General features: G+C 45.5%; 1 protein-coding gene and 1 pseudogene across 2 annotated transcripts; one reads left to right on the top strand and one right to left on the bottom strand.

Annotated features, from left to right (window-relative positions):
- Positions 1-527,799: 527,799 nt before the first annotated feature.
- PPP2R2C (protein phosphatase 2 regulatory subunit Bgamma) lies at positions 527,800-1,104,959 on the top strand. Of its 2 annotated transcripts, XM_085642444.1 has the most exons (10): positions 527,839-528,288; positions 593,825-593,854; positions 754,323-754,420; positions 776,905-777,070; positions 841,120-841,232; positions 889,121-889,298; positions 992,921-993,085; positions 1,017,289-1,017,458; positions 1,028,945-1,029,036; positions 1,100,759-1,104,959. In XM_085642444.1, exons 1-10 carry the CDS (start codon positions 528,225-528,227, stop codon positions 1,101,048-1,101,050), a joined length of 1,368 nt encoding a protein of 455 aa, XP_085498570.1. In that variant the 5' UTR covers positions 527,839-528,224; the 3' UTR covers positions 1,101,051-1,104,959. The 2 variants fall into 2 exon arrangements, with proteins under 2 accessions (XP_085498571.1, XP_085498570.1); XM_085642445.1 differs by lacking the exon at positions 593,825-593,854 and having other exon boundaries at positions 527,800-528,288.
- On the bottom strand, positions 945,425-946,994 carry LOC146863075 (uncharacterized; annotated as a pseudogene).
- Positions 1,104,960-1,153,433: the final 48,474 nt, after the last annotated feature.

Here is a 1,153,433-nt window from a genome sequence, read left to right as displayed (position 1 = left end):
GCAACGACATTCTCCTGAACTGGGCTGGTATTGGGCCCCCCGTTGGACTTAAGACGGCATCATCCGGCAGCCCCCACATCAGTTGAAAGAACTTATTGGGCGACAGGCACTCTGCTAGTTGGGGATGTAGGTAGTTCTAAACCCATGCAGTAGGGTAGCAAGGAGGGGGGGAACAGTTTATGGGGCTTTTTTCTTTGTTGTTGTGTTATTTTTGTTTAAGATTATGGTTCACACTTGTTCTGCCCTGAGACTTAAATCATTACAAAGAGTATTGGGAAACAGGGAAGGGGTTTGGGGGGGGGGGAGACAGATGGTCACGTCTCATACAACTTCGATTGTTAGGACTGAGTTACAGGCGACGAGCGACAAACATACACAATTTTAACCTAAATGAGTACGCACTGGCACAAGAGCCTTAAGCTCCTGAGTTGGAATGTCAACTGGCTTGGAGACAAGGTAAAACAAAGTATAGTGCTCCAATACATAGAACGGCTCTCCCCAGACATAGTGTTACTCCAAGAGACCCACCTAGTAGGAAACACCTGTAAGGCTTTAAATCTCTGGGGGTATAAACTCGTGGCTCACTCCGTTTCACTTCGGGATCAAGGGGGGGTTGGTATCCTTTTCAAACACTCCTTCTCACTCTGTATAGAACACTCTTAATCCGACGAACTGGGTCGATACTCCGCTATTTTGGGACAATGGGAGGGACGCACACTTACAGTAATGGCGGTTTATGTACCGCCGGGACTACAAGGCCAGACCTTTAAAGACTTAGGCACCCTCATGATCTCACTCCCAGAGGGCCGAATGATTCGGGGGGGAGACTTCAATTCATTGGTCTCGGGCCACCTTGATCGCTAACCACCCGAGACATTGGCACTGACAGCAACTGGCTCACCAACTTCCTCGAGGCACTAGGCCTCACGGATCTCTGGAGGGCAGATCACCCAGAGTGCAAACAATACACATTCTATTCGGGCCCCATAACACCTTCTCCAGGATAGACTACTTGCTAATGCCTGCGTCTCAAATAACGACAGTACATGAAATACGACACATGGTGAGAGGGATCTCTAATCACTCCCCGGTATGGACACACCTGGCCCTGAATGGAAAAAGAGTGGGTATTGTAGCGCCAATTAACCCATGGTACCTTCGCAATCCCGCAGTAAAAACCGCACTCATACAAGCTCTGCACCACTATTTCCAGGAAAACGAGGGGTCGGTCGGATCTTCCCTAACTCTCTGGGAAAGCCTTTAAAACAATGGTCAGGGGGCAAGCATTGTCGGCTATTGCCAGAGCGCGTGAAGAGAAGTTCAAAGACATGGTCTGCCTCGAAAATGATCTCCTCCGCCTTGAGGAAGACATGGGAGAAGGAGACCGACAGGAGAAACTTAATGCCTTACAACTAATAAAGGACGAGTACAAAGCCATCGCTACGGATATGGCTAAAACCTTAGGGAGGGACAAGGACGGTAGATACGACTAGGGAGACAAAGCAGGGAAATTGATTGCATGGTTAGATCAGAAAGAGAGAGCAAGTAGGCTGGTCCCAGAACTTAAAAGTCGCTCTGGAGACATTTTATCGGATCCCCAGGCGATAGTTAATGAGTTCACAGACCACTACAAAGTGGTATATCAAAGCGGATCGAGCTTACCAGAGGAAGACTCAACAGCACTCCTCTCTGATATCGCTCTACCTACTCTGTCTGCCGAGGAACGACATACATTAGACAGTGACTTGGCAGACAATGAAATAGCACAGGCGATACGGAACCTCCAACCGGGTAAAGTCCTGGGTCCTAATGGACTACCAATTGAGCTGTATAAACTAAAACCGGATAAATTAGCCCGTCATCTAAAATCCATGTTTAACAACAGTAGAGAACGGGGTCAACTCCCACATGACCAGAGGGTGGCAACGTTGGTCACTATTCATAAGGAAGGAAAACCGAGAGACCAATGGTCATCCTATAGATCCATCTCCCTTTTAAACGCAGAACCCAAAATCCTAGCTAAGCTCCTAGCAAACCGACTGAATCAGGTTATATGCAAATTGGTACACCCAGATCAATCCGGCTTCATGCCTCATCGGAACACAGCTTTAAACCTATGTAGGTTACATGACTTGCTGGGACGACTGGACACAATCAAGGAAGACGCGATAGTGGTTTCACTGGACGCCACAATGGCATTTGATACTACTGAATGGCCATACCTCTTTGCAGTCCTTAAGAAGTTGGGCTTCGGCTTCATTGGGTGGGTAAAGCTCCTCTGGCACAAGTAGTAGTTAACAACAAGAAGTCAGATATATTCACTCTGGGTCGAGGGACTCGGCAGGACTGTCCACTCTCGCCCTTGCTCTTCACTCTATCCTTGGAACCGTTAGCGGCATGGATACGCAGAGATGCTTTGATTAGGGGACTTAAGTGGATGGAGGGGTGGGAGGACCGGATCTCTTTATATGCTGATGACATTCTCTTATATCTTGCCTCTCTGAAAACATTGCTTCACGTAGTTCTTAACATCTTCACTAATTTTGGGAAAAACTCAGGGTACAAAATCAACTGGAGCAAGTCTCTGCTTAATGTTCTACATGGGGATCCCCCTCCCCGCCTAGAGATTGCCCTATTCAAATTGCACAAGTGGGCTTTAAATGTGTGGGAATCTTTATCACCTCTGACGCTAAACTTCGCTATGAGCGCAACCTCCTCCCCCCTCTGCAAAGGTTGAGGCTCGATGCCGCGAGCTGGAAGGCGTTGCTGCTATCACTACTGGGAAGAGCAGCGCTCTTTAAAATGATGTCCCTACGGCGCTTTCTTTATGTCCTTCAGAACTCCCCAGACCTGGTTCACGCTAGGGACTTCAAGGAAATATAGAGCATCCAGAGGGGACTGCTGTGGGATGGTAGACCTTGAATTATTTTACACAAACTCACACTTGGGTGGTATGATGGAGGCATAGGGCTTCCAGACATTAGAAAGTATTATTGGGCAGCCGTAAACCACTGCACCTATCGTCTTTACGACGACCCTGGGTACAGAATGGATAGATGGATACTCCCTGGTGGGAACTTCAACAGAGCGCTCTACTCCAAACCCCGCAGATACTTTTTAACAGGACCAACAAAGCACTCCAAGTCTGGCATGCAGTGAACCGTAGCTTAGAGTGGGACCGAAAACTCACACTGACCACCCTGCTATGGTACTCGGAGCAACTGGGCACCCTGGGGAGGTCAAAGGGGTTTGACAAATGGGATCTCATTCAGTTATCACGGATCAGCGACCAATGGGAGGCAGGCACAGTAGTGGCGTTTACTTCGCTCCAGCGCACACATCAGCTGGCAGACACTGAATACTTTTGATACTTGCAGGTCCGACACTCCCTCCAATCGAACCTATCAGAGGGAACCTCCCCCCTAGAGCCCACTCCACTAGAGGACAGATTGCTTGATGGTTACCTGCCAGATAGTAATCTCAATTACCTACAAAAAACTCATCAACAACACTGAAGATCCTCTTACACCACTACGGGAGCGATGGGAGAGGGAGCTGGATGATGAGGAGTGGCAGAAGGCAGCTGCCTCCCCATGGGAAGTGGCGATTTCGTCCAGATTACGCCTTGTCCAACTAAAGATTTTACATAGAGTCTATGTCTCTGAGCCCAGATTAGCACAAATGGGTAGGGCAACAAATGGACAATGTAAGACACTTTGTGGCCTATAGGGCTCATTTCTGCACATTATATGGGAGTGTGGGTGTATCCAGAAATATTGTAAGAAGGTACATGACTGTATGAGCGAAGCATTGGAAATTGTGATTAGGCCTGAAGCGAAGAGGTGTCTCTTGAATGTGTGGAAACCCACAGATCTTAACAGTAAAGATCAACTATGGGCAACTCTGGGTCAAATGGTGGCAAAAAGAAATATTGCACGCCTATGTGGGGCAGCAACGTCGCCGAAGCTTGAAGCTTGGAAGGCAGATATGGATTGGTGTATGAAAAGGGAAAAAACTGTTTACGTTGCACGTGGCTGCCCAAAAAAAGGACTGCTATTTGGGACAAATGGAATGCCTATCGTGCGTATATATGTGAGCCGCCAGTTCTTTCATCACCATAATTAGAATAACTTATCATGTCTTTCTGAAAAGGTGTGTTATAAAATGTAACTGTCCTATCTCCATAACTGTACAATTTGATGTATGTGATTGTGTGAAGTTGTGACCAGTAAAGGTTCATTAAAAAGAATTATGTATATATAGATTTTTTTTTATCACCCACAGGGTATAGGGTTATGGTCGCGCATTCAGGAGATCTAGTTGTCATAAGATAATAACAATAAACATTCTGTAGTAACTTTGAACTATAACCATGTTCACGCATGCCTAAGGGCCTGATTTAGATCTTGGCAGACGGGTTACTCTTTCACAAATGTGACGGACATCCTGTCCGCCGAAATATTAAATCCCATAGGATATAATGGGATTTCTATTTCAGTGGACGGGATGTCTGTCATCATTGTGACGGAGTAACCGAACCGCCAAGAACTAAATCAGATCCTAAGTCTCGCTGTGGGGTGTGTGAGCAGTATCATTTGCAGAAAGTGAGGTGGGTCAAGGACCCCAGGGGGAGGGAGCCATGCCAGGAGGGAAGAAAAAATGTAGGCTCATCGGGTCCAGGGCAGCCTGCCTGGATCACCCCTCGTCCCATGGCATATCCTTTCTATGACTCCAGGGTCTGGGCACCCTTGTCCCTATCAGACCCGTCTCACCGTCATGTGTGAGACTTGACCCCACTGTCAGCCCCTCACTCCCATCATCCACTGAGTCAACTGCAACCCCAGGGGATTCCCATACATCAACCACTTCCATTCAGAGGTATGTAATAGGTCTGCAACGGATGCCACTTGCTTCCTCCCTCTGCAGCGCCCTTTTCTCAGCCCGTGCCCAGCATGTGACATCAGTCACCCAAGTATCCCACACTGGGTCCCCAGGGCAATATCTAAGCCATGGCCACTCATTGCTTGGCCAGGTTCACAAATCCGGTCCTCACCTTCTTGGGGGCTGATCTATAAAAGAGGCCCAACAAGCCAAGTACAGGAGTGTGTGTGTTGAGCCTTCAAAACTAGGCCACCGGAATTCTCACTGGGTGGTTTATGAAGAAATAAAGAAGCCTCGGAAGCATGACCATTTGTGAGAGCGCTACACACCCCATAGTTGCTAACATGAGGGTGCGAAAAAAGGAGAGACAGGATTTCAGGGACCAAGTGGCCCTCCCCAGGTTTCCCTCTTGGAGATCCTCCAGGTCATGAAAGACCTGGATGCATAGATATTTAAAAGCAAAACCAAAGGGGATGATGGACGGAGTGTTGAACATTGCAAGCACTCACCCCCAGTCAACTGATCTGGGTTTAATCCATCATCATTCTTTAGCTCACTCCGCCACCCCAGTTCAGACATGGCCATATGCAAATCAATCGGACCCTGTGCCTCATGGGAACAGTCCAGCCCGAACTGCCAAGCCATGTCTTCCCTGGACCGTAACAAGTATCCTGGGACTGGTTTCTGGCTAATCAGCCGTCATTAGCCAGGCTAGCTTGAATCCAGTGGCAAAGTGAGCAAGGGACCCACGCCTGGGCATACTCTGCCAACTTAGGGCAAACAAAGCAATACCAAAGGGGATGATGGACGGAGTGTTGAACATTGCAAGAATTCACCCACAATCAACTGATCTGGGTTTAATCCATCATCATTCTTTAGCTCAGTCCGCCACCCCAGTTCAGACAAGGCCATATGCAAATCAGTCTGACCCTGTGCCTCATGGGAACAGTCCAGCCCGAACTGCCAAGCCATGTCTTCCCTGCACCGGAAACAAGCATCCTGGGACCGGTTTCTGGCTAATCAGCCGTCATCAGCCAGGTTAGCTTGAATCCAGTGGCAAAGTGAGCAAGGGACCCATGTCTGGGCATACCCTGCCAACTTAGGGCGAACAAAGCAAAACCAAAGGGGATGATGGACGGAGTGTTGAACATTGCAAGCACTCACCCCCAGTCAACTGATCTGGGTTTAATCCATCATCATTCTTTAGCTCACTCCGCCACCCCAGTTCAGGCATGGCCATATGCAAATCAGCTTGACCTTGTGCCTCATGGGAACAATATATTTAAAAGTTCATGGAGCCCAAGTATATCAGGTAGGCAAGAAGCAAGGCGGCTTGATTCAGTGACCACCGGAAGCACACATGTTTTGCTCCAGTTTACCAGGAGACCCGAGCACCTCCTCCCGAATTCCTCAAGGAGCCACACGGCCCGGGAAAAATCCCTCATCCTATCCCAGAGGCAAATAAGCAGGTCATCTGCATATAGTGAAAAACATGGACCGAACCGCCTTGCGTAATGCTCCAACTATTCCCTCCATTCTGAACCTTTCTGCCAGTGGCCGACAGCCAGGGCGAATAAAAGGGGCGATGGGGGTAACCCTGTCTGGTGCCCCAGAATATTTCGTAGGCTTTTGAAATCCTTCACACTGTTTTGACCCTAGCCATTGGGTGGGTGTAGAGTAGTTTGACCCATCTAACCCAGTTGTCATCCAAGTCCCATGTGGTGCATTGTGGCCACCAAGAAGTCCCACCGCACTGTGTCAAAGGCCTTCTCCAGGTCCACCGGCAAATTCACTGCGGTGGGGTCATGGGCATACAGGATAGAGTAAAGTCTACGGAAGTTGTAGGAGGTATTACAGGTTGGTATAGACCTGTTTTAGTCTCCATGAATCAAGGCTTACATATGGAGAAACAGCCGGGACGCTAATATTTTGCTGAGGGTTTTGAAACCAGAGTTCAGCATAGAGAGGGGTTGAAAGTCTGAAAGGTGCTACATCCCGTGAGGTGGATTTGGGCAGGGGCAACACCAATGCTTTCTTCGTCACTGCAGGGAGGATTCCCGTTTCATAGGCTTCTGCATACATTTCCTCCAGTTCAGGCGCCAGTTCACATGCAAACACCTTATAGAACTCCAAGGGGAATCTATCTGCAGCAGGTGTCGTACCTGTTGCCACGGCCTTGGTGGCATTTTTGACTTCCACGTCTGACACTGGAGCCCCAAGCAGATCTTGTTCCCCCTGTGGGATTGTCCAAAATGGCAGTCTCTCCAAAAAGGATTCCAATGTTTTCGGGCGGCCTATCTCCGCCAGACGATAAAGGGTCACATAATAACTCCTGCCTCATGAACATGCTTTGGTGAGAGGATGACCGTCCCCTTTGCCGACACTAGGCGAGTGACAGGGTTACCCCTACTTTGCAAGCGAACCAGCCAGGCAAGGAGTCATCCCATTTCCCCTCCTTCTCATGCACCTGATTTACGTAGTTTTTATCATCATGTCATTGAAGCAGTTCCTGAGCCACATTATATGATTTGCATGTCTCCAGCAATCGCGGAAGCGCTCCAGGGCTCCCACCAAAGTCGCATACCAAGTCCCATGGTACTTCTGTAACAGTATCTGGGACAGCATCAGTCAAAGAAGGTGTATGTTTGTCCAATTCGCAATAATCAACTGTCATGCGCCAAGAAATATCACATTTGCACACAGGATACACAAAATCATTTCAAGCTTTTGTGATTAGGGTCACCACCTCTGCATCTGTCAAGCCCTGTAGGATCTCACTGATCCCTTCACGCCCAACTGGCATTCTGTACTGTTTCAAATTAATTTCCTTTGTAACATTGGGCACCTTCACTGGGGAATCTTGTGTTTCAAACTCCAGCTCTGGACCTTCTATTAAATCCTGTGCAAACTGTTTTTCTGTCTGTACATGCCACTTAATAACCATTGCTTTCTTCCATAGACAAATTACAGTTTCTCTAACTGTGTTCTGTCCAGTATCTTTTGGTGTGCAAAAGCACAGAATCATCTGCATTTGTCCAGCATCTGAATTTAAAAGTGACCTCTTCTTTCCCTGCACTTCCCTGTAACTAAAAAGGGCACATTGCTCTTGAATTAACTCACAAAATACATTTTCATATTTCTGAATTAACCACATATCAGAATTATTGTACACAATCTGCTGTTGTTCACATTCAAAATCATATTGTTGCATTTCTCTTTTGAAGCAAAATGTGTGATTCGCTGTCATATCTGATTTATATCCGCAACCGGTGATTGTTAAGTCTAAAACACTGGTCTGTTTTTCTCCCTGTACATTACTTTCTGGCTGAAAAATCTCTTCGGAAGAATTAATTAAAATTGTCTGTGCAGCTTGGAGTCTGACTGGATTCCCTGTTACATTTTTCACATCTAAACCATACACGTTTAATTCTATCTTCAAAGATATATTTTCAAACTAGGCATCAACTAACTGTTTCTTCAGCTCACTACGTTCTTTTTGCAAATGCTCAAATGGTTGATGCATATCAAACAACAACACATTTAGAATAACACCGCTGTCTCATATCATTAATCTCCTGCTGAACACATTTTTTCTATGCATTTCTTAATAAACAATTGAAAGGGATCGAGCTCTTTCTGCCTAACGTAGCAAGCTATTTATAAGCACTTTTTACAAAACACACCTAAACACACACACACCAATTCTAACTCAGCACAATTAGCTCACTTCACGAGCCAGCACATCATATGGGCTACCCCCATGCAAATAAATCAATTGATATCTAAGAGTCTGCTTTCAATTTCTAAAAAACATATTTATTCCCCTAAATTCCACCTCTTCGATCCTGTTCGTGACGCCAAAATGTAATGAAAGGTCTCAGATCTCCCCTGGACCAAGGCACTTTCCCAGCGAGAGAATATCAGTTCCAAACTTATGGAATATATACACAGCACTTCCTAAGGTGGGCAAACTTTCAACACACCCCCAAAGGCAAGGCAAGAAAACAATATCACATGAGTCTCCTCTAGACCAAGGTAACACACACAACACTTCTCTAGAGCGAGATGTACTTTGCACATCACTTGCCAGGAGTAGAACAACTTCCTATAACACAATTACCTGCTAGAAGGGAATTCACCCATCCTTCTACAACAGAATACTTGGCCAAGAAGAGTCCACACCTCCTGCTACAAGGAAAAGACGAATTGGTATATCTGGGATATATTTATTAGTAAATAGCACCACACGGTAAGCCAAATGCACCTATCATAGCAGACTCTAACATATCAATAGTATGATTGAAACACAATCAAGGAAAACATATATGTAGACACGATGCCAACTCATCCCGATACGAGAACAGATATGCTAGAGGAATGGGGAGCGAACAATATGGCTTGCAGTCATAATATGATGCGGATTCTTATTAAATACGCCGAAAAAGATTTGGAAGAAATCCACGTACTCATAACCAACTTAGAATCACAAATTTCAGCACAAAACAAAGAGGAATCAGCCAAATTTCGTAACGAAATGGAAGATCGCCTCGAAAAATACGAGGATGAAATTCAACAGAGAAAACATAGAAAATTTCTACGTGATGAAGCTGACTATAAGACTGGCCAAATACTGACATTTGCCAAAAGATTTGACGCATTGAAGAAAAACTATGCCTCCAAACCTCCGGTCGCACGGGATGAGCCCAGCAGTGAATCTGATATCACTGAAAGTGACAATGAATCATTGGCCAACACCACCACTACAGGTTCAATCACTTTTTTAGAAGAGATGCGGCTGGTCAATCTAGACCAGAACTTATCCAGGAACCGCGGACCGGGCAGAGGGAGAAACAGGGGCAGAGGAAGAGGCAGAGGGTCTGGAAGAGGAGATACAAAATCTTCGTCAGCCACAGAAAAACGAGAAGATCCAGGTCAAAAAAGACAATACTGGCTGAGAAACAAGACAGCAACAAAAAGAACTAGATCAAGAAAATCTTGTAATTAACTTATCTGAATATACCCCAACCACAACGGAATACCAAATATTGAACAAAGGCCTCACCTTCTGCCCTCAAAAACACTTCAACTACACCAACACTAAGATTGACTTATACAAGTATATACGAAAACTAAAACTTGTGAAATCATATGCACACAATGCGACCACTAGTAGAGACGTTACTCACAACTCAGAGGATTCAACTGCATCAAACAGAACTCAGCAACCTTCCCTAACAATTGAGGAAATACCCAACCTCAAAACCTTGTTTGACCTAGCTCACACTGAGGATAGCCATGAACATACTGAATTGGAAATACTACACCAACTGGACATAAACACCAAACAACATACCACTAGTGGTCTCAAGAATAAATCCAAGTTCTGCCCACAACTATATCCGGGTAACAAAATTGACTCCTTCTCAGAGGCTGTAATGCACGAAATAGACACCATGGAGAAATCAAGAAACATTAAAGGAAGGGAAAATACATCGCAATCCGAAAACTTAGCAATTAAATCGCTTGCAAATAATGCCAATATTATCATCAAGCCCGCAGATAAAGGCGGTAATATAGTGATTCAGAATACATGTGACTATATGGACGAGGCATACAGACAACTCAGAGACCCAGATAAATATATTCAACTTCAATCCAATCCAATTCATAAAATGATCGAAGAAGTCCGCAAAAATCTAGACACATGGCACTCACAAGGCCTGATCAATACAGACGAACGAAGATTCCTTCTTGTGGAGAACCCTACGATTCCTACGATTTACTTCCTGCCGAAGATCCATAAAACTCTCATAAATCCTCCGGGGAGACCCATCGTTTCTTCTTGCAATTCCTTGTACGAGAACATCTCAACATATGTGGATCACTATTTGGCCCCCATGGTCCGCGATCTCAACTCCTATATTCAAGATACAGGGGATTTTCTGCGCATTCTATCCAATACCACCTGGGACCCAGCATACCTAATGGTCACAATTGACGTTGTCTCCTTATACACCTCTATCCAACATCCAGTGGGACTGAACGCATGCTCATATTTTCTCAAACAAAGAAACATAAGTGAACTTGAACATTCTGCAATGTTACTTACCATGATACAAATGTGTCTCAACAACAATATCTTTCTCTTTAACCACCAAATATATCATCAACTTTGTGGCTGTGCCATGGGTATCTCTTTTTCACCCAACTACGCCAACCTCACTATGGGGTGGTGGGAGAAAGAGATAGCTTGGGGCCCTCAAAATCAACATGCTTTGGAAAAAATCATCCTGTGGTCACGATATATTGATGATCTTTTTCTAATATGGAATGGAACCAAAGAGGAATTTATGGAACACTTTAGAACTTTGAACAACAATGACATTGGTTTATCCTTTACTTGTAACAGCAACCGACATACAATCGATTTTTTGGACATTACAGTCTATATAGATGAAGGCCAATTGCAAACCACTCTATATAGAAAGAAGACAGCAACTAACAGCATTCTCCATGCTGACAGTTTCCATCCAAAAGCACTTATAAGAAGCATCCCTTATGGGGAGTTTGTAAGAATGAAGAGAAACTGCTCAAAAGATGAAGATGCGTCCAATGAAATCGATAAATGTGCACATAGACTCAGCAAGAGAGGATATAAAGAACGAGATCTAAATAAAAGCAAAGACAAGATCAACAAACTATCACGTACTCAAATCTTGATCAATAAATCGCAAGACACAACTATGGAGACACAATCCAGTCCGCGACTAATTTTGACCTACAGTAGGGAAGCATACAAAATTAGACAAAGCGTTCAAAAATACTGGCCACTACTCCAACAAGATCGAGATTTGGCCCAAATCATTGGACCCACACCTCTTATCACCTTCCGCAAAGCACCGTCAATTAAGGACGCAATAGTCCGGAGTCATTTCCAAACAAAAACCACTACCACCAATTGGCTCACTCAACAACAAATCGGATTCAGGAAATGCAATAACTGTAAAGCATGCAAGATTGGAACCAACAAGAAAGACATCAGAGACCCACATGGTAGAAAGATCGATATCACTAAGAGGATTACCTGTACTACTAAATTTGTAGTGTACTGCATTGAATGCAATTGCGGAATGAGATATATTGGCAGCACGGTTTGCATGTTGAAAAAGAGAATTCTCGAACATAGAAGAGCTGTAAAAAATCGAGACTCAACATACGCAACCGCTAAACATCTGCTCACATGTCAGAACGGAGAGTGGCAAAATATGAACTTTTTTGCCATAGATGCAGTTGAAGAAAATGAACGCTTGGGCGACCGCAAGAAGATGCTCCGCCAGCTTGAATCCAAGTACATCATCAGGCTACGTACCAAGAATCCCAAAGGGATGAACTTGGATGAGGAATATTATGTACATTTATAGATTTGAACCACAAGGTCTGACTGTTATATGCATCCATTTCCTTTCAATGGCACTAGACCTACTAGATCTTCCGTGTCAACATATGATACATAGGAATTGAGCTATACATGCACAACAATACTCAGCCACTGTGGCATTATCTCAATCAGTCAAGATGCACATGTACTATACTATACGATAACATAGCCAACTAACCCAATAGGTATTCATTACATCCGTTTTCCATAACGTAGTACTATACAATGGAAATCATTACCTTTCATAGCGGTGTTGTTGTGCTCTCTTTGCATATAACTAATTTTTAGCAACATTACTGGTATAATTGAAAATTGCTTTAACAAACAACAAATTTCTTTCAGTTTGTTCTGTCTAAAGGTGATTGTTGTAATTTTTGAACTTCAACTCCCAGAATTCAATGGGAGTGATTCTCCAACAGGAAATGACATATAAGGTCAGCTGATAGTAATGTCACCTACCGTGAGAAAGGCCGTCATGGCCGAAACGCGCCGGTATGACAGACTGGGCTTTGCACAAATAAAGCTTTAAAAATAACTGGTTCCAGAGTGCGGCGTCTCTTGTCATAAAAAAAAAAAAATATATATATATATATATATATATATATATATATAAATATGTATATAAATGTATTGAACCTGAAAATAAAGTTATAGTAAGCAAGAACAGTAGGAAAACTAGAAATTAGTGGAACACCTCACCAACTGTCTGTCCATCCCGTTTCCACTTCGCCAAAGGGGAGTCCGGTTCTTCGGCCGAAACAGGAGACAGTAGTGATACTATACGCCCCACTGCCACAGCTGCACGTCTGCCCTGTGATGAACTTCCACCGGCCAAGTCCCAGACACCTCCTTTAGTACAAGTGGAGACATAATATGAAGCTCCTGGTGAGCCTCGCCCCCCTTTCCCATCAGAGTCCATACCACTCTGCACCAAGGCCACAGCTTCAGCTGGCCAGGCATCTGTTATGGCTTCAGAGCAGAGCGAGCACATTCCTCTGACAAGATGCAGTTCTTTCTGGTCAGTAAAGTGCGAAAAACAAGTGAAAAGGAAAACGCCCTTCTCACCTAGTGAAGCTCAGAAAATGGCGACAGCTCAGAAAATGGAGTCACTCAAGCATAAGCCTCTATTCACACAAAAGAGCAAAATTAATATGCAAGATGACATAAGATCAGGCCAAAGCCAATAGCAAGCACTGCCGTTAAGCAAGATAAAGTCAGAAATCAGAATGACATGAAGCCATGTCAAAGGCAATAGTTCAACACATAATTCACATAACCCAAATAACACTATAGACTTTATCCCTCAGTATACAACATTGAGCACATGTGTGCACCACCACCCACAACACTGCACCTCAACATCCCATACCTTCTATGCTTAGAAAGACTATTCTACTGAAAGACACCAAGATTACAGGGCAGAAGAGAAGCAGACACATGCAGGGCCATCCTACGTTAAGGCTAGGGTAATATAACACATTACAGTCAGTACAAAATGGTGGTGGTTGAGGGTCATCATAGGGTGTCAGACAACAACAAAAACGTAGTCACTACAACTCCCCCTCACACGGAATCCCCCATATATAGCATCAACACACCAGAGACAGCATAGAACAACAATAAAAAACAAATGTCTCATCTCTCCATCCCCAGAGCAGCCCAGCAACAGCTGGCCACCCAAAATAAACAGGTCAATAAGATAATATCACAGCATCCCTGCTCCAAAAACCATAAAGCGGCAATGAGAGGGAAAGGCAAAGGCAGTCAGCCAATGCTACTTCCAGCGGCTACCTTGGCCCAAGTGCTAAAGACAATTCCCACTTGACGTGACCAGCGAATCAAGGAGAAAAAGTGGCGCTAGTCAAAAAATTTCATATGCAGTTTGGAGAGCCACAGTCAGGAGCCCACGGTCTTCAATGTGAAGCATGTCGGAGTGAGTGGCGTCCTCCTGGTGGTCTGAGCTACTGTTATTCTCTTTGTGGGAAGCCACAACCTCATTCAGCAATGCTGCAGCCTGCAATGCAACCGCTAGCCCCATTTCTGATTGCAACTGGGTGGGTTTCGTTAATGGTCCTGTTCGCAAGTGTCCCCTCGACCTGCAGCACTTTTGGCGGCGTAGGGTGCCTCTCCTTCAGGAGCGCAGATTTGGTGTGTTTTCAACAAGCTCCAAGCCTCATCTGAATTCTGGCAGAAGGAGGAGTGACCATCTATCATTATTTTCAGTTTAGCAGGGCGTGCTGAATCCCTTCGTCTCAGAGTGTCCTCTTCACTTCTAATATGGAGGTTCGTTTAGCTTGCACTGCCACCGTAAAGTCTGGGAACAATGTGACCTGAACATTCCCCATCCAGAAAGGGCACGCCTCCTGTATCTGGTGCAGCAGCACATCTCTGTCTTTATAATGCAATAACATCGAAATTATAGGTCTGGGCGGGCATCCCGGGGTCCGGGCTGGCACTCAATGTGTTCTTTCAAGGGCGAAGGGTGTGAGCTGGGTCGGGGCTACCACCATCTTCATCCAGGGCACCAAGTAGGGGTTGTATGACTGAACAATGTAGGGAAACACTCTGCACGCCGTTACCATGCATATTGTACCAATCGTTTTTTTAGATCGCATATGCTTTTACAACATATGCCTTTACCACGCATTGTTTATACCCCCCATAACCCGGAACTTACCTTAAATGCATGGTAAAGGCATACGTTGTAAAAGCTTATGTGTTCTCCCAAATAGGCCACCATGTCTGACCCTTCAGTTCCCTCTGGAAGACCTATTGTTTGCACACTGTTCCACCTACTGCAACCCTCTGCATCTTCTGCGCGATGTTCCAGCCACTGTACTCGATCCATGAGATCTGTAATTTGCGTTTTCATGACTTGGTGTGAGGGGTGTAAGTCTGCGAGGGAGGTTTCATTGTCTTTAACCCTGGTGGCCGACTTCTGATGGTCTGCCCGGAGCAGGCCCAATTCAACTGATACCATCTCTATTTCCCGTTGGAGGGTGGACTTTGAATCTTCAATGGCCATTAGCATCTTGTCCAGAGTGCCTTGCAAGTTTTGTGAAGAGGAGTCCAGCAACGTTCTAAGTGGGACATATCCTGCTGAGAATCTGGCAGCAATAAGCACAATCCCTGCGGTTTTGCCTTTGGTTTCCCCATGATGACCACTTGTGTCGGCTGGCCTCCCCCCTCAGTGGGTCTAGCACTCAGTTGGAGGTCTGGAAGAGTGATTCGCCCAACTTGGTCACAACTGCAGAGGATAGATGAAATTTCATGGAGGGGCAGCCACTTGCCACCAACGTTAGCTACTCACTGCCGGCCAACAGTCTCATCTGTTTCTCCAGTGTGTCCAATGGGGTGGGTATGTATTGTTATAAGTTATTTGCCTCTGTTTGGTGCCCACGACTGCGGACGGCCACTTGCCACAACATAATCCACCCCAGAGTGCCCAGAAGCCCAAACCTTGAGGTTTATTCAGTGGGGGAAGGTTGTCACGTAGGTCGCATTCCCAGGCTAGGGCCCCCGGCAACCCCACAGGGTCTGCCGTGCCGTTGGTGATGCGGCCTCAAAAGACCATGTCTCTGCGCTACAGTGCAGCCCCTCAAGGGCATTCGGTTTGTGAGGCAGTGCAGGGAAGGAGTCAAGGCCTGCTATTCAGGGCGCGCCCTCTACTGAGGCCTATCTTCTGTGGGTGCCCCAGCCCACAAGGAACAAGGACACTGACCCGACACCGCCGTTCAGTCTGCACAATTCCCGCTTTCAGCAGTCACAGGAGTGGAGGAGTTTGTAGATGATCCTCTTGTTGACCGGAAGCCAGTGCAGGTCTCTCAGGTGGGGGGTGATGTGGTTGTGGCAAGGGAGTCCGAGGATGAGGCGTGCGGAGGCGTTCTGTATTCGTTGGAGTCGTTTCAGGAGTTTGGCAGTGGTTCCCGCGTAGAGGGTGTTGTCGTAGTCTAGTCTGCTGCTGACGAGGGCTTGGGTGACCATCTTTCTGGTTTCGGTGGGGATCCATCTGTAGATTTTGTGGAGCATGCGGAGGGTGTTGAAGCAGGAGGAAGAAACAGCGTTGACTTGCTGGGTCATAGAGAGCGTTGAGTCCAGGATGAACCCCAGGCTGCAAGCGTGGTTGGTGGGTGTCGGGGCAGCTCCCAGCGTGGTCGGCCACCAGGAGTCGTCCCATGCGCAGGGGTTGGAGCTGAGGATGAGGACCTCCGTTTTGGTAGAGTTCAGTTTCAGACGGCTGGTCTTCATCCACTCTGCGACGGCCTTCATTCCCTCGTGCAGGTTGGATTTGGCAGAGGCTGAGTCCTTGGTGAAGGAGAGGATCAGCTGGGTGTCATCGGCGTATGAGATGATGTTGAGGTGGTGCGCTCGGACGATGTCGGCAAGCGGTGCTATGTAGATGTTGGAAAGGGTCGGGCTGAGGGATGATCCTTGGGGTACGCCGCAGGTGATCGTGGAGGCTTCGGATTGGAAGGAGGGGGAGGCGGACTTTCTGGGTTCTGCCGGTGAGGAAGGAGGTGATCCAGTTCAGGGTTTTGTCCTGGATCCCTGCATTGTGGAGGCATGTGTGCAGGGTGTGGTGGCAGACGGTGTCGAAAGTGGCCGAGAGGTCTAGGAGGATGAGGGCTACTGTTTCGCCGTTGTCCAGCAGGGTCCTGATGTCATCAGTGGTGGCGATGAGAACGGTTTCGGTGCTGTGGTTGCAGCGGAAGCCGGTTTGGGAGGAGTCCGGGATGTTGTTCTCTTCCAGGAAGTGGGTCAGTTGTCGGTTTGCGGTCTTCTCAATGACTTTCGCCGGGAACGGGAGTAGGGAGATGGGTCGAACGTTCTTGAGGTCCTTTGGGTCTGCTTTGGGCTTTTGAGTAGGGCGTTGATTTCGACATGTTTCCAGCTCTCCGGGAAGGTGGCAGTTTCGAAGGAGCTGTTGATGATCTTTCGGAGATGGAGTGAGATGATGGAGCTTGCTTTTTTGAAGATGTGGTGTGGGCAGGGGTCGGAGGGTGATCCGGAGTGGATAGTGTTCATGATTTTGATGGTGTCTTCATCGTTAACGTTGTTCCAGGAGAGAAGGAGGTTGGTATGTTTGGAGGGCGTTGAGTCGGGGGTGTCGGCGACTGTCGATGGAGTCTGGGTGTTGAAGCTGTTGAGGATGTCAGGGATCTTGCAGTGGAAGAAGGTGGCCAGGGAGTTGCAGAATTCTTGTGACGGCGGGATGTCGTTGGAGCTGGCGTTGGGGGAGGCGAGTTCTTTCACGATGCTGAAGAGCTCTTTGCTGTTGTGTGCGTTGTTGTCGATGCGTTCCTTGAAAAAGGTATTTTTGGTGGATCGGATGAGTTGGTGGTGCTTGCGTCTGGCTTCCTTGAGCACCGCGTGGTTGTCTGGTGTCTGGTCTTGGCGCCACTGCTTCTCGAGTCTTCGGCAGGTTTGCTTGGAAGTCTGGAGGACGGCGTTGAACCAGATGCTCTTGTGTCAATGCGCCTGTTAGAGGTCTTACTGAACGGGGCGAGGGTGTTGGCGCAGTTGTTGATCCATTGTCTAAGGTTGTGGGCCGCTGCGTTGGTGTCCGAGGGCTCGGATGGGGGGTCTCGGGCGAGGGTGCTGAGGCTCTGATCTTCGGTGACTTTGTTCTAGTGTGGGATTCGTTGCGGTTGGCTGTGCGTGGTGTGTTTCTCGAAGGAGAAGTGAATGCAGTGGTGGTCGGTCCAGTGGAGTTCGGTCGTGTGGCTGATGGTGACGTGATTGCTGGCGGAGAAGATGGGGTCGAGCATGTGTCCGGCAGAGTAGGTGGGAGCATTTTATTCAGTGAATGAATATCAGTGATGTCCTGAGAAGCACAGCATGTAAATAAATTAGTGCCACCACTCCGTACATGGACCCTACTGCTTCTTTACTCGCCAATTTCCAATTAGGAAATTTCTAGGAAAGACCTTTTCTTTGCAGGCAAAATATTATCGCATGCTGTGTCTACGTAGCCTCGAGGCATGAACGAGTAATGTAAAACCACCTTGTCTCATAGGATATTCACACGTCTTCAGTCACTAGCAGGTGTACTCAAAGTATAAGAAATGTCCAAATTAGTTTTCTTCGCTCGTCATTAGGTGTATTCAATATGAAGTGTACTGATACACAGATTTATATGTGTATGGATTGCGGATACCTTGAGAATTGCGTAGTTAATATAAAAAATATTATATGTGATTGAAATTGCTCCAGCATAGCTCTGGGGTTACTTTTTTATGCCTTTTACACGAGTGAAATATAAAAGCGGAGAACGCAATTCTTTGGAGAAAAAAACCCCACAATATCCTAAAAAATGTTTTCTTGCTCAAACGGTCTCTTAAGGAACATTAAGAATCGGTTTCCTGCTATAAGTATATGGCAAAATCATTGCCCACACGTAATGAATCATGATGGAATTCGAAGCACATCTTTCTATTTGCGTCGCCGAGAATGTAGTTAATATTCGCAATGATTACAGGCCTGTGAAAAAGCCGTCACCTGTGACTGCCCCATCAACACGTCGCATCGTTTTGACAAGATTTCTTCAGCGCCGCGAGACAAGGTATTGTGCACGCGGTGTCATTACCTCGACGGGAGCCATTTTGGCAGCGCGGTAAAACGGTAATGAATTCAGTTTGGAGACAATTAAATTGAAATACTAAAGGGGGACCGGTGATTGAAGTTCTATTCATTTGGAGGGCACGTGTCATTCAGAGGGGAGTGAGTGTAACTGTTTTACATAATTGCACTCACTGTTCGTGATGATGTGGCTTTTTGTTTGGAACAGCTGGGAAAAAAGATTCAAAAATAAGTCATGCCCCGTAAAAATGCCACTCACTACCGAAATAATTAACCATAGCTTGTAGTTGAACATTAAAACATATTTCACACAGCTGGATTACATCTCGTCCATGAATTAGCAAAATTATAGCCCAAAAATTCGCAAAAAAACTAGAGCAAATCGAGTGTGAAGGAGTGAGTTTTAATGGATATATATTTAGACTAATGTTAAAAGGGAGGTACGAATTGTGTTTTAAATGTTACAATCCAGAGGCAGGATTTGTTTTTCTTCCAGCATCTGCTAGTTTGTAAAAACATGCTGTCAGCATACAAATGGGGTTGAGGCAGCATGTTCCCCATTCTGAGGAAACAGACCCCAAATATCTGTTAGCTGCTGAATGAGGGCGCTAGTGGCATTTTCATGGATTAAGTACATGGGACCTCGCTTATACAAAGCTCCACAAATAGCAATCAGAAACTTGAATAGAATTATTTTCTTAACATGGAGATTCTCTACTTTAAAAACATGTTTTCTTATTATATCTTTCTTTATTCATTTATTTAAACTGCTTTTATTGAGGTCACAAAAAGCATACATATGTATGTACTAAGTAAACGAACTAATGCATGCGGTCAAAATTAGAGGTCAGACTTCAGCAATCGGGCAAATACACGATATTTAATTTCTCCCAACTAATATAAAAACAATTCAGCACACGAGGGCAATAAAAGTATGTTATTTAAGTGATAAAGTACCCCCTGCCATACATTATAAGGATATTGGAAGTCACTGAGGATTTACATAACCATATAGGGGAACAAGGCCGAAGGCACAGTTTCTTTATAAGGTTATGGAACTCTGTAGTGTCTTGCAATATCCTTATCATGTCCGGCAGTGGGTACTCTATCCCATATAATACATGGTCACATCCTCACTTTTCCCCACAAACCACTTAAAATCTTGGCGTGTAGCTCTTTCATATGATAGAGAGAGCATTTTGCAAACATGAAGAAAAATGGAACCTCTGGTTCAAAATGAAATACATTTAAATCTGTTCGATATTTGTTGCAAAACAATACCGTAAATAGTTCAATACAAGACCTTTTTTTTTTTTAGCTCAGAATGTGTAGAAAGATTCAGAAATACTCTACATTTCCTATAATTAGAAGGAAACATAAACATGTTCTTTCTGTTAGTCACTGTGAATAAGCAAAGTAGAGCAGAAAAAGAAAAGTAATGTTTCATTTTCATTGCTTTAAACAGCTGTTGTGTGACCTGACCTGCCTTTCACCCTTGGCTGCTAGCTCTGGTAGCAGCCTTTGTGAACATCAGAACTCGACTATAATAACTAATAACAGTTGATTTCTGACGTCTTTTTCTTTATAACCAGCGACTAGATGAGTAAAAAGTCGCCGATTATAAAGAAATTAAGAGACAGGCTTTTAATACACGGATTGCAGAATCCCATGTATTATAAGTACAATATCATTAGTTGTAACTGATCGGCGTGGCAAGTTATAAGGTGGGTACATTATTGTAGATGACAACTCCCACCATTTCCAAGTCGAATCAAATCAAATAGAATTTATAAAGCGCACAGCTACTCTAAAGAGTGCCCCCGGCGCTGAAAGCTCATTGACCATTGACCCAACATCTATAGTAGAAATCCCTATTAAAAACTCTCACACAAAAAGAGGCCTGAGGAGATTTATAGACCAGCAGAGACCAACTCCCCTTTACCGACACAAGAAAACACAAAAATGACCTCTTGGTCTCAGTAGAGTGGAAGAGTGTTGAAGTGTCCCTTTTACAGGACAGTTTCCCTCCCCCACTCATGGGTGGCATGCTTCATCATAGGGTAACCTCCTCGCATTGTGAGCCTGATCGCAATGCGGGCTACAACCCTCTCTTTGAGATGGAGGAGCTCAGGGATGGTTTAAATGTGAGAAAGAGGTATCCTAAAACCTATAGATAAGCAGGGTGTGGTGAAGGATAAAAAAGAAAAGAGGTGTATGTGAGATAAAACGAACTCTAAGGTACGCCAATATCTTTATTGGGGAGTCCGTAGGTCAGGATTAAAAAACAAACCTACGACAGGGCGGTATTCAACCTGTCATAGAACAGTGAGGCTTGACATGTTTCAGCCTCATAACCCCCGTAGAGGTGTGGCAGCTTTCTTCCGGACCCACGTGAGAAAAGGGGAGTGTTGCCCAAATCGCAAACATATGAAACAATGAAGAAAGTGATACTATACAGAACCAGTGGTTAGAGTGGATCGCCACTCAGCCAAGGATACACTGGTGAGTGTTTTACCCGAAATGAGACGATGTGTCAAGATATCAAGGACAATTGAACCAAAGCACTCACTCAAAAATTACAACTTGGTGTTCAATACAGGGTCGTTATGAACTCCATTTGGGATGCACAGTCGTCATCCATCACATCTTTAGTAGGTAAAACCATAACAAGTATATATACAGTTTAAGCTAACCTGCAATGTCAGGTAAACAAGATCACCTTACCCTCGGCGCAAAACTCAAGTTGGCATCTAAGTCTTTTAGACAGAAGGACAAGTGGGATTTCATTTTCAATATAACCTTAGTGCAATGCAGCACAGTGTAAACAGTTGACTCCAGTCATAGTAGCAGTCTTTGTGTAGGTGGTAAACATTGTAGTATTCTAAAGGAGCTGAGTACCACCCAAAGAATAAGTATTACGGAATGCGAGATCATAGTAACCTTGAATAAAGAAAGTAAATGAACAAAGTAAATGCGTTATTTGCTGTATAAACATATTGCATGGCACTGGCATAGAACCAGAAGTATCTAACATGTTCATACACATCGCAACTAGAAAAACGGCCCATGTGTGTGATTTATTGGAGTCCCCCATGGTTACGGCCATCAGGGTGGAGATTAAAGCAAAAGGAGTTGTCATCACTAGTGCCCTCCATGTGACGTATAGTAGAGAAGCAGACAAGACTCCGCTGTTGTAGCTTCTGTGTAGTTAGTGGAATAATCCCTAGGGCTTCAGACCCATGGCAAGTCACACCCCAGCACTCCTCCACTCTACTGAGACCCAGGGGCCCTATTTGTGTTTTCTTGGCACTAATAAACAGCCAGGTTTTTAGATTCCTCTTAAAGGAATATTCATCCTTACTAGCACGCAGATAGAGAGGAAGGGAATTCCATATCCATAGAAAGCTCGGTGGGCCAACATAAATCTCTTAAACTTCACTCTCCCGAATTGGCAGCCAGTGCAATTCCTTGAGATGCGCATGGATTGAATCTCTCCTTGGAATATTTTAAAGAAGCTGAGCTGTGGCATTCTGTACGAATTGGTGTCGCTTAAGTTGGTACAATGGGAGACCCCAGTAAAGAGAATTGGCATAGTCCAGCAGCCAGGGTATGAGGGCACGCGCTTCCAACTTCTGGCACTGAGGGGCGAGGGACAGAAACAGAAACTATCTCAGAGATCTGAGAAGTCCTAAACAGGTACCTACCATGATGTCCACCTGGGAGTTGTTGAAGGCCAATTTATTGTCAAACTTTACCCCAAGATTCTGCACTACAGTGGCGGGAGTCAGAGGAGATGGAGCAGAGATAGGCCAAACTTCACCATCCCATAAAGGGGTGGGGAAACCAACAGCCAGAATTTCTCTTTTGCTAGTGTTGCACTGGGGATTACTCCAGCGCATCCACTGGAATACAGTTGACAGTCATGATTCAAATCTGTTCTGGGCAGTAGATATTACTGTCCCAGGTTAAAAGAGTCTGGATGTCGTCAGCACATTATGCAACCTGAACTCCAAAAGATTCCACCAGGACTGGCAGCAATGACATCTAAATAGTAAATAATGTTGGACTTAATGCAGAGCCCTGGGGAACACTGAATTATAACGGTTTGGAATCAGAGGCAAATGGCGGCATCTAAACTAACTGGCATCTGCTTGATAGAAAAGAATTCAAGCAAGCCAAGGTAGCCACATCTATCTTAATATTCCACAAATATTGTACCAGGATAGGATGGGGAACCATATCAAATGCCACGGATAAATCTAATAACAATATGGCAACTTGCTTCCCATTGTCCACGGTCAGTTTGATAACATCTGAGACCTCTACCAGATTAAAACCAATGCTATGTCCCAGGCAAAAGCCCGTTTGTAATGGATTTAGCAACTGATTTGAGCCCAGGTAGCAGGACAGTTGCGCATTAACTAATTTCTCTAGGATTGCAAGTCGGCAACAACGAAATAGCTCTATAGTTGGCTAAGATCGATTTGTCTGCCAATGTTTTTTTTAGCAGTGGAATCAGCTTGGCCTTCGTCCAACAGCTGGGGACAGTCAACTGATGCAAAGAGTCATTTAAAGGAGAATTCAAAATAGGACTGATAGCCTCAGCATTGGCATCCAGTATATGAGGGGGGCACAGATCCCCAGGGGAGCCAGATCATGCCCAAATCACCCAGTTTCTAATTGGTTGTCATTGGTGTTCTGGTTTCTTCAGCCAAACTCCATTCAGAGATATCTTTATGTTAGGTTATATTATGTTATGTTAATTGAGCTTATAAAGTGTACATTCACCGAAGGCTTCTAGGCAAGGATTTTGTGCTACAATGTAATGTGTTAGTTATTCGGACTAAAACTATTTAAGGCAACCTATACATTTAATTAATAGTAGACACAAGTAGGCTCAACAATATATCACAAGTTACAGTATATTTGTAACGTATTGTTCTTTGCAAGTGAGTAGGCTTAAGATTGCACTACTGAATTTCGAACGTGGAAATATGGTAATATAAGAATATAGTGGACAAAATATCAAGTACTTATATATTGAAAGGTAAGTGCATATAGAGGTAGTATAGACTTACTATTCCTAATTTCACATGTGTGCACCTTAAAGGTATATGTCTCGTCAAGTTACATATATGTGGAGTTAGGTATAGAAAATCTATAGCTAATTACTTTTCGATATTTGGTTTCGATATGTTGCATTCAACGGTATTCTGTCTTTGGAATTTAGGAGGCACACCCAGGTTTTGGCCCAACAGGCAATACCCAATCGGACGATGTGCAATTCACCCTGTACCCATTCAAACACGGGTCACCACTGTCTCTCAGAGCCATTCACTAACTTAACGTATTTATACCTGATGCACGTACCCTACTCTCCTTTATACTCATCTGGACCGCGAGTCTGCATGCGGTCAGTAGATCCTGTGCAGCCTTTTAAGGGTATACTGAACATAATGTAGTACTTTTGAGACTAGCGTTTCAAAATACAGTTTTCAAATAACCACAAGCTCTATGCCTTTCTATTTCAGACAGTTCTTAACCATAATCCCCGTCCAACATAGCCTTCAATGGTAGCACTGGTGACATATCATTTTGTTGTAGAGCCATACGTTCAATCAAAATAGATCAACTGGTCTGTGACAGTGACATCTTTAACCCAAGGACATTAGACTGCCCATGCTGAGTAGGAAACGTTTCCACGTAAGCCTACCAGCCCTGGTAAAGCCTGGCGAATAGTAGGAACTGTTCAGGTTGTACTGCAGAGCACACTCTTGCCAATTCAATAGTAATAAATGCTTCAATCTTGAACACATGTCCTATCTTTAAATATCCATCCTGTATACATCTGTTCACAATTGCATCCTTACGCAATGAATTTGACATATAAGAATTTCCAAAATAGTACCCCAAGATGGAAGTGGGATTCATCAATGCACTGTTGGGAATAATGTACCTGTGACTTGGAAATCACCTGGGCTAAGCATGGTGAGTTGTATCCCGTCCCTAATGGTGAAGAGAAAACATGCTACAAAGCCAACATTCCATCCTGTTCTGTCAAAAGAGATTTCTCAGTACCAGAGCCTTCATCTAGCTAATGTGTTAAATATTGTAGCAGAGATGCTTAAAAGTGAGACCCTTACTGGGGAGAGTTCAGACACCCCCCCTCCCATACAGTAGTTCAAAGGTGGTGAGTTTCAATTGGATCTGGATCCAGCCCATTCCAAAGTGGACATCAGGCGTCTTAGTTCCCTGAAAGTTTTCCTGGGATCAAAACAAATTGCTCTCTGTTGCAGACATAAGCATCTGAAGAGCATTACCAGTTTTGGTCAAAGCCGTTTCCCCCAGTATTGACAATAGTAGCCGTTCTAGTAGAAGTGCTGTTTATAGCTCCAAGTGGCAAATGATAAGAAATGCATGTAGGCTGGCTACTAACAGCAATTTGATGATACATAATGATGTGAACAGTTGGACCTAGACAGTACAGTCGGAGGTAGCTATTACATCTATTTACATAAAATACAAATGACAAGGTTGTGTAACACGATGCCCCCTCATGCAATTCAAATACTTACATCAGATATACTTAACCCGACAGCAACTATGGCGAATAAACAGAACTATGACCCTACCTACCTCCATTGTGGGGTGGCTGTGGGTGATGTCCTGCACACACTGTGGAGCAGTATGATCATTCACCCTTTCTGGGACTCTGTTCAGCCAGCTCTTCTTGCTGTCCTTTATTGCTCGATAAGCCCTATCCCAAGATCACCCTCCTTAATATAATACACGACAATGGGCTGACACGTGCTGAACGGAAATTGGTGAGGTTACTGATAGGCAATAGAGATGTAGCGTGCCAGTGGCTGCCACATTGGGGTCATGGAGACCCAAAATGGATCTATGTTGCCTAAGTGAAAAACCTGTAAATGAAGACCCTGGCTGCCCTAAAAAACATGCAAGGGTATGAGGACGGTGACAACAATATCTAGAGGATATAAGATAATTATATACTTATTATTGGCTGCCTCTCATTTCTATTGGGGTGATTGGCCGGGAAAGATCTATGGTCATGATACTGTCTCATTGGATTTCAAATGGGATGTGCACTGAGTGAACATCTGTTAAGTGTACTTTCTTTTTCGTTTTCTGGCTACTGTTGATCACAGGGAAAATTCAATAAGATCTTTAAAAAGAAATTGAATTATTCCAGATTATTTTGTAGCCCTGCATTTTAAGGCACCTGAAACTTATACCATGTATTTTAATATTTTCTAAAGAAAATTATATGTTACTGAGTTGAGATTTCCATCCAAAAAGAAACTAAACCTTTCAAAGTAATTTTTCCAATTCACATTACCATCTCCTAAATAACACTCTTGGAAATCTTCAAACTCGACTCTTCAAGTAAAACAGCAGACATTTCTAAACTCTAAATGTGAGCATTGCAAACTCTTCCAGTTAAGCAAAATGAAAGCTTGCAGATCTAAAGGAAAAACACTGTTTGAAATCTTCTCACTTGACCTTTGCAAACTCTTCAAGTCAAGCATCTGAAACTAATCCCCCTTAATGTATTCACACAGAATACCAGCAGAGCAGCTTTCACTGAAACAACACCTCGTATAACTAGATAGTTTCTGAGCTGGTATTTAAGAATTCATCTCTTGCTGGAAAGTTTCATTAAGGAAGTTATATTAACTAAAACAACAGATGAGTCTCATTAAACTTTTCCAAAACATAATTTCTCAAACAGCCAATGCAGAATCTTCATTTATGACAATATGTTTACACTGATGACAGCTGTTTTCATTTCCATGGCGTTTCATCAGTTATAGGTTTAAACTTAAAGCAGGATAGCTTGGTAATAATGAATACCTAGAGCGCTAAAATTCTGTAGTTATGCCAAAAACTTGAACCCATCTTGATGGAATCAAAGATATAAAACCAAAAACATTTCCTTTAGAAATGAACAACATGAGGCGGTTCTTTTTGAGAGATATTAAGATTAGTGCTCTAGAAAACTTAAATGAGGACACCTTTTTATGAGTTCTCAAATATTTTCCTCATTCCTCTTATTAAAACATTCTGACATGCAAAATGAAACATGTACTTCCACAGTGGTCTAATAAAAAAGTAGAGCGCTGACATTCTGCATTTATGACAAACGTGTGGCATAACTAAAGCATCTTGATGGAATTAAAGTTGTAAAACCTCAAACATTTCCTTTAGAAATCAAAAACATGAGGGGGTTTCTTTTATGGTTAGGGCTCTAGAAAACTAAAATTAGGACTCATTTTCTATGGGTTCGTAAATTTCATTCTCATCCATTTTAGTAAAACATTCTGACATATAGAGTGACCATGTGTTGGACTCGGCCCTTCTGGCAGGTTCACCCCTGAAACTTTTTGCTTTTTATTGTGACCTGCTGTTAGTGATTTTTGGCTTCTGCGCACTTCACCACTGTGTCCCAGGGTAAAGTGCGTGCGCGTAGTGAGGTTGGCCTGCCCTCCCATAGGAATGCATGGGGGAATGTATGTGTCCCTGGTAGTTCCTGATGTGTGGGGAGTGCAGGTGCGAGTTTGGTATGTGCGGACTCGTGTGATGAAATGCTGCGCGACGATGTGTGCGGCGTCAATGTACATAGTGTGGAAATGCCACTTCTAGAAGTTGGCATTTCTGTGTGCAGTGTGCGATAAGTGCCTTGTCTGGCGATTGGCTGGCTGAGGTCATGTGATGGGCTAGGGAATCCCCAGAGTCAGGAGGAGTCACCCAGTGGTGAATGGGGAGATCAGCAGCCAGATGGGTGGGAGGAGTACACCTGGAACCTGAATAGGGCTGGGCTTTCCCCACACAATGCAGGCTCCGCCCCCTGTGGTGCGACTGATGACCCTGGCCTGTTCTGTGAATAGGGAGAGGGGCTGAGCAAAACAAAGTGCTCAGGAACCAGTTGCATCTGGTTCGCCCCTCCCCTGCACCTGGAAACAAAGGTAACCTCTGTATAAAAAGGGGCTGTGACCCCAAGTAAAATGTTCTCTCTTGTTCCTGATTTGAGGGGGGCCTGCTGCTGCTGCTGGGCGCCAGGAGAGACCGCCACTGGGGACTGCCTCCCTGCCTGGAGGGCCCTGTGAGCTGGCCCCTGGGCCCAGCCCTTGCCCCCCTGCTTCCTGAAAGACTTTGTCCAGAGCCTTGCCTTGTTGGAGGAGCGCTGTGTTTCCCAGGGCAGAAGCGCTGCACTTTTGGACTAAGGAGCGCCTTCATTTGTGAGCAGCAGCGCCGAGCTGCGCGAGTTTCCGTGGGAATCCCGACGTAGGGATTTCCCCGCTTTGCCCGTGGATTATAGCGGGTGCCCACCCCGCGTTGCGGTGCTCGTTGGCGGGTGCCCACCCCGCTATTTCCGCCTATTTTCACTTTTAAGACGAAGGCGGGAGCCCACCCCGCGCTTCGGGGAAAGCAGAGGAGAAATCACCGCCGCAGCCGGGCTCCCACAGGAAGTCAGGCAGTTCTTGTTGGGACGTGGGCGGGACATCAAGCAGGAAGCGACTGGAGCCTACCCCGCGCTCCTGTACTGGAAGGAGGAAGCCCGGAGTCCGGACGAAGGGCGGGAGTCTACCCCGCCTCCGTCGGTGAAGGAGACCTTGTCTCAGCTGCACCGCAGAGGCGGGCAGCTGCAACGTGTTGGGGGCATTATTGTTCAAGAGTCCAGAGGGACTCCAACTACGGGGGCATTTATCTTTGTGGTGATAAGAGCGGCCCCGGAAGGCAGCGGGCCGCTCCAACGTTATTCTGGGGCAAATTGGTGTTTTCGAGCCCACGAGGCTCCAACGTTGGGGGCAACATTGTTTAGAGTCCAGAGGGACTCCAAAGGGGGCATATTTGTTTTAGAGCCCTGACAAGCTCCAACGCTTGGGGGCACTATTTTCTCAGAGCCCAGAGAGGCTCCAACGCAGGGCATATGTTTTGAAAGGCACAGTGGTGCCCTGGCTCCTTTTCCCAGCTGCCCAGCACTTAGTGGGCAGCTGCAACATTTAGGTTGTGCCCTGCTGTTTCTGGCGTGCGCAGTCCAGCCCTGACTCTGTGGACAAAGGGCGTTTGAGCCCCTGAAAGGCCAAGTTGGCCTGGGGACATGTTTCTTGTGTTGTGCCCTCACCTAGGGTACATGATTATTGTTACCGGTGTACTTTTGCGCCTGCGCATTGCCTTTATGGTGCTTTCACTCCTGAACTGTGTTTATGCATTGGAGATTGTTTTTCCTAGTATAGATTATACTAGTGTGTTCATGGTTCCCTGCGTGATGTGTACCTAAGGGGTTTTAGGATTGCGTAGGGTGTACTTACATGTTACCAGTGGTTACTGGTTGTGCGCTACATTTATTATTTGTTCTACATGTCTACATTTACAATTTGGTGATTTGTGATAATTCTGACAGTGGTCCATGTGGCCCTATCTTGTGTAAATAGTCCCCTGTAAATTCCGCCCAGTGCCAGTTGGCACAGTGTAATTTGTGTGAATATTATCTAATGTGTTTGGTATAATACAAAGGCTATTTTTATATGTAACCTTGTGTGGAGTTTCTTTTGTGGTGGGCCTTGGGAGTTGTTGCTGGGTGTGCGCGCAAACGCTTTACACATTGCCTTCGGGATAAGTCTGACTGCTCGTGCCAAGCTACCAAGGGGGTGAGCAGGGGTTATCTTTGGGGTGTAACTCCCCAGCCCTGACTAGAGTGGTGGTTTCTGCCTGGCTTCGGCGCAAGCCCTAGCCAACCAGAAATCCCATTTCTAACACCATGTATTTAACTTGCTAATAATCAACTGTAGTTTCCCACAGTGTTCTAATACACAACTAGAATGCTAACATTCTGTATTCATGTCAAAATTGTGGCACACTTGAACGCAATTTGATGTAGTCAAAGCTGTGAAACTTAAAGCATTTCCATACATTTGGACGGGGTTCTTTTTGTCATAGAAATTATGGTTTGTGCTCTAGAAAGGTGAAATGACAACACATTTTCGATGAATCCTCCAATATTTTCCTCTTTCTTTTTCAATAAAACTTTCTGACCTCCAAACTAAAACCTGTACTTTTAACACCAGCATAGGCCTAACAGTTAACTCCCTTCTGATCAACTGCAGCGTGACCACAAAGTTCTAAAGAGCAATTAGAGTGCTAATATTCTGCATTTATGATGACAGTGTGGCACACCTGAACACCATCTCAATGAAAGAAAAGATGTAAAACTGAAAGCATTTCCTAAATAGGATATTGCAGTAAATGAATAATGAAGACATTTCTTTCTGTCATAAAAATTATGCTTCATGCTCCAGAAAGCTAATATGAGGTCCCAATTTCCAAGGGTTCTCAAATATCTTCTTCACCCATTTCAGTATAACATTCTCAACTGCAGATTCAAACATGTGGCAGTAGTCCGTCAGTTAATTCCTAAGTAATCAAATAAATAAAATAAATACCAGTATTTGTAAAGTGTAAAAAATTACCCGAGAGTGTCAAGGCACTGGGGCCCATCGGGAAGATTAAGCGAGCTATTGCCCAGAGTCACAGGGTGCTGGGCTAGCCTGCCGCTGGCGATTGAACTGTGAGCCCCCGTGTTCCAGAGACAGCCGCCCTGGTCGCTGCGCCACACCTCTTCCAAATGCAGCTCCACAACAACATTCTAATAACCGACTAGAGTGATAACGTTTTGTAGTCAAGACAAAGTGAGGCACTTCTGAATGCCAATTTGTTGGAATAGGAGCTGTTGAATTTAATGCCTTTCCTGAAGAGCAGGCTGAAGTAAAAAAGCCTTAAGATGTTAATGTAGGCATTAAACCAGATGGTTAAATATGTGAGAGGAGGTGTGGGTTTTTAGTAATTTGAGAAATAATGTCGTTTTAAAGGGGCTAAAACAGTTAATGAGACAGATGTTTGCATAAGTACAGCATCCACTTTCCTAGCCTACCCATCTTCTCATTTGCTGAGCTTCCTAATTTTAAAACAGTAACATTTGTGACGTTATAGTCAGGTATTACAATAAGGTAACAACTAATGTTTAAAAATCAAACACCCTCTTAAATTCACCAATTATAGTTTACTGAGCTAAGTATAACTTACAACCCCGCCATTCATTGCTTATCACCTCACATTTTAGATCACTAATGACATGTAAAATGACATCATTGATCACATCACTGAAGACATCTCAAATGACATCATTGATGACATCCGTAATGACATCAGTGAAATTCTCATAGTCTTACACAGCACAGAGTTACTGAGTGTACATGTGTGAGTTGATAGCATGGAAATAGTATAGGCCCTGGAGACAAGTGTAATTATGCATTTTAACATTATATGGTGCACCATTCGTTTACAAATCACTAAAGTTTGGGATGGGAGACAAACTACATGTTAAATAAGGTAAAGGACGAGTGGACCTGATGAGGGTTGTGGAGGTGTGTTTGAAAGTAGGTTGTGGCTTAAAGTCCAATCTGTAAGAAAAAAAAAATGCTTTTGAGAATACATTAACCACCAATGGATATCTAGGCAAGTGCCCATGTTAAATAGTTGTAATACAGTGGTATAGACATGCTTTATGATGTGTGCATGTTTATTTCCAAAACGTCACTAAAGATTTTGATGCACTGTGGGTTATTAAATAATGTAGAATGTAGGGGTGTCCCAGGTAGAGGTGGCTTATCTCATACTCGTGTTGTAAGCATGGCTCTAAGGTTGTGTGCCATTATGCCCATCTCAGGAATGTGTGTTGTGTATTTTGCTAAACTATCGAGCATACAAGCCAGAGGACCTGGCAAAAGGAGTCCTTGCAGGGGATAATGTTTGCCTGTCAACCTTTTGACTTACAATTGTGGGTCATGTGAAGTCTTTAAGAGGGTAATTCCATTAAGGTGAATAGAAAATAGTCCGCAGGTGTAGAGTGATGAATTACATCAAGTCCATAACCCCTATCGTATGGTATCACAATGATTGTATGGTGTTATCAATGATGTAATTTATCATGTTATTAGTCATGTAATATGTGAACTCATAAGCAGTGCATGGGGAGGGTGCAAGTTCCAGTTAGCTCAATGAACTATAACTGGTTAATTCCAGAGACTCTTACCGTCTCTCTCAGGGTCTCCTTCCTGACACTCATGACGTGTAGCCCAAAACTCAGGTCTATCCCCGCTCTCCTCTCCGCATTCCACCTGCTCTTTGCTGCTGGCTCTCTCCAGACGCACTTCGATTACCGCTCCAGACCTGACACCGCTGTCCCTGGTTCCTCCTCCTCTGCCTCGGAAGAAAAACCTCACAGCAGCGCGCCGGCCCTCCGGAGCTTCCTCCGTTAGGTACGTCTCTTGTAAAATAACTATTTGTGTGGGGCAATCGCTTAAATATTGTAGTTTCCTCTCCCGCCTGCCTTCCACCCGAAGCCCATTCACATTCCTTGAAAGCACAGAGTTACTGAGTGTACATCTGTGAGTTGATAGCATGGAAATAGTATAGGCCCTAGAGACAAGTGTAATTATGTATTTTAACATTATATGGTGCACCGTTTACAAATCACTAAAGTTTGTGATGGGAGACAAACTACATGTTAAATAAGGTAATGGACGAGTGGACCTGATGAGGGTTGTGGAGGTGTGTTTGAAAGTAGGTTGTGGCTTAAAGTCCAATCTGTAAGAAAAAAAAAATGCTTTTGAGAATACATTAACCACCAATGGATATCTAGGCAAGTGCCCATGTTAAATAGTTGTAATACAGTGGTATAGACATGCTTTATGATGTGTGCATGTTTATTTCCAAAACGTCACTAAAGATTTTGATGCACTGTGGGTTATTAAATAATGTAGAATGTAGGGGTGTCCCAGGTAGAGGTGGCTTATCTCATACTCGTGTTGTAAGCATGGCTCTAAGGTTGTGTGCCATTATGCCCATCTCAGGAATGTGTGTTGTGTATTTTGCTAAACTATTGAGCATACAAGCCAGAGGACCTGGCAAAAGGAGTCCTTGCAGGGGATAATGTTTGCCTGTCAACCTTTTGACTTACAATTGTGGGTCATGTGAAGTCTTGAAGAGGGTAATTCCATTAAGGTGAATAGAAAATAGTCCGCAGGTGTAGAGTGATGAATTACATCAAGTCCATAACCCCCATCGTATGGTATCACAATGATTGTATGGTGTTATCAATGATGTAATTTATCATGTTATTAGTCATGTAATATGTGAACTCATAAGCAGTGCATGGGGAGGGTGCAAGTTCCAGTTAGCTCAATGAACTATAACTGGTTAATTCCAGAGACTCTTACCGTCTCTCTCAGGGTCTCCTTCCTGACACTCTTGACCTGTAGCCCAAAACTCAGCGCTATCCCCGCTCTCCTCTCCGCATTCCAACTGCTCTTTGCTGCTGGCTCCCTCGCGACGCACTTCGATTACCGGCTCCAGACCTGACACCGCTGTCCCTGGTTCCTCCTCCTCTGCCTCGGAAGAAAAACCTCACAGCAGCGCGCTGGCCCTCCGGATCTACCTCCGTTAGGTACGTCTCTTGTAAAATAACTATTTGTGCGAGGCAATCCCTTAAATATTGTAGTTTCCTCTCCCGCCTGCCTTCCACCCGAAGCCCATACACATTCCTTGAAAGCACAGAGTTACTGAGTGTACATCTGTGAGTTGATAGCATGGAAATAGTATAGGCCCTAGAGACAAGTGTAATTATGCATTTTAACATTATATGGTGCACCGTTTACAAATCACTAAAGTTTGGGATGGGAGACAAACTACATGTTAAATAAGGTAATGGACGAGTGGACCTGATGAGGGTTGTGGAGGTGTGTTTGAAAGTAGGTTGTGGCTTAAAGTCCAATCTGTAAAAAAAAAAACAAAGCTGCTGTTGAGAATACATCAACCACCAATGGATATCTAGGCATGTGCCCATGTTAAATAGTTGTAATACAGTGGTATTGACATGCTTTATGATGTGTGCATGTTTATTTCCAGAACTTCACTAAAGATTTTGATGCTCTGTGGGTTATTAAATAATGTAGAATGTAGGGGTGTCCCAGGTAGAGGTGGCTTATCTCATACTCGTGTTGCAAGCATGGTGAGTACAAACAAAAGTGGGAAAAAAGAGTAAGCCCTGCGGGGGGTGCAGGATTGAGGAGAGTATCAAGATATACTCTTAGGAGCACAAGGAAAGGCAGTGGTGGGGGAGTCTTTGAGCTGTTGAAACCTGTGTTGGAAATTGGGGAAGGTGAAGCAGCAAGGAAAAAGGAGGTTACGGCCAAAGAAGTAAGCAGGACTGGAACTTTCAAAGAGATATCAGGTAGAGAGACTATATCTCACAAAAAGATTTTAAAGAAGTCCATCTGTTGCATGCATTAAGTTTTATAGTGGTATTTCCCTTTAAGCAGTGTTCTTGGTCGCATGCTACTGCATGTGACATGTTATGTTTTCAATGAAGTTCTAAGTTCTGAGTGGTAGAGCTTCACTGAAAGAATACAGTTAAAGTGGATTTTTCAGCTTGATATTGGAGCAGCTTGTTATGTATTGAATATGCTGCCAATAAAGGATTCATCAAACTTATATTTCCTTTGGATTTCATCATTTTAATACCATCCCTGACCATAAGATTAAGGTTACTCCCTCGCTCAGGACGTATTTTAAGGTCTTGCCAAAAACTCTTATTTTAGGCAAAGCTAAGGGGGGTTTGGGAGAAGTGAGCAAGAGTCTAGAAGAAGTAAGTGGAAGGATGGAGCAGTCAAATATGGGTGATTGGTCTAGACACTTGAGTCCAAATTGCTATCTGGTTTTGGCTCTTGGTACAGATGTTATGACAGAAATGACAGATTTGGTAGTCTCAGGCACTAGTGAGAAAGTAGTTGGGGAAGAAGCTGAAGGGGGCCCTAGTAATGTGGAGACCTGTCTGTTAGCGCACTTTTTACTACTCTCACGCTTGAAATAAAGAGTAGATTCGAAACCTCAGAGGCCAATCAGAAAGAGATCAGAGCTGCTTGTGAGATTCTGGGAAAGAAAATTTACGATTTAAGCAATAGAACATTAACATTAGAAGGTGAGGTTAAAGGCCTCAAAGAGACAGTAAAAGCTAATATGGTTGGAATATGGAGTCTCAAAACAAGGGAGAAAGAACAGCAGGAGAGAGTTGAAAGGTTAGAGAATTTCCAAAGGAGGAATAATTTAAAGATCTTAAAAATTCCGGAGAGCAAAGAAGGAGAAGACATTAAAACCTTTACAGTGCAGTTAGTTAAAAGGGAATTGCAGCTGTAGGAAAATGAGGAAGAGATTGCAAGAGACATTCAAAGGACCCGTACAGACTTAATGAGAATCGGACTAAACCAAGGAGAATTTTTGTTCATTTTCTAACTTATACTCATAAGGAGAAGATCTTGGCCAAGGCACTGAGAAAAAAAACGATGGAAGTGGACGGGGCCAGGTTTGAAATCAGATCTGACCTGTCTAGCGTCACCTCCAACAGACAGTGGGAATTAGGGAAAAGAATTGAGCCTTTAAAAAAGTTGGGGGCATCGGTGCAGCTGAAGTTCCCTGCTTTTCTGAAAGTGATGTATAGCAATAAAATGTACACCTTTCGTTTTGTTGTGGAGGTGGACAAGTTCATTGAAACACTTTAGACTGGGGGCTAGCAAGATGATATGAAATACGGGGTTACTGTAGTGTTAAGATTAAGATGAAAGATAAAGGATAATTGAGTTCTATTAAGTAGAAAATATTTTTTTTTCCGGAGGCGCACTTAGGGGGACACCCACAGGACTTTGGCCATGAAGAGTTGGGTAGGGTTTTCCGGGGGGGGGGGGCGGGGGAGGGTGTAGGGTGCACAGGGTAGGGGAGCATAAGGGAAAAAATGTAAAATAAAAAGTTCTCAGAAGTCTCGTTGATATTGTACCAATGTTTGAAGTTTGATTTTAGAGATCATGGTTGAGAAAGGAACAAAGGAGATAAAAATTATTTCATGGAATGTGAATGGGCTTCGGGTGGAAGGCAGGCGGGAGAGGATACTACAATACTTATTATTTAAGGATATTTAAGGATTGCCCCGCACAAATAGTTATTTTACAAGAGAAGTACCTAACGGAGGAAAAATGCAGAGAGTTATTTAAAAGCAGGAGATGGGTTGCACAGGTTCTTCTCACAAAACTGACTGCAGTTACAAAAGGGGTGGCTATTTTGGTTAAACAAGGGATGAACATCTCCGTGGAGGGTAGCATCTCAAATATAGCAGGTAGATGGTTGGTGGTTAATGTAAACATGTTTGGACAGAAATATACACTAGTAGGGTATTATGGTCCGAATCAGGATGATACTGGCCCATTAGAAGAATTATTTACTGAGCTTTTACATTTTCCAGATCCAATCATTATGGCAGGAGATTTTAATGCAGTACTAGACCATAAAATAGACAGGTCTTCGAATAGTAGAGCAGTAGCTAACCCCAAGATGTCCAATTTGATACGATTAATTATGGTCCAAATGGGACTTTGTGATATTTGGCGTCTTAGGGCAGGAACCCAGGAAGGCTTCACATTCCATATCAAGAAATATAGACACCAATCACGTATTGACTATTTTTTAGTAGATGATAAATTAAAGGATCAGGTTCTAGATGTGAAACATGTAGGTGTGCACCTGTCCGACAACTCAGCAATACTATTACATATGAAGGTAGCTGAGGGGGTTGTTCAGTCAAGGTGGGCATTAGATCACACAATATTACTAGAAGAAGGGGTTTTAGATATCCTAAGGAAGAAACAAAGGAGTTTTTCTGTAATAATCAGGGTTCATCTGCGATAGGGGTAGTATGGGACACATATAAGGCATTTCTAAGAGGTAGACTGGGTTCTCTTGCCGCAGCAAAAAGGCGGGCATTCCATAAAGAGGTGATAGAGCTAGAGGAGCAAGTTCGGATGTTAGAAAATAATTTGATTTCTTCAAGAACTCCGGTGGATCAGGAAAAGATCCTATGTGAGATAACAAATATAAAAATTAATTTGACCGGAATTATGCAGGATATGGTTAAGAAGAAATGGGAGTTCAGTCGATTAGCTCATTTTGAATATGGCGAAGGCTGTGGTAAGCTATTATCTTGGAAGGCTAAGAATGACCAAGTTAAGAATACGATTAAAGGAATTATATGTGAGCAATTGGGAAACCTTATTGAAGACAGTCAAGGTATTGGATCGGCTTTCTTTACGTATTTTAAGAAAGTGTATCAGGAAGATCTGAATGTGACTTGTTTAGGTCAAGAGCATTTTGAGTCGCCTACCAGATGAGAAGAGGGAACTGTTGAATGATAGGATAAGTTGTAGAGAGTTGGAAGAGGCAATTGGGGGAGACAAGAAAGGGAGGGCACCAGGACCGGATGGTCTCCCTCATGAAGTTTATAAAGCCTTGGCCAGTGTATTGAGTCCTATGCTATGTGATCTTTTTAACGCAATATTTCTGAGGGGTGCGGTAATGCCGGAATCCTGGAAAGAGGACATTATAACTTTAATCCCCAAAACAGGTAAATCCCCAAAAAGTGTGATGCTTATAGGCCCATATCACTTTTGAATTGTGACTATAAGCTTTTTGCAAAGGTTTTGGCTGAAAGATTAAACGGGGTTATGTCACAATTGGTACATGATGATCAAAAGGGGTTCATTAGAGGCAGGTCGTTAAAAGAGGTTACGTATGCGCTTATAGGGTCCATTGACCTGGCCTCTGCTTATGAGTTCCCATTGGCAGTTATGGCCCTAGATGCTGCCAAAGCATTTGATCGGGTGAACTGGGTTTATTTGCAGGCGGTGTCCAAACCTCTTAATCTGGGTCCTAATTATTGCAAAAAATTTGAGGGGAATATACTCTGCACCCGAAGCCAGGGTACTGGTTAATGGGGGATTGACAAAGGCTGTCCAGATTACAAGGGGTACAAGGCAGGATTGCCCCCTGTCGCCTTTGTTGTTTGATCTGTACATTGAACCGCTGGCCAGGAAAATCAGGGAGAATACAGATATCTCCCCTTTTGAATTTAATTGTTGGAGCAAGAAAGTAGGGCTATACGCGGATGATATTTAAATTTTTACGACCAACTTAAAAAAAACCTGAGTTCAGTTTTAACTTTCACAACAGATTTTGGGAAAAGTCTCAGGATACGATGTAAATAAGGAGAAAACGGAGGTTATGGCCTGGCATACAGAGGTTGGAGAGATAAAGTGTAAGAAGGAAATGAGATATCTTGGGGTTAAGATTACTCAGGATATTACAAAGCTTACTAAAGAGAATTCTGAAAAGGTTAGGAAAGAAGTGACTGGCTGGTTTAAGAGGTGGGTTCATTTGCCGTTAATATTGTTTGGCCGAGTAAATCTCGTAAAAATGATAATTCTTCAGAAGTTTACTTTCTTATTCGACTCAATCCCTTTGCCATTTAAGAAGGAGTGTTTTGTTCAGATGCAAGGGCAGATTAGTACTTTTATTTGGTCATCCAAAGGAGCACGGATCTCTTGGAAGAAACTTAGAAGGAGGCTGGTGAAAGGGGGGCTAGCATTGTCAGATCTTCTCCTGTACTCCTGGGCTTTTTTATTGAAAAATGGCAGAATGTTACTGAATAGACCTACAAATACGGAGATTGGTAAAATGTTTGCTGTGATGTTGAAAAAAGAGAAAGGAGCAGACTGTGGTTTCATGTATAAATATGCAGACCCAAAATACTTAAAAAAAGTTAGGTTGAAGATTTTAGGGGGCATGGCTGAGACGTGGTATAAGATTAGAAAGGTTACAAAACTGCCATACTTCAGCTATCTAGCCCCCATATGGGAAGCTCCGGGCTCTCTGGAATGGACAAAAGATGCATTGGCACTGCCACTGAAAGAGGCTGGTTTATTAAGATTAACCCCTGGGCGTAGTTTGCGTAGTAGCACTACACGTAGCTACGCAAAGTACACTTTGAACTACCCTCAGCTAGCTGTTAGCACTGTGTGCTTGTCTGCTCTGTGCAATAATTGCAAACAGCATCTTGCACAGAGCAAGTTATGATAAAATAAGTATCTCTGTCTTTATATGCTAAAATGCATATAGTCATTTCACAAAAGTGAAAATGATAAATTAGCAAGCAGTGAGAGAGGTGATGATTTTGGGATCCTCCCTAACCTTCTTGAACAATTCGGTGGTGGTCCCATCCTCTTAGGACTAGATGTCCCTCACGAGTCAAATGCAAAAACTTCATGAAAGGATTTCAATGCTTTTGCATTTGACTCGTGAGGGACATCTAGTAACGACTTGTTGAACTGCAGCTCTTTGTAGAATTATTTTGATATTGGACACTATATTATTCACTGCCCACTGCTAATCTCGTCCCATAATGCTTTGCAGGGCCTTTGCTTGGGGTGGTCCTAGGAGGAAGGGACCACCACTGAATCGTTCACCAGCATGATATGATCTTTGTGTCTAAGGCATCTGCTTGGTCCTCCCCCTAGGTTAGGGGGGACCCCAAAATCATCACCTCTCTCATTGCCCAATATTTTTATTCACAGTTCACTTTTGTGAATTGGTTATATGCTTTTTAGCATGTCAAATTGTTTTATCAAAGCATTTGTGGGTGTTGTTGATTTTGCTGCTACGCTATGTGTTTTAGCACAGTTTTTGCACTGTGCTACGTGCATTTTGCATAGTAGTGCAAACTACGCATGCTCTGCGAGCTCCCAGGGTTAATTAAGATGGAAACATTTATTCAAGGGCGGTGACCTGATTACTTCGGAATGGTGTGTACAGTAAATGGCTCAAAGTATTTCAAGATTTAAGCTTCTGCAAATACAAAGCTGGTATCATGCGGCAAATATAAAAATAGGACAACCCAACGAACTTGAGGAGAAACTGCTGTCGGGGGTCGTACCAAAGAAAGAATTTGCGATGTGGTATTTGCTAATGATAGAGATGGAGGAAGGGGCTTTCACTTTGCCGGAGGATCTTTGGGGAGGATGCTTGCCGGAGACTACGCTGGAAGATCACTAGCAAGTATCTATGTCTATGCTATATAAAGTAGTCAAACCTGCATACCTGAGAAGGAACCATCTATTTACCATCCATAGCGCTTATTGGACCTAATTTGGGGCTCTTGGTGATGTGGCGTGTCCAAAGTGTGGCAGTAAGAAGGAAGATGATCTGCATATGTTTGTACATTGTCCGAAGATTCAGCCATTCTGGGAGGCCGTGAGTAATGTGTTAAGTAACGCTTTGAACCTACAAGTGAAGGTAAGCGTCTTATTGGTTATTTTTGGAAGTTTGGATCTGCAAACTACAGTCAATAACAATTATGCTAAGCTGGTCTTTTATGCCGTACTTTTGGCATGTCGAGAAATTTGCAAACAATGGGTCTCACAGGCTCCCCCAAGTTGTGCTGATTGGTCACAATCCATGAGAAATGTGGCCATTTTGGATATTTCAGATAAGGGAAAAAAGAGGTATGAATTTTGGACTCCCTTCTTACGTTGGTGTGAGCAATAAATAAAAAGGAAGATCTAGGGTCCAATGATTAAGCCTCTCGCCACCTCGGCTGGCTCCATCCTCCATTGAGCAGTGAGGCTTGTGGAGTTTGGTGTGTATTTTAAGTAAAGGAGGATTGATGTCGCTAACTGAGGGCGTTTAAGATCAAATAAAAAAGCAAATCCTCTTCTTGTTCCTTTCTTCAGCGAATGAGGTCTGGGACACTCCTTGATGGAAACGTTGGTAGATAGGTGTAAAGGAGGCAAATGAGGACAACAACAAAAAAATACTGTAACAATGAGAGGTGTGCAGGGTAGTTTTTGCACTGGTGTTTTGGAGCTTAATAGCCCCTATATTTGAGAACTCTTGGGTAACGTTCTCCATTAGTCTAGCACCCATTACAAATATGGCTTTTAGTGTTCAAAGAAAGAGTAAAATAAAATGAATAGGAGAGAAGGTGTGCACCTACTTACCTAAAATATGTTTGTATAAATTATTCCATCTATGACAGGCAACTATTGGCTAAATAGGACTCTTTTAGTTACTGGAGACATTACTTGCAGTGAAACAATGAAGTAGGGAGTCTGGATGGATCATAAAAATCTTACTTTCCTTAAGTTCATCAGATGTGAAAATCATAGGCATTCAAGATAAATATTCTTTTCTTGATTCTATTTTAAAATCAGTTACCAGCCAGGTAACAACCATGGGAAATCAGCTGCTTTATCTAGTACAGAAAACACAGAATTAGAGACTTCTACTCTATTGATCTTATCAGTAATGTAGAAGTTGATAGTAATTATTGATGCATTTATGGAAGAGTTAAAAGTTTCCTCCAAGTCCATCAATGAAAGGAAATGGGTGAAAAAAGGTGGAAACACATGAACTTGCTCTCAAGGCCTTCCCTATATGAATGGTAACATTTTAATTCCTGATTTAAAATTAAGAAATCATATTTTACATTGGTATCATGAAAACGCTGTGGCTGACTTTTTTGAAGCATGGTGCAGTGAAGAGTTAATATCAAAACTATTCTGCTGGTTTAAATTGAGAAGGACCCTTAAATATTTACTTCCCATGTGTATTCCTTGTACTAAACTAAGAGAACACATAGCCCATCAATGGGTCTCTCTCAACCATTGCCTTTGTTTCCTCAACCTGGGAACACTATATCTATGGGCTTTATTGTTGATTTCCCTGAATCCAATAAGATGCACCACTATTTAGGTTTTTGTCACGTCTTTCACAAAAATGTGTCACTTCATATAACCGAAGACTTTCTTCTCCAGAGTTAGCTAAGCATTTCTTCAACGAAATATTGAGACTGCATGGCCAACCTAAAATAATTGTCTCTGACAGTGAAACACAATTTACATGTAAGTTCTGGTTGTAGCTGCTAAAGTTACTTATTTGTTATTAAGTCTCATAACTCCATTAGCCATTGCCCTCAAACTGATAGCCAAACACAGCATTAGAATGATAGGATAAAATGGATATCTCTTACTCATTTTATGTGTAACACTTGTCACAAACCTCTTTAAATTATTCTACATTCTTCTATACTTACGGTTATCACCTCTAAATGTTGCCATTAGAAAGTGTCTATAGTAAAGTCTCTTCTGCCACTTCTGCAGTATGAAACATACAACACACAAACAGATCATCCATTTCAAGCTCTTTATGATTCACAGGGATTGAGGCAATAAGGACTGCACTTATCTAAATGTAGGGATAGCCTGAACAAATCTTTGGTGCACAGAACCGGAAGTTCAATACCCCTAAACCTCCTGGGCCCGATTCACAGAATTAACTTAAGACAAAATCCTAAACTTACTACTTTTGGTATTCACAGAATGCACTTACTACTTTTGGTATTCACAGAATGCACTTACTACTTTTGGTATTCACAGAATGTATTTACGACTACTAACTTTACGTCCGCACTCGGGCCGGAAATTCCGACCCGGAGGCGGGGCTTCTGGTCCGGAGGCGGAGCTTCCGGGCCGGAGGCGGAGCTTCCGGCCCAGAGGTGGGGATTCCGGCCAGTGGCAGAGATTTAGCCATGGCCAAAATCTCCACCTCTGGGCCGGAAGCTCCGCCTCCGGGCTGGAAGTCCCGCCTCCGGGCCAGAAGCTCCGCCTCTGGGCCGGAAGCTCTGCCTCCAGGCCGGAATAATAGGGCACTCAGACCGCTGGCCCCCCCACAAGTCTGATGGTCGATGGACCGCCAGACTCGTAATAAGGCCTTTAATTTTTAAGTGCAGCTCTTTTCTTCATTTCTTTTAATATTTACTCATCAAACAACAAAGTAAAACAACAACCTATTACCCAATGCTATAGCAAAGAAGGCAGGCTGAGTGCAATATATGGTTGTTATTTTGACCAATGCAAACAGCTCAATGATGTTGACATTCTCGGTGCCTGGTAATACATTTCCCAAGTCGTCCCTGATACCTGATGGTAAGTGTAACAGTGCCCCTGCATTTTCTGCAGGTACCGTGACTTGTAAAAAGCAGATACATTAGGCTCGATTCGAAACAGTTTATTGTGAGTAGGTGCGACTTACCCTTGTAGTACTCTTGGCTTACTCTCGAAACTCAGGAGTAAACCAAAAGTAATACAAGAGTTAGTCGCACCTATTCACAGCCAGGTCTTCGTTTTTTTAAATTTTATATAGCATGGACATGGACTAGGGGCATCGGAGTGCTTTACAAGGGTACAGGTACCAACAATCATCACGAGAATATATTAATTTAGATACAGCTAGGGAAAAGTGAAAAACAGATATTCAAGAGTGTGTGGGAGGTCATAGTTTTAACCCAAGTATCTTTCAAAGTAAGGAGTCCTAGGTATCTTTTTAAATGTAGCATGGTTTGGGGGTCATATGGGGTGTCAGAGAAAGATAGTTCCAGATTCTTGAGTGCTTCCATACACTGATTGGTTCATGTCTCTTTCTCGTTTGAAAGTGGGAGGCACCAGGAGAAGGGATTATCCATTTCTTGAACTCCATTTTGCGCTGGAGATTTTCAAGTTTCTGATAAGACAGATGGGCAAAGAGGAATTCAGGGCCTTGTGTGTAGTGCAGACAGCTTTAAATTGAGCTCTCACCTCAATAGTAAGACATTTGAGGGATAACAGGATTGGTGTGATATGGTCAAATTTCTTTGTGAATCCGGTTTCTTGTTTTCAGTAAAAGTACCCTATTATGGAGAAGCATATGCAAGTTAAATTCAGTCCCACCCCTCATCACAATCATTGGCAAAGCCAATTGATGCCTCCTCTCATTAGTGTTACTTGATCTTTTTGCTTTGTCAATGCTAATCGGAAATGGCAAGATGTAAAAAATGCATTTTTGCGAATACAAAACAACATTGGCAAAAACAAAAAAAAGCTGCCACAGCATGATAATGCCCGCTTGCGCAAGAATCACCATGCATGCACTCATATTCTACATAAAGTGGCAGCATTTTTTTTCTTTTTGCAGCTTTAGAATTGACTGTTTCAAAATGATGAATGCAAATCTTGGAGGAGTAATTTAAACAATATATGTGCAAAAGCTCATTCAAGAGAAAGAAGCAGCCTAGTAGCAATTTGCAGCTGTCAGAACCTCCAAAAACTACATTAACTTCACTTTTTTTTATAAAAAAGAAACACAATGGAGAAGTGTGGAAGAGCATTGGGGATGGTGGAGGTGAGAAGTCAACCTGGAGCCGAGCAGAGTGGCAAGAGGAATGGAGATGACAGGTGAGCAATGGAGGAGCTAGACGGGTGACTGGAAAATAAAAAATGCCAGCGGGGAAAGTTACGGATGAGCTGGTGTTAGAGGAGGAGCAGGAGTCTGAGAGCAAAGCAGCAGAGATAGCAAGAAAACACATGCACTCCTATGAAGCCGAACAAAGAATTTTCTGGAGGAAGTCAGTGTAACAGTTGAAGAATCAGGCACCACCAGTAACCAGCAAGTGAGATGCCTTGAGAGAGCCCTAAAGGAAGTGATTATGCACTGGAGAAGAAGACCCAGGCAGGAAAGAATGATATATAGAAGGAATAGACAGAGAAGGGAAGAGAAGCTGAACATATAGTGAGAAGCAAAGTTCCGGAAGAAGGAGCATTGAGGTGATGGTGATTGGCTAAATGCTAGATTGGACAATTGTGCGCAGTGTATAGGAAGCCCTGTTGCCTCAGTGGGGCTAGACTGCTTCCTAACCCAACAACTTTCACAAGACTTAGGTAGCAGTGATTACGGTCAGGGGCACAGCTTGGTTAGTAAAATTGGGGAAGTGAGAGCTTCAGATTTCCAGACGATCACACTAGCATATAAAGTTAAAATACGTTATATGACAAGCAGAGCTCATGAGAGGGGCTTAAAGGGCAGTGGAAAGGAAGAGGAATGCAGATTGGTATGAGTATTTAGTGAGAGAAAGACAATATTTTGTAAAATAATTTTTTTAGGTTATTCAAAACAGGAGCTGTGAGTGTGTACGTGTATGTGCAACACCTCACCATACCCGACTGAAAGTGCCTGTACCCAACTATTTATTAGAAAATTCATTTATTAGGGGGGTATAACACCTCAAATACCCCCCCTGAAGCTACGCCCCTGGTAATCGTAATACCAATGTTCTCCGACGCCTCCCACATTGGTATGATTTCATGTTGTACAGTATGGTAACACCAGGGTGTTTTAAGTGGCAATATTCAGTATAGTCGTACACGTTCGTGGAAACAGTCTAGAAATCGATGGGCCCTTTCTTTACCCAAAAAATGAAAACACCAGATTTTAGAATTACTTGGGTATAATTTATAACATAAACTACGTTATCTGCTGATACATTGTAACGTGTATTTAAAAAGTGCACATTGCTTCTATGAATAACTGAATAATGGTACAGAATATATGATGTTTGTGCTATCCAACTCAATTATACTCATTTTATTGCCCTCAGAAGGAAGAAAGGCTGATAGGACAAGTGGGGATTCAAATCGCTGAGATTCCATAAGTTGATATGAATACATTACTCCACTGTGACATTAGTCGATTGAGCCATGTGACCTGGAATCCCCAGACGCAGTGCGGGAATTAGTGCAGTTGGACCTACTCCTACTTTTGAAAAGCTTTTTCTAGCTTTCCACCTGGTTTGTGAAAGTTCTTTGATATTTAAAAGAACGTTTGGATTTTCGATACATTTTTACCAAAAAAGTCAATATCCGTTTTAGACATATTGTGTGCTTCTGTTAAGCATTAACGTTCAATTTTATGCGTGAAACTGTAAGATTTCCAGCTCACCTTTTTCAAAGTCAAATGCAAACTGTGCAGATTCCGGCACCCGGACACTTCCAATGGACACATAAAATGCAGGTGATGTAAAATTTCACTGGAAAATGTATTTATTTATTTAATTGACATTTGGTATAGCACACAACTCACTCCCGGAGGAGTATCTTGGCACTGCGCTGCTCGAAATGAGGATTAAACATTCTAAAACAGCCAAGTCTTCAACCCTTCTTAAAGGAAGGGAAGTCTTTTTTTTTTTTAGTTGAAAAAAAGATTTGACTAATAAACAGAAAAAAAATCACAATATAATGAAATGCAAGATAAAGTCAAGATTATACAAAATGCTAAATCAATAAATAAACAAGGGAGAAGGAAGAAAGAAAATAAATGACAATCCCATATATCTAGAATAACACAACCACTTATACAATAACTATCCTAAAAGCACAAAGCAGGAAATCGAATCAAAATTGAGAAAAGGAAGTGAAGTCTGAGCAGGAGCTGAGACTAAAAGGAAGTTTGTTCCAATGATAAGGGGTTGTATAGGAGAAAGATCTTTCTCCATGTCTTGAGGTGCGTAAAGAAGGATCAACTAACACTTTATTTGCATCAGGTATATCTATTGGAAAATTACTGTTTACATTTATGAATAATACATTAACTAATTGACTGCGCTTAAACAGATAGACAAATTTATCATCATACCTTGGCAGCATATATTTGTATCACTTACAGCACTGTTTGCCAAACTGTGGGTTGTGACCCACTGGTGGCTCATGAGCCGATATTTGGTGGGTCGTGAAAGTCCAAGCAATAAACAAAATGCTTTTAATTTCTGTATTTATCTTGTCACATTTTCTGCGATTCCAAGACAGAAGTCAAAAGTCAGGCTTTGTCTTCTGACACATTGTTGGCTATTTTTTTTAACCTGGAGATTGGAGTTTACAAAATCCTCTCACTTTCTAATCAGAGAAAGAAATGTAAAGTGAATTATGTGACAATCTTGATGGAATACAAGAGGTGTTAAAGGAAAAGCTGTAGGATGTCATTTGTTTGTAACACTCAACAAAAATGTAATATCTGTAAATAAATTGTATACATTCAGCAGTTAGGAAAGCAAATATGAAGTAATTCTGAAGCGTGATGGAAACAAAGATTTTAATAGGCTCAAAATAAATCAAGACACTTTACTTGGTGATGCAAAAATGATAGATATTCACTGATACCTGATTTCCCCACATTATCATTTGTGCGCAATATAGTTTTATCCATAAAACTGTATATCTGTGTACATTTAGTGGCCATTTAAAATGAAAATGTGCTGTCTGTGATGACCACATAATACTTTAGTTGCACTTAAAAATCCCCCACCTCATTTCCATTAAAGCTAGGTGGGTCACAAAAGTTTGTTAGTGTACAAATTGGGTTGTGGTTCAAAAATGATTGAGAAGTACTGGCTTACAGTGTTAGCGATATAGTCGATGAATAAAACTAAATTAAACATTACTGTGAAGGACCCTCATAACACCAAATGTAAAAACCATGGGACATATTTAGAAGCCCCTCACTCCACCGGAGCGTCACTTTTTTTGACGCTCCGGTAGCATAGTGCCATTTTCAATATTTTCAAAGTGGCGTTAAGCTACTTAGCGTGATGTAATTCCACCTTGTAAATATCTCCTTTTCCTCCGCAGTCCGGTGTGGCAAAGGGGTGTGCAATGGGTGTTGCTGTGGGCATTCTACTGCAACACCCATTCCTTTTTGACGCTGCCCCAGATTTACAAGAGCAGACGGTAGGTAGAATGGCGCACGAGGAGAAATGCTTTTATTTGTCCTTGTTTTTACTTTTTCTATGTGTGATCCTGCAGCACATATAGAAAGAGCAAAACGTCATTAATGATTATTTATGTGAAGGAAGATGTTCCTTCCTGCATATAAACAACCATTAAATAATGACGATTTGCTACTTCTATATATGCTGCAGAATGCAGTATATATTGAAGTAACAAAGAGGCATTATGGATTGTTTATGTGCAGGAAGGGATACCTTCCTGCACATAAACAATCATTCCCTGTAACGCAGGCATCCTTGCACTATGGTGCAAGGGTGTGGTGTTGGTGCTAGGCAGCTAATTTTAGCGCAGGCACTAGGGAAAACACAGTGTTGTAGTAAATACCGCGCATCCCAGTATTTTGAAAATGTCGGAGCGCGGCGCTGCCAAATTTGGCATTGCTCTGCGCTAGACATTTTCTAGTAAATATGCCCCCATGCTTTTTTTGACAAGTGTAAAGAAATCAATCTGTCCTCTTCAGGGTGCAGGAAAACATTAGCCTCTACATGAGTTCTTTTTAGTAGAAGGGAACTATTTCTGTGATAGTTCAATCTCTTGGTCTTAGAACAAACTCCTAAAAGATATACTTGTTGACGCATTGCATTGTGATCTGTGCTTCAACCTCTTTTGTAGGGTGGTCATTCAAGTGAGGTCTTCCTCAAGACATGGATCCTTATGTAAATATTTTGTTCAGATTTCTCAAAAAGAAACTGCAAAAATTAGTGTGGGGCCATTAAAATTGGATAATGTATATGACCTTTAATGCACATTTACTACATGTTACCATTGATGAATATACTGCTTAAGGCCACTAAGACATGTAATACCTGAGGCTACTGATGGATATAATGCCTAGGACAGGCGATAGGTCCAGGAGGGATGGAACCATGCCAGACTTTTGGAATAGCCACTTTGATGTTCATCCAGTGAAACTAAATATGACCGAGAAAGTCCTGAACACCCAGCATGGATATGGCCCATCTTGACCTACGCTCAACACCCTGGGCCTAGGACCACTGATATTCCTTGTGGGATTATTGATGCCTTGATGCACGTTGTTGCAAGACCAATTGATGCATGTTGCTGGAGGCACACTCACCAGGTGCTATCTCCGTCAAGATGTCTGAGGCGAACCTCACAAACTCAGAAAGGAGAGGGGCATGTAATATTAAATGTATTGCCCAGTCAGAATTAAAAAGTTTTTACTAACGCCCAGGATTTGCAGGAGGGTCAGGCAAGGTCAAACCTGTGGTAGTTTAACACGCGTTATTTTTTATATAGCACTGCAGACGCTTGTATTACATTTTACAGCCTTTTAAATAATGCCGATGCGGACATTTGTGGGATTTACTGCATGTGATATACTGCACCATTTCTAGTTTCTGACCTCGGAAAAAAGGCAGTAGTTCTGTGTGTTTTCCCATTTCCAATGTACTCAAATTCAGAATGCACGCTTTTGCACTCGTGATTTGGGAAATGCACAACAACAGGAATAAAGGCCCGAGTCATTGCAATGAGCGTAGCTATGTTTATGTCACCAAGAAAATCTTATCATTAATTCATTTGAAAGTAGGACCACTGCAGTGCTCTGTCCGAACCTCCAGGATCACTTAAAAAAATATTAAAAGACATCCTCCATCCTCAGTGCCAGATTAAACCCTGTGGAGGTCCCTAAGCAGTTGAAATCCTCCCCCCCCCCACCATCACCCCCTGCAAATTATCACCTAATACCCAATGCACCAGACTTTTTTACAAACAGACAGCTTCCAGAAGGTGCACTTTTAAGAGACAAACTGTTATGTGAATCTGATGTCTCTGGTTTATGTACTTTAAGTTGTTAATGGGTAGATTACATTACTACAGAATTTTCTTTATAGGGTCTTTAGTTTTAGTTTCTTTGAGTTGATTAATTGTTTTCTATCTTTTGGAAGCAATATTTAAGAAAGTTTCATTGTAATTTTCTTTCAAGTTCAAATCAATATTATTTTGATCCATTGTCACAGAACCGCTAAAAGGTGTGGAGCCCACAGGCCAGTGCCTACTTTGCCTATTTGGTAATCTGGCAGTTAACACAGCACACAGAGATCCTGCACCTATTACTTATAGTGGCCTAATAGTATAGCGATGGTGCTTGAAAAACCAGGAAGTGCACTCCTCTCCACTTCCTATTGGGTAAACCCAAATACAATCAAAAACATCGAATGGAATTAGCACCCATCATTTAAGAAATCTCATAAAATTCATTGAGATATGAAATGTCCATAACAAGTAGTAGAAGAAGCAGGTCCAAAATGTGCTTGTGGTCGAAATAATTGTTCTTTATTCATGTAATATATTCAAATGTTTAAAATCCGAAGAGTCATTTGTATGATCTTTGGATTTTAAACATTTGAATATATTACATGAATAAAGAACAATTATTTCGACCACAAGCAAATTTTGGACCTGCTTCTTCTAATACTTGTTATGGACATTTCATATCTCAATGAATTTTATGAGATTTCTTAAATGATGGGTGCTAATTCCATTCGATGTTTTTATTTGGCAATCTGGCACTGGTTGTTTTATATCCTGGCGGAGCGTTTGATCAATAACTAGCATAAGTGCATCTGGCTTCCAGCACCAACGACGATCAATCCCGATATTCAACAAAATGGGCACTTTTAAAAACGTTTCTTTTCCTTTACGCTTACTAAGCTTTGTCCTAGATTTGACATGTCTTTCTTTTAAATATTAAAAATGCAAAAACTTTTCATGTTTCTCATTATGCATTAAAATAGAAAAGGATAACCCCTTTATTTACAGGCTCGCCATGAGGAAATAAATATCATGCACTTAAAAGGACTGCGAATAAGTGATTATGCTGATGTAGAGATGCACAGGGCTCCCAGAATGGCCCATTACGCATAATTGTACTTTAGTTTGACAGATGGCGAAAGCATTGTTCTAATTCTATTAATATTCAGACTGTGAGCTACCAAGTGGTTGCACATAAAACGTGATACCAAGAGTGACTTGCATGATTATCATGAATGCAAATTGCGCATTTTAATTTAATATTCTCTTTTTTCATGTTGATATAGCACAGAAATCAATTATGTATAATTGTTAGGTCCATAAAACAGTTTCATATAAAAATTAAATACAACATCTTGTACTTGTCTAGATTACAGTTTGTTAATCTTTTTTTTAAATGACCGTGGGCTACATACATTCTGGAAATTCTAGTGCAGCCTTGTGCAAGGATCACTAACCACTAAATGCAAATGATTTCCATTCAGATTTGTAGTGTGTAAATTCATTTCATGTGGAAACCATTCAATTCTGAAATGGCTCCAGTACTCATGGACCAGAGCTGGACAACCCTGATTTAGTGTCATGATTTAGAACTACTTTGAAATTAAATGCTTGCATTGCTTAATATGTTACGTATGTACACATGGGTTAAGTGCGTAGTATTCCCTTGGAGTATTGTGTTTTTTTTGCGATTCAGTGATCTCGTTTGCGGCTTTGACAATGGGTCTGAAGTCAGGATTCATGAGTTAATCATCTTTCTATTTTGTTACACAGTGCACCCGAACTCCGACCAATCCCTGTGAGGAATGGCAAATGCATACGGCCAAAGGCCATGCACAGTGACTATAGGGATAGGAAGGCTGATTGCAAGTAATGGTGGCTGTAGTTCACACTTGTGCCCAGTAGATGCGACTCTCTGGTAGAAGCAATACTCACTGATTCGGAGTGAATGGGAAATATGCACATGGCATAGCTAAGGGCCCCACATAGCTTTGGCGCAGCTGCCAGTGCACATGGTACTAGCAGTAGCGGCTGCTGTAAAAAAATAAAGTGGGGGGCAATGCGGAGGAGAGAAATACCAAAAAAACACACAAAAAACTTACCGCCCGGCCGCCACCTCGGTCCTTTTCAGCTCCTCTCGACTCCCGACAGTCTCCCAGACTCCCTATACCAATACAGACGCTGCTCTCATGCTGGTAATACCCAGCAAGAGAGCAGCACCAGGATTAGTCTGAGTGGTCTGGTTTCGCGATCAGTCAGGCCCTGGGAGCCTGTGCCTGTCTCCACCCCGATGTGCAACACAGTTCGGGTGGAGAGATGTAAATACGCATGTCGGTGTGGCCGCCCTAAGACTGCCGGCCAAACCGACATGCGCATTTGCAGCAGTGTCACCACTGCTGCTGTCAACATAGATGGCATGGCCCACTCCGCCCTGGACTTGCCTCAGCAAGGAAAAAGAAAATGTTAATAAGATGTTTTATTTTCATTTTTGTTTCCTTTTTTTTCACTGCTGAGAGCTATAGGGCAATGCTCTTCTGCCTTCCTTAATGGAGGAGCCGTCGCTAGGTACTAGCCTGTGTGTAGGAGGATCTGCACTTATGTTGCCCCCACTTTTTTTCTTATGTATACACTGGTTTCTGGCTATAGACAGGCTGGGTCCCTGCTAATCAGGGCCCCAGTCTCTCTGTTCTCTCTAAACGACTTGGAGTGCATATTAGATGCACTAGTGATTGGTTACTGTGGTGCCTTATGAGCCCCTAGTATATGGTACCTTAGGTACCAAGGGCATAGGTACTTTACAGGCCTACCAGGGGCTGAAGCATGTATTATGCCACCCCTGGGAAGCAGACTAAATCTGACACCTCAGGCCTGCTACTGCAGCCTGGGTGAGGTAGTGTTAGCACTCCTCACAGAGGTATAGGTTCCTATATCTCACCATACACACACATATAAACCTATCAGTCACCCCTATGGCAGGCCCTATCAAGCACCCTGAGGGCAGGGTGCTTGGTTTATGTGAGGGGGTGCCTCTGCCTGAGCAGGGCCCCTCTGCAGCTGGCAGGGTCTATTCCCTATGGCTGTTTGTGGATGCGGTTAAACCATATACTCTTAAGTGCATTATAACCTCCCGGTTAATGCTAACTTTGGAATGACTGCATCAAAACATGTCGTGTTTGGTGTCAAACATCTTGGAATCATACCCCCACACCAGTAACTGGTGTGGGAGTATGACCCCACCCTTCTAGAGGACATGACATGTACCCACTGTAGTAAAACGACAGAAATCTGAAAGAGCCCTGGCATCACAAAATGGATGCCACCAGCACAGACACTGGGCTGCCCTCCTGCTGCTGACTGAAACTCGCAGTGGAGGAGGCCCAACAAAAGGCATCCTGTCTCAGGGAGGTGTCACCACCTTCCAGACAGGAATTAGTGTATTGGAGCTGGGTGGGTGCACTCTTAAAGTGCTTTGAAGTCCTGCACTGGGGGAGCAGTAGGCTCCTCTGTGCATAAGCCAGCTCAAACCGGTTCAGGGGCTACCAGCCCCTGCTCTGGCACGAAACTGGACAAAGGGAAGTGGGTGTAACCACCCACCACCCTGACCCTCCTAGAGGAGTGGTAATAGAGCTAGTCCCTCCCTTTCTTTCACTATAAGATAGGTACACCTTGCCATTGCAAGTTAGATAACCCTGGACGACGCTTTACAAGAAGAATCCTGGCCCTTCGATGTTCCACTACCTTTGGAAGACAGAAGAATCTCCCTTGGAGTCAAGGAGTGACTCCCCTGCTTGGCAAGCACCTGAAACTCTAATCAACAGTTGCAAACTTTCCCGTTCCCGCCGGAGTCCGAAGTCCCTGTGACCCCAGAAGTAGATTTCCTGACTTCTCGTTGGCCATTTTGAGTCCCCAGCGAAGCTGTGGCGTCTGAACCCCACGAGTGATGAGGAACTGCAAAACCTGGGAACTGTGCACTATTGTCAAGTGCAACCCCTTCACGACATTCAACGAACTTGTGCTTTTTACCATTTGTAGCCCAAGCCTCCAGCAGGTTTTTCAGCAAAAATCAGAGGCCTACCATGTCCCGAGTGACCGTGGGCTCCTGTGAAGCATTTCCTCAAGAGGCATCTTTGCGATCTCTTGCCCATTGGCTAGTGGGTCCCCTGAAGACTTTCTTATCAACTAAAAGGGCTCCCCTAGTTGCTCCAGGCCTGCCCTCACTTACCCTTGCTGGGTAAGTCCCTCAGACCTTGCTGGTCTGCACCATCAACTTTCTTCACTCTACACGAGACTTGCTTTTGCCAAGGCTTGTTGGCTCCAATCCGGTTGCCGACACCGCCATCAACTGCAGACATTGTGGGACACTCCGAATCCAGCTGCTGGTCAGCATCGATCTCTCCTGGACCTCATGAGTGAAGAGTCAAAACACCATTGATGACCTGAAATCACCCAACATCCGTGGGCATCCATCTCCCTGGCCCCGGGTCACTGGCAAGTGACTGTGAACCCTGTCCCTTCAATTTTCAGGTCTTCTACATCTTGGATCCAGCCTTGGATTCCACCAGACACTTCTTCAGTAGCCGCAAGTAGCAAGTCTTCTTTGGTCTCCATAGAAAACAGTGACGCGACCCGACACCAAAAGACACCTATTCACCCGGCTTCCCTGGGTGAGGTAACTCGTGCACTCCTTGTAAGTGGCTTGCTTGTAGACTTCCTCGAAGTACCCTAAAACTTTAAAAATCTAACCGCGACTTGCTCCATTGTAATCAATAGGGAACCCGCGGCTGTGTTCTCACACTGCACGCGTCTCCCGTGGGTCTGTTACTTACCTGCTATCACTGCAGTCATGAAGCCCAAGCGATTCTACAGGCCCTAGGCCTTTTCATTTTGCAAGTCGACCTTCCTAACCCATTTTTTTAGTATATGGTCTGGTATGCCCCTAGGGCCTCAGCCATATTTGTGCTTAACTTATTGAGAAACGTTGATATTTGAATGTGTTCCTGGCTTCTAATCTCATAAAGAGATTAGTAGAGTGTGTCTAGAAATAAATACATATATATTTGATATATATTCCTATGTGGTGTCCTTTCATTTGGTAATTCAAGAGATTATAAGGTAGAACAAGCTGCTTTACATTCCTCAGAGACTTAGCCTGAAGGCTGCTCTCCACAGCTACCAGTAGGATAGCTTTCTTTAAAAGGTTGTCTTAAACCTATCTACCATAAGAGTCGAATTGGACTGGTGCAAGGTGGCCACAATAACTAGTGACCAGCATATGCCAGGCCAACTTCTCACACTGTGCATAGTGAAATAGGGGTCAATGGGCCTGGGCAGAAACTGAGGATAAAGACTGAGGGGCCACTTTGTGCAGACAACAGCTGTACACATTGCGATAGGGAGATTAGGAATAGGTGAATATAGTGGATTTGGACCTTTCCACTGTGCCCACTGGCCACAGTATTATTTAATATCCATTACTGATTAATTATTATATTTATGTAACACACATAGGGCTAGATTTTCAAATTTGTCCACTAACTTTTCACTACTATAAACTTGTTTTGCAAACTGACCTTTGTACTAATTGGTCGGTTTGCAACATAAAGAACCAAAGAGAGTCACAGACTGCCCTGCCTAATGAACATTGCTTAGGCAGGCCTTAATTTGCGATTCACTATGAAGGTCACAGTGACAAGGAGGATGGCCTACAACGGCCAGCGACCACCAGCTGTGATTGCTTTTCAAAAAAGAAAAGGATTTTTTTTCTTTAAAGGAAACAGGGCTCTGTTAAAAAGGAAAAGTTTTCTTTATTGTAAAGTTTCAGTGATAGTTGGCAGTTGTCCACTGGACCACTGCCTACTCCCCATGAAATTATCGTCCCACAATTTGCAAAGGTAAAGGTATCTGTTGAGGGTACAGCCAGGTAAAAATATGTTATACTTGGATTATAGGCTTAGAAATGTATTCTTCCTTCCTTTTGCATCAACAGGCTCTCCCTTCTCTTTTCAAGAGGGTGTTCTTCCAAAGATGGTTCATAGAATGTAGGTCTCTTCTGGAAGTTCCCTTCTATTTGCATTTTTCTTCTCTTCTAGATGAATGCAGCTCCCCAGTCCACTCACGAATCATCTTCTCAAGCGGTGTCCCTCAAAAGGAAACAGCAAAGTTCAGGTAAGTAAGAGTTTGATTACCACTGAGGTACCCTTTCTACTTCCTCTTCATCTTCCCTGGTCCTTTTAATTTCTTTTCGAGAGGCAGAAAATTAAACTTAATTAACACTCTTCTCTAGGCTCTTCTTTCTTTCTAGGTCTGGCACCGTGCATTAATACCCTATCCTTTCCTCCAGCCTCAGAGATTAGGTAGCACCACAAACGAAAAGAAAACAAACCAGCACTTACATTTATAGCACAAAGGACAAATGGCCTGTGATTTCTTCTTAACAGGATTTAAGTATGTAAATTTAAGCCCCCTTTGACTCCCTTATCTTATTGCAAGGTGTCTTCTCCTCCTCCCCTATGAAACACTCTCCTACTCTGCAACACCCCCCTGACTGCTCTGCGATCCTCCTTGGTCACAGCAGGGACAGCTATCCGATTCCATGGTGCCAGATCACTTCCCTAAGAGTTTGACTCTGCCCCAGATGACAGGCGCTCCACCACCCAGGGCTGTGGTTGGGCAGGGAGGATCCTCACCATCTGGCTCCTCAGGCTTGCCTCCACTCTGGGTTTGATCCCAGTAGGCTTTGTCGCGGTTTCCCAGTGTCCAGCACCCCTGCAGACAGCCTGTGCTGCTCGCTCCTCTGGCATTTTGATGATCCTTAATTCCAAGTGGAGCATGGAAAACAGTCTTTTCTCTCTCTTTATACACTTTCTCCTTCCTTCCAACTGTTTATCCTTTGTCTGACTCCCTTTTTCCCTTCCCTGTCCTTTTAGTCACTTCCCTTTTTTCTTGCATCTAATTTGCTTTTTCTTACTACTAGGATTGATGCATGGACTTCATTTCAGGTCACCAGAGGTAGCAATTGTGCAACCCCTAGATTGTCCCTTTCGTCCCCTGGCACTGCATTTGCAACCCCAGGACTTTGAGGTGGTAATATCAGTGGCAGAAACACAGGGGACATCGGTTGGGGATCCAATCTGCTTATATTTTGTCATTTTTTTAAATTACACTAACAGTGAATAGCAGTTTATTATTTACTATTAGTGTAATAAAAATGGAGTACTTATTCATTATACCATCTATGATCTGCTGGCCCTCCGCCCCAAAGTTGCAGATAGCTGTCGCCATACTGTATCTGTAGACTCAAACTCTTTCTCTCCTCACTGCGCTACCTGTCATTTTTCCACTAATGGCTGGAGTAATGACGAGTTGATGCTGATTAATGTGAAACATACACTATTAAACTGCAGATCAATGAAAAAGCACAAACAGGAGATACATGATCTGGTCTTAGATAGAGATCTCGATGTGCTCTTTCTAACAGAAACTTGGTTAGATCATGCCTCTACCCCTGAGACTTTAGAGGCTGTTCCTGTAAACTACTGCCTACTCAGACTTGATAGAGAAAAAAAAAAGGGGGGGATTGGCAGTGATCTATAAAAACAATCTTAACTGCAGCTTGGAGAAGACCACATTATCCAACTGTGAAGGTGGTTTCTTTACTATTAAAGTCAATCCTCAAACTATTATTAATGGCTTTCTCATGTACCGGCCTCCAGGCAAATCTTCTCAATTTAGCAATCAACTTGCAGAGCTAATAACTCAGCATGCGTTGCGGTACAAGAAATTTCTTATTTTGGGTGATCTTAACTTTCTCTTCGAGGACCCTAATTGTAAGGAGGCACAGGGAGTAGTAGATATACTTGAATCCCTAGCACTTAAACTCCAATCTACATCTCCGTCTCATCAATTAGGTCATCTTTTAGACCCTGTTTTTGCTAACTGGGAGGGGGTCACAGTTGCAAAACCGATTCAAATACCATGGTCAGACCATTTCATCATTCCTATTGAGGTAGCAATTGCCCAACAGAAAGACAGACTTACCAAGCCCAAGCCCCATAAACGCAGAGACTGGAGAAAGTTTACGCCGGATGACTTTAAATCTGCCCTATTAAAAGATCCTCCTCCGCCTAGTAATACTCTGCTTAAGGCATGGAATGACTATGAGACATGGATGTCTAGGGCTCTAAACTCTGTAGCACCATGGACATCCAAGCCACCTGCTAGAAAAATTAAAACTGCCCCCTGGTTTTCCAAAGATCTTATAGCAGCAAAGACCAAATGTAAAAACTTAGAACGTGGCTGGAGGAAAAACTATTCTCCTGAAGACATGCTGAACTATAAAAGTGAATTAAAAACATACCACAAACTCATAAGAGCAGCTAAAGGCGCCTATTTTAAGGAACGTATTGAACTTGCAAAGAATCCTACTAAATAACTTTTTTCTATTTACAAAGAACTTACTGTTCCTGTTAGATTGGTGGCCCAAGACACCTACTCCAATGAGTTATGTGACGACATTGCGGACTTTTTTGTGAAGAAGGTAGACGCAATCCATGCCACATTTGCTGATAATTTGCCAACTAAACATATTACTGTGAGAAACGACCTCGCCTCTAATCCCCTCCTGACATGTTTTAAAGTCCCGGAGAGGCAGGATCTGCTCACTATTATAAACAGCATCCGATCTGGCTCCCCACTTGATGTTATCTCTCCTAAGCATTGTAAGGGTGTCCTGGAAGGCATGATTGATCAGATCGAACACCTTATCACCCTATCTTTTCAGGAGGGCTATGTGCCAGATGTATGGAAAATGGCTCAATTAATTCCCTTGAAGAAAAAAGCTTCAATGCATATTTCCCAGCTACAAAATCTTCGCCCTATTTCCCTTCTCCCTTTTTGTGCGAAAGTGGTAGAGAAGGTAGTAAACAAACAAATTATGAAATTTGTTGAGGAGAATTATCTTCTCCATTCAACACAGTCAGGATTCAGAGCGGGCCACTCTACGGAATCAGCGGTTCTCTTCTCTACTGAGTGTTTGAGACAACTTGTTGATGAGGGGCAGACGGCAGCGCTGGTTCTTTTAGATCTAAGTGCAGCCTTCGATACTGTGCTGCACTCAACGCTGCTGTCCCGCCTCTCAGACATGGGAGTGACGGGATCTGCACTAGAATGGATTAAATCCTTTTTAGTAAACAGGAGTTTCCAGGTGCATTGTCCCCCTTACAAATCCTCCCTCAGAAAGCTCAGACATGGAGTTCCTCAGGGCTCCAGTCTGAGCCCTACGTTGTTCAATCTTTATATGGAGCCTTTGGCTCATATTGTGGAAGCCTTTGGAGTGGATATCGTCACATATGCTGACGATACCCAACTAATAATCAAACTCACTCACAACCAGTCAGATGCGGCCACCAATTTTTCTAACTGCATGCTCTCCGTGGCAGGGTGGATGAACAACAACTGTTTGCGCCTTAACGGCGACAAAACAGAACTTCTAGTGGTTGGTAAATCCCCCTCCGCTTGGTCACAGGCCTGGTGGCCCACGGAACTAGGGGCAACTCCTCAGCCGGTGGAGTCTGTCAGAAACCTGGGGATCATGCTGGATACGGAGTTTTCCTTTAAGCATCAGATTAGCAAAATCACAGGCAAATGCTTTGGAATACTTAAAACACTCCGTAAAATTCTCGAATTACCCCCCATCAGTGCTAGAAAAACACTCATTCATGCCTTAGTCACGCCTCATTTGGACTATGGCAATGCTCTCCTTCTGGGCCTTAGCAAAAAAGGTATTTACCAACTTCAGTGCGTACAAAATGCTGCTGCACGTATGGTGTTAAACCTCCCACGTAGATCATCAGGCAATAAGGCACTTTATGAACTCCATTGGCTCCCTATCGAGGAGCGAATCAGGTTCAAGGCTCTCTGTTTTGCTCATCGCATTGCCCACGGTAAAGGCCCTGGCTACTTGCGTACCTTCTTACTCCCCATCGTCCCATCCGCAACCTCAGATCTGCTGGAGCTATGTTGTACCAACTTCCCCGCGTTCGCAAGACCAAGATTGGAGGTTCTTCCTTTAGGTTCCTAGCTAGCAAACACTGGAACAGGCTTCCTCTTGATCTTCGCATGGAGCCCTCTGAAGCAAGGTTCCGATTAAAATTGAAAACTCACCTATTTCCGCGTAAATACTAACCTTTTTTGTTTTGGGATCCTGGCGTGCCCCAGACTTTGGTCTTTTAGGGGAGCAGCGGCACTTGTCAGTGCGGGGACACACTATGCTAGTGTAACCAGGCGCTCTAGAAATGGTTTTATTATTATTATTATTAGCTAGAACTGCGGGAAAGAGTGTGTGAATGTGTGATTGTGTGTTAATGTGTAAGCATCTGTGTGTGAGTGAATGCATATGTCAAATGGGGTGTGATGTCACTTCCACGACCCCTGGCCTTTCAGTGAATTGACGTTCATGGATGGATGTCCCCCACACATTCAAGTAAGTACCCAGCCACTCTGCCAAAGGGTCCAAATGGATCCCTTGCCTTTTACAAATAGGTTACCACCCAGTCTTGGGAGTTAGTAACATATCAATGGTTTGTGAGTGGAATTTCGCTCACAAACTATTGATACATAGGGTAATTACTGAATTGCTTTTTGGAGCACCCCTTCCAAAGAGAAACTTGCAAACCATTTCTAAACCCATTTGTGAAATTGACCAAACTTTACTGACTCTAAAATAGGATAAGTACGAAAGGAAAAACTTTTTAGCAGTCAGACACCCAAACATTTAGTGAATTGCAGGGTTTGTGACCGCTAAAAACGTTTGTACCTCTAACCCTAAGCCCTCAGGCATGCAGGTGTAGATTGCCAGATGAAATGCAAGCAATTTTAGGTGAACATCTGTGTCTCCAGTCTATTTATGAAAGGAAGAAGTACAGTCAGTCACAAAGTTTACTTGGTTTGTCTACAGTTTGCTGGTATACTCAGTGAAGGCCCTTATGAATGGTAGATCACAATATTGTGGTTGAAATATTGATCTGCAGATATATTGTGAGTAAGGTAGTTATTTGATTGTTCTATTATTCACCCCACTGTAAAAATTATTTGGAATCAATATAATTGCCAAACTATAGCTGCAGGTCGATAATTTAATTGTAATATTCTGGTACAACACTAGGGGGAGTCAAGAGTTGTTTCCTTCTAAACCTCAGGTAACTGTTCGAAATATATGTTAGGGGCCATTTTGAGTTTGGGAGAGCAGGTGAACCAGCATAAATTGATGATTCATTGGCCCCACCAAACTCTCATTTGCACTTATTTAGAGGTGGGGGAACTAGAGGTTTTCCACCACTAGGGCCTTAGATGGCTCTGTAAGTGGACATCCTTGACCTCTTGGCCTGTCCATCACAGGGTTGTATGTCAGGCTATTGATAACAAAAATATCATATTACACAAATATTGTAGCATAAATATTGTTTACAACCCCATTGGGTGTAAAAGTTTAATTATTAACCCTAATTGGGCTCAGCGGCGTAGCTAGACCTGTGGCTGCCCATGGCGGTCCCTGCATTTGCCGCCCCCAGCGGCCGCATGTATGAGCAGGGTGTGCTGGAGATTCCTGCATTTGCTGCCCTGCAATGGCCGCAGGTAAGAGCAGGGGGGACCCCCGTGCCTGACAAAACTTGTGCCAACCCCCACAGTACCCCCCTTTTGCAATGCCACTGATTGTGCTATATATTTGTAAACTATATTTAAGACACAATATTTTTGTCAAACGATATTCAGGCCACGAATTTAAGAGTACCATACCCATCCGAGCACCTCCAAATCACAGTGACTATCATTACTGCGTGGAGCTGCCATTAATCAAGCAATGACGTAAAAGAAGACAAACTCCCTTTGCGTCAGGGCCATTGTATGGTTATTTATTCACAGTAGCGGCTCCTGGAGGGAGTGCTGCGGGCGATAGGCGGGGGAGGGGCAGAGTGGGGATAGTAAACTCCGGCTCACGGCCGGCCGGAGTAATGTAAATAAGTAAATAAATCAAACAAATTTCATTGCGTGCGCTGCATCGCCATTTGGCGTTTAAGCGCGCGCAATGTAATTCGTTTTATTTATTTACATTACTCCGGTCGCCAACGAGTCAGAGTTTACTACCCCTATCCTGCCCCTCCCCCGCCCAACCGCCCTTCAGCACTTCCTCCAGGAGCCGCTAATGTTTATTCATGTATCTATTTATTCTATGCCTGCAATGAAGACCTTTTAGTGAGTTTGTGGACGTTTAACTTCACCATGAAGCTCAGTCTGGCTACCTAGAAACTCCAAAACGAACGATAATGCACCAATTGAGACCAAGTACAATATGCCTGCCAGGTCTGGTGCACTTTGATTCCGCCATTATATATTATTGCAAAGAGAAAATGACTTATTTGCTTTGTATGGAAACGCTACTTTTGAGATCCCTCTATTACTTTGCCCCAGACCTTCGCCCCTCCTTGGCCATACACCAAATTTGCAAAGTGTAATGGATTGCACTGAATATATATATTTTTTTGTAAAGTTATGTGCAAATTGGTCAAGTGAGGAGGGAAAGGGTTTAGTGGATCAAGAACAATAGTTTCTATGGAAATTATCTTTCAGCCTTAACCAAATAGACTTGTATATATATAAAGAACCATAAGCGTGCTTTGGGTGCATTGAGAAACGGAGGAACCATCAGTATTTGTTTATTTTTATTTTTTTTTAGTTTCACCATCAATTATTTATTCATCGTTACAAAAAAGAATACCATATTATACAAATTTTCTAACCAATATATCTGAGAGAAAAAATCAACAGCAGGAAAAAAAATAAAAGAAAGGAAAATAAAACTGGAAGTCATATTACGTTACCCACTAATAAGGAAAGGATAGGAATTGACAGCCCATTTCGAGACCATCCGAACTGATAAACAAGCAAGCGATCGACGAGTCGTTAAAAAAAAAGGAGGACGGGACAGCTATCAAAATCAAGATCTAATCCTGAATTCTAAACCCAGGAATTATACCTAGGACCTCTCAAGTCTAGTCTTCCAATCTGTTAGTGGGGCCGAGATGAGCATCCCCAGCTTCCTGGCTTTCCACCCTTTCTTCTCCTATAAGCCCTTTTCCAGACTATGTATGGCTAAAAGCCGTGACATCCATTGTTGAAAGGTAGGAGGGTTAGAATCCTTCCATGCAGATGCCACACAGATCCTAGCGACAACCATAGCGAGAAATATAAACTCACGATGAACTACTGGCACCCCATCCCTAGCCGCACCTAAAACCATTAGTTCATTGGTTAAACTTATTTGGATCCTTAAAATCGGACCCATAAAGTGCTCTATCGCCCTTTTAAAGGGATCCAATATGGGACAAGAGGCAAACATATGAACCATGTCAGCCTCATTGCTGTGACAGCGTGGATAACAAAAGCCCTGAGTCCCACCCCATTGAGCTATTCTTGCTGGGGTGACATAGAGATCAAAAATAGTTTTAAAATGTTGAGCTTGAAGATTGGCCACATTTAAAACCGTGCAACCTAGTTTTAGTGAGGTTAAAAACTCGCTTCCTTCAATATTCAGTGTCCCCCCCCATTTTTCAGAATTTTTTTCCAGATCATCATTCTGATGTTGATTTAGCTCACTATAAAGCTGTGTAATAGAACACCCATTAGGATCTTGCACCCTTTCCATAACTGTGTCTCTGCCGAAAGCTCTTGAGCCCCCTTTTTTCCTTAAAAGGGCCGACCGGATCTGTAAAAATTAAAAAAATTCCCGGCGCTCCAAATTAAACAAGATTTGCGCTCTTTCAAAAGTAATAATGCCATTGGGGTCAGTGATGTCACCGATTGTTTTAACACCCAAACTATCCCACCGCCTCATAACACTATCACTAAAAGCCTCAGGTAAGGATGGATTCATAAATAAAGGAGTGTAATAATTCATTCTACCCAGTCCAAGCTTTTTCCTGATAGTAGTCCAAACCTTTATTGCTGCTCCCAAAGTCTTAAATTTAACTTTTTTATAATAACTGGGCTCGCTATACCGTAAAAGCCAATTACGGGCCTCACCATTTAAAAGTAGCTCATAGACATCTGGAATAACATCGTCATCCCTCCATCGGTCAGTGATCCTGCCACCCAGTAACCCACGGATATATTGTAGCACCGCTGCCCAATAATATGCTTTTAAGTCGGGTACTGCCCAACCCCCTCTCTCCCTAGGGAGGGACATATATTTAATTGCCCTTCTCGTCTTCCCTTGAGCCCAAATAAACCGATTAATGATTCTCTCCATTTCTTTAAACCAAAAATTATCAAACTTCAAGGGTATTGTTCTAAACAAGTATAACATTTTTGGGAGGAATAGCATTTTAATGATATTGCATCTTCCCACAATCGTAAGATGAAGAATATTCAACCTGTCAAAGCCTCTCTTTGATTTTTGAATTACTGGGGCTAGATTATTTTCGACAACTTTGGTTAGTTCCGAAGTTATAATAACTCCCAGATACGTAGCCGAGTCAGTCACTCTTGGGTCTACCAGATTAATCTTATCATTAACCACGATTTGTGTCTTCCCACGATTAAGTCTATAACCGGAGACGGATCCAAAGCGTTCCGCTTCATATTCTATTTCAACTAGGGCTGCAGAAGGGTTTGCGGACGTAATAGCCAAATCGTCTGCATAGCCCAAAACCTTTGTCTCAAAACCACTAAGCCATATTGGGGAAATGCCTCTATTCAACTCCATTCTTCTAATAAAGGGGTCATTGTAGAAAGCAAAAAGGAGGGGAGAGCAAGGCCACTCCTGCCTAGTACCCCGCTTAATATCTATTGGCTCACTCTGTCCTCCCATTACCCTAAGTCGAATCTTAGGATTCCGATACAGCACTTGTATTGCCTTTATGCACCCCTTACCTATGTTTGCCTTCGCCAATACAGACCAAAGAAAGCCCCATGAGACGCTATCAAACGCTTTCTCTGCGTCGAGTAATATAAGCGCCATAGGGTCTCGTGTTACTGAAGTGCCATCAAACAAGGTGCAAACTCTCCTAATATGTTCCACCCTACCCCTACCAGGGATAAACCCATGCTGACGAGGTGAAATCACCTTCCCTATAATGGTACTCAGGCGGTTGGCTAGGATTTTTTAGTAGATCTTTGTGTCACTGTTCATTAGGCTTATCGGTCTGTATGAGCCAGGATCATTAGAGGGTTTACCTTTCTTTAAAAAAATTATCATACTGGCTTCTCCCCATGACTGTGGAGATGTTTGTCTATTCTGGACCTGCCGCATTACATAACACACATCTTCCCCCACAAATGAAAAAAAAGTTTTATAAAATTCCAAAGGAATTGAATCAGGCCCAACCGCCTTACCGGATGGAAGATCTGTAATTGCTCCCTGTATCTCTTCATCTGTGAAGCTAGCCTCCATGGCCATGGAGTCTTCTATAGAGAATGTCTCGACAGTAATCAACTCTAAGTAATCCCTTATCTCTTTGAAATCCCTAGCCTTATCCTCGCTATATAAGTTTTTATAATACCCGTGAAATACATTACAAATATCCTTAGGGGTGGTAACCACTGTCCCATCTAATGATTTAATCTCCAGAATGTCCCCCCTGGTAGCTATCTGTCTAGTCCTTACAGCCAAAATCCGTCCGACTTGTTCACTAAATTCATGTTGAGCTTGTTTCCAGGCAAAGAATGTGCCTGCTGCTTTAGCGGCTATAATGTCCCCAGCCGCAACTTTTGCTAGTGCAAGTTTCTGCACAATCTCATCTATATTAAGGCTGGAGCGAATTGCATTAACAAGTTCTTCTTCCAAATCTCTAACTACTCTTTGTATGGCCTCCATCTCCATTTTTTCAAACTTATTCCGTTTCAAAGAGTAGCTCAAAGTTTCTCCCCTAATGCCAGCCTTCAAGGAATCCCACACTATCCCGAACCGAGCACTCCCCCTATTAACTTCAAGAAATCCTTGAGCCATTTGTTCATGTGTGCAACATAGTTCACATCCTGCAATAGTGCTCATTCAAACGACCAACTCGTTGCCTGCGGCTTCCCAGCTAAACTTTTAATCTCTAACACCAAGGGGTTATGGTCGGAGACAACTCGCGGAAACTTTTGAATTTTACAAAGGGAAAGAAAAGATGGAGAAACCATAAAGCAGTCTAACCGTGCTACAGCTCTATTTGGTGCTGAATAGTATGTACTACCCACCCCTGGAGGGTTTAGCTGTTCCCACACATCTATAAGCCCATTATCATCCATCAATTGAACTAAAGCCCTATGGCTTTTTTTTTCCGACCTAAAAATTTAGTTGGATCCCTCCTCCACAGCCCATTTAAGCCATTGATATTAAAATCTCCACACATAATAATCGGTAAGGCCCAATTAGCTAGTTGTACATTTACATTATTAAACATTTCGGGATCATCCACAGTCGGTCCATACACTGAACACAACGTAAAATTAAATCCTTGCGCTTGACACTCCACGATTGCCCACCGGCCAAATTTATCGGATAGACAGTTTTTAGCTGATATCGTTCTTCCTTGGGCAAAGATTACCAACCCCCAAGTCCTGGTCCCTTACGAGGTACATACCATTAAATTAAATCCCAATTGGTCTAAAAGAATCTTACGAGACCCCTCAATGTGCATCTCTTGCAAACAAACGATGTCCACTCGCAATGTCTTGATGTACTCTTTCACCATCCTTCGTTTAGCAGCATCATTTAACCCACATATATTAATGGTTGCTATTCGCATACTATATGTAGATTATCATATTGCTTATAACCTAACACTTGATACTTAAATCCGGTTCCCAGTTTTACAGTTACAGGAATTCCACCGCTGTGACCATTACAAGATGGTGAGTTTTTTTTTCCCCCTCCCCATTTCCCCCCCGCTCAAACCCTCCCTCCTAACCCCTCCCTGCCCCCAAACCCTCCCCTCTCCCTCCTCCCCCCCACCTAAAATGTGAAGCAAGCGGACCTAGGTCTCTGTGACGGAGCCTGAAGTTGGCCACCCTTTGCTACCTTCTTGCCAACCAACTAGATATCCCACTGTTCATATTATTATTGATTTTGCAAAACCTCTCATCCTCAAGTGTACCCCCCCCTTTTATTGCTATATATATATTTTTTTTAATAAACAGTGACTCTAAATACCCAATAAACCCATAAACCATCACTTTCTTCCCAATCTATTAATAGATCATTAGGACTCTTTTTAAGATTTTAGGGAATCCATATATGCTTTAACTAGAATCTCTGAAGTAAAGACTCGAGCAGTATTTTTATACAAAATCTTTAGTCTCGCAGGATTCATCAAATATGCTTGTGCACCCATAGCTTGACAAGGCTGGATCAGCTCTCTTAGCCGCCAGCGTCTTTCCACGGTAACATGGCAATAGTCTGGCTTTGTGAAAAAAGTTTGGTTCTCAAAAGTCTGTTTAGCATTCGGACGAGCCTTGGAGTATACCTCCTCACGGAGCAAAAAATTGCCAAAGTAAATAAGGATTGCCCTTGGCATTGCGGATCCATCCCTGCCTGGCTGCGAAGACTTCCTGAGCATCACTGGAAAACGTTGAACACGCTGGATCTCCGCCTCCCAGTTCCAGTGATGGAGTTCTGGAAAGGCTCCTTTCATCAACCTCAAGACGTATGCTCTCACATCCTCTCCTTCTATACCTTCTTCGATCCCAAGAATCCGGAGGTTGTTGCGCCTCTGTCTATTTTCAAAATCCTCCATTTTCCATTGCAGATCCGTGAGTTGCTTGTCATATGTTTCAGCATGTACTTGAGTTTTAGCCAAGTTGTCTTCTAGTGTGCTTGTGCGTTCTTCCACATGGGTCAACCTAGTATTGGTATCTGTACATGCCTTAGCCATTTTCCGAACTGCACCTTGAAGCTTCTTTGTCGCCAACCTGTTTTTCTTTCCATCAATTCGAGTCTCCTCCTGCAGTTGTTTTATTGAATCAAATATCATTTTCAGTGATGCTGCAGCCTCTGCATTTTCCTCAACCCCCTGGCCAGTTAGATCCGGATAACAGCTCTGGGTAGCAGAGTAATCCCAATTTAAAGCGGAGTCTGAGTTTCCTCTGATTCCTCTATGGAGCCCGTCTTCGCTCTTCTCCAGGGATTGGGCATCCCTTTGTTTCTTCCTAAGTTTCTTTTTTCTAACAACTGTGTCTTTCTGTGGCGTATCGGGGCTGGAGGTGATGCTAGAGAACTGGATATTACTACTATCCTCTGCTTCCGAGGGGCTAAATTCAGAGCCATCCGTCACCGAAAATAACTTATCCCCCAAGTCTAGCGTATCCTCTGGGCCATTGCTTACTGCAGCCCCCTGCACTAATGAGCTCATATTCAGCTGGCCCGCGGTATCTGCTAGAACTTCCAACGGAGGGGATAATCTGAGCATTGTGCCCTGCTGAGTTAATTTCGTTAACAGACCCTGACCTGAATCTGAATTTTTGAGTGGGCTATAATTGACACTGATTTGACTGACCTCAGTGACAAAATTACCTTGGGGCTCATTTGCTGGAGGAATTACCAATTGTGTGTCACAGGTCCGATCTGCAGGCTGAGACTGTATTCGATCTTGCTTGGACTTAGTTTTTTGTTGCACTTTTTGTCCATTTTTCCCCTTTATAAAGATGTCTAACTTGGAAGCTGGCGGAGTAGTGGGGAAGAAATCCATAATACTATAACGCCTCGTCGGATCCAACAACCCAGTATTTGGTCCTTTACCCCCCTTACCACCATTGTTTACTTCCCCCTTCTTAAGGGCCTCAGCATTCTCAGCATTCTCACTTTGCTTCCCACAGTTCAGAGTCATGGTGCCTTTTACCTGGGCAATACTGCTCAAACTCGAGCTTGCAGGAGCCGTTATTCTGCCTCCTTTAGATAGCACTACTCCAGCGTTGGCCCTAGATTCAGTATTAGCCTGCAAGTCACGATCTTTCCCTTTAGCTCCACGGTTTGACTTTGCAGGCATTTTGACAGATTCTAACACACTTGCAGTCAATTTGGTGCTCAGCACCGTTGTGAGCCCCCTGGCCTCTCCAGATGGCTCAGACTCGGAATCTCCAGCCCCTCCTCCTCGCCCGCCTCTGGACGCGATGCAGCGAAGCTCTCGCAGCTCTCGCAGCCCCGCTCGGGCTGCTTCCAGAACCAGCGGAAGGAGTTCCTCCGCCACCACGAGGGGGTCAAACACGTCTCCGCCCAACCGGTAAGTCATAAGTGGGGGTCTTTATCCCTTAATATTACGGTCTCAACATCTAGAATTGGCCACAGCGATTTCCCGGCCGCAAAGGGTGTTCGGAATGGCCGTCAGTCATGCGCCATCTTGCTGGAACCATCAGTATTTTTAAAGAGTATCTTGCGTTGACAAAGTGAATTCTGCTACTTAATAGCAGTTGTACCGTGTCTAGATCACCCTTGCAATCAGAATTCACTCTGGTTGGTGCTGCTGTTGTTCAAATGTCCAGAAACAATGTTGAATGTTTATTGTGGAAGATGAAAGGACTCAGGAGGGCTGGAATTAAGACGAGTTAGAGGAATCTCAGTGGGAAAGAAGCTGGATGAAACAGATTTATCAGAATATCAATAAGACAGTGGTATGACTCTATTGGTCTTTTTCAATAGAAAATAATTTGCACCAGTTGCACGTGTACCTGTTCTACGTGAGACTTCAATAGACAACGGACTGTTGAATCTGCGGCACAGGCACACGAGTTCACATTCTGTCAGGTCAATACATCGACGTTTCTTGCATACATCACATCAGGATGACTGAGAAAGAACTTGAGTTGCCCAGAAATGGACCCAGGTATAAAGTAATCTTTGGTAAGTAAAGGTATGAAATTTGATATAAATCTCACTTTTTAGTCTAACAGGGCAAAAGCACGAGGACTGAAGGAAAGAATGCGAAGAATGCCTTTGGAGGGAATGTCGTTGGGATTAATGTCATCTGTGCGCGCGCCCATGTCTGCTGCCAAGAAGGATGGCTGCGCGCGAGAAGCGGGCTGCAAGCTGCCAAGCTACATTTCCAGCCCCCAGAAGGGCTTTGCAAAGCTGACAGGCTGTGCGCCTCTTACATAGAGGCAGATGCAGCGAGGTGACAGTGGAAAGCAATACAGAGGCTGCTCTTTTCAGTTCTTTATTTTATTTCTTTTTATGCCACCAAGCAGACACTCCAGAGGCCCATGTGACAGACAGAAGTGTGCAATTCAGGAATTGGAAATCAGTATCCATCATGGGCATAGGCGGCTGGGACGAGTCGACTCCGCCAATCAGTCTGAAAATGGTTAGTGGTATTTATGGATCTCCTACCACAACTCAGATTGAAAACAAGCTTCTATAGTTATGTTATGTTATGTTACAATATTCTTATAAAGCGCACAGCTACCCAAGAAGGGTTTCCCAGCGCTGAGGACTGACAGGGGAAGAAACAGACAGGTTTAAGCGCTAAAAGAAAATAAGGAAAAACTGATTATTGGTCAAACTATAGTCATACCTGAAGGCTGCTAATAGTTTCAGTTACCAAAGTTTATTGCTTGATAGCAAACTGAGCACCAGGCATCATTTCAGACGTGATGGGTAGAAGAGGCAGCACAGCAACGCATTTGAACGGGTGGTAAGCAATGGGAATCATTTGAAGACCAGGGGCTGTATTACCAAAGTGCCCCTTTTCCTCCACCACAGCAGGATGATGGGATTGAAAGCCGCATAAAAGGATTGCAGTTGATAGGTTGTTACTGACAATATGGAAAATGAAGTGTGTCGGAGAGCAGAACTCTGATGTATGATCAAAACAATGTGGTATTGAATTGTGCTTGCTCTACTTAATTTGGGCCATAAACTATATAAAGATATGGACAAGTCTTTGCATGCTCATCGAATATGTTTTCTCATCTCATAACAGGCATAGCAAGATGCTTAACTGGATATTTGGTACCAATAATACATTCTCAGGAATGGACATTTATGGAACGCTTGCCAGCCCAGCAATGTATTTATTTGTATGGTACACAGCGCTTGCCAACCCAGAACTATGTACCATACAAATGCCTTTCCTATAGAGATATGTGTGGCCTATGTTTTGAATATCGTGGAAAAGAGTCAGATAGTAATAGAGGGATAATTTATTTCAAGAGTTAATAGGAATGTTCTCATATGAAATGATGTAATCAAGAGAAAATCTGTACAAGGATTCGGGGCCAACCAGGTGTGGCATTCTAGACCACTGTTGATTCACTGCTTCTCATTTGATTCAGAATGTTGTACCAAACCACTTCAACTACTTAGTGCCACCCAACAACGAGGCGAGATCAGCTTGTAGGGATGCAGGACCGGAGAACCTGGTCTGCGTGGTGACCATTGCCAGAGGACTCTGTTGTGCACACAGAGGATAACTGCCTATGTAAAGGACAACGTGCCTTACTGAATAATGGCTGCCCTGAGCCAATGACCTGCTGACGTGTGGCACCCTGAAGTGGACTCCCAAGTACCAGTTGACTGGTCTACTGTTCTCTCAGAGGTCTCAGGGATATCAGAGATCTCCTACGAGGGGCCCAAACCATCTACCGGTGACATCTGGAGAGCGGTGCCCTCTAATTGCCCACATCGCCTGCTGAAAGCTGGACAGCACAGTGTGAGCTTGGAACTACAGAATCGTGCCTGGAGACCAGAGTGCTTAGTGCAGAGTTCAAAAGTTGCCCACATCTGTGGTGAAGTGGTTCTGTATTGCAGGGACCCCGGCATGCATAAGCGTCTAGTTGGTGGTGAGTGGATTCACAGGTTGCGGGATCCAAAGTGGCCTGCTTTGTCGACTGTGCCGCATTTCTCTCATGCGCCACGCCGACTGCATGCTCATTGCGTGCGATGTCCGATTCACAGGTTGCGACCCTCTGAGTTGGGGGACGCACCCATTGCAGAGTCTCATTCTACCTCGTGAGGGTGAACACCCTAAATATCGATTCAGAAATATCGACTGCCCAGAATATCGAATTTAAAATATAGAGTGGACCGAATATCGAATTATCAAAATATAGATAGGTCAGAATATCGAAATTGGGGTATGAAATATCGATTTCCATAATATAGAATTAAAAAATATAGAATTCTATAATATCGAATTTTAAAATATAGATTACCATAATATCGAATTTAAAAATATAGATATCTATAATCTAAAAAAAAAATTCGTGTTAAGTATGGTAGTATATGTGTAAAAATTATGTATTATTTTTGTAATGTATGTTTAATTTTTTTAAACTAATGAATGTTATGTAATTTAATTTTTGCATAATTTAATTCCGTAGCGGGTTGTGGGTTTATAGGGGAATAGGGTGGGAAGTAATTTAATTATGGTTAATTCAATATTAATTATATTTATATGTTTTGATAATTAATTGATTGATAATTAATTATTAATTGCTAAATAATTGTTATTAATTGAATAATTGATAATAATGTTAATTGTATTTTTTATTATTGGGAGTGGGTTGTGGGTTTATAGGGGAATTGGGTGGGAAGTAAATTAATTGTAATAAAGTAAATATATTTTTTTTTATTTATGTGTATTGATAATTGATAATTATTAATTGGTATTTAATTTGTATGAATTGCTAATTAATTTTGATTAATTGCTAAATAATTTTGATTAATTGATTAATTGATAATGTTAATTGTATTTTTTATTATTGGGAGTGGGTTGTGGGTTTATAGGGGAATTGGGTGAGAAGTAAATTAATTGTAATAAAGTAAATATTAATTTTTATTTATATGTATTGGTAATTAATTTTATTAATTGTTAATTAATTTTTTTCAATGGTAATTAAATGTTATTAATTGGTAATTATTTTTAATTAACTTTTTATTGGTATTGATAATTAATGTAATCTTATTTTAAAATTAAATCATAACTTTCCGTACTTTTGCACTCTCAGGAGTGGGAATAGTATTTTTTACCCTCCCGCTATCCAACTCTTTCCCTACTGTTGCACTCACTGGAGTGGGAATAGTAATTTTTACCATCCTGCTATCCAACGCTTTCCCTACTGTTACACTCTTTGGAGTGGGAATAGTAATTTTTACCCCTACACTATCCAGCGTTTTCCCTACTGTTGCATTCACTGGAGTGGGAATAGTAATTTTTACCCCTACGCTATCCAACGCTTTCCCTACTGTTGCACTCACTCGAGTGGGAATAGTAATTTTTCCCTTCCCGCTATCCAACGCTTTCCCTACTGTTGCACTCTCTGGAGTGGAAATAGTAAATGTTATCCTCCTGCTATCCAACGCTTTCCCTACTGTTGCACTCTTTGGAGTGGGAATAGTAATTTTTACCCCTACGCTATCCAACGCTTTCCCTACTGTTGCACTCATTGGAGTGGGAATAGTAATTTTTCCCTTCCTGCTATCCAATGCTTTCTGTACTGTTGCACTCTCTGGAGTGGGAATAGTAATTTTTACCCCTACGCTATCCAATGCTTTCCCTACTGTTGGAGTCACTGGAGTGGGAATAGTAATTTTTCCCTTCCCGCTATCCAACGATTTCCCTACTGTTTCACTCTCTGGAGTGGGAATAGTAATTTTAACTCTCCCGCTATCCAATGTTTTCCCTACTGTTGCACTCTTTGGAGTGGGAATAGCAATTTTTACCCCTACGCTATCCAACTTTTTCCCTACTGTTGCACTCACTGGAGTGGAAATAGTCATTTTTCCATTCCCGCTATCCAACGCTTTCCCTACTGTTGCACTCACTGGAGTGAGAATAGTAATTTTTCCATTCCCGCTATCCAACGCTTTCCCTACTGTTGCACTCTCTGGAGTGGGAATAGTAATTTTTACCCTCCCGCTATCCAACGCTTTCCCTACTGTTGCACTCTCTGGAGTGGGAATATTAATTTTTACCCCTACGCTACCCAACGCTTTCCCTACTGTTACACTCACTGGAGTGGGAATAGTAATTTTTACCCCTACGCTATCCAACGTTTTCCCTACTGTTGCATTCACTGGAGTGGGAATAGTAATTTTTACGCTCTCACTATCGAACAAAATCTCTACTTTTTTTACATTACTTTTATTATGTTTACATTTTACGCTTTTTTATATTATATTATGTATGTTTTATTCAATTGTTTTTAATATTTAATTACTTTTATATTATTTTTAATACATTTAAAAAATTCGATATTTTAGCTAACTGTATTTTAACATTCTATATTTTGGAATCGATATTTTAGTACTTACCTGTTTGTAGATAGGGAGTCGATATTCTGTCCTTTTATATTTTGGCATCGATATTTTGGGCATTCTATATTATGTCCCTCGATATTTAGTCACTGAACCCCTCGTGAGGCTTTGCAGAACTTGTGCCTGTTTGTGTGACCGGAATCGTCTGGTGCAACCAATTCACTGCTTTCTCCCTCACTGGCCCCCATCACGGTGGAACAACTGCTCTCCCCCATCTGGACCTTCCAACAGTGTCTAAAAGCAAAAAGGTACAGGGTAACACTCTGAGACAACTCAAAATGTAACAAATTTGAAACATATGGTGAAGTCTCCATATAGGTGGCATAGAAGTGTTCAAAATAGAAAATCCCAAGACTAAATATTTAAAGATCTCACAAAATTAACAGATGCACGGATACAGAAATGTATTATATTAGCAATATTGGGGTGTGCAATGTACTTGCCTCCTTTGGCAAAGAGTCAAGTGGCCATCTGATGGGAGGAATGGCCAACTCCAGGCATTGATAAATAGTTCAAGAATTTCATATATTTCAATGGCAATTCAGTAGCATATGGTTCTTTACAATTCCCTAAACCCAAGGATATTCTGGGGCCTCTACAGACTTGCCTACTTTTACTGAAATTCAATTTCACACATTGCAATAATGGTGACGTGTAGACTGACAAACTTTGGTGACAGTGGGGTACAGAAAATACATGCCAGATAATAAATACAGTGACAAAACACATAGAAAGACAAGGAAGAGACATAATCCAAATGTCAAATAAATGAGACATACACCAGCATTTATACAGAATAAGGTGCACAATTTAGAACTGGTGCACAAGACAGACGACTCTAATTGTAGTAGGAAAGCTAGAAAAATAGTTGTCAAAGTTGTAACGATGTTGTAATATATCATAATACGTGCTATTGGAAGTACTGCAAAAAGTATTGTTGTGTGATGCTGCTGAACCGATAAACAAAAAAAGGAAAAAAAGATAAAGAGATATCTTTAGTAACTTACCATGAAATTTCTGCATCTAATTATAACAGTAAATGAACATACCTCTTTTTATTATCTTTATTTCTCCTTTTAATACATACCAACAAAGAATTGTATGCGTCACTGCTCCTCAGTTTATCAAATTTCATTCACGTTGCTAGTACATCAGTGCAATTATTCCACATTACCCCTCTTATCTCTTTTCATGGAAAGAACATTTGCTGAAGCTGTCATGCACGCAAGCCTCAATCTTCTATATTTTGAGCACTAAGTACAAGCCCACTCTAGCCCTCCTCTGCGTTCATGTAGGGTTGTGTTGTTTCTCGTGTTTCTACGGCATGCGTATCCATCATGTAATATATTTGCCCACACCTCTAGGTCATTAGCAGGTTTCTGATCTCTTCTGTTCACCATCATGTGTGACTTTTCCTCAAGTGCCCATTCTGTGATATCTATATTACAGAAAGCTTTTGCCGGGCCTTGCGGACAAAGCCATCTAATGGCTATACTTCCCTTCACGAGCGCCAGGTTCAACTATGCAAACCTGACATGGAGCTTCCCTTTTTTTAAGTCTGGGAGATAACACGTGCTTGTGGAGACCTCCAGTTAGGCTTCAGTCACCCTGTGTAGTTTTGCTGCCACTTCCTCTCCGAAACTCTTTGTTGTATCACATTACCATGTAAGGCAGGGGTACTCACAAACTTTCTCTTGGGGGCCAAATTTACAGTATGGTTTGTGGCCGAGGGATGCACCTTGGGGGCGGGGTCATTGGGGGAGGGGGTGGGGCTAGAGCAACAAAAAAAACTGTGACCATGAGGTGGAACACAGGTCCCTGCAGTGGACGCCTTCGTCCACTGAGCCACCGGACCCGGCATACACATATCTCTCTCTCTCCCTCTCTCTATCTCCCTCCCTCCCTCCTCCGTCTCCCTCCCTCCTCCGTCTCCCTCCCTCTCTCCTTCTATCCGTCTCTCTCCCTCTCCGTCTCTCTCTGTCTCCCCCTCTCTGTCTCCCTCTCTCTCTGTCTCCCTCCCTCCTCCGTCTCCCTCCCTCCTCCATCTCCCTCCCTCCTCCATCTCCCTCCCTCCTCCGTCTCCCTCCCTCTCTCCTTCTATCTGTCTCTCTCCCTCTCCGTCTCCCTCTCTCTGTCTCCCTCCCTCTCTGTCTCCCTCCCTCCCTCCCTCTGTCTCCCTACCTCTGTCTCCCTCCCTCTGTCTCACTCTATCTGTCTCACTCCCTCTGTTTGTCTCCTTCTCCCTCCGTTACCCTCCCTCTGTCTCCCTCCCTCTTGTCTCCCTCCCTCTCTCTCTGTCACCCTCCCTCCCTCTCACTCACTCTGTTTGTCGCCCTCTCTCTGTCTCCCTCCCTCTCCCTCCTTCCCTCTCCCTGTCTCCCTCCCTCTTGTCTCCCAAAACAAAACAGTCAGAAATGACTAAAAGACTCAGGCACTTGTGTGTGACTGAATTAAAGAACATAGGTTAGTCACAGTTCAAAACAGTACTTCTGCCCTTATGTATATTACTATCAACATTAAAGTAGGGTCAAAGTATAGGATTCAATGACAAAGTCATAGGATCATCATCAGGACATTTAAGATTACACGCCCGAGGATTGGCTGCACAATGGTAAACAAATAGCATTCAATTTACTGGCCCTGGCTATACGTCATACCATATTCTAGGGACTTATGAGTAAATTAAATGTGGCAATCAGGTGTAGGTCAATTCTACCATGTTTTAGGTGGAGAGCACAAGCACTTTAGCACTGGTTAGCAGTGGTAAAGTGCACAGTCCTAAAGGACAACAAAACCGGGTTTAGCAAAGTAGGGGAGTGAAGGCAAAACGTTTGGAGTGACCCTGCAGAAAGGGCCAGGCTGCTAACCTTTCGGGATAAAATATGTGTAGTGTTAGAAATTAAAATGTAGAGCTATGAATCTTGCATTGCACTGTATCCTTTTTACCTAGGCACATGGTACTCTCCATTCCTCATCAGTGATCTGCTCCTGGATATCTTTTGTCCCAGTATTGCCTTGCCTTTAGTGATGTTTTCTTCCTGTATGTCTTAAGCGCTTTGTATACATGTGATACAAAATGGTGCCCTGTTCCCAGTTGCAGTATTGAAGATAAACGTGGTGTTGGGTTATCTTGGAAAGTCAATCCAGATTTCTCTGTCTGTCCTGGCTAATTGTACATATTGCAGGAACTGTGCTGGATGGACATTAAAGGATCCCTGTGCCTCTGTAAATGAGATGAACATTTCTCCTGGCTATTGGACTCCCAATTTGTGAAATCCCTCCTATGTCCATAGTGTTACTGGTATATCTTGGATTATTTGTTTAAATAGTTGGAGTGCTCATACATTTAATTCCCTAAAGAATGTGGGTCTTTTGAAGATATGTTTACTGCCATCTCCCAAATTTTACTCCATCTGTTTTACCACAGCACTTTACCTTCTCTCATAAGTAGCTTCTACAGTGGAGTATGCTCATATGTTCCTTCAACAATATCTTTTCCCAGTTGTCTTCAGTGTACCGTTTCGCTGCATATTGTAGATGAGCAGCAATGTATTATGTAAACATATATCACTTAGCAATATCTATGTGTACCCAACTCTATTTACTTTCATGTGGAGCTTGTAATCCCTGATAGACTAACAACCTCTGTCTGCATCACTAAACGGGAGATGAGTTATAATTTCCGCATTTATCCTTATGTCATTACAAGGTAATTAGCAAAGATCAATATTCTATAATTCCTATTTTAGGAAGTCTTACAAGCATTACTACTACTTGTGCATAGACATCCTTCAAAAAACTCCAGCGAGCGACTGTTCTTTGCAAAGGAAATCGTAGATGTTCATAGCAAAGTGCTTGTTGCAACAACATTGTATCATGTTTGCCAGTAAAGGTGCCGAGGGCAATGAGGGAAGCTATACCCATATATCCAAAATGGTCACTGCATCTTCACACCATGTGAGAATTCGTGGCCTCCTGGGAAATGTAGTTCATTGTTGGAGAAGTCGCATAGTGCGTTCTCCACGCACAGAAAGCCTCACTGCAGACAGCGCCGGCACACTGCATGGATCCTCAGCCTTCCCTTCCCTGAGATGGACTTAGTGCAGCTGGTCTGGAGTATCTCTTCCGGAGCTGACCTAACCTTTAGCGGTAAATCATACTTCCAGCCGTGAGTCCTGACAGAAACAAAAAATTATTGCAAGAATAAGTGACTAAGAGAAAAAAAACGGAAAAATAGTACATTAGAGAAACAAAAATATAAAACGCAAGACAACGCCTTAATACAAAGAAAGATACTTTCTTGATTGGAGACTGTATTATAGAGGGACACAGGTTTCTGTATTGATTGCCTTTATCACTCAGAGTGACGTTCAAGCTGGCCACTGTCCTGCTGAGTATCAAATTGCAATGGAAGATGTAAGAGAGTTTGGAGAACATGATGCTCCATATAATGAAATTTGGTAATTCCATATTAGCATAAAAAGTATTATAAGTGATGAAGAACGGCAGTTTATATCACCTCTCTGCTATATATTCCCGAACATCTATAAACTACTCCTTATGTCGAATATTATATTTCATCTGGAGTATCTGTCGGCACATTGAAAGATTTTGAATCATTCTCTTTTCTCCTATACCAAGGATACAACAAATATTTTTTCTAGGCTGGGAGGACTTCTCGAGGAAGGCGTTATTGATTGGTTTCCAGAAAGGGAGCAACCATTAATAACCATATTAATAATAAAAGTCAGATTGAGACAGTTGAATATGGCCTAACTACTAGGTCTGTTAGCTGCACCAGTGTGAATAAATTGCTACTCCAATAAGTGGTTGTACGGTAAGACAGAATTATTTTTATCTGATCTTCAGATAGAGGGTTACATCCTATGTGGAACTGTACCTGGGGTGGAGGGAGCTGGAAAGTCATTGGACACTTAATGCAGTTTATGTGATGCATATGGTGCTCTAGCTTAGATTTTGAATGATGGCCTGCTCATCTTAAATGGAAGCCAGAAAGTGTGAATACACTGAAAGGTGAAAATAGAACCTTCTTGTGAAATTAATAGGGAAAATATTGAATATGTTGATTCAGAATGGAGTATTAAAGACTGTATTGTACCATAAACCTACTTCACTCAACTCAATGTTGCTGCTAAAGGTAGTCATTCTAGGATCAATTCAAGATAATATCCTAACCAACTTGAGCATTGCAGCCAGCACAGTACACTGGGGAGACTTTGAAAGTGCATATAGTTTGCATTTCGTGGCTTGCCAGAAAATGAAGATTTTAATAGTCAAAGAAGAAAAAATATAGTGCAAAACAAAGGAGGTGAATATCATTCCCACAACATCCACCCAGTTATTCTTCAGTGCAGATTTGGTGGCTCAACTTCGTAGATGGATAAATCTCATTGTTGGACCTGGCCCTTTCTGCAGGGGCATCCCCAAACGTTTTGCCTTCCTCCTCCCTTTTTTTCTGACCTTGTTTTTGTTGGCTTTAGGACTCTTGGCACTTTACCAGTGATAGAGCTCAATTTGCTCTGTTATTTGTACGGGTGCCTTATAATCATGAGTAGTTCGCGCCCGCATATAATCCTTAGTTTCGTTAACATTGTGTCATTAGATCGTGTACTGTAATAATGTGAAAAGAAAAGTGAAGTGTTAAAAGGTATTTCAGTGTAAAACGTGAAGTAAATCAATGTTGAAATTATATGTGACTAGACGAAACTTGAATTTGTAGAACTGTACATGTGGCTAACGAGAATTTCATGATTAGTGTGCTTAAGTAATGTATTGATTCAAAAGTGCACCATAACAATGTTCACTTATGCGTATGCCTTATGAAGTAAATGTGCTGTTTCCCTGTATTGGCTGAATTTTATAGGCCCAACGTGCATTTCTCCCTGGTCGCTCTCATGTTAAGATTTGCTAGTAAAATTCATGTGCATGTAGTATTTGTCTTTTTCATGTTTCTGTTGCCGGTTGAGAAATGTATCCTTTTTAATTAGAATAATGTCTTTGTTTTAGGAGTTAGGCTTATGGAGAAGAGGACACATTTGTGCAGCAATGTTGATAATGTGGGACGGGGTTCTTTCTTACCGGAGAGAGCCTGGGAATCAAGGTCATCGAGCCAAGGCCTGGGAGCATCATTGCCACATGGAAAGTTACCTACAAGGAGGTGGCTTGCGTGAATGGGGTGATGTTGCGTAATATTGTGGGATGTCTTTTACAGGTTCAGTTATTGAAGTTAGGGACAGAGTCCGGGGACTTCTGACTTGCAATGAGAAAGAAAGCATCTTAGAATGATTATGCTACTTGACCCATTCAACGTGAATGAAATTCCTAGAAAGCCTTCACGAGCTGACACCTTTATAGAATTTGCCTGGGGAATGCTAAGTAGGGATGTCACGTTAGCAGTTAGCAGTATTGTAGGGACCGATTATTGCATTTCACTTAAGAACCTCCGATGAAGTGGACTCTTGATATCTAAGCAGGCATCTTTTGTGTCCTGATTCTGGAATTGTTTATTTTGTGCATACTGCACTGTCTTAATTTCACCCATAGGTTTGGCTTTGTATTAGTTCCAATGTATTTTTACACCCTCGTGTTGAGGTGTCTGTATGTCCAACTGTTCTTGGCTATGTAATAAGCCTGCTAAACGTTGGATCTGGAGTCTGTGATTCTTCGGAGTCATGGATTATTGGAATGGTAATGTGTAATTGGCTAATGATTTCTCTCCCCTCCATACTTAAAAGCAGATAGAAAGAGACATCGGCTTAGGGTTCTAGAGTACATCCAGAACGTGGAACCCGATTCCTTCACCAGCGCTAAAGTGCATATGATCCCTCCCTAAAATGTGGTACCATTGGCTTATCCACAAGTTGGCATATTTAGTTTATTGTAAGTTCCTAGTCAAGTGCACTATATGCGCCCAGGGCCTGTAAATTATATGCTACTAGTGGGCCTGCAGTACTGAATGTATCACCAACTCACCCTCTGAGTCCACCTCCCAGCTAAGGTAGATCACGGCATGGTCTATGACCTGTCCCTGGGGACTAATTACCCCTAATGCCACATTGGCCACTCCTGTAGAGGAACCACCAGTGGGTGGTTTCTTAGAACAGAAAAAGCCACCCTGCGTGTGTCCTTGCTGGGGACACATAAAGCAGTGGCGTTGGATATGAGGCATCCTGAGCCACCGCCCATCAGAACCTCCTCCCTGTTTCTCGGACGGTGTCTGTCTGTGTCTCCCTTGACCTCCCCCTCATTCTGCTGGGGGGAGACTGAACAAACCCTCTTGAGGTCACTCCCAGTCACATTCCTTTGGACCCCGGTGCTGATTCAGCCATCCGCCTCCTTAGCATGCTCTCTGGGGTCAGTGAGCTTACTATCAACAAGCTGTTGCCGCAGATCTGGAAAGCAAAGACTTAACATATGCACTGTTGCAAACAATTTATACAGCCCCGATAATCTTTCATCTCACTGCCCTTCACCCAAACATATTGTGCCTTGCACCCAGGTCTGTTGGGAAATCATCTGACTACCCCTGAATTTCTATCTATATTTCTCTGGGGTCAAACCAATTTGTTTTATTAGGCCCCCTTCATGGGGGATACCTCATCTTGTCACTCCCTTCTAGGGCCAGTAGAGTGTCCCTGTCCTCACTAGGGATATGCCTCCAAAGACTAGTACCCCCAATCTGCCTGAGGGACCTTGTGCATTTGGAGTGCAATTTCATAGGCCTCAAACTAACTGTCAGAGGGCACAGAAGAATTGCTGCCACCATCACTGCTGGACTCCACCTGTCTGGCCCTAATGTCCAGCACTATCAGGCTCAACTCCTGAGACAGCATTAGTTTCTTTTCTTCTATGGACAACCTAGCTACTTTTTCCTCCTCCTCCATGGTCAATCTATTTTTGCTTTCCTCCATCTCCAAAGCTAATCTTTTTTCCTCTACGATCTGTATCTTTTCTTCCAAGGCTTTCTTCCTCTCCAATATGAGCTTAGCCAGCTCACATTTGAACTTTCTCTCCTTCCTCCTGTCCTCCAGCTCCTCTGGAGACAGGCCTTTAGATGAAACACTGCTCCCTGCTTTGGAAGGGCGCTCTGTGTCCATTCTGATTGGCGCAAAGGAGTAACTGCGCCGATTTTTGCAGAAAATAGGTGCATAACCCACTCCTGAGGCCCAGGGCTGGAGGGGGCACCTCAGGAAATGGTACGACTCATAGATGGCAGAGTCCAGAAGGACCAGCAGAGTTGCAAGAATTCTTTCGTGTCCCTGAGACTTCAGAAAACAGGATGCTAGTCAGCAAGTCCTTGCAGAATCTTAGGTTCAATGATGTGGAGAACTGGTCCAATCCTTCTCACTCCCATGCAAGAAGTCGCAGACCAACACAGCAGAGCAGGTAGCAAAGTGGCAGTCCATCCTATAGCCCAGCAATCAGTGGGCAGCAGGTCAACACAGCATTGCAGTTAACAAAGTTGCAGTCCCTCCTACAGCACAGCAGCTCTTCTTCCAGGCAGAATGCCCTTGGTTTCAGTAGAGTTATGATTTGGTGGTGTCAGGGGTCCAGGTCTTATACCTAAATGTGCCTTTGAAGTGGGAAAGACATCAGACGCCTTTGACTATCACAAGGTCCCTGCCTTTCATGACCTGGCTCCAGACGTACTACAGGTGGGATGCGCAACTCTTTGTGTGGGGACAGGAACAGCACTATTCAGGTGCAAGTGTCAGCTCCTCCCTCCCAATCTACCTAAGGAGGGCTAATGAGCCTGGTGATGGGCCATCAGGATGCAAATGTCACACCCTAGCTCCCTTTGGCTAGAAAAATGCCCAAAGCCCAGCTGTCACTCAACCCTGATGTGTATTCAGAGACAGGCAGAGGCACAGAATGGTTAAAGCAAGAAAATGAAAACTTTCTAAAAGTGCCATTTTGAGACTTACAATTTAAAATCCGACTTCACCATAAGTTGTGATTTCAAATTGTCCAGAAACACCAAACCTCAAATTTCTATCTTTTCCCAATTTGAAATGACGCTTCACAGATGTTTTAAGGCAATCCCAATGTTAACCTGTAGTAGAGACAGCCCTTGCAGTAGTGCATGACAAAAATGTATCAGTTTGTCTCTACCAGGACATGTTACACTTAAAAGAACATTCCTACCTTTTAGGTACACTACACCTTGCCCATAGGGCTTCCTATGGCGTACCTTAGGGGTGACATATGTAATAAAAGGGAAGGTTTGGGCCTGGCCAGTAGGTGAACTTGCCAGGTCAAAATGGCAGTTTAAAACTACACACACAGGCTCTGCAGTGGCAGGCCTGAGCCATTTATAAAGAGCTACTTAAGTGGGTGGCCAAACAGTGCTGCAGGCCCACTAGTAGCATTTAATTTGCAGTCCCTGCTCACATATAGTGCACTTTACTAGGGAATTATGAGTAAATTAAAAAAGCCAATTCTGGATAAGCTAATGTTACCATGTTTTGAGTACAGAGTGTATGCACTTTAGTACTGGTTAGCAGTGGTTAAAGTGCCCAGAGTCGTAAAGCCAACAAAACAAATTCGGCAAAAAAACGAGGAGGAAAGCAAAAGGTTTGGGGGTGACCTTGCAGAAAGGGCCATTTCCAACACCACCTCTCTTGATCAGATACCGGTAGAACTGGGATAAGAATAATATCAAGCTTTGGGACTCAGGTATGGGGCCATTCAATACACACCCATTGGCCCTTCATCTCACTTTGATTTTCATTTCACCGCTGAATTATTGCATACAGCAGTATTACACTTCGGATTTGGTATCCAATTATTTGACAGGGCCCATAATGTTTTCAGGCATAACAGGCAGAATAAACCACATAGTAAATTGTCAAACCTGGGTTTTCAAGCAGCACTAAATTTATCTTGTTAATTTCCTATGTCATGGTTGAACTTTTCTATTGCCATTATTGACACTAGTTTACTTGAGCCATCAGTTCCTCTGAGAGGGGAGTGCCTTCTTCCAGTTAGCTGCTGTGAGCTGTTCAGCTGCCAAAGCCATATGGATTACAAGAATGCTGTCACTTCTAGATATGTACTACCTGTCAATCTGCCTGAAACCTAGAATGACTATACATGATGTATAGTTTGGTATCGAGTGACCCAAAGCTCCTTTCAGTGATTTCAGGCTTGATCACTGTAGGTGCAGATCCTCTCTCTTGTCTCCAAGAATTACCAGCTGTGTTAGGATACATCATTTTAAATCTACTTCAAGTCATGTATGGATTGTAAATATTTTACAATGTGTCACTTCGAGTGGGCCGCAGGATATGTTTTCCCAGTCTATACCACTAATCTTGCAAAACTGTTTTCCTCGGTGTCCCATCCCAAATATATACAAATTACATTCTCCTAGAGATTTGAATTGTTGATATTGTCGAATAGATGCTTCAGACTAAACGGTTGGCTAGAGGAATCTGGAAAACTCTCTATGGCCCAGTATGGATTTAGGAAAGGGATGGGTACCATAGACCAATATTTAAATCTACAACTCTTAATTGGTAAATACACGGTGGCCAAGAAAGGAACCTTGCTGATCGCCTTCATGGACTTGTCTTCGGCCTTTGACCGTGTAAATAGATCAAAACTATGGCCTTTGCTCCTTGCACTTGGTGTAGACAAAGATATCGTCCACTTTTTAGCGGACCTACATAGAGAGTTAATAGCTACAGTTCGCTACGATCAAAAGGGTAATTGCACAAAAGATATACCCATATTTTATGGGGTTAGGCAGGGGTGCATTTTGGCACCTCTCCTTTTTACACTGTATATAAATGATTTAGACAATACCCTTATCGCCTCATGTAAAGATATCCCCCGTGCAGGGAAATATTCAGTCCCTGCTCTTTTATATGCTGACGATGCCGCCCTAATCGCTAGAACGGGAGTGGGCCTCCAGCTATTGTTAAATTCATTTGCCGATTTTATGAAGGCTCTGGACTTATCTGTTAACTTTGTCAAATCACATGTCATGGTCATTGGCCCTAAATCCGCTAAATCTAAAACCTTTTTATGTGGGGGTCATCAATTATCCAGGGTCTCTTCTTTTCCTTATTTGGGTGTTCTTTTTGATGATCGAGATTCCGGGGTAACCCAAATAATGGCTAAAAAGATTGTGTTTTCAAGAGCAACAGTAGGTGTTCTGGGCTTTGCCAGAAAACTGGGTGCTAGACCAATGAAGGCCCTTATCCAGGTGTACAAAGCTAAGTGTCTCTCCATAGCCTTGTACGGAGCTGAGGTCTGGGGCATTAACAACGCCAAAAGCATTCAGACTGTTGAGGATAGATTTTTAAAAAACCTCCTCTCAGTCCAGATCTCAACCGCCAACTATATTGTCCATCAGGAACTTGGTATCGGTTTTCTTGAAGACAGTATTGCTCTGGCCCCGATGCTTAAATGGATCAGCATTTGGCTTAACCCGGATTTACACCTGAATCACACTATTTTGAGAGACTGTCTTTTGCTTGATCATGGTTTGCACATACCCTGGTTGAAATATATTCGGAACCTGGCTAAACAGCTTGGTAGACCAGAGCTGTTTCTTTTTCCCGAGACCCTGGTAAAAGGTGACATTAATTGGTGCAAAGAAACTCATATGTACATATCTACCTCGGCAAGGGAAGAGAAGGAGCTGGTTAAGGGTTCCGTTAGGACCCATCAGCTCTGCAAAACAACACCTTTTATGGAACCTTATCTTGGATATGTAACAAATGCAAATAACCGTTTTCTTTTAACCAGATTTAGATTGAATCAACTACACCTATTGATTGGAGCTAAGAAAGACTGGAAAAGGGCGTTGGACCCTGGCCCTTGTTCCTGTGATAACTTCTCCCCCCAGGATATAATACACCTTTTTTTCTTCTGTGAGCACTTTATTGACATTAGGAAACGTTTTTTAATCCCAATATTAAGAGATAAAGGCTTTGTTCAAGTGAGACCTGCTTTCTTGTACTCACAGCTTTTAAACAATGTTTGGGAAACTTTCAATATTGCAAGTTTTTTAACTGTGGTAATTCGTACCTTGAAGAAATGAACTGTACCCTTTTAATGCTTTTAATTGGACACGTCACCTTGTTAAAACAATTGCTGTAATTGTGTTTCTTTTTAAGCTTGGTAATTCCCTAAAAATGAAATTTTTGTTTTTAACATGTATTTATTGTAGTATGCTTTTATGGTTTGCACTTAAACCGAATAAAGACTTTATGACTGACTGGCTTCAGATAAAACCTTTAGTAGAGTCACAAGGTGTAAACAGCTTCTCAAAATGTATTAGGTCCCTCTGCCCAATTTTATTTGCAGGGGTTAGAGCCCAGTGTCTTCCTGAGCCAGATATTAAAGTTTTTCTGATTAATCTACAGATAATTATATATGCCTCTAATGTTCCAGTCTTGTACTGACATGAGAGACCTCTTAGCATTAAGAAATCTGCTGATTTCCATTTTATGAATTGTTCCTCCGCAAAGACTGGTTTAAAGTATGGATGCCCATGCACAAATGTGTAAAGAGATGTGTAGGTGGCAAACTTAGCTTCTCTGAACAAGTGACCCCACACATCCATTAGTGGACACATAATCTCTGAAACATAGGGAACCATCTGTATATGGTCTTTTGGTAACCAAAGCAGTCCTCAAACTGTTTAACCCATCAGATCACACTTCCTGTGGGGCAACATTTTGAGAAGCCCTTACCGACCAATTGAATGATATTTAGAGACGAGCCGCAAAATATTAATTTTTAGTGTTTGTCAGTCCCAACTCCTTACTCCTTTACTGCCCTCATCACTTTCCTTAATATTCTAGGCTTCTTGCCACCTCAAATGAATGAGACACAAAGAGATACACATGGGCCACCTTCTATCGAGATCTATTTCAATTTTCGCACATGTAAAAAAAGATATTCTTGGGGGTGTGGCTTGAAAGCTTAAGATGGTGGTGGCTTGAGCATGTTGCTCCACTCTAGCCCGACAGAAATCCTGATCTCATAGTACACCACGGCACATGTGAACTGCCTCCCAGAGCTGCGGTGAACCACTCCCCCTCCCCGGAAATGTTTTTGAGGACCGGGGACTCCTGTTGTCCAGCGGCGAAGCACATGCGGGCCGAGTTCATTGGCCGGCCCTGGCAAGAAAAGATGTCCTGTGAAGAGTGGTCAAGGCTGGGTGGTGCACTACCCCTTAGCTGAGGAGATGCAGCTTTTGTGAGGCGATTCCTGCCAGAGAACATCCTATACCCCAGCTGGTGGCCCCTGTAGCAAGAGAGAATCAGCTCATCTCACCTGGCTGTGGGGCTCCTGACTCACTGTTGCACTGGCTGGCTGTGGTGGTACTCAGAGTCTGTGTCGGTGCTGTGGTGGTGGACGGGAGTGGGCCCGGCTCCTGCACAGTATGGCCCCCCCAGACCAGTGAGGACATCGGACACCAAATACCCTGATTGTGAACCCACAGCAGCTCCTGTGTGGAGTGATGTGCACCAGCCGTAAGGCCCATTCTTTGCTGCAGGTCGGCCCTGAGGTGCTATCCATCGGCAGAGGCGGCAGATGTACGGAGGGGGCATGTGTTAAATGCCTGACGCTGTGTGGCAGAGTTAAGACACCCTCCCCACCTAGGATTTCTAATGAGGGGTATAATACGTTGGGGGCCCAATGCCTGCTGGGAGACACACATGGGCTACGAGGAATGAGGAACTATTCGGGTCCCAGATCGGTGCATGGTGCAGGCTGTGTAAATACACTAATTTCATCTGTGCTTCCAAACCCCCCTCTCTGGCTCCCTGAGGGGGCTGGAGCAATCTGCGATACACTGGTGGGCCCTTACTACTGGTGTTAGAGGCCCATGCCTCCCCTCGAACCTGAGTGAGAAGATCCAAGAGATAGACTGACCACACTTGTCCCCCCAGTGAGCTTTTGCTTTGTGTGGCTCTGGTTTTGGTGATCAGAGAAAAACTAGGAGGCTCTGAGGCCCTCCTGATGTTCCCAGCCTCTCCTATACAAAGCCTGCTGTTTGGGTTCCCCTACCCCCCGCCTGAACCCTTGTGAACCTGGTTGCTGGGACGTGGGACGCTGCGACAGAGAAGGAGCTGAACGCTACCGCCACGACCCGGCGCCAAAGGGGCACTGGCCCATCCAGACAAATAGTGAACAGCTCAATACATAGCACATAAGCCTCCCAGCCCTGCACAGCATGGAGAGCTAGCATTGGAGCCATGCTGTCTGGAGTTGGGGCCAAAGGGCCACTGGGTGTTGACCACTGAGTTCCACTTACTATTTACATACTATTGACACATCTTGGGGAGGAACATTGATGGGACCCTGCATCAAGGGTGAGCCTGGTGAGGAACTGACTGGCTGTTGGGTGTCGGTGCAGTGGCAGGGACTCTTGCCCCTGCAGGTGGACCCCTACTCCCTAGACTCCAGGCCCACACCTGCTGCACCCATCAATAAGGGGACCAAGTGCACTGGTGGGGAGGATACTTACTGCAGATATAGGGAATCTGAAGACCAAACAGATGTGAGCCCCGCCGGGCGCTTGGGAACCCTCCCCACCCTGATTAGTAAAACTGAACCCACAGTTGTCTCTCTCCACTTACACCTCGACAAAGTTCTTGCTGCAATAACAGACACCAAGGCCACCCTCCAACAAGGGAACAAGGCAGTATCTGTGGTCTTGGGCCTTCTAAAAGTTGAGCACAGTAAACTGGTGGGCGGGGTCAAGGGATTGGAGGCCATTATAGGGGAACTACAGCCAGAACACAAATCTCTGGCTCCCAGGGTGGAGGACCTGACAGAGAGAGTACGTACTCTGGAGCTGCAAGCCAAAGATGCGGAGGGACGAAACCATCACAACAATAAAGAGTGGTGATGGAGTAATGGGGAGATATGGTGTCTTACTTAGAGCAGTCGCTTCAGGCGGAAGTTGAACCAAACCACCTTAATACTTTCTTAGCTTTGGAACAGGCCCACAGGGTGCCGGCCCGCCCAGTGGCACCCGGTCACACACCCTGCCCAGTTGTGGCTAGAATGAGTTCCTATAAGGACATAGACACCATCCTCCAAAGAGCACAGACTGAAGGCCCCTTCATGGTGGATAAGTGGAAGGTGTACATATTCTCCAATTTCACAGTGGCCATTCAGGCACAGCCGGCCTCTTTCCTGGAAGTCAAAATAGCCCTTAGAGATGAAAGATTGCAATACTCCCTGTTGTTCCCTGCAAAGCCTAGGATCATCTTGTATGGTACTACCCACTTCTGTGAAGACCCAAGCACAGCATGGGAATGGCTGGAAGCCTACAGAGCTGGGTTGACACTGTCGAGAAGCTGGCCCAGGACAAGGTCCACCAGATGGAGACCGAACACGGGGGGCATCCCAGGGGAGGCTCCTGAAGAAACCTTCCCCCTCCCAGATAGAGCAGAAATGGGCAGCTGTGCTGATTGCAGTGACCAAGATAGTGCTGTCTTCAAATACAGTTGCCGAAACACCCTCAGAACGTAGAACCATGGCATCGGAGTAGGACATCTCTTTGCTTAGCAAGAAACAGCTGCCTAAAATGACCCCCACAATCCATAGACGCTCTGGTATGAAAGACCAGATTCTGGGGTTCTGTGCTTGGGCCTGTCGACTGGTGCAGGAGAAGACGATCCTGAGTGCTCAGATGGGTCCTTGACTGTTGAGGCTTGCCATTCTTTGTCTGTGTTGCTCAGCAGGGGGCCCAGCTAATGGTCTCGCTGAATGTTAGACACTGACTGGTCCATGTGCCTGGGCACACATTGAGATAAGGGCTGACGCAGCATGGATAAAGCACACACTACTCAGCCTACCCCGCCCAGATTTACCACTGTCGGATATCTGGAGGTGGCATTCTACTAATGTTACTTTTACTTTTCAAATTTGGGTGGCCAGCTATTGCTAGGCTGCTCTTGGGTTGGGGAGTTTGTAGTTGGGCTTCATTATGTTGATCTCGAGGTTACATTGCCGAATACCCCCAAGGGGTTGTGGCAGGGTAATGTGGGTAGTTGAGAGCTCAGGGGAGCGTCCATATTGCTTGACTGTATGACAGATCAAGGTTTACTTTGACCTTTATGTCCTGGAATATTAGGGGGATGGGATAAGCCACAAAGTGCCACACCATCCACAGATATTTGAAGAGGCGCAGAGTACTGGTGGCTATGTTACAGGAAATGCACCTCACAGAGGAGGCAGCTGACCGTTTGAGGCACAGATGGAGAGGGAAGCTTGTACTCTGCTTACGCCAGGGGAGCCTTTGTCTGGATTTGTGCAGGAACACCTTTTGCACTCATCTATTCCACCATCGATAAGGATGGGTGGTTCGTACTGATTAGGGGTAAACTATTAGGTAAAGATATTACCTTGGGAAGCGTGTATGCCCTGTACCAAGATCAGGTAGCATTCTTCCATGTGTTGTCCACCCCTGTAGCTCCCTTAATAGCAGATTATCTCCTATTGGGAAGGGATTTTAATTGCACAGCAGATGTTACCATATCCCGCTCTAATCCCCCTTACCTGGACCAGTGGTGCATAAATCCTCTGAGGGCATTTGGGACTGGTTTGGCACTGAGGATTGACAGACATCCAGACACGAAAATTCTCGTACTACATGCGCATTTACCACCTACATACCAGGCTGGTAATGTTTGTCTGCTCCAACAGACTTAGCCATTATGTGACCCACACAGAATATTTGGGATGTACGTTTTTTGACCATTGCCCACTCCTGTTGGGGTTCCGAGGAGCCCTTGGAGGTTTCTTTGTGGTTCCTTAACACTCTGTCCCTGGGGTATATGTGCTTCAGAGACTCCCTCTGTACTGCTATGACCAAACATTTCGCACCCAACCAGGGTTCCGCGTCATCTGGCGTCCTGGAGTGGGAGGAATTTAATGTGGTGGTGCAAGTCTACTGTCCGGGGCAGTTGATGGGCATGCGGAGGGAGCTCAATGGAGAACTCCGGTTGCTAGACAGGAAACTCCATGACTTAGACAATGCTCTGGGGTCGGATGCAGGGGCTCATGCCCAGCTCAGGGAAGCCAAGGAACAGTATAAGGCTCACTTGATCGCCTCTGGAAGAACTCTGGGTCCGGATTGACTATCAGCAGAGCTCTATGCCTCCTTTGCAGAGACACTAGCCTGCAGGCTAAAGAGACTATATGTTGACTCCTTGCTACTGGGAGCTTTGCCAGAGTCCACAAGGGATACAGTGATAATTTAATTCCCTAAATCCAAAGCACTGGGGGCTTAAAATCCTTAGCAGAGTTCTGGCACTCCGACTGCTCCCACATATGCCTGAGTTAATATATAACGACCAAAATTGCTGTATTCCTGATCAGAGCAATTCACTGAACCTCTGAAGACTTTAACCTGTTCTTTATCACCTGTGTGTTCTGTTTCATCTGTTTCACCTGCACGCTGCTATCCTGTCTCTAGACCGTGAAAAGGCTTTCGATTTGATAAGATGGGACTTTCTCTTTGAGGTCATACGTAAGATGGCATTGGGCGAAAGATGGGTCTGGTGGGTTAGACTACTTTACTTGGCTCCCACAACGAGGGTCAAAACGAGTTACATTATTCCTGTAAAATATAATGTTTAATAAGGCACCATGCAGGGTTGCGCACTATCCACTCTCCTGTTTACCCTGGCCATTGATCCGCTGGAAGAATGTTTCCATCAGGAGGGGCTGGGTTTTGGAGTGACGATTGAAGGTAGAGAACATATAATATATCTATATGCAGAAGACCTACTACTCTACCTCGACGACAGTCCAGTGGGAGCTGCGAACACAATGACTCTAATGGACAAATCTGCAATCCTTTCTGGCCTCTGCATCAATAAGTCTAAGACATGCCTGTTCCTCATGACTTCGGGATCTCAGAGCCCTGGGAATATCCTACAGAGCCTGACTTGGTCACCGATGGCCTTTTGGTATTTGGGAATCCAAGTGTTCCACTCCTTAGAAGACTTAGGGGAGGGCAATTTGAGAAATGTCCAGAGATCTCTCAAATCTTGTCTTCCCATTTTGGAGTGCTCTGAAATTGCCCATAATGGCCCGGATTTTGGTCTATTATGATCATGTTGCAGAGATTCCTATACTTTGTTACTAATTCCAGTAAAGGTGATGGGTTCCTTGTTTAAACAATTAGACACTCTCCTTAGGATACTGATATGGGATGGCATATGCCACAGGGTTTCTCTGGAGGTCCTCTGGCAACCCCCGGACAATGGAGGTCTTAGCGGCACAGCTCAAGTGAGTTACACGGTGGCTTGATGGAGCACATCGGGAAGAGCTGGGCCCAACGGGACTGTCTAGCCATCAAGGCACTCTGATGGCAAAACTGCTCTGCCAAACAATGAAAATCCTGCAACCTGGGCACTCTTGACAGTGGCCCTGGAATTCTGGAAGCGGTGCTGACAGAGGACTGCGAGGACCCCCTTTATGCTCTAACGCTACCATTAGTCGGACTACCTCATGGAGACTCACTCTTCTTTTTCACAGATGCGCAATCGGCAGCCTGGACAGACGCTGGAATACTAATGGTGGGAGACTGCTATCAGCTGGGCACACTGATCCCACTAGATGACCAAGGAACCAACTGAGGCTAACCCCCAGGCCAATTTCACACTTATGAGGCACTGGCGCTAACTTTAGGGGACCTGTGGCGAGGAGGTCAAGACAAACCAGAGACACACGAGGTACTGCAACTGCTGTTGCCCATGAGCACTGCATGATATCTGGTAAACTTGCTCTATAGAGCACTACCAGGAATGGTTCAAAAACCATTGGTGACTGTCAGAGGCTGGTGGGAAGCTCAACTGTGGTGAGAACTCACAGATTCAGAATGAGGGTAAATCACTAGCATATCCCAAGAGTTTTTCTAGAAACATGAAGCTAAAGTACTCCCAATTTACCTATGTCCACATGACATATCTGACTCCCCACAGACTGCAGGTAATTTATGGTGGAGTTCCTCGGCCCTGCCCCAGATGTGCCTTCATGGATGCAGACTTCGACCACATGACATGGAACTGTCCCCACTTGCAGCCATTCTTGGAAATGGTGATACAGACTCTCCATGCTTCTCTGGGCTGCACCGTTGATTGTATGCTGGAAACCTGCCCTCTGGGGCTGTTTTCTAGACCCCGGCTTTGACCAAAAGATGTGTCGCAATGATGTGGAAATCTACAGCGACATGGGTAAGGGATGCCGTGGTCTGGAGCAGAAGAGAGAACCCTGATTACAGAAGATGCTTGTGGCATATGCAGATGCCCAGTCGTGGGGCTAAGGGCCGAGATGCTAGAATCATGGGAACATCCGCGATATGGAGATCAAGGCGGAGGAATGAGGCACACCAGCTGGAACGGATGGAAACGACTCTACTGGGGACATAGGTGGGGACACTGAAGCCCACTGAATGAAATCAACTAATTGAAACAACTGGGGGAGACATACTACATCCCAGAGAGTCAGTCATGGAGCTCGAGTCGTTCCAAGCACCCCCTTCTGTTAATCACCCTCCCTCTCCCCAGGCATTTCATCAAGGACCCGCGCCAAGATAGGCCCATTTCTCCCCCGCTCCCGCTACAGACCACTAGACAATCCCTTTACTCCCTATGAGACCTTTGATAATACAAAACTGGTTCTGGTGTCATCTTCCTGAGACGGCCAGGTATGGGCTGAGAGGGAATCCTCCGCCGAGAAGCCGCCTCAAAGACTTTGCCTGCCAAGTAAGTGACTGAGTGGGGAGTTCGAGTCCGAGTTTCATCATCCAAGTTGGAGAGGGATGTTGCAGTTAGCGCTCTAGCGTCCGACGCTAGAGCGCACATGTTGATAGCATTATGCGTACGCCACGACGGTGGCGTACGCGTCTCTATAAATAAAAGGGGGCGTGCCCGGCTGGGCACTCGCGCCGAGACCCAGTACCTGTGTGTAGTCTCTGTCATTTGCTCCGCAACGGCTGCTAGGCCCGCGCAGATTCAAAACGCAACACTGGCGACGAGGCGGCCAGACCCGCCGCGTGTGCTGCATACGGCGCTGCCTCCAGTTGTCCCGATCGCGGCAGACCCGCGATTGTGCACCGGCCTCGCTCCGGCCCTCCTCCGGCCTGTCACGCTGTTTGCCCGAGCCTGGAACATCGCGTGCCTGATGCTACAGCTGCCGCTGTCGGCGCTCTCACCCTGCTGCAGCCCCACTCCACACGGTGAACAAGTGTGCACCAAGCATCACAGCAAGCGAAAGGCGGACGAATATTCCCGCTTGTCTCACCTCGGCCCTGCCTCACGTTAGCCTCCTCGTGCCACTTCCTCTGTGCCAGCCCCCACACCAGATCCTGACGTCGCCTCAGTGTGCCTCCACGTGGCCCTCGGTGCCCTTCGCTGCTCAGACCTCACGCAGCCGCCCAGCCTCCCAGTGCCACACCTTCTCAGCAGGGCCATGGGGGATGACGGCCACCCAGCACCGGCCCACCCGTTCCACCCACCGACCGGCGTCCTACCGCCGTTCAGCGAGTCTGCTGACCCCGCCACAGCCGCACCACGCTGGCAGACGTGGATCGGCCGGCTCAACAACTACTTTATTGGATCCAGGGAGACGGATGGCGCGGTGAAGCGGTCGCTCCTTCTTCACTACGCGGGGGAGGAAGTATACCTGTTGTTCAAGCACCTCCCGAACACAGGTTATGCAGACGACTACGACGCGGCCGTGACGGCCCTCAACACGCACTTTGACCCCCAGATGAACCCGGATTTCGAACACTTCAAATTGCGACAGGCGAAGCAGAAGGAGGGGGAATCGGTAGATGCCTTCCACGCACGGCTGAGGGTGCTGGCAGACACTCATCTGGTTGGCGACCGGGCAAAAGAGGAGATCAGAGCGCAGCTCATCTACGGCATCCGGAGCAAAAAACTGCGGAGCCTCATCCTTCGCCAACCAAACATTCCAATGGCTGATATCCTGGTACTTGCACGGTCCCACGATCTGTCCGACACACGTGCAGAAGAGATGGAGCTAGCACTCACACGGAGCACAGGACCAGGAGTGACCATTAAGACAGAGTGCGCAGACGCAGTGCAGACGCACGAGAAGACACGCCGACCAGCAACCAGGAAGGCGCCCCCAACACAGTGCGACTACTGCGGGTACGAAGAACACCCAGGCAAGACTTGCCCGGCAAAAGGGAAAACGTGCACCCACTGTGGCACCCTGAACCATTTTGCCTCCGTCTGCCGGAAGAGCGCCACCCGGAAGGATCACCGAGGGAAGAGGCCCGCAAAGAGCATGGTGAGGTAACTGTCCCAGCTGTCCCTCTCCTCTCACACCGATGCTGTGCCCAGATGCACGCAAGCCCTGCAGGAAGACAACTCGGAGTCTGACGATGGAGAGGAGACGTACGTGGTCTCGTTCACCAGAGCCTTCAAAAGCACAAGACGACCACAACCCCGGTGCGACGTCATGGTCGCAGGATCAAAAGTAAATGCTGTAATCGACACTGGAGCATCAGTCACCGTCATGGGGGTGCAGCAATATAATCGACTTCGACCAAAGCCAGAACTCAAGGCATCGAAGGCCCGAATATATGCCTATGGTAGTGATGTCCCCCTACCCCTCCTAGGGAAAATGACAGTACCGGTGGGAACGGAGGACGCCGAAGTCACCATTGATGTGCACATCATCAATCAGGAGGTGGACACGCTCCTGAGTGGTCACGCCGCCGAGGACCTAGGGCTACTCGTGTTCCTCCGGAGAGTTCAAGACAATCAAACAGCCAACCTGCTGGACCAGTTCCCGGAACTATTCACCGGTTTAGGGAACATCAAACGCCCGCCAGTCAAGCTCCACATCGACCACTCCGTCACACCCACGGCACTGAAGCACAGGCGGATTCCCTTTCATCTGCGCCCGCTGGTGGAAGAAGAACTCAAGAAGCTGGAAGAGCAAGGGGTCATAGAAACAGTCACTGGCCCCACTCCATGGGTGTCCCCGATGGTGATCGCCGAAAAGCCCCGTCAACCGGGCAAGATCCGGGTGTGTATTGATATGAGACTCCCCAACAAAGCCATCAAGAGGGAGAGACACATCACGCCCACCATGGATGACATCATTGCGGACCTCAACGGGGCTCGGTGGTTCTCCAAACTAGACTTGAATGCCGGCTACCACCAGCTGACGCTAGCCAAGGAGGGTAGGTACATCACCACCTTCAGTACACACCTGGGGCTACGAAGATACCGAAGGCTCAACTTTGGGATATCGTCTGCGGCGGAGATATTCCAGAACACGATCAGAGACATCCTACAAGGCCTGCCTGGAGTCATGAATGTGAGTGACGACATCCTGATCCACTCCACAACCGTGGATAAGCACTATCGGCGAGTCAGAGCCACACTGACACGCCTCAAGGAATACGGAGTCACACTCCACAAGGAAAAGTGTCAGCTGTTCCAGCAGCGGATCGAGTTCTTTGGATACACGTTCACCAACCACGGCATTCAGGTGGACCCGCGTAAATCCCAGGCCATCAAAGACGCCCCAGCACCCGCGTCCGCCTCGGAGGTACGCAGTTTCCTAGGGATGGCCACGTACTGTGGGCGGTTCATCCCAAACCTGGCGACGATCGGCGAGCCACTCCGACAACTTACAAAGAAAGACGCACCGTGGCGGTGCGGGCCCCAGGAAGACACCGCGTTTCAAGCCATCAAAACAGCACTCCTCGACCAAGCCACCCTGGTTTATTTCGACCCCGCATGAAAGACGGAGCTGTTAGTCGACGCCAGCCCGGTGGGACTTGGGGCTGTCCTCACACAGGAACAAGAGCCGGGACGGTGGGCCACACTGGCCTACGCGAGCAAGACGCTCACGGCAACCGAACAAAGGTATTCCCAGATCGAGCGGGAGGCACTGGCCATAAGATGGGGCTGTCGACACTTCCACCTGTACGTCTGTGGACATCCGTTCACGGTCGTGACAGACCACCAGCCACTTGTGCCCCTTTTTAAAGGGACAGCACCACACCCCCCGCCGCGAATAGAACGATGGGCCATTGGACTTCAACAGTACCACATGGACATAACCTACCGACCTGGCGCCAAGAATCCAGCCGACTTCCTGTCTAGGCACCCAGACAAACGCGAGCCCACCCCGGCAGGGAAAGATGAAGAAGACGTCGCTGAAGCACACCTAGACCTCATCGCTGCCCTAACCTGCCCCCAGGTACTGACACTCCAAGAGATTTTACAAGCAGCAGAGCGTGACACTGTAATGACCAAGACCAGGGAAGCCCTCCAACAGGGGTCGTGGACCAACTTCCTACAGTCTGCCAACACGTGGACAGAGGAAGAGAGGGCAGACCTGCAACAAATCTGGCGCGTACGGAATGAGCTCAGCGCCACCAGGGACGGAATAGTCCTGAGAGGAGCCCGGATCGTCATGCCAACAACGCTACGCCGCCAAGCCACCCTCCTCGCCCACAAAGGACACCAGGGGACGGAGAGGATGAAGGCCAGAATGAGAGAAAAAGTGTGGTTCCCAGGAATGGACGCCTTGGTAGAGGACATCGTAAGAAACTGCCCGGCGTGTCAGATGACTAGCGGACCTGAACCCCCAGCCCCCATCGTGACTGAAGAGCCCGGGAGACACCCCTGGGACAAAATCAGTGTAGACTTTGGGACCCTCCCTGATGCTGGTAGTTGTGGACAATTTCTCCAAATACCCCCTGGTGGAGGCGCTGCCATCCACAGCCTTCACGTTTGTAGGACCGGCATTAGAGAAGATATTCCACATGTTTGGGCACCCCTCGGAACTGAAGAGCGACAACGGGCCACCGTTCCAAGGCCACGAATTTCGAGAATTCCTAGCACGTCAAGGAATACGACACAGGCGGATCACCCCGCAGTGGCCCCAAGCCAACGGCGAGGTCGAACGCTTTATGCGGACACTAAATAAAATCCTACGAATAGCAGGCGCAGAACATCTAGACCCGGAACGAGAGATCCAACGATTCCTAGGGGAGTATCGGAGCACACCACACTGTTCCACCAAGCAAGCGCCCTGGGCCCTCATGCTGAAAGGGACACGCCGTGATGGTCTACCCACAGTCCCAGGGTGGGCCCCTCCACCGTTTGAGGTAGAGCAAGCGCTGCAACGACGAGAGCGCCGGAACCAGCAAGCGAGCCGGGCCAGAGGGAGTCGGGAGCGCGCCCTCGGGCCAGGGGACAATGTCCTCATAAGGAACCGAAGACCCGGGGGAAGTTTAAGCCATGATACGAGCCCGGGAGCTAGACGGTGGAACGCCGCCATGGGACAATGGTCACAGCCCGAAGGGGGAGCAAATCAGCCACCCGTAACATCTCGTGGTTCAAACGGATCCCCGCGGCCACAGAACACCAACAAGAGACCGCAGGGGAGGAGGAGGGGGACGCAGGGGTCCCCGAAAGAGAACCTGTGTCACCTCCGAACCAGCCAGAGTCGACAGCAGACCCGGACGGGCCCAACTCCGAAGCTGACAGGGTGGAACGCGACTGCCCGCCGAACACCAACACCTGAGCGACGGCCAGGTATGGGCTGAGAGGGAATCCTCCGCCGAGCAGCCGCCTCAAAGACTTTGCCTGCCAAGTAAGTGACTGAGTGGGGAGTTCGAGTCCGAGTTTCATCATCCAAGTTGGAGAAGGATGTTGCAGTTAGCGCTCTAGCGTCCGACGCTAGAGCGCACATGTTGATAGCGTTATGCGTACGCCACAACGGTGGCGTACGCGTCTCTATAAATAAAAGGGGGAGTGCCCGGCTGGGCACTCGCGCCGAGACCCAGTATCTGTGTGTAGTCTCTGTCATTTGCTCCGCAGCGGCTGCTAGGCCCGCGCAGATTCAAAACGCAACAAAGCCCATGGGCCCCATATTTTCGTGTATATTTCCTCTCATAACCCCTCCACATATATATCATACAGTCTACAGTGGCACAGTAATTCATACCATTTCTCCACTCATTGACCAGAGAGGATGTTGCCTGATTCCAGTGCGTTTAGCCACCAAAAGGCCAACCCCAGCGGGGTCCATTGTGCTCTGGTTGAGGCCACCTGTCCAAGATAGCCATTATCGCCACCATGGGTTCAGGGGTCCCGAGGATTTGGATTGCCCTGGCAAGTAGGTTACAAACTTGCTGCCAGCATGCCATATTAAGGTATTCCCATTTCACATGATAAAAAGAGGGTCCAAGGTCCCACATCGTATACATTTCATGTTCCTTGCCCATCTCATCTTCCATAATCTAGTTGGGCTGTAGTAAACCCTGTGTAGGTAGTTAAACTGTATTGCTCTGTGGTTTTATGAGATAACCCGCATTCTTGGCACAAGTCTCACATCTTGTCAATCAACCTCGCCTAGTTCCCCAAAATCTGGTTCCCATGCTGATTCCACTTCTCCAATCTGCTCTGGCGAGTTCCACAGAAGGGAATTATATCGTCGAAAATGATCCCTCTAGTAGTAGCTGAGCTTCAAAGTGATTAAATTCGGGGACTTGTAAAGTTTAATGTTTGTCTATTTTTATTGGACTCTGATTGGTCAGGATCTATCCAGTACGACATATGGGATCCCAAACCTGCTACAAAGAAATTGATAAATATTTTTAGGGTAACATTAAGGAATGAAATTAGCCCCTGGTTTCACCTTCCTATTAATGATATGTCAGCTTCCTTCATTGAACTAGTAATGGACCCCTTCCTCCGGTCTTTTCCTCGGAGGTCATTTTTTTCCCGACCCCACCCTGCTGCATTGGCTCTTCTGCTAAATCAGCAGTAGCGGCAGGAGACGGGGAGCTGCTAGAGAGCTGAGAAAAGGAAGAACAGATGGGGACGCTGAGGTTCTTGGCTTCTTTCTCTTCTGTGATTAATTAACTGCTGATCTATTTGCAAAAATAAATGATATTTAATAGCCGCAGTAGATGCGGGTTAGTTCATAACTGGATACTGCATCTTCATATCCTTTCAGACCATGATAAAAAAGATGCGCTGAGTAAAGTGTGACATCAGCTCCGGGGAGCCTTGTCGTAATGATAATAACCCTAAATCAGCTTCTTCTCTCATTTGTCGCCGTTTAAGAAAATCCACAAAATTGAGCCACAAAAATGTGCGTAATTTGATAAACATGGATCATTACTTAGTAATAACGGAGGGGCTCAATTTAAGGCATCTTTGGATAGGTAGGACACCATGAAGGAGGCTTTTGCTGCATCCCTGATACACTGCAGTAGCTTTTCCATAAAATGTAATCTGCTTTGAGCTGAAAAGTAGGCCTGGGCGAAATAAAAATTATGCTGGTGTAATTCACGTAATTTCATAAATTTTGTGTTACGCTTGTTTAGTGAAATTCCTAAAATTATGGTGTTACACCACATTGTGTAATTACATGCCATTCATGAGGAAATTTTACTGAAAATGCGCCACACGCTGTTAAAATTGACCGCAAACGCACAGAAACAGAATGCAAGTGGCTGTTGCTTGTGGTGCTTTCGTTATCTGCACTATTTTTAAGCACAAAAGCGTCCTCCCATCAAAAATTGATACAAGGACATATTACGCATTAAAATATGTCGCTAAATGACAGATTTGCATTGCTCATAATCACGTGTGATTTGGTTCATTTTGCCCAAAATTGCACATAATTACATGAAAATAAAATACCCGCGTTTCGCGCACCTCTACTAAAAAGGATGAGAAGTTTGGGGTCTTCTCCATATCTTTCAGGAGATGCCATTAGTACTCCAGGAATAGTGGATACAGGGGGTGGATTTTCAGAGGCTCTGGTATCATTAACCTGGGATGCGCACCGGTACTGAATGGGCTGATTGGAGACGACGCTGGAGCAACCTTACTTGGAATTGATTCAATCTGTCCAACAAAATAGTCCTTTTACCCGTAGCAGTTTTTTAAATCTATCCGTGTGCTCTCCATAACGTACGTCAGGGTTCCTTCAGCACGGTTGTATGATAGAGGCGTGCATGGCTAAACCACGTGTGCTTCTACCACACAGCCTAAACCACGAACGTGTCTTACACAACACACATTCCTTTACCACGCATGCCTTTACCACGTAATTTGGTGGTAAATGCATGAATGGTAAAGGGGTATGTGTGGCTAAGTTCGCGAACCCCACCCCATCCTAAGCTACAAACTCCCTACCTGCCAACCCCACCCTGAGGTCTAACTACCTCAACCCCCTCCCACCACCCTGCACTGTCCCTAAAACTACCCCAAACCCTTTCACTGCCCTTAGGCCTAAAACCCCAAACCCTTTTTTTTAAAAGTACCCCAACCCCACCGAGCCCAAAAAACTACTCCACCCTCCCCAAAGCCCTTAAAACTACCCTGACTACCCATTCTCCTCCCCCTGCCCTGAGGCCTAAAACCCTTTACCTTAACATACACTACCCTTCCCCCGTGCTGTACCTAAAACTACCCCCACCCCCTCCACTGCCCTTAGGCCATTTACCCTACCCCCTAATTAAAAAAAAAACACCGACCCTCCCCAGCCCTGTAAACTACCCTTGATCCTCCGCAGCCCTGTAAACTACCCCAACCCTACCCCAGTAAACTACCCAACACCCCCAGCCCTGAAAACTACCATGGGACCCCCCGCAGCCCTGAAAACTATCACGATCCCCCCAGCCCTGAAAACTCCCCGACCCCCCCAGCCCTGAAGACAATTCCCGAAATCCCCAGCCAGAAAACTACCCCGACCCCCCGCCCAGAAAAAAACACTGTCCCCCCCAGCCCAGAAAACAACCCCGGATCCCCCCAGCCCAGAAAACTGCCCGGATCCCCCAGCTCAGAAAACTACCCAATGCCCCACTAACCTCACAGCGGCACTCTTCCTGGCAAGGTTTTCCTGCCTCCGTCTTACAGCAGCCAGCAGCTGGACCGTGCACTGACTTAACCATGTATATGTGTGGTTAAGGCCAGCGTGTTTACGCCTGAGATGTTGAATCATATGTGGCTGAGGCCGCGGCGTTCCGACTGTTTCCCCTTCGCCACTACCTGCTGGATACATCTTGCCTCTGACCTGGAAACTGCCATGACCATGGCTACAATGGAATCCACGCAAATAGGCCCAAGCTTCCCCGAAGTCTAAGATCCTTCGTAATTATTATATGAACCAATAGCATTTAGAATCAGGCCCTGGGAAAACAGAGAGGGGGGAATGCTAAAGGAGAAATACTGGAATGCTTGTCGATAGGAAACCCCTTTCGTCAACTGTCAGCAAAAGTGTATGCATTCAAGGCTTGAGCATACTTGGTAACTACAAGGTGAGCAATCCGAAAACATGCAATCATGGACATACACTCACCACCTTATGGATATGATTTAGCTTTACCAGAAGGCAGAATCCATAGATTCCAGGAAGAAAAGGAGCTTAAACAGGAAGAACAAGAGGTAAGTAGTAACAGCACAGTAATTCCTGCCTAGGGAAGCTACCTGCAGGAATACAAGAAAACAATAAAGGTGTACATGGGAGAGGAGTTGGGTTTGAACTGGAATGAAGAGTGAATAACCCACCAATACTCACAGTTACCAGGCAAGGACTGATTGAGAAAGAAGTCCTTAAATACAGCTCTGCGTATCTTGACCTGGAAAGTAACCCTGGACACCATCTTACCTTTGTCTGACCCTATTCCCTACAATGGAAGCCTCCACTATTATGGAATAGGTAGGACACCAATACTTGTGGTCACAACTCCCCAGTATCTATCTCCCAGGGCATAAACCCAATGTTGCCCTTTGCTTCCTGACCTTTCCATGAATCTGTATCCCCCTGGGACTTATTCTGTAGTAATTCTTAACACTTATTAGCTGGTAAGTCTTCAGACCCTCAAAAAAGGAATTTATATGTTCACTACTTCCCCCTTATACAATTTACAAGTAAAGGAGGCAAACATGGTTTGTTTTCCAATTTATGAAACCGCCAAGGCTCCTCTAGGATCAACAATGTTGGGTTTTCTAGTTTTCTCTCTAGCAGTCTAAGTCTAGAGGCTAATAGTTTGTCCTGTTTGCAAGCTTTCTTATAAAAATGCAGCTCTTTCTGATCATTCTATGAGCCATAGATAACTTGACCTCTCATAGTCATAATTGCCATTACTGACTTTAGAAAGCTCGTGTCCCAGTGGCGCGGTGCAGCCATTCTAAGCTCAGTTTCCAATTTCCTCTTAATCAGATTCCTATGCATCTCCCTCTCACGACTGCCTTAAAGGCAATCCAGGGAGTTGCTACTGTTATTCATTTCAATGTATCATTCTATATTGTCCTTCATTTCTGTTCACTAGAATCTATCATTGAGGATGGTAGGGTGGAAGAGGCATGTGTCCCTGCTCCTGGGCAAATCTCCGAAGATACAATCCCAGATTACTCTTGTTTGATCAAAGACAGTAAACAGTCCTACATCTGTAATGTTCATCACTAAGGTCCACACCTCAGTGTTGCAGATTATGCCTATGTGCAAAAAGTTATATTCTTTCTCAAAGTATGAAAGTTCCCCCACAAGTTAAGTACACCGGGTTCAGAAAAGGCCCTTGAAAGCACGTGGAACATACTTCCCCCATATCTATCTGGGACTGGGTGGGGAGAGCAATCATTAGGCATATATAAAATCCCTAATTCATATAATTTCGTCCCTCATCTTTTCTTTTGCAGTTTCTAACATGGAGACTAATAAAGGTTCTTGGTTCTGGTTCCATGAGTAAGATATTACCAATGTGTCTTCTCTACCTTCCAATTTACCCATCACATATCTACCCCGTACCTACCTAACAAGTTAAATCCCTATGAAAATCAATCAACACACTGTTCACTTTATTTGGCTGAACCATTGGATTGCTTTGAGTATAATGTATGTGCCAGAAGGCGGGTAGCCTTGGATGGGAGGCGGGTTTCCTGCAAGCAAATCATGTCGGGTGATAAGTGTCAGTGCCCCCTAGCTCTTGTGGTATCCGGCTGGGATATTCAAGCCCCTAGCATTCCCTGTAAGAAAGGGAACCATCAGAATCTGGAGTGTTGATTGGAACAGGAATAGTTCTTCCTATATCTTTGTTATTAGCAACCATAAACACCCCCCACAGTACCCTAACTGCACTGAACGAAGTTTTGTTTGGTTCGGTTCTTCCAGATATCTTTCCTTGTCAGCAAAAATCCATTAGTGTAAAGCACACATTTTCATATTATATAACTGTTTCCTACATAGTGGAGAATTCAAACACTCCAGATGTGACTGTGCATCCACACCCATAGCCAGTCAATTCCACCCATAACCTCACAGCCCAAGCAAGGTGTTTCCTTCTTACAACATAAACAGTATAGAATTTGAGAACAGATCAACTAAGAGCACAAATCCAGACCCCTAGCATCAAAGCATTGCACTTAATAGTTCTAATTTTGGTTATAAATTATTAGTCGGTGAATTCTTTCTGCCTCTCCTCCTGTTGTTTAATGCATGCTTCAATCTACATCTACCTCCGGTATGTGATCTTTCCTCCCCTTGCCATTCACTAGTAGATTCTCGCCGTGGAAGGCCCAGGATCCTTTTTCCTTCTTCCAAGTGCCTGCCCATAGGTGTTTTCATTTTCAATTCCAGCTGAAATCTATATCTATATCCATTAATTTACCTCTTCCTGACTTCACCAGTAATTTCTTGCATGGCTTTGTATTTATTAAAATACTTTATTCTAAGTTTTAAACAACTGGATGTCACTTTTCTTGAAGCTGCTGGTATCAGAGTCTCTAACATTCCTTAGAATTCTATTCTTGTGTGCTGAAGACAATAGTTTCACCAAAAGCAGAGTGGTATGCAGTGCCCTGACTTTATGGGCGCTTCTTTCCTAGTTGCATGGTCCTCAGCGTTCTTGAGCAAATGACGAAAGAGGGAAGCACAGACGCCTTCAATGTCCTCACTTCTGATAATATTTTTGAATTTTGAATTCTTATATTATTACACCATGACCAGTCCTCCATGTTGTCACATTTGTCTCTGAGGACTTGCAATTCCTCGGACATTGTTCCAATTGTGGAGTGAGTTTCATCCTGGTTGGTGTTATCGTTTGCACTCGCTTGGATATCTATCACCTGTATATTCATAATCATTGTTGTCATCTACTTTTTTTTCCAACTTCTAATTGGTCCACAGAGGTTTTACTCATCAGATGCACTTTGGTTAGTGGTGTCAGGTTGCTCTTTTTGTCACACATTGTGGTGTCTTGGGCAAGAAGCTCACCCACTGCATTGTTCTTGCCATTCTTTCTTGCTTCCCTTCTCCCAAAAGGCTTCCTACAGTGCCGGGGTCTTGCAGTATCTATTGTCCTCATCTGTGAAACCTCTATGAGATTGGGAAAGTTCCTCACTTTTGACTTGAAAAAATCAATCAGAGTTGGTGATATCTTGGCAGTGGGAGTCCCGTAGTTAACCTGGTTATTGAGTAGTGTCTACAGAGGTTGACATGTTTCATTATCCCCATTTACAAATACCATGTGCATCACCATTTAAATCCTCATGAGCCTGTTGTACCCTCCTGGTATGTCTCTGCCTGAGGAACTCAGGCTTGCACTCCTCCAGATGGTAATCAGGGAGTTACTTCATCTTCTTACCAACTCTTACTGTCTGTACCATGATTCAGCAACATCACAATGAAGCGTTTCCAAGACACAGCAGCATCAGGTCTCTCATTTGGGGGACAGTTTTGGGAGCGATGTTTTCTTGCAATGTTACCATGGTGTGCCAGTCATTTATTCTCACACCACCACCCACTCAATAAAATCATTTTTGTAATCATGATTGTTGTTGCATGAGTTCTAGGCTCACTATGGCTGTTTCCACTTGCTATCTTGGACTACTGGCATTAAATGCACTAGATATGTGGGGGCTCAGGTCACCCGCAATGTCAGCACTTGGGGGCATATTATCAAGACAGGCGATAAAATTATCGCCGCTTTAGCGGCAGAAAACTGCCGCTAAAACAGCGATAATGGGCTTGATAATATGCTCTATGGCATTCCAATTGAAGCCCATGTTAGATGTGAAGGACATCTAACATGGGCTTCAATTGGAATTCCATAGAGAATATTATCAAGCCCATTATCGCCAATTTAGCGACAGTTTTCTGCCGCTAAAGCGGCGATAATTTTATCGCCTGTCTTGATAATATGCCCCATAGTTTTCTCTTGCCACACGTAACACACCCTCCCTGTTCTCAGCTGTAACCTCAGTGGGACCCATGTACCTCCAAAGCCCCATACGACCTCCATCTTCACTGACAGAGAGTGCCCATCCCTCTGGCGCCAGATTTCTACTCCTCGAGTCCATCAGATCCCACCAGGCACATTGTTGATGTCTAATTTCCCCCTGGAAGTTTCTCCTTATTTTTAGGGTGTAATTCACTTCCTCAATAGGAACCATTTCTATACTCCATAGGTCATGATGGAACCCTAACTAGGCGGCCTTCAGTATAGAGTGATTTCATATGAGTTTGAGGTTACATTGCCATCACTCGCACAAATATTTTCTTAAGGAATGGAAATGCTGACGGAAATGTTTCTCTAAACCAAGATTATTTTCTAGAGAGGGGTAGGATTTGGTCTCTTTTTAGTGTGGACGGCGAGAGAGGTACATATGATGTTGAGGAGAAGACAAACTTTAGTTTGAGGGCTTTGTTGATAGGTGAGAGGTAGATGTTTTCATATGTGATGGTTTGAAGGGAGTTTTTGATTTTCGTGAATTTGGCCAGAGAGACTGGTTAAAACGAGCATCATCTAATGAGAGGGATAGTGGGATTGTGATTTTGTGATAGATAGATATGATTTTTTATGACTTCACCTATGTCGTCAAGGAGCTGTTGCACCTCTGTATGCTTCACTTGTGAGGAAGGAAATTGAGGAGTTTCTCATTTGAAAAGACACTAACGACACCGTCTCTCCGTTTGCTTCTCGAGTCACGATTGAAGGCAACACTAGATAAGAGAAGAAACGGAATTATTGAAGATAGAATTTGCTTTTCATAAAAAGTGCAACGAGCAGCAAATGAATAAACTGAAGGAAAAAAACACTAGTCCGTCAGTTTAATACCTTTTTTGTGAATTAGCAATGCAAGAGGTGGTATTATCTTTGATAACATATCTACTAATCCGTAACTATACCATCATGGTAGTAAACTCAATATATTGCATACACCAGTTCCCTCTGTTTCCTCTACCTTTACAGTACACTGTTGGCACGGTCGATTTTCCAATGACACACAATTAAATGCAGATCAGAATTCCTCTGCTTTATAGTGAGGGTCTCAGTCCTTGTCACGTGTAGAGCAGGTCATGGTCCTGGCTACCATTTGGCATCCGTTTCACACATTTGCAATAACAGCAGGCACTGTGGACGCCACGAGACGCCCTTCAGACACCTGCAGTGCACACGTGTGCTTTTGAATTGACATGTCCTGCTGCTTAAATTGATTAAGAGTATTCACTGCTCTAGTCACGTGATTGGGGTAAGGATGGCTTAGTCGGGGACCATTCACAGCAGATGTATGGACCGCTCGCCTTTCCACTCGGTATTGCTTGTTTCATTGCTTATACATATTTGCCAATTGTTGAATTGATTCCTTAACTGCGGCTATTGATTTTCAAATTATGTTTCTGGGCAATTTTCTCAGGGCTGGTCCATGACTGTCTCTGGAGCCCTGACTAGTGAACGCCATTTGTCTTCTTTACCCACTGCAGCTACTCATTTTAGCTTATTAGGAGTGTTAGAGGTAGCTGGGTGCCCCGGGGAGGGCGAATCCATTCTAAGAGTGCGTGAGATAAATTACGCTGGACTTTAGAGTATTGTTCAATTTACCCAAAGTCCTTAGAACATATTGACCGCCTTCTAAGAGACGCTGCAAACAATGCCTCAGCCCATTGTGCTCAAATCCTACTTAAACTATTTTTAAATGCTAAGTTATAAAAGGGGATTTTTTTTCTGATAACATTATAATCATATAATACATGGACGCCTGCTATCCATGTATAAACTCCAGTCTCTAATCTCCTTACTACAGGCCACTAACGCATCGAGGTACCTGGAATAAGGAAATGACGTAGAGGCTCAACTGTAATATGTTGGATAAAGTACCCCCTGCTGTACATCATGAGGATATTGGAAGTCACAGATAAGTTCCATGACCATAAACAACTAGGCCTAAGGCCGAGTTCATTTAGAACGTTATGTAACTCTGAGGTGACTTGCAATATTCTTATCATATATGGCAGAGGATACTTTATTCCATATAATACATGGTCTCACTATCATCTTTCTCACAATCCACTTAAATCCTTGGTGCGTAGCTCTCTCATATGAAAGAAAGAGCATACCCCTCTGGGGTATATTTACAACATAATGACGCAGTTCGACACTGCAAGCCATGTTACTGTGCTGAGCTGCGTAACTTGGAAAGTGCAGTGGTGCATCGTATTTACAACAATATGACGCCTCCCTTTGCTTTCCTCTGTGCTGGCACACAATAGGCTGCCTAGCACCAATTCAGACACTCTTGCACCATGATGCAAGGATGCCTTGTCTGCGTTGCAGGGATGCTTGTTCTTGTGCAGAAAGGGACACCTTCCTGTACAAAAACAATCATTAATGGTGTGTTCCTCCTATGTGTGCTACAGAATGCAGCACATATAGAAAGAGGGAAATACAAGGAGAAATAAAGGTATTTCTCCTCGTTGAGCCACTTTTACGCCTCCAATGGGGAGTCAATAGAATGTGACGCATTCCCAGGTTTACGAAACATTGTAAATCTGGGAATGTGTCAGAATCCATGGCTGTATTCACCTCTCCTGCCCCATTACCCAAAGTGCTCTTCAATAAGGGGCATCATACTTTTTCTTTTTTTTGACACATTGGTTCACTGACTCTCTTGATGAAGGTGCTTTCTGCAAAGCTGACCACTCTTCTCAACCTTGCTTTCAATATAAGGGTTTCAGGTATACAGGCCCTGTCAATTAACATTATAGTTAGATGAAAATGTCAGTTAAAACATAACATTTTAATCTAAAAAAAAAAACACTGAAATTCACCAGTTATAGCTAGCTTAAGTAACTATAACTTGCACACTCGTCATGCCTAGTGATGTCATCAATGATGTCATTTTGATGTCATCAATAATGTAATTTCAGCTATCATCAGCGAAGTTCTCAATGATATCATAAACATGTCACAATTGTTGTAATATGTGAGGTCATAAGAAGTGCATTGCGGGGCCGTAAGTTATAGGTAGCTCAGGTAGCTATAACTGCAGTTATATATCACTCATGACATGTTCACAGATATCACTCATGACATCACCAAGGACATATCAAATGACATCACTGATATCTGAACATAACATATGTATAGCCCTTAATTATGTGACATGATTTTCATAATTAAAATACATCTACCCCCTTCCCTATACCCCTCCTTCCATTGTGCACTTGTCCTTATTGGTCATAAGTGGACTGAAACCTGTTTTCCCCCATAGTAGGCCAAAGGGTAGCATAATACTATGATGAGCACTGCTTTGTGTGAATACACAGCTTAAAATCAGGTAAAAATGTTTACTTCAATAGACTTTGTGTAAAATACTCAAGGATATTGCAAGTCACAGTTGAGTGTGTTAAACATAATATATGAAATGACACAAGAACGCTATTGAGTGCATCTTACGGATGCCACTATTTTTTATTAAATGCTTTTGTCTTTGAAGTCTTGGGCTAAACAAAGCCGACGATTCTTTCCGATAAGAACCATTCGGATCGAAGAAGCATAAGTAACTAACTTACGAGTTCACAAAAAAGATCAACAGTAAGGGACCCGTAACACTTGGTAAAAGATACTGACGAAGGCCCAGATCCTTATGGGCACTAGAGGCTGATACATGTTGACCAATCACATGTGAGGTGGCAGATAGTTAACACGTAAAAAAAAAACATCCTCACTTCACTTTTTAACCTTACGACTGTACACGTCACCCACATTAAAGTTACTTTTTTAGATACAGGCGGTAATTTTATACACCACCATACGAATCCCACCAGTACTTTCCCTCGGAAGGAGTTGGTACTTACCTAAGGAAGCATGTACCGAGGTGCGAAACCCAATGATGACGCCGTCCAATGACACACCATGGTGGTGATCACTTACATCACTATTGGCAGACACTGGTTGAGGGATTCGAGTCAACACTGAGGATACCTAGACCCCAAGAAACCAGTAGCATTCGCTCTCCTTTCATTATGGATGTTACTAGTGTGGAAGAGGAGTGAACTCTACACACATAACTTCCACATTCCCCCTCCTGGTTTTTGGCCCCACCTGTTACCTGGAACTACATAGGCAAGGGTTGGGGTCGCAGGGCCTGTATGACCACGTATCTCTGGCTCAGGGTTGATGCAAACGTCACATTGGGTGAATCCAACAGCAATGATTCGAGTTCATTAGAACTCCTGAAAATAATATGGTGATCCTTAATATAATTTTTACCAACATTCTCAACATTGTGCGTACAGTTGTCATAGCGTACATCAACATTGTCTATACTGCTATTGCCATAGTTATGTGTGCCTAGATCATGGTGTACATTGATATTGTTTCTACTGGTAACAACATTGTTATGTGTGCATGGATTATGGCATACATTGACATTGTTAATGCCGGTATCGACACCGTTGGGCGGGCATAGATTATGGCATACATTGACATTGCATTTATGGGCAGTGACATTGTTATGCGGGCACAGGTTATGGCATACGTTGACATTGCATTTAGTGGTATTGACGTTGTCGGGCCTGCACATGTCATGGTATTCATTGGCATCGCGTTCACCCATTCCAGCGCTCTGCTGCAAGAAACACTGCTCTACTGCTCTGCTGCCCTGCTGCTCTGCTGCCTAAGTAAGAAGGACTGGACCTGTTCTTTGAACCCAGGACCACCAGTGTGAGTCCAAGGGCTAGTTGGTTGGCCTTCTGATCAGAACCTCAGGGATAGAAAAGGCTCCAAATATCTGGAACCCTTTACCTGGACTCTGCCTGCTGCGAGTCCTAACCTCCAAAGTGATGCCTCTCCAGTCCTGGACCCTTGAAAATGGGGATAAAGGTGCTCTGCCAGCCCAGCTGTCGTCCCTGTGGTTCCCATCAGAGCTGATGTAGCATGACACAAGCCGACAGGGCCTCGCAGCTTGTTATCGGAACTTATGCAGTACAACGCAATTCACATCTCTGCCTTCGAGCTCTTCATTGGAACCGATTCAGTGCAATGCAATTCAACATGCACCTTGCATCGCAGCCTTCACAGCTCCTCATCGGAGCTGACGCAGCACTTTGTTCTTTTTTTTTAAGTTCAAAAAGATTTTATTAACAAGAAAGAAAAGGCGTCACACCATAATACAACAAGCTGAGTGCATATCACATCAAAAAATAATTACAATACAGTAAGTAAATTAGGCTTTTTGTTAAAAAAAAACAAAAAAAAAAAAAACATTGCACATACAATAATATACCCCCGTAAGGATCGGAGCAAAATGGAAACAATCAGGGGTATTTAAGGAGGCTTTAAAACTTCTTGTTGGGCTGGACAGAGTTGAAATGAACGAGTAGCACTAGCATCCAAATATAATGTAATAGGCGACCATAAAGCTAATCTTTTAGGTGCTAAATGCAAAGGGTATACAAAGGAGGTATCCAATCTGTGATTATGGCAGACGGTATACCACCATGCCCTATAGGAAATCTTAGAAAAGTCTTTCCAATTTGCTGTAATTTGCTGGAATGCGACTGCTAGCAATAAATCAACAATTTTAACATTAGACGAAATGTCCTCCCAGCAAGATGATAGACTGCCTAAAAAAACATGAGTATAAGAAAATGGAAAAGCAGTACCAAAAATCAAATTAATTTGAGCCCAAATTCGCCTCCAAAAAGTAAGTACAATAGGACAGGAAAACACCATGTGAAACAAATCAGCTTTAGCAGAAGAGCAAGTCCAACAAGTATCAGGAACTGTAGCAAAACTTTTGCTCAAAACATTAGGTGACAGTAAGAGCCTATTATATACAAAAAACAAAGTTTGCGTCGTATTTGCGGCTCTGGAAGATCTACGAAGTTTGACCCACAATTTGTCCCACAAGGATACTGACCAAGAGACTGCAAAGTCTCGCTCCCAGGCTTCTTCAGTTGGAGATTTCTGTCGAGCCTTGCCAGCACCATGTAAAAAATTATATAATGTGGAAGCTTTGGGTGTTGTGAGTAACAAGTTTCTTAGTTGTGAGGAAGAATCTGGATTGGCTAAAGTAGTGGTTGCCGTTGTTAAAACAGAGAGAGCATCCAACACAGCGTCCTTAAGAGTGAGATATTGACGCATGAAGGAAGTAGGTAAGTGAAAGATAATGCGGAGTGAGGAAAAGGGTATAAACTCTGAATTAGAAAAGAGTTGAGAAACCCAAGTAAGACCTCTTCGATGCCAAGTCTTCCAATAAAATGGCTTACCCTTAATGAGCAAACCTCTATTATGCCATATTGTAGAATTAAAAAAGGAGTCCATAGTATCATGAGGGAAAGGGAACAAAGGCAATAAAAGTTTAGCGGTCATTTTGATAATGGGTGTAGATAGGGTTTGGGGTTTGCGAGAGAAAGACAGATATTCATTGAATGAGAAAGGGGAAAGAAAAAGGCGTTCGGTCGCAATCCATAGGGGACAGGCCACCTCAGGATCACGCAACCACAAAGAGGCTTGGCGTAAAAGAAATGCTTTGTGATACGTCGGGAAATCGGGAAAATTAACTCCACCTTCCGCCTTGGGACGGGTTAACGTAAGTATAGACATTCTAGGTTTTTTCTTGCTCCAGAGTGTGGAAATATGGATTTTTCTGATCAGTTATGTCCCCTATCTTGGACCCCAACGGTTTCATGTATGAATCACAAGTACATGTATGCTCCCTCCAGTTCCAGTTATGAAGACGCAAACACATGTGCGTCCACCGTCAACATGTCCTCTTTCAGATCCGCCATGAATAGGCCGGATATTCCATTCCTAAGTATGAAAGGCCACCGGCTTTATAAGGTTCACTTATGCCATTTTACAGTCCAGGCAAGTAGGCCCTGATTCTGTCATCAAGCTTTTCTTGCTTTCTGCCTCTGAAGCTCCAGTCTGAGCCTGCATCTGTGACCATGAACTTTGTCTCATTCCCTGCGCGGCTCACGAAGCCTGACATCAGCCTGTTGCCTGCCAAGAAACTGTATTTCACCTTCGAAATTATCTGCTCCGTCCCTATCCAATGCATTCCTGTCTAGTAGTTTAAGTAAACATCCTGCCAGCTACCGAGCAAAGGCCCGGATTCTCCGTCTTTATGCAAGTAATTCATAGCCTTATTATTATGGAAGATTTCTGCCCTCGCATCTAGTGTAGACACTTAGACGCTTGTACACGCACTAACAGTCAGTATAGTCAGTATAGAATAAGATTCTACTCTAAGAGACCTCTCTTTTGGATAACATGGTTCTTTAAACATAGGATGTTATATATGATTTGGGGATTAGGTTGACTTGACCCTCCAGACTTCTGTCGCCACATGTAGAGCTAAATGTCAAGTCCCCTTCACCCCCTAGTCGCACGTCAATCATACGTCATGCTGCTGCGCGCGCATCTCTGCCAAATATTTCTGCTGACATTGCGAAATTATTTCATAGGTCCACCCATATGTGACATCATAACCAATGACGTTTTCCTTGTTACACCCAATTACGCCTCCTTCAGCTACGCATGTGAAATGTTATCTTTGCTATCAATTGTTCGCCTCTTGCATTGGCTTCACTGTAATGCCTATTGTATAAAAGTGAATAATTATCAATAATGTATGTACTTCACTTCCTGAACCTTCGTGGTGAAGGAACTTGGAGCAACCGATTATAATCGACCATTGGAATAAAGCCCATTCCGAACCTCTAATACCACGGATTCTGCCTCTTATTTACTGAGCTATTTTATTATGTTTCTGTATCAAATTAAGTCCCGGTAATTAAATTATTTACCACATGAATGGCGCCCGAACAGGGACACTTTCTCATCTCACGCGCCGGTGGTGCGTTGCAGGCCCGGTCTCCTGCCACAGCTGGACGGACAACAACGCGTACCAGCAGGATTTCCTGTATCTCCCTCCGGTCAAGCGGGGGCGACTGAGGCTGCGATCAACACCCAGACGAGGCGGTGAGAAGTGCGAAGTATCCCGACCAGAGCCTAGCTGAGAGAGCAAGATCCGAGGTATACAGAGGCCCACCAGTTTCCGAAGTCCCAAGTCGAGTCGAGTGTCCGAAGTTGTCGAGTCGAGTCGAGTCCAGTCCGGTCCAGTTCAGTTCAGTTCCGTTCCGAGGCCTTCCGTTCCGAGCTACCCGGTGAGTACCATTACTGGGGAGGCGTTCTGGCGTGCACATAAGTTGTGCCGGTCCAGACGGGTTTGGGTACACAAATCCGGTCTGCACTGTTTTAGCAGTGTATCTGTACTGTTTAGCAGTATATCTAGTATATCTAGTATATAAATTCAGAATAATTCAGTTAATGCCGAGTATTATGTTTAGTAATTAAGTTCCCTTAGATCGTATCATCATTGTGCTCACTTAAATGTTAAATGTTAAATGTGTTAATACGTTCTGCATATTGTGGTATGAATGACTGTTCATTATCGTGTTTATTGTATTAAGTTTGTTCAAGATCAAGTATCAGATCAGTTCTCAATATGCCGCTCTTTTCGAAATTAAGACAGATCACAACTAGAAAAGGGGTACTCGAAGAAGCTGTTCCTATTCCTCCTAGGGACACTCCAGGGTACTTCATGTATCATAAACACGGCTTAGACGCTATATTATTTCTTGATTTATGGGTAGACTACACTAAGGAATTACCAGAAAGTCAGAGGTGGCCCGCGGCTGGGACCTGGGATGCAGAGTGCATCGTGAAAGTAGAGGAAGAATTATGGAAAAAGAAAGCTAGACAATCACAGAAAGACGCCATTGAATTATGGCGTAAAGAATCGTATAGACGTACAGAAAAAGCACGTAGACAGGAAGAGAAGAGTAAAGAGAATTCAAATGAAGTCCGAGAAAATCTATTAATTGAAGAAGGTGCACGAGTGAAATCAGAACAAGTAGACAGACAAAGACATGCCCTTATGAAGGGTATGTATCCCCTTCTGGCCGAGGGATTACCTAAGGCTACTGCGGGGATACCAAAAGACTTGCCACCCCCATTATTTCCAATAAAAGTACATCCTAAGGGGCATCCTAGAACCGCAGAAGATGTTTTTCTTTCCTCATATTTAGATGACGCAGCTCCCGAGTATGCTAACCCCGCCCCACATAGACCGTCGGCCGGGGAGGTTCAACGCCAAGATCCTGTATCTATATCTCTACAGCACCAAATCCTGACACAAGTCCCGGCAAGCACATCTGTTTCCACATCTGTTCCTACAGCTACTTCTATAGCTGTGTCTACACCTATAGTTGCTGTATCGCGTTCAACGAATCCTTTCACGCCCGATACCCCAGATGGGGCTACGGGAGGTGCTACCAACATTTTTTCTACGCCACCCAGAATAAATAAACTTACCTTTCAAGAATCTGCACATTCACGTACCCCCAAACTCATAAATGCCCGTACGCTTAAGGAACTTCTTATAGATTGTAGATATGACCCTGTGCCCGGAAAAGAGGACGAAATGATCATGGCATCACTACGTATCAGACGAGCCGCGGTGTATTTAGGGAAGTTACCAGGAATGACTATGCATCTAGATAATATATACCATTTTGTCCAAACAGGGCGAGATTCTGAATGTATTAACAGAGCTATGGAATACCAGAAAGTGGAAATACAGGGGGAACTGTTACGTTTCCTCATAAATTGTGTGATCAGAAATCAAGACCGACCGGGGGTAGACCCGGAAGCAATGCAAATTCTTACCAGATGGAGCCAGAATATATCAGAAGGGAGACATGATAAGCAAAACTGTATAATAGCCATGTGCCGAAAGATCCGTAAAGAAATAGAACGCCTACACGAAGAGAGATTAGCGGTAGACCAGTTTGAACAAAATGAGGAGGAGGAAGGATCAGGACTGCCCACAGGACAGTCAGAAACCATAGCCTATGTAGGTAGAGGAAGATCTTGTAATAGTACTAGATGTCTTACTGACCCGATACGTCCGATATGTCTAGAAAATAACAGGAATTTTCAAACACCTATAATAAATATAAGGTCCCCCGAGCATTCGTTCCAAGCCGCTGACAAATTACTGCGAGAACGAAGGGGTTATCATTTTCTCGATTCTATGGATGAACAAGAATTAGCCAGGTCAGCCGTTCATTGGGTTGACAGTCCCGGAAAGTATGATGATGATACAGTAGCACACACATTTTTTAATCTCACCCCAGATGAACAGCGTTTAGCTGGGATTTATATGATTCAACAACTTCTTATACTATATAAAAGCCAACATTCAGATCCTGGTCCCTTACCTGATATATTGACTGAATTACTCACGAATAGATGGAGAGGTTCAGGTACTAAGCTAATTAAAGAAATACTAGAATCAAGAAAGCAGTACATTCTTTTTATATGCCCAGAACATGTCTCACTGCCCATTAAGGAAAGAACCACGTATTACATGGACAGACAGAATCCCTTACGAGAAGTACACCCAATAAAAGGCGAGGACAATGAGTTTAAACGTGTATTTGTATATACGCCCATATCGAAAATAGAATTGTTAGAAATGAAGAAAGTGGTACCCAGTCATGACAAAGACCCAGCGGGTTTCCACCGAGAAATTAAAGACATGTTACTCATGGGAGAGTATACCTATCCCGACATTATGACCATATTAAAGGTATTGATGCCTGCTGGCATTTATGAAAAACTCAAGGAAAAAGAGTGGGAGGTGGGAGACCAAAAGATAGACTGGACAGCATTAGAAAATGAAGATCGGATTTAGTTTAAATGGACGTAGCTTCAAATTCTCACGCGCACCTCAAGGATTTACAGAAAGCCCCAGCATCTATAGCCAAGCACTGAAACGAGAACTCGACAGTATCCACATGCCAGTTAACACTGCCTTGCTTCAATATGTCGATGATCTACTGATCACCGCTAGAAGCGAACCCGAATGTGAGAAAGCATCACTGACAGTTTTACAATTTCTAGCCGAAAAGGGGCACAAGGTGTCCCCTTCTAAGCTGCAATTCTGTGTCCAGCGAGTTGTTTATCTTGGACACTCGCTGTCCAAGGAGGGAAGGCAGCTTACACCCGACCGCATTCAGTTAATAGCTAACATGCCAATACCCAAGACACAAAAGGAGGTACGGGCTTTCATAGGCCTCACTTCATATTGTAGACAGTGGATCCCTCAGTATGCATTTCTAGCAAAACCACTCATTCAGTTGACAACACAGGAGGCAGCCACATTGACTGTTCTCCCTTGGACTCAGGAACATACACAAGCTTTTGAAAGCTTAAAGAAAGCTTTATGTCAAGCACCGGTTTTAGCAACACCATGTTACAATAAACAGTTTACACTTTTTGTTACAGAACGCGAAGGTACTGCCTTGTCAGTACTCACACAGGAACAAGCAGGAGCACACAAACCATGTGCTTATTTTTCTAGTACATTAGATCCAGTAGCTCAGGCTTTGCCTGCATGCCTAAAATCAGTGGCAGCAACCGCTTTAGCAATCAGACAAAGCGATGCTATAGTGTTAGGACATCCATTGACAGTTCAAGTACCACATGCAGTAGAGGTTCTTTTGAATCGAACGCAAACACAACACTTGACTATAGCACGACTTACAGGGTATGAACTAACATTGTTTCAGCCACATATAGAAATCAGACGTTGTAACACATTGAATCCTGCCACACTTTTACCTGTAATCGGAACAGACCCACTAGCCCATGACTGTATTGAAGTTATTACAATCACGACGAAACCCAGACAAGACTTAACCGATGTCCCATTGTCAGACCCAGACCTGACGTTGTATGTAGATGGCTCATGTATGAGAACAAGTACAGGAGAGTTAGTGGCCGCTTACGCAGTCACAACAGACACTGAAATCATTGAAACAAATTGCATAAATACCTTGTCCGCTCAAGCAGCAGAGCTCGTCGCTCTGACACAAGCCTGTATTCAAGCCACAAATAAAAAAGTCAACATATACACTGATTCACGTTATGCATTCGGAGTTGTACATGACTTCGGCGTGCTGTGGCGAGAGAGAGGTTATTTAACTTCTCACGGTGCCCACATTCAGCACGGACCCCTCATTCATGCTTTATTAGATGCAATACATCTACCCACTGCAATATCAATGATGAAATGTAAAGCTCATACGAAAGTTACTGATATCATTTCTCAAGGCAATGATTTAGCTGACAGAACAGCTAAACAGACTGCTCAAACTCAAACATCCGACATGACAAAGACAATAGTCCCGACGCCAACACATTGTATGACGGTTAAAGATCCTACTCTTGACGTAATTGATATACAGACACATGCTACACCAGACGAAATAAAGAAATGGACTGAATTAGGAGGGATCCAAACGGATCAAGGATGGTTGATGAAGGAAAAGTCTGTGTGGTTCCTTCCTGATTCAATGGTCCAGGTTATAATTAACACTGTACATAGTCCAGCGCATCTAGGAGAAAAAGCTATGCTAGACAGCATTCAACACATTTGGTTCAATAAACATTTACGAGCAGCAGCCAAACAAAAAGTTCGTACCTGTATGATCTGTTGTCAGTTCAACCCAGGAAAAAGCGTTCCCGTAGAACAGGGTGGATTTCAGCCTCCTGATCACCCTTTTGAAGTCCTCCAGATGGATTATATCCAGATGGAACGATGTCGAGGATTCAAATATGTTCTTGTAGTTGTCTGTGCTCTTTCCCGTTGGACGGAGGCATACCCGGTTTCAGATTACACGGCCCCGACTACTGCCAAACAGTTGGTTCGAGAATTCTTCCCACGATACGGTTTACCACGTGTTGTTCACTCAGATAACGGCCAGCCGTTCTCATCCGAATTAATGAAACACGTTTCACTTTTGTTAGGCTATCAGTGGAAATTCCACTGTGTCCGACACCCCGAAGCAGCAGGTCTCGTAGAAAGACATAATCAGACCCTGAAAATTAGATTGTCCAAAATATGCAGACAGAAAGGTGTCGACTGGGTAGTAGCGTTACCAGTTGCACTCTTTTACACAAGAATGGTAGCACACTCTCGAACAGGGCTATCCCCGTATGAAGTGATCTTCGGCAGACCACCAAATATGTGGGGGACGCCTATACCACGCAAAATAACTGATATTGACTGTAATATGCTGACAGATTACTTGGCTTCCTTGATGTCTGCACTACAATCTTGTCGTTCACAGGTAGCTGCAGCTTTTCCTGACAACACTGAGGTGAAACCCCATGACGTAATTCCAGGCGACCTGGTCCTAGTGAGGAACTTTGATCGAAAGACTCAGCTGGATCCTAGGTGGAAGTCGCCGCAGCTGGTCTTGCTCACCACAAGGACAGCCGTGAAGATCGAGGGCAGGAAAGGCTGGATTCATTCAAGTCATATCAAGAAATTTCATGGACTACCAGCGGATGTGAATACCACACCTCGTGTGTCTTCACCCATTGACTCAAAACTTCCTTTTGTTGAAAAGAGTAATTCCGAACTTTATAAACTAAAACTCAGGTCCAATCAGTCAAGCAATTTGATTGTTTAAGTCCTCTCCGAGGTGAAGCGGTTGAATTGTCTCTGACATGTATCCCTTGGACCTGAATAGAGAATGCACCCGAAAAATGTTGAAACGACAGGCGTACTGTAAATCACTGCGTAGTCATTGTACAGTGACGTTATTAATTTTGTTTTCCTTAAGTCTTTTAATAATTACTGCAAGTATATTGTTGCATATATATTATCCTATTTTTAGACACATTTATAATGTTACTGCTGAACATTCTTTTAGTGAATTACCTCCGCTTGAGTTGTCTTATAGATTTGCGCTGCGCAATAACACGTTTATTAGTATGTTACATCATTCCCATCAGGTTAGCAATGCTACAAATTGTTGGATATGTGGCCGACTCCCTCCCTATCAGAATTATAAAGGAATTCTACCTCTCTTTCCATACCCGTTCACACACAACGGCTCCTGTGGAGCATGGTTTAGCTTAATCAATTCCCTAGATTCGAATTCTGCAGTTTATCAAGATAACTGGGTATGGGGAAATTTGAATTTAGTTTTACTTAAGGTCTGCTATCCTAACAAGGAGGGATTTCCCCAGAGAACAGGAACTGATCTAGAAAATGAAGTGTATGGATTAGGTAATTTTACGCTTAATCTTATGATCCTAAATGTCGAATCCGAAGCTACTCCAATTTTGCCCGCTATGTCAATATTTCCAGTAAAAGGTGAATTATGTGTAAGAAAGAATGGTTCCATACATATGGGCCATAGTAGATGCACCACTGTAGTAGAATTTAGTGATCAAGGCAAGTCTACATTTAGAGCTTCCCGCCATTCCTATTTCATATGTGGTCAGACGGCCTATGTACGTTTGCCTCTAGATTGGGATGGTACCTGCTACATTGGATTTCTTTTGCCACCTGTTTTCCTAGCTCCTCCTGATTATCACAGAAATACTCATTTAGTATATACTAGAGTAAGGAGAGATCTCCCGATAGTCGATTACACTGAAACAGCATGGGAAAAATACACAGATTTCAATAAAGGTCTCTTTCCCTATATAGGTACAGTTACTAATAGTAAGCTGATACGTAGATTAACCAGAACCCTTGAAGCAGTAGTGAACTAAACTATTTCCGCCTTAGGCAATTTAACAGAAGAACAGTCTGCTATGCGGATTGTTGTGCTTCAAAATCGTCTTGTCCTTGACGTCATCCTGGCCGATAGGGGCGGAGCTTGTAGGGTCATCGGATCAAGTTGTTGCATTTTCATACCAGAAAATTCGCCCTCTGTATATAAAGCCATAACTCGCCTTCATAAGATTGTAAGCCAGATACACCAGAATCCAGGCACCTGGACTTGGTCCGGTTGGTTTTGGAATGTATTATCTACCTTTGGATGGAAGGTCCTATCCTTCCTAGGTATTGGCTTTCTCATACTATTCAGTTGCTGTCTATGCCTACAATGTGGACCAGCGATTTGTGGTCTGTGTGCCACATCGTGTGTCCCATCACCAAGATTTCATTCGTCCCAGAAGAAAAAAGAAGAACAAATGATGCTATATGAACAGATCAATGGATTGATGAAGATTGATATCTCTTGACGGGCAAGTAGGGGACAAGGAGGGAATGTGGAAATATGGATTTTTCTGATCAGTTATGTCCCCTATCTTGGACCCCAACGGTTTCATGTATGAATCACAAGTACATGTATGCTCCCTCCAGTTCCAGTTATGAAGACGCAAACACATGTGCGTCCACCGTCAACATGTCCTCTTTCAGATCCGCCATGAATAGGCCGGATATTCCATTCCTAAGTATGAAAGGCCACCGGCTTTATAAGGTTCACTTATGCCATTTTACAGTCCAGGCAAGTAGGCCCTGATTCTGTCATCAAGCTTTTCTTGCTTTCTGCCTCTGAAGCTCCAGTCTGAGCCTGCATCTGTGACCATGAACTTTGTCTCATTCCCTGCGCGGCTCACGAAGCCTGACATCAGCCTGTTGCCTGCCAAGAAACTGTATTTCACCTTCGAAATTATCTGCTCCGTCCCTATCCAATGCATTCCTGTCTAGTAGTTTAAGTAAACATCCTGCCAGCTACCGAGCAAAGGCCCGGCTTCTCCGTCTTTATGCAAGTAATTCATAGCCTTATTATTATGGAAGATTTCTGCCCTCGCATCTAGTGTAGACACTTAGACGCTTGTACACGCACTAACAGTCAGTATAGTCAGTATAGAATAAGATTCTACTCTAAGAGACCTCTCTTTTGGATAACATGGTTCTTTAAACATAGGATGTTAGATATGATTTGGGGATTAGGTTGACTTGACCCTCCAGACTTCTGTCGCCACATGTAGAGCTAAATGTCAAGTCCCCTTCACCCCCTAGTCGCACGTCAATCATACGTCATGCTGCTGCGCGCGCATCTCTGCCAAATATTTCTGCTGACATTGCGAAATTATTTCATAGGTCCACCCATATGTGACATCATAACCAATGACGTTTTCCTTGTTACACCCAATTACGCCTCCTTCAGCTACGCATGTGAAATGTTATCTTTGCTATCAATTGTTACGCCTCTTGCATTGGCTTCACTGTAATGCCTATTGTATAAAAGTGAATAATTATCAATAATGTATGTACTTCACTTCCTGAACCTTCGTGGTGAAGGAACTTGGAGCAACCGATTATAATCGACCATTGGAATAAAGCCCATTCCGAACCTCTAATACCACGGATTCTGCCTCTTATTTACTGAGCTATTTTATTATGTTTCTGTATCAAATTAAGTCCCGGTAATTAAATTATTTACCACAAGAGGAAAGAGGAAAGAATAGAATTAATCTTCTGGAAGAATTTTGTTGGGATAAGAACTGGAATATTAGAAATGGTGTACATAATGATAGGTGATAACATCATTTTAATAGTATCAAGGCGACCCCACCAAGATAGATAGAGAGGGTGCCATTTAGCTGTAAGGTCTGAAATTTTTTGTATACACTTCTCCATACACAGAGATACTGTGTCTGAAAGAGAAGATCTGACGTGTAAGCCTAAATAACGAATGTGGTTAGGGCTCCAAGTAAAGTGAGAGGCTGCAAAATCAGATTTGAAGGTGTATTTTGTAAGCGGCAAGATCTCACACTTATCATTGTTTAATTTATAGCCCGAAATGTCAGAGTAAGCTTGTACTTCAGCCATAAAGGCAGGAATGGAGTCATCAGGTCGAGACATGAAGAGCAGAATGTCATCCGCATATGCTGCTAGCTTAATATGCGACCTGGGTGTTTGAAAACCATGTACTTCTGGATTTTGTCGTAACTTTGAAAGAAATGGTTCCAAAGCCAAATTGAAAAGGAAAGGTGAAAAGGGACAGCCTTGTCGTACCCCTCTCCCCAAGTCAAAAAATGGGGATATCAACCCATTGACACACACAGCCGCTTTTGGATTGGAATACAAAAGAGAAATGAGGGAAATAAAATTGGGACCAAATCCAAACCAATTGAGGGTATAAAACAGGTATCTCCATTCAACTCTGTCGAACGCCTTCTCGGCATCCAACGCTATTGCGACCAGAGGGTCCTTAACATGCGAGGACTTTGACAACACATTAAACAAGAGACGTGTATTATCAGTTATATAGCGGCCCTTGACAAATCCAGACTGCTCTATTCCTAACAGATCCGGCAGAAATGAGTCCAACCTCAAGGCTAAAGCTTTAGAGAAGATCTTATAGTCAATGTTGACCAAAGATATGGGCCTATAATTCTTGCAGTGTTTCGGGTCTTTACCTTCTTTAGGAATTAAGCAAATATGTGCATCTGAAAAGGAGCCTGATGAGCGTCCTGATGTACTGAAATAACATATTAACGAGTGCAATTTAGGCATTAAAAGTTTGGAAAAATGAGAATAAAACTCGACAGAAAAACCATCCGGGCCGGGTGCTTTGTCACGTTTAAGAGAATGAAGGGCATTCGTCAACTCTTGCTGCGTTAGGTCTGATTCCAATAAAGATAAGTCTGGTGAAGTAATCTGAGGTTTGTGAATGGTAGAGAAAAATTGTGAAAGGGCATGGTCAGTGGGCTGCGATTCAGAAGCGTAGAGGGTTTTATAAAAAAGAGAAAATTCATGCAGAATGTCCCCGTCTTTAAACTTCGAATTTAAATTTGCATCATAAATAGATTCAATATTCAATTTGTTGTGCTTAACTTTCAAGTAATTAGCCAATATTTTCCCAGCCTTGTTTTTCCCCCCATAAAATTTTGCACTGGATTTTAATAAATAAAGGGATGCATCGTCTGTAGACTGCCTGTTAAATTGCATTTTGGCCTTAGAAGAGCATCTAAACAATCCTGTGAGTGTGAGGTGTAGTAAGAGTGCTCCAGTCTCTTGATGTCCTGAAGTAGGTTTGCAACCTGTGTACGTGCATTCTTACGTTTCCTTGCAACAAAGGTTAGTATAAAATCCCTAGCAGAAGCCTTAAAAGCATCCCACAGAGTAGAAATGGGCATAGAATCCGTTTGATTAATCGTATAAAATTCCTGGAAGAAAGAGGTAAATGAGGCGGTGAATTTTGGGTCCAGTAGAAGGGAGTTATTAAAGCGCCACCTCTTCGGACCATCAGATTTGGGTAAAATGTCAATGCCAATGGAAACGGGAGCATGATCTGATAACAGAATAGGACCAATTTCTGCATGGGTAAGAGTCTGCGAGACGGTATGGGAAACAAAAATATAATCAATTCGTGATTGGGAGTGATGCGATCGAGAATAAAAAGTGAATTCCTTGGCGGTTGGATTGCATAGTCGCCACGCATCAAGGAGTTTGTGTTGGGCTATGGCATGAACAAAGGATTTATGAATCTTATTGGGCACAAAAGGAACCATTGAATGCCTATCAATAAACGGGTCAAGAACCTGATTACAGTCCCCAGCCAAAATAAAATTATCACTAAGGCAGTGAGAGATTTGCTTGGCAAAGGTGGGCCAGAAGGAAGGGTCTCCACATGTGGGGGCATAAACATTTAGGAGAGAGACTGGAACACTCTTTAAAGATAACCTAACATGTATCCATCTACCCTGAGTGTCCGATTCTTGAGATAAGAGTGAAAATGAGAGTGTTTTGCGACAAAGTATCATCACTCCATTGCGTTTGCCATCCCCAGGAGAAAAGAAAACCTCTCCCACCCAACCCCTCTTTAACTTTAAAGATTCAACATCCGTGAGATGAGTTTCTTGTAAGAAAACAATATCTGCATTCAATTTGGCCAAATGAGTCAAAACTCTCTGTCGTTTGATGGGAGAATTTAACCCCCGTACATTCCAAGTTATCAAATTTAAAGACATAGTCTAAGAAAAAATTGGTAAACTAATAACATGAGATAAAAACCAAAATCTGATAAAGAAAAGCTCAGAACAGAGAGAGAGAAAAAAGCGATAATTAAACCGAGAGCCAAAAAGAGAAGAGAATATAAGCCAAAGAGAAAAAGCCAAGAAAAAAAAAGCCAGAGATCAAATAGAAATGATAAAATAATGACGGCAGAGAAGAGGAGTAGTACAGCTGAAGAAGGAAAGAGTTGCAACAAAATGATATGAAACGCAGAAAAAGGAATAGATGACGAAAGGAAATACAGCAAAAAGCATTCAGAAAGAATAATAGGAACAATAAAAAGGCATACGCGAACAAATTGTGGAATACAATGAACAAATATATCAGGTGTGACACAAAAAACAACAAATAACACAACCAAAAACATACCTAAAAAGGGAAATTGTGGAGGAGGGGGAGGTGAAACCACGAGGACAAACGGGGCATCCGAGCAAGGACACACGGGAGACCAGGGAGGAACCACGCCATGAAGAATGTAGATCTGTGGAAGTGAAGAACAATCAATTAAAACCAATAGGTAACAAAAGCAAGACATGCGGCTTCACCTGAGTCAAAGCCATATCTGGCCATAGCATTCAAACAACCAAAATTTAAGAAAAATAAACCATAACATTAAAAGAGAAGACTTATGCAAAACCTGAAAAAGTAATGACAATGCAGTAATAGGAACAAAACATTAAGACTTGGAAAAAGATGTTGAGGCGGAGGAGTCCATGCTGACTGGTCTGCAGGAGTCAATGAAGCTCTGCAATTTCACCGGATCTTCATATGTAGTGGTCTTGTTGTTATAGGTGACCTTAAAGAGGCAGGGGTGGAAAAGTCCATACCGAGCTCCCAAAGAGCGAAGATCAGGCCTCATACTGAGGAATGCCTTACGTCTGTTAGCTGTGGTTTTAGCATAATCCTGAGCAAAAAATAGTGTAGAACCAGACCAAGTGATTTTCGGGATGGCTTTAGCCGCTGACAACACCTTGATCAAATCAGTATACTCCAGGAAATATAGGATTACGCCTCTTGGCCGTTGGGATTGCGCAGTAGGAGAAGCGACTCGGCCCAGTCTGTGTGCGCGTTGAACATTTAGCACGGTACCCTCCGGGAGGTGAAGCAGTTGAGGCAGGAAAGATCTGAAAAAGGAAACAGCATCCGACCCCTCAAGACCTTCAACCAAACCATAAATTCGCAGGTTGTTGCGTCGATTTCGGTTGTCAAGTCCCTCCACTTGACGCTGGAGCTCAGAGACTTGAGAGTGAAGTTGAGAAACACTTGCGCTCGAGGTTTTAAGTGAAGAAACACTGTGCTCAACTGCCGAGACTCTGGCGTCCAACTGAGACCAATTGTCTGTGAGGACCTGCAATTTAACATTTGTCTCCTCCATAAATGGGCGGAGAGCTCGGATTTCCTCCAACAGGAGCTCCATGGAGACCGGCGAGGTTGATTTAGGCGGAGAAGGAGGATCTTTTTTTAATCGCTTCGTGACAGACTTCCCTTGCAAGGCAGAAGGCGGATCCATTGCTGTTTCAGAGGATTGTGACGCAGACGTCAAGGTATCCTCGAATTTGGAAAATTCTGTAAAAATTCTAGAGTTTTTAACAAAAGATTGCTTCACGGCAGAGGAACCTCTGGACCTGCCCATCAATTTTAATGAAGGTGATGAGAAAAAAAAAAAAAAAAAAAAAAAAACTGCGAAAAATAGATGACCAGTCCAACTATGACCTTCGCAAAATGTCTGCTAGTAATTCCCACTCATAAAGGAACTCTCATCCACTATAAATCACAAATGATGAGGGCCAGGAGCCAGAACCTGTCAATGATGGCAAGTGGTAAAGAGGCCAAGTAACATAACAATAAGCATGTGAGCTAAAACTCCTCACGAACATCGTAAAATGGCTGCCAAAAAATAAATCAGCCCATCCTGGAAATAAACAGGAATCATGTGATGCATGTGGTTGAGGAGGAAGAGGTACAAACAAAAAAGTACCAAATTCATAGCCAATATCGTCTGCTTGTAGGCACCTGAGGTAATAACCATCACGAAACAAGCTGCAATGCCTGAGGGGTCCATTCGCGGCGAGAAGACAAAATGGCGGCCGCTACAGAGCGTTTTTCATCAAGCGGCCGAAGTAGAGGCAAAAAGCAGCTTCTCATCGTGCACAGACGAAAGGAGACCCTCGCGCTGCAGCCAGCATACCTTCATGCTTCATTTCTCCCCTTCCGACATCGGCGAGGACAGCAGAAAGCACGTTTACTCCGAGGTGAGCCCGGGAGCCTCACTCGGACGCCGCCATTCACCGCGGGCGTTAGCCACGCCCCCGCACTTTGTTCTTTTAAGCACTATTTTTTTCTAAATCTTTAAAATTGCATATCTCCAGTTCTACTGATTGGATTTTTGTCATTTTGGTAATAAAAAACTTTATAAAAATGTACTAATTTTTTCTAACTTGCTGTGGAATTTTTCTTGTTTTGTGTTTCCACTTCATTACTGTTTGGGTAGTGAATACATATTTTACACATTGGCTTCAATTTAAGCCTGACTCTTTTTGTGCCAAGCTACCAAAGAGTTAAGCACAGATCCGTTCTGACCAACTTAAGTGTTAACAGTTTCAAATACAACATCAAAATATTTCTCTTTGTTTCTTTTTTTTCTCTCTTTTTTTTCTATGTTTCCTTACTCATGATAGTAAAACAAAATATTCTTTTACTTTTTGAGCGAATGGAGTGTTATCAGCTTAAACCAGGCCAGTGCCCTCTTCACAAAAACTCATCTTTTCTCCTATTTATTCCATTTACATTCCTGGCTTTCTATGGGGTTCTTCTCATTACAGATCTTATTTGTGTGTAGAGGTACCCTCCTTTCCTATTAGACCATATTCTCACTCTCAATTTCTCCCTCTCCACCATAAACTAAAACTGGTTGCCTCCCCATCGTGTCTGTGCAAGACTCGATACCTCAAGGATTAGAAGAGGCATTTCCATTTGAAAGCCATGTACGTCCTACATTGTTGGCTAGCGCTTATATAAAATTCTTAGAACAGTTGCCTGGTCCAGTGCCTCTACCTTGATAGCATTCCATTTAAAGTCCATTTAAAGTGCTTTCTAGGCTTTGCACACAACTTGCTATGAAATAGAAATGCACCCACCCTGTGCCAAGAAAGTAATGATTTTACTAAGGACAAGGATGCAGATACCACATCCTACCTCCTCCTCCTTTGACAGTTGCCCGGTAACTAAAGGAAACTCGTTCCATCTTGCAGTTATGTGGGTGGTATTTGCTCTTCTATATTTCACATCATGTTGTACCATGCTGTTCTTTTCCTTGTGCTCTGCTGTTACCCCTCTAATGCACCCTTCTCTTTCCCTCTATCTATCTTTACTATTCTTGGTCCTGGTTTGACCTGTCTTTAGAGTGCCCAGGACATGCTCAAATCGTTTCGCCATTGGCCTATTCCTTGGTGGGGCTTCTTTTACCTCTGATTCTCCTTCGTGTTGTTGGGCCTGTCGGTTGATCCCCCTTGCTCCTTGATGATCCCAGTGCTTAATTTGAACCGGTGGTTTCCGGAGTTGGACACTTAATTGTCAGCACCGCCTCTAATAACAGTCCATCTCATGGTGGCACTGTCAAATTTTAAGATGAGCACAACAGCAGTGTTTAATACGTCAATATACATTAAGAAAAGAACAATACCTGCTGCTCGTGCCATTATTATAGCATTTTGTTGCCTAGAATAGTCTGAGTTGTCACACTTGTAGGAGTGTGATGGTTAGAAGTTGTGTTAGTACTGTCATCGGCAATGCTGGCTGGGGCAACAAGCAGTACAGGCTGCAGTAACCCCCTGAGAAGGGCCCTGTCACTTACTTTTATTTTCCAAATTAAGCACTGGATGCTCCTACTGGTCTCATGCCTTGATTTCTCTCTTGATTCATTTCTTCTGTTGGACTTGGCTGTTGTCACTTTCCTGGATTTGGCATTCTTCTTGAGATGCAAGCCAAAATCAAAAGAGGACTTCCCCAATATTTCCAGACCTAATGTTTACTGATTTCACGGCCTACTTTGGCGTTTAATATGCTGCTGCGAGCGACAATTAACCGAGAAATTGCCACTGAATATTCACCTCTTTGTATGTCATAAAAATAAGATTTCTCAACAAATGCTAGGAAAATCCTAATTTTATAGATAAATGGCACTTTTACTGTACAAAAAAGGCAATTTTATAAAATGTATTCCCTAGCATCTGTGTGATGTTCAAACTGGATATAAATTGTGCAAAAATATAAATACTTGTAAAATACATAAACGGAAGAAGTAAAGTGTAAAAGAGAGATTTCATTTTGAACCACACACACACACACAGCAGTATCAATTTTGAATGTACACCCTGGATTGAGGCTTAGTTTAGAGTTCCTTATTGATGCTCCTAGCGTCTGATGTTAATATCCCTTGTGATCCTGATTAAAACATCAGTTTAGCAATCACCACTTGTTACTAATCAGCGAACGGCAGGTATCATTAACGAGTGGCCATTGATTACATGCTTCTAAAATCAAGTCCTTGCTCGCGAGAGCAGGGACGTGATTCCGATAGACAAGCAGTATTAGCTTGTAATTCCTTTCCTGGTTTCCCTGGAAACCACTAAAAAGGGAAAAGCAACTCGGCGCCAATGGATTATATCCGTGAAAAGGAATAGGGGGAGAAGCAGAATACCGCCAGGCGCTCCTAGGCAGCTATTAGTGTCTTTGTGAAGGTTCTTTGACTGCACTGCACCGGAAGTAATTATATCACAGCCCCATGGAGTCAAAACATACAAGAAAGGAAAAGGACCAATCCCTCTATAAAAACTAAACTTCTTGATTAATTACCACATTTGTAATTACATTTTCATTGCACAAGCTAAATAGAATCACGTGCACGGACCTCTAGGTGATCTTTGCCAAGAGATTTCCTATCTTGCATAAACAAGCACTGGCAAAACAAGCTGTAAAGCTATTTTATATGTGAAAGTGGTATTGCACTGATTGTTAAGTTTGTGTGAGTATGGGTGAATGTGTGAATAAGTCAATGGTTAGGTGGATGAGGAAGTTCATGAATGTGTGAATATGAATGGATGTGTGGATGGGTAAATGAATGAAACGGTCAGTGAAATAATGGACTAATGGGTGTATCCGTGTACGGTTTGATGGAAGCAGGTCAGACTAATCTTTCTCAGACTGCAGTAGTGATATTGTTATAGAATTATAGAAAATACAAATAAGAATTACACAAAGACATGGCACCATCAAGTCAAGAATGCGTGCAATATATAGGGACAGTTTTATCATAGTGTTGCATTACCCTTGTGCCACGCACGGGAGAGCAAGGGTGAAGCAACACAACAGTCAGATTTATCAAGCACGGAAGGCCACCTTGCGTGGCCCTGCATGGCTTGATAAATCTGTAGTAACGCAAGGCAGCGCAAGTCACTACCTTGCGTTACTTTGCCGCTGGGAGGCATTCTATGGGTAGAGCGTGGGTGTACCCACGCATCCACCAATGGATTTTGGCACATTTGCAGATTTACCATTAGTGGTAGAGCTAGGAATGTGTCAAAATGCTACGCCTTCCAGGGGAGGTGTGACGAGGAGAAATATCTTTAGTTCGTCTAGTTTTTTCCTCATTCGTCTTTCGAGACACCCATGGATTTTGGCACAATCCTAGATTTACCATTAATGGTAGACCTGGGAATGCATCAAAATGCTACGCCTCCCCAGTGGAGGCTTTCTTTCTCCTCAAATAATTTCCTTTTCCTCAGGGTTTCCCGTTTCCTTCACTCCCCCGGTTAGCGTCTCTTATATGACTCCGCGTTTCTCTGGGAGACCCCTGCACCTTCTCCCTGGGAGCCCACAGGATCTCGTGTTTGAGAGTCCTGTGTCATTCTTGGCTGCTGCTCCTCGTGGGGTGGGATCTCCTGTACCTTCATTGGCTATGGTAGGTCTGAAACATGGTGGGTTTTATTATGATATTCAAGTACTAGACCGAAGGGAAATGACCAGTGTTACCTGATGCGATCTTTGTTTCATGTTTCTGTCACTGGGAGAAACATTTGACGGTGGGCAAGTGTAGCTTGCACTAAATCTTGATATACAGCGCAGGAGGTCCCTTGAAAGGACGCCTTATCTCTCTTTCTTGCTGCTTGGAGTATGGCCTCTTTGACTTTGAATGAGTGGAGTTTAACCAAGATATACTTTGTACTCTTTTTCTCTCCCTTCAAGGGTCTTCTCACCCTGTGTGCTCTTTCCACCTTGAGTTTCAACTTCAACACTCCAATTAACTCTCTAAAGAGACCCATGATGAAGGCCTCCAGGTCAGGACCCTCTACTCCTTCCTCCAGGTCCTTAATTCTGATGTTGTTGCAAATCAAACTGTTTTCTAGAATCTTTGTTTTTCAGGATGGTTGCTTGCAGTTGGGCATTGGGCCTTTGTAGTTGTTTCTCTGCTTGTTGCGTGTGCTTAAGAAGACTTTTCAAATATGTCTCAGGCCTGCCATTGCAGCCTGTGTATACTAAAGGGGAAGATGGACGGAGCGCTTGGGCAAATCAAGCACTCACCACCAGTCAACTGATCTGGGTTTAATCCATCATCATTCTTTAGCTCACTCCACCACCCCAGTTCAGACATGGCCATATGCAAATCAGTCTGACCCTGTGCCTCATGGGAACAGTCCAGCCCGAACTGCCAAGCCATGTCTTCCCTGGACCGGAAACAAGCATCCTGGGACCGGTTTCGGGTCCCTTGCTCACTTTGCCAAGAATGATGATGGATCAAACCCAGATCAGTTGACTGGGGGTGAGTGTTTGATTTGCTCAAAGGCTCCGTCCATCATCCCCTTTGGTATCGCATTGCAGCCTGTGTATGCAGTTTGAAACTTTTTCCAGGTCTAAACATTCCTTTTTAATACATATAACTAACACCGAGGGCAGGCCCTAAACAGCCCTTAGTGCAGAATGTATTGTATTTTAAAGGTTGGATAAGTACTTTTAAGTTTTCCATGTCCTGCTAGTGAAAAACTTCTAAATACATTTTTCACTATTGCAAGGCCTACGTCTCCCTAAAGATAACATTGGCTTACCTTATTACAGATATTAAGGGTCTGAGGAATTGTAATTTGAAACCCTCTTCAATGGTGAAGTAGTAGTTTAGGTTAACATTCTGAAAATGCAACTTTTAGAGAGTTGCAAAAAGAACTATTGATGGCCAGAATGCAGACCAATATGATACATTCACCCCAATCCTGAAATCTGGGCCTAAATCCATCGTTTTCTTGCTCGCCACGTCATTCCAGTTTGGACCCAGCCATGTGAAAATCAGTCTTGACTCTGTGAGCACGGGACCCACGTCTGGGCATATCCATTCCATTCGGGGTGACAAATGCAAAACGAACAATTGATGGAGAGAGTGCAGGACAATGTCATACATTCACCCCCGTACAGAGATCCGGGGCTAAAACCATCGTTTTTTTGTTCGCCATTCCAGTTTGGACCCAGCCATATGCAAATTAGTCTTGACCCTGCGCCCAGTGTGAACAGTCCAGCCTGAACTGCCAGGCCAGGTCCTTCTTACACTAGAAACAAGCATCCTAGGACCGGTTTTGGGGTTTCACCCCTCATCAGCCAGGATGGCTTGACTCCAGTGGCATGGAGAGCACCGGACCCACGCCTGGGCATATCCATCCCACTCGGGGTGATAAATGCAAAAAGAACACTTAATGAACAGAATGCAGAACAATATCATACATTCACCCCAGTACAGAGATCTGGGCCTAAATCCATTGTTTTTTTGCAAGAGATTCCAGATTGGAGCCAGCCATATGCAAATCAGTCTTGACCCTGCGCCCAATGGGAACAGTCCAGCCCGGACTGCCAGGCTAGGTCGTCCCTGGAGTGGAAACAAGCATCCTAAGACCGGTTTCAGGGTTTCACCCCTCATCAGCCAGGATAGCTTGACTCCAGTGGCATGGAGAGCACGGGACCGACGTTTGGGCATACCTGTCCCGCTCGGGGTGATAAATACAAAAAAAACAATTGATGGACAGAATGCAGAACAATGTCATACATTCACCCCAGTAGAGAGATCTGGGCCAAAATCCATCTTTTTTTGCTCACCATGCCATTCCAGTTTGGACCCAGCCATATGCAAATCAGTCTTAACCCGGCTCCCAATGGGAGCAGTCCAGCCCAAACTGCCAGGCCAGTTCCTCCCTTGATGGAAACAAGCATCCTAGGAAAGGTTTCGGGGTTTCACCCCTAATCAGCCAGGATAGCTTGACTCCAGTGGCATGGAGAGCACGGGACCAACGTCTGGGCATACCCTTCCCACTCAGGGTGATAAATGCAAAAAGAACACTTAATGAACAGAATGCAGAACAATGTCATACATTCACCCCAGTACAGAGATCTGGGCCTAAATCCATTGTTTTTTTGCAAGAGATTCCAGATTGGAGCCAGCCATATGCAAATCAGTCTTAACCCGGCTCCCAATGGGAGCAGTCCAGCCCAAACTGCCAGGCCAGTTCCTCCCTTGATGGAAACAAGCATCCTAGGAAAGGTTTCGGGGTTTCACCCCTCACCCGCCTTGATAGCTTGACTCCAGTGGCATGGAGAGCACGAGACCCACGTCTGGGCATACTCTTCCCACTCGGGATGACAAATGCAAAAAGAACAATTGATAGACAGAATGCAGAACAATGTCATACAGTCACCCCAGTTCAGAGATATGGACCTAAATCCATTTTTTTTGCACACCATGCCATTCTAGTTTTGACCCAGCCATATGCAAATCACTCTTGACCCTGCGCCCAATGAGGTCAGTCCAGCCTGAATTGCCAGTCCAGGTCCTCCTTGGACTGAAAACAAGCACCCTAGGACCGGTTTAGGGGTTTCACCCCTCATCAGCCAGGATAGCTTGACTCCAGTGGCATGGAGAGCATGGGGACCCACGTCTTGGCATACCCTTCCCACTCGGGTGACAAATTCAAAAAGAACAATTGATGGACAGAATGCAGAACAATGTCATACATTCCCCCCAGTACAGAGATCTGGGCTGAAATCCATCTTTTTTTGCTCTCCATGCCATTCCAGTTTGGACCCAGCCATATGCAAATCAGTCTTGACCCTGTGCCCAATGAGGTCAGTCCAGCCCAATCTGCCAGGCCAGGTCCTACCTTGACAGGAAACAAACATTCTAGGATCGGTTTCGGGGTTTCACCCCTCATCAGCCAGGATAGCTTGACTCCAGTGGCATGGAGAGCGTGGGACCCACGTCTGGGATACCTGTCACACTCGGGGTGACAGATGCCAAAAGAACAATTGATGGTCAGAATGCAGAACAATGTCATACATTCACCCCAGTACAGAGATCTGGGCCTAAATCCATTGTTTTTTTGTCCACTATGCCATTCCAGTTTGGACCAAGCCATTTGCAAATCAGTCTTGACCCTGCGCCCAATGGGAACAGTCCAGCCCGAACTGCCAGGTCAGGTTGTACCTGGACAGGAAACAAGCATTCTAGGACTGGTTTCGGGGTTTCAACCCTCATCAGCCAGGATAGCTTTACTCGAATGGCATGGAGAGCGCGGGACCCACGTCTGGGCATACCCGTCCCGCTCGGGGTGACAAATGCCAAAAGAACAATTGATGGTCAGAATGCAGAACAATGTCATACATTCACCCCAGTACAGAGATCTGGGCCTAAATCCATTGTTTTTTTGTCCACTATGCCATTCCAGTTTGGACCAAGCCATTTGCAAATCAGTCTTGACCCTGCGCCCAATGGGAACAGTCCAGCCCGAACTGCCAGGTCAGGTTGTACCTGGACAGGAAACAAGCATTCTAGGACTGGTTTCGGGGTTTCAACCCTCATCAGCCAGGATAGCTTTACTCGAATGGCATGGAGAGCGCGGGACCCACGTCTGGGCATACCCGTCCCGCTCGGGGTGACAAATGCCAAAATAACAATTGATGGACAGAATGCAGAACAATGTCATACATTCACTGCATTACAGAGATCTGGGCCTAAGTCCATGGTTTCTTTGCTCACCGTGCCATTTCAGTTTGGACCCAGCCATATGCAAATCAGTTTTGACCCTGGGCACATAGGGAACAGTCCAGCCCTAACTGCCATGCCAGGTCCTACATTGACAGGAAACAAACATTCTAGGATTGGTTTCGGGGTTTCACTCCTCATCAGCCAGGATAGCTTGACTCCAGTGGCATGGAGAGCACAGGACCCACGTCTGGGCATAAACGTCCCACTCGGGGTGACAAATGCAAAAAAGAACAATTGATGGACAGAATGCAGAACAATGTCATAGATTTACCCCAGTACAGAGATCTGGGCCTAAATCCATTGTTTTTTTTGCTCACCATGCCATTCCGGTTTGGACCCAGCAATATGCAAATCAGTCTTGACCCTGCGCTCAACAATGGGAACAGTCCAGCCCGAACTGCCAGGCCAGGTCCTACCTGGACAGGAAACAAGCATTCTAGGACCGGTTTCGGGGTTTCACCCCTCATCAGCCAGGATAGCTTTACTTGAGTGGCATGGAGAGCATAGGACCCACGTCTGGGCATAGCCGTCCCACTCGGGGTGACAAATGCAAAAAAGAACAATTGATGGACAGAATGCAGAACAATGTCATACATTCACTCCAGTACAGAGATCTGGGCCTAAATCCATTGTTTTTTGCTCACCATGCCATTCCAGTTTGGATCCAGCCATATGCAAATAAGTTTTGACCCTGAGCCCAATGGGAACAGTCCAGCCCGAACTGCCAGGCCAGGTCCTCCCTGGACTGGAAACAAGCATCCTAGGACTGATTTTGGGGTTTCACCCCTCATCAGCCAGGAAAGCTTGACTCCAGCACCATGGAGAGCACAGGACCCAGGTCAGGGCATACACGTCGCACTCGGGGTGACAAATGCAAAAATAACAATTGATGGACAGAATGCAGACCAATGTCGTAGATTCACCCCAGTACAGAGATCTGGGCCTACACCCATTGTTTTTTTTGCTCACCATGCCATTCCAGTTTGGACCCAGCCATATGCAAATCAGTCTTGACCCTGCGCTCAATGGGAACAGTCCAGGACGGTTTTCCAGGCCAGGTCCTACCGGGACAGGAAACAAGCATTGTAGGACCGGTTTCGGGGTTTCACCCCTCATTAGCCAGGATAGCTTTACTCGAGTGGCATGGAGAGCGCGGGACCCACGTCTGGGCATACCCGTCACACTCGGGGTGACAAATGCAAAAAAGAACAATTGATGGACAGAATGCAGAACAATGTCATAGATTCACCCCAGTACAGAGATCTGGGCCTAAATCCATCATTTATTTTGCTCACCATGCCATTCCTTTTTGGACCTAGCCATATACAAATCAGTCTTGACCCTGCACTCAATAGGAACAGTCCAGCCCGGACTGCCAGGCCAGGTCCTACCTGGACAGGAAACAAGCATTCTAGGACCGGTTTCAGGGTTTCACCCCTCATCAGCCAGGATAGCTTTATTAGAGTGGCATGGAGAGTGCGGGACCCAAGTCTGGGCATATCCGCTCCACTCGTGGTGACAAATGCCAAAAGAACAATTGATGGTCAGAATGCAGAACAATGTCATACATTCACAACAGTACAGAGATCTGGGACTAAATCCATTGTTTTTTCGCTCACCATGTCATTCTAAATTTTTACCCAGCCATATGCAAATCAGTCTTGACCCTGTGCCCAATGGGAACAGTCCAGCCCGAACTGCCGTTCCAGGTCCCCCTGGACTGGAAACAAGCATCCTAGGACCAGTTTCGGGGTTTCACCCCTCATCAGCCAGGATAGCTTGACTCCAGCACAATGGAGAGCACAGGACCCACATCTGGGCATGCACGTCTCACTCGGGGTGACAGATGAAAAAATAACAATTGATGGACAGAATGCAGAACAATGTCATAGATTCACCCCAGTACAGAGATCTGGGCCTAAATCCATCCTTTTTTTTTTTGCACACCATGCCATTCTAGTTTGGGCCCATCCATATGAAAATCAGTCTTGACCCTGAGCCCAATGGGAACAGTTCAGCTCGAACTGCCAAGCCAGGTCCTCCCTGGACAGGAAACAAGTATCCTAGGACCAGTTTCGGGGTTTCACCCCTCATCAGCCAGGATAGCTTGACACCAGTGGCATTGAGAACACGGGACCCACATCTGGGCATGTCCGTCAAACTCGGGGCGACAAATGCCAAAAGAACAATTGATGAACAGAATGCAAAACAATGTCATACATTCACCCCAGTGCAGAGATCTGGGCCTAAATCTATCGTTTTTTTGCTCACCATGCCATTCCAGGTTGGACCCAGCCGTATGCAATTCAGTCTTGACCCTGTTCCTTGTGGGAAGAGTGCAGCCCGAACTGCCAAGCCAGGTACTTGTTCTTTTTGCATTTGTCACCCCAAGTGGGACGGGTATGCCCAGACGTGGGTCCCGTGCTCATCATGCCACTCGAGTCAAACTATCCTGGCTGATGAGGGTTGAAACCCCGAAACCGGTCCTAGGATGCTTGTTTCCAGTCTAGAGAGGACCTGGCCTGACAGTACGGGCTTGACTGGGCTGTGACTGGGGGGTGAATGTTTGCATTGTCCAGCATTCCGTTCATCAATTTTTTCTTTTGCATATGTTGCCCTAAGTGGGAAGGGTATGCCCAGACATGGGTCCCGTGCTCACTACACCACTGGATTCAAGCTAGCCTTGCTAATGAAGGGTGATGCCCTGAGATTGGTCCCAGGGTGCTTGTTTCCGGTCCAGGGAGGACTTGGCTTGGCAGTTCGGGCTGGACTGTTCCCACAAGGAACAGGGTCAAGAGACATTTCGATATGGCTGGGTCCAAACTGGGGTGGTGTGACAAGCAAAAGAATGATGGATTTAACCCAGATCCTTGTGACTGGGGGTGAATGTTTGCATTGTCTAGCATTCCATCCATCAATTGTTTCTTTTACTTTTAGAAAGTTGGCATTTCCTTGTCCTAACCATTTGGTGCCTGCACCCTATTCATGGGTCACAGGACTAGCTGTAGTTGGCACTTAACCTTTGTGTATTTCTCCCAGACAGCATTATAATTGAGCATCTGGGTGTTGGCAGGATGGCCCATCTGTGGCAGGATGGGGACAAAGCCGTCACCTACCACCCTTGCACTTCAAAGGCACTGGTCCAGCCCACACACAAAGGACTTCACACAAGTCTTTTGTGACCTCAGACAATCCAGGCCCATGGCAGCGAGGCAGGAAATTACAGACACCTCTGTAGGGGGAAACCCCAGAAGCTTCTCCTACTTCAAAGTGGGCACCAAGTATATAAAGCAACCCTTAGACCCACTCTTCAGTATACTGCTGGACCTCTTGATACTACAGTAGAAGGGCACGCTGCTGCCCTCTGCCCTGCTGCTTGAGACATGCCCTGATTGCTGAGAAGGAAGATTGGGCCTGATCCTTTCACACCAGACTCAGTGACTCCAAGGGTCAGTTGACTGACCTGTTCTGAGCTACAGGGACATAATAAACTTAAGAGACCTCCCATAAACTGCCCAGTTGACCTGCTGCACTGGACCTGCCTGGACCTGCATCTGGACCTGCCTGAGCCCTGTTGGGATATGCTGGAGTGAGTTCTTGATATCCAAGTGGTGCCTTCCCAGGTCTTGGGCTTTTAGCTGGTATCAGAGAGAGCTCCTCTCGGCCTAACTGAAGGTTCACTAAATTTGGCTGAAAAGCAACTAAAAGATTCCCAAAGCCTTATTGCACAGCTTCAAGCTTTATGAGCAATGTGAAGCCCTGAAAAGCCATGCTCATGAATGTGCACAATGACCTTGGCCTGTATCACAGATTGTGGTCTGGTTGAACCAGGAAGAGCACATAAATTGCTACCCTCATTGTGGTGGAGGGATACCTCCCTTACCAGGAGCTGAGTACCATAAGGGCAGGGGTGGCAGTCTACATTTTGTTTGTGATTTTAATGAATATGGATGGTCCTTCTGACCTGTCTAGTGGAAAAGGGGCCTTCTTCAGCTGCTGTGTGCTCAACTCACCCTTGGCCTACATCAGGGAAGATGTAGGGACAGCGCATGTTTGAGTGCACTATACTAGCATGTGCATGAGCCTGTGAGTGCTACGGTACATGGTGACAACGCTTGCCTGTAGGAAGTGCACAGTGCTGGTAAGTGCGTGAGCCTGAGTGCTAAACTACATGGGGACAGCGAGTGCATTTGTGAAGTGCCCTGTGTTGGTATCTGTGTGAACCTGAGTGAGTTACAGTACATGAAGGCATTGTATGCAGGTTTGTGTGCCTCATGATGGTATGTGGGGTGCCGTGATTGGTACAGCACATCGAGGGTTATACGCATGTTTGCTTGTAGCACTAAGAATGCATAGGTGCCTGTGAGGGGTACAGTGCATGAGGAACTGGGGTTTTCCTGTTTGGGGCCACCAGCAGACTGCTGGAGGAGCATGTGAAGGAGCACCCCAGACAAATTTGTGGATGGCAATTGGTTTGAATGAGAGGCATTATAAAAACAAATGTAATCAAATATAGAGTAATATGTCAGCAAAAAACATTTCGCATGTCAGTGTTTTCTGTTCTTTTATTTTCTGTTGCACTTCATTTAAAAACAGCCAGTCAACGCGTTTCGCCCAAACATGGGCTTCTTCAGGGCAAATAAATGTAAAGACACAGCGTGTCTTCTGGTGTGTAAGTCAGAAGACGACCGAAAGCGAAATCTAATGCACAATGATGTAGCTCAAGGTAAAAGTCAGAGGATATGTGTGTTGAAGGTTTTATTTGATAACGGTATTAGCAGCATCAGAAGAAATTGGAGCCGTGTCCGTAGTCGATGTCCTACGGCCAGCACGATAAGCGTGGTGGATGGCTGCATTCCTGAGGGCTGGATGGCGCACACACACTGGAGGAAGGAAGAGCCAGGCTCTACAGTACACTTCAGCAGAGCATTTGATTCTCAAAAAGTTAACTGGCTGAAGGGGCTTGGACACATCTCAGGAAGAGATGAGACTGATAAGAGAGCTATAAAGAGTTGGACTGGGGTTCTTTGAAACACACACCACTGAGGCTGACATCTGGGTGTGATCCTCTAGTAACTCCTATGGCCTTTGTTTGGGGCTAACAAGTATGGAGACACTCCTGTTGTTATAGGAGGCTCTCTAGAAGAAGAGAAAAACAGAGGAGTGGGCATGATCTTCAAAGACAGAGACACTAAATAACATTTGGAAATGAGACTCTGAAATGTCAAACTGAAATTGTAAATCAGCATGGAGAATCTCAGCCGAAGTTCTGCTTTTGTGACCAGGACTGGAGACTATGGGCCTGCCAGTCGCCCATGCTAGGTGAGGGAGACATCACCCAGTGGAATCAAGAACACTTGCCTGCAGCTTGCAGCACCAGCTTCTGCCTTATCCATGACCAGAGAATCCAGTGAGAAGAGGATCACCCAGAGCTCCATTGGTGATCCTGCTGAGTGGATCGCGGCAACGGAGTGCGGGATTTGGTTCTGTCAGGACTGATGCACTGAACGGGCTGTCTACCCATGTGCACAAGTGCACTAATTGGACCATCTGCCCGTGTGCATAGTCTTTGAGGCTGTATGCAAGGGGGGACCACAGTGAAAATTAAGGATCATTGCCCTTGGTGCTGCATTGAAAGCAGAGAAGGGCTTCGGCTCTGTGCAGCATTGTGACCTGAAGAAGCAGGCTGACGCCTTGTTTGTGTAGCCTGTGACCAATGTGGTGGTCACAGTGAAAATGTAAGGCCATTTCCCTGATACAGTGCTAGACCAAGGAGAGGACCATCACCCTATATGCCCCTATAACCTGAAGAGGCAGTCACCCTGTGTGTGACCTCGTGTTGGTCCAGAGGGGGCCTTGGTCAAGTGAAGTCACCCTGAAAAGCATGCAGCTGTGAACAAGGGGCGGGTCGTGACTTGTGGAGAAAGAGCAACAATTTAACTAACCGAATACAGAAGCCCCCAAGTCCTACTGCCGGACACAGAGAGAGGCTTACCACTAACCAGAGGAGTGCCATGGATGCCTGCAGCGTCAACTGCAACATCCAGGCTTCTGCTTATTCCCAGGCCACAGACACATGCTCAGGGACTCTGTACTGCCACTCCAGTGAGAGCAGGCAAGCCTGATTACTGGGCATCAGGCTTCTTGGTGAACTTGCTCTGACTGACGCGCTTTGGCAAGGGGGCACTTTGGCTACCACAAAGCCATTGTAAAATTATTAAGACTTTAACTCACCAGTGGGGCTTAGCTTGGATGTCACCTGACATAAATGGACAAACACTCTTTAGGGCAGGAAGTGGGATTTGAGAACTGGCCCGGGTAGACTGGCCTGCTTTAAGAAGACTGTGTATATTATTTGTGGTGTGTGGTATTGTACTTGTGTTTGTATATTAATATTATCTTTTACATAAAAGCAAGCATATGACTGAACAATCATTTATTGTGATTGCTGGGTGTGCTTTGAGTTGCGAGCCTGTGTTCACCCTACACCTACCTCCTCCCTAAGAAGCACTAAATAGCTTGACCCGCACTTTCACTGAATCTCAAATGCTGAAGGGATATTTGGCCCAGTTGCTTAGAGACTATAGTAGGCAGGGCCCTGGGACATCAGGAGTGAAAAGCCTCAACACTCACAGGTCGACCCATTAACGTCTGCTTGCCCTGTGCCCCTTTAAAAGGGTTTTTGATAGTTCTGAAGGATATCAAACTGACTGGTTGTAAGTGTACATGAAGAGAGTAATGGCTGAACGGAGATTTGAGTGCAGATTCACTAAGTTTTAACGTAATGCAGCAATCTGCATTGACTCTTAAAGGGAGAGAGAAAAACAGGGCCATTCCGACCGAGAGATTGTGTTGTTTTTCTCTGCTTCTGCTCTGGCAAACATTTGTCTGCCTTGACCCAACAGACATACCATTGCAGCATAGTGCAATGGTGTGTGCCTACTGTCAAGCATAGGTTTTGCACTGGAAGGATTACCTTCCAGTATTAAAACTATGCTTTAATACTTTTCCCACTTCGATGTGTGCTGTATGTGCAGCACACGTGCAAAGTAGGAAAAATAAGGCGAGCTTAGAAACTTGCTCCACAGTTACACTTGCCTCAAAGAGGCATAGGTTTCTTTGTGCTCATCTGTGTGGACCAATGTTGGTAGCTGAGGATTTGCAGCAAAACCCATGGGTGGTTGCAAAGGAATACCATTGAACACCTATGGAACGTATGGAACGCCCCCTTGAAGCAAAGTAGCGCAAAGTATTGCACAGTGTTACTTTGCGTGCTTTAGGCAAATTTCCAATGGAAAGTTGGTCCCAACACAATATTTTCCTCTATACTTTTGTGACACAAACCCAGCGCAAAGCGTTAGTATATCTGGGCACTGGTGCAGAAAAACCTGCCCTATGGATATGGTGCTTTGTGAGAGACCATGAGTGACTTTCCTAGTATCAAGAAAACTCATTTTTTTCTGACCTCCAGACGACGGGAACGAGGTGCTGAGGTTACTTCAGGAAGGTTACACTATTGTTGGGCTAAATTTTCAAGGTATTCCAGCTCAGAACTCTTATGCTTTGACTTTCCAGTGAAGATATCCGGTGCTGTGGATCCCTGCCTACCCACAGCATTCAGCCATGCCCGTTGGGGGATTTTGAGAGCTACAAAATAACTATATCTGAAGGTAAAATTTGGGACCAAGGCAGTAAAATTACCAGGTAGGCAAAATTACCCCAGCAGCTACAAAATCCAGTGTCCTAGCTCCAAAACTGAAGGTTTCATCTGCTTTTAGCTCCAGAAGTGAAGGCTTCAGCTGGAGCTTTACAACAATGTATCCCACTTTGCCTGATTCAGCATCCTGCCCTGGACTGCTGGCTGGAGAACTTTGAAAGCAAAAAAGAAACAATGTCTTAAAGTAAAATCTTTCAGCGGTGTGACATGCTTGTCTTACCTAGTTCCCACTCTATTGTGCTCAGCCTCAAAACATGCCTAGGTCCCTGTCTATCACAAGTCTTGACTCCGAGAGGTGCTTTATGTTTTCTTCACACTTTTTAAAAACACGTAAATAAATCTATAACTTTTGCTTCCACTATTTGATTTTCACTATTAACTTGTCTTCTTGCATATACATGTGTTATGTATTCTTCAGAAACTGGTTTGGTTGGTGTTCTTAACTTTAATGTTGTTCAATATTGCTTGAACGCAGTCCACAATTCTCTTGGGAACTGTCTACTGCTTGTTCCATAGCAACCATGGATTCAGTAGAAATATTGTAACCTACCCAGTTTTCATTTATTGAGTTGTTGGGGTTACCCAGTCCTATATTAATAACAATGACAAAAGGCTGTTTATGATTTCAAGATGGCCGATACCCTTACTCCGTGAGTCCATCTTGGAACGAAACAGAAATTGTAGTGTCAGGTAGCTCTACTCATGGCTTCAATTCACTGTTCTGAAATGCTTAAAGTCGTGTCTTTTAAGATATGGAGGACACATTGCTTGTACTGTAAAAGGTTTATTTAAGACACCAACAAATGCCCAGAAGGTCCAGCTGACACTTGCCTGACATTCCACCACGGAATGCCCCACATTACAGAGCAATAATAGTTCTGGCTCTCTCCATAACATTTTAAGAAACCATATACAACATCTCCCCCTCCTTAGAACATTTACATATGTAAAAGATAACAGTGGTATTTACAATAACGATGCATCAAGATATATATTCAAATATGAATTCCACTTAGAACATGGCAATAGTAACCAATTATAAAAACAATGAATTACAAAAGTAAGTTACATAATAATGGTACATACCATAAGGGCAAGGAACAGAACATAATAAATATATACGTCTATGTACATACATAATCATCCACATTTCCTGGTGGTCTAACACATGAACTAACCCTTACAACTTTCCCAAAGTCTGTATGCACAGACCCATCCTCCCTATGAAATACAACATCATCAGTTTTTTTACTCCTGGAAACCACCATTTTATTGCTTAACATGGAGGATTCGGGCTCACATTTCTTCGCCTTGTAGCAAACACAAGTTTTGGAACAGTCAATCTTGATTCACTCTTCTTATGACTTACACTAATGCTTGTCCTTACACAATCACCAGTATCCAATGTCAATGTTGTCTTCCTGATCTGGTAATTATGCCTTCCCTCATACTGAACTTGAAACTTCTTAACCCTATTCCTCATAAATTGCTCTTTCACCTTCTCAAGGGATCTCTGACAAAATTTCGAAGGTCAGAAAATCGACCTACAAAAATATCACAACAAAAATATCGATGTCAAGAATATCGACATCCTATCTACAACATGGTAAGCACAAAAATATCGATAATTAAATATCGATGTCAAAAATATCGTTAGTAAAAAATATCGTTTTTTTTAGTTTAAAAATATATGTAAAATAAACCAATTAATACTTATAAATAAAATAAACATAATTAAATATATGTTATAATATTTAAAATTAATAACTAATATATATAATTTAATAAAAAACATTAATTAAACATAAACATATAATATATAATATATATACTTACTTAATAATTAGTTTTAATAATAATTTCTGTAACGTATAAATTATTAAATGTTTTTAAAAATTACCAATATATCTATACACATAAAACAATAACATTAATAAATATTAAATATTTACATATAGCAAATAATAATAAATACATTTAATTTGAATATTTTTTATTATTAATGATATATTACAATAGCTAAAATAATACAAAACATATTAAATATCAGAGAAAATAAAACTACTAGTCCAACTCCAACAAAAACAACAGTAAGGAAAATGTTGGATAGCGTAGGGCTAAAAATTACTATTTCCACTCCAGGGAGTGTAACAGTAGGGAAAGTGTTGGATAGCGTAGGGGAAAAAATTACTATTCCAACTCCAGAGAGTGAAACAGTAGGGAAAGCGCTGGATAGCGTAGGGGAAAAAATTACTATTCCAACTCCAGAGAGTGCAACAGTAGGGAAAGTGCTGGATAGCGTAGGGGTAAAAATTACTATTCCCACTCCAGTGAGTGCAACAGTAGGGAAAGCGTTGGATAGCGTAGGGGTAAAAATTGCTATTCAAACTTCAGAGAGTGCAACAGTAGGGAAAGCGCTGGATAGCGTAGGGGTACAAATTACTATTCCCACTCCAGTCAGTGCAACAGTAGGGAAAGCGCTGGATAGCGTAGGGGTAAAAATTACTATTCCCACTCCAGTAAGTGAAACAGTAGGGAAAGCGCTGGATAGCGTAGGGATAAAATTTACTATTCCCACTCCAGAGAGTGCAACAGTAGGGAAAGCGCTGGATAGCGTAGGGGTAAAAATTACTATTCCCACTCAAGTGAGTGCAACAGTTGGGAAAGCGCTGGATAGCGTAGGGGTTAAATGAACATAATAATGAATTACATAATTTGTTATTAAAAAATAGCATATTAATAATTAATTAACTAAATAATTTTTAATCAATACCAATAAATTAAAATTAATATTTAACTAAATAACATTAAATTACATCCCACACTATTCCCCCTTTAACACACATCACACTACACATACAAAAAACACAATTAATTTACCTATCAATTAATCAATTAATAACAATTATTAATACTTTCTTTATAAATAATATAGTTACAAATTAACTAGTTAATACATATTAACTACCAAATAACAATTATTCACCAATTAATTATTAATTAACAATACATTAATTAGCAATAACAACAAATCATAATTATTAATACATTAATTATATATAATATATTTAACTAAGTAATAACAATTAATTACCAATTAATAATCACTTAACAATTAATTAATAATAAATACCAATAAAAAACAAGATCATTAATTAATTTAATTTAATTACATCCCACCCTATTCCCCTATAAACCCACAACCCACTACACATGAAAAATCACATAATTAATTTAATTATCAATTAATCAATTAATAAAAATAAATCACCAATTAATTAGTAATTAACAATAAATTAATTTACAATGACAATAAATAAAAATTATTAATAAATTAATTATAACAAATATAATTAACTAGTTAATAAACATAATTTACAATTAACAATTAATTAACAATTAATTAATGATAAATACCAATTAAAGAAAACATATTAATTCATTAATTATAATTAAATTACTTCCCACCCTATTCCCCTATAAACCCACAACCCGCTCTGATACTAAAACGCTAAATTTACTTTAACAAAATTACTAATTTCTAAACATTTATTTTTAAATTTATTAAAATACATTACTAAAATGTTTAACATACATATAACATACATATTAAAATACATAACACACAAATAAATATGGATATTATTGACAACGATATTTTTGCTTGCGATATTACTTACTTCGATATTACTTACTTCGATATTTAAAAAAACGATATTACTTACTTCGGGGTCGATATTCTGGTCAACGATATTCTTGACTTCGATATTCTGTCCCTACGATATTAAAAACTCGATATTAATGTAGGTCGATATTTAAAACTCGATATTTTGTCTAACCACCCGTCTCAAGAGATGTTCTTGTCATTCAAGCAGGAGCAGCAATGGTGCAAGCAATCCTCACATGCACCTGCAAAAATGGAGTTTCACCCATTATGGAATGTTGCGTGGTCCTATAACTCCTCAATGTTTTCCAGCTCACATTTACAATTTAACCCCTTACTCACAGCTGGCTGGAAACAGTAACTTAACACGCAATAGAACCTTGCCTCAAAACTCTTCTCCCTAGGATGGTACACAGCAGTCTTGTGCTGTATGATTCCCTCCATCTTAAGGAAATCCTCAAACTCCGCAGACACAAACTGGGGACCATTAACTGATACCAAAATCTCTGGACAACCTTTGCGTGTGAAAATGTCCTCACTAAATCCAATAACTTTATTTGTTTTCACTTCCTGTAAGAAACCTACTCTGGTCACTTTGAAAAGTAATCCATTTACACAATTGCAAACCTGCTCTCCTGACCCAAACACTCAAACAGACCACTAATATCAATGGGCATTTTTCTCCCATGCTCTTTCCAGGAAGGTGACCGGTGTGATGAGCATTTCTGACACATACAAGGCACGCAATTGCGAATACATCTTTCAACATCCTTATCCATGCCTGGCCTCCAACCAAAAATCTACATGAACCATCCTCTTCATGGCAGACATACCTCCATGTCTCTTCGGCAAAATAAATAATAGGCATTGATTCAAACAGGCAGGTGGCATGAATCTCTTGTTCCTTCAAACAATTCAATTTGCTACTGATCACTCTACCCACACAGGAATAAAATCATCCAAACTCCTACCTGACTCACCACTTGAGCAGTGTTTTTGGGCAATTTGTCTCGAATAGACACTTCCCTGACATTCCACCACGGAATGCCCACATGTAACCCAGCAACAATAACTCTGGTTCTCTCCATTACATCAGAGGAAACCATATACAACAGTACTCAATTTCACAGAATACACAGGTGCCGGGATCCGAAATTCTGGCACAAGAGTCCAATTAATAATACTAAATTCGCTGGCAGTCTTAATTTTAAATCTACCCCTTGCACTCCCTCACTGTCAGGACCAAACATTCAGAATATGTCATGTTATGGCTTTCAAAATAGAAAAAAAATATTTTCAATGTTTTTTCCAGAATGATTAACAGCTGAATCAATCAAATGGACTTCATGAATTGTAGACACATTTCACATCTTTTATAAGCTCATTGCCTCCTTATATTTCCAAAATCATACTTATTACATTTGTCAGTGATAAACAAACGATTCATTGTCTAAAGATCATAAAATTAGCTGTATTTACATAATGGATTCCTAAGCCTTCAAGCATACAGTTGCACCTCTTCAGTGGAAAGATGTTTTCCTTTCAAAGCTGTAAGAAAACAAAATGTTGCAATCTCTTTAAAGAACCCTCTGGCGGTCCATAAAAGCACCATTTATTTCTCTGTCATACTTCGAGGCCCAATCAGATAAAACACATTAGTCTGTGCCACAGCACTAACCTGCCTTATTTTGCATGCCATGACAGCACGTGATATCAGTATCGCCATTTAAATCAACACACAACCCTTTTAGTCACAAGTTAGTTAGAACTCAAAAAGATCTCAAATATTATTCGTAAAAATCAATCACCATCAGTGAATAAAAGTTTCAAAACAAGCATTGGCATAGCCAATAGGTCTCGCCTTTGGGACCTTATAAGTGTTTAGCTATGCAACAGTTGCATAACTAAATACTTATAAGGTCCCAAAAGCGAGACCTATTGGCTATGCAAAGCGGACGTGCGGCCGAGAAAGTGAAAATGATCGCGATCACACATCAAAGCGGCCGTGCGGCCGCTAAAGTGAAAGTAATCGCAGTAAAGGTGTGGCGCCCGCGCCCGCGCACCTGCACTGTAGTTCTAGGCCGGCCTGGTAGCACTTTTTGGAGCCCTCTCAATAAGTCTCGCCAGACCAGCGCATGCGCTGGATCAGGCGAGACCTAAACAATTATGCCACCTTAAGCTGTGATAGTGTGACCTTCACTAATTAATATGTAGACCCCTGATGTTGTTCGCAAGCATCAAGATTTGCATTTAATATTCTTGCAGATTCCTTTAACGCTCATTAAACAACTTTTATGCCAACCTCACCTCCGTTCTGGGCTCCCTCCCTCTAGGACCTATATGTGCTTCCATCTGTCTCCGACAGGCTCAGACTCAATGATGCGCCTACCTCACATTTTGGCGTACGCACCATATGTCACTTTAATCAAATACAAAAAATCAGACACATCGGACACTGTTAAACTTCATTATATTGTCTCCCTACCAAGCCTCCCCAGCCAAACTCCAACAACTCCATTGTACTTCCTAAATCAATTGTATCTCTACCAAAGGGTCAGCTCTCTATCCTACTTCTAAAATACAGCTATTTACTGCATAGCAGTCTTGATCGTGCTTATTGTTAAAATCTTGAAACAAACCATGTTCGTAGAAGCAAGCCATTGATGAGAGAACCATATTGGAAAGACGGCTTCTGATGGATTCATCACCTTCTTAAACATCTTCCCAGGCATCAGTCTGGTCCAGAAAACATTTTCCCCAGCAATATCTCGTCAGTGCCGCCAGGGGGCACCATGCGGCCTCAGCTGCGACTCTGCTGCTGGATGTGATGACATTAGAGTATATTCTGTACCAACCGGGCGCTGGAAACAATTTCTCTTTTACTTTGCCTCAGCCACGTGGGTCCAGAGCTCTCTCCGTATTTAATCCAGAGGATTAGTTTACTGAGCTGAATGTTCGTTTCAGGAACGAAGCGGTGCTCTCCAGGTCACAAAGCCCAATCCAGGTAGGGCCAACTCAGCCTTACATCATCTTAAAGATTAGTAAATTGAGTTACATAAGTGGGCAAATGCCACAAGAAGAGCTCTCTGTCATACCTACTTAATATTCTCCATGTGATGTTTCACCTCGGAACACAATGCCTGTGATTCCTGTGCTGCAGTGCACCCAATGCCCATCATGGAGTGGGAGACTAAGCTATTTGTGGCCAAAGTCTGTAGGTATGTGTCAATGTCATCCCCTCACCTTCAGGTAAGTCACCTGACAGGGAACTATCTCCCAAAATATCTCTTCAGAAAGAAGTACCATAAGAACAAGATGTCCTCCTCTTTCTTGAAAAAACAGTCCTAGTCCTGGGACCAGTTGGAGTCTCTATGTAGATTCTTCCACATTGATGTATAAGATTCTATAACTTTCAGGAAATTGACACCGAGCCCCAGGCTCAAGGTCTTCACAGTTCTTGTCTGCCAGAGATAAGAGCAGCCCCTTCCTGTACCCACGTTGCCGCTGACACATATTAGCACCCAGGTGGAAAAGTGCCCTCCAGAAAGTCCCCAGGAATATGAGGAAAAAGTCCTAGGACAAAAAACCTCCTGCAGACAAGGATCCGGCTCAGGATGATGAAAGGCTAACACACAGGAGAAGGAGATTACTGGAAGGAAAGTGGGCTGAGGGCAAAAGGTAGGATAGAACAAAGCAGAGACTAACCAACCACTAGAGAAGCAGGAGTGAGAACACTAGGATTGGAGTACTCGAAGCGTTGCGATGCAATGAGTAACCAGTATTAAGCACTTTATATAGGGGAAGAAACAGTAGGTGCTAATATGCCATTTTAAATTGGGCAGTTCCCTTTAACCCCTATGATGGGTGGCCATCTTGAATTAGGAATTGGGACGTTTTCAATCTTCCTAGAGACATAAGAAAGACCAGTCAGGAAAGAAGAAACACTGAGGAGGGAAACCTATCCCCAAACATGGCCCCAGGGAGCGGAATATTGCACTGGAAGGCAGCACTGGCGGGTCAGCCGCAGTGAGGTGAGTCTAATGGAGGGAGTAGACAGCCCACCGGTGCACTCACTCTCCCTATTGCCCCCAGCATTTAAGTCACGCCACGCACTTTGCCCGCAGTGGGCTTCTCCCACTGAAGATAACAGGTGGGGCGCAGCGTTTTCTGCTGGTGCCGGCAAGCGGGTGAGAATGCGCTGCAGATCCTGATGTTTGAAACAATTATAACAAGTTCCTGGCTCCATTGGCCGACCCTGCTAAGCTCAAGGCCTTCCAGCTACAAATGCAGCATTTGTTCAGGATGGGTCCTGTAAACTCTGGACCACCAGACAGGGTGACTGAACTTGGCATCTCTGGCGAATGCGACACACCTCCACGAGCCTGACAAGATGCCTTTTCCCTTTTGGTCAAAACCTCCTTTAACATCACACAGACACGCCCCTTGGAGCAGATTGTGACATGACCTTTGAAGCCTTGGAAATAGGAGAGATTTTCAGTGAGGAAAAAGAGAACGTTTAGGTGACCTTCCGGATAAACTCTTTGCAGAACAGCTCCTAAGGATCAAAGGTTCTCCTGTATGGAAGAGCTCTTTGGCTCTAAAGCCGAGTGCTTTGCAATGCCTGAGAACAATTATGGTCTCACGGAGAACGATTATGGTCTCACAGAGAACGATGGTTCTGAAACAGATAAAATTCTTCCCCAACTTAACACAGATTGTATCTGCATTTAGAGATGCTAATGGCCAGAGGAAATTTCTTCATCCACAACTGTAGCACAAAAAGTAGCAGAAGCCTTCAAATTAAGCCTGTCCTCTGTAGAGGCAAAGTCTCACATTTGGACTGGAAGATTGCAACCTTCCTACTCAGTGTCATAGCACTTGCTTCAATTTAATGGCACTCTTATGGCTCCTGTCATGAATACATGGGGAAACCACTCTTTGGTTCCAGCCATCCACAGACACATAGCCAGACACCGAAAGGACTGCTCTGGGTTACTCACACTTTTGCCCACTCAGCATTCCCTGGACAGTCTAGCCATCCAAGCTTTGTCCATGAAACTGAACATGAAGGCCTTTCCGATAGCAGAAAAAGTCTAAGAAAATTCACTCTATGGACTGTAAACTTTTTGCTTCTGGTAATATCGACACATTGAACACAACCTGCATCTTACGCCAATATATCCATGCCCTATTTGATCAGACTGCCTACAAGACAGCACAAAAAGCCATTTACTAATTTGATCTGTGGTGGTTTGGATGCATCCACACAGATCGTAAAGTGCACTCTGTGGACACCATGTCTTGATCCCTACACAACCATTATCTTGTGCCACCACACTTAGAAGAATTTCATTGGCTTCTCAAACAATGTCCAATCTACCCATGTAACTACCCTGTCAATGGCGAGCAGCTGTTCAGAGAGAAGGCTGGCTCCTCTTTGGAGCAACACAAAAAATGTCAGAGCTATATCTTGCTCACTGGGCCTAGCCTCAAATTCTGTTTTGAGGTTACTTCAAAATAATACAATCATATCAGAGACAATCTTAGCACCTAATCTAAACTCAATGAAAACTGTATCACTTCTTTTGGTCCGTGGTGGATCTAAGGGATGCCATCACCAGCCACTGCAGCAGATCCAGTCTCAGCTAGCACTGTTGCTTCAAAACCTCTATGACTCACCCCCTCCCATTATACCACCATCTTCCAGAGAGGAGGATCTCTCATATCTTTACAACGGGAATCTGAACTTGAAAGATCTCTAGGTGATCCAAGTAATCCACAAGGTCTATGCTCATCCTTCTTCCCCTTCCCTCAAGACCACTGTCCTTCCACCAAGATGTGCTCTTTGGAGCACTCCATGATTTTGAAGGCAAATGTCTTGCTGAACAAATGAATCATAGAGGTTGTGGGCATGGAGTTCTACTCCTTTTACTTGTTGGCACCCAAAAGATGCTGGTTTGAGACCTATCATGCATCTTCATCTTCTGACCTAGCTTGTTCCACGGGACAAGTTCAAGGTGCTGTCCCTGAACCAGGTTTTGCTGACCCAGAGTGCGTGGGATTGGTTGGCATCCATTGATCTCTAGAACAGCTGCCTCAATCTTTCAATACTTCCCACTCACAGATGTTACCTGAGGTCATCTGTGGGACCCCAACACTATCAGGTGACATTCTTACAGTTTGGACTGATGACCGCACAACATGTCTTTACAAAAGTGCTTTCAATTATGCAGCTTCTCTGTAATGATCAGGCGTGCCTGACTGGCTAGTGAAAGAGGAGTCTCAGCGGCAGCCAAACAACACTTTCAGCACACAACTCTCCTCCACAGTTTGGGCTTTGATATCAACACCCAAGAGTTTCACTTTTCTCCAATGCAGAGTTTCCTCTTTAAAGGAGCGGTGTTGGACATGACCCTTGGGAAGGCTGTTGCCCTTCCTCAGAGGTTTGTGGACTCATAGAAGTATCTCCAATCTTTAGGCCTTACATCTCTTTGCATCCATGGCCTCATTACTGTTGTCTCCGCACTGGGCTAAGGAGACTATCTAGGTGATATGATAGCTCAAGGGCTTTCATGCACGTCGGAGAAGCATCTGCACAAAAATGTGCAGGAGCTGGCTGCAGTACACCTTGGCATGAAGGCATTTCTCCCTTTCATCTCAGGGGTCACCACTTAGATTGTGTCAGACAACACCACTTATATCCATTTTATCAGCAGACATGGTGATGAGAGACTGTGGATCTTTTATTAGGAGACAACTCATCTTACTTGTGGGTACAGAAACAGGGAATATTCCCAGTAGTGGCTCATCTTTAAGTTTCCTTCCTAGAGCTGAAATACAAATGAAAGCTCTGTAGTGGATATAAGGAAATACCTGAACAACACACACTAGTTTCTCTGTTGATAGCTACCGCTTGTGATTCATAAATCCAGTCTCTACTTAGAATTATTCTTAACGTAAAAAGGTTATTAGCTGCAACAAAATTAATACATGTTACTACTGTACCTTGTGCATTGCCAACAGTCACTACATCACCACTGCCAATATCTTAAAGCCATATGTGACTCAAAAGAAGACAATATAAACAAGTCTGTACAGGCTGACGATTCTTTTTGTTTTCTTGTAGAAATATTAAGTACAATATGGTTTTTAATTGTAGTGAAAGAGCCACTCTTGTGGTTGGGCACCCTATGATGACCTTCGACTACCACCATTTTAACTGACTTTAGTGTTTTATTTTACTCTAGCCTTAATGTAGGATGGTCCTACATATGCCTGCTTCTCTTCTGTCTTGTAATCTTGCTGTCTTTTTGTGGGAGCTGTCATGGAGTAGAACAGTACATTTATATTATAAGTGCTTACTATTGGCTTTGACATGGTCTCATGTCATCTTGTTTTCTGACTTTGCCTTGCTTCTGCGTGCATAGCAGTGCTTGAATTATAAGTGCTTACTGTTGCTTTGACATGGCCTCATGTCTGACTTTGCCTTGCTCCTGCGTGCACAGCACTGCTTGCGATTCATATTCAAGGTCTTTCAGCTCCTCACTTGTTTTTCGCACCTCACCGACCAGAATGAACTGGAATATGTTTTTGGAAGTGTCTGTGGAATGTACAACTCTGCCTCGGAGTCAAAATACAAGAGCTTGGCCAGCTTCTGTCTTGGCCTTGAGGCAGACGGTTACAGCCAGCTCGATTTTTTTGTTCTAATGAGAAGGGGGCGAGGTTTTCTAGAAGCTTCGCCTCACATTGAGTAATGGTATTAAAGCTGGGAGCCTTCAGGGGCCAGGTGGAATTCACCACAGAATAGACGTATTGCTGTGGAGGTGACGGAACTTGAGTCCTGATTGAAACTCCTTCCTGGGATCTTGATGGGCTTCCCAAGCTTGAGTTGGCAAGGATGATGCAAATTCAATCTGTGAGGTGTTCCTAACCATTTTGTTTATATATTTTCTACTCTTTGCTACCTGTACATACTGCATTTTATTCTAATTGTTCTTTGTAGTTAAATTGATACTTGAGAATATGCATTTATTGATATATTTGGCCTACCTTTTTAAACATTACATTAATAAACTTATGTGTGTTATTTTAAAAAGCACCTGAATTTGTCTTGTTGCCTCCAGAGTGGGAGTGCTGTGCAAACGTGTATTATTTAAAGGTGCTGTGGTAAATTTGCCTCCCAGGTGGGAGTGCAGGGTTTGGGTGTGTCCTTTTAGTGAAAAGCACATTCATTACATCTTGGCGTCACTTTCACAGGATTCAAACGTTAAATTTTGAAAGGGGAAAGAAATATGTTTTCTAGAAAATCAAAAGTAGATTCCCAGATGCCAATTGAAATTCCTGGATGGGAGGTAGTCCCATAAAGCGCATTAGCTCATGAGTGGGCTAATTGTGCTGGGTTGAGTGAGAATTGGAGTGCGTGTTTAGCTGACGCTGAGCCAGTGCTGCATCCTTTTAAATGATTATCGTATAATGCATGAAAAATATGTTCAGTTGCAGGGTGAATGTGAAAAATTAGAGAAACAGTTTGTTGAAGCCACATATACCTCTACAATGTTAAACTGTCAGAATAAGTTGTTGCAAGATAAGCTGGAAACCTACCAGACTGTGGCAGAAAAGGCTGCAGTTCATATTGCACAATACAAGTATAAGAAAAGGAGAGGAAGGGTTAACAAGAGAAAAGTACATTTAGCTATTGCAAAGGTTGGAATTGACTGGGACCCTGAAACGTGGGATGGAAATATTTGGGAATGGTCGGAGTTTTCAGACTCTGGTGGAGAGTGTGATAATGCTGGCGAGCGTGATCAGGCTGGCAGGCAGGGTGAGTCAATGGAAAGCAAAGTGGTTCAGGCGCAACCCATATATCGTCGGAAGATACAGGGGGTCCTAATTATCCACAGGGAGTTTCAATGGACTGTATGGAGGATTTTACTCTGCAGGAGATTAATGACATTTCAGACAGATTCCGACAGAGACCTGGAGAATCTCTGCTTATGTGGATGGTGCGGTTGTTTGATCTAGGCGCTGCTGGAGTAATGTTAGCTCATGGAGATGCAGTGAAATTCTGTACGCTTGGTTCTGATTCTACAGTGCAGGAGCAGTTTAGAATGGATAAAGACAGAAAGAGCTTCCAGGTCTGAGATTCATAGAGACAATAACAGGTTGTCTAGAAGGGATATGTTTATGGCTTTGTTAAAAGATGGGGTAAAAATAGATGGAATAACTACTACAAGTCTATGGGAAATGTACCGGAAAAAAGGTTTGGATAAGAAGGAAGGAAGCAGGAGAGTGAATAAACAAAATAAAACACAAAGACAGTCAGATGAGGGTGGGCGCGAGGAGCAGGAAAAGGAAGGGGAGAGACCTGCCCGCTCAAGCAGGAAGGAAGGGAGAGACTTAGAAAGCAAATGGCTCACTGAGAACCAGAGGGAGGAGGAATTCCTCCCTCGAGGCTATGAAAGATTGTACCCGGATTTGTCTTGGGCAATGGTTGACAGATACAAGGCAGATTAGGAAATAGGTCAAGCTCCGGTACAGAGATGGACTCGCAAAGACAATAGACCTTATGTTGACATAGAAATTCATTAGAAACATCGTAATGTTGAGAAAGCCCGAGCCCTAGTAGATAACGGAGCGGAGGCCACTTTGATATATGGAAAACCCAGAAAGTTTAAAGGACAGTATTTCACAATTACAGGCTTAGGCGGTAAAGAGACACCAGCAGTGCAGACAAAGGTCCAAATGAAAATAGGGAGAATACCAAAAAGAGAGTACACTGTATTGATTGTGCCCTATCTGAATATATTATTGGAATTGATATCTTGGAGGGAATAACTCTGTATTTGGAGGATGGGTACTATCAATTTGGATCAAAGAAGTAAATTTCAGTTGGTGCTGTAAGGGTGGGTCATTTGAAGATTCCCCCAGTGAAGGTGCCCCAGGCTACTAAGGTAATTCATTTGAAACAGTACAGAATTCCAGGAGGGCATGAAGAGATCAGAGCAACCATACAGTACTTGATAGAGGCAGGGGTGGTGACTCCATTCACTACCGCTTGGAATAACCCCGTGTGGCCTGTGCGCAAAAGTGACAATACTTGGTGCATGACAGTTGATTATCGTGAATTGAATAAGCATACACCACCTTTAACTGCTGCTACCCCATTCACTGTTACTTTAATTGAGAAAATACAGAAGCACCCTGGGACTTGGTATGCGACTGTTGACATTGCCAATGATAATTACAAAGGAAGTGTGGGGCAAGGATTTGTGGAAAGAGATTTGAACCATGTTGACACAAAGTACAGTTACCGTGTATCATGTAGATGCTCATTGCTCCACCGATTCACTTTACCGCTGGTTTAATTCCCTCACAGATGAAAAAGCGAAGATTTCAGAGGTCGAAGTGGCAACGCAGGATTCTGACCTGGTTGGGATTGCGAGGTGGGCACATCAGAAGTACGGACACTTTGGAGAACAGATTACTAGCAGGTGGGCAGAAAATAGAGGGATACTGTGTTCTGTTTGTCAGCATGCCCGACATAGATCAGTCCCACAGATAGTGAGAGGTCAGCTAGGAAGAGGAAAATTACCGGCACAGATTTGGCAAATTGATTACATTGGGCCCATGCCAACTAGTCGAGGATGTTAGTATGTGTGCACGGCTGTGGATACATATTCTGGATATTTGATCACGTTTCCATGTAAACGTGCTACACAGGTAAATACATCGCAAACATTAGACTTGCTGATTTTGTATTATGGAATTCCATTACAGATCCAAAGTGACAATGGGTCTCATTTTAAAGGCAGATTGGTGCAGGAATATTGTGTGCAACACAATATTGAGTGGATCTTTCAAATCCCATATTACCCACATGCTGTGGGTTTGATTGAGCGCATGAATGGATTGTTGAAAGATCAATTGAGAAAGTTGTCTGACGGCTCTTTAAAGAATTGGAAAGATCATTTGAGTGAAGCATTACAAATATTAAATAATAGACCTTTAGCAAATGCAGAAACACCTTTAATGAGAATGTTAACTCCAGCTTTGCAGATTCAGCCACATGTGGCTACCAATACCATTCTTTACTGGGAGACAGCTCCTGGAGCTTTGGCTCCGTTCAGGGTGACATCGGAGGCTGTAGGTCTTGACCTGCATGATTTAAAACTGTATAGACTGAAACCAAGAGATATTACACTCATTGAGACAGGAGTGGGAATTCAGATATCCCAGGAGCACTTTGGTTTAATTGCCCCTCGATATGGATTGGCTTTAAAGGGCATTTAAGTACTGGGAGGAGTTATTGATGCAGACTATCAAGGTGAAATCAAAGTCCTTCTACTTAACAGTGGTGATGCAGATCTGATCATACAATCTGGTGGCAGAGTTGCTCAAATGGTGATCACGCCAGTGTACGGAGGGGTAGTTCAGAAGGGGACTGCCCCAGCCCTCCTCATCGTACATGGGGAAGGAGGGTTTGGCTCAACTGATAAGAACCCAGGAGCCAAAGTGTGGGTAGATTCTCCAAATAGACCCCCTGAACAGGCAGAAATAGTTGCAACAGGAAAGGACAATGTCCCATTGATTATGAAGCAAGGGCAGGAAAAATGGGAACATGTGCCTGCTGATAAATCTTATTTACGAGAATGAATAATACCTGTTTTGTTTCTGTTCTTATAGATCACGGTATGGCGTGTCGGTGCTCTGCTTGCACTCGCTGGTGCTGGTGTGGTCGTGTGCATGTGGGGCTGGGGGGACGAGGAGCCTCTTGCCCCCAAGTGGCCAGCCGACCACGTAGAATGACAGCGCTACTGACTAGAAATTACAACGTGTGGTCTTATCTTGCACAGACATCCTCAACAGATCGTACTTCTGCATGTCCAACATGAAGAGTGCCATGGATACTGTTTGCACATGCCTCGTAGCTGTACCTACCCCTGGTGATGTGCTTCTGTAAACTTTTAATGTCACAAATGTAGACGGGGCAATGGAGGAACATGATTTAAGGTCTCATCTATCACCTTATGAGTTTTGCCGGTTTTGTCCAGAAACTACTGATAATGATTGGAAGAACATGACACAGGTAATCACGTTTAATATTACTGAAGCCGACATATGTTACAATTTAACTTGTGACCCAACTATCATTGGTAAATGTGCTCAAATTCGACTTTACGGAAATACATCCACTATGTCTTGACAGGAAGAAGTTTTATGTCAACATAGACATGACAATCTTTGTGCTAATGTGCAAAACAACATGGTGTGCAAAAATGTGGTACCTGCTGCCAATCATTTCAGGCATGTCAAGTTGCCTGTAGGGTGGTTATTCTCATGTGGGAATGTGATTCATACGTATATTCCAGCAAACATTACAGGTGGACCGTGTGCCTTTACTAGATTAGGTCTCATGATGTTCCCGCTAGATCCATCATTACATGCTCGGAATACGAGAAAAGCTGTTCAGCTTAGTGAACATTGTGACTGTGAAGTTCATTTGTTATCCAAATCTGAATATATTAGTTTAGCTGCTTCATTAGTAGGAATTCCAGGCCTAGCCATATATAACTATTATTATTAGATGTACGGGGTGCTAGAAAAGCCATATTACAGAACGGAGCCGCTATTGATTATTTACCGCTGAAATATGATCATGGATGCTCAGATTTTAAGGGAATGTGTTGCTTTAATCTGTCGGATTATTCTAAATCAATCCAATCCCATATTGATGCTTTACACAAATTAGCCAAAGAAGTCAAGAAGGATGTGGAACTGGGGTGGTGGGATTGGTTGTTTGGGTGGTTACCAGAATTTGGTAATCTTCGCTCTGTTCTAGGTGGGATAGCAGTAGCAATATGTATCTTGGTATCCTTATGTTGTTGTATTCAGTGTGTGCCTAATATTTTATCTATGCTTCGACCCAAGTAGTTGATTTTAGACCAATGTATTATAGGAGTCCTTAGTCAAGGGATGGACCATTATCACTGATTAGTTGAGAGGTTCAGTTTTTGATATGTAAATGGTGATGGGTGAAGGTCATGGGGTGGAGTGTAGTGAAAGAGCCAATCTTGTGGTTGGGCACCTTATGATGACCTTCGACTACCACCATTTTAACTGACTTTAGTGTGTTATTTTACCCTAGCCTTAATGTAGGATGGTCCTACATATGCCTGCTTCTCTTCTGTCTTGTAATCTTGCTGTCTTTTTGTGGGAGCTGTCATGGAGTAGAACAGTACATTTATATTATAAGTGCTTACTATTGGCTTTGACATGGTCTCATGTCATCTTGTTTTCTGACTTTGCCTTGCTTCTGCGTGCACAGCAGTGCTTGAATTATATGTGCTTACTATTGGCTTTGACATGGCCTCATGTCTGACTTTGCCATGCTCCTGCGTGCACAGCAGTGCTTGAGATTCATATTCAAGGTCTTTCTTCTCCTCACTTGTTTTTCGCACCGCACCGACCAGAGTGAACTGGAATATGTTGTGGGAAGTGTCTGTGAAATGTACAACTCTGCCTCGGAGTCAAAATACGGGAGCTTGGCCAGCCTCCGTCTTGGCCTTGACGCAGACGGGTACAGCCGGCTTGTTTTTTTTCTAATGAGAAGGGGGCGAGGTTTTCTAGAAGCTTCGCCTCACGTTGAGTAATGGTATTAAAGGTGGGAGCTTTCGGTGGCCAGGTGGAAGTTCACCACAGAATAGACGTATTGCTGTAGAGGTGACGGAACTTGAGTCCTGATTGAAACTCCTTTCTGGGCTTTTGACGGGCTTCCCAAGCTTGAGTTGGCAAGAATGATGCAAATTCAATCAGTGAGGTGTTCCTAACCATTTTGTATATATTTTCTACTCTTTGCTACCTGTACATATTGCATTTTATTCTAATTGTTCACTGTAGTTAATTGATAGATGGGAATCTGCATTTATTGATATATTTGGCCTACCTTTTTAAACATTACATTAATAAACTTGTGTGTGTTATTTTAAAAAGCACCTGAATTTGTCTTTTGCCTCCAGAGTGGGAGTGCTGTGCAAACGTGTATTATTTAAAGGTGCAGTGGTAAATTTGCCTCCCAGGTGTGAGTGCAGGGTTTGGGTGTGTCCTGTTAGTGAAAAGCACATTCATTACATTAATCCATGAGCACATAACTTCAGTAATAATGTGCAAATATCAAAGTCTAAATCCTTCATCTCAAGTACTACCTGGAAAACTTCTTTGTATCCAGCAAATCTTTGTATATTTCAGGTGTAACACTGTAAAATCCCAATTCGGGGAACAATATGCCATCGGCAGCAGTTAAGTATCTTGATTGTCTAAGAGAGAACTACTTTGGAGGTGCATCCCAGGTCACCTTTCAATTTCCATGTTTTCCCCATTGCTTCCCCTCACCACATTAATTTTCTGTGCCAACTTGTAATGAATAGCATCCATTTTCAACCCTGCTGTGAAGCTGCACACAATATTCTGTGGTTCTAATTTTGCCCATTATAAAATGTTTATATTTATATAAGATTCTGGGATGTTGGATGCTTGTGTTAATGACCCATCTTGGTGAATGCTGATTCTACCATTTATATGTTCCTTTCTGGTAGAGTTTTCTCCCAGTGTAGACATATGAGAGTCATTGCCACTTGCAGGGGATCTGTTTCGGAGGATTTGTACTCAATGCAGTGTTTCTCTCCAGATTCTGTAGGGGTCATGAAGAATAGCAATCTGGTGCTAGGTCTGAAAAGATTCAGTGCTCAGTCCATCACCTTATTGTGTTTGCATTGTTCGCCCTAAGTTGGCAGGGTATGCCCAGACGTTGGTCCCTTGCTCACTTTGCCACTGGATTCAAGCTAGCCTGGCAGATGAGGGGTGCTACCCCGAAACTGGTCCCAGGATGCTTGTTTACAGTCCAGGGAAGACCTGACTTGGCAGTTCTGCCTAGACTGTTCCCATGATGAACAGGATCAATACTGATTTGCATATGGCTAGGCTGGAACTGGGGTGGGGAAGTGAGCTAAAGAACGTTGATGGATTTAACCAAGATCTAATAGTGACTGGGCGTGAGTGTCTGAATAGTTTCAGCACTCCGTCCATCATCTTATTGTTAGGTAAAGAAGGTAAATAAGCTGCTAGGAGGTGCAATGATAGTTCACCACCTAAAAGGTGGCTTACTGTCAGTGCGCCCCCTGAGTGAAGCCCTCTGCAGTGAATAAAGGGGGTCTTATGGACCCCCAGACCTCCTCTTGCAGTGTGGTGCAGTCACTGACTTCACCCACCTGCAAGGGGACCTCAAATCCCCCTTCAAAGTGCAAGGCAGGTTACCGCCTGCACAGTGAAACACGGAGCGGCTGCTTCAAAGCCGCTCCTTATTTCACTTGAATGCACTGCCCCTAGGGCAGCACGAGTACACGGCAGCTGATTCTATGTAATAAGGTGTAGTTTCTCTGTTTGCGCCCGGTGCACATGTTTTATGGGGTGCCAGGTGCAAACACGGAAAGTGCTCCCTAATGCATAATATGTCCCCAGGTGACCATGAGGTGGAGATGCCAGAACAATCCAGGTGATTAGGATGCCCAGCCATGAGTTGCACCAACATCCAACAATGTGCTATTGAGCGATGCACAGAGCTTTCCTTCCTCCTCTGAATGCTTGAGGTCTCTGGTAAGCCTATGTTCTGCTCTTAGCACTGCTCATGACACAGATGTTTGCCCAGATGTATTGGACTCCCACATTGTTGTCTGTCTTTAATTATTTAGTGGATTATATTATAGATTCATTAGGATGTCTATTTTTTGCATTTGGGAACTCAAACTCAGATCCTGCTCCCTCATAAATTTTCCTGTACCCTGTTCTGGGAGTCTGCGTTTTCTCACTGTGAGTGCAGGAATAATTCACAGAGGGCAATTGATCGCCATTTGCAGCACTCCATTTTTGAGTCCAGGGATAATTTTAAGATACTAGTAGATTACCTGGTGCACTAATCTGTTGCACTACGGCACATACCAGTGTCATTTCAAAGGGTATTATCTATGGGTAGCCGTGCTATGTTTAAGCCTTTCAAACTGTGGGTGATTCACTTCCGCCTTTAGTTCTCAATTAATTCACTTCCCTTCTTCAGAGTCAGCTTTATTCCAAAGCTGGCATCCGCCTTTTCCATTGGTAATCTTTGATTAGGTCTCCATGATCACAATGCCTAACGATGAATCTCGTGCATCTAAAACAAAGTTTTTGCAGGCACAATTTCAACTTCCTTAATTTCTGGAGTTCAGTTTCCCCCTGTTGGGAATAGGGTTGCCAACTGGCTGCTTTTTGTACCAGTATGACCTGTATCTTAATTTAGGAAAATCACCTAAAGCTTGTATTTTCTACTTCTTTTTACATACTGTAAACAACCAATATAAGTAGAAAGCGCTTTAAAATGTGTTCTGGAGTTGCCTTAATGTTCCCTGGATGATAATTAAAGTACTCAAACACAGAAAAGCCATGTCAAAAATGAATACAGATTATTTTATATAAAGTTCTATTTAAGTATCAAGTCGGGTCTTTTGCATAATCTTAAAATGTATAAAAATGGCCAGTATTTCCAGGAAAGATAGCAACCCTATTTGGCAATTCCTTTCTATAAAGGTTAAGAGGCCGGTTCCTTCATGTCAAGCCTTCATTTCTCTACCTGTCTCGCCTCTTCTCAAGCGGGTCTGTTTGTTTGGTACCCACATCAACATACCAGCATGAACGGCTTCTTCAAAGTTCTAATAGGTGTCGGGTATTTGCCTCAGGTTCCCAAATGTGAATGCCCGAGTCTAAGTTGTGTCTATAACCGCTGGTCAATTTTCCTTTTCCTTCCAGGCCTATTCTTGAGGTGCTGAGGGCCACTCTAAACCAGAGATCAAGGTTCATGTCAAACCATTTGGCTGCCTTCTCTCTGTCAGGTACTTCTCCAAGTGAGTTCTTCTTGTCAGGAACCACTTCAACATTCCTATGACCACAATTTCCTTCACTTCTCCAGCGGATTCTCAGCTTGCGGTCTTGCTTTCTGTTTCATATTTTACTTCGGAGGTCCAAGTTCACAAAAGCCATCTGGCTACCTCTGCCAGTTCAAAATCATATTACAGTTGCCAATCTTCATGTTGGCCAATCTTTAGGTTGCACATAGCTTCTAGGGCAGGGATTTAAGGTTCCACCTTCCATGTCAGGCCCCTGATTCTCTATTCATAATGGCAGAAGCTCAGGACTCAAATTGTTTTATAAATTCATCTCCTCCAGATTATTTTTTGTTATCAGTACACATCAGCTTCTTACAGTTTTCAGGTGAAGTATATGCTGAATGTTTATCAGTTTTTGCATGATATTTTATATTCTGAGAAGGATGCTGGAGGAGGATGCCTTGCACTTAACTCGCAGAGACGCTCTGATACGGCAGCCCTCGGGGAGCAGGTACGGGTCGCATAGGGTAGGCATTCCAGCCGATGACTGACTCCAAGTAAGTACGCGCCATGATCAACTAGGGATCTATTATATTCTTCTTTGAGGAACGCGCTATTTCATCTTTCGTGTCACTATACCTATTTCCTCCAGATCGGGTTCTGAGCCAGCACCACGACCCCGACTCCCATGAGGCACACTATTACGCGTCTTTTAGTAAGCGCTTTTTTTCCCCTTTCATGTCAACTTGTACCTCATTTTAACGCTTAGATAACGAGCATGCATGCTTTGTAACGTACGCCCTCACGATTATGTTTAAGAGCAGAGACACCCAGTATGAATGACTGAAGAGAGTGGGTCTGTATGATTCTTTGACAGGCACAAATGACACCCTGTGGATTACATTAAATGCATTTGCATGCAATGGCGTATTTACGCCCATTGTACTTGACGATTATGAATGGGTCATAATCATTGCTTTCAGCAACTGAATTGGTTACTGAATTACCCACATACCTCTACCACTGCAATGTAGGGGTAGTCCTTCAGTTGTGTTTGTTTGCGACGCACACATCTGGGAGTAAAAGGAGCAGTTTTACATCAAACACTGTATTACATACGTTCTATTGCGTCTGCTTGTAATGATGTGTTTGTTTTTTACAGATTCTTCCTGTCTTCAAATTGGATGACAGGACACCTGACCGTGAGTAGATGGTTAGGTCACAGTGATCAAGGGTAGGGTACACCTTAGCGTGTGTACACTGCCCGGGTCACGTCATTTGGTCCTGACGAAAACCTAACAATACCATAACACAGGTTGAAATATGTAGACCGTTTTTTTGCACTTATTAGCACTATTTCCCACTTTTAGATACCATTGGTCAATCTAACCAAGCAAAGTATCTACTCAATGTTTTTAAGATTGGTCAGTCGCTCCAGAATAAATCTTCATAGTGAGTGATATCTGGCCTATTTATAATCCACTATTCACCCACTTGCACTAAAAAACTACCTGCTCCACTGTAATCAGGTGTCAAAGCACACCTGGATGGCACTCGGCTATCCGGGTGGGACCCCGATGATGAAGCATGTCACCAACCAGGTTGGTGAGTGAGGGGTCTTCTAAAGAAAAGGAAATCTTTCTTGCCTTGTGCACCTTTCCCAGCAATTTGGAGATTTCGATCCGCCTCCCGGATGTACTCCTTCTTTTGTTTGTTTGTAGGATGCATATCCTCACATTGCTGCCGAGCACTCCCGTCTCAGGTCCTATGTTTTAATAAAATAATTCGCTTTCTTTTTGCATAGCCTTTTGTTTGCATAGAAAGTTAGTTTGTTGAAAACTACCATTTGCAAACACTATATTGCATTTATACTTTCATGTTCACCCAACGCCTATTTGTCATTCCAAGATGGCCGATCTATTGATATGTGAGACATCTTGCATTTAAGTCATACTCTCAATAGAAACAAGCATTGGCATAGCCAATAGGTCTCGCCTTTGGGACCTTATAAGTGTTTAGTTATCCAGCACAATATTCTTGGTGCAACAACATCAAGTGTTGCATGGCTAAACACTTATAATGTCCCAAAGGGGAGACCTATTGGCTATGCCAATGCTTGTTTTGAGTGAGTGGCTCGTGCAGGTATACCACTGTGAGGTACAGATGCTGCGAGTGCCTTTACAGGAGCCCCTGTGACATTGCGCCTCTTCAAAATGTATCTTGGGTCTGGTGTAATACTTCTAGCCCCTATTCCCGTCTTCTTGCACCCAATGCATCCTTAAATGTCCCATGTACAGCCGGGGTTGACATTCCTATTACCTCTGCCCTCCAGTGACACTTTACCTGTTACGGGTGGTGGTGGTGGTGGACATGGTGGTGGACATGGTGGTGGTGGTGGACGTGCTGGTGGTTGATGTGGTGGTAGACGTGGTGGTGGATGTGTTAGTGGTAGTGGATGTGGTGGTGGTGGTTGTGGACGTGGTGGATGTGGTGGTGGTGGATGTGGTGGTGGTGATGCATGTGGTGGTGGTGGTGGTGGACATGGTGGAGGTGGATGTGGTGGTGGTGGACGTGGTGGTGGTGGATGGGGTGGTGGTGGATGTGTTAGTGGTGGTGGATGTGGTGGTGGTGGTTGTGGACGTGGTGGTGGTGGTGGACGTGGTGGTGGTGGACGTGGTGGTGGTGGTGGACGTGGTGGTGGTGGTGGATGTGGTGGTGGATGTGGTGGTGGTTGTGGACGTGGTGGTGGTGGTGGTGGACGTGGTGGTGGTGCTGGACATGGTGGTGGACGTGGTGGTGGTGGTGGACGTGGTCGTGGTAGACATGGTGGTGGACGTGGTGGTGGTGGACGTGGTGGTGATGGACGTGGTGGTGGTGATGGACATGGTGGTGGATGTGGTGGTGTTGGACGTGGTGGTGGTGGACATGGTGATGGTGGAAGTGGTGGTGGACATGGTGGTGATGGACGTGGTGGTGGTGGTGGACGTGGTGGTGGATTTGGTGGTGGTGGTGGTGGACGTGGTGGTGGATGTGGTGGTGGATGTGGTGGTGATGGACGTGTTGGTGGACGACTATTGGGTAGGAGGGGGCTGGCAGAATGCAGAAGGAGAGGAGGATTTCGAAGGGGGCACATGGGAGAGCAGAAATAGGCTGAATATTAGAAACAAAAAACAGCGAATCGATAGAACACGAAACTGATTTAACGGGGTGCTCCCTTCTTATAGCGCATGTGAATGTTCCTTAACACCCCGTTTTTAGTAAACAGGGGGACCATGGGGAGATGAATTGTTTAATCACGCATGATGATCGCTCTGTACAGCCCAGTACTGCATTTAAAAAATTTAAAGCGCAATAAAGCGCAATGCTCCGTTAATAAAAAAAACACGTCGTGCCTACAGTGACTCATGTAATGTAACTGGGTGTCTTCTAAAGGTCTCTACTACTCTTGAGTTCAGTTTGCGCTAATAAAAAAAAGTTAAAGCGCAATGCTCCATTAATTAAAAAAAACACGTCGTGCCTGCAGTGAGAGTGGCTCACAAAGAAAAGGAACAAGCAGTCTCTGCATGGTAACAGGGACCAGACACGCACAGCGTTTACTTTTGCTTGAACGCGTGCATGTTTTGCATTGGGTTGTTTTGCCACTCGTGCAAGTTTGGCGTTTACCTTACTGGAGCGAGCAGCGGCAGGGCAATAATTACTTACAGGTGGCGCCTCTGCTCGCTCCCGCAAAGGAAACGCCAAACGTGCACGAGTTGCAATACAAAGCAATGCAAAACGTGCACGCATTTAGACAAGTGTGGTGATCAATTGCAAGAGGTCCCCTCCTAATCAGCGCTTGTGCGCTGCGTAGGCGAGATCTAATAAGAGACCCGAAGAAGGACTGAAATTCTATCTAGGCTCTTACAGCAGTTGAGAAAAAAGATGCAGTATAATTCCAGGCTCTTAAGAGCAGAAGAGATGGAATATTAGTAAGAAATATATGAGATAAAGATGAAGAAATGTAAATGCAACATAATACACATCAAGTCTAATTTTTTAAATAAAATAATCTACTTTGTAAATTTAAAATGGTGTTTTGTTGCATTCAAAGAAATCTATAGGGCTTTAATCACAAAGATATTTTCAGCCATAAACACATACCTCATTTGCACCTGCCATAAATCCACAAAAAGATTCTTGGCAGGCAAAATGCATTCACTGCTGCAAATTTCTTAGCCATGAGTGGACAGACATCCACAGTAGTAAAGTCCACTTAGTGGGGGATCAGTGGGCATTCCAGGGTCTTGGTTTGCATCATACGTTTCTAACAGCCACAAATACATATATGTTTGTTGGCATTATTAAAACGTGATTCACCGTCTCTGACCCTAGAAATTGTTGTAAAATTACTCAAGCCAGGTTGTGAAGGGGAATGTATCATCCCAAGATTTGATGGAGTCCTAGCGGAAGGAATGCCTCCATGGGAAGAATATTTTTCCACTAAGGAAAAAAATACAGGAAATAAAACGCCTTCATTTGCACAGCAGACTGTGTTCTCCCTGTGCATACTTATCCAGAAACATTTTTATTTATTTATTTATTTAAATATTTGTATTAGGCACTACTACCCGGGGGCGTATAGGCACTTGAAGAATAGGCACACAGCGTACACTAAGGTGCCGATTCCGATCCGTTAAAAAAAATTACCGTACGACTTGTATCCGTATTTTTTTACGTACGAATCGTACAAGTGCCGTCCCACCGGTGAAGTACGATTCGTACGTGAAAATACATACGACTCGCGTCGGGAAAAGTCTACGAGACGTCCCCGGACAGTTTTACATACAAATCGTAAAACTGAAGTCCGAGTGCACAAGTGCGATCCGTACCGCCCGTCTGAAAACACAAGCGCATGGATAAGGCCCCGTACGGAGCGAACGCCATACCACTCGTATCTGGGTAAACTTGTGCCCGGGATACGAGTCGTACAGCCCCCCCTCTCACCCCCATATGTCAGCACCGTACCCCCCCATGTTCGCACTCTACCCCAGCCCCTTACTTGTACGCACCGTACCCCACCACCGTACCCCAGCCCCGTACTTGGATGCACCGTACCCCAGCACCGTACCCCAGGCCCGGACTTGGACGCACCGTACCCCAGCGCCCTACCCCAGCCCCGTACCCCAGTGCCGTACCCCAGCCCCGTACATGTACGCACCGTACCACACCACCGTACCCCAGCCCCTTACTTGTACGCACCGTACCCCACCACCGTACCCCAGCCCCGTACTTGGACGCACCGTACCCCAGCGCCCTACCCCAGCCCCGTACCCCAGCGCCGCACCCCAGCCCCTTACTTGTACGCACCGTACCCCACCACCGTACCCCAGCACCGTACTTGGACACACCGTACCCCAGCGCCGTACTCCAGGCCCGGACTTGGACGCACTGTACCCCAGCGCCCTACCCCAGCGCCCTACCCCAGCGCCCTACCCCAGCCCTGTACCCCAACACTGTACTCCAGCACCGTACTTGTACGCACCATACCCCACCACCGTACCCCAGCCCCGTACTTGGACGCACCGTACCTCAGCGCCATACCACATGCCCCTACTTGGACGCACCGTACCCCAGCGCCATACCCCAGCCCCGTACATGTACGCACCGTACCCCAACACCGTACCCCAGCCCCGTACTGGTACGCACCGTACCCCAGCCCCGTACTTGGACGCACCGTAACCCAGTGCCGTACCCCATGCCCCTACTTGGACGCACCGTACCCCAGCGCCGTACCCCAGCCCCGTACATGTACGCACCGTACCCCAGCCCCGTACTTGGACGCACCGTAACCCAGTGCCGTACCCCATGCCCCTACTTGGACGCACCGTACCCCAGCGCCGTACCCCAGCCCCGTACATGTACGCACCGTACCCCAACACCGTACCCCAGCACCGTACTTGTACGCACTGTACCCCAACACTGTACCCCAGCCCCGTACTTGGACGCACCGTACCCCACCACCGTACCCCAGCATCGCGTATGTACGAACCGTACAACAACATTGCATATGTGAGCACTGTACAACAACATCGCGTATGTACGCACCTTACATACGCTAAAACGACTCGTACAGAACCAGGACACTGTAAAACAGCACAAAGAGGGTCAATTCGACTCGCACAACACCACAAAACACGTCTACAGTACAAAAAACATCTAAAAGACTGACCTGGCACATCCAAACAGGCAAACAGAAGCCCAAACTCACAACCACCTCTTATAACACACCCACCAAAAGTTCAAACCCAGCCACACCCACAAATGGACCAATAAAAAGGGCCCACACTCACAAACCATGAGCCTTTGCAACAGACCCACTGCTGACAGACATCACACACAAACAACTGCACCCATACACCTTAACTTACACACCTTCACACAACCTCCTTCACACATACCCCCTCTACACATTCACACACACACCTACACTTTCACACCCACACACCCACAACCATCCACACCCACACCCCACACCTCCCTTGTGAATCCAAAGTTCACAAGGGAGGAGCTGGACATCCTTGTCAACGAAGTCATCAGAGTCGAGCCACAGCTCTTTGGAACATTGGTCAGACAGACCAGCATAGCCGAAAAATCACGCCTGTGGTAGAGGATCGTCGATCGGGTGAATGCTGTTGCGCCCATCCGATGGACCAGGAATGAATGCCAAGCCAGGTGGTACGATCTGCGGAGGGCAGTCAAGCGCAAAATGAACGAGGACTATGCCCAGAGTAACATCACTGGAGGTGGGCTGCCCCGCACACCGGTACACTACCATCCCTGGGAGGAGAAGGTGATGGCCCTGCTTCCGCCGGTGGGAGTACACGGAGTCGAAGGAGTTGCCGAGCCCGGTGAGTACACAAACAACTAACGTAACATGGGGGTACTGGCGTCCACACCCCAACTACAACAAATGCACTCACCTCCCCTAAGCCCTCAGCGGACACAACCACACTCAAAAACAACGCTCATGCCACTAACATGTGTATGCCCCATTCACAAGGCAAGGCCATGCCATGTCCCAGCCTACACAAACCACAAACCCAAGACTGGAAGTCCGGGATGCTGGGAGGGTGGGGATCACAAAACATATTGTACAACTCAGAAACAGACACCATTGCCCTCAGCCCCTATGGTCCAGGTACATACCCATGCATCATGCGCAATGCACAGGGACTGGCAAAGTACTGACAAGGTAGCTGACACTTGGCCCTGCTGTAGGCAGCACAAGGCCCTCCTGTGACAACTGCAAACTCTAACACAAACACAACAAGCTCAGATATCTAGGACAGGAACTCACACTCACTGACATGGCAGCATGCTCCATGGGGGGACAGATACATCACCTGGGAGACCCACTGCCAAATCACACTACACCCACCAGCAGGCACCGTCAATCAATCAACAATCGATCACGGTACTTGTAAGGCATGCTACTTACCTGTGAGGGTCTCAAGGCGCTGGGAAGGGGGGGGGGGGGGGTTCCACTACTGCTCGAAGAGCCAGGTCTTGAGGAGTCTTCCGAAGGCAAGTAGGTCTTGGGTCAGTCATAGGTGGGTTGGGAGGGTGTTCCAGGTCTTGGCGGCGAGGTAGGAGAAGGATCTGCTGCAGGTGGTCGTACGTTGGATGCGGGGGACAGCTGCGAGGGCCAGGCTGCCAGAGCGGAGCTGGCGGGTGGGGGTGTAGAAGCTGAGTCTGATGTTCAGGTAGACTTGACCGGCGTTGTGGAGTGCCTTGTGTGCGTGGGTGAGGAGCTTGAAGGTGATCCTCTTGTCGATGTGGAGCCAGTGCAGGTCACTCAGGAGGGGGGGTGATGTGGCTGTGGCGGGGGGCGTTGATGATCAGTCATGCGGAGGCGTTTCAGAAGCGTTGTAGCCGCCGTTGGTGTTTGGATGAGAGTCCTGCATAGAGTGCATTGCCGTAGTCCAGTCAGCTGCTGACGAGGGCCTGTGTCACTGTTCTACTTGTTTCGGTCGGGATCCACCAGTAGATCCGGCGGAGCGTGCGTAGGGTGTCGTAGCAGGAGGAGGAGACGGAGTTGACCTGCTTGGACATGGAGAGGGAGGATGCGAGGATCAATCCTAGGTTGCGTGTGTGGTGGGTGGGTGTCGGTGCTGTCCCCAGAGCGATCGGCCACCAGGAGTCGTCCCAGGCTGAGGGTGTGGGTCAGAGGATGAGGACCTCCGTCTTGTCCGAGTTCTGTTTCAGATGGCTGCTCCGCATCCAGTCGGCGATGGCCCTCAGACCCTCGTGGATGTTTGTTTTGGTGGTGTGAGGGTCCTTGGTGAGAGAGAGGATGAGCTGGGTGTCGTCGGCGTAGGAGATGTTTTTGAGGTTGTGGTGGTGGGCCACTTGTGTGAGGGGGGCCATGTGGATGTTGGACAGCGTTGGGCTGAGAGATGATCACTCACCCCTTACACAAGCACACACCCCCGGGGCAGCCAATGGAGTTACCCACTCTCACAATGGACATGTGACACAACAAGATCAAGCCACAGCCAAAGAAGCATCCAAGCCCAAATTCGACATGTCAAACACCCTGGAGAACATTTCAATCAGTCCCCTGCAACATACCCATCCACAAGTGAACATTGATGTGAATGCTAGGCACATACAACTACCTGGAGGAACTGTAGCAACTAGAATATGTATGAAACATGGATGTCGCATTAAACAGCATTAACATTGTCTCTCTCTCACACACAGGGCAATGTCATGGACCTCCCCCAAACAATGGGGGGGAAGTACCACAGTCCCAGGCTCGGGAGGAACCTGATCCCACCGGCAGCGACACCTCACAACACTCCGCGGATGACCCCAACCCACCTGGCCCCTCTGGTGTCCAAGCCCCTGCAGCACCTGCTTCAGGTACATCTGTGCCAACCACCACCCCCATTCCTGCCACATCCCAGGAGACACCCAGGAGCCCTGCCCACACTGAACAACTGAGCCAGTCTGACCTGGAGGGACAAGGTTCGCCGGGCACCCAGGAGGAGGCAGCCAACACCGACACTGCCATCCTTCAGGGGTCCCGTAGACCCAATGTGCCCACAATGGCAGGCCAGGCTCATGTGGGCAGGGGTGGTGGGAGTGGAGGCAGGCGGAGGCGAGAACCTGACCAGACAGCTGAAGGGACCAGTATGTCACACGTACGCAACATCATGGAGGCATACCGGTGTGACACCAGGGCCATCAGTCAGGTAGTGGCGACCCTCACAGACATTAAGAATCAGCAGGCCGAGCAACACACCAGTCAACAACAACACCAAGGACGGATGGAGGCAAGACTGGCTGAGCTCCTGGCGGTGCAAAGGGACATAAGTCATTCACTCCGACGGATCGCCGACAACATGGGCAACCCTCCCTGTGACACCAGGCGCAGACCAGCACCAGCCACAGGGAGGGAGAAGGAGGAGGAGGATTCGTCCGACGGAGCGTCCCAAACATCGTCAAGGCCTGCATCTGAGGGTCCCCGGAGGAAGGTGGGTCGTCCACGGAAACACCGTGAGAGGCAGCGGACCATCCACATCTCCCAGGTCACCCGGCCTGGCACCTGGCCTTCATGCGCAACAGCAGCACATCATTCACTGACATTCTCTGCCACATGGACTTGCTGGTCACAGTCTGACCAATGATGACCAACACTGTGGTCTGGACTCTGATGACTTCAAATGCCAAGGATCCCATCTCCCCCTGTGAACTTTGGATTCTATGCACCCGGTAGAGCACCTTATTTTTTGTACCAAAACACGCACCCCACCGAGAATAAAACTATTTATTTGTCATGAGATGTTGCAGTCATTTTGCATTAGTCCACAAAATACGTGTGGGTAAATGTCAAACTATGCCTGAGTGTTGAACTAACTCCAGCCATCCATACCCTGAGATCTGAGTCCGGTATAGGACACACATGAGTCACAATGTATCATCCGATACAGCCTGGGAGCCCAATACTCACCCGTGATGGCCTCAAGCTGCTGAGGGGGGGTTTGAAATACTGTGCGCACACACCAATCAGGAAGAGGATGATGAAGGCCTAGAGGTCATGGCTCATGTGGAGGTTCCTGGAGAGGGAGTCCCAGGTATGTTTGTCCAGGCGTGAGAACCATCTCCTTCATGCTGGAGTGTTGTGGATGTGAAGAATGGTGGCCAGGCCAAGTTCGGATGCATAGAGTTGGGCCAACGGGGTCTTGGATGACAGACGTACAAGGTTGATTTTTGGGTCTGGGGTTGTTGACTGCTTCCTGAGTGTGTGTGAGGAGTGTGAAGGTCATCCTGCAGCACACAGTGATCCCTTGCAGCTATCTCAGGTGGATGGTGATGTTGATGGGGTGCGGGATGTTGAAGCTGAGTTGTGCAGATGCACCCTGGATGTGGACAAGTTTCCCGTGAGTTTGGATGTACTTGCTCCGTACAGGGCGGGGCAGTAGTTGACACGGCTGGTGTCGTGGACCTGGGGGATGGTCTGTCTTTCCTTGGAGTGGATCTATCTGAGGATCATGTGCATCATGCAGAGGGTGTTGCAGCATGAGGTGCAGATGCTGGTGATTTGCATGGCAAATGTGAGTGACAAATCCACGATGCACACCATCTTGTGTATGTGGCCACTGGGTGCTTGTGTAGGGCCCCTTCGGGTGGGACACAAGGAGTTGAGCCAGCTGTAAGGGGACAATCCTCAGATGCTTACCTCAGTGCTGTACAAGTCCAGCCTCAGGTGGCTGATGTTCAGCTATTCATCCACGGACCTCATGCCTTCTTGAATGTTGGAACTGGCAATGGCTGCGTCTTTGGTGAGGGTGAGGAGCACCTGGGTGTCAATGCCATACGACATGATGATGAGGTTGTATGCGCATGTGATGGTGGAGAGGGGGGTCCTGGACACATTGAAGATTGACACGCTGAGAGATGATCCCTGGGCCATGTGCCAGATGACACCACTATACCACATGTTGGAGGCTTGAGTCCCACTCCCATGGCATTGCTGGTGGACGGAGCCGGTGTGGAGCAGGAGGGACATGATCTGGTTGGTGTGACAGGGCCTGGAAGGCGGGGCAGCGCCGTGTAGGCAGTTGGAGTTGCACACTCAACATGCAAAGGTGTCGTGTGTGTGCTTAGGGTATGCCTGAGAGCAGACGGTTGAGTTTTGGATAGACATTGCTTGGAGGGTGGCTACAACATCAGACTGTAGTATGATGTGGGTCATGCAAGGACATGAGGGTCGTGCAATGTGCACGTTGCATGTGCTGACGGTCCTGCCTTTGGCACCGCGTGGCCGCAACAGTGGCACAGACAAGATGATGACAGCCAAATGAATGGGTGGAGGGAGGCAGGGAGGAGCATCTTTGAGGCGTGTGTGTTGCCGAATCCCGCTACTTTGTGGGCCCTTGCTGCAGGGGCCATAGCAGCAGGCGGCATGTCCTGGAAACTATGCCAAAAGTAGCACACAAAGACAAGGATGTCAGAAAGGACAACTGCAACAGGCGTATGTAAAGGAAGGAGTGTCCGGTTACCCATGGCACACCCAGAGAAAATGGATGCACAATCACCAAAGATGACTGACACAGGATCAGGAAACGGAAGGCCGAGCCGCGCACAGGAGACACACCCTCAGCAAGCGTTGACGGCCCGTCATGGGAATCAACATGCCCAAATACATACACAACCATGGACTTCATGCACAATCGAGATTGTAACCCATGAAGAACTGCATGCATGTAGCCAAACTACACATAGACTCATATGCACAATCTTTGACAACTATGCCAGAGATGCCGCATGCAAAGTGGCAAGAGACCTGCATTGACAGAGATGAGGCACCTTGGAGGGTGAGGAACCCCTTTATTACTCAGGCTCACACTAAGGGAAATGCATCAATATGAACAGACACACAGGTAATTTGGCTGAACATGTGGGACCTACACTGGACACCCCCTTCACAACACAGATGTAGTAAATCTAAATGGCCTGGGACACAAGTTAAGGGGATGAGCCAAACACCCCCTGCTGCACACGGAGAGGCTGCAATTCCCCATTGAGCCTGTTATGGGGATGTCCCACACCATGTCCACCCGTAGCATCCCGTATGTTTCTGAGGGAAGTTTTACACACATTGATGCCTTCATCAGAATCCACAAACCATTAGAGATGACTGTCACAAAGGTTGACTATCAATTCATGGGAGTCATGCTACATGTCATGTGCCCCATGGTGAGTTGACATGTATGCATGGTAACCCAACATGCACAGGAGCAGTCCCCACACATTCCAAACACGTAACACCCCCAAAATGCCTTGCTGCAATCCTCACCCAAAATGACTTTTCCCCATGTCCGTGCATGGAACGCTGATTCAGCACACGTTGCAATACTCATGAGGAATAGCAGGAGGCCAACGATGACACGACCAGACAACATGCGCAAGAACCTGTGGATGACAGACACACAAGAAGTCAGCTAAAAGATTGTTATCCGCATACATGGTCATTTACTCTACAGGAATAATGTTGTCACCATGCGATTAGAAAATTTAGTGTCTCAGCCAAAAAGAATGTAATGACATCATCACTCGAGTGACACATCAGAACACACATCTAAGTCACTTAGCATACAGTCAGCTGGACACACACATTGCAACACATGCCACACAAGGCTCCATGCGTGCACACTCAGACCCAGTGACTCACCATTATGAGAAGAAGTTGCGTATGAACTGACTCCGGATATCCTCCTCCTCCTCCTCACTTGCCTCGTGACCAAGCCCTTCATCCTCCACAGGTGGATGTTCCTGCTCATGCTGCTCCAGATGAGTGGCACTGCCTTCTCCACTGCCATGTTGTGCAGCATGCAGCACACAAGGAAGATTTTGCAGACCTTTGCCGGTGCATATGGGAGGGACCCGCCTGTCTTGTGAAGGCACCGGAATCGGCTCTTCAGGAGGCCAAACGTCCTCTCAATCACTCGCCTGGTCTGCCCGTGTGCATTGTTGTAACAGTGATCTGCAGCTGATCTTGGGTTGCGGAATAGCGTCATCAGCCATGGCATGTTGGGATAGCCAGAGTCCCATACATGGAAACATCATGTAAATAAGTGGGTCAGGAGATGCCGTAAGATACAAAGATACCGCAAAACACAGGACAAACAGAGTATACCCACCAACAAGACATGCTCGTTCGTTGTGCAGCCGCAGCATCATTTGTGGCACCCTGCTACGCCTCATGATATAGGCATCCAGTGCTGACCCTGGAAAACGTGCACAGACATGGGAAATCAGCATGTTAGCAAGACACACCACAAGGGCATTTATAGAGTGCTAATGTTTACGGTTGCGATAGGTGACCTCCTGTGCCTGTGGTGGTACCAAAGACACATGTGTCCCATCAATGGACCCAATGACATGGGGCATCCCTCCCAGGGCATAGAAATCACCCTTGACACCTGTCAACTCCTCAGGAGTCGGAAAATGGATAAATTCATCCAGGTGCTCCAACATGGCTGCCAAAACATCATGCAGGACACGGCTGTCTGTGACATGCCACCAACATCAGCTATAGTGAATTGAAACTTACCTGTGGCAAAAAAATGTAGGACTGCCATCACCTTCATCTGTGACATGCCACCAACATCAGCTATGGTGAATTGAAACGTACCTGTGGCAAAAAAATGTAGGACTGCCATCACCTTCATCTTGGGGGTCAGAGCAGTAGGATACCTGTGTCGTGGTTGGAGGTGTGGTGCCAGCTTGGCGGTCAAGTCCTCAATCAACTGTTGGGTGAATCTGTAACGGCGTATGCAGTCATGTTCCCTCATGGCACCCAAGTCTGGCATTGGTCTGGGGACAGGCGGTGCCCTGCAGAAAATTTGAATGAATAATGAACAGTGAGAACATAACAACATCAATGTCAATGAACTGAGCACATGCTCAACTGCTAATACACATCTGCTAAATACAGAGTCTGGTCTGTGCAATACATCCAGGACACGTATGCCAGCCAGGTGATACTCCTACGAAAAGCCAGCTACACCCGTTGATTGTCAAGTCTACATGACATGCCCTGAAACAAGCTGTGGGCCAGTCTCAGTGAACAGCCAGAGACATCACAAGAGTGACATACATCCACATAACAGCATTTGAAGGATGTCATCTCATACAGACAGCTGACGGCAAGTTAGACGCACAGATCACATGGAATGTCAAATGTACAGATCACACACATTGCGATGAAGGGGTACACGTGAAAACAGAAAACACTGACATTGAGACGACGCAGATATGTCCTCATGTCAAAATTTCAAGTTTGATGCATACAGACACACATTACGTGGAAATCCACATGTGGCATGGTGTGCGTAGATGTGTGTCATGCCCATCTACACACAGACACATGTTGGATGCAGCAACAGCAGATGCAGTTGACGGAACACCAACAGCAAGCTCATGGGAACACATAACACACACATGACATAATCACATCTGTGCACTCTGGTCGTTAAATGTCAGTTGTTAGTGTCCCTGTCCCTGTCCCTGGCATCAGGGGACAGTTGCGGGTGGTGGTGACTGTGCCATACCAGTGATGCTGTGCTTGACACGTTTGTACTACATGCACACATGTGCAAAGTGTGAAGGGGAAGTGTGCCACATAGTGCCCCATCACACATGACATGTGTACACAGGTCATCACACATCAATTGTGCAAATACATGAGGAGACATGTGCGATATCACTGCCTGACACACCTAGGCCCTGCACATGTAGGACAGCAATGACAATGACTGATGTACATCCTTGTGCGAGTCTGAGACCTCCATTCCTTTCTTTTGCGCATCCTATCAACAGTGTAAGCGTGTGAAATGCACCGTACACACGCTCTGAGGGCGTGTGTACGGTCCGTATCACTATAGTAGTGGTGCCGTAGGAGCACGCGTGGTACGGACCGTACACACATACGTGTACTACCAGTGCCTACATGTACGTGTACTACCAGTGCGTACGCGTACGTGTACTACCAGTGCCTACACGTACGTGAACTACCAGTGACTACACGTACGTGTACGCACTGGTAGTACACGTACGTGTACTACCAGTGCGTACATGTACGTGTAGGTACTGGTAGTACACGTACGTGTACTACCAGTGCCTACACGTAGGGGTATGCACTGGTATTACACATACGTGTAGGCACTGGTAGTACCCGTATGTGTAGGCTCTGGTAGTACACGTACGTGTAGGCACTGGTAGTACACGTACCCGTACGTGTACTACCAGTGCCTACACGTACATGTACTACCAGTGCCTACACGTACGTGTACACACTGGTAGTACACGTACGTTTACTACCAGTGCGTACACGTACGGGTACGCACTGGTAGTACACGTACCTGTAGGCACTGGTAGTACACATACCCGTACGTGTACTACCAGTGCGTACACGTATGTGTAGGCACTGGTAGTACACATACCCGTATGTGTACTACCAGTGCCTACACGTATGTGTACTACCAGTGCCTACATGTACGTGTACGCACTGGTAGTACATGTACGTGTACTACCAGTGCATACACATACGTGTAGGCACTGGTAGTACACATATGTGTACTACCAGTGCCTACACGTACGTGTACTACCAGTGCCTACACGTACGGGTACGCACTGGTAGTACACATACATGTAGGCACTGGTAGTACACGCACGTGTAGGCACTGGTAGTACACGTACATGTAGGCACTGGTAGTACACGTACCCGTACGTGTACTACCAGTACGTACACGTACGTGTCAAACGCACTGTGCAACTGGTGCCGTAGGGGTACGTGTGAAACGCACTGTACCTGTGTGTGGATTTGAAAATTACATGGGGGACACTTAAGGGACAAGTATTAGGCACTAAATGCATGCTGGTTGTCATGGATACAGAGTTTTCAGTTCAAATTTTTCCATCAGGTGTCCTGGAAAAGTCAGTTGGCCACAAAAAACAATGTTGCAAAGCGGTTGTTGACTTGACATGATGCTCAAAATTTGAACGATGCAAATGCTGTCACTGGTGTATGTGGAAAGGGATTGGAGTAAACGTAAGATGTGAATGTATCCGACCAATCACTATGTACTCCTCCAAATGAATGCCCCTCAGCAAGACAGATATAAGTCAGCCAGAACCCATGAGAGGGCACGTGCCTGCACAACTTTCCTGTTGACAACACTGCTGCTGTCTGTGCTTCCTCTGGCACCATGTCAAGGTCTGTGGAGAGGGCCCAGCCATTCACCCAGGAGGAGAATGAGGCATTGCTGGATGTCATCCACCCACAGTACACCAGCCTGTATGGGAGACCAGGAGAGCAGGTGAGTGCTGACTCCACTAGCTTTGACTGTGCACCTTTTTTGTGACTGTCACTTCTGGCATTGTGTCCAGGTGTGACAGACATGCAATGTTGTTTAGAGTGGGTCCCAGGGGGGGGAATGGCTCATGTCTCCCATGCAGAGCATGATGTAGTTCATGTGTGCACTCCTGACTTGCATTGTGCTTACTGTTATGTTATGTTATGTTATAACAATTTATATAGCGCAACAGCTGCCCCAACAAAGGGGCGTCCCGGCGCTCCTGACAAGGACTAAGCCCTCAAGACACCTTCCAACACAGATTAGACTTTGGGGAAGAGATGAGTCTTAAAGGCCTTCCTGAAAGGCAGATAATCCCTTAGACCGCAAATAAATGCTGGGAGAGAATTCCACAGCCTGGCTGCCTTATACCTAAAAGATCTACTGCCTGCCCTGGTTTTCTTATACCCGTGGCACCTTCAACAGGTTTTGGCTAGAGGATCGAAGTTGGCGCGTGGGCTCATAAGGCTGGATCAGGTCTGTTAATATCTGTGGAGAAGCCAGCTTCCATGCCTTGAAGACCACACAAAGTGCCTTGAACTCTATACATCTTTCCATAGGCAACCAGTGTAGTCTTCGAATTGCATCCGAGGCAGAGCTAGATCTACGTAGACCTAGCAACATTCTAGCCGCAGCGGTCTGGACTCTCTGTAACCTGCGGACCTCAACCTTATTGGCCCCCAAATAGAGAGTTGAAGCATAGTCCAGCCGTGACAGGATTGTGGCTTGAATAATCAGCTGTCTAGTAGGGGCATCAAAGAACTTAAAGCTCCTAAGCAGCCCAAAACATGTGCCAGCCACCTTCTTAGTCTGGGTTTGGTAGTTAAGATTGCTATCTACCCAAACACCGAGGTTTTTCACCACCGTCTTTGGAGGGGGTGCATGTCCAAGGCTCTGGAGCCACCAATCATTACTCCAAAGACCCTGGTCTTTCCCCGTCAGCAGAATTTCCGTTTTCTCAGCGTTCAGCTGCAAACAGTTGATGGTAAGCCAGTCCGCCACTGCTGCCAAATTGGTGCAGAAGCGGGCGGCGTCTAGGCTATTACCCCTAACGGTATTGCTAGACAGGGCTACCACCAACTGTGTATCGTCAGCATAAGAGACAAGGGTCAAACCTCGGTTCTTTGCGAGAAGAGCCAGTGGCAGCACGTAGATATTAAAAAGCAAAGGGCTCAAAGATGAGCCCTGAGGTACACCTTGTCTCACCTTGAAAGTCCCTGAGGAAAACGGGGGCACAGAAACCTCGAAAGTCCTATCCTCTAGGAAGGATGCCAGCCAGCGTAAGGCCAAGCCATTGATCCCAACCTCCTCTAATCGTCTCAGCAAAATGGCATGGGACACGGTGTCAAATGCGGCACTCAAGTCTAGCAGGATTAAAGCCGCAGTGTGCCCATTATCCAAAGATGCCCAAAGATGTTCTGTCACGGCCAACAGTGCTGACTCAGTGCTGTGACCGGGGCGAAAGCCATTTTGCGAGGGATCCAAGATGTTATTAGAGGACAGGAAGTTGGAGAGCGTGGCATTGACATATGTCTCCAGAATCTTCGATGCCCAAGGTAGGCGGGAGATAGGCCTATAGTTCTCAGGACGATCTGGATCTAAGTTGGGTTTCTTTATTAAAGGCAGGACTTTGGCTATCTTCCAAGCAGTGGGCACGATTCCTGTGGTCAATGAAGCATTTAAGATGTCACACAGAGGGCCCTGAATTGTAGGAAGAAGCTTAAGAAAATGACCTGGCCTAAGCGGATCAAGGGGAGAACCAGATTTTATTTTAAAACAGAGTGCCTCCAGCTGGGCAGGCACGATCAGCGGGAAATTATCCAATAAGCAGGCCGTTGCCTCTACCGAATCAGTAGATTGTATTGACGCGGGAAATTGTTTATAAATCCTTTCCACTTTGGAAATGAAATATGCCGCTAAATCATCGCATTGCTTGTTGGATGAAATAAAAGGCTCCGTAGGAGCTGTCGTTAATGAGGCAACTAAGGAAAATATACATTTAGCCTTATTCCCACTGCCTGCAAGTTGTGACGCATAGAAAGTGGCTCGGACCACCTGGATCCTTTTTTGGTAGTTCTTAATGGCCAAACGATATTTTTCTTTAGCCATCAAGTCGTAGTCCCTTCTCCAAGTGCGTTCAAGTTTTTTACAGTCCTTTCGCAATACGGCAAGTTCTTCGTTATGCCAGGGGCTGTAGCTAGATTTGCGGGATGGTTGCCATTTTTCCGGGACTAGCTCGTCCAAGGGCTGTCTGATCCAGGTAGAAAAGGCAGTATATGCCATGTTAGGGTCCGCATTAGACATGGGGCAGGAGGTCCCCAGTTTTTCAGCGTAATTAGCCCAGTCGAGCTGATGCCATGCTCTCTTGCATGTGAGGTGGCAGCAATCCTTAATTCTAGCCCCTTTGATTGACAGATACATCATGATCAAATAATGATCAGTCCAAAGCAATTTTAATGGGTCCGCTACAGACAAGAAGTTCAAGTTGGTAAACACTGGGTCTAGAAGATGACCCGCCGTGTGAGTAGAACCTTGCACCAACTGAACCAATTGACAGGCCCAAAGGTCTGCTATAAAATTAGCTAAATCAGGATCTTCTATATTATCTAGGTGGAGATTTAAGTCACCCACAATAGTAAAATTGGCCCACCCAAGTGCCAATCTGTTCACGAGCTCTACACAGGATGCTCTAAATACGCTTGAGCTCCCTGGTGGTCTATAAATTAATAAATCAATAAATTACTGTGACACTCACTGCATAGTGCATGACACATTCAGCCTGGCTCATCCTTTGTGGCATTTTGTGTCTATAGTCCTGAGGTGATTCAGTGGTCCCCCCGGTGTGACAGGTGACTGTACCCACAGATGTGTGTGAGTTGAGTGGAGCTGTGGTGAGAGTGTCCAAGTGATATTTACGCCCCCTGGACATTGATTTGTGTGAATGTTCCTTGTCATGTGGGTGAGTGTCTATGTGAAGTGTTGCACCACAGCTGCATGGAGGAGGCAACAGCTCTACTCATCTGATGTGAAAAGTAAGCCATGCTCTGTGTCTGACTTGCTGAGCTAGCCCCACACCTGTGACACCCCACAGGCAAGTGGCACATTTGCAGAGTGAGGATTGTATCTGCTGTTGCCAATGGCATGTGATTGATGTGTGCCTGTGTGTGTCTGTGTACTCTGCTGAGGTTGCGTCAGTGGCCTGGGGCATGTAACTGCTTGGAGGTGCTGTCCATCAGCCTGGTGTTGCTTGTGATGCACAGTGTGTGCCATGATCATGGAGTGTGTCGCACCCCTCATGCCACCTGTGTACTTTATATGCCATGTAGTGCATTGGGGCTTCCACAGAGGCCAATGTCCATATGACAAAGATGCTATTCCTTGGCAGCATCCTATGCCCTGTTCAACATATCAAAGATGTTAAAATGTGTGTCTCCCTGACATGGAGCAGGTGTAGTGATGTTGTCTCACTTTGTCATCCTCACAGGTAACTGCCTACGCGAAGGGGGAGAGCTGGAAGCGGGCCGTCAGGGCCGTGAGATCGCTGGAGGGTCGCAGTCGGCACCTAGCCCAAGTCAGAGAACGGTGGCAGGACATCCGGTGCTGGACCCGGAGGATCGCCCGGGTCCTGCTGGAGGACTCACCTCCACGCCCCAATGGCGGGCGCCGACGCCTGACCCACCAGATGAGGCGTGTCCTGGCGGTGGTCTTGCCTGACATGGATAGGCGGTTACAGGAGAGACAGCAGCAAGGAGGGGGTAGGTACATGTGTGTTTGTTGTGTGTCACCAGCTTTTGGAAGTGCTCAGTCGCCTGGATACACTGCCAGGGTTTATATGTGCAGTGCATATCCTGTTCCCCCAAGTCAACCGGTGCTGTTCTTCCTTCCTTTCCCTCCTTGACATGTGTTCCCTGGTCTGTGTGTAATCACTATTGCACATGGTCATCTAGGCTGCCAGTTAATCCAAGTGCACATTGCTTTCTGCATCATGTGTGGGGGTGGTCTGTGACATGTGTTGGTACCTTGCCTGTGCCCTGTCCTGTTCAGTCATTTGGGTGTCCATATTTGTTGGCACTGATGCTGAGTCTCAATATAGGAGTGTGAGGTTTCAAATGAACAGACTTGCAGCATGCATGACCGATGTTGTGGCCTCAGACATGATGTGCATGAGTGTGAGATATGCATAGTGCCGGGACGGTTGCTCATGTTACAGTCAGATCATTCCAGGACCATGGAGCAGTGTGCCCACTACAGTCCCCTGAGACACCCTTGCCTCGTAATCATGTGTGTCATCCAACACTGTGCCCATTCTCTGTGTGTTCAGCATAGGTTGGCCTCTGTGGCATTGTTCCCTGGCCTCATTTGTATTTATCTAAAGTGTGCTACATGTGTCCACTGGACAGGGTGACCCCATTTGGCTTGTGCATCCTCACACTGGGCAGTGCCTGTGTGTCTATTTACAACTATCTGTTGATGGTTGTTTGTCACAAATATGTGTTGGCAGCCTCACAAGGTGATGTGGAGTACATTTTGGAATTCTTGATGCATCTTTTGCAAACCCTGATTAAGAGGTGTAACTTCTTGATCTGTCTCAATCACATTGTCTCAAGTATGGGGGGTTTGTGCGGGCGAAGCCTACATGTCCAAACCTTATGTCTCCTTGCCAGGTCTGACCTGTGTGTGATAATTGTCTGGACAGACACTCAACATGTTGTGCAGGGCTTAATATTTTTGCTTTGCAGCATGTGTCAAAAGTTTAAATACATGATTCCTGCTCATCCATTTTTGACACCAGTGTGTGGTCCAGATGCTACGTAGTTTTGCCTTTGTGTGCTGACATCTGTGTGGACATTCTTGCTTGCCACGAGGGTGTCTCCTCAGAGCAGGTGTGCCTTATTCCGACACAATTGCAGGCCCATTAGCTTATGCATTGTCCTGTGTTTGGACATGTGTGCCACTCCACATGACAGGCAATGGGTCGGATGTGTTGCCAACTGTGTCATCATGGTACGGATGGCCATGTGACAGGTGGCATGATTCAAGTTGTTAGTCAAGAAGTCTTGTACCTTGGCACTCACTACACTTGTCAACATGTCTTCATGTTTTCAATGCTTGACTTTGATGTTTTGTTGTGAAGGACAATAATGTGCCTGCATTACAGATGTCTCCCAAGGAAGTGCACAAGAAACCACCTTTACACTTTCAGGGGACACGCTGGCACTTTTTAAAGAAAGGCACAGTTTGAATAAGACTGTTTTTCAGATTATACATATCCATGTTCCCACAGTGTGGTGGCATTTGGGTAAGTCCTTGGTTGTTGCTGATACCAACTTACGAGTGTCAAGTCATCCAGACCGGCGTGGTGCCATGTATATGTACTTACTGAAACCCCATTTGTTTCTAACAGTGGCTTCTTTGAATAAGGCTGGCAGCTCATACAATGACTGTGTAAATGTAGTTTTGTGTGCACCTCCTTGTGTGACTTCTTTTATACAGGCACATGTGTGTTCTGTTCACAAAGTGGCACATTCACACATTCTAAACATGTAGATTGTGTAAAGTGGTGTGATTCCAAAGGGATCACAATGTATTTCGTTTGGGTTTCCAAAGTACTTACAGGTCTCTGAGTGTGGGGACACCTTCAGCATTAAGGTCTGTTATTTAGCCTTGGGTGCACCAATACGGTTTCGTTCACAGTAAACAAGAGGTGGCATGCCTTCATAGTATTGCTGTGCTCAACTGTTCCCAGACACTAACTTCTCAGTATATTTCGATATCAAAAGTTATTTGCTGGTGTGTCCTATTTTTCTTTGTTTCCAAGTGGCATGGTGGGTCAACCAACTGGGGAGTACAGGGCTTACATATGTGCGGAGTAATCTAGATATTACTCATGATGCATTGCCTGATATGCACTGTGACCTATTTTGTTTGTACTCATGTGTCAGATGTATACAGGTGACTGATTATTTTCTGTATCTTCACCTTGCCCACAGCATCATCGGAGGACACCGAGGGAGACACCTGCACGGACCTGGAGGAGAGATCCAGCACCGGTGCCACCACTGCTGGCGAGTCTGCGGGAGCAAGTGGCACGGAGGGCGAGGGGAGTCAGGCGGAGGACCTGTCAGGTGGCGACACCGACTACGACGCTGATGGGTCCGAGGCTGAACTCCTCGAGGGGGCAGAGGCTGCTACAACACCTGGCAGCAGCACAACATCTGTCCCCGCCTCCTCCATTCCCATCACCGCCCTCCCAGTTGCTCCGGTCCCTTCTGTCTGTGCAGGGCACCACCATGTCTCCTTCGTGCCAGGCACCGCACCCCCTTCCCCTGTCACCCCTGCTGCCCTCACTGCAGTCTGTGGACATTCAGCGGCAGTTGCAGGTTGGCCAGACATCGATGCTGAATGTCCTCCATGGCCACACCAGACTGCTGACACAGAAGGTGTCGTTCATGGAGGGCATGTCAGCAGCGATGTCTGACCAACGGATGTTGCTGAGGTCCATGGACTCTTCACTGACAGCAGCAGTGAGTCTCCTGCAGCGCTTCGTCCCCCCCCTACCCCAGCCCCATCCACACTTCCCACTCCCATGCCTGCCCCATGCACACCCAGACATTCCCAAGCACGCACCCCACCAGACACAGGCAGCACAACAACACGTAAGGGCAAGCACACACCTCCTGGCACGCACACTCAGGGGGATAAAGGCACACCTACTGGGTCTGGGGCACACAGGCATACACGCAGCCACAGTCTGAGTCCGCATGCCTCACTACCCAGTCCCTCCAAAAGCACTCCCCTTGGCTCCCCTGCCACACAGTCAGACAAGGAGAGCTACATGTTTGTGCTGGGCCTCAGCCCCACTGGGTCACCAGCCCGAAAATGGGCAAGGCACTCCCCGGGTAGGGGAGTTGAGTCCCCACCATGTCCACCCCCTCCCCCAGTAGCGCTGCATCCCATCCCTCCGACCCCCCCTCCTTTGTGCCTGTGGTTTCTTCCAGTGCAGGGGATACTCTGGACGCCCTGGCAGAAGTGTGCAGCGCCGAGCTCACCTCCACCTTTGGCGCTGCCCCACCCCCTGTGGTGGAGGCGTCCATTCCTGCACCCACCACACCTACCCTTACACCTCCTGTCCCTGCGGTGCCTGGTCCTTCCCCACATGATGCCCCCCCCAGTCGACGAACCTGAGGGTTCAAATGTGCAGGCAAGCTAGGGGAGACGCATGCCCATGTGTCCCCCCCAAGGACTTCTATTCTGGACTGGCCATTGGCCTTTGTATATAGTGTTCTTGAAAAAAATATTATTTTATGCTGATTAAAGCATTTTCTTTTTACTTTGAACACTATTGCATTTCAGGTATTGATGTTGGTGCTGATGCTCCAGGAGTTGGGGTGTTTCGGGAAAAGGTTCGAGTCTGATGGTCATGAGGTAGACCATGGGATCTGCGTGCCATCACAAGGTCTCTGCAAAGGAGCTTTGGTCGTGTGTGTTATTTGTTTTTTGAGACATTGTACCAAGGAGTGTCCCTTCCTCCGTGGCACCTGACATCTTCCCTGCAGAGAGTTACACAATTGTTGTGCTGACCTGTGTATACATTCCCTTTGTTGGTGGCGGATCCCTTCAACTATGGCCATGCCTGCTCAGCAATGTCTCCGGCTGCATCGTCTGTGCCATCCTTGCTAGTCACTGTACTTCTATATTGAGTATGTTGCCATGCCTTCATGGAGAAATTCTCCCTTTTCTGCACTATGCATGTGTGTAATCCCAGTCTACCACACAAATGGTACTTGTTATGCAGGGTATTTGGGCACCTGACTCACAATTGTGGGCATTGTATCTGTGGAAACTCTACCCTATTCCTTCCATGAGAGACAGCATCTTGGTGGCTGTCCCAGCACCTGTACATTCCTATCAGTCCTGGGATGTGCGTGACAGTGTGTGTTCCCTTTGGCTCTCTTAGTTTAGTAGGCATTGACATGACTATACAGTCTTGTGGCATGATCTCTGTGTGTGTATTGTGCTGCATCCGCCAGGGGTGGGTATGTATGTGTCATTTGTCCTCACACCCACATGTGGTGTGTCATGCAGTGGGGGAAAGACTTCCACCCCAATGGGAGTGGGACACTGCTGTCAGTGATGTGTTGTTATGGCACTATCAACATAGTCAAAAATTAGGGATGCGTACATACACCCATGGAGTTGTGGTCATCTGATAATGATGTACACACCCCCATGTCTCTGTCCACTGCTGGGAGTGATAGGCACCCACCCCTCACATGTCTCTGTCCACTGCTGGGAGTGATAGGCACCCACCCATCACATGTCTCTGTCCACTGCTGGGAGTGATAGGCACCCACCCCTCACATGTTTCTGTCCACTGCTGGGAGTGATAGGCACCCACCCCTCACATGTCTCTGTCCACTGCTGGGAGTGATAGGCACCCACCCCTCACATGTCTCTGTCCACTGCTGGGAGTGATAGGCACCCACCCCTCACATGTCTCTGTCCACTGCTGGGAGTGATAGGCACCCACCCCTCACATGTCTCTGTCCACTGCTAGGAGTGATAGGCACCCACCCCTCACATGTCTCTGTCCATTGCTGGTAGTGATAGGCACCCACCCCCATGTCTCTGTCCACTGCTGGGAGTGATAGGCACCCACCCCTCACATGTCTCTGTCCACTGCTGGGAGTGATAGGAACCCACCCCTCACATGTCTCTGTCCACTGCTGGGAGTGATAGGCACCCACCCCTCACATGTCTCTGTCCACTGCTAGGAGTGATAGGCACCCACCCCTCACATGTCTCTGTCCACTGCTGGGAGTGATAGGCACCCACCCCCATGTCTCTGTCCACTGCTGGGAGTGATAGGCACCCACCCCTCACATGTCTCTGTCCACTGATGGGAGTGATAGGCACCCACCCCCATGTCTCTGTCCACTGCTGGGAGTGATAGGCACCCACCCCTCACATGTCTCTGTCCACTGCTGGGAGTTATAGGCACCCACCCCTCACATGTCTCTGTCCACTGCTGGGAGTGATAAGCACCCACCCCCATGTCTCTGTCCACTGCTGGGAGTGATAGGCACCCACCCCTCACATGTCTCTGTCCACTGCTGGTATTCCTCTGCACCCACCCCTCACATGTCTCTGTCCACTGATGGGAGTGATAGGCACCCACCCCTCACATGTCTCTGTCCACTGCTGGTATTCCTCTGCACCCATACCTCACATGTCTTTGTCCACTGCTGGGAATCCTAGGCAGCCACCCACCCACCCACCCGCACCCTTGGTGCAGTACACTGCTGTCCTGGGCATACACACACCCCAATATACTGGTTATATGCTGCACCAGGCCCTAAGCCAACATTCGTGGCGTGTGTACGCCTTGTATCACAAATGTACTTGTGCCCTAGGGGTACGGGTGATGCGGTCCGTATTCCCGCATTCATAGGTTGGGTACGGTCCGTACCACGCGTACCCCTACGTCACCACTACAATGGTGGTACGGACCGTATCATGTGTACCCCTACATCACCACTACAATGGTGGTAGGAGGATCGCCCGGGTCCTGCTGGAGGACTCACCTCCACGCCCCAATGGCGGGCGCCGACGCCTGACCCACCAGATGAGGCGTGTCCTGGCGGTGGTCTTGCCTGACATGGATAGGCGGTTACAGGAGAGACAGCAGCAAGGAGGGGGTAGGTACATGTGTGTTTGTTGTGTGTCACCAGCTTTTGGAAGTGCTCAGTCGCCTGGATACACTGCCAGGGTTTATATGTGCAGTGCATATCCTGTTCCCCCAAGTCAACCGGTGCTGTTCTTCCTTCCTTCCCCTCCTTGACATGTGTTCCCTGGTCTGTGTGTAATCACTATTGCACATGGTCATCTAGGCTGCCAGTTAATCCAAGTGCACATTGCTTTCTGCATCATGTGTGGGGGTGGTCTGTGACATGTGTTGGTACCTTGCCTGTGCCCTGTCCTGTTCAGTCATTTGGGTGTCCATATTTGTTGGCACTGATGCTGAGTCTCAATATAGGAGTGTGAGGTTTCAAATGAACAGACTTGCAGCATGCATGACCGATGTTGTGGCCTCAGACATGATGTGCATGAGTGTGAGATATGCATAGTGCCGGGACGGTTGCTCATGTTACAGTCAGATCATTCCAGGACCATGGAGCAGTGTGCCCACTACAGTCCCCTGAGACACCCTTGCCTCGTAATCATGTGTGTCATCCAACACTGTGCCCATTCTCTGTGTGTTCAGCATAGGTTGGCCTCTGTGGCATTGTTCCCTGGCCTCATTTGTATTTATCTAAAGTGTGCTACATGTGTCCACTGGACAGGGTGACCCCATTTGGCTTGTGCATCCTCACACTGGGCAGTGCCTGTGTGTCTATTTACAACTATCTGTTGATGGTTGTTTGTCACAAATATGTGTTGGCAGCCTCACAAGGTGATGTGGAGTACATTTTGGAATTCTTGATGCATCTTTTTGCAAACCCTGATTAAGAGGTGTAACTTCTTGATCTGTCTCAATCACATTGTCTCAAGTATGGGGGGTTTGTGCGGGTGAAGCCTACATGTCCAAACCTTATGTCTCCTTGCCAGGTCTGACCTGTGTGTGATAATTGTCTGGACAGACACTCAACATGTTGTGCAGGGCTTAATATTTTTGCTTTGCAGCATGTGTCAAAAGTTTAAATACATGATTCCTGCTCATCCATTTTTGACACCAGTGTGTGGTCCAGATGCTACGTAGTTTTGCCTTTGTGTGCTGACATCTGTGTGGACATTCTTGCTTGCCACGAGGGTCTCTCCTCAGTGCAGGTGTGCCTTATTCCGACACAATTGCAGGCCCATTAGCTTATGCATTGTCCTGTGTTTGGACATGTGTGCCACTCCACATGACAGGCAATGGGTCGGATGTGTTGCCAACTGTGTCATCATGGTACGGATGGCCATGTGACAGGTGGCATGATTCAAGTTGTTAGTCAAGAAGTCTTGTACCTTGGCACTCACTACACTTGTCAACATGTCTTCATGTTTTCAATGCTTGACTTTGATGTTTTGTTGTGAAGGACAATAATGTGCCTGCATTACAGATGTCTCCCAAGGAAGTGCACAAGAAACCACCTTTACACTTTCAGGGGACACGCTGGCACTTTTTAAAGAAAGGCACAGTTTGAATAAGACTGTTTTTCAGATTATACATATCCATGTTCCCACAGTGTGGTGGCATTTGGGTAAGTCCTTGGTTGTTGCTGATACCAACTTACGAGTGTCAAGTCATCCAGACCGGCGTGGTGCCATGTATATGTACTTACTGAAACCCCATTTGTTTCTAACAGTGGCTTCTTTGAATAAGGCTGGCAGCTCATACAATGACTGTGTAAATGTCGTTTTGTGTGCACCTCCTTGTGTGACTTCTTTTATACAGGCACATGTGTGTTCTGTTCACAAAGTGGCACATTCACACATTCTAAACATGTAGATTGTGTAAAGTGGTGTGATTCCGAAGGGATCACAATGTATTTCGTTTGGGTTTCCAAAGTACTTACAGGTCTCTGAGTGTGGGGACACCTTCAGCATTAAGGTCTGTTATTTAGCCTTGGGTGCACCAATACGGTTTCGTTCACAGTAAACAAGAGGTGGCATGCCTTCATAGTATTGCTGTGCTCAACTGTTCCCAGACACTAACTTCTCAGTATATTTCGATATCAAAAGTTATTTGCTGGTGTGTTCTATTTTTCTTTGTTTCCAAGTGGCATGGTGGGTCAACCAACTGGGGAGTACAGGGCTTACATATGTGCGGAGTAATCTAGATATTACTCATGATGCATTGCCTGATATGCACTGTGACCTATTTTGTTTGTACTCATGTGTCAGATGTATACAGGTGACTGATTATTTTCTGTATCTTCACCTTGCCCACAGCATCATCGGAGGACACCGAGGGAGACACCTGCACGGACCTGGAGGAGAGATCCAGCACCGGTGCCACCACTGCTGGCGAGTCTGCGGGAGCAAGTGGCAGGGAGGGCGAGGGGAGTCAGGCGGAGGACCTGTCAGGTGGCGACACCGACTACGACGCTGATGGGTCCGAGGCTGAACTCCTCGAGGGGGCAGAGGCTGCTACAACACCTGGCAGCAGCACAACATCTGTCCCCGCCTCCTCCATTCCCATCACCGCCCTCCCAGTTGCTCCGGTCCCTTCTGTCTGTGCAGGGCACCACCATGTCTCCTTCGTGCCAGGCACCGCACCCCCTTCCCCTGTCACCCCTGCTGCCCTCACTGCAGTCTGTGGACATTCAGCGGCAGTTGCAGGTTGGCCAGACATCGATGCTGAATGTCCTCCTTGGCCACACCAGACTGCTGACACAGAAGGTGTCGTTCATGGAGGGCATGTCAGCAGCGATGTCTGACCAACGGATGTTGCTGAGGTCCATGGACTCTTCACTGACAGCAGCAGTGAGTCTCCTGCAGCGCTTCGTCCCCCCCCTACCCCAGCCCCATCCACACTTCCCACTCCCATGCCTGCCCCATGCACACCCAGACATTCCCAAGCACGCACCCCACCAGACACAGGCAGCACAACAACACGTAAGGGCAAGCACACACCTCCTGGCACGCACACTCAGGGGGATAAAGGCACACCCACTGGGTCTGGGGCACACAGGCATACACGCAGCCACAGTCTGAGTCCGCATGCCTCACTACCCAGTCCCTCCAAAAGCACTCCCCTTGGCTCCCCTGCCACACAGTCAGACAAGGAGAGCTACATGTTTGTGCTGGGCCTCAGCCCCACTGGGTCACCAGCCCGCAAATGGGCAAGGCACTCCCCGGGTAGGGGAGTTGAGTCCCCACCATGTCCACCCCCTCCCCCAGTAGCGCTGCATCCCATCCCTCCGACCCCCCCTCCTTTGTGCCTGTGGTTTCTTCCAGTGCAGGGGATACTCTGGATGCCCTGGCAGAAGTGTGCAGCGCCGAGCTCACCTCCACCTTTGGCGCTGCCCCACCCCCTGTGGTGGAGGCGTCCATCCCTGCACCCACCACACCTACCCTTACACCTCCTGTCCCTGCGGTGCCTGGTCCTTCCCCACATGATGCCCCCCCCCAGTCGACGAACCTGAGGGTTCAAATGTGCAGGCAAGCTAGGGGAGACGCGTGCCCATGTGTCCCCCCCAAGGACTTCTATTCTGGACTGGCCATTGGCCTTTGTATATAGTGTTCTTGAAAAAAATATTATTTTATGCTGATTAAAGCATTTTCTTTTTACTTTGAACACTATTGCATTTCAGGTATTGATGTTGGTGCTGATGCTCCAGGAGTTGGGGTGTTTCGGGAAAAGGTTCGAGTCTGATGGTCATGAGGTAGGCCATGGGATCTGCGTGCCATCACAAGGTCTCTGCAAAGGAGCTTTGGTCGTGTGTGTTATTTGTTTTTTGAGACATTGTACCAAGGAGTGTCCCTTCCTCCGTGGCACCTGACATCTTCCCTGCAGAGAGTTACACAATTGTTGTGCTGACCTGTGTATACATTCCCTTTGTTGGTGACGGATCCCTTCAACTATGGCCATGCCTGCTCAGCAATGTCTCCGGCTGCATCGTCTGTGCCATCCTTGCTAGTCACTGTACTTCTATATTGAGTATGTTGCCATGCCTTCATGGAGAAATTCTCCCTTTTCTGCACTATGCATGTGTGTAATCCCAGTCTACCACACAAATAGTACTTGTTATGCAGGGTATTTGGGCACCTGACTCACAATTGTGGGCATTGTATCTGTGGAAACTCTACTCTATTCCTTCCATGAGAGACAGCATCTTGGTGGCTGTCCCAGCACCTGTACATTCCTATCAGTCCTGGGATGTGCGTGACAGTGTGTGTTCCCTTTGGCTCTCTTAGTTTAGTAGGCATTGACATGACTATACAGTCTTGTGGCATGATCTCTGTGTGTGTATTGTGCTGCATCCGCCAGGGGTGGGTATGTATGTGTCATTTGTCCTCACACCCACATGTGGTGTGTCATGCAGTGGGGGAAAGACTTCCACCCCAATGGGAGTGGGACACTGCTGTCAGTGATGTGTTGTTATGGCACTATCAACATAGTCAAAAATTAGGGATGCGTACATACACCCATGGAGTTGTGGTCATCTGATAATGATGTACACACCCCCATGTCTCTGTCCACTGCTGGGAGTGATAGGCACCCACCCCTCACATGTCTCTGTCCACTGCTGGGAGTGATAGGCACCCACCCCTCACATGTCTCTGTCCACTGCTGGGAGTGATAGGCACCCACCCCTCACATGTTTCTGTCCACTGCTGGGAGTGATAGGCACCCACCCCTCACATGTCTCTGTCCACTGCTGGGAGTGATAGGCACCCACCCCTCACATGTCTCTGTCCACTGCTGGGAGTGATAGGCACCCACCCCTCACATGTCTCTGTCCACTGCTGGGAGTGATAGGCACCCACCCCTCACATGTCTCTGTCCACTGCTAGGAGTGATAGGCACCCACCCCTCACATGTCTCTGTCCATTGCTGGTAGTGATAGGCACCCACCCCCATGTCTCTGTCCACTGCTGGGAGTGATAGGCACCCACCCCTCACATGTCTCTGTCCACTGCTGGGAGTGATAGGCACCCACCCCTCACATGTCTCTGTCCACTGCTGGGAGTGATAGGCACCCACCCCTCACATGTCTCTGTCCACTGCTGGGAGTGATAGGCACCCACCCCTCACATGTCTCTGTCCACTGCTAGGAGTGATAGGCACCCACCCCTCACATGTCTCTGTCCACTGCTGGGAGTGATAGGCACCCATCCCTCACATGTCTCTGTCCACTGCTGGGAGTGATAGGCACCCACCCCTCACATGTCTCTGTCCACTGCTGGGAGTGATAGGCACCCACCCCTCACATGTCTCTGTCCACTGCTAGGAGTGATAGGCACCCACCCCTCACATGTCTCTGTCCACTGCTGGGAGTGATAGGCACCCACCCCTCACATGTCTCTGTCCACTGCTGGGAGTGATAGGCACCCACCCCCATGTCTCTGTCCACTGCTGGGAGTGATAGCCACCCACCCCTCACATGTCTCTGTCCACTGCTGAGAGTTATAGGCACCCACCCCTCACATGTCTCTGTCCACTGCTGGGAGTGATAAGCATCCACCCCCATGTCTCTGTCCACTGCTGGGAGTGATAGGCACCCACCCCTCACATGTCTCTGTCCACTGCTGGTATTCCTCTGCACCCACCCCTCACATGTCTCTGTCCACTGATGGGAGTGATAGGCACCCACCCCTCACATGTCTCTGTCCACTGCTGGTATTCCTCTGCACCCACACCTCACATGTCTTTGTCCACTGCTGGGAATCCTAGGCAGCCACCCACCCACCCACCCACCCGCACCCTTGGTGCAGTACACTGCTGTCCTGGGCATACACACACCCCAATATACTGGTTATATGCTGCACCAGGCCCTAAGCCAACATTCGTGGCGTGTGTACGCCTTGTATCACAAATGTACTTGTGCCCTAGGGGTACGGGTGATGCGGTCCGTATTCCCGCATTCATAGGTTGGGTACGGTCCGTACCACGCGTACCCCTACGTCACCACTACAATGGTGGTACGGACCGTATCATGTGTACCCCTACATCACCACTACAATGGTGGTACGGACCGTACCCACGCTCTGGGGGCGTGGGTACGGTCCATACCACCATTGTAGTGGTGATGTAGGGGTACGTGTGGTACGGACCGTACCCACGCTCTGAGGGCGTGGGTACGGTCCTTTCCACGCGTACCCCTACATCACCACTACAATGGTGGAACGGACCGTACCCACGCCCTCAGAGCGTGGGTACGGTCCGTCCCACCATTGTAGTGGTGACGGGTACGCGTACACGTCCACTTCCGTTGTTGCGGTACGCAGGGATTGGTGGACACGCCCCCCGAAGTGACCAGACCCTGGAGGTAATGTGTGTATATAGTATTTTTTTAATTGGGTAGGGGTTATGTTTCCTGCCCCTTGCCTCCCCTTTGCCCCTGGGTGTTGTTCTGACCTTCTGCGGCGTGCGCGGCGGTTTCGTTGCACCAGGTCGTAGGCTAGGAGGGCCGGGATGACACGTAGGATGGGGTCCATGGCTGTCCGTCGCGTACCGGTGCTCCTTCTTCGCGTCGTCCTCAATTTCCCAGGAGTTTTTGGCTGCCGTAAAAAATGAGCCGTGCGGAGTGACGTAGGCATGAATCGTACTTGCTGGTCCGTAAAACGCTGCCTGACTCCATCCGGACGTCACGTACGCGATATCCCGGATCAGAATTGTGGGTATTTTTTAGCCGCACGTAGGTTTTTTACGAATCGTACGGAAATAGTATTTCTGTACGAATCGTACTTGCTGCTTTGTAAGGAGGATTTCCCGGGTACGAGTCGTACGGAGAATACGCTCCGTACGACCATTCGTACCCGGGTTTTACAGGATCGGAATTGGCACCTAAATGTCATATTTCCAGTCCATGTGCAGGGTTACAGAGTAAAGAGCCATGTCTAAAGTCCCTTCCTAAAGGACAGCACCTCAGAAGAATTCCTCAAATAAAATGGTAGCTTATTCCACCATCTTGTGGTGATACTGAAGAAACTTTTACCACCCCATCTCTAAAGACGGAAAGGAGGCTCTGTTACTAACTTGAGTGAGATCGACCGAAGTGTACGTCCAGGAATATGCCATTTAAAGCGCTTTATCAGGTAACTAGGGCCTGAATTTTGTAATGCTTTAAAGGCAAAGCATAAGGCTTTAAACCTTAAGCGCTTCTCCATAGGTAGCCAGTGCAGAGTGTTAAGGGCATGTTTAGCTGATGAATATTTGGCTAATCCAAAGAGCAGTCTCGCGGCGGAGTTCTGAAGTACCTGTAGCTTTGCTGCAACCGATTTGTTTGCTCCGACCAAAACCCCATTGCAGTAATCGAGTTTTGATAACACTAAGGCTGACACCACAGTTTTATGTAGGTTTGTTGGCATATAAGGAAGCCCTTTCCTCAGGATTTTCAAGATGTAATAAATAGATGCAATAAGCGTTTTAACATGCTGAGAGAAGGATAGTGTGGAATCCATAATGACTCCAAGGTTTTTAGCCTTGGTGACTGAGAGAGAGTTCCCAATTCTAATGGCCACCAATCTGAGGACCAAAATGTTGTATCCTTGCCGAAAAGTAGAACCTCTGTTTTATTTGAGTTTGACTTAATTTTAAGTACTGTTTAGGTTTTATTAAGGGAAGCCCTCTTTCCAAGATGGATTCTGTGTTTACAAAATAGTAGCAAACAGCTGCTGCTGCTGCTCTTGAAAACATTGGACCTCATCTATTGGAATTGAAATACTTTCTAAGAGGAGGAAGATACACCAAATAGCCGATAGCACGGCGGTGAGACAAAAGTACTCCGTCAGGCTGATCTAAGATGTGATTGACACCACCTCAAAGCAATGGCAAAAGGGGCTAACCCAAAGCAGCCAATTAGTGAAGGGGGCTGAAACATGCCGGCAAAACAATGTAAATTAACTTTTTTTGTAAATGTATAACCATGTCTAACTTTTTAATTTGCAGCGCTTAATTTTCTAAACATACAAACAGTAAATAGATATTAAAAAAAAAATTATTTTAAAAATATTGCAAATTGTAGTTAATGAGAAAATCTTACTGTTTTTCAAACCCTACTTCAGGTCTTTTAATGCAATCATACCTATTTATTGAAATAATAATGAAATATATATATATTTATATTAAACTAACTACAATGAAACTGTATTTTTTTTAATTTATAGACAAATCAATTACAGTGCACAAATATATTGTATTACGAAAAAATATAAAAATAACAATCAGTAGCCAAAAATTTACATTTATCAATAAAACATTAAAAACATTGAAAATTCATATACTTGTTATTTTTCAAATCTACAAACATTTTAAACATGTTTAAGAAATCCCATAAACATTTAGAACTTAATTTAAATGTAACATTATAATGCAGAAACCTTGAGTAACAGAACACAGATGAAAGTGCATGCATCCATGGATGGAGGTGTTAGCTTTGTTTAACTCCAGTCCCAAAAACAATGGGGCAAATTAATAACGTTGTTGGGCATTAGATTTATTATTCAAATTCCAGGCTGGAAAACACTGAAGACAGTTTATAACTTATAAGGGGCAAGTTAACTCCATTTCCACAAATTTAGAGAAAGTGCATAAATGTCATATTTACTGTTCTAGCTCCAGTCATACAAACATTTGGGCAAGCGCAATAATCAGGCGTGCAAGAGTTATTATTCTTACTCCGGTCCCAACAACAATGGAGATAGTGCATAAATGGAAGAGGTGAAAATAAACAATTCTAACTCCAGTTCTAGAAACATTGAGGAAGGTGCATAAATTGTGTGGGTGGGTGCCTATTTACTATTCCAAATCCAGTGGCCCAACTATTGGGGAAACTGCATCAATCCTGGGGGCAGATGTATTATTCTATCTCCAGTCATACAAACATTGATGAAAGTACATAAATTTGGAGGTAGGATTAGATTTACTATTCTAACTCCAATGCCAGATACATTACAGAAGTGAATAAATATTGGTGGGCAAGCATATTATTCCCATATTAGTCCCACATACACAGAATTGTGCATGAATCGAGAGGAGATGTTTCATTATTCTAACTCAAGTCCCACAAACATTGGGGAAAATGCATACATTTGGGGGGTGTCAGATGTAGAAATCCATCTCCAGACCCAAAAACATGGGAAAAAGCGCCTGGATCAGGGAAAGTATCATGATTTGCTATTCCCAAACCCAGAAACATTAGGAGATGTGAATACATTTAGGGGTAGCAAATTAACGATTCAAGCTCCAAACTCACAAACATTGGGGAAAGTGCATAAATCATAGGAGGCAGATTTACTATTCTAGGTCTAATCCCTCAAACATTAAGAAAAAGTGTTTACATTTGAGGGAAAGTGTATAAATTGAGGAGGGTGAAACATTAGCTAACTCCAAACCCAAGACCTTTAGGGATATAGACTTAAATTTTGGGGTCCAAATTTACTACATTTTTATAAAAAAGCAAAACGAAAAAATACACAGTAAAATAATGTAATAGATCAAAACCGAAAACACTATTATTATTATTATTATTATTATGAGTGCGATTTATAAAGCGCACGGCTACCCCAAATAGGGGTGTCCCGGCGCTAGAGACAGCTGAGTTGCGACCAAAGAGCCCAAGGGCCTAAAAGAGCCATGTTTTCAGTATTTTTATAAAGCTGGATTCAGTATTTACCTCAGGGTCTCATTACGAGTTCGGCGGTCCGACTGGCGAACGACCGCTGACGAGACCACGCCAAGATCCGCAAGCTGGCAGTCTACCTAGCATCATATTACAAGTTGACCACGGGGCCAGCCGTATCGCTGCGGCATTCTTGTGGCAATTGTGTATTTATTTCCATATTTATCGATGCATGTGTGTAAATTTCGACTGCATGTGTGTTGAATGCACACATAGGCATGGTACATATGGAATAATACCACCTATCCATTGCCGGAGTCTGAGCTATATTAGGGCAGTCCCAGCAATGGGTAGATGGTATAAAGACCACTGACCTGTTTTACGCTGCAGATGGGATTGAATGCCTCAGGGTGAAGATGCTGCTGTGTAAGGGGGGCCTGGATAAAGGAATCCAATCCAAACTCGGATGGGAAGAACTGGACAGTGGTCAGTATGCACCCCAAATCCTTAGTTTCTGCCATCGTCTATGTGGCCATCCGACCACAGTGGTCTGCTCGTGGAACAGCCAACTCGTAATACGGACGACGGTGTTGCTCTTCTGTACTGACCTCTGGAAGATGCCTTCCCACGACCTGGTAGTCAGAGGTGTGCTGGTAGTTCTGATGGTCCATCCGTGGTCTCTATGCATGGGCAACACTCCCAACTCATCATATGGAGGACGGACCTCCAAGCTCGCGCCGGGTCAGACCGCCACCATCAGTACGGCGGACCATAGACCGGCAAACTCGTAATAAGGCCCTCAATCTTTATAACCTGTGTAACACATACGAAATATAAACTAAACAAATTACAATAAGGAATCAAAATAAAATGTATCCCAGAACATTTTTAAAAATACCACCCTCAATTATGCAAATCCAAAATTATGAACAACAAACATGAGTTATAATTGTGCCTAAAAAATAAAAACTATCAGAAATGATTGAACATTTTAAACAATGGACAGGTAATTTCACTCTGAATCTCAGAACCCATATGTTTATTTTTAATAGAAATAAACCCCAAAATATAAGAAAACCAACAATTCAAAAAGCTCATACTACAATCATATTTTATAAAATATTAAAAATCGAGCAAAAATGTGTAACAAAACAGTACTCAACCTCCTAGTATTCCCCATAATGATAAGGAAAATTAAAACATTACGCCCCAAAATATGTGAATCGTAACATTAAAAAAATTACACATAACACAATTATTTTTTTAGAAAATACTTATTTAAAAAATCTATACATTTCAAAATAATATAAATTATATTAACTTTTATATGATATAAAAAAGTATTACTGAACAAATCTCTCAATGAGTCCTATAACCTGTAAAAAACACAAATTGCAGATATATAAACACAAATATGTTTTAAAAAAATGCTCATTATCTAATTTCATTTAAAAAAATTATGAAAATCATTAAAGAAATAAAAAGAATTAAACAAATGCAGGACAAATAAAATATTACAAAATGTATTTATACAACTCTATTCACCCAAAACACAAAATAACCCACATTCCAGAACAAAATATCCACAACTAATTGATACTAAAACAAAAATAGAATGCAAAACAAAATTCAACATCTCAAAAACACATCTGTAGAATAAAAATATAATAATAAAGATAAACATTTGAATTTTAATTCAAAGTAAAAACCACCATGTTGTAGTATAAGTAAAAACCACAATGTTGTAGTAACTACAGTGGCAATAACAGTATTATACAGAGACAAATTGCCATGCTTACCTTGAATATTGTGTCCCACAATATTTTCTTTCTCACGTTTTTGCCATGCTATTAGGATAAGATAGTATTTAAGGTTGGGGAGAGGATGTAGCCTTACAGCTAGAATGGTCAACCTCGAAGTTGGGGAACTGGGTTGGAGTCTCGGCAACGACGCTCAACATCCAGTGATTCTGGGCAAATCACTTAATCTCCCCATGCCTAACAAAAAAAAATGTATGTGTCTATCTCTAATGAAACTGGTGCTCATGTAAAGCACTCTTATACCTGATATCTTCGGGTCTAGTTTACGCTATGTAAAACTCGTTAAAAAAAACAAAAAAAAGGTTTGATATTTAGGTCCCATACAATATAGTGCTTTGCAACTTGAATACAGTTAGGAGTGGAAAGGCATGATTAGATATAAAAAAAAGATGCACTACATGCTTCCTGTTTGTCATTGAAGGCTGATGTTAATTGCAGGGGGGGGCAGTAGTGCCGCTCATGTATAAGGAAAGTTAAAAAGAAATGTAATTTATATCTTCATGGGACTGAGGGGGAAGAAGCATCTTGATGATGACATGTGGAATGAACTGTAAATGTATTTATAAGTATTGAAGTTACTAGGGCAGAACAAAGAAAACAATAGAGCAACTCCTGATTAAGCATTTGATTCTTTTTATTTATTTCTCTGAATGAATTGGAGTGTGTGCGTGTTTGTTTCAACACTAATGCTTGATTACACATGCAATATTGGATTGTAATGTTAATTTTACGGATGTTATAGCCTGATAGATGCTGTTTAATTATCGCTTATGAAGATAACTCCAAACTATTTGCATTATTGCTTGGATTTGCAATGGATACAGATGGAGTCACACAACAGATTAATATAGGTCTGGTGACACTATTGCTTTCCATGCACACATACTACGTACATTGTGCCGGGGCCAGGTCTGAAGCTAAGTCAACTTGGGCCCTTTCCATTCAACTGGAGAAGAAATATACCAAGGTCCTGATTAACAAAGAGCTTCCGCACTCGTGGAGGAGGCCCACAGTCAGGGTGGAATCTCCGCAATGAGAATTCTCATGGGAATGGTTCCAGGTTTTCTGCATAGAGAACATAGGAGAAGCAGAGGTCTCCGCCTGAAGGTTTGCAAATGTAAAAGTAAAGTAAATGAGTAGTACTACTGTAGTAGTAATTCATGCACTACAAACGGCAGTTTATCCATGGGCCAAATGGTCTTGGTGTGTGGACATTAACCAAAAAAGGCAAACTATGCATAGCCAACTATCTTGACTTGTTAAAAAAAAAGGTTATGGTTTTTATTCAAGCATCGTATGGAGATGTAGTGGTGTAGTTAATTCTTTTCAGGATGATCGCTGGGGGACATGAGACCATGTTTGTTGTGGAGTGTGCTTCATTAGAATGCATATTTGCTGTCAGGGTTTACATTGTCTTTTACTTTCTAAATACTTTTCACCTGGTCTTGGCTCGGTAATTTTTATTTCTTCAGGTACAAGAATTACGTCACGTTGCAAGAGACCTAGGAGTGTCATCAGAATGTGGATGACCCATTAAATCTACAGGAAACCTGCTGATCTCTGCCATGGACATTGACTTCTAAACTGAGATAAGATCATGTGCGGCCTGAGGTGGGATGGAAGGCTACACTACAGCAGCTCGAGTTTACCTCTTGATACATTTTTTATTTTTATTTTAAGAGTTTTATATAGCGCTGACCTGTCCCAAGGGTATCGGAGCGCTTTACAACAGTGAGACTTAAGAATTACATAGTAGAGGAGTCTTAAACAGAGAGTTCAGGAGTCAACAAGTGCTGTGGATTCATGAGGTAGTAGATGGGTCATGAGGTAGCTTCATTGAATGCATTCTTGAGGTAGTGAGAGAGTTTTGCAGCAGCCTCGCCTTCTGGACCTACTTGTCAGGTGGCGGACTTTAGTGGATCAGTACAATGTAGAGTCAGAGAGCAACTGGATCAGGGCTGGCGTGGAGGTGGCAGCTATCCATTTGGGAGGGAGCGGTTGAGGAGGAGGGCTTTTAGGAGTTTTTTTAATTTTGTGAAGGACAGGGTGGTTCTGATATCTGCTGAGATGGAGTTCCAGATTTTGGGCGCGTTTCCGGCGAATGATCTGGCCGCGGTGTTTTGTTTGCGTGCTTTCATGGGGATTAGAAGGAGGGAGTTGGAGCTCCTGAGGTTCCTTGTTTGGCCAGCCCTCTTTAGTTTGGCGGCCAGATAGTCCGGTTTTCCTGTGTGTAGGGCTTTGTGCGTGAGGCAGGCAGTTTTGAAGATGGCCCGCTGTTCCACAGGGAGCCATTTTAGTTCTCTTAGGGCTGGTGAGATGTGATCATATTTCCTGATTCCGGTGACCATTCTGGCTGCCACATTGAAGGTTGTTTTGAGGGGAGCTAGGTGGGATTTAGCGGTGCTAGTTAGGGTTGCGTTACCATAGTCGAGTCTGGATAGCACCAGTGCTTGTGTGGCTTGTTTGAGTTCTTTGGTCGGGATGAATGGTTTAATTTTGTGGAGAAGTTTCAGGTTAAGGAAGGCAGTCTTAGCGGAGTTTTTGATGTGGTGGGTCATTTCCAGTTTTGGGTCAAGGGTGATTCCCAGAGATTTTACTAAGTTAGCCGTGGTGAGAGTGATGCTTAGAGCAGCCATATCCTTGAGCTATTCTGCAATTTGTTGGTTCTCTTCCTTGTTGGAGATTAGGAGGATCTGCGTTTTGTCTTGATTGAGTTTGAGGTGGTTTTGGGATAGCCATTGTTGAATTTCTTTTAGAGTGTTATTTAGTCTGGAAATGTTGTCTGGGGAGGAGGTTTCTAGATAGATCTGGGTGTCGTCAGCGTATAGGTGGAAGGGGATCTTTGTGTTTTTGAGTATAGTGGTGATGGGTTGTATGTATATGTTGAACAGTGTCGGAGAGAGCACTGAACCTTGGGGTACACCCCTGCTGACTGGGCGAAGGTCGGATGTAAAGTCTTTGATTTTTATCCTTTGCGATCGGTTTTGTAGGAAGGCTGTGAACCAACGGAGGACCATCTCATCTGCGCCAACCCTTTCCTGTAGGGCCTTGATGAGGAGATGGTGTTCTACCGTGTCGAAGGCAGCCGACAGGTCTAGGAGAATGAGTGGGCAGCAGTGATCGGTATCAAGTGACTTATGGATGTCATCTGTGATGTTGAGGATGGCCATTTCAGTGCTGTAACCTTTTCTGAAACCTGATTGGTGAGGATCAAGAAGGCTGATATTGTCCATGTGCTGAGTCAGTTGAGAGAGTACGCATTTTTCGAGGATTTTGGATAGGAGGGGGAGATTGAAGACGGGTCTGAAGTTGTATAGGTCCGTGCAGTCAAGGCCTGGTTTCTTAATTAATGGCGTTACTTGGCCGACTTTTAGGCAGTCAGGTATGCTTCCGGTTCTCAAGGAGCTGTTGATAATTCTGCACCAGAACGGGGCTATGGAGAGTTTGAGTTCTTTGGTCAGTTGGGAGGGTATAGGGTTGAGGGTGTGAGAAGCGGGTTTGGTGGTGGAGATTAGCTTGATAATCTCGGCTTCTGAGATGGGATGGAAGGATTTCCACGCATTAGTGTGTAGCCGGCCATTGTTTTCCAGTGCGACTGGGGATGGGCCTACGCATGCGGAGTTGGCGTTGGTGTCGGTGTCTAGTGAGAGCTCAATCTTCTTCAAAGAAGGTGGTGAAGTCTTTGCACAGTTCCTTGGAGGCCTGATAGCAGTGCCAAGCTGATTCTGAAGAGACAGAAACAATTTTGGATTGTAAACCCCCTAAAGCTACCACTTCATTTGCATAAAGTTGTGTTTTTTTGGACAAAGTTCACAGCTGGTTCAAAGGAGTGGAAATAAATCCATTGTTTAGGTTCATGTGATCTGTAAAACAAGAAAAGAAATTGGAAAATGAAACATTTTCTATCTTTTCCAGGAGCCCTGCGTGAAGAAAGCGAGCATATTAGTGGCATGTGATAGCATGCGGATGGCAGTTCTGTGTACGTACCTCAGTGGAATTAAAGTCATACCTGTAGCGTGACATTGCTCATTTGCGTGAGTTGACGACATTACACTAAAACCTTGTTTGGAGATTTGGACTCGGGGCTACATGGCTTTCCAGCTGCAGTCTCTAATTTCATCATTTATCCGGTGTCAGCTTTTATTATCATTAGCACGCGGGCTCAAAGGAGTTCGCCTCCCAAAAGGGTTTAGGATTATATCCTTTAAATGACTGCAATTTGTCATGGTGTCACATGTTTTTAACCTTTTGACCTTTGGATCACCCATGCAAGCCCCTCAGTCTCGGCGGCTAGACTTTGTCCACCTGCAGTTTAGAGATCACTTATTACTCATAAACTCGTTATGTGTATAGGGCCGTTTTAATATTGCATTCTTGGTATCCAAGCATGCGTTTGGGTGCAATTAATATGATTTTTAAGCAGTTCGAAGCTGATCGCTCAATACAAATCCCATTCAGCTGTTCAGTAATAAAGCTAGTGGCTGGGTAGGAAAGAAAACAGGTTTGAGAAAATCGTTGAATTGTCACCAGAGAGTGCTTAATTGCATATTTATATGCTTATGGCACAGTGTACCCTCCAAAGTGTCCCAAATGTTTTCGGATGCCGTTCACACCTGCTGCTCTAAAACAATAACAGAAACTATGACAGTGAAAGCTAGTACACAATTCTATAGGCGGGTTGCTAATACTCTAATGAATACATATCAGGGGGTGTATATAATATTAGTGTACTTACAATTCTTGAGTATTGTAGGATGATAGTCACGTCATAAGGAAAATGCAAACCAAGCAGCTGTGCATAGGTATTGGGTTATATGTATTTATTATATAGACATCACTGAATGAGAGACTCAACCCTAACACAATATTAGATTTAACTGTTGGTGACACTTTCTATCTTATTAAATGTTTTGCATTAAAATGACATTAACGCATAGACACACACTTTCTATTTGTAGAAGAGAAAGCATGTTTATTGACGTTTAGATTAACTATAGTTAATGTAGGCCTGAATTTTAAAATGGCTACAACAGTTTGCTTTCTTGCTAAGTTACATGTGAACATTTTATTTCTAGGTGAAGCTGGAGTCCCACTTGTCAAGTGCAATGTTTTGATGCCTTCCTTCCCATGTGTAGCAATGTTTTATTTTCATTGTGAATAATTTAATAAATAGACACTTGCAGGGTACAGGCTGGCTCCTGTATCTCATCATGTGAAAGGAAATGTAAGCTAGAAGGAAGCTGGGAGAGGTTCGTATTGTGAGAAGTCCTGAGACCCTAACAAGCACATACATGTATCTTCCTGCTGCAACCTGATTGGATGGCCGTATGAAAACTGTGGGAAGATGTGAAAACTCTAAGGGCCATATTATCAAGAACGGCGATAATATTATTGCCGGTTTAGCGGCATGAAACTAAACTAAACTAACGGCGATAAGGTGCTTGGTAATATGCTCTTGTGAATTCCAATAGAAGCCCAGGTTCTGGTGTCTATTGGAATTCACAAGGGCATATTATCAAGCCTCTTAACGCCGCTTTAACGGCAGTTTCCTGCCGCTAAACCAGCGATAATGTTATTGTCGTTCTTGATAATATGGCCCTTAGAGGTGTGTTTTTAATATAGAGCAGAGCTTTATCGAGTAGATTCAGATGCAGAACGGAGCAGAACAGAGCAGGAGATTTTAGAGTGATCTTCCCGACTGGGACAACTATTTTTCCTTAGGTCTTTCCTTTTTCGGCGACCCCATACTGGCTTCTCCTCTTCTTTATAATAATTTGACTTAATTTGAACTTCATATTATTTGATACCTAAATAGTTTGAATATAATCAATACTTATCGGATTTTTGCTTTCTGCAAACCTTATCCCTTAATAAGCCTTTGAGGTTTGAAAACGAAAATAGTCTCTTTCTTTTTTATGGCACGAAAGATGCTTTACAATTATTGAATGTATTGTTTTGTTTACCAAGCTCAGTTATGAAATTCAATCCACCCGATAGCGCCTTCCGGTCCCTGAAATTTGCAAAAGAAAAGCACCAACACCCTCAGAAGCTCCTTGACAGACTGTACTGGTCCACATATCATGTCCTATCTCTAGTTCCTCTACCACACATTAGCCAAACATCTCCTCCTTTTCCGCCAATTAAAGTCTTTACACCTCACCTCCAGGGTTGGACTGGGACAGGAAATAGACCCAGGCACCAAAATAAAAGTGCCCCCCCCCCCATTAGAGCATCAGATAGCTAAAAATAGTGGCCCATATTTGCAAATAAGGCAGTTTTGAACTTTTAGAGACACGTTGTATTGGTGTTTTACAAGGTATGAATGCATTTATGTTTGCTACAAGCAATGTTTGTGGTGATATCTGAGAAATCAACAGTAAAAGACAGCACAGCAGACCATAAAACAGGCTCACACTCCTAAAAAAAGCAGCCCATACACTATCTTATCAGCCCAGCCCATCGGACACTGCCTGCTTGCCTTAAAGGCAAGTCTGACCCTGCTCACCACCATATCTCCTGTCATCACTGTAGGAAAGTAGGATCTGCAGTCATGGTCACCCCCACTTTTTGCTGATGTCATTATGTTTTACTGACTTGTCTGACTGGGATCCTGCTAATCAGGACCCCAGTCTCTGTGCTTCCTCCCTAAATTGGACATGGTGAGTACTTAGGTATCCCCCAGAATGGCTCTTGATGTACCCTTGTAAGGGTACCCAGGGCATAGATACACCAGATGTCCCCCATGGGCTGAAGCATGTATTATGCCACCCATGGGGGACCACTCAATTGTGACTACAGGCCTGCTATTGCAGCTGCTGGTGCTAGCACCACTTACTACAGATATAAGTTTCCTTATATCTGAGGTCCCAGCACTTAACATGTATAAGTCATCCCCAAGGCAGGCCTTCCAATCCTGAAGGTAGGGTTCTCAGTTATAAGTGTGAGGGTGCCCCTGCATGAGCAGGGCACCCCTACAACCCACGGAGTCCATTCTCCTGGGTTGTAAGTGCATTAGCCATTACGATACATAAAGTGGCCATGCGTCATTACGCGATGACTATCTTTAAAGTGGCTGTAATGAGCCCTATTATGTTTGGTATTAAACATGTTGGAATCATACACCAACAACGGTGTTGGAGGTATGATTCCATGCACTGTAAAGCTCCTCCTGGAGGTCCTCAGTGCTCCCGGTACCAGTCTTCTAGACCCGGACAGCAAACTAGGGCTACTGCCAACCAGAGACATGATTCTGCCCTCCTGCTGCCGAGCAAAGCTCGAGCAGGGGAAGGCATGACAATAGGTTTCCTGTCACAGGGAGGTGTGACCACCTCCCAGACAGTACTTACTGTATTGGGACAGGGTAGGGGTGCTTGCCAGCGCCACTAATCTGCTTTGAAGGACACATTTGGTTTCCTTCTTGCATACTCCAGTTGAAACCATTTCAGGGAGGCGTTGGCTCCCGCTCTGGCACAAAACTGGACAAAGGACATCAGAGTATCCTCCCCACTATCCAGCCCCTCTGCTGGGAGGGACCCCTGAATCGTCCCAAAACTTTCCTTAGGGTACTTAAGGGCTTACCTGTGAGTGGGTCCCCAGATTTGTCATGGGACAAGATTCAGATCTGAAACAACTTCCGAAACCTCTTCGTTAGACCTCCTCCTTGATGGACTGGAACCTGCATCTCCCCTCCCCCCGAGCGCCTTGAGACCCTTATGGGTGAGTAGTCGCGCTTATCAAACACATGATTGATTGAGTGATCTTCAACCGTCTAGGCACTTTTAACTTTGCTGGACCTCACTTTGGGAAACAAGGCTGTAACTGGGAAGACTCCAAAGCAGAGAGTCACCCAAATTGAGCCAAAAGGGACTGGGTACTTAAATGAACTAAAAAATAAGAATCCTCTTTGTGCTGTATGTTACTTGATCAACCTGTAATCACCCAGAGTACATTGAACCGGAAATTTACCAAAGGGTAGCTTACCCTAGAAAAGCCCCCTTTCCTAGGGTAAGCTACCCTTTGGTAAATTTCCGGTTTAGTGCACTCTGGTTGATCACAGGCTAATCAGGAAACATACAACACAAAGGGGATTTTTGTTTTTTAGTTCATGCAACTGGGAAGACTTCTGCTACTCTTGGTCTCATTGTCCTGCCAGTCTTCTGCATTGTCTGTGCTCCATATAGGTTCTTCTTCAGGCGTGTGGATATCTAAGACACCCAAAGGAATCTCCCTTGAAGTGAAGGATTCACTTTCCTGCATCTGCAGGCACCACAATGAAGCTGACCAGTCTGCTGTCCCTGAGCTACTACCGAGTCTGAAAGGTTCATGAACACAAGTTGTGGTTCTGCAACTCTCTAGAGGCCTGCACTGTATTCATAGCAAGTTTGAAACCAGTATCCCTCATCAAAACCGCTGGAGCAGTACCCTGGTGCACCTCGTGACTTGCCGTTGCCAAGGCTTGTTGACTCTCTTAACCAGAGATCTTCGGGCTCCAAAAAGGTCCAACCCCAAGCATTGCCTGTAGCCAATATCTTTGCCTGCCCCATGTCTTCTGCACCGTGAGCCTTCATCCTTTGGTGAGCTGCTTGAGGTCTTCTTGCGACTTTTATGCCTTTAACCTGTGTATCCTCTTGAGGGTCTTCTTTGGTTCTAGTGGGTTCCCCTGCTTGCTTGGGGCCTTCTTTACAACTGCAATCGCGACGTACCAATTAACTTGTATTGAGCACGTGGTCGTGTTCCCACTCTGCACACAACCTCCAAGGGTTTCCTGGGTACTTACCTTGGGTGGTTCCTTGGGTCCCCAGCTCTTCTACATCTTATGGGTCCAGTCCTGACTTAACTTGTGGTTTGCATTCCACTTTTTAGTATGTGGTTTGGTCTCCCCATGGAGACCACAGTGTATTTGTGCTACTCGTATTGTGTGTATTGTCGTTACATCTCCGGGTATGAGATATAGCAATGTGTTAGTGAGTGTTTATAATAAATGCATATTTTTATAAGTATACAGTGTGTTTTCTTTTCACTTAACATACACCATAAGATTAAGTACTGGTAAAACAGGTTGCTTTACACTCCTTCTTGACTAAGCTTGAAGGCTGCTCTCCACAGCTACCACTTCAAGAGCTTTCTAAGGTTGTTTAAGACCCCTAAAATCACCATAAGGGTTGTCTGGATTAGTGCAGGGTGCTACACTTACATAAGTGAGCACCATATACTAAGCCATCCTCCTACAGTCACACAATTCCTCTCTGTAGGACAATATGATACAGAGGCATCACCGTGACAACCTGAAGCTGCTTAGGTGCATGCTTATAATGTTAAATGGGATGGCTAGACGGGGCCGCCACTAAATCTCTGTACACAACAAGGTAAGACCAAATGAGGTCAGCATGGTCACACAAACACAATCTATCTATCATTCCTCATTCAGAGGATCCTTCTGCTCTGGTCCGGGTGCTATCGGCGCCCAACACTGAGCACTCCAATGAGGGACCCCTCAAGAATATCTCTTCCTAATAGACCAACATATAGACAGTTAGAAAATACTTTATTCGGTTCTCGAGAAACCATCAAAATATCAAGAAACAGTTAAAATGTGATGAACTTGTATAAAAACAATTACAACCCATAGAAGCAAGTCATATTATAGTTGTATCATTGGTTCACCCATATTAATTGCAGCAGACTTTCAATAAAATAAAAACATCATGATGTATTCATATTAACATAATATACAACAGATAAAAATACTCTGGTCAAAAGAGTGTTGTTTTACTTGCAATAATTAATTGTGTTCTAAGGTGCATAATGCATATTTCATTTCGTCCTCCATGGAGTTTTAAATAGATAAAACGCTTAGATAAAAGCATCTTAGAATATTGGTATAAACTGAATGAACAACAGTTAAAAAACTACTCTAATCAAGGGAGCATAATTTTGCAAGTGCTAATTAAAAGTATTCAAAAAGTGCATTGTGCCTGTTACAATGAGAGCTTCATGGAAGTTTGAGTAAATAAAATGCACTGCAAATATATCCTGGAAGTATTCGTACGTACTTTGGCTCCGATGGTAATTTGGGAAAGAATCTTACTACGCGTGTACCAGACATGAGACCAATACTATGCTGCTCACCTCACCTGCAGCCTAAAGCGATCCTATCATATTTCCAAAGCCATGAAATACTATCAGTGGCTCGCTGTCAGAGACAGTGCAGATGTTAAAGTGCCATGTCCAGCCAACAACCAATCACATGTGGATTCTGAAGATCATTCTTCAATCCTCAAGAGGTGACCAGGCACCAAAGTTTAGCCTTTCTGGTACTGCTGTCACTGTCAAATGAGATACATGTACTCCAGGATGAGAGCCATGCTCTCACAAAGCTCACAAACACATATTGACCTGGAAGTGGTCTACAACACATTCTGTAAAGCAATGGCGGCTCGTCATCCATGCACTCAGACCACCAGACATACAGTCACCCATGCACAGAGACTACCAAACAGGTTAAAACACCACACACACTCATACACACATACAGATGAACACACCCACACATACAGACACTTGCCCCCTGCACACACACATACACACACACTTACAGACACTCATGCAGGCTCAAACATTTCACATTCAGCCAAATAACACACAAGCAGGCTTACAAAACTGGACATGGTTACGAACAAACAAATATACAGAGGAACTGAAGAATGTATGGATGTATGCTTTATGAGTTCTCCTCAGGAAATAAAATATGTAGTAGAAAAAAGAGTAGAGCCCAACACCCATTCAATCGTTGGCCTGTGCTTGGGTGAAAAACTACTTAATTCTCCATTCCTTTTCAGTGGTAGAAGTGAACAACAAAACAGTAGTGAGACTGTAATATTAATTGGAGGCTTAGCATCAGTTGGGGCTACCTCAAGGTCAATCCTCAGTCAGCCCAGTTCTATCTGCATCCATTCAATTCCTTTTCATGTCCGTTCCATCCAATATGGCCCAACCCGTTGCCTAAGGCCTGCCTCCCATCACAGTCTCTCATTTCTCCCTGCAAAGTTGGAGTAAGTTCTCTGCACCAATAAGGCTCATCACTCTGAAACTCATTTCTGATTAATTATTAATTATTTCCATCCTCCTCCTTGACGCCCCAGTGGTGCAGTGTCCTTTGGTCACATGAGCTCATTATTTGCTCATGTATAAAACATGTTTTTATGTCTAACATGCACTTGCAGACATTTCAGAGGGTGCAAATAGTATTTTCACACTTATCGAGATTGGGTGTATATATTTCAGAAATAGAGTCTGCTCAGCTAAGAAGAGGTTGGGTGAGTAAAGCTCTTAGCCAAAGGAGTGGAGTTGTTTTCCTCTTCCATCAATCCCTCAACTTTCATGTAAAGACTTAAGAAAGCAATGATGAAGGTAGATGGTTATTTATAAATACTTCATTTGCGGGGGTTCCTTTAACTATTTTCAATGTATATTGCCCAAGTTTCTTAAACATGTCTTTTTAAAATCTTCTTAAATTAGGGCATTTTGGCCTCATGGGGCGGAATGTCCTAAAAGATTTATAGCCCGTCGTTGAGGGCTATACCATCTATTAAAGGCTTGCTACCTTGTTAGAGGCTCTCACCTTTGGCTCAGGCTTTTAATGCTAGAGCAGTCCTTTAATGGCTATGCCAGGCTATATAGCTATATTGGAACATTGGAATGTTGAGCCCGCCATTGAAAACAATGGAGTGGGTAAGAGCTAATAATTGCTGTTATAGGCTTTCTGCTCCAACACTTAAGTGTTTATCTTTGTGTTTCTCCCTTTTTAATTTAGAACATTCTACCCTCAATGGGTGGAATGTTCTAATAGCTTTATTGTGCGTCTGCCTCTAGTTATGATGGTTGTTAAAGGCTACAGACAAGGGCCTATGACAAGAGAGATGGCTTTTAACAAACGGAAAAGGGCATCAGCACAAACCGCAGTAGAAAAGGGCAGTTTTCATACCTCCATGCAATGTTTGCTAGGCACCATGTGGTACCTGGCACATGGTGCATGGATATTTGGGGGGGCAGCACATGTGCATCGCCATGTAAAGGCAGAGGGAAAAGGGTAATCGCAATTTACAGGCGGGTGACCGGAACATTGCTCCCCCATATTGTTTATACCTTCTTAAGAACTTTTCTAGCCAGGATTAAGCAGCACATTAATATTGGAGGGTTTTCGTAAGGTGATAATGAATTCATATTTCTGCCTATGCAGATGACTTCATTTTACATATCACGGATCAGCAATTATATGTAACTTTCTTTTTTGAAGAAGTCAAGTTGTTTTCTTTTTTTCAAATATAATCCTAATATGGATAAATCTGAAAATTGGCCACTGAATAGACCTTTCTTAAAGGGAATGTGTACACATTTTATGGAATATGAAATAATGCTCTGCCCTATCCGATTTATTCTTAAAAGATGATTGACTTCACAAAACCCCACAGCCCCTCCTGCTATAGTCTGGGACACTTTTAAAGCCTTAAAAGTGTCCCAGACTATAGCAGGAGGGGCTGATACAATATTGTCTATGAAAAGCTCTCCACTAGCTTTCTTCAGAGCCGATCCTATTCCTGTATTTAGGAGAAGGGCACGATTAAACGTCCACCTAAGCTTCTGCTCTTGACCGGGGCACTCAAAAAGCATGGTCACGGTTGAGTGATCGGACATATGTCCTGGCAAGAGGTTGATCTCTTTAACCCCATCTGCTAGGGCTTTATCCACAAAAAATAATCAAACCTTGAGAAGTGATCATATTTCTTGCTAAGAAATATATACCCCCTTTCTTGACCCATTTGCTGACGCCACACACCCACCAGCCCCAAGTACTGTAACATACTTCTTAATACCTGCTTGGTCATGAGTGTATGGATACAATCTCTCCTGGGAAGATTTGGAATGAGCTAAGAATGGGAATGCTATTCCCTCAGAGCTTTATAAGTCATTGAAGGAGGTGGTTATACCAGTCTGGGGGAAATTGTCTAACTATTTCCATTTAAAGAATGCCCAGATTCCGGACTCATGGAAATCTTTTTGAGTATTTATTTTAAAACATGCCAAGGATCCCAAAAAGTTGGATTCATATCAGGCAATTTCATTATTAAATGCTGATTACAAGGCTTTGTCTAGCATTTTGACTAGTAGATTGGCCAAACTAGCCCCTCAATTAATTCACCCTAACCAGAAGGCCTTTGTCCCTAAACGCCAGATCCATGAGCTTACTCAGCAACTAATCAGGGAGAGGTGTGGCACCGCGGCCAGGGCGACTGAAACTGGATGCTGGGGATCACGGTTCGAACCCTGGCTCCGGCGGCAGGGGTCTGCCCAGCACCATGCAATTCTGAGCAATAGCTCGCTTAATCTTCCCAATGGCCCCCAGCGCCGAGATACCCCTTCGTGGGGTGATTTGCACGCTGTACAAGTACTGGATTTACATTTACATCGACCTTGCCACTACTTATTCAGTCCCTTTGGCAGTGGCTACAATAGATGCAGCCAAGCCCTTTGACAGAGTATGCTGGGCATATCTCTGAGAGGTTTTGGCAGCCCTAGGTTCTAGACCTTGTTTTATTTTGACCCTCCAGAGACCATATGGAAACTTGTCTGCCTGAATCCTATTTAATGGTTCCTTAACTAAGAATTGAGGCATTTTAGAGGTACAAGGCAAGGTTGTCCTCTTTTCCCTCGCCTGTTCAACATCTATATTGAACCATTTGTTCAGTTACTGAAAAGGGATCAACCATGAATCCCCTTTTTCTCGCAGTACTATAGGAACAAGATAGCGCTCTATGCCGAAGACCTTATAATCTACACATTGGAGCCTGCTAAGACGATTTCCAGAGAAGAAAAGCTAGTTGAGGTGATTGGGGATCTATCAGGATATTTTATGAATAGCGCCAAATCAGAGATTATGGGCCCGATTAAGATGTCGGATGGACCGCCACCGACATGCAGTCAGTGGCTGTCCACCCGAAATCCAGGGCCGCGGTCCAACCACCGGATTATGATGCCAGCGGTCGGAGTGCTGTGGTCGGGAGAAAAGACCGCCGCCTCTGACAGGATTGGAGATCCCATCGGGGCGGCGGTCGGACTAGTAATCCCTGAATGGTAGCAATGCCTGCGCAGGCACCCTGTGGTCGGGAAGTTCTCAGCAGTCGGTCACCACTCCCTTCTCTGGTGCTAAAGTAGTCCCAAACTAAATTAGTCCCAAACTATATAGATTTGTAGTTCTGGTTTCTTTTTAGAGATTCAAGGTTCTGCTCATTGACATAAGTGTGATCTTGCAAATAGTAATAGGCAGTCAGTATAGGATAAACATAACGCAGGTGTGGGGCACTTCACGGCAGACTCCTTGTCTCTCTGCTCCCAGCTCCATTTCGTGGTAGGCGAGCGTGGACCCAAAAGATTAAGAAAACAACACGGATTTAGGCTTCTATTTAAATATTTAAGCACATGGGGAGGGCAAGTGCACCGTCACCAGTTCCTAGTGTGTCGTGCCTAATGTGAGGGAAAATAAGTAGTGACTTCAGTGATACCCCTTTATACAAACCCACAGCCCCTGGACAAGCCCCGAGCATGCAGCGGGTACTTGCCTGCTTCCACAACCCTCCTGGGCTGTGGTGTTGGGAGACCAAGCCTCCTTGTCGTCGGGGAGTGCAATGGTCCCGGGGGCAACGCTCAAGGAGCTGTTTTCCCTCGCTGTCTCCTCTTTGCTGGTGCGTGGCTCCCGCTCTGTTCCTCTGGTGTGCACCTCCTCGGCGTCCTCCTCTGCTTCCCTCGGGGTCGTGTTCCTCTGCCTGTCCTTCGGTCCGGCTTCGGTCGCATCCTCCTCCTCTTCCCGCTCCGACACAGCTTTTCAGCCATCTCAGGAGCTGGTTCCGTTTCAGACGCTAGAGTGTCAACCCCACTTCCTGTTTCTGTTTCGGCGGCAGCCATGTTGGGTTGGTCGGCGTCGCTCTCGAGTGGGACACCATCACACACCCCCTTCAGGATTACGATGTCAATTTCCCTCTGCCATGAAAAGGCAGACATAAAGGGACTTTGGGGGCCCCATGTAGGGCCCCTGGCCCCCCTTGGCCTCTGCTTTGGGGCCCGGGGGAGCACATGTGGTACCCCCAAACAGCTAGGCACCTGTGCCAGGCACCACATGGGGCCTAGCACACAGTGCAGGGATGTTTGTAATTCTGCTTTTTGCCTTTGGGGCTTGTGCTGTGGCCTTTTTCTGGGCCACAGCACTAGCCTCAATGGCAAAAGGCATGTCAGAGTGTAATTCTGCAGGCGGGACTGCTGACTACCTTTCGGCCAGTCCTGATCCCGCAACAATGTCAGTCGGACGCTCGTCTGACCACCATCGTATTGAGGCCCTAAGTGTTTTTTAACATAGTTAATTGAGATAGGGAGGGCATATCCATAGTTCACTTTTTGGAAGTAATCCCGACACACAGTCTAGGGAAGGTGGCAAAGGACATTGATTTGCTGCTTACCATGTGGAGAAATCTCATGTTGACAATCTACGGCTGGGTAATCTTAATCAAAATGTTGATACTCCCTACGTTGACATTACATTTCAACTATATCCCACTTACATTTCCTAGAACGGTCGTTGCTAAAATACAGGGGAAGATAACAAGTTTATTTGGGCTTCTGGTGGAGCCAGCCTTTCTTGGAAAAAATTGAGGTGAAGGTTGAAAAAATGGGGTCTAGCATTACCAGATTTGAGTTTCTATTGTATGGCTTTCCAATTCAAGAACTGTAGGATGCTCCTTTGGACCCCGGACAGTTTGACTTGGGGAAGGATCTTCGCAGAAATTATCATGAAGCTCAGATATACTAGTTTCCTATATAAGTTTGGGGCCCCAAAATATTTTTTATAAGTTTGTCTGAAAGTTTTGAAGACTGCACTCAGTCTCTGGTATAGAGTCAGAAAGATTTTGGGTATTAATTACTACTCAGATCTCTCGCCGGTTTAGAATTCCCCAGATACCCCAGAGTGTTTACTAGATGCTTTCAGCTATCCCTTAAGAAAGGTAGGTATAATAACAAGGGGGTAATTATTCACAGTACAGGGGCTATTACCCTGGGAAGCACTTAAGGTTAGGACAGGGGTTCCTTATCTAAATTTAAATATTTACAGCCCTCCTCTTGGTATGCAAGTGACAAACTGGAGATCGGGGAAGTCTGGGAATTTGAGACAAACCTGCAAGACGTGCAGCCTATGAAAAAAGAGGTTTCAATATGGTACTGGAAGCTTCTGGCTGCTGATGATGGAAACCTGGAGGCCCTTCATTTGGTCTGGGAGGAGATGATCCCATAGTCTGAGTTATCACATCTGTTGCAAACATCTTTAAAATGACTGTACTGTACGGTTAAGCCTGCTAATCTAAATAGGGAACCCTTATTCAACAGAATATTTTGGACGCCACAAAGGAATGCAAGATTTGCAAAAATTCCTACTCCAAGATGCAGAAGATGTGGCCTCCTTGAAGTAAATGACGGACACATGTTTGTTACCTGCCCTCCTCTGGGCAGCTGTGCGCTCTATAAATCCATCATTCAGTCATTCATTCATTCATTCGATCTGTAGGTATTGGGAGACCATGAGTAAGTCTAATGCACATCCGATGTATTTCTTTTCTCCTTTTTCTTTTCTGTTCTAGGTTTTGATCAGGAGCAGCTTGATGGCCCCCCCCTGATATGTACTATGGGTATTTATTATTTTTTAATATTCTTTCACGTGCACTTCACCCAACTTTTTAATCCTGGTCCTGAAGAAGCGCCAACGACCGTTAGCGGCAACAGAGGCGTGAAACATGTTGACCGTTTTCATGATACCTAGGCAAAATGTGCCTCTTGGGATTATACTCTATTGATGAACTTTTATTCTGACAAGGGTGCTGCTATACACAATATCTTTTTTAGGCTACCCTTGGTCGGTCTTAAATCATGATGCACGCACTTTGCTACCCTCATTTTGGACCCACATCCCACACACCCGCATGCATCATCCGGCATGTCTCAAAAGATCTCCGTCAAAGTGACCCTTCGGGGGACCCGTTGGGGATTGCAGCGCCGGCCCAACGAGGAGCACATGCCCGATGATGAAGCATGACACCTTTCTTGGTGTTTGAGGGCAACAAGAGGCAAGACACGTTATTTCCCTCATTTGGTGGGTCTGTTCAACCTTTCCCTTTCTTTTCTTTAAACACATGGGTGTTTGCCTGCACCCTAGTGTTGGAACAGTGTCCTTTTTTGTTTTGTGTAATGTTGGGGAGCATGAACACTGGACCATTAACTGGCTCTCAGGTCCCCCTTCTTCTTCTTTGATAGTATTAGTGCACGGCGGCTCTGCCGAGGGACCAATTATCTTTACTATCCCTTCTCTTTCTCATCTCCTTTCCTACACGAGTCCTTGAGATCACTAGGATGGGAGGCTTTTAGGGATACACTGCAGGAATATACTAGTGGTGTACACATGATGGCAGCCGTCCACCCTCCCCTCTTTTCCATCTACCTACTTTCTATAATAACGACAGGATTTTATTTATTTTATCTGGTATTTTCACACATGTGTTGAGTATGGGTGTAATACCTTGTTAAAAAAGTCACCACCAGCACTGGGTACTTCTATGTCTGACATTACAGTTGTTGATACGAGGCTGTCATAAGAGGGTTCCCTCATCGTATATGGTGATCTCCAGTTCACATACTAGCATACACCTCTCCGATGCACACCGATTTTTGGACACTGGGTTGTGGCAGTATTTAGTCCTACAGATTGCCTTGTTCATAAGCCTCCACTCTGGATGCCGTTGTGCTGGGGATTAGTCTTCCCCGGCACCGCATGCGCATTGGGGCCAACTTGCACGCATGCGTCATCCCCATTGGGATGAAGGAACACCCCGGAAGGAGGGCTCGCCCGGGCACCTACGTGCTTTATTAAACCTAACTTCCGTCCCGCAGCCATTACTGCATATCTGGCTGGCGGAGGGATGCGGTAGGTGCAAAGGCTTTGGCACCTGTTACAATTGTGAGTAAGACAATGGATTATGGGGACATGCGATGAAGCTAATGACGTCGAGCATTATACTCGTACTTTTAGGATGTAGAATGATCATTTTTATGCATTCTCCTGTAATGTCTGTTTTAGCAGCCCGGCATGGTGCGGTCCTTCACCGCTCACAGTCATTGGAGCGAGTTTAGTCTATTTGGGAGGTAAAGACATCTCGAGAAACATTGATTCAGGTTTCCATTGTGATGGTTTATGACTCTTTTGGGGTTTTGGTGTGTTTAAGGGTACCCCGGTGTGATAATACAATGTATTATGTTGTAGGTTGGTATTCATCCTCCTCACAGTTTGAGCCCTTAGACAACTCGGCCCACCGTATAAACGGCCATGAGCCTTCCTTACATTTCCCGTGTCCAAGTAGGGGATCATTTACCCCCACTGGTCTCGTGCTGCTTACTTCTTTTTTTGACATTGGTACGTAGTGCACACAGCTGTGGCACACTATGTTGCATTAAGTAAGTCTAATGCACATCCGATGTATTTATTTTCTCCTTTTTCTTTTCTGTTCTAGGTTTTGATCAGGAGCAGCTTGATGGCCCCCCCTGATATGTACTATGGGTATTTATTATTTTTTAATATTCTTTCACGTGCACTTCACCCAACTTTTTAATCCTGGTCCTGAAGAAGCGCCAACGACCGTTAGCGGCAACAGAGGCGTGAAACATGTTGACCGTTTTCATGATACCTAGGCAAAATGTGCCTCTTGGGATTATACTCTATTGATGAGTTTATATTCTGACAAGGGTGCTGCTATACACAATATCTTTTTTAGGCTACCCTTGGTCGGTCTTAAATCATGATGCATGCACTTTGCTACCCTCATTTTGGACCCACACCCCACACACCCGCATGCAGCATCCGGCATGTCTCAAAAGATCTCCGTCAAAGTGACCCTTCGGGGGACCCGTTGGGGATTGCAGCGCCGGCCCAACGAGGAGCACATGCCCGATGATGAAGCATGACACCTTTCGGGGTGTGTGAGGGCAACAAGAGGCAAGACACGTTCTTTCCCTCATTTGGTGGGTCTGTTCAACCTAGAACCTTTCCCTTTCTTTTCTTTAAACACATGGGTGTTTGCCTGCACCCTAGTGTTGGAACAGTGTCCTTTTTTGTTTTGTGTAATTTTGGGGGGCATGGACACTGGACCATTAACTGGCTCTCAGGTCCCCCTTCTTCTTCTTTGATAGTATTAGTGCACGGCGGCTCTGCCGAGGGACCAATTATCTTTACTATCCCTTCTCTTTCTCATCTCCTTTCCTACATGAGTCCTTGAGATCACTAGGAGGGGAGGCTTTTAGGGATACACTGCAGGAATATACTAGTGGTGTACACATGATGGCAGCCATCCACCCTCCCCTCTTTTCCATCTACCTACTTCCTATAATAACAACAGGATTTTATTTATTTTATCTGGTATTTTCACACATGTGTTGAGTATGGGTGTAATACCCTGTTAAAAAAGTCACCACCAGCACTGGGTACTTCTATTTTCTGACACTACAGTCGTTGATACGAGGCTGTCATAAGAGGGTTCCCTTATCGTATATGGTGATCTCCAGTTCACATACTAGCATACACCTCTCCGTTGCACACCGATTTTTGGACACTGGGTTGTGGCAGTATTTAGTCCTACAGATTGCCTTGTTCATAAGCCTCCACTCTGGATGCCGTTGTGCTGGGGATTAGTCTTCCCCGGCACCGCATGCGCATTGGGGCCAACTTGCACGCATGCGTCATCCCCATTGGGATGAAGGAACACTCCGGAAGGAGGGCTCGCCCGGGCACCTACGTGCTTTAATAAACCTAACTTCCGTCCCGCAGCCATTACTGCACATCTGGCTGGCGGAGGGACGCGGTAGGTGCAAAGGCTTTGGCATCTGTTACAATTGTGAGTAAGACAATGGATTATGGGGACATGCGATGAAGCTAATGACTTCGAGCATTATGCTCGTACTTTTAGGATGTAGAATAATCATTTTAATGCATTCTCCTGTAAAGTCTGTTTTAGCAGCCCGGCATGGAGCGGTCCTTCACCGCTCACAGTCATTGGAGCGAGTTTCGTCTATTTGGGAGGTAAAGACATCTCGAGAAACATTGATTCAGGTTTCCATTGTGATGGTTTATGACTCTTTTGGGGTTTTGGTGTGTTTAAGGGTACCCCGGTGTGATAAAACAAAATATAATGGTGTAGATTGGTATTCATCCTCCTCACAGTTTGGGCCCTTAGACAACTTGACCCACCGTATAAACTGCCGTGAGCCTTCCTTACATGTCCCGTGTCCAAGTAGGGGATCATTTACCCCCACTGGTCTCGTGCTGCTTACTTCTTTTTTTGACATTGGTACGTAGTGCACACAGCTGTGGCACACTATGTTGCATTAAGTAAGTCTAATGCACATCCGATGTATTTCTTTTCTCCTTTTTCTTTTCCGTTCTAGGTTTTGATCAGGAGCAGCTTGATGACCCCCCCTGATATGTACTATGGGTATTTATTATTTTTTAATATTCTTTCACGTGCACTTCACCCAACTTTTTAATCCTGGTCCTGAAGAAGCGCCAACGACCGTTAGCGGCAACAGAGGGGTGAAACATGTTGACCGTTTTCATGATACTTAGGCAAAATGTGCCTCTTGGGATTGTACTCTATTGATGAGCTTTTATTCTGACAAGGGTGCTGCTATACACAATATCTTTTTTAGGCTACCCTTGGTCGGTCTTAAATCATGATGCACGCACTTTGCTACCCTCATTTTGGACCCACACGCCACACACCCGCATGCACCATCCGGCATGTCTCAAAAGATCTCCGTCAAAGTGACCCTTCGGGGGACCCTTTGGGGATTGCAGCGCCGGCCCAATGAGGAGCACATGCCCGATGATGAAGCATGACACCTTTCGGGGTGTGTGAGGGCAACAAGAGGCAAGACACGTTCTTTCCCTCATTTGGTGGGTCTGTTCAACCTAGAACCTTTCCCTTTCTTTTCTTTAAACACATGGGTGTTTGCCTGCACCCTAGTGTTGGAACAGTGTCCTTTTTTGTTTTGTGAGACCATGAGCAATACCATTGTAGAAATTCTGGGAGTTACAATCAAGCTTAGCTCCACGTTGGTGTTGTTCGGGGTAGACACTGTATAATACAGCCTCCTTGACAGACCTCAGCGATGTTTCTTGTTTTACCTATTGCTTCTTGCTAGAAGGGAGATCTCTAAAAATTTGCTAAATCTGATACCTCCCATTCCTGAAACATGGCTAACGGTTTTGTATCGGACTTGCAGATTAGACCTAGAGAGTACTCCAGGCAGCACTAATACTATTCAGGCTGGCAGTTGAATTCTACCCCTTGCCACATGGACACTGTTGCTAGTCAGAGCTGGTGATCTGGGCAACTCTTCGGCTGGTTTTAAAATGTCCGGCCAATGTTGAAGGATGCCCCCCATGAACACAGGAGCAGGACACCGTGAAAATGGTAAACCATTATTCCATAAATAAAAACAATCCAGGCAGCGCTCAACCTCCAAATCTGACACCTGCAGAAGTTCCCCCTCCTAAGCCCAACAGAGAGCTGTCATTCATATAATACGATAACGCTAAAGGCACCTACACCCAGGTACAGGGATGGGCTAAAGACAGTTATATCAGAGTGCAAGAAAGCGCTAAAAGCGAAAACATTTCTGACACAGAGAAATGCTAATGGGAGTAGAAATGCGTACAATGCAACGAGGTGAGAAGGGTGAAGAATCTGCACAACAAACAAAGTTGCTACTCACCGCCAAAGACAGCACCACAACCAGACAGCGGGCGCGATGACCCAAATGTCAGCACATGGCTAGTGTATGACGAAGACCTGGAACGAGCTCCCAATTGACATCAGACTCGCCACCTCCCTGAACATTTTCACGAAAGCACTCAAGACCTTGCTCTTCGACTCAACGGAGTTGCTGAGCGCCTTGAGACCCTCACGGGTGAGTAGTGCCCTTACAATTACCCTTGATAGAGCGCCATTTTATTCTGAAATTTGTAGGGGTGCATCATAATCACTGTTAGTCAGCACCCATATATTTAGTGGAAATATATTAACGTGTAACCTAGGATTGTAATACTAAAAGCAGCATGTATTAGAATGAATTAGAGATGTAATCACGCCATTTATGAAGCTCAATGTAGTGGTTAATTGAAAATGTATTTTAGGCTACGCATAATGATTGATTCCCGTATAATGTGATGCATTAGGTTTAGACGTGCACCATATTAATTCTGCACGTGTAATTTTGCTTAACCATATATGAAGTATAATGAAATCAATGCTTATTGTGTGATTTTAGAAATGTGTGTTTAAAGTGTGTAAAGGCCTGATCACATATACGTTTAAGAGGAAGGCCTGTTAGTTTCTCATTTTAGGTAAATATTGTAGGCTGAAAATGGTTTCCCTTGGTAAGACTCTGAGTTTCAGGGATGTTAGAAAATCTCAGAGAAGTGGAAAGTTTCTCGTTCCCATGTTTCTGTTGCAGGTGCAAGAACACCTAGCTCGTTAGTGAACTAACCCTTTGTTTCAGGAATTCGGATGGGATGAGAAGCCAATACTGGAGTATACTGGAATGTAGGGATGATATTTTCGGCGGAGAAGGTGCCTGGGACCCAAGGACAAGCTAACTGTCGTTGGATGAGAGCCAAGTTTCAGTGGAAAAATACTGGAAGAAGACCTGTTTGGAGAGGTGTGTCGGAGGGCGTGTTCTACGTTTTTGGGATTTTGAATTAGGGACAGTGCCCTGTTGGTTGAGCAGTTGAGGTTTAGATGGGAAGCTAGAAGGAGCATCTTAGAACGAGCTCTGACAAAGTGAGTGTACTTCTAAGGAAGATTCTCCGGTCGTTTCGCGGACAGACAGTTGCCAGATTTGAGGTCAACAGTTTCGAGAGACTGTCATAGGCAGTCAGAGAAGTGATTGTCCGGTCGTTTTATAGACAGATAATTACTTCAGAGTGTAAATGGGACGAATGCAAGAGTGAGAAGCGAATTTTTAAGGAGGGGAACTGCTGCGAGCGGAGGAAGTGTGACGTCAGAAGGTGTCGCGCTGCGATAGGTCAATTGGTGTGAGTCGCGCTGCTATTGGTGGATTGACATCAGGAAGAGATCAAAAATACTGTGCGCGATCAAAATTTTGGTTCATCATGAAATGTTTTAAGGTTTCCTGAGAATTGTGTAGAGGTGACAGACATGTGGTTACTTGGGTAGGAGAAGAAGCCCCTCCCGAGGATACTATAGCACATTATATCGCAACAAATGTGGGATTGCATACTATAATTTGGCTTGAAAATTGGCATAAGATGACTCACGGAGAGGGAGAACTGACTTTCCCACGATATGGTACTTTCAGGTTGGATGTGTTGTATCAGTTGAAATCTGTGATGTCTTCCTTGCGACCTCTGCCTAGACCTACCCAGTTTGAGGCACTACATGCATGGATCAGAGCAGCGTATGACAGGAAAAGAGACAGAAGTCAAGAAAGAGTGAAGAAGTCAATCAGGGCATTCCAAGATGCGAGGTGGGATGCACTAGAGAAGAGGTGGAGAGTGGAAATGATTGAGGGGGATAGATTGTACCCACTTCTAGAGAAAACAGTGCAAAGGCAAAGACCATAGAAGAGGATGATAGTGATACGGATGACAGTTTCGTAGAGAGGTTGTTGTCTGAAAGACCGCCTCCATTCAATCCAGATTCCTACGAAGGAAAGCCGACCCCAGCAGAAGGGACTAGTGGACTACGGATTCAGCCAGAGATGAGAGTAGAAGGGAAAATCTCAACAGGATCAGAGGACATGAGAATCCAGTCTTTAGCGACTACAGAAGGTGCGAAGGGTGCGAGGCTTCGGGGTGCCTTAAAAGTACCGGTTACCATTGGACCCATAGTTTCAGTCTATAACCCAGATCCAGAGAAAGTTGGTAGTCTAGCACAGTCAACTTCTGGACCAAGAAATTCTGCTGAAGGAAATGGTACAGTGGGTGTGATGGAACAGGCTCCGAGACCTAAAGAATGGAGTAGGCCATTGCCAGCCGCCGCACACTCCTCTAGAGGACAGGTGGAAGTGAGACCAGAGAGACCAAAGGTTGAGGACACATATCAGAGACCTGATTGTAGGGATGCGTGCATGGATCATGCTTGATAAATGGGAGGAAAGGTGGTCTAAGAAGAAGAGTTCCAAAAGGACTGTAGGAGAGACGCTGCCTCCAGTTGGAGAGACGCTAGGCGTAGGAAATTACCCTTTACGAGAGGTACAAAATGGAGGGTACGTGCATGTGCCTTGGAGTAGGGGTGATTTGGCTGAATTTACGAATGATTTTCCTTGGCTGACGGAGAAGCCTGTAGAATGGTACAAGCAGGCTGATCGTTTTGTCAAAATCTCGAAAGTATTGTGGATTGAGTTGAACACGTTGTTAGTCATCGTCGTTTCAGGGAATTTGTGGTCTGCATGCAAGGTTGCTGTGGAATGGCCGACTTCAGAGCCAGAAAGGATCCGGTCACAAATGGTCTGTCACCTATAGTTATGAAAAAGTTTGAGCATGGTTAAAATTGAAAATTTCGCCTCAAGATATTGATTGGGTTAAGATAATTCGTACTGTTCAAGAACCAAAAGAGACGGTACATGAGTCTTACGAACGCCTTTTGCAAGCCTTCAAACAGTATAGTGGATTAGATGCCTTAGATTCAAATGACATGGGACAGTTTGTTTCAAATTTTTGGGGGGATTGAGGCCAGAGGTGAGTCTCATGATACAGCATCATTTGATCTGTTGGCAGAACAAGCCGGTAGATGAAATCTTGCGGTATGCCAGATACTGCAGTGATGAGGTAGATTCGAAACACAGGAAGTTAAAAGGTAAATTTATGCTTGTCCAAATGCAAACGGCCCAAGTTCAGCCTAACAGAAGGACGTTAGGAAGGAGACAGGGAAACGCCCAAGGGAGGAATCAGAATGTGAAAGGTCAGGGGAGAGTAAAATCTGTTGATCCCTAGACAGAAGTGGATGTGGCGACATTGAAGACGACCACTGCGTGTCATCTTTGTCACCAGATTGGACATTGGAAACGTGAGTCTCCTTTGAACCCAATTAATCAGGTGCAGCATGAGGTAGAGATAGTTCAGGTATCTGTACCTGAAGCGGTCCCTACAGTGACTAGACCAAGGTCGATGAAAGGGATGACGTTCAGTCCACAGGTACAAGTTTTCCAGCCACCTAGAGTTCAGCAGGGAACTCAGACTTACCAACACATGCCCTTGTTTGAGGGGTATGACGGTTACAGCCTGACCCGTTAGCATGATGGTGCCTGAGGGGCGAGGAAGATTGCACACTTGGAGCAGTCTTGGAGGTAGACCAGAGGGGACCTTTTGTGGAAGCAGATGTTGATGGTCACCCTACCACCTTTTTGGTTGACACTGGTGCTACCCGTTCTACTGTAAGATCAGCAGTAGTCCCTAACCTACCCCTCTCGGGACAATCGATCCAAGTTGTTGGAGTAGCGAACAAGAAAATAACTAGCCCGTTAACAGAGCCGATTCCTGTGAGAATAGGAACTTTCCGAGATCGGCACCAGTTTGTGGTGTGTGACTCGAGTCCAGTTTGCCTGTTGGGAAGAGATCTACTGTGCAAGTTAAATTGCACCATCTATTGCACACCTAAGGGAGTTGAAGTACAGACGAAGGATGAGGATGCAACCTTTAAGGTTGCCAATCACCACTTGCGTATAGAGATGTATCCAGCACTGACAGTGGAAGAGCTTCCACTTGACCTGAGAGATTCTGTGTCACAAGAGTTGTGGGACTTCACCGGAGAAGAGTTTGGGTTGATCAAAGGTGTAGAACCAGTGAAGATTCAGGTCAAGCAGAATGTAGAATTCCCTAGGATGCCTCAATACAATTTGTCACCTGAGGCTATTGCAGGGATCAAACCTGTAATCAATTCCATGATCAAGCGGGGAATTCTGAAGGAGATTATGGGTAGCCCATCTAATTCAACTATCATGGGACTACAGAAACCAAGCAGGAAATTCAGAATCGTGCAAGACCTGCGAAAGGTTAACACAATAGTTTTTCCATGTTGTCCAGTAGTACCGAATCCATCCGTGATACTGTTTCAGATTCCATGTGAAGCTGAGTGGTTTACAGTGATTGATCTGTGTCAAGCCTTTTTCTCGATACCACTCCGTGAGGAAAGCCAATTTCTTTTTGCTTTACGGCTGGATAATCGTGTGTTAGCGTGGTGTCGTATCCCTCAAGGGTTTACGGAGAGTCCATCGATCTTTAATCAGATCTTGAAGAAGAACCTTGAGAGTCTTGGGTTGCCGCAGAACTCGGTTCTCGTGCAATACATCGACGACTTGCTTATTTCATCAGAAACGGAAGAGGCTTGCAGGATCGATACTATCGCTTTACTGAATCATTTGGCAGAGAATGGACACAAAGTGTCTCCGAACAAATTGCAGTACTGTTTGAGTGAAGTACAATATTTGGGTCACAGAATTGAGAAGGGCAAGAGGAAGGTGTCACCAGATCACATTGAGGCAATTATGATCATGCCTGTGACTACCACGCAGAGGGAGGTCAGACTGTTCTTGGGGATAGTTGGCTACTGTCGCCAATGGATTCCCAATTTCTCTTTCGAGGCAAAGCCTTTACAGCAGTTGACCCACAAGGATGTGAGTGATCCGGTACCATGGGACAACGACTGTTTGATGTCGTTCTTGAAGCTAAGAGAGGCCATGTGTCATGCTCCGGTGCTGGGAATGTCTGATTACAACAAGGCTTTCTCGTCCTGTTGTGAGAGAGAAGGTTGTGCGTTGTCAGTCTTGACTCAGGCCATGTTGGCACCTGAGAGAGATGTTGCCCCAGTTTCTGAAACATCTGAATCTGAACAGAGTGACGAAGAACAAGCTCGGGGAGGCCTGAGGAGGTCCAGGAGAGCAAGAGTGCCGTGTCAGAGATATGCCACACTGGTATGGATGTACATTGTGACTGATGCCAGGAGTTGTGTGTTCGGGGAGGTTGAGGCTCGTGACAGTGGTCAGCAAGATCCCGAATGTGAAAATCAACGTGGGATTGGTGGTCCACATCTCAAAATCGAAGGAGTTCTGACCCTAAGGTTCCGAATCCCCCACTTCTGAGTAAAGTCCGTGAACTGATTTTGCAAAGATTGGTCTTTCCAACGTTTGGGTTTGAGGCACCGACCCATGAAGTGATCATTCTTCGTCTTGAACTTTTGCAACATGTTTTAGAGATCCTGGGAGCTGATCTTATTTTGGACTGAAAGCGAACTTTGTTGTAAATAAAAGTCTATAAAGAAGATAAATTAGGCCCGAGTGGAAGAAGAATAAACTTAGGAACTTTCCGCAGAGAAGACGAAAAGAGGGCTAGGGAGTCTTTTTGTGGACCATGGATGCTGGAGATACCCATCGTAGGTCCAAATTACAAGTAGGCACACTTGTAGGTGGAGTGATAGTCTCTATAATCATAATAGTTCTAGTTTCATATATTGTTCCACATGAGCAGGGAGCGGAGGTACAGGGAACACCTTCACCTACCACTCTTAGCCAAAAGGAGGTCACCATAGAAGCTGAAAGAGCTTTACTAATCGAAGAGAGTCGTAGATTTCACATAGATTTGACATAGATTTGTCCAAAGGTGATTTTAAGCTTAATGCGTATGCAAGGCGGCTATACGAGTATGTAGATGCCATGGATGCAAAGGACTGCTATGTATGTATGCAGTTACCTGCCTCAGTGGACGAGGGTATTAGATATCACCATCTTCCACTGACGTATGGGATTTCATGTAGTTTATTGCTTAGTATCTTTTAATACGATGTAGTGGTTCCTGAAGTTCCAGCTTATAAGCACCTGAATAAGTATGACTATTACATGTCAGAGGACAGGCTTAGGAAGTACTTCATACCGGCTTTGGAACTGGATACGGCTTATGCTCATCGGCATAACCTGACCTGCTCATTATCAGATGTAGAAAAGAAGTTTGTAGATCAGGTAGAAGATAGATATAGAAAACTAACACAGACCCGAGATACAGGAGATAGTCCAGTAGATTGGACTGAAGAAGAAAGATCTCACAGAGCTAGAGGGAGTTATGGTCCTATAGCATTGGACAAGGAGCAGGCAGGAAAGCTGTGTGTGAGACGTTATCAGACCTATTATGAAAAGGTTCCGGTGGGACAGAGTACTTGTGATCATATTTTCACCATGGAAGATTCTGCTAAAAACTTCTTTCAAGGTTCTGTGCAAGTGATTCCAACTGTTTATTATGTGTGTGGAAAGAATGCCTATGTCAGGTTGCCTGCGAACTGGTATGGTACGTGCTATTAGGGAATTAATTTTCCGAAGATTTACCATGCAGAAGATTTGGAACTTTTGGAGGATGGACAGCACTCGAGAGTGAAGAGAGCTGAGAGTGCGGGAGCAGTGATTGGAGATGTCTTTCGAGCAATGATACCGCATTTGGGTGTAGTTTTGAATGATGTGAAGATCAGATGATTGGCGACTGTGGTTGATGAACTGTCAATGAACACAGCAAAGTCACTGCTACTTGTGGATGGAGAGATGTTGTCGATAAGGATCATGGTTTTTCAGAACCAACTTGCTTCAGATGTATTATTAGCAAAAGAGGGCGGGGTCTGTAAATCACTGAAGGTCATGGAATGTTGTACGTATATTCCTGAGAACAGTAAGGATTTGGAGAAATATATAAGTAACATTACTACGATCCACCATGAGATAGAAGATTTGACTGAAGAGGGTGTTTGGGAAAAGGTTGGTAAAGGATTTAGTCGAGTGGGACGTTGGTTTGCCAATTTGGGGAAAGGGTTCCTTGGCTTTGTGTTAAGACCACTCATCATTGTTGTGGTTTGCTTGTGGGGACTCATCAGAGCCTATAAGTGGTATAAAGGAAACAGAGTTGAGAGAGCTCTTAGAGTGAGTGAAATGCGAATGGCCAGACTGCAGGACAGTCAATATCAGACCCTTAAGAACATGGAGAGGCTCCGACGGGGGAGGATGGCAACAAGTACTGTTTAGATCGGTTCTTTCTTCTCCAAGGGAATTGTGAAATGGTGTGATGACACTAGTCATCAAAGGGGGGACTGATAGAGCGCCATGTTATTCTGAAATTTGTAGGGGTGCATCATAATCACTGTTAGTCAGCACCCATATATTTAGTGGAAATGTATTAACGTGTGTCTTAGGATTGTAATACTAAAAGCAGCATGTATTCGAATGAATTAGAGATGTAATCACGCCATTTATGAAGCTCAATGTAGTGGTTAATTGAAAATGTATTTTAGGCAACACATAATGATTGATTCCCGTATAATGTGATGCATTAGGTTTAAACGTGCACCATATTAAAGTCTGCACGTGTAGTTTTGCTTACTCATATTTGAAGTATAATGAAATCAATGCTTATAGTGTGATTTTAGAAATGTGTGTTTAAAGTGTGTAAAGGCCTGATCGTATATACGTTAAAGAGGAAGGCCTGTTCGTTTCTTATGTTAGCGAAATATTGTAGGCCGAAAATGGTTTCCCTTGGTAAGGCTCTGAGTTTCAGGGATGTTAGAAAATCTCAGAGAAGTGGAAAGTTTCTTGTTCCCATGTTTCTGTTGCAGGTGCAAGGACACCTAGCTCGTTAGTGAACTAACCCTTTGTTTCAGGAGTTAGGATGGCATGAGAAGCCAATACTGGAGTATACTGGAATTTAGGGATGATACTTTCGGCAAAGAAGGTGCCTGAGACCCAAGGACAAGCTAACCGTCGTTGGATGAGAGACAAGTTTCAGTGGAAAAATACTGGAAGAAGACCTGTTTGGAGAGGTGTGTCGGAGGGCGTGGTCTATGTTTTTGGGAACGAGAATAAGGGACAGTGCCCCGTGGGTTGAGCAGTTGAGGTTTAGATGGGAAGCTAGAAGGAGCATCTTAGAATGAGCTCTGACAAAGTGAGTGTACTTCTAAGGAAGCCTTCACTTCTGACACCTTTAAATCCTCTTGCCTGGGGAAAACGCTAAGTAGGGATGCCACCTTAGAGATAGTATAGGGATAGACTAACCGATTTCTCTTTAGGTTAATGACTTCTAATATAGAGATTGGAGATGTTATTGCCTGTCTAATGATTTTAGTACTGACCATTCTACTTATCCTGAGTTGGATGAGACTCCTGCGTAGACTCTTTTTTGTGTTAGTGCCCATTTATTTTCATAACCTCGTGCTGAGGTGCTTGTATGTGCAGTTATTTTTGACTTTGTAATAAACCCCTAAAACCTAAAAAAATTGAGATTTGGAGTCAGTGGTCCTTTAGAGATCAGTTTGATTCGATCGATTATGTGTTGAAATGTGATTTCCCCCTCTCCACGCTATTCAGCAGACAAAAAGATCCTGGTGACCTGAAAGGATTCTTGGTGATGGTAAAACAGATAAAAATCCGGCTTTATCACTCTCATTGATTGATTGATTGAGGTGCTGGTCCAAGTAGGCAGCAAGTGTTGCTAGAGCAAGCTATACGCCCGGTAGCAGGAAGTTCCATAGGCAGGTTATGATGCTGCCGCATGCCTAAAACCATTGGTTCCCTTCGATACCGCCAAAAGGTCAAATATTAGTAACAGATGGACTGTCTGGATTGAAACCTTCGATGAATTTATTAATGTGCTGGAAAAAGCAAATGACAAACAGGTCATTAAATATTTAAATATTTTGGCACGTGATGGGAGTAAAAGAAGCTATAAAAACACTACCACAAGGTGATGAAGTGATGTACATTGAAATGAAAGAGGCGTTGAACACAAACTTCAATTCGAAGCGTAATGTCGACTATGAAAGGTAGTTCTTCAGTCAGGAAAAGCAAAGAGCTGTTGAAAGGATGGATGAGCTTGTAGAAAGCCTTGATTTTCTCATAAAGCATTACAAGTTCAATGAGTTCAATAAAGAAGAGGCCATGCGTCTCAGAGTTATAGATGGTTGCCTCTCCGATTCCTTTAGATGACAAATGGTGACAGAGACACTCAGCTTTGAGCGAGCACTCATGGCTGTCAGAGCGGAATAAAGAACTGACGGAAAGGCAGCTAACATGGAGGATAGAACGGCTCATAATAAATCAGGACTGAGTGTGAAAAGTATGTTGAAACATAAGACAGAAGGCCATAAAGTAATTTCGCCAAGGAAAAAGAAATTGTGTTTTCGCTGTGGATATTCCTTTCCACATGATGGTAGATGTCCTGCCGTTGGACAGCCCTGCAAGGGATGCAGGAAAAAAAACATTTGTAACAGCCTGCAAAGTGAGGGAAAGATCAAGTGTATCATGTCGAGAAAATAAAATGAAGGCAAGATCAAGTGCATCACGGCGAGACAACAAAATGGATGCCAGACATTATAGACGCGGCTCTCTATGCACACCCACAAAGCCAAGCGGCAACATCAGTTGAGGCAATTAGAAACTGAATGACATTGATTGTTGTCAAATTCTTCGTGTAAAAGTTCATCACCATCATTTATTTTATTTATTTATTTTATTTGGGGATTTGATATACCGCTGACCTGACCCGGGGGTATCGGAGTGCTTTACAACAGTGTTTCAATTATAGTTACATAGTAGAGCAGTCTTAAGCGTAAAGTTCGGTAGTCCAAGAGTGCTAAGGCTTCTTGAGGTAGTGGTTGAGTCCTGAGGTAGCCTTGTTGAGTGCTTTATTGAGGTGGTCCGAAAATCTTGAGGCAGCTTAATTTTATTGCACATTTGGCTTGAAACGGGCTGAGGTGGATCTGAGCGATGTAGAGTCAGAGAGCACCGGCGCCAGGGATAGCATGGGGGCGGTGTCTATCCATTCGGGAGGCAGCAGTTGAGGAGGAGGGCTTTAAGGTGTTTTTTGAATTTTGTGAAGGACGGGATAGTTCTGATATCAGCTGGGAAAGAGTTCCAGATTTTTGGCGCGTTTCCAGCAAATGACCTCGCGGCGAATTTATGTTTGCGTGTACTCAGGGGGATGAGAAGGAGGGAGTTCGAGCTCCTGAGGTTTCTTGTCTGCCCGGCCCTCTTGAGTTTGGAGGCCAGATAGTTCGGTTTTTCAGTGTGAAGGGCTTTGTGCGTGAGGCAGGCCCTTCTGAAATTAGCTCGCTGTTCAACTGGGAGCCATTTTAGTTCTCTTAGTGCTGGTGAAATGTGGTTGTATTTCCTGATTCCAGTGACCATTCTGGCTGCTGTGTTGAGGGTTGTTTTGAGGGGAGCCAGGTGGGATTTTGTCGTGCCTGTTAAGGTTGCTTTGCCATAGTCGAGTCTGGATAGCACCAGTGATTGGGTGGCTAGTTTGAGGTCTTTAGTAGGGATGAATGGTTTAATTTTGTAGAGGAGCTTTAGGTTGAGGAAGGCATCATTGCCAAGAGACATTGCAGAAGATTGTTTTTTGATTAAATGCTGACTGCTGACGATGCGCACATGTAGGATTAGCTTCATGTGAGGAAGAAGGCAGGTTGAAGCTAGGTCGACAAGTGAAAGTGCAAAATTAATTTGGTTAATGTCCCAAGATTACACTGAAAATGAATAGGTGCGCCATACCTTTTATCATAGATATCAGACTACAGGAGTATACCCGTATACCCAATTGAGACCTGGGTTGTCAATATGTGTAACAGAAACAATGTCTCAATAGATAGTACTTATTAGGCTAATAAGCAAAAATGCACATATAATCGCAAGAAGAAAGGAACAGGGAGACTCCAAGGTAAAGGTATGTGCCACGGGCACTATATATTCAAAAAAACATATAATAAGAAAAACAGAGGAAGCATTGGTATCAGCACTGTATTCATTCAATGTGGGCGTAACTCGAAAGAAACTTAATGCACATGAGTGCTCGTGACACACAAGGTGGACGGCGCTAGTGAGAAGCGACACAGCGATGGACGGCGCAAAGTGAGAAAAGAGAAGATAAATACAAAGTACTTTTGGCTCCCGAATAAATATTTACCCAAGTTACAGAAGGGTGTTTTGCAATTTGCGAACCAGAGTAAAGTACCAAAAGTTGCGCTGGGGAGTCAACGGCATTTCGACCCGTAGTAGATCAAGGTCATCTTCGGGATCCAGGTTACTGGATTGTTTGTGCTGATGTGGGGTGAGATCAGGATGAAGGAGTCCACGGGAGCTAGTTCCTAGCGTAGCGGTGAGAATGTCCTAAATGCTGTAAGGCCCAGGAGTGTATCCAGGGCTGTTGAATATCAAAGGGCACCAACACAGGGAATTGTGTGACGTGCTCTGCTAGGAAAAACCAGTGCGTCATACGAGGCTAGGAACCGGCATCGAGCTGTGAGCGTTAAGTGTCTGAAGGGGCAAAGAGTGCCGGCAAACTGGCGTCGCGAACATGCCGTCAGGAGGCTTGGGTTGGGGAGGACAATCAAGGCTGGAATACCGGCATCACGAGTCATGTGACCGGATCCTTGGCATATGTGTTTAGTAGGGCCAATTAAAGACTGTGATGTCGGGCTGGATCCTCTACGGGTGTGCGACCGTGTTCGGCGAGAGTCTGAGTGGGTATCTTTTATCATAGACAGTGGCGCGTCGATAAACATTATCCCAGAGAAAAAATACAATGAATTGCTTTCAGTGTCCCGCTTAACCACATCAAAAACCAAAGTGTATACTGTGAAGCATAAAAAGATGACGGTACAAGCACCAATTCATGACTTACCAGGCACTTAATCGAGTGCATTTTTATTCAGTTTCAGTACTGCTGCTAACATGGGATAGATTTCTGTAAACTACAAGGTAAATCCCTATAATGAGATAGAAAATCAGTTTCAATCCTTGTTTCATGGACTAGAAAGACTTAAGACCATGAAAGTGCAACTTCACATAAATGAGGTCATCCTTCTTGTTGCTCAACGACATTGCCGAATTGCATTTTATTTACAAGAGGCTGTTGAGAAAGAACTTGAGTCATTATTAAAGCACAACATGATTAAGCGATTCACTGGTCCAGCGCCATGGGGATCACCTATAGTGTAGTGCAGAAAAAGGATAGTGGAGGAGCCGTGTGCATCTGAATTGATATGCGCCATGTGAATAAGGCGATTGAAAGAGAACTACATCCAGGCCCGAACATTGCTGACATGAATACGCAGCTGAATGGAGATAAAGTCTTTTCCCATCTTGATTTGAACAAAGGGTATCACCAGCTCGAACTAGCAGAGAACTGCAGGTACATTACTACCTTTTTGACTCATGTTCATTTGTTTGGATATACAAGGCTACGTTTCGCAGTGTCATTAGCTGCAGAACTTTTTCAGGTTGTCATTCGTCGAATATTACAGGCCGTCATGAATGATTTCAATTACAGTGATGACAGACTATTTTTTGTACTATTACTGATACAGGGGGTCTACTGGAATTTTATAACACGTAAAGAATAGGACCAGTGTTACCTATCCTATATTGCTTCCAAATCAATATAACTCACACTAAATATAGGATAGTGAACTATCTGTGAAAGAGAGAGTGGGATGTATGTGTGTGTCTATAGGTGGGCATTACCTATTGAAGACTTTGTTGTGCCATACGAAAGAAACATGATACAGCTCTTACACAAGTGTGTTAACTTGCTGATGAAGGTCTCATTTTAAATGCAGAAAAGTGTGAGCTTCATAAAACCAAACAAGTTCTGTGGTCACATCTTTTCTGAATGGGGAATGACTCAGGATCCCAGTAACGTACAGGTCTTGTCAGTCACATCTCCCCCACACAAAGTAACTATGCTGCGATCCTTCCTTGTAATGGCCAGTTACTGTTCAAGGTATATATGTGACTTTACCACTGTAATTGCCCCATTGAGAGACTTAACAAAATGAAATGTCCAATTTTAATGGTCGTAAATGTGAACAAAGCTTCATGAAGATCAAGCATGCAATTGAGAACGCAATTGAAATGGCATACTTTGATGCAAAATTGCAGACAGAGGTTGTTCTTAACGTAAGCTCAGTGGGGTTGGGTACCATACTTGCCCAGCACACTGGACATCCTAATGCCCCAAGACAAATTGTGGCTTACGCTATCTGAATTGTGTAAATGACAGAACGTGCCTATTCACAACCTGAAAAAGAAAGCCTAGCTGTAGTGTGGGCTTTTGAGCATTTTTATGTGGTCCTATATGGAATGCATTTCACAGTGGTCACTGACCACCAAGAACTGCTCATCATTTTTGGCAATCCTAAAGCCAAATTCTCCCTTGCATTGAGAGGTGGGGACTGTGAGTGCAAGAGTATGATTATACGCTTTTGTATTGTTCAGGAGAAGATCAAAACCCTACTGACTACTTCTCACGTGTGCCCATACAGTGCTGATGCTTATGTTAACTTCAATGTGAGTTCCAGTACTCATGCTGCCATATCCGTACAACAAATAATTGCTGCCACGAGTACTGACAAGGATTTGCTAATACTCAAAGACATTATTACACACCAATCGTGGCGAAAACATATTCGACCTCTGCATTATGACCTTGAATACCAGAAATTCAAGAACGTGCATGAAGAACTTTCAGTTACCCACAAGGCATCATCTTATGAGGGTCAAGAATTGTCATACCATAGAGTATGAAACAACAAATTATTGAACAGGCCCATGAGGGACACCATGGAGTTGTTGCTTTGAAAAAAGTTCATCAGGACAGAGTATGGTCCCTTGAAATTGATAAAAGGCTAGAAAAAGAGATAAACGCATGTCATTTGTGAAACTGTTTGTCATCTAAGACAAACCCATATCTGTTAAACATGTGTGGTCTCCCAAAGCATGCATGGGAGAAGATTGCAATTGATTTCTTTGGACCCCTTGACAATGGACATCATCTACTAGTAATTGTTGATGAATATTCCAAAGTTCAGTGAGATAGGGCAGCAGGCATCTTGGCATTGCTGTGGTGGGTAGTTCTGAGTGATTGGGAGGGAGGCGTTTTGTGTACGGGACTTTATTCTTCAAGGACATGAATGTGACAACAAGGGCCTGGTAGGACTGGTGCGAAAGGATGCAACAGGGAACCTAAGAGCAAATGGGGGATCACAAGTACGATGCCCTGGACTGAGGTTTGACCCTGAAGATTTTTTCCTGGAACATTAGCGGCTTGGGGGACAAGCTTAAATGTGGGGTGGTGAGAAACTATTTAGTTAGACATGACCCATATATCGTCCTGTTGCAGGAAACACACCTGCTAGGTAATAACTGTGGGTTTCTGAGTAGAGGAGGGTACAAACTACTGGCATATACAGGATTTACAAGGGGTTGTAAGGGGTGGGAATCCTGATTCAATGCTCCCTGCTGTTAAAGGTAATTATTACTTGGGTGGACAAAAATCTCATCCATGGCCACTGTTATGGGGAAGACATGGTTATAGGGTCATTGTACTTTCCCTCTGGTCTACAATCCCTTGGTCTGGAGCACATGGGGACTTGGTTGACAAACTCCCTGGATGCACTGACCATTGTGTGACCTCAACTTGACCCTCCAAGGAGACGTAGACAGAGTGACAAGGTCAGGTGACTGAGAATGACCTGACACATGACTAGCTGCTTTTGTGGAAGCCATGGGCATAGCTGACCTATGGCGGATGACAAATCTTATTACAAGTCACTACGCATATGCTGCCACATCGCAGGGGGCTATGTCCCAACTAGACTATCTTTTTGTGCCCAAGCACTGGTTGGGCAGATACTCTACTACTGCCTTCCTCCTTGGGGCATCTCGGACCATTCAACACTGCTTACTGTGGTCCATATGGACATAACAATCCGGCAAACACCATGGAGACTCGACGCTTAGGAACTACAGAATAAGAATATGAAGGCAATGGTGGCTACTGAAACAGCCAATTATTTTGCAGAGAATGATGGCTCCGTCCAGTCAACAACTGACCTATGGGAGGCATACAAGGCAGTCCTGTGGGGTCAGTTTATTTTGCATGGAGGGTGGACATGAAAAGGGACAGGGAAGAGGCGTGTCAGAGGCTCGTAGGGAAACTATTACAGCTTGAGGACGACTATGTGGCAGACCCCACTAGAGATGGGGCCCAGAGGATAGAGCAGGCCAGGTGACAAAGGAGACAAGAGCGCAATTCGCGCTACTCAGGGATCGGTCTACGAGTTGGGCAACAAGGCCAACAAACTCCTCTTCTGGTTGGCCAAAAAGGAAGAGGGATAGAGCTGTGTCACATGGATCCAGAGGGCAGACCTGGAACTATGGGAATAACACAGCTCCATCAAAGCCAAGCCACCGCAGATCAGGCAGATCTAGAGGCCTTCGTGGGGGACCTTCCAACCCTGTGCCTGGATCCGGACCAGGTTGAGGCACTGGAAGATAAAATCACAGAAGGTGAGGTTACAGCACGCATTTCACAGCTGAAAATGTAAAATAAACAGCTGCAGTGGTTTTTCACTAGAATTCTATAAATACGTCACATCGAAAGTGGTGAAGCACATGCTTTCCATGTTTAACTCAGCCAGAGAAGTGGGCCTTTTGCCACCCAACCTCTGAGAAGCCACATGTGTATTGAGCCACAAAGAGGGGATGGCGGTTCAAGATTGTGCCTCTTACAGGCCGATCTCCCTCATCAACACTGAAATGAAAATCCAGGCCAAAATTCTAGAAAACTGACTCATTCAAGCAATTGATTCCCTGGTCGATCCTGACTAATCCGGCTTCATGCCACAAAGGCTCAAAAGGCATAATTTGAGAAGGCTGATGGGTTGCTTGGCGCACTGCGGACACTTGCAAAAGCCGGGATTCCTTCTGAACCTAGATGCAGAGAAGGCCCTCGACTCCCTGGAGAGGCCCTACATGAAGGCTGTCATTCAGAAGATGGGCTTCAGCCCATATTTTTTGTCCTGGATTAGCCTACCATATAGGGACCGAGTGGCGAGAGTCCGGTTTAATGGGGCCTTTTCAGATCGCTTTGGCCTATCCCCAGGCACCAGACAGGACTGCTCACTCTCATCCTTACAGTTTGAGGTCTCCCATGAGCCTTTGGCATCTTGGACCAGCGTAGAAGCACAAGTCAGGGGCCTTCGATGGGACTGGGATAGGAGGATGTTGCCTCTTTATATCCTTCTTTACCTGGCTGATCCTCCCCAGCTGCATGCAGAGACTTTAAGACATTCTGACCATTTTTGGGGCCTTTGTGGGTTTTTGCATCAACTGGAATAAATCGGTAGCCCTCCCGGTGGGAGCGGATGCCCAACCACCAGCAGAGAATTACCCTTTTCCGTGGGTGACCAAGGGATTATGCTATCTGGGCATTTTTGTCACACGCGGTCGAGGACTATAATTGCAGAAAAACCTCGGGAGGGTTTTAGAAACCTACCATAACGATGTAGAAAGATGGAGAAAGCTGCCGCTTTCCCTCTTGGATTGAGCTGTCCTATATAAAATGAGTTACCTGCCCAAATTACTGCACATTGTACAGAATACCCCCTACCTAGTCCCAGACACCTTCTTTTGCAGAGTGGACAGTGTGACAAGAGTGTTGTTCTGGGATGGCTGCATCCCCAGAATAGCCCTTTCACTACTGACTAGGCTTCAAACGGAGGGGGGCATTGCCCTGCTGAACCTCCATCTCTATCAATGGGCCTCACAACTGTTGACTGTTAACCGCTGGGCCTTCTCTCCACAGCAGGAACCCTCCATGTGAGCAAACCATACCACTATGGCCCCGGAGGGCTACCTTCGTCGTAGATATGGAAAAGGAGGGCTGCCCCCCCTTTCCACTCCCACGCGGACAGTAGCTACTATCTGGATGAGGGTGGCACGTGCATTAGGATAGTGGGGTAGAGCGACGCTGCAGACCCCTCTCTGGGACTTGGACCTTCTATGTGGCTAAGGGATATGGAGGGCCACGGCAAATGGGATCTGTTGGGGATCTCCCAACTAGGAGACGTCGTGAGGAAAGGTGCAATAATTTCGTTTGGTAATCTACAAACTGAGTATGAACTGTCAGGAAGCCAATTCTTGAGATACCAACAGCTGTTGTTCCTACTCAACAGGCACTGCAGGATGAGCTAGAGGAGGAGTCCCCACTGGACTACAGATTACTGGGTTCCCTCCCGGACAAGCCACCCAGTATTCCAAATCTACTCCACACTTTTAAGTAATAATCTTCCCTCACCAGACCACCTGAGGGAAAGGTGGGTGAGAGACCTGGGCAGACTTGAGGGTGATGATTGGAGTCAGGCATATGGATACCCTAGAGATGTTGTGATCCGGGCAGGTTTTCGACTGATCCAACTGAGGATCCTGCTCAGGGCATACTCCACCCAGACCCGTTTGTTCACAATTAGCCGAGCATCAGAAGATCGATACCTATGGGGCTGCCACATGAAATGAACTTTGATTCACATGATATGGGACTGCCCGAAGTTAGGGACCTACTGGAAGCGAGTAGGTGATAGGATCTTGGAGGCCCTGGGCAACAAGGTGAGGCTCATGCCCCAATTGGCCACACAGGGAATCTGGCATGCTCAAACCCTCGACCTCTCTCCCCTACTATTCTACAACTTGGCTTTGATGGTGGGCTGAAGTGATATTCTGTAATACTGGGGGTGCCCACTCCACCCACGATGTGGGAATGGGCTGAGGGGTTGAACTGGTGCATAGGGGCAGAAAAACTAGGGCATCTTGTGGTAAATAATTTTCATTACCTGGACTTAATTTGATACGGAAACATAATAAAACAGCTCAGTAAAATGAGAGGCAGAATCCGTGGTATCAGAGGTTCGGAATGGGCTTTATTCCAATAAACGATTATAATCGGTTGCTCCAAGTTCCGTCACCACGAAGGTTCAGGAAGTGAAGTACATACATTATTGACAAGAAATGACTTTTATAGTACATACATTACAATGAAGCGAATGCAGTAGGCGTAACAATTGATAAGGAAAATGACGATTTCATATGCGTAACCGAAAATGGGTGTAATAAGGAGTAAAAAAGGAACATAATTGGTTATGATGTCATATATAGGTGGATCTATAAGATAATACTTGGCATAGATGCGCGCGCAGCAGTATGACGTGTGATTGACGTGTAACTAGGGGGTGAAGGGGACTTGACATTTAGCTCTACGTGTGGCGACAGAAGTCTGGAGGGTCAAGTCAACCTAATCCCAAATCATATCTAACATCCTATGTTTAAAGAACTATGTTATCCAAAAGAGAGGTCTCTTCGAGTGGAATCTTATTCTATACTGACTATACTGACTGTTAGTGCGTGTACAAGCGTCTAAGTGTCTACACTAGATGCAAGGGCGGAATCTTCCATAGCAACAGGGCTATGAATTACTTGCATAAAGACAGAGAAGTCGGGCCTTTGCTTGGTAGCTGGCAGAATGTTTACTTAAGCTACTAGACAGGAATGCATCGGGCAGGGAACGGAGCAGATAATTTCGAAGGTGAAATACAGTTCTTGGCAGGCAGCAAACTGATGTCAGGCTTCGTGAGCCGCGCAGAGAATGAGACAAAGTTCATGGTCACAGATGCAGGCTCAGACTGGAGTTTTCAGAGGCAGAAGGCAAGAAGAGTTCGATGACAGAATCAGGGCCTACTTGCCTGGACTGTAAAATGGCATAAGTGAACCATATAAAGGCGGTGGCCTTTCGTATTTAGGAAGGGAATATCCGGCCTATTCATGGCGGATCTGACAGAGGACATGTTGACGGTGGACGCACATGTGTTTGCGTCTTCATAACTGGAACTGGAGGGAACATACATGTACTTGTAACATGCACATAGAACCGTTGGGGTCCAAGATAGGGGACATAACTGACCAGAAAAATCCATATTTCCACATTCCCTCCTTGTCCCCTACTTGCCCGTCAAGAGATATCAATCTTCATTAATCCATTGATCTGTTCATATAGCATCATTTGTTCTTCTTTCTTCTTCCGGGGTCTTGAATGAAAATCTTGGTGTGGAATGCACGATGTGGTACACAGACCACAAATCGCTGGTCCACATTGCAGGCATAAGCAGCAACTGAATAGTATGAGAAGGCCAATACCTAGGAAGGATAGGACCCTCCATCCAAAGGTAGATAATACACTCCAAAACCAACCGGACCAAGTCCAGGTGCCTGGATTCTGGTGTATCTGGCTTACAATCTTATGAAGGCGAGTTATGGCTTTATATACAGATGGCGAATTTTCTGGTATGAAAAATGCAATAGCTTGATCCGATGACCCTACAAGCTCCGCCCCTATCGGCCAGGATAACGTCAAGGACAAGACTATTTTGAAGCACAACAATCCGCATAGCAGACTGCTCTTCTGTTAAATTGCCTAAGGCGGAAATAGTTTCGTTCACTACTGCTTCAAGGGTTCTGGTTAATCTACGTATCAGCTTACTATTGGTAACTGTACCTATATAGGGAAAGAAACCTTTATTGAAATCTGTGTATTTTTCCCATGCTGTTTCAGTGTAATCGACAATTGGGAGATCTCTCTGCTGTCTATTGTGTACTAAATGAGTATTTCTATGATAATCAGGAGGAGCTAGGAAAACAGGTGGTAGGAGGAATGCTATGTAACAGGTACCATCCCAATCTAGAGGTAGGCGTATATATGCGGTCTGGCCACATATAAAGTAGGAATGACGAGAAGCTCTAAATGAAGATTTACCTTGATCACTGAATTCTACTGTAGTAGTGCATTTACTATGGCCCATATGTATGGAACCAACTTTTCTTACACACAATTCACCTTTCGCTGGGAATACTGACATGGTTGGTAGAACTAGTTCAACTTCGGATTCGACATTTAGAATCATGAGATTAGGTGTAAAGTTACCTAATCCATATACTTCATTTTCTAGATCAGTTCCTGTTCCTTTGGGGCGACCCTCCTTGTCAGGGTAACAGACTTTGAATAAAACTAGGTTCAGATTTCCCCATACCCAATGGTCTTGATAAACTGCTGTGTCTGAGTCTATGGAATTGATTAAGCTGAACCATGCTCCACAGGAGCCATTATGTGAAAACGGATGTGGAAAGAAAGGCAAGACTCCTTCATAATTCTGATAGGGAGGGAGCCGGCCACATACCCAACAATTAGTTGCATTACTAGTCTGGTGGGAATGATGTAACATACTAATGAAAGTGTTATTGCGCAGCGCAAGTCTATAAGACAATTCATGCGGAGGTAAGTCACTAAAAGAATGTTCAGCAGTAACATTGTAAACATTTCTGGCAATAGGGTAATATATGTGCAACAATATACTTGCAGTAATTATTAAAAGACTTAAGAAAAACAAGATTAATAATGTCACTATGCAATGGCTACGCAGTGATTTACAATACGCCTGTCGTTTCAACATTTTCCGGGTGCTTTCTCTACTCAGGTCCAAGGGATACATGTCAGAGACAATTCAACCGCTTCACCTTGGAGAGGATTTAAACAATCAAATTGCTCGACTGGTTGGGCCTAAGCTTTAGTTTATAGTGTTCAGAGGTGCTCTGTTCAACAAAAGGAAGTTTTGAGTCAATGGGTGAAGACACACGAGGTGGGCTGTTTACATCTGCAGGAAGTCCATGAAATTTCTTGATATGGCTTGAATGAATCCATCCTTTCTTGCCCTCGATCTTCACGGCTGTCCTTGTGGTCAGTAAAACCAACTTGGGTGTCTTCCACCTGGGCTCCAGCTGAGTCTTTCGGTCGAAATTCCTCACAAAGACGAGGTCCCCCGGAATTACGTCATGGGGTTTCACCTCAGTGTTGTCAGGAAAGGCTGCAGCTACCTGTGAACGACAAGATTGTAGTGCAGACATCAAGGAAGCCAAGTAATCTGTCAGCATATTACAGTCAATATCAGTTATTTTGCGTGGTATAGGCGTCCCCCACATATTTGGTGGTCTGCCGAAGATCACCTCATACGGGGATAGCCCTGTTCGAGAGTGTGCGACCATTCTTGTGAAAAAGAGTGCAACTGGTAGTGCTACTACCCAGTCGACACCTTTCTCTCTACATATTTTGGACAATCTAATTTTCAGAGTCTGATTATGTCTTTCTACGAGACCTGCTGCTTCGGGGTGTCGGACACAGTGGAATTTCCACTGATAACCTAACAAAAGTGAAACGTGTTTCATTAATTCGGATGAGAACGGCTGGCCGTTATCTGAGTGAACAACACGTGGTAAACCGTATCGTGGGAAGAATTCTCGAACCAACTGTTTGGCAGTAGTCGGGGCAGTGTAATCTGAAACCGGGTATGCCTCCGTCCAGCGGGACAGAGCGCAGACAACTACGAGAACATATTTGAATCCTCGACATCGTTCCATCTGGATATAATCCATCTGGAGGACTTCAAAAGGGTGATTAGGAGGATGAAATCCACCTTGTTCTACGGGAACACTTTTTCCTGGGTTGAACTGGCAACAGATCATGCAGGTACGGACCTTTTGTTTGGCTGCAGCTCGTAAATGTTTATTGAACCAAATATGTTGAATGCTGTCTAGCATAGCTTTTTCTCCTAGATGGGCTGGACTATGGATAGTGTTAATAATGACTTGGACCATTGAATCAGGAAGGAACCACACAGATTTTTCCTTCATCATCCATCCTTGGTCCGTTTGGATCCCTCCTAATTCAGTCCATTTCTTTATTTCATCTGGTGTAGCATGTGTCTGGATGTCAATTACGTCAAAAGTAGGATCTTTAACTGTCATACAATGTGTCAGCGTCGGAACTATTGTCTTTGTCATGTCGGATTTTTGAGTTTGAGCTGTCTGTTTAGCTGTTCTGTCAGCTAAATCATTGCCTTGAGAAATGATATCAGTAACTTTCGTATGTGCTTTGCATTTCATAATCGATATTGCAATCGGTAGATGTATCGCATCTAATAAGGCATGAATGAGGGGTCCGTGCTGAATGTGGGCACCGTGGGAAGTTAAATAACCTCTCTCTCGCCACAGCACGCCGAAGTCATGTACAACTCCGAATGCATAACGTGAATCAGTGTATATGTTGACTTTTTTATTTGTAGCTTGAATACAGGCTTGTGTCAGAGCGACGAGCTCTGCTGCTTGAGTGGACAAAGTATTTATACGATTAGTTTCAATGACTTCAGTATCTGTTGTGACTGCGTAAGCAGCCACCAACTCTCCTGTACTTGTTCTCATACATGAACCATCTACATACAACGTCAGGTCTGGATCTGACAATGGAACATCTGTCAAGTCTTGTCTGGGTTTCGTCGTGATAGTGATAACTTCAATACAGTCATGGGCTAGTGGGTCTGTTCCGGTTACTGGCAAAAGTGTGGCAGGATTCAATGTGTTACAGCGTCTGATTTCTATGTGTGGCTGAAACAATGTAAGTTCGTACCCTGTAAGTCGCGCTATAGTCAAGTGTTGTGTTTGCGTTCTATTTACAAGAACCTCTACTGCATGTGGTACTTGAACTGTCAATGGATGTCCTAACACTATGGCATCGCTTTGTCTGATTGCTAATGCTGTCGCTGCCACTGATTTTAGGCACGCAGGCAGAGCCTGAGCTACTGGATCTAATGTACTAGAAAAATAAGCACATGGTTTGTGTGCTCCTGCTTGTTCCTGTGTGAGTACTGACAAGGCAGTACCTTCGCGTTCTGTAACAAAGAGTGTAAACTGTTTTCTGTAACATGGCGTTGCTAAAACAGGTGCTTGACATAAAGCTTTCTTTAGGCTTTCAAAAGCTTGTGTATGTTCCTGGGTCCAAGGGAGAACAGTCGATGTGGCTGCCTCCTGGGTTGTCAACTGAATGAGTGGTTTTGCTAAAAATGCATACTGAGGGATCCACTGTCTACAATATGAAGTGAGGCCTATGAAAGCCCGCACCTCCTTTTGTGTCTTGGGTATTGGCATGTTAGCTATTAACTGAATGCGGTCTGGTGTAAGCTGCCTTCCCTCCTTGGACAGCGAGTGTCCAAGATAAATAACTCGCTGGACACAGAATTGCAGCTTAGAAGGGGACACCTTGTGCCCCTTTTCTGCTAGAAATTGTAAAACTGTCAGTGATGCTTTTTCACATTCAGGTTCGCTTCGGGCGGTGATCAGCAGATCATCGACATATTGAAGCAAGGCGGTGTTAACTGGCATGTGGATACTGTCAAGTTCTCGTTTCAGTGCTTGGCTATAGATGCTGGGGCTTTCTGTAAATCCTTGAGGTGCGCGTGAGAATTTAAAGCTACGTCCATTTAAACTAAATCCGAACAAATATTGGCTTTCCGGATCTATTGGGACGCTGAAAAAGGCATTTTTGAGATCAATTACAGTAAAGAATGTTGCTTCGGAATCAATAGCTGTCAGTAATGATGAAATATCGGGGACCACAGGGAATTGTGGCACAATACATTTGTTTAATTCGCGCAGATCAATAACCAATCGATATACTGGCGGGGCCTTTGGATCTGTTCGTTTAAGAATCGGAATTATCGGTGAATTACATACATTGGAGTCCGTTTCTACAACCACTCCTTGGGCAATGAGCTCGTCAATGATTTGTAGTAAAGCCACTACAGCATCTGGTGGCAACTTGTATTGTCGCATTCGTGGTAGTACCACTCCTGCCTTTAATGTGACTCGATATGGTGTAATAGTCATGCAACCAACATCAGTAGGGCCTTGTGCCCATAGATGTGTAGGTAAAGTCTGCAGTCGGGGGTCCATGTCTCTAGATACATAATGACCTTTAAAATCACGTAAAAACAATCTTACTCCTTCCGGAGAACAACATATTATAGCTCCTAGAGCTTTCAATGTTTTTATTCCTAACAGGTTTTCTGGACATGATTTAGTAAGCAATAAATCTGTAGTTCGGGTCAAAGGTCCTATCGTAAGTGGAAGAGGTTGTGACACTTCATTAACAATAGGTTTTCCTGAAAAACCAAGGGAAATATTCTGAGAGCCTGAGAGGGGTGCCCCTGGAACTTCACTACGTTTTATGGTCGTTCGACTTGCCCCTGTATCGAGTAAAAAATTTCTGTCTTGGCCTAACAATTCACTATGTACATAAGGTCCTTCTTGATCTACAGGGATCTCGATAAGGGGTAAGTCAACTTCCCTCTCTAGGCTGGTTCATGCGTATCGTTGGTAATCAGGATAGTCGTACTGTGCGGTCTGGTACAGTTGTCGTGTCGTGGTTTGTGTGGCAGCAGCAGGCAGCGCTGGTGCAGCTGGCACAAACTGCACAGACTGTGGTGGAGCTGGCATGGACTGTGCATGCTGCGGTGCTCCTTGTTCATTCTGATCCTGTCTAAGTGGTCGTGGTCTTTCTTGTGTTTTACCTATGGCGATATTATGTTTCAAAACTGGACAATCGTGTACGTAATGACCTGGCTTTTTACAATAATTGCATGTCCCTTTTACGGGTCCTGCTGAATCACCGGAATGTGTCATACCCTTTTTATGTCCCTCAGCTGGAACTGTCTGAGAAACTAGCATTTTCATTTTTGTGTCTTTCATGCGTCTGTGTTCATGTTCTTGTTCCTCTCTAATTCTATTGTGATGGTATTGTAACATTTGTAACATTTGTGATGGAGTGTTACCTTGCCAGGTACTCTCGAATTTTAATACTCTATTCTTTACTTGGGGCAGGGCATTCTCCACTAATTTTGTTACAAACAGATGTGGGTATGATTCGCTACTTGCTTTTATGCCACTGTTTATACCAAAACATTTTTCAAATCGGGCATAGTAATCACTAGTGTCTTCATCTTGCTTCTGTTTACAGGCTGAAATTGTACCCCAATCTTCCTTTTTTGTAGTTAATAAACGTGGCAGTACCTGTACTAATAAACCTGGTAGTGCTTTAGTTTTATCCCCAAGTCCTGCTCCTGCAGTTCGGGCCTTTTCTTCTGCTTCTAATACTGACCATTCTATCTTTTGGTCTCCTACCTCCCACTCTTTTTCCCTGAGTTTCTCATAAATGCCAGCAGGCATCAATACCTTTAATATTGTCATAATGTCGGGATAGGTATACTCTCCCATGAGTAGCATGTCTTTAATTTCTCGGTGAAAACCCGCTGGATCTTTGTCATGACTGGGTACCACTTTCTTCATTTCTAACAATTCTATTTTTGATATGGGCGTATATACAAATACGCGCTTAAACTCGTTGTCCTCGCCCTTTATTGGGTGCACTTCTCGTAAGGGATTCTGTCTATCCATGTAATACGTGGTTCTTTCCTTGATGGGCAATGAGACATGGTCTGAACATACAAAAAGAATGTACTGCTTTCTTGATTCTAGAATTTCTTTAATCAATTTAGTACCTGAACCTCTCCATCTATTCATGAGTAATTCAGTCAATATATCAGGTAAGGGACCAGGGTCCGAATGCTGACTCTGATATAGTATAATGAGTTGTTGAATCATATAAATCCCAGCTAACCGCTGTTCATCTGGGGTGAGATTCAAAAATGCGCGTGCTACTGTATCATCACTATATTTTCCGGGACTGTCAACCCAATGGACAGCTGACCTGGCTAATTCTTGTTCATCCATAGAATCGAGGAAATGATAACCCCTTCGTTCTCGGAGTAATTTGTCAGCTGTTTGGAACGAATGCTCGTTAGACCTTATATGGACTATGGGTGTTTGAAATTTTCTGTTATTTTCTAGACACATCGGACGTATCGGATCAGTAAGACATCTAGTACTATTACAAGATCTTCTTCTACCTACATAGGCTATAGTTTCTGACTGTCCTGTGGGCAGTCCTGATCCTTCTTCCTCGCTTTGATCGAACTGGTCTACCGCTAATCTTTCTTCGTGTAGGCGTTCTATTTCTTTTCGGATCTTTCGGCACATGGCTATTATACAATTCTGCTTATCATGTCTTCCTTCTGATATATTCTGACTCCATCTGGTAAGAATTTGCATTGCTTCCGGGTCTACCCCTGGTCGGTCTTGATTTCTGATCACACAATTTATGAGGAAACGCAACAGTTCCCCCTGTATTTCCACTTTCTGGTATTCCATAGCTCTGTTAATACATTCAGAATCTCGCCCTGTTTGGACAAAATGATATATATTATCTAGATGCGCAGTCATTCCTGGTAACTTCCCTAAATACACTGCGGCTCGTCTGATACGTAATGATGCTAGGGTCATTTCGTCCTCTTTGCCAGGCACAGGGTCATATCTACAATCTATAAGAAGTTCCTTAAGCGTACGGGCATTTATGAGTTTGGGGGTACGTGAATGTGCTGACTCTTGAAAAGTAAGTTTATTTATTCTGGGTGGCGTAGAGAAAATGTTACTAGCACCTCCCGTAACCCCATCTGGGGTGTCGGGTGTGAAAGGATTCGTTGAACGTGACACAGCAACTATAGGTGTGGACACAGCTATAGAAGTAGCTGTAGGAACAGATGCAGAAACAGATGTGCTTGCCGGAACTTGTGTCAGAACTTGTTGCTGTAATGATGCGGGTACTGGATCTTGGCGTTGAACCTCCCTGGCAGGCGGTCTATGTGGGGCGGGATTAGCATACTCGGGAGCTGCGTCATCTAAATATGAGGAAAGAAAAACATCTTCTGCGGTTCTAGGATGCCCCTTAGGGTGTACCTTTATTGGAAATAATGGGGTTGGCAAGTCTTTTGGTATCTCTGGAGTAGCCTTAGGTAATCCTTCAGCCAGAAGGGGATACATACCATTCATAAGGGCATTTCTTTGTCTGTCTACTTGTTCTGATTTCACTCGTGCACCTTCTTCGATTAATAGATTTTCTCGGACTTCATTTGATTTTTCTTTACTCTTCTCTTCCTGTCTACGTGCTTTTTCTGTTCGTCTATGTGATTCTTTACGCCATAATTCAACGGCGTCTTTCTGTGATTGTCTAACTTTCCTTTTCCATAATTCTTCCTCTACTTTCACGATGCACTCTGTATCCCAGGTCCCCGTTGCGGGCCACCTCTGACTTTCTGGTAATTCCTTAGTGTAGTCTACCCATAAATCAAGAAATAATATAGCGTCTAAGCCATGTTTATGATACATGAAGTACCCTGGAGTGTCCCTAGGAGGAATAGGAACGGCTTCTTCGAGTACCCCTTTTCTAGTTGTGATCTGTCTTAGTTTCGAAAAGAGTGGCATATTGAAAACTGATCTGATACTTGATTTTGAACAAACTTAATACCATAAACACAATAATGAACAGTCATTCATACCACAATATACAGGACGTTTAACACATTAAACATTAAACATTTTTTTTAACCTTTAAAATAACCAACAATGATGATCGTCTGCATAACTAATCACCAAGCATAATTCTTTGACAATAACTAGATACTTCGGAATACTTGATATACTGCTAAACAGTACATATACACTGCTAAAACAGTGTAGACCGGATTTGTGTACCCAAACCCGTCTTGACCGGCACAACCTATGTGCACGTCAGAAATGCCTCCCCAGCAATGGTACTCACCGGGTAGCTTCGGAAACGGAAGGCCTCGGAAACTCGACTGAACTTGAACCGGACTGGACTCGACTCGAACACTTCGGACACTGGACTCGACTTGGGACTTCGGAAACTGGTGGGCCTCTGTATACCTCGGATCTTGCTCTCTCAGCTAGGCTCTGGTCGGGATACTTCGCACTTCTCACCGCCTCGTCTGGGTGTTGATCGCAGCCTCAGTCGCCCCCGCTTGACCGGAGGGAGATACAGGAAATCCTGCTGGTACGCGTTGTTGTCCGTCCAGCTGTGGCAGGAGACCGGGCCTGCAACTCACCGCCGGCGCGTGAGATGAGAAAGTGTCCCTGTTCGGGCGCCATTCATGTGGTAAATAATTTTCATTACCTGGACTTAATTTGATACGGAAACATAATAAAACAGCTCAGTAAAATGAGAGGCAGAATCCGTGGTATCAGAGGTTCGGAATGGGCTTTATTCCAATAAACGATTATAATCGGTTGCTCCAAGTTCCGTCACCACGAAGGTTCAGGAAGTGAAGTACATACATTATTGACAAGAAATGACTTTTATAGTACATACATTACAATGAAGCGAATGCAGTAGGCGTAACAATTGATAAGGAAAATGACGATTTCATATGCGTAACCGAAAATGGGTGTAATAAGGAGTAAAAAAGGAACATAATTGGTTATGATGTCATATATAGGTGGATCTATAAGATAATACTTGGCATAGATGCGCGCGCAGCAGTATGACGTGTGATTGACGTGTAACTAGGGGGTGAAGGGGACTTGACATTTAGCTCTACATGTGGCGACAGAAGTCTGGAGGGTCAAGTCAACCTAATCCCAAATCATATCTAACATCCTATGTTTAAAGAACTATGTTATCCAAAAGAGAGGTCTCTTCGAGTGGAATCTTATTCAATACTGACTATACTGACTGTTAGTGCGTGTACAAGCGTCTAAGTGTCTACACTAGATGCGAGGGCGGAATCTTCCATAGCAACAGGGCTATGAATTACTTGCATAAAGACAGAGAAGTCGGGCCTTTGCTTGGTAGCTGGCAGAATGTTTACTTAAGCTACTAGACAGGAATGCATCGGGCAGGGAACGGAGCAGATAATTTCGAAGGTGAAATACAGTTCTTGGCAGGCAGCAAACTGATGTCAGGCTTCGTGAGCCGCGCAGAGAATGAGACAAAGTTCATGGTCACAGATGCAGGCTCAGACTGGAGTTTTCAGAGGCAGAAGGCAAGAAGAGTTCGATGACAGAATCAGGGCCTACTTGCCTGGACTGTAAAATGGCATAAGTGAACCATATAAAGGCGGTGGCCTTTCGTATTTAGGAAGGGAATATCCGGCCTATTCATGGCGGATCTGACAGAGGACATGTTGACGGTGGACGCACATGTGTTTGCGTCTTCATAACTGGAACTGGAGGGAACATACATGTACTTGTAACATGCACATAGAACCGTTGGGGTCCAAGATAGGGGACATAACTGACCAGAAAAATCCATATTTCCACAATCTAGCAAAAGGTTGACCAAGTAAATTTGACAAAATCTGGGGCCCCTGGTGGGATATGAGGGACGAGGCTGCATAGGAGAGGAAGAAAAGGGCATGCCACAACTGAGGTAGACCGAACATCAAAAGTAGACTGAAAGGAGATGAGCTCTTGTACAGTGGGCTCACTGCGCTAAGAGGAACACCTATCAGATGGTTTATTGCCCGAGTCAGGACACAACCCTGGGCTGCTAAATGTAATGGTAATTGCATTTATATTGCGCATACTACCCTTTACGAGGTGTTGGAGTGATTGTTCAGCGAGTAGCCCGCTACTCCGGAGCCTAAAAATGATTAGTGGTGAATTAGTACAGGAAAATATGAATAATTAATTTGAGCAGTGGACATGTTGGTCTGTTATTCGGATTTGAAGGGATAGAAGAGAGAAGGGTTTACATTTATATAGCACTTGCTACCCCTGATGAGGAGTTGACGTGCTTTTCAGCAGGTACACGCTACTGTTTGGTGATGTTGATGTTGTTTGAACTCTGAACAGCTACCACCATAGTCATTTTGTAATTATTAATTTTTTCTATAATTTCCATATGGAGATCACCACTATGGTAGTGGAGACCTCCACTTATATGTGAAAATTTACTAGTGGTAACTTAAAGCTCCTAAATTCAGTCTTAGCAAACAAGTGAATTTACTGCAAATGTACACAAATGTTTAAATCCAAAGAACATTTGTGATTGTATCAGCCTCCGCATGGATGTTATGTCAGCGGTTGTGAAGGTTACTATAGCACTATAAGCCAGTGATGAAGCCTACTTCGGTTTTACAAGTCCTGAAGCCGAGTTATAGGCCCGAGCTGCAGCTCAGCCCTATAATGAGGAAGAGGGCCTTTAGCAGACGGTATAAGCCAAGGCAGAAGTGCAATATGGCTTATGAACATTCCATCAATTGAGGGTGGAATGTTCTAAATTAAGAGGGGAGAAATAGAAAGACAAACATTGGAATATGGGATTAGAAGTCCTTTACCAGCCATTATTGGCCCAAGCCGCTCTATTGTCTTTAATGGCGCTCTCAGCATTCCATTTTATAATGTAGCATTATAGCCCAATTTCTGGGGCAATACTGGTTGTTAAGAGCACAGAACCTGAGTAATAGTCAGGGCCCAGACATGTGCCTATACCGATGGAGAGGGCCTTTCACAACTGATATAGGCTAAGGAAGAATAAGGCTATTAGAACATTCCTCCACCAAGTGTAGAATCTGGGCCGGACTGGGAAACGAAACCGGCCCTGACAAACAGCTCGGCCGGCCCTCCTGGAGGTGAGAAGGGGGGGTGCGGTCAAGCTGTTTGATACGGCCGGTTTCGGCCGCTTTTGTTACTGGGGCCCAAAACGGCCCCCAGGGCCTAAAACCGGCCCCCTCCCTGGCAGCCTACCGGGGAAACGTCTGTTGCCCGCAACAGCCAGTCCGGCCCTGGGTAGAATGTTCTGAAATAATCAGGGGAAAGGCAAATATTGAAATGTTAGAGACGCAAGCCTTTTCCAGCTACTTCTGACCCTGAGCCACTCTGTTGTCTTCAATGGACATCCCAACATTTCAGTGTGATAATTAGTTTGCAGTTACAATTGAGATGACCAGAATAAATGTCAGCGCACTCCCTAGTACAGCTCAGAATTACTTGTAAAAGGGTCCCTGACTGTTGTTTCAAAATTGGGTGCTCAGCAAGGAGGGAGAGCAGTCACCCCTAGGCTCTCTAAAGGTTGGAAGATGAACCCTACTATATTAGATATATAAGTAAGAAGGGAGGAAAGAAGTATAATAAAAAGAACCATCAAGGTAGCGACAAGTGCATCCGTGTGGAAAATCCGGTGATTCATTCTCCTCTAGTTGCTAAACAACCACAGGATTTAGAAACTCAGTCGGATTCTCTCAATTGTGATTTAATAACAAATGAAATTGTGGGTCGTCTGGTACCACTTGTCAAAGTACTCCTCCTTCCCTTGATAAAAAGAATGAAGGGTATTTTGGAACAACTTGGGCTAATGGAGAAGTTCATTTTAAAAAACATTGTCCAATCAAAAGAGCCTTCGTCCATTGTAGCGGCACCTTCAATAAGTACCTCTCACTCTAATCCTACGTTAGTGCCAGATGATAGCCAAACTAGATCTGAGATAATTAAAAATAAATCCCTTTTACCCTCATTAAATCCAACTAATTTGTCACCCAATCGGAAGATTAATTCTGAGCTAAACCATCGCCAGATAACTACCAATGCTTGCTTTGCTGGTCTTGATCCCCCCGTACGTAATGTACCTTCTGTCCCTTCTTCGATTAATACTCCTGGTGCTAACTGTCATCATATAGACTTGCCCCCGGAAGCGGTTCCCTACGCTGTATGTATGGCAGGAGTCCCAGTTTTAGAATTAGGAAAGAAGAAAGGTTATTATGACCTCAAAAATAAGGTCATGCATTGGTTAGGAAAGAATAGGCCTCTGCCTCTTAACATCAATGGCGAAATTTTGAATGTTCGCAGGCTTGGTTGGGTGGGTTCAAGGCCGAAGGAGATTGAAGGTGATGTCATTATTGTAAATTTTATAGACAACAGGGCAACTAGCCATATAATTAATTGGTTTCAAGGACAATTCCAGAGTGCTATTAGAACCCTTGACTTAACCTATTTTTATCCACAATCACTATCCGGGAACTTAACAAAATCTAGTTTTTACCCAAGGCCCCAAGTAGGGTCCCGTAATTTTAATTTACCTACTTTTAATCGTTTTTCCCCTCTTAAAGGATTAGAGGATATTGATTGACTCTCCTCAGAAATCTGTACACGACGCCCTTCTTGTGGTACATTGAAGGTCCAAGCAAATAGCGATGACTCTCCTCTTTCATCGCCCAACGCTGTCTTGGACAGCGGAGGGGGCATGTATGGAATAATCCATATACTCTCCTGGAACATTGCAGGACTCAAGAAGCATCTGGTTAATCCGGATTGGCATGACTTTGTCAATAACCATGAGATTTGCATGTTCCAGGAGACTTGGAGCTTGGATCCCCTCTACATGTCCGGTTACTCTACCTTTTATATACCGGCTGTGACCCAGGGTGTGGGTCGCCCCTCTGGGGGACTACACATCTGGATCAAGGTAGCATTGAATTTGGATATTAAAGTCCATAACGACAACTCAGCAGATATTTTGCATTTATCTTTTAAAGGGCCATGGGATGGTGCTAGAATTGATCTTTTTAATGTCTATGTAAGAGGAGGCCCTTCTAATCACAACTCTGTCACAATTTCCTCCCTGGAAAATATTTTAGCAGGTATCCCTCCACTTTCTAATATTATTTTGGGAGGTGATTTAAACTGCGCATTTGAGCCGTTAAGTGATGAAGACCTTCTTGAGTCCAGTGAGGATGATAATAAATATTTCATCCCCTCTTTAAACCTGAGTCCCATTAAGAAATAGACAGCGAGGGCTCTGCAGATCACTGGTTTAAATATGGAATTTAATCTTCGGGCATTAAACGGAAGAACCCCCTTCGACTCCCATGGGGCTATGACCTTCAATAGATTAAACGGGCCATCGCGTATTGATTATATCCTCCTAGATACAAAATCATGGGGGTATGTGGTTGACATGAAGGTAGAGCAAATGCCAGATAGTGATCATAACCCTCTCTGTGCAGTTATTAAGTGGCACGTAAAGGAAAGTATTACACCCACGATTTTAGCATCAAAAGCAGTAATACCCTCAAACTGCAACAGAAGGCTTAAATGGCATAAAGTGTCAGGTCATGAGGACATTTTATCTGCTATAGACCTTCAAGTGGCCTCTAGGGCAGAAGAATTTGCCCTCCTCAATTCCACGTTGGCTGGGAAGAACTGTATAGACCTTAGCAGTTCTTATAAAGTATTCATAGAAGGCATAGGCTCCTATTTTAAAACAAGAGGGTCAAAGGGTGGGACAAATCCCGTAAACAAAAGAGGTAATCTCTGGTTTACTGATGAATGCAGAACCCGGAGAAAGGCCATTTTATTAGCCTTAAAGGAAAAAGACCCGGTAGCTGTAAGGCTGGCTAGACAAAACTACCGAAAAACTATTGCAGCTGCTAAACGGACATGGGAGGAGGACCATTGGCAGGAATTGAAAAAGGCCGCCTTTTTAAAAGATTCTAGCACCTTCTGGGCTTTAATAACCCAATTAACCAAAAGAGGCTCTGACCCTATCTCCAATAATATAACAGCTCAGCAGTGGTTTCTGCACTTTTCAAATTTGTATTGTAGTGAGGTAGACTCTGATCACCCCTTGTCTGCTGATCCAGACTCTAGCCTAGTACCTGTACATTCTGAACCAACAGACTTCTTTACACTTCTAGAGGTACAGTCAGCCATTAAAAACATAGCACCTGGGAAGGCAGCGGGCCCGGATGGCCTCCCAGGAGATTTGATCCTTCATGACCCCGCAGTATGGGCAAATCTTATTTGTAACTTGATGAATTTATTGCTGCGGGGCCATGCAGTCCCAGACTCTTGGAAGGGTGCAGAGGTTGTCACAATTTATAAGAAGGGGGCGAGAGAGGACCCTGCCAACTACAGACCGATAAGTCTAATCGACGTTGTCCAAAAGGTGGTTGGCAGGGTACTCATCTGACGTATGGGGACCTGGATAGAGGAGGGAAACTTTCTTACACATCTGCAAGCGGGTTTTAGAAAGAAAGTAGGTACTATGGACCAAGTATTCAGATTTGTAGCTACCTACTGGAAGACTGTTCTAATTGGTGGGGGATCTTTGTACTTGGCCTTTATTGACCTTAAAACCGCTTTCGACCTTGTTCCTCGGGTTAAATTGTGGCAGGTATTACATGACATGGGACTCCCCCGATATCTTCTGGAACTCATTAAAAGATTACATGAGGGAACGTTTGCAAGAATTAGATGGGGGAGTGAAGGCCAATTGACTGACAGAATACCTGTTCAGAGGGGGGTCCGCCAGGGATGTGTGATGGCTCTGACTTTGTTCTCCCTCTTTATTAATGGGGTGGCAGACCATTTGAGGGAGGACCTAGCGGATGCCCCCACCCTGGCGGGGGAAAAAATACCAACCCTCCTCTTTGCAGATGACACTCTCCTCATGTCTAAAACACCCTTTGGGCTCCAGAAATTGCTGGACAGGTTCAGTACCTTTTGCAATAGTCGTGGCCTCACTATAAATACCACTAAAACCAAATTGATGGTATTGTCCAGAGACAAAAAAGCTAGGAAAATTAATATCGCATTAAATGGCGCCTTATTGGAGGAAGTGGATGCATTCGATTATCTAGGGGTCAGGATAAATTCAAAAATGAAATGGGATTTGCATATCTCGAAGATGTTACTTAACTTCAAGAAAGTGACAGGAGCAATTGTAAGAGATCATCGCCTGTCCTCTAGCAAGCCCATTAGCCCCGTATTACTGGTTTATGAGGGCAAGGCACTCTCTGCCGCAACTTACGGCTCTGAACTATGGGGTTCAGAAAGAGTCTCCGACTTGGTTCTAGCTGAACATAAATTTATGAGAGAGTTAGTGGGTCTCCCAGTTTCTACCCTGATTAAACCATTATTATATGATTTGGGACGTCGCTCAATTAAAGATATCGTTGGGCTTCTCCCCTTACTTTTCTGGGTTCGCCTTAGAAAAACCGCAGAACTTAGCAATTATGCTTTAGTTCTTGACGAACTCATTGCATTAAATGGCTATGGGGTGATCCCGTGGCTGAAAAAACTAAGGGATCTGGTATTCAACCTGGGGTTAAAAGATGAATGGTTATCTCAGCAGCCCCCCCCAAAAGATACCATCAAGAAATTATACTGGGCAAGCATAGAAGCAAAGGATGTGGGTAATCCTAAATTGGGCACTCTTACTAACACATTTTTGATTCACAAGCCAGCACCTAAGCTGGAGCCGTTTCTTGATCTCATCTCCATACCTAGAGATAGAGCTCCGTTCCTCAAAATGAGGCTAGGCACGCTACCCCTGAATGAGTTTACAAACAGCTGGAAAAATTCTAAATCTCTTCACCCAGTTTGTCCGGGGTGTCCTAATCCAACTGAATCACTGGGTCATTTCCTGTTTGCCTGTAAGGCATACAGGGGACCCAGGAAAAAATGGTTAACCCCAGTTTGTAGAATCTTGGGAACCAGGCAGTGTTCAGTGGCCCTTCGTATCCTAACAACGGATACTACATCCTCGTTGATAATATGTGGAGTTGCTAAATATTTGGGGAAAGCATGGCAAATACGATCAAAGCTTGTTGAATTAAATACTGGTTAGACCTTTTATATGGTGTAATTGTGCCACTTTAATGAATTTATGTTTGAATAACTGATATGTATTTGCTTGTCTGTATTTTCTGGGTTTGTCGCCTTTTCTCTTTATTAAGGTATTTTAAGAAATTTGAGTGTATTTGTACATTGTTTTTTATTAATTTATTTACTTTTATGATACCTTGCTATCGAATAAAGTATATATATATATATATATTAGATATATAAAAGATTACGAGGACTCCAAAATAAGTCTTGTCAGTCCTTCAAACAACTCATCTTTTATTCAAGAGTTTTCCAAACGTGCCATATTCTAGTCAGCCAACACATATTGTCATCGGGTGTAACCCAAATACTCAATGACTCTGACATTAAGAGTGTAGTAGTGATGGAAATCCCCCTCAGCACAGGCACATTAAAGGTGTACGGTGTCTCTGGTGTGCAAATTGGTACTCTACATAGCATAGTATTAGACAGTACCCTGTTATGCCAGCAGTCTCACATTCAGATAAAATCAACGCAATTTGTCATTTTTCCCTTTAACCAATCTCTGTTTGTTCACTTTAAAGTGCTTTGACACCTTTAGGAGAGGCAGCCCTATAAAAAAATCTAAAAACAGAGGCCCAGATTTCCGAACCTGTCGGACAATGCAGCGCAGCACCCAAAGTTGCTGTGCTGAGGTGCGTGAAATATGTATAGAGATATGACCCTTTACTGCTCTCTCTCAGAGCTGGCACAGAATCATGCTGCCTAGCCCCACACACACACATTTGCACTGTAGTGCAAATGTGTCTGTGTGAGTCTAGCATGGCTTTGGTACTGGAAGGATAGCCTTCCAGGGCAAAGTACTAAGCTTATACTAACTTTAAAACTTTTCCACTTTGGATGTTTGCTGTACAGTACAGCACACATGCAAAGTTGGAAAAGTTATGAGAAATAAAAGCATTTCTCCTTTTTAATGCCTGCTTTTTTGTTAGTCGATAGAGTTTCACGTAAAAAACCGTGGGTGGTTGCATGGGAGCACCGGTGTACCACTCATGAAACGCCCTTTTGACTCCACCTCCTGCTGGTTTGTGTTACTTTTTCTTACAAACCGACGCAAATACCTTTATATAAAAGTAATGCAAACCTGACACAAAACGTTTGTAAATCTTAGTGTATCGACATTACAAGACTAAACGGTTGAGTCGGTCCCATCCTGACACAAACAAGCGTCCTGCAAGTTACCCATTAATTCCATTAACAGCAGATATATTCACCCAATGAACTGTCTTATCAACTTACACATCCTGTAAAGATTGTGCAAGCTTTACTACTATTTTTTCCAAATTTGAGACTAAAATACATCTTAAGACCCTCAGTAGAAAACATCATCCGCAACTAAATGTTCCCAACACAAGCTGAATAAAACAGCTGAGAATAATCACAATGACAAACGGGTTTGATGGAATCGCAGCTTGTTGATGTCAGGAGTAAATAAAACAAAAATCCATGAAGCGGAATTCGAAAGTGGAAAAACCACGCCAAGCCAAGACGTGTTCAGCCCCCGCTATAATCAATATCCGAGCTGACTCCCCCAGGCCTCAGACTCGACATTCAGAGCGCCCCATCTGCTGTCACCCGTCATGCTTGGGCTTGCTTAGGGACCTACTGCTGCTGAAACCTATGAATAATGTATACCGAAAGGTCAGGCACACAAGTGCGGCAGCATCCCTTAGGCGACTGAAAGCCCTGCTAAGAAAGCAGTGGTGTCAGATTGGCACGGAGGACAAGCCACGCTCGCCGGGGCACTGTTGTTCACAGCCCCACTGAAGTCTGGAGTGGACATTAGCAAGCAGCCAGTGCCATCTGAAGAATTCACCTAAAATGCAGGTTTAACAAGGCAGCCTTGTGTGTGCCTCCCAGGGAATGTGTTCTGCACAAGGCACATATTGAGGTGTATGTAATAAAGCATGTAGTACAAACTAGTGGGTGATAATATGAATGATATTTAAGTGCCCCTGAAGTCTAAGGGTAAGGGATATGTGGCATAGAGAAAGACTTGACACTCAAAAGCTTTTTAGAGACATATTTTCTTTAAATTTTGCACTCGAGAGCAAAATTGTTCTGTCATACTGACAATAGTCCACACGGACACAAGAGACTCAAGTGGTGAATGTCCTTTATTAGGCACCCCATTCACAGGTTTAAATAAACTACTATTTTGATTAAAAAATATTCTCAACGGATAATGGCATATTGTACTCTGGGCCACTTGTTTTGCATATTTTAAGATTGCAACACGTGCCACATAATAAGCTATTGCACACAATATTTGTTGTTCAGTTCTAAAATAGCAGAGTGATTTGTAGCCATAATAAACAACTGTGAACCCTTTTCATTATGTTGAGTGACTTCTTCTGTCCAAGAAATTCATCAACCCTCACTTTGAAAATCTATATCAAAATTAAAGCCAAGGGAGGGAGGGGTGGAGACTAGCCACAGATGAGATGGCTAACATCCCTTGGAGCGCCTGCTATGCCAATTACCTGTCTATGCCTATGTTATATATTTTGTTGCACGATCTTCTTTATTCCAAGTATGGACTCCAACAGACTACGGGACGATAACAAAGCATACACATATGAAACGCAAAAAGAACAATTGATGGACAGAATGCAGAACAATGTCATACATTCACCCCGGTACAGAGATCTGGGCCTAAAGCCATCGTTTTTTGCTAACCATGCCATTCCAGTTTGGACCCAGCCATACGCAAATCAGTCTTGACCCTTCACCCAATGGGAAGAGTCCAGCCCGAATTGCTAGGTCAGGTCCTCCCTGGACTGGAAACAAGTATCCTAGGACCGGTTTCGGGCTTTCAGCCCTCATCAGCCAGGATAGCTTGACTCCAGTGGCATGGAGAGCACGGGGCCCACATCTGGGCATACCCGTCCCATTCGGGGTGACAAATGCAAAAAGAACAATTGATGGACAGAATGCAGAACAATGTCATACATTCACCCCAGTACAGAGATCTGGGCCTAAACCCATAGTTTTTTTGCTCACCATGCAATTCCAGTGGGATGGGTATGCCCAGACGTGGGACCCTTGCTCACTGTGTCACTGGATTCAAGCTAGCCTGGCTGATGAAGGGTAATACCGAGAACCCGGTCCCAGGATGCTTGTTTCCGGTCCAGGGAGGACCTGGCTTGGCAGTTCTTCTGGACTGTTCCCATGAGGCACAGAGTCAAGACTGATTTGCATATGGCTGGGTCTAAACTGGGGTGGCATGGTGAGCAAAAGAACGATGGATTTAACCCAGATCTATTGATTGGGGTGAATGTATGATTTATTCAGCATTCCGTCCTTCATTTGTTTGCGTAGCACTTTTCACCCTAACTGGGATGGGTATGCCCAGACGTGGGTCCCTTTCTCACTGTGCCGCTGGATTCAAGCTAGCCTGGCTGATGAAGGGTAATACCCAGAAACTTGTCCCAGGAATGCTTGTTTTTGGTCAAGGGAGCACCTGGCTTGGCAGTTCAGTCTGGACTGTTCCCATGAGGCACAGGGTCAAGACTGATTTGCATATGACTGAGTCTAAACTGGGGTGGCATGGTGAGCAAAAGAACAATAGATTTACCCCAGATCTCTTCTCTGGGGTTGAATGTATTATTTATTAAGCATTCTGTTCATCATTTGTTTGCGCAAACCTCTTCACCTGTTGGCACCAGCGTATGTTCTGTCAACATTCCAGAATGATCATAGCACAAGACTTCTCGGGTTTATCATGAAGTGCAACTAGTGTTTCAAAAAAGGATAGAAGTGAAATTGTGTCTCTCAGTAAAGCCCTTCTGGGGAGCAATCCCTTTCAGGACGAATGCCCTCACCCACCATAGGTGGCATGCTTCATCATATGGGCTTCTCCTCCCAGCAGGAAAACCTAGTCCCACTGAGGGCTACAACTCCCTCACTGTGAGGTAGGAGCTCTGAGATGTTTTTAGAATGACCTAAGATGTTGAGGATGCTAAAATCCCATATGTGAGCGCTAGGAGTTGTGAGGGTGCAGCGATGGACGTAAAGGTAAAGTTAAACATGATTCTAAAACTACAAAGAACGGCAAAGAAAACTTTTTATTGGCTTGTCCTAACTGGCAGGATTAAAAAGCAGTGCAAAGGCCTCCGGTTGCAGCTCATGTACCACAACGGGGTACCGACGGAGAGAGCCGGGCCCCCTTCCCTGAGTTGTTACCAGGTAGAGGTGGGTCTACTTGTCCATCAATTTGGATAAGATCCAGTAATACCGAACTTTACATTGGCTTACTGGTTTGGTTTCACTATTTATATTTATTATTGTTTTTCTAATTCTTTCACACATGCAGCAGCATTGTTTTTTATGGTCTTGATGAAAGCCTGGATACTTTTAAAGACCAGATAGGCAGAAACATGTCGACCGATCTTTACATCTTAACAGTCTAATTCAAACTGCTTTGCATTGCTTTTTAATCCTGCCAGTTTGGACAAGCCAAAAAAAAGTTTTGTTGCCCCAACTAGGTAGTTTTAGAATCACATTTAACTTTACATTTACATCCAACGCTGCACCCTCACAACGCCTTGCGCTCACATATGGGATTTTAGCATCCTCAACATCTTAGGACATTCTAAAAACATCCCAGGGCTCCTACCTCACAGTGAGGGAGTTGTAGCCCTCAGTGGGACTAGGTTTTCCTGCTGGGAGGAGAAGCCCATATGATGAAGCATGCCACCTATGGTGGGTGAGGGCATTCATCCTGAAAGGGAATGCTCCCCAGAGGGGCTTTACTGAGAGACACAATTTCACTTCTATCCTTTTTTGAAACACTAGTTGCACTTCATGATAGTTCCGAGAAGTCTTGTGCTATGATTATTGTATATGGGGAATCACTTCTCACAGGTCTTTAAACTGTCTCCCTTGGACCCTCTCCTCACTCTTTCTGTGCTTTGAACATTCCAGAATGTCCAGCTGATATCAGTGGCATAACAAAGGTACCGCAGCCCTTGCAGTGCAGGGGGGTCCCCGAGCTCCAGGGGATCCCCTCAGGACAGTACTCTGGCCTGAGAGCTTTTCAATCCAGGAGTGGTCCCCTCCATGGACTTTGAAAGAGGGCCCCCTCAAGTTTTATTGCGCCACTGGCTGATATCTCTCACCGATTGGTGGTAACAACATAAAGAGTGCCCTGCAAGGTACACATATGAATACTTACCCTCGTAACGACCCCACTCCCCCTTTATTATCAACTACATTAACTTATACTAACATTCCTTGTGTAGGAAAAACTAAAATAAAGTGGCTTATATAAATCATGCTTACAATCGGAGAGAATAACTATCATTGTTAATCAGTTTGAAAACAAAATCACACAAAATATTGTAGCCATGTCTTTAAAGTGCTATAATATTTACTTACAAATGTAATCCTGTAACTTCCTTGGTTTGACCACAGGATGACCAACCCTACTCACTTTACTGCTTATAGTAGCACTTTCATTGCATGGTTGAGAAGTATCCCTAGCATCCCGCTGCTCCCAATTTACACAACCTTAAAAAACCGCAATGATTTAATGGTACGTGAATCGGATAAGTGGTACGTCAATCGGTAAGGGGGGGAATGTAGTATTGTGGCCACTGGAAATGTACACTGATCAAGTGATGCTTCAACTAAGGGATAGTAATTGTTACCAGAAAGTACCCAAAAGTAATCTTCTAGAAACTAAAAACAAATTGCACAAAGATTTGGCTAGGTGGCGAGGTCTGGGAATGATATACTAAGATGAATACCATTTACTCAGAGATGACAACCCGGTGACACCAATACTATACCTTATACCTAAGGGACATAAAAACTGAGATCCCCCTCCCGGTAGACCAATAATTTCTGCTATAGGCAGCCTGTTAGAACCAACATCCAAATTCATAAACTTCTTTTTACAAGAATTTGTGAGGGAGTTTCCAGCAAATATCCAGGATACAAGGGACTTCCTTCGAAGAATAGAAAATATAGTATGGAAGGACACATTCCTTTTAATTACATTGGATGTGTCATCCCTGTATACGAGCATGCACCACGCAGATGGATTGAGGGCTCTGAGGCACTACCTCAACAAGAGGTCTATCACACTACATCAAAATCCTGCCATGTTGGTAGGAATGGGCAGAATCTGTCTTGAAAGTAATTTTGTCATGTACGGTTCAGAAACATACAGGCAAGTATGAGGAACTGCGATGGGCACCTGCTTCACCCCCAGCTATGCGAATTTGCATATGGGCTGGTGAGAGGAGCAAGTGCTCAGGGTGCAATTCCAACAAGAATGGGAGACTAACATCATTCTATGAACCAGGTTAATAGATGACCTTTTTATAATATGGGATGGCATTATGGACACTGCAAATCACTTCATAAGAAGATTAAATGACAATACTCTGAATTTAACATTCACTAGTTGTATTGACAATACACGAGTAAACGTCTTAGATTTAGAAGTGTTTGTGAAAGAGGGCATATTGCATACATGAGCTTATAGAAAGGCCACAACTGGAAACACTATACTGCATGCCAGGAGCCAACTCCCACAAAAAGTTAAGCACAGTATCCCATATGGAGATCACCTTAGGATTAAGCGAAATTACAGTGAAAATTCCACTCTTGAAAGTGCACAGAAAGATTTAACCACTAGATTCCTGCAGAGAGTATACAGCCCAAAAGTACTTGATCAGGCCCTCACTAAAGTCAATAAGATGAAGAGAACAGATCTAATTTATAAAAAAAAAAGGCAGGGATGTGAAGAAAACCCGGAACAGTAATGAGACATGTATTATCACCACCTACAATGCCTACCACAGCAGGCTGAGAGACTGCGTGAGTAGGCATTGGCATCTGGTCTGAAGGGACCCTATCTTGAGAGATTTATTCTCTCGAAAACCATTGATTACCTTTAGAATGGCAAGGTCCCTAAGGCAGGACTTAGTCAATAGTAGTCCTGAACTCAGAGATATAGAAGGGTGGTTGAGTGCAAGCACTGGTTTCTATAAATGCTTAAAGTGCAAAGCATGTAAATAGGGAAGTACATGAAATAGATTACATTGCCCCTATTAAAAAGCCCTTTGAACATTAGAGCGCGCCTAACCTGAAGGAGTGATTTTGTTGTTTACATGTTATAGTGTACTTGCTCCAAAAGTTATGTAGGCAGAACCATTCACATGGCCCATGTACGAATACTGCAACATTTAAGGGTGGTTACGAATAAAGACAAGTTACCCGATAGCGAGGCATGTGAATGAGGAGCAACATTAAAGACCTTATGTACTATGTAATTAACCAGGTGCAAAAAAGCAGAAGGGGTGGAAACCGGGAACGAAGGCTAAGACAACTCAAGTTCCGATATATCCTCCTGTTCAACACCAAGATCCCCTTTGGGCTTAATACAGAAGAGGATCTTTCTGTACATTTAATTACTTAGACAAAATTGTGATTAGCTCCCCAGTTTTTAGATTGGATTAAGTTTAAGACTTACCCTTGTAAACTGAGACCATGAATTTAATACGGTTGAAAGAGAGTATGTAGCATAAATAAATTGTAATGTCAACATTCATTTGACTTGGATGACCACAATGAAATCAATCATGTCTGTGAAAAATCCGAAATAATCAGATAGTGATAATTTGCACTAGCTTGGAGGTTTTATGTTTATCGCAATACTTGCCACTTGGCGGGTACCGCAGGAGAAACAACTCAATAGTGATATTACTAAATATCTAAATTGGTAGGTTACTCTTGGCACATTGAATGTTGAATGTGGAGTAAAGCTCTGCACTTGCACTTTGTCGTCAAAATATACATGGTCTCGTATGAACGGAATTGGAAAAGAAGCAGTAAGCTTCAAGACATCATCCTGTGTGTCACATGGAAAAATATATAGAATAACATGAATGAAATTTGTATTTTATTATGTGACAAATTTACAACATAATAATCATGATTGTTGACTGAACAGATACATACATATGTAGAAATATGTGTTTATTTAGCAAAGTTGAAAAAAGGAAAAAAAAACTTGCACTCAAAGTCTGTTTTCAGTTGCACTGAAATCTTTGCCCATGTGACCGCAAGGCTCCGAGGGTTTTTAAACTCAATGACTGTAAAGCGCCTGATGTGTGAACAAGGCAGTAATGCCAAAACGCGTTACAGCGATATTAAAAGAAGTGCGGAAAAAGCATTGGAGTGTCGTACCTTGTGTTGGGTTCCAATATACACTTGGAAGTTGGAGCTGGAGGGAACATATACATATAGATGCTTGTCCGTCTGGCTAAAGAAGAGGACTCAATAAAAAAGCGGAAGGCTTTTAAATTTCAAAGGGACAAACTCAACTACCAAAACGGTCAAATATTTACGTTCGCTGAGAAATTTGTCCCATTGAAACAGAAGGGCAGCTTGATTCCTACAACACTACACCCCTTAGGGATGAGGGCTACTGGGCAATCTTCATCCTCAGTATCTGACCTCAGTTCAGTTCCAGGCAGCGAGTCAGAAAATGAGCAAGCCACGTCTAACAAGGAACTGGGGTTTACACGATTCACACTGGCGCAGGAGGTGGATTGCCTACGCCAGGACAGACGACAAACCCTAAGGCCATGCGCACAAAACATAAAGACAACAAGAGAGCAAACACCAAACGAAGGGAACGAAGGCAACACCGCAAAATCAAGCAGCGGTTACAAACCACAGAACAAGAGAGGACAAAAGCGATGGATTCGCAAGTAGCCAGCGTCGTTCCCAAACCCCTTACTGTCATTATCCTCACTGAAATGCAATTGAGCTCTAAGGAGGAGAAAATCCTTGCCCTTGGTCTTTCATTATGCCCTGCTGACAACTTCAACTATGCACAAACATGCATAGATGTATACAAATACATACGGAAATTGAAGCTTCGCAAGTTCTTCGAGATCAATAAAGTTGAAACAAGAACAACCCAGGGGGAAACTCCACTTCGTGTATCCAGTCCTCCAGTAGGAGCCGTGGGGGACTTCAACCTGCTATGTGATCTACAACATCTTTACGAAGAGGGCCGAGTGGAAGGCACAGCGCAAGGGGAAATTGTTCCAATAACCAACAAATCAGGCAAAACAACCTTCAAACCAAAATCCACGTTTAACCCAATAATGGTCCATGACAATATTGAAATCTATAATGAAATGGTGACCAGCCAGTTAAAAACTTTGCACAAGTCCGTCAAGTGCTCCCGGCAGACACAATAACATTGGAATCATGGATATGGCCAACTGATGAAAAAGATTCGAAACAATGACAATGTGATTGTCCGCCAATCGGACAAAGGAGAGAACATTGTTCTTTGGCCCCGGCAGTTATATGTGGATGAAGCTCTTTTACATTTGAATGACAGATTGTGCTATAAAAGGAGTGAGTGGAAACTGGTCAAAGCAGCTTGGGGCGATTTTTATAACAAACTGCTGGCGTGGAAGAGCGCCGGTCTTCTCAGTACAGATGAATTCAAATTTCTTAAGGTGAACCATCCTATTATCCCGGTCTTCGATCTAATCCCCAAAATTCATAAAAACATTACAAAACCTCCAGGAAGGCCAATTATTTCGGCCAAGGGCAGCATTTTGGAAAAGACCTCTCTGTACATTGATTTTTTCCTACAAAAATATGTAAAGCGACTGCCTTCTTACCTACAGGACACTAATGACTTCCTGAGGAAAATTGATAATATCGAGTGGCAGGAGGACTACTGGTTGATTACCCTCGACGTAACCGCATTATATACCAGCATACACCACCAAGATGGGATGAAAGCGGTGGAACATTTCCTCAGGACTGAACCTATGTACATGATGGACCATTGTAAAATGATCTTGGCAATGATCTCCATCTGCCTCAACAACAACTTTTTCTTATTTCAGAATGTTGTGTTTCAACAATTAAGAGGCGTGGCAATAGGGGCTTGCTTTTCCCCAAGCTACGCGTGTTTGCACATGGGTATGTGGGAAGAGCAAGTCCTCCACAAAGATTTTAGCGATATCATGGCAAATAACATCATTGCCTGGTATCGCTATATAGACGACCTATTTTTGGTTTGGAAGGGGTCAGAATCAGCAGCCTCTAGCTTTATTCAGGCCATCAATGTCAATCAGTTGAACCTGCAGTTTACAGCACAGATGAGTCAAACTAATGTCAACTTTCTAGATGTAGAAATTTTCACACTCAATGGGAGACTTCAAACTAAACTCCATCGCAAAAAGATTGCAGGCAACACAGTGCTCCATGCGAGCAGCCATCATCCAGAGCACCTTATACGCAGCATTCCCTATGCGGAGATGCTGCGCATAAGACGGATTTGCAGCACTGATGAGAATTGTTGGGCAGGCCAAGAGGAAAGTAAACTAAGGTTTTTAACAAGGGGATACTCTTCATCAGTTATAGATAAGGCCATGTCCAAAACAAGATCTCTACCTAGAGGTCAAGTTCTGAGTTTGAAATCTGATTCTACACTAGCCATCAGCCCAGCTTCAATCCAAGCAGATGCACCTAGACTGATTTTAACATACAGCCGCCAACAAAATACATTGCGTAGAATCTTTAAGAAAAATTGGGCTCTTATACGCAATGATCCAGTGATTGGTGGGACCGTACCAAATGCCCCTGCCATTACATTTCGGAAGGCTCGCTCAATGAGCAACATGTTAGTAAAAAGCAGTCCCGAAATAGGTGGTAACACAGGCAATTGGCTACAGGCCAGCAAAGGGTTCATCAAATGTTCCACCTGCAAAGCTTGTACGTTGGGCAAAAGCATGACATCCTATTCTTCCCCGTTTTTTGAAACACCTTGTAAAATCACCAAAAAACTAACGTGTAGGACTGACTTCGCAGTTTATGTGCTGGAGTGTACTTGTGGCCTGCAATACATTGGCAGCACCAAATTGCAGGCACACAAACGTATACTCCAGCACATGAGGGCTATCACCAACCATGACGTATCCTACCCAGTAGCAAGACACTTCACAGAGAAACATAAAAGTAGTCTAGAACACCTTAGCTACTTCGTCATTGACTCAGTTCCACCACTCAGACGAGGTGGGGACCGAGAAGCCCTTCTAAGGAGATTGGAAACACGGTACATTTTGGAGCTAGACTCCAAAATGCCGAATGGACTAAACTCCAGTGAAGATTCTTTTACGTGGCTTTGAGGCAAATAGCCACTATCAGTCTGGTACTGTACACCTTATGTTAGTTTAACTTGATACCTATCCTCCTGGAAATGTACATGTAAAAAATTTGAAGTCACTTTCCTTTCCTCTTTCCCCTCCTCCCTCCCCTTCCCTTTTTTTATGAGTCACTAGAAAAAAATTCTTTATTGATTCAATCATTCAGCACGAGCACTTTAGAACATAGTCAGACGTAGGAGGCCTTAGTGACACCAGCAGCTAACCGATTTTAGGCACAGATCTACCAATAACAATGGATTAAACCACTCACGCACAGGGCACAAAAATGATAAATTACAGTGATAAAATGCATCGACATTTTTCACCCCGACCTATACGCAGAAAAGATGTTTGATATCTTCCAGCGTGTCAGGGTCCAGGTCAACTGTCACAGGATATGACACCCACTTGGGATTTTTTAGCCAATATTATTGATTGTCTAAATGTTAATTAATGAATAATTCCCTCTCATGGTTGGTAGCTATGGGGTGTTTGCCCAGCAACTATATTATCTTTTTGTTTTTTCTTTTCATGCGTATGTGCCCCCTGAAGGAAACAATAAGGAATGGCAATGTTGTATATACATCCTGTTATTGCAATGACTATCGGTTTTATTTTATCCATTAGCTGTTATTACAATTTGCCATGTTTTTGCATTTTGCTAAAACGTGTGTTTACTGCACAGTCCTAATATATAATTTTTTTTGCCCCTACTCTTTTTCTTGGAGACAATAACGTATTTTACAGTTATTTTTGTATATTGAATACTTGCACAGACATATCTATGATGAAATCTGTTGTCTATGTTCATTACTAGCATTTGGCACTTGACCTTGCACTAGCACTTTAAAAGTTCAGGCTTCTAACTATGGCGCCATGTGATCAAGGCCTCTGGGAGGCCAAAACGCGTCATGGCTGTGGTGCAGTTTTGGACTGAATAAAGAAAACCAGCACTTACTATTGGGTCCGTGTTCGTCTCTTGTACATCAATGGTGTGCAAATTGTGAGGCGATTCCTTGTGGCATATATATATATATATATATATATATATTACCTACTGGCGGTCGCCAGTAGGTAGTTATAGTTAGGACCCTGTTTCCATAGGAAATCCGCAACATTCTATTTGGAATAACTTTGGCGCCGGTCGACGAATCCTCGCGAAATTTTCAAAATAGGTGGGGCGCTACGCTCCGCTCCTACCCTGAAAGTCTCGGGGGGATTCGTCAAGCAGGGGCCGAGAAAAAAGGGGGGTCCCAAAACGCGTTTTCCCCATGCATTTTTCCATAGGACCTTTAGACACAGCTACAGCCCGAACGGCTGAACAGAATTACTTGAAATTTGGCAGAGAGGTAGCCATAAGGTCAAGGAAGTGCCTTTTGCAGGTCTGGTGTAAATCTGTTCAGTATTTCCTGAGAAAATAGCATTTAAAAGCATATATATATGTGGGCGGAGCCTAACCACACATCTCATCCTGAGATCTGATTGGCTGTCAGCACTTCATCCAAGAAGTGTTGGCAGCCATCTTGGGACCAATATACATGATAGCACCTCATTAAAAAGCATTGCAGTTAATAGAAGGTTTTAAGACTTTAGTTACATTATAAATCATTTGTTGATGGTACCATACTCATTTTAGGAATTGTGGTATGTTCTAAGGTGATTTCACCATGTGAAAAAGCCTTCTGCTGGGATATCATGATTGAGAGAAAAATATTTTCTCATGCTTTTACCACAGAGGTTTGGAAGGTGATCTATAGGCTAAACTGAGAGCTTATATTCTGTAAATTCACATTATCTTTCTCAGTCATGTGAGAATGAAGTCTGACATTCTCAGTAAAACATGTACATCCAACAAGGGCAGAGACTGTCAGTTGATTCCTTTGTGTTCTACTGCAGCTTCCCAGAGTGTTCCAAAGAACTACTAGAGCGCTAACAGTCCTACTTATGATAAACGTATGGCACACCTGAAGCCATCTTGCTTGGATTAAAGTGGTAACTCTTAAAACATTTAATTTAAAAAGGAACAAAATGAGGGGGTTCATTTTTCCATAAAAAGTATGATTAGTGCTGCAGAAAGAAAAATTGGGGCACATTTTGAGTGACTTCTCAAATCCTCTTCTATTTCATTAAAAAACTCTGACATGCAGACTGAAACATGCACTTTCAATACCAGCAGCAGTTTTCCCTGGTGAGCAGTAGCTTTACTACAGTGATCTAATGAGCAAAAAGAGTGCTAACATTCTGAATTTATGGCAAATGTGTGACACATCTGAATGCCTTCTTGATGGAATCAAAGTAAAAAACTGAAAGTATTTCCTACTGAGGAGACTGCAGTAAATGAGGAAATTAGGAAACTTCATAACAAATAAGTCTCCCAAGATGGCCACCAGAGACAAAAGAGCCCAAATGTAGCCCAAATATCACCCAGATGTAGCCCAAGTATAGCCCAATGACAGAATGTCCCAGAATGTTCTTAAAAACAACTAGAGCGCTTACTGTCTTCATTATGACAAAAGTATGGCACACCTGAAGCCATCTTGATTGGAATAAACTGGTAAAACTTAAAACATTTAATTTAAAAAGGAACACAATGAGGAGGTTCATTTTGCCATAGAAATTATGATTAATGCTGAAGAAAGAAAATGAGGGCACATTTTGAGTGACTTCTCAAATCCTCTTCTATTTCATTAAAAAAATCTGACATGCAGACTGAAACATGCACTTTTAATACCAGGAGCAGACTTCCATGGTGCAGTAGTTTTACTACAGTGATCTAATGAGCAACTAGAGTGCTAACATTCAGAATTGATGGCAAATGTGTGACATATCTGAATACCTTCATGATGGAATCAAAGTAAAAAACTGAAAGCATTTCCTACTGAGGAGACTGCAGTACATGAGGAAATTAGGAAACTTCATAACAAATAAATCTCCCAAGATGGCCACCGGAGACAAAAGAGCCCAAATGTAGCCCAAAATCACCCAGATGTAGCCCAAATATAGCCCAATGACAGAAGTGTGCAAAACACTTATTATTTTGTGTTTTTGCAGTGTTATATAGTGCAGACTTGTCAGGTATTGGAGTGCTTTACATGAGCATTGGTTACATCACACAAGAACAAATTCATTTTGGTTGTAGACATGGGGAGACTAAGTGATTTGACCAGAATCACAGAATGTCGAGCTGAAGCAGAAACTTCAACCTGGTTCCCCAGTTGCAAAGTCTGCAGTTCTGGAAGTAACACCACATCCTCTCCCCTAAGTGCAACATTTAATCAAGTGGTCAACTGGATAAAAAAACATAAAGATAACAAATAATTTAAAAGTGCTTTGTCGCTATTTGAAAACTCAGAAAATATGTCCTTATTTTAGTCTTTTAGAGCACTAACCATAATTTTGATGCCAATAAGACCCTCTCATATATGTAATTTCTAAAGGAAATGCTCTAGGTATTACAGTTTTGATTACATTAAGATGATGTCAGGCGTTCCACACTTTTGTAATAAATATAGAATGTTAGCAATCTAGTTGTTCATTAGGATACTGTTGAGAGGCAGAGGCCAGGGGCACGGACTCTGAAAATTGAAGGCAGGTAGGAGGGTGCAAAGGCAACAATTTAACCACACTGAGCAGGCAGGAAGGGCCGTGGAAGCACAACAGACTATGGAGGGCAGTGGAAAGGGGGGCAGGGGCAACAAACCAACAATACAGGACTTGCAAGAGAGGCTGTTGGAGGGAAGATCTATTACGGGTCAAGGAAGCTAGGGGCGGTCCCCAGATCCCCGGGAGCCACCACAGAACTGAGCAGGAGAGTGAGTCAGGGACAAAAGGGGCACCTTAATTTGAGCCGGGGTGCCTAGGAACGCTTGCTCCAAAAATGAAGAAAACAGACATATGAGACATGGAATTGGAGGCAGAATACAATGGCAGTTTAATGAGAAGATGCAACTTCAAAGAAACCGCAGAATAGAGACATAAAGTACAAAATACAGAATCCAGATAATCATACAGCTGTCATAATATTCTCTGTATCTCAATTAATGTACTGACAGAGAGAGAGAGAAAACACATCTATAAATGCATCATGAGAAACAAGTTACACCAAGGAAAATGTTACCTAGGAACACTCACGTTTACTCTTAGAGCAAGCATTCCTGCAATTACAATACAAAATCTTTTAAATGCAAAAGTAAAGAGAACAATGGTTAAACATAACATGACATTTCATATAGGTAAAATAGAATAAGATACTTGAAGCAAAGCAGAGCAAGACATTTTAAGCAAAGGAAGACAAGAGCTCCCAGCTCTTGGGGAAAACCTGCACTGCCTGTTAACCTACATACAGACGGCGAGGTAGTCCGTCGATATCTGTGGGTGCTCCCTTTTTATATCATTTTGTGGGCTCCTTTGCACGCTACATCTACCTACGTATGCTACCCAAAAGCTTCGTCTGCAGATTTTACCAGACATTTCGTCATTTACCCACTTAATGCTGACAATGGACTGGGTGAAAAGGTCAGTCTCTCAGGCCAATCGCTTATCGTAAGTTCCATAGAGCAAGCAGAAAATAATGGGTATTGTACGGGAATTCAATATATTCATGTATAAAATCTCCTCAGTTCTCCTAACTTGACGCTCTGCGGTTGCCACTTCGTTAAAAGCGGGAAACCTGCCCAGGAAGCAAGTACCAGTCCAGGATGCAGCCTACTGTATGTCGACAGCTTCAGGGGGATGTTGAACTTTGATACAGAGCACGGAGCACTCGGGTAGGGTGGGGGCTACTAGTTTGGATCAGAAGGCCTCGCAGACCTGCCTTCAGACTGCTATACACTAAAATTGCAGAGCTATGGTCAATTTAACAACGAGGCCTACATATTGAACAGAAGGGCCTACACAGGGGTTTTATGCTGGCTGAGTGGTAAGGATGTCTCAGGATAATTATATAGCAACACAGGACCCGCTGGTCAATTTAATACGGCCTACAAATGCAGCTGGCAGGGCAAGGACAAGGGTCTCATACTTCAGGTGTGGACAGAACGGGCCAGGGGCCCCCTGTGATACAAAATCTACCCTCCTTCAAGGCTGTGGCAATGTAATAGACCATTGTGGGCAGAAGGAAGAGGCAATGGTAGTACAACCATACATGCCAACAGACCCGATTCAGCCAGGAAACGTCCAATGTTTTTAAGCTCAAATGGGCTTTATTTGATCTGTCTCCTGTCTACAATATCCTCTTTTTCAATGTAACTCAAAGGGGAAAATCAATACCCCAGTTTTTTTTCAAAATCTCCCTCTTACCAAGTTCAAAATGTTCGCAAGTATGGTACATTGGATCATGGAAGGAAATGGGATAGGGACATGGACTTGGATAACAGAGGACAGGAGGGACATGGAGAGGTGCACCAAACTGACCCTGCAGGGCAGGCATCAGGGTTTGCAGCAGCACAATACACCACACAGGGCATGCAGGACGGGAGTGCAGCACAACAATCCATAGAAAGCAAGAGGGAGGGGACAGGTCCATGCACATGGACAACAGAGAACAGAGGGGCAAGAGGCAATGGTAGCTAGCTGACCATAATGGACAGACAGGAGAGAAAGCTGTAGCATAATAGACCATAAAGGGCAGGAGGGACGGATCAGGGGCATTACAATGGAACAGACAAGCCAGGAGGGAGGGAGTAGGGCTGGGGGCAAGGAGGCAGGGCAGGAGCAGCAAGATAGCCATGGAGGTCAGGCAGGATTGGCACTAGAAGCAAGACACACCATGAAGAGCAACAGTGAGACTGTGATGGCATACACACAGACCATGGAGGGAAGGTGGGAGGGGGTCAGGGGCAGCTAACTGACCACACAGGGAAGGTGGGAGGGGCCATGGCAGCACAGAAGACCATGCATGGCAAGTGGGAGGGTTAGTGGCAGCACAATGGCTATGATGGGCAAGAAGGAGGGTGGAGGGGCATGCACAAAGGACCATGGAGAATAGAAGGGAGGGTCAGGACCTGGGCACAGACAAGAAAGTTCAGGGGAAGGGACCTCACAACAGACCACATGGGGCAGGCAGGAGGAGCAGTTGCAGCACAACAGACCAGGGAGGGCAGAAGGGTGTGGCAGTACAATGGACCATGTAGGACAGGAGGAAGAGGATAGGGGCATGGCATGTGGACAGGCAGGGTGGAGGTGGCAGGGACAGGTTACAGTCATCTGACAATGCTAGGCAGGTGGGAGGGAAGTGGCAGCTCAACAGAACACTCAGAGTAGATAGGAGTGGCAGGTCCATGGGACATGGTGGGCAAAAAGGATGGAGCAGGGGCATGCACAAAGACATCGGAGGGCAGGGGGAAGGAGAATAGGGGCAGCAAGCTAAGCACAGAGTTTAAGCAGGAGGTCAATGATGGGGCATAGAATTGGGCAATGGAGGGCAGGAGGAGTGGACTGGTACATCATACTAAACTGAGGGCAGTGGCAGCACATCAGACCATGCATGGCAGGAGGGAGGAGGCTAGTCCATGGATTCACACAACAGAGGATAGGGAGGAAGGGGATGGGGCAGCAAGCTAACTGTTCAGAGAAGGCGGGTATTAGGAACTTTATTGTTTTTAAAACATTGTGTCTGTGCGAACTACTTAAAATATGAACAAGTATGCAGCATAATCTCACTTTTATTCAGGAAGAAGAGGACGTTTGTGACTGTGACTCCGGGCTCACTTGGCAGAAACACCCCCTGACCCTCCACCCCCTATCGCAAAATGTAATGCCCGTGAAAAGGGTAGGTGAACACAGTGTTATATAGAACATAGTCCTGAGAGCACGATTGAAAATGAAAACTAGATATAGTGTATGGTATAAACTATGCACCAAAAAGTGTGATATAAGATGAACCGGGCGTGAAATATAATATGCAATACATTGTGCGCAATGACAGATTCATTGGAGAGCGCGAGATAGCACAGGCACTAGCGCGTGCTATGCGATATGCGCCTTGGAGTGTAATATGCACAGGGCAGTGTTGTGTAACCTAACTAGTCTCTAAAGTTGTAATATAAAATATGTGCTGGGGAGTGTAACGTTGCATATGCACTGTGACAAAGATATGGATCCCAGATTGTAATATGTATGGCATAGCACTGTGCGTTATAACATAGGCATCGAGAAAGGCACGTTAGATGGGGCAATATAACCCGTGCGAAGACAAGTGTGGCATGACATATTCACGGGGTGGTGTTACAGTGCACATGGGCTAGAGAGTGTCATAGCATATGCACTAGCTAGTGGAATACAACACAGAGGTGTGTGGCACTCGGCAGGCAATGGTGGGTGTAACACAGCATTGGGCTCTGTCAGGAGCACGCTGTGACTCTCAAGTGATGTTCGTCCCCTTTCCAGAGAGTAAAATAAAAAGTATTACACATCCGGCAGTGGATGTGTGTTTTATTAACCGTGAGGGGGGTTTCTTGCATAGTTTTGGTCGAATTTTTGTCGAATCCCCTTTGAATGGCTTGGTGTGCATGTGTATTAAATGTGCCCGTCAATAGCTACCCATGTTTGTATAAATAAACGACAAGGGTGTCTACCAGGATTAGGCACGGTAGGGCATCAGACATGTCAGAGCTTCACTAGTGGTGTAAATACATTCCACGTGGATTCATTGCATGCATAGTCGCCTTTTAATGAATATCACGCAAATCGTCATGGTGATAGGTACGTACGGTTTGTCCAGCATGTCCTAGGTGTGTCTATAAATATATATTTTTTAAAAATAATAAAAAACAGTGGCCGGCCCTGGGGATTGGGGTCAAAAAAATAGAATTAGGAGACTGGCCCTGGGGGATGGGGTCATCAGGGCCAATAAATTAGAATAAGAAGGGGAACCAAACAGCCCCCCTTCTTAAAAAACTAAAATAAATAAAAGACTGGCATCGTGCCGGAGGCCATGCCCCCTCCGTGCAGCACTCTGCAAACGCGCCCCCAACAGGCATCTCCAGTATGCGCCAGGGAGCTGCGCTGCAGCCAGGTGTTCTGAGGCCACGCCCCTTTTTACACCTCTCTGCAACGCAGCTCTGTGGCGCTTACTGGAGGTACCTAGTGGTCTAGTTTGACCCTAGGGACCCTTAGGATTCAGGGGGACTTAATCTCTCAACTTAGAACAGCCACAGGGCGCGTTTACACAGTGGTGAAGGGAGGGGACGGGGCCTGAGGTGACGTGTGCAAACACGCACTATGGCACGTTTTAAATTGGGGATATAATTTCCCTTCAATACTGAGGGCCCCTGGGGGCTAACTAGCCCACCAAGTGCTTCCAGTAAGCGCCACTGAGCTGCATTGCAGAGAGGTGGTCCAGGCCGTGCCACTTTTTACACCTCTCTGCAACGCAGCTCTGTGGCACTTACTGGAGGTACCTAGTGGGCTAGTTGGACCCTAGGGACCCTCAGGATTCAAATGAACTTAATCTCCCAACTAAAAATGGACACAGGGCGTGTTTACACAGTGGTGAAGGGAGGGGACGGGGCCTGAGTTAACGTGTGCAAAAACGCCCTGTGGCCTGTTTTAAGAGGTAGTTTTAATCCCCATGCCCTATTATACACTAGGGGCTTACAGAGGAGGTCATGCTAATCACAGGGGGACCCCAACGCATAATGTTCCCTAGTGTATGTAGGTGTTTTCACTGTATTCTAAGTGTCTTTTAACATAGCACTGGCTCTAGGACTGGTTAGTCAGACTCAGTTACCACCAGTATCCGTCTGAAAAAGTTGAGGGTACAGGATGATTTTGCAACAAGGCTTCTTTCTGCTCTTCTTTTTGTTCTTTCTGCACGTTATCCTTCTTCCTGCACTTATCTTCGTATTTGAGGACTTCTGTTGCTTCTTTCTGCACTTCTTTTGTTTCTTTCTGTGCATTTTTTCTTCTTTCTTCACATGTCCTATCTCTGTAGGCATAGTTAGAAATTAGCATTTAAAAAACCTTTGAAATTCACAGAAAAAACCATAGGTTTCAGGCACGTTATAGTTAGGAATTAGCATTTAAAAAACCTCAGAAATTCACTGAAAAAACCATAGGTTTCAGGGGTGTTATAGTTAGCTGGACTTTTCACTTGTAAAAAACCATTGAAATTCCCCCGTTATAGTTAGTTCAGCTAACTATAACTCGCGCGCCCGCAATGCACTGCTGATGACGTCACATATTACATCACTCATGACATGGTCAGTGACATCACTCATGACATCACTGATGACATCTCAAATGACATCACTGATGACAACACTGATCACATCATCCTTGTGATAGAGTGGCAGACCTCCTCTCACCCTAATATAACCTTTGATACACACATTCAAAAATAGAGACTAAAATTTTCAAAACAATGGACATACCAATACCAGTTACAACAACCTCTTCAGTAATTCTAAGATCCACATACATATCCACTCATTCACCAACAGTCCTATACAGTCACTCATACATGTACTCACTCATCATATGTACTCATACACCTATACATCCTGTTACACAATGCCACTCATCCATAGAATTACTCACACACATAGTCACTCATGCTAATAAAGAATCAAACATACATTTACTTGCATATACAGTTATACACACACCACCATACTTACTTCTACGGAAACTTACACATACTTAGTCTTTTAAACAATCACTTATAGAAACACATACTTATTCATACAGGAACTCTTTCAATCTCTCACTCTCACATATACTCACATATATACACCAATAGTCACATATACTAGTTTAAAACATATGTAGTTACTCATAAAGACACTATTGAGACAGTCATTCACTCACTAACACACCCATACACACACTCATCCACCCATACAGTCCTGCACACATGCTGTGTTCAACACATACAAACAGTGAGTCACTCATTCATGCACCTATGCACTACGTAATACCCCCCACCGAACCATGCACACACTCAGACTGATACTCAAAAAACCAACTAATAACCTATATAGACACCCATGTAGCTACTCACCAACCCATGCAGCCACTTATACACAAAGTGAGAGACTGATACAGATATTTACATATTTAAACATTACTCACTAAGCCATGTATTCACTATGATACACTTAATCAGTCAGTTACACAATCAATGTTTCAAAAACAAATCATCCATTTAGACACTTATATACCCATTTATTCTTCCATCGACCTTGAGATATACATATATAAAACATATTTAATTTTCAGAAAAACACACATTCACTGGATGATGTCATCAGTGATGTCATCAGTGATGTCATTTGAGATGTCATCAGTGATGTCATGAGTGATGTCACTGACCATGTCATGAGTGATGTAATATGTGACGTCATCAGCAGTGCATTGCGGGCGCGCGAGTTATAGTTAGCTGAACTAACTATAACGGGGGAATTTCAATGGTTTTTTACAAGTGAAAAGTCCAGCTAACTATAACACCCCTGAAACCTATGGTTTTTTCAGTGAATTTCTGAGGTTTTTTAAATGCTAATTCCTAACTATAACGTGCCTGAAACCTATGGTTTTTTCTGTGAATATATATATATATATATATATATATATATATATATATATATATATATATATATATATATATATATATATACACATATTATCTACTGGCGGTCGCCAGTAGATAGTTATAGTTAGGACCGTGTTTCCATAGGAAATCTGAAAATTCTATTTTGAATAACTTTGGCGTCAGTTGACGGATCCTCGCGAAATTTTCAAAACTATTGGGGCGCTCCGCTCAGCTCCTACCCTGGAAGTCTCGGGGTGATTCGTCAAGCAGGGGCTGAGAAAAAAGGGGGGTCCCAAAACACGTTTTCCCCATGCATTTTCCCATAGGACCTTTAGTCGAAGGTACAGCCCGAACGGCTGAACAGAATTACTTGAAATTTGGCAAAGAGGTAGTCCTCAGGTCAGGGATGTGCCTTTTGCATATATGGTGTCAATCTGTTCAGTAGTTCCTGAGAAAATTGCAGTTAAATGTACATAAATATCTATATGCGCGCACCGTGCGCGCACCGTGCGTGCACCATGTGCGCACGGTGCCGTGCGCGAGCGTAATTCTGATTGGTGGTTACATGTCAGTCAACATTCGAATCGGTCAAAATCAGGAAGTGTTGTCTGCCATTTTGTGTGTGACAGTGAAAAAGAAAGGTGGAGAACGTGAAAAGGGGGCAGGGTACAGAGTTCCTGACACCCTAGCTTTTGTCAGGGGGTCCCTGAACGACCATGAAGGGTGAAAAAAACATTTATTATTTTTTTTTTAAATCGCGGGGAGCGCGCACAGTACGCGCACCGTGCGCGCACCATCGGGAGGTGTGCGCACGGTGGGAAAAAAATCATTAAAAAAATAGAATTAAAAATCAAATTTAAGTGTTTAGATGTTAGGTGGCTCTAAAAAGAGCTGTTGTGTTAATTGAGAAACAGAGGAACAAAAAAATGACAAAAATTATAGGGTGCCGCATGTGTGCTGCTGTATCTTGCTCTCTATTAGGGGAATGCTGGTGTTCCCATAAGAGAGAAGAGCATTGCACACATTGCACCGTATATGCACCCTCTTAAACAGAGGGTGTATATCCAGAGGAACAGAAGCAGGTGAAGCTGCCGCCGCAGATGAAGTGCTCGGCTGAGCTGCCGATGATGTGCTCGGCTGAGCTGCTGCGGATGTGCTCGGCTGAGCTGCTGGAGGGTTTTCTCTAGCAGCTCGAGCATAAGCCACAGGATGTACATCTCTAACGTGCCTGATCATAGTGAAGATACTAAAAGAGTATTTCTTTTTAGGATCTCCTCTTGATAAGACACCACCACAAATAGTGCAGGTGACTTTTGGAGCATTCACCTTCTTCTGCCCCTCTGGAAAAGTGAAAAATTGCCATATAAAAGAGTTTTTCTGTTTCCTCTGTCTCTGTGGCACAAGGGTCTCCTGCTCACTCCCAGAAGATGACTGCTGCTCTGCCATTCTCAAGTACTGGAGTACTGGAAAAGCTGCTCAGCTCCTTCTCCCAGGGAATCAGAAGGAATAATGAGGGAAGTGGGTGTGGTGGTGGAAGTTTCTGGAACTGAAACTACTATAAACCAATGAAAAGTGTTGTTTCTTAATCACATGACCTGAAACTACTATACACCAATGAAAAGTGTTGTTTCTAAATCACACGACTTGCCGTGCGCGCACCGTGCGTGCACGGGGCACGCACGGAGCACGCACGCATGCGCGTACGGAGCACGCGCGCATGCGCGTATGGAGCACGCACGTATGGAGCACGCATGACGTACGCATGCGCACGTGGAGCACGTACACATGCGCACACGTAGCACGTACGCATGCATGCACCGTGCGCGCACCATGCACGCACGGTCAAAAACACTTAAATTTTTTTTTTTAAATTGTTTATAAGTTTATAGAAGATATTAACTATGCTGTTCAACTCTATCCAAATTTAAAAAAAAAAAACTGAGCCATTCCATATTACAGGATAAAGTTAATCTATAACTATATATATAGGTAGCTTATTGTAAAATAAATATTTAAAAAATATAATAATACCTTCATAAATTAGCCTTTAAAAAACCTTGGAAGGGGGCCTGGCCAGGCGCCGACGAAGATGGCCGCCTAGGGACCGAGCTCCGCCGGGACCGCTGTTTTCACCAAGATTATCCGCCCATTTATCCGAGTTGAGCGCGCCACCGAGAGAGCGCCAACTCCCCGACGTGTAGCGACCTCCGGAGGCCCGAGGGAGACCGGCGACCGACATTGTGTGTTCCGTGGTGGCTCTGGGTCAGCGGCTGGAGGCGGAAAAGTGGGGTGGCCGCTACCTGAGGCCCCGGCAGGTGGCCTACATTGAGCGCTGAGCCGGCGGAGGCCTTCTTCTTAAGGGCCAGACCCGAGTAGCTCCCACACTTCACTGCTGCTTTCTACATCACGCCGGAGCCAAGGGAGGAGCCGCGCGGATCCCGGCCCGGCCGTTGCGGGCCTGCGAGGGCGGCTGGCCTACAGCGCGGCGGGCACGGAGGGAGGAGCTCGGCTGACTCCAGGCCCGCGAAGAGAGCCTGGTCACCATTGCGGACGCCTGCGAGGTTGGTGCAGCGGCGGAGGGACAGGAGTCCTAGGGCGATCTCTACTGACTGGCGGAGCGGCCCGGCTGGTGGGCCTGCCGGTGGCATCTCGGGCGGTTGGTGGTCGAGTCCGGGAGCCGGTGGGGCCTGCCCGGGGGCGGCGACGCTAACACGCTTACGGACCCTTGCTCGACAGTGCAGGAGCCTTTGGCGGCGGCTGCCCACGGTGGGCTGCGCCGCCCCAGATGTAAAGAAGTCCAAATGCGGTGGAGGGACGAGGTGGTGTGGACGCTCTCGGCGCTACCACGGAGGAGTGCCCGGCAAGTAGTGCGGTGATGGAGCATTGCCCCGGTGGCGTAGAGGTGGGGTCGTGGCCCCGGGGGGGGCTGGCTGGCGCCCGGGCTGGGACGCGGACCTTGGCGGCACGGCAGTCGACATTCACCATGCGTCCCAAGGTGGGGAAGCCCACGCAATCCAATAAATTGGACAAATATGCAGTGCCCACTGGTAAGGCGCGGTCTGGGGCCACGCCGGAGGCCGAGACGGATCGTGCGGAGCCCTCCCTGACCTCTATCATGACCGCGATACAGACACTGGGCACCAACCTTGAGACAAAGATGGACAAGATCTCTATTGAGGTGAACCTGCTGCGCACAAACCTCGGCAAGACAACGGAGAGGTCGAAAGCTAATGCGGCTGACATCAAGGCCCTGCAGGCCACAGAGAAACGGCTTGAGGGGCGCATAGACGAGCTCGTCCTCCGACACCGCCAAATGGCTCTGCGGCTCGAGGACCAGGAAGGGAGGGCAAGACGGAGTAATATCCGCGTCGTAGGTGTGCCGGAAGGAACGGAGGGGTGCAGCGTGGAGCTCTTTCTGGAAGACCTCATTCTTAATCATCTAAAGCCCAAAAGACTCTCAAAGCTCTTTACCGTCGAGCGTGCTCACCGAGCCCTGCTCCCTAGGCCCAGGCCGGGGGCCCCGCCGAGGACAATAATAGCCAAGATATTGAACTATCGTGACGCCATCCTCCAGGTGGCCAGGCAGCAGGGAGACCTCCAGTACGAAGGGGCCACCATCCGATTCTTCCCGGATTTCACGCTGCGGGTTCAGCAGGAACGCCGCTCATTCATGGGTGTCAAGGCGGCGCTCAGGGACCGCAGGATACAATATATGATGTTCTTTCCCGCAAAGCTGAAAGTCATCGCGGAGGGCAAATCCCATTTCTTCACTTCGCCGGCGGCGGTCCAGGTGTGGCTCGATACGACAACGGCGAGGGGCCAGATGGGGCACGACCGTGACCGCACGACGGAGAGAGGAGCAGCATCCCCCGGCTCTGTGGGGGGAGGAACTGTGATAGCCGAACAGAGCCAGGGGTCATGGCGGTCCAGGTCGAATAGCCCCCGTTGGGACTCGCCTCCGGACGCAGCGGCACGATGAGGTGTCCGAATGTGACTTCAGGTTCAGCCGAACAGTAATGTACATGTTTTGATATGGGGACACAAGGGTGTTGCTGGGTGGTGAGGTGGGCGAGGTCCCTCCCTCCTCTGCTGATTTTGTAATAGTTCCAGGTTTGCCTAGCACACTTAGGGGACTTACAGTTTTGGGTGGCACAGGGTTGGCGGCTGGAGTTGGGGCCGGCTTACGTTCTCCCTAACAGAGTTATAGCCGGGGTAGGGGCGTTCACTCTCTCCGGGGTGGGTTGGGCGACAGGCGCTCTGCTAATTGGGGAAGTGGGTAGTTTAAAACCTATGGAGCAGGGAGCAGGGTGGGGGGGGTCTGTTCAGAGGGATGTTACGGCGGTTACTGAAGGATTGGTAAGACAGAAGGTGACGGATCCACACAAGGTGGTCCCAACGGCGAAATATATTGTTCTGGCATGTTGGGGGGGTGGGCGGGAGGGAGGGGAAGTTGGACGGTTTCTAAGGTCACACGGAGCTACTAAGAACGGGGTTGCAGGCGGCGTCGTTATCCAGAGACAGGCAGACTCCTACAGTAATGGCTATGGCTAGTAGATGGGAGAGTAGCCTTCGGGTACTTAGCTGGAATGTGAACGGGCTGGGGGAGGGGCTCAAACGTACAATTGTATTACAGTTCATTAAACGCCACCTTCCAGATGTAGTGCTATTGCAGGAAACGAATTTGATGGGGAATACGTGTCAGGCCCTCAACAGATGGGGATACACGCTTGCATACACTCCGGCTTCACCTCCGGCTCTCGGGGAGTGGGGATCCTGCTTCGCCGTTCCCTGCCCTTTCACATTGACCATTCGGAGACGGATCCACTGGGCCGCTTCGCGGCACTGTCGGGGAGGTGGGAGGGCCGCCGGTTGAATCTCATTTCTGCGTATATACCTCCCGGCCTCCAGACTCAAGCGTATGCAGACTTGGGTAAACTCCTCCTCTCCCTCCCTGATGGGAAGTTGCTCGTCGGGGGGGACTTTAATGCAGTGGTCTCCGGGACCCTTGACAGACACCCCCCAGGGACACGCCCCAGGGGCAAAGGTGGTTGGCAGACTTCCTCGAAGCCTTCGGGCTCACGGACGTGTGGCGGTTGCTGCACCCCACGGATAGGCACTTTACCTTCCACTCTGTGTCATGCCCCGAGGACGAACGCGTACGAAGGTCCAGTATATAAGGACTCGAAACGCTAACGAACGCGCTTAGCGTTCTAGCTCCGAGCCCTGTTTCCGTCCCTTACACCCGTTGCCTGACTTCCGCTTTGATTGTTTCCTGTTTCCTGTCCCAGAGGCTCCGTAGTCCTGGCATGGTGTTCTAAGTGAGCGTCCTGGGAGTTTCATAGCAGCCGTGTATTGGCGTTTGAGTCGCCGCTGAAGATATTCAGCTTGCGCTGTGTTTTGTACGGTTCCTGGTGTCCCAAGACTCCCGCAGCTCGTTTCGCCTTTAGTAACACGGCGTTACGAGTCACCTTGTTTATAGCGGTTCCGCTCACTTCCCCAGCATCCGAGTGAGTGTTAACTGCTCCTTTCCTTCTTTACCATTTCTACCCTTGCCTATTCCTTGTTGGTATTCATTGTCCTTCCTCATAGTTACCCGCTCCTCGGCGGTGCCCCGATCTTACCCAGCCTTGGTTTTCTGTTGGTATTTTAGTTTACCCCTCCTCCTTACCAGTAGTTGAGAGTCCCATCTATCAGTGGTTCGTCGCTCAGCTGAAGCGGTTTCCGGTGCTTTGAGGCAGCACTTCTGTGTGTTCTGGCTCCACTCATCCAAAATGCTGTACCCTGGTAGTCTGCATATAGCGTGGATTATTCGCCCCAGAGGCAGAAGGGGCATCTAGCGTGAACCACTGTGCCGTGATCATCAATTCAACAGAAACACGGTAACAGCGCTGTGCGCTGCTTTATTTTTTCTTACATGTAAGGTTAAAAGGGGGAAGTAATTTGTGTTGTTTCCTTTCATAGTTTTCCATGTTACCATAGAAGAGCAATACTAGGCAAACCACGCATCAACTCCTCAAAGGAGAACCCTTCCACTGAACCTGTGAGTCTAGTAAAGATGGAAGGGGAGAGTGGTGCATAATTTCAGGAATAGTTGTTTCTAACCCTCTGTTGTTTGTGGTATAGGATGCTCCAGAGTGACGCCACCAATTCAATCCTGTTCCAATTCTGGAGTTAACAGAACTGTGGTATGCGACATTACAGAATACACTTTATTTAGACATAGAGAGACATTGTGATATCTGAAGGTAACCCATTCTTTATATTACAGTGGAGTATTGTCTCATCCTGAATTCCTCTTCAACCAAGCATAGACGGGACCCCACTCTTCCCTTGTTTTGTTTCCCTGTTTTCCCCTGGCGTGTCATCCGAGGCTCTAGGGTTTGATAGAGTCGGAGGACTGCAGGGGAAGATTGAGGCATACTCTACTGGTTCCTGACGCTCCTGCAGAAAGCTCCAAGATTCCTTACAGAACGCTAAGCCCTAAGAGGTGTGTTCTGCCCGAGCGTCATGGAATTAGGAGCGGTCACATTAGCAGATGTTGCTGGTATGATAGGCAACCTACAGGCTGAAACTCAGGCCTTGGCATCTCGAATAGACGCCCTTCAGAGTCGACAGGGGGCGACATCCATGGGAGGGAGAAGCGAAGCTCAGCCACCAGTAATACAGGTCACGACACCCCCGTCCATTCCCCTAGCCCCGCCAGAGCGATTCGCTGGAGACGCGGCTAGGTGTGCAGCGTTCCTTAGTCAATGCCAGTTGCACTTTTCTTGTAAGGCTAACTGTTTTCCTTCTGAGCAGTCTCGGGTGGCCTTCGTAATCTCATATCTAAGTGGTTCTGCAGCAGATTGGGCCATACCCCTGGTGGATAGAGATGACCCTTTGTTATATAGTTATGATGCCTTTAAGAGAGAATTTCGTAAATTGTTCGACAGACACGTATTCACACATGCAGCTGATACGGAGTTGTTATCCTTAAAACAAGGCAACCACGATTTGGTACAGTACATTACCTCCTTTCGGAGGCTAGTGGTAGAGGCCAATTGGCCGGAAGAAAAACGCAGCACACTATTTTACAGGGGATTACGGGACGACTTGAAAGATGCCTTATCTCACATAGTAGACCTACCTGAGTCATGCACAGACCTCATAGATCTGGTGGTCCAAATCGAACACCGACTCCGAGAGCGGAAACATGAAAGAGGGCGGATAGAACCTCGATATATGTACCCAAAGGAAAAGAAGAGTGACCCTCCTAAGGGATTAGATGAAAGTGAACCTATGCAGATAGGAGTAGTGAGAGGTCCCCTAACCCCAGAAGAAAGACATAGAAGTAGGACCGATAAACTATGCATGTATTGTGGTAAAGCCGGCCATTTCTTGAGGTCTTGTCCCGTCAAACCTGTTCAGGGCAATCGACAGGGAAACTAGAAAGCTCGAGGTCTTTCGAGACCGGACTTTCGGGCTGTTCAGGATGCACGGTCTCTTCTGCTGAACAAGAAAAATCTCCTACCTCACATCTATATTTCACTGCTTATATTACACTGGCCCACCACGGTCTTCACGTTAACATCATGATCGATTCCGGAGCGTCTGGGAATTTCATGGACTCCGAGTGGGCTAGAGCTAATCTGATACCGGTCAAAGAAAAAGAGTTAACTAACAAGGTTACCACTATTGACGGACGTCCTCTTATTTCGGGGCCCGTCACCCATCAAACTATGCTACTCCACTTGAAAATAGAACCCCATCATCAGGAAGAACTGTCTTTTGATTTAATACATTCTCCTCAGATTCCAGTCCTGTTAGGGATCCCATGGTTGAAGATTCATAACCCTATAATAGATTGGGAGAGGTCCACACTGGAATTCTGGCCTACGATTAAGCAAGAAACCATGATAGCAAGCACACAGGGGAGACCTATGTCTGATAACGAAGAACTCGAACCGGAACTGCCATCCTGTTATTTGGATCTAAAGGCAGTTTTTGATCCCAAAGAAGCAGAAACCCTACCACCACATAGAGCATACGACTGCCGTATAGATCTTGAGACAGGAGCCAAAATTCCTTGTAGTCGAGTTTATTCACTCACTGAAAAAGAAAACGCATACCTTAGGGAATATCTTGATGACATGCTGGAAAAGGGATTCATCAGACCCTCTCGGTCTCCGGCCTCATCTTCATTATTTTTTATACCTAAGCGTGAAGGGGGGCTACGCTGCTGCATTGATTATAGGAAGCTAAATCAAGTAACCATCAAGAACAGGTACCCGTTACCACTCATCACCTCCCTCCTTGATAGCGTACGCGGGGCGCAATTTTTCACAAAGCTGGACCTGCGGGGCGCATACCATCTGGTGCGGGTCAAGGAGGGAGACGAGTGGAAAACGGCATTTTGTACCAAATATGGGTTATACGAGTATCTCGTTATGCCCTTCGGTCTTTGTAATGCTCCTGCAGCATTTCAATTCTTTATTACCGAGGTACTGAGGGACATGCTCGATGAATATGTTATAGCCTACATTGACGGTCTTTTGATATTCTCAACGTCCATGACGGAACATACCCTCCATGTGCGCAGGGTGTTAGAACGCCTTCAAGAGAATAGACTATACTGCAAGTTGGAAAAATGCACATTCCACACGCAAGAAGTACCCTTTCTGGGCTTTGTTGTGTCTCCATGGGGTCTGGCGATGGATCCCGGTAAGGTGGCAGCGGTTCTTTCCTGGCCAGCACCCAGCACTGTTAAAGAATTACAGAGTTTTTTGGGCTTTGCCAATTTTTATAGGCGGTTCATAAGGAATTTTTCAGACTTGGTAACTCCCCTCACGGCCCTTTTGAAGAAGGGAGTTTTATATACTTGGTCTCGAGAGGCAGAGAATGCGTTCCAGCAACTACGTCTTGCCTTCACTCGAGCTCCTGTCCTGAGCCATCCGGATCCAGCTCTGCCCTTTGTTGTGGAGGTGGATGCCTCTCAGGTGGCGGTGGGAGGTGTTCTCAGCCAATCAGATCCTATCAGCGGGTTGAGTCATCCTGTAGCTTATTTCTCCCACAAATTCACTCCGGCGGAATATAATGACGCCGTGGGGGAAAAAGAACTTCTTGCCATAAAGAAGGCATTTGAGGAATGGCGGCAGTATTTATTGGGTGCCCGACATCAAACAACGGTCTATACTGATCACCGCAATCCTCAGTATTTGAAATCTGCCAAAGCCTTGTCCATGCGACAACTACGATGGTCACAATTCTTCTGTGAGTACAATTTTACTATCCAATACAGACCAGGAAGACAAAATGGTAAGGCAGATACCCTCTCTCGCCTAGGGTTTAATCAACCCGAAGTACCCATGGAATCCCCGAACATTGTATCCAGAGAGGCCATCATAGGTGGGGTGCTTACAGAAGAGGAGTTCCACAACCGGGTCAGACAGAGTCAGTCATCAGTGGAGATGCAGGAGGTGGTGGGTTCCCATGGGACTACTGTCAGAGAGGGGTATGTCTGTGTGCAGGGAGGAGTGGTATTGCCCACCGAGGAATTACAGAACCAAGTGTTAGAGTGGTACCATTCCCACACTGTGGCTGGACATCCCGGGATCAAGAAAACCATACGAACAATAAGAGACAAGTTCTGGTGGCCCAGTATGCTTCAGGACATAACATCATATGTAAAAACTTGTCATGTGTGTGCTCAGACCAAAGTTCCCCGTCACGATCCAGAGGGCCTGCTTCTACCTCTTCCCTCGCCACCTGGTCCTTGGCATACTGTGTCCCTTGATTTTATTGTAGACTTACCTGTCACTGGGGACAAGAATGACACCATGCTGGTGGTGGTGGATTTATTCACGAAAACCGCCCACTTTGTCCCTTTGAGGGGTTTACCTACAGCAGTTGAACTGGCCTCAGTGTTTTTACGTGAGGTAGTTCGTTTCCATGGGTTTCCTTCTGTTTTAATTTGGGATAGGGGGACCCAGTTTGTGTCTCGTTTTTGGAGGTGTTTATGCTCCTTACTCGGGATAGACGTTAGATTATCCTCCAGTCATCACCCTCAGTCTGATGGGCAGACTGAGAGAGTCAATCAATGTTTCGAGCAGTACATACGAACCCAGGTGTTACACTCTACTGAGGATTGGGATAAATGGGTGTGGTTAGCGGAGATTGCATATAATAACAGTCCACACACATCCATAGGTCATTCACCCTTCTTTTGTTCTAGTGGATTTCATCCCAAGTTGTTACCCGCGGGGGTTTCTCAGGAGAGCCCTACTCCTGCGGCTAATGAACTGGTGCTGAAGTTACTGGAGATTCATAGAGGTACCTTAGTAAACTTGGAAGCTGCAAAAGTAAAGTACAAAGAAGGGGCAGATCTGCACCGAAGATTAGAACCCATCTATGAACCAGGGGATAAGGTGTGGCTTTCCACTAAATATCTGGCACTGAGTGGTTCACGCAAGTTTAACCCCAAATACATTGGCCCTTATAGGGTACTAAGTGTGATTAACCCTGTAGCACTGAAACTTGAATTGCCTGCCTCCTTCAAGATTCACCCAGTGTTCCACGTTTCGCTGGTCAAACCTGTAGAACCTGGTACTCGAATCCCAAAGCGACCAGCTCCGATTCTTCTTCAAAATACTGAAGAGTATGAAGTCGAAGCAATAGTGGACTCTCGCATAGTACGGAACGTGCTCCAATACCTACTGCATTGGAAAGGGTATGGTGTAGAGGAGCGTACCTGGGAACCTGCCAGTGAGGTGCATGCTCCTAAATTGATTCGACTCTTTCATTTGAAACATCCGAACAAACCCAAACGGGTGGGGGACCGTTATGGGGGGAGTGTGCTGTCATGCCCCGAGGACAAACGCGTACGAAGGTCCAGTATATAAGGACTCGAAACGCTAACGAACGCGCTTAGCGTTCTAGCTCCGAGCCCTGTTTCCGTCCCTTACACCTGTTGCCTGACTTCCGCTTTGATTGTTTCCTGTTTCCTGTCCCAGAGGCTCCGTAGTCCTGGCATGGTGTTCTAAGTGCGCGTCCTGGTTGTTTCATAGCGGCCGCGTGTTGGCGTTTGAGTCGCCGCTGAAGATATTCAGCTTGCGCCGTGTTTTGTACGGTTCCTGGTGTCCCAAGACTCCCGCAGCTCGTTTCGCCTTTAGTGACACGGCGTTACGAGTCACCTTGTTTATAGCGGTTCCGCTCACTTCCCCAGCATCCGAGTGAGTGTTAACTGCTCCTTTCCTTCTTTACCATTTCTACCCTTGCCTATTCCTTGTTGGTATTCATTGTCCTTCCTCATAGTTACCCGCTCCTCTGCGGTGCCCCGATCTTACCCAGCCTTGGTTTTCTGTTGGTATTTTAGTTCCTTACAAGTAGTTGAGAGTCCCATCTATCAGTGGTTCGTCGCTCAGCTGAAGCGGTTTCCGGTGCTTTGAGGCAGCACTTCTGTGTGTTCTGGCTCCACTCATCCAAAGTGCTGTACCCTGGTAGTCTGCATATAGCGTGGATTATTCGCCCCAGAGGCAGAAGGGGCATCTAGCGTGAAACCCTGTGCCCTGATTATCAATTCAACTGAAACACGGTAACAGCGCTGTGCGCTGCTTTATTTTTTCTTACATGTAAGGTTAAAAGGGGGAAGTAATTTGTGTTGTTTCCTTTCATAGTTTTCCATGTTACCATAGAAGAGCAATACTAGGCAAACCACGCATCAACTCCTCAAAGGAGAACCCTTCCACTGAACCTGTGAGTCTAGTAAAGATGGGAGGGGAGAGTGATGCATAATTTCAGGAATAGTTGTTTCTAACCCTCTGTTGTTTGTGGTGTAGGATGCTCCAGAGTGACGCCACCAATTCAATCCTGTTCCAATTCTGGAGTTAACAGAACTGTGGTATGCGACATTACAGAATACACTTTATTTAGACATAGAGAGACATTGTGATATCTGAAGGTAACCCATTCTTTATATTACAGCGGAGTATTGTCTCATCCTGAATTCCTCTTCAACCAAGCATAGACGGGACCCCACTCTTCCCTTGTTTTGTTTCCCTGTTTTCCCCTGGCGTGTCATCCGAGGCTCTAGGGTTTGATAGAGTCGGAGGACCGCAGGGGAAGATTGAGGCATACTCTACTGGTTCCTGACGCTCCTGCAGAAAGCTCCAAGATTCCTTACACTCTGGGCCCCACCGTTCCCTTTCCCGCTTGGATTACATCTTGACTTCCTTAAAGCCTGACATGAACATACGGGAGGCCTCCCTCCTGGCGCGCGGCATATCTGATCACTCGCCGGTATACATTCACCTCACGCCGTGAAGGGCTGTGTGTTGCCTATAAAAGCCTGGCACCTCAAAAGTGAGGACCTGAGGAAAAAAATGTCCCGCTCCATCGAGCACTACTTCGAGCACAATGTCGGGTCGGTTAGCTCCTCGGTCAATCTGTGGGAAGCCTTTAAAACGGTGCTGCGTGGGGAGGCCCTTTCGGCCATCTCTGGCAGACATAAGGAAAAAGTGGCACAGGTCACATCGGTTGAAACCGACCTCCGGGCACTTGAAGACGCGGCGTGCGCGGCTACTGGGGCGGAGGTGCAGCACCGGCTGCGACTTAAAACTGCAGAATATAGGGAGCTGGTCACGCATAATGCCCAAACTGTCATTCAAAACAAAGCTGGTAGGATATATGACCAAGGCGACAAAGCGGGCAAACTTATCGCCTGGCTGGAAAAAAAACAGAAGGCCACAAAAGTTGTGCCAGAAATAAAGACAGCGTCGGGATACGTGGTTACGGAGCCCCGAGAGATCGCTGCGGAATTTGTGAGGCATTTCCGGCAGGTATATAGTAGGGGGTCGGACCGCCCGGAGGAGGACTCTGTGGCCCTACTCGCAGATATCTGCATGCCCTGTCTGTCGGAGGCCGACCGTGAAGCCCTGGATGCCCCCCTGGCTGTGGCAGAGTTGGAGCGTGCGATCGCAGACCTCAGCCCGGGAAAAGCGCTTGGACCTAATGGTCTGCCGATTGAGCTTTATCAGCTAAGACCCGCCATCCTCAGTCCGCACCTTCACCGCATGTTCGAAGAAAGCAGGGAGATAGGGAGACTGCCGCTGGATCAGCGCTTGGCCACTATAGTGGCAATTCCAAAAGAAGGGAAACCGAGGGAGTCCTGCTCCTCGTATAGACCGATTTCCCTGCTTAATGCGGAACCGAAAATACTTGCGAAAACCCTCGCCAATAGGCTTCAATCCGTCCTCCGCATGCTGGTCCATCCGGACCAATCCGGCTTCATGCCACATCGCAATACGGCGCTCAACATCCGGCGCCTGAATGGTGTAATGGGGAGATGCCATACGATCCGGGAAGATGCGGTGGTGGTTTCTCTGGACACCACCATGGCGTTTGACACCCTGGAGTGGCCCTACATGATGGCGGTGCTCCGCAAAATGGGCTTCGGCCCACACTTTATGGCATGGGTCCGCCTCCTCTACTCGGAGCCCCTGGCCCAGGTGGTAGTCAACAATAAGGTTTCTGAGGTCTTCGCCCTGGAGAGGGGAACCAGACAGGGATGCCCGCTTTCGCCCCTCCTATTTGCTCTCTCCCTTGAGCCGCTTGCGGCGTGGATCAGGGAGGACGTCTACCTCACAGGGATACGGTGGACGGACGGCTGGGAGGACAAAATCTCTCTATACGCCGATGATATCCTCCTTTACCTATCCCAACCGCGGCGGTCTATAGTGACAGCGATGGATATTTTTACTAGCTTTGGGCGGAACTCAGGGTTCCGCATCAATTGGAGCAAGTCCCTCCTCTATGTCCTCCATGGCAGCCCTCCTAGGCTTCCCAGTGATTGTCCGCTTGCCGTGGCGGAAGACGGCTTCCGGTACCTCGGAGTCTTTGTCACTCTGGACCGGACCCTCCGGTATGAAAGGAACTTACTGCCGCCGCTGCGCAGGCTCCAGCGTGACTCAGCTTCCTGGCAGAGACTGCCACTGTCTCTGCTGGGCCGCGTGGCCCTCTTTAAAATGATGGCCCTTCCCAGATTTCTCTATGCCCTTCAAAACTATCCGGACCTGGTGCCTAATTCTTATTTTGTGGCGGTGGAGGCGGCGCAGCGAGCCCTCCTCTGGTCGGGTACGCCTAGAATAGCGTTGCGAAAACTCACGCTGGGATGGTACGACGGGGGGGATAGCCCTCCCAGATATCCGTAAGTACTACTGGGCGGCTCACCTGTCGGCGATCAATCAGGGGACGTACAGTGACGGTAATGACCCAGGCTATGGGATGGACAGATGGTTGCTCCCGGGTGGGAATTGGGACGTCGCGCTTTACTGCAAACCCGGCAAATATCAGCTCACGGGGCCGACGAAGCACTCCGTGCAAATATGGCACGCTGCCCATCGACAGCTGGGCTGGTCCAACGTTTTGACCTTGGTCACCCCCCTGTGGGCCTCTGAGAGACTGGGTAGCCTGGGCCACACAAAGGGGTTCCGCAGCTGGGACCTTATCGGGATCTCCCTAGTGAAAGACTTGTGGGGGCCCGAGGGGATCAGGTCTTTTGCCTAATTGCAGGACACGTACGACCTGGCGCACACAGAATATTTCCGATACCTGCAGATTAGGCACTCCCTCCAAGCTAACATTTCGCTGGGGACTAGGCCCCCGCAGGCCTCCCCACTCGAAGATCGGCTGCTCGATGGACACATGCCGGAGCATGCCATCTCGCTCATGTACAAAAAGCTGATAAATAACCCCCCTGAACCACTTGAGTCCCTAAAGGAGAAGTGGGTGGCGGATGGACTGGAGATCGACGATGAGGAGTGGGTGATTGCTTTGGCGTCCCCGAGGGAGGTGGCAATATCGGCCAGACTTCGCCTTGTGCAGCTTAAAATATTACATAGAGTATACCTCTCCTGTACAAGACTTCAGGCGATGGGGAGAGGGGGGGAGGGGCTCTGCCGGCGGGGTTGTGGTGTGGCTGGCTCCTTTTTCCATATCTTGTGGGAATGCCCAGGGGTACAGAGATACTGGAGGTGAGTGGTGTCCTGCATTCGAGAGGTGTGTGAGGTCGACCTTCGTACAGAGGCCAAGAGGTGCGTCCTGAACATATGGGAACCAACGGACCTACCTACACGGGGGAGACTTTGAGTTACCCTTGGGCAAATGGTGGCGAAACGAAACATAGCCCGTCTATGGGGTGCGCCGACGCCGCCGAAATTGGTGGACTGGCAAAGGGACATGGACTGGTGCATGTTGCAGGAGAAGACGGTATACACGGCACGGGGTGCCCCAGAAAGTGGGGGGAGGTGTGTTCACGCTGGAACGACTACAGAGGTGGCATATGTGAGCCTCCGCAGGCCCGCCTGTCCGGCCTGGAGACTTTGAACTGAACCTAGCCTGCCATCAGAACTAATGTGAATACAGATTGACCTGCACTATCGCGATATGTAGCTGCTGATATATGTAACTCCACTGTTTTTGAGGTATGCCTTGTGACCTTTTTTCCTGCAAACAATAAAAAGAGTTTACAAAAAAAAAAAAAACCTTGCAAATTCACTTAAAAAACCATAGGTTTCACACACGTTATAGTTAGGAATTAGCATTTAAAAAACCTTGCAAATTCACTGAAAAAACCATAGGTTTCACACATGTTATAGTTAGCTGGACATTTCACTCGTAAAAAACCAATGAAATTCCCCCGTTATAGTTAGTTCAGCTAACTATAACTTGCGCGCCCGCAATCCACTGCTGATGACGTCACATATTACATCACTCATGACATGGTCAGTGACATCACTCATGACATCACTGATGACATCTCAAATGACATCACTGATGACATCACTGATAACGTCATCCATGTGATAAATTACCACATCTTCTCACACCCTAATATAACCTTTGATACACCGACTCAAAATTTAAGAGTTCCATTCTCAAAACCATACATACTGCAATACCAATAACTACATACCCACTTATTAACTCTTAGGTCTACATACACCTCCACTCATTCACCTGTACAGTCACTCATACTTACAGTCACTCCAAACAAAACTATCATATGCATTGATACACCTATATAGACACTCACACACTACCAATCATCCATAGAGGTACTCTCACACCTACTCATGCAAATAATCACACTCCCATTTACTCACCTATGCGGTTATACACACTCAAGTTCACCTACTCATAAAAATAGTATCACATTCTTACGCTCTTATAGAATCATTGATACAAGCACACACTCATCCATACAGTCACTCTCACAATCACACACTCTCACATCTACCCACTTCTATACTCTTACACACATATATACTGCCTTTCACATATGTGGTTAGTCACAAATGTACCACTGAGATATACATTCAATCCCTAAAACACCTGTACATACACTCACTCAACCATACAGTCCATCACAGATGCACTCTTAAAACCATGCACCCATAGAATCACCCACTCACACATCTATGCATAGAGTCACACACACCCTACCCACCCAAACACTCAGGAACCCATACAGATACTGAGACAAGCAATCAATAACTCATATAGACACTTATATAGGTATTCACAAAACCATGCCGCCACTTATACACCAACATACAAACACATACAAACATTTACACAGTTTAGTCACTAGTCTGCAGTAAGATACATTTAATGACTCACTATAGAGTCAGTTACGCACCACAGAAAATCATCCATTTACACACTTGTACACCCACTCATTCTTCAACAGGCCTTTCCCTATATATATTAAACATATTAAAATTGTTCAGAAACACATACTCAATGGATGATGTCATCAGTGATGTCATCAGTGATGTCATTTGAGATGTCATCAGCGATGTCATCAGTGATGTTACTGACCATGTCATGAGTGATGTAATATGTGACGTCATCAGCAGTGGATTGCGGGCGCGCGAGTTATAGTTAGCTGAACTAACTATAACGGGGGAATTTCATTGGTTTTTTACGAGTGAATTGTCCAGCTAACTATAACATGTGTGAAACCTATGGTTTTTTCAGTGAACTTGCAAGGTTTTTTAAATGCTAATTCCTAACTATAACGTGTGTGAAACCTATGGTTTTTTAAGTGAATATATATATATATATATATATATATATATATATATATATACATATATATATATATATATATATATTATCTACTGGCGGTCGCCAGTAGATAGTTGTAGTTAGGACCGTGTTTCCATAGGAAATCCGCAACATTCTATTTGGAATAACTTTGGCGCCGGTTGACGAATCCTCGCGAAATTTTCAAAATAGGTTGGGCGCTCCGCTCCGCTCCTACCCTAAAAGTCTCGGGGGGATTTGTCAAGCGGGGGCTGAGAAAAAAGGGGGGTCCCAAAACAATGCAATTTTCCGTAGGGACCTTTATTCCAAGGTACAGCCCGAACGGCTGAACAGAATTACTTGAAATTTGGCAGAGAGGTAGTCCTCAGCTCAGGGAAGTGCCTTTTGCAGGTCTGGTGTCAATCTGTTCAGTAATTCCTGAGAAAATCAAAAGTAAAATCATATATATATGTGGGCGGAGCCTAACGACACATCTCATCCTGAGATCTGATTGGCTGTCAGCACTTCATCCAAGAAGTGTTGGCAGCCATCTTGGGACCAATATACATGATAGCACCTCATTAAAAAGCATTGCAGTTAATAGAAGGTTTTAAGACTTTAGTTACATTATAAATCATTTGTTGATGGTATCATACTCATTTTAGGAATTGTGGTATGTTCTAAGGTGATTTCACCATGTGAAAAAGCCTTCTGCTGGGATATCATGATTGAGAGAAAAATATTTTCTCATGCTTTTCCCACAGAGGTTTGGAAGGTGATCTATAAGCTAAACTGAGAGCTTATTTTCTGTAAATTCACATTATCTTTCTCAGTCATCTGAGAATGAAGTCTGACATTCTCAGTAAAACATGTACATCCAACAAGGGCAGAGCCTGTCAGTTGATTCCTTTGTGTTCTACTGCAGCTTCCCAGAGTGTTCCAAAGAACAACTAGAGCGCTAACAGTCCTACTTATGATAAACGTATGGCACACCTCAAGCCATCTTGCTTGGATTAAAGTGGTAACTCTTAAAACATTTAATTTAAAAAGGAACAAAATGAGGGGGTTCATTTTTCCATAACAAGTATGATTAGTGCTGCAGAAAGAAAAACTAGGGCCCATTTTGACTTCTGAAATCCTCTTTTATTTCATTAAAAAATTCTGACATGCAGACTGAAACATGCACTTTCAATACCAGCAGCAGTTTTCCCTGGTGAGCAGTAGCTTTACTACAGTGATCTAATGAGCAAAAAGAGTGCTAACATTCTGAATTTATGGCAAATGTGTGACACATCTGAATGCCTTCTTGATGGAATCAAAGTAAAAAACTGAAAGTATTTCCTACTGAGGAGACTGCAGTAAATAAGGAAATTAGGAAACTTCATAACAAATAAGTCTCCCAAGATTGCCACCAGAGACAAAAGAGCCCAAATGTAGCCCAAATATCACCCAGATGTAGCCCAAGTAGAGCCCAATGACAGAATGTCCCAGAGTGTTCTTAAAAACAACTAGAGCGCTTACTGTCTTCATTATGACAAAAGTATGGCACACCTGAAGCCATCTTGATTGGAATAAACTGGTAACACTTAAAACATTTAATTTAAAAAGGAACACAATGAGGGGGTTCATTTTGCCATAGAAATTATGATTAATGCTGAAGAAAGAAAATGAGGGCACATTTTGAGTGACTTCTCAAATCCTCTTCTATTTCATTAAAAAATTCTGACATGCAGACTGAAACATGCACTTTTAATACCAGGAGCAGACTTCCATGGTGAACAGTAGTTTTACTACAGTGATCTAATGAGCAACTAGAGTGCTAACTTTCAGAATTTATGGCAAATGTGTGACATATCTGAATACCTTCATGATGGAATCAAAGTAAAAAACTGAAAGCATTTCCTACTGAGGAGACTGCAGTAAATGAGGAAATTAGGAAACTTCATAACAAATAAATCTCCCAAGATGGCCACCGGAGACAAAAGAGCCCAAATGTAGCCCAAAATCACCCAGATGTAGCCCAAATATAGCCCAATGACAGAAGTGTGCAAAACACTTATTATTTTGTGTTTTTGCAGTGTTATATAGTGCAGACTTGTCAGGTATTGGAGTGCTTTACATGAGCATTGGTTACATCACACAAGAACAAATTCATTTTGGTTGTAGACATGGGGAGACTAAGTGATTTGACCAGAATCACAGAATGTCGAGCTGAAGCAGAAACTCCAACCTGGTTCCCCAGTTGCAAAGTCTGCAGTTCTGGAAGTAACACCACATCCTCTCCCCTAAGTGCAACATTTAATCAAGTGGTCAACTGGATAAAAAAACATAAAGATAACAAATAATTTAAAAGTGCTTTGTCGCTATTTGAAAACTCAGAAAATATGTCCTTATTTTAGTCTTTTAGAGCACTAACCATAATTTTGATGCCAATAAGACCCTCTCATATATGTAATTTCTAAAGGAAATGCTCTAGGTATTACAGTTTTGATTACATCAAGATGACGACAGGCGTTCCACACTTTTGTAATAAATATAGAATGTTAGCAATCTAGTTGTTCATTAGGATACTGTGGAGAGGCAGAGGCCAGGGGCACGGACTCTGAAAATTGAAGGCAGGTAGGAGGGTGCAGAGGCAACAATTTAACCACACTGAGCAGGCAGGAAGGGCCGTGGCAACACAACAGACTATGGAGGGCAGTGGAAAGGGGGGCAGGGGCAACAAACCAACAATACAGGACTTGCAAGAGAGGCTGTGGCAATGTAATAGACCAGTGGTTCCCAAACTTTTTCCACCTGTGGCTCCCTTGACCTAATTGGCAGTTGGCCATGGCTCCCCGCCATTTTTTTAATCGGTGGGGGAATGTAAACCCGACCTCGGGAGTACTTCCAGTTGTCTCCCTGAAATGTATTGAGATGCGATGAAGGTATTATAATCATATTTGTAACAAAATAAAAATTTAGCAGTTGTTTAATAAAAGCTTTAATAATTACGGACCTGGATTCAGTGAAATATGCTTTATCAAGTGTACCATAATTAGACAGATTGAAGCATTCCTGCCATCACCTTCTGTGAGTATGACACCTCTGAGCAGTCCAAGCATTTTAGCTAAAAGCTCTCGCTTGCCATGAGTTGCGAGATAATACTCAGCATAATAATGCAAAAAAGGCAAACTACAAGCCCAATAATGCACTACTAAAAGCTAAAAAAAGAGCAGCTATATGTGTGCCTGTTCGGTGCTTTAAGGAAGTTTGCATTGTTGCAGCCTCTGCTGTATCTGTTGTTGGTCAATTAATGACACTTGGTGAAACTTTCATTTATGAAAAAGCCTGCTAAAGCGTCTTCTATTACCTCATCCCTCTTGTTGCTGCCTTTGTTCTTCAACATTCTTTTTCTCCCCTCTCTCTGCCTTTATGTCCTGCTTTCCTTCTCTTCCCCTTTGGTTCTTTCACACTTTGTTTTACCCCCGTGTATTCCTTCTTCCACCTGCTGCTTGCCCTTGTTTTCTCAGACTGAAAGTTTTGGTGTCACTTTTAGTTACCTGTATTTCCCATCCCTCTGCCGCACTCCTCTTCACAGAAATAAAACATACATGCCCCAGTCTGGGTTGATTTAACAGCCTCTCCGATGCCCAGGTTGCTGCAGTCTGAGCTGAACTTGCATATCACTGCGATGTCTCGTCCGAGGTAAGCGCTAGGCTAATAGTGTAAGAGAAATAGGGAGGGGTAGTACCAGTTCCAGAAAAGGCTTTATACTCATTTAATTTGGGAGGTCTCTTATGTTGTCACTAACATAGGGAAATATACACAGGGAACAATGATGAACTGCTTTCACTGAGGCTGAAAGGGAAACAGGTTATTTCAGTTACATGCTTCCTGCCTGGCCTTAGCTGAGGGTCAGACTGGGGTCCGGAAATTAATCCTGGCTGCAATGCGGCCTAATTCCAAAGTGAACTTGCCCACTGGAATTCCTGGTTTATAAAATCCGGCGCAGTGTTTCTTCAAGTTCACACAAACAAAGTGCGGGAACAGCAGCCAGCATCTAAATACACGGGCTGTGTGAAGTTGTAGAAATATTTGAAATCTTTATCTTGACTTGAGTGAAAATGTCACGAGTCTGTGTTTTCCCCCCCTACATAACTCTTGTTCCCCAGGAAGCTTTACTGCACCATAAATGTCATTCATATGCACCTGTTTGCCTAATTTGTTCTGCGAGGAGCCTACGTGTTCATTAAGATGCACTCCTGTTTTCTGACAGGACTGTGGGCCACTACACATTTATTTATCTTGTACCTTTCAAACTCGACTTGTCAAATTAAAATAGTCAATGAGCAAGCAGTGATTCAGGCCTCTTACCTACTTGTTACTTGTGAAGAGGGTCGTCCAAGGCACGGCAGAACACGGCGGGCAGTCATTGCTGCGTATGCGGTGGTTACGTCTGTGAAAGCACGTACGCATGTATGGCGGCATTGCGCTCTTGGGCCAAACCAAATTCCCGGGTTATGCAGGTGGCATTTGTAACTCCCCCGTGAGTTGCGCTGCGGCTGGAATAAGCTTCACTTGCTGCATTCAGGTAGGCGTCAAAAGACTCATATTATTTTACTGCCCACATTCACACAACATCATTATAATCTTGCTCAGCCCACAGCCACACGCTATCTTTCCCAAATCTGAGCGGCGCCCCTGGCTACTCCTAACGGCGCCCCGGGGTGCCGCGGCGCAGAGTTTGGGGACCACTGTAATAGACCATTGTGGGCAGAAGGAAGAGGCAATGGTAGTACAACCATACATGCCAACAGACCCGATTCAGCCAGGAAACGTCCAATGTTTTTAAGCTCAACTGGGCTTTATTTGATCTGTCTCCTGTCTACAATCTCCTCTTTTTCAATGTAACTCAAAGGGGAAAATCAATACCCCAGTTTTTTTTCAAAATCTCCCTCTTACCAAGTTCAAAATGTTCGCAAGTATGGTACATTGGATCATGGAAGGAAATGGGGTAGGGACATGGACTTGGATAACAGAGGACAGGAGGGACATGGAGAGGTGCACCAAACTGACCCTGGAGGGCAGGCATCAGGGTTTGCAGCAGCACAATACACCACACAGGGCATGCGGGACGGGAGTGCAGCACAACAATCCATAGAAAGCAAGAGGGAGGGGACAGGACCATGAACATGGACAACAGAGAACAGAGGGGCAAGAGGCAATGGTAGCTAGCTGACCATAATGGACAGACAGGAGAGAAAGCTGCAGCATAACAGACCATAAAGGACATGAGGGACGGATCAGGGGCTTTACAATGGAACAGACAAGCCAGGAGGGAGGGAGTAGGGGTCTGCACATGTAAACAGAGGGCTGGGGGCAAGGGGGCAGGGCAGGAGCAGCAAGATAGCCATGGAGGTCAGGCAGGATGGGCACTAGAAGCAAGACACACCATGAAGAGCAACAGTGAGACTGTGATGGCATACACACAGACCATGGAGGGAAGGTGGGAGGGGGTCAGGGGCAGCTAACTGACCACACAGGAAAGGTGGGAGGGGCCATGGCAGCACAGAAGACCATGCATGGCAAGTGGGAGGGTTAGTGGCAGCACAATGGCTATGATGGGCAAGAAGGAGGGTGCAGGGGCATGCACAAAGGACGATGGAGGATAGAAGGGAGGGTCAGGACCTGTGCACAGACAAGAAAGTTCAGGGAAGGGGCCTCACAACAGACCGCACGGGGCAGGCAGGAGGAGCAGTTGCAGCACAACAGACCAGGGAGGGCAGAAGGGTGTGGCAGTACAATGGACCATGTAGGACAGGAGAAAGAGGATAGGGGCATGGCATGTGGACAGGCAGGGTGGAGGTGGCAGGGACAGGTTACAGTCATCTGACAATGCTAGGCAGGTGGGAGGGGAGTGGCAGCTCAACAGAACACTCAGAGTAGATAGGAGTGGCAGGTCCATGGAACATGGTGGGCAAAAAGGATGGAGCAGGGGCATGCACAAAGACATCGGAGGGCAGGGGGAAGGAGAATAGGGGCAGCAAGCTAAGCACAGAGTTTAAGCTGGAGGTCAATGATGGGGCATAGAATTGGGCAATGGGGGGCAGGAGGGGGGACTGGTACATCATACTAAATTGAGGGCAGTGGCAGCACATCAGACCATGCATGGCAGGAGGGAGGAGGGTAGTCCATGGATTCACACAACAGAGGATAGGGAGGAGGGGGATGGGGCAGCAAGCTAACTGTTCAGAGAAGGCGGGTATTAGGAACTTTATTGTTTTTAAAACGTGTGTCTGTGCGAACTACTTAAAATATGAACAAGTATGCAGCATAATCTCACTTTTATTCAGGAAGAAGAGGACGTTTGTGACTGTGACTCCGGGCTCACTTGGCAGAAACACCCCCTGACCCTCCACCCCCTATCGCAAAATGTAATGCCCGTGAAAAGGGTAGGTGAACACAGTGTTATATAGAACATAGTCCTGAGAGCACGATTGAAAATGAAAACTAGATATAGTGTATGGTATAAACTATGCACCAAAAAGTGTGATATAAGATGAACCGGGCGTGAAATATAATATGCAATACATTGTGCGCAATGACAGGATCATTGGAGAGCGCGAGATAGCACAGGCACTAGCGCGTGCTATGCGATGTGCGCCTTGGAGTGTAATATGCACAGGGCAGTGTTGTGTAACCTAACTAGTCTTTAAAGTTGTAATATAAAATATGTGCTGGGAAGTGTAACGTTGCATATGCACTGTGACAAAGATATGGATCCCAGATTGTAATATGTATGGCATAGCACTGTGCGTTATAACATAGGCATCGAGGAAGGCACGTTAGATGGGGCAATATAACCCGTGCGAAGACAAGTGTGGCATGACATATTCACGGGGTGGTGTTACAGTGCACATGGGCTAGACGCTAGAGAGTGTCATAGCATATGCAATAGCTGGTGGAATACAACACAGAGGTGTGTGGCACTCAGCAGGCAATGGTGGGTGTAACACAGCATTGGGCTCTGCCAGGAGCGCGCTGTGACTCTCAAGTGATGTTCGTCCCCTTTCCAGAGAGTAAAATAAAAAGTATTACACGTCCGGCAGTGGATGTGTGTTTTATTAACCGTAAGGGGGGTTTCTTACATAGTTTTGGTCGAATTTTTGTCGAATCCCCTTTGAATGGCTTGGTGTGCATGTGTATTAAATGTGCCCGTCAATAGCTACCCATGTTTGTATAAATAAACGACAAGGGTGTCTACCGGGATTAGGCACGGTAGGGCATCAGACATGTCAGAGCTTCACTAGTGGTGTAAATACATTCCACGTGGATTCATTGTATGCATAGTCGCCTTTTAATGAATATCACTCAAATCGTCATGGTGATAGGTACGTACGGTTTGTCCAGCATGTCCTAGGTGTGTCTATAAATATATATTTTTTTAAAATAATAAAAAACAGTGGCCGGCCCTGGGGACTGGGGTCATAAAAATATAATTAGGAGACAGGCCCTGGGGGATGGGGTCATCAGGGCCAATAAATTAGAATAAGAAGGGGAACCACACAGCCCCCCTTCTTAAAAAATTAAAATAAATAAAAGACTGGCATCGTGCCGGAGGCCACGCCCCCTCCTTGCAGCACTCTGCAAACGCGCCCCCTGGCGAGTTGTAAGTTGGGGAATTAATTCCTCTTCAATACTGAGGGTCCCTGAGGGCCAACTAGCCCAACAGGCATCTCCAGTATGCGCCAGGGAGCTGCGCTGCAGACAGGTGTTCTGAGGCCAAGCCCCTTTTTACACCTCTCTGCAACGCAGCTCTGTGGCGCTAACTGGAGGTACCTAGTGGTCTAGTTTGACCCTAGGGACCCTTAGGATTCAAGGGGACTCAATCTCTCAACTTAGAACAGCCACAGGGCGCGTTTACACAGTGGTGAAGGGAGGGGACGGGGCCTGAGGTGACGTGTGCAAACACGCACTATGGCACGTTTTATATTGGGGATATAATTTCCCTTCAATACTGAGGGCCCCTGGGGGCTAACTAGCCCACCAAGTGCTTCCAGTAAGCGCCACTGAGCTGCATTGCAGAGAGGTGGTCCAGGCTGTGCCACTTTTTACACCTCTCTGCAACGCAGCTCTGTGGCACTTACTGGAGGTACCTAGTGGGCTAGTTGGACCCTAGGGACCCTCAGGATTCAAATGAACTTAATCTCCCAACTAAAAATGGACACAGGGCGTGTTTACACAGTGGTGAAGGGAGGGGACGGGGCCTGAGTTAACGTGTGCAAAAACGCCCTGTGGCCTGTTTTAAGAGGTAGTTTTAATCCCCCTGCCCTATTATATACTAGGGGCTTACAGAGGAGGTCATGCTAATCACAGGGGGACCCCAACGCATAATGTTCCCTAGTGTATGTAGGTGTTTTCACTGTATTCTAAGTGTCTTTTAACATAGCACTGGCTCTAGGACTCAGTTACCACCAGTATCCGTCTGAAAAAGTTGAGGGTACAGGATGATTTTGCAACAAGGATTCTTTCTGCTCTTCTCTTTGTTCTTTCTGCACGTTATCCTTCTTCCTGCACTTTTCTTCGTCTTTGAGGACTTCTGTTGCTTCTTTCTGCACTTCTTTTTTTTCTTTCTGTGCATTTTTTCTTCTTTCTTCACATGTCCTATCTCTGTAGGCATAGTTAGAAATTAGCATTTAAAAAACCTTTGAAATTCTCAGAAAAAACCATAGGTTTCAGGCACGTTATAGTTAGGAATTAGCATTTAAAAAACCTCAGAAATTCACTGAAAAAACCATAGGTTTCAGGGGCGTTATAGTTAGCTGGACTTTTCACTTGTACAAAACCATTGAAATTCCCCCGTTATAGTTAGTTCAGCTAACTATAACTCGCGCGCCCGCAATGCACTGCTGATGACGTCACATATTACATCACTCATGACATGGTCAGTGACATCACTCATGACATCACTGATGACATCTCAAATGACATCACCGATGACATCACTGATGACATCATCCATGTGATAGAGTGGCAGACCTCCTCTCACCCTAATATAACCTTTGATACACACATTCAAAAATAGAGACTACAATTTTCAAAACAATGGACATACCAATACCAGTTACAACAACCTCTTCAGTAATTCTAAGATCCACATACACATCCACTCATTCACCAACAGTCCTATACAGTCACTCATACATGTACTCACTCATCATATGTTCTCATACACCTATACATCCTGTTACACAATGCCACTCATCCATAGAGTTACTCACACACATAGTCACTCATGCTAATAAAGAATCAAACATACATTTACTTGCATATACAGTTATACACACACCACCACACTTACTTCTACGGAAACTTACACATACTTAGTCTTTTAACCAATCACTTATAGAAACACATACTTATTCATACAGGAACTCTTTCAATCTCTCACTCTCACATATACTCACTTATATACACCAATAGTCACATATACTAGTTTAAAACATATGTAGTTACTCATAAAGACACTATTGAGACAGTCATTAACTCACTAACACACCCATACACACACTCATCCACCCATACAGTCCTGCTGTCTTCAACACATACAAACAGTGAGTCACTCATTCATGCGCCTATGCACTACGTAATACCCCCCACCGAAACATGCAGACACTCAGACTGATACTCAAAAAACCAACTAATAACCTATATAGACACCCATGTAGCTACTCACCAACCCATGCAGCCACTTATACACAAAGTGAGAGACAGATACAGATACAGATATTTACATATTTAAACATTACTCACTAAGCCATGTATTCACTATGATACACTTAATCAGTCAGTTACACAATCAATTTTTCAAAAACAAATCATCCATTTAGACGCTTATATACCCATTTATTCTTCCATCAACCTTGAGATATACATATATAAAACATATTTAATTTTCAGAAAAACAGACATTCACTGGATGATGTCATCAGTGATGTCATCAGCGATGTCATGAGTGATGTCACTGATATGTGACGTCATCAGCAGTGCATTGCGGGTGCGCGAGTTATAGTTAGCTGAACTAACTGTAACGGGGGAATTTCAATGGTTTTGTACAAGTGAAAAGTCCAGCTAACTATAACACCCCTGAAACCTATGTTTTTTTCAGTGAATATATATATATATATATATATATATATATATATATATATATATATATATATGTATATATATATATATATATACAAAGAACTCCGCCTCATGCATCCAGTTGACAGGAAGGACGAAGACGGACCCAAACTGCTGTGTAAAGTATTATTTATTCCATAGAAATCCCACACACTGCCATATATATATTCACTGAAAAAAACAAAGGTTTCAGGGGCGTTATAGTTAGGAATTGGCATTTAAAAAACCTTAGAAATTCACTGAAAAAACCATAGGTTTCAGGGGCATTATAGTTAGCTGGACATTTCCCTCGTACAAAACCCTAGAAATTCCCCCGTTATAGTTAGTTCAGCTAACTATAACTTGCGCCCCTGCAATGCACTGCTGATGACGACACATATTAGATCACTCATGACATGGTCAGTGACATCACTCATGACATCACTGATGACATATGAAATGACATCACTGATGACATCACTGATGATGTCATCCATGTGATAAATTAGTGCATCTTCTCACACCCTTTGATATACTCAATGAAAATTTCAGACATCCATTCTCAAAACCATAGATACTCCAATTCCAATAACTACATACCCACTCATTGACTCTTAGATCTACACACACATCCACTCACTCACCTGTACAGTCACCCATACTTACAGTCACTCAGTACAGGACTATCATATGCATTTATACACCTACATAGACACTCACACACCACCAATCATCCATAGAGGTACTCTCACACCTAGTCAGTCATGCAAATAATTAATCACACTCCCATTTACTCACCTATGCAGTTATACACACACAAGTTCACTTACTCATAAAAATAGTACCACATTATTACGCTCTTATACAATCACTGATACAAGCACACACTCATCCATACAGCCACTCTCACAATCACACACTCTCACATATACCCACTTATATACTCTTACACACATATATACTGCCTTTCACATATGTAGTTACTCACACATGTACCACTGAGATATACATTCAATCACTAACACACCCATACATACACTCACCGAACCATACAGTCCATCACAGATGCACTCTTAAAACCATGCACCCATAGAATCACCCACTTACACATGTATGCACAGAGTCACACACACCCCACCCACACAAACACTCAGGCACCCATACAGATACTCAGACAACCAATCAATAACCCATAGAGACACTCATATAGCTATTCACAAAATCATGCAGCCGCTTATACACCAACAGACAGACAGATACAGACATTCACACAGTTTAGTCACTAGTCTGCAGTAAGATACATTTAATGACTCACTTATAGAGTCAGTCACGCAGCTACTAAATCATCCATTCACACACTTATACACCCACTTCCATAGGTTTTTCCCTATATATATATATAAAACATATTTAAAATTTACAGAAACACACACTCACTGGATGACGTCATCAGTGATGTCATCAGTGATGTGATTTGAGATGTCATCAGGGATGTCATGAGTGATGTCACTGACCATGTCATGAGTGATGTAATATGTGACATCATCAGCAGTGCATTGCGGGGGCGCGAGGTATAGTTAGCTGAACTAACTATAACGGGGGAATTTCTAGGGTTTTGTACAAGGGAAATGTCCAGCTAACTATAACGCCCCTGAAACCTATGGTTTTTTCAGTGAATTTCTAAGGTGTTTTAAATGCCAATTCCTAACTATAACGCCCCTGAAACCTTTGGTTTTTTCAGTGAATTTCGACGGTTTTTTAAATGCTAATTCCTAACTATATCAGGCCTGAAACCTATGGTTTTTTCAGTGAATTTCAAAGGTTTTTTAAATGCTAATTCCTAACTATATCAGGCCTGAAACCTATGTTTTTTTCAGTGAATTTCAAAGGTTTTGTAAATGACAATTGTTAATGTATTAATTGTTATACTGATTTTTCTGATACTGATTTACTACATTTTTTAAACTATTTATTATTAGATATTTTTTTTAATTACATTATATTTACATTATACATTACAATACAAAATATACTTTCTCAGAATGAATTACTTTAGTTTAATACTTGGCAAATAGGCAACAGACTTTTAAGTACAGTAGTTACAGTTGTTGCAATTTCAAACACAAAGCAACACTGAGCTCAATGTGAATTTCTAGTTAAATGCAATTAGTTACTTTATGGATTACTTTTCTAACCACAGCACTGGATCCTAGATTCAGTCCTTGGACATCTCCTGTAAACAGTTGAGTAAAAGCGTTTTGGTTACAGTAGTTATTTTTAAGGAATATTATTGTATTTTAAAAGTTGACACTTAGACATTTTTTCACATAGAATCACCAATGTTATCCTATGGCAGAAAATTCACTTAGCAGGTAAGTAGTGTTATCGTTACTTTTTCTTACTCCGTGGTGGATCCTGGATCCAGCACTGGCCAACCTCCTGTAAACAGTTGAAAGAATGTGTTTAAGTCATACAGACGATTTTTTAGGAATATTTTTTGTTTGTGAAAATAGACAGAAACTTTTCTGCTGAAAACCACACAATGGATTCCTATGGAAGGAAATACAAGTTACTGATAAGTACGCTTAAAATTACTTTTCAGGGTTAGTGCTGGGCTAAAAGATGCAGCACTGGGTTCTCTCCTGATTACAGGTGAGTAAATCGGAATTCGTAGTTCGGCTGATTTTAGACGTATATTTGTACGTTTCAAAAATGGACACTTAGAAAATTTTCTGCTGAAAACCACACAATGGATTCCTATGGAAGGAAATACAAATTACCGGTAAGTACACCTAGAATTACTTTTCAGAGTCAGTGCTGGGCTAAAAGATGCAGCCCTGGGTTCTCTCTTGATAACAGGTGAGTAAACCGGAATTCGTAGTTCGGCTTATATTAGAGGAATATTTTTAGTTTGTGAAAATAGACACTTAGAAACTTTTCTGCTGAAAACCACACAATGGATTCCTATGGAAGGAAATACAAGTTCTGGTAAATACGCGTAGAATTACCTTTCATGTTCAGTGCTGGGCAAAAAGATGCAGCACTGGGTTCTCTCCTGATTACAGGTGAGTAAATCGGAATTCGTAGTTTGGCTGATTTTAGAGGAATATTTTTAGTTTGTGAAAATAGACAGAACATTTTCTGGTGAAAACCACACAATGGATTCCTATGGCAGGAAAGACAAGTTACTGGTAAGTACGCTTAGAATTTCTTTTCAGAGTCAGTGCTGGGCTAAAAGATGCAGCCCTGGGTTCTCTCCTGATAACAGGTGAGTAAATCGGAATTCGTAGTTAGGCTCATTTTAGAGGAATATTTGTACATTTCAAAAATGGACACTTAGAACATTTTCTGGTGAAAACCACACAATGGATTCCTATGGAAGGAAATACAAGTTACTGGTAAGTACGCTTAGAATTACTTTTCAGGGTCAGTGCTGGGCTAAAAGATGCAGCCCAGGGTTCTCTCCTGATTACAGGTGAGTAAATCAGAATTCGTAGTTCGGCTGATTTTAGAGGAATATTTGTACAATGGTGAAGGAAGGGGGCGGGGCCTGAGGTGATATGTGTGCAAACACGCCCTGTGGCGCGTTTTAAGTTGGGGAATTAATTCCTCTGCAATCCTCATGTCCCCTGGGGGCCAACTAGCCCACCAGGTACCTCCAGTATGCGCCAGGGGGCTGCATTGCAGAGAGGTGTTCAGAGGCCATGCCCCTTTTTACAAAACTCTGCAACGCAGCTCCGTGGCGCTTACTGGAGGTATCTGGTGGGCTTGTTGGTCCCCAGGGACCCTCAGGATTGAAGAGGAATTAATTCCCCAACTTAAAACCCACCACAGGGCGTGTTTGCACACATATCACCTCAGGCCCCGCCCCCTACCTTCACCACTGTACAAATGCGCCCGTGGGGTGTTTTAAGTTGGGGGATTAAGTCCCCTTGAATCCTGAGGTCCCCTGGCGTCCAACTAGCCCACCAGGTACCGCCAGTATGCGCCAGGGAGCTGCGTTGCAGAGAGGTGTTCAGAGGCGACACCCCTTTTTACAACACTCTGCAACGCAGCTCCGTGGCGCTTAGTGGAAGCACCTGGTGGACTAGTTGTCCCCTAAGGGACCTCTGGATTGAAGAGGAATGAATTCCCCAACTTAAAACGTGCCACAGGGCGTGTTTGCACAGTATCAACTCAGGCCCCGCCCCCTACCTTCACCACTGTGCAAACGCGCCCCGTGGCACATTTTAAGTTGGGAGATTAAGTCCCCTTGAATCCTGAGGTCCCCATGCGGCCAACTAGCCCACCAGGTACCTCCAGTAAGTGCCACGGAGCTGCGTTGCAGAGAGGTGTAAAAAGGGGCGTGGCCTCACTACACCTCTCTGCAATGCAGCCCCCTGCGTTTGCAGAGTGATGAAAGGAGGGGGCGTGGTCTCCTCCCGATCCCGTTTTTTTTTTTTTTTAAGAAGGGGGGCTGTGTAGCTCCCCTACTTTTTCTTATTTTTTGGCCCCGGGGACCCCATCCCCCAGGGCCTGCCCTCTATTTTTTTTTAAACTGTGGAGGGGGGCCGTGTGGCCCCCTTCCGAGGCCTTAATTTGCCCTGGGGACCCCATCATTTTTTTTCTTTTTTTGGAGGGGGGCTGCCTTGCCCCCCTCCTGTGGCCTCTTTTGGCCCCGGGGGATCCCCCGGGCCCATTTTTTAAATTTATTTATTTTGGGGAGGGTGGCCGCGTGGCCCGCCTCCTGGGCCACTACTGGCCCCGGGGACCCCATCCCCCGGGGCCTGGCCTCCGTTGAGGACCATGGGGGGACACCAATCCCCCCACGGCCCTGCCGGCTGCCCGCCTCCTGCGGGAGCCGGCATTGCTTTTCCACATGGGGAGCAGCTAACATGCTGCTCCCCACGTGGAAAAGCAATCTGCTTTGCTATTTGGAAGAGAGAGCAGGTTTCCCTGCTCTCACTTCCAAATAGCAAAGCAGTTTGCAATGGCAGGGTGGGAGCCTCGATGCTCCCGCCCTGCCATTGCAAACAGCAGTGTCCCGGGGGTGGGCACCCCGGGACACTGCAGGAGCCGGCCCTGGGGGGGTGGCTGTCCCCAGGGCCACGACAAGGCTCCAGGAGGGGGGTGCGCGGCCCCCCTCCCACTTAAGTTAAAGCCCCGGGGGGTGGTGGTCCCTGGGGCTTGGGGTCCGTTTTGGACCCCCTACTTTAAATATGTAGTGCCCCGGGGAGGTGGCGGTCACTGGAGCGAGTGGGGGGGCTCGAGCCCCCCCACACAGGTTTTTAAAAAAAAACAAGTCCCGGGGGGTGGCGGTCCCCGGGGCTGGGGGGCCCCTCTGGGCCCCCCATGACTATGAAAAATTGCCCCCGGGACTTGGCCCCCCCGGGGGCTAATGGTAAATTAAGCGCGGGAGCCCGCGCTTCTTTTTTTTTTTCTTCAGCGGGATCCCGTGATTTAAAAAAAAAAGAAAGAAAAATGTGGGGCCTTGTGGGACCCCTGAGCAGGCCTAGGGGGTCAGGGTGTTTCTACCCAGCCCCCTTTTCGCGTTTTGCGATGTTTTTTTTGGGGCTTCTTGTGCCTCGGTGGAAGATGGCTGCCAACACTTCCTGATCTGGAGTGTTGACAGCAAATTAGCATTCAGCTCGTGCATGGCAGGGTGCGCGCTGGGTGCGCGGAGGGTGTGCGGATTCTCCTCGGCCATAGATATCACTAACTTTTAACTCTAATTTTCTCAGGAACTACTGAACGGATTAACACCATTTAAGCAAAAGGCACGAGTCTGAACTGAGGACTACCTCTTTGCCAAATTTGGTGTAATTCCGTTCAGCAGTTCGGGCTGTAGCTGCGACAACAGGTCCTATGGGAAATTGCATGGGGAAAACGCGTTTTGGGACCCCCCTTTTTTCTCGGCCCCCGCTTGATGAATCACCGCGAAACTTTCAGGATAGGAGCGGAGCTGGCCAAAAGTTTGGAAAATTTCACGAAGATTCGTCAATCGGCGCCAGACTTATTGGGAATAGAATGTTGCGGATTTCCTATGGAAAATAGGTCCTAACTATAACTATCTACTGGCGACCGCCAGTAGATAATATATATATTGTTGCACAATCTTCTTTATTCAAAGTATGGACTCCAATACACTATGGGACGATAACAAGGCATGCACTCCTGAAACCTCTTCACCTGTTGGCACTATCATATGTTCTGTCAACATTCCAGAATGTCCAGCTGTTATTAGTGGTGTAACAAAGGTACCACAGCCCCTGCAGTGCAGAGGGGTCCCCAAGCTCCAGGGGGCCCTGTCAGCGCAGTACTCTGGCCTGAGAGTTTTTGAATCCAGGAGGGGTCCTCTCCATGGACTTTGCAAGAGGGCCCCTTCAAGCTTCGTTTCGCCACTGGCTGATATCTCTCACCAATTGGTGGTAACAACATAAATGGTGCCCTGCAAGGTACACATATGAATACATACCCTCGTAACACAACCCCCCCTTTATTAACAACTACAATAACTTATACTAACATTCATTGTGTGGGAAAAACAATTCTAAAACATGTAACCAAAGGCCTAACTTACAATCATTCATAAATAAGGATTTTATCACATATAAAATAAACTTACAATAGAGAGTATTTCTATCCTAGTTACTCGGTCTGATAAAATCACATAAAACAAAGTGGCACATATAAAACAAGCTGACAATCGTAGAGAATACCTATCAATGAGTTTAAAAACAAAATCACATAAAATATTGTGGCCATGTCTTTAAAGTGCCATAATATTTAGTCACAAATGTAATCCTGTAACTTCCTTGGGTTGACCACAGGATGACCAACCCTACTCACTTTACTGCTTATAGTAGCACTTTCATTGCATGGTTGAGAAGTATCCCTAGCATCTTGCTGCTCCCAATTTGCATTACCTTGGTTGCCTGATGGGTCATACTCATCCTCTGACAACAAATCAAAGTTCTGTTTCATTTCACCATCCTTCCCCTACACTTGAGGATTGTCATCCGATCTCACATCCTTTTGCTTATACAAGAAAATTGAAGATAAATGCCATTCTTTCTGTCATTTAGTACTACAGAATTGCAAAAGATCTATTCCACCAATAAGCGTTGGGAAAGCTGGCTTTGGTTTTTCCTGATGAACCTGCTTCTTTTTACTCTTAGTCTACCACCAGCTTTTAATTTACACTACCTTACTGTTTTATGTCATGAAATGTATTACACACACTTTGTGCCTCTACCAATTTTCCTTTCACCACTTCTGGGGACCAGTCTACCCTTCTTGCTGCTTTGAGTCATCCTGTGTTATCTTTGGACATCTGGGTTCTTCCCCTCATCAGTTCAACTGACTCGAACCTGTACTCTCACAAGGAGTAATCCTGTATGCCCATACACTTTTGAGCAATTCTCTCCTCCACATTAAGCTATTATTACTAGCCAACTGTGCAATTCCTTTAATTACTCAGGTAAATCGTTCTACTGCACCATACCCTTCTGGATGGTACACAGGAGTGGTTTTGTGCATGATTCTATTTCTCTTCAAGTAAGTTCTAAAACATTTGTTTGTGAATTTGGGACCATTGTCACTCAAGACACACTTAGACAGTCCTCTCAGAAATACCCTGTCGAGGAACTTAATATTACAGCTGGTGTCAGCATTTTGTATTATTTATACTTCTGGCCGCTTGGTAAAGTGATTGATCAAGACAATTACATACACCTGTTCTTCTAGCTCCCATATGGGCCCCACTATCTCTATACCAATTCTTTCCCAATGCATACCTGGACTGGAAATAGGATGTAAAGGTGGTCTGAGCATGCCTTGGGTTTTATCAGAATTCTCGCATTGTATGCAATCCCTAACCTCCTTTCTATTTCCCTGTCCAGTCCAGGCCACCAATACCAGCTCTTCACTGTGTTCTTGGTCTTGCCAACACCTAAATGTCCTTCATGACACGTTTCAAGGATTTTGGCTCACAATTTCTCTGCAGGAACAACCTTATCATTCTTTAAAATCAAACCCACTTCACAGGATAACTCATCTCTCAATTCCCAAAAAGTCAACAATTCTTTTTAGACTAACTTCAGACCAGCCATCTGAAATCATTCTGCTCACATCTGCAAGAACTACATTCTGTTCTTGTGCATTCTTCCATTCTTCACTGGAAATGCCATTAAATTCTTCTGAAATGTTTACCATACAAAATTCCTCCACTGCATCCTGACACACCTCACACACTGGAAGAGGCATTCATCTAAAAAAATCTGTAACCACATTATTTGCCCCTGGGACATACTGTACATCATCAGTGTAATAAAATAGGCTACCAACATGCAGGCTAGCCTTGGTGAAGCCCTGTGCAATCCGGTAGTGGTTAAAACTTTGGTAAGTGGTTTATGGTCACTACACAGCGTAACTTTTTCCCTCCAAATGTACTGGCTGAAGAGCTCCAGTCCACACACACATGCAAACGCCACCCGTTCAATTACAGAATATTTTTCTTCAGTAGTGGGTCAAAGAACCGGAAGCAAACACAATAATATCCTCCTTACCAGAATAATTCTTTTGTGTGAGAACCGCCTCAATTCCTCTGCCAGTAGCATCAGTGGTGACTATGCTATGCAAGTCACAATCAAAACCTTGTGATGGAAGAACACTACAAATATTTTTTAGTTTTTTTCATAACACATGTTGTTGCATTTTAATGGTGCCTGGCCAGCCTTCACATGAATACAGAAGCGTAAGTGACACAAGTCTCAATGACACCAGTAATCCAAGAAGGAATTTCCTATGTTTTTGTAGAAAAATCCTTCACAAATTTGGAATAGAATTTCACTAGTCTCATGAACACACACATTTCATTCTTATTCCTGGGTGTGGGTGCCTCTCTAATTGCACCTAACAGCTCTTTTTTCTGTTTAATACCATCATCTGTAACCTGATGTCCTAAAGAAAATGTTACTAGAGAATTTACACTTACTGTATTTTGCTGTTAGTCCTTTTTTTCTGCAATGTGCTGAGTAATTTCTGATCATGTTCCTCTCTAGATCTTCCCACCACCAGAATGACGTCTTGAAAAAATAATAAATTCTTTGCTTCTTTAAACACTACATGCATTAACCTCTAAGACATGGCCGCAGCAGAGGTCAAACCAAAAGGAGCTTGTGAGGTTTTACTTACCTGGTGATCCTGTGATCCTCTCCTGCCGGTCCTCCTCCTGGTCGTCCTCTCGATGGTGTCCCTTGATGCAGCAGAACCTGGAAACAAAAAGAAAGCAAGGTTAAACGAACACGCAACTCAAATTAAGGGGACTGTCTCTTTCAATATGCCCACAAACTCGGCTAACGAGAAGACACCTACAAGGAGAAAAGGAAGATCAGACTCTAGAAGAGAGAGGAGGGAACAAGGTTGCGAAGCCCTGCGATGACCGAACGTAATTGGAGCAAGAAGGACAGCTTGCCTGGAATTCTTCCCTCAAGAGGAAGATGTTTCTGGCCAAAAGCACAACTGCTGCAGAAGCTGTCATCTTGGAGAAGCTGGAAGCACCCTTCTGGGAGGCAGAGGCCATCAAGCCAGAACCGGACAAATGGTGAATGGCCCCAGAGGTTGCTGAGTACCTGCCGAAAATCAGGAGAGTTGCGGCAGAGCATGTGAATTCCCAGAACAGATTGAGATACCGGGGAGAGGGCAGAGGGAGGAGGGTGCGGCAGGGATATGGGACATGTGTGGTGTTGGTGGAGGGAAAGAGAGGAAGTCTTGACTATCTTCTGTCTAACCATGTACTGGAAATGGACTACATGTCCTATAATGCTGCAGACCCATTTATTTAAGATAAGGGAGAGTGGCATCCCTAATTATGGATCTTACCAGAAGAGTGAAAGACCCATAGCAGAGAAGAGATACTGTAAATGAATCGCCTTGTTTCAACCCCATATATATATATCGATATTTCCTTTTGCTTATGTCATTCTCTTTTGCGCCGGTGGGAGGAAATCAAGATAAACCTAAAAAGAAGGGGCACACATATTTTTTTTCGTTATTAGAGTGAGGACTAAACCTACAACCCTGAGGGTATTAGCAAGAGGATTCATTCTTCTTTTCCCACGCAAACCCCAAAGGTGTTGGTGACGGATACTCTCAAGTATTGTTTCTGAACCCCTTACTTATCGCCCATTTCTCTTTACACTTAGAGCGTCCCTGGGAAGGCCAGCCACACCCGAAGACCTAGAGAAGAAAAACATAATTTGAGGATATTTTGCTTTGTTTGTCCTCCATGCCTATATAAATTGCAAACATATCTGAATAAAAGACAACATTGCGAAACAAGATAAGCCTCCTCGCCTATACATCCGGGCCAGTCTCCTAAAAGTACCACATTGATCTTTTGAACCTGTACCAACCAAACTGTGTTATGAAGGTGGTAAGACATCGGCTATAAGGATGTAAGGAACCTTGATGATAGGTAGCCTAAGGTCAACTGCCACTTTACACCCTTGGTGAGAGCCAACATTTCGCTAATTCCCGGCAAAGGAAACTGGTCAAAGAGGATGTTCTTGTTAAGATCAGTGTGATCTATACATAATCTCAATTTGATGTTAGATTTCTTGGCCAGCACCAAGGGCACCACCCACTCTGAAGACTCCACTTATTCAATAATGCCCTCACTTTGCAATTGATCAAGTTGAATTTTCACATCATCCTTCAGAGGAAAAGGAATCTTCCTTACTTTGTGTATGTGGGATTAGTACCTTGCTTCAACTCTATTTTATGTCTGAAGCCTTTCAGTTACCCTGTGTTCCTTGTGAAAACCCTAGGAAATTTTGTTAACACCAATTTCCCAAATTCTTCCTCAGGGTGAACCATAAGTACAGGTTCTGGGCTGTTCGGATCCAAAGTCATGTCTAGTTTACCTTCGTCCATCCAGCCCAATACCAATGGACCTGTTAGAGAAACATATATTTTCCCATAGTCTCTCTGTTCTGGAACTGGAATCTTAATTTTCTAGATCCCACAATAGCAGTTGGTTTGCATGTCAATGTTTTGACAGAAATGCCAGAATTTTCCGATTCGCTCCACACATCTTTATTCTCTATTGTGTAAGGTGAATGTGAATCAGTAACAATTGAAATGTTTACTCTCCAATTAACATTTCACACATAGGTTACTTTTTCCTTCCATTCTCTGCATTGTCAATTTGTAAAACCTGAGTATCTTCAACACTCAACACACACGTGCTTAACTCATCATCCTCTGATGTGCTCGTATGATGCTCATCACCTTTGTCGACCATCTTTACCATACCACCTGGCTTTCTCTGGAAAACCTTTTGAAAGTGCCCTATAATACCGCACTAAGAACACTTCTGTCTGCGTACCAGTCAATTGTTATCATTAGCTAAACGAGTGGCACTGCCACACCTATAGCATCTTTTTTTTAGCAAACCATTTCACATTGGTTTTCCCTTTCAAGTCCGCCTTCTCCAGATTCTTCTTCCTCAAAGTTCCTGAGGATTTGGTTCCACTTATCTTAGCCACCATCGATCATTCCTTCTTGGTCTTGCTATCAGACAACACCACTTTTGCAGACCTTCCGGCCAGTTCAGCTCTCTTGACTATGTCTATGACATCTTGGAGCGGACTCTCACCCAAATTTCCAAAGCCCATACACTTTCTTGGATGCTCGGATTAGATGCTTGCATTACAATGTGGTCTCTCATAAGATAATCAAGTAGATTACTGAAACTACACGTGAGGGCCAAATATTTTAACGCTGACACATAATTCTTGATCGATTCCTCTTTCAATTGTTTCCTGTGATAGAAATTGTAGCCATATATGGCAACACAAACAGTAGGTTTGTAATAGGTTTTTAAATCTTCCAATGCACTGGAGTAAACCTCCCCCTGGCCTGCCAGTCTCTGTTTTTTAATAATACGGTTATACAATTTTAGTTCACCAGATCCCAAACAATGTAACAATATTTTCATTTTCTGCTCTGCCATCGAAATCCTCTTCGTCATCGAACGCAGAAATGTAATTTGTGAAATACTATCACCATTCCTCCCATTTTAGTGCTGGTTCATCTAAAGCGGGTAGAAAGGCTTGTGGTGGGGATAGATTCCAAAATTCCCAGACACCTTTATTTAAATTAACGCGGAAGCCTCCCCTGGTAATTAGTATGCCCAGATTGAGCCTATGTGCTGTGCCCCCATATAGTATGAACAGGAAAGGAAATAAGAAAAAGGAAAAATATATGATATGAGCTACTGAAAGTACAGGGTGAAAGCAAACCTAGCAAGGCTTACCTAAATTAAGTTGACAAGTTCCAAAGAGCTCCAGAAAACCGTGCCGCTCACTGTCCCTCAAACAGCACCAATGCAACTCTGTGAAAGGGAGTCAGACTTGCATTGACTTACAGCAATGTTCACCGCAGCACAGCAACTCATGGTCCTCGCTATACAGTGCTGCTGAATGAATATCTAATTTCAGTGTTTGGTGACAGCCTACCTCATGTCTTCAAGGCCATACGCGATGCGAAAGTTCAAGTCCTTCAGTCGTGTCGCAGTGCATGAGCCAGATCGACTCCTCTAGCTCACACTGAGCCCGATTCACAAAAGTAATCTTAAACAAAATCCTAACTTTATGACTTTCGGTATTCCCAAAAGGTATTTAGTAGTAGTAAAGTTAGGATTCCTAACTTTACTACTAGTAAACTGAGAAAAATCCTAACTTTACGACTTTCGGTATTCACAAAAGGCATTTAGTAGTAGTAAAGTTAGGAATCCTAACTTTAATAAAATCCAGATTTTCAGCCCAAGGCTGTAGAAAATCTACATTCTACATTTGATGTCAAGACCCGGAGGCCAAGATTATGCAAGTTCAAAGCTTATTCACTTAAAATCTAGCTGTAATTTCAATAGGCTTGAAATAAAAATGTGTAAACAGATAGTCTGAAGACCAATCAGCACAATGTAAGATGTCTTGCAGACTTCCACCGACCCTACAGGCTTTAGAAGCAGCCGCACCTCGAACGGAATGTAATCCAAACATACTTACATCTGTATCACATGTCTTCATCATGTCTTTCCCCCAGCTCGCTAAAGTGGGCGAGGAAGCAGCCATATGGGGGTGTCTAAATGAAATAAGTAAATGTTCCACCACAGAAGGTCTAGCTGAATTCAGTTTGGTTCATCCGAACCTGGCAGAAGATGGGGCAGGTATTGCCTCCTTTAAGGGCAGGGGTATATTCTCAACAATTGATTTCATATTTGTTAACACAACCTTACTTCCACTGGTTTTGGATTATGTTACCCAATGGTCACATTTTAGTGACCATAATCCGATTCACCTCACCTTATGAGGGTGCCTGAAGGCCACGGTCAAAGCGGAGAATATCACCCCAGCTTCAATAATAAAATCCAGGGATCAAGGTAGTATACTGAAATGGGCCAAGGTTGTACCATATCTATTTTTAAATGACTTATTAAATATCGTAGGGAACGAGATAGCCATATGTCAAGAGGGTACCCAAGGGCGATTTGAGATTATTACAGCATTTGATAGGATTTGTAAGCAGGTAGGTAGAGCCCTCTCCAAACCTATTAAGGATTGTATCAACAAAGGAGAGCGGTGGTTTGATCATAATTGTACAGCTGCCGATCAGAAATTACTATCTGCTCTGTAACAAAATCCCCAAGATAGAACCCTAATAGCTGCGGCGAGGCTAGAGTATAAGCAAACTTTGCGTATTCACAAATCAGAGATCAAACAGGAAGCCTGGAATAAACTGCTGTCAGTTGACGTTATCAAGAACAGTGCGATGTTCTGGTACATTGTCAACATACCTTTTTTTTACTGGTCTTGGGGGTACCATCGTTGAGTGTAATATTTCGGAAGCGCGATGGTTTAATCATTTTAAACACATTTACAGTGATCAGCCAGACCAGGTAGATACAGGCCCCACATGCATGGCTGCAGCATATAGTATGGATTTTTGGCTATTGCCCACATGGCATGCAAGAAAGCCCTGGGTCCAAATGGGGTCCCTGCTGATCTTTTCAAGATGGATATCATTCTATGGTCAAAGATATTGGATAATGTTTTAAATACGGTGTGTCAACAGGGTCTGCCAAGATCCTGGTCAAAGTCAATTATCGTTCCAGTTTTCAAGAATGGCCAGAGAGGAGACCCCTGGTGCTATAGGCCAATATCTTTGATTGACTCTGCAGTCAAGGTATTGGGCAGAGTGGTCCTTAGTAAATTATCAGGTTGGATTAACGAATGTAATGTCTTGTCAAACCTCCAATACGGTTTTAGGAAAGGCAGGGGCACCCTGGATCAGTGTCTTAATCTTCATCTCCTAGTAGGAAAATACACCGTAGCGAAGAAAGGGACACTTCATCTTGTTTTTATGGATCTATCCTCAGCTTTTGACCGAGTGAACAGATCCAAGCTCTGGGACCTGCTGCTCTCAATGGGTATGGATAAAAACATTGTGTACTTGTCAGACTTGCACAGGGATCTCTCGGCAACAGTAATGGTTGTTTAAAATGGCAACCTCACGCAAAAGATTGATATCATAAGAGGAGTCAGACAGGGTTGCATTTTGGCTCCCTTGCAGTTTACCCTTTATATTAATAATCTAGATTTGTCCCTGTGCGGAGCTAGTAGGGATATCCCTCGTGTGGGGACTCGATTGATTCCGGCACTCCTTTAAGCAGACAATGCTGCTTTGCTAGCACGAACAACGGTGGGTCTCCAGCATCTTCTGAACTCCTTTGCTGATTTTATGGGTTCATTAGACCTGAACGTAAATTTCTCAAAATCCACACAATGATTATGGGAGTGAAGTCAAGAAAACCCAAAAGGCATTATTGCGAAGGAAATGAAATAAGTAGGGTTACCACATTCCCGTACCTAGGCTTCTTATTTGACGATAGGAGCTAATGGGCCCCGCAAAGGAAGGCAAAGAGAAACTCCATGGTAAGATCTACGGTTGCTGTGCTTGATTTTGCCCAGAGGCTGAGTGCCAAGCCTGTCCAAGCAATGTTAAATATATACAAAGCCAAGAGTATTGCTATCGCGAACTATGGTTCTGAAATCTGGGGATATAAGAACTGTGCAGAGCTTAAAATTGTGAAAAATTAATTTTTGAGAAGTCCCACAATCAATACCTTCTTATATTATTCATCAAGAAGTGGGTATTGGTTTTGTGGTTGATTTGATTAGAATGTCCCCCTTTCTTAAATGGATCTCGATTTGAACCAACTCAGAATTAGTGATGAATCAAAAGATCATACGAGACTGTACCACACTAGATCGGGCAAGTAAGCATCCCTTGGCTTAGCTCCGTGAAAAGTATAGCAATGTTGTTAGGTCGTGCAGAGGTATTTGATAACCCGGAAAAAATTATGCAAAAAAGACGAGGCATGAGCTAAGACCTCATTTCTACATCTAGCTTCTGTAGAAAGAGAGGCTACTGAGTTATTGAATTCCACTGTATGGGATCACCAAATTGTAAAAACTACTTATTTTATGGAACCTTATTTAGATATAGTCACTAAGCCTCAACATCGTTTCCTTTTATCAAGATTGAGGTTTAACTACCTGCACTTTTTATTGGCCGAACCCCTGGGCTGGAGAAAGATAGGGGATCTGGGACCCTGTTCTTGCGATAATTTCTCGAGTCAGGATACTTTGCACTTTGTCCTGTTTTGTGAGCATTATTTGCACATTAGTAAACATTTTATTTGTTCAATTTTAAAGGACAAAGGCTTCTTGCTGGCTAGGCCAGCCCTAACATACTTGCAGATACTGAATAATCCCTGGGAAATGTTTAAAATTGCTAGCTTTTTAGTAGTGGCAGTTAGAGCAAGGAAAAAAAGAGGGCCCATGTGATCTGACCTATTAATGTTTATCCTTTTTTATTGTAAAATGGTTTTCTCCCTTATAAACTGCAATGTAAATTACATTATTTGAACTTTTTAGAGAATTTTGCTAATCATGTGCATTTTTAACCGGGATTGTAAATTAACTATGATTGATTTTCGTTTTATGATTGTGTAATATTTGGCTTTTATGTAATGGATATTTTAAGATGCTTTTATGGGTTTAAATAACCGAATAAAGTGATCTTGACTGACTGACTAACAACATAGTTTAATGCTCATACTCCTTCACACAACACACCACACAATTTCTCCTTTTCATCCAAATATGGATAAAAAAGTGTTGAGGAAATCGTTTTTGTTCTTTGTTTTATATGGAAACACATACCTTCAGGCATAAAACACGAACATCTGAGACCCTACAGAAAGACAGCAAGCACAGCAGCATTTTCAATTTGAAGGATAACTCCTTTAAACTCAAATCCGTATTATCATTCCGCGATTCAAGAAAAAGGAGAACGTGCGAAACATCCTAGAGGGCAGTATATCTATTACCTGGAGGCTTTGCCAACCTAATGCTTCTTAATAATCTCGTCACATAACATATTGACCAATGGTAAGGCCATTCATCAAGATGAGATCTGCTGAAATAGCTGTTCTATGCAAATTCACTGTTCTATACTCTAAACCATTTGAAAAGAAGTCAGTTAAGAAAATGAAACCTGAACTATATCGGCTGATACGGGATCCAAATCCCTTTCCACACACAAACTGTTCCATTTATTCCAGGCTAATTTGTAGGCCTTCCTAGTTCCAGGCACCCAAGACTCCTCAATAAGTCTTGAAGCCTCCGATGAAAGTGCTGGCTTTTTCCAAACTCTCCAGAAAGTTTCCATGCCACAAGTTGCAGTTGACCTGTTTCTACTAGACCATGCACCTCTCCTTCAGGTCCTCTTAAAATCTCCTGAAACACCAGAAGTAGCATTGGAAACTTTCCACTTGTGAATCATCCCTGTCACTCTGCCGATTATAGCAATTGGAGGAAAATCGGAGGGATGAAAGCCTCTCCAGTCTTGAAGAAAAGCATCTATCACAGCAGCCTCCAGATCCGGATGCCAACTGAAGAATTTCTTCACCTGAGCATTGAGTCTTTTTGCAAATAGATCTATCAGAAATGGACCCCATAATTGGCTCAGTTTCACAAACGCACCTTTGTCTGACATCCAATCGCTTGAATCATCAAAATTCCTCGAGAACCAGTCTGCGACTGAATTTAATATTTGCGGAATGTGTTCTGCCTGAACAAATAGGCCTCTTTCCATGCAATACTCCCAAAAAACCCTTCGCTGGATGTGCCTGGCTCTTCGTACCAGGGCCTCCCAGCCTGTTCACATACCTTACCTCAGACACATTGTCCATTTTCAATATTACGGAACATTTGGCTGTCTGTTCCCCAAAGCATTTTATGTCAACAGGGTCTGATAACAACTTCAAACAATATATATATGAAAATTATTCTCCTGATCTGTCCAACGACCGCCAGTTGTCTGCAATCTGCAGCAGGCTCCCCAACCTTTCAAACTTGCATCGCTTCCACAATCAAATCTGCATTTTCTCTAAAAATTGCGCGCCCATTCCAAATTACAATATTTCTTAGCCACCAAGCCAACTCCTGTCTCGCTTCCTGAGTTAGCCATACATTCTCTGAATATTTCAATCCATTCCTCACATGAAAAGCCTTTAGTCTCTGTAATGATGCACACCCCTTTGAAGAAACCGGGATTTAATCCCAGCGGCGCAGGGGCACGCCCTAAGTCTTCGGGTTCTTTCCTGTCCTGGAGTACAGAGACACGGGACTCTTCTTGGTGACATCAAAGATCGTATTTATTGACTGCAGCCAGTAGCAGAGATCCTAGAAGTACAACACGGTGTATGTTCAACTCTATTGAGCAGAGCACAGTCTTATATACCAAAAATCACATTCCTGGCTAGCATCCATTACTTCAAACTTGACCAATCAGAGAATGACATTGCAAAGGTATCCCATAACGACAAACCCACTTTCAGTTTGTCCAGCCCTCTAGAAATGACAAGGCAAAATCCAGCATTCTTGATCGAACAGGTCGGTCGGACCTCAACCCCAATCGATAACTAGGCCATAAAGGAAAGAGCAGAGGTAGATGAGAAGCAAGATAGAAGGGTGTGTGCATGTACCATAAAATCAGCAATGCCCTGTTCTTTGATCTCTATCTGACCAGCTGCCTAACGAGGCACTGGCTCAACAAGTTCAGCCTCGGGCAACAGGGCCAGTTCACTCAGGTCACACGGGAGTCAACACGAACTCAAGCTACGGTGCATGCGTCCCCAGAGACTTGTTTGGCCACAGTCATCCTGGAGTTATCAGCCTATGTGAGGGCAACCACGAAATGTCTGCTATGCACAGAATGAAACCCAGGGGTTCAGACTAGATCGTCAAATGTACCATGAATCCGTTGGAGAAACTTGACGAACACACTCATGCATACCGCACTTGTCATTTGCGGTTCGCTGATACCAAAATCGTCATGATACGACAACCTAGATTGAACGGGTTCAGGATTCACGGAACCACAGACCCTCCTTTTGCCCTTACTTAGGCAATAACCTAAATTCACGTCAATCTGAATCCAGGTCTATGCTCATCAGATCATCAAGATGTTGCTGTAGCATCATCCTAGAACTTGGTAACTCTCTCTGGACAGGTCTCCTTGAACATGAAGTAGCGTAGAGGCCACATATAACAGGGGCACACTGCACACAAAGACAGAACAGGAAAAGGATAGCTAATATCATTCCGATGACCATCAGAATCTTCCAGCCCCAGGTGGATTACAATCCCCAGAACCATCCCATTAACGACCAATCTCCTTCGTCCATATGTATAGACTCGGAGATCTTATGCAGCTTGGAAATGGCTTGTAAAACTGTCGGAGCGTTGTCTGGAATGAAAACGCAGCAGCTCGATTGGATCAATTTGCATACCCCACCTCTATCTGCAAGTATGACATCTAACGCAACTCTGTTCTGAAGAGTCATAAGGCGATCCGACTGGAGCTCAGCAGTCAAGTTACTAAGGGCACCGGCAGTTTCGACTATGGTGGATTCAACCACTCTCGTCAATTGCCGTACGTTCCTGCTGTTGACCATAGGTCCCCAAAACGGCAGAGAACCCGTCAAGAAATCCCCCAATTCTTGTCCTGCGGTATCTTCCTTACTGAAGACGCCTCTAGCAACTCTCATCTTGTGATAATCTGCCTCAGCTGTAAACGTAGGAGGCAACAGGAACGAGACAAAACATGTGCCAGAGAAATCTGGGGGCAACCATGTATATGCTCTGTCATGGCAAACGAAGTAGGTACCCTTAGCTGCTAGAAACGATGGGGAAGTTTGGGATGCAAAAACATACGTCTCAGTGCAAACACTTTTCCCCAACTGAGCTCTCGGATTCTTGCCATTACCTTGCAGACAGTAATGACCCTGATGTGGTACTATCCAGATCGGAGGGGATCTCTTCGCTCGCTGGTTCCCATTCAGACTAATTCCATATCCAGTAACGTTCCATCCAATATACGCTAGCGTCTCATCTCTCGGGATAGTCTCATAGGAAACTATTCCTCTAATCATGTCGACTATACCCTTGACCAGAGCACTATTCTTCTGGTTATCCTTCACAGAACGTAGGGGGTTAATTTCACGGGCATAAATTAACATTGTTCTGTATGCCCACACAGAACCATTATAGCTAAATGGCAGGATCAGGTAAGGAATACCCCTATCGGTAGTATGGGGCATAAGGCCACACACCCAACAATTAGTTGTGTTCACTACTAGCTGGTGTTGGTGCAGCAGCTGAACAAAGGAATTATTGGCGAATTCCATTCTCCTAGTGGACTCATGTTCAGGCTGAGGGTGGAAAGAATGAAAAGAAACAGTAGGAGGAGGCATAGGTTGTGTGGTGGGCATGAACGTCACTTGAAAGGAGAATGTCACATATCCAATTAAAAACACCATTAAGCTAAACAGCATAAACAGACATAATATTAAAACATGTTTTCCACTCATTACTATACACATTTTGCTCTTGAAACTCATTCTTTTAGCAGGTCTCTCCGTCCCGATAAACTCCATCCTCTAATCGTGCTGCTCGCGGCGGCTGAGTGTTCCCTGCTAAGGAATGCGCCTGTCAGTCCAGGGAACGCCCTAGACCAACCAGAACCGTCGACCTAACGTCTTCGGCTTGCACTCCAAAGACTTGACACCGTGACCCTACAGCTGAACCCGGATGGTGGTTCAAAAACAAAAATCAAAAATAGTTTCTCGGAGGAGAGTTAACCTGGAAAAAATGGCAAGGAAAGAACTTAATCGTCCATTTGTCTCGTGGCTCTCGATCGCAAATTATAACGCTTTTTGCCAGGCAATGTCTGTTCTCGAAAAAGTAGTTCAGGTTCAACAGTGTTCAAACGGTTCAATGGAGGCACAGCTTCTTGAAGAAGATCGTCACTTTCTTGCTCAGTGTTTGTTCCAATCAAACCGGCATCGCTGAAGGGCAGAAAACGGGGCACGGTCTCAGTCTCAGAATCAGGAAGTCCGTTTTGGACCCGCCGATCGTATGGCAGAGGCAAAGGGGCCCTCTTACAATGTATGCCGTGAATCCAGTTCTTTTTACCGTGCACTCGTACTGCAGAACGGGTTGACAATAACACTAGGTAAGGTCCTAGCCAGCAGGGATGCTCGTTCTTGGTTCACTGGAAATTTTTCACGAACACCCACGAGCCAGGTTCAATAGCGTGCCCTGGATCTTCAGAAGCCTGTGGCAAAGTATCATGAACCTGTTGATGCAGAATACGTAGTTTAGCCGTCAAGTCGTACAAGTAGTCAAGCAATACAGGGTGTTCTATCTCACTAAATTTTGTCGGCTGCGGCACTCCCCAAATATTTGCCGGGCGACCAAATACAATCTCAAAAGGACTCAGACCCATTCACGAATGCACAGTCATTCTTGTGGATAGAAGGGCTAATGGCAAAGCATTGGGCCATTGTAGACCAGAGCTTGCTTGAAATTTGGCCAATTTCAGTTTTAACGTGCCATTGTAGCACTCAACTAGACCAGCCGACTGGGGATGATTTGCAGCGTGGAACTCCTGCCGGATTCCTAACCCATCACACACTCTCTTCATTACTTGACCCACAAATTCACTCCCATTGTCACTCCAGACCATTCTCGGCAAACCATACCTAGGGAAAAATTCCTTAATAAGAGCTTTAGCTGTGGACAAGGCAGTATTGTCCTTCAAGGGGTAGGCTTCCACCCATCTAGAAAAAGAGCAAACAACCACTAAAACATATTTCAGGTTGTTGCACCTCTCCATGTGGATGAAATCTAGCTGCAAAGCCTCAAACGGATACGTTGGAGGAGAAAAATGACCAGCTGGAGTTGAAGTTCCCTTACCAGGATTGTACATCAAACAAACCATACAGTTCTTGACCAAATTCTCTGCACACTTAGGAATCCCAGCATTTTGCCATACTGGAGCCAACAACTTACAAATCTCTTTTACACATGCCATTCCATGTGCCATCGTAACCACTGGAAGTACATACGCATCAGGCAACAACCATCGCTGATGCTCTGACAACTCAACCCAACAACCATTCGAGTCCAATTTACCCTTGCTTTCTCTCCATTCCTTCAACTCTTTCTCTGTAGCGTCAGCTTGGATGGATTTCACATTCTCAATCGTATCTTCACACATACTTTTATCTGGAACCCATCTCGCCGGATCTGCAACATACATCCGACTCATCACATCTCTCGCAGTCTCCTTCGCGACCTCCTCTGCAAACACATTACCACGACCAACATCATCCGTGACTTTCTTATGCGCACTGCATTTCACGATCGCAACTCGCAACGGCAGAGTAAGAGATTCAAGAAGTTCATTCACCAATTGACCATGTTGGATCTTGGTCCCATGCGAAGTCAGAAACCCGCGTTCTCTCCACAATCGTCCAAAAATATGAGCAACACTAAATGCATACTGACTGTCAGTATACACACTTCCCTTTTGACAACGCACACGCTCTTGTCAATGCAATCAACTCTGCTGCTTGCGCTGAGTTATGTGGGATACGTGCAGCTTCAACAATCGTATGCAAAGTCGTAACAGCATATGCCGCAGTCGTATCACCATTCGGAAGCTTGAAACACGAACCATCAACCCATAAAGTACCATCACATTCTGCAAGAGGAGTGTCCCTAAGGTCTATCCTCCCTTTCGTTTCTTCCTCAGTCCTAAGGAAACAATCATGCTTTTCGGCATCATCTGTCTCAGTTGGAATGGGCAACAACGTGGCTGGATTCAACGTGTTGCATCTCTTTATGTGTACATGACTTGCTAACAAGGTCAATTCGTAACCTGACAACCGAGCAATAGTTAAGTGCTGTGTCTTGGTACGGTTCAACAAGGTATCCACTGCATGTGGAACCATCACAATCAGTGTATTGTCCATCACTAAACCAGCAGACTGTCGGATTGAAACAGCCGCTGCCGCTGTAGCTCTCAAACAACTCGGCAACGCTCTAGATACCGGATCCAGAATCGACGAAAAGTAAGCACATGGACGTTGCCTATCGCCAAACTGTTGAGTCAAGACTGACAATGCACAACCCTCTCTCTCGTGGACATACAACGTGAAAGGCTTACTGTAGTCGGAAGTACCCAACACAGGGGCCGAACACAGCGCATCACGCAATTCTGAAAAACTCTTCCGACATTCGTCAGACCAAGGAATAGGATTCGGAGTATCCTTAACAGTAAGAGCTATCAAAGGCTTCGCAAACAATGAAAAATTAGGAATCCACTGTCTACAGTATGACGTAATACCCAAAAATGCACGCACTTCTCTCTGTGTCGTGGGCACGCTCATGTTCGCAATTGCTTGAATTCTTTCTGGGGTCAATCTTCTTCCCTCCTTCGATAAGAGGTGACCTAAATAAGTAACTTCTTGTCGACAATATTGCAACTTCGAAAGAGAAACCTTATGATGAAAATCAGACAAGTGACGTAACAACGACAGAGTAGCCTCTCTACAAATCTCTTCATTGTCAGCAGCGACTAACAGATCGTCAACATACTGAATAAGAGCAGCACCATCAGGTAAAATCAACAAATCAAGTTGCGTCTTCAAAGCTTGGCTATAGATCGATGGACTCTCACAATAGCCTTGAGGAGCGCGTTTAAACCGGAAACTTCAGCCTCCTAAAGAGAAGCCAAAGATATCTCTACTCTCCACGGCAATCGGGATGCTGAAGAAGGCATTCTTCAAATCAATCACCGAAAACCATGTGGCTGTAGCCGGAATCAAAGTTAGTAAAGCGGTGATGTCAGGCACAACAGGGAATTGCGGAACAACGATTTTATTCACCTCGCGAAGATCGATCACAAACCTATATACAGGAGGCTGTGAAGAATCGGTTATTTTCAGAACAGGCAAAACCAGACTATTGCACACATTACCATTGGTTTCCTCAATGACACCTTTCTCAATCAGATCATAAATGATCGCCAAAAGTGCTCTTTTACCATCACTTGGGATACGATACTGTGGAATACGTGGCAATCTAGCATTCGCCTTTAATGTCACAACATATGGCGAAATCTCCAAGAGACCCACATCATTAGGACCAGTAGCCCAAAGAGAATCAGGGAGAGAGGACAATTCAGTTGGAAGTCGATCTTTGGACAAATACATCGGAGAGATCACTCTTTTCCCCAATGTAAGCTGTACTCCTGAAGGAGAACAATAAAGCGTCGCATGTAATCTCTTCAACAAGTCCAATCCCAACAAGTTCTCACCGCAACCAGTCGTCAAAATGAGGGGTGCTTTTAATTCGCGAGGTCCAACAGAAAGAGACAAAGGACTAGAAATCTCATGCGCCAGGGAGTTTGGAGTGCATGATAGAACTCTTCGTAGCACCAGTATCCAACAGAAAAGGTTCTGACACACCTGATGCAATCACCTCAACATAGGGCCCACTCTGATCTACTGCAACTGCGACGACTCCCTCTCTTTGTCTGTGGCTGTCCTAGTAATCCTGACCTTCCATAATCTCACCCTCAACATAATAATCGTCCGCATAATACTGATCCGTCCTACCAGATGCACCACTCTGTTGATCAAAACAATTCATGGAATTCTGTGGGGGCAAGGAACGCGCAATCTGCGGCATACCACATCCTCTACCACGAGGAGCTTGTCGCGCACCTCGACCTCTCGCACCAGAAACGCCACTCGGGCATTGTATCAAGCTCGGACAACTATTCTTAAAGTGGCCTTCTATCTTGCAGTATGCACACTGATTAGGGCCTACAGGGAAACGCTGTTGAGAAGACATTTGAGAGTTTCTCGAATACTGCTGGGGTTGCCGATGATCATGTTGGGTATTGCGAGGCGGATATGCTTGCTGCAAAAGAACCTTAGTCTTCAGATCTTTAGTCTTTTTATCCGCCTTCTCTATCTCATCCTTATTTCTATTCTCATAGTATTGGGCAGTAGCCAATATCTGTGCTGGCGAAGAAACAGCCCAAGCACTCTCAGAATCCTTCAATCTATTGCACAACTCGGGAAGCAAATTATGCACAAACTTGTCAATGAACAACCGTTGACCACCTTCGGTACTCATGTCTTGACCACTATGGTCTACAAATGTCTCTTCAAATCTAGTGAAAAAGTCGGACGCAGTTTCGTCTTTCTTCTGCTTGCATGCAGACAACTTGTCCCAATTGACACGTATAGCAGGCATCAAAGTCTTCATATAATCGATAATTCTACCAGGAAGGTCAACAATCAAATCCTCGGGTTTAGCACCACCTACCTGTCTTTCATCCGCAATTCTAATATTATTCCATGTATCACCTAATTCCTGCGCATGATCCGTATGACGAATCTTACTCCATATAGGCTGTGGAACAACATTCCCAAACAACATATCTATATCGGCCAAATTCATAATACAGGAATTCGCAGTTTGAGATAGCTCCTTATAAAACCCTGTAGGATTTTTATGCGGATCAGGCAAAGTCTGTGTAAGCGGGTTCGAAGGAGGACGCTAGAGCGTGGGCTGCTGTATAGAATGATTTTTATTGTCGTATACAGGGTAGGTATGTAGGAGGGAAGCAAGTCCGGTTTCCTGGTGAGGCGGTCGTCTGATCTCCGAGGTCCGAGTCTTGCTCGTGGGTGGGGCGTGGTTTACAGCTGACTGGAGGAGCTCCGGTGCCGGTGCCCAAAAGGAAAAGAGAAGACTATCGTTAGTCTCACGCCCCGTTCAGGCACAGTCGTGAAGGATGGGAAGTGAGGGAATACACACACCAGTGCAACGGTGACCCAGTCCGCGTCTCGTGGGGGGGTGTTTTGTGAGGAGGGGGTATACACACTATATACACGGCGGCGAGTGGTGGCGTCTAGAGCCGCCCTCCCTTCTCCCGCCTCCCGACCCAGCCCGAGAAGCGATCCCGTACCTGGGATAGCCACACTCTCCCTTGAGCGTGGCTCGGCGGAGCGTGGTTGCGGAGACCTCCTTGCTCCGGCTTTCCCTCCTCCGAATCGCTTCTGCTCCTCGCTGGTTCCTCCGTTCTCCCGTCGTCTGGCCGTCGCTCTCTTCCACCTCGGCTCTCCCCAGCTCCTCCGGTGTCGTCACACACCCGGCTCCTTGTCTCGAGGATATTTATTGGCTGCCGGCTGCTTAGGTCTGCACAGAGGGCGGTAGTGACTGGGAGGGTTTCCCAGTTAAAGCAACAGGCGTCCTCCGGGGAAGGTCCGGTGTCGGATGAAGTCCACGGATCGTCCTGGGGAGTATAAATCACAGGCCTTGTCATGTCGTGGTGTGCCCACCAGTCCCCCTCGACGAGGGGTTGTTCCCTGCGTTCCCCGTGACAGTCTGCTTTAAGGCTAAGACTTCTGCACGCTTCCATGGAACATGTACCCAAACTCGCTGGAAATGTGGCAGAACAGGTGGAACAGCTTGCGCATCGCCAGGTCTCCAAACTGGAGGAACCTCACGCATCGGATACTGACGCACCTTTCTCCTAACCGAAAATCAGGCTCAAATATTGACCTAGAAGGAGACTCACTCCTAAATGACAACAATATCGCGACTGCTTTTTCAACATCGGAACACACTATAGTTCCTTTCGCAAACTCGGACTGCACACGGGACAGCTCGGTCGGAATCTGTCCCATCTCACTATCTTCCCATTGTTCACGAAGGAAGGAACACATCATCCCAAATACATATCTTTGTTTCGGCGCTTCCCATTGACGGAAAACATCCATAACACCCTCAAGATCATAGCGTGAAGGATAGGTAACCCACTTACGCGCCAAGTGATCTAATACTGTCCGTTCATCAGAACCAGGCAATTGACTACGCAATTGCTTACGCTCTACAACAGGAGACATACCCACTGAACCCAACAGAGGAGAAAAGAGACTAGCAACCGCATTGGTCATTCTCTGTCGAGCAGAAGGTGACAGGAGAACAGGATACAACGCAGAATGAGAAGGAACCGGAGTCGGAACAGTAACAGTAGGGACAGGAAACACAGATATAGGAGTAGCAGAAAAAGAAGGTAACAAAGTCGGCGGCCCTTGAGAGGGCTGCGCCAAAACAGTAGTAGCCAGTGGAAGAAGGGCTGGCTGTTGGGGAACCACTGGAGGCAAAGCAACTGGAGGTTGCGCAACTACAAGTTGCGGAGGTGCGGTAGCATTCTGGGCATAAGGGGGTGGCGAATTTAATAGATGCGACATTAAAGGATCTTTCACAAGATCTTTCTTTTCTTCTTGCTGTGGAGGCGGCAAAGCTGGATAACATTTGTCTACCGCTAATTTACGTTGCCTATGCATCTGTTCGCATTCTTGTTCTTCCTCATTATCCCTAAACTGTATAGCAGCTTGCACCATAGACATACCTTGTTCACGCCTATTTCGTTTTGCTAGCTTAATTTCCTTCTGTTTGGCTTCTTTTCGCCAAAGGCAGAAAGAGTCAAACACTGCCGGCCGGGCTTTCTTTTTGAAGAGTCTACCTCTAAATTATCTAAAAATGTCCGTGTCATAGCTACCATATTGGGGCCATCTTAGGACACCATCCTTTCTAGTATACCTAATCCATACCTCATTATACGTGATGGGGCCCACGCCGTGTTTTAAATAGAGCTCATAGGTCGGAGTTCCAATCGGAGGCACCGGACACGAGTCCTCCAATCGGGAATCCTTATTACATCCACAACAAAATATCTTTCCAAGTCTGCTAAGACCAGGCATCTTCGCTCACTAGTCTAGCTTCAAACTTCAAGGGAATATCAAACGATAGCCTCGTGAATACACGAGTCCCTCGGCTTTGGGGCCTGCAGGTACCAAATCAAAGCGATCCCGAAGGATACCAAGACAAACCAAGTCAAACGATCCCGAAGGATACCAAAACAAACCAAGTCAAACGATCCCGAAGGATACCAAAAAACAAACCAAGTACTGGGAGACGCTCCACGTATACTTAACTGAAATATCGATGACGTCGCCAGAAGACCCGTCTATCGTCTCGCTTTACAAGTCATCAAAAGGGCTCCAAGACAGGGCGACAGTCAGGGCAGCAGTCCTTTGTAGCCGTCGGAAAGCGGGGAACTTCGCAGCAAAGACTTTCGGACCACAACGACATACAGGGGTCGATGAAGTGGTAGGCCTCCCTCCAGAATTTTCACACGAAGCTCCTCACGATCTTCAAGCTTGGACCGGTACCGCTGAAGTCGCCCCACGTTGGGCGCCAACTGAAGAAACCGGGATTTAATCCCAGCGGCGCAGGGGCACGCCCTAAGTCTTCGGGTTCTTTCCTGTCCTGGAGTACAGAGACACGGGACTCTTCTTGGTGACGTCAAAGATCGTATTTATTGACTGCAGCCAGTAGCAGAGATCCTAGAAGTACAACACGGTGTATGTTCAACTCTATTGAGCAGAGCATAGTCTTATATACCAAAAATCACATTCCTGGCTAGCATCCATTACTTCAAACTTGACCAATCAGAGAATGACATTGCAAAGGTATCCCATAACGACAAACCCACTTTCAGTTTGTCCAGCCCACTAGAAATGACGAGGCAAAATCCAGCATTCTTGTTCGAACAGGTCGGTCGGACCTCAACCCCAATCGATAACTAGGCCATAAAGGAAAGAGCAGAGGTAGATGAGAAGCAAGATAGAAGGGTGTGTGCATGAACCATAAAATCAGCAATGCCCTGTTCTTTGATCTCTATCTGACCAGCTGCCTAATGAGGCACTGGCTCAACAAGTTCAGCCTCGGGCAACAGGGCCAGTTCACTCAGGTCACACGGGAGTCAACACGAACTCAAGCTACGGTGCATGCGTCCCCAGAGACTTGTTTGGCCACAGTCATCCTGGAGTTATCAGCCTATGTGAGGGCAACCACGAAATGTCTGCTATGCACAGAATGAAACCCAGGGGTTCAGACTAGATCGTCAAATGTATTTGGGAAAAAGGGGGTGGTGATGGACAGAGTTTCTGAATGATGCAGAATACTCTTACCAAGTCAAGAGATCATGGTTTTAATCCATCACCGTTTTTTAGCTCACTGCACCATCCCAGCTCAGAACCTGGCTACATGCAAATTAGTCTGTACCTGTCCCAGTGCATGATGGGAACAGGGCAAACCAAACTACCAAGCCAATTCTTATACTGGGAAGGAAACAAGCTTCCGGGGACCGGTTTCTGGCATCACAGCCTTCATCGGCCCGGCTTGCCTGAATCCTGATGGTGCAATGAGCAAGGGACTCACGTCTGAGCATACCCTCCCACACTGAGTTTTTAACCACACTCAGTGTGGGAGGGTATGCTCAAACGTGAGTCCCTTGCTCATTGCACCATCAGGATTCAGGCAAGCTGGGCCGACGAAGGCTGTGATGCCAGAAACCGGTCCCCGGAAGCTTGTTTCCTTCCCAGTATAAGAATTGGCTTGGTAGTTTGGTTTGCCCTGTTCCCATCATGCACTGGGACAGGTACAGACTAATTTGCATGTAGCCAGGTTCTGAGCTGGGATGGTGCAGTGAGCTAAAAAACGGTGATGGATTAAAACCATGATCTCTTGACTTGGTAAGAGTATTCTGCATCATTCAGAAACTCTGTCCATCACCACCCCCTTTTTCCTAGATCGTCAAATGTACCATGAATCCGTTGGAGAAACTTGACAAAAACACTCATGCATACCGCACTTGTCATTTGCGGTTCACTGATACCAAAATCGTCATGATACGACAACCTGGATTGAATGGGTTCAGGATTCACGGAACCACACCTTTCTCTCAGGTAAGTTGCAACAGGATGTAGGACCTTCAAAAGCACCAGGGTGCTGATGACAGGCCGAAAGACAAACATACAAACTTCCACATCTTTCTCTTCCACATGAATCTCAAAAACCTCTGGTGATTTATCCATATTGGAACTGTAAGGTAGGCATCCTTCAGATCTAAGAGTCATCCAACCTCCCTTCAGCAACACATCCTTCAACAAATGAATCCCTTCCATTTAGAAGTGATGGTAAACTACCTTAGCGTTCAGTTCTCGCAAATTTATCAATGGACGCGTACCTTTGTCCTTCTTTTCTACAAGAAAGATATTGCTTACAAAACTATCCACTCGAACTCTTTCTCTCACAATTGCATATATGGTTTTGGACAAACTGATCCCTCTACTAGATAAGACCTTCAATGGCTTTTCAGGCTGGTCAATAATCCACCTCTCACATGCCTCCTTTATGATGGCAAACCTTCCCATTGGTTAAAATGGCCAGATTAGACATTAACTCCCTGTAAAGACCTACTGCCTCATTACCATTTGAAATCTTCCTGCGATTCGTGAAAGGAATTTGAGCTACGCCCCTCGCATCATTTGGAGTACCTTCAACATTCTCACTGTCCAATGGAGAGACTCACATGCCTTCATCTATAACTAATGTACTTATTTTTGAATAGCGGAAGTTTTGTGGTCATTTGAAAGGCACTGTCTCAGGTCTTTACACTACCGCCAGCGTGAGCCCTTCTGAAAGGCGGAGGAGTGTCACCTCACAAGAAAAATAAAATGATAATAACAGCATGTTATTGTCATTTCATTTTCCCCTAGTGCCTCTGTAGGTGGGTGCGGGCTGGGCTGGCCAGAGCACTGCAGGGGGAGGAGTAGTGGCACTCTCCAAGTGCGCATGACAGTTTACCCGGCTGTCTTGGGCTGCCCAAACTGTCATATGCACTTTGCAAGCTCTCCACTGGCTGTAATGCACAGCCTGGGTGGAGAACATGCACAGGCCCCTAGTCCCTGACTGAGTGCCGAACCATGGGGTTCAGAACAATCACAACACTGCTCAGCAGTGTCATGATTGGTTAAAAGAGTCTGTGCGCTTCCTGTTTTTTGCCTGTGTTGTGGCAAGAAGGACAGAGGAGAGGCGGCCGCCGGGATGGTACGTTTAATTTTCTTTCCTTTTTTTTAACCCTCTACCCTCCCCCTGCCCGCCCCACCACTGCTGCTCCATAGCAGTGGCTATTGACTACTGCAGGGCTATAAGTGGGATGAAAAAGTGAGAGGACTCAAAAAGGGTGTGGTCCAAGAAGTGTAATTCGGTTCTCTTTCCAAGAGACGTTGCCTACGTAAAAAAAAAAAGGTGAGGCTTAAAACATTTAAAATCTGTTCTTCTCATAGCATGCACCAAACCAGTATTTTGGTGCCTCTCTGTCAGCTGTCTGTTATTGCATCCAGACATATCACACAATAACGGACTTGCACCTAAAATAAGCCATATCTATTGGCTTTGCTGATCCCTATTAGCGGCATTAGATACATAAGTAACAGTTATTTTGCTGTGAACAATTAGAAGTGTAAATATTTTAATTCTGAAAATAGGAGGCTGATTTAAACATTTCTAAGGTCTGCAGAAGTAGTAGTGGTCTTCAGAGTTTCTCAGTCACTCCCATTCTTCCTTTCACAGACTTTCCTCTACAGTACCTCACTGTGATAAACACGTATACCGTTTTTTTGTCCACATCTTTCTAAAATCCTACATCTGCATATCTCACAGCTAATTGCTTTCCTCTTCAGCACCCTCTGCACCCATTCACTCTCTTTTGCATGTACTTCCCTGCATCTCCTTCACTAAACTATCCACACACATCCAACACACCTACTCATCTGCAAGCTCTGCATTTTCTGTTACTTTAACCTTGTCAACATTTTAACTGTGTACCTCCTTGACACACTTTTGCATAAAATCACAATTACAATTGCCACTGCTCTTTACGTTCTGCAAGAGAGGCCAAGGATTGGATGAGCATGTGTACTGATCAGCTTACGACCCACTGAGAGACACTGTGAGAAACTTGCATTGATTTCAGCCTCGAGTCCAGAGGTTTAAATCATGGTGACCCACAACATGAACTCACACAGGCACCTAGAGGCACTCTTAGGGATTGCAAGATTAAGTTGAAGATGTGTAATGCTCACAGGAACTACAAAGCTGATATGGATTATTTTAACAGCTTTTACAGGTGTGTTCAGGAATCAATGCTTTTTCCTGGTAAGCTGGGGACATAATTATAGGGTCCGATAAGAACACGTTCCAAGTACGTCATTAGGTCAAGCCCTGAGGTTGATCTGTAGTAGTAGAGTACGGGGGAGAAGCCACGCCCACTCCCCACCCATCTTTTTCTTTGTCTTGTGTCTTTGTCGTTCCTAAATACTGCCTTACGATTGGTTTATAGACTTGTTAGTCCCTTCTTATGACGACCATGTCGTCATTTGTATCCTTCCAATGCTACTGGCCCCTTTACTTCGAGTATTGCACGGTATACGTTATTTAGATTGTGAGCCCTATTTTCTTCCCGTGCCTCTCCCCCTCCCCCGCAGTCTGTGATTTCTTGCCCCCCACTCCCGTTTGCAATGCAATAGGTCTCACGTAAATGCGAGTCCTATTGCATTGCAAATGCTTGTTTTTTTATGGCTGCTGGGTCTGAGACCCGGAGGGACCCGCCCACTACCCTGATAAATGAAATATACTCCAAACGCACAGATTTTGGTTATGAGAACTGTTCCTGCTTCATGCCTGCTGCAAGAACAGGTCTCCAAACCAAACTCTAAGGATGATTGAGCCACTCTGCTGTTCATGTTTTAAATTGAATTACTTCTTCATCCTCAAGCGGTGGAAATCAATCCATAATATATTACTCTGAATGAATTTAGGATGATGGCCTTGAATGAATGACAGCTTCAAAGGCTAAACAATCAACTTCCAACTTTGGTGTCCCTCTCATGGACACAGCAGTACTGGATGACTGATTGCCACCTGGATTAAAGGCATCTAAATTGAGACAAAACTCAACTTTTTGTAGCCAAATTGGGGGGTTCTGGATACTATTTTTAGTTTGCTAGAGTTACTACTACTTTCCATATACGTTTGTACAGGTTTGCTTGATGGATCCTTTGCTTTACTTTTCTTATCCTTTAGACTATTGACTCTAAAGTTTGCATTTCGGTATACTCTAATTCAGAAATGCATTTGTAAAAGGAGCAAAATCATTATGAATTGGAGGGTGTTTTATAATCCGCTTTCACTTCATTCCAGCTTTTGGTTGTTGCACCTATTTTAGTTATTTAACTTTTTGGTCTTCAGTCTACCGCTTGATTTTGATATTTCTTTTCAGTGTAGAGAGATTTACTGTTGGATATTGCAATTTTTTTAATTGCTTGTGTGTTCTGATATATTTAAATAAAAAGTTGCTTTTTAAACATTGAACGCTAAGGTGGTGAGTCTATCTGTAGTGAAAGAGCCACTCTTGTAGTCTGGCACCCTATGACGACTTCCGACTACCACCATTTTAACTGATTTTAGTGTGTTATTTTACCCTAGCCTTAATGTAGGATGGTCCTGGTCTGCTTCTCTTCTATCCTGTAATCTTGCTGTCTTTCTTTGACATGACCTCATGTCATCCTTCTTTCTGACTTTACCTTGTTTCAAACTTTTATGTGTGCACAGTGGTGCTTGTACGTTGTGTGGATGAGAATTATAGGTGCTGACTATTGCCTTTGACAGGGCCTCATGTCTGACCCTGCCTTGCTGCTGCGTGCACAGCAGTGCTTGCAAGTTGTTTGGGTTATCCACATTCAAGGTCTTGCTGTTTTCCTGAGCGATTGTTTTTGTTTAAATGTACTCTGGAAGGCCTTGTGATAGCTTCGTCAACACAGAGACTGGAAGAAGTGCGAATGGAGGAAGAGACTTGAGAGCTCCTTACTGCCATGGAGATGCTTGCTTGGAACTTGGCCAGTTCTGGTAAAATTCCTCTGGCGGTGGGGGGTGGTCTTTCGCGAATCTTCTAGTGTGTTTAAAGCTGCAGGCTAAGAAACTGGGAGTTTGGATTTTGAGCGAGGGCAGACGTGTCTATCTTGGATTGAACCCTGGCTTGCTGAGCTCTGATCCCCGGCTGTGATTCCCCCGGTCAGAGGTGGGCAGTGTATGCACCAGGTGATGTATTTAGTTGTGTGGATCTTTGATCATTTGAGGTGCACTTCCAGAGTAATCCTCTACTGTGTGTGTGTATATATATATATATATATATATATATATTTATTTATTTATTTATTTATACATATTTATATATATATAGTAGTCCACAACGATTCAGACATGGTTCAATAATTTTAACATTCAATATATTTTTTATGTTGGGATCAACATTCAAAAATAGGACTATATATTTCGAAAACACACATTAGACCGAGGGGCATTCATGCCAATTATCTTACATCAAAATGAGTGACAAAGTACAACGTTAAATTATGTGACGAATTCTATTCATTACTTACAGTATTTGCACATATATTTGGCATATTGTCTATATGAAATGTATTGCAATAACACAATTTGCACGGCGTAATTTGCACATTTTGCGACGGCGTTATTTTTGCACATATTTATTGGCAGAATTTGCACATATTTAAGTATTGTTTTGTCACATATGTCTTGTGTTCATGAATTACCTTGTTGACGCAGTCTATTGTACCCAGCTAGCATCTCAAAATGAGTTTCCGCATTTATGCTGTATATTTCTCTATTCTGATTTTTGCTCAGCTTACAGGTATGGGTTTTAGATCTTCCCATCCGATGTTTTATAATTAACTTTCTGTTTTGAATAGAAGAAAGACTGAACCATGTCAGTGCATTAAGGCACGTAGTAGCTTGTCTATGTTGATTATCCCACGTGGTACACACAGAGCAAATTTAAAAAACGGCATTACCGGCACTGACTATCTGTGAGCAAGGGCAACCGCCCGAAACGCGTCAGATTTTGTGCATTTTCGATTAAATAAATAACATCTTGCCTTATTCCTGGGATTCGTGGTGTCTCTGTTCGCCAAGTTGGAGGTGCAGCGTCATCGAGGTTGTTGAATATATATATATATATATATATATATATATATATATATATTAGCATTAGCTTGTATCACATATTTGAGATGTATGCTCCTAATTTCAAAATTAACTTGAACACGATTGTTCAAAAAATTCCAAACTAGGCCAACTTTCATTATTAAATCATGCTATTTCCAACAGCTATATATACTTAAAACCGACCAACAGGACATAAAACGGTAATTCAAAAAGAATACGCAATAAAAGGCAATATGTAAATATTTGCATCAGATGAAATTAAAATATGTTCAGTACAAATATTCATTTTATATTATGCATTTTGCACACATTTTATTTTAGCACTTGTATTTTGCACAATTTAAATCTTTTTGCACATTGATGATTTTAGGCATATGCTCCCGACATTTCAACGAAAAATGATATTAGGATGGTCAACACAAATAATTATAAATAATGACAGGGATCTGAGAATTTGCATTTATGCATATATTTATCTGAAATATATCCTGTCACACCACAACAGTATTATCGAATCCCAAAAAAATCAACAAAAAAATGAAGATATCATTGTCTGTGCATTTACGCATTTATGCAAGGTATATTTTGTTATTATGCAGACGTTTATGCAATGAAACAAATGTTTTGAAGATTTCATTAGAAAAAAACGTTTTGAAAATCCTATGAGGGATACTATTTTTATGTCTATAATCACGTGCAAAACATTTTGACCAATCACTGAACACAATGTCATTTAAAAAATGCTTCAGCTGTAAACAACGTTACCATGTGATCAAGACTCGCAAGAGTTGAAACGCGTTATGGCGGCATCTAAATAAACACAAGAAATTTGGCACCAAGTCTGTGGTCCGTGTCCGTGTGTTGCTGCTAAAGCCGAGACGCTGCGGATTCGCATATATATATATATATATATATATATATATATATATATATATATATATATATATATATATATATATATATATATATATATATATATATATATATATATATATATATATATATCTATATATATATATATATATATATTACCTACTGGCGGTCGCCAGTAGGTAGTTATAGTTAGGACCGTGTTTCCATAGGAAATCTCAAAATTCTATTTTGAATAACTTTGGCGCCGGTTGACGAATCCTCGCGAAATTTTCAAAACTAATGGGGCGCTCCGCTCAGCTCCTACCCTGAAAGTTTCGGGGGGATTCGTCAAGCGGAGGCCGAGAAAAAGGGGGGGTCTCAAAACGCGTTTTCCCCATGCATTTTTCCATAGGGACTTTAGTCGCAGCTACAGCCCGAACGGCTGAACAGAATTATGGCAGAGAGGTAGCCATAAGGTCCATGAAGTGCCTTTTGCAGGTTTGGTGTAAATCTGTTCAGTATTTCCTGAGAAATTAGCATTTAAATCAATATATATATCTGTACGCGCGTACCGTGCGCGCACTGAGCAAGTCCTGTGCGCGCACCTTGCCGTGCGCGAGCGCACTTCTGATTGGTTGTTAGATGTCAATAAACATTTGAATCGGTGGAAATCAGGAAGCGGCGGCCGCCATTTTGTCTCTCGCATAAAGAGGGGGTGATAAACAAAGGGGGAGAACTTGAAAAGGGGGCAGAGTGGGGAGATATTGACCCACTAGGCATTGTAAGGGGGTCACAGTAGGACCTTGTAGGGCAAAAAAAAAGATTTATATTTTGAAAAAAAAATATCGCCGAGTGCGCGCACCCAGCGCGCACCCAGCGCGCAGCCGAAAAAAACTTTAAAAAAAAAATAATAAAAAATCGCATTTAAGTGTTTAGATATAAGGTGGCTCTAAAAAGAGCCCTTGTGTTTATTGTTTGTTTTTTGGTACCTACAAGTAAGTACCGATGCAGAGTCTAAAGTTCAAGAGGAAGACTCTGTTGCCTTCATCAGTGAAGTGTACACCATCTCCTCTATAAATGTCTTGCATGTTGTAACGCAAGTTGTTGTGGTATATAGAACCCATACCATAGTCTCTGAGGAAAGCAGAAATAGATTTGTTGACGTGCTTCCTTGCTTTGTCAATCTGCGGACAAAATTGGTTGGACCAGTTCCACTTTTGCCTTTGGCATATGTTAGAATATACGAAGGCAGTTTGTGGAAAAAGCGACATCAATTGCACAAAGGTGTCCTTAATAAGCATTTCCAGACCTACCCCAGTTAAAGTGCCTAGGTCATTTCCACCACAGTGCACAATAATAAGGTTAGGCTGTGGGAGATGTAGAAAGGTTTTCACCAAAGGCATTAATTGGTGCCACTTTAACCCTCTCTGACCAATCCATTTAATGTCTACATTTGGCAAAGCAAGGTCTCTCACCATACCTCTTTTTTCTGCAAATTTTTCACTCCAGAAGACATAGCTGTGACCTACAATCCACACTGTGAACATCTTCAAAGGAGATCTGGATGCACTCAGGAGGTGTCTTTCAGTAGAAAGGCAAAAAGAAATGAAAGACAGTTGAAAAATGGGGGCACACATACTTTTTTTTATAAAAAGAACTCATTGGCTGTTTCAAACCATTCTACACTAAAAACTAGGCTGTATGTTTAAATTTTAAAAAGCATGTTTTGTATTGGTTCAGAAAAATGTGTGAACAAAGAACATTAGTTTGGATTTGCTGTTAGGTTTGAAAAGTCAAGCACTCTTGCTCTTTGGAAATGAAACATTGTCTGCTGAACTTCTGACCTCTCTGCTCACACCTGTGTTCCATGACCTGTTGCTATGGTAGCAGACAGAAGTCAAGTTGGGGGAAGGGTACATTTGGAAAGGGGTTGAAGTTTACAACCAATAGAAATGTGTGATTTCATTTGAAAAAAAGTGGGAAGCACTGAGATTTGTAATTAACATGTATATGTGTGAAAAAAGAGAGGGAAACTGTGCCATTAACTGGTTCTGCTGAGAGGAGAGAGGTGTTCAGCTCAGAGATTCTGGTCTGATAAACTGCTGTGTGACTGCCACATTTCTTTCCCAAATAACTCATGTTTTTTTTTTTTTTTCCAAAACCTTTATTCTTTTAAATCAGTGACACAGCTATTCAGCCGACAACCCGGAGGTACGGCAGCTTTAGAAACACAACACATGCGAGCGTCCACATTTCACTGACAGGAGAGTCAAAGGTTCAGTTTTAAATAAACACAAACCCAAACCTAAACACAAGCAAGGCGATAAGTACTGAAAGCATAAAAAGGGTTCCCATCAGGGGGGGCGAGCCCCACTTCGTCCAACAGACACAGGTCGATAGCAAGGGAAAGGAGGGGAAGTCAGAGACTCAAGAAGACAAACACATACCAGCAAGAAGTACAAAGCCGGAAAGAAAGCTAAGGGGAGAGCTGCTCCTCAGGCGGGTCTGGGTCTGGGGGCAGGCATATGCCCCCTCTGTACTGGTTCCATCGCCCCCATACAGAGTGCCATTTCCGAGGGCGCCCTCGAGCACAATACACTGTCTTCTCTCTAAACATGCTCCAATCCATGTTTTCCATCCACGCTGTCAATGTAGGAGGCCTAGTAGAGCCCCACAGACGAGCGATGTCACGCTTGGCTACCATGTTCCCTAGGGTCACCCATTGAGTCTGTGCCGCGTCGTGGTCAGTAGGACCCCAAACATTCAGGAGACAACACCGCGCCTCAGGCTGCATGACGATGCCCGTCACCTCCCCCATCACATCGTGGATTCGCTTCCAAAACTCCATAATCGCACCGCATTCCCAAATAATATGTAGGAAGGTGCCCACCATACCACAGCCTCTCTTACATAAGCCCTCCTCAGAGAAACCCATATGGACCAGCCTGGGCCCCGTCACGTAGACCCTATGGAGTATTTTAAGCTGCACCAGCCGCAGGCGCGCGGGGATCGCGACCTCTTTGGGAGAAGAAACTGCATACTGCCAATCCTCATCATCGAGTTCGAGGCCATCCCTGGTCCATTGATCGCGCAACCCTAGAAGAAGATCCGCCCGAACATTAATTAGTTTCTTATAAATGAGCGAGATCGTACTCTCTGGCATATGGCCATCCAGGATCCAGTCCTCTAACGGAGAGGACTCAGGCACCTTCTCCCCTTCTACAAGGACTGACCGCAGGGCGTGGCACACTTGAGCGGATCGGAAGAACTCCGTGCTCCCTAGCTCGAACTCCCGCTGCAGCTCCTCGAAGGACTTTATCCTACCCTTAACCAAAAGGTCTCCAACCCTGGATATGCCGATCAGGTCCCATTTCTCAAACCCTTTTGTATGCCAAAGCTTTCCCAGAATCGACTTGTCTGCCTCCGATTTGGTCGACATCTCAAACAGCAGGGCGGTCAGTCGCAAAAAGACGTCCCTCACTCAGTCAGAGGAAACAGGGTCAACTAGGACGTCAGCAGCCAGCCAGGGCCAAGCGGAGGTCCTCCAGACAGCAGGGGACCGGCATGAAGCACCCCCAACCCAGAGCAAGCAAAGGGCGAGAAAGCGAAAGTGAAAGTGCAGCGGCACCCGTCTGCCAGTTCACACCTCCCGAGGCCGCTGTTGTTCAATTAGTGGCCGGGCATTCTGCCAACGCAAGCCCCTGGCATCCTTCGGAGGTAGGCCGCAATCTTCTGCCATGCACAGCTTCGGTTCCCGGTGAGTGATCTTAGCCCGGATAACGTCAATCGCCCCAGCTGTGACTCATCTGCAGGATTCCGTGCATGAAAATCAGGATTTAGGACAGGATAATTGCAGGAGGGCGCGAGGGTCGCGGGAGCTCAAGGCTCACGCGGCCATCTTGGTCAAGCGCTAGGCTCCTGCAAATAACTAATTTTAAAGGTGAGTTATGAGTTTGAGAGGGGGTGTTTGTGGTTAATTTAGATATAAAAAAAAGAATTGTGATTATTTGTTTAAAGTTGTGATTTACATTTTCTGTTTTGGGAGATATTTAACTGTCTTGAATATATAAAATATTATGGAGTATGTTTTCACCATAAGTTAATGAGTACTGGTAACAATGAGGAATACTGTTTTGTGCCTACCATCAAACCATGAGTCTGTGTGCAGAGAAGAATTGTTGACAGAGATTTAATTTGTGTTGCTGTTGAAAAGTAAGACTTGCAGTTGAAAGAAAAGGTCAGCTTCTTTTTAATTGTGATGGTTAGCATTTAGCAGAAATCACTTTGAAAGAAAAGAGAGGAAAATGGCAGCACATTTGAAAAAAGCATTAGTTCTGTAAGAATTGATGACCCAGGAAAGGGGCAGCCTGTGTTTTGTGCCTACCAACACAGCATGAGTCTGTGTGTATATAGGAATTGTTGTCTGAGATTTAATTTGTGAAGTTGTTGTTCAGTAAGAAATGCAGTCCCAGGAAAGGGGCAGCCTGTGTTATGTGCTTAAAATGATGGCATGAGTCTGTGTGCACACAGGAATTGTGGGCAGAGATTTAATTTGTGAAGATGTTGTTCAGTAAGAAATGCAGTCCCAGGAAAGGGGCAGCCTGTTGTGTTTACACAAATTATCCCTTAGCACACATGCACTGTTACATACATCCCTGCAGTCTTCATGCAGTTCTGGAAGTCTCTTTGCTCATCTGTCTTGCACCAGACAATACACAGTCTTCAGAAACACACTCTTGGCACACACGCAGCAGCTTCTCCAACACTCTCATGTGTAGTACTCAGCTCTGTGTGCTGTTTCAGATAGCAATGTGTAATGCAAACACATTCAACGTCACCAAGGCCTCATTTAAATTGATCTAGTCTAATCACTCACCCTGTAACACATGGTCATGGTGTTAAGGAGCTGTTAGGACATGTGCTGTTTTCTGCTTCTGTAAATGATATGGGAAATGTGTCAGGCAGTAACAGTAATTTGGTACTATTCAGGGACACTGTTTTGTTCCAAAAAACATAGCATGAGTCTGTGTGCGCACAGGAATTGTGGGCAGAGATTTAATTTGTGAAGATGTTGTTCAGTAAGAAATGCAGTCCCAGGAAAGGGGCAGCCTGTGTTATGTGCCTAAAATGATGGCATGAGTCTGTGTGCACACAGGAATTGTGGGCAGAGATTTAATTTGTGAAGATGTTGTTCAGTAAGAAATGCAGTCCCAGGAAAGGGGCAGCCTGTGTTATGTGCCTAAAATGATGGCATGACTCTGTGTGCACACAGGAATTGTGGGCAGAGATTTAATTTATGAATTTGTTGTTCAGTAAGAAATGCAGTCCCAGGAAAGGGGCAGCCTGTGTTATGTGTGTAAAATGATGGCATGAGTCTGTGTGCGCACAGGAATTGTGGGCAGAGATTTAATTTGTGAAGATGTTGTTCAGTAAGAAATGCAGTCCCAGGAAAGGGGCAGCCTGTGTTATGTGCCTAAAATGATGGCATGACTCTGTGTGCACACAGGAATTGTGGGCAGAGATTTAATTTATGAATTTGTTGTTCAGTAAGAAATGCAGTCCCAGGAAAGGGGCAGCCTGTGTTATGTGTGTAAAATGATGGCATGAGTCTGTGTGCGCACAGGAATTGTGGGCAGAGATTTAATTTGTGAAGATGTTGTTCAGTAAGAAATGCAGTCCCAGGAAAGGGGCAGCCTGTTGTGTTTACACAAATTATCCCTTAGCAAACATGCACTGTTACATATATCCCTGCAGTCTTCATGCAGTTCTGGAAATCTCTTTGCTCATCTGTCTTGCACCAGACAATACACAGTCTTCAGAAACACACTCTTGGCACACACGCAGCAGCTTCTCCAACACTCTCATGTGTAGTACTCAGCTCTGTGTGCTGTTATGTGCGTAAAATGATGGCATGAGTCTGTGTGCGCACAGGAATTGTGGGCAGAGATTTAATTTGTGAAGATGTTGTTCAGTAAGAAATGCAGTCCCAGGAAAGGGGCAGCCTGTTGTGTTTACACAAATTATCCCTTAGCAAACATGCACTGTTACATATATCCCTGCAGTCTTCATGCAGTTCTGGAAGTCTCTTTGCTCATCTGTCTTGCACCAGACAATACACAGTCTTCAGAAACACACTCTTGGCACACACGCAGCAGCTTCTCCAACACTCTCATGTGTAGTACTCAGCTCTGTGTGCTGTTATGTGCGTAAAATGATGGCATGAGTCTGTGTGCGCACAGGAATTGTGGGCCGAGATTTAATTTGTGAAGATGGTGTTCAGTAAGAAATGCAGTCCCAGGAAAGGGGCAGCCTGTTGTGTTTACACAAATTATCCCTTAGCACACATGCACTGTTACATACATCCCTGCAGTCTTCATGCAGTTCTGGAAGTCTCTTTGCTCATCTGTCTTGCACCAGACAATACACAGTCTTCAGAAACACACTCTTGGCACACACGCAGCAGCTTCTCCAACACTCTCATGTGTAGTACTCAGCTCTGTGTGCTGTTTCAGATAGCAATGTGTAATGCAAACACATTCAACGTCACCAAGGCCTCATTTAAATTGATCTAGTCTAATCACTCACCCTGTAACACATGGTCATGGTGTTAAGGAGCTGTTAGGACATGTGCTGTTTTCTGCTTCTGTAAATGATATGGGAAATGTGTCAGACAGTAACAGTAATTTGGTACTATTCAGGGACACTGTTTTGTTCCAAAAAACATAGCATGAGTCTGTGTGCGCACAGGAATTGTGGGCAGAGATTTAATTTGTGAAGATGTTGTTCAGTAAGAAATGCAGTCCCAGGAAAGGGGCAGCCTGTGTTATGTGCCTAAAATGATGGCATGACTCTGTGTGCACACAGGAATTGTGGGCAGAGATTTAATTTGTGAAGATGTTGTTCAGTAAGAAATGCAGTCCCAGGAAAGGGGCAGCCTGTGTTATGTGCCTAAAATGATGGCATGACTCTGTGTGCACACAGGAATTGTGGGCAGAGATTTAATTTATGAATTTGTTGTTCAGTAAGAAATGCAGTCCCAGGAAAGGGGCAGCCTGTGTTATGTGTGTAAAATGATGGCATGAGTCTGTGTGCGCACAGGAATTGTGGGCAGAGATTTAATTTGTGAAGATGTTGTTCAGTAAGAAATGCAGTCCCAGGAAAGGGGCAGCCTGTTGTGTTTACACAAATTATCCCTTAGCAAACATGCACTGTTACATATATCCCTGCAGTCTTCATGCAGTTCTGGAAGTCTCTTTGCTCATCTGTCTTGCACCAGACAATACACAGTCTTCAGAAACACACTCTTGGCACACACGCAGCAGCTTCTCCAACACTCTCATGTGTAGTACTCAGCTCTATGTGCTGTTTCAGATAGCACTGTGTAATGCAAACACATTCAACGTCACCAAGTCCTCATTTAAATTGATCTAGTCTAATCACTCACCCTGTAACACATGGTCATGGTCTTAAGGAGCTGTTAGGACATGTGCTGTTTTTTGCTTCTGTAAATGATAAGGGAAATGTGTCAGGCAGTAACAGTAATTTGGTACTATTCAGGGACACTGTTTTGTTCCAAAAAACATAGCATGAGTCTGTGTGCGCACAGGAATTGTGGGCAGAGATTTAGTTTGTGAAGTTGTTGTTCAGTAAGAATTGCAGTCCCAGGAAAGGGGCAGCCTGTTGTGTTTACACAAATTATCCCTTAGCACACATGCACTGTTACGTACATCCCTGCAGTCTTCATGCAGTTCTGGAAATCTCCTTGCTCATGTCTCTTGCAGCTGACAATACATAGTCTGCAGAAACACACTCTTGGGACACACGCAGCAGCTTCTCCAACACTCCCATGCGTACTACTTAGGACTGTGTGTAATGCAAACACATTCAACGTCAACAAGGCCTCATTTTCTTTGCTCTACTCTAAACACTCACCCAGGTTGCAGATACTTATGGTATGAAGTAGCTGTTAGGAAATGTGCTCTTTTCTGCCTCTGTGATCTACAAGGAAAATGTGGAAGGCTGTAACAGCAATTATCACTTGATCTACTAGAGTAGTAAATGTGCTTTGAATTTGCAAATCAAATTCTGTTTTCTGCTTAGAAGCACACCATGAGGCTGTGTGCGCACAGGAATTGTGGCCACAGATATAATTTGTGTTACAGTTGTTCTGTAAAACATGCACTTGCTGGAAAGGGGCAGCTTGTTTTTTTTCAACTGTGGTGGTTAGCACTGTGCACAAATCACAAATGAGAGACAAATGGAAAAACATTTAAAATTAATGAAAAGTAAAAAAAAAATATTTTAATGAATTATAATTACAAAAAGGATTTTTTTTTAAGTTCCTTGCAGGTATTGCTGAGCAACAGTGAAAAAAAAAATGCCTTTTAGGACAAGAAAGAGGAAAGAAAAGCAACAACAAGTATATCTGGACAAAACTGGGGAAAAAAAATAGGAGGAGAAGCTGGTGATGGCAAAAAGAAAAGGTCTACTGGTAAGCAGAGCAGAGATTTCTTAAAAAAGATTTTCAAAAAACAAAAAAATGGCAAAAATAACTGTAAAACAAACAGAGTTTTATGTACAAAGCAAAAAAAAAAGCTAATGTACAATCAGAAGTATCTCAAACTGATTTAACACGAAAATTAGATTTTAAAAAACATTCGTCGAAAAATGTTTCATAGAAGAGTGATGTTAAATTTGCTAAAGGATGTGAAAAAATATAAGAAAAAAACAAAATTTATTAAGAAATTTTTTTTTATAGAAAATATTGTAAGTAAGGCTTTGGAAATAAAAAAAACACTTTTTATTCTAATTTTGAATAGGATGCGTAGATTAGATAAATTAGTGAATGCAATGAAGTCACAAAGCAAAAGGAAAAGAGAAGTGAAAAAAAGTAACTTTTGTAAAGTGTTCTTGGGAGAATGGAAACACAGTTCAAGTACTGAACCATTTTTTAATGAAGAGAGTTATCTTCAAAGTAATAGTTTGTTGCATGCAGTTGACACCAATGGTAGAGCATATGAAGTTAAGGATGGTTGTGTGATGGAAAAAGAGAAAATGGTCCCAAGAAATGAGGAAGAAGTAATGGCTGCTGAGGCTATGGGGAGACGTCCAAAAGCCCCAGTGTACACTTGGAACTGTAGTAGTATTTGTACTGTGCGTCAGGAATCTATTGATAAATTACGTGACTTTCTAAGAGAATATAGTAAAAAGAGTGTAAAACAGAAGATGAAGGTGCTTCAAACACTAGATCCATGCAGAGTGAGAGAAAATACTGGTTTGCAGGGACATTCTCTGGCTTGTCTATCTAGAAAAGTGTGTAAAAGTGTTTTTTTCATTTTAGGATGCTGGCTGTTCATCATACTGAAATGAGAAAGTTTGTGAGAACATTGTATTTTGCTAAAAGTCCAGCAGTAAAGTTGAATGAGTTGAATAATGCTCTGTTCCGTGGATCTGTATCAGATGTAGTGAAGGTTACTGATGAGATTCAGTTTTGTTACTTTGGTCCAGAACAAGAAAGTGCAGAAAAGGACACAGTAAATGAGGAAAATGAGGAACAGAATGTAGAACTCATTATTACAAAAATTTTTGAGGATGAAATGACAAAATTTACTATCACCTCTAATGAAAGACCAAATATTACTTGTATTTGTTGCCGCAGAAGTCATTATAAAATTCAAACAAGGAATGTTGATCTGTATAAAAAAAGTGAAAATGAAGATAATTATAAGTGGAAGGATTTTGCAACATATATATTTCTTGAAAATTGTTTTGAATTGGGTGAAGATCAGCGTATTTGTAAATACTGTTATAATAAGTTAGAAGAAAATAGAATGCCGACCAGAGCTGTACATAATAATTTTGAATTGGATGCCGAACTTTCTGAATTAAATACATATGAGTCTATACTCATTCAATGTGTTCATCCGTTCCAGACCATAGTACGTATGGAGCCCAAAACTGGTAAATTACCTCCTTCTGATTTACTGAGAGGTTTAAAAGGAAGAGTGGTGTATTTGCCCTTGGATTTGAAAAAAAATATGGAAACTATTGATGCAGATACTTTGGAAACTGAACCATTAGTAATTCTGGTTAATGGTGTACCTACAAAGAATAAGAAGATTTGGCAGGAGCTGGTGGATGTACGGAAAGTACAAAGAGCAAATTTGTATTTGAAAAAAAATAATAAATGGTATGAATCAATTTATATAGATGAAGAAGAAGAAGATTTACAAGAAGACACAGAAACACCAACTGGTCAAATTGAAAAAGTGGACAAGTCAAAGGAAGAAGAAATTTATGAACATTTTAGCATACATCCTCTTCATTCAAAAGAAGTTATGGGAGACACTATTGATCTGTTTCAGATGAAGAAAGCAAAAAGAACTCCCGTGAGTGTATGGGAGGAGAGCTTGGAAGCTCGATGTTTTCCCCAGCTGTTTCCTACAGGAAAAGGAGGACGATACGATAATCGTCCAGAACAGATTCCAGCTTCTGAGTATCGGACTACAAGACTATATGCAGAAGATCCAAGATTTCGTCAAAGTATTCCTTATTTGTTCCATCTTTTATTTGAAAGCGACTTGTCTGCATTATCTTATGCAGTAAATCACATTTTAAAAAGTGGAGTACATTTACAAAATGTGTCTGCTAAGGATTTTATGGAGAAAGTGCAGCACCGAGATGATCATTTGGAAACACAACTGATCAATCTGATGGCTTGTCAGCGTGGGACAAATGAATATTGGTACCGACGCCATGGTGAATTAAAATGCATGTTACGGAATTTAGGAACTCCTACATGGTTTCTAACCCTAAGCTGTGCCGAGTACGCTTGGGATGATTTACTGGATTTTCTACGAGAGGCAAATTCAAACATTAAAAACATTGAATACAAGACAGCTGGAGAACTGTGCTCATTGGATCCAGTTAATGTTTGCAGATATTTCAATCATAGATTTGAGGCTATGATGTCCTTCATCTGCAATAAAAAAAATCCACCTCTTGGAGAAGTAGTGGATTTCTTTTGGAGAAAAGAGTACCAGGCAAGAGGTGCTCCTCATATTCATATGCTGTTGTGGATCAAGGATGCCCCAAAGTTTGGAACAGATACTGATGAAGCAGTGTTATCTTTCATTGAAGAATATGCAACATGTGTTATACCTAAAAGCACAGAAGAGAAAAAGTTAAAAGAACAAGTTTTACGTTTCCAAAGTCATCGGTGTGGAAAATACTGTCGACGGAAGTACAAGACCAAAGATAAATTCTACACAAAGTGTCAATTTGGATTTCCTAGACCTGTTCTTTCAAAAGGAAGAGTCAACAGTTTTATGTCAGCTGTCCGACATACTATAACCAGAAAATCTCCCAAAAATACCTACAAACTAAAAAGAAATGAAGAGTCAAAATTTATAAATGACTTCAACCCAGTCATTTTATCCATGTGGAATGCTAACATGGATATTCAGTATGTGGCAGACAATTCTATTGCTGTTGCTCGGTATGTGACATCTTACATCACTAAATCTGAGAAAACAGAATTGAACGAAATGTGGGAAGAGATTTCTCACGAGAAGACTGTCAGTAAGAAGCTGTACAGTTTCAGTTTAAAGATGTTATCGCATCGAGTAATTGGATCCTACGAATGCTCAGATAGGTTATCATCTGCAAGTCTTTACTCGAAATCCAGAAGAATAATTTGGGTAAGCTTAGGCCTTGCAGGAATGAGAAATCGGGTACTGAAATCTGTTGGAGAAATTGAATATTTGGCCGAGAATGACCCAGAAAGTACAGATATTTTGAAATCAAACATGTTGGACACATATTACCCAAAGAGAAGTCATCATCTTGAGAACATGTGTCTCTATGAAGTGCTGCAGAACTAAATTTTTTCACGGAAAGCCACAGAAGACATCAACAATGGAAAATATAAAGTCATTGGTGAGGAAGGATGTTTGGTGAAGCAAACAAAAGGAAGTTTGATAAATCACAGGAAGCTCAGTTGCGAAACTACTGACAAAAAGGAATTTTACTAGTTGGCTCTTTTACAGCTGTTTAAACCATGGCGTTCAGAGGACGAACTACTGGGAGAATTTCAAAGCTATGAAGATTCTTTTAATGCTAGCAAAGACAGCATAGAATGCAGTACTTTCACAACTTATGTCCAAATGTTAAATGAAGAAAATGAACAGGAAGCAAAAATTGCAGCTGAAGTAGCTAGAGACAGTTCTCAAGACAGCCAAAGTTCAGGAACACTTAGTCAAGATCCCCTAGGACAACCAATCATAGAAAATGAAGCTGCAGTAGCCATGACTGAAGTAGAAACGGCTATGAATCAAGCACAGGAAGATTCAATCTACTTACTAAATCTGGAACAACAACTGAATGAAGAACAAAAAGAAATTTATGAAGAAGTCATCAAAAAAATTGATCATGGATTACTACATGAAAAGAAAGAGTGCTCATGCACATCATTTAAACCAATCAGGATGTATGTGAGTGGACAAGCTGGAACTGGTAAAAGTTTCTTAATAAAAGTCATCAGAAGCTACCTACAGCAAAAAACAGCTTCAAATTTGTCTTGTGTGGTAACTGCTCCAACTGGGTTAGCAGCCTATAACATAAAAGGAATTACCTTACATCGCTTGCTAATGTTACCAGTGGAGCATGAGAACAAAATAGAATACCACAAGCTAACTGGAGAAGCATGCCTCGAAGTTTCAAGAGTGTTGAAGAAGATGCAAGTTCTCATTATTGATGAGGTGAGCATGGTTTCAAATTTAATGCTTGCCTTTGTGCATTTAAGAATGCAACAAATTCTTAAGAGAGACTATGACGTGTTATTTGGAGGTAAACACGTCATAGTTTTTGGAGATCTTTTACAGCTCACTCCAGTTAAAGGACAACCAGTGTTTAATACTGTGACACATGAAGACACGAAAAAGTCATTAGGAAGCATTGGTAATGCGAATATTTGGTCATTCTTTGAGTACAAAGAGCTCACTACTAATATGAGACAAGCAAACGACGAAGATTATGCAAATATTCTGAAAGATATCAGAATTGGACTACTCACAGAAGTTGGCAAAAAAGCATTACAGAGTCGGTTGCTACATAACTTATTTACAAATGAAGAAATAGTTGCAGAGAAAATATACCAGAACATTGCAGAAAAAAATACTGTAATCTGCTTAATGCCAACACTACGTGAGTGCTCAATATTCAATGAGGAACTTTTGAAATTGGAAAAGGAAGAGATTAAGAAAATGGAAGCAGAGGACAATATTCAGCATGAAAGAATTACTTTTACATTAACAGGCAAACTGAAAAATAAATTGGATTCACTAGAGAAGAACATTTCCAAAACAGCTGGATTAGAAAAAAATCTATATGTTTGCATGAATTGTCGAGTGATTTTAAGGAGAAATTTGGATGTAGAAAAAGGTTTAGTGAATGGAGCTATGGGAAGAGTTGTGGGTTTTATTAATTATCAGAAAAAAGAAGGAATTGAATGTTTAAAAATAAAATTTGATCAGATAGAAGAAGTTAAAGACATTTGTCGTTGTTCAGTTCGTTTCATGCTTGTGAAAGACTTATATGTACGTAGGAAGCAGTTTCCGTTTTCTCTAGCATATGCTGTAACTATTCACAAGTCTCAAGGATTGACTGTAGATAGTGCTTTTGTAAACATTGGTTCTACTGTGTTCAAAGAAGGTATGGCATATGTTGCTTTGTCACGAGTGAAAACATTATCTGGTTTATTTATGATAGACTTTGATGACTCAAAAGTTAGTGCTGATACAAACTGTGTAAAGGAGTATAATAGATTAAGAAGAACCTATGCTCCTCATTTAGGTCAGTATCCTGTGATTGAAAAACATGTTGTTTGTCGGAAAAGGAGATTTGAGAATATCTGTAATGTGGATGAACAGAACAAAAAAAAAGGACAGTGATGTGATAGCAAGGAAAAAGAAAAAGGACAGTGTTGAAGAGGTTGTTGGTTGCCATTTTGAAAATAGCTCTGGTGTCAACTGCTATGCAAATGTAGTGCTGAATGTTGTATCTTATCTTGAAAAGTTGCTAGAACAGATAATAGTAAATCATGGAAAAAGATTGTGTTCTCTGCTGAGTCTCCTTTTTGAGAAGCTGAGTACTGATAAAACTGAAATAGAAAGTGCTTCTGATGTTAGAAATCTTTTAGATGTATGTTGTGGTTCTACACAGTTTAAAGAAAATGTCCAGCAAGATGCACAGGAATTCTTAATATATATTTTGAGTGTACTAGAAGATGAAGGAGAAGAAGTAGAAAACTTATTTGGTGTCTCTTACAAATGGGAACATTGCTGTGAAAACTGTATGAACACATGTAGTAGTAATGTTGATTCAGAAAGGTTCATATTTTTACCATTACCACAAAGTAAATCAGTGACTTTTAGTAAATTAGTTAAAGATGCCAATCACAACATGGAATGTTATGAATGTAAATCAGACATGTTTTGCACATTATTTTTACAGAAATATGGTCAGTATGTAATTTTAATGATGCAACGTTGTAGAGCTGATGGTTCAAAATTGGAAACTTACAGGACAGCAATTATCAATTTCTGGAAAAACTTTTGTTACAGTTGCAATAATTTTTCATGAAGGATCTACTGTAACTTCTAGGCATTACACAGTTTATCTTAAATGTGAAAAAGGCTTGACACTGTGTAATGATTCCCAATTGATTTTCAAGCAACGTTTGCCTTATGATTTACCCAATTCTTATTTAATTTTTCTGAAACCTAAATTTTGAAAACTAAAAACTGCATCTGAACAAAGCATTTTTTGTATTTTTAAAGGATTATAATTGAAGATATCACTTAAAAAGGATTTTAAAATTACTATTTGGCCTAAAGGAAAAGTAATAAAATCAATTGTGGACTCCTTTGACAGAAATTATTTTGGCATGTGTGCTTTTGCGACAAGGTTTAAAGACGGTTTGTCTAGAAAAATTTTTATTCATCTAGAGAAGTACTTGTAATATATATGTAATATTTCTAACAAGGTATATTTTAGTGAGGAAAGTTTTAGGGCTTTTTTTAAGCAATCTTTCAGATTGTTTTTTTTTTGCCCGCTGTTAAATGATGAATACAATTGTTTTCACTATTTTAAGTGAAAAATAAAAAATTCTGAAAACAGCAAAAAAAGGGCAAAAAATAGCTTTGTAAAATATGTAAAAACATGTAATGTTTTTTGTAATGTATGATTGAATATTAATACTTTTTTTCTTTTTTTGCAGAACTGGAAAGAAAAAATCAAAAAAAAAATCTGTTCCCTTGCAAAATACTTTAAAAAAAATTTTTTTCTAAAAAATTTATTTTTTTTAAAAAATAAGTGAAAAATATTAGTATTACTCAGTCCTCCCTTTTCATGCTTCCATTTCTTCACCTCTTTTTGTACATTAAATTTTAAAAAAAAACCTTGGGTGCACCCCAAAAAAAAAAAAAAAAAAAATCCCCCCCAAAAAATTTTTGGGGTTTAGTTTATAAGTGGCTCTTAAAAGAGCCCTTGAGTTAATGGAGGGAAACAGGAAGAGAAAAACGAAAAAAAAGAAAAAACATCTATGGCCTACTGCACTCATGGGCATCAAATTTTCTCTGAATGAGATCAAGACTGGTCTCACACACAGAAATAAGTTTACCGCAATCAGTGCAGCGTGTGGACAACCTAGCAAAACAAGGTGGTCCAAAACGAGGTGTGGAAGAAGGCAAAGGCACCACTGCAGAAGAAGTGCTCGGCTGAGCTGCCGAAGATGTGCTCGGCTGAGCTGCTGCAGATGTCGTCGGTTGAGCAGGTGGAGGGTTTGCTCCAGAAGCTCGACGAAAAGTCACTGGATGCATTTTGTCAACATGCCTCAACATAGTGTGAATGCTAAAAGAACATTTCCTGTTAGGATTCCCACGTGACAAGACTTTTTGACAAAGTACACATGTAACTTTAGGTGCATTTACCTTTTTTTGTCCCTCTGGAAAAGTGAAAAACTGCCATATAAAGCTGTCTTTCTGCTTCCTGCTCCTCTGCCTCTCAAGAGTGTCCTGGTCACTGTCTGAAGATGGTTTCTGTTCAGCCATTGTATCTCAACAACAGAATAGCTCCTTCTCCAAAGGAATCAGAACTAATAATGAGGGGAGTAGGTGTGGTTTGGGAAGAATCTGGAACTGAAAGTACTTCAAACCAATCAAAAGTGATGATTCTTGATCACATGACTTGCCATGAGGGGATTGGGTGTGGTGTTGAAACAATCAGAAACTGAAAGTAATGATAACCAATAAGAAGTGCTGTTTTATTATGCATATACCCGAGGTGCGCGCACTGCGCAAGCTCCGAGCGCGCACCTTGTGATTACGTATGCGCGAACGCGTAGGAGCGCATGTGCATACGTCATATGCGCGTACGTAGCGCGCATACGTTGAACACGCGTATACGCGACCGTTATTGCGCGTAATTTTAGCGTATGCGGAAGTAAACCGCGTGGGGCGCGAGTTATAGTTAGCTGAACTAACTATAACGGGGGAATTTCATTGGTTTTTCACAAGTGAAATGTTCAGCTAACTATAACATGTGTGAAACCTATGGTTTTTTCAGTGAATTTGCAAGGTTTTTTAAATGCTAATTCCTAACTATAACGTGTGTGAAACCTTTGGTTTTTTCAGTGAATATATATATATATATATATATATATATATATATATATATATATATATATATATATATATATATATATATATATATATATCCAAAATTACAGGTTCCCATTAGAAAAAAGGCCACAGGAAGATCAACTTTCCATGGCATTTAATGGCAGCATGCAAGCAGATGGTTGAAACAGAGTCCCGCATCAAACAATCCATACGCCAGACGCGTTTCGGGAATCAGAAGTCCCTTCATCTGTGGCGTGTTGTCAGCAGAGAATGGTAGCGCTAATGACTCGCGCACAATTTATTCAAAACCTGCCTCAGTGGGCGTGGCCGAAGACACGGCATTCTGGGTCTCGTAGTGCGCTATCAGTTATCCACAGTGGGCGTGCTCCTTTTTCAAAATTAGACAAGTTATTCCCCAAGTGGGTAGATGTAGGAACCTGCTGCCACCTGCCCCGCTTTGTTGCTGTCATGTGTGCATGCGCTGTCACCATCCTGCATGGCGCCAGCTCTTCTTCCTTCCTGTCATTCAAACACCAGCTTGGTGCTCAAAGGATCCGCTTTGACGCGGTGGGCCGAATTTCACGACCGGAGACAGCCGTTATAAATCCAAAATTACAGGTTCCCATTTGAAAAAAGGCCACAGGAAGATCAACTTTCCACGGCATTTAATGGCTGCATGCAAGCAGATGGTTGAAACAGAGTCCCGCATCAAACAATCCATACGCCAGACGCGTTTCGGGAATCAGAAGTCCCTTCATCTGTGGCGTGTTGTCAGCAGAGAATGGTAGCGCTAATGACTCGCGCACAATTTATTCAAAACCTGCCTCAGTGGGCGTGGCCGAAGACATATATATATGTCTTTCTGATGTCTTGCAGGATGTCCAGTGTATCTTATCTTATATCAGTTATTGTTTGTTTATTAATCAGTATAATTATTGATTCATGCCATTTACATTATAGTTTGCTCAGTTATTGATTCATGCCTTTAGATTATAAGTTTGCTACATATATTTGAATCTTGTGCATTTGGCATCTGAGACAGCCTTTGTGTAGAGAGCATTATGTATTAAACCCCAAGCCTTATTCTAAAAGAGAGAAAGTCTCTACATTTTATTTTACTTGTTCATTTAAAAGTGTTTGATTGACCTACCGTTCATTAATAAATTTGTGTGTGTGTTACTTTACCTATATTTGGTTTTATTTACTTGCCTTGCCGACAGGAAGTGCTGTTCAAAGTGTATTTTTAAAGGTGCAGTGGTATATTTGCCTCCCAGGTGGGAGTGCAGGGGTTGGGTCTGGCTTATTGGTGAGAAGCCACATCCATTACACTATCTAAGAGTTTGGCGAGTGCTGAATGCCTTTTTCAGCTCATAATGAGAGCGAAACACGTGTCTGGGGTTGCTTTTATTCATTCCAGGTTGGTTTGGACGGTATTTTAGCAATCCAAAGCTGCAATACTGTGCTTGGAGTGTTAAAAAGCTTTTTTCATTTTTCAGCTCGGCGTGGATAGCACTAGCTAATCCTCAGCTTAAAGACGTTGCAGTAAAAATGACAACTGACTTTGTCACTTTCTGGCTTGGTGTGGATGGCATTATGCTAAGTGTATGCTTAAAAACCTTTTGCTAGAAGAACAGAAATTTAAGTTGAGCAGATTCAGAGTGCCGCTGGTATTGTAGGGTGCTCTATATTGGAGCTGTTTTCCACCTAAACTTGAGAACTACCTTTTTTTATGCACACAAACATACACATATGTATTCACTGAAAAAACCCAAAGGTTAAAGTGATGTTATAGTTAGAAGAAAATATCAGTGATGATGTAAAGCTTTAAACTACAAAAAAACACAGAAATTCACCAGTTATAGTGAGTTGAAGAATTAATAGTAGTCGCCATTCTAAATCCTCAAGAAGTTTGTTGGTACACAGCTTAGATATAAGTAATAAAGCTACAGAGGCCAGAACACACAACCGGTCCCCAACCGCTTTGCGGACGCTCTGTCCTGTTACCATTCTTTATTAGAACATTACTATGTCACTAAGGGACATTCATTATTTCACCAACCTAGCGAGATAAACACCCACACAAACAATTATATCACATATCTCATCTTTTTATTTATATTTTCAACAAAGCCATGTAATGCTACCACCTACCCCCCTCAAAAAAACAACAACAAAACCAATAAAAAAGAAAACACCCAACAGTATGACACAAACAAAAAATATGTCCATACATTTCTTAGGTAATTGCCTTACAAATGAACTTCTCCTTAACAACTACTGGATTGTGGAACCACCATGCAGCTTCTTTCAGCATCATCCACCCTATTCTTCAAAAACACATTTTGGCAACACATGACACATTCCCCCACTGGCCAAAAGAAACCTGAACAGAACTGCCACAAACTCTTTTCACTAGAACAGGCTCTCTAAACTTTGATAACCCTTTCCTCAACAGCAAAGGATCTGTAATGCAAATTCAATCTCTCTTGCTGTACCGTTACTGCAATCTTATGCCTGTTCATCCCAGCTAACACAGTCTCCAACTCTTGTTCTTGACACTTCTTCACAAGCCACTTTCACTTTTTCAGAAACATCTTGTACACTAACATTAACATCCAGTACATCAGACATCCATCTAGGGAAAAGACTAAGGGCCAGATGTACGGCCCTTACATTTTGTCACTTTGCAACTGGTTTACCACCTACTTGAAATAGGTGGTAAACTGCGAGTGTTTTGCAGCCGCAAATGTGGTCGTAAAATAATAGTACATGGCAGTGAGTCTTGCTATTAGGAAGGGACGCCCCTTCCTAATAGCAAGAGTTGCAAATGCTATTTTGCAAGTCAGTGACTCGCAAAATATCATTTGTACATGCCATTACCCTTTTTTGCGGTCGCAAACCGGCTGATCTCCCATTTGTGAGCACAAAAAAGGGTCGTACGTCTGGCCCTTAATCTCACATTTCTTCCCCTCATCACGTCAAAGGGAATCTGACCCGTAACCGAGTATGGAGTAGTGCGATACGCCCATTTGGTATCCCTAACTGATTCCTCACAATTGATACTGGACTTCAAAGCACTCTGAATACTTTCCACTAGAATCTTATTGAACTTCTTCACCTTGCCATTAAATTTTGGACAATATAATGATGTGCGAGAGTGTTTATTTCCACACAAAATCTCTGCTGGAGTGCCTTCTCTATAAAAAACGTCCTTAAAAAAATTGATCACATTGTCTGTTGTGGGCTCTACAACAGCCTTCACTTCTACCCACCTCACATGGGTAGGTAAAACATGAAAAGACCCCAAGAAGTCAATAGATACTTTCTTCCATACTTTATCAGAACTACAAGACACCCTTGGTTCTGGGACTGAAGTCACAAGATGTTTATCGCTCAAACGACATCAAGGATATTAACGCACAACATTGTCCACCTCCACATCCATAGACGGCCACCAATGTATGGCTCTTATTCTACTTTTAGGAGTCGTCATGCCTAAATGTCCTGCATGTGCTGTTGCCACAATTCTATGACTGTAACATCCAGAAGGAATTAAGTTGTCTCCTCTGACTAAAAAGACACTCTCCAAAGATAATTCATCTGCAATCTTCCAGAAAGGTTGTACATTCAACACCAAACTCTTCTCTTTGGGCCAATCATTCAAAACAAATTCCTTCTGAAGGACTTTATCAGGAAATAAAGCATTGCACCACTCATCAAGATGCGCACGCACTATCTGATCCTCAACTTTAGCGATCAGACATTCTTCCACATCTTCTTCCATAAACTGATCAAAATTATTATCAACCGGTAATCTTAACAAGCAGTCAGCTTTACAATTCTTTCCTTCTGGAATATAAATGACTTCAAAATTGAACTCTAAAATTTTACAGCCAAACATGCCAACCTAGCAGTGGACTTTATTTTAACTCATTGAAAAATATCCACTGTGATCAGTTTGCAAGCAGAAATGTCTACCCCACACATTTGGTTTAAATGTTTCTATACCTCAAGTACATGCTAACATATCTTTTTCAATGACAGAGTATCTGAATTCAACATCAGTTAATCTTCTGGAAGCAAAACAATAGTTATTTCTCTGTCTCTATCACATTGAGAGAGTATTGCTCCCAGACCATAGGCATTAGCATCCACTGTGATCACTGTGTCAGGGTTCACGGGAGGTTTCCTCCGCGTAATCCTGAACCCACTACTATCTCTGCTATTTCCTCTGCTAAACCTAATAAGAGAACTAATGGGGCCCCTAGCTGGCGAATGTGTTGGCGCCGCTGGATGTCTAACATGGCCACCGATGCGTTCGTGGGTCAGCGTTCTAGTGTTCACTGAATTCTAAAGAAGCAGGTGAAGCGCGCTTGCCAACATTCTCAAGCGCACTTCACCAGAGAATTCAACGGGACAACACCTACCTCACACCGTTGTGGGAGTTAGGGTAGGTCGCGTCGAGGATTCTGTCGTGTTTAGCTTCGACGATCACCAGACTTCATCTTCTTTCAGGTTAGTGTTTAATAGAGTAGTGTCTCAGAAAAATATGGGCGCATGCGCGTATGTGTGGCGTTTCTCGAAACTCACTTCTGGCAGAAAAGAAAAGAAGGTCAGAACACTACCTCCTCAGACAAAGTAGCGTACTTGTGCATGCGCATTTAGAGATTAATAAGAGTCCGAAGAATATTGAATTCATAGTGATTTCTTAGTTCCGCCTAGAACGAGCGCGTACTCTTCCTCGCACTGTTCTCAGAATAATAGCGTTCTAGTGCATGCGCATTTAGTGATCAAATAGGGTTCGAAGTAAATAAAGAGTTCATAGTGATTTTCTTAATTCAGTTTAGAACGAGCGTGTACTCTCTTTAGCGCTGTTCTGATTTAATACTTACTCTTCAGGATAATCACCAAACTAAAAGTACCTCTAATACTATTAATTCCTGGAAAATTCTTAGACGAATTATACACAGTGCTCAGGCAAAAGAACGTAGTAAGTTTTCTTAAATTCACAATTTAATTAGTTAAGATAATACAAGAATTCACCATACTTACCTTACGATTCTGTTCCAAGACTCTTGACAATCTCCATTGACACCTGTAAGAAGAGTGGAGGAGAGAGCTAGCGTGAGCCAGAGCAAATCAGTTGTTATTCACCAAAACAACTGAGAAGATAGAAGAGGGGTTTGGCCCTGAATGCATCCTGGTAAGACAAGCTAACTTATTTTAAAAATACAGTAAGTTTGAAGGTCAAGTAACAAAAGAAGTTATTGAATGTTAATTGTTGCAGATTGCACTCTACTAAGAAGACGAAGATATCCAGGGCTGTCTCTTCTCTTTTCCAATCCCCTTTCCCCGTTGACACTTACCTGCTGAGAGACAGCAGTAAAAGATCTCGCAGAGACGTTCTGACGGGGGCATTGGGAATTTAGCAACATTCTGCTCCCGTGTTATTTGAAGCCTAATAGAAAAAGGTCGCTCTGACAGAGTGAAGTGCCCACGTTATTATTAACACCTGAGCAGAATGGTGGAAGGCTTTGATTAAAAAAATTATGAGTGAAATACTAGGAAATATACAAAGAGATCTAGGAGCAGTTAGAGAAGAGAACCACATTTTAAGACAAGAGATACTTAATATTAAGGGAAGGGAGTCCATTTCTGGACTGAGTCCAAAATCTACTGCTTTTGAAACCCAAGGACCAAACGTAAGTTCTAGCTCCTTACCCTTTGGTACCACCCAAGTTGTACACTCCTTGTCCCCGGTAATTCCCCTCTCCCCTCCGGAGCAATTTAACAGAGACACACAAAAGGCCCAGATTTTACTGACTCAATGCTCCCTTTATTTCATATGCCGTCCTGCGATTTTCCCCGATGCTCAATATCGGGTGGCATTCATTCTATCTTATCTCAGTGGGGACGCTGCCTCCTGGTCGATGCCTTTAGTAACGCAAGATGATCCAATCCTGTACAATCTCGAAGACTTTAAGAAGGAGTTTCTTCGTATTTTAGATAGGAGAAAGGCATCCGAGGCTACGGATAATGAATTGCTTGAGCTTCGTCATGGAAATAGAGAATTGGTAGCTTACCTGGCCCAATTCAACAAATTAGTGGTGGAGACAAATTGGCCTGTAAGCAAAAGAGCAGCAGTGTTTTACAGGGGCTTGAGAGATGAACTGAAAGATGCCCTATCTCAGGTTCCAAATCGACCTACAGAGATCTCGGCATTAATAGATTTAGTTCTAGAGATTGACTTTCGTTTAAATGAACGAAAAGGAGAAAAAAAATGAGATTTTAAATCAAATGTCCCTAGGTTTGACCGAGTCAAGTCTGATTCAACATGACTGTCGAGCATTCCACCAGAGAGGAGCCTATGCAAATAGGTGCCGTTAGAGGCTCATTGTCTAAGGAAGAAAAAGAAAAAAGACGTCAGAATAAACTATGCATGTACTGCGGAGGTAGTGGTCACTTTGTTAAGGCCTGCCTGAAGAGACCTAAAGTCCAAATCAAGGAAAAGAAAAACTCTCAGCACCACCAGTAGTAGGGGTTGGACTGGTGGATGCGAGCTAAAATACAACTCCAATGGATCCTCAATTAGCGAACACCTTACAGGTCTCCACACCACACTTGACCTTATCCTTTACCTTGAAGTTTCGGATTGTGACCTTGAAAGAAATTGCAGTTATGATAGACTCCGGAGCAACTGGTAATTTTTGTGATCAAAAGTTTGCTGTTCGCATAGGTTTACAGGCAATCCGAAAGGATAAGAGTGAGAAAGTTAGAGCTGTAGACGGCTCTGATTTAACTTCAGGACCAATAATCAGCCACACGGAACCTGTGCAGATAATTACTAAGGAGGGTCATAAAGAAATATTGCAGTTTGATCTAATTGAAGCCCCTCAATTTCAACTTATTTTGGGACTACCTTGGCTCACAGAACACAATCTGTCAATTGATTGGGGGGCCAGGACCTTAGCCTTAGATTCAGAATATTGTGCCAAACATTGTTTTACTGAACCTGAAACACAGTTAGAAAAAAGTGTGGCGGCACAACTTTGTGACAATGGAAGAACAATATGTGTTATTCAAACTACTGAAATTCCCGAAAACCTTCAAGATTTCATGGATGTATTTGATGAAGCCAAGGCAGAAGAGTTACCACCCCACCGGCCTTATGACTGCAAGATTGACCTCGAGCCGGGAGCAAATTTACCATGCAGTCGAGTTTATGCCCTCACAGAAAAGGAGAACCTCCATTTGAAGGAATACATAAAGATAAATCTTGAAAACGGCTTTATTAGACCATCCTAATCACCTGTTTTCTCTCCTCTCTTCTTCGTGCCCAAGAAGGGAGGAAATCTTCGGACCTGCACAGACGTTCGAGCAATCAACAGAATAACAATAAAAATCGCTACCCCTTACCTCTTATTTCTGTATTGATTGATCAAGTTAAAGAAACCAAGATTTACACCCTCCTTGATCTTCGAGGAGCCTATCATCTGATCAGAGTGCGAGAAGGTGATGAATGGAAAACAGCCTTCAGGACAAAATACGGTCTCTATGAATATCAGGTAATGCCGTACAGTCTGTGCAATGCGCCAGCGGCATTCCAGTATTTCATCAATGATGTACTGAGTGACTTCATCGATCTATGTGTGATCGTCTACATAGACGATATCCTAATTTACTCAAAATCAGAAGAGGAACATCACAGACAAGTCCGAGCAGTGTTACAACGTCTCAGAGAAAACTCCTTGTATGTAAAGTTAGAGAAGTGTTTATTCAACACTAACACTGTGGAGTTCTTGGGATTCGTGTTATCGCCTTCTGAAATCACCATGGATGAACAAAAGGTGAAGGCGGTCTCAGACTGGAAATCTCCAGCCACCATAAAAGAAGTCCAGAGCTTCATAGGCTTTGCTAATTTTTATAGGAGATTTATCCATGAGTTTTCTCAAAAGATTTTACCTTTAACCAGACTATTGTGAAAACGAGTTCCTTTCAATTGGTCAGAGGAGGCAGAGCAAGAGTTCAACTTATTAAAGAAAAGCTTCAAGTCGGCACCGATTCTAGTTCATTCAGACCCCACAGAGCCTTTTTATTTAGAGACGGACGCTTCGGAATTTGCCATAGGAGGCATATTGTCCCAGAGGCATAAGAAAACTGGCCAGCTGCATCCTATAGCGTATCGTTCTCGTAACTTAAATCCAGCGGAATGCAACTACACCATCACGGAAAAAGAGCTTCTAGCCATAAAGGATGCTTTTAAAGAATGGAGGCATTACCTGATGGGCGCTAAGCATACAGTGACGATATTTACAGACCACAGAAATCTGAAGTTTTTACGGTCAGCAAGAACCCTTACACCACGTCACCTTCGATGGTCGCTCTATTTTGCTGAATTCGACTTTGTCATCACGTACAGACCAGGTTCACAGAATGGGAAAGCAGTCGCCTTGTCAAGAATGGATACTGAACACCAGAGCATCAGGGTTGAAATCATCAGATAATTCCAGCAGACAGAATTATTGGAACCATTTCCTTGGAACCTTTTGAAGATCAAATCCGAGAACACATGACTGCAGATCTCATTAACGACTGGGTAGCAGAAGACCCATTACGGACTGTGCAGAACGGATTACCCTATCAAGGACAGGCATTATTCTTACCCACTACTGACCTTAAAACTAAAGCCTTACGTGAATGTCATGATCATCCCTTAGCGGGGCAGAAGGGTGTGCACAAGACTGAAGACTTGGTAAAACGTCGATTTTGGTGGCCACACATGAGTACTGACATTCGACAGTATGTTTTAGGTTGTGAGATTTGCATTCGGGGAAAATCGGACAGACAGGCACCAAAAGGCCTTTTACAGCCTCTACCAATTCCTCCATATCCCTGGCATACAGTGTCTTTAGACTTAATTGTAGATCTACCATCCTCTCATGGCTTTGATACTATCCTAGTTTGTGTAGACACTTTCAACAAAATGGCACATTTTGTACCTATTAAGGGCACACCTACATCACAACAATTGTCACAGCTTTTTAACCCCTTCCATGCTCATGACGGAACGGTTCCGTCATGAGCATCGGTTGAGCTGTGCTCATGACGGAACCGTTCCGTCATGGCCCCGCCCGCGCTCGAACCCTTCAGCACCGCGGGGGAATCCGCGCCGCGCTGAAGGGGTTAACCAACATGTAATCCGCCTTCATGGCATTCCTAAGGTGTTAATCATTGATAGAGGTTCCCAATTCCTATCTCGATTTTGGAAGGCCTACATAAAAGGTTTTGGCATAGACCACCGCTATTCCACTAGTTTACATCCAGAAACGGATGGACAAACTGAACGCATAAATCAAGAGCTGGAACAATATCTTTGGCTCTATTTACTTGATGAGGAAGGTGATTGACCTGACTATTTATGGTCTGCTGAGTATGCTCATAATAATGCTCAAAATGTTTCCACTGGGTCCTTTTTTCATAACCTCAGGCAGACATCCTAACTCACACATTCACTTGACTGACATAGAGGTCCCCGCAGTTCAGGATTTTGCCCAACGTTTATTTAAAATCCATCAATCTGCTATGCGAAATTTGACTGCCACTAAGGCGTCTTAAAAACGTTGTGCTGATCGGAAGAGACGACCAACACCCATTCTGCACATTGGAGACCGTGTTTGGTTGTGCACAAAAAATTTACGCCTCAAGGGGACCCGTAAGTTCCAACCACGATTCATGGGTCCATACCCTATTGAAAAAGTCATGAATCCGGTAACTTATCGTTTGACACTACCCGCTACTACTAAAATTCACCCAGTTTTTCATGTCTCCCTACTTAAAAAAGTGCAACCAGCTTTACGACAAACATCTCCTCCTGCTCCCATACTTGTTGACGGAGAACCTGAATATGAGGTGAAAAGAGTCTTGGATTCAAAATTGAGCCATAATGACCTCCTTTATCTCATTGATTAGAAAGGTTTTGGACCTGAAGAGCGATCCTGGGAGAAAAGTGTGGATGTCCATGCCCCACGTTTGATTCGGGCTTTCCACGCAAAGTATCCTAATAAACCCCGCTTGGAGGAAACTCCGTCTTGAGGGGGTACTGTCAGGGTTCATGGGAGGTTTCCGCTGCGTAATCTTGAACCCACTACTATCTATGCTATTTCCTCTGCTAAACCTAATAAGAGAACTCATGGGGCCCCTAGCTGGCGAATGTGTTGGCGCCGCTGGATGTCTAACATGGCCGCCGATGCGTTCGTGTGTCAGTGTTCTAGTGTTCACTGAATTCTAACGAAGCAGGTGAAGCGCGCTTGCCAACGTTCTCAAGCGCACTTCACCAGAGAATTCAACGGGACAACACCTACCTCATACCGTCGTGGAAGTTAGGGTTAGTCGCGTCGAGGATTCCGCCATGTTTAGCTTCGACGGTCACCAGACTTCATCTTATTTCAGGTTAGTGTTTAATAGAGTAGTGTCTCGGAAAAATACGGCATTTGCGCGTATGTGTGGCGTTTCTCGAAACTCACTTCTGACAGAAAAGAAAAGAAGGACAGAACACTACCTCCTCAGACAGAGTAGCGTACTTGTGCATGCGCATTTAGAGATTAATAAGAGTCCGAAGAATATTGAATTCATAGTGATTTCTTAGTTCCGCCTAGAACGAGCGCGTACTCTTCCTCGCGCTGTTCTCAGACTAGTAGCGTTCTAGTACATGCACATTTAGTGATCAAATAGGGTTCGAAGTAAATAAAGAGTTCATAGTGATTTTCTTAATTCAGTTTAGAACGAGCGTGTACTCTCTTTAGCGCTGTTCTGATTTAATACTTACTCTTCAGGATAATCACCAAACTAAAAGTACCTCTAATACTATTAATTCCTGGAAAATTCTAAGAAGAATTATACACAGTGCTCAGGCAAAAGAACGTAGTAAGTTTTCTTAAATTAACAATTTAATTAGTTAAGATAATACAAGAATTCACCATACTTACCTTACGATTCTGTTCCAAGACTCTTGACAATCTCCATTGACACCTGTAAGAAGAGTGGAGGAGAGAGCTAGCGTGAGCCAGAGCAAATCAGTTATTATTCACCAAAACAACTGAGAAGATAGAAGAGGGGTTTGGCCCTGAATGCATCCTGGTAAGACAAGCTAACTTATTTTAAAAATACATTAAGTTTAAAGGTCAAGTAACAAAAGAAGTTATTGAATGTTAATTGTTGCAGATTGCCCTCTACTAAGAAGACGAAGATATCCAGGGCTGTCTCTTCTCTTTCCCAAACCCCTTTCCCCCGTTGACACTTACCTGCTGAGAGAGAGTAGTAAAAGATCTCGCAGAGACGTTCTGACGGGGGCATTGGGAATTTAGCAACATTCTGCTCCCGTGTTATTTGAAGACTAATAGAAAAAGGTCGCTCTGACACACTGCCTTACGCCTTTCCACATGAGGCTGTGGGGCTGGTGCAGAGACAATACTCTTTTTGATTAGTTCAAATTTTGTTGACATTCTGTGGACCAAACGAACTATGAATTTTTCTTTACCAGATTTGGAAAGACTCTGTCATGTCGGCAAAATTGCACATGATCTTAGAATAAAACTCACACATTCCCAAAAATCTTGATCTGAGTTGGTCACTATCCTTGCTTTCACAGTAAATCAACCAAACCAGGCTTCGGATTGACACCTTCCGATGATAACACGTGACCCAGATACTCAATTTCATTTACAGCAAAAACCACACTTGTCTTTCTCAAAGTTAAACCACCACTATTCAACACATTCACAATATTCCGTAAAACGCTGTCATGCTCATTCAGTGAATTTACAAACACAAGAATGTCATCCTGAAACACTAGCAAGTTTTTTTTTATAGCATGAGGAATTTTTTTCATGATCTTTTGAAATACAGATGCAGTGTTGGCAAGACCAAACAGCATTCTGCAAAACTGGAAGATGCCATCAGGAGTCACAAAAGGTGTCAGATGACAGGATTCCTTAGCCAAGACTACCTGATGATATGCCTTTAAATCCAGTTTTGTAAACCATTTGGTCTGAGCCACCGCTGTGATAAGGTCTTCAATCCGTGGAATATGAACATTTTCCATCCATATGGCATCATTAGCAGATCTAAAATCAACACATAAGCGCAGTTCGCCAGATCGCTAATCTTTGCTCAGTTTTCTCAAGTAACTATAACTCAAACCCTAAATTACCTATAATTCGCACCACCACCATGCACAGTCTTGTGATCAATAATCTAATTTCAAAAATTGCAGTGATGTTATCAATGATGTGATAGGAATCTGTCATGAGTAATGTAATGGGAAGGGTAATTATCTGTGCAAGGTGAGGGCGTGTAGGTTAGAGGTAAGAGGAAAAACACTTTTATTAACTTCATGACTACATGCTCTATTTTAGAAAAAGGATGGCCATTGTTCAAGCATGTATTACCTCTCCGGTGCAATATTTAGTGAAGCTGACAGGAGATACTATGATTGACTTTGCTCCTTATCTTGGCCATGGCCATGAGCAATGAAGTGCACAGTTCACAAAATTCTAAAGTACAAAAGGCAAGACAGGGAGAATGGCTGACTCCAGAGCGTGGGTCTCGTGGTTTGATTGCCGGTGGCAGCTCAGTTCAGCATCATGTGACTCTGGGCAATAGCTCACTTAATGTCCCCGACAGCCCCCAGCGCCTTGAAACCCTTAATGGATGATATGTTTGCACTTTACAAATAGGAATTATAATTATTTTATGTGCATAGTGTCACGGGGGAGGGATAGACTTCCGAGAGCATCAGGTCGAAATGAGTGTGCAGGAAGTCAGAAAGGGGTAGGACCTGCAGAAAAAAACAAAAGATATAAGTCTAGAAAATGCACTAGAGGAGAGAAAGATGAGAGGGGAAACAGGAAGAAGACAATTCCAGAAGAAGCAGCAGCCTAAGATAAAATAAATAAAGAAGGCCTCTTGTCGGGTTAGGAGAGGAAGGGATATGTAAAGAAGTTTCACAAGGAAGACTCCAAGGGCTATTGAGACTGAGAGAGCGGACAACAAGAGGAAGTTGACAGATGGAGTAGCCATGGTAGAGCAGACAAGACAAGGCAAAAAGACCCAGGAGACTGGCAGATGTAGAAGAAACTTTGAACGACTCTTAAGCACCACAGAAGAGCAAAGAGACATAGTGGTGGTTCTTTCAGCTTCTCCTGGAGAAGTCTTCAGTCCCTAACTGAAAATCGGACAGCAGGCCATGTGAACCAGGCCAGCACCAGGAGGATGGAGCACAAATGATTACGAGCTGCATACGTCACAAGCAAGAAAAGGCACCAGTTTAAAATGGTCGCCATAAGAAAGGGAAGGCAATATAGACCTGTATTAAAAACCTTCTCATGAAACTGGGGTGAAGGAGTACGTTGAGCAGATAAAGTTCAAATGAAGTGTGAGAGGAAGACCAATAACTTAGGGGTCTATTAGCATGGCGGTCGGAAAACCACCCAGACTGCCATGGAAGCGGAAATCAACGGCCCGCCGGTACCGGGGAAAAACCGGTGGCCAAATTAGGAACAACCACCAAAAAAAACCCACCGACGCAGAACGATGCAAAGAAAAACCACCTGCAGCGGGCGGAGACGGCTAAAACCCGTCTGCGGTGGTCGGTTTCGTGGCGGAAAACAATCAAACTGCCACCAGGACAGCAGAGACACCGCACAGGAAATTAGGATATCCCCGATGGTCCCGTGGTACGTTCCGCTGTTTCCGACCGCCGCGATTGCAAACAGTGAAGAATGGGAGAGCCGGCGGAAGAGCAGCAGCGTAGCCACCGCTGTGGATGCTCTGTGACAAATATGGCGGTCGACAGAAAAAACTCACAACAAGGCCACAAAGTGCACACAGCAAACTAGCCATGCCACTCAAAAACACAGAACACACCCCAATGACGCAACCACATGGCAAATACAAAAATACAAATTCAGGACAACCCACACATCACACCTGACAGCAATACCCCATTTGTACACACCCACATAGCTGAGTATAAATCCAGCCCCTTCCCTGACCACAATCCTTTGCAAAACTCCACAACTGAAGGGCCCAACACCAAAGCACAAAGGAGAGGCAAATCAACACACCATCACTACTCACACCACACACAGCACCACCACCACCTCCACTTCTGCACCTCTAACCCCCCTGCACATCACACACCATACACATCACCACCACCCCACCACTCACAACCCTGCACCCATAACCCCTTTGCACATCACACACCATGGCAACACAGAAAATGCCCAAATTCACAGAGAGTGAGTTGAAGGTTATGGTAGATGAGATAGTCAGAGTGGAACCACAACTGTTTGGTATTCTGGTCCAAGAGACACCATTAGCCACAAGAGCACAAATGTGGGCAAGGATAGTCGATAAGGTCAACCCCGCGATCAAACAAGGAAATCATGAAGCGGTGGCATGACCTGAAGATGGTTGTGAAAGAGAAAAGGAGCAAGACCTGTGAGCTGGCACAGAGGACTTGCGGTGGCCCTCCCATCCCACCAAAAACATTCAACGCATGGGAGGAGAAGGTGCTTGACATACTGCATCCAGAGAGTCTCACAGGAGTAGCCGGGGGAGTGGAGGCTGGTAAGTACAAGCAAATGACTACCACCACACTGCTATGCACAACTACAAAGCTACACCTCCTAGGCCCAAGTACATTCATCTGCACCACACACTCCCCAACACATGTCTCACAGATCCAACATTCACTCCCTCATATTCACTCCAAACGTAGCTAGCAACATCACCATGGGGGCATGTGCACAGGCAGCCAGCACTACAACTCCAACCAGGCCCCCTTTTACCACAGCTCAGCAGGAAGGAACCACCCCCACCCAGAAGCATGTGGCAGCCATTGCATTGTTCACCTTCATCTAACAGGTAGGTAGCCATCTTGCCATGGAGGGTGTTTGGGGGTGGGAGGCCTGCACTACAACTCCTACCAGGCCCCCTTGTCCCCCAGCTCATCAAGATGGAGCACTTCCACCCACCCAGATGCATGTGGCAGCCATACTACCATTACAAACAAACTAACAGGTAGGTAGCCAGTTACCAGGGTCGTACTGTTTGTGGGTGGGAATCCTGCACCACTACTCCCACCATGCACCCATGTCCCCCAGCCCATCAAGAGGGAGAACTCCCCACCCGCTGAAGCAGTCGGAAGCCATTGTATCTCCCCAAACAAACCAACAGGTAGGCAGCCATCTTCCCAGGGAGGAGTGTCTGTGGGTGGGAAGACTGCACTACAACTCCCACCAGGTAGCCCTGTCCCACCCCTGGCCAGGATGGAGCACCACCCGCACCCAGAAGCATGTGGCAGCCATTGCATTGTTCACCTTCATATAACAGGTAGGTAGCCATCTTGCCATGGAAAGTGTTTGGGGGTGGGGGACCTGCACTACAACTCCCACCAGACCCCTTGTACCACAGCACAGCAAGAAGGAACACTTCCCCAGCCCACCCAGAAGCATGTGGCAGCCATAGCATTGCTCTCTTCAAACTAACAGGTAGGTAGCCATCTTCACAGGGAGGGTATTTGTGGGTGGGAAGACTGCACTACAACTCCCACCAGGCCCCCTTGTCCCACAGCTCAGCAGGATGGAACACCCCCCCCCCGCCAAGAAGCATGTGGCAGCCATAGCATTGCTCTCTTCAAACTGACAGGTAGGCAGCCATCTTCACAGGGAGGGTGTTTGGGGGTGGGAGGCCTGCAATACTACTCCCACCATGCCCCATTGTCCCTCAGCTCCTCAAGATGGAGCACTTTCTCCCACCCAGATGCATGTGGCAGCCATACTATCACTACAAACAGACTAACAGGTAGGTAGCCATCTTGCCATGGAGGGTGTTTGGAGGTGGGAGGCCTGCACTACAACTCCCACAATGCCACCTTGTCCCCCAGATCATCAAAATGGAGCACTTTCTCCCACCCAGATGCATGTGGCAGCCATAAAATCACGACAAACAAACTAACTGGTAGGTAGACATATTATGCTTTCTTGTTCCACACCTGAGCAGGATGTAAGCCTCCAACACACACACACACACACACACACACAACCACACACACAGATGTGTCACAATACAAAGCCAAATGTGAAAACATAACAGGTAATTAGCCAGTATGTGCACACAGCTAGTCGTCTCAAAAAGCATGGTGCCATATGACAACACCAGCACTCTCATTGCCCAAACATACACACAGATCCTATTGCTACTCACAGTGTGCAGACAGCTAAGCAAATGAAACTGTCACAGCAACCACAGTGTGACACATGTAGAAGAAAGTCTGTGCACAATCATGCACATCACTGAATGACATGTGAAAGTGCCAAGGGGCCAGAGCAATAAGGACCATATGAAAACAAAGAAAGCAGGGTTGGTGGTACAAATCAAGATATGCACATGACAAGACAAAGGTATGTATGAGCTGACAATGGCCAGTTCATGCCCACATGTAACGTCTGCCAGGACAGAGTAATCAACAAAGAGTCCTCACTGGAAATCTTTGTTACGCTAGTCCCTAGATGGCAACATGTCCCTGTAATCACAAATTATGCACTTGGTATGTATTGACACCTCCCACCATGGACAAGTAATGCATGTACCACAACATCATGTCAAGAGGCACAGTAGTGCACATAGAAAACAATGTGATGATTAGTCAACTGTGTGGTGTACAAACAGTCAATGATACACAGCCAACACAAAGCTTGTGGGGTGCTCTACAATGACCATTTCCCATCTGACCCACAGGTGACCAAGAACTGACTGCAGAGGACAACAGCAGCAACCTGCAGAGCCAGTCTCCCCCCCGCCTCCCTCCCCCGGAACATGGACTCTCGGATGTTGACTCACGGGATTCATTGGACAAGGAGCTCAAAGCTGGCCCATCTGGTGTGCCAGGGCGCAACAGGTCCCAGGACCCCATCGTCCCCCCATCATATCTGCTGCAATACCAACGTCTCTATAGACTCCTGCTGTTACGGCCTGCGCATCCTCCACCACCACCACCAACATCACCACCACCAGTGCTGCCTGCAACACTCCCCCTGTCCCAGAGGATGACCACCCCACCCCAACAACCGAGGAGGGCAGGGAGAGGATGCGGGTGCCTAAAGTGGCGAGGCAACAGGTCCGTGGCAGCAGGGCAGGTGGGAGGGGCAGGGTCACTCACAGACAACCAGAGGCTGGGACCCAATCCCTGGACCACATAAACAGAGTAATTGGGGCCTATGAACATTCCCATAACTGTCAACTTACTACGTCACCAATCACATCAATGTAAATGTTCACCCACCCTCACATGTCACCATTGTAAATAAATACTCCTTACACACATGTCGTTGTTTCTGCTCCATCTTTATTCCAGGATGTGCAGTCTTCACCATGATTTCAATGTACCAGAAGTATGGAATGTATGTAGGTAAGGAGAGGTTGAAGGCACCTAGGAAAACACAAGAGAACAACATTCACTAGTCTGGGTGTGGCATCACAGACATCACACAACACTTACCATCAAGATAATCCAACATGCACACATCACAATGGGCAACAAGTGCCAACATACACATCCTGCAGATGTTCCTAAATAAACTTTCCCAGAAACATTGTCAGACACCACCGGCTGCAGTCACAAATCTCACATACACCTTCACAACAACAGCAACATCACCAGACAATGGGTCTGTTGTACATTGTCACTCACCTTCACGGGAAGTAGTGGCTGATGAGCTGTTGATGCAGGTCAATACCTTCCTCCTCTCCACTGTCCTCATCACTGGACACAGGTTGGTTTGCAGGCGGGGGCCTTGGCTGCTCATCATCATCCTGGATCAGGGGGATCTCCTTGCGAATGGCAGGTTGTGGAGCATGCAGCATGCCACTACAATCTGACACAACTTCCTTGGCGAGTACATCAGTGCACCTCCGGTCTTGTCCAGGCAGCGGAAACATGACTTCAGCAGACCAAACGTACGCTCCACCACTCGACGTGTCCTCCCATGGGCATCAATGTAGCGGACTTCAGCTGGTGTCCTGGGATTCCGCAGTGGGCTCAGCAACCAAGGACGGTTGGGATATGCAGAGTCACCTAGGTGTGACAAACACAGATAAACATTGCAATGTTGCTGTGGCAGAGGACAGCAGGTCACACACACAGCACGCTATTTGACTAGGCATACTCACCCACAATCCATGCACGCTTGGGAAGCAGATTAGCCATCAGCTGTGGTACAATGCTGTTATGCAGGATGAATGAGTCATGGGCCGAGCCTGGAAATTTGGCACACACGTGCGAGATGATCATATCTGCCTTGCACACCACTTGCACATTTATGGAGTGGTAATGTTTACGATTCCTGTAGATGTGCTCACATGCCTGTGGTGGTACAAGCCCAGCATGGGTGCAATCAATGGCACCAACAACATGGGGGATGTGTCCAAGGGGATAAAAATCTCCCTTCACAGCCGCCAATTCAGGCCCCCTGGGGAAATGGATATATCTGTCCGTGTAGATCATCATAGCGGACAGAACATCATGCAGTACCATGTTGAACATAGGTTGCAACATCCCACCTGCAGTGGACACTGTGTGCTGGAATGAACCAGTGGCAAAAAAATGCAGGGCTGCCATCACCTTAGGCGTTGGGGTGAAAGCTGTTGGATATGTTCTGCGGAGCTGCAGGTGGGGCTCCAACATAGCAGTAAGGGTCTGTAGGGTGGCTCTATCCAGATGAAATTTCCGGATGATCGCCTCATCCTCCATGTCTGTCAGCACTGTGAAGGGACGATGCAGATTCGGTCTCCTCCTAGTTGAGATGAAAGTGGACACATGTCAATGCAATACATCATGAGATGAGCACAGCATCTCACGTTTTGACTGACACAACTCCAACACTGACTGTCATCAAAATTGAGTTACAGACCAGGTTACATGTAGGTTATGTTATGTTATGTTATGTTAAAAGAAATTTGTACCGCGCACTATCACCATTGGTTTCTTGGCGCTCAAATGACCAATAGCGTGATTCAGGAGAGAGGGTTAGACATATGCAGAACGAAAGAGCAGAGTTTTTAAGAGTCTGCAAAATGAATCGTACTGAGGACAGAGGCGGAGTGAAAGTGGCAGAGAGTTCCAGGTAGAGGGAGCCTGGACTGAAAAACTCAAGCCACCGTGTTTCTTCCTGATGAATTTGGGGACCTCAAGAAGATTGAGAGAAGCTGAGCGAAGGGCCCTAGAGGGAGTGTAGCGAGTCAGGCACGAAAAGATGAACGCAGGGGCTGCATTCGAGAGGGCCTTGAAGGTGGAACATGCCAATTTGTAAGTGCAGCGCTTAGAGATGGGAAGCCAGTGCAGACTAAAAAGGAGGGGAGTAACATGCTGATATTTAGGCTGGTGGAAGATCAGACGGGCAGCTTGATTCTGAACCAGCTGAAGTCGATGAAGGAGACCGACTGAAATACCCGCATACAGCATATTGGCATAGTCAAGCCTTGAGGTAATGAGTGCGATAACAACTTGGGTCAGAGCATCTTTAGTAAGAAACCTGCTAATGTAGGGACACCTTCAGCTACACTAATCGTACACTTGTCAACTTACATACAGCAAGTACCTCCAAAACAACCTCGGTCTATGAGAATGCACATAGGGATATGGCCACATTTACCATGGGCACGCCTTTGAGTATATCATCCAGCATATGTGTAAAAATGCAACACCACTGTCTCATACCTAGCTGCTGTACCTGACACACCTTCAGGCGTCAGTTGAACCTGGCACAAATAAACAACACAATGACCACAGGCTGAGCGTAAATGACGAGTGTGTGCATGATCAAACATTAGAGGACAGGCAAATCTGAACGTTCTTCATTGAGACAAACATCGCTGTGATTTTCACTGCACTTCAACACATTGACATGGGTACACATTTGAGAGTCCATAAAAACACTGTCCTGTGTACAGGCCCATCAATATCACAAGTGACATGTGAGGGAGTACATGCCAATCTACAAAATCACATACACAAACATGGCATGTGTAGTCAGCAGTGGGGTAAATGAAACATTGGCATTGTGTGCGCAATGATGTGCCATTAACCATGTGGCCACTGTGCACTGTTGATGACTGCCAGATGGCCATTGACACAGCATGATGTGTCTATTGGTGCTGTCAAAGTGATCCGCCACCCACATCCTGGCCACCCATATCAATGTATGGCCCCCAAATCCCAGCAGCCACCACCTGGCACCTGCGGTGTGTCACCGCCAATGCCCAAGACACAATCGTGGTAGTGATAGATATGTATGTATTGCCAAATGGCGGTTGGCATGCTCTGCCACCCAAATCCCGGTCACTCATGTCAATGTATGGCACCCAAATCCCGGTAGTACCACCTGGCACCTGCGGTGTGTCACCGCCATGGACCATGACACAATCGCGGTAGTGATAGGTACATATGTATCGCTAAATGGCGGTTGGCATGCTCTGCCACCCAAATCCTGGACACCCATATCAATGTATGGCACCCAAATCCCGGTAGCAACCGCCTGGCACCTGCGGTGTGTCACCGCTAATGCCCAAGACACAATTGCGGTAGTGATAGATGTGTATGTATTGCCAAATGGCGGTTGGCATGCTCTGCCACCCAAATCCCGGTCACTCATGTCAATGTATGGCACCCAAATCCAGGTAGCTACCGCCTGGCACCTGTGGTGTGTCACTGCCAATGCCCAAGACACAATAGCGGTAGTGAGAGATATGTATGTATTGCTAAATGGTGGTTGGCGTGCTCCGCCACCCAAATCCTGGACCCTCATGTCAATGTATGTCACCCAAATCCCGTTAGCTACCGCCTGGCACATGCGGTGTGTCACCGCCAATGCCCAAGACACAATCATGGTAGTGATAGATATGTATGTATTGCCAAATGGCGGTTGGCATGCTCCGCCACCCAAATCCCGGTCACTCATGTCAATGTATGGCACCCAAATCCCGGTAGCTACCGCCTGGCATCTGCGGTGTGTCACCGCCAATGCCCAAGACACAATCGCGGTAGTGATAGATATGTATGTATTGCCAAATGGCGGTTGGCATGCTCCGCCACCCAAATCCCAGTCACTCATGTCAATGTATGGCACCCAAATCACGGTAGCTACCGCCTGGCATCTGCGGTGTGTCACCGCCAATGCCCAAGACACAATTGCGGTAGAGATAGATATGTATGTATTGCCAAATGGCAGTTGGCATTCTCCGCCACCCAAATCCCGGTCACTCATGTCAATGTATGGCACCCAATTCCCGGTAGTACCACCTGGCACCTGCGGTGTGTCACCGCCATGGACCATGACACAATCGCGGTAGTGATAGGTACATATATATCGCTAAATGGCGGTTGGCATGCTCTGCCACCCAAATCCCAGTCACTCATGTCAATGTATGGCACCCAAATCCAGGTAGCTACTGCCTGGCACCTGTGGTTTGTCACTGCCAATGCCCAAGACACAATAGCGGTAGTGAGAGATATGTATGTATTGCTAAATGGTGGTTGGCGTGCTCCGCCACCCAAATCCTGGTCCCTCATGTCAATGTATGTCACCCAAATCCCGGTAGCTACCGCCTGGCACCTGCGGTGTGTCACCGCCAATGCCCAAGACACAATCATGGTAGTGATAGATATGTATGTATTGCTAAATGGCGGTTGGCATACTCCGCCACCCAAATCCCGGTCACTAATGTCAATGTATGGCACCCAAATCCCGGTAGCTACCGCCTGGCATTTGCGGTGTGTCACCGCCAATGCCCAAGACACAATCGCGGTAGTGATAGATATGTATGTATTGCCAAATGGCGGTTGGCATGCTCCGCCACCCAAATCCCAGTCACTCATGTCAATGTATGGCACCCAAATCACGGTAGCTACCGCCTGGCATCTGCGGTGTGTCACCGCCAATGCCCAAGACACAATCACGGTAGTGATAGATATGTATGTATTGCCAAATGGCAGTTGGAATTCTCCGCCACCCAAATCCCGGTCACTCATGTCAATGTATGGCACCCAATTCCCGGTAGCTACCACCTGGTACCTGTGGTGTGTCATCGCCAGTGCCCAAGACACAATTGCGGTAGTGATAGATATGTATGTATTGCCAAATGGCGGTTGGCATGCTCTGCCACCCAAATCCCGGTCACTCATGGCAATGTATGGCACCCAAATCCCGGTAGCCACTGCCTGGCACCTGCGGTGTGTCACCGCCATGGACCATGCCCTTACAGCCAATGGGATGCGCAATTGTGGTAGCATGATGCAATTTTGAAAATCACAGTAGGCGTGCTCCACCACTGGGGGCCAGTCAGTGGATGCAATTGAAAGATGCATCACCGCTGTAGTGCCCGCCTGGCCCCTGCGGTGTGTCTCCATCCTGGACCATGCCCTTACAGCCAATGGGAAGCGCAAGCGCGATAGCATGATGCAATTTTGAAAATCGCGGTAGGCGTGCTCCGCCACTGCGGGGCAAGTCATTGAATGCAATTGAAAGATGCATCACCGCGGTAGCGCAAGCCTGGCCCCTGCGGTGTGTCACCGCCATGGACCATGCCCTTACAGCCAATGGGAACCACTATCACGGTAGCCTGATGCAATTTTAAAAATCGCGGGAGGCGTGCTCTGCCACCGCGGAGCCGGTCATTGGATGAATTTGAAAAAGGCAGACCTGGAACACCAATTGCAGCACCTTAGCACTACTGAAATGACCCCGGGGATATATATGTGTGTGGGAGAGAGCCTCACATTTCCACTGCTCCCAGAGCCTGCTGCATGAGACACCTCACCTGCTGCTGCCTCCAGGGACTGCTGCCTGAGACCCCTCACTTGCTGCTACCTCCAGGGACTGCTGCCTGAGACCCCTCATCTGCTGCTGCCTCCAGGGACTGCTGCCTGAGACCCCTCGCCTGCTGCTGCCTTCAGGGACTGCTGCCTGAGACCCCTCACCTGCTGCTGCCTCCAGGGACTGCTGCCTGAGACCCCTCACCTGCTGCTGCTGTCTCATGTCCACAGTGATGGCAAGGACTGAGAATATCCGTGCCAGTCCCTTCACCAGCGAGGAGCTGGAGGTCCTGGTGGACGAGGTGCTCACACAGCACCCAAGGCTATATGGTGCCCCTAATGTTGTGATAAGTCTTCAACAGTGGGGGTGAGAGTGCAGGGGAAGTAGTTGGTCTGATAAAGTATGTGCCTGAGGGTGTGGGGTTGTGTCATGCACTGCCTAAGATGCTTTCTCCAGGGGGAAGGAGGGTGTACCCTATTCTACACGTTTCCCTGCCTGCACATCAAGATTTGAGGGACATGTGTTGTCTTGTCAGCCATACAGTGACGCTGCAAGTTGGTAATGCAGGAGTCAGGACAGTGATTGCTTGTGTGAATGGCTGTGTGGGTCCCTGTTGTCCATCTCATTGTGAGCCACATGGCCTGCACAGTCACCGCCCAAAATGACAAGAACAGATCACAGAACTTACAGAGTTTTGCATGTGTCTCATTTCATTGCACTCCAGCAATGAGCCATCTCAGCCCAGTAGATTGCACACAACAGGCCTCGTGAGAAGGGTGTGGGTTTGAGAGATCATAACCTTCAATGTGACATCCATGACACAGTGAGCTATTCACAGGGCAAGGACATTGAGGGCTGCGCACTGTTGGACACAGTGAGTCTACCCCAAACACATGTTGATATGTGATGTATGTCTTGCTCAACCTAGATATGGACAGTAGATGTGGGCTGACTACACATGGCTTTCTGGGCTGGCATCCTGCATGTGTATGAGATGTGCAGGTACTGTGGACATACTCTGTACCTTGGACTGGCCACTGGCCTTGTCGTTCACTGCTGTGTGCTCCTTGCCTGTGCAGTTTCTGATGGACTCACTCTGCACCTTGTCCTGCCCACTGGCTTTGTCGTTCACTGCTGTGTGCCTCTTGCCTGTGCAGCTTCTCATGGTCTCACTCTGCACTTTGTCCTGCCAACTGTCCTTGTCGTTCACTGCTGTGTGCCCCTTGCCTCTGCAGCTTCTCATGGTCTCACTCTGCACTTTGTCCTGCCACTGGCCTTGTCGTTCACTGCTCTGTGCCCCTTGTCTGTGCAGCTTCGCATGGACATACTCTGCACCTTGGACTGGCCATTGGCCTTGCTGTTTTCTACTTGCCTGTGCAGCTTCTCATGTACATACTCTGCACCTTGGACTGGCCACTGGCCTTGCTGTTTTCCCCTTGTCTGTGCAGCTTCTCAGGTACATACTCTGCACCTTGGACTGGCCACTGGCCTTGCTGTTTTCCCCTTGCCGGTGCAGCTTCTCATGGACATAATCTGCACCTTGCACTGGCCACTGGCCTTGTCGTTCACTGCTGTGTGCCCCTTACTTGTGCAGCTTCTCATGGACATACTCTGCACCTTGGACTGGCCACTGGCCTTGCTGTTTTCCCCTTGCATGTGCAGCTTCTCATGTACATACTCTGCACCTTGGACTGCCCACTGGCCTTGCTGTTTTCCCCTTGCCTGTGCAGCTTCTCATGGACATTCTCTGCACCTTGGACTGGCCACTGGCCTTGCTGTTTTCCCCTTGCCTGTGCTGCTTCTCATGGACATACTGTGCATTTTGTGCTTTGCTCATCTCTAATCCTGGTGCCTATCTGTGCAACATGTGAATAAAGACAGTTGCTCCTGTTGTCAGTTTTGTCAGTGTCCTTACTAAATAAAGTTTTTTCTGTGTGTATATGGTTTACTGTGCCACATGCTCGGTGTGCCACTTCAACTTTGCCAATGGCTTGTCTCACTTATTCTATTTTTTACAGGGGTGACAGGGACTTCAGTTGTTCCTGACTCTGATACTTGTGGGTGCAATGATTTTGTTTTTAGATGACATATCGTTATCATTTTCATTCTTTGTTCATGTTGGCTATATTGTACACATGTCAGGTTTAGGGGCACTGCCAGCACATAGTGGGATTCTATCCACAGGACTGCAGGCAGGCTGGCCAGGGTCATCATGTATGTGTGTTCTTGCTTTCATGTGTGCCCAGCAGTGTAGGTGTATGCTCATCTTGTGATAGTCAGTCATCCTAGTCACATGGGTTACTTTCAATGTGTGCACTTGGGTGGGCAAGAAGTGTGCAGTGTGAAGGGGGTGACTTTAAGGGAGTGTTGATGTGTGTGTGCCCCTGCAATATCAACTACACACATGTGTCACCCATGAGTTGGTTGCCTGTTGTTTGGATTGTTCATCCCTGTGATTGTGATTGTGTGCACATGTGTGAGTTGTATGTTGTGCACTGTGCAGTGTGTTGGTGTGTCCTTGCAGTTCTGGCTGACTCCTACTTGTTGTTTTTGGCAATTGTGAGTATGCAGAGCGTGTGACTGGCAATTCAGTGTTGTGTTTTGTTGATCAGCCATGTGTCTTGATACTGTTTGTACTGACTGTGCAGACCTGCTGATCCACACTGACATTGTGGGTGTGTTTTCTCATGCATTGCTGTCACATGGTGCTTTATTGCCTCCAGTATGGCATGTTGTGTGTGGTGTCATACCACCCCCTATCTGTGCTTCAGATGCCTACCCATTGTGAGTCTGCACTCCCTCTATTTGTGTATGGTACACTCCTGCCATGTCCATTACAGATGTTCACAACACTTCACTTTGATGTTAGCTGTACCCTTTGTTTGCCTGTCCTGTGTGTGTGCCTCCCCATCACTTTATTTGTGACACTGTGCTGATCGATGGAACTGATCCTTCCCACCTGTACTGATGAGTACTTGTAATCTTTGGATACAGTGATCGACCTACAGTATTGTTGGACTGAACATTTAATAGATAAGGGTGTGCTGTTCAGGCTTTTTCTATAGTTCAACATATGTGTGACTGTTCACAGTTTGACTTCAGGGCCTTCCTTTCATCCCTGTGCCTATACATGGGTTGCCTTACTGTCTCCTTGAGTTGTTGCACTGAGGTGACTGTGGTTTGACTTCACTCACGGTGCCAGCCATGTGTGCATTGATGGTCTGAGGGTGTTGTTCTCTGTTCCTTGTCTTGCATGTGATGGACACATGCTTGGTGGTTATCTCCTTGGCCTTCCATTTGTGTGCACCTCACTTTGGCTTTCCTATATGTTGTGCTCCATTGCTGCTGGCATGTGGTCTGTGTATGTGGCTGTGTGTCAGTGTGGGGTATGTCTGTGTGACTTGTCAGACTGTGTGTCCAGAGGAGTGGTTGTTCATTATCTGTGTGTGTTCATTTTGTGCTTGGACTCAGTTTTCTTGCCATGTGTGTGGTGTTGTGGTGGTGTGTGGGTTGCCCTGGGCCTGTGCTTCTGTGCTGTGTGTTCCTCTGCAGCCACTCCTGCTGTGGCTGTCTCCCTAGTGTTTGTTGTGTGGTGCAGGGTGTGGATTCACCTAGCTTGTTGTTGTGCTGTTGTTGTGCATGGGGGTGCACAGGAGGTGCACATGGCATGTCTCTTCATGTTGGGGGGGCCTAGTGTGTGGAGGGTGGAGGTGTAGCCCTGTGGTCAAGTGCACTGCCCATGCCTGGGGCTGGCCCTGCCTTCTGCATTGTGTGCATGTTTTCCCGCATGTTCACCACTGCGGTGACGTGACCGGGACCTTACTACATGATCGCAGTAGATTGGTGACCTTGATGCAGAGGGATGATTTGGTGCCAGGTAGGACATGTGTGGGTACACTTATGGATGTGTTCCTGTCCCCACCAGTGTGTCTGGTGTGGACAGGGACCCTGTATCAGCCCATGAGTTGTGTGTTGTGGGTGTGTGCGGGATTGTGTTATTGCGTACCTGCGACGGCGTCCGCGACGGTCCATGATTTGCTGGTGATGTATCAGGTACAGCACCGGGAAGACGTGTAGAGCTGGAACCATGGCGGTCGGGACCGGGTGGAAGGGACCGAGACTCTGGTATCACGCTCCGCTGTCGAGCTTCCTCCGTCTCTGGTTGGGCGGTTTCTCTGCTGCGGTGCGACTGGCTGTTTGGGGCATCCTGATTTGTACAGCGGACCAGCCGTCATTCCGCATGGCGGTGAGACTCCATTGGCTCCCACCGCTGCGGTGGAGGGCGCACTTTGATGGTGGTTCACGTCGCACCACGGCGGATGGGAAATGGGCTATATTTGGCCATGCTAATATGGCGGCCCTGAGGACCGCTGATGGCGTGTGGAAATAAGCATTTTCCACCTCCACCAGCACCGTGGTGGTGCCACCTCCCGCCATACTAATAGGCCCCTAAGTATCTATAGAAGAAGAAAGATAAGGAGACCCCTTTTAGAACTGAAGAGATAAGGAAACGAAGTAGCGAAAGAACTAAAAGCAAAAGACTAAAGAATCTCAAGACGATACGCCCACAGCGGAGAAAAGGAATTAAAAGGAACCCGCACAAATGGGATTTTTTAAAAATGATTTTTGTTATTCCATTTTGATAGCTATACTCTCTTTGAGGGCAACCATCGTAGTGGGGGATTGAGAAATCGGCATCCTGAAGAAGACGACCAAGATCCGAAAGTAGAACTATCAGCCACTAAATTAAGCATATTGAATTGTAATAGAAAAGGAAAATTACTTCTGAAACAAAGAAAAATTAAAAATGATATAAAAGCGTTAAAATTACGAATGGAGTGAAACTATAATCCCACGTACTTGACATACACTACACATGGGTAGCAGTGTCTTGTGCACATTTGCATCCATGAGCTAAGCTCCAAGATTGATTGCAAATATATTTAAATGTATACTTCCTGGGTTGATTGAATGGGGACAAATAAAAAGAACGCTTACACTACTCCATCACAGTACAATTTGAAGAGGGGTGCTCAATCTCAAAGTAGGCGTGTTTGCTGGGCTCTTTTAATGTTTTATCTATCCCGAGAGATCTACTTTACAAAATTGCACCTGAAAAATCATTGTTAAGTGATATATATTGAATGGATACTTGTCTTTCCTCTTACGTCAGTGCCTCTACAATTGAAACCGATGAACACTCCAAAATACAAGAAATACATTTACATACTGCGGTATGTTGTAGCACACTGAAAGGAATATCTAACTTCCTTCCTTCAGAGGAAATACCGCACAGTTTATTTACATCTGAAAGTAGCACCCATATTGATGGATTGATTGTAAGAAGTAGAGAAATGTCAAGAATATCCCAATGCACACTTCTTCCTCTTTCTTACTCCTTTTATTTTCAGGGTCTGAAAGGAAGGAATATACAACGATTTCCACCAATGAAGACCTCTGGAGAATGCTCCTGTCTGGTGTCATGTAGGTGCCAAGCCCACAGTGTTTTCTGACAAAGCTTTCTCTATCCAGCATCCTCTCTGAGGATCAAAAACCTTCTCCAACCAGATTAGTTTTGTGTTTGAGCTATGAAAACGCATGGTACCGATTGGCTGTTACTGCCTCCAATATGCAAAGGACTGAGCAATGAAGAAGGAGCCCCACTCCAGCAATTTGATGATTTCTATTGCTAAAGACCTGCAATGACCCTGCTGCAGTGCTCTCTGAATGTAGAGCTAGAGCTGTGTGCTGCTTATTTCTTCAAGACAGGGAGTCAGTCTGATGCTCTGCTGAAGCCCAGTGGAAGCTCTGCTTGCTACTAAGCTACTGGCCTTGCCTGTGGTGAAGCCATAAACCAGTCCAAGAAGTTCATTTAATACCGAGAAGGCCCTCCACCCTCTTCCTTGTGCGTTGAAAGTGAATGGAGTGGTGAGTAAGTGAGAGCACTCATTACCTGTAGTAATATTAACTTTGTTTAGTTACCCTGAGGTGGCACTTCTATGCATGTTCTTTGGTGATACTAATTATACTTGCCTTAATTTACTAAGGCCCTAGCGGCACTTTCACGCTGCCGGAGTGTCACTTTTTTGACGCTCCGGTGGAGCAATGTGCCGCAGCATATTTACATGAGCACACAAAGCCACTTTGCGTGGCTTTTCATGGCCTTGTAAATATGTGACACTTTCACATTGAACACTGCGTGAAAGGGGTGTTCCATAGCTGTTGCTGTAGGTGTTCCCACGCAACAACCATTGAATCTGAAGCATCCCCAGATTTAAGATGAATCGTAAACTTGGGAATGCGTCAGATTCTAACAAGGCGCAACAAGGAGAAATGTCCTTATTTCTCCTCACTTTTTCCTCTTTCTATGTGTGCTGCATTCGGCAGCACACATAGAAAGAGGAATAAATCTTTTCTGATTGTTTTGGTGCAGGGAGGTAGCCCTTCCTGCACAAAAACTAGCATCCCTACAACACAGATACCGTTGCACCATGGTGCAGGGGTGCCTGCGTTGGTGTATGGCAGCCCATTGTGAGCCAACACAGGGGAAAAGGACAAGAATGTACCGTATCTTATAGATAAGGTGCATTCCTGCCCTTTTCTTTTGACGCAGGGCAGCAGGATTCTAATTAAACATTTTTACAAATGCAGGGATGTGCTGTACATTAAGTTTGAGTATAGTGGTTAAGTAGGAAAGAGCCAACTCTTTGTTTTTCTTAAGGTAGGATAGTTATCCGTGGATCTTATGTTTGGGGGTAATAAATTCCATAGTTTGGCTGCTTGAACAGAGAAAGATGAAAATGTATGAAGAAAGTCCATGGCTTTGAAAGCTGTTAGTAGTTACAGGAGATCAATCCATACATTGGAGGTCACTAAGAAGCAAGAACCAGAGGAAGATCTGGATGACAGGAAGTGTAGGCAAAGTGTTGTAAGACCTTCTTGCGGAATTGACGTCAACGGGTACATAAGAGGACAATGGTAGACTCTTGTTCTCTATAAACTTTGATTAAGGAACAAAAAGTGTGAAAAATCTGCAGGTGGGGTCTTTGATTTGAAGAAGTCAAATGTCAAACCCATGATATGTGGCTAGAAACAATTGGGGCCCGATTCACAGAACTAACTTAAGACAAAATCCTAAACTTACTACCATTTTGGTATTCACAGAAGGCACTTACTCATTTTGGTATTCACAGAAGGCACTTACTCATTTCGGTATTCACAGAAGTTAGGAGTCCTAACTTTAGGACTCCTAAATGCCTTCTGTGAATACCGAAAGTCTTAAAATTAGGATTTTTCTCAGTTTAGTAGTAGTATAGTTAGGACTCCTAACTTTAGGACTGCTAAATGCCTTCTGTGAATACCGAAATTCTTAAAATTAGGATTTTTCTCAATTTAGTAGTCCTAAGTTTAGGACTCCTAACTTTAGGACTCCTAAATCTCTTCTGTGACTACCGAAAGCCTTAAAATTAGGATTTTTCTCAGTTTCGTAGTAGTATAGTTAGGACTCCTAACTTTAGGACTCCTAAATGCCTTCTGTGAATACCGAAAGTCTTAAAATTAGGATTTTTCTCAATTTAGTAGTCCTAAGTCTAAACTTAGGACTACTAAATTGAGAAAAATCCTAATTTTAAGACTTTCGGTATTCACAGAAGGCATTTAGGAGTCCTAAAGTTAGGAGTCCTAACTATACTACTACTAAACTGCGAAAAATCCTAATTTTAAGACTTTCGGTATTCACAGAAGGCATTTAGGAGTCCTAAAGTTAGGACTCCTAACTTCTGTGAATACCGAAATGAGTAAGTGCCTTCTGTGAATACCAAAATGAGTAAGTGCCTTCTGTGAATACCAAAATGGTAGTAAGTTTAGGATTTTGTCTTAAGTTAGTTCTGTGAATCGGGCCCTTGGTGTGCTGAAGCATTCAACTATGTCCTCCAGTTTCTGGGAAATTATGCAGCTGGGATTGTATATGTTGTCATGGATGGTTGGATGAGGTATGTTAAACTGGGGTACGTGAAAAAAATCTGGAGAATGACCCCAGCATTCCTGATCCAGTTTGTTAGAGGAAGGAAATTATGACAATCAACATAATAGAAGTTCCCACATGGGCGGGGAAGATTGTTTGAAGTGTTCAATAATACACTGGGAACATTGAAGGGATTTATTAATAAAATACAACTCAAATCAAATGCCCAACCAGTTGTTCATAAGGAATGAGAGTGCAATAACTTTGAAGGATACATTGCAAGATACTATACTAAGGTAGCAATGGAATAGGTTAAAAGATAAAGAGTTCTAAATGGTTGTCATGCAAGGTGCTAGCACATAAAGTCAATAGGATTCTTATTGTTCATGCCAATGTTTGGATGGATAGACATCCCCCTTTTCTATATAGATAAAAGAGGTTGGCATTTTTTGAAGGTGCAAAGGTTTTACCATGCTGGAGATGGCACCACCATATCACCAGCTTGTTTTGCACAAGGATTCTACACATTTAGGTGCTGATTCCGATCCATTAAAAAAATGTACCGTCCGACTCGTATTCGTATATTTTTACGTACGAATCGTACAAGTACCGTACAAACTGCGAAGTACGATTCGTACGTGAAAAATACATACGAATTGCGTCGGGAAAATGGTCCGAGAGGGAGCCGTAAATTTTCACGTCCGAATAGCGTCGGGGAAAGTGTCCGATAGGGAGCCGGACATTTTGACGTGCAAATCGTAAAACAGAAATCCGAGCGTGCAAGTACGATCCGTACCGCCCGTCTGAATACACAACCGCATGTAAAATGCCCCGTACGGAGCGACCGCTGTAGCCTACATGTACACGGGTAAACTTGTGCAGGAATACGAGTCGCACAGCCCCCCTCACCCCGCACATATCAGCACCGTACCCCCGTATGTCAGCACCGTACCCCCCTCCGCACCGTACCTCAACACCGTAGCACAGCCCGCACCTGTACGCACTGTACCCCAACACCGTAGCACAGCCCGCACCTGTACGCGCCGCACCCCAACACCGTAGCACAGCCCCGCACCTGTACGCACCGTAGCACAGCCCCGTATCTGTACGCGCCATAACCCAACACCGTAGCACAGCCCGCACCTGTACGCGCCGCACCCCAACACCGTAGCACAGGCCGCACCTGTACGCGCCGCACCCCAACACCGTAGCTCAGCCCCGCACCTGTACACACCGTACCCCAACACCGTAGCACAGCCCGCACCTGTACGCGCCGCACCCCAACACCGTAGCACAGCCCCGCACCTGTACGCACCGTACCCCAACACCGTAGTGGTGCAGATCAGAGCTTCCGAATCCCCTCTACTTCCACGGACGGAGTGATCTCACAGTCACACACGCATACACACATCACACGCTGGTGGGGCCCATTACACCAACATTCATCCTACCACTCTTATCCGTGCCATGTATAAGGGGAAACACACCTTTTTAATACCTATCCGATCTGCCTGTACTTTGAGGTCAATGGCATCTACTTAGTTGCTTTTAAATCTAGCGAAAAACATTTCAAAGAATATACAAATAAATTCAATAAACATGACAAGAAATAACCACCCGACTCAGAGATTCAAACAGAATTATTTGTTTATCTAAATTTGTCAGAAAATCCAATTAAATGCAAATTCATTTCTCTCATATTTACCTATTCTGTCTAAATGTCAGATCCTAAGTCAGAACCGGTCCTCTGTAGAAGAATTAGAGTTTCCTGCCGTCATGTAGAGTTATCGGCCTCTCCGTCAGCATAGGGACCTCGGATCATCAGCTCGGGAAGAAGTGGCACTAGACCTCTCTAGTCTGCTAATATTTATACTAAAATTTACACTCTGTAAAGTTACAATTTATAATTCAGAACGGATGAATGGCGGAAATAATGTCATCTTGGTACATTTTCGATATTGTGCGAGATCTTCTCACACATAGATTGTCCCAAATAATGAATAGAAAAATTGAATGTTCATGACTAATTTCGATACATCTACGGATGTCTCTACTGGGTAAATTTGTATCAAATGGTGGGATCATTATAAGTTCATGAAGTCAATATTTCAAAATTGCAACATCTCCATCTTCCAGGGGCACTTGGCAGATTTCCTGGACTTGTCATCATGTTCATGGCTTTTCAGTTCATCGGAGGTGCAAGGTCACAGGCAGTGCGAAGTCTTTTTGTAAAATTTCCATCTACTCGAATGCAGGCTGCGGGTGGTAGCCATCTTGTGGTAGGCCACATTTGACAACTTAAGTGAAAATAAACATAAAACAAAATAACTGCACGGAAATGATTAAACAGTGTTATTCCCCTGCTAATACCCTTATGTGTGTGTATTTATCTAGCCATTTGCGACATCAAAAGCCATTAATGCATATTAATTTAAGCGCAAAACACAATAACATCACATAAGCAACATCGATTTCTGTCAGTTTGCTCACCAACTTAGTTTACTTATTATTTTCAGCCATGCAATAGCGTTCCCACGTGTAATTCTCTTGTTAATAAGGTTGGTTAGACAACGTTTGACAAACTTTTAATAATTAATAATTAATCAGTAGTACTTTTAGTTATAACATGCGAAAATGAAACAGGTATTCGGTTTTAAAGTAAAAACCCTGCTCCATCAGTAGCACAGCCCGCACCTGTACGCGCCGCACCCCAACACCGTAGCACAGCCCGCACCTGTACGTGCCGCACCCAAACACCGTAGCACAGCCCCGCACCTGTACGCACTGTACCCCAACACCGTAGCACAGCCCGCACCTGCACGCGCCGCACCCCAACACCGTAGCACAGCCCCGCACCTGTACGCACCGTACCCCAACACCGTACCCCAGCACCCTCACCCAGCATCGCGTATGTACGGACCGTACCTACGCGAAAAAGACTCGTACAGAACCAGGACACAGTAAAACAGCACAAGGAGGGTCAATTCGACTCGCACAACACCACAAAACACGTCAACATGACAAAATACATCTCTATGACTGACCTGCCACATCCAAACAGCCAAACAGAGGACCAAATCACAACCACCTCTTATAACACAGCCACACCCCAAAATTGGACCAATAAAAAGGGCCCACACACACAACCCATGAGCCATTGCAACAGACCCACTGTTCACAGACACCACAGACAAACAACTGCACCTTACTCGCACCTTACTCACACCTAAACTACACCTTCACTTACACACCTTTACACAACCTCCTTCACAAACACCCCCTCTTCACCTTCACACACACACCCTCACATTCACACCCACACACCCACAACCATCCACACCCACACCCCACACCATGCCCACTGACAAGAATCCAAAGTTCACTACGGCGGAGCTGGAGCTCCTTGTCAACGAAGTCATCAGAGTCGAGCCACAGCTGTTTGGAACATTGGTCAGACAGACCAGCATAGCCCAAAAAACCAGCCTGTGGCAGTGGATCGTCGATAAGGTGAATGCTGTTGCGCCCATCCGAAGGACCAGGCATGAATGCCAAGCCAGGTGGTACGATCTGCGCAGGGCAGTCAAGAGGAAAATGAATGAGGAATACGCCCAGAGTAACATCACTGGAGGCGGGCTGCCCCGCAGACCCATACATTACCATCCCTGGGAGGAGAAGGTGATGGCCACGCTTCCGCCGGTGGGAGTACACGGAGTCGAAGGAGTCGCAGAGCCTGGTGAGTACACAAACAACTCACGTAACATGGGGGAATGCCATCCACACCCCAACTACCACAAATGCACTCACCTACCCCCAAGCCCTCACCGCACACAACCACACCCTAAAAACCACGCTCATGCCACTAACGTCTCCATGCCCCATTCACAAATAAAGGCAATGCCATGTCCCAGGCCACACCAACCACAAACCCAAGACTGGATGTCCGGGATGCTGGGAGGGTGGGGCTCACACAACACATTGTGCAACTCAGAACCAGACACCAATGCCCACAGCTCATATGGCCTAGGTACATACCCATGCACCATGCCCAATGCACAGGGACTGGCAAAGTAATGACAAGGTAGCTGACACTTGGCCCTGCTGTAGGCAGCACAAGGCCCTCCTGTGACCACTGTACACTCAAACAACAACTCCACTAGCTCACATACCCAGCACAGGAACTCACACACACTGTCATGCCAGCATGCACCATGAGGGGACAGACACATCACCTGGGAGACCCAATGACAAATCACACTACACACAACAGCAGGCCTGGTCACACACCTCCCTCACACAAGTACACACCCCCGGGGCAGGCAACGGATTTACCCACTCTCACAATTAACATGTGACACAACAAGACCAATCCATAGCCAAATAAGCATCCCAGCAAAAAAACTACTGGCAAACACTCAGGAGCACATACCAATCTGTCCCCCGCAACATACCCATTCCCAAGTGTACATTGAGAGGAATGCTAGGCACATCCAACCACCTGGAGGAACTGTGACTACTTAAATATGTATGAAACATGGATGTGGCATGAAACAGCATTAACATTGTCTCTCCCTCACACACAGGGCAACGTCATCGACCTCCCTCCAACAATGGGGGGGACCAATCACAGTCCCAGGCTCAGCGTGAAGATGACCCCACCGGCAGCGACGACTCTCACCACTCCGTGGATGACCCCGACTAACCTGGCCCCTCTGGTGCCCAAGCCCCTGCAGCACCTGCGTCAGGTACAGCTATGCTAACCACCACCCCCATTCCTGCCACATCCCAGGAGACACCCAGGATCCCTGCTCGCACCGAACAACACAGCCAGTCTGACCAGGAGGGACAAGGTTCTCCGGGCACCCAGGAGGAGGCAGACGACCACGCTAATGCCATCCCTCAGGGGTCCCGTAGACCCGATGTGCCCACAACTGCAGGCCCGGCCCGTGTGGGCAGGGGTGGTGGGAGTGGAGGCAGGCGGAGGCGAGAACCTGACCAGCCAGCTGAGGGAACCGGTATAGCACACATGCGCCACATCCTGGACACACACCGGCGTGACACCAGGGGCATCAGCCAGCTAGTGGCGACCCTCAACGAGATTAAGATCCTGCAGGCCGAGCAACATGCCAGTCAACAACAACACCAAGGACGGATGGAGGCAAGACTGGCTGAGCTCCTGGCGGTGCAAACATACATGAGCCGTTCACTCCGTCGGATTGCCGACAACATGGGCAACCCTCCCTGTGACACCAGGCGAAGACCAGCACCAGCCACAGGGAGGGAGGAGGAGGATTCCTCCGACGGAGCATCACAGACATCGTCAAGGCCTGCATCTGAGGGTCCTCGGAGGAAGGTGGGTCGTCCACGGAAAAGACCGTGAGAGTCAGCGGACCATCCACATCTCCCAGGTCACCTGGCCTGGCACCTGGCCCTCTGGCGCAACAGGACCACCTCACCCAATGACATTCTCTGCCACATGGACTTGCTGGTCACAGTCTGACCAATGATGACCAACACTGTGGTCTGGACTCTGATGACTCCAACTGACAAGGATGCCATCTCCCCCTGTGAACTTTGGATTCTATGCACCCGGTAGAGCACCTTACTTCATCCACCAAAAGACTTACCCCACCAAAAATAAATACTTAAGTTTGTCATGTGATGTTCCTGTCATTTGGCATTATTCACCAACATATGTGTGCGTAAATGTCAAACTATGCCAGAGTGTTGAACTAACTCCACTCATCCATACCCTGGGAACGGAGTCTGGTACAGGACACACATGGGTCACAATGTATCATTCAATGCAGACATGGAGCACAATACTCACCTGTGATGGCCTCAAGCTGCTGAGGGGGTGCTAGGGAAACTGTGAGGACACATCTATTTGGAAGAGTAACATTAAGGCGTAGAGGTCATGCCTCATTTGGAGGTTCCCGGGGAGGGAGTCCCAGGTATGTGTTCCCAGGTGGGAGAACTATGTCCTGCATGAAGGAGTACGGTGGATCAGAAGAATGGTGGCCAGGTCAAGGTTGGATGCACGGAAATGGCACTACGGGGTCTCGGATGACAGTGGTACAAGGTTGGTCTTGGGTCAGGGTTGTGGCCTGCCTCCTGAGTGTGGGTGAGGAGTCTGAAGGTCATCCTGCAGCACACAGTGATCCATTGCAGCTATCTCTGCTGGACGGTGATGTGGCTGGGGCGCGGGATGTTGACGCTGAGGTGTGCAGATGCAGCCTGGATGTGGACAAGTGTCCCTGGATTTTGGATGTGGCTGCTCCGTAGAGGGCAGGGCAGTATTTGACACAGATGTTGTCGTGGACCTGGGGGATGGTCCGTCTTACCTTGGAGTGGATCTATCTGGGGATCATGTGCATAATGCTGAGGGTGTTGCAGTGTGAGGTACAGATGCTGGTGATTACCATGGCAAATTAGAGCAAGCAATCCATGATGCACAACATCTTGTGTGCGTGGACACTGGGTGCCTGTGCGGGGCCTCTGTGGGTGGGACACAAGCAGTTGAGCCAGCTGTAAGGGGACAATCCTCAGATGTTGACCTCAGTCCTGTACAAGTCCAGCCTCAGGCGGCTGCTGTTCTGCCATTCATCTATGGATCCCATGCAATCTTGAATATTGGAACTGGAAATGTCTGCGTCCTTGGTGAGGGTGAGGAGCGCCTGGCTGTCAATGGCATACGAGTTGATGATGAGGGCGTGTGTGCATGTGATGGTGGATAGGGGGGTTCTGGACACATTGTAGATTGACACGCTGAAAGATGATACCTGTGCCATGTGCCTCACGACGAAAGCATACTACATGCAGAAGCCTTGAGTTCCACTCCCATGGCATTGCAGGGGTACAGATCCGGTGGGGAGTAGGAGGCACATGACCTGGCGGGTGTGACAGGTCCTGGAAGGCGTGGCAGCACTGTGTAGGCAGTCGGAGTTGCACACTCATCATGCAAAGGTGTTGTGTGTGCGCTCAGTGCATGCCTGAGAGCAGGCGGGAGATGTGTGGATGGACCTTGCTTGGAGGGTGGCTGCAACATCACACTGTAGTGTGATGTGGGTCATGCAAGGACCTGAGGGTCGTGCAATGTGCACGTTGCATGTGCAGACAGTCCAGCCTTTGGTACCGTGTGCCCGCAACTGTGGCACAGACAAGCCGAAGACAGCCAAATTAATGTGTTGAGGGAGGAAGGAGGGAGCACCTTTGATGTGTGTGTGTTGCCAAATCTGGAAACTACGTGTGCCCTTGCTGCAGTGGCTGCAACAGCAGGCGGCATGTCCTGGGAATTATGCCACAATATCCACACAAAGACTAGGATGTCAGAAAGGACTACTGCAAAAGGTGTATGTCAAGGAAGGAGTAACCGGTTTGCAATGGCACACACAGAGACAAAGGATGCACAATCACCAAAGATGACTGACACCGGATCATGAAACTGAAGGCCGAGCTGCGCACAGGAAACACACCCCAGAAGGTGTTGACGGCCCGTGGGGGGGATTAACATGCCAAAACATATACACAGCCATGGACATCATGCACAATAGAGAATCAAATACATGAAGAACAGCATGCAGGTTGCTAATCTACACATAGACTCATATGCACAATCCTTGACAACCATGCCAGAGATGCCGCATGCACAGTGGCAAGAGACCTGCATTGACAGAGATGAGGCACCTTGGAGGCTGAGGAACACCTTTATTACTCATGCTCACACCTATGCAAAAGCATCAACATTAACAGACTCACAGGTCTACACCGGACACCCCCTTTGCACCACAGATGCTGTAAATCCATTGTACTGGCACACAAGTGAAGGGGTTGAGCCAAACAGCCCCTGCTGCACACGGAGAGGCTGCAATTCCCCATTGAGCATCATATGGGGATGTCTTGCAATATGTCCACCCGGAGCCTCCCGTATGTTTCAGAGGGAAGTTGTACACACATTGATGCCTTCCTCACAAACCACAATCCCATAACAGATGACTGTCACGAAATGTGACTATCAATTCATGTGAGTCATGCCACATGTCATGTGCCCCATGGTGAGTCGACATGTATGCATAGTAACATAACCTGCACAGGAGCAGTGCCCACACATTACAAACAACTACCACACCCAAAAAGCCTTGCTGCAATCCTTACCCAAAGGAGAATTTTCACCATGTCCGTGCATGTAACGCTGATTCAGCACACGTTGCATTACTCATGAGGAATAGCAGGAGCACAACGATGCCACGAGCAGACAGCATGCGCAAATACCTGGGGATGAGAGACACACAAGAAGTCAGGAAAAACATAGTCATCCGCATGCATGGTCATGTACTCTACATGAATAAGGTTGACACCATGCCAGTTGTCAATTGAGTGTGTGTTCTGCTTGGGTTTTCGGATCAGGTAGAACCCGCTCAACAGAGCCTTTCTAACCCAAACCAGAACGTTACCCCCTCCCTAGGGCCTTTTTACACCTAAATAACCATATATATATGTACCACCTAGGGACAGGGAATTCCTATTATATATATATATATATATATATATCAAGACCTCACAGCCTCGCGATCTCAAACAGACCCAGGACTTCCTACCCAAACGGCAGCCTCAGCCTCGCGGTCTCAGACAGACCCAGGACTTCCTACCCAGACGGCAGCCTCAGCCTCGCGGTCTCAGACAGACCCAGGACTTCCTACCCAGACGGCAGCCTCAGCCTCGCGGTCTCAGACAGACCCAGGACTTCCTACCCAAACGGCAGCCTCAGCCTCGCGGTCTCAGACAGACCCAGGACTTCCTACCCAGACGGCAGCCTCAGCCTCGCGGTCTCAGACAGACCCAGGACTTCCTACCCAGACGGCAGCCTCAGCCTCGCGGTCTCAGACAGACCCAGGACTTCCTACCCAGACGGCAGCCTCAGCCTCGCGGTCTCAGACAGACCCAGGACTTCCTACCCAGACGGCAGCCTTAGCACGAGCTCATCCTATTATTACCCTAATACACGACAGGGGAATCAGGGTTACCATGTATCAGATCACACAAAGACTATTAGTTGAGCACAACCTGTTCTTTAGTTCGAGGGGCTCTTTTCTCCCTCATTCAGTTACCACTTACCTGATCAGGATTAACATCTGTTCATGTCAAGTTGAATCTGACTAGAAGAATAGGCTATCCTCCTATACAAGGATACACAACACATGCTGACTCACAACAAGCTAAATACTTTATTTAATTGCTATATGCACACTCACAGAATACATCATATATACAACCTGCAAGGAAAGTAAAAGGTTAAGTTATACACTTCAATAAAAAGGGGTCGACATCACCTTAGTCGTATGTAGCCTGTGCTCAATGGTCATCTAGGTTCCCTTCTCGTCTGTGCCTCGGCTTCGCCTGGAAGTCACACCTCCGCAGTCGCGGATCTACTCCCTTCTCCCTCTCCAAGTCACTGGAACCTCTTCCTCATCGGCTACTCTCTCCTCTTTAGATTCAAGTTCATCATCTGTCTTCCCTGAAATAAGTAGTAGCTTTTCTGCTAACGGCCAGGTGCCGCCTATGGACTAGAAGCAAGTGCCAGTATCTGCCTCAGACTTTCACTAATATAGAGGTGCATTTTCTCATGGAAAATTCCAGCCCGTAACCTGCCGCCCACCAAATTCTTGTACCTCCCCGTACCAAGGACACGTTCCCAGCCGGCCGGCCTGATGTAGTGTCTTCGGCATGAAGAAAAATACAATCCTTCGATAAGGGCCGGCCTGAACCGGTTCTCTCCAAGCGAACAACACCTCATAACTAAAACATCACCCTCGACCTAGAAACTTTCCAAGCTGCCGGAGCGGAAAGAAAGATGGAGTCTCTCCCGTTTAAGGCCTACCAGGCCTGGATTCAGCATGGCTCCATGAAATACCCTCACTATAGGGCAGGTTATCCTTAATACTAACAAATCTATCCCCTAGGCTATGTATGTAAGCCCTGATCTATGGGGAGGAGCACAGGATCGTGTCAAAGTGTCTAATAAATAGGCTCTATTCACTACTCTAATCCTTAGACTTGGATGGAAAGAGACTGAAGTCATATTAATCGCTCTACAACACAAGAAGGCCGGGAAAATCGAGCAGTACATTTCACCCTTGACTTCAGTCTATTATACATCCATTAAACAGAACTAACATCGGTGGAAGAATAATATGAAACAAAACTAACTGATCTATGTCTAGTACCGAGTGTACAGAAGTGAAGCAGTGAAGGGATACACTGAATAAAGCAACAGATAGAAATCAAAACAGCGATAGCAATCAAAATGCCACCTAATGTATGGCGTAACATATGCACGTCCGGTAACCAATGAAAGAGCCAGTCAAACCAGCCCTGATCAATGTGTTTTCTAACTTCATCCGTTAAGTCATGCAACTTATCTAGGTGTTCACGAATGGATTGTGTATGATCAGATAAGTTAAAACAGCAGAGGCCTTCAAAGTCCGAGCAACCATGTCCATGTTTAAGCAAAAGATAATCAATGGCTGCTCTATTTTGCAAAATGGCCCTACGTTCACCCTGGGCGTCCAATAGCAAGTCAGACAAGACTGTAGAAGTATGATTAATAGATTTCACCATCCAGCAAGCCATTTTCCCAATAGATTTGGCATTATAAACCGCCAAAGCAGGAACACCAATAATTGAAACAGCTAGGCTAAGATATTCAGACTTGGAATATAAATGCAAAGATGAGTCACAATCCTCCTGTAACATCATAGTATCTCGAAGCACACGAGAGTTGGCATTTGGATGTGATGAGAACATCAGCAAACTCAGTCTGGTAATGGCACACGGGCCTCCGGAAATGTTTGCAGGGACATATGGCCAGGAAGTGTTACCACATGAGAAAAGCCATCCGGCAGGTAGCAACATCGCACGATAGTGACTGGGAGTAACTACCAAACTGTTGCAAGTCATATTGTTCTGGACTGAGACACATGTGGTCGGTGTCCTCTGAAAACACAAAGTCCGTTCGTGAGTTGTGAATGAAGTGGCGCCTCTTAACTTGAGGCGTAGGCATTCAGAAATTGCAGTAGGATTACATGTAAGAAAGAAGCATAGGTCACCTCGTGTGATATTATACGTAATTATTTGGGACTGGATGGGGAGTTGCTCATTCGGCAGTTCAGTGCACAAAGGACAATATACATGGGTAGCAAAATCACCCAGGATAATATTCGGACGAGCCTTCGAAACGTTAAAGATACTAATTAAAGTCTCCAGTGAGGCGGGGACAGCAACTAGACAAGTCGCTAGAATGTCATGCACAGATCTCATCGGTGTCAAGCAGAAGTGAGGGGCATCAGTCACTCTCTTGGCCAGTAATGTCCAAAAGTTCGATGACGAATCCCACGCATTGAAGGAACGCAACACTCGGGTTCTCAGTTCATCCCGGGTTGACGGGATCCCTTCTCTCTCGCCGAACCAATCCAAAAGGAGTCCAGTTCCGACACATCCTGCAGCAACAATCCAAAGAATGATCTGAAAAAGAACCAAATACAGGCATTAATCATTCTCGTAAATAACATTTATCAGCTGGGACAGCTTCCCAGCTATCTTTCCCTGGCCTCATAACCAAAATGGTATTGTCCTGACCGGTGGCAATAACCTCTGCTTGTTCAGGGGGATTCTTAGGCGATTGCACCCAAACCCTGGCCCCAGGGTTATCCGTAGAGCCAAAGCCTTTCTGGCCATGTACAGTTAACAAAGTTGGGGCAGTGCCTTTCAATATCTCGCCACTGAAAACAGGCATAATGAGTAATTGAGCCACTCGGTCAGTGCGGTGTATCAGTAAGTTAATCTCACTGCTATTTAGCAGAAGTACCTTAATCTCTCCCTGATAGTCACTGTCGATGACACCTCCAAGTACCTGGATGCCTTTTACAGCCAGCCCCGATCTAGGGGCGATCAATCCAAAATTCCCAGGTGGTATATGAATACCAACACCAGTAGCAATGATGACCCGACTCTTACTCTCCAGAACGGTGTCATCCATGGCGTGCAAGTCTAAACCTGCCGACCCTGGGGTAGCTCTGCATGGAGTCAGAGCTCCGGGAGTAATTTCCCAATACATCACAGTTTCACTGATTACATTAGGCATAGTCTCAACATTTGGGGGAAACAAACGCATAAGTGGAGATTCAGCATTCAAAAAAGGACGATTATTCAGAATCAATAGTGCTTGTGGTAAAAAGTCTCGCCAGTTTTTATACTTGTCATCTGTTAACTTTCGTAATTGGTCCTTTAACAGGCCATTCAATCTCTCCACCAGGCCGGAGGCCTGCGGGTAGTAGGGTATATGAAATATCCATTCAATATTATTTTCCACACAGAATTCTTGTACCAATCTTCCACGAAAATGGGATGCATTATCAGATTGAATTTGGAATGGCACACCATAATACATCATAATTAATTCTAATGTTTTTATGGTATTCAATTGGGTAGCTTGCTTACATGGAAGAGCTACCAGCAAGCCACTATATGTATCGACAATTGTGCAAACATATTGACAATTCCTACTCATGGGAAGGGGTCCGATGTAATCAATCTGCCAAATTTGAGCGGGCAGTTTCCCGCGATGTAAATGGCCTCTAACAATTTGGGGTACCTTACGCTGTCTGATATGTTGACAGACGGGACAATGTAAAATAACATTTTTGATTAGATCCAGGGGAATATAAATTCCTCTATCAGCAGCCCACCTGCTAGTGGCCTTCTCTCCAAAGTGTCCTGCCTTCTGGTGTGCCCATTTCGCCAATCCCGCAACATCAGGATCTTGTCTGTCCACCACTGCCTCAGCAATTTTAGATTTTTCATCTGCAATGTTATGAAAAAATTTGTCAAGGGAGTCTATTGGAGTGTGAGCATCCACATGGAAGATTGTAACAGTACTCTGTGGGAGCATCTCCCAAATCTCTTGCCATAACTCTTTTCCCCACAATTCTTTGGAATGTAACTTCCAATTATGGGAATGCCAAGTTGGCAACCAAACAGCCAGTCCATTGGCAGTTGACCAAGAATCGGTAAAAATATGACATGTACCAGGTAATTCTTGTTTCAAAACTTGGTAAACAGCGTAAAGCTCGGCAAATTGGCTACTCTTCCCTTCACCAGTTGTGCTCAACAGTTTCTGTGTGACCGGATTATAAGACACCGCCTTCCAGTGCCGTGTCGTCCCAATAAACTTCGCCGACCCATCTGTGAACCAAACATGGTTTCTGTCCTCAGCGGACAAATCATCAAAAGGTCTACCCCACTTAACAGGAGACTCCTGTTCTAAAGGTACGGAACACTCACTCTCAGTCTCAGTCGACGGTGCTTGCGCCACTCGCTCATGTAAAGACGCAACTCCTTTCGGGCCCACACGTGCCCTGTCTTGTATGTACCATTTCCATTTAATCACGCTCGCCTCTTGAGCATGCCCAATTCGATGAGTTTTCGGTGAACTCAGAACCCACTGCATAATAGGAATTTCAGGACGCAAGAATATATCATGTCCCAAAGTCAATTGCTCGGTATCCACCAAAGCCCAATAACAAGCAAGTAGCTGTTTCTCAAAGGGTGTATAACGCTCACCAGCATCAGGTAGCTTTTTGGTCCAAAAACCTAACGGTACCTTACTCCTGCCTTGTTTCTGCCACAAACTCCAATTTGCATAAGGGCCTTGCACAGACACATTCAAATCCACATCACCATCACGTACAGGCCATAGATCCATAGCATGTTGAATTGCCTCTTTCGCCAGACTAAATGCATCTTGCTGTTGCTTATCCCATTCAAATGCATTCTTTTTACGTGTAATTCGGTACAAAGGGGCCAATATTTGACTCAAATGAGGAATATGCTGGCGCCAAAAACCAAATAAGCCAATGAAGCTCTGGGCTTCCTTCCTATTCCTCGGAACTGAAAAATCAAGAATCTTCTGTTTAACTTGAGGGATCACCTCGCGGAGTCCCTCATGCCAATTAATACCTAAAAATTTTACAGCTTGGGACGGACCTTGTAATTTATCCGGATTGATCTCCCAACCTTTCTCACGCAGACACTCAATGACTCTATCTAGTTGTGTCTGAACATCCTCTTGTGTTTCGCCTTGGATCAAAACATCATCAATATAATGACATATCTGAATTTTGGGATGAACTGGTACCTCAGCCAAATGTTCTGCCACCAGCCGGTGACAAATCGTAGGACTATGCACATAGCCCTGAGGAAGACTTCTAAACGTCATCTGACGCCCGTTCCACGTAAAACTGAACTGTTCCTGACACTCAGGGGCAATTGGAATAGAAAAGAAAGCATTAGCAATATCGATGGACGCATACCATGTACCTGGATGTGTTTGCATTCTTTCAATCAGGGTAATAACATCCGGTACTGCAACAGTCAAAGAGGGCGTGTGTTTGTTCAATTCTCGATAATCAACAGTCATGCGCCAAGAATTATCACTCTTACGCACCGGCCAAACAGGATTATTCCAAGCAGAAGTAACTGGAGTTATAACACCTGCATCAACCAACTCCTGAATGGTGGTACTAATCTCTTCATGACCACCCGGAATACGATACTGCTTCTGACAAACCACTTTGGTCGCCTGGGGAACTTGTATGGGGGGCATCCTTAAACGACCAACCCGTATGGGTCTGGACGAGATATAATGCGTCGTTCCAAATTGGTAACACCCATCATCAAGATGCAACGTCATTCCCTTCAAAATATCAATTCCAATTATGAATTCTAAGAGTGGCACCACTAATACAGAATATTCCTTTCTAGGGATTCTACCTATTCTCATTTCAAGCAGAGTTTGAACTGCAGGGGTTTCTTTTCCTCCTAATCCGGTAATAGTAAAAGGCTGCCCTGTAAACTTCTTTGATTTTCCATGAATAAGAGTGGCCTCCGCTCCTGTATCAACTAATGCTCGGGCCCTTTGGATATTACGATGTCTCCAATAAATATCAATATCTACATAGGGTCTATTATCTCTATGAGCCCATCTGTGTACCGGAGCTTGACCTATTTCCTAGTCATTCTTACTGCATTCTGTGTACCAGGACAAATCAGGATAAAGACTCTCACGTTTCTTAGGTATCGGTACCTCCTGTTCATATCCATTCCCCGTACGGAACGGATTCAAGTCTTCAGTATTATACCGTGGGTTACGATCAACCAAGCTGTAACGATTCTCTCTCCTCCTCAACTCAGGAGATTGGTCCCTGTCATCTCTACGCCTGCTGTAAGCATGATCATTTCTCCCCCTTTCCTTTTCCCCCTCTCTCTCCCTGTCCCGCTCTCGACGGGGGGACAGATCACGTACAGGACACCGATCATCACGACGACCAGAACGCCCACGGCGATCGTCATCACCGCTACCATCAGAACAACCACGATCACACTCAGTCGTTCGAACACGCCGGGCACCCTCCTTCCGATCCAAGCCCCGTTTGCGAAACAACTCCCACAAATGAGCAGTAGTCTCACCATCAATGTCCTCCCGACGTACACCATCAGCCAAAAGACCAGTAAAGATATCACGTCTAGTAAATTTATATTCACCAGGAGTACGAGTGTCAGACCGGGGCTGACGTTCAGGTTTAAACCACTCACCCAACTCACCGAGTTGGCGCACCGATTCCAACACCGTAGATAGCACATTACCAGTCTGGTTAATCAACAAAGTCATCATGACCTGCTTGTAGGCGACAGGAGAAGAGCGAATGATACGATTCCGCACAGAAGAAGTCAACATCCCATCAAGCAACCTGTCAGCAGTGCCCAGAAAAACAGCCGTTTTCATCACTTCCTCCTTAAGACGTTGCGCAGCATCACGCAAGGTATACCACGGCTTGTCATTGACAGGCCAGTCAGATTCAGTAGGATACTTCAAATTACAATCCTCAGTCGCCAATTGGAGCAAAGAAATTTGACCACCACCATTATAGTTACGAAAATGATCTTGCACAGTAGAATCCAAACTCAAAGAACAAAATTTCAAACAGTCGCCAGTATCCAGCATAATACCGGCAGCGCCCAGTTCATAAAGGCGCACCATCCATGTGAGCAAGGCCTCACCAGTCCGCTGCCGAAAGCGCTGCAAAATATCACTAATTTCTTGTTGAGTAAAATCTTCTAAACAGTCCAAAGAAACACCCTGCGGAGCATTAGGAGATTGCTGCAACTTCCGACGAAAAACCGGATGCGCAGAGACCACGGGACGAGCATCACAAGGAGCCCGAGCAATACTAGTAGAGGGACAATCAGTGTAAGAAGCATCGATCCCGCCCGAAGAACGAGAAAAATCACGGGGTGCACCATCAGAGGTGCGAGAAGCAGACTGACATTCATGACGGGAACGAGAAAACTCGTGCGTAACAGACTCCTCACCCGAGGAACAAGAAGTACTCGAGTCCCAGATATTACCATCCCATTCATCAGGATTCCAATCTAGTCCAGCTTTCGCCACGACTAGACGCACCTTACGCGTCGAAACTCGACCACGCCTGTTCTTGTACTTATAACGAGCAATCCGCACAGCCGCCCTTTCGGCAACCATTTGGTAAGTGTCAAGTTTGTCAGAAAGCAACTTATTTTGACATCGCAGTAGGGTATTAGAATTCTGAATCTCAACAAAGTGTGCCTCCACATCCTTAAGAGAGATCTGTAATTTCAACAATCTCTCATGCAGAATCCGATACGCAGACAGAATAACCCAACCTCTGCGCCCCAAAGCGGGAACCTCCTCACCCTTCAATACAGGTGCCGTCTGCAAACAAGTAATCACGTCAGCCGGTTCCGCCGACTCCAAAGAAGAGTTCCAATTTTCACTCAGACCAGTAGAGTCAGCCCACTCACGGGCTAAGGCTCCATAAGGCGTTGAATCCCATCCGGGAATATCAACGGACAATTTAAGAGTAGATTTAGATTTCTTAGAAAACATCGCGAAAAAAGAAAGAAAAAGAAACGCAGAGAAAAGAAAGGAAGAGAGAAAGAGAGAGAGGAAAGAAAAAAAACTATACACGCAAATATATAAAAAAGGATGCAAAGAAAACCCCGCACACACTGAAAGCAAACATAAGACAAACAAAACGCACACAGGTTTCGTAAACAGTTCGTGACGCCAAATGTTCTGCTTGGGTTTTCGGATCAGGTAGAACCCGCTCAACAGAGCCTTTCTAACCCAAACCAGAACGTTACCCCCTCCCTAGGGCCTTTTTACACCTAAATAACCATATATATATGTACCACCTAGGGACAGGGAATTCCTATTATATATATATATATATATATATATATATCAAGACCTCACAGCCTCGCGATCTCAAACAGACCCAGGACTTCCTACCCAAACGGCAGCCTCAGCCTCGCGGTCTCAGACAGACCCAGGACTTCCTACCCAGACGGCAGCCTCAGCCTCGCGGTCTCAGACAGACCCAGGACTTCCTACCCAGACGGCAGCCTCAGCCTCGCGGTCTCAGACAGACCCAGGACTTCCTACCCAAACGGCAGCCTCAGCCTCGCGGTCTCAGGCAGACCCAGGACTTCCTACCCAGACGGCAGCCTCAGCCTCGCGGTCTCAGACAGACCCAGGACTTCCTACCCAGACGGCAGCCTCAGCCTCGCGGTCTCAGACAGACCCAGGACTTCCTACCCAGACGGCAGCCTCAGCCTCGCGGTCTCAGACAGACCCAGGACTTCCTACCCAGACGGCAGCCTTAGCACGAGCTCATCCTATTATTACCCTAATACACGACAGGGGAATCAGGGTTACCATGTATCAGATCACACAAAGACTATTAGTTGAGCACAACCTGTTCTTTAGTTCGAGGGGCTCTTTTCTCCCTCATTCAGTTACCACTTACCTGATCAGGATTAACATCTGTTCATGTCAAGTTGAATCTGACTAGAAGAATAGGCTATCCTCCTATACAAGGATACACAACACATGCTGACTCACAACAAGCTAAATACTTTATTTAATTGCTTTATGCACACTCACAGAATACATCATATATACAACCTGCAAGGAAAGTAAAAGGTTAAGTTATACACTTCAATAAAAAGGGGTCGACATCACCTTAGTCGTATGTAGCCTGTGCTCAATGGTCATCTAGGTTCCCTTCTCGTCTGTGCCTCGGCTTCGCCTGGAAGTCACACCTCCGCAGTCGCGGATCTACTCCCTTCTCCCTCTCCAAGTCACTGGAACCTCTTCCTCATCGGCTACTCTCTCCTCTTTAGATTCAAGTTCATCATCTGTCTTCCCTGAAATAAGTAGTAGCTTTTCTGCTAACGGCCAGGTGCCGCCTATGGACTAGAAGCAAGTGCCAGTATCTGCCTCAGACTTTCACTAATATAGAGGTGCATTTTCTCATGGAAAATTCCAGCCCGTAACCTGCCGCCCACCAAATTCTTGTACCTCCCCGTACCAAGGACACGTTCCCAGCCGGCCGGCCTGATGTAGTGTCTTCGGCATGAAGAAAAATACAATCCTTCGATAAGGGCCGGCCTGAACCGGTTCTCTCCAAGCGAACAACACCTCATAACTAAAACATCACCCTCGACCTAGAAACTTTCCAAGCTGCCGGAGCGGAAAGAAAGATGGAGTCTCTCCCGTTTAAGGCCTACCAGGCCTGGATTCAGCACGGCTCCATGAAATACCCTCACTATAGGGCAGGTTATCCTTAATACTAACGAATCTATCCCCTAGGCTATGTATGTAAGCCCTGATCTATGGGGAGGAGCACAGGATCGTGTCAAAGTGTCTAATAAATAGGCTCTATTCACTACTCTAATCCTTAGACTTGGATGGAAAGAGACTGAAGTCATATTAATCGCTCTACAACACAAGAAGGCCGGGAAAATCGAGCAGTACAGTGTGTCAGCTGAAATGTGTGGAATGACATCAGCACTCGAGTGACACATCAGCACACAAAGTCACTTAGCATACAGTCAGCTGGACACACACATTGCAACATATGCCACACAAGGCTCAAAGCGTGCACACTCAGACCCAGGGACTCACCATTATGAGAAGAAGTTGCGTATGAGCTGACTCCGGATGTCCTCCTCCTCCTCCTCCTCCTCACTTGCCTCGTGAACAAGGCCATCATCCTCCACGGGTGGATGTTCCTGCTCATCGGGATCCAGGATGAGTGGCACAGCTTTCTCCACTGCCATGTTGTGCAGCATGCAGCACACGAGGAAGATTTTGCAGACCTTCACCGGTGCATATGGGAGGGACCCGCCGGTCTTGTGGAGGCACCGGAATCGGCTCTTCAGGAGGCCAAACGTCCTCTCAATCACTCGCCTGTTCTGCCCATGGGCGTTGTTGTAACGGTGATCTGTAGCTGTTCTCGGGTTGCGGAGAGGCGTCACCAGCCATGGCATGTTGGGATAGCCAGAGTCCCCTACATGGAAACATCATGTAAAGAAGTGGGTCAGGAGATGCCGTCACATACTAAGATAAAGCTGAATACTGGACAAACAGAGTCTACTCACCAACAAGACATGCTCGTTCGTTGTGCAGCTGTAGCATCATTTCTGGCACCCTGGTACGCCTCATGATGTAGGCATCGCGTGCTGACCCTGGAAAACGTGCACAGACATGGGAAATCACCATGTTAGCAAGACACACCACAAGGGCATTAATGGAGTGGTAATGTTTACGGTTACGGAAGGCTACCTCCTGTGCCTGTGGTGGTACCAAAGCCACATGTGTCCCATCAATGGACCCAATTACATGGGGCATCCCTCCCAGGGCATAGAACTCACCCTTGATACCTGTCAACTGCTCACGAGTTGGAAAATGGATGAATTCATCCAGGTGCTCCAACATGGCTTCTAAAACATCATGCAGGACACGGCTGAACATGGTCTGAGACATGCCACCCACATCAGCTATGGTCAATTGAAACGTACCGTGGCAAAGAAATGTAGGGCTGACATCACCTTCATCTTGGGGGTCAGCGCAGTCGGATAACTGTGTCGCGGTTGGAGGTGTGGTGCCAGCCTGTTTGTCAGGTCCACAATTAACTGTTGGGGGAATTGGTAGCGGCATATGCAGTCACGTTCCCTCATGGCAGCCAAGTCTGGCATTGGTCGGGGGAGAGGCGGTGCCCTGCAGAAAATTGGAAGGAATAACGAAGATTGAGTACATTACTACACCAATGTCAATGAACTGAGCACATGTTCAACAGCTAATACACATATGCCATATACAGAGTCTGGTCTGTGCAATACATCCTGCACACGTATGCCAGCCAGGTGATACTCCTACCAAGAGCCAGCTACAAACATGGATTGTCAAGGTCTATATGACATGCCATGAAAGTAGCTGTGGGCCAGTGTGAGTGAACAGCCAGACACATTACAGGAGTGGCATACATCCACATATGTGCATTTGAAGGATGTCATCTCATACAGACAGCTGCCGGCAAGCTAGACGCACAGGTCACATGTCATGGAAAAAGGACAGACCACACACCTTGCCATGAAGGGGTACATGTCAAATATGATCACACAGACATTGAGACTACGCAGATATGTCCTAAGCTCGCAAGTCCCTGTTAGATGCATTCAGACACACGTCACGTGTTATTCCACATGTGTCCTGGTGTGCGTAATAGTGTGACATGGGCATCTACACACAGACACATGTTGGATGCAGCTACATCAGATGCCGTTGACGGAACACCAACAGCAAGATCATGGGAACACATGACACACACATGACATAGTCACATCGTGGCACGCTGGTAGTGAGATGTCAGGTGTCATCATCCGTGTACCTGGCATCAGGGGACAGTTGCGGGTGTTGGGGACTGTGCCATGCCAGTGATGCAGTGCTTGACAAGTTTGAAATACATGCACACATGTAAAAGGTGTGAAGGGGAAGTGCGCCACATGGTGCCCCATCACACATGACATGTGTACACAGGTCATCAAACAACTATTGGGTTAAAACATGAGGAGACATGTGCCAGCTCACTGCCTGACACACCTAGGCCCTACACATGATGCACTGCACTGACAATGACTTGATGTCCATCCTTGTGCGAGTCATACACCTCCATTCCTTGCCTGTGCACCTCCTATCACCAGTGTAAGCTGTGAAACGCACCGTACACATGCTCTGAGGGCGTGTGTACGGTCGTATCACAATATGGGGTTTGGGTAGGAGTACGCGTGTGTGCAAGGACCGTACACACGTACGTGTACACACTGGTCCTATCCCCATGGTAGTGTTGGCGTAGGCGTATGCCATAGAGATAGAGCTCATACCCGCGTATGTACGGCCCGTATCTCTATGGCGTACGCCTACGGCAACACTACCCTAGTGCTACGGGCCCTACACACGCGGTTACGGCCCGTAGCACTAGGGTAGTGTTGGCGTAGGCATGCGCCATAGAGATACGGCTCGTACCCGCGTATGAACGGGCCCGTATCACTATGGCGCACGCCTACGGCAACACTACCCTAGTGCTACGGGCCCTACATACGCGGGTACGGCCCGTAGCACTAGGGTAGTGTTGGCGTAGGCGTACGCCATAGAGATACGGCTTGAACCCACGTATGTACAGCCCGTAGCACTATGGCGTACGCCTACTGCAACACTACCCTAGTGCTACGGGCCCTACACACGCGGGTACGGCCCGTAGCACTAGGGTAGTGTTGGCATAGGCGTACGCCATAGAGATACGGCTCGTACCCGCGTATGTACGACCCGTATCACTATGGCGTACGCTTACGGCAATACTATCCTAGTGCTACGGGCCCTACACACGCGGGTACGGCCCATAGCACTGGAGTAGTGGTGCCCTAGGAGTACGTGTGGAACGCACCGTACCTGTGTGTGGATAGTGAAATTACATAGGGGACACATGAGGGACAAGTATAAGGGCCTAAATGCATGCTGGTTGTCATGGAGACCGAGTTTCCAGTTCAAAATTTTGCATCAGGTGGCCAGCAAAAGTCGGTTGGAGACAATATACTATGTTGCAAAGTGGTTGTTGACTTGACATCATGCTCAAATTTTGAACCATGCAAAGGCCCTCACTGGGGTAGGTTTAAAGGGATTGGAGGAAACGTAGGATGCAAATGAGATTGACCAATCACTCTGTACTCCTGTAAATGAAACAGCCCAGCAAGGGAGATATAAGGCAGCCAGGACCCATGAGAGAGCACTTGCCTGCACAACCTTTCATTCCACACCACTGCTGCTGCTCGTGATTGTCTGTGGAGAAGGCCCAGCCTTTCACCCAAGAGGAGAATGAGGCGTTGCTGGACGTCATCCTCCCACAGTACCCCTGCCTATATGGGAGACCAGGGGAGCAGGTGAGTGCTGACTCCACTAGCTGTGACTGTGCCCCTTTTTTGTGTCTGTCACTTCTGGCATTGTGTCCAGGTGTGACAGACATGCAATGTTGTTCATGGTGGGTCCCAGGGGGGGGAATGCCTTCTGACTCCCATGCAGAGCCTGATGTGGTTCATATCTGCACTCCTCACTTGCATTGTACTTACTGTGACAATCACTGCATGGTGCATGCCACATTCAGCCTGGCTAATCCCCTTGGGAATGTTGTTTCCATAGTCCTGATGTGATTCTGTGGTCCCCCCAGTGTGACAGGTGACTGTACCCACAGATGTGTGTGAGTTGAGTGTATCTGTGGTGATAGTGTCCAAATGATGTGTACGGCCCCTGGACATTGGTGTGTGTGTAAGTCCCCTGTCATGTGGGTGAGTGTCTATGTGGAGTGTTGCACCCCAGCTGCATGGAGGATGCATATGCCCTACCCATCTGATGTGAGCAGGGAGCCGTGCTGTGTGTCTGACGTGCTGAGCTAGGCCCACACCTGTGACTCCCCCCAGTCAAGTGGCACATGTGCAGAGTGATGTTTGTACCCGCAGTTGCCAATGGCAGGTGATTCTCCTGTGCCTGTGTGTGTCTGTGTACTCCACTGAGGTTGCGTCAGTGGCCTGGGACATGTGACTGCTTTGAGGTTCTGTCCATTATCCTGGTGTTGCTTGTGATGCACAGTGTGAGCCATGATCATTGATTCTCTCGCACCCCTCATGACACCTGTGTACTTTAAATGCCACGTAGTGCATTTGGCCTTCCCCAGAGGATAATGTCCCTATGACAAAGGTGCAATGAGTTTGCTGCATACTATGCCCTGTTCAAACAAGCCCAATTGTTCTAATGTGTGTCTCTGTGACATGGAGCAGGTGTATTGATGTTGTCTCACTTTGTCATCCTCACAGGTAGCCACCTACGCCAAGGGGGAGATTTGGAAGCGGGCCGTCAGGGCCGTGAGGTCGGTGGAGGGTCCAGTCGGCGCCTGGCCCAGGTGAGGAAACGCTGGCAGGATATCCGGTGCTGGACCAGGAGGATCGCCCGAGTCCTGCTGGGGACTCACCAGAGGGCAAGAACCGCGGGCGCCGGCGCCTGACCCACCAAATGAAGCGTGTCCTGGCAGTGGTCTTTCCTGACATGGATAGGCGGCTACAGGAGAAGCAGCAGCAGGAAGGGGGTAGGTACATGTGTGTTTGTTGTGTGTCACCAGCTTTTGGAAGTGCTCAGTCGCCTGGATACACTGCCAGGGTTTATATGTGCAGTGCATATCCTGTTCCCCAAAGTCAACTGGTCCTGTTCTTCGTCCCTTTCCCTCCTTGACATGTGTTCCCTGGTCTGTGTGTAGTCACTCTTGCACAAGGTAATCTAGGCTGGCAGTTAATCCAAGTGCCCAATGCTTGCAGCATCATGTGTGGGGGTGGTCTGTGACATGTGTTGGGACCTTGCCTGTGCCCTGTCCAGGTCAGTCATTTGGGGGTCCATGATTGTTGGCACTGATGCAGAGTCTCAACATAGGAGTGTGAGGCTTAAAATGAACTGCCTTGCAGCATGCATGACCGATGTTGTGGCCTCAGACATGATGTGCATGAGGGGGAGATATGCATAGTGCGGGGACGGTTGCTCCTGTTGCAGTCAGATCTATCCAGGACCATGGAGCAGTGTGGCCACTACAGTCCCCTGAGACACCTTTTCCTAGGAATCATGTGTGTCATCCAACACTGTGGACATTCTCAGTGTCTTCAGCATAGGTTGGCCTCTGTGGCATTGTACCCTGGCCTCAGTTGTATTTACGTAAAGTGTGTTACATGTGTACACTGTACAGGGTGACCCAATGTGGCTTGTGCATCCTCACACTGGCCAGTGCCTGTGTGTCTGTGTACAACTATCTGATGATGGTTGTTTGTCAATAATATGTGTGGTCAGCCCCACGAGGGGTAGTTAGAGTGCAATTAGGCTTTAATGGAGCCCATTAATGTGATCCCTGATAAAGAGGTGTAAGTCCTTCCTCTGTCTCAATCACATTGTCTCAGGTAGGGGGGGTTTGTGCGGGCATGGCCTACATGTCCAAAGCTTATGTCTCCTTGCCAGGTCTGGCCTGTGTGTGATGATAGTCGGAACAGACACTCAACAAGTATTGACACAGTCATGTTGTGCAGGGTTTAATGTTTGTGCTTTGCAGCATGTGTCAAAAGTTAAAAGACATGGTTCCTGCTCATCCATTTTTGGCAACGGTGTGTGGTCCAGATGCTGTGCTCGACTGTCCACAGACACTAGCTTCTCTGTATAATTTGATATCAAGTTCTTTGCTGTTGTGTCATGCTCTCCATTGTTTCAAAGTGGCATGGTGGCTCAACCAACTGTGTAGTGCATGGCCTACATATGTGCGTAGTATTGTAGATGTTACTCATGATGCTTTTCATGCTATGCACTGTGACCGATGTAGTTTGGACTCATGTGTCATATGTATACAGGTGTCTGATTATTTCCTGTCTCTTCACCTTGCCCACAGCATCGTCGGGGGACACCGAGGGAGACACCGGCACGGACGTGGAGGAGGGATCCAGCACCGGTGCCACCAGTGCTGGGGAGTCTGGCGCAGCCAGTGGCACGGAGGGCGAGGGGAGTCAGGCGGAGGAACTGTCCAGTCCCAACACCGACTATGACGCTGACGGGTCTGAGGCTGAGCTCCCAGAGGGGGCGGAGGCTGCTCCCACAGCTGAAAGCAGCAGTAGATCTCTCGCCGCCCCCCCCATTCCCATCACCGCCCTCCCACTTGCTCGGGTCCCTTTTGTCCGTGCTAGGCGACCACATGTCTCCTTCGTGCCAGGCACCGCACCCCCTGCCCCTGTCTCCCCTGCTGCCGTCAATGCCGAGTCTGTGGACATCCTGCGGCAGTTGCAGGTTGGTCAGACATCGCTGCTTAATGTCCTCCATGGCCACACCAGACTGCTGACACAGATGGTGTCGTACATGGAGGGCATGTCATCAGCGATGTCTGACCAACGGATGTTGCTGAGGTCCATTGACTCGTCACTGACAGCAGCAGTGGGTCTCCTGCAGCGCTCCGTCCCCCCCTACCCCTGCCCCATCCACACTTCCCACTCCCATGCCTGTCCCAAGCACACCCAGACATCCCCATGCACGCACCCCACCAGACACAGGCAGCACACCAACAGGGAAGGCCAAGCGCACTCCTCCAGTCACGCACACACAGGGGGAAGTAGGCACACCCACTGGGTCGGGGGGCAAACGGCAGCCACGCAGCCACAGTGGGAGTCCGCAGTCCTCACGACCCACTTCCTCCAAAACCACTCCCCTTAGCTCCCCTGCCCAACAGTCGGACAAAGAGTCCTTCATGGCCAGTCTGTCCCTCAGCCCCAGTGTGACACCACCCCGCAAGCGGTCGAGGAAGTCCCCAGGCAGGGGAGTTGAGTCCCCCCCCCTGTCCACACCCTCCCGCTGCAACCCATCCCTCTGACCCCCCCCTCCCTCCTTGGGGCCTGTGGTTCCTTCGGGTGCAGGGGAGACGCTGGCAGACCTTGCAACCATGTGCAGCGCCATCCTAACCACCACCTTTGGCGCTGCCCCACCCCCTGTGGTGGAGTCGTCCGTCCCTGCACCCACAACACCTACCCATGCCCCTCCTGTCCCTGCAGTGCCTGGTCCTCCCCCCCGACATGATGCCCCCCCCCCCGTGGATGGAAAGGAACTGTGAACTGTGCAGGCAAGCTAGGGGAGACGCGTCCCAATGTGTCCCACCCCCGGAATTCGCATATGGACTGGCCTATGGGCCTTGTATATAGTGTACATTTCAAATCAAATTTTTTTTAATGCTGAATGAAGCATTTTGTTTTTCATTTGCACACGAATGCTTCTCTGGTATTGCTGTTGGTGCTGCTGCTCCCTGAGTTGGGGTGGTGATAATGTGTTAGGTGTCTGGGAAATGTTGTAGTGTGCTGCTCATGGGGAGGCCCTGGTATCTGCGTGCCATCACAAGGTCTCTGCAAATAATCTTTGGTCATGTAAGCTCTTACTGTATGGTGATATTGTCCCAAGGAGTGTTCCTTCCTCTGTGGCACTTGACTTATTCCCTGCAGGGTGTTTCCCAATTGTTGTGCTGACCTGTGTCTACAGTTCCTTGCTGTGTGAGGGATCCCTTCAACTTTGCCCATGCCTGCTCAGCAATGTCTAAGCCTGCATCGTCTGTGCCATCCTTGGTAGTCACTGTACTTGTGTATGGAGTATGTTGCCATGGCTTCATGTGGACATGGTCCCTTTTCCGCACTATGCATGTGTGTACTCCCAGCCTAGCACACATGTGTTACTTGTTCTGCAGGGTATTTGGGCACCAGACTGACAATTGTGGGCATTGTATCTATGGGTACTCCACCCTTTTCCTTCCATGGGAGGCAACAACTTGTTGGCTGCCCTAGCACCTGTACATTCCTATCAGTCCTGGAATGTGGGTGACAGTGTGTGTTCCCTTAAGCTCTCTTAGTTTAGTGGGGTTTCACATGAGGATACAGTCTTGTTGCATGATCTCAGTGTGTGTATTGTGCTGCCACCGCCAGGGGTGGGTATGCATGTGTAATTTGTCATCACACCCACATGTGGTGTGTCATGCAGTGGGGGAAGGACATCCATCCTCATGGGAGTGGGACACTGCTGTCAGTGATGTGTTGTCATGACACTATCAACATAGTCGCACATTGTGGATGCCTTCATGCACCCATGGAGTTTTGCTAATGGGAGGATGATGTACACACCCCCATTTCTCTGTCCACTGCTGGGAGGCCTCTGCACCCACCCCTCATATGTCTGGGCACTGCTGGGAGGGCTAGGCACCTGCCCCTCATATGTCTGGGCACTGCTGGGAGTGATGGGCACCCACCCCTCCTATGTCTGGGCACTGCTGGGGGTCCTCTGCACCCACCCCTCATATGTCTGGGCACTGCTGGGGGTCCTCTGCACCTACCCCTCATATGTCTGGGCACTGCTGGGAGTGATAGGCACCCACCCCTCATATGTCTGGGCACTGCTGGGAGTGATGGGCACCCACCCCTCCTATGTCTGGGCACTGCTGGGGGTCCTCTGCACCCACCCCTCATATGTCTGGGCACTGCTGGGAGTCCTCTGCACCCACCCCTCATATGTCTGGGCACTGCTGGGAGTGATAGGCACCTACCCCTCATATGTCTGGGCACTGCTGGGGGTCCTCTGCACCCACCCTTCATATGTCTGGGCACTGCTGGGAGTCCTCTGCACCCACCCCTCATATGTCTGGGCACTGCTGGGAGTGATGGGCACCCACCCCTCATATGTCTGTGCACTGCTGGGAGTCCTCTGCACCCACCCCTCATATGTCTGGGCACTGCTGGGAGTGATAGGCACCCACCCCTCATATGTCTGGGCACTGCTGGGAGTGATAGGCACACACCCCTCATATGTCTGGGCACTGCTGGGGGTCCTCTGCACCCACCCCTCATATGTCTGGGCACTGCTGGGAGTGATAGGCACCCACCCCTCATATGTCTGGGCACTGCTGGGGGTCCTCTGCACCCACCCCTCATATGTCTGGGCACTGCTGGGAGTCCTCTGCACCCACCCCTCATATGTCTGGGCACTGCTGGGAGTGACAGGCACCCACCCCTCATATGTCTGGGCACTGCTGGGGGTCCTCTGCACCCACCCCTCATATGTCTGGGCACTGCTGGGAGTCCTCTGCACCCACCCCTCATATGTCTGGGCACTGCTGGGAGTGATGGGCACCCACCCCTCATATGTCTGTGCACTGCTGGGAGTCCTCTCCACCCAACCCTCATATGTCTGGGCACTGCTGGGGGTGATAGGCACCCACCCCTCATATGTCTGGGCACTGCTGGGAGTGATAGGCCCACACCCCTCATATGCCTGGGCACTGCTGGGGGTCCTCTGCACCCACCCCTCATATGTCTGGGCACTGCTGGGAGTCCTCTGCACCCACCCCTCATATGTCTGGGCACTGCTGGGAGTGATGGGCACCCACCCCTCATATGTCTGTGCACTGCTGGGAGTCCTCTCCACCCAACCCTCATATGTCTGGGCACTGCTGGGAGTGATAGGCACCCACCCCTCATATGTCTGGGCACTGCTGGGAGTGATAGGCCCACACCCCTCATATGCCTGGGCACTGCTGGGGGTCCTCTGCACCCACCCCTCATATGTCTGGGCACTGCTGGGAGTCCTCTGCACCCACCCCTCATATGTCTGGGCACTGCTGGGAGTGATGGGCACCCACCCCTCATATGTCTGGGAACTGCTGGGAGTGATAGGCACACACCCCTCATATGTCTGGGCACTGCTGGGAGTGATAGGCACCCACCCCTCATATGTCTGGGCACTGCTGGGGGTCCGCTGCACCCACCCCTCATATGTCTGGGCACTGCTGGGAGTGATAGGCACACACCCCTATGTCTCTGTCCACTGATGTGGATCGTAGCACGGCACCCACCCACCCATCCACACGCTCTGAAGCCCTGGGTACGGGCCGTACCACCTTTGTTGGGGTGCCGTAGGGGTACGGCCCATACCCAGGCCTACAGAGCGTGGGTACGGGTCATACCACGCCCACCCCTACGTCACCCCAACAATGGTGGTACGGCCCATACCCAGGCCTGAAGAGCGTGGGTACGGGTCGCACCACGCGTACCCCTACGTCACCCCTACAATGGTGGTACGGCCAGTACCCAGGCCTGAAGAGCGTGGGTACAGGCCGTACCACCATTGTTGGTGTGACGTAGGGGTACGCGTGGTGTGACCCGTACCCACGCTCTTCAGGCCTGGGTACGGGCCGTACCACCATTGTTGGTGTGGCGTAGGGGTACGTGTGGTGCGACCCGTACCCACGCTCTTCAGGCCTGGGTACGGGCCGTACCACCATTGTTGGGGTGACGTAGGGGTACGCGTGGTGCGACCCGTACCCACGCTCTTCAGGCCTGGGTACGGGCCGTCCCACCATTGTTGGGGTGACGTAGGGGTACGCGTGGTGCGACCCATACCCACACTCTTCAGGCCTGGGTACGGGCCGTACCACCATTGTTGGTGTGACGTAGGGGTACGCGTGGTGCGACCCGTACCCACGCTCTTCAGGCCTGGGTACGGGCCGTACCCCCAATGTTGGGGTGACGTAGGGGTAGGCGTGGTACGACCCGTACCCACGCTCTTCAGGCATGGGTACGGTGTGTACCACAATTGTTGCGGTGCCGGGATGCGTCCACGTCCACTTCCGTTGTGGCGGGACGCAGGCCTTGGTGGACACGCCTCCCCCGAGTGACCAGTCCCTGGAGGTACGGTTTGTACAGGGCATGTATTAATTTTGCCTTGGGTGGGGGTTATGTTTCCTGCCCCTGCCCCCCACCTTTGCCCCTGGGTGTTGTTCTGACCTTCTGCGGCGTCTGCGTCGGTTCCTGTGCACCAGGTCGTAGGCTATGAGGGCCGGGATGACACGTAGGATGGGGTCCATGGCTGTCCGTCGCGTACAGGTGCTCCTTCCTCGCGTCGTCCTCAATTTCCCGGCAGTTTTTGGCTCCCGTAAAAAATGCTACGTGCGGAGTGACGTAGGCACGAATCGTACTTGCTGGTTCGTAAAATGCTGCCTGACTCCGGCCGGACGTCACGTACGCGGTGTCCCGGATCGGAATTGTGGGTATATTTTAGCCGGTCGGTGTTTTGTACGAATCGGACGGAAATGGTATTTCTGTAAGAATCGTATTTGTTTGTAAGGTGGTTTTCCCGGGTACGAGTCGGACGGAGAAAACGCTCCGTACGATGGTTCGTACCCGGGTTTTACAGGATCGGAATCGGCACCAAAGTGTCTTTTGCCACTCCTGAAACAGCTTTTGTGATTCAAAAGGATGCCTTTCAGTCTAGCTTTGCCCTGTGTTGTTTTTCAGCCTGCCCATGACACCCTCTTTAGTTCTCTTATTTTATTTAGAAGTTTTATATAACACTGGCAAGACCCGAGGGTATCAGAGTGCTTTGCATCTGTGCATGATTACAGATAGCGAGTATAACTACATCTCAGAGATAAGATCGCATTGAGTCCAAGTTTGCGCATGAAGGAGGTAAGATAAAAGGGAGGGATGTAGGAAGAACGGAAGGATGAGTTCATGTCTTGACAGCCTATTAATCTTCTGTCAGTTGGGATGTTGATAGAGGAGATCTTTTAGCTGTTTCTCGAAGCTCAAGAAGGAGGAGTTTGTCCTGATGTACTGGTATGGAGTTCCAGAATTTAGGGGCAGTGTTCAAGAAGGAGTGGTCCAGGGTCTTTTATATGTGAGATTTAAGCGGAATGAGGAGAAAGGTGTTTGAACTTCTTAGGTTTCTTGACTGACCTGCCTTTTTGAGTTTGGAGACAAGATAAGGTGGTTTCCCAGCGTGAAGGGCTTTATGAGTGAGACAAGCAGTTCTAAGGCTGCAGCGAGCTTTACTTGGGAACCATTTCATTTCTTTCAGGGCAGGGAAGATGTGGTCATATTTTTGATTCCAGTGACCATTTTGACTGCTGAGTTGAGAGAGCTTCTAAGCGGTGCAAGGTGGCATTACGTGGTGCCTGTGAGGGTGGTGTTCCCATAGCCTTATCTAGACAATACCAACGCTTGAGTGGCAGATTTGAGGTCGATCTGCGGTAGGTATGGTTTGATTTTGTTCAGAAGTTTCATGTTGTAGAAGGCACTCTTCGCATTGTTATTTATATGATCGTTCATGCTCAGTTTAGGGTCTAATGTGAAGCTTGGAACTTAGTTGGCAGTATGTTGCCGCACCACATGGCAGAAGCATGCGTAAAAATTCCCTTGATATGTAGTTAGAGTCCTTGACGATTCTAAAGGAGCGATACAGTGATTTGATAACAGCGTTTGCCTAACTTCCCAGATATTTAACTAGGGACCAGGCCTTTTTATTATGGGAGGGGGCAGTAAGCCAGTATTCGTATTGGCCCAATAGAGTATTCGAGGTTGGCTGTACTAAATGAGCTAGTGGGTTGGGAAACTATGTGTGCACATGCTAGACAATGCCCCTCTCTGTGCTATAATTGGAACCCTAGTGGGTAACAGATAATGTGGGACTGGTAACCTCACCTAGGGTAGAAGATAGAGCATGTCTATGCTGGGGCCTGTAGCGAGACAGTAACTGGTTATAGGCTCGGGCCGCCTTGCCCTACATGGATATTCGCAGTTAGTATTGATAGAGGGCTTTTACAATTACATTAGGTACGCGATAGGTGGTTGCACCCCAAACTATTAGCATACGCTGATAGGGGATGGAAAAGACTGCAACAGACGCCAACTGATCGGAGGGGTAGATTGGGGGATCATTAGGATGGTGCCTTTGGAATTATTGATATTTTAGAAGGTACCCCATAACGGTAGCTTCCATGCTATTGAGTTAAACCTAGTGTGACGTATACACTGATTCTACAATTATGCTAAGGTCTAATTGAATCATATATTCATCCTAGGAAATATGTTGTCCCCTTAAAATCCTCCTTATATGAAATAAAGGAGTACCACAGCAATCCTTGGGAGTGAGGAGGACCAAGTTCCCTCGTACTACTTCTATAGTCCAGCACCGAGGATCAAAATGTTAATATACAAACATTAAGTCACAATATTTACGGTGAGTAGTATCTAACACCGAATATGGAATCCACCCATAGAGAATGAAAGGGATTCCAGATGTTTCTATACCCTTTTTAACACAAGATATGTTTGTTTTGGATCACTGACATAATATCGAGTAGAAGAATATCGAACTACCAAAATATAGAAGGAAAAATATAGAATGCCAAAATATCGAATGCCTATCTCCAAACAGGTAAGTACAAAAATATCGAATCCAAAATATCGTTGTAAAAAATATAGTTAGTCACAACATCGAATTATTGTAAATGTCTTAAAATTAATGTAAAATTAATTAAATAAAACATGTAATTAACTGAAACATACTTAAAAATACTTACATTACTTTAAAATTAATAAATAATTAATGTAAGTAAAAAAAAATTAAAAATACATATATTAACGTAATATTAATTTAAAAAATGCAATATTTTTTGCGTAGGATAGCGGGCGGGTAAAATTTACTATTACCACTCCAGTAAGTGCAATAGTAGGGAAAACGTTGGATAGCGGGAGGGTAAAAATTACTATTCCCACTCCAGAGAGTGCAACAGTAGTGAAACCGTTGGATAGCGGGAGGGTAAAATTTACTATTCCCACTCCAGTGAGTTCAACAGTAGAGAAAGCATTGGATAGCGTAGGGGTAAAAATTACTATTCCCACTCCAAAGAGTGCAACAGTAGGGAAAGTGTTGGATAGAGTAGGGGTAAAAATTACTATTCTCACTCCACAGAGTGCAACAGTAGGGAAAACGTCAGATGGCATAGGGGTAAAAATTACTATTCCCACTCCAAAGAGTGCAACAGTAGGGAAAGCGTTGGATAGCGTAGGGGTAAAAATTACTATTCTCACTCCAGAGAGTGCAACAGTAGGGAAAGCGTTGGATAGCGTAGGGGTAAAAATTATTATTCCCACTCCAAAGAGTGCAACAGTAGGGAAAGCGTTGGATAGCGTATGGGTAAAAATTACTATTCCCACTCCAGTGAGTGCAACTGTAGGGTAAGCGTTGGATAGCGTAGGGGTAAAAATTACTATTCCCACTCCAGAGAGTGCAACAGTAGGGAAAGAGTTGGATAGCGGGAGGGTAAAAATTACTATTCCCACTCCAAAGAGTGCAACAGTAGGGAAAGCGTTGGATAGCGTAGGGGTAAAAATTACTATTCCCACTCCAAAGAGTGCAACAGTAGGGAAAGCGTTGGATAGCGTAGGGGTAAAAATTACTATTCCCACTGCAGAGAGTGCAACAGTAGGGAAAGCGTTGGATAGCGGGAGGGTAAAATTTACTATTCCCACTCCAGTGAGTGCAACTCTAGGGTAAGCGTTGGATACCGTAGGGGTAAAAATTATCATTCCCACTCCAGTGAGTGTAATAGTAGGGAAAGCGTTGGATAGCGTAGGGGTAAAAATTACTATTCCCACTCCAGTGAGTGCAATAGTAGAGAAAATAATAATGTAATATTTTATTAAAAATAAATAAATTATCAATACCAAATAAAAATATTAAAATTAATTACCAATCAAACAATATTTAATAATTACTTTATTATAAATACCAATGTTTTTTATTAATAACCTATTAATAATTAATTGACAACCAATTAATTTTCAATACCAAAAATTAATAAATAAAATTAATACCAATTAATAATAAATTAAGAATAAATTAATTTGCAATATACAAAAATTATTTCAATAATTAATTATTTACAATTAAATTAATTCCCACCATATTCCCCTATAAACCCACAACCCGCTACAAATAATAAATTAATACAATTAACATAATTATCAATTAAACAATTAATACTAATTAATTACCAATTAATACAAATTATTTACCAATTAATAATTAATCAAAAACCAATTAATTTTCAATACCAATTAATAATTACCTAATAACAATTAAATTACCTCCCACCCTATTCCCCTATAAACCCACAACCCGCTACAGAAGTAAAACGCAAAATTAAATTAAAAATAATTAATAATTCCTAAAAATTATTTAATGTACTATAATTAAAATACTTGCCACCCTAATCCCCTCTAAACCCACACCCACTACGGAATTAAATTACACAAAAATTAAATAACATAAAATTCATTACTTTAAAAATATTCAAACATACATTCCAAAATTTATACATACTTTTAACACATATACTAACACTTAAAACACTATAAAAAAAATCGATATTTTTAACAACTATATTATGACTGTCGATATTACTTACTTCTATATTATTTAAATCAATATTTTATTTCTTACCTGATTTTCGATATTCTTCACCACTATATTTTGGCAATTCGATATTCTGTCCATTCTGTATTAAAAACTCGATATTCTGTCCTGTCGATATTTTCAATTCGATATTATGTCTGTTTACTGTTTGTTTTTGTTCAGGACTTGGTGGTATCTTGTGAACCTCTATAAACAGGATTCCAGTTGGAACACAAGTGTTAATATACAGGTCCCTTTGAGAAATCCTATTTCTCGCCCCTGGATGTTGAGTGTATGCTGGAGGAATGAATGAGTGGTTGTTTGAAAACTTGGTGTGGAGTTTAAGTATATTGTAGGGTAGTACAGTATGAGATTGTAGCACACCTGGATATTGAAGTGAACACAACAGTCGTAAGGATGCAATCTGAACGCGAGGTTATTCCTCAAGTACCACTTTAGTGTGGGAAGAGCTAGGGAAGGGCCATTTTGACTGTCTCACCTGTACAATCGATTGCAATATCGTACATAGGATGAGGAGAAGTTTAACATGTGAACTGTCTCTCCACAGGTTTTTAAGGAAAACTTTTTGTGTATTCTTTGAGGGAGAACTTATTCGTTGTCTTGAAGAAAGTGGTTAAATCATAGCAGGTTCTCCCAGCAGTCATAGCCCGCTTATGGGCTGCTATGGATGCTCATCATGGCAGCTGTATCCCAAGCCTGGGCCAATGCACACGTTGAAACAGTTGCAGCCCACCTAGGGCCAATACACACAGCAAGGTAGATGCACCTCCACCCTAAGCCAATACCCATGGAAAGGCAGCTGCAGCCTTGACCTGATCTGACACACATGGCAAGGTAGATGTGGCCCACCTTGCACTATTGTACAGATGTTCCTAGACGTTTGTGATTCTCACTGGGAACTGAGATGAGGACGGGAGACCCTCTGCATTACAAGACAGTCCTACTTTGGTTCTTTCAGACAGTCTGCTTTTTCTTGTTATTCCTAAGGCCAGGACATGATGGGTTCTACTTCTGGACAGCATCCCCTCCTGCAGGTATAAGCAGACTCTTTCCCTCTCTCAGCAGGCAGGCAGGTTATCGGGCACTAGGCAAAGACTCAACTGAACGTGTAAATTTTGGGTGATGTCGCCTTGCCTCTAGGTGACTGACTGTTAGGCAGAAACAATCCCTGGTCACATAGCAGTTCTTCGGGTATTCTGTGGAGCACTCCCTTTCATAGTCATGAAGAACATGGAACAAAGTGACTTGGTTTGGACCCCACTTTTACACTTGTGTGATGGGGTTCTCTTTCAAGTGTCATTCTCAGGCTCAGGCTACACTCGATGAACAGACTTTTCTTAAAGTGATGCTCCTTACACCAGGTAGCAGAGGTGCTGTCTCTAAACTGGACTGCCCACTATATGGGCACAATAAAGTATGAGGTTCCTGCACCTGCTTGTCATCAGGCTCTCTCAAATAATAATCAGGCAAAAAGGCAAGTCTGACCTAGACAATTCCTCCCCTTGCCGAACGGAACCTGCAGCCCCCCACCTTCATCCCTGCCATCAACAAATTGTAGTGGTCAGAAAAAAGGCCTTCTCTTGCCAACGATGTATTCATGAAATTTCTAAAGGTACAGCTGTCGCCAGTCTTCTTGCGTCAGTGTCTAGATCTCCATGTTGTAGCCACAAGAATGTAGATAATGCAATTCAACTGCCTAGGGAAGCTGTGCTCTAGTACCATGGTGAACCATGAACATCCAAAAACAGATCCCACTGGTCTAAGTACTCAAACTCATACACACGCAGACTGCTACTACTACACATGTGCAACACGCTTATTACATATGCACACACACTGCACACACACTTGAGAGACAGACAGGATGTCAGCATAAGGTTCTGGGTTTTCACACAACAGTGGAACTTTACACAAGATGGGGCAATAAGTCACACTCTCACTGGCACAGATATAAAAGTGTTGTCAACTATATGAGATCACCAAAATATGGTATGCACCCACCACTGTGTGCTAAACCTGTGATAGGGACAGTAGTCCTCTGTCCACTATGAAGGTATGGTTGGCACACCCCTTCAGGTCACAGGACAGGTCCTGGACTTCACAATGTTAGGGTCAAGCCTAGGCCTCTAAGCACATGGTAGAGTGACACCAGGGCCATAAATAGAAGTCAAAATAACAGATACACTCACAGTCAGGTGCTTAGGGCAGGGATACAGCCCTTTATACCATGGTTAGGACAATCTGGTCCCAACACCAGACCAAAATGCATCCTTTTGTATTGAAATTCACTCTCCTACATTACGTACACACTTGGATGTCTTGACTCTTCCTCCAATTCGATCTGGTGGTACGCCTCGGCAAGACCAATTGTGGAAAACACACTGGCTCCTAAACCTGATGTTGAGTTCCTGAAGGTTTGGCAACGCAACACTGTCCACCCAAATATCCTCATTAAGGTAGAGTAAATCAATGCAAACCTTACATTTTCAAAACCTAGGGGACAACTAATCTGAATGTTCTATACATTATGGTGCCGATTCCGATCCTGGAAAGATTTTCCCCGTACGAATCGTATCCGGATTTTTTTCCGTACGAATCGTACAAGTACCGTACAAACTGGCAAGTACGATTCGTATGGCAAAAAGTCCATACGAATCGCATTGGGAAAATTCCCCCACACGTCCTCGGGTCGGAAAAAGTGTCCGACGATTATCCGTACGAATCAGAAAAATGAAGTCCGAGCGCGCAAGTACGATCTGTCCCGTCCATCCGAATGTACACCCGTATGGAAAAAAAACGTCCGGAGCGAACTTCAATACCAACCATGGAGACATGTGCCCGCATACGTATGAGACGTACCCCCACCCGTGTAGTGTATGTACGAGTCGTACCCCCACCCGTGTATGTATGAGACGTACCCCCACCCACGTACCCCCATCCGTGTATGTACGCTACGTGCTGGGGGTCCGCACCGTACATACACGGGTGGGGGTACGTCTCGTACATACACGGGTGGGGGTACGTCTCGTACATACACGGGTGGGGGTACGTCTCGTACATACACGGGTGGGGGTATGTCTCGTACATAAACGGGTGGGGGTACGTCTCGTACATACACGGGGTCTGGGGGGGGTTCGGCGCATACCGGGCCCCCAATTCCGCTCGCATCGCGCCGTACTTCGCTTTTCCGGCACTTTTTGGGTGCCGTAAAAATATTGCCGTCCGGACTGGTGTTGGTACGATTCGTACTTCCTGGTTCGTAAAATGCAGCCTGCATGCGTCCCGACGTCACGTCGGCGCTGTCCCGGATCACATTGGTATGTGTTTTTACAGTCGGTCGGTGTTTTTTCCGACTCGTACGGAAATGGTGTTTCCGTACGAATCGTACTTGCAAGTTTGTAGGGTTATTTTACCGGGTACGAGTCGGACGGAGAAAACCCTCCGACCGACGGTTCGTACCCCGTTTTTCCAGGATCGGAATCGGCACCTAAATAATATCCCTAAAGCATAAATTCCCTAGAAACCTCTTTAGATGTATAGAAAAATGGGACATTTCGCACCTGCTGCCTAAAGGCACATGCTTTTAAGAATGACTCTATTCCTAAATACATATAGGTGCCGATTACGATCCGGTAAAAAAATTCCCCGTGCGACTCGTATCCGGTCTTTTTACCGTACGAATCGTACAAGTGCCGTACGAACTGGCAATCACGATTCGCATGGTAAAAAGTCCATACGAACCGCATCGGGAATGATTTCCCACACGATCTCGGGTCGGAAAATGTGTCCGACACGTCCTCGGACGATTTACCGTACAAATGTGAAAGGTGAAGTCCGACCGAGGAATCACGATCCATCCCGTGCGTCCGATGTCACAACCGTATGGAAAAAACACCGTCCGCACCGAACTCCCATAGCAACCATGGAGACATGTGCCCGCATACGCGCCCAACACTCCCCCCCGCCCCCGTACGTCCGAGACGTACCCCCGTGTATGTACACCCCCACCCGTGTATGTACACCCCAGTACGTTCGATTCGTACCCCCACCCCTGTACGTGTCCGACCCCATGTATGTACACCCCAGTACGTTCGAGTCGAACCCCCACCCCTGTACGTGTCGTACCACCGTCAATGTACACCCCAGTATGTTCGAGTCGTACCCCCACCCCTGTACGTGTCGTACCACCATCTATGTACACCCCAGTACGTTCGATTTGTACCCCCACCCCTGTACGTGTCCGACCCCCATGTATGTACACCCCAGTACGTTCGAGTCGAACCCCCACCCCTGTACGTGTCATACCACCGTCTATGTACACCCCAGTACGTTTGATTCGTACCCCCACCCCTGTACGTGTCCGACCCCCATGTATGTACACCCCAGTACGTTTGAGTCGAACCCCCACCCCTGTACGTGTCGTACCACCGTCTATGTACACCCCAGTACGTTCGATTCATACCCCCACCCCTGTACGTGTCCGACCCCCATGTATGTACACCCCAGTACGTTCGAGTCAAACCCCCACCCCTGTACGTGTCGTACCACCGTCTATGTACACCCCAGTACGTTCGATTCGTACCCCCACCCCTGTACGTGTCCGACCCCCATGTATGTACACCCAGTATGTTTGAGTCGAACCCCCACCCCTGTACGTGTCGTACCACCGTCAATGTACACCCCAGTACGTTCGAGTCGTACCCCCACCCCTGTACGTGTCGTACCACCGTCTATGTACACCCCAGTACGTTCGAGTCGTACCCCCACCCCTGTACGTGTCCGACCCCATGTATGTACACCCAGTACGTTCGAGTTGAACCCCCTCCCCTGTACGTGTCATACCACCGTCTATGTACACCCCAGTACGTTCGAGTCGTACCCCCACCCCTGTACGTGTCGTACCACCGTCAATGTACACCCCAGTACGTTCGAGTCGTACCCCCACCCCTGTACGTGTCGTACCACCGTCTATGTACACCCCAGTACGTTCGAGTCGAACCCCCACCCCTGTACGTGTTGTACCACCGTCTATGTACACCCCAGTACGTTCGAGTCGTACCCCCACCCCTGTACGTGTCGTACCACCATCAATGTACACCCCAGTACGTTCGAGTCGTACCCCCACCCCTGTACGTGTCGTACCACCGTCTATGTACACCCCAGTACGTTCGATTCGTACCCCCACCCCTGTACGTGTCGTACCACCGTCTATGTACACCCCAGTACGTTCGAGTCGTACCCCCACCCCTGTACGTGTCGTACCACCGTCAATGTACACCCCAGTACGTTCGAGTCGTACCCCCACCCCTGTACGTGTCGTACCACCGTCTATGTACACCCCAGTACGTTCGAGTCAAACCCCCACCCCTGTACGTGTCGTACCACCGTCTATGTACACCCCAGTACGTTCGAGTCGTACCCCCACCCCTGTACGTGTCGTACCACCGTCAATGTACACCCCAGTACGTTCGAGTCGTACCCCCACCCCTGTACGTGTCGTACCACCGTCTATGTACACCCCAGTACGTTCGATTCGTACCCCCACCCCTGTACGTGTCGTACCACCGTCTATGTACACCCCAGTACGTTCGAGTCGTACCCCCACCCCTGTACGTGTAGTACCACCGTCTATGTACACCCCAGTACGTTCGATTCGTACCCCCACCCCTGTACGTGTCCGACCCCCATGTATGTACACCCCAGTACGTTTGAGTCATACCCCCACCCCTGTACGTGTCGTACCACCGTCTATGTACACCCCAGTGCGTTCGATTCGTACCCCCACCCCTGTACGTGCCCGACCCCCATGTATGTACACCCCAGTACGTTCGAGTCGTACCCCCACCCCTGTACATGTCGTACCACCGTCTATGTACACCCCAGTACGTTCCCGTCGCACCCCCAACACAACCTCCTAAGTACGGAGCGCACCCCAGGCCCCAACATCACAACCGCATGTACGAGTCGTACCAAGCCACACACAAGGACAGCACCGTACAACCAAATGGCCCATGTACACACCGTACACACGCTCAAAACGCACGTACACAACCAGGACAAAACAAAACAACACAAGAATACACTATTCGAATGGCACAAAGCCACTAAACATGGCCAACAAGCACTAAAAAAACACATTCACTGACCTGCAACTGCCAAAAACAAACAGAGGCCCAAAACACCACCACTCCTTATAACACACCCACCCAAACTTCAAACACAGCCACACCCACCCATGGACCAATAAAAAGGGCCCACACACACAAACCATGAGCCTTTGCAACAGACTCACTGCTGCCAGACACCACAGAACCATACTACAAGCCTCACCACACGTTACACTTGCACACCTTCACACAACCACCTCCACAAACACCCCCTCATCACATTCACACACACACACCTGCACAACCACACCCACACACCCACAACCATCCACACACCCCCCCCACCATCCACACCCACACCCCTCACCATGCCCACTAACAAGAATCCAAAGTTCAGTAACCGAGAGTTGGACGTCCTTGTTGATGAAATCCTCAGAGTCGAGCCACAACTCTTTGGAACATTGGTCAGACAGACCAGCATTGCAGCAAAAACAGCCATGTGGCAGACCATCGTCGATGCTGTGAATGCTGTTGCGGACACCAGAAGGACCAGGCAGGAATGCCAAGCCAGGTGGTACGATCTGCGGAGGAGGGTCCGAGCCAAGATGCTGGAGGAACACAACCAGGCCAACGCCACTGGAGGAGGGCCCTCCCGCAGACCCGTACACTACCAGCCCTGGGAGGAGAGGGTGATGGCCATACAGCCGGTGGAGGCAGTCGAAGGATTAGGAGGACTCCGAGACCCGGGTGAGTACACGAACAACGCACCTCACATGGGGGGGACCTCATCCACAACCAAAATCACTAACAGGCACGCAACCACCCCAACCTATCGCATGACTCAACCACACTCCATGAACACGCACATGCCACTGCCACCACCATGCCCCATGCACCCAGCTGGACAATGTCCAGTCACAGGCCACAGAAGACACCAACACATGACACGGTAACCCGGATGGCGGGAGGGTGGGCCCCAAAAATCACATAGTGCAACTCAGAAGCAGACAACAATGCCCTCTGCCCATATGGCCCAGGTCACAGCCAGACAAACAGTGTGTCCCCACACAGGAAAGACTCGCCAGCAAATGGCGGACGCCTTGCATCAACACATGGGGGTGAAGGCACTGTTTTGCACATGACAGCAGCTAATGAACAGCCAACACTGTGAAAGAGTGGCAGCACACACAACCACAGCAGCAGCGCACACACAGACACTACACCCAATGGGTGCCTGGAGATCAGAAACAAACTCACAGCAACAAGCCAAGGGCCATTCAAAGGACTGGAAAAAGTGTGTGTCTAGGAAGCTGGGCTGAGGTGACAGAGGGTGACACACAGAGGGAGGGAGAGGGGGACAGAGAGGGAGGGAGAGGGGGACAGAGAGGGAGGGAGAGGGGGACAGAGAGGGAGGGAGACACAGGGACACGGACAGAGGGAGGAGGCTGACACACGGAGGGAGGGAGAGGGGGACAGAGAGGGAGGGAGACACAGGAAGACGGACAGAGGGAGGAGGCTGACACACAGAGGGAGGGAGAGGGGGACAGAGAGGGAGGGAGAGGGGGACAGAGAGGGAGGGAGACACAGGGACACGGACAGAGGGAGGAGGCTGACACACGTAGGGAGGGAGAGGGGGACAGAGAGGGAGGGAGACACAGGAAGACGGACAGAGGGAGGAGGCTGACACACAGAGGGAGGGAGAGGGGGACAGAGAGGGAGGGAGAGGGGGACAGAGAGGGAGGGAGACACAGGGACACGGACAGAGGGAGGAGGCTGACACACGGAGGGAGGGAGAGGGGGACAGAGAGGGAGGGAGACACAGGAAGACGGACAGAGGGAGGAGGCTGACACACAGAGGGAGGGAGAGGGGGACAGAGAGGGAGGGAGAGGGGGACAGAGAGGGAGGGAGACACAGGGACACGGACAGAGGGAGGAGGCTGACACACGTAGGGAGGGAGAGGGGGACAGAGAGGGAGGGAGACACAGGAAGACGGACAGAGGGAGGAGGCTGACACACAGAGGGAGGGAGAGGGGGACAGAGAGGGAGGGAGAGGGGGACAGAGAGGGAGGGAGACACAGGGACACGGACAGAGGGAGGAGGCTGACACACGGAGGGAGGGAGAGGGGGACAGAGAGGGAGGGAGACACAGGAAGACGGACTGAGGGAGGAGGCTGACACACAGAGGGAGGGAGAGGGGGACAGAGAGGGAGGGAGAGGGGGACAGAGAGGGAGGGAGAGGGGGACAGAGAGGGAGGGAGACACAGGGAGAGCAAATCAGCCGTGTGGTGTGTGGGAATGTCTGCTCGTCAGCAGGTAGACTGCGTGCATGTAGCCAAGGGTGGCCAGTGCCAGAACCCCCCCTCTTCACCATGGCAAAACACAGGGCCATGTCACAACCTGTTCACGAGCACAACTACAGCTACCTGCATTATATAAGTGTGTGGATCCACTCCATGTGCACATGTACAGTGCTACACGGAAGGCGCCAATGCATGGCTCGCCACACCTGCCCACTCCACTGCTGACTGCAGTCACACTTGACGCAGCAAGTAAGACTGTGCCACACATAGTTAAAGGGGCCAAAGTGGTGCCCAAGGGACACACCCATGCACAAGTGCACTGTGAGTGGAATGCAAGACAGATCCTAATTCCAAGAGGAAAAGTGCCAACTTTGAAACTGATGAAACATGGATGTTTCATGGACCAAAATTAACATTGTCTCTCTCACACACAGGTCAACGTCGTGGTTCACCCCCCAACACTGGGGGGGAAGACTCACAGGACCCGGATCTGCGGGAGCCCGATCCCACCGGCAGCGACGACTCTCACCACTCTGTGGACGACCCCGACCGACCTGGCCCCTCTGGTGTCCAACCACCTGCAGCACCTGCGTCAGGTACAACTGTGCCAACCACCACCCCCACTCCTGCCACATCCCAGGAGACACCCAGGATCCCTGCCCCACCACCACAATGCAGCCAGGCCGGCCAGGAGGGACACGGTGTCCCGGGCACCCAGGAGGAGGCAGGCGACAACGCCAATGCCACCCCTCAGGGGTCCCGGAGACCCGATGTACCCACAAGGGCAGGCCAGGTGCAAGTGGGCAGGGGTGGTGGGAGTGGAGGACGGCGGAGGCGCGAGCCTGACCAGTTGGCTGGGGAACCGGTATTTGCCCATGTCCGTAACATCATGGACACATACTGGCAGGACACCACGGGCATGGCCCAGGTTGTGTCCATCCTCGAGGGGATCAAGACCCAGCAGTCCCAGCAACATGCCTGTCTACTGCAACACCAACGGAGGATGGAGGACAGATAGGCTGAGCAAGTGACGGTGTTCCAGGGGATTCACGATAGACTCCGTCGGATGGCCGACAACGTGGGCATCCCTCCCTGTGCCAGACGGCGTAGAACATCACCACCCACAGGGAGGGATCAGGAGGAGGAGGAGACATCCGACGGAGCATCCCAAACATCGTCACGGCCTGCTGCTGAGGGTCCCCGCAGGAGGCCGGGTCGTCCACGGAAAGGACCGTGAGGGTCGGCGCTACATCACCATCTCCCAGGACACCTGGCCTGGCACCTGGCCCACTGGAGCAACAGCATCACAGCATCAAGAGACATTCTCTGCCACATGGCCCTGCTGGTCACTGTCTGACCAATGTTGACAAAGACTGTGGCATGGACTATGAGGATTTCCAATGGCAAGGACACCAACTCCCCTACTGAACTTTGGATTCCAAACTCCCGGAAAGCCCCTCACTTTATCCCCCCCCCCACCCCCCCAAAATAAAAATTCACACCATGAAGAGAAGATGCCTGCTGGTTGCATTATTACCTTACATGTGTGTTGTAAAGTCTAAACATGCCTGAGCTCCCTTTTGACTCCAACCATCCACACCCTGGGGCCTGAGTCTGGCACAGGACACACGGGTCACAGTGTATTAGGCAAGACAGACATGGAGTACCATACACACCCGTGATGGGCCCAACCAGCTGAGGGCGTGGCCACACAACTGTGCTGACAGACACATTGAGTACAGCAACAGTCATGCGCAGAGGTCAGGGATCATGTCCAGTGTCCTGGGGGGCACCCAGGTATGTGTAGACAGGTGGCAGAACCATGTCCTGCAAGCTTGAGTCCGGTGGATGCAGAGAATGGGGGCCTGGCCAAAGTTGGATGCATGGGGATGGCACATGCCACAATACCCACACAGTCATGGACATCATGCCCAATACACAGTCTCAGCCCACACACACAGCTTGCATCTTGCTACTCGACACATCGACACATAGCCACTATCAGGGAAAACCATGCCAGACATGCTGGATGCACCGTGGCAACACACCAGCATTGACTGAGAAGAGGCACCTTGGAGGCATAGGGACACCTTTATTAGTCATGTTTTCGGGATTGCAGAGGCAACTTGAAGTACACATGAACACATCTTGTGGAGTAACATGTGGGTCCAACACTGGCACCCCCCTTCTGCAGCACAAATGCGTGTTAGCCATGGAACTGGCACACAATTGTCGGCTAACAGCTAAACACCCACAGCTGCTCACGGAGAGACTGCCATACACCATTGATCCGCTGATGTGGAAGTCCCACACCATGTCAAGCCAATGCTAACCGTATGTGTCCGAGGGCAGTGTCACACACATTGATGCCATCATCACAATCCACTATCCCATCACTGATGACTGTCAACCAGGCAGACCATCTATTCAGGTGTACACAGCTGCATTTCGTGTCCCATGGTGATGCTACATGGCTGCAGAGGAACCAAACATCGACAGGGGCAGTGTGCATACATCGTGAACAACTGCCACACCCAATACACCCCTGATGCATCCCTTACCCTATGGAGACTTCCAAACGTGTCCGTGCCTGTAACGCTGAGTCAGCCCACGATGACGTGTCCATGAGGAATAGCAGTGCCACAACAATGCAACCAGCAGACGGCATGCGCAAGTACCTGGGGAAGAGAGACACACAAGAAGTCAGCCACAAAAAGCACAGCCACTTGCATGTGCATTTACTCGACACATGTATGGATGACAACATGCTAGGTCACAATTATGACTGGGGAAATACAACCATCACTGCCACCATCACTCCAGTGACACACCCACACACACCTCTGACTCACGTGCCATACATGCAGGTGGAGACACACATCACAACACATGCCACACGGGGACCAATGCGTGCACACTCAGACACTGGTACTCACCACTAAGCAAAGAAGTCGCGTATGAGCCGAGTCCGGATGTCCTCTTGCGGCTCCACATCCTCCACATCACTAGCCCCATTGCCAAGCCCTTCGTCCTCCACGGGTGGATGGTCCTCGTTATCTTGATCCAGGATGAGTGGCACAGCTTTCTCAACTGCCATGTTGTGCAGCATGCAGCAGACCATGAAGATTTTGCAGACCTTCGCAGGGGCATATGGGAGCGCGCCGCCGGTCTTGTGGAGGCACCGAAATCGGCTCTTCAGCAGGCCAAACGTCCTCTCTATCACTCGCCTTGTCCGGCCATGGGCGGTGTTGTAGCGGAGCTGGGCCGGCGTGATGGGGTTGCGGAGAGGTGTGAGCAGCCATGGCATGTTGGGATAGCCAGCGTCCCCTACATGGGAAGCACATGGACATCGTTAGAAGTGGTGAAGCGGTCGTGCTGGTAGGCTATGCAAAATACAGGACAGACAGACTGTACCCACCAACAACACATGCTCTTTCGTTGCGCAGCTGCATCATCATTTCAGGCATCCTGCTACGCCTCATGATGTAGGCATCGTGTGCTGATCCTGGAAAACGAGCACAGACATGTGAAATCACCATGTTGGACTGACACACCACAAGGGCATTGATGGAGTGGTAGTGCTTCCGATTGCGGTACGCCACCTCCCGTCCGTGTGGTGGTACCAAAGCTACATGTGTCCCATCTATGGACCCAATGACATGGGGCATCCCTCCCAGGGCATAGAATCCACGCTTGACCGCAGTCAACTGTTCAGGGGTTGGGAACTTGATGAAGTCATCCAGGTGAATCAACATGGCCTCTAAGAAATCATGCAGCACACGGCAGAACATGCTCTGGGACATGCCACCAACATGAGCTATGGTATATTGAAAGGTACCCGTGGCAAGAAAATGTAGGGCAGCCATTACCTTCAGCTGGGGTGTCAGTGCCGTAGGATACCTGTGCTGCGGTTGCAGGTGTGGTGCCAGTCTCGCCGTCAACTCCAGAATCAACGGTTGGGGGAAGCGGTAGCACCGGATGCTGTCATTCTCCCGCATGGCAGCCAAGTCCGGAATTGGTCGGGCAAGAAGCGGCGCTCTACAGTAATTTGGAAGTGACAAGGAAGAGTGAGTGCACTACGACAACAATTCATATGTACTGAGCACATGTTAATCTGTCAATACACATATGCTACATAGGGAGTCAGGTATGTGCTACATGCCCAGGACACGTATGGATGCAAGGTGACACTCCTACCAAGACCCAGCTACACACGGAGATTGAGAACCTCCCCATGCCATGCCATGGGAATAGCTGTGTCCCAGTGCAAGTGAACAGCCAGACGCAAGACAGGAGTGACATACGCCCACACATCAGCAGAAGCAGGATGCCGATTGCAGAGACTGGTAGCGGAACACTAGAGCCACAGGTCACATGACATTACACTAGGACAGCCCACCCACCTTGCCATGAAGGTGCACATGTCATGTGTTGGAAAGGCGTCCGCCGGAAGGGGGTTCGATACACGTCTTGCCCACCCCTTTGACCCACCTCTCCCAAGTAAGCCGAACCAGGCGCGCACACCCTGATCTGCACTGTGAACAGAGGGACACCACACGTATTCTTTGTAGGACGATAAGTTCTTTTATCGATGATTTCAAGGGATCTTTATGACCCAAAAGGCAAATAGTACAGCAGTGGCACAACGTACCACAAATCAGTCGTGGGGAATGGGGGTAGCGGGACAGTCTTTCAAGATAGTGTCTCTGCGAAATACCCTGCGGAAGCTCACAATCCTCGAGCTGGAGGGTGTCGTGTCTCTGGGCGATCTCTTATCGACTCGTCCTCAAGGGGAGCGCCGCGAGTCTCTCAGCAGGCACAGGTGGTCGGAGTTCAGGAGCCGCGATTCCGTCCGCAGGGCTCAGATGGTTCAATAGCTGGGGGGCCGCGAGTCACTCAGCAGGCCTAGGTGGATCAGTGTTCGGGAGCCGCGACCTCGTCCGCAGGGCTCAGATGGTTCAATAGCAAGAGGCCGCGAGTCACTCAGCAGGCCCAGGTGACTTCAGCGTTCAGGAGCCGCGACAGCGTCAGCAGACTCAGATGGTTCCAGGTCTTCTCTGTCCTTGTTCCTCCGGCACCCCTTGTTATACTCCGCTGGTTCTTTGAAGTCCGGAGTGCTCGCAGAGGGGGGACTGGGGTGACGGAGGGGGTTCGGCGGGATTTCCTGCCGTTCACTTCTTTGGTCTTTTCAGGTGGGTCTGGGAGGGACCCCAGACGCTCGGTAGGGGAGGCGCCTGCTCCCCAGGGGCCTGGTGGCCGATTGAGTCCTCCCGGGGAAGGCGACCCGAGGTGTGACTGGGCTGGCGCCTCTGGGTCTGGCTCGAGGGTTCCCGCTCCCTCGGTTGGGCATGCGTGGTAGGGTGTTGAGTCTGTCAGGTCTCTGGCCGGCCCATGGATCGGGGGTGGCTGGGGCGGCCGGAGTCGGGGATGTCGTGTCTTGAGGGTGGTTGCAGGTTGGCGGGATGATGGAGAGGGCAACGCCGTGAGGCCGGTCTCACACGCGTCCCCCCCAGCTGAAAGGCGTGGAGAACTACCCATCCACTGGGGGGTTCTCCTCGCCGAAGCGGAAGAACCGGGACAGGCCGTCGGCGTTGGCATGATCCGTCCCGGGGCGATGTTCGACAGTGAAATCCATCCCTTGGAGAGAGATGGACCATCGTAGTAGCTTGGGGTTCTCCCCCCTCATCCGCATTAGCCACTGCAAGGGCCGGTGGTCCGTCTGTACTCGAAAATGGGTTCCGAACAAGTAGGGCCGCAGTTTCTTGAGGGCCCAGACTACGGCAAAGGCCTCTCGCTCTATAGTGCTCCAACGCTGCTCTCTCGGCAGCAGCCTTCGGCTGATGAAGGCTATGGGCTGATCAGTGCCCTTGTCGTCGAACTGCGAGAGCACGGCCCCGATGCCATGTTCGGATGCGTCGGTCTGGACCACGAACTCTCGGGAGTAGTCGGGGGCCTTGAGTACGGGAGCGGTGCACATGGCGGTTTTCAAGGCGTCGAACGCCTGCTGGCACTGGGGGGTCCACTGCACCTTCTGCGGAAGCTTTTTGGAGGTCAACTCTGTGAGGGGCCCTGCGATACTACCATAATTTTTAATGAACCTCCGGTAGTACCCCGTAAGGCCCAGGAAGGCCCGAACCTCTGTCTGCGTGGTGGGGGGGCTCCCAGGACTTGATGGCATCGATCTTCGGCTGGAGAGGGGCGACCTGGCCGCTGCCCACCTGATGCCCCAGGTAGACCACGGAGCCTTGTCCGAGCTGGCATTTGCTGGCTTTCACTGTCAGGCCCGCTTGGCGCAGGGCCATTAGTACTTGTCGGAGGTGCTGGAGATGCTCGTGCCATTGAGAGCTGAATACGGCGATGTCGTCAAGGTACGCTGCGCTGAACTCCTCGAGTCCGGCCAGGACCTTGTTCACCAACCGCTGGAACGTGGCTGGGGCGTTTTTCATCCCGAACGGCATGACCCTGAAGCGGTAGTGGCCATCTGGCATGAAAAAGGCAGAGCGCTCTTTCGCCCCTTCCGTGAGAGCGATCTGCCAGTACCCGCAGGTCAGGTCGAAAGTGCTGAGGAACTGGGCGGCCCCCAGGCGGTCGATGAGCTCGTCGGCTCGGGGAATAGGGTGAGCGTCTGCGCGGGTGACCGCATTGAGCCCCCGATAGTCTACACAGAATCTTAGTTCGGGGGCGACCCCTGGGGAGGCAGCCTTCGGGACCAGAACCACCGGGCTGGCCCAGGGGCTGTCGGAGGGCTCGATGACCCCTAGGTTGAGCATTTTCTGTACATCGGTCTTGATGCAGGTGCGGACCCGGTCAGGCACCCGGTAGGCTCGGTGTCTCATAGGCGGGCAGTCGCCGGTGTCCACGTCGTGGACACACCAGTCGGTCACCCTTGGAATGAGGGAGAAAAGGTCTGCGAATTGTCCGAGCAGCTGGCGGCAGTCGTCGGCCTGCTGGGGAGTGAGGGTGTCCGACAGTTTCACACCCTCCACGGAACCGTCCAGTTCTTTTGTGCACAGGAGATCGGGCAGGGGTTCAGTGTCCTCTTCTGCCCCCTCATCGGTGGCCAGTAGCAAACTCAGTTCTGTCTTTACGAAGTGGGGCTTGAGACGGTTTACGTGGAGGACCCGGAGGAGGTTCCGTGGGGATTGTACGTCGACCAGATACGTGACCTGGCTCTTCCGTTCGACCACCTTGAATGGACCAGTCCATTTGTCTTGTAGGGCGCAGGGTCTCACCGGAGCCATGACCCAAACCTGCTGGCCCGGCTGGAACTCGACCAAGGTTGCGTTCTGGTCATACCAGCGCTTCATTTCTTCTTGGCTGGCCTCGAGGTTAGCCTCTGCAAGTTCCCTAAACTTCCTCGTCTGGTTGCGGAGCGCCAGGATGTAGCGGAACACATCTGGGGGTGTCCCCCGGGGGCTTGTCTCCCAGCCCTCTTTGACCAGGCTTAGGGGCCCTCGAACGGGATGTCCGTACAGCAGTTCGAAGGGGCTGAACCCCAGAGACTTTTGGGGAACCTCCCGGTACGCGAACAGGAGGCAAGGGAGGAGGACGTCCCATTTCCGGCGCAGGGGCTCTTCGAGGCCCAGGATCATTCCCTTCAGAGTTCGGTTGAAGCGTTCCACCAGGCCGTTGCCCTGGGGGTGGTAGGGGGTCGTGAATTTATACGTGACTCCGCACTGCTGCCACAGGGACTTCATGTAGCGGGATATACAGTTCGTGCCGCGATCACTCACAACCTCGCGGGGAAATCCGACCCGGGAGAAGATCCCCATGAGAGCCCGGCCCACCACGGGAGCCGTCACGGTGCGGAGGGGGATGGCCTCGGGGTAGCGGGTGGCATGGTCCACCAGGACGAGGATGAATCTGTGGCCCTGGGTGGTCTTCGGATCCAGGGGTCCCACGATGTCGATGCCGACCCGCTCGAACGGGGTACTTACAACGGGGAACGGTTGTAAGGGAGCTTTGCGTTTTCCGCCACTCTTCCCACTGCCCTGGCACGTGAGGCAGGACTTGCAGTGTGTTTCTACATTCGCTCGCATCTTGGGCCAATAGAAGTGGGTCACCAATCGCTGGTATGTCTTGTCTTGGCCTAAGTGTCCTGCCAAGGGTACATCGTGGGCCAGGCCCAGGAGGAGGCTCCGGAACCGCAGGGGTACCACCAGTACTCGTGCTGCGCCTAGCTCGGCTGACTTTTGCTCGCTGTAGAGGAGGCCATTGTCCCAATAAACCCAATGGGTTCCGGTTTGATCACCGGCGACCTGGGCTTCGGCTTGTTGTCTAAGTCCCTCGAGGGAGGGGCAAGTGGTCTGTTCCTGGCAGAACTCTTCGCGGGAGGGCCCCCCTTCGCAGTGCCACTGGGCCAACTCGGGCAGTTCTTCGGGTTCCATCGGGGCCTCTGGGGCGGAAGGTTCCGGTCCTTCTGATGAATACAGGCCCCAGCTAGGCCCGCAGGACACAAGGGTTCGCTCTCCTGTAATGGAATCTATAAGGAAGTTGGCACGGAAACTGCAAAGTACAAAGACAGCATTTATTAACCCTTAAGGGTGGTCCTACAATCCACACAACACTCTTCAGTATTGCATAGAGTAGCACAAAGAACTTGCGTACACGGTCCCCTTTTATACACAACAGAGGGGCTCATAAGTGGGCGGATACAACATGAGGCAAGGAATGTTACCTTTTATGGACATTTTCGATACAAGATCAATATGTGGGCGGAGCTGACACACTCCTTGAGCCCGCGAAAACATGGTCAAGCAAGGCTAACTGATAACAGATGTGGTCAAGTCTGGGCATGTGCCAGATGGACAAAGGAGCTATTTATAGACTGTTACTAGGCAGATTACAAGAGCAACTAACACAGAGGTTGGACTCTTCTCGTGGGGAACACGTGGAAGCATAACAATACAAAATGGAGTCCAAACTTCGGCCAACATAACGGAGAAAACATGCTCTATAAGAGGGGAATTAATGTCTTTAGTAAATGCTTAATCACCTCGTTGTCTCAATTTACAACAGACGACCCTTTCAGCATTTACTGAAGACATCCGGCTTGTTAGGATAATCATCATATATATCAATTATCATCATCTCTTCTACTTCCTTAGCTAAACGTTTCTGATAAGTGACATTGGCAATAGCTTTCTTATCGGGGATACAAAATGATACACATAATGAGCAGAGTAAAGGACCACATTGAACGCAGACACAGCATGAAAACAGAACCGCTACAATAATGCAGAGACCAGTTAGAACCTTCCATCCCCAAGCAGTAATTAACGCCCAAAACCATCCAGAAAAGGACCAAGTGCCGTTTTCTGTATGGATCTCAGCTGCAATTTTATGCAGTTTATTGATGGCATTATAAACTGATGGCGTATGATCAGGGATAAACACACAACAGCTACTTCCAATAATTTTACATGCTCCTCCTCTGTCAGCTAGCATAACGTCTAATACCATACGATTCTGCAACGCAACAATTCTAGTAATTTGCAATTCCTCCGTAAGATTCCCAAGTGCAGCAGCGGTCTGATTTGTCACCGCTTCTACCACTCTTGTTAATCTTCGGATCTTTCTACTGTTCAGGGCAGCTCCAACAAAGAAAAACAATCCTAAGTTAAAATCAATATACTGCTGCAGACTGGTATCAGTCTGATCTACATCGTCAAGTGATAAAGTACGTTTATACCTATTTACAGTCACATTATTCAATAATTTCAGATCCTTATGATAAGATGCGGGAGCTAGGAATACAGGAGGTAATAGAAATGATACATAGCATACCCCAGACCACCCAGCCGGCAGACGGTAATAACCTTTATTTCCACACACAAAGTACGTATTATGGGAGGCTAAAAAGGTACTATTGTTCAACCCATCAATATTCAGAACAGTAATACAATCACTAACACCAACAGGGATAAAACCCACACTCTGGACACACAGGTCCGCTTGAGCTTGTGCTACTTGAATCACAAATTTGTCCTTTCCCACAGTGTCTCTTGTGTTCGTGAAGATGTAGGGAATGGATTCATTGTCTGGTCGGTACTCTTCCCACTCCCAAATTGTCCCATTCGCTTGTGGATACCCATTTTTGTCTTGATGGCATTCTTTATTGAGTCTGAAGAGCAATCGTCCCACTGTCGGTTTCCGAGTAGCAAAAAGCAAAGTATACCATGCTCTACAAGAGCCATTATGAGAGAAAGGAAGTGGTATAAATGGCGTTCCTCCTTTCTTCTGATGAGCTGGCATCATCCCACATATCCAACAGTTCGTAGCATTCGTAGCAACGTGGGTATGATGCAGCATCTGGATGAAAGTGTTATTCAAGTAAGACTGTCGATGCTTCAACTCTTGATATGGTAATGTATAAAAGTAGTGCTCCTCAGGCACCGGAGTTGCCAACACAAGAATCTTCCGGGCGGGTGTTACATCCTCCACGAACCATGTGGTTATCCCAACAATGGCTACTGTCAACATGAACCCTAATGCACAAAGGATTTTCTTTTTCTCCATGTCAAGGTAAAAATGAAACCCAATATCTTCCTGAAACTAAAAGTCTGTCAGAACTCTTCCCCTTGGGCAGCGGTTGATTTCTTCACCAGCGGGCCAAGACGGGTGTCGCTACACTAATGCAGGGCTGATCCCCCCCCCCTTGCCTCATCGGCTCTCCGTTTCACTAACCCAAGGGCCGTTCTGACAGTATGTCCCGGTACTGGAAAACTCACTTCCTTGGTCGAAGATGATATCGCCTTCCTCCAGGAGTCGCGTGGTCCGGAAAGAGCTCCTCAGTGGCGTTTGGCTCCGCAGCACGGCCTGTCTCTGCAGCCAAGATTTCTCGTTGATCGGTCAGCACGGCAGGTTCCACCAATCCGGGCGGCACCTTCCTACAGTGCAGGGAATGGATCCAATTCTTTCTGTTGGAGACTCGCACAGCCGTCCTCGTTGCGAGGAGGACCTGCTCAGGACCCACCCATCTCGGTTCCAAGCTGTTCGTTCTGTCGAAAACTTTCACCATCACGTGGTCCCCAGGCCGGAGACCATGTCCTTCACCGGTAGACCGATCAGGGAGCGCCTCTCGGACCTGTTGATGGATAGAAACCAAGTTATCCGTTAACTGTGCCAGATAATCGCTCATCATTACACAAGGTACATCATACATAGCCTTAGGTCTTGGTGGACCCCAAATATTCATTGGGCGTCCAAAAACAATTTCATAAGGTGTAAGGCCAGTTCGAGAGTGTGGTACCGATCTAATTGACAATAACGCCAGTGGCAGAGCGTCTGGCCAAGTCAAAGACGTTGAAGCTTGAATTTTAGCGATCTTAAGCTTCAGTGTACCATTATACTTCTCAACTAGGCCTGCAGACTGAGGGTGAAACACGGCGTGGAACTTCTGAGTGATGCCTAGGCCCTTCAAGACATACTTTATAACATCCGCTACAAAGTGAGGGCCGTTATCACTCCACAGAAGTCTACAGACGCCATATCGAGGGAAGAACTCTTTCAGCAGCAACTTCGCAGTAGTCATTGCAGTATTGTCTTTCGTAGGGTACGCTTCAACCCATTTGCTGAAAGCGCAGACCACTACTAGAACATACTTCAGATTGTTACAGCGCTCAAGCTGGATGTAATCCATCTGCAAGACCTCGAAGGGTGCAGTAGGTGTCACAAATCCTCCTGCTGGAGTTCGAGTACCCTTTCCTGGGTTATACCTCAGGCAGATCATACAGGTCTGCACCACCCTCTTCGCTGTGCTAGCAATCTCTGGATGCTCCCAGACTTGGGTAAGCAATTTCACAATTGCGGAAGCTCCAACATGTGCTAGCCCATGTGCCATCTGAACCATAGGCTGTACAAAGGCCGTGGGTAATTTCCATCTATCCATCTGCTTATTTCTCCAGCAGCCCTCGTCATCCAGTTCTCCTTCAATAGCCCATTGTTCCCGCTCTTTGTCAGAAGCGGCTCTTTGCATTTCTCGCACTTCCTCCTTCGCATCATGCCATCTTTCCACCTGTGACTTTACTACATACACAGCAGTAGCACCGGGCTGCATCGCAGTCTCCCGTGCTACTCGATCTGCCAACGCATTCCCTTCTCCAACTTTATCAACTACTTTCCTATGGGCGCTACACTTAACAATGGCAATTTTCTTTGGGTATGTCAATGCGGTTAAAAGATTGTGAACTAACTCTCCATGCATTATCTGTACTCCATGTGACGTCAAAAACCCTCTCTCCTTCCAGAGTAGGCCGAAGTCATGCGCTACTCCGAAGGCATAGCGGCTATCTGTATAAACATTCACACATAGTCCTGTACTGAGCTCACATGCTCGTGTTAATGCTATCAGTTCCGCTGCTTGAGCTGATTTCTGTGGTATGCGTGCTGTCTCCACTATCGTTTGCAATGTGGTAATCGCATACGCTGCTGAAGTCGTACCATCTGGTAGCTTCAGACATGATCCGTCCACCCACAGTTCTCCATCTACATCTGGAAAGGGCGTATCCTGGAGATCAAAACGACCCTTTGTTTGTTCCTCAGTCACAAGAATACAATCATGCGCTTTCCGCGCCTCAGGCTGGGTTTCGGGGTATGGCAACAATGTTGCCGGGTTTAACGTTACGCACCTTTTTAACGTAATATGAGGAGCCAAAAGCGTCAACTCATATCCCGTTAAACGGGCGCTGGTCAAATGCTGCGTCTTCGTTTGATTGAGCAGGGCATCGACAGCATGGGGGACTAATACCAACAGCTTATGGGATAACACAATTCCCTCGCTTTGGCGTATTGACACAGCTGTCGCCGCAACCGAGCGAAAACACCCCGGTAATGCTCGGGCGACAGGATCAAGTACAGCCGAAAAATATGCACAAGGGCGCTGCTTATCGCCGTGCATCTGCACTAAAACTGACAATGCACATCCATCTTTCTCATGCACATACAACGAAAAGGGTTTTGCATAATCAGGGGTCCCTAACACTGGTGCTGAACAAAGGGCCTGCCGTAGTTGCTGAAAAGCAGTATCACACTCATCTGACCAAGGGATTGGGATAGGCGTGTCCTTTGTCAAGAGGGCTAACAATGGCTTAGCTATGTGTGAAAACCCCAATATCCACTGTCTACAAAAAGAAACAAGACCCAGAAATGCACGCACATCCTTCTGTGTGGACGGTCTCGGTGTATCCAGAATTACTTGGATACGATCCGGTGTGAGTGCACGTCCCTCCTTAGACAAAAGGTGACCCAAATAAGTCACCTTTGGTCTACAGAATTGCAATTTCTTCCTAGATACCTTATGATTGTGGGATGCTAAAAAGGAAAGTAAGGATAACGTACTTTTTTCACACAACTCCAGGGTGTCAGCCGCCAGCAAGATGTCATCGACATATTGAATGAGGGCGACACCCTCGAGCAGAACAAAGGAATCCAATTGTCGTTTCAAAGCCTGACTATAAATGCTAGGGCTTTCTGTGTAGCCCTGGGGAATCCTACAAAAACGATAAGATCTATTATTTAATGTAAACCCAAAAAGATATCGGCTATCAGGGTGAATAGGAATGGAAAAGAAGGCATTCTTCAAATCAATCACTGAGAACATGGTTGCCGTAGGCGGGACCAAAGTAAGCAACGTCGTGATATCGGAAACCACTGGGTACTGAGGTATCACGATCTTGTTCACTTCTCTCAAATCAATTATAAACCGATAAACTCTGGCATCCGTATCCTTTTTCAGTATGGGAAGAATCGGACTGTTACAAATGTTGTAGGGGACTTCCTCCACTACTCCTACCGCCATCAAATCCTGCACTATCTGTATGAGAGCCACCTCGCCCTCCTGGGAAATACGGTACTGTGGGAGGCGTGGTAACACCGCCCCCTCCTTGACGCTAATGTGGACCGGTGGAATCACCATTTGTCCCACATCAGTATCCGAAGTTGCCCACAAAGCACGAGGGAGGGTAGCTAACAGCGCATCCTCAGACTTCGTACACATCCGTTCTGATCGGGGGTAATTGTCATTCAATATTACCCGTACACCAGCAGGGGAGCAACGGATCGTAGCCCTAAAATGCTTTAACATATCAAGACCCATAATGTTGTCCGGTGTGTACGGGGCAAGCAGAAACGGACAGGGTGCAGAAAAAGAGTCAACTTTAAACATGAGGGGCTGCGAAAGACGGCTTCGGGAGAGTGTTCCGTCAAACCCTACCGATGTGACCATTAAGCCGGATGGGGGAGCCCCCGGAACCAATTGCTTAGACAGTGCACTACGTGTCGCTCCTGTATCCACTAGGAACTGATCAGTAGAGCCCAAAACCTCAGCCGATACATAAGGGCCCTTCTGATCGACCGGCACCTCAACTGATTCTAACCCCCATCCAACGCATTCCTATGCATGCTGAGAGTCATGGTACCCCGACCGGTCAATCCCCGACGCTTGGTACTGATGCTGGCGATCAAAAACGTTTGATCTATCGCGGTGCTGCCCAGCAGAGTCAAAACGAGCCTGTTCGTTAGAATTCCCTCGAAAGTTCGAGAAACCCCCTCTACCTCGCGGGCCACCATAGGTATGCCCCTGACGCGATGCATGCAACACCGGGCAGTCCCTAGCCCAATGACCCGATTGCTTACAATACGCACATTGGTTCCTATTTAAATCAGATCGGCCCGAGGGAGGACCATAAGATCCTCCCCTACCTCTATTACTACCCCGCCGGGGCGGGCCATAGACTTGTGCCAACATCACCTTTGTTTTCAAATCTTTCGATTTCTTTTCCTCCTGGCCCTTCGCTTCTTGCTCCTGACGCTCATAATACTGGGCGATAGTCAGGAGGGCCGTCGGTGTAGCGGAGGACCAAGAACTTTCACTCGCTTTTAGACGGGCCGCAACTGCCGGCAGCAGATTAGCCACATACTTATCCGCAAAAAGGTGGCGGCCCGTATCGTCAGTAAGCGACTGGCCACTAAAATCATGAAACGTCTCCTCAAAGCGCGTAAAGAAGTCCGCAACTGACTCGTCAGCTTTCTGTTTACATGCAGCTAACATATTCCAGTCAATCTTTTTAGGGGGAATAATTGTCTTCAGCTTAGCCACAATAGCAGCAGGGAGATCTAAAATACTCTGGGGCGGTTTCTGCGCGGGCTTCCGTTCCCTATCCTCATCCTCAAGGTCAGACCACCGGGCCTTAAAGGCAACTGTATCATCTACTTTTCGGACAGATCGCCACATATCCGGTGGTAGAATAAGGCCAAAGAACAGGTCTATATCTGCTAAAGTCATAACGCAAGAATTCAAGGCCCCCTCGACTTCTTCGTAGAAGGCCGCTGGATTCTTGCGGGGGTCGGGCAGCGCATTCTTCAATGCCATAACATCAGCCCTATGCCACGGAGTATAAACCCAATTATACACAAAATATCCCTTAGCATCGGCGGAGGTAATGTCCGAGCTAGTCCCCGCTCCTTTAGGAGGAACATACAAAGGCGCCGCCTCGCGCATTGGCTTAGCATGCACTAGATCGCTCTTATCTGATTGAGAGGTGGATGAGTGGCCTTCTGTAGTGCACGAATCCGACTGCGTCTCCTCCCCTGCTCGTTGGCGCGCTTTTTCTTTATGGGCCAGCACCGCGTCCCGCAAGGCGAATAGCCGCCGAGCCGTATCTGAAGCCTTAGAGGGAGAAAAAACACCATCATGTAATGCTTTAGCATCCGATGTCACTTCTTCAGGCTCAAAGACACTAGAATATTTCCGAAAAGCAGCAATCACTTCCTCAGCGAAATGACTCAAAAAATACAATCTCTCTCTTTCCTGCCACGACCCCCAAGTATGGAACAATTCATCCACGGACACCTTACCCTTAAGTGCACAGAAAGAGATTTGCCGAAGCTCAGCCATATGCTCAGCCGATAACATGGACCGCGTATCTACCTTACCCGGACCCGGGACAGAATCTTGCGGCCTCGGAGCAGATGCGCCAACATAAGGGGGCGGAGAGCGATCTAGTAAATAAAAATCATCATCAAGATTATTAAGGACAGGATAGAGTGGCTGCCGAACAGCATATTGACCCGAAACTTGCAGCCTACGCTCTTTCTCTTGTCTCTCTGTCTGTTCTCTGTCTTCCCGACGCTTCGCTTCCTGGGCTCGCACATGATCATTCTTCCGTTGTTCTTTATCAAACAGCGCTTTTTCGCGCTTCTCTCGCTCACGCACCTCCTTCACCCACAACCGTACACACTCAAACATATCCTGACGAGCACGCCGCTTACACATACACTGTTCCACATACTCAATCTTACGTATATCAAACGATCCATACAAAGGCCATCGTAACTCAGGATCTTTTTTTGTATATTTCCTCCATACTGCGCTGTACATTATGGAAGAAAGACCATGCTTCACGTACATATCCCTATTAGGAGTCCCCTCTGGGGGAGCTGGAGCAGATTCCTCGAGGTTCAACCGGTTACTAAAACAGCAACACCACTTACGGAGTGCGCTAAAAGCAGGCATGCTCAGGAATAATGCAAAATATGCAATATTATAGAAAAATGGCACTTAATCGTTGCGCCGTTCAAAGTTACACAGCTCCGGAGAAATCTCTCCACATTACCTGCCTATATGTGTTGCAACGCATATATTTTCACAAAGACAAATACAAAATATGACTAGTCATCACAAATCAAACTCAAATAGCCGGACCAGGCTTCAAAAACTCGGAGCAAGTACCGTACACCGGTTCTTACCAATCAAGAGTCCAGATTCCAACTGCCAAGCTCCACAATCGCCCAAACGGCTTTCCTGGCAAGACCGACAGAAGAGGTCTCAGTCGAGGACCGGCGCCACCCAGACGGTCAGCTCGGAAGGGAAGGAAGAAAAACCTCGGGATGCCAGGGCTAAGACGCCGCTGGCAGTGATCACGTCCCCGGCCAAGTTCCTCACCTTCGTCACGACCAGTCCTTCGAGCATCCGAGTCGCCGATGAGCCCCACGTGACGGGCGCCAATTGATGAATACAGGCCCCAGCTAGGCCCGCAGGACACAAGGGTTCGCTCTCCTGTAATGGAATCTATAAGGAAGTTGGCACGGAAACTGCAAAGTACAAAGACAGCATTTATTAACCCTTAAGGGTGGTCCTACAATCCACACAACACTCTTCAGTATTGCATAGAGTAGCACAAAGAACTTGCGTACACGGTCCCCTTTTATACACAACAGAGGGGCTCATAAGTGGGCGGATACAACATGAGGCAAGGAATGTTACCTTTTATGGACATTTTCGATACAAGATCAATATGTGGGCGGAGCTGACACACTCCTTGAGCCCGCGAAAACATGGTCAAGCAAGGCTAACTGATAACAGATGTGGTCAAGTCTGGGCATGTGCCAGATGGACAAAGGAGCTATTTATAGACTGTTACTAGGCAGATTACAAGAGCAACTAACACAGAGGTTGGACTCTTCTCGTGGGGAACACGTGGAAGCATAACAATACAAAATGGAGTCCAAACTTCGGCCAACATAACGGAGAAAACATGCTCTATAAGAGGGGAATTAATGTCTTTAGTAAATGCTTAATCACCTCGTTGTCTCAATTTACAACACTTCCCCTGGGTTAGTGTCTCCTTCTTCCTCGGAAGGAGGGTTGTCTGCTTCTGGTAGGGGGTCCCTGTTCTCGGGGAAAGTGTTCGGTAAGAGGGCTTCACCGCCCTTGGAGGGGGCCACTCGTGCGGTCATGGAGCGCGTGGTGGCGCAGACCCATTCCGGTAGGCCCATCATCTCTAGGTGGGCTCTTCGTTCTACCTGCCCCCACGGGGAATTTTCCAGGTCGTTGCCCAGGAGGCAGTTTACGGGCTGCGAGGTCCGGACCGCTACCTTCAGTTCTCCGGAGACCCCTCCCCACTCGAAGGGCACCAGGGCCATCTGGCAGAGGCTCTCAGAATTGTCGGAGGATACGACCGGACAGAGGGCCCCGGCTAGGATCTGGTCTTCGGAAATTAGGCTGCGGTGGACCGCGGTGACACTCGCCCCGGTGTCGCGAAGGCCCTCGACTCGGTGGCCGTTGATAGTCACCTGCTGTCGGTATTTCTCTGTGTTGGCGGGCAAGGGTGTCCCGGGGACCATTTCTCGATCACCAAGGGAGACCAGGGCCATGGCCGCCGGTTCCCATTCCTCGGAGTCTTCCATTTCTTCCCCCAGAGCCACGGAGGCCATCTGCCGGGTCGTGGGGTTGGTCGTTGTGGTTCGCTGGTACTGGGGACACTGGGGGTCATTGGCGTAGTGTCCGGGCTGCTGGCAGCGGAAGCAGGTGATCCTAGCTCGTGGACCTGGTCGTCCTGGGGCTCCGGTGCTGGCTGGAGACTGGGCCGAACCCGCCGCTAGTGGGCTGCTGGGGGGGCTGGTGGAGGACCCCCCGGCAAAGTCTCTTGGTCGGCCGTGGTTCCCTCCGCCCCTCTGGCGGGGGGGACCCAGACTGTTGCGGCCGTAGTCCCCCACGGGGCCCCGGGTGGCCCGGGTGTTCACCCAACGATCAGCCTCAGCGGCCAGCTTCCGAGGGTCGGTGAGTTTACTGTCTAGGAGATGCTGGCGCAGTTCTATAAAGCAATTGGCCGCTAAATGTTCCCAGGCGATCAGATCGAACAGTTCTTCGAAGGTGGAGACCTTGCTGCCCTTGATCCACCCGTCCAGAGCTCGGCTGTAAAAGTTCACGTATTCGACCCACGTGGTGCCCGGTATCTTTTTGCAATCTCGGAACCGTTGTCAGTACATTTCGGGGGTGAGTCCGTACCGGCCCACGAGGGCTTCCTTCATGTGGCTGTAGGAGTTCATGACCGCGGAGGGCAGATCGAGCAGAGTGTCCCTTCCTTCGCTTAAGAACCGGCCCCATAGGCCAGCCCCCCAATCCTTCTGCGGGACTCGGTGAGAGGTCATGGCGACTTCGTAGGCTTTAAACCACTGCTGGATATCATCGTTCTTATAATACTCCTTGACCACATCCTTGGGGATGTGAACTTTGGTTTCCCCGGCGGGAGCGGGCTGGGGATTCCCGGGCGGCTGTGACTTTTCGTGTCTAGCCCGCCACTCAATTTCCTTCAGGCCGCGTTCATGTTCTAGCTGGAGTTTCTTTTCGTCTTGCTCCCTTTGGAGTCTCTTCTCTTCGAGTTCCCCTTGTAGCCGTAACTGCTCGACGGCTAACTTCTTCTCTGCCAGTTTTATCTCTCCCTCGATTTTTAGTCTTGCCAGTTCCAGTTCGTGGTTGCGGCTTCTCTCTCGGTCCGCTAGTTCCTCGGAGGACAGGTTCCCCTCTGGCCCGTTGTTTCTCGCCGGGGTGCTTGTTTGTTCATGGGTAGAGTCTCTTTCCGTTTGGGTCGGGGGCGCCCCCGTCTCGACCCAGGCTTTCAGTACTTTCTGGTAGTCTTCCTTTGTGCTCAGTCCGGTTGTAGCGATGCCAAGGTCTTTGCAAAACTGTTTTAGTTCTCTATGCGTGTAATAGTCCAATTGATCTTCTCGGAACGGTGAGCTTATTTCGGTACCTGTGGCACCCAGGGAGGTTTCTCCTTCCATTTCTGTTTGGTAGTGCGTCAGTCGTTTACTGCACGCTCTCCTTCGGTGTCGGCTCGGATCCCGTCGTCTGCCACCAAATGTTGGAAAGGCGTCCGCCGGAAGGGGGTTCGATACACGTCTTGCCCACCCCTTTGACCCACCTCTCCCAAGTAAGCCGAACCAGGCGCGCACACCCTGATCTGCACTGTGAACAGAGGGACACCACACGTATTCTTTGTAGGACGATAAGTTCTTTTATCGATGATTTCAAGGGATCTTTATGACCCAAAAGGCAAATAGTACAGCAGTGGCACAACGTACCACAAATCAGTCGTGGGGAATGGGGGTAGCGGGACAGTCTTTCAAGATAGTGTCTCTGCGAAATACCCTGCGGAAGCTCACAATCCTCGAGCTGGAGGGTGTCGTGTCTCTGGGCGATCTCTTATCGAGTCGTCCTCAAGGGGAGCGCCGCGAGTCTCTCAGCAGGCACAGGTGGTCGGAGTTCAGGAGCCGCGATTCCGTCCGCAGGGCTCAGATGGTTCAATAGCTGGGGGGCCGCGAGTCACTCAGCAGGCCTAGGTGGATCAGTGTTCGGGAGCCGCGACCTCGTCCGCAGGGCTCAGATGGTTCAATAGCAAGAGGCCGCGAGTCACTCAGCAGGCCCAGGTGACTTCAGCGTTCAGGAGCCGCGACAGCGTCAGCAGGCTCAGATGGTTCCAGGTCTTCTCTGTCCTTGTTCCTCCGGCACCCCTTGTTATACTCCGCTGGTTCTTTGAAGTCCGGAGTGCTCGCAGAGGGGGGACTGGGGTGACGGAGGGGGTTCGGCGGGATTTCCTGCCGCTCACTTCTTTGGTCTTTTCAGGTGGGTCTGGGAGGGACCCCAGACGCTCGGTAGGGGAGGCGCCTGCTCCCCAGGGGCCTGGTGGCCGATTGAGTCCTCCCGGGGAAGGCGACCCGAGGTGTGACTGGGCTGGCGCCTCTGGGTCTGGCTCGAGGGTTCCCGCTCCCTCGGTTGGGCATGCGTGGTAGGGTGTTGAGTCTGTCAGGTCTCTGGCCGGCCCGTGGATCGGGGGTGGCTGGGGCGGCCGGAGTCGGGGATGTCGTGTCTTGAGGGTGGTTGCAGGTTGGCGGGATGATGGATAGGGCAACGCCGTGAGGCCGGTCTCACATCATGACTCACCACACATTCATTGTGAGGATGCAGACATGTCCTTGTCACGCTACTCCGTGTCCCATGCATACATGTGCACCTCACATCCGATACCACATGTGGCATGGTGTGCGGAACAGTGTGCAATGTCAATCTACACACAGACACATGTTGGTTGCTGCAACAGCTGCAGCTTTTGAGGGTGCTCCAACATCAACCTGATGGGAAGCCCCCACACATACATGACATAGTCACATTGTGCACCGTGGGTAGTGACAAGTCAGGTGTGGTAACCCCTGTACCGGGCATCAGGGGACACTTCCGTGTGTTGGTGTCCGTGCCATGCCAGTGACGCTCACCCCAAGTGTGCAGTACGACATGCACACATGTCAAAGGAGTCAAGGGCATGCCTGGCACACATTGCACCGTCACACAGTACATCTGTACACATCTCATCATACATCTGGTGCCTTCTCGACTCAGGAGTAATGTTCCACATCACAGCCCGTCACACCTGTGCCCCACACATGTAGTAATGCAAAGACGATGCCTTGATGTCCATTCATGGACAAGTATGTCCATTCATGGACAAGTATGTCCATCCATGGACAAGTATGTCCATCCATGGACAAGTATGTCCGCCCTATCCCTACCTGTGTGCCGCCTGTCACCACTGTGATGTGTGAAAACTGCCGTACTGCTGCTAAGAGGGCCTGTGTACGTTCCCATATCACTATGGGAGTGCTGCTGTATGTGTACCCATCGTGATGGCGAGCGTACAGGCATGTGTACGGCCCGTACCACTACGAGTACGCATACGCAAGAACACCCATAGTGGTAGGGAGCGTACAGGCATGTGTACGGCCCGTGCCACTACGAGTACGCATATGCAAGGACACCCATAGTGATAGGGAGCGTACAGGCATGTGTACGGCCCGTACCACTACGAGTACGCATACGCAAGAACACCCATAGTGGTAGGGCCGTACGCACGCCTGTACGCTCCCTATCACTATGGGTGTCCTCGCGTATGCGTACTCGTAGTGGTACGGGCCGTACACACGCCTGTACGCTCCCTATCACTATGGGTGTCCTCGCGTATGCGTACTCGTAGTGGTACGGGCCGTACACACGCCTGTACGCTCCCTATCACTATGGGTGTCCTCGCGTATGCGTACTCGTAGTGGTACGGGCCGTACACACGCCTGTACGCTCCCTATCACTATGGGTGTCCTCGCGTATGCGTACTCGTAGTGGTACGGGCCGTACACACGCCTGTACGCTCACTATCACTACGTGTACGCATACGCGAGGACACCCATAGTGATAGTGAACGTAGGCACGCGTGTACGGGCCGTTGCAATGCATTTGGGGTGCCCTAGGGCCCCGGAACGAACCATACCTGTGTGTGAAGCTCCAAATTACATAGGGGACACATGAGGGACAAGTATTAAGGCCTACATGCATGCTGGTTGTCATGGAGACCAAGTTCAAATTTTGAATTTGTTCTGGAAGGTGCACAGCAGAAGTCAGTTGGAATTAATCTACTTTGTTGCAATGTGTTTGTGGGGCTGACATCATGCAGGAGAATAAAACCGATAGAGAACCCACAGACTGCTAGGTTTGAAGGGATTGGAGGAAACATAGGATGCAAATGTGAGTGACCAATCACTCTGTACTCCTGTGCATGAGATGGGCCAGCAAGGCAGATATAAGGCAGCCAGGTCCCATGAGGGAGCACTTGCCTGCACATCTTTGTATTCCACGACCCAGCTGCTGCTACTGATTCCCTGGAACCATGTCAAGGGCTGTGGAGAGGTCACAGCCATTCACCCTGGAGGAGAACATGGCTTTGGTGGATGTGATCCTCCCACGGTACCCCATGCTGTATGGGCGACCAGGTTATCAGGTGAGTGCAGTGTCCACTGGCACAGACTGTGTCCCTTTTTAGTGACTGTGACTTCTGCCATTGTGTCCAGGTGTGACAGACATGCTATGTACTGTAGGGGGGATCCCGGGGGGGGGAATGCTTGATGTCTCCCAGCAGTGCCCTGAGACAGGAGGGTGCCCTGAGACAGGAGGGGTGGTGGCCTATCACTCCCAGCAGTGCCCTGAGACAGGAGGGGTGGGTGCCTATCACTCCCAGCAGTGCCCTGAGACAGGAGGGGTGGGTGCCTATCACTCCCAGCAGTGCCCTGAGACAGGAGGGGTGGGGGCCTATCACTCCCAGCAGTGCCCAGAGACAGGAGGGGTGTGTGCAGAGTCCTCCCAGCAGTGCCCTGAGACAGGAGGGGTGGGGGCCTATCACTCCCAGCAGTGCCCTGAGACAGAAGGGGTGGGTGCCTATCACTCCCAGCAGTGCCCTGAGACAGGAGGGGTGGGTGTGATGCACAGTGTGAGCCTGGCTCATTGATTGTGTAGTTGCCCTCATTCCACCTGTGTCCTTTCAATGGCACGTACTGCTTTTGGCCTTCCCCCACAGGATCATGTCCCTATGACAAAGTTGCAATGCGTTGGATGCACACTATGCCTTGTTGTAAACAGCAAATGTGTTCTAATCTGTGTCCCCGTGACATGTGCAAGGTGTATTGATGTAGTGTCACTTGTTCATCCTCACAGGTAGACGCCTCTGCCAAGGAGCAGATATGGCTGGACGCCGTCAGCGCCGTGCGGAGTGCGGATGGTCGGAGGCGGCACCTGTCCCAGGTGAGGAAACGCTGGCAGGATATCCGGTGCTGGACGCGGAGGATCGCACGGGTCCTGCTGGGGGACTCACCTGAGAGCCACAAGAACCGCGGGCGCCGCCGTCTCTCCCACATCCAGAAACGTGTGCTGGCGGTGGTCTTTCCTGACTTGGACAGGCGTCTACAGGACATGCAGCAGCCGGAAGGGGGTAGGTACATGTGTGTGTTTGTTGTGTTTCACCAGCATTTGTAAGTGCACTGTTCCATGGATACACTTCCAGGGTTTATGGTGCTGTGCAGATCCTGTTCCCCACAGTATTGCAGTGCTCTCCTGCCTCCCTTCCCCTCCTTGCAATGTGTTCCCTGGTCTGTGTGTAGTCACTCCATCACAAGGTTATGTAGCCTGACACCTTCTCCAAGTGTACAATGCCTGCAGCATCATGTGTGGGGGTGGTGTGTAACAGGTTTTGTGACCTTGCCTGTGCCCTGTCCAGTTCTGGACTTGTGGGTTCCATGTCAGTTGGCACTAATGCTGAGTCCAGACATGGGAGTTAATCTCTCGAGTGCCAGGCCTTCCAGCAGGCATGTCCCATGTGGTGGCCTGTGACATGATGTGCATGAGTGTGCGTTAGGCATAGTGCAGGGATGTTAGCGTGTGTTGCAGTCATTCCCATTCAGGAGCATGGAGTTGTGTGGCCACTACTGTCCCCAGGGGCATCTTTTCCTAGGTATCATGTGTGTAATCCGAGAATGTCGACAATCTCTGTGTCTACAGCATAGGTTGTGCTCTGTGCCATTGTCCCCTGGCACCATGTTTCTTGACGTGAGATGTATTACAAGTGTCCACTGTCCAGCCTGACCTGATTTTCAAAGTACATACTCACGGTGGCCATTGCCTGTGTGTCTTGTTGCAATCATCTGATGATGCCCATTTGTAGATTATTATTAGGACAGGCGCACCTTGGGTATTTGGTGTGCAATCTTGAATTGTTGCATCCCATGTGTATTTCACCCAGACTAAGAGATGTAAGTGCTTCCTGTCTCTCCACAGATTTGTCTCATGTAGGGGGTGGGTGGGGCGGGCATGGCCTGCATGTCAAGAACTGTCATCTCCTTGCTCGGACTGGCCAGTGTGTGATGTTTGTCTGGACATACACTCAAGGTGCAGCGTGCCAGTCAGGGTGGGCATGTTCTCAGTATTACCTATGCTGCATGTGCCTCTAGTTCCTGGCTTTGGTCCCTGCTCATCCCAATTTCCTGCCACGCTGTGTGGTGCAGATGCAGTGCTGTATTGTCCCCAGGGCCTTGCTCCTCAGTCAGAATACCATGTCATCTCATTTGCTATTGTGTCATGCTCTCCATAGTTTTTCCATGGCATGGTGGGTCACACAACTGTGTCTTGCAGGGCCTACGTATGTACCTTGTTTTGTAGTTGTAACTCATCCTTTGTTTCAGGCTATGCACTGTAACCTACGTAGATTTGACTCATGTGACATATGTATACAGGTGTATGATTAATTTCTGTCTCTTCACCCTGCCCACAGCATCGTCGGGGGACACGGAGGGAGACATGGACACAGACGGCGCAGAGGGACCGAGCACCAGTGCCAGCGGTGACATCGGGGCTGGCACTTCGAGTGGGACTGAGGCGGAGGAGAGTGAACCCGGGGACCTGTCGACTGGCACAACAGAGTATGAAGCTGACGGGTCCGAGGATGATCTCTCCGAGTGGGCGGTGGCTGCACCACCATCTGACAGCAGCCCTACATCTGGCACCGCCCCCTCCATTGGCATCAGCCGCCTCCCACATGCTCGTGTCCCTTCCCAACGTGCCCGGTCACCACATGTCTCCTTCCTGCCAGGCACCGCACCCCCTGCCCCTGTCTCCACTGCTGCCGCCAATGCTGAGTCTGTGGACATCCAGCGGCAGTTGCAGATTGGTCAGACTGCGATCCTTAATGTCCTCCATGCCCACAGCCAGGTCCTCAACAACATGGAGGCATACTTGGAGGGCATTCATTCATCGCAGGCTGACCAACGCAACTTGCTGAGGTCCATAGACTCCACACTGACTGCAGCAGTGGGTCTTCTGCAGCGCTACGTCCCACCCCCTACCCCTGCTCCTTCCACAATTCCCACTCCCATGCCTGCCCCATATACACCCAGACGTAAGCATGCACCCACCACAACAGACACAGGCACCACACCAGCAGGGAAGGTCCGCCGCACACCTCCTGACACGCACACACAGGGTGCAGTAGGCACACCCACTGGGTCGGGGGGCAAACGTGTGACACGCAGCCAGAGTGGGAGTCCGCATTCCACCCAATCCACTCCCTCCAAATCCCCTCCCCTCAGCTCTCCTGGCCACATCTCCCCCAAAGACTCCTTCATGGCCGCTCTGTCCCTGAGCCCCACAGTGACGCCACCACGCAAGCGGTCAAGGAAGTCCTCGGTCAGGGTGGTTGAGTCCCCCCCCTGTCCACACCCTCCCCCAGTGGCGCTGCGACCCATCCCTCTGACCCCCCCCCTCCTTGGGGCCTGTGGTTCCTTCGGGTGCAGGGGAGTCCCTGGAGGACCTTGCTAAGGTGTGCAGCGAGATCCTGGCCTCCGCCTTTGGCCCTGCCCCACCCCCTGTGGTGGAGTCCTCCATCCCTGCACCCACAACGCCTACCCTTCACCCTTCTGTCCCTGCGGTGCCTGTTTCTTCCCCCCCACATGATGCCCTCACCCCTGTGGAAGACAACGGATTGTAACTGTGCAGGCAAGCTAGGGGACACTATAGAAGAGATGAGAAGGTCAGGGCACTTTAAAAGACTGCACTAATCAAAAACTGTGATGCAATGTTATTGAAGAAAAGAAATGTGGTGCAAGAAGCCAGGGACGTGACCCTCATACGCCCCTAATATTTGGTGTGACCCAAAAATTGCAACAGACAGAGGTGGCTCAGCACACAACTTGAATACAAATATAATGGACAAAATTATTCGTCATAGTCAATGTATAAGCAAATGAATAGTGTATCCCCAAAGATTCACGATAAACTTCAAAGTCTTGAAGGTGAGTTTTCTTTATTTGGTAATTCAGATTTCCATTTAAAATTACAGCATACAATTCATTGCCAATTCATAGCCGACGCGTTTCGTCCCAACGGGACTTCTTCAAGGCTATGAAAATACATATATAAAACATACATTATTATATACAATTAAAATTATCAAAAAATGATAAAAGAGAGAAAAAACTGTTATTACTTCAAGACCTGAGGTATAGTCCTAATACAATTATTGTACCCAATATAATCTGTGAATCTAAGCAGACTGGGGGATACAGCCTAATGTGAATTAAATTTACGCAATAATTTTTGAAGCCATGTAATCTAACAGTTTAGAACATTTATTTTACCAACAATTTTTTAATGCAATTTTTGAAGACATTTTTGAGGTTCTGACACGATGTCCCTAATCTTTTTGAGCAAAACAGGCAAAATATATTTATCTTCATTATTGACCTGCTAGTTATTATATTCACTTTTGATTTGATTAAGATTGGTCAATTTGATATTAAAAGCCAATGATGGGCCAAAGTTCTATTGGTGAAGCTTACTTCAGTTAATCCTATATAGTAATTTCCAACATAAAACAAATGGACCTATTATTTGATCAATTTGTTTCCAATTTTTTACATACCTTTGCGAACGGTAATTTTAATAAAATCCACACAATTTAGAGTGTTCCATTTTCTCTTATTCAGTAATTATACTGTCAGATGTATAGGATCTACAAAGAGCAGAGTATTGCGACAAATTATACGTCAGAATTACAAACAATTCACAAAGAGTTATTGTCTTGACTAAATCATCGTACCAATTGCTCTGAGTCAAACAAATAGTTCGTATTCTGACAATGTCAGTAAAACTTATTAACATATTAGGCTTATAAATTAAACAATTAGCAACATTTACTCTGAACATGAACTTTATATACATACGGTCCAAGAAACATACCTCAATATTGACCTAGACCCAGTGTAGGTATGGAGTAAAGTGTAGAGAAAAACGGTACCCCACTGTGTCCCCCATCCAGCTGGGACTCCTGGACTGCCCTATGGCCTTTGTTAATATTGGACTTACGTCATACTAGTTTTTTGCTCATGCTGAATAAAGCTATTTATTTTTTGCCCTTGGAACACTCCTGCATTGCTGGCATTGCTGTTGGTGGGGCTGCTACATGGTTGTGGGTGTTGGTCATGTGTTGGGTGTGTGGGAAATGTAGTAGTGTGCTGCTCATAGGGGGGACCCTGGGATCTGTGTGCCATCACACGGTGTTAGCTACCTTTCTCCATTCATGTAAGCAGTAGCTGCATGTTGCAATTGTCCCAAGGTGTATTCCTTCCTCTGTGTACCCTGACTTCTTCCCTGCAGGGTGTCCCCTGACTTTGGCACAGAGCTGTGTGTCCATTAGCTGGGTGTGTGACGTAGTCCTTCACCTTTGCACATGCATGCTGAGCGATGTCTCCACCTGCATCATTCGTGGCATCCTTGGTAGTCATTGTACTTGTGTATGTGGCCTATTGACATGACTTCATGTGTACATGTTTTCTTTTCTGCGCTATGCATGCGTATACTCCCAGCCTCGCACACATGTGGTACATGTACTGCAGGGTCTTTGTGCACCTGACTGACATTTGTGGGCATGGTATCTGTGACTACTCCACCCTTTGCGTTCCATGGGCACTGCTGGGAGTGATGGGCACCCACCCCTCCTGTCTCTGGGCACTGCTGGGAGTGATAGGCCCCCACCCCTCCTGTCTCAGGGCACTGCTGGGAGGACTCTGCACCCACCCCTCCTGTCTCAGGGCTCTGCTGGGAGGACTCTGCACACACCCCTCCTGTGTCTGGGCACTGCTGGGAGGACTCTGCACACACCACTCTTGTGACTGGGCACTGCTGGGAGAACTCTGCACCCACCCCTCCTGTGTCTGGGCACTGCTGGGAGTGATAGGCCCCCACCCCTCCTGTCTCTGGGCACTGCTGGGAGGACTCTGCACCCACCCCTCCTGTCTCAGGGAACTGCTGGGAGTGATAGGCACCCACCCCTCCTGTCTCAGGGCACTGCTGGGAGTGATAGGCCCCCACCCCTCCTGTGTCTGTGCACTGCTGGGAGGACTCTGCACCCACCCCTCCTGTCTCTGGGCACTGCTGGGAGGACTCTGCACACACCCCTCCTGTCTCAGGGCACTGCTGGGAGTGATAGGCACCCACCCCTCCTGCCTCTGGGCACTGCTGGGAGGACTCTGCACACACCCTTCCTGTGTCTGGGCACTGCTGGGAGTGATAGGCCCCCACCCCTCCTGTGTCTGGGCACTGCTGGGAGGACTCTGCACACACCCCTCCTGTGTCTGGGCACTGCTGGGAGTGATAGGCCCCCACCCCTCCTGTCTCTGGGCACTGCTGGGAGGTCTCTGCACACACCCCTCCTGTGTCTGGGCACTGCTGGGAGGACTCTGCACACACCCCTCCTGCCTCTGGGCACTGCTGGGAGGACTCTGCACACACCCCTCCTGTGTCTGGGCACTGCTGGGAGTGATAGGCCCCCACCCCTCCTGTGTCTGGGCACTGCTGGGAGGACTCTGCACCCACCCCTCCTGTGTCTGGGCACTGCTGGGAGTGATAGGCCCCCACCCCTCCTGTGTCTGGGCACTGCTGGGAGGACTCTGCACCCACCCCTCCTGTCTCAGGGCACTGCTGGGAGGACTCTGCACCCACCTCTCCAATTTCACAATATGTACGCTCATGACATACACGGATGTGGGTACGCTCCATGCATTCGAGGTGGGGGTACGTGTCGTACTTACACTGTTGGGGTGGGGCTACGCTCCATGCATTCGAGATGAGGGTACGTGTCTTACTTACACTGTTGGGGTGGGGGTACGCTCCATACGTACGCGGGTGGGGGTACGGGTCGTACTTACACTGTTGGGGTGGGGGTACGCTTCATACGTACGCGGGTGGGGGTACGGGTCGTACTTACACTGTTGGGGTGGGGGTACGCTCCATACGTACGCGGGTGTGGGTACGGGTCGTACTTACACTGTTGGGGTGGGGGTACGCTCCATACGTACGCGGGTGTGGGTACGGGTCGTACTTACACTGTTGGGGTGGGGGTACGCTCCATACGTACGCGGGTGTGGGTACGGGTCGTACGTACACTGTTGGGGTGGGGGTACGCTCCATACGTACGCGGGTGGGGGTACGGGTCGTACTTACACTGTTGGGGTGGGGGTACGCTCCATACGTACGCGGGTGTGGGTACGGGTCGTACTTACACTGTTGGGGTGGGGGTACGCTCCATGCATACGGGGTGGGGGTAGGGTCCGTACATATCCGTCCCCACGCTATGTGATGCTTGTGCGGCCCGTACCCAGGCCTTTGCCACGTGGGTACGAGCCGTCCTGCCATTGTTGGGGTGACGGGGGTGTGGGCGTGGTACGACTCGTACCCACGCTCTTCAGGCGTGGGTACGGGACGTACCTGTCTGGTTGTGTTGCCGGTTCGCGTCGTGACGGACTTCCGTTGTGGCGGTCGCTGGCTTAGCTGGACACGCCCCCACCCCCTCGTAGTGACCAGGGCATGGGAGTCAGGTATGTCCAGGGCATGTGTGCTGTGTGACTTTGGTGGGGGGTTTGTGGCCTGCCCTGGTCCTGCCACCCCCACCCCACCCCACTTTCCCCCCTCCCTTAGTTGTTCTGACCTTCTGCGGCGTCTGTGTCCGAACCTGTAGAGGAGGTCGACTGCTATGAGGGCCGGGATGACACGTAGGTTCGGGTCCATGTCTGTCCGTCGCGTACTGGTCCTCCTTGATCACGTCGTCCTGTCTGTCCGTCGCGTACTGGTACTCCTTGTTCGCGTCGTCCTGTCTGTCCGTCGCGTACAGGTCCTCCTTGTTTGCGTCGTCCTGTCTGTCCGTCACGTACTGGTAGTCCTTGTTCGCGTCGTCCTGCTTTCCTGGCAGTTTTTGGCAGCCGGAAAATATTCACCGTGCGGGATGACGTCGGTGCGAATCGTAATTCCTGGTTCGTGAATGGCAGGCTGCGAGCGTCCCGACGTCAGGTCGGCGCTTTCCCGGATCGCATTTGTAGGTTTATTTTGTTCGGTCGGGGTTTTTTACGATTCGTACGGAAATGGTGTTCCCGTGCGAATCGTAATTCCATGTTTGTAAATTTTGACGAACGGGTACGCGTCGGACGGAGAATATGCTCCGTCCGACGGTTCGTACCCGGTTTTTACAGGATCGTAATTGGCACCATAATGTGCCTCGTACATCCTGGAACACTTCATAAAATGTGTTGTCAATGTTTTCATATCCTTATTCAACTGACCAACTCACCCTTTACATGACACCTCTCACAGAATAAACAGGGGGATCTGTTCCAGGTCTCGCTAATTCACAAATAGTCTTGAAGTGGCCATTCTAGAAATTGTTCACCCCTCTAGGCCACGCAAAGTTTCTCTTCAGTCCTTCTAACTTTAAAACACAAATCAGTCCACAAATACACTTCCAAATCAATTTTATTACCACTGTAACTCCACGAACGAATATTTGTGTGTGACAACTTTCTCCTTGACCACAACTAATAAAGCAGCGATTTCCCCATAATGATATGCCAGGCACATGAATCAAACATTACATTCACTACCACACCATTTATAGTCACTATGCATCCAGTTACGCATGTCTTACTGCATAATATTGATTCATCTCCCACACAAAAGATCACACCATTATCCCCATTCTCCACCGGACCCACACAATTAACAGTTCTTCCCTCCTCACTACATGCTCTTCCAAAATGTTCCTTCTTCCGGTATCAGTTACATACTTTTGGGCAGATGTACAATGAATTGATTTGCAAAACGCAATCACAAATTATATACAGACTTTTGTGAATCAAAAAAATACTTTATTTCCAAAAATCGATTCTTGGTTGGCTAACAAAATCACTATTGTGAGTGAGTTGCAATTCTACCCACCTCATCAATATTCATGATGTAGTTTGCAAACTATGATTCACTCTGATTGGAAGTGATGGTGGTCAGCTGGGGTACATGTGTTACTTTTTATATGAAGGTCGTTTTCCTTAAGGGAAATGGGTTTACATTTTAGAAAAAGTAATTACTTAAAAAGCAAAAAAAAGTTTGTTTAACCCCTTCGCTGCTAGGCCTTTCCCTCCCCCCCCCCCCCCCCCCCCCTGTGCTAAGCCTTTTTTTGGCTATTTGGGGTAGTGCGTGCTTAGGCCCCTGTAACGTTTTGACCACATAAAGTATCCACGCCCAAATTGCGTCCTTTTCTTCCAACATCATGGGGATTCTAAAGGTACCCAGGGTTTGTGGATTCCCCTGGAGGGGTTCCAGAAATGAGCCAAAATACAGGTAACTTTTGGTTTTTGGGGGAAAAATGGGAAAAAAGGGCTGCAAATGAAAGCGTCTGGGTTTTTCCCTGCAAATGGTATCAAAAAAGGGGTTGTGGTGCTGAAATCACCATCTTCCCAGCTTTCAGGGACAAGCAGACTTTTGTCAGAAAACCAAATTTTCTTTCCACAGTTTTGGCATTTTTCTGGGACATTGCCTATTTTTGCAATTTTTTGTGCTTTCAACCTCCTTCCAGTTAATGGTAGAAATGGGTATGAAAGCAATAATGGATCCAAGAAAGCTATATATTTAACAAATGTTCCACATATTTTTGTGTGGAATCACCGTAACGGTACAAATGTCCAACCCCACAGCGTTCCCTTTAGTGTCCCGAGTAAAATGATACCTCACTTGTGTGGGTGTCCAAACCAGAATTGGCTAAAAACTTATTTTTTTTAAAATGTAGCGTTTAGAATTTTTTGTGCTATACTCTAAATCCCTATGTTTTGGGCTCTTCCTAGCCACAAGCCTTTGGCCCACCCACACAAGTGAGGTATCATTTTACTCGGGAGAACAAGGGGAACGCTGGGTGGTAGAACATTTGTGCCGGTACGGTGATTCCACACATAAATAAGTGGAAAATGTGTTTTTTTCAGCTAAAGGTTTGCATGGCATTCTGGGTAGGAAAACGTTGGGGGATCCACGCAAGCCATACCTCATTGGACTTCCCCGGGTGTCTAGTTTCCAGAAATGTGTGGGTTTGGTAGGTTTCCCTAGATGGCTGCGAGCCCCGGGCCAAAAACTCTTGGGACCCCCATGCAAAACCAGGTTGGTTTGAGATAGGTAATTTTGATGTCGCCTCAATAGGTTTTGGGCCCTTGCCTGTTGCGGGTCCTGAACCCACCCACGCAAGTGAGGTACCATTTTTGTCGGGAGACCTGGGGGAACGCTGCGTGGGAGGAAATGTGTGGATCCACCCAGATTCCAGAACTTTCCCACACAGAAATTTGATAAAAAAAGTGAATTTTTCAGCAAAATTTGAGGTTTGCAGGGGATTCTGGGTAGGAGAATGATGGGGGACCCACGCAAGCCATGTTTCGCTGTACTCCCCCAGGTGTCTAGTTTCCAGAAATGTTTTGGTTTGGTAGTTTTCCAAGATGGCCACCGAGCCCGGGAACGAAAAACCAGGTGACCCCCTTGCAAAACCAGGTTGTTTTGTGATAGGTCATTTTAATATCGCCTCAATAGGTTTTGGGCCCTTGCCTGTCTCAGGTACTTGACCTACCCACGTAAGTGAGGTATCATTTTTATCGGGAGACCTGGGGAAACACTGGGTGTGAGGAAACTTGTGAATCCACGTAGATTCCAGAACTTTCCCACACAGAACTTTGAGAAAAAAGTGAATTTTTCAGCTACATTTGAGGTTTGCAGGTGAATTTGGGTAGGTAAACGTTAGGGGACCCATGCAAGCCAGACCTCGCTGGACTCCCCCGGGTGTCTAGTTTTCAGAAATGTGTGGGTTTGGTAGGTTTCCCTATGTGCTGGCTGCGCTAGGGCCCAAAATCCACAGGTAGGCATATTGCTAAAAACAACTCCATGCCTCGTCGGCTTTCTGCCACCCTGGGGGGGGATATTGGGGGGAATGGGGTTGCCCGATATGCCCCCAAGGGGGGTAGAAACACTGTGGCTATTTTTTTTGGGGGGGGGGCATTGGTATGCCCATTCTGGGCAGCCCCCACCCCACGCATAAAAAAAGCCAGAGTAATCGTTGGCGTCTAGTGGGCTTATTGCCCCCCTAGGGGGCAGATTGGGGGCTACTGCCCCTATCTTCCCCCCAGGGGTGGCAGAAAGGCTGTAATTGTTGCGGGTAGGGGTGGGGGCATGGGCATGCCCATTTTGGAAGCCCCCAGCCTAATTCAAATTTGCCCCCAAAAAATCCCTAGCATCTAGTGGGCTTTTTGCCCCAGAGGGGGCAGAAAGTCCACTAGACTCCAAGGAGTTTTTGGGCAAATTTTAATTAGGGTGGGGGCTGTCCAAAACTGGCATGCCAATGCCCCCACCCTAATTAAAATTTGCCAAAACCCTGGCATCTAGTGGGCTTTTTGGCTGTCCGGGGGGGGGCAGATTGGGGGCTGCTGCCCCATCTGCCCCCCAAGGGGGCAGAAAGGCTGTTATTTTTGCGGGCGGGGGTGGGGGCATGGGCATGCTCATTTTGGAAGCCCCCACCCTAATTCAAATTTGCTCAAAAAAATCCCTGGTGTCTAGCGGAATTTTTGCCCCCCCCGGGGGGGCAGATTGGTGGCTAATGCCCCCATCTACCCCCAGGGGGGGCAGAAAGTCCACTCGATGCCAGGGAGTTTTTTGAGGCAAATTTTAATTAGAGTGGGGGCTGCCCAAAACGGGCATGCCAATGCCTCCACCCTAATTAAAATTTGCCCAAAAATCCCTGGCATCTAGTGGGCTTTTTGCCCCTCGGGGGGGGGGCAGATTGGAAGCTACTGCCCCATCTGACCCCCAGGGGGGACAGGAAGGCTGTTATTTTTGCAGACGGGGTGGGGGCATGTGAATGCCCGTTTTGGAAGCCCCCACCCTAATTCAAATTTGCCCCCAAAAAATCCCTGGTGTTTAGTGGTCTTTTTGCCCCCCCAGCGGGGCAGATGGGGCTAATGCCCCCATATGCCCCCCAGGGGGGGCAGAAAGTCCACTAGGCTCCAAGGAGTTTTTGGGCAAATTTTAATTAGGGTGGGGGCTGCCCAAAATGGGCATGCCAATGCCCAAACCCTAATTAAAATTTGTCAAAACAAATCCCTAGCGTCCAGTGGGCTTTTTGCCCCCCTGCGGGGCAGACTGGGGGCTACTACCCCATCTGCCCCCCAGGGGGACAGGAAGGCTGTTATTTTTGCGGGGGAGGTGGTGGGAGCATGGGCATGCCTGTTTTGGGAGCCCGCACCCTAATTCAAATTTTCTCCCAAAAAATCCCTGGCGTCTAGTGGAATTTTTGCCCCCCCTGACGGGGCAGATTGGCGGCTAATGCCCCCATCTGCCCCCCAGGGGGGGGGGGGGGGCAGGAAGTCCACTAGATGCCAGGAAGTTTTTTGGGCAAATTTTAATTAGGGTGGGGGCTGCCCAAAACGGGCATGCCAATGCCTCCACACTAATTAAAGTTTGCCCAAAAAATCCCTGGCATCTAGTGGGCTTTTTGCCCCTCCAGGGGGGGCAGATTGGGGGCTACTGCCCCATCTGACCCCCAGGGGGGACAGGAAGGCTGTTATTTTTGCGGGCGGGGTTGGGGGCATGGGCATGCCCGTTTTGGAAGCCCCCACCCTAATTCAAATTTGCCCCCCAAAAATCCCTGGCGTCTAGTGGGCTTTTTGCCCCCCCCTAACGGGGCAGATTGGTGGCTAATGCCCCCATCTGTCCCCCAGGGGGGGCAGAAAGTCCACTAGACGCCAGGGAGTTTTTTGGGCAAATTTTAATTAGGGTGGGGGCTGCCCAAAACGGGCATGCCAATGCCCCCACCCTAATTAAAATTTGCCCAAAAAATCCCTGGTGTCTGGTGGGCTTTTTGCCCCTCTGGGGGGGAGATTGGGGACTACTGCCCCATCTGTCCCCCAGGGGGGGCAGGAAGGCTGTTATTTTTGTGGGCGGGGGTGGGGACAATGGCATGTCCGTTTTGGAAGCCCCCACCCTAATTCAAATTTGCCCCCAAAAAATCCCTGGCATTTAGTGGGGTTTTTGCCCCCACAGCGGGGCAGATTGGGGGCTAATGTCCCCATCTGCACCCAGGGGGGGGCAGAAAATCCACTAGACGCCAAGGAGATTTTGGGCAAATTTTAATTAGGGTGGGGGCTGCCCAAAACAGGCATGCCAATGCCCCCACTCTAATTAAAATTTGTCAAACAAATCTCTGGCATCTAGTGGGCTTTTTGCCCCCCAGGGGGGGAAATTGGGGGCTACTGCCCCATCTGCCCACAGAGGGGGCAGGAAGGCTGTTATTTTTGCGGGCAGGGGTGTGGAGGCATGGGCATGCCCGTTTTGGGAGCCCCCACCCTAATTCAAATTTGCCCCCCAAAAATCCCTGGTGTCTAGTGGGCTTTTTGCCCCCCCGGCGAGGTAGATTGGGGGCTAATGCCCCCATCTGCCCTCCAGGGGGGGGCAGAAAGTCCACTAGATGCCAGGGAGTTTTTTGGGCAAATTTGAATTAGGGTGGGGTCTGCACAAAACGAGCATGCCAATGCCCACACCCTAATTAAATTTTGCCTAAAAAATCCCTGGCATCTACTGGGCTTTTTGCCCCCCCGGGGGGGCAGATTTGGGGCTAATGCCCCCATCTGCCCCCAGGGGGCCCAAAGGCTGACATTTTTGCGGGGGTGGGTGGGGGCATGGGCATGCCCATATGGGGCAGCCCCCACCACAAAATATAATTAAAAAAAAAATCCCTGGCATATAGTGGGCTTTCTGCCCCCCGGGGGGGGCAGATTGGGGGCTACTGCCCCCAACTGCCCTCCTGGGGCGATCCCCAAGCAGGGATCCACTGGGGAGATTCTCCCCTTTCCAATGATACCTCTCCCGTCTTTCTACATGCTCGGGGGGCTGAGATAGCCCCCTGAGCACATAGAAAGTGAAACTGAAATGAGCCAAAAGGCTCATTTCAGTTTCGGTTTCTGTGCAATGACGACAGCGCGACGTGGGCACTGATGGTCATTGCACAGAAACCAGTGAGGGGGCCTTGGGAGCTGTGGAAGCTCTTCCCCAGCTCCCAAGGTCACAGGTGAATAATAGAAATCCCTCTGCTGTCTGCAGCAGAGGGATTTCGTGCCCCTGGCCTCATGACGGAATGGTTCCGTCATGAGCACAGGGGCACCGATGCTCATGACGGAACCATTCCGTCATGAGCATCGAAGGGGTTAAGAGTTGGCAAGCTATTTTTTCATTCACAAAGGGGAGTGGGTCCTATGTGGACCGATTGTCCTGTGTCAAGTTGGTAACCTATCAATTATTTATGATTGCACATGGGGCCATATTTTCAAGGAGCTATCGCCGAGTTAACAGCACTTTATCGAAGCCAAAGTCGCAATAAATGTATCACCCCATTCACAAGCTGGTGCCAACAGCCCATAGCACCAGTTTACCAGTGATAGCAGCCGCAAAAAACATCGCCACAGATGACCCCGGCAACTATCGCTAATTAGATGCAGAGTAGGCGTTCCCGTGCCAAAAGCCGCAAAAACACCACTCTCAATGACCAGCCACATCGGCGAAAAGACCACACGAAACATGTGAGAAAGCGCATTAGCAGCAGAAAATCAACACCTGCTCTGACCTGGTGCAAAGTCAGACGGCAGCCTGCACCACAAAAGGGAGCCCAGCCCAGACCCACACCTGAAGAACAACAGATGCCATGGAGCTACTGAATATGTGTGCCAGACACCAAAGAGGGCCACAACACCCACTGCTACCACCCCAAGGACTACCCCTCCCCGGCCCCCCTCCCCCCCCGGCCAAAGACATGCCACATCAACTACGCTGAATCATGTACCAAATAATCCGCCTGATGCTGCACAATCACATCCGGTGACATGCATGTGTCGTCACAAAAATGAGCATCACACATTCACCTTCGAAGCAACAAATGAAAAAGTATTAAAACAAACACAGAGCAGAAATGAAGACATATGGCGGCTCCCCTCGGGAAATTCCATAGGTCACAGCCTGCAAGACAAAAATCATGATGAGAAGGTGTGTCCTGCGCACATCAAGGGAAAGAGAGAGTGCAAAGGAGAGAGAGAGGAAGCGAGGGAGAGAGAGATATAGACGGGCAGAGAGGGGGAGAGAGAGATAGATGGACAGAGAGGGGGAGAGAGAGAGAGAAAAGACGAGAGGGACAGGGAGAGTGCCGACACTGCACACCCAGGCCACACTGCTCACCTGATACCACAGGTGTGCCTCCAACCACGTGCCGGTATGTAGTGCAATTCACCAGGTCCCACATCTGAGACAGACCCGTCATATGAAACAGAGTCCAGATACATGAGTGGCAAAGTACATACATTTGGAAAAGATATCATCGCCTGACCGCCCCTGCGCACCCAGGCAGATGCACCCCAGCCCCTCCCGCCGGCCAGCGGTGCATGGCCACCCCTGTGCACCCAGGCAGATGCATCCCAGCCCCTCCTGCTGCCCAGCGGTGCATGGCCGCCCCTGCGCACCCAGGCAGATACACCCCAGTCCCTCCCTCTGCCCAGCAGTGCATGCCTGCCACTGTGCACCCAGGCCTCACTGCTCACCTTCCACCAATGGCATGTATGAAAGTGGGCCCACCATGTGTCACTGCAAGCCACAAGCCAGGGTCCCGCGGACATGGCACCCTCTACATCATGCAGCCTCGCTCCACAGGCCACCAGGTCTCACATTTGATGCTGGGTCTTGATTTCACCATGGCAGAGGACATACCAGTGCACAGGGCATCATCGCAGGCTGCACACCCTCTCAGCCCTTGAGGTGCCACTAACTTTGTGACCCGCAAGGCCATGCCACGTGGTGGTAGGTCACCGCTGTCCGTTGGCTCTGGCCTACACTGCCGTCCAGCAGGGCACACAAAACCTGAGCTGTCCGGACCGCCGGGACGGGGCATCATCGCAGACTGCACACCCACTCAGCACTTACAGTGCCCCTACCTCAGTGCACCGAAAGTCACCGTCCTGTGGTGGTGTGCCTGTGCCGGCCGCAGTGTATCCGGTGCCACTAAGTCTGTGTCTCGCAAGTCATGGACACTCTATGATTGGGTATCGAGGTGCCGGCACCATCATATCACCTCCTGGCCTGCGGAATGTGATGTCGCAGGCATCTGGGCCCAAATGCCTACATGCACACCACACGGATACACCCCGAGAGAGGTTGGGCATGGTGTTGAGCACGTGCGCCCGGCCCTTTTTGTTGGCAGGGTCACATGTGCTGTGACGCGTGTGCTGGATGGGTGTGGTGTGGGTGTACACCAGCTGTGAGGGAGTGGCTGTGGCATGTGGACAACTAGAACTGTGAGCAGCAGATCCCTACAGGGAAGACCTGGGACATGTAGCGTTGTCGTTCCCCCTGTAAGTGTAAGCCGAGTGGGCTGGCCTGGCGTATGCCAGTCCAGCGTAAGGGTTTGAGCAATGACCCCGGGGCTCTGGGCGTTGTTCCGTACTGGGCTGGCCAAGGGAGTAACAAATGCGTGTGTCGTTGGTTTTGCGTCGGCGCCACCCTGACAACATTCGGCAATGTGTCACCCTGTGACCCAAGTCCAACGACATGAGCCACATGTACGTAAGAGGAATTCACTGACCCTGCATTTGTTCATACTACCACACGTGAAAGACCATAGAGACGACACATCTGTGTGAAAAGAATGTTTAATGCACATTCAGTGGAGTGTTGTATCTGGAGCAGTACAGGGCCATGCAAAGTCCACTTACTAATGTTGGCCCATGGAGGGCCAGCCAGAGTCCTTCAGGGAATGACACGTCCAAAGGAAGAGGAAGAGTGCAGTCCGCAGTCCGTTAGCTGTGTCATTGGCTTTCATAAAGAATATGGCAGTCCATTGCGAGGTACAGGGTGAATGTCGTAGAGTGTATCGGGGGACAGTGGAAGGTGATGATGCAGAGGGCAGAAGCAAGCTGATACCGGCCATATGGCGGTAATGAATGCTATAGTTTTCTCCATACCAGTATAGTGGTTTCATCCACATCTTCGTCCCCTGCTGTCTCTTGTGCCTCACGTGTGGGTGGTGCTGACCTTTCTCCAGTACTGTGGCACTAACACTTCAGGGGGCGGACATGTGGATGTAGTGGTAGCAGCAGCATGCATCTGCGCCAGGCCTTGTGGCAGCAATGCCATGAGGATGGTTTTGAGGTCATTGTGGAACCCAGCTACCTCTCGCTGGTGTGCAGCCGTGGCAGCCGCTCTTTCCGCATTGGCCCGCTCCATGGTCTCCATGAGCCTCTGCTTGAGTCCCAACTCCCGGGCGAGCTCGCTGGAGGCACTCTGAGTAGACAGTCGTTCTTGTCTCAGAGTCAAGATTCTGGCAATGTCATCCATGGTTCGTTGGAGAGTATGGAGTGGGTGTCCGTTAGGGACTGTGAGTGGTCCCTAATGGGACTTAGACACCCACGCATGGCATCTAGTTTGTCTGCCATGCGGTCGAAGCCCATCCGCACCGGTTCATGCCAGCTGCTCCTGGCATCCCAACACATGGCGTTGGAAGGCCATGTGTTCTTCATGGGGGTCCTGGGAGGCAGCCGTGGTGGTGGGTGCTGCCTGATGTGTGGTCTGTGCAGGGGGTGGGGTGTCCTCGTTGCAGCTGGGCTGGCCTGCTTCTGGAGGTGAGCTGCAGAGACTGTCTATGAACTCTTGCAGGGCGTCAGGAGTCGAAGCTATGGTGGTCCTCTTCATCATCAGAGAAGAGAGGTTCGGGCTGCTCTGCAGGAAGTGTTGATTGTCCCTCTGCAATGTGAAGGGGAGATGCAGTTTGACAATGTGTTTACATGTGTGTTGTCGGATTGTACATGTTCACATACAGACTGCATGACTGTGTACATCGTGGCTATTTTGGAGGGGCTGCCTATTTGCTGCGGGACAGTGGACATTTCGACAACATCACAGATGTGTGTTTCAACTTGTACATTGTCTACTCACATTTCCCTGCAATGCCACTTGTGATTGGCCAGTGTCTACACCCAGTAGGCACCAGTTGCGTCCTGTGTTCTGTTGTGGACGTGTTGCGGTTTGTGCCACTTTGTTGTCAGTGTTGATGTGCTCTGCATGTTATGTGTGTGTGCTGCATTGGGTGGGGTTGGCCCCTGCTGCTCTGTTTTGCTGCCCCTTATCCCTTTCATGCGGTGTGCCTTTGACTTCTGTGCTTGTACAGTGCTGACATGTAGCATACTTGGGTACATTGTTCTCTTGGTGGGAGTTGGGGTCTGGGGCATGGTTTGTCCGCAGATGTGCTCGGCTCAATTGTGCATGTGTGCCATTGTGCCCATCTCCCCCCGTCCCCCCAGTCTCTGGTTGTTACTCACCCTGGTGCTGTTGTGTCAGGTCATGTTGAGCAGTGTCCAGTCCCCCGACTCCAGCCACCGTCTCCCCATCTCCCCACTGATGAGTGTGGACACCATTTCCTCCATGTTGTCCAGCTCATCCTGTGGCGCAGGACTCCCACCTCCAGTCTGCATTGCTGCTTTCCAGTTGTTGACGAGTTTCAGCTTTGTTTTGCGCTTGACATCATTCCAGCGCCACTTGACCTCTTCCATTGTCCTCTTCAGCATTCCGACTGCATTCACATTGTCCACGATGGACTGCCATAGTCCATTTTTTGTTGCCAATGACACAGTGGAGGTGACGAACAGTTGTTGATGGTGTTCGACCACCGACATTATCAGGATCCTGTTTTCCTGCGGACTGAAGCGCTTCTTCCTACTCTTCTTCTCCATGCCCTTCCCTGACCCCGAGGTCCCTGGCAGGTCCTCCGGGGGGGCTTGTGGGGTTCTGGTTCTCCTCCGTGCTTGCTCCGGCAACATCCATTGTGCTTGGCTGCTGTTTGCCATTTGTTTGTCAGTTTTGTTTTACTTTTATGGTGATTTTTCCCGCATGACGCGTGTGAATTGCAGGCCTGTAGCTGGTTTTCGCTGATTTTTGTATCACGATTGGCCTCATCGCAGCTTTTTTTGCGTTCGCGTTTTGCATTTCTGTGGTGTGGCGTTGATTTTAACGCGGTCAGTTGACGCATTATCTGGGGAATATCGCATGGTGCCACAGTGTTGAGAATGCTTCGTTAACACAGCGTAATTTTCCCGCGATAGACTGCGATGTTGAAGGTTGCGTTAAGTAACTTTTGCGATGGTTATCACACGTTCTTGAAAATATGCCCAATAGTATACTGAATCACAATTTGCAAGGGACACCCTTAACACACCCCTTCCTCATTACAATTCGGTATGGATTTCTAAACCTATTTTGCAATTCAGTAAACATTTAACAAATCGCAAAATGGGCTTACTACATTTTAAAAAAAACATCAAGCAGTCGCAAACCCTGTGATTTAGCAAATTGACTTTGCAACTGCTAAATGGCACATCTGGCCTTTTGTCAATGAGCTAAATGACCTGTTCCTTTGACCCTTTAGTAATAACCATTCTTTCTCTCTAGCCCTTCATTTTTATCATATTTCGCCTTTTCCTCTTACACTTCCTTTATTCACAACATTTCTGATGCCATTTATACCTCTATGCAACTCCTGAACATATCTTTCTCATAGTTCAATACATCTCGCCACACCAATAGCTTCCTGCATCATGTTTCTGAAACTTCTCAGAGACATTCTTCTGCTTTCTTAGACTTCATCTCCATTACAATTTGATCTCTCAAAACAGGGTAACGAGCAAGTTGTTCAAAATCGCAAGTCAACGCCATAGGTTTTTATACAAAACATATTGTTCTATAGTCTCTTCCACTCTTTTTTCTCACTATTCTTTTTATTAAAAGTTTTTTCAGAGTGAGACAACAAAGGCAGACATATCTAATGTTTACATCCCTCTTTCAAAATCCAATATTATGTCATTGTACATTACAGTTCAGCCCATAATAAGAAAGAGTATCATATCTGGAACATCATATACGAGCAGGACATCGCACTTCCACCAGAAAAACTATAAACCTCTAGGTCTTAGAAATAAAAAAACATAGTTCCCCAACCCCCGTCCACCCATATCTTACTTAACTTAACTAGTTGTATGGTAAATGCCAACTTTCTGTGTAGGATCCCTAACCTTTCAACATTGCTCGTAATAATTATCCTTGTCGCATCGGAGAGATTGTGTCTCTAAAATTGGAACAAATGTAATGCTCTTGTCCTGGGAGACAGGCAGTGAGGAGAAGGCCTTTAGAGAAAAAAGTTACCAGTGGTCCCCATGCAAATTCAACATTTTTAAATTGTCTCTAAAAATGTCTGCCGTCCTTTCCATAGTTAGAGCTTGCCACAACCACATTTGCCACTGTGTAAGGGAGGGCAGCTCCATTTATTTCCACCCTGCAGCAATCACCAACTTGGTCGCTACCAGATACAAACACAATATAGCCCTGTCATGTTATGTTTGATGTTTCAAGGTGTTGTCTCGAAGGCCTAATAAGACACAACCTTGGGTTACTTACTCGGGGTAGCCCAATATTGCTTTAATTTACGCTAGAAACTCCATCCAAAATGTCCTAATAGTTGGGCAGTCCAGCCACATTTGGCGAAAATCTCTCAGCAAATTGAACCCCTGCCAGCATAAGTCAGAAGTCCCAGGGAAGATCTTCTTCAACTTTGTCGGGTAGAGGTACCATTCGTAGAGTAATTTGTAATGCACTTCTCTTATGCCTAGGGAGTGGTTACTTCTGGTGATATTGTCTCATAGTTTACTCCATTTCGCCTCTGTTATTTGTGTCCCCAGGATGTTTTCCCAGAAGAAAGTGTATCTTGGCTGAGGGGAATGTTGCGTAGTGAGCAGGATATTCTATGAAAATGTTATGGTGGCCCTGGATGATCCTGCTTTCTTTACAAACAGTTCAATGGGAGTGAGACTCCTTGTCGCGGCTTCCCTGACCTCAGGTGTTAACGCCCAGTGTTTCAACTGCAGGTAGTAAAAGTGTTCAGATGCTGGTAAGTTGAAATTGCGTCTGCAATTTGTAAATGTCAGGATATCCTAATTATGAAATTTCCACTCTTTTTTCACCTCAAATAAAATGTATATACCATATTTACAGTTTTTCAATACTTTTCTTGCAACTGCTTGATTGCAAAATGGTATACATGTAGGTTTCTGACATTGTTTTAAGGTGTTAAATTTTAAAAATCTTGTATTAACAACCCTGAACCAGTACTTTAAAACGTGCAATTGTCTCTGAAGAATATAAACATCCTAATCTAAGACAAATACATAAGTTTGAAAAAGGTGTATCCATATCTACGATTCTAGGCTATGCATGGCTTTCCTAGTTCTGCCAGAAACTGTGGCGTATGTTGAACATTTAACATATTGGGGCCTATTTATAAAGATAGATTTATATGTATAGTTCTAGCCATGTGTAAATTTACTACTACACTCAGTGGTAATTAAACACTTTTTTGCTATTCACCATTTTCGAGTGTAAATTTACTACTAGATACAGACTTACATGTCTATACGCTCTCAAAAGAGGGAGTGGAGCCCAGTAGACCAATATTTGAGAAGGTCTTGGTCATCTGAGCAGAAATCCCCCTATAGCAAAGTACAGGCGAACATTTCAAAACAAAATAATTATTAAATAATATTAAAAATATTTTTATGTAAAATAAAATGTAAATGAATGTAAAAAATGTTTTAATCTAGAACAAACACATAAATGTAACAGCACATTAACCCATCAATTTTAATAAATAATTAAATAAATAAAATAGATTACTTCTGTTTATAATTATTATTATATAAAATATTATTTTTTAAATTCCCTCACTGTCCTTATTAGAGTTAATTAATATTCATTTTGATAACACATATTTGTTGAATTTATTTTCATTTTTAATAAGTGTTTTAAAATTTTAGTTAATTATTTTTAAACCAAAATGCTATTATTAATGCATTTGTTTTTTTTATTAAATTGAATAGTACTCAACTCTTAGGGCTTGAGCTAGAGTGTAGAGTACAGGTCAGGGCATCGGAGCAAATACTCTGTTGCATTGACAAGTACCCTTCTGCTGCATTTAGAGATGTTTGCTGATCCTGAGGATTTCTCCAGTCATTGCAGGAACTGCTGTCATAGCAGTTCTTGTCAATTTGTTAAACGTTTCACAGACATGTACCATCAAATTGACTGATGCTTGTCTAACATTGAATCATAACATGTTTTTGGTTTCAAAAAGAAACTCCCAAAGCAGGAGTTTGTTTTTGTAAAATGAAATATATTTACCCTGACAGGATGGAAGTTGCATCCCATGGTGGGGTCATGGGGTTCTTTAAATGTTCCAAAATGAGAGAGAGGGGTCCTTCTCGCCAAAGGGACAGGACACCAGAAACAGACAATATGTCAAAAACAAGATCCCTTTGGGTTTCTCATAAGCACACTATATACCACACCAATCTCACATGCACTCTAATCACCATCAGTGGAATTGAAAACCAGAAAAGTATAATACAAAATATCTTTATTGACAGGATCCTTATTCAATTGAAGTATTGTTATAAATGATTTTCTTTTTTTAAGAACACATAAGATAACAATGTTATTAAAAACAACTCATATTCAAAACGCATGGGAGAGTACAACAAAAAGTAATCACAATAGAGCCCAATAACTCTATTTAGCAAACCAAGACACAAAGGCTTTTTCACTATTTCATGTTCAGAAAACGCACCCAAGCATCACTGTTTTTTTGACAATAGGGATTTGAATGAACACTTACACCTGTGTCATGTAATTTCCAACTTCAAATGAAATATTGAAAAAGCCTTTGTGTCTTGGTTTGCTAAATAGAGTTATTGGGCTCTATTGTGATTACTTTTTGTTGTATTCTCCCATGAGTTTTGAATGTGAGTTGTGCAACGATAATGAGATAATGAGAGGTAGAACATGTGCACTTCTATTTGGTGTAAGAGTTAAACTAATAGCTTTAGTTCATGAAGGACACTTGGGCAGACAACGACAATCAAAAGACTGATGAAGAATCTTTTTTGGCCTGCAATGGATGACCAGGTAAAGATGTGGGTGTTGGAGAGTGGAGTGTGTAGACAAATTGAAAAACACTTGAAGATTGGTGTGGGAGATATGTATAAGTGGATTGATGAGGAATTTATGAGGAACATAACTACACTTTCCACAATGGGAGCGCTTTGTGAGCTTTTCTGAAGAGAATGTGTTCCTTATTTTTCAGTTACTGACAAGGCACTCAATTAACTTTGGGCGAGACGTGTGAGTTCATACAGAATATTGATGTCAAGCACTTATGTACCCCCTTGTATAATCCACAGGGAAGTGGTCAAGTGGAAAGAATCTACAGACTAATAAAGGGAACTATGGAAATGGCAGTAAATTCTGGTGTAAATTTGCAGGGAGCATTGAAAGATATGTTGTGAGCTCATCACACAACTGTGATTCTCAGTACTGGGAAGTCACAGTTTTAGATAATGAGAGGCAGGTCTCCAGGAATAAAACTGGTCACCAAATGAATATGGGATTTGAAATTGCATGCAAGCGGCTGTTGTCAGGAAAAAGAGCAAATAAATTGTAGGATACATGGACGATTGATTAAAGGTTAAATCAGCAGGTATTGGTCATGGATCTAAATTCAAGAGGGCACATAAAGCGATAGGAGGTAATTGGGTGAAGTGGGAAAATGCTCAAACATGGAACTTGGCTTTGTTTCAAGAAGGTGGGTCCTGTAGGGATGGTGGAGGAAGGCAAGGATGGTTGCAGTGGGTGGTTCCTCATGAAGGATTATGATTTTCAGAAAAATGTGGGAAGGTATAGAAGAACAACCATAAATTCGGAAGGGAACATAGTGCAGCAGGGGATGCTTCTCCTGTTGTTTGCAGGTCCGATTGGTCAGTTCCCGTGTGCAGGAAGATGTTAAGGTCTCACAGGCCAATGGGGTGGTTAGATGACTTTGTATGGGTTAACATGTGCCAAATGGGTTTATAGACCTTGCTAACTATTCTTTATGTCATATGTTTGATAAGTCTGTTTTGTCTAGTGTAGAATATGTAGAGCTGTTTTTCCCCTGTTTGTGCACCTCCTGTGTTCTCCTTCCTTTGGCAATTTCTTGTGTGTAGGTCCTAGTGGTGTTTGGTGTTTAATTGTCATTGTCATGTGAAGAAAATGAGATGGGTTATAACTTCCTTCAAGACAATGTTTACCATGTGATAGAATTCTATGTGTTTTATCTTAGAGTTCCATGTTTGCTTATCTTTGACTGCTCTTTTCATCCTGTGGTGCCTGTCCTTAAGGTTGTTGCCTAATAAACATCTCTTACTTACTAACAAATCTCTTATGGATTAATTTCCAACAGTCTATATTCCCTGAAATGTAGCTGGGCCTCCTGCCAAATAGCAGTACCATGCCCTCCCACATATGTGATGTGAGGCAGCACCATCCTGTCAGCACATGGCACCACCACACCTTTCCTTATAATTGATACACAATAGAGCTGTTTTCCTTCTCTGGTCACATGGCACCATCATGGGTCATGCATGACAGCACCACACATTCTTTATCCTGAAATGAGTGGAAAAATGTGTAGTTTTTTTAGTTAAATTATGTTTGAAATGTGAATACAGTGATCATATTTGTGGCTTTGTTGGTCTGTATAAATTGATATTTTTGTTTCCTGTCGAGACATAAATGCACACATGTAGACAGTATTATTGTGACTAGGGATTGAAGTTCTCTCCCTGCCAGATCTTCTAGTTTATGTCCACATACCGATTTACATTTCAACTGAGGAATACTTGAGTGGAAACATTGTGAAAATAGAACATACTGCTACTGCAAATTTATTTTGATTGCAATGGGGAATCAATTAACCCAGCAAATTAGCATTTTTGTTATGCATAGACTTGACTTAGCACGCACATTAAAAAATAATTATTGGTAACGTCAATAGGTCTGGCTTTCATGTGCTAACACATGCAAACACAAGGATGCAGAAATATTGTTTGAATGTATAATAACAATTAATCTAGACCTATTGGTTTTGACAATGATTGTTATTTATCTAATATGTTTTATTCAAATCAGTTTTGTTCTTTATAAAAAAGAAGACATTAATGTATAGTGATTATTTTATGTATGATAAAGTTTATATAGTTTATATTAATTTTAATTACCTATTTTTATATGGAATAACTGTGAAGTTCAGTGTTCATAGGTACCCGTCAGGCCCTATATAAAGGGGGAGACTTCAAACTTTTGCTATTTGTAAAAAAGACAATGATAATGTATGAGTTTTTATGTATTTTTATGTATGGTAGCCTTTGTCTGGATTCTGCTAAACCTGAATAAAGTATAGGGTCCTGTCAAGCTCCCCCCCCCATACGGAGCGAGCGGAATGCTGAGCACCATCAGAGAATACACGACGGCCAAGATATTGTTTTCATTTTATTTATGTCTCAAATATGAATACAGTAATGATATAATTATAGCTGTGTTGCTCTGTATACATTAGTCTGTTTGTGTCTCAGTGCGCACTTGTGTCCCAGTGGGACAGAACTCTACATACGTAGACAGTAATAACATTGCTGGAGATCGACGTCCCTCTTTGTTAGATGCACTGGTTTGTGCCCATATAGCAAGCTACAATTTAATTGAGGAATAACTGCGTAAAAAAGTTCCAGTTGTTCATATTTGGGGTCAGTGCGAAATATGCCACTTTCCTACAACAGCAAAAACAACAAGGTGATTGGTGAAATGCTTGAGTTAATCTCAGCCACTGACAATCGTTCGGGCAGCTTCCCAATCGATTTTTTTTTGCCCTTTATGCCACCTCAGTTTGGACCCAGACATATGCAAATCAGTCTTGATCCTGCTCCTCATGGGAACAGTCCAGCCCGAACTGCCAGGCCAGTTCCTCCCTGAACTGGAACACAAGCAACTTAGGATCGGTTTTGCCATGGTTAGCTCTCTTCAGCCAGGTATCTCTTGGTTCCAGTGACACAGTGTTCCCGGGAACTACGTCTGGGCATACCCCGTGCACTTAGAGCGTCAAATACAAAACATCAAGGTAATGGATGGATTGCTTGAATTAATCGCAGCCACGGTCATTCACTCGGGCCACATCCCAATCAATAATTCTTTTTGCCCACCATGCCACCTCAGTGCTACCCCAGCCATATGCATGTCAGTCAGTCTTGACCCTGCTGATCACAGGAACAGTCCAGCCTGAACTGCCAGGTCAGTTTATCCCTGTACTGGAACACAAGCAACCTAAAATGCTGGGTATGCCCAGAAATGAGTCCCGGCCTCACTGTGCTACTGGAACCAAGCTATACCTGGCTAAAGAGCTAAAGAGAAATGCTGTTACTCACAAAGAAGTTATTCATTGGCTCAAGTGGGTTGACCCATTGACCCATGCTTTAGTAGGGGGAATCAAAATCGGACTGGCACAGTAACAGACCAATGTATGAACAGGGCCGACTAGAAGCCACTACAAGTAAGTATTTTATACATATCATTTTAGTAAAATCAACTGACAGACCTAATTAGCATTGGTAAAGTGTTGAAGCTAGAGGGCTGGGTCTTGCTTGATACAAGAGTCTGAAGCCATTCAGGTAGGAGGCAAGTTCTTTATTTCATGCTAGGCCCTTAAGCGCAGCAACAGACGGTCGTCCGGTTAGTGCTTCATCCTCCCTCCAGCTGTACTGTTGGTGTGTGGAGCTTTCACTCCACACACCAATATTCTATTACATCATTCAATCTCCTTATTCCAGACACCAACTCAAACATACAGGAAATGGGGACAGTCAGGATACTACCCACCTCCCTTTTTGCAAGCAACACGAGAAAGAAGACCCATTCTCTTTCACAAGCATTACAGGAACAATCATTCATGACCACTCACATGTCTACCTTATATATTCACCCAACAACAACCAGATACACTCTCCAGTATCTACATGGGCACACAAAGACAACAAACAGCAGTTACTGAGACTCTGACTGGTCTATACATGAGGCTCGCTATACGTCATGTCAAACAAAGAAACAAGATAACAACTAGATTGTGATAACCATTGCACAATGGTTGAAGAAGTGCAAGTCTTGTGATCTTCTTTGATAGGAGGCCCTACCACCACGTCTGCACACTCACAATGACACCTCACATTTATGCATGCAGAACATGTAGTCACAGACGCCCAGCCATGTGATAACCAGGGCATGGAACCATTCAGCTTTCTTTGTCAAAGGGTTGCTTGTCATCCCTAAGTCCACACATTTAAAGTACAAACACAAGAAAAATAGAATGTTCAACCATTCATCACCTTAACTCAAACCTCCTTTGACTATACTCCAACACAAAACCTATCATCACAACTACATTCATACACAATGTCCCCAGAAATCCACCTAACATTATTACACTACACAACACAGCAAACTCTCGCACCTTCTCCATCATCCAAAAGTAAAACACATCCCCATAAGTGAAACACAGTGAACCTTACACATACCCCCCCACCCAGTCACACAAGCTGGCATAACTAACATGACCAAATACCAGGCCAAAGAAGGCACTAGGGGGCATATGTATGAAACTCCCGTTTTGCGAATCTCAAATTGCGATATTTTGCGATTTGCAGTTTGAGATTCGCAAATCGGGATGTAAAAAAAATCGCAAATGTTTAGCAATTTCTAAATAATCTCAAAAAAGTCTCAGAAATATAATTTGCGATTCCTTAATTGCGAAATTCGCAAATTAAAAAATCGCAAAAACGGGAATCTGCCATACAGGTGCAGCCTGATGACATCACAACCAGGAAGTGGGAGTGATTTCCTGCACCTGCTTACCTGAGCCACACCCAGAGGCTGTTTGGAGAGTGTGAGGAGGCATCCCAGGAGAGAAAAAACCCCAATGGAGTCCCAGAAGCAACATGAGGGCAAGGAGGCAGAGAAGAGAAAGAGGAAGCACAAGTTCTCTGACAAGGAGCAGGAGGTCCTCATAGAGGAGATGGTTTGCAGCCATGAGCTCCTCTTTGGGAAGAAGGCACTGCGAGTCCCAGAAGCAAGAAAACAAAAGATCTGGCTGGAGATACAACAGAAAGTGAATGCTGTGGGTGTAACAAATCGCACTGTCGAGGAATTGCGCAAGCGATGGTACGATATGCGGCAAAGGTCGAAGGAGAGGGTGGCAGCCAGACTAAAGGATGCAAACAAGACCGGGGGAGGACCATCCACAGCAGCACAGCCAACACCCCATGAGGAGCTTGTGGAGTCCACCCTCCTGCCTGAGAGCGTCGGTGGTGTGGCTGGCATTGACAGCTCCGACCCTGCATCCAGCAGCCTAAGTAAGATGCATGCCAAATAAATCTGCACTGATCCCCATCCCATGCACACTTCCCCAAATGCGCTAAATATACACAACAAATGTCATTCCAGTCCAAGTCTTACAGCACACTCAGCAATGCATCATGGAACTTGTAGTAATATGTATGACAGTGTGTCCATGAGACATAGGAAATCTAATGCAACATGTGGATCGGGGATAAGGGAATAATACAGTGTCAGAAGTTAGCCGAGACAAACTGTAGAAACTTTATTGAGTGCAAATTGCAGACAAAGACACAAACTCATGTAGTCCCCTTTACATCCACAGCACAATCCAGGGCACGTGATGACAGTGCAGAGGGAGATGGGCATGAACATCCTGAGGAGCAGCATGACGATGGGGACTCCAGTGATGATACGGAGCACACAACAATCATGCGCAGGAAGTGCACACATGTGCCCCCACTGCCTCCATTGGAGGATGACATACAGGCCACAGGGGAGGACAGTGACAGAAGAGTGGAGAGTCAGGGTGTGTCACACATTCCGAGTCAGGAAACACCAAGGCTGAGCATTCCACCACTGGAAAGACGCAGGTCAAGGCCCAGGAGTAGCACTGCCACTGATGCGGACAACGCAATATTTTCAGGGCTGGAACACAGCATGCTGCAGGTACAGCGCCTGCAATGTAAATCATTGCGCTCAATCAATAGGCAGCTATGCAGTCTGAACAAAAATCAGCGCAACATGGGGGAGGGCATCATGGCCATGGCAGGTGCCATACGTGACCTCTGTGACACCCTGAGGCACAACCAAGACGCCAGTGACAGGGCTGCCCGACGTGCCAATGCACGACTGCACAATTATACTAAGGCCGTGAACTGCCTCTACACCACCACCAGCAATCTGACACGTCGCAGCATTACCATGCAGTTGGAAATGTTGCACTGCTGTCAGGACATAGCAAGAGGGCTAGAACAGGTCACCAGTGCAGTGGAGCAAATGCAGACGGCCAACTCAGGTGGTACCGCTCTCATGGTCTCTAGCGAGAGTGAGGAAACCTCAAGTAGGAGTAGCATCACACCTACATTGCCTGGAGCAAGAAGGCGCAGTTCCAGACAGGGTGCAGGACCTAGGAACACCACGGAGGGCACTCAGCCTGGAACCCAAACAGCACCAATGCGTCACAGAAGGAGGTGAACTGTTCAGTGACAATTTAGCATCAATGGGTGATGTAACCCAACAATGCATATTGCACACTTACTTGTGCCGAACCTGCACTGTGTGCATAACATGTGCTGGGTACAGCAACAATTAATGATTGAGAAGTGTGAATAAACACAGCACACATTAGAATCATTTTTTATCTCATGTCATCATTACTCACCTAGAAGTAGTTTTGTGTGATCTCAGTCCGTCTCTGGCGTCCAGCAGGTGCCCCTACTCCTGATGCTGGTCTGCCAGGGAGAGCAGGGCAATCGTCATCCGATGTGTCTGTATCAGTCACATCAATTGTGGTGCCTTTCCTCATAGCCATGTTATGGAGCATTGCACAGCTTGCCACGATTTTACAGCAGGTCTCAGGGCTGTATTGCAGTGCATCTTCACTTTTATGCAGGCACCGGAACCGGCTCTTTAGGATTCCAAACGTACGCTCAATGACGCAGCGTGTAGATCTGTGTGCCCTGTTGTATCTCCTCTCACTTGCATTGGCTGGATCCAGATACGGGGTCAGGATGAAGTCCCGCACTGCATAGGCACTGTCACCTGCAGGGATAGACACAATAGGTAAGTCAATGTCCCCACCCTCCAGTGATGTAGTGGATGTATGGATGTGTGCCATGTATTTACCTAGCAGGTATCCCTCCCCAAACTCTCCAGCACTCAGACGTCTGTGTATTCCACTGTGGCTAAAGATGAAAGAGTCATGTGTACTGCCAGGGTATTTGGGTACAATGTCATTGATGATATACTTTGCGTTGCACACAATCTGCATATTGAGGGAATGGTAGCATTTACGGTTTCTGTAGACATATTCAGTTGCTGATGGGGGTGTGATGGCCACATGGGTCCCATCGATGCAGCCAATGACGTGGGGGAAACGTGCAATCTGGTAGAAGTCAAGTTTTGTTTGCTGTAATGCCTGTTGGGTGGTGGGGAAGTATATGTGATGTGATAGCCTCTGTAGCATTGCATCTAGAACGGCATGGAAAAAGCACGAAAAGGCACTCTGTGACACCCCGCCAACCTCCGCTATGACCCCTTGAAAACTCCCTGACGCCAGGAGGTGCAGGGAGCACAGGACCTGAACATGTGTGGGAATTGTTTGTGTCCTGCGTGTAGGGTGTTCCAAATAGGGTTTCAGCTCCTCAATCAGGTCCAATATGGTCTGTGGGTGCAGCCTGTACTTGTCATGGATGTCCTCTTCAGTGTGCTGGAGCAGAGTGATGCGCAGCCTGAATATACGTACCTGTCTCATTCTCCTCTGTGCAAGAGCCCGAATACGCAGCCTCCTGGCTATCACAAAAAGTGCTGCTATTGTGGAAGGTTCTGTTGCATTGTGGGGTGGTTTAAGTACCTTGCACCTGTTTATCACCTGCATGCACTTGGTGTTAATTGCGATTTCTTATTTTGCCAATTCCGTTATTTCGCAGTTAGCGATTTTTTCATACATGTGCTTGCGATTTCTTATTTTGCGATATCCTTTTTGCGATTTCGCAAATTGAGAATATCGCAATTTAGGAATTCGCAAGTTTAATCGCAATTTTGGAGTTTCGCAGCCTAAGAAATAGCAAATTTAGTGATTTCTTGTTTTGCACTGGGAATGTGTGTCATACATATGAAATAGCGAAATTTTAATCGCAAACGCTGTTTTTTGCGATTCGCAGCGTTTGCGACTAAAATTTGGTTTCATACATATGCCCCTTAATCTGCAACCGGTACCATGCCCTCTGGAAACTGCACCAGGAAAAGTCAGTACAGCTTCCAAATAAAATGATGACAACCTCCAATAGGCTTGTACTGAAAAACTGACAATGCAACAATCAAACACTAGAGCAGTTCAGCAATACCAGATCATGTTAGCAGGTAATCAAGTACACCACAAGAGCTACATTAAACACTATCATTCAAACACAACAATGAATGACTCCATTACCTGCAAACTGCATAAAATGTACCGTAAATCATTTACAAATGTATTCCAACTCCTGTACAACCCACCTGTCAAATTTTCCCTTTTGTTCAGAATGACAACTCAGACAAAACTTGTGGCTATCTACCATAACACCACTATGTACTGCATTTCCCCACATTTTCAGTTGATGGATTCTTTCTCTTGCAACTTCATGTGACTTGGTTCTTCTCTTCAGTTCTCATGATAAGGTACTACTCTTCAACTTAGCATACAGTAGGTGACTTCCCAATGAAACTTCTCATGACAGGTTGCTACTCTTTCCCAGCTTACCGCACCATGAGGTACTCCCTAATGCAACTTCTCACAACATAGTACTACACTTCCCTGACTTTGCAAACCAGAGTACTCTCTACATTCACATAGACAAAGGGTTCTATTTTTCTCCATTTCGCACCAACACACACATAAGTGTACTACACATGTATCTCTCACATCAGTGTACTACTTTTCCACACATCCGCAACACTTGGACACACACACACACCAGTACAAATCTAAACAGCAACATGCAGATGGGTACTACACCCTCTTGCCCAAACTGCTAACTAACAAAAAATAACCCGTACAGAGTAAAAAGTAAATGGTCACACAGTTCTCGCAAAACAAAATACAGGTGGATAATTTATACTTCCAAACCTGCCTTGCCATACTAAGCATTCAGCACATCACAATCATTAACAAACAATAATTCACAAACAACATAACATAACAAAATAACCTTCTTGGAAACTAACCTGACACATGCATTGCGAATCAGATGAATATGGAGCATGTCAATACGCAAGAATCCCCAACCAAACTGTTCTCCAACTTAATAAAACTCCCAGTTAGTGGGAAATAAGACACATTTCTTAACAGAAACACATATAATACAACCTCAATTATGCTAAATAACCCCATGAATAATTAACTGACTATCACACTTTAATTGTGCTTTTGGACAAATGTCAAGCTGGCAATGTTTCGATCTCCCAAAAATGTTTTTGGAGATAGTCCTACTTCTCTTTCTAAATTGCCAACAGGTCTTGGGTAGTCTTTCTTTAACATATCCAGACCTGCCTCAATCAAACATCAGCTTACTACCCTCTTTTATGATGTCAAAGCCGACATAGCTAGCGTCTCAACTCCGACACCTATGTCTAGAACCCATGACACTGCTGAGGCTCTCTCATGAGCAGGTTGTGCTGGTCTGTCACCTAACACCACATCCTCTTCATCCAGGGCTGACTGATTCACACCGGAGACGGAAATTGTCATTTACCTAGTGCAGCACATTGTCACAAGACCTCTGCCCATCTCCTTGACAAGAACGCTAGCCGGAGCTGCGGCATCTCAGGACACACTCACTGGGCACCATAAAACATGAAGAATAGCTTTAACACGGGACTCAGGTGCCTACGTCCAGACTCACCTGGACTAGACTTCTGGCCGCGCCTCTGCTGCTGCTCTATCTCCTCCTCTCTCTCTCCTCAGGGACTCCTTTTTCACTGTTTACCCCATTTTTTCTGCCTTTACTGTCACTCCTTTTGTGACTCTGTCTCTCATTCTTCTGCCTTTCTATCAGTGGCGGCTCCTCTGCTAAGGCGGAAGAGCGTCGCCCACTGCTTTCAGTAGTGTAAGTAAAGGAAAAATAAAATGATATTAACCTGCTGCTGCAGCTTTGTGGGGCGGGGCTGCTCTGCTCTCAGAGCAGGGGGATGAGTGGAGAGCACTTTGGAAGTGCACATGAATGTTTGGCCGGCTGTCTTGGGCCGGCCAAAACAGTCATGCGCACTTTTCATGTTCTTCACCCAGGCTGCAATACAACCTGGGTGGAAAACATACCCAGGCACCCAGTCCATGGCTGAGTGCAATCACAATGCTGTTTTGCAATGTTGTGATTGGCTTAGGGGAGCCTGGGTGCTTCTGTTCTGGCTGGGAGAGACGCAGCAAGACGACGGAGAAGATACACAGCGAGGAGGTACGTTTTATTTTTCTTTAGTAACTCCGCCCCGCAAACCCCAATCCGTGCCAGTCGCCACTGCTTTCTATGACTCTTTTTGTGACTTTCACCCCGTTCTTTTGCCTTTTCTGTGACTCTTTTGCGACTCTCATCCCTGTTCTTTTGCCTTTTCTGAGACTCCTAATGCGACTCTTCCCCCAATCTTTTGTCGTTTCTGTAACTCTTTTGTCACTTTTCTCCTCTGTTTTTGTCTTTTCTGTTATTCCCTTTGTGACTTATTCCCCCATCTTCTACATCTTCTGTCACTCTCCTCCTACTTCTCTCCCACTCTTTTTGCAGCTTTCACCGCCGTTTCTGCCCTCCTCCCCATGTGCCTGCCTATACTCCCCTCACTACCCTTCTCCCTCCCACGCCTCTTCCTGTCTCCTCACTCTTTACCTGCTCCCCTGCAAGTTGCCTTCCCTCTACTTCTTCTGTGTTAGCCCTGCCCACCACCCCTGTGCTCCTCCCCTCACAGGACCTACCTAATGGTGGCCGTAATGTGACCCCATTGAGAAGGTGCCTAGGCCCAGCCCCAGACTCACCTGGACCGGCCCTCTGGTCAGTCGCAGCCCTTTCAGATCTGGCTCATGCCTCTGCTGCTTTCTCTCCTCCTCTGTCATGTCTCTCTCCTCAGGAACTACAGTGCCACCTTTCTCCCCCATTTTCCACCTTTTCTATGACTCCCTTTTACTCTCTACCCCGTTCTTTTGCCATTCTGTGACTCTTTTTCTGACTTTTACCCCGTTCTTTTGCCTTTTCTATGACTCTTTTATGACTATAACCCTCATTCCTTTGCCTTTTCTGTGACTCCTTTTATGACTCTATGTCCATTTCTTTTGCCTTTGCTGGGACTCTTTGGTCACTTCTCTCTCCCATTTTCTGCCTATTTATTACTCCCTTTGTGACTTTCTCCCCATCTTCTGTCTCTTCTGTCACTTTCCTCCTCCTCCTCCTTTCTTGCTCTTTTTGTAGCTCCTATAGCCGTTTCTGCCCTCCTCCCCATGGGCCTGCCCACACTCCCCATTCCCCTTCACCAACTCTTCCTACCATCCCTTACTTCTTACCTACGCTCCTGCACTTCCTCTTCCCACCTCTTCTTCCCTGCCAACCCCACCCACCTTCCCCCCACACTCCTACCCCTCCCAGCAATTATGTAATGGCAGACACAGCACAACGGCACAGCGAACATACCTCTGGTGTCCCAAAGGGAAGCCCGTCTGTGCCCATCCGTGCCTGGACCACGCCTAATGCCACGAATCCTGATCCACTCAGCCCCTGCTGACACACTGCAGAATTCCTGTGCTCACCGACTGGGTCGCAGTTCCACCCGCTGCTGCCATGCAGCACCACAGACCGAAGTAGGACCTTTCTCATGCACACACTGTCGCTTCACCTGTGCCAGCACAACCCCCGCGTCCAACTGCCAGCAACACCTACCCCCATTCAGGCACTCACCCCATAACATGTCAAATCAGCACCCAAACAAACTCTTGAGTGCATGCTTCTCAACACTCGCTCACTCAGCAAACATGTCACTGAAATCTGGAATCTCCTCAGCAACAGCACGCTGGGCCTTCTATTTTTCAACAAAACCTGGCTCAACTATTCCTCAGTATCCAACATCTCGGTTGCCATCCGCAATGTCTACAAGATCGCACAACAGGACCGCCTTCACAAGCCAGGAGGAGGACTCACAAACATCCAAATGGACACCGCCAAATGTACCACATTGGCGGACTGCAACACCCCCTTCATGGAGCACATGCACTTTAGAATCAAAACAGACAACAGATTAGCAATCAAAGGCTCCCTTGCATACCGGCCACCTTCACCAACCTCAACACAGACTTCATCGCACCCTTCATCAACTCCAAGAACTTCATGCTACTCATTTTAACTTTTACCTCGAGGTCACAACAGAACCCTGCTCCACAGCCCACATTGAAAGCCTGGACGACATTGCTATCGCCCAACTCATCACTGACCCCACCCACATAGCTGACACACCCTGGATCCTATCTGCACCCCCAACAACAGGATCAAATACTACTCCACATCACCACTCACATGGACCCGCCACTCCATCATATACTTCAAACTCACCACACCACAAACCAACACATTCACAACCATCAACCGTTCTAACTGAAGCTGCATCAAAGTAATAGAAGCAGACTGGCTCAAGGCCCTCAAAGTGAACTAGCCTAACACCACCAACAATCTCTACGAGGACATCACAAACTTCAGTCATTGGATTAAGAACTGCGCAGACTCAATCCAATGAATCACAACAGGCAAAGTAGGGCCCAAAAACAAGCCAGCTGGTACACAGAGGACGTCAGAGGATTCAAATGCTACTGCAAGCAGCTAGAGAGGAAATGGAGAACCATCCACGATGCTGACTTCCGAACCACCTACAAGGCCACACTCATAAACTACCACCAACTTCTGGGGTACACCAGAAGATGAGTGCTAACCGAGAGAATTGAGGAAAGCTCCAACAGATGCAAGGAAATATGCCCAATTGTAAAAGATTTCACCACTCCCAAAGCCGCAGCCAACACCATCACAGGAACTTAGTGACAACTTGTCCAGTTTCTTCCGCAGCAACATAGAGAAGATCTTTAGAAACTTCAAACAACAGTCAGATCCCAAAGATCTCATTGATAACCTGACCACCACCATCCAAGACAAACACCTGACGGAATGAAAAAAACGCTTACAGAAGAAGACCCTGCAACAATCATGAAAACAGTACACTCTGGGGCACCAATGGACCCGTGCACCCACCACATGTATGTGGAGGGCCACCAATCTACAGCACCCTCACACATATCATCAACATTTCCATCAAATCTGCCACCTTCCCAAAAGACTGGAAGCAAACGGCAGTCAACACTCTCTTTAAGAAACCAGCCCCAGTGAATTGAGCAACATCCAGCCCATCTCCCTTCTCTCTTATCCCAGCCAAAGTGGTGGAGAAGGCCTTCAACAGACAACATGCCAGCTACCTCGAACACCAAAACCTACTGGACCACACCCAATCTGGATTCTGAAGCAACCACAGCACAAAAAGAGCACTTATCGCAGCCACAGATGGCATCCACACTTTATTGGACTGTGGAGAGACTGCAGACCTTATCCTACTGGACCTCTTCGCAGCTTCAATACAGTCTCCCATCACACCCTCGTCAGCAGTCTGTGTGTCATAGGACTCCAAGGACCAGCCTCAACTGGATAGGATCCTTCCTCACAGAAAGAACACAGTGAGTCAGAATACCAACGTACACTTCGGAACCCAAGAATCTGGTATGCAAAGTCCCCCAGGGTTCATCGCTCAGCCCAACCCTGTTCAACATCTACATGTTCATCACCATCTTCAGATCCCAAGCCACCCAGGCCAGGCAGAAACCACCACTCTTGTCAGGGTAAGCTAGATACATACTAAAAGATAACCTGTGCTCACCTTCTGGTAGCTTGACACAGATCAGTTATGCTTATCTAAAGAGGCAATGTGTAAAGTATTTGTACAACACACACACAAACAGTAACACAATGAATACACCACAAAAAGACTCCATGCAAGTTTATAAAAAAAGAGATCACTATATTATAAACAAAACAAGACCAAAACAATAAAAATCCAATGTATAGAAGATGATATATTGAATTTTAGAACAATAAATGCAATAAAGCACTTAGAAGCAAGTAGCATTAAAAACGTTCAAGTAGATGGCACTGGACCAGGACAAAGTCACAAAGTTCGGCCCGACCTTGTGGAAGTGCAGACCAGCTACAGGACCCACGCAGGCCCTGGGGAAGAAAGTACCTTTCCTGTTGCAAGCAACAAAATGCATCGATCTTCTCCACGCAGTGAAGGCAATGCTGTGTTCCGATACACGCAGGCCATCATCGAACCTTGCAGTCAGTTCTAATGTTCTAATGTTGTCGTCGAGCCGCGCAGGGATGTCTCCGGTTGTCTCCGGATCGGCACTGCTGCATCGTCGAAGGGCACTGCATTAGTTTTGATTGGCGCAGTGGTGGCAATGCATCAATTTTGTAGCAAAACAGCTGCAGAACCCACTTCAAAGGCCCAGAACTTGGATAGGGCACTTCAGGCAAGGGTAGGACTCACCAGAGGGCACCACCAGCAGAATTGCAGGAAGTCTTTTGTGTCCCTGAGACTTCAGAAAACAGGAGACAAGCCAGCAATCCCTTGGAGATCACTTGTAGGAAAGTAAGAGTTAAGCTTTCCTTCAGCAGATTCAGGGAGAGGCAGGCAGCAGGGCAACAAGCAGAAAAGCAGCCCTTCCAGAAAAGCAGTCCATTTGAGTTCTTTAAGCAGAACAGCAGTCCTTATGACAGAGGTTAATTTCAAGATCTATTAGTATCTGATTTTAGGGGGTCAGATACCCAGTACTTATTACCAAAAGTTCCTTTGATGCTGGGTTGACTTCAAAGCAGCTCTCTGAAGTGCATAAGGATCCCTTTCAACCCAGTCCTATCTGTCCTCCTATCTGTGGGGGTGTTATATGGCCGTTAGGTCATTCTCGACATTGCTAAGTTAGCATGAGCTCTGCTGCCACCATGCTGCTTTTGCGCACGTTACTATATGACTTTATTTTTCAAGACCCTGTTTGTGCCTTTCACATGAGAACTGTCTGCTTTCTGCGTTCTCTGCTGTCCCTGGAGTTTAGTCTGAACACGATGTGCAAGGTCGAAAAACATGCCCCTTGTTATTCTGCTCTGGTCAGTCCCTAGCACCAAGACAAAACATGCTACATTCAGCATACACTGCTGGAAAGCTTGTGCTTTGTTATTACGGGGTTGCATTTTGTTCACACACACTTGAAGAGAAACCTTTCCTCGCAGAAGAGCTATGCTGTTTCTATGATATAAAGCTATCATCTAGGCTATAAGGTATGGGGTCTGCTGACAAAGCCCAGAGATCTTTCTTTATATAATAAACCTCAACTTACCAAGGGGAGGGTGGTTAGGCCTTATAGTCCTTTTTCCACTGTCTGTATATAATGACATCCCCCTTCATATTCTGTGGTATTGTAACAATGATAACTTTGTTAGGTTTATGCATTTTGCTACTGGTGGTGGCTCGTATACTTCATTATAGAGCACAATAGTTAAAATAAACATTTTGAACTATACAGTGACTCTGATCATCCTTATTGTGGACAAGTACGAGTGAGTGAGCGAAAGGGTATGTCTTGCTAACGTGATTCCTGAGAGAGTCAGGAGTGTTGTGTTCTGGGTTGTCTAATCATTTGTAACTTCGTGATTATGTAGGAGAACGAATGAAACACTATAGCTAGTCGGTTTTGGGATTTTGGGCACTAAGGTGGTAGGAAGGTACAACTCCTATACACCGAGGGCCTGTTTTCCTGCGCATAGTTCTGTGTATGTGGAGAATCCCCTCAACAGGGGATAATCAGTCCTTTGTGTGGGGATAGGACACCGTCTATTCAAATAAAGTGTTAGCCCCTCCCTTTCATCCTGCCAAGACAAGGCCCTCAGAATGCAGATTATGCCCATCCTTCCTGTGTTAGGTCTATCTAGAAGAAATGCAATAAGTGTAGCTGCCACCCACCCCAGCTGTGTATTGGAGACATGCTGTCAGGCACCGAGAGTAGTAAGTACAGAAACAATAATGTTAAATCTAGCTTCACCAGGTACTTGCAGGTGGATTCTCCATGTTCTTAGTCCTGCCCCCACCTCATGTCCCTGTTCGAACCTCTCTGTGACTCTGGTGACATTTGGAGGTCCCAAGCACTGGCATCTTGGCTAGAGCATTTTTGGACCGTGTGTATGGATCTTTTCTGGAGACTGTGGTGTGGAGTAGGTTTTTGCTGTTGGGTGTCTGGTTGCTAGGGCTCGCCAAGGGTTTGTGGAAGTTCTAGGAGATCCCACACAATCTTGTGTTAGTTCAATGAAATCCCATGAGATCTTGTAAGATCTAATGAGATTTGTGAGCCATCTTGGGTGTGGCCATATTTATACCAATTTAAACTGCAGTCACAGAATGACGCATTGCTCAGTGTACAGCTTCTTGACTAGAGAGAGGAGCCTTGACCGCAACACTGGAGTTATACTGGTTTGACACTTACTTCAACACCCTTAAATCTGTGGAATACTCCTCAGAGTTGGACACCTTGAGGGTTAACCAGCAAGTTTCATCTCTTGGTGTTTCTCTGAGGAGAGACAAACCAAGTTTGCAAAGGTTAGGGTGAAATAACATTTGGTTCCTCAGAACTGTTTTTCATAACTTGAGGAATTTTAGACTATGTGACTCAAAGAAATGACCATTGGTAGAGACGATAACCCCAAAATATTTCTTAAAAAGAAACAAGCTTCTTGATTTGGCACAAAGCATCAAGACAATTTGGATTTAAGACAAGGCGTTGTCTTGAGGCCTCACCTGGAGATTACTGCACTCTAGTTTCTGTAGAGAATAACAGAAGTGTTCATGCAATAAGAATCAGGAGAACAAGCTGAGCTGTCAGGTAATTTACATTCATACATGTATAACTGTTGCTGTGTGATCAGGGCTTGTATAGGAGTTTCAGGAAAATAGTGCTGAAACTAATATTGTAATACTTGTCATGTTGGGCTGGCACACCAGCCTCTCCACAGCACGCCTCCGAGGAAGAGCAAACATAGATTGTCGTAGTTATAATTCTCAAGCAGTAAGAAGCAGCCGTTCTCTCTTTCTTTTCCCCTGTTTCAACTGTACCACCTCCGCGTAAAAAGAGTGCTGCTAGAATTTGTTGAAATCAGGGTATAATGGAGCCACATCGCTTCTACAGTTGGCCTGAACATTTAGCACTTTCATTGAAAGTTCAGGGTTGCAAACCTGACACCAGGGATCTTGTAATGTCTTACAGTGCATGCCCCCTGAGTGATGCTGGCCAAGATTGTGCCTGTTGTCAGAGGAATGACCAGCTTGTGTCTAATATTTATGCCTAACACACATAATGCTTGCATTCAAATGGTGCGATGTGCAACCTTCACAGTATGTTGAGACCAGCTGGGCACGCAGGATGCATTGATTAACCTGAACCCCAGTCACCTTAATTGAGAAATCATCCTGCACAGTTACCAGTCCTAATGTTACATCGCAGTTGAATAAATTGCTGTGTGCAGCAGGTCATTTCAGAATTATGCGTACTGGAATGGATATTTCCTGGCTCTTCCCACTCCACAGAGCTGTATCCACAGTAATGTGCTTATGCTTACGACTATAGACTGGGACACATCACCTCAGTTCCTAACTCCACTCAGTTGGCTTCTTTCCCTTGCCAGACCTGGCTCTCCCTCCTCATTGGGCTCCTCTTGCCCTAGCAGCAAGTGCTTAAATGGCTTGATAGGAGATTTGAGGGTTGGAGACTCAAAGTAGTCCTTCAAGGCTAGAGGGCCATTTTCATGCACATGACAGGCCTCGTCCTCTGCCAGAAGTGGCTTCCAACTGCCACAGTTAGAGAACTGGAGCATTATACAAGTGTCTTGGGCCATTCAAGTAAGAGGCAAGTTCCTTATTTCATGTTAGGCCCTTAGGTTACAGCAACAGAAGGCAGGTCCTGCCCATGGTTCCATCCTCCCTCTAACTATCCTATCTCCCAGCTACCAATTCACACGTCAACAGTCTATGACATCATTTGCTCTCAGCATTCCGGTACCAAAACAGACATAAAGGGAATAAGGACAGACAAGACACTACACAAAGCCAATAGATGTGGCATTGGCTGCCGGCCTTTTGGCTTTGCCAATGCATGTTTTGTTTTTTAAAGGCTTTAGTAAAACTTTATTGTTAACGAGCTGTTAAGCCTTTGACAATGTAAAAAACAACATTGGAGAAAAGCAAAAATAGTTTTGTAATCTCAAAAAGGAAACATTGCCGTACTAATTAAGGGAATTACTTTGTGTTTGGATGTGCTCCTACTACTAAAGCAGAATGATACTACTCACATTAAAGTTAATCAGTGACTAAAATGGAGTGACCCATTCACCATTCTGTATGCGGTAGTGGGTGGAAGAAAAATTTAAATTTCACTATGATGGAAATTTGCCCTTTCTATGGGGTCACCCTGAATTTATTTGCCTTTTTATTGAACCCTATTTTTGATGGCTATAGAACTCTTTTAATCCTACCTTTGTCAGCCAGTAGTAAAGTACTTTTGCTCCTCTTTTGAAGAAAAGTAGAGGCGGCACCAGGAATGAAGTTACACATCCGAAAAGATCATCATTTTTCTAGAAAATCCTTTATTCATCTTCAAATATTGGTAGGTATACACAGGACAACAGCCAACGCGTTTCATTCCAATTGATGGAACTTCATCAGGGCTGGAAACAACATAAGACACCATATATAAGATCACAAGGGTAACATACAAATAATGTTAAACACATATAAACATTTTGACTCCTGTACAGAACAATAACCCTAGACATACAAAATCAAAAAGACATGTCACAAAATGTATAATTCAAGACAATCTAAAATCCTAATTTAAAATGACAGATCACACAAAGAAATATAAATCAATATTGTCAATCTTCTTCTCAATTGAATAATTACTCAAAAAACATCCACATTAACTAGTTGTTATATAAACACTTAGAAGATAGAAAAGAGAAAAAGAGGAGAATAGAAGAAAGCTAAAAAAATTTTGTTTTTTTGTTTTTTGCAAAAGTTTTTTGCTGAAGAGGGGGAAACCACATAGGAAAAACACAGACAAAGAACACCAAGTATAAATCAATCATAAGAGGACCAACATATCTATCCCTAGTTTTGTACATTACTAAAAGGAAAAAGCTTACATAAGTAATAATAAAATCTCACCATCAAATTGTACAGATCTAGAACACAAGCGTGTACGTATATATGTAGGTTCAGCAATGAATACCTAAAAATAATGAGAGTAAAATAGCTTACAGTTCAAATTGGTATGGTAACCTTATTTACATAACTATTGTGTTTGTAAACTTATATCACCTCCAAAAGATTACCATCTCGTGCATAAATGCCACTCATAAAGTCCTCACATGAAAAACATTTCAGAAAACCTAGTTATAGGTGATATACAATTAATGCATAGTAACACCATTAACTTGGCTTCTACTAAGTTTCCCAGAGACAGTCATACCGATCACGTCCTGAATGGATAGAACCAAAACATATACTGATATTGCATTGGAGTATAAACAAATGATAAATAATTAATAAAACGAATAAGGACATATATATTACCACAATCTCACCATGTATAAAAGAGATAAAGTATCATAGCACGACACAGTATACGCGTCTTTAATATCCAATAATCATGCCCTTTATAGAGATAGCGTCCATAGGGATTATGATAGCTGGTTGAAAAACATAGCAAATTGATAGTCCTTTGTCCAATTACAAAAATTCCTAAGAGAGATAGTAATAGATAGGCACACAGCGCATTTTATTTAATTGCTGGGACATTACCGCTCTACCCTAGCGTTCTCGCTTAAGATGGCAATCCAACAGCAAAAAAGCTTCAGTAGAAATAGTGTAACCCTGTTAATACGCCTTAAATATACAAATGTATATTAAGGCCATAATACTGTTTCAATAAATGTCACAGTCACGCTTAGTAGATTGGAATATAATAGAGCTAACTAACTGTAAATATTACAGTACGAGTCCTACTCGGACGTGATATAAACATCTTAAATATTAAACAAACAAGTCAATTGCGTGAAATGCGAGAACTATGTTCGCACCGCACTTACTTCGATACTGCAGCGTTTCGATTGGCGCTGTGGTCATGGTCGACGATACCCGTAGTGTGAAGGCAAAGCAACCGCCTTCCTAGCTGATTGCGATTTATAAAGCAAGTTGTAAGGAAGCACGTGTATCGGCGTCTGACGTCATACTGATGTCGGAGATATCCCGACTCCATCCCACCAAAATAGGCGCCATCTTGAAATGTAGTAAGATGACAATAAACCATCATATCAAGAGGATTGACACAGACAAATAAGAATACGGGCATAAAGAAAACAAGCTAACATTTATTCCAGCATAATATATATATCATCTCAAACCAGCCATAAAATCAACGGCGCCATCCATGAAAATAACAGAACCGTCGAAAAATCAAGGCGCAAAAGGACAAACTACTAAATATTTACAAAAAATATATATATACACCTGTAGGTCACTAAAATAGAACGGAGAAAAAAAGGAATATATGTATTAAAATGTACACCAAAAATATCGCGTATACAGTTTATAAGTGGCCCGGTTAGGGATCGGTGTTAAGCATATGGCAACCAGTATCTCTTAAGGAAGCCAATAACAGTGCCATCTTGAAACGACCAATATAAGTAACTGAAAAATGTAATCAAGTAGAAAAATAGCAAAGCCTGTAAGCCGAAAAAGTGTAATGTATTCATGTTATCAATTTCATAATTAACCTATATCGTTCCCATCTGCAGGAAGTAGGTAATGTAAATATCGTAGGGTATATCCCACCCTTATCACCCATGACTAAGGAAAGGAGACTTACAGAGAAATATCCAACAAGGCCACCTCTGTAATCAAAGCAGAAAAACAGTCAAAGCCCGTATATATTGCTCTTCAGAGAGCAAATACACAAAAGACACGTCGAAAAGGTCAGTAAAACTGTTCAAAAGAGACTCAAGATCAAATAACAAAAATCATAAAAAAATGTAATGCATCCATAGTATCGATTTCATAATTAACCTATGTCGTTACCATCTTCAGGAAGTAAGTAATGTCAATATCATAGGGTATATCATAACCTTGTAGCACATGACTAGGGAAAGGAGACTTGCATGGGAATATCCATCGAGGCCACCTCTGTAATCAAAACGGAGAACAGCCAAGGCCCATATATATTGCTCTTCAGAAAACAAAAGCACCAGAGGCACATCAAAAAAGTCAATAACACTGTTCAAAAGAAGAGAGACTCAAGATCAAATCTCAAAAAATCTACAGAGGGGGACATTCTGATATACAAAAGATATTCCTAACTGTATGTATTGCAATACCTCTATAAAAAGTAGTGCATTTCACTATCAGTATTATTTCCAAACCGTATAGATTGCAAACGACATATCCATTTAGCTTCTGCCCTTCTCAGGGTGAGTTCCCTGTTGCCACCTCTCCTATTGGTCGGTATGTGCTCAATAGCATGAAACCAGAATGTGTCATAACCTGGGTGCATTCGTTCATAGTGTTCAGTAATAGGGTATCTTGAATCTCTACCCCGAATAGCTCTTCGATGTTCCTGTATTCAGACTTTTAAAGGGCGAACAGTACTACCCACATAGATTAATTTGCATGGGCAACCCAAAATGTAAACAATATGTGTAGTGTTACAATTGCAGAAATGATTCACAAAATACCTTTAATTAGTATTGTAAGAGAAAAGTGTGGTATTATTTCTACCCATAGGGCAGATGTTACACATCCCACATGTAAAAAAACCCTTAGGTTTCGGAGGTAACCACGTTCCACCCCTACTTGTCGATGACACATAGCTAGGGCATAGATGGTTGCGTATTGACATACCCTTCCTATATGTAATGGAGGGTCGATTGCCTAGATGTTCCCTTAGGCCAGGGATAGTTGTAAGTAAGTGCCAGTTTTTTCGAAAAGCATTGAAGATCTTATCACTATACATGGTATATTGTGTGATAAATCTTATACTGGAATTCTTCTTACACCTGCTTGGTCTAACACACAGTGTAGCATTTCTATCAATTTGATTAATTCTAGCTTCTGCTTTATTCAGAGTTTTGATGTCGTAACCTCGCTTGAGGAATCTCTGTTTAGTCTCAATAACATTTGCATTGAAAACCTCCGTATCACTGCAATTTCTTCTCACGCGAGTCAATTCCCCAAAGGGTATATTGTTGATAACTGACCTCGCGTGAGCACTAGATGCATGTAACAGAGAATTGCAGGATGGAATTTTACGGTAAAGTTTGCTATGAATTCTCCCATTCTGGACATAAAAGGTTATGTCCAAAAAATTAATGTTCTCATTGTTGTGCGACATAGTAAGCTTGATGTTAAACATGTTTTCATTCAGATAAAGATGGTACTGCTCCAGTTGCTCAACCGATCCCGACCACAAACATATGACGTCGTCGATATACCTCCCCCAGTACACAATATACTGTGTCCAAGGGGAGGCACATCTGGCCCAGGCATGCTCCCTCTCGTACCACCATAAAGAAGCAGGCATAGGAGGGAGCAAACCTGGAACCCATTGCGGTCCCGTTGATCTGCTGGAACCAATGGTTGTTGAAGAGAAAAAAGTTGTTAAGCAATATCAAATCAATCATATGCATTATCATCTCATTCTGTGCATAAAAATCTGCCCCTTCTCTATCCAAGAAAGACTGCACCGCCATCATGCCATATTTCCTCTCGATGCAGGTGTACAAACTTTCCACGTCAAATGTGACAAAGATAAGATCTTCCGACCATTCAAAGTCATGAAGTTTTGTCAAAATATCTTTGCTGTCCCTAACATATGAGGGCAAACCAAGCACATACTTTTGCAACTTGAGATCAACATACTCAGCTAGTTTTTCAGTGGGGGAGCCGACCCCAGAAATAATGGGCCTGCCAGGTGGAAATTGCCCCCCCTTATGTTTTTTGGGCAAGACGTAAATACATTGATAGGAGGGACAATCAACCCATAAATATTTGTATTCCTCTTCCGTAATCAGACAAGAGTCCTTCCATTCACACAGCATGGTATTGATTTTAGATGTCACGCTGGGAATGGGATTTTCGTTAATCATTTTATAGCTTTTTTTTTATTTGTATTTTTTTTTTACTTTTGCTCCTCTTTTCAACATGCAAAACAAAACAATTGATGGACAGAATGCAGAACAATGTCATACATTCACCCCAGTACAGAGATCTAGGCCTAATCCATTTTTTTTTCTCACCATGCCATTCCGGTTTGGACCCAGCCATATGTAAATTAGTCTTGACCCTGCACTCAAAGGGAACAGTCCAACCCGAACTGCCAGGCCAGGTCCTCCCTGGACTGGAAACACGCATCCTAGGACAAGCTTCGGGCTTTCAGCCAGGATAGCTTGATTCCAGTGGCATGGAGAGCACGGGACCCATGTCTGGGCATATTCGTCCCACTCGGAGTGACAAATGCAAAAAGAACAATTGATGTATGATTTATTCAGCATTCCGTCCATCATTTGTTTGCGTAGCACTTTTCACCCTAAGTGGGATGGGTATGCCCAGACGTGGGTCCCTTGCTCACTGTGTCACTGGATTCAAGCTAGCCTGGCTGATGAAGGGTAATACCCAGAAACCGGTCCCAGGATGCTTGTTTCTGGTCGAGGGAGGACCTGGCTTGGCAGTTCAGTCTGGACTGTTCCCATGAGACACAGGGTCAAGACTGATTTGCATATGGCTGGATCTAAACTGGGGTGGCATGGTGATCAAAGGAATGATGGATTTAACCCAGATCTCTTGACTGGGGGTGAATGTATGATTTATCCAGCATTCCATCTATCATTTGTTTTCGTACCTCTTTTTAACAGGGCAAAATGTGTATATTTGTGATTGCCATATTTAACTTACCTATAAGTCCTAGTATATGGTACCAATGTGTACCCAGGGACTGTAAACTAATTGGTACAAGTGGACAGCTGCACACGTTGTGCCATCAACTGTAGTAAACATGTAAACATGCTACCAATAGCCTGGCTGTGCAGGTTTTAACTGCATAATTGACCTGTCAAAATAACCCCTATTGATAGGCCTATACCTTCTTTTTAAATAGTCATGTCATTCCTAAGTAGGCCTTATTGCCTTTAATGCAGGATGCATGGTATTTAAAAGCAGGCCATGTAAAGGTTTCATGTTAAACATGTCTTTACAGTGACTAGCACTTCAAAGATATTTTCACTGTATCATGATTGATTTTTCTATAGGAAAGCAATGGGATGCAATATACTAACACTGTATTTTGGGAATGGGTCTAGCTTGAAAAATAATTAAACAACTATTTTTAACAGTTATTAAAAATCCAATTCAATGGGGAAGTTAGATTTTTTTTCTTAAATTATGGAAAAGTAACTTTTAGAAAGTTACCATTGCCCTGCCTGAAGTCCCTGGTAGCTAATTCTGAATTTTCCTCTCCCACTTTGGCCAGCTAGGAATTAGCATTTGCATGAGGAGCACTTGCTCACAGACGTAAACAATATGCCGACCTGAGCACATATGACACATCTGAACCTGATGCAGGGAGGCTCCTTTTCGACATTAAAGTGTCAAGTCCTGCTTGAATGTCACATCCTGCTTAACAGAACTGCTGGAGGTTTCATGTATAGTCTTAAAATGTTATTATTTTTTACAATAATATGTCTTTTTATATTTTTCAATTTGTTTTTGTGGGAATTTTAGATAAAATGAGTGGGATTGTGTTAAAAATTGTTTTTATATTTATTCATATATACTTATATATATATTCATATTTTAATTGCCTACCTCCATTATTTTCTATGAGAGGGTGTTGCAGTACCAGTGGTTGGCATCTGTGGTGCTGGACTTACTAGGTGATCTTTTTAAACTCAATATATATTATAGTTAATATGATGCATAATCGGTAAAGTTCAATATACTTACCTATTTTATTATATTGTCGTGTTCTATATTTTTGTATTTAATATTTTTGGGCGCACTTTAAAGAGGCCACCCCTGTCACAGGCAAATGTTAGTTGACACTGGGCAGGGCCCTTCTTTTGTCCCCATAGCCACTCAGGCCCCGATCACAGTGGGCCTCTTTTTGGCTTTATCTTGTCACAGCCTGTTTGACAGGTCAGCTGGGTATACATATAAGGCCCTAGGGTCAGAGGCCTTAAGACCGACATCGTCGGTTTTGATTCCGACCGGCTGATTATGATACAGCTGGTTGGAATTGAAACCGGCCAGTCATTCCGGCTGGCTTCCGATGGACTCCAGGAGCCCGTCTGCTAGTGGGAGACTGGCCCGTAATCCAAATGGAAGGCGTTACCGCCTTCTGGATTACGATGCACGGTTTCCGGCATGGTTTCCATGCCGGCCTTCCCGACATGGAAACCCTGTCGTAAAACGTGTCTGGGGGCCCCTAGCAGGGCCCCCTTCTACATTCAGCCTCCAGTTGTGGCCCGAGGGGGCACCATGCACTTTGTGGCAGGCACCTTGAGGTGCCTGCCGCGGGGCGCAGGGATGAACACAGACTCCCATTTCTCAATGGGAGCTGGTGTTGCAACTGGTTTACACAAGTTCTCCCGACATCGTAATAAGGCCCATAATATTTAGGGTGCATGTCAAAGGGCGAAGGCAGGATGGCAAAGCAATTCTTGTGTACACATTGTCTGGTTGCTGAAAACTCATCTTTGTTCAACCAGACTTCTGTCTCTGAGTTTGTTGTGGGTACAGGGACTGCCTTAACCCCTTGAGTGCCCATGACGAGATGGTCTCGTCATGGGCCGCGGTTGCGCTGTGCCCATGACGAGACTATCTCGTCATGAGCCCCGCCCGCTAATGAAACGCCCGGCACAGGGCGTGGAAAGGGCGGGGCACACAAGGGGTTCAACTGGATTTATGTGTTAGATGTCATAGGGCATTAGGATTAGCATAGTACACTACCCTCAAACAAACCCATCTCCCAGAGCACAATTGGAGTGTGGCTGAAGACGTGAGTCTTCTCTAAAATGCCCATAGTGATTGGGCTAACCTCAGGAACCTTTAGCCCACTGGTTAAGGTATCCACAGGGTCATTCACACCCACCAGCTCATGCCAGTTGTAAATGTAGCATTTACAGGCACCCACTTGAAGGCACCCCTGGACTTGTGTAAGATCAGAAAAAGACTAGACCTGCTTTCTGAAACCTGAGACGGGCCTAGAAGACTGGACCTGCTCTCCCTCTTGTGCCCAGGACAAAGAAGTGGACTCCAAGGGTTATAAGGCTGACTTCCTGTTAAAACTACAAGGACACAACAAGCTACAAGAGGCCATTGCCTGCAACTGCCCAGCAGTCAGTGGCAACTGGAGCTGGGCTGGCCCGTCCTGTTGGTCTCTGCCTGCAGCCCTGTGAGTCTCTAAGTAACTCGTCTGTGGTCCTGGGGGGCTTCAAAAGTGTACTCCTGTGGTGGAATGTGACTTAAAGGACTAATGTCAGAAGATAAAATCTTCAACTAGGACAAACGTGGTTAGTATATCTGAGCTGTACTCCATCGTGGTCAGTGTCAAATTATGCTTAGATGCTATTCTCTCATGACTATTGACTATCATTGGCACTGTATGCTTCCTGGTGAAGGAAGTGGCTCAAATAGGATCACTCGGGTCGCTCCCGACCACCTCTCAGCCTCCGCACCAAATGAACAGTCGGTCAGACAGTAGAGAATACAAACCAATATCTATTTATTTAGGTACACTCAGAGTGGAGCCCTATCTGCCCAGTTGCTAGGAGTGCTACAGAGGGACTGACATCAACAAGCATAACGATACATTATGTGCACTTCAAAATCAATGAAAGCACACCCACCATGGAATTTTCAAAGCAGATGCAGCAGGACAGTAAATTTCAAAGGAGTAAGTTTCAATTCTGAGGCCGGCACACATTATCAACTAGTTAAGGTCACTCTGCCTGAGCCCAACACTAGACAAGAGGGAGAAGGCCTGCATCTAAAAGGAAAGATATGCGTTAATAAGAACAGTGCATTCATTAGTGTAGCAAAACTCAGCTCTGAAGAAACATACCCTAGGAAAGGCCCTTTCTCGGAAATGGCAAAGGATTCATTTTGATTATAATTCAAAATGGCGGCCATATACACAATGGTGCCGCGAATGCTAACCTTACACAAAACAATGCGATAGCATATTTATCTATTCTAACAGACCCTCCTCTTAGCATGAGCTAAACGTTTTGTATAACAGCAAAATACATATAATTCAATAAATCATGAGTGAACTGTCTTTGGAGCACTCCATGTCTTCAGCCTCAGGAAGGGAAACAGTAAGGAGGGAAGAAATCTCAAAAATACCCTCATCTATTTGCATGAGGTCTTCTACTTCCTTTTGAATCATAATTGTTGCATTAGTATCATCAATTGATATTTTCTTAGGAGCGAGAAGGGTGGTGCAATAAGAGCATCAAAAGGGGGGACACTGGACCAGGACACAGCAAGAGATCGAAATCACAATGAAATAAATCACCGCTTCAAGGATCCAACCCCAACTACCAAAAAGTGACCAACTCCAGTTCCCACTCTCCATTCCTTTAACATTTTCAAGGATGTCTAAAATGTGTTGGGTAATATTCTTTTCCATATTGGTGATCACACTGGTCTCCTACTACTGCGCACACACCACCGCTCTTAGCCAGGATAAAATCAACAGCATATCTAGTCTGCTAAGAATAAATCCGCATACTTTTCAATAGGATGGGGATGTCACACAAAGCTGCTATTGTGGAGTAAGACAGTATCTGCAGCTTACATCCAAAATATGCTCTACCTCTTTCATTGCTGGCCATGGCCGTACCACCAAAGGTAATAATGGAGGAAAGAATATACCCAAAGGTGATACTATTACTATAATTATTGACTTCCAAATCTGTCACTCCTTCACAGAACTCTGCAGTCAATGTTCTTTTTACCCATCTTACACTTGGCTTACAGTACTTACAAGGCACGCCTAAAGGGAGCACCTTCCCTAGATCAACATCATCTGTGCCATTATAAACATTTGCGTAAGCACCATTAGACAAGAAATAAAATCCTGGGTGTGCATAAAGTGGTCCTTCATAATCTACTGGTATTCATTCAAAAGGTTCTCGGATCCTTATCTTTCACTAAAGACATCGTATTTTTTAACAACACTATCCCAGAACAATTAACATACAGAAATGCGTTAGTACTATTTATTATAGGACAACAGGCAGGATAATAATCAGCTTTCCGGGTGACTGTTAAATCTTGGGAGTGCCAGCCCACTAAGGTAACGATCTGTTCTTTCATATACAAAGTATCACAATACATATTATTGTCACACCCCAGATATCCCCTTCCTCGTGGCTTCCTGTAATATAAACAAGGGCCAGGATACCCCATACCAAACTCACCTCTCACCTCTACGAATTGGGCTGGGCAGGTATACGTATAATTGACAAGCGACAATGGGTAAGCAGTCCATAAACTTGTAACAGATTCAGTTGGATAACAAGCTGCACCTTCTCCCAAAAATCTTTTATGTGTGTCTAGAAATATATTATTCAAGGCTGTCCTTTTTTTGCGGACTTGGGAAACAACCTTATTCTTAGTACATGACGGTGTATCCTGATCACGTTCCAAAACCCAGGACATCCCACCCAAAATCAACAGCAACAAAATCACAAGAATAGCACATAATATCTTTTTCTTGCTAGACCAAAATATACGTGTGTGAAAAGGGGGAATCAGTGGCTGCTCTTCATCAGCAACCATTCTGCCAAAGGGCTGCATAGCAAATGATGAAACAAGGGGGCAAAATGCCAGCAAGAGGAATGTACACGTTCCCAGTGTCCGTCAGAGCCTCACTGGTACAGGCTCCAATTGTCCATCAAAAACATTGGCGCTGTTGAGCACCGGTGGTGGAGCTTGCTCTGTCCTAAGCTCAAGTTTCCACGTTTACCGGGATAATGTACCCCCCAAGGGGATACTTTTGATCTATCCTGTCCAATGTTCAAACAGTGCACAAACCTCACATCACCCTAAACTAACTCCATTGGTACTATAACAAAGTACTCCCTAACTTGCACATTCCATCCCTAACTAATCTGACTTCTATTTTGGTGCAACGTTCCTCAGCCGAGGGCGCAGATTGTACCTAGTGACTCCAGGCACAAAAGGATCAGATAAAAGGGGCTCCTGGATAGCTCGTATTTCCAGAGGAACCACTGCATTCAGCACTTCATCATTTTCCTCATCCATTTTTGTCCAGGTCAGCCTGGCATCGCTGAAGGGGACAACCCGAGGCACCGTCTCACACTCGGAATCCCCTAATCCATCCCTCACCCATTGATCATAGGGCAAGAGTAGGGGTATCCTGCGATAGTGAGTCACGTGCACCCAGTTCTTTTGGCCAGCGACCTTCACGGATGTGAGTGTTGATAGGAGGACCTGCTCTGGTCCCTTCCACTGCGGCTCCAAACTCTTCTTCCGCTGGAAATTTCTTACCAGCACGAAGTTGCCAGGCCGAATATTATGTCCTGGCCCCTCTGTAATAGCTGGCAGGGCTTCCCGGACCTGTTGGTGAATAGAACGAAAACGTTCAGTTAACTGGCAAAGATAGTCGATCAACAACGGGTACTCAATATCGGAAAACCGCTGAGGGCGTGGGACGCCCCAAACATTTGCCGGGCGTCCAAACGCGACCTTGTACGGTGACACTCCTGTCCTAGAATGTGCTGTTGTTCTCGTCGACCAAAGAGCTAATGGTAAAGCATCTTCCCAATATAACCCAGTGGTCTCCTGAATCTTTGCCAGTTTGAGCTTGAGAGTACCATTGTACTTCTCAACCAAACCTGCTGACTGTGGATGATTGGCAGCATGGAACTTCTGCTTGATACTCAAACCACCACAAATCAATTGAATCACTTTGGCATTAAAATGACTTCCGTTATCACTCCAAATCAAACGGGGCAAGACGAAACGAGGAAAGAACTCCTTCAGAAGTACCTTTACAGTTGTAATGGCTGTATTGTCTTTGTTAGGATAAGCCTAAACCCATTTACTAAATGCACAAACAACCACCAAGACATACTTCAAATTATTGCACCTATCTAATTCTATGTAATCCATTTGAAGAACCTCAAAAGGAAAAGTGGGTGGTGCAAAATTACTGGGTGGTGTAGGGGTACCTTTTCCAGGATTGTGCATCATTCACACCATGCAGTACTTCACTAAATGTGCAGCCGTTTTCGGAATTCTATCATTCTGCCATACAGGATCTAACAACTTACAAATACTCTTAGCACTAATATGGGCTGGGTCAAGGGCTATTGTGACTACAGGAAGAACATATGCATCTGGCAACATCCATCTTTGCTTCCCTGACTTATCAATTTAGCATCCCTCATCGTTCAATTGTGCTGTACTTTCTTGCCACACTGCTAATTCCTCTATGGTGGCCTCACTTTGTAACTATTTCACATTCTCGAGTGTATCTTCAAACATGGTAAGTTCAGGCACCCACCTAGCAGGACCTGCTAGAAACATTCTTTTCATTTTAGTCCGGGCTGTTTCCTTAGCTGTCTGATCTGCAAGAGCATTTACCCTTCCTACATCATCAGTGACTATCCGATGGGCACTACACTTTACTATGGCCAATTTGTTAGGGAGTGTCAAAGCAGTTAAAAGCCTCAATATAAGGTGCACATGCTGAATCTTAGTGCCATGTGAAGTAAGAAACCCTCTCTCAGCTCAGAGTCGCCCAAAGTTATGCGCTACTCCGAAGGCGTACTGGCTGTCAGTATAAATATTGACAACCAGTCCCTCATCCAATTCGCAAGCTCGTATTAGGGCAACAAGCTCAGCAGCTTGGGCTGACTGATAAGGGACTCGTGATGTCTCAACTACTGCTCGCAGCATGGGGATAGCATACGCAACAGTTGTAGTGCCATCTGGTAATTTAAAACAAGAGCCATCGACATATAGTTCCCCTTGTAGGTCAGATAAGGGAGCTTAAGTCAAGTCTACATGTCCTTTCGTCTCTTCTTCTGTCCGGAAAATACAATCATGTTTATCAACCTCATCACTCTCAGAAGGGAGGAGCAGTAACGTGGCTAGATTCAGAGTGGCACATCTTTTGATCGTAATACGTCTAGGAACAATGTTATTTCATAGCCAATCAGACGTGCATTGGTGAGGTGCTGTGTCTTTGTCTTATTCAAAAGGGTATCCACAGCATGAGGTACCATGACTGTGAGATCATCATCAAGTCCGAGTCCAGCCGATGGTCCTATCGAGGCGGCCACAGCCGCGACCGCTCTTAGACAGCTCGGGAGGGCTCTTGCGACAGGGTCAAGAACAGCAGAGAAATAAGCACACGGCCGTTTCTTATCTCCAAATTTTTGTTTTAATACAGAAAGCGTGCAAACAGTCATCTCATGGACGAACAACAAAAACGTTTTATTGTAGTCAGGAGTGCCAAGTACTGGAGCTAAACAAAGCGCAACTTTCAATTGCTCAAAAGACTGCTGACATTCAGGCGTCCAAGGCACGAGCTCATGCATGTCTTTAGTGGTTAGTGCAAGCAAGGATTTGATTAGTAAGGAGTAGTTAGGTATCCACTGCCAACAGTAGGAAGTGATACCTATGAAAGCGCGCACATATTTCTGAGTCTGTGGGATGGGCATTTTAACAATGGTACAAATGCGCTCAGGGGTCAATCTCCTACCCTCCTTCGACAGTAGGTGACCTAAATAGATGGCCTCCTGTCGACAATACTGACATTTGGAAAGAAACACTATGTTCATGTTGGGCCAAATGCAACAACAATTTAACTGTACTATCTCTACAACCCTGCTCAGTATCAGAAGCGATAAGGAGGTTGTCAACATACTGCACCAATACATTACCTGTGGGTAGCGAAAGGGAATCCAATTGAGACTTTAAAGCCTGACTGTAAATACTTGGACTCTCAGCATAGCCCTGAGGAGCTCGACAGAACCTAAAGCTTCTGCCAGCTAGTGTAAACCCAAACAAGTACCTGCTATCTGGATGAATAGGAATGCATTTTTCAAGTCAATAACAGAGAAGAATTTAGCAGTAGAAGGAATCATTGTCAAAAGAGTAGTAATGTCAAGGACCACTGGGGACTGGGGAAACACTATTTTATTAACTTCATGCAAATCAATCACAAAACGGTAAACATCTTCATGCTCATCAGGAGGAGCCTGAGGGCGTCTGTTTAAGAATGGGAAGAACAGGGCTATAACAAATATTGGCAGACGTCTCCTCAACCACACCCTTCTTGATCAAGTCCTGAATAATTTGCAATAAGGCTCGCTCTCCTGCCTATGGTATTTTATACTGGGGATACGGAGCAAAATTGCTCCATCCTTAACTTGTATCGAAACTGGTGGTATCTGCAGCAGTCCCACGTCCGTATCATCTGTCGCCCACAAGGTGGGTGGTACATTAGCAAATTTAACAGGAAGAGGCGCATCTTTGGACAAACACTGTTTAGCGCGTACTACAGCTGGGTCACCTGCCGGAGAACAATAAATCTTAGTATGCAATTTCTTCAACAAATCTAAACCCATCAAATTTTCACCACAATTAGATGTCAGCAAAAACGGCGAATCCACAGCGAAAGGACCAATAGTCAATGCAAGGGGTCTTGAAATGGAGTTTACAACTGGTACAAAAGAGAAACCTACCAAAACATTATTATGGGCAGACAGAGCCGACCCAGGGACCATATTTTGAGAAAAATACGTTTTTGTTGCACCTGTGTCCAACAAAAATTCCTTAGTCGAACATTGCAATTCCGCTGTAACATATGGACCACTCTGGTATACAGGTATCAGTACTGGTTCTCCACTCTGTCCCTGTCTATCCTAGCTGTAAGGCATCCTGTCACTTCCCCCACATCATAATCATCATGATAGTACTGTCCATCCCGAGGGTCATCAAAATAATTATTATTAGAACGACCCTGTGAGGCTGTAGCATTCTGTGCCCTATCAGCCCCACCAGCTCCCCAACCTCGCCCATGAGAACCTAGTCCTCTATGGACCGCCACTTTCTGCAAACGCACGGGACACTCGCTACGCCAGTGACCTTTCTCCTTACAATACGCACACTGATTCAGCCCCAAAGGTGTAGTATTTGGCTACCTACCAGTGCATGGAAGCTGTCGGGTAGGACCACCACGTCCTCTGCCATTCCCTCTAAAAGCCTGCTGCAACAACACCTTTGTTTTTAAATCCATATGCCTTTTCTCTCTCTTCTCCTTTTCCTCATTATCCCTATGCTCATAACACTGTGCCATATTCAAAATAACAGCGGGGAAAGAGGTGGACCAAGTAGTTTCAGAGGCCTGCAATCAAGTCGCAATTTCAGGAAGCAAATTAGAAACAAATCTATAGACAGACAACCGAACACCTCCCTCGTTAGACAAATCCTGCCCACTGTAATCCAAAAACGTACCCTCAAACTGAGTGAAAAAATCAGACATACTCTCATCTTTCTTTTGACAACAAGCCAACAGTTTATCCCAATCTACTGTTCTTGGCAGAAGAAGGGAATGTATATAGGTAATAATACGGCCTGACAATGCTAAAATGTCCGCTAAGGGCTTATCACCTGACTTTCTTTCCTGGTCCCATGCTTTAATTTGATCCCATGTACCTCCAAACTCCACAACATGGTCTTGCGTATGCACCTGCCTCCAAATATGAACCGGAACCAGTAAACCAAAAAACATTTCAATATCAGCAAGGGTCATCACTGTGGAAGAAGCAGCTTCAGTCAATTCTTTATAATATGCAGTAGGATGTTTTCTAGGGTCAGGCAAATGAGACTTAAGAGATAAAACTTCACTTCTTTTCCACGGAGTATAAACCCATTACTCCTGAAAACGGGCCGCCTCCCTCAGCCTAGTAATATTACCATGGCCATCCGTTAATTCCGGCAATTCTGGATAATATACAGGATGCACCTCCCGCATCGAAAACTGAGACACCGACCGGGGACTTTTCTCATGTAGTCTTCCCCTATAAGTTATTATTGTAGTAACATTACCAAAAACTTGTTCTGGCCCCAATTCAGTGATGTACACCCGATCTCTAATGTCATATAAAATTTGAGGCGCTTCCGCTTCAAAGTAATGTTGCCAAATACCAATTAAGGTTGGACACGTGTTTAAGAGCACGCTGTTGTATAAAGGGCTCAATATCTCTCACAGTCGCCCAGACATTCTCTACGCTATAAATAGGATTATGGGCCCACTGCGCAGCCTGGTTAGCTATTACCTGTTTCTCATCATCGCCCACATCAGATCGCACTATCGGTCCCATGCGCTTCTTAAATTTCGTCCAATCCCTATCCTCAAATACAAGTACCGTTGTCCCGCTACTTACTAACGTAGGAGGATGAAAACCCATAGTGGGAGAAGCAACAGAAGTAACAGTCAATGATTGTTGTGTCGCAGGAGAAAGAGCTGGTGAGAGGGACGCTGAGACAATAGGTATGACAGGGGTACTAACAGTCACAGTTGCAACATACGGCAAAGAAACAGAAGGATGAGGAGGAGCCAAAGCCACAGCTGTTGAAATAACAGCAGTAGATACAGGGACAGAGACAGTGAACGCAACTGTAACGGGCGGCTGTGAGTGCACCAAAACAGTGGGATATATTCTTTGCGGGGTATATGGGGTCGGGTGGCTAACAATTCTTCCACTAAAGTGTAATCTTCTTCCTGAACCACATAGATTTATCAATGTGTAATTGAAACCTTCAATCTTCACATTTAACACCCTTTTCCTGTTTTTCCCTGTCATATGCCACAGCTTTCTGAGTCAGTGTCTGCATTTTCCCTTTCCGGGCCTCTTTTTCGTCCTTCAGTCGCATCTGTCTAGCTGCTTTCTGCCACGTTCTGAGGGAATCAAACATAGACTGCCTACTTCGTCTCTTAAACAACTGTTCTTGTAAATACTCGATCTTTTGTTCATCAAAAGTGCCCGTCAACGGCCACTGCAACTCGGCATTGTCCCTCATATATTTGTGCCATAAAGTACTAAAAATATTAGGGCCAAGACCATGCTTCACATTCACATTCAAAATTTGGTGTGCCTTCTGGAGGCGCCGGCTGAGCTTCTTCCAATCGAGCATCTGCAGAACAACAGCGACAGCACAAAGAAAACAGTTTACTAAACCCAGGCATTCTCAAAAGAAAGCAAATTCACTATTTTATGCCTGGCAAAGCAATTGCAAGCACTTTTATCCAAAAGACGGTCTTCAGAACGTACCAAATACAAACCAAAATGGTACCATTTCCACAAAGAACCAAAACAAACTCACCTGATGTCGGATACCCCACAAGTAATACCTGTTTCTTGCGGCGAGATCTCGCAGAGACGACATGAGCTATCGCCTCCACGCCCACCTTATCCTGATCTGGAAACTGATAACAAACCAGGATGAAGATGGAAATGGGGAAGGTAGTTAAGAAATGGCAGGATGATGTCAGAAAAGGCCAGTAGAGGATGTCCCTCTGTTGGAATGACCGTGGACACCAGCTGGACATGAAGACAAGGGAAGACCAATTACAACCAGCCCAGACACACCTTTCTCCCAAACATATACTCATGCGTAAGTAAGAGGTTACCTAATATCTGGACATCATAAGTGTGTAGCCATCCTTGAAAAGAAGATAAAGCGCTCCTGCGCAACATAAGAAAAACCCCAAAATAAGCGCTCCAGCGCGGCGTAGCAAGGTAAGGACAAGTTCACGGCAAGCGTACCTGAGCGGCGAGGCAAGTCTGCAAGATACACACTAGCAAGCGCTCCTGCGCTAATGGCAAAGTAACAGGGGGCAAAGCAAGCAAGTGAATAAGCGCTCCTGCGCTAATGGCAAGGGCAATGGGGGCAAAGCAAGCGAGGGAGTAAGCGCTCCTGTGCTAATGGCAAGGTCAATGGGGGCAAAGCAAGCGAGTGAGTAAGCGCTCCTGCGCTAATGGCAAAGTCAAATGGGGCGCGAACACAAAGGGAAACGAGCAGCGCTCCTGCGCGGCCCCGGGTTACCTGAGGAAACGAGCAGCGCTCCCGCGCGGCTCCAGGATACCGCCAGTGTCCTGGAATGAAGAGACGTCAGGTCAGCTTGGGCGTCAATACGAAGCACCGATCCGGGGGAAAACCGCTGATGTTATGTGGATTCCCCCGGAAGCGCTAATGACGTCACGGCGGTTCCCGGCAATGGGAGCTGGACCGCCAACCGCAGCAACCCGGAAGTGAGGATACTCGCTTCCGCATGAGCTATGGATCATGCGCACCCAGGCACACAGGTGAGAAGGGAAAGGGAGCTATCCTACGAACCATGACACCTGATATGTGCAGATCAAATGGATTAATTCTCCACTGCCGACTCTTCAGACCAAATGGTCAGATCCAAAGGTTTCGCCGTTCAGGACTCCAGTCGGGATGACCACTGGGCAAGGCACCGTCCGGCAAGACAAAAGGGGCAGCTGCGAGTACCAGGAACTCTTCGTGCAGGGATCCCTGATCCGTCCGCCCGATCCGATGATGGCCTAGACCTCCCCCCTGTCCGCAAAAGGGGATGGGTCAATCACCCAAAGGAGTCCCTGTTCGGGGGCCAACTGAAGGAAGTGGCCTGATTAGGATCACCCAGGTCACTCACGACCACCTCTCAGCCTCCGTACCAAATGAAGAGTCTGTCAGACAGTAGAGAATACAAGCCAATATCTATTTATTTAGGTACACTCAGAGTGGACCCCAATCTGCCCAGTCGCTAGGAGTGCTGCAGAGGGACTAACATCAACAAGCATAACGATACATTATGTACACTTCGAAACCAATGAAAGCACGCCCACCATGGAACTTTCAAAGCAGATGCAGCTGGACAGTAAATTACAAAGGAGTAAGTATCGATTCTGAGGCCGGACACACATTATCTACTATTCAAGGTAACACTGCCTGTGCCCACCACTAGACAAGTGGGAGAAGGCCTACAACTAAAAGAAAAGGAATGCGTTAATGAGAACAGTGCATTCATTAGTGTAGCAAAACTCCGCTCCGAAGAAACATAACCTAGGAAAGGCGGTTTTTCGGAAATGGCAAAGGATTAGTTTCTATTATAATTCAAAATGGCGGCCATACTCAAAATGGTGCCGCGAATGCTAACCTTACATAAAACAATGCGAAAGCATATTTTTCTATTCTAACACTCGCGCTATTTCTACTTAAAACTTTAAAAAGTCATATCTCTCCCTAATTGGATTTTTGTCATTTTGATGTCATTTTGTTTATTACATTTTACTCTATTTTTCAATTTTATTTTTGGAATATTTATTGTTTTGCATCTTGACTTTATTACTGTTTTAGTACAGCATAAATACTTTACACATTGCCTCTAAGTTAAGCCTGTCTGCCCTGTGCCGTAGCTACCTGGGGGGGTTGAACTCAGGTTTATTTTGTGACTTGAGTGTTTCACCTTGACAGGGTTGTGATTATTACTTGAGGTGAGTGCTTAACTCCCTCAACTAATAACCCAATTTCTTACACACAACAGGATCACTGACAACATATCGTGAACAAAAATATTGTGTAGACAGAATATTGTGATAAAAATATCGAGGAATAAAATGTTGAGAAGGGAAGTGCAAATAGGTAGGTATAGCTTTACTATTCTGAACTCCACATTTATCACCTTGAAAATATATATGTTGTCAAAATACCTACATGTGGAGTTATATATAGTAAAACTTTGCTTACCTATAGAAACTAACCTTCACAATATTTTTGTACTTAATATTCTTGACACAATATTTTGCCCCACGATATTTTTGTTCCTGATATTCTGTCTAAATACCCACACAACAACAAACCAATGGAGTCAATGGGCTGGCTTACAAACCCCATAATTATATTATATATAAATCCTTAGTAAAATGAAAAGATCTTGGTTAATGCCAGAGGTAACAGAAAATGATAAATGTAAATAGCATGCTTGTGCTATGTGCTCACATCTAAGGGGTATTATTCCACCAAAATAGCATGTCAAAAATATTGTTTGACACAAGTATTATGCCAAACATATTGTGATATGAAGAATATTGTTGGACAGATTATTAAAGCTAAAAAATATTGTTTTTTAAAGTCTTTTATACTGGTTCTTTAATTATAATTGTACATAATATTGTCTTCTGATGTTTTGGCGATTTTATTACTAAGCAGTCCAATTGCACTCTTTATTACAATTTATGTAATGGCTGTAAGCTACAGGCTTATTTTGTATTCCACTTCATGTGTATTTGTGGGGACACTGAATGTATTAGTTATTCTGACTGTGTGCTAAGTTTATTAATCAAAAACGGCATTTTTGTAATGCTAGACAGTAGTATTTGCTTCCATGGCGGCTGTCTTTATCGGAAAGCAAAACATTGTACTATTCTAATGCATTCCATTAGGAAATACACCCAAAACGCAGACTAAAGCAATAGAACATTTAAAGTGCTAAACTACACTTAACATGAAAGGAATAAAAATACCAATTCATATCTCCTTTTATAATCAAGGGAAAAGAACATTACACATTAGAGCATTTGCTGTCTGGGTCAAAAGCAAATTGTGAGTACAAATACAGTTAGTTTGACACCAATGAAGACTGAATATGACACAGTGGGACTGTAGATGCTATGAACCACAGAAAGGACCGTCCCTAGTTGTGTCTTAAGAGATGCCCAATTTAGTGGGGGCAAATCACAAAAATTGACGGACTGGCATCACACACCACCAGGTGTCATGCTTCATCATCTGCCAGTCCTCGCCCTCTAAAAACCGCGTTTGATAGAGGGCGGGCATACACCTGAAGACAGGGATGCACTTCTAGACTAAGTGGGGGCCCGAACAAAAAAAGGAGTGAGTGAATTTAAAAACCATCATAGTATACCTGAACAATTTTTATTCTATGGGGTTACTATGTGGGATTAAAATATATAAGTGCGGTGAGTGGGGACCTTATCATCCCGTCGCCGCTGTGAATCAGTGATTGTTAATAGGGGGTCAACATGTTTCTGCCTGTATTGTCCACTTGGGTGCGTGGCATTCGTCAGGACCTTAAATATTGGGCTCCAATCTTACCACTGGGGGCGTAGGCCTATAGCCAGCTGCCACCTGTTTAGAGAAACCCTATTGGAAAAACCTATTTGCCCCATGGGAGGGGTAGGGGGGAAATCCTTGTGGCCACATTAGTTCAAGGCGTACTCCCCGCTAGAAAACCTAGTGCTGCATGCGTCCAGCCTCCTCCCCGGTGACCTGTAGATGCTATGACATTGTCTAGAATATTCCCTGTGCAAGAATAAAGTCTCAGAGGCCACAGTGGAAGGTGGTATAGGTGAAAGGCATGCCCCCAGGCTTCATCCCTTTTACCACATCATGTTGAGTGGGGCATTTTAATGCTACTTTGAATCTTCAATTAGCTTCTGTTTGATAGCCTTAGCGAAGGTGCAGTGGATCTGTAGAATTCCTTATTCGTTAACTCAGACGTCTCCACCATTTTTTGTAATGAGAGCTACTTAGGTTTAATGAAAATCATCCCAAGCTACTAATATTATTAATGGTGTAATAGTAACCACATCAGACAAGATTACATCATTCCATGCTATGCATTATTACCAGTTGTGTGCACCAGTCAGGGTTGGCAGCAGTAATGTACGATAAAAAGATTTGTCAATTTGGAATGCCTCTGCCTGGTTAATACAACGATGCTATAGCTGCAATGCTCCTGGCACTGAGAATATTACTAGTAACAAGTGGGCTCCAATACTAAATGATGTAGCACTCAAATATCAACTTTAAATATATTTTACAAATTCAACATCTTTACCCGAACATCAGCTTATGAGTTCTGAAAATACATACATTTTAATCTTGAATACTCACTTTCCAATTTTAGTGTACAATATATTAATTCAGCCACATTTAGTAGGCTGACCTTCACACAGGACAGCTACTTACAGGTAGCTGCAGAGTTACCAGTAGCTTGTGAGCTACTCGTTGGAGAAGCCTGCATTAACTGAATATGTCTTCCCAAAAAGTGCTGTACAATTGACTCACAAATAGGGATGGGCGAAATTCAAATTAGGGGTCCTTTACCACGCCTTTATGGATGGTGCAAAATGTGCCATGCCAATGTCACTGGTGATGTATTGTGCTTAAAATAAATAAGCTAAACTCATCATTCCCTTCACGTGACTCAGTGTTGAGATTTCCAAACTGCCCCTGAAGTCCAAATGAGGGCTTATTTGAAGCTTGAATCCAAGTCAGGGCTTTAGGAGACCGAATTCATTCTTTCCAATGTCCCCCTCAGTCATTCGGTGTGCATGGATTATAAGAATGGGCAGGACTCAGGCAGGCCCTGGGTGAGGGCCATGGGGACATAGTTTCCGTGTGCTGTGTCGGAAAGTGCCTGGGATGGGGACCCCGAGGTGCAGGTCAGCCTCCCTTGATTGCCTGGGACAGGAAGCTCTGACCAGGCCCTGGGTCAGAGCCCAGCCCTGGGGGGGGGGGGGTGGAAGCCCCGTCCCATAGCATGTTCTGTGTCACTTGGAGCTCGGTACAGGGGCCCATCAGGCCCAGGGTATAAGCCTCAGGCCAAAACTCCCTTCTCTGGCCTGCCATGTTGCAATTTGCCTGGGTGGGGGTCCTGAAGCTCTGGGGAGGCCTCCCATGTTTGTGCGGGTTAAAAAGCTCTGACCAGGCCCTGGAGGGCCATAGGGCGGAAGACCCCAACACTGGATTCTGTTTCCTTATTTACCATGTCTCAGAGCACTGCAAATGGGGACCGCAGGCTTGGGGAGGCCTCCCTGCTTGTCTGGGTTCAGAAGCTCTGACCATGCTGAGGGCAGAGCTTCGGCAGGCCATGGGTGGAAGCACCTCAGCCCTAGGCTCCATTTTCCAGCCCTCCATGTTGCAAAGTGCACGGTATGGGGTCCTGCAGGTTGAGGAGGCCTACTTGATTTTCTGTGTTTAGAAGCTCTGACCGAGACCCGTTCAGAGGCCTGGCAGGCTCCCTGGGCTCCCTTTCCCTGCCTGCTGTGTCACAAATTGCCGAGGATGGGGTCCCCCAGGCACGGGGAGACCTCTCCTACTTGTCTGAGATAAGAAGCGCTGACCAGAACATAGGTCAGAGTTCCAGGAGGCCATGGTTTGGAAGCCGCCATTCTTGGGCTCCTTCTCCAGGCCTCCCATGCCTGTCTGGGTTCAAAAACTCTGACCAGGACCCGGGTCAGAGCTCTGGCAGGTGCTGGGGGGAAGCCTTAAGCCCTGGAGTCTCTTCTCCAGCCCACTGTGTCACAAAGTGCCTAGGATAGTGGTCCTGCAGGCCCAGGGATGCCTCCTCTACTCTCAGGGTTCAGAAGCTCTGACTGGAACCTGGGCTGTAGGCCAAAGGCTCTGGGCTCCCTTCTCCTGCCCACTGTATTGCAAAGTGACTGGGATGGGATTCGGCAACCGGGGAGGCCTCCCCTGCTTTCCTGGGATAAGAAGTCTACCAGAAGCTCTGAGCTAGCCCCAGGTCTGAGACTCAGCAAGCCCTGCGGTGCTCTCGGCTATCTTCTCTGGACTGCCGTGTGGCAAAGTGCCCAGGACAAGTCCTGCAGGCCCACGAAGGCCTCCCATGCTTGTCCGCAATAAGAACCGCTTACCAGACCCCTGCTCAGACCTTTGGCAGACTCTGGGTTGGAAGCCCCAGGCCCTGGGCTCTCTTCTCCAGCCCGCATTCTCACAAAGTGCCAGGGACAGGGTCCTGCAGGCCCGGGAAGGTCTCCCCTGCTTGTCTGGGTTCAAAAGGAGGGCCATGAAGCGGAAGACCCCAACCCCGGGCTCCGTTCCCCTGCCCTCCATGTATAAGAGTGCCACCCATGGGGACCCCTGAGCATGGGGAGGCCTCGCTGCTTGTCCTAGTTCAGAACCTCTGACCGGGCCCAGGGTCAGAGCTATGTCTGGGTATGGGTTGGAAGCCCCCCAGCAGTGGGCTCCCTTTCCTAGCCCTCCATGTAGCAAAGTGCTCAGGACAGGGTCCAGCAGGCCTAGGGAGGCTTCCCTTGCTTGCCTGGTATAAGAACCACTGACCGGGCCACAGGTCACAGCTCCAGCGGGCCCTGGGTTGGAAGTCGCCGGCCCTGGGCTCCCTTTTCCATCCCGCCGTGTCTCAATGTGCCTGGGAGTGGGTTCTGCAGGCCCAGGAAGCAATCCCTTGCTTACCCTAGATAAAAGGCACTGACCGGGTCCCAGGTCAGAGCTTTGGCATTCCCTGGGCTGGAAGTCCCCAGCCCGAGTCTCCCTTCTCTGGCCTGCCATATCGTATAGTGCCCAGTACAGGGACCCGCATGCCCAGAGAAGCCTCCTTTGCTTGCCTGGGTTCAGAAGCTCTGACCTGTCCCCAAGTCAGAGCCCTAGCAGGCACTGGGGTGGAAGCCCCAGGCCCTGGGCTCCTTTCTCCAGCCTGCTGTGTTCCAAAAGGCCCAGGACGGGGGCCCCACAGGCCCGGAGAGTCCTCCCCTGCCTGCCTGGGATAAGAAGCGCTGTCAGGGCCCCGGGTCAGAACTCTGCAAGGCCCTAGGTTGGAAGCCCTCAGTCCTGGCCTCCCTTCTCTAGTCCGCTGTGTCGTAAAGTGCCCAGATGGAGTTCCAAAGGCCGTGGAGGTCTCCCTTGCTTCTCTGGGTTCAGAAGTTGTCACTGGCCCATGGTCATATCGGTGTAAGTCCCGACCAATAGCCCCTTGTCTGATTCTCAGCTTGAACTCCAGGAACCTGGGCCTCAGAGTCCATGTCCCCTACAACAGTGAGCAGAGTCCTTTTTCAGAAGTCACAGTAGAACAAGATGCCTGTCTGTCGAATGCAGGCATCTAGTGGCACCAAACCCCGGATATCTGGATGAACGCAATGAGTTCCAATGGTGCATCCAGATGGCTGGGCTGTCTGAGAAGTCCCAATGAGGACTCATATGAGTCTTCAATTCCAGACAGGGCTCCATGCAGTCGAGTACATTTTATCCGAAGGCCCCCTGTGTCACTTGGCTTGCACATGTTACAAGAAAAGGGGGAAATATTCCTCCAAAATATAAGGGAGAGGGTGTTTATGACTGCGATTATGGCTCATTTAACTCTCCAAACCCAGACTGGGTTCCAGGAGGTTGGATAAGTTAGCTCTGATGGCCCAGTGGTGTTAAATCATTTGTAGACAACCTGAGTCTAGGTCCTGGTTTCATAAGTAGCAGGCCAGCTGCCTTGCTATGATCTATTCCAAGCCATCATCTGAGCAAAGCTTTTGTCTACATCTGTGGGAGCCTGAGTACCCTGGGGTTCCTCTGCTGCCAGGTGTGTTGCAGGGATGGGGTGCAGGGCTGTGGGAGGCTGCCTCCACCACATGCAGTGTGGCATGGGCATCCCCATTCCACCCTACACCGCCAGGTGTAGGGATGGGATCATGACCCCTCGCAGGTGAGGAGGCTGACCAGATGGCTTGAGCGGGCAACAGTGGAGCCGCCTGGAGGCAAGAAGTTGGTTGGTGGCTCCAGGAAGGAGCCTCCTGAGTTATAGCCTCATTGTTGGCTGCAGTCCAGGCATTTAGGTCACAAGGTAACTCTGAATTTTGTCTCCTCCTGGGTTCTTTAAGCTCCCTCTTTTTGGGAGCTGAATAGTCGAGGAGAAATCGTTTTTCTGGCAGACCTAAAGGGAGATGCGGGTGGCTGGGGGCTTAAACCTCCTTAGCTCCCCAGATCCAGGCACCAGAAAGGTAGAAACCACCAACCCAGGGCATCCTGAGCCAATGGACTGGGGGGTTACAGTCCCTACTCAGGGCATGGCGGCTGCAGACTGGGGAGCAACCTTGTGCCCTTCCGGGGTGTGGAGCGGAGATGGGACCCAACGTGAATGCCCAGCCAATATCTTTCCAGTAAGGCCTCCGATCAGGGAGGAGTTTGGGGCTCCTGAGAGCTGGATAGCTCTCCTAATCCTGTCATGACAGGCGGGTAAAGTGAAGACTTTCGCCTGGGAGGTATGTGCTCCAGCAACAAGGTAGGGCCGCCTTCAATACCCGGAGCCAGGGTGGCATTGGACTGTGGAGAGGTCTGGGGCTCCTGCAGGCTGGACGTCTCCCGTAATCCCCCTGTTGGAGTCCCGGTCCCTGCAGGCCAGTGGTGCCAGCCAGCGGTCAGAGCCTCCTACCCTTTCCAGGGCAGGGTGGAGTCCTACCCACAAGGGTTTGCCTGGATTCAAGATGTCCGCCAGTTAGCTTGTCAGCTTTGTGTGGGCAAAAACGTCACCAGTGATGTTTCATTCTCATGTCTAATACATCCAATGGATGTGTATGGGTGTGCCAACTCAATGAACCACATCACCAGACCAGCCTTCCTAATTTGAATTACGCCCATACTTCACACAAACAAAATTCTCCATTTATGAGCTGCATTGCAGCAGCAGTATTTACCCAAAGAGCGGCTGACCACAGGTACACTTCCATAATCTGCTTTATCATTATTGACAAAGATATTTAATGTGTTGCTTAATAGGTGCATAACCCACATTATATTCCCTGATGGCTCACCAAAATAAAACGCAAAAAATGGCAAAGTCAATTTATGTTTATTGAAACATAAAAGACAGATAGGTCCAGCATTCAAGGCACTGAAAGGACCTTTTTTTTTTACATCATGCACACTGAAGACAGTCAATGGATGAAGTGAGCAGACCCCCTGACTTGTTGTATGCTGTAGTGGGTGAAAGCAAAATGTGAATCACACTGCAACAGATCAATAGAAGGACAGAGCTTTTGTGAAAGCTCCTCTATATATGATTAGTGTGTTTTACATGGTCACCCCGATTTGTGTCAGCTGATGCCGTGTGGTTAATTCCCAGTTGGCATATTTAACTTTGCAGTAAGGTCACAGTATTTGGTGAAAGAAAATGCAAAAATGGCATAAAAAGTTAAATGTCACATGTGGACTGCAGTCCCTGTTGTGCCATCCCTAGGCTGACAAGGAAAATGTGGCTTCGGGCACTCATATGTAGCCTGACTGCTTAAGCTTTTAACTCATTTTGACAGGAAGGTACTCTACTTTTACATATTAAACAAGCCACCATTCAGTAGGGACTGTAATTCACAAGGTAGGTCACCTGGTATGTAAAAGTGGAACATGTAAGGATTTAATTGTGCATGTTCCTACAGTGACTAGATCCCAAAATCTATTTTTACTGGTAGGGCTGTAGCTGGTTCTATGAGGAAAAAGCTAGTGTTCAGTTAATGTGCTCATTTGGTATATTTGCTCTGATATAAGCTACAGAGATGGTTCAAACACTGTTTTTCATATTTATTTAAAGTTGAATTCAGTGGGTACTATGTGTTTTTGATAAATATACAGGAAAAGTAGCTATTAAAAGGTTATAATTTTGCTGCCTGAAACGCTTAAAGGCTAATTAAAATTACCCTGCCTGCAGTTGGCCAGTCCAGGCTGCGTTTATGAAGTATGAAATACTGCTCCCAGAGTATAGACAAGGGCTTGGGCTTGACAGGACGGCTTGGGGGAGGAATATGACCCGGCTTTAACTAAGCAATACTGTTAAGCAGGGTTCAGAACTTCATTAACTTGAAATGGACATGGGGCAGACCTGTACTCCTATAATTTAGTGATAAAGGCAGTCTGGAGAAGAAGAGCCCTGTGGTCCCAACAAATGCTTTACTCTCATGCTAGGCATGCCACAAGCTTCATCCAAGAGCAGAAAGAAATTCTGCCACAATGGATTTTACTGAGAAAGATGCACTGAGTGAAAGTTTGTATTGAGGCAAACAGATGTGCAACAAATGTTGGAAGAGTTGCTCTTGAGAATTTGTTGCCCATTGGTCAGGGAGTTTCCAGGAGTCACTACTACCCACTAGCTACTGAATTGAACAAATGTAGCACCTCAGCTCCTTCAACTAAGAACACTTTCTAAACTCTTGACAAAGCAGAAGAGGTGTTTAGCTGTTGCCTGTAACTTGTGTGGAGACTTGAAGAACTGGACCTGCTTCCACTTACATCCAGGACTAAGAAGTGGATAATAAAGGTCAGTTGGGTACTCTCTTTTGTAGCTACAGGGATGTCAAAAGCTGCAAGCTGCATTTTTCCTGAAGTGACCAGTTGACCAGTAGGAACTGGACCTGGATTCAACCTTGCTGTTGGCCTCTGTTGATGTGTGTCCTGACCCTTACTTCCCGTCCTGGATGATTTGGAAGCATTAGAAGTGACTAAGAGGAATTGCCCCAAGACTAAAAAGTTGAGATTAAGAACATGTTTGGACTTCCAAGACCTCCGGACTGCCAGTGGTACAACGCTGCAAAGGTTTCTGATTTCAAGAGGAGTTTTTTGTAATACTGCTTCAGGCTTGCATGCTGATATAGTTTAAGCTCCATAAAAAGAAACCAAGTCTGAAGGTAGACATTTTGACTGGCAAAGATGCTAACAGTATTCACCAAACACGAGGACTTCAGTTGCCCCCAAATGTTAATTTTCTCACACTGAATTTATCCTACCAAAACCAACATCCAGTGGCTATCTGGATTCGAGACGATTTAATTGGAAACAGCCTTTAACCTTGCCCTACTAGAGGATTCCAACTTCCATAAAAAGACTAAGCCAGAAGGCAAACACTTTACCCAGGATGTGCACTTGGTGTGTTCGACCTCTGCTTCATCGCAGCATGCCTGATATTGCACCTACGTCCCAATCAACTGCCAGCAGTGATTTCAGATTGACACTTTACTTTTCCTTAGCATTTTTGCAGTGCGGCTTTAAACATTCTTTTTGCAAGTCGCTTTTATTGGATTTTAGTCATTTTTGTGTCATTTTTCTTTTTACATTTTTTGTTATTTTTCAGAAATTGATTGTAGGATTTTTACTGAGTTGTGTTTGACTTTTTGACTGTTTTGGTGTTGCTTAATACTTTGCATATTTACCTAAATTAAGTCTTAACTTATTATCTGGATAGGCCTCACATCCTCCCCAACTAATAACCCATTTTCTTATAGATAACGCATGCTTATATATATTTATTTTTAGATAAAAAGTCTTGGCTAAAGCTAGACCTAAAAATTGCAGCTAGTTTCACACTTCGATTTTCCAAGCAGAATTCCACATCTGTGATATACAGAACTCCCACTCAGACTTTTTTATTGATCATTTTTCATCACATAGGTAGAATTACAATTTCAGTGATTATGAATTAAAATAGACTATTACAATGCATGTTACTATGAGCTCGTAGGAGACTGTTTTGCAAGCCATTGCTTGAGCAGTAGTTGTGTTCTTTGACACGCTTTGCATGAATAAAATAGTCCTTAGATAAAAACTGCTATATCTGAGGAAGATTGAGTTAGAGTGTGAGCAAATTATTTATCTGCATGAAACTATGGGTGATAGTTCCATATCTTTAGTATGCGTGCTTGCATCACGCTAATGTGCTCTATGTGACATAAATTGCCACGAAAGGCGGTGCCAAACTTTCATGCGGACACGGATTTTGTGTTGAAAGTTCTTGTGAGCACAAAAATAAATGCCTTGTATTGCTTAGTGGCAAACTATAGATAATTCATGGAATGGGAGCCTACCAGGTGGGAATTGCATACAAACCCCTGGTAAAAACTCATAGGATTTCACACCAAATCAGATCAATAAAAACCACACAAAGTATTGTGATCTGGCATTTGTGTTATAGTGGCAAATAAATACAGGTGGAAATGATTGGCTTAAAGAAAATCTTGTGATTTCCTCATGCATTGTACATTTTATTTCCATAAAATTTTGCATGTTACACGCTGTACACTTGAACAATTGTCTGAGTGTAGTGGTTTGTAAAGATTTGCACTGGAGGGTGTACCCCAAGTACAAATCCCATGAAATAAAAACACTTGCTCTTCTCTATAAAATAGTAAAACACTAAACTGTGTTTAGCACTAAACAAACACGCCGTTTTTAGAGAAGTGCGATCAATGACATCATGGTGTGCAACACATTTTAAATAAGATTTAGCACAATTTTTCTCACATGTACAATGCAGCGCTACAGGTTTCCACTCCTCAGAATCTTGGTCCTGCATTGAGTCATGCCCTTACATATATAAATAGAAACCTTTGTGTCTGCACAGCAGACGTGGGCCCTAAATTAATCAAGAATCCTTGAACATTGCAACAGGAACCAACAGGTACTTTAAGAGAAGTAATTATAATAATAATAAACGTTAGCACAAGGGATGTAATAGAAACCTAGCTGTTTCCCTTTGCAGTTTGAGTAATCTAAGAGCTTAAAATTAATTACTGTTTAGTAAATAAATCAAAGACTCAAAAATGTGTAGTTTTCTAAACTATAATAAATGATCACCTCAAAAGACATACAGGACATACTTGAAAGAGAAACTATATTTTCTTCTTTAAAAAGTATTTGTTCTATATTTCACTATGTTATTTTAAGCAATGTGTACTGTTGTGTTGACATTGGCATTCTGTGACTATACATTACACAGTTTGCAATTCATATATGTGGGATTGTAACAGTGCAAACTTAGTCAAAAGGTAGTGGAGCGCCGTACAAGGTCAATGAGTCATAGGAGAAGAAGCTGGGTTGCAGGATGGTTAATGCATTGTGATCTAGTGTTCTTTGTGGAGGTGAGTCTTCAACTCTTTCCTGCATTGAAGCAAAGTTGGGGTGGGCCTGGTGAATACAGGGATGCTCTTCCAAATCTTGGGTGCAGAGATGGAAAAGGCCTGTTGTCTTGCTTCTTCTTTCTTTTACACTTTTTAGCCTGCAATCTCTCTGTATCCTGACGGGGTGTGCCGAGAATCACCAGGGATGGTGAGCTCGTCTGCAAGACAGCAAGCTGCTGGTGGGGATGGCTTTGTGAATAGATGGTGCAGCTGGTTTTGAAGGTGCAGGGGCGGGCAAGGGGAGCCATTGGAGTTCCATCAGGATAGGGTGCTGTGAGCATATAGATCTCCAGACCTTGATGAGCAGAGCTGCAGTCTGCGAGGCCATATATATACGGTTTTTAAAAAAAAATATATATATATATATCCAAAACAAACACCAGTTCTCATTTAGAAACCAGACACCGACACCACAGATTCAGTTAAGCTTTTCAAATTGTATTCACTTGGTTGCTGTGCTGTTACGCGTTTCGACAGGATGTCCTGCCTAATTATTATTTTTTGGGCTGTTTTATACAGCACGAACTCCACCCAAGGTATTGGAGCAGTTTACATGAGCACCATTATGTTGTACAAGGATACGTTCATTTTTTATTTTTTTTGGGTGGGGGTGTGGAGGGGAGGCACAGGTGTAATTCGCCCAGAATCACAGAATGTTGAGCCAACTCCGAGACTCGAACCTGGTCCCCCATCTCCAAAGTCGACAGCTCTGCCCATTACGCCACATCCCTTTAGCACGCCTGTGATGATCTGAGGTGAACTTTTCCTTGCCCATCCCGGTGACTCGGCCAGAGCTTCTTGTAAATGGCCTGCAGTGCCATTTTCTGCATGCCTGCACGCTGATCCGGTGTGGTTGGCTCGCGGGAGGCGGCCTGGGCGGGGCCTGTTCTTGATGCAGCAGAAGCATATGACAGCGGCGGCGGCGGCAACAACAGCTCAGCCCGACTTCTTTTGCTGCAGTGAGCTTCTCGCCGCTTCCCTGGTCGCCACAGGACCCCAGCAACCACCGGCGTCGGGAGCTCGAAGGGGCTGACTACTTGGCGCGCTGTGCTCCCTGCCTGCGGACACAAGGGCTGCACTGAGAAGACGCGCCATCCCCGAGAACTGATGCATTGTTAGCAGACTGGAGCCTGCGTTTCTTTTTTCCTCCGTTGTAAACCTGCTCCGCTGCCTCGGCCGCCTTCATTATGCTGTGCTCAGCCTCCCGGTGCTCTCTCCGCCCGTGCTAGGCAGCGGGAGCATGGATGGTGCTCTTCGGACGACCTCTGCCGATTCCACCCGTCCGCTGCGGAGAGGCATGCTGAGTAATCCTGCTGTAAATGGGCGAGGACACGCGAAACATTAACCACGGCTTTCTGCGAGACCACAGCTATGTGACTGAAGGTAACGTCCGTGCCTGTACGCCCCACAGCATCACCTGCGCTGGCACACGTTTTTCAAATTAATGTGCTTTTTTCCCACTAGGAAATCTCACGTGCAAGATGTAAAAGGCAGCTTCTTGGATTTTTGTTTTAAATTTAAATATATATGTAGGTGTCCAGGGATGGCATTATATTTCTATATACTCGTGGCGTAGGCGTACTCACCGTAGCCACTACACTGTCCAGAATCCTTTGGGGTTATTTGCAGCATGACGAGCAGTGTCGCGACCCATTTACGTAAATTACTAATAGCTCATTCGAGCGACTTTGGCTGACGAGCCCGGTGTCTGCACCTGCGCGCCTTGGAAGGTATTTTACCTATATATATGGCAGTCATCGGCACCCCGCATACCTACCTGCTCCCTGCTGACGAGAGGCAATTACCTCGAAACACGTGTCCAGGGATGGCATTATATTTCTATATACTCGTGGCGTAGGCGTACTCACCGTAGCCACTACACTGTCCAGAATCCTTTGGGGTTATTTGCAGCATGACGAGCAGTGTCGCGACCCATTTACGTAAATTACTAATAGCTCATTCGAGCGACTTTGGCTGACGAGCCCGGTGTCTGCACCTGCGCGCCTTGGAAGGTATTTTACCTATATATATGGCAGTCATCGGCACCCCGCATACCTACCTGCTCCCTGCTGACGAGAGGCAATTACCTCGAAACACGTGTCCAGGGATGGCATTATATTTCTATATACTCGTGGCGTAGGCGTACTCACCGTAGCCACTACACTGTCCAGAATCCTTTGGGGTTATTTGCAGCATGACGAGCAGTGTCGCGACCCATTTACGTAAATATATGTAGGTGTAGATATAACTATAAATATGAATGTGTACCTATAGAGCTGTATACAACTGTATCAGTTTATACAAACAAGCACACACGCACGTATATATGTGTGTATACATATATATATATATATCTACACATATAGATGGACACACGCACGCTCACATATATGCTTATATATAAAACAGACATATGTTTGGGTCCATCTATATGTGTAGCTATATATATATATATATATATATATATATATATATATATATATATATATATATATATATGTAACATACACACACCCCTACCTACAGGGAGGCGTAGTAAGACTTCCGTAGACCCTAATGCAAATATAAGGATTATACGCCCAGCTTCCCTCATTATATAGGTCGTAGCAACCAGCTATAATAGAAGGCCCCTCACATGTCTTTAGCCTCGGCGCCAGAGCACCTGCTGCACTGACGATAGTAGCTATCTACAGACATATATATATAGCACTAGCACATCTGTAAATTCGTCGCGTTGCTCTAATAAGACATTACTGTTTCCCTCACAATGCTGAAATGTGTACTCTTCGCGGTTCTCATCCAGAGCAGCCTCTCTTCTGACACCGTTTCCAGCCCCGTCTGTGCGCGCGAGTGTGGGTGGGCGCGCGGAGAGCCCAGGCCAGTTACTATGTGAAAGTTCTACTGCAACAACCTGACCTAAAACAGACCAATCGCATGCGCCTGATGCCACTCGGTGTTTAGAATGTGATGGATCATAAAATGCTGTAGTAACATACCCATGCGTCAGGGTGCTAATCATGTATTTGAAATAAGGTTCTGAATTCTTTACTTTAAATACATCTTTATTTAGTATTACCCCGATGGGACCAACCCTTCGATTGTGTGGGCGTGTGACGGAGATTTCTTTCCTTCAGTCCTGTACGAATCTTCCTGGTAGGGCGTTTTCGTTGGGAAGAGTAATCTCCTCAGATCATGCAGATGTTTCGGCTGGGCCGTGAGTGTTTGTGTCTCTTGCTGAACCCCAGTGATCGCAGTGTCGGGATGTGTCGCTGGCGCGGTGACTCCGGCAGGGAGTGTATCTGCAGAGCGCGTTGCAGAAATAACACGTCTTGCATAATTCAAGCTCACGCCAACCTGATGTCTGGCCAATAGGAGGGAGGAAAGGGTCTCCAGATTGTGTCGTCATCTGATCGGAGCTCACTCATGTAACACAATCATGCCGCATCCTGTAATGTGACCAGCCGGGGACCCTCTTACCTGTCAGTGGTTAGTAGGTCAGGGGTGTGCGGGGACCATGAGTTACTGTGCGCACCGCGAACACTGCGGCATTTACTAACGTATGCACGAATGGAACCATATGGTACCTACGTGTGTGGAATACGGACTTTACAAATGATTAGAGCAAGGGCGCTGTCACGTAAATTTAGCGGGAGTGAAAGGTGGGTTTTGCGGCGCTCTTCCGATGTAAACACTCTCAGTAGAATGCTGGAGGGGTGTTGTTCTGGAGACATCACCCAGGTGGTAGGAGGCATACGGCAGAGGTTGCAACTAGGTTTGGGAAGACAGGCCCAACAACCAATGGGTTAGGGACTGTAGTGGGAGTGTGCTTACAGTCCAGGGTTAGTGTCCATTTTGTGGAAGGTGGAACCGTGTACACCCTTTTACCCTGAGTGTGGCGTGTGTCCTTACTGTCCGGGGTTAGTGTCCATTCTGTGGCAGGTCCAGGGCCGGCCTTTACTATGGGCGAGCTGGGCCCAGGCCCAGGGCGCCAATCGTCTGAGGGGCGTATGGAACTGTGTGCTTTTAGGTTATGCCAACAGCTGCGCCCTTCTCATCTTGCTCCAGCCTTGTCCTTGCCTGTTCGTTTTTGTCTTATTTTCCAGTTTAAAGCGGTTTTAGTCCTTCATCATCATACGGTGGGCAATGTTTTTAACGCCCCTTTAGCCCCCTTCCTTGTCCTCCCTGCATCTTCTGACCTCTGCTGACACACATCAACAAAGCCATCATCTGTGTGAGGGCAGCTAAGCTATCAGTGATTTAGGTGAGCCGGGGAGGTCCGGGGAGGTTTGTGTTCAGGCTCCAGACCCTGCTCATCCAGGTACTGACCAGTGAAAACAAAGGGGACCCCCTGCTGCCTCATTTAATTTACTACCATCAGTGAGGGCGCCAAATGTCTCTCAGGCCCCGGCCAGGGCGGTAACTTAGCAAAGGCTAGCACTGGCCAGGTCGAACATTGTACGACCTTCTAGCCTGAGTGTAAGTGACATAGAGACTGTGATCGGAGTGTCCTTACTGTCCGGGGGTAATGTCCATTTTGTGGCAGGTCGAACATTGTGCGACCTTCTAGCCTGAGTGTAAGTGACATAGGGACTGTGATGGGAGTGTCCTTACTGTCCGGGGGTAATGTCCATTTTGTGGCAGGTCGAACATTGTGCGACCTTCTAGCCTGAGTGTAAGTGACATAGGGACTGTGATGGGAGTGTCCTTACTGTCCGGGGTTAATGTCCATTTTGTGGCAGGTCGAACATTGTGCGACCTTCCAGTCTGAGTGTAAGTGACATAGGGACTGTGATGGGAGTGTCCTTACTGTCCGGGGGTAATGTCCATTTTGTGGCAGGTCGAACATTGTGCGACCTTCCAGTCTGAGTGTAAGTGACATAGGGACTGTGATGGGAGTGTCCTTACTGTCCGGGGGTAATGTCCATTTTGTGGCAGGTTGAACATTGTACGACCTTCTAGCCTGAGTGTAAGTGACATAGAGACTGTGATCGGAGTGTCCTTACTGTCCGGGGGTAATGTCCATTTTGTGGCAGGTTCAACAGTGTACGACCTTCCAGTCTGAGTGTAAGTGACATAGGGTCTGTGATGGGAGTGTCCTTACTGTCCGGGGTAAATGTCCATTTTGTGGCAGGTCGAACATTGTGCGACCTTCCAGTCTGAGTGTAAGTGACATAGGGACTGTGATGGGAGTGTCCTTACTGTCCGGGGTTAATGTCCATTTTGTGGCAGGTTCAACAGTGTACGACCTTCCAGTCTGAGTGTAAGTGACATAGGGACTGTGATGGGAGTGTCCTTACTGTCCGGGGGTAATGTCCATTTTGTGGCAGGTCGAACATTGTGCGACCTTCCAGTCTGAGTGTAAGTGACATAGGGACTGTGATGGGAGTGTCCTTACTGTCCGGGGGTAATGTCCATTTTGTGGCAGGTTCAACAGTGTACGACCTTCCAGTCTGAGTGTAAGTGACATAGGGACTGTGATGGGAGTGTCCTTACTGTCCGGGGATAATGTCCATTTTGTGGCAGGTTGAACAGTGTACGACCTTCCAGCCTGAGTGTAAGTGACATAGGGACTGTGATGGGAGTGTCCTTACTGTCCGGGGTTAATGTCCATTTTGTGGCAGGTTGAACAGTGTACGACCTTCCAGCCTGAGTGTAAGTGACATAGGGACTGTGATGGGAGTGTCCTTACTGTCCGGGGTTAATGTCCATTTTGTGGCAGGTTGAACAGTGTACGACCTTCCAGCCTGAGTGTAAGTGACATAGGGACTGTGATCGGAGTGTCCTTACTGTCCGGGGTTAATGTCCATTTTGTGGCAGGTTGAACAGTGTACGACCTTCCAGCCTGAGTGTAAGTGACATAGGGACTGTGATGGGAGTGTCCTTACTGTCCGGGGTTAATGTCCATTTTGTGGCAGGTTGAACAGTGTACGACCTTCCAGCCTGAGTGTAAGTGACATAGGGACTGTGATGGGAGTGTCCTTACTGTCCGGGGTTAATGTCCATTTTGTGGCAGGTTGAACAGTGTACGACCTTCCAGCCTGAGTGTAAGTGACATAGGGTCTGTGATGGGAGTGTCCTTACTGTCCGGGGTTAGTGTCTATTTTGTGGCAAGCCATACAGTGCACAACCTTCTAGCCTGAGTGTAAATAAGACCGGGATACCTTGATTGACGTCTGAAATACACTCTTGCATTGGTCAGTTCAAACGTATAAAAACATACAAGGCAGTATAGAATATGTCTTCCACCACCAGCTCTTCACCGTTCTGCAGAAATAACTGAGTACACTTGGAGTTATTTTGACAGATGTGTCTTCCTATAGGTATCTATATAGCGCAAATCTACGTGGAAAGCACTGCAGCTTTGAGTACAAAACTAGAGCAGAGTCATCCATTGTAGGTCCAGGAGGGTCAGATCCAAGCCAGATGTTCAAGATATCCAGTGACTCTGCAAATGAGTGCCATTAATTTCCTCTTAATGCAAGTGTGGATATCCTGACGGTCTTTCATGGACCTGGTCCTGCTGAACCTACGTTAGAGGCCCCTGGAACGGGGATAGATAACCGCTCCAGCAGTATCCAAGATGTGCGTACAAAAGCCACCCAGACATGGAGCTCCCATTAGCATGCATGATATACTGCTGTGTGGCTGCGCAGTGTCCTAGGCCGCTGTCAGAAATCAATGAGAGCTGTAATCTCATGATTGCCAGCGCCCGTGGAGACCTTAGCAGCGAGAAGGTTATCCGTGATGGAACAGATGACCTCTCCTTACTAGGGAGCAATAGGGCCCTGTCCTTGGTGATGTCAAAAACAGATTTATATTAAAATAACTGCAACACCAGGTACTTTAATGTTATTATTTAATTGGTTGTTATGTAGGGTGCCACATGCTGTTGTGAGACCTCATTGAATTACAGCACTTCAGTGAAAGCCTTCTAGAAATGAGGTACACTCCGTGTACAATCTACAGACAGATCATAGCCCCTGCACCTCTTAATTTAAGAGGCAATTGCTGTGGGATCTGTTATTGGGGAATTTCAACCTCCGAAAATATGGGCTGTATTGAATGAAGATCCTCTGGCACACATTCTGTGGTCAAGCATGTCATGTTGAACTCTGAACCGGAATTGAAAACCTCCACCTATCAACTTTCTACCTGATTTAGGGTCTAACACTATTAGCACACCCCTCATAGCAGGAGATTTTGAGACTCTTTCTTGACCTCTTACTTTGCACGGTCTAGTCGTATTTTCCTCTTTCCATGATTGTACGGCAATGAAAGACAGACCAAACTTTTTCACTATAATCTTATTGGGATTTTTCCCTAAATCATTCAGGTCCTTTGCGGTGAAAACAGAAATCTCATCATCTGGCAGCAGACCTTCATTAAGGCGGGATTTCTGTTTTGACTGACATCTAAGACTATTACAGTGCTCCTCTTACCTCTACTTTGTACCGTGTGATGCATGGAAAGCGGAGAACGGAGCAGTCGTGGAGGTGCTGGAGAAGGGTTTGTTTCATTTTAGGTGGCCGAGCTCTACTACTACTATGGCAGTAGACCTAGAATTCAAGGGTCGTCATTTCCGTACACAGATGATTCATACCGGAAGTCATGATGTCGCGAAGATTGTCTTTGCATGTCTATACTTACTGTTACTGTCCTGCTGCAGTTAGCTTTGACTATCACTATGTTGTTTCAAAGAGGTCCCAGTTTGCTGGTTACATCTGTTAAGGCAGAGGTCGTTCAGTTGTTGATGGGTGACAGCCTGTTTTGATGGATTCAAGGCTTTACTGCTTGACCCGAGGCACCGTCCCCCGAGACGCTTATAGTGGTATGCCCCGCAGATATTCCAATGTTTTGATACTTAGGAATCATGCTCATCCAAAATATGATACTTTTGCAATAGTTCATCAATATTCACCAGCGGAGTGCTTTTTACCGCCATCAGGGGAAGGACAGGCTGAAGTGCTCCCACCGTGATCTTTCGGTCATTGCTTATTATCTACAGCTGGTGGAGTTATTTATTTGAGCTGTATCATCCCCTATCTATACAACATCGTTCCCTTTGTATTTGTAAACGTAGCTAGCTAACAGCCTAGGGATCCTTGGAGCCTCCTTCATAACCACAGCTGCAGACATTACATATGATTAGAAAATATATTGGAGCTGGACTCTTCTTTGGTTGGAAGATCATACAATGAATGAATGCATGAATGATAGGACATGTATATAGGATGCAATTTAACCATGTGGTTGTTTCAGGATACTGACCTTTGACCAAATTGTTTTCTAAGTCATTAAGTGTGTGTTTCTTTGCAATTGCTACAATTTTGAGCAAAAGTTCAGATAGGAAAGAAGAATTTTGATACTTCATGGAAGAAATTCATGAGATTCCATTCCAGCACCTCCTGTGACATTTGATTTCAGAACATTCTTAATTCACATGACCAAGAGCTTCCATCACTTCACCTTCACAGTGAATCCGTGGATGTGATGCATGCCCAGTGCATCGGGTCTCTCCATGACTGCAGTACTGCTTTTGATGAGGAGTATTCAAATGAATATTTGATCTTTAAACAGTTCTTCTATTTCTCCAAGGGTAGCAGAATCTACGGAGTGTGTGCCTCCTCCCTGCATCTGTGATTATGGTCGTGAGCTGTAGAGGGTGTGCTCTGATGACTCTTACAGTACAACTGAGGTCAACAGGAGTTTTTAGTGGGACTATAAATGCACCTCTAGGGCCTTGTAGGAGCCACAGAAAGAGTGCTGTTCATTGGTTTCACCGGTGCAGCTCTACATCTGAGAACTACTCCCCAGAATATATCCGGCTTTGCTGTCAATTTTGGCATCCACTACAGAAAAGGGTTTTTAGAACACAACGGTGTCAATACTGTGAGTCTTCTATGGCACAGCACACACCTTTGCTCAGCACAGTTGCATATTTTCATGTGACATTATCTCATTTGCATTACAATAATTTATAATTGTTTACTTAAATATAAAAAGGTGAAATGTAGTCACTTTTTTTTATTAATTATCTAACAAACTGTATATCTCAATATCTTAGACACATGTTACTGCATTTAGTCAATGTATTACAGAACACTTAAGATACTTACTTTAATATTTGTAGCCTTGAAAGCCAGAAAACACTCTGCCCAGAACTGCAGAAGCACCTCCTTAATGTCCATTAATATCACCCTTGTTCTCATCCATTGGTCTATTCGTACAGAATCTGGTGACACTGCTTTTCCGCTAATTAAGAGGACACCTGGTCTTCCCTTATCTCCCCTAGTTGAGATCCAACCCATGACTTAGTGACTGCGTTGGAGTCCCTGTATTCATGAATGTGATTCTTTCTATGGCTTTCTTTCTGGTATCTCAGATATAAGTTTAAAATCTGATAAACTGGTGGATGCAGCAAGGAGGAAAGTTAGTGGTGGGAATAGGTTCAGTTTTAAGGTTAAATGAAAGGTTTGCATCAAAGATAGGTTGCGGTTAAAGGTCAAATTTAGGGGCTAGCGACAAAGTTACAGTAAGGTTTAAGATTTTGTCTTCGGTCATATTAGTGTCAGAGTAACGGTAATCCTCTAGGTTATGGTCATGGTTTGGGATAGAGTAATGATTAGCGTCAAGATTATCAGTAGGATTATGGTTATGAACAAGGCTTGGGTAAGGCGGAGATTAGGTAAGCGTTAGGTTTTGGATCGAGACAAAAGGGTCGGATGTGGGTTAGATTTAAGGTTATAGTTTAATACTATTTCCAAAGAATATACTTTACAACAATGTACAAAAAGATTGTAAATGAAGGGAACAGTTTCATTTATGCACACAATTTTTATCCAAATTTTAATATCCAAATAGTTTCATTGAAATTCTAATTTCCGTGGAAGATACAGCAACAATTGATTTTTTCACTAAAATGCATTTAGTTGTAAAATATTTCTCAAAATTCTTACTCTGAAATGCATTTAGAGGAAATTAAACAGATCTCTTTTCTACATACAATTGAAAGTGACATTCCCACCTACTGAAATGAAATGGTATAACTGGACATCATGCTTCCAACATGTTGCTCTATAATTCCAAAAACTTGTGTGGCCACACCCAAAACAAAATATTAGAAAATTGAGAGACTACATGTACCATAATACCAAGCAGGAAATTAAATATGAAGATACCACAGCTGCCTAACCTCACTAGGGACATGCATCTAAACAAGCTTTGGCAAAGCCAATAGGTCTCACTAGTGATATCAAGAAGTAGGCCTATTGGCTTTTCCAATGTTTTTTTCCCAGATGGTCACCGTGTGCGAACATAGCACCATCTTGGAATGCTTTTGCTTAAGCCTTATGACACATCATTCCTGTATGGCTGATAAGAATGTGCACAGCAGACGACAACTTTGGAATACTTTTTAAGAAAGCTTAAGACAATGTTGTTCAAGATGGCCGACGTACAGTGCATGCAAACCATCTATCTTCCAATATGTTCTAAAGCTTTTTGAAAAACGATTCGAAAATGAATGCCCATGCTTACATTCACCTGAGCTGTGGCACATTCCTCTACTTTTACTTGATTTATGACATATAATGAATGATGACTTACCCACTGGCCAAGCACCAAATAGTCTTTCCTTTTGGGTCACCTCAGCGTGCTAAAAGTTAACACATGTATTGCACTTTTATAAGTTTCCAATGAGTTTGAAGGCAGGGGATTAAACAACAGCCTTAATAAAATCCCAAACACACAAAGGCATTGCTTTTTCATTTGGGCTTTGATTACTCAGCCCTGATCACACTTGTTTAGAGGTACCTCCACTGGCCTTGATGGATACCAAATGGGAGGCGTTGTGGGGCGGTTGCAGTGTGTCTGGGACTCCACATAGCTATCTGCTATTTGCCCTCGAGGTGCAAGGAATTTATTCAATTACATTGTCGGGATCTTTGTTTCAGTCTCTGAAATGTGGGGTGAAGAAATAGCAGTGAACATTTTATACACCGATGACAAAAGAATAGTTTCATATTGGGACCACATAGATTAACCCTTCACCACTGCAAGCATTGTTCGTGCGCCCTTTTGCTACCCCTTCCACAAACGGCCTCGTTCTTTTCTTTTAAGTTCATTGTAATGTGTTTGCAGAGTGAGTGAAACATTGTGCACCTGATATAACTATTCATTCATTGCCACATGAGCGAGTAAGGCCTCCTCGAACCTTGCATCAGAGCTGGTGGCAAAGGCTGCATCAAAGCTACTGTCTGGACAGAATGTGCCATTCCACGGCAGGGCGTTGCATTTTTAGATCTCCATTCACAGTCGAGGGTTGCTTTCCTGCTCATGGGGCTTTAGTGGTGAATAAATGGGCAGATGTGTGTGAAGGGGGAGATGCCTGTCATGCTGCAAAGTGTTGAACTATGACCTTTTGGTGACAGTTGCTGGGACACTTTTTAGAGAGACAGGGAACTATAATTCATGCATCAAACGGATCCGTAATTTGTGAATTATTTAGGATACATTTATTCTCTGCTTGTAGTAGAATAATATTCGTGCAAATTGCATTTTTTCAAGTCTAATACCCTCACGGAGGGTTCTAGAGTACAAGTATATCCATAAAAATATTTGAATGAACAGTCATGAAAATGGAATCCGACATGAGCGTTAGGTTACAGATACTTTCAAGTGGTGTAATGTAAATACATAAAATCCTATCACAGGGTGGCTCTGGTCTAAAGATTCACCAATTAAAAGCTAGTGGCGATTATTCTGTATGTGTCCAGGTCCATGTCAGTGAATGATTGACGTAAGGCGAGCACAGAAAGACCCTGTGATGCCAAACATTAGGTGACCCAGGAATGGTATGAGATCTGTCATTGATTTAAGCAAACCGCATTTTTGCTATTTTGCTTCTAGAACGTTCCATATACTGGAATAAAGTCCATTTCCTACAGTTTTGTTGTAACTTTACATCACCACTAAGTAGCACCTCCAGGCTTAAGTCTTATCTCACCTTACAGTAACACCAACCTTGTGTTCACTCCTTGTGTAAGTGGGGTCCATGTGTTAACCAGGCTGACGTTAAAACCATTTTAGAATGTCAGGATGTCATCTTTCTGTCAAGAAAGACATGCTTAAATAAGTGATGCTGAAAATTACCTTCAAAAGGTATTTGCTTGTTTTATTTTAGTTTGGTCGTATTTCCATACCGCGGACCTACCTCCGGAAGGAGCCAGAAAATTTACACGGAGTTTGCAATGTGGTCTGATTTTAGATACCGGAGGCGTACTCCCATAATTTAGGGCCATATGTATGAAAGTTTCAGTTATATGTTTCCAAATAGCGATTTAATGGAAATCGCTATTTGGAAATCACAAAATTATATGTATAAAGGTATGTATTCCCCTACTAGCGATTCCGTTAAATTCGCAATCGCAATTAGGACATTTCCTATAAAGAAATTGCACTGATGTGATTTCCAAATAGGAAATCGCAATTATGAAAAGTTGCATTTTGGATGCAGATTATTGATGTAAGAACCAGGAAGTTTAGAAATACAAGGTGTGACCACAACTCAGAAGCCTGGGATGGTGCTGGTAGGAAGGTGTGCTCCTGTGTGATTACTGGCAGTGTCATTTGCATTTGCCTACAACACCATGACCGAGGCTGATTGGGATAAGGACCTAGGCAGCAGAAAGAGGAAAATGACATTTTCTGATAAAGAGGTTCTCCACCTGGCTGAGGAATGTGTGCAACACACAGACCACTTATTTGGCAAACCATCTTTTTTTGTACCTGATGCCCAGATAAAAATATGAAACATCATCCTTGAAAAAGTCCACTGTTTTGGTGTCACCCAGAGGACCATACCAGAAATAAGTAAACGCTTATATGACCAAAGATGAACCCGTACAAAGGAGAAGGTGGACAGCAGGATGGCTGAGGCTCGTGGCACAGGTGGTGGGCACTTTAAACATCCTCCTCCCACTCCAATGGAATCCCTTATTGAGGTGACACTTGAACCTGAAAGTGTGTTTGGAGTGTCAGACACTGACACCTTCAATCCTGCGGGCTCCAGCCAAGGTGAACATTTTTCTAGACTAAATTTTTCCATAACATATTGTTTGTTAGTCCACAAGTACAACATATTAGCTACAAAAACTCCATTTAAATGTTTGCTCTAATTTGGCAATGCATTATGGGAGAGGTAGTACAACCAAGTAATATGGTTAAGTATGTGTCGATGAATAAATTACATATAGCAATATATAATCTTCATGTCAGAAACACATAAACATAACCATTTATTTACAATACCTATATACATACATTTTAATAGATCACACCCAGGAAGTGTCTGAAAACAATGAGCCTGATGAAGAAATTAACACACAAGTGTAAATTGGTGACAGCACAATTGCTACTCCTACACCCATAATTCAAACTCCAACTACCAGGGGAGCCAACGTGGCACCCCTACCAGACTTTGAGGAAGGTGACGAAGAGCAAACACAAGACAGGAACACAACTTCATGTGTGTGCTGGAAACAGGCAACATAGAGTCCAACAACATTCAGTCCCTAGTGATGATGTCTCTGAAGACATGTCAGACAGTTCACAATTGATTAATGGGCTTGAGAAATCAATTGTCACAGTACAGCGCCTGCAAGTCAAACAGATAAAAACAGTGAATAGGCATCTGCAAAGCATGTGGTGTTCAGTGCTGAAATTGCAGAGAGGTCAAGAGCTTTAAATAGCTGCCATGGAAAAGGAGCAACGTTGCAAAGCCACAGATGCCAGCAGCACATGGCATGCTATGACGTATTTACAAAATAAATTAAGCAATTGACTTTAGCCACCTCCGCCCTTGCCAAGGGAACTGTCAACATCCAAAATGGTATGGGGCACTGCTGCCAAGATGTTGCACGTGGTCTGGTCCAAGTGACCACAGCTCTGAAGAACATTCAGACACATAACCTGTCAGTCCTGAACATAATAGCACCTGAAAACGAAGACAGCTCTAGCCGCAGTGGCGTATCTGTGCCAGATGGATGCTCTACAAGGTGAACAAGCAGACACACATCTGGCACAGCTATAACCCCAACTTCACAGCCAAGTTCTGCTGAAAAGGTGACCAACACTAGAGGTCGTAAAAAGTAACTTTTGCATGTAGTCAGATGTATGTTACAAGATTGTTCTGTTTGTGTTCTCAACATTTGTTGCTTTGTTTAAACAATGACATCCCATAAGGATACAGTTGTTGATAAGCAATTACATAATATAATTACAACTTGAATCAAAGGTAATCTTTCAGTAATGGAAAAACATTACCATTATGTGTGTTGGCTATTTTTTTAGATGTGTTCATCATCCTTACTTTAAAAATAGTTGTCAGTGATCTCTGTGCATCGTACTCGACCCTCTGCTGCACGTGTCATGTCTTGCTGAATCTGTAGTGTTGGTAGTTCGTCATCTGAGTCTGATTCTGGCTCTATGTTGACGTTGTGAAGGCCCTTCCTGATGGCTATGTTGTGATAAAAAGCACAAGTAGCAATGATTTTGCAGCAGGTCTGTGGTCTGTAGAGTAGTGTCCGCCAGACTTATTTAGCCATCTGAATCATGATTTCAGCATTCCGGGCCACTGGGCATCCATGTGCTCTACAAGTATCATCATCATCATCCAAATGTCCCTTCAATCAGTGATCACGTTGTTTTATGTGCCCTGTTGCAGTGCCTTTCACTTCTGGTTCTTGGATTCAAGTATGGTGTCAGTATCCATAGGTGCAAGGCATGTGCACTGTCTACTTAAATTGTATGAGACGGAGAAACAATTACATTATTTCACAAACATGCTATAGAATACTGTATGAACTGAGCTCGTAATCCTCTAACCAAGTAAAAAAACATCCCTACATTCACCCTAGTGACAGACGGGTATTTCTTCCATTGTGGCGGAACATAAAGGAGTCATGTGTGCTGCCTAGTAATCTGGATACAAGGTTAGTTATGATGCACGAGGCACCACACACTCCCTAAACATTGAGTGAATGGGTGTTTTTCCTGTTTGTATAAATGAATTAATTTTCAGAGGGGGGACATATGGCAATATGTGTAACATCAACACAACCAATAATGTTTGGAAACTATGCTACCCTATACAACATTAGTGTAGTGTGTTGTAAATCTTAGGGAGTGGTTGAGAAAAAAAGAAATTGGTACACTTTAACAATCATGATGTAAAAAAAAACTATGGAAAAACCTAGAAAATGCACTGTGTGACACTTCCCCTGCTACTGCTGTAACTCCCTGGTAACTGGCTGAAGATAAAATGTGTTAACGATATAATACCTGCACATGTGGTGAAATTGCATTGCTTCTGGCTGCTGGGGCTGCAGCTGAAGATGTTCCTCAGCAAATAAATACAAAAATACCTCACCACTCAGTCTATACCTCTCATTAATCTTCTCCTCAGACTGTTCAAACAGGGTGACCCTTACCCTAAATGTCATCTCTAGTCTCCTCCTCGGCCTACATGCCAAAATACTCATCTTCCTCTGCAAGACATACAGAGCCACCATTGTGAAAGAGGCAGATGCATTTTAAGTGACTTTTTATAGTTTACATCAGTTACCACCTGAAATACATTGATGGTATTTGCATTTCCTAAATGGCCATTTTGCGACTAATCACAATTAGGAAATCCTTTGTAAGGTGTTAAAGATTCGCTATTTGGTAAAACCAATTCGCGATTTCTAATTTATAAATGCAAAAAAATTTGATTTCTACATGATGGAAATCGCAAATTGTGCCATCGAAAATGCCTTTCGTACAAACGAACACACGATTTTGCATTTCCAAACTGCCTGGAATAGTGATTTGCAAAATTAGGAAATGCAAAACGGCTTTGTACATATGGCCCTTAAACCCTTAAAAGTATTCATTTTAAAATGTCAAAGTATTCTTTTATAAATAATAATCTGTAGGGGTCCGGGTACAATTGTTTGCATGAAATGTAACCTATGTTGTTGAGTTAGGCGTGCTTAGGGCCTAAAGCTGTGAGTAAAGTAAGCCTTGTCCTAAGACAGGAGGTGTGAGAGATGGAGAGTGGGGGGGGGGAGGGGTGGAGGACGCAGAGGAGAATATCTTTACAATGAGCCATATTGTTTTCGAACTATACAACATACCTGATATTTCAGAATACGGATTTCTAAGATAGTCGACCTGTCCAGTTGTCCTTTCCAAGTTGATTTAAACCAGAAAGTATAAGGGTGTAGTACATGCAGGATAGCCTGCACAACAGACAGAGTAGATTGTCGAACAGGATGGGCCAAACTTTCTCTACTTTCTATTGGCCCGTGAATCCCAATATTTGTGGTAACTTCTGTTACATCATAGACCGTAATTACATGTACCATGGTAATTAATGTCCATATTACAGTTATTCCTTGAAGAATTTCTACATGTAAACTCTGTAGAAATTTACTTGATATTAATGTGTAGTAATTTAAAAAACACACATAATTCGGTGAGTTGAGCATCGATTTCCTCATATCAGTCTCCATTTTTTTAGAGAAAACTAAGAATAGGAGGTATTTACCGCGCTTGGTGGCTACCTCATCCTGCAATGTCAGTATTTATTGTGTGTGGAACATATTTCTACTGATTTTGGCCCACTCATAACCTGGACCTTAGTGCCGCGTTGTTCATCTTCGAAGCGCAGAGGTGCAGTTCATACCGTATAAGGCAGTTTACAAGTGCCTCCTAGCTTGAGCAAACCACCTTGCCGATACTACCAATTCCACGTTTGAAGTTAGGTTTTTGAGGGGCATACTCAGTGGTGGTCTAACTCTGAAAGACTGGCCCGGCTAAAATAAACACGATGGACTTCAATATGTCACTCCAATGAATATAGAAACAAGCATTGGCATAGCCAATAGGTCTCGCCTTTGGGACCTCATAAGTGTTTAGCCAGAGCCATTGGCTTTGTCAATGTCTTTAAGCTATGTTGTAGAGCAGTGGCAGCATGTTGAAAAGTTATAATAAAAGAGTGTTATAAGTATTTTTCTACCTTATATATAACGAAGAAGGCATTATGTACAACTGAACGACCCAATTAAAAAGAGAATTAACATACAAAATGTATTTTCTTTTTGTCCTTGCAATTTTTTCTCCCTGTTCTAATGCTTGTTTGTGATTGCATTTTTTGGCAGGGGGGGGAGACATAAACAACAGGACAGTGGAGGTTGAGAAATAGTACCTGAATTGCAACGGACACTAGAGGAGAGTCAACAGATACCAAATTCCGAATATAGCCCCCAAAAAGCACGCCTTTCCCCCCCCCCATATGCCCTGGTGCAGCATGAACCACCAGCGACCCATTGCCCACCTAAAACGTAAAGGCAGTCAGATATACACTAATATTATAAATGGCCAAAAATTCCACTCTCCGAAAAGTATCTTCAGTGTAGCACAAATCAAACTAGGCATGAACCTATCTCCTCCTAACCTTCTGTGGCTATAGCATCCACCACAGGCAAACTGCAACCCAGAGAAACATACCAAACGGGTCAGTGGCCTGATTACGCATCTAGTGACACAGCTAGCAACAATGGCCCTGCAAAGTTATGGACCCCACACAAGATGTACATTTCTTTACTTTGGATTACGGTTAAATTACATTTCTCATGCCCTCTAGCTGGTGGAGATAAATCTGGAGCGACTTAATCACTCTTGAAGTTTTTTGCATCTGCCTAATATTCAGACTTATTTTGGCTTCAATACGCTTAATTGTACAATGCTTTGTATAGTTGGACCGGCCAGTTCGGTATGCATGTAAGTAAGGTTTAGATTACTCAAGTAAAAACTAACTATAAGTATTAAACCATGAATTAACCCTTAGGTTAGCACAAACATACACCCAGTTGTGTTGCAATTCACAGACTCCCTCAACAGAACAACTCCACCCATGTATAAACGAGCTGTTCCCCTCAAAGTTGACTGATGATGCAGTATAATTCTTGCCGACAGATTCCATTTTTACTGATGATTGAAACAAATACATCAAAGAAGTGCAAAGAAAAAATGGCCCCCGGTCTGAATCAACTCTGTCCTGTTGTACCTAATGCCCACCAGTTCAGCCGAACATGAGCCCTCACTATACAAACTAAACACATCCCCAGAACAGGCTGAGTCTGATGCCTCGAACAAACCGTCAGGAACATGCATGACACAAGGCCTCATAGTCCACCCTGACAGCTCCACAGGCCTCGGCGTTGTCCCCTCAGTAGTAGGCGCTGCCAGACATGAATCTATCCCCTGCCTTCGCTGTGCCGAAGGGCCTCGGTGACCCCCCTCCGCCCCTCCAGTCTATCTACAGAGACCCTGCCATGTCCTACCAGTGGCTAAGCCCCACAGCCCTGTGTGTGATGCCACTCTACAGCTCAACATTGCTCCAGCTTGAAGCTATCCACCCCCAGACTGACAAGCGCAGGTTCTCAGCGCCTAGATACCCTCACAGGGGCTTAGCTATGCTTTAAAAGTCCAGTAGGAGGAGGCAACTCCTACTAGCAGCTAGTCTGTACAGAAGTCAAGTGCTGCCATACCCCTCAGTGTCTGTGACCCCATGCCCACCTCACACCCCATGGGAGCCAGTTAGTGAACAGTGGCCCCATCCCTCTCACATCCCCTCTATACCGTCACCCTTCACTCAATGACCCCAATCCATCCGTCTGTGACAGGTAACCCCCTTGACAGCCCTCTGTGACAGAGACCCCCATGCACTGGTGACAGGTGACCCCGTGACACCCCATGTGCGCCTCTTAGCAGGGTCTGTGATACCCTCACCCAGTGACCCCATGCCTCGTTAATGACATGTGATGCCCTTTTAACCCCCACACACCTCTGTGCCTATGACAGTGACTCCATTACCGATGACAGGTGACCCCTAGATACCCCATGTGTGCCCGCACCATAACCCCTCACTGGGTCTGTGATACCCTCACCCAGTGACCCCACGCCTTGTTAACAACATCTGATGCACCAGTATCCCCCACACCCCTCTGTGCCCATGACAGTGACCCCATGACTGGTGACAGGTGACCCCTTGACACCCCATGTGTGCCTCGCACCAGGGTCTGTGATACCCTAACCCAGTGACTCCATGCCTTGTTAATGACATGTGATGTCCCGGTAACCCCCACACACCTCTGTGCCCATGACAGTGACCCCATGACTGATGACAGGTGACCCCTAGACACCCCATGTGTGCCCCGCACAATAACCCCTCACTGGGTCTGTGATACACTCACCCAGTGACCTCACACCTTGTTAACGACATCTGATGCATCAGTACCCCCCACACCCCTCTGTGACAGTGACCCCATGACTGGTGACAGGTGACCCCTTGACACCCCATGTGTGCCTCGCACCAGGGTCTGTGATACCCTCACCCAGTGACACCAAGCCCTGTTAATGACATGTGATGCCCTAGTACCCCCCACACCCCTCTGTACCCATGACAGTGATCCCATGACTGGTGACCGGTAACCCCCTGACACCCCATGTGTGCCTCTCACCATAATCCATTATCGGGTCAGTGGCACCCTCACAAAGTGACTCCAGGCCCCGTTGATGAAATGAGATGCCCTCTGTACCCCTCACTCTGATAGATAGGTGACCTGGCACCCTGTGTACTCATCACTGTGAGCCCTCGCCCCACTCTCTGCCCGTCACCGCAACCCTTCACTCACTCGATGACTCCCGCCTGGCCCCGTCAACCCTCCCGGTCTCGCAGCCCTCGGTGCCCGCTCCCCATCCGGGACCTCCCCCTCACCCACCTCTCGCCTGCACCACCATCTTCAGCCTGTCCCGAGGGTCTGTGCCTGCACGGAGGAGCCGCTCCCACGATCACGTAACCCTGAGGTGCAGACAGAGAACACGAAACGCTGCCTGTCATCCCCGTGTCTATCCCCACAGGGGCGGCCATCTTGGAGTCAGTCAGTCAGGCAGTGACAGCCTAGACATGGTCGGCTGTGCACAAAACCGGGTACAGGGATTCCCCGCACTCTGTTGTTATCCTAGCGAGGGAGGCTCAATGAAATAGGGTGCGGTGGCTCCCAAATCTACTATCGGTCCTAGCTGTGAAGGCGCACTATCCCGCTCACCACCGTCCCAGTTTTATGTAGCGCTCACTCGACCCCAAGCAGGCATTGCAGTGCTTTACATGAGCAGCAGTTGTATTACACAAGCATTCGCAATGCAATAGGACTCGCATTTACGCGAGACCTATTGCATTGCAAACAGTACTGCGGGCGGGCGAGAAGGCATGAACAACGGAGTGTGGCGGGGGCAGGGGGCGCGAGAAGGCACAGACTAGAAGTAAAGGGGACAGGAGCCGTGGAAGGATACAAATGACAACATGGCCGTCATAAGGAGGGACTAACAAGCCTAAAACCAATCGGAAGGCAGCATTTAGGACTGACAAAGATGGGCGGAGAGTGGGCGGAGCTTTTACGTCACTTCCACTCTGAATACTGAATGCCTCACAAAGCGAGCAACGCATGCGTGCTGCCTCTATAGGCTCGACCTAAAAAGACCAATGATGAACAGCTTTTTGTTTTTTAAATTGGAAGTATTTTCTTTTGTGCTTATGGCAACCCCACCAAGGTTAAATTATATTATTGGAAACCAACATAGGTATGGTCAAAAATACTTTAAAAGTAGCATTAGTCGAGGTGAAGACCATCAGGTTTTTCATACTGTTTTAGTTTGATAAAGTATTAACAAGCTCAGCCAAAGTAAACTGAGGGAGAGATTGTAAAATGGCGCTGAGGTTCATACAGTAAAATTACGTCTTCATGACAGATAGTTTTGAGGATAGTTAATCTCAACCCCATTGATATTTTGAGAGATGCGTATTGCTTGAACTGTTTTGTTTCAAAATAGTACAGGCAGAAAGGCCTCTGTGTTATAGGAACAAATGACAATTTAAAGGGGAAGATGAAGGGGCAAATACTTACAGAAAGCTGTCTGTGGTATAGGAAGGAGTGATTTGTAACACCCTTGATCTGAATAAATGTAAAAAATATATATTTAATAAATTTTACTGCCTGAAGCATGAGAAAATCATTTTAAAAAAACCCTGGCTCAATCGAATTATTCTTGAAACACAAATTCTGCTTAAAGTGTGAATACAGAAGGAAGACGAGGAGATATTACTGTTAACTCTGATGGCACTTGAGGACACTCAATTTTTGAGGAATTGAGACTTGTTTCTATGGAACACTGCTGATTTATTGACTTGCCCTAGAAGACAAAACTGCAAATAAAGGCATGGGGTCATAATCAAGGACAGAAAGATAGAGTTGGCCGCTGGAAACAAATGAGCTTGTTTCAGTTTTATCCACTGTTACTTTCAGAGTTTGGTACTAAGATGGCCCCCACATTAAGGCCAGATGCTAAACAACAGCAGCCATGATAATGCTGGCTACTGATGAGGTGTCACAAATTGGTGTAAAAAATAAAACCCACCTCGGTACGATACATTCTGCCAACTAAAACAAAGTTACCCTCTACAGGAAATGAAAGAAGACAGTTTACCAATAGGCCACCAACCACTATAAAGAAGCCCAGTCAAACCCACCTTTATGTTCTTCAGAAAATACATTAATACCTGAAATTTGGTTATTGGTTGAATAGGATGTGAACCCCGTTGACGCAACAGCCACAATTCCTTTCAGGGTGAACCTCAAAAGTCATCAAATTAACCAGTGCTTCACCTTCTGGTAACTTGGCACAAAAGTAGTCAGGCATAACTTAGAGGCAATGTGTAAATGATTTATACAGCACATAAACAGTAATAAAGTGAAAACACAACAGAAGAAAAATCGCAGACCAATTTAGAAAATGTAGTACATTTTAATAAATGATTTGACATTAACACAACACAAATCCAATCAATAGAACAGGAGTTATGCATTTTTAAAGTTGAAGCTAAAAACTAGCACCTAAAAGATCAAAGCGTCAACTGCGGATATCTAGTAGCGGGAGATCGGGTCAAAGTCGCAAAGTATGGCCGACTGCGATGGAGCGCAAGTTGCACACAAACAGTGGATTTGGCCCGGTCACTGCTTACCATTGGACTTAGAAGAAATTTTGACAAAAAGTCTCTGAGAAGGTAGAAATTCAGGCAGGCAAGACTGCAGACGGTGTCCGAAGAGGAGGCATTGTCGTCGGGGAGCTGCAGGATGTAGTTGCTGTGAAGATTTCTTCATTTGGACAGAGTCTCTTTTTTGGAAGTAAAAAAAACTCTAGTGGGATGAGACTGGAGGCTGTAGCCGACAAGAGTTCCATGCGACGGGATACCCCTTTGGCGAAGGAATACTGAATAGGATTTGCTGAAGCAGAAAAGAAAGTAGTGGAACCTGCTGCAAAGTCAGGACAACAGGTGATGAACTTTAGGTGCACAGATGAGCAGGGTAGTCCCAGTCTCTCCTCGGTTCTCAGAGCAGTTTGTAGCCATAATGTTCTAAGTCCCAGGTTTGGGCTTTTGGCTATCTGGGCACCTTCAGTACCACCACCAAGGGTCTAGGACTGGAGGGGCACCACTTGAAGGGTTAGGACTCACTAAGGCTTGGTCCAGGTGCAGGTTCAAGATGGTTGGAACCTTTTCTGTCTCTGTGGCTCTGATCAGAAGGCCAGCCAACTAGCCCTAAGAGTTGCACTGGTACTCTTGGGTTCAAGCAGTGGAACAGGGCTCAAGCAGCTGGGCAGGCTTGAGGCAGCTAAGCAGTCCTTCCAGGTGCAGCAAAACAGTCTTGTGGAGTACACGGCAAGCCGCAGCAGCAGGCAGTCCTCTGAGAGGCCTTTTGCAGGTCCAGACAGTGAACTGAAGAGTAGGTCTGAGAGTCCTATTTTTATGCCTGGTGCCTTCTTTGAAGGAGGAGAAGTTTCTAGAGAATTTCCTATGAAATGCTTGAGCGTTTCTGCTTCCTATGCCCTGGCTCCAACCTGTCTGCATGAACAATGCAGGGGTGACCAATCCTTTGTGTGTGTACAGAGCACAGCCTATTCAATTTCAAATGTGGCTGTCCAGCTCCGCCCCATCCTCACAGTTGATGGACCATCAAGGCACACCTAATCCCACCATTGTGTGGCTGTCTGGGGGAATAAACAAAGTCCAACTCCCAACTGCACCCAGTGATGTGACCAAGGAATAAGCTGCAGGCACCAAATAGGGCAGGAAAATGCCAACTTTGTAAAAGTGTCCTTTTCAAAATAGTAACTTAAAATCCAACTTTACCATTAAAGTTCCCAATCAAAAGGTAGCACTTAAGGCAACCCAATGTTATCCAATGGGAGAGGTAGGCCTTACAGCAGTGAAAAATGAGTTTAGGAGTTTTTCACCACCAAGGTATGTAAAACGTAACAGTACATGTCCAACCTTTTAATTAGAATGCACTCTGCCCTATGGGCTACCTAGGGCCTACTGTAGAGGTGATCTATATGCAATATAAGGGGATCGTAAGGCTTTGAAGGGGGTTATAATGCCAAGTTGAATTTTCATTTAAAACTATTTTCAAGCTGCAGTGACAGGCATATGACACATTGTAAGGTGGCATAATAGGTGCTGCAGGCCAACAAGTAGAATTTACAGGCTCTAGGTATATAGTATACCACTCTATACAGGATTTTTAATTACATTAAATAATCCAATCAGATGTAAGTCAATTTTAACATGGTTAGGTGAGAGGGTACAAGCACTTTAGCACTGGTTAGCAGTAGTAAAGTGGACAAAGTCCTAGAACCAATAAAACCGAATGTCAGCAAAATGTGGAGGGTGAAGGAAAAAGGTTTGGGAGAAGGCCACCCTAAAGTCTAACAATATATTATGAAAAACTGGCCAAGCAGAAGCCTTCATTTAAAGAACCATCAGTTTGTAATGTGAATAGTACATGTTCTGTACATATCACAACACAAACAAAATCATACCCAATAAGTTCGTTATGGGTCTGTTTTTCTTTTCTGGGAAATCAGCAGAGCTTCAGTTTCCACCAGGTTTGAGAGCTCAGTCAACTAGATTGTTTTTAGGTGCTGGCTTTATTGATGGGCACACATTGATCTGGCAGGTTGTGCTGGAGTGGCACAAGGTTGGCATTTGTGAGAGCCAGCAGAGCCCAACCATGCAAGTCTTGAACAACACGGTCCCAATGATGCAGTGATTGTAGTAAGTGCTCAACAACCTCAGGGTGGCAGATTTCCAAGTGCAGGATTGCCTGAAGTGAGGTTCATTCATTCTAAACACCATGCATGAGGCTGTTGTGGCACTGGAGAAAACACTGACCCTTTCTCATGTAGTAAAGTCAGAGAATTAAAGTACAACCCAGAATACGGATCTTTTTCAATGCAAGAGTCAGACTTATACATAGAAAAAAGACTGAAATTCAGTATGAAACCCCAGCGGCTAAGTCACAAAGCCAGTTTTTAATGCAGAGATGTTATTTTTGTGGATATTCTTCTACACCAACTGGGTTTCTGCATTTGTAAGCTGTACTTACAAGAGTAGTTGTGGGTGTACCCAGGGGAGTGTCAAAGTGGTTGTTGGTCAGGAAAATGCAAGCCAAATGCGGTGAACACGATACAGTTGTAGCTTTGTGGATGTTCACAATCATTTGCAGTTCTTTTCCTATGCTCATCTGCACTTCAGAGCTTGCACCTAAATAACCCAGGTAGGTAGTGCACCTAATGTTAGAAAGCAAACAAAAAATCCACCACACATGGTATGTGGGAGAAGGAGATACTTCGCATGGATTCTCAATGAACACAGGGATATCACATGTAGGCCTGAATTGTATGTAAATAGCATTACATTACAACCAATGTTCCAACACAAGTGGGACATTTTCACATACATCTAAGATTTTTGTGAATTTAATGAGTTGTTAATCTCCTCAATGCTTAGGTGTATGCCTACCCATTAACAGACTTGAGTTAAGTGTGATTCAGGCCATCAAATCCAGGAACGGGTTGAATTTAGAATGAGGACAGCTCACATTAGATCTTCTTCAGGTGGCTGCATGCCACGCCCTTTGACACGAATCTGAAAAGATCTAACTAGTCTTTATCAAGAAGATGTATTACCCACCTCACCACATCTCTCGATCAGCAGCAATGCCCAGACACTGTCAACCAGCTTTCCTTTGATCACTTCACTTATACTGTTGCCCAGTGCCTTTTGAGCTTCAGCCTTGTGGTTGTTCCCCAAACGTGTATCAATGTTGCCTTTGCCCTATGCTTTAATATGCCATCACTGACCTAGAATCTAGCCAAACATCTTCTGGCCCCTTTTAAAAACTGTAGGCAGTGTGACTATTAATTGATAATCATTCTGGATTCCTTCTTAAACTGGTACTATAACCACATTCATGGACAACAGAAAGGAGCTACTAATCACCAGAGACGCGATGTTCTGGCTGATTTAATCATGCTCAATATGCCTATTGCCTTCAGTGAAGTTGGCAACTATATCCTATTTTTTCATTTGAAGAAAAGGACTTTGTGGGCATCAGTGGTAAAGCTCTACAACTGGTAGGGCTTTTTCATGCTTGATCAACCAGCAGGTCAAAGAAGTACCTTGAATATCCTTAATAATCAAGGTTACACTCAGCATGCTATAGGGCTCTACCATAACAACACCTATATAACCTGGAATGCATACATTATCAGTAGCTATGGAACTGGCTTACAAATGCATACTGATGACACCAAGCTACACCTCAAACTCCTTAATGTAACTCGTGGTTGCCAAAGAGTTGCTAACTGTCTCATGCACATTGTACGCAGGATGAACTAAAACAGACTCATGCAAAATGCCTTCAGAGGAGTGGTACTCAGCCCATGGCCAGTGGGTGCAAACTCCCTAACACTTAAATAGAACACACTTGCCAGACCCTGAAACATTGGTGTCAGTTCACAAAATCATCTACCCTTGTAAATCCTCCTGAGAATGGCTCCATTTTTGTCTGACCATTTGTGCCTTATCCTTTTAGGTGTAAATTGTTTTGATACTGCGTAGTGTTCACCATGACTTCATACAGTTAAGCAGTAGTAAGTCCCACGCAAGGGGAGGCTAGTGAAAGGTTCAAGATGGGCTTTACCTTCATAATTTATCAAAATTCACTAACTGGTGAGTCTGTTGACTCCTTTTCAGCAAAGGGATGCTTTAACTCCCCTCAATCAAATCAAAATCATCTTCCATGGAAGAAAGTGAAGCAGAATATTCCAAACCTTTTTGGAGTTTCTCTAAAATGTGGAAACAAAATAAAATACAAAATATATCTTTGCACCAACCTGCCTTTCCGCATTGTGGAATTGTACAGTATTTACAATTAAGCATTGGGAAACAGCAGCCTTAAAAAAATTACATGACAAAGTAGTACATGGATAAAGCTGTGGCTGGCACACCTTGCTAGGTGTACTACTGCTGAGTTCTGTGAATAGGAGAAAATCCTAAATCTGCACCGGAGAGGAGTAGTACTCTTACAAGAGCAGAATTACGTTCCCGTTGTGAATCGGGCAACCTGGGAGTCTCTTTCCAAGATCCATTCTCAATTGTCCTCTATCTTTTGTTCTGGAAGTGCATGTGTACAAAACATGCAGCTGGCCCAATTTACGCAGTTTACCACATTTTTGGTTTCAGGAAGTCAGACGTTATTGCTGCTTTCCAAAAAGCACACAGGGTTCAAGAACCTTTGTCCAAAACAATGAGCTAACAAGAGACCTTTTATATTAGATGCCTAAGTAGGCCTCCCAGGACCTGCTGCCATCCACCGACTGCAGTATTTTCCTTCTGGGGTAGAAGTCCAACATTACCATGGCTTCTCACTCTGTAACTCTCTTCCATTGTTTTTCTATTTTAAGCTTGCCAGTTGAAAGTTCAGAAGAGCATTGAAGACCCAACTACCCCTCTACATACAGATCTGAGAACTCTGTAATCGTCTACACAGCTGTGCTCCCACTAATTGTTGGCCCCTCCCACCTTGATTTGTCTCTAAAACAAACCTAACTCTTTCTGGCCTCACCTTGCACTTAAGGAGCCATTTGATGCTGCTTGGGTAGCCCTCAAATAAGTAAATTAAACAAAGTCATTTCCTCTCAAAGCAACCTTTCATTTCCAAAGATGTAAAAGTGGACAAAAGTTTGAGAGTGCTTTAATTACACGGAGTTTATAAATATATCTATCAGCCAACATATAGTTCCCTGAGTGTGTATATATTTTTCTGATTGTGTTGCCATAGACTTTAAATGTTGTTTTCCGATTTCTGAATTCCTGATCACAAACAGTGTAAAGAAACCAGATGACCTTCCTGTGGTTGCCTTTTGAAATCTTAAGGAAAGTGTCTCCCTATGGCTCATATTCTAAATGACTGTTTTCTTTATTTTTTGCTATTTTTGCCGCTGTAATTAATTTATCAATTAACACGTTAAATATTGTGTATCTCATTATCTGTTTCTAGCTCCATATGCATTTAATTCCCCCTTATGCTCTATGAGGTTTAATTCAAAAGGTTCATGCAAATCAGTACAACAACACACAAGGAACAAGCGTTGGTAAAGCCAGCTGGTCTGGGTATAATGCTCTACTAGATGCACACAGAATGTGTGCATGCATTTATTTGCATGCGTTAGCACATCGTGCATACCTATGTTTCTGTGCATTAGCACAATAAACACAGAACTATTAACTTTGCCAATATTTGCTCTCCAATGCTAGCCATTACTAGAGGTCCCTCTTGAGTCAGGCTCAAGTCCTTGAAGATTCTTTAACAAAGATGCAGTCATTTAAGTGCAGTCAAAATCAGATTTGGGGATGTCAACGATAATGAAATATTTAGGATACGTATGACTAGAGGTGGGGGTCCATCTGTGACATGGGGCACCTGATTCAAAAGATGGATGCCCTGATGTGAAAGAGAAACACACAGTGAGCCTGCCATATTAGGTTCTAGATAACACTCAAGTCCTGACAAAAAAATTATAAAAAGTATCAGTATCTCTGCTAACTATAACTGGTAAACTTCTGTGTTTTTTTAGTTCAAAATGTTAATGTTATCTCTGTCATATTCACCTAACTATAATGTTACTTTAACCTTTGCTTTTTTCAGTAAATTTGTGGTTTTTAAAAAATGGTAAAGTAATATTTTATTACCATGCATAAAGCCAACCCCCTCTCGGGCACAGCTTCCCTCCCCTAGCCATTAGGCCCTGGGGACCCATCCCACGGGGCCATATATAATCAAAAAGGAAAGGGGGGCCAGGCTGCACCTCTCCCCGAGCCTTGTTAGGTCTCAGGGATCCCACCATCCAAGGCCAAACCAATAAGCCCTGAGGACCCTATCCCTGGGACCTTTTTTTTATTTAAAAGGGGAGGGGGGTGCACAGACCTCCTCCCTAAGTCTTCTTGGGCCCCGGGTACCCCATCTTGTGAGGCCAAATTTACTAAAATGGGGGAGGGTGTGTGTGTCCCCGAACCTTATTAGACCAGGGTACCACATCCCCCCCCAAGCCATTTTTGGCCCCGGGGACCCTATCCAGAGGGCCTAATTTTCTGATTATCGGGGGCGTGACCCCCCCTCCTTGAGCCATTATAGGCCCTGGGGAGCCCACCCCACCCAGGGCCAGAATATGCATTAAAGGAGCTCCTTTCCCCCCAGGCTTCTCGGGCCCTGGGGACCCCAGCCCCCAGGGCCATATTTTTTTTATAAATGGGAGGGGGTCCTTCTGAGGCCCTGGGAATGCAATCCTGCCTGACCCACACCATTTAAAGGTGGGTGCCCACCCAGGTCACCCACAAAGCACATGCTGGCAGCCAAGGGGCAGCCCTAGGGCCACCATGGCCCCAGCCGGCTCCCTCTATACAGCGGGAGCTGCCATTGCTCCCGCCCGAACGGAGCAGCTATTTATGCTGCTCCCTCCGGGTAGAAGCAATCTGTTGTTCTGTTTCCCTTCCCCATCAATGCAAGCAGGAAAACAGATCTGCGTTTTTAAAGCTCCCGACCGCTGGGAGCAGACTTTGTGCTTGCTCCTGTTTGGCGGGAGATTTGAAAACACTTGCATCAGATGGGATCAAAAGCACGTTTGCCTTCCTGTGCCAGTGTGGGCAGGGAAACTACTATGTCCTGGGACACAGCAAGTGAGCCAGCTCCAGAGGATGGGGTCCCCGGGGCCATTAAAAACTCAGGAAGAGTGGTCGTATTTTTTAAAGTCACAGCCCCGGGGGATGGGGTCTCTGCGGCCTTTTTAAGGCTGTGGGAGCAGCACGGCCCCCCTACCTTTAAAAGATACTTTGGACCCTTTGGTATGGTATCTCCGGGGCTGAACAGACCTCGGCAAGGTAGGCCGCGCGCCCCCTCCCCATAGTAATTAAATGTGGCCCCGGGGGATGGGGTCCATGGGGTTGAAAATGGCTTGGGTAGGGGGCCACGAACCCCCCTCCCCATATTCAAAGAAAGCATCCCTGGACCGCCATTTCCTTTTTCTTTTGTTCCCACATGAGTTTCGCAGGATTACAGCAAAATTTGACATTTAATTAATTTTGGCCTCGGGGGATGGGGTCCCTGTGAGACTCCAACCCATGGGGGCCTCGTAGGCCAGAGTATCCTTACCTTGCCCCCTTATATCATATATTTCTTTTAAGTGCAGGACAAGGGACTAAGTCCCCGAGTCCATTAAAGGCTGCCAGCAACATTTTTTTCATGCTGTTGGCCGCTAATCAGAGAGTTCGCTCCCGCTGGAGTCTGACTCCCACAGAAGTGAGATGGCCTAAAGGAAAGAAAGCTACCTAGGCTAATCAGCACTCTCTGTTATTAAATTGGCACTCCATCGAGTCCCTCAGAACCAACCGTCCAGATATACAAATACTTTTGTACCTTTATTTCTCAAAATCTACTGAACGGAATTACACCAAATAATAAAAAGTGCAATCTGCAGACCAAGACCTTGCTCCTTGCGAAATTTGATGTAATTCTGATCAGTCGTTTTTGCTGTAGCCCTGCCTAAAGAAGTCTATGTTTTGGGAACCCCCATTTTTTTCTTGAACCCCGCTTGACGGATCACCCCAAAACCTTCCATGCACAAACTAGGGAAAGAGAGAAGTTTTTTGGTTAAGTTTCGTGGAGATTGTCAAATGGTGCCAGTTATTAGTAACACAAAAAATGCATTTCCTATGGAAACACTGACCTAACTATAACTACCCAGTGGTGACCACCACTGGGTAATTTATATGTATGTATATATGTATAGCATACCTGAAATTACCAATACCACAGTCTTCTGTTTTTATTGTGTGGCAGTACAGCATCATTCGTGTGTGTGTGTGTGTGTGTGTGTGTGTGTGTGTGCGTGTGTGTGCGCGCGTGTGTGTGTGTGTGTGTGTGTGTTTTTGTGTGTGTGTGTGTGTGTGTGTGTGGGTGTGTGTGTGTGTGTGTGTGTGTGTGTGAAGATAGAAGAACACATTCTTTAATTATTTTAAACATGGATCTATAATATACCTGGCTCACTGTTCCAGTTAACTATTGGCAAATGCTATATCATGCTAAAGATTTTCAGAATCGATCTGTTCAACATTTTTTCATGTGAATATATGCTTTTAAACTGTACATTTTGTTCTGTGCTCTTCTTTTGGGAACTATTGAATAAAATTAACATGAATGAACGCATCAAAAATGCATGTCTTATTTTCTGTTTTGAAACAGCGGTTCTTAACTTCAGGTCCATGAAGTGACGTAATTGCTGCATTTTCGTTTTCACATCTCCCATCTCTATCTGTAAACACCATACAGCCTCAGTCACCCTTAACATAACATGTATTTGTGAAGGACATGTACCACCCGACGATTTTTTGTGACTGAGGGCCTGATTACGATGTTTGTGAGTCTGACACCGACGGCTTGTCGGTGGCAGACCCACCGACATCGGCCCCTGCGGTCCGCCTGCCGCATTACAATGCGGCGGGTGGAGGCATATGGCAAAGGGACCGTCCCCCAAGCTTCCGACGGGCTCAAGGAGCCCGTCGGAGGGTCAGTAATCCCTACAATAGGGGCGGTGCCTGCTCAGGCATCACCATGGGGATTACACCTGCCCTTTTTATGGCTGCTCGCCCGCCATGAAAAGGCAGGCAGAAAGTGACTTTGGGGGCACTTAGTGGGAAACCCTTCCCCCCTGATCCTCCGATATGGATGGTGCCTGTCACAGGGTGCAGGGATGTTTACAAACATGCCTCTTAGCAGTGAGGCTTGCGCTGTAGCCCTTTTCCGGGGCTCAATGCTAAGACATGTTTCTGACCACCTCCACGGCGGTAGGATCATAATTTGGCGGGCGGGAACGCCGACTCCCTGTCTGCCGGTCCTGTTCCCGCAACAATGCTAATCCGACCACCATCTTAATCAGCTGCTATGTTACAGTATATAAATGCAACTGTGCTATAGGTACTCATTTTATCAACTGCAGGAGGACGAAAGCCAGAGTCGGGATTAGTGGGTCAAGCACAGGAATCCTGCAGTGGATGCATTGGCCAATTGAGTCTCCAAGCCCTACCTTATGTTTTCTGTAGCGTGTTAGGATCCTGGCACATTGGAGTCAGCAGATAGCTCTTCATTTTAGTCCTGTTTCAATTTCATCCATTTGATGTATGCTTATATCCTTGCAGAGAAAAGTATCATCATTTTAATTAATTTAATATCCCGTAGCGATGACATTTGAGGTAACAACTATGAAAGGCAACATTGGCCTCATTTTAATTTAGTTTTCTATGTTGTAAAGGCATACAGTAATATAATCAAGCAACAAAAACTTAATAACTGATTATATTAAATAAAATTTAACAAGAGGGCTGAGAGAAGTATTTATTCTGCTTCATTTTTCTTGCGCATCAGATTGTAGTGCGTTTATTACGCACATTAATAATAAGGTTAATAAATTCAGGTAAAAAATTATTTGAGTTGGCCTCACATCACATTTTCAGCCTTTTGAATTGCATGTTTACTTGGAGTGTGCACTTATTACATGACCAATGCCTCAGGTAGATACCAATTTTATCGTGAAAACCCACATGAAGAAAACGATGCAACCTATTGGTAGTTCTCTTGGCATTCGCACCCGTTGATTTTTACTGCAATATAAAAGTACTTTGCCAAAGTAGGACCATTTAATAACATACCAAGCATTGTCAAAGCCAATAGGTCAGACCGTGAATGTCCGCCAAAGAGCAACTAGCTGTGTCAATACTTTAGTAATGCAACGTCAATCTTGGAATTTGTTTTCTCACTCTTCATTATTAGTGAACTATATATATATATATATATATATATATATATATATATATATATATATATATATATATATATATATATATATATATATATACAACTTTAATTAGAGAGATAGGTTTATGTGACCCGAGGGTGTCCACAGAAGCAGATACAGAAATATTGTGTTGGAGCCCTTGAGGCAGCCTGCCTGGTACCTAGACTCCGAAACCTATCATTTCACACCTTAGCAATGACATATATGCAAAATCCAAATACAATTAAAGTAACCAAAGGGGGGGGGAATCCACACAATGATTACTCAAATAGTATACTCGTGCAACAAACTTGTCTTTCTTGTTTTGTTCTGTTTATTATTACAAAATCAATAAACTCAATAACATCTGTTTTGAAAAAGGACTTTCAAAGATGGCCACCTTTCAGCACGCTCGGTAGGCCATCTTTGAATGTTTTTTAAATACTTGTATCATTCTTTAATGTTCCAAGATGGCTGCGGTGTTGAACCACCTATCTATTCAATTAGAATGACTGTTGGTTGCTTGTTCCGCTTTGTTAACAGCTGTTCATGACCGGGAAAGTGATATTAGAACATACAGACTTCAGCACACACTGGTCTGATCCCGGCTAAAATAAAATATTCACGAATCAGGGTGCACCTGACATACACAGACTTATGGTTACAACACAATGGCATAAATGTATGCTACGTTTGCATAATGTACCCTTATGATTGTTTACTGTTTGAGCTCTTAGAATGTATGTACGTGTCAATGTCTGAAGTGGTGTGGTCTAAGGATGGGTGAGCGTGAGAGGATTAGCTAGTGTCATGCGATGCAACCCACAACCATTGCGTGTTCGGGGACAATGGGGAAACACTTGCCACAGCTCTCCAAGCACTAAAATTGCACCATAATCTGCTAGACAGAATTAGGCCAAAAGGAGATGAAGCGCTTTAATCATCCACATGTTGTGTACAATTTATAATGTACGAAGAGCAGATTAAACGTTAAGGAAAATATCAGCGAAATTGAGAACAAACAAGTATTTTTGTTAAGTTTTTTGACACAGCAAAATCACAATGGACGCATTTCACGTGCTACTCATGCATAGATTTTGCCAAAAATACCTAAGACATACATGTTCAATTTAGGCAACACATAACGTTTACCAGAAACTGATTTCAGAGTATGTGAAAGACCAGGAATTCTTAATTCATGCCAATACATAGGCATAATTCACATGCATGACAACATTTTCCTTATGCTTTGTGTATAGTGTGTACTTAGAGCTTTAGCTATTGATAAATGAAATGGTGGATCAAATTGATTTTTTACTCAGTATTCTGATATGTAAATGAGTACATAGAAGCCACGTGTGGCTTAGCTGCATCTTTGCTGAACTGCTTCCTATGTACTTAAGTTTGTTTTATATGAAACCATTTTCCAGCTTTACTTGGAAAAGCTATTTCCTTCCCTAACAAAAGCAATTGAAATAAATAAGAAAACAGATTGAATAGCTTCGAAGCTGCTGGCATTTCTTGAAACGTGCAGCAACACTGTAAGGCCGAAAGATTACAGCAATAAAAGTAATTTGTATGACTTTTGGCCACCGTTTGAGACCACAAGGTAGAGGGCAGTGTATTCATTACTTTGTTATACGAGCTACTTTAAAAATAGCTTTTTCCAGCATTTTCAATCTATTTCATTTATTATCTGTAGTATGGGGACATTGCTTCTGTATTCAGGAATGGCAATGCAGCCGAAGTCTTTCTTGCACGCTTTTTTCTCAGAGGAGAACAAGTTTCATGTTATAGACCCCCCTTTACTGAATTATTCCAGTAGGAGAACCTGAGAATGCCACCTGACTCCCTGGATCATCAGCCACCCCCTATAGTTCTCCTGTTGCACCATGTCAGCACACACTGATCTGTAAGTCCAGATCCAACAGGAGCGAGGATATTTTCTGCACTTTTGTTAAACCTTCAGCCAACTCTACAATAATATTGTGTAAGTATACAGTAGGCCTGGGGAAGGGAGATGATGAAAGAGAGAGTAACACATATACTGGATATTATCACACACCTGGTCACTAACTAGGCTTAATTTGCACACCTGGAGAGTTGATATAAAAAAAAAGAAAAAATAAGAGCTTTAAAGGCTGAATTGCCTATACCTGCTGACCCTCTCTATATTTCTACTCTCTATTAGGATTTGACACATAGCCTTTCTTCTGCGCTGAAACTCAATTTAGTTTTCATATAATAACTGAATAACCTTCAGGATTACAACAAGCACCTATACTAATGAGAGCTACCTTATAAATTAGGGAAACAAATTGTGCTTGATTTGCATTGAACGTGACAAGTAGATACCTGGAACATGAAAACTTTTGTAAAGAAGTGAATTTTGTATGGTCAAAAAAGCTGAGTAGGCTTTTTTTTTTTTTTTTAAAAAAGCTCCTATTTTACAACATCCAAAAGTAAACTCCCATTTATTGTGAGATGGATGCATTGTACCATGTCAGGGGAGTTGTGTTGTACAGAGAAACCATTTAACTGAACAGGTGCTTACATTTCACAGATGTTTTGGCTAGCAGAATTAAACTATACCATCACAGAGAAATGTTTGGCAATAATTAGTTCTTTTAAAGAGCTGAGACTGTGTATTAGCGATCGACACAAACAATAGCGATTTACAGCTCTAAAACCAGCTAGGGCATTAACTTCTAGAATGCAAAAGTGGACATTATTCTTTTCTGATTATAATTTGTAATCAATTGTAAACCTTGCCCACAAAATTGGAAAGGCTGATGCCTTATCTTGATAGAATCAACCTGTAATTGAACATATAAGTATTGGTGAATCACCCTTAATATTAACAAACAGAGCACAAAACATCCAAACACAGTTACAGTATATTGAAAATTAATGCTGGTTTAAAGAAAAAGAAACCATAATTGAGAAAGATGGATTATTGATTCAGTATTTCCCTTCTGCACAATAGATAACGAGTAGGCTTCATATTTCTTAACCTGCATGGCATCCAGGAATTACTAAAGCCTTGACTACAGTTAAAAAAAATATTTCCAACTTTGTTTACTGATGTTTAACAGTATGTGCAGAGAAGTGCTATTAATACCCAGATTACAATTTCACACACTAAACCTGTGGGACTTTTGAGACTCTTGGCCTTTCCACCTCTATCATGGCATACAGTATTAATGGAATTTATTGTGTAATTACTCAAGAGTCAAAATTGCACAGTTCTACTGGTTGTTGTTGTTCATTTAACAAAGATGATGCACTTTATTACATGAACTAGGATGCCTTCTGCAAAGTAATTAGAACAGATTTTTACAAAACGAAGTATTTACATGGAATTGCACATGTTCTGAAAACTGACAGAGGTTCTTGGTTTACATCAAAATCCGGTTCTGCTTGGTGTAAAGAACTAGATATGGAAGATTATTTGTCAGCCAGTTATCGCCCTCAGACAGATGGCTATACAGAGAGTTTGAATCAATGTGTTGAACAGAATCTGAGATCTCAGGGATTGTTGCAGAAAGAGGACTGCAATAAGATGTTGTGGTTGCAGAATAAATGTATAACAAGACTAAGCATTATGTCACATGAGTATCACTCTTCTTTTGTATGTATTCGTATTAACCTAGAATTTTACCATTGGATTGACCTTCCTCTACACCAATGCTTTCCATTCAAGAACATTTAGCTAAACTCCAGAACATTCTGAAGGCCTTACAAGAGTCATTAATGTTCAAAATTAGTTAAAAACTGTATGCTGATAAGAAAATAATTCCTGCACCTGAATATGTGGTGGGTAAAAATGTTTGGTTACTCTCTAAAAATATGCATTGAAAGAAATATTTTAAGCTGCAACCTAAGTTTGTGGGACTATTTCTCAATGAACATGTGGTGAACTCAGTGACTATCCATTGAAAGTTGCCTTAGTCTATGAAGCTTCTTCCAGTGTTTCATATCTCCTTGTTAAAACCCTCTTCTACTAAAACACATATTGCTGCACACCCTGCATCATTTCATGTTAGTTCTGATAAACAGCATTAAATACAGAGACCAGGTACTTCAGGGGACCATGGTCTTCAGGAAGGCCAGAAGGTGGAGGAGGCCTATCAGAAGACATATTATATTATGAAGTTTGTGTGGTAGGTCTGAACAGATTTGTTCTCCAGTGTAAGACATTTGGAAATAATCAGTGGTGGACCATAAGCCATGCAGAGTTTTGTAGCTAATTTAATTTGAGGTGTCGGTGAATTTGAGGATGTTGAATATGGTGTTGGTATCAAAGTTAATTAAACTGGCAGGGGCCAGAAACAGCAGCGAGAGAGGTAGAAGAGGTAGCAGTTCAACTAACAAAACCTCTTTAGGAATGATGTATTAATAAAGACTTTGCCTGTTTCGAAAGTGATGTGTGGCTATACTTTGTAAATGTTCAGCATTTAGTATGGGGTTGAATTGGTTAGCAACATGATGACAACAGAGAGCTTTTATAATTCTCATAGAGCGATATAAGGTGCCAGGGTGGAAGGAGAAGAATGTGAAACGAATATGAAAGCTATTGAGAAGGAAATATCAGATATCTACCTCACTGCTGAACTGAGCTTGAGGCATATACTGGATGGAGGGCAGTCTGCGTTTCACATTAAAATGTGTTTGTAAGTGAAGAAAATGTAGTGAGGATTTCAGTATGTTTGCCAAGGAAGTGGTATTGAAATGCACTGGAAAGTCCAATACTCCCTGTGTATGTAATAAAGAGACTAAAGATAGAAATTCTTAACTATATTCGGTTGGCCATTTTTTCTTCTACCTTTTTTCTGATCACTTTACTGGGCTTTCTTGGTTTGTTGTCTTTGTCACTTGCACAGTGTAATCATGTATTTCACAGAGCACAATTGTTTTATGAAGACCTGTTATGTATACCTCATGATTTTAATTTTTAATTGAATCTGTGTACATAAAAATATCTGTAACAAAAATGGTCTCCTTAAAATGATATAGGTTTTCAATTTTTGCTATTAGATAGTACTATACGCTATCTCTTACTTCATCAAACTCATTTTACTTTTAATGATACCTGGCTGGTCTTTAGTACCCAGTTCTTCGTGGGGTTACAGGTAGCTCATTTGGTTGATAAAGATACTGCTGTCAGAAACCAGAGTGGAAAGAGTCCATCTGGGCAGAAAGATTGATTTTTGGTAGTGGGAATGAATTAATTTGGAGTTGTGATTGTATGATGGGGTTATTGGTAGACTAGGCAATGCAAGATCAAGAACACAAATGTTCAGAATGACAATGGGGTGGAAGGTTAAATGACTGTCCAAGGTAGATAAATGGGCAGGAGTGTTTGAGAGGAGAATGATGAATGAAAGTGAATACCCACAGTCTAAGGGTTTGGATCTTATCAGAAAAGAATGTGTCAAAGTTGCCTGTGATGAGGAAGGGATGGGATTAGGATAGAGTGGTGGAAAATGCAGGGAAAGATGGTAAGAAACTTTCCATCTTATAATTTAGGCAAGAAACAATCGTGACTGAGGGCAGTTTCCTCCTCCATTCTGGATTCCATGAGCGATCATCTCACAGGCTTTTCCGAGGCTCAATATGAACTGTGGTGAGTGGCTATCCACTTCACTCTTTTGCTAGCCATGTTTGCATGCTACTGTCACTTTTACTTCAAGTGATATATTTTATACCTTCTCTTATGCGTGCATGGGTCATGTCAATAAAAGTGATGATTCTCCTTAACTTGATGTTCAATATGTAGTTTTTTCTGTAACAAATATCAGTTATCATCATTTAGAAGGGTGCATATGGATTTTGATTGACTCTGTCAGAAATAAATACATGTGATAAAAAAAGAAAGGTCCTTAACACATTGAAACATTTTAGTGTTATAAGACCTTTAGCATTATCTGTCATTGTTTGTGTTTAACAGTGCTTCTTAGTTAAGAATCCCAACATATCTAATGTCTGCTGGTAGCAACATATTCAACATTCAGTTTACTAATTGATAAAACCAAAACGTGAGGTTTGAGCAGGGCTGTTAAAAGTGATAGTGATGTATTTTTACATCGAGTCGGTCAATTTTGTCATCACTAGGCAGAAAGTTCTAATAGTGATAAAGCCCACTTGGCCAAAATTGTACTTTCATAACACTCCAAACAAAAGTTATACGCCCCATTATTACATTCTAGAATTCTAACTTTTCTGGGGCAATTTTCTTGTGGTAAAGTCTGTAGGAGAAGTTTCAATAAAGTATAGGATTTTACAAATCCTGTATGTAGTCTGTGAACGAAACAAGAAGATAATCTTGAAGATTACATTTTCCACAGATGAGGTCTCCTAGCTGGTCTGTGTAAGAGCTGTGCAAGAGATGCTGGTGGAACCAGTACTTGATTTCCTTACTGCTTTGTATGAGGTGTGAATGTGTTCCAGTCCTATAAACTCAGCCGCAAGATGCAATGTATGAGTTAATGGACGTAGCTCTAGGCTGTACTGTGACTGTCCCTCAGATGCACAAGTTATTAGAATATGAATAAAAAGAGTGCTGCTGCTCTATTGCCATTAAATGATTCCAAAAATGCTTACCATATTTTGATTCAGTGATATTTTTATTTTTTATTTTGTGCGAAGTGTATAACGCAGATCTGTTAAGTCTTTCCAAGGCAGGTCTCTTCTAAGTAGTTGAGGTGCGTTGCTTGATTCCAGTATAAGGCCTGTGCCTCAGATCAGCCTATTCCAGCTCCAGGTTGATAAAGTTCTTGAGAAGGTACAAGCAATTCAGCACCTGGTAGTACTAGTCGCACAGAAGAACAAATCCTTGCGGTTAAAAAACCTCTGGGAATTCAGGCATTAGGCGAAGCCAAACAGGAATCAGGATCAGAAGTAAGAGAGTAGTCCAGCAGAGCAGGAACCACTCACTGCGAGCAACTAGTAATACATGCTGAGTCTCACTGAAGCAGCTTCTATGATCAACTTATATATGGATCCTACAGGAAGTTGAAATAAATGCCCAGGAAATCCATTTACACTTTTGGGATTGTAAATCAAAAGTAAAAGGCTAAGGAGTAAAGACGTCCTCCCACTGCTAAAATAAGAAATGAAATCTTCAGCTACAAAAGACAAATGATTCAGAGTAAGGCATGAACAAACACTAGCACAAAAGCTGGCTCACAATGGCAACCAGAAAAAAACAGGTCGACCATGTAAGAGATGAGGAGTATTTTTTTTCTAAGCGTACTGTAACATTAGGAACTAAATCCATGGAGCAACTGCAATTCCTGTGTGAGGGTAAACTACTCTCATCAGACTCCGTAAAGGCTACAAAATATTTAATAGAAAGGAATGAAACGCGTGACACTGATTATGTCTCTTCCGTTGACGAGCACTGATTTTCAGCTATGTTGGTCTTTCTGCCAACAGGACAGTGTTGTATGAAGAATTTAGATTCATGCTAAAAGGTTCTGGCAGGCAAATTAATAAAAGAATCTTGCAAGGCTAACCAATATAATACTACTATCATTGGATATTGAAGAGAAGCAATGAGGTCCAAAGTTAGCTTCTCACTTTCAGTGTTGTGAGATTCGAAGAATAATTGGCATTGAATGTTCGTCAACTGCTCCAGAAGAAAATGGAGTAACATTTACAGCCTCAACAATTAGTGCAATGTCCTTATTATAAAAATAAATGTTATTCTCCTTCCCCCAGTTCAGATTTATTTTAGTTCTCAAAGCCCTACAGTCAATGAGAACCGGAACAGTTAGTCTCTCTTGAAAGATGAATAGGACGGTCTGAATAATTTTAAACGTAAAACCAGTAGTTGCCTGATTTATTAGTAGCAGTTTCAGCTGGTATATTCCCCACCTTCCCGGGCCTTAAAAATGAGCCTTGCCATTTTCTGACTTCTTTTGTGGTTGAATAGGACTATTGTTTACGCAATGGCCTTCTTGACCACAGTACAGACAGAAACCTAATCGTCTTTTTCTCTTTTCTTCTTCAGATAACAGTGGTCTAATCAGACTTAACTGCATAGGTTCCATTTCCGCAGTATCTGGTAGCTGACAGACCAGGGGTGTGGATGATTGAGTTGACTGGAAAAAGCATCTCGTTCCACCTGAACACTTCTTTTCCTGTTTTATCCTTTTAATACTACAATGTTTTAATGTAAAACTAAAGAAATTATTTTGGGTAAACTTCGTAGTCTAGAAATCTGAGCAATTCATCCTTACGTTTTTTACTTAAGCCCTTTCTGAAGACTCAAAATAGAGTGAAATCAGTCCAGACAGTGTCTCTGGTAAGGGCTTTTAAACTTGTATAACTTTGAAGATCCTTAGTTCCTTTCTGGATCTCACGTAATTGATCTTATAATGAATATCATTGACCATGAGGATCAAACATGTTGAAAGAATTCAGAATTTCATTGTCATTATCCAACATGGGGTTGCCTTGAACAAATAATGGAATTGCCCAGGAAAGAGCATTGCCTGTTAATTTACTCATGATATACCCGACTCTGGCATGACCTGAGGTGTAGATATATGGTTTCAAGGTAAGATGTATCATGCAAGACTCGAAAAAGTCTTTGCATTACGTGAATTTCCATCCATATTTTACTTATCCAATCTAGTGAGGATCCAACTTGCCATGTTGTAATATGGCAGAAAAGGAATATAACAAGGAGTTCTCAGTAGTTCATGCCTTTACCTAGGCCATCAAGGAGCTGGCATCAGCAACTAGATATTGAACGTGATCCTTTTTCTTCACAGCCCTGGAACAATCTTGGTGCCGCAGTCTGTCAAGTCTCTCCAAGGCAGATCTCTTGTAAGTTGTTGAGATGCATCTTCGCTTAACTCCCAGATGAGGCCTGTGCCTCAGATCTGCTTGTTCCAACTCCAGGTTGATCAAACTCTAGAGAAGGTAAAAGCAATTGAGTACCCAGTCTGGCAATAGGAAAAACCCAACTGATAAAGAAAGCCTCTGGCCCCCAGAAAAAACAAGACAGTCATCCATGAGAACGCTTCCTTGTTGCACACTTTGCATCCTTCGTGAATAAGCGAGAGGATGCCGCACCAAGAAAATTGCTGCTGGCCAGATCAATGTCCGAAATGGAAATGCACCATCGACATAGCTGTGGCAGGCCTCAGAGCTGATGCTGTAGCAGTCAATAGTCTCTTTACTATCAAGAGTTAAGTGCAACAGCATTTTTAAGTTTTTTGCCAAGAGACCTACTTAACCGACTTGATGTGCATATGAACCTGTTTATATAATGACATAATTGGAAGGAGATTTCACATGGTTCCCAATTTTTTCTTACTACAGATCAATTTATGATATTTAATGTAGATTTATTCTATTTATTCATTTCATTCACGATAAATGTATTCAATTCAGTGAAGAATAAAACACAGAGCTAGGATTTTAACAGGATCCAGATCCAGAAATATCTTAATTATCAGGTATTTGATAGAAAATACATTTCCAAAGTCATGTGCAACTTATTTCTGTGTCAATTGACTTTGAAGACCAATAAGTAGCTCTTTGGGTCCATTTCTGGAGGGACCCTATCAGAAATATAAATTGTAATAGTTAGTTCATAGAACATTTTATCATCGGTTAGCTTCAGGCAACTAGAATGAAACTGGTACAATTTTTTGAATTTATGTCCTGTACCTATTGTGTGCGCTGCCAACAATATAAACGGATTTAAGGGGTTGATCTATCTATTTTTAAGTTACTTTTCAACCGAAACTGAAACAAAAATATGTGGTTGCCCCGTTTCACAAACTGTTTTGTTGAAGCAGGTATCTCAGGGAGCCAAAATTTGTAATAAGTATTTACTGAGCTAAAAGCCGCACCAACAAAGACACACTAAAAACAGTTTGGAGATCAATTGCCAAAAAAACGCTATTTAGCATGATTAAACAACATTCTGACTTTGGAACTATATGCATAGAACATTTTCTCCAGTCAGGTCAATATTACATATTGTCACAAAATTAACACAGCACACTCAGCATTTAGAGCATGGCCTGCGGCTAAGGTCTTCATGTGCCCATGTTTGGGTCTGTGAACCAAATATCCAAAGACATCTGTGCTGACAACTGGAAGTAACTTATAAAGGCTTATTGCATCTTTGCTTGCATAAGTTCACCTTTGGGCTTCACATTATTAATTAAAGTGCTAAGAAATAGCCTAGATAACATATTAACATTTTATAAGGAAGTAAAAAAAATATTAATAATTTCTCCCTCAGGTTCACAGATCTTCACGTTTAATTCAACAAATCTTATGCTTCTTTTGGTAATCGATTAGTAATGATACACAACTCTATTCCATGCAACAGCTCAAACTGGTGAAGCATTCAGAAATTAGTTTTAACCACAGGATCTGTGGATCGTGGCAGACAGAACTTCTCGTGGCAGACAGAACTTCTTTAGCAGACTTCAGCCACTCAAAATTTGAAAAATGGTGGTGTTTTTGAGGAATTACCTACACAATGAGAATTCAATAGTTCACATTTCCTGTAGCCAATTGAATGTCAAAATGTACAATGGAATGTGTTCTATCAAGAACAAACCCAATTTGAAATGTACCCTTTGGAACTCCAGATTCCTCCCCACCCAATATTTATGACCAAACTTAAAATACTGATTAGGTAGCCTAATATCTTTGTGGAAAATATTGTGTACATTGGCCAAAGGAGTCAAAGTGTGTAAGTCACCAGAAATCTCAACATATTGAAAGTAAAAATATAACATATCTTCAATGTAGCAACCGCCATTCTACAGTATATTTAATACTACTGGAAGTTGTTTCCAGAAACAGACTCATCCTCATAACTCGAGGATTATGATGTGGAACATTGCGATACGATGTAAAGAACCTTACTGGTAAGTAATCTCTGCAATAATACGTGCATAACCATTGTTCATTGCTTTGTAATCCTGAAAGTCTAACACTGTAAGCCTATAAATTGTGTTTCAGCTACAATGCAAGGGGGAGATGATAGTGTAGACAGAATTATTTGGACATATGGAAATATAGAAGTACAGAGAAGCAACTGTGAATAACGGGGTTCTAAGTGATATCAAATAGACACCTAGAACGAAGCTCTGACCCTCACCATGGATATCCTAACACAGCTTCACTGCCCACATAGAGGCTGTCCAAAATCTCTGGTGGTGTGTGAAAACTCCAGGGGAAATCTATAGAAACCACTTTGTTTTACAAAACTCAACCCTGTCAGGCGCCCTTTTCAGGCAATGCATCTGCTATCCCCACTTACATCAAGCTCGCCCCTACTGTCAGCACTTTCAAAAGGAATATGACCCTTTACCCCACATGCATTTACAAAGCGTGCCATTAATCCACATTTTTTACTCCGCAAAATCTTTTACAACGCAGGGCTTTACAACACAATCCATTACAATGCATTGTCCATTACAACGCAATTTACTATTCTAACTCCACCGGGGCTTTGTAATGGGGAATGCGTTGTAAAGGTTTGTGGTGTAAGGCCCTGCGGTGTAAAAGATTTTGTGGAGCTAAAAATGCGGGGTAATGCCATGGGTTGTAACACAGTCGTAAAGGATGTTTACCTTTCAAAAGGCATCTTAAGGAAACACCACCTCCACATCTCTATGTTTGATGTTGATCTGTTTATCTGTATCTTAATGAACCGTTGTGTGCATCGTTGCCTTTGAACTTTTTTCAGTGATGTGGTTTTCCTATGAAGCCCTGTCCATATACTTTCTCTATCTCTTTTCTCTAATCTTTCCCTTTTAATCATTGTTTTGTATAGTGCTTATTTAGATTGTGCTGTTTTGTCACCATGAATATGTTTTATATCAGTCTTCCTGAAGTACTGTGGTCCTCTGTTATGTATACACTATGTTCTATCATACTTGAATTTCATTGATTTACATGTCATCACATACCACTTTGCCAGAGCTCTACAACAATGTGCGTTAACTCCTCTTATTATATGATCTATTAAAAAGTCTGTTGTTGAAGAATATCTTTTAATTATGCTAACATTATATGTATAATATACGTTATGGGGCTTTCAACCAGCCGTCTTCATCCATTGTTCTGTTATTGCCATTCACATTGTTTTTACGTCCACTACAGCATACAGCATGGAGCAGTGGGTCACTCTACATCAGCCATTGGCTCACTGTCACACAGCTTAGCTTCCTTCAATGTCAGGAACATCTATGTTAATGTGTACTCTCTGTGGCCAAAATTGTGTTTGCTTCAACACCCCTCTGAGGGTCTGAATCTCCCTATATTAAAGCTTTAATATATATAGGACGTACTTTTATTGCAAGTATGTATCAGTAGTGATGCTTATCTAGTGTGTGAGTGGTAAGATACATGATTTATAGTACAGTAAAGCATGAGATGATGAATGCTGCCAGCTGAATTAAATTTCAAGTGACAAGTTTCTACAGGATGCATTTCGGACATATGAGCTTCGGACTTCGGGCTACGTATGACTAGTAGGGAAAACAAAGACTATTCCAATGGTAAATTAAAATAACGAATGAAACCAATATGCACCATTTAACACCAGTAACCACTTCCTATATGCTGCTGGAATCAACTCAGATTTTCTTTAGCAACATGAACCAACACAAACCTTCTGTAACTGGTCATCTGGGTTTTCGCTGCTATTGGTGTGTTTTCCACCTGTAATGCAGAAGTAGAATATTGGCTGGGTTTGAATGGTGGAATGGAATGTAAGGAAAGAGTGACTGTTCTAAGGGGACTTTTAGGGTCCTAATAATAACACTGCACCCTCATTAATTACATGTATGCCTGACTCCACGGCCAGATTAACTGGATATAACAACGGTGACCTCAAAGAAGGGCCGGACTGGCCGTAGCGGGCACCAGGCGTTTCCCCAGTGGGCCGGAAGGGTGGGGGCTGGTTTTGGACCCTGGGGGGCTGTTTTTGTTACTGGTGCAATATGGGCTCCCTGTAACAAAAGCAGCTGCAGTATTTTCCACGCGCAACCCCCTCCCGGCCCCCCGCCCCCCTCCCACTCGCGGCCGGTCCGACTCAATTGCCATGGCCGGTTTGCGTTACCAGTCCGTCCCTGCCTCAAAGTGAGGCCTTATGTGGGAAAATAAAAATATTAACTGATGAATCATCACACACATCTAAAGATACCACTCTTACCTATTGTCTGGCTCTGATGTTCTCTGCTAGCCAAAAACTCAACCAATGATTAAGGATTGCCCATTACATGCTAATACTGCTAAAATCACCATGCAAAATAGCCAAGATCCTTTAAAATAAAAGAGTATTTCTGCAATGTACATTTTGGAAACCTACTAACTGATGAATATGTCACACATATTACCGTTTTGGATATATTACCATCTTGATTCAATTACACTGAGCTGTCCATTCAATTTTACTTTCGCTTACGATCAACGACCCTCACTCTGTTAATTAATTACCTTGTTTTCCTTTTGTGTGGTAATGACTATGCAAAGACCCATGAATAATAGAAATGGGTGTGTGTTCCTATAGCTGACTTTAATCTTCACCCATTTATTTGACACTTTATGGGAGTCGTTATGAGTTTCCAGTTTTCTCCGTGCAGAGATTCTCTAGGCCAGAATTATTAATACCGGCTAGTATCTCCCCCATGAAATAACAAGAATTACAAGGTATTTCCTGTTGATTGGAGAATAAAATGCAGAACTTGGAATACCTGGTCCAATTCCACATCTTTTCCTCCTTTAGGGTGTTAATATCGGGCCCAAATCTGCAAACATTTACCACCTACTTGGTGCAGGTGGTAAATGTAGCGGGGCTTTTTCTATCAGGTCCGAACTGGGAGCCCAAAGCAGCCCGGGCAATTTTGACGGCCCAGACCCCCCTCCAACCCACTATTCCCCCCCCCCCAGGGGGAGGAGGGAGCAATTGTGAAGCATTGCTGCTTTTGTTACTGGGGTCGATATTGCAACACTGCTGCAAAACCGGCCTCCAGTAACAAAACCAGCCCCCACCAGTGCAAAATCGCCCCCACCCTTGCAGCCTCCCGGGAAAATGCCCAATGCCCGCTACGGCCAGTCCAGCCCTGTTTTCTATTGTCCATAGTGAGGAGCAGAGAAGGGCTAGGGCTGCAGTAGAGCAGGCTTCAGCTAGGGGGAGCTTCTTCTGCTCATCCCAGCTGAAGGATGCAGGCAGATGCGCTTCGGCTCAACAGCTGCTTGCAGTTCCTGCTGCTGCGCAGGGAAGTCTGGGCCCAATGTCTCTGAGCCCATGAATGATCAAATCTAGAGTTTGCAGAACTGATAATGCCCGGATTGGCACACTGGGAAAGACATAGTTGACCAGACTGGTATCCCCTTATGGGAATGTTGCTCTAGGCAACTCTTAATGCGGCCTTATGTGGAAGAAGTCGTAAGTTGTAATCACTGTAAAGAGTTTGTAACTATATGAATAGATATTTGGAAAGTGTTTTATTTGCAAATTTTCATGAAACCTTCCAATATTTGTCTTTGGTTTTGTATAAACCTAAATGCATTTTAAAAAATACTAAGAAAACGTTTGCTTGGTGAACTGAATTTAGTGCTGTGTGTGAGACTAGCACATAAAAAATTGTGCCGTATCCCAGATGTGAGACTAGCACATAAAAAATTGTGCCACTCTGTGGAAAAAGTGACGTGATCTCTATTGTGGGACGGGGGGGGGGGGACACCAAGGAATGCCCTGGCGACCCTGACTAGAAGGCCCAGAGGGAGGAATCTCCCTTCCAAACTTATGACTTTACCAAGAGGCAGCACAGCTGCTGCAGAATAATGAGTGGGCCTTCTCTCCACAGCTGGAGCCTACACTGCTGGCAGACAAACAGGCCATGGACCCGGAGAACTACATACGGCAGCTCTCAAAGCGATGGAGACAGCTCCCTGCCCACACCGACGCGACTGTAAACAAAATATTTAAATAGGAGATGCAGGCCTTGGAGTGGAAGGGCAAGTTGATGATAGTGACTTCCCTCTGGAAGTCAGTCATACTGAAAGACTGTGGGATATTGGATGCAAAAAATGGAACATAGTCAGTATTTCTAAGATGGGTGACGTCTGGCAAGACAACGAAAGGATAACATTCCCAGAACTACAAGAACAATATAAATTGACAGGAAGCCAATATATTCAATACCAGCAACTGAGACATGACTGAGGACCTACTGAGATATAGGGCAGAGGAATCCCACTAGAATACAGGGATTTGCCCTCCCGAGCAGCCATGCCATGTCTGAAATATACTCCACACTCCTCCAAAATATCCTCCCATGACTAGACTCCCTAGGAGAGAGATGGGAATGTGACCTAGGCAGACTGGAAGATGACGAAGGGGGAACGGCATGCCGATACGTGGGGGCAAGGAGTTGCCATAAGGGTGGGATCAGAGGCGCAACTAGAGCCAAATTTCGGGGGGGGGGCTAAGAAAAAATTTCGGGGGGGGCTGAATCTTTAAGCAATAGGCAGCGTGGAGCTGCAGGGGCTCTTAGAAGGGGTGAAACAACAGCGAGGCCTCATCAACATGCAAATGGTCTTTTAAAGACCTGTGAAGTGCTCGGGTGCGGCTGTGTGTGCGCCGGGAAGCTGTCTCATCCTGGGCTGCCACACACGAAAGGGGGGGGGGGGGGGGTGAAGCCCTTTGAGTCCAATGGGTGTTGCGCGCCTGGGTGGGATTTAGGTTGATCTCACTGAAGTAACTACACAGGGTGTGCTACACTAGAACCCAGTTATTCCACATGGGGAGGAACGATAAGGATCTTTGCCAAATGGGCTGCTGACAGAGAGGAACCCTTCTGGACAGGATCTGGGGTTGTCCGGGAGCTCATGAGTACAGAGGTACAATGGGACGCAGTATTACGGCAGTGATAGAGCTCCTGGTGGAACTTACCCCACCTAGGTGTCTGGGGGGAACAATCCCTTGACCGATACATGCTCCTCTTCTGTAATGTTGCCCTAATGGTTGCACAATGAAATTTTATCAGATATTGGGGGAGGGACAATAACAACCTTACAGGAGTGAGTGGCCAGTATAAATTGGTCTATGAGACCTGAAAAATTGACTTTGCAAGCACAGGGAGACCCCAACAAGTTTGAAAAAGGATGGGGACCTTAGAGGAACGCCAGGGCCGGACTTGCTGTAGCAGGCACAGGGTGTTTCCCCAGTGGGCCACCAGGTTGTGGAATGGTTTTGGGCTCCAGGGGGGGCGTTTTTGTTACCGGGGGCGGTTTTGCAGCGTAGCTGCAATATCGGCCCCCTGTAACAAAATCAGCCGAAACCGGCCCTGGGAAACAGCTCGGCTGCACCTCACCGCCACTGGGGCCGGCCGAGCAGTTTGCCAGGGCCGGTTTCGGTTCCCAGTCCGGCCCTGAGGAACACCAAGGATGTAGACTCTTAATGGGCAGAAAAGAGTCCAGGGGTCAGTCCGATGGAGGAAACGAGGGGCCCTCCGGGTCGGTACAGGGGGTGAACCTGTCTACTGCGATGACCTATGTAAGAACGCGCCTTTCAAACATAGTCTATTGCATGTGAACTGGAAATTTTATGTTTGAAGCCCTAACGGTATGCCTGTAGATATTGTTTATAGTTTGTCAATATATTTATTTGTGTACGAAAAATCTAATAAAAATACTCACAAAAAATGGAGCTGTCAATGGTACAGTACACCATCCAGAATTTAGTTTAGTTTAGCCGATTGCTTTAGTTCACTGGTTTTAACTCAAGCCCTTGCCTGTGCCATTTATCATTGCATTTTAATCTAAACAATTCAATACTTTAAATGGAACACACTCTGGCGCATTTGTTTTCTTTATTTTTCTTTCAGGAGTTCTAGTTTACCTAAAACTTTGGCTCTCCATAAAGTAGGACCTATCTTGCCTCAAAGATTAGCCTCTCAAAGCCTGGTCCTGAGAGGGCTTCTACCTTTTATGGAACCTTATCCAATAACATAATAGGATGAGCGGCCTGTTTGGAAAACAGTGTCCGCTTTCCGGATAATAATTCGGACCATGCCCAGGAGCCTGTTTGTAGATATAAAACCACAAGGATGTCCAAGATGCACATTTTTTCGCCAATTGATACATGCAATTATAAGAATGACGTATTTGTCCACTTTCCACAAGTCTAGCCACTGACTGGTTAGTTCTAAGTAATCTGTCTTTAGTCATAGAAAAGAAAGGAGCTGGAGTCACAGTGCACCGAAACCTAGATTAGGTGCGCAAATAAAAGCAACTTTGAAGACAAAATCAAAATCCTTATTTACAGAATCAGGAGCATATGAATATCCCCCACAAATGCCGCCCATGAACAAAGAAATGTGGCTAATATGGTAAACTTTCTGCATTGAGAATTTAGGGTTGTGGACTGTTATGCGGGCATTGTAGGGAGGACCTACCTGAAAACCTGAATGTTTGCGTGTATGCAAATGCCTTTTGCATGTAGAATTTCAACTTTAGAAAGGCTTTCGCAGTTACATCAACAGTAGTATGTGTGTTTGTAAGGTTGGAACGGGAAAGAAATACCCCCAATTTTAAGACTGATGTAGTTTAGAAGGTTTTGCTACTGGAAAAATAATTTCCATGTGAGAAACAAACAAGAATGGAAATCTAAATATTTGTGTGTTTCATTTTCCCATGCAGATGTTGCCATCTGGAGGTAATTCTGCATGCTTGAATGTCAAGCTTGTGGGTACTTTGCTTCAAATGCAGAAGTTAACCTTCTCTAGAAAATGAAGACTTTTTGTGTAATGGGCCGAAAGAGACCAAGTACTCTCATGAGCCTGACGCTAGCAATAGAAATCTAAGGCGCACTGGACTGGACGTTCTCCATGACCCTACCCTTATAAATACAGTAGAAAAAGTGCTCAAATGGTCTTCTCCACATTCTTACTGCTTGCTCATCATAGAAATTTTAGTAAGATTAGAATGGATTCACAGTGAAAAATATTTTATAAATGGAGGGACAAAGTTGGCATGTGTAAATTAATTATGATAAACAGTTATATGTGCTTAATTATACAACGTTTACATTTACACATGTGGGAAACTTCTCCTAGGTGGACACTAGTATTCCCTGACTGCTTAGCAGCACCACCTGGGGCAGTGAACATACTACTTCTAGTGGGACATCATATAGTATTCCTTGGCTTTTTAGCCATGCCTCTGGAGGTTTTGCATGTGTCTCTCTTGGGGGCAGCTTATATAACGTTCACTGGTTACTTAACCCTGCCTCCTGGGGTTGGACATGTGCTACCCCTATATGAACATCACATAGTATTTGTCTACTTAACTGTATCTCCTGGGTTTGGGCATGTGACACTCTGCAGTGAAACCCATATAATATTCTCTGGTTGCTTAACCATGTCTGCAGGGGTTGGGCATGTGTTTTTCCTAGGTGGTCACCATGTAGTATTCTCTGTCTGCTTAACTGTGGCTTCTTGGTTTTGATTTCCTCCTTGGGTTGGGTTTGTGTTTCTCCAAGGTGGACTCCATATAGTATTACCTGTCTGCTTACCCATGCCTCTGGTGGTTGAGCAGTTGTCACTGTTAGGTGGATACCATTAAATTGAAAGTTGCTTAACCATGACTCCCGGGGCTGGGCTTGGGTCATTCCTAAAAGAACTCCCTATAGTATTCCTTGACTGTTTAACCATGCCTCTAGCCGTTAGGTATATATCTTTTTTAGGTGGACCTCATGTAGCATTCACTGGTTGCTTCACTGTGTTCCTAGCGGTTGCATATGTGTTGCTCCTAGGTGGTAACCATGTAGTACTCTCTGGCTGTTTAACTATGTCTCCTTGGATTAGGCTTGCATCGCCTCTAGTTGGACTCCATATAGTATTCTCTGGTTGCTTAACTATCCCTCCAGTAGTTGGGCATGTGTTGCTCATAAATAGACCCCTAATAGGTAGACTGTTGTGATCTGTGCTTGGAACTCTGGAATGCTCTCCATGTAATGGAATGGAGTGATGTACTTGATGATGTTCACGCATTCCAGTGGGAGATAGATCTACGGAGAAACGTTGGTGCTGTGCTGTATTGCTGGTCGTTATGTCTAATAAACTTCTGACATCAAGACTACTGGAGAACAGACCCTTTATTACACTGGCGACGACCTTACCTGGCCTTACATATAGACACCATGTTCCATAATCCATATATTCAAATATTCAATTACATTTGCGTAGACTCCATAGACTACACTTTTGTTAGTGAAGAGGTACTCCCCATGGTGAACTCTTTTGAAATTTACCCCCGCCATGAAAGTGACCACCTCCCCCAAGTGCTGAGTATTAAACTCAAGCTGCCACTGACAAGCAAAACAAAGGATCTAGCAGAAAAAACAGAAAGCTACAATTTAATAAACCTAAGATGGCGCGGAACCAACATAGACCAAATAATGGATGTGGTCTACGAGCATGTAAAGAAAACGGGGATCTTAAGAGTGGAACTGACCGTCAATGCTTGGGTAGCTCTAAGGAAGGCCTTATTGAACAGATTTCCAGTAAAACCGGTATTATATAGGTTTTCATCTGACAAAAAGCCCAAGGGAGTAGTAGGCACAAACCATGGTATGACAAAGAATTGCGTGAAGACAAAAGGAAAATAGCTAGTGAAGTAAGAAGACAGGTTGCAGCAGCAAGAAAGGGCACAATAACCAAAAAATGCAAAATCTCAGGAGGAAAAAATATAAGAAAGATTGCAGGGAGGCAAAAAAGAGGTATACTGAAGAACTCTGGGGGAAATTACCCTGGGCCACTAAATTGCCAAATAGTAAGGAATTGTGGGTTACAATCAACAGCCTAACAAAAGGCCAGGCCCAGAACATAAATGCAGGAATAAGTAAAGAGACCTGGAAAGCCTATGTATGCGAAATTTATACTACTTCCCATAATAGAAAGACAATACAGGAGTTGGAGAGGCTAAAGGACTTATTCCCAGGAAATCAGAAGTTCGAACAAAATTAAACTCAGCACACCGAAGGACCATCTGCTGGAGGGAATGAACAGGGTAGTAAAACCAAGCATCCAAATTCAAGATGGTGAGGAGGCAGCAAGAGAAACGCCTGACTCATCCATACATGGACCAACAGTATTAACTGATGTAAAACTCATGGAAGAGATTGTAAAAAAAAACTGAAGACCGAGGGAGCAGCTGGCCCGAATGGTCTCCCCAATGCATTATTTAAGCAAGCTAAATTGAGTTGCAAGGGTTGGAGCTGAACCTAAGGAAAACCAAAGTGGTACGCTTAGTGGATACTTAGTGGATACTCCGTTCAGAATGTATAAATGGTACATAAAAGGTGAACGGGTAGAATCGGCCCACTCATACAAGTATTTGTGAATAAACATGGGGAGTCAAATGTCTCTAACCGACCAAACAACGTCAATGACAGCTAAAGCTCAATCATTAATATTTGCTTTCAACTTAAAAAAAAAAAAATGGAGTTGCCCTTCTAATAGGTACTTGTTGACAGTAATTGCAGCACAGCTCCTACCCTCCCTGACATATGACCTGGAAATATGGCACGGCAAGGAAATAGAACTCTTGAACGAGCTACAGACCAAGGTGTATAAAACAGTGATCTGACTCCCCAAAGCAGCCTCTCCAGCACAGGTTTGGCTGGAATTTGGACTCCGAAATCAGAAATTCCAAAAAATCAATAACTTCGTAAAACTGTGCTGGAAACTCCGCACCTCAGAAGGCGGATCACTGAATAACCTATGTTGGGTAGAGATCAAGGCACAGATGGACCAAAGAAATCAAATTCATGGTGCACACATTTGGGGAAAGCATTAGATGAATTAGGAATCCAAGAAGAATGGACAATGCAGCATTCACAAGGTCGAGCAATATCACAGTAAAGAAACTGTCACTTTTGGAAGTTAAAAGCATCCTGGTTAAACGGCGACATGCTTGGACTGTGATAAATTCTTACACCTACTTGAGCCACAAGGATACGTCTCAGCGCATTTACATCTAACCATAAAAAGGAGTTTTAAATTGTATCATTTAGGATCTCATGACTCAAAAGTTCTGCTTCCAGCATGGAAGAGCAGGAAGCAAGACACAAATTTCCTTCTATGTGGCTACAGGACCGAATCTATAAGTCACCTGATGTGTACATGGCCAACAGTCATGGACCTCAGGAAGATACTTCTTAAACCAGTCTTCCGGTAACTAAACATCTGTACCTGTAGGCAAGCCTTTATCAGATGGATGAGAGGTGCATCCATCAAACTGGTATGCCGAGGGGTAAAATCTTATGGATAAACGATCTCCTCCGAAAAACAGACCTACAACAGTAACCCTTTTTTAAAGCACTGGCTAAATAACTTAAACTTGGTAAATGGATAGATTTATTATGAACTCTAATGAACTGTAGTGAATTATTTAGTGATTTTATATGAGGCGAGAATGTAAATGTAAATATAATTAAAAGTATTTTAGGGTAAGGACAAACCAAATATTTTTTATAACTTTTTAAAAGATACTTGAACCTAAATTATGTAGTTACCCTGCTTTAAGTGGTGACACATATATTAGTCACAGGATGTTTCCCCGTGTAGCAGATCATATTATTGTTAGAGGATGGCTGTTTAAGTCTTTGGGAAACCTCACTCATTTGATATGTCTGAGTTATAGATCTGAGCTGGATGTCTGATTCTACCATGTTGAGTAAAATGGCTCAGGATAATGTGAAGAAAGTGCTGTAACCTTTATAAATTTAGAAGGATGATACTAAAAAATAATGGCAAACATAAAGAGCGATGCCACAAATGTTTGTTTCCTTTTTGCTTTCATCGGTCGTACATCTTCTGTGTGTACTCTCCAAAACACTCTAAAATAAATGGGACCCATCATTGCTTTTTACAGCACAATTTTCCAAATTTATTGGCTACAAAGTAATTCAATTTAGAGGCTGTCCTAAAGGGGTATGAAATATTCCAGTGCTTCAGTATGTGCAACTGTACCCAGAAGAACTATTTTTTCATATTAAGATATCACATACGTACTTATAAAAATGGTGTCTCTTATAAAAAACAAAAGAATGGATGAACAGCAGGCAAGCCACAAGAGAAACAGACACAATATAAAACAGTGTGCCCCACTGGATGAACTTAAGACATGATCTTGACAGAAAGCTCACCGCTTTTCCTATGTTAGTCATCATCAGGATGGGCTACTATAACCAGTCCATGCCACCAGGGTCCCGTTCTACTTGTGTGTGGTCTCTGGTAGTGTGGGGTTGATGTTAACATTTTTCCCAAAGCTGATTTTGATATCCAGTCCAGTTCTGCTGTTATTCCAGTTTTTCAACTCCACAGTGCCTCAATAAGTAACTCATACCTTGTATGCCTATGCCAGTATGGGTTCTCTGATAGAATATCGATGTAAAAAATATTGATGTAAAAAAATATTGATGAAAAAATATCGACTCCCTATACTTAAGCAGGTAAGTACAAAAATATCAAATGAGAAATATCGAAGTAAAAAATATACTTGTAAAAAATATTGATTTAGAAAATATATAAAATAAAATTAAATATATTAAATATATTAAACATTAATATTATTTTAACAAAATAAATTACATTAAATATACATTTTAACTAAATATAACAAATAAACTTAATTAAAAAATATAAACACAAATATAATAATTTATACATATACATATATTTAACTATTATCTTTTTACATTTGTAAACTTTAAAATTATATAAAAATAAAAAATATATACATATCAATCATTAAAAAATAAAAAAACATTCTATAATAAATTAAAACGTTAAATTATTTTTTAAAAAAAGTAAAACTTACATTTCACAATACAATAAATGCAACAGTAGGGAAAATGTTGGATAGCAAAATAATTAAATTTACTATTCCAACTCCAGTGAGCGCAACAGTAGGGAAAGTGTCGGATAGCGGAGGGGTAAAAATTACTATTCCCACTCCATTGAGTGCAACAGTAGGGAAAGTGCTGGATAGCGCAGGGTGAAAAATTACTATTCCCACTCCAGTGAGTGCAACAATAGGGAAAGTGATGGATAGCGGAGGGGTAAAAATTACTATTCCCACTTCAGTGAGTGCAACAGTAGGGAAAGTGTAGGATAGCGGAGGGATACAAATTACTATTCCCACTCCAGTGAGTGCAACAGTAGGAAAAGTGTTGGATAGCGGAGGAGTAAAAATGACTATTCCCACTCCATTGAGTGCAACAGTAGGGAAAGTGCTGGATAGCGCAGGGTGAAAAATTACTATTCCCACTCCAGTGAGTGCAACAGTAGGGAAAGTGTTGGACAGTGGAGGGGTAAAAATTACTATCCCCACTCCAGTGAGCGCAACAGTAGTGAAAGCGTTAGATAGCAAAGGGGTAAAAATTACTATTCCCACTCCTGTGAGTGCAACGGTAGGAAAGTGCTGGATAGCAAAGGGGTAAAAATTACTATTCCCACTCCAGTGAGTTCAACAGTAGGGAAAGTGTTGGATAGCGGAGGGGTAAAAATGAATATTCCCACTCCAGTGTGTGCAACAATAGGGAAAGTGCTGGATAGCAGAGGGGTAAAAATTATTATTCCCACTCCAGTGAGTGCAACATTAGGGAAATTGTTGGATAGCAGAGAAACAAAAAATACTAATAACATTTAAACAATAGAACATTTTTTTTAAATCATAAAAATAAATAAACAATATTAAAAAATATACGATTAAATATATTAAACATACAAAAAGAACAAATATTATAATATAAATTGCGTATAACAAAAAGCTACACATATTATATAAAATAAATTAATAAATACATTTATAAACAATAATTATTTAAAAGGAGCAAATATTAACAAACAAAAAAATTATTTAAAACATAAATGTATATATTTTATTTCCTACCCTATAGCACCACATCAATAAAAACACTTCAAAAGTTTTATGTACATTTAATTCCATAATTAATACTATAATATCCACAACACACACCTAAACTTAATTATACAATTACCATACTTGATTTCTAATTAATTAATTAAAATTAATTAACAACTAATTATTAATTCATCAATTAAAAATAAATTACTTCCCACCATTTACACCTATGAACACTGCAAAACACTCCTAAAACTAATTACACAATGACCATATTAATTACCTAAAATTAATTAACAACTAATTATTAATTCAGCAATACAAAATAAATTACTTCCCACCATTTACACCTATAAACACCACAACACACACCTAAAACTAATTACACAATTACCATAATTAATTGCCTATTAATTAATTTAAATTATACAAAAGCAAATTATTAATTAATTCATAATAAATTACTTTACACATTTAACACTATAACATCTCAATTAAACAAATATTAATAAATAAAAAATATTCGATACATTTAATATAGTTAAATTACTTCCTACCCTATTCCCCTATAAACCCACACCTGGGGTCCGATTCCGATCCGGGTCGGAAAGCACTCCGACCGAGCCGGATCCGGAGTGCTTTCCGACCGAGCCGGAGTCCTGCAGTCCAACCGAGCGAGTACGATGCGGCCATATGCTGCCGGACTCGGTTGGGTCGGACTCCCATAGAAGTCAATGGGAGCCGGTCGTACGACGTGTACATGGGCTCCCATTGACTGAATGGGTACGTCGTGGACGAGTGCGCCCCCTACAGTGGGTACGCGTTGGTGCCATCCGCACCATACATGCCTGTGTTGGGTAGACCCATGGGTCTCCCCCTGTGTCTGAGTAGTAGGGCTGCAGGTGACAGGGGGTCCGACGCGGACCCCCAAAGGCAATCACCCGGACAATTTGCGAGCCGGACACTCCGGGCTCGCACAGGCTGTCCGACGCGTGCATCGTACTGGCCCGGTCGTGAATCGCATCCATTGCACGCCACGGTTTGCTTACAACCGAGACGTATGGAGCGGTTCAGACCCGGAAACAACTCGGGTGCCGATAACGATCCGGTAAAAACCGTGTACGAACCGTCGGTCGGAGCGTATTCTCCGTCCGACTCGTACCCGGTCATAAAACTTTACAAACATGGAATTACGATTCGCACGGAAACACCATTTCCGTACGAATCGTAAAAAACACCGACCGACGAAAATATGCATACGAATGTGATCCGGGAATGCTGCGACGTGACGTCGGGACGCTTCCAGGCAGCGTTTCACGACCCAGGAAGTACGATTCGAACCGACAGCAGTCCGGACGGCAATATTTTCACGGCACCCAAAAAGTGCCGGAAAAGCGAAGTACGGCGCGAAACGACCAGAGTAGGTGGCCCGGTAAGCGCCGTACCCCCCCCCAGCTCCCGTATGTACGCGCCGACCCCCCCCAGCCCCCGTATGTACGCACCGACCCCCCCCAGCCCCCGTACGTTCGAGTCGACCCCCCCCAGCCCCGTACGTTCGAGTCGTACCCCCCCGTGGATGTACACCCGTGTACGGTCGAGTCGTACCCCCACCCGTGTATGTACACCCGTGTACGTGTCGTACCCCCCGTGTATGTACACCCGTGTACGGTCGAGTCGTACCCCCACCCGTGTATGTACGGTGCGTACCCCCAGCGCGACACGGGTGTACATACACGGGGGGGTACGACACGTACAGTTCGACACGTACACGGGTGTACATACACGGGTGGGGGTACGACTCGACCGTACACGGGTGTACATCCACGGGGGGGTACAACACGTACACGGGTGTACATACACGGGTGGGGGTACGACTCGACCGTACATGGGTGTACATCCACGGGGGGGTACGACTCGAACGTACGGGGCTGGGGGGGGGTCGACTCGACCGTACGGGGCTGGGGGGGGTCGACTCGAACGTACGGGGGCTGGGGGGGGGTTCGGCGCGTACCGGGCACCTGTTTGGACGTCTCCATGGTTGCTATGGGAGTTCGGTGTGGACGGGCTTTTTAACATACGGTTGTAATATCGGACGCCCGGGACGGATCGTACTTGCACGGTCGGACTTTGCTTTTCACGTTTGTACGGTAAATCGTCCGAGGACGTGTCGGACACATTTTCCGACCCGAGGGCGTTTGGGGAATAATTCCCAATGCGATTCGTATGGACTTTTTCCCATGCGAATCGTACTTGCCAGTTTGTACGGCACTTGTACGATTCGTACGGTAAAAAGACCGGATACGAGTCGTAAGGATTACCGGATCGTGATCGGCACCCTAGTTGGTGAATTTCATGTAGCTCGCATCGTACTTGCTCGCTCGTACAGCTGTACGAGTCAGCCGGAAAACACGCGTACGGCTCGTAGTTTTCCCGGCCGAATCGCGTTTGGTGCCTTTCCGACACGGATCGGAATCGGCCCCGTGGTATGGAAAACGCAAAATTCAAATAAAAAAATATTAATAACAACTAAGAATAATCTATAAACTTTATATAAATAAATTACTTCCCACCCTATTCGCCTATAAACCCACAACGGAACTAAAAACACTAAATTAAACTAAAAAAAAATTAATAACTACTAAAATTTGAACACATATAATCAAAATACAAACAATTCTTATACAAAAAAACATACATCACATACATATAAAATATATACTAAATTACATAACATTAATAAAAAATCGATATTTTTAACAAATATATTTTTGCAAACGATATTGAACACTTTGATATTTTAAACATCGATATTAGTTACCTAAAATCGATATTCTTGACCACAATATTTTGTTGATATTTCTGACCCACAACATTTTTACCTCCATATTTGTGCAAGTCGATATTTTTGCATTGATATTCTGTCTCTGCACCGCCAGAATGCACACTGTCCCCAGTACGTAAATAAAGTTTTTGGGCAAATTTACACAGTGCCAAAGTATGTAAAACACATAATTTAATTTCATCTACATTGCTCCCAGTGTGGAATCACATATTTCAATGCTGGTTTCAACCTTGCTATTTTTCATGTTCTCATAAAAGTCAGTTTAAGCATTTCCATGTGCAAAAAGTAGAATTACATGGCAGTTTACGTACTGCTGTGACATTCAACTCTAGAATTGTGCCAGGATATACAGCACCACTGCAATGAGTCAATTTTTCCATTAGTACAAATGATCATTGTATGCCAACTTTCAAATTACCTCTGTAAGTGAAGTTTTATTCACATGCTGTCTCCCACATTTTCCAATGTAATGTGCATACTAGTTTCAGGTGAACAGCATACAAGTATAAAAAGCATACCTTGATATGTGACAGTACCTACATTGTCCCGAGCACATTTTGTCTTGATAGTACATCTCTCTCTCTCTCTCTCTCTCTCTCACTATATATATATATATATATATATATATATATATATATATATATATATATATATATATATATAATAAACCACAGCGGTGATAGCCAGTGTGTGGTTATGTTTAGGTCAGAGTTTTAATTGAAAAGGCATTTTTTGTTTCCTTAATAACTTTGTTGCTGTTCAGCTAAACTGTATGGCATTTTCCAAAAATGAAATGCATCCATTATTGTTCTGCTTGGCACGTTTCATGCAAGTATGTTAAGGATGGAAGGGGTCAAAAGGTGACTTTTCCCATTTTAACTCCAACATGATTCTTTGCTCTTCTTTTTAGGAACAAAATGGCTGAACAGAATTTCACCAAACTTCGCATGAAACTAGAACTTTACACAGAGAAGTGTATTTGCTTGGTTTGGAGTGAATCCATTCAGTAGTTGTCAAGAAATGAGCATTACATTAATGTGTCAGTGGGCTTGAAAGGCTTAAAAGGTTAGTGATATTTGGACCATTAGTCCATGACTGTCCTCAGATTCAGGTTCGAGAACAGTTCATGGATTCAAACACAAAAAATAATTAAATGTTATTGAATGAGGGAGTTTTCCCCATCTTACATTATGAGTCTGTATTCCCAAAGGTGAGTCTGTGGACCTCAAAGATCTGATTGGCTAGCTGCAAGAGACAAGTTTCTTTTGCAGCTGCCATTACAAGACATGGGGCATAATCCCCATGCCCTGAAAAAAATAAGAAAGTCCATAAAAGGGGGCAGATTGAACACACCCTGATACCCCACTACTTTGTTGCCGAACCCTCAAGGTTCCACTTAGATTAAAAGTTTACTTTAAAATTATGCTCATGCCACGGGTCCGCAAATGCTGTGAAGGGTTTGCAGACCATGACAGGCAGAGATCTCCTGATTCGATGGTTACTAGACTACGATCCTGATACTGAAACTGCAGACCCTGAAAATCACGAACCCACGCTGGGTCCCCTTCCCAGTGGAATTGTGTTGGTACCAAGACTGCAGACTATGAAACTCATGAATCTATGTTGGGTTCCCTTTGCAGGTCTGAGGTCTTAGTACTGAGACCATGGACTATGCTATGCAGATTCACGGAATTTGGGCCCTTGGGGGTCCTCAGTCTTGATGCAGGGACCGCAGATCATGCGCACCATTTTAAATGTGTCAGGTCTCTGGTCCCCCAAAAATATTCTGCAGACTATCGACACATTTGAGGGTGCTGTATAAAATGTAAAAACTTTGTCCACATGTAATGATGTACTCAGGTATGCACTGGTGTGACGTTGTACTTAGGAGAGAGAGTTATGGTGAGCTAAACTTTCACAGGACCAGACTTCCCCTATAGTATGTTTTGAAGGAAGGAAGTCGATTATGTTGTAGAAAGTAGTTTAATTTAAGGTAGATACAGCAACCCCCAACAGCTGACATCCAGTGCTCTGCTGTCCTGTCTACGTGACTCCAACAGACTGGCCTCACGTAGTAGAACACCAGTTGCTAGGTTACAGCTGCTGGGTGACAACATGGTGACATCACCAAAAGGAACATACAAGATTACAACATATCCTCTTTCCATAAACAATTGATAACAATAAAAACTTAATGTTCAAGAACAAATATAGTCTTGTAATTTCTTTGGAGTAGTTGTCTTGCGCATGCTATGCCTAATGCTCTTATAAGTATGATCACTGTACTTGTTATGTTTGGTCATTACATCTTTTCTGGGGGTAGATGCAACAGCACTTCCAGGAACTGATGAACTCCTATCACCTTCAACTTTATCATTTTTGAGCCATTCATGAACCTCAGTCTCATTGCATTTGGCCACCCGATTTACATTCCACCACCTACCATCCGAGAGTTTCAAAAAGTCACCCTTGACTACCAGAACTCTTTTTGGATCGGATAACTTTGAACTTCCTTTACAATGAAAAGAATCAGTTTTCACCCTCACATACATACCCGCGTTGAACAATCTTGGTTTCTTATCATTATGTTTCCGTACATAGGAGTCTTGGTATTTCACAATTTTGGTCCTAATCTCACACTCATTTATTACTCTCCTACCACCTCTACCCATCCACGCAGGAACAGCAATGGAGCACGGTGCTCTACCCTTCAATAAACAAAAAGGGGTTTCACCCGTTACAGAATGTGGGGTTATCCTATAATTCCATAACATATGTTTTACTTCGCTCTTCCAACACTCGTTGTTTTGGAAGGTCATCTGAATACATTCACTAATCACACGGTTAAAGCGTTCGATTAAACCATTTCCCCTGGGAGGATATACTGTAGTCTTGGAGTGTTATGCCCCATTTTTTGAGAAACTCTAAAAACTCACTAGATGTGAATTGTGGACCGTTATCAGTAAGAATCTCCGCGGGACAACCTTCCCTACGAAATATTTCTTTACAGAATGCAATTATATTACTGGATTTAACGTCTCTGACAATTGTTATTTCCGGCCACTTGGAAAAATAATCCATCAATACGATTGCATATCTGTTGCCAATTCCTAATATTTCAAATGGACCACATAACTCGGACCACATTACTCGCGTTGCTCCGAGTTTGTTTGGTATCTAAGCAAAATCTAAGATGGCGGCACGCACGACGTGACCTTACGTGAGGTCACGTTTTATTCGCGCACTGCACGCATGCGTATTAGGCGTCGCACAACGCTGTTCCTGAGGACGTTCATAAGGAAACAAGAATGGTCGCGCGTTCATGCAACCAGTATTCCTTGACTTCTTGAACAACGCGATCAACGGTAAACTGTAAGTTGCTAAATACTTACAAAGTTCTTCTTCAATTTCGATAGCAGATTTGTACCTTTTTCTTCCCAGCCTCTGAACTAAGATTCACAGTAATAATATCGCATTTTGCAGTACATCCAACAGCAACGTTTAAATGTGTACCCTTCGTATTTTCCGCACGATTACTTTTCAAGTCCGGATTTCTTCCTCCTCGCCCCCAATCACTTGGAAGCAATTTCGCCAGTAGATTTACCAAAATACGGAAGGGACAAAATAAGCTGCACGCAGTCTCACAGCAGACAGTTTCAAGGCGAATTACCAAAGGCTCTTGGAACAGCCTCTGTATATTCACAAATCCAATGCTGGATTACTGACACTTTCACCAGAATATATGATGATCAATTGTCTTCTACTTGCCTTGGGGGTCTCCAATGACCATATTAAGGATCATAACGCTGCACACCTTTCCTCTTAAAATTTACGCGATCACTTCCTTCTTAATCGCACATCCCATCCTCGTCGCCAATTTTGAAGAAAGGAAGTCGATTATGTTGGAGAAAGTAGTTTAATTAAAGGTAGATACAGCAACCCCCAACAGCTGACATCCAGTGTTCTGCTGTCCTGTCTCCGTGACTCCAACAGACTGGCCTCACGTAGTAGAACACCAGTTGCTAGGTTACAGCTGCTGGGTGACAACATGGTGACATCACCAAAAGGAACATACAAGATTACAACAGTATGTGGGTTCACAGTCAGTTGCAGGGACAATTTCCAAATAAAACGGGAATTCTGTGCTTTTCTTTACCTGAGATCTCAGGTAACCTTCCATCACATAAAAAGTGCCTGTCTCCTGCCAACAGTAGGTACATCAACCATTTTGTAAGGAGCAGAAGACTTGAGCAGTTGAGACCGTGTGTGGCTGCTGGTTACAAGACCATCTTCCGCATCTGCTTTGCCTTCTGCAGCTGATGAGCAAGAGGTGCTCTGCATTGGGGAAATGGTAGAATCTGAGATGAACCCCAGGGAGTACTTAGTTTGGGAGTTCTTGAGTCTTCTCCCAGACAGAAGGAAGTTGAATGCTAGGGAGGGAACATACAGGCATTGTAGACTTAGCGGAACCAAGGCCAGAAAGGAGTACTCCTTTAGCACTTCTACCATGCCCCAAGACCTTAATATGAAGCATGATAGAGAGGTATTAGGATGTTGTGGGAGAGATCGACATAGAGGAGGGTGATAATGTTCTCCGCGTTCCATCAGGGGTGCTGAAACAAAAAGCAGAAGAATACAATCTGCACCTCAAACTGTTTGCACTCTACTGCATGAAGTTCAAGGTCAGTGTATGGTGCAAAAAACACGCCGCACAAATTGAGAATGGGAAAATGGAAGACATTATAATAAACTTCATAAAAACACAAAACAAATATTCTAATTGGCCATTTTCAACAACAGTTATTAAAAGCAATAGAAGCACCAAAATAAACCAAGGAAAAAGAAATAGTGCTTTTGAGAACCACCAAAATATCAATCATAAAGTTTGGCATACATGGCCATTACCTGTAACAGCCATGTACAGTGGGCAGACGCTGCCCACGGTGGGTTGTGTACCATAGCCACCATGGCCACAGAATATACCATTTTAGCACAAAGATTGGGTGAGGTGCAATTTTGGTATGTGCCTTTTGCACCTCCTAGATTTGTGAGAGGACCACACAGCATACTGATCTGTTGATATACAAAGGGCATCTTCCTGCTGTGGAATGACCAGGCTGTGACTACAGGTTTTCCTCTTCCTTGCCAGCCCTCCCTTCGATATTCAAGTTTTGAGCGTACACCTGGCAGCAAGGCCCTCATATTGAGTGCCATCAGTAGCGGCACTGAACGACCACATCAGTATTATGAGGAGGAATTCTTAATCTGGAGACATTCGCTGTGGGTAAAGTACTATTCAAAAGACACAGGAATCTGTGCAAAAGTACAGATTCCTGTGGACTATTCACCAAAATATTGTAATAGGAGTATTTCTGCCACTTCAACAACAGTTACCGATGTCGCCTGTATCGGTAACTTTGTGGGGGAAAGTAGGGAAACCAGGCAGAAATCCACTGAGCCACTCATTTCTAAGTTTTGAGTGCAGTACTGAAGCCGCTGTTAGGTGACCAATTCTCTGTAGTGCATTTCTTTGCATTTCCACCCCTGACAAAAGGGTGGATGTGGAAACTCTATCACTATGGTGATACTGAGTTCAACAACAGAGGCAGAGTTAATTGAAGGGCAGAGAGAGTTCATCTTTGTATTCATCCTTAGTGGTTTAGGGATGCATGTACAAAGGCTCTCATGCATCCTCCCACTGGTCAGCCCACATTGGAGAAAGCCCTATACTTGCTTTTGCTGCATGATTGGATCATAGGCAAATGTTCCTTGTGTATTGCTCTTGTAAAAATTGGAATGATGTTTCTGGTGTTTAACAAGTCAAAGAAGTTGTTTTATAAACTATGGGGCTCATTTACAAACTTTTGGCGTGGGGCAGCGCTGCAAGCCTTCTTGCTGCCCTGCCATATGTAAAGAAAAGGGCAGGAATGCGCCGTATCTATGAGATACGGCACATTCCTGTCCTCTTCCCCAGCGCTGGCACACAATTGGCTGCCATGCGCCACACAGGCACCCTTGCACCATGGTGCAAGGGTGTATGCGTTATGGGAATGATTGTTTTTGTGCAGGAAGGTACTCCTTGTGGCACCCTGTGTGACAATGTTTGTTGCCACCTCCCCAATCACTACCCCACCACGGATTTCCTTACTACCACTAGTCTCCATAAAACTGTCTCTTAGATTAATTTAGTTTTATAGCACCACTCATACCAATTTAAGGTGTCGGAACACTTTACATCATACATACATTGCTCAATCATAGGTGTGTAAATCAGTGTATAGGAAATGTTACATAAGACACAGGCCTACAAGGTGTAGGAGTCACATGTCATCCATACTGGTAGTCAGTATAGTTTAAGAGTCAAAGGACTGGAAAAGCACAATTTCAGAATTTAAAATGTAGCACCATTGTTAGGGGTTTTAATAATAGGAATTGATTTCTACCCAATTTTTCCCTTTTTGCAATATTAGGATAAGGAAAGACTGGGCAAAAAACATCTAGCTGTAATATATTTCTTGCAGTTTGCATGCAGTTCTTTGACGACAGTTAATAGCTCACTGCTTTATATTAGGATTGTAACTTTTATACTGCACGTAACAAAAGGATCTCTCTGACAAATGCGGTAACCCATTCACCTATTTATAGTATATGCACTTTGTGATCTGAATGGGACACGTTCTTTGCAGCAGGCACATTAAGCCTTTGTGCTAGGATGAGTCAAAACTTCCACTGCCAGACAAAGCTCCAGTCTCTCTCCAGGAAGAACATTAATCACCGGAGTTATCGTGACATTTTTATTGATACTTGAAAAGTGCTGGGACAAGGAATGTGGCATCAGATACTTTTAAAACAATAAACATGACACCCTCACCCCAAGTCAGTTCCTGGTACGGTGGCACTGATCGCACCGCCCTAGAGCCGACACTGAAAACAATGAATGGAGTTGATTTCCTACTTATATGTGTGCTGCTGAATGCAGCACACAGAATGAGAAAAAAAGAGGAGAAATAGCGTTATTTCTCCTTGTTGCACCTCCCCTACGCCACCCTTGGAGAGGCGTAGGCTTTTGACGCATTCCGAGGTTTACAGAATGTTGTAAATCTGGGACTGTGTCCACTGCCATGAGTGTTACATGGGAACAACAACTGTAACCCCATGGCACACCTCTTCATCGTAGTGTGAGGCAAAGCAGCGACTTGTGCTGAGTTTCCTCACACCATATTTACAAGGTCATGAAAGCCATGTAGGGTGGCTTAACGTGGCCTTGTAGATATGGCACTGCACTGTGAGCCACCTGAATGTCAATAAAAATTACGTTTATGTGGCACACAGGGACTTGTAAATAAGCCCCTAGGTCCATTTATTTCTATCTCGATTCACAAAGCTCCTTTCTATAAGTAGGATTTATTCTTTGAAAATGAGGAGTAAGTAACGCATAACTCAGAAGCACGTAATACTTATAGAAAACCTTTAAAAATTATACAGTGCTTTATAAAATGGTTCAACAGTAAAGGATGCAGTCATATTTATGATATTTTTGTCACCTATGCTAAGTAGACAATATGACTTCTTAAACATTTCATTGTACTCTATAACATGTTTATATAATATTATAACTTCTTTTTAAATCAAATGAATTCATAGTGAGGTGTCATCACAAATGTTTATGAAGGCCCTTAAATACATAAAAGGCATATACTTGAATGTTTAGTAGATTGCTGCAGAATGTAACATGTTGCTCAATGTAACATGCTGGTCGAATTATTGATAGTGGTTTAAGGATTTGTTTTTTGTTTTTGTTTTTGTGTTTCGCTTATGTGCCACTAGGTTGCCTTGAGATCATTACTACAAGCAATGGTAGGTAGACATTTATTTTCTGCTTTGGCAGCCTTTATGTGTTGATTTCTAAATGTGCAATCAAGTGATGCCTTTGTGTTTTGAGGTTCTCCCTTCTCTCTGTGAGATATGTCATGGTCCTGTGAGATCCACAAACAGTGCTTTGTGCTGCTGGTTTGGCACGTCTCTCAGGAGCAGGGTAAGAGGATGCAGTTACAATGATGTGAAGTCTAAACTACTAGTAGTTCATTACCCTTGCAGGTAGCTGGTTAATGAGATGACATAACCTGTAACCTATTCACAAATAGAGCAGATTTATGACCTTACTTGGGTGATGATTATACATTTTAAGTATAAACCAGCTGGGGTTTGATCCTATAAGGCTATATTGGGGGAGAGATCTTAGTATAAAACCAAAGAACAGAGAGAACCCCCCAGTCACCATAAATCAAAGATAATTGTGAAGGAATGTAGTACAACTATGGATATAAAGCCTGATATAAATAGACTTTTTGTAATCCATTTATCTCATTTAATTGTTACTTCAAATTAGTAATGATTATTAAGGGGACAAACAATAAAGCAACAAGCTCATTAGACTGAACAAGAAATCAGTCACATGCAACATAAATATGAGACATTCACATTAATGATCAAATAATGCAAATCAAAAACATGGACAAATAAACTGTTAAAGCAATTCTTGTGTTGCGAAAATAGCGCAAACAGTCCAGATATTGTTAATCACAGAAAAAAAGAGCATCACAAATGATTCTCAGTGTATGATTGGCACAGTTCATCAGGTCCCATAAGGTAAAAAGGGGGGTGATAGTATTTCCAGTCCTACTATAAGGAGAATTGTTTCCTTGTTAATTGCTCATTTTCACTACAAAGGTTTCTTTGAGATTTAACAAAGTAAGAATAGCTTTTCCACATTCGTGCCTTTTGGAAAATGCTGACATGTTTTGACCTTAATGCAAATGAGACACCACAAATGTTTTAAGCGAGTTCATCATCAGGGCGAGATTCCCTTTAAAAAAGAATCTGGGCACGGAAATGCAGAAACAAAACCTAAAAACCCATGAGATAAGGGCAAATGAAAACCTTTTACCTTAATGCTTACATGCCCATACTTTCATTAGGTCCCAAATTGCTTGTAATATCAGCAAAACACTAAATCAAAACCTGCATTCTATACAAAATCCCTTTTTTCCTTGTATTACAACAAAACATGGTTGCACAATTTCTTCAAAGTGCAAACCCCATGGAGGTAGTCATAAAAAAATCACCTTTCTGGGCAGTCATGCCCTATCCATGTTTTAATTTCATATAAGTCCTTTGTTCTTTAAGAAGTATACAGATAGCTCCTCCTGTAGATGTTGCCTAACATCTACAGATGGAGCTATCTGTATACATTTTAGAAGAAATTAGACATTTTGGATAGAATTCAGGATTTGATTTAGTGTTTTTTTTAATGGTTATGGGTTTGATGTATTTGTTTTTAGCTGTGCTCCAGGGACATGTTTGTAAAGTGGAAACACTACATGGGCAATCATATACCAATGATTGAATTAACCACTTGATTGGATTGATTCTAAGGGTTCAGTGTTAAATTGAATAATTTCACTGTGGCAAAAGTTAGCACTGTGATTGATCCTCACAGGATACCATGTTTTTGTTTTGCATGCTGGTTCCGAGTCATCTAGTTACTGGACATGTATGCGGGAAAAACATCCCCACACGTGCAATGCATTACCTCCCCACTAATTGTTGTGTTTGCTTTCTTCTGCTCTCTTACACTGTATGGTTAGTTAAGTAATAAAAGCCCATTAGTTGTAAGGTGAGCTGTTCTCCCTCATGCTACTTAAGGATTTTTAAACCATTGATATCGAGAGGACGAACCTCACCTTCTTGGAATGCTTTAAGCTCCTTTTCAATAAGTTCCCGTGTTTATCAGTAAATTACATATATGTTGCTTTGCCAACAATCGTTTCCTGCACCTTGTTGGGTTGCATAGTGATTTTCAATTGCTCAAGTAGTGAGCTGCTCACACAACATTTTAAACATTTTGAGAATAAATACAGATTAATATAGAGGTATTATTAAAAGGTATCGCCATCCCTTTCAACAGAACACTAGTACGTACGATAGAGAAAGCAAAATGTCATTCTAATTCTTAAGAGCATGGCTAGCATGCTTTGAACTGAAGATACATTGTGGGGAGCAGCAGAGAGATACATGGTGACACTGCAGAAAATGTGCTATATAGTACATTTAAAACCTACTGTGTGGCATGGCTGAAGGGACAGTGCCATGTTGTTAATGCAAAAGACACACAAATGATGAATAGAAGGTGGAACAAATCAAACATTCTCCCCCCAGACAAGAGATCTGGGTTAAACCCATCGTTCTTTAGCTCACCATGTCACCCCAGTTTAGACCCAGCCATACGCAAATCAGTCTTGACCACACTACTCAAGGGAACAGTCCAGCCCGAACTGCCAAGACATATCCTCCCTAGACCAGAAACAAGCATCCTGGGATCAGTTTCGGGGAATCACCCCTTATCAGCCAGGATAGCTTGAATCCAGAGGCACAGTGAGCCCGGGACACAGGTGTGCGCATACAACGATGGATTTAGGTCCAGATCTCTGCACTGGGGTGAATGTTTGGAATTGTTCAGGAACTCTGTCCATCAATTATTCTTTTTGCATTGTCACCCCGAGTGGGACGAGTATGCCCATAAATGGGTCCCGTGCTCTCCATGCCACTGAAGTCAAGCTAGCCTCGCTGATGAGGGAGTGATACCCCGAAACCAGCCCCAGGGTGCTTGTTTCCTGTCCAGGGAGGACCTGACCTGGCAGTTCGGGCTGGACTATTCCCATGGAGAGCAGGGTCAAGACTGATTTGTATATAGCTGGGTTCAAACTAGAATGGCATGGGAAGCATAAAAACGATGGATTTCGGCCCGATCTCTGTACTGGGGTGAATGTTTGACATTGTTCAGCATTCTGTCTATCAATTGTTCTTTTTGCGTTATGTTATTAATGCGGCCTCTATTTTTAGTGGAGTGTGTTGGTGTGCATGAGATCTGGAAAAAGTGCTCCAAAATAGCAATGTCATACTGGTAGCAAGCCAATGGAATGTGTAAGTTATCTTAATGTGATGTGTGCACAAAGAAGTCTAACTTGTAATCTGCGAGTCATGAGCTTAGGAATAGCTAGGTCTGTATTACTCTTATGAATTCTAAATGGCTGCTGATGATCCTTATTCTCTTTTGGACCATATTCTGCAGATTGCATGTCTGTGCAGGAAAACAGCCCCCGCAGCTTCCGTCTGTGCAGGCTATTTTTAAAAGGGGGGTTTGTCAGGGGTGGTGTCATTCTCCATCTGAGGGTTCTTTTTTGACTCCACAGGATGAGCTTAGATTGTAAGATTGGTCTTGCCCTTTGATCTGCCCATTGTGCAATGCGCAGAACTATGAATCAGATTCTTCTTGCAACTGGAAGAGTCTTGAGTGCAGGCATACTGTAATTCTGTCTGCTCTGGTTTGGCACTAGTCTGGCTGCAGCATTCTGGATTTATTGTATCTTGCCAATTAAGTGTCTAGAGAGTCCCATGAGAAGCCCGTTAACATAATGAAAGCATGGCAGTACTAAAGCTAGTGATGCCTGCATACTGTAAGAGAAACCTAAATCCTATAGACCTGCTTACTTGTTGTCCCTGCCTCCATCTTAATTTGCACCTGAGACCAAGAGAAGCACGGGTAGCGTTAGGTACACGAAAAGGCGGGCAGCTGGCAATGCATATTTGACATCCCTGGCTGCCACTTTCTCCTTACCACAACATGTCAGGGGACGTGAGCTACTGCTAGTTACATTATCCCTGCTTGAAAATGTATGTTTCCATCCCAGCAGTATCTGGCTTGAGAAATGCCTGGTGCTCTGGATGTAGTCCACAAGAAATGGACTTCATGTCAAGATCGAGGAAACATGTGCACCCACTGACCCACTGATATGTGCATGTGATCCACCGTAAGGCCACCTCCGGGTTGCAGTGCCTGCCTTATTTTTGTGAAGAAACAGTTTAGGAAGTGTATTTTTTCATAGTATTTATTTTTTGAAATATTTATTGGGAAATGCTATTTTTAGAAGTGCTATTTCCAAATTCATTTTGGTATTTCAAATTGATATTAAACTGTGGAAGAGCTTGCCAATCTAATTTTTAATATTTGCACTGGTTACATTGAATTACTATCTTAAAAATAATGTAATTAAATAACCTTAAAAATATGATGGTACTATTGTATAGTTTTTTAGCCTGATCTCTGTACCGTATGTCTTAAATTGTATTTGTGTATTTGTACAAGGTTTTGCACTGCCATCTCAAGTATCTAGAATCTGTTCTACTGTCTCTGTTGCAATGTTTTGAAATAAATCAAATGAAGGTTAAATCCATAGTAATTAATTTTTTGTGATAGCAATAGAGGGCTCTGACTTCCGGGTGAAAGATTTAAAGGTTAAATGATCACATCTGCCTGTAGTGATTGTAGCGTAGTGCATATGATTATAGAAGTGGTTCATTTGTAAATTGTAAGTATCTTTGAAGCATACACTTTAAAGGTGGTGCTCTTTTATATATAGAACTTATCTTCAGTTGACTGTCACTGTTTCCTATATTCTGCCTATATTTATCTCTTAGTTTTAGGCTTGTTTAGAGTAATCTATCTGTTCTTGTCAAACCATTTTAAATTAAAATATATTCAAAAATATAAAATCTTATTTTTGGGAGATAAAAAAGAGCACTGTACAAGTTTTAAAAAAATATATAATTTTTATTGAGTAAATAAACAGGTACCGAGATCACAAACAGCATAAGGAAGAAAATACATGGTACAGTATAAAATAAAAGGGAGCTATAATAATATATGGAGAAAAGAAACTATAAAGTACAGCCTTATGTAACAAGTTAAAAAAGAATAAGATTAGGGTACCATCTAGACTATTAATTATCTAAATAATTTTAGAATTATAATGAGAAAAAAGAGAGAGGGAAGAAAAGAGAAGAGAGAAGGAAAAGGAATAAAGAAGGAGAAAGGAGAGGCAGGGAGAAAAATTGTCGAATACATATTAGTATAAAGAGGAGTATGTAGGCAGAAAAGTAGTAAAAGGTAACCAAAGTAAATCAGATTTGATTGGTTGAGATACAGAGGAAATTCTATGTTCATCATGTTAGCATACATTTTTTGGAATTATCTTTCCAGCAAGTAAGATAACTTTAAATGCAAGAGCAATAAAAAGGTCAAAAAAAAGTTAACTTCAGCACTGTGTCATGAAAATCAACTGACATGGAGCCAAGAAAAACATTTTGAATTGATAAGGCGATACAGAAATGAAAAATCTTGGAACATTTAGGCCAAATAGATTTCCAAAATGTTAGGACATTAGGACAATGGTATACTGAATGAGACAATGTACCATTGGTGGAAAGGCATGACTAGCAGAGAGGAGAGGAGGAAGGGTTGGTTTTATGTATAAATACTGGCGTCCTAACAGCTCTGTTATATAGAAGAATAAAGATTGAGTAATATTAGCAGCTCAAGAGATAGAGACATTTTTATGCCATAATTTGTCCCATTTTGTAGATGAAAGGGTGATGGAAAGGTCTATTTCCCAACTAGTTCAATTGGGGATTTTGGTCTTTCAGAGATAGGAGTAGATAAACGTTTGTATATAAAGGAAGCTTTAGGATTAGAGTCAGAAGAGATGTTGTGTAAAGGAGTTAAGGGAATAAATGGGGTATTGTTAGCAGGAAGGTTTTTGGTTGAAAGAAATTATTGAAGTGCCTGTGATCATTGAGAATATTGAGATAAGCAAGAAGAGGGTAAATCATAAGATTCTTGCATTGTATTAAAAGGTAAAAGAATCATGGAATACAAGTTGGTGGACATATAGAATATTCTTCTCTTTCCAATGTTTGAAATAGAAGGATTTATGGTGAAACGTAATACATTTATTGTACCAAATAGAAAAGGCAATGAAGGCTTGATAGAAGTTAGAGCTGTCTGTGAATGTAACAAGTGTTGGGAATATTTTAAAATAGGATGCTAAGATATAAAGGTGCAATTGGACATAAAGCAAATGTCATAGAAAGAAAAGTCATATAATAGAGAACATTCAAAATTAATCCAGCTAGGTATCGGAACATCATGCTATTGTCTGATTATTGCATACATTGTCTGATTAAAAAAGCAGTGTGATATAGCTTAAAATTAGGAAATCGTACACCCCCTTCGTTTTTTGGTTTGATTAATTTAGTTCAAGCAATATGGGGGGGAGGGTTGTTATTCCAGAGAGATTTAGTACATATAGAATTGTTTAGGTTAAAATAATAATTGTTGATTTTAAAGGGTAACATAGAAAGCAGGAATAGAATGAGCGGTACAATCATCATTGTATCAAATGTATCCGATGTATCCAATCCATCCCAACAGAATAAATGTAGTGGGGACCATGAGAAGACTAGGTTTTGACTTTTAGCTTTAAAGATATTGATAAGAGTTTGAGGAATGGTGGGGTAAAGCCATATACTAAGGTATTTATTTTTAGATGGACACTATTTAAAGTTTTTGTCAGAGAACATGAATTGGTAGCATATTGTATTTAAGGGTAAGATTTCAGTGTTAGAAAAATTTAATTTACAGCCAGATATTTTAGAATATAAGTCAATTTCCTGCCAGAAGGGGGGTAAGGAAGTTAAAGGTTTAGAAAGCTAAATCAGGATATCATCTGCATAAGCAGACAGTTTAATTTTGTGAGAATTGTGAAGGAAACCAGTTATCGAAGGATTATGGCGAATGCGTTCAAGAAAGGGTTCGAGACATCAAAGAAATAAAAGCGGAGAAAGGGGACAACCTTGCTGTGCACCTCTGTGTAATTTAAAATAAGGGGATAAGAGACCATTAACAGATACACTTGCATGAGGATCAGAGTACAGTAATTTGATGAATGAAATAAATTTGGGGCCGAAACCGAACCACTGAAGAGTTTTGAACATAAATTGCCAATCTATGCGATCAAAAGCTTTTTCAGCATTGAGAGATAATGCAGCCAGAGGATCAGGATAACCTTTCCCCAGGGTGAGAATATTAGAGAACATTCTAGCATTATCTGAGGTGAGCCTACCCTTAATAAAGCCAGATTGATCAGATTTAATAGGTAGGGGAATAACCTCTTCCAGTCTAGAGGGAAGACTTTTTGCAAACGTTTTGCAGTCATAATTAATTAATGAGATTGGGCGATCATTTTGACAGAGGGAAAGATCTTTATAAGGTTTAGGGAGAATTACAATGAGAGCATCAAGAACAGAGCCTTCAGGTTTAGAATGCAATAGAAAGGAGGTAAAGAGCTCAAGTAAGTGTGGAGCAAAAGTAGATGAAAAAGAGGTTATAAGTTCAATAGAGAAACCATCAGGACCAGGAGCCTTAGCTCTCTTTAAGGATTTAACTGCATCTGAAATCTCCTAAAGAGTTATATCTTTTTCCGGGAGGGCCATAGCATCCAGAATAGAGCAAGGATAGGGGAGACCATCAAAGAGTGTTGATTATGGTGGGATGGGTGTCTTCCATATATAATGAATGGTAATAAGTCTGAAATGCCTCACCAATGTCTGAATCAGAGTGTAATTCGGTGTTGGTAAGAGTATTACAAATAGGGCCAATGGTTTTCCTTTCTGATTTGACTTTTAAATAATTAGCCAACATTCGAACACTTTGTTTTGACCCCCATGATATTTAGATTTTATTTTAAGTAGGCTATTACAAGCTTCATTTGTGGCCAATTTGTTTAGATCAGATTTAGCCTTGATTAGATCCCGGAGGTGAACAGGGGATTTGGAAGTATACTAAGAGTGTTCAAGGGTCTTAATATGGCTGAGGGAGGAGAGGTACTGGGAGTTTAATAACTTTTTCTTTCTAGCAGTGCAGGTAAAAGCTCTAAATGAGGCTTTAAAGGCATCCCAATTGTTAGGTACAGAGGTGTCACTTGATTTGTTAAATTGAAAAAAATCCTGTATAAAGGAAGTAGCATTTAAAATATAAGTTTGGTTGGATAATAAGGAATTATTAAATCTCCATCTAGCCTGTTTGGGAGTGTCAAGGGACAAATCGAGAGAAACTGAGACCGGGGCGTGGTTACAAATAAAAATGGAGCCAATCTCAGAGCGAGGGAAGTAAAGGTTTTGATATCAAAACATAATCCATGCAAGACATAGTATGGTGACCATTAGAAAAGAACGTAAATTCGTAATTATCAGGATTACTAGTTTCCCAAGCATCATAGAATGGACGAGAGGAAATAGCAGTTTGAAACGCTTTATGAGATTTATCTGGTTTCAATTTAAAATCAGATTTCCTATCAGAAAAGGGGTTGAGCCAATTATTAAAACTCCAGCAACATTAATATTAGGGCTAGTAATTGAAGATCATTTTAGTTTAATATTGTGCCAAAAATCCAGATCAGATTTAACCGGCCCATAGATTTAAAAAAATGTGACAAGTTTATTATACAACATGGCAAAATGTATCACCCATCATCCACTCGTATCATTTCCAGTTGATATAATTTGTATTTTCAAAGATTTATGACAAAGGATGGCAACGCCACCTTTACGGTTGATAGCTGGGGAGAAAACAACCTGACCTACCCATTGACGCTTGAGTTTAAGAGATTCAACATCATTACAGTGGGTTTCCTGCAAAAAAGCAATCTGACAATCTAGCTTTAATAAATGAGAAAGTACGTTTTGATGCTTAACAGGATGACCCTTACCACGAACGTTCCACGATACAACATTAAACATGTTAATGTTTAAGAGACATGGGAATATTCACAATGATGATGAACTGCAAAAAACAACAATACAGACAAAAGACGCTGGTTTTAAAAGTAAAAAAACATGATGAAATTCATAAGAACATACATAAGTAAATAAAATAATCTGTCATACAAATATGAGAAGGGGGAAGGGAAACAAGCGGAGAAGAGGGAAATGAAAGAGAGGATACAGGAAAAAAATGGAAAGAGAGTAAAAGAAAGAAAAAAGAACAGGGACAGATCAAGGACAAAAAGCCAGATCTGTAATATGAAGAGGAAGAGACAAGAACCGGGAATGTCAGCACTCAAGAACAAGAGCAACAACAGAAGAAGACGGAACTGAAGGAGGTAAGAAAAATAGAGATAATATAAGATATTTAGGCCGCATAAGCCATAATAAAAATCTAGAGAACAAAGACCGCAACAAGAAATAATGAATTGTGAAGCATTAACAGTTTAACAATTTAAGAACACTGAACATTTGTGTCCATAGGTATTCTAGTGATAGAATGCAAAAACTGTTTTAGTTTAGATGGATCCTCGAATGAACGAGAAACCTTCATGTGTAATTTTGCAAAGACCAGGATGCAAGATGCCATAACGGATGTTCATAGATCTTAATTGTGGACGGAGAGCTAGGAATTCTTTACGTCTAGCATTGGTAGCATTGGATCGATCCTGTGAGATGAAGATGTTATGGCCAGACCAAACAAGACAGCGTTTTTCTCTGGAAACTTTTAATACATGCATCAGGTCAATGAATTCTTGAAAAAGCATAATAATACCACGTGGTTTGTTGGATTGAGGTAGAGGACAACAAAGACGATGTGCCCGCTGGATATTGAGGGGGATATTGAGTGTGAAAGGCTTACCAGAAGAGTATTAGTGAGTAGTGTTGGATAGAGGTACCACATACAGCTTTAAAAGTCAGGATGAGGAATTAGTACAGTGCCGTGTGTGGCTGACAGCCAGGAGGCTTAGTTCAGCGTGGAGATGTGCCTATGTTTCTGAGGAGCTTTAACCAGTGCCTAATTTGTGCTGAAGGTTTAAAGTGCTGTACACGGTACTCATTTTTAGAGAATGAGCATCATCGCTTTGACTAAGAAAAAAGGGGGCGAGAACATAGAAGTAATTTAGGGGTCACTAGGGGTCACAGTTATGACCCCAAGCTTGCCCCTTACTACCCCTGGCACTGCCTTTGTGACCACTGACCTCAGAGGTGGCAAAATCTGTGCCCAGAACACAGGGGTGTCTCGCATTATCAAAGTCAGGTGCTAATTTAATTTTTATTACACTAATAGTGAATAATAGTTTATTATTCACTATTAGGGGCCGATTCCGATCCGGGTAGGAAGGGCCCCGGACGCCATCCGGCCGGAAAACTACGAGCCGTACGCGTCTTTTCTGCCCGACTCGTACAGCTGTACGAGCGAACCAGTACGATGCGAGCTACATGAAAATCACCGACAGAGTCGTTTCCGGGTCCGAACCGCTCCATACGTCTCGGTCGTAAGCTAACCGTGGCGTGCAATGGGTGCGATTCACGACCGAGCCAGTACGATGCACGTGTCAGACAGCCTGTGCGAGCCGGTGTGTCCGGCTTGCAAATTGTCCAGGTGGTTGCCTTTGGGGGTCCGCGTCGGACCCCTGTCACCCGCAGCCCTGCGACTCAGACACAGGGGGAAACCCATGGGTCTCCCCAACACAGGCATGTATGGTGCGGATGGCACCGACGCGTACCCACTGTAGGGGGCGCACTTGTCCGCGACGTACCCATTCAGTCATTGGGAGCCCATGTACGTGTCGTACGACCGGCTCCCATTGACATCTATGGGAGTCATACCGAACCGAGTCTGGCAGCATATGGCCACATCGTACTCGCTCGGTCGGACTGCAGGACTCCGGCTCGGTTGGAGTGCTTTCCGACCCAGATCGGAATCGGCCCCTTAGTGTAATAGTTTATTATTCACTATTAGTGTAGTAAAAAGTGAAGCTGGACCTTAACTGGCATTTTAGATAAGAAAAATAAATTGGTTTTAATGTTTGTTGTGCGCGTGCATGTAGGTGAGAGTGAGTTTGGGTGAGAGCGCGTGTATATGTGTGAGCATGTATGTTTCTATATGGGATTGTGGATGTGTGTGTGTGTGTGTCAACATGAGTCAAAATGAGTGAGTAAGTATAAGTGAGTCAGAATAAGAGTGAGTGAGAGTGTGCGGATGAGTGATTCAGGGTGTGGGTGAGTGCACACGAGTAGGTGAAAATGAATGAGTGCAAGTCAGTGCTAACAATAGAATGAGTGTGAATAAGTGAATGTAAATGAGCATGTGTTGTTATGCTTGCAGATCCTCTGTTTTACCTGGCATGCTTCTTGGCTTATAGATGCACCCTTGACAAAATGTTGGCGTTGGAATATTGGAGGCAATACTTGCATATTGGATACTCTCGACAAACTGCTAGTGCTGGCACTCAGTAGGTAAATTTTGGCATGGAGCATCCATGAAAAAATGCCAGCACTGGCCTCCTGGAGGAAATTCTTTGCATTATTGGCACCTGTGGCATATTGCTTGTGATGGCACACTGGATGACATTCTTGGCATGTAGGAAGACAACTGTGGGAAGGTCATGGTGCAATCCATGATAAAATGTTGTGCTTGACATATTAGACATAACCTTTGACATAAGGGACCTCAATAGTGCAAGCGAAGCAGAATTAGAAAACTTCTGGCACTGGCAGATTGTATGAAATGTTTGGGCAAAAGGGGCCGCCATGGCAAAATGCTGGTGCTAGCAACGGAGGTAATTTTTGACATAAGGGGCACCCATAGGACATTTTAAAAACATAATTGGGTGACCTCGTGGGGATTGTCAGATTTCAGTAGCTTGGCACACCATGAACAGACTTGACTATTTAGTGAATGTTTTCTAAAGCCTATGGCTTTTTAGCAAATTTATGTTAAAATTGTGCATTAAAATACACTAGTAAAGCCCATTTTCATCAAGATTTTCTCAGTGTAGAGACACTTCCACGCTTTGTTCTCCCCTAGAAGACTATATATTATTAATTATGCAGTTATGTAACTTCAGCAATGTTAATTAGTGCGATGTTATCAGGATTAGGGTTCTCTGACATCATTTCTTGGAACGATGCAGGGTCAAAGGTCATATAATGTCACTTCCTGTGACATCGTTAAGGTTGATGGGTATATGATGTGGGTGGCAAGAGATGGAATCAGGAAGCCTTTGTATCCAGCAGCAACGGTGGCAGGCTCTTAGAAAAGTCCACTCCCCACCCCCCAAAATCTATTTTGCTAACAGATGATGCACTGGGTTTAAATGTGGATAAAGGAAACAACTATTTTATATAGGGGAAGAATGAACAAGGCTTCAATCAAAAGAAAAATGTGAATTTAAGAGCTTGATTAGGATATAAGTAGAAAAAACGAAAACATTAAGCAAAAATGTAAATCTTGGCATGATTTCCCAGTTGCGCAGCTAGATACGGTTCGTGGTTCTCTGGCACATAGAACATTATGTTCAACAAGAAATATATCCCAAAGGGATGCTAAAGGAAAACTGCACTAATAGGTAGATTTAATTAGGGGGTGGGGGGGGGGTTAGAATATGTTACCAGAATGTTAGCTGTTACATTTTATAGTAGCTGAAACAGGAATCCAGCTTTATTACTGAAATTAACTGCTTTTGGTAGTGTGCCGCCTAATAATTAACCAATTATGTAGCAGTCATTAGGAGGTGAAAGCATTTGTTCTTGTTAGTGTACTGGAAAGGGAGGCAGAGATGTAATCTATTGCCATGTCAACACTTGCATGCATACCATTTTCTCCGACGGTAATCTAATTTAAAAATAAACAATGATAATTATTTAGAACATATATAAATTGAAGAGTGTCATGTTATTGTATTATAAACAAGAACCCCGGGGCTCAGACATGCTGATTGGAAGAAAACAAACTTTTGTTCCCTGTGGTATATAATTATGCGTTAAGGCACCCATGTCTTTAACGGGAGTGGTGAACTCCTAGGGGGGAGGATGCTATATTAAAAAGATTCTTGTCTGCATTTCTATGCATTGTCTTCTACGCTAGTGAATACTGTGTAACTTCCGGATCATCTCCTGGGACACAATACTGTCTTTTAAGCCATGCTATTAGAGAGGCCATCACTTACATGCATCAAATGCCAAAACTTGGCACCACATCACTCGCAAGTAAAGAACACACAGCAGCAGAAGCCCAATAAAGACCGGAAGGAGTAGACTATAAGGAAATCATAGAGGAAAACCTATGCATCCATTTTAAATAATACAAGGGTGAATTGGGTTCAAGTAATGAATAATCAGTAGAAACACTGGGTGCTAAACCCTTGAATACCCAAGCAGCTCCAGCTCAAGTTTGTTTCGGAGGGCAAGGAGAAATTATATTTTGACATTTGGCCACTCCCTTTCACCTAGCAATAATGATATTTGTGAGGTCATTTGTTGTCATACAGTGACCTATTGTGCCATTAGTGGTGGCCGAGTAACACAGCTGATTATGTTGGTCTTGCTGTAGCACCGGCCACGTACTCAGGGAACCAGTGGGCATGAGTCTGGAATCAACTGGCAACAAAGGAAGCCACAGGAACGAGTTCATACACAAGTGCTATGCCATCAGCATGGAGGGATCGTGGTCCTTTCATTTCTTGCACACAGTGGTGCTGGCTGGTGGTGGGGCCAGGGGCACCAACTCACTAAATGCTACAAAGATTTAAAAAAAAGATGATATGGTTGTGAACAAGCGAGTGCAGCAAAGTCCAGTTTTAAGGGTGGAATGTGTATTTGTGGGAGGGAAGAAGTTGGATGAGTTGGTAGTCAGGCTTTTTTTGTGAAAATATTGCTCATATAGCATACAGGTGGGTGCACTGTTACTTTTGTTAATGGGGGCTGACATTGCAAAACTGGCTTCCAGTAACAAAACCGCCCCTCCAGCCTCCCGGGGAAATGCCAAATGCCCGTTACGGCCAGTCGGGCCTGGTTTTGGCAATATGTGCACACAGGGTAAAATAAATGTCTGTTTTCTCATCCTTCTTCAAAACTTGTATTCCACCACTTTCCACAATTTAATTTCCAAATGAGCCTAATTTTTAATATTTGTAAATTTTAAAAGAAGAGCTATTTTTACACTGGTGCATTATATGTGCGTCATTGTTTCATCCTCCTTTGGACCTGCTCTAGAGAATGACAAAAGTTTGTTAGAAAATGCCATCCTTTTGAAGCTTCACAATGTAGAGCCAAACATTCATGACAAGCAAATGTGCAGTGGTTTGACTCTGCTTCCTACACTTTGAGCTTTCCTGGTATTTTAGCAAACTGCTAATGCTGTGTGGAAAGAAACCAGAGTGAAAGGTTTCATTGTTTTCTGTTATCTTTCTGATCTGCTTCCAGGTCTGGGGGTGCTGCAGCACCTTACACACCCCTAGTTCCAGTGCACCTGCTTGAAAAGGCCAAGAGAACTACTCTCAAAGCCATTCACCATGCGAGCATGACACTTATAACTAGGGCCAATAACTCTGACCAAGACAAGTGGATAAAATATATTTTTTAAATAGTTCCTAGATGACTGCCTGTATGCATGCACTCATATGCATGCACGGAGAGCCATTTTAGGATGAATTTTGCATACAGTAACAACAAAACTTTGAAAGATGTCATATGCATGTGAATGCTTTGCACGGTGGCCAACTTTGAAGGTCTTTTTAAATAAAATAAAAAATAATAATAAATAATGGGAAACTCTATTTGTAGTGGCCCCCTTACAGCACTGCATGCGCTGCTAGCAACAGAAATTGGTGTGGTAGAAGTGTGTGTGTCGCTGCCAGAGGCTCACAAAGTTAAAAAAGAAAATGAGGAAAAAGTAATATTTATTTAAAAAGAGATAAGGCATTGGCCCACTATCTCTTGAAATCAAGGGGACTATTTTTTTAGGATAAAATGCAAGTTGTGCACAAATTAAAATGCTGTTACTCACACTGAGGGGTGCTAATGCCTAAAGTGTGCTGACCCATTGCTCGGTGCTGTGTATTGAGGGTAGCGGAAGCAAAATGTTTACATTTTTACAAACAGTTTAACATACCAGTGGCAGAAGACTGCTTCCTAAAAGCTCCTGTAAGTGTGAATATAATATATTTGTTAAAAAAATGATAGCTTGCTGAGATAATTAGCAGTCTCCAAACACCAGACTGAACAAGCAATTGCATTGCAATAGGTCTCTCATTTACGAAACGCTCGTAAATGCGACACCTATTAAATTACAAATGCTTGTTTGTAAAAGCGCCCATGCGGTGCTTTCACTTTAATGTCATCCGCGCCCTTTTTCGTAGACAAACAGTTTTGAAAGAAAGGGGCGCGGCCTCAATTAAAGTAAAAGCGTGGTATGGGGCGCTTTTACAAAAAGAAGCATTTGTTTGTTAACTTGACAAACGAATGCTTTTTTTGTACAAAGGCCCCATGCCGAGGCAGGAGAAAACCATTTAAGCATATAGTGCTCGGAGGCTGTAATTAAAGCCTACAGAGTAACAACATATGTAACAGGGCGTGTCCTCATGGGAGGTTACAAAATGAGGCAAGGCAGTACTAAGGAGGGACTACTAAGTTTATTGACAAATGAAAAGCCACAGTTTCCAAAGGACAATGACACAAGCCAATGAAACATATGGGCGGAGAGTGTGCGGAGCATCAAGTCCTTACCTAAATAGAGCATACCTCGCAGAGCAGCGCATACGCTGCCCAGGCTCAACCTAAAAAGGATTAAGAATATTCATTTAAACTGAACTCATATTTGCAGTGTCCTGAGACAGCAGCAGACTCTAATAAAAATCCCACCATCCTTCCTAGAGTGATTTATGTTCTGCTCTAGTTGATCTACGGTGTGATAAAGATTCAGCATTGGAGAAAAGGGGGAATAGGGAGGAGAGAGGCAAAACACAACACTGGTGGAATGAAGGAGTGTGGCACCTGTCAAACCTGGCGCCGGACCGGACTATAACATGACTGCAGCCCCACAGATTGAGCCCCCCACAGGTAACTCCCATCTTGACTCCTGACATTTTTTTTAACAGAAGGGGAGCTGCCATCTTGGTTTGGAAATGTTACTTTGTTTCCCAATGTTAGATTGATTCGGACACATCTTTTTTAATTAAGTAGCATGAGTGAAACTGTAAAGACTCAAAAAGCAAAAATGAATTTAGGCTCCCATTATCTCATAATATCTCAGTGCAGCTGAGCAAGTCTGCAATCACCGTTCCCCTGCCCTCACATTTTACAAAATAGCACAGTTAGAATAATTCTGTTGATAACCACTTGGAACTTACCCAAAGTGCAAAGTAGTGACAGTATACAAAATAGAAAAATTAAAAGGTTAAAAATGATAAAGGAAGACTTACAGCAGGTTACTGGAAGACGTCGCAAGTTCCACCGAGGAAGAACTTGACTATTTCTTTTATCAACATTTTTCTTAGACCCCTGTGCCATACTCACTGTAGGAAAGTAGGATCTGCTTCTTATGGTTACCCCCACTTTTTGCTTGATGTGATACTGTTGTTGACTAGTCTGACTGGGATCCGGCTAATCAGGACCCCAGTCTGTCAGATTTCTCCCTAAACTGTTGTGTTGAGTACTTAGGGGCCCATTATGATTGCAGGCGGATCACCACCGCCGTCACGGCAGTGGCGATCTGCCCGCCATATGTCCCAGGTTATCCCCCCACCATATTAGTATGGCAGGGGCACCGTGGCGGACGGAAAGACCGTCCGCCACTTTTCCACCGTTCGAAATCTCAACCGGGCGGAAAAGGGGCACAATATGGTGGCGGTGTCTGCGCTGGCGCCATGGAATGGCATGCGGGTTTTGACATTGGGGACCTGTTGTGGGCCCCCAGGGTGTTGGGGGTGCACATGGTACCCCCCCTCATTGCAATGCCCTCCGGTAACTTCTTCCACCAAGATCTTCAGCCACACCACCACCGTGGTCTGCTCCTATTGGTGAGCTGTTCATTGTCCTCTAGCAACTCCGGTGCCTCCAGCCTAAGGGTCCAATTGAGGGTCAACTTTGCTTCCTGTGGGCTCTCCTGATTGCTTGAGGCTTGCCCTGGCTTCCCTCCTTGTGGTGAGTGTCCTGGACCTTGCTGCTCCCAACTTTGCACCTTCTCGACATCCTTCGTGGGTTGCCTTTGCCAAGGCTTGTTGGTGCTCCCGCCGGACACCAAACCCTTAACACTAGACATCCTTCTTGGGACAGCTCGTATCCAGGTCCTGGTCATCCTCAGCGCACCTGGTGCTCGCAGCTGCAGAGTCAAGCTCATCGTCATCTCACATGAAGCACCCGACATCGGAGGGCATTCGTCTTCCTGGGCTCCTGGTCACTCTTGAGTGACATAGACTCTGTCCCCTCTGCTTTCAGGTACTCCTCTTCAAGAATCCACGTTTGGGTTCCCACAGACACTTTCTCCCCCTACCAGCAGCGGCACCTTCTTAAAGTCCTCCATTGGAATCGACTGCGGTTTCCGACACCACTTCATCCCTATGCACCCGGTGTCCCTGGTGTAGGTAATGTGGGTACTAAGGTATCCACGGGTGGGGTGGCTCTCCAACCTTCTAACTTCCAAGGGGTTTCTTGAGGGTCTGTTGGGAAGGGTCCCTAATCTTTAAAAATCCAACCATGACTTGCACATACAATTGTACAGAGCATGCGGTCCTGTACTCACACTGCACACGCTCTCCGTGGGGTCCCTATCTACTTACCTTGGGTGGTTCTGTGGGACCCCACCAATTCTACGTCCTCTTGACATCGTCCTGACTCAAGCTGTGGTTCTTATACCGCTTTCTTTATATATGGTTTGTTCCCCCCCTGGGGTCCACTGTGTATATTATGCTATTGACTGCATTCCTAACTGAAGTATTGTGTGCATTGTGTTTATCTCTGTGTTGGAGATACTTAAACATTCTAGAGAGTATTGTAGAATAAATACATATTTTTATAAATACTTGGTGTGGTTCTTTTTCACCTAATCTATTCTATAGGATTGCTTTCTGGTCAAAAAAAAAAGCTGATTTACACTCCTTCTGGACTAAGCCTGAAGTCTGCTCTCCACAGCTACCACTTGGAGAGCTTTCTAAGGTTGTCTAAGACCGTCTTAAATCACCATAAGGGTTGTCTGGACTGGTGCAGGGTGTCCACTTACATAAGTGTACATCATATACCAGGCCAGCTTCTCACACGCACCCAATGAAAATGTGCAGGATCTGCTTCAACCTGAACATTCAGCTGCTTGGAGTTCTTGTAGCCATCAATGAAATTGAAATGTGTACATACTATGATGAAATACAGCTTTATATGAAAGTCTTAGCAAGCAAAAATATAAATCAACTTTATGGTTTCCTCACCCTCATTGAAGTCTGGGTGGCTACCCATAATGCAACCTCACAAGGAGAGTAGTTATCTGTATCATTAACAGCTCCAAAGAATTCCAGATTAGGATAGCAGAATCGCTCTCTGTATGAATCTAAATGGGTTGCAGAATCACTTGGGTTCTTCATTAACAAGCATTTGACCTTCAGAATCGTTGTCATCGTGAGTTCTAAGACAACCTGGTCCCACCAATCTTCTCATGACGAATAAAAACGTACCTCTCAAGGACACTTCAGAATTACCACATAAGACTTGGTCATCTCTGACTTGGTCAACTGAATCCCTTATTCCCACCATGCTCAGGTGAAAACTGGCCTGCATGTTGCCTATCCTACTCGTCAACGATCTGACCACATCTCTCTCACCAAGACAGAACTACACTGTGTGACATCATAGACTTGAGCCTAGACCTATTAAAAGTTAGGCTGGCCCTTCTGTGGCACTGCTCAGTTTAGTGTTGCGCTCACATGCTTTTTTAATGGTTAGTGTATTGATGCGTTGCTTCGCTTCATGCGAGTGCCTGCACAAACCTTTAGTGAATAATCTCCTTAATGTGACATCCATAAGGCAGTAAAATCCAACGTACCATCCTAGGTAACACAAACAATATCATGTGGGGAGGCCAGCTCAATATATAAAGATATGGCCTGCTATGCAGGAAATTTTTAAGGTGCACAATGAAAACACCAGAAGGCAAACATTCTTTCTCAAGCTGTACAAGGATCTGGAAGAACGTTCTGCCTCAGATCAAAGTCCCTCTGTCTATCCTCCATTTAAAAAAGGAGCTGAAGAAACATCTCTCCTGGGAAAATTTAAACCACCACTATTAAGATATATTTATTTTACCCACCTACAGCCGTATCATACATTTTCCCTGTTTGCACCGGGCACACTTTTTAAAAGGTGCGCCCAACGCAAAGAAGGAAGATGCGCCATATTAGGATGAATTTGCTGCCCCCAGGACAGCGACAACCTCATGCTGTCCCCGGGGCAGTGCATTCATGTGAAAAACAGTGTGGCTGCTTTGAAGCCACTCTGTGTTTCACTGTGCAGGCGGCAACCCACCTGCACTTTTAAGGGGGATTAGAGATCCCCTGCAGGTGGGGCAGTGAGTGACTGCACCCGCCTGCAAGGGGATGTCTGGGGGACCCATGCCACCCTCTTTCGGCCCTCCAAAAGGGTGCCATCAGGGGTCACACTGACAGTGCACCACCTTGTAGGTGGCGCACTGTCAGTTTGCCTCCTGACAGCTTCTTTGGCTCTGCACCGCATTTGTAATGCCCTATTACTGAATGCACTCATGGCATTGACTTTATGCACCTGCATTTTAGTGCTGTGCGTCTTTTGATCATTATAATAAATCCCTCTAATTTTTTCACTTTACACTAGAACTCACTTATTGTGTCTGTCCTTACATATTTTACTGTATTTTTTATATTTGATATGTTGTGTGGTGCCTTGTCTTGGGACACATTGTCTCATGAAACTGAGGTTTAACATCATTCCTGATCCATCCACCCATGGGCATATGGTTGAGATGTCTTTTTGGGGTGTAAGAATTTAGGGGTTCTCTGCGCCCACATAAGTCTCTTTTATCTTTTTTCCCAATCTCTCTTAAATAGTTTGTTTTTTTCTTTTTTACGTTAAAGGGATCTTTTGTTGGGGAAAGAGCTGTGATTATTTAGGCTGAGTGTAATGTTTTAATTAAAATACAATGTACCCTAAAGGGCCAATTGGGTGCCACGAAAAAGTAGCACAATCCTATTTTCTCAGATCTGGCTGTAGCAGACTTATCTGGATACAAGAGCACATGTTATCAACACACACAAATACACAGAGAGTGGGTCAGTTACCTTTAGTCATTGTCTTGTTTGGGTCAGCCCCCTCAGCCACTGCCTACTGGGCATGTCTTTCACAATTTGTATAAACCTGTGTGAGTATTGTGCAGTTATACATTTTGGACTCGTGATTTTGCAATGGTGACAGTGTCTGGTGTGTGCTCTCTTTTAAGATGGCTCTGCATCAATGTGTTGAATTAGATGAATGTACTCAACCGGCCAGCTCATTAAGACGAAGTACCTGTGGTTTAATGAGCACCATTCCAAAGCTAATGCTCTGGTAACAATGTGGCGTTGAGGCTTTAGCAGTGCCATTAGTATTACACATTCATAAAGCAGCAGCACAACCCCAACAATGCCCCCATAGTATAACTGTGTAGCAAAACAGAGCATATTTCTGTTAGAGTGACTTTCATTCTAGTAATTTGTTTTATTTGAATCCTGCTAAACTGTACTACATTGAAAAACAATGGAATTAAATGGAATATAATAATAACCTGAGATACTGCATCCCTTCTGCTGACCATGCATCACCATGGTGATGGTGATTCTTTATATGTCGTGGACATCCTTGGCATGATGATGTTCACTTTGGTGTAATACTTTCACTGGCATAATGGTAGTAAATGTTTATGTGTACTGTGGATATTCTTGTGCAATGATTCCAATTCCTGGTCCAATGCTTCCACTTGCAAAATATTGGTATCTCTTGCCATTTTTATAACACTATATAATACATGGAATTCTGCAATCCCTGTATCAAAACATGTTTCTAATCTTTTATAATCCTGACTCGTGACGCACTCAGTCACCAATTATGAAGGAATGATGTCAATACTCAACTGTAATAAGTTACTACAGTTGCGTTCTGACATCACAATGCCTGCTGTCTGAACGAGCAGCAGCCGAGCGGAAAGGCAGGTCAGGTCATGGAACATAATAAAAGCAGCTGTTTATAGAACGAAAATGAAATGTTGTTTTCTTTCTTCTGCTCTGATTTTCTAGCTGTAGAGTGACAACCAGAAAGGAGATATTTATGAACACGTTTATTTTTTTTGCACTCCTTAGGCAATTACAGAAAGGTTAGAATCTTTCTGTATGGTTCTATACATACCAATCTACTACTTTTTTTTTTTTTTAAATACTGACTTGTAAAATGCTGGCTTGTATTGAACTGATTCTAATATCATCTAGCAACAAATATCTCACAGCGTTTTTTGATGTGTTTAATTTTGCACTAGAGATTCTATTTTTATTTTTCATGTTTGCTAACATGCACTCTTTTTTATATGAAAGGGCTACATAACAAGGGTTTAAGTGGTTTGTGGGAAGGGAGGTGGTGTGATCATGTATTATAAGGGATAAAGTATCCCCTGCTGTACATTAAGAGGATATTTCAAGTCACCTTGGCATTCCATAACCTTGTCTAGGAGGCACGGCATTCTCAGTAAAAACCTCCAAGCTCTTCAACTCACTACCAGCCAGCATCCAAGCCCACATACTCTTGAATACAGTTGAAAACTTGACTGTTCCCTGGATAGCAACACTACCCACATGCCAGCAACACAGCCCAGAGAACAGTTGCACCCTCAAACACAATCGTCAGTTTAAAGCCCATAAATTGCAAACAACTCAACCAGCTAACTGCTTTCATCATGCAGGTACCGCTGACCGCTTCTATACATCTCACAAAGACTCTCAGATATGGGATGATAATAAAAAATGTCCATCGCAATAGATGGACTTCTCTCTTCCACCGACCAGGCCAGCTCAGGACCATAACTGTACACAAATTCTCAGACTGGTTACCCCAGTTCAGTAACCAGATAAGCACACACTAGCATATGAAATATCATAAAGGGACCTGTAGAGCTGTTTCAAAGCTACCAGCATGCTTAAAACCAGAACACTGGGCGTCTGTTTCTTACACATCGTCATTTAACACACTGGTACGTGCTGTGTCCCATAGGATGATATCCGAACCTTGGTGGTCATTATGCATGACATGGAACACTTCTGACATAGGACCAAAACAAAAACAACATCCTTCTAACCACACACCCTTCATGGCGTAGCATGCTACTCATATACACAAGCACTTCAGGGCCCCAATAGGGATAGTAAGCACCATATAAATGCTGCAGTCAAATACAATACAGTATAATTAAACTCCTCAACTTATAATGTCATTATAATGTACAACCGGAGGTACTTTATCTCATATATTACAAACACTTTCTTAGGTCTCAGTTAGTAAGACTAATGTAACGCATCAGCATTCATCTGTGAACTTAATCATTAACCAACTCATCCAGCCCTCCATCAAGGCATTCACTTATCCAGCTATTTAGCCATCTAAGAAACTCAGTCACCCTATATTTGTCCATGTACTCTTACACTTACTCATTTATCCATTCCTGAATTCACTCAACCTTCCAACCATTAACTTATTATAACATACACCCACCCATCCATCCACAGAACCACACACTCAAACTCACCTATCAATGAAGAATCACTTTACTTAAAAGTAGCACTACTTTGGCTTTGCCATGCTTGTTTTTGAGTTGTATTTACTCATGGAATAATATTATTATTATTGTAGACTATGTCATACACACTATTCAAGGTCTTGTTCCTGTATTACATAACTAGCTGGTACATAATCCACAGACAAAGTCACAGTTGGAGATGAGCCTGTTTTTGAAGAATGTATTGTGTGGGGCGGTAAAGAGTTGTAAGTAGCAGTAGCTAAGGTTTTGAACATGTTCGTGTGTGGCCCCTGAATTGCTGAGCGACTTCATATGGAATGTGTAGCGGCCCTGCTCGGGTCGCGAGATGCCCCGCTGCAGAAGAGCAGCTCCTGTGGAAAAAAAAAATATATATATATATGTTAGACCTGACATCCTTGGCGTGGGTTTTTCCCCTATCTTTTGCCTCTGCTACATGGATTTTTGATGCTGTGCTGGATTTCGTTTTGCTGGTTTAGATGCTTTGGACACTCTGCCACTGCTAATCAGTGCCAGAGTGTAAGTGCTCCCTGTGTAAAATATCGTATCGATTGGATATACCTGATTGGCATATCTGTATCACCATGAAGTCCCTAGTAAAGTGCACTGTGTGTGCCAGGGCTGGTGATGACGGATGCTACTAGTGGGTCTGCAGCGCTGATTGCGCCACCCACCTGTGTAGCCCTAAAACAGTGTCTCAGGCCTGCCGCCGCAGGCCTGCCTGCAGTCCCCGGACTGCCATGTCCCCCTGGCCAGTGTCCACACTGGCCGGGCCTAACCCTTCCCTTTTCATACACGTCAGTCATCCCTATGGAAGGCCCAAGGTACCCCCCTGGGCAGGGTGCAGTGTATGTAGAAGGTAGAGCATGTACTAGTGCAGGTAACATGTTCTGGTAGTGAACACCGGCCATTTTGTGTGTTTACTACTGCAAGGCTATCTTGTTCCATAGGCTAACATGAGGGAGGCGGGTGCCAATGGCTATCCGCCTATCTTCTCATACGAACAAGATAAGACATGAGTGTTTGATATCCCTGAGCTCAGCATTTAATAACACATCTTTTAGGAGAGATTGTTTTTAAATCCTGAGTTGGAGAACAGTACTTTTTAGAGAGTAGCTGTTCTCTTGTCTGACCCTTCTGTGTGCCTGGGCGCGCTTGTGGATTGACTGTCTGGTTTGAGAGTGACAGGGGCTGGGGATCCCCCGGGAGGTTGGCTGAGTCAGCCCTCTGCTGAATGGCGACAATCGCAAGGAGAGTGGAGGGAGGAGATAGCACCTGGGATTGAATAGGGCTGTGCCTGCCTGCCACTCTGCTGGCTCCACCTCCTGCTGGGTGGCTGACGACCTTGCCCCTCGCTCTGAAAAGAATGTAGGAGCCAGGAAAACAAAGTGCTCCAGCAACACCCAGAACTGGATCAGACCGGGCTCAGGACCCACTTGCACAAAGACTTCAAAGACTTCTAGGGGTATAAGTACAAGACCCCTGACAACAGATTTTTAGATTCGACCATCGAGAGGAACCTCTGCTGAAAGACGGACCGCTGAAGAACTAAAGGAAGATTGCCGTGCTGTGTGCTCTAAAGGCTGACCTGTTCTGGCGTACAACTGAAGCTAAGGAGAAGAAGGGGTCCTGCTGTGTGCTGACCCTATCCACTTGACCAAACAAGACTTTGCTGTGTGCTGTGTCTTCAACTGAATCTCCAAGGGCCTGAGAAGAGCTGGCCTCCTGTTTCGCAACCCAGGGATAGAAAGGTTGCCAAGAACTCAAGACTCTGCTGTGTCCCACCTGCGCTGCTGTGTGCCGCAGGGACCGTGGACTGTTCTACCAAGCTTCTCAACATCTGCCTGTGAGGTGGGCTGGCTGCTCTCTGTCTTGCTAGAGAGTACCACACCGAGCCGGGCCCGACACCGGTTGCCGCATCAAGAAGATCGACGTGCTCATCGGCACGTGCCTTGCCGCGACCCGGAGGCCTGAAGCAGATCGAGAGTCGTATTTCCCTGCTCTACGAAGCCGCGCTGTGAGTGGCTGACTCCGGTGACGTCGACATCGTCACTGGGGGCTCGTCGAGGGAGTTGTGGAATCCTTGCACCGAACAGCCCGAGGAGCGCTTGTATAACGAGCGCAGTGACACCGCCGGAGCAACGTAGCTGCCTAAAACATCGAGAGCCTACAAACTGATTCATTCTCAGTGAGTATCGAATCACTCAAGAGACTAGAGACTATCGTCTGACGGTCCCGACCAACTAAGAAAGCGACTATTGTGTAAACCTGTGATGCTTGATTTCAACTGCGGAAACTAGATAAAGATATATTATTTTTGATATAACTCACCTGTGTGGTCTAAGTTTGTGGTGTGCGGAGGAGGGGTCATTGTGGTGTCTACGTGCAAATACCTTACACATTGCCTTGGGGATAAGCCTGTCTGCTCGAGCCAAGCTACCTAGAGGGTGAGCAGGGGTTATCTACCGTGTGTGTCCCTGTACCCTGACTAGAAGCAAGGGTCCCTATTTGGTCTAAGGTGAATACCTCTGCCAACTAGAGACCCCCAGATCTAACATTGGTGGTCAGCGGTGCGGATTAGAACCAGTATTTGCACTTGACCTGCAGTGACTCTTTGTACATCACTAATCTAGTAAGCAGTTGCATCGCACGAAGTTTTTGCGAAGACTATTCTTGGAGGATCGACGAAGCATCATGTCTCTGAATGGAGTAGGTGAGGAGTCGGAATTGCAATTTGAAGTAGAAAAGTTGCTCACGTACAAGAAGGAGCACCTAAAGCAATTCTGCAAGCAGCTTGGATGCCCAGCGAAGGGCAGCGCCAACAGGACGGAGCTACAGAAAGCTCTAAGGGCCTGGTGGGAGGCCAAGAATGGCGCAACCGAGGAAACTACGGAAGGGGATGGCACACCGGAGCACGGATTTGGATCCGATGATCTGCCAGTGAATAGGCCAGCGTCTAGGGCTGGCAGCGCCCATTCCAGTAGGAGCCTCTCTCCAGAGGAGCTGGAGGAAAACCAAAGGGTTAGAGCCCATGAGATTGAACTTTTTAAGCTCAAAGCTCAAGCGGAAGAGAGGAAACTGCGCCTTGACAGTGAGAAAGAGGCGGAGGAGAGGAGGAATGCTCTTGCGTTAGAAGAGAAGAAACTCCAGTTGGCTCATGAGTTGAGCATGAGGGAGCTGGACATTAAAGCCAAACAGGTGGCGTCCAGTCCGAATGGTGGCAGCGCACAACCAGTACAGGCGGGTAAAGTATACATACCGAAAGATTTGGTGCAGAATTATCAGAGGGGTGAGGATATCTATGCGTGGTTTAGATCCTATGAGCTTGCCTTGAAGATGAATGAAGTGCCTGAGAAAAGTTGGGGAGCGGGTTTGTGGAAGCATTTTGAGGCCTCTGGGAGGGATGTCTTAGCACCCTTAGAAGCAGCAGGGACCTTAACCTACCCCACGATGAAGGAGGCCTTATGCCTCAGGTATGGGCTTACACCAGAACAGTACCGACAGAAGTTTAGGAACTTCAAGAAACTTGATTCGAGTACGTGGGTGGAGTGTGTGAGTATGTACACGCGTGCACTGGAAGGTTGGATAAAGGGCAGCAAAGTTACTGATTATGTGGGGTTGTGTCACTTGATTAGTTGGGAGCACTTGAGTAGTCTATGTGTTCCAGAGCTGCGCCAGCATCTTTTAGACAGCAAGTTAACTGATCCCAGCGAGCTTGCTAAAGAGGCAGACCGCTGGACTAGCACCAGGGTCAACAAAGGGGTGGTAAGTATGCCAGCCAAGGGTGGACAGGGTCCCCAGCAGAAAGGTGGGGAGGACAAGGGTAACAGTAAGGAGTTCTCTAAAGGGCCCCAAAACAGTTCCCAGGAGAAGGAGTCCCAAGCCCCCAAGCCGAAGAGGTCTTGGCCCCCTAAGGGCAACAGACCACCGCCTACTTGCTATGCTTGTAGGGAAGTGGGGCACATCGCCCCTAAATGTCCCAATAAACCCCCAGCACCAGCTGCTGCTCCAGTCCCAGGGTTAGCTAGTGTAGCTTTGGGAGGGGATTTGATTTCCAGTGGGGAAGCGGGATTAGCTATGATGACCCTTGTCTCTTTAGGAGACCAAGAGATGGTCCAGGATACCTTGATACCCGCTAACACTAAGAAATACGGGCAAAAGGTGACCATCAATGGGAGGGAGATAGAGGCTCTGAGAGACACCAGGGCTAGTGTGACATCTGTCAGGTGTCAGTGGGTGTCTGAAGAGCAAGTAATTCCCAATGTGCTCCGCCCAGTAGTGGCAGCTGACACTTCAGTTCGCCTCTGCAAGATGGCGCGTGTTCCCTTTACATGGGGGGGAGTCTCTGGTACCTTGGAAGTCTGTGTCAGTGATGCCTTGCCGGTAGATTGTCTGTTGGGTAACGACCTGGAGAGTTCTCCATGGAAGGACGTAGAGCACAGAACTCACTTGGAGATGTTAGGACTGCCAGCGTGGATCTGTGTATCCACACGTGCCATGACAGCCAGTAAGGGTGGATTGGTAGAACTGGAGCCTGGAACGATGGCCCAGGAACCTGCCAGGAGGGGAAGGGGCAGAGGGCGCGGGAAACCGGCCCCCACTGTTCCCACGGTCCAGGAGGAAGCGGAACCTGAGGGGGATGCCCTGGAACCTACAGGGGAGCAGGTGGCCGAACTGGGGGAGTTGCCTGAGCTGACCCATTGGCAGCAAGAGGGTGGCCCCTCCAGGGAGGAATTCTGCCAGGCTCAGAAGGAGTGCCCTTCTCTCATTGGTGTGCGGCAGCAGGCTGCAGACCAGGCAGCAGGCCTAGGGTCCAAGGAACATTTGATTTACTGGGAAGATGACTTACTGTATAGTGAGCCTAAGTTCGCTGAGCCCGGTGCAGCCCGTGTGCTGGTGGTACCCGAGCGCTTCAGGAACTTCTTACTGGGTCTGGCTCACGACGTGCCTCTCGCAGGACATCTGGGGCAAGACAAGACCTATCACAGGCTTGTCACCCACTTCTACTGGCCCCAGATGAAGAAGCACGTCGGTACCTTTTGTAAGTCATGCCAAACCTGTCAAGCCAGTGGCAAGAGCGGAGGGAAGTGCGTGGCGCCCCTCCAGCCGTTTCCTGTAGTGAGCACCCCTTTCGAGCGGGTGGGCATTGATATCGTAGGGCCCCTGGATCCCAAGACCGCCTTAGGCAACAGGTTTATCCTGGTCTTGGTAGATCACGCCACTCGGTACCCAGAAGCAGTCCCTCTCAGGACAATCACAGCACCCGTGGTGGGCCGTGCATTGATGGGGATCTTTTCCCGTGTAGGGTTCCCTTGAGAGGTGGTCTCCGACCGGGGTACCAACTTCATCTCTAGGTATATGAAGTCTCTGTGGGAGGAGTGTGGAGTAACGTATAAGTTCACCACTCCTTACCACCCTCAAGGAAATGGATTGGTTGAAAGGTTCAACCGCACCCTGAAAGGTATGATTATGGGCCTAGCGGAGCCCATGAGACGGAAGTGGGACGTCTTGTTACCATGCCTGTTGTTTGCCTACAGGGAGGTGCCTCAGAAGTCCTTAGGGTTCAGCCCCTTTGAACTGCTGTATGGCCACCCTGTTAGAGGACCTCTCACACTGGTGAAGGAGGGGTGGGAGAAATCCCGTGGGAAAACCCCCCAGGATGTGTTCAGCTATGTGCTGGCCATCCGCAACCAAACGCAGCGCTTCAGGAAGCTCGCTCAGGAGAACCTAGAAGCCAGCCAGGAGGAGATGAAAAGATGGTACGACCAGAATACCACTCTGGTAGAATTTCATCCCGGGCAGAAAGTGTGGGTGATGGCGCCGGTGGAGCCTTGTGCGCTCCGCGACAAATGGACCGGGCCATATGAGGTGGTAGAGCGCAAGAGTGAGGTGACCTACCTGATCAACATGAAGACTCCTAGGCAGCCCCTTAGAGTCTTGCATGTGAACCGCCTCAAACCCCACTTCGAGAGGTCTGAAGTGACGATGCTCATGGCTACAGATGACGGTGGGGAAGAGGATAGTGATCCCCTCCCTGACCTCCTGGCAGCGAAGGAGCAAGACGGGTCAGTAGATGGTGTGGTCCTCTCGCCCACACTGACCCCGGAGCAGCAGAGCGACTGTCGCCAGGTGTTGGGTCAGTTTGCCTCCCTGTTCTCCCTGACACCAGGTGTCACCAATTGGTGCGTCCATGATGTGGACACTGGAGATAGCCTGCCTGTGAAACAGAAGTTTTACAGAGTAGCTGACAAGGTCAGGGCCAGCATCAAGGAAGAAGCTTCCAAGATGTTGGCGTTAGGGGTAATTGAGCCCTCTAGCAGTCCCTGGGCTATCCCAGTGGTCCTCGTTCCCAAGAAATCTGCTACACCCGGTGGCCCGTCAGAACTTCGGTTTTGCGTGGACTACCGCGGGCTCAATGCGGTCACCAAGACTGACGCGCACCCCATCCCCAGAGCTGATGAGCTCGTGGATCGGTTAGGAGCTGCCCGGTACCTCAGCACCTTCGATTTGACTTCGGGGTACTGGCAGATTGCCTTAACTGACGGGGCAAAGGAGAGGTCGGCATTTTCAACACCAGAGGGGCACTTCCAGTTTCGAGTCATGCCCTTTGGATTGAAGAATGCCCCTGCCACCTTCCAGAGACTGGTCAACCGGGTACTGACCGGGCTGGAGCAATTCAGCGCCGCATACCTGGATGACATTGCTGTGTTCAGCTCCACTTGGGACGAACACTTGCAACACCTCTGTGAAGTGTTGAGGGCGCTGCAGAAGGCAGGCCTCACTATCAAGGCTAGTAAGTGCCAGATAGGGCAGGGATCAGTGGTGTATTTGGGACACCAGGTGGGGAGCGGCCAGGTAGCGCCCCTACAGGCGAAGATCGATACCATTCTGGCTTGGGAACCCCCCAAGACGCAGACAGAGGTGAGAGCCTTTCTAGGACTCACCGGGTATTACAGACGGTTCATCAAGGGATACGGCACCATTGTTGCCCCCTTGACGGAACTAACCTCTAGAAATCAGCCCAGGAAAGTGAATTGGACCGAGGCCTGTCAAACTGCTTTTGATGCCCTGAAAACTGCAATGTGCACAGCACCGGTGCTTAAGGCGCCTGACTTTTCGAGTGAGTTCGTAGTGCAGACAGACGCTTCAGAGCAAGGCGTGGGAGCAGTACTCTCACAGATGGACAACGAGGGCGGGGACCAACCCGTAGCTTTCATTAGTAGGAGGCTACTTCCCAGGGAACAGAGGTGGAGCGCTATTGAAAGGGAAGCATTTGCTGTGGTCTGGGCCCTGAAGAAGCTGAGGCCCTACCTGTTTGGGACTCACTTCCGTGTTCAGACCGACCACAGGCCCCTCAGATGGCTAATGCAGATGAGGGGTGAGAATCCAAAACTGTTGAGGTGGTCCATCTCCCTACAGGGAATGGACTTTACGGTGGAACACCGTCCCGGTACAGAGCACGCCAATGCTGATGGTCTGTCCAGGTTTTTCCGCCTTAGCGATGAGAACTCCCAAGAGGGTGGGTAGTTCTCCCCGCTTTCAGCTGGAGGGGACACGTGTTAGACCTGACATCCTTGGCGTGGGTTTTTCCCCTATCTTTTGCCTCTGCTACATGGATTTTTGATGCTGTGCTGGATTTCGTTTTGCTGGTTTAGATGCTTTGGACACTCTGCCACTGCTAATCAGTGCCAGAGTGTAAGTGCTCCCTGTGTAAAATATCGTATCGATTGGATATACCTGATTGGCATATCTGTATCACCATGAAGTCCCTAGTAAAGTGCACTGTGTGTGCCAGGGCTGGTGATGACGGATGCTACTAGTGGGTCTGCAGCGCTGATTGCGCCACCCACCTGTGTAGCCCTAAAACAGTGTCTCAGGCCTGCCGCCGCAGGCCTGCCTGCAGTCCCCGGACTGCCATGTCCCCCTGGCCAGTGTCCACACTGGCCGGGCCTAACCCTTCCCTTTTCATACACGTCAGTCATCCCTATGGAAGGCCCAAGGTACCCCCCTGGGCAGGGTGCAGTGTATGTAGAAGGTAGAGCATGTACTAGTGCAGGTAACATGTTCTGGTAGTGAACACCGGCCATTTTGTGTGTTCACTACTGCAAGGCTATCTTGTTCCATAGGCTAACATGAGGGAGGCGGGTGCCAATGGCTATCCGCCTATCTTCTCATACGAACAAGATAAGACATGAGTGTTTGATATCCCTGAGCTCAGCATTTAATAACACATCTTTTAGGAGAGATTGTTTTTAAATCCTGAGTTGGAGAACAGTACTTTTTAGAGAGTAGCTGTTCTCTTGTCTGACCCTTCTGTGTGCCTGGGCGCGCTTGTGGATTGACTGTCTGGTTTGAGAGTGACAGGGGCTGGGGATCCCCCGGGAGGTTGGCTGAGTCAGCCCTCTGCTGAATGGCGACAATCGCAAGGAGAGTGGAGGGAGGAGATAGCACCTGGGATTGAATAGGGCTGTGCCTGCCTGCCACTCTGCTGGCTCCACCTCCTGCTGGGCGGCTGACGACCTTGCCCCTCGCTCTGAAAAGAATGTAGGAGCCAGGAAAACAAAGTGCTCCAGCAACACCCAGAACTGGATCAGACCGGGCTCAGGACCCACTTGCACAAAGACTTCAAAGACTTCTAGGGGTATAAGTACAAGACCCCTGACAACAGATTTTTAGATTCGACCATCGAGAGGAACCTCTGCTGAAAGACGGACCGCTGAAGAACTAAAGGAAGATTGCCGTGCTGTGTGCTCTAAAGGCTGACCTGTTCTGGCGTACAACTGAAGCTAAGGAGAAGAAGGGGTCCTGCTGTGTGCTGACCCTATCCACTTGACCAAACAAGACTTTGCTGTGTGCTGTGTCTTCAACTGAATCTCCAAGGGCCTGAGAAGAGCTGGCCTCCTGTTTCGCAACCCAGGGATAGAAAGGTTGCCAAGAACTAGGCCTGGGCGAAGCACTACGCTACGCTCGCGTAGTTTGCGAAGTTCGCGCTACTTCGCGCTACGCGAACTGCACGTAGCACAGTGCGAACACGCGTAGCGTAGTGTTGCGTAGTGCTGCGGTCATTTTTTGCTTGCTCGCGGTCCTCAACGTCAAGTTGGCGACCGCGAGCAAGCAAAATGACATCCTGGCGAGACTTTTTCCTTGTTCGCGATCGCGAGCATGGAAAATAAACCTCCCGGCGAGATTCCCAACGCGAGAAGGTCAGGTTTCTCATTGCGAGGGGTCGCGTATGCTCGCGACCGCTCGCGATGAGAAACTACCAGTTCGCGTTGAGAAAGCTGCAGCTCGAGTAAAAATCTACTCGAGCAGCAGAAAACTACAGCTCGCACTGTGCAAGATGCCATTTTCAATGATTGCACAGTGCCGGTTGCTTGTCCGCACTGTGCAATCATTGAAAACAACATCTTGCACAGTGCGAACATGTTACTTCGCAGTTCGCGAAGTGCTACGCGTAGCTCGCGTAGTGCGAACTTCACTTTGCGTAGCTTCGCGAAGTGCTACTTCGCGAACTACGCCCACCCTTACCAAGAACTCAAGACTCTGCTGTGTCCCACCTGCGCTGCTGTGTGCCGCAGGGACCGTGGACTGTTCTACCAAGCTTCTCAACATCTGCCTGTGAGGTGGGCTGGCTGCTCTCTGTCTTGCTAGAGAGTACCACACCGAGCCGGGCCCGACACCGGTTGCCGCATCAAGAAGATCGACGTGCTCATCGGCACGTGCCTTGCCGCGACCCGGAGGCCTGAAGCAGATCGAGAGTCGTATTTCCCTGCTCTACGAAGCCGCGCTGTGAGTGGCTGACTCCGGTGACGTCGACATCGTCACTGGGGGCTCGTCGAGGGAGTTGTGGAATCCTTGCACCGAACAGCCCGAGGAGCGCTTGTATAACGAGCGCAGTGACACCGCCGGAGCAACGTAGCTGCCTAAAACATCGAGAGCCTACAAACTGATTCATTCTCAGTGAGTATCGAATCACTCAAGAGACTAGAGACTATCGTCAGACGGTCCCGACCAACTAAGAAAGCGACTATTGTGTAAACCTGTGATGCTTGATTTCAACTGCGGAAACTAGATAAAGATATATTATTTTTGATATAACTCACCTGTGTGGTCTAAGTTTGTGGTGTGCGGAGGAGGGGTCATTGTGGTGTCTACGTGCAAATACCTTACACATTGCCTTGGGGATAAGCCTGTCTGCTCGAGCCAAGCTACCTAGAGGTGAGCAGGGGTTATCTACCGTGTGTGTCCCTGTACCCTGACTAGAAGCAAGGGTCCCTATTTGGTCTAAGGTGAATACCTCTGCCAACTAGAGACCCCCAGATCTAACAATATATATATATATATATATATATATATATATTACAGCAATTCCTTCTGAGTCCTTAGAAGGAAAAACGAAGCCATGTGTGGTCCTTCAAAATTCTTTATTCAGCCACTCTGAATAAAGAATTTTGAAGGACCACACACGGCTTCGTTTTTCCTTCTAAGGACTCAGAAGGAATTGCTGTAATTTAACGGGACCCGCTTCTGTGGGGTCCTCCCGTAACGAAGCGACTTCCGTTGTGGTGGAGGCAGTTTATACACAGAGGACGCCTTCCTATATATATATATATATATATATATATATTACCTACTGGCGGTCGCCAGTAGGTAGTTATAGTTAGGACCACGTTTCCATAGGAAAACCTCAACATTCTATTTTGAATAACTTTGGCGCCGGTCGACGAATCCTCGCGAATTTCTCAAAATAGGTGAGGCGCTACGCTCCGCTCCTACCCTGAAAGTCTCGGGAGGATCCGTCAAGCGGGGGCTGAGATAAAAGGGGGGTCCCAAAACGCGTTTTTCCCATGCATTTTTCCATAGGACCTTTAGAACGAGCTACAGCCCGAACGGCTGAACAGAATTACTCAAAATTTGGCAGAGAGGTAGTCCCTAGGTCAAGGAAGTGCCTTTTGTAGGTTTGGTGTAAATCTGTTCAGTAGATTCTGAGAAAATAGCCTTTAAATCAATATATATATCTGAGCCCGCTTACGGTACGCTTACCGTACGCTTACGGTAAGCGTACGGTGGCGTGCGCGAGCGCGATTCTGATTGGCTCTTAGCTCTTAGTAAACATTCGAATCGGTCGAAACCAGGAAGCGGCGGCCGCCATTTTGTGTATTTCACTCAGAAAAAAAAGAGTGAAAACAAGAAAAGGGGGCAATGAGGAGAGTTACAGACCCCCTTACATTTGTGAGGGGGTCAAAGAAGGACTGTAAAGTACAAAGAAAACATTTATTGATTTTAAAAAAAATCACGGGGTACGCGTACGGTAAGCTTACGGTAAGCGTACGGTAGAAAAAAAAAAAAAAAAAAAATGAAAATCAGATTTAAGTGTTTAGATATTAGGGGGCTCTAAAAAGAGCCGTTGTGTTTATGAAATGATTTTTTAGTGGTACCTACAAGTAAGTACCGATGCAGAGTCTAAGGTTCAAGAGGAAGACTCTGTTCCCTTCATCATTGAAGTGCACACCATCTCCTCTATAAATGTCTTGCATGTCATAACGCAAGTTGTTGTGGTAAATGGCACCCATACCATAGTCACGGAGGAAAGCAGAAACAGATTTGTTGACGTGCTTTCTTGCTTTGTCATCGCACCGCGTGCCCACCGTGCGTGCACGGCACTAACTGCGTAAAGTGGGCGCGCGGTGCGCGAAGCGCACCGCGTGCTCACTGTGCGCGCACGGTGCGCGAAGCGCACCGTGCGCGCACGGAACGAACTGCGTTAAGTGGGCGCGCACGCCACGAATGGCGTAAAGTAACTTAGCATTTAAAAAACCGTACAAATTCACTGAAAAAACCATAGGTTTGACACACGTGATAGTTAGGAATTAGCATTTAAAAAACCTTGCAAATTCACTGAAAAAACCATAGGTTTCACACATGTTATAGTTAGCGGAAATTTTACTGATAAAAAACCAATGAAATTCCCCCGTTATAGTTAGTGCAGGCAACTATAACTCACGCGACCGCAATCTTCTGCTGATGACATATGTGTCTTTATGAAAAAAAAATATTTGTAATATATGTATAGCTAAAAATGTATGGAAGAAGACATGGGCAAATAAGTGTCTAAATACAGTATTAGCATCAGCAGAGGATTGCGGTCGCGTGAGTTATAGTTGCCTGCACTAACTATAACGGGGGAATTTCATTGGTTTTTTATCAGTAAAATTTCCGCTAACTATAACATGTGTGAAACCTATGGTTTTTTCAGTGAATATATATATATATATATATATATATATATATATATATATATATATATATATATATATATATTCACTTAAAAAACCATAGGTTTCACACATGTTATAGTTAGCTGGGCATTTCACTCGTGAAAAACCATTGAAATTTCCACGTTATAGTTAGTGCAGGCAACTATAACTCACGCAACCGCAATCCTCTGCTGATGACGTCAGATATTACATCACTGATGACATATGTGTCTTTCTGAAAAATAAATATTTGTAATGTATGTATAGCTAAAGATTAATGGAAGAAGACATGGGTAAATAAGTGTCTAAATACAGTGATGTAATATCTGACGTCATCAGCAGAGGATTGCGGTCGCGTGAGTTATAGTTGCCTGCAGTAACTATAACGGGGGAATTTCATTGTTTTTTTACGAATGAAATGTCCAGCTAACTATAACATGTGTGAAACCTATGGTTTTTTAAGTGAATTTGCAAGGTTTTTTAAATGCTAATTCGTAACTATAACGTGTGTGAAACCTATGGTTTTTTCAGTGAATATATATATATATATATATATATATTTATGCTTTCAGATAGCCCTCTTTATCTATTGGTATGTTGTTGTGTCAGTCACATTCTTCTGCCGCCCACTGCGACATACAGCATGGGGCAATGGGTCAGTCTACGTAAGCTTGTGGTTAATGTCACTGTGAGTGATGTCATCTGTTCCTTCACAAAGAGCACATCTGCATAAAAAGTAGATCCTGTCAGTACCAAGGAATGCTATGGCAAATTGTGCTCTGTGAGGCCAAAAATATGTTTGCTTTTACCCAAGATTTATTTTTTTATATTGGTGATCGGCCTTGCGACTCCTCAAAAATAAAGACTTACAAAAACTATGACAGAACAAAACAAGCACTGATAAAGCCAAAAGGCTGGTATCCAATGCTAGAGCTATTGTCAGTAGTTGCATGTAATAAAATATGTAGTTTAAGGAAAATTGTTTAAAAGGCTGGTTGTACCCAGTTGCAGGTTCTACATAGCTTCCCTCAATATTTCCTCTGATAAATATCAGTGTTTGGTCATTGCTCCCAAAAAAAACTACATCTTTCGGATCGTCTGTGCATTTTGTCTGTGTGTCTGAATGAGTGATAACAAGAAATCCATCGTATGTTGGTCATTCTCCTGGAAATCAATCTTGAGCGTAGCTAGCAAAATCAATTTTTAATTACCTAGTTTCCATAGCGTTTTTAGAGCCAAGATAGCGTACATCTGGGCACATTATTCTGCTGTAATTGCAGTGAGAGATTCCTCTCCTTTGTGCGCATCCCCTGACCTTGGTGTCAGTCCTGCCAGCACGTGAGTGAGGTTGCGTGAACTGTATCATCGCCGAGTCAGAAATGGTAATTACTGTGCATAGTACCGTGTAATTTATCAATGCGCTGTAAGAGAAGTAGTTCCAAATGCGCAAACACAATTTAAGATATGCCCCCGGAAAAAATGAATTTTCCTGACTAATAACTTATTCATGGTGGTATCTCCTAATATTAGGGAGCTTGTCTTATGGGTGTAATTACCTTACTAGTTGAAGAAAGATGTCCTTTTCAAACAGATATCATTTCTAAGCACACTGCCGGGAAATCCATTAGAGTGAGGATTTCCAATTATAAAATGTATCCCGTCGCCCAGGAATTCATGGCCAGTGCTCTGGTGTTGGGCCAATCTAGCTTGTGCTGTTGATAAGGGACAGCATCGGCTTGTGTGCACGCATGGATGCAACACACCTTTAAATTATTAATTAAATCTGCAACCCTCAACAAGGAAGGCGCTCTTTCAAACTCGTATTTGTGTTTTATTTCTGATACATTTGCTGGACAGTAATATATTTAGAATATTGTGTTTCGAGATGGTTGGAATATCACTGTCTAGGACTGCTGCTCTAGTCAATCAATTATAATTTCTTTTGAAAATAAAATTATTCCACAAAATAAAGCACGTTACAGGGCAAAGGAAAGAAAATCGATGAAACATTAAAAATTAAATTAAATGTTAAGGGGACCTGCGGGATGGTGGGACGGTGGGAAGCCAGAGTCTTTCGAACTGCAATAGAAATAGGGTTGGTTGAGGGATTGTGCAATGGGGTGGTGCTCTATCTAGGGATATGTATGCAAGGTTCGTTTCAATGTCCTACTGTTTTCACTGTTTTACAAAACAATAAAATTCTTTAAAAAAAAAAAAAAAAAAAAAATTTAATAAAAAATGTTATTACTTAGAGCTTAGATATTACTATTAAAGTTCAGGCTGAAAGAGGGTCTTCAGGCGATTCCTAAATTGTAGATGGTGATTCGGACGGAGGGTATTCCGGTGTTAAGTGCATAGCGGCAAAACAAATTGTCCTCCAGCTCTTTGCCCTTCTATAATAAAGGATGACCAAAGCAGAAGAGGAAGCTGAACGAACAGGTCTATTTGGGATGCATTTCTGAAATGTATTTTGGCCGTAGCTTGATCCCTCTTTAGATACCGAATAAGGCAAAGGCCTTAAACAAAAGGTTCTTCCAAATGGCCAGTGTAACCGTATCCTAAAATTCACTGACAGAAACATGTAAATTGAAAATCATGCGGACTGCAGTGTTCTGAATCCGTTGTAGAATTTGGCAAAGTGCCTTTTATGAGATCCAGGGTGAAAACTGTTAGAGTAAAGCAGTATGGAAATAATTAGGGCCTGTGTTAGAAATTGGGTTTCTGGTTGAATGGAGTGTGAGCCCTGGTCAACCAGTAACCACAATTCTAGTGGGCAAGGCACAAGCAAACCCCAAATTAACCTGGATAACTCTCTGGTAGCTTGGCACAGAACAGTCAGGCAAAACCTGAAGGCAATGTGTAAGATATTTGTGTAACACTTCAAACAATAAAACAGGGAAAGCACCACACAAAAAGATTCTCACACCAAGAATGAACTCTAATATAGCACCAAAAGGCATAAAGCACCAACCAGGGATATCTGGTATCGCTGGACTGGGTCAAATCCAAAAGTTCAAGCTGACCACGATGGAGCGCAGGCTGGATACAGTCCCAGATCAGTCCAGCTTATCGTCTCTCTTCTCTAGTTTTGTGCAAGAGTTCTTAATGTGGGAAAGAAGTTCGATGGAAGCAAGGAGAGCATCTTTGGCGATGGTTGGTGTGGTGCAAAGAGCAGGCCGTGCTTTGCAGACTGGCATGCTGGAACCTTGCTGTGGCGTTCCATGCTGGCGGACGATGCTTGCTGTGCGAAAATACAAGCTTACAGCAACTTGCACTGATTCTTTGTGCGAGCCGCGAGGTTACTAAGCAAACGGTCCCGCTCATAGTTCCGAAGAGCCCAAAATGTGGGTCCTGGGCCCACATCAAGGACCCAGGACCTGAGAGGTGCCTCTTGGGGGTCAGGAGCTCATTGAAGATGGGTCCAGGATCTGTGGAGAGCCTGTTATTTCCCTGAAGCTCAGATTAGGAGGCCAGCAGACTTGGCCTTTGAGTCACTCTTGGGTCCTGGGTTCAAGATGGAGGTTGCAGGTCGAGTTCTTCTTCCCAAGGCAAGAGGGCAACAGGTCAGCACAGCAAGGTAGCAGCTCCTTCAGAGTAGCAGTCCAGCAGCGTGACAGTCCTTTCAGCAGCACAGCAGTCCTGCTTTCTGTCAGAGTATTCACAGGTCCAGAAGTGTACTGAAGTGGTGGTGTGTGAGGTCCAGTTCTTATACCCAGGGGTGCCTTTGAAGTAAGGGAGACTTCAAAGACAAGCCTTTGAACTGCACAGATGTTGTGCTCTTCCTGCCGTAGATTCAAACTCACTCAGGGGGGTATGCAGCCCTCTTTGTGGGGAAAGGACACAGTCTATGCAGTTTTAAGTGAGGGTGGGTCCAGCTCCTCCCTCCCATCCTGTCAGGATGGCCCATCAAGTCACACCTAAGCTCCCATTCTGTGTGGCTGTCTAGGGGAATACACCAACCCCAGCTGTCACCCACCCTAGAAATGTGATCAGAGACAGGTGGCAGGCACCAAGTGGCTAAAGCAAGAACATTCCAACTTTCTAAAAGTGGCATTCTCAGAAATTAATTTTAAAATCCGACTTCACCTTAAGTTAGGATTTAAAATTTTCATTTCAGAGACACCAAACTTGAAGGGGTCACCTCTTCCCATTTGGAAATTGATCTTATATAATGTAATAAGGTAACTCCAATGTTATCCTATGGGAGAGATAGGCCTTGTCGTAGTGAAAAACTATTTTGAGAGTTTTTCACTACCAGGACATGTAAAACTTAAAAGTGCATATCCCACGTGTTATATACATTGCACCTAGCCCTTTGGGATGTCCAAGGCCTACCCTAGGTGTGACTTAAATGTAATAAAAAGGAAGGTTTGGGACTGGCAAGAGGTTTAACTTGCCAGGTCGATATGGCAGTTTACACTGCACTCACAGGCTCTGCAATGGCATGTTGACTGGGCTACCTAAGTGGGTGGCACAATCAGTGTTGCAGGTCCACTAGTAGCATTTAATTTACAGGCCCTAGGCACAGGCTGTGCACATTACTATGGACTAACAAGTAAATTAAATATGCCAATTGTGGATAAAACAATGTTACCATGTTTTAAGACGAGAGCTTAAGCACTTTAGCACTGGCTAGCAATGGTAAAGGGATCAGTGACAGAATATCGACATCACAAATATTGTAACACAGGAATATTGTGTTAAAAAATATCATTGACACAAATATCATCTTCCTATGCTATAAAGGTGAGTACAAAAATATTGAGTAAAAAATATTGTTTACACTAATTCTGTTAAAACATATATTTTAAAAATAGTTTTTTTTTAAAAGACACAGTTTAACATAATAAAATGTAAACATTTTAATACATAACTATAATACAATGTACAATACATAAATTTAAGTAACATTTAATATTAAAACTAAGGGCCTGATTACGATGCCGGCGGAACGCTGGTCGGAGGCTTTCCGAGCGACATGGCAGGTTTAAAGTTCAACTGCCATATTAGGATGACAGCGTTCAGAGTTAAACCTATGAGGGGATTCCGACATGGTTCCGACGGGGTCAAGGAGCCAGTCAGTCCATCAGAAAGTGTGCATGATCCCTTAATGACAGCCGCATCCGCCATTGGGATTATGATGTCTTTTTCCGACAGCCATTCCATGTCGTCCTTTCTCACATGGAAAGGCTGGCGGAAAGCGACATTGGAGGCCACTTAGAAGGGCCCCCTTCCCCACTGGCCCTTCATATTTGGGCCAGGTGGGTATCTATGGTGCCGCCCTAAACAGCCCTGCACTGACACGGTGCCTGCCACACGGTGCAGGGATGTTTCAAAACTTAAATTTTTCAATGGAAGCTTATGCTGTGGGCCTTTTCTGCCATTGTGAAATGGATGTTTGCAACCGCTCTATGGGTGGTCGCATCGTAATAGTGAGGTCAGAACTGCTTACCTAAGGTTGAGGTCTGTTTGTTTCCGCAATGGTGTCGAGCGGACAAAAGTCCACCCAACATCGTAATAAGGCCCTAAATATATACATATGTAAACATACACACATAAAAATATATGTGTGTAGGTTTATATATACATATATATAAAACTAACTATTGCTAAATATAAATATTTTATATTATAATTTTGTTTTTGTTTTTTAATTTAGTAATATATAAAATTAATATATATATATATATATATATATATATATATACATAAAACATTAAAACAATTATAAACACAATTACTAAAAATACTAATAAAATGTAAAATGATATACATACAACTACAAATAATATAAAATAAAAAATATTACAATAAAATCACATCAATTTCAACAATAATAAAAATATAGGAACATTTGTAAAAATATATATATATACTATTACCACTGCAGTCTGTGCAACAGTAGTGAAAACGTTGGACTCTGGAGGGGTAAAATGTACTATTCCCACTCCAGTCTATGCAACAGTAAGGAAAACGTTGGACGCCGGTGGGCAAAAATGTACTATTCCCACTCCAGTCTGTGCAACAGTACAGAAAGCATTGGTCGCCCAAGGGGTACAATTTACTATTCCCACTCCAGTCTGTGCTACAGTAAGGAAAGCGTTGGATGCCAGACGGGTGTAATTTACTATTGCCACTCCAGTCTGTGCAACAGTAGGTAATGCATTGGACACCATAGGGTCAAATGTACTATTCCCACTCCAGTCTGTGCAACAGTAGGGAAGTCGTTGGATGCCTGAGGGATACAATTTACTACTCCCACTCCAGTCTATGAAACAGTAAAAAAAAAAAAAATCACTTCAAACACATACCATATTTTAATAACTCTATTAATTGTCCCAAAATATAAACCTATTAACATAAATATATATATTAAAAAAACAATTCAATAATTTAAATAATTATTACAAATGTTAATAATTAATTTAAAATTAAAGATTTTGTTATTAATTTATTATTTAATTAAAATGCAACATTACACAAAAATAGCAACACACAAATATAATTAAAATAAAGAAAATTACACAATTAACAAGTTAAGTAATATATAAACTAATTATTAATAAATTATTAATTATTTATTAAATAATTATAATTCAATAATATCCCACCATGTGCCCCTACAAACACAAAAACACAAAATCTTATTTTTAAACAATTTCCATAATTATTAATAAATTATATTTTTAAGTAATCATGAATATATAATTGATCATTATCACTTAATTAACGTACCACCTTATACCCCTACAAACTCAACAACTCACACCTAACAAATAACAAAAAGAATTATATTTGCACAATTTAACTATTTAATTATCAATTAAATAATTAATAATAAACAATGAATTAATAATTGATCAATTATTACTTAACTTCCCACCCTATATCTCTACAAACAAATCTATGCGCTCCTAAAATAGCACTTCAGAAATGTATCAATTACACAATTTACATAATTATCAATTAAATAATTAATTATTAATTCATTGTACTTAATTAACTTTCCACCCTATACCCCTGCAAACCTCACAACCCGCTATGACACTATAAATTACTATTAACAATTAAATTAAAAATGATAAATAACTTAAATTAAAAACTATCATTTAAATTTATTAACAATTATACAAATAATATATAACATATACAATTAAAATATGAACTAAAACTCATACAAATAATTAAAAAACTATATTTTTTCAATGATATTATTGCAAAGGATATTATAAACACAGATATTCTTGCAAACAATATTTTATAATTTAACATTTAATAATACCCCTCAGAAAGGTGGGAAGTCTGGGTTGATAGTGTCGGGATACAACCTTAGGATCTGCACATCAAAGAAAACATCAGAGGACAGCTGTAAGAGCTATCCAACCGGGAGTCAGTAACTTAAAAAATACCTTTATAGCACTAGGCACCCCTTTGGGAGTATTCTTCATTTTTAGTAGGCCAAAGGGCATAATCGTACATGCAGATACTGCGATGTGATGCTCAGGTACCACTGAAGTCCTACAGGTATCCTACAATATCTGCATGTGTTTGGTCATAAGCTGCACCTCTTTGCACCCTCCTTGGGTAGCCCCCTCCCTCGTAATAGAACAGCACCGTGCTCCTCATTGCAAGAATTAACTGTGCTGTCTCTGGGGCATCAGTGAAGTCAGAGTCGCCTGGAGAGTGCAGCAGTGAAAGAAGAGGCGCTTTAAAACTAGGGTGACCAGACGTCCCAGATTTCCCCCGACTGTCCCAGTTTTTGTAGAAGTGTCCCGGTGCCCCAACACTTTTCTCCAAATTGAAGAAATGTCCTGGTTTTTGGGTAGTGCCTGGTTTATTTAAAGAAATGTCAAGGCCAAAACCTTTGCTGCCTGCTGCATCTGAAAATATCTGCACATCTCAAATGAGATCCCCCTCCCGTGCCAATGTAATGCCATTGAAAGTTTGCAGAAAAACTTGTCACATTCTCAAATCTTCTTTTACGCCTGCAGAGAAAGGCCCATGATGATGAGGCAATCTGTTCGGCGCTAATGCCCTCACTAGCCTCCTGCAAAAAGTTCTCCCTACTCTCACTACCCTACATGCAAAAATGAGATGCCCTAGCAAGGCCTGTATCTCTTTGACCATTACTTTGTCCTGTGCCAGCATGGCGTTGAGCAATTCCAGCATGGTATCCCTTTTATCATCTGGCAACCGGGCTTGTATTTTTCTGGAGTCAATCTCAATTCCAAGAAAAGACAGTGCCGTGCTGGGGCCCATCATCTTTTCGGGTGTCAATGGCACTCCCAAATCCTCCGTCAGCTCTTTGCAGTTTTCCAGGGCCTCCTGGCACTCCGTGGAGCAAGAGGTTCCAACAAAGAAAAAAACATCCAAGTAATGGGTCACTAACATGTGCCCTGTCCTTTTTTAAAACAACCACTGCAGAAAGGTGCTAAAACACTCAAACAATTTGCATGACATAGAACAGCCCATCGGTAATGCCTTGTCCACGTACCATTTACCATTGAAATGGATACACAGAAGATCCCAATCATCTGGATGGACTGGAACCAAACGGAAAGCCGATTGTATGTCGCATTTTGCCATTTCCGCCGTTGCGCCCGCCGTCACTACCAGTGACATGGTCATGTCAACTGATGAGTAAAATACAGTAGCTTCCTTTTCATCGATAAAATCATTCACCCAGCTTCCTTCTGGCCATGATAAATGCTGAATAAGCCTGAATTGTCCGGGTTCTTTCTTGGACACCACCCAAATTGGTGACACAATCAAGTTGTCCAGAAGCCAAACTGGGAAAGGGCCCGCCATTCTCCCTTTCCTCACCTCTTTGTCTAATTTCTGTTGCCCAACCTGTGAATGTTCTTTGCTGATTCTGACCAAAGCCTGTGTCTAGGCGCTGCATACCCCAAATGAAAACCCCATTTTGAACCCTTCCCGTAGTACTTCTGCAGTCTTCTGGTCGTCATAACTCTGTAAGGCTGCCTCCAATTTGTCTGCCTTAACTGGCGTATGAGCCTTTTGTCCCAGAAAACCCTTAGCTCCCCTTGACCCCCAAAAATGCTGCTACTGCTGTCCCCCTCTGTTATACCCCACTGCTACTGCTGCCCCCCTTGCTGAAAACCCCTCCTACCCCAAAACAGTTGACCAAGGGATGTTTCCTCCCACATTTTGAGCACTCATGGCGAAATCTGCAAAATGTGCGCGTGCACATCCCTTTTATTGAAATCCCAGCAGGCCCCCAATCCCCCAAGAAGCCCCAATCGTGTGCTGCCATTATCCGTGTCAAGTTCCCCCCATTTTTGCCTCAGTATCCCAGGCCATACGGGCCCTGAATTCCTCATCATATTTTGCCCATGCATAACCCCCCCCCCCGGTGATCTGCGCTTTGCAAGTGACCTCCACATACTTGAATAGTACTATGTAGCGTTCCGGGAATTGCTCCCAGTACACACTAACATAAATCAAGAAAGCTGCTGTCCATTTCTCTACGGTAAGAGGAACCCTTGGCCGCATAGCCAGCTCGCATTCCTCTTATTTAGACCCTTCTTTTGCGTGCACTTCCCTGCGCAATAATTTCAGCATTTCAACTTATTCACCTTTCCATATGCGCTCTTTAGTCGCCAGCATCAAATGTGCCCCCAATGGCAGAGTCACTCCCATATCAGGGAGTCTCTTAATCTACAACTCTTTACTTTCAAGCTTATCTTTATTATCTTTATTACCATTACCAGTCCCTCCCTCTTTCCATATGTTTTATCCGGCTCTAAGGAGGGTGCCCGTGTTGCTGCAGTCCGCCTTGCCAGTGGCCCCGTGGTCGATCCCAACATGGTTGGCCTTGCCGTAGGCTCTGACTCTCCTCTTGAAACCTGAAAACCCTCTGAGAGACATTACTCTTATCCCCCCCACCCCATTTAAATGATCTCTATGCTCGCCTTCCTCAGGTCTCTCCATCGAAATCGAAATCCTTGCCTTAGCGCCACCCCACATGGGGGCCCCCTCATGGACCGATAACTCCGCGCCTCTGGGGGCGCCGACCACACTCTTCGGTACACTGCTGAGTCCTTTGACTGTGTTTTCCTGCTGGTTTTCCGTCCTGCAGACCGCTGAGGTCAGTCAGGTGTTGGGGTCAGCGAGACCACTCGGGCCTACATGTGCTGGCCCTGCCGGGATCCCCCGATGGGAACGGGTACACCGCTCGAGGCTTCACCTTCTCCTTGGCAACAGTAAGCCGCGGTCAGCTCTGCCAAGTCCGCACCCGGACGTGAGTCCTCAAACCTGCAATATAAATGATTGGTCTGGTGTGCCGGGCCTCTGATACTCATCCCCTGTCTTCCTTCTCCTTTTCCTATTTAAGCCCAAAGTCTTCTCTGCCCACTGACGCCCTACCTTAAACAAATCACCTACTTCCCTGTCACTCAACCCCCCTACTCCCCTCACTCCATTCCAGTCCAGCCATGTCTAACCCTGGCCGGTCCTGGTCAAGACCTGTCCCTGGAGCCCCCTACCAAGCTTTCTGCTGCCCTGTCTTCGCCCCCCTTGCCCTCTCTTCTCAAATTTAAACCTTTGCCCTCCAAACCAGCTGACCCTCCCTGTGCAAGATAAGCATCCACTTGACCCACTCTACTAATGGCCCTCACCTCCTCATTCCATGAGGTGAAAATATCTAGCCATTTCTAGGCATTTCTACCCCCCGGCCGTCTTCTAATGCCCCGAGATCCCCTCCTCTTCCCCCCAACATCCATTTAAGCCCTGGCCTTGCCCAAAGACCATCTACCTTCCTCCCCTCACCCCAAACCCAAGTTCCCCTTCTAAATCCCTCAGGTCCTCACCCAACCGGGTATACCCCCTCCACCTCCCAAACCCCAAAACCGCCCCTGCACACCCTCGCCGGAGCCTCGGACTGCGCAAGAGGCTCCGGGCGTCTGGGGAGAAAGGGGCCACTCTTCAGGCCTAAGAGCGGCCCCTAAAACTCACCGCTTTTCTTCTCCCCCGCCTAGGGGACATGCAGGCCGAGACTGCCGCTGCCACACCCGCAGAAGCATGCCCAGGAGGGCACGAAAGCTCCACAGCTGAAGGGATCTATATATCAAAGACCTTAGATTCCTGCATAACTATGCCTAACTCGCTAAACACAGCTAATTAAACAGCCAAGAAAACAGCTAACTAAACAGCCAAGAAAACTATTACTAGCTACCCTGCTGCCAGCCACCAGGTCACCAAAGCCAAGAAAACTATTACTAGCTACCCTGCTGCCAGCCACCAGGTCACCAAAACCTAAAATGGTGGCAGGCAAATCCCCTCATATGATTATATAACCATAGGGCTACTTGGGCTATAATTGGGCTACAATTGGGCTATAATTGGGCTACACCCCGAAAAAGCCCAAAACCACAAAATGGCCGATCCGGCCAGCCCCAGACCACTCCCAAACTGCCCAGGGGGGCAGACCTCACTACGTTCAGCTGCCTCCAAGTCCCCCTTTGTAAATCAGCCACAAATATCTAATAGAGCAATTCAGCACCATTTTATTTCCCGGGTTCTAGCTTCTATCAGTTTATTGTTAGCATTCTAATCATCACGTGGTCATGAGGGAGACCATAATCATTCACGGAGCCCCACCCCTCTGTTTCACTCGTCAATGTCTTCCAAACCAAGGCAATTTCAATCTATGTGTTGAACATGTTGAACGAGGCCACGCTGGTTCACTAACTGCTGCACTCACTGGCAGGGCCTCAGACTCTTTCAACATAAAAGGAAGAACACAAACCCGATTTTATTTTTTCTAATGTGTGTGTTTTGCAGGCAGGTGATTCCTTGCTCTCTGCACTGCTGACGTATGGCTGAATTGAAGGTGAAAAAAGACCTGGGCCAAACTACACAGACACTACTTCTCAGGCCTTCACGTACATTGAGGTGCTAAATAGAGGTGTAGTAAAACAATGCGGTAATAACATATCCAGTGTGGTAATACTGTGGTTATCACGTTCTGGAGCGGCAGTGCTCCTCCAGGGGTTTGGGTGCAAGTACTGGAAAGTACTTCAAAACATGCGGTTCTGCTGGCAGTAATACCTCATCTTCAGTAACACACTTATTAGCTTATTTTCCTACACTTAGTTACTACTGATAAGGCTGATTCTTGCCTACCTGATTATCTCCAAGAATCCTCACAGGTCGCCAGGATCTTTTTATTTGCCAGATAACGTGAAGGGGATGAACCCAATTATCAAAATATATCTACCACAATTGGACTTCATTTGGAAAGGACCACTGACTCCGAATCTAAAATTTGTAAGATTTTATTACCACCAAAAATAACTGAACATACAAACACCTCAAAACAAGGCGTGAAAGGTAAATGGGCACTAATACAAATGCAAGCCTACGTAGGATTCTCATCCGACTTACAGATTCTAAAATCATCAAAAAGGCGATTGTAAGACCAATGTCTAAATTGGGAATCATTAGTCAAAATGGAAAACGTTAGTCTGTCCCTACTCTACCTCTAAGGTGACATCCCTACTTAGCATTCCCATTCCAGGCAAGAGAATCAAGGGAAAGGTGTCAGAGGTGAAGACTCCTTTAAGAAGTACCTTCACTTAGTCAGAGCTCGTTCTAAGATGCTCCTTCTAGCTTCCCGTCTAAACCTCATCTGCTCAACCCACGGGGCACTGTCCCTAATACAAAACCCCAAAATCATAGAACACGCCCTTCGGCACACCTCTTCAGCCAGGTCTTCTCTCAGTAGTTTTCCACAAAGTTGTCTTGCATCCAACGACGGTTAGCTTGACCTTGGGTCCCAGGCACCTTGCGCAGCAAAAGTATCTATCTCACATTCCAATGCACTTCCCTGTTGGCTTCTCACAGCATCCTAACTCCTAAAATAATAAAGATCTATTCTCTCTAACAAGCTAAATGTCCTTGCACCTGCAACAGAAACATGGGAACGAGAAACCCATTTCACATCTTTTAGGATTTTACATTTCCCTGCAACCCAAAGCCTTTTCCAAGGGAATCATTTTCGGCCTACAACATTTGCTAACATAAGGAATGAACAGGCCTTCTCTTTAGCATATATGTGATCAGGCCTTTACACATTAAACACTCTATTAAACCACATTCTAAGCATTAGTTCACTATTTTCATGTACGTGAATAAGCTACCTATGCGTAAACTTTAACATGGCACACGTTTAGCCTAATACATTGCATTATACGGAACTAATGATTATTCGTTTTGTTGAATACATTCACAATAACTTGCAACATTGATCCTCACAAAAGCATTATTACATTCTAATCACCTCTAAGTTAAACGATTACATCAATACATTTCTATAACACTTCTAAACATACATTGATTAATATGCGGTTGCTGACTAACGGTGAATATGATGCACCCCTAAAAATTGCAGAATCTTGTGACGCTCTATCACTACTATAGTATCTTTTGCAGGCGGAAATCATTCCCTGTATACCTGAAGTCATGCGGTATTACCACATTTCTCAAAATGAGCGGAATTCTTAGACATTTCTCTACCTTTCCTAAAGAATATGTGAATGTTACTAGAGCGTCAGAACTTCTCGGTCAGAAAAACCCCTGTTGTTAAAGGTGAACCATGCACAATTCTGTATCTAGACCTTGTTGTATTTTTAACATTTTCACGGCACTGTTGTGCTGTTTACCTATATATTTTTATTGAAAGTGTTTCTTGGTTCTGTATAGAATGTAAGACAAGCCTGGAATGAAAGTTCTATATTGAATGCTCTCGGTTAAACACAGTTGATTGTGTGCAAGTGAACACATTGTGTAAATAAATGCAGGTATAAACATGTCCAGTTCAGCAGACAGGGCATTTGTGGAGGCAGATTACAGGCCTGTGAGAAAGCTGATGCTCCAGGAAGGGACATACACTGGATGCTGTACATAAATAAACACCTGCCAGGGCCACCATAGTGGAAGAATGATTTCTTTCAGGAAGTAAACAATCTTTATAAATGAGGACACAACACACCGCCTTAACATCGTGGAAACGTTTAGAACAAGGCCTTGCATTTCACACTGCAAACAAGAATGTCACTCTTAATAATTGTTCTGAGAAAAGTGCTTGTGAAGCTACAAATTGGCAAATCCACCAAAAGCAATTTCTGAAAATCACATTCTTAAACCAGAATAACAGAAAACTTTCTCACAAATTTGAGGCGACTTTAATGCGACAAGTCGGTTTTCATTCCAACTCGCGATTGACATTGAAAAATAATATCTTAGCAGTGTCTGGGGGAGGAAATTGATTGTGTATGTTCTGGAGGAAAGTTCTTCTGTGCGATACAAATAGGAGACGTGCGCTATAAAAGGCTGTAAACATAAAATAGCAAATTAAATCCTTTTTTTTTCTGCAGTGAATATAGGTAAAATTATACATTTGCTGAATATATGATTTTTTAAAAAGCTTTTTGCAGTTTTATATAGCGTGAATGTGACCCAAAGGTATCAGAGCAGTTTACATGAGCACTAGTTGCATTACAGAGGGACACATTCATTTTAGGCACGGGGAGATTAAGTGATTTGCCCAGAATCATAGGATGTTAAGCGTCGTTGCGGAGACTCGCACCCGGTTCCCCAGCTTCGAGGTCCACTGCTCTAGCCGTAAGGCTACATCCTCTCCCCTAAGTATGACTTTACTAAGAACTTGCAATGTAAATGTGCCAATTGGGTGTAAGCCAAATTTACCATGCTTAAAGGAGATGGCACAAGCAATTTAGCACTGGTTAGCAGTGGTAAAGCGCACAGTCCTAAAAGCCAGCAAAAATGGGTTCACAAAACAGGAGGATGAAGGCAAAAAGTTTGGGTATGACCGTGCCAAGTCCAACACATGTCTTACATGGCCCACCATGTTTCAGAGCAATCTCTCTGAAGCCGACTACCAACACAGCATGCCTTGTGAAAACATAAGAGAACCTGTAAATAATTGTGCATGGCTCATAGATGACTTCATCCAGAGCCTTTAATACCAGGTCATCCCCACCCGCTGTTAGTGGGGGGAAAGCAAAACCCTGCAACTGCATGTGATGCTCACTGGTTGCTTTTCACCTGGTGCTGCAGACCTTCAGATCCATTATGACAATGCATGCACACTCCATTGACCCCATGTTGAAACAGCAACATATATATATATAGACTTTCCTAATTTCCGTTTCTATTGGCTGTGAATTTGAGAGGTTATCAGTGTTACGCTTTTCAGCACCATAAAAAAGTCTCAGGCTCTGAGTTTTTGCAGTGTTTACAGAGAATTTTGGTTACATTACTATCAGCAGAAAATGAGGAAGTCAAAGACTATGTTTAAACATAAGTTATAAATTGATGATTGAGCCTCCCATAAGACTCGAACCTGGTTCCCCAGCTTCAAAGTCGACCGCCCTAGCCATTAAGCCACACCCTCTGATGTCACAGAACAAACATTTTGCATCACTGTATAGATTCTCGGCTCTAAAAAATTACTTTAAACTAACAGTAAAAGGCAGACTTGTTAGCACACCCAAAGTATTTTCGCACATACAGGTTTTGACCAGACATGGACTCTTCTCTCCTAGTGCTACAAGATACAGGTTATGACCAGTGAAAGGGAACTGTAAACAATTCATTTATTTGCAACGTTTAGGGGGGCATTATGAGGTCGGGCGGATCACCACAGCCCGACCGGCGGTGGCGATCCACCCGACATCTTTCCTCGCCTGCCTGCCATTTACCCCCCACCCTATTACAAGGGCGGGGGCACAGCGGCAGACAGAAAGACCATCCGACGCTTTTCCGCAGGAAGGCAATCATTACGATTGCCTGCCATGCGGTCCTGGGCCATAATATGGTGGCGGCCATATAATGATGTGTGCAGATTTGGGCCTTTCCATGGCGGTGATGCCGCCATGGAAAGGCATGCGGTCTTTGGCTTTGGAGGCCCGTTGTGGGCCCCCGGGGTGTTGGGGGGTAGGGGGTGCACTTGGGGGGTACCTATGGTACCCCCCTTCATTGGCATGCACAAGGTGGCAGGCACAGCATGCATATTATGCATTGCGGTGGGTGCAGCTTACAGCACCGCCCGCCGCAATGTAAAATATGCGGGATGCGACCGCCAGGGTGGCGGGCGCATCCTAATGGGCCCAGCGGGACTGCCGCACCTCTGGCGGTCGGTCCCGTTTACTGTTACGGTGGCGGGCAGACAAAGTCCGCCCGCCATCGTAATGGGGCCCTAAGTGTCCATAACTGGACAAAAACATACATAGATAGTTCAAAATTTGTAAATATAGACTACGGAATAAGGAAAGAGAATAGCAGATGCAAAGAAGAGAAATGAAAGGAAAGAGAAAGAGAAAGAGAAAGAAGAAAAATGATTTGGGAGAAAAGAATTAATGTGTGAACTTCACTCAAATAATGCCATCAAAGGCTGTTTTACATAAATTGTGCAGGGAGCGCAGCCAACAGTTTAGCCAGGTTTTTGTATTTTGCTATTATAGAGGGAACAGCCTGTGTGTCCAGGCCCCCTTCTGCAGGTGCGGCCTGTGCAGGTAAGAGTGGTGGGGTGAGGGGCTGGGGGAGACATACGACTATGAGGGAAACAAACAAAAAAAAGAAAACCATGGTTTTCTTTTTTTTTGCTTGTTTCCCTCATTGCCATATGTCAACAGCCGCCCCTCACACTGCCCTCGCCTCACTGATCTTAGCTGCACGGGCCGCTCCTGTCCTTCTGTAACATCTTTGGGCGCAAAAGCAACATTTGGGAAATCCTCTGTGGGTATTTCCTCCTTAACAATGGGGTGTGTCCCATGCAAATGAGGGAAACCCATTTGCTTTGGTATGGAGAGAGGCCCAGTTATTGTGCACCCAATAGAGAGGAAGAGGTAGAGTGTATCTATAAGGTCCACCAAGCATTCATCATAAACACCTCGCACAGGGGTGAATTTTCTAGCCTCCAAGATATGAGGGATTCCCTCTCTAAATGCACTATAAGGGCATATTCTGGAATCAGAAATACCCTGTTTTGCCCTGTAATTTTCATATATTGGAGGCTCAAACAAAAGTCTACACAAAGGTTCAATAAGTAATAAAGCTTGTATGTATGTGGAAACAGGGGGGCTCATTTTAGAACAGATACCACTGGTGTTGTACCCAGAGCAATAGCAAGCCATGTATCTGTCTACAAGACCATTTACTCTAATCTCTGAGATTTTCTTTCAAATCATGGTGAGATTATGATTCCATGCTTCCTCCATCCATGAATTTATCCCGCTAAACGACCAGTAGTTTCCTTTGCTCAGTATAGAAAGACCAGAACAGCCCATGTAAAGCTCCCTTATATATGTACTTCAGTCACCACTGATGATTTGCTATTGTTTGGGTCTCAACAGGGGTGGCAAAGTGAGCTAAAGAACGATGATGGATTCAACCCAGATCTGTGACTGGGGCTGAGTGCCTGAATAGTTTCAGTGCTCCGTCCATCATCTCCTTGTGTTTGATTATCAGCAACAGCCAGCAAGAAGAAGTGTGAGGCTGATTCTCTGCAGTGATTGTGAGTAAGATTACTTTACGACTCATCAGCTGCACCAAGTTCCTGAGATTCTATGTTGATACTGGCATCAGCTTCAAAGCCCACACAGTGAAGAAGGAACTAACCGCCTCACACTTTTATGGCCAGTTCAACAGAGTAAAGGTTGTTCTTCCAGAATTCAGAACTGCCATCCAAACCTCAGTCTTTTCTTAGCTCAGCTGAGGAAATGTCTCAGAGCCCTATCCGAAGCCCCTGAAGGCATCCTTCAAGCCACATCCCATCTAATCAAAGAAAAGAAGAAATTAGAAAGGATCTTACCTACTCTCAAAGAAATTCAGTAGTTCCCTCTGTCCACCCTCATCATTTTCATGCAGTGAAATTGATTTCCTCAGATGTCTTGTAGTCTATGCAACAACTAAAGCTGCAACATTATCAGGCTAGAAACTTGAAGTATTTGAAGAGGAAGACTAGGTATCGGGCCTTCTCTTTCTACATACCAGTTATTTGGAACTGCATCCGCATTCAGATTTGACAAGCTCCATCGCATCTGCGCTTCTGTTTCAAATGCAAGGTGCACCTCATCAGGCAACATTGCGATGAAGGGCGAGTGACAAGATCTCTACCTATTAATCTCCTCCTCTTCTGTATCCCACTCTGTGTTACCACAATTTATTGCATTTTAGGTAGGTTCCCACTCCATAAGTATAACATACATAAATTTAAATACAGTAAACAGGCCTTTTAGAGGATTTATATCTAGGCGGGCATTTGAGATGAAGTGATACCATTCAGGTATTTGGCAAGCCCTCAAACGTTGATGTTTATTGTTGAGCTAGTCTCAGAAGGATCGATTCACTGAGAACACTATTGAACAACGGAGTATTAGCAAACACGGAAGATCTGGCCTGCCCGTAGAAGGTTTGGCATAGCAGACAGAGCTGCCAGTTTTGGGACATGGGGAACCAGGTCCGAATTCGAGTCTCCGCTCAAGATCCTGTAGATCCTGAGGAAATCACTTAATTTCCCTCCACCTAAAAAGAACCAGCATTGGCATAGCCAATAGGTCTCGCCTTTGGGACCTTATAAGTGTTTAGCTATGCAACAGTTGATGTTGTTGCACGAAGGATATTGTGCTGGATAACTAAACACTTATAAGGTCCCAAAGGCGAGACCTATTGGCTACTCCGATCTACCCTTCCCAAGCTACCCCACTCCAATCTACGCTATCTACTCCACCCATTTTCGTGGGCCTCCACCTGACACCTGACATACCTACAGTCCGATAAACCACTGTCAAAATCAGAGTTTAAAATGACCAATTATTACTCACTGCGAAATTAATAGTATGCCATCGCAGGGATGCCTGTACTATCTTGTGCTAAGAGAAAATACGCGGATTGGGCACTTAGCACAGTGGCAGTGGATCGTTGCAGCAGTGGTGGTCGGTGGCACTAGGGAAACCCCCTTTGAAAGAACTGGGGCAATGGCACTTATTTTTTCCACAAATTTGGCACCGGTTAAAACAAGGCCTATCTTTCAAGGAGAGACACCAATAGAAAGTGCCCCCCTCCCCTCCCTAAGTCGTTTGGAGGGCCCACTACCGAGCTGGTCGCCCCGGACAAGCGCCCCCACGCGAAGACACGAGAGAAGTGGGCTCCATTCTTACAACACTACGGCTATGACAGATTGCTAATAAGCCTCCCAGAAGCAGGGGAGCTACTCGTCCACTGCTAAGAGGATATCTGTACTCACTTCTGCGGCACAAAACCCTCGATACTGCTGAACATATGCGCGGGAAAGGGGGATTTATGTGCCTTGCTTTTGCTTATAAAGTTGAGAGTTGTGATGAAGTCTAAGGTCTACTTTTACTTTGCAAAATGATGTAATTATCTGCGCATATCATAATGTTATTAAAGACTATTCTCATGTTAATCTCAGTTGCATAACACGAGTTAATTTCTAGAAAAGCTCTACTTGAGTAATTAAGGCACGCCGCATGAAAAATGTGCAGGGAGGGAAAATAGGACAGAATGTGCCTCTCTGTAACTGATTTATTCATGCATGTCCTCTTTGAGAGGGAGACGTCGGAGGAAGATGTACAGTCGGAAAAGAATCTGTAACTGTAGCACCTTCCGGAGCTGCGCCCGCCCGCCTGCCCCTGTTAGCAGAGCCCGCTGCCACCAGCGCGAGGCTGCTCCCATCCAGGCGTCAGGGCGAGGGACCGGCTCTTATAATTGGGACCGGTGAGTGAGTGGGCTGGGGAGATTAGGTTAAAGGGCGCAATCTAGTGAAAGATGTCTCAGTAGGGCTCGATAACCACCGACTTCAAACATGGGGGCATTGCGGAATCAGTCAATTTATTTATAATGTTTGGGGGTTTGCGGGACTGGTAAGGAAAACAGATTTTTTCATTTTACTAGAAGACACTTGAAAGTACGTTGTAAATTGTTTTTTGCTTATCACTGTGTGGGTTAAACTGAGATAGACGGTGCGTGTGAACAGTGCAAAAAGCTACATCAGGGGTGGTAAGCTCTATATAAATATAATTAAAACAAATGACAGACCATAGCGGCTTTCACTTCAGCAACATTGCTCAAAGAGTGGTGCGCGCACACTTGGGAGAGCGAGCAGCCCATTTGTTTTCAATTATCGCGCCCGCATCTGGGCACGATGATTGAAAACAGATGTGGCCCATGCGCGTAACCGCAAGCCTTAGGCCGTGGGCGGTTACATTGGCTGGGAAAGGCGGGACATGCGCCCGCCTTTACCCAATTGCGTGCAGTCTTTTAAGGAAGATGCACGCAAACGCCAATCGAAATATTGCAGGAAAAACAGCCACAAGCTCGAGCTTGTGAAAAGTGCTGGTCAGCTGCAAGAGGTCGTTTTCCTATTGCAGCGCATGCGCGCTGCTATAGGCTCGACCTAAAAAAAATTGTAACATATCCTTTTTCAATTGTGAAGCACTCTAAAACCCTAATATAATATATTTCGCCTAAACTTGGGAACTACCCAGAGTTCGCTGCTTCATTTTTGCATAATTTATGCAGCACACTAAGCCTGAAAGGGTAATATATTATATTATATTATATTATATTGAATGTTGCTTGTACGGTACTTGGTAACTAGAGCTCCAGGAGTAAGTAGCTCCTTGCAAGTGTGCTGCTATGCTGTGACATGTACAGTTAATGTCAGTGCCTCTAATGAGGTGGGCTGGGGTGTCAGTTCAAAGCTCATTTTGCCTAAGATGTTAATACGTGGCGGTACGCCGCGCGCTGAGCGCATCTTTAGCCGGTGGGAGAGCTCATTCTCATGCATCCATTTCTCTTGTACTACTATCACGATGGTACGAATTTGGATGCGCAGATCAGCTTTTCGTGCTGTCATGGTTCAGCATCTGGACTGGAGATGTGCTGTTCCACAAGCATCACATCCTCCTCGGCGCCAGGAGAGACTTGCTCGACCCTGATCTAATTATTCACCAGAGCCCTTAGGGAGCGCGCTAATGGGCACCAGAAGCCATGCGCAGCCATGAAGCCTGTGTGCTGCTACTGTGCAGACACATACACAGGATTATCAACCACACGCCCTAAATTGATCTTTAAAAAAAAAATATATATATATATATATATCTGTCCCGGGGCAGATGTTATTGTATGTCATTTTGTACCGATTATTTCTCAATATTCTCTTTTCGGATTAAATGTGCTGGGATGTGTATTTTCCCCTTCCTGTTTATGCTTCACGCGCCCCTTACATGTTTCGCTGATGTTGATTCTGAAGGGGCAACAAGGATGGGTTAACTTTTTCAGTGTTCATTTTCAGAAGTGAGCCTGAGAGCAATGCACATTTTCCACATTATTCTTCGCACAAGCATGTTATTCGTTTTGTTTAGATAGGTGCATCCTTTCCAAAGCACAACATTTTTAATTGCGCTTTTGAGAACTTGTATATTGTTTCAAATTCCTAATTTGTTTCCAACAATTAAATAACGCGGCTCTAAAATGAGAATGTTTTAGGATTTGGCGTCACTAACTTCAACCCGATTTTCTTAGCTTGCGACCCCAAGTGTAGAAAGTAGGGTCTATTGTCGTCATGACTGGTCGGTTACTGTGCTTATGTTTTAGAGAAGCAATCTGAATTCAGGCCATTGTGCAGCACAAGGCAGGCAGGAAATATTTAAGTAGTAGATGACGCAGGCCCAGGCAGACCTTAATAAAGGCAACCCCTATGTCCTGGTCCTGCTCGACTTCTCAGCAGCCTCCAAAACCACTATGCATCATTCTTTTCTCAATACCCCCGCCAGTAGTGGCTTTTTTCCTACATAAACATCAGATTCCTGCAGGGCCAGCTCCAGGGCCGTGCGACCGGTGCCACCGCACCGGGTGCTGGCTTCCTGCGGGCTGCGTGTTTGCAAGTTTATAATGTTTTTGAAGCACCTGCTGCAGCGCTTCTTTCTTACAGCAATTACCAGGCCTCACATAAATGTCAAGATAACTTGTGTGATTAATTATCTTCGTGGAGAGAGTTCAGCGTTTTGTATAGTTGAGCTTTTGGCTTCTGTGAATTTAGTGCAGGGGGTTAATATGCCTGCTGCAAAGAACGTGTTCCAAGTAGATCACAGAGTGCGTATGATGTAAACAGATCAGCAGGTTACTGCTTTCAAAAGAGACATCCTTTTGTTACTTGCAATTTATAACTTAAAGTCCTAATATTCAACAATGAGCTATTAACTTTCATCATAGAACTGCATACACACTGCAAAGTATACATTAGAACATTTAATGTTGCATAAAGGGTTAATTTGGCTAGAAATCGATTCTTATTATTAAAGAAAACTCCTGACTATGCTGTTTCTTTTTCGACTCTGATTTTTTGCTTCTCCACACCAAGCACTGTTACACTATACCTCCTACCATTATGGATGACGTGTGACTCCTACACTTTTAGTCCTTTGGCTTATGTAACATTTCCTATACACTGATTTGCACACGTCTGATTGATTGTTTCTATGTAATGTGTGTGTGATGCAAAATGCTCAGACACCCTACACTGGTATGAGTGGTGCTATACAACTAATTCAATGCATCTGAGAGAGTGTGGTTATGGAGACTTGGTTACTGTTAAAGGGTGCTAGTGAGAGAATCCGTGGTGGAGGTGGTCATTGGGGGGCGCCAACAAACATTGTCGCACAGCGCGCCACCAGCGCTAAAGCCATATCCATATGTACTACTCTAGCTCCAAGCACATCATCAACATACGTAGTGCTCCCCACTGCTCTGTACTGTCCCCAGCAATCATCTTTCTCTCCAGGAAACCCTTAGCTTCTTTTTGGCAGCCTAGAGTGTTAAAACCCATCAGCATGCAGGAAATCCACTGCTTCTTCTGAATGTCTCATCAAGATGTTATGTTGGCCTAACCTGATTATATGTATTATCCCATTTATTATTTCCTTTATGATCTGCTCTTCTCTTCCCTCTCTTCTCCTTTTCTTTTTGTATTCTTTCTTTTCCATTTTAATAAAAATACAAAATGCGGGATTTTTATGGTTTTATTAGTTTTTCTTCTTCGTTCTGTAGCCTTTGTAATGCAGTTTTTTACATATTTCCCAAATGCTTCAACTGTATTAGAACTCTCTATATTATTATGTTAATATTATCCTTCTTCTCAGTTATTAGACATGTTCTATTAAAATGTACCTTTTTGATGAAATTATTTCCATAAAGTTTCTTAAACTAAAAAAAAAAGTGTTATGTTGACCTGTCATGAAGTTCTACCCCCATAAAGGCAAAGTTTATGTTGACTGTCAGCGACAGCCAAACAGAATAAGTGTGAGGCTGACTCTGCCATAATCGTGAGTAAGATCAACACAGCAGCGAGAAAGATGGGAATCCGAGGACTGTAGAAACCCTAGTGGGCGCACAAAGGAAACGTGTGCTCCCATGGGATCTGCTGCAGACGTTTGGCCATCTCATGTCTGCCCTCAATTCCTTGTGTGCCAAGATTTAAGGGAGCAAGAGTGGAGAAACCGAGGACAGGCGTGTCTTGAATTCAGCGCTTCAGGAATTAAACATTCAACAGGAACATAAACAAAGGTACCTTGTCTAGTCTAATGGCAGGCAGGTCTACAGGAGAATGTACAGATGTCCTGAACATGCCTCTGATAGACAGGTAGCGCTGAGTGGCTGAGAAGTGAGATTGATGAATGCAATGGAGACTCCTACCCCAGAAGCCATTCTGCAGGAAACTCTTCACCCTGGCAGTTCTGAGCAGACCACATGGTCCCTCAGGTAGAGACACTGCCTTTCCGAATGTTTTTTTTTAAGTCGTTAAATGCTATGCATGAGAAGTGGGGACAAGCAAAAGCTTCCATTGTGTCTTTTCCGAAAACATGATCATTATGGTCATTAGTAGGTGTAAAACCAGAATCAGCTTAACTCTTTTTGGTCACAGAATGTTGACAAGTACGTAGAATAGTAACCTTAACCTAATTAGTGCAATGTTGAGATCATTGCCGGTGGTTTTCTGCAGTAAATAATGTCCCATGGGCTCTGAACTGCAATGATCAGTTTTACAGCAGCATAGTATAAGGGCAACCTCTATAGTCCTCGAAGGTAATTCTAAGGCTGCGCCCAGGGAGCTAAGAGCAACAGGGTGCCATATTAGCTATGAAGGCATCAAATTTGCCTGCAGCCAGGAAAAGGGTCAACAAAATGCTAATTTGCATGAGACGGCAAAACAATTATCATCGACCCTGGTTCTTCAGTAGTGATTGATGCCAACTGAGTACTAAACTCAAAAGGTGCTTTCCGCTAAGGCCTGTTTGGCTTGGAGTACATGATGCTTACTTCTTCACAAAACAAGTCTGTTATAATCTACTTGTTGGTTAATGCATCCTCCCTATTGTTGTTCTCTGCCTTGCTGCTCAGCCAATGGTGAGGTCATTGGAATGTTCAGAGTGTTTGTGCTTGAGGAAGAATCAGCTGGAGTGGATGGGCCGAGCAGCAAGGAGGCTGCTCCTGGTGGGGCATAATATGGATCTTGCCATCTTCCTGTAACCTGTAACTGAAACTGTAACCTGAAGAATAAGTCCATAACCTTTACCTACATGACCTGTCTACGTGGATTACTTCATGATAACAAAGTCCCGATCTAGAGGTTGAGCTCTGGGATGCCGTGGAGGACCACTCTGGTATACAACTTTTTAGTACATTCTGTGACTTGACAATCACTATCAATTTTAAAAAAATACATGAAAGTGGCGCTTTTGAGTTTGGTGGCCGGTGTTGAGTTTGGTAGCCACAGGTGTGTGCGTGCAGATTTTTATTACCAGCCTCACAAAATTTCAGCATGATACACAAATTAACATAATGTAAACATTGTGTTGTGCCACGTATGTTTTATGACTCTTGACAGCTTTACAATAAATTGGCGTCACAATTCAGCAGTTGTAGAGCTATCTATGTCTCAAGTTAGGATTTCTAGCCATGTTGCCCAGTTCCTTCATATTTGCATGAAAGCAGGCTCTGCTCCCACAGCAACAGCCCTGCTACTCTCTATTCCTGGTTAGGTCTGCAGACCAGCAGCTTGTCATGAATTATTCACATGTTCTTTATTAATGGCTCAGATCACTCCTTGGGGAAGGTCATCATCCTTCAGCAATCAGAGGCATGCTCCGGATTGTGGACTCACTCCTGACATATGTCACAACACACAGTATGCAGAACTGATTGAGTGAATAAGGGAATGTGATTATTATGGAGGTCTGCTTTCATAAGGTCGTCAATGGGGCTAGATAACAGGGATAAGTGTGGCTGAATTAGATTCACTAATATACCCTAAAACAACACGCTCTCGATCAACTTTTGCACCAAGGTAACCTATTTAGTCATTCTGGGGCCGTATTATTTTAGTGCCCCAGTGGTGCAATAGGGCACGTGCACCTGTTTTGTGCACCCTGGGGCACTAAGGTATTACAGAAGGGGTGGAAGCACTTGTAGGGCCTATTGGTGGCAGCTTGCAGGTTCTGATTATCAGAAAGAAGACCATAGCAATGGAGCTTATGTAGCACTAGCCCTATCTTGAGGGGTGCATCTGGCACTGACCAGGACACTGGGCCCTTTCTGTAACTCCGGGCTCTTGCCTCTGAAATGGCAGTCAGCAGCAGATTGAATCAATGGTCAGCACATCTCACCGCTACCTCTGTCTTCACTAATGTGTTCTCCCTGCATCATAGAAATATGTAATTCTAGTGGTTGTCTTCAGTACATGAACTGTTGCCCCTCTGTCTCTTCTTGCCCATGGCAAAAATATTGTACTTTCCTGAGGTAAAGGGAGCCAGGCCTCTGGGTCTCCAGCTTCTCTTCTATTTAGTAACTACGCCAGCTCCTCGTTGATGCATGCATCAGATGGTGCCTAAACAATTCAGAAACATGATAAAACACCACACAGTTTACCCCAGTAGTGTTCAAAGAGGCACAACTGCAACAAGATGCAGCTATTAGTCCACAGAACTGAATGTTAACAGAGAGGGCCACGCATACTGAGGTGTATGTGTTTTATTATATGGTCTATGGGCCTCACAGACACACATGTGTACATGTAATCATACATCTAGATATTAGTTTTGTCCAACTCATATACAGTGTTATTATATGATTTTTTTTAATGTATAATGATTACCTCAAAACTGTTTTTTAATTCAAGCATATATCAACACTTTGTTTACACATAAATTGCATATCTCATAATCTACACTACAAAAAAGACCCACAATATGTGTGCACAACAAAAGGACCCCATTTGCAAATAAAAAGGATTGCATTTCATGCTAGGCAATTGCGAGGGTCCCACACTTGAAGCGTTAAAGAAAGGAAACTGGGTAAAGCGAACGTAACGGGTAAAGGACAACATGAGAAGGGATAAATAGTGGCGGGAGAAAAGTGACCAACCTAAGATGGAACATGAGGACCACGAGCTGGCTGCCCCATCTTGATGTGGACTGTGGACTCGTTATCAATGAAACATAGGGAGGGGGAATGCAGTAGTGGACATGGGTTGAAACACCTCTTTGAGAACCAAGTGTTCACAAAACCTCAAAATCCTCAGAACAGACCACACCTCTAAGCACTGAATCACAGCAAGGGTACATGACAGATTCATGCAAACCAACACCGATAGAACACTAGTGCATAAATCCATTAGTCAGTCTTGGCTTCTCAACCCTCCTACCTCACCCTCCCTTGGTCTGAAGCTTCTCGTGTGCACTGCTGTTGGTTCACCATGGATCGATATTGAAATTCCATTGTTCATACCTACTTTCAACCAGGCAGGATGCAGGACCGAGGCCTAGGCCCCTCTTAACAGCTTTTTTTCTTAGCTTCTTTATTTTCTGTCTCCTTGTGATCATCACGTCTCTCAAGCTTTGCAATAGAAGTGTTCTGTTTCCACAGCAGAATAGTTCAGTTGTTAAGGCTGTAGTTCTCAAGATGGTAATGCCTTCATCTTCCTCTTGGAGAACTCTATTTTTCTCGTTATCTGTAGTGCCTCTTGATGGAAGTTGTTTTTCTTTTCTTAGTCTGATTTAAATCTCCTCTGATTTATGAATAAACTCACTGTGGAGAAATAGCTCATAAATATAAGTGCAGAGTCCCCATCCTTCAGTGGTCACCCCAGAATGCTCATGAGTTCTTCACAGGTTCTCTGGATATTCCACTTGGGCTTTCAAGTGGACCAGTGAGGATAGGCACAGCTTTGGGATTCAGTGGCTAGTAACCACTTTCTTTAGTGCCTTCCTTTCAACGGGATGGTCAACAATATGCCTGTAACATCTGTGGTTGCCCAGAACTAAATTTGTTTTTTAAGAATGAAGAGTAAATGACGGAAGTCTTGATAAGGCAAGGCCAACTTAGAAGGGAGCAACTGCCCAGAAAAGGGTCGTTTTTTAATCAGTGTGAAAAGCATTTCATGCTCTGAAATGGCCATAAAATTGATTTCTGGTGGAGGCAGGACTTTCAGTAAAGGTTTGCCGGGATTTTCTGATGTCTGATTAGATTTAGCAGTAAATAGGATTTATCATTACCATTCCAAAGATATGAAACATGCTGCATCTACTCCTTACTAATCAGCAGCTTTACAGTAGTGAAAAATGAATTTAGCTGTTTGTCACTACCAGGACAGGTAAAACTTAAAAGTACATTCCCTATCTTTCAGTTACACAGCACCTTCCATGTTACATGGTAGCAGGTAGGGGTAGGAGGTACATGACTTGGTGCTTTAGAGTGTAGGAGGGAGATGAGGTACTACTATGGCACTATATTAGGATGCAGGGAAGGGTAGAAGAACCAAGTAATACCGAGAGATGGGATGCAGAAGAATGCATAGGTATAGCAGTAAAAGGGTACATGTAGGGATGTGGGAAGGTATGGATAGAGGTACTAGGGAGCCGCACTAGGATATAGGCAGATTATAAGTGTATGAGTAAAGATAGATGTCCAAGGGAATAAGTAGGGGTAGATGTTGAAGGGTGTGGGTAGGAACTGCAGTGCAATATGAAATGCATGAGACAAATTGATATAGATGTGTATTGGGTGTTAGATTATAAGAGGAGGGTTACTAGAGGTATAGGTAGGAGCAAAGGTACTATGGCATAGGTAGAGGTATAAGTGTATAGGTAGGGCTAGAGATGCTAGAGTATATGGTATGCTAGCATGTGGGCAGCAACACAGGACAATGGTACAAAAAAGCATAGTTTATGGTGCATGAGTGGACAGAGGGAGTATAATTAAAGTGATGAAGAAATTACGAAACAAGCAGTGGCAATTCCAATAGGTCTGGTTTATGAATGCACTATCAATCCAAAGCTAAAAATTCATGTACCGTTAATGACTGCCTTACTCCATCTGTGCTGCTGCCAGAGAAAAACATCATAAATTATCTAGCTACCAAAGACACTTTAATAGCATTACAATGACATGCGTGTGCCCATGAAAGCTCAAGCTCAGGCAGCTATATAAATACATCAATAATAATTACAGCTACATGGAGGACAATACTTTTTTGTGGAAGAGCAGAACGACTACCCAATCAAAACATGTACTCCTGGCTCCCAGCATGTGGTGGAGCCAAAGCCCCACTCCTGGTGGTTCTCAAATAATTGTATGACAACATCTGCGCTGTCAAGCTAGACCATAAACAGAGAGTAAACTGAGGGTAAAGAATGAGAGTATAAAGAAAGGGGAACACTGCGGATCCCTGTGGTATAGACTGCAGGGATTTTCTAGGACATGAAGGGCATTTGCTAGGATTTATTGTGTAACCTTGGAATGCCATTCATGTTGATGAATTTGGGGGACCATTCAATTCCTTAAATATGGTCTTCTCCCCAATGACATATTTCCCTTAAATCTCTGTGAAAGTTAGTTGCAGTAGTTGGAATTTTTTCCTTGCCTCTTAAGTTATATGATGTTAAAGAGCTTTAGGAAGTGTATTTCTGTGTGAGGAATTTGGGTGAGTACATTTTCTGTCTCAAGCTGGAGAGAAAGAGAGAAACAAGAGCGAACGAGACAGGAAAGAGAGAGAGTGTGCATGTGTGTAGATGGTGCATTAATTCATTTGTGCGTGTACTTGGGTGTGTATTTGATACTGTTCTTTGTTCAGAACTTGAGTCACAAAATGCCTTATACACCTAAGTGGCCCACAATAAGCACACTGGAAATGTAAAGTCCCATCCCCGTCTGTCAGAAATAGTAAAATGTTCATAGTGTGGAATGTGAAAATGCAAGTGACTACTTTCGAGGGTTGGAATATAGAAGGGACACGTTTGTATTTATCCAGGATGTAAGAGAACGGATTTTCGCAGGAGGATAAAAAAATCATCTGGGTGAAAAAAATTAGACCATTACATATGCTAATTTACACGATTTTAATTTTATGCTTTGAGGAATTTAACACTTGGGGAAATACTGAATGTCTGTATTATACCCAATGGAGTTCTTCAGCTAATCTACCAGGGTGTAGATTTCCTGAACCACTCCTGGAATTCTTTCTGAATTCCTAAATATAATTTTTTCAAAATGTAGAAGAGTCATAATGCATTTTGACTTTGGCCTTTGTAAATTGTGCCATTTGCTTTTATTTCGTAAGTTTCTGTGCCAAAATTACGGAACGTTTTTTGCAACGAGGTTAAATAATGTGTGCAAAATAAGTACAACCTAGCAAATGCCCTAGTAAAATGCAATACCCTGATTGTGCAGAGATTACAATTATAAAGAGTGTGCTATTTATGACACCCACCTTGTACTTATTGGGACATGCAGATTTTGGTACGATAACCACCAAAATGTGCATATTATTCCAAAAAATGTCAGAATAGGCGATAATTATCTCACCAAATCAATCAATCAATCAATCATAGCATTTGTAAAGCGCACTACTTACCCGTGAGGGTCTCAAGGCGCTGAGGGGGGGGAGGGGGAATGCTGCTACTGCTCGAAAAGCCAGGTCTTGAGGAGTCTTCTGAAGGTCAGTAGGTCTTGGGTCTGCCAAAGGTGGATGGGGAGGGTGTTCCAGGTCTTTGCGGCGAGGTGGGAGAATGATCTGCCTCCGGAGGTCGCTCTTCGGATGCGGGGGACTGTGGCGAGGGCTAGGTCGGCGGAGTGGAGCTGGCGGGTGGGGGTGTAGAAGCTGAGTCATCTGTTGAGGTACGCTGGTCCGGTGTTGTGGAGCGCCCTGTGTGCGTGGGTGAGGAGCTTGAAGGTTATCCTCTTGTTGACAGGGAGCCAGTGCAGGTCTCTCAGGTGGGGTGTGATGTGGCTGCGGCGAGGGATTTCGAGGATCAGGCGTGCAGAGACGTTCTGGATGCGTTGGAGCCGTTTCAGGAGTTTGGTAGAGGCTCCTGCGTAGAGGGCGTTTCCGTAGTCCAACCTGCTGCTGAAGAGGGCCTGGGTGACTGTTCTTCTCGTTTCGGTGGGGATCCCCTTGTAGATCTTGCGGAGCATGCGGTGGGTGTTAAAACAGGAGGAAGAGATGGCGTTGAGCTGTTTATTCATGGAGAGGGTGGAGTCGAGGATGACCCCTAGGTTGCGTGCGTGGTCGGTGGGCGTTGGAGCTGTTCCCAGTGCGGTCGGCCACAAGGAGTCATCCCAGGCTGAAGGGGTGGATCCGAGGATGAGGACCTCCGTCTTGTCTGAGTTCAGCTTCAGTCTGCTGTTCCTCATCCATTCGGCGACGGCCTTCATTCTTTCGTGGAGGTTGGTTTTGGCGATGTGGGGGTCCTTGGTGAGGGAGAGGATCAGCTGGGTGTCATCGGCATAGGAGATGATGTTGAAGTCGTGTAGTCGGGCGACGTGGGCAAGCGGTGCCATGTAGATGTTAAACAGCGTTGGGCTGAGGGATGAGCCCTGGGGTACGCCACAGATGATCTCGGTGGCTTCGGAGCGGAAGGGGGGAAGGCGGACGCTCTGTGTTCTGCCAGAGAGGGAGGAGGTGGTCCAGTACAGGGCCTTCTCTTGGATCCCGGCGTCGTGGAGGCATGTGCGTAGTGTGTGGTGGCAGATCGTGTCGAAGGCGGCTGACAGGTCCAGGAGGATGAGGGCCGCGGTTTCTCCGTTGTCCAGCAGGGTCCTGATGTCATTGGTGGCGGCGATAAGGGCAGTTTTGGTGCTCTCATTCTCAGTTTCATATTACATTGTGTGCAATAACTATCACATTCGACAAGGGGTACATGTAATCAGGTCGATAGACTCAGGATTGGTGGAATTCTGCATTTGTGTGCTGCAGAGTGAAGAAGGTACACTAGTGTGAATGAATGTCCCTTTAACAAATTTAGGAGTTAGAAGCAAGTTTGTGGACAATTCTCTGTGGGCTCCATGTTCTTGCCATTATTCTGTGTGGGCTCCATGTTCTTGTCATTATTCTGGGTGGGCTCCATGTTCTTAGTATTCTTATATGTTTGTTGGTATATGCATTCATGTTGGAAGTAGTTTGCCGTCATGGAAACACGTGCACATTTGCTCTTATCTAAGAAGGATTAAGTACCTTTCAAGTGTGGGAATGTAGAAGAAACACCTTCATGTTTAAATGCAGTGTAAGAGGAAAGTGATTTCTCCCTAGTAATAAATATTTTTTCATAGGAAAAATAGATTGCATGGATCAATGTTCATTTATGCTTCATTTTGCATGCAGAATTTTCCACTTAGTGGAAATTTCATATGTATACCTTTTAGTGACTAGAGCACTCGAGGCATATCTACAACTGTTGTAAATTTCCTTAACTACCCCAGGGATCATATGAAAACATCTAATAAGGAGGCAATCTACTCACCCTTATTAGAGGAGTAACATTTTTTTATCTGGCATCTGTGTCCTCCATATTACAGTCTCCTGTCACTGATCTGAGCTTTGTATGTTTGGATTAAATATCAGGCTAAAAATAAATTGGCCCACCTTACACCACCGAGGAAGTCTTTTTTTAGGCTCTCTAATGTATCTGGAGGTTTCTGGTGTTGTGAGTTCAAAAATAGACGTATTCACACGCTCCGGGACTACCGTCAATAAGAAGGACAAGACGGTTATATTTCGGCCATGATGGAACTATTTGTCGCATGGCAGCCTGAGAGACACTGAATAAGGCCTCTCGAAGGAGGGTCAGATGGACACATGTTAATTTGCAGCACACTGAACTGTATGGGTCTGGTGTATTTTGCCCACTAAGTAAGGTCAAAAACTGTTAATTAGAGAATAGTGCTATGCCACCGAGACACACCGTGTTCAGTTCAAGGGGGGGGGGGTTGGAGAGGTTGCCGGAAGACTCTCCCCCCATTAAGGTAACAGGGATGGGAACAAAGCACTCTGCGCAGATGGGGCGGCGGGCAGTTTTTGGTCCGTCATGCAGGAAGGTGGGTGGGCAGGGGTGGGAGTTTATTTTGTCTATTTGTAATTTTTATAACATGTTTCACACAGATTTTCGTTACATCACAATACTTGCAGGTCACACTTCCTCTATATCATCCTAGCAACTTCCACTTTATAGCTACGGGATATGCCTGTAACGACAGTTACTACTGACAACGTGACCGCGCTGCCTAGGGCTCTCCCGGTGAGTGGCTCCCCTTTATCATTGATCACATGGAATGTTAACGGACTATGTGATAACATAAAAAGAGCGTTAGTCCTGCAATATATTAAACGTCATGCCCCAGCAGTCGCCCTGATTCAGGAAACGCACTTAGTGGGTTCATCATGTAAGGCCCTGGATAGATGGGGATACTGCATGGTGGCACACTCGGAGTATACCTCAGGTTCACGTGGGGTGAGTCTTCTAGTACGGAAGCAGTTCCCACTTATTGTTAAACAGTCATGGACTGATGACCAGGGACGATTTGCAGCCACGGCATGTCAGTGGGAGGGACGAGCGTATAACATAGTTTCAGTATACATCTCTCCAGCCCTACACTCGGTGGCGCTCCCGGCCCTTAGTGCATTTTTACTTACACTCCCGGAAGGAGAACTTATTGTAGGCAGAGACTTTAACATGACCATTGACGATGCGCTTGATCGTAAGCCACCTAGGGACCAAAGAAGCACACCCTCCAAACTGGTGGAATTTCTTGAGGTTCTTGGCCTCATAGATGTTTGGCGTTTCCGCTCCCCTTTGGAACAACAGTATACTTTTCATTCGGGGGCACATAATAGTCTCTCTAGGATAGATTATATACTCATGCTGGTTGACAGTCTGGGGAAAATTACGGAAGCAAATCACGTACCTAGAGGAATTTCCGACCATTTCCCTGTAATGATTAAATATACACCACACACTACATCATCGCGGCGCATCTTCCAAATATATCCGGGGTTCCTAAAAAAAAAAAAAAAGATTTGAAAAGACATACATAATACGACAGAACATTACTTTGCGAACTCGGTAGCCTCCCCGGTAGTCCTTTGTTAAGCTTATAAAACAGTCCTACGTGGCCAGGCCATCTCATTAATTTCGGGCAATAAAAAAGAAAAGAGAAACTAAATAGACGCTCTAGAAATGGAAGTAACCTACGCGGAAAGGGCACACGCCCTACAGCCCACTGCAACCACTGCCCATGAGCTTAACTTAAAAAAGAAGGGTTATAAAGAATATATGTGGAAGGAGGAAAAGGCCAAGATCCTGGCTACACAAGATAAAATATATGAGGTAGGGGGTAAAGCTGGAAAACTTTTGGCGTGGTTAGATAAGAGAGAGAGAGCTAGCCAGTGGGTGATGCAACTACGGACGGAGGATGGGGAAACCATAGTTGATGCACAGGGCATAGTGAATGCACTAGCAAAGCACTACGGACATATTTACACAACAGACTCCTCGATTACTGTTGAGGAAGCGCAAGCATTTCTCAAGGATATCCAAATGCCGTATTAACACCTGAAGAGGCCCTTATGCTTGAGGCCGACCTCACGTCAGACGAACTACTATCAGCCGTAGGGGCCATACACTCAGGGAAAGCACTGGGGCCTAACAGCATTCCCATAGAACTGTACAAACAAACGATAAATACTATTGCACCGCATCTCCTAAATATGTATGTAGCAAGTTTGGAAGCAGGAGAACTTCCCAAGGCAACTATAGTGGCTAACCACAAACCTGGCAAACCCGCCCAAGACTGTGCGTTTTACCGGCACATCTCTCTGCTTAACGCAGAGGCCAAAATATTATCGGCCCGACTGACTCCTCATCCCTCAAAATTAATACATCCCGATCAATCTGGATTCATGCCCGGTAGAAATACCGCCCTTAATCTGAGGAGACTGAATAGCGTACTGGCCCGTATCCCTACAATTCAGGAAGCAGCGGCTATCCTATCTTTAGATGCCCGTATGGCCTTTGATATAGTGATTGTTTGCCGTCCTTAAACATTTGGTCTTCGGCCCCAAATACTGCGCGTGGGTCCAGCTACTATATACCAATCCTATGGCACATGTAACTGTAAATGGTCCTGTCTCTGCTGATTTCCCCCTAAGACGTGGCACACGCCAGGGATGCCCCTTGTCACCTCTCCTGTTCGCTCTAGTTTTGGAACCATTGGCAGCATGGATATGGAGAGATACGATTATCCGCGGTCTCCGCTGGATGGAGGACTGGAAAGACCGTATATCCCTATATGCGGATGATGTACTGTTATATGTGGCATCCCCTGGGCGATCCATTAACAGGCTCTTTGGTATTTGTGAAGTATATGGCAGATTCTCGGGCTATACCATTAATTGGACGAAATCGGTTCTTTATGTCCTCCACGACCCCCCACCGCATCTCCCAAAGGGATGTAGTCTGCAGATCGCAGACAGAGGCTTTAAATACTTGGGAATCTATATCACGTCACTACCTGGGGACTTTATGGAAAAAAATCTCCTATCACCACTGAAAAGGCTCCGCAAAGATGTGAAACAGTGGCAGTCTATCCCACTAACACTGCTCAGTAGAGCCGCACTTTTTAAGATGATGGTGCTCCCCAGATTCCTATATGCCCTCCAAAATACTCTGTTTCCAGTCCCCCTAACCTATTTCAAGGCAATTGAGGCAGAAGTCACAGAGCTGCTATGGGACTCAAAACCTCCCCGCATGGCAATGAATAAATTGGTAAAAAGTTGGTACGATGGTTGAATCGCTATCCCAAATATACAACTATACTATTGGGCTTCCCAGCTAATAATACTCAATCAGTGGTTGCATGTCCCGCAAACGGACCCAGCTTTTAGATCAGACAGACACAGTTTGGGAGAGGGAGGAGTACTGAGAGCGCTTTACACTAAAACCCGCAAATCATCACTATTGGAACCTACAGCACGCACAATCCAAATTTGGCACACAGCCCTTGAAAAGTTAGGCTGGGGGGGTGTTGTAACACAGATGACCCCACTTTGGGAAACACAAAAGCTAGGCAGACTCAGTACAACCAAGAGTTTCAAATGCTGGGACTCCATTGGAATCTCAACGGTAGGAGATCTATGGAGTAAGGGAAAGGTTGTTGCCTTCGCCGGTCTCCAAGAGCAATATGAGATGGCACCTTCCGAAATATTTCTATATGCTCAGATAAGACATGCCCTGACAACAGCTATCCCTGAAGGCACTGCTCTCCCTGAGTCCTCTCCATTAGAGGATAGGCTACTGACAGAATATATGGATAAAAAGGCTATCTCCCTTACGTATCGCAAAATCATAAACAATCAACCGGATCCTACAAAATCATTACCGGAGAAATTACAAACTGATGTAGGGGACCTGGATGATGCTGACTGGCAAGACGCACTCACCTCGTCGTGTGAAGTGGCAATAGCCTCAAAATTACGATTAGTACAATTAAAGATACTACATCGCATCTACTACACAAGAGTAACCCTGTGTAGGATATGGAGGGCTGAGAGTACGCTCTGTTTGCGACAGTGTGGGGCCATTGGTACCTTCTATCATACCATATGGGGATGCTCAAAGGTAGTGGCCTACTGGGAAACCATTATGCGAGTTATCGCACACGTTACTGGAGTGACTGTGCATCGGGAACCCAAGAGATGCCTTTTGGGTCTGTGGGAACCAACCGATCTCAGCCACGCAGCGCAGGTTGAGTAACGCTGGGCATAATGTTTGCAAAGCGGAACATAGCCAAACACTGGTGATCGCAAATTTCTCCAACGTCTTGAGAATGGTGTGAAGATATGGATGGGGCTATGGTAGCGGAAAGGGCGACATATCTACATCGAGGCTGCCCAAAGAAATGGGAACGGGTGTGGGGTCCATGGAATGCCTACAGAGGGAATATTTGTGCTCCACCCATGAATGAGTCAGACACAGACTCAGGTTAATTTAACGGGGGGTGGCATTATGCCGAAGGCTGTCTCACAGTGTCATTGTTGTCATTGAGCAGTTTTGATGGAAGATCAATGAACTGTAAAGTATGCTTATAAATCAAGATTTTATTGATGTAACTATATTACTGCAAATTTATTCTATGCTTAATAAAAAGAAGTTTTTAAAAAATGGACTTATTACTCCAGGTGAAGTCGACCCACTTATTACAGTTTCTTGCTGCGATCACCTGATCACTTAGTAGGCCAGTTGATGGTGGTGGAAGTGTATCAAATCAACACTATTGAGGTTTGAAAACCTTTTGGAAAGTCTAAGAATGACTTACTTTCATATCTATGTTGTGTCTTCCTGGCTCACTACATGGCAGGGGCAGGTTGCACCTGTGCAACTTTGCTATGGCACGAAGGCACAGCGTTTCCAGTCAAGGCTTACCATTGCCTAGATGCAGCAGGCACCTCCCGGCCCTTCTCCAGTGGCTCCTGCTGGACAGCAGGTTCATCCACCTTGGTGCCATATCTTTCATGTCCATGTGCTGTAGTTCAGGAGAACATCATGGGGCAGCAGTTCATCATCGGGTAGACTGAAATTTGATGAGGGATATGGGGACTGGTGGGCCTGGTCCTTAGTGTGTGCTGGCATGCCTGGCAAGAGAAAACATGCTGTTTCGGTGCTCTGTGCTACCCACCTACATTCCAACAACACAAACGCCCATTTCAAGATGACCAGGCCGCTTCCTGTCACATGCTTCTGCTTCCTGTTTCATGCCCCTTTGTGTAAAACTCGTCAAAATCATCAGCCCACTGCTTAGCAATGCAGCGGAAGTCTTTTTCATCTCGTTCATTGCCCCCTTGGTACATTTTTGTACCTTAAGTTTTTTTTTTCCAGAGTTTTAGAAAGCACGAATTTGGCCCAAAGGCATTGGGTATCAGAGCGCTTTACATTAGCACCATTTGCGTTTCACAGGGACACATTCCTTTTTGTTAGGCAGGGGAGATTAAGTGATTTGCCCAGAATCAAAGGATGTTGAGCGTCATTGTAGAGACTCGAACCCGGCATAACACAGGGTTCCGTGTTACCCGCGGTGCGGGGTGGCCCCCAGCTGCAGGAGGCCCCCTCAGCACAGTACTCAGGTCTGAGCACTCTGGATAAAATCCGGAGCGTGGGCCCCTCTGTGTACATTGCAGGGAGGCCCCTTAAACCTTTGTTACGCCACTGGAACCCGGTTCCGCAGATTTGAGGTTGACCGGCCTTGCAGTTAGACCACGTCCTCTCCAAGTTCCAGTCTGGTCTAGCAGGTATTCTTTTCAGTTCTTCCTTTCTTTGCGAGTTCTGTCTTGCGCATGCTCTGCCTATGCGCCTCCTTGTTCTTCCTGCCTTCATGAACTCTACTTGGGTCAATCTTGCCCTAGCATTTTTCTGTCAAATCATCTTTTGCCTTCAGCCCTGTGATGCTTTTCTGCAGACACCTGCCCATATAAAGTTAGTAACAGAGTTTTGGTGCAGGCCACACCCAGGCTAAAGGAGCTACCATTGTATCCAGCTTTTGCCAATGTAGGGCTTTTTCTACTGCAACACGGAATCATGATTTGACCCTCCAACCCCAAGCACCCAGCTTTCTAAATCAGCTTTACAGATTAGCATGTATTTGCTTGAACATATTTATGAAATGCTTGGAGCTGATGCTACTGTCACTTCATCACTGGTATCGATTCACCAAAATAAGAGATCTAGGGAAAATTACACGACATGCATTTATCTTCAAGCAGCATCACAAAAAGGGGCATCATTGTCACATTATACGTGTTTTTTTTTTTAAAGAAGTCTGCATTTAAAATTCTAGGCTACAGCTTGTCCAGAAACTGAGCGACAAAAGGCCACAAACAACAACCTATTAAATCTAGCTAACACTGAATGCTGGCGCTTCTGGCCTGATGACGCAGTTCGCTCACAATATTTGTCTCTCATTGCTGTAGACCATTCAGTTCATATTTGCTTTTCCAGGTCCAGGCGATGTGCATTCTCGCGCATTCCTTTTACGCCAGCAGCTACTTTTAAATTCGCCTTTGTCCTGAAACCCAGCCTCCTCTGACAGTGCGCACAGTAGGATCATTAACCGAGAGGGTAATTGATTTCTGCCCTGTTTCCGATACTTTCTGCTCTGTGAATGACATCCCAGCGGAGTGTCATCATCATACAGATGTTAGCAAGCTCCTTCATGTTGAGAATGATAATTGAAGCCTATAAAATGCCATCAAATTACACATTGTTGCTAATTAGTGCAAAACACTTCCCCTTAGCCTCCGTGGAGCATTCTGTCCCTATTTTGACATTAAGGTACCAGCTGGCGTGTCTGCCACCTTACTTGTTGTTACAGAGGAGAAATTGAAAATAAACATACAATGGAGACGTTTCTACAATCAACTATTTTCCTGTAATTTTATCATGAACAATCTTTATTGTTAAAATGTGTGTGATATACATCTTGGTTCGTCTGCATTCTCATATTGACGTGCCATTGTCTCCCAACACAAATGACAAAGTTCCGTACAGTTGTTAACGGCCCATTTTGTCACAAAGGTCAATTCTGTATTTACTGTAAGTGGGTCCTTGCTTAAGTAGCACTCCATGTTGCCCTGTGTCTAAGTGTTCCAAGACTGTGTAGGTAAAAGAACTAAGGGCTCTGGATCCAGAAAAGATCCAGAAAAGATTGTGCCATTTGGGCAAGGACTTTGAAATATAAAAGGAAGGTCATCTTGTTCCACATGAAACAATGCAGCCATGGCTACAGCTCGTTTCTTGTGCTTTGTCACTCTACAGCAATCCAGCAGCCTGGCGTGGAGAATAAACTGCGTACTGTGAGTAAGATCAGGAGAGAATTCGCGGTAATTCGAAATAACTTGCAATGTCTGCAGTAAGAAGTAAGACTGTGTGTTTCCACACTGATGGTAAGGAACTGCCAGGGGTAGCACCACTAGTTGCCTGTCGATGCAAGTCCAGGGTTGACCTGTTGTTCAACCCTTAACCTCACATTTCCTCTAGTTTGATGTTGAGGGTGCCAGAAAATGTAGGAAGCAAATATTGCCTTTAGAGACGTACATTGTCTGTCCTTGTCTGTAGAGAGCATGAGTAGCAATGGTACTGCCGGGAGCAGAGTTGTACGCCAAAATATCAAAGACAAAAATATCTACCTACTAAACTATTGACTACCTCTATTTAGGTGAAGGTAAACAAAAACTAGGTACGTATAGATTTACTATTCTCACCTCTACATCCACTTACCCTGAAGATGTATATCATCAGGGTTATATATGTGCAGCTAAGAATAGTAACTCTGGGCCTGACTTAGATCTTGGCGAGACTTCCATCATCCCTCCGTGGCGGCGGTTACAAGTACTCCATAGAGCTGATAGAGTCTGGCCTGCCGTATTTAGATGAGTAATGGCTGACCCGCCGTCCACATCAACAGACTGTTTACCATCAAGTAAGCGGCGCATCTCTGTCTATGCGGTGGACTCTATTGCTGGCTAACAGTACTCCGTCGCCATCAAGCTGGCGGGTTTGCGCCGAGCCGATATAGAATTCCCCGTTAGACTGGCGTTAGCCTAGCAGCGGTTTCCTGATGGAGTGAGTCCCTGGTCGAGTGGAGACTGGTAAGTACCACTTTCATAATGTGCCACTTCACATATAGGCTATGTGGGGTTTATAAATATAATTAGTTAATGTGTCATGCCCTTTTTTGTACATATAGCATAGCACACATAAAACATTCACATACTATTGAATGTACACTCACATGCACCACAAACACAACACCGACAACCACCACAACTGAAGAAAAAAGTCATTTTCTATACAAGTGTGTTCTTTTTACATTGATAAGTTGTAAAATGAACACTAAAGCATTACACATAAGAATTAAATTGCAAGTAATGCTAATGTAAAAATAGATGAGGCTAAAGGAAATGGTAACACCTGATTTATAGTAAGACGTATTAAAAACGTCCCTTTGATCCCGGCGACAACAGAGTAGATTAACGTCATGGTCAAGTTGTAGCATCAAAGGATGGAAATGGACAATGGGGTTCAAGACAGAAACGGAAGTGGGAAACAGAAAAAAAGGTACGTTTGTACCTCATTTCCTTTGAATCTGCTAACACGAGTATGGAGAAATCATGCCACAGTTGGCCCGACTTAAAGGCACATTGTGGTTAGTCCAGCAGCAATCCATGCTGAACTCCCTCCAACAGCTGCTTTTGCTTATGGCGCCATCCACTCAGGAGGGAAATCCTGGCGAAGTTGGAGGCACTCTTAGCGGTATTTCGTCCATTGACCTTCTAACATCTAAATCAAGCCGGTGGACTGCCAAGTAGGCAGGCAGTGAAACCACCGAAAAGGTGATGCCGAGACAAGACCTGCCAAGATCTAAATGAGGCCCTCTGTACTTACCTCTACATATCTTCACGACAAAGATGTAGTCAGTTCTTTGGCCACAGTATTTTGGCCAGTCGATACTAAAATATTGATATTCTTGTAGACACGCCAAAGATAATAAAGGGCAATGGCTACCAGGCATCTTCCATGCCCAACAGAGCACTTCACTGAGACAAACAGGTTTCAATTCATGTGTCCTTTGTCTTCTTTTGATAGGTATGTCCTGCTCAGCAATTCAGACCTAAGATAAATGTGTGTTCATGTTGTGTAACAACTAACCTAACAACAATGGCATACCTTAAAAAAAAACAGTCCCAACGTGTTAAGCAAGATGAGAAAATGCGATGCAGCGCGCGCAACGAAATTCGTTTTATTAATTTTTTTCGTAACTTACCTGAAATCGTCCGTTTGCCGCATTTTGCAACCCCCCACCCTGCCCCGCCTCTGCGCCACGTCACCGCCCCGGTAAAACGCCCTACACGGGCGCACTGCTTTTGGATACATTTAAATTACTCCACAACCCCTACTGTGGTCAAGATTCCAATGTCCTGTTGATGCAGATTCTCTCTGGTTGATGGGTTCTTCTGGCTTGGAGGCTTCCCTATTGCACAGAACTCCTTGCAGGAGGAAAAACCAGCATGTTGGACTTCCAAACGCCACTGTAGAGCTCACCTTTCTTCCAACTTCCAGTTCAGTTGAACACACTTCAAACCTATTCCTCTCCTGTGAATGATTTCTCCCAGAGGAATATCCCACACAGCAGGGAAGCCCAAAGTTAGGTGTTGTAAAGTGATAAAAGATCAATAAGATTTCTAAATAGCATTTTGAAGTGGCCTACTTACTCAAACCTTATCTAATGGAATTGGTGTATCATTAATTTTAAGTTGGATCCCGGTAGTTTGCAGGCAGGAGCAGCAGCTTGTATGCAGGGTCAGGAGCTTGTAAGCAGGGTCAGCAGCCTGTAGGCTGAGTCAGCAGCTTGTAAGCAGGGTCAGCAGCTTGTTATCAGGGTCAGCATCTTGTAAGCAGGGTCAGCAGTTTGTTAGCAGGGCCAGTAGCTTGTATGCAAGGTCAGCAGCTTGTAAGCAGGGTCAGCAGCTTATAGGCAGAATTAGCAGCTTGTAGGCAGGGTCATTTCGAGATGAGGTGGAGGACCTGGCAGAAAGAGTGATTCTGTTTCTTCCTGACAGCAGGCAAGCCAGTGTCAGGCAAGTAAAATTCCATGTTTATATGTCATAAAGTAGTGCTGTGATATTTATTTATTTTTATCTCAAATCGTTTTAATTGAATTTTCCAGAAAGGACAAATAAATGATAGATAGAGTAAGAATAATAATAATCATCATAAAAATACAGGCAAATAATAAAAACAATGAAAAACAATGAAAAAAGAAGAGGAAAATGATGTGATATTGTTTACTGCAAATATGGGCTTTTAGTGAAATTTGAGAATTTTCTCTGCAACTGATCCACAATTGAAAATGTAGCTAACTTATATTTTATTCCTGGGAGATAGTTGGGTTCCGAGTGTAGAGCCGTCAGCTGTATGACATTCATTTTAGGCTGCTGGAGAAGGCCTCTTTCTCCCACAGCCTCATTACTGGCCCAAATCCAACAGGCTCCTGAGACCTGTCATTGTTAATAGTTGCAAATCTCCAATTGTCAGCGTAGTGTCAGGCAGCAGGTTCAGGAGAGGCCCTCATTAGCAAGGCAGCAGTGAGAAAGGAAAGCACACCTTTTATACAGCACACCGGCCTGAGCTACCAAGCAAGGCTCGGACAATCACAGAGGTAACAGAAATCCGGAGGTCAAAAAGCTCAAAGAACTTGGGAAAGGCATTAGACGCATATATGTCCTACAATAACAGAATGGATCTTCATAATATTGCAAAACAAGTTGTGAAAATACACTGCCACCTTCCACATTTCAGCAAGAACTCACGAGACCAATGTGCATTTTATTCAGTCAACAATAGATGCGGTGGCTGCAAGGTGCCCAGCAGACATGTCAGTTTGAAAATGTAGTTGTTGTCTCCTTGTGTGCTACAGATTGAAATAAAGTAGGCATCACGCTGGAATTGATAAGGTAACACAATTTATGCCTGCCCCATCCACAGCCTCATGTCAACTGTCCCTTATAATCAAACCGCTCCTAGCGCTCAAAGGTTGGTGGAACTTGGAACACTGCTGAGCAGAACACTGCTGAGCAGACCTGGCAACTTACAAATGCCATCTTCTCTTTTATAATAACAAAAAAGATCATGAAAAATATCTTTCAGTAATGACTAAATAATTTTCATGCAAACGACATATTTTTCAATAACAATATACAAAGCACATGTTAAAGGTTGCCATAGATTTTGTTGCAATGTTCGTCAGATAATCTCTCAGATAATTAGGAATACTGCTGCATAACCTCTTAAAATTATTAGCATCAGATACAATGGAGTAATTCAGAGAATAATGATCACACCCTTCAGAGGACCTTCCCCAAGTCTCTGAATTTTCTTTGCAATATTTAGATCTATTTTCTTTTTCAGTATGTCCATTAAACCATTCCTTTAGCAATACCACTCTACTGAGATTCCAGATTTTCCCAATCTGCAATTCTGAAAGGCTTAGTTACCTTTCTTGGTTCTGTATATTTTGTTCCTGGTTGAGCTCCAAATTGAGCTTTTATCTTCACCCAATCTCCCACCACTACATTCAATTCTTTTATCAGATTAATTGCATCTAAATCCTTCTTTCATTTAATCATCTTCTCACAATTCTTACTTCTACAGCTATTACTTATGGAAACATTCATCCAACCTTTATTCCATTTATGCAAACTTTTATGATTCCCAAGAATCGAATAAAGGTATTTTGATGAAGATGACTCAGTGGAGGTCCACGGATTCCAGCATGATTCAATGGGGATCCACAGAGGTCAAAAGGTTAAGAACTGCAAGAATAAAAAATTCAAAAGTTGATAAATCAATGAAGGCTAAACTGCTTTGAAGAAAGGAAGCGGTCCTACAGAATAAGTTACCTCTTGGTCCATGTACAACATCTGATGGCCCATAAAAATGAAGGGATTCACTGTAAAGGAAACTGTGTAGCTGACCTAACTGTAAAAACAGAGTAATAATGTCAACAAATGAAGTATTTCAATGCTGTAAGACTGACAAGCGCCTGCTCCCCTTACAATATCTAGTTAACCCTTTGGTGTTGTGTATCTCAACCATGTTTGACCATTTCCAATGGTAAATCAATACAAGTATATATTGATTGTGTTGATTCCTGCTTTAGATTTCTGTTGGTGTGGCCAAAAAGACTACCACAACACAAGTAGCCATGAAAGACTTGTAGTGCCTTCTAGCAATGGGAGCAATTCATACCTTTAATTCAGATAATGGTCCTGCGTTCACCTCTAAGATGTGTATGATTTATGTGTCTGATCTGAGAGTATGGCTACTCTTCTTTTATCGTTACCATCCATATTCCAACAGAATTGTTGTGCGATCTAGCAGCATGCTTACACAAACTGGGCCTATTAGGGTATTGGCTTCGGATTGTTGTGCTGCCATTACATATACAGGGCTCAGTGAGCACACAATAACTTGCGTAGAGGAGTTCTAAATAGCTGCACACCATATAAAATGCTCTTGAGGGTACCCATTTGTGTCCATCCTCAAGCACCCTGGAATGGTGGTGTCAAAGATTGATTCATATGATGGAGTCTCACATATTAACTCATTACAAGAGTGATAGACAAACAAGAAGTGTTTGTTTGAATTCGTCAATGAAGACTCAGCTGCTGCTGATGGGTGGTTCCCACAAATAGGAGAAATAGACAATGACAAGTGAAGCTTATGCTAGTGCTGACCAAGACTATGCTCTCAATTACAAAAAGATGAACTCACACCAGTATATAAACAAGAGAGAGTGCACCAATGTTAGTTGGAGTGGTGTTTCAAACCACCTTTTAAGGGGGAGGGACCCAACTGAAGTTGGTGCACCATGATGCTGGGTGATACCTGGGACCCTCGTTCCACTTTACCACAGGGCAAGCTTGAAAAGTGTCTTACCTGTGCACATCTTCCTAGTTGAAGCACAGTTAGTGAATCTTGAAGGATCATCGATTCCTCAGCGCCTACATATATATTGGGACTGAGGTGCACACCCAAAGGCATGTCCCCATGCAAATCAGGGAATGTTCCCCTTAAATTGAGAGCACACAAAACATGTGCATGCACCCTGTCTTACCTCCCCGAATCTTAGAATGGTAGAAAAATTCAAATTGCTAGAAAAAGGGATCGTCTGGGACAGTAGGGAAGCACCAAGGTTCAGAGATGGAGTGGACTCTCATTTGACATGTCCTTGTGCATAAAGTACAAGGCTATACATTGGAATTGCTTCTCAATGAGGAGCAAGTGGAGCTCATGCATGAGATTAGAGACCTTAGATTGCTTAGGGAGATGTGCTCATGCAGGAGATTAGAGACCTTAGATTGCTTAGGGAGATGAAACAGCAGTTGAACCACCACATTCTGAACTACTTAAAGGCGTCTAACAAGAGCCTTACAGGATCCTAAATAGAGAATATTCCCATAGTCCAGTCTAGAGATGACTAAGGCCTGAATTCCTGTCCTTTGAGCAGAGACTGGGAGCATCCAAAGTATTTTTTAGCCACTAAAGAACACCGAAACAGGTGGAGGCTCCCTTGGTGATTATATCATCATCATCATAGTCTTTATTCGAATTTAAAAAAAATTCATACAAGACACAAACATATACAAAAAAAAAAAATTACTAATGGCATACCCAGTACAATACATAAAATCATCAATAAATACCTAAAAATTACTATTTCAAAAAAAGCATTAAACATGTCAATAGACTAAGGATGAGTTGCAATTTATAATAATACAATGCTAAAAAAGAAAAAGATAAGACATCCATTGGGACGAAGAATAATTCAGCCAACATCCCAACGAAATGTAAACTCACGGGGGTACTCCCACAATTTTCTTTAAAGCCTTATGCCTTAAGGACCAAGCCCAACCCAAGTATTTAGCTAAAGCGATTGAGACAACCGGAGAAGTGCTTGTACATAAAAGTCTTAAAGCAACGGCAGAACTCCTTGTGGCCAAAGTTTTGCACATGGGGGACAACCAAACTCGTCTGGGGATAGCATATGCAGGACAAACAAACAAAAAGTGGGCAGTTGTTTCGTTGATGGAGCCGCAAGCAGGACATATTCCTAAGCTTGCTCCAAACCACCCACCTGTAAGGGCCCTGAGTGGAAGAGAGCCGGCTCTAAGTTGGAAGTAAAGTTTCCTATCTCTAGGTAGAGTGATCAAATCCCAGTAGGGTTCTAGAGCTGGTGTGACCTTCGCCTCCAAATATCGACCAGTCATCGTGGAGGAGTTGGTATCCCTCCAAACTCGATAATCAACCCGTTCCCAGTAGAGCATTTTCAAGAGTCTCTTGGGAGGAAACAAGGCAGCCGCCGGGTCACTCCATAGCCCCTCCAGTCCCAAATCTATCAAGGACACGCGGAGGTTCCTCAGCCACCCGATCTTGTGGAACGTATCAGCTTGTATTACGCCCATAAGACCCATTGCATATGAAGTGAGCTCCGGAGTGGTCCAGAGCCTCCGCCAGTATAAGACCGAGCGGAGTTTGGCTAGGTCCTTGATAGCCTTCCTCCCTAGATCAAATCGCAGTGGTACCAGGGGCGTGCTCTGTGGGAGGCCAGTTATGCTACGGCAGAATTTGTTTTTGACAGCGGTTAAAGAAGTTATTGCGTCAAAACCCCATAGCTCAGCCCCATACAACACAGAGCTTAAAGCCTTGGCCTCATAAACTTGGAGCACAGGTTTAATAGGCTTAGTGAAAGATTTTTTGTGCTCGCTAATCAAGGCTCCGGTTATCTGTCTAAATTTCATTGTGGACATTTCGATGTGCCTATTCCACTTATTATCATTAGTCACATGCATGCCTAAATAGACAAAGTTATTGACCTCTTCACGTGGCTGCCCATTCATAGAAAGCTTTCCTGCTCTGTAACTTGAGTGCGGATTGAAAACCATGAGTTTGGTCTTGGTCACATTTACCTCCAAACCATAGTCGTTGCAAAAATCTTCAAACACTGACAATGCCCTTTGCAGGCCACTCGGAGTTTTAGATACAATAAGAGTATCGTCAGCGAACATCAATATAGGGGTGGTAACTCCAGCCAGCTTGGGAGCGTCAGAATTGACACGTAGCATACAATCTACTACCCCATTAATATACAGGGAAAAGAGCGTAGGTGCCATGGTACAGCCTTGGCGCACCCCACGCTCTACTGGAAACTCAGGAGTAACTTCACCCAGTCCACCCCACTGAATTTTAGCAAAATTAGACTCATGGAGCCGCATAACCAAAGTCAGAAGTTCCAGAGGAAGCCCCAGTTTTTCAAGAACGAACCACAACCGCTCACGGGGGACGAGGTCAAAGGCGGCTCTTAAGTCTACAAAAGCGACATAAAGACTGCCTTTGCCTAAGGTTACTACCCTCCAATGCAAGTGGACGAAGCGAAAAACCTGATCCACAGTGCTGGTAAATTTACAGAAACCAGCTTGAAAAGTGGACAGTATCCTATTGTCTTCAATCCAATCCAATGTCACATTCAGGACCATCCTCCCAATGATCTTTTGGATTGTGTCTATTAAACTAATAGTTCTATAGTTTCCAGGGAGTGTTTTATCACCCTTTTTAAAAATGGGAATTATAATGGCACCCCCCATGATTTGGGCACTGGAGCGCCTTCGGCCACGGCATTAGCCACTAGTGCAATATACTTGCTCCAGCAAGTTTTGTTATGAAGGAAGAGATCAGATGGAACCCCATCTAATCCTGGTGCCTGCCCTGCGGCTACACAACTCAAGGCAACTAAAACATCCTCGGGGCTAAAAGGACCTTGCGAATAAAAAACATGAGATATCGTCCCCGGACATTTATATAGGAGATTGCATGCATATTGTGGTTTAAAATACCTTAGCCACTCCTCTTGGGTGACGTGGTTTGTTGGTCTATCTGGCAAGCCACCTCTGTTTCACTTGATCACATTCCAGAACAGTCTAGAGTCCCGGGCATAACATGCTTCCTTCAAGTCTAGCCAGTACAAATCATCCCATCTCTTTTTCGCCTGGACAATACATTTCTTGTAGGAGTATCTGGCTATTTGAATAGATATCTTATTCCCGCTAGAAAGGGCATGTGCCAGGTTACCTCTGGCTCGTCTACAATCCCCGTCGTACCACCGTAATCGCTTGGGAGGGAGCTTGTTACCCTTGCTCGTAGGCTTGAAGAAAAACCCATGTAGTCCCTCAAAAAAGGACTCGTGTAAGCTGGTAACTTGATCTCTACCTTCTTTGGTGGCCAGTGCATCCTCCAATTTCTACGTGGTTCGGGCAAGCCTAAATTCTTAATCACTGGGACAGTGGAGGGAGCAGCTACCAAAGTAGCCAGGCAGTACTGGGGACCCCAGAGATGAGACTGATTAACCACCAGCAAAATGTCAGATTTGTTTTCATTAAGCTTGAGAGAGTTATTATTCATCCAGGTTCCCACCTTTGTGAGGCAACGATTTAGGGCATCTGAAATGCACTCATCCATGGGAAAAAAGAAGACAATGATTTGGGTATTGTCTGCATAGGAAAACAAACTAAGACCATAGCTTTTCACTAAATCAGTTAAGAGACGGACATAAATGTTAAACAGGGTCAGACACAACACCAATCCTTGTGGTACCTCAGAGGACAGTAGGAAAAAATTAGCAGTATGCATTTTTGTGGAGACCTGGAAAGAGATCTTGAAGAAATTATCTTAACCAAACCAGGGCCAGATTGAAAACCCATGTTGTCTAGTCTATTGAAAACGGGTGTGAGACCGCATCAAATGCTGCACTACGGTCTAATAGGATCAGAGCCACAGTGCCACCCCTATCAAGTTGAAGCCTGAGATGTTCAGTGACTCCAAGTAGTGTAGATTCAGTGCTATGACCAGCTCTGAACCAAGATTTAGAGGGGTGGAGGAGATCATTGGCTTCTACACTAGCAGAAGGTTGTTGATTTACAAACTTTTCCAAGATTTTATCAAAGAATGCCAGAAGCGAGGTCAGACGATAAGTTGCCCAGTTAAATGTGGTCAACATTGGGTTTCTTCAAAAGAAGAATTATCATTGCATGTTTGCAGATTTTGGGAATAATTATTTCCTATGGTGAAGAATTCAGAAGATTAATTACAATGTGAAAAAATTGGAGTCACAATTTACTCAAATAGGCAGGAGGGAGAGCTGGATTTGATGGAATTTAGTAATGAAACTGTTAGAAATGGGGGTCTTCAGTTGGCAATGGTTTGCACCTTTGTCTCAGTAGGGACCCTTCTTCCTAGTCAGGGTAGGGGGTTACCCTTCTAAAATAACCCCTGCTCACCCCCTTGGTAGCTTGGCACGAGCAGACAGGCTTATCTCAGAGGCAGTGTGTAAAGCATGTGTGTACACATACAGTAATACAGTGAAAGCACTACAAATGGGCACCACACCGGTTTAGATAAATAAGTAATCTTTATCTAAACCAAACAAGGCCAAAACAACAAAAATGCACAATACAGTAATTAAAATGTAATCCTTACAAGGCAAAAACAGTTCTGTCCATAGCAAGCTATAGATGCAACACTTTCAACACAAAGTACCTTGGATGCGTCACAATCAAACAAAAACAGCCACAGGGAAGGTGATGCATTGATTCCTTATGCTCAGGGAAAGTGATGCGTTGGTTCCTTACTCCAGGGGAGGTGATGCGTCGGTTGCCTACTGCCACGCAGGGGAGGTGATGAGTCGGTTCCTTACTGAAGGGGAGGTAAAGCGTCAGTTTATTACTGTGCGGGAAGGTGATGCGCCACTTTCTTACTGCTGCCCCAGGGTTTCTGCAGACTTGCCGCCCCGGTGCGATGCGTTAGAAGCGGGGAAGCGTCGGTTCTCGCTGTGGTGGCAACAACGCTGCGTTGTTCTCTCCAGCCACGGTCCCAGAATGTGTTGGTTCTTGCAGCCGCACTGCAGGGCCTGCGTCGGAATCAGTGCGGTGATCTCAGACTTTGGTGCACGGGATTCGGCATGCGACAATTTCTCCAGCCGCGGGTAGGCGCTGCGTCGGTTTCGTCAGCAACACAGCGGCGATGCATTGGAAACAGGTGCGGATGTGTTGCGCTTCTCATAGTTGCATCTCTTTTCCAGCTCCCAACCACAGGAACAACCTCCAGAAGCCCGACTCAGCAACAGGCACCACTTGGTAGGTCAGAGCTCCCACCAAGGAAGTTCAGGGGAGCTGGGGGAGAAGTCTTTGTGTCCCTGAGACTTCAGAACAGGAGGCAATTTCTACCTCAAGCCCTTGGAGATCTTCTTCAAGCAGGATCCACAGCACACAGCAACGTGTTTGTTCTCTCCTTGGCAGAAATAGCCACTGCAGGCCACCCTAGACAGCACACAGCAAAGGGGCAGTACTTCTCCTTCAGCTTTCCCAGCTCTTCTCCTTGGCAGAGTTTCCTCTTGAGTCCAGAAGTATTCTAAAGTTCTGGGGTCTGGGCCCCAATTTATATACAGCATTTTCCTTTGTTCTCTACTGGCAGAGAGGCTCTGTGCTCAGTCAAAACCAGTCCTGTCCTCTCTGGTCCAGCTTCCCAGCAGGAGCTGGAGACAGCAGTGTGTAAGGCAAACCAGGCCCATTCAGGTGAAAGGAAATCTCTTCCCCCAACTCTAAATACAGCCCAGGTCTACTCAGCCCAGGCCTAACTCACCCAGGAAAGGCAGGACACACATCAACTCCCCAGTGGCTGTCTACAGTGAATGCACATGCCCAGCCCCTGTAACTCCAAAGTCAGACAGTCAATCCACAAACTAGCAGAGGCACACAGGATGGCTCAGCAAGAAAATACCTACTTTCTAAAAATGGTATTTTGAAACACAGAATGTGAAACTCATCCTTACTAAAAGATGCATCTCTAGATTCTGAGTTAGGAATACTAAACTTCAGCTTCCTATCTTGTACCAATGGGAAGTTATATTTATAAGATGTTATAAATAAATTCCAATTCTATCCTATGGGACAGATAGCCTTTCAATTGTGAAAAACGAAATTCATTGTAATTCACTATCAGGACATGTACCTTTCACATACACTGCACCATGCCCACAAGGATACCTTGGGTCTACCTTAGGGGTGAGTCATGTAAAACAAAGGGAAGCTTATGGCCTTTGGGGAAGGGAGCAAAGGAATGGAGAAAGGTATAGCATAATGATCGTACCACACCAATGGCAACGGGCAGTCTACACGACACACCCCTGGGCTTAGAAAAAAGAGGATTGAGTTGATGACCTGTTGCATAAGTGGGGGAATGGTTTTGTAGATGGCTATCCAGAGCCTTAAAGCTATCCACAATCCAGCAGAGGCAGTTTGTCAATTGTACATTGGAACTGCGTCCTAAGGATGATGACAAACCTCCCCCTTTCCTATCCGATCGATCCAGTCATACAATACGATTATCAGTGGGCAATGCGGCAATAATGTCATTTATGGAAGAGTCATTGAGCCAGGTGTCCATTAAGAAAACGGCATTCGGCGACTTGTTAGAAAATTGAAGATTCCCAACTGGTGCCTCACCAGAGAGTGACAGTTAATATTTAAAAAACTGGTATGTAGTTAGTGACAGCATAGTTGTAGCCGTGCAGCTGTTACTATTAGAGTCAGAGTGGGAGATGTAAGGATTTATCTCAGGTTCCGGAACAACAGACTTGTCTGCTATGTCATAATCACCATCATAACAGCTGGAAATACCTGATTTGGGATTAATAGAAGAGAGGCAGGGCTCTCAATTCTAAGGGCAGAGGGCTGAAAGTTGGGTCTGGCTGGGATTCCTACCTATAATCCGACACCAAATATCTTCGAATGTATATAGTTTGTTTTTTATTTTAAAAGCTGTTTGCTTTGCAGTTTGCTTGGTTGTGTCTATAAGCCAACTGTCACAGTGCGCATGTGATATTTTCAATTTCAAACGATCAGCTAATGTATATATATGTATGTGGTAATTCTATAGAGCAAGCCTAGCCAAAAGGCAGTGAAGCGGTGTACATCGTCAAAGACTAGTAGACAGTCAGTGTGTAATAAGAGAGGGAGCTGTGTTTTCGATGGTTATTGCATTGTGATGTAGCAGTCATTAAAGGGGTGAGTTTTCAACTCTTTCCTAAACTGGAGCAGTGTTTGGGTAGTTGTGATAGATACAGGGATGTTCTTCCAGATCCTGAGGGAAAAGGTGGAAAAGGCCTGCTGCCTTGTGTTTTTTTTGTTTTTTACTCTTTTAGTCTGCAGTGATTGTGCCCTGGGAGCGGGTGTGGCGAGATCCACCACAGATGGTGATCTTGTCTGCAAGATACGCAGGGCTGCTACTCGTGACAGATCACCTGCAATTGCTGCATTTCTCAAGATAAACATTTTTTTACTCAATTTGGGTGTTCTAAAGGTGCAATGTTATCTACCATAGCTAAACTATAAATCATTCCTATACTTTCAATAATGTTTGCCAATAATGAATCAGAAGGTCACAGTACTAACCCAGAGGCAAAAAGGGTGAATGGAGATTAGTGACTATTTCCCTCTACAAGTTAGAGCCTTTAGGTCAACCTTGATAAATTAAAATAAACACACACAAGCCAGTGTGGACGTGGAGCACGTAATCATGTTGAAATCTCCACGAACCAATTATCTAATATGAATTTCTTGTGAATATTTTGGTAAAGACTTATGGGGTGTAGGAACTGATAGTTCTGTTAACTTATACTATTTCCCAATTGATAGCATTGTTTAATTAATGTTGTTCCTTTGCTCTTCCGGCTTGAAATGAAAGTGTTTCAGGGCGCAGTGAAGCCATCTGAAATGCGAAAGCACTGAATGATTCATTGTCTTTTAATAGACATGTACTGCAAGAAGCTCAGACGTTTCTCAGAAATGCTGCTGCCAGTGCGGCGCGTAAAAGGCCACAGAGAGATGCTCGGCTCTCGGCTGGTAATGGCTGCAGCGAGGTGACAGCTGCCATCACGGCGGCCCCTGGCACGCGCTGCTGGGAGAGACGCCAGATGAGCCAGGTCTACAGCTTGCCGCACTCAGAGGCGGCGGGAAACAAGTGCAACCTGATGCCATGACCCACCATCGGAGACCTGGAGCTGGTGTCTTCCCTGTAGGTGTGCTTTCTGCATAGTCATTCGTGCTACCAGGTTTTTTTCCCCCTGGAGTTTTATTATAGCGCGAACTTGACCCGAAGGTATGAGAGCGCTTTACATGAGTACCGGTTGCGTTACAGACACATTCATGTTTGGTTAGGCACCCGGAGATTAAGTGATTTGCCCAGAATCACGGGCTGTTGAGAGTCCCTGCCGTGACTCGAACCCGGTTCCCTAGCTTCAAAGTCGACTGCTTGGATCAGCTGGTCCCTGTTTCTCATGGATGCTAAAAGTTTAAACTACGTCAAATCGGGTTCATTTTGAAGCTATTAAATTCCACTCTATGAAAATAATGAATGCTTTTCATCACCTTTTATGAAGCAAGAGGATGCGGTGTTGACGCCGTTGGCATTTGATGTGTGTGTCAGGCAGCAGGGACATATTATTCACACATGCCATCTGATGTGCCATCAGTATGCAGATCACGCACAGATTTATGTTCATTCCTCTGCCCCCCTGGGGCTGTGTGCCTGGCAGAAGCTGCTGTGTGGATGGAACAAGGGATGCCGGAGCTAATCCTGCTGACACAGAATATATGTTCATAATCTCCCAATGGCTCATCCAGTTAAATAGTGGGCCTAGGTTTCTCCCGTTGCCCAAAACACTGCATCCCCCAACTACTGTTGAATGACCCTCTAAAAAAGTATTCAAATCAAAACAACTTGCAGCGCACTAGGGAGGCCGGAAGTATAGAGCGGACGCGTGCGGGCTGCCAAGTTTGCTGTGCATTATTGTTTCTGTATTGCACATTGAGAGACTGGTTAGTCCCATGTTTCCATGCCAACTGTCCCATGGACTTGTTGGTGGGTGAGGAGGAGCATCAGGGGGAGTACGAGGGATGTTGAGGGAAGTGGGCTGGCTGCGCACCGGAGGACAAGTCCACTCCTTATCCTTGGTACTGGATTGTGAATTCGCTGGGCATGAGAGAACCATTTGTACCTACCCGAGCATCCCCAACAGCAGTCCTATGACCAGTACTGGTCTGTACCCGCCCAAGCCGTGTACGTGCCTAAGATAAACAATGAAAGAGCGGTTACGCAGCAGTTGATCCTAAGGACCGCATTTCCCCCATTTAGAAAGGAGTAGAACCATCTCCATCTGCCCGAACTGAACACCATTCCACCAAGAATGTCTAACAGTCGTACCAGTACTGAGATGCAATCTAGTCGAGGTCAAGAAGATCTGGAGACTACTCTCCCAGTAAAGTCCCATGCTCCCCTATGGAGCAGAGAGAGGAGAGGCATGATTTTGACCACTGGCCCAAAACCCCAATAATCAACCAGCTCGCAGTAGGAGTGAGAGCACAAGCATCCAGGGAATGTGCAATGTCCCCCCATGTCACATAAAATGGACCCAAGTCTAGTTTTATATTTCACGCCTGCTATTTCTTTTCTACATTGACTCCCAGTGGAGAAACATCTCAGTATCAAGGCCCGCTTGGTCCATAGAGCTGGGCATAGTCCTTGTTCAGTTTCTAGCTCTGATTTACCAGCCTCAGCCGCTATTTGTGTCCAGGAAATTGTATACATTAAGTGTCTGTGGAATTCAGAATGCTTGCAATGAGAGAAGAGCTAACTCATGTGAGACTGCTTTCCTCTAAAACACTTTACCTTTAGATCTCTGTTATCAAACTGTAACAATTAAAAATCCAGAATTCATCCTTTGTACTTTGTGTCTTTTTGATCCAAATCCTGTATTCTATATGAACAGGAAGCTAAAGAGCACACGTTGAGCTTAAAAAACTACCAAATACAAAAAACAAAAAGGGATGCCCCTTGACATGGGACTGATAATAATAGAAAGACTTACACAAAGGAGACTACAACATAAGCCTGTATTATTATACTAGCATCATCATGATATATGCGAGGAATAAATACATTGTTGCTTTTGAATTCTTCTTTTGCTACATGAGAGCTCCCAAGAGGATCCGAGGACTGCACTCCCAGTGAAGTCTCATACCTACCCATGGGACAGAGAGAGGAGAGGCCTTCATAGTGGTATGATTTTGACCACTGGCCCAAAACCCCAAAGATGAACTACTTCACAATAGGAGTGAGAGCGCCCCCATTCAGGTAGCTCTATATATACAGCTGGTCCACCAGTGCAGTTCATCTGCACTGTGGGATGTCCCTCTCTGTGTCACCCAAAAAAGCCTCAAATTGAGTGTAATATGTTGCACAACATGTCCAAAGGCAAAAGCTGCCACATCCTGGGAGTCTCTCATGCTCCATGTTTTGGCAACTTTCTTTCACCATTTTACAAAATACCCTACACAAATAGAGAGGTCACCAAAGGTGGCGAGATGGCAACGATTAACTTGGTGGAGCTACTTGCACCAAAGTCATGTGCGCGAGCACTTGTTGCTTCGCTCACATGCCCATATATTGTTCTTCTTCAAACTCAATCGATCCCATATCAATTTCCAGTACTTTATTCCTTAAAGAAATCTACAAGCCAAGGTTTGTTTCAGAAGATGCTAGTGCTGGGAGAGTTAAACATCTGCGTGGACATCCTACAAAAGAGGTAAGACTCTGTAGTAGATGACAACAGAGGGAACCTAGAATACACCCATGTAATTATGGCCCATGGTCAGGGCTGGGAACACCCAGGATCAAGTTTTCACATGTGGTATTGAAACGTCATACCTGATATTCCAAACACCCTGCACACCAAACAACTCTGTGATCATTCAGAAAAGAACAGAACCACCTCTTCTTAATCAAATAAACCAGTCCCACTGAACCAAATGCAGGTGAGCTACTTGAAGATGAGTATGAATTCACCTAGAAAGTTTCTGAATTAGTCAATAAACTCTTTGAAAGCTGGGAGAAACAGGACTCGGTGGGTCTCACTGATGGTCATGGAAAAAGAGAGGAAGACAATTTTAGACCTGATAAAGTAAAGAATGTTTTTTCAAGTTTGCCTCTGTTTAGGGAAAGGGGCATAATTTCTGAAAGACAGCGAGACAGGAAAAACCTAGAGTAAGATTTGCATACATTTAGACATTTTTTGTGGATTGTTGCATTTTCTGGTTTATAGTTGTCACACTAGTCACACCTGAATAGACTGTCGTTAGTCCACTTGACTACACATGCTTGACAGAAATGCGCAAAAAGGCACTTTTTTCAATTTTTTCTCCACTTTAAATAATTTTTTTGGGGTGGAGATACATCTTTCCACAGACCCCTATCAACTATGGGAGTGTACACAGGTGTCTCTGACATTAGAAATGTAATTTCAATTGCTTTTCACTGGTATAAATGACCAGGGTACGAAAGGAAGTGGAGAGCGTTTTCAAATACTTACAAATAAGCCGCTGTTCACCACCCTTTTTAGCTGAGAAGCAGCCAAGATAAATAAGATAAGATATACTCCCATGGAAAGTCTGCCAATCTGATTCTCTAAGTCAGGATCAGGAAATTTCTGCACATGCCAGTTCTATTTCCAAGAGTAAAAATAATGTAAATCTGGCCCCCAGTGTTTCAAAAATACTATATAAACACAAACGTGGGGCACATGCATCTTGTTTTCATTGCTCAGCTATGCAAAACCAAGGACTTCAGCAGGTGGCTTATTTTTGCATACTTGCATCAAGATGGCCATTATGCCGAGGTCAGAGTTCATGTTCTGAGATTTAAGCTTTCAGTATCTAATCTAACAAAGTATTGCTTATGTTAGCTTAATTGATTAAAGTAAAGTACTTCTGACCTTAACAAAATCAATAATCTACATACTCAAGGCATCTTTCAATAATTTATTGCTGAGTGACTCCCCCAGGTTTAATAAAAAAAATCCTTTTCTACTTAACGTTAATGCACTGCATACAAAATTCGGTTTCTAATAATAGACTAAGAGCAGAGGGGGGTTACCATAAACAAACACAAGCCAAATAAAACAATTTCAACTTCTTCCTGTAGGAAAGCTATGGGAAGAGTCATGCTTAGCTTAGGAAAATGCGTCCTGCCATTGGAATAAATCATGTTCTTCATCATGCCATCCTCTCTGTGCCATTGCTCAGTTTCTTCTTTACAATAGTGTCAAAAAAATCTAAATAGTTTTATAGACACAATATGCAGGCATACACAGTTTTCCCAGGTTCACCATTACTCAATTGAGCCAATGATTGTTATATGGAAGTATCGGATATTTATAGCCATTCATGAGAGTTGTATTTTATGTAGTTTGCTCAAAGCAATATATGTTGTTGCCGTAGGATGCCACATTTGCCGTAAATTACATACAGAGTCATCTCAACCAAACTGCATTTCCATCCCCAAACTGTATTCCTCATAAGGTGTTATGACAGCATGTGTAGTTCATGGGCCTTGTTGCAGTGTTGTCGTATAGCATGGTATGAACTCCTAATCTGTCTTCCTTGTCACAGTCCTTACAAAGCGAAGTTAGCTTTGTCCAACAGAAGAGATTTACCCATCCTACTTGATAGTTAATTTGTGCCGGTGGATGCCAGCGGTCCCCACCTGCACCTATTTTAAGTGACAAAAACTGTCATTCTGCAGAAATGCAGATCAATTGAAAACATTCTGCTGCGGGAGTTTGAACTTTGCCGCTCAATCCATTACTGACCTGGGAAGAGGACTCCAGGTCCCAGAAAGCCTGTGCAGACACCATCTGACACGCAGCTCGTCTATATAGCGCCTTGCCGCACCCGCTTCGCGGGTGCCGCTGCGGGAGTTTGAACTTTGCCGCTCAATCCCTCACTGACCTGGGAAGAGGACTCCAGGTCCCAGAAAGCCTATGCAGACACCACCTGACGCGCTGCTTGTCTATATAACGCCTTGCCGCACCCGCTTCGCGGGTGCCGCTTCGGGAGTTTGAACTTTGCCACTCAATCCATCACTGACCTGGGAAGAGGACTCCAGGTCCCTGAAAGCCTGTGCAGACACCACCTGCTCGAAAACATTCTTAGATTGAAGCCTGTCTTCCAGTTACAGGTCTACTCCTATCATCAGGTTTGTTAGACCTGCCAGCCTTAGGGTAGTTTCCCCCCCAAATATTTGCCTTACTCCTTCATTTTTGCGGATCTAATTTTTGTTGGCCTTAGTATTCTGCACACCTTACCACTGCTAACCATTGCTCAAGTGCATGTGCTTACTCCCTAAAACATGGTAACATTGGTTTACACTCAATTGAAGCATTTAATGTACTTATAAGTCCCTAGTAAAGGGATACTACATGCACCCAGGGCCTGTAAACGTTATACTACTGGTGGACCTGCAGCACTAATGGATGTTTTAAAAGTAGCCTTTTAAAACATCTCAGGTCTGCCATTGCAGCCTGTATGTGCAGTTTTATACTGCCTTGTTGACCTGGCAAAATGAACCTCTTGCCAGACTTGACATATTCCTTTTTAAGACATATAAGTCACCTATAGGGTAGGCCCTAAACAGCCCATAGAGCAGGGTGCATTGGATTAAAAAAGTTAGGCGTGTACTTTAAGTTTTACATGTTCTGGTAGTGAAAAACTCAAATTTACTTTTCACTATTACAGGGCCTACCTCTTCCATAGGATAAAATTGGGTTACCTTATTACATTTATTGTGCCAACTTTCAATTGGGAGCAGACGGGAATATCAAGTTTGGTGTCTAAAGAATTGTCATTTAAAACCGATCTTTAATGGTAACGTTGGATTTTAAGTCACAAATCTGAAAATGAGACTTTTAGAAAGTTGGCATTTTCTTGTCCCAGCCATTTGGTCATGCAGCCTGTATCCTGGGTAACATGACTAGGTGTAGCGATAGTTGGCCTTTGTGTATTATTCCCAGATAGTGAGACAAAGGGAGAATATTGCTGGCATGATGGGTCATCTTTGACTCGATAGGGAGGCGGAGCTGTCACCTACCACACTTACACATCACAAAGGCACTGCCTGGGCACACTCACAAAGGATTTTACACTAGCCTTTTGTGCCCCCAGACAGGCTGGAGCCAGGGCAGGGAGACAGGGAATTCCAGACACCTTTACGGTGGAAACCTCCAGAACATTCTCCTACTTCAAAAGTGGCACCAAGTATAAATATTGGACCCTCGGACCAAACTCTTCAGTATACCTCTGCACTTGTGAAAGATTCGGAAGGACTATTGTGCTGCTTTACAAGAAGAGGGACTGCTACTCTACTGCCCTGTTGCCTGACGAGTGAAACCTAGAACCACCAGAGTAACTTCAAGGGTTACTTGGTTGGACTCCTGGTCAGAGCCTCAGGAACGGAGAAGGCTCCAACCACCTTGAGCCCAGCATCTGGACTCAGTCTGCCTTAGGTCTTGTCCTACAAGTGATGCCATCCTAGTCCTGGACATTTGGTGAAGAAACTTCAATTATCATCAGAAAACAAGACACAGAATGATTAGCTGAAACTCAAACTGAGTATTTTTAAATTAATCTGAAAGTGCTCTGCAAGCCCAGCTGTGGTCTCTTGGGTAGAGCCGATGCAACGTGACACATCTCCTTGCAGCCTTATATCGGAACCTATGCCGTGAGACGTATCCCTGATGCTGGACCTCACATCAAAGCCCGTCAGAACGGCAGGGGTGGGAAGCATCCCTGATACAGGACTGCAGCCTCAAAAACAACACAGGACATCGCATTGCAAGCCTCATTGACGGGTCCATCAGACCCACTGCTGCGGGCTACATCCTCGACGCAGGTCCTTGCATCACTGTCCACAACTCATCTGAACTGCCGCTCCCCAACACATCCTCAATATGGGATCTCGCAACGCTCGACAAACCAGGATTTAAGGTATTTTGTTCAGCGGGCCTGTTGGAATGGGGGTCTCTAGTTGGCAGAGGTAGGTACCTTTGACCAAGTAGGGGCCCTTGCTTCTAGTCAGGGAAAGGGGGGTACACTCCTGGATAACCCCTGCTCACCCCCTTGGTAGCTTGGCACAAGCAGGCTTATCTCAGAGGCAGTGTGTAAAGCATTTGTGAACACATACAGTAATACAGTGGAAACACTACTAATGGACACCACACCAGTTTAGAAAAATAAGTAATCTTTACTAGACTTACCACAAGACCAAACGACAAAAATCCACAATACTGTAATCAATCATAAGTCTTTAAAATGGTAGAAAATATCTTAGTTCAATTTAGATGGTAAATGCGACACTTTACTCTCAAAGTACCTTGGATGCGTCACGCAAAACAAACAAAAGGGTCACAGGGAAGGTGATGCATCGGTTCCTTGCTTCTGGGGAGGTGATGTGTCGGTTCCTTACTGCAGCGCAGGGGATGTGATGCGTCCGGAGAGGAGGTTATGCGTCGGTTTCTTACTGCGTTCCGGTTACGATGCGCCAAGATGGTGTCTCGATGCGATGCGATGATCCGGTGTGATGCGACAAAATGGCGTCTTAGATGCAATGCGACAACGTGGATGTAATGCGTGCACGCCCAATGGCCGTGCGGTGAACTTGGTAGACTCTTGAGCCGCGACAGGCTCTGCAACACGCTTCTCCGGTGATGCGACACGCTTCGTCGGTAATGCGACAGCAAACAGCTGCGCTGGTTAAATGCTTCTTCGGTGATGCGACGGCAACTGCTGCGGCAGCGACACGCTTCTCCTCGTTGTGTTGCGCTGCCAGCTCCCAACGACACGCAGTCTTCAGATGGCCAAAACAACAGCAGGCACCTTACTGCAGGTAGAATTCCCAGAAAGAGAATTCAGGGGGGTTGGAGGTGAAGTTTTTGTGTCCCTGAGACTTCAGAACAGGAGGCAAGCTCAGCTTCAAGCCCTTGGAGATCTTCCTCAAGATAGTAAAAGTACACACAAAGTTCCTTTTCTCCTTTCCTTGGCAATAAAGTAACCACTGCAGGCCAATCCCAAAAAGCCAACAGCACTGTGGCAGTCTCCTCCTTCAGCTTCCTTGGTTCTTCTCCTTGGCAAAGGTTTGTCTTGATTCCCAGAAGTGATCTAAAGTTATGGGGTCTGGGCCCCAATATTTATACCAGTAAATCCTTTGTCCTCTGAAGGCGGAGGGTGCCTGTGCCCAGCCAAAACCAGTTCCGTGCGGCTTCCTGGTAGGAGGTGGAGACAGCATTGTTTGAGAGCATACCTGGCCCAGGTAGCTGAAAGAAAATCTCCTCCCCCTACTCTCTATTCTATGAGGGCTCAGGTCAGTGAAAGTAAATCTCCGCCCCCCTACTCTCTAGTCAATTCAGGTCCTATTCAGCCCAGCCCTGACCCATCAGACTGCTGGAGCCGAAGCCCTCTCCAGCCCCCTGTCACTCACAAACCAGACATGGAATACACAAACCTAGCAGAGGCATGCTGGATGGTTAGGCAAGAAAATACCTACTTTCTAAAAGTGGTATTTTCAAACACAGAATGTAAAGATAACCCACACTAAAAGATGTATTTTAACATTCTGAGTTCAGACATACTAAACTTCCTTTTCCTATCTTGTTCCCTTGGTCAGTTATGATTATAAGATGTTATCATCAAACTGCCCATTCTGGCCTATGGGAACAGATAGCCTTGCAATAGTGAAAAACAAAATTGGCCGTAATTCACTATCAGGACATGCCACACACATCAGGGCATGTCCTACCTTTTACGCACAATGCACCCTGCCCTTGGGCCTACCTTAGGGGTGACTAATATGTAGAAAAGGGAAGGTTTGCGGTCTGGCTAGTGGATGCACTTGCCAAGTCAACATGGCAGTCCCAGACTGCATACAGGATCTTAAATGGCAGGCCTGAGCCATATTTTACAAGCTGCTTCTGTGGGTGGTACAATCAGTGCTGCAAGCCTACCAGCAGCATTTCATCTACAGGCCCTGGGCACACATGGTGTTAAATGGTAGCGGCAATTTCAGTCGATAACCCTTCAAGTATTGCCCGGCGGTAATCGCCTCTCATACCATTCGATAATTTACCAATGAAAGAGGCAGGCGCCGGAGACTGGAAGGCAGGAAACAAAGTTTTTATTCCGTCGGAGCAGAACACATCAGATCAGACAGCAAGGTATCGTCACGAGATGCTCTAACTGTATCTCTGAGGCCTGGCCTCTTATACACAGGTTTATGACTTTATTGCAGGTTTATCATACATGGCACATTCTTGAGATTGTCTTGGAACATGAAAGAACATCCTCGGAATCCCCACTTCGAGCTCGTTCCCACACATATCTACAGTGGAAGTTCCCACCCCATCCACAGTAGGAGATGGCTATCACACAGTTGGACATTCCGCCAATTCCCGGGGGTGTGTGCGGCCGGCCGGGTCTCAGGGAGTAGGGGCTTTGATCTACTGTAATCCCTTTGATGTGGGGTGTTTCCCTTACAGTAGGGGCAATAAACTGCATCCGCAGGGCTAGGTGATGGCCTGGGATCGATTCGGACAATGGGGCGCAGAGGAAGGGGGTTATCAAGAGAGATGCATGACCATGTATGGGATGTCGGTCAGGCGTAGGATGTGGTTCCATGGCAGGGTCGCGCAGAAGGAGAGGGTTTATGGCCCGCATATGAGAGAGTGGGGGTGGCCGGCGCGCGGGGGATGCTTGCAGCGCCAGGGGAACGCGCTGGCGATCGACAATGAGCGGGGGAGAGAGTGGGATGCCTAAAATGGCGGCCGTGCGTTCACTGTGCATGGCGCTGGGGAGAGGCAAGATGGCGCAGATAATGTTCAGTTACAAGCTAAATTTCTACAGTCCTCCCTTTTAACATATCTCGCCAGCTTGTCTAGTTCGGATCTATCCCCATAATACTACGAACTTCCACCTCATAAAGAGCTTTCATTCGCTCTGTTTCAAAGTTCAAAGTCTTAGGGCAGATGCAGTTCATAAAAAGCGAACATAAAGGTGGCAGACACTGAATCCCCAAGCAACATCCACATAGTATCACAATCGGTATTAGGATAAATGAAAATAGCCTCCATCCCCAACTTTTAATAGTGTCCCAAAACCAGCTTCCAAGGGACCATCCTTCTTGCTCCTGATGAACCTCTGCGGAAAGTCTGTGGAGGTGTTCAATTGCTTTGTAGACTGAGGGTGAGTTATCCGGTACGTAGGTACAACAGCTGGACCCAATGATGCGGCATGCTCCTCCACGATCAGCCAGAACCACATCTAGAACGAGGCGGTTCTGAAGAGCCACCAGGCGGACGGCCTGAAGCTCGGCAGTGTTGTTGGCGAGGATGCCAGCCGTAATGTTCATCGCCGTCTCGACTGCCTGGGTTAAGTGGCGGATGGCACGGCTGTTTGCCATTGGGCCCCAGAGTGGAACAAGTCCCTTCACTGCATCCATGAACTGTGCCCCGGTGGAGTCGGCTTGTACAAGGTCTTTGGCACGTTTCTGTCGGTGATGGTTTGCTGGAGCCACATATGTCGGTGGAAGGACAAAAGCGATGTAGCAGGTGCCTCCCCAACCTTTCGGGAGCCTGGTGTAGGCCTTAGTACCACAGATGAAGTACATATTCGGGGAGGCAACAAAGGAGGGTGGATCGACTGAGTCCAATGTTCGGGTGATGAGGCAGGAGCTGTGGCCCACCAGCTGCGCCCCCAGGCCTTCGAGGCACACAAATCCAGTGATGTTGATGACGGATAGGGCCACTGTCAGGGTGGCGGCCGTTCGTTTCCGGAGGTAAGAGAAGGTAGGTCTGGCTGGGTTGTTGAACACTTGCATTTCAACTCGTTCTTTGGCAGGGATGTCCATGTGAAAGGAAGTGTTTGATCTCAGAGGGCAGAAGAGGGCAGAAGTTTTTCCAGTTTTGTTCAGCCAGAACCCATGGTAGAAGTGTGACACAGTTTTGCCGGAAGTGGCATTGTCCTTGTAGCTTTCCTGCAGGAGGATTAGCCAGGCGAGGCAGGAACCATGGACAGAAAAAGGTGAAGGGATGAAAGGGATTGAGTGTCCAGTGACATGTGGTAGCAATCCACAGATCCAGCAGTTAGTGGCGTTGGCGGCAAGATTGTGTTGGTGGAGCAACTGCACAAAAGAGTTATTCCAGAACTCCTTACGTCTTTCTCGGAGTTGGGGTGAAAGTGAGATCAAATGGTGTTCTTTCATGGTGATAGGTTGAACGGTGGTCAGCTATGTCTTATGAGCGGGTGTGCTCTCCTCCACGATCCAGAAGGTGACCATGAGGAGAAGGCAAAAGAGAAGGGTAATGAAAAGTGTAATAGTCCTTGAGCTGTGCATTCTGTCAGTCTTTGGGTTTTTGTAGTGGATCTTCGGACGTCCGGTTGCTTCCATCATCTTCATATCGGGCGCTTCCATCACCTTCAAGGAACTCGGTAGCGGGCAGAACCACAGACTTTGTTTAGTTTCTCTCCTGGTGGCCTTTGAGGTGGCTAGGCTACCGCTCTGAGATTTCCACTTAGTTTGTGGTCTGCTTAGCCGAAGTTCTCTCCTTTCGTCGCAAGTTATACCCTTCCTTGGATGGCACGGTGGGATCGGGATATTTCACTAACTCAAGTGTTTCTGTATCTGGGCAGTGGCGCAGGGATGGTCGGTCTTTGTCCAGAGGTTCTTCTTGGGCGGTGATGTTGTCCGTGGTCGTCAGGGTCGGTGATACCTTCTTGCAGTGGTGTGCATGCAGCCAATTACGTTTCCCCTCCACTCGAAGAGCTGTTCGGGTGGTGATCAGGACTTGCAGGGGGCCTGTCCACCGGGGCTCCAGACTCTTGGTGCGCTGGAAGTTACGCACTAAGACGAAGTCACCGGGTTGGATGTCGTGTCCGGGGCCCCTGGAAACATCGGGAATGGCATGCAGCACCTGCTGATGGATAACAGACAACGTTTTAGTTAGGTTATACAAATAGTCAGACATGAGGACGTCCGGGACGTCGTGGATGGATGTTGGCTTTGGCGCAGTCCAAAGGTTCATGGGCCGCCCAAAAACGACCTCGTAGGGTGTCAAGTGGTGTTTAGTGGGGGTGGAACGCATTGATAGCAATGCTAGCGGGAGGGCGTCTGGCCATTTCAGTCCTGTAGTTGCGACTATTTTTGCTATCTTAAGCTTCAATGTGGCATTATGTCGCTCAACCAAGCCTGCAGACTGGGGATGGAAGACCGCATGGAACTTCTGTTTTACACCCAGCCCCTTTAAGATGAGTTGGATAACCTCGGCTACAAAGTGGGGGCCGTTGTCGCTCCACAAAATTCGACAAAGGCCGTATCGGGGGAAGAATTCTTTCAGTAGTACTTTTGCGGTAGTCATAGCGGTGTTGTCGTGGGTTGGATAGGCTTCCACCCACTTGCTGAAGGCACACACAACGACAAGTACGTACTTCAAACCTTGGCACCTTTCTAACTGGACGTAGTCCATTTGCAGGACTTCAAAGGGGTGATTGGGGACCCCAAACCCTCCCCGGGGTACAGCAGTTCCTTTCCCAGGGTTGTGTTGGAGGCATACCAGGCATTGTTGGACCAGGCGTTTGGCTGAGTCTGGGATTTTGTCGTTGTGCCAGACTTTGGAGATGAGTTCGATCATGGGAGCAGACCCTATGTGTGCGGGGGAGTGTGCCATGGTCAGCATGGGGATCAGGTATGAGTCGGGTAGCAACCATTTGCTTGAGTCTTTAGTTCGCCAGCAACCGTCATCGTCCTTCAATCCCACCCGGGCCCATTCAGTTAATTCGTGTGGTGTGCTGGCTAGTTGGATATCCCTAATCGTTTCCCTAGCATCCTTCCATTTCTCAGTTTGTGACCTGGTCACGTACATATGGGTCGTGGACCTATTCTCGGCTGTGGTTCGGGCAGTAATGTCAGCTAGTGCATTTCCCTGTCCTATAATGTCTGTCACCTTCTTGTGTGCCTGGCATTTGATCACAGCCAGCCGTGTGGGGAGGAGGACTGCTTCGGTCAGGGCAGAGACTAGATCTCCATGCAGGATGGGTGTGCCATGGGAAGTCAAGAATCCCCTCTCTTTCCATAAGAGCCCAAAGTGGTGAACTACCCCGAAGGCATACTGACTGTCTGTGTAAATGTTTGCGGTTGTCCCTGCTGCCAGGATGCAGGCTCGTGTGAGAGCAATTAGTTCCGCCGCCTGTGCGGATCGCTGCGTGATGCGGGCTGTCTCAACAACTGTTCGGGCTGTGGTGACTGCATAGGCAGCTGAGGTGGTGCCATCGGGGAGCTTGATGCATGAGCCATCCACCCACAGTTCTCCGTCAGGGTCCGGGAAGGCAGTGTCCCGGAGGTCAACCCTACTCTTGGTCTGTTCGTCGGTGAGGGTCACGCAGTCATGTATAGGGGACGCATTGGGGTCGGCGTCAGGGAGAGGTAGTAGAGTAGCTGGATTCAGAGTGGTGCATCGTTTCAATGTGATGTGGGGTGCGAGTAAAGTCAGTTCGTAACCAGTCAGTCGTGCGCTAGTCAGGTGTTGAGTCTTGGTTTGGTTCAGGAGGGTGTCAACCGCATGGGGTACCAATACTGTGAGGGGGTTCGAGAGCACGATCCCCTCACTTTGTCGGATCGAGGCAGCAGCGGCGGCTACTGCTCGAAGGCAGGCGGGCAAAGCTCTGGCTACGGGGTCAAGAGTGGCAGAGAAGTAGGCACAAGGGCGTTGTTTAGGGCCTATGGACTGGGTCAGGACAGACAGTGCACATCCCTCCCTTTCGTGGGTGTAGAGGGAGAAAGGTTTAGTGTAGTCTGGGGTTCCTAGGACTGGGGCCGAGCAGAGGGCGTCTCGTAATTCTTTGAAGGAGGATTGGCATTCGGGTGTCCAGGGGAGGGGGAAGGGGACATCTTTAGCCAGCAGGGAAAGCAGAGGTTTTACGATGAGACTGAAGTTTGGCAACCATTGTCGACAAAAGGAGGTGAGGCCTACTAGGGACCGCACTTGTTTCTGAGTTTTGGGAACAGGGGTTTCTAGGATGGTCTGAATTCGGTCAGAGGTAAGTTTTCTCCCGTCTTTGGATAGTAGGTGGCCTAGATATGTTACTTGGGGTTGGCAGAATTGCAATTTCTTCCGGGAGACCTTGTGACCGTTCTCCGCGAGGAAGTGGAGGAGGTGAATGGTGGCTGTGACGGCAAGTGGAGTGGTGTCGGCCGCCAAAAGAATGTCATCGACGTACTGTAATAACACCACTCCATCGGGTAGTTGGACTGCATCTAGTTGCCTCTTGAGGGCTTGGCTGTAAATGCTGGGACTCTCAGTGTAGCCTTGGGGTGCCCTACAGAATCTGTACGAACGGGCTTTTAAAGTGAAGCCGAACAGGTAGCGGCTGTCTGGGTGGATGGGGATGGAAAAGAATGCGTTCTTGAGATCAATAACGGTAAAGGTGGTGGCAGTGGATGGAATCAGGGTGAGGATGGTGGTGATGTCTGAGACCACGGGGTACTGAGGGATGACTACTTTGTTAACTTCTCGTAAGTCAACAATAAAGCGGTATGCTTTCTCATCTCCCTCGCCTTGCTTCTTTACAATGGGTAGGATAGGGCTGTTGCAAACATTACTGACTACTTCTTCTACCACTCCTGCATCGACTAGGGACTCGATGATTTCCACCAATGCCTTCTCGCCTTCGGGCGATATCCGATACTGTGGAAGCTTTGGGAGCACTGCGTCCGGTCGGACGGTTATGTGTACTGGGTCGATCACCATGCGCCCTACATCTGAGTCGGTTTTAGCCCATAGATGTGAAGGTAATGTGTCGAGTAGGGATAGGTCAGCATCGGTTATAGAGAGCATACGCCGTGTGTGACAGGGTCTGAACAGATCTGGGTTATCGTGCAGGATGACTCGAACTCCGTCTGGGGAGCATCTGATGGTAGCTCGAAAATGTTTTAGCAAATCAAGTCCCATAATAGCATCGGGGGTGTTGGAGGAGAGCAGAAAGGTCGTGTCAGTGGCGTTATCTTCTACGTCAAAGGAGATTGGTGCTGATAAGGGGTTAGTGGAGGGCGTTCCATCGAAGCCTATTGAGGTTACGTGTGAGCCAGACAAGGGTGCCCTAGGAATCAGTCGTTTGGATAACGCGCTACGTGTCGCCCCAGTATCTACCAGGAATGGAGATTTTGTGCCCAAGACCTTAGCGGTGACGTAAGGACCTTGCTGGTCAACACGGAGTTCGACTGGATCCCTCCCTTGCCCCTGGCGGTCCTATGCGAAGTCATGGGTGCTTTCGTAGTCGGACTGCTGACACTGGTTTTGTCGGGGGCGATCAAAGGTGTTTGGTCTGCCTGGCCTGTCGTTGATGGCGTCGTTCGTGTACCCTCGTCCCTGTCCTCTATTTCTGGGGTCATATGCTGTGTCTTTGGGGTCCCTATTTTTGTTCAATTCCAGAAGGACCGGGCACTGGGATTTCCAGTGCCCGAACCCTCTACAGAACGCACATTGGTTCCCATCTAAGTCTCTCCGTCCGTTGTAGGGTGCAGGTGTATGATCTCTAGGGGGTAGCTTTCTAGGGGCGGTTGGTTGGTAATTCCCTTTCGGTGGTTCCTTTCCTATAGTCACCCCTTGCAACTGTGCTATCATTACCCTCTCCTTCAGTTCCTTTTTCTTCCTCTCTGACGCCCTATCGCTCTCATTCTTTTGGTTTTCGTAGTATTGGGCCATCTGGAGGATAGCTGCGGGTTTGGAGGCTGCCCAACTACTCTCGCTGGTCTGTAGCTTCTGGGAGACTTCTTGTGACAGACCCTTCACGTAATTCTGGAGAAAGAGGTGATGTCCGGTTGCAGTGGTCATGTCCTGGCCACTATAATCGGAAAACACAGTCTTGAATCGGGAGAAGTATTCAGACACATCCTCCTGGGGTTTCTGGCGACAAGCCGTCACTATAGACCAGTCTACCTTTCTTTCTGGGATTAGAGTCTTCAACTTCTGTACAATCTTGTCTGGGAGCTCCAATATGGCTTTCGGGGGTTTCTGTCCCGGTTCTCGCTGTTTATCTATGGTATCGAGTTGTACCCAGGTATATCCAAACGGCTCAGCATGGTCAACTTTCCGGATTTGTTTCCACACATCAGCCGGCAGACATAGCCCGAAGAACAAGTCGATGTCTGCTAAAGTCATTATTGTTGAACCTAAGGCTGTACCCAGTTCGGTGTAGAAGGCAGTCGGGTTCTTTCTTAAGTCGGGTAGAGTTTTTCTAAAGGTCAAAATATCTTGTCGGTCCCATGGCTGGTAGACCCAATTATATACAACCCTTCCCTTCGCATCTTGGTGATTGATATTGTCATGTGTTCCCTGACCTCGTGGGGGGACCCAGTAGGGGGCGGCCTCTTTGATGGGCATCATGGTATCAGTCCTTCCTTCCTGGGGCTTAGTCGCTATGGGGGTTTCTGCTTTGGTTGTCTGTCCGTGTTTTTTAAGGTGTCGATAGACCTCGAGTGTACGAGTGAAGAGGTTCGTCACATCGCCCTCTCCTTCTTCCCCAATGTCTACCTTCCTATATAGGGCCGCTAAGCCTTCGGGACCTTTATCGTGGTACCTATCCTCATATGTATTCAGAGCGTGATAACAAAGTCGTACGACAAAGTGTCGTCTGCGGCTGTCGGAATACGAGTTATATACGTCTGTTATATACTCCTCACTTTCCTTTTGCTCCACCAGTGTCCTTACTATCTGCTCGTTCATCCTTTGTTAGTCGATTCATTCTGGTGGAATCTTTCTTTCTCATCTCAGGGTCATCCAACGTTATTGCCGACGTTGTGTTCAGTACAAGAGGCTCGGCCGGCGCGGAGGCCGTGAGGACCGAGGCCCCTGTACTGCTTTCGCTCGTGTTTGGGGGTTGTGGGTGTTGCACTACCGATTGGGAGGGTGCGTATGGAGGGGGCATGTAAATGATCGGGGGACCTAATAGTAATTCGTCATTCGTTCGTTGCTTAGAGGACAACTCAGGGTAGAGCATAGAGGGGGTCCTAACAGCGTACTGGCCTGATGTTTCGGGCTCCTGTCTTAGTTTAGTTTCCCTTCTCTCCTTTATTTCTTCTTCTAACTTTCTAGCGGCAGGGTGAGCTGCCTTTCGTAATTCCTTTTCTGCTTTTACTTCTTCCCTCTTTTTCCGTTGTGTTGCTTCTTTGCGCCACATGCCGATACTGTCAAGCATAGTAGGCGTCGTCTTATTGCTACGCAGAGCTATTTCTAGCACTTCTATCTTATGGTCGTCGAAGGATCCCATCAGTGGCCACTGACTCTCGGGGTCCTTCCTTGTATATTTATGCCATAGCTTGCTATAAGCTACGGCGACTAGTCCATATTTAGTGAACATGTCCTTATTAGGGGTACCTTCCAGAGGAGCCGGATGGTTCACCTCTAATAAGCGGTCCGGGCAGAACCAACTACCAATCAGTGGGGAGAAGATAGGCATGACGGGTTTCAACGGGGACAAAAGTCAGCACTACCTACCCTTCACTATCTGCAAAGAGAGAGAGAGAGAGTATTTCTACTCCTCCCCGTTTGTAGACAGCGAATATCTCAAAGAGAACAATCAATGAGCAATACTAGTATTTCAAACGATCAATCAATTATTTCGCAATTTGTCGTGTTTCACGACCTTACCCGGACCGCGTGGACAGTTTCTCGTCTTCCGCCTCCAGCGCCCGATCGTCCTCTACTCTCCGTATTTGCCGCGGCACTCCTGATGGTTCCCAGTCAGGACCGTAGATCACTCGAGAGAGGTCTGCTCGGAACCAGTGAAGTTCGGATGATCGCCTGCCAGACGAGGGTCTATCGGGCAGGAGCTCTCCCGATCGTTGCAGTCGTTCACTCTGTCGTCAGGACCTCTCCCACTGGATCCACGTGTCGCTGATGGGCCCCCACATTGGGCGCCAATTGTTAAATGGTAGCGGCGATTTCAGTCGATAACCCTTCAAGTATTGCCCGGCGGTAATCGCCTCTCATACCATTCGATAATTTACCAATGAAAGAGGCAGGCGCCGGAGACTGGAAGGCAGGAAACAAAGTTTTTATTCCGTCGGAGCAGAACACATCAGATCAGACAGCAAGGTATCGTCACGAGATGCTCTAACTGTATCTCTGAGGCCTGGCCTCTTATACACAGGTTTATGACTTTATTGCAGGTTTATCATACATGGCACATTCTTGAGATTGTCTTGGAACATGAAAGAACATCCTCGGAATCCCCACTTCGAGCTCGTTCCCACACATATCTACAGTGGAAGTTCCCACCCCATCCACAGTAGGAGATGGCTATCACACAGTCGGACATTCCGCCAATTCCCGGGGGTGTGTGCGGCCGGCCGGGTCTCAAGGAGTAGGGGCTTTGATCTACTGTAATCCCTTTGATGTGGGGTGTTTCCCTTACAGTAGGGGCAATAAACTGCATCCGCAGGGCTAGGTGATGGCCTGGGATCGATTCGGACAATGGGGCGCAGAGGAAGGGGGTTATCAAGAGAGATGCATGACCATGTATGGGATGTCGGTCAGGCGTAGGATGTGGTTCCATGGCAGGGTCGCGCAGAAGGAGAGGGTTTATGGCCCGCATATGAGAGAGCGGGGGTGGCCGGCGCGCGGGGGATGCTTGCAGCGCCAGGGGAACGCGCTGGCGATCGACAATGAGCGGGGGAGAGAGTGGGGTGCCTAAAATGGCGGCCGTGCGTTCGCTCTGCATGGCGCTGGGGAGAGGCAAGATGGCGCAGATAATGTTCAGTTACAAGCTAAATTTCTACAATGGTGCACTGTACTAGGGTCTTACAAGTAAATCAAATAAGCCAATCATGGAGTCACTAATCCAATACATCAATTTACAATAGGGAGCACTTGCACCTTGGCACTGAATAGCAGTGGCAAAGTGCCCAAAGCATCTAGACCAGCAAAAACATCGCAAAAACACAGGAGGCAACAGTGAAAAAATGGAAGGGAGACCCACGCCAATGGAGCCAGGTCTAACAGGGCCTAACTGGGTCCCTGTATCCGGCCCATGCTCCATCGTAGTCGGACTGAATGTGTAACTTTGTCCCTGTCCGGCACGAACAGATAATCACAATTGGCGCTTTGGGCTTCTATACTCTTCTGTTTTTACTTAAGTCTTTAAAATTGCAAATCTCTGGTTCTTTCAATTGGATTTATTTTATTTTAGACTAAATAATGTATTCATTTGTACTATGTTTTTCTAAACTGGTGTGTTATTTTTCTTGTGTGGTGTTTTCACATTATTACTGTATGAAGTGCTGCATAAATACTTTACATATTGCTCCTAAGTTAAACCTGACTGCTTTTGTGCCAAGCTACCAAGCAGAGGTTAATTTGGGGTTGCTTGTAACTTTGCTATGATGAAACTTTGGGTTGCTGTTTGAGTAGAGTTTCACCCCCCTCAACCAGTAACCACATATCCTACATTGTTCATGGAGTGAAGCAGTGCTTCATTTGTAAAATAATAAGTGCAAGTGCCCAAAGATTTGCTCAGATGCCTGAGGCGGCACTATTGAATGTTGGTGTGTGGAATACTAAGGCACCTCTTGCCTATTTAATTTACCACCAGACTCTCCCTGCCCTTTTATCTCACTGTTGTAGATTCTTTTTTGTACTGCTTTCTCCTTTTGTCATGGCTTTTTTGTCTTTTTCTTCCTCCTTCTTCTCCCCTTGTGTGTTTATCTCAGTCTTGGTCAATGTCTGATGAGGACAAATAAGTACCCATCCCCAAACATGAGTGCCAGTGAGGCCCACCGACAACTAAATGCTCAAATTAGGCTCTAGAGTCTGGTGCGTGCCTGGGTAGCAGCACCACATGACATGCTGGCAATGCACAAGGAGGAACAATGGCCATGCTTACCATCTTCCGAAAATGCGCAAGAGCAGCAACCAATGTTGCTGTCTTGCTGTGGCAGTACTGAAGACACTTTCCACATTGGGTCACTGAGTCAGAGTTAAACAAGTCTTGGTTTTCACCGACCAACCAACCTCTTACACTCTGTGCCTGTGTCACACAGACATGCACAAAACCAAAGACGGGTTCAGAAATGGCCTGGACTGCAAGGGGATGATAGGTTTCTGAATGGCTTTGCTTGCTTGCTATCCACCTTTAAGCTCTGTCAATACAAGCAACAATGCAGCGCCAAGGGTAGAAGTTGGCTGCGCCAGCAGTGGAAAGTGCATGTTGTGGAAGTGGGTGGAGACCTCCTAAGATTAATTTTTGGCACTTGCACTTAATTGTTTACAACTTAAGCATTGATTCTACCCCAAAAACAGTGTCTCAAACAAATATACCTTCTGTACTACTTAAGCGCCTTGTTCGCTCCAGGGAGTGACAGTGACCACGCCCTCAAGACGTCCCATTGCTCTCTTTCTTGATTTACTTTATTATATGAAAGTCATGTGGCGCTGCAGTCTTTGTCCTCCATGTATGTTTTTTTCTAGCTTCCTGTGGTCAGTGTTGATTTGCTTCAGCACATCATTGATTTATAAGGAATAGGATGAGGAAGATGAAGAAGAGGGTAATGTCCCAATTACTTATTAGTAAAGTTCATTACTGCAAGCCATAGTCTCCTGTTCACAGGCGCAGTTACCTGCCCTCCTTGCCAATTTTGAGTTTGACTGCAGGAGCAGAAGAATTGTTTGGAGACTCAGGACACCTTGAGGATAGCTAAATCTAGTGTTACCTTTTTGTATTTCCATTGTTTTGGTCAAAATAAAGCTATCTTCTAAGTGTTCCTCCCTGTGCATCTTTTCAATTCAAAACAGCAGAACTTCTATAGCATTAGAGCCCAAAATAGCGGGCTCTACTGGCCATTGAAGGCCCGCTCCAGCATCAACAGGGGAGCAGGACTTTAATGAGCAGTAGAACCTGCTACAGAGGGCTCTAAGGGTATTAGAACAATCTGCCCACAGAGGGCAGAATGTTCTAATTTGTGAAAACAAAGGCCTTTCGGTGTCCAAGGGGGTTTAGATCCCCTCTGGCTCCGAGAGGCCTTTGTTCACAGCAAGAACTGTGAAAATGAAAACAAATTGAAATGCTGCTCTCCAGGCTTCTGCCAGCCAGTAGAAACCCGGAGCACTCCATTGTCTACAACGGAGCTCTCGACATTCCAATGTTCTAATATGCCTTCTAGTGAGTGGCTCACTGTTCTTTCGGCAAAACGACTTATTGAGCCCAAATTGACATCCATATGCCAGATCGAGCAGAGAGGAGAATGACTGAGAAGGCAGCGGTGGGACGGGTCTCTCTCACTCAGTGCAACTCTAACTTTGACCAGAGCAGTGTCAAGTTATTGAGCCTTGTAAAGGAGGGACTTATTTTGTGCCTGGGAGCCATGTCGGATCTCAATTGACACTGCGGTTTGGTATATTTCCTCATTTATTTCATGGAAAAACATGCACTCATACTTTGATGCCTGGTGTGTTTTAACAAATTAAGCAGGCACATAGAAGCAAAACACTGTAGCCACAGGTATATTTTAATGTTTTATATAAGTGTATGTTAACATATCTCTCTATTTAACAAGGTCTTATCCTGTCTTTTAACTCATCTTCCTGTCTATCTGTTCAGCTGTGGGCCTCAAATTTATGAAGAACAGGATGGAAAATCACTCATAAGAAGCACAATTTTTTTTCCCGCTTTTAAAAATAAAAACATGTAGGAAACACATTGTTTTCTGTCTGTATTTATCTGTAAAAATCAGTAAAAACGAAAGAAAAAAATGGGAGCCGTATTTATAGCTAGCCAAGAAAGTGAAAGAAACACACATCTTATTTGAAGATATCAAAATGTCTGTGTTTTTCTACACCAAGTGCTGCCTTTCAAGTCGTCAGAACAATTTCAATTTGTGTCCTTGTACACTCCTATTTCTGCGTTGATCCTATCCACAAACTTGTCAACACACATAGTGTCACACTGTGCCACGCAATATAAGTTCCCTTCATTTGGTTACCTGGTGAGGAGGTGAGTTCACACGGTGGACCTACGGATGGACTAGAAATCCCCGGAAAGAGTGGGTTTCCAGCCCATGTTTGACGTCGAGCACAGCCAATGTTCAATACATGGTGTGAAAATACCCCGGGACATCAGTGACAGACTTGGAGGCGCTTTTTGTTAGGTCTCGCCTGATCCAGCGCATGCGCTGGCCTGGCCGAGACACTTTGTATATGGGCTTTTCAAAGTGCTGCCGTGGCCTAAAACTTCAGTGCATGTGAACGTGCACGCGCGCAGCGCCATGTGTCTTTCCTCCGCAGCACGCGATCGCAATCGTGATCACTTTCACTTTCGCGGCCGCGTGGCGAAAGCTTGTGTATGTTAATGCTTTTTTTTATTTTAAAGCTTTTGTAGAATCGTAACCTCACTTTGGCGGCCGCGGCCGCGTGGCCAATGCTTGTTTTTATTTGCTCTGGGGTTTTTGATGCGTGACTATTGCCACCTCTCCTGCTGAAATATATTCACCGTGGTATTTCTTCGGTTTTCCAACTGTGCCACACTCAACTCCTAGAAACAATGCTTTGCACTCAGCCAGCTGCCAAAGGGGGAACTGTGGCGTTCTATCAGTCAACGTTTATCACTTCGAACGGGATACTTGGTCCTGATTTGACAGGGGAAGTAATCTGCTACTTGCAAAGCCTACTCTTTAACGACCTTCCCGCTCACTCGGGACTGCCAACAGCGAACGCACAGAGTGAATGATGCCCCCTGCCGAATGTGATGAGGCGCCCCTGGGTCACCAATAGCTCACAGATCTGGCCTCGGGCTGAATAAGAGGCCCCCCGTAAGGGTTGCCCCCCCTCCCCTCAAGAGTTGGAGACCAAGAAGACCCCGACTTAAGTCCTCCCTTACTGTGGATGAGAAGATGCGCAACTGTAATTGATAGTGGATTATCTGTCTAAAAGTGGCCCTACTGCTTTAAATCTGCCCTGCCGAAGAGTGTGGAGCACTGACGATAAAGAAAGATCTAAGGAACTTTTCGAGAGCACCCTTTAGCATTTTATATTTTTCTTTCTATATATATTCCATTTTTGTGGCAGCCTTGAGCTCTGCAGGGAGGTGGTGGTTGTATTGTAATGTTTAAAAACTGCACCTGCGCAAACCGCAGTTCTATCTCACACACGCACAGAGCTCTTGCCATCGGCACTGACCTACTATGCACTCAACAATATTAATAAATAAATGTGAAACAGTTGTCACCATCGCTTGGAGCACAAAGCATACCCACTGTCTTCGACGTTGGAACAAGAGACTCCGGGTCCGCAAGTCACTCTCTTACCACACCGAGGCCTACTTATTCAGTCTTAGTTGTAAGAGCGACACGCACGTCATGGACTCCCACAGCAGCCGGTGGGACGCGAAACAATGACGGATCCGAGCCGAGCTTGTGATATGAGGAGAAAGAGATGTGTCCTTGTGTAACGTAACTGGTGCTCATGTAAAGCGCTCCAGTACCTTCGGGTCGAGATTGTGCTATATAACAATGGAGAGAAAAAAATCTGATCACTGCAATGGACTTGATAATGAAACCAGCGCTTCATAGCTAGCGAAACCATCGATCACTTGGGAAATAAGAAAGAGAATAAACCGCCTAATGTCACCCGTTTTCAAGGTTTGCCCTGTCTGCGTGAATAAAACAAACAGGGCTGCTTAGAGAGGATGTTAAATTGGGTTTTCCTAATATAGTGCTGCGAGGTCACACAGAAGAAGAATGTGCACTACAAAAATGACTGGAATGGTGTAATGTGCACCATTTTGAGGGGGGAGGTCGGGGCGCAATTGCTTGTGTTTTTCAAAACGTCATACATATTCAGCATAGAAGCCTGTTTGAAAGGAGCGGCGGTCACCCCGGGCTTACACACAGCCGCATTATATCCCCCCACTCACTTTTATTCTAAGCTGCAGTTAGAAAGCTGAAGGGGCAAAAGTCAGGCGCCTTGAATTCCGTGGCCAGCACAATACTCCTCTGTCCTGACCCCGGCCCGAGGGTGCGGCTGTGGGGGTATTGCTAGAATGAGCGCGTGAAGAGTGGTTGCAGACCCTGAAATGCCCGCTTCTCTGTGGTTTTTAACCGTGGACCGGCTGGACAGCTGACCGGAGGTTTTAAAGGTCCATGCAGCGACAGGGAAGAGCCCCTAAACAGATAAGCAACTCAATGTCTTTCTGTAGCGTGGCCTTGTTAATTGAAAGAATATTAGCAGCAGCGCTTTAAGTGGGATGAAAAAACTGGGGGTCTCTCAAAGGGGCGTGGCTGATGTAATTAAGGGCGTGGCTTAAAACACGCTAAATATCTGTGCCTAGCACAGTTTGCTGTGCTACTGGTATTTTGCTGCTTCTATCGTTGCATCCAGATATATATTACAAGTAAGATTATGCCTACAACAAGCCAGGACGTTGTTGTTGTCAATGGTTGTTATTTGCATTAAAAAAATAAGCAACAACTATGGCTTCGTTGAATATAATATTGAAAATGCTTCAGTGCTGAAATGCTGAGACTGTGAAAGAACTATAACGAGTCTCTTTGAAGTTACATCCAGGTGAAGGGTGGTATTGCTGCAGAGTTAAGATTTTTTTTCCACCCTGAGGGAGAGAGAAAAAATGAGGAGCCGATAAGGGACCAGTCTCAGCACCTACTTTTTATGTCGAGCCAGGGCAGCGCATGCGCAGCTCTGCGAGGCTTGCTGTATTAGAGTATGGCCTTAAAGCCCTGCACACTCTCTGTCTATATTTGTAATTGGCTTTTGTCCAGGGGCGTAGGAATGGGAGTGTGGTGGGTGTGGGCAGTCCCAAGTGTCATCACTCAGGGGGTAACAAAATGGCAAAAATATGTGTTTTAAACATATTTTTGCCAATTTGTCACCCCCCTCAGTGATGACACTTGTCACCCCCGGCTTGACTAAATGGCAAAAATATGTGTTTTAAACACATATTTTTGCCATTTTGTCAAGCCAAGCCGGGGGTGACAAAAAAAATTCCGCACCGGGTACCACCTGACCTTGGTACGCCACTGCTTGGGTCATTGTGCTTCGTAAATGCTGGCTACTGATTCGTTAATAGGCTTGTTAGTCCCTCCTTGTCTTCATTTGTAACCTCCAATGAGGACTGGTGCTTTTACTTCTGTTGCTACACGGTATGTCTTATTTAGTCTGTAAGCACTATTTTCTTGAATGAGTTTCTCCTATTGCAGCCACAACATGCTTTCCTGCAACATTCAGCGCTCTATGCGCACTTTCCCTTTCCAACCAACCCGGGACAACGGCGGCCGCTTCTTTGAAGTGAAATAGGTCTCGCATTTACAAGAGTTTGAGCTCTTGGCATTGTAAATGACAATGCCTTTTATTTATGTGTTAGTTATCAAAACAGATAAATAAAAGGCAGTGTCATTTACAATGCCAATAGCTTAAACTCTCGCTAATGCGAGACCTATTGCATTGCAAATGCTTGTTTTTAAAGGGGGCGGGGAGGAAGTATCTCACATGCATTTGTGACAAAGCCCTACCCCTTCAAGGACCCGCTCCCTTCTTTCACAGAGTGAAAACCTTTTCACAACTTGGGATGTCTGTATCCAGTAGGCTGACCAACCGTCCTTAAAATTCACGGACAGTCGGTAATTTCGTCCGTCTGTCCGTTGTCCGTGAAGGATTCTTTAACGGACGCCATTTGTCCGTAATTTTAACCGGGCACCGGTCGCACCACCCTAAAGCCGGCACAGCTTCCCCCCACCTCCCTGCTTGACCCCGATGCTGTTGAGGTCGGGGGTAACAGACTCCGATGCAGTACCAAAGCTCAGATACCCAGCAGCATTGGCGAGGCACAGCGGGATGGCAACCCTCACACCTTCAGCCCTTGATGAGCTGTTAAGAGGTGCTTGAAGGTGACTGAGAGGGAGGGGCTGCAGCTTCAGGAGCAGGGGCATCTATTCAGATGCAAACAGCCCTGAATGCGTCATGTCTTTGCAATTTAGAGGGGCCTCACACATTCCCTTCCTGCCCAGGGCCCCAAACATCCTAGAACCGGCCCTGATTACCCGGAGGCAAAAAATGGTTCTCTTCACAGAGCTTAATTACTGTCACTAAATTGTAAGCAAACCTCGGTTCTTCAAACATTCAGTCTATAATGTAATAAAATAAAGAAATGGCACAATCGCACCCACACTGATTAACAAAGTATGGAGGACAATCAGTTAAATCAGTTCTCTTGGAGTATCTCCTTTAAGTACTGTACATCACAGTGAGTGGGGGGTGGCAAAACTAACATTTTGGAAATAGAGCCTGTCTTCTCGTTGTCTTGTCCAGGAGGGGGGTGAGGCGCCCTGCCCTACCCCCCCCCAGAAGAGATCAAGATGATACTAGAATACTGCATGCCCACCCCTGTGCCCACCCTGGTGGATCCTGTTCCCCCTCCTGTGATGGCTCCTGCCCCCCACCCCCAGTGATGGCTCCTGTCCCCCCATGTGGTGGCTCCTGTCCCCCCCGCCTGTGATGGCTCCTGTCCGCCCTGTGGTGGATCCTGTCTCCGCCCTGGGTGGCTTCTATCCCAGTCCTGGAATGGCTCCTGCAGCTAGGGTGAATTTTTGATGGGCCTCTTCTCAAAAAGGCTCAGCTCAAAATTAATATGAAAAGGTGGGCGAGTGAGTAAGTGAAGGGATGGGTGGGTGGCTGGATGAATTAGTGAAAGGGTGAATGGATGAATGAAAGATTGAATAGATGGATAATGAGAAAGGATGGATGGATTGATGATTGAGTGGAAGGATGGATGAGAGAAAAGGTAAATAGCTGATGTATGGGTGGAAGGGTAGCTGGATGGGTAAAACGGTGGATGGATGAGTGAATGGATGGATGAGTGAAAAGGTGGATGATGAGTGAGTGGGTGGATGGATGAGTGAAATGATGGATGGATTGATGAATTGATAAGTGCAAGGGTGAATGGATGGATGGATGAGTGAAAGGGTGGATGTAAGGATGGATGAGTGAGTGAAAGGGAGGGTAGATGGACAAAAGGATGAATAGATGAGTGAAGGAGTGAAAGGATAAATGGATGAGAGAAAGGATGGATGAGTGATAGGGTCAATGGATGGATTCATGAGTGGATGAGTAGATTGGTGGGTGGATGGAAGGAAGGATGGCTAAGTAAAAGGGTCAATGGAGAGAGAAACGGAGGATGGATGGATGACTGAAAGGGTGGATGGGTGGAAGGATGAGTGACTGGGTGGATGGATGGATGAGTGAAAGGGTAAATGGCTGGATGGATGAGTGAATGGATGGATGGGTAGAAGAGTGGATGGATGAGTGCACAGAAGGATAGGGTGAAAGGGTGGATGGATGGATAATGGATAGATGAGTGAAAGGATGGATGAAGGGATGGATGAGTGCAATGATAGATGGAAGGATACATGATGGATAGGTTTGCAAATGGTTGAATATGTTTGGATATGGCTGGGCTTACTTTTATACTATTGCGTGACCTCCTCTGATGTGTCTGTAAAACTTACCTATTGTCCTGAAGTTTTGTCCTGCATTTTGACCTCCTGTCCTGAATTTGTGTCCTGAATTTTTACACTCACCGTCCTGAATTTGCACCAAAGCCAGTTGGTCACCCTAGTATCCAGGCCAGACCTAGAGGGGGTATTTATCTGCGGTACCCTGGCACTGCAGTATGCATTGAATTAAAATAACTAACAGTAAATAAATGCTTTGTCGAGGTTACTGTCCCGAATCCCTTTTACAGGACCTCTGCGTAGCGCTTTTAATGCCTTCTCTGTGAAGAAGTCTTAAGAGATCATTTTCAATCGTAAGCTTAACAGGTTTCCTCGGCCGTCCGAGGACGGGTCTATTTATGGCCTGCGCATTGTATCTTTTAAAGGTGCTGCCTGCTGCTGATGAGAATTCTTGGCGCCGTCAGGAAATTTCTGTAAAAACCCTCCTTGTGGACAAAAATAGCGGGGTCAGATCGTATGGGCCATTACTCCTGCAAAGCCTGCGCCAATAAACGCACAGCGCATTTGCATACTCTGACGGGAGAGGCCTGGCGTTTTGCCGCACCGTCCGAGTGCCGCAGTGGAGTGCTCCTCGGTGTCCCCCTCTAAAGGAAAAGTGCTGACGTGGCTGATCTAAGTGCAATGATGAGGCCAGGACAGAGCTGCTTCGAAAACGTGTTTAGAAGTGCGTGAAAAGCTTTCCGTGTAGGACATCCTATGAAACGAATGAGTCATCTGCTAATTCGGGGCCATTTACAGTAAATTATTGGAAAATGCACCAGGTTACTTTAGCATGTTAAGGATTCTGAGTAATTGTTTTTAGAAAGTTACAACGCCTTAATCAAGAAAAAACGTGAAGTACAAGCAGATAGTTACACCTTCTTCTGAACGTACTGTTTATTTTTTTCCATCATCACCATCATTGCTAGTAGTACTCCAGAAGCGCACGTTGTACGTTTCCGGATGTAATACTGGGAATGACACGCGACATTTCTCAATTGCTCCTTATTCCTGCATGCATAGCGTAGAAATATGCACAAGTTAAATGGAGTACCCATGCAAAACACACATTTCGTTTCGGGAATATAAGGGCCAGCGCTCAAATGGACAGCTTCCTTCCTCTCCAAAGAAGATAAGTTAGTCTCTTCCCATTCTTATCAGAACCAAAGGACCTTATCTGCGGAGTTACACAGGGATCATCACTCAGCCCCACACTTTTCAACATATAAATGACTCCTCTGGCAAACATCACCATATCCCATGGAATCAACATCATCTCCTGTGCCAACAACACCCAGCCATTTTTATCCTCTCAGACAACACTGTCACCACAAAGACAAACTTCAAACAATGCGTGACCAACGTGGCCAAAAGGATGAAAGAAAACTTCCTCAAGCTCAACACCAACAAAACAGAAGTGCTGATCGTCAGGAATAAGAACACACCTTGAAACTCCACCGAGCGTCCCTCCAATCTTGGACCCACACCCACCCCAACCGACCACGCTACATACCTAGGCCACATCCTGGACATCAAGCTCACTATGAAGTCGCAGGTCAACAACATCACCTCCTCAGGCTTTCACATACTCTGCATGTTATGTAAAATCTTCAAGTGGCCCCCGTTGGGCAATTGACATATTATCTTGCAGGCTCTAATCACACGCAGATTGGACTATGGCATTGTACTCTATGCTGCATCCCAACCTGTCTTCTTCAAATACATCAAACCCTCCAAAATGCCATCAACAGACTTGTCCTCCTGCGCCGAAACCACTCCTCATGGAACTCCACTGGCTCCCCATCCAGTGCTGCTAGTTCAAACTTCTCATACGCATTCAAGTCACTACACAACACAGAACCTGCATACCTCAATCACAGGCTTTACTTGCACCAACCCACCAGACAACTTCACTCAGCATCACTCTCACTAACATACAAACCCATCATCCGCAGTAGCAGAACAGGAGGTCAATCGTTTTCCTACCAATCCGCCAAATCCTGGAACGACCTCCCCCAACACACCAGGGCTTCCTCCACTTCACTTCTTGAATTCTGCAAAAAGATGAAGACCTGGTTATTCAATTAGTTATCTTGTGGGATCATTGAGACTGCCTGTATTCAGGCCCGGCCTTCCTACATGCCTGAAATCACCAGCTCTGTGCCTGGATACTCTCACAGGGCACAAGCAGAACTCTACAAATTCACCTTACATTACGCTTTCTCTGAGATAAAAACATGGCCCCATGGAGAAAACTCTTCCCTTATGTCAAACCATTCTAGAAAGGCTTGGTTGAAGTAAATCCATGGCCGTTTGCATGGTAGAACAGGATTGGATCAAAGTTTGGCTATGCCGACAAACGTCATTATTTGTGGGCACTCCCAATCTTCCAGGGCAAGCAATGCTTTAGAATGCAAAGTGGCCAACTCTCACCTCCCAGGCCCATGAGTGGGATTTACTAATGTGGATTTCTCTGCTGTATAAATACATTCGGCCACTAGAAAGCCTCATGTTAATTTCAAACAGGCATAAAGAAGGTATTTCTGGCCATAAACTCATATCTACTGAAAGAAATACCTTTGTGAATAAATCCTACATTATTTTCCTTTTGCCAAGTTAGAAATTGTGTAGTAAAACTCTTCTCATTTGGGCTGCAGTACGATTAGACCTTGTTGCAATTCAAACTCATGACCAGGGGTCTCAGAGTGTTCTCCACTGAAAGCCTGTGCAGCAAAGGAGCCTTTTTTTCAATCAGTCTTTTTGATACATATTGCCATTCACCAACCAGGGTTATCTTGTCTATTTCAAATAGTTCAGCAGTACAAACAAGTCCACTCGCTTCGATCTGAAGGTCAACTCTTGCTGTCCATCCCACTCTAAAACAATCCTGCCACAGTAGCCATCCCTTTTGCTATAGCGAGGCGAAATTGTAGATCCAGCTGCCAATTTAAGTCAAATTTCATAGTGTCTTCTATTCCTTCAAGCTTTGAAATCTCTGATTTTCTGCCAATTATATTCAGGAATCAATACATAAATTGCCTACTACAGTTTGTTATGACCATGAAACCTGGTGATGATAGAGCAATTCGAACAAAAAAAAAATCATATCAAATGAAAAGCAAACCGTAATGAGATCCACATACACAACAGCACTAGTAATAGAAAAGCACGTCACCCAAAACAGTATAACATACAGAACATTGTTACTCTATGAATCACACTGTATAGTGTTCTGGATTCAACACATACCACAAGACATCAATCTACTCTATACAGTGCATCACACCACAGCACAAAATGTCCAATACTCTCCAAACTACAGTCCATCACACAATATAGCAAACACAAAGATTCATGTAATCAAACACAACGCATCACAATCTTCAAAAAAGCAACACACCCCATTCCACTTAGCACAGTACCACACAACACTTAATCCACATATCACAAACATCATGCACAAAAGCACCAAATTCAGCAACCAGCTTACCATCAGACCATACCACGTCATATCATGGGACCCTAAAACTCAACACAGTACAAAATATCGCACCAGCCCACTATACCTTCTCCAAGAAGCCTATACTTAGAAATGCACTTCTCACCACACAGACTACAAGCTCACCAGACCACTTCTTATCACATTGCGCCAACTAACTCATCATCACTCAGTAACGCTCAATCACATCTGTCAAAACACAGTTTCCCAAACACTTGAATATGTTATCAGCTTTTTCTTCCTTGGGGGTTCTTCTCCACAAGTTCTTTCTTAAACTGTGTCGTTTTCTAAATTTATACGTATTTATGAAATTCAATTAATGTGGAAACACTGTTTTTGTAGTAATGTATGATGTACGTGTAAATTATATGCCAATAGCACATACATGATTGTTTTGTCACTTATAATTCAATACAAAAAAAGAAAATAATAAAAAGAATGAAAATGTTTTTGAAGTAATTTTGTTTTTCTGGTTTTTTTTTGTTAAATACAAGTGATTAATACTGCATAAATAAGATAGGTCAGATAAGAGGTTCCATTTCTTTATTTATCAGCTTTGAATCTACATTTCCCTAATTTAATTTGCACCTCCACTGAGGTTGCGTGTCCCGCTCTAATGGGTAGTAATGCCCTCTAATGTGATGCACTCTTTGGCTCTTTATACTGGGAGACCTGATCCGTCCGAGGGGTTTTAAGCATATGATTTTGCTTCTTTATGTACTTTCTAATTTACAGAATTGATAGTAGGTGATGCTTTTCAGTGCCTCGATAGGCCTGGCTCAAACTTTTGTTTACTTTTCATTTGTTCTTCACTTTGTATTCGTCGCAGAGGTTGTACAAACCTATTTGCCTTTTAGGCCACTTATTATTTGTTTCATGGGACGACATTCAAAATTAGAATGTTTTATAGATGAAGATTTTTTATTCCATCGTAGGTGCACTGGGGCCACACCCATGGCATATTTTCACCATGGCCATTGACTGCAAATGTGTTCTAATTTAGCCACATTGCATCCATATAACCTCACGTGGATCGCTTGGAGATCTAACATAGATGTATCCGGCCCTGGAGAAGAAACGTTCGAAACACCTAGCCTAATAATAAGCCTTGACAAGCATTGGCATAGCCAATAGGTCTCGTTTTTGGGACCTTATAAGTATTTAGTTATGCAGCACAATATCCTTGTTGGAACAACATCAACTGTTGCATGGCTAAAGACTTATAAGGTCCCAATGGCGAGACCTATTGGCTATGCCAATGCTTGTTTATTTCACTGCCCTCGCCTGCGACATGACTTTTCACTAAGTTTGCCTTTCTTTCTACTCTCCTGTCAATCTGCTGCTTTCTCAACACTAGACTGCACACAGGACTAGACTTCAGCACTCTCCTGAAAATGCACCCGGCACGATTGCCCCAAATGTCCAACAGTTTCAATTTAACTTCACCAGATTTGTGGGAGCTGCAGGGTGCATGTGAGACAGTCCCATATGAGACCTCGCCAAGCAAACAGAACTAGAGTGATAAGGGAAGCCGGGAAGGACGTAGTAAGGGTACAACCAATACGGATATCAGTCACGCACAGGGGTCCGGCCATCACACACAATGACTATGAGCTTTAGCCTGACTGGCAACAGACTTTAAAGCACAAAACAAAAAGGAAATATTTTCAAACAGCATTTAGTTTGCGTGAGGGTTATCCATGCATTACACCAAACCCTGATGAGTGGCACTTTGCAAGGCTGCCCAGGTATAATTTTCTGCGTAAGGGGAGAGGATGTGGCATAACGGCCACAGCTGCCAACTATGAACGAGGTTTGAATCTCGGCGTCTGCTCATCATCCTATGATTCTGGGCAAATCATTTAATCTCCCTGCGACTACCAAAAATAAAGGTGTCCTTGTGTAATGTAAAGCACTCCAATACCTTTGGGTTGAGTTTGCGCTATATAAATCTGCAAAAAAGAATGTAGAGTTCAGCATGTGATGGGGTGAGGGGCAGTCCAAAATATAGACTGGCAGGGCACGATCGGAAGGTGAATATGAATAACGGGTAACGCTACGGAAGGGAGAGAGCAGTTGGGTGATCGAGGACAACACAACAGATGACCGAAGGGAAAGGAGGGACGGCGAGTGGGAGATGGAAACACCAGAAAACGGAATTAGGGCAGGTGGTAGGTGGTGAACTACACAAGGGAGTCTGCTTAATAAGACGCATTCTGGTAGAGTGCTTCCACGCCGAGAAAAAAGTAGTGCCAAAAAAAATTAGCCGTGGTGAGACACAAGTAATGCATCCATGCTCTGGGGGCATGGTTGAGGACACGAACAGGAAGGAAGCCTGCAACAGGTAACCACTAAGAAGTAAAGAAATAAGAGTGAGAATGGCGCCAACCAATGGTAAGTAACGGTGGGCGCTATGCCCACCATAAGCTAACAATAGTCTCGAAGAGACAGAACATGTGCTGTCGGGCCAAGACCTAACAATAGTCTCGAAGAGACAGCGCATGTGCTGTCTAGACGAAACCTAAAAATGCAAGTTACTTCAGAAGTTCAGTTTGTGGATCAGACCCATAGAGTTTGACATTTTTAGAAAATAAACTTTCAAGTTTCAAGTAGAGTGATGCTGAAAGCCATAAAGTTACAGAAAAATAGAAAGTTACTAATATCGACGCAAAAGGTAAAAACACATAGATATTCTTTTTACATTATTACAAATAAAACTTGCCTTCAAATCAAGTGCCTTGTTTTGGTAAACCTATTTAAATACCAAAATTGATAAATAAGGAGTGCCACAAAGAAACACTACTTTATGCACAAATGCAGTGCAGAGTGGCACCATGTTATATAGTACATAAATACGCACCTAATATAAACAAGCATACATCACCCATATTTTTGCGACTAAACACTGCACCCCAAACAACAGGCCCATAAAACACCCCCTTTCCTGACCGTATACCACAAATTAGACGCCTTACTCCTCAAAATGTGCGTTTATCTTGGATCCGCAGATACATAAACTCCTACTCAATTTAAAAAACAAACATTTTAAATCCAGCTCAACATGGAGGTATCTGCTACTTAACCCATTGGAGTTCAGAGCACATGCACACACCTTGCTGTGCTTCTTTTTATTTTTGTGCCGTGAGGAAAATCCAAATCTGGTCATCACTTGGGCATAGATATGCACATCTGTGCAACAATAATCGCAAATACATTCCTATGGCAAAGGAGAGCTTGAGGATCATGCCACAATTCATTAGCAGAACCAGACTACTATTCAATGGCTTTCTCATGCTCATTAACACCCTGTATCAAAACACGTTCAAACCAGCATGTGCCCAAAAAGACAGCCCTACTACGTTAAAAAAACGAACAAACTGTTATAATAACTAATTAGGCGCTGGACATCTGTATCAGTATTCTAGATGAACACAGCCCTAGCCTTTTGTGTTCCTAAAAAATTGTTCAATGTTTGGGCTCCCAGAAACGTGTTGCTCAGCATTCTGTTGAAAACACTACAACAGATAAATATTATTGGGGAGGTCTATCACGTACAATGAAGTGATTGTACGAACCTGAAGTGAAGCAACAAGCATGGATGGGCTGAACGCAACAGAGCATCTTGCTAGTTTCTGCAATTTGGGGACACTTTATTTAGCTTGGCTTGTCACAGAGCAGATCACTGACTCAATACTTTCAACAAACAAAGGCTTTGTTACTACAGTAAAGACATGTTTAGGTCCTCAGCCACTCCCACATCCTATAAACTGCAACCATGCGATAGATACATTTTATTGTTTCAAGTTATTTAAAACCGTCACATATTAAAGACGCCAAGGGTAAGACAGTTAAAACTGCATGAGGACATTATTTCTATCCATTTAGTGCATCATAAAGTCACCTGTTCTTTGAGTCTTAAAATCAAAATCTAAAACAAGCATTGGCATAGCCAATAGGTCTCGCCTTTGGGACCTTATAAGTGTTTAGTCATGCAACAGTTGCATAACTAAATACTTATAAGGTCCTAAAAGCGAGACCTATCAGCTATGCAAAGCGGAAGATAAAGCGATCGCGATCAAACATCAAAGCGGCCGTGCGGCCGTGAAAGTGAAAGTAATCGCGGTAAAGCGCGGTGCGCGCGCACGCGCACATGCACTGGAGCTTTAGGCTGCCCTGGTAGCACTTTTTGGAGCCCCCTCAATAAGTCTCGCCAGACCAGCACATGCGCTGGGTCAGGCGAGACCTAACAACAAGCACATCAAAGCGAAAGTGAAAGTGATCGCGATCGCGATCAAGCGCGAACAAGCTCATCAAAGCGGCCGTGAAAGTGATCGCGATCGCGATCAAGCGCGCGCACACATGCACTGTAGCTCTAGGCTGGCCATGGTAGCAAATTTTTTAAGCCCTCACAAAAAGTCTCGCCAGACCAGCGCATGCGCTGGGTCAGGCGAGACCTAAAAAGCAGGATGCCAGTCAGGAGGTGGCAATAAGACTATGTGACAATTAAATCTTCTTTAGGCTAACAGTTGCCAATTATTGATATATGTAATTCTAAAGCCCTATACAATTGTGACAGCAACCAGAGAGCTTAGAAGTGATACCAATCATGGCAGGTGTATGTTGAGGTGGTGTTTGCAATGTATACTCTGCAATCTTTGGTAGCTAACACCAAGTCGTGGACACCTGGACTCTGTCTGTCTTACTTTATTAGGAAACAAACAGAAGTGACTTCAGTACTTCACGGTAAGTCCCCTCATGTTGTCTCAATCACACCAGTACTTTCTAAGGGTGAAACAGACTTCTGCTAGGGTTTGTCCGGTTTGCATGTGGTCAGCCCTCTCATCGAATAGCTCAGATATTATGTGATGTTACCAATGACGTGAAAGCATAAACTCATGCACTGCATTTAATTTTTGTAGCAAACGAACGACAGACACCTCATTCATGAGCCCCTGCGTCACTTTTGCGCCGCCGGTGCGTCACTTTTTGTGACGCACCAGTGGCATAAAACATGCGCCATGTTGCGCCATATTTACAAAGTGACGCATCTAGGTAGATGCGTCACTTTGTAAACCCCTGCGCCACATTATACCTGCGCCAGGTATAATGTATGCAAGGGGGGCGTTTTGACGCAAAAAAGGGTCGTAGAAGTGACGCAGTGAAATCTACGAGATTTCACTGCGCCACTTCTAGTGTGCAAATGCGTCAATTTCTTGCGCCTGCCTCACAGCAGGCGTAAGACTGACGCAGGCCCTTTCACATGGGGCTTGCCCCATGTGAAAGGACACATTGCTGGAGTTGCGTCACTTTTGTGACACACTCCAGCGATGCGTCACTTTTGCGCCTACAGATACATCAGAAATACTGACGTATCTGTGACTCCTTGCGACATGATGCGTCATACTGTAAATATGACGCATCACTGGAGTCGCAGGGAGGGCGCAGGGAAAAGTGGCGCATCACTGTTTTCACGCAGTGATGCGTCACTTTTCATAAATGAGGCCCCTAGTACCCAGCGCAATCTTCAGGCATACCACTGCACTCTACATGGTCTGGCACACTTCATGTGGTACACGAGCAGCACTCAGCACCCAAGTAATCATTAGTAGATTAAAATAATTACCCTGCGTTGCACGTGCATTATCAAGGAATAGCCATGTAAGGATATGCACTGTGGGAGCTGACCGAACGTCTTGTCTTCCTGACTTCCACCCCTTCCCTTACAGAAACAAAAGCACCATGTAGACCACACTTCTTTTTTGTGCTGTATCACTTTTGGATTGGCACTGATAGGAGTTGAGAAAGCAGGTGCTATCACAGGCAAGCGTGAAGTGCTTTTTTTTAAAATCAATGAGTGGACATGTGTGTGTTTCCTCTATTCTAGTGTATTAGAAGAACGTTCCAGATCAACTTACTCTAAGTGGGAAATGGCCAGTTGCCTTTAGTGATGGGTCGACTTTGTGAAATGTAAGAATGGTTGGTTGAGCTCACCTAAGCTTATGTGATGGCAGACAGCAACACATGTAATACGCTTGGTAACACAGAGCTTCTCTGGAAACGTGTTTACATATCAGAGTAAGTTTGTCAAACAAGGACTTTTCCCGCAGTAGTATGCCCTTGCACACATTTAACCTGCTAGAAATCGAGCCTTCTAATTTTGTGAAAGTAAGGGTTTTTGTAATCAAGGTGCATGGAAGCCGAATTAACCAAAGCTACACGATTGGACAACTGCCATTTCCAATCTTCAAACACTCTGGGAAGATGTGGCTGGTGTATACTCTGCATTACAGTCTGGCTTTTTAGATAGTCTTTTGCAGAAGGCAGAGTGTGCTGTGATATGGTTTGGTGGAGGGTGATGGGGTGCACAGGAAAGTGGAGTTTGGAGAGTGTTGGAGTTGAATGGAGTGTTGTGCGATGTTTTGGGGTTAGATGGATTATGGAACATGAAGGTGTTTTCATTTATTTTACTTGCATTGCACACACTGCAAAGCCTAATTGTTTCGAGGCGCATAATCAGTGAGGTGGCACAATGAGAGATTTAGATTGCTACAAGGGCTAGTTAGCTGCAACAGTGACCATATAGTTCAGCGCATGTCAGACACATCAGGATTACATAGGTGCATAGGTTTGACTGGTTGTGGTTTCATTTTTTTTGTAAACAGATTTTTATTGGTTTTTCAAGATGGCATCTTAGAAAAAGCAGCCCAGAGGGCACAACAGATGATCAAACGGTGAAATTAAAGTCCAGTGCAGTTATCCCCCTCGCTCATTGTCATAAGGCCCACCTTCCCTACCCAGTATCAATTCCTCCCATCGGGTAGCCAACAGGAGTGCCCCCCGCCATTCCACTTTCCCTCCCCATGCCTAGCCGTATGTAAATATCACAGAGCACCTACTCATAATGGACATCCCAGCAGGATTCCTCAAGTGAATGCCACCCTCCGCCCCGCCTCCCCCCCTTCCCCCCTTCCCCAACTCCCTAAGAAACTTCCACCACCCATCCCGCCCCCAGGCATGCCGCTGTCTCATTAAAATGTCAGTTCATATCCACCTTGACTGGTTGTGGTTCCATACTTACATTGTTTACAAGGAGATAGAAGTTGCAGGGCATTTGGTGTCATGGCTGGGTGATCGTGGTTACAGTGGTGTGTCCAGTGGCCATTTGTGAAGCTTAAAATACGTTTTGTAGGAAAGGCATTAGAAGTAATAGGTACACTGGTGGGTGCAATAATGACAAGTCATAACTAGAAGTAGCTATTACATAGATAAAATGTAAAAGCTGCATGTAAAGTATGTTTGACAGGAAACATATGAGGCAGAACAGCTGTCGTGGCTGCTGGCAATAAAAAGTGGTGAGGCAGCGGGGCAGCCAGGCAGCAGAGGAAGGGGGGGGGGGAATAAAAAAAGAGACTTACCCGATGCTGCCAGCCACCTCGTGCCTCAGTGCTCCTCTGCTTCCTACTCCCTGGGACACCATCAGAGACTCCCTGTACAATCCCAGCACTGCTCTCATGCTGCATGAGAGCGGCATGGGGATGTCCCGGAGCAGGCTGGTTTAACGCTCGCTCAGGGAGTCTGTGCCATTTCTCCACCCAGCTGTGGAATACAGCTGGGTTGGAGAAACCTAACTGCGCATGTCTGCTTGGCCAACCTAAGAATGCCAGCCAAATTGACATGCGCACTTATAAGTGCACTCCACTCCTCCTCCCTCCCATTGACCGCCACGCCACTGTTTGCACACGGTTGGCTCCGCCAGCAGCTGAAAAATAAAAAGATAATTAAATATAGTTTTATTTTTTAGCGTTGGCTCTGAGCCACTGGGGTGACGCTCCTCCGCCATTGCATAACAGGGAGAAGGAAGGATACTTAAATCATGGTGTTAAACAGGTAGGTCCCAAATCGTATACTAAACTGCATCAGCAATTGGGAGTTGTGGATTTACCTGGGCAGGTTGTTCTAGAGACGGGGTGTTATCAATGAGAATCATTGGGCACATCTATGCTTGCGTTTGGTTGTGCGGCGACAGGGATACGCTCATCTGTTGAGCATTGACTGCATGTAGGGGTTTAAAGATTTTTTTACGTACAGATATGTGGTGCTGTGATTTAAATGCACGTGAGATAGATCGTCCTCAAATATCTTTTACTGGGAGCCTGCAGAGGCTTTAAAGGCAAGATTAAATAGAGTTTGGTCAAGTGGAGTTGAGCAGACTGACAAGGAGATTGGGGTGGGATATTGTGAGTGTAGGGCTGTGCACAGTGTAGTATGCCTATTTTTTTAGGTCAAGCTAGACAGTGCCTCTGTCAGTAGCCTTTAAAAATCCTTGCTTGCTAGTGGTCAGTCCTGCCTCTTTGTCTCTCCTTTCTCTCTTCTGTTCCTCTCATACAGCTGGACTTAATACTGTCTCATTCCGCTATGGTTCTTCATCTGTTCTCTGGGGGACTATTTTTTTAGTGTTGTCCTGCTCCTTTACTGTTTGTGTGTGTTTCACTTCAGCACCCTAGCTGCTTAAATTCAAATACAGTATTGTATTTTAATGCCACAATTGTATTACTGCTGCCTTTTTTACTGTTGTGTCCCCCACCGTGGCTCCTGCTCAGTTGCTTGCATTTTTTTTATTAGGCTTTTTACACTTTTTGATCTCCACCATTATTTGGGCTTTTTCTAGAAGGATATTTGTTTGGTTTGGGCTTCCTTTTATTGTGGATTGGGCTTGTTTTTCAGGTTTGGCCTGCAAAGGGTTTACATCCCGCCCCCTCTCTTACCTGCCTTTTCATTGATTCCTGTCCGACCACATCCTTTTCCTCCAGTGCTATTGGCTGTAGCATATTTTCCTGCATTGACCAAAGCTTGTTTAATTTACCTTTAATTTATATTTCCCCGTCTCACTGCTTTTTTATGTACATTTGTAGAATTATGTAGTAATTATATAGCGTGGGCATGGGGGCGATTACGTGAATTGCCCAGATTCACAGGATTTTGAGCCGCCGATGAGGCTCGAACACTGACCCCTCAGGTCCCGAGTCAGCTTTGAGGCAGCCTTCATTGGAGGACGGGCGGGGTAGAGGCAGGGCTGCTTTGAGGGCTTGTTCTGATCGGTCTCCTTTGCTTTCTGAGATGCAATGCGCTAACCTTCTAGGATGGGAGCACTAACTGGCCCGCTTTATTTTTTGTTTAAAAAGAACAAAGGCACCAGCCTCACCCAGGCCTTTCCCAATGAGAGCAGGGAAATTCAGGGCCCAATGCTGCTCTGCACGCCTTTCGCTCCACTGCTGCCTCTCCGGCTCTGCGGGGGCGTCCACCGGAGGAGGGGGTAGGGTGGAGCGGGCCCGATCTGCAAGCTTGTGTTTTTTGTCTTCCCTGATTAAGACGAAACTGACAGTGTATTCAAAGATGCCCCAGAGGTGCTCACATTACAGACAAGAAAGGGGAGTAGAAACAAATACATTATTTGGTAGTGAAAAGTATTTGCTAAACAGTTGTGTTACCATTCTCTTTTCTGAGCGAAGTCTTACGCCATTGGTATAGCTGTTTGGCGAGCCTCATAGTAATCCAGGATGGATGCCTACAAAAATATGGAGGCGCTCTGGAGGAAGAATCAGTCAGACGTCCACGACAACTTCATTGACCATCCACTAGGCGCCACAGACGCCCCCCAGAAACACCAACCAGCCCACCATCTCCAACTGGACACCGATCACGGCCGAAGACACCGCTTCGACCATGAAAAGCATCCACTCGGGGGCCCCCACCGACCCCTGCTCCCTCACATCTACCACAGAGCCGTGACCGCCATTGCACCCGAACTACAATGCACCATCAACACCACCTTCAAAACAGGCGCCTTCCCAGACGACTGGAAGCGCGCAGAAGTCTGACCCCTGCTCAAGAAGCCCACAGCTGCCCCACCGACCTCAAGAATGATCGGTCCATCTCGCTCCTCCCCTTCGCAGCCAAAGTTGCAGAGAAAACAGTTAACAGGAAACTGACATGATTCATTGAAGAGAACGCCATCCTCGACCCGTCCCAATCCGGATTACGAAGCAACCACAGAACAGAGACCGCCCTACTTGCCGCCACATACGACATCCGCACCTTCCAGGACCAAGGCCACTCCACAGCCCTCATCCTACTCAACCTATCAGCGGCCTTCAAAACCGTCTCACACTAGTCGTCAGACTACAAGACGCAGGAATACAATGAACAGCCCTGGACTGGATCTGATCATTCCTCACTGGAAGAAGCCAAAGGATCAGACTCCCATCCTTCCTCTCCGACCCCACGAAAATCACCAGCAGAGTCCCACAAGGGTTCATCACTGAGCCCCACCTTCTTCAACATCTACATGCCCCCCCTCGCAGCCATCGTCCGACAACACGGCCTCAACATCGTTTCCTACGCCGACGGCACCCAGCTCACCCTCTCCCTCACCAAAGACCCCACCACTGCCAAGCTCAGCTCTCAGAAAGGAATGCGATACGTCGCAGTCTGGATGACCAACAGCTGCCTGAAGCTCAACGCAGAGAAGACAGAAGTCCTCGTCCTCTGTACCACCCCTTCTGCATGGGACAGCACCTGGTGGCCGACCACCCTCGAAAGCCCACCTACCCCCTCAGACCATGCCAAGAACCTCTGCATCGTACTCGACTCATCACTCACCATGAACCGACAGGTCAACGCCGTCACCGCCGCCGTCACCAGCTGCTTCAACACCCTCCGCATACTCCACAAGATGTTCAAGTGGATCCCCCCTGAGTCAAGGAAGACAGTCACCCATGCACTCATAACCAGCAGACTGGATTATGGAAACGCACTCTACGCTGGCATCAACAAGTCCCTACTCCGCAAACTCCAGACAATACAGAACACCGCCGCCAGACTTGTTCTCGGCATCCCCCGACACAAACACATCAGCCAACACCTACGAAGTCTCCACTGGCTCCCCGTGGAGAAAGAGTCACTTTCAAAATCCTCACTCACGCCTACAAGTGCCTACACAACAGCAGACCCAAATACCTCAACGACAGAATCAACTTTCACATACCCAAAAGAAACCTCCGATCTTCCAACCTCATACTGGACGAAACCCCGCTCATCCACAGACCTAGAACAGGCGGAAGATCCTTCTCTCACATTGCAGCCAAGACCTGGAACGAGCTACTGACAGACATCAGACGTGCCCCCTCCCTGCACACCTTCAGGAAGACCCTCCAGACCTGGCTTTTCGGCTCAACAGATCTGCGACCGCCCGCCCTCAGCGCCTTGAGACCCTCACGGGTGAGTAGCGCGCTTACAATTCCCTGATTGATTGATTGATTGATTGATTGATTGATTGATTGATTGATTGATTGATTGATTGATTGATTGTGGTTCCTTCTGCATGTTCGCTGCTGGCAGTCGCCAGCTGTCTGCTCTCCACCAGGTCACCCGGTACCCTGTCCACCCACCCAGATAAGGCGCACAGGGCAGGTTACAAGGACACACAGGGTACTTGATTCAATGTTTGTTCCCATGTTCATGGAAAATATACTCTTTCTAGCCAACTTTCACTTTGTCTGAGAGGATTGAAGAGCTTTCATATCGGTTTTCTTGGGTTAAAGCAAAGTTAAACTGAAGGACCAACAAAATGGATTTACCACCAGCAGTTTTCAGCTGCATAATCCAGGCCGAGGTTTGTTGTCAAAGAAATGAACGTGGGTGCTGGGTTCACAAGGACTCACTCTTATAATTTTAGTTCAACAGAAATGATATACGGCAGTAAGAATTACTTTTTAAATCCGGAGCTAGTAGCGTGCACCTAGACTTATGAGTTTATGCACATTTATTAAACAGTAGCATTCCCGATCTTCCTCAGATGTATACAATAATTGAATAAAATGCAAATATCAGCGCTCAGACTGTCACTGCTGTTGGATACTTAGAATGAAATGGCAAACGGAGCTGCCAAAGCGCCAAAAGAAGGGGCCCCCTGGTATACCAGGGGATGGAGAGGATGGGGCAGAGTCACTGGATCCTGACACATTTCAGTGTTTTCAGTGACATTCGTTTTACAAATACTTCCAATTAAAGTGCAGTAAAAATTAAGACCAGCGTACAGTCAATTGTTCGATGTTAATCGTAAATGAAATTTTCCTCAATATAGCTTTAACGTTGGGGCTTTCTTTTGTCAGTAAACTCTCCACTTTGACAGTTAGACCAGCGTTAATTTGAAAATTAAGCCGCTCGCATAAGTGTCCAGAGTGCTGAACACTTAACACTGTGGTATGTGTGGGACCTGAGGGGGATTGATGTACCCTACCTACTCGGAGTACATATTTTGATGTCAAGTAGTTTTGTTTTTATGAATGGATACCTCTCCGTTCAAGCTATTGGCTGAGTAGTGTGCATTGATGGTGACAATAGGCTGGCTGTGAAGCCCAGCAGTGTGTTCTTGTTGAGGCTGACATTGAATCTCTGTGGGTTGTCTAGTTCCTCAGCGTCCGGTTGTCTCTTACCTGGCTGGTTGTGCAGACACTGCGTTGTTCACTACCTGTCTCTATGCCGGGGTCTGATTGACATTCTGTCATCTGTACTTGGCGTGCTCTTGAGGCTCCTGGTCTCATATTGGGAACATCCCTTGGTGACCTTTTAATGTTAAATCACGTGCTTATTTTTGGCGCGTTTACCTTAAGGGGGTGTGAGTTTGTCCCTCCAGTGGGAACTTGTTTATTGGAAATTGTAAGTGAAATAATCAACTGTCCTGTGTGGCGCGCTATATTGAAGAATACATATTAAATGTTGTTGCTAGAATGTAAAATTTTGGAAAACGTTTCCTTCTTTAAATACCCATCTCTTCTTTAGAAAGGAGCCATTCATAAATCTGTTTTCTGCACATTGCAGGTAACAATAGGTGCTGATTTACCGTAGAGTTATAAGGTTTTCATGAATAGAATATTGATTAAACAGTAAAGCTCACCAGGAACATTAGGAACGGTCATGGTGAAAAGAGCCAAATTTTATGAGTCTGTGAAATATTTAATGTTTTTTTTAAATACTACTGTGATGAGCAATAACATCCAACCATGAGGTATGTAAGCGAAATGTCATATGTACTGCATTCATTTGCATAGGAAAATGCATTTTGATATGTTTGAATACTTTTTTCCCAGTCATGGCTGTTTTCCTTTGAAAGAAACCTACTTTTCCCCAGAATTGTTTGAGGTGTCACCACAATGCCCAGTTACTTACTCCTGTTCATAGACTCTGCTACGTAGGCCCTCGTTGCGTTGTGTGAGGCCAATAATCTGTCACCGGCTCCATCAGTAGTTGAGCACTGCTCAACAGGGCCGGACTAGCCGTGGCAGGCACCGGGTGTTTCCCCGCTGGGCCGCCAGATTGGGGGATGGTTTTGGGCCCCTGAGGGCCGTTTTTGTTACCGGGGCCAGCAATATCAGCCCCCTGTAACAAAATCGGCCAAAACCGGCACTAGCAAACAGCTCGACTGCACCCCCTCCCCCCTGTAGGGGGGCGGGGCTGGCTGAGCAGTTTGCCAGGGCCGGTTTCGGTTCCCAGTCCGGCCCTGCTGCTCAATTACCCTGGATTGTATTGCTTATGTTTTCTCTGGAGAGTTCAGTGACAAAAACAACTGAAATCCCCTCGATCAAAGTGCGGGAGAGAGTCAGGAATTGCCAGGGATATTTGAAACCTACATTACTTTTTTAACACTCTCCCCATAATCCTCAAGTGATTCAATGGGTACGACCTGGACTAACAGGAACCCTTGTGTTGTTACCTCTGGGGGTGCTAAATTAACATTCCTACATCCATGGACCTCTTAATGAGGCCTGTAGGGAGTCAGCCATACCCCATCAGTTTGTTTGAAAGGTTTTAGCAAGAACCATAGCAGACCTGAAATGGCTTGTCACTCGTGTTAATTGACATTCATCCTCTTCATCCCTTTTGCCAGACTTGCCTACACACTGAGGATTTATATCCATCCAATAAATAAACATAATTCACTAAAAAAAGCATTACGTTGGGTTCACATCTTTTTTGTCGAGTATCCATGCTGCATTCCTAGCGCACTCTATCCTTCTATACCTCATTTCTGACAATGCCAGTATTCTTAAGCATGTTGTGGAAATGCACAGGGGTAAATAGAAATTTCAATTGAGCCTTATTCTTTTACTGTATAACCATCCATTTACCGTTTGTGTTGCTGATTTCTTTTAGGTGCATATAGAGTATTCGTTTTCAACACAGTAGATCATTTGATTTTCAAATATTGAGCTTCGACTGTAATGGCCGCTTAGATCTGCAGCTCCGTGCCAGCCCCACTCACCACGGCACTGAACAGCACATCAAAATGCCCTACACCCACGCAAAGTGACGATTTCGAAATCAGAATATCGGCTGTAATAGCTGGGGCATAAATTGCGGTTTGAAATGGACTTTTGGGACCGAAATCGGAGACTATAAACTCCGTACCCCGTCTCACAACATGGTGCCGGCGGATAGTAAACACACCGCGGACGGGGCCGAGTGAGGAGCAGCTTTAAAAATATGATCTCTGCATCGGAACATAAGAGCCACCAGAAGGATCGTATCGCCATGATTCCTGCTACGGCTTCGATCCCGTGAGTACTGCTGAGACAGGGGCTGCATTGATCGGCTTGGTGACGGACGGGGAAGCGCTACACTACAGTGCGCGGTGGATGCCCGAAAGCGAGACTGTGGCGGCGTGACTAGAAGTGCGGATGTTCAGACTGAGAGCAGCATAGCTGCTCGGTGTCTCGCGGCCTGACGCGCCCCGGGTCTACATGGTGCCAGGAGAGGAGCTGAGTGGCAACACTTGCCTGGTCACTTGCAGGCAGATCTCTGGCGGTTGGGTGCTTTCATCATGAGGGTGTGTAGTAAGTGTGTATTTAATGTAATTCATTTATAATGGTTGTTGTTGCTTTAAGATGTGGAATTCATGTGAGTGTTCTGTGTGACTTAGTATGATTCTGGAATGTCGGTGTGTGACATCCAGATGAAGACTTGGTTGCGAATAGAGCACGTCGTGGGTCTGCTGTACTTGGATTAAACCTCCTAACATTTTAACGTCTTCCTGTGTTCCTGGAGTCCTTTATGATCTTTACTGCTGGAAGACGCATATTACATATTTTGGCGACGCTAGGATTGGGATTCATTTGGCAAGAACGCTGTCGATTTAAGGAAGCGTTTAACCGATTTTCACACCCAAATTGACAAAGAAGAGGAAAAAAGACCCACCGACCAATGCATCCTGTGTGTTTTGGCATTTAATGCAACTTGGCACTTGTGAGTACGATTATTTCACTCACCCGTCTTTTCAATTCAACGGCTTACTTCGTGCCGGTTGGTTGATTGGGCATGATTTGAATTGCTCCCTGGATTCTGTGCGCATGCTGCTGCGTGGTCTGCGCTGGTATTCTAATTCCAGCTGATTGTTCGAAAGCCTGCTTTCCTGCTTCACGTCGAACGTCAGTGACACGGCAACGCGTGATTACATCATCACGTTTGGGCGGCCATTTTGTTGGATTGGGATAGTTTGTATTGGAAAGCATTGGAGCCACGTCATACTTTTTGATCGTTTTTTTTTCTTCTCGTTTTTTTTTTCTTTCTCTGCATATTTCCGGACACAGTCTGTGAAAGAACAGTTTAAAAAAAAAAAAAAAAGAAACCTTTAATTTTCACAATGCCTAATTCCAATGAGAGCATTGTGGCTCCACCAGCTTTTTTGAAGGTTGCAGGTAAGCCACCTACACCTTGGCACAAGTGGTTAAGAGTGTTCACTAATTATTTGGAAGCAATTGATGCACTTGAGTACTCTTCTTCAAGGAAAAGAGCTATTTTATTTAATCATCTTGGTGATGCCGGCCAACAATTATTTGATAGCCTACCTTCTGTTCAACATCCGACCTCTGATGACTCTTGGAATGTATATTCGGAAGCTTTAGCTCGCATGGGTAATCAATTCAAAGATGAGCCCTCCATAATGGTTGAGAGACATGTTTTTTTTAAACGAAAGCAGTCATCAGAAGAATCTATAGAGGATTATTTGGCAACGTTAAGGGTTTTGGCTACAAAATGTGATTTTGGATCCTATTTAGATACTGCACTCAGGGATCAATTAGTATTTAACTGTTTCAACAAAAAAATACAGGAGCGCATTTTGACTTGTAAAAACCCAACCTTGGATGAAGTTGTGGTTATTGCAAAAAGTATTGAGTGCTCTGTTACATCACAAAGAATTTTATCGGAGACTGCTTGTGCACCAAATAACGCCAATGTTATGAGTTTATCGTCTGACAATAGTAACCAAATGGAGATTAATGCTGTAAAAAATCGTTTTAAAGATAAAAAAGTGTATGAGCGTAGACCTAACATTTTTTGTTACAGGTGTGGTTCAAAATTTCATGTGGGTAATTTTCCTAATTGCCCAGCTCAAGGCAAAAGATGCAATAATTGTAAAAAAATTGGTCATTTTTTTACTATGTGTAGGGCACCTAAAGACAAAAACACAGTGAATTATGTGTACACAGAGGATGAAATTTGCGAAGCCTTAAATGTTTCTTCTTTATTGGTACATATTAATTCACTAGATGATAAAAAAGTTAAAGGTCCCAATTGCAAGGTTTTGATAGGTCAAATTGATATTGATGTAATGGCTGATTCGGGTTCGCCAATCACCATTCTAGATGAGAAGACATTTTACAGGTTGTGGCCAAATACTGATTTGATTTTTACTGATGTGAATCCCAAAGCGTTTGGTGAATACGATATCATCATGCGCGGGTACTTTAATGACACCATTAATTTTAAAGGACGGGTTATTGACACAAAAATTTATGTAGCTTTGGATGGAAGGGACATCTTGGGTTGGCGTGACCAAGCAGGGTTAGGTATATTTTTGAAACCTGGTCATCCTGAACCTGTTGTTCTGGGTGATTTTCCTGTTCTATTTGTTGATGATAATACAACACAGGATTCTATTCTGAGTGGATTGATTGAAAAATACAGGTCTGTGTTTAGTTCAGAAATTGGCTTAGTTAAAAACTTTGAACACACCATAAAATTGAAGGAGCAGGTCTGTCCCGTCATTCAAAAGGTACGTCCTGTCCCACTCTCGGTTAGAGATGATCTCAAGAAACATCTTGATGAGCTGTGTTCCCAAGATATTATTTGTCCTGTGGAGTCGTCTGAGTGGGTTTCGGCTGCGGTTGTGGCACGTAAGCCCTCTGGCGATATTCGTCTGTGTGCGGATTTGAGGGTTCTCAATCGCAACATTGTGGTTGATGCGCATCCTTTACCTAAAATTCATGACATGCTTGCAAAGTTGGGTCGCAGTAAATTTTTTTCTACTATTGATTTGCGCTCTGCGTATCACCAGATTCCGTTGTCAGTTAAATCTCAGCCTTTAACTACTTTTGTTACTCCTTTTGGGGTTTATATGTATAAGAGACTTCCATTTGGGTTAGCTTCAGCTGCTAGTATATTCCAGAGGTTGATGGATACAATTTTTGGTAACTGTCCTGGTATTCAGGCGTTCCAGGATGATATATTAGTGCATTCTGAGTCTTTAGAGCAACATTACATTTTAATTGAAAAGGTGTTTAAGGGGTTACAAACACATGGCATGACTGTCAACATGAAGAAGTGTAATTTTCTTGCTCAAAATGTGGATTACTTGGGTCACAATCTATCTAGTGAGGGTATCAAGCCTAAAAATTCATTATTAGATGCTATAAAAAATGCACCAGCTCCTGCTGATAAGGATTCCTTACGAGCATTTCTTGGGTTAAGTGAGTATTATGCTCGTTTTGTACAAGGGTATGCTCTCGTTGTGCAACCCCTTAGGAGTTTGTTAAAAAAACATGCAAAGTTTGACTGGTCTTCAGATGTTGATGAAGCCTTCACATCAGTTAAAAGATTAATTCTCAATGCACCTGCTATCAAACCATTCACATATGGAGTTCAAAGTATCATAACTGTTGATGCTAGTGCAAAAGGTCTTGGAGCTGTTTTGAGTCAGATTGTGAATGGTCAAGAGTCCACGATAGCTTTTGCTTCGCGTACGTTGACCTCTGCTGAACTCAACTATAGCACCATTGAGCGTGAGGCATTGGCTTGTACTTGGTCAGTGGAAAAGTTTCGCATGTACATTTGGGGAACTAGGTTTCAGCTTTTTACTGATCATAAACCGTTAATGTACATGCTTGGTGACAGTTCTTCCAACATAGCATCTTCACGGTTGGTGAGGTTGTTAGCTAAACTTCAGGAGTTTAACTTTGAGATCAAATATATTCCTGGGGGCAAAAATGTTAGGGCCGATTGTCTCTCACGCATTCCTATTCCTCACTGTCAAACAAACATTGATTCTGAGGATGAGCTTGAATGTGTCTTTTTAGTTGAAGATGTTATTCAAAGTTACAAAATCACACAGGAGGATTAGATAAAAAGTTTTGAGTGTGATGATTGCTTGCAGAATGTTAAAAAGTTTTTAGTTAAGGGTTGGCCTTCGGACAGGAGTCTTTCTGTGGAGGAAAGACATTTTTCACAAATTGCTTCTGAATTGTCCTTTTCTAGTGATATTTTGTTACGACAGGATAAATTTGTTCCTCCTAGGGGTATTCGGGACAAGATTATTCTGCTTGCACATGAGGGACATCCTGGTATCACTGCTACAGTTAACAAAATTAAGCAAATGTACTGGTGGCCTGGTATTGACAATCAAGTAAAAACTCATATTAATCAATGTCCTCAATGTCTTTGTTCTGACAAACATTGGAAGTCTGCAAATTCTCCCCTGTGTCCTGTTCAATGGCCTTCTGCAGCGTGGAAGAAAATTGGGTTAGATTATTCTGGTCCATTTTCTATTTTCAATTCAGATAAAAAGTATCTTATTGTCGCTGTTGATTATTTTTCGAAGTGGATTTATTTTTCTTTTGTTAAAAATGCGGATTCTGGTACGGCCATTTTATTTTTGCAACGATTGTTTTACACTGAAGGAACACCTGATGATGTGGTTACGGATAATGGTTCTCATTTTACTGCTAATGATTTTAACTTGTTCTTAAAAAACTTTGATGTTAAGCATACATTAGCTCCTTTGTACAGCCCAGCTACTAATGGTCTGGTTGAGCGTGCTAACAGGGTCTTGAAAGATGCTGTACAAACAGCTGCTAGTAATGGTTTAAACATTCCTTCTTTCTTGTTTCAGAGAGTATGGAACTATAATACCACTCCACACACTACCACTGGTGTTTCACCATTCATGTTGTTGAGAGGTCGCATACCTACCTCTAAACTTAATCCGTCATGGTTATTGGAGAAAACTTCTAATGTTCCACTTGATGTAAACAAAATCAGAGAGAATGTAATTAAGAAACAAGAGAACTATAAGCATGATTATGATAAACGTATGCATGTTACTGATCAACCTTTATATCCTGGTGATTGGGTCTTGATTCGGAAACCAATTAGAGTTTCTAAAGGCAATTCTAAATTTTCATCTCCTGTGCAGGTTCTAAAAGTTTCTCGTATGTGTGTTCTTTTGCAAGATCGGGGCTGGTGGAATAGAAATGCTCTGATTAAAATAACCTGTAAACAAGCTGACATTATTCGTAGTAATAAGCTTAACACTCAGGTGACTGAAAATTTGAATTCTGATTGGTTTGGTGTTTGTGACGATATTGGTACTCGTTCACGGGCTCTTTCATCTCCTGGAGATTCAGGTCCATCGGATAGAGGTGATTCTAATTTCACTTTATCTCATCAAATCTCTCCTTCTTCTTCACCTCAAAAAGGAGAAGGTGATGGTAGTGGTGTAAGGTCAGTTCCTGGCTTTTCTGTTAGTTCAAGGGTTAGGTCAGCTCCTCTTCGTTTCCGTGATTATGTTATGACTTAGCTTATTTATTTAGTTATTTTTGTTCTCTGTATGGATTATCTTTTATGGTTATGTTCTTTTAGTTGATATCTGTTTCTATTTTGTTAAAGGGGAGGATGTGTAGTAAGTGTGTATTTAATGTAATTCATTTATAATGGTTGTTGTTGCTTTAAGATGTGGAATTCATGTGAGTGTTCTGTGTGACTTAGTATGATTCTGGAATGTCGGTGTGTGACATCCAGATGAAGACTTGGTTGCGAATAGAGCACGTCGTGGGTCTGCTGTACTTGGATTAAACCTCCTAACATTTTAACGTCTTCCTGTGTTCCTGGAGTCCTTTATGATCTTTACTGCTGGAAGACGCATATTACAGGGTGTGCGTGCTGGGGGGGGCCGCGGGCGGCGGACGGAGCATCAAAGCGGCCCGATCTCTCTCAGAATCGGATGCGAGCAGCGTGATTTACATAGTGTTTTCAAGGTACTGCAATACAAGCCTGCGAGTCTACATCGTGACAGAACAGACTCGCAAAGCGGTCTCGCAGAGAAAAGGTAGATAAACACTTGTCATTCCTCTATGAATGAACGTTGTGCTGCATTGCTAAAGGCCACCGACCCGTCCTGCCTGACTTGCCTGACCCTGATACCTAAAATGGCGGCTCCCACCGCGGAGATGTGATATAAAAAGCGATTGAATGCAACTGTACGCGATCTTACATTGTACGCCAGTGTATGCAAGTGACATTTAAAAATTCAATAAGGCTTGCTAAGAGAAAGCAGATTGGGAAATCTCCCTTGGAGGAATACGAGTCCGTTTTGACTGACCTGGTACCTAAGATGGCAGATCACACCACGAAGATGTTTCCTGTATGAGGCCTGACAACGGACTCGCAAAGCAGACTTGCAAGGCGGTATCAATAAGAAAAGAAAAAGTGGATAGGTAGCTTACATCTCTCTTTCATTGTGCTCTGTTCACGGTAGTCTACTGATCCTTCCCTCCTGATTGGCCTGACCCTGAGGCCAGGACCTAAAATGGCGGCTTCCATTACAGTCAGGTGTATGGCCAGAACCCTAATATAAAGCGGATGAATGCGGTTGTGTGCAGAATCCACATTGTATGCCTACGACATCTAAACATTGCAAACTATCTCCTTTGGATGTGCACGAGTCTGATCTGCCTGGACTGACCTGTTCACTGATACCTGAGATGGTGGCTCCAATGTGGAGATGCTCTCGGTAGGAAGCCTGACGTGTGATCCCTATCAAGTGACTTGATTTCCAAGAGTCCTAAGAAAGTGTTACTAGTTCACAACCTAACGGGTTGCAGCTGAGAATGATGGGTGCCTTACCCTAACATGGCCGCCAGTTGTGACTTTTCCCCCCAGCTGAACTCTTCCTTACATAATCCTACAAGGACTGTGCCTGACCTCAACATGGCGTCTGGAATTCATTTGGACCATGGTTTCAACCCCCCCCACAAATCTGACAATCTCTGAGTACTCCTGATCTCCATCCTGACTGCTGAGTCCGAGCACTATGTCTGAAGCCCGGTGGAGCTGCTCTGTTCAGCTATTGAGGAGATGAACCTTGGTTCTTCCCCTGACCGTCACCTACCCAGCCGGACTTTGGGCACAGTTTTTCTCCCCATCTCGCCCACCCCCCCTATCGTATTTCTGTAACTCTGCTTTTCCCTTGTCTCCTATCTAATCATCTGTTCCCATTTAGCACTCTTTCTTTCTTGGTCTACTTCCTTTGCTCCTATCCCCTCTCACCTGAATCTTTCCCCTTGCCCGCTACACCACCTAGCCCCCTGTCCTTTTGTGCCCTTTGACTAAGAACTCCTTCTCCCCTTGTTGGGGAAAGATCCAATATTTATACTCTGGAGTCTCAGCGAACCCGCTGAGAGAGTCCACAGTGCCTAGGGAGCCACTCAAAGTTGAGGTATGGTATGGCAACCCTTGCCAAAGCACTCCCTCTTCCCTTTTTGGGGAAGGATCCAGTATGTAGGCCTTGGAGTCTCAGAGACCCCTCTGAGAGAGTCCACTGCATATAGGGAGCCTCTCGCAACAGAGATGGGGAAATGATACCACTTCCCCTGGGATCACAGCTTACTGGACTTTGGACGCAGCTCTGACTCGTCTACCGGTTTGTGTCCCCGTCACCCTTCCCCTCCTATTTCCATGCTGTGTCTCTCACCCTCCCCTCCTCTTTCCCTCCTCCATTCTCTGTCTACTTCCCCTGCTCTTGCCCCCCTCCCCTGAATCTCTCCCCTTTCCTTCTCTTTTTCCTTTACATATATGTCTTTTTTGTTTGTCTCGACCTTACTTATCACTATGTTGCCAGGCTCTAATAACTGTGTAACCTTTGTAACGATGTAACCTGCAATTATGGTCTGATACTCATGTAAAGCACTCTGATACCTCCGGGTCTAGCCAGCGCTATATAAAACCTTTAAAATAAATAAAATAAAATACAAATTTGTAATTGGGCAGCACCACCTCAGCATCAGCACAGCATCACCGCAGCACAACTCCAATTTAGCATCACTCAGCATCAGAGTAGCACCACCACCTGAGTTTCACTCAGCACCACCACAGCATCACTCAGCACTACCTAAGTACCACCTCAGCATCAGAGCAGCACCATCAGCACAGCACTAACTCAGCATCATTCATCACCACCTGAGTAGCAGCTCAGCGCCACTACCTGAGCATACTCAGCACCACCACAGATTTACTCAGCAACCCCACAGCACCACCTCAGTATCAGCACAGCACCACCTCCTCATCAGTGCACCACCACCAGTGCAAAACTAGCTCAGCACCATCTCAGCACCAGCGCAGCACCACCTCAACATCAGCACATCACCATCTCAGCATCAGCACAGCGCCACCTCCGCATCATTGCACCACCGCCTGCACAGCCGCACCTCAGTATCACACAGCCTCACCTGAGACCCACCTCAGCATCAGCACAGCACCATCTCATCCTCAGCACAGCACCACCACCAGTGCAGCACCAGCGCAGCACCACCTCAACATTAGCACAGCACCATATCCTCATCCCCATATCCTCATCAGCACAGCACCATCTCAGCATCAGCGTAGCAGCACATGCTGATCAGCGTAGCAGCCCATTCTCAGTCCCAGCACAGCCCCACCTCAGCAGCAATTCAACACCAACACAGCGCCACCTCAGCCCACTACCAATTCAGCACCACCTGAGCACCAGTGCAGTACCACCACCTCAGCATCACGCAGCACCACCTAAGTGTCATTCATCATCACCTGAGCATCACCTCTGCACCCGCACACCACCACCTCAGCATCATTCTGCACCACCTCAGTCTGCCCTCAAAATCTGGCATCTGTTGATCCTCCACTAGTGTCCGTCTGCTGCTCTTGTTGTAATTCAGGTACTATTTCCCAACCCCCACCTTTCCGTTTCTTATGCCACGCCAGCCCCCAAAATAAAACCTGATAACAGACATCATTGTAACAGGCAGGAAAAAGCTGTCAGCATCCAAGGACAAAAAAACTAGAAGACGTTTTTTATGTTAATTCTTTTTTTAATTGGATTGTTCAGTTGCAGCACTTTTTAAAATCTAACCTTTCAACATGCTGCACAGCAGTCACAATGCTCTACAACAGGGGTACTCACAAACTTTCTCTCTGGGGCCAAATTTACAGTGTGGTTTGTGGCCGAGGGCCGCACCGGTGGGGGCGGGGTCAGTGGTGGAGGGGGGGGGCTAGAACAACAAAAAAAACTGACCATGAGGTTGAACACAGACCCCTGCAGCGGACGCATTCGTCCACTGAGCCGCCAGACCCAGCATACACACACACATATGTATATTTTATTTATTTATTTATTTTTGAGATTTATACAGCGCGTACAATTGCCCGTAGGCGTCTCGGCGCTAAAAACTTTGAAGGTATTCCCAAGGTTAAGCCGGTAACTATTCTTGATCAAACAGCCAGGTCTTTATCTTTCTACGGAAATGCATCAGGGATGGGCTGTCTTTGATGGATGCTGGCAGGGAGTTCCATAACCTGGGAGCTGCCACAAGGAAGCGTCTATCGCCCCAGTTAACTGTTTTTGTTCGTGGTATTTGCAGGATTTTAAGGTTGTTAGATCGGAGCGATCTTATGGAGGACTGGTATCTGAGATGGGATTTCAGGAAATGTGGACCACAGTTGTGCAATGCTTTATAGAGTATGCACAGCACTTTAAACTTGATCCTGTTTCGAATCTTGAGCCAATGCAAGTCCCTTATAGTCTCAGAGATTGGTGAGAACTTAGGGATTCCAGACAGGAGGCGGGCTGCAGCATTCTGGATGGTCTGCATTTTGTTGGTCACTCTTGCTTGGGCGTTGATGAATAAGCCTTTACAATAGTCAAGAGATGACAGCACGAGGGCGCTTACCAGCGTCTTACCTGCTGTGGTTGGTAAAAAGGCATGATTTTCTTGATCAACCTAAGTTTGTGATGGGCTGTTACTGCTATTTTATTTGAGTGGGCCATAAAATTTAATTTATCGTCAAAAATCACCCCCAGATTTCTGACGGTGATGGCTGGTGTAGGTGGTGTTCCGTGTGTGGGGGGCCACCAGGTGTTTGACCATCCTGGGGAGAGATGTCCAAATATGACGACCTCCGTTTTTTCGGCATTTAACTTTAGACAGTTAGAGGCCATCCACTCACCGATCGCCCGCATGCCCTCTTGAAAGTTTTCATCTACCTTGTCTCCATTCCCGTTAATGGCCAACACAAGCTGGGTGTCATCCGCGTACGAAGTAAGGCTCATCCCATACGCCTTGATGACAGAGGCCAGGTCCGACACGTAGATATTGAATAGTGTCGGACTAAGGGATGAGCCTTGGGGAACCCCACACGGTAGTGACAGCTTGTGCGATCGGAAGGGCCCCAGTGTGACCACCTGTGATCTACCGGCCAAGAAGGAGGAGAGCAGATTTCTAGCCATGTGGCGGACCCAGGTTTTCGGCACGGTCGACCAGATCTTGTGGTCGACCGTGTCGAAGGCTGCCGACAAATCGAGCAGTACGAGTATTGCTGTACCTCCCTGGTCCCGGATCACTCTTATGTCCTCTGTAGCTTTTATTAAGGCAGTTTCGGTTCCGTGGAACTTGCGGAAACCAAATTGGGTGTTGTCCAGTAGTTGATGTTTTTCTATGAACTCTGAGAGTTGTGAGTATACAGTTCATTGGGGATTTGTCCATCAGAAGAACCGCACTTGAACACAAGCTGCTTTTCCCCACAAGCTTTTATTAGGTATGGTTCGTCACGCTTGCCTGTAATCATTCACACCTGACTGAGCCCGACGCGTTTCGATGACTCTCTTCCTCAGAGGCTCACACAGTCAGTAGTATGCGAATGAAAGTTCCCCGAGTCCTTGTTTGGCAGTATATCGTACGCAACGTGCTGTCTCATATAGAGCAGCCCATTTGGTCATAGGACATACTGCCAAACAGGGACTCTCTCTCCCGGTCTCACTCTCTCTCTCCCGGTCTCCCTCTCTCTCTCTGTCTCCCTCTGTCTGTGTCCCTTTGTCTCCCTCCCTCTCTGTCTCCCTCCCTGTCTCCCTCTCTCTCTGTCTCCCCCTCCCTCTTCCTCCCTCTGTCTCCCTCCCTTTGTCTCCCTCTCTCTCTCCCTGTCTCCCTCTCTCTCTCCCTGTCTCCCTCTCTCTCTCCCTGTCTCCCTCTCTCTCCCTGTCTCCCTCTCCCTCTCCCTGTCTCCCCCTCTCTCTCCCTGTCTCCCTCTCTCTCTCCCTGTCTCCCTCTCTCTCTCCCTGTCTCCCTCTCTCTCTCTCTCCCTCTCTCTCTCCCTGTCTCCCTCTCTCTCTCCCTGTCTCCCTCTCTCTCTCCCTGTCTCCCTCTTTCTGTCTCCCTGTCTCCCTCTGTGTCCCTCTGTCTCCCTCCCCCTCTGTCTCCCTCACTCTCTCACTCCCTCTCGGTCTCTCTCTCTCTCTCCCTCCCTCTCACTGTCTCCCTCCCTCTCTCTCCCTCTGTTCCCTCTCTCTGTCTCCCCCCCTCTGTCTCGCTCCCTGTCTCCCTCCCTCCCTCTCCCTCCGTCTTCTACATCTCTCTGCAGCTCTCTGTCTGAGAACTCATTGTCCTTGTGACGAAAATTGAACATGCACCCATTCTAAACCCGCCAAGTTCTACAGGCCATGCTGACCTGTAAGTGGTAACTGGTTGAAGATTAGATTCTGTATGCTGATTTTTGGCGTCATCGGTGATCTTTGGCAGTTGCCAGCCCACAAATACAAGCCCCCTGAATATGGGCCAAACGTACGTTAAAAATATTTTACTGTCATTTATTTTTGGAAAATGGAAAACAAGCACAGTCCAGCAACATCAGTGGACAATTAAACTATGCGTCATTTCTCATGTTTATTCACATCTTTGCTTGGAGCAGTATGTGGCAAGAAGGAATATCTATTTACAATCATTTAACCACCTGTGTGGCAGCTCGGAATGAGACAGCTTCCCGGGCCACAGCCGCACCCGAGCACTTCACAGGTCTTTAAAAGACCATTTGCATGTTAATGAGGCCTCTCTGTTTCACCCCTTCTAAGAGGCCCTGCAGCGCCACTCTGCCTATTGCTTAAAGATTCAGCCCCCCCTCCCCCGAAATCAGCTCCACTCTGCCTATAGCTTAAAGATTCAAGCCCCCCCCCCTGCCGAAATTTGGCTCTAGTTGCGCCTCTGCTTGCGAGGCACTGGTTTTGCGCATGCCTCTTTCATCCCGTACCCAGTGAATGCGGCCCCCGAGGATTAACAACAGGCGGAATTGCAGTTGATTGCCGTCTGTTGTTTTACACGAGGGCCGCATGGAAAGGGCTGGCGGGCCGCAATTGGCCCGCGGGCCGTACTTTGAGTACCGCTGCTCTACAACATAGCTTGAATACATTGGCAAAGACTCTCGTACTTTCAGTGTAACTGCTTATTACTTTGTGTCTACGCGATCCAAAATAGTTAAGCAGCCATGGCTACTTGTAGAGCACACCAGACTTGTAGCTATTGCAGGCCATGTATCTTCCTATGTGGGGTTTACAGACCGACTGAATTTCACTGCACAACTTCTTCAGTTGCTGACTTGTTTTATGTTTCGCTTTCAGGTGCACAACAAATTGGTTCAATTAAAATGAACCAACATTACAGTTCCCACAATACACTAATCTTTTAACTGAAAGCATGTATTAATTACTCAGATGGCATCACCCACCACCCCATTATTCTACAACAGCAGATGGTTTTGTGGAAAACATTTTTTTTCTCTTACCGTCCAAACTCAAAATCAACACTCTCATGACAGAATAAATAATTGGTAAAATGCCAAAATAATGTAATACTGAAATAGACGTTGCCAAATTATCCGGCATCACTTTTCATTTTTTACCATATTTGTCAAACCCGCAGCATAATTTGGTTTTCCGTTGCCGTATAGTTCCAATGGACCCGACTATAAACAAACCTTACATATACAACCAACAAACATCCAATAACCCATATATGGACTTTCTTCAGCCATCCAACAGAAGTACTCACCCAACTGGAACACCAAACACTATTGTTTACAAACTCACAAACTAAAAGGTCACAGCAGACAACATGCTCCATAAAGAACCCCTTCACCATCAAGCTCACCAAACAACATCAAAGCCATATAGTTTGAAACATGTTTCCAAATTAATGGCTCCTCATGCACCACACCAACATACACCTTCAAAACACACATTTAAGCATAACGTTACCCACACACCTTACTATAGCACCTAGCAAATTACCTGTTATAGCACTATATTCACACTCAAAAAATGTCTTTCAGCAGTACTGCATCCTAATTCAAAAAACATATTTTATATTCCTCAACCTTACATAAAAAACTAATCTTAACTTAAAACGTCCGATGGTCACCTCTCTTTTCCCCTTTCAAATGTCTGTCTCTCCTTTCCATTTACCTACTCACACATGCTGTACCTGTACCTCATCACGCTGCGTACTGGTCCACTTCTCGCCTCTCCCTTCAACACCCCGGGTGCCGCTTCCACTCATCCCTCTATCTCTCTCTCGTACTCTCTCACAGCCCTCTCTCCCGTACTCTTCCCGCCTCTCTCATATGGTTAACTTCACGTCTTCAAGCACAGCTTCTTTCCTGTACCTTTACAAGGTTTCCCTACCCTCAAATCCATGCCATCCTCCTCTTCTGAGTGTGTCTTCTGCCCACACAGGTGCTGCATCTGTATGCATCTGTAGCCTGCTCTCCCCTTCTTTCTCTCTTTCTCACACACTTTCTGCTCCTCTGTCTCAAGTTTATTCACCACTACCTAAACAAACCACCTATCTTCTCTCTGTCTTATTTCCTATCTATTCTGTGCAGCTCTCAGGCCATCTATTCACCATACCCTCATAATTCCATTACACAACACATACATCCACTACACTCCAAACCAAACTACACGAGTAAAAGACATTGTCATTTACAATGCCAATAGCTCTAACTCTCAAAAATGCGAGATCTATTGCATTGCAAATGCTTGTTTTTTGGGGGAGTTTTATATAGTGCGAACTCGACCCAAAGGTATAAGAGCGCTTTACCATGCACACCAGTTGCATTACAGACGGACAAATTCATTTTGTTCGGTACAAGGAGATTACGTGATTTGCCCAGATCACAGCATGTTGAGCGTCCCTGCCGAGACTCGAACCCGGGGCCCAGCATCGAGGTTGGCTGCTCCAGCCTTAGGCCACATCAATATTAAGGAGTGTAGAGTAGGGTGGGGTGTACTAAAGTGTTGATTGCTGTGGGGTGCAGGCCAACTTGAAGCCAGGCGTATAAATCGTGGTCCCCACTTCTGTAAGTCTGTGCTTGGAAGCCGAGCATGAAGGTGCGCGGCGCCTCCTGAGAAGGCTCCTGCTGGGACCAGAGGCCTGGGGCCAGTCATGCCTCTGATCCGATCTCTCACTGCCTTTACACAGACCTTTAACTGACACCCTGTTACCGTGATATTGTTGCATAAAGACAGCAAATGCCATAACCTTTAAGCACGCTCTTTTCTCTAACACGAAATGACACACACACCTTTCAAAAAACGGCAAATACCACGAGGTTCCTGTCATCGGCAGCTGCTAAAATGCAGTTCAGGACCGCCAGAGGGGTCCTCTCTGTGATGACACCAAAGCTGAAACCTGAGCAAGGAGCGGCTGATAGAAATCACCGGCCGGGTGTGCTTGTGATTAGTGTAGGATCTTTCTTTCCATCACTTGTATCATAAGCTTTCATAGTTTCTGATGTGTTATGCGTGTATTAATAGTGCGGGCATACAAACTCTCACCAGGGAATAATTACGTAATTAAACTCTGAAATGTTCAGAGCCCCATTGAATGCAGTGAAATGGTTCAGGTTCAATAAGAGATTATGTAAACCCTCGAATCTGAGGTTCCAGCGTGCCTGCCTTCATGTTTTCCTGTTTTTCCAAGTTTATTTTATAAAATGATACACTATATGGGAGGAAATAAAAGCATTATAGCCCTTCTGGCTAGGGCTTCTCTCGTACCATGGCAATACTGCCGGTCCTTGCTAAATTTCACCTAATATTTCTGCTGACGTTTACTGCCAGAGTGCATGTGCAGACGTCACCAGCCGTTACTACCATATTACCAGTTGTATGCCACTTTTGCTACCAGGCTCTGCATGCAACAGAAATGGCTGCCAGTATTGGTGTTACCGCTTCAGCCATTGCTGCCATCTTCAAAATATGGACATACTTTGGCAATGTTTGGGAGCACACAAAGCAGCTTTTATTACCAACCAGAAATGCAAACGGATTGTGAGGTTGTTCAAAATGCCTATATTATATTGTGCAATATTTTGCATTGTAAGGCTTTTTACAACTAAAGATATGTGGTATCATTAATATTTTCTGCCTCTCTTTGTGTTAAGATGAATATAATTTAATTGAAAAGGGATTCCTCAATGGCCTGGTTAAAGTTTATAGCAGTTGTGGCTCCTGCAGGTAAGAGCGATGGGGTGGGGCGGGGAAAGGGGTGTCCACAGATGCCGGAATAGGATTTATTTATTTAATTTCCCCTATTCCTTTGTCTGTCGACATCCCCCCTGCCCCAGCACACCGCGGCACCACGCTTACCTGTAGGAGCCACAACTGGTTTATAGGCAAAGTATGTGGCTTTTTTATTACAAAGTGTAGTTTGTGAGTTGTGTAGTTTTCAGATGCAGCAAGACGAGTAGCGCATTTGTTTTAAATTTGAGGATCAGCTGGTGTTAGATCCAGCGGTTTTTGGCTGCATGGGATGCATCGAAGCTAGGCAGAATCAACCATCCTAGATAGGATGAGTATGATACACTTGTCTGATAACCCGTGCTCACTATTGGGTAGCTTGGCACAGAGCAGTCAGGCTTATCCTTAGGGTCAAAGTGTAAACTATTGGCATAAACTCCACCCTCGTAACACACTGTGTAAACTGCAAAAAGACTCCACACAGTATGTATAAAACACTGGTCTTGGTATTACACACACATTCAAATCAAAAGGACATACACATTGGATATATATTGTACAGTTATATCCAATTATCGAACTCTTGCATTAGCAGCAGACCGGCATGAACATACAAGTCCTAGTCATCGGAATTCCCTTGCCCCGTTATCCTCTCAGCCTGGTAAGCAACATAAACCCATGTGCTTACTTCCCCAAGGTGTTCATGAGCCAAGAAATCCCTCCCACATCAAAAGTGACAGAAACATATATGTAGGCTGTTCAGATGTATTCCACTTTCTCGCTAACACATTAGCATAAAACACAACATCCCCAAAATCGTATATCCGTACAATTGTAATGGTCAAGAAATCACAGCTTCTGACTACGCCTTGTGTCCAAGCTCCTTTGCCACCCAAACGACACCAGCCAACAATACATGTTGCACCCGCTGGCGACAATTTGATTAGATTGTCGGGACCAACTAAAGCGGAAGGAAACAGTTAGTTCTCCTCCATACAGATTAGGTCCTCAGGCACCCATCGTCCCCTTCACAAATGCGGGATCACTATCCTCTCCATAGGCAAAAGACTGAGACACCAAAAGCTGTAGCGTAGGTCAAGGGAGATGGAGCCGGCGACCTCGTACTGAGGCTGTGATGTCAGGCAAGGTCAGCCTCCCGATCTGGAAGTCGGAGGCAGTTTAGGCTGCTAGCTTGGGTCCCACGGACTTGGCAAACTTCCCCCAAGCCCCTTCAGACACCACACGCCCTTGGAAAGTGCTTAGAGACCCGGACCACGACAGTTGGCAATTGGCTGTAGGTCAGCAACATCCAGGCAAAATCCACCGAGTGATAGTCCTTCCTAGAGCACAAAAAGCCCCAGGCCACCACAAGTCTGTGGATAATCTAGTTGCAGTCCCTTCTGCCCCAATAGTTCGTCTTGGTTTCAATCCTACAAGTGTCTCTAACTCCTGAGTACAGAGCCCCAGTAGTTATACCCACAATGGCCTTTGAAGATGAGATCAGTTCAAAAGGCCACCCTTGAAATGCATGGGCCCTCTCAAAATGTTGTCCTATCTGCCATCCTACCCCGGAAAGCTTGATCAATATCTTTAGTAGGGCCAAGACCCTGACCCTTGGAATACAGGTGTCAATTCCACCCCCTCTTATCCATCACAGGAAGACCCCTCAGAGTCAGAGGTCTGCAGTTTTGCTTGAGCCCCTAGTTTATGGTTGAATTAGCAGGAATGCACAGATGTAGCTGTCTCCCCAGCACCTAGATGTGTATTGGAAACAGGCTGACAGGCACTCAAAGCCACAAGCACAGAAATGCCCACTTTCCCAAAGTGGTGTTTCCTCATTAGTAAAGTCGAATCCACTCGCACCACCGGAGAGGATTTGCCATTACTAACTCATCGATACCAAACACTATACTGCCACTCTTCTACACATAGGAAATACAGCTCAATAGCCTTTCCATAGGTCCCGCATGTCAATCCAATGCATGAAGCAGGCCTACCATACCGAATACACCATTTGGTGTCATTCACTAGCAGGGCATGTAGTGGGCACGCGCACATGCCCTACCTCTTCCGGACACCGCACCCTGCCCCCAGGAAGTACTCCGATATAGCGAGAGCCATGCAAAACCTTGGAAAGTAGCTTTTCAAATGCCAAGCTGAGTAACAGTAACCTGCACACACACGTCCCGCCATGGCAAACCTATGGCACGTTTGAAGAGCTACCTCTGTGGGTGGCACAACCATTGCTGCAGGCCCACGTCGGAGCATTTCATTTACATGCCCTGTGTATATGTCTTACCTCTAGGCAAGGGACTTTCAGTAAACTCAAATCGGGCTATCATGCATATACCAATAACCAGTATGTATATGACAAGCACAGAGCTTTGGCACTGAATGGCAGTGTCAAAGCACTCGAAGTAAAAAGGCAAGCAAGCACACAGGTCAGCTGAAAACCGGGAGGGATAAAAGCAAAAAGTCGAGGGAAATCACCCTAGAAAGGGCCATTTACAACAGCTGATATTATTGTTAATATGTAACAACTCATATTTTAATATATATTATAATCATAGGGTCAGAGCAAATACATGCATGTAGAATCTATGATGCACTAGCAGGCTTGGAAACAGTTTAAATGTCCCTTGGGGTCTCTATTCTTCCTTCAGTCTCAGTCTCCCTCTGTCTCAATCACTCTTCCTTTATCTCTTTTGCTTCCTTCCTCTACTCATGCTATGACTGATGCCTGAAGTTACGGAGGTGCAGATATGCCATGGGTTGCTTCAGTAAATCTCAGTGGATTAGGCACTCAGTACTGAGATCAGTTTGTGACCCGGTGGCCAAAGATCGAGACGTTGGCATAGTGACTGCAGTCTTTTATCCTACCAACGTGAATGAAATACGTACCTTTTTATGTCGGGTAGTAATAATTGCATTGTATGCAACATGCTTTGGGGCAGCCGTTTCGAGGTTGCAACACATTTTTGACATGGGTTGATGGTTATAGAAGGCCTGATTAGTGCTGTGAAAGGGGAAGTGGTGGGAAATTCAAAATGTTCCTATCTTTTGAGTTAGATGCAGCTAGAGGTGATTTAAAAATCACCATAGGTGGACCCATGTCAAATGTACAATGATTGCATATATTAAGCGCTGTGCTGGTGAGCTACAGTGCTAGGCCCGCCCTTCTTCGGCCTCATTCTGCAGGGGACAGTGCCCTTCCTTTATAAATATAGGAAACATGTTTTTTAATAATATTATCTGTATCTTTAACACATTTCCTTTCTTGTTTTTTGGTCAAGGTTAACTTGGACAATTACACCCTTATCTTCACAGTCTCTTTGTGATAATCAGGCTACGCTCTTTAAATAGAAAACAATTATCTTGAATTTCCATTGCCGAATCCTATTGTTCTTCTGTGGTGACTTGATTGTTGCCATTCACCTTTCACTTAGTTACACCTTCCCTAGTGCTCAGCCAGGATGAGTGCTGGAGTGATTGGTGATGTAGTGGAATGCAGAATGCTTGGTGATGTCATGGAATGCCTGGGTGTCTAGTAAGGTTCTGAGTGTCAGCTGGAGCGTGCAGGCTGAGCAGCAGGGAGGCTTCTCCTGGTGGGGCTATCTTCTATATACTTACCTACCTACCTGAAACTTACCATCTTGATAACCTGCAATGGAGTAGCTCCGGGCTTATAATGGCTGGTATAAGCCCGGAGCTCCAACATTCCAATGTTTCTTTGTTCACAGCTGTGGCTGTGAACAAAGGCTTCAGGGACCCTGAGGGGATTTCAATCCCCTTGCGCTCCCTAAAGCCTTTGTTTTATTTGTTAGAACATTCTGCCCTCTAGTGGCAGAATTTTCTAATAGCCTTATAGCCCTTCGTAACTGGGCTATACCGGCTATTAAAGTCCTGTTCCCTTGTTAAAGGCCCTCACCTTCGGCTCGGGCCTTTAACGCTGGAGCGGGCCTTTAATAGCCGGTATAGCCCGCTACAGCGGGCTATAAGGCTATAATAAACCATCTTCTACAATTTACTCTACGGCTACCTGGACTTCTTTTACCACTACAACATCTTCCTTCTGTATTGAACAGAACAGAGTTTTTCTCTTATACAGGTTCCAGCTTGGGAGAGTTTACTCCATTTAGTCTTGTTCAAGTCACAGCGAGATTGAGAAACGCCAAATGTGGCTCCCATCTTTACCCATGCCGTCCACACCTCTTGCAACTTGCTACGGACATTATGGGTCTTATCTTAACAATTCTTCTTAATTTCTCTCAGGAATCTGCCTGAAAAATTGTTATGATCTCGCCTCACCTGAAAAAGCCGGCAGATGATTCTATAATTTTGACTAAATATAGACTTTCTTAGCAGCAAAGCTGTCAACCTCCAACTGAGGGACTACCTTGAGTCTAACAATCTGCTTGAATCAATGCGATCGGCTTTTGTCCTTTCATAGCACCAAATCAGCACGATGGACCATGAACGATGATTTTAGGCTTATTTTGGACCAGGGCTAGTTGTGGACTTGGTCCTTCTCGACCACTCCACAACCTTTGATACTCTCTTTGATACCCAGTGTTTCTAACAAGGCTGTCAGAATTGGAAATCTACAGACAAGCATTGGCTGTAATCTTTTCACACACGACACAGATTCTCGCTCAGTTGTCTTACTTTTCCTCCCCTTTTTAGGTCTCGCTGAGACAGCACAAGCTGTCTCTTTGAGACATGTTGTAAGTGGGCTTTCAAAAGTGCTACCCACATGATTTGGCAGGCCTAAAGCTTGAGTGCACGATGGCGTGCACGTGCACAGCTGCTGCTCGCACTCCCTCCTCCCTTCTCCCCCTCCCTTTTCGTCAGCTTTAATCAGGCTCCTCTGATGCTGGCATTCCCCCCTCCCTTCTCGCCCAGCCCTTCTTGTCACCTCGGCTTGTTTTTTCACGCGGTTGTGTCACTTTCCCGGCCAATGCTTGTTTTTTGTCTTTGTTATGTTTGCTGTTTTTTTTTTTTTTACAGCGTGCGCGAGTTTGTACTTGTGTGCTAGAAACTAACTCGTCTTTTAAATGTAAAAGATAAATTATGCAACTACACAAATTAAGTGAATAGGCGGCCGCAGGCCGTGCTGGCCTTTCAGCGCTTGTTTAGAGTGGGCACGGGGATGTGATCGGCACACTTTTGCACCCCACCGTCGTGTAGTTTCTTCGTGGAGTGAATGTTTACGAGGCAGCGCATCACAGACAGTGTAGAGTTTGTATAATTAGTGTCCGTTCGTGAACGGGTAACTTGCTGTCAAACATCCTTTCATGTTTTCACGCATGGTGCAGCGTTTGGGCTGCCTCCTCCACATTGCACAGTTTCCCGGCACTGCCCTAGCACAGTGCGCCTTCAAGCTTGGGCAGGCAGTGCCTCGACAGTGGCTATCCTGAGGGCTCCCTCTGTCCACGGAACCCCCAGATTTCAGAGGACCGCAGGCTGGGGGATGGGCAGGTCCCAGTCTGGAGATATAATCTCGCTGCTCGGATCACAAACCAGGGACTCTGTAAGCAACGAAATCACAATTTGTATCTATACGAAGTCCCTTATTTCTACCGCTGCTCACACAGATGGCACACCTTCGTATATGAACACATCTACTGCCCTGTTGAACGCATGTGCACTTCTGCCGCGATTGCTTTTCACCCTTGACGCGAGCTCCCCTCCCCCACCGCTCAAGCTGCCACAACCCCAGCCTGCTCCTGTAATTACATGCCCCCTCTTGACACCAATGATCAGCGTGGCAGGGTAAAGCGCGCTATCGTTACCGGTTTCCAAATAACGCCTCCAGGGCGCTTGGATCTCAAGTGGGCATTATACAGTGCTACATCAGCCACTACTCTGAAGAAAACATTCAGCAAAATTACTTAAAGTGAAATTTGAAAAAATGACCACTTGCTTGTTAAAGTAAAAGATAGCAGTTGTGTTGTCTATTAGAATCTGTACGTTCTCCTTTGCATGTGGCTCTGGAATGCATTTAGGGCTGGAAAAATGGTTTTCAATACCAAGTAACTGATGTGCTGGGGCACCTCTTGCTCAGCGGTTTCTTGTGCTCAACAGCACATATGTGTTACGTCTGTTGCTTTGAGGATGTGAGGATAAAGAAGGAGTTAAAGTCTTCCCACTTAACATATTCTCTATGAGTCACCATTTATTCTCCTTACTGATCCTGCTGCAACAAATACTTGCACCTCCCATTTTCCCGTTGCTTGCGTCCGCTGGCTGTTTAGCCATTCCCGAATAGGACTCGTGTAATTTTGTGTTGGGAATCAGGAGACAGCGAGATGGCGTCATACTGAACAGTTTCATCTCTGGTCTCACCGTCAAAGATTGAGACATCTAGTAAAGGTGAGCTTGTCCTGCAGTGCCTACACTCTTGTTAAAGTAGGGTACATCTTTGTTTTCCCGGTATCCAGATCTGCCCCCAAGAAAGTGTTTATCATTTCTGAAGTTAGGGAAGACTTTCCCCCCCAATTCACCGTGAATTGATGTTCCTCAAAGGTTTTGACATTCTAATTGCGTTGTCTTAACAAACATTCAGTGACTTCCTCTGGAGCTCCTCGATACACATCTGAACCCAAACGTAAATAAAAACTGTACACTTGTGCTCACATAATGGGGCACTGTGAGCTTACGGACCACGCCATACCCATGCGCTGCCTATGTTGATACCGACCAAGAGTAGAAACATTTTTGTACCCCAACACTTACGGACTCAACACTGGATGGAGGAATTATGAACAGCTAGTGAACCTAGAAGAGATATGACAGTGCAGAAGTGCCAGTTTTGCCACTGTGCAGCACAGCATCATCCTCTAGCGGGTCGCTTACATATCTGTCATAACAAAATCAGATTTCTCTTGATTATTTTCCTCACTAGCAAATAATTTTCTAAAACTAAACTAGTGAATCTCAAGCCCAACCAACAACACAAGCTACAAGTCACAAGGCTCACTCCAATCACTTGTCCTGTTCTAGGGTTACAGTCAGCCCCCAATGTAAATTATTACATACCTCAGTACACTTTAACACCTATCAGCAGACGACAAGGAATTGTATCTGTTTATGTGCATCTACAAATGCACACGTGCGAGAGATCGAGAGATAGAGAGATATATATATATATATATATATTATATAGCGTCTTCTTAAACACCAGAGAGCTTACAGGCAACGCAGAACATAGCTTCAAGATTCTGAAGTCCTAGGAATCTGCCAGAGTAACACTTAGAAAACAACACTTATTCCAATTTCAACAAGCATTGGCATAGCCAATAGGTCTCGCCTTTGGGACCTTATAAGTGTTTAGCCATGCAACGGTTGATGTTGTTGCACCAAGGATATTGTGCTGCATAACTAAATACTTATATGGTCTCAAAAGCAAGACCTATTGGCTATGCCAATTATTGTTTTTTCTTTGCTATGTATGCTATTTTTGGGGGGGTTTCGTCGTTTGTATACAATTAATTGCAGTTAGCCCAGCTGAGTCTTCCTAATGCACGTTCAAACCCACTTACAGCATGTTTCTAAATTTCAATGTGGAATTGAAGTAAAATTCATGGAAATGATTTTTTACATTTATTTATTTTGACTTTATTTATACTTTTTGTTTGTTCTCGTCTACTGAATGCATTACTTGATGGAAAGGACTTGCTTTCCCCTGCCCAGGCTTGTGTCTTTGTCCTTCGTAAATGCAGTCTTCTGATTCCTAAATAGGCTTGTGATGAAGTGTTTTATTAATGGGTTCTGCTACACCCTTCCGGCTTCACAGCACAGTAACTCATAGGTGCTATTGAACAGCAATGCACATTCGACCGACTTCGGAAGAATAAGTGTCTGACTTGCCCCGCTTCGGATTCGCACATGCAGGCTGCACAAGGATCTCAGCAGCAGATGCATAAACCTGTTGGGCTATTACTTCATTGTTTTAGAGATAGCACTTTGTAAGAGGAGGGGTGCAAATCTGCCTGCAGTCTAAACGTTAAACAGCCTTTTTATTATGGTCTGGCGTGACAGCGCAGCTATTGCCAGAAATTTGTGTGTGCATCAAGAGAGAGTTGCTTTCCCTTTGCCTACATGTTTGGAGGCAGGAGTGCATGTTTTGATTGGGCAGAAGTTTTATGTTTCCACTAAAAAAGTGATTACCCTCCATGCAGTAGTGATCATTTTGTTTATTTAGCCAGGTGTCGATTCTCAAAGTCAGTGCTCAGATGCATGCATGCATTATATCTCCCCCTGTTTGTAAAAACAGGCTCTATAACGGGCCAGACTATAATCTCCATGGAATAGAAGCAAAGAAAGGAAAAACATTTTCAGTTTATTGTAGCCGCAACAAAAAAAACGATAAGCGCGTGTTAGACTCCTCTCTACTCTACTATGCCCCCACTCTATTGTATGCTAAAGCTCTCTACCACACTCCACTAAACACAATTGCACTCTTTGTCACTGCACTCTATACAACTCCATGATAGGCCACTCCACTGTACTTTGCACCACTCCACTCTATGCCACTCTGCTTTGCAAAACTGCACTCTATGGCAACGCACTCTCTGCCAATCCACTCTAAACTACTTCACTTTCCTCTACGCCGCTACACTGTATACTGCATCACTCTAAGCCACTGTTTTACAATCTGTGCCACTCCACTGTACTCCATTGCATTATGTGCAACGTCACTCTGTACCACTATACACAACTCTACACCACTGCACTCTACATCACATAATTACTATACACAATTCCATTGCACACCATACCACATATTTACATGCCACACAATTACACAACTAACAATTCAAACCCAACACACATATTTCTACTCAAACCCCATACCTCCACCCAATAACACAAGGATAAAATACACTGCCATTTACAACGCCAATAGCTTTAACTCAAAAAAATGCGATACCTATTGCATTTATAATGCTTGTTTCCTTCTCTTATGGAGTACCTCACTTAGTCCCACTCTGCTCAACATTTATATTTCACCATTGACTTCTATTGTCAAATCTTTTGTCTTCAATTTAGTATCATATTCAGATGAAACTAAAATCATCATTTCAATAGCTGAATGTCTGAAATGACTAAAACTAATTTTCTGCAGTGAGTGACAGAAGTTGCGATCACGATGAGGGCCAATTGTTTTAAATTAAATGAGAAAAAACTGAGGTTCTGATGTTTGTTAAATAGTCAATTGACTGGTCTCCACACCGATGGCCCTCCCAACATGGCAGTCCCTCCTCCTCTGCAGCTACAGCAAAGAATCTAAACATTACATTTGATAGCCATCTTTCTTTTGACATATATTTCTCATGTGACAGCAACCTGCTTTTTGATACTTTGGGTGGTTTTCTAAATTCTCTTGCTTATTTTGCTTTCTTCACGTAAGACAGAGGCCAATTACTGATTGTCTCCAGTATATATAATGGTAATTCTTTATACCTGGGGGCCTCTCAGTACCACCTGCAAAAGTAACTTATTTTGCAGAATGCAGCTGCAGGAGGGGTGTATTTCTGACCGCATACTATAGCCTTATACGAAAGCTAAATATGTCAATTAGGAGTTAGCTAATGTTCCATATTTTAGGGGTGAGAGCACATGCACTGGGGCCTAATTAGCAGTGTCCAAGAACAGAGAGTCAAAAAAAACAACAGCATCAGGTCAAAAAAAAATGGGGGTGAACACGCAAAAAGGTGGGGTGATCACGCAAGATGGCATTTTTTCTCACATCTATACATAGCTGCAAGCTCATGCCATCAGAAGGCTCCTACCTGCTTCAAAATAAACAGTCAAAGTTTGTAACAGCTGCCTTGCAACTCTACAGCTGTCCTGGTTACAGTAATTTGCAGTGAGCAAGAAACCTGAGCTCAAGGTGCAGGCCCTTAGTTCAAGTAGCACCAATGGGATCGAGTCTCTAAGAGGCAGCAGTGTTGAATCAAGTAGCTCGCTGGCATGCTAGGAGTGAGTTAGCACATGATCTGTCGGTCTCAGGTGAGATTATTTCATGTTGAGTGAGCCTTTCATAAAGGAGTTCTTCCATCATTCCACCTTTTCACAACAGCCATGGTTTTAGACACAGACACTAAAGAAGACCATGAGATGCAACTGGTGTGGGAAACAAAACTAGCATGATATAAGATACCATTCATATTACTCAAATATATCCCTTATGGTGAAAGAATCATATAGTGCTGCCTAGGGATAAGGTGGTCGCTCTGATGCATTTTGAGTGTGTGCCCCAAAGTCTTATTACATTTCAGTTAAATCAATACATGTTTCTTCCAATATTCTTTGTCAACCTATCGGCATACGCAGACAGTACACTTTAGAACCTGGATATTGTGATACCATCCATTTCTGCCCTACCACGGGGTATGTTATGTATTGGGTGCGATAAATAACACATATTAAGAGTTAGTGGGGAATAACATTCAGATTTAGATTTTTAACGCACCAAAATCCACATGGTATGGTAGATACCATAGGACTTTCCCATGTTTCTTCAGGTTTGAACTGCCGAATGTAGATGACAGTTGAGGTAGTTAACACATCCAATAAGCTAGGCTATGTTTTCTACACTCAATATATGTTGAAAGCTGGCACTTCATTTGGAATAGTTTTGTAGAATATATTCATCTCAGCTCCTTACAGCTTTGACTCTGGGCATCTCTTCAAAAGGATTTTGGGGCATATCAGCAACAACCGGCGATAATTATCGCTAAGCGCACTAAGCGCTAGGATAATTATCGCCGGCTAACGTGGATTTTTATCGCTGAGATAGTGTGCTATTAGCAACGCTTATCTCAAAAGTGATAAAAATCCTAGCGCTAACTGCCAAACGTGAGATTATCGCTGGAAACCCGTGATAATCTCACGAAGATTGGCGTTACCTTGATGATAGGGGCACATAGACTTAGCCATGATATCCACCTTCCATAGGATATCATTGCTAAGTCAGTCCTGAAGCAGGCGTAAGGAAAGTAGCGATAACAGGTGTTATCGCTACTTTTCTTGCCACTATGCTTCATAGCGTGGGGCTTGATGATAGGAGAAATGTCGCTTAGCGACATTTCTCCAGTCATGTCAGGTCAGGAACGCCCACTTTGCATCTCATTAGAGATGCAAAGCTGGGCGTTAAGAATTCAGGCGCTAATGCAATGTTTCACGCGATAGCGTGACCTTGCTGATTTGGCGATAAAATTATCGCCGCTTTTCGCAAAAGCGGCGATAATTTTATATCGCCTCGTTGCTGATATGCCCCTTTGTTCTTGGCAATCAAAGCTGAAGGAAAGGGGCCTAAGGGTGTGAGGGTAAGCATACCTTACTTACCATAGTGGCTTTTCCCATCCTGATACTGTATCATCTGCCTTCTCAGCTCCTGAGAATACGAGTAAATCTCATGTAGGAGCACAGAGAGGATAAGAGCTGATGAGGGAAACGATGATGCAGATCTGAATAGGTTGAATGATGGGCGAAGCTTGGGCTGGTCACCATGGTAACAGGTGGTCTCCCTCCCTCCAACTAAAAGGCATTTGTTTTGGTAGGAGTACAGAGGTAACTTGTACAATTCACAATGCGCCTTATACTCCTTGTTTCAAAAGTTTGCCATAGTGTGTGTTTGTAAATATCAGTTTTTTCTGTCTTTTCAAAAGCACCATTATAAGATTGTCTTTTTGCTTCTTTCAGCTGACATCATTTCTACAGTTGAGTTCAACCACACTGGAGAACTTCTGGCGACTGGGGACAAGGGGGGTCGGGTTGTTATATTCCAAAGGGAGCCCGAGGTAAGAGCACTGAATTTGTGTCTTTCCGTGGACTCAGCATGGTTGTGGGTTAAATAATGATGCTTACTGATGGATATGTCACTGCCTTATACAGCATGGTACCAATGATGAGAATGGTGGAAGATGAAAATTGTATCAATACTATTACAAACATATGTATGCTTGTGTCTGCTAATCTTTCATCCTGTTTATTGAAAGTACTGCCTATCAATCAGATCATATGAATTGAACCTCACAAACGCCAGAAACCGGTCCTAGGAAGCTTGTGTCCGGTCCAGGGAAGGCATGGCTTGGCAGTTCGGGCTGGACTGTTCCCTTGAGGCACAGGGTCAGACTTATTTGCATATGGCCATGTCTGAACTGGGGTGGCAGAGTGGGCTAAAGAACGGTGATGGACCAAACCCGGATCTGATGCTCCGTCCATCACCACCCCCTTTTGTACCGCTTTGTTCGCCATAAGTTGGCAGGGTATGCTCAGACGTGAGTCCCTTGCTCACTTTGCCACTGGATGTCTGAACTGGGGTGGCAGAGTGGGCTAAAGAACAGTGATGGATCAAACCCGGATCTGTTGACTGGGTGTGAGTGTTTGATTGGTTCTGATGCTCTGTCCATCACCACCCCCTTTTGTACCGCTTTGAACCTCACAAACCTACATGCTAGTTTTGTTTCGGCCGACTTCATTCCTTACTACATCAGCGTTGATGCTCCATGTGATGAAACACTGATGGGAGACTTCAGGCTGGGTACCAGAATTTTGCTCCTTTTGATTCCAAAATGTCTTGATTATCAGTGGCCATACCACCAGAGTATTTTTTCATTGTTAGCAGGGCATTGGACTGCTTTAAATGAGCACAAGATTACTTTAAACATGGTCCACATGTTTTTTTTTTTGGGGCCGGAAGATTAAGCGATTTGCCCAGAATCACAGGATATTGAGCAGACGCCGGGGTCAAACCTAGTTCCACAGTTCTAAAGCCAATAGCTGTGGCCGTTAGGCCACATCTCCTCCTCGGTATGTTTAAAACCTTGAAAACATTTCTCAGAAAGCCTGCGATTCTGCACCAGTGGTAGATTGTAGGCTAAACAATTGCCAAAAGCATTGCAAATGCCAATGTCTGAATATACGCTTTTTAGGTTATTGTACAGCTTAGAGAAGGGTATCACATAGAGTATTATAGGTTTGTTCTCTCTGTCCTGGTACTGCAATCAATACAGCGCGGGTTAGAGACAAACTTCCAATCAATATTACAAGCAGACAATAATCCCTGAGAGAGCTCTGAAAAAGATATTCCTATTTTTATCTGTCCTCAGATACGTCAGCAACAGCAAGAACATCCATTCGGAGGCTTGTCATTTTTTACTTGCTCAAGTGAGAGGTACATTTGATACTAAAGTAGACATAATGAGATTTGTAGAAAGAGGTGGTTAAAATATTTCTTAAAAGATGAGGACTGGGGAACCCATTCCTGATTCCATTGGACTACATCACCCCTCTTCCTTCTTTATGCCTTCATCTCTTATGACCTAATTAATAACGTGACTTCAGAAGAGAACATGGAGGTGGTGAGTGCTGGGCACCAAAAGTGACCACTGTACTTCAAAACTTCAAAGCTGTCTGAGTTGAAAGCAGATGCCACCATGCCCCAGTCACAATTAGGGGCAGCGAGTGCAAAGAACGTACACCAGCCACTGCTGAAATGGCTACAATCGAACTGCGTATCTATACTGGATCTCCACGAAGCAGATCCTTTTTACCAGTCACTGAGACGCATTACCAAAAATAACACTGAATAATAGCACATGATGCGCACAAAAACATACAACACTAAATGCACCACTTTCGTCCCTGCTTGAGTTTAGGCTCCAACAACCAGAACTGCCGACCTTGGAACTGAGGAACAGGGATGGAGTCGGCTCACAAGCACGCTTGAAATGCGTGCTAAGACAAAAAGCACCCTCAGCTCTTCCTTCCAAACTGAATCAGATGTAAGTCTGCGGTGGAATCCTTGAAGCCATATTGGAAAGGCTTGTGCACTCAATTAGTGCTCTGAAACTGTACAAATAGTTTGCGGTGCGCTATAAGATAACATGCCTGTACCATAACATAATACACACTATGCAATTTTATTAATTTGTGGAAAAATTTTGTAGCCGTCACATTGCTTGAAACCCATAAATCATAGAAACTGTGTCACTAATTACTAATATCTGTGCAACAACAAAAGCCGACCATGCAATATAAAAATATATAAATCACTAGGCCCACAACAATTTGATGTACCTGAAGTCTTGTTTTCACTGCCAATTCACCCGGATGTTTGTTAAATCTGAGGTAAATGCTGAGACCAAAGACACCACAAAAACGCTGCACATTTTGCCGAGCACCGAAAGCCAGAAGGCACTGACAATACAAGGCAAGCTGCAGAAAGAAACAAACACAGCACAAGCACTGTGTAGGGGAGATTATGTAAACGAGCACAGCGCAAACTCTGTCCAGGCAAAACATTTTTTTAAATTCCCAAAAGCGGATGAAAACAGTACTTGCACGACGGGACACTGAGAAGAGAAACACACATGGAACAACATGAGGAACAACAGGAAACAGTATGCTACAGCCAATAGAACCAACGGAGGGAAAGTAACTGGCAAGCACAGGAACCAATGAAAGGCAATGGGGCTGGATGTAAGCCCCTTTTAAGATTTATATTGAATACAATAGATTTCACAAGCACAGCGCAAGTAATGTGCAAGCAAAACCTAAAAAATAACAAAGGGTGCTGCTATAAATGTAAGTGTTAAAGGCTGTTGTTATTACTGTGTGTTTGTGAAAACAAGTGTGAAGAAAAGACCGCCTCTATTTCACCTACAAAATGTTGTGTTACACAATAAACATACCTAAAGGAGTAAGGTAAAGCCAATAGATCTCAGCTCTAAAATGCTGAGCTATTGCTTTGCCAATTGTATGTATGTGCATGCATCAAGACACGTGCATGTGTGGCCGGCAATCTTGAAATGGGTTGTTAAATAAAGAAAAGGGATTCCATGATGGTCACAAGACAAACACATGCACCACAAAGCATGTTCCTGCCTGTGTCCTGATGAGTGCGCATGAGTCATGGCATGTGTGCATGTGTCATGGTGCACAATGGCCCATTTTAATTTACCTTTCTAACGTGGTGGATAACTATGTTAGAGAGATAAATTAAAATGAAAAAAGACAAAAAAGTGGTCAAGGGGTTAAAGAGTAAGTGATATGCCCTTTTTGTAGCTGCCTACTCTATGTATATGTTATGTATTGGAATCACAATGACTCCCCAGAGATAGTGAAAGCTGTCTGAATCTGAAACCTAAAAATTATAAGTTAATTATAAGCATCATTCTTTTTCTACCTCTACAGTAAGTGTTCTTCAGTATAGCTCTTTATTTCGTTCTCTAATTAAAAAACACCTTTTCCTGTAAGCAACCCTTCCACAACATCCCCACATACATGGGATGGTGCACCCTTTCATTTCCCACTGTTCAAAGGCACTACCTCCAGATGTTTACAGGAGCTATTTTACATACCTTTGCAGGATGAGAAGCCACTTGTCCATAAACACACAACGGCTAGCTCAGTAAAAAGGGCATAAACCCAAGTTTAAAAGTAGGCAATTTAGCCAATACAGATTCCGTCCATCAACACATAATCATCTTGATCAATTTCACCCTCCTATTCTCATTCTTCTTTGTTTATTCCCTCTTCTTTAATGCTCTTCTCCATTCTTTTTGCTTCGCATGAATGATTTTCTTCCTTTCTTACCATCCTTCTAATCCCCCTTAGTTTTTCTTTCTACACCACATTGATTTATGTCCTTAATTTCTAGCCTCCTTTTCAACCTCCTTCTTCCATTGCCCTTCCTTTCTTCCTCCTGTCGTTTTTTTAATTCATTACCATTCTTGTTCACCTTCATTTCCTCTTCTTTTTCAAACAGCAAATCAATTTGGTGGCTAGTGACATTAATCCACGTTAATGTACCCGAATTAGATATCTCTCTACAACAAAGAAAGTCTCAGAGCTTAGACTCCTGATGGAGGCTGCTCTACTTCTCTAGGACGAAAAATGTTTGTGCTTGAGGAAGCTACCATTGCAACCTAACATCTGTGCTCTTTGTAATAGACATGTCTATTAAATAAAAAAATCTAATAACAAGTGACCAAGACTGGACAAAATACGTTCTCAAATAATTGCACCATTACAGATTTTATAAGGGAAATCAGTATTTTCAAGGTAAACAGTGAATTTCCCTGCCAAAGCAATGGTACCAACTCTAGGCAACCTATTGCATTCCACCCCACCCTGAGGGCAGGAGGCAATCGGTGTGGAGCAGAGGTTGTGTGGGGTTCATACCACTGTACATGAGTTGGTATTGTTATGTTATACAGTTCCTTCAAATATAGCAGAACTGCGTATAAAGACTTAGTCTACAGATACTATCCATGAGTGTTGGTGGGTTTCTGCTAGCTCACAGTACCACATCCAACCCCTAAACCAAACAGGGTAACAGATGTTGTTGGCAACCTTGTAGATGATACTCTGATTCTCAAGGAATTAGTGGAATTCGTGTGAATTCAGCCCTACGCTCTTCAACGTCTACATGGCTCCTCTCACCCCCATCGTCAGAGCCTACGGACTCAGCATTGTTTGATTTGGAAACAGATCTAACCCTTTCGTTTGTCACTCTCGCACGCTCAAGGTAGAGACAAGAAAAAATACCACAATGCATTTTCAAACATTTATTGAAGTGATCTTATTCTTGCATAAAAGGCATGAGATGTGATTATTAGAAAGATGAGGCATGTTACCGTAATCAGCATTGTTAGAATGGTAAACAATAGGAACAATTGAAGCATGTTAATTGTTGCTAATGTTTGCCTACTCTTATCTGTGACTGCACTGTACTACAGAAAGTATAACAGTAGCATCATTCTGCCAGATCAGTTGGGATAGCCAAACCCCCATACCTTGGTCTTGGGTGTCAGGAAGCAGGTCGTGGTACACAGGTTATCTTGCTTAGCAGGATGTAGGTCAGAGTCAGCAGGGGTGAATCTCAGTCACAGTCTGCAGAGGTTCCTTGATTATTCCTAGCATGGCAATGCTCCTCTCAAAAAGCCTTAGCACGGAAGCTGTTTATATAATGAAACGCTGTTCTCATCAACTGTTGCAGAGAGGCAGAGCAACTCTTTTGGTTTTGTCTAGCTAAAATGAGCACAGAAAGAAAGAAAACAGTGGAATCGTGTTCTTCATGTACAACCCTGGAACTAACTGTACAGACTACAGGGCATCAGTGCCTATCGTGAATACACAAAGCACATTCACACATTAGCAGAAGAGTGTGGCAAAGGGCACCAGGAGAAAGAGATTTCCATTTAAGGAGTTGAATCTAAAATGGACAATACATGCAAGCCATGCCACAGTTTGCTTCACCCAGGTCTAATATTGTTCAAATATTAGAGGGAAGTATTCTGTCTTCACAATAGAGAGAGAAGAACCAGTACCCATGGTTATGATTTGTCTTATTTCGGCGACCTATAGTGTTTTTCCTGCTATTTCTCTGCATGATTGTAGCTCAGACAGAAATGGGCTAGTGTAATATTGTTTCTATTAGCCTGTCTCATTTGTCCAGAAAAAAGTTGAGATTGAACATTCTAATTTTTGTTAGTTATCGTTTGTAGCATTGAAATACTGAGTTTTTTGTCCCTGCCACTTCAGTCAGCTCTGCAGTACCACAAAAACATATTTCCCCTGCTAGTTACTTCAGTTGATAGTTTTTAACTTTGAAACCTTATTGAGTGATCCATTGTTCTAGTCACATCAACCTTCTCTTAAGCTTATGCTTCCGTGAGTGCCACTGCCATTAGTCGTCCTGACTGTTAAACTGTGCATAGTTTGAAGGGCCCTGTATGCCATGTTATTAACCCCAGTCTGTGGCACTATGCCGGGTGGTAAGTGGTATGTCCAAAGTTGCTAGTAATTCATCTCTGTCACCTTTACCAATACAGCAAACCAATTAAGCACACTTAAGAATTGTTTTCGTGCAATGGACTATGATACCTTAATTAATCCTAGGCAGATCATGCTTGCTTGGCCACAATCTGTGTGATGTATTTATCTGAACTTCCTTTGGTGGGTCAATGTTTTTTAGGTCTCGCCTACGCAGCGCTCAAGCGATGCTTAGGAGGGTCCTCTTGGAATAGCTGAGGACTTTTGTTCAAACTTTTGCATGTTTTGCACTGTTCTCTATTTGCACTCGTGCACGTTTGGCGTTTCCCTTGTGGGAGCGAGCAGCGATACCATCTGTTTGCAATTATCACACCTGGCACTGCTTGCTCCCGCAAGGTAATGGCTGTCCATGGATTTCCGGGCCGCGCTCCACTTACTAATGATTTTACAGCTCTCATTGGCATCTGAGGACAACCCCTCCGTCCCCTTACGCTGTTGCTCACAGTGCTTGTGATGGCAATTGTGCATACCCTGTCTTTGGAGCGTGGACATCAGCTGACCCATAATAAAATCCCTGGGCTACGGAGTGACATCACGCTCCTTTTGATCACGCGTGACATCACCGGATGAAACACATTTCCTCACTTAGCCTCTCACAGCTATCTGATGCGGTGGAGCTTGTGAGTTGGCAATAAAATGAACAGGACCTCTTCAGCTATGTTTACTCTCTGTGTGCTTTTCACTGCCTTGATGACCACCAAAACCTAGTGGAAATAGGTTTATGCTTTTGTTTTTTAGCTGAAAGCACTCAGCGTCTATGGCAGCCAGACTTCAGATGATCAAGTCGATATTTCTTTAGAAGTGACATCGAGGCCGAAGCAGGAAACAAGCTCGGATGAGATGGTGCACGCTTTGCCTTCTGTTATTTCACCTTTCTAATAAACATGACGTGCTCTTGCCTACGCACTAGTCTGACTGCTACGTGAACGTTTCTAATGGCGGCCGCACCAGGCGTCATGGCCATTCACACGTGCCATCTGTGCTGTGAAGCAGCCAAGCAGAAATGCTTTACCGTGCCCTGCTGTGCCCATCTGTGTGATTTATGACTGATGTTGGGCTACAGTGGTGCGGTGGCATCCCTGCGGGATTATGAGCAGAGATTGAAGGAGGCCGTTCCGCGCTGGTAAATTATTTTGGATGTAGTATCTCTTCGGATCTCATTTCCAGAGCACTCGTCTCAAGCAGTTTACACAGCTAATTGCTGTTGTCTTAAGTCTTAACGGCCTCGGGGCTTGAGCAAGGTCTTCCATTGTCTGCTCGCACGTAGCCTGCAAGCAAATTCGTTAAAGTGGTCTTCTGGAATCGCCTTATTGCGAGGTTTTAGTTTTTCAAGTGTTAGGAGCAAAGTCGCAACAGAGAACAGAACTGTGAGACCACAAAGTTTATAACGTGTCTGCTCAGTTATAGAGGGCTGGTGGATTTCTCATGCGGCTGCCCCACTTTCAGAATTGCTATCCCTTTGGAGGGTATCCGTGAACATCTGGAGGGATCCCTCAGTGCGCGAAACCCAATTTCTTCGTATTATTCACCATTTATTTGCGCTTGCTTTTTAACTGGGTGAAAATAACACGTTAGTTGTTTGATTCGGGGTGTTTTTTTAAGCATTCAGTTTTTATCGGGGTCTAAATGAGGATATATGTTCTAAAAGAGATGTAAGGGTGGCTTTTTGGCACCATTCAAAACACAGAAAATAAATTAAATCTTCTAAACAACATTCTGTGCCCATTCAGCTTCCAGTATTTGCTTACCATGGATTTCCAGATGAGCTCCACTTACTTATGATTTTACAGCTTTCATTGGCATCTGAGGACAACCCCTCCACCCCCTCAGCTTTCCTTACTGCAGGTGAGGATAGCAGTAAGATCTGACTGAAAAACAAACAAGCAATGGCGTAGCCAATAGGTCTCGCCTTTGGGACCTTATAAGTGTTTAGTTATCCAGCACGATATCCTTGGTGCAACAACATCAACTGTTGCATGGCTAAACACTTATAAGGTCCCAACGGCGAGACCTATTGGCTATGCCAATGCTTGTTTGATTATTGTAATTGTACTGGGCCTTACTGTTTAGGTTGGGTGCTCCCTTTTTAAGTGCCCCTATGTTTCTTTGTAATAGATTGCACAGTGCACCCTCTCTGTGGCCTGACAAATGTTCGACCTGTTGGTATGTATGATGTATTCTCTATTAGAGCGAAAACAGAAGTGGCTTTTTCACCTGTGGATAGCTCCTTCCAGGGAATATACTGCTTGGAAAGTAGACAAGGGAGAAATGTTTATATTTCTATCATTTTGGCTTGACAGCCTCTTGTGTTGCGTGTGCCATCACATTGTGAGTAGGCTGCATAACACTTTAATGTGTACAAAATGATTTGCGCTTAATAGAATTTGTATGGGGGTAGTACATACCATGTTTGGGGAGGTAATGAGTTACAGATATCAAGTCCTAGACTTTAATGTGTTTTAAAAAAATCTTTTTCCAAAATAATTTCTTGTCTGAGGTTGAAAACTATTACTTTATCCAAGCCACCCGAAACTACAATCAGTTGTCTGGGACAGTTGATTAACAGACACATTGAAGAGCCAACTACACACTTTCTGACAATGTTTGACTTGGTGGAGACACATAATGACCATATAATTAGTAACTGCCCTAGATAGTATGAGCTATTGTTAATTTGGGAACCAGAACATTGATTTCAAACATATTGAGTGGTTTCTCCTCCTTCTGTCTTTATAGTTTGTTGTTTCTTATGTCTAAAAGAGCTGGACACCGAGGATATACACTAGATCTGAAGTCCAGAGCACTGTGTGAGAGAGTTTAGCAGCCACTAACATTCCCAAAGAAGTCTTGTAAATACCACACTTTCTAAAGCCGTCCGGCTGCCATGTACAGGCAGACAGCAAGGGGTTTTGGGGGCCCCTAGCAGGCCATCCGTTCCCCATTGACCACTGCAATCTGGCTCGGGGGGCACATATGGTGCCCTCCCAAACATCTATGGACCCTGTGCCAAGCACCTCGTTGTGCCTAGCACACTTTGCATGGATGTTTAAAACATGCCTATTTCTATTTTGGTTTGGCGATGTGGCCCTTTTCTGGGCTGCTGCACAAGCTACAATAGAAAACGGCATGTTTCCGACCGCCTATACAGCTGTCAGATCGTTATTTGGAGGGTGGAACCGCCGACTAAATGTCGGTCGGTATCTATCCCGCAATGGAAGTGGTCGCCATCATAATAAGGTCCTTTATTTAAAAACAAGAGTTGGTGCACAAGGCTTAAGAAAAATACGAAGAGGGTTATAGTGATTCCCTGTACAAATGCCAAGCTGTCCCAACACATTTCACAACAATATTGTGGGTAGGAGAATCCCTTGCATCTTGGCACAAGTAATGAAGAAGCTGTTCTCACCTGCACCACTAACCTTGTAGAAAAGTTATCTACTCAGGGATATGGAAGTCAGCTTCCTGAGTGACATGGCACAGTGAGCTAGCGCCTGCTGTTGATGCCATGTATGTCTGGTGCGCAAAGTTCAAAATGCCTAGAAAGCAGAGTGCTGTTGAATTAAAAGCCCAGGAAGATAGATGATCCAGACGTTTATGTCTTCTTGGAGCTTAAACTATCTGTCCAAAGACCTCTTCATAGCTAGTAAGAAGGAGAGTGAGTACACAATTGCAGACACTGGACTGAGTGGAACTTTGTCATCTGGCGACCCAGTCTGAAAACATATGCAGCAAAATCTGCAAGCTAGGGACTCCAGCTCCATAGATCATGGCTCAACAGAAGCTCTGGACCAATCAAATAGTGAGCTTCCAGGTTCTGGCAACAAACAGTTCCACACCAAGCTTCTCCAGCTTTAGCAAACATGTCGCCATGTCCTACCTCAGGCTCCAATCAAGGCTGTGGAGTCCTTCTCGTCGTGGCCTGAAACTATCACCCATTGAGAGATTTATGGTCTGTAAAACCCTCAATAACATCTGTCAATCTTGCAATCAGAGCATCCGTCACAGGGTCTTTTCTAAGGCTCAAAACTTTTAAACAAGTTCTTTGAGACAACCCTTCCGACTTCATAGAGACCTTATCAATACAATTTTCAGCAGAAGACTGCCGGAACGGTAATACGAAAGCATGCAGTCACAAGTATACCCAATGTTGGAGGCAGTCATTCAGAAAAGACCCACAGTAAGTTTGAGACATTTTTCTGACTTTGACGCCCTTTCCCATAGATTGACGTTTTTCCAACGTCTGTATTAATTATTTTTGATTTTTAGGTCTCGTCTGAGCTAGCGCTTGCGCTGCTCTGTGCGAGATATTTTGTAAGTGGGATTTTCAAAGTGCTACCCACAGTCTTTTGGCTGGCCTAAAGCTTGAGTGCACGATCACATGCACGTGCACAGCTGGCATCTAATGGCTCCCCCCTCCCTTCTCCATAGCTTTGGCTCCAGACGCCATCTGCCTTTCTTATCTACCAGCCGTCATGGCTCATTAAGTGCTTTAGCGGCCAATGCTTGTTTCTTGTTATCGCGAGCAGCTTCAATTGCACAAGCGCGGTCCGTTTCGGCCGCGCTTGTAACATTGTTACTGGTTTAAAGAGCTTGTTTTTTTCTTCTTTGCATTTCTGCCTGAAACATCCTCTGCTTTCTTGTCTGCGCTCTCCCCTCCTCCATGGGGTGGGCGCACTCATCCGGTTTCACCGTGCCAGGGAAAGGAGGCGAAGTAGAGGGCAGCTGTCAAACAAGAGGGAAACAAAATAAAGCAACCCCGGAGTCTGGAGTTGCGGCGTCTCTCCGGGGCTGGTGTGTGCGCGCTGCTGCATGTCCATGTGCCCCCAGACCGGTGCCACCCTTTGACAGCCAGGGGGACAGTGGTAGAGATTCTGGCTGAGACCGAGGGGTGCTGCTCGCAACATGTGATGCCCTGAGAGGAGACCCGCCACTGCCGTGCAGCAGGCACCGACAGCAGGGCACCCCAGAGACCTGGCAGAGGGCACCTGCTGCTCCGCCACAAGCCTGCACGAAACCTCTTCAAAGCCAGGCGGATTCCAGTGAGTTAAACTTTGTCCGCGCCGTTTCTATGTTCCTTCCGACCGGGAAAAGTTTTGAAGTCCGGAGCAGGATGAAAGCTAGGCGAGGTGAGTTGTGTTTGAGTGCCAGGGAGTGGGTTTGAGGCTGGTTACAATGCCAGGAAGCTGCCGAGCATTCATTGTGTGCTAAGAGAACATCTGGGGGTCGGTGACAAATTTCGTTAACTTTAAGGTGCGCAGGGCTCTTTGTCTGCATCGCTGGCATTCCTGGCCGGGAAGGCGTCATGTGTTTACCAACTTCTGTCTCGGGCTCGGCCTTGCCTTCAACTTTTTATTTTTATTTTTTATAACTGAACATAGTATTCTTTATATGTATAGTTTTGCTTGCTGAGAGTTGACACATGGGTGTGAGCGAGAAACAGAACATTTGCTCCATTTTCGGAATGAAATTTAAAGAAAGTAAGGCAACTAACTGCCTGTTTCATTTACTACCTCTGTGGTTCGCGCGACAGTCCACTGACACACAGTCTCCCCCCTCCCTAAAAGCAAAACAACGCTTTGCAAAGAACAAGTGAATTTCGGCGGATGTGTTAGAACCCACGCTCAATAATGTTTATTTTGCGGATGTTATTCAGCGCAGAGTTGCCCCGAAGGGATCAGCAAGGGTACAAGAAAGCAAGAAATAAGATAACAAATATAAAACAACCTATTAGCAATCGGAACAAGCATTGGCATAGCCAATAGGTCTCGCCTTTGGGACCTTATAAGTGTTTAGCTATGCAACAGTTGCATAACTAAATACTTATAAGGTCCCAAAAGCGAGACCTATTGGCTATGCAAAGCGGCCATGCGGTCGCGAAAGTGAAAGTGATCGCGTTCGCGATCACGATCCGAAAATAAAAGTAATCGCGGTAAAGCGCGAAAATGAAAGTAATCGCGGTAAAACGCGGCGCGCGCGCCCGCGCACATGCACTGTAGCTCTAGGCTGGCCTGGTAGTACTTTTTGGAGCCCTCTCAATAAGTCTCGCCAGACCAGCGCATGCGCTGGGTCAGGCGAGACCTAAAAAAAGGATGCCAACAAGGACGTTTGCAGCAAGTAAACAATATGCCCAATCAGCAATACCTTGATATATCTTTGCGGCTTTAAGATGCACCTACTGTCGAGAAAGTGACCACGTGTCAAAAATGTGTCCTCGAACACGCATATCAACCGACCTTATTTAAAAGGCAGTGTGCCTAGTCTAAAAAACGTTTTAGTCTGTCTCTTTAAAAACAGCGAGGTGGCTGAGTAAATTATAAGCACCCCATCCGCATTTGAACAGACGCACATGTGCTTGTGCACTGCCCTTCGCCGTGCGTGCTCCAGAGGTTAGCATGTGTGCACGCGGCTCATTGTGTGCTGCCAGCCATGTGCTCTGTTGTTCCTGCGCTCGGCTCTGACAGGAGGGGGCGGTGATGCTGCTGCTGCTGTTCAGATCCTACAAACATTGATTGAACACGCATTGGCATAGCAGTAGGTCTTGCTTTTAGGACCTTATAAGTATTTAGTTATGCAGCACAATATCCTTGGTGCAACAACATCAACTGTTGCATGGCTAAACACTTCTAAGGTCCCAAAGGCGAGACCTATTGGCTATGCCAATGCTAGTTTACTTTGCCACAGTGGTCCTCTTTCCCTATAGCGCTCTCCATCTTTTTTTTATCTGAGTACTAGCCGATGGCAGCCACATGCCTGGAGTGGGGAGGCGTGCATTTTGCACATAAAGGCATGCGGCTACCATTGGCTAGTACTCCGTACTCCCGGATCTCCTGTGCCATGCCCAACACCATCTCACCCCTCCCACTTGCCCGCCCCCACCACCTCACTGAGGTCGAGGTCGAGAGTTTAAGCTATTGACATTCTAAATCACAATGCCTTTTATTTCTATGTTCATTTTCTCAACAGATAGATAAAATGCATTGACATTTACAATGCCAATAGCTTAAACTCTTGAAAATACGAGACCTATTGCATTTCAAATGCTTGTTTACAAAGTTATATCGATAACACTTACATCTATTTTTATCCTGTTTTTCTTTTCCGATTTTTGGGGTATTTAACCCACACAAAAAAAATCGACCGTTTCTGCCTGTTTGGAGTGAAGGCCTACATCATTTCCATTATTTGCAACCTTTCAAATGAGTTGCTAATTGAGATGGGTACATTTCGCCACTATGTTTCAACTTAGAACTAAAAAGATCAACGTTTATTGACAGTTCTGTTTTATGTTCCACATGACTTCCCATTGCAAACCAGGAACGCGCTGATAATGTTCCTTTTCATGGAGACCTTTTATTATTACTTCAGCTTTCAGATTCATTGGCCTTTTGTACCCGTTGATATCTCTGCCACTACCCTGGTACCATGAAACTGCTGTGGAATTTAGTGCAATGCAAACCCGTGTTTACATGTGCTATCTCTTTCCTACTGGGAGACATTTACAGGTTACCATTGGTGCTGCTAGAAACTCACTGGCATGGTTTGTGGTTTAGGGTGTATGCCATCTGGCAAATTGCCCTGCACATGTTAGTTTCTGTATAAATAACAAAGCCAGTGTTCCATGAACTATAGATTTAGACTCGGTGGCCACAGGCGCAGAACATGTGAAAAATCCTGAGTTGTAAGGCACTCTGATGACTTCAATTTAATAGTAGCCTTTCAATTTAAACCACAATCAGGGAATACAGTATCCCTCGTCTTTAAGTATTATTACTGGTGAATTTAGATGCGGTTTGTAAGAAAAGGATACTTATGTCTAAAATTCTGAATAATCAAAGCTGTCATTCTAACGTGATACACTGTAAAGACATCGCCGACTAATGCTTGGTAGGTAGGTACAATAACTGAGAAATAAAGAGGAATCAGTGGAAATGGAAAAAAACATTTAGTGCGCAAATTCTATACATTTGCATATGCAAGGATCCATGGAAGCAATATCTATGCTTATGGTATTTCTATGATGTCAACCTTGCAAAAAGGCAGTGGAGTGATATATGTTATGTTAATCTGGTTTCTAAAGCGCGCAGATACCCGGCGCTCAGGCAGTGGGCAACCGACCAGGGTACCTAGATTGACTGTTTGAAGAGCCACGTCTTTAGTTTCCTCTTGAAGATGTCTAGGTTGTGTACTAGACGAAGATCGGATGGAATTTTCTTCCAGTGAGTGGACCCAAATAGGGAAAGGATCTCCTGCTTATTCTAAGGTGGTTAATGCAGGGCACTCTTGCAAGGCGCACAGAGGAAGAGTGCAGGGTGCGTGCTGAAATGTATTAGCTGATCCACTCTCAACGATAAACCGCGCCCGTATCATGTATGGCCTTATGCATTAGAAACATAGCCTTAAAGACCACCCTCTTTTTTATAGAGAGCCAGTGGAGGGCCCTCAAATGAGGGGCCAGGTGAGACCTAGGTGGGAGTCTGAGTAGCAGTCTGGCCGCTGAATTCGGCACCACCTGCAGTCTGTTGAGAAGATAGTCAGGGAGACCGAGGTAAAGAGCATTCCCGTAGTCGATTCTTGTCATGATCAGGGCCTGCACCACCTTTCTACCGGCAGACTCAGATAGAAGAGGTAAAAATAAATTCAGCATGCGAAGCATGCTGAAGTAGGAGCCAGCAAGGGCTTGAATCTGCCGTTGGAAGGAGAGGAAGTTATCAATTTTGATCCCTAAGTTCTTTACACACTGTTGGGGGGAACCTGAGTGCGGCATATCACTCGTCCAGCAGGTTTCCACTAAATTGTGAGGGACGTCTCCGAAAGTCACGATCTCGGTTTTATCCAGATTGCACTTCAAATGGTGCAAGTCCAGCCAATGAAACACCCTGGGCAAGACACTGAGAGATGCGCTTCCCATCTAAGTCATTTCCCTTCTCACAAGCAAAAAGAAGCTCAGTGTCATCCACGTAAGAGAAGACTTTTGGACCTAGGGACTCAGCAAGAGTAGCCAAGGGCTTCAGATATATATTAAACAGGGTGGGACTGAGAGCCGAGCCCTGCCATACACCCACAGTCAGGGTTCTGGCTTGTTAGGTGTGAGGCTAAAGCCATATTTCCTGAGTACGTTTATCTAGAAATGATGATAGCCAGTTTAAGGCCGAGTGTCTGATCCCTATCTCATGAAGATGCTCAAGCAGCTTAAAGTGGGGCACGGTGTTGAAAGCCACAATAAGGTCCAGAAGTATCAAAATGACTTTGACCCCGGTATCTAGAGTGTTCCTTACGTGTTTGACCACTTCAAGAAGCGCGGTCTCCGTGCTGCAATGAAGCCAGATTGGCTGGGATGTTGTATTTTATTATCTTCCAAGTAGTGGGAAAGTTGGTAATTAACTTCCTTTTCCGGAATCTTTGAAAGGGCACTTGCTTGGGATCAGTTGCCATGTTTTTAGCAGTGAGGGCAATTTCACCTTTTACCAGCGAGTGGAACCACATCCGTTGCCAGCGAGGCGTTAAATATGTTGTTCACTGTAGGGTTGATAGAATGGATCGTCATCGTTAGCACAGTAGTTGGGCAGGGGTTGAGTGGGGAGACGGATTTTAGGCCCCTTAATGCCTTCGTGACTGAGCGAGAGAGAGGGGAGTAAATTTGTCTAGGGAGGGGGACGTGAAGAAGGAAGCAGATTCCTTACACATCGGGGCCTGTGTTTGGAAATTTGAGCGCTATTCTGGAAGCTGTTCTGAATGGTCTTGATTTTTTCATACAAAAAAGTATCAAGTTCATCACACCACTCAACCATTGATGTGCATACTCTAGATGTAAAATCGGGGCGTAGGAAAGAGTTAACAATTTTAAAGATTTCCTTTGCTTTATTATCAGCTTCCTCGATCCTAATATCATAGCAAGTCTTTTTAACTAAGGACAGCTTCCCTTGATAATTCTTCAGAGCAATCTTATATTTAGCTTTATCATCTGGATGGTACTTGCGTCTCCATACCCTTTCGTGCTGTTTGCAACATTTCTTGCTTGCTCTAAGCTCATTGTTTAACCAGGTAGCAGACAGGTGTAATCTAGATTGAGAGTTCTCTTTATTAGGAGCTAGTGCGTTAACAGTCTCCCGAATCCAACTGTACAGGTGTGCGGGATCCTCTTCAAAACAGCCCGTGAGGGCTGGAATATTCATTGTAACAGCACGATTAATATCATCCGGCTGTAACTTATGATCGACATGATAGTAAGATAGAGAGTTGTCCTTCAAAAGTGGCCTGTTGCTAGTCTGTGGCCAAGCAAAAGGTATGAGGTCAGACCATGGAAGGGGGAGTGGGTTGAAACACCGCCAGGTCCAAGTTTGAAAAGACCCGGTGAAGAGTATGACCGGCTTGGTGCGTAGGGCCAAAGACCTGCTGTTTCATTGATAGAGGACTCATGATTTCTAAAATAGCATTGGCTTCGTGTCCAGATGCATTATCCAAACGGACATTAAAGTCACCTAACACAAGGAAGTGGGCATACCTCATTGCCCACAGAACTAGAGCACTCCCCAATGAGTGCAGGCAACTGCTGGCTGGGCCCGGGGACGATAGAGAAGAACCCCTGCCAGAGACTGGTTGGGCATGAGGGACTGGCAGAAATCAAGTGCCTCCACCTCCTCAAGGCCCTCAAGAGCGAAGGATGAGCATTTGTGCTCCTTTTTGTACACTAAAGCCTTCCTGCCCCCTCTACCTATTATGCGGTCTTTTCTCAAAATTCTATAATTAGGGGGAATGGCCAAAGCCAGTGTGGGGTTGGCCGTTACAGAGAGCCAGGTTTCAGTAAGAAAAAGCACATCGAATTCTTCATCGTTTAATAAATCAAAAACTTGAAGCTCATGTTTCTGGAGTGATCTAGTGTTTAGTAAGGCAGCCCTGAACAGTTTCTGCGATTTTTCTGCTTTGTCTGGGATGTGTAGGGTCCTGAAGGAAATAGGCCTAGTAAGGGTCCAGGCGCAACTAGAACAAGTAAGTTCTTCACATGGAAGAACCGGAGACCAAAGGATAGAGCATTTCCTAGAGGGGGCCATGCGGAGTAAAGAGGCCTTGTCAAAAGTGATTCAGTGATTGTCTGCTGATAGGGAACCGGCATAAAGGCTGGCGCTGGGCACTTCCGGGACGCTGACGGGCAAAGATGGTTCTTGCCTTGGGTGTGCCTTTTTGCGCGCCTCCGCTGAGCGTCTAGCCGTGGCTCCCCTTTGTAGTCCTATGGGCAAGACGACTAGAGAGCGCACTATCCAAGATGGCGCCACTGTAACGTCCCAGCCCGGAAGTGGAGAAAGTTAGAGCCTCCACTTCCCTGACGAGAAACTGCCTCCCCGACCAAGGAAGGTTCGACCTCAATTAAAAGGACCTCTATGGTCTGTCAGTAAAGTGCAACAGATTTAATAATAGTCACAGTCACATACAGTTCAAATTCAAATTCAGATTCAAATTCAGATACAGTTAAAATTATGGAAAAAGTGTGTAGAGCAAAGCGGCAAGATGGTCAAGTGCCCCAAAGCCTATATAAGGTCAAAGACAAGATTAAACCCACTGAGTGATAGTTGAGTGGTGAGCAATTACTATGGTGGGAATACTAGAGAGATACAAGGAACAATTGAAACACAGAATATGAAATGGGCAAATCAATAATGCAAGAAAAGGGAGGTGGTCAGACCTGTTGCCTGAAAAAATTTCATTTGCTGACATTTTATATAGCAAACATTTCTTGAAAATAGTTCCCTCATTTTGCTGAGAAAAGGATCTGCTATATAATGTGGTTTTGTAACAGCAAAGGTAAGTTAAAAAACTTCTAGGGGAGTTTATTAATTATTTACTTATTGCTCTAAAAAAATCTCTTAAACTTTTCCTTGCTTTATTTATTTCCAAAACGATTTGAAATAATACCTAAGGCATTTTCACTCATTTAGCATCTAAGCCACTGCTATTTGTTCCCCAACAAATATGCAGTCTTCTGACTTGCTGTATTTTCTGTTTTAGAAAAATATGGTAAAAATGTAAGCACGCTATGCAGGAGTTTGATCTACATTTTAGACAAAGTTATAATAGCAAATAAAAAACAACATCAAGATCAAAATAAATTTCATATTGTATGTGGGAAAAAACATCTTATGAAAGTGTTATATTTTCTCCATTGACTTACTTTCTACACAATTTCATCAAGAGTTTTAGAATCGCTCTGCTACTTCAAAATGTTAGGTTTCATTTTAGGGAACCCATGAGAACCAATGCCGTACAAAGAAATGACAGAGCCCCGTGACCCCACTGTGCAGATGGAAGTAACTGGGGCATGGGTTCCTGGGACCCAGAGTGGTGGAGGCAGGCTTAGAGTGGAGACCATGGCCCAGGGCACAGAGAGCCTAGATGGAGCCCAGGTGCTGAAGCGGCCGAGTGAGGAGCTTTGCCAGAGCTGCAGGTGTGGCGAGGAAGTGTAGCTGGCCTTGACAGAGCTGTGGAAGCTGATGACCAATCCCCCACAAGAGGAAAATGGTGAGATGCTGGGGCCTAGTGGGGAGTCAGATACCGGATGAGTGCCTGGGTTGGCCTCCGGAGGACGAGGCCTGATTTGCGTCAGTCTGCCCTCACATGAAACATACCTGAGAAAGTACCCGGCTGGATATGGAACCACAGCAGCCAGACTAACACCCAGGCTGGGAGAGTGAGGCCCCTGCAGCAAGCTGTTGGTTAAGACACAGGACAGGGACCACAGAGAGTTGAGGGTGGTTTCCCTGCTGCCCCAAACGCTGGACTAAATGATGATCACTTTGTGCTGGAGTAGCTGGCCAACCCTGAGGGCACCCCATTAGGCCCGAGTCCCTGAGGCACATATGCGCTGAGCACGTCAAGCGGCCACTTTGCCATGGACTGTGGGCGATAGCATGGGAGCTCTGGCGAGAACTTAAGGAATTGTTTTTTGGACATGGAATACTTTAGCACCCCAGCCCCTGTGGAGATAATACACCACTGGCCCACGGCCCCTGATGCGAGACTCGCACTAGTGCCGCTGTAGAGCACATATGGGCTGCACGAGGACCCTTGGAGACACAGAGATGGAGATGCCCAAATGGCTGGAGGCCCCAGAGGGGATAAAGACATCCGCTGTCCAAGAAAGTGATGCAGTCCCAGTTGAAAAGCATGACCAAATCCTCTCTGCCAATAACTTCTGAGAGGTCCTGAAACACAAGATAGATCAGGTCTCCTTGGATCCTAGCTTCCTTCGTGAGGGTTACCACAAACTTACAGACAGAGTGAAAAGCGGTGAGGATGCCCTGAAGGAACTAGGTCCAACTATGTTCGCCTTGAAAATGGAGGTGACTGTGATGGCCAAAGATGTACAAACCTTGCACCGCAGAGCAGACGATGCGGAGGGGTGGAGCTGCAGCAACAACATCCATGTGACAGGCTTAACGGAACTAGTGGAGGGAAGAGACATCTGTGCCTATTGGGAGCTGGCTGTCCCAGGAGGGGCCCCCACAGAGCCTCTCATTCTTCCTTGCCCTGGAACAAGTGTATACGGTGCTGGCACACCCGCCCCCAAGGGGCAGCCGCTTGGCTGGCAGTGGCGAGAATCCTCCACTACAGAGACAGAGACCTTGTGCTACAGTAGGCCTGCGAGTATGGACATATCCATGTTGGGGGCGCCCCTGTTGTGGTCTTCCCAGGTTACACCTTTGTAGTCCAGCTACAACAGACCTCTTTCATGGCAGTTAATTGGGAACTGTGGAAGGCCAGCCTCAAGTACATGCTCTTGTTCCCTGCCCTCTTCAAGGTAGTAGTGGATGACCACACATTATTTTACAATGCCCCAGCCAGAGCTTGGGACTGACTGGAGAAGCACAAAGCGGGTACCGATGCTGGAGATCGGGGCAGGCCGTCACATCCATATTGGCGCAGGAAAGAGAGGAAAGCAGAGGGGAGAATGAGGAGACTGTCTCAGACCGAGGTGGACCATGGGCAGGCGAAAGAATTAGAAATGGCAAACTCATTTGCAAACCCTGGAACACTCCTCCTACAGCAATTGTGCGACACACTGCACTTCTGATGGGGAGGATATGAAAGAGCTTCGGTGCCCGCATGGAGCCAGACCACTGGTCACACCTAGGATGGTCAACAACCTGTGAGTAGCAATAGACAATGGAGATACTGTGCCTGGACAAGCGTGATGATCTGCTGCAGCTGAACATTACCATGGACCACAGGGAGGCAACGGGCAAGGTGCGGAGGGACATTGTGCCTTGTAGTGACTCCCTGCATTGTTGTGCTAGGATGGATCCTGCAGATTGAACGGCCATATCCTATTCTTCTACTTCAGAGCTGGACTGTAGGTGGAGCAGCTACTCCACACTGCCAATCAGCTACTATACCACCTAGACCAAACCCGTCCACCAGAATGATACAGGGTGGTTGTTTATGTTGGTTACTTTTCTTGAGACTATTGGACGGGTGTCCGTTGCCACTCTAACCTGGGGAGTGGGAGTTGAGACTAGTTGTTGTTGCTATGTTTTTATCAGACGAGCCCAATTGTCACACTGCTATCGGCATCTTAGGGCAGACACACATTTTGCTGGTGGAGGGAGGGTGGCGGGGGACACTAGCTCCAACTCACTGGGAGGATTGGCCATGGAACCCCCACATGGAGAAACGTGCAGGCGATGAGAGGTGAAATCAAGTACACTTTCCTCACTTGGAATGTGCAAGAGATTGGCTTGCCCAGTAAAAGGCACAAGATGCTGGGATTTTGAAATGCAGGGACATAGAGGTAGCCCTCCTGCAGGAAACGTATCTGCTGGACAGGTAGGTGCCCAAGTTGCAGAGACAAGGAGGAACAACTATTCTTTGCTACTGGATATTCCTCCTTTGCCTGAGGAGCCCTGACATGAGTGCGACCAAGGATACCATTCGTGCCATTGGGAGTCAACATAAATACATAGGGGGTATCCATGCTCCAAACAAGGGGCAAACTCAGTTCTATGAAACCCTGGCCCCAATGCTGAGCCTCGATGTACACAGCCTGATGATAATGGGAAGGGCCTATAATTGCATGCTGGACATAGATCTGGACAGGTCTACACCCCTGCTGGTAGACTCACTTAGTTTGCAAACGCCCAGGATCACTGGAGCTGGCTGCACCACTGGGGCTTAGTGACTGCTGGCAGCAACGAAACCCACATAAGATAAAGTACTGCTACTACTCTGCAGTGCATGCATTGAATGTCTGCCTAGACTGACTGATGTGCTCATTGGGACTAGCTGAATTTACTGTGCACACAGAATACTTAAGCCACAGGATTTCAGATCACAACCCACTGCACATGGGTGCTTCTTGGGGTAGACAGGTGCCTCACCATACTGATGCAGTAACTCAGGGTCTCACATACAGGATCCCATGTTCCAGGACCCTCTTGCTAACTCAGGGTCTCATCTTCAGGATTCCATGTTCCAGGACCCTCTCGCTGACTTGATTAGTTCTAACACAATTGGCACATGGCCACCCACAGTCATATAGAATGGGATACCCTCAAGGCTCTAATGTGGGGATTCTGCATCTGACAGGTGGTAGGTGTACGCCCATCCTTAGAAAGGGACCTAGTTGACTTAGAGGTGGAAATCTGATGGCTAGAAAAGGCACACCACCGCCTTGTTGATGAGCGAGAGTCACATGACTACTTTAGAAAAACTGTGTGCACTAGATAGGCAAGAGTACCTGACCACAGCGCACTCAGAGTGGGCAAGAGCTGGTAGGCTACTCTCCATGCTGATCCAGCCACAAGAGAGGGCGAGACCCATCATGACTATAACTGGGCCGGGGGATGTCCATATCCTCTATCCTCTCTAGCTTAAAGCCTACAACCATCCTTTCTGCTCCAAACGTAAACACAGTGCCAGGTCCTAGGAAGGGTCTGTGTTTAAAGCATTCAGAACTCTAAATATAGCTGGGGCACCTCCCACGTTGGGACACGTTGCCACTGCTACAACCGCACCACTGGTAGCCACGCCCCTGTGTTTGCAGCAGGTCATCTTTTTTGGATATATCCTAAGAATAAGACACAAGTAAGACCACAGTTGAATGTGTTGTTTATACCTGAAAATCGGAAGCATAAAAGTGGACATCATGCTTCCAGTTTTGGGCTTTTCTTTTACAAATCGTTGCTTCCTGGGTTGATAGTTCAATTGTTTTTATTTTGCATCAAAAACACCCAGAATGCATTCATTTGTACAGATAAAGCCAGGAACTGGAATTACTGTGTCCAGCCGGCATAAACTCATCTCAGGACCCTTTTTACACAATATGCAGGGCTCATTTGTCACGGTTTAATTGCGAAATCTGATGATTGGATAAAAAAGGCAAGTTATTCATAAATGTGCTTTTTTAATATAGGTAAGTCAATTATTAAGAGTTGTTTTTTCTTGTTATTCTTTGCAGAGCAAAAATGAGCCTTGCAATCAGGGAGAGTATAATGTTTACAGCACTTTCCAGAGCCACGAACCGGAATTTGATTATCTAAAGAGTTTGGAAATAGAAGAAAAGATAAACAAGATTAAATGGTTACCTCAGCAAAATGCAGCCCACTCCCTTCTGTCAACTAATGGTAAGATTAGAAAGCTATTAAAACAATTTTGTTTTGCATCAGACTTCTGTTTTTTGGAAATGGTCCACAACTATTCATTTGGTATGAGGTAATCCTTGGAGAATAATTTCATTTTCATTACAAAAAAGATTCTTTTGTAGCAATTATATTGTTTTCCTGAAACGGTGCTTGTGCTATTCTCTGTAGACAGACATGATGGTATCTGTGTCACATTTCATTAAATTAGGTGCACGTCAAAGAACTTCTGCTTAATTTGGTTGAGGATTAAAACAAATTAAACAAATAAAAATACCATGATGCAGATTTAGAATTGGAAGGTTTGAGTATAGCTAGAAATTGATTTTTCATAGCTAAGCCATCACAAGTTACCTTACCCATAATGAGGCCATTTGTTTCCTTTTAAAAAAAAAAGAAAAGAAGAATGATTAAATCAGGGGCCTCCAACCTTTTCTGTAATAAGAGCCACTTATGTTCAATGAAAATCATTCCGAGCTACTATTAATAATCGTGTTGTACTAGTGACCACATCAGTCAAGATTACATGAGTAGCCTCAATAAATCAAGATTAACTGCGGTGATCAGGCAGGGTTACCAGCAGTAAGGTAAAAAAGGCTTTATCCATTCTGAATGCCCATACCAGGAAAATACAGAACAGCCATATCTGAAGTGCCCATGGCACCAAGGTAATAATATGAGTAATAAGTCTCCCCAAAGCTTCATAATGTATCACTCAAATACCAGCTTTAAATATATTTAGAAAAAACAACTATTCTCTCCACACACCAGCTTAAGAGTCCTGAAAAACACACAATTGCATCTCATATACACACCTTTCAATTTTGGTATACAAATATTAATTCAACCAGGAAAATGTTTTTATTTTAGTAGGTTGGCTGCACAAAGTAGAGCTACTTAGATGTAGCTGGAGAGCTGCCAATAGCTCACGAGCTACTTGTTGGAGAAGCCTGGATTGAATGCACTGATTCTAATGATTATGCAAATATCCATAACAGATTGTGCAAGAGATTGAACATTTGAAGCACAATGTGAAACCTTTCAGACCAACAATTTTGTGGGTGGGCAATATGACGTGCTAACTTAACAAAAAAATAGATGGGAGTAAATGATACTGCCACTCAGCTTCTGCCATGGGAATGTAAAGTAAACAAGCTATGGCGATGCCAACAGGTCTGGCTGTAATGGGCTGCTGTGCCCTGCAATAAGACAGGACCCCTCCCACTCTGCACTCACATCAGCTGACTCTTTTACACATGGGAGTAAAAGAAAGAACCAAGAAAGAATGGCTGAATGTTCTGTGCAGTGGAGCATGGGCACATCCAAGAGGGCATGAGAAGAGAAACAAAGCATGTGAGAGTGCGTGTAAAGCTGAAGCCAAGAGCTGAGATACTCAGGACTAGTGCCACCATGTATCTTGTGCACCATGAAAACTGTCTTAAGCAAGATTCATTTATTCACTGGTAACCTGGTAACAAAGTGCAACTGGGATTTAGGAGGAATGTGCTGAGGTAAATTAGGTACTAGACATGGCAGACCCATTTTGTGCAATCTGAAGACAACATGTATGTTATTTAGATAAGCCTCTCAGTATTGCACTCATAATCCTGATCAGGCAAGGGAGAATTCTGCTTAAGCTCTTCAAAAGGTAGTAACGTGTACCAGTAATCCTGTTGACATGCAGACAGAAAGGTAAGATCAGGGCTGATGGTAACGCTAGCATTTGTATTCATACTACCTAGGACCAAGAGCTGGCGACAGAGGCACAAATCAAGGATAATTCACTAGAACCAACAGCATCTTTAATAAGGAAGTCAAAAGGTTATTGGTCCTCAAACATACAACGGAAGGAAGACATTCCCCTAGTTTAAGAGGGAAGTTAGAGTTACAAGCCTTATATCGTATTGGGAATTTAATATCAACAGTGTAATCAAAAAAAGGAATTAAAGCAACTAAAAAAGGGTTAAGTGAAGGTTAAGGAATTCCACGAAGTGCAGAATAATTCTTAATAAATCAATGTCCAGTGTTTTTCATTTTAAAAACGAAAAGTACATTAATTCACACCAACTATACTAAACATATGTTTGCAAATGTATGCAGTGAAAGCACGACCTCTATAGCACCATGTAAAATCAAGATCTGTGTCAGAAGGTCTCTCAGTGTCAAGAATTTAAATTCCCTCACTACGATGTTTGTCAAAGCGTCACAAAATAAACTCTTCCTAGTGCATTTGTCAAAGAGTTCAAAGCTCTCAGGATTTTGAGGCAGAGCAATCCAGGCTGACTCAGTGATGTGCTGTGACCTAGCAACTCAGTACTGAACAACACACAGAAATAACACTCAGTACATCAGTGCCCAATCTGTGTTCTTTCTTTAATAAAGTGAAAGTACTATAATGCACACATAACAATATACTATACTCAAAATGGCAAATATATTTAAGATTTCAGGTGGAAATATAAATTGAAAGCTACACCACAGGGCCTAGCATATTAACCAGAGTGCATATCACATACTCTTAAGAGCTACCATTGGAAACAACTAACCCTGTAAATGCAATCTGCTACTGCTATCTTTGAGGTATTGTGTGATAATTTGTGCACCATGAGGCTTTTCTTAATCAAAGAGGTGACAGACTTTGCCAAGTCATTCAATATGTTAAATGCTTTGTCAGCACATTTAATAATCAATAAAGCAAAACTTCTGCTTTAACCTGAACATAAATATAACCATCTCAACATGTAAAGCTTCTTTCTTTGATGTTTGTCATTGAGTTCACAATGTAAAACCCCTTTCTTTTGCATTTTTCAGAGAGTTTATAACGTAAAGCCCCTTCCTTTTTAGGTCTCGTGAGCCAAAGGCTCGAAGAGACATTTTATATCTGGGCTTTTCAAAGTGCTGCCGTGGCCTAAAGCTACAGTGCACGTGAACGTGCACGCGCAGCGCCGTGTGTCTTAACTCCGTAGCGATCACTTTCACTTTCGCGGGCTCCTCTGTGGCTCCTCTGTTGCTGGCATTCCCCCCTCCCTTCTTGCCCAGCCCTTCTTGTTAAAGCTGCAGGCGTATTAACGCAATACTGCATTTCAACTCAAATATTCTTGTGCATGGAGCCAGTATTTGTATTGGGGCATTTAAACATATATAACCGAGTGTTTGACAACATAAGATGAAAGTAATTTACCGTTGCGATTCATCCTGGCGTTTCTTAACCCCGCAACGGAGCTGAAAGTTAATTAACATGACCACGTGTCACACAACCAAAGCAACTTATCGCAGTGCTTTCCAAGGTTCCCTAAACTTGTTTTTTTATTTAAAGGGTAGCACAGTTGTCTGTTTCCCTGTCATGATTCTTCCCCCAGAGTAAGGGCGTTGACGAGGAAGCACAGGACAAAGTATAATGACGATTACCAGCAAGTAATCACAGCATAACAGAGCACTGATGTGCCTTCTTAATATTGGTTACTTGCTACCCACCAGGACTTGACCACTTTCATTAATACCCTCCCAGCTCTTATCTCATATCTGCTCATGTCACCGCTGTACATTTCTACGAGTCGTACCATATCACAGCATTAATGTTGAGGGTTAAACCTGTATGCAACTTAAAGTTAGCTTTTTATTAACACAAAATGCGGCATCTTTTATTGACTAAATCCATTCCTGGACACGCCTTCCTTTATACAGCGGGTATCCCACACTGAAGATCTGACATCACAACTTTTCCTGGCTCGTTTTTTTTTTTCATGGAGCCAATATAAGCAAAGCTTTGATTTAATAAGATTCTGGACAAACACTGACATCATTCAGCGGCCGCTTATCAAAGCAGGCATCCTTCCCTGCAGCGACCATCTGGCTCGCCTCGCTGCTCGTCCCTCCTTGCTCCTGCGCATCTTTATTTATTACCTCTCAGTAAACAAGCTTCAAAGGGGCTGCTATCATCATTCACACCTCCCGTGCTTAGCAGGCAGAGCGGTGCCCATGTGCCCATGTGCCTTGCATACCACCCTTGCATACCACGCTCCTTCTGGCCGGCGACCACAAAGCTGAAGCCATTAATCCAGTAGTCTAACAAGGTCCTGGGTTTCGTTAGAATGGTGCAAATATCTGCGCATATTTGAGAAGGGCATTCTCTGACCTGGAAATCTATGAATTATGGAGTGATGGTGACGGGGCACAGAGCGTAGAAGTGCCAAGACGCTCTAAAATGGTAAACTGATGTTGATGTGGGGAACATATTTGACACATGAGGATGTTCCACCTGCACCTACGTCATGTTTGTAACTCCAAAGATGTTAGCTGCCCATCAACGCAATGTGCTTCCAGTTCCTTTTACAAAATACATCGGTGAGCTGCTCTCACACAGGCGACTCTAAGCTCTACAATGTTTCACTTTACTACCGAAGTCATTTTTGGGTTGCGTTTGCAGTTTTGTGTAGCGCAACCACAACCCGAAGGTATAGCAGCGCTTTACATGAGCACCAGTTACATTACACATGGACAAACCCTTCTCTTTTTTATTACAGTATATGCAAGTGATTAACTGGCTTGCGTGTTATTGTAACGAATGATTGCTCTCCATCACACATATGAACAACTAAAGGCCTACGTGAGTTGACAGGGCAAATATGCCAACATTGTGGATTGTAATTGCATCGCTGCACCGTGCAATGAGGGGTTTCAGTCTCCAGGTCGGTAATAACCATGTCCACCTGTAATTACCGGTTCCCTTGCCGTGGGCTTATACCTGATTTCAGGGACATCTCTGCTACCATTTACCCCATTAATAGAGCTAATGGTAACCGGGTGTAGAGGGAGTTGGAGGAGGGGCAACGCGATGCACAGGGTGGTGGTGGGGAAGGCGGAGGTGAAGATGCAGGGCAGGCTTTGGGGCTGCTGGGGTGCCACAGGAGGTGGCCGGGTGGGGCCAGGCTGACCACAAATCCAACCCAACCTGCTTTTAATTTTACTGGGTGCAGGTGCTGAAAATAGAAAATATTTGCTCCTGGCACCCATGAATTGGTCAAGGTGTGGCAGAGGAATGGAGTGGAGGCACAAAAGGGCAGAGTCATGAAAAACTGTGTTTAACAGTCAACTTTACATATTTTTTTTTTTTTTACTCTGCTGCCTAGAAACTGGCACTAAGGACAAATGAGACATCAAGTCTGTTCTGGCTTACCCAATTGGTCACACAGTGGCTGCATCTTAAAATATATTATGGAGTGAAGGCACTGGCCGCTGAGATCTTTGTGTGCCTAGTACTTTCATTGGATAATAATGGTAAGATAATTCTGGTGGTTCCAGGATTGATCTGTGTTTTATCTAATCAAAGTTTTGACTCATAAAGTAGCATAAAGTGTTACTGCATCTGCTGAAAAACACATTGCATAAGAAGAAGATCACAGATTTGTATTCTAGGTAGATAAGTAAGTTGATCATTGCCTTTGACACAGAGATCCATATGTTTGCAGTTCATACGTTGTAATCCTTATACTATAGAACAGTGAGCTATGAAGTGCCATTAAGGCGCTGCATGCAAGCTGCTAGCTATGGTGGGGTTAGAACCTTATTGTTTTTTTCTCAAGCTATCATTTTTCTTAGATTACTACTAAGGGTTCCTTTTCGGAGTGATACTGCCTAATTGGTGCAGATAACCTCAACTACTTTTATATTCTGACTTTGTATTTCTCCCGACCATGCACTATTTAATATAAAGCCTAGCAGTATGGGCCATACATTGTAACCCTCATTGCCTTATATAACATTTCCTGCACTTTGATTTACACACTTGTATGATGTATTGTCTGTGTATAATATGTGTATGTGTGTGATGCAAAGCGCTCTGACAACCTACAATGGAATGAGTAGGTATATACAAAGCAAATAAATAAATGAATTACTAAGTTCTATTTAAATCACTATTTGTGTAATTACTAATACAGATGCTCCTGACATTCTTACAGTGCATGCATCTCTTACTTGCAGGGGTTGAACAAAGTCAAAGCCCCGGCTCCAGTTCATAGTTTCTGTTAAATATTTCTGAAACTATAACAACCTGAGTGCCTTTGTTTCCCTCCATTGCATTGGCGTATAGGTTTTAGGCTACAGATAGCTCCCACCCAGGATTAAACTAAAACAAAAGAAGCGCTGATGAACCTTTAAATCAGGCCTTTGTTTTTGGCCCAGATGGAAGTGAAACAAGCATTGGCATAGCCAATAGGTCTCGCTTTTGGGACCTTATAAGTGTTTAACTATGCAACAGTTGCATAACTAAATACTTATAAAGTCCCAAAAGCGAGACCTATTGGCTATGCCAATGCTTGTTAAATTTGTCAGAGTTCACAATGTAAAACACCTAAAACACATTCCTACTACATTTGTCAGAGGGTTCAAACTGTTAAGCCCCTGCCTATGGTGTTTGGGAAGGAGGTCACATTACAAAACCCCTTCGTGTTATATTTGTCAGAGGGTTCACAATGTATAACCACTTTATATGGTGTTTGGCAATCAGTTCAATGTAAAAACCTTCTTATAATCCTTGCCAGCGAGTTCACAATATGAAACCCTTTCTTAAGGTATAGGTCACGGAAGTTAAACCATACAAACACCCTTTTTATTGCAGTTGACCTGCGCCCTGCATTAATAATGTCCCTGTCTCTGCATGAAACTACTTCTTGGACTGACTAACACAACTATTTTGCAATCAAATACTTGTATAGAAGGTAGATGATGGCATAAGCCCTTGCAGACAGCTGAGCTATCATGCCAGCCATAAAAAACAATGACATTTGTTTGTAAGAGGAAGATTCCGAAAACCCTTCCCTACTATGGAAGTCAGTAGAACTGCATGTTAGAAAACACTTAACACAGTGTGATACAAATTCACCAATAATGGGCTATTGGCTTTAACATATGCTTTTCATATTAAGCCTACAACCTTTCTCAAAACATTTCATAATAAACGGATTAAACATATGGCATCTGAATTAACTTTTCCCAATATATCAGTAAGGCCTAAGACCTTGATTATTGGCTGTTCACCACAACCACCTCATGCCCACTATATTGAGCATAATGAATGTATACGGTTTTTATATGTATGTATGTATATGGTTTTTATAAAGCGCAACTATCACCCAACGGGTACCTTGGCGCTATGTTACATGACAGGTCACCAAACGGTTGGGGAAAAACAGGAACAGAGCAAGCGGGACAGTTCCAAGGCCGTCATGTTCTAGGGAACAGCCAAGTTTTAACCTTCTTTCTGAATTGCATAAGATCATGAGACTGTCCAAGTTCCAAAGGAAGGCTCTTCCAGAGCTTAGCTGCAGCATAACTGAAGGCTCTACCCCCTGACCTGACTCTCCGAATCTTCAGAACTTTCACCAAACAGGAAGTGGCAGAACGGAGACACCTTGTTGGTATATACCATGCAAAGGTCTCTTGAAGAGGTATGGGTCCAAGGCCATGTAAGGCCTTAAAGACCAGGCATAAGGACTTAAACTGGACCCTCTGCAGTAAAGGCAGCCAATGAAGCTCTGTAAGGGCCAACGAGCCCGATGTACGACGTAGTTTATTCAGAGCCAGTTTAGCTGCCACAGTTTAAACTCTTTGAAGGCGTTCAATCAAAGATTTAGGGGCCTCCAACAATAGGGCGTTACAATAATCTAATCTACTGAGGATGATACTACCAACGACCAGCGCTCTGGCCGTCACTGGTAGTACCGGGAGAATCTTGCTCAGAACTCTGATCAGAGAAAAACAGTTCCCTACCACCTTGTTCACATGCGTTTCCAAGTCAAAGTAGCATTGAGCATAACTCCCAAATTGCGTACCACTTTGACCGGAGCCACAGTAGGCGTAGATGGAGGGGGCCAAACATTTCCAGGAAAAGGGGGGGGTGATCCCTCCCTGTAGTACAATATAGAACTTAAGTCTTATCTGAGTTAAACTGATGTGAGTTAGCTCTAAGCCAACATGCAGTATCTTGCATGCAATCATGGAAAGCTGTCAAAGGAATCGACTGATTTCCCTCTAGGTAAAAAAAGATTTGGGTGTCATCGGCATAGTTCACCAATTTCAAACCATGCGCCTTTATAATTTCAATCAGGGGTTGCATATAGACATTAATCTGTACAATACATGCCCTGCTTTTCAGTGCAAGCACACAACGTCCACCCCAAATGAAAGCTAGCAGGGAGGACAACCAACAAGGGAGCAGAACCAAAGCCTCTCTCACTATCTTGCTTCTGAAAACTTTTTTAGTTGATCACACATAATAGGCATCATCTGTGCTAACGATCCAAAATATATCTTTCCAGTCCTTACACCCAGTTGTTTTATTATCTACCCCACACTTCTGAATAAAGGATTGGACCTTTTGTGTATGTTTGCCTAGTACTGATGTGTTAAGTTGGAAAGTGCTTTGCAAGAAATACTTTCATGGCACTAAAGAACAATGGGGCATATTAACAAGAGGGGGAGATAAAATTATTGCCGCTTTAGCGTCCATTTTTGGCCGAAAAGCGGTGATAATTTTATCGCAATATTAGCAAGGACACGCTTGCGCCTGTTTCCGTGACTTAGCACCCGCCTTGCATCGCATCTTTAATGATATTTACAACAAGGTCCCGGCCGGCGTAGCGATAAACCAAATCACCCTAAATGGCCATTAACGCTGGATTTTAACGTCTGCTAAAATCCAGTGTTAGGCATACTTTGCATGGGAGGTGGAATGTGGGGTTACGACCACCGGGTCGTATCAGCAAGGTCATTGCTGTTTTGCAGGGAACATCGCTGGTTTTCCAGCAATGTTGGGACATTTCCCTGCTATCTCTGGAATTTTCATCGCCAATCCGCTAAGCATTGTAAATATGGCGATGAATTCCAGCGATAGCCGACGATAGGGAAACTCGCGCCAGGCTCGGCCAGCGATAATTATCGCTGCCGCTTGTTAATATGCCCCAATATCCCTGAAAGGGCAGCCACCGGTTACCATGAGTGAGATTCAGTAGTTAAACTGATCATGTAGTCCTCCCTTTAATTCTATCCCTAAGTGACAATATGGCTACATTATGTCACTACCTGTAGTCAGCTCTGCACAGCTTCAATGTACCTTTTAAATTAGGACTGGAGAAAGAATATTATTATGAGCCAGAATACACAACCAGTATTGGCCTTGCGGGCATATGGGGACTTGTAGTTATCCATAAAGCGTGGGACTAGACATGTTTGCCATTATGCATTTCTTGGGGGGCTGGAACTACTGGAGGCCAGGTTTTGAAGGACCAGGATCACTCCTAGCACCTCTGTTCCTTTCTCCAGCTCCCCAAGGTTAATTGCAGCAGGTACAGTAGGAGCGTCTCTATCTTTCTGTGGGATTGAGGGCGATCAGGGAGGGGGAAGAGAGAGGAGAGATGGGGAGATCAATAGAATAGATTTATGGGAGGAGAGAGTGATAGAAAGGAGTAAGGGAGTGCAGCTGCTTTGAGCATTCTTGCAGGGCTACTTTTGATTAAAGACACACAGATGATGGACGGAATGCAGAGCAAATAAAAGATTCACCCCCAGTCAAGAGATTTCGGTTAAATCCATCGTTCTTATGCTCACCATGCCACACCAGCTTAGACCCAGCCATATGCAAATCAGTCTTGACTCTGTGCTTTATGGGAACAGTTCAACCTGAACTGCCAAGCCAGGTCCTTCTCAGACCGGAAACAAGCATCCTGGGACCGGTTTCGGGGCATCACCCCTCATCAGCCAGGCTAGCTTGAATCCAGTGGCAAACTGGAGTGGCATGGTTAGCAAAGCAATGATGGATTTAGGCCCAGATCTCTGTACTGGGGTGAATGTATGACATTGTTCTGCATTCTGTCCATCAATTGTTCTTTTTGCATTTGTCACCCCGAGTGGGACAGGTATGCCCAGACTTGGGTCCCGTGCTCTCCATGCCGCTGGAGCCAAGCTATCCTTGAAACCCCAAAACCGGTCCTAGGATGCTTGTTTCCAGTCCAGGAAGAACCTAGCCTGGCAGTTCGGATCGGACTGTTCCCAATGGGCGCAGGGTCAAGACTGATTTACATATGACTGGGTTCAAGCTGGAATGGTATGGGGAGCAAAAAACAATGGATTAATGCCCAGATCTTTGTACTGGGGTGAATGTATGACATTGTTCTGCATTCTGTCCATCAATTGTTCTTTTTGCATTTGATTCCCAGTCTGGGCATGTCACTGTCTGGATAAAACTTCTATGTGCTGATGTAACCTCCACAAGTTAGCTACTTGTTGCTACAGATGATTCCTACAAGGTTAGGGTGATTGTGGGTATTTGTTCCAGTGAAGACAGTGGTCAGTCATGGAGTCTCTTCTCTGGGAGGGCTTCCTTGTTAAACGGAACACTTCGAAGTTAGCTGAAAAGGGAACACAAAAGACAGAGTAGCTGGCTAAAGAGCTTGATGTATGTCCTCTTTTAATCACGCAGAAGATTTGAGAGAGCCTTCTGCCACACTGTACCAAAAGGTGGGAGGCTTTCCTGTTGGAGAAATCCCTGATTGGATAGTTAGAAGTCTTGAAATCTCGGCTAGCATAGAAGGTGTTCTTAGCTATGAAATTCTCTGCTGTGTGGCCCCAGAATGAGCATGTTCCCTTGTGTACTCTTCTTTTAAATCCACAGAGATGCATGAGACCAAGTGCATAGAACTTAAGAAAGCAGATTGTAGTAGCTGTAGTGCCCAAACCCTCTAAGTCATTGTTTCTTAACCTTTGGATTTTTGTGGAGCCCACTGTCTCACTATTTTAAGACTGGGACCCCTGACTCAGGAATTTCTATGTTTTTTTTAAGCAAAATACCCAAAACTACAGTTTGTAAGTACAGAAACAAGCATGCATCAAAGAAATGTAAAATTATTATATAGTTCCTTTTATGCACAAACAAAAATATGTACAAACATCAAAACATTAATGGAAAAGCTTTAAAAAAATAATTTGTATTTCTAAAAGACAAAGCAACATGCTTATTACCTTGTCTTTTTTGCTCCTAATGCATCCTCTCTTTCTGTGTATACTAGTGCTACAGATACCAAATGAATTCGTAGCCTCCAATTACAAATTTCTTCACATTTACAGAGCATTTTAAGATTTTAGATTTTACTTTTTATGTGTATATAATTTGTTAATCCACTAACAATATGTAGTTTTCTAAACAGTTGCAGACCCCTGTAGTAAGCTTGTGGACCCCAAGCAGCCGCGGACTACAGGTTAAGAACCACTGTTGTGAATAGTGGGGAAGTCACTTGCTGAGCACAACAGGTCTAATTGAAAGACCTGCATAAGGGCTCCTGAAGTCTCGAACCATTGTTTCAAACTGCTCTGCCCAGGACACAGTGAGAACCACATTTTGACAATAAACCTGCTGGCACACGTTGTGTGAAGACTGTTCTATTTGGTAGCATTAGAAAATGAGCATTGGCAAGCCAATATGTCTAGTGTTGGCCGCAAGGCTTTTGGCTTTGTCTGTGCTTCTTTGCTTTTGTCATGGTTTTTGTAAAACGTTTTTGTTGGAGGAGCTGACGGGCCCACACCAGTTTAAAAAAGGAAAATATCGAAAAGCAAAAATATTTTTTGTGGCAAAACACATACTTGCCATAGTAGTCACTGGCAATGAAAATATCCACTGTGTGTGGATGAGCTCTCAGTGAAAGAGCACAATGCTGTCACTCAGAATGAAGTTAACCAATGAGTGAAGTGGACTGACCTATTGCCCCGTGCTGTAGTGGGTGGAAGAAAAATGTGAATGACACAACAGACCTGGCTGAAGAGGGCTGACTGAAAACTCCTATAAGTATCTCTCTCTCTCTCTCCTTCTCTCTGCATATATATATATATATATATATATATATATATATATATATATATATATATATATATATGATCAAGACCGTAAGGTCGAAACGCGTCATGCTGAGCACTTGCTCATGAACATTTTGCTGAATTTGGATTTGCACTGCTGAAAGAATAAAAGACACTTGCTGGAATACGTTGTGGTCCGCACCTGTTGTTTTGCCGTCAAGTGGTGGAGCAGGATTGTGTTGTTTCATATATATATATATATATGTATATATATATATATATATATATATATTATCTACTGGCGGTCGCCAGTAGATAGTTATAGTTAGGACCGTGTTTCCATAGGAAATCCGCAACATTCTATTTGGAATAACTTTGGCGCCGGTTGACGAATCCTCGCGAAATTTTCAAAATAGGTGGGGTGCTCCGCTCCGCTCCTACCCTGAAAGTCTCGGGGGGATTCGTCAAGCGGGGGCTGAGAAAAAAGGGGGGTCCCAAAACACGTTTTCCCCATGCAATTTTCCATAGGGACCTTTAGTCCAAGGTACAGCCTGAACGGCTGAACAGAATTACTTGAAATTTGGCAGAGAGGTAGTCCTCAGCTCAGGGAAGTGCCTTTTGCAGGTCTGGTGTCAATCTGTTCAGTAGTTCCTGAGAAAATCAAAAGTAAAATCATATATATATGTGGGCGAAGCCTAACCACACATCTCATCCTGAGATCTGATTGGCTGTCAGCACTTCATCCAAGAAGTGTTGGCAGCCATCTTGGGACCAATATACATGATAGCACTTCATTTAAAAGCATTGCAGTTAATAGAAGGTTTTAAGACTTTAGTTACATTATAAATCATTTGTTGATGGTACCATACTCATTTTAGGAATTGTGGTATGTTCTAAGGTGATTTCACCATGTGAAAAAGCCTTCTGCTGGGATATCATGATTGAGAGAAAAATATTTTCTCATGCTTTTCCCACAGAGGTTTGGAAGGTGATCTATAAGCTAAACTGAGAGCTTATTTTCTGTAAATTCACATTATCTTTCTCAGTCATGTGAGAATGAAGTCTGACATTCTCAGTAAAACATGCACATCCAACAAGGGCAGAGACTGTCAGTTGATTCCTTTGTGTTCTACTGCAGCTTCCCAGAGTGTTCCAAAGAACAACTAGAGCGCTAACAGTCCTACTTATGATAAACGTATGGCACACCTGAAGCCATCTTGCTTGGATTAAAGTGGTAACTCTTAAAACATTTAATTTAAAAAGGAACAAAATGAGGGGGTTCATTTTTCCATAACAAGTATGATTAGTGCTGCAGAAAGAAAAACCAGGGCACATTTTGACTTCTGAAATCCTCTTTTATTTCATTAAAAAATTCTGACATGCAGACTGAAACATGCACTTTCAATACCAGCAGCAGTTTTCCCTGGTGAGCAGTAGCTTTACTACAGTGATCTAATGAGCAAAAACAGTGCTAACATTCTGAATTTATGGCAAATGTGTGACACATCTGAATGCCTTCTTGATGGAATCAAAGTAAAAAACTGAAAGTATTTCCTACTGAGGAGACTGCAGTAAATGAGGAAATTAGGAAACTTCATAACAAATAAGTCTCCCAAGATGGCCACCAGAGACAAAAGAGCCCAAATGTAGCCCAAATATCACCCAGATGTAGTCCAAGTATAGCCCAATGACAGAATGTCCCAGAGTGTTCTGAAAAACAACCAGAGCGCTTACTGTCTTCATTATGACAAAAGTATGGCACACCTGAAGCCATCTTGATTGGAATAAACTGGTAACACTTAAAACATTTAATTTAAAAAGGAACACAATGAGGGGGTTCATTTTGCCGTAGAAATGATGATTAATGCTGAAGAAAGAAAATGAGGGCACATTTTGAGTGACTTCTCAAATCCTCTTCTATTTCATTAAAAAATTCTGACATGCAGACTGAAACATGCACTTTTAATACCAGGAGCAGACTTCCATGGTGAACAGTTGTTTTACTACAGTGATCTAATGAGCAACTAGAGTGCTAACTTTTAGAATTTATGGCAAATATGTGACATATCTGAATACCTTTATGATGGAATCAAAGTAAAAAACTGAAAGCATTTCCTACTGAGGAGACTGCAGTACATGAGGAAATTAGGAAACTTCATAACAAATAAATCTCCCAAGATGGCCACCGGAGACAAAAGAGCCCAAATGTAGCCCAAAATCACCCAGATGTAGCCCACATATAGCCCAATGACAGAAGTGTGCAAAACACTTATTATTTTATGTTTTTGCAGTGTTATATAGTGCAGACTTGTCAGGTATTGGAGTGCTTTACATGAGCATTGGTTACATCACACAAGAACAAATTCATTTTGGTTGTAGACATGGGGAGACTAAGTGATTTGACCAAAATCACAGAATGTCGAGCTGAAGCAGAAACTCCAACCTGGTTCCCCAGTTGCAAAGTCTGCAGTTCTGGAAGTAACACCACATCCTCTCCCCTAAGTGCAACATTTAATCAAGTGGTCAACTGGATAAAAAAACATAAAGATAACAAATAATTTAAAAGTGCTTTGTCGCTATTTGAAAACTCAGAAAATATGTCCTTATTTTAGTCTTTTAGAGCACTAACCATAATTTTGATGCCAATAAGACCCTCTCATATATGTAATTTCTAAAGGAAATGCTCTAGGTATTACAGTTTTGATTACATCAAGATGACGTCAGGCGTTCCACACTTTTGTAATAAATATAGAATGTTAGCAATCTAGTTGTTCATTAGGATACTGTTGAGAGGCAGAGGCCAGGGGCACGGACTCTGAAAATTGAAGGCAGGTAGGAGGGTGCAAAGGCAACAATTTAACCACACTGAGCAGGCAGGAAGGGCGTGGCAGCACAACAGACTATGGAGGGCAGTGGAAAGGGGGGCAGGGGCAACAAACCAACAATACAGGACTTGCAAGAGAGGCTGTGGCAATGTAATAGACCATTGTGGTCAGAAGGAAGAGGCAAGGGTAGTACAACCATACATGCCAACAGACCCGATTCAGCCAGGAAACGTCCAATGTTTTTAAGCTCAAATGGGCTTTATTGGATCCGTCTCCTGTCTACAATCTCCTCTTTTTCAATGTAACTCAAAGGGGAAAATCAATACCACAGTTTTTTTTCAAAAACTCCCTCTTACCAAGTTCAAAATGTTCGCAAGTATGGTACATTGGATCATGGAAGGAAATGGGGTAGGGACATGGACTTGGATAACAGAGGACAGGAGGGGCATGGAGAGGTGCACTAAACTGACCCTGCAAGGCAGGCATCAGGGTTTGCAGCAGCACAATACACCACACAGGGCATGCGGGACGGGAGTGCAGCACAACAATCCATAGAAAGCAAGAGGGAGGGGACAGGACCATGCACATGGACAACAGAGAACAGAGGGGCAAGAGGCAATGGTAGTTAACTGACCATAATGGACAGACAGGAGAGAAAGATGCAGCATAACAGACCATAAAGGGCAGGAGGGACGGATCAGGGGCATTACAATGGAACAGACAAGCCAGGAGGGAGGGAGTAGGGGTCTGCACATGTAAACAGAGGGCTGGGGGTAAGGGGGCAGGGCAGGAGCAGCAAGATAGCCATGGAGGTCAGGCAGGATGGGCACTAGAAGCAAGACACACCATGAAGAGCAACAGTGAGACTGTGATGGCATACACACAGACCATGGAGGGAAGGTGGGAGGGGGTCAGGGGCAGCTAACTGACCACACAGGGAAGGTGGGAGGGGCCATGGCAGCACAGAAGACCATGCATGGCAAGTGGGAGGGTTAGTGGCAGCACAATGGCTATGATGGGCAAGAAGGAGGGTGCAGGGGCATGCACAAAGGATGATGGAGGATAGAAGGGAGGGTCAGGACCTGTGCACAGACAAGAAAGTTCAGGGGAAGGGGCCTCACAACAGACCGCACGGGGCAGGCAGGAGGAGCAGTTGCAGCACAACAGACCAGGGAGGGCAGAAGGGTGTGGCAGTACAATGGACCATGTAGGACAGGAGGAAGAGCATAGGGGCATGGCATGTGGACAGGCAGGGTGGAGGTGGCAGGGACAGGTTACAGTCATCTGACAATGCTAGGCAGGTGGGGGGGAGTGGCAGCTCAACAGAACACTCAGAGTAGATAGGAGTGGCAGGTCCATGGAACATGGTGGGCAAAAAGGATGGAGCAGGGGCATGCACAAAGACATCGGAGGGCAGGGGGAAGGAGAATAGGGGCAGCAAGCTAAGCACAGAGTTTAAGCAGGAGGTCAATGATGGGGCATAGAATTGGGCAATGGAGGGCAGGAGGAGGGGACTGGTACATCATACTAAATTGAGGGCAGTGGCAGCACATCACACCATGCATGGCAGGAGGGAGGAGGCTAGTCCATGGATTCACACAACAGAGGATAGGGAGGAGGGGGATGGGGCAGCAAGCTAACTGTTCAGAGAAGGCGGGTATTAGGAACTTTATTGTTTTTAAAACGTGTGTCTGTGCGAACTACTTAAAATATGAACAAGTATGCAGCATAATCTCACTTTTATTCAGGAAGAAGAGGACGTTTGTGACTGTGACTCCGGGCTCACTTGGCAGAAACACCCCCTGACCCTCCACCCCCTATCGCAAAATGTAATGCCCGTGAAAAGGGTAGGTGAACACAGTGTTATATAGAACATAGTCCTGAGAGCACGATTGAAAATGAAAACTAGATATAGTGTATGGTATAAACTATGCACCAAAAAGTGTGATATAAGATGAACCGGGCGTGAAATATAATATGCAATACATTGTGCGCAATGACAGATTCATTGGAGAGCGCGAGATAGCACAGGCACTAGCGCGTGCTATGCGATGTGCGCCTTGGAGTGTATTATGCACAGGGCAGTGTTGTGTAACCTAACTAGTCTCTAAAGTTGTAATATAAAATATGTGCTGGGGAGTGTAACATTGCATATGCACTGTGACAAAGATATGGATCCCAGATTGTAATATGTATGGCATAGCACTGTGCGTTATAACATAGGCATCGAGGAAGGCACGTTAGATGGGGCAATATAACCCGTGCGAAGACAAGTGTGGCATGACATATTCACGGGGTGGTGTTACAGTGCACATGGGCTAGAGAGTGTCATAGCATATGCACTAGCTGGTGGAATACAACACAGAGGTGTGTGGCACTCGGCAGGCAATGGTGGGTGTAACACAGCATTGGGCTCTGCCAGGAGCGCGCTGTGACTCTCAAGTGATGTTCGTCCCCTTTCCAGAGAGTAAAATAAAAAGTATTACACATCCGGCAGTGGATGTGTGTTTTATTAACCGTGAGGGGGGTTTCTTACATAGTTTTGGTCGAATTTTTGTCGAATCCCCTTTGAATGGCTTGGTGTGCATGTGTATTAAATGTGCCCATCAATAGTTACCCATGTTTGTATAAATAAACGACAAGGGTGTCTACCGGGATTAGGCACGGTAGGGCATCAGACATGTCAGAGCTTCACTAGTGGTGTAAATACATTCCACGTGGATTCATTGTATGCATAGTCGCCTTTTAATGAATATCACTCAAATCGTCATGGTGATAGGTACGTACGGTTTGTCCAGCATGTCCTAGGTGGGTCTATAAATATATATTTTTTTAAAATAATAAAAAACAGTGGCCGGCCCTGGGGATTGGGGTAAAAAAAATATAATTAGGAGACAGGCCCTGGGGGATGGGGTCATCAGGGCCAATAAATTAGAATAAGAAGGGGAACCACACAGCCCCCCTTCTTAAAAAATTAAAATAAATAAAAGACTGGCATCGTGCCGGAGGCCACGCCCCCTCCTTGCAGCACTCTGCAAACGCGCCCCCTGGCGAGTTGTAAGTTGGGGAATTAATTCCTCTTCAATACTGAGGGTCCCTGAGGGCCAACTAGCCCAACAGGCATCTCCAGTATGCGCCAGGGAGCTGCGCTGCAGACAGGTGTTCTGAGGCCAAGCCCCTTTTTACACCTCTCTGCAACGCAGCTCTGTGGCGCTTACTGGAGGTACCTAGTGGTCTAGTTTGCCCCTAGGGACCCTTAGGATTCAAGGGGATTTAATCTCTCAACTTAGAACAGCCACAGGGCGCGTTTACACAGTGGTGAAGGGAGGGGACGGGGCCTGAGGTGACGTGTGCAAACACGCACTATGGCACGTTTTAAATTGGGGATATAATTTCCCTTCAATACTGAGGGCCCCTGGGGGCTAACTAGCCCACCAAGTGCTTCCAGTAAGCGCCACTGAGCTGCATTGCAGAGAGATGGTCCAGGCTGTGCCACTTTTTACACCTCTCTGCAACGCAGCTCTGTGGCACTTACTGGAGGTACCTAGTGGGCTAGTTGGACCCTAGGGACCCTCAGGATTCAAATGAACTTAATCTCCCAACTAAAAACGGACACAGAGCGTGTTTACACAGTGGTGAAGGGAGGGGACGGGGCCTGAGTTAACGTGTGCAAAAACGCCCTGTGGCCTGTTTTAAGAGGTCGTTTTAATCCCCCTGCCCTATTATATGCTAGGGGCTTACAGAGGCGGTCATGCTAATCACAGGGGGACCCCAACGCATAATGTTCCCTAGTGTATGTAGGTGTTTTCACTGTATTCTAAGTGTCTTTTAACATAGCACTGGCTCTAGGACTGGTTAGTCAGACTCAGTTACCACCAGTATCCGTCTGAAAAAGTTGAGGGTACAGGATGATTTTGCAACAAGGCTTCTTTCTGCTCTTCTTTTTGTTCTTTCTGCACGTTATCCTTCTTCCTGCACTTTTCTTCGTCTTTGAGGACTTCTGTTGCTTCTTTCTGCACTTCTTTTTTTTCTTTCTGTGCATTTTTTCTTCTTTCTTCACATGTCCTATCTCTGTAGGCATAGTTAGAAATTAGCATTTAAAAAACCTTTGAAATTCACAGAAAAAACCATAGGTTTCAGGCACGTTATAGTTAGGAATTAGCATTTAAAAAACCTCAGAAATTCACTGAAAAAACCATAGGTTTCAGGGGTGTTATAGTTCGCTGGACTTTTCACTTGTACAAAACCATTGAAATTCCCCCGTTATAGTTAGTTCAGCTAACTATAACTCGCGCGCCCGCAATGCACTGCTGATGACGTCACATATTACATCACTCATGACATGGTCAGTGACATCACTCATGACATCACTGATGACATCTCAAATGACATTGGAATCCTCAAAAAACTCTAACATTGATCCACTCACATCTCAAGGAACTGGGGAGGTATACTATGTGTACATGATCATAGGCGACAACCTTAATTAGAACACTGGAATGCCGAGCACTCTATTGTAGGCAATGGAGTGCTCTGGGCTTCTACTGGCTGGTAGAAGTCTGGAGAGCAACATTCTAATGTTGTTTTCCTTTTACAGTTGCTGCTGTGAATAAAGGCCTCTCAGAGTCCGAGAGACCTTTGTTTTTAGTAATTAGAACATTCTGCCCTCTAGAGGTTGAAAGTTCTAATAGCCTTAGAGCTCGCCGTTGCCGGCTCTCCCAGCCATTAAAGGCTCCCTCCCTTGTTAAAGGCAGTAGAGCCCGCTACGACAAGCTCTAAGGCTTTAGTATGGTAGATCAAGCAGTGCAGCCTCTCGAAGGCAATGCCCATTAACCATAACTACCACATGTTTCAATTGTAATATTTTTCCAGGTCGATTGGGAGCAAACAATGGGCCTATCCTTCACCAGGAACTCCCATTTCTGAAACAAAAATTGTTTGCATAGCTATATTCTGGAGTTAAGAACAGTGAGATTTGTCTGAGAGAAACTTTGAACCTCAGGTGAGCAAGGAAGGGTTTTACACCGAAATGGACAATTCTTTATGCTCTATATCTAGAAATAGGAGATCAAGTGATCTCTCAATATGAGGCAGAGACACAAAATTCCAACACCTGGGGTCTGGGTACCCAGAAAGGGGTCAATGGGGGAAGCATTTTTAATCATTAAGAGCAGAGAATTTCTCTAATAATCTTCATCTTGTTCATTCATTCCCTACTATCTTAAGTAGTAACCATTTTGAGAACATTGCATTGCCAAGTGATCCCGATGGCCCTACTTGGGCAAGGTAAATGTGGTACCCAGATCTCCACCACACATCGTTTCGGCATTATACATCTCTCAAGGCTTCTCACAGGCAATGGCGCATGATCTTACCCAGATGTGGACAAAATCCTACATAATTACCTCAGCTTACTCAAACTCATGGCCTGTCACCTGAAGGTTTAGATTACAGACATGTAAACCTGCCTCAGCAATGCAGGGACTCAACTTTTTTCCGATCAATTGTTAAAGACTCCCTGATTAAAGTAACCCCACCTACCAAGGTCTCATTTTCTGGGGAGGGGTATAGCGCTGCCATGTCATCTTCATTTACACTTGCACATTTTGTAAAATCAAGCCCTTCACACTGAATGATCACTTCTTCACTAAGAGTAATTTAAATACAGAGATTCTCAGATGGTAAATGGTATTGTGGTGAAGGGATTTTAACAAGTCAAAATGGATTCCTCATAACAATAGTATTTTACTTCACTTCGTTCTCCTTCTCAGTGTTTGTTAAAGAGCATCAGATTTAGAAGACAAGGCCCTTCATATACTGAAAGCTAAAATGGTATGCAGAAAGAATGAATGAACTTCATGCTACACGGTGCCTATTTGTTGCTATTTGCTGATGATAGCAGAAAAGAATTGGGCCTTAGACAAATCAGCAATAACCAGGTGGCTAATGTATTGTTTAATGTTTGCCTACAGAAAGCCAATTGAAAATTACCCAAACAAGCCACTGCACATTCCACAAAAGGAAAGGCCTTGACAACTTCTATTCCCGCTGTCATGTTTATCTAAGATATGAGAAATGGGCACATGAGATTCTCTTCGGATCTTTTGTTGTCCTTACCACTTTTACAATATGAGAAGGGGACGCGCTGGCATCCAAGGGGGACTACAAGCCCCAGAAGACACTCTACACGGTAAGGAGGGAGTGCAGGGGGGGTGGAAGTGGGCCCCCTCCTGCTTGCTGGGCACTATAAAGCACTGGTGACTTCCCCGAGGCTTGAGACGCTTTGGAAGCCGGGGGGGGGGGGGGGGGGGGAGGGGTAGGGGAACCACAATCCCCAGAAGACACTCTGCACAGTAAGGAGAGAGCATAGGAGGTGGGACCCTCCCGCTTCTTGTTGTTGTGCATTATAAAGTGCTGGTGACTTCCCCACTGCTCAGGACGCACCTGGGCGAAGCAAGGGTCAAGGGAGGGCCTGTCTTCGCCTATGCTGGGCACCCCTCTTTATTCCATTTGTTCCCCTGAGTGCACCACCTAGATTGCACTTTCAGTCTTCTTCCCCCTGCAACACTTGCTTTCAAAAAGTATGTCTTGTACCTCTGGCTGTAGGGTGTGTTTTTTTTTTTTTTTTTTTTTTTTTTTTTTTTTTTGAAAAAGTTTTTATTGAACAATAATTCGGTTACAAGTATGGGCCTACAACCACCCGGGCCGGCCGCTAGGTACATAAGGAAATACACACATATCAAGGCTACAATCAGTTCCCAGGGCACTGCCCCGCAGTGGCTCAAGATAGTCCTCGAAGAACAGCAAGCGTCAGTCCAACAATAACAAAAACAAAGGGAAAGACAATAAAAACAAAAGGCGAGTTATGAGGGAAACCAGTGCGGGTCAGGCTCCCCCCGGGAGACTCCAGTCAGGACAATTGAGCAATCCGCTAAAGAGAGGAGTACCGGGAGGCCGGGGACGGAGGGGGGGGAAGGGGGTCAAGGGAGATGAACGTCCAAATGTAGTTGTTACAAAAAGCGCCAGGAGCCATCAAGGGTCAGGGGGACATGGCGATATCAGTGTCTACCAGGGGGGGCGTACAGATGCCTCCGCGATATGCGTTCCATTGCCCCCAAATTCTACCCCATGCCCCCGGCTTGCCACGGGCCACATACACTGTCTTCTCCCTAAACATACACCAGTCCATATTCTCCTTCCATACTGACACGGTGGGCGGCCGTTGAGCGCCCCAAAGTTGCGCTATATCCCTCTTAGCAATCATGTTCCCTAGGGCCGCCCACCGAGTCTGAGCCGCGCTGTAGTCATTGGGCTCCCACACATTCAGGACACAACGACGCACCTCCGGCAGCAGCACAACCCCAGTGACCTGTCCCATAACCGTGTGGACCCGGCGCCAGTAGTCCGCCACCTCGCGGCACTCCCAAAGGATATGAAGAAAGGTGGCGCTGAGCCCACAGCCTCGCTTACAGAGCCCGTCGTCGGAAAATCCCATCGAGACCAAGCGCGGACCCGTCACATACACCCGGTGGAGAATCTTGAGCTGTACCAACCGGAGACGAGCCGGAATGGCAACCTCCTTGGGGGACGACAGTGCAGACTGCCAATCTTCGTCGTCCAGTTCGACCCCATCCCCAGTCCAAGCCTCCCGAAGGCGCACCAGGAGGTCCGCCCGGTGATTAATCAATTTTTTATAAATTAAAGAAATAGTACTATCAGGGACATGTCCGTCAAGTATGCGGTCCTCGAGGGGCGAAGAAACAGGGATCTTGGTCCCCTCCCCGAAGACCGAGAGCAGGGCGTGTCGAACCTGGGCGTAGCGGAAGAACTCCCTGTCGGTCAGCTCGTATTCGGCCCGGAGCACCGCGAAAGTCTTGACCGCGCCCTTGTGCCACAGGTCTCCCACTTTGCTGATACCAATCGTGTCCCACTGGTCAAACCCCTTGGTGGTCCACAAGCTGCCCAGGCGGTCGGAGGCAAACAAGGGAGTAGCACATGTTAATCGCTCACTCCAGCCCATGGCCGCAGTGGCAGCCCTCCAGGTCCGCACAGCAATCTTAGTAGGACCCGTAAGGGTCCGGCCAGCCAGGCGAGAATAAAGTGCCCTGTTGTAGTTCCCGCCGGGAAGCAGGAACTTGTCCATCTCATACGCCGGATTCAAGCCGGGCGCATAAGTGGCGTGGTTAATGGCAGATAGCTGCGAGGCCCAATAGTACCTGCGAATGTCAGGAAGCGCGATGCCCCCGTCATACCAGGGGAGAGTGAGCTTGGCAAGAGCAATACGCGCCCGCCCGTTCCACACCAGTCTCCTCTGCAGGCTCTCCACCTCTCGAAAGTAGGCCACTGGGATAACGTCGAAGGAGTTCTGGAGTGCATAGAGGAACCTGGGAAGGGACATCATTTTAAACAGCGCGGCCCGACCCAGCGGGGACAGGGGCAGCCTGCACCACCGGGCCGTGTCCTCCCGCAGTCGCCGAAGTGGACGCAGGAGATTCTGCTCATAGCGTGCCACCGGGTCCAGCGAAACGTATATCCCCAGGTACTTAAAGCCGCTCAGAGATATTTGAATCGGGAGCCGAGGCGGCAGGAGAGGAAGACCACCAGAGATGGGATAAACGCAGGATTTAGACCAATTGATCGTGAGACCCGAATTGTTCCCAAAGGAGGTCAGAACGTCAAAGAGGACGTTGAGTGACTGCCGCGGTGAGGTGAGATACAGGAGAATGTCGTCCGCATAAAGCGAGACCCGATCTTCGAAGCCCGGGCCCCACCGGATCCCTCTAAGCGAGGGCTCCCAACGGAGCCAGGCAGCGAGTGGCTCCAGGGCGAGAGCAAAAAGCAACGGGGACAACGGGCACCCCTGCCTCGTGCCCCTGCCAAGGGCAAAGGGCCGAGAGACCCGCCCATTCACCACCACTTGAGCCATGGGTCCCGTGTAAAGGAGCCTCACCCAGCCAATAAATCCCTCTCCAAAGCCGAATTTATCCAAGACGGCCCAGAGGAATGGCCACTCAATAGTGTCAAATGCCATCGTGGCATCCAAAGAAACCAGCACGGCCGGTTCGGAGAGGAACTCCGCCCTGGCAAGGGCACCGTGCAGACGCCGCAAGTTAAGAGCGGTGTTGCGGTGCGGGATAAAGCCGCATTGGTCCGGATGAATAAGGTCGCACACGACACTCAACAATCGATTGGCCAGGACTTTCGCCAGGATTTTGGGCTCCGCATTGAGCAGTGAAATAGGCCGGTAAGAAGTACAGCGGTCACGCGGCTTGCCCTCCTTGGGGATAACGACTATAGTGGCCAGGCGCTGGTCGGCCGGAAGGGAACCCGCCGCAAGAGAGTCGCGGAACATGCGGCTGAGGAAGGGCGCAAGCTTATCAGGACGCAATTTGTATAGCTCAATGGGCAGACCGTTAGGACCCATAGCCTTGCCCGAACGAAGGGAACGAATCGCGGTCGCTATTTCATCCGACGATAAGGGGGCGTCCAGCCGCTCCCGGTCCTCAACGGACAGGCCGGGCAGAGCAATATCTCTCAGTAGGAGGCGAGAGTCATCCTCATCCCTGTCGGTCACCGGGGAGTACACCGCCCGGAGGTGGTCAGCGAAGCATTCCACAATCTCATCCGGCTCAGTCACACACACACCATCCGCAGCACGCAACTCGGGGACCACACGATTCACTCTCTCCTGTTTGTCCAGCCACGCAATCAACTTTCCCGCCTTGTCCCCCGCGTCATACAATCGGCCCTGCTGCTCCCTATACATAGTTTTGGCCGCGTCAGTGACCAGGGACCTATATTCGAACTGTTTCAGGCTAAGGGCATGTAGCCCGTCCGGAGTAACATTCGCCTCCAAGGCCGACTCCAGCCCCGAGATGTCAGTCTCCAGCTTCACCACCGCCTCGCTCCTAACCTTCTTGGCCACCACTATCTGGGCGAGGGCGTGTCCGCGTATCACAGTTTTAAAGGCTTCCCAAAGGGACAACGCAGACGACACCGACCCCTCGTTTTCACTGAAGTATTGGTCCATGGCCTTAACCAGGCTGTCACGAGTCACAGGGTCCCGCAGGTACCAGGGGTTAATGGGAGCTATCCGCCCTGCGGACCGCGACCCGGTGTCAAAGAGAAGCCACAGCGGAGAATGGTCGGAGATACCACGCGCCAGGTGTCTGACCTCTCGAATCCGACCAGTCTGCGCCGCGGGCATAAGGAAGTAGTCTAACCTGGAGAGACTCCCATGCGCCCCCGAATGAAAGGTGAACTGACACTGGGTCGGATGCATTAGTCTCCAACTATCCACCAAGCCGAAGGTCTCCAACATCCCACCCAGCCATGACTGGGCAGCGGGGAGGGTCCTCGGTGGGTGACGATCCAGTTCACCCGAAACAACAGAATTAAAGTCCCCGCCCATGAGCAGGAGGCCGTCCGGAAGGTCAAGCAGCATTCGACCCAAGTCAGTAAAGGTGGAGTTCTGGAGGCCCGGGGGGACGTAGACTGAAACCAGGGTAAGGGGCTGCCCCTCCCACCTCCCAATCAAACACACATAGCGCCCTCTGTCATCCGAGACTATCCTCGTGATCTCCACCGGAAGGGAGGTTCGCAGGAGAATGCCCACCCCCCTGGAGCCAGTTGTGAAACCAGAATGGGCTACGAGGCGGTATCCCCCCCTGTTCATCGCATGGCAGACATTGCCGACCAAATGCGTCTCCTGGAGAAACACCACATCAGGAGTCAAACGACGCAAATATTGCAGTACAACACCCCGCTTAATACGGTCCCCCAACCCATTGACGTTCCACGACATAAGCCTCAACCCGTCTCCCCCCATCCCCTCCAATAGATCAAGAGGCCCCCAGCCCGCAGCACTGTTCCCAAATATGGATAAAAATCAATACCTCGCCCTGTAAACAAAAAACACACAACAAAACAACCCCTCTTCCCCCCCGACCCCCCCCCAAGTCCAACGCCCCCCACCCTGCACCCCTGCGGGCCAAAGACCCCCCCCAACTTGCAGTGTGCCTGTCGCCCCACTAACCCCATTCTACAAAAAGACCCCGGAGGAGGAAAGGGACCCGAACCCGCCCGCACCCCTCACGGGTCCTGGTAAGACACAGTATGCAAAAGAAGTAAGACCCAACTGTACAGTGCAAAACCGCAGAAGCAAGGACCAAAGGTCAGTCTAAGGGGACCCGTCACCTGCGGTGCCCCCAGAGGGCCCGGGCCGGCCGCCCCCGTCCGGCAGCGAGTCCAGCCAGTCACTTGCGGCCACAGGAGAGTCAAAAAAGGCTGTCCGCTCTCCATGCTCCACTCGAAGTTTCGCCGGGTAGATCATCGAATACTTCAGGCCGAGCCCGCGGAGACGGCGCTTCACCCCTTGGAATCCCATCCGCTGTTTCTGGACCAGTTGTGTGAAGTCCGGATAAAAGTTGATGGTCGAGTTCTCGTAGCGGACCGGGCCACGGGTCCGTGAAGCCTGCAGAATAGCATCGCGGTCCCTGTAGTGGAACAGTTTAGCCACGATAGGCCTCGGGGGGGCCCCCGGCCGCGGCCGGCCGCCCGGAACTCGATGGGCCCGCTCCACAGCGAAGAATTTGCTTAGGCCAACCGGGGACAGCTGTTGCAGGATAAGTTCCTCGACCACGAGGTCCACCGGGCGGCTGTCGGAGGACTCCGGTACCCCAATGATGCGGATATTGTTGCGTCGGGCCCGTCCCTCGAAGTCCTCAAGCCGCCGGGCCATATGGTCGTTGACCACTCTGATGTCCCCAAGCGCGGCCCTCAGATCCGACACCTCCGCACCCAGGGTGGAGGTCCGTGTATCAAGGGCCTGGACCCTCTCGTTGGTTTTAGAGAGGTCGGCCCGAATCAGGGTGACGTCGATCGCGACAGTGTCGATCTTACGGGCCAGGGCCTCATATTGCGTCGCGATGGTTTCCCTGATGCCCTCGATGGCGCCCATAATGTCCTGTAGGGAAGGTTCCGCAGAGACGGTCGTGCCTCCCCCTGCAGCATCCAGGGAGAGGCCAGCAGCGCCAGTGGACCCCCTGCCCTGGGTATAGCGGTCCATGTTGTTGCTCTGGACCGCTCCCCCGCGCAGTGAAGCCTTGGTCTTGCGCCCCTCCGGACCCCCTTTGCCCGCCATGTGAGCGCAGTCTCTCAATGGGACCTCCGATCAAGAGGTTTGCCGGGCGCCAGCGAAAGGACCACAAACTGTCGGTGTAGGGGTCGGAGGCGTTAGGCCCACCAGTAGCAGATGGAAGCAAGCCTCGGGCAGAGGCCCAGGAGGCACCTCGCCACCCTGAGCACGCACGCCAGCTGATCTCCTGAAGGCCAAAACCGAAACCGAAAGTGCTGAATCGGCAACTGGCACCGCGCTGAGGCCGCTGTTGTTCAATTGCAGCCCGGCCCCACGGGTCACCTTCACCCCGGCCACCTCCGTCGGGTGGGTCCCAAAAGTTCCGACGACGACAACTCAGGATTCCCAGGTCCGATTAGAGTTTTGAAAAGAGATATATGATCAGCTGGTCTTCATCTCCCAGGTTCCATAAACCAAATCAGGATAGTCTCAGGATATGTTCCGAGGAGCAGAAAGGGTCCGGGGAGCCCTGTGCTCACGCGACCATCTTGGATGCGCGCTAGGCTCCTCCTCCTGTGTTTTTATTTTTGACTCATATTTTTATGTCTTTCAAACATTTAGCGGGAATATTGCTATTATCGACTATATTTGGGTTACTTTTGCTTAAAATAGGCAAATTATTAATTGTTTGATTGTTTGTGGGAGACACGGACCTGGGTATTGAAGGGTGTTGTCTATCTGGGTTACAAAACCTGGGCAAGAGAAAGGCGCCCCAAATCAATCAATCAATCCATAAATCATGGTATTTGTAAAGCGCGCTACTTACCCGTGAGGGTCTCAAGGCGCTGAGAGGGGGGGAGGGGAGTTGCGCTACTGCTTGAAGAGCCAGGTCTTGAGGAGTCTTCTGAAGGCGAGTAAGTCTTTGGTCTGCCGTAGCTGGGTGGGTAGGGTGTTCCAGGTCTTTGTGGTGAGGTAAGAGAAGGATCTGCCGCCGGAGGTTGTTCGTTGGATGCGGGGGACGGTGGCGAGTGCAAGGCTGGCGGAGCGGAGCTGGCGGGTGGGGGTGTGGAAGCTGAGTCTGCTGTTCAGGTAGGCTGGTCCGGTGTCATGGAGTGCTTTGTGTGCGTGGGTGAGGAGTTTGAAGGTGATCCTCTTGTCGACGGAGAGCCAGTGTAGGTTGGTCAGGTGGGAGGTGATGTGGCTGCGGCGGGGGACGTTGACGATCAGTCGGGCAGAGGCGTTTTGGATGCGCTGTAGTCGTCGTAGGTGTTTGGGTGGGATTCCGGCATAGAGTGCGTTGCCGTAGTCCAGCCTGCTGCTGACGAGGGCCTGTGTCACCGTTGTTGTTTCGGTCGGGATCCACTTGTAGATCCTGCGGAGCGTGCGGAGGGTGTTGAAGCAGGAGGAAGAGACGGCGTTGACCTGTTTGGACATGGAGAGGGAGGAGACGAGGATGAATCCTAGATTGCGTGCATGGTCGGTGGGTGTCGGTGCTGTCCCGAGGGTGGTCGGCCACCAGGAGTCGTCCCAGGCCGAGGGGTTGGGTCCAAGGATGAGGACCTCCGTCTTGTCCGAGTTCAGTTTCAGCCGGCTGCTCCTCATCCAGTCGGCGATGGCCTTCATTCCGTCGTGGATGTTGGTTTTGGCGGTGCTCGGGTCCTTGGTGAGGGAGAGGATTAGTTGAGTGTCGTCGGCATTGGAGATGATGTTGAGGTTGTGGTGGCGGGCCACTTGTGCAAGGGGAGCCATGTAGATGTTGAACAGCGTGGGGCTGAGGGAGGAGCCCTGGGGGACGCCGCAGATGATGTCGGTGGCTGTGGATCGGAAGGGTGGGAGGCGGACGCTCTGGGATCTGCCGGAGAGGAAGGATGTGGTCCAGTCGAGGGCCTTCTCTTGGATGCCGGCTTCTTGGAGGCATGTTTTTAGAGTGCGCTGACAGACCGTGTCGAAGGCGGCAGAGAGGTCCAGGAGGATGAGGGCTGATGCTTCGCCGTTGTCTAATTGGCGCCTGATGTCGTCTGTGGCGGCAATGAGGGCACTCTCGGTGCTGTGGTTTCATCTGAATTCGGATTGGGACGGGTCCAGGATGTTGTTGTCTTCGAGGTGGCGGGTCAGTTGCATGTCGACGATTTTCTCGATGAGAAGCCCAAAAGACTTTAGAGACCTGTAAAGCCGAAACGAATACACAGACATGACCCTGAAAATTGTCCTCTGAAAACTATAGATGTTTTCATTGAGAAAGACGAGACTATATTGTGTCAGGAGAGGCAAAGAGAAAGTTATGTCCCAACAAAAAAGGCAGACGCTTGTTTAAGAAAAAAGATCTGGCCACTGCGTTGTGAAACCACATTTCAGCCTCTGATCCCTGCCCAGATATTTTTGAGCAACTTAGATCTTCCAAGGGAAAGGATAGCCATTTGTTACCAAATATCATATGCAAAAATTGATTCAGCGTGTTTGCGCCACATGAACGCAATGATGGATTATCAACAAGACCAGAACTAGCAGGTGCAACTAGCTTGAATAGTATTGCTAGTGACTAATGTTGACTTGTTAAGAAGAAAGATGTGTGAAGTGAAGGAATTGGTTTTGATTCGGACAAAGAGATTAAAGGAAGTTCTTATAATTCCCACACACAGGCGGCCCACATATTATGACAGCAGGAAGCACTGATCTGGTAAGGCAGAGGTTATGAGATCAATAACAACACCCACATGTAGTGGGGAGTCATACTCTAGGATTGGCCGAGTCGGAACTAGAGTAGGTGTATTAGTGGGTAACCCCCATGCTAACAGTGAGCAGCAAAAAATCAATCAAGCCTCTCGTCCCTCTTTAAAACACAGACTGATGCAATAAGGTCAGACTCTATTAACTAGGAAATCATGGAATTTAGCTATGGGATTAAGCTGACAAATACGGGGTCCCTACAAGTCCTGATTTGCAGGGCACGTGCCTCTAGGGTTGTGATATACATGACTAAGGTCCCAAAGCTTACGTCCCAAAACAGAGAGAATTCTGAGTCACTCACAAATAAAGTGATCCATTGGATCAGGGAAATTCATAAAGCATATTTGTACTACCCACACGTAGAGTGGTTTTTTCTGAAGCTTCTTTATTTGTAATCATATCTTTTCATGCCAGTAACCTCCAACAACAGGCCTGTCATCAACCACCTCCTCCCAGAACTCCCAGAACTTCCCATTCATTTTTACATCATCAAGTCTCACACCAACATTCCATATGCAGTACATCTTCACATATCTCCCCCCCTTTCCATAAAACAATACAAATTGGCAATTGCCCAAGCCAACATAAAAACAATAAATATACAATTGCATTAAAATTATACAACAAGTTTAAGAATGAGGAAACACAACTCATTTGCCCATATTTGGGTTTTTCACCTTGCACAAATTTATTTAGCTCCACTCTTTTCCATCTTCCACTCTGACGACGGATCCCTTTACATCACTCACCTTGTGTTGTTGGGGAAATTTGCTTTCCCTTTCCTCACATGACTGACTTTCTTCGCAACCACCCAGTCACCACTACCAATCCTCCCCATTTGCACGCCTTTCCTCATGTTATAATGCAACTTATTTTGATTCTGGAACTCCATCTTCTTCTTTGCTATGCATTCAGGGTCCACCCAAATTGGATCTTTTTTCTGCAACCACATGGGAGATTCCCTCATCGCTGGTTCCCTGCCTATAAGGGCTACAAAGGGAGACACTCCAGTTATGGAATGAAGTATCACTCCTAGAGCCCACACCATTCTGTTCAACTCCTCTTTCCACAACAGACCATTTGCCAAGGACAGCTGAATTCTATCTATTATGATGTTATTGACCCTTTGCACTAGTCCATTTGCCTGTGGTCTAAACAAAGTCACCCTATCATGTCTAATACCAAACTCTGCCAGAAATGCATCCATGATACTCAAAACCAACTGCACTCCATTGTCCGTAAGCAACACTTTTGAAATCTCTTCCTCCAAAAACACTTCATTGAAAAACTTAATCACCCTCGTGTTAGTATTATGCTTCATTGACCTAACCACAAACCATTTACTATGGTAAACCACCAGAACCACCAAAAATCGATTCCTTGAACACAATTTATCTATAGGACCCAAGAAATCCATTACTAACTTCTCCCATGCCCAAACAGACACCTTCATGCAACCTAGAGGTGATTGTCTAACAACCCTGCTCTTATCACTGTTACTGCATAACTGTCACTTACAACAGCTCCCACCTCTTTGTCATTCCCAGCCACCAAATGAATTACATTAATCTCCTCTTAGTCACACCCCTAGCTAAATGTCCCTCATGAACAATCTTCACCAGCCTTCCTCTCAATACTTTGGGTGGAACAATTCGACTGCACCTCAAAATCTTATCCTCCTGCATACTCAATTCATCCTTAACTCTTAAATACTGTTGTACACCTTCACTCATAACACCTGCGGTTGCCCCCCCAACCAACAGACACGCCGCCTCCGTCCTTTGCAGATATGCTCATCTATCCCCGCATTAGAGAAACTTGTCGCAAGCTACACAACACCTTCCCAGACCCACCCCCTACCCTGCAGCCACTAAACAATTTACTCTCTTCTCCTTCTCAGAAAAAACTCGTTACTAGACTGTATAACTCCATGCAAACGCATCATCCCGTAATCATTTCAAAATAAAGAGAACAGTGGAACACAATATTAACTCCGGCCATCCCAGAAGATGAATGGCTGTTCTGTTGTGCACAATTAGAACAGTTATCTCCCAATTATAAATTAAGATTGATACACTTCATGTTTCTGAATCAGTATTATAGAACCCCCATGCAATTATTCCGTATGGGACTCAGACCTACATTGGAGTGCTGGACCAGGCTCCTTTTTTGCACATGGCTTGGGAATGCCCGAGTTTGGTGACATACTGGAAGGAAATCATTCAAAAAATTGATGACATGTTAATGATACATATTCCTCCCACTGCTGTTTTAGGTGTACTTGGATATGTAAAGGAGGTCCCAGTGGGTGCAAGGAGGTTGGTGGCCATGTTACTACTCGGGGCTAAGATAAGGATTGCTATGACCTGGGGTAGGCCTCGTCCCCCCTTGGTTAAAGATTGGATCACAGACATAACATTTTGTCAAGAACAGCTAACTGCTTTTTGGGACCTAATGCCAACAGCGTCTCAACAAAAAGATATTTGGGGCCCATTTGTGAATTGGATTACTGCCATAAATAATACTGAACAAGACGATGTAAATACTGTACAGAATAACTAAATTGCTCGGTTATATCCTTTCCATATGTAAAGTATCTACCTGTTTTTTACCCATAAATCTGGACACACCTTAAACCAAATTTTCTGTGACTTACAGGTGGAGGTGGATTCTCCAATCCAACTAATTTGGTCAGACCACTTCCTAGTAAACTTTCGGACACCAGTCATAGGGAGTCTCAACCCATCAGGGGAGGCAAAGTCGGGACTCACTTATAGAGCTCTCCTTAAAATAGATCTACCTTCCCTTCAGACTGCCCTCGACACCTCTGTCCCCTCTCTAGTGGGCAATTCTGAAACAGACGATCACTCTTTAGAACACTGGCTGAGGACAAATATTGAGGCAGGTGCTCCACTGACCACGCGCACCTCTAAGAGAACTAGCCGTTCAGCGCCTTGGTTCGATTAATCTCTGAGAGCCAGCAAAAGTAAATGCAAAGGATTAGAAAGGAAATGTCGTAGGCAATATCTTTTAGAGGACCAACATGTTCATAAGACAGCTCTCAAAGCACACTACAAGGACAGCCAAAATTATTTATTTGGAAAGTAGAATTGCAAACACTAACAATAGAGGCAAGGAAATCTTTAAAATCGTTAAATCGTTCACGGCTCCTAAGGCAGAGAACAAAGAAGCACCACGATCAGCCGATTGGGTGAAGTAGGTGGCCTGTTCCTTTCATGGTAAAAAAATGACGATCCAGCTGTCATTTTCCACGGAGGTGGAAGAAGTTCCATCCTCTCCTTACACTCAGTTGGGATGCGTCTCTCCACCCTCATCCCTGGGGGTAATCTGGGGGTAATCTCACAAAGGCTGCCACTGTCACAAATGCCCACTATCAAACTTGAGGACTCACTTACATACCTCTCGGGTCTTAAGTCTGGATCACCTACAGATGTGTGTCCAGCTAAACTGATACCGGCACTTGCGGCTACCTTAAACGCCACTGTCAATAAGGTACTCAACTCCTCGCTGGAAACGTGTGTTATGCTGCCAATCTGGAAGCGGACCCCAACACTCCCACTAACTATAGACCAATCTCCCTCCTCCTTGCTTTCACCAAAGTAGTGGAGAAACATGTCAACAAAGTACTCATGGAGTATGCAGAGGTACACAATCTCCTGCACCCCACGCAATCCAGCTTTAGGGCCAACTATAGCACCGAGTCTGTCATGCTAGAAGTGACTGAACACTTAAGAGATAGGTTGGATTGTGGGGAAAGAGCACTGCTTATCTGACTCGATCTCTCAGCCACATTCGATACGGTGCCCCACAGGATTCTCTTAGACAGATTAAGCAACATGGGCATAGAAGGGAAAGCATTGGCATGGATTACATCCTTTGTGGAAAACAAGGAGCAGATTATCTGGACCCCTCCGTTTTAGCCCCAATGCCAAGCATAAAGGTCGGAGAACCGCAGGGCTCCTCACTAAGTCCAACTCTGGTCAACCTGCATGTCACCGCTAGCATCATTAGCAGAAGCACAGGGTGCAAAAATAGTCTCTTATGCTGATGATACACAGCTGATTTTTACATGCAAGAAAGGGGATGATTTCAACGGGGATGCAATTAGATCCTGCCTCACCAAGGTTTTTAAATGGCTGTAGCAGAACCATCTCAAGTGCAATCCCAACAAAACCGAGATCGTATTCCTCGGCCAACCAGTTGAGGACAATTGGAGTTGGTGGTGGCCCGCAGATGCCTCTACCCCTAGGACGGCCCAATCGACAGTTAAAAACCTGGGTATCTACATCGATAATGAGCTCTTGACGAGATCTAAAATTCAAGCCTAAGTAGCAACCTGTTTTGGAGTACTGCGGATGCTGAAGAAATGTCTGCAGCTTCTCCCCCTGAATTCCAGGAGGACAGTGGTCCAGGCACTGATCACGTCCAGACTGGACTATGCTAATGTCCTCTATCTGGGACTATCTGACTACCTTCTCCAGCGCCTCTAGGCACATTGCAAAATTCAGCAGCAAGTGTGATTCTGAAACTGAAATCCGGATCACATATGACCCCCCCCATCTGAAGTCCCTACACCGCTCACAGTGAGGGAAAGAATAACATTTAAGGCCATGGTTATTTTCTTCAAAGCCTACCAAGGCACAGGCGCCGCCAAACTTAGAAAACAAGTCAGCCGTTATGTACCTACCAGGACACTCAGATCGTCCTCCACCAACCTGGCCTGTATTCCGAAAACTCGTCAGGCACGCAGAGGTGGTAGATCTTTCGGCTTCCTGGGATGTAGTAAATAAAATATTACGCTCTCAGAATTTTAAAATATAAATAAGATCATGCATAAAGCAAGAGGCTGAGTCTGTGGTATCAGGTTCAAAAAGGGCTTTATTCCAATAACTCGAGTCAAAGGGAGAATATTACCATCACCAAAAAGGATCTGGAAAGGGACTCAAAAGTATTCTCAATATTCTCAAAACATTATTCACAGAGTACAGTATATATACATTTCTCAATTGTACGTAAGCAAAAGAGCAAGAGAGAATGAGATAAGAGCATGTGGGCGTGTAAGTAGGCGTGAAGGTGGGCGTCCATGTGGGCGTCCACTTGATGATAATGGGTAATTTGTCATGTGTGGGTGGATACCTGGAGGGGGTTGCGTGATCTGCTGGAATTGTACTGGAACTTTGCCTTACTTGTGCTCAACTCGAGCATGACGTGTAACTGACGTGGGGAGGGTTGCTATGCAACCGGACAAGTCTGGAAGTGAGGCCTTCAGTGAGTGAGGCCTTCAGTGTCAGGACGACCAGCACATCTTGTATTATCTGATATCCGATGTCTGGAGCAGGGACTGATTTGTGACATAGGTTGCTCATCACCAAGAGCCGATGTGGCATCTATTTCTTCATTTACTTCATTTACTGCAGAGGCCTTACATGGGGGCTATGGGCTTTTTACTGACGTGAGCTTTGCAATCTCACAAAGAGAGACAGTAAGGCTGGGCTCCCTCCTTGCAGATGGGTCGCGTTCATTCCTCCTTCACCAGGCAAGAATGTGTTTTCAGTAAGAGTAAGCAGATAACCGTGCTCAATACTGTCTCGGCACCTCGGTCGGGGCCCCTTTGGCTGAGGCCCAAGTGTGCAAGGCCAAGGATACGTAGCTGCAGCTTTCAGAGCGTTCTGAGGCATGAAACCTCTTTTCGGCTCTGGCTGAGCCATAAACATGGGCTTCATGAAAATGCAGGAAAACATGATGAAAAACGTGTAGGCCTCAATACAGATTTGTCGTTTCTCTCATGGGAGACTGGATGATGGCAGGCCACGTTATAGCATAAGCATCATGATAGAAAGGCCATGGAGGGGAAATACATAGGTTACATGTATGTGCATATAAGCGTTTGGGGGGGGCACATGGGGACACATAGGCCTCATAGATTTTTATTTTCCTCATTCCCTCCTTGTACCCTAGTGAACCCCCTATGTAACGTCTATTTTCATGAGACAGTCGATCTGTTCTTGCAGCATTATTTTTCCATTTTCAATGCTTTGTAAATAGGGATGTGGAACACATGCAGTAGCACACAGGCCACAAATGGCCGGGCCACACTGCAGACATAGGCAACAACTGAATATCATTAATAGTATCAACCCACAGACGGTCAACACTTTCCATCCCCAAGCCGATATTAATCCCCAGAGCCAACCGGACCATGTCCACGTGCCTGGGTCTTGATGTATGTTTTGGGCAATCTTGTGGAGCCTTGTTATTGCTTTGTATTCTTTGGCATCACCGTTGATGGATGTCATTAAGGCAAACCATGCTCCGCAAGAACCATTATGGGAGAACGGAAAAGGAAAAAGAGGCAACACTCCCTTTACCTTCTGATACGGGGGAAATCGGCCACAGACCCAGCAGTCTGTAGCATTGCTAGTCTGATGTGAATGGTGCAGCATCTGAATAAAGGTATTGTTGCGTAAGGCAAGTCGATATGATAGCTCATGGGATGGCAGATCACTAAATGTGTGCTTTATGGTATCATTAGTGGAGGAGTATAAGAGTGAGGCAATAGGAGGAAAAATAGCATGTAGTATTAAGCTGATACATATTATCGTGATGCACAGAAGAGATAGAAAAATTACAGTCACTATACATCTACCACGTAATATTTTACAGTATTTGCTTTTTATCTTGCCTTTTTTATCAATGTTATTGTCCAAGATCTTATGCAAGCCAGAATACATGTTCAACCGCTTCACCACCTAGTGGACTTAATTGATCAAACGGGTTCTGACTTTTTAGATCAAAGTTTAGCTTTGTGGAAACTTCTGGGGAGTCTCCTCTAGAAAATGGTGTTCCAAGTCCAAAGTCCAAGTTCAAAGTCTTTTTCCTTTGTAAAAGAGTGGTGAAGGTGCAACCATCCTTTCCGCCCTTTGACTTTAACGGCCGTCCCCGTGGTCCAGAGCACTGACTTTGGCGCCTTCCATCCAGGAGCGATGGAGTATTCTTTGACCTGGGTGTTGTCAGGGAAGGCGGCAGCAACCTGCGAACAACAAGAGAGTAGTGCAGACATCAAGGAAGCCAGGTAATCTGTCAGCATGTTACTATCAACATCAGTAATCTTTTAGGCATTGGAGTGCCCCACATATTTGGTGGTCTACCAAAGACCACTTCATAGGGAGATAAGCCTGTTCTAGAATGAGCTACCATTCGCATGTAAAAGAGGGCAACCGGCAGGGCTACCATCCAATCTACACCTTTGTCTGCGCAAATTTTTAATGTCTGATTATGTCTTTCTACAAGGCCTGCTGCTTCAGGATGTCGCACACAATGGAATTTCCAGGTATACCCTAACAGAAGGGACACCTGCTTCATTAGTACCAGGACATATTTGTAACCTCTACATCTGTTTATTTGGATATAATCCATTTGGAGCACTTCAAAAGGGTGGTCAGGTGGATGGAATCCACCTTGTTCCATCGGAATGCCTTTACCTGGATTGAATTGGCAACAGATCATACATGTTCTGACCTTTTGTTTCGCTGCTGCACGCAGGTGCTTGTTGAACCATATATTCTGTAAGCTATCTATCATTGCTTTCTCTCCTAAGTGTGCAGGACTATGTGCGGTATTTATAATCACTTGTACCATCGAATCAGGAAGAAACCATGTGGATTTGCCCTTATTCATCCAACCCTGATCAGTCAGTACCCCTCCTTGTTCCGACCATTTCTTTAATTCGTCCATAGTAGCATGTGTCTGTATGTCTTGTACATCCTTGGAAGGATCCCTAACTGTCATGGCTTTGGACAGTGATAGTATCTGTGATTTTGTCATGTCTAGTGGGGTCTGAGCTGTCTGTTTAGCTGTTCGGTCTGCCAGATCATTGCCTTGGGAAATGGTATCTGTCTCGGCACCTCGGTCGGGGCCCCTTTGGCTGAGGCCCAGGTGTGCAAGGCCAAGGATACGTAGCTGCAGCTTTCAGAGCGTTCTGAGGCATGAAACCTCTTTTCGGCTCTGGCTGAGCCATAAACATGGGCTTCATGAAAATGCAGGAAAACATGATGAAAAACGTGTAGGCCTCAATACAGATTTGTCGTTTCTCTCATGGGAGACTGGATGATGGCAGGCCACGTTATAGCATAAGCATCATGATAGAAAGGCCATGGAGGGGAAATACATAGGTTACATGTATGTGCATATAAGCGTTTGGGGGGGGCACATGGGGACACATAGGCCTCATAGATTTTTATTTTCCTCATTCCCTCCTTGTACCCTAGTGAACCCCCTATGTAACGTCTATTTTCATGAGACAGTCGATCTGTTCTTGCAGCATTATTTTTCCATTTTCAATGCTTTGTAAATAGGGATGTGGAACACATGCAGTAGCACACAGGCCACAAATGGCCGGGCCACACTGCAGACATAGGCAACAACTGAATATCATTAATAGTATCAACCCACAGACGGTCAACACTTTCCATCCCCAAGCCGATATTAATCCCCAGAGCCAACCGGACCATGTCCACGTGCCTGGGTCTTGATGTATGTTTTGGGCAATCTTGTGGAGCCTTGTTATTGCTTTGTATTCTTTGGCATCACCGTTGATGGATGTCATTAAGGCAAACCATGCTCCGCAAGAACCATTATGGGAGAACGGAAAAGGAAAAAGAGGCAACACTCCCTTTACCTTCTGATACGGGGGAAATCGGCCACAGACCCAGCAGTCTGTAGCATTGCTAGTCTGATGTGAATGGTGCAGCATCTGAATAAAGGTATTGTTGCGTAAGGCAAGTCGATATGATAGCTCATGGGATGGCAGATCACTAAATGTGTGCTTTATGGTATCATTAGTGGAGGAGTATAAGAGTGAGGCAATAGGAGGAAAAATAGCATGTAGTATTAAGCTGATACATATTATCGTGATGCACAGAAGAGATAGAAAAATTACAGTCACTATACATCTACCACGTAATATTTTACAGTATTTGCTTTTTATTTTGCCTTTTTTATCAATGTTATTGTCCAAGATCTTATGCAAGCCAGAATACATGTTCAACCGCTTCACCACCTAGTGGACTTAATTGATCAAACGGGTTCTGACTTTTTAGATCAAAGTTTAGCTTTGTGGAAACTTCTGGGGAGTCTCCTCTAGAAAATGGTGTTCAAAGTCCAAAGTCCAAGTTCAAAGTCTTTTTCCTTTGTAAAAGAGTGGTGAAGGTGCAACCATCCTTTCCGCCCTTTGACTTTAACGGCCGTCCCCGTGGTCCAGAGCACTGACTTTGGCGCCTTCCATCCAGGAGCGATGGAGTATTCTTTGACCTGGGTGTTGTCAGGGAAGGCGGCAGCAACCTGCGAACAACAAGAGAGTAGTGCAGACATCAAGGAAGCCAGGTAATCTGTCAGCATGTTACTATCAACATCAGTAATCTTTTAGGCATTGGAGTGCCCCACATATTTGGTGGTCTACCAAAGACCACTTCATAGGGAGATAAGCCTGTTCTAGAATGAGCTACCATTCGCATGTAAAAGAGGGCAACCGGCAGGGCTACCATCCAATCTACACCTTTGTCTGCGCAAATTTTTAATGTCTGATTATGTCTTTCTACAAGGCCTGCTGCTTCAGGATGTCGCACACAATGGAATTTCCAGGTATACCCTAACAGAAGGGACACCTGCTTCATTAGTACCAGGACATATTTGTAACCTCTACATCTGTTTATTTGGATATAATCCATTTGGAGCACTTCAAAAGGGTGGTCAGGTGGATGGAATCCACCTTGTTCCATCGGAATGCCTTTACCTGGATTGAATTGGCAACAGATCATACATGTTCTGACCTTTTGTTTCGCTGCTGCACGCAGGTGCTTGTTGAACCATATATTCTGTAAGCTATCTATCATTGCTTTCTCTCCTAAGTGTGCAGGACTATGTGCGGTATTTATAATCACTTGTACCATCGAATCAGGAAGAAACCATGTGGATTTGCCCTTATTCATCCAACCCTGATCAGTCAGTACCCCTCCTTGTTCCGACCATTTCTTTAATTCGTCCATAGTAGCGTGTGTCTGTATGTCTTGTACATCCTTGGAAGGATCCCTAATTGTCATGGCTTTGGACAGTGATAGTATCTGTGATTTTGTCATGTCTAGTGGGGTCTGAGCTGTCTGTTTAGCTGTTCGGTCTGCCAGATCATTGCCTTGGGAAATGGTATCTGTGGCTCTAGTATGTGCTTTACATTTTAGGATAGCTATGGCTGTTGGTAAATGTATTGCTTCCAGTAGGGCTTGAATAAGGGGGCCATGCTGTATCTTGGCCCCATGAGAGGTCAAGAAACCTCTTTCTCGCCACAGAATCGGTGTAAATGTTTACTCTCAGGTGCTTAGCTCTTATGCACGCTTGTGTCAGGGCGATGAGCTCTGCTGCTTGTGCTGACAATATGTCTATTCTTTTAGTCTCTATTATTACAGTATCAGTAGTCACTGCATATGCTGCCACTAATTCTCCCGCCCCTGTCCTCATGCATGAGCCGTCAACTTATAGTGTTAGGTCGGGGTCTGGGAGTGCAACGTCTGTCAAGTCTTGTCTTGGTTTAGTCACGGTATGTATTACTTCAACACAGTCGTGTGGTGAAACGCTTTCTGTACTGGAAGGCAAAAGGGTAGCAGGATTCAGTATGTTGCATCGTCTGATCTCTATGTGTGGTTGAAATAACGTTGGCTCATAGCCTGTCAGTCTAGCTACAGTCAGGTGTTGTGTTTGTGTCCGGTTCAAGAGAACCTCTACTGCGTGTGGTACTTGTACTGTCAGAGGGTGGCCCAGCACTATCGAGTCACTTTGTCTTATGGCTAAGGCCGTTGCTGCAACTGATTTTAGGCACGCAGGCAAAGCCTGTGCTACTGGGTCTAATGTACTAGAAAAATAAGCACAGGGCTCGTGTTTTCCTGCATGATCTTGTGTTAGGACAGATAGTGCTGTTCCATCCCGCTCTGTCACAAAAAGCATAAACGATTTGTTGTAATCAGGGTTTGCTAAAACTGGTGCTTGACATAAAGCTCTCTTTAATTCTTCAAATGCCACAGTGTGTTCTTGTGTCCAAGGGAGGACTTTAGTAGAAGCTGTATTAGGGGCTTGGACTAATTCCCCTGAAAGATCACAATAAAACATGAGAAAAAGGGGAAAGCACCATACCTATTTCCTCGGCTTAATTTCTAAGGGGGCTAATTTCTAAGGGGCTTAATGTCTTAAGGGGCTAGCGGGAAGCGAACCTCCTCAGGGGCCAGCAGAAAGCCAATATTCTCCTCCTTCCCCCCCTTTTTGACAGGAGGAAATCCGAAACAGATTTCACTGCTGTCAAACACTATCAAACCCTGTGTCTTGTCAACACTATTAATCCCTGTGTGTAGCTACTGGGCGTAAGCAAAATTATAGGAGATACACAGCGTATTTGAAACGGCGAGAAATCCTTCAAATTAATGTACAAACCTCATTGTGTTAGCTCATAAGCTGGCCAAATGACATCTCATATGCAAATGTCCCTATTACATGAACCTACACCAACCTGAAGTCAATATTAATGCTAGGAGGCCCTAATAGGAATGCTAAATTACCTAAATATTCGGAAAACCAAGTTTAAGAACAGTTGTTAATGTTGATAATTAATAATTCATCTGCTAAAGAAATCAGTCATTTTGCAATAATTTCCACCTATACAATAAACAGCCTAATTTAAAAACAAGTCAACTTTTGGGGCCACCACTTACAAGAATGAGCTTACTAAAGCAAACTTTAAAAAGGAAATCCTGTCAGATATTTTCTCATTACCCTAAATACCGAGCCTCATTTGTCACTCTGGGGTGGCAGTCCTTATTTAAAACAGGCCTTTCAAGAGGTAAGATGCGAGTGCACAGATCATAATGGTTCCTTAATGTCCAATCTGGAAACATATGACCGAGGCTGCCTGTCTATAAGAGAAAGGCAGTCATGTGATACATATTTAAGTCTTGCATAACTATTTTCTTCTTTTATTCATCACCAATACCAATTAGACATACACTGATAACGTGTTGTCCGCTATTTTGACAGCATGATAAAGGTAATATCATGTCTGTGAAATTTAGTAATTGTGAACAAGTTCCAGCCAAGCGCCGCGCAAAGATTTACGTCGTCACGTCCATCTCCGTAACGCCCAGGAGAACTTGTATTAATGCCAAACATACTGGTCAATACAACACAAAAACAAAACATATATAAAATACATATGCCAAGCCATCAGTATACCAAGCACAGAAAGCATAGACAATTACACTAACATATATAAATGAGCAGCGATGCGCAATTATAGTACCTACAGCTCAGAGGCGAACACTCTGGCCTGCTTAATTTGTCAGGCTTATAATCAATAATTGATTTACCTGCCCTATACACCCCCATCTGAAATCACCGTGTCAAGTCTGACACACAGAATCAGCAATAATAATCAAAAACGAAGAACACACGAACCTGTTTGTTTTCTTTTATAAAAATGAGCTATGCATCTTCGTCAACACAATGTACCCTAATGTCCCAGACGAAGACGCACCTCTCATCTCTCCTCACAGACTTTTAACCACTGGATCATTTATCCAATGCAACTGGTGGCAGCTTGTGGCCACAATTAAAAAATGTCTGAATTTGAAAATCGTTTTTATATAGGCATATAGCCCTTAAAATTCCAAGCAAGAGCAACATTTTACTTTCTGGCCAGAAGCAATATAACATTTGCAAAAAAATAAAACAAATCTTCTCCATAGACATTTCTCGGGGCACTTGTTTTGCACAGAATAGAACAAGGGAATCTTTCTCGACTTACATTTCTCAGCTGCCCTGTCTTATCAGAGAAGCTAAAAATAGCCCCTCAGCGCGGCCTGAGCCTGGGCTGCCAGCCATCTTTTTTGTTTTTCCTACTCCTGGCCCCCAAGGCTCTCCGGCTGCAGGCATTACACAGATGCGATGTCAGAGAAGCTTTCTAAGCAGTGCCTCTGTTCTGCTCCTCTCACCGGCCCCCACCTACACTGGCTACAAGGTCAGAATCTGTCTCCGATTTCTGTATCACATTCTGCTCTACACAGCCCCCACCTTCTCCTCACTCTGAAGCTGTCAAAGACAAAAAGACTACTCAATTCCATAAAAACTGCAATAATTCGCCCAATTGAAAAATTATTTTTACATACAATTTGCACTCAGGGGGTCACAATCTCACCGACTTGACCCAGCACATTGGCTCACTGGACCACCAAGAACACAAACCTGTATTCTTGAACAATTTGCAAATTCGAAATACCCACAATTCTTTTTTCAAGCTGAACTTTTCACTAATTATTTTTTCGTTAACACTTTGTACATTAGGGGTGTCATCAAATCACAGGTGTTGCTCCTTCTCTAGCTACACCCCTCTCAATTTCCTATTGACAACGTAGTCAAATGTTGGACCATGTAAACACCAGCTATGCGCTGTTCGTTTGGTGGGAGGCTCAAGAACCTTTGGGCTACTATATCATTATTATATGTATCGTGGTACTTGCGGTGGCACTCTAACTGGACCTTCTACTGGGGCCACTCTTGTTAGGTCCTCTGAAAGGACGGGATAAATACCAGCAACGTCAGTATTTCTTTCTTTGTCAGCCTGCGCTCATTTTACCTGCTCCACTTCCTCCTGTAACATCTTTTCCTTGGCTTTTCCAGACTCCAGTCTACTTCTCTCTGCTTCGTGAAACACTTACTCTGTCCTCCTATGTGACTCCTTGCGCCAAAACTCAATGGCATCCTTCCGAGCTGGTCTACATTTTCTCTTTCATAAGAGTGTTTCGTTGTCTGTCTACTTGTTCTGCTTTTACTCGGATACCTTCCTCAACTAATACGTTTTCTCGGGCTTTGTCTGAATCCTCCCTACTTTTCTCTTCTTTTCTGAGCGCTTTCTCTGTGCGTCTATGCCATTCTTTACGCCATAAATCAATGGCATCTTTCTGTGACTGTCTGGCTTTCTTTTTCCATAATTCTTCTTCTACTCTCATGATGCAATCTGCATCCCAGGTCCCAGCTGCGGGCCACCTCTGACTTTCTGGTAAATCCTTGGTGTAGTCCACCCATAAATCAAGAAATAATACGGCATCTAGGCCATGCTTATGATACATAAAGTACCCTGGAGTGTCCCTAGGTGGAATGGGAACAGCTTCCTCGAGTACCCCTTTTCTAGTTTTGATCTGTCTTAATTTTGAAAAGAACGGCATCTTTAAACTTTGCTACTTGATTTTGAACACAATAAATTACAATAAACACAATAATGAACACTCATTCATACCACAATTTTTAAAACATATTAAAACATTTAACATTTAACATTTAACGAACGATGATAACTAATAGGAAACTAGTTACTGACATAATACTAACACTAGAGAATACTGAATTATATGCAAGACATACTAGATATACTGCTAAACAGTACAGATACACTGCTGAAACAGTGCAGACCGGATTTGTGTACCCAAACCCGTCTTGACCGGCACAACCTAATGTGCACGTCTAACTGCCTCCCCAGCAACGGTACTCACCGGGTAGCACGGAACGGAAGGCCTCGGAACTGAACTGGACTAGACCAAACTGGACTGGACTGGACTCGACTCGTGACCTGGATACTTCGGAACTTCGGAATCTGGTGGGCCTCTGTATACCTCGGACACAGCTCTCTCGCAGGTGGGCTCTGGGTAGGACAATCTGCGTTCCTCACCGCCTCGTATGGATGCCTGGTCGCAGTCTGTCCCCTTCGTTGGCCTGAGGGAGTTGGCGGGAAGACCCGCGACGTGCGCGCTTGAAGTCCGTCACGGCTATGGAAGGGGGCAAAACTGGACCTTCATCTCCGGCGTGTGGGGAAAGAGATGTCCCTGTTCGGGCGCCATTATGTGGTAAATAAAATATTACGCTCTCAGAATTTTAAAATATAAATAAGATCATGCATAAAGCAAGAGGCTGAGTCTGTGGTATCAGGTTCAAAAAGGGCTTTATTCCAATAACTCGAGTCAAAGGGAGAATATTACCATCACCAAAAAGGATCTGGAAAGGGACTCAAAAGTATTCTCAATATTCTCAAAACATTATTCACAGAGTACAGTATATATACATTTCTCAATTGTACGTAAGCAAAAGAGCAAGAGAGAATGAGATAAGAGCATGTGGGCGTGTAAGTAGGCGTGAAGGTGGGCGTCCATGTGGGCGTCCACTTGATGATAATGGGTAATTTGTCATGTGTGGGTGGATACCTGGAGGGGGTTGCGTGATCTGCTGGAATTGTACTGGAACTTTGCCTTACTTGTGCTCAACTCGAGCATGACGTGTAACTGACGTGGGGAGGGTTGCTATGCAACCGGACAAGTCTGGAAGTGAGGCCTTCAGTGAGTGAGGCCTTCAGTGTCAGGACGACCAGCACATCTTGTATTATCTGATATCCGATGTCTGGAGCAGGGACTGATTTGTGACATAGGTTGCTCATCACCAAGAGCCGATGTGGCATCTATTTCTTCATTTACTTCATTTACTGCAGAGGCCTTACATGGGGGCTATGGGCTTTTTACTGACGTGAGCTTTGCAATCTCACAAAGAGAGACAGTAAGGCTGGGCTCCCTCCTTGCAGATGGGTCGCGTTCATTCCTCCTTCACCAGGCAAGAATGTGTTTTCAGTAAGAGTAAGCAGATAACCGTGCTCAATACTGTCTCGGCACCTCGGTCGGGGCCCCTTTGGCTGAGGCCCAAGTGTGCAAGGCCAAGGATACGTAGCTGCAGCTTTCAGAGCGTTCTGAGGCATGAAACCTCTTTTCGGCTCTGGCTGAGCCATAAACATGGGCTTCATGAAAATGCAGGAAAACATGATGAAAAACGTGTAGGCCTCAATACAGATTTGTCGTTTCTCTCATGGGAGACTGGATGATGGCAGGCCACGTTATAGCATAAGCATCATGATAGAAAGGCCATGGAGGGGAAATACATAGGTTACATGTATGTGCATATAAGCGTTTGGGGGGGGCACATGGGGACACATAGGCCTCATAGATTTTTATTTTCCTCAGGGAGCCCACACTTAGAACAAACTGCCGGCAGCTCTGAGAGCATCAACAGTTCTCTCCCACTGTAAAAAACAGCTGGAAACATGGCTATTTAGAAACTAAGCCCCTTGCATGGTAGGCACATGTGAACTGTTAGCGCCGGGACACTCCGGACGCAGTAGCTGCGCGCTCTATAAATACTGGCCATTCATTCATTCATTGGCGCCTCATATTCTTCCACAGTCTCCATAATCATGAAAGGCTCCTTTGCAATAGGATACAAAATAGTATTCAAATCTTTCTGGTGGCGCCACCCAGAAGATTAGATCCTTCCACTGTTACATACACCCTACCATGCACACTATTCTTTAAAATAAACTCATCCATCTCATCTCTATAATGTTAATTCTTTTGCCACCATTTCCTACTGCCTTCATAACTGCCTGTTGTAATTCGCTGATCTCCATCTTAAGATCATTTTAATAAGTTTCTTGGGACGCCAGAGTAAACAAACACCCTGAATCAACTAACACTTTAACCTGCACCGTCCTCAGGATAATATCACACTGAGGCTTCTCTAACTTATCTGTACTTTCCCACTTCAACCCCTTACTCTGTTCACCGTGCTCTTCTTGCTGGGCCGAATTCCCAACCTCATTTACGGTCAATATAATTTCCTCCTGACTCTCATTCAAACTCTCCACCAAATTCACTCTGGAATCCTTCATCCTCCCCTTAGATCTACAAACCTTTGCCAAATGCCCTTTTCTTCCACGAGATCTGCACACCACATTCCTTGCCCCACACGCAAAACTGGAGGCAATGTGCCCCAGACACCCACACCAGTAACACAATATTCTTCTTTTCTCTTGAATTTTACTTGCACTAGTTTCCACAATTTTGACAGGTTCCTTCACTTTTATATTCTGAATTGAGACTGCAGTGAACTCTTTCTCAGAGTTCCTTACACTATGCAGTATACAGCAGTATGTTCCATGCTTCTCACAATTTGTATGGCTTCTTCCAGTGTAGGCAAAAACAAGAGTTGATGGACAGAATGCAGAACAATGTCATACATTCACCCCAGTACAGAGATCTGGGCCTAAATCCATTGTTTTTTTGCTCACCATGCCATTCCAGATTGACCCCAGCCATATGCAAATCAGTCTTGACCCTGTGCCTCATGGGAACAGTCCAGCCCGAACTGCCAAGCCAGGTCCTCCCTGGACTGGAAACAAGCATCCTAGGACCGGTTTTGGGGTTTCACCCCTCTTCAGCCAGGGTAGCTTGATTCCAGTGGCATGGAGAGCACGGGACTCGCGTCTGAGCATACCCGTCCCACTCGGGGTGACAAATGCAAAAACAACAGTTGATGGACAGAATGCAGAACAATGTCATACATTCACCCCAGTACAGAGATCTGGACCTAAATCCATCGTTTTTTTGCTCACCATGCCATTCCAGATTGAACCCAGCCATATGCAAATCAGTCTTGACCCTGTGCCTCATGGGAACAGTCCAGCCCGAACTGCCAAGCCAGGTCCTCCTTGGACTGGAAACAAGCATCCTAGGAACGGTTTCGGGGTTTCACCCCTCTTCAGCCAGGGTAGCTTGATTCCAGTGGCATGGAGAGCACGGGACTCACGTCTGAGCAAACCCGTCCCACTCGGGGTGACTGAACTGGGGTGGCAGAGTGGGCTAAAGAACGGTGATGGATCAAACCCAGATCTGTTGACAGGGTGTGAGTGTTTGATAGGTTCTGATGCTCCGTCCATCACCACCCCCTTTTGTACCGATTCTTCCAGTGTAGGACCATGGGATAATAATCTTTCCTTCACTTTTCTATTATTATTGCTTTTCACAATCTGATCACGAATCAAGGATTCAGTCAATTCACAAGTCACTGCTAAACCCTTCAATGACATATGACATTTTATCCTCATCATGAATTTGTGCTCGGCAAAAAAACTTATGTCTTTCAAAACCTACACTTACCTTGGGTGTAAACTGATTCTCCAGCATTTTCAACCACATGTCATAAATGTTCTTGGGCTGACTATTATCCATCCCTAATGAAACTTCCAGAAGATCATCATAAATTCTTCTCCCTTCGGTTCCGAAATTATGTAGCAATATCACTTGTCTTCTCCATGGACCATATATATCTCCACCTATTGCCAACATATATGTAAAAAACATGTTCTTCCACCTTTTCCAGGGAATAACAGGTTCCCAGGCACAGCCAAAAAACTGTGTGGTGCGGCCATACTTTGCTCTGCCATTTCTGCAAGGAAATTGAAGTAATAAAATAACGCAATATGCTAAAACAACAAGCTACCATAACAAATTAAAACTATAAATTAAAATATTAAGTCAAAATAATAATTTAAAATTACCACTATGGCCAATTGAAATTCATGTTCACAGTCTTCTCTTCAATCACTGTTGGATACTCCCACACTTTCCATGCACTAATAGGCAGAGGTCCTTCTTTTGTTTTAGTGACTTTTTTTATTTCTCAACCGGAAATCAAAATTTGCAGTGCAGTGCATACTTTCCTTATTCCTCAGGAAGTACAAAAACACGGATGTTGCGACTGAGCTGCTAACTGCACGCACTGACGTACTCAGCTGGTCAATTTCCTCAGGTTATAAAATACTAAAGTGTGGTGAAGGGTCCTAGGGATATCTACAGACCACTCACGGATTACTTCCCCTAGCAATACATATAAACCAAAAACCTAATCCGGGGATCTACTGAAACAGAAATCCTGTCTGGGGAGAGGACTCTGGGGATTTTGCTTACGAGCGATTCTGCGCAGGGAGCAGACACTTGATAGTAACCTCCACCCCTGGAAAAGTGGTGTTATATGGGGCTAACAGCACTAAAGGAAGGTGGCAGCCTTGAACTGTGAGTTTTGATGCACACTTATGGACTAAATGAGTTGTTCCTCTCAAGAGACGTGAAGATAGCACTAATCATTTACTAAATACTTTAATGTTTTAGAACAGGTGTGGCAGTTAGGCTCCTGTGAACCACTGTGAAAATTAAACCATTGATGGTTCAGGGGAACATAAGGTTTTCGTGTTGAATGAAATATTGGATGTGGAGTAATGCAAGAGGAGTGGAAGAAGCTACAAGTACTTTAAATTTGAATTTCAATTGAAAGATTCAGCAAAGCGCTTCAAGTGCATTTTCCTCACGCTACTGCTTGAGCTACTGGTTGGGCACTCAAGAGCGTGTTACATTCCTCTTATCTTACCTCTACGCTCTAGTGCGTTGCTGTACTAGTCACGGTTGCCCGAGCCACAACTTCGGTGCGTAGGCAAGCGCATTCTTCCCTCGTGCTGCTGCTACACGGTTCCTGAGGAAATTGCCTAATCCGGGAGTCTACTGAAACAGAAATCCTATCTGGGGAGAGGACTCAGAACAAATATAACAAATAGAGTACTACAAAAGGAAAGTATACAGAGTGAAGAGACCCTAAGGAAAAATCAGATTCCCATCACTCACCGAAGTGATCATCATCTGGGTATCCTTCCTACCATCCACTGTACCTCTTGATCATAGAGGAAATGCTAGTCGATTATATCTCAAATGGGTCATGAAGGAAGGACGGGAAGAAGAGAGAAAAAGTCTCTCAATCATCACATAGATGTGATCACAAACAATATGTGAAAGTGATAGACGCAGTGCAAAAGTGTGAAAGTGAAGTTAAGAAAGGATTTACAGGAGAGAAAAGACTTTTATTGGGATATCTCTTGTAATCTTTATTAAAAACTGTGCAAAAAGCAGTTTTCAAACATAACTGCTTATGAATGAGGTCGACATGTTTCAGCTTACTGTACAAGTGGTCCACGGCTTTCTTCAGGACCTATCTATGATTGGCGTTGCTACTGCATTAAAAATAAACGTGAAAAACAAGGAAAACACAAAAATGGTTTGAATCAATACAACCTTAGTGCCAAATTCAAATCCTCCATATCGACGGGATGCAGGTGGCACATATTGTAGTACTCAAAATGAAATAATGAACAAAGTCCCCAAAGAACCAGACTTATGGAATGTACTGTGGAGCACCCATGTCAAACATCAGTCAACTGTCTATGTGTATGTGAGAGTGCCGACAGGGCACCGGACCGGAAGTGGAGCAATACGGGTGTGGACACTGAAAACTCGCCGGAAGAACCCAGCGGGCTAGTGGCGCTGGGGAGATACAACGTCAGGCTAAATACAATAGCACAAGGGAGCTACAATTCTACGTCATCTTGTAGTCCCTTGTGGTTCTTCCCAGCGCTACTTCCTATTTTAAGACAACTAAAAGACTCCTAAGTGAAAAGACTCCTAAATGAAAAGACGACAGTTGAGATATAAACAATATATACAGTTCACTCTTCAAGAGACTTCAGAGGATAGCGCGTTTTTTGGCTTTTACTATACGCGATATCACACTTTCCATTTAAATATACACTGCAATGTTCGCCGATTATTAGAACAACACACACTAAAAAACTACAGTTTCCTAGTTCAGTGACGTCATTCTGTAGTTTAATGAGACAATAGCATTTAGGGCCATGTTCAAGCGAATAGACTACAGCTGTGTTGATATTTGAGATTTATTTTTATTTATTTTTATTTAATGCGTTTTTATATAGCACGGACTTTACCCGAAGGTGTCAGAGCGCTTCACAATAGGAGCAGTAATGATACATAAGGAGAAAAATTACAAGCGAGCATGTTACAAAATCAAACGGTACGTTACATGAGGCAATAGTGACAATTGTGCAAGTATCAAGAGCAAACAGAATACAAGAGGTAGCAAACGATACGTTACAAAAGGAAAAAGTGACGTGTGCAGGTTAAAAGAGCATACAAAGTACACGTAGAGGTAAAAAAATTGCAATAAATGGCAGACACTCAAAACACTAAAACAAAAGTTACGTTACATGAGGCAGTGGTGGCCATTGTGCATGTATCGAAAGCACACAAAATACAAGAGGTAGCAAACAATACGTTACATAAGAAAAAAGTGACGTGTGCATGTTACAAAAGCGTTCAAAATCCAAGTAAAAGTATAATACTGCAATAAATGACAGACACTCAAAACACAAAAACACACTGGGAAGGCACTTCTATAGGCATGGAGAACAGAGTTTCCTATAATGGAAGGACTTCCTTCAGAAAATAGAGGGCGTGAATTAAATTTGGAAGTGTCTTTGAAGGAGGAGAGCTTTGAGGTCAGTTTTGAAGGCCTGGGAAGAGCTGGTGGTCCGGAGCTGAGGCGGAAGTGAGTTCCAGATTCTCACCACGTTGCCTGAAAAGGATTGGGCCATCGATCTTTCCTTCTTGAAAGTGGGAGGTTCAAGCAATACATTTTCTGCGTTACGTGATGGTCTGGAGCCTCCAGAGAGTTTCAGTTTATCCGCCAGGTAGCGAGGGGAGGAGGAGTGCAAGGCTTTGTGGGTTATACAGGCAGTCTTGTAGATAGATCTTGCCTCTATGGGAAGCCACTGGAGGGTGGATAAAATGGGTGTGATGTGGTCGCTTCTTTTGGCCCCATATATGAAGCGAGCTGCTGAATGGAGAACGGACTTCAGGGGGGACAGGTGGGATTTGGGGAGGCCAGTAAGAAGAGTATTGCAGTAGTCCAATCTGGAGAGAACCAGCGATTGGACCAGGGTTTTAAGGTCGTGCTCCGGGAAGAAGCGATGAATCCCCCAAAGAAGGCGCAGTTGGTATCGAGCAGACTTTGCAATGGAATCGATGTGGGAGAATAGATTGAGTTTTTTGTCGAGTATGACACCAAGGTATTTTGCGCTCTCGACAATGATGGGTTTATTGTTCAGTAGATTAATCTGATCCATCCATGAATGCACTGGGGGAGGAGAAAGTGAGGAGGAGAGGAGGAGGAATTCAGTTTTGGAGGGATTTAGGATCAGTTGATGAGTTAACATCCAGTTTTGAATGGAGTCGAGAGTAGAGCTTAGGAAGGAGAGATCGTGAGTGGAGGCCACCTTAACCCCTTCCATGCTCATGACGGAACGATTCCGTCATGAGCATCGGTTGAGCTGTGCTCATGACGGAACCGTTCCGTCATGGCCCCGCCCGCGCTCGAACCCTTCAGCACCGCGGGGGAATCCGCGCAGCGCTGAAGGGGTTAAGGTAGATTTGAGTGTCGTCCGCATATAGATGATAGTGGATCCCGGATTTGCTCAGATTTCCCAACGGTTCTAAATAGAGATTGAACAGTGTGGGTGCAAGTATAGAGCCTTGAGGAACACCTTGACCGACCGCTAAAGGAGATGAAAGACTGTTCGCTATTTTGATCATTTGGGATCTATCAGAGAGGAAGGAGGCAAACCATTTGAGCACAGTGCCCTCCATGCCCATTCTCTTATGAAGAGTGTTAAGGAGAGTGTTGTGATTGACAGAGATAAAAGACGGACCAATTTTCTACCCGTTACCTCCGCACCCAGCTCAGTACGAGCCTGTGGTACCTACGGGTAGGTAAGGGTCCTGTGCAGCGGTCTGCTCTTTGCTTTTGTGAGAGAATAGTCATGCCTCCTCCTTTTTTATATATCGCGTTTTTAATATATCACGTTTAAATGCCTGTCTGTTTCGATGTCGACAGGGCATTGTGTTTGTTAGCTTTGTCAAAGATTTACAAGACGCTCACTCCGCTTAAACTGTTCAAGCGTATACATCACTGAGTTAAAAAGATCCCTCGAGTTGAATTGAAACATCCCAGTAGCGGTTTGGTTCTGCAGTTGTAAGAGAACAGCCATGCTCCCTCCTTTTGAATAGATTGCGCTGATATGTTTGTTTTACTCAAGGTCGACTGGGCATTGAGATCGCTATGATTCACAAAATGCTCAGTAACCTAAAAACAGCGGCGCTCACTCCAGTAACTAGGATTGAGCATATATATCACTGAGTTTAAATATCTTGTGAAGAAATTTGCATTAGGAGACTAGTGCTACTATGACATGCAACATCAAGTTTGTTTTTATCATAAACCGCACTTATTTTAACCCGCATTTAACAGCATAAATATGGAGCTAAACATGATGGTTCGAGGAGTTATTAGTCCATTCTTTATAAGATAAATAGAGAGACTCAGAAACTCTGCACAACAGTTTAAACAGCAGCTTCCATAGTGACTCTGACGCCATTCACTATCAGGGAGAGATGCAGGAATACAAAGGGTTATATATATGAGGGAATACAAAGTAAGGGCTGACACTTGATGTCAGGAGTTTTACTTTTTTCCTCTTCCCTTGTTTTTTCCTAGAGCGGGACCTCTTTGACCTGAGTTGTTACCAGGCGAGGTGGGATCCAGTCCTCATAAGAGACGAGTGAGCGATAAATAATGTAATTTGTTTCTGCTGTCCTACACATAGACAGTTGACTGATGTTTGACATGGGTGCTCCACAGTGGAGAAGTGTGGCTCAATGGTTAGAGCGGCAGACCTCGATGCAGAGCACTGGTCCAGGACCAGGGTTCGATTCCCGCCGCGGCAGGGTCTTGGGCTATTAATTCCTCGGACCTGATATTCTCGCCTCAGTGCCTATTCTAATCATGGGTCCCACGCTGCAACTCTGGGCAATAGCTTGCTTAATCTCCACAACGGCCCCAACAGCGCTGGGATGCCTGGCTTCACCATGGGGGTGCCCAGGAGTGGACACTTCACACGGATAGCCAGGAAGAGTTCCTACAGCGGTATGAGTACACCGCTGAGATACCCCTAGGGGTGATTCGGCGCTATATAAGTACATACGCATTTACAGTACATCCCAGAAGTCTGGTTCTTTGGGGACTTTGTTCATTATTACATTTTGAGTACTACAATATGTGTCTTTTTACAGGTGCCACCTGCATCCCGTCGATATGGAGGATTTGAATTTGGCACTAAGGTTGTATTGATTCCAACCATTTTTGTGTTTCCTTCTTTTTCACGTTTATTTTTAATGCAGTAGCAATGCCAATCATAGATAGGTCCTGTAGAAAGCCGTGGACCACTTGTCCAGTAGGCTGAAACATGTCGACCTCATTCATAAGCAGTTATGTTTGAAAACTGCTTTTTGCACTGTTTTTAATAAGGATTACAAGAGATATCCCAATAAAAGTCTTTTCTATCCTGTAAATCCTTTCTTAACTTCACTTTCACACTATTGTACTGCGTCTATCACTTTCACATATTGTTTGTGATCACATCTATGTGATGATTGAGACAGGGGTGGCTGGTGACATTTGAAATTAGTGGGGCGTAAAGGTTTGGGATGAGTGGCTGTTGGTGTGCTCGCACGGCGAGCAAGCCCGACCGTCATAAGGTAGAACCCCCTCAATTTTGGGGGGTAAAAATAGTGTGCAAATGGTGCATTGTCGAGGATATTTACCATGGATTTTTTAATTGGCACTGCCAGGGTACTGTCATGATGACTGTGTTTGTACAAATGCACACAATAGTGCGAATATGATTGACAGCACAGGGCCTGAATGGACCCTGCTCTGTCAAACACAGTGTGATGGTGAGTATGCAGACATTATTCAAATACTACACAGAGTCTAAGAAATTGGGCAGTTCTTGAAATTAGATTGTTATGGTGTAGATTGAGGGGATGGAGAGTGTAAAGAATAAATGCCTAAAACAAGGAAAGGGAACCGTAGCCAGCAGGGGAATGAAGCAGACCTGAGAATCGACTGCTCTGCTCCATCCCTTTCAATGTCACCTTGCATGGGTGCAGCAGGTGCAGTCGCACTAGGGGATTGAAAGGGCCATTAAACCCTAGTAATTGCTGGATTTAATCGCTCCAACAGCAAAGGGGCCATTTCCCCTGCTTACACTTGAGCCTATGGCATCCTTGCTACTCTACTGCTTGCTTAACACCCCACTGTAGTCCCTGGGTAGGAACAGTATGAGTACTTCCCTAGAACTCCATCAAGGTACAAACAAACAGGGATATTGTTCAGGACAGGTGATTGAAATCCAGGTAACGGAGCACTGGAAGAGTCACGAGGTACACACTAGCCAGCTTAGTTTGCAAAAACTAGAGGAGCACGGAATTCCCAATTGCCAGAAGGGACTGGAGCACTGTCTCCATTGAAGGTGTGTCGGCTAAAAAATCATGAAGCGGTAGGAGCCCAGGAGTAAACCAATTACCAAAGACATCCAAGGCAACATTGATAAGTGAAGAAACACCAGAGAGCTATTGCAGCCCAAGAGGCAAAAGGCCCTCTGCCAAGATCGAACTTAGGCCCTGGCAGCAATGCAGAGCAAAGACAGTCTTAAACATGGAGGCCGACATTACTAGTACCAGCAAAACTGCAAGCAAGCCCAGCACTGCCGAGGCGCCAACCCGGCCAGATTATCCAGCCAAACCTGACCAACCCCAACCCAGCCAAACCACCCTAAAATTAAAAAACACTTACCTGACCGGTGACCGCCTCTTCTCCTGGCCCGCGCTGGCGCCTCTCTGCCCCTTCAAACGGTCCGGAACACCACGTCCACGTGACGCAAGTGACTGGCAACCCGGCCCTCAGCCAATCCTGGCGCTGCAGCAGCGCCAGTATTGGCTGACGGCACAGCCTACTCCTCGCCCGCCGCCTGCCCATTAGGAGACCGAGGGGCTCCTAATGGGCATGCGCAAGGCAGCAAAACACAAGTACGCATGACTGGGCACGGAGTAAAGATTAAGCTCCATGCCCACTCATGCGCACTTGTGCTGCCTTTCCCAAAGGCGTCTGACAATGATGTGAGTCAACATGACGCCAGACCGGCCACGATCCGACGTCATGCTGACTGACATTCACAGAGGAGGGAGCTGCGGGCGCGGGCGGGGGGGGCTACGTCCCCACGCCCCAATGGACGCACCGCGCCTGGATTGAGAGGCTTTTTCTCTCTTCTTTCTGTCCTTCCTTCATGACCCATTTGAGATATAATCCACAAGCATGTCCTCTATGATAAAGAGGTGCAGTGGATGGTAGGAAGGATACCCAGATGATGATTCTGATCACTTCGGTGAGTCATGGGAATCCGATTTTTCCTTAGGGTCTCTTCACTCTGTACACTTTCCTTTTGTAGTACTCTATTTGTTATATTTGTTCTGAGTCCTCTCCCCAGATAGGATTTCTGTTTCAGTAGACCCCCGGATTAGGCAATTTCCTCAGGGACCGTGTAGCTGCAGCACGAGGGAAGAATGCGCTTGCCTACGAACCGAAGCTGTGGCTCAGGCAGCCGTGACTAGTACAGCAAAGCACTAGAGCGTAGAGCAGGGGTCTTCAAACTGTTGGGCGCGACCCCCAGGGGGGCCGTGGAGTGATGCAAAGGGGGTCGCGCCTTCCCAGTCACACTTCTGCCCAGGCCCAAGGGCTTCAGCCCCCCCCCCCCTTCCCCCCGTCCTGTGTCTCAGCCCGGGCTGCTGCAGTGAAACTTGAGCTGCTGGGGGCTCAGCTGGGCAGTGTCTGGATTCCTATCTCCGGCACCCCCGTGTTTTTTCACAGGTCTTTAAAGACCATTTAACATGCCTTTGTAAACTGCTTACAGAGGCTTAGGTTTTTTTGCTGGTTCCAGTACCCCCTGGGTCCCCACTGTGCCTATTCCTTACATTTGGATTTTACATTCACTGCCGTAGTGTGAGAATGCATTTCATGGAAAGGAATACAAAGTTGGCTTCCTGGGGGCGCCGTGTGTCAAAATTTATTGTGCTTTTGAAGCACCTGCTGCAGCGTTTCTTTCCCGGCAATTACCAGGCCTCACATAAATGTCAAGATAACTTGTGTGATTAATTACCTTCCTGGAGAGAGATCAGAATGTTGTATAGTTGAGGTTTTGACTTGGGTGATGTTAGTGCAGAGGGTTAATATGCCTGCTGCAAAGAACGTGTACCAAGTAGATTACAGAGTGCGTATGATGTGAAGAGATCAGCAGGTTACTGCTTTCAAAAGAGACATCCTTTTGTTACTTGCAATTTATAACTTAAAGTCCTAATAGAGAACAGTGAGCTATTAACTTTCATCCTAGAACAGCATGCACACTACAAAGAATACATTATTAGATCATTGATGTTGATTAATGTTGCAAAAAGGGTTAATTTGGCTAGAAATCAATTCTTATTATTAAAGGAAACTCCCAACTATGCTGTTTCTTTTTCGACTCTGAGTTTGTGCTTCTCCACACCAAGCACTCTTGAACTATACTGCCTACCAGTATGGATGACATGTGACTCCTATACTTTTAGTCCTTTGGCTTATGTAACATTTCCTATACACTGATTTACACACTTATGATTGATTGTCTCTGTGTAATGTGTGTGTGATGCAAAGTGCTCGGACACCCTACACTGGTATGAGTGGCACTATATAACTAATTCAATGCATCTGAGAGTGTGGGGTTATGGAGACTTGGTCACTGTTAAAGGGTGCTAGTGAGAGAATCCGTGGTGGGGGTGGTCATTGTGGGGGGCACCAACAAACATGGTTGCACAGGGCACCACCAGCACTAAAGCCGGCCCTGGGAAGTATGCACAGATAAGCGCTGAAAATACCGCTTTAGGTGACTGTTTTTTTTTGTACCGACTGGGCCACCAAAATAATCTGCTGGCAACCCTAACCATAGGACTGGAAGTTTGTTGCAGGATCAGCACATTATTTATTTCCTTCACCCTCGATCCCCGATTAATGCCACAATAGTTTAACTTAGATCTTAAAGTCTACGCCCCGTCAATAACATGCTGAGTTACTTCATGGGTCTGGGAATGCACCCTGCATTCAGACAACTCATTCCTCATTCTCGCCCTTCATTGTCACGCTCACCCTGCACTCACAGTGATCACAATGCACTCACACTGATCACCATGCACTTGCACCATTCACCCGCTCACCTTCCACTCACAGCGATCACAATGCACTCACACTGATCACCATGCACTTGCACCATTCACCCGCTCACCTTGCACTCACAGTGATCACAATGCACTCACACTGATCACCATGCACTTGCACCATTCACCCGCTCCCCCTGCACTCACAGTGATCACAATGCACTCACACTGATCACCATGCACTTGCACCATTCACCCGCTCACCTTGCACTCACAGCGATCACAATGCACTCACACTGATCACCATGCACTTGCACCATTCACCTGCTCACCCTGCACTCACAGTGATCACTCTGCTCTCAAAATGCACTTGTCCTGCTCACACTATACCTCAACCTGCAGTCACACGAGTACACTACTCATCCTGCACTCATGTGACACTTCACTCACCTGTCCCCCTCACTACTCAATATGCAACTCACTCAAACAAGCCCATCAGTAATCATACATTCATTCATCCCATTCTGAACTTGCATCCGCACCCAAAATGAGAGAGGACAGCAAGGGAGTGAGAGAATTTGATTGAAGAGGTCAGGGATGAGGAGAAATGTGAATTGCCGAAGAGAAGTGTGGACACGCAAGAAGTGAGTGTGATCCAAAGGTGAGGGCTTCTGTTAGAACAAAGGGGAGATGTGAAAGAGGAATGGGGGGACTGGAGAGGTGTAAGATACAAATAGACAAAAATTTGAATGAAGAGACGTGGTGAATGAGAAGTGCTGAGGGGCACGGGAGGTGACAGGGCCAGAGAGGCCATGAGATAAATGTGAGAGACTGTTAGAGATGAGGGCAGTGAAAGGACAGAATGGCAAGAGGTGATTAAAGGTGAAGTGAGAGGTTGAATGGGGAGAGTTCAGAAGTTGTAAAAGGGGGTGAAAGAAAATGACCTGCAAAGTGAGAGAGGGATCCGGGGTTAGGAGAGGAGAGAGGGATGGAAGGGAGGGGGTGAGAGGAAAGCTGCATGGGTAAAAGGCTTAACTCTACACAAAACCGCCAGGGTTTTAAGGGACCCCTGCTTCTTCCGGTCAGGGCCAGGTGAGCTTCTAATGTGGCAGCACGTATTGCTGCAGAGTGGAAGGCCCTTCACAAAGGTTGACTTGAAATCTTTCTGATGATAATTGCTGTATTTTGGTTATAAATGGGTACTGATTGGGTGAAATCTTTCCTCAGCGTTACTGTGTGTAACAAATATCAAAATAATGAAGCAATGCTATCCCAAAATACGCGGCATCACATAACCTTATTTACATTTTCATCCCACGCAATTTAGTCAACAGGTTTAGACATTTTTGTCAAGAGGGGGTCCTTACGCCTCAAAATGTTGACAGGGGGGTCTCGGCATCCAAAAGTTTGAAGACCTCTGGCGTAGAGGTAAGATAAGAGGAATGTAACACGCTCTTGAGTGCCCAACCAGTAGTTCAAGCAGTAGCTCAAGCGGTTGCGTGAGGAAAATGCACTTGAGGCGTTTTGCTGAATCTTTCAATTGAAATTCAAATTTAAAGTACTTGTATCTTCTTTCACGTTTCTTGCAGTACTTGTAGCTTCTTTCACTCCTCTCGCATTACTCCACATCCAATATTTCACTCAACACGAAAGCCTTACGTTCCCCTGAACCATCAATGGTTTAATTTTCCCAGTGGTTTACAGGAGCCTAACTGCCACACCTGTTCTAAAACATTAAAGTATTTAGTAAATGATTAGTGCTATCTTCACGTCGTGTCTTGAGAGGAACAACTCATTTAGTCCATAAGTGTGCATCAAAACTCACAGTTCAAGGCTGCCACCTTCCTTTAGTGCCGTTAGCCCCATATAACACCACTTTTCCAGGGGTGGAGGTTACTATCAAGTGTCTGCTCCCTGCGCAGAATCGCTCGTCAGCAAAATCTGTAGTAACAACACGTAGAGTGGTTTCTTTTCAAGCTTCTTTATTTGTAAGCATATCTTTACATGCCAGTAACCTCCAGCAACAGTCCTCTCATCATCCGCCTCCTCCCAGTACTCCCATGACTTCCAATGTTTTTTTACATCATCAAGTCCCACACCAACATTCCATATGCAGGATATCTCCACAATATTCCTTGGTGCACCCTGATATAATAGACACCAAAGTATTTCTCTTCCAATGGAAACCCACAATTGTATACAAATAATATTAAAATAATATTAGCAAGGGCAGAGTTTGTGACTGGTTTAGTTGACGCTGACCAGCGCACTACTTCAGCTAACGGCTCAGAGATACAATTTAAATTTAATCTACCATCTGCATGTCAGCCATTTACTAGAGGGGGTCCAATTAATTTAGTAGGAACAAACCAACTCTTTAGGTCAGTAGTACCCCAGGTTGCATCCCCACGAAAAGAGAATGATTGACTGAGGGCCACCTTAAGCTTGGGTACTGGAATGAATGAGGGAAGGGCCAAGAGCCAAGCTGATATAACTGAACATGTACAGGAATCCCTCAGGGATTCAGAGGTTTCAGACCTTCAGTTGATGGGTGTGGCTTTCGATGGTATATTGAGTACATCCTACAGGTAAGCGGGCTGTTAAACAAGTTTGAGTACTTGCATGTCAGCAGGGTCCTAGCAAAGATATATAATATATTTTCATTTGTACTTGGCCCTCATGAACATTTAGACCTGGAATTAATTTCAATAGCCGATTTGCCCCAGAAACTGTTCCAAATTCCAAAGGGTTTCTTCTCTAAGGTAAACAGGGTAGGTTTTGGCAAGAAAAAGGCCAAGGTCTCTTGATTTAATAAGGACTGTAAAACCTAGTGACAGCTGCCAAAACACACAGCAGACCTGCAATTGTAGTAGCTTTGAAACTCTACTAACAATCACAGGTCCTATCAAAGAATATCTGGAAAGATTCTAACAGGCAGATCCTTCTTGAGGCGGGAACGAATAATAACAACCGTTTCATTTGGCACGTTATTGGGCACAGCAACTTTCACAACTACAACCGTGTGGAAACCCATTTTGAACCGCAGGTTTGGTTTTTACACTTCTTAAAACTTTACACCGTTTCTAGGTAAGGCGTTAATAATTGTTGCCACTATCATAACATCACATTCCTGCTGCGGAGACTAGTGACTTTTGCCAATCAAGTTCTCCCTTACAGACAGTCTCAAGGCCATAGAATGCTTAAAGACTGAAAAGGCCTCTGGTTTATAAAAAGGGGAAAATAAATGCACCTGCCAATTATTCACATGAACATTTTATCTAATTACCACTACAGCTATTTGTATATCAAGACTCAATGTTTGACTTTCAGTATTCGTTTGTTTCTTATTTCTACCCCTGTAAAGCGCTCTGATACCCGCAAGGGTCTTGTTCACGCTATATAAAACCTTTAAAATAAATAGACCGCTTCTTCTGATTAAAAATATACAGAAAGTGGTTTGCAAACAACATTTAGAGAGATTGCATGACTGGATGGAAGACAATCAGATTCTGTCCCATTTTCAATCAGGTATTAGAAAGAAAACAATGCCGTTGGATCAGGTCTTCGATTTGACCTTGTTACATTGGAAATTTGCGACTCTCCTGAGGCAGCATCTGTATGTGGCATTTGTCGATCTAAGGGCCACCTTCGGCCTTGAGCCGAGGTGTGAGCTGGGGTTAGTCTTAAAGGCTATGGGTGTGCTACAGTGTTTGCTATCAATAATAAGACTTCACTCTGACAATTATGCCCCGGTTCGTTGGGGGAAAATGGCAAATGAACTCAACACATTGCCATACAAAGAGGAGTCAGGCAGGGATGTGTACTTGCTCCAATTTTATTCTCACTGTATATTAATGATGTCACCAAATACCAAAATGATTGTGTGAATATTTCTCGTAAATTACATGGTCACAAAATCCCTGCCCTATTGTTCGCTGTTGACATGCTGTCGATTTCCAAACTCCAATGGGATTACAAAATGTGCGTGATACATTCGCTGATTTTTGCAAGCGTAAGGGGCTGGAGATTAACATGAGTAAAACTACATACATAGTATTTACCACACTCAAATCATACAGAGGGAAACTGAAACTGGAGAATACTATTCTAGAAAGAGTTGATAGCTTTGATTATCTAGCTTTTAAAATGTCAGCAAATATGTTGTGATCCCAGCATATTATTAAAGGCAGCCTGGTAATCCAGCACAGGGCGACTGCTGTTCTAAAAATGCACAAGGCTACTACATTAGCATTAGTGACTCCGACCTTATAATTATACATCACCAGGCTCAAGCTGCTGTACTTTATGGAGCTGAGATTTGGGGTCACTAAAAAGTTAATACATTGACCATCATACAGAATCATTTTGTAAGACCTCTTCTTCAAATGCCGGGTAGTACTCTTCTACCCCCCCTTTAATTAGGTGCCTAGGCCCAGCTCCCCACCCACTTACCGGGGAGTGGTCCTCCAACCAGCCTAGGCCCTTTCAGACCCGGCCTTCGCCTCGAGGCTCCCACCTCACCCTCTCTGCGCTATCTCCTCCTTCTTCCTCCTCACCCAGCCACCTCTCTTCTCTCTCACTCGCTCTTTCTCTGCCATCCTCACTTTAGTGCCTGTTTTCTGCTCTCTTTTACAACTTTCACCTTCGTGCCCTCCTCTCTTTGGTGCATTCTCTCTTTTGTGCCTTTTCCCATTTTGTGTAGCTTTCTTTGCGCTTTTTCTGCAGTTTTCTCTTTTGTGCCCCTTTCTATTTTGTGCAGCTTTCTCTTTGATACTCTTTTCTATTTTTATGCAGCTTTCTCTTTCTGCCTCTTTTCTATGTCTGTGTAGCTTTCTCTTTGTGACTTTTCTATTTTTGTACAGTTTTCTCTTGGTGCCTTTTTCTCCTTCCCACTTGTACCCCTGCTTTAGGCCCCTCAGCCCCTTTACCCTGTCCCGTGCATTTTTCCCACCTCCCCCTGCTCCTTACCTGCTTCTCCTGCGTTACCTTCCCGCCTATTCTTTCTGCTCGTAGAAGCCCCGCCCACCACCCCACACACTCCTCCTAGGACCTACTTAATGGCGGCTGCTGCACTACCGTGCTGCTGGCACACCACTGCAAACCTGTCTGCACAGGTCTGCGCATATACTGTGACAGCCCTAGAAACCCCAGTTTGATCACCCCCCGAGCAATACTCTGCAGCCTTACTTCGATAGATCGACTTGGGATGCCGCTTGCCATGCTACTGCCAAACCGCGCCATACAACACTGTAGGAGCCTTCACCTGCTTCCACTGCCTAGTCTCATGTAGCCTCCCACACTCCGCCCCACACACAAGCCAACCACATCACCTACAACCACACCCAACACCCCATGCCACCACAAACCCACACAACAAAACTCACTCTCATGCATGCTGTTCAACACACACTCTCTGAGCAAACATGCAACCATTATGGATGATATAGTCCCATAATATGTCATAACTTTATACATCAAATTTAGGCTGCGGATTTTACCCACCAACAATATTTTAGGGAAATGGAGTACAGGCAGCGGCGGCTGGTGCAGGTAAGTGCAGTGAGGTGGGGGCGGAGCGGGGTGGGAAAGGGGGGAAGTCGACAGACGATGGAATAGGTAAAATTAAATAAATAAATAAAACGTATTCTGTGGTCTGTCATCTTCTACCACCCCGCTCCACCACCCCACTGAATTTACCTGCACCAGCGGCGACTGAGTACAGGCACCAAGGACTCCGCCTGCTGCCCATTTTGCCCACGTTTGCCCGAAACAAAGGAGCATATTCTGTTCTTCTGCCCAATTAACATAGGGGCAGAATAAAATAGATTTGACAAATATGCCTTAATTTGGGTATGGGGCGCTACCAAGCAGCACTAAGATTTTGTAAGGTGAACACTCAAGACCTTTATTGTCTTTGGAGTAAGTAGATTCTTGTATGATTCCTGGTGCCTAAGAAAATGTAACATGGACTGAAAAATGCGGTTTTATGTTTGGAGGCAAGCATTCTTACAGCAAAGTTTTAATATCTTTGTATATGAATAATTGATTGAATATGCATAGTATGTTTTATGGGGAGTTCCCCCAAAATAAACTACTTAAATGAGAATGGAAACATAAGTAGTAAAAATGATCATGAAGAATTGATTGAGATGGAGGACAACCTTGATTTGGCGATCAACATGCTACAAAAATAAGCTAATAATGCTATGTAGGATGCAGTAATGAAGAAAACTAAGTTCCTTTTCTGTGCATATAGCTCTCCGTGGTTGATATATTTGATTGGTTTTCAGGGAACCCTTTCTAACTTCACCAAGATGTCTATATTAAATTTATGTACACTCCAAACCAAACTGAAATGGTTAAAGGGGTGGCATACATTTGCCTACATAGTAGAGGAGCTCTAATCAATGCATAAAATAGCTATTTGAAATTGTTTTAATTGTGAAAAGGATGCTTGTGTTCTATAGAAAAACAATATTTTCAATAATACATGTTATAATGTAAGTTGTAATGTAAAAAACATATATTATCAAAACCTCCAGTACTGGCACTTTTTCACATTAAATTAAATTATTAAAGCTAAAAATGTATTCTAATTGCCTTTGTTCACATTGATGTAAAATTAGCTATGGTTAATGTGTGATTTTTTCTTTATAGACAAAACTATTAAATTATGGAAAATTAGTGAACGTGATAAGAGACCAGAAGGATACAACTTGAAAGATGAAGAGGGAAAAGTTAAAGATCTTTCTACAGTGACATCATTACAGGTGAGATATTATGGACAAAAAGGATGGCAGGTGACATTATGAATGAGTAAGTGAGTGAGTGAGTGATATTTTACATGTATATGCCATAAATACCATGAATACAGTTCTAAAGCCTTTCCTTAAGACTCCAAGCCCTGTTATAGAATGTTTGGGTTTTGTTAGTATGATAGTAGGAACTAGCCCCAGAAATTCTGAAAATGAATAATGTGGGGTGGATAGAACAATTTGGGTTGGAGTCAAGAGAATATTGATGTAGGACCACGGTTTGTCAAAATATCATGCATAACTTTGATTGTGTGATGCTTGGGATAGACATTGAGGGGATTACTAAGTACAAGTTATTGTTTGAAAATATTCTGTTATTTTAGTGATAAAAAAAAGGAATAAAAAGATCTTATATTACAGCATTATTAACTGCACTTGAGGGAAATTCTAATCCTTAAATGTCCTTTCCCCATGTTATGGGCTCGACTCATAAACGAGGGGTTATAGCAAGAGGGATAATACTTAATGGCCAGTATAATCGGAGGAAAAAGGACTGTAATAGTATGAGAACATGTCAGCTATTGAGAGAAAACTTTTCTAAATTAAACTTTAGATATAAATGTTCTTTTTCTTACAGTAGCAGCTGCTGCTAATTAAACATGATCAACTATTAAACTGTTACACATGGTGTCATCTTATCATACATATTTTGGAAAATCTCTAGTAGTCTTGAACAATATTCCTCTAAAGCAGGCTTCTCCAACAAGTAGCTCGTGAGCTACTGGCAGCTCTCCAGCTACATCTAAGTAGCTCTACTTTATGCAGCCAATCTATTAAATTAAAAGCATTTTCCTGGTTGAATTAATACTTGTATACCAAAATTGAAAGGTGTGTATATGAGATGCAATTGTGTGTTTTTCAGGACTCTTAAGCTGGTGTGTTGAGAGAATAGTTGTTTTTTTCAAATTAGCTGGTATTTGAGTGATACATTATGAAGCTTTGGAGAGACTTATTACTTATATTATTACCTTGGTGCCATGGGCACTTCAGATATGGCTGTTCTGTGTTTTCCTGGTAAGGGCATTCCAAATGGATAAAGCTTTTTTACATTACTGCTGGTAACCCTGCTTGATCACCACAGTTAATCTTGATTTATTGCGGCTACTAATGTAATCTTGACTGATGTGGTCACTAGTACAACACTAATATTAATAGTAGCTCGGAATGATTTTCATTGAACACAAGTAGCTCTTATTACAGAAAATGTTGGAGGCTCCTGCTCTAAAGCACTGTAAGTTGCCTTAAGACCTTCAAAGTGCGCTACATTTGGACCAGGTAGACAGTCTGGGCATTATCAGCATAGGCCAGGGTAGAAAATGTTGAATCAAAGGTGAAGTGTATGTCCCTATTCAAAGTTCTTCACTCATTACTTTTGTTATACCATGTATTTAGTTATATTTTGCTGGATTTTTCTGAAGTGTAGCAGGCTGAGGTCAGCCATCAAGGTAGGTGATTAAAGGCATTCCTGTGTGAGTGTCTGAACAGACCTCCTTGTGCCTATTTTACATCTCTCTGACTTAAAAGTCGTACTGCATTTATATTGGGTTTCTAGTTGGTAGAGACATGCACCCTGTCCAAGCAGGAACCAGATACACACCATAAATTAACTTGTGCTCACTCTCTGGTAGCTTGGCACAGAGCAGGTAGGCTTAACTTAAGAGACAATGGGTAAAATATTTTTGAAGCACTTCAGCCAGTAGCATAGTGAAAACAGCACAAAAAGGCTCCACATCAGTTTAGAAACACGGCTTAGATTTTCAAGAACAAAACAAGACCACAATGACAAAAATCCAATAAGCATAACCAAAGATATGAATTTTTAAAGGATAAATGAAAATGTAGTGCTTAAAAGCGTAAAGCACCAACTGGGGCTATCTAGTCGCGCTAGACTGGGGTAAATCCAAATGTTCAGGAAAACCACAATAGAGCACGGGTCAGATACAGGGACCAGTCTTGGCCTGCTGCAAAGTACCTTAGATGTGTCATCGATGGAGTCGAGATGTGAGAAGCATCATCAAACTGCTGGAAAGAAGGTGATGTGTCAGCACCGAGTAAAGTCGGTTGATGTGTTGAAAACTGGAGGCAATGTGCCACTCAGTCAGTGAGGCAATGCCCATGGTCTGTGCATCAGTGGTGATGCCTCGGCGTTGAGGGAGATGCGCCAGTTCTGATCAGTGCAACGGTGTCGATGCGTGGTTGCTGATAGTTGCAGCACTTTATACCCATCTCCAAGTTTACAGAGGTTTTCCCTTCCTGCTCTGGCTCCAGACTCACTACACAAGTGTATGTGTCCATTTGTGTGTGGACAGGACACAGCCTGTTCATGTGTAAGCGTGAGGCTGTACCCAACATCTCCCAGGAGGGCCCATCAAGTCACACTTAAGCTCCCTTTGTGGGTAGCTCTCTAGAGGGAAGACAGAAATCCCAGCTGTCACCCAACCCAGACTGAACAAAGACAGGCAGCAGACACCAAATGGCTAAAGTAAGAAAATGCCAACTTTCTAAAAGTGGAATTTTCAGAATTGCTATTTATAATCTGGCTTCACCATAAATTGTGATTTCAAACTGTGATTTCAGAGACACCAAACTTAAAAGATCTATCTCTTCATAATTGGAAATTACCGTTAAAAATGTTATAAGGTAATCCCAATGCTATCCTATGGGAGAGATTGGCCTTGCAGTAGTGAAAAACGATTTTGAGAGTTTTTACTACCAGGACATGCAAAACCTAAAAGTACATGTCCTACATTTTAAATACATTACACTTAGCCCTCTGTGTTGTAAAGGTCCTACTTTAGGGGTGACTTATATGTATAAAAAGGGAAGGTTTAGGCCTGGCATGAGGTTTAACTTGCCAGGTTTACATGGCAGTTTAAAACTGCACACACACGTCCTGCAATGGCAGGCCTGAGACATGGGTAAGGGGCTACTGCTGTGGGTGGCACAATCAGTTCCGCAGGCCCACTATAGCATTTAATTTACAGGCCCTCGGCACCTGTTGTGCATTTTCCTGGGGACATATAAGTAAATTAAATATGCCAATTGGGTATGAGCCAGTATTACCATGTTTGCAGAGGAGAGCACATTCACTTTATCACTGATTAGTAGTGGTAAAGTGCTTAGAATTCTAAAGCCAACAAAACAGCAGTCAGAAGAGTGACTCCAGAGCCTCAGAGATTGCCATTTCCCAACACCTCTCTTTAGGATTTGGACTAATGAGTCAGATGTTCCCCTCCACATACAAAGTCATTAGTTTCAGGAGTTCTAGAATAGACCATGGAATGGACTTAAAAATGCAATTCTGTAGCAAAATTAAAATCCTCTCAAAAATACAACTTACGAAATATCCCTTTTTACATCTACCCACTGTCCATGGTTGTTTCTGTACAGAAGGCACGTGGGTTAGTTCTTTCAATGCTCCTGGTGTACAAAAAATGGCTCCTCTAAATTAGCTCTGTAGTACCTGACAATGTGCACACAAGAGTACTATAACCCAACAGGTGTTGCGATGTATGGCGTTGTTGAAATTTCTGCTATGTACCTTATCATTTATATAATGATGTATAGTTTTTGGATGAAATGTGTAGCAGTGTGCATTCTATAACTCACTTTACATGAAATCCCCTGGTGGGAACCCAGTTAATCTGATCAACTCCCGAGTCATTTTCTCATCTCGTCTGAAATCTCATTAGATAATGCAAAGAATCCCAGTCTGATGCCACCGTAGGTTTATGCTGCAAGGAAGGTTCCATATAAGCAGTGTCTGAATTATGTTACATTGTGATTCTCTGCCCCTTGTGGGATTAAGTTAGGTGACCCACACTTCCTAATGATTGTAGATGTCATATGGTTACAAACCAATTTGCAAACGAGACTGACATTGACTAGTATGCAAGGTTCCTAAAAACAAGGCTCTCAAATAAGACTTTCATTTATGAAATGGTAAAACATGACATTTAGAAACACATATCTAGTTTTCTCATTTAGGCCATCATGACAAATCTATACATTGGTTGAAACAGCAATGTTCCTGGTAATTGGGACATATCTAAAGAGATATTGTTGGCAAGACGTGTAGGGGGAAGATAAGGGTACAATGGCGATGTTATTGTAGTTAACCTCCATAATCCTATGGTTGTCTAGGAAATACTGCATAAAGCAAGTGTAGGAATGGTTAAAACTAGTTCTGTTAAGATAGTGCCACTTGGTTTCTCTTATCAGCATCTTGATTACCCACCCCGCAATTCTGACGGATCTATCACACAAAACAGTGTTTTGCCAAGACCTCCTCCTCAATTGATAGTCCCCTGAATAATAGATTCACAGTCCTTGCTGGGTTGGAGGACATTGATCGATGCTTGAGTGAGGAGCATGATGTTCCGGCGCTCCGGAAAAGGGTGCGGTTATTTAGAGCCCAACTCCTGTTGTCCAATTGACCAACAATCTTGTACAGAACCATTTTCCCGAAGGGTCTGATGAGAGCGCATCCATGGTTAAAGGTGCAACAAATAATGCATGTATACACTTTTTAAGTTGGAACATTGATGATTTAACCTCCAAAATCTCGATTGAAGGATGGCAATCTTTTACCCTACATTTAGATATAGTTTTTATGCAGGGGACCTGGGAGGTGAATGAAATAGTTTTTGATGGATTTACATGCTTTAGTTTGCCTGAGATTCCATCCCCAGCGGGCGGAGCAAAAGGGGGACTTACTGCCAGGTTTAAAGTTAATATTGGCTGTTCTATTTTATCGCTTTTCTGGATCAGGGGGAGGCACAGGCATTCTGCCTTAGCTGGAATGAAAACCATAAGATCTATTTGGTAAACTTTTACAATAATAGTTTTTCTTGTAAGGGCGACTGCACTTTTCAACGACTCTTTACAGTGATTGATATGCTCGTGGAGAAAGAGGCCCGGGTTGAATGCCCCCTTAATGTGATGATGGCAGGTGATTTCAATGCCAAACTGGGGCACCCGCCGTCTCTATCTCCAACCACTTTTGATCTATTTGTTCGAGAAACTGATCGTAATGTGATGGAGACTAGGGGGGAAGGTCCTATTTTCCCACCTGTCCGAACAGGGTCTGGCCAACAAGGTCCCTAACTTTACTGACCCTCATATCCCAACTTTCATAGGGCGGGGTTCTGCGAGCAGCATAGATCATATTTTTACCTCCTGGAGTATGTCTCTAATTATTAACATTTGTGAGGTTCTTACTCAGATCTATAGCGACCATAACCCCATTATTGCGCAGCTACTGTCGCCGAATGCGCATCATAAATTTAAGTCAATGTCTTCCCAGGATCTATCTAGTAAGGATGCTGGGCGTAGGCTGGTATGGCGAACTGCGAACCTCAAGAATATTATGTCACTGGTGAATAGCTGCAACCCCATACTTTGTAATCCGGCTCTCATCTTAACTAATGTTTCAAATCTTTTATTGAGGATAAAAGAGATGCTTTTTAGACCCATTGCCCATCCACGCTGTCATGCTAAATCTTGATTTGACAAAGTATGTAGAGCAGCCAATGATTCTTTGCGTAGGGCCTTAAAGCAATCCCCCAGAGATTAGAATGCCATTGTGGCCAGTAGAACGATATATCAGCAAGCAATTAAGAGAAGGAAATTGGCCATGAAAGAGGAGAAATGGGAGTCCATTATTGGTGCCTGCCAATCTAAAGACCCACAAGCTTTCTGGAAAGCTGTGCGGTCTGTTTTATCTCCCATATCATCCCAAGATACAGGAACAGTTCATATCTCGGCCGAGGTTTGGTTGGCGCATTTCTCTGGGTTGTATTCTACTGACTGCAAGGCTGACGATGCTTCTGTGCTGATGATTCCACTGTGTCCTAACCTTGCTTTTAAAGACGATGAGGTTTTTAAAGCAATTGTAGACAGTAGATGTAAGAAGACTCCGGGACTGGATAGTATTCCACTTGATTTATTCCGGGAGGACCCAGTGTTTTGAACTCCGGTCCTCACCTCAGTATTCAACTCTGCCTGTAGCCAGGGCGTGTCCAGGTCGTGGCGCTCATTAATAATTGTCACCATTTTAAAAAAGGAAAAATGCATGATGTTAAGTGTTATCGCCCGATATCCATCTTAGACTCCGCAGCTAAAATTATTGGTTGAGTAGTTCTGGACCGTCTACTTGACAGGATTAATATTAAAAGTATACTTGCCCCACTTCAGTATGGGTTTAGAAAGGGGCTTGGGACTATTGAACAGTGCCTCAATATCCATCTTATTGTGGCAAAATACAAATACACCAATGGAGTGTCCACCTACTTGGCATTTATGGATCTGTCAAGCGCCTTTGACTACGTCTCCAGATCAAAGCTGTGGGCCATCTAGAGAGTATGGGTGTTGATGTGGGCCTGGATACATTATAAAGCTTCTTCACAATGACCTCATAGCTTCAGTTAGGTTTGGGAGCGCAGGTGAATGCACGGAGCCCTTCAACATTAAGCGCCTGGTGCGCCAAGGTGGCGTCCTTGCCCCTTATCCTTTTTCTCCTCTATGCGAACAACCTGGAGAAAACATTGGTATCTGTTGGGGTAGACGTTCCGCATGTGGAGAAAAAAGCCGTGCCCGCTCTCTTATGTGCTGACGACAAGGTCCTCCTGGAAAGGACGGCCAATGGCTTTAAAAAAATGCATCATTAGTTACATCAGTTTTATGAGAGACCTGGGCTTGGAGCCAAATGTTAAGAAAATATTTACTATGATTTGTGGTTCAAGAAATACCAAAACCCGTACCCTAAATATTGATGGTAAAACCCTAGATAGGGTTAGTTCCTTTCCTTTTTAGGCCTGGAGTTTGATGAAGAATATCCTGATATACTCAAGCTGTAGGTACTACTTCCTCGCTTGCTATGTCTATTGGTAAAAAGCCTATTGCCTCTATACTAGAGATATACAACTGGAAATGCTTGCCGATTTTAACTTATGGAATGGGTATCTGGGGTTGTAGGGATGCATATGCAATGCAGACAGAGGAGAATAGATTCTGCCGCCGGTTACCAGGCATCCCTCCCTCATCCCTGCATTTCTTCCTTCACCTGAAGCTAGGTATGGAGTACGTCCAAGATACCATCAATGCTGCCCCCCTGGCTCTCTGGTGCTCAATTTGGTCCAACAAAGTAGCCGATTTCAACCGGGCTGTCATTAGAGACTGTTTAACCTGTGCTCTTATTTTGGCAATTCCATGGTTACAATATATTTATAATTGCTTCTCGCCACTTGGATGTGCCACTTTGTTCAAGCATCCCGAGTCCATCCAAAAAAAGGACAACAATTGGGTCCAGGACAGTTTTTGTAAGCACAAACAAGCCACTAGGGAACTAATGGAAGTGGCTAAACCTTCAGTCAGAGATTACTGTATTATCCAAGCGGTTCCAACCATTGCCCCGTATTTACTATATGTCACCAAATTTTATGAAAGAACACTGTTGGCAAGATTTAGGCTAGGTTATTTTCGCTGGTCAATATGTTTTCCTTTAGGTCAGTACTCCTTAGACACTATTGCCATTTGTCCATGTGATGAGCAATCTAGCCAAACCATTTTACATCTTGTTTTCTTCTGTCAATTTTATTTGCCGTACACTAGGAGGTTTTTGTTTGCCGGTACTGAGCAGACATAAATTCTCCAAGTGCAAAGCAGCCCTCTTCTATTTATTGCAACTTAACGATTGTAATGTTTGCTATGCAGTTGCTAGTGTTTTGGAATGCACTTTAGCGAAAAGAAGGAGTTTGCTATTTTGATAAAAAAAGCCTTTACATTCTCTTTTAGAAATAATCATTGACCTTGCATTTTAAGTGTATATTGCTGCTCTCAACTTTTATTCACTCGGCACCTTATTACATTAGCTATGATGCCCATGGAATCAGAACTTCTGCACTGTCACTTTGTTCAATGCAAACCAGCATAACGATTTTTTTGCTAAATGTGATTGTTTATAATCTACATGTTTTACTAGCATACCAGACTTGATGTACCTGGAATTTTGTTTTATGGACCGTTACTCTAATAACCGTAAATTTGCACAATGATTTATATAATTTTTAAGTATGTGGTCGTAACTTTTTAACATGTATTTATACTATGTAGTTTGTTCATTTTTATTGTGTGTATCTTTTATGATCTGCCTTTGGAAGATCGAATAAAGACAATTGATTGATTGATTGATTGATTGATTGATTGGTTGACTGGCTGTTGGACAACCATTCAGAATAAATGGGGACATCCTTAGCTCCTGAATCCTTTTGTGGTCCATTATGTTAATCCTTAGAGGCAGCGAGAGCATTATTAACCGCACCCTGCACTTTTTCAGGGCCAGGCACTCGTGCTTCAACATTTTTTTGGTAGATTTTGAACAAAGCCTTCCCAGTTTATTAATGAGGAAGCGAACACTGCTAATATTACTTGATCGAGCCAGGTACGTGAGGTATCATTAAATTATGATAGAACAATTGCAATATAATATGACATACACAGATTAAGTATTGAATGATGGTTAGTGTAAGGTTAGAGTTAGCTTTGGGTTTGTTTGCAGGACATCCTTTCCACTTAGATACAGGGGGTCGTCCTGTTGGAGCACCCCCTGAAGTTGTTATTCCAGGCCATCCAAACCTACTGATGTGCCAGGACATCATGATCCATGGCAGCTATCTGTCTAGAAAGGAGTCTGTCTCTCATTATTAGTTCGTCCCTGTAGTGGAATGGAGGTTTATCCAAACGAAAATCAGAGCTTCCTGTTTAAAGGGTAGATTCTGCTCTGTTTTAGCAGATGGATTCAATGACGCCGAGTCTATACTAGGCACTGGTCTTTGAGGGTGATGGGAACTGCTTTACTCTGTTAGAATGTTGGAATGTTGGGAGCTCCATTGAAAGCAATGGAGTGCTCCGGGCTTCTAATGGCCAGTAGAAGCCCTGAGCATCAACATTCCAATGTTTAACAAAGGCCTCATGGAGGCTGAGGGGATTTCAACCCCTTTGGGCTCCGTGAGGCCTTTGTTTTACAAATTAGAGCATTCTTCCCTCTAGGGGCGGGATGTTCTAAAAGCCTTAGAGCTCTCCCTAGCGGACTCTACCGGCCATTACAGTCCCTCTTCCTTTTTAAAGGCCCCTGCCTTCAGCTCCAGCCTTCGACGCTGGAGATAGCCTTTAATGGCCAGTAGAGCCCGCTAAGGCAGGCTCTAAGGCTATATGCAAAATTCCCCACTTTATTTGATGGATTTCACTTACCTTGGCAGACATTAACAAAAGAAAGGTCCACTTTCTAAAATGCAGCAGTTAAAAATCATGTCTAACGATTTATGTCTCATTATGTCGCTAAAGTAAAAGGCAGGTTATTGAAATGCTGAAAAGGAATTTGAGGATTTCAGTTAATTAAATGTATTTCGTTTAGAGTTATTGTGAAAAACAGGCTGCGTGTTCATCACACATTGACTTTTATAGTTACCCATCAAATTGGCTAAGGCTTTTACAGTCTTACCTGGGTACCCTGTAAGTGGTCCACATTACATCTTAAAAACTTTTTTGACAAACTCTTTATCCAATTACACCGTATGTCAAATGCCATTCTATAAAAGATACCACTGTGAAAAGCATTCGTGCCTAATTCAATAACAAGATATATATTAAAAAAACATGTTCCCGCTCAGTTTCTTTACATCCTGTGTTTAATCGTTGAATATCCTTTCTAAACAGGGGTTGTCCAATGTGGCTATGCCTCAAACATTGCTTAGCACACGCTTTCTTTGTCAAAACCTCATGTGTGTGCCACATTTCTACAGCTGTTGTATAATTGGGAACTTCCATAGGCCGTCTCTGAATATAAATGAATGCATCTAGTGACTGAACACGGACGCAGTTTTGGCAAAAAGCCCCAAACTCTTAAAGCGGGAGTCTACTTGTGAAAATAAAGAATGACGTTTGCGTGTGATAATAAAGCAATGGCCATGGCAGGAAGGACATGTTCTTTTCCCGTATCATTGTTGAATTTCCCTGCTCAAGTTTAACATGGAAAGTAGGAAAATGTACATCAGGAGGTGTGTCCTAAATATGACGGCAGCCTGTGCATCACACTGACTGGTGCAGTGCTTAATTTGAGCCTGTGGTTTCTGGTGTTTGGCGCCTGCACTTAATTGTCAACACCAGTGCTTGTGACAGTCTGTCACAAGGTGACACTGTCTGGCTAATTTAGAGAAGACCACAAGAACAGTTCATTATTAATTCAATATACATAAAAAAAATAACTTACCTGCCGTCCAAGCCATTCTTCTAGCTTTGGGGGCCTAGAATAGTCCGCACTGTCCCGCTTGCACCAGTGTGATGGTTAGTAATTGTGTTGTTATTAGCATCGGCAGCATGGCAGGGGCAGTGTGTGGTGCAAGCTGCAGTGGCTTCCTGCCGAGAACCCTGGCACTTATGTTTGTTTACTAATTAAGCACTGGACTGGTGACTCTCAATGAGACGAAAACGTTGAGTTTGTATCTCTAATTTAGGGCAGCTCTCCCATCCTGCGAAACTCAAAGTAGCCCTCTAAGTGTCCTCGACTCTTTGGGTAGGCTTGGATAACCAGATGTTCGTAAGCGTCATTTGTGATCAAGGTTATTTCTTCAGCAGCCTGACATCACTTCAGGGTGAGGAGCAGGACGGGATTCCCGATGAAGGGTTCGTTTTGTCGTCCCCTTGGGCTTGCTGGAGTGCTTCCACGAAGGCGTGGTCAGTAGCAGTACTGTGGTAGTTTAAAAGAAATTCAGTCTGGTCTTTAGCTTTGCTCCTAACCAGACCAGAGTGGGCAGCTTGCAGGTAACCTACCAAGAGGGTCTTCACAGCCCTGAAAGTGGACCGATCAGGAGCTGGGCACCTCAAGCTTGTATTCACATAATCAGTCAGTCAAATGTCCAGCCAGTCACGCTGGTTTAGTGGTCATTTAGCCTAAGAGAAGTTTGAAAGATCCTTCCCCAGAATGAAATACAATAATAAAGACGAACAGGAAAGAAATGTGGGGGATGGGTTTTCTCTGTGGGTAGCATTCATCTTCCATTTTGAAAACACATTTTTTACACAAAGGTAGATTTTTCAGTTATAAGTTAATCTTACAACAGGTGCACTTATAGCTTGTTCTGGACCATGTACCGTACTCATTCCTTATAATGTTTGTGAAGGGTTATATCAGTGATCACTGTGCATCATCTTCAGGAAGATTACATTCACAAAACTAAACATGAAGGGGCGTATGGATTTAAGCTACTTAATGATTTACCGGAAGGTAACTGGCAGCTTCTCTTGGTGCACCTTCTCCACCTCAAAAACAAATAATATGCCCCTATAAACAAGGACTCATGCAGAAGTAACTAAGAGATGCTAACCCCCCATGGGAATAGGGGGAAGAGGGGAGACCAATAGATAGCCTTCCCTCTCAAGGAGAACTTATTGAGTACTAATCTATAGTTTAGCCAGTACCTTAGGCTTAGGTGACCCTCAAATTGTTGCCAAAAGCAAAAACACCAGGAGAATTTTAGGGACCAAGATCGAATAGAGGGAATGCCACAGCTCCACAGTGTGTTGGTGAATTTTCATTGTTACAGTCTGCGAACCATCGCTGATAGTAGTGTTCACTATGTTCACATACCGCTAACCCCCAAGTGAAGTTATAACCCTGAAGGCAATTATTTTGTAAGTGTGTTACATGTTCTTACCTTCTGCAGAGCCATATGCATGCAAGTACAATTTACACACACACATTGCTTGTGCAAGAATTTAACAAATGGTGAACTTGGACTCCTAAATCCATCTAACCAAGTGAAACATTACCCCATAATAGAGTAGTAGTAGACGTGTAAATTCTACATAAGGGCTGGCCACAAACTTTTGCATGTCTTCCACTAACCCTTTTGGGTTAGAGGATTTTGATCACGACTGACGACATATACAATTCTTGTAATCTGTGCAATAAAATATAATCTATTTGCACCGATTTTATGAAGTCATACGTATTTCTTTTATCAAATAAGTTATTGATAATTTAAAGAGGAAAAAAGTGGTAAATACTCTACTTTGATAAATCATAGTAACAAGGTTGATGACACAAAATAATATTTCTAAGAAACAACAGTACAAAATATCACTTATATGAAGGCACTGGGGGAAATAAACTATACAAGCATTACATGAGCAAGTACTCTTTCATGAACTTTCTCTCAAAACATGGATGACTAGTCCTGTTGTGCCTTGAATAGACATACCAAAAGAATCCAAACAAGGCCCCAAAATCTTTATATATTCATGGGGACAAGCCACAGCCTGATGCATGGAGCATATCTCTTTGCCAATCTAGCACACTCTGACCCTTTGTTGTGCTCTGTCATTTGGCAATATCAAACTTAGTCAAGAGGAACCCCAAGTTTATTAGCCTTTTTATACCTCAAGCCAGGTCCAAATCTTCCACCAGGCCAAGAAGGACTGCTTTAGGATCAAGGTCCCTGAAGCTCACTACTGCAGGCAATGTTCAGATGATCTCTGACAAGTACTCCAGTATCACCTGGCACCCCCAGCCCATGTGGAAAAACAGTGGACAAAGAGTCCTACAAGAGGACAGCCTTGTAGACAATTCGGGGAGTTTCTCCAGTGTGTATGCCAGCGGCGGATCCTCAGCTAGGGCAGCGAGCAGTTCAAAAAGGAAAAATAAACTGATAATAACTCAATGCTATTATCTTTTAATTTTCCGTCGGGGCTAAGCTGGTTATGGACTGGGCTGTCACAGGAACAGGGGGAGAAATGGTGGGCACTCTCTTAAGTGTGCATGACAATTTGGCTGGCCGTCTTGGGCCGGCCAAACAGTCATGCACACTTTGCATCTTCTCCACCGGCTGTATGACACAGCCTGGGTGGAGAATATGGACAGCCTACCAGTCCCCCTCTGAGTGCCGAACCACAGCGCTCAGACCAATCACAACGCAGCTGTAATGCAGCATCGTGATTGGCTAGGGGAGTCTGGGAGCCTGTGTGCTTCCTGATTTCTGCTTCCTCCCCCTGGAGTCGTCCGAAGAGCCGAAAAGGAGCAAGAGGAGGAGGCCGGCCTGCAGATAAGTGGTTTTAAAAAAAATCATTTAGCCCTCCACCCAACCCAACTCTTCCACCCCGTAAAGTAGCGGCCACCACTGATGTATACTACAAGCATGGTTATGTAAATTGGATGAGTCAGAGTCGAGCTGCTATTGCAACGCCATGTGGGGCCATTTTAGCCTCTGGCTTCTTTTCCTTTGATAAAGTCCCCTATCCATTTCCCATATAATCTTTAAGGGTTTTAAAGAGCTCAGACACATTATTGATCAGAGTTTTGTACACCCTGGGCATGCTGTTCCGCGCTAAGCAATCAAAGATTTGCTGCAAGTTGTGAACAACTTGTAGGCATGGGAAATGAGGCCCCAGAACATGTCTCGGTTACAGGTGCTTTTAAAATTGGTTTTTATGAAGGTCATAATTGCTGCATAAAAGATGTAATGTGGTTGCCAGTACAGATGTCAGACAATTTGGTTGCTGCTATGTGATCCCCACAACGAAATTCAGGAAGTGTCGTGACTTGGAAGGGGTGGGGTTTGGTTATCCTGGTTACTCTACTTGCCCATCCAATTCTTGTAAGCAATTAACGCCAGCAGACAACCAACATTGTCACAGCTGGAAGTGGAGTTGCTGGGCACAGGTTCCCAAAGAGCAAGCCAAACAGTCATCAAACAGGACACACTAGTGCTTAAAGGGTGGGTCATCGCTACACATAAAAAGCCAAACATATTCACATTATAAGATGCACAGATCACTTATATGAGTGGGCATGAGCCGTTGACAGGCAACCACCCTACAATTATTGACTACACTTATCCAACCCTACTCGCCGAATACCATCCCCGCCACAAGAAAGAGCGCACCATATCTTATATGGTCTGGAACAGCCTCTCCAGGACCTCAAATGAGTAATTCTGCAGTGTGTACTGGGACATCTTGATTTCGATTATGGGTTCCCATAATTGAGATTGAAAGCTAATCCCAGACCTCATTATGTGTTTTAAGAGATTCCAGAGGTTGAACTAATAAACTCAAAACCAGATCACTTGTGATTTGGACCCCCTGATATTTAAAATAAACATATAAAATAACCTTGCTCACAACGAAGGTCTGTCTACCACTTTATCACTGTTAGACCTGGCATCATTAGCTTGGTTTCCCCCTAACTTTTTGCATACAGACCACCTGCTTTGCTTCCCTTTCGCTGGCCTTAGGACTCTGCACACTTTACCACAGCTTACCAGTGCTAAAGTGCTTGTGCTCTTTCCCTTAAATATGATAACATTGGCTTATACCCAATTGGCATATTTAATTTACTTAGAAGACTTTAGCAAAGTGACACCACATGTGCCCAGGGCCCTTAAATTAAATGCTACTAGTGGCCGTGCAGCACTGGTTGTGCCACCCACTTAAGTAACTCTATAAACATGTCTCAGGTCCACCATTTCAGAGTCTGTGTGTGCAGTATAAACTGGCATTTCAATCAAGCAAAAAAAACATCTGGGCATCCCCAGGCAACAGCTATAAAACACTGGGCATGCAACAGGAACAACAGACCTCTGCCGTTTGAGGGCCTGGTTGGATAGATTGGAGGAAGAGGTTTTGTCACTTAGCCTCTGGAGCCAGATCATGACCCCACTAAAGATTAAGATCTGCATTCCATGGCCTCATTGCAGACAGTTCCAACCGTACCCTTCTAATGTTTTGCCTAGCGTCACAGCATAAAGCTATTATGAGTGAGGTGAAATAAGGATACTGATTTTAACAAGTCAATTTGCCATGGCCTTAGTGAAGGCCTTAGTCTCAATATTAATAAGGGAAATACACCGATATGACCCATGGTCAGGTTGGTGTCCTGTCTTGGGAAGCATGGTGATCACTGTAGTTCACAAGTCTTCTGAAAGCAATCGAGTCTTCAGAGAGTTGTCAATATTAGTAAAATCGATATCAATATGCACAATCATGGCCTTGCATACACAAACAAAATTGCATCACTATTATCGAACTCACCCCATGTAACCTTTCCATCAACCTCAACTTAGAAGTGTGTGTTCAGGCAGGCTCTGTGACATAGGCCTGGGGTTACTGATTGACAGGCCACAGATGGGGTGGCACATAGCTGGCAGACAAACGTGTGAACAAGAAACTCAGGTCAATCCCCCAGATGTGCGCATCAACACCACAATGGTCCAGGGAGATTAGCCCCAATAAAGCACACCTGGCCGGAGGGGTACGCACTTTCCCAAAACACCATAAAGTCAGATGCTACATGAAGGCAAGAACACACAGCCAATCAGGACACAGCACACACAGAACACGCAGTCATCGACCGCCGGTCAGATTGATACGCTACCCACTGGCCTCCATTGTGTCCACGCAAGGTGGAGTCCCACCTGCATTTGTCATCAGGGACCTAATTTACAACTCCACAGGCAAGGCCTGCATTCTTTTACCAAAAAAGGATTGTCGCAAGTACTTTATGATACCCAGAGAAGTGTATAAAAATTAATTCAAATTGATTGTACTTTGAGATAGTCCTCAGACCTGGGTGCCAATTACGATCCTGTAAAAAAATTCCCCGTGCGACTCGTATCCGGTCTTTTTACCGTACGAATCGTACAAGTGCAGTACGAACTGGCAATCACGATTCGCATGGTAAAAAGTCCATACGAACCGCATTGGGAATCATTCCCCACACGTCCTCGGGTCGGAAAATGTGTCCGACACGTCCTCGGACGATTTACCGTACAAACGTGAAAAGTGAAGTCCGACCGAGGAATCACGATCCCACCCGTGCGTCCGATCTCACAACCGTATGGAAAAAACACCGTCCGCACCGAACTCCCATTGCAACCATGGAGACATGTGCCCGCATACGCGCCCAACACTCCCCCCAGCACCCATACGTTCGAGTCGTACTCCCCGTGAATGTACACCCCCCCCTGTATGTACACCCGTGTACGTGTCGAACCCCCACCCGTGTATGTACACCCCAGTACGTTCGAGTCGTACCCCCACCCCTCTATGTACACCCCCCCACCCCTGTACGTGTCGTACCACCATCTATGTACACCCCCCACCCCTGTATGTGTCATACCACCGTCTATGTACACCCCCCCACCCCTGTACGTGTCGTACCACCGTCTATGTACACCACCCCACCCCTGTACGTGTTGTACCACCGTCTATGTACACCCCAGTACGTTCGAGTCGTACCCCCTCCCCTGTACGTGTCGTACCACCGTCTATGTACACCCCCCCACCCCTGTACGTGTCGTACCACCGTCTATGCACACCCCCCCACCCCTGTACGTGTCGTACCACCGTCTATGTACACCCCCCCACCCCTGTACGTGTCGTACCACCGTGTACCCACACCCCTGTACGTGTCGTACCCCCGTGTACCTACACCCCAGTATGTTTGAGTCGTACCCCCACCCCTGTACGTGTCGTACCACCGTCTATGTACACCCCCCCACCCCTGTACGTGTCGTACCACCGTCTATGTACACCCCCCATCCCTGTACGTGTCGTACCACCGTCTATGTACACCCCTGTACGTGTCGTACCCCCGTGTACCTACACCCCAGTACGTTCGAGTCGTACCCCCACCCCTGTACGTGTCGTACCACCGTCAATGTACACCCCTGTACGTTCGAGTCGTACCCCCACCCCTGTACGTGTCGTACCACCGTCTATGTACACCCCCCACCCCTGTACGTGTCGTACCACCGTCTATGTACACCCCAGTACGTTCCAGTCGCACCCCCAACACAACCTCCTAAGTACGGAGCGCACCCCAGGCCCCAACATCACTACCGCATGTACGAGTCGTACCAAGCCACACACAAGGACAGCACCGTACAACCAAATGGCCCATGTACACACCGTACACACGCTCAAAACGCACGTACACAACCAGGACAAAACAAAACAACACAAGAATACACTATTCGAATGGCACAAAGCCACTAAACATGGCCAACAAACACTAAAAAAACACATACACTGACCTGCAACTGCCAAAAACAAACAGAGGCCCTAAACACCACCACTCCTTATAACACACCCACCCAAACTTCAAACACAGCCACACCCACCAATGGACCAATAAAAAGGGCCCACACACACAAACCATGAGCCTTTGCAACAGACTCACTGCTGCCAGACACCACAGACAACCTACAGCACCATACTACAAGCTTCACCACACCTTACACTTGCACACCTTCACACAACCACCTTCACAAACACCCCCTCATCACATTCACACACACACACACCTGCACAACCACACCCACAACCATCCACACACCCCCCCCACCCTCCACACACACCCCCCACCATCCACACCCACACCCCTCACCATGCCCACTACCAAGAATCCAAAGTTCAGTAACCGAGAGTTGGAGGTTCTTGTCGATGAAATCCTCAGAGTCGAGCCACAGCTCTTTGGAACATTGGTCAGAAACACCAGCATGGCAGCTAAAACAGCCATGTGGCAGACCATCATCGATGCTGTGAATGCTGTTGGGGACACCAGAAGGACCAGGCAGGAATGCCAATCCAGGTGGTACGATCTGCGGAGGAGGGTCCGAGCCAAGATGCAGGAGGAACACAACCAGGCCAACGCCACTGGAGGAGGGCCCTCCCGCAGACCCGTACACTACCAGCCCTGGGAGGAGAGGGTGATGGCCATACTGCCGGTGAAGGCAGTGGACGGATTAGAAGGACTCCGAGACCCGGGTGAGTACACAAACAACGCACCTCACATGGGGGGAACGTCATCCACAACCAAAATCACTAACAGGCACGCAACCACCCCAAGCAATCGCATAACTCAACCACACTCCATGAACACGCACATGCCACTGCTGCCACCATGCCCCATGCACCCAGCTGGACAATGTCAAGTCACAGGCCACAGAAGACACCAACACATGACACGGTAACCTGGATGGAGGGAGGGTGGGCCCCAAAAATCACATAGTGCAACTCAGAAGCAGACAACAATGCCCTCTGCCCATATGGCCTAGGTCACAGCCAGACAAACACTGTGTCCCCACACAGGAAAGACTCGCCAGCAAATGGCGGATGCCTTGCATCAACACATGGGGGTGAAGGCACTGTTTTGCACATGTCAGCAGCTAATGAACAGCCAACATTGTGAAAGAGTGGCAGCACACACCACCACAGCAGCAGCGCACACACAGACACTACACCCAATGGGTGCCTGGAGATCAGAAACAAACTCACTTCAACAAGCCAAGGGCCATTCAATGATCTGCTAACAGTGTGTGCCCAGGAAGCTGGCCTGAGGTGACAGAGGGTGACACACAGAGGGAGGGAGAGGGGGACACAGAGGGAGGGAGAGGGGGACAGAGAGGGAGGGAGAGGGGGACAGAGGGAGGAGGCTGACACACGGAGGGAGGGAGAGGGGGACAGAGAGGGAGGGAGAGGGGGACAGAGAGGGTGGGAGACACAGGGACACGGACAGAGGGAGGAGGCTGACACACGGAGGGAGGGAGAGGGGGACAGAGAGGGAGGGAGAGGGGGACAGAGAGGGAGGGAGAGGGGGACAGAGGGAGGAGGCTGACACACGGAGGGAGGGAGAGGGGGACATAGAGGGAGCGAGACGGACAGAGGGAGGAGGCTGACACACGGAGGGAGGGAGAGGGGGACAGAGAGGGAGGGAGAGGGGGACAGAGAGGGTGGGAGACACAGGGACACGGACAGAGGGAGGAGGCTGACACACGGAGGTAGGGAGAGGGGGACAGAGAGGGAGGGAGAGGGGGACAGAGAGGGAGGGAGAGGGGGACAGAGAGGGAGGGAGAGGGGGACAGAGGGAGGAGGCTGACACACGGAGGGAGGGAGAGGGGGACAGAGAGGGAGCGAGACGGACAGAGGGAGGAGGCTGACACACGGAGGGAGGGAGAGGGGGACAGAGAGGGAGGGAGAGGGGGACAGAGAGGGAGGGAGAGGGGGACAGAGGGAGGAGGCTGACACACGGAGGGAGGGAGAGGGGGACAGAGAGGGAGCGAGACGGACAGAGGGAGGAGGCTGACACACGGAAGGAGGGAGAGGGGGACAGAGAGGGAGGGAGAGGGGGACAGAGAGGGTGGGAGACACAGGGACACGGACAGAGGGAGGAGGCTGACACACGGAGGGAGGGAGAGGGGGACAGAGAGGGAGGGAAAGGGGGACAGAGAGGGAGGGAGAGGGGGACAGAGAGGGAGGGAGAGGGGGACAGAGAGGGAGGGAGAGGGGGACAGAGGGAGGAGGCTGACACACGGAGGGAGGGAGAGGGGGACAGAGAGGGAGGGAGAGGGGGACAGAGAGGGAGGGAGAGGGGGACAGAGAGGGAGGGAGACACAGGGACACGGACAGAGGGAGGAGGCTGACACACGGAGGGAGGGAGAGGGGGACAGAGAGGGAGCGAGACACAGGGAGAGCAAATCAGCCGTGTGGCGTGTGGGAATGTCTGCTCGTCAGCAGGTAGACTGCGTGCATGTAGCCAAGGGTGGCCAGTGCCAGAACCCCCCCTCTTCTCCATGGCAAAACACAGGGCCATGTCACAACCTGTTCACGAGCACAACGACAGCTACCTGCATCATATAAGTGTGTGGATCCACTCCATGTGCCCACGTACAGTGCTACACGGAAGGCGCCAATGCATGGCCGCCACACCTGCCCACTCCACTGCTGACTGCAGTCACACTTGACGCAGCAAGTGAGACTGTGCCACACATAGCTAAAGGGGCCAAAGTGGTGCCCAAGGGACACACCCATGCACAAGTGCACTGTGAGTGGAATGCAAGACAGATCCTAATTCCAAGAGGAAAAGTGCCAACTTTGAAACTGATGAAACATGGATGTTGCATGGACCAAAATTAACATTGTCTCTCTCACACACAGGTCAACGTCGTGGTTCACCCCCCAACACTGGGGGGGGAAGACTCACAGGACCCGGATCTGCAGGAGCCCGATCCCACCGGCAGCGACCACTCTCACCACTCTGTGGACGAACCCAACCAACCTGGCCCCTCTGGTGTCCAACCACCTGCAGCACCTGCGTCAGGTACAACTGTGCCAACCACCACCCCCACTCCTGCCACATCCCAGGAGACACCCAGGATCCCTGCCCCACCACCACAATGCAGCCAGGCTGGCCAGGAGGGACACGGTGTCCCGGGCACCCAGGAGGAGGCAGCCGACAACGCCAATGCCACCCCTCAGGGGTCCCGGAGACCCGATGTACCCACAAGGGCAGGCCAGGTGCAAGTGGGCAGGGGTGGTGGGAGTGGAGGACGGCGGAGGCGCGAGCCTGACCAGTTGGCTGGGGAACCGGTATTTGCCCATGTCCGTAACATCATGGACACATACCGGCAGGACACCATGGGCATGGCCCAGGTTGTGTCCATCCTCGAGGGGATCAAGACCCAGCAGGCCCAGCAACATGCCTGTCTACTGCAACACCAACGGAGGATGGAGGACAGACAGGCTGAGCAAGTGACGGTGTTCCAGGGGATTCACGATACACTCCGTCGGATGGCCGACAACATGGCCGACCCTCCCTGTGCCAGAAGGCGGAGAACATCACCACCCACAGGGAGGGATCAGGAGGAGGAGGAGGAAACATCCGATGGAGCATCCCAGACGTCGTCACGGCCTGCTTCTGAGGGTCCCCGCAGGAGGGCGGGTCGTCCACGGAAAAGACCGTGAGGGTCGGTGCAACATCACCATCTCCCAGGACACCTGGCCTGGCACCTGGCCCACTGGAGCAACAGCATCACAGCATCACGAGACATTCTCTGCCACATTGCCCTGCTGGTCACTGTCTGACCAATGTTGACAAAGACTGTGGCATGGACTATGAGGATTTCCAATGGCAAGGACACCAACTCCCCTACTGAACTTTGGATTCCAAACTCCCGGAAAGCCCCTCACGTTATTCCCCCCCCCCTCCACCCCCCACAAAAATAAAAAATCACACCATGAAGAGAAGATGCCTGCTGGTTGCATTATTACCTTACATGTGTCTTGTAAAGTCTAAACATGCCTGAGTTATCTTTTGACTTCAACCATCCACACCCTGGGGCCTGAGTCTGGCACAGGACACACGGGTCACAGTGTATTAGGCAAGACAGACATGGAGCACCATACACACCCGTGATGGGCCCAACCAGCTGAGGGGGTGACCGCACAACCGTGCCGACAGACATATTGAGTACAGCAACAGTCATGCGCAGAGGTCAGGGATCATGTGGAGTGTCCTGGGGGGCACCCAGGTATGTGTAGACAGGTGGCAGAACCATGTCCTGCAAGCTTGAGTCCGGTGGATGCAGAGAATGGGGGCCTAGCCAACGTTGGATGCATGGGGATGGCACATGTCACAATACCCACACAGTCATGGACATCATGCCCACTACACAGTCTCAGCCCACACACACAGCTTGCATCTTGCTACTCGACACATTGACACATAGCGACAATCAGGGAATACCATGCCAGACATGCTGGATGCACCATGGCAACACACCAGCATTGACTGAGAAGAGGCACCTTGGAGGCATAGGGACACCTTTATTAGTCATGTTTTCGGGATTGCAGAGGCAACTTGAAGTACACATGAACACATCTTGTGGAGTAACATGTGGGTCCTACACTGGCACCCCCCTTCTGCAGCACAAATGCGTGATAGCCATGGAACTGGCACACAAGCGTCGGCTAACAGCTAAACACCCACAGCTGCTCACGGAGAGCCTGCCATACACCATAGATCCGCTGATGTGGAAGTCCCACTCCATGTCAAGCCAATGCTAACCGTATGTGTCCGAGGGCAGTGTAACACACATTGATGTCATCATCACAATCCACTATCCCATCACTGATGACTGTCAACCAGTCAGACCATCTATTCAGGTGTACCCAGCTGCATGTAATGTGTACCATGGTTATGCGACATGTCTGCAGAGGAACCAAACATCGACAGGGGCAGTGTGCATACATCGTGAACAACTGCCACACCCAATACACCCCTGATGCATCCCTTACCCTATGGAGACTTCCAAACGTGTCCGTGCCTGTAACGCTGAGTCAGCCCACGATGACGTGTCCATGAGGAATAGCAGTGCCACAACAATGCAACCAGCAGACGGCATGCGCAAGTACCTGGGGAAGAGAGACACACAAGAAGTCAGCCACAAAAAGCACAGCCACTTGCATGTGCATTTACTCGACACATGTATGGATGACAACATGCTAGGTCACAATTATGACTGGGGAAATACAACCATCACTGCCACCATCACTCCAGTGACACACCCACACACACCTCTGACTCACGTGCCATACATGCAGGTGGACACACACATCACAACACATGCCACACGGGGACAAATGCGTGCACACTCAGACACTAGTACTCACCACTAAGCAAAGAAGTCGCGTATGAGCCGAGTCCGGATGTCCTCCTGCGGCTCCACATCCTCCACATCACTAGCCCCATTGCCAAGGCCTTCGTCCTCCACGGGTGGATGGTCCTCGTCATGTTGATCCAGGATGAGTGGCACAGCTTTCTCAACTGCCATGTTGTGCAGCATACAGCAGACCATGAAGATTTTGCAGACCTTCGCAGGGGCATATGGGAGGGCGCCGCCGGTCTTGTGGAGGCACCGAAAGCGGCTCTTCAGCAGGCCAAACGTCCTCTCTATCACTCGCCTTGTCCGGCCATGGGCGGTGTTGTAGCGGAGCTGGGCCGGCGTGATGGGGTTGCGGAGAGGTGTGAGCAGCCAAGGCATGTTGGGATAGCCAGCGTCCCCTACATGGGAAGCACATGGACATCGTTAGAACTGGTGAAGCGGTCGTGCTGGTAGGCTATGCAAAATACAGGACAGACAGACTGTACCCACCAACAACACATGCTCTTTCGTTGCGCAGCTGCATCATCATTTCAGGCATCCTGCTACACCTCATGATGTAGGCATCGTGTGCTGATCCTGGAAAACGAGCACAGACATGTGAAATCACCATGTTGGACTGACACACCACAAGGGCATTGATGGAGTGGTAGTGCTTCCGATTGCGGTACGCTACCTCCCGTGCGTGTGGTGGTACCAAAGCTACATGTGTCCCACCTATGGACCCAATGACATGGGGCATCCCTCCCAGGGCATAGAATCCACGCTTGACCGCAGTCAACTGTTCAGGGGTTGGGAACTTGATGAAGTCATCCAGGTGAATCAACATGGCCTCTAAGAAATCATGCAGCACACGGCAGAACATGCTCTGGGACATGCCACCAACATGAGCTATGGTATATTGAAAGGTACCCGTGGCAAGAAAATGTAGGGCAGCCATTACCTTCAGCTGGGGTGTCAGTGCCGTAGGATACCTGTTCTGCGGTTGCAGGTGTGGTGCCAGTCTCGCCGTCAACTCCAGAATCAACCGTCATGGGAAGCGGTAGCACCGGATCCGATCATTCTCCCGCATGGCAGCCAAGTCCGGCATTGCTCGGGGAAGAGGCGGCGCTCTGCAGTAATTTGGAAGTGACAAGGAAGAGTGAGTGCACCACAACAACAAATCATTTGTACTGAGCACATGTTAATCTGTCAATACACATATGCTACATAGGGAGTCAGGTATGTGCTACATGCCCAGGACAGGTATGGCTGCCAGGTGACACTCCTACCAAGACCCAGCTACACACGGAGATTGAGAACCGCCCCATGCCATGCCATGGGAATAGCTGTGTCCCATTGCAAGTGAACAGCCAGACGCAACACAGGAGTGACATACGCCCACACATCAGCAGAAGTAGGATGCCGATTGCAGAGACTGGTAGCGGAACACTAGAGCCACAGGTCACATGACATTACACTAGGACAGCCCACACACCTTGCCATGAAGGTGCACATGTCATGACTCACCACACAATCATTGTGAGGATGCAGACATGTCCTTGTCACGCTACTCCGTGTCCCATGCATACATGTGCACCTCACATCCGATACCACATGTGGCATGGTGTGCGGAACAGTGTGCAATGTCCATCTACACACAGACACATGTTGGTTGCTGCAACAGCTGCAGCTTTTGAGGGTGCTCCAACATCAACCTGATGGGAAGCCCCCACACATACATGACATAGTCACATTGTGCACCGTGGGTAGTGTCAAGGCAGGTGTGGTAACCCCTGTACCGGGCATCAGGGGACACTTCCGTGTGTTGGTGTCCGTGCCATGGCAGTGACGCTCACCCCAAGTGTGCAGTACGACATGCACACATGTCAAAGGAGTCAAGGGCATGCCTGGCACACATTGCACCGTCACACAGTACACCTGTACACATCTCATCATACATCTGGTGCCTTCTCCACTCAGGAGTAATGTTCCACATCACAGCCTGTCACACCTGTGCCCCACACATGTAGTAATGCACAGACGATGCCTTGATGTCCATTCCTGGACAAGTATGTCCATCCATGGACAAGTATGTCCGCCCTATTCCTACCTGTGTGCCGCCTATCACCACTGTGATGTGTGAAAACCGCCGTACTGCTGCTAAGAGGGCCTGTGTACGTTCCCAAATCACTATGGGAGTGCTGCCGTATGTGTACCCATCGTGATGGCGAGCGTACAGGCATTTGTACGGTCCGTACCACTACGAGTACGCATACGCAAGAACACCCATAGTGGTAGGCCCGTACGCACGCATGTACGCTCACTATCACTATGGGTGTCCTCGCGTATGCGCACTCGTAGTGGTACGGGCCGTACACACGCATGTATGCTCACTATCGCTATGGGTGTCCTCGCGTATGCGTACTCGTAGTGATAGTGAGCGTACATGCGTGTGTACGGCCCGTACCACTACGAGTACGCATACGCGAGGACACCCATAGTGATAGTGAGCGTACATGCGTGTGTACGGCCCGTACCACTACGAGTACGCATACGCGAGGACACCCATAGTGATAGTGAGCGTACATGCGTGTGTACGGCCCGTACCACTACGAGTACGCATACGCGAGGACACCCATAGTGATAGTGAACGTACATGCGTGTGTACGGCCCGTACCACTACGAGTACGCATACGCGAGGACACCCATAGTGATAGTGAACGTAGGCACGCGTGTACGGGCCGTTGCAATGCATTTGGGGTGCCCTAGGGCCCCGAAACGCACCGTACCTGTGTGTGACGCTCCAAATTACATAGGGGACACATGAGGGACAAGTATTAAGGCCTACATGCATGCTGGTTGTCATGGAGACCAAGTTCTAATTTCGAAATTGTTCTGGAAGGTGCACAGCAGAAGTCAGTTGGAATTCTTCTACTTTGTTGCAATGTGTTTGTGGGGCTGACATCATGCAGGAGAATGAAACCGATAGAGAACCCACAGACTGCTAGGTTTGAAGGGATTGGAGGAAACATAGGATGCAAATGTGAGTGACCAACCACTCTGTACTCCTGTGCATGAGATGGGCCAGCAAGGCAGATATAAGGCAGCCAGGTCCCATGAGGGAGCACTTGCCTGCACATCTCTGTATTCCACGACCCAGCTGCTGCTACTGATTCCCTGGAACCATGTCAAGGGCTGTGGAGAGGTCACAGCCATTCACCCTGGAGGAGAACATGGCTTTGGTGGATGTGATCCTCCCACGGTACCCCATGCTGTATGGGCGACCAGGTTATCAGGTGAGTGCAGTGTCCACTGCCACAGACTGTGTCCCTTTTTTGTGACTGTGATTTCTGCCATTGTGTCCAGGTGTGACACACATGCCATGTACTGTAGGGGGGGTCCCAAGGGGGGGAATGCCTGATGTCTCCCAGCAGTGCCCTGAGACAGGAGGGGTGGGGGCCTATCACTCCCAGCAGTGCCCTGAGACAGGAGGGGTGGGGGCCTATCACTCCCAGCAGTGCCCTGAGACAGGAGGGGTGGGGGCATATCACTCCCAGCAGTGCCCTGAGACAGGAGGGGTGGGTGCAGAGTCCTCCCAGCAGTGCCCTGAGACAGGAGGGGTGGGGGCCTATCACTCCCAGCAGTGCCCTGAGACAGGAGGGGTGGGGGCATATCACTCCCAGCAGTGCCCTGAGACAGGAGGGGTGGGTGCAGAGTCCTCCCAGCAGTGCCCTCAGACAGGAGGGGTGGGGGCCTATCACTCCCAGCAGTGCCCTGAGACAGGAGGGGTGGGGGCATATCACTCCCAGCAGTGCCCTGAGACAGGAGGGGTGGGTGCAGAGTCCTCCCAGCAGTGCCCTGAGACAGGAGGGGTGGGTGCAGAGTCCTCTCAGCAGTGCCCTGAGACAGGAGGGGTGGGGGCCTATCACTCCCAGCAGTGCCCTGAGACAGGAGGGGTGGGGGCATATCACTCCCAGCAGTGCCCTGAGACAGGAGGGGTGGGTGCAGAGTCCTCCCAGCAGTGCCCTGAGACAGGAGGGGTGGGTGTGATGCACAGTGTGAGCCTGGATCTTTGATTGTGTCGTTGCCCTCATTCCACCTGTGTCCTTTCAATGGCACGTACTGCTTTTGCCCTTCCCCAGAGGATCATGTCCCTATGACAAAGGTGCAATGCGTTGGATGCATACTAGGCCTTGTTGTTAACAGTGAATGTGTTCTAATCTGTGTCCCTGTGACATGTGCCAGGTGTATTGATGTAGTGTCACTTGTCCATCCTCACAGGTAGACGCCTCTGCCAAGGAGCAGATATGGCTGGACGCCGTCAGCGCCGTGAGGAGTGCGGAAGGTCGGAGGCGGCGCATGTCCCAGGTGAGGAAACGCTGGCAGGATATCCGGTGCTGGACCCGGAGGATCGCACGGGTCCTGCTGGGGGACTCACCTGAGAGCCACAAGAACCGCGGACGCCGCCGTCTCTCCCACATCCAGAAACGTGTGCTGGCGGTGGTCTTTCCTGACTTGGACAGGTGTCTACAGGAGATGCAGCAGCCGGAAGGGGGTAGGTACATGTGTGTGTTTGTTGTGTTTCACCAGCATTTGTAAGTGCAATGCTCCATGGATACACTTCCAGGGTTTATGGTGCTGTGCATAACCTATTCCCCACAGTATTGCAGTGCTCTCCTGCCTCCCTCCCCTCCTTGCAATGTGTTCCCTGGTCTGTGTGTAGTCGCTCCATCACAAGGTCATGTAGCCTGACACCTTCTACAAGTGTACAATGCCTGCAGCATCATGTGTGGGGGTGGTGTGTAACAGGATTTGGGACCTTGCCTGTGCCCTGTCCAGTTCTGGACTTGTGGGTTCCATGTCAGTTGCCACTAATGCTGAGTCCAGACATGGGAGTTAGTCTCTCAAGTGTGAGGCCTTACAGCACGCATGTCCTATGTGGTGGCCTGTGACATGATGTGCATGAGTGTGCGGTACGCATAGTGCAGGGATGTTAGCGTGTGTTGCAGTCATTCCCATTCAGGAGCATGGAGTTGTGTGGCCACTACTGTCCCCAGGGGCATATTTTCCTAGGTATCATGTGTGTAATCCGAATACGTCGACAATCTCTGTGTCTACAGCATATGTTGTACTCTGTGCCATTGTCCCCTGGCAACATGTATATTGACCTGCGATGTATTACAAGTGTCCACTGTACAGCCTGACCTGATTTTCCTATTACATACTCACGGTGGCCATTGCCTTTGTGTCTTGTTGCAATCATCTGATGCTGCCCATTTGTACATGATAATTTGCACAGCCGCACCTTGGGTAGTTTGTGTGCAATATAGAAGTTTTGCATCCCATGTGTATTTCACCCAGACTAAGAGATGTACGTGCTTCCTGTGTCTCCATAGATTTGTCTCATGTAGGGGGTGGGTGGTGCGGGCATGTCCGACATGTCAAGACCTGATATCTCCTTGCTAGGACTGGCCAGTGTGTGATGTTTGCCTGGACATACACTCAAGGTGCAGTGTGCCAGTCAGGGTGGGCATGTTATCAGTATTACCTATGCTGCATGTGCCTGTGGTTCCTGCCTATGGTCCCTGCTCATCCCTATTTGCTGCCACGCTGTGTGGTGCAGATGCAGTGCTGGATTGTCCCCAGGGCCTTGCTCCTAAGTAAAAATTCCATATCATCTCATTTGCTAGTGTGTCATGCTCTCCATAGTTTTTCCATGGCATGGTGGGTCGAAAAACTGTGTCTTGCATGCCCTACATATGTACCTTGTTTTGTAGATGTAACTCTTCCTTTGTTTCAGGCTATGCACTGTAACCTACGTAGATTTGACTCATGTGACATATGTATACAGGTGTATGATTACTTTCTGTCTCTTCACCCTGCCCACAGCATCGTCGGGGGACACGGAGGGAGACATGGACACAGACGGTGCGGAGGGACGGAGCACCAGTGCCAGCGGTGACATCGGGGCTGGCACTTCGAGTGGGACTGAGGCGGTGGAGAGTGAACCCGGGGACCTGTCAACTGGCACAACAGAGTATGAAGCCGACGGGTCCGAGGAGGATCACTCCGAGTGGGCGGTGGCTGCACCACCATCTGACAGCAGCCCTACATCTGGCACCGCCCCCTCCATTGGCATCAGCCGCCTCCCACGTGCTCGTGTCCCTTCCCAGCGTGCCCGGTCACCACATGTCTCCTTTCTGCCAGGCACCGCACCCCCTGGCCCTGTCTCCACTGCTACCGCCAATGCTGAGTCTGTGGACATCCAGCGGCAGTTGCAGATTGGTCAGACTGCGATCCTTAATGTCCTCCATGGCCACAGCCAGGTCCTCAACAACATGGAGGCATACTTGGAGGGCATTCATTCATCGCAGGCTGACCAACGCAACTTGCTGAGGTCCATAGACTCCACACTGACTGCAGCAGTGGGTCTCCTGCAGCGCTACGTCCCACCCCCTACCCCTGCTCCTTCCACAATTCCCACTCCCATGCCTGTCCCACATACACCCAGACGTAAGCATGCACCCACCACAACAGACACAGGCACCACACCAGCAGGGAAGGTCCGCCGCACACCTCCTGACACGCACACACAGGGTGCAGTAGGCACACCCACTGGGTCGGGGGGCAAACGTGTGACACGCAGCCAGAGTGGGAGTCCGCATTCCACCCAATCCACTCCCTCCAAATCCCCTCCCCACAGCTCTCTTGGCCACATCTCCCCCAAAGACTCGTTCATGGCCGCTCTGTCCCTGAGCCCCACATTGACACCACCATGCAAGCGGTCAAGAAAGTCCCCGGTCAGGGTGCTTGAGTCCCCCCCCTGTCCACAACCACCCCCAGTGGCGCTGCGACCCATCCCTCTGACCCCCCCCCCCTCCTTGCGGCCTGTGGTTCCTTCGGGTGCAGGGGAGTCCCTGGAGGACCTTGCCAAGGTGTGCAGCGAGATCCTAGAATCCACCTTTGACCCTGCCCCACCCCCTGTGGTGGAGTCCTCCATCCCTGCACCCAATTCGCCTACCCTTTGCCCTCCTGTCCCTGCGGTGCCTGTTCCTTCCCCCCCACATGATGCCCTCACCCCTGTGGAAGACGACGACTTGTAACTGTGCAGGCAAGCTAGGGGACATGCATCCCACTGTGTCCCCCATCCAGCTGGGACTCCTGGACTGCCCTATGGCCTTTGTTAATATTGAACTTACGTCATACTAGTTTTTTGCTCATGCTGAGTAAAGCTATTTATTTTTTGCCCTTGGAACACTCCTGCATTGCTGGCATTGCTGTTGGTGGGGCTGCTACATGGTTGTGGGTGTTGGTCATGTGTTGGGTGTGTGGGAAATGTAGTAGTGTGCTGCTCATAGGGGGGACCCTGGGATCAGTGTGCCTCACACGGTGTTAGCTACCTTTCTCCATTCATGTAAGCAGTTGCTGCATGTTGCAATTGTCCCAAGGTGTTTTCCTTCCTCTGTGTACCCTGACTTCTTCCCTGCAGGGTGTTCCCAATATTTAGTGCAGAGCTGTGTGTACATTAGCTGGGTGTGTGACGGACTCCTTCAACTTTGCACATGCATGCTGAGCCATTCTCCACCTGCATCATTCGTGGCATCCTTGGTAGTCATTGTACTTGTGTATGTGGACTATTGACATGACTTCATGTGTAAATGTTTTGTTTTTGGCCCTATGCATGCGTATACTTCCAGCCTCGCACACATGTGGTACATGTACTGCAGGGTCTTTGTGCACCTGACTGACATTTGTGGGCATGGTATATGTGACTACTCCACCCTTTGCGTTCCATGGGCACTGCTGGGAGTGATGGGCACCCACCTCTCCTGTGTCTGGGCACTGCTGGGAGTGATAGGCCCCCACCCCTCCTGTCTCAGGGCACTGCTGGGAGGTCTCTGCACACACCCCTCCTGTGTCTGGGCACTGCTGGGAGGACTCTGCACACACCCCTCCTGTGTCTGGGCACTGCTGGGAGGACTCTGCACACACCCCTCCTGTCTCAGGGCACTGCTGGGAGGTCTCTGCACACACCCCTCCTGTCTCAGGGCACTGCTGGGAGGACTCTGCACACACCCCTCCTGTCTCAGGGCACTGCTGGGAGGACTCTGCACCCACCTCTCCAATTTCACAATATGTACGCTCATGACATGCACGGATGTGGGTACGCGCCATGCATTCGAGGTGGGGGTACGTGTCGTACTTACACTGTTGGGGTGGGGGTACGCTCCATGCATTCGAGGTGAGGGTACGGGTCGTACTTACACTGTTGGGGTGGGGGGTACGCTCCATACGTACGCGGCTGAGGGTAGGGGTCGTACTTACACTGTTGGGGTGGGGGTACGCTCCATGCATTCGAGGTGAGGGTACGTGTCGTACTTACACTGTTGGGGTGGGGGTACACTCCATACGTACGCGGGTGTGGGTACGGGTCGTACTTACACTGTTGGGGTGGGGGTACGCTCCATACGTACGCAGCTGAGGGTACGAGTCGTACTTACACTGTTGGGGTGGGTGTACGCTCCATGCATTCGAGGTGAGGGTACGGGTCGTACTTACACTGTTGGGGTGGGGGTATGCCCCATACGTACGCGGGTGTGGGTACGGGTCGTACTTACACTGTTGGGGTGAGGGTACGCCCCATACGTATGCGGGTGTGGGTACGGGTCGTACTTACACTGTTGGGGTGGGGGTACGCTCCATGCATTCGAGGTGAGGGTACGGGTCGTACTTACACTGTTGGGGTGGGGGTATGCCCCATACGTACGCGGGTGTGGGTACGGGTCGTACTTACACTGTTGGGGTGAGGGTACGCCCCATACGTATGCGGGTGTGGGTACGGGTCGTACTTACACTGTTGGGGTGGGGGTACGCTCCATACGTACACGGGTGTGGGTACGGGTCGTACTTACACTGTTGGGGTGGGGGTACGCGCCATACGTACGCGGGTGTGGGTACGGGTCGTACTTACACTGTTTGGGTGGGGGTACGCTCCATACGTACGTGGGTGTGGGTACGGGTCGTACTTACACTGTTGGGGTGGGGGTACGCTCCATACGTACGCGGGTGTGGGTACGGGTCGTACTTACACTGTTGTGGTGGGGGTACGCTCCATACGTACGCGGGTGGGGGTAGGGTCCGTACATATCCGTCCCCACGCTATGTGATGCTTGTGCGGCCCGTACCCAGGCCTTTGCCACGTGGGTACGAGCCGTCCCGCCATTGTTGGGGTGACTTGGGTGTGGGCGTGGTACGACTCGTACCCACGCTCTTCAGGCGTGGGTACGGGACGTACATGTCTGGTTGGGTTGCCGGTTCGCGTTGTGACGGACTTCCGTTGTGGCGGTCGCTGGCTTAGCTGGACACGCCCCCACCCCCTCGTAGTGACCAGGGCCTGGGAGTCAGGTATGTCCAGGGCATGTGTGCTGTGTGACTTTGGTGGGGGGTTTGTGGCCTGCCCTGGTCCTGCCACCCCCACCCCACCCCACTTTCCCCCCTCCCTTAGTTGTTCTGACCTTCTGCGGCGTCTGCGTCGGAACTGGAGAGGAGGTCGACTGCTATGAGGGCCGGGATGACACGTAGGTTCGGGTCCATGTCTGTCCGTCGCGTACGGGTCCTCCTTGTTCGCGTCGTCCTGTGTGTCCGTCGCGTACTGGTCCTCCTTGTTCGCGTCGTCCTGTGTGTCCGTCGCGTACTGGTCCTCCTTGTTCGCGTCGTCCTGTGTGTCCGTCGCGTACTGGTCCTCCTTGTTCGCGTCGTCCTGTCTGTCCGTCGCGTACTGGTGGTCCTTGTTCGCGTCGTCCTGATTTCCCGGCAGTTTTTGGCTGCCGGAAAATATTCACCGTGCGGGATGACGTCGGTGCGAATCGTAATTCCTGGTTCGTGAATGGCAGGCTGCGAGCGTCCCGACGTCAGGTCGGCGCTTTCCCGGATCGCATTTGTAGGTTTATTTTGTTCGGTCGGGGTTTTTTACGATTCGTACGGAAATGGTGTTCCCGTGCGAATCGTAATTCCATGTTTGTATTTTTTTACGACCGGGTACGCGTCGGACGGAGAATATGCTCCGTCCGACGGTTCGTACCCGGTTTTTACAGGATCGTAATTGGCACCTAAGTCTGTAAATGTTCTCCCTGCCGAAGTGCTTAATCAAACCAACTGTTCCTGTTTTGGTTTCAAGGTAAATTCATATTCAAGCAACAGCTGTGTATAATGTTCCAAAGGTGAGTGGCAGTCTCCATGGCTGATTTTATGAATAACTCAGCTGGGAGTCTTCTCAGTCTACATGGCCCCCAGAACTCTAAGATAGTTCTGTATGTACCACATTCCTATATAAGTCTGTTTGCGTACACATTATGATATACCAAATGAATTCTTTCAGGCTACCTGCCTGTGCAGGAGACGTTGGTGTATACAACCTTTAATAAAATTCCATAAACATTTAGGCATTCCGCGAAACATCCAAACCTCCCCATTGGTTCCTGACCCTAGCTAGCAGCTTGTCCACCACCTCCTGGGCTGATAGCCAATACAGAAGCATGCCTGCTTTATCAACCTGAAGGTTGACTCCTGAGGCAGAAGCCGGGAGCCTTTTTAAAGTCACTGGTATTGCTTTATTTTAATTATTTTCTACATTAGCGCCGCTATTCCTTTACTCCTTAATTAGACCTCTAACGAAGGCTCACCTGATCTAATGTGTGCTGGCCATCCGGAATCTGCTTCGTTTTCATTCTATACGCGGAGCAGGCAGGAGCGGGCGGACATATTGGGTGGCGGCTCGGCTAGCGCACCAGACGTTTTCCCTTCGTGGGGATAAAAACGGATGACAGCGCGTGCGCGCGCAGCGGGCGCGCCGGTTGTGCGCCGAAGGCGCTAAAGGCAAGCCAGTCTGCGCCCGTCCGCGCCCTTCCGGGCCCAGAGGCCAGGTGCCTTGCCCAATCTTTAACATACTTACCTGACACTCTAAAAAACAAATGCACTCTCTCAATTGGTGCCCTCCCAAAGAGGCTTTGCCTCTTTTAGTTGCTCATAACCTTTTCCTCAAACGGAGCAGGTTCCCTGAACTACAGATCGCAACTATCCACAACCACTCACCCCGGAATCAGATCAAACCTAGGGCTGCACCTTTATCAATCTATTATCTTAATACGCGCTCCCTGGTTAAGCATCTGTTGGATACTCTTGCTTACCGACAAACCTTATATCCTGCTGTTGACCGAGACATGGCTCACTGCTGATTCTGCCCCAGATATGCTGGCAGCACTCCCCCCTGAGTACTACATCATCTATGCCAATCGGTGTTCGGGTAAGGCAGGAGGCGGAGTTGCGGCCATCATTCATACTAATCTCAGGTTCTGCTCCTTGACTTGTCTCTCTCTCATAGTCACCGAGAATATAGTTATAAAACTAGAATCGGTTAACTACTCTTTGTCTGTGTTTTACTCTACAGACCTCCCAAGCAGATGTCCCATTTTCCGCTATCACTTAGCGAACAGATAGCTAAACTCGTGACTGAGCATGCCAGGGTCCTCCTCGTGGGTGATTTTAATTATTGGTATGGTGACCCTCAGGAAGGGCCTCAATCGGCAGAGATGTCAGACTTGCTCAGAAATTTAAATCTTACTCAACTAGTTTTATCTTCCACACATGCGAAGGGTCGGATTCTGGATCAAATATGGGCTAGTGGCTTGACTATTTCCATCCCCATAGCCAAACCCTGCCTCTGGTCCGATCACCACCTGTTAACATTTTCGCTGGCACGATCTTTCAATATGAAAATTAATGCGACCGGAGGAGGCCTTGCCAGGAGGTGGAACTTTATTAATAAGGATGAATTCCTTAATACATTAGCTGATACAGCTCCACCCCCTGACTATGATGTTAACACCTCGGAAACGAGGCTATCAAAATGGCTACTCGATGCTAGTAATAAGCACGCCCCACTAAAAAGAGTGAAATTAGCATGCCGTGCGGAGGCACAAAGATGGTTTTCGAATGACCGCAAGGCCCAGAAATTGGCCTTACGCCAATTAGAAAGACAGTGGCGCCTGAAGTATTCTTTGGAAAAAAAAGCTATTATATACTTCTGCGCGTAAAGATTATAAGGATAGTATCCTCACTGCTAAAGCAGCTTATTTCTCTAATCGTATTCTGAAATGTAATAAAAACTCTAAAGAAATATTCTCTATAATTGATGAACTATCCAATCCTGAGCGCATCCTCTTGAAAGCCAGACCCTCTCAAGTTCTATGTAACTCACTAAATGACTACTTTATCGATAAGATTATCTCAATAAAAGCCAGCATTCCCATCCATCCTTTCTCACCAGACCCCCCTCTGGTGCATTGTAACAACAGGACTCTTAGCTGTTTCCCTACTATTAGTGTCAAGACTTTTCACGCCTTTTTGGTGGAAATCAAATCAGGCGCCCCATCTGACTGCTGCCCCCCACACATATTGAAAGACTGCCTTGCAATCCACTATGGTCCCGCACTCTCATTATTGAATGAATCTATTTCATCTGGCATAGTTCCCCTGGCTTTTAAAAAAGCAGTAGTGGTTCCCCTCTTAAAAAAGCCTGGAGCTGATCCCGCGCTCTTTTCCAATTACCGCATGATCTCTCTGCTACCCTTCTTGGCTAAGGTCCTGGAGAGCCACGTAGCTAAATGTCTCTCCAATTTTTTAGAGGAATCAAAATACTTGGACCCTCATCAGGCTGGCTTCCGGCCAGCCCATTTTACCGAATCTGTGATCTTGACGGTTGTGGACATCTTACGGGATAATGCTGATAGAGGCTGCCCCCGTGCCCTGGTATTGCTGGATCTCTCCGCTGCCTTTGACACGGTCGACCATATTATACTGGCCGACCGTGTCAGGAGGGCTGGCGTTCAGGGAACTGCGGCTCGTTGGCTTACCTCTTTCCTGGAAGACCGTTCTCAGGCTGTCCATCTAGGTCAGTTTCTAGCACCTCCACGTAATACCATCTGTGGGGTTCCACAGGGTTCGGCCCTTTCTCCCCACCTATTTAACATCTATATGGTGCCCCTGATCCAGTCTCTTAAAGAGAGGAATGTGTTGGTCCTCAACTATGCAGATGATCTTCAGCTCATCCTCAGGATCGACAGTTCCCACAGTTCTATCACTGAATTCCAGGACACCATGTTATATATCCAAAGTTGGATGGATCTTAATCATCTCAAACTGAACCCTGGAAAGACAGAGATAGTACTCACTGGTGACAGCCATAAGCACTGGGGCCCCCACAATTGGCCCTAAGAGCTTGGCTCTCCTCCCGCTCCGTCCACGTCAGCCAAAACTTTAGGAGTATCTCTGGATAGCGATCTCTCTCTGAAAACTCAGGTTGGAGCTGTGGGGTCTAAGTGCTTCTTTCAAATGCGTAAGATTAGGAAAATACATCGTTTCCTCAGCCATGACGCTTTGAATCAGGCCATGATATCCATGGTCCTATCCCACCTGGACTATTCCAATTCTGTATAACTAGGCATGCCACACTACTTGCTTAAGCGCCGACAGATGGTCCAGAACTAGGCAGCACGATTGATATATCGTCAACCTAAGTGGCATACAGCTAGCCCCCTGTTGAGGAAACTACATTGGCTTCCAATATTATAGCGCTGTGCTTTCAAAACAGGGTGCCTCATTTTCAAATCCTTGCACGGCACCAGTCCTGAGTTTATCAATAACTTGATAATCAGGCACACTCTCATACGCAATTTAAGGTCTGCTCATCTTTCACTTCTTTCTGTCTCGGGTTTCAAACGGGTACGCCAAGGAGGCTGCAGATTCACTACTCTCGCCCCCAAATTATGGAATTCTTTTCCGCTAGAAATCCGATCCTGCGCAGACCTTTTTCGGTTTAGAAAATCCCTAAAAACATGGCTATTTACACAGGGTTAGCTTCTGTCTCTTCTGACAGCCTTCTGAGCCTCAGCGCCATGAAGCCAATCAGCGTACGTGCGCTCTATAAATTCCTATTAACATTAACATTAACCTGCTGATATACTTAACGTTGTGTGTCCAACCAGGCCCGTCTATCAATGTACTCATTAGCTGCTCATCACTAATGTCAGCATAATACAGCTCAACTCTCAAAAGAGTCACCACTAGTTCCATAGTGGCTGCCTCTATAGGCCATTGTTTCCCAAAGGACAAAGCTAAACTTAAGAGAGGCCCCTGTACAACTAACATCCATTAATTATTGTAGGATTTGACTGGCCTTTACATTAGAGTTATTGCATAATTAACTGAGATGTGGTGAGTTCTGGCTCTGTATAGGCACTTACAAAAGTGTCAGAGTGGATGATATTCAGCTGAGGACTATGCGCAAATATTTGAGGTCCCCAGCTCCAGGGGGATCCCATCTTTAAGGTTGTATTGTGTACGGATGAGTTTTTGTCTCTCACCACAATGCTTATTGTGACCTCTCTGCCCTGGGGTTGTGGAAATGGGATATTCTTACCAGGCCATACAACAATCAAAATGTTCCTCTCCTAAACATTTGATGCTCTTTATTCCCTGTCCCACAGCTGGTCTCTTTATGTCTCGTAGCAGCGACTTAGCAGCTATTTTTAGCCAACATAGTTTTTAAAGGGTTGACTCTGGTAGGATCCTGGCTTTTTGTCTATAATTTATGCACACACGCCAAAAGACATTGTGGGACTATGGGAACTGGGAAGTCACTGTTCCATATCCAGGGGAAGGATAGGATGTTCCTTCCCAGACAACCTATGCAAATGGGAAGACAGCTCCTGTAACCTGTCACCTGGTAAACAACATAGGAAGTTATTTTCTAGCTGTGATAGCAATGCCCCATAATGGTATACCATCCAGGAAAATGAGTTTACTGCTGAAGCGCACTTATTGTGTCATCGGATGCCAGTTCACTAATGCACCACAAAGGGTAGTAAGGAGGTATTAGCCACTTGGACATGGAGGTGACATCACACAAGCATTATAGGGTTAACCTTTCTTACCACCCTTAGCCCCTCAACATACTTATCGTTGCTGCTTTAGATGTGAGTATACCAAAAGCTTTTTGAACCTGCCAACCCCTAAATGATGTTAATTGATATGCATAGGCATAACAATATATGATCATGTAAGACCTTTTGGGAAAAGTATATGGAAATATTAAGAATAAAATGTTTCAGTTACAACGAGGTGTCTCCTCTATATTGGCTGACAACAATCAGGATGTGCATGGGTACACTTTATTTAGTTAGTTAGTTACATTATCATACTAGTTTGATTAGGAATATTGTTTATAACATCTGCAACCTAGATTTGATGAACTTGAAAGATTAGTCATGATGAAATACATCAATGTTTCGACAGTGGCGTAGTGAACCCGGGACTGGTGAAATTGATCCAAATAAAACCTTAATTACTAATTTGTAGTCTCTTCTGCAGTGGCAAATCTAGACCTTTGGGGTCCCGTGACAGTCCCTAAGTTTGCTGCCCCATGGTGGATGCATGTAAGAGCGGAGGGGTGCTGGCGATTCCTGCATTTGCCACCCCGCGACGGCCGCTGCCACCAAAACTCGTGCCACCCGGGGGGGGGGGACCAACCACCATCCCCCCTTGCTACACCAGTGCTCTTCCATCTGCAGACAAAATGTTAATAAATAATGGATATGGAATACCATGACAGAGGCGGGTGGCCATAGCCAAAGGAACAAGCATTTGCAATGCAATCGGTCTCGCCTTTGGGACCTTATAAGTATTTAGCTATGCACCATATAATCCATGGGACCACCTGCACTCACTTTTTAGTTAAAGTCTATTGCTATCAAACACCCCGTCTTGTCAAGCACTAACTCCGGCCATCAGGCCAACCTATCACCCACTTTTGCTACTATTGTCCACCTCACCACTGCACCTCCCACAAAACATTAGGCCAACCGTCTCTCCTGCTGAAGTCACTTCCCTACCATCATCACCATTTACTAGTCCCACACTAAATACTTTGCCAACAGTCTCTCCTGTTCAAATCACACTCCTGCCGCATACCCACCCAAGCACTAGGCCAACAGCGTCTCATGCGGACACAACTCCCCTGTCATCAATATTCCTCATCACGCTAAACCCATAGCAATAGCAACTTTGCTCACGTTACTTCCTTGACATCACTAATGCCCAAGCTACTCCATGACAACAATCTATTCTGCTGACGTCACTCCCTGCCATGGCCACCGCCACCCACCTTCTAGCCACTTCCCTTACTTCCCTCCTAGCCCTCCGTACTGTGCAGGTTTGTATTATTGAACCCCATGAAGGCAGCATACAGACCCCAGCTCTCCCATTTTATACCCTGGTCCACGTTTATAAAGAACTGCTGTTCCTGGTATGGGCTTTATACCCAATATCACAATATCACCCAATATCACAATTACGGAGAAAGCTTGCAACTGGAGGAAGCTAAAACTGCCGGAAAAAGCTTGACATGCGAGGGTAATCTCACACTGCTCTTCTGGCGCAAGTTCAGAATGCCTTGGAAAGCTCATACAGCCAAGAGAATCTTACACTCATGGGGGAATCGTACACTCATGGAGGGAATCTCAAGCACCTGGAGGAAGCTTACACTGCCCAAGGAAGCTCGAACTGCTGGAGAAGCTTGCACTGCTGGGGGAAGCTCACAATGCTGGGAGAATCTTACACACTGCTGGAGGAAGCTTGCAATGTGTATGGAATCTCACACTGCTCTGCTAGAGGACGTTCATTCTGCTGGGGAAGCTCATACTGCTAGAAGAAGCTTGCAGCACTCACAGTTTCTCTCAGTGCTGCAGGAAAAAGACCATGCTGGAGAAACTCCCCATTGTGGGAGCCCAAGAGTAATGACAGAGGGAATTCGTGCTGCTGGGTGAAGCTTGCGCTGCTGGGTGACACTCACTCTGCTGGTGGAAGCTCGCATTATTGGAGTCGAAGACGAAACTCTCACTGCTGAAGGAATCTCACACTGATAGAGGAAGCTTGCAATGCTGGGGGAATCTCGCACATTGCTAGGGACACTCAGGCTACCGGAGGAAGCTGGCACTGCTGGAGTAAGCTCGCAATGAGGGAGTAATCTACTATTGTGCAGGATAAAGTTCAAACTGCCTTGAGCATATCGCACAGTGCCGAAGGAAGCTTGCAATTCTTGGGGGAGCTCATGCTGCTCTGCTAGAGTGAGTTGAGATCGCTGTGGGTAGCTCATGCAACCGGGGTCTCACACTGTTCGGGGATTCACACACTATTGGGGGATTCACACACTGTTGGATCTCTTTAGCACTAATAGTAAACTTTTAAATGAGTCGGATATAGCTGGTGAAAGCTGCCATCTTTTAAGTCTTGTCCAGCCATACGGATATTATGTTGGCATAAATATGTGGGTGATGCACTCTCTGTGGCACACACCACACGTTTTGATAGCTCTGGAGGCCACAGGCCCACCTCGATCCTTCTCTTTGCACCTGGTCTCAAGCAGTGCCGATAGCTTCTGTACTCCTCAAAAGCCCGCCCCTTCACTAAACCCCCCACCTGGCCCTGTAAGATGTGTGATGCCACCACGCTTCAAAAGTGGATTCGTCTTGGGTTGGAGAATCTGCGCTGAGGTCCATAAATCAGAAGCCGGCACAGTTTAATAAAAAAGTATTGATTTACACTTATTAATCAAAAGGCCATTAATAGCGGTGGCCGATACCGAGGGGTGCGCAAGAGTGATCGGAAATCCATGGCGGCTGCTGGACGCATGCGTAAGTTAGCCGTCTGTATTGCGCATGTGTTCTGGACAGGTCAGGCAAAATAGAGTGAGAATTCACCCAGCCAATCCCAGGACAAACAAGCATTTAAAATGCAATAGGACTCGTATTTACACAAGACATATTTATTTATTTATTTATTTTTACAATTTATAAAGCGCGAACAAATGCCCGTAGGCGTCTCGGCGCTAGAAACAGTGTGTGAAGTACCCACAGAAGCTAGGTCGGCAGCTGTTATTGATCGAAAAGCCAGGTCTTTATTTTTCTGCGAAATTGCATCAAGGATGAGCTTTCTCTGATGGCTACTGGCAGAGAATTCCAAAGTCTGGGAGCAGCCACCAGGAAGCGCCTATTGCCCCATATGACTGTTTTGGTACGCGGAACCAGCAAAAGATTTAGGTTGTTAGAACGAAGAGATCTAATGGATGAGTGGGGCCGGAGCTGGGCCGTCAGGAAATGCGGGCCTTGATTATGCTGTGCGAACGGAAGTGGGGGCGTCGAAGAAGGCACGAACGGGAGGGGGGTGGTGATGCGACGAGAAGTCACAGACTGGGGGAGGGACAGGGGGAGGCAGGGGAACAAAACAGTTTTTAAAGTAAAGGGGCTGATAGCCATGGAAGGACAAAAATGACGACATGGCCGTCAGGAGGCGGGACTAACCAGCCAAAAAACCAATCAGAATGCAGCATTTAGGATTTCGGCCAATCAAAAAGATAGGCGGAAAGTGGGCGGAGCTTCCCCTGCTACACTGTATACTGCAGGCCTCGCAAAGCAAGCAGCGCAAAGCGTGCAGCGCATGCGCTGCAACGCTAGGCGAGACCTAAAAAGGGAAAGGAAAATCATGGAATGATGAACAAAGGGGACAAAACAGAGAGAGGAAAAGTGAAAGGAAAGTGTGCATGAGAAAAAGATTAAAAAGACAAAAAGCATGAGACAAAATATAGGTAGAAAATAAAGAATGAACAGGAGGAAAAAGGAAGGGTGAAAGAAAGAACGGTGAAATGAAATAAAATTAGGATAGACAGGTGAAAGAATAGTAAAGCGAAAAAATGGAGTGAAAGGCTGAAAGGATGGAGTAAAAAATCAAACAATGGATAGGTGTAGGAGAAAACGGGCGTATGGTATGTTATTTGTGGTTTATGACTTGATAATCAGCTGTGAGGTTATTAGCGCGTGCAGGGATAAAATTGAGTGATAAAAGGATGAAGGGATGGAAGAATGAGGAATGGACGGATAGTATGTGTGAAAGGGTGTATGAAAGGGAGAATGGATAGATGTTGGATGGGCGCTGGATGGATGGAAAGGTGAAGGGATTGACAGATGATTGGATGAATAGATATATGGGTGAAAGGATTGATGACTAGCTGGATGGAGGTAGGATAAAAGGGTAAAGAGAACCCTTCTATGTAAGGTCAGGTTTGCTCACTTTGCATGCTCGTTGTAGCGGTATGGTTCAAGAGGAGGGTATTTTTATTTTCTAGCTACTCCTTTGTGATATACATGTTGAGAACAAAATCTGGCTTTAGGACATTGTAAACTAATTCTGCCTGGAGGTGTATTTGGGTACTAGGAGGCCTAGTAAATAAACAGTAGACCGTGACTATTCAATTTTCTTTCTCTTTTGTAGTGGATCTTCTTTCAAAGTGATTTTGAAATACAGTTTGGGTAACCTCCTTATTTTGGGTTATTAAGGACACTGTCCTGTCCTTTTCATCTACAAAACACAGAGTGGATGTTAGTCAAATTAGTTCAATGAAAGCAAAACAATTCTCAGAATGCATTAGGCTACCACACAAAAGTCCATAGTTGGGAACAGTGTTGGTAATGGCTTGGAGGAATGTGCTCACCATAAGCTCAGTGTTGAGTCCTAGGCACAAATGAGAGATGGTAAGGTTTTCCAATGGAATTAGCCTAGATGCTAAAGAACACAAAAACTAGAAGAGGAGAAGGGTTTCGGTGTGGTCAGATTAAGATTAGCCGAGCAAAGGTTACGTGATGGTGCGTAACGTCATAGGGTGTAGATAGTTGGGGTCCGATTGTTTATCTCTAAAGAAACTGAAGCATCATGGTTGTTATGAGGTTTATCTATGAACAAATTACAAGCAGTAACAAGTCTGACCTCAATACATTTCTATACTAAACTGAAGTCATTTTTCCTCCATCACAATTATAATAAAACTGCAAATGAAGTATTGCATCATAAAGTGATAAAAGGCACTTCTCTGAGAGTATGTTTAAGCTTTCAAGCAGTGCTTCAATTTATTAATAATATTTGAATTAAATTAGAATAAAAAGGCTTGGTCAAGACTGCTATCATGCCCGACAGGGACGCACAGTTCATTTCATAAAGATTGAAGCAGGAAAGTAAGAAGTAATGAAATACATGAAGAATTATTAATGGATCAGTAGAAAGGCTAATGAAATTTGAAGATTCATATTCCTGTTAACTTTTCCTTTCCAGTATGAGAACTCTGATTTCAAAAGAAGTACTGTAGGAGACAAAGTGCTGGTTAAAAACAAATTGCTATTAATATATGGTATTCAACTTGCAAAATTTAGTCTAAGTGCACTCATAGTAGAAATCAGTTTTGGAACAGAATCGCAGTTTAATTAAATAACGTCTGCAGAAGTGAAATAATAGAAACTGCTCATATTCTAACACACTATATAGAAATACTTGAGGTTTTCATACCTTGTATTGAACTAACTCATTACTATATATCAATGATGCATTAGTATGTACAATATGAATTAGGTCTTCTTCAGATAAATGTATTTAATTTATTTATTTTAGTTTTTTTAGTTTTATTTAGCGCGAACAAGAACCTTGCGGGTATCAGAGCGCTTTACAAGCAAGATGTCAGGAGCAGATACAAATATAGTAGAGAATCTATGATTGAGTCTAATACATAGAAGTAGCTACCACTAAAAAAACAAAAAACATATACATTACAAGGTTATAAACAAACTTTTAGAAACATAATATCCCTGAGAATATAGTTCAAGTCTTGTTGCGAGAGATCTAATACAAAGTATTAGTATAAAGTAAATATTGTAATGAATGATGCTGGCACATGGAGTTAGACGCTCACCACTTACATTTGCTGTAACTGAAAGGTAACCTGTTTAAATTCTGGCAAGGCCAACTTGGCCTTCCATCCTTCTTAGGTTAGTAAATTGAGTACCACCAATAAATTGCTTAACCGTAAAACCTAATATTTGCAGCATGTAGGGCCTCTTGTACAAATATTTCTAATAAGAAATTGTAAATTGCTACTACTAAAACTATTCACAATTTGCAATCTCTTATTTGGAAAAAACTAGAATGGAAAAGTGTTCACTATTTGAGCACCGGCTTCTACCGAATCATTGGTATTTTGCAAACGACCAATGTACTAATGGGTCAAGTCACAAAATACAGAATTGTAGTGTGTCGCAATTCGACCTACCTCATAAATATCCATTAGATAGGTCGCCAATTGTGACCCACTACCATTGTCCACAATCACAAGGATGGTGGCCTGTTGAGGTCAGGAGACCACCATGTTGGTGATTGCTTTTAAATAAAGCAATTTCTTTTTTGTTTAATGAAGTTCATTTTCCTTAAAGGGATACATCCCATAGACCACTGCCCACTTTTAACCCCTTCAGCGCGGCGGGAATTCCCCCGCGGTGCTGAAGGGTTCGAGCGCGGGCGGGGCCATGACGGAACGGTTCCGTCATGAGCACAGCGCAACCGATGCTCATGACGGAACCGTTCCGTCATGGGCATGGAAGGGGTTAAAAAACATTTTTGTCAACATTCAGAAAAGGGAAGTGATCCCCGTGGAACCCCTTCCCATTTTTGAACGGCTTACCACCTACTTTGAGTTGGTGGTAAAATATTAAAGTTTTGCGACCAGATTTCAGTTATCAGTATTTGGAAGAGATGTCCTTAACACAACTCTTCCCCATAGCAATTCCTAATGATTTCCTAATCCCATTTAATAATTCAGAAATGCTTTTCCAAAATGTAAAATGGGCTTAGTACATTTGGAAAAGGGTTTTAGAGTTCACAACACCACTGAGTTACCGAATCAGAGGGTATGCAAATGCTAAAACCCTTTGTACATCTGGCCTTTAGAAACAGCCAAACTGTATGATGGAGCACTATATAAAAAAAAGTTATTATGAAATAGCTTTGGACATATCGGTGCCAATTTACAAAGCATTTTTGAAGTCAGAAATATACTCATCAATGTGCCAAATTTCAAACTTTTTTCTCTACTGCAATGTGTACAATAGGGTTATCTCCTACCTGCAGGCACTTCCACAGCTCAACCCATATCCAGCCACTGTATCCTGATAAGAAACTGACGAAGGTAATAGTGTCTCATCACATTTACAACCATAGAGCGGATGGGCTTAGATGTGGCTGGTGACTCTCTTTCAGGGTCTACTCTCTATGAGAACGTCCTGCTCCACTACCTGGATAGCGTACCAGGTGATAAGCTGCGCTAGAAAAATCTACATAACATAACTGTAGGAAAATTACCTTCTCTGAAGAGTCACTGAAATATGTTTTGCTTTCCTCCTCCTCTTTTTCTGACCTTGCTTGTGTTGGCTTTAGGACTCTGAGTACTTTGCCACTGCAGACCAGTGCTAAAGTGCAAGTGCTCTCTCCTCTAAACATGGTATAATTGGTTTACACCTGTTTGGCAGATGTAGTTTACTTGTAAGTCCCTTGTAAAATGGTATACAAATACCCTGGGCCTGTCAGCTAAAAACTACTGGCGGGCATGTAACACTGATTGTGCCTCTCACACAAGTATCCTTTCAAACCTGTCTCATGCCTGCCATTGCAGTGCCTGTGTGTGCCGTTCACTGTCGCTTCGATTTGGCATTTAAAACTACTTGAAATGCCTTAAACTGCCCTTTTATTACACCTAAGTCCCCTCTGAGGTATGCCCTAGGTATCCTAATAGCAGGGTGCTGTGTAAGTAGGAAAGACATGTACTTGTGGGATTTGCATGTCCTGGTAGTGACAAACAGCTAAATTAGTTGTTTCACTACTGTGAGGCCTACTCCTTTCATAAGCTAGCATTGGGAATTTCCTTAGACCTGTTTAAGTGGTAATTCTGGATTAGAAAGGAGTCGCTGGGTGATGTTTCACCTCTTTGGAATGGTCTTGATGACTTCTACTTGCTTGTGAAGCTGGATTTAATATTACTGTTTTAGAAATGCACATTTTAGAAAGTGGGTATTTCTCTGCACTAACTGGTCTGTGTGCCTGACAGTCTATCTCCAATACACGTCTGGGGTGGGCGACAGTTACACTTTGTGCATTCCCTCTAGACATCCACAACGCAGGAAGGATAGGTGTGCTTCAGTACCCATTTACATACATCTGCATTCTGATTGCCCTTCCTGGGCAGGGTGGAAGGGAGGGTCTAGCACTTCACTTGAATAGGCAGTGTCCTGTTCCCACACAAAATACGTATTACCCCCCACGGAGTGCCGGGCAGACAGGACTGAGTTGAAAGGGATAATTGTGCACTTCAGAGAGCTGTTTTGAAATAATCCCCACATTAAAGGCCCTTTGGGTATAAGTATTGGGTCTCTGACCCCCTAAAATCAGATACTACTGGGCATGTTGCTGAAGCTCTGCCAGAAGAACTGATGTGCTGCTTAAGGACTCAGCTGGACTGCTGATCTGGAAAGCCTACTTTACTGTTTGTTTCCCTGCTGTGTGCTACTCTCTAAGTCTACTGAAGGAGAGGTGGACTTTGCCTTCACTGCAAGTGATCTCCAAGGGCCTGTTGGCTTGCCTCCTGTTTCTTGAGACTCAGGGCTATCAAAGTCTCTACCCCTGCTACTCTGCCTGGCTCACTGGAAGTGGTCGAGATACTTGCAACATGGATTTTGATGCATCCCCTGTCTGCATGTAGCAGAAAAGGCGCATGGACCCGGTTGCAGGAATAAAAACTGGCACAGCCCATGGGAACCACTGCTTTCCCGCCAGAGATTGACGCATAGGAAAGCGTATCGCCGCCACTGCAGCTTGGTGAGATAGACACTTTCCCTCGACTGCATGGCAGAATTTGGCGCATCACTCAATGCCTCTTGACTCTGGCACCCGTCTATGGAACTGACTCCGTCACAGTCGGTCCCAACTTTGATTTTGTCCCTGTCCAATTCGGCCTAAAGTAACCATTTTAGCGTCACTTGCTTCTAAGCGCTTTGCTGCATTTATTCCTTTAAAACGCTATATCTCAACTTCTATACATTGGATTTTTGTAGTTTTGGTCTTATTTTGTTCAGAGTATAATAATCTGTTTTTATATTCCTGTGTGGGGTCTTTTTGTTGCGTATTCACTGAGTTACTATGTGTGTGTGTGTGTGTGTGTGTGTTGCACAAATACTTTACACATTGCCTCTTTAGATAAGCCTGGCTGATCTGTGCCAAGCTACCAGAGGGTGAGCACAGGTTGTCTCTTAGTGTGTATCTGGGTTACCCTGACTAGGGTGGAGGTTCCTGCCTGGCCTGGGAGCATATCTCAGCCACTCATGAATCCCATTTCTAAACATAACATAACCTCTATCAACCACAGGTACTCAGTGGTGACCCATACTTGGGGTCCAGTGGTGATATTTTGCACCACAACACTAAACCATGTCACATGGACCCATTTTATGGCTCTTGTCACATTACTGTCCATAATTCCTCTCCTGTGGGTCCTTCTGCAATAGTTCTGTTAAATAATGAATGATCAAGATGGAACATTTTATGGAATGTGCCCATTGCGTGTTTTCAAAACTAAATACTCCCTCAGATGTTTTAGTAATCTGTTGATGGAGCAAGTCTCACAGCATCTATAAAAGTTAGCAGCGAAAAATCTATCACCTGTAAATATGAAATCCTACAATCTGTTTCATTCATCTTCTAGAACTCTAATAATTAGGGCATGTTGGGTGTGACAAGAAACAGCATATGAGCTCACACTGTAAGCCTCCAGCGTGCTCAGACAAAGCCACAGGCCATTAACCACAGAGTCACAGACGGAGGGGCTAGCAGGTCAAATTCTACAACAAGAAGAACCGCTTAGGGGTGGGCTTCGAGGCTCAGGATGCCACACCAATGTCTCATCAATTATCTGCCTCGACACCCCCTATATAATGTACTTCTGTTTTTCTTTGAAGTGTCAAGCGTCCTCCCTGTCACAAAGTTCTAAACAAAATGCGACATGTGAAATGTCACCTTAAGAGTCGAATGGAAGCATTTCAGGTCTGATTTGAAAGATTTTTTTGTGGGTTATAATTGTAGTACCCCCAGTTTACTCCTGAACATCAGGAGTAAGCCAGGAGTACCACAGGAGTAAGTTGCACCACCTCATAGCACATATTTGGTGAATCTGACCCTCTATGTTCTTCAGGGCTCCTCATACATGTATTTACATAATGCGTGAATACATTAAAGCTAACCCATGCAGGCGGCAGGGCCCTGAGACACACAGCTGATGATGGTCACTTGTGGTTCTATTTTCAATCCGCGCTCGAGGCATCTTTCATTTCAGTGCTATTTAGAGCTGGGTTTATGTCCAGACCGTCTTGACGTTGTTCTCTCTTCCTCCTGCAGGTGCCTGTGCTGAAGCCGATGGACCTGATGGTCGAAGTGAGCCCTCGCAGGATCTTTGCTAATGGTCACACCTATCATGTCAACTCCATTTCTGTCAACAGCGACTGTGAAACATACATGTCTGCCGATGATCTGCGGATTAACCTCTGGCACCTGGGTATCACGGACCGCAGCTTCAGTATCCTTTACACCGATGGGGGCGGGGGTGACGTCCAGGGAGCGCGCGTGCAAGCGCGGAAGTAGCACATACTGGGAGCGTGCAGCGGTCAAACCGCTGTGTTAGATGATGTTCAGAACTCTGATCTGGAAGGACTGGGAGGAGGAAGACGTGGATGAGGAGGAGTAAGTGTTGAGCTGGAGCTGGGAATATGGATGCTCCCAAATCGGGTGGAGAAGGGACATTGAGAGGGCAGCAAAAATCCACGAAGTCTGAACTTTGTACGTATTCATATACTTTTTTTATGTTTTCCTCCATGTATCAACATATATATATATATATATATATATATATATATATATATATATATATATATATATATATATATATTTTTTTTTTTTTTTTAAATATATATATGTTGATACATGGAGGAAAACATGAAAAAAGTATGTGAATACCTACAAAGTTAAGACTTAGTGGATTTATATATATATATACACACAACAAAAATGTTAGCGTCAGTTTAGAAATATGGCGGCAATGTGCCACAAGAACCCCCACATTTTAAGAGTACATAGAGAAAGGCGTTCTTTTGCCATACAAATATGTATATATATATTTAGTTGGGGGAGAAAAATAAATAAAACAGCATTGGCGCACTAATGCACATTTCTGCCCCATTTACACCCGCGGATTCTCCAAGCTTTAGACACTCTGCAGTAACAAGTGTACAGCACTGAATTAGATTTCTAGAGTACTACCCTGCATTTTTGCCAATCCACAGAAAGTTCAAAATATATTGAAATTGTAGGAAAATTTATGATGAGTAACTTTCCGACTTTGTACAAAGTTCTCGCACAGGAATGCTTTTGACATAAGGAACACACTTTCTAGTGCTGGGGTAGTGCACCCAGAGGCTGTTTGTAGATACTCCAATCCAACATGACTAACTGATAGCCAGTAATAAAGAAACCAGAGTTTCAAGCTGCTTCTGGTTTTTACAATTCATGTAAAATGTCTGGGAGAATTCTTTGATATATACCTATTTTACATTTTCACGGCCAAATGCATGGAGTGAGACTGTTGGTAGTATGTGTAATCCACTTCAAGATTATGCATGGTATAGCACTTATATGTTTTGGTGTCAAAGTGCACTTTTTGATGGTGTATATGAGTACCGCGCGTTGACAACTTTCTTTTGCAGGATTGCTGGACTCAATTTCAAATGCCATGATTCCAAGTTGCATAGTATTGGGTCTCTGAAGAAATCGCATGCCATTTTACCATTTCCATCCAGGAGAATTGCTCCAATGTCATGCAATAATGAATAAAACTCTGTGGAATGGGGAATTCCCGGTGCTTAATTTGAGCTGGTGGTTTCCAGTGCTGGGCGCGGGCACTTATTTGCCAACACCGGCACTTATGACAGTCTGCCACATGGTGGTGCTGCTTGTGTAATTTAGAGATGAGTGCAAAAACATGTGTTTATTAATTCAAGAAACATAAAAATGACTAATAACTGCCCCCAAGTCATTCTGGAATGGTCTGAATTGTCACACTTGGATGGGTGAGATGGTTAGTAGTTGTGTTGGGACTGTCATTGGCAGCGCTGGCAGGGACAATGGGTGGTGCAAGCTGCAGTGGCTTTTAATCTTTTTTTTACAAATTAGGCCAGGGAATTACCATGTAGGCCAATTTTCCAAGTCGTAAAGTCACACGGAATCCCCTATTCCGTGCAGTTCTACTGAATACAAATAGTAATGTGTACAGGGTGGGAAGTGGATGCTCGGGCCTGTGGTTGAGGTGGGGGTGAGGTGGAGAGTGGGGAAGGGAAAGATTTTTTCTGAACCATTGTATCCTCCCTCCAGGACAAAAAAACACAGAATTAAGTTTGGCTGCTTCTGCAGTCAAAGCCTCGTGCATTTTTCTGGCTAATAGTAGCGGCGGCTGGAAAGATCAAGTTTGATTCTCCAACACCTGGTAAAACCAGGAAAGGAAAAACGAACATGTTCTAAGTATACCGAAGAAATTAAGGCATAAATGCACGCGTTACTTTCTCTCATTACATGTATTCAGGGCGATAGAGTAAAGGCTGAGATTTCCAAAGTCCTGCACAACGAGCCAGAGGGTGGACAATCTGATTGGACAACCATCCAGATAAAGCGTAAATATTGATTTGTGTTTGACAAAGTGATTGGTTAGCAGAACAAGGGGATTCTGAGGTCATATTAATCCCCCAGGGGAAGGGTAGATGTGATTGAACTTGTCTAATCAAATTGAGGGTTTTTGTTTCCCCGCCACACTCCCAACGACCAGCACGGTATACGCTGGTATTGCATCCTTAATACAAAACTGAAATATTGCAAAGCTTTTCATCTGACATGCATTTAAAACTGCATCTGCTGTTCACAGTTTTACTGAAACTGTGAACAATAGATGCAGTTTGCAGATGTTACGGTGCAACAGCCTGAAGCTGTTTCCGGCTGTTGCACCGTAATGTTTCTGGGTTCTTTGTAGTCCTCGAGTTATCAGTGTCTGGAGCCTCCAGCTCCCATGTGAACTGTGGACGACAGGCAGCATTCCTACAAAATGTAGGGCTGAGCTATATTTTTGTTTTTTCCACGTTGCACGGATGCAGCTGTGTTTTTTTGGCCACATGACGCAGATGCAAGTCACATCACGAATCCACCATTTGTGTCAGCTCTCCACCCATCTACAACAGGCGGGAATTTTACGGCCGTCCACCAGTTTTAGGCAGTTTGCGCGCATTGCAGCCTAGACTCCCGCCTGTTTCTTTATGGCGCAGATTTAGGCATTTTTACCGAACCCTGTCCAGGATGTTGAAGATCATTTGTGGAATCGCGGATTCTTCGCCTCAGAGGTTAGACGTCTATTTTTTTAGAGTTCACACTGCATACGTCCCAGTGGCTGCACACCTTTTGCAGATGCCCTGCGTGCTGCAAGAGTTCTTGTGGTGGTATATTCAGTCTGTGAGTGATATGTCTCCTTGGAGAGAGACACCATTTTTGTAGCCCCACACTTATTGCATCATGGTGGTTGACCAGTTGTTTGTTAACTCCGCCTCACACGTACTCTGAAGACCACATGTCTTTTGTGATTTCTGCATCACATATAAATACTGGAGGCTGCAAGCTTTTTCTGGATTCCATGTTATATGAATATCATAAGCCACAGATGTATGTTGTGAAGTTCAGAAAAGCAGGATGCCACTCTGTGCACATAGGGGTAAGATAGATACCATGACCATCTATCTTCTATTCACCATGGTACCTATCAAGTTATTTTGCATTCTTTATGAAAAAAAGAAGACTGCTTCGCTATGAACACACTTTTTGTTGTTTCTGATTGTGACAAATATAAGGCCAATCCTCGTTTGTAGATTCTAAACACTGTGCTGTTCAATTGTTCGCACATTTTGCTTATAATAATATGAAACAAGCTGATTGGGTCAATGTAACATTGTTAGACATGGATTGACTACCACCGTCTTTGTAAGGGCAGAAGTAGTCCTGATTCTGATGTATCAGTGGACCAGTCAGGGACATATTATGCAAATGTGGTGGATCCCACTCAGCAGCCAGTCACGAATATTTGCAAATTAATTTCCCACAATTTAAGGGCATATAAGCTACACCTAAAAAAAATCAGAAAGTGTGGGACTTGTTACTCCAGTATTCATAGGGAAGATGGAGTACTTATTATGAAATGAATCTTAATGAAAAAGAAAACAAAATGTTCTAATGTTCGAACCTTATGCAAAGCAGAATCTATGCATACCTGGAGGGAGTACAATAGATATAGATGGGTTTTTGAGGGGAATGCCATTGACTTACGCCTGGAAACATCCAGATGCTTCAGGAAAACAGCTTTATGAATAAGCTAAGTAGCTGCAAACTATGATTAACCGTAGACTTATCTTTCTCAATGTTGTAATTTACAACTGCCTTTGGAAACCGGGCCCTAGATGTTTATCCTGTTGCCATGGTTATTCCAGCGCTCATTATTGCTCAGCTTCACACGGGATGCTAATTATAAGGAAGACTCTTTGAACAGTCTGCACAGCAATCATTCGGGACAATTACCATTTTGGCACCGTTACTGGAGGATGGGGCAGACCGCATCTCTGTGAGCTCTTTTAGCACATTTTCATGTTACTATCACGTATGCACGCGCTTTCATTGGGTGTGTGCCTGTCTATTACAATATATAAATCGTAGCTTATTATTACAACTCAAACAGTGATCTGGTGTTCCACAAATGAAGAGTTTCAACAGTAAACGGAGTGTGTAGGAGGCTGGAGCAGGCTGACGGGTCTGGACGCGTTCCTACAGCTGATATGTGATGCTGAGACCTGCATAAGACAAAGGGAACCACTCACTTCACTCAGTCTTCGTGCTGTGCCTGCAGACAATGATCATTAATGTCTATTAGGAGGAAACATGCCCAGTGCATGCGTTCCACCTATATTCATCAGGCCGCGTCTCTGCGGGGTATCTAAAGGCGCCAGGCGTTTCAAGGATAATATCCTTAGATTCTGTACATGGCTGTCTGTGTGGGTCTTAACACTTGAACGGCCTTCATTTCCTGTCCAGAAAATGATTTCATTCTAGTGTCTGCTGTGGCATTGCTATGGTAACAGCATCCCTACTTCTGTGTCTTCGGCACTCTCCAAGTAATTGTGCCTTTCTCTATGAGATCAATACAGATCAGGATGCTGCTGCCCTGTTCTAATAGAGAAATTCCACGCTATTGCCCCCTGGTGATTAGGTTAATTACAAAAGTACCGCTAGTTCTTCTTATAATCAAATATCTTACATTATATAGAGTGGATCCCACAAGGTAACATCACGGGGAAACATGGGCTTTCAAATTAAATAATATCCAAGCATTACCCGTGTTTCGTAAAATCTATAGTAGTGGACACGGCAAATGGATTATTCCTGTTGACAAAATTTGTATCAGCCAAATATTGTAGGACACTGGCAAGGAATAAAGCCTGTTTATATAGATTCTCAGTACTAGGACAGACTTTTATCATGTGTTATCCTATAGCTATGTTCAGCTTAATATCATTCTTCTTCAAGATAACTCTTTGTTGTTTTCGAATTTGGTTAAGTAAAGTACATGAAGGCTATAATTCATTTATGTCTGCACACACTTTATGTGGGTGCCCTTTAAAAAAAGGCACAGCGGGGTGGATTGGTGTGCCACACAGGAGAAAGTCATGTATGAAGCACGTGGGTGCCCCAAGAAATACAGCAGAGTCTGGGGGAAATGGTTGGGGGGGAGGTATAGTCATATAGGGGACTGTATATCAAGTCATTATGTTTTTAATGGGGTCTGTAAACTGGGTTATGCAAATTCGTATAAGTAATTCTGAATTACCAAGATGTGGTGCTGAATGGCTGGTATTTTCTTTCTGTAAATCAATAAAAATGTGTTTATCAAAAAAAAAGGCACAGCGGATCAAAGGCTGTATTGAATGTCACTATACAACCTCGTGACCAACCCTTCTAAAAGTGAACAGGCCTAATCTACTATGAGCCGGTCTTTCATCTTACTGACCAGGTTCAATGGGCCCTAGGAGGCATCAACCAGACCCTATCTACTATCAGGAACATTTATCTTCCTGGCCCAGTTTAAAGAACTCATGAGGGGTCGACGGAGCTTTATCAACTGTGATCAAAGACGTACATGCTTTTATATTCCTCACCACTGTTCAGTAGACCCCGTGAGACGTCGACAAGATCTATTCCGTTTGTTATCCGCACTGCTTGACTGCTGAGTACTACAAAGTTGCCCTATGTCTCTAGATACACATATAAATACAAGTTTTTAAAGGACAACAGTGTTTATTGATGAAGGAAGGTGGGTTATTAGTAGTTAGGGGCAGTCATCCTTAGCTAGTAATGTCACCACAATCACTAATATGTCCAGTCAAGTCTCAGAAGGACTCTTTGCTCAACCTTTGGTAGCTTAGCAAATGAGTAGCCAGGCTTTACTTAGACAGGTATGTGTAAAGAATTTAATACCACTGAAACAGTAAATAAGTAATAGGCATAACATAAGGAAAATCCATCACAATTTACAAAAATAGAGAATATTTTTATCTTTAGAACAACATTAATATGACAAAAATCCAATGTTGGGAACCAGAGATGTGAATTTATAAAGAATTATGTAAAAATGGCACCAGAGGGTGCAAAGCGTCAACTAAGGGTATCTGGTCATCTTGGAGCGGGACTAAGTCACAAGTTCAGAACGACCACAATGGAGTGCTGGCTGGACACAGAATCAAGTTAGACCCTTGAGTATTGTACCTTATGTCTTTGGTGCGCAATCTGTGTGGCGTTGCTTTGTGAGGCTTCGCGTCAGTTGGCAATGGTTTCAAGGAACTGTGAGGTCTGCGATGCGGGGTCCTACTTTGTGCTGCATCGCACTGCGTCAGTTCCAATGAAGTTGTGCGGCGAGATTTTGTGAGGCTTCGTATCGATTTGTGTTGGTTTTAATGTAACTGGCAGTTGAGTGGCGAGCTGTGTGAGGCTCTCTGTCGTCACGCCTCAGTTCCAAAGAGGCTGCCAGCTGTTTCCTGGTTTAAATGGGGAGATAAGTGTCCTCTAGCACTGGCCAATGATTCAGAGGCTCTGGGTTATCACGTGGGGGCTAGGACTCAATCTCCCACTATGTCCTTGCACAGTTCTGGACAAGACCAGTTACGCTGGCCAGCCGGAGTGTCCTTTCTTTGGTCTTGGAGATTACTTTTTCAGCTCTTTTGTACCCGTTACTGATCAGGAAGTCCACTCCTTTCTCTTTGGAGTCAGGCGCAGTCCTTTCTTTGTGGAGTCTTGTGGATGCAGCAGGTGCAGTCTTTCACAGCACAGCCCTTTCTTTGGTGCAGTCAGGGGTCCAGCAGGGCAGTCCTTCTCTTCTTTTCCAGGCAGTGATCTGAAGAGTTCCTGCAGTTCTTTCATATTTAGCCTCGATTATGGGTTGGCAGGAGGAGGAGGCACTCTAACCAATAGGAGTAAAGCTACCTTCCTATGCTATGACCCCTTCCTGTGAAATGTGGCATATTTTGGGCATAGAATGCAACATTCTTCCAAAAATCAAAATGGAGAAAATCTCTCCTTGGTATGTGTGTCTGTGTAACTCAACCCAAAGTTGTGCTTTGATTGACTGACTGACTACACTCCCCTTCCAGCCTCTCTCCTTATCTAATCAAAGGTGCTCCCTTCGGTCTAAAGAGCAAGGTAGTGGGGGGTGTTCTGGGTCCTGTGGCATCTGTTTTCTGCAAAGGCTCCTGCTTTTGAAGTCCAGCTTATCTACCCAGCCCCCTTCCTTTCCTTGACTTCTCAAGAAGAAGAGCTCTTTCCACCAAATGGCTGCCTTTCTGCAGGCCCAGGCTCCTTCACACCTATTCAGGGAGCAGCTTAAAGGCTGCCAAAGGCTGACCAATCAGAGGAGGCTGTTGCTTGACTGCTTTAGGTAAACATCAGGATAGTAAGGTCCAAAACCACTTTCCTGTAATAGTTGTATTAAATCCAACCATGGCAAGTTGTTGGGTTTAAGGTAACAATTCATTTAATAGTATGAATGATATGTATGGCTAGCTCCAATCAAATATTAGACTTTATTAAGTTCATTAAAGCCTTCCCATGTTAGCATACAGGGCTAGCAGCACTACAATAGGGGAAAATGCCTTTGGGCTGTATTGTTTTACCAGGGCATTCAAAAGATCTTTTATATTGTCCCTGCTTTTTATGACTATACACCCTACCCCTGAGGCACCTAGGGCAGACCTTAAGGATGACATACGAGTATTAATATGGTAGGTTTGAACTTTGCAAGTGCTTTTAATTCCAAAGTCAAAGTTGGACACAGTTGTATTTTAAAATCAGGCTGTAAGGCAGGCTTGCTTTTAAAATGACAACAGACACCGCAGCAGTGCACACATAAGTGTATTAGGTCTCCTGGTCTCTAAACCTATATCCTTAGCAAAAATATTGTTGTTAATTATATCGATATTTATATTAGTGTTATGTATTTTAGTATGTATTTTATATGTATGTTTAACATTTTTTGTAATTTATTTTTATTATTTTTCAATATATGTATTAAATGTTTAAAAATTAGTAATTTTTTAATGTAAATTTTGCGTTTTAGTATCAGAGCGGGTTGTGGGTTTATAGGGGAATAGGGTGGGGAGTAATTTAATTATATTTAATTAATTAATATGTTTTTATTTATTGTTATTGATTGTTAATTTATTGTTAAATAATGAATCATTATATTAAATATAATTAATGTAATATTATTTTTTAATTATTGTTATTGTTAATTAATTTATTGTAAATGTATTATTAATTGGTAATTAATGTTTATTAATTGATTAATTTATAATAACGTTAATTGCGTTATCTGTTTATGTGTAGTGGGTTGTGGATTTTAGGGGAATAGGGTGGTAAGTAATTTATTAGAATTATTTTGTTTTAATTGGTAGTGATTATTAATTTTTGTTAGTTAATTTATTATTGGTAATTAATTTTTAATAATTGATTAATTGATAATTAAATTAATTGTGTTATTTTTTATGTGTAGCGGGTTGCGTTTTTAGGGGGTAATAGGGTGGGAAGTAATTTAATGTAATTTAAGTAAATATTAATTTAATTTTATTGGTCTTTATTATAATTTGTTTTGTTAATTAATTAATAATGTTATTTATTTTACAAAAATTATTTAATTAATAAGTATGTTAATTTAACCCCTATGCTATCCTACATTTTCCACACTGCTACACTCACTGGAGTTGGAATAGTAATTTTAACCCCTACGCTAACCAACACTTTCCCTACTGTTGCTCTAACTGGAGTGGGAATAGTAAATTTTACCTCTACGCTATCCAACACTTTTCCTACTGTTGCACTCCCTGGAGTGGGAATAGTAATTTTTACCCCTACGCTATCCAACGCTTTCCCTACTGTTGCTCTCACTGGAGTGGGAATAGTAAATTTTACCTCTACACCATCCAACACTTTCCCTACTGTTGCACTCACTGGAGTGGGAATAGTAATTTTGACCCCCACGCTATCCAACACTTTCCCTACTGTTGCACTCACTGGAGTGGGAATAGTCATTTTTACCCCTACGCTATCCAACACTTTCTCTTTTGTTGCACTCACTGGAGTGGGAATAGTAATTTTGACCCCCACGCTATCCAACACTTTCCCTACTGTTGCACTCACTGGAGTGGGAATAGTAATTTTTACCCCTATGCTATCCATCACTTTCCCTACAGTTGCACTAACCGGAGTGGGAATAGTAATTTTTACCCCTACGCTATCCAACACTTTCCCTACTGTTGCACTCCCTGGAGTGGGAATAGTAATTTTAACCCCTACGCTATCCAAAACTTTCCCTACTGTTGCACTCCCTGGAGTGGGAATAGTAATTTTAACCCCTACGCTATCCAACACTTTTCCGACTGTTCCACTGTTTGGAGTTGGAATAGTAATTTTTATCCTTACGCTATCCAACACATTCCCTACTGTTGCACTGTTTGGAGTTGGGATGGTAATTTTATTCTCTCCGCTATCTAATATTTTTTTTATTATTTTAGTTAATGTAGGATATAATTAATTTAAAAAATATTGAAAATTATTTTAATTTGTAATATATGTTTATTTCAATTTTATTTATACTATTGTTTTATGTGTATAGATGTATTTATAATTTATAAGATACTTTTACAATTTATAAGTTATTAAAATATTTATTAAAAATATTAATAAATAAGTATATATATTAAGGTGCTGATTCCGATCCTGTAAAACCCGGGTACGAATCGTCGTACGGAGCGTTTTCTCCGTACGACTCGTACCCGGGGAATGCACCTTACAAACCAGCAAGTACGATTCGTACAGAAATACCATTTCCGTACGAATCGTAAAAAACACCGTGCGACTAAAAAATACATACAAGTCCGATCCGGGCCAGCGCGTACGCGACATTCGCACGGAGTCAGGCAGCGATTTACGGACCAGCAAGTACGATTTGTACCCACAGCACTTCGCACGGGAATATTTTTACGGGAGCCAAAAAGTGCCGGAAAAACTAAGTACGCCGCGATGCACGAGGAAAAGGGGCCCGGTACGCACCGTACCCCCATCCCTACACGTCCGCACCGTACCCCCAGCCCCCCCGCATGTACGCACTGTACCCCACCCCGTATGTACGGTACGTACCCCACCCCCGTATGTACGGTGCGTACCCCACCCCCGCATGTACGGTGCGTACCCCACCCCCGCATGTACAGTGCGTACCCCACCCCCGTATGTATGGTGCATACCCCCACCCCCGTATGTACGGTGCTTACCCCACCCCCGCATGTACGCACCATACTCCCAGCGCTATGTGCTGGGGGTACGGTGCGTACATGCGGGGGTGGGGTATGCACCATACATATGGGGGTGGGGGTACGCACCGTACATGTGGGGGTGGGGGTACACACCGTACATACGGGGGTGGGGTACGCACCGTACATACAGGGGTGGGGGTACGGTGCTTACATGCGGGGGTGGGGTACGCACTGTACATATGGGGGTGGGGTACGCTGTGTACATGCGGGGGTGGGGTACGCACCGTACATACGGGGGTGGGGTACGCACCGTACATACGGGGGTGGGGTACGCACCGTACATACGGGGGTGGGGTGGGAGGCTGGGGGGGCCGTACGACTCGTACCCCTAGCCCAGATGTACCCGGGGTAGGAGTGGTACACAGTTCGCTCCGTACGGGACGTTTTACATACGAATGTGTATTCGGAACGCCGGTACGGATCGTACTTGTGCGCTCGGACTTCAGTTTTACAAATCGTACGTAAAACTGTCCGGGGACGTGTCGTAGACTTTTCCCGAGGTCATTCGTATGTATTTTCCACGTATGAATCGTACTTGGCCGTTTGTACGGGACTTGTACGATTCGTACGTAAAAAAATACAGATACGAGTCGTACGGGAATTTTTTTTAACGGATCCGAATCGGCACCTATATGTATATGTTTAATTTATTTTTACATTATATATATTACTTATAATTTTTAAACATATTGAAATATTTTTTACTATGTTTATTTTAAATATATGTATTATTTACTTTATTTTATATAGTTTTTATAAATTAAATAAACGATATTTTTAACAACGATATTTTTGACATCGATATTTTTTTTCCAATATTTTTGTACTTACCATAATGTAGATAGGATGTCGATATTCTTGACTTTGATATTCTTGCTCTGATATTTCTGGAGGTCGACATTCTGACCTTCGATATTCTGTCAGTGATTCTACCCTATCATATTCTAGGGATGTAGAGGTAGGCTGTTTTGCCTCTTATAAGAATACCAATTAGCATATTCCTTTTAGAGGATAAAGCACTGGCCTTAGTTCTGGTTAGCAAAGCTCAGGTCACTTTCAGTGTCAGTAACCACAAGCATCAGCCCAGAAATAGGAGTGATCAGGGCAAAAAGGATGGCTTTCCTACAGAAAGAAGGAATCTGTAGTATCAGACCAAATGACAATTTAGAACAGGGTCACAATTTTTGGCTTTGCAGCATTTTCTTTCAAGTCTTGTGGACAACTTTGTAGCCACGGCATGAAACCAAAATTACTATTGCAATTTTAAAAATAAGCATACATAATGCACTTCCCTGTTATGTCCGTGGCGTAAAGACCATGGCATGTCCCTTCCTGTGGTCTCCTCAGCAGATGGTCAAATGGTGCGTGATGCCAGCCCAGCGAACACGCGCAACGGGCACAATGCTGGCGCGCCAAGAGCGCTCCTAAGGCAAGCCCGTCTGCGCCCATCCACGGCTGGACGTCGCCAGACGCCAGACATGCTGCCGGTTTCACCAAAGGTAGGCTCACCTATTTCTCGGGTAATCTCCTGGCTATTAGGAATGCTTTGCGCCTCTGCAACCACCCTTTATGCCTTCTTCCAGAGGGTTTGTTTTGTTGCTTAAACCATGAGTTTAATTCCTGGACACTGACCCTACCTCCTCCTCCTCCTTCATGTTCTAAAAATAACATCAAACTCTTAAGCATCAACTGTCGCTCCTTAGTTAAATATTTCTCTGATGTGTATGATCTCCTGCTTGAGGAATCTCCTGATGCTCTTTTTTTAACTGAGACTTGTTTATCTGCTGAAACGGAGTCCGTGCATGGTTTGGCACTCCCCCAGGGCTTTAACATTGTGACCCTCAATAGAGAGTCTAGAGGGGGTGGTATTGCAGTTGTTTTTAAATCCTGCTATACCTGTACCTTCGTTAAAGAGACCCTGGTTGGTTGTGAGTGCGCACGTTTCGGGCTCTCACTTAACGCCTGCTATACCATGTCAGGGCTATTGATATACCGTCCGCCTGGACCTTCTAAAGAGTTTAGGGCAGCACTTGTGGATACAGTCACTATCTTGGCTACGAGGGCTGCCAATTTTAGTGTCATTGGTGATTTGAATTTGCATCTAGATAACTCCCAGGAAACGGAGATGTATAATTATTTTGCTGATCTGGGAGCATGTCAGTTGTTGCAACTAGTCCAGGGTCCCACTCACTCTGCGGGCTATTTGCTGGACCCAGTGTTCTCTAACCTTTCTCTCCTCTTAGTACACACATTCTGGTGTGTTGGTCTGACCATTGTTTTGTACCCATGTCTCTCTCGGGGGTTATGCCTTCACGGAGGCTGCCTCAGAAATTCGTATTTAAACGCCTCTGGCATAAGCTTAATCTCGACCAATTTCATGACCTTCTTTCCACAAATGCCTTTATTATGCCAACAGATCCAGAATGGATGCCACTGATAAAGCACTTTCTGAGTGGATTTGCAGTCCTCTTGATGTACTTATTCCTGCAAAGTGGTCAAAAAGCCGTAATTCTAAATCCAGTCTCTGGTACAATGACAAGTTCGCCATTCTACGTAAAACCTGCAAAAGGTTGGAACGGATATGGAGACGGGAGTATGACCCGATGCAGAAGCCATGTTATCAGGTGGCTATCAAAAATGATCACAGGGCCATTCATACAGAGCAGGCAGCTTACTTCGCCGGTGAGATCAGGAGCAGTTGTAAACCATCTGAAACCATCTTTTCTATATTGAAAGATCTGAAACAAATGGGGGTTCCTGCAGTGTGAGGCTCTCGCCACCTTCTTTGTTAAAAAGGTGGAGAATATTTACATGACCTTCCCTCATGCTGTCATGTGTCTTGACCATGTGCCTGGACCACTCCCTACACACACATTGGCCGCTTTCCCGTTGGTCTCCCTGGATGAGTTACGGCTGTTATGTAACAAGATCAAATCTGGCTCCCGTTGACCCCTTCAAGCCTGACGAATTCATGAAATCATTACCTGTGCTCCTTACACCTCTGACCAGGTGATCAATCTATCCCTGTCCAGGGCAGTTGTTCCCAGTACATGGAAGCAAGCCAGGGTGGTTCCTCTGCTTAAGAAACCTACCCTGGACATTAATTCTATTCTCATGTTGGAGGGAGATTTCTTAAGGGTCAAGAGGGCAGGGGGCTGAGCACAGGGCTCAGTGAACCTTCACCGTATGATCGAGGGAGTGAGTTAGGGAAAAGAGGGGCACCTTAATTTGAGCCGGGGTGTCTGGGAACGCTCGCTCGAAAATTGAAGGAAACAGATATGTGAGCTATGGAAACCGATGCTGAAAGTTTAACAGTTTTATTAAGAAGATGCAACTTAAAAAAACTGCAAGACAAAGGCATAAAAATACAAAATACAAATATAGTGACCTCGCATGAATCAAAAGGCATTGAACTCGTTTGGAGAGAGAAACTTCAGAAAACCTCAAAGACACATTTATAAATGCATTATGAAAAACATAAGTTAAATCAAGGAAAATGTTCTCAGAATGCAAAACACACTTTATCTAAAATACTGAGATTACTCACGTACCTACCTAAAACCTAAATGAAAGCAGCTTTGCAAACATAATATAAATATGAAATGCTCAATAAGAGAACACCAATTTAGGGACAAAATAGCATAGCAAAATAGCATACATAGCATATACAGCAAATATATTGGCAAGTTAAATTGTATTTTAAAAACAAAAAACAAGAGCTCTTGGGGAGCACCCACACCCGCCTGCCATCTACTAACAGACGGGTGGGGTAGTCCGCCGAGGACTGTGTGAGCTCCCTTTTTATACATTTTAAGGCTATGAGAAGCGCCTACCGTAACGTCATCTCACGCCACTTCTACACACGTCACTTAGTACATGGTTTGCAAATTTTATCAGACGTGTCGTGTCTATCCTACTAAATGCGGAACGTAGACTAGGTGAAAGGTTATTTTCTCAGGTCAAGCGCTCGTCGTAAATTGCATAGGGCAGGCAGAAAATATGTAATGCAAAGGAATAAAATATACATATATGGATATGTGTCTGGGTTGCCACATTCATCACGCTGGTCTGACGGGGGCCGACGGTTGCTGCGGTGGGAACTTCTCTATTTTCATGGACAGACCCAGGATGTGATGTGCTATATGTCGACAGAATAGAGAGACAGTGAACTCTGCGCCAGTGAACTTTGCACACAGGTAGGGTGGGGGCTCTTTGGTTTGGAGCAGGATACCTTGCTGAGAGAGGCTGGCTGTGATTCTTGGTCAGACAAGCCTAGAGCCTGCTGTTCAGTAAAGATGGGTACAGAACTTTGGTCAACTTAACAAAAGGCCTACAGATAAGGCTAGCAGGGCCTACATAGGGGTTCATGCTTTGCTGAGTGACAAGGATGGCCCAGGGTATTTGTAATATAGTAAAACAGGACCCTCCGGTCAATTTAACATGGCCTACAAATTAGGCTGGCAGGGCAAGGACAAGGGTCTCATACCTCAGGTGCGGACAGAACGGGCCTGGGGTACCCTATGATAAAAAATAGACCCTCTCTCACTCACTAGATTTCTAGAGGAGAATAATCGCCTTGACATCTCTCTGAATAGTTTTCGCCCAGGTCACAGCACTGAGTCTGCCCTCCTAGCTGTCATCGAGCATCTTAGGCTTGCTCTAGATGAGGGTTATACGTTGGCTCTGATTCTCTTAGACCTCAGTGCTGCATTTGATAGGGTTTCTCATCAGATCCTGCTGCTAAGGCTGGAGGAGGCGGGTATTGTGGGCTCTGCCCTGGATTGGTTTGCCTCCTTTCTCTCTAATAGGACCTTCCAGGTTATGGCCCCCCCATTCACCTCCACGACCCATTCCAATAAACAAGGGGTTCCTCAGGGCTCTGCCTTGAACCCTACGCTTTTTAACCTCTATGTTCAACCTTTAGCAGTCCTGGCCAAGAGCAAAGGGCTCACTATAGTACCATATGCTGATGATACACAGTTGGCAGTCGCACTCTCGGACGATTCCGTGGGGGGAGGCCTCTAGGTTTCGGGACGATCTTACGGCTGTTGCTGAATGGATGACTGCCAACTGTCACCAGCTGAACTCCAGCAAGTCGGAGGTTCTGCTGGTAGGGAGAGACCCGGTGCTGAGGGGCGAACGTTGGTGGCCGGCCTTACTGGGCTGTTCACCCACCCCTATGCAGGTGGTGAAAGATCTAGGTGTCTGGGTTGACTCGGCCCTCAGCTTTCAGTCTCAAACTAAGAAAGTTGCAGGGACCTATTTTGTCATATTACGAGGGCTCAAACCGCTGCTGGGGTTTTTTGACCCGTTCTTCAGGCAGATGATTATTCACGCCTCCATCTTGTCAAGACTGGACTATGCCAATGTACTCTATTTAGAAGTCAACAAGACTGAAGTCCTGAGACTGCAGAGAGTCCAAAACGCTGCGGCCAGAACTCTTCTGGGCCTCCCTAGAACCTGTCCCACCTCCAGTGCTATTCGTCAACTACGCTGGCTGCCTGTTGCCAACCAAGTGGAATTCAAGGCCCTCTGTACCGCGTTTAAAATTTTGAACCTCTCCTCTCCTGGCATCCTGTCGAACCTGCTCTCATCCGTTCTCCCTCGCGTCAACTTCGTTCGATGGGACAACACCTGGCGGCTGAGCCCCGGGTGAGGAGGGCTCGGTCGGGCAGGCGCTCTTTACGTTTATAGGCTGGCAAATTTTGGAACGCTTTGCCACTATTCATTCATTTCATGAATAACTACCTGGCTTTCCGTAAGGCTATCAAAACTCACCTTTTCCCTCCGCTTTAGTGTTTTTCTTCTGTCATCAGCCTCTATGTTTCTGCTTTAGCGCTGGGACGCCTCTTTGCTGGGGCAGCTGTGCGCTCTATAAAACAGGCTAACATAACATAAAATAACATAACATTTTGTCTGACAAAAGATATTCATTATATGACACAACTGCTTGTGACCATATTTTAGATCCATGTGACTTAAAATTACTTGGCCAATCACAAACAATAACTTGCAGCTTTCCTGGGTGACTGCACCGAGCATCCAAATGTCTGGCCCAAAAAATGAGTCCAGCTGTAGTGAAGTCCAGGTGAAAGGCGGTCAGTCACTGTGGCACCTACAAGTGGTCAAATTTTTTTTTTACTCCAAGGCTTGTTCATGTGGACAACGGAAAGCACGTATTGCCCTCTAGTCATTGTAAACAGATCACGCCATTCATAACGTAAAAGAAAATCCCGCAAACCACCTTTTACTACCAATTTTTAATGCTTGTTCTGAACAGGATTACATATCGAAATTCATTTCTGTTCAGGAGGCACATTTAAAATTGACCATTAGTCCTGTGTGGTACTAGGCAGTGGCATCACTGACCTGCGACCCAGTGGACAGTTTCAAGATAGTTGCGCTGTTGGGCGATGAGGAAGCAGTGATGGTCTGATGCCCCTCCTGTGGTGATTTGTGTGTATTATTAGTTAAAATAACATAACATGCGGGGAAGGGAAGGGCCTTTCCAAGTCTCTGCTGTATACAGGATACCAAGGGATCTCCCCAGCATCACATCCATTCTCAGCGAGCCCCACCTTTGCAATCAAGAAAACATCACAAATCGATAGCAGAAAAAACCTTTCTTATTCTGAGGGTGTTCCTCCCTCTCTGGCGTGGATTATAGTATCACACCGCTGACAGTATCCACTCAGGAGATTAAACAATGGGGGACCATTTCTTGAGGCAAACACCCTCATACTGTCTTTTGCTTTTTTTTAAAACCGTTCCTCCCTTCGTCCCTTGACAACCCTGTGTACTCTTCTGTTCTTTTAAATACTCCTTTGAGATGATATATGCCTGATCCTTAATTTCTTTATCTCCCTTTTACAGCTCCTCACTAGGCCATTTAATTTTTTCCTTCCATTGCTCGATCTAGCATTTCACTAAACTCCCACTTCACAATGCTGTCTGTCTCTGAATTTTTGTTCCACCTTCCATTCTCCCATTCCAATTTTTCCCCTATCTCTTTTCTCTGTCCTGACATCCTGACATCTTCCTGTCTTCCCTCCTTATATTTAGAGTTGCAGTAGAAATAGGGAACAGACTGATTGTCACTAACCTCTGTACATACTGCTCCTGCCTCTCTTTTAGTTTTGTAGGTCTTTGCTACAAACAGCCATAGCTGTTTACAAACGGATCTATTGTTGCCAGTAAAGTTAGAGTGGGATTTGGTTCAGCCCATTGCTCATGATTGGCTGACTTTGTTGCCTATTTCAGTTGTGTGCTCCTTATTTGATTGCTTTCGTCCCTATTCTGGTGTTTGTATGTGGCAACATCTAGAATGTCGTGATGTTGGTATGATGTAAAAGAACTGCATCATGACTGGAGTTCTAAATGTAACCAGTATCAGTCTATGTGCTGGAGGTTGTTGCAGCTATATTTGTAACTTCAATAAAGTTACTTCAAACTTATCTGGATTCATCATTCATGATTACTACAAATTTTGGCGACGAGGATGGGATCCGAACCCACGCGTGCAAAGCACAATGGATTAGTCTTTGGCCCAAGGGAGAATAAGTAAACCTTGCTAATCTGTGTGTTTTCAATCGATCTTTCGTTTTCAACACAAACCAAATACACCATATGGAAGTGAAATGAAATAAATATGAAAAGGCACTGATGGTGAAAGCAAAACATTTGAAAAGTTAAACACAGTCTGCAGCTATGAAATATTAATGCTGCCATTATCAAAGGAAGTACAATAATTATTTACCGTTTTGTTTGAGTTTCATGGAGGGCACTCACTGAATAAAATTTAAATCCAACTGAAAACAAGAAATTGAGGAAGGACTATTAATCTACCCTAAAGCTTCTTGGGAAAAATAGAAGAAGGACTATTAGAATATCTCATAGCTCATTTGTCGAAACAAAAAAAGGACTATTGGAAGAAATCTGTAAAGGAACTGAATTTAATTATTTTAATTAATTGTTTTAGTCTGTTATATTAATTAATTACTTTAAATCTTTATTTTAGTTTATTGTTTGGATTTTGATTGCAGGTATGTCTGATGAATCTATGTCAGCACCTCCCAAATTTCTATCTGTCCCAGGGGAGCCTTCTATTCCATGGAAACTTTGGAAGAATATATTCTTCACATATTTACTGGCAATTGGGGGTGACAAGTATGGTCCAGAAAGGAGACAAGCCATACTTTTGCACCATTTGGGAGTGGAAGGAAGGAGGATATATGATGACTTGCCTGAAATATCCCTAGGAATGGGAGATGGTCAACCAGTGAATATATACGAGATGTCTTTACAAATGTTAGAGAAACATTTTACTCCAAAAGTGAAAATAGTTTTTGAAAGGCATACATTTTTTCGTAGAGTACAGAAAAATGATGAAAATATTATGATATATGTAGCATCCTTACGTGGTTTAGCTGTCACCTGTGAATTTCAGGGGTTGTGTGATTCTCTAATAAGGGATCAAATTGTAAGGTGCACGAATAACAAAAGGGTTAGAGAAAAATTGTTGTCTAAAGATCCAACGTTAGAGCAAGCCATTCAAATTGCCAGGAGTATGGAAAACACTGATCATTGGATCAAAGAAGTTGATAAAGGAAAAAATACAACTGACAACCCAATGGTGGTTAATGGGAAGGAAAATCCTACAGAAGTAAAAGAGGTTAAGTGGGAAGTATTCAAGAAAATGACAAACAAAAATTATGGGAATGCAGCCATTACGTTTGGAGAAAAAAGACCCATTATTTGTTATATGTGTGGATGTCCTGGTCATGTAAGTTCAAGTTTTGCTTGTGGTGCGAGGAATGCTACGTGCAGGGCTTGTGGGAAGAAAGGTCATCTAGCAAAAGCATGTAGATCAAAAGGTACAAGTCAAATGACTAGCGTCAAGGAAGTGGAGAATAAAGACGAAGAGGGTGATGAATTGTTTTTAACCATAGATGGTGTGGAATTGGATACGTCTCAAGGAAACGAAGTCAGAAACAAATTTGATTCTGATTTTGTGGGAAATGTGGATAGTAATTATATAAATCTAAAAAGAGAGAGTACTGAAAAATTGGAGAAACCGCATTGTGAGATAAGGTTGGGAAAGAGATCTGTAAGATTGTTGGCTGATTCTGGGAGCTTGTTTACCCTTGTTTCAAAAGAAACTTTTCAAGATAAAATGGAAGGAAAAATGAAGGAATTACTGCAAGCTGATGTAAGAGCGGTTGGGTATTGTGGATCTAAAATTAATATTTTAGGAATGCAATGGGTAAACATTATATTAAAAAATAATGGAGTTTACGGTAGAGTATATATAACGCAAGAGGGATCAGATTTATTGGGGTGGTGACACCAAAAGGATCTGAATATTATACTCAATCCTAATGCTGTAGAACCAGTTATGGCTGTTGAACCAAATGTAGAAAATGTATCTGAAAATGTTGAATGTGACAAAGGATGGGGGAAGACACTGATGGAGAAGTATTGTAATGTTTTCACTGATGATTTAGGAATGTTAAAGGGATTTGTTCATCGCATTATTTTAAAGAAAAATGCAAAAGCTATTGTACACAAGGTCAGAGCAATACCACACATGATGAAGGAACCACTTCGAAAGGAATTGGAGAAACTGCTGGAGGCAAAGGTCATAGAACCGATAGAATCATCGGAGTGGTTATCTCCGGTGGTCGTTGCTCCAAAGGATGATAATAAAATCCGCCTGTGCATTGACTTGAGAGATCTGAATAGAAACATTTGGGTGGATAGGCAACCCTTGCCAAACATTGGAGAGATGTTGAGCATGATGGGTGGGGGATGTGTCTTTAGTGTATTAGACATGTCTTCAGCTTACCATCAGATAGACCTACATCCGGAATCACGTCCTTTGACATCGTTTGTAACTCCACTAGGTGCATTTAGGTATCGCAGGATGCCTTTTGGTTTAGCATCGGCATCTGCTGTATTTCAGCGAGTCATGCAGGATATATTCAAAGGGATGGATAGAGTGTTGTGTTTTCAAGATGACATAATGATTGTAGGAAGATCTTTTGAGGAACATGATAAACTTATAGAAGAAGTTTTAAAAAGAATTGGTAATTGTGGATTGACTATAAAAAAGGAAAAGTGTCAATTAAGGTTGAGTGAAGTCAATTATTTGGGTCATCGAGTGTCAGCAAAAGGAATTAAACCAAAAGGTAGTAAGGAGCAATTGATGTCCTTTTTGGGTTTAGCAGAGTACTGTTCTAAATTTGTTCCCAAATTTGAAGATTTAGTAGAGCCAATGAGACTTTTGTTAAAGAAAGGGGCTGTATTTGAGTGGAATTCTGAATGTGACGATGCGTTTAACAAGGTAAAAATGTGTCTTTCTAGTGCCCCGTCGTTAGGTCATTTTGACAGCAAAAGGAAGTCCATATTGATCACGGATGCTAGCAATGTTGGTTTAGGAGGAGTTTTATTGCAAGTCTATGAAGGAGAAGAGACGATAATTGGTTTTGCCTCGCGCAGATTGCAGGGGGCTGAGAAGACATATTCTACAATAGAGAAAGAAGCCCTGGCATGTTGTTGGGGAATAGCACATTTTAGGTACTATCTATGGGGGATACATGTTGTGGTCAAGACTGATCATAAACCTTTGGTCCATATATTTAAAGGTGGACGTGGATTAGATGGGAGTGTGACTCCTCGCATCTCCAGGTGGTTACTGTCTGTGTTGGATTATAACTCTGTAGTTGAGTATGTGCGTGGGAAGAAGAATGTGGTTGCAGATTGTCTTTCTAGGATGCCAATTGAGGACTACTCTTGTGTGGAGATTTTGGAGGATTTAGTTGTAAATATTGATAATGAATTTGCTATTACTCAAGAGGAATGGATAGAAGCTCTAAGAACAGATGAGGAATATAAGAAACTGAAAGAGTTCATTGTGAATTGCTGGGCAAGTTCTAGTGAGGTGGAATCACATAAGAATTATTTATCTGTAAACGATGAGCTCAGCGTACAGGGTGATAAGGTGTTGAGAAGGAATAGGATAATTCCTCCTGTGCAGTTGAGGGGAAGGTTGTTGAGGATTGTACATGAAGGACATTTAGGTAGGAGTTTGACGAAGAGAAGATTGAGAGAGTCTTTTTGGTGGCCTGAAATGGATAGGGATGTTGGATTTGGTGAAAGATTGTTATGCGTGTAGCAATAGCGATAAAGTGAAAGTTACGAGAGAACCACCTTTGAAATGTGTTGAATTGCCAAGGAGACCAATGGAGAAATTGGCACTAGATGTACTAGGTCCAATTGAAAAATTAGGTTCAAGTAATCGATTTTCAGTGATATTAGTGGACTATCATAGCAAATGGTTTACATGTACGTCTATGGGTCAGGTCACAACTGCTAATGTGATAAGATTTCTTAAAGAGGTTTTTTGTAGAAGAAGGTGTACCGAAGGTACTAGTGACGGACAATGGTGTTCAGCTAATTTCTTCTGAAATGAGTAGTTTTCTGGACAGTTTTGGAATTTCTCATGACAGAGTTGCTTTATTCCGTCCACAAGCAAATGGTCTTGTGGAGAGAGTAAATCGTATTGTCATGGAGTGCATTCAACTTTCATTATCAAATGGTTTAGCATGGAAAGATGAACTACGGAGGATGATGTGGGCACATAAAATTACACCACATTCAGTGACTGGTATTTCTCCTTTTGTTGCTTTAAAGGGAAGAGAACCAGGCACCAAGGAATCTCCTATGTGGTTAAAAGAAAAGATCCAGGTTTGGGTGGACAGAGATAATATGAGGTCTAGGGCTGCTGAGTGTCAAAGACGTAATAAGATTGCTTTTGACACTAGGAAAGGCGTTAAAGAACTAGTATTTATGGAAAGTAATTGGGTTGTGGTAAAGAAATTTGGATTTGTAAAGAAGGGTGAGAGTAAGTTTTCTCAGCCTCATAAAGTAATATCTGGCAAGGGTTCAGTGGCCAAGTTGGATGATGGAAGGAACTGGAGTTTTGGAACCTTATGTAAGGTTTCCCATCTATGAATACTTGAGATATATGATACACATACAGGGGGCCACACGATCGATCTCATTTTCTCTAATATCAAGGATGTGCTGCCTGAGGCACCACTCCCTCTGACATGGTCAGACCACTCATTGGTCCCATTTAAACTGAACATGGTATATGACATTCCCGCTTCAAGTAAATGTTATTTCCTGAAGAGACAATGGAAAAGGCTGACCCCCGATATTATGGGCCCTGTCTTGGCACAAACTACCCCATCTTTGACCGACAATGCCAATATAGATGCACAGCTCCTCAATGAGTGGGTCAGAAAGATGGTCTCTTCTATTGCTCCGGCCTCACGAGCATTATCAAAGAGAGACTCCCCCTCAGCTCCCTGGTTTTCGCAGGACCTGAGGAAAGAGAAAGCAGCCTGCAAAAAGCTGGAAAGACTATGGAGAGCAAACTACGGCCTGGAAGAAAGAACTATCTATAAGGAAGCTTCCAAAAAACTACGGAAAGCAATTAGAAAAAGTAAAAAACAATTTTATGCGGACGCTATTCTACAGGCAGAACAGTCAAGCAAACAGATTTTCAAGGTGGTACAGTCGTTTTTTAAACCCAAATGCATTGAGAGGGAGGTTTCGCCGACATCTACTCTATGCGAGCACATCTCTGAGTTCTTTGACCAAAAGATCAAAAAGGTGTATGAATCTTTTAGACCAGAAATAAAAACGTTGAAACAGGACCTCGCGATTAAAGACGAGCCAGGTGAGACCTTCACCCAGTTCATAAATATTTCCCTGAGTGAGGTAAGACAAGAACTTATCCGATGCAAATCCGGCTCCCCAGACGACCCGTGCCCAGCTAAATTATGGAGCTCTCTAGCTGAGTTTGTAGCCCCCACACTACAACACATTTGGAACTCATCCATCGCTTCGGGTATATTCCCGGACGTCTGAAAACATGCTACTCTCCTCCCACTAAAGAAAAAACCTAATGGGGATCCAGAAGACCTTAGTAATCTCCGCCCAATATCACTGTTAGCCGCCCCGGGGAAAATGTTGGAGAAAGTCATACAGCGCCAACTGAGCAAATTGATAGAAGTAAATAAGGTACTACATGAGACACAGTCAGGCTTCCGACCCGGCTTTAGTACGGAAACAGCGCTTATTGAGGTAGCCGAGTCAGTAAGGTGGTCGATGGATGCAGGTAACTCAGCAATGCTGGTACTCCTGGATCTGTCGGCCGCCTTCGACACGGTGGACCATGCCAGACTACTCAGCCGCCTGGCCGAGATAGGTATCCAGGATAAGGCACTGGGATGGATACACTCCTATCTGTCCCAGAGAACTCAAAAGGTGGCACTAGGGACGGTCTCTTCAGCACCCAAGGTCCCCAGCTGCGGAGTCCCACAAGGGTCGGCTCTCAGCCCCCTTTTGTTCAACATCTACCTCGCTCCTCTCTTTACGTTGATTGCCAACTGGGGTGTCAAGGCAATTTCCTATGCCGACGACACCCAGTTGGTATTTCCGTACTCAGAGATGACGCAGGAGTCCTTTTCGAACTTCAAAGGCTGTCTCCAAGATATAGCCCATTGGATGAACACGAATAAATTAAAATTAAACGCCAATAAGACCGAAGTAATCTTCTTTGGCAGAGGCCCCACCCCCGCCTCAGAACTTTGGTGGCCGACGGAGATGGGCCTAGCCCCCTCACCCAGCCGCACGGCAAAAAATCTTGGAGTGAGGTGGGACGATAGCATGTCCTTCACCTCCCACATCCAACAAGTCGCCGGCTGCTGCTTGAGCAAACTGAGAAATCTCCGAAAAATCCTGAGACTCCTCCCGGAGAGCTGCCGGAAAACGGTTATCCATGCCACTGTTACATCACGGCTGGATTACGCCAACGGACTCTACCTAGGCCTACCAAAATACCTGACGCAAAAACTTCAGGTAATTCAAAATGCGGCTGCGAGACTGCTACTGCGAATCCCTCTCAAGCAGTCAGTCTCTCCGCATCTTCGATCACTGCACTGGCTGCCAGTTGCTAGCAGAATAAAATTTAAAGCACTTACCCTGGCGTTCAGATCTCTGCATGGCTCCTGCCCAGAGTACTTGAAAAACCGCCTCCCGAGATACTCCCAAACCCGCGCACTGCGGTCCAATTGCCGCGTTCAACTGGCCGTCCCGCGTACGAAAAAGGCTCGACTAGGCGGACGGACTTTTTCGGCAAACGTTACCTCTCTATGGAACACTTTACCACAAGAAATCCAGCAGGCCCCTTCTGAACCTTGCTTTAAGAAACTGCAGAAAACGTGGCTCTTCACCCAACCCCGCTAGCTCTCCTTCTCTGGCCTCCAGGTCAACTGTGTTCTCCTAGCGCCGGGACACCTCCTAGCGAGGTAGCTGTTCGCGCTTTATAAAATGCAGTATTATTATTATTATTATTATTATTATTATTATTATTATTATTATGTATAATGTGTACCATTATAGAAAGGTTTCTCATCTATGAATATTTGAGACATATGTATAGTGTGTATTATTATAGAAATCTTTTATGCTTTGATTGTGTTATATACAACTGTTAATAGATTTATTAGCAATGTTTATAGCTCACGCTTTATATCGATATAAATTGTTCCTTCATTTTATTCTTTATGTTCTATAAGGGGGGAGATATGTGGCAACATCTAGAATGTCGTGATGTAGGTATGATGTAAAAGAACTGCATCATGACTGGAGTTCTAAATGTAACCAGTATCAGTCTATGTGCTGGAGGTTGTTGCAGCTATATTTGTAACTTCAATAAAATTACTTCAAACTTATCTGGATTCATCATTCATGATTACAACATTGTCCCATCCAGTAGCATTTCACTCTCACAGTCTTCTGAATGGATGAATGTTAGAAATGGGGGTCTCTAGTTGGCAGAGGTAGGTACCCTTGTTCAAATAGGGACCCTTGCTTCTAGTCAGTGTAAGGGGGATACACACTTTAGATAACCCCTGCTCACCCCCTGGCACGAGCAGACAGACTTATCCCAAAGGCAATATGTAGAGTATTTGTACTCAAAACACACAGTAATACAGTGATAACACCAATGATGGACACCACACCAGTTTAGAAAAAAAAAGTATCTTTATCTAAACTCAACAAGATGAAAACGACAAAAATCCAACATACATGTTATAAGAATATGACTTTTAAAGGTCACAATCCCACCCCAGGACCTGCGAAAGGTTTCCGAGAGAGTTACCAAAGCAGAACAACGCATCTCGGAGCTTGAAGATACCTCGCATGCCACACGGAAGGACGTGGCTAGACTCCTAGCTACAGGGAAGGAGGTGGTCTGGAGAGTCGACGATGCTGAAAATAGGGCCCGTGGAAATAATCTGCGATTCATAGGCTTTCTGGAAAATGTGGCGCGCTCTGACTCGGGGCACTTTCTCCTGACATTTATTAAGGAAGCTCTCCCAGATGCAGTTTTCATCCTGTTTTGTCATAGAAAGGGCACATAGGATGCCCAATGTCCCCCCTCCACCGGGGGCTTCCCCATGACCATTGATAGCCCGTTTCTTGAAATTTCAGGACAGGGATCTAATACTCAGGGAGCTGAAAAGAAGGGGGAGATCAAATATGAAAACACAAGAGTGATGGTGTTTCCGGACTATTCATGGCATGTGCAAAAGTTACGTCTCACCTTCGACCCTATTAAAGCGAAACTTAGAGCACTCGGGATCCAAAACATGTTGTTGTTCCCAGCCAAACTTAAAGTTATCTTTCAAGGCACGACGCAATTCTTCCAGACTCTGGACGAGGTGTGTTCATGGATTGAGGAAAGGCCTCGTTGAGGCGTGGGTCGCCCCCGGCGGCCGCTCTGTCAGTCGAAAAGAGAGTGGGCTCCAGTCAGGAACGACCTCAAGGAAAACGTCGGAGAAAAGTGCTAAAACACCGGATTGCCACTGTGGGAACACCGGCGAGATCCCTGAGGCCTAGAGAAAATAAGGCCTGCATATTGGACTCAGACGCGACACCGTCCAGGAACGCACAACACAAACTCTTCAGGGATCAAGCGATAATGGTAACTCTGAACAGTCAGAAAGGGAAGACTCAGTGGATGAAGACAGTGAACACCCACTTCTGGAGAGCATTCAGCAGCTGGAGGCTCCGGGCTCGGGCCTCCCGGGTGGACATACACAGCAACTGCAACCTCCCAGCAATGGTGAAGATGAATGAGGAACTGGGGCGGGACGGCCACCCAGAGACAGTAAGAAACTGCAAGGGCCTGGCGGACAATTGGGAACTTTGGCCTGACAACGGGAAGTATACACTGTGTTGTTATTGCATTATCATATAATTGATTGAATTGGTGTGGGGGGGAGGGGAGGGGAGGGTTACAGACCTCTCGGTGGTTTACCCGTACCAGAGTTGTCATGTTGACGAATTTGGGGGTGGTGGCGGTGCCTGAAGAGTGTGGGGAGGGGGTATACTGGACACCGTCAAATGTTCTGGACTATGTTCATTGTGGGGGTTGGGGGTGAAGTTCTGTTCAGTTAGTTTACATGAATACCAAGATTGAGATGAGAAAACAATATGTGGTCACAACTCTGAGAGAGTGGTGGGCATGTGATGACTCAACAGTTTTTTTACAATGGCGGAGAATGGCTACACAGTAATGACATGGAATGTCAACGGGTTAGGGAACAAAATCAAGCGTGGTTCGGTATCTAACTATCTTAAAAGGCTCAAACCCGATATAATATTATTACTGGAGAAGCATCTAATAGGTTCACACTGTTCGTCCTTGGGTAGGGGTCACAACACTACCTTGGCACATGCTGGCTTCACCCGGGGTTCGAGGGGAGTGGCAATTCTAATAAAAAAATCACCCCCCTTTCGTGTTACTCGACAAAGGGTAGACCCAGATGCCACATATGTGGCGGTCCAGGGCACCTGGAATCATAAAACGTTGGCACTCATTAGCGCTTATGCTTCTGCACGACTCCAGCAACGTACGCTAGATAAATTAACGGAACTCTTCTTACAGTCAGGCCCTGCCACGCATATTATATGGGGTGATTTTAATGATGTGAGGGATCCTGCTTTAGATCGCACTCAAACACGACCCGGGTCGCATGAACCCACAGCACTGGCGAAGTTCCAAGCAACCCTTGGGTTAACTGACCTATGGAGACAACACTACCCAAACACACAGGCCTACTCCTATTTCTCTGGGGCTCACAGGGTGTTTTCGAGGCTGGACTACCTCTTCGCTCCAGTGGGGGAAATTGAACAAATAAAAGAGATGGAATATTTAGCTAGTGGCATCTCAGATCACTCACCGCTCATATTAAACGTGGGGGGAAGGAGGGGTGCCCAAGGAGTGACTTGGAGACTGAATGCATGGGCCTTAAAAGGTAAAAGGGTCGCTAAAGAACTGAGGGGTCCATCACGATGGCCAGAGGTGCGGCAGTCCCGCTGTTCCCATTAGGATGCAACCACCACCCTGACGTTCGCATCCCGCATATTTAACATTGTGGCGGGTGATGCTATGTGCAGCACCCGCCACAATGTCAAATATGCATGTTGTGCATTGGCATGCACAACGTGACAGGCACCGCGCGGTGCCTGCCACCTTGTACATGCCAGTGTAGGGGGTTCCACAGGTACCCCCCATATGCACCCCCCAACACCACGGGCGCCCGCAACGGGCCCCCAAAGCCAAAAACCGCATTCCTTTCCATGGCAGCATCGCCGCCATGGAAAGGTCAAAATCCGCAAACATCATAATATGGCAGGCGGTGCCTGCTAGGCACCGCCACCATATTATGGCCGAGGACCGCATGGCAGGCAATTGTAACGATTGCCTGCCTGTGGAAAAACGGCGGACGATCTTTCTGTCCATTTCTGTGCCCCCAGCTATTATAATAGGGCGGGGGTAAATGGAGTGCGGGCGGGGAAAGATGTCAGGCAGATCGCCACCGCTGGTCGGGCAGTGGCGATCCGCCCAACATCATAATGGCCCCCTAAGGGTGGAAACCGAGCTCTATTTCAAGAAAAATGACCGTTCAGTACAGTCGGCAGTAATTTTATGGGAAGCATTCAATGCGGTGATACGTGATAGAGCCCAAAATATAATTGCCCTTAAAAAAACGGCGGGAAACCCAAGAGATTGAGGCTTTGGAACGCAGGCTGGTGACTCTTGAGAGTAATGGACCCTCCACGTTGAATGAAAATGCCCTTCGCCAAATTGAAATTACTAAAAGGGAATACCAACCCCTGGTCACCAGGAGGTAAGGGCCCACCGTTTAGCAGTCCAGCACCGACTATATGAGACAGGGGATAGGGCAGGTAAACTACTGGCCTGGTTGGGCAGGAAGGAAATGGAGTCGAGGTGGGTCATGTCCATTACGGAACAAGGTCATACATACACCACACCCCAAGACTTAGCGGGGGATTTTGCCCGGTACTACACAGCACTCTATGCAGCTAGATCACAAATGAGTGAGACACAGATAATCAGATACCTTGATGAGATTGAGCTTCCTCAACTCTCCCAGGAGGAGAGGGATAGGCTTGAGGAAGACATAACACTGGAAGAAGTAACAGAGGCCATTGGCCGCCAGAAGTCAGGAAAAACCCCGGGCCCAAATGGACTCCCGGGGAAATTTTTTACATTACACAGTACCCTTCTCGCCCCCCATTTACTTAAGATGTTGCGGGCGTCAAAAGAGCAGGGGACTCTCTCAAATGACCTTAGAACGGCAATGGTGGTGGTGATACATAAGGCGGGGAAACCCCCGGATGACTGTGGGTCCTATCGACCCATTTCGCTCCTCAATATAGAAACAAAGGTCCTAGCCACTAACCTCGCGATGTGTCTCTTAACGTTTATCTCCCTCCTGATACATAGAGACCAGTCCGGATTTATGCCAAAGCGAGTCACAGGCTATAACCTGCGGCGCGTGGCTAATTGGATGGATGCGTTTCGCGGCAGGGACGATCCCCATCTGCTCCTTTCCCTTGACGCCGAGAATGCGTTCAATACCATCCTCTGGCTTTTATGAAATGTACTCTGGAGAAATTTGGCTTTGGCCCAGGGTTTATGGAATGGTTGATGCTTCTGTACAATGCATTTGAAGCTAGGGTTCGGGTTAATGGGAATACCAGATGACCGGGCCGATCCAAAGGGGCACTAGGCAGGACTGCCCCCTTTCCTCCCTATTTGCCCTAATATTGGAACCCTTGGCCTGTGTTGTTAGAGCCTACCCAGGGATGAGTGGTTTTGTATACGAATCCCGACTTCTTGACGAAGAATGCATATCTTTATATCCTGATGACATCCTATGGTACGTTACGAACCAGACTGAGACACTCCCTAAAATCCTGCACATTTTTTTGATGACTATGGACGTCACACAGGGTATAAGATCAATTGGATTAAATCCACCCTTTACTCGGTGGGAAGGGAGGTGGAGCTCCAGACTTCCCGAGCTGTTTATGATGGTCTACCGAGGATATTATCTACCTTGGCCTCTACATCACCACGGACGTAGCTGCTAGCTTAGAACGTAACATCAGACGGGTCCTTTTAAACTTTCAGGAAGATGTCAAGATATGGAGGAAGCTCCCACTGACGATCATGGGGAGGGCAGCTCTGTACAAAATGGTTACACTCCCCCAGTTGCTTTATGTATTACAAAACACTTATTGTAAGATACCAGAAACTGTGTTTAGAAATATAGACAGTGAACAATGCCTGCTTCTATGGGATGGGGCCCATCCACGCATCGCACTCCAAACACTACAGAGAAACCCGTATAATGGGGGTTTGGCTCTACCAGATATTAGGGTGTACTATAGAGCGTCCCATCTCATTGTACTCAATCAATGGCTCCTGGAGACCACCCGACATACATGCTGGAATAGCTGCAATTTAGAGAGCATACACAATTACCCTATATTTATGGAGGCAAGGGACGTAGCCGGCTGTTGCAGGCTACACAAAGGGCACTGGAGGCGTGGAAAAGCGGCGAGCACCAAATGGAGTGGGACAAAAAACCTACCAGAGAGACCCCCCTAAGGGAGGGAACTAGACTCGTCGAGATTGGAAAACTGAGAGGCTTTAGGTGTGGGGCTTAATAGGCATTATTAAAATAGGAAATGTCTTAGAGAAAGGCACACTAAAGCCTATGGGTATCTCCGACTGAAACATGCATGGGTAGCGGAGGGGTTGGACAGGGAGACGCTGCCAGAATATGCCTCTCTAGAAAGTTGACTCCTGCAGGAGGAGATTCCAGTCAAAGCCATTTTATTTGTCTATAAAACGCTAATCAACAACATGCCTGATAAACTGGGTCCACTTCGAGCTAGATCGGAACTTACCACTGACGACATTGATTGGGAGGCCGCTCTTATGCATCCGCCTGAAGTAACAATTAAACTAAGGCTGCGCCTCATTCAATATAAAATTTTACACCAGACCTACTTTTGTTTTTTTATTTTTTTGTAGCTTTTTTATTTTTTTATTTTTTATTTATTGATTTTTCAAAATGATACAGTTGCGAATCTGGAAAAAAAAACAACAACAAAAAAATACAGTGTGTTTGCCATAGAGACCATATTACCTGAGATTGTACAATTGTATGAAAAATTGACATCACCAAAACAGCGGAAACGACCGCATTGAGAGGGCAAGTAGACAGAACATCATAGTGACGAGTGAGCTGACAGTGAAATATAATGATTAACCCAAGTTGCATACAATATACCAGACAATATAACAGTGTCATTGCTCATGTAAGTCTGTAGACATTTTAATTTTGTATCTGACCCGTATCATTTCCAGCATTAACTTCCTTGTCGGTGCCGCCTGGCTGCACCCGAACCCAATCAATAAATGGCCCCCAAATTTCTTTAGGCCTAGAGGCGGGCGTCAGGTCCCACAAAGTAGCCAACTGTGTCTGCCCATAAGCGACTTCTTTAATCCAGTTTTTGATGGTGGGTTTTCTCCTCCTACCCCATTGCAGGGCTATTTGACGCTTAGCGAAGAGCAGCAGTAGTGCATGAAGTTTGCGTTTTTTAAAATGTGTGTCCCTCACATATCCCAGTAGACCCAGCAATGGGGATGGGGATAGCGACAGCCCCAATATCTGGTTTATAGCCACATATATTTCAATCCAATAGTCAGTAATGGCCGGACAATCCCATGCCATATGTAGGAAAGAGGCAGCAGCAGCCCCACAGCGCCAGCAACAGTCGTCCTCCCTGAGACCCATCTTGTGTAGACTAATGGGCAAAAATTTGAAGTGAATTAGCCTAAGTTTATAATTAGGTGACAATTCGGTCATTTGCGCACAGCAGTATGACCACTGGTCGTCAGTCAGGGGGGTAATAGCTCAACAGTCCATTTCTTTCGAGCATTTGAAGTGGCCACAGGGGCATCAGTTTGCATATTCGTGGCCAGTCTGGTTATGAGCTTGCGTAAGGATGGTGCTCGCAGAAGATTTTCCAGAGCATTAAGTGGGGTCGGCTGAGGGGGGAAGTCGCTGTGTAATGCCCTATAGGCGGCACGAAGTTTGTGATACAGAAATGTCTGTCCTCTGCTGCTGGAGGACCTCTAAACGTCCCCTCGGGGTACAGATCTGCAAATGTATGGAGAGACATCCTCTGTGCCACTTTATTTTTTATCTCATCTTTAATGTTGGGTAACATAGGATTTTGTGCCAAGCATACAGAACCCGAGCGCCCGCCCTTCTCCGCAGACCATCCCAAGCCCATCTTAGGGTTTCCGGGGTATCTATGTCGTCTTTGGGATGCTTAAAAGTCTGATATACAGCCACCCGAAGAGGGACAGGCGCCACCGCGTCCGCCTCTACTGCCACGTGAGGTTGGAATGGCGTTGGATGCACCCAGTAATGCAGGAATTGCACCTGCGCACATAGCGCATATAGTTACATGTCCGGTGCACCCAAACCACCCTGTTTGGTTGGCAGCGACAAGAGTTCCCATGAAACCCGAGCCTGACCACCCGCCCAGACCAAAGATACCAATAGAGAACACAATGTTTTGAAGAAGGATTGGGTGAGTATGAGTGGTAAATTCACGAAGAGATATAGAAATTTAGGCAAGATAATCATTTTGACCAATGCAATTTTACCTGCGAGTGACAGTGGAAGTTTATTCCATAGAGGTACCTTTTCCTCCAACCAGACAATGGCTCTCCCGTAATTAAAGTTCCAAAGTTCTTGTAGGTCTCGACTGATCCAAATACCCAAATATTTCACTTTTTCTTGTTCCCATTTTAACGGGAATTCTGAGGTCACTGCCCTGGTGTTGTCAGTCAGGGGGAAAATCACAGATTTAGCCCAGTGTATGGTCACCCCAGAGAGCCCGCCGAATCTAATGAATTCTCTCAACACTATATCGAGATTGCGCTCAGGGTTAAGAATGTACAATGTGATATCGTCCGCATAGAGCAAAATCAATAGACTGCGCGCACTGAACCCTATGCCCTTATCTGTATGGTGTTGCCTGATGCGTGCAGCCAACGGCTCCATCGCGATGGCAAATAACAAGGGTGACAGTGGGCAGCCCTGCCTCGTGCCACGCGTTATCTGGAATGGGTCAGAGACAATATTGTTCACCTGCACTCTGGCCTTTGGTACAGTATTAAGCAATTTGATCCATTGAATAAACATGGGGCCGAAACCCATCCGTTCCAGAATTCTGAATAGATAAGGCCATTCGAGCGAACCAAAGCCCTTTGTCGCATCTAGAAAAAACGCTGCCGCCTGCACATCGGGGTGTAGATAATGTAGAGCAGAGAAAACCGTTCTAAGATTGTGCGAGGTTGACCTCCCGGGTATGAATCCCGATTAATCTGGCAAAGCTATAATAGGGAGCAATGGTTGCAGTCTATTCGCTATCAATTTAGCCAAGATTTTCACATCGACATTGATTAGCGATAAAGGTCTATAGGAATCTAAGTTGGTTCCCAGGTTTTCCGGCTTTAGCAAGGTGACAATGATTGCTTTGCGCATAGACCGTGGCAGTATACCCGTGTCATGCGCTTCCCCATATACCGCTAAGAGCTTGGGAGCTAATTCTTACTTGCATGTCTTATAAAAGGCAGTTGTCAAACCATCTGACCCAGGGGCCTTATCCAGGGGTAGGTTATTAATAACATCAGTGACATCTTCAACCGTGAATGGTAGATGCATATATTCTCTGTGTCGATCCTTAAACCAGACCAGGGCCAGGGAATCTAAAAACTCCTGCAAACCTTCTGGACATACAGTTTGTGTGGCAGTGTATAAATGGGCGTAGAAAGAGGAGAACTCCTTCAGAATAGCCAAGGGCCCCCTTACCGTGTGTCCTTCTTTATCCACAAGTTCAGGTACTAAGGCCATTGAGCGCGGGGAGCGGAGCATGCTGGCGAGAGTGCGCCCAGGTTTGTCCCCCTCACCATACCTACGTGCTTCCGTGTATTTCCCCAGAAATTTCACTTCCCTCTGTGCCTCCTCCTCGTATTCTAACAGTCTAATCTTCAGTTCAGCTAAAAGAGCTGATTCGCCGTCAATATGTATTTTCATCTCCAGCTCTTTAATTTTTGCCTCTAACGTGGAGAGGCTGTTTCTAATAGCTGTAAGCACGCCCGCCTGCCTGGACATGCACTGTCCCCTAATGACCACCTTGAATGCCTCCCATAGCGAGGCCTCAGTGTCAACAGAGCCCGTGTTGAGCGTGAAGTAGTCTGTGATATCAGCTCGTATTTCTTCCTTGAAAGCCTCATCTAAAAGAGCATGTTGGGGGAGCCTCCAGGAGAATTGCCCCCGTGTAGTACCAGGGAGGGACAGTGTCAGCAAACACGGCGAATGGTCCGAAATGCCAAACCTCCACCACCCAGCTAGCCATGTCCCTAGACATTAACCAATAGTCCAAACGGGACCAGGAACTGTGATGTTCGGAGAAGCATGTACCCTCTTTAAGCAGTGGATTATGTAGGCGCCAGATGTCAATCATGTCCCCATCGTCTAAGACAGCATCCAACACTCTACTGGTCGCAGGGTGGTGCGTACTTGCCGTACCTTGCCTATCCAAATCGTCATTTAGGATGGCATTGAAGTCCCCCCCCCCCAAAAAAAAACCATGGTGCGATCCAGGATAAGAACACCAACGTTAATCCTGCAGTTACAATAAAACAGTTCCCACCCCTCCCGCCTCAGCAAAAATCAACATGACCTGCCTAGAAATCCAACAAACGCTGAAGTGATGAAGAAAGGAGAGTGCGACTATAGCCGTACGCCACTAGAACACACTGCATCCCGAAGGCCAATAGAGTCGGGACATTCCAGCAGTACCTGGTAGACCACAGCGAAAAATGAAATATGGCAATCATGATTGCATAAACTGTCAAACAGTACACATTCCTAGGCTAAGAACATATAGCATTGCTTACTTGGAGAAACTACACTGAAATTGTTTGGCATTCTATATCACCAAAAAGCAGATATATCAGTCATTGTCACTTAGCTGAAGAGAAGTGGCATCATCGGATCTAGGGCTGGGTTTGCTGCATCTGCCACCAACTGCAAATTTTAAGGCAGACTTGGCGTCCGTGAAAAAATGAGCAGAGCCATCATGCGACACCTTAAGTTTGGCTGGGTAGAGCAAGGAATAAGGGATCTGTGCCTGTAGGAGGATCTTCTTTGCCGGTAAAAATTCACGTCTGGCTGCTTGTACTGCTGGAGTGAAGTCTGGGTAGAAGGCGACCTGGTTGCCTTGATGCACTATTTTCCCCATTGCACGAGCCTGACGTAGCACCACATCACGGTCCTGGTAATTCAATAACCTAGTCAATATGGGCCACGGAGGGGCACCAACTGGTGGTTTAGCTCCCAAAGTGCGATGAGCCCTCTCCACGGCAAACACCGGAGAAAGGTGCGCAGCAAATAAATCTCATAGTAAGTCCGCAACAAACGACTCCATCTTTGTAATCGCCATCGTCTCCGGGATTCCCGTGATGCGTAGGTTGTTACGACGCGACCTGGCCTCCAAATCCTCGTTCTTGGCCCCGATCACACATAAGAGATGATCCATCTGTGACAATTGGTCTTTAGTGTGGCTTTCGGCTTGATTTGGGCTCTATGGCGTCCGTTCCAAGTCCTAATGCCTCTGTCATTTCGGCGGCGCTACTTAACGTGCGTTCCATGAAAAAGCATCACTTAGAGGTGTTCGAGCTCCTCGACGACAAATCTTTGGACTTTCTATTTGTCACGGAGACTTGGCTTGATACCTCCTCCGATCCGATCGTCTTCATGGCCATACTGGCAGGGTATAAAATCTGCAGGTTAGACCGGATGACAGGGAGAGGCGGGGGGGTTGGCGGTCATTTTTAAAGAGGTGTGGGAGCTGGCTAAGTGCTCTCTCAGCTCGTGGGGCAGCTGCGAAGTCTTGGATTTTAGTATCCGTTGCTCTGCCCATTTTTCTCTTGGCGGCTCTTTGATTTACCGCCCGCCGGGAGCGGCTCATGCCTTCCTTCAGGCTTGTGTGGAGGCGGTGTCCATGAGAGCTCTGCAGATCTCTCACTATGTGCTTTTAGGCGACCTCAATATCCATCTTGACCAAAGTAACTCCAGGGACACATGTGAGCTTTTAGATATCTGCCAATCAGCACAGCTCTCACAATGGGTCAATCAGGCTACTGACCTCGGGGGCCATATTCTCGACCATATCTTTTCTAATTTTCCTATCTCAATTAAAACTCCACTTCCGGTCTCGTGGTCCGATCATTATTTAATTGGTTTTTCATGGGCGGTGTCCTCTCCCAGTGCTAACCCCATGGCCTGTCACAAACCGGCGTTTAGGAAGGTTGACCCTATCCTCTACGCCATGGCGCTAGAGGATAACAGGCCGTCCCTGCCTCAAGATCTGGATAGGTGTCTTGTTGCCTTCTCCAACTGGCTCAAGGGCTCTTTGGCGGCAATTGCCGCACCAACCTCGGCTAGACAGACAAGGGATTCTCCCTCCAAACCATGGTTTACGGAGGATCTGCGACATCTTAAGCAGGGCTGTAAGAAATTGGAACGCTCTTGGCGTCTAAGCAACTACTGCCCGGCAGCTAAAGCTCAGCTCAGGCAGAGTCAGAAAACGTATTATAAAGCTATCTCCTCTGCAAAAAGGGTGTTCTTTGCCACCCGGATAGACCAGGCTCAGAACAACTCCAAGGAGATTTTCTCAATTGTCCAGAGCTTTATGTCCCCTGTAGTGCAGAGCAGCACTCTACCAGTGTCAGTAGATTGGTGCGAGACGCTCTCTACATTCTACCGGGATAAGTTTCTAAAGATACAAGGCAGCTTTTCTCGCCCAGCTGTCCCGGCGGGCACCTCAGTCCTTCTGGACTCACTGGCTACTGCCCCTGTAGCTTTGCCCTCCACTCACTCTCTGTCTAATTTCTCCCTGGTGGATTTGCCCTGCACTCTGAGAATCCTTCAAGGTTTGAAGTCCGGTTCTCCGGATGACCCTTGCTCGGCAAGATTGCTGGCCTCTGTGGCAGAGACGGTGAACGTGGAAGTCAATTATATCGTTCACTTGTCCTTGCAGGAAGACAGGGTTCCTAGCTGTTGGAAGCAGGTCAAAATCCTCCCCCTCCTGAAGAAACCTACTCTCGACCCTTCAACTCCGGGCAACTATAGGCCTATCTCTCTCCTCCCTAGCTTGTCTAAGGTTTGTGAGAAAATAGTTAATAGGCAGCTGTAGGAGTTTGTCGATAGTGCGGATCTTCTTCACCCAGCCCAATCTGGCTTCCGCCCCTCTTTTAGCACGGAAGGTGCTCTCCTGGAAGTTTCGGAAGCAATTCGTGAGTGTCTTGATGCCGGCGGGAAGGCAGCATTGGTGCTGCTCGACCTGTCGGCAGCCTTTGACACTGTCCCCCACTCACGGCTGCTTGACAGACTGACGGATATTGGGGTATCGGGCTTGGTCTGGGGTTGGATCAAGTCCTTCTTGGACGACCGGCTCCAGCAAGTCTGGATACCCCCGGTAGTCTCGCTACCTCTACAAGTGGGCACGGGGGTCCCACAGGGTTCTTCCCTTAGCCCCCTCCTGTTTAATATCTACCTCACTCCTCTGGTGGTGCTAGCGGAAGAGTTGGGGGCTAAGGTTATTGCCTATGCCGACGACACACAACTGTTGTTTACCTGGGACAAGCAGGGGTCCTCATTGGCCCTTGCGCAGAGGTGTCTCTCCTCGATTTTTGAGTGACTGGCGTCAGCCCATTTAAAATGCAATGAGGATAAATCCGAGGTGCTTATGTTCGGCGACTTCCCCCTCGGGTTTAGGGAGTCAATCTGGCCTCCCGAATTCCCCCCGCCTACTTCTAACAGTCAGACCGTGAAGAACTTGGGTGTTTACTTTGATTGCAATCTTTCCTTTTCCAGTCAAATCAAGCGTCTGACAGGTTGTTGTTTCGGTATCCTCAGAATTCTGAAGAGATTCCTCCCGCTCCTCCCTCAAGCGGCTAGGGAATCGGTGGTCCGGGCACTTATTTTGTCTCGGCTGGACTATGCCAATGCTCTCTATGCTGGAATCCCAGCTTTTGCTCTCAATAAGTTACAAGTGACCCAGAACGCGGCAGTTCGCATGCTGGGTGGGCTGGGTCCCAGGCAGAGCGTGCAGGGCTACCGTCGCTCCCTGCATTGGCTCCCGGTCAAGGCACGTGTGGTTTTCAAATCTCTTACCATAGCCCATCGCACTGTTCACGGGCAAGGCCCCGGCTACTTACAGAAACGCTTTTCATTTTACGTGCCGGGGAGATCCTTGAGGTCCTCCTCCCTTAGACTGATGATGATTCCTGGCTTCCAGCGCCATTGGTTAGGCGGCGCTTCTCTGGTCGTGTTTGCGGGCCGTGCCTGGAATGCTCTCCCCCTCTTGCTCCGCACTGTTGAAAACTTTGGTGTCTTTAAAAAATTGCTCAAAACGCATCTCTTTTCTTAAGCTAGGTTATGGTATGTCTGCTCTGGAGTTGTGCCGGGATACTCCTTGGAGTAGCTGCGCGCGTAATAAGTGCAATTAACATAACATAACATAACATAGTTTCCACCTGGAAATCATGGAAGTCTGACTGTTTATTTTCAAGGACATCTAGTCTATGCTCGTGAACCCCAACTTGAGTCCTCACTGACTCCATCTGGGACGTTAAGGTATCTAATTTAGCGTTGATGGTGTGCAGGCTTGACCGCATTTTTAACATGAGTGTACGAATGTCCTCCCTTTGGTCTCCCTGGTGACCCCCAGCACCCCCGCCGGGGGCCGACTCAGAGTCAGATTCCATGTGTCTGGTTGAGCGGCGTTGCTCAAAACTAATTTTGGGTTGTTTGGCATCTGGCTTGCCCATGACCAGGCAGCGTTGCTATCCCACCCACAGCAACTCAAGCGGGTCCAGCAGGACCGCACCGCCACCAAAACGACAGTACCTGGCTCCCTCGGCCCCCAAGCAGCGCGCTTCTTCTGTATGCCTCTGCGGGAACCCCATGCGGCCCGTGGATGCCACAATGCACTGCACTCCAACGCGCCAATGGATCTCTCAACAATGCGTTGCCCTAGCCGTTGCAATGGGTGCCAGGGGAAATGACCAGACAAGTTCCACACATAAAGCTCGCGTCTTGAATGTTTATGAAGCAAGTTCACAGCAAGGACGACTCGCCACTCTCACAGGGTGTTACTTGCCACCCCTCTCCGATACTATGCACCAGGGAGGGTCAATCTGACAGAGACAGAACCGTGGTCCAGTGTAGCTCATCCAACTGTCCCGACCAGACCTCCACGTTGCAATGCGTCACCAAGCAGACCAAGGCATCTAAAATGGTGGCCCCACCTACAGTTCTGAACAGTGCAGAGTTAGCAGATCACCGCACCTCGCAGGTCCCCTCGTGCCACACACAATACCAGTACTCACAGTTCCCACTGGTATAAGTTGCGGTGTAGACTGGAGCAGCCTCAGGGACCCTCAAGCAGCACCGGCCGGCGCAGACCCAGGTCTCTGCAAATGGCGGCAAGCTGAGTCGAGTGGCTTTCCCCGCACCGCCGGCGTCTAGCAAGGGATGTCCACAGGGGCAGGTATGCAAATGGCGGCCGTTCCAGCCGCCAGGCCGCCACCACCTAGTCGCACACACCTCAGGCAGCTCCACTGGACCCTCCTACAAAGAGACAACCTCGTATGGCCGCAGCGGCCGCGCCCGGCCGCACAGCTCCAGTCACTCCTCTCCTTGCGGCGCTGCGGTGCTTTTGGCACAGCGGGCAGTCACCTTTGGAAATCAACGGCATCGGCAGACCCTCGGTCCGCGGCTGAACGTGGCACTTTTCCGTCTATGTCCAAGGCGGCGCCACCCAGGCCACAGTGAAGCCCCAGTTTCCAGTGGTGGGGTCAGCCGCGCTCGTGTTCCACAGCACTCACCCCAATCCTCGGTCGTGGCCGTCGGGTCGGATAACTAGGCGGGCAGGCGATGAATATTGCCAGGAATCTCCCCGCTTATTTCCGCAGCTGTTCTGCCTATCAGTCAGTGAAAATTACAGAGTTTCGTCCCTCCTGAATGAGCGGATAATTGCAGGATAGTGTCTCGGCCGGCGGAGCTCGCTTACCAAGCGGCCATTCCGCGGCACGGCTAGCCACGCCCCCACACCAGACCTACTTTGATAGAGCAAGGTTACATAAAAAATAGAGCAGCAAACCTGGACTATCTCAGATGTCAAACGGAGTGCAGAACATTTATACACACCCTCTGGAAGTGCAACAGGTTTCAGGCTTACTAGGGGAAGATTGTGAGAGAGCTTAACAGTATATTGGAAGTCCAACTTGAGTTGGAGCCTAGGTTTCTCCTCCTGGGAATTCCCACGGATGTGGATCTTCCACGACATAAACTCACATTGGCTACTTTGGGGCCGGTGGTAGCTAAGCGGGACATAGTCAGATACTGGGGGGCCAGCAACTTCCTACACTTAAAGAGTGGAGAACAAGTCTCGATTTATATATGGTCGCGGAACAAGTGACATACAGGGCCAGGGGCTGCCCTCGGAAATTCCGGAAGATATGGACTCCTTGGATAAAATATTATGGTTTGGAAGTAGGGGAGGAGGAGGAGGGAGTGGGACTGACACCAGGAAGATCGGGTGGAGTGCCTTTAATACTGTGATGCTTGACCCTACTGTTGATAACTGTGAATAATACAAACGTGACCCTCTCTCCTTGTGCACATGAGGCGTTAGAACCCAAATACATGCTCACCTTCAGAGGAAATGTTTATATTTTATTTGCCCGTCAAAAATGCTATGGACTGACATTTAATTTGTATCGCGTATTCATGATTTGTTCGATTTTCTGTTCAACATACAAAATAAAAATATTTTTAAAAAGAATATGACTTTTAAGATATTTCTAGCAACTTGGTCCATAGGAAACCATGGATACGTGATTTTACACAAAGTGCCTGTAGATGCGTATAAATTTACTTGGCCAAACAGCCACAGAGGTGGGAAGCGTCGGAAACAAAGAAATGCGCCAGTCCCTGAGACCTTGGGAAGGTGATGCAACAGTTCTACTGCACGCAGGAGAAGTGATGCGTCAACTCCAAGATGATTCTATTTCCGCGGGTGATGCGCCAGGAAAACTTGCCATACAGGTACGATGTGTGGAAATCCGGGATGCGATGGCGATTGATGCGGTGGTGTCGTTGGTTTTTTCAGCCGCGATCCCTCGATACTTCGGTTCTTACAGGCACGACAGGTGCTGTGCGGTTTCGGCAGTGGCGTGGCAATGCAGGAGATTCTTCTCACACAGCGGTGCTGTGTCGGGAAAAACAGCCGCAAGAAGAGTGATGCGTCAATTTCTTCCTGTTTTTCTTTACTTCCAGCTCCCAACAGCAGGAACCTCCATGTGCCCAGAACTGGAACAGGCACCTCCTGGCAGGTCAGAACTCTCAGCAGCAGAGTTGAGGGGAGCTGGGGCTGACGTCTTTGTGTCCCTGAGACTTCAGAATAGGAGGCCAGGACACACAGGCCCTTGGAGATCTTCTTCAAGCAGGTTCACAGCAAAGTTCTAATCTTGGTCCTTTCTTTGTCAGAAACAGCAACTGCAGGCCAACCCCACACAGCAAAGTGGCAGTACTCCTCCTCACAGTTCTTCAGCTCTTCTCCTTGGCAAAGTTTCCTCTTGAGTCCAGAAGTAATCTAAATTTCTGGGGTTTCAGGTGTAATAGTTATACCCCAAAATGTCTTTGTTTTCTTTGTCGAAGGGTCTCTGAGCACATTCCAAACCAGTTCCGTCCTCACTGGTGCAGTATGACCACAGGGGGTGGATACAGCATTGTGCATGGGAGACAAGCCCTATTCAGGAGCAAGGAATTCTCCTCCCACCACTCTAAATGCACTCAAGCTCCATTCAGCTTGGCTCTGAGTCATCCAGAAAGAGCCAGGCACACCTCAATCGCCCCCACCAGTGGCTGTCTACAGTAGATGCACATCCCCTGTACCTGTCACTCCAAAACCAGAGAGCCAATACACAAACAAGCAGAGGCACACATAATGGTTAAACAAGAAAATGGCTACTTTCTAAAAGTTGCATTTACAAACACATAATTTAAAAACCATTGTTACTAAAAGATGTGTTATTAAATTCTGAGTTCAGAGAGCCTGAACTTTATTTCTCTGTCGGGTCCCAATGGGAAGTTATACTTGTAAGATGTTACAAAGTATTTCTCATTCTATCCTATGGGACAGATAGCTTTTCAATAGTGAAAAACGAAATTGGCAGCATTTCACTATCAGGACATGTCACACACACCAGTACATGTCCTACCTTTCACATACACTGCACCCTGCCCAGGGGGGTACCTTGGGCTTACCATAGGGATGCCTTACATGTAAGAAAAGGGAAGGTTAGGGCCTGCCAAGGGGGTGCACTTGCCAGGTTGACATGGCAGTATAAGTTGCACACAGACACTGCAGTGCCCAGGGAAGGGGGTGGTGTGCCCTCTCCCCATTTAATAAAAACTGGCCTCAGGGAATGGGGTCCCCTTGGAAAAAAAGGCTTGGGGATGAGAGCCGCATGATGCCTCCCCCACCAAAAAAAGTAAAAGATCCGACCCCTCCCCAGGCCATTATCGTAGTGGGTAGATTTCAAAAGGATGGGAGCTGTCATTTTTATATCAGATCCATAGCGCAGCTAAGAAAATTACATTTTTGGCTCGGGCAAAGAATGGGGCGCAGGATATCCCTACCCAGCCGCTTACATGTTTTTTTTATTTTTTCATAGGGCAGGGGACTAAGTCATCGAGTCCTAAAAACGGCTGCCGTCACATCTTCGTTAATGTAGGGCAGCCAATCAGGTCAGAACCTTTGATCTGTTAGGTCAGCAGATCCTACGTGGCATGATACATACATTTTGAACCTTAATTTCTCAAAAACTACTGAATGGATTGTCATGCTTTCTGGACCAAGATCTGGCTTTCTGCCAAATTGGGTGTAATTCCATTCATCAGTTGTTGAGGGTATCACTATTCAATTTTCATATGGAAAATTCCATGCAGAAAACATTTTTTGGGACCCCTCCTTTTTCTTGCCCCCCACTTGATGGATCACATTGGCACTTTCCAGGAAACAGCTGAAGTGATTGAAATGTTTTCTTTAAAGTTTCGTAAAGATTTGTCAAATGGCGCTTAAAGCAAAACAAAAATTACTTTTCCTATGGAAATGTGGTCCTAATTATAACTACCCAGTGGCGACCGACCAAACTGGTTAGTATGTGAGTGGGTATATATATGTGTGGGTGTGTGTGTATATATATATGTGTATATATATATATATTCACTGAAAAAAACATAGGTTTTAGGGAAAGTTATAGTTAGTTGGACATTTCACTCGTACAAAACCATAGAAATTCCCCCGTTTTAGTTAGTTCAGCTAACTATAACTCGTGCCCCCGCAATGCACTGCTGATGACGTCACAGATTACATCACTCATGGCATGGTCAGTGACATCACTGATGACATCACTGATGACATCTGAAATGACATCACTGATGACATCATCCAGTGACTGTGTGTTTCTGTAAAGTTTAAATATCTTTAATATATATAGGGAAGGCTTATTGAAGAATGAGTGGGTGTATAAGTGTCTGAATGGATGATTTCGTAGGTGCATGACTGACTATAAGTGAGTGATTAAACGTATCTTACTGAATGCATGGGTTAGTGACTAAACTGTGTGAATGTCTGTATCCTTCTCTTTGTTGGTGTGTTAGCGGCTGCATGGGTTTGCAAATAGCTACATGAGTGTCTATATGGATTATTGATTGGTTGTCTGAGTATCTGTATGGGTGCCTGAGTGTTTGTGTGGCTGGGGTGTGTGTGAGTCTGCGCATAGATGTGTGAGTGGGTGATTCACTGGGTGCATGGTTTCAATAGTACATCTGTGATGGACTTTATGGGTGGGTGAGTGTGTGTATGGGTGTGTTAGTGAGTGAATGTATATTTCAGTGGTACATGTGTGAGTAACTACATGTGTAAAAAGCAGTATATATGTGTGTTGGAGTACATAAATGGCTATAAGTGAGAGTGTGTGATTGTGAGAGTGTCTGTATGGATGAGTGTGTGCTTGTATCAGTGATTGTAGAGGAACATAAGAATGTGCTAGTATTTGTATGAGTAAGTGAGCTGGTGTGTGTATAACTGTATAGGTGAGTAAATGGCAGTGTGATTAATTATTTGCATGACTGACTAGGTGTGTGAGTACCTCTATGGATGAGTGGCGGTATGTGAGTGTCTATATTGGTGTATGAGTGCATATGATAGTCCTGTACTGAGTGACCATAAGTATGAGTGACTACGGGTGAGTGAGTGGATGTGTGTGTAAACCTAAGAATCAGTGAGTGGGTATGTAGTTATTGGTGTTGGTGTGTCTATGGTTTTGAGAATGGCAGTCTGTAATTTAGAGTGGGTGTGTCAAAGGTTATATTAGAGTGTGAGAACATACATCAATTTATCACATGGATGATGTCATGAGTGATGTCATCAGAGATGCCACTGACCATGTCATGAGTGATGTAATATGTGACGTCATCAGCAGTGCATTGCGTGGGTGCGAGTTATAGTTAGCTGAACTAACTATAACGGGGGAATTTCTATGGTTTTGTACGAGTGAAATGTCCAACTAACTATAACTTTCCCTAAAACCTATGTTTTTTTCAGTGAATTTCCAAGGTTTTTTAAATGCTAATTTCTAACTATAACGTGCCTGAAACCTATGGTTTTTTTAGTGAATTTCAAAGGTTTTTTAAATTCTAATTTCTAACTATAATGTGCCTGAAACCTATGGTTTTTTAAGTGAATTTCAAAGGTTTTTTTAAATGCTAGTTTCTAACTATGCCTACAAGGCAGGGCATGTGAAGAAAGAAGAAAAAATGCACAGACAGAAGCAAACGAAATACAGAAAGAAGCAACAGAAGTCCACAAAGACAAAGAAAAGTGCAGGAAGAAGTAAGACATGTGCAGAATGAACCAACAGAGGAGCAGAAAGAGGCCTTGTTGCAAAATCATCCTGTGTCCACAACTTTTTCAGACGGGTACTGGTGCTAACTGACTCTGACTAACCAGGCCTAGAGCCAGTGCTATGCTAAAAGACACTTAGAATACAGTGAAAACACCTACATACACTAGGGAACACTATGCGTTGGGGTACCCCTACGATTAGCATGACCTCCTCTGTAAGTCCCTAGTACATAATAGGGCAGGGGGATTAAAACTACCTCTTAAAACGCGCTACGGGGCGCGTTTGCACAGTGGTGAAGGAAGGGGGCCTGAGGTGACATGTGTGCAAACTCGCCCTGTGGCCGTTTTAAGTTGGGAGATTAAGTCCCCTTAAATCCTGACGGTCCCTGGGGTCCAACTAGCCAGCCAGGTACCTCCAGTAAGCGCCACAGAGCTGCGTTGCACAGAGGTGTAAAAAGGGGCGTGGCCTGGCCCACCTCTCTGCAACGCAGCGCAGTGGCGCTTACTGGAGATACCTGCTGGGGTTGTTGGCCCCCAGAGACCCTCAGGATTGAAGAGGAATTAATTCCCCAACTTAAAACGCACCACAGGGCGTGTATGCACACATGTCGCCCCAGGCCCCGCCCCCTCCCTTCACCACTGTGCAAAGGCGCCCCGTGGTGCATTTTAAGTTGGCGGATTAAGTCCCCTTGAATTCTGAGGGTCCCTGGGGTCCAAATAGCCCATCAGGTACCTCCAGTAAGCGCCACAGATCTGCGCTGCAGAGAGGTGTAAAAAGGGGTATGACATGGACTACCTCTCTGCAACGCAGCGCAGTGAGCTTACTGAAAGCACCTGGTGGACTCGTTGGCCCCCAGGATTGAAAGGGAATTAATTCCCCAACTTCAAACGCGCCAAAGGGCGTGTTTGCACACATGGCACCTAAGGCCCCGCCCCCTCCCTTCACCACTGTGCAAACGCGCCCCGTGGCGCATTTTAAGTAGGGGATAAAGTCCCCTTCAATCCTAAGGGCCCCTGGGGGCCAACTAGCCTACCAGGTACCTCCAGTAAGCGCAACAGAGCTGCGTTGCAGAGAGGTGTAAAAAGGGGCGTGGCCTGGACCTACTCTCTGCAACGCAGCACAGTGGCACTTACTGGAGATACCTGGTGGACTAGTTGGCTCCCAGGGACCCCCAGTATTGAAGGGGAATTAATTTCCCAACTTAAAACGCGACACAGGGTGTGTTTGCACACATGTCACCTCGGGCCCCGCCTCCTCCCTTCACCACTGTGCAAACGCGCCCGTGGCGCGTTTTGAGTTGGGGGATTAAGTCCCTCTTGTGATTAACACTCCGTGAATCGTTGTAGCTCAAGAGATTTTATTAAGCTCAAGATAATGAAGCCAGCACAGCAACGCAGCTCCCCACAGCTGCACTCCAACGGTGAAATCTCCAACTGATCACCGATGACACTCGGGGATTCCGAGCGTCATCAGTGATGCCACAAGTGCACGCTACAACACGTAAATTAATTCTAACTTAGACACAACACATCTTCCCCCTTAAAGATTAAAAGAGTTAAATAATATAACTAGATTGATTCTAACTTAGACATAACACATCCTAACTTAAACATAACACATCTTCCCCCATTAAAGATTAAAGAAGTTAATTAATAATAACATTGTGATATCGGTTGACTTAACTATATGGTACATACTACAATTGACATTGCACCAATAGAAATAAAAAAATAAAAAAAATAATCTGTAACAAAATCTTTTAGATAATCAGGTGGTTTTACAATCCTCTCAAATTTGCTGATGACAAGACCATTTCCTATTGATGAAGAATCTGGGACAGACTCAATACCACATTCATCTGCTTCCACCAATTCTGAGTGCTCATCATTTAAAGGAGCAGAATCATCATTAGTTTCATAATTGTTTATACCATCAATAAGTACAAATCAAGAGAAGTAGAAACTTCCTCTTCAACCTGTACTGAATTAAGAGGACACTCCATCTGAGTAGAAACTAAAGGAACTTAATTCTGTACCAAATGTTCTTCTTGCAGTGAATTGGACAATGTGTCAGATTCCACATTGCCACTATCAAGCCGATGAAAACTTCTCGACCCTTGTCTGACTTCTTGGATATCTATTATGCACTTGTCAGATTTTTCATTGTATTTCACAATTCTGCTAATATGCCAAACTTTCCCATCTGACAATGTAACTGAATTTTTGAATATTTCAATTACACTAAAAGGTTTTGAAAATTTGCTTTGCCCCTTCCTTACTCTGAAAGGTAACTTAACTCGTACCAAATCCCCAGCTGCTAGGTTGACTTCTTTAGTGTTATACTTGGAATCATGGTATAATTTATATTTCCCTTGGTGAGATTTAATGTTGTACTTGACATGTTCTGGAGACCACTCAAGTGCTCTAGAGTGTTTCAACCAACATTTGTTGTCTTTAGTAAATGGTACACGTCCTTTCATGATAGTAAATGGACTATACCCAGTAACAGTAGGTGTAATCCGATACATCCAAACCATTTTCTTAATTCCAACCACCCAATCTTGATTTCTGAGATTGGCTAGTTGGATAGAATCTTTGATAACCCTATTAAATCTTTCTACTTCGCCATTTCCGCTGGGATGATAAATTGAGGTGACTTTATGTAATATACCATTACATTCAAGGAAGTCCTCAATAAGCAGACACTTGAATTGTACACCATTATCTGTTATGATTACTTTTGGAAGCCCTTCTCTTTGAAACAAATCATCCATAAACTCTAGCACACTAGCGGAATCCGCTTTCTTCACTACTTTGATCTCAGGCCATTTAGAAAAATAGTCTACTGCAACTAAAATATACAGATTACCATAATCTTTTACAATTGACCCAGTAATATTTAACCCAAGGATTTCCCAAGGCATCTCAGGACATGCAACTGGACACAAAGGAGGAATGATAATTCTCTGAGATTTATCTGTGTTCATACATGATGAACAATCTCTCACAACTCTCTCCACCTCAGTGTCTACTCCTGGCCACCAGTATAGTTCCCTAATACATTTTTTTGTTTTAACAATACCAAGATGGCCTTCATGACCCAACTTAATAACTGTCATCCTTAACGCTTTAGGTGGAATTATCTTTTCACAGCGCAATATGTTGCAATCCTTAATTGATAGCTCATCACGAACCTCCCAGTATTGTTTTAACTCTTCACACAGCAATTTTTTAATAGGCCAACCATTAACAATGTATTCCCTTACTTTAGAGAGAAGTTCATCCTTCACCATAGAGTCTTCCCATTCCTTGGGACTTAATGTAACATTGTCCTTATCCACATTTATTCCAGCAACTTTGAAATCATCTATATTCTCTGTGGAAGGCTCTAAGGGTAATGGTAATCTACTTAGACAGTCAGCTACTTGGTTCTTGACCCCTGGAATATAACTTACAGAGTATCTGTAATCCAACAATCGCACAGACATTCTTGCTATTCTGGGCGTAGCATTCAGTAACCCTTCTGGGGAAAGTACCTTCACTAGGGGTTTGTGATCACACCTGACCTCAACATGATAACCCCAAACAAAATTCCGAAAATGCTCAAATGCCCAAACAACCGCTAACGCTTCTCTTTCGATAAGAGAGTATCGTTCCTCCGCTGGGGACAGTGCCCTGGATGCATAAGCAACAGCCTTTTCCTCACCATTAGTTTCTTTTTGAGATAACACGGCACCCAATCCTCTTTGACTAGCATCAATAGTAATGATGCAAGGCAAAGAAGGATCAAAACCAACTAATTTCTTAGCATCACCCAGTTCATTTTTGAGTTTGATAAAATCCTGGTGAAGTAAATCAGACCATATGAAAATAGAGTTGCTCTTCAGCAACTGACGCATGTTAAATGTTTTCTCTGAAAAATTTCTAACAAATTAACTATAAAACTCCATGAGCCCTAAGAAGGACCTAAGTTCGGCTTTACTTTCAGGAGGTGGAGCATTCTTGATGGCATTCATCAGTTTAGACTTTGGTTTTATACCTTGAGCAGAGATTTCATGACCCAAATAGTCTAAAGAATCTACTCCAAATTTGCACTTGGATAGTTCTGCAGTAAGGCCTTTTTCTTTCAACACATTTAGAACTGAATTAATTCTCTCATCATGTATGCACTTATTTTCACCCATGATAAGGATATCATCCTGAAAAAATAAGATGCCAGGTAAATCATGAAATAACTTAAACATGAGCTTTTGAAACACTGCAGCCGCTGACGCAAGGCCAAACGGCATGCGCGTGAAGCGATAACACCCTTGAGGGGTCATAAATGTGGTCAAGCTCTTACTATCATCATGTAGTTGAATTTGATGATATGCCGATGTCAAGCTGATAACTGAGAACCATTGCATACCTTTGGTAAGAGAAATCAATTCATTAATTTTTGGCAAAGGGAATCTCTCAACTACAATATTTTTATTAAGGGACCTCAAATCAATGCATATTGCCATTAGCCTTTCGGGCCATGACTAAGGGTGCAACCCAATCTGAAGCTTCTACCTCTTCGATGATGCCATCATCTAAAAGATGTATCAATTCTTTTGTGACCTCATCTCTAGCAGACCATGGAATATGTCTAGATTTTTTAACTGTAGGTACAGCGTCGTCTTTCAGTATAATTTTGTGAACATAACACTTCAACTGTCCTACTTTGTTAGAAAAGACCTGAGGAAATTTCTTTTTAAGTTCACTGTGATAATCATTGTTCGTATCTAGGATCATTACTTGTTCAGGACTATCGGGATTGAGGATGATGTTCAAGCTCACACGCAATCTTTCCGATTTGAAGTTAATTAGTTCTTCAAAATGGCCACACGCACTACGTGGAGCGTAGTGCGCACGCTCAGCATGTAAGTTCGTCGATGACACTGTTCGTGGATGACGAGTGCGGAATGCACAGTGTTTGCCGGTAAGAGTGTTCTGAATCGAACAAAGATCTACTGCATTGGAACGAATGTCAGGCAATTTTTTAATATAAACGCCTAATTCGGTCCAACGTCTTCTGTAGATGTGCTGGCTTCTTGTTAATTAATAAAATTGACTCACCAAATTTCACGGACTCACTAATTCACACTGGACTCTCCTCTTCCTGATCGAGCTTCCTTATAAAATTCAGAGCTTCATCGGATCGATTTTTCTTGAAAGTAGAAGGAGTTTCTTCTGTGAATCGAGTTCTTCTTTTCTCTCCAAGTCGTCGCCAAATTTCTTGTGATTAACACTCCGTGAATCGTTGTAGGTCAAAAGATTTTATTAAGCTCAAGATAATGAAGCCAGCACAGCAACGCAGCTCCACACAGCTGCACTCCACCGGTGAAATCTCCAACTGATCACCGATGACACTCGGGGATTCCGAGCGTCATCAGTGATGCCACAAGTGCACGCTCCAACACGTAAATTAATTCTAACTTAGACACAACAGTCCCCTTTAATCCTGAGGGTCCCTGGGGTCCAACTAGCCCACCAGGTACCTCCAGTAAGCGGCACAGAGCTGGGTTACAGCGAGGTGTAAAAAGGGGCGTGGCCTGGACCACCTCTCTGCAACGCAGCCCTGTGGCGCTTACGGGAGGTGCCTGGTGGGCTAGTTGGCCCCCAGGGACCCCCAATATTGAAGGGGAATTAATTCCCCATTGTAAAACGCGCCACAGGGTGCGTTTGCAGTGTGTTGCTAGGAGGGGGCGGGGCTTCGGCACGATCACCGTGGTTTTTTTTTCTTTTTTTTTTTTGAATGGGGGCTGCGTGGCCCCCTTTCATTTTACTTTTTTTGGGCTCTGGAGACTCCATCCCCCATGGCCTTACCCCCATTTAAATAAAAAATAAAAAATTGAACAGGAAGGGGGCCGCTTGGGCCCCCCTCCAGTGGCCAATTCCAGCCCCGGGGACCCCATACCCCGGGGCATGGCCACATACATATTAATTTTTAATTATGGAGGGGGTCTGTGTGGCCCCCCTCCTGAGGCCTCTATTGGCCCCGAGGACCCCATCCCCCGGGGCCTGGCCTTTATTTATTTTTTTTAATTTTAGGGGGAGGGAGGCCGCGTGGCCCCCCTCCCAGGCCACTTCTAGCCCCGGGGACCCCATCCCCCAGGGCTGGCCCTCTCTGTTGGGAACCGTGGGGGGAGCCCCAATGCCCCCACGGTCCCGCCGGCTCCCCGCGTCCTGCGTGAGCCTACATTGCTTTTTCACAGGGGGAGCTGCTAACATGCAGCTCCCCATATGGAAAAGCAATCTGCTTTGCTCCATTGAAGCGAGAGCAGGTTTCGCTACTCTTGCTTCAATGAAGCAAAGCAGTTTGCAATGACAGGGCGGGAGCCGCGAGTCATTGCAAACAGCAGTGTCCCGGGGTGTGCACCCCGGGACACTGCAGGAGCCGGCCCTGGGGGGTGGCGGTCCCCAGGGCCATCAAGGGCTCCAGGAGGGGGGCAGCCCGGCCCACCTTCCACCTGTTGCACAGCCCCGGGGGTGGTGGTCCCCGGGGCTTGGGGGTCCGTTACGGACACCCCTATTTTGAGTATTAGTGGCCCAGGGAGGTGGCGGTCCCCGGGGCGTGTGGTATGGCTCAAGCCCCCCCACACAGGTCTTAATCTTTTTAAATAGAAGCCCCGGGGCGTGGCGGTCCCCGGGGCAGCGGGGGGGCCATGTGCCCCCCGCAATTATAATTAATTAAAGCCCGGGGTGGCGGTCCCCGGGGCTTGGGGTGGCCTTATCGGCCCCCACACATTAAAAATAAGAAGCCCCGGGGGTGGCGGTCCCCGGCGCCGTGGGGACCTCTCTGGGCCCCTGCAATTACATTTGTGAATGCCCCCGGAACTTGGCCCACCCGGGGGCTAAAGAATAACAAAGCGCGGAAGCCCGCGCTTGTTTTTTTTTTAAATTTTCGGCCCAAATCTGCGCTGAGTCCACAAATCTTTTTGGGCCTCAGGACACAAGTGGACTTCATCCTCCGAGCAGCAGCGCGCCAGAAGACGCATTTGCAGCATGGTGTGAAAAGGGGCATGGCCTCGGAACACCTCTCTGCAACGCAGCTCTGTGGCGCTTACTGGAGGTAACTGGTGGGTTAGTTGGCCCCCAGAGACCCTCAGGACTCAAGGGGACTTAATACGGACATTATAGTTAGAAATTAGCATTTAAAAAACCTTAGAAATTCACTGAAAAAACCTTAGGTTTCAGGGGCGTTATAGTTAGTTGGACATTTCACTCGTACAAAACCAGAGAAATTCTGCCATTATAGTTAGTAGAGCTAACTATAACTCGCGTCCCCGCAATGCATTGCTCATACTCAAGGCTAAATTTAGGGTTTTGGGGTGGGTAGTGGTAAAGGGTAGTATGGGTAACTTTATGGTTTAGGCTGGCAGTGGTAAAGGTTGGTAAGGGTAAGTTTGGGGTTTAGGCACAGAATGTGTAATTTTATAGTTTGGGACTGGTTAGTGGTAACGGAATGTTAGTAAATTCAAAAATTGGGGTTTGGGAATGTTAACCCGCAAAGAAGAAAATATCAAATAAATATATTGTCACCGACCACAGAAGCAGAGGACAAGGTTAGGTGGTTAAGAGGCTTTATTAAACCCAATACAAGGCAGTGGCCGCAGGTTCTTTTATCTTCCCGTAGATCAGGGATGTCCCTTCTTGACGTTGGTTGCTCCTCTGGGTCCTCGGGGCTTCTAACGGCTGTCCGGGGCTCTTCGTGGGGCTGGTGTCGCCGGGCGTCCCCTCGGAAAGAGAAAAGGACAGGCGGTTAGGTTCTCTGCCTCACGGGTTTCTCGCACCCTATGCTGCCTGGGTCTAGACAGGGATACCTCTCCCTGGGTAGGTTGGGTTCTTGCCTCCAGAGGTTCACCCCCCCCCCTTTCTTTACGTCCCTGGGCCCTTACTTCAGGGACCTCCCAGCGGGATTTCTTTTTGGGTGAGTTCTTCCTCCCCCTTGTTTCTTAACTGTCTCGCTTTCTCCCTCTCTCTAATCAGGGCGGGTGATGTGGGTGCTAGGCTGTCGCTTCCCCGCGTCCTTTCTGCCGTAACCCACCCCGCTACAGACCAGAGAAGCCCGCCTCCCTCGTCCACCACCCGACCAAAGATCTCCCTGTACTCCCCACCACTCGCCTGAAACCGGAGCCCGCTGACAGGGACCCGGTCGCCTCGTCCAGCGCGTCCTCCTCGGGGTTCGCCAGGACCCTCGTTTCAGCCTCTTCGCCGCTTCCTCCCGACGTCCTGCTGTCAGCCGCCTCCTCGCTCGTCTCCGTCGTCACTCTCCCGCTTCCTTCATCTTCTCCACGGTTCTCCGCCGCGTCGCATCCTGTGGGTCTCTCCGTCTCCTCGCTTCCACGGCCTCCTTCTTCCTCTTCCGGGTTCTCATACTCGCGTTGACTCCGCCCTCCTGCTGGCGGCAGCGTCAGCACTAGTCGGGACGCTGGAGTGCCCCCGGGGCACTCTGGCTGTGGATCCGCTGCTGGGCTGTCACAGTGCCTCCCCTCCCGGCATGGCCGATCGGGCCATGAAGAGGCCGGGCAGCGGGAGAGGAAGTCCACGTTGGTCTGCTGGCTCCCCGGACGATGAACGACCTGGAAGGAGAAAGGTTGCAGGGCTAAGAACCAGCGCAGCACCCGGGGATTGGTGTCTTTATGTTTAGCCAGCCACACCAGAGGGGCATGATCAGTCAACAGGGTAAAGGAATGACCTAGGAGGTAGTACTGCAGGGCTTGTACCGCCCACCGGATCGCCAAGCACTCCTTCTCCACCGTAGAGTAGTGGGCTTCCCTGGGTAGGAGCTTGCGGCTTAGGTAGACAACGGGGTGAGACTCCCCGGTGGGGGCTGCCTGGGAAAGGACCGCTCCCAAGCCCCTGTCTGAGGCATCCGTTTGGAGTGTGAACGGGCGGGTGAAATCTGGACAGATCAGGAGGGGATTGTTACACAATCGGTCCTTGAGGGTGTCGAAGCTGTGGGATTGTTCGGGGGTCCACGCACGGACCGCGTTTGGCTGTGATTTCTTCAACATGTCCGTGAGTGGGGCGGCCTCTTCGGAAAACCTGGGGATAAAGCGGCGATAATACCCCACGAGCCCCAAGAACGCCCTGATACCCCGTTTGGTGCTTGGTTTGGTTAGGGCTTGGATGGCGTGCACTTTGTCCACCTGTGGTTTAATGTGTCCATGTTGTACGTGGTAACCCAAGAATTTAATGTTGTCTGTAGCTAACATGCATTTTTCTGGGTTGGCAGTGAGTCCGGCGTCCCGAAGACTAAGGAGGACAGCCCCTAGATGCACCAAGTGGCTCTCCCAGGTTGTGTTAAAGACGACTATGTCGTCTAAATACGCGGCTGCATACTCGTGGTGAGGCTTTAGTACAATGTCCATCAGGCACTGAAAGGTGGCAGGGGCCCCGTGTAACCCAAAGGGAAGGACGCGAAAGTGGTATAGTCCTGAAGGGGTGGCGAAGGCGGTCTTTTCACGGGCGTCCGGTGATAGAGCTATTTGCCAGTATCCCTTCGTCAGGTCTAGTGTTGTCATGTACCGGGCTGTCCCTAAGCGGTCGAGCATCTCGTCGACCCGAGGCATCGGATAGAAGTCGAACCGGGATACGGCATTAAGGCACCTATAATCAACACAGAAGCGCACAGTGCCATTCGGTTTGGGTACCAGTACGATGGGTGAACACCAGGGACTACATGAGGGCTGTATGATACCAGCCGCAAGCATGTCATGCACTTCGCTTTCCACGACCTGTCGTCTTGTCTCTGGGATGCGATAGGGTCGTTGTCTTATCGGTGTTGCCCCCTCAGTTCGGATATCATGGTGTACAAGGGTTATTCTCCCGGGTTTAGTGGAGAACACGTCCTGATAGTGTTGAAGGAGGTGTAGGAGGGTACGGTTCTGTTCGGGGCTTAAGTGGGTTCCCTTGGGTATAGTCTCCAGAACGGTGTCACCGTCCTTGGAAGGAAAGGGTATGGCCAGAGGTTTGCTGTCTGTGACGAGTAAGGCAGGGGCTGGTTTGCGCGGGCCGTCTGTGTCGTCTACCCACAGTTTCAACAAGTTAACGTGGTATATCTGCCCTTTCGTGCCGCTGTGCGGGACGGCTACTCTGTAGGTGACAGGCGTGATTTGGGCAAGGACCACGTAAGGACCTTGCCAGCGGGCCAGTAGTTTATTATCGGAGGAGGGCAGAAGGAGCAGTACTTTGTATCCTACGCTGAAGTGTCGAAGGGTGGTGTGTCGGTCATTTACTTTTTTTTGTTTGTGTTGGGCCACCTCGAGGTTGTCCCTTACTTGGTCCCAGAGAGTCGACAAGCGGGCTTTCAACTGGGCGCTGTATGCGAGAAGGGGTTTTCCCTCATCCTCCTCCTCCTCCCACTGTTCGGCTGCCATATCTACCAGAGTCCTGGGCTTTCTACCGAACACCAGTTCAAAGGGGATGAATCCGGTAGAGGATTGCGTATGTGTTCGTATTGCAAAAAGGGTTAAGGGCAGCTGTCTATCCCAATCCCTCCCGGTTTCGGATATGGTTTTCCTCAGAATGAGCTTCACTGTTTGGTTATATCTCTCCACGAGGCCATCCGTCTGGGGGTGATAAACGGAAGTGCGGATCTGTTGTACCCCTAGCAGAGAACATATCTGGGCCATTAGGCGGGACATGAAGGGTGTTCCCTGGTCGGTGAGGAGTTCCTTGGGAAACCCCACTCGACTAAAGAACGTGATCATGGCTTGGGCTACGCTACTGGTGGTCATGCTGGTGAGGGGGATGGCCTCGGGGTAATGGGTCGCATAGTCAACTAGTACGAGTATATACCTATAGCCCCGTGACGAAGCGAGCAAGGGGCCTACCAGGTCCATACTGACTCGGGAAAAGGGTATGTCAATAATAGGAAGGGGTTGTAGTGGGGCTTTGGGGACATGAGGGGGATTGGTTACTTGACAGGTGGGGCAAGCCGTGCAGTATCTCCGGATGTCGGAAAAGACCCCTGGCCAGTAGAACCGTCGCAAGAGGTATTCCTCGGTTTTTTCCCTCCCATAGTGGCCCCCTCCAGCTAGCTTGTGGGCCAAATAGAGTACCTGTTCCCGAAACGAGGCAGGGACTAGGAGCTGTCTTATGGTGTCTCCTGACTTTGTAATCGTCCTGTATAGCAGTCCCTTTCTGATAAGAAAACAAGGGCCTACCTGACTATCGTCGCCGGCCGCAGCTCTAGCCCAGGCTTGTCCCAAAACCGGATCTTCTCTTTGCGCAGCCTTGAAGCTGAGTGGTGGCGTAGGTGGCGTATCCGTACCTAGGGAGGAGGAAGAGGCTGTGTTAGACAGGCCATTTAATACCATAAGCCTACCCTGTTCTCTTTTTTCCTTCCTGGTTTTCTTCGTTTTACACCCACCCGGATGTATTACGGTGTTATACAGGGGTGCGTCCTGTAGCCATTCCCGGGTGTTTTTCTCTTGGATGGCCCTAGAGAGCAGGGAGGGGAAATGAACATAGTCAGTCCCGATAATCATGTCCTCCACCATTCGGGGAATGCCCCCTACCCTGATCCACTCTTTGGTTTCGCCGTTGTTGAGACATACCACAGCGACGGGGTAGTCTTTCTGATCCCCGTGGACACACGTGATGGATACAGTCTCCCCCTCTTGCCACTGGCGGGGTTGTATCCGCTCATGAGAGGTGACCGAATGCCTACACCCCGAGTCTATCAGGACCTTGGTGTCTACGTCATTTATCTGTAGGGTCAGGTGGTAGGCCTCTTTCCCTTCTCCTGCCCAAAGGATCCTCCCCTTTGTGTACCCGATGTCCATGGGTTCGGTGCTACTCTGCTTCTGAGGGCAATTGCGGGAGAGGTGACCCCATCCTACACAGTGGAAGCACAGGGGTCCTTGTACTCCTTCTTTCTGTGGTGGTGGACGGGGTAAGAACCGGGGGTCAATAAGGGGACGAGGGGCAGGAGAGGAAGGACTTGGGGTGGTGGCTCTCCACCGATGGACGAGAGTGGTCGGGAGCCGGGGTGTAAAAGGTTTTGTTTCAGGGTTCCGCTGATGTGCACACGCAAGCTCGATGGCATAGGGCGCTGTAAGGTTTGGGTGTTGTCGGACCCAGAGTCGGGTGGTCGTCGGGAGTCCTTCTATGAACTGTTCCAGCAGTACTTTATCCATGACATCGTCCATACTGGAGGAGTGTGGCTGTAGCCACCTAGTCCCGAGGTTCTGGATGCGATAATAGAAAGCTTGGGGATTGTCCTGGGCTTGCCACTTCTCTCTCCGAAACCGGGCACGGTAGTGTTCCGGGTCACACCCTAATCTCTCCAGGATTGTTTTCTTTATTGTTTCGTAGGGTGTCATACCACCAGGGTTTGCAGCCTGATACGCCGTCTGTAGGTCCCCAGACAGTAAGGGGGCGATGTACTGGCCCCATCTCTCCATAGGCCACTGTGCTGTGCTTGCCACTCGCTCGAAGTTGGTAAAAAAGAAGTCCGGGTCTTCTCCGGCCCTATACTTCTGCAGGACAGAGCTCGGGACATTGGGATGCACTTTGGTGCTCGCGATGGTCTCTGTCAATTTATGGATGGCCGTGTCCTGGACTACTTGATTCTGCACCATGAGACCGGCCTGGGTTTGGAGAGCCTCCTGTAGGTGTTCTCTGTCGCGTTTGGCTTCCGTGGATTATGCCTCCAGTACCAGTTGTAGGTGTCGCTGTCCCTCTGCTAATTGCGTCAGCATGTCGTTTAATCCGATGGGCTGCGACATGGCGTTTGGGTATGAGGAATCCCACTTCTGACACCACTGTCACCGACCACAGAAGCAGAGGACAAGGTTAGGTGGTTAAGAGGCTTTATTAAACCCAATACAAGGCAGTGGCCGCAGGTTCTTTTATCTTCCCGTAGATCAGGGATGTCCCTTCTTGACGTTGGTTGCTCCTCTGGGTCCTCGGGGCTTCTAACGGCTGTCCGGGGCTCTTCGTGGGGCTGGTGTCGCCGGGCGTCCCTTCGGAAAGAGAAAAGGACAGGCGGTTAGGTTCTCTGCCTCACGGGTTTCCCGCACCCTATGCTGCCTGGGTCTAGACAGGGATACCTCTCCCTGGGTAGGTTGGGTTCTTGCCTCCAGAGGTTCACCCCCCCCCCCCTTTCTTTACGTCCCTGGGCCCTTACTTCAGGGACCTCCCAGCGGGATTTCTTTTTGGGTGAGTTCTTCCTCCCCCTTGTTTCTTAACTGTCTCGCTTTCTCCCTCTCTCTAATCAGGGCGGGTGATGTGGGTGCAAGGCTGTCGCTTCCCCGCGTCCTTTCTGCCGTAACCCACCCCGCTACAGACCAGAGAAGCCCGCCTCCCTCGTCCACCACCCGACCAAAGATCTCCCTGTACTCCCCACCACTCGCCTGAAACCGGAGCCCGCTGACAGGGACCCGGTCGCCTCGTCCAGCGCGTCCTCCTCGGGGTTCGCCAGGACCCTCGTTTCAGCCTCTTCGCCGCTTCCTCCCGACGTCCTGCTGTCAGCCGCCTCCTCGCTCGTCTCCGTCGTCACTCTCCCGCTTCCTTCGTCTTCTCCACGGTTCTCCGCCTCCCCCTCTCCGTCTCCTCGCTTCCACGGCCTCCTTCTTCCTCTTCCGGGTTCTCATACTCGCGTTGACTCCGCCCTCCTGCTGGCGGCAGCGTCAACACTAGTCGGGACGCTGGAGTGCCCCCGGGGCACTCTGGCTGTGGATCCGCTGCTGGGCTTTCACACATATATATATATATATATATATATATATATATATATATATAAGTTATACAGCCCAAAAATTGCAAGGAAAAAGGGTCGATAAATGGATGTACCCCTTGCAATTTGTAAAGTCCTGCACTACTTTTACAGTGACAAAACATGGAACCATTTATGGCTGCTGAAAGCAGGAGGTAACCATTTGCAAAGTATTAACTGATAATATTTGACAGCTTATGCTGACATTGGAAGTGCAGTGGACCTATGGACCACTGCATGCACTCCTCTATGTCAGATTCACAATATGCCCCTCTTTCCGGCATTGTGACTCCAGTTCCCTCAAGGGATAGACAACGCAATAAAGTCACATTGTGAACGCAATTGCTGAGATGTAGGTCAGCTGTCCCATCTAGGCCGCCGTCCATTCTTTATGTCTTGCATTGAGTTCCAGGCCAATACCTGCCCCAATAACATTAATGAGACAGGTGGTTTGTAAATTATCATGAAAAGTCCTATTCTGTTGTGAAAAGTCTCAGAATCTCTTAAACCACAAGCGTGAGGTTAATTTCAGCGCAATACAAACCATTGCATTGTGACCATCCTCTTTGTGCATGAAGCGTTTTCTTCTCAGGTCGATTGTACATACCTTTTCAGACAAAGATCCTTTTCTGCCCTTGACACGAAGGTCGTTTGGATTTGTTGAGGCTGGAGTCTCTTACTAATTATTCCAGTTGGTGAATCCCAGTGGAAATCAGGAAGGCAGAGCAGAGCAGTGTGAGATTTGTGGTCTTCTGGCCCCACGGTACCTATAAATCTGTCAGCAAAAGGCTATGTGGTATTTGATTTAATGAGTAGTAAACATACATTTACATTCTCCTTTAAAAGTAGAAACAAGCTAAGCATTTCAAAATAAATTGCTCCCATCACTTGCTTCTTCTGCTATTGTATCTCAAGGGGTGGAAAATAGAGCGCTGCACTGAAACGGCCTCATGTCAGCTGCATCAATGCCCTTATGCCTGTCAGCATATTATGCTACCCAAGAGTAATTTTGTTCCAAGGGTTTTCAGTAAATAAAACTTCTTTTTTTTAAAACCTTGTATTGAACTTTGCTCATCCCATGATAGTTGCACAAAACCAGTTCTGTTCACATATTGCCTACATTGCAAGTGTATATAGCTCCCATCCCGGTGTGGCGAAATAATACAAATTCTTAATCTGCATTAACATTGTATATAATCTGTTGTTAGGAATAGACTTCTTCCGATAATCAAATCTGCAAAAACTCCTTAAGTTAAAAAAAGATTCAAACCCAGATAATCAATGCTTACATTTGAGCCGGTGGTTGCAGGTGGGGCCAGGGGCGTAACACAGGCCTCCGCATCCCCCACAGTACGGGGGGCCCTCAAGCTCCAGGGGGCCCACTCAGGAGTGCACTTCGGCGGGAAAGCTCCTGATAGAGTCTGGAGGGGGCCCCTCCACGTACCTTGCAGGGGGGCCCCCTCAATTATCATTACGCCACTGGGTGGGGCCCACTGCCACTCATTTTTAGGGGCAGCACTTATTTTTCCCTCATCAGACTTTGACCCAGAGCAACAGAGAGAGCAACACCCAAAGGGAAGGAGGGAGAAAAAAAGACTAAAAAACAGTGACAAAGGTATAAAGCAGGAACCTGCATGGGTGAAACAAAGAGGCAGGGAATGTTGGGGGGATTAAAGAGGCATGAAGTGGAATCAAGAGTACGCAGCCTTGGCAGTCGGCACACTGAACTTCAATGGCACTGGCCACGGACTTCTGAGCCAAACCGTGGTCTCCAGCACTTATTCTTTTACAAACGAAGCACTGCAGAGTGCATAAAATGCATGGGCAGACGCTACTCTGAACCGAGGTGCTACTTGCCACCGCTTTACCTCAGCAAACAGCACACAGCCCCTCAAAAAGAAAAGGAGCGAAATAATGCACCCTAACGCTTATCAAATAGGGTGTAAAGTAGGCCTGGTTGAAGTTTTTGTTGTACTTGCTTAATTTGCTTGATTATGCTTTCTGCAAAATTAAGGGGCGTATAGAAAATTGCGAGGGCAGAACATTTCTCATGCTTTGTGTTGCAGGGGACCGTGTCGAGGTAACTTCTCAAATCAGTCCCCTTGCGGGTATCTCCAGTGACTTTTGAACGCAAGGCGTGTCCTCACCTTTAGATACACCAACGTGCATTTTGTACAACTTTCACTTATTGTTTTATAATTTTGCTGGCATTTTGTGCTTCTTCGGGGGAGAATACAATTAAACGTTATCACACACACTTAGCATAAAACAGAACTTTGCTGCTATTTTGCTACATTTTTCATTGCCCCCATTGCTGTTTTGTGGCAATTAAAATCATTGAAAAACATCTGTCTGAAGGTCATCTTCTCTTTCTTTTAGGGTGCTAAGAACTTTTGGGGAGGGGCGCAGTGGGGGATATATTTAATTAAATATTCATTTCATTTAAAAAAATATTTCTAAAACTCTTATGTACCATTAAAGTAAAGGAGTGTTGAACATAAAACTACAATAAATATCAGAACAGAAACGAATGAAATGAATGTGGACAGAGGAGCTGAATTATATTTCAACTGCAGTGGTATATAGTGCAATAATAAAGATGAGCATTGAGAGGAAGAAAAGGAGAGGGCAGTGGACTGGCAGACACTGGGACAGAAAGATAATATAAAGAGAGAGCGAGGGAGCCTGGCAATTATACATTTCTGAACATTACTTAGTAATTTGGGGCTGGATGTACAAATACCTGGTGGCAAAATAATAATTGTAATTGCGACCATTTTTTTCGCAGCCAGTAGAGATTTTTAGGAACCCTCCTGGTTACTAATGGGTCAGTTTTTCTGACCTACCTCATGATTATTAAGGAGGTAGGTTGTAATTTGCAACTCACTACGACTGGAGGCCTCCACAGGGATAGTGGCTTGTTGGGGTCAGCAGGCCACCATGTCTGTTATCGCTTTTAAATAAAGCAAACAAAGTTACTAAATGCAGCCCGTCTTCCTTAAAGCAAAGAGGGCTGTGTTTATTAAAAAAGTGTCCTTTTGGGGGGCGTGGCAATGATGGCGGCAAGATAGGACGCGATCTCCTATGCCTCCGGCGCCGCCCGACATTCGCTTTGGATAGCGCCCTCAAAGTGCCCCTCTGTGCTCGCCAACCGGCTGCCCGTTGCTTGCTGCCCCCCTGTTGTGGGCGGCGGGCTCTCTGCTTGCTGCTTTGGTGTCTTGGTGTCTTTCCCCGGGAGGTGGCCCGCTCGGTCCCGGCCTTGCTGCGGCCCGGCGGACCCTGAGGTGAGAGCAGCGGCGCTGCGGCGGGCTGCTGCCGCGCATGGGGGCATACGTAGAGACGCCGATTGCCTGAGGCCCCCTTGCGTTGCTTTGGACATAAAGTGCAGCCCGGTGACGTTCTCTGGTGTGCTCTTCTACGGCGGAGATGGGGCGCCCGCCATTTTCCTTCCTCTGTGGCGTGGCGGCGCTGTAATGGCGGCTGGCCTTCGGGCCTAGATGAGCAGCGAGTGAAGAAGGGGCCCACCACTAGTATTGGCTGTCCACCGGAGCGGATAGACCCCTAGTTCTGCTCTTAGAGAATGGACTGGGGTCAGTGGAGCAAGCGGAATCCTTGGCCATGCCTTTCCCCTGCCCTGGGTCCCCACATCTGGGGAGTGGCGAGGCGAACTGCAAAGGGACTTGTGCTGTTAGTTGTGGTACTAGGCTGAGTCTAGTACCACTTCGGGGTGTGGCCTGGACTGGTTGGTAACTGCCTGCTGTTTTCTCTTTTAACTGCTTTGGTTCAGCTTTTTGGTGGGTTTGATTAATTGTTGAGGGAGAGGGTGGAGGGACAGTGCACTATTTTTCTGTGGTAAGGCGGGAGGGAGTTATCTGACATGTGGGTTGGGTGGTGTGGTCTAGATCCCCTGTTGGTGCTCAACAATTGTACTAGTTGAAGTTTTCAGACTGGCAGCAAATTGCAAGGGGGGTTACCACATACAAGACGAAATAAAAACCTGGAGCTACTTGTCTTTGACTGATTGGAGGGCGGGCATTAGCCCATACTTGTGCTGCACAAGCCCATTCTTGTGATGCATATCATAACACAATATGATTAGAATTACTGCTTGGGTGGAATGTCCGGCACCTTGGTAGTTGTCTAAAGCGGTATAGAGTATACTCCTACCTGTGTCGCTACAGTTTCTAGATTGCTCACCTCCAGGAGACCCATTTACTAAGGGGGGAAGTCTGCAAACTGGGTACACACTGTAGGGGCCATATGTATTGGGCCACTTAATCCAGTTATGCCAGGTGAGTTGTGACATGGATTGCTGCTGGGGTTCCATCCCTGGAGTAGTCTGTTGAGGTAGACCCACTGGGCAGATATGTGGTTGTGACTGGGCTCCTTGACGGGATCAAAACCTGCCTTGTAAACACGTCTGCTCTGAATGTAGACGATGGGCAGTTTTATTTGGAAATGAGGTCCCTCATAGCGCCTTACATTGATATGAGGCTCATCTGGGCAGGAGACTTCAACTGTGTCCTAAACTGGAAGATGGATAAACAGCCTCCAAGGCCAGGTGCCAAGCCAAACATGGAGGTAGCAATTCAGTGTGTTTTAGAAGACATTACTTCTTTGAGGTGTGGTGGCACCAGCACTCTGGGTACAGGTCCTTCTTTTTCTACTCTCCTATCCATGGGACATATAGAAGGCATGACTTCATGCTTGGACGCACCGGCAAATCTGACATCTATATACATTATGCATATCTTGACAGATATGTCTTAAACCACTGATCATTGCTTGTGGCGATGTCACTGGGTTGGCGTAGTCCCAGGAACCCGCTGTGACATCTGATCACCAAGAACATTGACTGACAACGTTTTCTTGGAACATGTTTTCTATTTGGTACTGGGTGCTTCCCGCTGACACCTTAGGGTATAGTGCGCTATATAAGTTCCAATAGCATAACATATCCAGGACAACACAATGTCCTTCTTCTGGGAAAATCAGGGCTCAGCAAGCAGTAGGGCCATGGAATGAGAGGCATACAAGGTGGCCGTGAGAGGAGAATGCTTGGGGCGCATCTATGTGGTGTGAAGGCAACTGGAGGAGGACTGCACTGACCTGTTGGGCAACTGGCCCATCTGGATAAATTGAGTGTGTAATCACCCCAGGACTTCCAAAATGTAACTAATGGCAGATTGGGGAAGCATGGGCAAGGTTGTTAGGAAAGTATACGAGCACAAGATACAGGCAACGCCTGTTCCGCGAAGGTGACAAGTCAGGCAAATTGTTGGCATGGCTATTAAAGGGGTCAGCCCCACATGAATGCACATACTGTTGTTACTGGCTGATGAATGTCCTGACATCACAGACAGAGAAATTATTAACAATGCATGGTCTGACTACCTAAAATGGGGGTTCGCCCATGCAGGAGATGCTGTGCATGACAAATGTGATCACTACCTCTCTGAGATTGACCTTCCTCGCTCACGGCCGAACAGAGGCAGTACCTAGACAACCCGATCAGGCCAGAAGAGATTAAGGCGGACCTTAGTTAGCTGCCCCACGGGAGGGCAGCCGGGGCTAATGGGATGCCACCAGGATTCTTCCAGTTCCTGTCCATCTCCATCCTGGAAAAGGTCCTGGAGGTTTTTCTGGAGCGGGGTGAGAAAACGATACTGTCCCCTTCATTGCAGGAAGCGGTGATGGTCCTTATCCCCAAGGAAGGCCAGGATCTACTAGATCTGGCCTCCTACAGGCCACTGTTGAACACAGACTTAAGACTATTGTGCAAGGTCCTGGCTGCAAGGATTCTGCGGGTGGTGGGAACCCTGGTGCACTCAGATCAGCCAGGCTGAAGCACAATGCCTAATATTAGGAACCTAAACCATTTTCTGCATATGAGGACTTCCTCTCAGAAGGACTATACTCTTTCTATCCTGGATCTTGATTGCTCCTTTGACCCAGTTGGGTGACAATATATGTGGGTGGTCTACCGAAGGATGAGTGTCTGACTGCGGTTAATCCAGTGAGTCCAGCTTTTGTATACGGATCCGATGGCTAGGGTATGAAATGGCGGAGTTGTCTCAGAGGCCGGGATATTAGCAAGGGGCACCAGACAGGGATGTCCATTCTTCCTGGTGCTTTGTTCACTGGCAGTGGAACCCCGGACATGCTGACCGAGGGTGAGACTCAAACCCTGTTAAATCAGACTTGCAGCTACAAAGCATTTGGTATCATTTTACGTGGAAGACGCCATGGTGTACTTAAGGGACCCTAAGCACTCGACCCCTTTCTGTTGGGAGGAGTTGGGTGTTTTCGCCCAAATGTCGGGATTGCATACAAACAGAATGCATTCCAAACTGTTCCCCCTGGGAAGGCTTGGATGCTCTGGGGCGGCCCTACCCCAACCGCTGAGGCTGCCGTGGAGGGACGCACAGAGTACGCCACCTGGGAATCTGGGTGACGCATGATCCTAAAGATCATAATGACCTGAAATTGGGGAAGCTCTTGTCCAGTCAGGATCAGCCAGTGGAGTTCTGGACTGCCCTACCACTGTCCATGATGGACTGAGTGGCATTGGCAAAAATGGTGCTCCTCCCACAGTGCCTGTATGTACTGCAAAACTTGATGTGTTTTGTCCCAAGAGCCACTTTTGAGCACATAGATAGGCTGCTGTGAGCCCTAGTGTGGGCTGGAAAACTAAGTACGGTTAAATTTGACACCCTGAAGCTTCCACAGCTGGAGGGTGTGCTGGGATTGCCAGACTTGTTGCTCTTCTACGCGGCGGCACAGCTCCAGCATGTTGTGAGCTGGTTTGATGAGGGTCCCAACTGGGAGAAGGCCCTGCTGGCTGGCACCCATGGCCAACACACTCTTCCAGAGCTTTTCTTAATGGGGAGAGGGGCCCCCAAGGAATTCCCCTATCTGGTTCACTTGATGGCTGATGTATCACACAGGGTAGTCACTGGATTTTTGTCAATGTCTCCTGTGCGGAGGGTCTGCCCCTCTGCTCACTTAAGCTGTCAACAACTTGCGGAAGGACATGAGCTGCACGGCATGGCCACTGCTTGATGTTGAACGACCTATACTTAAATACCAGATTCATCTGTTGAGAACATGCACAGGAGCAGTTCGGCCTGGGTGCTGGCCAGTTCTTGCAATATGCCCACTTTGAGCACAGGGCCCATTGCATGTGGCCGTCCTTCCCCGATGAGCCACTGGAACATACTACCGTGCATCAGCTCCTGGACCTGACTGGCTGCCGGCGACTGATCACCCATTTACACATGTCTCTGGTGTCTGATAGAGGGGGCACAATGGACCAAGCTAGAGACAGGTGGTGTTTGGACTGTGAGACAGTTTTGCTGTATTCTGACTGGAAGATAGCTTGTGAGCGGGTTAAACTGGTGTCTCCTAACGCAAGATTCAAGCTTATCCAATTCCACTACCTGCACAGGACATGCAAGACACCTCAAAAACTATCCAGGTTATACCCCAATAGCCTCGTGGCTTGAGTGAGATGTAAAGCCTCCGAGGCTGACTGACTTCCTACGCATGACGTGGACATGCCCGGGACTGCCTACTTTCTGGGCAGAAGTATTGCAAAGTTTGAGGCATATAGCAGTCGTGGAATTTGAAGGCACTGACAAGGTCAGCCTGCTTGAGATGCTGCCATGCCGCAGACATTCTGAGATGCAGACCCGAATGATGGCACTGGGCATTGTGATTCACTGGGTGTTGGCGAGGACCCCGGAGATTAAACGGTGGGTGTTAGTTTTCCTGGAGTGAGCTGTTGCCGAAGAGCAGCATATACGAAACACAAGTGGGGTGCAGACCTGCCAACTCACACGGTGCCACCGTGTGTCACACAATTTAGGTTTTCTTCACATGGTCACCCAGTGAAGGAGCCGAAATCACATGGCGGCAATGAAAAAGGAACTAAAAACCCTTGTTCACAGTGTATTTCCAGCTCGTTTTTGGAGGCAGTAAGCAGCCCATGCCCATTAAAAGGTATGAAAACACCCCAGTTTGGTGACAGCCTCAATGACCTTTTGTTTTGGGGGTTTTGGGAGGGGGCAGTCCCCCAGTCCTGAGGCGGAAGCCGGGAGCTGGAGGTACTAAAACAAACTCGGTTTGCATCGTATTTTAATTTGTGTGGTGTCACTTATTAACTTGCTTCACCTTATTACTGTTCTAGGCACAAGCAGTTAAAAAGCCTCTTTCTTAATTCACAGCGCTGTTGACGCTGTCGCGCTATCTTATTGACAAAGCGGCCGCCATTGCACCTGGCGCGCTCGCCGACCACGCCCACTAGAGGCCACGCCCCCTTTTAACATATATAAACGCTGACCTCTCAGCGCAACGTCCCTACTCCTGACCCAGTCCTGAGGCGGAAGCCGGGAGCTGGAGGTACTAAAACAAACTCGGTTTGCATCGTATTTTAATTTGTGTGGTGTCACTTATTAACTTGCTTCACCTTATTACTGTTCTAGGCACAAGCAGTTAAAAAGCCTCTTTCTTAATTCACAGCGCTGTTGACGCTGTCGCGCTATCTTATTGACAAAGCGGCCGCCATTGCACCTGGCGCGCTCGCCGACCACGCCCACTAGAGGCCACGCCCCCTTTTAACTTATATAAACGCTGACCTCTCAGCGCAACGTCCCTACTCCTGACCCAGTCCTGAGGCGGAAGCCGGGAGCTGGAGGTACTAAAACAAACTCGGTTTGCATCGTATTTTAATTTGTGTGGTGTCACTTATTAACTTGCTTCACCTTATTACTGTTCTAGGCACAAGCAGTTAAAAAGCCTCTTTCTTAATTCACAGCGCTGTTGACGCTGTCGCGCTATCTTATTGACAAAGCGGCCGCCATTGCACCTGGCGCGCTCGCCGACCACGCCCACTAGAGGCCACGCCCCCTTTTAACATATATAAACGCTGACCTCTCAGCGCAACGTCCCTACTCCTGACCCAGTCCTGAGGCGGAAGCCGGGAGCTGGAGGTACTAAAACAAACTCGGTTTGCATCGTATTTTAATTTGTGTGGTGTCACTTATTAACTTGCTTCACCTTATTACTGTTCTAGGCACAAGCAGTTAAAAAAGCCTCTTTCTTAATTCACAGCGCTGTTGACGCTGTCGCGCTATCTTATTGACAAAGCGGCCGCCATTGCACCTGGCGCGCTTGCCGTCCACGCCCACTAGAGGCCACGCCTACTCCCCCTAGAAATGTGCCTGCATAGGAAGCGCAGCGGACGAGCGCAGCGGGAGCGCCGTTTGCGCGCCGAAGGCGCGCCTAAGGCAAGCCCGTCTGCGCCCGTCCGCGCTAAGACCGCGCCAGGCGCCGGAACCCCTGCCCAAATTCCATCAGTCCTCAGGTACGCCTCTAGCGACCTCCACCAACTCCGAGGTAAGCTCGACTGCCCCTGCAAATTTGATCTATCTACGGTACTTGTCTCCTCCAGCTGCTCCAAATGTCACTGGACCCTCAACCTAGAAGCCGAACGGACAACATCCCCCAAAATCTTGCGACCTCTCTTTACAGGTGCCCTGATAAATGCCAGGTCAATGTGTAAACACAGTCAAGACATCCACGATCTCATCATTGACCACGATCTGGACTGTCTCATGATCACTGAGACCTGGCTCACTGAAGACAGTAACCCAGACATTGCCACCGCCCTCCCCCCGGGCTACTCCTTCCATAGGCAGGATAGACAGAAAGGCAGAGGAGGAGGTGTCGCAATTATCCTTAGGAACACCTTTAACTGTCACACCTTCTGCCTTGATCCCCTCACCGACGCAGAAGGCATAGGATTTTGCATAAACCTTAGCCAAATGCTCTCCTTCACCGGTGGCCTTATCTATCGTCCACCTGGTAATGCAACGAAATTTTTGGACTCGTTAGACGACGCTCTTGGAAGCTTCCTTCTTCGCTACCCACACTTTACCCTCCTGGGAGACTTCAACATACATCTCGAATCCACAGCAGACCCGCATACCAGAAACTTTCTGCAGTCGTTGGACATCTTTAAACTACAACAAAGCGTCAAACTTCCCACACACTCCCTTGGTCACACTCTGGACGGCATCTGTTCAAACTTTCCGTCCCTCTCCTCCCTATCCCCCATACCTCAAATCTGGACTGATCATTGTCTAATCCCCTTTCATATCTCCAGCTGCCATACCCCTATTTGCAATAAACGTATGCGCCATCTCACCCACCCCATCAACTGGAATACTGTCCAGAAAAACCTCATTCTTCATCCTCTTTCCCCATCTAATGCCCCTTCCCCCTCGGGTGACATAGACAGAGACGCTATAAGTCTCAACAATTGGCTCACTCACGAAATTTCGAGTCGTTGCCCTCCCCACAAACTGGACAGGGCCTCGAAAACAGCTAAATACAAGGCCCCTTGGTTCACGCCGGACCTAACTGCCGCTCACCTCCTTTGCAGAAAAGCAGAACGGAGATGGCGTAGAACCTACGACAACGGCGATCGCAGGAATTACATCCTACAGAGGAAAATCTATCTTGCATCCATTAAATCAGCTAAAAAAACTTACTACGTCAACGCCATTAAGGATGCTAGTCTAAAGCAAAAAACCCTTTTTGCAATAGTTAAATCCTTTACCAAACCTAAAGCTCTTCAACTGGAAATCCCTCCATCTCAAGAATTTTGTGACAAAATCTCCGACTACTTTGATGACAAAATCACCTCCATTCACAAAAATTTTCCCCCCCCTCCCCCTGTTCCTTCACCCCTGGACCCGGACCATTTCAACCAGCCTATCAATAGTCTCAAAAGCTTTACTCCTGTCACCTTGTCCCAGACCAGAGAAGCGATCCTCGCCTGCAAATCTGGCTCCCCCTCTGACCCCTGTCCACCTAAGATTCTTCACCTCATCATCGATGATGTCAACCCCTCCATCAATGCTACAATCAACCAATCCCTCTCATCCGGTTCTGTTCCCCGCTCTTGGAAAAAAGGGGTGGTCAAGCCGCTCATGAAAAAGTCGAACAAACCCCCCTCCGACCTGACTAACCTCCGCCCGATCACCCTCTTACCCGCACTAGGTAAAATAACGGAACAGTTGGTCCACAAGGAGCTCAAGACCTTCCTGGATTCACATAACTTACTTCACCCCCAGCAATCCGGCTTCCGGTCGAAACATTCCACTGAGACGGCCCTGATCGAACTGACCGATACCATCAAAATCCTTCAAGATCAAAGGAAGAAGGCTATCTTGATCCTTCTCGACCTCACGGCAGCTTTCGACACCATTTCTCATTCCATTCTGATCAATAGACTCTTAGATATCGGTGTCACCAACTCTGCCCTATCCTGGATTAGTTCTTTCCTCAGTGACAGGTACCAAACCGTCACCCTTGGCCCATATCATTCCAAGGAGAAAAAGGTGTTTTGTGGTGTCCCTCAGGGTTCCATTCTGAGTCCCCTCCTCTTCAATATCTATCTTATCCCTCTCCTTACCCTCATAGAATCGTTCGGCATAACCGTCACCTCTTATGCCGACGATACTCAGTTGATCATTCCTCTTGATGACAATTCCAACACGGCTGAGCTCAACCTGAAACACTGCCTTACAGCAGTCTTCCAATGGATGGACACCAATCACCTGCGCTGCAAGTCGAATAAAACCGAGATTCTTCCCATCGGAAAAAATGCTTCCTTCTGCCCTGCCCTGTGGTGGCCGGACAACTCTGCTGCCCCACCACAAACTGTTTCATCAGCCAGGAACCTAGGGGTTCTCTTCGACTCCGAGCTCTCCTTCGATCTACATGCCTCGACCACAGCAGGAAAATGCTTCGGCATAATAAAGTCCTTAAGGAAATTCTTTGATTTCCTCCCGCTTGACTCAAGAAAAACGGTGGCAGTAGCCCTCATTCTCTCCCGTGTGGACTACTGCAACGGACTCATGGCAGGGACCAAAAAGTCCACCCTCGCCAAACTACAAAGTGTCTTGCACACTGCCGCCCGGCTTGTCTTAAAACTTCCACGAAAATCTTCCATCTCCACAGCCCTTAAGGCCTTACACTGGCTCCCCCTGCATAAGAGAATCCTCTTCAAAATTCTCATTGTAGCCTTCCGAGCCTTCAACAAATCCGGTCCTTCCTACCTGACTAAACGCTTCCCCCATTATACTCCGTGCCGCTCCCTTAGATCTTCACAAGATAACCTCATGACCCTGTCTAAATTCAACCTGAAATCCAAAGGCGGCAAAACTCTAAGCACCTTAGCCATTAAAGCCTGGAATAATATGCCAAGGCATCTCAGGCTCCAAACAGTAGAGAAGCCATTCCGGAAGCTTCTAAAAACCTGGATCTTCAAGCTTCCCGACGACTGGTCCAAAGCTGCCATCTAGCCTCCCTCACTTCACTTTGTGACTTGGAATCAGGACTCATAGCGCCATGATGCTCCTTCCGGAGCGACCGTCTGCGCTTTAGAAATACCTTTCCAAATTCCAAATTCCAAATTCCAGGGGGCTTGGTACCTCTTTGATAGCTCTCGGCACCAGACCCTGCCCCCTCCATGGCGCGCACACTCCTCACGTGGCGAAGTTATTTTGTAAGTTGGCAGGTATGGAGATGAGAGGGTGATGCATTTATGTTAGCAAGGACTTGCTTGTGACAGGGTTGTGGGATGGGGCTCCCCAGGCTGGAGAGGCATGAATGACTGTTTATGTTTTCTGCTCTGAAAAGGTAACTTATTTCCAACGAGACAAAGAATCGTCAAATGAAAAAAGTATTTGGGAGGGAGCAGCGCCTTAGGCACGTTAGCACTGGGGAGCCGCTCCAGAGGCGAGCCAGTAGCCACAACAGATGTCAGCAGTGAGCTCCAAACTCAGCAGCTCTTCCTGGCAGATTTGTGCAGTTGATGTGCGCATAGGCACCGGTGTGCATGCACCTGTGCAGCAAGGATTATACAGAAGCATGTTCTTAGCGATCTGTCAGCAGTGTAACAGCTGATGCTTGTCTCATTGGGTTAGAAACCCCGCATGTGGCATAGTTTCAGGAGCTGCTGCAGTGTGTTTGCATCAGAACCGTACCTAGTACCCTCAGGGGCACCCCGCTGTCCCCCCCTCCCCCATAGTAGGTTACCCAATGACACACACAAGACAGTTGGTGTTGGGTAACAATGCTGCAGGTTTATTACATAATTCCAGAATATGTAATGGGTGGGTTATCTTACGGGCGATCCAAGGGCAGGCAACCAACTGGCTTGCCTGCCCGCCTGATGAGCCGGGCAGCGTGGGAGTGATGCTCACCGTTGCTGCCATCCAGGTGATTCTTTCTACGATCACGTGCCGTTGGTAACTTCTACCCACGCCCCCCCTCTCGGCGTGGAGCGTCGCTTAGCAAGCCCCCGGTTGTTCAGGCCCACAACCGCCCGCAGGACTAGCGGGGCGCCGACACGGCTTCCGGGACCCTCCCCTGAGGCTCCTCGGTTTTGGCTCAGGCACCCCCTATGGTGCCGCGCAGAGGTACCCTTTGTACCGGCCTGCTTCCAGATCGCCCTGTAGCTCCGCCACAGCCCTGGTGGTGGCTCACCGTCGCAGCCAGGGTCCCCCACCAACCCGCTATATTTTTACCTGCAACCTCTCCTATCTAGGGCTTCCTACAACTAGCTGGAAGGGAACCATCCTAGCAGAAAGAAGAGTTAGAAATTCTGCCACCTCATGACAGTGTGACGGCGCTAGAGGGACTCAAACCCTGTGAGATCCCTTATATCCACAGGCCCAAGACTTACCAGTGAGCTATAGCTCCTGGTGTTGTGGATGACCCCATCTATGTCCCCAAAGCCCGAGACGCCATCCTAATCGGATAGGGTCTGCTGAAATAAAGGACCCGTTGGGCCTGCGAAGATGTGCCAAGAACTATTCGCCCCCCTGCGGGAAGGTTACACCTCTTCACAATTCTGGGCCTGCCCTCTTTGGCTATCAAGGCGAGAAGGGTTTTACTTAACCTTTGGCCAGTCCCCTCTGATTACCAAACCTGGAGCACCCGAGTGCTCCTAGCTGCCCGCGCGTGACCATGGGCAAGGGGCGACTCTTGCCCCTGCCCACCATCCCTTATTCCTTATGGGAATTATGCCCCTACAGATCCCTCAGTGATGATAACTACCATTCTATCTCGGTTGCGTTGCCCTTCCCGACTAGGCACCCACCTGGGTGGCTAGGTTACAGTTAGATATATGTGATTTCCCCCATATCTGTGCCACTATGAGTGACAGGTGAAGGCGGCCTACATAAGCATGTTGGCGGGGCAGAGTTGCGGGCATAAACATACCTCTTTTAGACTGTCGGCAGCGACCCGTGTTCAACCGTTACTAACATGGCAATGACCGTTCTACGTTAGGACTATCCCCACTCTGGTCCGCCCTGCCCAAGGATTGATGCACTTGGGAGCGCGAGGCCGTAAGCAATGGGGGTGGGTGTCAAGACAACAACAACAATGACAAATGACCCAAGCCCCCTTTCAGCAAAAGGTTGGGGACAAGGGACACGTGATGCAATCTGTCAGTATAGTTCGAATTCTCTCGATGGCTCCAACAGTTAACTCCCTAATTGGGACGCACCTCCCCTTGGCATGTGTGGGGGCATCTGCGAAGCCTGAATCCTGTCGTGGCTGCTCAACACATGCAGTAAAATGTGCTGAAAACAATCTTGTGGGACTGTTGTTAACTAGACATGCTCATGCACCTATGCGGCAAGGATTATACAGAAGCATGTTCTTAGCGATCTGTCAGCAGTGTAACAGCTGATGCTTGTCTCATTGGGTTAGAAACCCCGCATGTGGCATAGTTTCAGGATCTGCTGCAGTGTGTTTGCATCAGAACCGTGCCTTTCACCGGAAGCTGCACGCTCGTGAACGTTGTCCAGCTCTTTACCTTCCTGTTATTCACTGTCTGACGGGAAAAGTTTTTTTTATATAAACGCACTTTGAGCGTGCAGTGCATCAAAAGGCTTAATTAACATATTGTGTCGTGCACACATATGATTCTTCTAGAGAAACTGAGAGGCAAAATATGCCTTTTTTTGTTAATCGAAGTCTTGATCTTACAATATGGAAATGTGGTCCTGACATCCACCGCAGATGTATCTAAGGCTGTGGTAAGGACGCCGACGGGGCCAAACTAATTGGATAAATAACACCGGGAAGGATAATTAAAAAGTATATCAAAGGAATGGCACTTCCTCCTGGCTGCAGCCCTAGGGACAATCCCCGCTGCATTGATGTGAAATAAATAAAACATAACCTGTGCCTCCACTCTCCTCTCTCTAGTTTGTAAATGCAGTAAAATCAGCCCACGTGAGCACAAATTGGAATGCGGAACAATTCCTGGGTTGTTTCATGGCAGCCCTTTATATTTTTGCTTTTGATGTTTGTAGCCTGACAGGGGCCTAACACTAGGGGAATGGCACTGCTAGGTCAGAAATTGGTAGCCAAAGACTAAATGGGCATACATTTAGGGATTGAGTCGACCGAATGTTCTATTGTTCTACTGTTATGTTATGTTATGTTATGTTTAGGGCTCTCGGTTTCATTGTATTTTTTTTTTTTCACATTTCTGTCTGCATTTATCTATATTTATTTTTTGGCCAGCTTATTAGTATTTATCCATATTTATTTTGTGTTTTGAGAATAAATGAATTTGTAAAATGGCATATTCCCTTGTGTATTTAACTGATACACATGCACTCATACTTTGATGCATGTCACAGCGCAGCAGATTGAACGGCCAAATATTACAAAACACTACATCCACAGATAAATATTAGCATAATATACAAACAAATGTTAACATATGCCTGCCTTTGAGGAAATCTCGTCCTGTTTTCGAACTGCTCATGGTGTTTATCTGCTCATCTGTTGGCCTGGAACTCATGAAGGACAGCTTGCAGAGTCACTCACATGAAGCACAATTTTGCTTATAAAATAAATACAGACCGGAAACACATTGCTTTCTGTCTGTATTTACCTGTAAAAATCGGCAAAAACGGAAGCCTTGGAGCCTTAGTTATGTTATGTTATGTTATGCAGATTTGTAGAGTGCACTATCACATGGGAGGGTATTCAGAGAAACAGTTTCTAGCTCTGGATATATTCATGCATGCTACGGGCTCTATGAATGAACGCTCCATCAATCCAAGCCTCCCGCACCCCATAGACTTCAAAGCTGGTGCGGGAAGGTGGAGACTGTCCCGCAATCAGAATGGGCCGAACACACGGATCAAGTATGATCGGTTAACAGGGGTAGAGTGGATTCGATTAGCAAATCCTCAGGTTGTTTATGCAATTGTAAATGGTCAGATTTTGACCAATAACAATTTGTTTCTTAGTCAGAAAAGATGGACGAGCCCACACCCGCCAGGCACACATTGGGTACAGGACAGGGTGGGGCTGTCCTGAGTGAAGCAGCTGGTTACTAGGAATTCAGACTGTCCCATTGTAGGATCCTGCCTGCTTGTTGCTAGCATTTTCCTGTCATCTGACAAGGATCCTAAAAATGGTGAATTCCGGAAGACAATCCAGTAAGAAGAAAAGTTTCCCCCAATCTGTTCAATGCTCTGTACCAGTCTTAATAAGCACAGTGCAATGAATCTCATCATACGGATAGAACATTGACTCACCCAATACAAGTCACCAGCACCATGAAGCCATTTGTTGCAGTTGGTAGCAGGATACCTTATGACTGTAATACATTATTTTGTGGTGTAGTAGATGGTTAGGTGGCATCTGAATAAGGCGTATCAGTATAGGAGTTCCCGTCTTGCCGTGCTTTTCGGGAAGGACTGCCCAATAAAAGACATGCAAGCTGTACAAGGCCTGGGATGAATGTGTTTGCAACAAATGCCTCCGGGGGAATTTGTAGAGGGTCCATGCCCGGATGTGTAAATGTGTGTAGGCAAGTGCATCTTATATTGGTTTTCTGATATACCTGAGTGAGGGGCAGTGCTTAATTTGTAAAATATTAAGTGCCAGGGCTCTCGTCAGGAGGCCGCTGCACCTTGCGGCTCACATTACCCCAGCTATGCTGCCAATGATATTAACAACACAACTACTAACCATCACACTCCTACAAGTGTACCAATTTGGACTATTTCAGGCCCCCAAAACTATAGGAATGGCTTGGGTGGTAGGTAATAGTAGTTTTTAATTAATATAGAACTAATAATTAACTGTTGTGTGTGTCATCTCTAAATTGCTAGACAGCACCACCCCTTGGCAGACTGTCACAAGCGCAGGTGAAAGACAATTATGTGCCTGTGCCAAGCACTGAAAACCACCTGCTCAAATTAAGCACTGGAGAGGTGGTAGTCTGCAGTGGATGGGAGCAGGCACTGCAACGTTGAGCAGGAGAGAAGTAAACACAGTCCTGATATTGCTGAATTCTAAAAGCAATATCTATGCAGTAGCACAAAAACAAATTGAAGGAAGAACATATGAACCTTAAACTGGCTTAGTCACTCTTCCACAAAAGAATTGGTTAGGCAACAGGAACTCTATACGTGCCACTGTATGCCCATACCAACAGCCCCTTCTTAGCTGCCCCTCTGTGGCAGTGCCCTCCCACGCAGACGGTTAGGGATGGTAACCTTCAAAGCAGACCGCATAGTCGGGATTCATTTGGAGCAGCTGACAATGGCATAATCAGAGATGTGTTCTCCCAAATAAAGAATTCTGATGTAAATTCTAAATGTAGGACTACAGTGGCTGAGATTAAGACTACATTTACAGTCTGTAGTTTGTTTTACTTCATGCCCATAAATGCATATATACAAATGAATTTAACAAAGGAAAAAAGAGTGAAATTATCTATTTATATGGTCTCGTGGTTTTGCTGCTTCCGTAAATAAAACCTCCTCCTCTCAATGACAACACATCTGACTGGTAAAAGTTATTTTACGGCGCTTCGCGCTGAATCTTGACATGGGTCCAGTTTTTCCTCACCTACTAACCAATCAGTTTATGACAATCCTTTGCGCATACTCAGTCCTCTGTGCCTGGATTATGCAGCATCATTGCCTTCTACTGTGCCAGCAGGCACAAAGCTACCTCAATAACTTCCAAAGATTTGTCAAATGGTTGTATTTGTTGTGACCAAATCTATCCGGGTCATCTGACAGTCCAGAGACGATGCAGGTATGATGCTGGTGGTTGCCCAAGCAGCGACTCCACAGCTGCTCCTTCTTATGCAAAGATGATTTCCTTTCATCACCTCAGAACCTAGGGGCCATCTCTGATGCTAAATACACTTTCGCTTCAATAGTGGCCTGTGCAGCGGGCTCCAGTGAATCAGTCGTTTCCAAGGATACCGCCTCAGTCATCTTACTCAGTGACGTGCTCTATGCAAATGCAGTTCGACAGATGAAGCAATCAGCTGTCACCGGCTTGAAGGATGCACTGAGCTGTCATGTATGTACACACCCACTGTGCCATCACATATCATTGCTCACTGCTTGCTGTTACCAGTGCTTGTCTGCTCCACAAGCAGATGTCCCATGTCGGGTGCACAATCCCACACCATGCCATATACTCGCTTCAGGACCCAGTAGCTACACACACTCAAGCACCTTTCCACCCCCCCCACCCCCAACATCCCAGGTCCAGATACCCTTCAGCTGGCCCATGCGACATTGGTGCAGATCGGAGCTTCCGAATCCCCTCTACTTCCACGGACGGAGTGATCTCACAGTCACACATGCACACACACATCACACGCTGGTGGGGCCCATTACACCAACGTTCATCCTACCACTCTTATCCGTGCCATGTATAAGGGGTAACACTTTCAGGATACCTATCCAATCTGCATGTACTTTGAGGTCAATGGCATCTACTAGTTGCTTATAAATCTGACAAAAAACATTTCAAATAATACGGAAATAAATTCAATAAACATAACAAGAAATAACCACCCGACTCTGAGATTCAAACAGAATTATTTGTTTTATCTAAAATTGTAAGAAAAGCTAATTAAATGCAAATTTCATTTCTCTCATATTTACCTATTCTGTCTAAATGTCAGATCAGAACCGGTCCTCAGTAGGAGAAACAGAGTCTCTTGCCGTCATGTAGAGTCACCGTCCTCTCCATCAGCATAGGGACCTCGGATCATCAGTGTTGGAGCCGGCCTCGTGGCGTGGTCCTGTTCCCCCTCGCTAAGCCGCACGAGGTCCCATGCACCTCGGGGCTCCTCCACTTTGGATTATACGTCACTCCACGTGACCACCGACGTGACCCCGCTCCACCCGGCCTCGGTCCCAGCGAAGCCCGACATCGAGGCGCCAACCCCTGGCCCGGGGGATACCACGTGAACCCTTCCCACTCCCGGCGGAGGGCAGTATCGATGGGACCCCCAACCGTCCTTCCACACCTAGGTGCGAGCGCCCCACAGCTCTCTGGGGCCTGGCGCCTCTCCTGCTGGGCATCTGGCCGCTCCCTACCCGGCCTCTCCGCCCCCCCCCGGGCGCAAGGGTCCGGACATCAAAGGGCTCCAGTCCTATATCTGGGGCGACCCGGCAACAAGACAACAGTTGTATCCCGGAGTCAAGAGCCCTGCTGATCGGATCGCGGCTGACCCTACGGAGAAAGACTTATCCTGAACCTACACCCTGAGCCCTGCTGACGAATTCGCGGCTCCACCGTGCTTGAAGACCTTCACGAACCTTTGGGGCCCTGCTGACGCTGTCGCGGCCCGACCTTGTTGAACTAGCCATCAGAGCCCAGCTGACCTCGTCGCGGCTCGACCAAAGCGGACCTACCACCGGAGCCCTGCTGACTGTGTCGCGGCTCGACCCAAGCGGAACTACCACCCGAGCCCTGCAGACGCCGTCGCGGCTCTCCCCGTCCGAACAACTTCGAGACCAGCACGCAAGGCCTGGCGCAGTGCCTCCCCGTACCTGGCTGGTACTGAGACTGACCCGCTGCCCTATCCCCCTAAAGACATTGAGACTCTTTTTGGATCACTCGATCCCACTGTAAATATTGAATGTGCTACCTTTGATAAAGAACCAAGATAAGCAACTGATACAGAGTCCGGTGTGGTGGTGTTACTGGGCCTAGTACGATCTCAGGAGAAGGACCTCTCCTAGGAGGCTTCTCAGCGGCGCTCGGCTATAACTTTGCGGAAGGGAGGTGGCTGGAGCAGTCCCCCCGACTCCCCGGTGGTCCTCCCTCCAACAATCAGTTCGGGAAGAAGTGGCGCTAGACCTCTCTAGCCTACTAATATTTATACTAAAATTTACATTCTGTAAAGTTACAATTCATTGCATTTGCGATACAGTGCAAGATTTTCTCACACTTAGATTGTCCCAAATAATGAATAGAAAATAAAGATGTCCATAACTAATTCGATACTTTTACGGATGTCTTTTTCAGATAAAATGTATCCCAGTCGTGGGTTCATCAGTTCATAAGTTCAGCATTCATATTTGAAACAAATTTCATGTTCAGGGGCTCTTGGCATTCGTCCTGGATTTGTCGTCATGATCATGGCTTTTCAGTTTTGTCGAGTGGGCAAGGTCACAGGCAGCGCGAAGCTTCCTTGCAAAATTTCCATCTACTCGAATGCAGGCTGTGGATGGTAGCCATTTTCTGGTAGGCCACATTGGTCAACTTTAAGTGAAAATAAACATAAAACAGAATTACTGCACGGAAATGATTATACAGTGTTATTCCCCTGCTAATACCCTTATGCGTATGTATTTATCTAGCCATTTGCGACATCAAAAGCCATTAATGCATATTAATTATAAGCGCAAAACACAATAACATCACATAAGCAACTTCTAACTCGTTAATTGCTCACCAACTTAGTTCACTTATTATTTTAGCCATGCAATAGCGTTCCCACGTGTGATTCTTCTGTTAATAAGGTTGGTTAGACATGACTTTAACATCTCTTTAGTAGTTAATAATTAATCAGTAGTACTTTTAATTATAACATGCGAAAATGAAACAGGTATTCGGTTTTAAAGGAAAAACCCTGCTCCATCACATCGACCAGCAAACCACTCTCCGTGCCGGCTGCACACCTCTCCATCAATGGCAGAAAGTCCTGACTGCCCACTGGTGCATCGGGGGGGGGGGGGCACCCAGGTAGGAAGGACTCGTTACACATTGGCAAATTAATATATTTGTAAGATGATAAATGATGCAGAAAAAACATATTTTAAAATAATATAAAACACAGTGCGTTGCTTATGTTTTTTTTTTGCTCCAGTTGCCACCCTAAAAACCTCTGTTCCATCTGCTTCCCACCCATGCCCCCATAAACACGTGCTCCAGTTCCATCTTCCGTATCACGCACAGACCTTCACACTCCGCAACACATATGACCTGAAATACACATCGCCACAAACAAACAACTTTCTTCTAAAGAGACATGAAAAGAATCCTAATTTCAGCCTCAGTTGAAAGGGCTCGTTTGCACTCGGAATAATCGAGGTTGTGTCTCCACACTTTGTGAATTCAAGGAGGAGAGAAGCCAGCATATTGAACAGGGGAGTAGCGCCATGTTTTCTCCCAGATCTTTTCAGTGAGTCCTGATCCTTCAGTCTATAATTGTCGGGTTCCTTCTGTAGTTGTACACCGCGGAAGGCTCCATCAGTCACAAGTCTCGCAGATAGCCTTAGATACAATTATAAACCGAAGCTCTGAAAAGATAATGTATAAATAGTTCCATCACCCCTGCCAGAGGGAAGAAAGCTCTAAAATGAGTCTAATAATTATTCTCGGTCCCGGGAGATGTTTGCGTTGAAATCAATCTTGTCAAACTGCAGTCTGTTCAAGCACCAAGTCACAGGTTGGTTCCCATGGCGACCGCTTGCATTATTTCATTTCCGCCCAACTCGTGCCTTACTTAATGAGGCAGTCACGTGTGAAGGATGAACCTTGTAACAACCAGAAGAAGAAATCCAAACGTAGAGGGGCCAGCCATTGTGGGCAGTGTCACTGGCAGGGCGCCAGAAGACATGCAAGGTAAAACCCTAACAGCAGCACGCGGTTCCTTAAAGTACACTGCTGTGTTGTAGCGATCAAAGTAAAAACCCAAAAAGTGAGTTAAGGGTCACTAAAATCATTACAGCTGTCATTTAGAAGGTTGTTTATTGATTTATTGCTCGCTCTTGCATTGACAGTCACGCAGGCTGTCTGAAACTCATTCCCATTGGTTATTACTGGGCCTACCGCGTCTCTGCTAATTGAAACCACAGCCAATTGCTACAGGAAACGTAAAAGTCAAAGGTAGATATGGCGAGAGTGGCAGGATGTGGATGTGAGGGTGGCAGAATGTGGCTTAACGGCAAGAGCGGCCGACTTTGAAGCTGGGGAAGCAGGTGCGAGTCTGGCCGGATGCTTAAACATCCTGTTATTTCTATGCAAATCACTTAATCTCCCTGTGCCTAAAAAATAACGTGTGCGTCTGTAAGGCAACTGGTGCTCATGTAAAGCTCTCGTATACCATAGGTCGACTTCGCGCTATATAAATTGTAAAAAAAAAAAAAAATCTGTGTGCCCATCGGAACAATGGAGGAAGGGCCTTCGCCATATACGGAAAGGACATTCTGATTTATTTTAGCATCCCCACAGGGATCCTTTTCACTGTAAGTGTTCCTGTCTGTGTTTTGGAATCTTGAATCTGCCATGCTTTGCATAGCAGGCCTGGGGAGGAGGAATCTTTTTTCCAGTTTTCTTTAGCGCTGTGATGCCTACGGGCCGCCATGTGCTCAATAATTCACATAGGATAGTTTCTCTATTGGAGGACTCACTTGTACAAGCGGATAGCACGGTGGTGGATTTTCCACTGGCCAAATATTTCCCATGACAGAGTCACCTGAGGCACAGCTGTCAGAAACCAGGCACTGTCCCCACTTCTGAATGATACATTGAAACGGCTTAAATGGCCCTAAAGAGCTGAACTACAAAACCTGCATGAACACACATGCACACCCTACTAATTCAAGCTACAATAACGAAAGGGAGCATTCTAAATCGCAAAAGAGCAACTAACTTATGCAAATATCTGTGCATGCATCTGTCTATATTCAGGAGCACGAGAAAGTGCTCGATACAAATGTGGGTGGAATGAATTGTTCTACCATGTTTTTTAGGGCTTATTGTAGTAAATGTAAAATTTCTGAATTCTGGTTGCTAGTGATGTAAGTGCCTTGTTAGTATTTCGACGGTGAAGGCTCCAGATGAGACACAAGGCCACCTACATGAATGAGCAATGGAAGTATGGCATCCGAGAAGCCAACCTCGCGTGATATCCTCACTGTTTAGTTTAATCCAAAGAAGGAGTACCGTTCCTGCAACTACTGTGGATCTCCGATTGTCTGTCCAACCTTAAAGCTCAATGAGATTTTTTAATAGTAGTTGCATTCTGGCCTATACATTAGCAGGGTTATCTGTGCTTTGTCCTCTATAGACATACTGTTTGTCTGTGTCAAACCTGATTTTCTGCCCACTGTTCACAAAGCCTGTTGGCAGCTAAATTTCAGGTGCCTACAAAGTGTAACCTATGAACACCATTAAAAGATCCTGATTCTAAATATCACAATCCATGGACATGGACAATTCTGCCTACAGACGTAATTTACAACGATACATCGGCAAGTGTGGCAGCCTCTTTAACAGTGGATGTTTGAGGGTGGGTTCATGAGTGGGGACGTTTGAGGGCGGGATCATGGGGGTGGGTTAATAACCAAGCATTAGTAATTTTATGGGTTATAAATAGCATTTCCAATGGATTTTACAATCGAATTTGCACACTTAAGTTTAGTTCTAATAAATAATTAAATAAATGCTCTCTTGGGTGTAATGGTTGCCCAGCACCCCCCTTTCCCACAGCATATGTTAATAGGTGCAGGAGAAGACATTTTTCCACAAGATAAAAAGTTTGATATCCAAATAGACATATCCGCTGTACCTACCCCTCCACGCAGTCTGCACTACAGGCTTTCATTTACATGCATATTCCTAGATATTTTTCAGATACCTCTAAAATATAGAATACTTTACAGATCATGACAGTAAACTTTGATGTGTAGATTACCGCATTAATTCTCAAGGAGTAAATCATCCGACATACTAGAGATTATTTTTGACATATGGGTCACCTATGGTGGGTGGATGCAAACAATGCCAAAATTCTGTCACTGTCATATTGTTGGTACGTAATTATTGGTATAAGGGAACCCCCACGGCATATGAGGGAACACCTATGGCATATGAGGGAATACCTATGGCATATGAGGGAACACCCATGTGAAAAAGAAGGTAATTAGTGACTTAAGGGGGGACACTCATTGCACATTTTTAACAACATTGGGTTAACTCCTGGGTGTGAAAATTGTGCTTTAAAATGCACCATTTGACCCTATTTTCTCAAACTTTTGATGGGAGGAAGGCACCCCTGACCTCTCATTGAAGAACTCTGTCTTGCACGCTGGAATTGTCCCACTCAGAGCTCAATTTGAGGCGCTGGTTGCACTCTTTTTTGGGGATCTGTACTTATTTTTCCTCATCAAACTTTCACCCAGAGAATGAGAGAAAAAAACACACAAATATGAAAAAAGGAAAGACTTTAAGAAAGGGAGAAAGCAGGAACCTTCAAGAATAAGATAAAGGGGCAGGGAGTGTTGGGTAGTGGATACAAATACATGAGGTGATTCAAGATGAGGCAGCCTTGGTATTCAGCACTTCAACATAAAATACATCAGCCACAGCTTCTAAGCAAAACTTCGGGCCTCGGCACTGACTATTTTACAAATTACGCACTGGTCCACCATTTTCAAAGATCACCGGCCGCCATTCCAAGTTTCTTTTGAAAGTTCTGGGAAAGCTTAAGCTTTCTGAGCAAGCACCTCTCCTCTCTCAGCCCCAGTCTAGCGCATGGTAGAAAAACGAATTTCACAACCACTAAATGACTTGCCATTGACCCCCTGGACTATCTTTGCACTGAGGATCTGGTGTTCTACCCACCTCTGAATCAGAAGGGATAGTTGCATCTTCGGTCGAACTTGTTGGTTCCAGCTATGCCCGGTAAAGCGTCCTTCCCGCTACTGTCTTTTGTGAAAAAGCTCTTTGAATCTTGGCAGTTTAGCAAATGGCCACTCTTTGCCACTTGCAGGGGCTATTTGGATTTCTCCCCAGGCCACAGCGGGCAATTACTGCATTGATTTTTCCATGGCTGATAGAGTAGCATTACATCTGTTTTATCAATTGAACAAAACACTTTAGCCACTTTCTGTCTTGGGATGCAAAATCATCAGTCTCCTTCTAAAGAGGGTGGAGGCAGGGTCGGACAGACCTGTAGGGCAGTCTGGCAGTGCCAGAAGGGCTGGTCTGACAGGACAGTTTGTGGGCAGTTGTTTTGGCCTTTGTGAGCCTGCTTTATGGGTTGGTGGGCCACTTTTAAATGTGGATTTACCTGATATAACCACAAACATTGCCTGCAGAGATCATAAATGCTTGCAGACTCCCATGCCTTGCAAAACACACACACAGTGTGAACAATTCACTGCCCCGATTTGAAAAATGTGGGTCACTTTTTAGGTCTCATCATTACTGAGGGCCACTTTTAGTTTGGTACCCCGGCCTATTTTCTGTTCCGGTCCGACCCTGGATGGCGGTTGCATTGTAAATTGGGTTTACGTAGGCTTGAAACAGAGCAACAGAGCTGGACTGGGAACCGAAACCGGCCCTGGCAAACTGCTCGGCCGGCCCATGGGTGGGTGGGGTGTGGCCGAACTGTTTGCCAGGACTGGTTTCGGCCGATTTTGTTACAGGGGGCCGCCGGGCAGACCGGCCCCCGGTAACAAAAAAAAACCCCCAGGGGCCCAAAATCGGGCCCGACCCTGGCAGCCCATCGGGGAAACGCCTGGTGCCCGCTTCGGCCAGTCCGGCCCTGCAGAGCAAGAACTGCCTATGTCAAAAGAGTGCATCAAGGATGTGTATTGGAAAGTTTTGTATATCTGTGCCGATTATTATTTGCAACTTAAAAATAATAGCGGCTACAACATGCACCTAAAAAAGGCGTCTCTTAGATCATTCAATCAGTAAATTGAAGATGTGTAAACTGGCCTCTAAGGACAGTCACTGTTTCAGCCTTAGGATCCTTTGTTGCTCTGAAGTGGTGTAATTCTAGAACTTACAGAAGTAAAAATGTCTGTCTTGCTTTAAAGCACAGACTACACTGTCTGACATTGCTTGATGTGCATATTGGTGCAAAAGGGAGTTTGCGAAGTGGATATATCGCATTTACTAATGCAATGTGTTACAAGCAATGCAGCGATCAGGGTAAGAAAATAGCTGACTGCTATGTGAGGAGGGGTCATGCCCGTCACCTTTTGGAGTCTCTGTCAGGATGAGCCAAGCTCAGTCTGACAGACACTTTATTTTCAGGTCAGGTAGCCAGGAGCTAGACATGCGCTAAATGCACAGGTTCCTGGCTGCCTGAGCAAAACTTTGCTGGGCTGAGGATGTCACAGCTCCTGTGGGCATGACCTCCTCAGCTTGGCAAAGGTCCTCGAGGCCCTCCCCCTCGTAATGAGCGGGAGCGTCAGTGATAGCCTCGGGCTGGGCGCTTTAGTTTTATGCCCTGAAGTGCCCAGGGCCAAGTGTCTATCACTGACACCTTGTCACAGAGTGACCACATCCTACTCTGTGACGAGGTAGGGACTGCTGCTTTCTCTTATTGGCTGACCTTGGCAGCCGACCCAACCCTCCTGGCACCTCTGAGGTTTCCCTGCCTGAGGCCTGCAGCAGGCAAGTGTTGTGTTTTGATTGACTGGTGCATGTGTGTATGTATGAATGTATGTGTATTTGTGAGTGATTATTGTGAATGGGTGTGTGTGTGCATGTCTGCAAACTATGGAACACAGGATCATAGAGGCATATTCTTCCTGAAACCTAAAATGCAGAACTGACACCCAGAACACCTGCAGTTCTTAATACCCTAGGCACCATTCTCGCCCCTGCCTGGCCTCCGGATAGGTTCCATTTGTACCTAGATGTGATTAAGTCATTCGTCCGCACATAATATATATAGTAAATCAATGTAAAGTAAATACCAAGTATTGAACGTTTGACCCGTTAAAAGCCCTTACAGGCATTCGTACGTCACAATGCATATAGGAATGCACAGTGCAGGAGGCCATCTTATTGGTCTTATACAGTTTTGGGTTGAGCCTCACATTCTTTCAGTATGTGAAACAGTCCCCAGCCGCGTAGCAGCTGTTTGCAAAAATCCTGAATGTCAAATCTGGCATAAGTTAATGAGATAGGAGGTAATTAGGCTGGCACTGGTACCCATGAGTCTTTGTGGAATAAGTGATCAGGAGCCGGTAAAGGGAACACCGTGGTTGGGAAAGCATGATGCATAGCCGCATTGCAGAAACCCTTGGAGCCATGATGGATTGGGAGCTCAGCCTAGCACAGGAAGTAATTAGTAAAAGTGCGGGAGCTATTTCCGTCCTTTGGCAATAGATCGTTTTATTGAGGAGTGCCAAAATGGCTATCGGGGATTCTTAAAATAAATGGTTGCTGCATCTTTGAGCCCAGGGGAAGACCTTGCAGTCAATTAAAAGGGCAAATGTCTTCACCCTACTGAATTATTTTTGAGATTACCAGCTTTAGGTTGATGAAATTTAATAACAAAGGTCCTGAGAGTGGATAATTATTCTTAGGCTCCCTTCATAGTCCTAAATATTTCCTCTTAACCACCTGAGTCAGAACACTTTCTCTTTCCGATAATGCCTTTACTCTTTGTGGTCTGCCTGAAAAGTAAGAGCCTTAACCAACGACAATCTTATATTTGCTACTGATGTAAATATGTATATGCCAAAAAGTGTGGCTTTAATCACCTCAGTCACATGGTGTGTGGGCTGATTGATCAAGTAATTAAACTTTGAAATGGTTCATAATCTGTATTTAAATTCTTGCCAAATGTTAGACGTGCCCTTTATTCAAAGTGTTTAACCAGCCCTAGAGAAATTGCATGAGAGCATTGTCAATGAAGACCACTCTTGAAATAATCTTAGAATCCAGGATGGTCAAAGTGTAGGGCTCTGTGATACACATTATCGCATCACTGGTAACCCTACATTGAAATTCATGTTAGGACATTGCATTATCCGTTAGGTTATTCCAAGCGAATACTTGCCATTAGTTCTAGCCTGAAGACGTCTTCAGATTGCAGGCTCACGTTGTGCACCAAAAAATATTAATATTACAGTGATATGAAGTGGAAAAGTCAATGATTAGTTATGCTCCAGGTACTGGTTGTACGACGGTACAACACAGATAAATACATTGCATGCTTTTGCCATGCATTTTTAGCACGCAGGTTTTCACCGCAAACATGCATTTACAACACGTGTAGTAACTTGGTCCAGACGTGTAGAGGATCTTTAGATGTTCATTAGTAGATGGTCACAAGTCATCCAATTCAATCCAATACAAGACAGTACAAGACCAATCATAGACCACACCAGGAGCAGCCAGTGTGGTGCTCAGCCCTTTTCAACTGACATCTCTGGCTCCCAACATTCTGTACATCATAGGATGTACATTCCACTGGCAAAGCAAGAGATGCAATGCATAACAACAAAGCCAGGATATTACAACATGCCAATACCACGCATTGTTTTTAGATTTATAAACAATGTATTTGTGGGGGGAGACCACCCACACCCCAACTTACCTTAAATGCGTGGTATTAGCATGCGTTGTAACTGCATATTCGCGGTAAAAATATGTGTGCTAGAAAATGTGTGGTAAAGGCACAAGGAGGTAAAAACCTTGTTGTAAAGGCTGTTTCCCCAGGTACTTTACGAAGATGGAAGAGCTCAGTGGTTTGCCATCTCATGTGTAAGAGATATGTTTCATGTTTGGAACATTATTCGAAATCCCAGATCTTGGACATTGGACCCCTTCCCTCTTTTAATTTACTAGATCTTAAATAGGAAACTAGGTAAATGCCATGCAATGGTGCTGCATAGATTGGGCCCAACATTGTACCTGCTGGCTTTACATACTAGACAGTATTCAAGCTCAGTAGGCAGGCCTTCCAAGAACTAGTAAAGTTTGATTAAGTCCAGGCCATACCTACTTGTGTGAACTACCTTTAAATCACTAATTTTGGATCAAGGTCTATCCTCAGGTTTTTTTTTCTTTTTACCTTTAGAGATATTTGGGGTACATGCCACCAAGCACTGACCCTCTGGAGATGCTGACTTGCATCACCTTGGTCTCAGTGCTGGTTGTGGCTAATTCACCATGCCTCATCTACACTTAAATGTCATGTAATGTTTCTTAGTCTCTTCCCCCTTTCTGATCCACCAATCTGGAGTCATCTATGTAGATATGGTTATCTTGATGATGAAATCTAATGACCTTCTTAGAAGTCCCATACAGATAATTAGTAGTGGGATGGTACAGTGAAGATACCAGTAGAAGTCCTCAGTTGGTTTCAAGGGACCATTTAAATTTAATGTGTTGAGTTGTATCTTTTGGGAGGAGCTACACCCAATGTTTGCCATTCAGTCTATTGTTTAGTCTCCCTCCAGCCACATAATAAGTTGTCATTGGTAAACAGTGGAAAGTGTGGAAAGAAAGTCCAATGAGAATAGGGCACCCAGCTGCCACAAGATCCTGCTTAAGAGCTACTTGGCTCGTATTACATTTACTGTGATGTGTTGACAGCACTCATAAAGGATTGCAACTGTAATATGTAACTTTTGTGTTGGACGTGGCCCCATCTGCAGGGTAATCCCCAAACGTTTTGCCAATACCCTCCTGTTTTCTGAGTCCGTTTTTGTTGCCTTTTAGGACTCTGCACACTTTACCACTGCTAACCAGTGCTAAAGTGCTTGTGCTCTCTTTCTAAAATATGGCTTATACCCCATTGGCATATTTAATTTACTTGTACGTTCCTAGTAAAATGGTACTACATGTGCCCAGGGCCTATAAGTCAAATGCTACTAGTAGATTGTGCCACCCATTTAAATAGCCCTTCAGACATGTCTCAGGTCTGCCATTGCAGCCTGTGTGTGCAGTTTTAAACTGCCACGTCGACCTGGCAAAATAAACCTTTAACCTGGCCCAAACCTTCCTTTTTAACACATGTAAATCACCCCTGGGGTGGGCCCTGGACAGCTCAGAGGGCAAGGTGCGCTGTATTTAAAAAGTTGGACATGTACTTTTCAGTTCTACATGTCATAGCAGTGAAAAACTCTTAAATACATTTTTCATTATTGCCAGGCCTTCCTCTCCCGTAGGATAACATTGGAGTTACAGTGGTACATTTAATAAGCTGTAATTTCGAAATTGGAACAGGAAACAAGATAATGTTTAGTATCTTTGGAATTGTAATAAGAAATCCTCTCTTATGGTAAATTCAAATTTCAACTTACAATTATGAAATTTCCACTTTTAGAAAATTAGCATTTTCCTGCCTTAGCCATTTAGTGTCTGCAAGCTGTCACCGAGTCACATGACTGGGTGTAGTTGGCAGTTAGGCTTTCTGTTTCCTCCTATGCAACCACACACAATTAAAAGCTTAGGTGTGCCTGGATGGACCATCACTAGCATGATGGGATGGTGGAGCTGGGCTGCATTCCCGTGTAATTACTCTGGAGACAGGACAGGGGAGAAAGGAAGCCTGTGCACTTCAAATGGAAACCTCTATAAGATTCTCCCACTTCAAAGAAGGCACCAGGTATAAAAATTGGACCTCAGACACCAACTCTTCAATACACTTCCGGACATGTGGAGATTCTGCCAGGAAGAAGGACTACTGTGCTGCTGAAAGGACAGCCACTCTGCTGAACTAATACTCTGCTGCTGCCTTGGTGGACTGCTTCTTTACTGGATTGCTGCCCTGCTGCCCTCCTGCCTAAGTCAGAGACCTGCACCTGCACCTGAACCCAGGAATCCAATAATTACACCAAGGGCTATTCTGCTGGCCCCTTGACATAACAGAATCCCAACTACCTGAACCAGTGCCCAAATCCACTTACAGTAAGCCCCTGACCCACAAGTGGTGCCCCTCAGGTTCTGAACATTTGGTATGACCTCAGTGGGGCTTAATTGAACTATTGTGTGCACTTTTGTGAGCGCAAACAAGCCAGTTGACACCAAAACCTTATCGCTCGCACTGCCCACCAACACAAAGTTCCGTCGACCCGGCTGTTTGCACTACAGCATTGACCCCTCATGGGGAGATCCACCGTGAAGCTCCAGACCGACTGTTTGCGATCACAAGAGGATCTTTGCACTACAGCGATGTCAGTCAGCAATGCCAGGCCTGTTCTTTGCACTACATTGACGACCGTTCACAGCACTTCTCCTGCTTCTCACGGCGCCCTCCACCGCAAATTGGACTCTTTGTGCTAGACCGAGATTTATCTTGTATTGTGTTTTCACTTTCTTACTGTTTGAAGTGCTGCATAAATACTTTACACATTGCCTCTAGGTTAAGTCTGACTGCTTGACTGCTATGTCCTAAGCTACCAGAAGGTTGAGCACAGGTTAATTTTGGGTTTGTTTGTGTCTCACTGTGAGAAGCTGGCCTGGTATATGATGTTGACTAATGTAAGTGGGCACCTTGCACCAGTCCAGACAACCTTTATGGTGTTTTGAGAGTTCTTAGACAACCTTAGAAAGCTCTCGAAGTGGTTGCTGTGGAGAGCAGCCTTCAAGCTTAGTCTTGAAGGAGTGTAAAGCAGCTTGTTTAACCAGAATGCAATCTTATAGTATAGATTTTTAAAGATTAAGGACCCTTCACAGTGGACCCTGAAGAAACCCCTTGGCAGACAGAAGGTTGGAGAGCCACCCCACCCGTGGATACCCTAGTACTCACGTTACCTGCACCAGGGAAGCCGGGTGTATAGGGGTGAAGTGGTGTCGGAAACCGCCGTCGAACCCAGTTGAGGACTTCAGGAAAGTGCCGCTGCTGGAAGAGGAGAAAGTGTCCGTGGGAATCCAAACGTGGATTCTTGAACAGGAGTATCTGAAAGCAGAGGGGACGAGTCTATGTCACTCGGGAGTGACCAGGAGGCTTGGTAGACGAATGCCCGTCCATGTCGGGTGCTTCAGGGAAGATGACAATGACCTTGACTCTGCAGCTGTGGGGACCAGGCAACGCTGATGATGACCAGGAGTTGGATACCAGCTGTCCCATGAAGGATGTCGAGTGCTGAGGGGTCAGTGTCCGGCGGGACCATCAACAAGCCTTGGCAAATGCAACCAATGCAGGAAGTCAAGAAGGTGCAAAGTTGGGACCAGCAAGGTCCAGGAGACCAACCAAAAACAGGGGAGTCAGGGCAGGCCTCGAGCAATCGGGGGAGCCCAAAGAAGCCATAGACGACTCTCCACAGGACCCACAGGCCGAAGGCACTGGAGTCGCAGGAGGACCTCGAGCAGCTTACCAAAGCAGCAGGCCACAGTGCACATGATGCGATGTGGCTGAAGATCTTGGTGGAAGAAGTTGCCAGAGATTTGGGATACTTGGAGCTCAATGCACTTGTTGCAAAGTTGCCAACAAGCCTTGCACATGCAAAAGTGTGCTGTGCACAGGGGTTCGGTTATTGCAGCCCCCAAGAGGGATACTGGCCTCAAACCCAGTGAGAGTGCAGGGCAGGCCTTGGGAGCTGTGAAAAATCACCACCAGTGTTACAGAACTCACGGAGTCTGGAGGAGCTCAGGATCTGCAGAGCGGTCGACTTAGTTGCGTTGCCTGCAAATGCAGGGGAGTGGCTCCTTCACTCCAAGGTAGATTTCTTCAGGTGTCTTTGATGCTTTACAGGTCTTGGAAGGTTCCTGTATGATGCACAGGCACAGACGATGCAGCAGACTGGAAGAGAGATGAAGTCAGAGCCAAACGCAGTCCAGAGTGCCCAGACGGTGGAAGTAGTAGTGGTGTCTGATCTGAATCTTGTCCCACGATGAATCTAGAGACCTACACTCAGGTAATCCCTAAAGTACCCTAGGGAAAGTGTTGGGACGATTCAGGGGACCCTCCCCGGGGAGGGTCTGGACAGGGGAGAGTTTACTCCCATGTCCTTTGTCCAGTTTTGCGCCAGAGCAGAAGCCAATGGCCCCCAGGCCTCGTTTGAACTGGAGTATGCACAGGGACACCAAATGTGCCCCTCGTGCAGACTTTCTGGCACTGGCAAGTGCACCCACCCAGTCCGAATACACTAAATACTGTTGGGAAGTGGTCACACCTCCCTGTGGCTGGATGCCTATTGTTCCACCTTCCTCTGCTCGAGCTTGGCTCAGCAGCAGGAGGGCAGAAATGTGTCTCTGGTCGGCAGCAATCATTTTGTGCTGTCCAAGACTAGAAGGCTGGTACAGGGAACACTGAGAGCCTAACGGAGGGCTCTTCCAGTGCTTGGAATCATACCCCTACTGTCTCTTTAAGGGGCTCATTGCAAATGCTAGGATGAAGGACTGCTATCCACTGCAGGCCTCCATACCAGCAGCCACTGTTTTTCACAAGAAGCCACAAACTGATTCTTGCCTCATTAATTTTTATGAGGTAGGCGGATTGCACAGTTTGCAAAAGCAATCTTTACAGTGTAAGGTCGTTGAGCATTCCTCGAAACACATATGGGGAAGCTGATTGCGGCACAATGCAAAAATTGCACTCTAGTAGGCCACTTTTGAGTATCAGGTCCAATGTTTCCCAGCAGCACTAGGAAATACATAATTGGTTTCTTGAATGCCTATTGCCCATTCAAGTGCTGTAGGGGCAGATTTACTAACACTTTGCACCGGGCTTGCGTTACAAAAGTGATTGATACCGGTAAAAAGTGTTGTTTTTTAATATTGTGCATAAGGAGATATGGTACTGTTTTATGCTCTACCTGCGTGCTGCATTATTTATTTATTTATTTTATGGAATTTGTAGAGCGCGCAGCTACCCCCGAAGGGGTGTCCCGGCGCTAAAATCCAGGGGTTACTGAGTGGAAAAGGGGAGAGAAGAAAATGTGATGCAAGGGAATCTAAAGTCCGGAGAAGAGCCAGGTTTTGAGTTTGGCTCGGAAGATGGTTTCAGAGGGGCAGAACCTCAGCTCAAGTGGAAGGGAGTTCCAAAGTCTGGCAGCAATGACACCGAAACCTCTGCCTCCGGTTCTGGACAGTCTAAAACGGGGCGAGATCAGGAGGCGGAGGTCATTGGACCTCAAGGATCTGGTGGAGCAGGATATCGAAGCCCGATTTTTCAGGTAAGTAGGGCCGAAGTTGTTGACGGCTCGATATGTAAGGGTGAGAACCTTAAACTGGATGCGGCTAGCCACAGGGAGCCAGTGGAGTTGCCTTCGATATGCAGAGACAGATTGACGGTAAGGGATGTTACCGATCAGTCTGGCTGCAGCATTCTGGACAATCTGCAGTCGACCAATCAGGTACTGCGGAGCCCCTGCATAGAGGCTATTAGCATAGTCCAGGTGGGACGTAATGAGGGCCTGGGTGACTGTACGGCGGGAATCCGTGGGAAGGTACGGGAGGATCTTTTTTATCATCCGTAGTTTCATGAAGCAGGCGGAGGTAACCTTATTGATCTGGGTTTTACATGACAAGGAGTCATCGAATTGGAAGCCCAGATTCCGCGCCGAGCGAACCGGGGTAGGGGCAGGATCGAGAGCTGTCGGCCACCACCAAGAAGAGGGAATAGAGGTGTTCTGATTGAAAAACAGGACCTCCGTTTTATCTGCATTTAATCTCAAGTGGTTCGTAGTCATCCAGCCGCTGATGTTATTCAGGCATTGGCGAAAGTTGAGGAATGCGGAGTCCGAGTGGTCCCGGAAAGAAAACACCAACTGTGTGTCGTCGGCGTAGGATACCACCCTGACTCCGTAGGACTCAACGACGTCAGCCAGGGGGGCCAGATAGACGTTGAAGAATAGGGGGCTAAGGGCGGAGCCCTGTGGCACCCCACATGACAGAGGTTTTTCCTCTGACTTGAAGGGGCGTAGTAGTACTCTTTGGCTTCTGGCTGAGAGAAAGGACTTGATCCATCCGAGGGCAGAGCCACCGATGCCTATCTGCCTGAGGCGGTCCAGGAGGATGGGGTGAGAGACCGTATCGAAAGCTGCGGACAGGTCGAGGAGAACCAGCATGGCCTCCTCGCCCCTGTCCACACACTCCCGAATGGTCTCAGATACCTCCAGCAGGGCCGTTTCGGTACTGAATCCTGCTCTGAAACCGGATTGGGATCCATGAAGCAGAGAGTGGTTTTCCAGATAGTCCATAAGTTGGAGCTGTACTGCTTTTTCCAGGACTTTGGCAGGTTTGGGAAGGAGGGAGATGGGACGGTAGTTAGAGAAGACAGTGGGGTCTGCGTCTGCCTTTTTCAAAATAGGGATCACCAGTGCCTCCTTCCAGGTGGTGGGGAAGAAGCCATGGTGAAGGGAGGCATTCCAGACGGTAAGGAAAGGGCAGGCCAGTGAAGGTGCCAGTTCTCCCATGATTTTGGCGGGAACAGGATCAGAGGGGGCGCCAGATTTGCAGGCGATGAGCAGTCTAATAGCCTCGTCCATGTTTAGTTTGTTGAATGCAGGGAAAGATGGAGACTCAGGGGGGCTAGAAGTAGGAGATGGAGTGACTGACTCAGTGGGGAAGGAGACACACAGTTTGTTTATTTTTTCTAGAAAAAAATCTGAGAGTCCCTCACAAAGGGCCTGACTGGCGGTGTTCTGGGGGGCTCTAGCCGGAGGGTTAATAAAGTCTTTGACGACGCTAAAGAGCGTTTTTGAAGAGTTTTTGGCTTTATTAATTTGAGCGGCAAAGTGGTCTTTCATCGCGCCTTTTTTAAGTTTGAGAAATTGTTTAAGTGCCGTTCTGTAAAGATGTTTGGCTTCAGAGTCGTAGTTGAGCCTCCACTTGCGCTCAAGGGCCTTACATTTGCTTTTCTCCTCCCGAAGGGAGGTGGAGAACCAGGGAGCAGAGGGCCGCGACCTGGTGGAGGAGATGGTTATCTGGGGGGAAATAGAATCAATAGCCTTAAGGAGAGTAGAATTTAACCTGGAGACATTTTCATCAATGTCCGGGGAGAGGTACTCCGAATGGTAGTGGAATATGGGATCCAGGGTAGCGCAGGTGACCTTATGCCACTTTCTTCCCAATTCCTTTCTATGGGCCAGTTGGGCAGGTTTGCGTCCTAAAGTAAGAAGAAAAGGGACGAGGAAGTGATCGGTCCAGGTTAGAGGGAGAGGCTGAAGGGCAGTGATGAGCGAGAAATTTGCAAAGATAAGGTCCAGGGTGTGGCCTGCCACATGGGTGGGACCTGCAACCAATTGTTTAAGATTGAGGCTTTCCATGGTGTCGACCAGGTTAGTAGCCTTAGCGCATAACGGGTTGTCGATGTGGAGGTTAAAATCGCCCAGGACAATGAAATTTTGATGTTTAATAGAAAGATCAGCCAATAAGTGGACAAGGGCATTGAGGGAGGGCGTGGAGACAGGAGGGGGACAGTAGACTAGTGTGCCAGCTAAGATTGCTGATGCATTGTTGGAGATGGAGAAGTACATAGCTTCGATTGTGCCTATTGCACTGAGTCTAGTGAAAGTCAACTGGAAAGAGGATTTAAGTATGACGGCAAGACCACCACCAGACTTACCTCCGGTCCGATTCAGGCATTTGATGTCATAACCTGGGGGGATGGCCAGATAGATATCTGGTGAGGAAGAGTCAGTGATCCAGGACTCGGTTAGGAAAAGAATATCCCATTCCTCAGACGAAATGGACATCCAGATGTCGTTGGCGTGACGGGGTAAAGATCGGCAATTAATCAGACCTGCACGTAAGGTGTACTGATTAGAGGAAGAGGGATGCGGTGGTGAGCAAGGGGAGAGACGGGGTTGACAGGGCGGGAGTGTAAAGCTGCATTGTGGGCAGAGATAATGAGCGGCTTCCAGATGACTCGGGATGCAGCGGGGGCAGGTCGGGCATAGATGTGAATTAAGTAGGTGTAGTTGGGCAGAAGTCCAGCAGATGCGGGTGGGGCTGGTTGAAGAGGCAGGGGGACTGGCCCTAGGCCCGATCCAGGCCCGGACGGGCCCAGACGGGCTTGCCTTTGGCGCGCCTTCGGCGCGCTGACGGCGCGCCCGCTGCGCCCGTCCGCTGCGCTTCCTGGCGAGGCACATCCTTTATGTCCGTGTGAGAGGGAACATGGGGGTGTGGCCAGCTGAGGTGGGCGTGTCCGCCGTGGCGCCTCGCCCTCAGTGATGGCGATAGATGGCGTTCGTTGCAGCGCTAGGAGCGCTGTTTAAAGTGCACAGGTGAGTGAAGTTAAGGCAAAGTATCACACAACAAAGATTTTAAAATGCTAAGATTCACTCCCGGCTTCCGCCTCAGGAGACTCCCGAATTAAAGTGACGCGCTTTCCAGCCGCGCGCACTTTATAGTGTGTCAGGGGAGGGGGCGTGGCCAGCTGAGGTGGGCGTGTCCGCCGTGGCGCCTCGCCCTCAGTGATGGCGATAGATGGCGTTCGTTGCAGCGCTAGGAGCGCTGTTTAAAGTGCACAGGTGAGTGAAGTTAAGGCAAAGTATCACACAACAAAGATTTTAAAATGCTAAGATTCACTCCCGGCTTCCGCCTCAGGAGACTCCCGAATTAAAGTGACGCGCTTTCCAGCCGCGCGCACTTTATAGTGTGTCAGGGGAGGGGGCGTGGCCAGCTGAGGTGGGCGTGTCCGCCGTGGCGCCTCGCCCTCAGTGATGGCGATAGATGGCGTTCGTTGCAGCGCTAGGAGCGCTGTTTAAAGTGCACAGGTGAGTGAAGTTAAGGCAAAGTATCACACAACAAAGATTTTAAAATGCTAAGATTCACTCCCGGCTTCCGCCTCAGGAGACTCCCGAATTAAAGTGACGCGCTTTCCAGCCGCGCGCACTTTATAGTGTGTCAGGGGAGGGGGCGTGGCCAGCTGAGGTGGGCGTGTCCGCCGTGGCGCCTCGCCCTCAGTGATGGCGATAGATGGCGTTCGTTGCAGCGCTAGGAGCGCTGTTTAAAGTGCACAGGTGAGTGAAGTTAAGGCAAAGTATCACACAACAAAGATTTTAAAATGCTAAGATTCACTCCCGGCTTCCGCCTCAGGAGACTCCCGAATTAAAGTGACGCGCTTTCCAGCCGCGCGCACTTTATAGTGTGTCAGGGGAGGGGGCGTGGCCAGCTGAGGTGGGCGTGTCCGCCGTGGCGCCTCGCCCTCAGTGATGGCGATAGATGGCGTTCGTTGCAGCGCTAGGAGCGCTGTTTAAAGTGCACAGGTGAGTGAAGTTAAGGCAAAGTATCACACAACAAAGATTTTAAAATGCTAAGATTCACTCCCGGCTTCCGCCTCAGGAGACTCCCGAATTAAAGTGACGCGCTTTCCAGCCGCGCGCACTTTATAGTGTGTCAGGGGAGGGGGCGTGGCCAGCTGAGGTGGGCGTGTCCGCCGTGGCGCCTCGCCCTCAGTGATGGCGATAGATGGCGTTCGTTGCAGCGCTAGGAGCGCTGTTTAAAGTGCACAGGTGAGTGAAGTTAAGGCAAAGTATCACACAACAAAGATTTTAAAATGCTAAGATTCACTCCCGGCTTCCGCCTCAGGAGACTCCCGAATTAAAGTGACGCGCTTTCCAGCCGCGCGCACTTTATAGTGTGTCAGGGGAGGGGGCGTGGCCAGCTGAGGTGGGCGTGTCCGCCGTGGCGCCTCGCCCTCAGTGATGGCGATAGATGGCGTTCGTTGCAGCGCTAGGAGCGCTGTTTAAAGTGCACAGGTGAGTGAAGTTAAGGCAAAGTATCACACAACAAAGATTTTAAAATGCTAAGATTCACTCCCGGCTTCCGCCTCAGGAGACTCCCGAATTAAAGTGTGTGAAAACTAAGTGAATCTGCCCCATTGCCTCTCATTTATCGAGTGCCGATTATTTACTCATACCCCCTGAAGGTGGCAAGATACTTTCCTCTTGAAACTTACCTTCTCTAACAATTAGGAGACATAAGAAGTCCATAAAGTGGATGTGTGTGGCAAAGCCTGCTTTCAAAGAAGATACCAAATAACCATTTGTTCCCACATTCCCATCATAATCCAAGTCAACAAAAGAAATCTGAGCTCTTTCTATGAGATTTTTTACTCTCTACTCAAGGTCAAATTTATCATCTTCGCTTCCTACACAGATCCATCACCACTGTGCCCTACAAAGGTCCTTCCACACCCCCTTCACATGACTCTAACAGATTACCTATCGAAAAAGTTCCCCTGGATATCCTTATTCATTGCCAAAAGGAAAAAGAGTGTTATTTGAAAGAAAAAATGAGCAGCGACAATCCTAGATTTTAAGTAAAGATCAGTTTTCATGTCGGATTTCATAGATTTAGAGGAAGATTTTTTGTGACAATATGCAGACTGAATCAACATTTTTTGCATGTGAAGATTGTGGTATATTTGGTACTTTTGAAAGGCATTAGAATCAGGTGAACAGTCTATATGGTGTTAGGCTATTGCTAGACCACTGCTTCAGCAAGGACAACTGATCAGTTCAGAGGTTCAAAGCTTAAAATAATGTGTGGGTGCAGACCTCGAAAGGAGTTTCTGCAATTGCTGAAGCAGATATCTTCTCAGGTTTGTCTCTCAATATTAATTGTAAAGCAAAGTGGGATCAATTTTTCATACCACTGGTTTAGCATGTCACTAGATGGAGGGTGAGGGTAGTTTCCTCAAATGGTTCTGCATTCCTGTGGCTGGAGGATGGAGATCCAGGATTAAGATTTTCCTATCTTAGACTTCCTGGAACATTGCATTTAGTTATATGATATGGGCAAAGGTAGGAACTGCAGATTCTGGTGTGCAAGGTGAAGGGGGCCCTTCATATGAGGCCTTTTGTTTTTCTTGATCACATTTTTAGTTCGGTTGATACCGACCAATGCAAAAACTCACACCTCTTTGTGTCTCCTATGTGGGTGCTCCAGGCCACAGACTACCCTGCGGTGGTGGTATTGCTAAATAAAGGCTGTGTCCCCAGCACCAGGAAAGGACATTTGAAAGTAGAACTACTCCAAACCTGCTATGAAAAGTTAACTGTCTCACCGTGAGAGAGACAACATGCAGGGATCCACAGACACAGGACCATTTATCTTACTCCTCGCAAAATCTTCATTGGCAATAACATTCTCAAATGAGTTGTAAACCCCGTTCAAGTTTAATTGTACAGTCCTATCCCTTCGACTTACCCAAAGGAAATTCACAGAAAAGCGTGGAATCAAGCGTTTATCAGTCTACAATTTGCTTTAAGTTTGTCTGATATAAAATGTAGCAACACTGCTCACACTGTTAATTCGGGATCTGATAATTTCTTTGAAAGTTTTGAGCCATTCACAAAGAAGATCTATCCTACCAGAACCACCCACTACCGAAGATATCCGTAATTAATTCCTCTTGGAGTGATCTTGAAGGCCCTACCATCTACGCACACACCTACGCTAACACCCACCACCCGTCTCCTGTCTTTTTAACAAGCGGTTAATGTAGGTCACATTCTGAGAATACAACTACTCATCCTCTGTGTTTTTGTGACTACATTGTTGCTAGTCTTCTTTACATAACTGTCTCAAAGGCATCGCTCACGTTCAGAAAGGCGGCTTTGAAGGGTAAGTTTCTAAGTAACACTGTGGCTACCACGGGAAAAAAATATGTTTTTAGAGTTACAGCTATCAGGAAAGTATTGAAAAGCCTGGGTCGTTGTTGTTGCAGAATTCTGTTATGGACTATTTTTTTGATCCAGAGAGTAGAGGCCAACTTGTGTCCATTCACTGTAATGATGGTCAGAATATATGACCCAATAGGTGATATCTCCTCCCACATCCAGAAGGTTTCTCTCTGAGAAGTGGAGGCGAAGGATTTAAATGGCCTTTTCTTAAGTAACGTAGTTAGACTCTGGGAATAAATTAATCGCACACTAGCAGTGGCCACGGCCTCCGCAATATGAACATGGGACAGTGGAATAAAACAAACATTTAACTGCTCTGCGTTCGTGAAAACTATAGGTCCTGTTTCAGCAGCTATATGTAGCTTTGATGCATCAAATATAGGGTTCATTACTAATGTAAATAAATCTAGTTTAATATATAATGAAACCCCAATGCATTACAAGACAGCGCACAGACCAGTTCAACACAGAATATATCATTTCCTAGCCATCCTGTATTTCAGATTGGTCAGAGAACGTTCCAAAAAAACAATATATATATATATTAGCTTATAGTATGTTATGTATTGCTCGTGACAGTATTAATAGGGATGACAGAATATACATTTACCTAAACGGTTTGTATATAATACGTCAAATGTAGGATATTCCATAAACTTAAAGCTCGAAGGATACCTGAAAATGTTGTTGTTATTCTCCCAGAATTTCACTAGAGGAAAAACAAGAGGTGTTACTGAACTTCGGGAAATTGATAACTCAGTATGAAGATCAAATCTGCTCCAGGGTGACGGGAAAGCCATAAGGAAATACTATGATAAGAATCAATATGAGTGAAAAGGAACTTCTAGCTGGTAAATATTTTCTATTAAAGGTACTTAATTATCCATCTAGCTATAACAGCTTAAACTCCAGCAGTTCAGTTAACACTTACATGCCTTCAATAATTCCATGAAAATGGAAATATTATTTTCCAAACAAATATTTGCAGAGAGCTAATGTAGGACAGGGAGCTGATGAGGGCCTATCGATACAGAAGTATCTCTGTTAAAGACTGTCTCTAGCAACAATCAACTGACAAATGAAAAATGGATAGAGCATGAAAAGCGAAGCACAAACCCTTACCAACCACAAGGGGAGATTGCTTTCACTAAATACAATATTGACCTGTTTGAGTAACACACTCATAAACGGCGTGGAGAGAGATGACTACATGTAATAACAAACCACTACACATCTTATTCTGACCTCCCATCCATATGGGTTGTACCAAAATTAGGTCTGGGATAAAATTCCGTTCCGCTCGCGGAAATTGCGATAAAATGTCAAAATTTCCGCAATCCGCATTTTACCGGTAATTTTTTGCTTGCTCGCGCTGTAAAATAAGACATTCTCGCATGCGCGCGATCGCCTTACCTGAATCCCCGCGTTCGCCGACAAGTTTTTCCGATCCGGTCGCGTTCTCCACGAGATGTTGGATTGTTGGTAGCCATTTCCGCTGTCTAGCGACAGTTCGCGCCCGCAGTAACGTCATTCGTCGCGCGATCACGTCTTTCTTCTCGCGATCATGCTCAGCGAGACAAGTGAAAACAAGATAGCCGCGCCCGTGAGCAACCGCATGGGTAGTTGGCGAGCCGCGACCACGCAGAAAATACCACGAACGGGCGGGAAAAAAACTTCCGCATCTTTGCGATATTTCCGCGTGTTTGCGGAGATTTTTTACATTTTCGCGATAATTTGCAAAAGTTAATTTCGCAAATTCCGCCCACCCCTAACCAAAATCGAGATTTCACTTTTGGAGGTAAGTACAGGATCCAGGGGGTTGGACTAGTGGCAAACATGGCGTTACTAGGCTATCCCCAAATCTGCAGTGCAAAAGTTGAAATGATGAGCTAATACACTGCCCACGTAAAAACACACACCACCACAGCACTGTTGGTAATTTGGGAGCAGTAATACTGCATCAATTTAACACAGCAAGAAGAATGGGCCACTATGCATTCAATATTTGAAAGTACCATTTTTGTCATAGATCACAATATAAAAAGCAAGCACAATGAAATTGTTCATTAAACATTGATTCTACTGCTATTCTTTGCCTAGAGGATCAATCAAAGTGTAATTAATCCAACATCAGAGCGACCTCAAGAGCTTGAATTTTTGTACATGAGAGACGGTTAACAACAGGTGAATTGCATGAAAATCATCTAAGAACAAATTGACTGATGGCAATGCATCTAAAAATCAAAACCATTAACAACATTAAAAAAACCAATGAAAATACACTTTGCAAAATAAGTGCGGTTTCTTGACCAAACAACTCAAAGAAGTAAAATAATGGTTGAAACATTGTGTAGAGGTCCTGTAAAGGGATGGTTATGTTTTTAAGGGAAGCACAGTGGCAAATTTCCCATCACTGTGTGCCAACTTCAATACAAATATCCCACAGGATATGCAAGTTAGCATCTCGGCTAGACACTTGGGTTCTATAAAGTTGTGCAATAAAGTTGGAAATTGAGCCGTTTATATTTGGTTCTGCAATATCAAACTAAATGCACATCAGCTGCACTGAAGCTGGAAAGGTCTATACTGAGAGCATCAGTAGGCCTGCTGTCAATGGGCCTTTCAGAAATGAATGCAGAATAACATGTTTGTTCTGCAGCATAAGAATTGCATATCAACATCTGCTTAGGAGCAGGACCCCATAGTTCCACTACAATGGAAAACCCACAGTTTGGTGTATTGTGAAGACAAGTAATAGAGTGGCATGGGCATTTAAGATTTCATCAGGCTCAGTCATGAATGTGATATGTTTAGGCAGCTTCACCAATGTTGGAAATAGATGCCTGCATTTTGTATGATGTCATTGAGAACTGGGGAAGCTCATCTGGCACATTAGCAAGCCATAAGGACTATCTCATAAATCATGCCTTATCATGAACCTATAGACCCCACAAATTTATCCCCAAATTCCAACTTACTTATTTTTCCTAGATTCTTTCAGGCTGTCTTCTATTCCTATCAACAGAAAGAATCCTTTCTGTTATCAATGGGCAGTCGATGTTGATGGTAACAACGCACTGGTCTTTCCTCACTCATCAGCTGCACTTGATACTGTCAACCTAACCTGTCAACCCAACCTTTCCCCTGATCTCTCTTCAATTTCAGATCCAGTGAGTTGTCACTTCCTCCGTGACATCACAATGCAGTGCTAAATTTGCCTGTGGCCGGCGTTAGGGATGATCGGAATATCAAATATCACGGCTGCTTTGTCTTAATTCCACCTCATGACTCTTTAATCCACCAACAAACACTCCCTGCCTTTTTATTTCCCTCTTGCATGCTCTTTTTGATGCTCTTTTTCCTTCCTACTTTCTCTTCGTCACTGTTTTCCTTTTTTCCCCCTTTGTTGTTTTTCACTTTCTTGCTCTGAATCAAAGTAGCTTGAGGGAAAAGAAGTGCTGGTCTCCAAAAATGAGTGCTGGTGAGCCCCACCTGCAACCACTGGCTCAAACTAAGCATTGTCACAACCAGCTGTAAGTCACATGAAAGAGGTATACATTGTGACAATGTTTGGTTTGAGCCAGTAGCTGTGTTGGTTCTGTCACTGGTGGCGCTAGTGGGGGAAGTGAGTGGTTCAAGCTGCAGTGGCCTCCTGACGAGGGACTTGGCACTTATGTGTTTATTTTTACAGATTAAGTTCTGCTCGAGCCTTGACTCCTGTCTCTGCTGTAGCCCCACTTGAGGCCAGGTAGGACAGCGGCTTGCTATAAACCGTACAGAATACAATATGCCTGCAATTGATGCTAAATATTATGCTGTGTGTATATTGTCTGTAAAGGAAGGGTTCAAATGATGACTGTCCCTGCGTAGCCTGAGGTAAGCAGGAATAACGCCTGCAGTGACAGAGCCTGCATCGGAGCAAGAAGGGGGCGGGTCCCGGGGTGTCTCGCTGAACCCTTTCCAGTTGTGGGATAAAAGGCTCGGGGGGGCACATCAGGCTGTTATCTGTGAGGTGCACGTGTTAAAGCCTCGCTAATAACCGTGATAAATGCACTGAAGGGCAAGTAATTGGTAGATCAGGTGGAAGGAAGATAAAAAATAGGCAGGTTTTATTAGGCTAAGGGCATACTATTTATGCCATTGTGCGATGATTTTTGAAATTACGCAATGTACATGGCTTCTCATGCGCCGCGATGAGCTGAATGGTGCGTTCCTTAACCAAGTCTCCCCCCAGACATTGTAGACATTAAGCCGGCCAACATGGAGGACCTGACCGAGGTGATCACCGCTGCAGAGTTCCACCCCCACCACTGCAACCTCTTCGTCTACAGCAGCAGCAAGGGCTCCCTGCGGCTCTGCGACATGAGGGCCTCCGCGCTGTGCGACAAGCATTGCAAGCGTAAGTGGCCGCTCACATTCCGCGGATGCACATTCCATGCAATTAAGATTATTTTAGCATAAATACCTCTTGAGGTGGAGAAAGTTTTGATGTTGTGTTTGCAATGTTACTTATTTTTATTATGATGACGCAAACAAAATGCAGATTTTTTTATGATGGGGAAAAGCGGCATAAAAATGTAATGCAAGAGAGCAAAAATAAAAAGTAAAAAATAAAAAGCAAGACCAATATGTGAAAAGAGGTGCAGCATAAAGTTTGAATGGCCACTTGAGAAGGGGTGGTGGACGGTCACAAGACAGGAGAACCACTCTCCAACTGAAGAATAAATACAGGGAAGAATATGTCTGCATTATTCCCCCTCCCAAAAAGTTTTGAGATGTTTAACTTCGATCGTTTATGTAGCATTCAAGTTTTCATGTACAGATTTTCACACAGAGCCATTTGTAGAAAATTGCCCAACAGTCCAAGGAAGGCCACTGTTGCTTGGAAGGCACTGCCCCTTGCACTGCCCCTTTCCCTACCAACATTCAGGACCCAGCAGTAGTTAAGAAAATGTTGAAAACGCATCTCTTCGCTTAAACAGACACTTTCACCCTTTGTTGGTTTTCGCGCGGGGACACTCGTGAGTATCCGTGCGCGCGATAAATCGAAATAACATAACATCTTCTTCAATCATAAATGTTTGAGGACGGTTTTGAATCTAGAGAAACCAATGAATTACCTTGTAATCTATTTTTTAAACTAGATTTGAAAAATAAATGTTCAAGCAGAAACATTTTTAGTTACTTAACTCCTTCCGGGCATGCCTGGCTGCTGCTCAATGTGCACATTACAGAAGCCTTTTTCCAAGTGCAAGAGACATACTATGCCCTTTGACCTGCTGGAGCCCTGCATCTACTTATGGAGGAAACTGTAAAATAGAATACTGTTGAAAATGCTGTACACTAAAAAGGATTAATTTCCTCATGGAAGTGAACTTTGCCCTGTGGATGCTCTCATTACAGAGGCATGCATGCTCATGAGCACACAGGCTACACAAGATGTTCTAAATGTTTGCCACAACTAAGTACACAAACGTAGTATGCCCTGAGGTGACCATTTACAAGAGAGCAGGATATTTCGGAGAAACTTGTCCCACTCCAAAAGACGACGGGGTACCCATAGGCACAATTTTCCAAGCCCTGGAGTGGAGAGGGCCTCAATAATGTTGGATGCACAGTCCCAGACCTCCCCTCTCAAGGATCAGGGACACTTATTGCAGACTGTCATGGAGCAGTCTTTTAAGCACATTATTACAGGACTACAGTGGTACTTCTGGCTTACTCGTGAATTTGAGGATTTTATGTATTAAAAATCACTCTATTTTTCTAACCTGTGTGGAATCTTTTTGTTTGGTCTTTTTGCACTTTTTTGCTGTTTGAAGTGTTGCACAGATACTTTACATATTGCCTTTGAATTAGGCCTCACTGAGCAGACATTTGAGCACAAGTTAATTTAGGGTTTGCTTGTGCCTCCCCAGATAAGGATTGTGGTTGCTGCTTGACCAGGGCTCACACCCCAGTCAAGCAAGATCCCAGTTTCTTACATGCAGCAACAGTGGGAAACAATTATTGTATCATTGCTATATTGTAGCATGAATGACCAGATTTAGAATCTGGGATTCAAACAAAGTAGGTCCCAGTAAGAGTGATAAACAACATAAATACCTGTAGATGAGTAACTGCGATTAACTGTGATTTTTTCCACCAAAGGGTTCTGATTGAGATTAGACAACAAGAGCAATGCTCTAGATGTCTATATTTAGCAATTTCATATTTATGCCCCCCAAATCATCAGACCCTGATTCAAGCATATCACCAACACATCAAATGTTAAAAAAACTAGCATCTCCTCCCATCCACCCTCACTCCCTCGGCATATCACCCCTCCCCCCACCAACATTGGAAAATAAATACCCGCTCTACTGCCTCCCCACCACCCTTCAAATATAAAAAATAACATGGCCTCCTGCCACACATACGGTCATGGTCTTGCCTTCTCCTCCCTGAAGCCTGGAATAACCTGCCCATGCACATCAGAGCCTCCTACCCAGCTGTTGAATTCTGCAAGAAACTGAAGACCTGGCTCTTCACCTAATCCCAACCCTGGCTTGGCCAGTACAGCTCCTGTTTCAACACCAGTATGTGCTCCGGGTTGAGCTGAGCGCTAAAACAAATACACATAACAGTATATAACCCTTTCTCTGCCCACAACTGCACTCTCTGTTCTTATTTTGAGAGCATAGAGCCAGCACCCCGCTGGCAGTGGTTATGTGAGAGCTTATCAGTGCGGTTTGCATTGTTCTGTTACGCATGTTGACATGGGAGACGGTGATTGGCCCATGTTCCTCCCTCGAGTGTGTGCAGACCCAGGAGAGGCGGAAGAAGGTGGGTGAACTCGCCTACCACCATTCCACTGCCGCGTTCAGGTCTGTGGAGACCCTGGGAAGGAAGCGGAACAAAGAGGAAGCAGTTGCTTCCCCTGGTGATGTCACAATAGTGAGTAAGCACTTTGGTTACCCACTGCTGTTAAGTCATTGCAGGGACTAACATGATTTCAATCTGGTTGCTCATGATAGAAGCATTCAAAGGAAGCCATATATAACAACATGATGTTATGGATTGCCTTATTGACAAATGGGGATTTTTCTTTTAAAGACTTTGTGAGAAACATAGCCCATGCACAAGGTAATATCATAGAAAGCCTTTGTGAGAAACATAGCCCATGCACAAGGTAATATCATAGTCATAAATGCTGAAAGCGATTTAAAGTACAGTGGCAAATGTCGCGCGATTGCTACACACTCATTCCTCATTACAGATCTCCCCAAATCCTGCAGAGGAACAGTCAGGTGCACCCTCTGTGATCAAATCCCATTAACAAGACATGATCCTGGAACAAGCAGCGCGCCTCGCATGCCAGGAGCGGAGCAGGGTCTAATGTGCGCTGATTAAATCCGATTTTCCAGGCCTGTGAGTCAGAAAATAGGCCTTAAATGTACCGATTCTAGACTTGAACTGAAGCCTGGTGAATTCAGATGCTCAGCATGTGGAGCCTGTTGTAGGTCAGGGAATCCGTTAGGGTAATGACAAAAACTCTCCAACTCTTACAAGGGGCATTTCTGAGCTAGGTCTAATAAATTAAATAAATTAAATATAAGGCTCAGCCGCGTGGAACACTGGATGCGCTTCATAAGAAACCCAAGGCAGCCCGGCAAGCCATTAGGTCGTTTAACACTTTGCATTGTTTCACAAACATTTCTTGTCATCCCATAAAAAACATAAAAGCTCTTTGTTTTTCTTTGTTATCGTTTTCAAGCAAGATGTTTGTGCTGTATTGTAACATTCGTATAGCACTTCCTACCCCTGTGTGGGATGCTGAAGCGCTAACCCACACAAATGGCATGTTACACTGGGTCGGGCGTGTGCATGTAAATCTACTGTTTTGAGCATATTGGATAATTACCTACATTTTAGGGTCATAAGTGAGGACCACCGAAGCAATGCTTGGCGGTGTGAAAGGCTATATATATGTATAGCCCACATATATATATATATATATATTCACTGAAAAAACCATAGGTTTCACACATGTTATAGTTAGCTGGAAATTTTACTGATAAAAAACCAATGAAATTCCCACGTTATAGTTACTGTAGGCAACTATAACTCACGCGACCGCAATCCTCTGCTGATGCTAATACTGTATTTAGACACTTATTTGCCCATGTCTTCTTCCATTAAATTTTAGCTATGCATATATTACAAATTTTTTTTTTTCATAAAGACACATATGTCATCAGCAGAGGATTACGGTCGCGTGAGTTATAGTTGCCTACAGTAACTATAACGTGGGAATTTCATTGGTTTTTTATCAGTAAAATTTCCAGCTAACTATAACATGTGTGAAACCTATGGTTTTTTCAGTGAATTAGCAAGGTTTTTTAAATGCTAATTCCTAACTATAACGTGTGTGAAACCTATGGTTTTTTCAGTGAATTTGTACGGTTTTTTAAATGCTAAGTTACTTTACGCCATTCGTGGCGTGCGCACCCACTTAACGCAGTTCGTTCCGTGCGCGCACGGTGGGCACGTTACGCACCGTGCGCACATGGAGGACATATTATGAGCTTCCTTGTGATAGGTAATCTGTTAAATTTAATTTGTAAGTGATGACAATAATATGCCATGCACAGAGAGCGTGTTTTTTTTTTTTTTTTTTTAATATTTTTTAGCGTAAGCGCACGGTACGCGTACGGTAAGCGTAATCGGCGAAATTTTCAAAAAATAAAAATTTACCGTTTTTGGCCTTGGGGGATCTTTGAGGACTCAACTAACAGGGCTATGTGCATGGGCGCTGTCTAAACAGCCCCTTTATATGTTTTTTGCCTTTGTTTACAGCCCCTCCCTCACAGTGCGAGAGAGAAAATGGCGGCCGCCGCTTCCTGGTTTCGACCGATTCGAATGTTTACTTAGATGTAACAGCCAATCAGAATCGCGCTCGCGCACGCCACCGTACGCGTACGGTAAGCGTACCGTAAGCGCACCGTAAGCTGGCTCAGATATATATATTGATTTAAAGGCTATTTTCTCAGAATCTACTGAACAGATTTACACCAAACCAACAAAAGGCACTTCCTTGACCTGAGGACTACCTCTCTGCCAAATTTCAAGTAATTCTGTTCAGCCGTTCGGGCTGTAGCTGTGTCTAAAGGTCCTATGGAAAAATGCATGGGAAAAACGCGTTTTGGGACCCCCCTTTTATCTCAGCCCCCGCTTGACGAATCCCCCCGAGACTTTCAGGGTAGGAGCGGAGCGTAGCGCCCCACCTATTTTGAAAAATTTGCGAGGATTCGTCAACCGGCGCCAAAGTTATTCAAAATAGAATGTTGAGGATTTCCTATGGAAACGTGGTCCTAACTATAACTACCTACTGGCGACCGCCAGTAGGTAATATATATATATATATATATATATATATATATATATATTCACTGAAAAAACATAGGTTTCAGGGACATTATAGTTAGTTGGACATTTCACTCGTACAAAACCAGAGAAATTCAACCGTTATAGTTAGTTCAGCTAACTATAACTCGCGCCCCGCAATGCACTGCTAATTACGTCACATATTACATCATTCATGACATGGTCAGTGACATCACTGATGACATAACTGATGACATCTCAAATGACTACTGATGACATCATCCAGTGACTGTGTGTTTCTGTAAAGTTTAAATATGTTTTATATGCATGCCAAGGTGTATTGAAGAATGAGTGGGTGTATAAGTGTCTGCATAGAGGATTTAGTAGGTGGGTGACTGACTGTATAAGTGAGTGATTAAATGTGTCTTACTCAATGCATGGGTTAATGACTAATCTATGTGAATGTCTGTATCAGTCTGTCTGTTGTTGTGTAAGCACCTGCATGGGTTGGTCAGTAGCTACATGAGTGTCTATATGGGTTATTGATTGGTTGCCTGAGTATTTGTATGGGAGACAGAGTGTGTGTGGGTGGATGGGAGGTGTGTGACTCTGTGCATAGATGTGTGAGTGGTTGATTTACTGGTTGTATGTGTTTAAGAGTGCATGTGGAAACAGCTGTATGGGTGGGTGAGTGTGTGTATGGATGTATTGGTGAGTGAATGGATATCTCATTGGTACATATCCCAGTAACTACATATGTAAAAGGCAGTGTATGTGAGAGTTGGAGTATATAAATGACTCTACATGAGAGTCAGTGATCGAGAGAGTGGCTGTATGGATGAGTGGGTATTTGTATCAGTGATAATATAAGAGAGTAAGTATGTGTTAGTATCTGTATGAATAAGTGAGGTGGTGTGTGTATAACTGTATAGGTGAGTAAATGGGAGTGTGATTGATTCTTTGCATGACTCACTACTAGGTGTGTGAGTAACTCCATGGATGAGTGGCGGTGTGTGAGTGTCTGTATAGATATATGAATGCATATGATAGTGTTATATTGATGAGTGACTGCATGTATGAGTGATTGTGTGGGTGAATGAGTGGATGTGTGTGTAGACCTAGGATTCAGTGAGTGCTTATGCAGTAACTGGTATTGGTGTGTCGATGGTTTCGAAAATGGTAGTCTGTATTTTACAGTGGGTGTATCAAAGTTTATATTAGAGTGTGAGGAGATGCATCAGATTATCACATGGATGATGTCATCAGTGATATCAGTGATGCCATTTCAGATGTCATCAGTGATGTCATCAGTGATTTCACTGACCATGTCATGAATGATGTAATATGTGACGTCATCAGCAGAGCATTGCGGGGGCGCGAGTTATAGTTAGCTGAACTAACTATAACGGCTGAATTTCTCTGGTTTTGTACGAGTGAACTGTCCAACTAACTATAACGTCCCTGATACCTATGGGTTTTTTAGTGAATTTCAAAGATTTTTTAAATGCTAATTTCTAACTATAATGTGCCTGAAACCTATGCTTTTTTCAGTTAATTTAAAAGGTTTTTTAAATGCTAATTTCTAATTATAACATACCAGTCGCGTTTCCAGAGTGGTGGAGAAAGGTGAGCGTGGCCTTCGAAACACCTCTTAGCAATCCCACTGTGTGGGATTTACTGGAGGTAAAAGGAGGAGTAGTTAGCCCCCAACGTCAACCTTGGAGGCCACCTATCCCTTTTATTAACACCAGTAAGTCCCACACAGCAGGATTGCTAACTTCTTATATCAGGCCCGCCCCCTCCCTGCACCACTGTGCAAACGTGCCCCCTAGCACTTTGTAAGTTGGGGGATTGAGTCCCCTTGAATCCTGGTTTCGTGAACCCTCCCGGCCACAAGCTTCACTGTGATTGGCTGCCAACACTCCAAACCAAGAAGTGTTGGCAGCCATCTTGTGACTCGGTAGAACCGACTCACAAGTAAACAGTAGAAAAAACATAAAAAAACAAGAAAAGGGGGCAGGGTAGAAACACCTTGACCCCATAGGCCTGCTCAGGGGGTCCAACAAGGACCCCCAGGCCCAAAGAAAGCATGAAAAAAAAATACGGTAGAATTTGTGGTAGGTGCGCGAATCCTGCCGAAAAAATAAACCGAAGAGCGGGCTCCCGCGCTTCGTTTTCGATAAGCCCCCGGGTGAGCCAAGTCCTGGGAGCAATTTATAATTATGTTGTGGCGACCCGTGGAATGGCCACCTCCCCGGGGATCCAATCAAATTAGAGGAGTGTGGGGTGGCTTCTGCCCCCCCACAATGCCCTGGGGACAACCACCTCCCCGGGGCACTAATTATTTACAAATGGGGGTCCGTTGAGGACCCCGGAAACTACCACCTCCCCGGGGCTTTAAAGAGTTGGGAGGGAGGCCGCACGGCCCCCCTCCTGGAGCCCTCCTTGGCCCTGGGGACAGCCACCCCCCAGGGCCGGCTCCAGCAATGTCCCGGGGTGCCCACCCCCGGAACATTGCCGTTTGCTATGCTCCCGCCCTGCCATAGCAAACACTGCTTTGCTTCATGGAAGGGAGAGCAGAAAACCTGCTCTCGCTTCCATGAAGGGAAGTAGATTGCATTTGGGCAAGGGGAGGTGCATGTCAGCAGCTTCCCTTGCCCAAAAGCAATGCCAGCTCCTGCAGGAGGCGGGACGCCGGTAGGGATCGTGGGGGCTTTGGGGCTCCTCCCACGCTCCCCATCAAAGAGGTCAGGCCCCAGGGGATGGGGTCCCCGGGGCCAGAAGTGGCCTGGGAGGGGGGCCACATGGCCCCCCTCCCCTTGATTTTATTTATTTAAAAAAAAACAGAAGGCTGGCCCCGGGGCCATAATTGGCCTCAGAAGGGGGTCCTCTCCCCAAAAAAATACAGTGGCCAGGCCCCGGGGGATGGGGTCCAGGAGAGGGGGGGCACGCTGCCCCCCTCCCTTTTGGAATTGTATATTAAAAAATAATTTAAAAAAAATAAGACCGGGCTCGGGGAATGGGGTCCCCAGGGCCAATAATCGGCCTTTGGAGGTGGGCCGTGCGGCCCTCTTCTCATTTTTTTATAAATAAAAAAACAAAGTATGGCTCAAGCCCTGGGGTATGGGGTCCCCAGGGCCCACAAAATATTGACAGAAGGGGGACCACACAGCCTCCCTTCTAAAAAATCAAAATCAGACAGAAGCCGGCATCTCACCTGAGGCCCCACCCCTCCTTGCACCACTCTGCAAATGCGCCTCCTGGTGCATTTTGGGTTGCGAGATGAAGTCCCCTAGAGTCTTATGGGTCCTTAGGGGCCAACTAGCCCACCAGGTACGTCCAGTAAGCCCCACACAGTGGGATTGCAGAGAGGTGGTCCGAGGCCATGCCCCTTTTTACACCATTCTACAAACGCTCCTCTTGGCGCATTGCTGGTGGGGCGATGAGGTCCTCTTGTGTCCTGAGGACCTCAGGACTAAAGTGGACTTTGTCTTTGAGCAGCAGTGCGCCAGGATACGCACTTCAGAGTGGTGTAAAATGGGGGTGTGGCCTTTGAGCACTGTCAGCAAACCAGCTGTATGGGGCTTACTGGAGGTAACAGGATGGCTACTTGGCCCCCAGGGATCCTCGGGAGGAAAGGGAACTTCCTCCCCCAACCAAGAGCCTGCCAGGGGACACGTTTGCAGAGTGGTGGAGAAAGGGGGCATGGCCTGTGTCTACCTCTCAGCAATCCCACTGTGTGGGGCTTACTGGAGGTAAGAGGTAGGCTAGTTGGCCCCTAACCACCCTAAGCAGCGAAGGGGACTTCAATCCCCATCAAAGAGCGCACCAGGGAGCACGTTGGCAGAGTGTTGGACAAAGGTGGGCGTGGCCTGCTATGAGAACTTAACAATCCTGGTGTGTAGGACTTACTGGAGGTAATAGGAGGGGTAGTTGGCCCACAGGGATGTCCTTTGGGGCCAACTTCCCCTCTTCTTACCTCCAGTAAGTCCCATACAGTGGGTTTGCTAAGACGTCTTAGGAGGCCTGCCCCTTTACTGCACGACTCCACAAACGTGCCTCCTGCAAGACTACAGGATGGGGGATGAAGTCCACTTTACTCCTGAGGGACTTTGGGATACCTCCTGGTACCTCCTGTAAGTCCTACGCAGCAGAATTCGGAGGACCAGTACCCTTTGTCCACCACTATGTAAAAGTGACTACTAGTTAAAGAAGCATTTGCAATGTAATAGGTTTCGCATTTGCAAGAGTTAGAGCTATTAGCGTTGTAAAAGTGTTTTAATAATGTTTCTTGGATTGGAGTGGATGTAGGTTGTGTGTAGTGAAATTATGTGGTATGTTGTGCAGCGAAATTATGTGGATAGAAAGTATGTGGTATTTAGTGTGTAGGAATTATGTAGAGTGGGATTATGTGTTATGGAGAGTAATTATGTGGTATGATAGTCTGTGTTGTGGAGTTGTAACCTCAGGTTTAGTCTTCCTCATTTCCATAGAAGCTAAACTATGAACTCATTGAGACAAAACAAAAAGAAGGTACCACTGAGGAGCACTTCTGGACCCAGTCAGAGGTATGAGCAGGGCCGCTGGAATTATGTGACTGTTTGGCTGCTCCGACTTTTGCACAATTATACATTTACCGCATTGGCCACATAATCCATCATCTGCTGCATAATCTGCAGATTTGAACAAAAAAACATTGTTTCTAGCTCAAACGGCTTAAACGTTAGCAAAAATGCAGCAACAAGTGTTACAGCGTGGTGGGAGGCCCTGTGCAAACCTAGAATGGTCACCTGTTACTTATTGCTAAATGTGGGTATTAAATTGCTACTAATGGTGTGTAAACCGCTCTTGCTTCTTTCTGCACTCTCTTGCTTCTTTCTGCACCCCTGTTCCCTCTTTCTGCACCTTTCCTGCCTGTGTCTACACCTCTCTTGCCTCTTTCTGTACCTGTGTTGCTTTTTTCTGCACTTCTCTTGCTGTTTCTGCACCCTTCCAACCTCTTTCAGCACCTCTGTTGCTTCTTTCTGCACTTCTCATCCTTCTTCCTGCACCCCTCCTGCCTCTTTCTGTACCTCTCTTGCCTCTTTGTGCACCTCTTCTACCTTTTTCTGCACCCCTTTTGCCTCTTTTTGCACTTCTCTTGCTTCTTTCTACACCTCTCTTGCTGCTTTCGGCTCCTCTGTTGCCTCTTTGTGCATTTCTCTTGCCTGTTTCTGCACTTTCCCTGCCTGTTTCTGCACCTCTCTTGCCTCTTTCTGCACCTCTCTTGCCTCTTTCTGCATTTCTCTTACTTCTTTCTGCACCTCTCTTGCATCTTTCTGCACCCTTCTTTCCTTATTTGCATCCATGTTGCCTCTTTCTGCTGTTCTCTTGCTTCTTTCCACACCTCTGTTGCTTCTTTCAGCAATTCTCTTGCCTCTTTCTGCACTTATTTTGCTTGTTTCTGCACCTCTCTTGCATCTTTATGCACCTCTGTTGCCTCTTTCTATACCTCACTTGCTTCTTTCTGCACCCCTTTTGCCTCTTTCTGCACCTCTCTTGTCTCTTTCTGGACCTCTGTTGGTTTTTCTGCGCTTCTCTTGCTCTTTCTGCATCTTTTGCACCTCTGTTGCTTCTTTCTACACTTCTCTTCCTTCCTTCTGCACCCCTCCTGTCTCTTTCTGTACCTCTCTTGCCACTTTGTGCACCTCCCCTACGTCTTCCTGCACCCCTCTTGCCTCTTTTTGCACCTCTGTTGGTTCATTCTGCACTGCTCTTGTTTCTTTCTTCACCCCTCTTGCCTCTTTCTGCACCCTTCTTTTCTCTTTCTGCACCTCTCTTGCCTCTCTCTGCACCCCTGTTCCCTCTTTCTGTATCCTTCCTGCCTGTTTCTATACCTCTCTTGCTTTTTTTGTACCTCTGTTGGTCCTTTCTGTACTTCTCTTGCTCTTTCTGCACCCTTTGTGCCTCTTTCAGCACCTCTGTTGCTTCTTTCTGCACTTCTCTTCCTTCTTTCTGCACCCCTCCTGCCTCTTTCTGTACCTCTTGTGCCTCTTTATGCACCTCTCCTACCTTTTTCTGCACCCCTCTTGCCTCTTTTTGCACCTCTATTGGTTCTTTCTGCACTGCTTTTGATTCTTTCAGCAATTCTCTTGCCTCTTTCCGAACTGCTCTTCCTTCTTTCTACACCCCTTACCTCTTTGTGCACCTCTGTTGCCTCTTTCTGCACTTTATTTGCTTCTTTCTGCACCTCTCTTGCCTCTTTTGGCTCCTTTGTTGCTTGTTTCTGCACTTCTCTTGCCTCTTTCTGCACCTCTGACTTAGAGGTAGTTTTAATCCCCCTGCCCTATTATGTATTAGAGCCTTAAAGGGGAGGTCATGCCAATCACAGGGGTACTCCAACACATAGTGTACCCTAGTGTATGTAGGTGTTTTTACTGTATTCTAAGTGTCTTTCAGCATAGCACTGGCTCCAGGCCTGGTTAGTCAGAGTCAGTTACCACCAGTACCAGTCAGCAAAAAGTTGGGGGCACAGGATGACTTTGCAACAAGGCCTCTTTCTGCACCTCTGTTGGTTCTTTCTGCATATCTCTTTCTTCTTTCTGCACCTTTCTTCGTCTTTCTGGACTTCTATTGCCTCTTTCTGCATTTCTCTTGCTTCTTTCTGCAATTTTCCTCCTCTTTCTTCACATGTCCTAGGCATAGTTAGAAATTAGCATTCAAAAAACCTTTAAAATTCACTGAATAAACCATAGTTTTGAGAGACGTTATAGTTAGAAATTAGCATTTAAAAAACCTTTGAAATCCATTGAAAAAAACATAGGTTTCAGGGACGTTATAGTTAGAAATTAGCATTTAAAAAAAATCTTTGAAATTCCCTGAAAAAAACATAGGTTTCAGGGATGTTATAGTTAGAAATTAGCATTTAAAAAATCTTAGAAACTCTCTGAAAAAACCACAGGCTTCAGGGAAGTTACAGTTAGTTGGACATTTCACTCGTACAAAACCAGAGAAATTTGGTCGTTATAGTTAGCTGAGCTAACTATAACTTGCGCCCCTTCAATGCACTGCTGATGACGTCACATACTACATCATTCAAGTTTCGTTACACCACTGAATCAAGGCACTGGTTGAGTATGCTTTTTCAGGATGATTTATCATCGAAGCGGTCTGCAGTACATATTGTTACCAGTTCTTTGAAAATATACATAGAAAGGGCTTTGGTTCCAACCAGAGGAGTGGGCTTTGATTCCACCCAGAGGAGTATTACTCTGTCACATCATGCTATTAGCTGTTCGGTTCTGCCCTCTATGGAAGCACTTTTATTGAAATGCATGAGTGACTAGTTAACATCTGAACATACACTCAGTCATCACACATTGGGTACTTTATCCATTACATGCATTTTATACAGGAGACACTCATTTTTGTATTTGAATGTTTTTGCAGGGCTCAACCGTAAGCCACTACCACCTTCACCACTACTAAACACCATGACTTACATCAATACCACCACTACCGTTATTACCACAGTCACCAAATAAATTTGGGCATGCTAGTGTTTGCATGCTTTACTACATGAAAGCCAGATCTATTAAGTCTGTAGTTTTTTCCACAGTCATGCGATGTCTGTTGCAAGACTATTGTTACCTTACAGTGGGCTTAAAGCTGTCCTATTCCTTACCATTGGTTGCCTTCATTGTCACTCTCATTTGCTTACTTCCTTTTCGTTAATGTGTGTGGCTTTTCTTCCTCTTCTTGTGTTTTTCCCTGCTCTGGAGCAAGGGCACATTACATGTATCCTTTCACTCCATTCTTTTCAGGAGCTACTTTTTTCTTTTTGTTTAAGCCCTCTACTAGGGTACGTGCTTTTTCTTTTTGTTTAAGCCCTCTACTAGGGTACGTGTTTCCTCCCGCTGTCTCCCTCATGCATTTCTCCCCCTCCACCACATTAGTTTGTGTTGCCCTTTCACACCCATCTGCTTTCACCTGATCTCTTCTATGATGCTCTTGGTGGCTTATCCTCCCACTTTTTTCACCTGCGTGCTTGTCCCCTTTCTGTGTTGTGCACTCTCTCATTTATTTGCTCCTTCCAGGTACCTTTCTCTCTGTTGCCTATCCCCAGCCGGGCCCTCCATGATCCTCCACCACAACTCCATGTTTCTTCTTCCGTGTTGCTTCCCTCCACCAGATCTACTTTTTCTTTTTTTTGTTTATCAATCTAGATTGGATCGACAAAAAAACCCGCTTGCCTCATTTTGTACGCATGCATCCGCTCAGTCTGCGCACCTACCAAATGGCATAGTAGGTGGCGCCATATATATTTTTTTAAAAGCCATGCTGCACGGCATTGGTGATGCAGTACATCATAGCTGGAATTATTGGCAAAGCCAATAGGTCCCAAAGGCCCGACATATTGGCTTTTCCAATGCTTGTTTTATTTTCTGTTGTCACCATTTCTAGTGATCATAGCCAACAGATGCATTTTTAAAATGCCTTTCCTTTATTCCAACTACATTCAGGGCAAAGATACCTTTCAGGTAATGGGCGTGATTTGTCAGTGAAATGGGAGAGATGCTAATAGGTTTGTGTTCTCACCTTAAAACATGTAAGATTGGCTTACACCCAATTGCCATATTTAGTTTACTTGTAAGACCCTAGTAAAGTAGCACTTCTTGTGCTCAGGGCCTGTAAATTACATGCTACTAGTGGGCCTGCTGCACTGATTGTGCCACCCACTTTAGAAGCACTTTAAACATGTCCCAGACCTGTCATTGAGGTCTGTGTATGTGCAGTTTTAAATTTGCCATGTCGACGTGGCAAAGTAAGCCTGTTGCTTAAACTTTCCTTTTTAATACAAATAAGTCACCCCAAGGGTAGGCGCGGGACAGCTAGAGGGCAGGGTGCAATATATTTTAAAAGCAGAGTATGTACTTTAAAGTTGTACATGTCCTGGTAGCGAAAAACTCTTAAATTCATTTTTCGCTACCGCTAAGCCAACCTCTCCCATAGGATAACATTTGAGTTAACGTATTACATTTTATACATTTATTTTCCAAATGGAAACAGGTGATCCCTTTATGTTTGGTGTTTCAGGAATTGTATTTTCAAATCCTAACTTATGGTGAAGTCAGATTTTAAATAACAGTTTTGAAAATGCCACTTTTAGAAAGTTGACATTTTCTTACCTCAGTCATTTGGTGCCTGCAGCTTGTCTCCGAGTCAAATGACTAGGAGTGGGTGACAGTTGGGCTTTGTGTATTCTTCCTAGACAGCCATACACAATGGGGAGCTTAGGTGTAACTGGATGGGCCATCACTGGCAAGATGAGTGGGAGGAGCTGGGCCCAGCGCCACTGATACTTTAATAGGCTGTGCCCTGTCTCCACGCAAAGTGCTGCATACCCCCAGTAGTTAGTCTGGAGCCAGGGTCAGGAAGGCAGGGCACATGTGCACTTCAAAGGCATGTCTCTTGAAGCTTCTCCCCACTTCAAAGGTACAACTAGGTATAAATACTGGACCTCAGACACCAACTTGACAGTGCGCTTCTGGACCTGTGGATACCCTACCAAGAAGAAGGAGTGCTGTGCTGCTGAAATGATTGCCACTCTACTGACCTATTGCTCTGAAGGACTGCTGCCCTGCCGTGCTGACCTGCTCCTGCTGCCCTCTTGTCTGGATGGGAAAGACTGGACCTGCATCTCTAACTCAGAACCCAGAGTGACACCAAGGGCTCTTTAGCCGGACTCCTGATCTGGAGCCTCAGGGGCACAGCAGGCTTCCAAAAACCTTGCACCTGGACTGTGCCATCTGTGAGTCTACCCTGCCAAATGGTGCCATCCCAGTCCTGGAGCCTTGGAAGTGGGCATAGGGTGTTTGCCAGCCTCTGTGGATCCAGTGAAACTGATGCATCTCCTCTGTTGCACGGTTCAACCCCGAGTAGAACCGACACATCATCATCTGTGCATGGATTGAACCCATAGCAAAACCCTCATCGCCTTCTGCAACACCCACGGAGCCGCCACTGCATGACTCATCCTTGGCATAGTTCTTCCCATCCCTCATCGACGGCAGCCTCGAAGACGATGCCGGACTCTGCATCACAGCCTTGCAGCTCCTTGGATCCAACGCATCGTCCCCACTATGCGTGGCATCCTCGGCGCTAGACTTCTCATCACAAGCCTCGCCGATGGCATCCTCGACAATGATGCAGGCCCTCACATCTTAGCTTCTCTGCATCATGGAACTTGTGCATCGCTTCGGCTGCACTTTGCACCTTCGATGTGGATCTTCGCAATGCTCGGCAAACCAGGATTTAATGTACTTTGTTCAGCTGGCCTATCTGGGTACCTGTAGCTGGCCCGCACTCCATTGAAGTCGGCCTGAACTTATGACTTTGTCCTGGTCCAGTGCGACTAGATAGCCACAGTTGGCGCTTTGTGCTTTTTGGCACTATCTTCACTAAAATATTTAAAATTCCATATCTCTGGTTCTACGGATTGGATTTTTGTCGTTTTCGTCTTGTTTTGTTTAATAAAGGAATATCTAGTTTGCTAACTTGGTGTGTGATCCTTTTCATGAGGTGTTTTTCACTTTATTATTGTTTGAAGTGTTGCTCTAATGCTGTACACATTGCTTTTAAATTAAGCCTGACTACTATGTGGCGAGCTACCAGTGGGATGAGAATAGTTTAAATTAGGGTTGGCTTGTGGCTCAACCTAACAAAGATCATGATTGTTACTTTCAACCACCAACTCAGTTTCTCACATGTACTTTTTCTGACTTTGCTGGGAAGGTGGTCTGCACCAAAAGAGATGCCAAATTGAACTTTGCACAAAGACTCAAAAAAGGTTGTATTCTTTTACAAAACAAATGGAAAATAGCTTGTGTTGGGACATCCTGCATCTCTTCAAACTGTAAAACAGTCTTGACAGGTGTCACCGACTGATTGTTGTTTTACATGAACTGCCAGCAGCCAATCAGATTAAACTACAACAAAGTCCCATTCTGATGCTTCAGGCAGTTCCAGAATAGTTGCAGCAATTCAGAATGGCAGCCATCAGCCAATCGGTACAGGGTCGGACTGGGAGAAAGAAAAATTTGCCCAGACAGCAAAATTAAATGGCCTTGAGTAGCGGACAAGATAGCTGAAAAGAGACCACATGTGCAAACTAGTCCAGTTTTGAACCTATAGAGACAAGTTGTATGGGTATTTTGCAAGGTATGGGAGACTGCATGCATTTGTGTTTGTTGCAGGCAATATTTCTGACAATATCAGGGAAATCAACTTTAAAAACCGGCTCACTTTGCCATAAAACGGGCCCACAAACCGCATTAAAACCGTCCCACATACTAATATGTCACACCAGCCCATCAGGCACTGCCTGATTGCCATATAGGCCAGTACGACCCTGAGTTAGAAAGGGTATCTGTGGTTTGACCCTTGTGATTAGCTGATGGAATACCAGTTGCCCTGCATCTGCACATCCATCCATCCTGTGACAAACTAGTCCATGGCCCACAGTATAGGCAGGTAATCTTGCAACAGTTTGTGGATCACTCCAAAATACATGGTAGGTGGAAGATTGTTAAGGGGATTTAGCTGATTTTATTTCTATAAGACTCGGAGAATGCTAAAATATAATAGATCCCTTACAGAAGAAGCCTTCCAGGCAGGTGGTGGGCATCGGTGCAGCATGTCTGCTACTTGAATGCGTTTAATCCAGTACAACTATTATGAAATTCTAAAATAAATGTAATATAGTCCTATCTACTCATTAAAACCTAAAGGTTAATCGCTTACAATCGTTGGGTGAACAAGAGTCAATATATTTCCACAGTATTGCATTATATATGATTGGGGCTTGAGCGCACATAGCCCATTGAATAGGTTCTGGGTATAATTACACGAATAATGCCAAGGTAAGTCCATTCTGAATGACACTACCTTGATGAGTGATCCTCCTCGTTGACAAAGAGTTTATCTAGACATCCTGCAGACCTTCACTGAATATAGATTTCCTGTCGCCTGAGGCAAACTGCATCCAGGCATGAACATGGCCATGTCAGAATGTCCCTGCTGGATTCCCTAATTAATACCGACCTTTCAGAAATGAAAGATGTTTGCTGGCCTGTAAAAGGAGCTTCATATTAAAGAGTCTACCTTTCAGTTGCAGTATCTGGAAGGGACATTCTCTTAGATGTATATAGAGGGAATTAATCTTCCTTTGAAATGGTAAGTTTCACAATGAAGGAAAACAACACTGGGTGGTATTCGGAATTATGTCTATAACTTGTGTTATTGTCCTACCTAAGAGGTAAAATATAAGCTTCTTTTGTAGCTGTTCATTATGAAATGGAGGGTGGATACATTAATGGTCGCCAACCTCCTCCGCAAAATGTTTTGTTTGTCTCCAAGACCCAATTTTAGAACTCCTGCCTTCAAACGTCTTGATCCTGGTATTTGCACCTAAGGAGAGTGGGCTCTCCAATTTAACAAAGTGTGCTGCACTGTCTTACAATTTCATATTCCTGTAAGAAAGCAAGCACTTCCCCGCATGAATATCCTACCCATGAATATGTGTATGCTTTCATTTTGAGGCGATGTAAGCAGTAAGGAAGCACATTGGGTGTGCAGATTATCATAGAAAATGTGTATTGTCTAATCTATTCAGAGTGAATGTGGAGTTTCTTGTATCAATCCATGATTGGCATATTTGCTTTACTACTAAGTCCCTAGTAAAGTGCACAAGATGTGCCCAGGGCCTGTAAATCAAATGCTACTAGTGGGCCTGCAGCACTGATTGTGCCACCCGCATAAGTAGCCTTGCAAACATGTCTCAGGCCTGCCACTGCAGTGTCTGTGAGTGCAGTTTGAAACTACCATTTCGACCTGGCATGTGCACCCACTTGCCAGGCCCAAACCTTCCCTTTCACTACATATAAGTCACCCCTAAGGTAGGCACAAGGCAGCCCGATGGGCAGGGTGCAGTGTAAATACACTTTGAAATAAATGTATGATGTGTACTGGTGTGTTTTACATGTCCTAATAGTGAAATACTGCTAATTTCATTTTTCACGATTGTAAGGACTATCTCTCCCATATAGTAACATGGGAATTTCCATAAAATAGCTTTTAAGTTTAATTTCCCATTGGGAGCAGATAGAGATTTAGAGTTTGAGGTCTCTGAACTCCCAATTTAAAAATACATCTTTTGGTAAAGTTGTTTTTTAGATTGATTGTTTGAAAATGCTACTTGCTAAGCGGGCCGGTTTTAACGGGGGATTTCGAGGGACGATGCAGAGGGAAAATTCAATAAATAATTAATTTTCCCTCGGCATCGTCCCACGAATTCCCCACTCACCTGCACGGACCGCGGCTGCTCTGCACTACAAAGACTTTCCTTTGAAGGTTGCCTACTTCGAAGGCAGAAAGGGGTATAAGTGCTAGACCTCTGACACCCCAAAATTAGAACACTTTTAGACTGAGGACATTCTGCTGGGAAGAAGAGCTGGAGAAGCTGTCAGAATGGACTGCCGATTTTCTATTTTCTTTGCTGTGCTGGCCTGCTTCTTGCTGCTTCTGTCCTGGGAGTGAAAAGACTGGACTTTGCTTTTTACATTCTGCTTCTATGGTTCTTCAAGGGCTTGAATTGAGCTTCCCTCCTGTTAAGAAGTCTCAGGGCCATCAAAGACTTCACCTGCCGGTGCCTGGGATCCTCTACTGAGAGTCCTGACTTGCCAAGTGGTGCCAAATCCAGGTCCTGGGCCACTGGATTGTGATTTTGAGCAAATCCACGCATCAACTCTCAGCGTCTGTTTTATCGACGCACCACTGTAAAAGATTGATGCATCATCGCTGCCTGCCCCGTAAGCCTGGTTTCCACTTGACACATTGACCACAGCTTTCACCGCAGGCCCCAGCTTGCCATCACAATACAATAGATGAATCGCCGCAGCGTACATTTCGAGCCCCTTGTCACTGATGTCAAAGCAGGTGACACGGACTACGACATAGCACCTGCTTTGCAACTGTGAAATCGACACAGCACCTGTTTCGCTGCTGTGTCGATGCATCGACACAGCGCAACTGGATTTTTGATGCATCTTTCCTGGGCGCCGATTCTTCATCGACTCCGCACGGCAGTAAGGAACCGAGGCCGCGTGTCTGGAAACCGATGCATCACCTTCTCTGCCAGTAAGGAACTGACCCATCACCTTCCCTGCCAGTAAGGAACCAATGCATCACCTCCTCTGCCAGTATGGAACTGATGCATCACCTCCCCTGCCAGTAAGGAACAAACGCATCGCTTTGCTTTTCCAGCACCTCCCCTCTTTTAATAATTGCACCCACAATTGCTGCCAACTGCACCATTTTTTAAAAGAAAAAAAGCTATCTAGCCTACCTGCACGTTATTTGCACTTTTGCTTCTCGTGTGTTTGCTACCGGCAAGTGTTTTGGACTACTACGTGGCCTCAAACCGAATCTTGGTCTATTTGACGCCCAAATGCGCCAGTTGATTATTCAAGCTTCCATACTAGCCCGATTGGACTACTGTAATTTGCCCTCCCCAAGTACAGCCATGCTTCAAATCTCCTCCACCGCTTGTATTGGCTGCCCTCGAACACCGTGTTCATTTCAAGGCGCTCTGTATCACGCACAAGATATTGACAGGGATCGGCCCAGACATTCTTGCTGATCTGTGCACCCTATACTCCCCACCGCGAGCACTGCACTCGGCCAATTTGCTTCTTGCACGAATTCCACGCATACGTAGGACCAGATCTGGCGGCCGCTCTTTTAGACGTCTGATCCCCGCCCTATGGAACTCCCTTCCACTACACATTCGCAGCAATCCTGATCACCAGGCCTTCAGACGACTTGTGAAGACCTGGCTCTTTCTTCAGCTCTAACTCTTGGTTTGCTCCCTGCTTAGTCCTGCTCCAGCGTTGGGACGACTCTTTGCCGAGGCAGCCATGCGCTCTACAAGTATTCTAATCTAATCTAATCAAATCTCTCCTGCGCCTGCTTAGTCTTTGATTTTTGATGCATCTAAGGTACTTTGTGATAAAGAAACACATCCATTGATTGTTATTGACTAAAACTTGGTATACCTTTTAAAAGTGATTGTTAGATCTGGCTCCTTTTTTAGGTTTATCACCAAACTTTTTGCCTCCTATTTTTTTGACTCTGTTTTTGATGGCTATAGGATTCTGGGTACTTTACCACTGATGATTTGTGCTAAAGTGCATATGCTCTCTGTGTAAACTGGGAATTTGATAGGCATATTTGATTTACTAGTAAGTCCCTAGTAAAGTGCATAATGTGTGCCAGGGCCTGTAAATCAAATGCTCCTAGTGGGCTTGCAGCACTGGTTGTTCTGTAAATGCGTCTCAGACCTACCATTGTAGTGTCTGCGCACACAGTTTTAAACTGCCATGTTGACCTGGCAAAAACCTTCCATTTTCTTACATATAAGGCACCCCTAAGGTAGGCCCAAGGTACCCCGTGGGCAGAGTGCAGTATATGTGAAAGGTAGGGCATGTACTGGTGTGTGTGACATGTCCTGATAGTATAATATTGTGTATTTTATTTTTCACTATTGAAAGGCTGTCTGTCCCGTAGGCTATCATTGGAGCGGCACTGCAACCTTTTTATTTGTGTAACTTTGCATTGGGACAAGATAGAAAATGGAGTTTAGGCTTTCTGAATTTATTAACACACCTTTTAGTGAATGTGGGTTTTAAATTGTGTGTTTGAAAACAGGAGCACTTCTCCTGATGTGTTTGTTGTAGGACTGCCTGCAATTGCTGCTCCTGCCTGGAGCCGGAGAAAAGACTGAACTGTTCTTTCCCAAAATTGCCACCCAGCATGTGGTGGGTGCTGTATCTTTTCCCTTTAGTTCAAAGCAGCGCATGTGGAGCACTTGCCAGGTTGCTGAATGTTCAATGAGAGTTGTGGGCTCATTCTGAGCCCCCCTTCTTTGAAAGGGGAACCGCGACATGCGCAGTCAGAGGTAAGAGGGGCCAACCCATGGCACACTCCCCCTTGTCCAGGGATTTGCCAGTGAAGAAGTGGAGGAGCTCTGCCGTTGTCCTGCTGTGGACGGGGCTGGCAAGGAAGGATGTGTTTTAAAAAAAATGCATGGCGATATTCGCAAATATTTCGCGAAAATCATCATGAATTTTAAAAAAATGCTTTTATGCCATGGTGGAACCCAAGACCAAGGCTTGGGGGTCAGGGTATTCCTACCCTGCTCCCTATTCTTTTTTTCAGTTGTTTTGTGAAGCCAAGTCCCAGAGTGGCTGCCAACACTTCCTGGCTGAAGTGTTGGCAGCCAATCAGATCTCTGCATTTCCCTGCACAAGCTCATTATTACTTGCGAATTAGCTGCGATTGCAGATATACAAATTTGGATTTCCTTAAATTTCTCAACAACTACTGAACAGATTTACACCAAATAACAAAAAAGCAAATATTCCATGTTTGTTTTTTTAAATCTGTTGAGCGGAAAATCCATGGGTGAAATTTAGGCATGATCCTTGCTACATTATCTGGAGCTATTGTTGACTTTATTCTGAGTGGTTTGCTAAATAGAATAGATAATGGGGAGAACGAATGCTCCAGGTGTGCCACTCTACATGATGGAATAAAAACATGTTTATCTTTTGAAATAATAACTTCCAGAAGCTAGAAAGTACGAAATATGGGAATAACATCAGAGGCAAATTCTATAGCAAAATGCATATTGAGATTCCCTTCTTTTTTCTACAACAAAGAACATAATAATTATTGGGTTTCAATTCTTGCCATTTTTTGTGTCATTTGGACAGCTAGTGTGGTAGTCTGAAAGATGGTAATTGCCTCCTGCTCATCAGACTTCCATTGAAAAAGTGACAGGATAATTGCACATCTGCCTGACTGGCTGCCTTTTTTAGAGAGCGATTAAAATTAGAGAGAAATTGTATGCAGAACTTCTGGTATATATTTGTTTTCTTGTAGACGTATTCTACTATTTTAAAACTGCATTTGTCATTATATTAAAGCAATACATTAAATACAAATATTAAATTGCCATTACAGTCAGTGGTGTATCGCACACATTAGTAGATTATAATCAATACAGTCACTGTCACAAAAAGAATATGAGCGAACTGAACATAGCAAGTACACGGTGCGGCACTTACGTGGCAACGAAGAGGGAAGAGAGTACTTGGAGCGCGGCCTTAACTTTGATTATGGACACCCTTACTGACTTGAGTTCAATAATCATAAGCCTTAAGGTATTACAGCTTGACTTCAAGAGTGGTGTTACAGCAAATGCATGCATTGCAATCCACTGATACCTCCAGAATTTAATACGCGTGACCCATCCAAATGTCTCTGCAACCATATGTGCCCAGCATCACTTTGCAATCTGCTGTAGTTTGACTGCTTGTCCCTGGACAGTTTATAAGGACAGTGTGGGGAAGGATCTCTTCCAGCAGAAGCGTGTGGGCATTACTGGTATGACTTGAAGGACTTGGTTCTGCTTTTCTGCGTTGTCCGGTTCTCTGGTAGAAAGCCTCTCGGGATATCTCAATTTGTTTTCCCAGTTCCCACCATCTTTATAGGCAATCGATGACTGGGAATAAATGCAACTGCTAAGCCTTTAAAGACAACCAGCAGTTCTCCTGTCCCCTGGTAATGAAACCGGTTAAGAAAAAGGGAAGTGAAATGGGCTTCTCATATCTCAGAATCCCCATCAAATCTGCAACCCAAAAAACTAGTAGGGGTCTTCAGACCACAGATGACAACCTGGGAAATGGCATCTCTGTAAGTTTTTTATAAATAGCACGGCGTGCTGCGTGATTTATTTTAACCCTTTAGATGCGCATGACGGAGCGGTTCCATCATGCGCATCGGTCGCGCTGTGCGTATGACGGAACCGCTCTGTCACGGCCCCGCCCGCGCAACGAACCTTCAGCATGGCGCGGTAATCCGCGCCGCGCTGAAGGGGTTAAATAATGTTAATCCTGCTATAGTGTTCTTATACATAGCTATGTCAACAACGAATCCAGCCCCCACATACATGCCCTGCTTGACTGCTCCTCGGATTCTCACCTTGAGACGTATGGAACTTTCTCACTTCATCTAGCCACAGTCACAGTAGTTATGGCAAATAACCAATGAACAGGTGCTGTCACTCACACCAGACCCTGCCATTGCACACCACCGCCTCTCTGTCATTCATTTACTCCAGTAGATCATAATGTTCCTAACCAATCCGGAAACACTAGTGTTGGCGCACTCCGGAAGGTTTGTATGAGCACCGCGCTCCCACCGTTATGTGCAGCCATAAGACCAGGCGTCTGATCACAAAACGTTATTATCTGGCACTATTTCATGTTCTCTGTGAGACAGTACTTAGTAAAAATACCTTTTACCACTGTATTATGAAAGCAGGTTTCTGGGGGTGTGACAAGAATGTTTATGCATATTTATTGTCTGCCATGTTTTCGTGGTGATGTTCTGTTGTTTTTAAGCTATTGTGATTTTGTGCTGCATTATTGCAAGGTCAGTCGTGCTGTGTTCGGTTTTGTTTTATTTCTGTTGATAAGTTCCTTTGAGCATGGTATTGGGTATATCCTCTGTTGTTTATTTTAGATATACCAATAAATGCTGCTATATTTCCAGCCAGAAGCAGCACATGCTATTAAAGTTCACAAACTGTTTTTGGCGTTCCCATTGTGGTACCCATTTTCTGAGGCACCGCCGTGGGAATGCCAAAAACCAGCCCACACGACAGGAGGACACTCCTAATCTGGCAGACGGTCTGACCACGGCTTGGCCTTGCGGCGGGGCGGACCCAGCGCTGCTCCGCCAAAGTCGCAATCAGTCCCTTAATGTGTTATGAATCTCTGTACACACAATCTCACTTGTAGTTGTCCCTAACTTGGCTTATCCAGTCTAAGTGAATAACTGAGAACAGATTGTTATACATTGCTTACATGTAAAAGGACATGTTTGTGGCTCTTAATATAAGCTGGTGTTATTAACTTGAAAATTAAATGAATTCCCCTCTTCTGCAGTTCCAGACAATCCACATTTTCTTCAAGATTTTACAGTTTTTCTGGGAGAGTCACAGTCATTCCCCTAGACAGTGTTTCTCATGGGGTATTAAGAGCTCTGTAAACTCCCGCTGCATATTACCGATACAATATAAGTATGAGGATTCTTTTGTAATGCTGTTTGTTTCCCTCTTTATATTTTTAACAGTTTTTGAAGAACCGGAAGACCCTGGCAATAGATCTTTTTTTTCCGAAATCATCTCATCAGTTTCAGATGTCAAATTCAGTCATAGTGGGCGCTATATGCTAACAAGAGATTACCTCACTGTCAAAGTATGGGATCTGAACATGGAAAGTAAGCCCATAGAAATATACCAGGTGCGTGTTTGTCTCTTATATTGAATGCTGGGACAGTATTTCTAAGAATACTGTGAACCTTTTACATATGTGCATTTATTACCCTAGTATTGCTCACCATCATTGCAGGGCACCCTTCAAACACTGATAGGCAAATGGGGAAGGTTGTTGCGAATAGTAGGGTGTGTGGAGCACAGGCTGAGCTGCAAACAGAAGAGGGAGACGGGGCCTGTCCAATGTTAGACTTTTTGGCAAAATAGTTTTCAAAAATGTCTGAAATATGTTTACTATTTAATATATATAAATATTCTTTGATTTCTTGTACTTCGGAATTTTTCTAAATCTTTTTTTAAAAGACAGAACTGCATATTAGTTGGACAATTTATATTGTTGTAAATTGTGTGTAATTATTTAAAAAAAATACTTGTTCTAGCATTATGTTAAATTAGTTGAAATTCGTTTAAAGCATTTTTAAACTACATACATAGTAAAAGACCCAATAAAAAACATTGGAGGCACAGACCAAAGAAATGTTTACGTTAATCACAAGGGTGGGGAGGGAGCAGTTTCCACACTATTGCATATGCAGAAGCGTGTACAATAAACCCAAGGCAATATAAGCAATCCCAAACAGACCCTGGGGCTCATTTGGAGTATAAAGGATGCCCAGGTTCCGCGGAGGTCTTGCATACTAGGCGAGGACCACTTGTCGAGTTTATAGATCCCTGTCTTGACAGCTGGGGTTATTTTGTTGAAGGTGCTCCCACCTGTCCAACAGGCGCACATCCAACTGAATGCCGGGTGGGTTGCTGTGTTGCAGAAGCCCACTCTTCTTTTCTTTATTTCTCAGAAACAAACCACCAAAACAGTTTGTTTTTTCTGAAGAAACAAAAAAAGGATGGTCCTGATGCGCAGGGGTTTTTGCCATGTGTGGACGGCCATTCATGGTTTTCTTTGCCCAGGTCCTTCAAGCCCTAGTGGTGGCCATAGTAGAGAAATGTGCTTTGAGAGCCAGGCCCTAAGCAAAGCCAGCCTCACACGTGGCGGCCGGTGGAAGATGGGCCACCACCAATGCATGTGCGTCAGCGGCGCCACTCTCACAATCCGCAGTACCCCAAATCTAAAACGGGTAGGAGAAATTGCGTGGTAACTGGGGCAGGAGCCAGGCAATTTACAGCATAACTCCTAGTCTGTTAAACCCTAAATTAACCCCTAAATATATTACCTATCAAACGCAATATACTAACCCTAAAATCTGGCTCAGTGAAAGATTACTAAAAGCTAGCATTAAGCGGAGCTGAATCTGTTCCTTCCAAACAGCACTGAGTACACTTTACTAAGTCTAAAGCAAAAAAGCAATAAGGCAGACAATTCTTGCCATCAGAATAAAATCAAGTATGTTTTGTGTTACACACTAAGAATGGAGCCTGCTGTGCGAGGCGCCAGTGACATATTCCATTTACAAGATGGTAAATAAGTTCATCAGTATAGTTTGGATCCTGAATCAGCAGCTTCACTCTGCCCAGTTCCTGAGACATACATAAAACTTTCATGACTGAGACATAGCACTAACTTATGAAACACATCTCACACCCTTTATATTATAGCAACACGAATGGAATAACTTGTAAATCACAATACACCTCTTCCTGTTCATAACAAATACAATAACAGCAAACATCCATTCATAGAGAACAAAGACACCGCACTTCTTCTTTCCAGACACAACCATACATCACATGGCACTAGCCATTCACAAGGCAGGTCAACACTAGTAAACAAGCCAATGTGACCTAATGAGAACTAACCTTCAATACAGACATGTAGTGGAAAAACCCTTGCAAACAAAACCAAATCCTGCCTGTCTGCATGACACACACCAGTCCACTCCGGAAAGCAAGTGTTCAATAGAATAACAGAGGAAGCCCTCCTACCCCACGCTGAATCCGTAAGGAGGATGATGGGAAAATAAACAGTCACACCACAACTATTGTTCTTACTCAACCCCTCAACTCGATATGTCACAGAATCATCAAGAGAAGGATCCTCCACACCGCACGTTTGACCCACAAACAATATCTTATAATAGTATGAACAGGCCATCTGTCATGTCCTCAGATAATTCTCTAGCACGCTGCCTCATGTAAAACATGCACCAGGCTTCCAACCACAACCTCGCCCTGAACCCACCTTCTAAGGTGTATTGTAGTAAATCATCAGGATAAACCACACAACGTCCCACACATCTCACCAAGGAAAAACACTCCCCCACCATATACAAGACTACATATTGTTCATATGCAGAATGCAGTTAAGCAACAAGTAGGAGCAGAGTAGGTCAAACCCCATCCCCAAGATGGACCAAGGTACAACACACCCCATACCACATACAGGACCACTAAGAACAATACCCAAGTCACCATAGGGACACCATAATCCAAACATCATAACAAACAGGACAAATCGCAATGATAAACCACGCACACTAGCATATGCAAACCTGGGTAAACTAAACTCACTATCACATGCAGAAGCAGGATAAACCACACCTGCAAATCAGTGTAAACCATACCACCACATGTATGACCAGGATAAACCACACCCTCATTACATACAAGACCATAGTAAGCCATGCTTCCCAGTGATCCAAGGGAAATCTCCTCTCCATTCCAGAAACAATGAGTGAATTACTCCGGACAAGGCACAAGGAAGCAGCCATGGATTATAAAGCCGCACTACCTGAAATCATCACATATAATGTACTGTAGATACAAGTTGCACACCTCAATGGTCAGCATTTTATTGACCAAACATAAACATAGATTAAATACAAGTAGAGAGGCAACTACAAACAAATAAGCAGTATTGTAAATTAAAAAAACAAATACATGAATAGATGGCCCCAGGTCTTGGTTGGTGACTTTAATCACTTTGCTTTATTAAATGTTCTCAAAAGGACGCAGCCAACGCATTTCACCTTAAGAAAGGCTTCCCCAGGGGATGAAATCTTAACCACTCCAGATGAACATCTCTTCTAAGTGCATTCAGCCATGCAATAATCTAAAATGATCCAAAATCAATAATCATTATTAATCTTTCACTGGTCAGTTCGTGAATCAAAACTGAAACCGAATGGTCTTCTCTCAGAACGTAAGCAAAATTTCACCCATGCGTAAATGGTCACAATCCCATAATAAACAAAAACGCAAGTCACTTCTATTGACAAATGAGGGTAAATACCCACTAGGGTGTGGATTGTCGATTGTCAAGTGAGGGGTTCCTATTCACAAACCCTCTTGATCTTTATGCGTACCTTTTTTAAGGTGAAACACCTTCGCTGCATCCTTTTTAGAAAATATAATAAAGCAAAGTGACTAAAGTCACCACGCAAGACCTGCGACCATCTATTCATTTATCTGTTTTTTGAATGTACAATACTGATAATTTAAGTCTCTGTCTTAAGTAACAGCGAAGGCTCAGGAAGTTGAGAAGGAACCTAGATGAACAGAGAGAGGACCAGTGCATCAACGTAATCCCAGTTAGCACCCTGGGGGTGCACCCACTAATGACTTATACCATGGACTTTTGTTAACTGTCTCCAAGGCTGGTCACATTGTCTCCCTGAATCTCTCCCAGGCCCAGTGAAGTACGGTCTTGCTGGAGACCATAATGGAGTGGGGCTCATGGCCTTCCATTGAACTAGTCCTGTTATGGTGCCTGAAGGGTAGGTGTTGCAGACGTTTGTTGTTGTGCACAGTCATCCTGTAAGTGGATGTCTGGACAGTGCAGACAAGGAGAGCGTTCTGTAGTGGAGGACTATGGAGATGTAACGATGACCCTAGGTGAGGAGAATACCTGGGCTGGACAGGAAGGCAAGTCTAAGCCCCTCCAGTTAAGCTCCTGCTAAGGAGTATGAGCGATAGTCCCAGAGGCTACCCCGAGGATGCAAGAATTCCTCATCTGAAATTCTGGTGGTCAGGAGGCCCTAGGAGGGTGACACTGGTGACTGGAGTCCGCATCCAGGGGCGAACTGCCACAAATTCCAAGAACAATTCTCCAGCAGACACTGCTCAGATGTAGTATTTTCAATCTAGGATTTGTGACATCCTCTTCTGAAACAAAATGGAACCGCCACGCAGTCCCATATACATGCTTTATACTGTCCCCTAAGAGATGAAGGAGCCCCACCCAGTGGAGTCCTGGGGCCTAACTAACATTGCATATGAGGGGTTTTCCCCAGGCCACTATCAACATTGCTCAATCAATCAATCAATTCAACTTTATTCGATCTATAAGACAATAGACCATAAAAGTACATAGAAAATATGACACACAGCTGTAAACACTCAAGAGGTTAAAAATCATTATACAATAAGACCAGTTAAAAAAAGTATATGTATAAAAATAACAAAGTTTAAGAACAGATCAAGAAGTGTACCAGATATCCATACATCGAATGAGCAAAGAGACACAGATTATAAATCGGATTTCAATGTGCGGTATAATATTGTTGACAGGAACTGCATTGCTCAATGCCCAAGCCATGCCTGAAGTAACGTGCAGAGGAAGGAGGAACAGTGACATCCCTTCCTGTACAGAGGAATCAAGTTTTGGGCAGTGGAGAAAGCTGGCAAACCCGTGCAGTCCCTGGAACTGCAGTGCGGTCCCTATGAACATGGCATAAAGGTGGGCAAGGGCACCTGCCTTGCAAAATACAAGTGTTGGGCACCCCGCACGCTCAAAAAAATCAAAAGTTAAGAAATCATGAGAGAAGAACGCATATCAATGGGCAGTAGTGCGCATGTCGTTCTCTTTACTAAAATTGCCCTGATTCCTCAGCAACCAGGAAAATAAGAGAGTTGGCGCTTCAGAGGGTTCACAGATCCAGGAGCAATGTTTTGTGTCTGGCTAATGAGTATGGTCCTCTGCCGAAAAAGCGAGCACATGGAACCTTTTTATTCTACGCATATAAATAGGTACTTTTGGTCTGACCAGAATTAATAATGTTGTTACTGGAGAGATATATCTGTGAATGTATATGTACGCCTATTGCTTTTAGGTCTAGTTGATTGTGGTGTTACCTCTTTGGTGCAGGGCTTATTCTTAAAGGTTCTTGTTTATGTTAAAGCCAGAAGGTGTGTTTCAGTAAAGATGAAATGTATTGTTATAAGCTATAGGTCTTTCCTTTTTGAATTGAGAAGAACTTAACAAAGTCAATTGGTCTAACCATGTTTGTGATGAAAATGCATATGTGATGTAATAGGCCTGTGTAGGGCTATGTCTGGCTTTTAGGGACGGGCCACTGATGTTCATATTTTCACATAGTTCTTCGCAGACAATGGGAACAGACTATATTGCTAGGGTTGGTTTCCCCCATGACATTTCTTATGCATGAGACGTGCACCTTGGTTATGTTACAAGGCCCCCATAGAAGGGGTTCCAATTTGTTATCCATCTTGAAATCTTTGAAATCTTCGTTATTTTGGGTGTAGTATTCAGTTCTGTGTGCATTCAAGTTTTTACAGAAAAATCACTGACCCGACAATTTCTACCCCACACACCTCCAGGGGCCAGCCTCACACTGCTCTGCCTCATGACCCGAGAGTCAAGTGCTGGGAGGAGTTCTTGGTCCCATGTTTGACAATCCACTATAAGGTGGCGTCAGGACCCAAGAAGCGAATGGCCCCAAAAAGTGAATGGCCCTATTGACACAACTGGGCCCAGTAACTTCTGATTGCCCTGTGACGTCCCAAACTGGATTTCGCACACTCCGCTATCAATGGCAGAAGTTGTACATCTTGATATTCAGTTTTTTTAATGCCCTTCCTTAAGGTGCCAGACTCAACTGTATTCTCATCTTTTATTAAAAAACAACTGGCAATCCACCTTTTCTCCTAAATCTTTCAATAACTACTTATACTAACTAAATATGTTTCAGCCTTTTTGCCAGGTGCCTTAAAACATTAATTCACCCAGGTCGATCTATTGTGAGTTTTGATGTCATGTGAAAGTGTAATAAGGGAAATTGTACTTATATTTTACAAAGGAGATGCACAAGTTTGCAACTTGTACTGGATTGTTTTTGATCATTATCATTAGGATGGTGATATTTATGTCCAATAGTATTAAAATATAAAGTCCAAATCCCCACTCTGAACAAAAAGAAGAAGGGTCTGACACAGCCAGGACGCATGTAAGAGGATTTATTCCAAGGTAGGTTACAACGCAAATTTTTGTAACATAGGGCAGACGCGTTTCAGCAGTTCAGCTTTCATCAGTGCCTGTTACGATGTTTGGAGCCTCGCACCTGGTGGCCATTTAGGTAGTCTCTTGGCCACTCCTGCAATCTTGCTTGGGGCTCCTCCTTAGTTCTTAAAGGGATACTGCAACTTGCGTTGTAGGTTCAGACCACTGCATGCTGGTAATTGCAGTCCTGAGGTTCTGGACTTTTAAGAGTCCAGAGGTGTCAGGGAAACAACACCCAAAGACCCCCGAGTTCCTCCTGTCTCGGTGCACAAATAAACAGAGACACGGGCTTCTCGATGGTGGCGTCAGAGACCAAGGTTTATTTACTGCAGGGACACAGAAGTCATAGGAACCACACAGAGGCAGAATCTACGAGACTGTTCGATTTGTATTAAGTGGGTTATGCTTTAAATACACGAAAAATGTCTTTAGGCAACATTACACGAATATTTCTCATGCCCGACCCGGTATCTCAAACAAACAGTAAAAAGACATCAAACAATAATTAGTCGTAGGATTTCGGTATTCGATCAGGTTCCCTTGACAGTTTTCCATTCTTTACCCGATCCTCCCCATCATAAAAATCGTAACCTCCCTATTGTAAAAGCCCAGAAGGAGAGGAGCAGAGCCAGGTGCAAAGGATTGAAAAGTAGGATAAGAGGTGTTTATGGATCATAAACGGGCATGGCTACCGTCTTCGGCCTTTCAGTCAGAACAACGGACACGAGAACCAGTATAGCAGGACTGGCCTCAGGCAGGGGAGGCAGCTTGATTCTGCCTAGTCATGTAGCGTCAGCCTTTCTCGGGGCTTGAGCTTACGTGTCCTTAACAAGGTGACTCTGCCGGGGTCATCGCCCGTTCATTGACTATGTGAGGGCAAGAAACAAAATGGATGCCGTAACTAAAATGGATGCCATGACTTTACAACAGAATGCCCTATTTCTCAGTGAATTCATGCTAGTTGCGTAGCGAAAACACTGTCATGCATATAATGGATCATTTGCGGTTCAACGGTACCGAAATCGTGTAGTACTACGATACCGAATTCACGGGTTCGGATCGCTACAGAACCTCAGTCCCTCTATGGAGCTTCCTTAAGTAAGTAAAGAATCCGCCCTACGATGTGGCCTCCGGACTGCACCCAACCACAGCTGTCTGCGAAGTTAAAAATCCTCACTGGAAACCCCTGGATGCTCCCTGCAGTCAATGCTGCTCCTCTCTCCCCACGCAGTGTTGCTTTCACCCTGTGGTGCTTCAGCCTGCGCGAGGGGGCGCCGCGTTTTGCGTTACCATACACGAAGTCCATTCAAGTTGCTGGCTAACGCGGTGCATCCAGACCGAGAGGGCGTGTCAGAAAGCCAGTGCCTGCAATACCGGCCAAATATGAAGTCCAAATCCCCACTCTGAACAAAAAGAAGAAGGGTCTGACACAGCCAGGACGCATGTAAGAGGATTTATTCCAAGGTAGGTTACAACGCAAATTTTTGTAACATTGGGCAGACGCGTTTCAGCAGTTCAGCTTTCATCAGTGCCTGTTACGATGTTTGGAGCCTCGCACCTGGTGGCCATTTAGGTAGTCTCTTGGCCACTCCTGCAATCTTGCTTGGGGCTCCTCCTTAGTTCTTAAAGGGATACTGCAACTTGCGTTGTAGGTTCAGACCACTGCATGCTGGTAATTGCAGTCCCTCTATGGATCTTCCTTAAGTAAGTAAAGAATCCGCCCTACGATGTGGCCTCCGGACTGCACCCAACCACAGCTGTCTGCGAAGTTAAAAATCCTCACTGGAAACCCCTGGATGCTCCCTGCAGTCAATGCTGCTCCTCTCTCCCCACGCAGTGTTGCTTTCACCCTGTGGTGCTTAAAATATACAATGTTTAATTATAGGGATGCAGCAGGTACAAGTTGGCTACCTTTTCTTGATATTGCTTTTACAATGGCAAAGTCTTTTGTAACATGGAAATGATTTTTATTGTGTACAGTTTCTAAATGTGCTATATATTGTACATTTCAGGGCCTCTGGCCAAATGAAATGTAAATAAATGAAATAAAATTGAAACTATGACTGAGTTATATGACGTAATTATCCTGGAGGGCTTACTTGAACTTGCAGGATTGTAACCTGCAAAGGATCCAATCCAGGAAGATTTCTATTAAAAAAGGAATAGAGAGTATCCTACTTGAAGTGAAGACGAGACACAGACAAAAGAAGACAACAGTCAGTTGTTGTATATCTACCGGGAAAATTGATTTCTCAATCATAAGCCAAATAATTCGACTAAGAATGGTTTTAATTGCCCCAAAAACTAAAACAGGGCATATAGTAATTGATCAATTGATGCAAGACATGCACTTTGAGGAAATCGGGTTCTGTAAGCGCCAATGGGATTAACCCTTCTAAACAGTGAATTGTGTGAAGTTTAAGACTGCAGGAGCTGCGAAAACTCTTAATGAAATAGTACAGAGTTCCTGTGCTATTAAAACCCCAAGTATTTTATTATTATTTATCCAAAGATAGTAATGCAATCATGGATATGAAGGTGAATGTAAAGAAATTCACATTTTTCTGACACCATGTGCTTCGCTCAGACACTTTGAACCTATGACCTTTCTCGAGGCAATTATATTGTATCAAAAATGTTATGTCTTATTGGAAAGTCAGTAGTGTTTTCGGGAGGCAGGCGGACAAGATGGTTCTTACCAGTCAGCCTGTCAGTTCACATTAGATATCAGTTCAAGAAACTGAAGTGCCCAAGTGAAATATATGTCAGCTGAACCATTTGTACTTTTATACACTTGAAATCATAACCATGATTACTTAAACTCTGGTTGAAAACTAATCCAGTACTTTAAGTTTTAACATCAGATGAAATTATATGATCAGCTTGCAGTTTTTGGATTGGACTGTCCCCATGGGGAGCAGAATTTGCACTGAATTTAGTAAGGCGAGTCTCGGTTTTGAGTGGCACAAAGGAGGGGAAACGGTGGGTTGGAATGCTACCCCAAGGCACTGTTCGTGGTTTAGACTTTTTGCAAGTATTCCTCTCCCTTCATCTTTTGTTTTAGTACTGTGGAAGTACCTCTGGACTTCCTGTAGAGAGTGCTCTACAAGGTTGCTGAGGTGACCTACCCACAGCTCTTGAAAGTCTAGACAGTTTACACATCAATTGACTTAGGCCCTACTTTGACAGAATGTATGTCTATGGTGACAACATAAGAAGAGGGACTAACTGATCTACTATCCCAGACTGAGACGGGTACGTCATTAGAAGGAGTAACCCTGGTTCTTAGTCTGCCAGATAAACAACAGAGGGACTGCCTCCAGTTGAGGGTCATGATTTGTTTTCCCAGACACCAAGACTTACTAACTGATGTGTCCCACTACATAGATACTGGGGACAACCTGCCTGTCACAAATGAAATCTACAGTCGGTCAGACAAGTAAGGCCAGCATAAATGAAGAAGTGCCCAAAATGCTGAGCCTGAGAGTTATTGAGCATTCAAACATTCAAATAGTTTTTGATCAAGTTAGCTTGTCTTGTTACCAAAGGTTTCTCATCAAAGTGGACCCTCACAGCTGCGGTTCTTTGCAGGCTACAAGGAACTCAACTCAGTCAGTAATGCTGACACACAGAAAATATCAGAAGCTGATGAACTCATTGACTGGTTAAGGGTTGTCCAGTTTGTCAGACCTTTGGTCTGACTTCCGATAACTGGTAGTTCTGATACCTGGCAACTCACCCTCATTGAGGGTGTAAAAGAGAGATTGCCAAATCCAATTTCACTGCAAAGCAATGCTGTTCGGGCTGAAGAATGTCTCTGCCACCTTCCAGAGACATATCAACTAGGCAACGGCTGGGCTAGAGGCTGCATTATTGCCTCGCTGTATCTTATTACAATCTACAGCTCCAGCCAAGGGAACCACCTGGTACACCAACATGAAGCACTTCAGGCTCTGAGGCCTAGAGGGCTATGTAGGCTAGTGAGTGTTAGATAGGACAGGGGTGTGTAATGCACCTTAGCCACCAAGATTGCAAGGGTCATGTACTACCACCCCAGTCAGAGATTAGGCTATCGTAACCTGGGAGCTCCCAAGACCCGGACACTGATAAAGGATTGCCTGGTTCGCACCGGGTATTACAGGAGATTTGTAAGGTAGCACATAGGCATTACCTTGATTCAAACTACTTATGCGCCTTATGGGCATGCATATCCCCAAATTCTGGGATCTGGGAATAACATCCAGAGCTGCCATGTTTTTGCACACACACCTTGAACCTCTAGGTGTGCTGAAAATGTTATGAATCATGAAACCATTTCTCTAATAAGTAAGCACAATCAACTTAAACTTAGAAGCCATGAAAATACTGCCAAGAACACAGTTCACATTGACAGTTTCTACAATTTATTAGGACATTTTTTGCATGCGCTTACACATTGGATCTGCTAGGTAGTTCATACGTCCCGCCATTTGTCCTTCTATAGAATAACCAAAAGAGGTACCCACTATGTATTAAGGAATGGGTGTATACCATGATTCTTTATGTGTTGCTGTCAGACATATACGTCATTCAACCTGTGACGTTTCATTTAGGAAAAGAAAGCTTCTAAGTTTTAAATGTTTAGGTTGTCAGGTGATGTGGAGATGAGAGCTGGACATATTTTATGGCTCATCAATATTCAGAGACAGCTACGTGCTCTTAAAAGAGGACAAACTTGAATACTTTTATTCAAATTTTACTACTTAATATCGACTCTCTGAATATCGTGGTACAAGAATATTTAGGACAATATTTACTGTTCCCATTCCACATCTATGTACATGAATATATATGTGGGCATATATATGGATTTAGGTATAGAAAATATAGACGTACCTACCTGTGTCCCATCGATATTCTGAGGTCGATATTTAGAGTGCACATCTTTTATTCAGACAACTTTATTCACCCAGATCATCTATCTGAGATCACAGCTGCACAATATTTAAAAAGTGTAGGAGGCTGATTGAAGTTTATGTCAGAGTAGGGCTAAACATTCAAAGCCATCCCATTGTTCATATGTAGGGTATACATGCTGACCAGTTCAAATTAGGAACAGCGACATTCACAGTGTTAATGATGTGTTGCCTCCCAAACTTTGAAAGCTTTAAAAGCATCAAATGATGCATTTTCTGGACGCGATAAAACATTGCTTGCTTCCCTTATATTAAATGTGAAGCATACTAATGCGGGTGTGTTTACTATTTGTGTTCTCACAACAGGTTCACGATTACCTTCGGAGTAAGCTGTGTTCACTCTACGAAAATGACTGCATTTTTGACAAATTTGAATGTGCCTGGAATGGCTCAGACAGGTAATCCATTTCAGACGATAAATGTACGTTCCATGTAGTGCTATTAAGCATGTTCATTTTGGCACTTTTGTGACGCTATCTACCAGTAAGTTAAATAGCAAACTGTGGAATACTTGCTACACAGGCGTTCCTGTGTTGAATGATACGTCATTGGTTCTTCTGTACCACCCTATAACTCTTAAGGGGGGTGGGGTGGGTTCACAAACCATGACTCAATCATGAACCCTGAATGGATGCTGAGCATACCTCTGCTCTGAAAAACACGACTGCCTATTGATTGTATGTCAGAATATCATACACAGAAATAGTGTCTACATAAATATTGTTTACTATTCTCCATGTGCAACACGAAGGACAAGGAAACAAGACTGGCATTGGCTCTTCTCGTCATCAGAGTCAACAACTGGGACCACTGGGGGGGCGTGACTTGCCTTGGACAGTTGGCGGGCACTTGAGCAGTGGCGGCTCCTCCGCTAAGGCGGAGGAACATCGCCCCACTGCTGCTGTGCAGCAGTAAAAGAAAGGAAAAATAAAATGATAATAACTTGATGTTATTATCATTTTATTCTTCATTGCAGTGGCAGCATGAGGGAAGGACTGCTCTGCTGACAAAGCAGAGAAGGAGTGGTGGGCACACTAAAGTGCGCATGGTGCTTTTACCAGCTCTCTCGGCCGGCCAAACTGTCATGCGCACTTTAGCATGTTCTCCATGCAGGCTGCATGGAGAACATGCCCAGGCCCCTATTCCCCGTCTGAGCTCCGAACCACAGTGCTCGGACCAATCACAGCGCTGAATTACAGCGTTGTGATTGGTTTAGGGGAGCCAATCACAACGCTGCATTGCAGCGTTGTGATTGGCTCAGCGAAGCCTGACTTCTTCCTGGCCTGAGAGAGGCGACGTGGGACAGAGCGGCGAGGAAGTAGGTAAATCATTTTTTTTTCACAATCATACCTCCTTACCTCCTCACCCCCGCCTCACCACCCCAGATCAGTGCTGGCCGTCACTGCACTGGCGAGCGCTGCTCCCTCTGTACCCCATACATCCTGCTAGATATGATTACCCCTGGCTGACAGCTGGCCTGTGCCGCATGTATCCTATCCTGAGGACCCACTGGTCTCTGGTCCCGAGTGCCCTCGGTGCCTGCTACGCTTGACGCCACCCAGTACTGGGGTTAGGCCGAGGTCTTCCGGAGGCATGTGAAGTGGAGGGCTACTGCTACAGGGCCTTATATAGGCTATACAGGACTTCCAAGCATCCTTGTAGCTGAAAACGTATACAATCGCTTTAGCATTGGGCCTGCTGTGAGCAGACCACTGGAAATTGTCCGAGAGGGTGGAGGGTACGGAATCCACGCTGACCACAATGTGCCCCACAATTTCCACACTGCAGCCACTGATGAAAGACTTGTGCTACAAATTGAAAGTTTTGCAGGGCAGGGTAGAGGATGCTGCCGAAATAACATGAGAGTGGTGCACTTACCAGAGCATGTTGAAAACCCCTCTGCAGAACTGTTTCTGGAAAATTGGTTGCTCACCACTGTACTCCAGAATACGCAATCATAGTTCTTTACTGTGGAGAGGACACACAGTGCCAGTCAAGCCGCCTCCTTTGAGTACCCCTCTAAGACCCATAGTTGCCAGGCTGTTGAATCACTGAACCAAGATGACATTCTGCAGATGGCCTGTGCCCACAGCCCCTGGTACTTTGAAAGCCATAAAGGGCACATAATCCCCGACTACACTACAGAAGTGCCAGAGCTATGCAGTGGTGAAACAGGTGCTCAGGTCCCTGTGACTCCCATAAGGTCTCCGCTATCCAGTGAAGCTATGTATTATGTTTAACAATAAAGAGCATTTTTTCGCCGCTCATGAGGAGGTTTTTGAGTGGCTTGAGGGGGTGTTTGGGAATATCTACAATCTGATACTAAAACATGTTTTTCACTTAGGACACACGCCTCACTGCTTATACTCCGCAATGACTAAGTACACAGCCAGCATTGACCGGGCGAGTGCTGGACCTCCTACCCATCATCCCCCTCCCAGATAAGTCACAGTTATGGCCCAGAGACATAATATAGTTACTTGGACCGGGCACCATGGTGAAACAAAGCAGAGCATGAGCCTTCTTGAGTATATGAAGGGTACGTGTCATTCGTTGGCAAGAGACACATGCAGTGGCCGTGGACCTTGAAAACCTTGGAAGACACTGGAGGGGCCAATTGTTCAATACAGGGTTCTAAGCATTTGCAAGAGACACGCTGATATGGATGGCACCGAGGGTCCCTTTCACACTACATCGATGGAGCATAGACCCAGAGGGGAGATACACTATACTGGAGAGGATTCTAGATGGGACACCGGTTTCGATAGCCAGTACATATGCATCCAACACAGGGTAACTTCAATTCCTAGACTCCTTAGCGCAGCACCAAGTCGGCGCCCTAATCTTCGAACGGATATGGTGTACTGACTACACCATGGTGCTAGACTGTTCCTTAGAACACTTCTTGCCATCCCTGCCCTCAGGTCCTAGTGTGCCATTGGTCAGGGGGGTTTGCCAATGGACAGAAAGGTGGGTGCAGGTGAACTTGTGGAGGGAGACCCACCCACTGTGTAGGGAATACTCACACTGCTCTGGGTTGCATGGCATGCACACATGCATAGACTGGATACTGGGATGTGTTGCACTCACACCATGTCTGCACAGCACTGAATACATATGCTGCACAGACTCTGATCACAACCCCCTGTTGCTGACACTGGAACTGGAGAGGACAATGACATTAGTCCCGACTTGACGACTACAGTCTGTGACACTCTTGGACCCCCCCTTTAGGGACACGGGCAGACCTGCTATACAATTATTGTAAAGAAAACGAGGACACTGCCTCCCACTCGAACACAGACCGGGATGCTGTTAATGTGGTCATATGTAGTCAATGCATAAAGACCTCATACAAAGCCAAGAGGACTTTAATGAGGTCATTCCTAGAGGTGGAACGTAGATGCAGAGTATAAGAAATATGGGGCATATCAGCAAGGCGAGGCGATAGAATTATCGCCGCTTTTGCGGCCGTTTTCGGCCGAAAAGCGGCGATAATTTTGTCGCCTAATTAGCAAGCTCACGCTAACGCGTGAAAACTTGCGTTAGCGTAGGAATTCCTAACGCCCAGCTTTGCATCTCTAATGAGATGCAAAGTGGGCATTCCTGAACTGACATGACTGGAGAAATGTCGCTAAGCGACATTTCTCCTATCATCAAGCCCCACGCTATGAAGCAGAGTGGCAAGAGAAGTAGCGATAACCCCTGTTATCGCTACTTTCCTTATGCCTGCTTCAGGACTGATTTAGCCATGATATCCTATGGAAGGAGGATATCATGGCTAAGTTTGTGAGAACCTATCATCAAGCTAACGCCACATTGCGTGAGATTATCGCTGGGTTTCCAGCGATAATCTCACGTTAGGCAGTTAGCGTGAGGATTTTTATCGCTTTTGAGATAAGCGTTGCTAATAGCACGCTATCTCAGCGATAAAAATCCAAGCTAGCCGGCGATAATTATCCTAGCGCTAAGTGCGCTTAGCGATAATTATCCCCGGTTATTGCTGATATGCCCCTATCTGCGTTAGAAGACCCAACGGAAAGACCACACTTGCTGGAGATGTCCAAGTCATACCAGAAATTGATAGAATGCCTCAGGTGCCTGCATTACAGGGAATAGTTAGCATGGTAGCTTGGGGAACGTGACAGGAATGGCCTCCTGCTGGTATGGCTAGTGAAATCTGATCATTCGAAGAAACCAATAGGAGCTGTGCGGTTGCATACAGGTCAGGTGGTGGCAACAGAATAGGAGATCAGTGTGGCGTTCTGCCTCCCCCATCCTAGTCACGGGCTCGAATTGCCTAATTCTTGGCACAGAGGAGGATTCCGTGTCTCACGGTGGCCCAGACATTGGCTTTGAATGTTGAATCATAGATACAAGAGGTCAAAGTGGCTATGGACCAATTAAAGAATGGAAAAGAATCCATGATGAACGGACTCCCTTCGGAGTTCTATGTTGCCTACCAATTCTGTCTGGCAACCCGATTACACTCCATGTATTAAGGAGCACTACAGAAAATGATTGTCTTGCCACGACTTCTGTATTTTATTTATGGCCCTCCCACTACATCTACAGAGATCCTTCTGGGATCTGCAGTTGCTATTTTACGACTTGATGTGGGGGGCACAACGCAGATAGCTAGCGATCAACAAAGCAATGCGTCCCCCCGAACTTGAGGGTCATGGGGTTCCCCAACCTGTAGTCTTACTACCAGGTCACTCAATTTATGTGGCTGGCACGGTCGATTGCATTCTACAAGGACCCTGTGTGCAAGAGATATCAGATGAGCCCCAAGTGATAGGCACCTCCTACAGACGCCATATACTAGATACAGCCACAGATCCCTCTACCCAGAGCATTGAGAGTCATTAAGACTTGCTGGGATAAATATTCTAAAAAGCTGGGCATGCGAATGCCATATTCCTCTGACTTGCCACTGTGGGTGATACCCAGCCAGGCGCGGGTGACAACCAACCATGCTACACAAGCATTGGACCAGGCTGGGGTGACCACAATGGTTGACTTATATGTTGATTGCAAGCTTCTAACATTTGACAAGCTAATGAATAGCTTTTACTGCCACAAAGGCCAGTTTCTGACATACCATGCACTGAAGACGGCCACTTTTGACACCTGGGGTAAGGGCACTTTGGAGCCAACAGAGACACTGACTATGCTGCTGACACATGGGATACATTGTAAAGCGGTGACAACCATGCACCCTGCCCTACCCTGGCTCTAACTGTTTGAGCAGCAGTTAACTGAGGACATACCCAACAGATACTGGAGAGGGATACTACAATACCCAAAACAAGTGAATCCGAACCACAGATTTAAATTTATACTACTCAACTACTTACACTGTACTTACATGTCACCAGCATGCCTAGCGTACCTATATCCAGGACTCCTATCTGAATGCCCTAGGTGCCAGGCACTGAATGCGAACGCTTTTTATATGGTCTGGGACTGCCCCCATGTTCATGCCTACGTGCAGACCCTCCTGGGAGTACTGGCAGGTGTAACAGATCGCACGCTGCCTGCTAAGTTGGCGGTGTGCCTGTGGTGACAATTTCCAAGACCATTGAAGGCTAAACACACCTCCAGGTTTATAGATCTAGCCCTGATACTGGAGAAATGCAGATAGCCATGCACTGGAAGTCATTGACATCCCTTACCACTGTACAATGGCTTAGGGATCTAGTACAATGGGCCACTGCAGAAATCAATGAGATGATGCACATACAAAGGCAGTCTGGGCGAGCAACATCTCTCACTGAATGGGACAGTTTCCTGATGGCGACACAATCAAAATATGAAGAGCTGCCCCCTTGAATATTGAGAGATGCATACAGTTACACAGTCTAACATACAAGGTACTGTGGTCAGCACTCCACAGAGGGCATGATGGGCACCCTTCATCAGTCCCATGACTCCAGATCTACACCTGACCCAAACCTAGCTGGTGGCGGAAGATGCAAGGTGCATTAGTGATGCAGGAATGACAAAGGCAATGGCCGGAGGATATGGAATACTGTGGGCACTTTAAAGCACATGCAAAACGGTGGACTGCGGGCCTGGGTTGGCGAGGCTGACATTTGTACACAACCTACAAGGGCATAGATCATACTAAACAATGATATAATTGAGGTAATAGGTTCATGAGGTTGTTTGGTATTGCTATACTAAAGAAAAGTTCATAATACAGATGGTTCTACTCAAGACAGTGCTTTCCTTTGTTAAACAGATGCATACTACTAGCTTCAACATTGTGGACTGCTTGTGGAAATGCTGTGTTATATGGTAAATCAATAAAGATCTATAAAGAAAACAACCGGGACCACTTAGACCTTCTGAAAGAGTCCTTACTATGGTTAACTTTATTATGGGGCCTTTATCTACCCCAGGAGCACATTTGATTTTAATTGCTTACCAGAATGCATTCATACGTTCAACCCAGTTATCAATTCTCCTTTACAGATGTGCTGTTCCTTTCTTATATATAAACAAGCATTGGCATAGCCAATAGATCTCGCCTTTGGGGCCTTATAAGTGTTTAGAGATGGCTATTGGCTTTGTTAATGTTTTTAATATGTTTGTTCAACATATCTATAATTACACGGAGGAGGAAAAGAGGATAGTGGACATTATACACTAAAGAAAGGGGAAGGATTAAGTTGGCCAACAAAGGACGGTAGTATATGAAGGCTGTGATAGCAGACAAAATCAATCGGACAAACAAAGGCCATCTAAAGTGGTCTACTCTATATCTGTCAATGCCGTAACTAACACACCTAGGCGACATTCCTGGCAAGTAGATATCCTGCATCTTCGTGAGGCAAAGTCCAATGCAGGTAATGATGCACCTTTCAATGCCATCAATGGTTTTATTCTGGCCAAGAGCAGGAATGGAATTCTTCCTCTCCAGGGCCCCCCACAAACACTCAAACAGACAGATGTGTAAGTGTGGGTTTCATATGAATATATACATTGCACACTTTTATACATTTAATTTTATAATCTAGTAGAGCAGTGGTTCCTAACCTGTGGTCCGAGGACCCTTGGGGGGGGTCTGTGAGAACTACTAAGGCTACTGTTTGACAACATTAAATATTGTTACATTTTTTAAAATTAAAATGTAATAAGTATATACTATTAAAGAAGCAAAATCGGAAATTCCGAAACGGGTTCTAGATTTTTTGTGAATTAAACAATTGTTTTCAATATTTCAGACTTTGTTTGGTGTATACTGGTTTTTCTATTTTTTGTGCACTGTTTTGGGGTCCAAACCTTAGAAATTGATTAGGCTGGGGGTCCCTGACTTCCAATAAAGACTCATTGGGGGTCCCTGAATTCAAGTGATGACTGAATGGGGAGTCAACAGAAGTCAAAATGTTAAGAACCCCTGCTGTAGGTCAAACATTTCATCTCATCTCTAACTGTAAAAGAAGCTCATTCCCTTACAAGTGACTGAAATGCTAAGACTGTGGCATCGCTTCCTGCCATGTCACTCAGAACCACGTCACTGCGCACTGTCTACGTGCATTGCCTATGCTAACGAGCCCACCCCCCCCCCTCCTATTTTTTCGGACTCAGGTCTCATAATTAGGTTTTTAGTAGTGCAGTTTCATGGTTTGAAGAAGTATGCTGTTACATACTCTAATTCGTGACGGTCACGTTAGCAACAATGGCCTGGCCATAGGAGATTTAAGTACAGTCAGTGCTGTAATGTCGAGTATTATTGGCAGCACACTGAGGGCGCTATTGGTAGCCGTTGCTGTCCATGTCTATTAATGCTCAAAACGTATTAAAAGCAAGTAAAAGTTTCAGGAAACAAGTAACAACCCCCTCCACCGTTATGCTGTTCCTGTTGCTGCGGTGGCTGCGAGGTGATATTGGGCAGACTGCTCTTCTTCTAATGTCTCGGGTGCAGGGATTTATATTTGACTCTATGGTCACAAGTTCAAATCCAGTCAGCCTTTCATCCTTCTGTGGTCCATAAAACGATAACCATTGAGCTGGGTAGCAATAAACATCTGGTAAATAGCGACATTAAAACCCAATTAGTGAAGGTGCACTTTACAAAAGACACGTGTTGTATTAAAACAGCTCATGCCTCATTATGCTCAAATTCCACCTGTGCAATGCCCTTTGCGACAAGAAAGACCATCAAAATAAGCCATTCAGACGCGGAACTGTATCTGTAACCCGCGCTGTAAGTTTAATTTTGAAACTTGCACGAGATAAAAGAAAAAAAGCGCTTCACCTGGCCATATGACCTTGAACTAAAGCTTTCCGAATAATAATGTGAACATTTAACGTCATTCTCTTTATAGTTACTAAAATCGGATTGATAATTAAAAAACAATGTTCAGTATGGTAGCCACGTACTTCTGGCAATAATTGTACCATTAAGTTTATTAAGGATGACATATTCAGCATGATAAAGCTCTTGTGGTTCCTAAACCCCAATACAAACATTTAATTCAAGGCATCACTATGTATTTGTCATTCAAGTGTAGGGGTGGCAGCCATCTTGACTGAACCCGCATTCATTTAAAAGCTCTGCCATTTGTCACATTCATGGGAAGCGCTACTCATAGGCAGAGCGGGGTGTGAGGTGCCATACACTACCGGCTCAGACAGGAAGGCTTGACAGTCCTTAAAGTAATTACAATAAAAGGTTCAATGGTATCAGTGGCTAAAGATTTACAGCAAATTTCTAAGGCAGACATCATTAAAACTGTGCAAGGCGACTGCCTATAAATGCGCATCAACATGCAACATGCGCTCCAAGGGGACTCTTGAGTGTGTAGGACAAACAACCTTGCATGCTGTGGGGGATTCTGTGTTTACATCACTGTAGATTGCCTGTTTGTGGTGGTTAGGAGAGAGTAACAAGCGCCGGTCACATTCCACACCTGGCACACAAAAAACAAGTCTGGAGGAGGGGGGTCGGGGAGTGTGGCCGAGAGCAGTGACGCGCAGCGTTTACCATGCGGGAGCGAGCGCGATAATTGCTAACAGATGTCATCAAAGCTCGCTCCTGCAATGGAATCGCCAAACGTGCACGCGTTGCCATTGAAAGCAATGCAATGCATGCACGTTTTTGGGGAAAGAAGTGGATCGATTCCAAGAGGTCCCCCCTATGTAGCGCATGCGCACTGCGTAGGCGAGACCTAAAATGGCTGATAACACAAGGGAGCATTTTATCAGATGTTTGAATTTCTTTACTTTATTCTATTGTACTCACTTTTAGTGAGTGAAGTGCATTATTAAATCACAATGTAAAAAAGCTGTATTCCTGAAGTCCAAACACGATGTAGTGTGTGTTTTCACTTTACTTTTAAATAACTGGCTGCTCATCATATCAATGCCAACCTCTTGGTTGTGCTATAGGGTAATATGGCTATGTTAATAGGGAAGAGGATATGGCGTTGTGGCCAGAGCTGCCTACTTTGGAATTAGGGAACCAGGTTCTAGTCTCGGTGTCAACTCAGCATCCTGTGATTCTGGGCAAGTTACTTAACCTCCCCATCGCTAAAAGATAAGTGTGACCTTGTGGAATGTAACTGGTGTTCATGTAAAGTGCTCTAATACCTTTGGGTCAAGTATGCACAACATTGCCCAAAAACAAAATATATATATTTTTAATTTACATATATAGATATAGGGGTGTTATAGTTAGGAATCAACATTATAAAATCTTACAAATTCACTGAAGAAAAAAAAAACCAAAGGGCCGTTATAGTTGGGAAATAGAATTTAAAAAACCTTACAAATTTAATGAAAGAGCTAAAGGTTACAGGGGCATTATAGTTAAGCTCACATTTCACTCGTACAAAACCAGAGAAATTGAGCAATAAAAGGTAGCTTTGCTAACTGTAACTTACGCCCCAGCAATGCACTGCTTATGACCTCACATATTATATCACTCATGACATGGTCAGTGATATCACTCATTATATCACTGATGACATCTGAAAGGATGGTAAGTTATAGTTAGCTCAGCTAACTATAACTGCTGATTTTCTATGGTTTTATAAGAGTGAAATGTGAGCCCAACTTTAATGTCCCTGTAACCTTTATTTTTTTCAGTGAATTTCTAAGGTTCTTTAACTTCTGATTCCTTAACTATAATGTCCCTGTAACCTTTGTTTTTTTTCAGTAAATTTTTAAGGTTTTCTTTCATTCTATTTCCTAACTATAACATACCTGTAACCTTTGTGTTTTTTCACTGAATTTCTAAGGTTTTTTTAATTTGATTTCCTAACTGGTGGAGAAAGGGAGCGGGACCTCCCACGAGCTCTCACCAATCCCGCTGTGTGGGACTTGCAGGAGGTAACAGGAGGGGTTCTTGGCCTCCAAGGACCCTCAGCTTCCAAGGGGACTTCATCCCCCAGGAAGTAGTGTGTCAGGAGGTGCGTTGTAGAGTGGTGGAGCAAGGGGGTGAAGCCTCTGATGAACTCTCAGCAATCCCACTGTGTGTGACTTACTGGAAGTAACAGGAGGGATTCTTGGCCCCAAGGACCCTCAGCATCAAAGGATACTTCATTTCTCAATCAGAAGTGTGCCAGGAGGCACTTTTGCTGAATGGAGGAGAAAGGGGCAGGGTCTCCCATGAGCTCTCAGCAATCCCACTGCGTGGGACTTACTGGAGGTAACAGGCGGGGTTGTTGGCCCCAAGGACCCTCAGCAGCCAAAGGGACTTCATACCCCAACCAGGAGGCCCCTTTGCAGTGGGGTTGAGAAAGGGGGTGGGCCTTCGATGATTTCCCCTGAGGACAGCCATTTTTGTTTTATTTATTTTTATTAGGGGAGAGGGGGCAGAGCAACCTCCCTTCCAGGCCCATTTTGGCCCTGGGGTACCAATCACCCAGGGCCTGGCCTTTTCTTTTTTATCTTATTTTTATTAGGGGAGGGGGACGTGTGGCCATCTTTAGGCCAATTTCAGCCACAGGGACCCCATCCCCTGGGGCCCAGCCACTACACTAAGAAGAGGGGGCAGCACAGCACCCAGGCCATTTTCGGCCCCAGGGACCCCATCCCCCAAAGCCCGGCCTCTTTATTCTGGTTGGCCTGCCGGCTACCCAGCTCCTGCGGAAGTTGCCATTAATGTGATGGACAGGGGGCTGTTGAAAGGCAGAGCAATGGTTTCATCTGTTTCTCTACACACATATTTGCATGCAGAGAAAGAGATGAAAACTCCGCTTTATGAAAGCCGGAGCTGTTTGACAGCTCCCGCTTGTAGAAAGTGGAATTATGTTTGCTTTTGCTTGGTGGGAGCTGTCAGCTATGTTGCCCGGGGAGATGACGGTCCCTGGAGCTGTGGGGGTCGCATTGGCCCCCCTGCATTAGTTTATAACCATTTGTCCCGGTTAGGTGGCAGTCCCCAGGGTGCGAGGGTGCTGCATTGACACCCCGCTCATACATAAGAACCAATGCCCCAGGGTGATGGTTGTCCCAGGGCATTCATAAGCCCTAGGGAGGGGCCCTATGTGCATCTCTCCTATTTCACATGCATGCCCCCGGGATCTGACACAACTGGGGGTTAATTAAAAACAAGCGCTGGAGCCCACGCTTGTTTTTTTTATTTTTGCCACAAATTCACAAATTTCTATGATTTTTTAAATTTATTTTTTATGCTTTTTTGGCCAGTTGGTGTCCCTCTGGTACCCCAGGACCAACTTTCTGGTGTCGGTATCCTACCCTGCCCCCTTTTTTTTTTTTTACATTTCTTTTTCAGACTCGGCTGAAGCCGAGTCCCAAGATGGGTGCTAACACTTCCTGGTTTAAGTGTTGGCAGCCAATCAGAGCTCTGAATTTCCCTGCACAAGCTTGTTGTTTTTTTGCAAAATTGTTGCGGCCACAGATATGACGAACTCTATTTTCTTAAATTCCTCAACAACTACTGAATGGATTTACACCAAATAACAAAAAGCACAATCTGCATAACCAATTCTACCAATTCTGTCCAACAGTTTGGGCTGCAGGTGTGTTCAGAGGTCCTATGGAAATTCACATGGAAAAACGCACTATTTTTGGCACCCCTTCTTTTGGCCCCACTGGACGGATCACCCCGAAACGTTCAATGCACAGCAAGACCTAAGTTGACACTTTTTTAAAAATAATTCGTGAAGATTCGTCAATGGGTGCCAAAATTTTAGGCTAGTCAAAAAAAAGCTTTTCCTATGGAAACATGGTCCTAACTATAACTACCTGCCTAATTTAAATTATGCTGTAGCTTAGTATATACCTTTAAGTCTTAGAAACGTTTACATGGGATGATGTCATGAGTGATGTCATTTTAGATGTCATCAGCGATATCACTGACCATGTCATGAGTGATTTAATATGTGAGGTCATAAGCAGTGCGTTGCAGGGGTGTGAGTTTTAGTTAAATCAGAATACTATAAATGCTGAATTTCACTGGTTTTCTACGGGTTAAATCTAAGCCTAACAATGTCCATGTAACCTTTGGATTTCAGTGAATTTCTAAGGTTTTTTTAATTCTATTTCCTAACTATAATGTCCCTGTAACCTTTGGTTTTTTTTAAACTGAATTTTAAAGGTTTTTAACATTTTTATTTCCTAACTGTAACCTGTAAACTTTTAGAGTAAGTGTGCGACTGAGTGTCTGAGTGTCTCAATGTATGTGAGTGGGTGTGTGAGCATCGAAGTGGTCCTTGGAGTGGCTGCAAAAGTGTCTCACTGGGTCTGTGAGAGTGCATAAGTCTCTCAGTGGGTCTGTGAGTGGGTGCGTAAGTGACTCAGTGGGTCTGTGAGTGGGTGTGTGAGTCTCTGAGTGGGTCTGTGAATAGATGCGTGAGTGTCTTATTGAATGAGAAAAAAAAGCAAGCGCAGCCTCCCACGCTGGTTTTGGAATAAGCCTGGGCCAGGTCCTGGGGACATGTCCATTTATTTTAAAATGAAAGTAGGGGGTACATGGGACCACCCTCCATAGGCATTTGTATGCCCCAGGGACCACCACCTTTCCGGGTCTTAAATTTATATGAATGCAGGGAAGGGGGCTCGTGGACTGGTCCGGAGACCACCTCTTCCTCAAGGCTTTTATCTTCAAAATTGTGAGGGGGACTGCGTTGACCGCCTGTGCCCCAGGGACCACCACTTCCCCGGGGCCAAATACATTGAAGTTGGAGGGGGCTATGCGGCACCCCTCCCTCTCAACATACAGCCCTTGGGATCCCATTCCCGGGGCCTGGCCATAACTCAATGGGGAGGGAAGCTGCACGCCGTCCCTCCCCGGGCTGATTTTGGTCCCGGGGACCCCATGACTCGGAGAACTATTAGAAACATATTTCTAATAGGGAAGTAGGACCGGCCAGCCACTGTGTAATGGGACTGTGGGGGGAGCCTCAAGGCCCCTGTGGTCCCAGACAGCTCCTGCTTCCTGAGAGAGCTGGCATTGCTGCCACAAACAGGGCACTGCTTTGAATAGCAGCTTCCTGTTTGCAGGAGCAGTGTTTTCATCTGCTTCACTGCACACATATGTGCATGCAAGGAAACAGATGCAAACTCCGCTTTCTGCAAGCAGGAGCTCCCACCAAGCAAAAGCAAACAGCTACCTCCCCAGGATGGGCAAGTTGGGAGGTAGCAGGAGCCGGCTGTGGTGGGTGGTGGTCTCCAGGGCCAGAAATGGCTGTATGAGGGTGGCTGCATGGCCCCCCCTTCATCGTAGAATTTTGCCCCGGGCTGGTGGTGGTGGTCCCTGGAGCCGGGGGTCCACGACAGAGCCCCTGCTTTAATTTATTTCAGCCCTGGGGTTGGTGGTCCCCGGGGCTAGTGGGAAGGAATGGCAGGGCCCCTGTATTATTTTACTGTATTTTGCCCCAGGGAGATTGCAGTCCCCAGGGTGCGGGCAGGCCCAGACGACCCGCCTGCATACATATTTTACAGTGCCCCGGGAAGGTAGTGCAGAGAGGCTGTTATTGTGATTTTCCCCAGGGAGGTGGATGTCTGCAGGGCATGGGTGAGCCCAGCAGGCCCGCCCGCATACATATTTTCAAGTTCCCCGGGGAGATGGTGGTCCCTGGGGCTGCTTGTGGCCACACGGGCCCCCCACTTTATTTTACTGTAAATTGCCCCAGGGAGGTGGCAGTTCCTGTGGGGCATACATATTTTAGAGTGCCCCAAGGAGGTGGTTGTCCCCGAGGCTTTCATAAGCCCTAGGACAGGGAACCTATGCACCCCCTCCTATTTTTTCAGTATGACCCCGGTACCTGGCCCACCTAGGAGACCACACAAAGCAATGCTGCATTTTCCTCACATCAAAGACATAAGGTACAATACTGAGCTGGTCTAACTTGGTCCCTGTATCAGGCCCACACTCCATCGCAGTCGTCTTCAACTTTTGACTTTGTCCAGGTCCGGCGAGACCAGATAACCACAGTTGGTGCTTTGTGCTTTTAAGCACTACTTTTACCTAAATGTTTAAAATTGCATCGCTCTGGTTCTACTAGTTGGATTTTTGTTGTTTTGATCTCAATTTATAAAATTTAACCCTATTTTTCTAAATTGGTGTGGGGTTTTTCTTGTGTTGTGTTTCCACTTAATTACTGTTTAAAGTGCTAAATAAATGCTTTACACATTGCCTCTAAATTAAGCCTGACTGCTATGTACCAGGCCACCAGAGGGTTAAGTAAAGGTTAATTTGTGATTTTGCTTGTGTTTTGCCCTGACAATAACTGTGGTTGCTGCTTGAGTAGGGTTTCACCTCCCTCAACCAGTAACCCAATTTCCTAAGGTATGCATGTGTTGCATACGCAATGCACAGAATCGTCTACAATTACAAAGATTTGTCTGTTACTTACTCTTATAAATCTGGTGTGCTACAAGAGTAGTTTAGACAACCTCCAAGCAAAATCATTCCAAATCAGACCCTTAAAATATATGTACATTGCACATTTGTTTGACTATTACATTCATGAAAACCAGAGTGTATGAAAGATGTATAACATATGCATATTGAAAAGGTTTGCACTGTAATTGAAAACAAATCATACACAATTCCTGTATGGAAAAAAAGTTAACTGTACCTTGGGCTGCAACCACCTATGATATTTACAGATCTCTGAGATCCATGAATATGGCCGTTGTTTATAAAGCAAAAAAAAAGAAATACTTTATAGGTATTTCTAAGTGAAAGAGGGAGTTTAAAACAATGGTTGTTAACATAGAACACTTAGTCCTCTCCTGTTACAAAAAGTCATGGGCAGGGAACTTCCAATCCCAAAGTAAAAAAAAAATCTAACCAAAGCGTTTTCATGCACTTATGATGTTCGTGTCTGTACGTCATTAAAGGGAGATCCCAGGCAGGACCGGACTGGCCATAGCAGGCCCCAGGTGTTTCCCTGGTAGGCCGCCAGGGTGGGGGCCGATTTTAGACCCCTGGGGGGCCGTTTTTATTACTGAGGTAAGGTTTGCAGCATAGCTGCAATATCACCCCCCTGCAACAAATGTGTGGCACAAAGCTTTCCGATAGTAGCCCCCCGGGCTAGCCGAGCTCTGCGCCAGGTCCGCTTTTGGTTCCCAGTCCGGCCCTGTTCCCAGGACATACTTATGAAGAATATATACGTCATTATCACTAATCACTTGTGAAACTTGTTGTAGCGCTGGCGCTTTTGCAAGCGCTGTATACCTGGAACTACTGGCCTTTGGCTTTTTAAAACTCCCTCGTTTTGTATCTTATTTAGTCTTTAATTTTGAATTATTCCCTGGTTTTATTCTCTAGGTCCCCTGCTTGCACTATAATTTGTATTGCTCACCGCTGTTGGGCGGGTCTATCTCCCGGTCTCATTGAAGTCGACAGGGCGCCATCTTAGGAGTACTACGAGGTGAGCGTGTGGCTTGGACGCTCTAGCTCTCCGTAGGGCCATAGACACTTGAAAAGGGAGTTATGCCTTCGCGCAGCGGACTCGCGCAGCGGAGTCGCCGGACTTCCGCCGGAGTTACGCCTGAGTTCAGCCCGTCTGCGCCCGTCCGCGCTGAGGACGTGCTGATGGGCGGGCTGGCCGACTGGACTCCGCATTGCCTGTTACATATAGTGAGGAATTATTCAATAGGTGAGTTGCTTGCCTTCAGACCTCGACCTCTAGCTTGCCATTTCTCTCTCTCCCCTGAGGACTTGAGATTTTCATCTTCATGCCGCCTATGTGGGGCGGTTTTGTCTCCACCTAAAGGGGTGGGGGGAGGTTCTTCTAATCTATTAGCTAGTCGGACTACTACACAATCTAAAAAGGGCTTCTTGATCAACGCCAGGTCGCTTATCAAGAATAATATTGCGTTCCATGAGTTCGTCACTGATAGGCAACCGGACTGGGTCTTTGTCTCGGAAACCTGGGCCTCCGACTCTTCCGGACATGATTTATTACTGGCAATTCCGGAGGGCTTTACGATTCACAGACTGGATAGAGTGGGACGTAGAGGGGGAGGGTTGGCAATTTTGTGTAGAGCCCCATTTTCCTGTGTGATAAAGACTGTTTCTGAGCCCTCGGACTCTTTCGAGGCTATGTACTTCTGTATCTCTTCTTCGCCTACAGCTTCCTTCACGGGCATTCTCGTTTATAGACCGCCTGGTCCCAGAACGAGTTTCTGCTCCGATTTATTTCGAATCTTAGAGCCTTACTTTGGTAAATCGCAGCTCACTATTCTGGGAGATTTACATTTCCATCTGGAGGATCTTGGAGCAAGAGATACATCTCAGTTGATCAATTCGTTAGAAGCCTGTGAGCTTAGCCAGCTGGTGAAAGGCTCTACTCATCGAGCGGGCCATACACTAGACGGGGTCTTTACCAACGACCCTAGACTCTCAGCTGGCTCTCCCATTCCCTTGGCCTGGTCGGACCATCTGGCTGTACCCCTTGAACTCACAATCTCTATTGAAGAGCCCCGTAGTTGTGCCATCAATAACAGAGTCTGGAAAAGAAGCTATAAAAATATTACCACCCAAGCCCTCGCTCCTCTTATAAGAGGCTCTGGGGTTTTGTCCTCACGAGATGTTAACGTGGCGGCTCAGGAGTTTGCCGATTCCATTAGCAGAGCGGTTGATGTGCTTGCCCCCGCTTCTTTGCGATATGTGGCTCGTCGTAAACCCTCAGCGCCCTGGTTCACAGAGTCTTTAAGACTCCTTAGACAAACTTGTAGAGCCAAGGAGAGGAAATGGCGTAAGTCTTGGGATCCTTCTGATAGAGATGATCACAAGCTGTCTTTACGAACTTATAAATCTAATGTGATCAAGGAAAAACAAGACTATTTTTCTAATTTGACGGCTTCCCTCCCCTCGTCCAAAGAATTGTTTAAAATAGTTGACTCTCTGTGTTCTTTTCAGTCACCGGATCCAGTTGTGGACTCGCAGGAGTTATGCAACAATATTTCCGATTTCTTTTATAAGAAAATTTCGGATATTCATCAGGATTTAGAAACTCAGAGGAATCTATCAGATGACGGTTCCCTCCTTGTTGTTAAGGCCACAGAGTCCTGGAGGAAGGACCCCAATAAGTTCCTTACCCTCTTTCCGCCGCTCTCCCTTGAGGGTCTCAATGTCCTACTCGATAGGACTAAGTCTGCCTCTCCTGCTGATCCCTGTCCTTTAAGAGTTTTAAAGGAGTGCAGGGAGATATTTTTGCCTCCACTGCTGGAAGTTATGAATGAGGCCCTAGCCCAGGGTATTTTTCCCGCGGCTTGGAAAAAGGCTATAGTTAAACCTCTCCTTAAAAAGCCTTCCCTTGATCCTGGAGTATTGAAGAATTTTAGACCAATTTCTTTGTTACCTGCTCCTGCTAAGATGCTTGAAGCTCATCTCAATTTCCATCTATCCACCTTTCTTGACTCCTCTGAATTTCTTGATAGTTCTCAGCATGGATTCAGGAAATTCCACAGCACTGAATCTGCTCTGACGATGGTGGTAAATAACATTCGCTGCAAGGTTGATGGGGGTCAGACAACTATTTTAGTTCTTTTGGACCTTACCGCAGCGTTTGATACCCTGTCTCCCTCTATCTTAACCTCTCGGTTAAGGGAGGCAGGGGTGGCTGGGTCGGCTCTAGGTCTCCTTGACTCTTTTTTACATCTGAGAGAGCAAAGAGTCATGCTTGGAGACTTCCTCTCCCCTGTTAAATCTTTGCAATGTGGGGTGCCTCAAGGGTCTGCTTTAAGCCCAACTTTATTCAACTTCTATGTTGCCCCCCTTGCTAGGTTAGTAAGATCTCAGGGGATGGAGGTAGTCTCGTATGCCTACGACACACAAATCATGGTGTCCCTAGCCCACCCTGTCAGTGTCTCGGCGTCCAGTTTTAGGTCCTGTATGCAGTTGGTTGCGGATTGGATGGTGTTAAACTCCTTAAAACTGAATGCCGACAAAACTGAGGTCCTTGTCTTCGGTAAAGATCAGGATATTTGGTCTAGTGATTGGTGGCCTACATCCCTAGGAACTTGCCCTTCCCCTGTCAAGTCTGCTAGGAACCTTGGAGTCATCTTTGACACTTCATTGACTATGAATCTCCAGGTCAGCAGGACGGTATCCACATGTTGGGGAGTCATTATGACCCTAAAAAAAATTCTTCATTATCTCTCACCACTGGCACGCAAGCAAACTGTGACTGCTCTTGTTGGCTCGAGGTTGGATTACTGTAATGCACTTTATGCGGAGATCAATAAACATCTCATCCAGCGCCTTCAGGTGGTGCAGAATGCTGCTGCTAAATTCGTTCTGGCTCTCCCAAAAGACTCCTCCGCAACAGCTGCTAGGAAGCACTTACATTGGCTCCCCATCCATTTCAGGATTTCTTTTAAACTTCTTTGTCTCACATACAGAGCCCTCTCTGCTGGCCCTTCGGATGCTCTGGGGTCTCTTCTGACACGCTATATTCCCAGTAGATGTCTCCGCTCTTCAGAGGCTAATCAATTGGTAGTCCCCCGAAGCAAGAAGGTGAGATGGGGTAGCAGAGCATTTTCCATCGTTGCTCCGCGACTTTGGAATTCTCTTCCTTTAGAGATTAAGTCCCAACCCTCCTTGGTCCTTTTCAGGAAAGCACTTAAGACCTGGTATTTTATGAAGGCTTACCAGTAAGTTCCGCTTATTTGCGAGTCAGTACTGTTTGGTTAGGCGCCTTGACGCCCATTGGGCTTAGTTGCGCTATACAAATCCGCTTCATTCATTATACTTTTTTCAGATCCCCCAGGGACAGACTCCGTTTTTGTTTCACAATACAGGACAATCCAAACAATGTTAAGGTCCATTCAGGTGCACAGGCACACAATTCATGTGCCAGCAAGGATCTAGGCCATGTTTTTATTTTGTTTTAGCCTAAGAAAAAATTCAGCCAGAAAGAAGCCAGAAAGGTTTATTTTTTTTCTTTTAGGATAATCCAAAAAGTGTCTGGCTTTAGAAAGGAGTCAAACTCGATTTTTATTCTTCCTTAGGCTTAGAAAAAAAATCCAAACCACGTCTGTCTCCTTGCAGGGTAGAGACACAGAGGGGCATGTGTACAAGCCCCTATCACCACAGGTGCATCACTTTCTTTGATGCTTCAGTTGCATAGTGCTATTTCCCATAGTTAAAAGGTGGTGCTAAGCCACTTAACATGGCTTAACGTGACCTTGTAAATATGCCCCTTTCAGCCGCAGTCCTCTGCAGCCAAGGGGCGTGCAATGGGTGTTGCTGTGGGCATTCCACTTCAACACCCATTGCTTTTTGGTGCTGCCCAGATTTAAAAGGCGGAGGCAGCGCCAAAAACAGTGCCATTCTAATGCCATAGATTACTAGTCGTTAGAATGACAATACGAGGAGGAATCATTGATTTCCACTTATTTTTTGCTCTTTCCATGTGTGCTGCAGAATGCACCTCACATGGAAAGAGCAAATCGCCATGAATGATTCTTTATGTGCAGGAAGGTGTCCCTTCCAACACGTAAACTATCGCCCCTGCAGCGCAGGCACCCTTTCAACATGGCGGCAGGGTACCTGCACTGATGCTAGGCAGCCTTTTTTGTGCCAGTGCTAGGGGAAACACAGAGGTGCGCTGTCTTCTTGTGAATACAGCGCATCCCTGCGTTTTAAAAATGTCAGAGCGTGGTGCTGCTGATCTTGAGGCAGCTCTGTGCTCCGACATTTTTTTGTAAATATCCCCCAGAGTTTTTTGCTCTTGCAATGCTTTTCTCACAATGAGAAGCTTTGTAAGATGAAGGGGTTGTGTTTCTGTGTCCCAACAAGGAGCCAGAATTTTTCAAAGCGTAAGAAAACAGAGAACATTTCCTAATTTTTGCTTTATACCTACTTTCAATTTGTGGTAGAAACAAGTGTGAAATCCACTGGAGATCCAAGAAAGCTATAGGTTGCTGAAAAATAGGGACAATTCTGAATTTCTCAAGTAGTCGTTTCAGTAGATTGCACACAGATTTCATAAAGAAACTAATAAAAAACAATGAATAAGAGTTGGTAAAAAAAGAGATTAGTATCAAGGTTTTCACCTCTAACGTTTTGGACCGAAGGCTGATCCTCAAAAATAATATAACATTACATCCATGAGCATGTTTCAGCGGCAGAAATATATAGGGCCATATTCTCAAGGAGCTATAGCCAAGTTATTGGCACTTTATCGCAGCCAAAGTCGTGATAAATTTACCACCCCATTCAAAAGCCGGTGCAAACAGCCGACAGCACCACTTTTACGGTGTTAGCATCCACAACAAACATCGCCACGGATGATCCCCGGCAACTATCGCAAATGAGATGCAGAGTAGGCGTTCCCAAGCAAAAAGCCGCGACAACACCACTCCTCAACATTCTCAACCACCAGACAGATCTGCGAAAAGACCACAAAACATGCGATAAGACGCATTAGCTGCAGGAAACTAACACCTGCTCTGACCTGGTGTAAAGTCGGACGACATCCGGCAGCAGCCAAGGGAGCACAGCCCAGCCGGAGCCACAATAGGGCAATAACACCCACCACCCCCGGGACCCCCTCCCCCCCCCGCGGAACCCCCCTCTTCCCCCGGACCACCACGGAGGCAGCACGGACAGAGACAGCGGACCCACAGGAAACGCGCCAGCCTCACAGACTTCACACCAGAGGATGTCATTGACCACTACAGGCTCAAAAGGACAACCATCCTACGCATCATGACCATCATCGCCCAACAGTCCCACGGCACCAACACAGCCGACAACCAGCATCCCACCCCACACAAAGCTACTGGCTGTGCTGCACCTGTTGGCCTCTGGTACCCCCCAACCAACACCCACCAGAGTCGGAGGAGTCTCACAGCCAGCCTCATCCAAGTCCCTCACACCTGTCCTGGATGCCATAATCAGCCTGGTACCCCAGGATCCATACGTCCACCACAATGCGCAGGATCCGCTGGAGACCAAGCAATGACCATACGCCATAGCTGGATGCACGCACATGTTGGGGGCAATCCACAGCTCACATGTCCTACTAGTGCCCCCTGGTGACACAGCACACAATCACCTCAACAGACAGCACACGTCTCACATCAATGTGCAGGCAACATTCGAGCACCGTGGAATCTCCACCAACGTCGTCGCCAAATACCCAGCCAGTGTGCATGATTCCTTCATCCTCCGATAGTCCATCATCAACCAGCGCTTCCAGGATGGCACCAATGGGAATGCACTGCCCGTTGTCAAGTACCAAATGAACAGCCCACACACCTCAAATCCACAACCATGCAACTCACAACTCTGGCAATGCATGCGTCACAAAATCACATACAACATGCAAAACCACATGCCCACCCACCAGACACGACTGAACAACTTACAATGGTAACCTGGGCAAGCCCTGGACATGAGCCATCAACGGCATGGCACCTTAGCCACACAATAGCGGAATGTGGGGAGAGTTGCGGCGATGTGCTGGACAGACCCCAGTATGCATAACACACGCATATCCATGGCGACATACACCACTGGCGTATGGAGTGTAGTGTACAGTGGACGCAACCATGTCACCCCAGCCAGTGGGGGAGTTCACGGAAATGTTGCCTGTTACGTCCCCCTGTAAGCGTGAGCGGAGTGGGATGTCCCAGCATACGCCAGGCCAGTGTAGGGGTGTGAAGAAAAACCACGTAGCCCTGGGCGTGGTCCTCTTCCGGAATGCCCAACGTCTCTGCCAGGGCGGCGCCTCTCACCCTGCCACGAGGCCGACGCCGTCCTCGTGAGTGGAGTTGCCTGCGATCCTGTGCGCCTGCCGTACCCCGGCCCGCTGGACCCCGAACCCGTCAGGCCCGCCCCAGCGCAGCCAGGCCACACTGATCACCTGCCGACACCGGTGTGTGTCACGGAGGGCCCACCACGTGCCGGCGCAAGCTCCAAGCCCGAGGCCCGCGACCTCGGCAGCCTCCTCAGACCATCACGGCCTCCATGACACAGGCCCGCTTTACTCCTTTCTCGTTGACGTACTTTACTGCTGCATCTGGCCTACACTACGGTCACGTAGGTCACACATTTGGAACTGAGTCTTGATTACACCATGGCAGTGAACATTATTTAAGGCAGAGTTTATGTCACTATACTCCCTTCGATGTGGTGCCACCAGGTCTGTGCATAGCATTACAACCACACGTGTCTGTGGGCCCACACGGACTACTGCCCTCGGCCTATGCAGCGCACGAGTAGGCCACAGAATTGGAACTGAACATCGATTATTCAAAGGCAGAATACTTATCATTGCATGCAAGGAGAGGCGTAAGAGGAGGATGCGTTGCAGTCCGGAGGGAATAGGATCATCGTTACTGAGGTGATCGAACACTACCGACAACTGCCCTGGTGTCACTAACTCTGTGCATCGTGAGCCAATGACACGTGGCTGTGGGCCACTGCTGAGCGCTGCCTCCGACCTACACTGCTGTCCAGTAGGTCACAGAGTCTTGATTTAGCAATGGCGGAGTTCATATCAGTGTACCGGCATCATCGCAGACTGCATCCCCTCTCAGCCCCGATGCCACTAAGTCTGTTCCCCGACAGACATGGACACTCTCTGGTCATACATTCGTGGCTTCTGAGCCTAAGGACTAGGGGGTAGTTTTCTTCCTCATGTCGCTGATACCGAATTTGTGGTAAAAATTATGCTCTCGCTTTCCACTCCACCATTTTCTGCTTCCGGATAACATCAGACCTTCTGCATCATGCCACGGAGGACACATTCCTCTGTCCCCCGCAAGCCTCGGCCACATTCACCTTTGACATCGATGAGGACCCACTCACTGCACCAGACCCTACCTCAGTGCACCGCAAGTCACCATCCCGTGGCGGGCTGCCTGTGCCGGCCACTGTGGATCCGGGGCCACTAACTCTGTGCTGGTCAGGTCCAGGACCCCTTCCTCTGGGATATTGGATGGCCTCTGAGGCGATGGCCTTGGGGTCATCAACGCCATGTGTCTGTGGCCCTGCGCTGTCCGCTGCCTCCGTACTCAACTGCGGCCCACCAGGGCTCACACATCAAATCGAGTCCTGACCGGCCCGGACGTCGCATCACCGCAGGAGGCACACGTCACCACTGCTAGGACCACCTCCAACCGCCATCTGCCAGAGTCGAAACGGTGGTCCTGATAGACTTACGGAGTTGCTCACACCTGTCGTGGATGCCATCATTGGCCTGGTACCCTGCTCAGCACTCCAGGTGCCACTAACTCAGTGCACCGCAAGCCATCGTCCGTTACTGATTGAGTTTTGTGCTGTGGAGATGTTGCGCAGCAATGTCAACTCAAGCAGTGTGGGAGACCTGGGACGTTGATGAGGAAGATGATGCAGGTCTAACACACCCCACTGCATCTGCATCAGAAATATCTCAAAGGGACACAATCTGAGACTTTTTCTTCACATGAGTGCGCTCATCTCTAGTGCTCCAACCCCAGTGCACTGCAACTCACGGACACTTCTGTTTGCATGTTGGGTGACCTCTGTACTTGCTCCGACTCCCTCCATGTTGCTCAGCAGTTGACTCTGTTATGCAGGTGTTTTCAGTTTCCGTTGCACTGGTGTCCAATGTTCAAGTGGTTGCCAGCACCAAGCATTCCGTGCGGGCTGGCTTACACTCACCCCACACACATCCAGCACAGGCGTCACTGAACATGTGGCCATGCCAATAAAGGGGTCGGCCGCACGTGCCCGTAGACAGTTCAACATGATTACTGCATGTGTCCCTGTGGTCTTTTTGTGTGCATGAGGGCCCTGGGCCCTACGACATTGCATTGTGCTGTGTACAGCGGACGCGGACATGTCACCGCAGGCAGCGGGTTAGAGCTTTGAAATGTTGCTTTGTCGTCACCCACTCAATTCATAAGGGGAGTGGCCTGAGCCATCGTACGGAGAGCCAACGTGGGTGTGTGACTGCTATTTGCGTGCACCTGGCCGTGGTTCTGTACTGGGAATGTGCATCTGCATGTGTCTATGGCAGTGTGTGTCTCCTTTGTGTGGTGTGGGTGGTATCTGAAGGGTAATAGACACCAACGTATGTGATCTAGTTCACCTTCCATGGGTTCGTAGCCCACCCACACCTGTTAGGCAATCTACTTTTGGCGTGCTGACACATGGCAGTGGGGTGCCCGGGTGAAGTGTCGTGAGCCAGCTGTGCTTGCAGGTGCTTCCACCTGTGTGGACTGTTGCAGGCTCTGTGTTCTTCTCTAAGTAGCGTGGTTGCCTGGCTCCTGATGGTGGATTGCGTGGGATGTCTATGGGCTGTTGTAGGACATCGGTGTCGAAGGTTTGGTGGTCCTCTCCGGCATCACTGATGTATTGTCTTCTGTGCTCTGCTGGAGGTGTTGTGTGCCCATCTGCAATGTGAAGGGGAGATGCATGTTGACATTGTGTTGACATGTATGTTGGCGCATTGTTCTGGTTTGCATGCAGACTGTATGACAATGTACATTGTGGCTGTTTGGGAGGTGCTGAGTACTACTACGGGACAGTGTACATTTGGACTACATGACGGATGTGAGGTCATACGCGTACTTTTCCATTTCACAGTTCCCTGCTATGTCAGATGTAGGAGGCATGTTTCTGTGCGTGTGCGGAGCCAGTTGTGTCCTGTGTTCTGCAGTGTTGGATTTGCGCATTGTACCACGTTGTCATCAGTGTGGATGTGCTGTGATTGCTATGTGTATGTGCTGCAGTGTGCCACGGGGATGAGGGACATAATTCAGGGTAATTGTGGGTGTGCAGTGTGCTATACTTGATTGTGCATGTGTGCCATTGTGCCCATCTCCCTCCGTCCCCCCGTCCCCCCAGTCCCTGGTCATTCCTTACCCTGTTGTTGTGTCAGGTCCTCTTGAGCTGTGTCCGTACTCCCCCCTCCTTGCACCGTCTCCACACTGATGACTGGCCTCCATTTCCTCCTGTGGCGCAGGACTCCCACCTTCTGTCGCCGTTGCTGCCTTCCTGTCGGCAGCAGGTTTGTGTCTGGTTTAGGATTCCAGGTCATGCCAGCGCCTCTTGGCCTCATCCATTGTCCTCCTCGACACTCCGGCTGCATTCCAGGTAGTATGATTGTGGGACAGTTGCTGGTAGTGTTCTGTCACCTCCGTGACGCTGGTCTTGTGTTGCTGCGGACTGCACCCCGTCTTCCTCCCCCTCTTCTCCCTGGCCTTTGCCGACCCCGTTGTACCTTGATGGTGGTCTGTGGATCTTGTGGGGTTTGTGTTGGTCTCTGCACTCGTTCAGGGTGCATCCATGGTGCTGCGCACTTTGGATTGTTTCTGGTGTGTTTTTCTTGTTCTGCTTTTATAGTGCATTTTCCTGCCAGACGCGTGGGTTTGCAGGCCTGCGGCTGGTTTTCGCAGCTTTTTTTTATCGCGCTTGGCATCATCGCAGCTTTTCTTGCATCAGTGTTTCGCATTTTTGCAGCGTGGCGTTGTTTTTAACACGAAGAAGTTGAAATAGTAAGCGCACTCAATTTTAATCTAAGAAACCGTAATTCGAATATTGGAAACAAAATGCAATACATTGTGCTAAAAAATTATTCGCGTGCAAACCAGAAATAGGTAGCTAACCTAAACGACAACAAAGGAAGCAGGTGAACTATCACCTGTATACCGGATGCACAGCATTCTAACTGATAAACACTCTTTTCACAAAAAAAAGACACTGTTATCTATGCTAATGCCCATGTATACACTTCATTGAGCTTGTAGTCTATTGTATCACGCCGAAATTTGCGAACTTTTCTTTCTCTTATCTCCTTACCATAAATTTCAAATTTGTTATTGAGGTCATCTAAAGTAAGTTTCCAGTAATCTGACTCGCAATGGGTTGACAAATCTGTTTTAATGGTGTTAATCTCTTCCTCTAATTCACGGATGGTGCGGGACAATTCTTCAATCAGCAAAAGAATGAGATCCAATGAACACTTATTCAAAATCGCCTGCCATTTTTCCATAAAAGCCTTATTGAATTGGAATTTGTATAAGAGGGGTTTGATGGGTAAGCGTAAACCTCGAGGAATACGTTGAACCTTGTGATATTGTATTAGGGTAGAGGTGTGTAGCCCCCGGCCAGCCAATCAGGGCTATATGTACTGTGAGCTAGAACTTTGCTTTCAGTAATTTCCAAAAACTCCTGAGAGCAATGCACTCAATGTATCACCTGTTGGTACCCCAAACTCCCTGTAGACAAGCATATCAGATACCTTCAACTCGAGACCCAGGAGAACACATGTGGGTCATGCCAGTGCTTTAAATGGCCCGGTACTTATTTATACTGAGTACCGGCACTTCTGAGTTTTTCCCCTGTGGGCACCGGAACTTCTCCTTGTCCGGGGAGAGTTCCAGTAGTCGGAGATAGTAGCCAGGCTCGTGTTATGAACGTGTAGCAGTATAGGAGGAGGACAGTAGTGGCTTTCTTCTGATGAGACTGACTGCCACAAGAGCCTGAATGTGCGCTTTTACTGGCCATCCTAGATGGCGTCGAGGTCCCAATTGGAACAAAACCTGCTTCTCTCACTCTTCCGCGGGGGCACCTGCGGCTCGGGGTGGTTATTACAGCACGGAACCTTCAGGTGAAATGGCGCCCTGTGGTGTGTTCTCATGGTAACAGCAGCTTCAGGACCTTTGCTAAGGAAACAAAATAATATCTCAGCAACTTTCTGGTCAGCCCTCTTTTTCGTTCTGGGCCGTCAGCAGGCAGCGCTACCGACACATTCCCAATGCTGTGCTACACACAAAGTCTGAAATTAGTAGGAATTTTGGAGAAGTGTGCGCGCCCTTCTCTTTCAGTCATATTGAGGATGTGTGAGGCCGGGGAGAAATGCTGACATAGGTGTGAAGAATTCCGGCCGAGTGGGAAGGGGACGCCACTGATCAGCAGACAGAGTAAACGCATGCAATTGTACAACTTGGGTAGTCCATGTGTAAAACAGAAATCAGTTTCAGAGAATGATGTGTGAGTGTGTGTGCGAGGACCTGTGTGTATGTGTCTCAGATGTGCACTATGCATTGCTAGAGAAAAAAACAGCTATTCTATTTCAGTAGATTAAGCTAATAACTTTTCTTCTAAGTGCAATAGTGTACTGTACAACATAGGCTGCTCACACAACCCCGCAATGAATGGGACATGAACAATGAAAATTCGGGTAGTACTTCATATATTAGCACGGTAAAGTTCCAGTGAGGTGCACAGCAGTACATAAAACTCCTACATAAATATATGAATATGTTCATTTGGTGTTTCTACCATGAAAATGAAACCTTTTAATAATTATGCAGTTTATGTATTAATTCTCACAACACACAACCAAAAGAGTCCTTTACTAAAAAAAAAACGTAGCGACTTGATGTGTTATCAAAGGCACCAGACGCTAAGTGAGGGTGCTTGCATTAATGCAGGTATGCAAGGCAGACAGGGCGAGGTGGCTTCCATGGAAAAGGCGGTTCTTTGTAAAAACGGTCCACACGCATGCCAATACCCTGTTTACTATTCACTGAAGGCTGTATGTTAGTGCTGGAGTATAGTCACCTATAGGATGCATCGTTTTCCTCTTCCCACTCGGGGCCTGACTCCACTGATCGCATCCTTGAACACAAAGCCTGCAAGACATGTTTCTTCTTCAGTAGATTTACATTTATAGATTTTCAGCTGCGCCCCGTGTGTCTGAAAAGGTGATTAATGTTTGTGCATTGAAGACTTCCATAATAAATGCACTGATTGCAGTTGTGGCAAATATGAATTTTAGGTCTGGGAATTCCCATTGTTTGAGAGGAGGCTGTGTACAAGAGCACCTTAATTCAAGGTCAGTGTAGTGGTCAGGGTTCAAAAGACAAATAACTGTGATCTCTGGCCTGTCATCATAAGGTACCTACCTAAGGTGTGGGATATATAAATGTATAAATATATACATTGAGTAATGTGTCCGATCCCTGATTCTGCAACCACGGCCTGCAATCTACCCCAAATGGTATTTTGGTGCCAGTGTCGTGAAGTAACACACACACACAATATCTATTTCCCCATCATCGTTCACAGCTATACTCCAAGAATATGTTAATCTCTTTGGCTGCTCGCATTTTAGCCCTCTCAACATCCCGCCCATATCCACGGTACATTTGGACGAGTACCTGCACTTATTTCACCCCATTTAAAGCACTGGTCATGACTCAGCCAGGATATGTTCCTGTGCAGGCGAGGCTGGAGGGAATTGCCATGTTTTGGGAAGAAATTGGTGAAAATCTGACAAACATCAAGTTCCCCGCACTTTCCTCACCAGCCAATATAGACAAGGGATCTAGGCTTATACAAGTAAATACATTCTTAGGTTGTACAGAATTAGAAGTGCATCGATTTTATATTTCCCATATAACCATGGGTTTGATATGTCTTCAAATTGACATTACACCAATTTCACTGCTGCACCATAAACAGAGTTTTGCCATCATTGTGTGATCTGTGCTAATACTGCATCATTGATTGTGCAGTCTACATCCCCTAGAAAAACCCACATATTTTTGATATTTCCAAATTCTGTGCATGCAGGGCAACATTTCCAGGGTTACTGTTCCAGAGTTTGTTTAATTGAAAAATCCAACAAAATGTTAAGCAAATTTGTTAAAAAATGAAAAACCCTACATCTGCAAGGTGCAGTGGAAAATTGCTGAGGTGGTACCAAATACATAGCCCTAAATATACTGAACAAAACATATGGGTGCACTCCAAGGCCAAAGATAGATGTGTTTGAACGACCTAACACCGCTGTCTTTAAAAAAACAAAATGCTGGCACAGTGTTTTCAAACACATGAGCAGTGTAAGGGCTAAGATCCACCTAGACATATTTTAAAGGGTATACATTTTGAAGTAAAGGTTATCAAACTGCACTTAAAAGGAATCAGTAAAAGTGTGACATTAATAATTAATGCATTGAGCACTTTTATTTGGCATGGTAGTTTTGGTCTGTTATTATGGATATATTCATTGTCTGATAATATTGTGGACATTAGATATGAAGTTGATGTCAGGCTTGGGGTCTGGAGAGTGTGACTGAAGAGGAGAAGCCAAAGTTAGAATTCTTACTACATGGATGACTTGTCATAAATGGATTGTTCCGCTGCAAACCCCTTATTCATGTGCACTTGCTTAGAACAGTTGAGAGTGAGAAATGCCTTCAGCATGTCTTACACGGGTGATGTCCAACTACCTCCTAAAAATTGAAACGATACTTAATGGAAAAACATTTAAATTGATTGATTGTAACGCCTTTAGCGATTACATCACACAATACAATCAGCAATGACATCAGCAGTCATGTTGGAAAAAGGAGATGAAAAAGCAGAGATATATTTCCTTCTCTCCTTTTCTAATTTTTGTTTCTTCCCTTACAGGTTTTATTTAGTGTCTTACTTGTTCCCTGTCGTCTCTCGTGTTAAGCTCCATTCACTTTTTTCATCACTTCTGGTATTATAAACTTTTTGATCGCTCTGTTTTCTAGTGGATGGGAAAAATGATCTTCTGAATTAGTAATAATTTAGTCCTGTCATTTCAGGCTACCGGCAATATTCTGAAAATTAAATCTGACTACATTAATATTTTATCTCTGTTGACCAGACCACTATGTTATGTCAATTTGTAAAGTGCATTAATCACCTGTGAGCAACCATTGCTTACTCTTTTCTACCATTTTCCTCAAAATAATCTATAAAACCAATAGATGGTAGGAAAAAAAATACTTATTTAATTTTAAACTTTAATCAGTCCTCACTGGGGTTATCACCTCCCTCCAGGTCATTATGTACATTGTTTACAGTCCAGGACTATTATGTGAAAGCCTAATGCATTTGTGGGTGTTGAAGTCTTGTTTTGATACCATTAGACGAATGAAACTAAAACACTTGAAGTCAGTGTTTTTTAGGTGTTTTTGTTTTAGATGAAATGTTAAAGGGTGGGTACAGTCTCTGTAAAGACTGCAGTGATTGGTCACCTTATTCTTTCCTCTCTTGTCCAATATTCCTGCTCTTAACTATTATGTATTTACTGCACATTTTTAAGAAGCAGTTTATGTGGTTTCTATAAGAACCATTAAACAACTTTATATAATCAATTTTAAATTCTGAAATGCCCAGGCATAAAAATCTTGAAATATTAATAATCGGTTCTCGATTTACAACTTGCTTAAAATATTCCAAAATGTCTGCCTTATTATAGTTAATAAATCTTCTACTAAACCTTGATAAATAGTTAGTCCTTTCAATATCAATCGCACTGCAGGGTGATTTTGCAATACATTAGATGACACACAAAGTCTAAGGAAGTGTACATCATACAAGATTTGTTGGATTTGTAATATCTAGTATCCTCCGAAGTAGCCCATTGCAGTATTGATTTCTTAATCAGCTCTTTATGGGTAGAATAGGATATATGAAGATCACTGAGCCGCTCTATTAAGCCTAAGTCCTCAGACCAGCTATTTAAACGATGCAAGAGGGGTCAGTTAGTTTCTCATCCACCAGTTGATGACTCTTTAGCATGCTTTCTTCCAGCAAAGATCAAATCCTCTAACACTGCTTTTCCTTCTCAGTTTTCCTCTCAACACTCCTGTTTCTTTATCACCATTGCTTCTTATACCAATCTTTCACTCTCTGCTTTTTTACATGTTACAAAAACTGAGCTCTGTGTCCTCAATGTTGCCACTGCATTCCACTTCAATTCACTCCCAACCTAATTTCTCACTGCTTCTTCCTGATGCTTTTTCCTAACCTCCCAGTCTTTCACAGCTTCTGAATACAACACACCACACAATAAGTTTTGGCAAAGCCTAAAATACGTTTTGCCAGAGGTGGGTGGAACTTAAGGATTTCACTCTGCAGAATTCTGTAGGGTTACATAAAAACTCAGTGAGATTCCAAGGAGTTCCGCGAGTGAGTGGAAATCGGTTCATTGCACAGCTTGCACTGATTTTTAGCACCAGGAGCTTATCCCACACTGCAAAATCAGCGCAAACTGCACCACGTGGCGTGCCAGAGGGCGCTGCTTCTTAGCTGTCGCTAGAGTAGATTTTCTACTCAAGCAGAAGATTTCTCAGCACGAACGGTTGCAACCGCCCACGTTGAGCAAATCACAGACTGCCGTTCTAGCACCTGAAAATCACGCTAGGGGATGCAAATTGTTGCTCACGCTTGCCAACTTAACGTTGGCGATTCACGGGCGTGAAAAAGTTTTGACGGAACTCCGCGTTACAAGCATAATGCAGAGTGGGCAAAATTTCTCAAAGTCCGCCAGCGGAGTGGAATTACAAAGACAGTCTAAGATTCACATGCATGGGTGCACACTAGCAGTCATCATGGAATAGTTTAGAAAGCCCATTTCCAAGATTAGCACCACATGCAGTGCCAACACAGGATATGTCTTTGCAGCAGCAGCAAGAGTCCGACAGCTGTGCTTAGAAAGCTGCCGGGCCCATGTAAACAACAAAAAAGTTTTTAAAAATGTTCATGGGCGAAAAAGAACGCATTGGATCTACCAGTCCCTGGCACTTTAGGTCACTTCTTTTCAAGTTACTATGCAATTTGTGCACTGACTTATTTTTATTTAGATCGTTTTTATAGCACAAACTTGACCCTTGAGGGCATCGGAGCGCTTTACAGATTTACACACAGTGATAGTAATACAATCAATATCAATGAATAGGTGTTAACCAGGGAACATAGGGAATGCTTTATAGGATCGTGGAGTAGAGGGGAAAAGATAACCAAGGCCAATAGTAGCGTTTAGTAAGAACTATGAGGCAATGTCAGTAAACAAAATTACATTAAACAATAATAACGAGCCAGAATTGAATATTTGAGAACCAAGAGGTCATCGGTGAGAGTAGTCAAGAGTGTTGTTGAATCTTGGATTCTAATGAAGGAATTTGCTCATAAGGAGTACTTTGACTTCATTCTTGAAGGAAATTGATGTTTGATTAATTCTGAGTTCTGGGGAAAAGGTGTTCCCAATTCTCGGGCCATCCCGAGAAGGATTGGTTGTAAGTTGTCTTCTTGAAGAATCTCTGTGGTGTCAGGAGGAGGGTGTTGGAGCTACTGGAGGATCTGGAGCCGCCTGAAAGTACAAGCTTTTCAGCAAGATACCTGTGGGTTTGAAAGTGGAGGGCTTTATAAGTCATGCATGCAATATTTTAGCAGAGTGTGATAATCCAGTGGCTAAAGTGGGCAGACTCATTGCCCCTGTTGTATGTGGAGATCACAGAAGCAAAATGTGAATGACACTACAACAGACCAATGGTTGTACAGGGCTGACTGAACCCTCTGTACTTATATTGGGAATATATATTTGATTTTTTCATGCCCTTTTGAGAGGAAACAAAAGGTCTTGGCTAGCAACAGTTCTCAAAATAAACCACTTGACTGTTCTGTTGGATCTGAACGTCTCTCCCTTCATTTGTCATTTTAATGTAATCTTCTAGGACGTCTTGTTCGTCATCATCTTGCCAAATATTTAGACCATAAGGCTTCACTTTATCTATTTCGGTTTGGCTTTTTCTCTCAACATTTTACTAAAACCATCATTCTCTCTTTTCCCTGCCTCACTTCAGGCATACAAAGATAGTGTTGGTAACTTGTTCTTCTGATCAGTCTTCTCTTGGTATTTCTGGCTTTGGTCTTGCTTGCTTGCTTTATTTTGCACACATATTACCCCTCTTGCTCCATCTTCACCCTGTTACCTCCGTGCCTGTAGAACGCATCAAAATTGAGTTTTCGTATGTATACTGCTCACAAAATCTGTGGTCTCTTGAACTTCCACGGCTCCAAAACATTCATTCTTACACTTGTTTTTCCCTTTCTGGACAATTGTTATGCCCTGAAATTGCCATCCCTAAACAAGACCTCTCTTTCAAGTTGTTAGCATTTTTAACTCCTACGAGCGTTTCCGTTTTAAACCCCTGCTCTTTGATACTGCCCCCTTACTTTGCCTCGCTTGATTAGATGCAGTGCCATTTTTATTATCTTTTTCTTTTTTCAAATGCATGCAAGACTTTAACTTCAGTTTAAGGTATGCATCCACTCTCGTAGTCTTCACTTCACTTCTGTCTATTACTTCTCCAACGTGTGCCTAAGATCTTTCACATTCAATTGAGAGTGAGCGAGAGAGTGGAAAATAGAGAGAGAGAATAAAACATACCAGAAGTGCGAGAAAAAGGAGTAGGGAAAGAGAAGAGAGCAATTGGAAAGGAGAGAGAAAGGGGAGATTATGCAAGATAGAATAAGAGAAAGCAAAGGACTAAAAAGAGAGAGTTTGACAGGTTAAGGGAAAAATAGTGTAATATATATTAATTTTTGAAAAGGAAATCGCATAGCAGTGATTCTTGCCATGAAAAAGAGTACAACTGAACGATTTCTAAAACATATGGGGGTATATTTACAAGCCCTAGCCCCACCAAAGCGTCACTTTTTTTCGATGCTCCAGTGGTGCTTTGTGCAGACCCATATTTACAAGGCCACGCAAAGCCACTTTATGTGTCTTTACACAGCTTTGTAAATATGGCCCTCTTTCAAGCACTACTCTGTGTCAAGGGGGTGCGTCACGAGTGTTGCTGTGGGTGTTCCAAGGCAACACCCATGGCTTTTTGACACTGCCCCAGATTTGCATAAATCTGAGGCGGCGCCAAAAAAGTAACGCCTTTCCAAGGGAGACGTTGGAGGGGCGCAATGGGGAGAAATACTTTTATTTCTTCTCGTTATTTGCTCTTTCTAAGTGTGCTGCATTCTGCATAGAAGGAGCAAATGCCATTTATGATTGTTCTTGTGCAGGAAGGTATCCTTTCCAGCACAAACAGAAACACAATCATCCCTGCATGGCAGATAGCCTGGCACCACAGTACAAAGCTGCCTGCATTAGCCCACAGCTGCTGTTTGTGTGCCCACGAAGGAGAGAACACAAGGGTGTGCCGTATTCTTGTAAATATGGTGCATCCCTGAATTTTTTGAATGACGCAGCTTAGCGCAGCAAAATTGCTTACGGTGCATCGCTGCGCCATTTCATTGTAAATATGCCTCATAGTATTTCCACAGAAGGTCTAATATTGGCGTCCAAATGAACGGTTGTTTAGTGCTGGACTGTTGTAAGCATGGGCAGGATCCACGCTCTTAGGAAATAAGTAAAAGACTCTTGTCCAGCTGTGGTGGGGTAGAAACGTGGGTCATTAGTTGCTCCGGTCGGTTAATGACCCCCACAGTTTTACAATTTATTTCATACTAGTTTTATACAAATATATTCCCCATTGTTTGTTTGGAAAACAAAGTGTTCTATAAGCGATTGAAAAATAGAAATAGTAAACTCTTTGGGGCATATTATTAAGGACGGCGTTAAAATTATCGCCGCTTTAGCGGCATGAAACTGCCGCTAAAGCGGCAATAATGGGCTTCATAATATACCCTTAAGAATTCCAATAGAAGCCCAGGTTCACACCGCAACATGGGCTTCTATTGGAATTCTCTGCGGCATATTATCAAGCCCATTATCGCCGTCTTTAGCGCCAGTTCCTGCCGCTAAAGCGGCGATAATTTTAACGCCGTCCTTGATAATATGCCCCTTTGTTTTAATAATTTTGGTGACTCCTGTGATAATTGCACCGTCCTAACGATCACGTTCGGTGTGGGAGTATATCAGGGACAAAATAGGGACAGAATTCTGCTGAGGAGGCGTGAAGCAGCGCTGATTAAAAGGTGATTGATGCTTAGTTCCTCCAATGAACACGAACTAAACCAATCAGACAGACGCGATCTCCATTTAAAGCGCTCCCGGGAAACATCAATCACAGCTGCTTCTTCGGGAGCAGACCCAGGGCGGAGAGGGGCTTCTTAAAATGTGCAGAAATATATATAGGTTGCTGTGTCAAATAAACACACGTTCACATGAACTTTACAAACTGTGTGCTGGTCGCCAAAGGTCAATTACAAAGAACACTCTAGTTTTATGCAAGCAAAACCTCTGACCAATTGATAGATAAAAACATATTGGCAATAATTGAAAGTGATGGCTAGGAATGTGTATACAGAAGCACTTTTCCCTTGAAATTTGTACATTTCCGCTCAGTTTTCGCATATAACATAGTACTGCGAATGATCTCAGAATATTTTAGGCCTCATTTATGAGAAGTGACGCATCGCTGCGTGAAAGCAGTGATGCGTCACTTCTCAGTGCGTCCTCCTTGCGACATGATGGACGTGTCATATTTACTGTATGACGCATCATGTCGCAAGGAGTTACAGATACGTCCGTATTTCTGACGTATCTGTAGGCGCAAAAGTGACGCATTGCTGGAGGTTGTCACAAAAGTGAAGCAACTCCAGCAATGCGTCTGTTCACATGGGGGCAAGCCCCATGTGAAAGGGACTGCGTCAGTCTTACGCCTGTTGTGAGGCAGGCGTAAGATATTGATGCATTTGCGCCCTAGAAGTGGCGCAGTGAAACTTCATAGATTTCACTGCGTCACTTCTATGAGGCTTACTTACGTGGGAACTCCCACCCTGCATACATTATACCCGACGCAGGTAAAATGTAGCCCGGGTGTTCACAATGTGACGCATCTGCTTAAATGCATCACTTTGTAAATAGGGCGCAACAGGAGGCATATTTTACGCTGCCGATGCGTCACAAAAAGTGACGCAACGGAAGCGCAAAACTATCGCATGGCCTCATAAATAAGGCCGTTTGAGTGAGTGCGCATGCGTAGATAGTGCCTTCCACACAGAACAAATCGTCATAGAATCGGTCAGTCCTGCAAATTTTTTATTTTGCCTGATGGGAAAAGGGCCAATGATGCATGATCCTTGGACCCCAAGCTTTATTGGAAAGGAGAGAGAAAGGGGAGATTATGCAAGATAGAATAAGAGAAAGCAAAGGACTAAAAAGAGAGAGTTTGACAGGTTAAGGGAAAAATAGTGTAATATATATTAATTTTTGAAAAGGAAATCGCATAGCAGTGATTCTTGCCATGAAAAAGAGTACAACACGAACTAAACCAATCAGACAGACGCGATCTCCATTTAAAGCGCTCCCGGGAAACATCAATCACAGCTGCTTCTTCGGGAGCAGACCCAGGGCGGAGAGGGGCTTCTTAAAATGTGCAGAAATATATATAGGTTGCTGTGTCAAATAAACACACGTTCACATGAACTTTACAAACTGTGTGCTGGTCGCCAAAGGTCAATTACAAAGAACACTCTAGTTTTATGCAAGCAAAACCTCTGACCAATTGATAGATAAAAACATATTGGCAATAATTGAAAGTGATGGCTAGGAATGTGTATACAGAAGCACTTTTCCCTTGAAATTTGTACATTTCCGCTCAGTTTTCGCATATAACATAGTACTGCAAATGATCTCAGAATATTTTAGGCCTCATTTATGAGAAGTGACGCATCGCTGCGTGAAAGCAGTGATGCGTCACTTCTCAGTGCGTCCTCCTTGCGACATGATGGACGCGTCATATTTACTGTATGACGCATCATGTCGCAAGGAGTTACAGATACGTCAGTATTTCTGACGTATCTGTAGGCGCAAAAGTGACGCATTGCTGGAGGTTGTCACAAAAGTGAAGCAACTCCAGCAATGCGTCTGTTCACATGGGGGCAAGCCCCATGTGAAAGGGACTGCGTCAGTCTTACGCCTGTTGTGAGGCAGGCGTAAGATATTGATGCATTTGCGCCCTAGAAGTGGCGCAGTGAAACTTCATAGATTTCACTGCGTCACTTCTATGAGGCTTACTTACGTGGGAACTCCCACCCTGCATACATTATACCCGACGCAGGTAAAATGTAGCCCGGGTGTTTACAATGTGACGCATCTGCTTAAATGCATCACTTTGTAAATAGGGCGCAACAGGAGGCATATTTTACGCTGCCGATGCGTCACAAAAAGTGACGCAACGGAAGCGCAAAACTATCGCATGGCCTCATAAATAAGGCCGTTTGAGTGAGTGCGCATGCGTAGATAGTGCCTTCCACACTGAACAAATCGTCATAGAATCGGTCAGTCCTGCAAATTTTTTATTTTGCCTGATGGGAAAAGGGCCAATGATGCATGATCCTTGGACCCCAAGCTTTATTAGAAAAAATAAGTAGTCTGTCGCAGTCTTCTCAGAAGATACCAGTATCTGTGCTTTATCATTGCGTTTTATATGCACAAAAAGACGCCATTTTGTGCACCGCCATTGCATGTGCGTATTTGCCCATGCGTGGTTAGCAATGGCTGCTGGAGTTTCATCACACACTCGCCTGTGGTCCCCACTTCATCCTGGTTCAGAGCGTTTGCTTCGCGCTCACATTAACAGCTGACACTGCTGTTCCTAATAAAATCTGGTGCACGGGGGCGTTGTGGTGTCCTCTCTAGCATCAGCTAAGACCATAACTCATCCCTGTGTGTCTGACCTTGAGAAACGCTAACACCCTCCCGTGCTCTGTGTTCATCTGTAAGCGCCGCTGAATCACAGAAATCTGGAAGCGGGATAGAGTGTGACAGTGTTTCTCCCCTTTCATTCCCTACAAAAAATAATTATACAGCAGGTAAATGAGAACCTGGTGGACAAAGAGAATCTTAAAAACCTTGTCATTCTCCTACAATATGGAATTTTAAGTAACCAGATATTTTTGTTAGTGGGCAGGAGGGGAGGGGAGGGCGTTTTTGTCTGGTGGACCTGGTACTAATTTAAAAAAAACAACAACAAAAAAACGATTTCTAAGGAGCCATAAATCCCGAGGCCAGCTGCTCTCCTTGACCCAGCCTGAGGCAAGCAACTATTCCCCTCCTCCCCCCCGTCCCTGGGCACTTTTTCACGCTGTGAGGCTGGTTTCTTCGTATTTCTACACCCTCCTTCCAAACGGATCCAAAACACCTTCTGATGAACCCGCATTAAGTATAGGGCAATCCTAATTCTCAAAGGGGCTTATTGATTATACACAAGTTATTTTGTTTATTGACATGACAAGTCGGACTAGTGTTTCCAAATAAAACATGTAAATACTCAAAGTGCTATTAGACCATTGGAATGTTGAGCGCTCCATTGAAGACAATGGAGTGCTCCAGGCTGCTATGGCCGGTAGACGCCCGGAGCATCAACATTCCAAGGCTTTTTTCATTTCACAGCTCTTGCTGTGAACAAACGCCCCTCGGAGTCTACGGGGATTTCAGCCCCATTGGACTCCTCGATACCTTTGTTTTACTAATTAGAACAGTCTGCCTTCTAGGGGTGGAATGTTCGAATAGCCTTAAAGCCTTCCATAGAGGGCTATACCGGCCATTAAAGGCCCGCTCCTTAGAGAAGGCCCTTGCCTACGGCTCAGGCCGTTAATGCTCGACCAACGCTTTAAGGCTATATTAGAACATTGGAATGCTGGGAGCGCCATTGAAGACAATGGAGTGCTCCATGCTTCTACGGGCTGGTAAAGGCCCGCAGAGCAACATTCCAATGTTTTACAAAAGCCTCTCGAAGCTCGAGGGGATTTAAATCCCCTCGAGCTTCGAGAAGCCTTTGTTTAATTTGTTAGAACATTCTGCCCTCTAGTGGCAGAATGTTCAATAGCCTTATAGCCCTTCGTAGCAGGGCTATACCGCTATTAAAGTCCCGCTGCTTTTGTTAAAGTCCCTCGCCTTCGGCTCGGGCCTTTAACGCTGCAGCGGGCCTTTAATAGCCAGTATAGCCCGCTACGGCGGGCTATAAGGCTATAAAAGATGCTCCACTAGCCGTTGTTTCAGCTGTCTAGCTATTTTGAAGTCCATGGGGCTTATTTGCAAGCCCCTTGCACCGCCGGTGCGTCACTTTTTGTGATGCACCGGTGGCATTTCTTGCTGCCCCATATTTACAAGAATACGTAAAGCCACCTTCCGTGGCTTTTCATATCCTTGTAAATACGGACCCTTTACATGCAACACCATACATGAAAGGGGCGTGCCATTGGTGTTAAGTGGGTGTTCCCACGCAACACCCATGGCTTCTGCAGCATTTCTAGATTTACGAGAAATCGTAAACCTGGTAATGCGTCAGAATGCTAATCCTCCCCAGAGGAGGCATAGGGAGGCTCACTGAGGAGAAATGTTTTCATTTCTTCTCGTTTTATCCTCTTTTTATGCGTGCTGCATTCTGCAGTACGCTTAGAAAGAGGAAATCACCTCTTGTGATTGTTTTTGTGCAGGAAGTTGATCCTTCCGTGTATCTTACCCAGTTATCCTACCATTCCATTTTCTACCATGCGTCTCTCAGAAATTTGGTGTCCACAAAAGTCAATCAGGGATGTTGTCACCTACGGTGACCTGGGCAAGCTTCCTAGCCACCATGCCCAAAACATCTTCACTACAGGGTCCTCTGATGGCCTCCCATCGAAGGGCAACTGCCCTCAGTAACAGGCAAATGCTACCCTTCAGGCGTAACAGACCCTATCAAACTTGCAGGGCATCCCCTAGATCTATATACCTGCACCTCTGCCCACATACATCAACTAAGATTCAATTCCCATTCCAGCAGCATTAGCAAAACGGAACATCCCTAGCGCCTGGCTATGCCCCTCCTCACCACAGCCAGGGCCCCATTATAGAAGAGCAGCGCATACCTCTTTAAGGTCTGTTCCCCCAAATACCCTAGCGTAACCAGCTGTGGCGTAAGCTGCATGCGTCTCTCCCCCACCTCAGTTAGTCGCGACCCCACTCGCTCCCAGTACCTCTGTAGTAGTGGGCATTCCCATAGTGTGTGGACCAGCGTACCTCTCAGGCCACACTGTCTCTGCCAGAGGTCAAAGTCACATCTCCCAAGTCTGTGCAGGCATTCCATAGTGAAGCACACTCTGTCGAATAGCTTCAGCTGAACCAGGCAAAAACTCGCCCTAATTGCTACCTCGCATGTGTAGCGGCAGGCCTCACCCCAGGCACTGCCCTCCAGTATTCCTAAGTCTCTTTCCCAGCGATCCCTAAGCGGGGTCAAGTCAGGGAGACTGTAAGCCAAGAGATGGTATACACCAAGGAGATGGAATGCGCATGCAGGTGCGACAGAAGGACCCTATATTCTAGTGGAGATTCCTCTGGTAGGTTGTTTAAAAGAGAACCATAACTTTTAAGTATGTGCTGCATCTGCAAGTATCTGAGGTATTGACTGCCTGACATCTCAAAATCAGCATGTAGTTCCAGAAAGGTAATCAACCTGTCATCCCTCCAGACGTCTCCCATTACGAAATACCCAGCATGTCCAACTTCTTGTATCCTTCAATTTTCCTGAACCCTTTCAGGGCCTCCGCCTCTCACAATGGAGTCGCCAGCGTAACCCGCCCCTTCCAACCCATGAGCTTCTTAGCCCTTCACCATATGTCAAGCACCAATACAGTTGGCAGTGGGAGCTCCTGCAATGCTTCCCCTACAGGCATCGCAGGTACCCCACTGGGACCATCGTCCAACTATCTGCCAGAAGAGAGGGCTCATTCTGCTCAGAGAACACCCAGTCATTCACTACTACCCGGTGGGCCACCCAATAATACAGCTTGAGATTCGGTAAGGGTATGCCCCATCCCAGGCCTTCCTAGTCAGTGTTATTAGGACTATCCGGGCAGGCCCTCATTCCAAAGCAGCATTCTCAGGACCTCATCTACCTACCTAAAGAACCTGTCCGGCACAGCATACGGTGTGTTCTGGAGGACATACAGGAACTTGGGGAGGTATACCATTTTAAACAATGCTGCTCTGTCTAGCAAAGATAGTGGGAGACTGCGCCAGTGAACAACATCTCGATTGTAGGCCTCCAAGGTGCTCTCCAGGTTAGCTCGGAAGAAGCGATCCCAGTCGGATGTGATGTATATCCCCAAGTACTTGAAACCCTTCGGTTGCCTCTGAACCAGGAAAGCTCCCGTCAGAGGGCACCACTTTGTCACTGAATATGCCACCGATTTACCCTAGTTAATGTGCAGCCCAGTGTATTCACCATAGATCTGCAATATCCCAAATATGTGCTGCAATGACAGGTTAGGCTCCGCCAAAAACAGCAGAAATTCATCCGCGTAGAGAGATATTGCATCCTTCTGGGTTGGGTCCCAGTGCAGGGCCTTGATCTGGGCATCTCTACAGATCCAGTTCGCCAGCGGCTCGAGAGCCACAGTGACCAACAGCGGGAAAAGCAGGCATTCCTGCCTAGTGCCTCTTATGACCCGTATATCCTCTGACAGCACTCCATTCAACCTCATGCCTGCGGTTGGGTCCTGGGAAAGCAATATGACCAATTCCAGAAACGAACCACAGAATCCTTTCTTCTCTAGTACTACCCACAAGTACGACCATTCTAGGGAATAAAACACCTTCTCTGCATCCGATGACAATATCATTGTGAGCTCCCAAATCTTCCCACTATGCACCAAACATCCAACTACCCATCTGAGATTGTGGCACGTCGCCCTTTGTGGCAGAAAGCCAGATTGGTCTGCTTTCACCTAGGATTCCAGTATCCACAACATGCATGTTACTTCCTTATAGATTCAGACAATTAACGTCCGACTTAGGTCCTCCTGAAGTGCCACCACTCAATATTCCTCTCGGGTCTTTTTGACCTCAGCCACCAAGTCTGGCATTGGGGCTGCTAGAAATGCAGCCTCCGACTCCACAAATTTGCTCTCTAAGGCCATGCATTCTTTCTTCTTCTTCTTACCAACAGTATAGGAGATCAGATGGCTCTGTATCACCATCTTGTACACCTCCCAAAGTATAGCCCCAGAGGACACAGAACCCTTGTTTTCATCATAATACCTTGTGTTCTCTGTTACCAACTGTGCTCTAGTGCCCCAATACATGAGCTCCACGGTATCTAATCTCAATCACCTTCATAGTGTCCATCCTAGCCCCTGGCATATCACCATCATTGGGGAATGTTCTGATATTCCCCACAGCACGTACTGCGCGTCCCCACACCAACTAGTCTGGTGGAGTGGGACTTAGCAGATAGTCTAGCCTGGAAAGGGACCTCAGAGCATTAGTCGCATAGGACAAATGTCTTTGGTCAGGGCGCTGCTCATGCCATAAGTCCGCTAATCATATAGACCCCAGGAATGTTGTCAGCAGTGGCGTAACACAGGCCCCCGCAGTGCGGGGACGCCCCCAAGCTCCAGGGGGCCCCCTCATCACAGTACTCTGGCCAGAGAGCTCCTGATTGAGCTCGGAGGGGGCCCCTCCACGTACCTTGCAGGCGGGTCCCCTCAAGTTTCTTTACGCCAGTGATTGTCAGGCGTGTATCCACCCTTGGCGACATAGGGGACTGCATACTTCTGTCCATGTCTCCACTTGCAGCCAAGTTAATGTGCCCCCAAGAATCGTGAGTGCATCCGGTGCAGCTACCAACCAACCCCCCCATAAATACCAGGCCATCCATTTGTAGACCTTGTGGAAGATACCAGGAGACCACAGTAAGGGGGAGACCAGAGGCTCCCATCCTGAGAGGCCCACGTCTTCACCACCTAGAACAGGACAGACCTGCTAAGCAAAATCCGATCTCCCCTGGAACCGCTCGACGACCCTGCATTTACCACCAGTTGATATGGTCTTCTGTTAAAGAACCCACACCTATCCCCAGCTTGGTGGGTTCCCTGCGATAATACTATGCCTGGGTCGTGTCTGGATAAGAATTTTGTTACCACTCCACTCTTGATGCGACTCCCCAGGCCACTGAGTCTCTATGAGAGGACCAGCAGGCCCACGACTGCCAAACCTCTGAGGTCAAGCCTTACCAGTCCCTGCACCTTGTTCTGAGACATTTTGTTTCTCACAAACGGGCAACTGGGCGAAAGAAAAAAGGAAGGAATGGAGTCCAAAAAAGGCACTACTTCGCCTTTCTAGAGGGGTATCTGAAGATATTGGAGTAGACTCCACACTCACTTAATCTTGACATACTTCATCATCGGCGTCCATCCGCACCCTGTTTGGATGGTACCATTGGAGAGTACTCAACCCAAAGACTGAGAGTTCTTAGACATTATCTTAATGGATAATGCAGGGATCCAGATAAAAAGGAAGAAAGACTAAAAATACCTCACAGTATACTAAAAAGGATTCTTTATTTGTAGGTTACCGGGGGTATGATTAAAATGTGTTGAAGGGTTAGATTGAGCTTTAATTGCTCAATTGTCCCTGATTTTACAGTGCCAACATGTTTTGGCCCACATCAAGTGCCCAATTGTGTTTGGGGTCTTCGTCAGGGCTGTGTTTGTTTCAGCAGCAGTCTAAGCAGCAGCAACCCGCAAGTGCAACTATGGTACCATTACCTTGACGCAAGTGTGACTATAGATTGGCACCAGACACACATGACCTTGAGCAACCCAGATATAGGTTATCTACGACTGACTAAGTACTGACTCAAGTAAGAGCATTAGACCCGACGTGTGTGCATGGAATACAGGGATACAAGCACATGCATCAATACCAATTGCCGTATCTAAAAACGTGTTAGAGTCCAATGGTGCTACACCACAGCAGCCCTGAGGAGGTCTTTTCAGATGAAACATGTGTTGGCTGTGCTGGTTGTACCTGAATCAATTGTACTTTGTACGCCAATTGTTGTTAGACCCAGTGGTTTTGGACTGGCTAAGATGCATCAAAGCCAGTCAGAACCCACCATTCCAAACAGAATGAGTATGATACACTTGTTCGATAACCTCTGCTCAGCCTCTGGTAGCTTGGCACTGAGCAGTCAGACTTATCTTCAGGGCAGGAGTATAAAGTGTTGGAATAACACCCCCCTCGCAACACACTCCATTCATCACAAAAAGACGCCACACCATATGTATAAACACACTTGACTTTATACTACACACACACACACACTGAAATCAAAACGAGATACACATTGTATATACACTCTACTGTTATACGCAATTGTCAAACTTTCCCATTGCAGAAAGGTCAAACAGTCACCAGTCTCTGACTATGCCTTGTGACCTAGCCTCTCAGTCCTGCAACTCCACCAGCCAATGACACACGTTGTCCCTGCTGGCACCCTGTTAACTAGACAGTTGGAACCATCTAACACGGAAAGAAACAGTTACTTCGTTTTTTCAATCCTGATTAGACCTCCAGGTGTCAATCGGCACCAGCAGGAGTGTGGGATCGCTATCTCACTCCGTAGACAAAAGGTTGTGACACAGGAAGCAGGCATACTCCCCATCAGGAGAAATGTTTTCCTCTCAAGTGAAGGTGTGACCTGCTGTTGACCCCCGGCAGTCAGCTGCAGATGCACAAAAGGCACACCAAACCCCTCGGGTCTTGTCACGATGTTTTCTAAAGCAAAGCACCCTGTGGCATGGGTGCAGGGAGAGGGAGTCAGTAACTTTTGACAGAGGCCGCGATGTCATGCACTGTCATCCTTCCGATCTGGAGGCTGAAGACAGTCCCAGCTCAGGTTATGCCAACACCCCTCGACACCACGCACTACAGAGCGCAAGTAAGCGCAGGTCCCCTTGGTTGCAGGCATGGGTCCCTCTGACTCTGCAAGGTTCTCCCACACTCCTCTAACTCCTCGTGTCCTGGTGCCTCAGATGGCTGCTGATCTCTGCGCACACACTCTTCTTGCATAGAGAGATGATGGGGTATGTCAAGACGGTCCTTGTCCCAACCATGATAATTTCCACCTGTCCCTGCCGCACACAGTGCGGTACTTATGATCTCGTGAAGACAGTGAGATCCTTTGTGTCCCTGGGATCTTGTGGACAATAGGCCAGCTTGGAGAGTACTTCGAGACCCAGGCTACGACAGTTGGCATAAGCTGCAGGCCAGCAACATCCAGGCAAAATCCCCCAACTGATAGTCCCCTTCTTGGAGCACAACAAGCTCCAAGCCACCACAAATCTGTGGATAGTCCAGTTGCAGTCCATCCTGCACTAATGATTCCTCCTTTTAATGTCCCAGTATCGAACCGGCGTAGTATGGTTCCAAATCCAAAAGTGTCTCTACTTTCGGAGGCCGAAGCCCCAGTAGTTATTCCCACCATGGTCTTTTATAATACAATGAGCTCAAAAGGCCACCTTTGAAATGTACAGGCCTTCTCTATATTCTGTCCTGTCTACCATCATACCACGGGAGGTTTGATCACAATCTTTAGTGGGGGCCAAGACCCTGCCCCCTTAGAATGCAGGTGCCCAATCCACCTCCACGTTACCATCCCAGAAAGCCCCTTCAGAGTCAGAGGTCCACAGTTTCCCATGAACTCCTAGTTTATTGCCCTCTATCAGGAATGCACAGATGTGGCTATCCCCCTAGTACCCAAGTGTGAGTTAGGAGACAGGCCGCCAGGCACACAGAGCCATGCACATTGAAATTCCCACTTTCCCAAAAGTGACATTTCCATCACCGTAATGTCAAACCTACTCCCACTACTGGAGTGGATTCGCCATTATTAACTCATCGATACCAAACACCATACAGTTATTATTCTGCCCATAGGAAATAATGCTAAACAGCCTTTCCCTACATCCCCTGATGCTAATCCAATGCGAGAAGTAGGCCCGATCATGTCAAACACACCATCCGGTGCCATTCACGACACTTGCAGGCAACACATACACATAAATGCCCAACACCGCACCCTGTCACCAGGGAGATAGCAGGAGACAGGCAGAACCTTGGCACACAGCTTTGTAAACACCAAATCAAATAACAGTAACCCGTGCTCACAGGCCCCACCAGGGCAAACCTGTTGCACAATCAATGAGCTACTGCCCTTAATGGCATCACCAGTGCAGAAGGCCCACGGAGGCACATTCCAAATACATGCCCCTGGTATAGGTCTGACCCCATAACAAGAAACTTACAGCTAACTCGAATCAGACAATCATATATACACTGATCCACAGTATGTATGTGACGAGCCCAATGTTTTGACACTCCACAGCAGTGCCAAACGTGCTCAAGTCCTAAGGCTAGCATCCAGAGCAGCTGAAAACTGGGAAGGAGAAAAGCAAAAAGTTGAGGGAAAGCACCGTAGAATGGGCCATTTCCAACAATTGTAATATAGGAGGATTACAAAAAACATTTTCCGTTTGATGTTAAAGTTCCAACAACCATTGCATTGTAAAAAGGAAAATTACTTGTACCATGGTTATAAATGAATAGGTTCTTCTTTCTTACATCAAACTAAAATATGACTATATCTTATTTTGAGTGTCCAGACATTAGTGGAATAGTGTAGGAGTCACTGCTTAGGCAGTGTACTTGTTCACACCTCAAGGCAGCAGGGGTGCAGTCAGTGATAGCACTGTATAATATCAATTCTATTACTGACCACACCTACAGGGAGGTAGTTGTGCTGTTATTAGTTTTTCCACTGCTGCACTTTTTGTAATAGTATTCAAGTGAAGTGTTAGCCCTTCTCTTCCATCCTGTCTGGGCAAGGCCATCAGAATGCAGATGTATGTAGATGGGTACTCAAACACACCTATCTTCCTGTATTGTAGCTGTCTAGAGGGAAGGCAAAAAGTGTAGCTGTCACCCAGCCCAGACGTGTATTAGAGACAGGATGCGAAGCACACAGAGTTATAAGCACCGAGTAATATCCACTTTCTAAAAGGGGCATTTCTAAAAAATCGAAGTTCACCAGTAAGGAAGCTTTGTCATTACCATTCCAAACATATCAAACATGAAAAAACTACTCCTCTCTTATCAGAAATTACAGCTTAAAGGTGTAATAAGGAATTCCCAATGCTAACCTATGAGAGGAGTAGGCCTCACAATCTGGAAAAACAAAATAGGCTGTTTATCACTACCAGGACATGCAAAACATACCAGTACATGTCCTACCTTTCATTTACATAGCACTCTGACCTTAGGGTTACCTAGGGCCTACCTTAGGAGTGAAATATGTGTAATAAAAGGAGAGTTTCAAGCTCGGCATATAGTTTTAAATGCCAAGTCGATGTGGCAGTAAACTGCAAACAGAAGCCCTGCAGTGGCAGGTCAGAGACAGGTTTGAAAGGCTACTTATGTGGGTGGCACAATCAGTGCTGCCGGCCCACTAGTAGCATATAATTTACACAGGCCCTTGGTATATGGTATACCACTTTACAAGGGACTTACAAGTAAATCAAATATGGCAAACAGGTGTAAACCATTTATACCAGGTTTTTTTTTGTTGTTGTCCTCATCTCACCAAAAGACATCAGCAGATTTAGAAAGCCGTCTTCCTTTATACCTGGGCGCCTCTCCGCTTGCTGTTTGTCTAGGTCATCCCGACCTACCTCACGTAGTAGAGGCTTGGTGTAATCATAGGACCCAAAGGAGAGACCATCGCTTAAAAAATTACCAATCGCAGGTGCCGTCCCCAGCTTTACAGAGGATGCCAGATATTATACGGGTTTTTCTTGGTACCTTCTTGTTCTAAACGTGCCATGCCAAACGCGGCTTTAAGCCAGCCCTCTCTATTTGGGGGGATCAAGTCTTTCCTACTTTATACAGATCTCCCTCCGAGCTAGCAGTATAAGGTATAACAATAACCCCTTATGGATCTGTGATAGCACCCCGTTGATAAGGTCATTGCCCCCAAAAATCACCAGATGGAGATAAATCTCGATATCGATTTCAAAGATGGACGATAAGGAATCCCCCACATCTTTCCAAAAAGATTTTAACTCCGGACATTCAAAAAAGATGTGAATATCGTCCGCATTGGATAATTTACATCTAGGGCATTTTGGGGGGGCAACGGAGCATATTTGGTTATCTTAGCCGGGGTATAGTAGAGTCTGTTGAGCACAAAAAAAATGATTCTTCTTTAAACTAGCTGGCTTGATGTATTTATAAAGAAGTTTGAGGGATGGCTCAAAAAAGTCTTCAATATCGTGGGCGAGGAGTGATTGGTTCCAGACCGATGTTTGGGGGGGAATGTCCAAATCGTCTGCTTCAAAGAACCTTGTATACCACAGAGATATTTCTTTCTATTTTGGCTGTGTGTTTTGCAATAGCAGATCAAGTTCCCAGTTCCCAGTAATTGTATCCACTTCTGCCTCCTGATTTAAGTTGGAGATACTAAAACCTAGAGAATGTGGGGCCTATCTTATCTCTTAAGATCTCCCATGGAAGAATCCCATCTGCGTCCACCAAGTCCGACCATTTCACCACACCAGCTCTCTTAATCAGGATCGCCAAACTATCTCCCAGGCAAAGTGGAGTCCCTGGGGAATCCCAAATGGGGGCAAAATCAGAAAAATATCCTATGCCCCATCTGCGTCTCACTTTATAGCATGTTGTCAAGGCGACCTTAGGAACCTTGAAACGGACACGTTTAAAGAACCTTGGGGCCCCAAACTTAAATAAAAACCCTCCTTCGCCACTTGCTTCCTCAACCATTGCCATCTCGCCCAAGAGCCTGCCCCACATTGTATTCTCGGGTATTGAAAGCAACATCCTGATACCCTTAAATTGAAAGGCCGTTAAATACCAACTGATGTCCGTAAGGGCCAACCCACCTTTTGAAAGTTTTCTCCTCAGTTTTTTCTAGGACATCCTAGCACTTTTATGTCCCCATATAAAGCTCCCAATTTTCCCCTGGATCTTACTAATGCCCTTATTGGGAAAAATTAAGGGAACTGCGTTAAATAGATACGTCAGCTTAGGAAGAATACTCATCTTCGCCAGATTGACCCTCCCATAGATCATCAAGGGGAGGTTCCTCCATCTGGCAAAGAGGTAGTCAATTTTCTTTTCAATTTTTTCTAAATTTATCAGGGGTATTTTATTCAGGTCCTTGACTATTTTTATACCCAGATACTTAAATTCTTTACGGGTGAGGCCTCCCCCATAGTCAGTGTTCCAACACATAATTTCCGTTTCCGCCGAGTTAGCAAGGTACCCTGAAATTAAGCCAAACTCCTCCAGCAAGTTTTCGAGCAGTGGGATAGATATCTGTGGATCACTAGTGTAAACTATGACATCGTCAGCATACAATGCTATTTTACACTGATAATTTTGTGATTTAAAAGGACTAATTAAATTGTCTAGCCTAATAGTTTGTGCTAGGGGCTCAATATAAATATTAAATAAAAGAGGGGATAAAGGGCACTCCTGTCTGGACCCTCTCTGGATGACAAAGCAGGGAGTCAGGGTGCCATTCAACAGGATGTTCGCGGAGGCTCCCTGGTAACAACTTCTTAGGGTATGTACAAAGACAGGGCCCACGCCCATACCCTCGAGGACCCCCCAGAGATACCTCCAACATACCCGGTCAAAGACCTTAGCAGCATCTAGGGCCACTACTGCTAAAGGGTCCGCCCTTACCTCGGCCAGGTCGATATTCCCTATCAAGAGTTGAGTCTGCTCCTGGATGTATCTCCCTACCATAAAACATTTCTGGTCGGTGTTAATCAGACTCGGTACCAGTTTCGCCATTCTCCCTGCCAGAATGCCCATAAAGATCTTGTAATCGGCATTCAGCAGGGAGATCAGGTGGTAGGAATCGGCCTTTATTGGGTCCTTCCCTGGCTTCAATATTAAAACAATTGTAGCTTCCTTCCAGGATCTGGGTACCACTCCTGATGGACTATAAACTGAATTAAAAAGAGTGTAAAGTACCGGTGACAGTTCATCCAGAAGGAGTTTATATCCTTCGTTCGGGAGAGCATCCAAACCAGCAGCTTTTTGTTTTTAGACCTCTTTCTTTGATCCCTAATCTCTTCGATGGTTATGGGAGCGTCGAGGACGTCCCGACTAAATTCAGTGAGAACAGGTAGAGATTTGTCCCTTAGCCAGGAAGATATTATGTCCTGGGAAGGATCCAAATTCTCCCTATACAGATCTGAAAAGAGAGAGAAAAGACATTTTTGCAAATCTTCAGCCTTGCTAGATTTTTTTCCCACTACTATCAATAATGAGTTCATTGATGTTATTTTTTTGACCGATCAATCCTGGCCTTCCAGGCTAATAAGGCTCCTGCTCTTTCCCCATATTCAAAATTTTCCATGTTCTTCGCTAACCATTGTGTCCTACATTTCTGATCCAATAAGCTCCTAATCTCCTGCCTGGCCTCCTCCAACTTATTTTCTACTTGTGTCAATTTTCCTGGATTCTCCCGATTAAGATTGCCCCTTTCCAGTTGTAGTTCAATTATCCGACTCTCAATGGCATGTAATTCCAAGGCCTTTGCTCGATTTTAGAGCTTATTAGACCATTTAACATGCCTCTTATACTAGATTTATAAGCTTCCCAAATGTAATCTATGGACGTGGAGCCTAAGTCAAATGAGAAAAATTCCAAAGAGGAGGTTCTGATAGACTGAACAATTCCAGGATCCGACAACATTGATCTATTCAATGTCCATCTCATTTGTGGACTGTTGCCGTCTTTGGAGTATGTAAACATAAGAGAGGTATGGTCAGATAGATGGCTAGGTAAAACAGATAGGTTGCAAAGGTTATCTAAAATTTCTCTGTTAGCTAAGACAGTCTATTCTAGAAGAATGATGATATTTTTTACTATAAAAGGTAAACCCCTGGGCATCTCCCTTCTTAGCCCTCCAGAGGTCTACCAAGTTGACATTAAGTAACAGATTCTTCATAACCCCTGCGTGATCGTGAGGTCCCTACAAGATGACTCAAATTAGATCCATCTTTAGATGGATCAAGACGGACGTTAAAATCACCTCCTATTATTAAAGGGGAATTCGCTGTCATCAATTTATCTTGTAATTTACTTAGATATGTAGGGTCGTCGGTGTTTGGACCATAGAAAGAAGAACAAGTCATCTCCACTCCCCCAAAATCCAGCAAAGCCACGATCCATCTTCCTGTTTGGTCTGTCTGTACAGATTTGACCATGCAGGGAGTCCCTTTCTTCACCAGGATTGCAACCCTGCGACTATTAATTGATTGCTGAGAAAAGCAAAAGCAGTTTATCCAGGGGACTTTTGCAAAGATTGTATGTGATTCAGAGGAGCTCAGGTGAGTCTCCTGCAGAAGACAGACCTGGGCTGGGGAAAGTTCTAGATACTTAAAGATCAACCTTTGCCTACGTGGGCATCTTAGACCATTCAAATTCCAGGAAATAAAACAAATGTTACAGTCCCTTTTAATATTACCTGTCATTAGCTAGAGAACCCTTTGTTTGATTTATACGGCATTCCTTAAAATACAGATGAGATGAGGAGTACTCTTTAAAAAAAATTCCCACTCTGCTCCCCACCCTGTGAACCCCCCCTACCACCCCTCTCCCCCCTGTTACCCCCTACACCCTGAGGAACCCTCCCTTCCAATAGGCTGCGCCTATTCGGACACCGCACCCTCGGGCCATAATTTACTGAAATCAAATCGTTTAGTATTAGGTCCTAGAAATCAAGCTCTCAAAAACCTCTATTACCTCCTTTATTTCCCACCCTCCTTCTCATAATGTATCCTTGTACTGAGGATATCCACCTCTTCCGTTGAACGAATCATGTGCATATGGTTATTCCACATCACACGTAGTGTAGCGGGAAACCTCAATTGGGCCTTTGCCCCGAGACTGTTTAACTCTGCTAACCTCTTCCCCAACTCCCACTGTCTTGTAGCCGTTATTTGTGAGATATCATATCTAATGGAGAAGGAAAAAGGGGACATATCCAAGAATGGAGAAGATATCACCCCTTCCTTTAGAGCAGCAGTCAGAATCAACTCCTTAACTGAGTAGGACAAAAAGTTTACCAATATTTTCCGGGGTTTCTGTCTTCCTGGGTTCCTCTTAAAAGGGTCCCTGTGGACTCTTTGAATTTTGCATGTAAGATCGATGTTTGGATGATTCTTAAAAACAGTACCCTTTAGTAAGGAGATTAGAAACCCCTTAATATCCTCCCCCTCAAGAGCTACCGGGATGTTTAGGAACTTCAAGTTATTTTTCCATGAATGATTTTCCAATCGTTCGAGGTCGTTCTTCAGTTCCTTATTTTGAGTTGACAATTTTGCCAAGTCAGAAGTAGTTGTTTCGATGGATTCTTTAAATTTGGGGATATCAGCCTCAATTGCCTCAGTCCTCAAGGTGACTTCCTCCAATATCTGAGCCAGTACCTCGCATGATGACCGGATAGCAGCCTGATTCGCTTCAGAAATGGAAAACCTGTTAGCCAACTCTGCTTGATTCGTCTCGGAGACGGTAAATCTGCAAGCCATCTCGTCTTTCATAGCCAAGAGTAAATCAGCTAAGGAATGTGTGCTTGACGCTAAGATCGTATGGTCATTAGGAGCAGAAATATTAAAACTTTTACAACTGTTTTGGAGACCCACAATTTATACAAGGTTTAGAGGAGAGTGCACATGCACTGGTTAGCAGTGGTAAAGTACACAGAGTCCTAAAGCAAACAAAAGACGTTTAGAAAAGGAAGAGGAAGAAGGCAAAAAGTATGGGGTGACCATTCAGGGAGGGCAATTTCCAACAGCCATTCTAAGCCCAAGCCTCATTTCACCTTGGGGTGGGGTCTTCACTGCCAGCTGCATGTGCTGGCAACTTTCTCCTGTATCCATCCAGGCAGCAGCCACCCTGGCCGCCGCTGCCCTGATCTCTTCGGGCACCTCCGGTGCTCCAACCACCCACCACTTTCTTCCAGAACCCTCATCCTCACTCCCAAGGTGGGAGAGGGCCGCATCAGAGGCCCACAGCTTCTTTACATGATGTTAGGGACCGATGTCGCCCGGCCGATTCTCACTCCTCAGCGACCTAGCAGGCAGCAGTTACAGTTACCTGAGATAACTAAAACTTACGCCCCCGCAATGCACTGCTTATGAACTCACATTTCACTTATGACATGGTCAGTGACTTTACTGATGACGTCTCAGATGACATCACTCATGACACCATGCAGTGAGTGTAAGTATTTTCTAAGAGGTTATGAATGTTAAACATATTTACTAAGCTACTACAAAAGTTAAATTAGTAAACTAGAGGGAATATTTACAAGGGAATGGCGGAGCATGGCGTTAAGCACAAAATGCTAATGCCCTGCTCTGCCATTCCTCAAACACATGGATGCACCCTATTTACAAAGATACGGCACATCCCTGCATTTTCCCTTGCGCTGGCGCTAAATTAAGCTACCTAGTGCCAACGCAGGCAGCCTTGCACCGTAGTGCAAGGGTGCCTGCATTAAGGGAATGATTTTTTATGTGCAGAAGGTGTCCCTTCCTGCACATAAACAATCGCAAATGGCGATTTGTAACTTCTATGTGTGCTGCATTGTGCAGCATACATAGAAGTTGCAAATCATCATTTTTATGATTGTTTATGTGCAGGAAGGGTCACCTTGTGTGAGCCTGGGTGGGTCTATGAGTTGGTGCATGAGTATCTGCAAAGGTCTCTGAGTGGGTGTGAGAGAGTATGAGTAGTTCTGTAAGTGGGTGCATAAGTGGCTGCTTGGATCTGTGAGTGTGTGTACGGGTGTGAGTGGGTCTGTCAGTGGGTGCTTAAGTGTCTGAATGGGTCTGTGAGTGGCTGTCAGAGTGGCTCTGTGAGTGTGTGTAAGTGTCTGATTGGCTCTGTGAGTGGGTGTATCAGTTTCTGAGTGGGTCTGTCAATGGGTGTGTGAGTGGGTGTTTAAGTGTCTGTGTGAGTGTGTCAGTAGCTGTGTCAGGGACTGGGCCTCAACAGAACTGCACCTGCCACAAAAAGAGTCCACAGTTTTGCACAAAATATCTACCCAAGTGGAGTACTTTCTACTGGTTAATAAGTAAATGCTTGGATAAATGTCCAGTATGTATGCTACACAATAGCTGCGTAATGGAGCATGAGGAAATGCCAGCAGTGAAATGATGTGCGTTTTGGCAATGTGATTGATCCTCGTGTGTCTTGATCCAGAAATATATGATAGCACGAATCTTCCTATAGAGAAGACAATGAGGTGTAAACAGGTAAATCTAAACCAAAGAATGGTCCTTCCTCTTAACTATATGAAGTAAGTGCTTCTTTGTTTGATTGAGATGTCCCCAATTCCTCAGCATCAAGAATGCATCACCAAAATTGGCGGGAAAAGCTCTGGGGGGCCTTTTGGTAAGCTGCCCATCATCCTGGCAAAAAGTGGAATGACCATTACATACTAATAAGGTGGATGGGGTGGGCCCAAATGGGCAGAGCTTTAGGTGATTTTGCACATTTGTATGCTCGTAGGGGGATAGTTACAAGCCCCTTGCACCACCGGTGTATCACTTTTGGTGACGCAGAGGCAGTGCTGCCCCATATTTACAAGGACACATAAAGCCACCCTGCATGGCTTTTTGTCCTTGTAAATACACCCACTTTTCACGCAGTACTGTGCATAAAAGGGGCGTTCTATGAGTGTTGCTGTGGGTGTTCCCAAGCAACACCTATAGAACCTGACACATTTCCCAGATGTATGGATTTATGAGAAATCGTAAACCTGGGAATGTGTCGGAATGCTACACATCCCCAGGGGAGGCGCAACAAGGAGAACATTTTTAATTTCTCCTTGTTTTTCCTTTTTCTGCTGCACACATAGAAAGAGGAAAACACCTCTTATGATTGTTTTTCTGCAGTAAGGTGTCCCCTTCCTGCACAGACACAATCTCCCCGCAATGCAGGCACCCTTGCACTATGGTGTAAGGGTGGCAGCGTTGGCGCATGGCAGCCAATTGTGCGCCCGCTCAGTGGGGAGCACAGAGATCCTTCATATTGTTGTAGATATGACACATCCCTGTGCTTTGAAAGTGACCCAGTGTAGCGCAGCCAATCAGTCGGGGCCTATCCCGCAAACGTCACGAGAATTCACGAGGACTGCAGTGAGGCGAGAGCAGGCGAGCACGGAGGAGGCGAGCACGGAGGTGGAGCAGCGCAGCACAGGAACAGCGCTCCGTGGGTGAGCGCGGGAAAGCCCTCCCCGCCGCGGGTGCTGGCGATTCACACCGGTGACCCTCTGCGCCCCCTCTGCACCCCTAGTGAATCGCCCATCGGAGTCTGAAAGCTCTTCTGCTGCATTGTGAGGAAAGTCGGAGCTCCAGGCGTCACTTTGAGCCCCAGTGCTGCCTCGCTGCTGATCGGTGCGGAATCGAGCCTCCCTGCTGGTGTCCTGCTGAGCAACTGACCCTACGCGAGCACCCCGGCTCCCCTTGTGGTCAAAGGCCGGGGCTGCCCTGGAATCCGCATCACATACTCCTTGTACGGGGGGAGGCCTCCCTTGAGTTTCTGGCTGTTGTCCGCTTATGGCAGAGCTCTACTGCTGGCGGCGCGGAGCGTGCCGCGGGACGGTAGCGGTTCCCGGCCCCCCCCCGCGGACTGCGGGGACTACGTGCGGCTGCTCGGAGATCCTCACCTCCCATCTGGATCCTCGACTCCTCGACACGCCATCGCTGCCTGTTGGTGACGGAGGCGGCTCGTTTTTGTCTCCCGCCTCCCGTCCTGCTCACCGAAACTCTTTGATGCCGGCCCGGACGGAATGCTAATGCGCAGGTATTTCGGACTGATTCCGCTGGGAAGTACTGCGCTTTCAAATAGTGAGTACTTGTGATTACTGGTGTCTACACGCTGGGAAGCCCCCCCTTCCTCCTTTCTGTGTGTGGAGTCTACGGAACTGTTGCTGCTGCCTCATTGCTACTGATCACAGCCCCCAGGCGCAACAGCAGTGCATTGCGGTGATTGTATGGAGACCTCCATTATTGCCTAAGCTGGCTAGTTTGACATCAGTATTCGCATAGCCTTCCACAAGCAGTGCGTCAAGTGCCAGCACATACAGGGTCTTCTCCTGGGGGATTGAGGCTGCGTGCTCGTGGGTACCCTCCCTCCCATCTTCTTCTCCTGCGCATATATTTGCTGGGGGATTTCACTCGAGCTACTGGTGCGGGCCCTACCCAGGCGATTCCCCTCTGGTCATTCCTCCTACTGCATCTGAACACCCTGTTTCTTCTCCTGGTTGCCTGGAATGCTGAGGGTGCTGCATTTTCAGCTGGGTTGCTTGCGGCGTTCACATCTTTGACTTGAAGGAGGAGAGGTTTGAACGGAGCGATTGCGCCCTCTGCTAGCACTCAGCAGGGACAAGGCAGGCACCACTATTGGCTTGCCAGAGTTGGTTTTTCAAAGCCTGGTGAAAGGGTTGATAAACTTATAAACTTATAAAACACTTCATCCCTCAGTAGAGGAATTAGACGCAATAAAATCTCTGACCCGTGACGATCCACATCCCGTCCACCACTATCAGTATTACTTACTTCCTGACGGCTGCTGCTCAGGCTGACTATCGCCACTTTCTCTGCCACGCCACGCCGCACCGCTTGCCTGCTGTTTTCCTGGCGGTTTTCGGCGGTTGCCCTGCGGTTGGGCGGCTCTGAGTGGGTTTTGAGCGGGCTCTCTCGGAGCGGCCAGACTTGGAGGTGGGCCGGTGTGAGTGGTTAGCTGGGCCTTCTGGTGTGGCGGAGAGGTGGGGAAGCACAGGGCACAGGGGGAAGGAGCTAGAACTGAGCAAAATTTGCAAAGCATTGAGCTATTAAGCAACTGCCGAGCGGGAAAAAGAGTTCTATTACTGATAAATCACGGGAGGTGTTAACAAACTACAGGAAAGTGTGAGTTAAAAAACTGTGAAAAACTGTGAAAATGGACAATCCTCCAAACTAATTGGAAATTTAATACCAAAATCAACTTCAGGAGCGCTAGAGAAGCGTACAGAAGGCTGAGGGGGTGGCACGATCGTGGGAGCAGTCTTAGATCGTGGCATAAACCATCAAGCCTTAACTCATTGCCTGTGTGGAGAAGAACAGAAAGACAGGAACTATAAAAGACAGGAACTATAATAAAAAGGGGGGCACTATGAGGTCAGGTCGCACTCGTGGCAATGTAACAGCCAAACAAGAGTCCAAAAAAAACACAAAAGAAAAACGAATATGACGGAGGATGTAAGGGATGAAATACCACAAGAAAATGATCAACTAAGCTTGAAAAATAGTACTCTTATTGAAATAGAAAAACCAGTAGACAGAGCTTCCTCTGCATTAGACAAGAGCGGGCAATCATTAAAATTGGAAACCAGCAATAAAATTAAAATAAGGCAATACTCACATCAACCGAAAATTTTTACAAAATTTAGCTTCATAAAAAATGTGGGAGACGCCCTACTATCAAATACGAAAGAAGTACCAGGACTCCAATCACCTCTTCAACCGTTTCAATCAAAACAACCATCATTAACCACAAAAGAGTGGACTTCAACTCACAAAGGTGAAAGTCCAGACCAAAAAATTGACAAAAGAGACAACAGCAGAACAGTTAACAGACCTGTACAAGTAACTTCAACCCCGCAATCTAACAAAACATGGATGACCTTTGAAACCACAAATAATATACAAAAAGGAGAAGACGAGGCCATCCAAATTCACAGACAATGTGAAGCAAAAAAAAGGGTTGATGACGCCCAAAAAAGAAACCAGGACAACCTCGTAACCAGCTTGGACTGGACTAGTGTTAACGGACCAGGAAAAAATAAGAACCGATTTGGCAACTGTGCAATAGTTATGACACCGAAAATTCACAGCCAAAAAAGCCCGCATGAAAAACCCTTGCTGAGGCATACTAACCCCAATCATGAATGGAAGGGAGAAATACAGGAAAAAACAATAACCCCAATTCTAACTGACGTAATATTAAACTCCCAGCTAGCGTCACCCATCAGAGAAGGAGGAACCAAAGATCGAACTCTGGGTCCAACTTTGGATCCAAATATAGATAAGAAATCAGAAGGAATAGAATTGGTTGTAGACCTTGGAATGGACGGACTTAACTTAGCTGGGAAAGTAGAAGAAATAGAAACCGACTCAGACCTTGGTACGGAGGACTGGGAAGGTCTCTTGGCTGCTTATACCGAAGAAAAAAGCGGGAGCGGGTTCAACTCTAAATCAAACGACAAAATGTGTGAATACAAACAGGACCCATATGAGGGAGGAAAAACAACGGAAACTTGTGATGAAATAATAATAACAGACAGTAAGGAGGAAACACAAAAGAATGCTACCCAGGACACAGCATGGCAGAGTCTGCTAAAAACAGTTCAACTATTGGTAGAAGCATTGCACTACCAGTCAGATAAGATGGATACCCAACTGACCCTCTTAGACACACTGGCGGTCTTTGTGGTTGCGATTGATGGGAAACTGGGTACATTAAATACATTATTACAAAATAAACAGGATCAAGCTCAAAGCAAGTATCAGGGCTGCGGATGCGGCCCGATAATTGACAAACTGGCCACACTTCCATCAATGCTGAGCGATCTATGTACATTAATAAAACCATTATCGCAAGGAAAAGAAAGTCACGGGTACAACGGACAAATAGACAAGCGTCCCCAAGAATGCCGCACCATCAACAAAAAAGACAAAATAAAAACCATGGCATCTCTTGTAATTACTGGAAACGTCCACACTGTGGTATCGGAGAAACAGATCCACAAGAATCAGAAAGGAGAGGCCAAAGAGACAAGAACAGCGGATAATGGACTGCCTGTAGATGTACAAATTGAGAAGGTTGACAATCATCTAAACGCAAAGCAAAGGAGGGCAAACAAACGCAAAGGCAGGAACCAAAAAATAAAGCTGGATAGAGTGGGATTCAGCCATCTCTTTGGGTCATCACCGCTATCCAACCAAGATGGCCCAAATAACACCCAAACCGACGACGAAGACACAGAGTCTATTAAGGAGACTGACAAGAGGGAAGGAAGAGAAGTCCTTCATCAAGAAAAAACAAATAGACCCTCTTCACCAAGATCGGAACTAAGAAAAAAACAACAAAATTTAGTTCATAGCATGCAAGGCGGTCTGATCGCCAACTCTGTAAGGTCTCCTAATGAAAAGAGTGGAGTAATGCCTGAGAGCGAAATAGCCCAGCATCCCCCATCCAATAAAACGGGGAGAGCTATGGAAGAGTTAGATGTGCACTTATCGACACAAAGCAGACAAACATCAATATCTTCACAACCAAGAATGATTCCAAGAATAGATATGAATGAACGTCCAAGTGGTGGGGGAGATGAACTACCAGTACTCAGACAAAGGGAGTGGAACCAAATAACAACCACAGGAGGACAACAGATAACACACGATGAAGGGAGTATCGGAGTGGAATCTTCCTTATACCAAGCTCTACCTAAAGAAATGCAAGCAACCGGACCAGGACATGAAGGATTTGCCGAAATTACAAACAATAGGAAGCCGGAAGACATTAGAAATACAACAGCAAATATTGTATGGCTCACCCCGGAGTACATTTCGAAAGGAAGTCATGACATACTGAACAGAGGGAACATCTTACGACTCTTATCTCATATTCTATCTCTGGCTAGTGTGACTACCTTGGATCTAGTCTCCATTGAATTCACTGCAGTAGCAGGCTCGAAGGTGGAAAAAACAAAGGCAACATGGACTACTTCTTTAGTTGCACAGAACATATTGGCTGAGAGCTAAACCTTCAAAAACTTGGGAATTTTAATTGCCCCTTATATAAAACCAAAATACCCTGATCTATTAATCCCCACAGGAAGAGATGGAGTACAGAATTGCGGTATTAGATCTGGAACATCAGTACTCCGAGGTGCAATAGGGTACACTGGAGGAAGAATCAGGGAGGACCAGGAATCCACAGGACATACCTCAGATGGCACATCAACAGGTCTACTTGACCTGAGATGGATTTCCAGAACAATTAATAATCGAGCAAAATGACCAACTATGGATCTCCCTACATTGAATGGATACAATAACTATAGAATTTGCTCATGGAACGTCAATGGCCTTGCATCTAAAATGAGCGATCAAGAATTTGTTAGCTATACAAGATCTTTTGACATCATGACCTTTCAAGAGACCTGGCAAGAAGAACCTCCGCACCTGCTTGGTTTTTTGCGTTTCTACACAAGCGCGGTGAGAGCTGCAAAATATGGCCACCTCCAAGGGGGCCTTGTGACCTATGTTTCAGTGGCAAGTGCCCACGAGATCAAGGAACTTGGACCACCCAATCCCAACCTTTTGATACTAAATCTTTTCATTTCAGAACATGGCAAGAGGGGCACTAATCTAACTCTAATTAACGCCTATGTTCACCCAAAAAGGAAAACAAAGGTAATAAATGAACTATGTAGTTACCTAGAGGAAACTACAATTAAAACATCAAATATGGATGTCGTGCTTACTGGTGACTTTAATCTAAACCTGATGGGGAGCACATCAGACGATGAAAATCACCTTCAAGATATTGTCTGGAATATACCACACCAAGCGCTCTCAAAAACATCAATATGCACTAAATTTGATAAACAGGCATTAGAGAACCTTGAGTCCTTTAACATTAGAGTACTAAATGGAAGATTCATTGAAGATACTCCACCAGCATGCACGTTTCATTCATCAAGGGTTAGCAAAACCTTGGATTACACGTTTATGTCACTATCTCTCTTTTACCATGTGACCTCCTTCAAAATAGGGCAAAAAACTGATAGTGATCATTGCCCCCAGGAAATCACATTGAATATCTGCAAGCCCAAATTTGAGCAGTCTTTGGTCCCTATTAACTCAGTTTATACTGTCAACTATAAAAGGATTAAATATTCTGCAATAAATGAGGGAAGCTTGCTTGACATGGCGATACTGCATTTTGAGGGAAGAATTGGAACAAGCGAAGTTGAGAAATGGGAGTGTTTTACCAAAATAATGGCAGGCTACTCCACAACACCGAAACTTGAATTAAGACGGACAGATAAAATATGACCTCGCTTACAAAGGAACATCAAGTGAAGATAAAATATATAAAGAAATGTATCTACCAAACAATGCGTCAATTTAGGTACTCTTCATGCGACACGGTGAAACAAGACCGCTTACGGAAACTGAAGGCTTCTTTAAAACAAACAAAGTGGATAGCAAATAAAGAAATGGAGGACAGCTTATGGGTAAAACTACAGGCTGACATAAAACAAAACGATGGGGCGAAATTCTGGAAATCAATTAATTCCTTTTTAAATCCTGTGCATGGAGTATCCTCTAATATTAGCGAAGCTGCATGGTCAAAGTATCTTAAAGATCATTTTTTACAACAAAAGGCCTCTGACTTTGAGATAGGAAATGAGGGCAATAAGCTAACAACACTGTGTGAAACTTCCCATAAACAAGCTTGTGGCAATACAATCATGAATACAAGAGAAATAAACTTACAAAAGACAATCATGCGACAAATTAAAAAGGGAAGAAGGGAAGGGGCACCAGGCCCGAATGGTATACCTCCCATCCTTTACAAACAGAGCGATAGGGAATGGGCTGGAGCACTAGAGCCATTATTCGATGAAATAATACAGTTCAATATATTACCTGCCTCCTGGAAGGGCTCAATTATCTCTCCTATATTCAAATCAGGTGATAAATCACAACCAAGTAACTACAGACTGATTGCCCTTATGGATAATGAGGCCAAGTACTTTGCTGGGATCCTCTTGGAAGAATTACAGCTCTGGGCTACAGAAAACTCCTTAATCCCTGTAAATCAAACAGGTTTTGCTAAAATTGTTGGGACAACAACGAACATCTTGACAATGGGCCTGTTAATCGATAAAGCCAAAACTACCAAAATGCCAATCCATCTGTGCTTTATTGATTATAAGGCAGCGTTTGATTACATCAATCGAAATCTCCTGTGGTCTAAATTGAACAAGTGGGGGATCCCGAGGCCCTTGCTAAATCTACTTATCAACCTGCACAGTGACACCTGGATACAGGTTAAGTTGGGTGATGGATCTCATCTGTCCAGACGCATCCCAACTAACAAGGGCTTAAAACAGGGATGTGTCTTGGCTCCAACCCTTTTTAATCTGTTCTTAGGTGATTTAACCCCGATTTTAAATACCTGCAATTCCCATGCACCGAAACTAGGAGGTCAAACATTACCATCATTACTATATGCGGATGCCATAGTGTTAATTAGTCAAACAAAAATAGGGCTACAAAACCTCCTAGATGCAACTCGGTTGTATTCTGATGATAACCAACTGACAATAAATCTACAGAAGACACAAACTATGTCAATTAACAAAAAAGGGAAATCCAGCTATGGCTGGTTCTGGAACAACAACCGTATTGAAGACACAACAGTGTACAAGTACCTGGGAGTCAAAATTGACAATGGTGGCCAATTTACCATTCAGAAATCAAGCATTAGAGGAAAAGGCATTGCAATATCTATTTCGTTAAAAAAATTAAACGGTAAGCTCACCAGTCCCTCTCTCTTGCCCCTGGCACAAGTTATAAGAGCTAAACTGCTGCCCACAATTACTTATGGGAGCGAAGTACAGAGAGGTAGGGATGCGGCGACCCTAGATAGAACTGTGGCATCAGCATACAGAACCATATTCAGCTTGCCAAAACAAACCTCTCCGGCCCAACTCAGGCTGGAATTTGGAGGACAGAAGCAGTCTTTGGCAAGACAAGGTGCATATATAATGACTTGGGATAAAGTCTGTAAGGCAAATGAAGGAACCCTAAACAGCTACTTATGGTCAGAATTAGAACCGTATCCGGCATCGCCAGCTGCCAAATACTTGAAAAGCAGCCTAGTGAATCTAGGGTTACAGGAGCTGTGGAATACTCCCACCAATCACACCACGATCAAAAGAATAGTAAAGAGAACAATAAAACATCTTTCATGGATTGAAGATAAAGCGTGTGTTGCAAAGAGGTCACATGGGTGGATCATCCTAACCTCCTACTCCAAACAAGGCCACCAGAGTTACCTTGACCTCGGCTACTCACGTCATATAAAACTGAAGTTCCTTAAATACAGACTAGGCGTGTTACCATGCACACGCCACTTTCCGCAGTGGCTGAGGGTTAATGGGGGTTCCCTCTGTTGCCTATGTGGCAAGGCGTCTGAAGACATGGAACATTTGTTGTGCTCCTGCGAGAAGCTGTTGGAGGAAAGGAAACGGTTACTGAAATACCACTTCAACCACCGTGGAATACGCTCACGAAGACAGGCAGTTCTTGCCTGTTTTACACCTAGTGACCCGCAGTTGAACTGTAGCCTGGTGAAGTTTTTGAAGGTGGTAGAAACAAAGATGCAGAAAATTGACCTACCGTCATATTCTTAGAGGCTCTTAAATTAAGCAGATCCCTATTTACTTTGTATCAATTATGGAAGGTGGAAGAAGAGTAAATACTGGAATTTGTCCCCTTGCCATAAAACACAGAGGACATTTAGAACAATACGTTTACTATTTTAACTCTATCAACATATAAAATCTTATGAACTTTTAAAAGGAATTAAAAATACAGTTACTACGTGAATGTAATTTTATTAAGTGATGAATAATGTATTGTGTACACATTAGTGTTTTTTATTATTATTTTTTTTTTAAAGGATGAATTGCAATGGTTTTAATTAACTATGCTAATAAACTATTACTTACTTACTTAAAAAATGGCTTGCGGCACTGCGCGGATCACTTTCTCGTAAAGAAAGCCCGTAGTCATTTAAGGGGAGAACCATGGATTCTGCCAGGTAAGGAGAAGAAAGAACCCACTTGTCACAATCACACAATGCGCTCCAATAGATTACTGATGCATTCACCTCTACGAAGCATTTCAGATTATTTTTTATTGTGGAATTGAGGAGAAAACACACTTGCTTTACTTTGTCAAGCCCAGAAGGCCAGGATCATTTGTCCTTTACAGAAATAGAGTTTCAATTGGAGCACCTGCTATGTTTATATATGTGTTTCCTGTTGAGGTTTAATTTCTGTAAAAATTAAGTAGGTCAGTGTACCAGCTCCCCCTGCGACAGTTATTTGTCCTGCTTGCCTGCTGCCCTCTGTTTGTGCCTCCTTTGCGTGTTTCCTGCTCCGTCTTCTTTTTTTTACTCGTTTTTCAGTCCTCTGTTTTGCCTTTCCTCCTCGTTTTTCTGCCCTCTGTTTTGCCTTTTCTGCTTGTTTTTTTCCCTCCGTTTTGCCATTTTCTGCTTGTTTTTTTTCCCCGGTTTAGCCTTTCCTGTTCATTTTTCTGCTCTCTGTTTTGCCTCTTCTGCTTGTTTGTCTGCCCTGTTTTGCCTCCTATGCTAATTTTTCTGCCCTCTGTTTTGACTTTTGTGCTCGTTTTTTCTACCCTCTGTTTTGCCTTTCTTGATTGTTTTTCTGCCCCCTGTTTTTCCCTCTTCTACTCTGTTTTGCATTTATTGTAATTTTTCTGCCCTCTTTTTTCCAACAACCAGGGCCCGGGGAAAATTCAATGCGCGAGGAGGGCTGCGCGGCCCCCCTGCCTGAGCCGATTTCAGCCCCCCAGTAGGCAAATATATAAATATATACATACATATATTGGCCATTGGAAGTCATTATTTTCTTTCCGCTGAAATGATGCACATAGAGAAGATCCTCCTAAGACAGTCAGTCTGCTGCCAGTCCTCTTTTTTATTGATATGAATTGATATTTATTGATATAAATAGGAAAATCTCAGAATTAATTCCCAATCAATTAGATATAATGCCTCTGATTTTTTTTAACACCTTCACAGTACGAAAGCAAACATGGATTGGCCAAGGTTCTTTTTAATTGAAAAGCTTCGTTCGAAAAGCAGCAGCAGTTTGTGTGCCTTTTTAACCAAATGACATGTATCCTAGTTTCTAAAACAACACCCTTCATAGCTGCTCTCTATCATGCATCTTTGTAGGTTGCAGTTACCTGGGAAACCGATTAATAAGGGCTTAAAGACAAAGCCACAACTTCAGCTTTTCCAGGCATGTACTCATCCCATCCTGTTCCAGGGCACCTCACTAGTATTTGACACCTTCAGTGTTACACGATAGTGCACAAGATTTTTTCTGATTTCTTTTGCTCTGGTCATCTCGTGTTTTCAGGCTCTGTAGTACCACAGACCTGTTAGTCAGGATGCAGCCGTTTGCGATCTGTTTGAAAGGACAACGACTTTTATTCCAAACTTCTGGTACTATCACTCTGGTAAATGAACTATGTGCGGTTCCTATGAGCAGATATGAGCTGTTGGGGAGAATTAAGTGTTTTCTATGATCCAATCATGCAAATGTATTAAAACGTGAATTCAGTTTGCCTAAGCTTACCTGATTGTTTAAAAAAAGACGTATACAGTGGCGGCTACTCCGCTAAGGCGGAGGAGCATCGCCCCACTGCTTTTTTGCAATGAAACAAAGGGAAAATAAAATAATAATAACTCCCGTCACTATCATTTCATTTTCTTCTACTTACGCAGCTTTGCGTGAGGGGGTGGGGGCAACTGAGGAGTGGTAGGCAGCACCCTCCTAATGTGAGCAATGACTGCTTGGCCTGCCCGCTCGGGCCGCCCAAAACAGTCTTGCGTACTGTGCATGTTCTCCATGCCGGCTGCATCGCAGCCTACGTGGAGAACATGCCCAGGCCTCCAGTCAGCGTCTGAGCGCCGAAACCCAGCGCTCAGACCAATCACAACGCTGTTACGGCAGCGTTGTGATTGGCTGACTGGTAGCCTGGGTGTGCTTCCTATGGCCAAGCGAGGGAGGACTACGGAGGAGAGATGCGGCGAGGAAGCCGCAAAAGGTTACGTTTCTATTTTATTTTTTTATACCCATTTTCCCCCCGCGTCCTCCTCCCTCCCAAACCCACACCTGTACCTCTGATCCGTGCCAGCTGCCGCTGAGCGTATATAGTTCTGTCTGGGATCGCACGATCTGGGAGGCTGAGCCTACTTTAAAGGAGTGGCCAAACAATAACCATGAAAGGTTGAGCCAAATTGGCCGTTTGGTTTTCTATAGACCACCTCTGCAGTACTGGCATCTTCCTGGGCTCCCTGAAGACCAAGCATTGCAGGAGATTCGGGGGAAGAGGTTATTCTGAAGCGCATTGGACAAGCTAATTGTGGACGTTGCTAAGCTCCTTACAGCTGAGCAATGGGCTCACCATAATGTAATTTAGGTGCATGGATTCTGGTACAGTTCTAGTGTTGCAGATCATGGTTACAGGAAAGGAAATACATTAGGGTTGGGGCAAGCATTGGAATTTTGTGTTCACAAAAAGTCTTCATAAATAACGAACTGGCTAATCATTGTCAATTACCTGTGCAGCCACTCAAATGGGAGAACAGCCTGGCAGCAAGAATACTTCTGTACATATTGTCCAGAAAAAGTATTGTCTGCCCGAGCACTGAAATGACATATCTCTAACTTTTGACTTCAATCTATGGGGCATATTTACAATGGAAGTGACTGAGGGCGGCGTTAGCCTTCTTGCCTTAACACTGCGCTCCGCCACTTCTGAAACGCAGGGCTGCACCATATATACAACAATATGGTGCAGAACTATGTTTCCCTCTGCGCTGGCGCTAAATTTAGCTGCCTAGCGCCGATGCAGGCACACTTGCACCATAGTGCAAGGGTGTCTGCGTTTCGTAACTTTCGTAACTGGCATTTTGTAACTCCTATGAGTGCTGCTTAATGCACACATATTAATTGTAGAACGTCATTTTTTAATGATTGTTTATGTAAAGGAAGGGACACCTTCCTGCACATAAACAAACATTGGCGTTTTGCTCTTTCCATGTGTGCTGCACAACGCACATATAGAAACAGCAAAAACAAGGAGAAATTAAACATTTCTCCTCATTGCGCCAGGGTAAGACCAGGTTTTCCTTGGCCTTAATTTTGGTGCTGCTCAATATTTACGCCACCCTTGTAAATAGGGGGCAGCGTCAAAATCAATGGGTGTTGCAGTGGAACACCCACAGCAGCACCCATTGCCCTCCCCTTTCACACTAAGTATAGCATGAAAGGGGCATTATTTACAAGGCAGCATTAAGCCCATTAAGTGGCTTACCGCTGCCTTGAAAATAAGAAATAAGGCAAAGCCCCTGTCGCCACCACAACGTCGTGAAAAGTTACGCTGTGGTGCCGACAGGGGCTTGTAAATATGCCCCTGCAAAGCTAACTTTTTCAACCTTGTGCCAAAAAGCCTGCTTCCTCTGTTGAAGGTCTCTCCTGAGACTAGAGGCTGCAGAAGGTAATGCAGCAGAGAAATATGCTGCCCACTTGGCAAACAAAAACCTTGGACCGATTACAGCTTGACGTTTCTTCTGCTTGCCTCTATGCACATTACCCGGGGTTGTTAGGGAGAGATATTGTAAATCTTTTCTCTTTGGTGCCACATCAAGCTGAGGCATGTGAAGAATTCTGGGGTTGTAAATGGAGGAGATTGTAGATCTTCGTGCACCAGTTGTGAAAAATAAACTTACGATACATGCTTTATGCTACAGGGGTGACATTACAATGCATGTCATTTTTTTGAATGTTTAGCGTTACAGAGAACAGACGTATAAATGCATATATGTGTGCACTCCCAATAACCTTTAGAACAAGCATTGGCATAGCCAATAGGTCTCGCTTTTGGGACCTTATAAGTATTTAGTTATGCAGGACAATATTCTTGTTGCAACAACAGCAACTGTTACATGGCTAAACACTTACATAGTCCCAAAGGCGAGACCTATTGACTATGCCAATGCTTGTTCTCTCTTGTACTCAGTAAATGTCTGATGAAACAAAAATGTACTGGCCCCCAGAAATTAGTGCAGCGCACTGTTCAGGACTTTAGGGGAGCTGCGCTGCCTTTAGAGTGAGTGAGTGAGTGAGTGAGTGAGTGAGTGAGTGAGTGAGTGAGTGAGTGAGTGAGTGAGAGAGAGAGAGAATACCCTTGGGCAGCACTCTTTACTTCTCGGCTGGCAGCACAATCTCTTCGTGTGATGGAGGGATTCACGAGAAACCACAACGTAGTGGTGAACTACTTTTAGAGTTGCGGCCATGATACTGGATTGGATGGAGGAATTTACAAAAAACAAGCACGAGTCAAGCCAATAGGTCTGGTCTGGATTTAAAGTGACAGCGCATGCACTGCAAATACAGAAATGCATTTTCATGCGATAAAACATTAAAGCCAGACCTACTGACATGGTAGTGGAGATATTGGTGGTGGTTACACCAGTAGTGTTGGTAGCATCATTAGTGGTACTGGCGGTGGTGTGACAATGGGAGAATGGGCTCGTGGTGGGTTTTGTTTTACGGTAGTGGTAGCGTTGATACTTATTGTGATGGAATTCACATAACGTGAGTTTGTAAAGTAAACGTTCACCCAAGTCTTGGGCCTTCTGGCTATGAAATAACAGATGTTTATTGTTATCCAACTCAATGTTACTCATTTTATTGATGTCGGAAGGACGAAAGGCTGAGTGGACCTGCTGGGATTCAAACCTGTGACCATTAGGTCAAACACAAATCCCGGAGCTGGATGTCTTAGTCCACTGATCCACCAACCTGGTATTAGTGGGAACACAGCTGTCAGAGTTAGTGGTATTTGTGGTGGTGGCATCTGTAATGGCAGGTGGTGGTGTGATATTGGTAGTGTTGCTGATGGTTGTGGGGTGTTGTGATTTAACTGGTATGGTGTTATTGGTGCTGGTGTGGTATTGGTGGTGGCAGTATTATTATTGGTCATGGTGGAGCTGGTAACATATTGGTAGTGATACTGGTGGTAGGGTGTAAATATTGTTGATGGCGGTATTGGTGATGGTGTATAGGTGATGTGTGGTAACAGTGATGGTGTAGTTCATCGAGGCGTTGGAGATATTGGTGGGGGTCATATTGGTCATATTGGTGTATTTGTATTGGTTTTAGTACTGGTTGTAGTATTGATGGTATCTGTGATGGTGGAGGCAGTATTGGCAGTGATAGTGGTATTTCATGTTTACGATAAAAAAAAAAAATAATGTGACAAAAAGTCTGGTGGTTGAGTGGACAATTTAGATCTAAAATAGTCCCTTGTGCACACATTCCTTTGGTGGTGGGATGATATACCAAGCAGCCAATAGCATGAAGTCAAAGAAAAATACTCCTCTCTGCATAGCCAACAGCCGCTCTCTCTATATCTTAAATAATTGACAGTAAAAGGTCTGACACAAACTAAAGTTATTTGGAGCCAGGTTTAAAAATGTGTATTCTTTAAAGGAAAATAGTGCACTCTTTAGGTTAAAAGGCTACACGCTCCTTTGGCTTGTTCTAGGCAGTGACACTTAATTTAACACCCCACATTAAATGTGTGTTTGTATTGGAAATGATAAAACATAAACTAGCGAAGGAGGAAAGGAGTGCGGGACACTGCAGTACGAGTGCAGCAGCCCCCGAACTCTAAATTATGCCTTTGTCAATGATACTCATTTTAATCAACCTCAGAAGGATGAAAGGCCCAGTAGGGATATAAACCTGTTACTTGCATGTCGAGCACAGGTGTTAACAGCAGGTACAATATTTGAGTATACGCATGAATCATAACCACAACACATCATTAAAATAAGTTAACCTCTTCTTACAACTATAAATGGAAATATAATGCAGCTTAGTTCCTTTACTTGCAACGCCCAGCAGTGCCAGAAACCCCATGTTCAAGAACAATATAGTCTATTACATATAAAATAAATAAGGGGAGAGGAAAGAAAATGGGGTTGGGTAGCGCCAGTTAACGAGAACTACATATAGCAATTTATGAAAATGCCGAAGAACAGTATTAAATGTAATATATTCATGAAAAATAAAAAATAAAGTATACAAAGTATTAAGATGTGACGAATATGTTAAGTTTATACAGTCAGGGGAGCTCTTCAGGACTAATTAATGTAAGAAAAATATTTTGCTGTTCAATAGAAGGATAGGTTCAAGGAGACCACATTATTTCTTGTTTTCAATAGGATACAAATAAAAAGTTTGGAGATGAAACCTTATAGCAGCAGGTACTTACCACACTGAGCCATCTTAGAGATATGCACAGTGCTGCAGCAGCAGCGACTTGAGTCCTGTTTGGTCAAAGCACTCCTGAACGCACAAAATCGATAAAAACATCGACTCACGCCTTGTTTTTCTAGCTCTCTTTCATTCCTCACACACATTCCTGAGGGACTCTCCCAGTCAAGAGTTTACACCCTGGAAGGTGCTCACAAGCAGACTTTGCGAGTGTGCAAAACGGGCAGAGAAGCGCCCTTTTCAGTTGCAATGACTGGAAGCATGACATCCATCCAGTGTCACTAGAGTGTAAACGCAACACCAAGAGCCAGAGAAAGAACGCGCTCAAAGGCGTTCCACAATCACGGACACATTTCGCTCTGCTTGGTGAACGTCTGAGTGAAAAGCTTATTGTGCACTCACAGTAAGGAAGCTTAAAGGAGGCAATGAGGGAGGTTGAACGTTCCTTATATTGTGTGCTTGGGAAAGGTGCCATCCCTTATGACAAACATATAGCGCTGCGAGGCATAGCTAGTATTTGCCACCTAAGCTGTAGGGGCTTGAAAACTGAAGGAAATTCAGAAAAAGTATTCTGACCTTTAAAGATAACGTTATTTCAGAAAACAAAAGTACTAAATTTTCAAATTTCAGCGCTACAGAGATCAGTTCCCCAATTCGGATCAAGGGGGCAGATGACCCTACTTGGGCGCAGATGGCGACCATGGGCGCAAAATCTTGCTTGAAACTGACCTGTTAGTCGCACATTTGCAACAGAAAGTTGCCAAAATCGTCACTGTCATCAAATGACTCCACCCTTTTGGTCTAACTACAAGGAGCGCTTTGTTGAGCCCACAGTTGAGTTGGAACGATACAAATATTCTCAAAAAAATAAGTAGAAATGAACCGTGACATGCACAAGATGTAAAGATTTGGGGCCGGGAAAAAAAAAATAATCTATAGTCTTAGCTCAAAACTTGCCTACTGCTCATCCTGCTTGCTTTGTTCTTTATAGCACAAATCTCTCCATTACGTTTCTAGTCTCGGTAGGTTCGCAGCTCCTCAACCTGCTCAGAGAGAGACGGAAAACAGAATGTAGGCACTACACCGAATACCGAAGAAAAGAATAAACAAGGACGCAGAGCAACATAGAGTAATAGAATGTCAGGGAGCGACAGAGTATGACAGTGTGAAATAAAGGGTCAGTGAAAGGAAGCTAGACAGATGAAGACCGAGAACGATTGGTCAAGATAAAGCGAGATAGACAAGTACATGTGTGCGTGTGTGTGAGAAAGAGGGACCGAAACATAAGAGTAAGAAAACCATATGAAGAGACAGAAAAAAGACCAAATAAAGACATGAAGGGAAGAACAGACTGCAAGATTGAAAATCAGCAAGAAAAAGGGACAGAGAGACAGAGAACGACAGTAAGAACAAGCATTGGCCGCGCGCGGGGTGGTGGGGGAGGGGGAGAAGAGGGAGTTGTGTGCGCGTGCGGCCAATGCTACCAAAGTCATCGCGATCACGATCGCTATGAAAGCGAAAGTGATCGCGATGACGCTCTAATGCCGTTCCTGAATGCTGCTGGCTGGCCGAGCGCATGGCAGCAGCGCGCGTGCATGCTCACGTGCACGCAAGCGCTAGGCCAGCCATCAGCACTTAAAAAAGCCACATACAAAATGTCTCTCCGAGCCAGCGCATGCGCTGGGCTCAGCGAGACCTACAAAATGCTACATACATTGAATTTCTATGAGAGAGAGATATTAGTGAAAACTAACACTGATCCAAATCTGTCTAGTGGTTTTGTGCTCTTACATTTGGTGTTTGACATACTCATTCCGCTATCTCAAGACTTAAGTATTCTTTTGGGTGATTCTCCTCTCACTTTTGGTTTTATTTCTGCAGTGTCATCATGACGGGAGCGTACAACAACTTCTTTCGTATGTTTGACCGAAACACCAAGCGTGACGTCACGTTAGAAGCCTCGCGAGAAAGCAGCAAACCACGAGCAATCCTCAAGCCCCGCCGAGTGTGCATCGGAGGCAAGAGAAGGAAGGACGACATAAGTGTGGATAGTTTGGACTTCACCAAGAAGATCCTGCACACCGCGTGGCACCCCACTGAGAACATAATTGCCATAGCCGCGACAAACAATCTGTACATATTTCAAGATAAAGTAAATTCGGAAATGCACTAGGTTTACCAATATTTCCCTGTAATTGTAAGCCAGCCTTCTGAGAGGTGTATCAGGTGATTTGTAGAAGAGTGTGGTCGTTGTGAGGTGGAACGTGTTGGTATTTTCCCCCAGTCCTCACTGGGATTGGCAGTTCTGAGCTGCTGTGGAACACTGCTGCAGAAGTGCTGTGGTTGGCCTTGCATGGAATAATTCAGATTCTGTGCTGGCTTTCCTAGAATTATTTAAATGCAGTGATTATCATTTATTTAGGATTGTCATTAGCCAATTGATTTTAAAATATAAGTAAAGCTCTTTTTTACGTTCTACATATTTCAAAACGGCGCAATAACCACATTCCCCCCAGAGGCTGCAGCCTGTATGCAAAGTAATACGGCACAGTATTGCCGAGATAAATGTAATTTCTCTGAGAGTGAATACAATCCTAGGTGGTGTGAGCCTTTTTTTTTTTTTAAAGACATCATACATGCTAGTTTTATTTACTCAAAAATCGGCGATACATGCCAGCTAATGAAACAACGCACAGATTATGTCACAGGCGCCAGTAACATTTTAAACATGCAAGTCTGAACTACATGTAATTCTTATTTTACGAGTCAACTGGCTGCCTAAAATTCTCAAGCATCCCGTGGGTTAAAATAATATCAAAAAAAGAGTTTAAAGCTGACCATACAATAATTTATTTTAAAAGTACAGCATATTATCCTCAGTATTTCAGCAATTGTCACATAACGTTAGACTCTTTTTGTCCTTGTTATGTTTCATTTTGTGTTTAGGTCTGGCTGCAGAATAACAGACCTGTTATTTTCAATATATTAAGTCGGCTATCAACTGCAATATTTAAGAAGTCCTCTAATTTCTTTCGAAGTTATTTTTGTGTGAAATGGCAAATACTAGAACGTGTTAGACATGAAGAAAATGAGTCTATGATATTTGGATCTATAGGAGGCCCTTCTCACCCTACTGTATGCAAATGTGCAGATTTAAAGAATATTGTTCTGGGGCGGTTTGTATCCTAGGAAGGATGATGAGGCAGCGAAGCCTTTCCGCATGCTTTAAAATAAACCTGCAGTGAAATCAGTGAGAATAGAAGTCTATATGAACCAATGTCCAGAAACACAGCAGTCTGAGACAGGATTGGAACCCATCATCTTTGGGATCAGTCCTCTCCACACAAGCTCCTCCAAATAAGGTCGCCCTACAGGCTGAACCAATCCAGATCCATTTTTTTTAAAGACTGGGACACAAGCAAAAACATATGCATGCTTTTTTACTTCAATAGGTTAAAACACCTTGCTGCTTACTGGGGTGACAGGTTATACAAATGTTTTATAAGAATATAATGCCTTGAGCTCACATATGAAATATGTATGTTTTAACTTTTTCTAACCAAATGCTGTATACCTTTGTGTAAAAAGCACAAACGCGCATGTGCATCCACTTGCAGCCATACCTCCCACTGTATGACATGTATGGGCTACTTTTCCAAAAGAATGAGGAATGTTTCATTACCCTGTATACTCTAGAAGACATGGACAGTATTATATGTACATACTTAAGCTAATGCAATTTAACTATGTTTTGTTTATGTAAAAAGGTGTAAGAATGTGGTAAATTGTACATACAGAATTTCTCTCGAGGAAAAGCTTCAGCTTCTAAGAGATTGTTTTTTAATATTATTTTCAGCCTCTTTCAATAACTTGTATAGATCCTTCTATCCACCCAATGTACTTGGCGTTAAAGTTAACAAATTCAAATGAATGGAATGGCCTTCAACTTCTGCAACAATACCTGTAGTCAATGGCACTGTAGAACTATCATAGTTAGAGATTTAAATACATTTATTAGGCTTTTTTTTTTTAAACATTCCTGACCACATTACTTATGCGTACTTCTTTATTTCACAAGGCTGTACTTTAATTCCACAGAAAAAGTGAGTGAGGGATTATAGTCTCTATTCAGTACCCACGAGCTCAGGTAGATGACGTCTGAGTTGAAATCCATTTTCGCACGCTGAAACCGTGGATTCAACTGTGTACATTAAATGCATCTTCACTCAGTATTCACTCAGTGGTCCAGTTCCCAAATGGAACTCCCTTCACAAGTTCCGCTTCTTGGTCTAATCCTTTAGTTCCATAACAGTCCTAACTTCACTCGCTCCTACAGCACAGAAAGTTTGCTGGTCATTGCCAGGATCAGGAGAACCACTGGGAACGCCGGCTCTTGCTTGTGTTATGCCTCCATGCAAGCCACACCAGCTCCAGTGTCCCAGTCCACATGGTACTGCAACATCCGGCATCAATGGCCGTCAGCAGATACAATTCAAACTCTGACCTCATTCACGGTATGGCCATTATGCGTGCTTTTATCCCAAAAAGGAAACCAGTCTTTAAGTTACTGAATACAGCAGGCAGCCACAACTACAGTATGTGTCGGTATGGTATGCTGGGCAGGATCAGTACTTGCACATTGGAGTATTTTTTAGGCTAGTGGAAAAAAGTTTAGAGTCAAAAAAATGCTCCTAAGTCGTGTAGTCTAATTTATGATGTTCTGTTCTCGACAGTCGTGAAGATGATTTCGGAAGACCCAGCCTGTATTCTGACAGTACAGCGGATTCCCTTCCTTGCTGTTCACTTTGATTAGGTTCCTCCTGTCATATCCTATGGAACTTTAACCCTTGTATCTTGCTGCAGTGCACGTGTTTTAAGTCGCACACCAGCAAACTCATGCCATTGCTATGTTCCTACCATAAGTAGGAACACCCCCTTGTTGAGTTCAAGGACTTGGACTTGACATTCACGCCTCCACCTTGGGTCTATTTCAGCAATAGATAACCTTACTCTGCTGTACACATCCAAATTTGAACAGAACACAGAGGCCGACGGGGCCTTTCCCCCATACTAAAAAGATTTCCCATTCCAGAATGAGGTCAGGAAAGTCCCTGACAAGTAGGACCGGAGGGAGCAGCGTGGCCCAGAATCAAGGATTAAATAGCAATGAAAGCACTCCAGATATCGAAGCCATTTCCTAAATGTACCTCAACAAAAACTCTTCATGCTAATTCTGCAAGAAGGTATGAAAGCTTAGATCATAGGCTTCCTCCTTTATATGTCGTTTCCAACTTTCAAACATTTCACAAAAATTCCAACGACAAACCTTACTTGCTGTCTTCCAATACTTCCTCGTGAGCATTATACATTTTGTAAAATATGGACCTGTCACATACTCTTTCCCATCCTAGAACCAAACGTAATCACACTTTTACAGGAATAACTTCACATGTGTTTGCGGAATGGTTGCAGCTATGTTTAATGTTTGTGAATGTCCACACACTTCAGATTTCATCTGCCTGTCCTCCCATACACCCAAAAACACGCTTTGGCCAACATCTACCTTTAACTTTACAGATGTGGATACATCCTTCACACATCAGATGTTTTCAAGTCTCAAGTGGAATTTCTGCAGAAAAAATCTACACATCCTAATTCTGTGAATTAGGATTTGGGATTTAGGAATGCAAATTCATGTTTTTAGGCCCAAAGAGTCGAGGAACAATCACTGGCCAGTCCAACCCATGCTCATAGAGATATCCAGAAACACATCTCCGAAGTCATTCCTACAATCCTACATAGAAATCACTGTTTCTTTTAAGACTTGAAAAATATTTTCTTTATGAATGTATAGAAAACAACAAACTAATTTCATATTTAGTTTGACATATTTTTTATTCTTTTCAGCTTTAAGTGGTGTAGTGATTTGTTGTAAAGTTGCAGATCAGAATTGAAAGCTACTGCTCTTCCTTGCTTCTTTCTTTTGTGTCACAAATAATTTAGCTGACCGCTGTTGCATAAAAATATAAATATGTTAATAGTAACTTTTTCAATAAAATGAATAAAAAAATTGCAAATACTATAGAGATTAGAACTGTATTTTATGTATGCATTCGTAAAAATAAAACAACTATGTACATTTACTCTCATAATAAAAATTAATGCAGGGATGGTGCTTTACGTCCTGCATAAACATATATGGAAAGCTCATTTTCACTTAGGAGCATGTCCATTACCCTCGAATGCAGTGAAATCTGCAAGTTCTTATACCAGTGCTGCTTTGGGAAGAGGTGTGGCTCCGCGGCCAGGGCAACTGACTCTGGAATCTGGGGATCATGGTTCGATCCCCGGCACCCGCGCAGATTAGCCCAGCACCATGTGACTCTGGGCAATAGCTTGCTTAATCTTCCAGACGGCCCCAAGCGCCTAGAGACCCTTACGGTGATTGTTCGCGCTTTATAAATGTGGATTATTATTTGTAAACAAATATGAATTATTTGGATGCGTCAAGAGGATGCTGTAGGCAGATGACCGAAAAGGCCAGATGATAGTAGGACCCGAAACTGTACCAGAGGCTCCTCTACATAACCAATTTCCAAAGATCAGTTTGGACTCCAATGCTTCTCTTCAACTCTCTCAAACTTAAAACCTACCAGCCGTGATTACGAGTGGGCCAGTAAATTCCGAACTTTGGGTAAACCCCTGTTTACACACGGGTCAGAATTAGGAGTTTGGGTGTATTTACCTTATAATTATTGATGCGTTAAATACCGCAGCTGTCGGTAAATTTCGGCAGGTTAAACCTGCCAAAATTTAACAGAGGACATTGAATGAGATTTACCGCATCATGGGGATTTTGGTGTGTTAGACATCAAAAGCTTCATGTTATTCCCCACAAACTCGTGATAGACGTTATTTATGGCATACAACAAATAACTCACCCAGTGGTATCGATAAATAACACCAAACTCGTAATCAGGGCCACTGACTTTTCAGTCTTTTATTGCTTTCAGTGTACTGAAGTGTGGAAGGAGGGGGACAAACACTTGGAGTGATCTGTGTTACTCTGCCTTTGGTGCCGAGGGTCACTGGGCAGGGGGCACATCGGTGACACATTCAGATCCAATACTGCAAGAAAATAAGCGCACAGCTTTGGCGGGAACAGAGAAGCCATTATCTCTTACTCGACCCATCTTTATTTAAAGGGAAACTAAATTAGTAGTTGCCAGCCTACTGCAAACCCAAAGATATCACTTAGAGAGCCCAGCAAAAGCCAGTGTATGTGTGCTGGTCCCACTTACCTGAGTTAAGTGGGACCAGCACTCTGTCAATGCTCATGTTGTTGAGCTGATTCACACCTCAGTCCCTCATACCATGACCAGAAGAGCAATGCTGGGTTTCAGGTGAGGCCTACACATGTATACCCCAACCAAAAGAGTAAATAATAGGATTTACTAAAATGCCATAAGCTAAATGAAATAAGTGTTGCCAGCTAAGAGGGCACTAGTCACCATCTACTAATTCTTGCGATGGAAGTCCACGGTTTGTGTAGATTTCTATCCATGCTCCAAGAGAGGTTTGTGAATCCCCAAATATGTGGAAATATATACAAATCGTAGATGTAAATCTATATTTCATCTATTTATATATCCGGCCCTGGGAGTTTGATAAGCATAACACCAGTTGAATAAAAGCTAACCAATCACATCTCCTGACTAAAGTTTAGAACATCTTCCAATTTGCATAAAACAAACTATTATCGGCGGTTACCTGGTGATTGTCCCTTCTTATGGCATACATAATTAAATATGTACAACAAAATACTAACAGTCCAGTGACACAGCTAGTTCCGGGATATCTGTACGCCAGGCAATAGTTATAATTTACAGGTGCGTAAATTCTAGGTGATCATCAAAGCCAGAACAATGTAAGTTACTGTTGTAAAAACCCTAAAAAGTATAAGTTAAAGATTTTTGACTTGGACACGTATTGCACAGATTCTGCAGTAGGATGTGAGGCCGTGAAAGGAGCGGTAGGTTCAGGATTATTCATGATGAATAAAGAGTGCGTCAGAAGTGTGTCAAGGATATGCAATGTCAACAATGGCTTGGCGATCCACTCGCTGCACTTTAGGAACGCCTGAGCAACAACTTAATGGACTTAAATTAAACAAGGAGAACTGTATGTTGAAGTGCATGAGTCAGTCACCCAAAAAGCTCCAGATGTGTGTAGGCAGACATCGAATGTGAGTGAAAAGTGCTTTGGCGCTGAAAAAGAAGAACCGTTAAAAAGTAAAAGTACCTTTTACATTCCCCATACATAGGTTAAGCCGTTTGGAAATTACCTATGAATAAGGTTACAACAGGCTTATCTCATTTTTCTTTGCGGACGCCACACATTTCCTCACACTCTTTTGTGAACACCACACATTTCCTCCACAAAGCTGCCTTTCAGACAACTAAACGTTCTGAATAAACGATGGTCAGGAGCAAACAGCCTCTGGGCTATTCTTGCATAGGACACAAACGGATCATTTCTGCACTGTATTTAGCAGGGCAGATGGCATAGTTTTGCCCAGTCCTATATTGTAACCACAAAATTCAATAACTCTGCATACGGTTTGCATTTTCCTGTTCGCGCATTCAGTACTTCTCCATTTCTAGGTCGAGCCTATAGCAGAGTGTATGCGCTGCTATAGGAAAACGACCTCTTGCAGCTGAGCAGGACTTTTCACAAGCTCGTGCTTGTGGCATTTTTTCCACCAATATTTCTATTGGTGTTTGCGTGCGTCTTCCTTAAAAGAAAGCACGCAAGTGGGTAAAGGCGGGTGCATGCCCCGCCTTTCCTAGCAAATGTAACCGCCCACGGCCTAGGGCTTGCGGTTACGCGCAGAGTGGCATCTGTTTCCAATTATGGCGCCCGCGTCTCGTGTTCGCATTAATTTGAAACAGATTGCACCTTTACAGCACCTCCCAGGACTCGTGGACAAGGCACACCTCCTGTTGGCTGCCGCCGAATCACAAACAGCAGACTCCTGCTCTGCAGCAGGACCTCCTCTCCTTTGCGGTAAGTCCTCTGTCCTCCTAATGATCCTGTGTGGGCTGCAGAGCATATACAATGCCCAATGAAATGCCGCACCACCGAAGGGTAGCGCCTGGCTTTCACCTCTGGGTGCTAGGAATGCTCCTTACTAAGTGTGGTTCACACTGCATACTAAAGAGCTCTCCGGAGATTGCTACCTCTGCACACACACCTATTCTCACCTTTTTCTATTACACGTGTCCATAATCACAGCTACACACTTGGGGTGACACGGTCTGCGCACTGCCTGCCAAACAAACACTTGCCGCGACAGATCACCCTGTACTCACATACTTTCGACCCATCGACTTGCAGTGAACGTTTAAGTGACCTGTCGCTCTCTCCTTGTGCTTCAGTTCATGAAACGGTGCGAAAAACACAATCACAGTAGTCTTTATGCACAACATCGAGACACTGCCTGTGGAGTTGAGCCACAGCGGACTCAACGTGCGTGCAGGTATGGCAGCACCAGAGACACAAAGTACACACGCATGGCTGGTGTGAGCCGGAAGTCCAGTGCGACTCCGGCTCCTTTATTTAAGCTCCCTAGCCACGCCTGGCCAGAGAGTGATACATTGTGTGGGGGTTCTTCCGGACAGGGTCATCGGTCTAGCTAACCACTAGACCGCTACATCCCATCCCAAATCAGATTTTAACCAAACATTCATCACAGTGCAACATGCAAATTCTGCAAGTCTCTGGCTCAGCCTAGGGTTAGGCTGGAGATCATACCTTCGTTGTCTTACTCGTTGGCTGGCGGCTGGGCTGTTTGCCTCAGGGCATCCCGAGGTGGGTGTTGGTTCATCTTCGGGGTCCGGATGGGCTGTCGCTGTGTTTCTTCCGCCTTCTTCAACAGGGTGGAGGTGAAACTATTCCTGGAAGGTGTCGTTACCTGCTGGTTGTTTGTCGGCTGGCACATCGATCTCTGGGGCTTGGACCCTTTTGAACCATGACACATTCCGGGTGATTGTCTCTCCTCCCTTTTCCGCCGTGATGGCGGTTCCTCGGGTCTTCGTTACAGTCCATAGACCAGGTTCATATGCCGTGCAGAATTTGCCTCCGCTCCGGCGGTTTCTCACCAACACAGTGTGTCCTTGCAGGATTACTCGGGGACGGGCCCTTCTCCGCCTATTGGCTTTGTCGTTGGTCGCTGATCTGCGAGCCTGCATGTCTTCTGAGTCATAGGGTTCTGGTGCCCAGTTGTCAGCCATGGGCAGGGTGTCTCTCCTAGGTCCTGCCAGCATCAGCGACCACGGTGACCTCTGGGTGGTGCAGTGCAGGGTGCTTCTGTATTCTCACAGGAATCTCTCAAGTGCTGGTATCGGTTTGGTTGGCCAGGGCGATACGGAACACCTTGTTTAGGGTTCGCATAAATCGTTCTACTTCGCCATTTGCTTGGGGCCATTGAGGAGTAATACGATGGTGCTTTACCCCTAGCTGCGTCAGGAGTTCCTTGAACTCTCCCCCTTGGAACGGGGGTCCGTTGTCTGTCTTGACTACTTGTGGCAGTCCAAACAGTGCAAGTGCCTTTTTTAGGACTGGCTGCAAATGGTTGAACGCCGTGGATGGAAGTATTTCTACAATGGGGTACTTGATGTAGCTGTCAATGATGACGGCCGTCACTCTCCCATCTGGGAAGCTTCCAAAATCTAGACTCACCCATGACCATGGGGACGGGGACGGTTCTTCGGTTATTATCGGTGCCGGAGCTTCCTGATTACTGGTGAGCTGGCATGCTCTGCAGTTCCTGACAACCGTCTCGACTGCTTCCTCTAGCCTGGGGAACTACACTTTCTCCCTCATTCGGGACTTCATCCAGTTGGTCCCTTGATGGCCTTCGTGTGCCAGGACAGTTGCCTGCTCCTGGAGATCCGCTGGCACTACGATTCGTGATCCCCTCAGTATTACTCCGCTGTCGGCACCGCTCAGTTCTTCTCGGATCCTCCAGATTTTACCCAATCGAGCTCGATAGGTTTCGGTCCATCTGCTGACGTCGTGTAGGAAACGTTCCCACGACCCTTTCCGCAGGGCTTCTACCACCCGCTGAAGGACTACGTCGGTCTCTGTGTGTCTCTTGATTTCTTCGATGGCGAGGGCTTTGGGACAGGTCCAGTGGGAGATCATATTTATGTAGTCTTCTGTGTGTTGCTCCAGGTCGGAGTCACTATCAGCTGGGTTTGAAGGGTGTCCCGAGAGGAAGTCGGCCGGGTTCTTGGCTCCGGGTCTGTACACTAGATCTAGTTGGTAGTGCTGTAATTGTATGGCCCAGCGTTCAATTCTGGGTGGTGGATGTAGCGAGGTACCTTTGAACAGTGACAGTAACGGTTGGTGATCTGTCACGACACGGAACGGATGTCCGCTGAGGTAAAGATTAAAGTGGTTACATGCCCACTTGATGGCGAGTGCTTCTTGTTCAATTTGCGAGTATCTGGCTTCAGTGGGTGTAAGCGCCTTGCTCGCGAAGGCTAGTGGGACCTATTTTCCGGGCTCTGCCTCTTGTGTTAGCAGTGCGCCTAGGCCGACGGGGCTGGCGTCGACTATCAGTTCAGTTGACTTGTTGGTGTCAAAATATGCCATTCTCGTCTTCTCTTGCAACGCTGCCTTCACTTTACGAAACGCGTATTCCTCCTTTTGGCCCCATGTCCACACAGCATCTTTTTTCATCAGTGCCCGCAGGGGCTCGGAGATGGTGCCAAGGTCGAGAATGAATCGTCCGCAGTATGTTGCCATACCTAGGAAGCTCCGCACTTCACATGTAGTCATTGGGGCCGGGGCGCGTTGGATTGACAGACTTCTGAGGGTCCACCTTCACTCCTTCCTGGCTGAAGACGTAACCAAAGAAGTCAATGGACTTCTTGAAGAATTGGCACTTATCCTTGTGGAGGGTTACTCCATAATCAGCAAGTCTCTGGAGAGTGGCTTGCAGGTGCCGATGATGTTCCTCGATTGTTGCGGAGTGGATCAGAATGTCGTTGCTGACATTTAGTACTCCACGAAGGCCAGACAGTACCTCTTTCACTGTATTTTGGAAGATTTCCGCTGCTGAGGAGATGCCAAAATGTAATCGCTTGTAACGTCGGAGGCCCAGATGAGTAGAAAAAGTTGTGATGTACCGACTTTCTTTGGCTAGCTTCAGTTGGTGGTAACCAGCATTAAGATCCAACTTGGAAAACCACGGAAACCGTTGAGGTCTGCCAGGATGTCATCTGCGGTGGTTGTGATATGTCTCTCCCGCTTGATGGCTTGGTTGGGCATGCGCATATCAATGCCGGCTGCTTGGGCTTCTCTGCTATCACCATCGGTGACACCCATGGGGTTGGTCCGGCTACCTTTTCTATGATGCCTTGTCGCTCCAGTTTATCTAATTCTTGTTCTACGAGCGGTCGGAGGTGGAAAGGTATTCGTCGGTGCCGTAATGATACTGGCGCCACTGCCTTGTCGATATGGAGTTTCACAGGCGGTCTTTTTATACTCCCTAGGCCTTTGAACAGCTGGGGAAACAGCTCTAGGATCTCTTCAGTCTGCAGTGTCCTCACCGCATTGGCAAAAGTCACGTGGCCTAAGTCTTCAGCGGTGTGGCTCCCTACTAGTATGTCCGCCTCCCGGTCAACCACCTGGAACGTTGTGATAATCTCATGACCCTCAGATTTCACCTGGACCGTCATCTTGCCTTTCAGGGGTAGTGGGGTTTGGCTGCCATATGTGAAGATCTTCACCTGTGACGGCAACAGTACTGGCTTTGGGTTTAGCCGCTTGTATTGTTGGCACCCCATGACGTTTACGGACGCCCCCGTGTCGATGAGCGCAGCCACGGGGGATCCAGCAATCTCAATGGCGCAGGTTGGCTGGGGTCGTCATCTTCGCTTGAGGTCACTGGCAAACGAAATCATGTGACACTCCCCGTCTTCCTCAGTTGACAAATCCTCGAGATACTGCCTGCGCTGCATTGTCGGCCTACTTTCCTTCAGGGTTTCCGGTTCCTCTAATGTCAAGTGCCTGACTGCTTTTGACGGTGGTCTTTGGCCGGGTGCTCCTCTGTTCTTCATACCTCCACGGCACACGCTTCCGAAATGGTTGGGGATGTTGCATTTTGAACATGCCTCGTGCTGGGCATTCTTCCGGCGGGTGTTCCTCTCTTCCACAGTACCCGCACTGCGATTTTCGTGCGCTTCTGGGTGGCCACTGGCCTCGGGCTCCTCTCTGTTGCGTGCATATTGCGTCCACTTTCTCGGTCTTCACCATCGCCGCCTGTTCCCCTGGTTGGGTCAGGGCGGTGTCCATTGCTGTTGCCCTGACTTCCGATAGGTCATGTGACCGTGCCAGCACCAAAATGTCTTCCAGAGATATGCGCGGCTGCCGGAGGATGAGGGTCTGCAGGGTTTTGTTGCGGCACCCTTGGATTACCTGTGCTCCTACTTCTTTGACTTGGTCATCTTCGGTGCATGTGCTTGCTAATTCTCGCAGTCTCGCGTGAAATACATCCATCGACTCCCCTTCTCTTTGGCATGCCTGGCGGAGCTTGAAACGTTCGTAATCGGGGTTTAGCTGAGGGTCAAAGTGGGCATTCAGGGCCCTCACTGCCCCGTCGTAGTCTGTTGACGGTCCCGTGATAGGGAGGTGCACAAACAGTTTGTATATCTCATCCCCTGCGAAGTGAAATAGCAACGATCGCTTCACTGCTCCATCAGTTTCCCTCGTGGCGATGAAGTAGTTGTCTAACTGGGCAATCCAGACAGTCCACCTGGGGGACGCTGTAGCTGGGTCGATCAGCTCGCTGAACGGGGGAAGTGCACCAATCTGAGAGTGTTGAGCTACCTGTAGTGTCACTGGGGCCACGGCCTGCGGAACTGCTTGCTGAGCTGCTCGCGCTGCTGGGTTGGACATGTTTCTGGCAGGATGTGGGACTTCTGCGACACTGCCTTACCCCTCTGCTGATGTATATCTGAGTTTCTGGCCTGTGTAGCAGTTCAGTCTCTTGGGGCATGTAGTGGTGCTGGAGGAGCAGCTTGGGGCACCCCGAAGACGTTGTGGTGCAGCGTGGCACTCAGTGTGCAGGGACAGATAGGCACTGTTGGTCCCTGTTGTGATAGAGGGCCTCAGCGTGTGAGAATGTTCCTTTTCTCGCGCTCAAACTAGGAGGAGGGGGCGGGGCTTCACGCCCGTGTTAATTGCCCTGTGTGCGAGCTCCACCAGGAGAGGCCGGGAGCATCAACGCTGCGGAGCGTGTCAGGCGCATGGGAGACTGCTGATACCTGGAAGTGCTTCTTACCCCCACGGCGCTGCGGCTGCACGCGCCAGATGTCTCGCTCTCGAGATTAGCGCTGGAGTTCGCGTGACGCGGTCGGCAAAGCTCAACCAGGCCGACGGGCCGGGTGCGTTTCACCAGGTGACTGGTGGGATCGGGCCATGTTGCAGGACCCACCCTCGTCACATATGTGGAGTTGAGCCACGGCGGACTAAACGTGCGTGCAGGTATGGCAGCACCAGAGACACAAAGTACACACGCATGGCTGGTGTGAGCCAAAAGTCCCGTGAGACTCCGGCTCCTTTATTTAAGCTCTCTGGCCACGCCTGGCCAGAGAGTGATACAATGTGTGGGGGTTCTTCCGGACAGGTTCATCGGTCTAGCTAACCACTAGACCGCTACAACTACCCATATAAGCCACATAGAAGACACACCGTCTTAGACCCAAAGCAGGCGGGGAGCAGCACGTCACACTTCTACCAATGAGCCAAGGCAGTGTACGGAGTGGTAAATACGGTGCTGAGCGCCCTCTGCCACGCGGATTAACGTGCCAGTGAGTGGAGGTTTTTATGAGACGACCTTATCACCAGGGCTGAGCGCGTGATCGTAGGGCTTGCATTGGAAGAGGAGGAGGGTGTATAATGAACGGGACAGGGTTGTAAATACTCAGGGCGTGACTTACAGAATGGGACTGGCCTCGAAACGAATAACGTCGTTAAAGCTGGGTTCCCAGGTGCTGTAAAATTGAAGCAAACAGGAGAGTTTATCGTGAAAGAGTATGTCTCGCGCCATGCAAGACTGGCCACTGCAGGATTCTGTGTGTAACCTGAAGGTCACACGTTCAAATCTACGGAGGCGTGAGTGAACTGTTCAACCTTCTACGGGTGATAACACGGGTTTCTTTTCCTGGAGCAGAGACAGCACCTGTTATTTAAGTAGCATGAACCAGCAGAACATGAGATTGCAGGCTGCAAACACTACAGATACAGGCCACAGATAAACCCCATGCACGTGCACACAGGAGGCTCCACCCTACAAGGAGCTACCACAGAAAGAATTATTCTAATTTCCCACAGACCGATGTTTGACACCGGAGACAAACGGGCCACCCCATGCTTCTCTGCCTGTCTGGCTGTATGCCACAGCATCCTGCCCCCTGTCTCTACTCTCTGCCCCCCTTTCCCCCTCCCCCCGCTCTCACCCTGTGTTTCCAGTACCTTCTGTTTGCTTTGCTCTATGCCACAACACCCTGCCTCTACTCTCTGCGCCCTCTCTCACTTTTTAGTTATGTTTTATATTTTTGTATGTGAAAGTTTTAACACATTTATTAGAACTTTCACATACAATAATATAAAAAATAACAAAAAACTTCAAAGATCCCAAAGGCGAGACCTATTTGCTATGCCAATGCTTGTTGTTTAAGTGCTTAAAATCTAACGATCCTGCATAACATCAATTTTCCTCATAGGCAAGTGCCTTGAGATGGCACCACCAGTTCCATTCTAGCACAGATAAATACTGCCATTGAATTTCTTTTTTACACAATTCCATAATTAATTGTGGTCCTCTTCCTTTAAAAGGCAAAATCGCCTCCAGCAGTAAGATAAAATCGCACCTGTCAGGAGTAGACAGACCCATGTGGTTTTGAGTGCTAGCAATCATAAAATATGAGCGAGGCTTATGAAATTATTTTAACTTGATTGCTTTTTCTAGCTTTTCAAAAATGTAAACTGTATGAACGTTCTTGAATTTTAGGAAAAGGGTATGTTGTCTGCAGCAATTGAGAGAGGGGAGACTAAAGGAAGGGAAAATAAACCCCATTAATCTTAAAAATACACCAAATTGGCATGCAGCATCTCATTTACTGGCATGGGGGGCTAGTAACGACGCCTCTGATTTACAACTGGTATAAAAGGAAATCACCAGTATCCGGAAGGAAGTGAATCCGTCTCATGTCTGAGAGAGACGCCTGCACCAGCCATCAGAGACTGTTCGGGGCTGTGGAAGTCCCTGTCCTAGCCTCGGGAGTTCCTCAGTGCCACCCCATTAGTGATGCGCTGCTACGTCACGCATACGGATACCCGCAGGATTTTAGGCTTAAGCTCTGCAGTGCCCGAGGGTATCCGTCAGTCATCGCACTCACACAATGTTAGAGGGTATGAACAGAAGCCTCAATGACCACACCCCACTCTCTGACAAATGAGCAGCGGGGAAAGTGAAAAAGCAAGCGGGAAAGAGGAAGGCTACAGTATATCGCGTTCTTTAAACACACAGCAACATTGAAATACTGGTTATTGAATTTTGCAAACGTTTCATAGTATGTCAAGCAGCAAGCAAAAGCAAAGAGCAAATAAGGCAGGTAAGTAAGTAAAGTCTTTATTGCAGATTAAAAGAAATCATTGCAAAAGTACACCACAAAAATGATAGCAAATAAGGCATTTTGTGCTTATTCTAATTCTGAAGTGTGATGGAAACCAGCATTTAATAGGATTGAAAGAAACCCGAATACTTCACTCGTGATAGGTATGCACCGAAACCGTATGCGAGTCATATATGTTTAGATGTAAAGTGACATGCCTGAAGCAAATGTAATGGCCGTTTCAAGAGAACATTTCAATAGAAGATGTGCACTCACTCTGCACAGGGCAGCCCAGGCCATGCCATGCTTTACTCATATATATTTCAAACAGTGTGCATCAAAATGCACCAAAGGGCACGATGCTACCATCCTTCTGCTGAATGGACGTTGTTCGTTTGTTACACTTCTTATTTATGCAGTGCTTTGATTATTCACAAAATCTGTGAGTTCAGTGAAGTAACGTTGATGAAATCACCCCCACCCCACCTCCCTGCCCCCCCACTAAAGAGTGTTCCAGCTCCCTTGGAACAATTACTCCAAGCAGTTTGCTTCATGTCACTAAAAATGCAATAGAATTACTGACATTTCTTTTATAAACTATAGTTTACATGTGTAAATTATACACATTACATATACTGTCCATTGGAGGAACTTAAGCCACCCAGGACTACAACTCCCATAAGGCATAAGGTTGGTAAACCAAACCCAGAGCACAGTCTCCTCATTTACACCCAGCCATACTTGTATCATCCCATATTTTCAATGCGTTTGCATTGGTTCCCAAGTATGTAAAAATATTTCCTCTCCCAGGATTCTCTTGAAGGCAGTCATAGTAAGTCACGGTCTTAATTTTACATTTCGGGACCTAATTTTCTGATGCCCTAATATGAGTTCACAGTGGGCTCCAAGGCTATTCTGTCAAGATCAACGGATTCCCAGAAGCAATAGGAGCTTTACAGCCCTCATTATAGCATATTTAACTGTGAAAACATATCATATGCTAGCTAGTAAAACTGAAACACCAAGTTTTGAGCTGAAATCATTTTTGTTTCCATCTGTATAGGCCAAATTGGCAAGTATGTTGTTGGAAATTGGGTTATCGGTTGGGGGGTGGTGAAACCCTACTCAAGCAACAGCCACCTTCTCTGTCAGGATGAAACACAAGCAAACCTATATTTATCTGTGTTCAACCCTCTGGTAGCTTGGCACAAAGCAGTCAGTCTTAACTTAAAGGCAATGTGTAAAGTATTTATGCAGCAGTTCAAACAGTAACAAAGTGAAAACATTACACAAGAAAAATCTCACACCAATTAAGAAAAAAATAGAGTAAAGTGTAATAAATCATTTGAGACAAAAAAAAAAAACAATCAATAGTACCAGAGATATGCAATGTAAATGTTTTAAGTAAAAATAGTGTCTAGAAGCACAAAGTGCCAACTGTGGTTATCTGGTCGTGCCGGACAGGGACAAAGTCACAAGTTCAGACGAACCATAATGGAGCGAGAGCCGGATATAGGGACTAGGTTAGGCCGGCTGAACAAGTACCTTTAATCCTGGTTTGTGGAGCGTTGTGAGATCCTGTGTCGAAGTTGTGCCGCACAGCAGCGGTTCTGAGGAGCTGCGAGGCTGCGATGCAGAGGATGCATCATGGATGCCGTCAATAAGGGGCTTGTGATGCAAAGTCCTGCATCTAAGATGCGTTACTCACTGGTGGTTCAGAAGAAGCCGCGGGGGCTGTAATGCATTGTCCTGCATCATCGCCAAAGATGACATCGACGAGAGGCTTGCGATGCAGAGGCCTGTGTCGAGGATGCTTTGTGCAGCAGCAGTTCCAAGGGGGCTGCGATGTAAGGTTTGGCATTGGGGATGCGCCACACTGCGGTGGTTCTGAAGAGGCTGCAAAGAGATGTGTCACGCTGTGTCAGTTCTGCTCCCTGGACCACAGCTGGGCTGGCAGAGCACCATCTGGCCCACTTCCCAGGGTCCAGGTTTGGGGTGGCACCACTTGGGAGGTAGAACGCACAACAGACAGAGTGCGGGTGCTGGGTTCAAGGTTGTGGAGCCTTTTCGGTCACTGAGGCTCTGATCAGGAGGCCAGATATCTACCCCTTGGAGTCACTCTGATGGTCCTGGATCCAAGATGCAGGTCCAGTCATTTCACAGAGTGCAGCAAAGTAGCGGTCCTTGCAGAGCAGCACAACATTCCTTCTGAGTCTTCCACAGTTCCAGAGGTGCACTAAAGAGTTGTGTCTGGGGTTCCAATATTTATACCTGGTGCCTGCTTTGAAGTAAGGTAATGTTCTGGAGGTTTCCACTGCCAGAAGTGCTTGGAATTGCCTCCCTCCCTGCCCTGTCCCCAGATTTTCTGTGGTCACAATAGACTAGTGTCGAACTCTTTGTGAGTGTGCTCAGGCAAAGCCCTTGTGATGTGCAAGTGTGGTAGGTGACAGCTCACCCCCCATCAGATTAGAGATGACCCATCCTGCCAACACCTATGCTCCTTTGTCTCACTGTCTGGGAGCAATGTATATAAAGACCAACTGCCAGTTACACCTAGTCATGTAACACAGGAAACAGGCTGCAGGCCCCAAATCAGACGGTTCTACCCACCATCATCAAGAATCTCGTGAATGCATCCATTGACTCTGCCATTGTTCCGCCTGCCTGGAAACGGGCAATGGTTCGAGCACTAATAAAAAAGCCAAATCTAGATCCATCGGACTTCGCCAACTACCGTCCGATTTCACTACTCCCCTGGGTGAGCAAAATTGCGGAGAAGTACATCAACCTCCAATTGGTTAGCTACCTGGAAAACAATCAGCTGTTGGACCCTACCCAGACAGGGTTCAGGCCTAAGCACGGAACAGAGTCCGCACTCCTTATGGTCGTCGAGGAGTCCAGGAAAATCCTTGATCAAGGAGGATCAGTGGCAGTGGTCCTCCTTGATCTTAGCGCGGCGTTTGACACAGTCAGTCATAACACCTTACTGAACCGCATGTCAAACGTCGGCATCGTGGACAAGGCCTGGCTCTGGCTAAAATCTTTCCTAAGCAACAGGTCGTTCCAGGTGTTTGACGGACAAACAGTCTCCTCCAGCATACCCCTGACGTGTGGAGTCCCCCAGGGCTCCTCTCTAAGCCCTGCGCTTCTTAATATCTATATGAGGCCACTGGCTGAGGTAGCTCGTCCGTATGGAGTTAAGATCATATCCTATGCGGACGACACACAGCTGGTGGTCTCCCTAGCGCAGGAAGCCCAACATCCTCTGTCAGGGGGTCTAACCAAATGCCTGGAGGAGGTGAAGTCCTGGATGACCCTGTCATCGCTAAAGCTCAATGGGGACAAAACGGAGCTTATGCTCCTGGGCCCGGCTGACCCGACCCTCTTCAAGTCATTATGGCCCACCTGTCTAGGCCCCCCCGGTTCCGAAGGATAACATCAAAAGCCTGGGGGTATGGCTGGACAGGAATCTCTCTCTTAACACTCAGGCCACAAAGCTTTCCGCCACCTGCTTTGGACTTCTTCGGACATTGAAGAAGGTTCTCCCCCTGCTCCCAATGGAGGCAAAACAAACAGCCATACAGGGCATAATACAGTCACGTATGGACTCGAACAACGCCCTTTACCTGGGAGCCCCAGAGTACACATTGAACAGATTGCAGCTGGTACAGAACTGCGCGGCCCGTACCTTACTGCAAATTCCCCGCAGAACCTCAGTTAGGGAGGCACTGATCAGCCTTCATTGGCTACCAGTACGAAAAAGAGTCTCTTTCAAAGCAATGTGTATTGCCCACCAGGCCTTCTGGGACTTGGGCCCCAAAATCATGCGTAGCCTAGTCAGCCAATATCATCCAGGCAGAGACCTACGCTCTAGTCAGGCTTTCATGGCAACAGTCCCCAGAATTAAAAGGACTAGAGCAGGCGGAAGAATGTTCACCTTCAACACCTCAAAAATCTGGAACTCCCTTCCCCTTTACCTGAGATCTAACCCCAACCTCGCCTCCTTCCGTAAACAACTAAAAACACATCTGTTCAAATCTCGGTAACAATTCAGCCCCTCCCCCCTCCTCCCAGTTCTGTTATCCTCACTACACCCCCCATCTGGTTCCTCTAGCGCTTGGACGCCCCAGGGCAGCAACCGCGCTGTATAAATCCATTTTCATTCATTCAAATGTTTGGGACAAGAATTTAGCAACTTCCTAAAAGTGGCATTTTCAGAAATGTGACTTCAAATTAGACTTTACCATTAAAGAGGGTTTTAAATTCCAAGGGGCAGATTTACAATGCCCTTGCGCCACATTTGCGCCGCCGTTGTGTCACTTTTGTGACGCAGCGGCGGCGTAAACCATGCGTCACGTTGCGTCCCATTTACAACGTGACGCATCTAGGGAGATGCGTCACGTTGTAAAGCCCTGCGCCACATGAAACCTGCATCAGATTTCATGTGGGCGTTCCAGCGCAGGGGGGGGCGTTCCTGCGCAGGAACGCCTCGGAAAAGCGATGAAGTGAAATTGACAAGATTTCACACAGTCACTTTTCCGACGCTGGTGTGTCAAATCCTTAAGCCTGCTTCAAGCAGTCGTAAGGTGTGACGCACCATGTTAGGGATAGGGCAGGTTAGAACAGTGCTGGAGTTGCGTCGCGCTTGCGACACAACTTCAGCACTGCGCCAACATTACACCAGAAGATGCATCATGCATCTGCTTATCCTTGCGCCACGATGCACTGCATTGTAAATGCGGCGCATCAGCGGTGGCGCAAGGGCAAACTTGCGCGACGCATCTTCCCTGGCGCATCCTTGCTGATTTGCAGGGATGCGCCAGGGAATGTAAATCTGCCCCCAAATCTTTAAACACCGAACTCGACATTCGTACTTCCCAATTGAAAGTTAGTACTTATTAAATGTAATCAGGCAACCCAATGTTATTCTACGGGAGAAGTAGGCCTTGCAGTAGTGGAAAATGAAGTTAAGAATTTTTCAGTATTAGGTTATGTAAAAGTTACAAGTAAGGTAATGTTCTGCACCCTGTCCTATGGGCTGATTAGGGCTTACCCTAAACGGGACTTAGATGTATTAAAAATTAAGGTTTAGACCTAGTAATAGGTTTATAATGCAAGGTCAAAATACCAATTTAAACTGCACATACAGGCTGCAATGGCAGGCCTGAGACATATTTAAAAGACTATTTAAGGGGGTGGCACAATCGTGGTACAGCCCAGTAGTAGCATTTACAGTTTACTAAGAACTTGCAAGTAAAGTAAATGTGTCAATGGGGTGTAAGCCAATTTCACCATGCTTAAAGGAGATAGAACAAGTAATTTAGCACTGGTTAGCAGTGGTAAAGCGCACAGGGTCCTAAAAGCCAGCAAAATGGAGTCACAAAACAGGAGGGTGAAGGCAAAAGGTTTGGGAATGACCCTGCCAAGTCCAACACATGTCTTACATTTTCATGCAATATTCCAGCAACCTGGCCCACCATGTTTCAGGGCATTCTCTCTGAAGTCGACCACCACCACAGCATGCCTTGTGACAAATAAGAGAACCTGTAGATAATTTTGCGTGGCTCACAGATGACTTCATCCATAGCCTTTAATGCTAGGTCATACCCACCCGCCGTTAGTGGGGGTAAAGCAAAACCCTGCAACTGCCTGTGATGCTCACTGGTTGCTTTTCACCTGGTGCTGCAGACCTTCAGGTCCATTATGACAACTCATACACTCCTCATTGACCCCTTTCTTGTTGAAACAGCAATGGCCTAATACAATATATATATATAGACTTTCCTAATTTCTGTTTCTATTGTATGAATTTGAGAGGTTATCAGTGTTTTTGCTTTTCAGCACCATAAAAAATCACAGGGTCTGAGTTTTTGCAGTGTTTAAAGAGAATTTTGGTTACATTACCATCAGCAAAAAATGAGGAAGTCGGAGACTATGTTTGATCATAAGTTATAAATTGATGACTTTTTATTATCTTGATTTTTAGGGGCTCTTTTATGAGCTGGTGATGCAGTGCAGCACAGCAAGTCCCCTTGCTGCACTGTGTGACAGGGAAAGGGCGGGAATGTGCCATATTTAAGGCGATACAGCACATTCCTGTCCTTTCCCATGCACGGACGCCCTTTTGGCAGCCTAGAGCCAACGTAGGCACTCTTGCAACATGGTGCAAGGGTGCCTGTGTTGCATGCAGGATTGTTTTTCGGAAAAGGCATATTCCTCTTTCTATGTGTGCTGCAGACTAATGATTTTAAAACTGCTATAAGAAGTGATTGGTACTTACAAACACCTTTATATATTTGGATACAATACATTGCAAGTTCCCTGCATTCATTGCAAATATTTAAACAAATAGTGTTGCATACACCTCAGTGGGTTTTTAGCCTACATTTCAGAATGAAACCAATCAAACAGCATTTGTATAGTGCAGCTCTGTCACCCTTAAGGCTCTCTGAGTGCGGAGGGTGCGATGTCTCTGTCTAAAAGCCAGGTCTTAAGTTTCTTTCTGAAATCCGCCTGGGAGGGTGCTGTTCGGAGGAGGAGGTGGGGCAGGTCATTCCAGGTCTTGGAGGTGATTAACGAGAATGAGCCGCGTCTGTTGCGGCTGTGACAGATGGTGGGGGTGTGTGAGGGAAAGTGTCTTGTGGGCAGGTGGAAGTTAATCGATGGCTGATATGCGAGGGTCCTTGTCCGTGGAGAGCTCTATATGCTTGCATGACTATCTTCAACTGGCATCTCGAAGTGCTGTCAGAACCGATGAGCTTGTTTTTGTCTAAAACTGACAAACATGTTCTACATTAACTGTTTCTGTTGTAATGTGGGTTTATTTCCAGTCTGCAGTGATTTTATCTGGTGTTTCATTATCACGTTCTCCATTTGCCCTAACCAGGAGTCCAGATTGTCAGGCTTTTTAGGGTTCCCCTAATTCTTTTTTTTTTTTTAATTTCTAGTCTTTGGACCAATTCCAATATTCATCATGTATTGTCCACAGAAAAGTACCTGCGAGTGACAAAACGTCTTGGACACACAAACACCGCCGCTCTTCCTTTTTATATTGTGTTGCTGTGACTGCCAGTGAAGAAGTTAAGTTCAGTTCAGTTAAGAAGTCCCTCAATGAAGTAGGCATTGTCTTCATGAGCCTTTCTAGTTTACCTTGGTCTCTCGGTCTCTTTAATTCTTCACCCTGTATCTTCCTATCCTCTCCCCAATGCTGATACATGGGTATTTCTGTACAATCAAAAAGCAACGGGCGGCATGGGAGCCTTTCAAGGTCTTCCTCAAGAACCACCAGCTCTGTACTTATGAACTAGGTGCAATGGAAGTCTCCCAGGGCTTTCCACTCATGAAGATTGATGTCTACTGCTTTGAAGTACCAGCTGCTTCTAGTAGTGCCCCTCTGAATTAGCCTGGTCAATGGGGCAATTAAAGTCCTTGCCTAACTCTGCTACAAGCAAGTGTGGATACACAGTAATAAATGGCAGGTTCTTTGGTGGCTCACAACAGGCAGATCACCTGCGCTAGTATTCTCCTGGACCAGGGAATTAATGGGTGCCTTGAATCCTTCCATTCCCACAGAATGGCAGTCATGTAGGTTTTAACACCTGATCTATGGGAGAATAATCACTTGGCAATGTTGTGGTTGTACTTTGTTGTTGTTGACCCCTAGGGATCCAGCAGCTTAACTATCAGTAGGGCAGCACGTACCATGGCACTGGGACCCAGAAGCTTAAGAGGGCCTCTACACCGCACTTGGGGGTAGCCTTTTCTACTCTGGGCTGGTGGACATTATCCTTGTTTGCACTAGGGCCAATGGCACAATTTCCCTGCCACTGTAGTGAGCTAATGGGCAGTTTATACTTTAGAGGCTATATGCACAAGATATTCGATTGGTTTAAAGGTTCAGGGCCCTACCAGCACTTTTGCACCACCGGAACATCACTTTATTGACGTTACGATGACTCAATGTGTCACTGACATATTTATAAGGCCACGTAAAGCCACTTTACGTTGCTTTCCATGGCCGTATAAATATGTGCCACTTTTACGCAGAAAACTGCTTGAAAGGTGCATTCCATGGGTGGTGCTAGGGGCATTCCCAGCAACATCCAAGGCTTTTTGACACTGCCCCAGATTTACGAGAAATCGTAAGTCTGAGGCAGTGGCAAAAACGTACGCCTCCCCATGGAAAGCGTAAGGGAGGCACAACGAGGAGAAATATCTTTATTTCTCAATTTTTCCTCTTTTTTCTCTGTGTGTGCTGCATTTTGCTTCTTGTAATTGTTTTTGTACAGGAAGGTTTACCTTTCTGCACAAAAAGAATCATCCCTGCAACGCAGGCACCCTTGCACCATAGTGCAAAGGTGCCTGCGTTGGGGCACGGCAGCCCATTGTGCACCAGCGCAGGGGAAAAGGAGAGGAATTTGCCGCGTCTAATAGATACGGTGCATTCCTGAACTTTTTTTTTGCTGCAGGGCAGTGCAGAAGCAAGGCCTGCTGTGCTGGCCTACGGTAAAAAACCTATGAATGACGCCCTCAGTGTGCTATTACAGAGTGTAACATGACACACATTGCTTGCTACCCACACAGCTCTTTCATTCTGGCCTGCTACCCAGGTTTGGACTGAAGCCTGGAGCAGAGCAGGTTTGATGTACCTTAGCAGCTCGCTGCACTGTGAGCTGTGTTGAGAGGGCAGCCTTAGTAACAAGGTGAGAGAGGCACTGCACAAAAGATGGTGTCCTCCTCAACACAGTTTAAAAACACGCTTTTTTGTTATGTGACAATATGGAGGAATTTGTACACCTGTAGTAAACTAGCAGGGATACCCCAAAGGATAGGGTGATCCCCAGATTGAGTTAATGGTCATTCTGCCCCTGCTGCACCAACTATGTTGTGATGCTTGTGTTGAACTGTCTTTGATATTTTGGTTCATGCTTTTCGAATATATTGCTGTCCTGCACTCTATTGACAAAATCACACCTTGTAGTGTCCTATAACTGAGCAGTCCATTCCATAAAATTTTGGAATTTGAAGCTGATGTATGGGACATGAGAGCTGGAAAGGGGGCCTAGACGTACAATCTCAGGGCCGGACTGGGAACCAAAACCGGCCCTGGCAAAGTGCTCGGCCGGCCTCCCCCACCCCGGGGGTTGGGGGTGCCGCCGAGCTCTTTGTCAGGGCCGGTTTTCGGCCGATTTTGTTACAGGGCCGATTATGCAGCTATGCTGCAAAAACGGCTCTGTAATAAAAACGGCCCCCAGGGGCCCAAAAACGGCCCCACCCGTGCGGCCCACTGGGGGATTGCCCGGTGCCCGCTAGGGCCAGTCCGGCCCTGTACATTCTCATCTCTGGACTCAGCAGCTGCATCGAGAGTGCTTACTTTGAAAGCCTCACACATGCCATGCTTTCAGTGCATGTGGGCCAATGCTTCACTCTATAAATGGTGCTTCCTCCCTCTGGTGCCCACCCTCACAAAAGTATTCATTTCAGTGCTATAAACAGAACACAGTTTCCATTTGTGAACTAATTTGGACACTTCAAATTTACCTCAATTGGTTCTCCCGGAATTTATAGGATCGCACACAGTGTTAAACCTTAGTTTCATGAGGCAACGTGTCCCCATGTTAAGGCACCTTCCCAAACATCAATTAGCAGAGTAAAAACAGGTGATTAAATAAAAGGGTCCACTCAATATTTGAGTTATAGATTAATGAAAAACGTAAGGGTTTTATTACTAACATTCAAAATAAGCGGTACAGAGAATGCCATGTTGCAAAGTTATGCAAAATATGTAAAACAAAAATCAGAAAATAGTCAAAGTCTCAATGGCCATCCAAAGCATAGGAAAATGGGGCAGCATCTATAGCAGCACAGAAAAGCTTAGGAAAATCTCTGGCTCAACGCCAAGATCAAGGGGTTCTTATACACAATTATTACATAACAAATTTAGAAAGCTACAGAATCATCGTGGTGCGAGCAAAAGTACAATTTCTTTAGCAAATCAGAAGACAAGAATTAAACACTTCATTACCTTAACACATAAGCACCATCTCATCTCTAAAAAACGTATTCAACACTCTCTATGCTAATGTCACCTGGAGGTGTTCGAACAAATATAAAACATTTACTCTCAGTGAATGTGAAGAAACCAAATGAGATAAATACTTGTTGCAATCTTACATTGGCACTATACCAAGTTCAACACTAGCCAGGCATACTGCAGTGGAGATAACCCATTATGCCGTCAGCTTCCTGTGTTCTGCAAAGCTGTGGGGTGAGGATGTGTGCGAGGGTGCGGAGAATGACTGAAAGTAATGGCTGCCATCTTGTTTGAAATGAAGATTTATACAGACATGTGGCCTAAAAAAAACACAATAATAACTTCACTTCTACACATCAGATGACATTTGTTTCAATTGTAACTATATTAATTCACTCTGGTTTTATAAAATTGCACATCACAAGTTATTATTATTGCACAAAAATATAATCTTAAAAACAATCTCACACCTGTCAACAGAATGTGCTGCTTTCTCTTGATACATTCAAAGCAGTTAGAATCTACAGCTCAAAACAATTAAACAGTGTTTCCCTGTTGCAGGAAAAGCGAAAGACTAAAAAGTATTTTTTGAAACTCATATGAGAACTCCTAAGCATTGTGTTTTAAGTATGTGCCTCTCAATCAATAGTCGATTAATAACTTTTTTTGCTCCAGAGCCACACAGAATGCAGGTGTCGCCAAGCCTGCCAATGCACCTAATTTATGGCTTGCTTTATTAACCTGATGTTGAGCTATTTATATATATGCTGCATTTTGAACTACCTGGGAGGGAGAACAGGCGCACAACGTGGCGGTCATGTGACCTCGAGTTAATAAAGAGGGTCGCGCACGTACGTACGCCACTAGGGCTACGACGGCGCAACTAGTTAAACACGTAACCTGGCTCCCGCGTGGTTATTGCCCCACTGCCCCTCGCTACCACGATATACATAAGCCCGTTGCCGGTCATGCTACCGTACCGGCAACACAACAACTGGAGACGAGGGTGGGCGTGCACTCGCTGATCGGTGGACGCTGGTGTGGCAGCCGCGAGCTCTGCCATCGGCTCGCGGCGCTCGTGCCCCGGCGTGTGCACGCTGTTGTGCCTGAAGGTGGCGTGGCCCCTGGAGCGCCCGCAACTCGGTGCGACACTTGAGGAGGCACGAGATCACCGGCGCGAGCTCCCTGAGGTGAGGAGACGTGGTGCTGCCCCTCCCCGTGCTCAACGCGAGCTGCACACGAGGCTTGGCCTACCGGCCACGTGCTGCAGGCCCTGTTATCAAGTGCTCAGGCTGCACACAGAGGTATCAGGACCCCCTGGACTAATCTGACATCAGAGGCAGGACTTTCAAACAGGAGGGAGATGAGGGAGGCCCACACCCTTGAGGCACACATCAGGGTCTGGGTGAAGTGAACCCATCAGCAAGAGGGATGGAGACCCCCACAAAAAGCCCAAGCCCCTGCCCATCCAAGAAGAGGTGAGCAGCCAGCAGTGGCCAAACTGAGTGCTGGGAGCCCTGGCAAGTGGGGTGAAGTCACTAAGCATTGGCAAAAGCACACACCCCAAGGGAGAACCACATCCAGGAGGGACAGTGAACCTGCGTGGGAGGCCCGGACAACGACGTAGTCACCAGTTAAGGCGGCGACCATTGCTACGATGCCCCCTATAGAGCCTTTCATCGTCGAGGGATCGCCCTCATCGCTGGCACCCAAGTGGAACGACTGGGTGGATCGTCTACTCATATTTTTTGAGGCCACTAAGGTCCACAAGGACCAGAAAAGAGCAATGCTGTTACACCTGGGGGGCAAAGACATCCATAACATCGCCAAAACTAAAGTAGAAGCCACGCCCAAGAACCACCACACACTGATAAATGCCCTCAACGGACATTTTGAACCCATGGCCAATCAAGATTACGAAAGGTTCATATTCAGGCAAGCGCGCCAGCTCTCAGAAGAATTGTTAGATACGTACCCCGATGAAATAGAAGAAATTAGGGGACAGATAATTCAAGGGTGCGCCTCTACCAAGCTCCGGGAACGGATACTTGAAGAATCTGGAAAGTCCCTCGCGGACATACTGACTCTGGCCAAAGAATTGTCGAAAGCACGGGCGGCACACATGAAAGCAGCCCTACAAGTACCTGTGAAGGCCGAGCCAGTGAACGCCGTAATGACCAAACCCACAACAAGGTGAGTTAAGATGGGACCCGGGACATCCACATCAGGGCAACCCAAAGCCTGCGGATACTGCAGAGGCTCACCCCATCCGGCAGCTGAGTGTCCCGCCAAAGGCAAGAGATGCTCAGGGTGCGGACGGTTTAACCACTTCGAGAAAGTCTGCAGGTCCAAGAGATACCGCAAACCCCGCCAAGTGGTAAATGCCCTGCCCGAAGGAGAAAGAGGACCCAGTGATATGGACGACGATGAGGAGGAGGAAGAGCGGGTGGTGCACAAAGTCCACATGATCGGCACCACAACCCGGAAAGCGCGATGCCTGCCCCAGTGCAGCATTCGAGTGGGGTCCCAAGACGTCATGGCCGTGGTCGACACCGGTGCTACCATCAACATCATGGCGTCGACCCTACACCGCACCATGAATCCGATGCCAGTCCTCTAGCCCTCGACCATCACCGTGTTCGCATACGGGCAAGACACACCTCCGAAGATATGAGGCCGATTCCGAACGTCCATATCACATGGTGCCCAATCCATCACCACCAACGTTTACGTTACCGAAGATGGTCAAGGAATGCTCTTGGGGTGCAGAGCCGCCGAGGACCTGGGGGTAGTGACGTTTGTCTTCTGGGTCCACCAGGAGTCGGTCCAGCATCTCCTAACTGAATTCGCGGAAGTATTCCAGGGGATCGGAAGGTTCAAGGGGAAAGAGATACACCTCCACATTGACCCCACCGTCCAACCAGTGGCCCTGCGGCACCAGCGGATAGCCTTCCACCTGCGTCCCCTGGTTGAGGAAGAGCTCAAGAAGTTGGAGGCCGCTGGTATAATCGAGAAAGTGACTGGCCCCACCCCGTGGGTGTCCCCGATCGTTGTCACCCGAAAGCCCAAACAGCCAGGCGCGGGGAGGATTTGTGTCGATATGAGGCTTCCCAATGTCGCCATCAAGATAGAATGCCACATCACCCACACAATAGATGATCTGATTGGGGAAATGGCCGGAGCCTGCTGGTTTTCAAAGTTAGATCTGAGGTCCGGATACCGTCAGTTGGTGCTAGATGAGGCGTCTTGCAACATCACAACCTTTTCGACACATGTGGGGCTCCGGAGATACACCCGAATAAGCTTTGGAGTGTCCAGCGCGGCTGAAGTGTTCCAAAATATTATACAGGAACTCATCGCAGACATCCCTGGTGTCATTAATGTCAGTGACGACATCGTATTTGCAAAAACTATTCCCGAACATAACACTCGTCTCACGCAAGTACTCCGTCGACTGCGGGATGCAGGCCTCACCCTGCACAGGGAGAAATGTGAGTTCCTATGAAGGAAGCTACAGTTCTTTGGTTACACGTTCTCCATGGAAGGAGTCAACCCCAACCCCGAAAAAGGTCAGAGACATAAAAGATGCCGTCGCCCCCACCAATGTCACAGAGTGTCATCTTCAGTCAGCTCATCTCCCACCAATGTCTTCCTCAGTATGGTGAACTACTGCGGGAGGTTCATCTAGGATCTTGCCAACTTGACCCTACCATTGAGAGAGCTTACCAAGGATTCCACCTCCTGGAAATGGGGTCCTGACCAAGCCAAGGCATTCGAGGAAATCAAAGAGGCCCTATCTGAAGCCACCACACTCGCTTTCTTTGATCCCAGAAAAATGACTGTGACCGTCCACAGAGGCAAAGGACTAGGTTATGTGGTAAAGAGGCTTTATTAAACCCAACACAAGGCAGTAACAGCAGGTTATAGTCTTCCCGTAGGTCAGGGTAGTTTCTTCTCGCCGTCGGTCGTTCCTCTGGGTCCCCGGTCCTTCTAACGGCTGTCCGGGGCTCGTCGTGGGGCTGGTTTCTCCAGGCGTCCCCTCGGAAAGATAAAAAGGACAGGCGGTTAGGATTATCCGTGTCACGGACTACTCTCGCCCTATTCTGCCTGGTTCTACACCGGGATACCTCTCCCTGGGTACAGTTGGGTTCTTGCGCTTTCAAGGGTTCACTCCCCTTTTTACCTCCCTGGGCCCTTTCTTCAGGGACTTCCCAATGGGGTTCCTCTATGGTGAGGTCTGCCTCCCCGTGTCTCTTGTCTTCATGTGCTTTCACTCTAGTCTGGGGCCCGGGGTTAGGGTGTTAGGCTTTGCTCCCTCTCGTAGGTCTTGGCTGCCACAACCCACCCCGCTACAGACCCGAGAAGCCCGCCTCCCTTGTCCACCACCCTAGCAAAGACTTCCCTGTACTCCCCACCACTCGCCTGAAACCGGAGCCCGCTGACAGGGACCCGGTCGCCTCGTCCAGAGCGTCCTCCTCGGGGTTCGCCTGGGCCCTCGTTTCCGCTTCTTCTCTGCGTCCGCTGGGCGTCCGGGTGCCGAACTCCTCCGCGTTCGCCTCCGTTTCCACGCTTCGATTGCCCTCGTCTTCTTCCTGGTTCTTCGTCTCGTCGCCTCCTGTGGGTCTCTCCGTCTCCTCGCCTCCACACCGTCCTCCTTCCTCTTCCGGGTTTACATACTCTCGTTGGCTCCGCCCCCTTCTGGCGTCAGCACCAGTCGGGACGTTGGAGTGCCCCCGGGGCACTCTGGACGTGGATCCGCTGCTGGGCTGTCACAGTGTATCCCCACCCGGCATGGCCGCTCGGGCCATGAAGACTCCCGGCAGCGGGAGAGGAAGTCCACGTTGGTCTGCTGACTTCCCGGACGGTGAGCCACCTGGAAGGAAAAAGGTTGGAGTGCTAAGAACCATCGCAGTACACGGGGGTTGGAGTCTTTGTGTGTCGCCAGCCAAACCAGAGGGGCATGATCAGTCAACAGGGTGAAAGAACGACCCAGGAGGTAGTACTGCAGGGCTTGTACCGCCCACCGGATTGCCAAACACTCTTTCTCTACCGTAGAGTAGTGGGCCTCCCGGGGGAGGAGTTTGCGGCTTAGGTAGACAATGGGGTGAGAATCCCCGGAGGGGGCTACCTGGGAAAGGACCGCTCCCAAGCCCCTGTCTGAGGCGTCCGTTTGGAGTGTAAACGGGCGGGTGAAGTCTGGACAGATCAAAAGGGGGTCGTTGCACAATCGGGTTTTGAGGATGTTGAAGCTGTGGGTTTGTTCGGGGGTTCACGTACGGATCGTGTTTGGTTGTGTTTTTTTCAGCATGTCCGTGAGAGGGGCGGCCTCTTCGGAAAACCTGGGGATAAAGCGACAATAGTACCCCACAAGCCCCAAGAATGCCCTGATACCTCGTTTTGTAGTCGGTAGGTTTAGGGCTTGGATGGCATGCACTTTGTCCACTTGTGGTTTAATGTGTCCTTGTTGTACGTGGTAACCCAGGAATTTAATGTTGTCTGTGGCCACCATACATTTGTCCGGGTTAGCAGGGAGTCCGGCGTCCCAAAGCCCACTGAGGACAGCTCCTACATGCGTTAGGTGACCTTCCCAGGTCGTGCTAAAGATGACTATGTCGTCAAGATATGCGGTTGCATACTCGTGGTGGGGTTTTAGCACTACATTCATCAAACGCTGAAAGGTGGCAGGGGCCCCGTGTAACCCAAAGGGAAGCATGGCGGAAGTGGTATAAACCCGAAGGGGTGGCGAAGGCTGTTTTTTCACTGGCGTCTGGTGTCAGAGCTATCTGCCAGTAGCCCTTCGTCAGATCTAGCGTCGTCATGTACTGGGCTGTCCCTAAGCGGTCGAGCATTTCGTCGACCCGAGGCATCGGATAGGAATCAAACCTTGATACGGCGTTTAGGCGCCGATAATCAACGCAGAAGCGCACAGTGCCGTTCGGTTTGGGTACCAGTACGATGGGTGAGCACCAAGGACTACATAAGGGCTGAATGATACCCGCCGAGAGCATGTCCTGCACTTCCATTTCCACGACCTGTCGCCGGGCCTCTGGGATGCGATAGGGTCGTTGTCTTATCGGTGTCGCCCCATCAGTCCGTATCTCGTGGTGTACAAGTGTTGTTCTTCCGGGTTTGGTGGAGAACACGTCCTGATAGCGCTGAAGGAGTTGTAGGAGGGCATGGTTCTGTTCAGGGCTTAAGTGGGCTCCCTTGGGTATGGTTGTGAGAACAGGGGTATCGCCCAGGGAAGGGAAGGGAATATCCAGAGGTTTGCTGTCCGTGATGAGTAGGGCAGGGGCTGGTTTGCGTGGGCCGTCCGTGTCGTCTACCCACAGTTTCAACAGGTTGACATGGTATATCTGTCCTTTCGTGCCACTGTGCGGGACGGCTACTCTGTAGGTGACAGGCGTGATTTGGGCAAGGACCACGTAAGGACCTTGCCAGCGGGCCAATAGTTTGTTATCAGAGGAGGGCAAAAGGAGCAATACCTTGTCCCCCACGCTGAAGTGTCTAAGGGTGGTGTGCCGGTCGTAAACCCTTTTTTGTCTGTGTTGGGCCCCGTCGAGGATGTCCCTCACTTGGTTCCAGAGAGTCGACAGGCGGGCTTTTAACTGTGTGGTGTATGCGAGAAGAGGTTTTCCCTCATCTTCCTCCTCCTCCCACTGTTCGGCTGCCATATCCACCAGGGTTCTGGGCTTTCTCCCGAACACCAGTTCAAAGGGGCTGAATCCGGTAGAGGATTGTGTATGTGTTCGTATTGCAAAAAGGGTTAAGGGTAGCTGTCTATCCCAATCCCTCCCTGTCTCAGATATGGTTTTCCTTAGGATGAGTTTTACTGTGTGATTGTATCTCTCAACGAGGCCATCCGTCTGGGGGTGATATACGGAAGTGCGGATCTGGCGTACCCCTAGTAGGGTACATATCTGGGCCATTAGTCGGGACATGAAGGGCGTTCCCTGGTCGGTGAGGAGTTCCTTGGGAAACCCCACTCGACTAAAGAACGTAATCATGGCTTGGGCTACGCTACTGGTGGTCATGCTTGTGAGGGGGATGGCCTCTGGGTAGCGGGTCGCGTAGTCAACTAGTACGAGGATATACCTATAGCCCCGTGACGAAGCGAGCAAGGGGCCTACCAGGTCCATACCGACTCGGGAGAGGGGTATGTCTATGATTGGAAGGGGCTGTAGTGGAGCTTTGGGGATATGAGGGGGATTGGTCTTTTGACATGTGGGACAAGCCGTGCAATATCTCCTGATGTCGGAAAATACCCCTGGCCAGTAGAACCGCCGCAAGAGGTATTCCTCGGTTTTTTCCCTCCCATAGTGGCCTCCTCCAGCTTGATTGTGGGCCAAATAGAGACCTGGTCACGAAACGAGACAGGGACCAGGAGCTGCCTGATGGTGTCTCCGGACTTTGTGATCGTCCTATATAACATTCCTTTTCTGATAAGAAAACAAGGGCCTACCTGACTCTTCGCCGGCTGCTGCTCTGGCCCAGGCCTGTCCCAACGCCGGGTCTTCTCTTTGCTCAGCCCTGAAGCTGAGTGGTGGTGTGGGCGGCGTATCGGTGCCTAGGGAGGAGGAAGAGGCTGTGTTAGACAGACCATTTAATACCATAAGCCTACTCTGTTCTCTTTTCTCCTTACAGGTTTTTTTCGTTTTACACGTACCCGGCTGTAACTCGGTGTTATATAGGGGTGCGTCCTGTAGCCACCCCCGGGTGTCTTTCTCTGTGATGGCTCTTGAGAGCAGGGAGGGGAAGTGGACATAGTCGGTCCCGATTATCATCTCTTCCACCATTTGGGGGATGCCCCCAACCTTAATCCCTTCTTTGGTTTCGCCGTTGCTGAGTCATACCTCAGCGACGGGGTAGTTTTTCTGATCCCCGTGGACACACGTGATGGAGACGGTCTCCCCCTCCCGCCACTGGTAGGGTTGTATCCGTTCACTGGAGATGACCGAATGTCTACACCCTGAGTCTATGAGGACCTTTGTGTCTACGTCATTTATCTGTAAGGTCAGGTGGTATGCCTTTTTCCCGTCACCCGCCCAGAGTATCCCCCCCTTTGTGTACCCCACGTCCATGGGTTCGGTGCTGCCCTGCTTCTGTGGACAATTGCGGGAGATGTGACCCCATTCCGCACAGTGGAAGCATTGGGGTCCTTGTATTCCCTCTTTAGGGGTTGGACGGGGTAAGAACCGGGGGTCGATAAGGGGACGAGGGGCAGGAGTGGAGGGACTTGGGTTGGTTCCTCTCCACCGATGGACGAGAGTGGTCGGGAGCCGGGGTGTGAAGGGTTTCGCTTCAGGGTTCCGCTGATGCGCACAGGAGAGTTCGATGGCATAGGGTGCCGTAAGGTTTGGGTGTTGTCGGACCCAGAGTCGGGTGGTCGTCGGGAGTCCTTCTATGAACTGTTCAAGGAGTATTTTATCCACGACGTCGTCCATGCTGGAGGAGTGTGGCTGTAGCCACCTAGTCCCGAGGTCCTGGATGCGATAATAGAAAGCCCGGAGATTGTCCTGGGCTTGCCACTTCTCCCTCCGAAACCGGGCACGGTAGTGTTCCGGGTCACACCCTAATCTCTCCAGTATCGTTTTCTTTATTGTTTCGTAGGGTGTCAGGCCTCCGGGATTTGCAGCCTGATACGCCGTCTGTAAGTCCCCGGACAACAAGGGGGCGATGTACTGGCCCCACCTTTCCATAGGCCATTGGGCTGTGCTGGCCACTCGCTCGAAGTTTGTAAAAAAGAAGTCCGGGTCTTCTCCTGCCCTATATTTCTGCAGGACAGAGCTCGGGACATTGGGGTGTACCTTGGTACTTGCAATAGTTTCTGTTAACTTCTGGATGGCCGTGTCTTGGACTGCTTGGTTTTGCACCATGAGACCAGCCTGGGTTTGGAGTACCTCCTGTAGGTGTTCTCTGTCGCGTTTGGCTTCCGTGGACTGTGCCTCCAACACCAGTTGTAAGTGTCGCTGTCCTTCTGCCAACTGCGTCAGCATGTCGTTCAATCCGATGGGTTGCGTCATGGCGTATGGGTATGAGCAATCCCACTTCTGACACCACTGTGACCGTCCACAGAGGCAAAGGACTAGGTTATGTGGTAAAGAGGCTTTATTAAACCCAACACAAGGCAGTAACAGCAGGTTATAGTCTTCCCGTAGGTCAGGGTAGTTTCTTCTCGCCGTCGGTCGTTCCTCTGGGTCCCCGGTCCTTCTAACGGCTGTCCGGGGCTCGTCGTGGGGCTGGTTTCTCCAGGCGTCCCCTCGGAAAGAGAAAAGGACAGGCGGTTAGGATTATCCGTGTCACGGACTACTCTCGCCCTATTCTGCCTGGTTCTACACCGGGATACCTCTCCCTGGGTACAGTTGGGTTCTTGCGCTTTCAAGGGTTCACTCCCCTTTTTACCTCCCTGGGCCCTTTCTTCAGGGACTTCCCAATGGGGTTCCTCTATGGTGAGGTCTGCCTCCCCGTGTCTCTTGTCTTCATGTGCTTTCACTCTAGTCTGGGGCCCGGGGTTAGGGTGTTAGGCTTTGCTCCCACTCGTAGGTCTTGGCTGCCACAACCCACCCCGCTACAGACCCGAGAAGCCCGCCTCCCTTGTCCACCACCCTAGCAAAGACTTCCCTGTACTCCCCACCACTCGCCTGAAACCGGAGTCCGCTGACAGGGACCCGGTCGCCTCGTCCAGAGCGTCCTCCTCGGGGTTCGCCTGGGCCCTCGTTTCCGCTCCTTCTCGGCATCCGCTGGGCGTCCGGGTGCCGAACTCCTCCGCGTTCGCCTCCGTTTCCACGCTTCGATTTCCCTCGTCTTCTTCCTGGTTCTTCGTCTCGTCGCCTCCTGTGGGTCTCTCCGTCTCCTCGCCTCCACACCGTCCTTCTTCCTCTTCCGGGTTTACATACTCTCGTTGGCTCCGCCCCCTTCAGGCGGCAGCGTCAGCGTCAGCACCAGTCGGGACGTTGGAGTTCCCCCGGGGCACTCTGGACGTGGATCCACTGCTGGGCTGTCACACTGACGCTGGTTGCAGTGGATGCGGGCCCCATGGATCTAGGGGCCGTGCTGTTGCAGAGACGGAGCCAGGAGGAGGACTTGGCCCCTGTGGCTTTTGCCAGCCGATCACTCACCGAGACGGAGCAATGATACTCCCAAATCGAGAAAGAAGCCATTGCCATTCATTGGGGGTGCCGCCATTTTCACTTGTAAATATATAGTAAACCCTTTGTGGTAGCAACGGACCACAAACCACTAGTAGCACTCTTCTCGGGGGCATCTACCAAGCTCCAGAATTATAATTGCAAAGTGGAATATCAGCCCGGCTCTCGGAATCCGGCTGACTACCTGTCTCGACATCCTAGGGCCGCCACGGTCCGAGAAATGGAGGACGCGGCCGGCACGGAAGAATATGTTCGGTGCTTCACTGCTCGCTCCTGCCCAATTCCCCTCTCCATGGAGAGCCTCCGCGAAGCCACCAGCAAAGACGAATGCCTACAACCAGCCAGAGCGGCTCTACAAAGTGGCAACTGGCACAAGGCCAAGGAAGAATGGAGAGGTCTGACGGCCAACGCACAGCGGATTATGGACAGCCTACACCACGTCAGAGATGAGCTGACTGAAGATGACACTGGGTGCCTCCTAAGAGGACACAGGCTGGTAATTCCGATGTCGTTAACCGAGCAGGTTGTCAATCTGGCACACATCGGACATCGAGGCAGGGTCAAGACCAAGTCCAGACTCCGAACCAAGGTGTGGTTCCCGCTAATGGACGAACTTGTGGAAGCCACTGTCCGGTCATGTGCGGCCTGTCAAGTGACGGGGGAGACACCCCGACCTGCTCCGATCATGGTAGAACCACGGCCGACAACTCTGTGGTCCCGCGTCAGCTTAGACTTTGGTAGCCTTCCTGACGGACGTCACACGTTTGTGGCTATTGATGACCACTCTAAGTACCCTGAAGTCGAGATCATATCTGCACCCAGTGCCGCGGAGGTAATACCAAAGCTTGAAAAAATCATGGCCACGCATGTCCTCATACAAGAACTAAGGACAGACAATGGACCCCCCTTCCAAGGGCAAGAATTTGTCTCTTATTTGAAGTCTCTCAGCATTCACCACCGAAGAATCACACCCCAGTGGCCACAAGCAAATGGCGAGGCGGAGAGATTCATGCGGACCTTAAATAAAGTCATCCGGATCGCGCATGACAAGGGACAGTCCATTGAGCTGGCCGTTTTTACCTTTTTGAGGAGCTATCACCAAACACCCCACACCACCACTGGCATAGCCCCGCCCATCTTCTCATGGGGCGAGTGGTCACTGACTCGATTTCTCATCACCCCAAGTGGCAGCCGGAGACCCTGGACGACATCCAGATTGATTCCCGGCGACGCAAGGCACATGCACAGGTCAGTCACAGACGGAGGGCCCAAGCACACAATCTGCGAAGAGGCGATGTGGTACTACTCAAAAATCAAATCACCAGCGGCAAGTTTAGGTTGACATATGAAAAAGACCCGTGGCCCGTAGTCAATGTCAAAGGAACCCGGATCATTGCCATTCGAGGAAGAGAAACCATAACCCGGAATGTGTCACACTTCAAGAAGTATCAACCAGAGAGGTCAGGGCCCTCACCAGCCCGGTCTGAAAACCGTTCCCAGAGAACACCAGTGGCGGAGGCCAGCTCCAGTGGGGTAGCAGACGCATCGGCCACTGAAGATATCTGGGAATCTATGAGTCCCGCGTCGAGCCCGGGCACTGGAGCCGCAGGTGTGGCGCTGGATGACCGTGATCACCGTCCTGAGACCCAGCATGGCGAAGAGGCCCCGGATGTTAGAGACCGTGACTCCCAGAGCAGGGGACTATCTCAGCATCAGCTGCGGGGTAACCCAGCGCCGTCCTGCCGCCTGAAGGACTACTTTACGTAACACTGTTTTATGTTATACTTGCTGAACATTGTGGTGTAAGCAATTCGTAAAAGGAGCTAGAAGTCAGCTCAGGATGTTGCAGACTGTTGTTGTTTCAATGTTTGTTGGGGAGGAATGTTGTGTTGCGCCTGTGAGGCAACAGGTGCACAACGTGGAGGTCATGTGACCTCGAGTTAATAAAGAAGGTCGCGCACGTACGTACGCCACTAGGGCTACGACGGCGCAACTAGTTAAACACGTAACCTGGCTCCCGTGTGGTTATTGCCCCACTGCCCCTCGCTACCGCGATATACATAAGCCCGTTGCCGGTCGTGCTACTGTACCGGCCACACAACAGGTGGGGGTCATTGGGGGGGGGCCGGTTGAAAGGGGGCAGAGAGAAAGAGGAGCTGCAACAGAAGGGGAGCAGAAGGAGATGGGAGGGGGTGGGGAGAGAAAGGGAAGCAACAGGAGATGGGAGGGGGTGGGGAGAGAAAAAGGAGCAGCAGGAGATGTGAGTGGGGTGAGAGAAAGAGGAGCAGCAGGAGATGGGAGGGGGGAGAAAAATAAGAGCAGCAGGAGATGGGAGGGGGTGAGGGAGAAAAAGAGTAGCTGAAAGAGAAGGGGGTGCCAAGAGAAAGAGGAGCAACAGGAGAATGGGGGGTGCCAAGAGACAGAGGAGCAGCAGGAGATGAGAGCGGGGAGGGGGTGAGGTTGAGTAAGAGGAGCAGCAGGAGATGGGAGGGGGAATAGAAAGGGGAGCAGCAGGAGATGGGAGGGGGGAGAGAAAGGGGAGCAGCAGGAGATGGGAGGGAGTGAGAAAGAGGAGCAGTAGGAGATGGGAGGGGTGGGGAAGAGAAAGAGGATTAGCAGCAGATGGGAGGGGATGGGGAGAGAAAGAGGAGCAACAGGAGATGGGAGGGGTGGGAAAGAGAGAGGAGCAGCAGCAGATGGGAGGGGGTGGGGAGAGAAAGAGGAGCAGCAGAAGATGGGAGCGGGGTGGGGGAGAGACAGAGGAGCAGCAGGAGGTGGGAGCAGGTTAATTACAGTGTGAAATGAACATCAGCTAACTTACCCTCTAGGCCTACCCAATGAGACACAAGTGGTGTACTTAAGCAAGTGCCCCTGCCATTAAAGGGGCATTAGCAACTAACATCACACCTTTTCTTCACTCCTGCTCATAACAAAAGCACAGGCAGCAATCCCAAGGATAGCAGAAAAATAGACTCTGCGGGACTCCGCTTCTGGGTTTTTACTCTTACTATGTCTTTGATGCTTTGCCTCCCTCTAGCGTAGAAAAAGTCTTTGATGCTTTTCTGCCCTCTAGCTTTTGGTTTTAGACAAAAAAAAATCCTTCAAAAACATTACAACACAAGCCAGAGCTGATTTGGAAGCTGGCAAGTGGCTACATCAGGGGCTGATTTGAAGCCCAACTTGTGCTTAAATCGCGACTTTTAGGCAATGTAAAAAAGCAAAACACTAAAATGAGTGTCTGGCTTTGCTTGGAAGGCAGGAGATATGGGTGCGGGGTCGAAGTCTTGCTGCAGCTGGGCCCAGCTGTGCTTGGCCTATGGCCATGCGCAGCGGCGACTATGTGGCGATGGTAGATTTGGCAACCAGGCCCTAAATCAAACCCGCCATAGCAAACGGCTGTACTAGGGGTGGTTGAAAAGTAAGGGGCAGATCTACAAGAAACTAACGCAGCGCGATGCAGCAAGTCATTTTGCTGCGCAGCGTTTGTTTCGAAGCACAGGGATGCAACATATTTACAACAATATATCACATCTCTGTGCTTCCTCCTGTGCTGGCGCACAGACTGCTGCCATGCGCCGGTGCAGGCACCCTTGCACCATGGTGCATGGATGCCTGCATCGTAGGGAGATTGTTTTGTGCAGGAAGGGGTGCCCCTTCCTGCACAAAACAATCACTACAGGCATTTTCCTCTTTCAATGCGTGCTGTAGAATGCAGCGCGCATTGAAAGAGGGAAAAAACTAGGCGAAATTAAAACATTTCTCCTCGTTGCACCTCGCTACACCACCCCTACGGTGGCGTAGCATTCTGACGCATTTCCAGACTTGCGATTCCTCGTAAATCTGGAAATGCATCAGTGGACATGGATGTTGCTTGGGAACACCCACAGCAACACCCATGTCCCGCCCCTAACACGCAAAGTGTTGCGTGAACAGGGGCGATATTTACAAGCACAAGTTCCGTCAAGCAGGGTGACTTTACCTGTGCTTGTAAATATCACGCAGCAGGCTGTGCCACCGGTGTGTCATGCAACGTGATGCACCGTCGGCGCATGGGGCTTGTAAATCTGCCCCCCAGGACTTCCTACAATGAAATTTACCGAAAAAACACACAGTTAAAAACTGAGATGTTTCTGGCTCAAATGAGTTAAGCCACTGATTTTCGCCAGTTAGATTTATGAACACACACAACAAACTATGTAACTCATGGTCGGAAACGCAGCCAAATAACTACTTGACTATGAAATATTTATTTTAATACTCCTTATGATTGACAGGCAATTCATTGGTTTTAATCTCGTACATGTAAATTGAACGAAACACGTAAAGAATAAGATGCACCTTTTATTATTAGGAATAAGACATATCTCTACTAACGATGCACATGTGTGCTCCACCAGCCACGTTAAAAACTACAATTATCAGCGCTGTGCCGTGAGTGACATCTAGTGGGCAGTATGAAGAAAATCAAAACTTGTGATTCTTATACAATAATTAAATGGGATGCGCAAAAAGTAACTTTGCAAATTCAAACATAGCACACTAGTAACTTGTATTAAGGGGACTTATACATGCCATAAGAAAATTCACCAATACAGTATTTCAGTCTATATTTCGGGAATGTGCTTAGGATAACGAGGCAAATATCACTCAACAAAACTCAAGCACAGTCCTTCAGACTATCTAGCCATATGGATAACACACTTCAAATATTTTTACCAGAACCAAACTCCCTTGATTTAGCTTCAACAAATACGAATTAGACACTTAACAAATCTTTAATACCCAAATTAAGCCACAAGTAACCAAACAACCAACACAACCAAATGACAGAAATCTCAGAACTGTACAAAAAGGGATCCTGGATGAAGGAAGTTCTACAGCGGCATGCTAATGGTTGATGGAACTATGTCAATGCTGATAACAAAATATATCATGACAGTCTTTTCATCTATACTAGTCAATCCCTTTATCCAGCTGAGGCTTCACCCTGGAGATAGGAAAAATAGCAACAATGCCCCCTAACGAAGAAATTAAGTATTTTCACCATCACTGAAGAGCGCCTCTGTTTAATAAACCACTTTTCTTCCAACAGCACAGCTAGCCCTCAGAATAGCATATGCACTGTAGGGGCATCAATAACATGGCAACGCGGTGGTAATTCTTGGCATATTGGGGGCTTCTATGTCATTCACTGGGTTTACAGGGGGATTCGAGGCAGAACTTCCCCCTATGTGGTAGTAGTATATGTGAGTGCTTAAACATGATAAATTCACATGTGGGCGCAGAACGCGTATTTACTAAAAATGAAAATGAGGTATTTCAAGACAAAACGTTTCTACTGAGAAGGAGCAGGAATGATTAATGAATGGAAATGCAATCTAAACTCTAGATCGCGGTTATGGTGAATGAATAGTGAAATTGCATTTTCTGAACTCTCTGTATCACCAATGGCTCATTGGAAATTGTTTTCATAGAAACGTGCTGGCAAATGCACCAACTCCCAACCATTTTTCTGTAGTTATCTAGAAGCAGGCACACCTGCAACAATCCCGGGGAGTCCCACTACGCAAGTAGTGGAATATCTAATGAGTGCCATTTCAAAGCCTGTGGATTAGTAAGTGACAAATGTGCCATGAAATGTATGATCTGGAGTTGCACGAGCGTGCAAATCAAAATGTCTGCTTCGCGCTAATTCACTACAGCATCGACCCTTAATCAACGATTACAGTGACGAAATTAGACTGGTCTTACTGTTTGTTTTGTGTAGGGAGGCTTGTTAAGACCAGCGTTTTTTGGAGTCATGCTTTCCTCTGCTTTTGAGTCCAGTTATGTTAGAATTGGGGGTCTTTAGTTGACAGAGGTAGGTACCTTTGTCCAAGTAGGGAGCCTTCTTGCTAGTCAGGACAATGGTGTTACACTCCTAAAATAAACCCTGCTCACCCCATTGGTAGTTTAGCATGAGTAGTCAGGCTTATTTCAGTGTGTAAAGCATTTGCACATAACCAACAGTAATACAGTGAAAACACTACAAAAGGAAACCACACTAGTTTAGAAAAATATCCAATATTTATATATCCAAAACAAGACCAAAACGATAAGAATTCAACATACAGTACTTTACAAATATGCACTTTGCAAGAATACTTTAAAAACACAAGTTCCTTGAAGTCGGTAGTTCCGTCCGGTGCTACCGCAGTGCTGTAAACAACAGAATCCAACAATTCCAACTGACCACGTCAGTCAGGGGCATCGATAAACTCGTAAACAGTACCGATTGTTTTACAGCCGACACGTTGGTGCGAGCCGGTCGTGGCAACTGTCGCAGTTGTGATGCGAATCGTAGCAGTGTACTGTGTGGTGCCCTCAAGTTGCGGTGCAGGCAGCGGCTCGGTGATGTTTGTCCAGCAGTGTCGGTGATACCAGGGCTGCAGTGCGGAGTGAAGGTGGTGTTCGATGCAGTGCTGACAGATCACAGTGCAGGCGACAGAGCCAATTGCGGGACGCTAGCGTCGGTCGGTCCGGACTGCAGTATGGGACGGGGCGCAGCATCATGGGACTTACGAGCGGTGCCCCCAAGCTACGATGCTGTCATGAAAGTCGCGCGCAGCGACAGCATCGGTGAGACCAGGGCGGTGAAGTGAAGTGAGGTGGTGCAGAGTGCGGTGCCCACAGGTCACGGTGCAAGCAGCGCCTCGGTGGTGGCAGTCATCACAGTCAGTTAGACCAGGATTGCGGTGCGAGATGCAAATGGTGCCCTCTGCGGTGCCTTTAGGACACGGAGCCAGTGACTGACTCGGTGATGGAGTCGGTTGCTTTTCCCCCCTCTGTGGCAAATGAAACCGCAGTTCCAGAAGCAGTACCCAGAGGTTAATGAAGTCTTTGCAGTCCCTGAGACTTCGGAACAGGAGGCAATCTCTACTTCAAGCCCTTGGAGATACCCAGCACAAGTAAAGAAAGTTCAGTCCAATCCTTTCACTGCCCAAGGCGGAAGCAGCAACTGCAGGCCAACCCAACAAATCAACAACACAGCAAAGGGGCAGTACTCCTCCTGGCAGTTATTCCAGCTCTTCTTCTAGGCAGGTTTTTTGATTCCAGCGAGTTCTCTGAAGTCTTTTATCTCCCTGAGACTTCCAACATTAGGCAAGCTCTACTTAAAGCCCTTGGAGCAAACTATAACAGCAGGATGTTTAAAGTACAATCCAGACTTTTCCCTACCCAAGGCAGAAGCAGAAACAGCAGGCCAACACAGCGGAGCACGCAACTAAGTGGCAGTTCCTCCTGACAGCTTTTCCAGCCCTTCTTTCTGGCAGGGTCCTTAGTTCAGCAGAAATCTAAAGTTCTGGGGTCTAGGCCCCACTTTTTATAACACAAATTCCTTTGTTCTCTGGTTGCAGAAAAGCTCTTTGTCCGGCCAAAACCATTTCTGTCCTTTCTGGTGCAGCATCCTGGCAGGAGGTGGAGACAGCATTGTCCAAAGAAGACAGGGCCTATTCAGGTGCAAGGAAAATCTCCTCCCACCACTCTAAATGCAGACCAGGCCTATTCAGGTGCTAGTGAAAACTCCTCTCACTGCACTGAATGCAGACCAGGTCTACTCTGGTGCTAGTGAACACTCCTCCCACTACTCTGAATGCAGACCAGGTCAATTCAGCCCAGTCCTGACTCATTCAAGAAAGGCAGGACACACATAACCCCCCCCCCCGTAACCGTCTGAAAGAATGCACATCCCCAGCTCCTGTCACTCCAAAGCCAGACAGTCAATCCACAAACCAGCAGAGGCACACAGGATGGCTAAGCAAGAGAATACCCACTTTCTAAAAGTGGTATTTTGAAACATACAGTATTAAAATCATCTTTACTAAAAGATGCATTTTTATATTCTGTGTTCAGGCATACTAAACTCCATCTTTCAATCTTGTCCCAATAGGAAGTTATATTTATAAGATGTTATAAACAAACTCCCATTCTATCCTATGGGACAGATGGCCTTTCCATAGTGAAAAACGAAATACAATATATTCACTATCAGGAAATGTCACACACCTCGGTACATGTCCTACCTTTCGCATACACTGCACCCAGCCCATGGGGCTACCTTGGACCTAGGGGTGTTCTACATGTAAGGAAAGGGAAGGTTAGGGCCTGGCAAGTGGGTGCACTTGCCAGATCGACATGGCAGTACCAAACTGCACACAGACACTGCAGTGTCAGGTCTGAGTTACATTTACAGGCTGCTCTTGTGGGTGGCACATTCAGTGCTGCAGGCCCACTAGCAGCGTTTGATTTACAGGCCCGGGGCACACACAGTGCACTATACTAGGGACTTACCAGTAAATCAAAAATGCAATCATGGAATCACCAATCCATAACATAATTTACGTGGAGAGCATATGCACTTTAGCACTCAATAGCAGTGGTAAAGTGCCCAGAGTCCTAAAGCCAACAAACCAGGGTCAAAAACAGGAGGACAAAAAGTCTGGGGGTAAATTAGCTGAAAAAGCCAAGTCTAGCAAGTTGTGAAGAGACTCTTTGGCTGAGCCTTCCAGCGGTGCTTCCTTCGGGTACTTCCTGGTCAGGAGGGCAGAGTCACTTTGAGGAAAGGGCGCGGCTGAGGCCTGGACACTCCCACAGCTGGTTTTAGTTGCTGCACAGCGTCATATTGTAAAGTCTTTATTTCTGCTTGTCTAATGTTTCTAATAATTATTGCGCATAGCTTCAAAATAATTTGTTTATTACTATGGAAGGAAAAAATATTCATGTGATGCATAGTAAGAGTAAACAAAATTCTTCACCTCCGCCAGTCTAAATTGGTAGAAGCTAATTAACCTTCTCTGACTGTATGATTGCGTCAGAAATAAAAAACATACGCAGACATGGCTAATCTTTTGATGAAAGTCTCAGACTACGTAATCAAAATTCACGATAATAAAGCCAAACTAGATATTCTGACACTATTGCAGCAAAAATAGGGCCAATGAGCAAATTATTACTTGACTTAGAAAATCGTAATCGACACTAAAACCTGAGAATTTTTAATCTACTGGAAAATGTGGAAGGTAATGATTGCAGGTTGTATTCGGAAAATCTATGGCCTGGCCTTTTACGAATAACATTTCCTGAAAAATTTGAGCTTGACAAGGCGCACAGAATTCCTTCCCATAGAAGTCCAAGTCAGAGCAAACCTTGCCAAATGATTTAAAGTTTTGCATCAACATCATCTTGTTCTAATACTGAGAGCGGCAAGGGAAATTCCATCTTTAATGGTCAATGGGAGCAAACATTTTCATTCATCAAGACTTTGCCAAGGAGACTAAAAATCCACAAAGAGTTCACTGATCTTCGACCAAGACTGATGAGTTGTGGTTTCAAATATGGAATATTCGATCCCTCCACGATGCGAATATGGAAAGATGGCTTCTTGAAGTCCTTCCAGTAACCTGATGATCTTCATCTATACTTCAATCAACATTTACAGCTCTCCATGGAAACCAATGAGAATGATGCTTGAGAACCATGCTCTAAATCTTCTTATAACGAGCCTAATAGTTGAACTACCTAAAAGGGCATATCAGGATCAGTTATTCTTGTCATGCGTGTGTGAGATTCAAGAATTCTATTTATGTTTCTATGTTGTCTTTGTTATGTGTTGGTCTGTGTCTTCCCATTTTTTCTCTCTTTTTCTATTAGAGCTACTTTTACTCTGTCAGTTTTCTTGATTCTTTCTTCTCTTCTGTTCTCACTTTCTTATGATGAGGTCTAATATAAAGGCATTCAAATTGTTTCTTTTCACGTTCAAAGGTTTACTGCACCCAGTTAAATGTATTAAGGTTTCAAATTACTTAGCTAGATATAAGGATGAAATGTGTTCTCTTCATAAAACTCAGATAGATGATACTGTTTTATCTTACATGAACAAAAAAATGGGCTGGTAATATTATCCCTTCACCTGCTTTCAATAGGAACAAGCATTGGCATAGCCAATAGGTCTCGCTTTTGGGACCTTATAAGTATATTTACTTTTGCTATAATCGCGGCACGTAAAGGGCGGGTGCCGCGAAGATAGCAAAAGTAAAGAAATAGAAAAAAACATCTATTTCTTAACTTTTGCTATAATCACTGCACCAGCGCTTCACTTTTAATGTTAAAAGTGAAGCGCGGGTGCCGCGATTATAGCAAAAGTAAACATACTTATAAGGTCCCAAAAGCGAGACCTATTGGCTATGCCAATGCATGTTTACTTTTGCTATAATCGCGGAGGGGAGGGCGCCTGCAATATTCCCTTGCGGGAGCGTGCGACCATATGGCGCCACCATATGGCGCCGCGCGCTCCCGCAAGGAAATCGCCAGACGTGCACGTGTTGCCATTGCAAGCAATGCAACGCGTGCACGTTTTTGCCCCCAAAGCTGTGCCGATGGCATTAGGTCTCTCTCCTACTCAGCGCATGCTCGCTGCGTAGGCGAGACCTAAAAATTGAGTTGCTATTTTCTTTGCTAAAAAACTGCACCTTCAAATATAACACAAATGTTCTGATTCTAATGGTCATTTTCCTATAACTAAAATAAAAATTGATGATTTGGTTTTACACCTGATTAATGTATATGATCCCACAAAGGATTAACCCAATTTTTGGTCTCTTTTTACATCCTGAAATTGGGTAATGTTCCACTTATTATTGGAGGTGACTTTAACCTTATATGTGATTCATTATTGGATATAATTTCCCAAAGTACATATCATCCTACAAAAGTTTACTTTACTCTTAAATCCTTTTTGAAAACTACCAAATTAGTGGCTTTTAGGCATTTGCATGATCCAATGGATAAACAATGTACTTTTTTTTCTACTCCTCATAATTCATATTCTCGAATTGAATTTTTAAATCTGTCATTTGATACATTATATTTCTGATCCTACTATCCAAAATAATGACATTTGAGATCATAAATTTGTTTCCTGCATTTTATTCCCTCACCTTTCTCATCAATCTCGAGGGTGATGGTGCATGAATACCAATGTGGTCCTTAATTACAAAAACAAACCAAAACGTTTGTTGGCAATTTAGGAGTATTTTTCTTTGAATCCTGAAGTCTCTCCATCAATTGTTAATTGATGGGATGCACTTAAGGCACATATCAGAGGGGTGACAATTTCTATTATGGAACATAACAATAAATTATTTAACGTTAGAATTAAAGAATTGGTTAACCAAATAGCTAAGCACAAACGTATCTTTATCACATCTAATCAAATCAAATACAATTGCAAAAACGTTTTTATCAATTAAATTCCAAATTAAGTACTAGGGCGCTTATACAAATTTCTAATTCTAAAGCAAAATGTTGTATTAATGCTACTAGGTCTGGAAGATTTTTAGTAAACTACCTTTGTATTAAGAAAGATAAAAATCAAATTAATGTTTTCCACAATTCTAATGGTCAAACTGTTTTAACTCATAAAGTAATAGTAAATGAATTTCTGAATTACTATTCAACTTTATATAATAAACCACCTTCTACTGATACATTACATATTGATAGTTTTTTTTAGAGAGGTGCGGTTCACCTAAAATGTTAAGTTCCATCAGACAGAGTAATCAGAGCATCCATGGCCCGAGGAGGATACGAGGGACTCCTCTACGGGACGAGAAGTGACAAAAACATACTGCAACATACACAAACAGTAATTGGAGTTTAGAGAGAGGCCACATGGTTTCTGGGATGGAGAGGGAGGCTCACCAGGCTAACACCACTGTGGCGCAGAGGTCTGCTGCCAGAAGTGGGAGGTCTAAAGGGATTCTGGAAATGGGAGCTCATAGGTATAGAACACCTGAGAGATGTTTGGTGGAATCCCGCTTTAATCAAACTCTAGGACCTTGGTAGGGAATACAACCTGGTTGAATCAGAGCAAAATTCGATATATACAGCTGAGGCATGCCCATCATTGCCACTTACTTGAGGGCGAACAGATTCCCGAATCCTCCCATCAGGAGGAGCGAATATTCACCGAGGCGTTGAAGGAAAGGGGTGTGTCAACGATATACAGGAAACTAATAAATAATTACCCAGACTCATTGGGCTGCCTGCGGGTGGGGGATCAGGGAGACCGGGTGGAGGCCATCCAGAGCCCATGGGAGATTGCTTTCCAAGTAAGATCCAGACTTTTACAGTTTTAGATACTACATAGGATTTACTATTCACAGAAATTACTTCATAACATTGGCAGGGCAGAGTCTCGGCTATGCAGGAGGGGATGTGGCAACAAGGAAACATTTTTTCCACATCCTTTGCAAGTGCCCTTTTGTGAAGAGCTACTAGGCCGGGGTGACGGCGAAGATGGCCAGGGTCATGGCAATGGAGGTCTTTCTTGACGCAAAGTTGTTACTCCTAGGGATTAAGGGGGAAGAGATTGGTCAATGTACACAGAGATCTGGCTAAGGCTGGCAACTGGAGTTGGCAAACTCTACATAGCAAAGGCATGGGGGCTGCGGCCTCACCAGAAATAGAGGAGTGGGGGGCCGATTTGGAATGGTGCCAGAGGGCAGAAAAGGTGATCTACAGGGTGAGAGGCTGTCCCAAAAAATGAGAGTAAGTATGGGGGGCATAGAGTGAGTACAGGGGTCAGACGTTTGGATGAGGAGGGAGAGATTCCCAGGCAGGGGGAGGCGGGCTGTGTGGCAGATATGTGCATGTTGCAATATATTGGACAGTGAAAGCTACCCTTTCGTAATGTGGGAAATACCGACCAATCATATGACAAACTAATGTTAGGGATATGTGTAACGACTGTCAATCCTCTCTTCATGATAAGATTTACGAAGCCTCAGTTTTACAATAAAAAAAATTATTTTTGACTTTTATGCAAGACGTAGATGAGAGCATTGACTATGCTGCTGGTACGAAAAAGCTTGTGGCTACTTGTGATTTTGAGAAAATAACATAGAAAAGGTACTAGAGATCAAATTATAATGAAAACAAGAAGAAAAAAAAGTCCAAAAGAGATCGTAGGCTGGTACACAAGTCACTTTGAATGGTACCATAGATATAGCTGTGTGACACCCTGGCGGATGTCTTCCACGACAAGTTCTCAGTCATCTTCAAAACTTCAAACCCCAACCCCCCGCCACTGACAGCATTAGCCTGCTCACACCCACAAACACAAATTCCAAACACCTGCCCACCCATTGAGACCCTCTCCCAACTCAAGCTACAATCTCGATCATGAACTCCGTGCACTCGGGTGCACCCACGGACCCCTGTCGCCACCATGCCTTCAACCTTGGGAGCAAGACTATTTGCGACAAACTCAAGAAAGTCCTGAACACCTCCAACACATCCGCTTCCTTCCCTGAGGACTGGAAACATGCTGAAGTTAGGCCCTTCCTGAAGAAACCATCCGCCGACCCAGCAGAACGGAAGAACTACCGGCCCATTTCTCTGCTCCCCCTTCCAGTGAAGGTTCTTGAGAAGGCAATCAAACAACAACTCACTGAACACCTGGAACACAATAACCCCCTAGACCCCTCTCAATCCGGATTCTGAGCCAACAACAGCACCGAGACAGCCCTCATCACAATCACCAAAGACATGGAGGCTCTCTTGGACTGCAGCAAAAAGGCTCCTGGACCTGTCAGCCTTCGACACATCTCCCATCACATCTTGATCATCAGACACCACCATATCAGGATCCAGAGAGATGCCCTCAAATGGATTGCCTCATACCTCACCTGAAGAACCAGAATAATCCATCTACCACCATTCACTATGGAACACAAGAAGATATTCTGTGGCGTCCCCGAAGGGTCATCCCTCAGCCTCACTCTCTCCTTACCAGCAGGTTGGACTTTGGGAACACACTCTACCTAGGAGTCACCGCAAGCCTCATGAAAAGACTACAGACAATACTAAATTCAAGAGCAAGACTTATCCTAGACGAATCCACATCACACCCCACCTCAAGAAGCAACACTGGCTCCTGATCCAGATGAGATCCCAATTTAAGTTGCTGGCCCACGCATACTAAGTCCTACACAATGAGGTACAAGTATACATCAACAAACGGCTGACCTTCTACCAACTGACGAGACACTTACGATCCACATCTCCTGGATCCGCCGAGGCAACAGTGGAGGACATAATACACAACAAATTGCCCCTCTGTGCTCAATTTTAAAATAGTGTCAATCAAACAGTATCCACTGAACCAAAACCTTCTCAAAAAGTGACTTTAAAATGATTATTTTTTATTAAGACCAGGTGTTAGTAAGTATACTCAGTTTTTCGAATCGCCAGGTAAACAAAATGGCAGATACCCAATTGTATGTACGTCAAACCAAAGTGATAGATTTAAACTGCCTGACAATAAGATGGCCGACACGCGGGACCAAATAATCCGAAAGAGTATAAATACCGGGATTCTCAACCCGGAAATAGAATCAACATCCGAGCAACAGGTGATACCGGCAAACAGAGGTAAGGAGTGGGAAAATGCGAGGCATAGAACGGAATAGCAGCTACCCTGAATAGCGCGTTTCGGCGATATATTTCTTTGCCTTCTCCAGGACTTGTATATCACATTCTATGTTGCTTTAAAAACTCATTCTAATCTAAAAATGGTGTGAAACACAAACAGAAAGAGATGGAAATTCGTTACTCATTTGTCCTGCAATGGGTTGGTTCAGTGTGCACTATCTATTTTATACTTGCATACTTTTCTTTAGCAAATATTGTTTACATCTATAATGTAAACTGGTGTTGCTACAGGTGATAATCATAATCCAGGGCGGTCAAAGTCTTTATAGACTGCATAAAACCATGTCATCCCCCAATTAGTACCTTTATGGGTCAGTTTGATTTCCTTCGTGCATTCCTTCCAATTATGGTGCATGTGTTTTATAAAAAGGATGTTTTCTTCGAATTATGTCCTTCTATTCAGTAGGGTCCTACAAGTATAAATACCTGCATTATTAAATACGTTTGAGAAGTCTATCTGATCTCTCTACTTAATGCCTCTATATGACAGGTTAAGAGAATGAATCTATTCTATCCCAATACCTTTTGTAAATCAGGTTGACTTCTGCATGCCACTTTTCAAAATGATGGTGCGCGTGTTTAACTATACGGATATTTTCTTCAAATTATATCCTGTTGCCCAGTGAAACCTGTATGTATGAAGCCTTATATTATTCAACATATTAAAGGATAATATCCAATATTTCAAGATAGCTTATTTAGGAGTTTCTTAATTTACTTACTTTTAGAAATATAGGTTTATTTCATGATTTCCATTGGCTTCACAGATTGCCACATTTTTCAAATGAGTTGTGTACCTATGGATATATGCAATGCCATTTACTGATTTGTTGAGGTCTTCCTTACGAAAAAGAGAATCTATTTATATTAATTTACTATCTCTCATAAATGACAACTTACCCAAGTTGAATTGGAATTACTTTTAATTCAGTAAGTGCACTTCTTAACATATTTCTAGTATTGTCCATCACAAGGTATATACGATGGTATCCTTTAAATAGCTTGGATCCCCAGTTTCTATTGAGAGAAAGCAAATAGATTTTTTTGAATAACACGGGTCTAAGTACCTCCCTTTTCATGTCTATTATAGTTTTGGAAGATTTATCTAATACTGGCTTCTAATTGTCAGCTTTCGCACAGTATCACCCGTTTTTGTTTATTTCAATAGGAGTTGTCCTTTCATATCTTACGGGGCAGGCTGACAGATTCTGCCACTATGGTAACAGAGGTTCAGTTGAAGTAAAATACCGCTGTTAGCTAAAATCATTTATGAAAAAGTTACCCTTTATAGACGGCAGGCTCGAAGTGACTACCTATGTGATACCAAGGGTTTCTACTACCTAGAGAGATAACGCTATTAATCACATCTCAAATTACCCAGGGCTTTGCAGTTCGGGCTGGACTGTTCCTATGAGGCACAGGGTCAAGACTGATTTGCATATGGCTGCGTTCAAACTGGAATGGCATGGTGAGCAAAAAAACGATGGATTTAGGCCCAGATCTCTGTACTGGGGTGAATGTATGACATTGTTCTGCATTCTGTCCATCAACTGTTGTTTTTGCATTTGTCACCTCGAGTGGGACGGGTATGCTCAGACGTGAGTCCCGTGCTCTCCATGCCACTGGAATCAAGCTATCCTGGCTGAAGAGGGCTGAAACCCCGAAACCGGTCCTAGGATGCTTGTTTCCGGTCCAGGGAGAACCTGGCTTGGCAGTTCGGGTTGGACTGTTCCCATGAGGCACAGGGTCAAGACTGATTTGCATATGGCCAGGTCTAAACTGGGGTGGCAGGGTGAGCAAAAACATGATGGATTTAACCCATATCTCTTGACTGGGGGTATATGTTTTGATCTGTTCTGCATTCCGTCCATCAACTGTGTGTCTTTTGCTTTCTCGCCCTAAGTGCGCCAGGTATGCCCAGACGTGGGTCCTGGGCTCACTGTGCCACTGGAATCAAGCTATCCTGGCTGAAGAGGGGTGAAACCCCGAAACCGGTCCTAGGATGCTTGTTTCCGGTCCAGGGAGGACCTGGCTTGGCAGTTCGGGTTGGACTGTTCCCATGAGGCACAGGGTCAAGACTGATTTGCATATGGCCAGGTCTAAACTGGGGTGGCATTGTGAGCAAAAGAATGATGGATTTAACCCAGATCTCTTGACTGGGGGCGAATGTTTTGATTTGTTCTGCATTCCGTCCATCAACTGTGTGTCTTTTGCTTCTTCCCACAGGCTACAGCATCCATTGTGTGGACCGCACACATAAGAATGGAGGAGACCTCTCTGACATCCATTCGTTCTATTAGTCCTGCCCACTAGGCAAGTAAGTAAAACTCAAATCGATGGAGCTCCTGACAAGCCATTTCCCTCTTCTGCAGCTCAAACTACCACCTTCGATCTCATCTACAGGCCACCAGGGCAGAACAAGGACTTAATTGATGAATTAAGAGATCTCATCAGCTTGTCCATCCAACAAGCCCACACCACCCTCAATCCCCCATAAAAAGAAACAACAGTCCAATGAAAACTTTGAATTCCCTATGACTGGACTGACAGCTTTTCTATTCCTAGCTCCCTGCTCAGCATACTACCAACAAACCAAGGTCAACACAAAAGAGAAGACTAACCTTTAGATCCTTCAAAGACTTCTCCATACACAACCTAGTAGCTAAACTCATCTCTCATTAACACCATGTCCGCCACCTAACTTCTAACATTTTCAGCAACTCTTTGGAAAGCTGTGTTTAAATCCATGCTCCATTTTCAACACACAAGTGCAAAGCAAAGCATTCAGCACCGTGGTAGTCTAAAGATCTTGTTGACAATAAATGATTCATCAAAAGACAGGAAATAAAATGGAAGAAAATTAAACTCTAGGACCGCTTGATACTGAAGGTTCTCTGTGCAACACACAGCTCATCACATCGGCCAAAGCAAAGCACTATACCATCAATGAAGCCAACAGAAGCAGAACTCTGTTGAAAATATTTGTGCACTACATCAACCCCCTGTTGGACACACCTATTCCTCATACCATAGAAATGTGTAATGCCATCAAACTCCTCTTAAGTGACAAAATACAGAAAAATTCATCAGCACAGACAATACCAAACCTGCTTCATCTCTCATACCCACCCCTTTCTGTAGAACCCTTCACTGGGCAGCCT

This window comes from Triturus cristatus, chromosome 2_2 (genome assembly GCF_964204655.1).
Source record: "Triturus cristatus chromosome 2_2, aTriCri1.1, whole genome shotgun sequence".
NCBI classification, from domain to species: domain Eukaryota; kingdom Metazoa; phylum Chordata; class Amphibia; order Caudata; family Salamandridae; genus Triturus; species Triturus cristatus.
This window is presented reverse-complemented; position numbering and strand designations above follow the sequence as displayed.

Bases quoted from the DNA above. Each gene is read 5' to 3' on its own strand.
- PPP2R2C (XM_085642444.1), top strand. From the start codon at position 528,225: ATGGGCGAGGACACGCGAAACATTAACCACGGCTTTCTGCGAGACCAC. The intron at 593,855-754,322 runs GTAGGTAGACAT...TGCTTCTTTCAG, and splicing joins GATCATTACTACAAGCAATG to CTGACATCATTTCTACAGTT. The intron at 1,029,037-1,100,758 runs GTAATCCATTTC...TTATTTCTGCAG, and splicing joins GCCTGGAATGGCTCAGACAG to TGTCATCATGACGGGAGCGT.